The sequence below is a fragment of the Macaca thibetana genome, chromosome 1 (genome assembly GCF_024542745.1).
Source record: "Macaca thibetana thibetana isolate TM-01 chromosome 1, ASM2454274v1, whole genome shotgun sequence".
Taxonomy (NCBI): domain Eukaryota; kingdom Metazoa; phylum Chordata; class Mammalia; order Primates; family Cercopithecidae; genus Macaca; species Macaca thibetana.
This window is the reverse complement of record NC_065578.1, coordinates 43,571,938-44,533,372: the sequence shown is the minus strand read 5'-3', so window position 1 is coordinate 44,533,372 and position 961,435 is coordinate 43,571,938. Positions and strand designations below refer to the sequence as shown.

General features: G+C 45.2%; 16 protein-coding genes, 7 non-coding genes and 3 pseudogenes across 41 annotated transcripts; 11 read left to right on the top strand and 15 right to left on the bottom strand.

Annotated features, from left to right (window-relative positions):
* Nucleotides 1-43,660: 43,660 nt before the first annotated feature.
* On the bottom strand, nt 43,661-43,987 carry LOC126947583 (signal transducer CD24-like). Its single transcript, XM_050778397.1, has one exon. It carries the CDS (start codon nt 43,985-43,987, stop codon nt 43,661-43,663), a length of 327 nt encoding a protein of 108 aa, XP_050634354.1.
* Nucleotides 43,988-74,225: 30,238 nt separating this feature from the next.
* Nucleotides 74,226-74,933, bottom strand: LOC126961069 (V-type proton ATPase subunit G 1-like; annotated as a pseudogene). Its single transcript, XR_007728179.1, has one exon. The product of XR_007728179.1 is annotated as a V-type proton ATPase subunit G 1-like (transcript).
* A 45,341-nt stretch (nt 74,934-120,274) lies between these two features.
* Nucleotides 120,275-313,211, top strand: ZSWIM5 (zinc finger SWIM-type containing 5). Of its 2 annotated transcripts, none has more exons than XM_050797641.1 (14): nt 120,275-121,123; nt 238,980-239,336; nt 270,289-270,437; nt 271,783-271,933; nt 280,029-280,208; nt 286,707-286,883; nt 289,599-289,745; nt 291,061-291,198; nt 293,832-294,092; nt 294,304-294,439; nt 295,658-295,815; nt 308,830-308,993; nt 309,473-309,554; nt 310,286-313,211. In XM_050797641.1, exons 1-14 carry the CDS (start codon nt 120,529-120,531, stop codon nt 311,146-311,148), a joined length of 3,558 nt encoding a protein of 1,185 aa, XP_050653598.1. In that variant the 5' UTR covers nt 120,275-120,528; the 3' UTR covers nt 311,149-313,211. The 2 variants fall into 2 exon arrangements, with proteins under 2 accessions (XP_050653598.1, XP_050653607.1); XM_050797650.1 differs by lacking the exon at nt 120,275-121,123 and adding an exon at nt 121,134-134,578.
* EIF2B3 (eukaryotic translation initiation factor 2B subunit gamma) lies at nt 138,414-487,810 on the top strand. Of its 2 annotated transcripts, XM_050799440.1 has the most exons (13): nt 138,414-138,417; nt 342,677-342,779; nt 347,440-347,596; nt 350,470-350,615; nt 391,645-391,804; nt 407,052-407,163; nt 443,517-443,606; nt 460,112-460,239; nt 461,542-461,732; nt 464,361-464,438; nt 464,990-465,138; nt 483,566-483,669; nt 487,647-487,810. In XM_050799440.1, exons 3-13 carry the CDS (start codon nt 347,449-347,451, stop codon nt 487,697-487,699), a joined length of 1,359 nt encoding a protein of 452 aa, XP_050655397.1. In that variant the 5' UTR covers nt 138,414-138,417; nt 342,677-342,779; nt 347,440-347,448; the 3' UTR covers nt 487,700-487,810. The 2 variants fall into 2 exon arrangements, with proteins under 2 accessions (XP_050655397.1, XP_050655406.1); XM_050799449.1 differs by lacking the exons at nt 138,414-138,417; nt 347,440-347,596 and having other exon boundaries at nt 342,678-342,779.
* UROD (uroporphyrinogen decarboxylase) lies at nt 314,021-447,432 on the bottom strand. 4 transcript variants are annotated; one of them, XM_050800072.1, is made up of 11 exons: nt 447,423-447,432; nt 317,292-317,358; nt 316,563-316,675; nt 316,367-316,446; nt 316,228-316,290; nt 315,793-315,990; nt 315,509-315,670; nt 315,007-315,144; nt 314,755-314,855; nt 314,593-314,659; nt 314,021-314,257 (listed from the first exon to the last, which is right to left on the bottom strand). In XM_050800072.1, exons 2-11 carry the CDS (start codon nt 317,309-317,311, stop codon nt 314,096-314,098), a joined length of 1,104 nt encoding a protein of 367 aa, XP_050656029.1. In that variant the 5' UTR covers nt 317,312-317,358; nt 447,423-447,432; the 3' UTR covers nt 314,021-314,095. The 4 variants fall into 4 exon arrangements, with proteins under 4 accessions (XP_050656029.1, XP_050656023.1, XP_050656048.1 ...); XM_050800066.1 differs by lacking the exon at nt 447,423-447,432 and having other exon boundaries at nt 317,292-317,442; XM_050800091.1 differs by lacking the exons at nt 314,593-314,659; nt 447,423-447,432 and having other exon boundaries at nt 317,292-317,442.
* On the top strand, nt 317,556-327,000 carry HECTD3 (HECT domain E3 ubiquitin protein ligase 3). Of its 2 annotated transcripts, none has more exons than XM_050798019.1 (21): nt 317,556-318,740; nt 318,923-319,083; nt 319,345-319,437; nt 319,517-319,652; nt 319,955-320,070; nt 320,156-320,269; nt 320,412-320,494; nt 320,934-321,180; nt 321,320-321,401; nt 322,039-322,221; nt 322,363-322,415; nt 322,577-322,641; nt 322,797-322,900; nt 323,458-323,577; nt 323,665-323,754; nt 324,742-324,948; nt 325,170-325,299; nt 325,418-325,492; nt 325,616-325,697; nt 325,812-325,883; nt 325,977-327,000. In XM_050798019.1, the coding sequence occupies exons 1-21, from the start codon at nt 318,195-318,197 to the stop codon at nt 326,059-326,061; spliced, it is 2,844 nt and encodes a 947-aa protein (XP_050653976.1). In that variant the 5' UTR covers nt 317,556-318,194; the 3' UTR covers nt 326,062-327,000. The 2 variants fall into 2 exon arrangements, with proteins under 2 accessions (XP_050653976.1, XP_050653982.1); XM_050798025.1 differs by having other exon boundaries at nt 317,558-318,740; nt 320,934-321,099.
* Nucleotides 336,791-337,225, top strand: LOC126947521 (28S ribosomal protein S17, mitochondrial-like). The gene has a single exon (XM_050778277.1). It carries the CDS (start codon nt 336,809-336,811, stop codon nt 337,223-337,225), a length of 417 nt encoding a protein of 138 aa, XP_050634234.1. The 5' UTR covers nt 336,791-336,808.
* On the bottom strand, nt 374,899-376,245 carry LOC126960713 (E3 ubiquitin-protein ligase CCNB1IP1-like; annotated as a pseudogene). The gene has a single exon (XR_007728091.1). The product of XR_007728091.1 is annotated as an E3 ubiquitin-protein ligase CCNB1IP1-like (transcript).
* A 7,750-nt stretch (nt 487,811-495,560) lies between the features above and the next one.
* On the top strand, nt 495,561-517,349 carry PTCH2 (patched 2). Of its 3 annotated transcripts, XM_050797599.1 has the most exons (22): nt 495,642-496,034; nt 496,841-497,033; nt 507,129-507,318; nt 507,426-507,495; nt 507,671-507,762; nt 508,424-508,619; nt 509,420-509,541; nt 509,689-509,836; nt 509,917-510,048; nt 510,141-510,296; nt 510,379-510,471; nt 510,819-510,944; nt 511,035-511,153; nt 511,258-511,606; nt 511,732-512,044; nt 512,137-512,279; nt 512,364-512,544; nt 512,678-512,958; nt 513,070-513,207; nt 515,905-516,047; nt 516,116-516,215; nt 516,615-517,349. In XM_050797599.1, the coding sequence occupies exons 1-22, from the start codon at nt 495,963-495,965 to the stop codon at nt 516,867-516,869; spliced, it is 3,612 nt and encodes a 1,203-aa protein (XP_050653556.1). In that variant the 5' UTR covers nt 495,642-495,962; the 3' UTR covers nt 516,870-517,349. The 3 variants fall into 3 exon arrangements, with proteins under 3 accessions (XP_050653554.1, XP_050653553.1, XP_050653556.1); XM_050797597.1 differs by lacking the exon at nt 496,841-497,033 and having other exon boundaries at nt 495,561-496,034; nt 508,424-508,532; nt 516,615-517,269; XM_050797596.1 differs by lacking the exon at nt 496,841-497,033 and having other exon boundaries at nt 495,561-496,034; nt 516,615-517,269.
* A 1,931-nt stretch (nt 517,350-519,280) lies between these two features.
* Nucleotides 519,281-519,398, top strand: LOC126944409 (U5 spliceosomal RNA). The gene has a single exon (XR_007722048.1). It is a non-coding gene; the product is annotated as a U5 spliceosomal RNA (small nuclear RNA).
* A 5,103-nt stretch (nt 519,399-524,501) lies between these two features.
* Nucleotides 524,502-529,943, bottom strand: BTBD19 (BTB domain containing 19). Of its 3 annotated transcripts, none has more exons than XM_050801263.1 (8): nt 529,788-529,943; nt 528,269-528,482; nt 528,088-528,141; nt 526,592-526,651; nt 525,639-525,707; nt 525,434-525,565; nt 525,204-525,329; nt 524,502-525,066 (listed from the first exon to the last, which is right to left on the bottom strand). In XM_050801263.1, exons 1-8 carry the CDS (start codon nt 529,871-529,873, stop codon nt 524,932-524,934), a joined length of 876 nt encoding a protein of 291 aa, XP_050657220.1. In that variant the 5' UTR covers nt 529,874-529,943; the 3' UTR covers nt 524,502-524,931. The 3 variants fall into 3 exon arrangements, with proteins under 3 accessions (XP_050657220.1, XP_050657231.1, XP_050657242.1); XM_050801274.1 differs by lacking the exon at nt 528,088-528,141 and adding an exon at nt 527,954-528,070; XM_050801285.1 differs by lacking the exon at nt 528,269-528,482 and having other exon boundaries at nt 527,954-528,134; nt 529,781-529,943.
* On the top strand, nt 528,918-532,706 carry DYNLT4 (dynein light chain Tctex-type 4). Its single transcript, XM_050800636.1, is given in 3 exon segments — nt 528,918-531,001; nt 531,789-532,152; nt 532,154-532,706. Coding segments are annotated over 2 exon segments (657 nt in total). The 5' UTR covers nt 528,918-531,001; nt 531,789-531,958; the 3' UTR covers nt 532,617-532,706.
* PLK3 (polo like kinase 3) lies at nt 532,629-538,083 on the bottom strand. The gene is made up of 15 exons (XM_050798567.1): nt 537,324-538,083; nt 537,050-537,157; nt 536,845-536,961; nt 536,562-536,691; nt 536,385-536,472; nt 535,460-535,555; nt 535,162-535,360; nt 534,921-535,047; nt 534,621-534,712; nt 534,290-534,383; nt 534,068-534,151; nt 533,799-533,961; nt 533,521-533,650; nt 533,242-533,355; nt 532,629-533,132 (listed from the first exon to the last, which is right to left on the bottom strand). Exons 1-15 carry the CDS (start codon nt 537,531-537,533, stop codon nt 532,941-532,943), a joined length of 1,944 nt encoding a protein of 647 aa, XP_050654524.1. The 5' UTR covers nt 537,534-538,083; the 3' UTR covers nt 532,629-532,940.
* A 10,956-nt stretch (nt 538,084-549,039) lies between these two features.
* Nucleotides 549,040-553,627, top strand: BEST4 (bestrophin 4). The gene is made up of 9 exons (XM_050799300.1): nt 549,040-549,648; nt 549,736-549,830; nt 550,499-550,732; nt 550,966-551,120; nt 551,518-551,595; nt 551,889-552,086; nt 552,205-552,285; nt 552,421-552,575; nt 552,731-553,627. The coding sequence occupies exons 1-9, from the start codon at nt 549,425-549,427 to the stop codon at nt 553,002-553,004; spliced, it is 1,494 nt and encodes a 497-aa protein (XP_050655257.1). The 5' UTR covers nt 549,040-549,424; the 3' UTR covers nt 553,005-553,627.
* A 4,612-nt stretch (nt 553,628-558,239) lies between these two features.
* RPS8 (ribosomal protein S8) lies at nt 558,240-561,482 on the bottom strand. Its single transcript, XM_050800652.1, has 6 exons — nt 561,324-561,482; nt 560,787-560,893; nt 560,156-560,255; nt 559,182-559,357; nt 558,843-558,972; nt 558,240-558,401 (listed from the first exon to the last, which is right to left on the bottom strand). Exons 1-6 carry the CDS (start codon nt 561,325-561,327, stop codon nt 558,292-558,294), a joined length of 627 nt encoding a protein of 208 aa, XP_050656609.1. The 5' UTR covers nt 561,328-561,482; the 3' UTR covers nt 558,240-558,291.
* Nucleotides 558,519-558,587, bottom strand: LOC126945243 (small nucleolar RNA SNORD38). Its single transcript, XR_007722375.1, has one exon. It is a non-coding gene; the product is annotated as a small nucleolar RNA SNORD38 (small nucleolar RNA).
* LOC126945245 (small nucleolar RNA SNORD38) lies at nt 559,060-559,128 on the bottom strand. The gene has a single exon (XR_007722378.1). It is a non-coding gene; the product is annotated as a small nucleolar RNA SNORD38 (small nucleolar RNA).
* LOC126945248 (small nucleolar RNA SNORD46) lies at nt 560,337-560,440 on the bottom strand. The gene has a single exon (XR_007722381.1). It is a non-coding gene; the product is annotated as a small nucleolar RNA SNORD46 (small nucleolar RNA).
* LOC126945178 (small nucleolar RNA SNORD55/SNORD39) lies at nt 560,980-561,059 on the bottom strand. The gene has a single exon (XR_007722348.1). It is a non-coding gene; the product is annotated as a small nucleolar RNA SNORD55/SNORD39 (small nucleolar RNA).
* Nucleotides 561,483-571,929: 10,447 nt separating the features above from the next.
* On the bottom strand, nt 571,930-600,050 carry KIF2C (kinesin family member 2C). Of its 3 annotated transcripts, XM_050798286.1 has the most exons (21): nt 599,861-600,049; nt 598,840-598,934; nt 592,873-592,974; nt 592,658-592,706; nt 589,826-589,948; nt 587,040-587,162; nt 586,151-586,251; nt 585,131-585,226; nt 583,991-584,045; nt 583,737-583,899; nt 582,365-582,455; nt 582,041-582,104; nt 581,872-581,963; nt 580,693-580,835; nt 579,243-579,447; nt 579,025-579,135; nt 577,429-577,496; nt 576,960-577,065; nt 576,754-576,867; nt 572,191-572,314; nt 571,930-572,042 (listed from the first exon to the last, which is right to left on the bottom strand). In XM_050798286.1, the coding sequence occupies exons 1-21, from the start codon at nt 599,928-599,930 to the stop codon at nt 571,960-571,962; spliced, it is 2,178 nt and encodes a 725-aa protein (XP_050654243.1). In that variant the 5' UTR covers nt 599,931-600,049; the 3' UTR covers nt 571,930-571,959. The 3 variants fall into 3 exon arrangements, with proteins under 3 accessions (XP_050654243.1, XP_050654249.1, XP_050654256.1); XM_050798292.1 differs by lacking the exon at nt 587,040-587,162 and having other exon boundaries at nt 599,861-600,050; XM_050798299.1 differs by lacking the exons at nt 598,840-598,934; nt 599,861-600,049 and adding an exon at nt 593,599-593,986.
* A 6,807-nt stretch (nt 600,051-606,857) lies between these two features.
* Nucleotides 606,858-606,973, top strand: LOC126944394 (U5 spliceosomal RNA). The gene has a single exon (XR_007722040.1). It is a non-coding gene; the product is annotated as a U5 spliceosomal RNA (small nuclear RNA).
* Nucleotides 606,974-612,461: 5,488 nt separating this feature from the next.
* Nucleotides 612,462-663,914, bottom strand: ARMH1 (armadillo like helical domain containing 1). Of its 2 annotated transcripts, XM_050799389.1 has the most exons (13): nt 663,744-663,914; nt 648,395-648,518; nt 646,800-647,027; nt 638,865-638,933; nt 637,802-637,968; nt 634,608-634,804; nt 631,561-631,645; nt 613,796-613,918; nt 613,648-613,720; nt 613,368-613,497; nt 613,197-613,274; nt 612,839-612,920; nt 612,462-612,765 (listed from the first exon to the last, which is right to left on the bottom strand). In XM_050799389.1, exons 3-13 carry the CDS (start codon nt 647,003-647,005, stop codon nt 612,650-612,652), a joined length of 1,326 nt encoding a protein of 441 aa, XP_050655346.1. In that variant the 5' UTR covers nt 647,006-647,027; nt 648,395-648,518; nt 663,744-663,914; the 3' UTR covers nt 612,462-612,649. The 2 variants fall into 2 exon arrangements, with proteins under 2 accessions (XP_050655346.1, XP_050655336.1); XM_050799379.1 differs by having other exon boundaries at nt 613,648-613,918.
* Nucleotides 616,043-616,159, top strand: LOC126944404 (U5 spliceosomal RNA). The gene has a single exon (XR_007722043.1). It is a non-coding gene; the product is annotated as a U5 spliceosomal RNA (small nuclear RNA).
* Nucleotides 663,915-664,014: 100 nt separating the features above from the next.
* Nucleotides 664,015-688,363, top strand: TMEM53 (transmembrane protein 53). Of its 3 annotated transcripts, none has more exons than XM_050800328.1 (3): nt 664,015-664,286; nt 678,708-678,829; nt 684,125-688,363. In XM_050800328.1, exons 1-3 carry the CDS (start codon nt 664,226-664,228, stop codon nt 684,773-684,775), a joined length of 834 nt encoding a protein of 277 aa, XP_050656285.1. In that variant the 5' UTR covers nt 664,015-664,225; the 3' UTR covers nt 684,776-688,363. The 3 variants fall into 3 exon arrangements, with proteins under 3 accessions (XP_050656285.1, XP_050656286.1, XP_050656289.1); XM_050800329.1 differs by lacking the exon at nt 664,015-664,286 and adding an exon at nt 664,503-664,877; XM_050800332.1 differs by lacking the exons at nt 664,015-664,286; nt 678,708-678,829 and adding an exon at nt 682,040-682,486.
* RNF220 (ring finger protein 220) lies at nt 687,596-940,706 on the bottom strand. 2 transcript variants are annotated; one of them, XM_050799840.1, is made up of 15 exons: nt 940,377-940,706; nt 933,134-933,875; nt 725,625-725,757; nt 717,145-717,190; nt 713,519-713,620; nt 707,533-707,575; nt 704,336-704,379; nt 703,764-703,896; nt 694,554-694,650; nt 694,268-694,354; nt 694,073-694,128; nt 693,861-693,939; nt 689,576-689,684; nt 689,352-689,426; nt 687,596-688,617 (listed from the first exon to the last, which is right to left on the bottom strand). In XM_050799840.1, the coding sequence occupies exons 2-15, from the start codon at nt 933,756-933,758 to the stop codon at nt 688,546-688,548; spliced, it is 1,701 nt and encodes a 566-aa protein (XP_050655797.1). In that variant the 5' UTR covers nt 933,759-933,875; nt 940,377-940,706; the 3' UTR covers nt 687,596-688,545. The 2 variants fall into 2 exon arrangements, with proteins under 2 accessions (XP_050655797.1, XP_050655787.1); XM_050799830.1 differs by lacking the exons at nt 713,519-713,620; nt 717,145-717,190; nt 725,625-725,757; nt 933,134-933,875; nt 940,377-940,706 and adding an exon at nt 708,217-708,420 and having other exon boundaries at nt 704,258-704,379.
* Nucleotides 940,707-955,029: 14,323 nt separating this feature from the next.
* LOC126944754 (uncharacterized) lies at nt 955,030-955,128 on the bottom strand (annotated as a pseudogene).
* Between the last annotated feature and the right edge of the window lie 6,307 nt (nt 955,129-961,435).

The following is a 961,435-nucleotide window of genomic DNA, read 5'->3' as shown; positions in this document are numbered from 1 at the left end:
TGGAGTGGCACAATCACAGCTCACTGCAGCCTCCATCTCCTGGGTTCAGGCGACTTTCCTGCCTCAGCGTACAAATAGCTGGGACCACAGGCGGACGCCACCTCACCCAGCTAATTTAAAATATATATATATATAATTATTATTATTATTTTTTAAGAGATGAGGTCTTGCTGTATTGCCCAAGCTGGTCTTAAACTCCTGGGCTCAAGCCATCTTTCAACCTCAGTGTCTCTAAGTGTTGGGCAATCTCTCAACCACTCCTATCTCTTTCTTCAATCCCACTTCTGTCAACATCATTTAACCCCTTGTCCCAAGCAACATTTGGAGGAAAAATCTGACGGTTCGGGATCTGAAAGGAACAGCTGCCTGGCTGTCCTTCCCCTTCCCCATCCTTTAAGGACTGGAACTCAGGCCCTCCTTGCTCTTTGCAGCTTCCTGACTTGGCACTGAGCCAGAGATTTCTGTGGTGGGGGCACCTCTGGCTCTGGGACCCAGAATTGTGTGAGATGACTGGATTGAGGAATTTGGAGTCTTCTGGAACTTCAACTGAGTGGCCCTTGCAGGGTTAGGGAAGGGCATCCAAGAAGGGCAAAAGGCATAAGCAAAACTCAGTAAGAACGTGAGCCAGACTCGTAAAGGAGCAACGGGCCATGCTGTTAGGGAGGCATTTAGGATGAATGCCATAGTCCAAGGCATCACAAGATATTTTTTTTGTCAGGCAGCCTGATCTATTGGGTTTCATTGGCAGGAGGGAGAAGGATGTCATAGGGGACAGGGGCTAGCTGGATGTCGTGGTGTTGAGGCCTGCAGGCAGGAGGGCAGTACCCAGGAGCTGGTCAGGGTGGTAAAAGGTACTTGGTGCTACTCTGCAGACCAGTGAATGTGAGGACATGAGTTCCAAAAGCCAGATGGACCTGAATTTGAATCACCAGCAACACTTACTGTCTGTATGGGCAAGTTGCTTAACATCTCTGAGCCTTAATTTGCTCATCTGTAAAAATGGAAATAATAGTACCTACTTCAAAGAGTTGTGATTAAATGAGGTGGAGTAAGTGTTCAGTAAATAGTAGCTGTTGCTATTGCAGTTACTGTTTTTTTAAATTAATTTTATGTTCCCACATGTTCTAATATTTATTTATTTTAAAAAGTTTTTTTTTTGACCAGGTACGGTGGCTCATGCCATCTCTACTAAAAATACAAAAATTAGCTGGGCGTGGTGGCGAACGCCTATAGTCCTAGCTACTCAGGAGACTGAGGCAGGAGAATGGTGCGAACCTGGGAGGCAGAGCTTGCGGTGAGCCGAGATCACACCACTGCACTCCAACATGGGCGACAGTGCAAGGCTCCGTCTCAAAAAAAAAAAAAAAAAAAAAAAAAGGTTTTTTAGGCCTGGGCGCAGTGACTAACACCTGTAATCTCAGCACTTTGGGAGGCTGAGGCAGGCAGATCACCTGAGGTCAGGAGTTCAAGACCAGCCTGACCAATATGGTGAAACCCTATCTCTACTAAAAATACAAAAAATTGGCTGTAATCCCAGCTACTCGGGAGGCTGAGGCAGGAGAATCACTTGAACCCAGGAGGCGGAGGTTGCAGTGAGCCAAGATCACGCCATTGCATTGTAGCCTGGGCAACAAGAGAGAAACTCTGTCTCAAAAAAAAAAAAAGAAAAGAAAAATGGTTTTTAGAGATGAGGTCTCACTCTGTTACCTAGGCTGGAGTGCAGTGGCATGATCATAGCTCACTGCAGGCTCCAACTCCTGGGCTTCAGCAATCCTTCCGCCTCAGTCTCCCAAGTAGCTTGGGACTACAGGTGCACACCACCATGCCTGGCTATTTAGTTATTGTTTTATTTTATCTCATGATACAATGCCAGTGGCACCTCCCAGAAGGTGTTGTGTGGCCTGCTGGAGAGATGGGGACAGGGGCTTCACTGGCATGGGCCAAAGGCTAGGCAGTCTAGTCAACGAGCAGCTCACCCCAAGGAATCCTGGATAGTAAGAAAGGAAAATAAATCTTGGGGGCCCCAAATCACTAAGCTAAAAGGAAAAGTCAAACTGGGAACTGCTTAGAGCCAATCTGCCTTATAGTCACAGTAAGAGTTAAAGAAAGAGGAAAGAAACAGGAAAAGCAGCTCAATAGTCAAACCTGAGAGGGGCTTCTGACTGATTTCAGTCAGGAGTGCTCTCTCTTACAGACTAAGAATATTTATTTATTTATTTATTTATTTATTTATTTATTTATTTAGAGATGGAGTCTTATTCTGTCACCAGGCTGGAGTGCGTGATCTCAGCTCACTGCAACCTCCGCCTCCCAGGTTCAAGGGATTCTCCTGTTCAGCCTCCCCAATAGCTGGAACTACAAGCATGTGCCACTATGCCCAGCTAATTTTTGTATTTTTTTTTAGTAGAGACGGGGTTTCACCATGTTGTTTAGGATGGTCTCAATTTTTCAACCTTGTGATCCGCCTGCTTCTGCCTCCCAAAGTGCTGGGATTACAGGCGTGAGCCACTGTGTCTGGCCCAGACTAAGAGTATTTATTGGTGAGAGAGCTTGGAATGTTTCTGTGTGGGGGAGAAGTTTATGGCGGAGTTGGAATGTCTCTGGTTGAAGGGGAGGTTATCCTGGGGCTGACACCTCTCCAGCGGAGGGGCTGGCATGTCTCTGGTCAGGGAGGAGTTTGGAATGTTTCTGGTCGGAGATGTTACTTGTGGTTTATGGTCATGCTGACCTTAGCCATTAGGCTGATGCCCTTTGGATTTAGGCAGTTTTTGATCAAGGCAAAACTTAAAATGGCAGTGCTTGTCCAAGATGGCAATGCTCCTGCTCTGTCAATCCAGACCCTATAGTGGCAAAAAGGACAAGGGGCGGCCAGGTGCAGTGGTTCACACCTGTAATCCCAGCACTTTGGGAGGCCAAGGCGGGTGGATCACTTGAGGTCAAGTATTCAAGACCAGCCTGACCAACACGGTGAAACCCCATCTCTATTAAAAAAATACAAAATTAGCCAGGCATGGTGGTGCATGCCTGTAATGCCAGCTACTTGAGAGACTGAGGCAGAATTGCTTAAACCCATGAGGCGGAGGTTGCATTGAGCCAAGATCACACCATTGCACTCTAGCCTGGGCAACAAGAGCGAAACTCCATCTCAAAAAAAGAAAAAAAAAAAGAGGCCAGGTGCGGTGGCTCATGCCTGTAATCCCAGCACTTTGGGAGGTTGAGGTGGGTGGATCATCTGAGGTCAGGAGTTCAAGACCAGCCTGCCAACACAGTGGAAACCCCATCTCTACTAAAATACAGAAATTAACCAGGTGTGGTGGGCGCACACCTGTAATCCCAGCTACCTGGGAGGCTGAGACATGAGAATCACTTGAACCCAGTAGGCTCAGGTTGTAGTGAGCAGAGATCATGCTACTGCACTCTAGCCTGGGTGACAGAGTGAGATTCTGTTTCAAAAAAAAAATAAAAGAGGGGCGGCATGTTCTTTCTGCCTACTTCCTGCTGAAGGGGATGGAGAGTTTTCTGGTCTCAGATTGACTGTAGGAGTAACGCCATCTGTGGATGTTTTGGGGTAGTTGTCTGTGAAATGGCCATGATCCTGTCAGTTAAAAATCCTTGAAACAAGTTAATTAGGCAGGGTAAGAAAATTAGTCCTGGGCATGTTATTAGGAGAAGGCCCAGAAATGGGGATGACTCATGATACAATTTTATTCCCAAACCAAGAATCTATTTGGTTGTTTTGGTATTCCCTTAGCTTTTTAGTCCTTTCTTCAAGTTTTTCAGCAGTGTCTCTTACTAGGCCCGATTGGTTGAGATAGAAACAATATTCCTCACCCAATGAGAGGCAGAGGTGCATGTTTGGAAAGGCCTATGTGTCATTTTCTGTTATAACCATTATTCCTGCGATGAGAATAATAATTAACCAAAATGCTACAGTAGCTGGGCGCGGTGGCTCAAGCCTGTAATCCCAGCACTTTGGGAGGCCGAGACGGGCGGATCACGAGGTCAGGAGATCGAGACCATCCTGGCTAACACAGTGAAACCCCGTCTCTACTAAAAATACAAAAAATTAGCTGGGCGTGGTGGTGGCGCCTGTAGTCCCAGCTACGCGGGAGGCTGAGGCAGGAGAATGGCGGGAACCCGGGAGGCGGAGCGTGCAGTGAGCTGAGATCTGGCCACTGCACTCCAGCCTGGGCGACAGAGCGAGACTCCGCCTCAAAAAAAAAAAAAAAAAATGCTACAGTAATTGAGATTCTCTGTCCGATATACCACCCTGAGGGTGCTACAGCATATACTCCTACTGCAAATAGCAGAGTGAGTAAAGCAATTCCCACAGGGGTGGCATAGTACATAATTTTCATTAAAAGTTTTAGTATTTGGCTTAGAAGGCAAGGTAGGAACAACAGAAGTATTTAGTGAGGTAAGGGTGAGACCGGGTAAGATGAGTAGTTCTCAGTTACTTATCTTTTTATGATTTTTCAGCTTAAGATTTCCTATTTCTTTATTTCCTCCTGTGAGAGTCGGGGAGCTTAGAGGCAGCACCTGCTGAAATATCTAGTTTTCAATTTATAGGGCTTTAAGAAAACACAGCTTATTTTGGAAACTTGTAGCCAGAAAAATTAGAATTTAATTTAAACAGTACAAATAATAAAAATTGAAAAACATTAGGCAACACTAGAATTTAACAACAGGTGTGCTACAGTTTTTGAAACATAATTTTCTCTCTCCAGTTTCCCATTTTTATTAAAAGACAAATTATGGTAGGACTGGTTTGCTTTATTATACTTGGCTTAATTATTTGCATACAGTGCAGCAAGAATAATTATTTGTTAAATAGGCCTTTTAAATTGTCTTGTTCCGTAGAAGGAATCTAAGATAACACCTTTTTAAAGCCAAGCCCGGCCATGGATTTGTACCACCAAATACCTATGAGTTGGGTGAATTCCTCTCCTCTTGAGGTTCCTAGATAAGTTGGGTTCCCGGCCTGCTAGAAAGTGACATTCTTTATTTACCGCAGATCAGAAACCCTACACAGAGACTGTGCACCCAAATTATGAGGCCCATTTCCCAAGGGCTTTATTGGCTTCATAAGTCAAGTTTGATTACTCAAAGGAAAGCACACCGTTCCAGTCAAAGCCATGGAAAAATAACCAGTTTCTCCCATTGTGTCCTATTAAAAAGAAAACAGATCCTTATTACTTTTATGCAAATAACTATATTGCCATAACTTAAGAACACTCACAGATAGTTTCCAAATTCTGGAGAAAATCAGGCTCTACCTGAATTTGGGAAACAAGTATGCTCCCAGTTTCATTCATGGGAGTATACTAAATTGTTAAAAGCTGTCAATAGCTCAAAAGAAAAGTTTGACTTTGAAAAGCAAAACAAAGGATTAGCAGTATTTTAAGCAAAATGTTAAAAAGATCACCCCAGTCTCCTATTAGTTTAGTTCATGCAGTTAATTTATATCCTGTTTGATATTAATTAACTTTTATTTTATTTTATTTTTTTGAGAAAGAGTCTCGCTCTGTTACCCAGGCTGGAGTGCAATGGTGCAATCTCGGTTCACTGCAACCTCCACTTCCCCGGTTCGAGTGAGTCTCATGCCTCAGCCTCCCAAGCAGCTGGGACTACAGGTGCGCACCACCATGCCTGGCTAATTTTTTGTATTTTCAGTAGATACAGGGTTTCACCATGTTGGACAGGCTGGTCTCGAACTCCTGACCTCAGGTGATGTGCCCGCCTTGGCCTCTTAAAGTGCTGGGATTGCAGGAATGAGCCACCGCACCTGGCCTTAATGAACACTTTAGCTCTTCAAGAGTCCTAAACATTTTTCCTCCATTCTGATGTAATAATCTCCAAAGTTATCAGAAACCTGCATTCAAGAGCACCTGTTAGAGCTTTATAGCTGATTATAAAACCACCTTCTAAAGAGGACCAAAACAAGACAACAGTTGTTCATGGATGACAAAAAGTTTTAGGGTAGTCATAAAGTTACAGTTGACAAGGATTTCTGTCACCTTTGTGGCACACAATAATTTCAACCTAACAATTATAATTATTACTGATAATGTACACTAAGATATATCAGAATTATAGGAGTCTCCTATAACTTTGGAACACATACCAATAATATATTTATACAAATAATAGCTCTAAAAACACCATTTTATATTTGACAATGCTTCCTGTATTATTTTATAACAAATAAGCCAAATTTTGTCTTTATATTAGTGTACTATTAATGTTAAACTCAATTTTAATAAAACCTTGTAAATATATTTATCCAACTTTAATGTTTGACCGTAAGGTAAAATTTTAATAGACCCTTTTTAACCCATTATAATTTTTGTTAAAGAGCAGATTAACCGGGCACGGTGGCTCACGCCTATAATCCCAGCACTTTGGGAGGCCAAGGCGGGCGGATCAGGAGGTCAGGAGATCGAGACCATCCTGGCCAACATGGGGAAACCCCGTCTCTACTAAAAATACAAACAATTAGCCGGGCGTGGTGGCAGAAGCCTGTAGTCCCAGCTACTCGGGAGGCTGAGGCAGAAGAATGGTGTGAATCCAGGAGGCGGAGCTTGCAGTGAGCCGAGATCGTGCCACTATACTCCGTCTCAAAAAAAAAAAAAAAAAAAAAAAGAGCAGATTAGTGGTTTAAGAGAAACCCATTGCACTTTTAATGCTCAATTTACAGAAAAGCTGGATGATACCCTTTCAACTTTAGCCCATAGGTTTACACACAGAATTTCCTTTACAATTAACCTTTCAAAACTTGCTTAAACCTTCAAAGCAATTCTTCAACTTTTTAATCTAGGTAAAAACCCACATTCTCATGCCTCCTTATAATCTTTTTACCAAAAGTATATGTAAACTGTTTTTTCAGTAGTCTTAAATACATGTTACGCTGTTATCTTTTAGCAATTTTTACTTTTGTTGGTAAGTTTGGGATTTTATTTATGTACTAGGTGTAGAGCCTGGGACCTAGACAGAGTGCAGCGAGGGTCTGAGTTGTCCCAGCATTTACTCCATGTGTCCCACATCTTACCAGCTGCAAAGCAGGCAAGCTGTACAGCTAAGAGTTACAGGGGTGTTTTATAAAGCATTTGGCAGGCCTAATCACTTTTTAATTGTACAACATGTCTTGTATAAATTCCCTTTTATAAATTTTTTTCACGATTTACGCTGGCAATTTCTGACATGCCTTGGCTTTCTGACTTGTTGTAAACATCCCTCTCTTTAAACAACCTGTTAATTTACTTTAGTGCAAGAATTTACCATATAAGATTCTTTTTATATAAATTCTCTCTTCTTTAATATCAAAGATGATACCAGTCCTTTCCCAAAACAAACTTCCTTCACGTGTATTAGACTGCCTAAGGCCACAAGATTAGAAGTTAGGACATTTCACTAAATAGTTCAAGATGCAGCTATCTTTATTAAACTAATATTAATGTTTCATTTATTACACAAGCAAAGCTTATTCTGTTTGGGCTGAGTTACAGTTTTTTAGCCTCGATGCCAAATTTTGACACCTTATAGTATTTGGCAGAGATAAGTATGAAATTGCTTGACCAATAAAGGCAAACAAAAATGTTTGCTGGCAGCTCTTAAGACATTTCTAATTTCACTATACCAGTAAGTTTTAAAGTCACATGAACTGAAAGGTCCTACAGCTTTTACTTTTCCCTTAAAAATATTTTATTTAAGAGCTTATTTTTCTTATGGCAATTAAGTAGAGCTCTTTTAATAGACATTGCACACATAACACATATATAGCCACACAGACAACCAGAAGAAGATTCAGTAGTTACAAGATTTTTTTTTTTCTGCCGATTTCCCAATTGGATTATTGGTTTTCAGGTGAGGCCCTTTAAGAACAGGACTAGGAAAATTAGCTGGGAGCGGTGGCGGGCGCCTGTAGTCCCAGCTACTCAGAAGGCTGAGGCAGTAGAGTGGCATGAACCCAGGAGGCGGAGCTTGCAGTGAGCCGAGATTGCACCACTGCACTCCAGCCTGGGCGACAGGGCGAGACTCTGTCTCAAAAAAAAAAAAAAAAAAAAAAAAAAAAAAAAAAAAGGCCGGGCACGGTGGCTCAAGCCTGTAATCCCAGCACTTTGGGAAGCCGAGACGGGCGGATCACGAGGTCAGGAGATCGAGACCATCCTGGCTAACACAGTGAAACCCCGTCTCTACTAAAAATACAAAAACTTATCCGGGCGAGGTGGCGGGCGCCTGTAGTCCCAGCTACTCGGGAGGCTGAGGCAGGAGAATGGCGTGAACCCGGGAGGCGGAGCTTGCAGTGAGCTGAGATCCGGCCACTGCACTCCAGCCTGGGTGACAGAGCAAGACTCCGTCTCAAAAAAAAAAAAAAAAAAAAAAAAACTTTTATATAATCAAGTCGTCACATTATTACTAACTTTTGGTTTGCTAAGGAAAAAACATAATTTTTTAAAAAAATTAAGGTTATGACATCTGTGTATCTCTCTGTATGTGCTTTTAAAGTACTTGTGACATTGAGGCCAAGTGCAGTGGCTCATGCCTGTAATTGCAGCACTTTGGGAGGTCGAGGTGGGTGGAGCACTTGAGGTCAGAAGTTCAAGACCAGCCTGGCTAATATGGTGAAACCCTACTAAAAATACAAAATTAGGCCAGGCATGGTGGCTTATGCCTGTAATCCCAGCTGGGAGGCTGAGGCGGATGGATCACCTGAGCTCAGGGTTTCCGAGACCTGTCTGGCCAACATGGCGAAACCTCGTCTCTACTAAAAATACAAAAAGTAGCAGGGCATGGTGGCATGCACCTGTAATCGTAACTACTTGGGAGATTGAGGCAGGAGAATCATTTGAACCTGGGAGGCGGAGGCTGCTCACTGCTGAGATTGTACCACTGCACTCCAGCCTGGGCAACAGAGCAAGACTCTATCTCAAAAACAAAACAAAAGAAAACAAAACAAACAAACAAGCAAAAATTAGCCAAATGTGGTGGTAGGTGCCTGTAATCCCAGCTACTCGGGAGGCTGAGACAGGAGAATCACTTGACCTGGGAGGTGGAAGTTGTAGTGAGTTGAGATTGTGCCACTGCACTCCAGCCTGGGCAACAGAGCAAGACTCCATCTCAAAAAAAAATTAGCTGGGCATGGTGGTGCACACCTGTAATCATAGCTACTTGGGACACTGAAGCAGGAGAATCACTTGAACCTGGGAGGCGGAGGTTGCAGTGAGGCTAGATCGCTGTACTCCTGCCCAGATGACAGAGTGAGACTCTGTCTCAAAAAAAAAAGTACTTGTGACATTGAGTTACAGGACTTGGACTCCTGGGTCTGAAAAGGACACCAAGTCCTGCTAAATCTTAAACACTGACAGCAATTAAAGCCCCATCTTTAGGTCTGGAAGAAGATGCCAATCAAAATAAACTGCATTCCTGAGACACAGGGCCGAAAATTAAACCCATTCAATACCGCAAGGCCCAGGGACTATCATGGAAGAGGTGGGAGCATGAGATTGTAAGGGCCAATTTGAATGATAAAATAAGTTTAGTTTCTCTATAAATTAATTATTAATGTCAAAGGTACACTGATGAAAGGCCATCATATAGGCCACTGTGTCATATTAAAAAGGTGGGGCTTTTTTTGTTTTTTTCTTTTTGAGACAGAGCCTCACATTGTCGCCTGGGCTGGAGTGCAATGGCTCCATCTCAGCTCACTGAAACCTCCACCTCCTGGATTCAAGCAATTCTTCTGCCTCAGCCTCCCAAGTAGCTGGGATTATATGTGCCCACCACCATGCCCAGCTAATTTTTTGTATTTTTAGTAGACATGGGGTTTCACTATGTTGGCCAGGCTGGTCCCGAACTCCTGACCTCGTGATCCACCTGCTTCAGCCTCCCAAAGTGCTGGGATTACAGGCGTAAGCCACCACGCCTGGCCTTAAAAAGGTATTCTTGAAGCATTATCTGACTGCTAAATAAAAATTATAAAGGTTATAAAGGCTTATGGAAGTTATATCTTATGATCAAGATTAAAATTTTATAGATTGTTGGCCGGGCGCGGTGGCTCAAGCCTGTAATCCCAGCACTTTGGGAGGCCGAGACGGGCAGATCACGAGTTCAGGAGATCGAGACCATCCTGGCTAACATGGTGAAACCCCGTCTCTACTAAAAAATACAAAAAACTAGCTGGGCGAGGTGGCGGGCGCCTGTACTCCCAGCTACTGGGGAGGCTGAGGCAGGAGAATGGCATGAACCCGGGAGGCAGAGCTTGCAGTGAGCCGAGATCGCGCCACTGCACTCCAGCCTGGGCGACAGAGCGAGACTCCGTCTCAAAAAAAAAAAAAAAAAAATTTATAGATTGTTTATAAAATTTGGAAAAATGGGTCTGGGCGAGGTGGCTCACGCCTGTAATCCCAGGACTTTGGGAGGCTGAGGTGGGAGAATCACCTGAGGTCAGGAGTTCGAGATCAGCCTGGCCAACATATTGAAACCCTGTCTCTACTAAAAATACAAAAATTAGCTGGGTGTGGTGGTGAGAGCCTGTAATCCCAGCTACTCAGGAGGCTGAGGCAGAAGAATTGCTTGAACCCGGGAGGCGGAGGTTGGCAGTGAGCCGAGATCACACCACTACACTCCAGTCTGGGCATCAAGAGGGAGACTCTGTCTCAAATAAATAAATAAATAAATAAAAATAATTTGGAAAAACAAATTTAATTCCTTCAGGCTGTTTTTATTAGGGCTTCTTGCTTAGAAAATTCAGTCTCCTCTCAAGGAATGAAGGATTTGCCCTTTTTTAAAAAAATCCTTGAGTTATCACTTCGGTTAAATGAATGACTTATTTTACAATGAACTTTCATATCAAGTGTTTTAAACCTTTTATATTTGAGAAACTTTCCAAAATCAAATGACAAATTATGTCTTTTTCTGATCTAATTAATCCTTTAAGATATTAGGGTCCCGCCGGGCGCGGTGGCTCAAGCCTGTAATCCCAGCACTTTGGGAGGCCGAGACGGGCGGATCACGAGGTCAGGAGATCGAGACCATCCTGGCTAACACAGTGAAACCCCGTCTCTACTAAAAAATACAAAAAATGAGCCGGGCTTGGTGGTGGCGCCTGTAGTCCCAGCTACTCGGGAGGCTGAGGCAGGAGAATGGCGTGAACCTGGGAGGCGGAGCTTGCAGTGAGCCGAGATCGCGCCACTGCACTCCAGCCTGGGCGACAGAGCAAGACTCCGTCTCAAAAAAAAAAAAAAGATATTAGTGTCCCTAAAAATCCAAAAATGACATAATTTTGCTTATTTGGTATAAAATTATACAGGAAACATTGTCAAATATGAAATGATGTTTGGTTTTCCTTAGGCTGTATTTGTACAAATATGTTATTGATATGTGTTCCAAAATCATGGGAAACTCCTATAGTTCTGATATGATGTAGTGTACATTATCAGTAATAATTATAATTGTTATGTTAAATTATTCTGTTCCACAGGGGTAACAAATTTCCTTGTCAACTGTGTCTTTGACTACAGCTTCCCTAAAACCTTTTGTCATCCACGGACAATTGTCTTGTTTTGATCCTCCTTAGAAGGTGGTTTTATAATCACCTATACAACTCTAGCAGGTGTTCTTTTTTGTGTCTGAGATAGAGTTTCTTTGTTTTGTATTTTTAGTAGAAATGGGGTTTCACCGGGTTAGCCAGGATGGTCTTGATCTCCTGACCTCGTGATCTGAGGTCAGGAGACTCAAAACTTGCCTCATATCTTTGTCTACACAGTCCCTGTACAGGGTCCCTGACCCATGGCAAGTAAAGACTGTCACTTTCTGGCAGGCCCAGGAGTCCCAAGTTTATCTTAGAACCTCAAGAGGAGAGGATCATCCAACTCATGGGTATTTGACGGCACAAACTCATGACTGGGCTTAGCTTCAAAAAAAAAAATCTTATCTGAATGGCCAGGCACAATGGCTCCAGCCTATAATCCCAGCACTTTGGGAGGCTGAGGCAGGCGGATCATCTGAGGTTGGGAGTTCGAGACCAGCCTGACCAACATGGAGAAACCCCGTCTCTACTAAAAATACAAAATTAGCCAGACGTGCTGGCGCACACCTGTAATCCCAGCTACTTGGCAGGCTGAGGCAAGAGAACTGCTGAACCCGGGAGACAGAGGTTTCGGTGAGCCGAGATTGCACCACTACACTCTAGCCTGGGCAACAAGAGCGAAACTCCATCTCAAAAAAAAAAAAAGAATCTTATCTGAGATTCCTTCTAAGGAACAAGTTCCATCAAAGCCAATTTCAAAGTCTATGTAAGAAAATATTCTTGCTCCACTGTATACCAATAATTTGGCCAAGCATAATAAAGCAAACCAGTCCTAGCATGATTCATCTTAAGTAAAAATAGGAAACTGGAGAGAAAAAAATTATGTTTCAAAAACTATAGTAAACCTGTTGTTACATTTTAGTCTTGCCTAATGTTTTTCCACTTTCATTATTTTCTACAGTTTGGATCAAGTTCTGATTTTTCTAGGCTACAAGTCTTCAAAATAATGTTTTAAATTTTTTTTCTTCTTTTTTCCCCCATTTTTCCTAATCTGGAGTAAGCTAGACAACTTAAATTTCAGAAAAAAATACCAGCAACCTATTTACATACATAAGCCACTTTCATACCTGCTTACTGATGTACAGACTTCAGAGTAAAGTGGCCTATATCGATTTTCCAGAATTGCTTTTTTTTTTTTTTTTTTTTTTTTTTTGAGACGGAGTCTGGCTCTGTCGCCCAGGCTGGAGTGCAGTGGCGCAATCTCCACTCACTGCAAGCTCCGCCTTCCAGGTTCACACCATTCTCCTGCCTCAGCCTCCCGTGTAGCTGGGACTATAGGCGCCCGCCACCACGCCTGGCTAATTTTTTGTATTTTTTAGTAGAGACAGGTTTTCACGGTTTTAGCCAGGATGGTCTCCATCTCCTGACCTCGTGATCCGCCTGCCTCGGCCTCCTAAAGTGCTGGGATTACAGGTGTGAGCCACCGCGCCCAGCCTCCAGGATTGTTCTTATGTTTGTTGTTGTTTTTCTCCCTTCCTCCCCCATTTTCCTTCACAGGACATGAGACTTCACAACCTGCTAAAAATGAGCTGTCCTAATATCTCAGGACCTGCCTGTGTAAGAATAAACCCTCCAGCCATGAGAGATTAGATGAAACGTGAGACCAGAGACTCATTTTGTTGTAAAACGCTTTCTCTCAAAGATTTTTTAAAAGCGAGGGCCAGCACTTTGGGAGGCCAAGGCAGGTGGATCATGAAGTCAGGAGTTCAAGACCAGCCTGGCCAATATGGTGAAACACCATCTCTACTAAAAATCCAAAAATCTAGCCAGGCTTGGTGGCACACACCTGTAGTCCCAGCTACTCGGGAAGCTGAGGCAGGAGAATCACTTGAACGCAGGAGGCAGAGGTTGCAGTGAGCTGAGATTGCATCACTGCACTCCAGCCTGGGTAATAGAAGGAGACTCCATCTCAAAAAAAAAGTCAGAGGAGGAAATGTGTGTGGACCCCCAAAATTTGAGACAGGTCTCAGTTAATTGAGAAAGTTTATTTTGCCAAGGTTGAGGACACAGCCCCGTGACACAGGCTCAGAAAGTCCTGATGACATGTGCCCAAGGTGGTTGGGATGTGGCTTGGTTTTATACATTTCAGGGAGACATGAGACATCAATCAATACATGTAAGAAGTACATATGTTCCATCCAGAATGGTGGGAACAACTCGAAGTGGGGAGGGGGCTTCCAGGTCACAAGTAGGTCAGTGACAAATGGTTGTATTCCTTTGAGTTTCTGATTAGCCTCTCTAAAGGAGGCAATCCAATATGCATCTATCTCAGTGAGCAGAGGGATGAATTTGAATAGGATGGGATGTAGATAGCCCCTCAGCAGTTTCCAGCTTGTCTTTTCCCTTTAGCTTTAGTGATTTGGGGGGGGGATTTATTTTCTTTTCACAAAGCCACTTGTGTCTCACCTACCTGTGACCTGGAAGCCCCCTCCCACTTCCAGTCTTCCCAAGTTTGATTCGAGTTGTCCCACCTTTCCAGACTGAACAAATGTCCATCTTGCATATGTTGATCGATGTCTCATGTCTCTAGAATGTATAAAACAAAACTGTGCTCTGACAACCTTGGGCACTTGCTGTCAGTACCACCTGAGGCTGTGTCACTGGCATGTGATCTCAACCTTGGCAAAATAAACTTTCTAAATTAACTAAGACCGGTCTCAAATTTGCGGTGTTCACATTTTGGTAACCACAGAGGGATTCTCAGTGGAGGTGCTCCCGACCTTTGACAAATCTCCTACCAGTGCTTGGTACCAGCACGAGCTAACTTTATGGCTCAAGAAAATAGGACTGTCAGGCCTCTGAGCCCAAGCTAAGCCATCATATCCCCTGTGACCTGCACAAATACGTCCAGATGGCCTGAAGTAACTGAAGAATCACAAAAGAAGTGAAAATGGCCTATTCCTGCCTTAACTGATGACATTACCTTGTGAAATTCCTTCTCCTGGCTCATCCTGACTCAAAACCTCCCCCACTGAGCACCTTGTGACCTCCACCCCTGCCCGCCAGAGAACAACCCCCTTTGAGTAATTTTCCTTTACCTACCCAAATCCTATAAAATGGCCCCACTCTTACCTCCCTTTGCTGACTCTCTTTTCGGACTCAGCCCGCCTGGACCCAGGTGAAATAAACAGCCTTGTTGCTCACACAAAGCCTGTTTGGTGGTCTCTTCATGTGCAAGCGAGTAAAATGGACGGAGTTTTGCTCTGTCGCCCATGCTGGAATACAGTGGTGCAGTCTGGGCTCACTGCAACGTCTGCCTCCCAGGTTCAAACGATTTTCCTGCCTCAGCCTCCTGAGTAGCTGGGACTATATAGGTGCATGCCACTATGCCCAGCTAATTTTTGTATTTTTAGTAGAGATGGGGTTTCACCATGTTGGTCAGGCTGGTCTGGAACTCTTGACCTCAAGTGATCTGTCCAGCTCAGCCTCACAAAGTGCTGGGATTACAGGCGTGAGCCACTGTGCTTGGCCCCCAAAAGGACAATTTGCTGAGGTCTGGGAGCATGCCCTCCAGAGAATCCCTGATTTCCTCAAGTTTGGTCAAGATCAAAGTTTGTTTTGCTGTACAATTCCCCCACTTTTTTTTTTTTTTTTTGGAGTTTTACTTGCTTCCAACATAAGGCAGGCAAGTTTTCCTATTTCCATAATGATGGAATGCAGGTAAGTCCTTCATGGGGGTTGAGCTTGCTTCCAACAAGAAAGATGAAGTTTTTTTCCTGCTTCTAGGATGGTACAGAATAGTCTTCAGCCTGAGACTCATTCCTGGGTAAGTATCTGAATTGGTTTTTTTTCTTGGCTAAAGTTAACAACCAGCTGTTCTTAGTTTCTCCTTAACATTAGAGCACTCGGTAATCATATAAGTTGTGCGATCATTTGTTTTGCTTAAATGTTTTGTTGTTGTTGTTGTTTGCTTGTTTTTGTTGTTGTTTCGGTCTTTTTCCTATTGGAAAAAGTCAGATCCTACTCGATCTGACTTGATCAAATCCAGAGGAAAGTTCCAAATTATGTGGAACAAAGCCTCTCAAATGGTTGAATTAAAAAAAAAGAAAGGTGGTGTGGTGAGGCAGAAAAACGGCCTGCAAAAGGAAAAAAAAGAGGACAGATTTTTGATTTTGACTACCATGGAGGAGCTCCATGGTTAAAGTCAGCTTAATTAAAAACTAGCATCCAAGATGGGTGTGTGTACGTGTGCATATGTGTGTGTTTGTATTTAAAGGCAGTCATTTTTTCTCTCTCCTAGGACCTTGTCCCTTATTTTTGAGAAAAGGTTTCTTCTAAGTTGACTGAATTCTGTTTTCTTCATTTACTTCTCCTATCTCTCCTTTCTCGTGTACCCTCTGCTGCATGAGCTAAAATAGTTTATAATAGCCTGGGGTTCCTTTAAGAAAATGGAGAAGGCCTGGCGCGGTGGCTCACGCCTGTAAGCCCAGCCCTTTGGGAGGCTGAGGAGGGCGGATCACAAGGTCAGGAAATCGAGACCATCCTGGCTAACACAGTGAAACCCCATCTCTACTAGAAATACAAAAAATTAGCCAGGCGTGGTGGTGGGCGCCTGTAGTCCCAGCTACTCGGGAGGCTGAGGCAGGAGAATGGCGTGAATCCGGGAGACGGAGCTCGTAGTGAGCTGAGATCGCGCCACTGCACTCCAGCCTGGGCGGCAGAGCAAGACTCTGTCTCAAAAAAAAAAAAAAAAAAAAAAAAAAAAAAAAAAAAAAAAAAAGAAAACGGAGAAGTTGCCAGACTCCCTTTGGGGTAGATAGAAACTTGTTTTTCCTTATAGAGCCTCAAAAGTGTAAACAGACAAGTTCATCTCAGCCTTTAAACTGCTTGCTTTTCTATTGTGTTACCTGATATATTGACTATAATAATTATTGCAACACAGGGTACTCTGGGTTTTTAAAGAAGGATATAGTTTAGACACTTAGAAATATTTTTGTTTAAAAAAATTTTTTTTAAGTGCACTGTAAAAACATCAGATAGTCTAACCTCAGAAAAATTCTCCCAGTTTGGAAACACAGGATTCAGTGTGGGCTCTGCCCAGAGCTCAGAGAGCCAGTTAAAAGATAGGCAGCCTGGCTGGCGCGGTGGCTCACACCTGTAATCCCAGTACTTTGGGAGGCCAAGGCGGGTGGATCACCTGACGTCAGGAGTTCGTGACCAGCCTGACTAAAATGGTGTAAACCCCATCTCTACTTAATACAAAAAAATCAGCCGGGCATGGTGCTGCATGCCTGTAATCTGAGCTACTTGGACTGAGACAGGAGAATCACTTGTACTTGGGAAGTGGAGGTTGCAGTGAGCTGAGATTTTGCCATTGCACTCCAGCCTGGACAACAAGAGTGAAACTCCATCAAAAAAAAAAAAGGTAGTCCGTATCTAAATAAAATTGGTCTTCTTATACAATACTATGATAGATTTTTATAATTTTTTTTTTCTCACACAAAGCCACCAAACAGACTTTGTGTGAGCAATAAAGCTTTTTAATCACCTGGGTGCAGGTGGACTGAGTCCCAAAAAGAAGTCAGCAGAGAGAGTTAGGGGTGGGGCAGTTTTACAGGATTTGGGTAGGTAGTGGAAAATTACAGCCAAAGGGTGTTGTTCTCTGGCGGGCAGGGGTGGGAGTCACAATGTGCTCGGTGGGGGAGCTTCTGAGACTCATTGTCCAGGAGAAGGAATTTCACAAGGTAATGTCATCTGTTAAGGCAGGAACTGGACGTCTTCACTTCTTTTGTGGTTCTTCAGTTCCCTCAGACCATCTGGATGTATACACACAGGCTTGGGCTCAGAGGCCTGACACTGAGTGAGTACTTAGGATTACAGGCGTGCACCACCATGCCTAGCTAATTTTTGTATTTTTAGTAGAGATGGGGTTTCACTATGTTGGCCAGGCTGGTCTGAAATTCCTGACCTCAAGTGATCTGCCCGCCTTAGCTTCCCAAAGTGCTGGGACTACAGGTGTGAACCACTGCGCCTGAAAATTTTTATAATTTTATGCTTGATTTGGCATCCATCTTTTATTTATTTATTTATTTATTTATTGAGACGGAGTTTTGCTCCTGTTGCCCAGGCTGGAGTGCCATGGCACGATCTCAGCTCACCACAACCTCCGCCTCCCAGGTTCAAGTGATTCTCCTGCCTTAGTCTCCTGAGTAGCTGGGATTATAGGCATGCGAGACCACGCCTGACTAATTTTGTATTTTTAGTAGAGACAGGGTTTCTCCATGTTGGTCAGGCTGGTCTCAGACTCCCAACCTCAGGTGATCTGCCTGCCTTGGCCTCCCAAAGTGCTGGGATGAAAGGCATGAGCCACTGCACCTGGCCAGCATCCATCTCTAATTTTCCCTAGCACACCAGACTTTTTATCTCTGTAGCTTATGATATAAATTTTGTCATTTGATTTTTACCCAACTTGTTTCCTTTAATCTGCAAATTTCGAGGCTATTTAGTTGACAGTTGCCTAGGGTTATGAAACAATTTATCAATAATCTGAAAGTCTAAGAAACTATAAGATGTACATCTATTGGGATGCCTAATATGTGTATGAATTTGTGTGTTGTGTATATAGTGGTTCACTACTAAAAATACATAAAAGAGCTCTAATTAATTGGCTAAAAAGAGGCACTTAAATCAGATACTAAAGAAAAACAAGTAGTCAAAAGCTTTTCCAAGTTCACATGACTTAAGTAAAATAATAAATAAGCTGGGCTGAGTGCACCTGTAATCCCAGCACTTTGGGAAGCCGAGGTAGGAGAATCGCTTGAACCTGGGAGGCGGAGGTTGCAGTGAGCCGAGATCATGCCACTGTACTCCAGCCTGGGTGACAGAGCAAGACTCCATCTCAAAAATAAAATAAAATAAAATAAAATAAAGTACAATACAATACAATACAACACAACACAATACAACACAATACAATACAATACAACAAAACAAGACAACGCAACACAACACAACACAATAGCTGGAGTTAAGAGTTGTAGGTAGTGGTACTGATTGATGCTCTGGATTGAGTTGTAAAGCTCAAAATGAAAAAAGCCAAGAGACTACTTGAGGAGAGAGAACCAAAACTCAAAGAAAACATTTAAAATTATTTCATACTTGTCCCTGCCAAATACTGTAAGGCATCAATATTTGGCATAGGGGTTACAAAACTATACACCCAGCCCAAGACAGAATGATGTTTGCTTATATAATCCTTTTTTTTTTTTTTTTTTTTTTTTTTTTTTTTGAGACGGAGTCTGGCTCTGTCGCCCAGGCTGGAGTGCAGTGGCCGGATCTCAACTCACTGCAAGCTCCGCCTCCCGGGTTTACGCCATTCTATTGTCTCAGCCTCCCAAGTAGCTGAGACTACAGGTGCCCGCCACCTCGCCCGGCTAGTTTTTTGTATTTTTAGTAGAGATGGGGTTTCGCCCTGTTAGCTAGGATGGTCTCGATCTCCTGACCTCGTGATCCGCCCGTCTCGGCCTCCCAAAGTGCTGGGATTACAGGCTTGAGCCACCGCGCCCGGCCACTTATATAATCTTTAGTAAATAAACCATTGATATTTGTTTAATGAAAACAGCTTTATTGAATTTAGTAAGGAAATTTGCTTTGGGAAAGGACTTTTACCATTTTTGTTTCAAAGCTAACCTATAAACTATGTTCCTCCGAAAGTTAGTTGAGCCTATGCCCAGGAATGAACAAGGACAGCTTGGAGGTGAGAAGCAAGATGGACTCAGGGCAGATCTTTTTCTTTTTCTTTTTCTTTTTTTTTTGAGATGGAGTCTCCGCTCTGTGGACCAGGCTGGAGTGCAGTGGCCAAATCTCAACTCACTGCAAGCTCCGCCTGCTGAGTTCACACCATTCTCCTGCCGCAGCCTCCCAGCAGTTGGGACTACAGGCACACGCCACCATGCCCGGCTAATTTTTGTGTTTTTAGTAGAGACGGGGTTTCACTGTGTTAGCTAGGATGGTCTTGATCTCCTGACCTTGAGATCCGCCCGCCTCGGCCTCCCAAAGAGCTGGGATTACAGGTGTGAGCCACCGCGCCTGGCCTAGGGCAGATCTTTTTCACTGTCTCAGTTGTAATTTTGGGATGGCAGTTTCATAACTTTAAATGATGACTATCACAATTTTCATAAATAGTCTAGGTAAATGATTAAAATAAAATAGGTAAAAGAAATGTGATAAATACTTGCAGACAAACTTGTCATAATTCAGAATCTAAAGTTATATTAAATAATAGATATTTCATTATTGGGGTATTTTCAAATAAAATATATATTGTAGGAAAACATTCTTGCTTAAAAAAAGTGAATTCACCTTTAATAAGGTGAATCATTTTTGTCTAATTCAAAGATTATTTATGTATGACATAAGATAGAAAGTTATAAAAACAAAGAGGTTTGGCCAGGCACAATGGCTCACGCCTGTAATCCTAGAACTTTGCGAGGCCGAGGCGGGTGGATCACCTGAGGTCAGGAGTTCAAGACCAGCCTGGCCAACATGGTGAAACCCTGTCTCTACTAAAATACAAAAATTAGCTGGGCATGATGGTGGGTGCCTGTAATCACAGCTACTCGGGAGGCTGAGATGGGAGAATCGCTTGAATCCAGGAGATGGTGTTTGCAGTAAGCCAAAATCATGCCACTGCACTCCAGCCTGGGTGGCTGAGCGAGACACTGTCTCTAAATAAATAAATAAATAAATAAATAAGGCCAGGTGCAGTCTCTAAATAAATAAATAAATAAATAAATAAGGCCAGGTGCAGTGGCTCATGCCTGTAATCCTAGCACTTTAGGAGGCTGAGGTGTGTGGATCACCTGAAGTTGGGAGTTCAAGACCAGCCTGACCAACAAGGTGAAACCCCGTCTCTACTAAAAATACAAAAATTAGCCAGGCGTGGTGGTGCACACCTGTAATCCCAGCTACTTGGGAGACTGAGGCAGGAGACTCGCTTGAACCCAGGAGGAGAAGGTTGCAGTGAGCCAAGATGGCACCATTGCACTCCAGCCTGGGCAACAGAGCAGGACTCCATCTCAAAAATAAAAAAAATAAATAAAATAAAAATAAATAAATAGTTTTTTTGTTGTCAGGAAGCTTAAGGAGAAGTAATTTCATATGAGAAAGAGAAATTTCATTTGAGGAAATGACTAGTTGTTTAAGAAGGAGAGATGTTCAGGACAAACCAGCATGTCATGAAGAGTCTGAAATTTAAGTTGAGTAGCTTCAGTTCGTAGGGCTTTAAGAAAGCACAGCTTAGTTTTCAGTGACTCCAAATTAGGAAAAATGGGGGAAAGAAAGAAGGAGAAAAAAATAAAAACATCATTTTGAAGACTTGTAGCCAAGAAAAAAATTAGAATTTGGTCCAGATTGCAAAAAATAATGAAAATTGGGCTGGGCACAGTGGCTCACACCTGTAATCCCAGCACTTTGGGAGGTTAAGGTAGGAGGATCACCTGAGGTCGGGAGTTTGAGACCAGACTGACCAAAATGCAGAAACCCCATCTCTACTAAAAATACAAGATTAGCCAGGTGTGGTGGCGCATACCTATAATCCCAGCTATTTAGGAGGCTGAGGCAGGAGAATCTCTTTTTTTTTTTTTTTTTTTTTTTTTTTGAGACGGAGTCTCGCTCTGTCTCCCAGGCTGGAGTGCAGTGGCCGGATCTCGGCTCACTGCAAGCTCCGCCTCCCGGGTTCACGCCATTCTCCTGCCTCAGCCTCCCCAGTAGCTGGGACTACAGGCGCCCGCCACCTCGCCCGGCTAGTTTTTTTTTGTATTTTTTAGTAGATACGGGGTTTCACCGTGTTAGCCAGGATGGTCTCGATCTCCTGACCTCGTGATCCACCCGTCTCGGCCTCCCAAAGTGACTGGGATTACAGGCTTGAGCCACCGCGCCCGGCCAGGAGAATCTCTTGAACCCAGGAGGCAGAGGTTTCAGTGAGCTGAGATCACACCATTGTACCCCAGCATGGGCAACAAGAGCAAAACTCTGTCTCAAAAAAAAAGAAAAATGAAAATAAAAATTGAAAAAACATTAGGCAAGACTAGAATCTAACAAGAAGTATACTGTAGTTCCAAAACATAATTTTTCTCTCTCTAGGTTCCCATTTTTACTAAACACAAATCATGGTAGGACTGGTTTGCTTTATTATACTTGTCATAATCATTTGTATAAAGTGCAGCAAGAATAATTATTTTTTACATAGGCTTTTATTTATTTAATTTTATTTTTTGAGATGGAGTTTTGCTCTTGTTGCCAAGCTAGAGTATAATGGCAGGATCTCAGCTCATTGCAACATCTGCCTCCCAGGTTCAAGTGATTCTCCGCCCTCAGCCTCCTGAGTAGCTGGGATTATAGGCGGCCACCACCACGCCTGGCTAATTTTTTTGTATTTTTGGTAGAGATGGGGTTTCACTAAGTTGGCTAGGCTGGTCTCAAACTCCTGACCTCAGGTGATCCATCCACCTCAGCCTCCCAAAGTGCTGGGATTACAGGTGTGACCCACTGTGTCCACCCTACATAGGCTTTTAAATTGGCTTTGATGGAACTTCGTTACATAGGAGGAATCTCAGATAAGACTTTTTTAAAGCTGAGCCCAGCCATGGATTCATGCCATGAAATACCTATGACTTGGGTGAATTTCCTCACCTCTTGAGGTTCCAAGATAAACCTGGGATCTCTGGGCCTGTCAGAATGTGACGTTTTATTTACTTACCACACATCAGAAACCCTGATGTGATAGGGACTGTGTACACAAAATATGAGGCCAGTTTTCCCAAGGCTTTTATTGGCTCCATAAATCAGGTTTGATTTCTCAAAGGAAAGCACACTGTTCCAGTCAGAGCCTTGGTAAAATAACCAGTTTCTCCAATTGTGTCCTGTTACAAATGAAAACGGATTCTTTTTTTGGTTTTTTAGACGGAGTCTCGCTCTGTCTCCCAGGCTGGAGTGCAATGGCATGATCTCAGCTGACTTCAACCTTTGCCTCCTGGGTTCAAGCGATTCTCCTGCCTCAGCCTCCCAAGTAGCTGGGATTACAGGCACGTGCCACCATGCCCAGCTAATTTTTCTATTTTTAGTTGAGATGGGTTTTCTCCATGTTGGTCAGGCTGGTCTCCAGCTCCTGACCTCAGGTGATCCATCCGCCTTGGCCTTCCAAAGTGCTGGGATTATAGGCATGTGCCTCCACATGCGGCCAAAAACAGATTCTTATTGAACTTTGCAAATAACTGTCTTGCCATGAGTTAAGAATACTCACAAATAGTTTCTAATTTCTGGAGAAATCAGGTAGAGAGAAACAAATATGCTCCAAAGTTTTTCATAGGAGTATATTAAATTGTTAAAAGCTGTCAATAGCTCAAAAGAAAAGACTCTCAAACACAAAACAAACGTTCAGCAAACATTTTTTTATTTTTTTGAGACGGAGTCACTCTGTCGCCCAGGCTGGAGTGCAGTGGCCGGATCTCAGCTCACTGCAAGCTCTGCCTCCTGGGTTTGTGTATGACACAAGATAGAAAGTTATAAAAACAAAGAGGTTTGGCCAGGCACAATGGCTCACACCTGTAATCCTAGAACTTTGCAAGGCCGAGGCCATTCTCCTGCCTCAGCCTCCTGAGTAGCTGGGACTACAGGCGCCTGCCACCTTTGCCTGGCTAGTTTTTTGTATTTTTTAGTAGAGATGGGGTTTCACTGTGTTAGCCAGGATGGTCTCGATCTCATGACCTCGTGATCCGCCCGTCTCGGCCTCCCAAAGTGCTGGGATTACAGGCTTGAGCCACTGTGCCCGGCCTTCAGCAAACATTTTAAGCAAAAAGTTAAAAAGATTAGTTCAGTCCATGCAGTTAATTGCTGTTCTGCCTAATACTCATGAACATTTTAGCTCTCCATGAGTCCTGAAAGTTTTTCTTCTATTCTGATGTCACACTTTCCAAAGTTATCAGAAACCTGCAGTCAAGAGCAACTGTTAGAGTTCCATAGCTGACTGGCCGGGCGCGGTGGCTCAAGCCTGTAATCCCAGCACTTTGGGAGGCTGAGACGGGCGGATCACGAGGTCAGGAGATCGAGACCATCCTGGCTAACACGGTGAAACCCCGTCTCTACTAAGAAATACAAAAAAAAAACTAGCCGGGCGAGGTGGCAGGCGCCTGTAGTCCCAGCTACTCGGGAGGCTGAGGCCGGAGAATGGCGTGAACCCGGGAGGCGGAGCTTGCAGTGAGCTGAGATCCGGCCACTGCACTCCAGCCTGGGCTACAGAGCGAGACTCAGTCTCAAAAAAAAAAAAAAAAAAAAAAAAAAAAAAAAAAAAAAAAAAAAAAAAAAAAAAAGAGTTCCATAGCTGACTATAGAACCATCTTCTAAAGAGGATCAAAATAAGACAACAATTGTTTGTAGATGACAAAAGGTTTCAGGGCAGCCATAGTCAAAGACAAAATCGACAAGGAAATTTACCTCTGTGGCATACAATAATTTAATATAACAATTATAATTATTACTGATAATGTACACTAAGTTATATCAGAATTATAGGAGTTTCCCATAATTTTGGAACACATATGAATAACATAATTATAGAAATACAGCCTAAAGAAAAGAGACACCATTTCATATTTGACAATGCTACCTGTATCATTTTTATGCTAAATAAACCAAATTATGTCATTTTTGGACTTTAGGGAACCTAATATCCCAAAGGATTAATTATATCAGAAAAAGACCTAACTTACAATTTGGTTTTAGAAAGCTTGTCAAATATGAAAGGTTTAAAACACTTGATATCACAAAACAGGATCACAGGTCATTGTCAAATAAGTCATTCATTTAACCAAAGTGATAACTCAATGATTTTTTTTTTAAAAAAAACCTTCATTCTTTGAGAGAGGCAACTTAATTTTCCAAGCAAGGAGCCTTAATAAAAACAGCATGAAGCCAATTAAATTTGTTTTTCAAAATTTTATAAGTGATCTATAAAATTTTAATGTTGACCATAAGATAGAGCTTCCATAAGCCTTTTATAACCTTATAGCCTTTCTTAAGGAGTCAGTTAATGCTTCAAGAGGCAGGAGAATTGCTTTTAATCTGACACAGGGGCCCATATACTGGTCTTTCATCAGCACATTCAAGTGCCTTTGACATCAGTGATTAATGTATAGAGAAACTGAACTTACTTTATCTTTCAAAATCAGCCCTTAGAATCTCACGTGCCCACCTCTTCCATGATAGTCCCTGGGCCGTAAGGAGTTGAACGGCTTTAATTTTTGGTCCTGTGTCTCAGAAATGCAGTTTATTTTGACTGGCATCTTCTACGGAGCCTGATGAGGCTTTAATTGCTGTCAGTGTTTAAGATTTAGAAGGACTTGATGTCCTTTTTGACACAGGAGTCAAAGCCCTGTGACTCAAGGTCACAAGGACTTTAAAAGTGCATACAAGAAGATACACGGATATAATAACCTCAATTAAAAAAATTTTTGGACTGGCGTTGGTGGCTCATGCCTATAATCCCAGCACTTTGGGAGTCCAAGGCAGGTGGATCACTTGAGGTCAGGAGTTCGAGACCAGCCTGAGCAACATCGTGAATTCCCGTCTCTACTAATAATACAAAAATTAGCTGGGTGTGGTGGCGTGCGCCTATAATCCCAGCTACTCAGGAGGCTGAGGCAGGAGAATTGCTTGAACCTGGGAAGCAGAGGTTGCAGGGAGCTGAACATTACTCCTTCCTAAGCAATTAGTCATTTTATTTTAGGACTAAATTTACCATTCAAGATTTTTTTTTTTTTGGATAAGCGCTTTAATTTTTTAATTTTTTTTTTTTTTTTTTTTGAGACAGAGTCTTGCTCTGTTGCCCAGGCTAGAGTACAGTGGCGAAATCTCGGCTCCTGCAATCTCTACCTCCTGGATTCAAGCAATTATCTGTCTCAGCTTCCTGAGTAGCTGGGACTACAGGCGCATGCTGCCATGCCTGGCTAATTTTCGTGTTTTTAATAGAGATGGGGTTTCACCATTTTGGTCAGGCTGGTCCAGAACTCTTTACTTCAGGTGATCCACCCAATTTGGCCACCCAAAGTGCTGGGATTACAGGCATAAGCCACTGCTCCCAGCCATCATACAAGATTCTTTCTTGTATAAAATTACTTCTGTTTAAGCTTTCTTACCACAAAAAACCTTTTTTTTTTTCTATCTTTATCTCTCTTTTTATTTCCTGGTTTCTTTTACCTTGTTTTATTCACAACCTTAAAATAATCTTTGAATTAGACAAACTTGTTCACCTTTTTTAAGAAAGTTTGGCCGGGCGCGGTGGCTCAAGCCTGTAATCCCAGCACTTTGGGAGGCCGAGACGGGCGGATCACGAGGTCAGGAGATCGAGACCATCCTGGGTAACACAGTGAAACCCCGTCTCTACTAAAAATACAAAAACTTAGCCGGGCGAGGTGGCAGGCACCTGTAGTCCCAGCTACTCGGGAGGCTGAGGCAGGAGAATGGCGTGAATCCGGGAGGCGGAGCTTGCAGTGAGCTGAGATCCGGCCACTGCACTCCAGCCTGGGTGACAGAGCGAGACTCCGTCTCAAAAAAAAAAAAAAAAAAAAAGAAAGTTCATACTTTCTAAAATCAAGAATGTTTTCCTGTATTATATCTTTTATTGGAAAATACCCAAATAATGAAATATCTATTAATTTAACTTTATATTATAAATTAAGACAAGTTTGTCTACAAGTATTTATCCCATTATATTTACCTAATATTTTTATATTAATGGTTTACCTAGATTATGAAAACCACAAGTCATGATTTTTTTTTTTTGAGATGGAATTTTGTTCTTGTTGCCCAGGCTGGAGTGCAATGGCGTGATCTCAGCTCACTGAAACCTCTGCCTCCCGGGTTCAAGTGATTCTCCTGCCTTAGCCTCCCGAGTAGCTGGGATTATAGGCACGTGCCACTATAGCTAGCTAATTTTGTATTTTTAGTAGAGACAGGTTTCTCTATGGTGGTCAGGCTGGTCTCGAACTCTCCACCTCAGGTGATCTGCCTGCCTCGGTCTCCCAAAGTGCTGGGATTATAAGCGTGAGCTACTGCGCCCAGGCCCAAAAGTCATGATTTAAAGTTATGAAACCGCTGGGCGTGGTGGCTCACGCCTGTAATCCAGCACGTTGGGAGGCCGAAGTGGGCAGATCACCTGAGCTAAGGAGTTCAAGAGCAGTCTGGCCAACATGGTGAAACCCCATATCTCCTAAAAATACAAAAATTAGCTGGGTGTGGTGGCGGATGCCTGTAATGCTAGCTACTAGGGAGGCTGAGGCAAGAGAATCCCTTGAACCCGGGAGGTGGAGGTTGTAATGAGCCGAGATTGTGCCACTGCACTCCAGTCTGGGTGACAGAGTGAGACGCCATCTCCAAAATAAAATAAAATAAAATAAAATAAAGTTATGAAACTGCCATTGCAAAATTACAACTGAGACAGTGAGGAAGATACGACCTAACTGACTCCATCTTGCTTCTTTTTTTTTTTTTTTTTTTTTTTTTTTTTTGAGACGGAGTCTTGCTCTGTCGCCCAGGCTGGAGTGCAGTGGCCAGATCTCAGCTCACTGCAAGCTCCGCCTCCCGCGTTTACGCCATTCTCCTGCCTCAGCCTCCCAAGTAGCTGGGACTACAGGCGCCAGCCACCTCGCCCGGCTACTTTTTTTGTATTTTTTTTTTAGTAGAGATGGGGTTTCACCGTGTTAGCCAGGATGGTCTTGATCTCCCGACCTCGTGATCCGCCCGTCTCGGCCTCCCAAAGTGCTGGGATTACAGGCTTGAGCCACCGCGCCCGGCCCATCTTGCTTCTAAACTCCAAGCTGTCGTTGTTCATTCCTGGACTTTGGGAGAAACTTAGTTCATAGTTTAGCTTTGAAACAAAAATGGTAACAGTCCTTTCCCAAAACAAACCTACTTATCGTCTGTGGATTAGACTGCCTAAAAACACAAGATTAGAAGTTACGGTAATTTTACTAAATAATTCAAGATTTAACTATGTTCATTAAACTAATATCAATATCTTATTTGTTAAAGGTTACACAAGCAAGATCATTCTGTCTCGGGCTGCGTTTATAGTTTTGTAACCCCTATGCCAAATTTGACACCTTTTAGTATTTGGCAGGGATGAGTATGAAATTGCTTCATTAATACATGCAAAGAAAAATGTAGGTGGGCAATTCTTAAAACCTTTTTTTTTTTTTTTTGAGACGGAGTCTCGCTCTGTCACCCAGGCTGGAGTGCAGTGGCCAGATCTCAGCTCACTGCAAGCTCCGCCTCCCGGGTTTACGCCATTCTCCTGCCTCAGCTTCCCGAGTAGCTAGGACTACAGGCACCCGCCACCTTGCCCGGCTAGTTTTTTTTTTTTTTTTTTTTTTTTTTTTTTTTGTATTTTTTAGTAGAGACAGGGTTTCACCGTGTTAGCCAGGATGGTCTCGATCTCCTGACCTCATGATCCGCCGTCTCGGCCTCCCAAAGTGCTGGGATTACAGGCTTGAGCCACCGGGCCTGGCCAGACTTTCAGATTCTTAATGACCTATTTCATAACCCTGGGGAATTTTCAGGTAAATAGCTTTAAATTTGCATATTAAAGAAACAACTCAGGTGAAAGTCAAATAGCAAAATTTACATTATAAGGTCGGACAGAAAATGTTTGGTGTGCTAGAGGGAAATTAAAACAGATTTAATTGCCAATTAAGCATAAAATTGTAGAAATTATAAAGGTCTTTTAAATATATATATACACACACATAGACACACACATAAACAAATATCCTATAGCTTTTACTTCAGAACTTTTAGCCATGAGATAAACACAAATTCACTAGCCTGCAAAAAGAACTTGTTGGATACAGTGCTTTTTATCTTAATAGAAAAATAACAGCAGATTTAGAGCAGGCAGAAAAGAAAAAAATAGAGAAAAAGAGCACTTAGGAACTCTATAATTTGCAGGTCGATCTTAAGGCTCTTTTTCCTTAATGTAAATGTGCACAAAGGCCATATTATTTCCATTTTCATAAACTTTGGCAAGCAGAGGTGCCATCAACTCTATGGAGTGCTCGAAAGGGGGTCATTCTCCTTGTTTCCTCCTCATTCTTAGATTGGTTCCAACTTTTTTTTTTTTTTGTCTTAATAGGAGGAACTGAGCTGTGGCCCAGGTTTTTTTTTTTGTGGTGGATTGATATGTGCTGCTTGTGGGCAGGACGCTACGGTGTGTCATCGCTGAGTCGTTTCCACCCTCTTACATGTCTGGGTTTCTCTCTCCAGAGGTTTATGACCTCAGAGAGGGCTCAGAAGGCTGGGTGATCAGCCCTTATATGCGTTTCCTGGATGAGCCATTTTAAAAAATAATTTTTATTAGGGATTTCCCTCCAGGGCGCTGCCTGTCGCAAGGGGTCAACCCCCCAGAGACTCCCATGAGGCCTCCAGTCACCCAGGGGCGCTTCCAGCTGGGAGGAGTAAATGCCCTTTCTCTTTGGAGCTGAGAAAACTGTCATTAACTTATGAAAACAACAGTTCACTTCTCCACGCAAATACACACAGACAAACCGAATTAAGTTTAAATTTGGGAGAAAAAGCAATAGAGAAGACCCTTTAGAATGCATCTCTGAACTAGAATTAGGATCCTTAAACAACAACTTCAGACCGGAACAAAAATAACAACAAAACACCAACAATAAGATCACCGAGCGCTCTAATGGTAAGGAGAAATTAAGACCAGCTGGTTGTTAACCTTAACTTTATCCAAGAGAAACCCCAATTCAGTTACTTATCTAGGGATGGGTCTCAGGCTGAAGGTTGCTTTCTACCATCCTAGAAGCAGGAAAAAAACAAAAAACAAAAAAGAAACAAACTCACCTTCCCTGTTAGAAGCAAGCTCAAACTCCATAGGAGTTATTTGCATTCTATTGTCATGGAAGCAGGAAAAAAGCTGCCTTCCTTGTGTTGCAAGCAAGTAAAACTCTAGAAAAAGAGGAGCTGTACAGCAAAATAAACTTTAGCTCTTGACCAAATTTTGGGAGATCAGGGATTCTCTGGAGGGGGTACTCTCAGACCTCAGTAAATTGTCTTATTGGTTTGGCATAAAGTTAGCTCCTGCTGGTACCAAGCACTGACAGATTTGTCAAAAGTCAGGGGCATCTCCACTCAGAATCCCTCAACGGTTACCAAAATGTGAACTCTGAAAATTTGAGACAGGTCTCAGTTAACTCAGAAACTTTATTTTGCCAAGGTTGAGGATGCGTGCCTGTGACACAGCCTCAGGGAGTCCCGACGCCATGTGCCCAAGGCGGTCGGGGCACAGTTTGTTTTCATACATTTTAGGGAGACATGAGACATTAATCAACATACGTAAGAGGTACGTTGGTTCCGTCCAGAAAGGCGGGGACAACTCCAACCGGGGAGGGGGCTTCCAGGTTGCAGGTAAGTGAGAGACAAATGGTTGCATTATTTTATTTTCTGATAAGCCTCTCCAAAGGAGGCAATCAGGTATGTGTCTATCTCAGTGAGCAGAGGAGTGACTTTGAATCAAATGGGAGGCAGGTTTGCCCTGAGTAGTTCCCAGCTTGACTTTTCCTTTCAGCTTAGCGATTTGTGGGGCCGAAGATTTCCCACAAGTGAAGGGAAAATATCTCAAACTGCCCCCCCAACCCCGCCCCAAATCACTAAGCTCAAGGGAAAATTCAAGTTGGGAACTGCTCAGGCCACACCTGCCTCCCATTCTATTCAGTCACCCCTCTGCTCATGATGAACAGAATGCTGCTGAACCCTGGGGTCGCTGGGGCCTTAAATGACTTTGATGATGAGAGACTGGGCATGGAGAGCTAGAGGCCCTCATCTCCCTTCCCCAGCGAGTCGGAAGCGACCCCATTACTACTTCTTAGACTGTGCTGAGATTTCTCAGGTTGCGGTGTGCAGCTGGGAGTTGCAGCCTGGCAGGAGGCCCAGGTTTTAGCCTGTGAACCTATGTAGGCCAGGGTGGCTCTGACCTGGCACTCTGTGGAGCCAGGGCAGCCATAGCAGCAAAGGCCATGGGGTCACAAAGAGAGAGACTGCAGAAGGATCAGGAATAACAGGCATAATGGGGCTGCTCTTCCCTAGGCCTGAACACTGGGAAGGCACTGGCAGGGCCCTGGTTTTGATGGTGGATTCCTGGGGCAGGGGCCTTGGTAATAAGGTTCTGAGTGCTGGGGCAGAATGGACTATCTTGACCCTTCATAGTCAGGGTCCCAAGTGAGCAATCCTGGAACCTTCAGGTCTTTGGTCCAATGGCTGGGGCTTTCACTCAAGGGCCACAGGTACAGACAGAGGGAGCAGAAACAGGCCCCCCGGCCTTTCACTTCCCACCTGCTCCAGAGGGAGGGAGTAAGGTTTCTGGGCGTAAGTGGGGGCTATCTGAAAGAAAAGGGTGATTTGGTTGGGGCTCGGTGCCCTACAAGAGCCCTGTGCTTGACTTTGATGCAAGGCACAGACTGGGCTCTGAAGAGGGAGGCTGGCGGGCAGACGTCATCATGGATGTTGGGTCTCCCTTCCGGCCGTGGCCCACGTACGACCCCTTTTCCCTTAAAGTCAGGACCACGGGGAACTTTCACAAGATGGGTCCTCGGAGCCTGGCCGCGATTGCCCTCCCAAGGGGTGCTGCTGCGGAGGATAGGCGCGCCAGTCGAGACCAAAGCGAACGGGATGACGCCACTGGAGGGCGCGCGGGGCCGCGGGGCAGGGTGGTGCTGCTGCTGCAGCAGCCAGGTCAGCAGAGGCGGAGGCCCGGCTGTGGATGGCCGAGGAGCCGAAGTCGTGAAGCCACGTTCCTCCTACTGCTCTTAACCCAGGCGCGGCGGCTTGCCGAGCAGCTCCCCTCACTCCGAAACCGTAAGCCTCGGCCCTTCCCTCGCTTGCCTATCCCAGCGGGCGCAGGCTGACACCCCAAAAACCCAAGCCCTCTCCTTCCTGGTCTCGCCCCCTCTAGGCTCCCTCCCCTTTTTCTTCCAGAGGCGGCGGCCCCGGAAGCTCCAGCCGTTCTGGACCCGCCCCCTCCAAGCTCCCGCCCCTTTCTCTTCCCGTGGAGGCGGCTCGGAAGCTCCCGCCTTTCTGGACACGCCCCTGCCTCCCCCACAGGACTCCGACTCTCTTCCGGCTTGTGGAGGGCTTGACATTTTACCTGGGGATGGCCCAGAAAAACCTCGCAGAGATGGTGACTTTAAAAAATTCTTTTTCGGCTAGGTACGGTGGCTGACGCCTGTAATCCCAGCGCTTTGGGAGACCGAGGCGGGCGGATCACTTGAGATCACGAGTTCGAGACCCGCCTGGCCAACATGGTCTTTACAAAAATACAAAAATTAGCCGGGCGTGGTGGCGCAGGCCTGTGGTCCCAGCTACTCGGGAGGCTGAGGTGGGAGGATCTCCTGAGCTGGGGGAGGTTAAGGCTGCAGTGAGCTGTGATCGCACTACTGCACTCCAGACGGGGCGACAGGGCAAGACTGCCTTAAAAATAAAAAATTGTTTTGGTAAAATACACATAATATTTACCATATGTACTTTTTTTTTTTTTAATGGAGTCTGGCTCTGTTGCCCAGACTGGAGTGCAATGGCACACCACTGGGTTCGAACGATTCTCATGTCTCAGCCACTCAAGTAGCTGGGATTACAGGCGTGCGCCACCACGCTGGGCTAATTTTTGTATTTTTAGTGGAGATGGGGGTTTCTGCCATGTTGGCCAGGCTGGTCTGGAACTCCTGACCTCAGGTGATCTGCCCCACTTGGCCTCCCAAAGTGCTGAGATTACAGGCTGAGCCACTGTGCCCAGCCCTACCATGAATTTTTTTTTTTTTTTCTGAAACAGAAGTCTCACTCTGTGCCCAGGCAGTGACACGATTTCGGCTCATTGCAACCTCCGCCTCCGGGGTTCAAGTGATTCTCCTGGCTCAGCCTCCCGAATAGCTGGGATTACAGGCACTCGTCACCATGCCCGGCTAATTTTTGTATTTTTAGTAGAGACGGAGTTTCGCCATGTTGGCCATGCTGTTCTCGAACACTTGACCTCAGGTGATCGCCTGCCTCGGCCTCCCAAAGTGCTGGGATTACAGGTGTCAGCCACTGTGCCCAGCCTACCATGATATTTTTAATGGCCACATAATACCCTGTTATGTGGATGTGTTATATTAATTTAACCAGCCCTCTATTGATGAACATTGTAGCTGTTTATAAAATGGTGTAGTAAACATCCTTTCTGTGGGTCTTTGTGCACATGTGGAGTATGTTTGCAGGCTGATTTCTTGGAAGCAGAATTGTTGGGGTAAAAGCTATGTGTGTGTTTAATTTATGATTTTACCTATTTACCCTCCTGTTGGTGACTTGTTTAGCTACATTTATTAAAATTGTCTGCACTCACTTTCTCCACCGCCTTACCTCCTACTCACTCCACAACTCATTCTAATTTGGCTTCTCTCTATCACTCCACCTTCAAAGGCTCTAAGGTCATCAATGATCTTCATGTTGTCCTATGGACAATCTTCAGATCTCATTTCACTGCTTCTCAAAAAGACTTTATACAGTTGACCATTCTCTCCTTTTTGAAACATTCTTGTGCCAGAGGAAGAACACTTGCCTGGTTTTCCTCTAACCATGTTGTGTTTCCTCTGCCCACTGAAATGTTAGTGCTGCTCAGGGCTTTGGTTACCATCTATATGCAGTTGGTCCACACAGTGAAGTCTCCCTTGCTAACCTTTATTCAACTGCTTATTTGTCATCTTGAGTTGAATGTCCCACAGGGACCTCAAATCAATCATACCCACCATTATCCTCCCCCTTCTCGTGCTCCCATCTCAGTAGCTGTTCCACTGCTCTCCTAGCCAGAAACCTACAGGTCATTTTTGAACCTCCCTATTCGTCAATCCACCATGGCCCTGTCCATTCTATTTCCATAATCTCTTTCCCTTTTTTTTTCTTTTGAGGCAGGTTCTCGATCTTTTGCCCAGACTGGAGTGCAGTGGTGCAATCATGCCTCACTGCAGCCTCAGCCTCTCCGGCTGTAAGTGATCCTCCTGCCTTAGCCTCCCGAGAAGCTAGGACCACAGTCACACACCACCATGCCTTGCTAATTTTCCATTCTTTCTTTTTTTTTTTTTTTCTTTTTGAGATGGAGTCTCGCTCTGTTGCCCAGGCTGGAGTGCAGTGGCGTGATCTTGGCTCACTGCAAGCTCCACCTCCCGGGTTCACGCCATTCTCTTGCCTCAGCCTCCTGAGTAGCTGGGACTACAGGCGCCCGCCACCACGCCTAGCTGATTTTTTGTATTTTTAGTAGAGACGGAGTTTCATGGTGTTAGCCAGGATGGTCTCGATCTCCTGACCTCGTGATCCACCCGCCTCAGCCTCCCAAAGTGCTGGGATTATAGGTGTAAGCTACCGCACCCGACCAGTTTTCCATTATTTTTTACCAACAGTCACCTTTCTTTTCCTCCCCTTGTCCCCACCACCTTCTGTACCACCTGGACACTGCAATGATATTCTAGTTGCCTCTCTGGCTTTAGGCTTGCTACTCTCTTTTTTGAGACACGGTCTCACTTTGTCCCCCAGGCTGGAGTGCCCTGGCGTGATCTCAGTTCACTGTGGCCTTGACCCCCCGGGTTGAAGTGATAGGCTTGCTACTCTTTAAACCAGCCTCCACCCTGCAGCCAGAGTTAACTTTGAGAAATGCAGCTCTAATTATGTTACTATCCTGCTTTTTAAAACCTTTCAATAAGTTCTGATTGCTCTTAGGGTAAAGACAGAAACTTTTCCATGGCTGATTAGTACAAACTCTCCAGCTTTTTTTTGGTTACCACTGTCCCCTTCCCCATGCTGTAATTTGTTTTTTGAAGGTTTTCTGTTCCTTCACACTCAGGGCTTTTTTCTTTGCTGTTCTCTCCATCCTGGAGTACTCTTTCTTTCCCTCCCACCTTAACCTGGCTAACACTTTTTGAATCACCAAGCCTCAGCATAAATTTCACTTGCCGGTGGATGCCTTCCAACACCCCCGAGACTTATGCCCAGTGTTGAGAGCACAATAAATATATGAATATGTTTATTCACAATACATATATGAATATATGAACCACAATAAATATATGAACGAACCACTTATGGGCCAAGTGGGTGATCCTAGGCTGCAGTTTTTGCACATGACCTGTAGATGTCATCATTGGCCTCAGCTTAACTCCGTCTAGGCTGAGTGGTCCCCAGCCTGGTGTGTTCATCCAGGAAGGTTGTCAAAAAGCCCAGCTTCTTCCCACAGGTCTGATACCTTTCCATCTGTCTTGGCCAGCTGCCTTGATAGGATGACCAACCATCCCAGTTTTCCCAGGACTGAACTTTCAGTGTTCCAAGGACAAGGAATTTTCAGTGCTAAAGCTGGGATAATCCCAAGCAGTTGGGAGAGTTGGTCACCCAACCACGGACAAAATAGCCAAAACTCCCATATCTGCCCTGGACCAAGGTCTAGGCCCAGCAAGAGGGCTTAGCTTCAACCCAGCCAAGCCCCTCACAGCAACATCTGTGGTGGGCAGACCCTGCATGCAGCCTGGTAATTGTAAGAATTAAGAGAGAAACAGTATTTACACTGTAAATAAATATAAAGAGACTCACCTTTGTCAGGCAATCGCTACCATTTAGTGAGTGCCACCGGGTATAACACACTTACACATACTGTTTCTAATCCTTATAGAAATCCTAAGAGTACATATTACTCCCCTTTTAGAAATGAGAAAACTGAGACTCAGAGATTAAGTGACCAGCCCAAGTCACACAGGTGTTAAGTGGTGAAATTCAAACCCATGTCTGTCCAACCACACAGCTCCTGCGATTTTCCCTGAACCTGCAGCCTGGCCATTTTTCTGCTGCTCTGATCTTCGTTTGGGAACCCAGGGATGTGAATGGGAAGCAAGAGGCAGGTGTGGGTGGAAGCGGTTGAGGAAGGAGGCCTGTAATCAGAGCTTGGGGGAGGGGATGGGCACATGGCATTGACAGCTTGCTTGTCCTTTCATGAGTGGGCTCTGCCACCTTGAACTAAATGTGGACATAGCCTGGGGACATCCAGGGAGGCTCTTTCATGAGCCCTTATTCTGACATCTTGAACTAAATGTGGACATAGCCTGGGGACATCCAGGGAGGCTCTTTCATGAGCCCTTATTCTGACACCAAGCTGGGTCCTAATTGAGGAGCCAGGGCTATGTTTCCCAGAGTCAAGGATGGACCTAGCCCACTCCCATATGATTGCAAAGGGACGTCTGGACATGGGAGAGCACAGGAGTTAGCCATAAACTGGAAGGACAAGTGCTGGGTGGGGGCTGTGACCAGGGTCATGCTCAGTGAATGGTTGCAGTTAATTGTATAGCCAGGCTTCTCTCCTTCCCAGGAACATTGTAAGGCTGAGTTTTATTTTGCCCAGGCAGTCACTTAGGAATTGAGCTGCTTTTGAATATTGAACAAAAGTTGCTTTTGTTGTGATGGGCAGTGGTCTGGCAGCCAGATGTCCCCTCCACAGGAGGTGTAATAAGCCAGACTCTGGGATTCCTTCATATTAAAAAACAAAATACATCCTTCAGGAATCTTAAGTTCCCTGGCAGGGAGTTGCTATTCAAATGCAATGGGCTTTAGGCTGTGCAGGTTCACTGCATTTCCTTGACTCTGTCCAAGAGTCTTAGGGTGCAAAAATCTGCCAAGGCCACCTTGGCCCCAGACCTACCCAGCACCTGTGCCTGGTGTGACCTGTTGCCCTGTGGCCAATTTCTGCCCTGTGGCTCCACTCAGCCAGCCACATCATCGGATAGGTGATGGAGCTTGAGCAAGTCCTCAAGCTTCCATCTTCTACCAGAGAACTAGGCCTTGCACATCTAGGGCAGGCTGAGCATAATGCAGGGCTGGAGTGGACAGAAATGATTGATGAAGCTGCCTTGTACTCGGGACTCCTCTGTCCTTCATTCTGAAAACACCCAGTACCTTCCAACTGTGACTAAACGGAAGAGGGAACTGTGAGACAGTCATCAACAATGTACCCTTACACTGACCTGGGGCTTCTTGCCAGAAGCTCATGGAAGACAGTCACCTGGTGCGGTGGAAAGCGTAGGACTTTATAGTCAGACAGAACTGGGTTCTGCTATTTTCTTGGTGGGTGACCTCGGGAAAGTTACTCAACCTCTCCGAGTCTTGAGTTCCTAAACTGGTAAATAGGAATAATAATATCTATGTCACAAGTTTGTTTTGAGGTCTAAATTTGCTGATCAATGTCTATAAAAATGTATATAAAAATAAAATCTTCATTGAGTGCTTATCATGTGGCAGGCCGTGTTGAAGTGCTTTCTAAGCATAATGTGAACTTGTATACCCTATGAGCTGTGTACTTTCATTATCTGTGCTTTACAGGTGCAAAGATTGAGATGGGAGAGCTTGAGTAACTTGCCCGAGGTCACAGAGCTAGTAAATAGCAGAGCCAGGATTTGGACCCAAGCACTTAGGCTCCAGCTCACACATACTTAGCTACCAAGCCATGGTACCATATGGAGTAGGGCTGAATAAAGACTAGTTATTATGATCATTATAATTTAGCATTAAGTGCTTTTAATATCCATGGTGCTAAGTGTTAATTATTAGCATATTTGGATGCAACGTTTATCCTTTTTGTTCCTATTTTTCCACAGCCATGGCAACAAAGGGCCTTGTGCTCACTCTAGCAGAGCATCCTGCCTTTGTCTCTGATCCAGCCTGGTGCGTCAGTCTCTGCAAACAAAAGATGTGGTCACCCGGCCACTTATCCCTGCCCCCACCAAGGCAGTAATGAAGGCTGAGGCCTCTCCAATTGAGCTGAGCCAGGAGAGCAGCAGACAGGTACAGATCAGCAGGCCAGGAGCAGGGCTCACAAAAGAGAGGTCATGCTTAATAAACCTGATTAATTTCTTGGAGCGGCAACAATGCAAGTGGACAGAGGTGAAATGAGGGACAGTAACTCATCCTGATTCCGAGGCACAGAAGCACAGCTCAATTCAACAGAGAGATTTTGTGGAGATGCTGCTGGGGCCTGAAAGGGTCTGGTGGGGCTCAGTTCTGGGGGAAGCTGGATGGAAACTCAGTGAAGGGAAGAGGTACCTCTGAGCAGGGACAGAACACAGGCTGCCCAAGCTACCTGATTGAGACGCAAAGCTAACCAGGACGCTTTCCTGCTTAGATCCCATCCATTGGCCTCCCATCACCTAAATATGATAATCATGTGGACAATAATAACTGTATTTGATATTTACTATGTATAGGGTGCTTACAGAGGAAGAAACTGATTCATTGAGCTTAAGTAACCTGCCCAAAGTCACACAGTTATTAATACACAACTGAGACTCCAATCCAGCTTACTGTCACAGGCTGACCCAACTACACTTTGGGTCCATCTGTAACTGTATTTGATGGTGGTCTCTTCCATCAGACAGGAAGCCCTTCTGCAGCAGGAGCCGTAACTGATTCAGTCTCTGCCTCTGTAACCTTCCAGTTGAGCTGGAGATGCTGAAGCTCCTAGGTCCTCTGTGCTTCTTCCTCTGAACACTCTCTGGGTGAGCTCATCCATGCTTTCAGCTTCAATTCCCACCTCCCAGAGGAAGACTTCTAGAGAAGGCATAGGGTTGACTCCCTAAGCACTCTTCCACCCCACATGATTGATCTCAGCCCATCACATTCATTCCATCCTTCTAGCCAGTAGTTGGTTTAGGAATGAAGATATGTTCCAGTCCTGCTCAGTGAGATGAGAGGGACCATCTTAGTCAGTTCAGGCTGCTATAACAGAATACCATCGACCGGATGATTTAAATAATATACATGTATTTCTTACAGTTCTGAAGTGTGGGGACCAAGATCAAAGGATGGGAAGATTCGGTGTCTGGTGAGGGCCTGCTTCCTGGTTCATTGACTGTCTTCTTGCTGTGACCTCACTTGGCAGAAAGAGGGCTAGAGAGTTCTCTGGGGGCCGGGCACTGTGGCTCACACCTGTAATACCAACATTTTGGGAGACCAACACAGGAGGATTGCTTGAGGCCAGGAATTCAAGACCAACCTGGGCAACATAGTGAGAACCTGTAGGTCCAGCTACTTGGGGGCTGAGGCAAGACCATCGCTTGAGGCCAGGAGCTCAAGGCAGCAGTAAGCTATGATCATGCCACTGCACTGCAGCCTGGGTGACAGAGCAAGACCCTGTCTCTAAAAAAATAAAAATAAGATGATAAGAGAGCTCTTTGGGGGTCTCTTTTGTAAGGGCATCCAACACCTAATCACCTGACCTAATTGCCCCCCAAAGGCCCCATCTCCTAATACATACCATGGGGGTTAGGATTTCAACGTAAGAATGTTGGAGGACACAAACATTTATTCCATAACAAGGACATTTGGTGAAGGCCTTCTGGGAAAGGTTTCCTCACTGCTAGGTGAGAGCGATGTAAACAGCAGTATCTCTTTTTCCTGGGAATGTTGTCAAGTCTGAGGGTGTCCTGGAACTGCTGCAGCTGTTTTGCTAACACCTGAGGATGGAGCCATCTGTAAAGATGGCAGAGCGGAGAGCTGGAAGGAGTCTTTGACCTTTAGGGCACTCGATCTGCCAACCCTGAAGGCCACACTAATGCTGAACTTCCTTACACAAGGGAAATTAAACCATTGTCACTGTTGGAGCCATTGCCAGTGGGTTTCTGTTATAGCAGAAAGCATGTTTATTGTTACAAACAGAGCAGCATTAAGACTTTTGTGGGCCCCTTCCTATGTAAACTTTTTTTTTTTTTTTTTTTTTTAGAGACAGAGTCTCACTCTGTCGTCCAGGCTGGAGTGCAGTGGCATGATCTCTGCTTACCACAACCTCCACCTCCCGGGTTCAAGCGATTCTCCTGCCTCAGCCTCCCGATTAGCTGGGACTATGGGCACGCGCTACCATGCCTGGCTAATTTTTGTATTTTTAGTAGAGATGGAGTTTCACTATGTTGGCCAGACTGGTCTTGAACTCCTGACCTCGTGATTCTCCCGCCTTGGCCTCTCAAAGTGCTGGGATTACAGGCGTGAGCCACTGCACCCGGCCTGTAAACGTTTTTTTAACATTATATTTTATGACTGCATTAGCACAAAATAAATTATATTAATATTATTTATTAAAACATCTTTGCCAGGCGCAGTCAAGCCTGTAGTCCCAGCTACTTGGGAGGCTGAGGCAGGAGGGTCACTCTAGCCCAGGAGTTTGAGGCTGCAGTGAGCTACTATCAGGCCACTGCACCCCAGCCTGGCCGACAGAGCAACTCTGTCTCTTAAACAGGCTGTGTGCAGTGGCTCACGCCTATAATCCCAGCACTTTGGGAGGCCGAGGCGGGTAGATCACTTGAGGTCAGGAGTTCGAGACCAGCCTGGCCAACATGGTGAAACCCCGTCTCTACTAAAAATACAAAAATTAGCTGGGTGTGATGGTGTGCACCTGTAATTCCAGCTACTCGGGAGGCTGAGGCAGGAGAATCGCTTGAATACAGGAGGTGGAGATTGCAGTGAGCCAGGATCATGCCACTGCACTCCAGCGTGGGTGACAGAGCGAGACTCTGTCTCAAAAACAAGCCAAAAATCCTTTGACTTAAAAGTTTGTTTTTTCGCCGGGCGCGGTGGCTCACGCCTGTAATCCCAGCGCTTTGGGAGGCCGAGGCGGGCGGATCACAAGGTCAGGAGATCGAGACCACGGTGAAACCCTGTCTCTACTAAAAATACAAAAAATTAGCCGGGCGCGGTTGTGGGCGCCTGTAGTCCCAGCTACTCAGGAGGCTGAGGCAGGAGAATGGCGTGAACCCGGGAGGCGGAGCTTGCAGTGAGCCGAGATCGCGCCACTGCACTCCAGCCTGGGCGACAGAGCGAGACTCCGTCTCAAAAAAAAAAAAAAAAAAAAAAAAAAAAAAAAAAAAAAAAAAGTTTGTTTTTTCTTCTGATTTAAAGGGAATTGTATTAGAGTGTTCTTGTACTGCTAGAAAGAAATTCCTCCAGCCTGGGCAACATAGAGAAACCTCATCTCTACCTAAAATTACAGAAAAATAAAAAATTTTGTATTTTTTATTTTTGTGGTGGTGTGTGCCTGTAGTCTCAGCTACTGGGGAGGCTGAGATGGGAAGATTGCTTGAACCCAGGAGGCAGAGGTTGCAGTGAGCTGAGATTGTTCCACTGCACTCCAGCCTGGGTGACAGAGCAAAATCCTGTCTCAAAAAAAAAAAAAAAAAGAAAAAGAAAAAGAAAGAAAGAAAGAAAGAAGAAAGAAATACCTGAGACTGGGTAATTTATAAGAAAGAAGTTTTGGCTGGGCACAGTGGCTCATGCCTGTAATCCTAGTACTTTGGGAGGCTGAGGCAAGAGGATCACTTGAGCCCAGGAGTTTGAGACCAGCCTGGGCAACATGGCAAGATCCCATCTCAATTATTTTTAAAAAATGAAACAGAAATAGAGAAGAGGTTTAATTGGCTCATGTTTCTGCAGGCTGTACAGGAAATGTAGTGGTATCTGCTTCTGGGGAGGCCTCGGGAAGCTTCCAATCATGGTGGAAGGTGAAGGGAGAGCAGGCCTATCACATGGGGAAAGCAGAAGCAAGAGGGCGGGGCAGGGCAGGGGAGGTGCCACACCCCTTTAAATGACCAGATCTTGCAAGAACTCACTCACTATTGTGAGGACAGCACCAAGAGGATGGTGCCAAACCATTCATGAGAAGTTCACCCCCATGATCCAATCACCTGCTACCAGGTCCCACCTCTAACACTGGGGATTGCAATTTGACATGAGATTTGGGTGGGGACAAACATCCAAACCATATCAGGAATTAAAGCATTTTTGTCAGCCCTAAAAGTACTGGGGCACTCATGTCTCTACTGTGCCTAGTGGATGGGCTGGTCCTGGTTACAGCTCCCAAATACGTACCTCCAGCCCACACCTCTGTTTTGACTTTCGAGCTCCCATGTCCAACTGTCTTTTGGATAATTCCCCTTTGGTGTCTTACTCAAATCCAACATGTCTCAAGCTGAACACGCTTTCCCCCAAATCTTTTCTTTGCCCAGCATCCCCTGTCTGAGTGAAATATGTACTACCCAGCTAGTTGCACCAGCCAGAAACCTGGACCTCAACCTCTCCCTCACTCCGTAGCCATATCCAGTCACCAAGTGCTGCCAATTTTCTCTCTTACATGGCTCTTGAAAGCATCCACTTCTTTACATTTTCACTTCTATCTCTACTGCTGTTGTCCTAATCCGCATTACCAGCGTCTCTTGCTTGGATTACCACCATGGACCCTAGTGGTCTCCCTGCATTTCACTCTCCATGCAATCATTTATCTACACTGTCCCAGAAGAATCTTTTCCAACTGCTTAAAACCTACTGATGGCTTCACCTCATTATTTCTCTGTTTAAAACCAGCTGATGGCTTCCTGTTGCTCTTATAACAGAGATCTAAAACTTCAGGGAGGCCTTCAAGGCCTTGTCTAGCCTGGCCTCTGCCCCATCTTGCTCAGCTCTCTTCTTACCCTGCTTCAGCCACATGATCTTCTCTCAAACACACAGGCTCCCTCCTGGTGCAGGACCTTTGCACATGATACTCATCTTAGTCCATTTGGGCTGCTATAACAAAATTCCATAGACCAGGTAGCTTATAGAACAAAAGAACTTTATTTCTCACAGTTCTAGAGGCTGGGAACTCCAAGATCAGGGTGCTGGCAAATTTGGTGTCTGGTGAGGGCCCTCTTCCTGTTCACAGATGGTGCCTTCTTGCTGTGTCCTCACATACTGGGAGGGCAAACAAGCTCCCTTGAGCTTCTTTAATATGAGCACTAATCCCATTCATGAGGAACCCTCATGATCTGTTTCTCTCCCAAAGGTCCCCCACCCAATACCTTTCACCTCGGGAGTTAAAATTTTAACATATGAAACTTAAGGGACACAAACATTCAGACCATAGCAATATTCTTCTATTTTCTACTCCTTCAGCTCAAAGCTTCTCAAGGAAGCCTTCTCTGACCGTAGTCTAGGTCAAGTGTCACTAACTATGTGGCATTAGGAAAGTTTCTTTTATTTATTTATTTAATGAGACAGGGGCCTTCCTCTGTCGCTTAGGCTGGAGTGCAATGACGCGATCGTGACTCACTACAGCCTTGAACTCCTGGGCTCAAGAGATGCTCCTGCCTTGGCCTCCCAAGGTGTTGGGAATACAGGTGTGAGCCACTGTGCCTGGCACAGGGAAGTTTCTTTACTGCGTGGTGCCTCCGTTTTCTCATCTGTAAAATGAAGATATAATAATGCCTAACTTACAGGTTTGTTGTGAGGATTAAACAGAATGTCACGTGTGAACTGCTGTGAGGGCAGCTGGTGCAGTGCCTGCTTGCCTAGTTGTCCTGGCCCCTGGCTAGCTCTCTAGAGGGGGACAGTGGTGGAGAGATCCCACCCAATTAACACTAGCGGGAGATGTTGGGGTGATATAGGTTCTAAAATGTGAGGATTTCAGGGAAGGGCATCTCTACAAGGGCACAGAAGATTTCTGAGTTAACTGAGTGAAAGCAAAGAGCTAATTGTGCCAGGGAGTCATTGACAACGCCTGGGGTTGGGCTGGGGTACTCGGAGAAAGAGGTCAAGAGAACTCACAAAGGTCAAGGAGAAAGGGGAGGTGAGTGGGAGTATACCACATTTCTGTCAAATCTCTGAGTAGCCCAGAGGTCTCTATGTCAAGCAAACCTGGGCTGTCATCCCTAGCCTGTCATTTATGAGCTGGAGGAGGAGGAAAGTCATGTCACTTCTCTGTGTTTCAGTTTTTTTTTTTTTTTCTTCCATTCCACAATCACATCCTTTATTTCTATTCTTATTTTCAAGATAGTATTAAGTGTCCATATTTCTTAAGCCACATTCAAGGAAATCATGTCTTAGCTAATTTTGATGTTGCCTCTCCTTCATCTTGCATATGAAACTCCAGCAGATTTAATATTGGCATCCATCATCTAGTCAAACCTCTCACATGTTCTGTAAACCAATCAAATTTGGGATTCTCAACATTTTCTGTGTCAATAAAAGGTGTGGAATTAGTAGATTCGACGAAGCCTATTTTTCCTTGCCACATTGGACTTCCAGACGCCATGTGGATTGGGTGTAGAAGATGGGGAAGTTTAGATGTTTCTTGGCCTGAGTCTTTTGACAGTAGAGATGTAGAAGAGAGAGTGAGACCACGAAGAGACTGGCTGTTGACTGCAGGGCACCACCAACCGCCTTGGTGGTGGCATTAGCTGGATTTGGGGCCGTTGAAGTACTCTGGGAGGAGTTACTTGAAACTGTTACAACAGTTGTTTGATTGGAATAAATCTGCGTGGGTAGGAGCAGTCCCAGCAGCAGCAGCCCCAGCCCGAGCCTGGTCACCATTGCTCTGCCCATGTCCCCTCTGTCGGTGTGCGACGTGTCTCGCTGGATGCTGGGTGCTTGGAGAACCGCTGGCTCCAGGCGGGCGCAGGCAAGGTCTGTTTTCTTACCTATAAAATTGAGCTAATGAATTGACTTTGCAGGGTCAGTGGGAGGATTAAATGGGGCTATATTAGTTTGCTCGGGCTGCCTAATGGCTTGAGCTGAGATGTTGGTCTTCTCTGGCCCTTAGACTGGGACTTACACCATCAGTGCTTCTGGTTCTCAGGCCTTTGGACTGAAGCTGAAATCTGTATCGCTGGCTTTCCTGGGTCTCCAGCCTGCAGATAACAGATCACAGGACTTTGCAGCCTCCATAACTGTATGAGTCATTTCCTTATAATACATCTCATTGTACTCTCTCTCTCTCTCTCTCTCTGTGTATATACATGTGTGTATATACACATGTATATACACACACACAGTATATATATACACATATATACACACACACATATGTATACACACACACACACACACTGTGCCAGGCCATGTTTTGTTTCTTCTGATCTACAGATTGCGTATCTAATATTCATTTTTTCCCTTCTTCGTTAGGAAAAATTTACGGACCATATGTCTAGAGGAAAAATTTTACATCCTAACCTCTCTTTTAGATAGGGTGGCCAATAAGCTGTAAGCAGTAGGGCTTCCAGAGAAGCCCTTTCACTGAAATTCTCTTACTTTCATCTCCCTGCCCAGAACTATGATATGATGGCTGGAGTGCCAGTAGCCACATTTTAACCTTGAAGATAGAAGCTGCATAAAGAATGGTGAAGCACAAAAATAGAATCCTAGGTGACTTTCTAGAGCATACCAGTCTTAGACTGCGTGCCTCTGGAATTCTCTTACGTGTGAGAATAAATTTGTACAAGCCATCATAGTTAAATCTCTATTACTACTCACCAACTACAATCCCTAATAAATAAACATGCCCCCGCCTTTCTGCCTACTCAGCCTAGAGTTCCAGGAACTTTTTTTTTTTCTTTTTTCTTTTTTTTTAGACACAGCCTTGCTCTGTCATCCAGGCTGGAGTAGAGTTTGCAATCTTGGCTCACTGCAGCATCTGCCTCCTGGGTTCAAGCAATTCTCGTTCCTCAGCCTCCCAAGTAGCTGGGATTACAGGCGTGCACCACCACACCCGGCTAATTTTTGTATTTTTAGTAGAGACAGGTTTCACTATGTTGGCCAGCCTGGTCTCGGACTCCTGACCTCAGGTAATCTGCAGGACTTGGTCTCCCAAAGTGCTGGGATTACAGGTGTGAACCACCGCGCCCAGCCTCTAGGACTTTAAGTGGGCATTTCTATGAACATCCAATCATTCCTGAAGAAAAAAGGTGCTTATTACACCATATGGTGTAAGAACAAAAATCACTTTCTTTTTTTCTTGGAGACAGAGTCTCTCTCTGTTGCCCAGGCTGGAGTGCAGTGGCATGATCATGGCTCACCGTAGCCTTGACCTCCCAAGTTCAAGCAATCCTTCCGCCTCTGTCTCCCAAGTAGCTGGGACTACAGAAGCTTGCCACCATGCCCGGAACATTTTTGTGTTTTTTTGTAGAGACTGGGTTTTACCATGTTGCCCAGGCTGGTCTTGAACTCCTAGGTTCAAGTGATCTGCCTGCCTTGGCCACCCAAAGTGCTAGGATTACAGGTGTGAGCCATCATACTTTCCTTTTTTTTTTTTTTTTTTTTTTTTTTTTTTTGAGGTGGAGTCTTGCTCTGTCACCCAGTAGCTCCTTATGCACCACCACTCCTGGCTAATATCTGTATTTTTAGTAGAGACAGGGTTTTGCTGTGTTGGCCAGGCTGGTCTTGAGACTCCTGACCTCAAGTCGTCATCTGCCTCAGCCTCCCAAAGTCCTGGGATTACAGGTGTGAGTCACCAAGCCTGGCCCAAAGATTACTTTCTATTCCACTTTATATCCCCAGTGCCTACGTCATTCTTGGCCCATTACTCAATAAATGCTGGGTAAAAAAATGAACAGATGAATGGATGGATGCTTAATCAAAATATTGAAGAAGAAGAAGAAAGTGCCAAATATTAATGTATTGCTTCATAGCTCTAGAGTCATCATTTTTTGCCCTGCTTTGTCATACTGGATGGTAGGACTGGGAGACAAAATTCTAACTTGAGTCAACAGAGTAAAGAATCATGGACATTCACCCAGTTTCCAGAAGTAAGCCAGTTTTCAGACCCAAAGCCCCTAGATTCAAGGGGAGGCTGAGTCCCTTTAAAAAACAACCCTGTAAGCCTGGACAACATGGCGAAAACCCATCTCTACATAAAGCAGAAAAATTAGCTGGGTGTGGTGGAGCATGCTTGTAGTCCCAGGTACTTGAGAAGTTGAGGTGGGAGGATCACCTGAGCCCGGGGAGGTCAAGGCCGCCGTGAGCCATGATCACCCCACTGCTCTCTAGCTTTGGCAACAGTGAGACCCTGCCACAAAACAAAACAAAACAAAACAAAGCAAAACAAAACACAAGCCTGCAGAATTGCTACAATATATGATTAAATGTCCCTCTGAGTCTTCTTTAATGAGACCTAATGCCATTAACTAGAGATCCAGGCCTTTGGGAGGTGACTAGACACTATGTCTGGATTGATATAACTCTTGGGGGCCCAAAAATGCCACTGTGGCCTACCAAATATGGAACCAGTTGGTCTATGGGCTTATCCTGTAGTTATTTCCGCAGTTCCTGAAAGAATAATTGGAACAGACATTCTACCAGAGGCAGAATTCCTGCACTGGCTCTCTAAATCCATGGGATCAGGGTCATTATGGCAGAAAGAGTTAAAAGGAAGTCCGCCTGGAACTTTCCCCTTCTTACCAACATAGCAAACCAGAAGCAATGCTGCATTCCTAGGGGAATTACAGAGAATAGTGTCATCACATCAAAGACTTGAAACATGGGAATATCTATCATATACCCATTTAATTCCCCTATTCGGCTTGGGCAAAAGCAGAATGGATATTGGGAAATGGTTGTGGATTTCAGAAAACTTAGTTCAGGTGTGACTCCAATTGCAACTTCTATTATAAATTAGTATCTTTACTAAAGCAAATCAGCAGAACCTGTAGCATTTGTTATGCAGCTGTTGATCTGACTAATGCTTTTCTCTCAATACCAAGTTGCAAGGACTAACAGAAGCAGTTTATTTTTACCTAGCAAGGTCAACAGTACACCTTCACTGTCCTGTCTCGATGCTTCTGTATCAGCTCTCAAGCTCTCTGCCATATTACAGTGAGCAGAAATCCTGATTGTCTTGACATTACATAAAACATGACTCCTGTCCATTACATTGACCTTATGCTTGCTAGATCTGATGAACAGAAAGTAGCAATCAATTTGGAAGTCTTAGTAACATATAAGCAAACCAGAGAATGTGAGATAAGCCTGAGGGGCCTGCCGTCTCAGCCACCTCAGAGAAATTTCTGAGGATTCAGTGGTCTGGCCCTTGTTAAGATAACCTTTCTAAAGTGACAGAAGTTGATGCACCATCTACCATGATTAAACACTTGGTAGACAATGTTGGATTTTGGAGGCAAACACATTTTTAGCTTGGACCTTCTAAGGAGTCACACATAAGGCTGCTAATTTCAAATGGGGATCAGAGCAAGAAAAGGCTCTGTAATATGTCTAGGCTATAGAGTAAGATGCTATTCTACTTGGTCCTTATGATCCAGCAGATCCAGCGATACTCAAGAGTGTGTATCAAATGTGGATGGTCAATAAAACCTTTGGCAAAACATCATACTGAATAGGGAAAAGCTGGAAGCATTCCCCTTGAAAACCAGCACAAGACAAGGATGCCCTCTCTTGCCACTCCTATTCAACATAGGATTGGAAGTCCTAGCCAGAGCAATCAGGCAAGAGAAAGAAATAAAGAATATTCAATCCTGTTTGCAGACATGATTCTATATCGAGAAAACCCCATAGTCTCACCCAAAAGCTCCTTCAACTGATAAACAACTTCAGCAAGATTTCAGGAAACAAAATCAATGTACAAAAATCACTAGCATTCTTATCCACCAACAACCAAGCTGAGGGCCAAATCAGGAATGCAATCTCATTCACAATTGCCACAAAAAGAATAAAATACCTAGGAATACAGTTAACCAGGGAGGTGAAAGATCTCTACAATGAGAATTACAAAACACTGCTCAAAGAAATTAAAGATAACACAAACAAATGGAAAAACATTCCATACTCATGGATAGGAAGATTAAAATGGCCATACTGCCCAAAGCAATTCACAGATTCAATACTATTCCTATCAAACTACCAATAACATTCTTCACACAACTAGAAAAAACTATTTACAAATTCATATGGGGCCAGGCATAGCAGCTCATGCCTATAATCCCAGAAATTTGGGAGGCTGAGGCAGGCGGATCACTTGAGGCCAGGAATTTGAGACCAGCCTGACCAACATGGAAAAACCCTGTCTCTATTAAAAATACAAAAATTCTCTATTAAAAATACAAAAATTAGCAGGGCATGGTGGGCACACATCCGTAGTCTTGGCTACTCAGGTGGCTGAGGCACGAGATTCACCTGAACTTGGGTGGCAGAGGTTACAGTGAGCCAATATTATTCCACTGTACTCCACTCAAAACACACACACACACACACACACACACACACACACACACACTCATATGGAACCAAAAAAGAGCCTGAAAAATAACCAAGGTAATCCTAAGCAAAAAGAACAAAGCTGGAGGCATCACATTATCCAACTCCAAACTATGCTATAGGACTACAATAACCAAAACAGCATGGTATTGGTATAAAAACAGACACACAAATCAATGGAACAGAATAGAGAGCCCAGAAATAAGGCCACACAACTACAACCATCTGATCTTTGACAAAGCTGACAAAAACAGGCAATGGGGAAAGGGCTCCCTATTCAATAAATGGTACTGGAATAACTGGCTAGCCCTATGCAGAAGATTGAAACTGGACCCCTTCCTTACACCATATACAAAAATCAATTCAAGATGGATTAAAGACTTAAATATAAAACACCAAACTATAAAAACCCTGGAAGACAACCTAGGCAATATCATTCTGGACATAGGAATGGGCAAAGATTTCATGCTGAAGATGCCAAAAGCAATCACAAGAAAAGCAAAAATTGACAAATGGGATCGAATTGAACTTAAGAGCTTTTGCACAACAGCATAAACTATCAACAGAGTAAACAGACAACATACAGAATGGGATATTTGCAAACTATGCACCTGACAAAGGTCTAATATTCAGCATCTATAAGGAACTTAAACAAATTTACAAGGAAAAAACAAACAATGCTATTAAATAGTGAGCAAAGGACATGAACAGACACTTTTCAAAAGAAGACATATATGCGGCCAACAAACATATGAAAAAAAGCTCAATATCATTGATCATTAGAGAAGTGCAAATCAAAACCACAATGAGATACCATCTCATACCAGTCAGAATGGCTACTATTAAAGTCAACAAATAACCGGGTGTGGTGGCTCATGCTTGTAATCCCAGCACTTTGGGAGGCCGAGGTGGGTGGATCATGAGGTCAAGAGATCGAGACCATCCTGGCCAACATGGTGAAACCCTGTCTCTACTAAAAATACGAAAATTAGCTGGGTGTGGTGGCGTGCACCTGTAGTCCCAGCTATTCAGGAGGCTGAGGCAGGAGAATCACTTGAACCTGGGAGGCACAGGTTACAGTGAGCTGAAATAGTGCCACTGCACTTCAGCCAGGCAACAGAGTGAGACTCAGTCTCAAAAGAGAGAAAAAAAAGTCAAAAATAACAGATGCTGACGAGGTTGTGGAGAAAAGAGAATGCTTATACACTGTTGGTGGGAGTGTAAATTAGGTCAACCGTTGTGGAAAGTTGTGTGATGGTTCCTCTGAAAGCTAAAAACAGAACAACTATTTGACCCAGCAATCCCATTACTGGGTATATACCCAAAGGAATATAAATCGTTCTACCATAAAGACACATGCACTCGAATGTTCATTGCAGCACTATTCACAACAGCAAATACCTGGAATCAGTCTAAATGCCCATCAATGATATTAGATAAAGAAAATGTGGTACATATACAACATGGAATACTATGCAGCCATAGAAAATAATGAGATCATGTCTTTTGTGGGAATGTGCATAGAGTTGGAGGCGATTATCCTTAACAAACTAAAGTGGAACAGAAAACCAAATACCACATGTTCTCACTTACAAGTGGGAGCTAAATGATGAGAACACATGGACACTTGGAGGGGAACAAGACACTGGGGTCCACTTGGGGGTGAAGGGTGGGAGGAGGGAGAGGATCAGAAAAAATAACTATTGGGTATTGGGCTTAGTACCTGGGTGACAAAATAATCTGTACAACAAGCCTCTGTGACATGAGTTTACCGATATAACAAACCTGCACATGTACCCTTGAACCTAAAATAAAAGTGAAAAAAACAAAAACAAAAACAAAAACCAAACAAACAAAAAAACCTTTGGTAAGCACCAGTAGGAGAATCACAGTATAGACTTCTAAGATTTCGGAGCAAATCTATGCCCTTTCATCAGCCACTCCAATGTTTGTTTAATGGACTCATGAACAAAGTGGCTATTGTGAGGATGAAGACTGCATGGGCTCAGCAACATGGATTTCCCTTAAGGAAGCTATTCCGAACATTCTGGGCCCAGACGTGTCTTTAGCTCCCTCACATCCGCATCATTAAAAAGAACTTTCCATTTAATATCCTCGGGTGAACAATTGTTGCAAAAAACTATTAGTGTCATTAACTTTAAAAAAGATTGTCAAAAGAGAAGTAGGGGTAGTTCTTGACTTAATTACAACCTGTACTTTTGTGCATTACACTTTGATATCTCTAAATAAAGCATGCTTGCTTTTTTTTGAGACAGAATCTGGCTCTGTTGCCCAGGCTGGAGTGCAGTGGCCGGATCTCGGCTCACTGCAAGCTCCGCCGCCTGGGTTCACGCCATTCTCCTGCCTCAGCCTCCCGAGTAGCTGGGACTACAGGCGCCCGCCACCTCGCCTGGCTAGTTTTTTGTATTTTTTTAGTAGAGACGGGGTTTCACCGTGTTAGCCAGGATGGTCTTGATCTCCTGACCTCGTGATCCGCCTGTCTCGGCCTCCCAAAGTGCTGGGATTACAGGCTTGAGCCACCGCGCCCGGCCTACTCGTACAACTTAATAGTGAGAAAACAAATAACTAAATTTAAAAATGGGCAAAGGAGTCTCGGCACAGTGGCTCTTGCCTATAGTCCCAGAACTTTAGGAGGCTGAGGTGGGAAGATCGCTTGAAGCCAGGAGTTTGAGACCAGCTTGGGCAACATAGTGAGACCCTGTCTCTATAAAAACCATTCTTTTTTTTTTTAGATGCAGTCTAGCTCTGTTGCCGAGGCTGGAGTGCAGTGGCGCCATCTCAGCTCACTACAACCTCCACCTTCCAGATTCAAGCGATTCTCCTGCCTCAGCCTCCCATACAGCTGGGATTACAGGCATACACTACCACGCCCAGCTAATTTTTGTATTTTTAGTAGAGACAGGGTTTTACCACGTTGGCCAGGCTGGTCTCAAACTCCTGACCTCAAATGATCTGCCTGCATAGGCCTCCCAAAGTGTTGTGATTACAGGCGTGAGCCACCGTGCCTGGCCTCTACAAAAAATTTTTAAAATTAGTCAGACGTGGTGGCATGTGCCTGTAGTCCTAACTACTCAAGAGAGTGAGGCAGGAGGATCACTAGAGCCCAGGAGTTCGAGGTTGCAGTGAGCTATGATCACTGCACTCTAGCTTGGGTAACAGAGGGAAACCCTGTCTCAAAAGCAAAAACAGAAAGAAAGAGAAAGAAGAAAGAAAGAAAAGAAATAAAAGAAAGAAAGAAAGAAAGAAAAGAAAGAAAAAAAAAGAAAGAAAGAAGAAAGAAAAAGGAAGGAAGGAGAAAGAAAGAAGAAAGAAAGAAAGAAAAAAGAAAGGGAGAGAAAGAAAGAAAAGAAAAAGGAAACCATAAACTTTGTGAAAACACTTCAAAATGTTTTTTTTTTTTTTTTGAGACGGAGTCTCGCTCTATCGCCCAGGCTGGAGTGCAGTGACTGGATCTCAGCTCACTGCAAGCTCCGCCTCCCAGGTTTACGCCATTCTCCTACCTCAGCCTCCCGAGTAGCTGGGACTACAGGTGCCGGCCACCTCGCACGGCTAGTTTTTTGTATTTTTAGTAGAGACGGGGTTTCACCGTGTTAGCCAGGATGGTCTCGATCTCCTGACCTCGTGATCCGCCTGTCTCGGCCTCCCAAAGTGCTGGGATTACAGGCTTGAGCCACCGCGCCCGGCTCAAAATGTTTTTAATAAAGTACTGAAAAGGAAACAACAAAAATGACCAATATGTTAGGGGTTAAATATATGACATTTTCTGGAAGATTGGGGCTGATGAAATATTTGCTTTGCTAACCTGCAATGTATATGGGAATGCTATGGGAAACTAGCAGTAGAGTCAACAACACAAGTAATTATTAAAGTATTAGTGCCATAGTGTATAGTTACCTGTTTTTACCTTAAAACCGAATCTCGATAAATGTGAGCATTCCTTTCCCTAAATTTGCTACTTTAGGTAAAAGCAGCTCTTTTCCAAATGATCTAGAGGAGAATTTTAAGAAATCAGAAGAATTGTGTTGTTAGCTATTAGCTACTCTTGAAGCTATTTCACTTGCAGAGGAAGGAAAGCAAACCCACAAATGTTGAGCAAATGCCAAAATGCCAAAAAGGTCTTACAAAATGGTACAGAGACCACAGGAAAACAGCTGGGTTTCTGACAAGCAGCGTGCTCCATCCTGGAAATACAGGAATTAAAGGAGTTAATGAACATGTGGAAGGAAAGGGAAGTATGATCCAGTCTTGGCTAACTTTCACCTTAGAGGAGCTAATAACAATTCTAGAAATAAAGCAGCAGGAGGAGAAACTACTGTAATGGTAGCTCAGAATTTGAGGCCCATGAGATTAAATTTGAGCCAATTTTGCTTTATTTTTGCTGAAGATTTTTTGCAGAGATGAATGCTGTTTGTATTTGAGAGTCGAGAACACATAATGTATTTATTCAGTTGGCAAATGTAAGAGGTGTTGGGGATGGTAATGTTTCAGTGAGACTTGAAGTTTTGTAGGATGGATGGGCCAAGCGAGGGTGTTGGGGAGTGTGTGGGGTGTTCCAGGCAGAGGGAACAGTATATGCAGAGGCACAGAGGAGGGGCAGATGATGGTAAAGGAATGATTTTCTCTATTTAATAGTGGGAAGGAAAAACGTTGCTTTTCAGAAAGATAATTCCTGGCTTATTATCACTTCCAGGGAAGGGACAACATTAATGGCACAGATAGGTGGTTCTTTTTTTGCTTGCTTTTTCGCTCTTGTTGCCCAGGCTTTAGCCTGGCATGATCTCAGCTCAATGCAACCTCCGCCTCCAGGGTTCAAGCTATTCTCCTGCCTCAGCCTCCCGAGTAGCTGGGATTACAGGCATGCGCCACCACGCCCAGATAATTTTGTATTTTTAGTAGAGATGGAGTTTCACCATATTGGTCAGGCTGATCTTGAACTCCTGACCTCAAGTGATCCACCCACCTCAGCCTCCCAAAGTGTTGGGATTACAGGCGTGAGCCACCGCGCCCAGCCAGGTGGTTCTTTTTATTGAGGAAACAGCCGATGATTCTTGGGAGGGGTGAGGAATGGAGGGGGAGGTATGAGATAAAGTGAGCAGAATTGCTCTGCTCAAGAAAGTAAGAAGTGAGAGGAATTTGGAGTTTGGGGTAGCCTGGGGGAATAGTACTGAGAAAGTTGGAGAGAGTGGGTCAGTGAGGAGAGTAAATGAGAAGATGGGAAGGTCCAAGGAAGAACCTTGAGCCAAATAGAGAAGTCATTATGAGCTGGAGAACAGGAGAAGCAGAGATAAGGGGTACATGAGATTTTTCCAAGGAATATACAAAACACAAAGTTTTTTGGCACAGACTTCCACATTGTGTGGGACAGGGCTTGAGTAATTTTTTTTCTTTTTTTTTTTTTTTTTTTTTTGTCACTGTGTCTCGCTTTGTCACACAAGCAGGAGTGCAGTAGCATGATCATGGCTCACTGCAGTCTCAAACTCCTGGGCTCAAGTGATCCTCCTACTTCAACCTCCAGAGTAGCTGGGACTACAGACCCCCACCACCACGTGCAGCTAATTTTGTATTTGTTTTTTTGTGGAGATAGGGTCTCATTATATTGCCCAGTCTGGTCTTGAATTCCTGGCCTCCAGTGATCCTCCCACCTCAGCTTCCCAAAGTGCTGGGATTACAGGTGTAAGCCATCACTTATGGCCTGAATTTAAAAAAATTTTTATTTATTTATTTAATTTAATTTTTTTTTTTTGGAGGCTGAGTCTTACTCTGTCACCCAGGCTGGGATGCAGTGGCATGATTTTGGCTCACTGCAACCTCCGCCTCCTGGGTTCAGCGATTCTCCTGTTTCAGCCTCCTGAGTAGCTGGGACTACAGGTGCACACCACCACACCTGGCTAATTTTTGTAGTTTTAGTAGAGATGGAGTTTCGCCCCATTAGCCAGGCTGGTCTTGAACTCCTGACCTCAGGTGATCCACCCTCCTCAGCCTCCCAAAGTGCTGGGATTACAGGCGTGAGCCACTGTGCCCAGCCATTTATTTATTTTTTCATGGACAGAGTCTTGCTCTGCTGCAAGCTACTTAAGAGACAGACGTGGGAGGATGGCTTGAGCCTGGGAAGTGGAGGTTGCAGTGAGCCAGGATGGTGTCACTGCACTCCAGAATGTGTGACAGGGTAAGACCCTGTCTCAAACAACAACAGCAACAACAACAACAACAAAAAAAAAAAAAAAAAAAAAAAAAAGAAAAGAAAAAAGAAAAGGAAGAAAGAAAATCCCTAGATACAATGGCTGTGCCACTTTGAGACTGTAGTAAGCTACGATTGTGCCACTACACCCAGGCTGGAATGCAGCAGCACAATCATAGCTCACTGCAGTCTCAAATTCCTCACCTCAAGAGGTTCTCCCCGCTTGGCCTTCCAAAGTGCTGTGATTACAGGAATGAGCCACTGTACCCAGCCCCTGTATCACTTTCAAAATGGATTTTTCTATTTAAAAATGTCATTGGGATTTTGATAAGGACTGCATTGAATCTGTAGATTGCTTTGGGTAGTATGGTAATTTTAACAATATGAAGTCTTCCAATACATGAACAAGTGATGTGTTTCCATTTATAACTTCTTTAATTTCTTTCAGCAATGTTTTGCTGTTTTCATTGTATAAATCTTTCACTCCTTTGGTTAACTTAGTTCCTAAGCATTGTAAATGGAATTGTTTTCACAGTTTCCTTTTCAGATTATTCACTGTTAGTGTACAGAAATGCAACTGCTGCCAGGCGCGGTGGCTCACGCCCATAATCCCAGCACTTTGGGAGGCCGAGGCAGGTGGATCACCTGAGGTCAGGAGTTTGAGACCAGCCTGGCCAACATGGTGAAACCCTGTCTCTACTAAAAATACAAAAATTAGCCAGGTGTGGTGGTACGCGCCTGTAATCCCAGCTACTCAGGAGATTGAGGCAGGAGAATCGCTTGAACCTGGGAGGTGGAGGTTGCAGTGAGCCAAGATCGTGCCATTTTACTCCAGCCTGGGCAACAAGAGCAAAACTCTGTCTCAAAAAAAGAAATGCAACTGCTTTTGCATATTGACTGTATATCCTGCTACTTTGCTGATTCATTTATTAAATAGTTTTTTTTTGTGAAATCTTTAGGGTTTTCTACATATAAAATCACATGATCTGCAAACAGATAATTTTATTCCTCTTGTCCAATTTGTATGCTTTTCTTTTGCTTGCCTAATTGCTCTGGCTAGAACTTCCACCATTATGCTGAACAGAAGTGGTGAAACAGACATGGTGAAAGTTGGCATCCCTTCCTGCTGCAGATCTGGAAAATAAAAAAAAAAGTGGGAATCCTGTCTTGTTCCTGATCTTAGGGGAAAAGCTTTCAGTCTTTTTCCATTGAGTATGTTGTTCCCTGTGGGTTTTTCACATATGGTTTTTATTATGTTGATGTAGTTTTCCTTTATTCTTAGTTTTTCAAGTGCTTTTTATTGTGAAAGGGTATCGAATTTTGTCTGTTCTTTTTCTGCATCAATTGAGAAGATCATGTATTTTACTTCCTTGCATTCTGTTAGTGTGGTATATAACATTTTTCAATTTTCATATGTTGAACCATCCTAGCATTCCAGGAATAAATTCCATTTGTTTGTGTTACATCATCCTTTTAATATGTGGCTGAATTTGGTTTGCTGGTATTTTGTTGAGAATTTCTGTGTCAATGTTCATATGAGATATTGGTCCATGGTTTTTGTTTTTGTTTTTGTTTTTGTTTGTGATGTCTTTGTTTAATTTTGGTATCTGGGTAATGCTGGCCTCATAGGATGAGTTAGGAAGTATTCCTTCATCCTGAATTTTTTTTTTTTTTTTTTTTTTTTTTTTTTTTTTTTTTTTTAGACGGAGTCTCGCTGTGTCACCCAGGCTGGAGTGCAGTGGCGCGATCTCGGCTCACTGCAAGCTCCGCCTCCCGGGTTCACGCCATTCTCCTGCCTCAGCCTCCGAGTAGCTGGGACTACAGGCGCCCGCCACCACGCCCGGCTAGTTTTTTTTTGTATTTTTAGTAGAGACGGGGTTTCACCATGTTAGCCAGGATGGTCTCGATCTCCTGACCTCGTGATCCACCCGCCTCGGCCTCCCAAAGTGCTGGGATTACAGGCTTGAGCCACCGCGCCCGGCCCATCCTGAATTTTTAATGAAAGTTTGAGAAGCACTGATATTAGTTCTTCTTTAAATGTGTGGTAGAATTAACCAGTGAAGCCATTATATCTAGGGATTTTCTCTTTTTCTTTCTCTCTTCCTTTCTTTCCTTCCCTCCCTCCCTCCCTCCCTCCCTCCCTCCCTCCCTCCCTCCCTTCCTTCCTTCCTTCCTTCCTTCCTTCCTTCCTTCCTTCCTTCCTTCCTTCCTTTCTTTCTTTCGGCAGGGTCTCACTCTGTTGCCCCTCTGGAATGTAGTGTCACCATCTTGGCTCACTGCAACCTCTGCTTCCTGGGCTCAAGCCATCCTCCCACTTCAGCCTCCCAAATAGCTGGAACTACAGGCACATGCTACCATGCCTGGCTAATTTTTGTTGTTGTTGTTTTTGTAGAGACAAAATGTTTTTAAAAATTTAGCCAGGCATGGTGGCATGTACCTGTCCTAGCTATTAGGGAGGCTGAGGTGGGAGGAGCACTTGAACCTAGAGTTTGAGGTTACAGCAAGCTATGATCATGCCACTGTACTCCAACCTCAGGTGACAGAGCAAGATACTGTCTCAAACTAATAATAGTATTAATAATAAAGTCTATATTGTCTGGTATTTGTTTTGTCTCTTTTGGTTACTATTTGCATGGAATACCTTTTCCATCCTTTCACTTTCCATTTGTGTGTGTCTTTGGATCTAAAGTGAGTTTCTTGTAGACAGCATATAGTTGAATCATGTGGTTTTAAATTATTTTGTTTTGTTTTAGAAACAGAGTGTTGCTCTGTCACTCAGGCTGGAGAACAGTGGCATGGTCATAGTTCACTGTAACCTCAAACTCCTGGGCTCAAGTGATCCTCTTGCCTCGGTCTTCCAAGTCATTGGGATTACAAGCATGAGCCACCATACCTGGCCTGCTTTTCTGTATATTCTACAACTTTTTTCTTACCATGGGGATTATATTTAACATCTTAATGTAATAACACTCTAATTTGATTTTGCACTAGCTTAGCCTCAATAACACACAAAAACTCTGCTCCTCTACAGCTTTTTCCCCACTCTTTTCAGTTACTGATTTCACAAAATTATATCTTTATATCCTTATGCCACAAAACATAAACTAATCATTTTTAAAAGTGCATTTATCTCTTAAATTATGTAGAAAACAAAATGTAGAGTTAGAAACCAAAACTACAATAATACTAGCCTTTAGACTAATTATTATTATTATTTTTTGAGCTGGAGTCTCACTCTGTTGCATAGGCTGGAGTGCAATGCTATGATCTCTGCTCACTGCAACCTCCACCTCCCAAGTTCAAGTGATTCTCCTGCCTCAGCCTCCCAAGTAGCTGGAACTACAGGCATATGCTACCATGCCCAGCTAATTTTTTTTTTTTAGTAGAGACAGGGTTTCACTATATTGGCCAGGCTGGTCTTGAACTCCTGACCTCAAGTGATCCACCCACCTTGGCCTCCCAAAGTGCTGGGATTACAGGCATGAGCCACCATGCCTGGCCTTGACTAATTGTTTTTTAATGGATTAATTTCTTAAAGTGTGTAGGAAACAAAAAGTTTGGCCAGGTGCAGTCACGTACACCCGTAATCCCAGTACTTTGGGAGGCCAAGGTGGGAGAATTGCTTGAGTCCAGGAGTTTGAGACCAGCCTGGGCAACATAGTGATACCTTATCTCTACTAAAAAATAACAAATAAAATTAGTTTGGGCATGATGGCACATACCTGTAGTCTCAGCTACTTGAAAGGCTGAGATGGGAGGTTGACTTGAACCTAGGAGGTCAAGACTGCAGTGAGCTGTGATCACACTACTGCACTCCAGCCTGGACAACAGAGAGAAACCTTATCTTTAATTTAAAAAATAAAATAAAGAAAACAAAAAGTGGACTTATGAACTATTGTTATAATAATACTAACTTATTATAATTGCCTACATATTTACTTTTAATGAGGTATTTATTTCTTCATATACCTTCAAGTTATTGTCTAGTGTTTCTTCATTTCACCTTGCAGGACTCCCTTAAGCATTTCTTGCAAAGCTGGTCTAGTGGTAATTAACTCCCTCAGCTTTTGTTCATCTAGGAATATCTTAATTTCTCCCTCACTTTTGAAGGACATTTTGTTTGTTTGTTTGTTTTGAGATGGAGTTTTGCTCTTTTGCCCAGGCTGGAGTGAAGGGGCATGATTTCAGCTTGCTGCAACCTCTGCCCCACAGGTTCAAGTGATTCTCCCATCTCAGCCTCTAGAGTAGCTGGTATTATAGGCATCTACTACCACACGCAGCTAATTTTTGTATTTTTAGTAGAGATGGGGTTTCACCATGTTGGCCATGCTGGTCTCGAACTCCTGACCTCAGGTGATCTGCCCACCTCAGCCTCCCAAAGTGTTAAGATTACAGGCATGAGCCACCACACTTGGCTAAAGGACAGTTTTGACAGATATAGAATTCTTGGTGTACAGTTCTTTTCTTTTAGCACTTTGAATATACCAGCCCACTGCCTTCTGGCCTCCGAAGCTTCTGATGAAATATGTGCTGATAACCTTATTGAGGATCCCCTGTATGTGATGAGCTGTTTTTTGCTGTTTCTCTCATTTTGTATTTGGCTGTTGAAATTTTTATTATGATGTCTCAGTGTGGGTCTCCTTGAATGCATGTTACTAGGATATCATTGAGCTTCTTGGATGTTTACATTCATATCTTTAATCAAATTTGGAATGTTTTTTGTCATTATTTATTCAAATATTCTCTCCTTCCCCCTTTCTCTCTCTTCTTCTCCTTCTGAGAATCCCACAATATGTATGTTGGTCAGCTTCATGGTGTCCCAAAGGTCCCTTAGGCTTTGTTCACTTTCCTTCAACTTTTCTTTTTTTTTTCTGTTCTCTAGACTCACTAATTTTCATTGTCCCACCTTCAGTTCACTGACTCTTCTGCCTGCTTAAATCTGCCTTCGAATCCCTCTAATGAATTTTTCTTTTCGGTTATTGCACTTTTAAGCTTCATAATTTACTTTTTGTAGATTTTTAAAAATCTCTTTATTTATATTACTATTTTGTTCATACATTGTTTTCTTGGCTTTCTCCACATCTTCCTTTCGTTCTTTGAACATATTTAAAACTGTTGTTTTAAAGATTTTCTTGCCAGCACAGTGACTCATGCTTGTAATTCAAGCTACTCAGGAGGCTGAGAAGGGAGGATCACTTGAGCCCAGGAGTTCAAGGCTGTAGCGCATTGTGATCACAACTGTGAAGATCCACTGCAGGTGGGGTGCTGTGGCTTGTGCCTATGATCTTAGCACCTTGGGAGCTGAGGCAGAAGGATCACTTGAGGCCAGGAGTTTGAGACCAGCCTGGGCAACATAGCAAGACTCTGTCTCCACAATAAAAAAATAAATAAATAAATAAGGGCCACTGCACTCTGGTCTGGGTGACAGAGCATGAAACCCTATCTCTAATAAAATAAAACAAAGTCTTTCTCTAGTACATCACCCATCTAGTCTTTTTCAGGGATAGTTTCTGTTTATTTATTTTTTCCTTTGGGCCATATTTTCCTGGCTTTTCAAAAATGTTTTGTAATTCTATTGTTGAAAACTGGGCATTTGCATCTGATGTGGAAACTCTGGAAATCAGATTCTCCTCCGGGTTTGCTGGGGTTTGTTATTGTTTTTGTTTATTTATTTATTTATTTAATTTCGCAGGCAGTCTTTGTGTCAAAGATCAGCCTGAGATGAAAACTTAAGGTCTTCCCAGGTCTTTTCTGAAACTGCACCTTTTCCTAGGCATGCACACTTTTAAATTTTAATTTATATATTTTAACATATAAAAACCAATTTATATGCAATTGTTTTTTAATGTCCTAGTCTTCAGTGTCTGGTTCCCAAAAGGAGAAAAAATTGGAAGAGAGAAGAAAAGGATCCTGGCTGGGCCTTTAAATCTCCAGGAAGTCACTTCAACTGTAGAGGAGGGACTTGTGGCAATGGAGGGAGGTGCAACAACAATGGCCTTGTGACTCTGTCTGCACATCTGTGACCAGAAGCAGTAATGAGCAATCAGAGCACAGATCCCTGACATTTGGAGAATAGAGCCATCCTGGTTCCCACAAACTATGTGCAGGTTGCTCCAGGAACACATCGTACCATTCTCCTTGGGGGTGGGAGATGGGTAGCTGCTCCTGTGCTAACAGTTGAAATTTACTGAAATTAACTACAGTTTATCACCAAGTCTTCCCCTGGAAGTTGCAAGCCTTCAGTAGACCCTGGAGTTCCAAAATACTTACTTTAGACAGAATCTAACAGTGCAATTGTTGTCTAGGTGGGGAGATATATTCTTGGTTCTTCCTATTCTGCCAACTGCCCAGAATCATCTCCAGATTTTTGTTTAGATAGAAGTGCAGGTTCCACTCTAAGAAAACCTTGGTGATATAGGTATCTGAGGGAGTTTGTAGGTCTTAGAGTGGAAGTTCAAGAGGATACAGAGGAGTGATTGGGGACCAAAGCAAAGAAGGAGGCTGGGTCAGTTGAAAGGATGTATAGAACAGGTAGAGAGTTACAAGGAGAGTTAGAAAGGTAAGGCGACACCTTTGGGTGGAATTCATCTTAGGCATTCCTTGGTGAAAGAGGTACACACAGGCCAAGTGTGGTTGAGAGCCTTTCTCTAGTGATTTGGTAATAACAGGGTACTGGGCTCCTGCAGCTTCATATGTGGGTGCAATATAAAAAGAGGGGGTTAGGTGGCCTGGAGCATCTGTCCCAGGGTCACATGGTCACTCAGACTCAGGGCCCAGTTTGTGGGGGGTCCCTGCCTCCCTCTCCAGTCTTCATTGCACTCTGCTCCAGACACAATAGCCTCCTTTTAGACCCTCCATCATGCCATGTTCTTCCTTACCATAGGAGGCACGTGCCCGTCTTTCTGCTTGGGATGCCCTTAGTCTTCCTTCGGATCTTGACTAAAACATCACTTCTTTGGATATACCCTAGATCCCCCATCATTCTCTCTCATCACACTGTGTATCATTCCTTCAAGAACTTATCACAGTTGTAACTTTACATTTATTTGTGTGTTCATTTGATTAAAGCCTCTCTCCTCTTTCTTGTCTGTAAGTTTCAGAAGGACCATGCCTGTTTTATAAACCGGGTCTCCCAGCATTTATCCCAGTACTTACACAAAATAGTTGTGGTAGCAAAAAAATGTCCACAGGCCAGGCACAGTGGCCCATACTTGTAATCCCAGCACTTTGGGACGCCAAGGCAGGAGGATTGCTTGAGCCTAGGAGTGCAAGACCAGCTTAGGCAACATAGTGAGACCCTCATCTCTACAAAAAAATAAAAAAATTAGCCAGGTATGGTGGTGCATGCTTGTAGTCCCAGCTACCCAAAAGGTTGGGTTAGGATAATCACTTGAGCCCAGGAAGTTAAGGCAGCAGTGAGCCTCATGGCGCATGCTACCAGGCCTGGCTAATTTTTGTATTGTGCCACACTGCACTCCAGTCCAGGCAACAGAGTGAGACCCTGTCTCAAAAAAAAAAAAAAAAAAAAAAAAAAAAAAGAGTCCACAAATGTTTTAACACTCTTGTTTTGTTTTGTTTTGTTTTGTTTTGTTTTGTTTGAGACAGAGTCTCGCACTGTCTCTGGGGCTGGAGTACAGTGGTACTATCTCGGCTCACTGCAGCCTCCGCCTCTCGGGTTCAGGAGATTCTCCTTGCCTCAGCCTCCCAAGTAGCTGGGATTACAGGTGCCTGCCACCATGTCTGGCTATTTTTTTTTTTTTTTTTTGTATTTTTAGTAGAGATGGGGTTTCACTATGTTGGCCAGACTGGTCTCGAACTCTTGACCTCATGATCCATCCACCTCAGCCTCCCAAAGTGCTGAGATACAGGCGTGAATCACTGTGCCTGGCCCAACACTCTTTGTTTCTCCTCCTCGTGAATGTAAGGCCAGACTTAGTGACTTCCTTCTAACAAATAGACTGTGGTGGAAGTGACTGTGTGTGACTTCTGAGGCTAGGTTAAAGAAGATACAGCTTCCTCCCTGCATTTTCTCACTCTTGGATCACTCATTCAGGGGAAGTCACACCATGCTGGGAGGTCACTGAGGAAAACCAGAACACCCCTGTGGTATTATGTCATGGCAACACAAAATGGATTAAGTCAATGCCAAACCAAAAGAAAACAAACAAAAAATTGCTCATAAATATGCTAATTCATTCACTCAGCATTCATCGCAAAATTATTGTATTATTATTAATCTATTGCTACATAACAAATTTCCCCAGAACTTAGAGGCTTAAAACAACGATAATCATTTACTATCTCTCACAGCATATAACTTGGTATGGTGGCTCTGGCTAAGAATTAGCCAGATTCTGTGGGAGGCCTCAATTCCTCTCTAGGTGATACCTGGAGAGGAATTGAGGCCTCCCACAAACAGCCAGCACCCACTTGCCAGTGATGGGAGAAAGCTACCTTGAAAGTGGATCCTCCAGCCCCAGTCAAGCTTTCAGATAGCTGCAGTTCTGGCTGACATCTGAACTGTAACCTCACAAGGGATTCTCAGCCAGACCACCACACCAACTTATATCCTGTGAGAGATAATAAATGATTGTTGTTGGCTGGGCGCGGTGGCTCAAGCCTGTAATCCCAGCACTTTGGGAGGCCGAAATGGGCAGATCACGAGGTCAGGAGATTGAGACCATCCTGGCTAACATGGTGAAACCCCGTCTCTACTAAAAGTACAAAAAATTTAGCCGGGCATGGTGGCGGGCGCCTGTAGTCCCAGCTACTCGGGAGGCTGAGGCAGGAGAATGGCCTGAACCCGGGAGGCGGAGCTTGCAGTGAGCTGAGATCCGGCCACTGCACTCCAACCTGGGCGACAGAGCGAGACTCCGTCTCAAAAAAAAAAAAAAAAAAGATTGTTGTCTTAAGCCTCTAAGTTCTGGGATAATTTATTATGTAGCAATGGATAGCTAATCACAAAATAGTTAGTTTTGCGATGAATACTGAATAAACAAATCAGCATATTCATGAACAATTTTTTCTTTTCTTTTGGTTTGGCATTGTCTTCATGCATTTTGTGTTGTTATCACAGAATACCACAGACTGGATTATTTTATTTTATTTTATTTTATTTTATTTTATTTTATTTTTATTTGAGACAGGGTCTCATTCTGTTGCCCAGGCTGGAATACAGTGGCATGATCACAGCTCACTGCAGCCTCAACCTCCTGGGCTCAAGTGATCCTCCCACCTCAGCCTCCCAAGTAGCTGGATCCACAGGTACATACCACCACACCTGGCTGATTTTTGTATTTTTTGTAGAGACGGAGTTTTGCCATGTTGCCCAGGCTGGTCTTGAACTCCTGGGTTCAAGCAATCTACCAGCCTCAGTCTTGCAAAGTGCTGGGATTACAGGTGTGAGACACCATGCCCAGACTGGGTAATTTTAAAAGAACAGAAATTTATTTCTTACAGTTCTGGAGGCTGTGAAGTCCAACATTGAGAGTCTGCCTCTGGTGAGGGCCTTTTTGCTGCAACATCTCATGGTGAAAAGTGGAAAGGCAAGAGAGGGCATGTGAGAGCAAGAGAGCAAGAGGTGGCAGAACTTGCTTTTATAACAACCCACTATCATGATAACTAACCTGCTCCTGCGATAACAACATTAATCCATTGATGACAGCAGAGCCCTCAGAACCTAACCACCTCTTATCAAGCCCCACTTCCCAAGACTGTTGCCTTAAAGATTAATTTTTAATTTTTGAGACAGAGTTTTACTCTTGTTGCCCAGGCTGGAGTGCAATGGCGTGATCTCGGCTCACTGCGACCTCTGCCTCCCAGGTTCAAGCAATTCTCCTGTCTCAGCCTCCCGAGTAGCTGGGATTACAGGTGCCTGCCACCATGCCCAGCTAATTTTTGTATTTTTAATAGAGACATAGTTTCATCATATTGGTCAGGCTTGTCTCAAACTCCTGACCTCAGGTGATCCTCCCTCCTCGGCCTCCCAAAGCACTGGGATTACAGGCATGAGCCACTGTGCCTGGCCTTAAAGATTAATTTTATAACACATGAACTTTGGGGGACACATTGAAACCATAGCAGAAATAAATCAGGAATTACATTAGTAATAATTCCAACAGGTGCCTGAAAGTTTCTTTTACATTTTCTCTGTACTTTATGGACTTTCTCATCCATACAAATTGGAGTAAAAACACAAACAAGATAGCACAGATATCTAATCCTTGAAAGACTGTGTTGGTTGAGTGATTTCAGTGTGAGGAAAGATTAATTATACATGTACTTCCACTATCCACTGCCAGAGATTAGTTGGCATACAAGGCACAATGCTTATGGATCATGAAATCACGATGAAATTTTGGTCAAGGAAGGTTTTTTTTTTTTTTAAATCTTAAATGTAGATTTTTACCCAATCTTTAAGGCAATAGTTGATTTACATTTTATTACATGCTTTGACCAAAAGTTTGTACTCTTTGGGTTAAAAAAGTCAAATATTTGCTGGGCGCGGTGACTCAAGCCTGTAATCCCAGCACTTTGGGAGGCCGAGATGGGCGGATCACGAGGTCAGGAGATCGAGACCATCCTGGCTAACACGGTGAAACCCCGTCTCTACTAAAAAATACAAAAAACTAGCCGGGTGAGGTGGCGGGCACCTGTAGTCTCAGTTACTCAGAGGCTGAGGCAGGAGAATGGCGTAAACCCAGGAGGCGGAGCTTGCAGTGAGCTGAGATCTGGCCACTGCACTCCAGCCTGGGGGACAGAGTGAGACTCCGTCTCAAAAAAAAAAAAGCCAAATATTTAAGGGTAATCAACCACTGCAGCTGCTTTGTTTTTGTCTCTGTCAACAGAACCCTCTGAATCATTTCAGCCTTATAAGGGATAAAGAGAATTTTCATAAGGAATCTTGATGTATTAGTCTGTTTTTATGCTGCTGATGAAGACATAAGGCTGGGAGGAAAAAGAAGTTTAATTGGACTTATAGTTCCACATGGCTGGGGAGGCCTCAGAATCATGGCGGGAGGCAAAAGGCACTTCTTTATACAGTGGCGGCAAGAGAAAATGAGGAAGAAGCAAAAGTGGAAACCCCTGATAAACCCATCAGATCTTGTGAGACTTATTCACTATCATGAGAATAGCACGGAAAAGGCCAAGCCCTACGATTCAGTTACCTCCCCTGGGTCCCTCCCCCAACATGTGGGAATTCTGGGAAATACAATTCAAGTCAAAATTTGGGTGGGGACACAGCAAAATCTTATCATTCCAACCCTGGCCCCTCCAAATCTCACGTGTTCATGTTACAAAACCAATCATGCCTTCCCAGCAGTCCCCCAAAGTCTTAACTCATTTCAGCATTAACCTAAAAGTCCACAGTCCGAAGTTTCATCTGAGACAAGGCAAGTCCTTCCGCCTATGAGCCTGTAAAATCAAAAGCAAACTAATTACTTCCTAGATACAATGGGGGTACAGGTATTATGTAAATACAGCTGTTCCAAATGGGAGAACTTAGCCAAAACAAAGGCGTTACAGGGCCCATGCAAGTCCAAAATCCAGCAGGGCAGTCAAATCTTTTTTTTTTTTTTTTTTTTTTTTTTTGAGACAGAGTCTCGCTCTGTCATCCAGGTTGGAGTGCAGTGGCACGATCTCAGCTCACTGCAAGCTCCGCCTCCCAGGTTCACACCATTCTCCTGCCTCAGCCTCCCGAGTAGCTGGGACTACAGGTGCCTGCCACCATGCCCAGCTAATCTTTTTGTATTTTTTTAGTAGAGATGGGGTTTCACGGTGTTACCAGGATGATCTCGATCTCCTGACCTCATGATCTGCCTGCCTCAGCCTCCCAAAGTGCTGGGATTAGAGGCGTGAGCCACAGCACCCAGTCAGGGCAGTCAAATCTTAAAGTCCCAAAATGATCTCCTTTGACTCCATGTCTCACATCCAAGTCACACGGATGCAAGAGGTGTGTTCCCATGGTCTTGGGCAGCTCTGCCCTTGTGGTTTTGCAGGGTACAGCCTCTCTCCAAGCTGCTCTCATGGGCTGGCATTGAGTGTCTGCGGCTTTTCCAGATGCACGGTGAAAGCTGCCAGTGGATCTACCATTCTAGGATCTGGAGGATGGTGGCCCTCTTCACACAGCTCCACTAGGCAGTGTCCTCAGTAGGGACTGTGTATGGGGGCTCCGACCCCACATTTCCCTTCTGCACTGCCCTAGCAGAGGTTCTCCATGAGGGCCCCACCCCTGCAGCAAACGTTTGCCTGGGCATCCGGGTGTTTCCATACATCTTCTGAAATCTAGGTGGAGGTTCCCAAACCTCAGTTCTTAACTTCCGTGCACCCGCAGGCTCAACACCACGTGGAAGCTGCCGAGGCTTGGGGATTTCACCTTCTGAAGTCACGGCTCAAGCCATACATTGGCCCCTTTCAGCCATGGCTGGAGTGGCTGGGACACAGGCACCAAGTCCCTAGACTGCACACAGCACTAGGACCCTGGGCCTTGTCCTGAAACCACTTTTTCCTCCTGAGTGGTCTCTGGGCCTGTGTTGGCAGGGCTGCCGTGAAGCTCTCTGACATGGTCTGGAGACATTTTCCCCACAGTCTTGGGGATTAACATTAGGATCCTTGCTACTTATGCAAATTTCTGCAGCTGGTTTGAAGTTCTCCCCAGAAAATGGATTTTTCTTTTCTATTGTATAGTCAGGTTGCAAATTTTCCAAACTCTTATGCTTTGTTTCCCTTATAAAACTGGATACCTTTAACAGCACCCAAGTCACCTCTTGAAGGCTTTGCTTCTTATAAATTTCTTCTGCCTGGCCCGGCGTGGTGGCTCACACCTGTAATCCCAGCACTTTCGGAGGCCGAGGTGGATGGATCACTTGAGGTTAGGAGTTCAAGACCAGCGTGACCAACATGGTGAAACCCTGTCTTTACTAAAAATACAAAAAAAAAAAAAAAAAAAAAAAAAAAGCTGGGTGTGGTGGCAGGTGTCTAATCCCAGCTACTCTGGAGGCTGAGGCAAGAGAATCGTTTGAACCTGGGAGGTGGAGGTTGCTGTGAGCTGAAATTGCACTACTGCACTCCAGCCTAGGTGACAAAGCTAGACTCTGTCTCAAAAAAGCAAAATAAAACAAATAGAAATTTCTTCCACCAGGTACTCTAAATCATCTCTGTCAAGTTCAAAGTTCCACAAATCTCTAGGGCAGGGGCAAAATGCCACCAGTCTCTTTGCTAAAACATAACAAGAGTCGCCTTTGCTCCAGTTCCCAACAAGTTCCTCATCTCCATCTGAGACCACCTTAACCTGGATTTTATTGTCCATATCATAATCAGCATTTTGGACAAAGCCATTCAACAGGTCTCTAGGGAGTTCCAAACTTTCCCACATTTTCCTGTCTTCTTCTGAGCCCTTCAAACTGTTCCAATCTCTGCCTGCTACCCAGTTACAAAGTCACTTCCACATTTTCAGGTATCTTTTCAGTAACACCCCACTCTACTGGTACCAATTTACTGTATTAGTCTGTTTTCATGCTGCTGATAAAGACATACCCGAGACTGCGAAGAAAAAGAGGTTTAATTGGACTTACAGTTCCACATGGTTGGGGAGGCCTCAGAATCACGGTGGGAGGTGAAAGGCACGTCTTACATGGCAACAGCAAGAGAAAATGAGGAAGAAGGAAAAGCAGAAACCCCTGATAAACCCATCAGATCTCGTTAGACTTATTCACTATCACGGGAATAGCACAGGAAAGACTGGCCCCCAAGATTCAATTACCTCCCCTGCGTTCCTCCCACAACATATGGGAATTCTGGGAGATACAATTCAAATCGAGATCTAGGTGGGGACACAGCCAAACCATATCACTTGACCCGGTAAGATGTAATATTCATTATTCCCTGTTGTAACCCAGCACAGAAGTAATGCCTGATACACACACAGCAGACACCCAAAAATATTATTGAATAAACAAGTGAGTGAATAAATCTCTTTACTTATCATAATCATTCAGATGTTAAATTCCATTCCAGTTGCCTAAGTAGGAATGGATGTATAACACTGGTAGAAACAGAGGAAGTCTAAATTATGCAGCATTAATCTGACAAGTACAGTGAACTACTGTATTATTGCTTGTTTGCTCATGTTTACATTTTGTTCACAAAAGTATAATTTTTGTTTTACAACTGTGTGGTAAATTAGGGTGTGGCTTATTCTGTGACCAGCTCATTCATCATCTGTTCCAATGTCATTATGGTGTGTCTTCCTGGAATGCAGAGACTGAAAAGCTTAAACTATGTTTCCCAGGTTCCTTTGCTGTTAGAGTTCTAAATGAGACTTAGGTTCCTTCAATCAAATGCATTCACATGGGACCTGAAAAGGAACTGAGCTCCTAATAATTCCCTCATACAGTATATGGTAATTTCCCCTACCTGCAGACTCACCTTCTATATGGTTCCAGGGGAGAAAGAGTTTTAGGAATCCATCTTTCTGGTCCCAGTGGTCATAGAGCTGTTTGGTCTGGACCTGGAAGTGCAAGTGATGGCTCCCTAATTTGGCAGGAGCTTCCTGAAGTGGAAGAAGTGGCATGATTTCAGAGAGCTGGTGGCTACTAGGTGTTAATCCCTGATTCAGCTGGTAGTTTCCTATTCTTAGTGGGAGCAGCAGCTTCCTTTACAGCTCAGCTCTAGAGTGTGGCTTTGAGAGTTGTTTCTGGAAGACTGGCCTACAGTTTCCCCAGCCCATCTAATCATATTGTAAGCCATTTAATATCTTGCATTAAATCCATGTCTTTTTTTTTTTTTTCTTTTTTTGAGAAGGAATTTTGCCCTTGTGCCCAGGCTGGAGTGCAATGGTGTGATCTCAGCTCACTGCAACCTCCATCTCCTGGGGTTCAAGTGATTCTCCTGCCTCAGCCTCCTGAGTAGCTGGGATTACAGGTGCCCACCACCACGCCCAGCTAATTTGTTATGTTTTTAGTAGAGACGGGTTTTCACTGTGTTGGCCAGGCTGGTCTCGAACTCCTGACCTCAGGCAATCCACCCACCTCGGCCTCCTAAAGTGCTGAGACTACAGGTATGAGTCACTGTGCCTGGCTACAATAAATCCATTTCTGTACAAAGGAGTAGTAATTTTTTTCCCTCTGCCACTGAAACCTAACCAAAAAGCAAGGGACTAGGAAGTCCTATACAACTGACATGATTTATTACTATGTAGATTATTAGAATACAGATGTAATTTAATATTTATGAAATTTCACATACTCTATTGTCAGGGACATCCAGCTTCAAACAAAAATATATGCTCCTGCAACATTCTACAAATTGAATTTTCAAAAAATCCTACCAAATTTAAATTCTATTGAAATGTTCTTTTATTGTTCTCTAGTGCCATTAGGACTGTGGTTTGCATGCAACAGAATTATACTAGATTTAAGCAAGATAAAAATAAATTTATATAAGAATACAGGTCATCTCATGAAACTCCAGGGCTAGGAAGTGGTAGAACCTCAGGAAGAACCTGGAGCCAAGGATTACAGTGTTGTAGAGATCTTAGGAAGCCCTCTTGCCAGCTCTCACTCTTTCTCTCTGTGTATCTCCTTCATTCTTTCTCATTACTCACTGTAAGGAATATGGCTGTGCTTTGGTCAAGGATAGGCCACTGTAAACATCCCGAGTGAATCAGTGAGTTTAGAGCACAGGCGTATAACTCCACTTGTTATCACAGCAGTGTAGCCATAACATGGGAAGGCCATCCCTTGGCTCTAAGCCACTACTGTCTGTAAAAGGTATAATTGCCCTGATAACAATGTACAGGCATGATGGAGCCCAGAGAAAGAGAAAGAGAGTCAAAGCAGTCCATCTTTGCAGACAGACAGAGGGGAGCCAGGACACAGCTTGGCTTGCTCGTGCCAAGAGAGAGAAAGAGTTTAGCTGCTGACCCTGAAGGCAAGGGAGAGCCAGCCACGCAGCTGTGTGTGGGAGCCAGCAGCCGAGACAGGGCGGACAGTGTGAGAGAGCTGTTGGAGAGAGCTGTTGATGAGAGCTGCTGCTGAATAAAATCATCTTTCACCTGCTTACGGTCCCCCTGGGTGTTCTTTCTGCTCATCTACCCACTCCCCTCGGACCCCAGCATGACAATTGGCGTAGTTGTGAACCTGACACTAACGTTCTCTGTATCCTAATCCACTGTTTTTTTTTGTTTTTTTTTGTTTTTTTTTTTTTTAAAGGCCTCCAGGCCAGACATGGTGGCTCACACCTATAATCCCAGCACTTTGGAAGGCTGAGGCAGGCAGATCACTTGAGCCCAGGAGTTAGAGACCAGCCTGGACAACATGGTGAGACCTCTGTCTCTACAAAAAATACAAAAATTAGCTGGGCATGGTAGTGTATGCCTGTGGTCCCAGCTACTCAGGAGGCTGATGTGGGAAAATTGCTGGAGCCCAGGGGATCGAGGCTGTAGTGAGCTATGATCATGCCATTGCATTCCAGCCTGAGTGAAAGAGCAAGACCAAGTCTCAAAAATAAATAAATAAACAAAAATAAAAGAATAGGCACGTAGACTGAGGCAGGAATCTCCCAGACTCAATTCCAGAGTGTTAAGGAAAGTCCATGAGTAACCCAGCTTCAGACTGGTGCCCAGTTCAGCCAAGCTACACAACTCTAAAGGATGCCATTCATCTTGTTTTCTATGAAAGAGTGCCCCTGGTGCATATTTTACAGAAGGGAATGTGATTGATGCCCCTTGGGCACCAATCAGCTGGAGTCGGGAGTCCGAGTTCCGCATAGGAACTTGGCAATGGGTGCTGTGCTCCTGGAACCACATAGATTATGGGTAGGGGAAGGTGGCTGTAGATAGGGGAAATTACCATATACTGTACGAGGGAATTATTAGGAGCTCAGGAGACAAGTTCATGGATATCTATTATAAGAATAGTATACTGATTTTAAATATAGTAAACCAGGAAGAGACAAATTATGGCCCACAGGCCAGATCCAGTCTGCCCCTGTTTTTGCAAACATGGTTTCATTAGAACACAACCATGCTCATTTATTTGTGTATTGTCAAGGGCCTCATTTGTTCTAGAATGGCAGAGTTGAGCAAGTTGCAACAGAGATTATACAGTTCACAACGACTACAATATTTACTACCTGGCTCCTTACAGGAAACTGTTGACCCTTTGCCTAGATCCTTGATGCTCAAAAGAAGGTCCACAAGCCTGCAGTCTCAGCATCATCTGAGTTGTCAGGCCTTCACCTGGAACTAGTAAATCAGAACTTGCATTTAAATAAGATCCCCAGGTGATTCAGAGGCACATTAAAGTTTGAGAAGCACCATGTTAAACTCAAGCAATACTGTTGAAATGTTCATTTCACAAATACCCCAGCATGTTAGATTAGTGTGCCACTATCCCTGGATTTGATGTAGTGATTTTTTTTCTGACTATGTCAAGGCAGAGTGTCATTACCATCAGCACAAATCCTTACTAAACATCTGCCTGGACAAAAAGATACCTGGTTACAATTTGTTAGGTACCTACTCATTCATTCAATTATAATAGATATTTATTGAGGGCATACTCTGTGCCAGGCATTGGACCACAATAATGAACAAACTGGCACAGTTCCAGCCTTCACGTTGTTGTGGAGCTTTCATGTATCATTTTATCTATTTCTTCCTAAAAGCTTTTAGGTGGATATTTTCATCTCCATGAGGAAACCAAGGGGCAGAGAGGCTAAATGACTTGCTCAAAGTCATATAGCTGGTGAGTGGTGGAGGTGAAAATTGAACATAAGTGGTGCCATCTTGGCTCACCGCAACCTCTGCCTCCCTGGTTCAAGCGATTCCCCTGCACGCCACTATACCTGGCTAATTTTTTGTATTTTTAGTAGAGATGGGGTTTCACCATGTTGGCTGGGTTGGTCTTGAACTCCTGACCTCTAGCGATCTGCCTGCCTCAGCCTCCCAAAGTGCTGGGATTACAGGCATGAGCGACCGTGCCCAGCTGCATTTTATTAATAAGCAGAAATGGATTAATAATTACCTCAGTTCATCTATACACCCTAAAAGCACCTAACATAATTAAACAATTTTAAAAAGGCAAACTGTTCAGAATTAATACATAAATCTAACAAATTATTGGATTTTTTTTTCCCTAGCTGATTTCTGGTTTGAACTGAGGACAAACTTATTCTGACTTTGTCACCACCTTTATGTGTCCTGATTTTAGCACCTGTAAATAGTTCTCAACCTAAGGGTAGTACAAGGTTTCTTGGGAGGTAACTTAAAATGTAAGAAGAACTTTAAACAATTCAGCCCATTTAGCAGGCATTCGGTGAGCAGTTGTGGTATGTTGGGAGCAAGGGAGACAAATAACAGGGCATCAACTTTGAACTGTTCAAAGTGAGTCAGTCAGACCTGGAGTTGGGAAGGCTCCAGGATAGTATGACAAAGGCTGGTGAGGAGCTGGAGCAAAGGGAGTATAGAGGAGGTAGCAAGAACTGTGCCTGGGGCTTGAGAGAAGGCTTTGCTGAAGCTGCATAGGACCTCTGTCTCAGAGTTCATCTAAACAGACTGAGATAATGAGATAAGCACACGTTCCTTACTTGAGGGTGATCCCAAGAAATATGATGATGGAGTAGGAAAGTGAGATAGAACAGGGAAGAAAACCAGTAACGAGACGGTTACAGCTGGGAGCAACTGGGCTCCATCCTGCTGGGTACCCTCCAAGGGAATGGGTAGAAGCACACCTCGGAATTGTCCTACCAAGGAGTAAGGAAGCTGGGGCATTTTCCACCAACTCCCACCCCACATTGATTAAGAATTGCTCCTGAGGGTGCTAATTCTCTAGTACCTCAGACTCCCGCTCACATAAGCCAAGACTCCTCCTGCAACCAGATAAAGCCTTCAAGCCAAGAGATGCAGGTGTTAGAGGTATATGGCATCCACTGTTCTCAGAAGCCGCAGGTGCCCTCTGGGCTGGGCTAAGGGCAACGCCTCCATTTCTTCAGCAATGTATGAGAGTTCCAGTTTTTCCACATCTCCGAATCTTGCTATTGCTAGACTTTTTTTTTTTTTTTTGCATGACAGAGTCTTTACTTTTAAATGATTACTGATACACCAAGTAATAACATGTAACAAGTTCTTGAATTCTATCATCTAGTGATTTTGATTAAGAGAAACTAAAAGCAGCCCCAAATAATTCCACTAGTATTCACTGTTCTAACCATTAGCAAGAATGGACTACGTTAAGGCTGGCTGCTGCTTCACACAGGTTACAAAGAACTAGTTACTACTTTTTCATAGATAAAGCCCCTGACCTTCAAGAAAGTGTTAGGGAAAAAAAATATTTAATCCCTTCCTTTCTTCAAAGAATGGTTATGTGGTGTTTTTTTTAAAAACTAGATCTAAGAAAGAAAAAGTCAACAGTGATATACATGTTGCTTGAGCCAAAAGGCATAGGAAAAAAAGAAAACATATACCCATTAAAGTCCTAAGAAATATGAGGTAAAAAGATGAAATCTTTAATTTCTAAGTCTGTACAAAAAAGCTAGATTTGCTACTGTCCAAAAAGTGGAAGGACCTACTGTATAATATATGGAAATAATTTAATGCCATTTCATAAGAATGTAACTAGAGCTGTGCTAAAGCTTCATATTCATGAGGGCATCTAAAATGCCACTCCACAGAACAGGTGTTCTCTCTTCTTCTATCCATTTATGCGGTAGTTTTCATGGATTTCTGGCTGAATGTCACAGACAAAAGCCAAGAGGTTATCCAAGACTTCATCCCTGTTCTGCCGGAAGTAGGTCTGGAGGATGGTCATCTTCTCCTGGGTCTCCTTCTCCACTTCAGTGCTGCAACTGCCATGGGATCCCAGTGCCGCAGCTTCCTTGGCCTTGAATTCTTTCTCCCTCTGCAGGCGGTACTGTTCAATTTCAGCCTGAGCTGCTTCTATAGCCTGCTTCAGCCTCCGGTTCTTTCTTTTACGGGCCTCGGAGACACCTCGGCTGCCCGCTTCTCGGCCTGCAGCAGCTGCTGAATCCCCTGCGACTGACTAGCCATGGCGGCAGCGATTCTGAGACCAAGGCAAGCCGCCTAAAGCATCTCGAAGGCCGCTGTTGCTAGACTTTTAAATCCTAGCCAATTTGATGGTATAAATTAGTGTATTTCACTGTTGTTTTAATTTGCATTGTAATTTTAATGTTCATTAATATTTTATTTTGTAGTTAGAAGATAAGGAATCTTAAGAAATCTTTATCCTGAGGTAAAAAAAATTCTCCTATAATTTCTCCTAAATGATTTATATAGGTTTTTTTGTTTTTCACATTCAAGTCTTTGACATGGAGTTAATTTTTTTTTTTTTTTGAGACAGAGTCTCGTTCTGTCACCCAGGCTGGAGTGCAGTGGAATGATCTCGGCTCACTACAGCCTCCACCTTGCAGGTTCCAGTGATTCTCCTGCCTCAGCCTCCTGGGTAGCTGGGATTATAGGCACGCGTCACCACGCCTGGCTAATTTTTGTATTTTTAGTAGAGATGGGATCTCACCACGTTGACCAGGCTGGTCTCAAACTCCTGACCTCAGGTGATCTGCCCACCTCAGCCTCCCAAAGTGCTGGGATTGCAGGTGTGAGCCATGGTGCCTGGCTGGAGGATAGTATCCTGAAGAGTGTTTTCCAACTTGGTTCCATTCTTCCCATCACTTTCAGGTACACCAATCAGACGTAGATTTGGTCTTTTCACATAGTCCCATATTTCTTGGAGGCTTTGTCCATTTCTTTTTACTCTTTTTCTCCAAACCTCCCTTCTCGCTTCATTTCATTCATTTGATCTTCAATCACTGATACCCTTTCTTCCACTTGATCGAATCGGCTACTGAAGCTTGTGCATTCATCACATAGTTCTCGTGCCATGGTTTTCAGCTCCATCAGGTCATTTAAGGACTTCTCTACACTGGTTATTCTAGTTAGCCATTTGTCTAATCTTTTTTCAAGGTTTTTAGCTTCTTTGCGATAGGTTTGAACTTCCTCCTTTAGCTCAGAGAAGTTTGATCATCTGAAGCCTTCTTCTCTCAACTCGTCAAAGTCATTCTCCGTCTGGCTTTGTTCCATTGCTGGCAAGGAGCTGCATTCCTTTGGAGGGGGAGAGGTGCCGATTTTTAGAATTTTCAGCTTTTCTGCTCTGTTTTTTCCCCATCTTTGTGGTTTTATCTACCTTTGGTCTTTGATGATGGTGACGTACGGATGAGGTTTTGGTGTGGATGTCCTTTGTTAGTTTTCCTTCTAACAGTCAGGACCCTCAGCTGCAGGTCTGTTGGAGTTTGCTGGAGGTCCACTCCAGATGCTGTTTGCCTGGGTATCACCAGTGGAGGCTACAAAACAGTGAATATTACTGAACAGCAAATGTTGCTGCCTGATTGTTCCTCCGGAAGTTTCGTCTCAGAGGGGTACCTGGCTGTATGAGGTGTCAGTCTGCCCCTACTGGAGGGTGCCTCCTAGTTAGGCTACTCGGGGGTCAGGGACCCACTTAGGGAGGCAGTCTGTCCTTTCTCAGATCTCAAACTCTATGCTGGGAGAACCACTACTCTCTTCAAAGCTGTCAGACAGAGACATTTAAGTCTGCAGAGGTTTCTGCTGCCTTTTGTTCGGCTATGCCTGTCCCCAGAAGTGGAGTCTACAGAGGCAGGCAGGCCTCCTTGAGCTGCGGTGGGCTCCATGCAGTTTGAACTTCCTGACTGCTTTGTTTACCTACTCAAGCCTCAGCAATGGTGGGCGCCCCTCCCCCAGCCTTGCTGCCACCTTGCAGTTCAATCTCAGAGTGGTGTGCTACCAGTGAGCGAGGCTCCATGGGCGTGGGACCCTCCAAGCCAGGTGTGGGATATAATCTCCTGGTGTGCTGTTTGCTAAGACCATTGGAAAAGCGCAGTATTAGGGTGGGAGTGACACAAATTTTAGGTGCCAACTGTCGCAACTTCGCTTGGGTAGGAAAGGTAATTCCCGGACCTCTTGCGCTTCCCTGGTGAGGCGATGCCTCACCCTTCTTTGGCTCACACTCGGTGCACTGCACCCACTGTCCTGCACCCACTATCCAACAAGCCCCAGTGAGATGAACCCGGTACCTCTGTTGAAAATGCAGAAATCACCCGTCTTCTGTGTCGCTCATGCTGGGAGCTGTAGACTGGAGCTGTTCCTATTTGACCATTTTGGAACCACCAAAGGTAATCAGTTTCTCCTACTGTTAACATCCTATATTACCATGGGACATATATCACAACTAAGAAATCAACGTTGGTACATGACTATAAATTAAACATTTTATTAGCATTTCACCAGTTTTCTCCCCAAAGTTCTTTTGCTGTTTGAGGATCCTCTTCATGATACCACGTTACATTCTGTCATCATGTCTCCCTAGCCTCTTCTGGTCTGATAGTTTCTCTTACTTTGTTGTCCTTGATGACATTCACAGTTTTGAGAAGCACTGGCCAGGGTTTGTTTGTTTGTTTTTGCAAATGTCCCTCAATTTGTGTTTGTCTAGTGTTTTTCTCATGGTTAGACTGGGGTCATAGGTTTTGAAAAAAATCACAGAGGTGAAATACCATTCTCATTCCATGATGTTGTTACTGAACCAGGCTTCTTCTTCCTGTCAGGCAGTATGTCAATCACTGAGATGATTAGTTTTGCAGCAGAGAGTTTATTCATGAGGCAGCCAAACAAGGATATGGGAAAACAGGTCTCAAATCTGCCTCCCTGAAGATGGAATTTAGGGATATGTATAGAATAGAGGAGCAAGATGGTCCAAAGCATGGAGAAAGGTGATTGTAGTAAGGAAAAGTGAGGTAATTGGTCATCTGTGCAAGCACGATCAGACTTCATGGCTCTTCGTAGAATATATGTTCAGAAAATTACAGCATTAGCATGATCTGAGGGTGGAGTTTTTGGCCTTCTGACATCAAAAGGTGACCCATCAGATGCTCACACAGGCCCAGTTGAAAGTTTGGTGGTCTCGGCTGACTTGAACTGGACAAAACTGACTCTCTAAGTTCCTGAAAAACAACTTAAGCAACAATTACCATGGTGACCTATGCATCAGAGATGTTATCTACAAGAAAGCTAGTGGACGTTTAGTTATGTATTACTTAGCAATGTGACTTTTACCTATATAGGTTTTAAAATCAACTAAAAGCAAATTAATAAAGACAAGCAAGGTACGTTAAATTTGGTGGGCCTAATCAGGTTAGTCCTCAGTTTCAATATCAAGGGTACATTGCCATTAACATGAGGTATTAGTCTTCTCTCACACTGCTATGAAGAAATACCAGAGACTGGGTAATTTATAAAGAAATGCGGTTTAATTGGCTGATGGTTCTGCAGACTGTATAGGAAGCATGGCAGCTTCTGGAGAGGCCTCAGGAAACTTATAATCATGGTGGAAGGTGAAGGGGAAGTGAGGCATCTCACATGGCCAGAGCAAGAGGAAGAGAGAGAGGGGGAAGGTGCTACACACTTTTAAACAACCAGATCTCATGAGATCTCACTCACTATCATGAGAACAGCAACCAGGGTTATGGTGTTAAGCCATCCATGAGAAACACTCCCATGATTCAATTACCTTCCACCAGGCCCCAACATTGGGGATTAAGATTTGACATAAGATTTGGACAGGAACACAGATCCAAACCATGTCATTCTACCCCCAGCTTCTCCCAAATCTCATGTCATTTTCACATTTCAAAGAACAACCCCGTGCATTCCCAAAAGTCCCCCAAAATTTTAACTTATTCTAGCATTAACCCAAAGTCCAAAGTCCAAAGTCTCATCTGAAAAGGGAAGTCCCTTCCACCTATGAGTCTATAAAATCAAAAACAAGTTAGTTACTTCCAGATACAGTGGGGGTATAGCTGTTGTGTAAATCAAGCTTGTCCAACCCATGGCCCATGAGCCACATGTAGCCCAGGACAGCTTTGGATGTGGCTCAGCACAAATTTCTTAAGGAACTATGAGATATATTTTGCAACTTTTTTTTAGTTTATCAGCTCTTGCTAGTGTCAGTGTATTTTATGTGTGGACCAAGACAATTCTTCTTCCACTGTGGCTCAGGGAACCAAAAGATTGAACACCCCTGGGGTAAATACTCCTATTTCAAAAGGGAGAAATCAGCCAAAAGAAAGGGGCCACAGGCACCACGCAAGACCAAAACCCAGCAGGGCAACCATTAAATCTTAAAGCTCCAAAATAATCTCTTTTGAATTCATGTCTCACATCCAGGGCACTCTTTTTTTTTTTTTTTTTTTTTTTTTTTTTGAGACGGAGCCTTGCTCTGTGCCCCAGGCTGGAGTGCAGTGGCGCGATCTCGGCTCACTGCAAGCTCCGCCTCCCCGGGTTTATGCCATTCTCCTGCCTCAGCCTCCCGAGTAGCTGGGACTACAGGCGCCCGCCACCTCGCCCGGCTAATTTTCTTGTATTTTTAGTAGAGACGGGGTTTCACCGTGTTAGCCAGGATGGTCTCGATCTCCTGACCTCGTGATCCGCCCGTCTCGGCCTCCCAAAGTGCTGGGATTACAGGCTTGAGCCACCGCGCCCGGCCTCAGGGCACTCTGATGCAAGAGAAGGGGCTCCCAAGGCCTTGGGCAGCTCTGCACCTGTGGCTTTGCTGGTTCAGCCCCCAGAACAGTGGCTCTCAGGGGCTGGCATTGAGTGCCTATGGCTTTCCAGGCACAGGGTGCAAGCTGCCAGTGGATCTACCATTCCAGGGTCTGGTTCTTACAGCTCCACTAGGCAGTACCCCAGTGGGGACTCTGTATGGGGTCCAACCTCACATTTTCCCTCTGCATCACCCTAGAAGAGGTTCTCCCTGGGGGCTTCACTCCTGCAGCAGGCTTCTGCGTGGACATACAGGGTTTTCCATACATCCTCTGAAATCTAGGCAGAGGCTCCCAAGCCTCAACTTGTGTATTCTGTGCACCTGTAGGCTTAACACCATATTGCAAACTGTCAAGACTTATGACTTGCACTCTCTGAAGCAATGGCCCAAGCTGTACTTGGGCCCTTTTGAGCCACAGCTGGAGCTAGAGTGACTGGGACACAGGGAGAAGTGTCCCAAGGCTGCCCTGTGCCTGGCCCACAAACCATTTTGTCCTCCTAGACCTCCAGGCCTGTGATGGGAGGGGATGCCTTGAAGGTCTCTGAAATGCCTTTGAAGCTCTTCCCCCATTGTCTTGGATGTTATCACTTGGCTCCTCTTTACTTATGAAAATTTCTGCAGCCTGCTTGAATTTCTTTCCTGAAAATGGGCCTTTCTTTTCTACCACATGGCCAGGCTGCAAATTTTCCAAACTTTAATGCTCTGCTTCCCCTTTAAATATAAGTTTTAGTTTTAGGTCATTTCTTTGTTCATACATATGAGCTATAGGTTATTATAAGCAGCCAGGCCACGTCTTGAACACTTTTCTGCTTAGAAATTTCTTCCACCAGATACCCTAAATCATCTCTTTCAAGTTCAAAATTCCATAGATCCCTAGGGCAGGGGCACAATTCAACCAAGCTTTTTGCTAAAGCATAGCAAAAGTGACCTTTGCTCCAGTTCCCAATAAGTTCCACATTTCCATCTGAGACCTCCTCAGCCTGTCCAATCTCTGTCCATGTCACTATCAGCATTTTGGTCACAACTATTCAACAAGTCTCTAGAACATTCCAAATTTTCCCTCATTATCTTTTCTTCTTCTGAGCCCTCCACACTCTTCCAACCTCTGCCTGTTACCCTGCCTGTTCCAAAGTTGTTTCCACATTTTAAGGTGTCTTTATAGCAATGCCCCATTCCTTGATACCAATTTTCTGTATTAGTCTGTTCTTGCACTGCTATAAAGAAATACCTGAGACTGGGTAATTTATAAAGAAAGGAGGTTTAATTGGCTCATGGTTCTGCAGGCTGTACAGGAAGCATAGCAGCTTCTTGGGAGACCTCAGAAAGCTTCCAATTATGGTGGAAGTCAAAGGGAGAGCAGGCATGTCACATGGTGAAAGCAGGAGCAAGAAAGAGAGGGGAAGGAGGTGCCACACACTTTTAAATGACCAGGTCTCACAATAACTCACTCACTATTATGAGGACAGCACCAAAATGATGGTGCCAAACCATTCACAAGAAGTTCACCCCCATCATATAATCACCTCCCACCAGGCACCACCTCCAACATTGGGGATTACAATTCAGCATGAGATTTGGGCCAGGACACAGATCCAAACCACATCACATGACCTGTCAGTGATGGTGTTAACCTTGATAAACAAGCTGAGTTAGTATTTGACAGGTTTCCTTACTATATAGTTGTCCCCCACTGCTCCTTTCTTGTTGCATTTAAAAGTTTTTAAATGGAATAAAAAATGAAATGGAAAACTAAATGAAGCTTTATTAAATATCATGGGGGATGTGCAGGAGCGATGGCTCATGCCTATATTCCCAGCACTTTGGGACGCCGAGGCAGGTGGATCACTCGAGCTCAGGAGTTAAATCCCATCCTGGGCAACATGGCAAAACCCTGTCTCTACAAAAACAAAAATTAACTAGGTACAGTGGCACGTACCTGTAGTCCCAGATACTTGGGAGGCTGAGGTGGGAGGATCACTGGAGCCTGGGAGGCAGAGGTTGTTGCAGTGAGCCAACATCATGTCACTGTACTCCAGCCTGGGTGATAGGAGTGAAACCCTACATTCCAGCCCACCAAAAAAAATACCATGGGGGGAAATTATGTTACTGGAACTTAGGTTATTCACTATTCACCAGAAGTTTGTCATAAAGAAATTGGCATTACTTTTTATCCATTAATATTTTAGTGTCTGAGCATATTTGGCCTTATCACTTCCCTTGGTTTTAACTACCATCTATAAGTTGATGACTCATAAATCTTCCCAGGTCCTGATCACTCCCTGGATCTGAAACCACCCTTGCAGAATTATAAGTAACAAGAGATAAATCTTTTCTTTTTTTTTTTTTTTTTTTTTTTTTGTGAGACAGGGTCTTGCTCTGTCACCCAGGCTAGAGTGCAGTGGTGCAATCTTGGTTCACTGCAACCTCTGCCCCCCGTGTTCAAGCAATTCTCCTGCCTCAGTGTCCCAAGTAGCTGGGATTACAGTTGCACGCCACTATGCCCAGCTAATTTTTGTATTTTTTTTTTTGAAGTAGAGACAGGGTTTCGCCATGTTGGCTAGGCTGGTCTCAAACTCCTGACCTCAAGTGATCTGCCTGCCTCAGCTTCCCAAAGTGCTGGGATTACAGGCATGAGCCATCACGCCAGGCCAGTAATGAGAGACAACTCTAACATGACCAATTGCATCTCGCTTCTAATCTCACAGGCTAAATTGCTTTTTGCTTATTCTGGTATGGAGGCCAAGATAACTATGAGAGGAATTTAGTTTATAGTTAAACTTTGAGGCAAGGAAAACTGACCCCCTTCCATGTTTGGAGATTGAAGATGCTTTCATAAAACAAGATTAGAATCACGGTAGGGACTGGAACTTTGCTAAAGAATAGGCATAGTTAAACAATAACCTGTCATTGTTTAGCTTTCTTTTCTCCTCTCCTCTCCTCTCCTCTCCTCTCCTCTCCTCTCCTCTCCTCTCCTCTCCTCTTCTTTTCTTTTTGAGACAGAGTTTTGCTCTTGTTGCCCAGGCTGGAGTGCAGTGGCACAGTCTCGGCTCACTGCAACCTCTGCCTCCCAGGTTCAAGAAATTCTCCTGCCTTGGCCTCCCAAGTAGCTGGGATTACAGGCATGCACCACCACACCCAGCTAACTTTGTATTTTTGGTAGAGATGGGATTTTACCATGTTGGCTAGGCTGGTCTCAAACTCCTGACCTCAGGTGATCCACCCACCTCAGCCTCCCAAAGTGCTGGAATTACAGATGTGAGCCACTGTGCCCAGACAAGCTTGCTTTTCTATAAGTTGCTTGCTGTCCCAGAGTCATGTAACTGGGGGTCACAAGATTTGTAACTTCCCCAACTACTCAAATGGATTAACATCACTATTTGTAAAACCTAAAGAACTAGTCTTGGAGATATTTTTCAGATTTAGCATTTTGGCAGCGCAAGAGATGCTACCTGGTCCTGAGACGCCCCGCTCCCAGGAACTGATTAGACTGTGCAAAGACAATTTAAACACTCCTGTGATTTTATCCCCAGCCAATCAATTGTTTCAGTTCCCTAGACCCCTGTCTGCCAAAATGCCCTTAAAAACCCTAGCCTCCAAATTGTTGGGGACATGAATTTGAGAAATGCCTCCTGTCCTGCTTGGCTGGTCCTGTGATATTAAACTCTTTCTTTTCAGCATTATCTGCTGTTCTCAGTGCATTGGCTTTTCTGGGCAGCAGGCAAGAGCTCATCAGGCTGTGGGAGGTTGGCTACTTAATGTATTCAATCTCCTATAAAATATTTCCCCTGTGAAGTTTCGGAGACACTTCACGTTCAATGTACCCTAAGCTGAACTTTTTGTGTCCCCTCCATCAATCTCTGCATGACCCACATCTTCTCCTCCAGTGTTCTCTAGCTCAGTGAATGGAACCAAATCTATCCATTTACCTGAGCCAAAAACCCACCCTCCGCCTTACAACCTGAGTGATCTTTCTAAAACATTAAGTCTGTCTATATCACCACTGCCATGTCTAAAATATTAAATCCTCTCTCAAGACTTCTATTTCCCTCTTTGGTTTCAACTTTTACCATTCTTGGGCTTGTTCTCTACCCTCATAAGCACCAAATGACCTGTGGTTCATTGAGCATACCCTGTGGTTTATGCCTCTGTGTTTTTGTTCAGGCTATTACCTTGTCTGGAAGAGTTCCCTCTTCCACCTCTGTCTGCCCACTATCTTCTTATCCTTCAAGATTCAGCCCAACATTTTATCTTTGTAAACTTCAAGACATCTAGCCACATTCAGTCTTCCTCACTAGACTGTAAGTTCCTGAGGGTAGGTACCATATATGGTTCATCTGTTTGTTTGTTTGTTTGCTTGTTTGTTTTTGAGATGGAGTCTCGTTTTGTCACCCAGGCTGGAGTGCAGTGGCATGATGTTGGCTCACTGCAACCTCTGCCTCCTGGGTTCAAGTGATTCTCCTGCCCCAACCTCCTGAGCAGCTGGGACTATGGGCATGAGCCATCATGCCTGGCTAATTTTTGGATTTTTGGTACAGACGGAGTTTCACTCTGTTGGCCAGGCTGGTTTCAAACTCCTGACCTCAGGTGATCCATCACCTCGGCCTCCCAAAGTGCGTAAGCCACCACACCTGGCCTATGGTTCATCTTTGTAGCCCGCCATCCCCACCCTACTCGATATAGTACCTGCCAGTCAGACTGAAGTCGCTCAGGAAATGTTTGGGACCCAGTTTCCACTGGGCTCCTTTAACATTTAAAGCCGATATTACATTTTATTATTGTTATTATTAATCAAAATGCCTGGCACCTCACCAAGGAGGTGAGCTCCAGGAAGACAGGATCTTGAGTCTTATTCATGCTAAAGGACCAGTGTTTGGAACACAATAGGTACTAAGTGAGTATTTCTTGGATGAATGATCAGAGCAGGAACATTTAAAATTGAATTGCTTTTTTCATGACTCTTCAACCAAACATTGGCCAAACCATCCTGAGGGAAGTTTGGTCTCCTTTGTCAATCTACTTAAGAACAAAAGAAATACATCGCTGAAAATTGTGTAAAAATGGCTAAATTGGTAATGTGAGCATCACTAGGTGAAAAGTTTCAAAGCCAGGTTATTTCTCATAAATGGAACATTACAAAATAGGCATCAATTTTCCTTAGCCAGGTGCAGTAATAGGCAATCAAATAGTTTTAATCTCATGCCTAAAGCATTGCTGTTTAGAAAAGTAAGACAGGTAACTGTAAAGTTTCAAAATCCAGCAAGTAAAATCAGGAACACTCCCAGAATTGAGTCTAGAGGAGACTGAGAGTCAGAAGAGAGTCTGGCAATTAGGAGAGAAAGGAAGCAGTAGTTTGACGTTGGAAAGTGCCTGGCATGTAAGAGGAGAATCTGGCAAGGGAGGGACAGGTGACTAATCAATTACCACAGATTCCGCCCGCCATTGTCTGGACTTTGGAAATAAGTTGATGAGGTTTGGATTTAATAAACATTAAAATTCTAAGAACACTTAAAAACTGCCCAGGGAGGCTGTGGAACCATCATCATATGAGTAGATGTCTAAGGCTAGACCAGACACCCATCTATTATGGATGGTTTGAGACTACCACATCCATCCTGCTACCACAGAGAGAAGTTAATGACCCTGCAGATCTTCATTCCAAACTTTTGAAAGGTGGAGAGAGGTTAAATGGTGCTGCTAACTTTCATTCTGCTGTTTCATCACAGATTCCCTGCTATTAATTCAGATACAATTGACAAGCATTTTCTCTAAACAAAGAAGAGATTTAATGGTTAATCTTTTCATAAACATTGCTATCCAATCTGTATACACCTTTATATATATATATTGCCCAACATTTAAATACCCCTATACACAGTAAAATTTCACTTGGTAAGTTTGCTTGGAATGTGCAATATTTTGAACGGGGTCAGGTTAAAGTTAAACTTTGCTTAGCAAACCCCTCCCATTGTATATTAAAATTCATATTTTAAACAAAATTTGGGAGTACATAAGATGATAATTCCCACCATTCAGCCTAGGACTTGGCACATAAAGGGTACACAGTGAATTTTCTGATAAAACTAATCAATCAAAGAAAACATGCTGAGATTTGGGAGCCCTGCCTTAGGACATAGTGAGAAATTTTAGGGGGAGCTTTCTTAGTTTGTCTGTTAAAGTGAAGCTAGTGATAATACATATCGTATAGAGTTATTGCAAGGATTTAGTGAGATAATGTATGGTCCTACTGTACATTAGATACTTAGATACCAAGTCTTACTATAAGACAGGGTTTCTCAACCTCAGCAGCGTTGACATTTTCAGCTGGATGGTTCGTTGCTGTGGGGTACTGTCCTGTGCATTGTTGTTTAGCAGCATCTCTGGCCCCTACCCACTGGATGCCAGTAGTCCCCCAACAACCCAGTTGTGATAGATAAAAATGTCTCCAGATATTGCCAAATGTGACCTGGAAGGCAAAATTGCCTCTTGTTGAGAACCACTGCTATAAAGTTAGGGTAATTAATGTGTTTTTGGTACGAGGATAGACAAATAGATCCACGGAACAGAAGAGAGAGACTAAAAACATACCCATGCATATAGGGAGTGTGATCCATGATAGAGATGGAATTACATCTCAGTGGAGAAGGGATAGGCTCTTTACTAAATGGTGCTGGAGCAACTGATTGAAAAAAATACAATTCTCTCACATTATTTAGGTAAACTTGTACAAGAAAATGTAGGAAATATCTTTATTGTTTCAGAGTAAGAAGGATTTCTTACACAGGACACAAAAAGCACAAAACATGAAAGAAAAGGTTGATACATTTTACATTTAAAACTACATATATCAATGGCATCATAGACAAAGTCAAAAGCTAAGTGGTGAATTGGAAGAAATGATTTGTGACCCAGATATTCAACAAAAGATATCTATTAAGAATGTAATGAAGTACCAATTAATACCTAAACACCAACTACTGTAACAAATTATCAAAACTGGGTAGCCTAAAACCACAGAAATTCATCCTATCTCAGTTCTGGTGTCCACAAGTCCAAAATCAAGGTGTTAGCAGCGCTGGTTTCTTCTGGAGGCTCTAAGGGAGAATCATTCTGTGCTCCTCCCCTAGCTCCTAGTGGTTGCCACCAATCTTCGGCCTCTCTTGGATTGTAGCTGCATCACCTCAATCTCTGCCTCTGTCTTCACATAGCCTTCTTTCCTGTGTTTGTCTGTGCCTTCAAATGTGCTTCTTAGAAGGATGCTAGTCATAGTTAGTGCCCACTCTAATCTAATATGACCTCATCTTCACTTGATTCCATTTGCAAAGACCCTATTTCCAAATAAGATCACATTCTGAGGTTCCTGTGGACATGGATTTTGAGGGATATTCAACCCTGTAGAGTATGCCCTTCAGTCCCTCTTTTTTTTTTTTTTTAACAATCTTTTTCTTTCTCTCTTTCTTTCCTTCCCTTCCCTCCTTCCCTCCCCCCTCCCTCCCTCCCCCCTCCCTCCCTTCCTTCCTTCTTTCCTTTCTTTTTCTTTCTTTCTTTTTCTCCTTCTCTCTCTCTCCTTCCCTTCCTCCCTTCCTTCCTTCCTCCCTCCCTCCCTTCCCTTCCCTTCCTTCCCTTTCCTTCCTTCCTTTCCTTCCTTCCTTCCTTCCTTCCTTCCTTCCTTCCTTCCTTCCTTCCTTCCTTCCTTCCTTCCTTCCTTCCTCTCTCCCTCCCTCCCTCCCTCCCTCCTTTCCTTCCTCTCTCCCTCTGTCTCTCTTTCTTTCACAGACAGGGTCCCACTCTGTCACCTAGGCTGGAGTGCAGTGGCATGATCATATCTCTAACTCCTGGGCTGAAGTGATCCTCCTGTCTCAGCCTCCCAAGCAGGTGGGACTACAGACACATGCCACTATGCCAAGCTAATTTTTAAATTTTTATTAAAAAATTAAAACAGTGGCTCATGCCTGTAATCCCAGCACTTTGGGAGGCTGAGGCAGGAGGATTACTGAGCCCAGGAGTTTGAGACCAGCCTGGGCAACATAGGGAGACCCCATGTCCACTAAATAAATAAATAAATAAATAAGCCGGGCATGGTGGCGTGCACCTGTGGTCCTGGCTACTCAGGAGGCTGAGGCAGGAGGATCATTTGAGCCTAGGAGGTCAAGGCTATAGTGAACTCTTTCTCAGACTTCCTTTCAATCTCATTTCTTTCAAGTCTTTAGCTATTAAGTAACCATTATCCTTGAATTAATATAAATACATGCCTCTGGCTATCTCTTCTTCCAGGCAAAATGAACAAACAGGTGCATTGCTTTAAGTTATGTACATTGGGAAGATTTCCTGTTCATTTAGAGCTGCCATTGAGTGGGGCTGTGATGCTGTGACCATTCCCTTTCAGGTGGTATCACCACATTGTACAGACTCATCAGAAAATCAGGTCTGGATTTTTTCTTCTTCATGTAACTGAGTTGAAGGACAGGTGTTAATGGAGTAGGAGTAGGTGCTGTAGGAGTCTGAGTCACTTGCTCATGCAACTCACATGTGTCTTCAGGACCAGCTCAAAGGTAATCTCATACATGTGATATATGAGATATGTATGTAACATATTTGTATATACATACCTTTTTCTCTTACACTTGATGATAGAATGCTGCTATACCTGTCAAATTTATGGCTTGAAGGATCAGAGAATATCCAGTTTATGATGGGCAACTCAAGTCACGTGATATTATTTAGTCTCTACAGGAGTTGTTTTTCATAAAAAGAATGCTTGTCTACAGTAGAAAGCATAATTTTGTTCCAAAATACTGAGAGTTTAAACTATGATTATCCTATTATGATGTGGCAGAGGCTTTATTTTATCTCTGTCTGCTACAGACACTTTGAGCACCACTGCATTCAGCTTGCATGGATATCCTGATCTGTTTCCTCCTTTCCTTGATTTGTGCCCCATTTGAAACTGGCAGCCTAATCAGGCATGGTGGCATGCACCTATAGTCTCAGCTATTTGGGAGGCTGAGGCAGGAGGATCCCTTGAGGTCGGGAGTTCAAGGCTGTAGTGTGCTATGATCACACCTGTGAATAGCCACTGCACTCTAGCCTGGGCAACATAGTGAGACCCTATTTCTAAAAAACAACAAAAAATTTAAAAAATCTGGCAGCCTTGGCTGGGCGTGGCAGCTCACGCCTGTAATCCCAGCACTTTGGAAGGTCAAGGTGGGTGGATCACTTGAAGTCAGGAGTTTGAGACCAGCCTGGCCAACATGGTGAAACCCGGTCTCTAATAAAAATACAAAAATTAGATGGGCGTGGTGGCAGGCACCTGTAATCCCAGCTACTTGGAAGGCTGAGGCAGGAGAATCACTTGAACCTGGGAGGTGGAAGTTGCAGTGAGCTGAGATCATGCCAATGCACATCAGCCTGGATGACAAAGCGAGACTGCATCTTAAAAAAAAAAAAAAAAAAAAAAAAAAAAAAAATTCTGGCTGCCTTATGGATTATTTGGTGAAGGAAACGGTCCCAAATGTGGTATAGTCAGCCTCTTTCTCCAGCCCCCTACCTCCCACCATTTTTGCTTAATGGACTCAAGAACAAAGTGGTCCTACTTTCAAAATCTAAAGAGACCCACTAGGCACTGAACCTTTTTCTTAGGGGTAGGAAGTACAAGCTGCAACTTGTTCTTCACCTTGAAGAATATATCTTGCCATCCCACAGACCATTAGACCCCTGAAAACTTCACTGATGTAATAGTCTCTGTCTTAATCTGTTTAGCTACTATAACAAAATATCATACCATAGAATGGGCACCTTATATGAAGATATTAGATATTCCTTATATAAAGAAGTAAATACACATATTTACTTCTCACAGTTCTAGAGGCTGAGAAGTCCAAAATCAAGGCATTGGCAGATTTGGTGTTTGGTGGGGACCTGGTTCCTGGTTCATAAATGGTATCTTTAAGCTGTATCCCCATATGATGGAAAGAGCTAGCTAGTTCTCTGGGGCCTCTTTTATAAAGGCACTAATCCCATTCATGAGGGCAGAACCCTCATGTCTTAGTCACTTCTCAAAGGCCCCACTTCCTAATACCATGACCTTGGTGATTCAATTTCAACATATGAATTTGGCAGGGGAACACAGACATTCAGAATAAAGCAATTTCCTGAACTTTTACAATGTTTATTTTCCACTCCCGGCTGTGCACGTGTCTTACAAAAGCATCTGGGGGGGTATTTGTTATGTGACTTCCTGTTTATTATACAGTCAGCAAAATGTCAACTACTTACAGAAGTTGGTTAGGTGATATGGAAAGACGATACAATCAAAGTCTCTACAATCTAGATTATGACAGAGTTGGAGAGTAAACACAGACTTGAGGCAAGATAGTGAAGGTGTACTTTTGTCTGTCTCTACCAGAGTACACTGCTTCTGGTTGTCTTTACACACACACACACACACACACACACACACCCCAGAAAGAGAGAGAGAGAAAGAGAGATGGCCACCTTATCTCTGACACTTAAGCATTCCACTTGGCCTCTGCCATTCTGGGATCTTATCAAAAACATTGAATTCAAGGAGCCCATTTCAATGTAACATTGCCCACTGTATTAGTCCGTTTTCACACTGCTGATAAAGACATACCTGAGACCGGGTAATTTATAAAGAAAAAGAGGTTTAATGGACTCACAGTCGCACATGGCTGGGGAGGCCTCCCAATCATGGCAGAAGGCAAAAGGCACGTCTTACATGACAGCAGGCAAGGAGAGAATGAGAGCCAAGCGAAAGGGGAAACCCCTTATAAAATCATCCAATCTTGTGAGACTTATTCACTACAACGAGAACAGTATGGGGGAAACTGCCTCCATGATTCAATTATCTCCCACCAACTCCCTCCCACAACACGTGGGAATTATGGGAGCTACAATTCAAAATGAGATTTGAGTGGGAACACAGCCAAACAATATCACCCACTGTCATTCCTGACTTACAGAGAATGGCCAATACAGAGCCTTTCAAGGATGGTAGTGTTCCTCTCACCAATGCACTTCTCAAAGCTTGGGTTAAAGGAGTCTCCTATGTTTTTAGGAGATTACTGTAAGTAATCATTCTGCCATCTTAAAATCAGAAGTCCTAAGCCTTTCCCTTTTCAAACCACTTAATCTGTCTTTCATTTCTATCATTCCAATGCTGTTACTAAGATTATCAGTAACCTCTCGTTACTAAATCCAAGGGACGCTTCAGCCTTTAGCGGCATTTAACAATTTCTATTCTTGGCTTTCATGTTGCCATTCTCTTTTGGAGTTTATTACATATCTCTGCTTCTTCCTCAACTAATGGCTGGCTCTTCTTCCGCTATTCATCCTCCAGTGTTAGGGTGCTTTAGGGTTATTTCTTCAGCTCTTTTCTATTCTTGCCACACTAACTTCTCTCCTTAGATGATTTCATTCATTGTCATCATTTCGGTTACCATCTATATGTCAGTTGTGCTCAACTTTGTCTCCAGGCCAGAATTTTCTCTTCAACTGTAGACATATAAAACTGACATTATTATCTCTGCCCACTCCCATCTTCATCTCCGTTGTTCTCCATTTTACAAAATCGTTCCACCATCCAGTAATTGCTGAATTGAAGGGGTTTATTCATGAGTCCTCAAATTTTTTTTTTTTTTTTTTTTGAGACGGAGTCTTGCTCTGTCGCCCAGGCTGGAGTGCAGTGGCCGGATCTCAGCTCACTGCAAGCTCCGCCTCCTGGGTTCATGCCATTCTCCTGCCTCAGCCTCCCGAGTAGCTGGGACTACAGGCGCCCGCCGCCTCGCCTGGCTAGTTTTTTGTATTTTTTAGTAGAGACGAGGTTTCACCGGGTTAGCCAGGATGGTCTCGATCTCCTGACCTCGTGATCCGCCCGTCTCGGCCTCCCAAAGTGCTGGGATTACAGGCTTGAGCCACCGCGCCCGGCTAGTCCTCAAATTTCTTTACTCTCACATCAGTCCCAACACCAAAGTCTATTGGCTCTGTCTCTAAATATATATATATATACACACACACACATATATATATACATATATAAATTTTTAAATAGAGATGGAGTCTTGCTATATTGCCCAGGCCTGTCTTGAACTCTTGGCTTCAAGCAACTCTCACACTTTGGTCTCCCAAAGTGTTGGGATTACAGGTATGGGTCACTGCGCCCAGCCTAAATACATTTCTAATACATCAGTTTTTTCTCTACCTGTATGCCTACAGGCTAGTATTTAGTTACCATGTCTTCTCGGTCTCTCTAGTCTGTAATAGTTTCTCAGTCCTCCCTTGTTTTTCATGACCTTGGTGTTCTTGAAGAGTACTGGCTAGGTAGTTCATAGAATGCTCCTCAGTCTGGGTTTGTCCAATGTTTCCTCATGATTATACTGGACTTTTAGGTTTTTGGAAAGAGTATCAGAGAAATAAAGTGCCCTTCTCATTAGATCCCATCAACAATGAGTGATACCCACATGATATTACTAATGATGTTAAATTTCATCACTTGGTTAAAGTGGTATCTGCTAGCTTTCCATGCTGTAAAGTTACTATTTCTCCCTTTCCCTGCTTCATCTTTTTATAGAGAGTTACTCTGCATAGCTCATCTTTAAAAGGGAGAGGATAGAAATTAAGCTCCAACTCCTCAAGTTGAGAATATCTATATGTATTATTTATAATTCTTCTGAAAGAAGATAAATCACTGGTTTTTTTTTTGGTGTTTTTAAAATTAATACATAATATTTGTACATATTTATGGGATACATAGGGTACTTTGACACATGCATAGGAATGTGTAATAATCAAGTCAGCATATTTAGGCTATCATCACCTTGAGCACGTATCATTTATTTGCATTGGGAACATTTCAAATCCTCTCTTCTAGCTAATTTGAAATATACAATACATTATTAACCATAGTCACCCTACTCTGCTATTGAACATTATAACTTTTTATTTCTGCCTAGCTATATGTTTACACCTATTAACCCACCTCTCTTCATCTCCCATGCTTCACACACTCTTCCCAGTCTCTGGTAACTCTCATGCTACTTTACCTCCATGAGATCAACTTTTTTAGATTCCACATATGAGTAAAAACATGCAACATTTATCTTTCTGTGCCTGGCTTATTTCATCTAACATAATGACCCCAAGTTCCATCTATGTTGCTAAAAATAACATGATTTTATTCTTTTTAAGGTTAAATAGTATTCCATTGTAGAGACGGGGTCTTGCTTTGTTGCCCAGGCTGATCTTAAATTCCTGGACTCAAGTGATCCTCCCATGTTGGCCTCCCAAAATGCTGGGATTATGGGCATCAACAATTCTACCTGGCCTCCTATTATTTTCTTAATGATATTTTTTGATGAATAGAAGATTTTGATGAAGTCTAACTTATTACTTAAAAAATTATTATTGCTTTCCATGTCATATTTAAGAAAATTTGTCTACTCCCAAGCCTCCTTTTTTCCCTGCCAAAGGTTTTAGTTGTAAGTTTTACATTTAGGTGTCATGAATTAATTTTTGTATATGATGTGAGGTAGGAGTTGAGGTTCATTTTTTTATATGGATATTCATCTATTCTAGCACTATTTGTTAAAAGGATTTCCCTTTTCTGTTAGATTGCTTTGATTTTCTGTGAACTTATTCTTGTGTAGCTATAAATAAATATCTGAGGCTGGATAGTTTATAAAGAAAAGAGGATTAATTGGCTCACAGTTCTGCCAGAGCCTGCAGAACTTTATAAATTATCAAATCCCAGATATTTATTTATAGCAACACATGCTCAAGCATGACTCCAGCATCTGCTCCTGGTGAGGGCCTCAGGAAGCTTATAAACATGGTGGAAGGCAAAGGGAGAGAAAGCATGTCACATGGTGAGAGTTGGAGCAAAAGAGAGAGTGGGGGTGTGCCACATGCTTTCAAATAACCAGCTCTTGCCCGAACTAACTGAGTGAGAACTGTCATCACCAAGGGGATGGTGTGAAGCTGTTCAGGAGGGATCTGCCTCCATGATACAAATACCTCCCACCAGGTCCCACCTCCAACACTGAAAATCACATTTCAACATGAGATTTGGAGGGGACAAATATCCAAATCATATCATTCCACCCCTGACCCTCCAAATCTCCTGTCCTTCTCACATTGTAAAATGCAATCAACTTTTCCCAACAGTCCCCCAAAGTCTTAACTCATTCCAACATCAAGTCCAAAGTCCTAAGTCTCATTTGAGACTCATCTCCTTCCACCTATAATCCTATGAAATTAAACAAGTTATTTATTTCCAAGATAAAATGGTGGTATAGTCATTGGGTGAGCATTCCTATTTCTAAAGAGAGTAATAGACCAAAAGAAAGGGGCAACAGGCACCATGGAAGTCCTAAACCCAGCAGGGCAGTTATTAAAACTTAAAGCTCCAAAATAATCTCCTTTGACCCCATGTTCTGTATCCAGGGTGCACTGGTGCCAGAGGTGGGCTCCCAAGTCTTGGGCAGCTCTGCCCCTGTGGTTTTGCAGGATGCAGCCTCTGTGGCTGCTCTCACAGCTGGAGTTGAGTGCCTGTAGCTTTCCCATACTGAGGTTGCAAGCTTGCTGGTGCTCTACCATTCTTGGGTCTAGAGGGCATGGCCCCCTTTCCACAGCTGTCCAAGTCAGTTCCCTGATGATGGCTCTGTGTAGGGGCTCCAACCCCACATTTACCCTCAGCATTGTCCTAATAGAAGTTATCTGTGAGTGCTCCACCCCTAAGGCAGGCTTCTGCATGGGCATGCAGGGTTTCTCATACATCCCCTGAAATCTAGGTGGAAGCTGCCAAGCCTCCTTCACTCTTGCATTCCATGTGTCCACAGACTTAACACCATGTGGAAGCCACCAAAGCTTGTGCTTTGCCAAAGTGGTGGTCCAAGCAGTACTTGGGTCCATTTGAGCTGTGGCTGTAGCTGGAGCAGCAAGGATGAAGGGAGGTGGTTCAGTGCTTTGGTGCTCCAGGCCTGGCCCATGAAGCTATTCTTTCCTCTTAGGCCTCTGGGCCTGTGATGGGAGGAGCTGCCTCACAGATCTCTGAAATGCCTTCAAGGCCCTTTTCCCATTGTTTTGGCTATCGGCACCTGGTTCCCTTTTGGTGATGCAAATCTCTTTAGCAATTGGTTGCTCTACAGCCTGCTTGACTTCTTTCTCTCCCACTTGGCCAGGTGGCAAATTTTCCAAACTTTTACACTATGCTTCCCTTTTAAGTATAAGTTCCAACTTTAAGTCATTCCTTTGCTCCTGCATCTGATTGTAGGTGTTAGAAGCAGTCACACTAATTCTTGAATACCTTGCCACTCCACTTAAATGTTTCTTCTGCAAGATACCCTAAGCTGTCACTCTTAAGCTCAACCTTCCATAGATCTCTAGGATGTGGACACAAGGCAGCCAAACTCTTTGGTAGGGCTTAGCATGGGTGAACTTTAATCCAGTTCCTAATAACTTCTCAATTTCCATCTGAGATTTCGTCAGCCTGGCCTTCACTGTCTCTATTTTTTTTTTTTTTTTTTGAGATGGAGTCTCGCTCTGTCACCCAGGCTGGAGTGCAATGGCACAATCTCAGCTCACTGCAGCCTCCGCCTCCCAAGTTCAAGCTATTCTCCTGCCTCAGCCCCCCAAGTAACTGGGATTACAGGTGCACCCCACCATGCCCAGCTAATTTTTTTGTATTTTTAGTAGAGACAGGGTTTTCACCATGTTGGTCAGGCTAGTCTTGAACTCCTGACCTTGTGATCTGCCTGCCTCGGCCTCCCAAAGTGCTGGGATTATAGATGTGAACCGCCAGGCCTGGCCAACTCTCTCTATCTCTATCAACATTTTGGTCACAACTACATAACCAGACTGTATGAAGTTCCAACTTCCTCTCATCTTCCTGTCTTCTTCTGAGCCCTGCAAACTTCCAACCTCTGCCCATTACCCAGTTCCAAAGCCACTTGAACATTTTCAGATATCTTTATAGCAATACCCCACTCTCAGTACCAATTTTCTATATTAGGCCATTTTTTGCATTGCTATAAATACCTGAGGCTGGGTAATTTATGAAGAAAAGAGGTTTTGTTGGCTTACAGTTCTGCAGGCTTTACAGGAAGCATGCTACTGGCATCTGCTCCTGGTGAGGGCCTCAGGAAACTTACAATCATGGTAGAAGGTGACAGGGAACCAGCATGTCACATGTCAAGATTGGGAGCAAGAGAGAGGGAGGGAAGAGGTGCCACATTCTTTTAAACAACCAGATCTTGTTTGAATTCACCCATTACCATGAGAATGGCACCAAGCTATTCATAAGAGATTTTTCCCCCCGTGATCTAAACACCTTCCACCAGGCCCTACCTTCAACCTTGGGGATTTTATTTCAACATGAGATTTGGAGGGGACAAACGTCAAAACTATATTCGTGCCTTTGACTCATCATATATATGTGAGTTTATTTATGGGTTCTCTATTCAGTTCCAATGGTCCATATGTCTATCTTTTATGCCACCATAAGTTTTGTTTTTTTGTCTTTGTTTTTTTGAGACAGGGTCTCACTTTGTCTCCCAAGCTGGAGTACAGTGGTGCAATCATGGCTTACTGTAGCCTTGACCTCCTGGGCTCAAGCAATCCTTCTGCCTCAGTCCCCTGAGTAGCTGGTATAACAGGTGTGTGCCACCATGCCCAGCTAATTTTTGTATTTTTTTTTTTGTAGAGATGGGGTTCTGCCATGTTACCCAGGCTGGTCTCAAATTCCTGGGCTCAAATGATTCACCCACCTTGGCTTCTCAAAATGCTGGAATTACAGACATGAGCCACTGAGCCTAGCCCATACAGTCTTTTTTTTTTTTTTTTTTTAATTATACTTTAAGTTCTAGGGTACATGTGCATAACGTGCAGGTTTGTTACATATGTATACTTGTGCCATGTTGGTGTGCTGCACCCATCAACTCGTCATTTACATCAGGTATAACTCCCAATGCAATCCCTCCCCCCTCCCCCCTCCCCATGATAGGCCCCGATGTGTGATGTTCCCCTTCCCGAGTCCAAGTGATCTCATTGTTCAGTTCCCACCTATGAGTGAGAACATGCGGTGTTTGGTTGTCCGTTCTTGCGATAGTTTGCTGAGAATGATGGTTTCCAGCTACATCCATGTCCCTACAAAGGACACAAACTCATCCTTTTCTATGGCTGCATAGTATTCCACGGTGTATATGTGCCACATTTTCTTAATCCAGTCTGTCACTGATGGACATTTGGGTTGATTCCAAGTCTTTGCTATTGTGAATAGTGCCGCAATAAACATACGTGTGCATGTGTCTTTATAGCAGCATGACTTATAATCCTTTGGGTATATACCCAGTAATGGGATGGCTGGGTCATATGGTACTTCTAGTTCTAGATCCTTGAGGAATCGCCACACTGTTTTCCATAATGGTTGAACTAGTTTACAATCCCACCAACAGTGTAAAAGTGTTCCTGTTTCTCCACATCCTCTCCAGCACCTGTTGTTTCCTGACTTTTTAATGATTGCCATTCTAACTCGTGTGAGATGGTATCTCATTGTGGTTTTGATTTGCATTTCTCTGATGGCCGGTGATGATGAGCATTTTTTCATGTGTCTAGTGGCTGTATGAATGTCTTCTTTTGAGAAATGTCTGTTCATATCCTTTGCCCACTTTTTGATGGGGTTGTTTGGTTTTTTCTTGTAAATTTGTTTGAGTTCTTTGTAGGTTCTGGATATTAGCCCTTTGTCAGATGGGTAGATTGCAAAACTTTTCTCCCATTCTGTAGGTTGCCTGTTCACTCTGATGGTAGTTTCTTTTGCGGTGCAGAAGCTCTTCAGTTTAATTAGATCCCATTTAGCCCATGCAGTCTTAATGCTATAGTTTTATAACAGGTCTTGAAGTCAGGTAGTATGAGTCCTCTAGCTTGTTTCCCTTTCAGGGTTGTTTAGTCCTTTGCATTTAGATTCTAGGTCCTTTGCGTTCCCATATACATTTAAAAAACTGCTTGTCAATTTCTACTTAAAAAAAATTTTTTTTTTGGTAGACTAACCTGATTGAATCTACAGATAAATTTGGGGAGAATTGACACCTTAACAAGATAGAGTCTTCTGATCCATGAACCTGGTGTATTTCTCCATTTATATAGATCTTTTGATATATCTCTTACAACTGTTTTGTAGTTTTCAGTGTACAGATTTTTCACATACTTTGTTAAATTTATACCTAAGTATTTCATGTTTTTTGATGCTATTGAAAATTGAATTTTTTTTTTTTTTTTTGAGGCTAAGTCTCCCTGTGTCACCCAGGCTGGAGTGCAGTGGCACGATCTCAGCTCATTGTGACCTCTGCCTCTCGGGTTCAAGTGATTCTCCAGCCTCAGCCTCCCAAGTAGCCAGGATTATAGGCACATGCCACCATGTCCGGCTAATTTTTGTATTTTTAGTAGAGACTGGGTTTCACCATGTTGGCCAGGCTGATCTCAAACTCCTGACCTCAGGTGATCCACCCGCCTCGGACTCCCAAAGTATTGGGATTACAGGTGTGAGCCACTGTGCCTGGCCAAAACTTGAATTATTTTAAATCTCATTTTTCAATTATTTATTTATACCTCATTTATGAAGTTGATCAGATATTCTGAGGAACTGTCTGACTCATGCTATGGGGTAATTCCAGGCTTCCATGGCTGGGTCCCAGTTCCAGAAAGGTGGCCTGGAGATTGGATACTCCCTACCCAACAAGGCATTTATTTCATAGAACTGCATGAAATTGAACTACCAAAATGGTGCTGACATGCTGACTTGGGGTGAATTAAATTGTTTATATGGGTAGGGGCCCTAGAAAAATTTTTTCCAGTACCCTTTACTTTTTAGGGGCAGCCCTAACCAGGTGTGTGGTTGTCCCCCCTGGGGGAGGAGAGAAAGAGCATATCAGGAGAGTTCTGTTCTCCTCTTTGTGAGAACATTCGTTCTGGCAAGAACCACTACTCTATCCTTCTGGGACCTGAGAGAAAGGTAGTTCACCATATTTCCCCCAATCTCACCAAAGCCTCTGAAATGGATCATCATAGGAAAGTAACTTATCATAACTGCATCCTTGACCAAAAATTTACCCGTTATTTCTATTTAAGTACATATGAAAGCATGGCAAAAATACATTTCAGGGAAACTGATTCCTTACCCCTGCAGCATGTTGTCTGTTGCACAAGAGCTAGTTATGTACCTGAAGTGTGAATGAGCCCGGTTGAGTCTTATTCTGACTTTCCATCATATTGAACTTTGGAGCCTTTTCAAGTCTGTGAAGTTGAGATGGGAACCATTATGAAAAGCTAATGTGGGCCAGGTGCAGTGGCTCACTCCTGTAATCCCAACACTTTGGAAGGCTGAGGTGGGCAGATCACGAGGTCAGGAGTTCGAGACCAGCTTGACCAACATAGTAAAACCCTGTCTCTACTAAAAATACAAAAAACTAGCCAGGCACAGTGGTGGGCACCTGTAATCCCAGCTACTCAGGAGGTTGAGGCGGGAGGATCGGTTGAACCCGGGAGGCAGAGGTTGCAGTGAGCCGAGATCGCACCATTGCATTCCAACCTGGGCTACAGAGCCAGACTCCATCTCAGAAAAAAAAAAAAAAAAAGAAGAAGAAAAGAAAAGCTAATGTGAATGTTCGGTTTCCTTGTGGCTTTTATATAATTTATTCATGCACTTTTAGGCTAACAGAATTATTCCCACGTTAGTTTAGTATTTCTAATTAACCAAAGTGAACATCACTGATCAGTGGCAAGGCCTCTCAACTGAAGGATGTCTTTATGCTGAAATCAGCACTACTCTGGCAGCAAAGGAAAGACCCTAAGCCTATTCTTCTGCACTGATGAGTAACTTTCTGGGTTCTTACCTGCTCTTAGCTTTTGTTCCTGGGAGGAAAGATATTGTGATTTTTTTTCTAGGTCTGAATATGCCGTCAACCAACAAATTTTATATATTAAAAAATACTGATTCCCATAGAACTTGTGGCATAAAAAACAAGTGAATTTAATATAAATACAAAGTATTAGGTTGGTGCAAAAGTAATTGCGGTTTTTGCCATTACTTTTAATGGAAAACCACAATTACTTTTGCACCAATCTAATAATTAGGTGGCTAGGCATATTTTCTTTCTTTCTTTTTTTTTTTTTTTTGAGACGGAGTCTCGCTCTGTTGCCCAGGCTGGAGTGCAGTGGCCAGATTTCGGCTCACTGCAAGTTCCGCCTCCCGGGTGTATGCCATTCTCCTGGCTAGACATATTTTCTAGTGAGGAGTCACGATGTCCTCATGGCCAGGACTCCACTCACCATATGAGTAACGTGTTGAAATAATATTTGTTGGGTTAAAATGAGAGAGTTATGGTTTGAACTTAAGAAGCATAGCTAGTTCATAATTTTCCTGTGGATGGATGTGGGAGACTGAACAGTATGGTTTAGAGGCCCAGAAAAGATGTATCATCTAATGTACAAATTAGAGAGCATGACATTAGATGTAATGTTTTAGTGTAACCAAAAGAAGGTATGAACATATTCAATTCACAGATGCACTTTTCATTCTCCCTCAAAATTTTATATATTCTCTGATGACTACGTTACTTGTCTATTTTTTCTTCTTCAGATCTCTCATTTCAGCCCAAGAAGAAGAAGCTTCCAGTAAATATATGATCATTCCTAGAAATTTCACATGATTTATATGACTCGATGATGGGTTTTGTTTGTTTGTTTGAGATGGAGTCTTGCTCTGTCGCCCAGGCTGGAGTGCAGTCACACGATCTCGGCTCACTGCAACATCTGTCTCCTGGATTCAAGCAATTCTCCTACCTCAGCCTCCCAAGTAGCTGGGATTACAGACGGGCGCCACGACACCTGGCTAATTTTTGTATTTTTAGCAGAGATGGGGTTTCACATGTTGGCCAGGCTGGTCTCAAACTCCTGACCTCAAGTGATCCACCCACCATGGCCTCCCAAAGTGCTGGGATTACAGACATGAGCCACCACACCCAGCCTCAATTATGTTTCTAATGCTGCTTTCCCCATGCTGCCAAATAGCATTGTTTCGCCATGCTATTTGGACCTAAGGCACCCACTATTTATCATCAAGGATCATTCCCGATGATCTTAAGAGCTGTTTTTTCTTTTTTCTTTTTTTTTTTAGACAGAGTCTCGCTCTGTCGCCCAGGCTGGAGTGCAGTGGCACAATCTCGGCTCACTGCAAGCTCCGCCTCCCGGGTTCACGCCATTCTCCTGCCTCAGCCTCCCCAGTAGCTGGGATTACAGGCATACACCATGCCCGGCTAATTTTATATTTTTAGTAGAGACAGGTTTCTCCATGTTGGTCAGGATGGTCTTGAACTCCCGACCTCAGGTGATCCGCCTGCCTCAGCCTCCCAAAGTGCTGGGATTACAGGCGTGAGCCACCGTGCCTGGCCAAGAGTTGTCTTTTCTTAAAACCCCTCTCTCCAAAATTTTAGGCTTCATTACTCCTAAATCTGTATTCTTTCTAAATGGGGTAACTAAGATAAGTAAAAGCTTACTAGATTTCATCTTGTCAAATAAACTCTATGTCTTGGTATGTTTTCTGCATTTAAAAAATTCATATTGACTTAGGAAAGTTGATCTAACACTCAGGTTACACTCGGGGGCAACTGGCAAGAGTAGGTGGTATGTGTTGGTTATAGTGAGACAGTGAGAGGCTGCTTCCTGCCTACCTGTTCCAGGTGGCAGCAACACCCTAGAAGGAAGGATCAAGGAAGAACTTTCTGAGCAGTGGTAAACCTCCCACAAATCTCCCTCTTTCTCTGGTAGAGGAGTGGGCAAAGTTAAGGCAATGAAGCCCTGACCAAATACAACTATGCCTCAACTAATCCTCTAAGATTGCACATTTGGATTTTTCCTGGGTTTTCTCATTTCATGACCTACCAGTGCTACAATACATGTTGCTGTGCACAGGTGAACTTGTCTGATTATTCCTTTGTAATATATATCTACAGCTGAAAATTGTTCAGTTGAAGGTGTACGAATAATTCTTAACTTTTTGATACAGGTTGTCAACTTGGTCTCCAGAAAGGTGGATGAAAGTGTCTATTTCCCCATATTCTCACCCATGGTCAGTGTTAAGGATCTGTTTATTTTGCTAGTACAATAGGTTAACTATTGTTAACATATAGGATTGTTAGCAGATAATCTTTGTTTTTGAGTTTTGTAGGAACATTCCTGGAGTGTCAACATTAATATACAACATTTGTTGGTGGTTTGATATAGTTTTTTTTTTTTTTTAATGTTAGAGAGGTATTCTTTCTTCTTTCCTATATTACTAAAACATCTTTAAATCATAAGGAATATATGCTATACATTCTTAAATGCCTTTGGCATCTTTTTTTAAGATCATGTTCAACCTTTTGGCACCTTTTAAGGTGTTCGTATAGTTTTTCTACCTTGAAAATGTATGTGATAAGTTGTATTAATAGATTTCCTAATATTGAACCATTCTTACGTTCCTGGAACAAATCTTACATAGTTGTGGTGAATAACTCTTTAATATTCTGCTGAATCCGTGTGCTAAAGTTTTATTTATGAATTTTGGTCAAGTGAGCTTTGTCTGTAACTTTTTTTCTGTGCTGTATTTGTCAGGTCTCTGAATTGGGGTTATGGTAGCATTGTAAAATAAATCATGAACATTTTCTCCTTTTTCTTGGTCTGGAAAATTTTAAAGAATATTGAAATTGTATGTTTATTTATGTCTTGAAATAATTCACCTTTAAAATTATTAATAGATGAATCTTGTGCTTTTTCTTGAGTTTTTTTTCAAAATCGTTTGTATTTATTGATACGTGTAGTATTTGGCAAAATGTATTTTGTGAGACACTAGTCCTTTAAAGTAGTCTGAAAAAAAACGTTCATGGCCAAAGAAGTCTTGGTGACTCACAATCGGCATAACCATATATTCTGCTGTCAAGAAAAAGATAAGGTCCCATTTGTTTAACACATAATTTCCAAAAAGTATTTGATGTGATTTTCTTTTACAACCTAACACTTGTGGCAGAAGCTGCTGATTGTTCAGTCCCAGGATTTATTCTTTCTATCTTCCTTTGGTATTACTATCCCCAAATCTGTACTGGGCACGTGGGTACTCAGAACAAAGACAAAATTTTTCTTTATTCTTTTGTTTTTGGTCTTTCTTTTAGATAGTTGCGACTGTATGATTAAGTTCTGGCCAGCGGAATGTGGGTGAAAGTGACATGTGTGTCTTCAGAGTGGTAGCTTTAAAGGAAGGGGCATGATCTACACAATAATTGCCCCTCTTACCATCTACACAATAATTGCCCCTCTTTTTTTTTTTTTTTTTTTTTTTTTTTTTTTGAGACGGAGTCTCGCTCTGTCGCCCAGGCTGGAGTGCAGTGGCGCGATCTCGGCTCACTACAAGTTCCGCCTCCCGGGTTCACGCCATTCTCCTGCCTCAGCCTCCGAGTAGCTGGGACTACAGGCGCCAGCCACCTCGCCCGGCTAGTTTTTTGTATTTTTTTTTTAGTAGAGACGGGGTTTCACCGTGTTAGCCAGGATGCTCTCGATCTCCTGACCTCGTGATCCACCCGTCTCGGCCTCCCAAAGTGCTGGGATTACAGGCTTGAGCCACCGCGCCCGGCCTATAATTGCCCCTCTTACCAGACTTAATTGAGGGTGCATCTTGGACAAGATGCAAACCGCATGTGGAGGATCCCTGAATAACAAAATAAAAGAAGCCTGGGTGTCTGCCTCCAACAAATAACCATTTCAGCCCTGGGTTTTTGTAAAAAATTACAAAACAAAATTTTGTCTCAAACCAAGACACCATGAACCTTCCTTGCCAAAGAAAGTAGCTTGTCTTCCTGTGTTTGCGTACACTAGCCTTGCTTTGGTTGAAAACTGGTAACAACCTAACTGGGACAGTTTTGCAAAGGGATGTGCATCCTCCTCAAGAATCACTACAATCACACTTGGTTGCCACTAGAATCATAAGTAGGATCCAATCTCAGTCTGCTCTAGGGAGTTGGATATTGTATTAGTCCATTCTTGCACTGCTATAAAGAAATCCCTGAAACTTGGTAATTGATAAAGAGAAGACATTTAATTGGCTTACAGTTCTGCAGGCTGCACAGGAAGCATGACTGGGGAGGCCTCAGGAAACTTTCAATCATGATGGAAGGGGAAGCAGGAACATCGTACATGGCCAGAGCAGGAGGAAGAGAGAGAAAGGGGGAGAGATCTGGTTAAACAACCAGATCTCATAAGAACTCACTCAATATCATGAGAACAGCAAGGGGAAATCTGCCTCCATGATCCAGGTTATAGAAGAGACAGTGCCATATAATGATATCTGATTCAAAGCATACACTGAATGCTGTAAGACAAAATCCCATCCTTTCATGGTGTTGTCTTGTGACCTGATCATCTATAGTCATTCTCTAAGACCCATCCAGTCTCTGTAGAGGCCCAACAAATGTTTTTGTTTGTTTGTTTTGTTTTGTTTTGTTTGGAGACGGAATCTCACTTTGTCTCCCAGGCTGAAGCACATCTCAGCTCACTGTAACCTCCGCCTCCTGGATTCAAGTGATTCTCCTGTCTCAGTCTCCCGAGTAGCTGGCATTACAGGCATGTGCCACCATGCCCGGTTAATTTTTGCATTTTTGGTAGAGATGGGGTTTCACCATGTTGGTTCGGCTGGTCTCAAACTCCTGACCTCAAGTGATCTGCCTGACTCGGCCTCCCAAAATGCTGGAATTACAGGCATGAGCCACTGTGCTCAGCTGAAACAGGTATTTTGAATGTGGACATGAAAGGCATCATCATCTGAGCTGAATCTTTTTAGGTAGAAACATAGAGTCGTTTTATTGTTGTATGGAAGTTTGAATGTATGTAAATGGGTGCATATGGAAGCCAAAGGGATGAACTGTACCATTTATTAATTTATTGCTTCTCAGATCCAAATGTACCCTTCTTTGCCCTGCTAGTTAGTATTGGAGATGGACCCTGTAAACAGGTTTACTTTGTCAGCTTCTTGATATTAGTCTTGTCAATAGGGAGTTCTGGAGAAACACTGCAAGGCCATAGAAGAAGAAAGATACTTCCTTTCCTGGTTCCACTGAGCTGGTTTTTGACATCATGAAGGAGGCCTGGTATTGCTCACCTCAGCAGCCAGCTTTGCCCTGCATCCTTTTGCCTCTGCTACCTAGCAGGTTGCTTTACTGACCAGCTACCGCCAACCTGTGCCCTTCAGCAAGTTTTTCCATCAGCCAGTGGGGTGCTCCTAAACAGATCCAGCTACCTGCATAGTCTGGCAAGTTTTTCCGCCCTCTGGTGAGTCAGTCCTGTGAGCCAGCTCTGGTCTGCAACGTTTGACGAGTTCCTTCATCACCTGAAGGCATCTTGTTCCTGAGGCAGCTACTCCCTCTCCAAAGAGGTCTGAGTCTTAGCTTAGTAGTGGGGCTCTTCTAAGGCTTTTGTTCTTTCCTTGTTTCCTTGTTTTGCTTTTCCTTCTTAAATTCCATTCCTCACTGGGCTTGTATGACCACACTCTCTACTTCTTGTATGACTCAGTCTCTTTTGTTGCTTCTCCCTATGTGTCTACCCCTCAATTGTTAGTGGTCACTTGGTTTCATTCTAGTTCCTCCCTCCCTCCCCACCCCTCAACTCTATATACTTGTTCTGGGTGACCTCAACTTTTTCTATAAGATCCCAGCTCTTACCCTAACCCTAACCAAATTCTTCTTTGTCCTAAGCTATTCTCCTAGGCTTCAGACCAATTTACACTTGGATTTCTCACAAGTACCTCAAGCCTAAAATGTCCCAAAAGTGAACTCATCATTCTTTCCTTGAAGTCTGCTACTCCTGAATTTTCTATTTTGGTTATTGACTTCAACTTTTACTACATAGTTCAAGTTAAACATTTGAAACCATTTGCTACTTTCTTTATTTTTCATCAAAACTTCTTTATCGCTCCAGGTCTGCTTAGTCCACCTCCCAAATAGTTCTTTTTTTTTTTTTTTTTTTTTTTTGAGACGGAGTCTCGCTCTGTCGCCCAGCCCAGGCTGGAGTGCAGTGGCGCGATCTCGGCTCACTGCAAGCTCCGCCTCCCGGGTTCACGCCATTCTCCTGCCTCAGCCTCCCGAGTAGCTGGGACTACAGGCGCCCACAACCGCGCCCGGCTAATTTTTTGTATTTTTAGTAGAGACGGGGTTTCACCGTGGTCTCGATCTCCTGACCTTGTGATCCGCCCGCCTCGGCCTCCCAAAGTGCTGGGATTACAGGCGTGAGCCACCGCGCCCGGCCCCAAATAGTTCTTAAATCTGCTTTAACATTCTTCTCCTAACCCATTGAAATATCCATGGAACCATTCTCATTGCCACTATTTTCTGTCCTCTCCACACCATTTTCATTCTCCTGTCACATTTCTACCTCCTCTTTGTATACAATTTAATCTGGTCGTTCCCTCTTAAAAATCTCTGCTGGCTCCTAAGTGCTTACAGGATAAAATGTAAGCTCCTTGGAATGGCATAAAGGGTCCTTCAGCAGGCGTCACTAACCTCCTCATGTTCCAGTCATTTCCAACTTTTTGCCGTAGCTCTTTCAAATCTAGAAATTTGTGTGCCTCAATTCTGGGAAGTTTTCTTGAGTTCTTCCTTTCCTTTTTCTTTTTTTAGAGATAGGGTCTTGCTCTGTAACTCAGGCTGGAGTGTAGTTGTGTGATCATAGCTCACTGTAACCTCAAATTCCTGAACTCAAGAGATCCTCTCACCTTATCCTCCTCAGTAGTTAGAACTACAGGCATGTGCCACCAAGCCTGGCTAAGTTTTTAAAATTTTTTTTGTAGAGGTGGGGTCCCACTGTGTTGCCCAGACTGTTCTCAAACTCCTGGCCTCAAGCAAACTTCCTGCCTTGACCTTCCAAAGTGCTGGGATTACAGGCATGAGCCACTTTGCCCAGCTTAAATTATTTCATTGATGATTCCCTCCCCTCTGATTATTTTTGGGGACTGCTATTATTCTGATGTGGTACATTTTGAACTGGTCATCTAATTTTCTCATCTTTTCTCTCCTATTTTCCATTTCTAACTCATTTTGCACTACTTAAAGAGATTTCTTCAACTTTATTAATATGTGAATTTCTGCTATTATGTATTTAATTTCCAAAATTCTTTTTCATTTGTCCTCTAAATGCTCCTTTTATTAATTCGTTGTTGATGACACCCTATATGACACCTTATTCTTGTTTTATGCATGTGTTATTTTCTCTCCTCTCTGTGGAATTTTCTTCTCCTGGCAGATGCTTTATTTTCCCAAAGAATTTTTTTCCATTTGTTGTTTGGTTATTTTGATATATGTCTTTTGTGTGAGAGATTTTCTTCAAAGATATAAAAATTCTTGGTTATCTGCTCATGATTACAAGTTAAAGAGCTGATTGGAAGCTTGAGCATGAGGTGGGGCTTGTTCATTTTGAGTCTCTCTGTGAACAGATCAACATGAGCCATTTGTTGGAAAAACCCCTAATGTCAGTATTTTTAGGTCTTTCTTTTGGGATGGTCAGACTCCCTGGTGAGAGTCTTGCATTTCCTGCCTGCAGAGGTCCAGCTGCAGTCAGTGTTCTGGGAGTGGTGTGGGAGATGAACTAAGAGGGTCTCAGCATTTACTATGTGTATTGTCATCTGATTTCCCTGTTTTTACAAGGTATCCAACCCTTTAACTAAACCTGGCACCCCCAGTCCAGAGGTATTCATCATACCTTCCCCAGAAAATCAGCCTCCAAACTTCTACTGTAGTGGGAGAGGGACGGTCATGTAGCCATAGGGAAATGGGGGAGGAGATGTAGGAAAGTAATCACTACTCAAACAGCTTTTACCCAATCCTCTTTTAGCCACTTTCCTTCATCCTTAGTTTCAGAAGTAATTGATACTGCCAGATTTTATTAATGTTTGGGCATTAAGGAGATAGTGGTGAAGACATAGAGACGTTTACATCTAGACTGCTTATTCAAGTATGACAATGAAAAGAGAGTGTGAAATATAACACAAGTCAGAGAGAACCGAGGGGTCAAACAGATACTCTTTTCCTCTCAGAATAAGAGAGTTTGTACATATTGGAAGGGAAAGTGAAAATCCCCAGTGGAGAGACAGAAACTGAGAAGGTCTGAAAAACAGGGGCTAATTATGACAGGAAGATCCTGAAGGACCCAGAGAAGGTAAGTTGGAGGGCATAGGCAAAGAGCTTAAATTTGGTAGGAGGCAGGATAAAAAGAAGGCAGGATGCTGTGATCTTTAGAGAAGGAAAGGAAGAAGTCAGTGCAATGGCCTATATCATTTTTTGTAGAATAAGTGGATAACTCATCTTCTGAGGATAATGCATTCAGAGTTTTGTTTTGCTTTTTTTTTTTTTTTTTTTTTTTTGATATGGAGTCTTGCTCTGTTGCCCAGGCTGGAGTGCAGTGGCGTGATCTTGGCTCATTGCAACCTCTGCCACCCATTTCAAGTGATTCTCCTGTCTCAGCCTCCCGAGTAGCTGGGACTATAGGCGACTGCCACCACGCTGGGCTAATTTTTGTTGTTTTTAGTAGAGATGGGGTTTCACCATCTTGGCCAGGCTGGTCTTGAACTCCTGACCTTGTGATCCACCCGCCTTGGCCTCCCAAAGTGCTGGGATTACAGGCGTGAGCCACTGCACCCGGTCGTTCTCTTCTTATATATGATTCTGGTAATTATTCCTTATTACTTTTCTTTTTTTTTTTTTTTGAGACAGAGTCTCGCTCTGTCACCCAGGCTGGAGTGCAGTGGCCAGATCTCAGCTCACTGCAAGCTCCGCCTCCCGGGTTTACGCCATTCTCCTGCCTCAGCCTCCCAAGTAACTGGGACTACAGGCGCCCGCCACCACGCCCGGCTAGTTTTTTGTACTTTTTAGTAGAGACGGGGTTTCACCGTGTTAGCCAGGATGGTCTCGATCTCCTGACCTTGTGATCTGCCCGTCTCGGCCTCCCAAAGTGCTGGGATTACAGGCTTGAGCCACTGCGCCTGGCCCTTATTACTTTTCAGAAATTGAGGCAGGTCCAAGTTTTGTGGGACCAGGAGCCTATGCAATCTAGGTGCTCTCTTTAAGAAAAGGAACACAATTATGAATGTAAGATTAAGCACAAAAGCAAATTAGTTACAAGAGTTTAAATGGGGCCAGTGTCAGGCCTCTGAGCCCAAGCTAAGCCATCATATCCCCTGTGACCTGCACATATACATTCAGATGGCCTGAAGTAACTGAAGAATCACAAAAGAAGGGAAATTCAAATGGCCTGTTCTTGCCTTAACTGATGACATTCCACCAGGAAAGACGTGAAAATGGCCGGTCCTTGCCTTAACTGATGACATTACCTAGTGAAATTCCTTCTCCTGGCTCATCCTGGCTCAAAAACTCCTCCACTGAGCACCTTGTGACCCCCACCCCTGCCTGCCAGAGAACAACCCCCTTTGACTGTAATTTTCCTTTACCTACCCAAATCCTATAAAACAGCCCACCCCATCTCCCTTCACTGACTCTCTTTTCGGACTCAGCCACCTGCATCCAGGTGATCAAAAAGCTTTATTGCTCACACAAAGCCTGTTTGGTGGTCTCTTCACACGGATGCGTGTGAAATTTGGTGCCGTGACTCGGATCGTGGGACCTCTCTTGGGAGATCAATCCCCTGTCCTCCTGCTCTTTGCTCTGTGAGAAAGATCCACCTACGACCTCGGGTCCTCTGACCAGCCCAAGGAACATCTCACCAATTTTAAATCCGGTAAGCAGCCTCTTCTTACTCTCTTCTCCAACCTTTCTCACTACCCCTCAACCTCTTTCTCCTTTCAATCTTGGCGCCACACTTCAATCTCTCCCTTCTCTTAATTTCAGTTCCTTTCCTTTTCTGGTAGAGACAAAGGAGACACATTTTATCCGTGAACCCAAAACTACAGCCACAGCCTGTTTTTTGCATGGACTATTAAGCCTAAAAGATATACCATCTGGCTCTATATAGAAAAAGTTTTGCCAACCCCTGATCTAGATGGCAAAAAGAGAATGAGAAAAGTATAAACCCTTGGAAAGAACAAATGAGATAACAACAGAGGATCAACATTTTTTAAAAATCTGGAAGATGAAAAGCAGATGGACAAATTGTCTTTGCTGAATGGAGTAAGAAGAAACCCGGAAATCTTCAGGGGGTGGAATCCACGAAGAAGGTTTGTTTATATTACAAACCTTAGAAAAACTCAGGGCTTGGAGATACCAGGTGCCTGGAAAAGTTGATAAGGGTGGGTGTATAGGAAGAAAGGAAAAAATGGCAGACACACAACTGTGTCACTGATATCCCCTTTATTTGCTCCACTGCAAGGAATGTGTTTAGCTAATAGTTTCCAGCTGTTAGTTTCACCAGGGTCTACCTCAGTTTGTGAGCTGAAGGCATGCTTTTCTCAGGGAGGCTCTAGCCAATGACTGTACATGTGCCTTGCCATTTGTGCTTAATGCAGGACTCCTTTAATGAGAAATCTTTGCCCTGAAGACCTCTATTCAGCTGCAAAGACCTTGAAAGGTTGGCACCATGGTCTGGCCATTCTGCCTGTCTGACCCCACCATGCCTCTGAAAATGCCCCATCCCTGTGAACCCTCAGAGTTGGGGTGGGGACAGTGGAGGAGATTAGTGCCATGTTTAAAGATTGAGAGGATGCAAGGGGTTGTGATCTCTACTGTAACCTCCATTTAACTTGCCAGTATGGCCCCTGCAGAATCTAGAAAGTTTCCACATGATGCCTGTAGATTACCACAATCTCAACCAAGTAGCAGCCTTGATTGTATGGCAGTAGCAACTGCCATACTGGACATGGTACCATCACTAGATTAGATTAATATGGCCTCAGGTACATAGTATGTAACCATTTTGTTGACAAATGCATTTCTTTTCTGTCCTAATCAAGAAAGAATCAGAATGACATACATTCACATGAAACACAGTTATTGTATTAGTCAGGGTTTTCCAGGGAATATCTATAAGGTAAGTGGGCAAGCTTACCTTGCCTGGAGACCCAGGAGCCAATGGCTTAGTTCTAGTCTGAGTCGGAAGGTGTAAGAACTGGGAAAACTGAGAGTATAGTTCCGGTCTGAATTATGCCAGGCTTGAGACCCAGGAAAAACCAATATTTCAGTTTGAGTCTGAAGGCAGGAAAAAAGCTGATGTCCCAGTTCAAAGGCAGTCAAGCAGGAAAAAACTCTATTTCAGTAAGGGGAAGGTCAGCCTTTTTGTTCTATTCAGACCTTCAACTAGTTGGATGAGGCCCACCCACATCCAGGAGGGCAATCTGCTTAACTCAGTCTACTGATTTAAATGCTAATTTCATTCAAAAATACCCTCAGAGAAACACCTAGAATAATGTTTGACCAAATATCTGGGCATCTCGTGGCCTAGTCAAGTTGACACATAAAATTAACCACTGTAGTTATTTATAGTTTTGCCCTGGGATTATATTACATTTCCTGCCCTTTGTCATAATGTAGTATGATCCGGACCATCTCAAAGAATATCATGTTGATTCATTACATTGATGACATCAAGTTGACTGAACAGCATAAGCAAAAGTTTGCTAGGATGCTGGTGGCCTTATTAAGACACATACATGCTGTGCAGGGTGGGAGAAAAACTGCAGTGAACTGGAGACATGTCATTTTGGTAAAACACTTAGGGGCCCAGTTTCAGGGCATGCTAGGATATCCCCTCCAAAGTGAAAGAAAAAATTGTTTCATCTTGCATCCCAAGTACATTGAAAGAAGCACAGTGCCAGATAGGCCTCTTCAGGTTCTGAAAGTAAGATATTTCACACCTAGGAATACTGTTCTAGCCCCTATACTGAGGTAACACAGAATGCTATCATCCTTTATGGTGCTTGGAGTGGGAAGGGGCTCTGAAGCAGGGCCAAGCAGTAGGGGAAGCAGCCTTGATGCTTGGGCCATATAAGCCAACAGGCCCAGTTGAAGTATCTGTGGTGGGAAAAGATGCAATGTGGAGTTTATGGGAAGCCCCAGTGGAAGAATCACAGTGCAGGTCCTGGGAATTTGGAACAAGGTCATGTTAGTCACAGAAGAGGATTATACACCCTAAGAGAAATAGCTCCTGGTGCCTTACTGGGCCCTGGTAGAGATAGGACACTTGACTCTGGGGCACCAAGTTACTTTGAGTATGAAACTTTCCATTATGAGCTGGGTTCTGTTAGACCTGCCAAGTCATAAATTCAGCCATACCAGCATCTGTCATTAGATAAAGACATTACATCCAGGACTATAGGAGCCTTAGGAGGAACAGAGAGCATGAGCAGGAAGTCTAGGCCTCCTATACCACCTGCTATAGTTGCATTATTGCTCTTCTCTAAGCTTGCGCTTATATCTATATGAGAGAAGGTAAGTCTGATATGAGAGCTGAAAAAGGAAGAAAAGGCCTGAGCTTGGTTTATGGGTAGGCCTGTTTGGAATGTGGCTAGTAATGGCATTATAGTCATCTTCAGCAGTGGCCCTGAAAAATGGTGGAAAGGAAAACCCTTCCAAATGAGTAGAGCTAGGAGCAGTGCATCTGGCTAACTGCTTTGTGAGCAGGTGAAAAGTGGCTAGAGAGGTGAATATATATATAGAATCCTGGGTAGTGACCAGAAGGCAGTGACCAGAGGGCTTGAGCCCTCTGGCCAGGGACCTGGAAGGGAAAGGATTTTTGTGTCACATATTAATGGCCACTTAAAAGCATCCAACATGAAAGAGGCATTGAACAGTCAAGCAGACAAAAATGACTTGGCCAGGTATTGCTAACTAGCCTGGAGCTAATTAGTTGGCTGCCCCAGGACTGGTATGACGGGGACATGACAGATAACTCATGGTGGCATAAGTGGAAATTATATATAGGCTCAACAGCAGGCATTCCCACCTATCAAGATTTATCTAGGCATTGCTGCCTTAAATGTCTAACCTGTTGGCAACCAAAATGAACAACTAACCTCCTGATATAGCACTGTTGCTGATACAGGCCAACTGGTCTCCGGTGGCAGATGTAGCATACCAGTCCCTTTCATTCTAAAAGGGTCAAGAGTTTGATTTCAAAGGGAGAGATACCTGCATATGAGTTTCCCTTTCCTGCCTATAGACCTCAAATAGCACCAGTACCCAAGGGCTTATGAAATGCCTTATCCACAGGCATAGAATTCAACCTGGAATAGCATCCAACCAGGGAACCCACTTCACAGCAACTGGTGTTTGAGAGTCATCTGGTACTATAGTGTGAATGTCCCTTCTAAAACTCATGTTGAAATTTAATTGCCATTATAACAGCATTGAGAGTCAGGACCTTTAAGAGGTGATTAGGTCATGAGGACCCTGCCATCATTATCAGGAGAGTAGGTTAGTTATCACAGGAGTGGATTCCTGATAAAAGGATGAAGTTTGGCCCCCATCCTCTTTCTGTCTCACAGGCTCAATTTCTTCCATTGTGGGAAAGCACAGCACAAAGGCCCTCACTAGATGTTGGTGCCATGCTCTTGGAATTCCCAGCCTCCAAATCATGTGTTAAATAAACTTATATTCTTTGTAAATTACCCAGTCTGTGGTATTCTGTTATTGCAGCACAAAGTGGCCTAAGACATCTGGCATGACCATTGAATACCCCAGTCATATCATATAGCACATTATCCAGCCAGCCTCATAAAGTGCTGGGAAGACCTTCTACAGGCATAGAAGCAGCCAGCCTTATAGAATGCTCAAATGTCCTTCTATAGACACATTTGATATGCCTACTTCAGAGACCACATTTTGAAGGGATGGGGTGGCATCCTTCAAGATGATGAGTATGCAATAAATTAGGCACCTCTATATAGTGCTGTGGCTCCAACAGAAATGAGACATAGGTTTAGAAACCAAGGAGTAGAAGCAAGAGTGGGCCTCATTATTTATCATTTACAATGAACTTCTGGGAGATTCTGTGCTTTCTGTCCCCACAACTCTAGGTTCTACAGGACTAAAGATTTGAATCCATTGCACCCTAAGTTATGGCTGCTGCCAGGGCATCAGAGACTCCTTGGGTCTAGCAGGTGAGAAAAGGAGTTAGCATACTGGCAGGAGTCATTGACCTGTAAGCAGGAGGCGGTATTCCTCTTATACAGTGCAAGCAGGAAGGAATACATGTAGAACTGAACAGATCTTCCTGATTGCCTCCCTGCCCCACTGTAACTGTGAACAGACACATGGAAAAATCCTGGCCTATAAAAGTATGATTGCTGAGAGCTCAGAACTCTAAGGACTGAGGGCTTGGATCATTTCTCTAAGCAAGCTCCAAGACCCACTGAGGTGATAACTGAGGGTGAGGGGAATTCAGAATGGATGGTGGAAGAAGAAAAAGATGAGTTCTAGTTGTAGCCCCAAGACCATTGTAACAATAGGGAGTATAGCTCATCCCATTAACTATCCTCTTCTGAGTTTCCCCTCAGGAAGAGAACCATAGAAGATCTGCTCCCTGATTTTGCATGAAGAGGTAAATTGGTGAGGTACAAGAGGTGAACTGTGGCAGCCATGAAAATGCTCTTCTCAGATTTCTAGCTGTGGGGGGCATACTTTACTGACCACTTTAGCTGCTGTGCTCCAGAATCTATCCCTGCATTTACCTCTGGATGAATGCCTTCCACAGGCTGCTGCCACCCAGTGATTTGGTACAACGAGAAGTAGTACTAAGACAGGCACATTCCTAGAAGGTGCAGGATTCCTCTCATGGGCACATTTGGTCTTGCCTAACTTTCTTAGAACTGTACTGCACTCTAAGACCCTCCCACTCAACCTTCCTTCCTTTCTTTTCTCTTTCATCTGCATTGAGATCTGACATCTCTTACAGTCTTCCCTAGCTCCTAGCTTCTTCTCCATGTTCCCTATTAAGCATAACGTCTAATAAATCTCTTGCACATCTAATCCCATTTTGACTAATTCACACCCTAAATGTCCATTAGAGGGAGAATAGACAAACAACATGTGGTAAATTTATATAGTGGAATACTACTAAGTATAAAAACAGAACAAACTGCCATGAGAATAACATAGGGGACTCAATTATTATTATGCTTAATAATAAAACCAGACATAAAAGAATTTATGCTATATTAGCCCATTTAAATGAATAATTGGTATCTCTGGGAGGTGGGTATCAAGCTGAAAGGGACATAAGGGAACTGTCTGGAATGACAGAAACTTCTACATTTTTTTTCTATGTAAAGACCTCATGAGTGTATACATTTGTAAAAGGTCTTCCTAGAAAGCAGACTCAGGGGGGAAAAGCCATCAAGCTGTACACCTGACATCTGTGCCTTTTAATTGAAAGTACTCAAAAAAAAAAAAAATTGGTGCTTTTTTTTCTTTGTTTTTTGAGACAGAGTCTTGCTCTGTCGCCCAGGCTGGAGTGCAGTGGCACGATCTTGGCTCACTGTAACCTCTGCCTCCCAGGTTCAAGCGATTCTCCTGCCTCAGCCTCCTGAGTAGCTGGGATTACAGGTGCATGCCACCATGCCCGGCTAACTTTTGTATTTTTAGTAGAGATGGGGTTTCACCATGTTAGCCAGGCTGATCTTGAACTCCTGACCTCATGATCTGCCCACCTCAGCCTCCCAAAGTGCTGGGATTACAGGTGTGAGCCACCGCGCCCAGCGATTTGTGCATTTTAATGCACGAAAATTCCGCCTCAATAAAGTATTGAAAAAATAATAAAGGGGATTTATTGGTTCATGTAACTGGATGTCGATAGACTTAGAGGGCTTCAGGTAGGTTTGATTCAGCTGTTTAGCAATGCCATCAGAAATCTCATTTTTTTTTTCATCTTTCCCGTAAGTGTTTTGGTATGTCAGCTTCAACCCAAGGCTGACTTACTTTTGTATTCACAGCATGCTACCAACAACCTCCTTTTCTGGGTCAAAGCACTAAGAGAATTGCTTTTGTAAGCTGTCTTAAAAGAGTAAGAACTTTCTTCTTTCCTGGAAGTTGCTAGCAAACCACATATCTTATTGGCCCAATAGGTTATGCTCATTCCTGAACTAATCCCTATGACCAGGGAAATGCCATACATTGATTGACTTATCTCTGCCTATCCCTGAATGAATCACTTTAGAATGAGATATGGAATTATGCCAGTTGATCAGACAAGTTAGCGTTTACCCTTGGAGCTAAAGTCCTCTAATTTTATGGCTGCTCCATAACTGAAGGAAGATAACCACAAAGTCTACCACAAGAAAAATAGCAGAGTTGACTGGGTGCGGTGGCTCATGCCTGTAATCCCAACACTTTGGGAGGCTGAAGTGGGTGGATCACCCGAGATCTGGAGTTCAAGACCAGCCTGGCCAACATGGTGAAACCCTGTCTCTACTAAAAATACAAAAATTAGCCAGGCATGGTGGCAGGCACCTGTAATCCCAGCTACTCAGGAGGCTAAGGCAGGAGAATCGCTTGAACTCGAGTGGTGGGGGTTGCAGTGAGCTGAGATCGCATCATTGCACTCCAGCCGGGGCAACAACAGTGAAACTCTGTATCAAAAAAAAAAAAAAGCACAGTTGGGTAATAGGTCCAATCAATTCAAATCATGGTCTTCCAGTCAGGCGTGGTAGCTCATATCGGTAATCCCAGCACTTTGGGAGGTCAAGATGGGAGGACTGCTTGAGCCCAGGAGTTTCAGACCAGCCTGGGCAATATAGGAAGACCTTGTCTCTACAAGGGTGTAGCGAATGCCTGTGGTTCCAGCTACTTGGAAGGCTGAGGAGGTAGGATCGCTTAAGCCTAGGAAGCAGAGGTTTCAGTGAGCCAAGATTGCACCACTGCACTCCAGCCTGAAAAACAGAGCCAGACCCCGTCTGAAAAAAAAGAAAAAATGAAAACAAAAATCATGGTCTTCCTTTCTAGCTCCTAAATGTTTCTCAATCCCACTTCATTCAGTGTTTATTATATACCCAAACAAAGTGTTACCAGGAAGCACAGGTGTCTATCTTCTACAGTTTGAAATAGAAGCCAAAATAAATTTTATTAAATAAATCACTCGGTTGCATAAGTTTGCTTATCAAATGATACCTAAATCCTCATCTCTGAGCCTCACTTTATCTCTCACATTCATCTCAACATTTCGTTCCATGCAGAGGGGTTGAGGATGTTTCACAAATGCAAATTTAAAGATTTATTTCTAAGGTTGGATCAAAATTTTGCTGACATCAAAAGAGTTGTCTTAAGATGTGATGTATTCTTCCTGGTCATTGATTTTTGGTATTTGTGTTTTCACCCTGGAGATGGCAATGCTGTAAAAGAAGTATCCTTACACTCCCACAGTCTCCTTGAAACATGTCAATTCTCTCATCAGAGAAGAGGGATCAAACAGAGAGAGAGGTAACACAGGCCCAGAACCATTGCTAGCCCATATGGTTACTTGGTGAGAATGAAAGAGGCACCCAGATGCAACCTGGTTGGTGCAGCAATGGGCAAATGGAGTGCAGGCCAGATTTCAGCCCCTTTTTGCCTGATGTCTAGATATCTTTTCATCCAATGCCTTCTACAAGCCTTTATTACCTCCTTCCCACACTGTTGGTTTATCTCCAAACTCTTCCTTTGCCTCCAGACTTTATCTTTCTCCTGATTCATCCTACATATTTCTGTCTGATTAATATTCCTAAAACACTGCCTTTTATCATATAACTCTCCTGCTCAAAATACTTTTATTAGCTTCCCTCTACCAACTTAAGAAAATGCAGATTCCTCAAGTTAGCATTTTACAACGCTTTTAAAATCTTTTCACAATGTCTCCTGTCTCTCTTGCAGTCTTTTCCCACTATTTCTTACCAGGAACTTATAGTCCAATTAATCTATCATTCTTGTTATTCCCAACCACATATTGCATATTCCCAAATGTCTTATTTGCCATGTTATTACCATCTGTATTTATATATTTATGTGCTTATTTTTCAAATTTTTTATTTATTTATTTTTTGAGATGCGGTCTCGCTGTGTCTCCCAGGCTGGCAGTGGCACAATCTTGGCTCAGTGCAACCTCCGCCTCCTAGGTTCAAGCAATTCTCCTGCCTCAGCCTCCCGAGTAGCTGGGATTACAGATGTCCACCATCATGCCCAGCTAATTTTGGTATTTTTGGTAGAGATGGAGTTTCACCATGTTGACCAGGCTGGTCTTGAATTCCTGGCCTCAAGTGATCCACCCACCTCAGCCTCCCAAAGTGCTGGAATTACAGGTATGAGCCACCATGCCCACCTAACACGGAGCTTATAGTCTATTTTGGGAAACAGACATTAAGCAAATAAACACATAAATATAGGCTAGGCGCCATGGCTCACACTTGTAATCCCAGCACTTTGGGAGGCTGAAGCGGGCAGATCACTTGAAGCCAGAGTTTGAGACCGGCCTGGTCAATATGGTAAAACCCCATCTCTACTAAAAATACAAAAATTAGCTGGGCATGCTGGCATATGCGCCTGTAGTCCCAGCTACTTAGGAGGCTGAGGCAAGAGAATCGTTTGAACCCAGGAGGCGGAAGTTGCAGTGAGCCAAGATTGTGCCACTGCACTCCAACCTGGGTGTGACAGAGTGAGACTGCATCTCAAAAAAAAAAAAAAAAAAGGCAGTAACTGATTAAATCAGAGTAACATATTTATTGATTCAAAGTGCAAATATTTTCTGAACATCTTCTATGTGTAGGCATTTTGGCAGGTTGTAGAAATAGGCCCTTACATGAAAATGGTTCCTGCCCTTCCATAGCTCATAGTCTAGTTAGGGAGACAGGCATTAAAGGAATATTCATTCTCCCAAAAAACTGATAAATTATAGCAGGGAAAATAATGTGCGTTATGGAAGCCTGTAAATGTGGTACCAGATTCAAGGTGGAGTAGGGATTATGCTATTTTGCAGTGATCTATTTATAGATATTTACAGATATAAATCCATTTACCAATATAAACAGATTTCTTTTTCTTTTTTTTGAGAGAGGTTCTTGCTCTGTTGCCCAGGCTAGAGTGCAGTGGCATGATCATAGCTTACTGTAACCTTGAACTCCTGGGCTCAAGCAATCCTCCTCCATCAGCCTTCAGGGTAGCTAGGACTACAGGGTGTAGGCCACCAATCCCTGCTATTTTTTTTTATCTCTTGTGTAGAGATGGGGTCTCCAGTCAGCTCTGTTGCCCAGGCTGGTCTAGAACTCCTGGCCTCAAGGGATCCTCCCACTTTGGTCTCCCAAAGCCTTGGGATTACAGGCATGCGCCACTGCATCTGGCCTAAACAGATACTTATTGAGTACCCACTACACTGAATAAGCACACAATGTGAATTACTTCTAATCCCAGCTAGCCGGGGCAACATAGGGAGACCTACTCTCTACAAAAAATTTAAAGAATTAACTGGGTGTGGTGCTGTGCATCTGTAATCCTAGTCATTCTGGAGGCTGAGGTGGGAGGATGGTTTGAGCCCAAGAGTTTGAGATTGTAGTGATCACCCCACTGCACTCGGGACTGGACATCAGAGTGAGATCCTGTCTCTAAAAAAACTTTTTAAAGTGAATTATTTCTAATTCTTACAACATTTGTGTGTAGAAGCATTATTACTAGCTCCCTTTTACAAATGATGTAACTGAATCATGAATAACATCACACACAGCAAGTGTGATTCACACCCAATTCTGACTCTATAGCCTGTGCTCTTTAATTCTGAGATTACAGCAAAACCAAACCGTGGCTCCAGCCTGTCTCCAATCATTTACTCTCTTCTTACTCTTTATCCTACACTCTAAATCTTGCTCATTTTGAAAGGCAAACTCAACTATAGAAACTCTTTTAATACAATTCTTGGAATGTTTTAAAGTTGTAGAGATCAGTTTGTCAGCAAATTCTGAAATAATCTGAGTTTTCTTGACCGAGCAAGAGAGTCACATACAATTGCGTGTTGTTTATGGAGTTAGTGATGAAGTTGCCATTCTTGAGGACCCACTAAATGCCAGGTAGAGGATAAATTATAGTGAAGGAAACAGACATGATTCTCACTCTCATGGAGTTGACAGTCAGACATTAAACAAATATATAAAAATACAACTGTGTAAAGGTGTAGAAGACTGAGCCAGGTGAGGAAAACATGAAAGACCTAAATCAGATTGGAGGTAGGGGATCAGAGAATTCTACCAAAAACACACACACACAAAGTGTTTTGTATCCTAGGATGCAAGGTGCTAAACCCTCCAAAAGACCCCACAAGGATGCAGCCGCTGTGGCGATAAGATCTTGGTGCCCCATTGTCAAGGGGTGGTGCGACTTTGTCCCATTCTGGGGTGGGGTGGGGTGACCGCCAGCTTTATCCTACATTGTTGTAGCGTAAGGCGAGTTTTTATCACTCGAACTTTCTGATTTTTTTCCCCTAGTGTCTTCTTTCCCAGGGTCTTTCTGCCAGATCTTCCGCTCGGCTGTGACAGCCTCCTGTCACATCAGTACCGTTGGAGCTGGATTGGTTTTTTCTCCTTGTGCCCCGCGAGCCTATAACTTCACGGAGGCAGCTCCTTGGATGGCTTATGGCCCCGCCATTTCATTCGGTCACACAGTCCATTCCTGTCTGGCCGGCGGCAGGTGGGTTGGGGGTGCGCGGGCGGGCGTGCGAGAGCGCCCGGCGCTCCTCTCCCCTCCGCGGCCGCCGGATCCGCGCGAGCGCTCGGCTCGCGTTCTGGGCTGTTTGCGCCTGAAGCGCGCCGCGGGCCCGCGCTCGCTCCCGCCTGTCTTCGCGTCCGCGGAGGCACGGACAGCGCGCGCCGCCTCACGCTACTCCGCAGGCCGCCAGCGTCTGCCCTCGCGGCGCGCGCCCGGGCCCGGCCCAGGTTCCCCACTCGGGCCGGCGGGCTCGCGGTTCTCTCGCCCCGCCCCCCTCGGCGCCGCCGCTGGGCGCTTGCGCGGGGCGCGTGGCCGTGGCCGGGGTCTCCACCGCAGCCCGAGCCGCTGCCGCCGCCTCAGTCAGTCAGTCAGTCCCCAGCAATGGCGGACGGAGGTGAGCAAGAGGAGCTGCTCTCCCCGTCACCGGTCTCTCCGGCCAAGCGGCTGTGTTCGTGGCCCAGCCCGCAGGCTCACCACCCTCGCGGTTCACCCGGGGCAGCCGGCGGAGGGGCAGGGGGCGTCGGCAGCAGCTGCCTGGTCCTCGGGGCCCGCCCCCACCTGCAGCCGGAGTCCTTACTGGACTGCGCCGCCAAGACGGTGGCGGAAAAGTGGGCGTACGAACGGGTGGAGGAGCGCTTCGAGCGGATCCCGGAGCCCGTGCAGCGCCGCATCGTCTACTGGTCCTTCCCGCGGAATGAGCGGGAGATCTGCATGTACTCCAGCTTCCAGTACCGGGGCGGCCCCGGCGCCAGCGCGGCTGGCGGCGCCGCGGGGGCTTCACCGGCCGAGGAGGGGCCGCCGCCACCCCCCGGGGCCGCCGCTCCGGCCGGCTCCGCCCCCGGGGGCGTCGCGGCTGGGGCATCCCCCGGGCTGGGCGCTGGGGCCGGCGCGGCCGGCTGCGGTGGCGAGGGGCTCCCTTTCCGCCGGGGCATCCGTCTGCTGGACAGCGGCTCCGTGGAGAACGTGCTGCAAGTCGGTAGGTGCTCGCCCGGGCGCTCTCGGGTGCTCAGCCTCCTCTTCCGCAGGTGCCTCTTTGCCTGAGCCCTGGGGCCGAGACCCCGCCTTCTGCCCAACTCCTGTACCCCTGCCGAAGGACGAACAAGTCACAAAAACTTTTTTCAACCTTTCACTCAGGTCCACCACTGCTCTTTTCCTCCACTGATCCTCTACCCCCATTTCTTTTTGTTTGAAGGGCGAATAGATCTCTCTTCTTCACTCTTTCTACTCCCCACACCAAGGCAAAGAGAATGGGGAGGTATGCCTTTTTGGATGTAATAATTTCACAAATGCATTGTCCTAATTTAAGTTTGGAGAGGGGAGGATTGTTAGTAAATCTGGAACAAGCGGTTTTAGAGGGAGCGTTTGAGGGACAGACTGTCAGAGGCAATCAATAGCCCTAGCCGATTAAGCCTCGATGAAATTAACTTTAACACTGGGAAAAGAGCCCCAACAAAATCCTGCATATTTCAGACAGTTTTAGTTGTCTGCGTTAGGATTTTTCCCCTGGATCAGTGATGCTTGGGAATCTAGGCTGCGGACTAACAATAACCGAAGATGGAAATGTGACAGCTTCTCCTCCACACCCCCACCCAAGGAAAAAAAAAAAAAAAAAAGCCATACAATCTGGAGTGGGGGTGGGGTCTCTCTTCCTTGTCAGACTGGGGTAAATCAAAAGCTGATCACGCTGGGTTTTTCAAAAGCTTCTCATTTAACAAGTCGTACTTGCTTTTATCTTTTTGTTATGGGAAAATATACAAGTGATTTCTTCCTTTACTCCTCCGGAGCTTCTAGTCAGTTTGTTAATCTTATTAAATATATAAATACAGTGCATCTGATTTGTGGAATGGTTAAGGAGAAAGAGAAAAAAATGACATTGATTAACATTGACTTTGCTATGTGGAAAATTAAAACATGTGGAATTAATTTTCTATTTGGATTATTATAGCCTTCTGGAAGTACATATCTTTATGTACTTTATGTTAATCTAGATCTTGTTTTGTTGTACACTATATGCTCATATAAATCGAAGAAAATACTGATTTTTGAAAGGAGTTGGAGGGAGGTCGTTTTTAGAATTAAGCACAGAGAGACACAAACCCCAGACATCTAGCTCTCCAGGTAAAACCAACATATTTGAAAAATGTTTTTCTCTGAATCGTGCTGTTTGATATAAAGTAATCTGCTTCTGGTTATTGAGAATCATTGATTCCTGTGTTTCTAACCAAAACAACAGCATACCACAATTTATTTTGCAAATGTGAAATATAAATTTATCCTGTGCCAGAATATAGTGACAGTGGCTTGAGCAAGTTTTGTTTATTTGAAAGAGGTTAGTCCTTTGTTTATTTGTGTATATTTTTGAAAGAGTGACTTGAATAAACATGTAATTAAGGTGTACAGCTTTAATACTGAAACACTGAAAACATGAAAATAAATGCATTTTCCTATTAGTCTGTAAATTTTAATTTTTCTGAGTTTAGATCATTTAACTTTTAAGATTCTTGTTTCAAATATTTTAAATTGAAAAGGGTCAATTTAAGTGGTCGTTTTGTAGTAAGAGATGGATAAGGAAGAGTTTTCAAACTTGAGGGAGCAAATGAAAGAGAGGAAGAGTTTTAAAGAAGTGTCTATTTTTAAAGTGACTGAAGTGTCACGTTGCAAATGAAATCGGATATTTTTGTTAATCTAGATCATGTTTAAATCAGATATTTCCCCTTTATAATATGAAAGTTAATGTGGTTCTGGAGTTATAGGCTCTCATATTATAGTTTCAGGGATCTTGAGAAAAGACACATATAAACAAACATGTTTTGTGATTGCCTTTGGATTTCAAAGACGAAGACCGGTGAATAAAGTTATCCCTTTAAGTTTATGCTACTTGAGAACCATGAGCTGTGTAATTTTTATTATTCTGACCTTAATTTAGGTTAGTAAGTATAGGAGAGAAGGATAGCCTGTTCTGCATCTTTTTGAGTTCTGTATTTTGGTATGAACCACCTTTAATAGAGACATATCCCCCGTCTCCTAAACTTAAAATTATAAGTAAATTACTTAATCTAGAAAGTAGGCTTTCTAAAGTATTGCCAAGAGATGAGGAATGAAGTGATTTTTATATACCAAGATAGTAATCGTGTTCTTCAGTTTATAAGTGCACTTCAAACTCAATATTACTAAGTGATGCTAATTAAGAATTCTACATATTTCCTTACTGTTTCTAAACAATAGAACCTCAGATTTGGGAAGTTACTGAAGGCCGATGTTTTAGGAAGAACAGAAAGTTGGGGTACTTCTGTGACAACATCCTTTTAGGAAAAAGAGTCATAAGGAAATTTAATGAAAAAGGGAATTTAAATGAAAAAAGAAAGCACAAACAAAAAAGCCTTCAAGGCAAATAAATGAAAAACAAACAAAAACTTATAGAAATAGTAGGTAGACTAAATTCTGTAATCTGGTAATAGAAAGTCATGAATTCCGGTTAAAAATTGGATACTTCAGATTTTAAATCAAAACTAAAACGTTTCCAGCTATGCTCAAAGGATACATTTCTTTTATGTAAGTACTGCATCAGAAGTGGTATTCCCTTTAAAAGGGGGAAATTGCAAGTTAGTCTCTTCATGGATGTCTGTAAGTTTGAAGCTATGTAAATAGACTTACAGTCTGATCTCAGTATTGTAAAGATAATAGAATTCATATGTTTCAGCATCGGCATTTTTAACTTGTTTCAGAAGCCCATGGGTATAGTAGTAGTATAAACCTTGGGAAAATACTTATTCAGAAGTCTGCAGATGGCGTAAGAATAAGACAACTATAATTTACTAATGGTTGTAACATTTTGACCCTTTTGCTATCCACTGTATTTTAAATTGATTTCTTTGTGTTTGGTAAAACTTAAAGAAGCTTTGCTGTTTCTCAGGAAAATCTGAATTGATTGAAAGAAAAAAGCATTAACAATTTTTCTCACTTAAACACAGAAATATTATAATTACTTGGATATTTAGTTTTAAAAATTGGGTAAAGGAATGCAGGGGCCTTCTGCACCTGGTACATCTGAGTTATATACATATTTATCCAGAAATTTTAAGTAGATTTTGACAGGTGACTTCAACAAAACCCCATAGTTTTAGTCCACACATTTTTAAATAAGTACATGATTTATTCTTGAAGTCTTCTAGACTGGAACCAGAATGCTAAGTATTACCTTATGTGGAAGAGGTACAATTATAAAGTCAATAATGGAAATATAAAAAGTGGCCTATTTCAGGAAGTTATCTATAACTTAAACATCAAGTAGTAAGTTTTAAATTGTGTACACTTGTATATCATCAGTAAACAGGTCTGTGAAATTTTTCTGTAGTACAACTTTTGTGAAATTTGTCAGTAACAAGTATTACGGTTGTTGATTTTTATATGTAATTTCCTTTAATCTATATTGTTTGGGGAATAAAAGATACCTACATTGAGAAAACTATAGCATCATATGTAAGTTAGAATGAATAAAATTATAATAAAATTTCATGTGGAGAAAAATGACTTTATTTATATTTAAGATATTCCATCACAGAAGGCAGCTGCATTCCTTTAAGCGGGTGTGCTTTTTAGCATAGAAATTTTTCAAGTTTTAAATCACATTATCTTCTTTTTTTTTTGAGCAATGAGTTCTCTCCCTCCACCCTAACACATCACATATGCACACATTTTAATGTTCAATAAGTGCTTGTTGAATGACTGAATGTTAAGAATGGATTTCTCAGTGTTGTAAAACAGAGAGACATGAATTTTGAGAATGAGTGGTATTGGAATATATGGGGAAAACTCCAGACTTGTGCATATAATAAACTGATAGCATTAAGTAGCATGAGTGTTACAACTTAGGTGAATCTTCTGTCTTTGACCATCTGTTTTTTTGTGAAGAATGGTGATTTATCAATTTCTTCAAATGAAAGCTTTAAATGAATTTTTCTAAAGGTGACTTTCTCAAGGATACAGCTTTGGATTTTAAAGATGATGGATAAACTAAAGATAGTGAATTTTATTTTAGAGGTTATCTTTATTTTAGGAATTTTAAAAATATATTAATGAAAAGGCTGGAAATTTATGCCTATGGGAAACAATTTTATTTCTCTTGTTTCACTAATGGCAATTAAAAAACAAGACATTAACTGTCAGTAATCTATTATGATGAAGGTTATATGAATATATACATGTGTTAAAATGTATGGAACTATACACCAAAAAAGTCAAGTTTACTGTATGATACCATAGAAAATAAAATTTTAAAAAATCAGTGCATTAATATAATGTATAAGAGAAACATATACATGCTGTATTAGTTTCCTATGGCTGCTGTAACAAAGTATCACAAACTGAATTGGCTTAAAACCACAGAAATGTATTGTCTCAGAGTTCTGGAGGCTAGAAATCCAAAATCAAGGTGTTGGCAGTGCTATGCTCCTTCTGCAACCTACAGGGGAATCCCTTGTTGCCTCTTGCTAGTTCTGGTGGTTTGTTGGCTGTCTTTGGCATTCTTTGACTTGTAGCCCCAAAATTCCAGTGTCTGCTTTTGTGGTCATGTGGCATTCTCCCTGTGTGTGTCTGTTTTCACATAGCCTTCTTACAAGGACACTGGTCATATTGGATTAGGGGCTCACCCTACTTCAGTATGACCTTATCTCAACTAATCACATTTGCAACAACCCTATTTCCAAGGTCACATCATGAGGGACTGAGGTTATGTTCTGAGGTATTGGGGATTAGGACTTCAGCATATTTTTTTGGGGGGTGACATAATTCAGCCCTTAACAGCTTCTCATACTTGTTTCTTGTTGCATATCTGAGTTTCATGTGAATTTTAAACTTTATTACATTAAGTATGGCTTAAGTTAGGAAATCACCATATTAATTTTATTAGGTAAGCATTATTTAGACTTGCTTGATTCAATTTGCATGATTGATTATTTAATCTTAATACATGTGGAATGTTTTTGACAAATAAGTGGTTATTTAAAGGTTAAAATTATCATTCTTGATAAAAAATGATGACTGTGTGATATAGCACTCAGGGTATACATATATGAATGAATAGATTACTGTGGGTTTTTTTCACGCACACCATTTATAACTCAGCTTTAGAAATGGATAACCTTGAAAGCCTATGAACAGTGTTTTAATGTCTGTTTCCAAACCCTAAATTACTATGGTTTAGAATTAGTGTTTGGTATTAGAAATAGATAATAATTTATTCCAGATAACTTTTATGTGAATTTTTTTACCTTGTGGTTTATTTATAGGCTTATTTCTTTCTAATATGGGCAGCATGCTTCTTGGACACTTTTAGCCTATCGTGGAGCTAGTAGACTAAGAAAATCATACTTATTTAAATATTAGCTGTAGTATTATGTGATTATATGCTAAATTACTCTGTGATAGTTTTTGTAATCATATATAGTCAACTGATTAATTTTTGGTTTTCAGTGTAATTGTTCTCCCCCTTAGGATATATAATGTGGTTTGTCCTAAGTTGATGCTCAGAAAATGTTTATTGAATGAATGAGTAAATTGTCATGTCATTTTTTATATTTGTGTAGTATGACATCTCTCTTAATTGCTTTATATGTGACTAAAGCCTAAAAGATATACTGGCATTTTGTGGCTCAATTTCTGGATGCTTCTGATTTTTAAAGCATTACATAGATAAAAATTATCCTTGAAGCTTATTATTAACTTGTTCTTGATTCATTCCTTGAATTAGCATTTAGTCACTTATTATGTGTAAGGCTCAGTAAATAATTGTTTACCTGTTTTTGGTGGAAGTCTTTCTGTAATACTTTGCATTTTCCTATCTTAGAATGCAAAGTTAGGTTGGGCATCAAAGCCTAAACTTCTAAGGACTACATTACGTTGCCTTCCTTATGTAGGGAGGAAGTTATAAACTGAGTGAATATTTGACTCTGAGAGTTTCTGAAACCGGTTTTTGAAAAGTTCCTTGCATACGTGTTTTTTGATCATTTGCCTGTTCTTTATAATGGAGTGATGAATGTGGTATTTAGGGGAGTATAACATAGTTACCTTCTTTAAAAGTAGACTGTTGAGGCCAGGCGTGGTAGCTCACTCCCAGCACTTTGGGAGGCTGAAGCGGGTGGATCACGAGTTCAGGAGATCAAGATCATCCTGGCCAACATGGGGAAACCCTGTCTCTACTAAAAATACAAAAATATTAGCCAAGCGTGGTGGCGTACGCCTGTAGTCCCAGCTACTCCGGAGTCTGAGGCAGGAAAATTGCTGGAACCCAGGAGGCAGAGGTTGCAGTGAGCCAAGATCGTGCCACTGCACTCTAGCCTGGGCGACAGAGTGAGACTCTGCCTCAAAAAAAAAAAAAAAAAGACTACTGAAGCAAAAGCTGAAGTACCCTTCTGCCTAGTGGTTTTCTTGCCTTCACAACAGTTGTTTGTATACTTTGTATAATTTAGTCCTTAGAGAAATACAAATTAAAATTCAAGGAAATACCTACATTACACATACACTAAAATGGTTAAAGAAAAAAAAAAAGACTGTACCAAGAGCTGACAAGTATATGGAGTAACTGGAACTCTCATACATTGCTGGTATGTAAAGTATGGTATGAATGCAAAATGGTGCAGCTACATGGAAAACAATGTCCTATTGTAGCTAATCATATACTTAAAAGATTCAGCAATCCTACTCTTAGGTATTTACCTGAGAGAAATGAAAACATATAAGGGGATTTCAAAAGCTCATGGAAAAATGGAATTAAAGGATAAAAATTAGAAGTATAAACTTTATTTTTCAACATAAACTCCATCAAGTTCAAGAACTTTTATAAGTAATGATACAAGCCACTTAGCTCATCCCTAAAGAAGTGACGGTCCTAGGAATTCAGCCATGTCAATGCAGTCTTTTTTACATTATTGACTGAAGAAAAATTGGTGCCTTCTGAAGACTTTTTTAAAGATTAGGGAACAAAAAGAAGTCAGAAGGAGCCAAATCAGGACTGTAAGGTGGATGCCTAATGATTTCTCATCAAAACTCTCATAGAATTGCCCTTGTTTGATGAGAGGAATAAGCAGGAACATTGTTGTGGTGGAGAAAAACTCTGGTAAAGCTTTCCTGGGCATTTTTCTGCTAATGCTTTGGCTAACTTTCTGAAAACACTCACATAATAAATCAAATGTTACCATTCTTTGTCCCTCCAGAAAGTCAGCAAGTAAAATGACTTGAATATCCTAAAAAACTGTTGCCATGACCTTTGCTCTTGATCAGTCTGGTCTTGCTTTGATTGGACCACTCCTGCCTCTTGGTAGCCGTTGCTTTAATTGTGCTTTGTCTTCAGGATCATACTGGTAAAGTCATGTTTCATCTCCTGTCACAGTTCTTCAATGAAATGCCTCAGGGTCTTGATCCTGCTTGTTTAGAATTTCCAGTGAAAGCCCTGCTCTTATTAGCTGATCTGGATGCAGTGGTTTTGGCACCTGTTAAGTGGAAGGTTTGTTCAACTTTAATTTCTCAGCAGAATTATGTAAGCTGTACAAATTGAGATGTCTATGGTATTGTCTGTTGTTTCTGCTGTTAATTGTCTGTCCTCCTTGATTAGAGCACAAACAACATGAATGTTTTTCCTCACAAATTGATGTGGATGGTCTGCTGCTGTAGGCTTCATGTTCAGCATTGTCTCACCCTTTTAAAATAAGTTATCCGTTTGTAAACTGCTGATTTCTTTGGGGGCATTGCCCATACACATTTTATAAAGCATCAGTGGTTTCACCATTCTTCCTCCCAAGCTTCACCATAAATTTGGTGTTTGTTCTTGCTTTAATTTTAGCAGAATTCATGTTTCTCTGATAGGGGCTCTTTTCAAACTTACGTCTTGTCCTTTTTCGTGCCTTAAACTAGATCCTATCCAGATATATTATAGCAAGTTAGTATGAGTTTATTTCAGTGCAAAAAAAAAAAAAAGTGAAATCCATGTGTAGTTTTTTTATAATACTCATTTTCCACAAACTTTTTGAAGACCCTCATATGTTCATATAAATACTTGTACTTGAATATTTGTAGTATGCAAGCGACAGCCTATTGGTTGTTTTGGGCAATGTGAATAGGCATAGTCAGCTATGAAAGTCCCAAAGTTAAGCAGAGGTGTGAGTTTTCCAGGAACTCAGGTAAGTGTGTAACTTCTAGTCAGTAAATGGCTGTTTGGCTCTATTTTAAATGTAGGCCCAGTTAGCCACTCAGGATTCATCTTGAGGGATTGGCTCAGGTTCGTAGATGTGAGAAAACTTTTGGGTGATGGAAATGTTAATGACTGTAGTGGTTACATGACTACATTCATTTGTCAAAAGTTATTAAATTGTATGCTTAAATTGGCAAATTTTACTGAATGTAAATTCTACCTCAAAGATTTGATTTTAAAGAAAAGAATTGTGGGCTTCCATCTTGGTTTCACATTAAAATCACCTGGGGAGATTAAAAAAAAAAAAAAAAAAAAAAAAAACGGTACCTGAGACTCACTCCAAATTAATCACGTCAGAATCTGCTGAGAATTAGGACCAAATTTCAGAATTGTTAAAAAGCTCCCAGGTAATTTTATATGCAGCTAAAGTTCAGAAATGCCATTGTAGAAAAATGATCACCTGGCCTGGCATGGTGGCTCACACCTGAAATCCCAGTGCTTTGGGAGGCGAGACAGGAGGATCACTTGAGCCCAGGGGTTTGAGACCAGCCTGGGCAGCATAGTGAGACCTATCTTTAAAAAAAAAATTAACTGGGCGTAGTGGTGCTCACCTATAGTCCCGGCTACTTGGGAGGCTGAGATGGGAGGATCGCTTGAGCCCAAGAGGTTGAGGCTGCAGTAAGCCATGATGGCGTCACTGCTCTCCAGCCTAGGTGACAGAGTGAGACCCTGTCTTTAAAAAAAAAAGGAAAAGAAAAATGAACACCTTTATTAGTATTATCATTGTTTCTGAACCTATTGTTGGCAGTCAAAACATTATGTAATTTTCATTCTACAAATGCTATGGACCATGTCAACTTTATTTTCTATTTATTGTTTCACCTATCTTTATTAATGGATGTGAAGGAAAATCATTCTCTTAACTACTCAAAGAATGTTTCTCTCTGTATTTTGGAGAGGTCTTATTCCAAAGTAAAAATTGTCATTGTTACTGTCATCAAAAGATGTTTGTGTTTAATGCAATGCCAAGCTATAATTTTCTTCGTGTTTGTTCACCCATTTATTTATTTATAAAACCTAATTTTTTTTAGCTGAGCACAGTGGCTCACACTTGGGATCCCAGCACTTTGGGATGCTTAGGTGGGAGGATCACTTGACCCCAGAAGTTCAAGAACAGCCTGGGCAACATAGGGAGTCCCTGTCCCTATTAAAAAATTAGCCAGGCATGTTGGCACACACTTGTAGTCCCAACTACTTGGGGAGCTGAGGTGGGAGGAATGCTTGAGCCTGGAAAGTTGGGGCTACGGTGAGCTGTGATCACAGGCCATTGTACTCCAGCCTGGGCAACAGAGCAAGACCCTGTCTCAAAAACAGCAACAACAAAAAAAACTTTTAATTTTTTAGTATGTTCTGTGCAAAACAACATAATTTCTATATTTAAGAGGCACACAGTTTACTATGGAATGTACATATAAAAATGGCATTTAAAAATTTTCTATTAAATCAGTTAAGGGTCTGAATAAATAAAATGGCATTTACCACAGTGTTTTGTAATAATAGAAGAAGTTACTATGGGGGCAGAGAGTAGGAAGTGATTAACTTGGGAAGTGGGTACTACTGGATACATTGCTCTATTTTAATATAATTACAATTGTAAGAAATTTTAGAATTATGTCCAATATTGCAATAAAGATCGAAAACACTTTACTGCTTACAAGTTACATTAACCTTTAATAAAATTCTTTCTGTATTAACATTTTGTATGCCCTCTAATACTTTAGTGCATAGTTGATCCAAAGGGATAATACTAGTAGGAAGGAAGATGACAGAATGTTGCCAAATACGAATCCTTTTTTCTCAGAGTAAACTACAGATTTCTGGCTTTAGAATAGCTTTTTGTTATCTTCAGATAATCCTTTCCTTTTTTGTTCAAAAAAAATTATTGCTTCTTTTAGGCATAAACATACAATGGAACTAATCAGCAAAATAGTTTTTTGTCCCTCCATTATCTTTTGGTCTGTGAGCAACAAGAAAATGTATTGTGTCTTTGAAAGCCTTGGAGATAATTACATTTTCCCCCCTATTCATTCATGGTTTTGTTGAATAGAGGCCTGTAGCACTGATAGCTTCTGGAAAAGCCAGCTTGTTCTTATTTTGTTTAAATCTATCAATACCTGCTAACTGACATGACTAGCCAACATCACCAACATACATTGATGTTATTGGTAATATAAAATCCTTCCCCACATTATGGCTCCCTATTGTGAAAAACTCTTTATGTTTTGTCTCACTCAATATTATATTATTGTAGTCTTTACCATCACACGTATTTGTATATATCTACCATATGTGTGTGTGTATATATACACATATGTACACATACATACTATCACAAATATGCAATTCTGGCTCCTTCAAAGTCTCAGTTTTTTCAACTGTAAAAGGGCAAAATGATGGTACCTACTTCATAGGTTGTTTTGAGGATTAAATTAGTTAATATGTAAAGCATTTATAATGAGGCTGAACACATATTAAGTGCTATGTAAATATTCACTATTATTATTACGGCCTGTACCAAAATTGAGAGTATTCTGTATTGGTTACCTTTCCTCCCTCAACCTTCATTCCACCTTCTAAAGGTTTTGTAGTCTGACTTACGCTTTCAGTCACTAAATTAAAATTGATCTCTTAAAGGTCGCTAGTGACCTCATGATTGCCAAACACAGTATCTTTTTTCTAGTCCTCATTCTTCATGCCCTCTGTATAGAATTTTCTGTAGTCTACTGTACATTTCTCTTGAAATGCTTCTTCCTAGATTTCTGTTTTACTTCATTATTCTGGCTTTCTATTTTCTTTTATTCTCTTACCCCACAAAAGTAGGATGTTCCTTCTTATATCAAGTCTTCTAATTTAGAATCTAATTTATTTCTACAGTTTCAACTACAATTTTATGAACATAAGATAGCATGATATAATGTAGTGGTTTAAAATTTGTTTAAAGCAACTGTACGCTCACTTTCAAATGAAGTCTTAAGCTGGAATTCCAGCTTTTGCAGCAGATAAAATCTGAGCTGTGTTGGGGATTGCGATGGAGCCTAGAACTTCATCAGCATGGCCAGCTACTTCTTCCCTTTGAAACTCTGAAGCACTTCCAAATAATCCAAAGATCAGCATATATATTTGCCTGCCAGATATTTCTAAATGGATATCTTACTAGCCACTCAAAACCAAACTGCATGATAAGGGGATTAATATCCAGAATATATTAAACTACAACTCAGCCACAAGAAACAACCTAATTCAAAAATGGCAAAGGACTTGAATAAACATTTCTCCAGAGACAATGTACAGATGACCAATAAGCACAAGAAAAGATGCTCAACAGCACTCATTATTAGAGTAATGAAAATCAAAACTACAATGAAATACTACTTCACACCCGTTAGGATGGATATTATTTTTTTAAAAAGCCAGAAAATAACAAATGTTGGCAAGGATGTGGAGAAGTTGGAACCATTTGGAAATATAAAATGGTGTAGCTGCTGTAGAAAACAGTATGGCAGTTCCTCAAAAAATTAAACATAGAATAACCATATGAGCCAGAAATTCTGCTTCTGGGTGTATAACCAAAATAATCGAAAGCAGGGAATTGAATAGATATTTATACAACCGTGTTTTACAGTAGGATTATTCACAATAGGCAGAAGATGAAAACAACCCGTGTCCATCGACAGATGAATGGATAAACAAAAGGTGGTCTATTTTCCTTCCTTCCTTCCCTCCCTCCCTCCCTCCCTTCCTTCTTTCCTTCCTTCCTCTGTCTTTCTGTCTACCTACAGGAAATGTTATTTAGCCCTAAAAAGGAAGGAAATCCTGATACATGCTACAACGTGGATGAATGTTAAAGATTATGCTAAGTGAATAAGCCAGACACCAAAGGACAAACATTATTATGATTCCACTTATATGCAGTATTTGGGTAGGCAAATTCATAGAGATAGAAGTAGAATTTAGAGGTTGCCAGGGGCTGAGAGGAGAGAGAAGTGAAGAGTTATTGTTCTGTTGAACTAGAATTTTAGTATGCGAGGATGAAAAATTCTGGAGATAGGTAGGAGTGATGATTGCACAACAGAGTGAATGTACTTAATACCACTGAACTGTCCATTTAAAAATGATAAATCTTATATATATTTTACCACAATAAAAAAGTTAAAAGCCACATATATTATTTTATTTATCCAAAATGTCCAGAATAGGCAAATCCTGGAGACAGAAAGTAGTAGGTTAGTGGTTTGTAGGGCCTGTGAGTAAGGGGAGTGATTACTAATGAGTATGGGATTTCCTTTTGGGGTGAAAATGTTCCAAAATTAGATAGTGGCAATGGTTGCACAAATCTGTGAATATACTGAATAACACCAAATTGTGTACTTTTCACAGTTGTGTGCCTCTCAAGGGTGAGCTCTATTATGTATGAATTACATAATAAAGCTATCATTAGAAAAGCAAATATTCCAATAAAACAAAAAGGAAAGGAAAACCTTCAAACATTCTGTTTCGTAGAGAATGAGGTCTAAATTCCTAAGTGCTGTGTTTGGAGACCTGGGCCCAAATCCCAGTTCTGCCACTTTCTAGCTGTGTAACCTTGGACAAGTTACTTAACCTCTCTGAGCCTCAATTCCCTATGTACTTTCAGGACACTTATAAAGGAGTGAGGAAAGCACAATTAGGTGGGCAGAGAAGTTGAACTGATGCAGTCACAATGGAGACTTCAGTCAATCCTATGGGGAGCTCTGCAGCTGGGATGGCACTTGACAGTTATCTGAAAATAGATGTGGGCTGACCTGAGGGAGAAGAGGCATAACCCTGGGTGGGGCATTTTTCTTTATGTGGTAGAGATGAAGGTGAACTACACTGTTTCTCTTCAGGGAACTACTTGCTGCCCAGCTGCAGGAAGTGCTTTCATCAGACAGCTTCCAACTGTCAGCTGATTCACGGTCTGTCTCAGCAGCAGAGATCTGCTTCATCTGAGGTCATACTTTTCTAGGGGCAGCTTACAAATGACTGAGCAAGGTAGGAGTGTAAAGATCCAGCTATTTCAGCCAAACATGGAACCCTTCGACAGGCAATACCTGCTCCAGAGAGCCATACCTCGTTGACTGAGCTTTTGTCAGGCCTGCATTACAGTTTGATTTCTTCCTCTTCCCAGTCCTGCTTCTGTTGCCGTTCTTTCACAGATGTCGATCCCTAGTAAGTGTCTTGCATTTCTCATTCTATCTTGGTGTTTCCTTTCAGAGAACTCAACCTGTTATACTTTGGTTGAGGGCAGCTTGTGGAGGAGGACATAGCTGTAACCTCTCAGCAGCCAACTCTCCTGGCAGTTAGAGGAATAAATGCCTTGGTCCTGAAGGAAGGATCTGAGCACTGCATTTCCTCTGACTCTTGGATTCTTTTCGTAGAGTAAATTCACCCTATAAGGGAACAGCCCCTCCAGGATTGTTTGGTCTCTTTTTCTGGGGATACTTACAAGAGTAAAATTAGGAGGCAAATCACAACTTCTGTCACTGAAAGTAGTCCCTAGAACACAGCTGATCTTGTCCCCCTCCTCTAAACTCTCTTATGGATTCTTAGCCAGAATCTCTGCTGGTCTGAGTGTTTTACCTGGGAATGGGTAGTGACTGTTTTTTTTGTTTTTTTGTTTTTTTGTTTTGAGGCGGTGTCTGGCTCTGTCACCCAGGCTGGAATACAGTGGTATGATCTCAGCTCACTGCAACCTCCACCTTCCTGGCCCAGGTGATCCTCCTACTTCAGCCTCCCGAGTAGCTGGGACTATAGGCATGTACCACCATGCCTGGCTAATTTGGCTAATTTTTATTTTTTTTTGTGGAGACAGGGTTTTGCCATGTTGCCCAAGCTGGTCTCGAACTCCTGAGCTCAAGCAGTCTGCCTGCTTCAGCCTCCCACAATGCGGGGATTACAGGTGTGAGCCACTGTACCCAGCAACTGTTTTATAGAAAAGCCTGAGCCTAGTTACTGTGACGTTTCTCAGGCCTTGCCCACTGCGTTTGTTCATTTACTGTCAACATTGGGCAGGGAAGTATCAAGAGATGCCCCAGTGGTAAATTAGATGCTAAATGTCGTCTACTCCCTGATGTTACTTTTCTTTGTATTGGTAAATCTGCTTTATTTCATAAACACCATCTGTTGCTGAGGTAGCACATTATGTGACATTAAAATCAGGTAATTAGGTTGTTTTTGTTTTGTTTTGTTTTGTTTTGCTTGAGATAAGGTCCAGCTCTGTCACCCAGGCTGGAATGCAGCGACAAGATCATGGCTTACTGCAGCCCCTACCTTCTAGGCTCAGGTAATTCCCTCACCTCAGCCTCCTGAGTGGCTGGGACTGCAGGTACATGCCACCATGCCTGGCTAATTTTTTGTAGAGATAAGGTTTTGCTATGTTGCCCCGCTGGTCCTGAGCTCCTGGGCTCAAGCGATCCACCCACCTTGGCCTCCCAAAGTGCTAGGATCGCAGATGTGAGTCACCAGCCCGGCCTATTATGTAGGTTTTAAAGATCAAATATAGTATCGTTGAATATGCTTTATTAATAGTTCTTTGATATGTTTTTAAAGTACTGATTGCGAAAGTTTTCAGATTATATATTGTCCCTTGCAAATATTATTGTTATTTTTATTATTATTATTATTTTCTTTGAGACAGAGTCTCTGTCTGTTGACCAGGCTAGAGTGCAGTGGCATGATCTCAGCTCACTGTAGCCTCTGCCTCCCGGGTTGAAGTGATTCTCCTGCCTCAGCCTCCAAAGTAGCTGGGATTGTAGGTGTGCACCACCATCCCTGGCTAATTTTTGTATTATTAGTAGAGACAGAGTTTTGCCATGTTGGCCAGGCTGGTCTTGAACTCCTGACTTCAGGTGATCTGCCTGCCTCAACCTCCCAAAATTTCTGGGATTACAGGTGTGAACCACTGTGCTCGGTCCCTTGCAAATATTATTAATATAGCATCAAGGTAATTAGCAACAAAAGTCACTCAACCAAAATGTTATCCAGTATGTTAATATAGTTTTATTTAGAACTTCATTTAGTAGTGAATGGTTTTTCAGTACCTACTCCCTTTTATCTATTCACTTGGAGATTAGAATTGAGGAGTTGGATTTTAACTTTCCTCAGTCATATATCCGTGTGATAAATATGCCTTCTAGCAGACCATCAAGACAGGTTAGCCTTGCTAGGGTTTTTGTTTGTTTTGTTTTTATTAAAGAGGGTATCTTCCCTCTGTTTTGACATCTAGGCTGCCTAATGAGGCCTTGAAAACCAGTCTCCAGCAGTATCCCTGAAGACTTTGTAGTCTGGAATGAGGGGACCTTACAGCAAGTTTTCCCCCACTAATATCTTTAGTGAGATATACTTCATGTACTGTACAACTCATCCATTTAAAGTGTACAATTCAGTGGCTTTTACTATATTCACAGGTAGGGGCTGCCTTCACCACAGTCAATTTTAGAAGATTTTCCTTACCCCAAAAGAACCCTGTATCCTTTAGCTATCACTCCCCAATCCAATCCCATATGGTCCTAAGCAACTACCAGTCTACTTTCTGTCTCTATGGATTTGCTTATTCTAGCCATTTTATATAAATTGAGTAAGAATATGTAGTCTTTCGTGACTGGCTTCTTTCACTTAGCATAATGTTTTCAAGGTCCATAAATGTGTAACATGTATCTGTACTTTATTCTTTTTTAATGGTGAATAATATTACATTGTATGGATATACCACATTTTGTTTATCCATTAATTGGTTGTTGCATGTTTGGGTTGTTTTCCTTTTGGTTATTGTGACTAATGCTGCTGTGAACATTTGCATACTAGCTTTTGTGTGGATACATGTTTTCATTTCTCTTGGGTATACATCTAGGAGTAGAATTGTTGGATCATGCAGTAACTATGTATAACATTTTGAGGAACTGCCAAACTATTTTGCAAAGTGCATCACTTTATAATTCTGCTATCAATGTATGAGTGTTTCAGTTTCTCCACATCTTTGCCAATGCCTGTTATTGTCTATCTTTTTTATTATATCCATCCTGGTGGAGGCCCGGAAGTAGTATCTCATTGTGGTTGGTTTGGATTTGCATTACTCTGGTGACTAATGATGTTGAGCATCTTTTCATGTATGTGTTGGTCATTTGTATAACTTCTTTGGAAAAAAATGTTTATTCGGATCCTTTGCCCATTTTTTAATTGGGTTGTCTTTTTATTGTTGTGAGAGTTCCTTATTCATTCTAGATACTAGTCCCTTATCAGATACATGATTTGCAAATACATTTTCCCATTTTGTGAGGTGTCTTAACTTTCTTGATAGTGTCCTTTGAAGCACAAAAGTGTTAAATTTTGATGGAGTACAATTTACCTTTTTTTTAGTTGCTTTTTTCTTTCTTTCTTTTGATAAAGTATAGCTAAGAAACCATTGCCTAACCCATGATCAAGAAGATTTACTGCCATGTCTAAGTGTTTTCTAGTTTTAGCTCTTATATTTTGGTTTATGTTTCATTTTGAGTTGATTTTTGTGATGTCAGAAGGGGCTTCAACTTTTTTTTATATGAATATCCATTTGTTCCAGCATTATTTGGTGAAATGACTAGTCTTTCTCCATTGAATGATCTTGACATGCTGTTGAAAGCCAGTTAACCATAAATGAGTTTATTTCAGGACTCTCAGTTCTGTTCCATTGATCTTTACGTCTATCCTTACGTTAGTACCACATTGTCTTTATTACTCTTGCTCTAGTAAGTTTTGAAATTGCAAAGTGTGAGTCCTCCAACTTTATTCTTCTTTTTCAAGATTGTTTTGGCTATTCTCATTCCCTTGAATTTCCCTATGAATTTTAGTATCAGTTTATTTTTTGCAAAAAAAATCTAGTTGGGATTTTGAAAGCTATTGTATCGAATCTGTAGATCAGTTTGGAAGTTTTGGCATCTCTATTAGTGTTCTGTAAGGAAACTACTACTATAACAAATTACCACAAACTTAGTGATTTAAAACAACACATATTTAATATTTTACAGGTCTGGGGGTTTTCTGGGCTAAAATCAAGTTATTGAGGGCAGGTGTGATGGCTCACATCTGTAATCCCAACACTTTGGGAGCGTGAGGCAGGTGGGTCACTTGAAGCCAGGAGTTCGAGACCAGCCTGGCCAACATGGCAAAACCCGGTCTCTACTAAAAATACAAAAATTTAGCCAGGCATGGTGGTGCACGCCTGTATTCCCAGCTACTTGGGTGGCTGAAGCACCCTAGAGGCAGAGGTTGCAGTGAGCCGAGATCATGCCACTGCACTCTAGCCTCGGTGACCGAGCGAGACACTGTCTCAAAAATAAATAAATAATAAATAAAACCAAGTTGTTGGCAGAGCTGTATTCCATCTAGAGGCTTTTCTTGGAAAGAATCTCTTTCCATGTCTTTTTCCAGTTTCTAGAAGCTACCTGCATTTTGTGGCTCACAGCCCCTTCCTTCTTATTTATACCATACCATTTTAACCTCTGCTTCCATTGTCACCTTTCCTGTCTCTGACTTTAAGCCTCTTGCCTCCCTCTTATAAGGACTATGTGATTACATTGAACCCACTCAGATAATCTAGGATAATTGCTACATCTGAAGAATCTTAATCACATCTGTAAAGTCTGTTTTGTCAGGTTCTGGATGTTAGGGTGTGGACATATTTGGTGAGGAGCATTATTCTGTTTACCGTGCCATCTTAACAACATCTCATCTTCTGATCCGTGAACATGGGATGTCTCCCCATTTGTTGGATCTTAATTTATTTCAACAATGTTTTATTGAACTTTTATTTTATTTTATCTTTTTTCAACTTTTATTTTAGAACTAGGGAGGCACGGGCAGGTTTGCTACAAAGGAATATTTCATGGTGCTGAAGTTTGGAGTACAAATGAATCTGTTACCCAGGTAGTGAGCATAGTACCCAATAGGTATTTTTTTTTCCAACCCTAACCCTCTCCCTTCCCTGTCTTGTATTCATCAGTGTCTGTTGTTCCCATTTTTACAACTACATATACCTAGTGTTCAGTACCTTCTTATAAGTGAGAACCTTTAGTCTTTGAATTTTTTTTCTTTTTTCTTTTTTTTAAATTTTTTTACTTCAATAGGTTTTTGGGGAACAAGTGGTGGTTGGTTACATGAGTAAGTTCTTTAGTGGTGATTTCTGAGATTTTGGTGCACCCATCACCTGAACAGTGTACACTGTATCCAGTGTATAGTCTTTTATCCCTCACCCCACTCCCACACTTTGTCTTTGAATTTCTGTTTCTGCATTAATTAACATAGCTGCTAACATTCTGCTAATTAACATAGCTGGAAACTGTAGTTTCCAGCTGCATCCATGTTGTTGTGAAGTACATGGCTGTGTAGTATTCCATGGTGTATATGTACCATGGGATATACCTCATTTTCTTTATTCAGTCCACTGTTGGTTGGCACCTGAGCTGATTCTATGTTTTTGCTATTTTGAATAGTGCTGTAATGAACATTCAGGTGCATGTATGTGTCTTTTTGGTAGAATGACTTGTTTTCCTTGGTTAGATTTACTCCTAATGTATTTTATTCTTTTTCATGCTATCATAAATGGAATTGTTTCCTTTATTTCATTTTTGAATTGTTCGTTGCTAGTGTATATAGATATAATCTATATATCTATATATCTTACGCCTGTAATCCCAGCACTTTGGAAGCCCGAGGCAGGTGGATCACAAGGTCAGGAGATTGAGACCATCCTGGCTAACACAGTGAAACCCCATCTCTACTAAACATACAAAAAATTAGCCGGGTGTGGTGGCAGGCGCCTGTAGTCCCACTACTCGGGAGGCTGAGGCAGGAGAATGGCATGAACCCGGGAGGCAGAGCTTGCAGTGAGCCGAGATTGCGCCACTGCACTCCAGCCTGGGCAACAGAGCGAGACTCTGCCTCAAAAAGAAAAAAAAAAAGAAAAATAAGCTTTAATCTACAATGAATGCCAGATTATACAGCAGAGAGCAATTTTCTTAGTTTTCCACACTGATAGGTTCTTACTAAGTGAAAAAAGCCATAAAATTGTATTCACAAATATAGTACTCTGTCTCAAAACATTCCACATGATTGTTCACAATACTAATACAATTAGATCAGTCATTTAGTCAGGTTAAAATATAACAGTAATGAAAAAAATGCAAAATCGAATATAAATTACATTAAAACTTTTATTATATCAAATAAAAAATGCAAATTTCTTGCTAAATACAGAAAAATGGTAGAATATATAGTAACTTAAAATATTATATTAATGATACAGAATAAGAAAGTGGTAAACTCCAAAAATCTATAGGCATATCTGCAAACTTCAGACTTCAAAATAGAATCTGACCACCCAAACATTAATGTAGCATTTGTCTAACTTTTTTTTGTTTTGTTTTTGAGACAACTCTTTCACCATTATTGATTTCACAGTTTGGGTTGTAGGAATTGTAGGAATTGCTCTATTGCTGTTACCACTCTGTATAACCTACAAACTTAAGTACCGTAAATTCCCTGTGTATATGGTATAGGTTTTTCAATTCCAAGGTGGAAAAGGGGGTTGGCCATAGTTCATAGCCTTGTTATAGTCTATAACAACTCTTAATGATTGGAAGTGTAAAATAAATAAGGACAAATATTCAGTACATTTAATAAATTTTTTTTCTTTTTCAGTATCATATTCTTTTCTTCTTTCCTATTATGTTCTTTAGTGTTTATTCCTTATTTTCTGCATACGTTTTAGAAACATAAAGAATCATTGTATAGCAAAATAACTAATTGTAAGGTATCATACAATGATACTGCTCTTCTATTCCCTCCTCTCTCTAGTTCCCGAATCCTTAATCATTCCCTTTTCTTCTGACTTCCCTTCCTGGAAACTTTAGTCCAAACCTGGGAGAAGCAAGAGAAAAGGAAGTGAGACGGGAAGAAGGGATAGTAGCAGTGGCCTGAAAGGGTGTATTGGAGCCCAGCTGGAGCAGTGGCCTAGCATGGAGTGCTAGAGCTGAAGTGGGGTGAGGAGGGTATCCACATGAAGGGGGATATAATTTGAGATGTCAGAGTCTGAAAGGGTTGAGGATGACTTTTTTATAGGGGTGAAGGGGAGCATAGAGCCATAGGGTGTCAGTGTTCAACTGGGGTGAGGATGGCATAGCAGGGGGTGGCAGCAGTATATGCAGGTTTTTTGAACATGAGCAGAGTGAGAAGAGTGTCCTTACTGGCGGGGAGGAGCTGTGGCGGCAATGAAAGAATGGTTATTTATAGATATTGATCAACTAAGTAAATCAATTAAGGATAACAGGAGCCAAATTTCTCACTATCAGAAAAGGTAGCTAAAATATAGACCAGCTGGGCGCAGTGGCTCATGCCTGTAATCCCAGCATGTTGGGAGGCCGAGGTGAGTGGATCACCTGAGGTTACGAGTTCAAGACCAGCCTAACCAACATGACGAAACTCCGTCTCTACTAAAAATACAAAAATTAGCTGGGTGTGGTGGCGTGCATCTGTAGTCTCAGCTACTCAGGAGACTGAGGCAGGAGAATCGCTTGAACCCGGAAGGTGGGGGTTGCAGTGAGCAGAGATCACGCCACTGCACTCCAGCCTGGGCAACAGAGCAAGACTCCGTCTGAAAGATTAGATAAGGTAAGATAAGAGAAGATAAGATAAAGACCAGGGAGAAAACGTGAATGAACTCTGGATATTGGATTATAATTGGAGATACCCATGTGAACTTACGGTTTTTAGTATGTATTGGAATATAAATATGGTATTCTGTTCACTGAGAGGGCGTTAGAGCAGTAATATCCCAATAGCAATAAGCACACCTAATGTCCATATCTTGGTTTCCAAGTACTTTTCTCCAATAAAAACAACAAAGTCTCCTTGGAGAAATGGCTGAATTTAGGGCTGAGGCAGAGAAAGTATCAAATGAGCCTTGAACATGTTCTTGTGCCAGAAAGCAGGGAGGTTCTTAAAGAATTATAGCAACATATCAAAAAGGACACAAAAGCCAGCTTTGAAGGGATTCCCATTAGCCAAATATGGGATGAATTGAGTGTCAAAATAATGATAGTAATGGATATAACCAACCCATTGAATGAAATAGAAACCCATGAGGTCATTGTGTTAATAATTTTTTTTTTTTTTAAAGGCCAGGTGCCATGGCTCATGCCTATAATCCCAGCACTTTGAGAGGCTGAGGAGGGAAGATCACATGAGCCTAGGAGTTTGAGACCAGTCTGGGCAACATGACAAAACCCTATCTCTACAAAAATTTAAAAACATTAGCCAGGCATGGTGGTGTATACCTGTGGTCTCAGCTACTTTAGGAGGCTGAAGTGGGAGGATCGCTTAGGCCCAGAAGGTCAAGGCTGCAGTGAGCTGGGATTGCTCTACTGCACTGCAGCCTGGGTTACAGAATGAAACCCTGTCTCCAAAATAAAGTATTTTTAAAAAGAGTAAGTTGAAAGTTTGATGAGTATATTGGTATACGCAATATGGTTCCCATGAGATACTTTATAAGGGGAAAAAGGTAACTTTAAAATGAGGAAGCCAGGCAAACACTACTGTGATCAAATGAGCAAAGTTAAGCTCACCAGTGATGGGAGAAATCAAAAATTGAGTGCCATTTGATAGGAAACAATAAGAACATGGCTCCTCTTCTATGATATTTCTGCCAAAGATGCATAACTTGAATCTAATCATGATGAAATAACAGGCACTACTGAGGGGCATTCTTCAAAATAGCTAGCCTGAAGTCTTCAAAAGTGTCAGAAGTCAGAAAGTTAAGAAAAGACTACAGGTGGTTCCAGATTGAAGGAGAATAGGGAGACATAAAAACTAAATGCATTGTATGACTTTGGACTGGATCCTTATCAGGACATTTTTGGGACAATTGGCAACAGTTGAATGGGGTCTGTGCATGATATGATAATGTTATGGTATTGATTTCTGATTATCATGATTTTTATAGTTCTGTAGAAGAATATCTTTGTTTGAAGGAAATACACAAAAAAAGTATTCTGGGGTAATGAGGCAGTATGTTGACAACTTACTCTCCAATGTTAAAAATTATTTGAACTGTACTTGCAACTTCTTTGTAAGTTTGAGATTGTTTGAAAGTAAAAAGGGGTAAATATAATAATCTCTTTCTTTCCTTTGGAGACAGAATCTCGCTCTGTGGCCCAGGCTGGAGTGCAGCGGTGCAATCTCAACTCACTGCAGACTCCACTTCCCGGGTTCAAGCAATTCTGCTGCCCCAGCTCCCTGAGTAGGAGAGTATTTTGTATTGGGTGTGTGACACTAATATGTCCTGCCCAGCTTTTTTTTTTTTTTTTTTTTTTTTAAGTAGAGACAGGGTTTCACCGTGTTGGCCCAGCTGGTCTCAAACTCCTGGCCTCAAGCGATCCACCCACCTCAGCTTCCCAGAGTGCTGGGATCACAGGTGTGAGTCACTGTACCCAGCTGATAATCAACTTGAATGAACTTTGATTAATAGTGAGTACTCCTCCAATTACCTATTTATTTTGAATTGTTTAAGAGAATATGTTCTTCTTAGCTTACATTAAAAATCTCCAATTATTTTTATAAAAAGATCACTTTTGAATGTTTTAGTTTTATTTTATTTTATTATTTTTTTGAGACAGGCTCTCACTTTCTTGCCCAGGCTGGAATGCAGTGGCCCAATCTTGGCTCACTGCAACCTCTGCCTCCGGGTTCAAGCAATTCTCCTGCCTCAGTCTCCTGAGTAGCTGGGAATACAGGTGTATGCCACCACTCTTGGCTAATTTTTGTATTTTTTGTTGAGATGGGGTTTCACCTTGTTGGCCAGGCTGGTCTCAAACTCCTGACCTCAAGTGATCCACTTTGGCCTCCCAAAGTGCTGGGATTACAGTCATAAGCCACCGCACCCAGCCTTCATAAATTCATTTTAAAGGTTAAATTATAATCAGTGCAAACATATACAACTCATCTAATTTTGTTTTAAATGATATTTGGTTCTTACTCAGATTACAAGCTAAAGTTTTTTTAAGCAATTATGTCTTTATTGGTTATATAAATTTACAGCCTTTTAAATTTTAAAACTGTGTAAATATTGGCACTTAATATAGTTTCACTTTTTATTTGCATAACAATAATAACAATAATATTAAAAGCTAACACAAAGTGCTGGGCGCTTTGCCAAGTATTTAATGTGTTATAATTTATTTAATCCATATAATATTCTTTTGAGGTATGTACTGTTGTTATTATGCCAATTTTACACATGAGGAAGTGAGACCCTGATAAGAAACTAGTCCAAATTTATATGGCTATGTGGGAGAACTGGGGTTAGAGCCCGGCTCCTGTGTTCAAGATCTTAATCACTGTTCAATTATGCACAGGGAAAAATAAATGGGTAACTTAAGTCCTATAGAGTTTGAAAAGAATGAAAAAAACTCAGTTAAATTTAGCAATTATATACTGAAATTGTTTCCTTTTCTGTCTATAAATAAGAAAATTCAGACATAGGTTTTGTATTTGGTGTGTGACACTAATATTTATTGCCTTAGTAACATCCATTCTTGCCTTTTATGTAATATCATACTTTTAATGTACAGACTTAAAAAGAAATTACTTAGTTGGCGCTGTACCAGAGCAGTAACTCCATTATTGAGACTAATATATTCAGTTCATATATTGTGGACCTATTATGTATTCATGCAAAAGTAACATTTTCTCTAGTGGTACCAAATTGTTTAAATTGGTGATGGTTATAATTTTTGAGACAAGGTCTTGCTACATCACCCAGGCTGGAGTACAGTGGTATGATCATAGTGCACTGCAGCCTTGAGCTCCTGAGCTTAAGCAGTCCTCCTGCCTCAGCCTCCCAAGAAGTTGGGACCACAGGCACACGCCACCATGCCCGGCTAATTTTTTTATTTTTTGTAGAGACTGGATCTCACTGTGTTGCCCAGGTTGGCCTCAAATCCCTGGTCTCAAGCAATCTTCCCACCTTGGCTTCCGAAAGCTTTGGGATCATAGGCATGAACACAATGCCCAGCAGCAGTAAGGTTTAACAAAGGAAGAAAAGAGGCACAACATTCTGAAGAGTGATTTTAAGAATGATTTGCATAATACTTTTAAACTATATATATGATTCCTTTGTTTAACTGCTCTAAACTGGGATCCTGTAGGACAAGGACATACTGTGGGAGAAAAAGATATGTAGCAATCTTTGTAGTTCCTTTTGTGGGAGGATATTTTTCTCCAAAGAGTTCAGCTGCAAGAGGTAGTGTATCTGAAGTACCTATTAAAATGTAAAGCTCTGTATTGTTGGTATTAGTGTCTTGTCTAAGGTCTTAAGTAGCTTGTTTGCTGCAGAACTACCAATTAAAACAGCCATTCTTTATCATGTTGCAAAATAAACAGTTCAAAAATACAAAGTAGCACTTTTTCAGCTATTTTGCTTAGTAAAATATTTTTAACAAATAAATTATTTTAAAATAAAATATTTAAAGAAAATTTTGTTCATTTCTTTTTTTTATTTTTATTTTTTGAGACGGAGTCTCGCTCTGTCGCCCAGGCTGGAATGCAGTGGCCGGATCTCAGCTCACTGCATGTTCCGCCTCCTGGGTTTACGCCATTCTCCTGCCTCAGCCTCCCGAGTAGCTGGGACTACAGGCGCCCGCCACCTTGCCCGGCTAGTTTTTTGTATTTTTTTTTTTAGTAGAGACGGGGTTTCACCATGTTAGCCAGGATGGTCTCGACCTCCTGACCTCGTGATCCGCCTGCCTCGGCCTCCCAAAGTGCTGGGATTACAGGGTTGAGCCACTGCGCCCGGCCAGAAAATTTTGTTCATTTCACTTCACTTCACTAAGAATATATCTGTACTGCTAATTTGGTTCTGGGTTCTTCAGTTATGATAATATTGCCTTTAACCAATATATTTGCTATTTATTACCAACTGAAGTTGATATTTTATCTTCCTTTTTGGACAAGTTAACTTTTTGAGAGACGAGTACAACTATTAATATTTGCTCAACAAATACGGTCAAAACAAAGTATAGGGAAGCCCCCAACCAGAATCATGTTTGTTTAGTTTCACAAGCATGAGTCACATTTTGGTTCTAACACTAAATGGATCATCTTTCCTTTTTTTTTTTGAACATTACATCTGAGTTCACACCACTGAGCATTCTTATAATATTAATAGATTTTCCTCTGCATTTTGGACTATGAATTTGAGAAGATTTTAGGGAAAAAATTGGGGCTGAAAAATTCATATAATGAACTTATGATTCTTTAAAGCAGAGAGTGAATAAATATGAAGTATTACTTGAATAGCCTCATTTAAATCTCAAATTTTGTTACACTTTTTATGTTATAGAAACAATTGTAGTTCCAAATAATTGTGTAAAAATTTTGCTAAAATAACTTCTGGTGAGTTGGTTAAATTTAAATAACTTGTGGTAAGTTGGTTAAATTTCTGTTAAAGTGTATTTGTTGAGTTAGTCATTTTTAGTAAAAATTGGTTATGGTGATGTAATGTTCTCTACAGTATTCCCTCAGCATTTTTTGATAGTATTGGTTAATGTTCACTCTTAGAAAGCCCCTTTGATAGTGCTTTATGTCTTTATAATTATACCTTTGCACTTTTGTGGTTCTGATGAGGTTTATGGAATTATAATAATATGACGTTCTATCTTATGAAAATAGGCTGAACTATAGCTGAAAGAAGTATACTAACAGAGCTGTAGCAAGAATCTTTCACATGATTTTGATAGGCTGTAAAACGGTTAGTAGACTTCCATTTCAGGGACAATATCTGTTTTAGATTAATCTTTGTCAGATACCTGCCACTGTAGGTAATTCAAATTAAATTGATTTTCTGACCTTATAACAAAGAAATACCATACACTAGTTTTTTTAATATAAAATTAATTTTTTGAGTCTTAGTTGCTGTGGTATAGTGCTAGAACTTGTTGAAGAGACAACAGAGGAATGTATTTGGCATTTGTATTACTTTTTTGAAATAAGCTTGATTTTAGAGAATTGAAAATGTACATGGAGGAATATGGGCTATTCTGGAAACCAACAAAGAGCAGTTATTCCAGTGGTAGAATTTTTCAGTAACTGATAAGGCAGTTAATTATTTGTATAAATCCTCATGTTGAATTTTCTTAGTTCTGCACTGTTAAATGTCGTTTTTCCAAAATTTGCATCTTCTAAAGTAGATGTGAAAACATATGATTTATTTTTAAAAAGATTTCTGCATTGTGAAATAAATGTAATTACTTTTCAATAATCATGTGAAATATTGTAAATTCAGTGTTGTGCCAAATATTGATAATATTCTAGTCATTTTTGATTTAATAAAAAGTCATTTCAGCCAGGTGTGGTGCCTCATGCCTATATTCCCAGCCCTTTGGGAGGCTGAGGCCGGAGGATCACTTGAGGCCAAGAGTTTGAGACCAGCCTGGCAGCCTGGGCAACAAAGCAAGACCCCATCTCAACAGAAACCAATAATTTTTAAATTAACGTCGTTAATTTAAAATTTACAGGTGTACACCTGTGCACCTGTAATCCCAGCACTTTGGGAGGCCAAGGCAAGAGGATCGCTTGAGGCAAGGAGTTCAAAGCCAGCCTAGTCAACATAGTAAGACTCTGTCTCTACAAAAGGAAAGTAAAAAAATTAGCCAGGCATGGTGGTATGTGCCTGTAATCCCAGCTATTTGGGAGGCTGAGGCAGGAGGATCGCTTGAACCCAAAAGTTCAAAGCTGCAGTGAGTGAGTCATGATCCTGCCACCACACTCCACCTGGGGTGACAGAGCAAGATCCTGTTTCCAAAATAAAAAAAAAGTTATTTCATAGCCTTCGTTTGTATAGCATGTCTTTCTAAAATTAAAATTGTCTTCTAATTTATGTAGTTACCTCTTCTTAGGGCTTTAATATTTACTTTGCCAGTGTGACTCAGTATGTTTTTGAGTAAGGTGGGAGGGAATATCTCGTTACTGTTGAGGATTCAAAATAATTGTTTCTTAAAGTTGTTTAAATAGCTTTATTGTTTTTCAAAAATTACATACTTATTTATAAATCAAACAATATATAAAAATTCAGAGAAAAAAGGTAAAAGTCCAGCTGGACATTGTTCTAGCTTTCAGATGGCTTTTTCAGTATATAAGTACAGCAGTGTAGCCATCCAGTGTTATATAAATAGGCTATAATAAGGCATTATTCTGCAACTTTTAAAATGTTTTGCAACTTTTCTTTAAAATGAAATACAATAGCAATTTACACACACACACACACACAGAAATGTTGCTGAGTTTTAGTATTTCACTAGCTTAGAGGTGAAATGTTAACTGTGTGGAAATTTTTTTTAAAAGGAGGATGATGTTTCATAACTAGTGTTTGTGTGTATAATATAGGTTTTAATACTTTTATACTTTTTTTTTGGTGCATGCTGTGCATTAAGTGATGTAAGAAATGCTAAAGAAAGTATTCAGAGTCTACCACCTAATACAGAACACTGGTACAATGGAAGTTTTCTTATTTATTTGTTCATTTAATAATATGAGTTGAATTAGTTGAGAGTATATATTAAGCTTGTATTACTGAGTTAGGGATACAAAGGTAGAATGGTTTGGATTTGCTTCCAGTAGGCAACTGTTGGAGGTACCTGAATAGAAAAGTGACATGATGAAATATATTAGGAAATTTAATCTGGCAGTTCTATGTCATTTAAATTGGAATAAGAAGAGACAGTATGGTCTGATGATGATTACATGGGCTTTAGAATTAGAGAGTTTAGGATTCATATTCCAACTGTATCACTAGCTCCTTGGTATTGATTAAGTTAGTCTTGATTAAGTTACATGTCTTTTTTAAGTAGCGATATCTTTATCTCTTTTATGGTGTAATAATTCCTACCTCTTAGAGTTGTTGTAAAGACATTTAATGAGAACTTACTGTATGCCAGTCTCTGTGCTCAATGTTTACATGCATTATCTCATTTATATAAGATTGTCTGTTTTCCCACCTTTTGGTATGGTTGAGTTTTAAAGGAGGAGGGATTAGAAGAGTTCTTCAGATGCTTGGATATGTAGGGAAATGAATGTGAGAGGGCATTCCAAGCAGAAGAAACTAGATATACATGTTGGAAGTGTAAAAGAACGTATAAAGGAACATGGTGTGTTGGAAGAAAGATGAGCCTGTTTATGAGTGTGTAAGAGATGGGCATTGATAGTGGAAAGTTAGCTTGAGCCAGAATATCAAGAGTTTTGTGTATCTTTCTGAAGAGTTTGGGTTTTACTTTGTAAAGCAGATAGCACAAATTCAGTTGTTTATGGGGAACCACGCAGGTAAGATAAAATGAATGAATTGGACTTGATAAGGACTGTGATAAATTGAAAATTGCGAATCACATATGCCATTTTATCTAGATGTCCTTTCCTCTGTTCTAGCTGAGTTTTGCTATGTGGAAATTTGGGCCCAGTGTTGCCAAATTTTCTAATTTTTAAAAGTGAAAGCAAGTATTTTTAAATGTGAAATTTTCCTATTTTCAAAACTAACTTTAAAAATTAAAAACACCCATGTAGGAAAAAAAATTCAGTATTCTTTTTTTTTTGAGATGCAGTCTCACTGTCACCCAGGCTGGAGTGCAGTGGCACAATCTCAGCTCACTGCAACTTCTGTCTTCTGGGTTCAAGCGATTGTCCTGCCTCAGCCTCCCGAGTAGCTGGGATTACAGATGTATGCTACCTCACCCAGCTAATTTTTGTATTTAAAAAATATATATATAAAAAAAAATATTTTAAGTTCTAAGGTACATGTGCACAACGTGCAGGTATGTATACATGTGCCATGTTGGTATGCATAACTCGTCATTTACGTTAGGTATATCTCCTAATGCTATCCCTCCCCCCTCCCCCTACCGCACGACAGGCCCCGATGTGTGGTGTTCCCCACCCTGTGTCCAAGTGTTCTCATTGTTCAGTTCCCACCTATGAGTGAGAACATGCGGTGTCTGGTTTCTGTCGTTGTGATAGTTTGCTCAGAATGATGGTTTCCAGCTTCATCCATGTCCTTACAAAGGACGTGAACTCATCCATTTTTATGGCTGCAGAGTATTCCATGGTGTATATGTGCCACTTTTTCTTAATCTAGTCTATCATTGATGGACATTTGGGTTTGTTCCAAGTCTTTGCTATTGTGAATAGTGCCAAAATAAACATACGTTTGCATGTGTCTTTATAGCAGCATGATTTATAATCCTTTGGGTATATACCCAGTAATGGGATGGCTGGGTCAAATGGTATTTCTAGTTCTAGATCCTTGAGGAATCGCCACACTGTTTTCCACAATGGTTGAACTAGTTTACAGTCCCACCAACAGTGTAAACGTGTTCCTATTTCTCCACATCCTCTCCAGCACCTATTGTTTCCTGACTTTTTAATGATCGCCATTCTAACTGGTGTGAGATGGTATCTCATTGTGGTTTTGATTTGCATTTCTCTGATGGCCAGTGATGATGAGCATTTTTTCATGTGTCTGTTGGCTGCATAAATGTCTTCTTTTGAGAAGTTTCTGTTCATATCCTTTGCCCACTTTTTGATGGAGTTGTTTGGTTTTTGCTTGTAAATTTGTTTAAGTTCTTTATAGATTCTGAATATTAGCCCTTTGTCAGATGGGTAGATTGCAAAACTTTTCTCCCATTCTGTAGGTTGCCTGTTCACTCTGATGGTAGTTTCTTTTGCTGTGCAGAAGCTCTTTAGTTTAATTAGATCCTATTTGTCAATTTTGGCTTTTGTTGCCGTTGCTTTTGGTATTTTAGTCATGAAGTCCTTGCCCATGCCTATCTCCCAAATGGTATTGCCTAGGTTTTGTTCTAGGGTTTTTATGGTTTTAGGTCTAACATTTAAGTCTTTAATCCACCTTGAATTAGTTTTTATATAAGGTGTAAAGAAGGGATCCAGTTTCAGCTTTCTACATATGGCTAGCCAGTTTTCCCAACACCGTTTATTAAATAGGGGATCTTTTCCCCATCTCTTGTTTTTGTCAGGTTTGTCAAAGATCAGATGGTTGTAGATGTGTGGTATTATTTCTGAGGGCTCTGTTCTGTTCCATTGGTCTGTATCTCTGTTTTGGTACCAGTGCCATGCTGTTTTGGTTACTGTAGCCTTGTAGTATAGTTTGAAGTCAGGTAGCATGATGCCTCCTGCTTTGTTCTTTTTGCTTAGGATTGTCTTGGCAATGCAGGCTCTTTTTTGGTTCCAAATGAACTTTAAAGCAGTTTTTTCCAATTCTGTGAAGAAACTCATTGGTAGCTTGATGGGGATGGCATTGAATCTATAAATTACCTTGGGCAGTATGGCCATTTTCATGATATTGATTCTTCCTATCCATGAGCATGGAATGTTCTTCCATTTGTTTGTGTCCTCTTTTATTTCATTGATCAGTGGTTTGTAGTTCTCCTTGAAGAGGTCCTTCACATCCCTTGTCAGTTGGATTCCTAGGTATTTTATTCTCTTTGAAGCAGTTGTGAATGGGAGTTCACTCATGATTTGGCTCTCTGTTTGTCTGTTATTGGTGTATAGGAATGCTTTTGATTTTTGCACATTGATTTTGTATCCTGAGACTTTGCTGAAGTTTCTTATCAGCTTAAGGAGATTTGGGGCTGAGACAATGGGGTTTTCTAAATATACAATCATGTCATCTGCAAACAGGGATAATTTGATTTCCTCTTTTCCTAATTGAATATGCTTTATTTCTTTCTCTTGCCTGATTGCCCTGGCCAGAACTTCCAACCCTATGTTGAATAGGAGTCAAGAGAGAGGGCATCCCTATCTTGTGCCAGTTTTCCAAAGGAATGCTTCCTGTTTTGCCCATTCAGTATGATATTGGCTATGGGTTTGTCACAAATAGCTCTTACTATTTTGAGATACGTCCCATCAATACCTAATTTTTTGAAAGTTTTTAGCATGAAGGGCTGTTGAATTTTGTCAAAGGCCTTTTCTGCATCTATTGAGATAATCATGTGGTTTTTGTCTTTAGTTCTGTTTATATGCTGAATTATGTTTATTGATTTGCATATGTTGAACCAGCCTTGCTTCCCAGGGATGAAGCCCACTTGATCATGGTGGATAAGCTTTTTGATGTGCTGCTGGATTCGGTTTGCCAGTATTTTATTGAGGATTTTTACATCGATGTTCATCACGGATATTGGTCTAAAATTCTCTTTTTTTGTTGTATCTCTGCCAGGCTTTGGTATCAGGATGATGCTGGCCTCTAAAATGAGTTAGGGAGGATTCCCTCTTTTTCTATTGATTGGAATAGTTTCAGAAGGAATGGTACCAGCTCCTCTTTGTACCTCTGGTAGAATTCGGTGGTTAATCTGTCTCGTCCTGGACTTTTTTTGGTTGGTAGACTGTTAATTATTGCCTCAATTTCAGAGCCTGCTATTGGTTTATTCAGGGATTCAGGTTCTTCCTGGTTTAGTCTTGGGAGGGTGTATGTGTCCAGGAATTTATCAATTTTTTCTAGATTTTCTAGTTTGTGTATAGGTGTTTATAGTATTCTCTGATGGTAGTTTGTATCTCTGTGGGATTGGTGGTGATATCCCTTTTATCATGTTTTATTGCATCTATTTGATTCTTCTCTCTTTTATTCTTTATTAGTCTTGCTAGCGGTCTATTTTGTTGATCGTTTCAAAAAATCAGCTGCTGGATTCATTGATTTTTTTGAAGGGTTTTTTGTGTCTCTATCTCCTTCAGTTCTGCTCTGATCTTAGTTATTTCTTGCCTTCTGCTAGTTTTTAAATGTGTTTGCTCTTGCTTCTCTAGTTCTTTTAATTGTGATGTTAGGGTGTCTATTTTAGATCTTTCCTGCTTTCTCTTGTGGGCATTCAGTGCTATAAATTTCCCTCTACACACTGCTTTAAATGCGTCCCAGAGATTCTGGTGTATCGTGTCTTTGTTCTCATTGGTTTCAAAGAACATCTTTATTTCTGCCTTCATTTCGTTATGTACCCAGTAGTCGTTCAGGAGCAAGTTGTTCAGTTTCCATGTGGTTGAGTGGTTTTGAGTGAGTTTCTTAATCCTGAGTTCTAATTTGATTGCACTGTGGTCTGAGAGACAGTTTGTTATAATTTCTATTCTTTTATATTTGCTGAGGAGTGCTTTACTTCCAACTATGTGGTCAGTTTTGGAATAAATGTGATGTGGCACTGAGAAGAATGTATGTTCTGTTGATTTGGGGTGGAGAGTTCTGTAGATGTCTATTAGGTCCACTTGGTGCAGAGCTGAGTTCAATTCCTGGATATCCTTGTTAACTTTCTGTCTCGTTGATCTGTCTAATGTTGACAGTGGGGTGTTAAAGTCTCTGATTATTATTGTGTGGGGGTCTAAGTCTCTTTGTAGGTCTCTAAGGACTTGCTTTATGAATCTAGGTGCTCCTGTATTGGGTGCATATATATTTAGGATAGTTAGCTCTTCTTGTTGAATTGATCCCTTTACCATTAGGTAATGGTCTTCTTTGTCTCTTCTGATTTTTGTTGGTTTAAAGTCTGTTTTATAGAGACTAGTATTGCAACTCCTGCTTTTTTTTTTTGTTTTCCATTTGCTTGGTAGATCTTCCTCCATCCCTTTATTTTGAGCTTATGTGTGTCTGCACGTGAGATGGGTCTCCTGAATACAGCACACTGATGGGTCTTGACTCTTTATCCAATTTGCCAGTCTGTGTCTTTTAATTGGAGCATTTAGCCCATTTACATTTGAGGTTAATATTGTTATGTGTGAATATGATCTTGTCATTATGATGTTATCTGGTTATTTTGCTCATTAATTGATGCAGTGTCTTCCTGTGATTGATGGTCTTTACTGTTTTTGCAGTGGCTGATACTGGTTGTTCCTCTCCATGTTTAGTGCTTCCATCAGGAGCTCTTGTAGGGCAGGCCTGGTGGTGACAAAATCTCTCAGCATTTGCTTGTCTGTAAAGGATTTTATTTCTCCTTCACTTATGAAGCTTAGTTTGGCTGGATATGAAATTCTGGGTTTAAAATTCTTTTCTTTAAGAATGTTGAATATTGGCCCCCACTGTCTTCTGGCTTGTAGAGTTTCTGCTGAGAGATCCGCTGTTAGCCTGATGGGCTTCCCTTTGTGGGTAACCCAACCCACAAAGGCTGCCCTTAACATTTTTTCCTTCATTTCAACTTTGGTGAATCTGACAATTATGTGTCTTTGGGTTGCTCTTCTTAAGGAGTATCTTTGTGGCGTTCTCTATTTCCTGAATTTGAATGTTGGCCTGCCTTGTTATCTTATTATCCAGGGAAAGTTCTCCTGGATAATATCCTGAAGTGTGTTTTCTAACTTGGTTCCATTCTCCCTGTCACTTTCAGGTACACCAACCAGATGTAGACTTGGTCTTTTCATATAGTCCCGTATTTCTCGGAGGCTTTGTTCTTTTCTTTTCACTCTTTTTCTCTAAACTTCTCTTCTCACTTCATTTCATTCATTTGATCTTCAGTCACTGATACTCTTTCTTCCAGTTGATTGAATCGGCTACTGAAGCTTGTGCATACGTCATGTAGTTCTTGTGCCGTGGTTTTCAGCTCCACCAGGCCATTTAAGATCTTCTCTACACTGTTTATTCTAGTTAGCCATTCATCCAATCTTTTTTCAAGGTTTTTAGCTTCTTTGCAATGGGTTTGAACATCCTCCTTTAGCTCAGAGAAATTTATTACCGATCTTCTGAAACCTTGTCTCAACTCGTCAATGTCATTCTCCGTCCAGCTTTGTTCCGTTGCTGGCAAGGAGCTGTGTTCCTTTGGAGGAGAAGAGGTGCTCTGATTTTTAGAATTTTCGGCTTTTCTGTTCTGGTTTCCCCTCATCTTTGTGGTTTTATCTACCTTTGGTCTTTAATGATGGTGGCATACAGATGGGGTTTTGGTGTGGATGTCCTTTCTGTTTGTTAGTTTTCCTTCTAACAGTCAGGACCCTAAGCTGCAGGTCTGTTGGAATTTGCTGGAGGTCCACTCCAGACCCGATTTGCCTGGGTATCACCAGCGGAGGCTGCAGAACCGCAAATATTGCAGAATGGCAAATGTTGCTGCCTGATTGTTCCTCTGGAAGCTTTGTCTCAGAGTGGGGCACCTGGCCGTACGAGGTGTCAGTCGGCCCCTACTGGGAGGTGCCTGCCAGTTAGGCTACTTGGGGGTCAGGGACCCACTTGAGGAGGCAATCTGTCCGTTCTCAGATCTCCATCTCGGTGCTGGGAGAACCACTACTGTCTTCAGAGCTGTCAGACAGGGACATTTAAGTCTGCAGAAGTTTCTGCTGCCCTTTGTTTAGCTATGCCCTGCCCCCAGAGGTGGAGTCTACAGAGGCAGGCAGGCCTCTTTGAGCTGGGGTGGGCTCCATCCAGTTCGAGCTTCCCTGCCACTTTGTTTACCTACTCAAGCCTCAGCAATGGTGGGTGCCCTTCCCCCAGCCTTGCTGCCACCTTGCAGTTCGATCAAAGCGTGCTGTGCTAGCAGTAAGCAAGGTTCCATGGGCGTGGGACCCTCTGAGCCAGGCGCAGGATATAATCTCCTGGTGTGCCATTTGCTAAGACCACTGGAAAAGCACAGTATTAGGGTGGGAGTGACCCGATTTTCCAGGTGCCGTCTGTCACAACTTCCCTTGGCTAGGAAAGGGAATTCCTGGATCCCTTATGCTTCCCGGGTGAGATGATGCCTCACCTTGCTTTGGCTCATGGTCCGTAGGCTGCACCCACTTTCCTGCACCCACTGTCTGACAAGCCCCAATGAGATGAACCCGGTACCTCAGTTGGAAATGTAGATACCACTCGTCTTTGTGTTGCTCACACTGGGAGCTATAGACTGGAGCTGTTCCCATTCAGCCATCTTAGAACCTCCTCTTCCAATTTTTGAATTTTTAGCGGAGGTGGCATTTCACCGTGTTGGCCAGGCTGGTCTCGAACTCCTGACATCAGGTGATCCACCTGTCTTGGCCTCCTCCCAAAGTGCTGGAATTACAGGCGTGGGCCACCATGCCCAGCTTTCATCTTGTATAGTGACATGATTTGCCAGATTTAATTTTCATCTACATCATACTGGTCTCAATGTGGAAATTAAAGGATGAACATAGGATGGCTGTTGTAATAGAAAAAGTGAGAGAAGAGGAGTGACTAACCTAAAAGTGGCATTAGAGCTAGAAGTGGGAGATGGATTGAATAGATACTTTCAGTGCAGTGATTCCTAATACTTTCACTTTCATGGGGCAGTGTGGATTTACTGTTTGGAAATATTTTTATCTTACAAGTAAGCTGTGTTTATTAGTAATCATTATTACCATAAAAATTTAATTGTCAGTTGTAAGTTCCTATAGGCATAAGGTAACTAGTGTGACCCTTATTGAGTTGATGAAATTCTAGTTCATGGTAAAAAGAAATAGAAAGAAAAGCCTGAAGTCGTAGTTAGACTTTGCAACTTTATTGTAATTATAACTACAATAGGGAAAAGTGAATGTGCACACTTCTTAGTTACCACTCAAAATCAATCTAGCCAAAAAAAGGTGGGGGGAGGGAACAACTCACCCAGAAGTTTGACAGACCATAGTATACTTTGAATCAAGAGAATGCATATTTTCCAAGTGTTCAACATCACCAATCATTAGGCAAATGCACATCAAATCCACAGTGAGATACAATCTTACCCCACATAGAATGGCTATTATTAAAAATACAAAAAATAACAGATGCTTGCAAGGATGCAGAGAGGAGGGAACTCTTACACACTAATGGTGGGAATGTAAATTAGTACAACCGCTATTGAAAACGATATGGAGATTTCTCAAAAAACTAAAATAGAACTACCATTTGATACAGCAGTCTCACTACTAGGTGTTTATCCATAGGAAAGTAAATCTCTGTATCAAAGGGATCCTGCACTTGCAAGTTTATCATAGCACTATTTATAATAGCAAAAATTTGGAATCAACCTAAGTGTCCATCTACAGACAAATGGATTTTTAAAATGTGGTATATAGGCCAGGCACGGTGGCTTACGCTTGTAATCCCAGCACTTTGGGAGGCCAAGGCAGGAGGATCACCTGAGGTCAGGGGTTGACCAGCCTGGCCAACATGGTGAAACGCTGTCTCTGCTAAAAATACAAAAAAAAAAAAATTAGCCTGGCATGGTGCAGGTGCCTGTAGGCCTAGCTACTTCGGAGGCTGAGGCAGGAGAATGGTGTGAACCCGGAAGGCGGAGCTTGCAGTGAACCGAGATCGCACCGCTCCACTTCAGCCTGGGCAACAAAGCGAGACTCCATCTTAAAAAAAAAAAAAAAAATTAGCCAGGCTTGGTGGAGTATACCTGTAGTCCCAGCTACTCAGGAGCCTGAGGCAGGAGGAGAATCGCTTGAACCCTGGGAAGCAGAGGTTGCAGTGAGCTGAGATCATGCCATTACCCTCCAGCCTGGGCAACAAGAATGAAACTACTTCTTAAAAAAAAAAAAAAAAGTGGTACATATATACACAATGAAATACTATTCGGCCATAACAACGAATGAAATTTTGTCACTTGCAGCAACATGGGTGCAGCTGGAGGTCATTATATTAAGCAAGATAAGCCAGGCACAGAAAGACAGATACCACATGTTCTCACTCAAAGGTGAAAGCTAAAAAAGTTGATCTCATGGAAATAGTAAAATGATGGATACCAAAGGTTGGGAAGAGTACATGAGTAGGAAGGTGGGATAAAGAGAGGTTGATGATAGAAGAAATAAACCTCAATATTACATAGCAGAGTGGGGTGATGATAGTTAGCAACAATGTATTGTATATTTCAAATTAGCTATAAGAGAGGACTTGAAATGTTACCAACACATAGAAATGATAAATACTCAGGATGATGAACACCTCAAATACCCTGACTTGATCATTACACATTCTGTGCATGTGACAGATACTCACATGTACCCAATAAATATGTAAAATATTTTGGATCAACAAAAAAAATTATATTTTCTAATCAATGCCTTATTATCAGTCTAAAATACTTTGGTTTCAGGACTCTTTTCTATTTTTAAAAATTATAGCAGACCCCTAAAGAGTATTTATTTGAGTCACACCTATTAATATTTACTATATTAGAAATTAAAACTTAAATGAAGGGCCTTTAGAGAGTAGAGTTCATCAAGAAAGTGACATTTAAACTGAGATCTGAAAATTGCAAAGTATATTCTTTCTATCAGTGATTTTTAGTCAGTTTAACAATTGAGGGGCCGGGCATGGTGGCTCACGCCTGTAATCCCAGCACTTTGGGAGGCCAAGGTGAGCAGATCACTTGAGGTCAGGAGTTCAAGACTAGCCTGGCTAACATGGTGAAACCCTGTCTCTACTCAAAATACAAAAATTAGCTGGGTGTGGTATCGGGTGCCTGTAATCCCAGCTACTCAAGAGGCTGAGGCAGGATAATCACTTGAATCACAGGAGGCAAAGGTTGCAGTGAGTCAAGATTGTGCCACTGCACTCCAGCCTGGCTGATAGAGCAAGACTCTGTCTAAAAAAAAAAAAAAAAAAACAAACAAACAACAAAAAAAAATTGAATCATAATCGTATCTCAGTTACCTCTCCAGATTGGAAAATATGAAGCCCAAACTAGTCATAGAAAATTTAAAAAACTTTGATTAACATTCTTTAACAACAATAATAAATAATATTTACTTGGTACTTACTGTATGCTAAAAGTATTCTATGTTAAGTAAGGGGTTTATAAGCTTATTTAATCCTCATTATAGTGATATAAGATAATATTATTATCCCCATTTTACAAATGAAAGAAGTGACATTTAGAAGAACTAATTAACTTGACTAGTTAAGTGGGCAGAATTTGGATCCAGAACTTGAAATTTTTATAGCAATAAATAAATACGGGAACAGAAAGCAATTAAAGCAAGTTGTGTATTATGTAATATAGCTCTTATTTATAATAATTACTATAACTTACACTAACTTATATGAAATTATTAGTATAACTTAGTTACTTAAAATATTAACATGCTGAAGTTATTGTCTTAAAAATGCTTTTAGGTTAAACTTTTTAAAATGTGAATCTCTGTAGGAGGTGAAATACAACTAATTCTGGTGTAGATAGGATTCAGTACAGTTGTATTTGCAGTAGCATGTCATTTAACTTTTCCACTAAGCTATAGGAGATAAATGGTAGCCTAATATAAGTTATTCACCTTTTTCTTTCCAATTTCACCTCCAGCTGAATTTCATTTGATTTGAGTATTTTTAGATTTAGCCTTAGTTTGCATATGTTAGTGAACTAGAATGAAAGAAAGACAAATTAATCTGTTTCCAGGAGCCCTAAATCTTTATATCTTCTCTATTGTAATGATTTGTACTATTGTGAAAATTTAAATTTTTAGACTTTTGCAGTCTAAGATTTGCAGTTCAGCTATTTAAGGCAGCAACTGCCACATTATAAAACTGACATTTATTAAGGATCTTTTATATACCAGACATGTTGAAATTCATTGTCTAAATCATCACAACAACCCTATAAAGGTAATTATTATATCTATTTTACAGATGCAGAAAGGTGCCCAGAAAAGTTAAATAACATGCCCAAATTGTTACAGCTAGTTATATGCAGAGCCAGGTTTTAAATCCAAGGCTATTTCATTTTAAAGAGAGGAGTTCTACCATCAGAGAATACTATAAACACCTCTATGCAAATAAACTAGAAAAACTAAAAGAAATGGATAATTTCGTGGACACTTACACTCCCCCAAGACTAAACCAGGAAGAGGTTGAATCCCTGAATAGACCAATAGCAGGCTCTGAAATTGAGGCAATAATTAATAGCCTACCAACCAAAAAAAGTCCAGGACCAGATGGATTCACAGCCGAATTCTACCAGAGGTACAAGGAGGAGCTGGTACCATTCCTTCTGAAACTATTCCAATCAATAGAAAAAGAGGGAATCCTCCCTAACTCATTTTATGAGGCCAGCATCATCCTGATACCAAAGCCTGACAGAGATACAATAAAAAGAGAGAATTTTAGACCAATATCCTTGATGAACATCGATGCAAAAATCCTTAATAAAATACTGGCAAACCGGATCCAGCAGCACATCAAAAAGCTTATCCACCATGATCAAGTGGGCTTCATCCCTGGGATGCAAGGCTGGTTCAACATATGCAAATCAATAAACGTAATCCAGCATATAAACAGAACCAAAGACAAAAACCACATGTTATCTCAATAGATGCAGAAAAGGCCTTTGACAAAATTCAACAGCCCTTCATGCTAAAAACTCTCAATAAATTCGGTATTGATGGAACGTATCTCAAAATAATAAGAGCTATTTATGACAAACCCATAGCCAATATCATACTGAATGGGCAAAAACTGGAAGCATTCCCTTTGAAAACTGGCACAAGACAGGGATGCCCTCTCTCACCACTTCTATTCAACATAGTGTTGGAAGTTCTGGCCAGGGCAATCAGGCAAGAGAAAGAAATAAAGGGTATTCAGTTAGGAAAAGAAGTCAAATTATCCCTGTTTGCAGATGACATGATTGTGTATTTAGAAAACCCCATTGTCTCAGCCCCAAATCTCCTTAAGCTGATAAGAAACTTCAGCAAAGTCTCAGGATACAAAATCAATGTGCAAAAATCACAAGCATTCTTATACACCAGTAACAGACAAACAGAGAGCCAAATCATGAGTGAACTCCCATTCACAATAGCTTCAAAGAGAATAAAATACCTAGGAATCCAACTTACAAGGGATGTAAAGGACCTCTTCAAGGAGAACTACAAACCACTGCTCAGTGAAATAAAAGAAGACACAAACAAATGGAAGAACATACCATGCTCATGGATAGGAAGAATCAATATCATGAAAATGGCCATACTGCCCAAGGTAATTTATAGATTCAGTGCCATCCCCATTAAGCTACCAATGACTTTCTTCACAGAATTGGAAAAAACTGCTTTAAAGTTCATATGGAGCCAAAAAAGAGCCTGCATTGCCAAGACAATCCTAAGCAAAAAGAACAAAGCAGGAGGCATCATGCTACCTGACTTCAAACTATACTACAAGGCTACAGTAACCAAAACAGCATGGTACTGGTACCAAAACAGAGATAGAGACCAATGAAACAGAACAGAGCCCTCAGAAATAATACCACACATCTACAACCATCTGATCTTTGACAAACCTGACAAAAACAAGAAACGGGGAAAGGATTCCCTATTTAATAAATGGTGCTGGGAAAATTGGCTAGCCATAAGTAGAAAGCTGAAACTGGATCCTTTCCTTACTCCTTATACGAAAATTAATTCAAGATGGATTAGAGACTTAAATGTTAGACCTAAAACGATAAAAACCCTAGAAGAAAACCTAGGTAATACCATTCAGGACATAGGCATGGGCAAGGACTTCATGTCTAAAACACCAAAAGCAATGGCAACAAAAGCCAAAATTGACAAATGGGATCTAATTAAACTAAAGAGCTTCTGCACAGCAAAAGAAACTGCCATCAGAGTAAATTTTTGCAATCTACTCATCTGACAAAGGGCTAATATCTAGAACCTATAAAGAGATCAATCAAATTTACAAGAAAAAAACAAACAACCCCATCAAAAAGTGGGCAAAGGATATGAACTGACATTTCTCAAAAGAAGACATTCATACAGCCAACAGACACATGAAAAAATGCTTATCATCACTCACCATCAGAGAAATGCAAATCAAAACCACAATGATATACCATCTCACACCAGTTAGAATGGCAATCATTACAAAATCAGGAAACAACAGGTGCTGGAGAGGATGTGGAGAAACAGGAACACTTTTACACTGTTGGTGGGACTGTAAACTAGTTCAACCATTGTGGAAAACAGTGTGGCGATTCCTCAAGGATCTAGAACTAGAAATACCATTTGACCCAGCCATCCCATTACTGGGTATATACCCAAAGGATTATAAATCATGCTGCTATAAAGACACATGCACACGTATGTTTACTGCGGCACTATTCACAATAGCAAAGACTTGGAATCAACCCAAATGTCCATCAGTGACAGACCGAATTAAGAAAATGTGGCACATATACACCATGGAATACTATGCAGCCATAAAAAAGGATGAGTTTGTGTCCTTTGTAGGGACATGGATGCAGCTGGAAACCATCATTCTCAGCAAACTATTGCAAGAACAGAAAACCAAATACCACATGTTCTCACTCATAGGTGGGAATTGAACAATGAGATCACTTGGACACAGGAAGGGGAACATCACACATCGGGTCCTATTGTGGGGAGGGGGTGGGGAGGGATAGCATTAGGAGATATACCTAATGTAAATGACAAGTTAATGGGTGTAGCACACCCACATGGCACATGTATACATATGTAACAAACTTGCACGTTGTGCACATGTACCCTAGAACTTAAAAGTATAATAAAAAAATAAACAAACAAATAAATAAATAGAGGAGTTCTGTAACATTACTTAAAATCTGTAAGTAGCTCAGACCAGGCACGGTGGCTCACATCTGTAATCCCAGCACTTTGGGAGGCCAAGGCGGGTGGATCACTTGAGGCCAGGAGTTTGAGACCAGCCTGGGCAACATGGGAAAACCCTGTTTCTACTAAAAATACAAAAATTAGCCAGTTATGGTGGCACACACCTGTAATCCCAGCTACTCTGGAGGCCGAGGCATGATAATTGCTTAAACCTGGGAGGTGGAGGTTGCAGTGAGCAAACCGAGATCATGCCACAGCACTCCAGCCTGGGCGACAGAGCAAGAGTGTCTCAAAATTAAAAAATAAATTAAAAAATATATGTATAGTAGTATACATACAAAATATATGTAGTTCAGTCAATAAATACTTGTCCTTTGGGAGATGATAGTCACCAAACTTATAGTTGACAAGAAATTGGTATTTAAGATATCTACAGAATGCTTACAACTCAATTATGAAAAGAAAACCCAGTGAGATATGGACAAAAGATGTGAGCAAACACATCACAAAAGGTTATGTACAAATGGATAATAAACACATGAAAAAACAATCATTAGTCATCAGGGAAATGTAAATTAAAACCACAATGAGATAATACTACATTCCCACCATAATGACTAAAATTCAAAAGCCAAATGTTGATAAAGACATAGAGCAATCAGAAGTCTCAGACATACATTGTTGTTGGGAATATAAAATGGTATAACCTCTTTGGAAAAAGGTCTATACATACACTTACCCTGTGACCCAGAAATTCTCCTAAGTATTTATGCAAGCCAAATGAAAGTGCATTTCAACAATGTCAACAAAAAAACCTTGTATAAAAATATTCAAAGCAGTTTTGGTCATAATAGTCCCAAGCTGGAAACATCCCAGTTGTACATGGATAGGCGAATGACTAAACAAACTGACATATTCATACAATGGACTACTATTCAGCAATAAAAATAAACTATTGATACATAAAAAGAACATGAATGTATCTCAAAAATAATACGTTGGCCAGGCATGGTGGCTCATGCCTATAATCCCAGAACTTTGGGAGGCCAAGGTGGGAGGATCACTTGAGCCCAGGAGTTCGAAACCAGCCTGGACAACATAAGGAGACCTTGTCTCTACCAACAACAACAACAACAAAAATTAGCCAGATGTGGTGGCATGTGCCTGTAGTCCCAGCTACTTGGGAGGCTGAGGCAGGAGGATCACCTGAGCGCAGGAGGTCGAGGCTGCAGTGAGCCATGCGACTGCACTTTAGCCTGGGCAATAGAGGAAGACCCTGTCTCAAAAGTAATCATAACAATAATAATATGCTGAGTGAAAAAAGAAACCTTACTCAAAACTACATCAAAACTACATATTGTATAATTTCATTATATGAAGTTCTAAAATAGGCAAAATTAATTAATGGTTAAAAAAATCAGAACAATGGGGATTGACAAGTAAGAGCATGAGGGAACTTTCTGGGATAATGATAAGGTTCTATTTTTATTATTTTCTTATTTGCAGTTTTGGATTGTTCATTGGAAGTGTGTAAAGTTCAATTGAGGTTGTGCTTTGAGGCTTTAACTTTGCTGAACTCTCTTATTGTCTCTGTTAGTGTTTGTGTAGATTCTTTAAGATTTTCTACGTACAAGATCATGCTATCTGTGAATAGAGAGAATAGTTTTACTTACTCCTTACTCCTTTCTGGTCTAGATGCCTTTTGTTTTATTTGCTCAATTGGCCTTTCTCAATCACCTTTGCCATGTGTTCTTTTTTTTTTTTTTTTAACTTCCCACACTACCCCGATGTATGCAGTATCTTCCTACTCTACCCAACTTAGGTATAGTTAAGTGCCTTCTGGGTATGTCCACTTACATATCTTTTTAGCCCATCAAACTCAGTATGTCCAAGACTGAACTCTTTTCCCATCAAAGTCCTCCTCCTCCAGAGTCCCCTGTCTTGGAAATGACATCACATTCAACTAATTGTACAGCCAGAAAACTGAGAATTATCTTTGACTTCTCCATTTTTCTTTCTTTCTTTTTTTTTAAAAATAATTTCAACTTTTATTTTAGATTCAGGGGTACATATGTAGACTTGTTATATGGGTATATTGTGAGATGCTGATGTTTGGGTGTGATTGATCCTGTCACCCAGATAGTGAGGATAGTACTCAATAGTTAGTTTTTCAGTCTTTGCCCCCTCCCTCCTTTCTCTCTGGTAATCCCCAGTGTCTATTATTGCCATCTTTGCGTCCATGTGTATCCAGTGTTTAGCTCCCACTTATAAGTGAGAACATGTGGTATTTGATTTTCTGTTTCTGCATTAATTCACTTAGGATAGTGGTCTCCGTGTGCATCCATGATATTCTTTTTTTATGGCTGTGTAGTATTCCATGGTGTATATATACCATGTTTTCTTTTTTTCTGAGTTTTAATTTTTTTTTCCTTTTTTTTTTTTTAACAAATTTTTATTTCCATAGGTTTTTGGGGAACAGGTGGTATTTGATTACATGCGTAAGTTCCTTACTGGTGATTTGTGAGATGTTGGTGCACCCATCACCTGAGCAGTATATGCTGAACCCAATTTGTAGTCTTGTATTCCTCACCCACTTCCCACTCTTTCCCCCCGAGTCCTCAAAGTTCATTGAATCCTTCTTATGCCTTTGCATCCTCATAACTTAGCTCCTGCTTGTGAGTGAGAACATACGATGTTTGATTTTCCATTCCTGAGTTACTTTGGTTAGAATGATAGTGTCCAATCCCATCCAGGTTGCTGTGAATGCCATTAATTCATTCCTTTTTATGGCTGAGTGTATTCCATCTTATGTATATACCACAGTTTCTTTATCCAGTCATTGATTGATGGGCAGGGCATTTGGGCTAGTTCCACATTTTTGCAGTTGCATGTTTATAGTGCTGCTGTAAACATGCATGTGCAAGTTTCTTTTTTGTATAATGACTTCTTTTCTTTTGGGTAGATACCCAGCAGTGGGATTGCTGGATCAAATGGTAGTTCTACTTTTGTTCTTTAAGGAATCTTCACACTGTTTTTCATAGTGGCTGTACTAGTTTACATTCCCCCCAGCAATGTAGACGTGTTCCCTTTTCACCTCATTGATGCCAACATTTTTAAAAATTATATTTTGATAACGGCCATTCTTGCAGGAGTAAGGTGGTATTGCACTGTGGTTTTGATTTGCATTTTTCTGGTCATTTATTATGAGCATTTTTTCATGTTTGTTTGCCATTTGTATATCTTCTTTTGAGAATTGTCTATTCATGTCCTTAGCCCACTTTTTGATGGGATTGCTTTTTTTTTTCTTGCTAATTTGTTTGAGTTCCTTGTAGACTCTGGATATTAGTCCTTTGTAGGATGTATAGATCGTGAAGACTTTCTTCCACTCTGTGGGTTGTCTGTTTACTCTGCTGTTTCTTTTGCTGTGCAGAAGCTCTTTAGTTTAAGTTCCACCTATTTATCTTTTGTTTTTGTTGCATTTGCTTTTGGGTTGTTGGTCATGAAATCTTTGCCTGGAAGGGTTTTTCCAATGTTATCTTCTAGAATTTTTATTTCAGGTCTTAGACTTAAGTCCTTGATCCATCTTGAGATTTTTTTCTTTAGATGGAGTTTCACTCTTGTCACTCAGGCTAGAGTGCAATGGCACAATCTTGGTTCACTGCAGCCTCCCCCTCCGGTGTACAAGTGATTCTCCTGCCTCAGCCTCCTGCGTAGCTGGAATTACAGGTGCCTGCCACCATGCCTGGCTAATTTTTTATTTTTAGTAGAGATGGGGTTTCACCATTGTTGGCCAGGCTGGTCTCGAACTCCTGATCTCAGGTGATCTGCCCACCTCGGTCTCCCAAAGTGTTGGGATTACAGGCGTGAGCCACCACACCCGGCCAGTCTTGAGCTGACTTTTGCGTAAGGTGGGAGATGAGGATCCAGTTTCATTCTCCTACATGTGGCTTGCCAATTATCCCAGCACCATTTGTTGAATAGGGTGTCCTTTCCCCATTTTATGTTTTTGTTTGCTTTGTCGAAGATCAGTTGGCTGTAAGTATTTGGGTTTATTTATGGGTTCTCTATTCTGTTCCATAGTCTTTGTGCCTATTTTTATATCAGTACCATGATGTTTTGGTGACTGTGACCTTATAGTTTGAAATCGGGTAATGTGATGCCTCCAGATTTGTACTTTTTGCTTAGTCCAGCTTTGGCTATGTGGGCTCTTTTTTGGTTCCATATGAATTTTAGGATTTTTTTTTCTAGTTTTGTGAAGAATGATGGTGGTATTTTGATGGGAATTGCATTGAATTTATAGATTGCTTTTGGCAGTATGGTCATTTTCACAATACCGATTCTACCCATCCATGAACACGGGATGTGTTTCCGTTTGTTTGTGTCGTCTATGATTTCTTTCAGCAGTGTTTTGTAGTTTTCCTTGTAGAGGTCTTTCACCTCTTTGGTTAGGTATATTCCTAAGTCTTTTATTGTTTTCGCAGCTATTATAAAAGGGGTTGAGTTCTTGATTTGATTCTCACCTTGGTTGCTCTTGTTGTATAGTAGAGCTATTGATTTGTGTACATTAATTTTGTATCCTAAATCTTTGCTGAATTCATTAATCAGTTCTAGGAGCTTTTTGGAAGAGTCGTTAGGGTTTTCTAGGTATACAGTCATATCATCAGATGCAAACAGCGACAGTTTGACTTCTTCTTTACCAATTTAGATACCCTTTATTTCTTTCTCTCGTCTGATTGCTCTGGCTAGGACTTCCAATACTATGACTACCAATACACGTTTTCTTTATCCAGTCCACTGTTGATGAATACCTAGATTGATCCCATGTCTTTGCTATTGTGAATAGTGCTGCAATAAACATGATGAGTGCATGTGTGTTTTTGGTGGAATGATTTACTTTCTTTTGGATATATACCTGGTAATGTTGGGGAGTCTAATAGTAATTCTATTTGTAATTCTTTTTTTTTTTTCTTTGAGACAGAGTCTCGCTCTGTCGCCCAGATTGGAGTGCAGTGGCACAATTTTGGCTCACCACAACCTCCGCCTCCCAGGTTCAAGCGATTCTTGTGCCTCAGCCTCCCAAGTAGTGGTGACTACAGGCACGCACCACCACATCTGGCTAATTTTTATATTTTTCACCATGTTGATCAGGCTGGTCTCCAACTCCTGACTTCAGGTAATCTGCCCACCTCAGCCTCCCAAAGTGCTGGGATTACAGGCGTAAACCACCGTGCCTGGCCTCTATTTTTAATTATTTGAGAAGTCTCCAAGCTGCTTTCCGTGTGGCTGAATTAAATTACCAATAGTGTGCAAGTGTTTTTTTTTGTTTGTTTGTTTTCTTTGCAGTCTCACCAGCATCTTTTTTTTTTTTTTTTTTTAAACTTTTTAATAGTAGCCATTCTGATTGGTGTGAAATAGCACCTCGTTGTAGTTTTGGTTTGCATTTCTCTGATGATTAGTGATGTTGAGTATTTTTTCATGTTTGCTAGCTGTTTGTATGTCTTCTTTTGAGAAGTGCCTGTTTGCATTTTTGCCCATTTTTAATGAGGTTGTTTGTTTTTTGTTTGTTGAATTGTTTAAGTTCTTTATAGATTCTGGATATTAGCCCTTTGTCAGATGCATAGATTGAGAATATTTTCTCCCATTCTGTAGGTTGTCTGTTTATTCTGTTGATAGTTTCTTTTGCTGTGTAAAAGCCCTCTAGCTTAATTAGGTCTCACTTGTCTCAATTTTTGTTTTTGCTGCAAATATTTTTGAGGACCTAGTCATAAATTCTTTCGCAAGGCCAGCGTCCAGAATGGTGTTTTCTGGGTTTTCTTATAGATGATTCTTACAGTTTGAGATCTTATATTTAAATCTTTAATCCATCTTGATTTATTTTTGTATATGGTGAAAGGTAGTGGTCCAGTTTCATTTTTCTGCATATCTCTAACCAGCTACCCAGCACCATTTATTGAATAGGGAGTCCTTTCCCCATTGCTTATTTTTGTTGGCTTTGTCAAAGATCAGATGGCTATAGATGTGCTCCATTTTCTTTACTCATCATATTTAACCCATCACCAACTCCTGATGGTTCTGCTTTCTAATTACCTCTTGAATCAGTGTAAAATTTATCTGCCACCACCGCCTTGGCCAAACTACCATCATCTCTTGCCAGGATTATTGCACTTGCCTAACTGGTTCCCCCAGAAACCACTCTTGACTTTCTCTTCTCTGTTCTTCACTTTTTGTTGTTGTTGTTGTCAGTGAGATCTTTCCGAAAAGACAAATGTGATTATATCATTGCCCTACTGAACACATTCTAATGACATCCTGTTCAAGTTCAGCATGTCTTGGGCTTGCTTGCCTCTCACTGGTCTTTGTATAAAAATCCCAAGATAGTATACATGGACCTGCAGAATATAGCCCTTGCCTACCTCCCCAGACATTGTTGCCCTGCCCTTCTCTTGTTTCCTTGAATTAGACATCTGTTGAACTGTAAAAGGGCAGGGATCATACACCAATGCATACTCAAGACCTGACACATGGTAGATACCAATAAATATCAGTCGAGTAAATAAAAATTGTGTGCCAAGATGGAGATGGATATGTTCATTTTCTGGATAGTGGTGATGGTTTCATGTATGTCAAAACTTACGTCAAACTTAACACATGTCAAAACTTAACAAATTATATGATTTAAATAGGTACAATTTATTGCATGTCAATTTTTTCTCAGTGAAACTGTTAAACAAAAAACATGTTCCTTTTTCGAGTCTTGGCACATTTTTTTTATCTTGCCTTTTTTTTTTTTTATTATACTTTAAGTTCTAGGGTACATGTGCATAACGTGCAGGTTTGTTACATATGTATACTTGTGCCATGTTGGTGTGCTGCACCCATCAACTCGTCATTTACATCAGGTATAACTCCCAGTGCAATCCCTCCCCCCTCCCCCCTCCCCATGATAGGCCCCGATGTGTGATGTTCCCCTTCCCGAGTCCAAGTGATCTCATTGTTCAGTTCCCACCTATGAGTGGGAATATGTGGTGTTTGGTTTTCTGTTCTTGCAATAGTTTGCTGAGAATGATGGTTTCCAGCTGCATCCATGTCCCTACAAAGGACACAAACTCATCCTTTTTTATGGCTGCGTAGTATTCCATGGTGTATATGTGCCACATTTTCTTAATTCGGTCTGTCACTGATGGACATTTGGGTTGATTCCAAGTCTTTGCTATTGTGAATAGTGCCGCAGTAAACATACGTGTGCATGTGTCTTTATAGCAGCATGATTTATAATCCTTTGGGTATATCCCTAGTAATGGGATGGCTGGGTCATATGGTACTTCTAGTTCTAGATCCTTGAGGAATCGCCATACTGTTTTCCATAATGGTTGAACTAGTTTACAATCCCACCAACAGTATAAAAGTGTTCCTGTTTCTCCACATCCTCTCCAGCAGCTGTTGTTTCCTGATTTTGTAATGATCGCCATTCTAACTGGTGTGAGATGGTATCTCATTGTGGTTTTGATGTGCATTTCTCTGATGGCCAGTGATGATGAGCATTTTTTCATGAGTCTGTTGGCTGTATGAATGTCCTCTTTTGAGAAGTGTCTGTTCATATCCTTTGCCTACTTTTTGATGGGGTTGTTTGTTTTTTTCTTGTAAATTTGTTTGAGTTCTTTGTAGGTTCTGGATATTAGCCCTTTGTCTGATGAGTAGATTGCAAAAATGTTCTCCCATTCTGTAGGTTGCCTGTTCACTCTGATGGTAGTTTCTTTTGCTGTGCAGAAGCTCTTTAGTTTAATTAGATCCCATTTGTCAATTTTGGCTTTTGTTGCTGTTGCTTTTGGTGTTTAAGACATGAAGTCCTTGCCCATGCCTATGTCCTGAATGGTATTATAGGTTTTCTTCTAGGGTTTTTATGGTATTAGGTCTAACATTTAAGTCTCTAATCCATCTTGAATTAATTTTCGTATAAGGAGTAAGGAAAGGATCCAGTTTCAGCTTTCTACTTATGGCTAGCCAATTTTCCCAGCACCATTTATTAAATAGGGAATCCTTCCCCCATTTCTTGTTTTTCTCAGGTTTATCAAAGATCAGATGGCTGTAGATGTGTGGTATTATTTCTGAGGACTCTGTTCTGTTCCATTGGTCTCTCTGTTTTGGTACCAGTGCCATGCTGTTTTGGTTACTGTAGCCTTGTAATATAGTTTGAAGTCAGGTAGCGTGATGCCTCCAGCTTTGTTCTTTTGACTTAGGATTGTCTTGGCAATGTGGGCTCTTTTTTGGTTCCATATGAACTTTAAAGCAGTTTTTTCCAATTCTGTGAAGAAACTCATTGGTAGCTTGATGGGGATGGCATTGAATCTATAAATTACCTTGGGGAGTATGGCCATTTTCATGATATTGATTCTTCCTATCCATGAGCATGGTATGTTCTTCCATTTGTTTATGTCCTCTTTTATTTCACTGAGCAGTGGTTTGTAGTTCTCCTTGAAGAGGTCCTTTACATCCCTTGTAAGTTGGATTCCTAGGTATTTTATTCTCTTTGAAGCAATTGTGAATGGAAGTTCATTCATGATTTGGCTCTCTGTTTGTCTGTTACTGGTGTATAAGAATGCTTGTGATTTTTGCACATTAATTTTGTATCCTGAGACTTTGCTGAAGTTTCTTACCAGCTTAAGGAGATTTGGGGCTGAGACAATGGGGTTTTCTAAATATACAATCATGTCATCAGAAAACAGGGACAATTTGACTTCTTCTTTTCCTAACTGAATACCCTTTATTTCTTTCTCTTGCCTGATTGCCCTAGCCAGAACTTCCAACACTATGTTGAATAGGAGTGGTGAGAGAGGGCATCCCTGTCTTGTGCCAGTTTTCAAAGGGAATTTTTCCAGTTTTTGCCCATTCAGTATGATATTGGCTGTGGGTTTGTCATAAATAGCTCTTATTATTTTGAGATACGTTCCATCAATACCGAATTTATTGAGAGTTTTTAGCATGAAGGGCTGTTGAATTTTGTCAAAGGCCTTTTCTGCATCTATTGAGATAACATGTGGTTTTTGTCTTTGGTTCTGTTTATATGCTGGATTATGTTTATTGATTTGCATATGTTGAACCAGCCTTGCATCCCAGGGATGAAGCCCACTTGATCATGGTGGATAAGCTTTTTGATGTGCTGCTGGATCCGGTTTGCCAGTATTTTATTGAGGATTTTTGCATTGATGTTCATCAGGGATATTGGTCTAAAATTCTCTTTTTCTGTTGTGTCTCTGTCAGGCTTTGGTATCAGGATGATGTTGGCCTCATAAAATGAGTTAGGGAGGATTCCCTCTTTTTCTATTGATCGGAATAGTTTCAGAAGGAATGGTACCAGCTCCTCCTTGTACCTCTGGTAGAATTCGGCTGTGAATCCATCTGGTCCTGGACTTTTTTTGGTTGGTAGGCTATTAATTATTGCCTCAATTTCAGAGCCTGCTATTGGTCTATTCAGGGATTCAGCTTCTTCCTGGTTTAGTCTTGGGGGAGTGTAAGTGTCCAGGAAATTATCCATTTCTTCTAGGTTTTCTAGTTTATTTGCGTAGAGGTGTTTATAGTATTCTCTGATGGTAGTCTGTATTTCTGTGGGGTCGGTGGTGATATCCCCCTTATCCTTTTTTATTGCATCTATTTGATTCTTCTCTCTTTTCTTCTTTATTTGTCTTGCTAGCGGTCTACCAATTTTGTTGATCTTTTCAAAAAACCAACTCCTGGATTCATTGATTTTTTGGAGGGTTTTTTGTGTCTCTATCTCCTTCAGTTCTTTTCTGATCTTAAATTTCTTGCCTTCTGCTAGCTTTTGAATGTGTTTGTTCTTGCTTCTCTAGTTCTTTTAATTGTGATGTTAGAGTGTCAATTTTAGCTCTTTCCAGCTTTCTCTTGTGGGCATTTAGTGCTATAAATTTCCCTCTACACACTGCTTTAAATGTATCCCAGAGATTCTGGTATGTTGTGTCTTTGTTCTCATTGGTTTCAAAGAACATCTTTATTTCTGCCTTCATTTCGTTGTGTACCCAGTAGTCATTCAGGAGCAGGTTATTCAGTTTCCATGTAGTTGAGCGGTTTTGATTGAGTTTCTTAGTCCTGAGTTCTAGTTTGATTGCACTGTGGTCTGAGAGACAGTTTGTTATAATTTCTGTTCTTGTACATTTGCTGAGGAGTGCTTTACTTCCAATTATGTGGTCAATTTTGGAATAAGTGTGATGTGGTGCTGAGAAGAATGTATATTCTGTTGATTTGGGGTGGAGAGGTCTGTAGATGTCTATTAGTTCTGCTTGCTGCAGAGATGAGTTCAATTCCTGGATATCCTTGTTAACTTTCTGTCTCGTTGATCTGTCTAATGTTGACAGTGGGGTGTTGAAGTCTCCCATTATTATTGTATGGGAGTCTAAGTCTCTTTGTAAGTCTCTAAGGACTTGCTTTATGAATCTGGGTGCTCCTGTATTGGGTGCATATATATTTAGGATAGTTAGCTCTTCCTGTTGAATTGATCCCTTTACCATTATGTAATGGCCTTCTTTGTCTCTTTTGATCTTTGATGGTTTAAAGTCTGTTTTATCAGAGACTAGTATTGCAACCCCTGCTTTTTTTTGTTCTCTATTTGCTTGGTAGATCTTCCTCCATCCCTTTATTTTGAGCCTATGTATGTCTCTGCATGTGAGATGGGTCTCCTGAATACAGCAGACTGATGGGTCTTGACTCTTTATCCAGTATGCCAGTCTGTGTCTTTTAATTGGCGCATTTAGTCCATTTACATTTAAGGTTAATATTGTTATGTGTGAACTTGATCCTGCCATTATGATATTAACTGGTTATTTTGCTCGTTAGTTGATGCAGTTTCTTCCTAGCCTCGATGGTCTTTACATTTTGGCATGTTTTTGCAATGGCTGGTACCGGTTGTTCCTTTCCATGTTTAGTGCTTCCTTCAGGGTCTCTTGTAAGGCAGGCCTGGTGGTGACAAAATCTCTAAGCATTTGCTTGCTTATCTGTAAAGGATTTTATTTCTCCTTCACTTGTGAAACTTAGTTTGGCTGGATATGAAATTCTGGGTTTAAAATTCTTTTCTTTAAGAATGTTGAATATTGGCCCCCACTCTCTTCTGGCTTGTAGAGTTTCTGCCGAGAGATCTGCTGTTAGTCTGATGGGCTTCCCTTTGTGGGTAACCCGACCTTTCTCTCTGGCTGCCCTTAAGATTTTTTCCTTCATTTCAACTTTGGTGAATCTGGCAATTATGTGTCTTGGAGTTGCTCTTCTCGAGGAGTATGTGGCATTCTCTGTATTTCCTGAATTTGAATGTTGGCCTGCCCTACTAGGTTGGGGAAGTTCTCCTGGATGATATCCTGAAGAGTGTTTTCCAACTTGGTTCCATTTTCCCCCTCACTTTCAGGCACCCCAATCAGACATAGATTTGGTCTTTTTACATAATCCCATACTTCTTGCAGGCTTTGTTCATTTCTTTTTCTTCTTTTTTCTTTAGATTTCTCTTCTCGCTTCATTTCATTCGTTTGATCCTCAATCGCTGATACTCTTTCTTCCAGTTGATCGAGTTGGTTACTGAAGCTTGTGCATTTGTCACGTATTTCTCGTGTCATGGTTTTCATCTCTGTCCGTTCGTTTATGGCCTTCTCTGCATTAATTATTCTGGTTATCAATTCTTCCACTCTTTTTTCAAGATTTTTAGTTTCTTTGGGCTGGGTACGTAATTCCTCCTTTAGCTCTGAGAAGTTTGATGGACTTAAGCCGCCTTCTGTCATCTCGTCAAAGTCATTCTCCGTCCAGCTTTGATCCGTTGCTGGTGATGAGCTGTGTTCCTTTGGAGGGGGAGATGCGCTCTTATTTTTTGAATTTCCAGCTTTTCTGCCCTGCTTTTTCCCCATCTTTGTGGTTTTATCTGCCTCTGGTCTTTGATGATGGTGACGTACTGATGGGGTTTTGGTGTGGGTGTCCTTCCTGTTTGTTAGTTTTCCTTCTAACAGTCAGGACCCTCAGCTGTAGGTCTGTTGGAGATTGGTTGAGGTCCACTCCAGACCCTGTTTGCCTGGGTGTCAGCAGCAGAGGCTGCAGAAGATAGAATACTGCTGAACAGCGAGTGTACCTGGCTGATTCTTGCTTTGGAAGCTTCCTCTCAGGGGTGTACCCCACCGTGTGAGGTGTGGGGTGTCGGTCTGCCCCTAGTGGGGGATGTCTCCCAGTTAGGCTACTCAGGGGTCAGGGATCCACTTGAGCAGGCAGTCTGTCCGTTCTCAGATCTCAACCTCCGTGTTGGGAGATCCACTGCACTCTTCAAAGCTGTCAGACAGAGTCGCTTGCATCTGCAGAGGTTTCTGCTGCTTTTTTTGTTGTTGTTGTTGTTGTTGTTGTTTAGCTGTGCCCTGTCCCCAGAGGTGGAGTCTACAGAGACAGGCAGGTTTCCTTGAGCTGCTGTGAGCTCCACCCAGTTTGATCTTCCCAGGGCTTTGTTTACCTACTTAAGCCTCAGCAATGGCGGGCACCCTTCCCCCAGCCTCGCTGCTGCCTTGCGGTTAGATCGCAGACTGGTGTGCTAGCCATGAGGAAGGCTCCGTGGGCGTGGGACCCTCCCGGCCAGGTGTGGGATATAATCTCCTGGTGTGCCCATTTGCTTAAAGCACAGTATTGGGGTGGGAGTTACCCGATTTTCCAGGTGTGTGTGTCTCAGTTCCCCTGGCTAGGAAAAGGGATTCCCTTCCCCCTTGCGCTTCCCAGGTGAGGCGATGCCTCGCCCTGCTTCAGCTCTCACTGGTCGGGCTGCAACAGCTGACCAGCACCGATTGTCCGGCACTCCCCAGTGAGATGAACCCAGTACCTCAGTTGATAATGCAGAAATCACCTGTCTTCTATGTCGCTCGCGCTGGGAGCTGGAGACTGGAGCTGTTCCTATTCGGCCATCTTGCTCCGCCCCCTTATCTTGCCTTTTTTACCCTTCTTTGCTTACCTAATTCCTGCTTATCCTTCAGTCTTTGCTTCAGTGTATTTCCTTAGTTCTAGTTCGGAATCAGCCTTCCTAATCCCAGTAGGTTAGGTATCCCTATTGTATATCCTATACTTTCCTTGAGAACATTTGTCATTATTTTATATAATAATTATATATAATTATGTAATGTTTAATGTCTTCTCTTCCCTTATAATCCTTCATAATTATAGAAAACATGCCTTTCTTCTTCACTGATACATACTAGGGATATATTATAGGCACTTAATATTTGTCGGCTGAATTAACAAATGAAATATATATTCATTTATTTATTCTGCAAACATCTGTCAAGCCGTACCATGAACCAGGTACTACTGTAGGTTCTGGAGTTACCACAATGAATAAAACAACTTTTATCTCAGCCCTCATGGAACTTATACTTAAAGGTTGACATAGACCATTTTTAAGTATATATGAAATATATAACTTTTAAGTATATATATTGACTCAATAATCAGATGGTAGTAAATACTATGGTGAAAAATAAAGCAGAGAAGTGGGGGAAATAAGTAGTGCTGAGGCATGTGGAGAATTTGTCTCATTGCCCATAGAGACATATGTGGATTAGAACCTGGGCACTGAGGGATGACCTGGAAGCTCTGGACTCCTTGGAGTGACAGGGCATAGAAGACATTATGAAATTAGTTCTGAAAATCTCAAGGCATAGTGAAGTTGTGAGTGTTGAGCAAAGGGAAGATCAGGAGTCATGCTAGGATTACACAGAATCCTGGGTTCCTTCTGTTCATCTTGCAAATGGCGATGTGGAAGTTTAGGTGATGTTATCTAAGTTATATAAAGGTCTGGGTCTTTCCCTGGGTTATTGTTGATAGATGTATTAAGTACTGATCATGGGCAAGATCTTGTGGGATAAATGAAAGTAATATACCAGACTTCATTTTCTTCCTCCTTTCAAGGAACTCACTATCTGGTCAACAAGACAAATGTATAGAAAAATAATTATGATATAAAACAATGTAATAAGAGTAGTAGTAGAAATGTAAATGTGCTAAAGGATCACAGAAGGCAAGAATAATTGCAAAGAGTTAAGGGTATAGGGGCAGAAAGGGGAGATGGAAGGTGGATAGAGGAAAGATAAAATTTCAGCAAGCAGAAATCATAGTAAATGCATTCTAAGCAAATGAACATCTTTATTTGGATACCTTTCTTCTGCCTCAAACTCAGCATGTCTGAAGCCTCAGATTTTTGACAAACTCAGATCTTTCTCCCTATTTCCCTATATATAATCATTCTCCCATATAGACAAACTATGAATCTTATAACCATCTTCTCTCTCTCTCAAATAGTAATGACAATGATTACCACTTACTGATTAATTGTAATAACACCGTGTAGATGTTTTACATACATGATCATGCAACTGGTATGATCTGCCTCACAACATTCAGAGTGAAAATGCAATCTATCTCTTATTTTTCTAATTTAAATTAAACCACCCCAATCCCTATATACTATATTTAGCAGAGATCAGTATTATCCTTTCCTATGTATTATCTGTAATACAGTCATTTTCCTTTCCCCTGTATTGTCTGAAAACTTCAGAGAGTTTGTTCATTCCAGACAGAAGGTGTATCTGATTTCTGCTTCTAAGTAAGGAAGAATCTTGGTTGGTGACTCACAGTCTGCTATTGCTGTTCTTTGTTGCCAGGTGTACGGATGTCAAACACTTATCCCCACTGTCTGATGCTACTGGTCCCTACACAGCAAAATTTCACTACTCCATCTTTTGGCAAAGGCCAGTAAGGTCTTTTTAAATGAAGATGATTCCATAGACAAGTATATTCTCTTAGTACTCCAATTGATTAGGGTTTTAAAAACATTTTTCTTTCTTTAATAATAAATTAACTTTAGCTTACTTTAACCTTTAAAATTTGTTTTTAACTTTTCGCCCTTTTGTAATAACACTTAGCTTGAAGCACAAATACATTGTACAGGTCTAAAAAAATTTCCTTCTTCATCTTTATTCTGTAAGCTTTTTTCTATTTTTATTTTTAAAAATTTTTACTTTGTACACTTTTTTGTTAAAAATGAAGACACAAAGATACACATTAGCCTAGGCCTACACAGGGTCAGGATCAACATCACTGTCTTCCGCCTCTTTATCCTGTCCCATTGGAAGGTCTTCAGGGACAATAACATGCATGGAGCTGTCATGTAGGGTAACAATTCCTTCCTCTGAAATGCTTTTTGAAGAACCTGCTCGATATTGTTTTACAGTTAACTTTTAAAATATAACTAGGAGTACACTCAAAAATAATGATTAAAAAGTATAGTACAGAGTAAATACCTAATCTAGTAACATAGTTGTTCATTATAATTATCAAGTGTTATGTACTATACATAATTGTATGTGCTATACTTATGTGTGACTGGTAGTTTAGTAGGTCTGTTTATACTAGCATTACCACAAGCACATGAAGCTTTACACCATGAAGTTATGACAGCTATGATGTCACTAAGTGACAGGAATTTTTCAGCTTCATTATAATCATACAGGACCACAATTATACATGCGACCCCCGTTGACCAAATTGTTGTTATGCAGCACGTGACTGTATTTGTTTTAATATAATTTAAAACATATAGCAAAGTTGTAAGAATAGTATAGAGATGCCAACAACAAATGTGAGGATGTGGAGCAACTAGACCTCTCCTCTCATACCTTCGTAGTGGAAATGGTCCAAACCACTTTGGAAAAAGGTCTGGCAGTTTCTTATGAAACAACATATGCAACTACATATGACCCAGCACTTCCACTCGTAGGTATTTATCAGTAGAAATAAAACATGTTGGCCAGGCATGGTGGCTCATCCGTGTAATCCCAGCACTTTGGGAGGCCAAGGTGGGCAGATCACTTGAGGTCAGGAGTTTGAGACCAGCCTGGTCAACGTGGTAAAACCCTGTCTCTACTAAAAATACAAAAGTTAGCCTGGCGTGGTGGTAGGTGCGTGTAATCCCAGCTACTTGGGAGTCTGAGGCAGGAGAATGGCTTGAACCCGGGAGGCAGAGCTTACAGTAAGCTGAGATTGCACCACTGCATTCCAGCCTGGCAGCCTGGGTGACAGAAGGAAACTCTGTCTCAAAAAAAAAAAAAAAAGACATGAAACATGTCCACAGAAAAACCATGTATAGTAGCATAAATTGGAAATATCATCATTAGGGGAATACTTAAACAAACTATGATAGATTCATACAGTGGACTACTGATTAGCAGGCTGGCACAGTGATAGCTCACTGCAGCCTCAACCTCCCAGGTTCAGGCAGTCCTCCCACCTCAGTCTGCCGAGTAGTTGGGACTACAGGCACACACCACCATGCTTGGCTAATTTTTTTTGGTAGAGACAGGGTCTTCGTATGTTGCTCAGGCTGGCCTTAAACTCCTGGCCTCAAATGATCCTCCCAACTTGGCCTCCTAAAGTGCAGGGATTACAGGTGTAAGCCACCTCAACTGGCCTGCAGTTTCTTATTATGAGTGTGGTTGAACATCTTTTCATATGTGTAAGGACCATTTAAAAATTGAATGCATTTAAATATCTTTCCTTGTAAATTATCTGTTCATGTCTTCCCCCTATTGTTTTCTTTCAGTATTTAAAAGGGATTTGTGAGGGGTTTTGCCTCACATTTTAGAAGGAATCTTGTTTTTTTCTCTCAGTTTTTAAAAGGAACTTCCATTTTTGTTATTTGTCCTCTTGATTTTTATAAGTTAAGTAGCAATTTGTTGTCTTTTGACTTTATGTTATTTGGAGCCATAGAAGAATTTTTGTTTTTGTTACCATTTTTATATAGCCAAATATAACAATCTTTTCTTTAATTCATCTGGATTTTGCATAATAATTAGAAAACTTCTCCCCACATCTAGGTTGTAGAGAAACTCTTCTATGTTTTCTACTAGTACTTGTTAGTTTCCTTTTTTGTTGTTGTTGTTTTTGTTTTTGTTTTTGTTTTTGAGACGGAGTCTCACTCTGTTGCCCAGACTGGAGTGCAGTAGCATCGTCTCAGCTTACTGCAACCTCTGCCGCCTGGGTTCAAGCTGTCCTCCTGCCTCAGCCTCCTGAGTAGCTAGGACTACAGGCACACACCATCACACCCAGCTAATTTTTATATTTTTAGTAGAGACGGGGTTTCATCATTTGGCCAGGCTGGTCTCAAACTCCTTACCTCAGGTGATCCACCCACCTCGGACACCCAAAGTGCTGGGATTACAAGCATGAGCCACCACTCATTGCAACCACTGCCCCCTAGATTCAAGCGATCCTTCAACCTCAGCCTCCCTAGTAGCTGGAACCACAGGCGTGTGCCATCACGCTGGCTATTTTTTTTTGTATTTTTAGTAGAGGTGAAGTTTTGTCATGTTGCCTAGGCTGATCTTGAAGTGATCCACCTGAGCTCAAGTGATCCACCCACCTCAGCCTCCCAAAGTGCTGGGATTACAGGTGTGAGCCACCGCTCCTGGCCTATTTATGCCTTTTATCATGCCCACAATGACCTTTTCTTTAACTTAATGTTTTACTATGTGGTTTGTCCATTTTAAATGGTATCCTTTGAATCACACTATTACCTTTACCATAGTTAATGATCTTTTTTTACTTTACACTTTCTTTTTTTCTTCACAGAACATACATGATATTAATACACTACTTTTAAGTTCTAATTTGAAAAAATATAGAAACTTTTCCTTTGTTTTTTATTGAGAATAAATTCACGCAACACAGCCATTTTAAAGTTTAGTGGCATTTGGTGCATTCAAAATGTTATGCAACCACCACCTCTCTCAAAACTTTTTCATCATCCCAGGAGAATATCCTATACCCATTAAGTAGTTATTCCCCATTTCCCTCTTCATGCATCCCTTGGCAACCTCTAATCTACTTTCTGTCTCTATGGATTTGCTTATTCTGGATATTTCATGTAAAAGGAATCTTAACAATATGTGATCTTTTATGTCTGGTTTCTTCCTCTTAGCGTAATGTTTTTGAGGTTTATCAAAGTTGTAGCATGCATCAGCAGTTTATTCCTTTTTATGACTGGATAATATTCCATTGTGTAAATATGCCACAATTTGTTTATCCATTCATCAGTTGATGGACAGTGGGTTGTTTCCGTCTTTTGGCTATTACACATTTCTGAGTAGTCGTGTGTTTTCATTTCTCTTGGTTACATACCTAGGAGTAGAATGGCTGGGTCATATGGTAATTGTGTTCAACATTTTAAGGAACTGGCAAACTGTTTTCCACAGTAGCTGTACCATTTTACATACTTACTAGCGATGTTACAAGGGTTCCTATTTCTCCTGATCCTCGTCAATCCTTGATAGTTTCTGGTGTTTTTATTATAGCCATCCTAGTGGGTGTGAAATGGTATCTCACTGTGGTTATTTGCATTTTCTCTTTTTTTTTTTTTTTTTTTTTTGAGATGGAGTCTGTCTCTGTCACCCAGGCTGGATGCAGTGGCCAGATCTCAGCTCACTGCAAGCTCTGCCTCCCGGGTTTACGCTGTTCTCCTGCCTCAGCCTCCTGAGTAGCTGGGACTACAGGCGCCCACCACCTCGCCCGCCTAGTTTTTTGTATTTTTTAGTAGAGACGGGGTTTCACCGTGTTAGCCAAGATGGTCTCGATCTCCTGACCTCGTGATCCGCCCATCTCGGCCTCCCAAAGTGCTGGGATTACAGGCTTGAGCCACCGTGCCCAGCCTGCATTTTCTTAATGATTGATGTAACTATCTTTTCAAAATGGTTACTGCCCATTCATGTATCTTTTTTTTTTTTTTTTTTTTTAAGAGATAGGGTCTCACTTTGTTGCCCAGGCTGGAGTACGGTAGTGTGATCAGAGCTCATTGCAGCCTTGAACTCCTGGGCTCGAACAATCCTCCTGCCTTAGCCTCCTGAGTAGCTGGGATTACAGGTGTACACCACCATGTCCAGCTAATATTTAAATTTTTTTGTAGAGATGTGGTCTTGCTATGTTTCCTGGGCTGATCTTTAAACCCTGGCCTCAAGTGGTCCTCCCAGTTTGGCCTCCCAAAGCTGGGGTTATAGGTGTGAGCCACCATGCTCAGACTATATGTTCCTTCTAGTCCCTTTTATATGGTAGTTTAAAAGTTGATGGATTAATTTTTGTTTCAGCATAATTTATATGGAAAAATGAACAAAGTATTATTTTATAAAGAATGTGATAAACTTGAAATAGATTTATTATGAAGATAGATGTTATTTTTCAATATAAACAAATATTTAACTCTGTGTTCTGTATTTCCATGTGGATGCAATGGGTAATGAGCCTGTTATAGATAAATGAAAGGAAGATTTAACTCATATGCTACAGTTATATATGTTCTTTCATCCTTAACTCCATGATTTAATTTGGTTACCTTAATGTATTTTGTTAGGAAGGTTTTAAAAAGCCATAGATCAGTCTCTTGTTAGTGTTTTGTAACATGTATGCCAATATGTGAAATTACTTTCATCCATCAGGTATAAATTTAACAATGATACAGTGTTTCTGTATGCCTTATGTGAGCATAATCATTCCGTAAAGATTTGTGCTAAATTATATATTCAGTTGATGACATTTATCATGAAGCCTGAAAACGCAGTATGATTTTCAGTTGGTACTTACTATTGGTAGATTATTTTACTGTGTTTGTACATGTAACAATCATGTTTTTGTTTTTCTTTTAGTTTTAGAGACAAGGTCTTGCTCTGTTGACCAGGCTAGCGTGATGTGGTACGATCCTAGCCCACTGCAGCCTCAAACTCCTAGACTCAAGCAACCCTCCTGCATCAGTCTCAGTTAGGACTATAGATGTGCCACCATGCCCTGCTAATTAAAAAAAAAAAAAAATTTTTTTTTGTAGAAATAGAGTCTTACTATATTGGCCAGGCTGGTCTCAAACTCCTGGCCTCAAGAAGTCCTGGTGTCTTGGCCTCCTAAAGTGCTGGGCTTACAAGGCGTGAGCCGCCATGCCCAGCCACAATTATTAATATGTATTTTGAAGAGTTTTGTTGTTGTTGTTATTTCCTTAAGCAGCTGTGATCTTATGGTGTGTTGATACAAATTGAAGGAAGAAAAAAATTAGTATAAATATTACAGGACAAGTACTATAAGAAAAAGTGTCTATATTTGGTATATTATAAAGGGTTCAGTGTCTACCTTTGAGAAATGAATATTAACTATTCGAGGAGGCTATCACTGTGTATAGCTTTGTCTGCTCCTTTTAGAGAAACTTCATGATGCTCTAGAATATGCCGTTAGTTACAAAGCTTTGGATCTCACAAAAGCCTGAATACATCTTTGATTGGTTATATATTAAAGGAAATAGCCCACAGCATGGTGCCAGACAAGTGCAGAGCCCAACCAATTTGATCCTTAAGCAGGGAGAAGAATTCTATTCACTATTAAGAGGTTAGATTATAAAATGTAGCAATTATTTCGGCCTAAATTGGTTTACAGCTATTTTTTTTTTCAATGAAACTTCTCTTCAAATTGTGTGGCAAGAAGACAGTTTTCATTTTGATGACCTTTTTTGCATTATGTTTTTCTTCAAGTCCTCCCACCCTACCCTTTGGCCTACTCTATTTAGTGTTCAAATCTGAATCATAATGTGCATCTGGAGGGATCCTGAATCATGTGACTGACTTAAGTGTCTCATCATTTATGAACACTCTTTGAAGGTCTAATTTTGATTAGTAGTATTTGGTTATATCATGAATAAATGTGTTCCCTCTCTTGATGGCTTTATGGGTTTGTGCATATGTAACATTATTTTTTCTCTTTTTATCCATATACAATTTTTTTGTGTTTTTAAATTACAAAATGGAAAAAAGAATGACAGCCACATTGGGCCTTGACAGAGATCCTTTCACTTGAAGGACCACTCCTGTAATGAATGATTTTGATTCAAGTGAATATTCATATATTTCTCTGAGTCTCATTTATATGAAATGACAGATTGCAGACCATTTTGTTTGATTACATTCCTTTCACCTTCATTATCTTTTATGTCTATTTAAACTCTGGATTTGCCGTATCCATCTTGACCCTCCCCCACATCTCTCTGTTTTTATTTTTTTTTTATTGCAATTTTCCTCTTTTCTGTGGGCATTCACAGATTGTTTTTGGAGTTCATTAAAAAGGAAGTGTGTTGTCTGGGTAGAAAATTACATTTGCATGTTTGAGAGAGGCCTAAGAGCTTTTGTGGGGTTTGGCATGGATCTTGTGTTTTTTGGGGGTGTGGGTGATGAGAAAAGGGAAGAGTAAGAAGAAGGGGTTTTTAGAAAGGAGAAAAGTAAGAAATGTTGAGATTATTTCTCCTATCCCTATTTTTTTCTTTCCATATTATTTATGTCCAACTGGTTTCTTCCTTTTTTTCTGCATGTATAACCACTTAACTAACAATGGAACAGATTAAGAGGTCTTCCTTAGAACTGTATTTGAATGCACAATTGTGTTCTGCAAAGCAGAAAACGTTTTCTATATGGTAATTCTACACTTACAAGTGAAGCTGGCAAGTTGATAAATACATCTATCTGTCTATCTCTTTTCCTTTGTGGTAATTGGAGGGAAATTTTTAGAAAGTTGTCTCTTGAATTAGTATGACATTTTATTTAAACTAGTGTCTATATAGAAGTTTAGCCATGTTTTGATTTAGAATTTCTCACTTTCAAGATTTAGATGTTTAGGTATAATGTTTAGCCCTTTTGAAAGTTGATAATGCTCGCCGGGCATGATGGTTAATGCCTATTGGCCCCAGCTACTTAGGAAGTTGAGGCAGGAGATCTCCTGAGCCTGAGAGGCAAAGGTTGCAGTGAGCCAAGATTGTACCACTGCACTCCAGCCTGGGCAACAGAGTGAGACTCTGTTTTTAAAATAAAAAAAAAAGTTGATAATGCTAATTTTTTCTTTTATTAAAGATGATGTCACTTGTTATTCAAAACATACCATTTTTGTCCATTGGGACATGGGGAAACCATAGAACATTTATAATAACAGAACTGTATTTCTCAGCCTTGAAAACTTAGAATTCAGTTAGGTTCATAGTTAATAACAGAAATGTGGGTAGTGTAGGACCAAGTATGGTCATGTAGTGAGTCAGGAGTGGACTGGGAAATCAGGGAGTTACTTTGACTGTACTATAAAGCATATTCATAGGAAAGTAAGATGATTTATAGAGCTGGCCAATGGAGCTTGTAGTCAATATGAGTATGTATGTATGCAATTGCGTGTGTGTGTATAATCTATAAAGTCTGGAAACAACTTTGGAATGCTGAGGCAGGTGGATCCCTTGAGGCCAGGAGTTTGAGACCAACCTGGCCAGCATGATGAAACCCTGTCTCTACTAAAAATACAAAAATTAGCCAGGCGTGGTGACGTACACCTGTAATCCCAGCTACTCAGGAGGCTGAGGCACGAGAATTACTTGAACCGGAGAAGCGGAGGTTGCAGTGAGCCAAGATTGCACCACTGCACTCCAGCCTGGGTGAGAGCGAGACCCTGTCTCAAAAAAAAAAAAAAAGTCTAGAAACAGACATTTCTATTTTATACTTTTTTTTTTTCAAATCAGTTAAGTTTTTGATGGCATGATATTTGCTTATGTTTCCAGACTATGGTTACAACGTGGTAACATGGTAGGTATATGTATAAATGAATAGTTCTAAGTGCTGAAAAAAGCTGGACTACATCATCAACTTTTTATTCTCTATTGGATATTCCCACTGGCATAAAAACACACTTCTATTTCTTAGTAAAAATCTTCTCTTAACTCTACTTCTACCAGCTATTGTCCTATATCTTTACTGTCTTTTGTAGCAATACTTAAAGAGTTAGCTATACTTGTTAACTCCAATTTCTGTCTTAAATCATTTTCTCTTAAATCTGTTTCAACCAGTGTTTACTATGCCAGATCCATTCTCATCAGAGCCACCTCTGCATTGCCAGTTGTCATTTCTCAGTCCTTTTCTTACTTGAATATCAGCAGTTTTTGGTATAGTTGTTCACTGTCATCCTTGATTCATTTTCTTCATGAGGCTCTTAGAGTACCACACTGTCCTAGTTTTTCTCCTACCTTGTTAGCAGCTCCATCTCAGTCTCCTTTGCTCGCTCTTCCTGTTCTCTTTTTTCCTTGAAATCTAAAAATAAATAGTATTTTAAAAAATATCACACAATAAAGGTGACTTTTTTCTTTCGATGTACAGTTCTGTGAATTTTAACAGATGTATACATTTTTGTAACCTATACCATAGCCAGGATATGAACAGTTCCATCACCCCAAAAAACTCACTCCATTATAGTTACAGCCTTAACACTTGGCAGCCACTGATCTGTTCTCCATCACTATAGTTTTGGGTTTTTTAAAGAACGTAATATAAATGGAAATATGTAGTGTGTTACCTTTCTAGATGGCTTCTTTTACTCAGCATAACGCCTTTGATATATTCCTCTAAGTTGTTGCCTGTATCTATGGTTTGTTCTTTCTTTTTGCTGGGTAGTATTCTGTTATATAAATGTACTACAAATTGTTTATCCTGTTAAAGGATATTTGGGTTGTTTCTAATTTTTGGCAGTTATGAATAGAGCTGCTATAAATGTTGATAACCAGTTTTCGTTTGTTTGTTTGTTTGTTTTTTTGTTAACAGAAGTTTTCATTTCTCTAGGGAGAAATCCCAGGAGTGGGATTGCTGGGTAATATGGTAAGTAAGTGTATATTTAAGAAACTGACAAATGGTTTTCCAGAGTGCCTGTACCATTTTGCATTCACGCCAGCAAAGCGTGACAGTTCTGGTTCTGCATCTTCATCAGCACTTGGTATTGTCAATATTTTTAATTTTACTCATTTTCATAGGTATGTAGTAATATTCATAATGATTTTAATTTGCATTTTTCTAAGAGCTAATGATGCTGAACATTTTTTCATGTACTTATTTGCCATTTGTATATTCTCTTCAGAGTAGTACCCACATCTTTTGCCTATTTTTAAATTGACTTGTTCATATCCTTATTTTTAGTTTTTAGAGTTTGTTATATATCCTAGATGCAAGTCCTTTATTGGATATGTGTCTTGCAAATATTTTCTCCCAGTCTGTGGCTTGTTTCTTCGATACTTTAATAGCGTTTTTGCTAGAGCAAGAGTTTTTGATATTAATGAAGTCCAACTTACCAGTTTCTTCTTTTATGGATTCTGCTTTTGGTGACGTGTATAAAAACTCTTTGCCTAATCCCAGGTCACAAAGATATTCTGCTGTGTTTTATTCTAAACATTTTATACGTTTTTGTACAAAATGTGAGGTTTAGATTGAGGTTTGTTTATTCATTTTGTATATTGATGTTCAATGTTTAGTGTTCAGTGTCCAATCCTATATATTAAAAAGACTGTCCACTCTTCATTGAATTGATTTTCTTTCTTTTTCAAAATCGATTGGCCATATTTGTGTGGAGATAGGGTCTCACGCTGTTGCCCAGGCTGGAGTCCAGTGGCACGATCATAGCTCACTTGCAGTCTCAAACTCCTGGGTTCAAGCAAACCTCCTGTCTCAACCTCCCAAGGAGCTGGGACACAACAGTTGTGCACCATCATGGCCGGCAATTTTTTCTTTTTTTTTTTCTAGAGACAAGATTTCGTGATACTGCCCTTGCTGGTCTCGAACTCCTGGTCTCAAATGATCCTCCTGCCTCAGCCTCCCAAAGTGCTGGGATTACAGGCTTAAACCACCATGCCTGGCTGCTTTATAGTATTTCTTAAAGTTCATGTGATTCCTCTAACTTTATTCTTCCCTTTCAGAATTATTTTAGCTCTTCCATTTCCTTTGCCTTTCTGTATAAATTTTAAAATTAGCTTGTCTGTATTTTAAGAAATCTGAGATTTTGACTGATATTATATTAAACCTATATATCAATTTTAGGAAAATTGAAATCTTCACTATATTGAGTCCTCAATCTGTGAACACAGTATATCTCGCTATTTATTTAGGTCTTCCTGGATTTCTTTCATCACTGTTTTATAGTTTTCAGTCTATAGATGCCTACATGTTTTGTTAGACTTATACCTAAATATTTTACTTTTTGAAGTTATTATAATTGGTTTTAAAAATTTTATGTTTGTATTTGTATATTGCTAGCATAAAGAAATATGTTTGGTTTTTGTATGATGATCTTGTAACTGAGTCCTTGTTAAATGTACTTTTTAGTAAATTCCTTGGGAGTTTCTAGGTAGACAATCATGTTATTTTTGAATAAGGACAGTTTTATATCTTCCTTTCCAATCCGTATATTTTTATTACATTTTCTTCCTGTGTTGCACCAGCTAAGATTTTCAGTACAATGTTGAATAGGAATGGGGAGAATGTACATCATTGCCTTATTCCTGCTATTAGGAAGAAGGCATTGAGTCTTTCAACATTTAATATTTTGTACGATGGAGGATTTTTGTAGATACCCTTTATCAGGTTGAAGAAATTTACTTCCATTCTAGGTTTACTAAGAGTTTTGATGTTGCTGTTGTTTTTAGTCATGAGCAGATGTTGTATTTTGTCAAATCCTTTTTTCTGTGTCAAATTGTATGATCATATGTTTTTTCTTCTTTAGACTGTTAATATGGTAGATTACATAAATTGCTTTTCAAATATTGAACCAGCTTTGCATTCACAAAAGAAAGCCCACTTTGTTTTGGTATATTATTTTTTATATATGTTTCTGGAGTTGGTATGCTGATATTTTGTTGAGAATTTTTGTGTCTATGTTCATGAAAAATATTGGTCTGTGTTTTCTTTTCTTCTCCTTCTTTTTTTTAATTTTTTTTTATTTTGAGACAAAGTCTCACTCTATTGCCCAGGCTGGAGTGCAGTAGTGCAATCTCAGCTCATTGTAACCTCTGCCTCCCAGGTGTAAGCAGTTCTCCCACTTCAGCCTCCCAAGTAGCTGGGACCATAGGCATGCACCACACCCAGCTAATTTTTTTTTTTTTTTTTTTTTTTTTGGTAGAGTCAGGGTTTCACCATGTTGCCCAGGCTGGTCTCAAACTCCTGGGCTTGTATGACCCGCCCACCTCGGCCTCCCGAAGTGCTGGGATTATAGATTTGAGCCACTGTGTCCAGCAGTCTGTAGTTTTCTTCCTTGTCTTTTTTTTTTTTTTTTTTTAAATACTGTTATTGTCTGGTTTTAGTATAGAGTAGTGTTGGGATCATGAAACGAGTTTGGATGTATTCCTCTTTCTTTTTTCTGGATGAAATTTTATAAAATTGGTATATTTTTTCTTTAAATATTTGGAAGAATTTGCCTGTGAAACCATCTGTCACTGGAGATTTATTTTTCAGAAAGTTTTTGGCCACATATTCAATTTCTCTTGTAAATATAGAACTATTGGCCAGGCACCATGGCTCCTACCTGTAATCCCAGTTGCTTGAGTCCAGGAGTTTGAGACCAGCCTGGGCAACGTGGCAAAACTCCATCTCTACAAAAAATACAAAAAATTAGCCAGGCATGGTGGCATGCACCTGTGGTCCAAGCTGCTAGGAGACCAAGTTGGGAGGATCTTCTCAGCCTGGGATGTCAAGACTGCAGTGAGCCATGATTGTGCCACTGTATTCTCTAGCCTGGGTGACAGAGTAAGACCTTATCTCAAAACAACAACAAAAAACAAAAAGACTATTCAGATATCTGTTTAATCTTTGGTGAATGTTGGTAGTTTGAGTTTGTGAAAAATCAGTCCATTTCATTAAAGTTGTCCAATTTGTATGTGTAGTTATCTCTAATAATTCTTTTTATTTATTAATTTTTTTGAGACAGGGTCTCACTTTGTCACCTAGGCTGGAGTGCAGTGGTGCGATCTCGGCTCACTGCAGCCTCAACTTGCCTGGGCTCAAGTGATCCTCTTACTTTGTTCTCCTGAGTAGCTGGGACCACAGACATGCACAACCATGGCTGGCTAATTTTTGTAGTTTTTGTAGAGATGAGGTTTCACCATGTTGCCTTGGCTGGTCTAGAACTCCTGGGCTCAAGCAATGCACCCACCTCTCATATAGTAATATGAGACAAAATCCCAGCCACCGTGGGATTACTGCCTGACCCTTTTATTGTTACATGATATTCTTCTTTATCTGTGTTGTTTTTTTGTGTGTTCAGAGTCTACTTTGTCTCATATTACTATAAACATTCCAGTTTTGTTTTGATTAGTGTTTACATGGTACATACATTTTCCATGTGTAAACATTTAATCGTTTTGGTCTACCTATATCATTATATTTGAAGTGAGTTTTTTGTACTCAGCTGGTTTTTGATAAATCTTATGGAGTATATTGATAGTTCTTGTTTAGTAGGCAGTCTGTCTGGTTGGGTTCAGACCCCAAGTTTCAACCTGGCTGCTATAGCCTACAATTCCAGTGAATGTCACTTCTGTTTATTATATGCTGAATTGGACAGATCTACATTTCTCTACTTGGGCTGGGGCCAGAAGTTCATAAACCAGTTTATGGGCTTGCTCTCCTGAGTTCTTCATCTCTGTTCTTCATCGTCTTGATCTCCCTAGTACTTTCTGGTTCCCTGAGAAACAGAATCCTTTTCTGTTCTCTCACCAGGAACTTAGAACAGTTACCCCTTTCTGATGTATACTTGCATATCTAGGTCCAAGCAGCAGGAAAATGGAAAAAGATAAAGTGAGAATTGGCCTCATCCTCTTAAAACTACTGCTTCACCAAAAGAGAAGAAAGTCTCCCTTTTTCAGAATTTTGACTTCTGATGATTCCCGTTGCTACTGGTGCAGCTGCTGCTGCTGCTGCTTTCACTGCCATCACTATAGGATTGCCCAGAGGTTGGGGTATGAGAAAATGGAGAAAAGAAAGTGGAAAAAATGGGGCATTTTTCACACTCTCTGAGTATGAGGAGTTCTCTTTTCCATTCTTTGAGAGGCTTTTCCTGGATTTCTTTCTGTATGCACCCAGTGATCACTACTGGGCTTTTGAATGTGTTAAATTCAGGCTGGGTATACTAGAGGGAAAAAAAAAGGATAAACTCACTGCTGGTTTAGTGGTACTTCAGATTCTGGTCTCCTTTCCCAGTCTGTCTATTACTAATGACTTTTCAGCATCTTCAAATACTACTCCGTATATTCTTTCCAGGTTTGAAAGCTGCCTTCTGTGGGAGAGAGAGAGTAAAGTGTGCTTACTCCATCTTATCAATCTCTAGAAGCCTAATCTTTTTAACCTATTTATGTCTTTATATTTTAAGCGAGCTTGTTGTAGGCAGTGTATGATCAGATCTTGCCTTTTTATCCAATGTAATAATCTCTGCCTTTTTTATTAGGCTGTTTAGTCTGCTTACATTTAACATGGTTGTTGATATGGTTGTGTTTAAATCTACCATCTTGCTATTTGTTTTCTGTTTGTCATCTGCTCTTTGTTCTCTTCTTTTTATTTTTCTGCCTCCTTTTTCATTATCTTCCATGATTCCGTTTTATCTCCTTTGTTGGCATATTAGCTGTATCTTTTTGTGCTTATTTGAGAGTGTATAGTATATACCAGAGGTCAGCGAACTTTTTCTATAAATGTCCAGATAGCCTAAATGTTATAGGTTTTGTAGATCACACTATCTGTTGCAACTACAATTCTGCCATTGTTGCACAAAAGCAGCCATAGACAATAGATAAATGAATAACCGTGGCTGTATCCCAATAAAACTTTATTTACAGAAACAGGTGGCAGGTCAGATCTGGCCTGCAGGCTGTAGTTTGCCAACCTTTGGTTGTACCTTTAGCAACATCTACTTTCAAGTGATACTGTACTATTTCACTAATAGTATTAGTACCTTATCACAGCATACTTCCATTTCTTCTCTACCAGCCTTTGTGCTAATGTTTTCACACATTTACTTTTATACAAAATGTAAACCTTAAAATACATTGTTACTGTTTTTCTTTTAATAGTTGTGTTTTCAGGAGATTTAAATAATAAATGAAGTCATTTGAATTTATCTACATTGCTACTGTTTCTACTGTTCTTCATTTTTACTGTATTATTTCCTTCCGCCTGAAGGACTTCATTTAAAATTTTTGCTATTGCTGGGCAGGATGTCTCACACCTGTAATCCTAGAATTTTGGGAGGCTGAGGTGGGAGGATCACTTGAGTTCAGGAGTTTGAGACCAGCCTGGGCAACAAAGCAAGACCCTGTCTCTACCAAAAAAAAAAAAAAAAAAAAAAAAAAAGGAAGAAAGCAAAAGAAGGAAAGAAAAGAAAAGAAAGAAAGAAAAAGAAAAGAAAAGATTAGCTGGGCATGGTGGCATATACCTGTAGTCTCAGCTACTCAGGAGGCTCAGGCAGGAGGGGGAATTTCTTGAGCTCAGGAGTTTGAAGCTGGGCATGGTGGCTCATGCCGTAATCCCAGCACTTTGGGTGGCCAAGATGGGAAGATTGCTTGAGACTCTGTCTCTACAAAAAAAAAAAGAGAGAGAGAAAGAGAGGGAGGGAGAGGGGAGGGAGGGAGAGAAGGAGAGAGAGAGAAAGAGAGAGAGAGAGAGAAAGAAAGGAAATGAAAGGAAAGGAGGGGAAAGGGAAGAAAAGAAAAGAAAAAGAAATTAGCCACCATGGTAGCATGCGTCTGTAGTCCCAGCTAGTAGGGAGGCTGAGGTGGGAAGAACACTTGAACCCAGAGGTCAAGGCTGCTATGTACCGTGATTGTGCCATGGCACCACAGCCTGGGTAACAGAGTGAGACTGTGTCTCTTAAAAAAAAGGAAAAAGGGCCAGTGCAGTGGCTCACACCTGTAATCCCAGCACTTTGGGAGGCTGAGGCAGGTGGACCATTTGAGGTCAGGAATTTGAGAGCAGTGTGGTGAAACCCCGTCTCTACTAAAAAATACAAAAATTAGCCGGGCATGGTGGCAGGTGCTTGTAATCCCAGCTACTCGGGAGGCTGAGGCAGGAGAATCGCATAAACCCAGGAGGCGGAGGTTGCAGTGAGCTGAGATTGTTCCACTGCACTCCAGCCTGGGCAATAGAGCAAGACTCAGTCTCAAAAAACAAAACAAAAAAAAACCAAAACAGGAGAAAAGAAATTTCTGCTATTGATGAATTATTTCAGCTTTTCATAATAAGCCCTTGTCATCTACATGTGAGTTAATGTTAGTGAGGATAGGAGCTGGTTGCCAGGTGAATCACTCATGAGATTAGTGGTTTGGAACCTTCACTCCACCCGACCCCCTGACCTCCCTGGGGAGGGGAGAGGGGTTGTGTTTTGAGCTAATCACCAGTGGCCAATGATTTAATCAATCATGGCTATATAATGAAGCCTCTATCCTCATGTCCCATGGTCAGCCCTGTGGAACCTGCTTATTTGAAAAGTTGACCTCCCATATGCGTGGATTGCAAGTCTCATGAATACTGTATTTTCTTTTCTCTTTCCTTTTCCCTTTTTTTTTTTTTTTTTTTTTGAGACGGAGTCTCGGTCTGTCGCCCAGGCTGGAGTGCAGTGGCGCAATCTCAGCTCACTGCAAGCTCCGCCTCCCGGGTTCACGCCATTCTCCTGCCTCAGCCTCCCGAGTAGCTGGGACTACAGGCGCCCACCACCGCGCCCGGCTAATTTTTTCTATTTTTAGTAGAGACGGGGTTTCACCATGGTCTCGATCTCCTGACCTTGTGATCCACCCGCCTCGGCCTCCCAAAGTGCTGGGATTACAGGCGTGAGCCACCGCGCCCGGCCTTTTTTTTTTTTTTTTTAGATGGAGTTTCACTCTTGTCGCCCAGGCTGGAGTGCAATGGCGTGGTCTCGGCTCACTGTAACCTCCTTCTCCTGGGTTCACGCGATTCTCCTGCGTCAGCCTCCGGAGTAACTGGGACTACAGGCACACACCACCATACCCGGCTAATTTTTGTATTTTTAGTAGAGATGGGGGTTTCACCATGTTGGCCAGGCTGGTCTTGAACTCCTGACCTCAGGTGATCCACCCACCTCGGCCTCCCAAAGTGCTGGGATTACAGGTGTGAACCCCCGCGCCCAGCCTTTCTTTTCATTTTTTAAAAATTTTCATGAATACTGTATTTTCTATTTATGTTTGGTTGAAAAAAAATCCTTGTATAAGTTGACCCATGTTGTTCAATCCCATGTTGTTAGGGGTCCCTTGTGCATGTTTCCTGTTTGTGGAGATACGTATTTTGGCAGTTTCATAGAAATGAGATTGGTAAGAAAGTAAACCCCCAGTGTTCGAGGAACTGCTTCCAACACTTTCCACCGTTACCACCCTAATTCAGGCCAATGTGATCTCTCCCTTGAATTATTTACAATAGCCATGTAACTGGCCTCCCTGTTCCTACCCTTGCCTCAGTACAGTATATTCTCAACACAGCAGCCAGGGTGTTAGTAGTCTGCTTAAAATGCTGCAAAGGTTCCTCATTTAACTTAGAGTAAAAGCCAAATTCCATACAGTAGTTTACAAGACTCCAACTAATCTGTCACCCTTCCCTGCGTTACTTCTCTAACTTCTCTTTTACTGTCCCACTAGCTCATCCTGCACCAATCATAATGTCCTCCTTGCTATTCTTTGAACATGCCAGGCATGTTCCTGTCTTTGGATCTTTATATTGTCTATTGCCTCAGCTTGTAAAGTTTTTGACTCAGATATTCACATGGGCAAATCCCTCATCTTCTTCAAGTTTTTGCTTAGTTGTTACCTTCTCATGAAGAAGGCCTACCCTGTCCACCATATTTAAAATTACAATTTACCTTCCAGCCCTTTATACCCAACCTTGATCTACTTTTTTTTTCTATAGCACTTGTCTTCTAATATACTGCAATTTACTTATTTTTTGTTTATCGCCTTTCTTCTACTAAAATAGAAGGTCCACAAGGGCTGGATAAATATTTTTAAAAATCTGTATGGATTAGGTGCTGTGGCTTATGCCTGCAATCCCAATGCTTTGGGAGGCCACGGCAGGAGGATCACTTGAAGCCAGGAGTTCAAAACCAGCCTGGGCAACATAGCAAGACCCTCTCTTTTCAAAAAATAAAAAAAATTAGCTGGGCATAGTGGTGTATGTCTGGAGTTCCAGCTACTTGGGAGGCTGAGGCAGGGGAATCACTTGGCCCCAATGAGCTATGATTGCACCTTTGCACTCTAGCCTGGCCGACACAGTGAGACCCTGTGTCTAAAAAATAAAAAAATCTGAAGGCATCAGAAAATACCAAGGCAATGAGAATTTGTGAGGCTAAGATCTGGTAGAAGGGAAAAGCTAAGAGAGGTGAGCCCAACATTTAGGACCACTCAAGGTGATTGCTGTTTACAAAATTAGCAAGGATAAGAGGCTGAGAAACTGAATAGGGCTTTCAGCAGTCTTGTGGAGCTAGAAAGGCAAAGTGCAGAGAGCTTTAAGGAGGAGAGGCCCTGGTAAACACCCCAGGCTTTTTATTGGAACCCTGAAGAATTATACCCTAGCAGTAAGGGTGAGCCAAAAATAGACTAGTATTCAAAAGTGCTGAAACCTAATTTTTATCATCTTGATCCTGCTTAAAACAATCTTCCTTTAGCTTAATTACCTGTCAAATAAGAAAAGTAAATTTCTGAAGGAAGGTACATGTTCCAGAGCCTTAGTTTATTTCTACAGTTTTCCATATACTATAACTGAAACTCAGTATAAAATAACCAGTTATGCAAACTGACAAGATTTGACTAAACACCAAGAGGGAAAACAAAAAAAGACAAGAGAAACAGGCCCAGGAAATCCAGATATTGTACTTATCAGATGTATATGTTAAAGTCATTAAAGAAGACCCTCCACGTCTGTAGTAGGAGCAAAAAAAAGGGAAAAAAAGTTAAAGAAAACCCGAATTGGCCGGGTGCGGTGGCTCACACTTGTATTCCCAGTTGCTTTTATTTTCGCTATGAAATTTTGCAACCATGATAAATTATATTTTATGTATTATGAATTTGATGTATTATTTAATATATGAAATAAATTATGGATTTAAGATTAATGTAGATGGCTGAAAGGAAGTGTTAGTTTTTAATGATCCGTTGTGAACTTTAATATTTCAAGGTTTTCTAAATAATAAAAAGCCCTACTAAGACTTCACAAATTGAGGCTGGGCATGTTGGCTCATGCCTGTAATCCTAGCACTTTGGGAGGCTGAGGCAGGTGGATCCTTTGAGCTCAGGAGTTCGAGACCAGCCTGGACAACGTGGAGAAACCCCATCTCTACCAAAAATAGAAAAATTAGCCAGGCGTGATGGAGCATGCCTGTGGTCCTAGCTACTCGGGAGGCTGAGGTGGGAGGATCACTTGAGTCTGTCAGGTGGAGGTTGCAGTGAGCCTATGTCACGCCACTGCACTGCAGCCTGGGTGACAGAGTGAGACACCATCTCAAAAAAAAAAAAAAAAAAAAAACTTCACACATTGAGAAGTCGTTCTAAGTTGGACAGCTGTACAACTAAAAAATCCTGAAAAATTTCTACCATTAGGAAGTAGGTGAATGGGAGGAGTAGATGTATCCAGGGGACAATGAGAATTGGTTTGTTCTGATAATGGAAGATTAAAAATCAAATAAAAAATGGCTTATAGTCTTATTTTCAGTTTTCTTATCAGGATTATTAAATTCACTAATTTTAAATCTTAGTAGACATGTGTCTCTTTGAAAATAAAAGACACTTTTTCAAAAGTAATCAAGAAATGTCAGAGTATAATTGGAGGCTGTAAATCACACAGTTCAAGCTGTTAAGACATCCCATAAGCGTAGGTAATGAAAATTTGACCAATAATTGCAGTCAGTTGTTTATATAAAGCTAAACCGTTAGAAAATTTCAGTGTGACATAATCTGTTTTTTAAGAGAAAACACATAGCATTAAGTTTATCATCTTAACCATTTTTAAGTTCAGTAGTGTTAAGTATATTCACATTGTCATGCAACAGTTCTCTAGAACTTTTTCATCTTGCAAAACAGAAACTCTATACCCATTAAACACTAATTTCCTCTCCCCCTACGTCTTCTGTTAGCAACCCCTTTTATGCTTTCTGTTTCTATGACTGATGCAGAAAAATTGGAACCCACATGCACTGTGAGTGGGAATGTAAAATAGCATTTTTACATTATGGAAACAGTATGAAGGTTCCTCAAAAAAACAAAAAAACTAAAAACAGAATTACCATATGATCTCGCAATCCCATTTCTGAGTATATATCCAAAAGAATTCAAAGCAGAATCTTAAAATAATCCCGTGTTCATTGTAGCATTATTCACAATAGACAAGAGGTAGACACAACCCAAATGTCCACTGATGAATGAATGGAGAAAAGGTGTTATATACATACAATGATGTATAATAGAGGCTTTAAAAAGAAAGAATTCCTGTCATATGCTACAACGTGGATTAACCTTGAGGACATTGTGCTAAGTGAAATAGCCAACCACTAAAGGACAAATATTGTATGATTCTGTTCATATGAAGTATCTCACATAAAAGTGGTTGGCCATTACAGGCGTGAGCCACTGCACCTGTCTACTAGAAGCTATTTCTGTTCTGTTTTTCTTCCCAGCTCAGGTTTTGCTTGCCTTCCACTATATTTCAGCATTATGCTTTTTTCCAGTCTAAACCAAAAAGAAAGGAAATGATTCTGTTTACATATGCACTGTTTTCCTGGGATTACCCTCTGCTGCTTTTTCCAGTCTGGATGGAAATTTTCTCTTGAACTCTGCTCTACCACTTCCTGTCCTTTGAAGCCTTGAAACTGTTATAAACACTAATTGGCATCAGACACAAAAGATTATTCATTAACTTTTCTCGTCAAGACTTACAGCCCCTTCCAAGCCTGAGTCTAATATTTTTAAAGGACTCATCTTTTTCCTTTCTCCTTAACAAACATTTAGAATACATTTGAGCAGAGTATGGATAGTTTTTAAACAATTGCTTTATATGCCATATTTAGTTTAAAAATTATTTATTTACATTAATGTAAATTGTATTTATTTTTATACTTTTATTTTCACTACTTTTGCTTCTAGGCAAAAAGCAAAATAAACTTTTCATCTTAAAGAAAAAAAAAGTTATTTTCCCATAGACACATTATAAATGGCGGTTCAATGTCTTAAACTCCTAAGTCTTTTTTAACTTGAATCACAGTGCTATTTAATTTATAAGTGACAGTAGCTATATCCTCGTTTTTAGGGCACAGGGACACATTTCCCATGAGTTATTCTAGTATTGCAAAGAGAAAAGTACTGTGCCTGCAGTGTCCCAGGAATTTGTTCACCTTTCAATGCTACCAGCATAGAATCATAGACTGTATGAACTAGAAGGGACTTCAGAGATAAAATTATCTTAACTGCTTATTTTATGAGGGAGAAAACTGAGAGCCAGGGAAGCTATTATAAATGACGTCTCTTTTAGTAGCATCTTCTCACCACACATCAGTGAAATTTGCATGTTTTTTTCTTATTTTTTGTTGTATAAATTTAATGTATACAACATGTTTTGATATACAAGTACATATATACATATATAGTGATATGCAATTACATACATGCATAGTGAAATTATAAAATTTTTATAAAATTATATATAATTTATTATAAAATTATAAAATTTTTTGATCTTTCTGCTTAGAATACCTGATCAACTCCTTAGTATCGTCAAGATTCAGTTATTCAGTGAAATTTTGTGTCAACTGCCCCCCCCACCCTAGCACATAAATTGGTTGCTCCCATCTTTATGTTCTCTCCATACTCTGTATATAACTTTTATGTCACTTGTTAGCTACTAATTGTAAGAAGTCACCAAACAGCTCTATACTTCAGTTTGGTCATCCATAAAATAATAACAGTAATAATAGTACTACCTTTTAGTAGCTACTGTCATCGTTGATTAATTGTGATAGTGATTTTTTTTTTGAGATAGAGTCTTGCTTTGTCTCCCAGACTGGAATTTGGTGGCCCAGTCTTGGCTCACTGCAACCTCCACCTCTTGCGTTTAAGTAATTCTCGTGCCTCAGCCTCCCAAGTAGCTGGGACTACAGGTACACACCACCGTGCCCAGCTAATTTTTTGTATTTTTAGTAGAGACTGCGTTTCGCCATGTTGACGAGGCTGGTTTCAAATTCTCCTATAATTTTACCGTTTCAAAAATGTAAATGTTACGTAGATGGAATGGTATAATGTAGCTTTGGGGGATTGTCTCTTTTCACTCAGCCTGATTCTCTGGAGATTTTAAGTTGCATGGTGCTGTTGTGTGTTATCAGTTGCATTTTTTTTATTGTTGAGTAGTATTCCATGGTATGAATGTACACACAGTTTAACTGTTCACCCACTGAAGGACATCTGAATGACTTCCAGTTTTTAGCTGAATATGAATATGAATAATGAATAAAGCTACTTTCAACAGGTTTATGTGTTCAGTTTTAATTTTCCTGAATGCCCAGGAGTGCAATTGCTAAGTCATTTGTTAGTTGTATGTTTAATATTTTAAGACACTCTAAATCTGTTTTTCAGTTCACTGTACCAATTTACATTTCCACCAACAACTTATAAGTGATTCAGTTTTTCTGCATTCTCTTCAATGTTTGGTGGTGTTGCTATTTTTTTTTTTTTTTTAATTTTAGCCATTCTGATAGGTGTGTTGTAATATATCTCATTGTGGTTTTAATTTGTTTTTCCCTAATGGCCTGTTACATTGAACGTCTTTTTCATTTGCCATCTGTCTATCCTTTTTAGTGAGATGTCTCTTCACGTCTTTTGCCCATTCGCTAATTGCATTTTTTTGTTTTTTTTGAATTTTAAGTGTTTTTTGTATATTATAAATAGTGTTCCTTTGTTTGATAATTAGTTTGCAGATATTTTCTCCCAGTCTGTAGCTTGTCCTTTCGTCCCATTAATAGGTTCTTTAATAGAGCAAGAGTTTGTAATTTTGACGAACTCCAGTTTACAGTATTTCCTTTTATGAGGCTGGGCATGGTGGCCCACTCCTGTAATCCCAACACTTTGGGAGGCCAAGGCGTGTGGATCACTTGAGGTCAGGAGTTCGAGACTGGCCTGGCCAACATGGCGAAACCCCATCTCTACTAAAATTAAAAAAATTAGCCAGGTATGGTGACAGGCACCTGTAATTCCAGCTACTCAGGAGGCTGAGGCAGGATAATCACTTGAACTTGGGAGGCAGAGGTTGCAGTGAGCTGAGATCACGCCGCTGCACTGCAGCCTGGGTGACAGAGCAGGACTCCTTCTCAAAAAAAAAAAAAAAAAAAAAATTTCCTTTTATGGATTGTGTTTTTGGTGTCAAGTCTAGGAACTCTTTACTTAGCCCTTGATCCTGAAGATTTTCTTTTATTTCTTCTAAAACTTTTATAACTTTACATTTAATCTGTGATTCATTTTGAGTTCATTTTTGTGTAAGGTGTGAAGTTTAAGTCAAAGTTTATTACTTCTATCATTTTTTGCCTATGTATTACTTGTATTTTTTTTGCCTATTTATGACATTTAGTTGTATCATTTGTTCAAAAGACTTTATTTTCTCTCCATTATATTGCTTTTGTACCTTTGTAAAAAATCAGGATTATAGCAAGATTGAAGGAAGCAGGTAAATATATGAAAGTCAGTTGCTTTCCTGTATGTCAGCAATGAACAACTGGAATTTGAAATTTAAAACAACACTATTTATATTAGCACTTCTCCCCACCAAAAAAAGAAAAAGAAACATACATAAATCTTAAAAAAAAAGGCAAGATCTGGCCGGGCGTGGTGGCTCATACCTGTAATCCCAGCACTTTGGGAGGCCGAGGCAGGTGGATCACAAGGTCAGGAGATCTAGACCATCCTGGTTAACACTGTGAAACCCCGTCTCTATTAAAATACAAAAAATTAGCTGGGTGTGGTGGTGGGCGCCTGTAGTCCCAGCTACTCGTGAGGGTGAGGCAGGAGAATGGCATGAACCCAGGAGGTGGAGCTTGCAGTGAGCCGAGATCATGCCATTGCACTTCAGCCTGGGCAACAGAGGGAGACTCCGTCTCAAAAAAAAAAAAAAGCAAGATCTATATGAGGAAAAGTATAAAAGTCTGATGAAAGAAATCAAAGAAGACCTAAATAAGGGGAAAGATGTTTCATGATCATGGATAGGAAGACTCAGTATTATTAAGATGTCAGTAGGTGAATGGGTAGCTAATCTGTGGTGTTTCCAGACAATGGAATATTTTTAGGTGCTAAAAAGAGCTGTCAAGCCATGAGAAGACATGGAGGAACTTTGAATGCATATTGTTAAGTGAAAGAAATCAGTATAGAAAGGCTACATACTGTATGATTCCAAGTATATGGTATTTGGGAAAAGGTAAAACTTTAGACAGTAAAAAAAAAAGAAAAAAAACCTAGTGGTTACCAGAGGTTTGGGGAGTAGTAGCAGGGAAAGGATGAGTAAGTGGAGCACTAGGGATATTTGGGGCAGTGAAACTATTCTGTATGATACTGTAATAGTAGATACATGACATTATGCATTTATCAAACTCTTAGACCTATACAACATAAAGAATGGACCCTAATATTAACAAATGTACTTTAAAACAAATATTTGTTTATGGCACATTTATGTGAGTCTATTTTTGGATTCCCTATTCCATTGATTTATGTGCCTCTCCCTCCAGTGCTACATAGTTTTAATTACTGTACCTCTGTAACAACTCTTAAAATAGTGGGCCAGGCGTGGTGGCACACACCTGTAATCCCAGCACTTTGGGAGGCCAAGGCTGGAGGATTGCTTGAGGCCAGGAGTTCAAGACCAGCCTGGGCAACATAGTGAGACCCTGTTTCTACAAAAATTAAACAAACAAAAAACTAGCTGGGCATGGTGTGTGCCTGTAGTCACAGCTATTTGGGAGGCTGGAGGTGGGAGGATTGCTTGAGCCCAGGGGGTTGAGGCCACAGTGAGCTGTGATGACAGAGTAAGATGGTGCCAAAGAGAGAGAGAGAGAAAGAAAGAGTGTAGACTATTTCTTTCTACCTTATTCTTCTTTTTCTGTATTTAAATGCCTTTGACTTTCCATATAAATTTCAGAATAATCTTGTCTATGTTGTCTATGTCTGCAAAAAAAGTCTTTCTAGAATTTTGATGGAATTACGTTAATTGGATTTAGAAAGAATTGGCATCTTTACTATATTGAGTCTTCTAATATATGAACATGGAATGTCTCTTCATTTATTTAGATCTGTGTTTTCTTTCACCAGTATTTTATAGTTTCCAGCATAAAAGTTCTGTATATGTTTTGTTAGATTTATACCTCCCTCATCTTTTCTTTTTTTTTCAGTGACTCTAAATAGTATTTAGTTTGGGTTTCTATATGTTCATTACTAGTATATAGAAATAGTTTATTTTTAATATGTTTATCTTATGTCATGTGACCTGACAACTCACTGATTTACCACTGCTTTGTACAGTAAGAGTGGTGAGGGCTCAAGCCTGCAGTCCTAGCACTTCAGGAGGCTGAGGTGGAAGGATGACTTGAGGCCAAGAGTTTGAGACCAGCCTGGGCAACAAAGCAAGAACCCATCTCTAAAAAAAAAAAATTTTTTTTTTAATTAGCCTGGCATTGTGGTGTGCCCCTGGACCTGTAGGCCCAGCTACCCAGGAGGATCCCTTAAACCTGGGAGTTCAAGGATGCAGTGAACTATGATGGCAGCACGGCACTACAGCCTAGGTGACAGAATGAGACCCTGTCTCTTTAAAAAAAAAAAAAAAAGCAAGAGCAGAATCTTGCCTTGTTCCCTATCTTAGGGTAAAGCATTTAATCTTTCACCGTTAAGTATGTTTGTAGATGCTCTGTATCAAATTGAGGAATTTAATGTGTATTAAATTTTGTCCAAATACTTTTTCTGTGCCAACTGATATGATTCTATGATTACTGGGTGATTTTTTTTTTTAGCCCATTAATATGATGGATTGCATTGATTGATTTTCAAATATTGTATCAACCTTGCATCCCTGGAATGAATTCTACTTGGTCATGGTATACTATTCTTTTTATATATCATTGACTTCTGAGTGCTTATGTTTTGTTAAGGATTTTTGTGTCATATTTATGAGGGATATTTATCCTTAGTTTTCTTACTTGGTACTGTCTTTGGTTTTGGTATCAGGGCAAAGGTAGCTTAATAAAATGATTTGGCAGCTGGTCCAGTGTCTTGTGCCTGTAATCCCAGCTGCTTGGGAGAATGAAGTGGTAGGGCTGCTTGAGCCTAGGAGTTCCAGGCTGGAGCGAGCTGTGATTGTGCCATTTCCCTCCAGGATAGTTGACAGAGTGAGACCCCACCTCTTAAAACAAGTTGTTGTTGTTTTAATAAAATAATTTGGGGAGTGTTCTCTTCTCTTACATTTCTATAAGCGATTATGTAGAATTGATATAAAGTCTTTTTTTTTCTTTTTGTAGAGAACAGAGTTTCACTATGTTGTACAGGTAGGTGTTGAACTCCTGAGCTCAAGCTATCCTCCTGCTTCTGCCTCCCTAAGTGCTGGGATTGCAGGTGTGAGAGCCACTGTGCCCAGCATTAATTCATTTTTGAACATTTGATAGGATTTCCCAGTAAAATAATTTGGGCACAAGGAAACTCCCTTGGGAGTTTTGAAAATTATGAATTCAATTTTCTTGATAGTGTTAGAGCTGTTTCAGTTAATGTTTCTTATTGGATGAGTTCTGGTAGTTTGTGCTTTCTAAGGAATTGTTTCTTTTTTTTCTTTTCATCTGTGTCCTCAAATGTGTTTGTGCATAGAGTTGTTCATAGTATTTACTTATTATTCTTTTGAGGTCTGTAGGGCTGGTAGTGATATTCCTTGTTTCATTCCTCATGTTGGTATTGTGTCTTTTTTTCTTTGTCATTCTTGCTAAAGGTTTATCAATTTTACTTATTTTTTTCAGTGAACCAGATTTTTGTTTCATTGATTTTTTTTTTTCAGTTTCATGGATTTCTTCTCTTTATCTTTATTATTTTCTCCTTTCTGCTTGGTTTATTTCAATTTTTCTAGATTTTTCAGGTGGAACTTATGTTAATTTGAGATTTTTTTTTCCTTTTAAACTTTTTAAAAATTTAATTAATTAAATTATTTTTGAAACAAGGTCTCACTCTGTCACCCAAGCTGGAGTGCAGTGGTGCAATCAAGGCTCACTGTAACCTCAAACTCCTGGGTTCGAGCGATCCTCCCACCTCAGCCTCCAGAGTAGCTAGGGGTGCAAGCGCTTGCCACCACGCCCAGGTAATTTTTAAAATTTTTTGTAGAGATAGGATATTGCTATGCTGCCCAAGCTGATCTCAAGCTCCTAGCCTCAAGTGATTCTCCTGCCTTGGCCTCCCAAAATGCTGGGATTGTAGGCATGAGTCACTGTGCCGGCCTTCCTTTTTTTTTTTTTTTGAGACAAAGTTTTGCTTTTGTTACCCAGGCTGGAGTGCATTGACGCAATCTCTGCCTCCCAGGATTAAGCGATTCTCCTGCCGCAGCCTCCCTAGTAGCTGGGATTACAGGCACCTGCCACCGTGCCCGACTAATTTTTGTATTTTTAGTAGAGACAGGGTTTCACTCTGTTAGCCAGGCTGGTCTCAAACTCCTGACCTCGTGATTGCCCTCAGCGTCAGCCTCCCAAAGTGCTGGGATTATAGGTGTGGCCTTTTTTTTTTTTTTAAATGTAAAGCAGTTACTGCTATAAATTCCCCTCTCAGCATTGCTCTACCTGCATTCCACAAATATTTGTGTGTTATATTTTCATTTTTATTCAGTTTAGTATATGTTCTTCATTTTCCTTGAGACTTCTTTGACCCATGGACTATTTAGAAGTATGCTGTTTAGTTTCCAAGTGTTGGGTGATTTTCCTGTTATCTTTCTGTTATTGACTTCTAATTTGATTGTTTAAAAAAAATATGGTCAGATAACACACTCTGTATTATTCTCATTCTTTTAAATTCATTGAAATTTGCCTCATTACCTGGAAATGGTCTATTTTGGCATATGTTTCACAAGTATGTGAAAAACAATGTTTATTCTGCTGTTGCTGGAGGAGATGTTTTATAAATATCAATTGAATTCTCTTGGTTGATGGCACTGTTGAGTTCTATATACTTGTTCCTTGTTGATTTTCTGTACAGTTGTTTTGTCAGTTGTTGAGAGAGGTATTAACTGTATTGTGGATTTGTCTGTATCGTTTTTCAGGTCAGTCAGATTTTGCTTCACATGTTTTGCAGCATGTTGGTTCATACAAATTTAGGATTGCTGTGTCTTCTGGGTTAATTGACTCTATCATTATGTAATGTCCCTCACTTTCTGAAAATTTTATTTGCTCTAAAGTCCATCTGGTAATATAACTACTCCTACTTTCTTTTGATTAATGTTTTCATGATACATCTTTTTCCTTTCTTTTACAATCTTACCTGTATTGTTATATTTTAAGTGAGCTCCTTCTAGACAGGATATACTTGGGTCATGTTTTTAAAATATCTGCTCTACCAATCTCTTGTCTTTTAGTTGGTATATTTAGACCATTTTCATTTAATGTATGTTTTGACATGTCTTTCATTTTATTTTTTGTTTTCTGTTTATTGCCGATTTCTGTTTCCATTTTCTTTTGCCTTTCTTTTTCTGTGGGTTGTTACTTGAACATTTTTTAGAATTCAATTTTGATCTGTCTATAGCATTTGTAGTGTATCTCTTTTTACAGTTTTTATATAATAGCTATGCTAGGTATTATGTTCTGTATACATAATTTAATCGTAATATACTTGATGTTGATATTTTACCACTTCAAGTGAAGTATAGAAACCTTACTTTTCTCTACATCTCTTTACTTTCTCCATTTATAATTGGCTTAAATGTTTTCTGTACATACATTTAGAAGCAGATCAGACAATGTTATAATTTTTTTTCCAAGTGTCAAATACAATTTAGAAAACTCAATTGGAGAAGGAAAGCCTATTTAATTTACTCATATTTTTGTTTACTGCCTTTTTTCTTCTTGGTGTTTTGAGATATCTTTTATCATTTCCCCTCTGTTTGGGGAACTTCCTTTAGCTACTGTTTTAGGATAGACAGCAGATTTGTTTTAATGTCTTGATTTGCCTTCATTTCTGAAGGGTTTTTGTTTTTGTTTTTACTGGAGATAGAATTTTGGGTTTATAGTTTTTTTCTTTCAACACTTGAAAAATACTGTGTTACTTCTGGCCTGCATGGTTTCTGATGAGAAATCTGCTCATCAGAATTGTTTTCTCCTGTAGGTAAGGTGTTATTTATCTTGCTGCTTTTAAGGTCTGGGGTTTTGTTTACTTGTTTGGTTGTCTTGTCTTTAGTTTTCAGAAGTTTGACTATGATGTATCTTGACATGGATTTCTTTGGATATAATCCTCTTTGGGTTTTACTCAGCTTCTTGAATCTGTAGCTTTATGTATTTTGCCAAATTTGGGGAGTTTTCAGACATTATTTCAAGTATTTTTTCAGCTCTGCCCTCTTTTTTTTCTCCTTCTGGGATTCCAGTGACATTAGATCTTTTGTTATAGTCTGACAGGTCCCTGATAATCTGGTGTTTTCTGTTTTGTTTTGTTTTAGTCTATTCTCGGTTTTTCAGATTAGGTAATTTCTGTTGTTCTGTCTTCAAGTTTACTGATTTCTTTCTCTGTTTCATCCATCTGCTGTTGAGTCCATACATTTTTTTATTTCCAGTTATTGTATTTTTCAGTTTTAAAATTTCCACTTTGTTGTTCTTTATATCTTCTGTTTCTCTGCTGAGAGATTCTGTTTTTTCATTTCTTTCACATGCAGTTGTCATTACTCATTGAAGTATTTTTATAATGGATACTTTAAAATCTTTGTTACAAAATTCTAATATCCCTGTCACTTTGGTGTTTGTATCTATTTATTGTCTTTTTTTAATTCAAGTTGAGATTTTCCTTGTTCTTGGTGTATTGAGTGATTTTAAACCTGGACATTTGGGGCATTATATATAAGACTCTGGATTTTATTTAAACTTCCATTTTAGCTGGTTTCCTCTGACACCTCTTGTGGCAGAGGTAGGAAGGGAGCTGCCTCATTATTGCTAAGTGGAGATAGAAGTCTGGTTCTCCACTCAGCCCCCTCCATGCTTAGAGAATTAGGAATCCTTCATTACTGTTCCTTGCATGGCTTCTACTGACACCAGGGGTAGAAGGGTGGTGGCCTCGTTACCACTGGGTAGTGAAAGTCCTGATTTTCCACTGGGCTTCATCTGACACCACTGCAGCGGGGAGAGGAGGACATAGGGGGCACCTTGTTATAGCCTGACGGATATAGAAGGCTCCCCACTCAGCCTTGGTGGGGGTTTGGTTTCAGTGTTCTCTGTGCTGTTTGTCTGGAGTAGAACTGTTATTGTCTAAAAGTGCCTTTGTCTTCCTAGGCTGCCCTTTAGCTAGAGAGAGCAGGCTTTTTTGTTGGGGTTGGATTTTTTGGGGTTTTCTATGTGTTTTTTGGTCTGCATCTGTTGGCATTTCTTGGTTACAGACTTCTTCACACCTCCAAGTCTGAGATACATGAAACAAAGAAAACCCAGGGAAATCCTCACTGTGTCATTCCTCGGGTCCTGAAGTTCCTAACCAGTCTGCCTTCTGTCCTCCACCTTTCAGAGTCTTTTTATGTTTGTTTTGTATATAATCTCAAGGGTTTGTTGGATGTATTCATGGGAAGAATAGGAAAAAGTATATCTACTCCATCTTCCCAGAAGAAGTTACTAGTGGCTGTTACGTAAGTTCTAACTATCATTACTTGTCATTGAGTGTTTACTATATGTTAAGCACTAGTCTAAATATTTTGCATACATTTGTTTATTTAATCCTTACAATGACATGAAATGCAGACTTTTGTCACCATTTTACATATGAAGAAGCTACGGTCCTGAGAGGTCAAGCAGCTTTCTCAAGACATATAGCTGTTAAGTGACAGAGTCAGCATTTGAACCCAGGTCTGATTCCAGAACCTGTTTTGTTTAACACTTGATAATACTGTTTCTCTGGGTATTAGCCTCAATAAACTGATATTATTTAAAACTATTAAATAAGTTAATGAGTAAGACAGAATGTAATTAATTGTGTACTATAGATAATAGGTGCCAAACAGGTTAGCAGAGTGAGAAATCAGTATAATTTCAGATCATCAAGGAAGATATCTTGGAGTTCATGAGATTTGAACTGTTTAAGAGAGATTAATGGAATTTGGATAGACAGAGAAAGACAAGGATTAGGAAGAGGAAGCATCAAGAATGATTCTTGGCCAGGTGGGGTGGCTCATGCCTCTAATCCCAGCACTTTAAGAGGCTGAGGTGAGGGGATCACTTGAGCCCCGTCATTTAGACCAGACTGGGCAACCTAGTGAGACACTGTCTCTACAAAGGAAAAATTAGCTGGGTGTGGTGACACATACCCATAGTCCTAGCTACTTGAGAGACTGAGGCAGGAGGCTCGTTTGAGCCCAGAAATTCAAGGCTACAGTGAGCTATGATTGTGCCACTGCACTCCAGCCTGGGCAACAGCAAGACCCTGTCTCAAAAAGAAAAAAAAGATTCCTATCTATAAATGAGTGGATAAAGAAAGAGGTTTAGGGTAAAGAAGAAGAGTCAAGTTTTATACACATTAAGTCTAAGTCCCTGTGGAAAATCCAAGAGATAATGAAGTTGGTTACATGGGTTTGGACTAGACTTGTGGTTACTGAAGCCATGGGATCATGAGAGAGGATAAAAGGAGACAGCGATTTAAGACAGAATCCTGAGGAATATTAAAGTGATAGGCAGAGGAATAAGAGCCTTCAGAGGGGACTGTTGAGAAGAAGCCAATGAATAAGGAAAACTGACTACTGTATGAGAAAAAATAATCCAAAGAGTTGAATTAAGACGAAAGGTGGGCTGGGCTCTGTGGCTCACGCCTCTAATCCCAGCACTTTGGGAGGCTGAGGCAGGCGGATCACAAGGTCGGGAGATTGAGACCATCCTGGCTAACATGGCGAAACCCCGTCTCTACTAAAAAAATACAAAAAATTAGCCGGGCGTGGTGGCGGGCACCTGTAGTCCCAGCTATTTGGGAGACTGAGGCAGGAGAATGGCGTGAACCCGGGAGGCGGAGCTTGCAGTGAGCCGAGATCGCGCCACTGCACTCCAGCCTGGGCGACAGAGCGAGACTGTCTCAAAAGAAAAAAAAAAAAAAGATGAAAGGTGATGGGATCCAGAGCAGAGGTGGAAGAATTAGCCTTAACTAAGAGGGAAGCATCTATTTTGACAAGAAGAAAAATGAAAGGAGGGCTGGGGATGAAGAATAGTTTATAGGTTTAGAAGCAGAATCCTGGGGGCTTGCTTCTGTTACTCTGTGAACTATGAGGTAATGTCATTTGTTACAAGTGAGATGGGAAGTCGGGGAGGTTGGAAGCTTGAGAGTAGTGGAGAACGAAATAGCCCCTGTGGGGTGGGCATGGCGACTCACACTTATAATCCCAGCACTTTGAGAGGCCAAGGCAGGAGGATCACTTGAGCCCAGGAGTTCAACACTAGCCTGGGCAACATAGGGAGACCCCTACGTCAAAAAAAAAAAAAAAAAAAAAAAGAAAGAAAGAAAGAAAGGAAAGGAAGAAAGGAAGAAAAGAAAGAAAAGAAAAGAAGAAAAGAAAGAAAAACTAGCCAGGTATGGTAGCATGCACCTGTGGTCCCAGCTACTCAGAAGGATGCTGAGGCAGGAGGATTGCTTGAGCCCGGGAGGTCAAGGCTGCACTGAGCCATGGTCACACCGTTGCACTCTCCAGCCTGGGCAACAGAGCAATACCTTGAAAGAAGTAACCTGTGTGGACTAAGATAGAGAACTGAATATGGAAACCATTGGAATGATATGAGAAATTGAGAGTGTGTTTGAGGTTGATAGCTATAATTAACGTATTAGTGTCAATTTGCACTGCTGTGTGGTTTTTGTTGTTGTTGTTTTTCGCCCTGTCACCCAGGCTGGAGTGCAGTGGTGCAATCTCAGCTCACTGCGACCTTCCCCTCCCGGGTTCAAGTGATTCTCCTGCCTCAGCCTCTCGAGTAGCTGAGACTACAGGCATGTGCCAGCACGCCCAGCTAATTTTTGTATTTTCAGTAGGAGTGAGGTTTCGCCATGTTGGCCTGGCTAGTCTAGAATGCCTGACCTCAAGTGATCCGTCCACTTCGGCCTCCCAAAGTGCTGGGATTACAGGTGTGAGCAGCTGCCCTCGGCTTGTTGTATGGGTTTTGATAGCAATGTTCAGCAACTGTGGTTGAATTTAGAAAGAACAGGCAATTGGGTTCATCTAGAATTAGGGTTTTGCCATTGGGTAAAATGAAAGGACGGTTGTGCAAAGTAGAGCTGAAGTGAGTAAAACAGAGTGGATGTGATAAAGATAATTTTGTGTGTAGAACAATGGGAAATGACTGTTAGCTTCTAATTTCTCTGGGAGGTGTAAGATGAGATCATCAGAAGAGATGTGAGAATGAGAAGTTTTGAGATTCTAAGTGATTTCTACCAGACTGTGCTAGGTTTGGAGATACAAAGGTAAATAATAATAAGACAAAACTCCTACTGTTGGGTAATTTATAGTTAGTGTGACAAAATTTAAGACAGCTACTGATGATGAGTGAAAGAAGGAGTTTCTCAGAGAAACTGAGATTGGAAACCATTAATTTGTAACAGCATACATTGACAAGTTTATAATATTTCTTTAGTATGCTTCTAAGGCCTGAGGAAACTCAACTAGTTGACCATCCTTACCCGGCAAGATAATAGCACTTGAAATAAGGTTGCATAGTCATCTTAGATATCTTTAAAGAAGGAAGTTTTGAAATTGAATTTTAATGCTCAGAAAAGAGCATTAGAAAAGTGCAGTGTCTAAAGGGATGGGCCTGAGTATTTCTGAGCTTAAATACAGTAGCATAAAGGGTGGATTTTATAATTATTTCACAGTTGGAGACTCCTGTGATACAATGACCTTTTATTGCAGCGTGAGGAAGGTCTAGAATAAGAACAAGGGGGTTGGGATGCTGATGAGAAACTAGAGTGAGGTAAGCAGGAATATAAACTTGGGGAAAAGAATGGGGGGAAAAATGGCCTTAAACCCAGATTAAGATTTTCTCAAATCATGGTAAATGCTAGAGAATCATATCATTTCCCTGTTTAAAATTCTTGGGTGGGCTTCTGTTGAACCTGTTTGCTGCTTTTCTTCCAGTTTCAGTTAAAATGTCATGTCCTTAGGCCATTCTTAACCATATCATCTGAAATGGTCACTCTGCTCTCCTCCCCTCTCTATACCCCTGAATGTACATCACATTTTAATTCTTTTATTGTACTACCATAAGAAGTCATTTTGTCTATTCATTAAATGCCTGCCCCTCTCTATTCTAATATAAGCTCCATGAAGACAGGGCCCTGTTTCTCTTATTTACTACTGTATTTTCAGTACCTCAAACACTGTCTAGTACATAGTAGTGCTCAATAAATATTTGATAAGTGATTAATTCATCCAATAAAATACTTTTTTTTTTTTTTTTTTTTTTTTTTTTTTTTGAGATAGGTTTCACTCTGTCGCCCAGGCTGGACTGCAGTGGCTTAATCTCAGCTCACTGCAACCTCCACCTCCCAGGCTCAGGTGATCTTCCCACCTCAGCCTCCAGAGTAGCTGGGACTACAAGCATGCACCACCACACTTGGCTAATTTTTTGTATTTTTTGTAAAGATGGGGTTTCACCATGTTGCCCAGGCTGATCTCAAACTCCTGGACTCACACAATCTGCCTGCCTCAGCATCCCGAAGTGCTGGGATTACAGGCATGGGCCACCTCGCCCCACCAAAATAAAACTTTACCTGAGTTTATTTTTCTTAGTACTCGGGATCTTAGTGTCAAACTAAGTGATTAAGTATTCCTCACTTTTGTGGCTCTCTGCATCATCTGAAAATTACTGTTACATTTAGCAATGTGATAGACATTTAAACTTTCTCATTTTGCTTACTGTTTTTGATGAGAAAAAGTAACCATCTTGGACTACAGTTTATTTCTTAACGATTGTCTGGCAATACCTGTGGAGTTAGTTGTACTTTAAAGCATTTAAGTACAAATCTTCAAATGTGAGTATCGTGATAGGGATATTGATTTGAAGTGGTAGTTATAGATTTACAACAAGAGTTTTGTTGTTGTTGTTTTTAAGACAGGTCTTGCTCTGTTGTCCAGGCTGGAGTGCAGTGGCATGATCTCAGCTCCCTGCAAGCTCTGCCTGCCCGGTTCAAGTGATTCTCACACCTCCACCTTCCACATGAACAACTACCCAAACCACTATATGACCTGTTCTCAGATGCAACCCTTGAATAATCTGGACCTGAATGATTGACACCTGCTTTTTCATACAAACTGATTGACTTGCCATTCTCTTTTATTAAAGCTACTGAATATTTTCTGCCATTTTTGCTGAATTTAAACAAGGCCACTTAAGTTACAGTAACCAGTCTCTGTACCACTTTATACTTCATACAACCCAACCCTGTTGGTTTAAACTAGTGTAGGAAATGATTGAGGATGAGCTCCTCATTACTTTTTTTTGAAACAAGGTCTCTCTCTGTTACCCAGACAAGAGTGCAGTGGCATGATATGGCTCACTGCAGCCTCAATCTCCCAGGCTCAAGCCATCCTCCCACCTCATCTCCCAGGTAGCAGGGACTACAAGTATGTACTATCATGCCTGGCTAATTTTTTTATTTTTAGTAGACAGGGTTTCACTGTGTTACCAGGGCTGGTCTCAAACTTCTAGGCTCCAGCAGTCCTCCCACTTTGGCCTGCCAACGTTCTGGGATTACAGGTGTGAACCACTGTGACTGGCCTGCCTGTTACTTTCTTGAAGTGAATTTAACTGGTCAACCATGTAACCAGGCAGAGTTATATAGGATATGATCTCTCTATTCTGAATGATCTGATAAGAATCCTCTAGCGGTTGAAGGAGTTTCTCAACCAGTGACTGGATGCAAACACTCTTGCTACATTTCCTCTTCAGTCATTGCTGCTGCCTTCACCCTAACACTCCACTGTTTTATACCTTGCTCCTTCTGATTCGGGTCTTAGTTATCAAGCTTATAAAAATTCCTTTGTTCTATCTTTTGAGCTTCCTTTCACCCTCATACAAATAGGCTGCCTTCTGTGTAGGTTCCTGTTGTGGATCCCAACTATTGCATAATAAATGACTTGAATTCTTCAAAGTTTAAAATGTTTTGACTAAGTGTGTTACCTTTGGCTTATTGTAAACAGTCTACCCTGAATATAGTTACTTAAAATAAAGTTATTTTGTGTTTTTTATCTGTGTTCTTCCTCTCTTATCCAAGGTGGGTATGGACAGGGGTGAGGAGCAAATATAGCATAGTGTCCTGAATTTCTAACTTATCGTTTGGAATTCTTTATGTTGCCAGTTGGTATATCCTTGCTGACCATACTGAGTAATATCATCCTTAAAAAAAAAAAAAAAAAAAAAAAAAAAGTCCTAGATAGTAAACTGGAAGGTAGTCAAATAATTTTTTTAATTCCTCAAGGTAATTGCTTATCATTTTCGGAGGTTATACTATTTGGCCATTGATTTTTCCTACCATACCTTAGTGCCTTCAGTTGTACTCCAGCCTCATAGGAGGGCTTTCTTCTGCAGTTTAACATTACTAAAAAGAAGCTATGTAAATAGAGCAGAAAGTGGTATTGTTTTGTTTTTTTAAATCACAGTCTGCTGTCTATACTTCCAGCTTCAGACTCTGTACTTGTCTTATTAATGAGGTATTTACTAGTAAGGAGGAGAAAAGAGAATGTACTTGTGTTATAAATGGAGCATTTGCTAGAAAGAGGAGAAAAGAGATTGCTCATGAAGCATTCCTCAAGATGAAAAAAACTGACAACCGTATCAATAGCTCAGGTTCTGATTAAAATCTCCTATATTCTCTAGGGAGAAAAATCTGGGGAATTGCAACCAGTTCCTTATTTCTAATTTTATAAGTTATGAAAGCAATGAAACTCATTGCTGTAATATACGGAATTTTGGAATTTCGTTGAACAGAGTGATACAGGATTGATTAATATGTTTGGCTACAAAAGGAAAAGATACAGAGTACAAACATGCTGTCTGCAAGACTTGACCAGCTGTCATCTGAAAAAGCGGAACTATCTATTTTTTCCTATCAATTATTGGAAAAGGAAGTATTGAAGTCTTCACTAAAATAGCAAATTTACCCATATCTTCTTTCAATTCTATTAGTTTTTGCTTCATGTATTTTGAAGCTCTGTTATTAAATATGTGTGTATTTATGATAATTATTTTCTTCCTATTGATCCTTTTTATCATTATAAAATGTCCTTCTTTATCTCTAGTAACATTCCTTGTCTTAGTTTATTTTATTTTATATTAATATAATCACACTAGCTTCTTTATAATTATATTGAGACAATAGACACAAGTCCAATTTGTACCAGACAAACTAGTATACTCTCCTTATAATGCTTGTGTTGCTTTTTTCCCCCATGAATGATCTTCTCCCCAACCTTCCATGCCGAAGGATAGTTATTTAGGTTGATTTCTTCCATGGAGCTGACATCACATGATCCCCTGAACTTTCTTGATTTTTGGACTTGCACACTATACTTAAGGATTGTGTTTAATTATGTATTGTCACTGCTCATATTTAGCACATTCTTCAAAAGATGTTATTTGATTGTTTGCTTGAATGGTTGGCTGAGTGAATGAACAGGTAGTTTCTAAAATCATTTTGGGAGAACTTATAAACTATGTATGTGGAAGGCAAGGAAAAGTACAAGTTGTAGAACATTAGACTAAGCAAAGTTCAACACTAAGTGATCAGGATGGTTTCTTCAACAGATTCTGGGAAATCAGGAGGAGCATAATTTTTAGGAGAACAATGATGAGTTCAGTTTGGGACAAATTGAGTTTGAAGTGACTTCTTGAGGGGATGTCCAGCAGGCGGTTGGAAATGGAGGTCTGGCGCCTAGATTTCTGGAGATATTCTTTTGATATTACCAGCAAAAAGCAATCAATGACATATTTTAAGCTATCTTAATTCTTACCATCATTTTATCTCCTGTAAATAATCATGGCAGCCTCCTAACTAATCTTTCTGCTTCTGTTCCAGTTTCTCTCTTTTAATCCATCCTCCACATTTCTAAAAGAATGATCTTTCTAAAACGTAGATCTGATCATGACATTTCCTTATTTAAAATAACCTTTTAGCGTGGTGCATTGGCATGTACCTGCAGTCCCAGTTACTTAGGAGGCTGAGGTGGGAGGATTGCTTGAGCCCAGGAGTTTGAGGCCAGCCTAGGCAGCACAGCAAGACCCTGTCTCTAAAAAATAAATAAATAAAATGTAAATGACTCTTCCTTGTCTTGAGAATGAAAACTCTTTACCAGTTTCCTTTATAATCCCATCCCTCCCTACCTCTTCAATATCATCTCTGCCATTCTCTTTTTTGTAATCTAACCTTCAGCCATATAGGACCATTTATAATTCCATATATAGACCACATTACAGTGCTGGTGATAGAGGTGGTGTTGATACTACTAATCATAGCAATATTTTTTCAACAAGTGTTAGAAATGTGCCCGTCATTACTCTAAACGGTTTATATGTAATTGAAAATAGCTAACACTTAACACCTATCATGTAGCAGCACTTTTTAAGAGCTTTACACTTTTCCACATCTACGAGGGTTATCTACTTAGAATTAAACATTCAGACTTACAAGCCTATAATAGGCCACACTTGAGATCAGTCTACTCAGAAGTACGTAGGACAGTAGCCAAAGCTTGCTAGCAAGACATTCATCTTCAGTGAGACCTTGTAGCAGTTTGTAGAACTGTCTACACAGTTGTCCATGAGCTACTCTTTGCCTTTGTTTCCCTGGGTGATGCTCTGGTACAAAGCAATGAGATCCACACTGGATAGATTTAGGAGTTGCCCTGTGTATAAATCTTCACATTCCACAGGAACTAGTATCTCTTGTAGCAATTCCGTAGGCATAGTAGTCAGAGTCCCCTTAAGGGTCATGCTAAATCACAAGAGTCACTACACTTAGGGAAGCCTGCAGATTTGACTTCCAGCTAGGTATTTATAATTCTTCCAGTTCTTACCAATCAGGAGTCCTTTGTAATCATAATGTTGTTCAGGAACATAGCCGACATTTTATCTTTATCAGATTTTCAGGGGAACATAGTTAAAAATTGAATCAAAAGTCAAAATCTCATATAAAACAGTTTCCCTTTACCTACATACATAAATAAACTCATTGATTTCTCACGACAATGAAATAAAGTAGTTACTATTATTATTCCATTTTACAGATAAGTATACTTATCTGTACTTCAGGCACAGAGAAGTTATGTAACTTGCCGAAGATCACAAAACTAATTATAAAAATGCCAGAACTTGATGAATCTCAAAATAACTATGCTGGGTAAAAGAAGCATAACTACATACTGTGTGACTTCATTTATGTAAAATTCTGAGAAATGAAAATTAATGTTTAGTAACAGATCAGTTGTTGTCTGGAATGGGGATCAGGGAGCCAGGGGTATGAAGATAGCCTTGGGGGTGATAGATAGATTCACTGTCTTGTTTGCGAAGATAGTTTTGTGAGTGCATACATGTGTCAAAACTTAACAAATTGTACTCTTTAAATATGTGCAATTATGGTATGTCAATTATACCTTAATAAATCAGCTTTAAAAAAAATCCTATAATATGAACCCAGGCAGTATGACTCCAGCATGTGCAATTTCAATCATTATGTTAGGCAGAATACTAGTTCTCCAAAGATGTCAGCATACAAGCCATCAGAACCTATGAATATGTTAATATTACATAGCAAGAGGGAGTTAAGGTTGCAGAGAGAATAAATTTACTAATTAGCTGACTTTGATACAGAGATATTTTCCTGGATTATCTGGGCAGGCCCAATGCAACCACATACTTCCTTATAAGTGAAAGAGGAAATCAGTGAAAGAGATTCAATGTTGGATTGATACAGTGTAAGATACAGCCATTGCTAGCATTGAACGTGGAGGAAGGGGCTATGAGCCAAGGAATACAGGCAACCTCCAGAAGCTGGAAAGGCAAGGAAACAGATTTTCCCCTAGAGCCTCCAGAAGGAATGCAGTCCTGCCAACACTTTGATTTTAGCCCATTGAGACCCATTTTGGACTTCTGATTTCCAGAACTGTAAAATAATATATTTGTGTTATTTTAATCCACCAACTTTGTGGTCATTTGTTATAGCAGCAACAGGACACTAATACACTCACTATATTCCATCGCATCACATACTGTACTATGCTTCTTGTTGCCAGGCCTTCCCACTGCTGTTTTGTTTCTGCGTATAACAGTCTGTCTCCTTTACCCACTTCTGGAGAACCTTTCCTGGCCCCCTCTTCAGTCTGGATTGGTTGGTTCACCTTTGTGTTTTTAACTTACTCTGTAGCCATTCTCATATTGCATGTCAAATAATGCAGATCTTAACAACTATCTGCCTCCTTCCTACTCACATTTCAAGGTTTAACTCAAATGTTGCTACTGCCTGGAAGATTTTCCTGAGCCCCCTAGACTGGACAAGTGTTCCTACTTTGTTCTACCACTTGCTGAGTTTTGCTATAACATTTACTTCCCCAATTATAAATGTTTACTTGTCTCTCTCTCCCACTAGACGACATTCCTTCTCATCTTAGTATCCTGTATACCCAGCTTAGTACCTAGTGTACTGTAAGGGCTTACATGTTTGATGAATGAGTAAATCAATCAGTCAGTCACCAAATCGATATATTGGGATTGCTGTTGGACTATTACATCCAGAGCTTAAAGTCAGTGTTTTTCTCCATTAGGGTACAGAAATTAAGATAAAGAGCTCACTGTGGCCACCGTAAAAAAAAATGTGAGTCCTCATCTTGCTGATCAGAGATTTATCCCTTTCAGCATTCATTCTCGCAAATGATTATTAAATTTTAGCACTATTTCCATAGAGACTTGCTTGGTTATTTTTCTTTTTCTTGTCAATTTTGCATGAGAAAAGATCAACTACTTTACCTGCATAATATTTTGGCACAGGGAATAGGATTCTACTGTGTGGTCCAAGACTTTTGAGCCAAAGAAACTTAGTTGGCTGTTGATCTACATGAATTCTTTAGATTTTTATCTTTCAGCTACCTCGCAGGTAAGAGTATTTCCATTCACCCTCCAGGACTCTGCGTATTCATTTTTGCAAAAACATCCCAGAGCTCTCTTCTTCACCAGCATTCTTAGTCTTGGAAGCCTCTTCATGAACTATAGATGAACTCTTGAATCTAGACCTGGATTAGATGGGAGAAGGCTTCCTCTAGATTTTTTGTTTCTCCTACAGACTCCCCAAGTGAGTTTGATTCTCACAACTCACAGAAGGTAACTTTTCTTTTTCTTGATGTCTGTATACTTTCTGAGCTATAGTCTGCTTTAATTCTGAGAACAGACCAGGGTAAATTGAGCTTCAGCTCAGATCATGGCTGTTATATAAACAAATTTAAACGTCGTTTAAATACAAGGGCAGGTGTGGTGGCTCACATCTATAATCCCAGCACTTTGGGAGGCCAAGGTGGGAGGATTGTTTGAGCCCAGAAGTTCAAGACCAGCCTGGGCAACATAGTGATACCCCATCTCTGCAAAAAAAAAAAAAAAAAAAAATTAAAAATTAGCCGCGTGTGGTGGTGCGCATCTGTGGTCCCAACTTGTTGGGAGGCTGAGACAGGAGGATCGCTTGAGCCTGGGAGATTGAGAGTGCAGTGAGCTGTCTTCATGCCACTGCACTCTAGCCTGTGTAACAAAGCGAGACCTTATCTAAAAAAAAAAAAAAGGAAAAATAAATTATAGTACATAGAGTGTGAGAATTCATAAATACATAATTGACAGTTTAGGTATTCAAAAAGATGTTCAGGGAATCTTTCTAAAGAAATAGTATATGTGAGGAATAACATTCTTTTTTTTTTTCCAGACGAAGTCTAGCTCTGTCGCCCAGGCTGGAGTGCAGTGGCTCGATCTTGGCTCAGTACAACCTCCGCCTCCCAGGTTCAAGTGATTGTTCTGCCTCAGCCTCCTGAGTAGCTGGGACTACAGGCGCGTGCCACCATGCCTGGCAAATTTTTTGTATTTTTGGTAGAGACGAGGTTTCACCATGTTGGGCGGGCTTGTCTCGAACTCCTGACCTTGGGATCTGCCTGCCTCAGTCTCCCAAAGTGCTGTGATTACAGGCGTGAGCCACAGCGCCCAGGAATAACATTCTTTTAGCAGTTTTGTTCCCTGCCATTGGGTTAGAGCAGCAAAGTAGTTAAAAGCCATATAAGAACACAAGGAGATGCCGGCCAATTATTGGGGTTGTACAGCAATATAATTTTGATTCACAAGAGTTGCTGACGCTAGAGGTGTTTCCTATGAATAACTGTTCCTTAGATCCCATGGGTGATGTGAATGTATATACAACCCTGAGTAAAGACTTAATGAGAATGTCTTCTGCCTGATTGGTGTTTATATGGAATCAGGTTACTGTAGAATGTGGAAAAATGGTTTTGCTCCAGTTCCTAAACAAAATGATAAGCATTGTCCTAATTGAAATTGTTTTGACATTCTTGCTGCTTCATACAGGTCAAGTTGCAAGATGGAACAAAAGACTAGAGCTAGAGGGCCTTGACCAAAATGCTGTAAATGTTTGGAATGGCATTCTTACTAGCATATGAAATCTTTAAATAAAGAATGTAATAGGGAATATGCATTCATCTCCATATTAAAAAGGCCATGTTGGAAATAAAATATCATGGAGTTTTTAAAAGATGAGGATTAAGATCACTTGAAAATTAGTCTTTTGATTACTGTGAGAATTTGATTATAGTTTATATTTATGCATAGGCATTTTTCTTTAGATTATTTGAGGTTTGACTCTGCTTGAAATGAGGAGTTTTTTAAGTATTTGAATAAAGGAGCTAGCTGGAATTATAGGCAGAACATTAACATAATAATATTTTTTGAATGCTTACGGTATGCCAGACACTATTATAAGAGCATTATATGTAATATATATTATATGTAAAACACATTTAAATATAATTTCAGTATATTTTGATGACTTGATTCAGTGCACAGAATATAACTCACAGAAGAAGGCTTCTCAGTCTCAAGAGAAGTAGCCAGGAAATCTCTTTCTTTCTGGAAAAGGGTATGAGTAATTTTTTAATACTTTAAAATAAATCTGAAAACTATTTTGAAGGCTCTCAAAAATAAACAGTTGATCATGCGGTACTGTGGTTGGTCAAAAATAGCTGCCTATGTCCTTTTCCTTTTGAAATCTGTTTATTGTTTACTTTTTATTCTGCCTCCTCCCCGACTGTCCCCCCAACATTGATGTAATGGAACAGAGTAATTTCTGAAATCAGTGTACAATTATATGTTGCCCTTTTCTCTGTTTGAATCAGTAAGTCAGGTGGTAGACATTAGCCTCTAACCACCATTTTGGCAACATATGTACCTTATATATGTGCGCATTATTTCTCCAAAGAAATGCTGGAGGAGGGTGATTTATTTTTCCCAATCTGTGTTCAAATCTGTGAGCTGAAAAGGAGGCATTTGGACTTGGCACAGTGGCTCGCACCTGTAATTAATCCCAACCCTTTGGGAGGCTGAGGCAGGAGGATCCCTTGAGTTCAGGAGTTCAAGGCCAGCCTGGGCAATATAGTGAGATCCCATCTCTACGAAAAGTAAAAAATTAGCTGGGCATGGGGTGATGCATGCCTGTAGTCCCAGCCACTTGGGAGGCTGAGATGGGAGGATCACTTAAGCCAAGCCAGGGAGATCAAGGCTGCAGTAAGCTGTGATTGTGCTACTGCACTCCAGCATAGGCGACATAGCAAGACCCTGTCTCAAAAAAAAAAAAAAAAAAAAAAAAGTAAAAGAAAAGAAAGAAAAGGAGGCATCTGATCTGCAGTTCTGAATTGATTGGTTATCCACCATTATATGAGGTAACTTGTTCTGTAAATCTTATGTGCCACCAAGTTGTTGTGGGAAAATTAAATCACTATTTTTTTTTTTTTTTTGAGGAGTCTCACTCTGTCGACCAGGCTGGAGTGTAGTGGCGCGATCTCGGCTCACTGCAAGTTCCACCTCCCGGGTTCACGCCATTCTCCTGCCTCAGCCTCCCAAATAGCTGGGACTACAGGCGCCCACCACCACGCCTGGCTAATTTTTTTGTATTTTCTTTAGAAGAGACAGGATTTCACCGTGTTAGCCAGGATGGTCTCGATCGCCTGACCTCGTGATCCGCCCGCCTCAGCCTCCCAAAGTGCTGGGATTACAGGCATGAGCCACCGCGCCTGGCCTGAATAACTATTTTTAAAGTAATTATGTTTTACGCATGTTAGGTTTTTAAATGAATTTTCCAGACAGATTCCTCTTGTTTTACCTTTTTTTGTACACGAAATTTTTCCAAAATAACAAAAATAAGATCTCAGTCTTTTAAAATATACATCTAATTTCCTTGGAGAGGCGCAAGTGAAAGAACACTAAAAAACTAGGTAAATGCAAGGTTATCGCTGTAAATGAATGCCTGTGCTTTGGAAGCCTTGTTGTTCTTGAACTGTGGTTTCTGGTACAGATGGAGAACAGAGACCACTGGCTGCTGAAGCTGGTGCTGAGAGGGGCCAATGGCTGTTCTTCGGAGGTTAACACAAGGAAAACCACTTGATTTGCCAGAGGAGTCTGGGAGGGGAGCAGATGGCTGCAAGAAGGGCCCTCTAACTTACTCAGCTGCTCTGAGAAGCTAAGGGTGACCTCTGTAATACAAACAAACCAAGTAGTTCTCAGGGTAATGGGGCAGCATCATTTCTATTCCCAAATAACAATACTGCTCCTCACTTTGCAATCTCTCACACCCTCACCCAGTGTTTGGGCACCATCTGCTTCTTGTGAACTTACTAGGGGCCAGTTGGGATTGCTGTTGAATGATATCTTTGGGAACTGTGTTCTTTACAAATTACTTTCACATGAGTCTGATAGGCAGATACGTAGTATTATATCTATTTGTATAATTAGGAAACTGAGGCAAAGAGGAATTGAGGGGTACTAGAATTACAACTCAAGCATTCTGATTCCTAATCTCTTTGTATCAATAGTATATAGAGCCATTCCGGTGCTCTTGTTTAGGCAGTTGTTACCCAGCTTTTGAGAAAGGCTCTCTGGAAAGAAAATTAGTTATTTTATAGATGTCACTCTCATTGTTTTAATTCTCCTGGTTACTGTTTTGCTAAATGACAAAAAGGAGAGAAAGAGTGGCTGCTTTACTTTCTGCTGGTATACTGCTATGGCCTTCCAGGAGACAGGAATTAAGTGAGAAGGTCTCATTTATACTATGCAGTTTCATCAAAACCAAATTTATTCAAGAGGAAGCATTGTCAGTCAAAGGAGTTACTTAGTTTATATATTTGCATATCTTTTTTAACTGACTATAAGAAAAAATATTCTTTTCATAAACCTCATCTCTTCTTTTCCCTGCTCTTGGCTGAAATGATATTCATTTTCATGCATTAACACCTGCCTAGGGGCCTGGTGAATCAAAAGAGCAGTGAGCAAAGTGGTTTTAATTGCCCAAGCTTTACTAGAGCCTTTCTTGCACTTAGAAAAACAAAAGGCTTTGAATGGTGTCAAAGGGCTGTACTGAGAAGTGCTTTCCTTTAGAACTCTAAGCAGATTGATGCACTCATGTCCTGATGCTTTTTCTTGTACAGATGAGTTCATGAGCCCACCTTCATTCCAACTATGAGAGCATCACAGCACTTGTCAGTTTCAGTTACCTTGAACATATGCCCAGGAAAACAGGCAAATGTCAGAGTTTACTGACTTGTTATTAATGCAGGACTCTGTCTTTGTAGAATTATACTTACTCATTACCTTTACAAAGTTTTGTATGCAAATTTAAACTGCAGAGTCATATTTAATACATTGTAGTCCTTAAGAATACAGGCTCTGGAGCCAGACTGCCTGTGTTCAGATCCCAACTTTACATTTTACAGGTTGTGTGATCTCAGACAACTTCTTCTATCTCTCTTATCCTAGTTTTCTTATCTGAAAAAGGGAGATAACAGAATCTACTTTGTAGGGTTGCTTTGAGCATTTAATTAATTAGTTAATACATGGGAAGCACTTAGAATACTATCTGTCATATAGTAAGTATATCTAGTAAATGTTGGCTGATAAAAACTGCTTATATTTTATATTTTTGAAAATAGGTTATAAAAACTGGCAGAAGCATAACAGGCATAAATATCAATTATGAGCCAGGCTGGTGGCTCAGCTCACACCTCCAGTCTCAGCACTTTGGGAGGCCAAGGCAGGAAGATCACTTGAGACCAGGAGTTTGAGAACAGCCTAGGCAATATAGCAAGACTCAGCTCTACAAACATTAAAAAAATAATAATTAGCCAGGTATGGTGGCACATGCCTGTGGTCTCAGCTGCTTGGGAGGCTGAGGTGAGAGGATCACTTGACCCTGGAGGTCAAAGTTGCAGTGAGCCGTAATCATGCCAGTACATTCCAACCTAGGCTACAAAGCAAGACCCCATCCTCCAGCCATATAAATAATTAATTAATTAATTAAAAAATCTATATACATACATTATGGAAAATAATCTTGGTGTTTCAATATTATACCAAATATACAAATTATTGTTACTTTGCTTACCATCTCAGTAAAATTATTTCATTACTGGCTTATTTTAATCACAAAATCAGGAATTTTATAAACATGCTTAATCCTATGTGAATTGTAGATATAAATATGTAAAAGATTCAGTTTAGTGTTCGTTTATTCATTCATCCATACACAGTCAGTTACTAAGCCCTTACCATGTGCCTGAGTTGAAAATATAGAGATGAAAAAGATATACATAACTCCTTTATTCAAGGAGCTCACAATCTAAAGGGAAAAGATAAATGTGAAGACAATTACATTGATGTCAAGTACTATAATGGAGATATGATTGATGAAAAATGAGCGCTCAGGAAGAAGCACTTAACTAGCTGTCCAAAGAGATGAGGGAAGACTTCCCAGAGTAGGGACTCACTTGAGTCAAGAATTAGCATGAGAAGGAAATGAGAAGGTCATGCCTGGTATAGGGAACTTCACATGCAAAGGCATAAAGGAAAAGAAAATGGAGAAAACAGCATAGTCAAGAATCTGCAAACAGTTTGGTGTGTTTGGAATATGGGAGAGTGACAGGAAGCAAGTCTGAAGAGATAGAAAGAAATCATATCGTAAGAAGTTTGAACTTTATCTTGTAATCAGTGGAGAACCATCAAGCAATTCAGTTCAGCAAACACTTTTATAAATGTTTATTCTATGCCAGACTGTTAGGAAGCAGAAATATAAAATACATAGTTCACAGTTTTGTTCTGTTTTTTTTATTTAAGTTCTAGGGTACATGTGCACAATGTGCAAGTTTGTTACATAGGTATACCTGTGTCATGTTGGTTTGCTGCACTCATTAACTCGTCATTTACATTAGGTATTTCTGCTAATGCTATCCCTTCCCCTGCCCCCAACCCCCACGACAGGCCCCGGGGTGTAATGTTCCCTGCCTGCCCCATGTCCAAGTGTTCTCTTTGTTCAGTTCCCACCTATGAGTGAGAACATGCAGTGTTTGGTTTTCTGTTCTTGTGATAGTTTGCTCAGAATGATGGTTTCTAGCTGCATCCATGTCCCTGCAAAGGACACTAACTCATCCTTTTTTATGGCTGCATACTATTCCATGGTGTATATGTGCCACATTTTCTTATCCATTGATGGATATTTCGGTTGGTTCCGAGTCTTTGCTATTGTGAATAGTACCACAGTAAATAAACGTGTGCATGTGTCTCTATAGTAGCATGATTTATAATCCTTTGGGTATATACTCAGTAGTGGAATCTCTGGGTCAAATGGTATTTCTAGTTCTAGATCCTTGAGGAATTGCCACACTATCTTCCACAATGGTTGAACTCCCACTAACAGTGTAAAGCGTTCTTATTTCTCCACATCCTCTCCAACATCTGTTGTTTCCTGACTTTTTAATGATCGCCATTCTAACTGGTATGAGATGGTATCTCATTGTGGTTTTGATTTGCATTTCTCTGATGACCAGTGATGATGAGTATTTTTTCATGTGTCTGTTGGCTGCCTAAATGTCTTCTTTTGAGAAGTGTCTGTTCATATCCTTTGCCCACTTTTTGATGGGGTTTTTTTTTTTCTTGAAAGTTTGTTTAAGTTCTTTGTAGAATCTGGATATTAGCCCTTTGTCAGATGAGTAGATTGCAAAAATTGTCTCCCATTCTGTAGGGTGCCTGTTCACTCTGATGGTAGTTTCTTTTGCTGTGCAGAAGCTCTTCAGTTTAATTAGATCCCATTAGTCTGTTTTGGCTTTTGTTGCCATTGCTTTGGTATTTTAGTCATGAAGTCCTTGCCTGTGCCTATGTCCTGAATGGTATTGCCTAGGTTTTCTTCTAGGGTTTTTATGGTTTTAGGTCTAACATTTAAGTCTTTAATCCATCTTGAATTAATTTTTATATAAGGTGTAAGGAAGGGATCCAGTTTCGGCTTTCTACGTATGGCTAGCCAGTTTTCCCAGCACCATTTATTAAATAGGAAATCCTTTCCCATTTCTTGTTTTTGTCAGGTTTGTCAAAGATCAGATGGTTGTAGATATGTGGTATTATTTCTGAGGGCTCTGTTCCATTCCATTGGTCTATATCTCTTTTGGTACCAGTACCATATTGTTTTGGTTACTGTATCCTTGTAGTATAATTTGAAGTCAGGTAGCATGATGCCCCAGCTTTGCTCTTTTGCTTAGGATTGTCTTGGCAATGTGGGCTCTTTTTTGGTTCCATATGAACTTTAAAGTAGTTTTTTCCAATTCTGTGAAGAAAGTCATAGTTTGATGTGGATGGCATTGAATCTATAAATTACTTTGGGCAGTATGGCCATTTTCGTGATATTGATTCTTCCTATCCATGAGCATGGAATGTTCTTCCATTTGTTTGTGTTCTCTTTTATTTTGTTGAGCAGTGGTTTGTAGTTCTCCTTGAAGAAGTCCTTCACATCCCCTGTAAGTTGGATTCCTAGGTATTTTATTCTCTTTGAAGCAATTGTGAATGGGAGTTGACTTATGATTTGGCTCTCTGTCTGTTATTGGTGTATAGGAATGCTTGTGATTTTTTGCACATTGATTTTGTATCCTGAGACTTTGCTGACGTTGCTTATCAGCTTAAGGAGATTTTGGGCTGCGACAATGGAGTTTTCTAAATATACACCCATGTCATCTGCAAACAGGGACATTTGATTTCCTCTTTTCCTGATTGAATACCCTTCCTTTCTTTCTCTTGCCTGATTTCCCTGGCCAGAACTTCCAACACTATGTTGAATAGGAGTGGTGAGAGAGGGCATCCCTGTCTTATGCCGGTTTTCAAAGGGAATGCTTCCAGTTTTTGCCCATTCAGTATGATATTGGCTGTGGGTTTGTCATAAATAGCTCTTATTATTTTGAGATATGTTCCATCAATACCTAGTTTATTGAGAGTTTTTAGCATGAAGGGCTGTTGAATTTTGTTGAAGGCCTTTTCTGCATCCATTGAGATAATCATGTGGGTTTTGTTGTTGGTTCTGTTTATGTGATGGATTATGTTTATTGATTTGCGTATGTTGAACCAGCCTTGCATCCCAGGGATGAAGCCGACTTGATCATGGTAGATAAGCTTTTTGATATGCTGCTGGATTCGGCTTGCTAGTATTTTGTTGAGGATTTTCGCATTGATATTCATCAGGGATATTGGTTTAAAATTCTCTTTTTTTGTGTGTCTCTGCCAGGCTTTGTTATCAGGATGATGCTGGCCTCATAAAATGAGTTAGGGAGGATTCCCTCTTTTTCTATTGATTGGAATAGTTTCAGAAGGAATGGTACCAGCTCCTCTTTGTGCCTCTGGTAGAATTTGGTTGTGAGTCCATCTGGTCCTAGACTTTTTTTGGTTGATAGGCTATTAATTATTGCCTCAATTTCAGAGCTTGTTATTGGTCTATTCAGAGACCAATAACTTCTTCCTGGTTCAACTTCTTCCTGGTTTAGTCTTGGGAGGGTGTATGTGTCCAGGAATTTATCCATTTCTTCTAGATTTTCTAGTTTATTTTCGTAGAGGTGTTTATAATATTCTCTGATGGTAGTTTGTATTTCTGTGGGATTGGTGGCAATATCCCTTTTATCATTTTTTATTGTGTCTATTTGATTCTTCTCTCTTTTCTTATTAGTCTTGCTAGCAGTCTATCCATTTTGTTGATCGTTATAAAAAACCAGCTGCTGGATTCGTGGATTTTTTGAAGGGTTTTTTATGTCTCTATCTCCTTCAGTTCTGCTCTGATCTTAGTCATTTCTTGCCTTCTGCTAGCTTTTGAATGTGTTTGCTCTTGCTTCTCTAGTTCTTTTAATTGTAATGTTAGGGTGTCGATTTTAGATCTTCCCTGCTTTCTCTTGTGGGCATTTAGTGCTATAAATTTCCCTCTACACACTGCTTTAAATGTGTCCCAGAGATTCTGGTATGTTGTGTCTTTGTTCTCATTGGTTTCAAAGAACATCTTTATTTCTGCCTTCATTTCGTTATATACCCAGTAGTCATTCTGGAGCAGGTTATTCAGTTTCCATGTGGTTGAGCGGTTTTGAGTGAGTTTCTTAATCCTGAGTTCTAATTTGATTGCACTGCGGTCTGAGAGACAGTTTGTTGTGATTTCTGTTCTTTTACATTTGCTGAGGAGTGCTTTACTTCCAATTATGTGGTCAATTTTGGAATAAGTGTGATGTGGTGCTAAGAAGAATGTATATTCTGTTGATTTGGGGTGGAGAGTTCTGTAGATGTCTGTTAGGTCTGCTTGGTGCAGAGCTGAGTTCACAGTTTTATAGGAATGACATAATATTATTTCCCCATTGGAAAGAGCTTCTGCTTGTGTTTATGGAAGATGAGTAGAGGAAATAAGACTTAAAGGCAGGAAGATTAGTTAACTCAGGCAAGAGATTATTATGATCTCAAATTGAGGTGGTATTAGGGGAGTTAAAGGGGAGGAACTAGAATGGAGAAATATTTAGGAGGCAGAATCCACAGGATTTAGTGACCTTTTATATATGAATCAGAAGGAGAAGCCAAGGATAAACCCCAGATCAGTGGCTCCTGCCTGACTCTACAGCTCCATCACTTGTCACTTTACCGCTTCCTGTTGGCTTTCCTGTCGCTGGTCTTCTTTCTGTTCTTTGAACATTCCATGATCCTGTATGACTCAGCACTTCTGCATATCTGTCTCTGTCTCTTTCTATCTGTCTGTCTCTCTCTCTCTCTTTCTGTCTCTCTCTCTCTTTCTTGCCTGGAGTCTTCTTTACCACTATTCTGCCATTCTCCATCCTTTCACCTAATTAATTCCTACTTATTCTATAGAATTCTGGACAAAATGTTATTTCCTCAAAAACTCATCCCTTACCACCTCCGTCCCTGAATCAGGTCAGGTTCCCCCCTATTATATACTACCTTATCATTTTATACTACTTCTTTATAGTACTTAACACAATTAGAATTCAATAATTATTTTTCTCCACAACTAGAAGATAAATCTCATAAGGTCAAGGATCATTAGGTCTTTTCAACAGATGTATCCTTGGAACCTAACATATAGTAAATGTTAAATAATTTTTAATTGAATGAATGAATGAACCTTGATCTAAATTTTTTCAAGAGGATCTAGGAAAATAAGATTGATGTTTTGGAAATTTATAATGGAACTAAAATGTGGTTGTTAGGAGGTTAGACTTTCAAGCCGAACTTCCTAGGTCCAAATCCTAAATCCTAGCTCTTGTCTCAGTTTCTTTACCAACAAAAATGGGGATAATAATAGTATTAAACACATAATGTTGTGGTGAGGGTTAAATGATATAAAGTATGTAAAAGAAATTAGTACCTAGTACGTGGTAAGTGCCCAAAACTGTTAATGATTAAAAATTATTTTTCTTTTTTGATCAAAATAAATAATTAGCTATATTTAAGAAGTATAGGCTGGGCACGGTGGCTCATGTCTGTAATCCCAGCACTTTGGGAGGCCAAGGCGAGTGGATCACTTGAGGTCAGGAGTTCAAGACCAGTCTGGCCTGCATGGTGAAACCCCATCTCCACTAAAAATGCAAAAAAATTAGTCAGGGGTGGTGGCGCATCCCTGTAGTCCCAGCTACCTGGGAGGCTGAGGCAGGAGAATGGCTTGAACCCAGGAGGCAGAAGTTGCAGTGAGCCAAGATCACGCCACTGCACTCCAGCCTGGGTGACAGAGCAAGACTCCGTCTTAAAAAAAAAAAAAAAAAAAAAAAAAGAAGAAGAAGAAGAAGTATATTGGCTGGGCACGTTGGCTCACGCCTGTAATCCCAGCACTTTGGGAGGCCAAGGCAGGCAAATCACTTAAGGCCAAGAGTTCGAGACCAACCTGACCAACATGGCGAAACCCTGTCTCCACTAAAAATACAAAAACTAGCCGGCTGTGGTGGTCGGGGCCTATAATCCCAGCTTCTCGGGAGACTGAGGCAGGAGAATTGCTTGAACCTGGGAGGCAGAGGTTGCGGTGAGCTGAGATCGCACCACTGCTCTCCAGTCTGGGCGACAGAGCGAGACCTTGTCTGAAAAAAAAAAGGAAGCACCTTGAGTTGAAAGAAATGCTGTAAATTTATTTTTCCTAGTTTTTAAAGCCCAACATTGTTTCAGAATGTGAAATTATGATCATTTTATAATAATTTATGTTACCATGACTGTAATCATGCAATAAGATTAGGGCAAATCACATAACTTCTCTGAACCTTGTTCCTCATCTATGAAATGATTATGTCTCAAGTCCTTTATTACTTGATTTTGAGTAAAATCTCACTCATATAAACTAGAATATAAGCTCCATACCCATCAATGTTAAGGCTTTTTCACTTAATATGATTCATTTCAACAATTGGGGTACCAAGTAGTTTATATAGAGGTGATATTTGAGCTAAGCCATGAAGAACATAGAATTTCCTTATTTGGAGAGGGGAAATTTGTATGTATCTGTCTGTCACACATGTCCAAACAGAAGAATGGTCTTTAGTACTTTCTGTTTAATCCAAGGTGGAGTCTAGCCCATGCCCGGGATTCCCCATCCTTAATCCTGGGAAAGAAAACTGTTAAGTGAACAATTTCAGTCAATTCCCATGTCCTCAGTTTAGAAGGTAGGAGAATCAGAACTCTTTTAAACCATGGATTTTTAAGTTTCTTACTGATCTTGTGGTTCTCAGAGCTCTTGCTGCACATTTAGGCATGTCTAGCTCTTGCAAGGACCACCTGCAAAGTACTTGGTTGTTAGGAGCCTGTGAGGCCATTTTGATACATTTTAAAATCTTGCCTAAGTGGCACTTGAAGCACGTTGAAGGCAAAGAAAGCATGGCTCATTTATAGGATGACATGCTGGTGGGGGTTCTCATAATAGCAGGTATTTATAGAAGGCTAGTGATTTTTCTGGAAGTGGAGATGTCACAGCCAGTGTGATATGTAATGGAGAAGCAGCTGTGGTAGAGTTTTATTCTTATAGTTCTAAACAGTCTACAGGTCAGGTAGGGAAGCTGTCTAAGCCATAGAACAGAAAGTTGGCATGAAGCATCTCTTCTTCTCAGGGCAAGGCTTGCTTTGTGATCCGAGGGGCAAGGGGTGGGTAAATGCACTGGTTGTAAAACTAAACGAGAACTCCTTGAAAATTTTTGGTGCTTTATGCAGGGCCTGCTCAGTGTTAAAGCACTTAAGGGCTTTTTTTTGTGTGTGTGTGTGTGTGTGTGTGTGTGTGTGTGTGTGTGTATGAGGTGATAGGGCCACAAGGCAAGCAGCTGCCTGATTGTCCATTTTCTTACACACACACACACACACACAGTTATCTATCAGGTCCACCACCTCTGATTGCTTTGTGTCAAAAAACAGACTGTAGGAAGGAACAAAATAGGGATGTTTTACCTTTATGACCCACTGGAATCACTAGTAAAGCAGGTAGGGGTGTGTGTGTGTTTGTGTGTGTGTGTGTGCGCACGTGTGTGTGTTTTAACTGTGGTACACTACCAAATCTAACATTATATATTGCTTCTCTTTACACCTGCTTATTCCTCCCCACAATTTATCCATATCCTAATCAGTTGAAGACCTACAACTAATAAAATAGACTGTTTTAAAAGCCTATATAGTTCTTGGGCATTTGAATATTTGATAAGTAGAATAACTTCACAATGTATGTATTTTCTTTTTGTATCTAAGGAAAACGTGAATGAAGGAGTATCACAAAGATGATATTTAGGAAAACTTCATCTATAAAGTAGTTGTTTTTCACATGAGTTTCTAAGCAATTTTTGTGGCGGTTGTTTCTGTTACTGTTTTTGTTAAGAGCCCACCAGGTTCCAGGCACTGACCTAACCACTTTACGTGGTTTTTTTCTTTATTTTACAGATAAGGGTGTTAAGAATCAAAGAAAGGCAGTCAAAACTTTAAATAAAAAATTAAGTCACCCCTAATGAAATAATAAGTCAAAGCAACATCATCAATGACTGTTAAAACCGTTAGGTGAAAAGCTGACAAGGAACTTTGTAAGAGAGAGATCAGGTCAAAAACACCAAAACCCACTGATCATTTCTAACAGCATGAAAAGAAAGACAGTCAGGCATTGTATGTCTCCTGATGTGATGCAATAGAAAGTATGCAACACAGCCTGTGAAGTAATTCCCGCAAAAAACCCAAATCTTATCAAGTCTCTAGAACTCACTATTATTTTTCAATATTAGGATGTTGGGGAAGAAGAGAACTTGTAGTTTAAGAGACATAATAACCAAATTAAATGTCTGCACCTTGTTTGCATCTTGATTTGAACAAACATCCTGTATTAAAGAAAAATAAAAATAAAGAACCAGGCACAGTGGTTCATGCCTATAATCCCAGGACTTTGGGAGGCTGAGGCAGGAGGATCAGTTGAGGTTAGGAGTTCAAGACCAGCCTGGACAACACATTGAGACCCCATCTCTACAAAAAATTAAAAAATTAGGAATGGTAGCACCTGAAAAGTTCCAACTTTTCAGGAGGCTGAGGTGGGAGGTTCACTTGAGCCCAGGAGGTTGAGGCTGCAGTGAGCCATGATCACACCACTGCACTCTAGCTTAGGTAACAGAGAGAGACCCTGTCTCAAAAAAAAAAAAAAAAGAAAGAAAGAAAAGAAAAAGAAAAGTTAATTATGGAAATCTGAACACTCAATATTTGATATTAAGGAATTACTAATTTTACTTCTTATCTTTTAGAGATTCATATCAGAGGTGTTTACCAATGAAATGATATTTGCGAGATTTGCTTTCAAAGTAATCTATGGAGGAGGTAGGAAAGGAGTTGGTAAACAGTAGGTTAAAGAAATTTGTCTTTGTGTTGATAATTATTGAAGTTAAGTGATGTATACATCATGGGGACTCAACATACTGCTGTTTCTGTCCTTTTTTTTTTTTTTTTTTTGCTTGCCTTGCTCTGGAGGACAGTGATATGATCTTGGCTCACTGTAACCTCGATCTCCCAGGCTCCAGTGATCTTCCCACCTCAGCCAGCTCCCCCCAAGTAGCTGGGACTGTGGCTATGGGACTACAGGTGTGCACCACCACACCTGGCTAATTTTTTGTACTTTCCATAGAGGCAGGGTTTCGCCATATTGCCAGGCTGGTCTTGAACTCCTGAGCTCAAGTGATCCACCTGCCTCAGCCTCCCAAAGCTCTGAGATTACAGGCGTGAGCCGCCATGCCTGGCCCTGTCTCTGTACTTTTTTGTTTGATTGTCAGGCTGGTCTTGAACTGCTGGGCTCAAGCAGTCCTCCCACCTTGGGCTCCCAAAGTGCTGCAATTACAGGCATGAGCCACCACACCTAGCCGGTAAAGATTTTTAAAAACCAACCTTCTGAGCCCCGGAGTTTGAGATCACCCTGGGCAACATGGTGAAACCCCATCTCTACAAAAAAATGCAAAAAAATTAGCCAGGGCCGGGCGCAGTGCTTGTGCCTGTAATCCCAGTACTTTGGGAGGCTGAGGCAAGCGGATCACAAAGTGAGGAAATCAAGACCATCCTGGCCAACATGGTGAAAACCCAACTCTACTAAAAATATAAAAAATTAGCTGGGCGTGGTGGTGCGTGCCTGTAATCCCAGCTACTCGGGAGGCTGAGGCAGGAGAATCGCTTGAACCAGAAAGTTGGAGGTTGCGGTGAGCCGAAATCGCGCCACTGCACTCCAACCTGGCGACAGAGTGAGAGTTCGTCTCAAAAAAATTAAAAAATAAAAAATAATTAGCCAGGCATAGTGGCATCTTGAGAAACTAAGTTGGGAGAATTCCTTGAGCCCAGGAGGTCAAGGTCGCCGCAAGCCGTGGTCGCGCCACTGCACTCCAGCCTAGATAACAGAGCAAGACCCTGACTCAAAAAAAAAAAAAAAGCTTCTACATGTTTGCTTAAATTAATAGATTATTGATGGACATGTTTATGGCTGTTAGGTTGGCAATGGGAAAGAAACACTACATTAAACCTAGTCTACTTAGCTTTATTCTCAGGAGTAATCAGACTTTTTAAAAAATGTTGCTAGGTTACAATAAGGCAAGGAGTATAGATGTTTGAAAGGGACTTCCCTTTTACATTCTAAGATATATGAGGGGAAAAAGAAACTCCCAACAAGGAAACTTACATGGCCTTCTGCCTTTCAGATGAGCCTAGGTCCGAAGCATGAGCTATACCAGTGTTAATACAGCTGACAGAGCCCAAACATTTACACAGTTCAAATGAACATGTTCCCAAGAGCATCAATCATGAGCCCTAGCCAAAGCCTCTAGGGAGCCATGTATTTTTCAATGCTTTGAAAAATATTTTGCAGAAAGTTTCTCGGTTGTTTTAATATTGATCTATTTTGAAGACAGCTGTAATCTAAATTGATACTTGAGCTCTAATTCTAGATTAACCTAGTGGTTTCAAGCCATACCAATGCTGTAAAAACTGAAATTTTAGAATTTTAATAAACTGACCATTATTTTCTAATAATATTTCTAGTTATATTGTTTTATAGTTTGTAATTCCATTAGTTAAATGTGGTATTAATTGCCTATAGTACAATATTATAGAGATGTAGTATGGTGTGATAGTTAAGAGTTTGAGCTTTAGAACCAGACTGCCTAGGTGTGAATCCTGGCTTTGTCACTTCCTAGCAGAGTGACCTTTGAATGAGTTACTTAAGCTTTCTATGCTTATGTTTTCTCATACATAAATATGGGAGTAGTAATAGTAATCAAAATTTTCCAGAGAAACAAAACTAGTGAGCGATGATAGATAGATAGATAGATAGATAGATACATACATACATACATACATACATACATACATAGGATTTATTTCAAGGAATTGGCCTATGTGATATGGGCAGCTGAGAAGTATGAAATCTGTAGAGCAGGCCGGAAATTTTGGGGCAGGACCTGGTGCTGCAATCTTGAGGCAGAATTTGTTATTTCTCAGAGAAACCTCAGACTTTTGCTTGTAAGACTTTTCAGTCGATTGTATGAGGCCCACCCACATAATTGAGGATAATCTGCATTAGATAAAGTCAGCTGATTGTAAATATTAAGCACATCTACAAATTACCTGCACAGCAACACCTAGATTAGTGTTTGGTTGAATAGCTGGGTACCATAGCCTAGTCAAATTAACACATAAAACTAACCATCAGGCCAGGCACGGTGGCTCACACCTGTAATTCTAGCAGTTTGAAAGGCTGAGAGGGGGTGGATCACGAGGTCACGAATTCAAGACCAGCCTGGCCAAGATGGTGAAACCCTGTCTCTACTAAAAATGCAAAAATTAGCCAGGCGTGTTGGCAGGCGCCTGTAATCCCAGCTACTTGGTAGGCTGAGGCAGGAGAATCACTTGAACCCGGAGAGTGAAGGTTGCAGTGAGCTGAGATCGGACCACTGCACTCCTGCCTGTGCGACAGAGTGAAACTCCATCTCAAAACAAAACAAAACAAAACTTACCATCATACCTACTATCAAATTCATAAAACTGTGACAATTAAATGTGTTAATGCATATAAAGCACTTAGAATGGAGCCTAACACATAGGAAGCCCTCATAAAGGCTAAGTAAAAGAGCTTTGCTTTGTAAGATCAGCCACCATTTATTAAATAACTTTAATATGCAAAGTTCTGTGTCTAACATTGTGGGAAATTCAGTGATAGTCACTATAGAATCATAATGTATCTGCACAGGATTAAACCATGGAGATCATTTAGGCCAGCCTCTCATCTTAAAACTGTAGAAGCTGAGGTCCAATGTTTTTGTAAATATACAACCAGGGTAGTTTGTTGGTTTTTTTTAATATTAGTGATGAACAATACGCAGAGAAAGCCCTGACCTCATGAGCCTTATGTCCTAATAAGATACCCATTGATGACTATTTCAGTCTCAAATCTAACCAATATTCTTACTCAGTTTTCACACAGGAAGGGAAGGAGAAATTAGGCTCAGAGACTGTGCTGCTGCAAGCCAAGTGTGCCTAAAACATTGAACGGATGAAGCAGAAATGTTTCTATGTATCATTTTGTTTGTTTGTTTGTTTGGTTGGTTGGTTGGTTGGTTTTTATTTGTTTTTATTTTGAGAAAGTCTTACTCTGTCACTCAATCTGGAGCGCAGTGGTGTCATCATGGCTCATTGCAGCCTCAACCTCCTGGGCTCGTGTAGCAGGTTTTTTTTTTTTTTTTTTTTTTTTATTTATTTTTTATTTTTTTTATTTTTAGAGACAGGGTCTTTCTATGTTGCCCAGGCTGGTCTTGAACTCCTGGCCTCAAGTGATCCTCCTGTCTTGTCCCCCCACAGTGCTGGGATTACATGCATGAGCCACCTTTAGACTCAGGGGCTTAGTAACTAGGCTTTTCCACATTGACATTACTATTTTGTTTGAAATTTTAATGTAGTCCTTCTGTGAGGTCTTTGTATCAGGACTCAAGTCATTTCTCAACACTGTACTAAATACTTCTGAATGGCGCAAGGGAAATTAAGAATGTACTTTCTTAGCACCTAGTTTTCAACCACTGTGAAACTTGGCCATTGGGGAAGTTGTCTCTTATCCCCTTTACATGGAGAGCCATTAATAATTGCATTAAAACATTAGTAACACATCCGTAGGACATTTTATAGTTTTACAGAGTACTTTTGAGAGGTAAGCAGAGCAAGTATTATTATACTACTTAGAAGATATCTAAGGCTCAAGAGTTGTAAAGTGTGTGGCCCAAGACTCCATAGTAAATATCAGGTTCTAGCGGCCTAATTCCTAGTGTAATGTGCTCTTTGCTATATATTACTCTGCTGGCAATGTCTGGTGGGTATAGGTCTGGAGAGGAGCTGCTTCCCAACCCTACAGCTCTCTTCTTTCGTTCTTTTTTTCTTTTTCTTTTTCTTAAAGAGACAGGATCTCACTCTGTATCCCAGACTGGAGTACAGTGGCACCATCATAGCTGTCTAGCAACCTCAAACTCCTGGACCCAAGCATTCCTCCCACCTCAGTCCTGAAGTAGCTGGGACTACAGGTGTATGCCACCACACCCAGCTTGATTTTTTGTAGATATGGGGTTTTGCTATGTTACTGAGGCTGGTCTTGAACTCCTAGCCTCAAGCGATCCTCCCACCTTGGCCTCCAAAAGTGCTGGCATCTGAGCCACGTTGCCCAGCTTCCTTAGTTTTTAAGTGAAGGCAGTCTTTACCTATAATTAATCTTTACCTATAATTAATTTGAATGTAACTTTTTGACTTTGCTTTAAACAAGTGACAGTAAATATTTTTAAACCTGCAGCTTGTTTTGCTGAGAAAAAGCCTCTCTGGGGTTTAACCAAACCTGGAGGCTATGAAGTTAGTGAGTTTATTTTTATCTTTTTCTTGCTCTGGAAATTAATCTGAATGTTTTCAGTAATGTGTACCTTTCTTTGGATTAGACATAAATGTACCTTTATGTGATAATTTGGCTAGGTTTTATGAGTGTACTTGTAAATTTGGGTCTTATTTTAATTAACCATAACTGTCTGAAACTTGAATTTTGGAAAGTTTTCTCTGCATTTGTTAATTCTGCCAGGTCACAATGGTAGCTCTGAAACTTACATATGTACCTTTTATTACTTGACAAATATTTCTCCAACAGATATAAGATTATTTAAAATTGCTTTCCTGTTCACAGTGTATAGTCCAGTTAAACAGGGAAGTCTCTGAAATTAGTCTCACCTTTGTTCCTGTCTGTGCTATAGCATTTGGCACATCATATTGTTACCATTTACTTATATGTGTAGCTGGGACTACAGGCATGTGCCACCATACCGGCTACTTTTTTAAATTTTGTGTAGAGACAGGGTCTCACTGTGTTGCCCAGGCTGGTCTCCCAACTCCTGGCCTCAAGTAATCCTCTCACCTGAACCTCTTGAGCCGTTGGGATTACATATGTGAGCCACTACACTAAGCATGTCTGTGGGTTTTGAAAAGAACTTTGTTGTGGCACCTTTTAGAGGTAATGACATACAATGGAAAGAAAATTAACATTGGAGTCAGTCAGACCTCCTGGTTCCAAATCTCAGGTCTGTCACATTTGCTAGCGCCTTGGGCAAATTACTTAAACTTTCTGAACCTCAGTTTACATACCTTTAAAATAAGGAAAATAGTACTGATTTTATAAGGTTGCTGTGATAAATTATTAAAAGTACCCAAAACAGTTCTGCTACATAGCAGATGCTTCACAAATATCTTCTTTTTTTGTTAGCATCCCTAGGCCTAGCAGTTCAGTATTTAAGGTCTCCTTAAACTTTTGTTGAATGACTTAATGATTAGATGAATACATATTCTTTTCAAAGAAGAAAAATCATATTTAAAGTAAAGAATAGCCAGGCATGGTGGCTCGTGCCTGTAATCCCAGCACTTTGGGAGGCTGAGTCAGGCGGATTGCTTGAGCCCTGGAGTTCAAAACCAGCCTGGGCAACATGGTAAAACCCCGTCTGCACTAAAAATACAAAAATGAGCCACTGCACCTGGCTTGTTTTTCATTAGCCTTTCCTTTATTTTCCTCTATTTTTGTACTCGAGGCTGAGAGTGGGAGGATCACTTGAGCCCAGGAGACAGAGGCTGAAGTGAGCTGAGATTGCACCACTGCACTCCAGCCTCGGTGACAGTGCTAAAAGATAAAAATAATAATAAAGAACAATTAATATTACAGAATTGATTTGCTATTGATTTTATCTTTTAATTAAGTTAAAAATGGATTCTCCTACATTTCAAAATTACTGTCACTGTGTGCCTAGTGAGTAGAGGTGTAACACTACGTAGTTTCATTGCACCTAGCTGTGCCTTTCATGTCTTAAATTTCTTGCCTTTTATGTATTCCACGTGGAATTTTATGTTTTAAAGAAGAATTATTTTCCTTAGTCTTCTTTGATCTTCCTTCTGTCCTTCCTCTTGGCATTTTGGATTCTCTTTCATTTGTGACATCTACCTTACTCTAGATAATACAGATATTATTTGTAGACTTGTCTTTGCCTACCACCTAGAGCTGAAAATCTACTGCAGGAGTCTTTAAGTTATTTAGGATTCCTTCTTAGTCTTTCTGAGACTATGATGATAGCTATGAACTATCCCCTCCCCCCAGAAAAATGTATACACATACAAGCTAAAGTTTTCATATCAGTATGAGTTCAGGAGGTTCATGAACTCCAGGGTAGGGACTCTTTCTATATTGTGTGTTTCTTCAGAGCAGTAACTGAATTTCATTGACCTCTGTGTCTGTGGCAAAGCCTATCATGTACGTGTGTAGGAGATACCCAGTACATAATTTATGAATTGATGAATTCACATGTAAAGTGAGAATCTTAAGTTTATTACTATAGAATCTCTAAACACAGTTTCTTTTTTGTTTCCTTAGGCTTTCATCTGAGTGGCACAGTAACTGAGCTGGCCACTGCCTCTGAACCAGCAGTGACTTACAAAGTTGCAATCAGTTTTGATCGATGCAAAATCACCTCAGTAACATGTGGCTGTGGGAACAAGGACATATTCTACTGTGCCCATGTGGTAGCGCTCTCACTCTACAGGATCCGTAAACCAGACCAAGTCAAATTGCGTCTTCCTATCTCTGAAACCCTTTTCCAGATGAATAGGGACCAGCTACAAAAGTTTATTCAATATTTAATCACGGCACACCACACTGAAGTTCTTCCTACTGCACAGAAACTGGCAGATGAGATTCTATCCTCCAACTCAGAAATCAACCAAGTGAACGGTAATTGTACAACTTTTTTATTGAAAAAAAAAAAGTCTTATTCATCACCACTGTCACCAAAGCAACCCTCTTACCTCTACTTTGTTGCTTTATTGCATGTTAGGAGATTGGGATATTTCTACAGTTGCAGTTACTTAACTTTAATCATTTCATTCTATCCAAACAACTGTGTTTAACTCTAGGTTTCTTAAAGCAGTCTAACTGTGTATCTCAAAAAGATTTTGGTGAAAAAGAACAGAGAATGATAGTATTATATATTGGTCTAGTTTATGGACTTTGTCAGTGCAGTCCCTGTCCCTAGGAGCCTGAAGTATTCAAACAGTGAAAGAAAGCACAAAATAATTTGTATCATTCAGTGAATTGAGATGGATATGAGAATTCCCTTGATATTTCAGGACCCTACATTAGCATCAGAGTTATCCTAAGGAGCGTGTGTTAGCATTGTGCATATGAACTATATATTGGGGGTGCATTAATGGAGAAAGAGTTTATGTTCACTCATTCATTCAACAAATTTATTAAGTACCATGTGCAGGGAGTAGTGCTGATTGTTGAGGGTCTAAAACAGACATGGTTTTTAAAGTAGCTTATAACCTAGTAGCAACAACAGACAGGTCTGAAACAAATGCTTGTTTTTATAATGAAACCAGATTGTAGAAGCCTAATCATAGAAAACCATTGACAATTTTAAAGAAGGGGCCAGGCACGGTGGCTCACGCCTGTGATCCTAGCACTTTGGGAGGTCAAGGTGGGTGGATCACTTGAGGTCAGGAGTTCAAGACCAGCCTGGCCAACATGGTGAAACTCTGTCTCTACTAAAAATACAAAAATCATCCAGGCATGGTGGTGCATGCCTGTAATCCCAGCTACTTTGGAGGCTGAGGTGGGAGAATTGCTTGAACCTGGGAGGTGGAGGCTGCAGTGAGCCGAGATGATCATGCCACTGCACTCCAGCCTGGATGACAGAGTGAGACTCCATCTCAAAAAAAAAAAAAAAAAAAAAAGGAAAAAGAAAAATTTTAAGAAGAAGAGTTATATAAGCCAGTTTTCATTTTGCTTTTTAGATCCCACTGTGTTCCAAGCATCATGCAAAGCACTTTATTTTTTATTTTTATTTTTTATTATACTTTAAGTTCTAGGGTACATGTGCACAACGTGCAGGTTTGTTACATAGGTATACATGTGCCGTGTTGCTTTGCTGCACCTGTTAACTCATCATTTACATTAGGTATTTCTCCTAATGCTATTCTTCCCCCTGCCCTGCACCCCACGACAGGCCCCAGGGTGTGATGTTCCCCTTCCTGTGTCCAAGTGTTCTCATTGTTCAATTCCCACCTATGAGTGAGAACATGCAGTGTTTGGTTTTCTGTCCACAGAGGACTTTATATATGTTAATTCATTCAGCTTTCAAAACTACTTTGTGGGGTATAATAATTTCTACTTTATGAATAAGGAAGTTATTTATAACCTAGGTTCATTTGACTTAAGAATTTTTTTAGGGCCGGACACGGTGGCTCAAGCCTGTAATCCCAGCACTTTGGGAGGCCGAGACGGGCGGATCACGAGGTCAGGAGATCGAGACCATCCTGGCTAACACAGTGAAACCCTGTCTCTACTAAAAAATACAAAAAACTAGCCAGGCGAGGTGGCGGGCGTCTGTAGTCCCAGCTACTCGGGAGGCTGAGGCAGGAGAATGGCGTAAACCCGGGAGGCGGACCTTGCAGTGAGCTTAGATCCGGCCACTGCACTCCAGCCTGGACGACAGAGCGAGACTCCGTCTCAAAAAAAAAAAAAAAAAAAGAATTTTTTGAATTTCTCTAAAGTTTTTTGAGTTTCCCTAAACTACCTTTCTCTTTTGGACGATAACTGATACGGTTTGGATTTGCGTCCCTGCTGAAATGTCATATCCAGTTGTAATCTCCCACGTTGGAGGAGGGGCCTTGTGGGAGGTGAATAGATCATGGGGGCAGATATCCTTCCCTCTTTCTGTTCTCCTGATAATGAGTGAGTTTTTACAAGATCCGGTTATTGAAAAGTGTGTAAGCACCTGCCCCTTCTCTCTCTTCCTCCTGCTCCAGCCATGTAAGATGTGCCTGCTTCCCCTTTGCCTTCCACCATGATTTTAAGTTTCCTGAGGCCTCCCAAGCCATGCTTCCTGTACAGCCTGCAGAACCATGAGCCAATTAAACCTCTTTTTTAAAAATAAATTACCCATTCTCAGGTATTTTTTTATAGCAGTGCAAGAATGTACCAATACAAAAAATTGGTATTGGAAAGTCAGGCATTGCCATAAAGATACCTGAAAATGTGAAAGCAGCTTTGGAACTGGGTAACAGGCAGAGGTTAGAAAAGTGTGGAGGGCTTAGAAGAAGACAGGAGGATGAAGGAAAGTTTGGAACTTCCTAGACACTTGTTAAATTGTTGTGACCAAAATGCTGATAGTGATATTGACAGTGAAGTCCAGGCTGAGATGGTCTCAGATGAATATGGGGTGCTTTTTGGGAACTGGAGCAAAGATGTTTGAGGCACTGTGCCCCTGCCCTTGGGATCTGTGGAACTTTGAACTTGAGAGTGGTGATTTGGGCAGAAGAAATTTCTGTGCAGCAGAGTTGAAGATATAGCCTGACTGCTTTTAGCAACCTCATCTCATATTCGTGAGCAAAAAAAAAAACAAACAAAAACAAACAAACAAAAAAAAACTAACCTAAAACTAGAAATTATATTTAAAAGGGAAACAGAGTGTAAAAGTTTGGAAAATTTGCAGCCTGGCCATATGGTAGAAAAGAATTCCCCCTTTCAGGGGAGGAATTCAAGCTGGCTGCAGAAATTTGCTTAAGTAAAGACAAGACAATGAGGAAAATGTCTCAAAAGCATTTCAGACACCTTCATGGTAGCCCCTCCCATCACAGGCCCAGAGACCGAGGAGGGAAGAATGGTTTCATAGGCCAGGCCCAAGGCTCCACTACCTTGCTCCTTAGGACACTGCTCCCTGCATCCCAGCCACTCCAGCTCCAGCTGTGGCTAAAAGGGCCCCAGATAGGTCTTAGGCCACTGCTCCAGAGGGTGCAAGCCATAAGCCTTGGCGGCGTCCACATGGTGTTAAGCACAGAGGCCAAGAGTTGAGGCTTGAGAGCCTTTGCCTAGATTTCAGAGGATATATGAAAATGCCTGGATGTCTAGGCACAAGTCTGCTGCAGGGGCAAAGCCTTCATGGAGAGCCTCTACTAGGGCAGTGTGGAGGGGAAATGTGGGTTGGAGCCCCCACACAGATTCCCCACTGGAGCACTGCCTAGTGGAGCTGTGAGAAGGGGGCTGCTGTCCTCCAGATCCCAGGATGGTATATCCACCAATAGCTTATACTGTGCACTTGAAAAAGCCACAGGCACTCAATACTAGCCCTTGAAAGCAGCCATGGGAGCCGAGCTCTCAGTGGGTGGAGCTGCTCAAGGACTTAGGTGCCTACCCATTGCATCACTGTGACTTGGATGTGAGACTTGGAGTCAAAAGGGATTATTTTGGAGCTTTAAGGTTTAGTGACTGCCCTGCTGGGTTTTGGACTTGCCTGGGGCCTGTAACCCCTCTCTTTTGGCTGATTTCTCCCTTTTGAAATGGCAGGTGTATTTACCCAATGCTTATATTTCCATTGTATCTTGGAAGTAACTAACTTGTTTTTGATTTTACAGGCTCATAGGTGGAAGGGACTTGCCTTGTCTCAGATGAGATTTTGGACGGTGGACTTTTGAGTTAATGCTGAAATGAGTTAAGACTTGGGGGACTGTTGAGAAGGGATGATTGTATTTTGCATTGTAAGAAGGATATGAGATTTAGAAGGGGCCAGGGGCAGAATGATATGGTTTGGATTTTTGTCCCTACCCAAATCTCATATTGAATTTGTAATCCCCACTGTTGGAGAAGGGGCATGATGGGAGGTGATTGGATCATGGAGGTGGATTTACCCCTTGCTGTTCTCATGATAGTGAGTGAGTTCTCATGAGATCTGGTTATTTAAAAGTGTGTAGGCCGGGCGCAGAGGCTCACACCTGTAATCCCAGCACTTTGGGAAGCCAAGGTGGGTGGATTGCTTGCACACCAGAGTTTGAGATCAGCCCAGGAAACATGGAAAAACCCTGTCTCCACAAAAAATTCAAAAATTAGCTGGGCATTGTGGTGCGTACGTGTAGTCCCAGCTACTTGGGAGGCTGAGGTAGGAGGATGGCTTGAGCCCAGGAGGCAGAGATTGCAGTGAACCAAAATTGCACCACTGCACTCCAGCCTGGTGATAGAACCAGACTTTGTCTCAAAATAATAAATAAATATAAATAAAAGTGTTTAGCACCTCCCACTTCTCTCTCTTCCTTCTGCACCAGCCATGTAAGACATGCCTGCTTCCCCTTTGTCTTGTAAGTTTCCTGAGGCCTCCCCAGACATGCTTCCTGTACATCCTGTGGAACTGTGATCCAATTAAACTTTTCTTTATAAATTACCCAGTTTCAGTTATTTCTTTATAGCAGTGCAAGAACGGACTAATACAATAACTTAACTACTAGTGTGGAAGAGGCAATGAGACTGGGTGGGTGGCCTGTATAATAAAGTAGTCCACATGCCAAAGGACCTGCCTTTCCCAGTTGTTCAACAGAGCCAATCAAGTCCTACAAACAACCTCAGAAAGAACAGTCAGAGCTGGGCATGGTGGCTCAACGCCTGTAATCCCAACACTTTGGGAGGTCAAGGCAACAGGATTGCCGGAGTCCAGGAGAACAGCCTGAACAACATAGTGAGACCTCATCTCTACAAAAAATAAAAAAATTAGCCATGCATGGTGGTGTGTGCTTTTGGTCCCAGCTACTTGGGAAGCTGATGCAGGAGAATTGCTTGAGCCCAGGATGTCGAGGCTGCAATGAACAGTGTCATGCTACTGTCCTCAGCACGGACAACAGAGTAAGACCCTGTCTCAAAAAAAAAAAAAAAAAAAAAAATTTAAAAGGAATAAAGAAAGAACAGTCAGACAGGCTTTCAGGAGCTCTTGCTAACTAGCAAAAATGTTATGTGCTTTACACTCAAAGTTGCAGTGTTTATATAATAACTGAGCTCTCTCTATTTGAGTGATACTGTCAAAGAGTAGCTCTCTATATCTCTTCCTATCCCACACAGAGAGGCTGTTCTACTTCTCTGACCTCCTTTTTGAGACCTGAGTTCTGCCCCCATCCCCCAGGCCTGTAGCACCAGAGGGAAGAATAGCTCTGTACCCTGACAGCTGGGCTATGGCCTGCTTTTGTGCCTCATTCCCACTATCTTTTCCCCCAGAATTATTTCCAAGCTCTCTGGCCTCTTCTTGAACTGGCTGCCTTGGTTCAGGACCAGTATTGGCCTTTTTCACCACAACTGTCACCAAAACAACCCTCTTCCCTCATTACTACTGTGCTGAAGAAACCTATATTCCTCATTACGCTTCCCATTCCCATATCTTAATTTTTGTCTGAAATTAGGCTGCAGTTGCCACAATCAACTCGAGATGTGATTCTCAACCTTCCCCAGGAACTACTACTTCTGTATACATGTTTATCCCATACTTATATTAGCTTTCTACGACAGGTTCCATAGTATTCTACAGGCCCTTTCTTGATCTATTTCTTAACCAGTACTGGTATAAGCAATGATACACAAAGGAGATATCATAGAGGTAAAATGGACTAGACTGAAAACCCAAGTGTATTGGATGAGTGAGGAGTGAAGAAGACGACGTAAAACTGAATTCCAAAATGTCTAGCTAGAATGGCATTGATGGTTTTGATAATGATGTTGCCATTCATTAGGGAACAAAAGAGGATAAATGAATTTAGGAGGAAGATAAATTTAAGTTTGAGATACTTCTAGGACATTTAGATAAAGAATTCTGATAAACAGTTAAATATATGGACCTGGAACTGAGGGAGAAAGTCAGAATTTTTGGAATCAAAAATTTTAGATAAAAATGATGTTTGAAATCGTATTTCTGTTCCCTGCTAAATCTTTAAACACTTAGAACATTTTCCTTCTCCTTTCTTTTTAACCCCATTCCTCACCAAAACAAACCTAAAACAGCAGGAATAAAATTCCTAAAACTGCTAGCTGCCTGCTTTGAATTTTAAGAACAGATCCAAGCTTTGCTCTGCTCCCCACTTCCCTGAGACCACTTCTTGTATTAGTCCCTATATGTGTTTGTAGCTAGACATTGCCTTATCTTTTTGGGATTGGTTACTCAGATTTGACTATCCTTCCAGCTCTGCCTCTAGCACTACTCTATGCCCTATTTGTGATTTGCTCTGGTAACTCCATACCCCAAGATTCTCTGGAATACAGCATCCTGGCCAGGACTTCAGTTTCTCTTATCCAAAAAGAAAGATTGAGGAAGGAGGCAGAACAAGATGGCAGAATAGAAGGCTACACCATTTGTTCCCTACTTCCTCACATGAGGACACCAATCTAAGAACCATCTACACACAAAAGCAGTACCCACATAAGAACCAAAAATCAGGTGAGCACTCATAATACCTGGTTTTAACTTCATATTGCTAAAAGAGGCACTGAGGAAGTAGGAAAAAGTCTTGACTCACCAGTCCACACCTCCCCAGTCGCCCTGCAGTCATAGCATGGTGTGGAAAGCATTTTGGTGCATTGGGAAAACATAAATTGCAGCATTTCTGAGGCATTAAACTCAGTGCTGCCCTATTATAACAGAAAACAAAACCAGACCAAACTCAGCTGACACCTCCCCATAGAGGGAGCATTTAAATTGGCCCTAGCCAAAGAGGAATTACCAGTCCCAGCAGTCCAAACTTGAGTTCCAGCAAGCCTCACATCTGTGGGCTAAAGTGCTCTGGGGCCTTAAATAAACTCGAAAGGCAGTCTAGGCTGCAAGGACTGCATCTCCTAGGCAAGTCCCAATGCTGAACTGGGCCCAGAGACAGTGGACTGTGGGGAGACATGTGACCTACTGAGACACCAGCTAGGGTAGCTGAGGGAGTGATGGCATCACCCTTCCCTTAACCCCAGGCAGTTCAGTTTACAACTCCAAAAGAGGTCCCATCCCTTTGCTTGAGGAGAGGAGAGGGAAGAGTGGGGATGAGTTTGTCTTGTATCTTGGATACCAGCTCACCCACACCAGGATAGGGCACCAGTCAGAGTCGTGAAGCCCCCTTTCCAGGCCCTAGCTCCCTGTACTACATTTCTTGACACACCTTGGGCCAGAAAGGAACCTGCTGCCTTTGAAGGGAAGGAACTAGTCCTGACAGGATTCATTGCCTGCTAACTGAAGAGCCCTGGGGGCCCTGAATAACCAGCAGTGATACCCATGTACTACATTGAGAACCTTGGGTGAGACTCTGAAACTTGCTGGCTTAAGGTGAGTCTCAGGACATTCCCAGCTATGGTGGCTATGGGACAAGATGCCTTCCACTTGAGAAAAGTGGAAGTAAAAACAAAGGGGACTTTGTCTTGCACCTTAGGTACCAGCTCAGCCACAGGGTCTAGAGCACCAAGTGGCCTCTTGGGGTCCTCAATTCCAGGACTTGGCTCTTGGATGGCTTTTCTAGACCTGCCCAGGGCCATTGGAGAGTGCACTGCCCTGAAGGGTGAGTCCCAAGCCAGGCAGCATTCACCACAAGCTGACTGGAGAGGCCTTGGGCCTTAAGTGGTAGTCTAGCAGTACTCCTCATGGGCCTGTGGTAGTGGCGACCATGGGAGGCTCCTCTGCCTTTGGAAAGGGGCAGGAAGAGTGGGAAGTGTCACGTGTGTCCGTGTGAAGAGACCACCAAACAGACTGTGTGAGCAAAAAGGCTTTTTATTTTACTTGGGTGCAGGTGGGCTGAGTCCAAAAAGAGAGTCAATGAAGAGAGATAGGGGTGGGGAGGTTTTATAAGATTTGGGTAGGTAGTGGAAAATTACAATCAAAGGGGGTTGTTCCCTGGCTGGCAGGGGTGGGGGTCACAATGTGCTCAGTGGGGGAGCTTTTGAGCCACGATTGGCCAAGAGAAGGAATTTCACATGGTAATGTCATCAGTAAAGGCAGGGACCAGCCATTTTCACTTCTTTTGTGGTGGAATGTCATCAGTTAAGGCAGGAACTGGCCATTTTCAATTCTTTTGTGATTCTTCACTTGCTTCGGGCCATCCGAACATACCTGCAGGTCACAGGGAATACGATGGCTTAGCTTGGGCTCAGAGGCCTGACATTCCTGCCTTCTTATATTAATAAGAAAAATAACATAAAATAGTATTGAAGTGTTGGAGCAGCAAAAATTTTTTGGGGGGTGGCATGGAGAGATAATGGGTGATGTTTCTCAGGGCTGCTTTGAGCGAGATTAGGGGTGGCGTGGGAACCTAGAGTGGGAGAGGTGAAGTTGAAGGAGGATTTTGTGGTAAGGGGTGATATTGTGGGGTTGTTAGAAGGAGCATTTGTTGTATAGAATGATTGGTGATGTCCTGGATACAGTTTTGGATGAATTGAGAAACTAAACGGAGATACACAGTCTGAATAAAAGAAGGAGAAAATAGGTATTAAAGGACTAAGAATTGGGAGGACCCAGGACATCCAATTAGAGAGTGCCCAAGGGGGTTCAGCGTAATTACTTGCTTGGTTGGCGAGTTTTTGGGCTCTATCCTTGAGTTTTTTTTATGTTGTCATATACCAGGCCAGACTGAGTTAGGTAAAAACAACACTCTTCATTTAAAAATATACAGAGTCCTCCTTTTTCAGCAGTGAGTAAGTCAAGGCCTTGGCGGTTTTGGAGGACAACCGCAGCTAAAGAGTCAACGTGGGTCTGGAGGACTGATAACGTTTGTGATATGTCTGTGATGCTAGCAGAGAAGTCATTACAGAGGCTACGGAAGGTCGTGACAGAGGTTGAAATGCCTGCTATTCTAGTACTGAGAGCAATAGTGGAGGCAGAAAGTCCTAAACCAACAAGCAAGGGAATTAGTGGAATAACTCTTTTTTGTCCTGTTGGTGTCATGAGGGGAACAGGGAGCTCTTCAGTCCCATTTGCAAAAAGAATTTTGAGAGTAAGGAAAACTAGTGTGCATGTGCCTGTCCAATTAGCAAGTAGACACACATAGGTGGAGGATCCACAGAGGAAGAAGAAACCTTGTACAAGGCAAAACCAGAGATGCAAAGTAAAAAGGTGAGAAGGAGTGCTGAAAGGGGTGTCATGTACCCAGACTCCTAGGGATCCAGCTAGGGCGGCAACCATCAGAGGTTGTCATGGGGACTGATGGGGTAACTGTGTAGAGGGGGAGGTTCTATTTTCATGATGTATGAGAAAACGTTGAGTGTCTACGAGCAACCTTTCACTGTTATTTACGGGGCTGGGTATAAGTAAACAAGAAGAGGGCCTGGGAGGAGAGTCTGACGAGCGAGGGGAAGGTAGCCAAGGATGGAGTGAAATACAGAGTAAGTATCTTCCTGAGCAATAATTACTGCTAATGTTTTTAAGTTTGCCAGTACTGATAGAGGGCTTATCTGTAATGCGGAGCTGGAAGGCTCCAGTTGTTTCAGTGATATATGTAGTTGGGCTTTGGAGATGAAGAGTGAAGGAACATCGAGAAGGTGAAAGGTTACCCAGGGGAATTCCAGTGGGTCTTTGCCGAGAGATGCATAAAGGAGTGGCCACAGGAATAGTAGTTTGTGTTGTGAGGGGTCCAAATATGGGGGGAGTAGAGTTGATATAAGGAGGAAGGTTTGTTAAGTAAGTGCGGAGGAGGGCCGCAGCTTGCTGATGTGAAATGTCTGGGGAGGTCTTGCTGAACCTGCCTAGAAAGTAAATGAGTTCTTCAGGAGGGTAAAGATGAGGGCTGTTAAAGGAAGCTTGGAGGTGTAGGGAGACAGGAGATGTTGCCCAGTCTGTATGTAAGGCGGGGACAGCTGTGTAGGCGCTGGAAGAAAGGGAAATGCAAAGCCAACAATTGTTCGCTAAGGAGTGATTAGAAATGGCTAGGAGAGAGTGGGTAAGATTGATAGTGTGTTAGAGATAGCTGGGGAGAGGTAGAGGGTGGCATAAGAGTGGGAATGAGAACACAAGTGAATATAAAAGTAAAGAATAGAACTTCATCAGGGTGAAAGTATTGGAGGGTCCCCTGCCAGCAAAGATCATCTATCCACTCTAAGAGGGAGTTAAGAGTGGCAGTTTAGGGATAGCACCAAGAGATATCAGCTATGATGGCTTGAAGAAACTGTAAACCGGCAGTGTAAACAAGAGTAAGGCATTTATGAGTAGTTGAGAATGGTGAATAGGAGTGTGACTAGACAGAAGATAGTAGGGATGACTAGTTTTTGGGGCTCAGTCCAAGTAGTGGGGGTCACTTCGTAAAGCCCTGTTGCAAAAAGTAGGGTAAGGATGAACAGACCTAATAGAATGAAGGGATGTATTAGGCTCATAAGGGTTATTACTGTTCTTCAGAAATGCGAGTGAGTTTAAGGGAAGTAGGGGAGAATACTTGCAACTTCCAGGAGGAAGAGGAGAGATTAGGCTGGCTGTCCGACGGACACAGCTTTATCCTGGAATGGTGAACCCAGTGGGGAGGATCCTGCAGGCACATGGCAGTTGGGGTACTATAGATGACTAAGTAGGGTCTGATCCATCAAGGTTGTAGAGTTTGAGGGGTCAGATTCTTAACAAGAACTGATCGTCCAGCTAGGGTGTCTTCATATGGCTGAGAATCTGGAGTAGGCAAGAAAAGATTAGTAGCCTGGTGAATTTCCTGTCTAGCCTTCAGGAGGACTGAAAGATAGTCGCCTGGAGGGCTGGTGTCTGGGATGAGGTTGGGACCGAGCAAGAAAGTGCGTCCATATAAAAGTTCAAATGGATTGTACCCTGTAGCATCTCAAGGATGGGTTCTAATTCTAAGAAGGACAAGAGGCAAAAGTACTGTCCAGTCCTTTTTAAGTTGGAGGCTGAGCTTGGTGAGGTGTGTCTTTAAAATTAAGACTATTAATCCGTTCTACCTTTCCTGAAGATTGAGGATGGTAAGTGATACGAAGGTTCCACTGAATACCAAGAGCCTGAGAAACTGCTTGGGTGATTTGACTAGTAAAGGCCTGTCCATTATCAGACCATATAGAGGTGGGAAGGCCAAACTGAGGAATTATGTCTGACAGAAGGGAAGAAATGACTGTGGTGGCCTTCTCAGACCCTGTGGGAAAGGTCTCTACCCATCCAGTGAAAGTGTCTACCCAGACCAAGAGGTATTTTAGTTTTCTGACTCGGGATATGTGAGTAAAGTCAATTTGCCAGTCCTGGGCAGGGGCAAATCCCCGAACTTGATGTGTAGGAAAGGGAGGGGGCCTGAGGGGTAGTAGAATAGCAGATGGAACACTGAGAAGTGATTTCCTTGAGGATAGATTTCCACGATGGGAAGGAAATGAGAGGTTCTAAGAGATGGGCTAGCGGCTTGTAACCTACATGGAAGAGGTTATGAAATGACGACAGAATAGAATGGGCCTGTGAGGCTGGAAGGAAATATTTTCCTTGGTCCAAGAACCATTTGCTTGTGTGGGAAGAGATTGATAAGTGGTAGTTTCAGCAGGGGAGTAGGTGGGAGTGACCGATGAGAAGGAGAAAAACTGGCCATGAGGTTCAGAAGTTGGAATGCTAGCTGCTTCTTTAGCCACCTTATCAGCATAAACGTTGCCTAGAGCAATGGGATCTGATGCCTTTTGATGGCTCTTGCAGTCAATGACTCCAGCTTCCTTTGGAAGTAAAGCGGCCTTGAGAAGAGTTTTTGTTAAAGAAGCATTAATGATAGAGGACCCTTGTGTAGTGAGGAAACCTCTTTCTGCCCATATAACAGCATGATTGTGCAGGATATGGAAGGCATATTTAGAGTCAGTGTAAATATTGACACGTAGTGCCTTTGCAAGAGTGAGGGCCCGAGTTAAGGCAATGAGTTGGGCTTGCTGAGAGGTAGTGGAGGCGGGCAGAGTGGTGGCCTCAAAGACAGATGTGGAAGATACTATAGCATAGCCTGCCTTTGCTGATGAGTGGTGATTAGGTGTGGTGGAACTACCATCAATAAACCAAATGTGATCAGGGTGAGGAATAGTTAAGAAGGAAATATGGGGAAATAGGGTGAATGTCAGGTCGATCACAGAGAGATACAGTCATGGGAGTCAGGTGTGGTATCTGGAATAATGTGGGAGGCTGGATTGAAGTCTGGGCCAGGAACAATGGTAAGTGTGGGAGACTCAACAAAGAGTGAGTATAGCTGAAGGAGCCGGGGAGCAGAAAGTATATGCATCAGGTGTGAGGAAGAAAATCGATTTTGGAAGTTATGAGAGCTGTAGAGAGTGAGTTGAGCACAGTTTGTGATTTTTGAGGGCCTCTAGAAGTATTAGGGTGGTGGCAGCTGCTGCACAGAGACACGATGGCCAGCCTAAAACAGTAAAGTCAAGTTGTTTGGACAAAAAGGCTACAGGGCGCGGTCCCGGTCCTCGTGTAAGAATTCTGACTGCACAGCCCTGCACTTCGGCTGTGTGTAATGAAAAGGGTTGGGATGAGTCAGGGAGAGCTAGCATGGTGGCAGTCTCTAAAGCTGTCTTCAAGGAATAGAAAGAGGAGTGGGGAAAGGATTTAGGATCTATGGGGTCAGCTAGGTTTTCTTTTGTGAGTTTATATAATGGTTTTGTTAGGATGGCAAAACCAAGTGTCCAGAGGTGAAAGTATCCAACCATGCTGATGAAGGAAAGGAGTTGTTGTTTTGTAGAAGGTGTTGGGATTTGAGAGATCAGTCGGACACGATCATCAGAGAGAGCATGTGTGTTTTTACGAAGAATTATGCCGAGGTAGGTAACAGATGGAGAAGAAATTTGAGCTTTGGAGGGGGATACCCAATATCCTTTGGAGAATAAATGTTGAAGGAGCAGGAGGGTGTCTTGTTGAGAAGATTCAAAGGAGGGGCTACAAAGTAGAAGGTCATCAATATATTGAATAAGGTGAGAAGCAGAGGGGTGGAAAGAAAGGAAATCATGAGAAAGAGCTTGGCTGAAGTAATGAGGGCTATCCCTGAAACCTTGAGGCATCACATCCCAGGTAAGCTGCTGGGACTGATGGGTGTCAGGGTCAGTCCAGGTAAAAGCAAAGAGAGGCTGGGAAGAGGGGTGCAGGGGAATAGTGAAAAAAAGCATCTTTAAGAACAAAATGGAATAGTGAGTTGTAGAGGAAGGTATTGAGGACAAAAGAGTGTACGGGTTGGGCACTATAGGGTGGATAGGCAAAACAATTTGGTTGATAAGGTGCAGATCCCGAACTAACCTGTAAGACTTATCCGATTTTTGGACAGGTAAAATGGGGGAATTGTAAGGAGAGTTTATAGGTTTTAGAAGCCCATGCTGTAGCAGGCGAGTGATAACAGTCTTTAATCCTTTTAAAGCCTGCTTCAGGATAGGATATTGGCGTTGAGTGGGGTAAGGGTGATTAGGTTTTAATGGGATAGTAATGAGCATGTGATCAGTTGCCAGGGAGGGAGTAGAGGTGTCCCATACTGGTGGGTTAAGGTGGGGGTATACGAGAGGAAGATGCAAAGGAGGCTTTGGGTTAGGAAAAAGGGCAGCAGTGAGATGTGGCTGTAGTCCAGGAATAGTCAGGGAAGCAGATAATTTGGTTAAAATGTCTCGGCCTAATAAGGGAACTGGGCAGGTGGGGATAACTCAAAAAGAGTGCAAAAAGAATGTCCAAATTGGCACCAGGGTGGGGGAGTTTTAAGGGGTTTTGAAGCTTGGCCGTCAATACCCACAACAGTTACAGGGGCAAGGGAAACAGGCCCTTGAAAAGAAGGTAATGTGGAGTGGCTAGCCCCTGTATCGATTAAATGGGGGACGGACTTACCCTCTCCACTGTAAGAGTTACCCGAAGCTCAGCATCCATGATGGTCCAGGGGGCTTCCGAGGCGAGCAGGCAGCGTCAGTCTTCAGCTGCTAAGCTGAGGTGATCTGGGAAGGAGTTGGCCAAGGAACATTGGGTTTGGGCTCCAGGGGCTTTAGGAGCAGCGGCGGTGTGAGTCAGACAGTCCGACCTCCAGTGGAGGCCCGTACAGACAGGGCATGGCTTAGGAGGAATCCTGGGCTGCGGGTATTCCAAGGCCCAGTGGCCAGGCTTTTAGCATTTGAAGCAAGGTCCACGAGGAGGTTTTGAAGGAGCCCCTAGGAGCCGTGGCTTGGGTGTTCTGAAGTTTTTGTATGCTGGAGATGTGGTTGTGGGTCATCTTACATTGGAGGCAAGTAGCTGTGACTCATAGATGCGTTGTTGTTTGTCTGCCTCTTCACTATTATAAGTGTACACCTTGAAGGCGAGGTTAGTTAAGTCCTGTTGTAGGGTTTGAGGGCCGGAATCCAACTTCTGGAGTTTTTTCCTAATGTCAGGAGCGGATTGGGTGATAAAATGCATATTAAGAATAAGGCGGCCTCTGGCCCCTCTGGGTCTAGGGCGGTAAAGCATCTAAGGGTTGCTGCTAAGCGGGCCATGAACTGGCCTGGGTTTTCTTCTTTTCCTTGGGTAGTTTCTTTAAGCTTGTCATAATTAACAGCTTTGTAAGCTGCCTTTTTAAGCCCTTCAAAGCTAGGCAGGAAATCATGTAATCTCACCTAACTATACCCAGGGAATCTACCTGATAGTTCCATTGGGGATCCTCTCGGGGAACTGCTCTAATGCCTTCCTGGAGCTCTGGCTCATGGAGCTGGCGGTTGTCAGCATGAGATTGGGCTAGAGAAAAAACTCTTGCTGGTTCATCTAGGGGGAGGTTTGAAGTTAGGATAACGTTTAAGTCACTCCAGGTTAAATTGTAGGACAGAGTTAGATATCTGAATTCCTGTATATATTTAGTGGGGTCTGATGAGAAAGAGCCTGAACCCTGACTGATCTGAGAGAGGTCTGATAGGGAAAAAGGCACATGTATCCTGACTGTGCCTTCAGCTCCAGCCACCTCTCTAAGAGGAAATTATTGGGCAGGTAGGAAAGAGCTAGTCACGGAACCAAACTGTAAACTGGACCAGGTGTGAGGAGGGGAGGTGATAGAAGGATTATAGAGTAGAGAAGCGGAGACTGAGGAAAAATTGGGACCTGGTTCGGCCTGGCGACGAACAGCCTGGGGAGGAGGGGAGAAATCAGATGGGTCTGTAGAAAAGGAAGATTGGAAAGACTCAGTTACGCTTGGGGTTGGGACTGAAGGGACAGACGGGAGGGAAAGGAGGATTTGAGAGGAATTGCATTGAGAACAGAGACTAGGGAGGGGACGAAGTATGAAAAATGCCCGGATGTAAGGCACCTTAGACCGTTTGCCCATTTTTCAACAAAAATTATCAAGGTCTTGTAGGATGGAGAAATCAAAAGTGCCGTTTTCTGGCCATTTAGAGTCATTATCAAGTTTGTATTGGTGCCAGGCGGTGTTGCAGAAGAAAATAAGGTGTTTAGGTTTTAGGTCAGGTGTGAGTTGAAGAGGTTTTAGGTTTTTAAGAACACAGGCTAAGGGAGAAGAAGGGGGAATGGAGGGTGGAAGGTTGCCCATAGTGAAGGAGGTAAGTTTAAAGAGAAAGGTGGAGACACGGAGAAGGGGGTGGGTGAGCAGCCCAGGGCTGCAATGTGGGTGACCAGCCAAAGCAGGTGTCCCTGCAGTTGACTTGCCACCAAGGGAATGTGGGTGAATGACCAAGGCAGGCATCCCTGCGGTGGTCAGACACCAAGGGAAGGCTGTCTTCCTGAGTCCGTGACTGGCACCGGAGTTTTAGGTCCACAGATAAAATGTGTCTCCTTTGTCTCTACTAGAGAGGGAAAAGAACTGGAATTGGAAGGATGGGGAGATTGAAGGGTAGCAAGAAAGGGAGATTGAAGGGTAGCAAAAGAGGCTGGAGAAGAGAGTGAAAAGACTGCTTACCTGATTTGAAATTGGTGAGATATTGGCTAGGTGCGGTGGCTCACGCCTGTAATCCCAGCACTTTGGGAGGCCAAGGCAGGCAGATCATGAGCAAGAGATCGAGACCATCCTGGCCAACATGGTGAAACCCCGTCTCTACTAAAAATACAAAAAAATTAGCCTGGCGTGGTGGCAGGTGCCTGTAATCCCAGCTACTTGGGAGGCTGAGATAGGAGAATCGCTTGAACCTGGGAGGTGGAGCTTGCAGTGAGCTGAGGTCGTGCCATTGCACTCCAGCCTGGGCAAAAAGAGCGAAACTCCATCCCCGCCTCCGCCCCCCAAAAAAGAAAAAGAAATTGGTGAGATGTTCCTTGGGCTAGTTGGTCTGAGGACCCAAGGTTGTAGGTGGATCTCCTCACGGAGTGAGGGCGAGGACAGGGGACTGGTCTCCCAAAGGAGTCTTCTTGTCCTGGATCTTCAGCACCAATTGTCACATGCGTCCGTGTGAAGAGACCACCAAACAGGCTTTGTGTGAGCAACAAGGCTGCTTATTTCACCTGGGTGCAGGCAGGCTGAGTCCGAAAAGAGAGTCAGCGAAGGGAGAGAGGGGTGGGGCCATTTGATAAGATTTGGGTAGGTAGTGGAAAATTACAATTAAAGGGGATTGTTCTCTGGCTGACAGGGGTGGGGGTCACCAGGTGCTCAGTTGGGGAGCTTTTGAGCCAGGATGAGCCAAGAGAAGGAATTTCACAAGGTAATATCATCAGTTAAGGCAGGGACCAGCCATTTTCACTTCTTTTGTGGTGGAATGTCATCAGTTAAGGCAGGAACTGGCCATTTTCACTTCTTTTGCGATTCTTCACTTGCTTTGGGCCATCTGGACTTACATACATGCAGGTCACAGGGGATACGATGGCTTAGCTTGGGCTCAGAGGCCTGACAGGAAGGACTATGTTTTGTGGTTTGAGTGCCAGTTCAGCCACAGTACAATGGAACAGCAGGTGAACATCTAAGGTTTTTTTACTCTGGTCCCTGGCTCCGGGATGGCACCTCTGGACACACCCAGAGTCTGGAGGAACCCACCATCCTGAAGAGAAGGACACAGGCCAGGCTGGCTTTGCCACCTGCTGATTGTGGAGCCTCAGGGCCTTGAGTGAACACAGATAATAGCCAGGGAGTGGTTACAGCAAACCTTAGGTGAGACCTAATTTGGTGCTGGCTTCAGATTTGACCAAGCACAGTCCTAGTGGTGGTGACCACAAGGGTACTTATGTCACACCACTTCCAGGTAGCTCAGAACAGAGAAAGATCCCATTTGTTTGGAAGAAACTAAGGGAAGAGAACAAGAGTCTTTGCCTGGTTTCCCAGAGAATTCTTCTGGATCTTGTTCTAGACCACCAAGGAGGTACCTCTATGGGTCTGCAAGAACCACAGCATTACTGGGGTTGGGGTGACCACTAAAGCAGATACAGCTTAGATCACAATACCCAAGTCCTTTCACATATCTGGAAAGCCTTCCCAAGAAGAACAGGTACAAACAAGCCCAGGCTGAGAAGACTACACCAAATACCTAACTCTTCAATGCCTGGACACTGACAAACATCTACAAGCATCAACATCATCCAGGAAAACATGACCTCATCAAATGAACTAAAGGTACCAGAAACCAATCCTGGAGAAACAGAGATGTGTAACCTTTCAGAAAGAATTCAAAATAGCTGTTTTGAGGAAACTCAAAGAAATTCAAGATAACACAAAGAAGGAATTTAGACTTCTATCAGATAAATTTAACAAAGAGATTGAAATAATTCAAAAGAAGCAGAAATTCTGGAGCTGAAAAATGCAATTAGCATACAGAAGAATGCATCAGAGTCTTTTAATAGCAGAATTCATCAAGCAGAAGAAGGAATTAGTGAGCTTGAAGACAGGCTATTTGAAAATTCACAGTCTGAGGAGATAAAAGAAAAAAAGAATAAAATGAGTGATACATACCTGCAAGATCCGGAATATAGCTTCAAGGGGCAAATCTAAGAGTTATTGGCCTTAAAGAGGACATAGAGAAAGAGATTGGGGATAGAGAATTTATTCAAAGGGATTATATCAGAGAACTTCCCAGACCTAGAGGAAGATATATCAGTATCCAAGTACAAGTAGGTTATAGAATACCAAGCATATTTAACCCAAAGAAGACTAGTTCAAGACATTTAATAATCAAACTCCCAAAGGTCAAGGATATAGAAAGGATCCTAAAAGCAGCAAGAGAAAATTAAAAAGTAACATACAATGGAGTCTGGCAGCAGACTTTTCAGTGGAAACTTTACGGGCCAGGAGAGAGTGGCATGACATGTTTAAAGTGAAGGAAAAAAAACTTTTATCCTAAAATAGTATGTTTGGCAAAAATATCCTTCAAACATGAAGGAGAAATAAAGACTTTCCCAGACAAACAAAAACTGAGGGATTACATCAACACCAGAACTGGCCTACAAGAAATGCTAAAAGGGAGTACTTCTATCAGTACAAAAAGGATGTTAGTGAACAAGAAAAAATCATATGAAGGCACAGAACTCACTGGTGATAGTAAGTAGACAGAAGAACACAAAATATTATAATGCTTTAACTGTGATGTGTAAACTACTCTTAAGTAGAAAGACTAAACTATGAACCAATCACAAATAATAACTACAACTTTCAAGACATAGCATAATAAGATACAAGTAGAAACAACAAAAAGTTAAAAAGCAGGGGGACAAAGGTAAGTTGTAGAGTTTTTATTAGGTTTCTTTTGGCTTGTTTGCTTATTCAAATGGTGTAAGTTTTTTATCAGTTTAAAATAATGGGTTATAAGATAGTATTTGCATGGCCGGGCGCGGTGGCTCAAGCCTGTAATCCCAGCACTTTGGGAGGCCGAGATGGGCGGATCACGAGGTCAGGAGATGGAGACCATGCTGGCTAACACGGTGAAACCCCATCTCTACTAAAAAATACAAAAAATTAGCCGGGCAAGGTGGCGGGCGCCTGTAGTCCCAGCTACTTGGGAGGCTGAGGCAGGAGAATGGCGTGAACCCAGGAGGCGGAGCTTGCAGTGAGCTGAGATCCGGCCACTGCACTCCAGCCTGGGCGACAGAGCGAAACTCCGTCTCAAAAAAAAAAAAAAAAAAAAAAAAAAAAAAAAAAAAAGATAGTATTTGCAAGCTTCGTGGTAACTTCAAGCCAAAAACAATACAACAAATACACAAAAAGTTAAAAGTAAGAAACTAAATCATATCACCAGAGAAAATCACCTTCACTAAAGGAAAACAGGAAGGAAAGAAGGAAGAGAAGACCACAAAACAACCAGAAAACAAATAACAAAATGGCAGGACTAAGTCCTTACTTATCAATAACAACACTGAATGTAAATAGACTAAGTTCTCCAATAAAAAGACATAAAGTGGCTGCATGGATTAAAAAAAAATTAGACCCAATGATCTGTTACCTACAAGAAACACACTTCACTTATAAAGACAAACATAGACCGAAAAGGGATTGAAAAAGGTATTTCATGTCAATGAAAACAAAAAGGAGCAGGAGTAGCTATACTTTTGTCAGACAAAATAGATTTCAAGACAAAAACTATAAGAAGGTGACAATATAATGATAAAGGGGTTAGTTCAGTAAGAGTATATAGTAATTGTAAATATATATACACCCAACACTGGAGCACCCAAATATATAGAGCAAACACTATTACAGCTAAATAGAGAGATAGACTTCAGTATAGTAATAGCTGGAGACTTCAACATCCCACTATTAGCATTGGACACATCTTCCAGACAGAAAATCAACAAAGAAACATTGGATTTAATCTGCACTATAGACCAAATGCAACTAATAGATATTTACAGAACATTTCAGCCAGCAACTGCAGAATACACATTATTTTCCTCAGCACATGGATTATTCTCAGAGATAAACCACATGTTAGGTTACAAAACAAGTCTTAAAACAGTAAACAAACAAACAACTGAAATAAGCATCTTCTCTGACCACAATGGAATAAAACTAGAAATTAATAATGAGGAATTTTGGAAACTATACAAATACATGGAAATTAAACAATATGCTTCTGAATGACCAGTGGGTCAATAAAGAAATTAAGAGGAAATTGAAAAATTTCTTAAAACCAATGATAATGGAAACACAATATACTAAAATCTATAGGATACAGCAAAACCAGTACTAAGAGGGAAATGTATAGCTATAAGTACCTAGATCAAAAAGAAGAAAAACTTCAAATAAACAATCTAATGATGTATCTTAAAGAAGTAGAAAAGCAAGAGCAAGCCAAACCCAAAATTAATATTGATAGAAAAAAGAAATAATAAAGATCAGAGCAGAAATAAATTGAAATGAAGAAAACAATACAAAAAATCAATAAAACAAAAGGTTGGTTTTTTGAAAAGTTTAACAAAATTGACAAACCTTTAGCCAGACTAAGAAAAAAAGAGAGATGACCCAAATAAATAAAATCAGAGGTGAAAAAGGAGACATTACAGCTGATAACACAGAAATTCAAAGGATCATTAGTGGTTACTGTGAACAACTATATGCCAATAAATCAGAAAATCTAAAAGCAATGGACAAATTTCAAGATGCATATAACCTATCAAGACTGAACCACGAAAAAATCCAAAACTTGAACAGACCAAATAAAGTAACAAGATCAAAGCCATAATAAAAAGTCACCCAGTAATGAAAAGCCTGAGACCCAGCTGAATTCTACCAAACATTTAAAGAAGGATTAATACCAATCTTACTCAAACTATTCTGAAAATAGAGGAGGAAGAAATACTTCCAAACTCATTCTACAAGGCAAGTATTACCCTGATACCAAAACCAGACAAAGACATATCAAAAAAATAAAACTACATGCCAATATCTCTGATGAATATTGATGCAAAAAGTCCTCAACGAAATACTAGCAAACTGAATTCAAAATACATTAAAAAGATCATTCATCATGATCAAGTGGGATTTATCCCTGGGATGCAAGGATGTTTCAATATATGGAAATCAATCAATGTGATACATCATATCAGCAGAATAAAGGATAAAAACCGTATGATCATTTCAATTGATGCTGAAAAAGCACTTGATAAAATCTAACATCTCTTCATGATAAAAACACTTTTAAAATGGGTATAGAAGGAACATACCTCAACGTAATAAAAGACATATATGGCAGACCCACAGCTAATATACTGAATGGGGAAAAACTGAAAACCTTTTCTCTAAGATCTGGAACGTGACAAGGATGCCCCATGTTACCACTGTTATTCAACATAATGCTGGAGGTCCTAGCTAGAGCAAGCAAACAAGAGAAGGAAATAAGGGGCATTTAAATTGGAAAGGAAGAAGTCAAATTATCCTCGTTTGCAGATGATATGATCTTGTATTTGGAAAAACCTAAAGACTCCACCAAGAAACTATTAGAATTGATGAATAAATTCAGTAAAATTGCAGGATACAAAATCAACATACAAAAAATCAGCAGGCCAGGCGCGGTGGCTCACGTCTGTTATCCCATCACTTTGGGAGGCCAAGGCAGGTGGATCACGTAAGGTCAGGAGTTTGAGACAAGCCTGGCCAACATGGTGAAACTCTACCCCTACTAAAAGTACAAAAATTACCCAGGCGTGATGGTGGGCACCTGTAATCTCAGCTACTCAGGTGGCTGAAGCAGGGAAATTGCTTGAACCCAGGAGGCAGAGGTTGCAGTGAGCTAAGATCGTGCCACTGCAACTCCAGCCAGGGCGACAACAGTGAGACTCCACCTAAAAAAAAAAAAAAAAAAAAAAAAAATCAGTAGCAATTGTATATGCAAACAGTGAACCATCTAAAAAATAAATTTGAAAAGTAATCCCATTTACGGTAGCCACAAATAAATGCCTAGGAGTTAACCAAAGAAGTGAAAGTTCTCTATAATGAAAACTATAAAACACTGATAAAAGAAATCGAAGAAGACACCAAAAAATGGAAAGATATTCCATGTTCATGAATTGGAAAAATCAATATTGTTAAAATACTCATACTACTTAATCTACAGATTCAATGTAATCCCTATCAAAATACCAATGACATTATTAACAGAAATAGAAAAAACAATTCTAAAATTGTTTTTTGTTATATGAAACCACAAAGACCTGGAATAACCAAAACTATCCTAAGCAAAAAGAACAAAACTGGAGTTATCATATTACTTGACTTAACATTTTACTACAGAGCTATAGTAACTAAAATAGCATGGTACTGTCATAAAATAGACACATAGACCAATGGAACAGAATAGAAAACCCAGAAGCAAATCCACACACCTACACTGAACTCATTTGTTACAAAGATGCCAAGAACATACACTGAGGAAAAGACAGTTTTTTCAATAAATGGATGCTGGGAAACTGGATATCCGTATGCAGAAGAAATGAAACTTGACCCCCATCTCTAACCATATACAAAAATCAGATAAAAATGGATTAAAGACTTACATCTAAGACCTGAAACTATGAAACTACTACAAGAAAACATTGGGGAAGCTCTCTAGGACACTGGACTGGGCAAAGATTTTTTGAGTAATAACCCACAAGCACAGGCAACCAAAGCAAAAATGGATAAATGGGATCACATCAAGTTAAAAAGCTTCTGTACAGAAAGGATATAATCAACAAAGTGAAGAAACAACCCACAGAATAGGAGAAAATTCCTTCAAACTATCCTTCTGACAAGGGATTAATAATCCTTGAATATAAAAGGAGCTCAAACAACTCTATAAGAAAAAATCTAATAATCCTATTTTAAAATGGGCAAAAGGTCTGAATAGACATTTCCCGAAAGAAGACATACAAATGGCAAACAGGCATATGAAAAGGTGCTCAACATCACTGATTATCAAAGAAATGCAAATCAGAACTATAATGAGATTCCAGTTTCAACTGGAAACTTGATTTCTACCTGATAACACTTAGAAAAATCAGTTGCAGATGGATTGCAGATATAAATGTGAAAAGTAGAAGAGTAAAACCTAAGATAAGAGAACACCTTCATGTCCTTGAGGTAGAGAAAATTTTTTTTAGTAGGAAAAGATCAACAAAATGGAATACATTAATTTTTTTTTTTTTTTTTTTTTTTTGAGATGGAACTTTGCTCTCTTTGCCCAGGCTGGAGTGCAATGGCATGATTTTGGCTCACCTTACATTAAAATTTTTAAATTACTATTTATTGGCCAGACACCGTGGCTCACGCCTGTAATCCCAGCACTTTGGGAGGCTGGAGTAGACAGATCACCTAAGGTCAGGAGTTCAAGACCAGCCTGGCCAACATGGTGAAATCCCGTCTCTACTAAAAATACAAAAATTAGCCAGGCATGGTAGTGTGCACCACCTGTAATCCCAGCCATTTGGGAGGCTGAGGCAGGAGAATGGCTTGAACCCTGGAGGCGGAGGTTGCAGTGAACTGAGATCACACCACTGCACTCCAGCCTGGGCAGCAGAGTGAGACTCCATCTCAAAAAAAAAAAAAAAAAGAATGAAAGAAAAATTGGATCCTTAGACTTAAAAACACCCTCAGGACAGATCTCATTATATAAGCTTCAATGCTTACGTGAAGGCTGAACCCACACAATGGTTTGTTTCATAATTATTTATGAAAGACATCCTTTCTATCTTATCTTCACTTGTCATCATTTCTGTTATTAGTCCTTAGGAAAAAATTCAGAGTATAATGTTAAAGTATTATTTACATTGACTAGGCCTACTTTACTGTTACTAAAGATGAGTGGTTTCATACTCATCTCTTTCTGTGGAAAGACTAAAATGTTCTAACCAGTGAATCTATAAGGGCATTTTAATTTAATTTGATTTTTAAAGTAAAGAAAGGATTTTTAGAAAAGATGCTGCCTGGGAGTTAGTGAAAGACAGCTGAAGAAGCCAGTTTGTGAACTCCACACCTAGTTTATCTAGTTAAATGATTTGTGCCCTTGTTTATTCCTTAATGCTGTCCTCTACTGTACTATTTGACCTTTGAATATTGACATTTCTTATAAATTATCTTACATTTTCTCCTCTTCTTATTTTATATGATTCCTGTAGGCAATCTCAGTTACATCCTTGTCTTCAAATATTATCTACATTCCATGACTCACAAATGTATTTCTTTCTTTTTTTTTTTTTTGAGGCAGGGTATTACTCTGTCACCTAGGCTGGAATGCAGTGGCACAATCACAGTTCACTGCAGCCTCAGTTTCCCTGGGCTCAGGTGATCCTCCCACGTCAGCCTCCCAAGTAGCTGGGACCACAGGCTCATGCCACCATGCTTGGCTAATTTTTGTATTTTTTGTAGAGACAGGGTCTCACTGTGTTGCGGAGGCTGGTCTTGAGCTCTTGGGCTCAAGCAACACACCCACCTTGGCCTCCCAAAGTGCTAGGATTACAGGCATGAGCCACTGTGCCCAACCTCACAGATGTATTTCTTCAGCCCATATCTATTGAGCGTTAGACTCTATATGCAACTATTTAATGTCATAAAGGCATCCCAAGATCAACATATCCAAATGTGATTTTATGATCTTCTTCCCCAAATTTATTTATCCTCCTGTATTCACCGTATAGCACCACCATCTAGCCATGGAATCATGATGAAAACCTTGTAGTTACTCCTAACACCTTTGTCTTTTGTGTATTCCACATGCAATACATTGCAAGATCTGTTAATTTTACCTCTGAAATATATTTCATAATTTTCTACTTCTCTCTATTAAATCAAACCACTATAATCTCTCATGTAAATTGTTATAGTAGCCATCTAACTGATCTTTCAATTTCCACTATTAATCCCCTCTATTCCATTCTTCATACCACCATCCAAAGTAACTTTTCTATAACTGCAGGTATTATCATATCACTTCTTGTTTAAAATCCTTCAGTGGCCTCCTATTACTGTTAGGATCGAATCCAAATTTCTGTGGCATGCAAAACTTTGCATGATCTGGTTTTTGCCTGTATTTTCACATAATATTCCCTCTCCTTGAGAGAATATCCTCCTTTCCCATCCTGTTTCTGTCCTCCCTCCCTTATTATAGTTGTATTTAATTACCAAAGTAATGCTTTTTTTGAACAAAAAGTACACAGTATTTCTTCCACTCTCTGCCAGGCTAACTCCTGTTTATTCTTCAAGTGTCAGCTTAAATGTCACTTTCTCAGAGAAGCCTTTGACTCTTCTTCCTTTCCACACAAAAATATGTACATGTGATTATTTGCTTAAGGTCTCTCTCCCCAACTATAAGCTCTGTATCTGCTTTGTTTACCGTTATATATCCAGTATTTGGCACAGGCACAGGTTCTGTACATATGAGGCTCTCTATAAATATTGGCTGAATAAATGAAAATGTCTTAGAAATGAAAATGAAAGTGTCTTAGAAAATTCTCCATTGGGTCTCTTGCCAGTTTGTTCTCTTCCCAAATGACTTTGCTTGCCTCAGCAATCACACAAACTCCTTGTAGTTTGTTACCTCAATGCCCCAAATATTAACTCACTTCCTTTTTTGCTGCTGTCACCCATTTTAGCAGCTCAGTTTCTCATCTCCTGGGGTCCATTTTAGACCAGCAAACATTTGTACAATTTACTTTCCTTTCTCTCCTATAAAATAAACAAACCCTTTTGAAGTTTTAAATGAAGTTGTACTGTTAGTAACTCTCAAGGTTTTGACTCGTCCTAGCCCTATCCCAGCAGTTTTCTTTAGATACACTCTAGGTATTTATAAACTGTGCCTTATTTCTTCCCCAGCTACTGCCACTATTATCACCTGGGTGCCAAGTGTTCTCCACTTTTTTCCATACCCCTTCAAACCCTCAGAGGAGAGGGTATCAGTCCATACTTCCGGCCAGTTGTTTAAGGCCGACTCCCCTAAAAGACTAGATCCTGTTCCTGCTTTTTCATATGCTAACTTAACCATCCGAGGGACAGAATTGGTATTCAAGCCATCTCTGCCCTCTGCTGCTGGAGCACCATTGCTGTTCATTCCAACCCCAATCTTTAGCTCCAAGGTACTCAACAACCCAGTTCTTGGATTAACCTAATTTATCTCAGTTTTATCTCTATGGAGCTCCTGAAAACCAGAATTGTTAGGAGTTAGACTCCATAACCTGCATTTTTCACATAAACCCCAAGTAATTATTTTGTATATTAATATCTGAGAATCACTGTACTGATGAGAACTCTAGTTATCCTCACTGTGGGAAAAATGCATTATTCTGACTAATTCCATATTCTATGTAGCAGAATAAGCCAAGGAAAGATGGGATTTGGCTATCTTCAGATACACCATCAGTTACAGCTTCAGGGGGCCTAAAACCAACTGGTGAATCACAGCAGCATGAGACAAAGGCCAAAGTATAGCCTTGTAGTAAAGAGACAGGCTTTAGAGAGAGACCAATATATAGATCCTGGCTGATATACTTTAAATCTAAGTTACCCTGTGTAAACTTTAGTTTCTTCATTTTAAAATTAGGAGAATAATATGGCCTCATAGAGTTGTTATGAACGTTCCTTGGAATTTATTCAATAAATATTTATTGAGCACCTACTATATGCCAGGCACTTTTCTATGTGTTGTGAATATACCAGCAAACAAAAACTTTTGCCCTCAAGGAGCACACATTCTAATGGGTATATGTATAAAAAGTGCCTCTAGCATAGGAAAAACTGAATAAATTCTTGTTACTTACAAATATTTAAGGATAAGGAGTATATTTGTTTTGCTTTGCCACTTTTGGGATATAAAAGGAGGATAGGACACAATATATGCCTGTGTGGTGCTTAAATCTAGATGGTCAGTGAGATGTGTATTTATTCATTCTGTAAATATTAACTCAGTGCTGTAATGAGCCTGACACTATGAAGTAGAAAAATGAATCCCTATTTTTTAAAAATTTCAACTTAGTTGGGAATATATGAGAAATGCAAAATTCTAATGTAAAACAAGGTGCAAGAGAAGTAATAATAAAGTGCTATGAAGAACATTTAATGAACGTAATAATAAAGTACTATGTAGAATGTTAATTAGTAAGTGAATTAATATCAGGAGACTACAAATACAAAAAATAGTGTTACTGCCTTTATATGCTGAGCACATGAGCATAAGATGGGCATACTTTCGTCAGGTGGCAATGGAGTATATGGCTAATTCAGTGAGAAGGTTAAAAAAGAAAGCTCCTATTGCCAGGTAAACTAGCAATACATGAACCTCAGCAGTGTTAGCCTCTCTATACACTAATTTTATGATGTCTTTTTTTTTTTGAGATGGAGTCTCGCTCTGTCACCCAGGCTGGAGTGCAGTGGCACGGTCTCGGCTCACTGCAAGCTCCACCCTCCGGGTTCACGCCATTCTCCTGCCTCAGCCTTCTGAGTAGCTGGGACTACATGCGCCCGCCACCACGCCCGGCTAATTTTTTGTATTTTAGTAGAGACGGGGTTTCACCACGTTAGCCAGGATGGTCTCCATCTCCTGACCTCGTGATCTGCCCGCCTCTGCCTCCCAAAGTGCTGGGATTACAGGTGTGAGCCACCACGCCCGGCCTATGGTTTCTGTTTCGCATTGCAGCCCTGACTCTGGAACCGAAATAATATTGACAGTGAGAACTGTTGGGTTTTTTGGTCAAAGAACAGGTTAGAGGAAGGAGGAGGAAAAGTATGTCATAAGCCAATGTGGTTGAGTTCTTGGAACACTGTTTCTGGCTGAAGCATATCATAAGTGTAGGGGAAGACAAGACGAAAAATGAAAGATAGGGCCTGAGCATAGAGGACCTTGAAGGCCATTCTAGGGCATTTGGACATAATTTAGTAAGAATAGGGCATGACTGAATATTTTTGATCGGGGAAGTGATTATGATCAGAACTATGTTTATTTGGAGAGTTCTCAAAGCACTTAAAACAGAACTACTAGGCCACCCAGCAATCCCATTACTGGGCATATGCCCAAAGGAGAATAAATCATTCTACTGAAAAGATACAGGCACTCATATGTTCACAACAGCAAAGATGTGGAATCAACCTAGATGCCCAACAGCAGTGGATTGGATAAAGAAGATGTGGTACATATACATCATGGAATTCAATGCAGCCAAAAAAAAAAAGACCAAAATAATTTCCTCGGCAGTAACGTGGATGCAGCTGGAGGCCATTATCCTAAGTAAATTAATTCAGAAACAGGAAGCCAAATGCCACATGTTCTCACTTATAAGTGGAAGCTAAGCATTGGTTACACATGGTCATAAAGATGGGCACAATAGACACTGGGAACTAGTTGAGAGGAGAGAAAAGGAAGGGACAAGATCTGAAAAAGTACCTATTGGGTACTATGCTCACTACCTGGGTGATGGGATCATTTTTACCCCAAACCTCAGCATCACACAATATACCCATGTAACACACCTATACATATATCCCCTGAATCTAAAATAAGAGTTGAAATTATTTTTTCAAAAACTTGGCCTGGTATGGTGGGTTATGCCTATAATCCTAACACTTTGGAGGGTCTCTTGAGCCCAGAAGTTCGAGACCAGCCTGGGCAATATAGCAAGACCCCATCTCTACAAAAAAATTAAAAAATAAATTAGTTGGGCATGGTGGTGCATATCTTTAGTCCCAGCTACTTGGGAAGCTAAGGTGGTGGGATCACTTGAGCACAGGAGGTTGAGGATGCAGTTAGCCATGATCGCACTACTACACTCCAGCCTGGGCAACAGAATGAGACCCTGTCTAGAACAAACAACAAAAAACTGTGTATAGAACAAAACATTTGAAGAAAAGAAGCATAGAATAGATACAATAAACTGGCAGATCATATGCGTTAATTTGTATTTGTGGAATGAATGAATAATGTGAGCCTTCCTAATTCCCTAGCAAATAAGATGTACTACAACAAAGCATAGCAGAGGAGTAGCTTTGTTATGCTGACCCAAATCTTATGTAAGCAAAGTTCTGACATAGGGAGACAAGGAGTAAGGCAAACTGATTAAACATGACATGAATTTGTAACCTATTGCATGACCACACCTATAGAGTATTGATTTATGGCCTGTTGTCACTTGGAGGTAGGTTTCTAAAAATTTGTCACAGAATAAGTTTTAGTAATGTATTGCACTACATGGTGACCACAGTTGTTAATAATGTTGTCGTTTTTCTTGTTTTTTGAGACAGGGTCTCACTCTGTTGCCCAGGCGGGAATGCAGTGGCATGATCTTGGCTCACTGCAACCTCCACCTCCCAGGTTCAAGCAATTCTCATGCCTCAGTCTCCCAAGTGGCTGGAATTACAGGCATTTGCCACCACACCCAGCTAATTTTTGTACTTCTGGTAGAGATGGGTTTCACCATGTTGGCCAGGCTAGTCTCAAACTCCTGGCCTCAAGTGATCCACATGCCTCAGCCTCCCAAAGTGCTGGGATTACAGGCATGAGCCACTGCACCCAACCAATAATGTATATTTCAAAATTACTAAAATAGATTTTTAACATTCTTACCACATCAAAAAAAAAAAAAAAAAGACAAACTGGTGAGGTGATGGGTATGTTAATTGGCTCGATCAACTCTTCCTATAATGTATACATAGGTCAGGCCGGGTGCAGTGGCTCACGCCTGTAATCCCAGCACTTTGGGAGGCCAAGGCAGGCAGATCACTTAAGGCCAGGAGTTTGAGACCAGCCTGGCCAACATGGCGAAACCTCATCTCTGCCAGAAATACAAGAATTATCCAGGTGTGGTGGCACATGCCTGAAATCCCAGCTACTTGAGAGGCTGAGGCACAAAAATCACTTGAACCTGGGAGGTGGAGGTTGCAGTGAGCCAAAATCGTGCCACTGCACTCCAACCTGGATGACAGAGTGAGACTCTGTCTCAAAAAAATATATACATAGATTAAAACATTACATTGTACCCCATATATACACACAATTATTTGTCAGTTAACATTTAAAAAAAACAAAACAAAAAAAAAAACAAATTGTTACAGCACTCTGTCTATAACAGAGTGAAAGAAGATGATTCAGTTTTCATTTCACAGACATTTCCAGAGTGCTTGTCACATTATCAGCACTATGCTGTAGGTGATACAGCTTTGGATTCAACTGGGGATTCAACCGTGAGTAAGGAGTTAACAGACTACTAGGAGAGAGGGATGTGTAAATAACTGTAACTATGTTTTAAGTGGTTTTGTCAAGGTGAGCCCACTATGAAAATATATTTTGTATAAATTTATAAAATCATATCACCCTGTATGCAAGTCTACCTATGCTTTAGGGGACGGTTTTCTAGTGAACTTTAAAAAACAGAATTTTTTGGCCTGTAATCCCAGTACTTGGGGAGACTTGAGTTGGGAGGATTGCTTGAGCCCAAGAATTTGAGACCAGCCTGGGCAACATGGCAAAACCCTGTCTCTACAAAAAATGTTTTAAAATAGTTGGGTGTGGTGGCCCTGTCCTGTGGTGCCAGCTACTTGGGAGGCTGAGGTGGAAGCATTGATTGAGCCTGGGAGGTTGAGGCTGCAGTGAACCATGATCATGCTACTGCACTCCAGCAGCCTGGGCGACAGAGTGAGACCCTGTCTCAAACAAACAAAAAGAATTTTTCATGTTCAGAGAATGTATTTGTATTTTAAAATAATGCGTACCTATTAAGGCATATTTGAACTTCATAGAAAAGCAAAAAGAAGAAACAAAATGTTATTCTCCTGGGGGAAAAAATGCACAATTTACATATTGTATATTTCTTCTGGCCTTTTTTCCCCTACAGTGGTATCTGTAGATCTTAGATGAAGCTATAACTGAGACTTAAGTGAACATGCAACTAGCATTAGATCTTTTAATTTAGGCTTTTTGAAAAATTAATTTTATGTATTTATTTATTTTGTTTAGGACTATATAGTTGACAAAACCCGTATGAAAGCAGAATGACCCATCTCTATTTCAATATGTTCACAAAGTGCGCCTCCAGCTGAATGTGTAGCATGTGAACTCTGGGGATTCATTTCACTGTTCCCATTCTTCATAGGTGCCCCTGACCCCACAGCTGGGGCCAGCATTGACGATGAAAACTGTTGGCATTTGGATGAAGAACAGGTGAAAGAACAAGTGAAGCTTTTTCTCTCCCAGGGCGGTTACTGTGGCTCTGGAAAGCAACTCAGCTCAATGTTTGCCAAGGTAAGATATGAAAAGGTGTTTTTCTTTTGTTGTTGACAAAAGAAGCTTAAGTTAGACTGGGCACACCACTTCAGGCTTCATGCAATATACCTAGCTCACTTGACATAGCTGAACTGAATACTTGAAATCTAGTGGGAGAGGCTGACCAGACTTGAGCAGGCTGCCTCCAGGGAGTCCTACCACCTCAGCCTGGTAGTCCTGTTCCTTCTGCTCTGCTCTGTAAATGAGTTAGTATTGCTGGGGCATTTTAGCAAGGAAACTATCTTCCCTCTGCTTTTAATTCAGTGCTGCCTGATGAAGCTTGAAGGCTAGAGTTTCAACACTGTTCCTAAAGACACTTAGTATTTTGAAACTAGGGGCTCTCACAGCAGGCTGTTTTTCTTTTCTTTTTTTTCCCCCTTAATACCTTCAGTGAGATATAATTCATATACTATACAATTCACCTATTTAAAGTGTTAAAGTTCAGTTCAGTGTTTTTTAGTATATTCATAGTTATATGCAGCCATCACCACAATCAACTTAAGAACATTTTCATCACCTCAAAAAGAAACCCATACCCTTACCTATCCCTCCCTTGTCCTCTATGTCTTCCTCCCCCAGCCCTAAGAAACCACTAATCTACTTTCTGTCTCTATAGATTTCCCTATTCTGGACTTTCATATGAATGGAATCATTCATATAGTATGTAGTCTTTTATGATTGGCTTCCTTCACTCAGCATAATGTTTTTAAGATTCATCGGTGTCATAGCATGAATCAGTACTTCATTCCTTTTTACGGCTGAACAATAAATGTGGATTTATTGTTCAAAATGTGGATAGCCTACGTTTTGTTTATCCATTCATCTGTTAGTGAACATTTGAGTTGTTTCCACCTTTTGGCTATTATGAATAGTGCTGCTATAAACATTCTTGTATAAGGTTCTATGTGGACATGTGGACATGTATTTTCATTTCTTTCTTGGAGTGGAATTGATGGGTCATATAGTAACTCTATGCTTAATCATTTGAGGAACTGCCAGTCTGTTTTCCAAGGTGGCTGTATCATTTTACATTCCTACCAACAGTGTATGATGTGTCAATTTCTTTGCATCCTGTCCAACACTTGTTATCTGACTTTTTAATTCTAGCCATCCTAGTGGGTGTGAAATGGTATCTCATTGTGAACATCAGGCTTTCTTGGTACATGCAGAGATCTTGCTTACAGAACAAGAGGCCGCCTTTCTGGCTCTTTTGGATATGGTGTACTCAGATACTTCATCTTCACTTCCCCCTCCCCCACTTCCTTCTCCTCCTACTTTTTTGTGATGCACAATCACCAATCCCTTGCCACTTCTTATGTGTCAGGTTCGAGAAATGCTGCGGATGAGAGATTCCAATGGAGCAAGGATGCTGACACTAATAACTGAGCAGTTTATGGCTGACCCACGACTCACGCTCTGGAGGCAGCAAGGAACAAACATGACAGACAAGTGCAGGCAGCTCTGGGATGAGCTAGGTAAGTTCCCATCATTCAGAGAAGTGCTTCGTCCTTCCATCTTGCCCTGTGGCAACAGTGTTTATGAACCCTTGCCATCAATCATTGCATGGATCTTGCTAAGTCCAACTGGTAGAAGACTTAGGCTCTACAAGGGCCACCCAGAGTAACACTGAACTCACTTTTGTTTTTTCCACAGCATTGTGCTTTGCTATTGACATCAAGCATTCTGTTCCAGATGTTACCATAAAGGTGGAAACCTTTGTTGAGAGAAAACCTCTTTGCTTGGCTTCTGTTGCATGGCAGTAGCCTGGCTCTCCAAATACTTATCAGCCTCACTTTTGTTGCTTCCCCGAGTCTGCTCTTCTATATCACTCCCAGCCAGACCTTTAAGACACAGGGCAATTTCCAGTACTTGGACTTGACCTTCTATTCTTCCTTCTCTATATTCCCTTGGTAACTTTTTAAAAAATATCATAGCTTCGGCCGGGCACAGTGGCTCACGCCTGTAATCCCAGCACTTTGGGAGGCCGAGGCGGGCGGATCACAAGGTCAGGAGATCGAGACCACGGTGAAACGCTGTCTCTACTAAAAATACAAAAAATTACCCGGGCGCAGTGGCGGGCGCCTGTAGTCCCAGCTACTCAGGAGGCTGAGGCAGGAGAATGGCGTGAACCTGGGAGACGGAGCTTGCAGTGAGCCGAGATTGCGGCACTGCACTCCAGCCTGGGCGACAGTGCGAGACTCCGTCTCAAAAAAAAAAAAAAAAAAAAAAAAATCATAGCTTCAGGCCAGGCACGGTGGCTCATGCCTGTAATCCCAGCACTTTGGGAGGCCGAGACGGGCGGATCACGAGGTCAGGAGATCAAGACCATCCTGGCTAACACAGTGAAACCCTGTCTCTACTAAAAATACAAAAAAATTAGCCGGGCGTAGTGGCAGGCGCCTATAGTCCCAGCTACTCGGGAGGCTGAGGCAGGAGAATGGTGTGAACCTGGGAGGCGGAGCTTGCAGTGAGTCAAGATCGTGCCACGGCACTCCAGCCTGGGCGACTGAGCAAGACTCCGTCTCAAAAAAAAATATATAGATATAGATATATATATATATCATAGCTTCAGAGCTTACTTATACGGTCATTTCACCTTTAGCTTCTTTCTACTCATCTGAGTTTTAGTCCCACATGAGTAGATGTCCATTGACCATTTCCAGTGAGAAATCAAAAATGAACTCAGGCTTTCTCTTACAAACAAAGGCTCTTGTGACTGTTATTGGCACCACTATTCCTTACTTTACCAAACTTACTGCCAAGCACTCATTTTTCTTTCATTCGCTACATCCAGTCACCAACTTTTTTTGATTTCTCAACCTTTAAAATGCAATGTAGTGTCCATTCCCCCTTGAAACTTTTAGATTAGATTAGAACTGTGACCTTCTAATGGCCTCACTGTTCTAGCTTCTCCCTTATCAAGGCAGTCCTCTGTGGCCATCATTTCTCTTTAGCATTCCCTTCCTCTAAGACCAGTTTTGCAATGCTAATACTTCTCGCCCTGCTTTCAGAATCTTCCATACCCTGAACTCAGGGTCACACACTGGTAAGTTTTAGCTCTAACACTGGAAGCCCAATCTGTCTGACATCCCCCTCTGTAACATCTCCCTCAATTCTATCTTAAGTCCTTTTATTTTTTCAAAGTGCATATTCCTTAAGAACTTGAAGTTAGCCTTGGGAGAGTCAGTTTCATCTGAGGCCTGAATGTCTTAATTTCTGTACCACAGGATTGTGCTGTGGACTTGGGCTTTGCCTTTGGGACAAAGGTAGTTGGGAGGAAGTAAGTAGAGTTGGCTCCTGGTGCTTTTAAAGTTCTTGTTATATACTTGGGTTCATTATGAAAAACTCTTGCTTCTGGCATTTTCATATCTAACAAATTACTATATCAACCTTCCGAGAAACCTTCAGCATTCTGTTAAGACAGTGGTTCTCAAACCTTTCAGAATCACCGAGAGTACTTGTTTAAACAGATCACTGGGCCCTATCCCGAGTTTCTGTTTCAGTAGGTTTGGAGTGGAGCCTGAGAATTTGCATTTCTAACAAATTCCCTGGGGATGCTGATGCTGCTGATCCAGAGACCACACTTTGAGAACCACTGCACTTAGAGAAGGCTTATTAGGTTAGACACTGGAACAGTGCATTCATGCTTCCCCTAAGTATTCTAAGGGCTCCCCTAGCTATTTTTAGGGCTCCTTACAGATCACAAGGCCTATACACCTATGGAGAACCTAGGCAGGGTTTGTAGGAACTACAAATATAGAGAGAAATGGCTCACTACTTTCTGTTTCTGAACTAGAGAAATTGGGACCAATCAGACATGAAGTTTCATCATCTCCCCATCTACAAATCTACTAATAGTTTCTATGTCTCTACCCATATGGTTTGCCTTCTCCTTTGTTAAAATCCATAAAGTATCTCTGCTGTCATGAAAGGCCAACCCTTACGTGTTTGCTCTGGGTTCTGTTCTATCTCCTTTTCTCAAGAATGTTGCTGCTACAATTATTTCTTTGCTTGGGCATTATTAACTTTTCTTTCTCTACAAGATCATTCCCATCAGCATACAAATATGCTCTAGTATCTTTTTTTTTTTTTTTTTTTTTTTTTTGAGACAGAGTCTCACTCTGTCACGCAGGATGGAGTACAGTGGCACGGTCTTGGCTCACTGCAACCTCTGCCTCCTGGATTGAAGCAATTCTTCTGCCTCAGCCCCCTGAGTAGCTGGAACTACAGGCGTGTACCACCATGCCTGGCTAATTTTTGTATTTTTAGTAGAGATGGGGTTTCGCCATGTTGGCCGGGCAGGTCTCAAACTCCAGACCTCAGGTGATCCACCTGCCTCGGCCTCCCAAAGTGTTGGGATTACAGGTGTCAGCCACCGTGCCTCGCCTGCTCTAATATCTTTAATCTCAAATTTTAAAAAATACTCCTTTGATGATCCAACTGTCCCCACCAACTATTAACCCATTTCTCTTCTCCCCTTTGAAACAACACTTCTTTAAAAAATTATCTGTGGTCACTCTTTCCATTTGCTCCCCTCCGTTCTTTCTTGAGCCCACTCCAGTTGGGTTTCCATTGCCCATTGCTGCCAGTCTCCTGAAGTAGCTGTTCTCGAAATCACAAGTAATTTCCATATTGCTAAATACAACAGTCACTTCTCTGTTCTCATCTTACTTCAGAATTCTTAGCGGTTTTCACTAAACTTGACCATACTCTTTTATTTTTCCTTTCTTTTTTAGCAACAGGCTCTCGCTATATTGCCCAGGCTGGTCTTGAACTCCTAGCCTCAAGCAATTCTACCACCTCCATCTCCCAAAGTGCTGGGATTATAGGCACGAGCCACATGCCCATACTCTTTTTGAAACACTCTTCTCTTGGTCTCCATAACTGCATACCCACTGGGTTTCCCCACTGTGTTCCTGGTGACTTTCACTCAGTCACCTTTGCAGGCTTCTCTGCCTTTCCTTAACCCTTCTAAATATTGAGTGCCCCCTAGCATCCACTTTCCTGTTTACATTCTTTACCTAAATGATTATATATTCAGTCCCATGGCTTTAAATACTACCCAGATGCAGGTAAATCACAAATGTATGTCTCTAGCCCTGATCTTTCCCCTGAGTTCCAGGCTGTGTCCAGCTGCCCATCACATCTCCAACTTAATACAGACATCACAGAACTCTTAATTTTTCTGCCAAAGCCTTATTTTCCACTTGTTATTGCCATCTCAATATATAGCATCAAGATGTATTATCTTGTTGCTCAATGGCCAGGCACCATTGAGCTAGGATCACGCCTGTAATCCTCGCACATTGGGAGGCCAAGGCGGGCAGATCGCCTGAGTTCAGGAGTTCAAGACAAGTCTGGCCAACATGGTGAAACCCTGTCTCTACTAAAAATACAAAAAATTGGCCAGGCGCAGTGGCTCACGCCTGTAATTCCAGCACTTTGGGAGGCTGAAGCGGGTGGATGACGAGGTCAGGAGATTGAGACCATCCTGGCTGACACGGTGAAACCCTGTCTCTACTAAAAATACAAAAAATTAGCCAGGCGTGGTGGTGGGCACCTGTAGTCCCAGCTACTCGGGAGGCTGAGGCAGGAGAACGGCGTGAACCCAGGAGGCGGAGCTTGCAGTGAGCCGAGACTATGCCACTCCAGCCTGGGTGACAGAGTGAGACTCCATCTAAAAAAAAAAAAAAAAAAATTAAAAAAAAAAAAAATTAACCGGGCATGGTGGCGGGTGCCTGTAATCCCAGTTACTCAGGAGGCTGAGGCAGGAGAATTGCTTGAACCTGGGAGGCAGACATTTCAGTGAGCTGAGATCATGCCACTGCACTTTAGCCTGGGTGACAGAGCAAGATTCCATCATTGCTCAAGAAGAAAATTTAAGGGTTATCCTTGATTCCCTATTTTCTGTCTTTTACATCCAAATCAAGACCTGTTGACCCTCAGAGTTAAAGGACTGAATGAGATAAAGTGCTTAACACCTTAATCCCTAGCTGATAAAAAGAAATCAATGATAGCTATTATTTTATTATTATATTTAATATTTAATAATTATATAAAATTTTAATTTCCATAGTAGCTACCTTTGCTTAGAGTTGATGCTTTTAAAATTTTTTGTTGTTTTTTGAGAAAGGGTCTCACTCTGTTGCCCAGTCTGGAGTGCAGTGGTGTGGTCTCAGCTCACTGCAACCTCTGCCTCCTCGGTTCACTTGATTTTCCTGCCTCAGCCTCCCAAGTAGCTGGGACTACAGGCGCGCACCACCACGCCCGGCTAATTTTTCTACTTTTGTAGAGACAGGCTTTCACCATGTTGGCGAGGCTGGTCTCAAACTCCTGAACTCCAGTGATCCACCTGCCTCAGCCTCCCAAAGTGCTGGGACCACAGACATGAGCCACCAAGCCCAAGCCAAATGTCTTTTTATTGATTTACTTTGAGACAGGATCTCACTGTCCCCTAGGCTGGAATACAGTGGTGTGATCATAACTCACTGCAACTCAAACTCCTGGGCTCAAGAAATACTTCCACCTCAGCTTCCCAAGTAGCTAGGATTACAGGCACAGGCTACCACATTCAGCCAATTCTAATTTGTTGTAGAGATAGGGTCTCACTGTTGCCCAGGCTGATCTCAAACTGCTGGCCTTGTGATCCTCCCACCTCAGCCTCCGCAAGCACTGGTATTACAAGCATGAGACACTGTACCCAGCCAACACTTTTTTTTAAGTTGTAGGAAAATATGCTTCTGGATACTGATAACAGTCCTGTGAGTGCTGTTTTATACAGGCAACTGGTAGGATTTTTTGCTTTGTCTCTTTCTCAGGGTTGTAATTGTATTGAAACAAATTTATAAGGACATAATTAACAAGACAGAAAACTCATTTTTAACTTATAGGTGAAAGTACTTGTGCTCACTTTCTAGGGATTTTTTTTTTTTTTTAAACAGAGTCTCACTCTGTCGCCCAGGCTGGAGTGCAATAGCTCAATCGTGGCTCACTACAACCTTCGCCTCCTGGACTCAAGAGATTCTCCTGCCTTGGCGTCCTGAGTAACTGGGATTATAGGCACACACCATGATGCCTGGCTAATTTTTTGTATTTTTAGTAGAGATGGAGTTTCGCCATGTTGGCCAGGCTGGTCTCGAACTCCTGACCCCAAGCAATCCAGCCACCTCCGCCTCCCAAAGTGCTGGGATTACAGGCATGAGCCACCGCGCCCAGCCAGGATCCCCTTCTTAATATCAAAATGCCTAGGAAATAGGAACTCCTCCAGGACTAGAATTAGCACCCTGTTTCTTTACCTCTTAAGCCTCTCATCTCACCCAATCTGTTTTCCCTTCCTATTATCCTATTGATTTTGCGATTCCTAAGATCACCAGAGTTCTTCTGAAGTTGCCAGATTTAGTAGCTTCTTTTTTGGTCCTCTTTTTTACCTGTGAAGATTAAATATGAAAATCTGTTTCTACACTATAGATGAAAAGCCCTTGTTAAACTGTAAAATAAATGTTACTATAATCCCCTAAAGAGTCACTGTTGTAAGTATTAGTTCCTTTTTTCTTTTTCTTTTTTTTTTTTTTGAAACGGAGTTTCGCTCTTGTTGCCCAGGCTGGAGTGCAATGGCGGGATCTCGTCTCACTGCAACCTGTACCTACCAGGTTCAAGCGATTCTCCTACCACAGCCTCCCAAGTAGCTGGCATTACAGGCATGCACCACCACACCTGGCTAATTTTTTGTATTTTTAGTAGAGATAGGGTTTCTCCATGGTGGTCAGGCTGGTCTTGAACTCACGATCTCAGGTGATCAGCCCGCCTACGCCTCCCAAAGTGCTGGGATTACAGGCATGAGCCACTGTACCCAACACATCATATAGTTTCTTTTTCATGGTACATTTAAAAAATTGAATTGAAACAGTAGAAATGAGGGTTTTTTTTTTTTTTTTTTTCAGTCACCCATGCTGGAGTGCAGTGGTGTGATCTCCGCTCACTGTAACTTCCACCTCCTGGGCTCAAACAATCCTCTCACCTCAGCCTCCTGAGTAGCTGGGACCAGCTGGGTGCGCACCACCATGCCCAGCTAATTTTTTGTATTTTTGGGAGAGACAGCGTTTCACCATGTTGCCCAGGCTGGTCTCAAACTCCTGAGCTCAAGTGATCTGCCCTCCTCGGCCTGCCAAAGCGCTGGGTTTATAAGTGTGAGCCACAGCACCCAGCCAGAAATTAATTTTCATCTTCAATTAATATCTGAAATTGAGGCTAATATGGCTTTTTAAAACATTCCTATTTGGCTTTGAAATAGTGTCCAAATGTACTTCCATCCATGGATGTAACTACATCCTAAAGGATGTTTATATTAAGACACACTGCAGCCAGTTGCACCGCCTGTAATCCCAGCACTTTGGGAGGCCAAGGTGGGCAGATCATGAGATCAGGAGATCGAGACCATCCTGGCTAACACGGTGAAACCCCGTCTCTACTACAAATACAAAAAATTAGCCAGGCTTGGTGGCAGGTGACTGTAGTCCCAGCTACTTGGGAGGCTGAGGCAGGAGAATGGCGTGAACCCGGGAGTCGGAGCTTGCAGTGAGCTGACATCGCGCCGCTGCACTCCAGCCTGGGCAACAAAATACAAAAATTAGCCAGGCATGGTGGCAGGCGCCTGTAATCCCAGCTACTCAGGGTGGGGGGCGTGGGGTTGGGGCACCGAGGCAGGAGAATCCCTTGAACTCAGGAGGCGGAGGTTGCAATAAGCCAAGATCGCCCCATCACACTCCAGCTTGGAGGGACAAGAGCGAGACTTCGTTTCAAAAAAAAAAAAAAAAAAGAAAAAAAAATCCCAAGAAAGGAATAGTTTTAAGGCATCACAAGTTATCAGCAGTTTGAAAATCCAAGTCCAAATACTTTATTTTTTTTGAATAAGCAAATACTAAGATTCTACTATGTGCTAGGTAATATGCTAGACCCTTGACAAAGGTTATCTCATTTAATTTTCACAATAGCCCTACAAAGTAGGTATTTTTATGATCTCAGTTTGACAATTGAATGATTTGATGAAGCTCAGGAAGTTCAGCTAAGCAAAAAAATAAAACTTTTTCTGACTTCCTCGCTTCCAACCATGTCCTTGTACTAAATGCCCTTCCTCTATGCATATGCTTTCATACCCTGAACGTATCTTTATCTTAATACTTATCATATTCAAATGGAATTATGTTTATTTATCTGTCTCCCTCACTAGACAGTTCCTCAAGGGTAGGAACAGTGTCGGTTTTATTCACCAGCACAGAGCCTTAACATAGAAGGCTCTTAATAAATATTTATTACACTGCAGATTTGAGCTCAGAGTTCAAGCCTAAGTCTGTCTTTATATCACAGGCACACAGATTCAAATAAGACAGTCACTCTACTTTAAGGAAGTGTTGGGAAGGAAAAACAAGCCAGTTCTAAAAATCTTAGCGAATTTTTTACATTAAGAAAAGTTAATGCTTTGGAAAGTTTCTCTACCATCTAAAAATGAAACTGAAACATGAAGGCTTACATCAAAGGAGAGATGTTAAGAATATGGGTTGCTTTATTTTCCAGGGGCTTTATGGGTGTGCATAATTTTAAATCCACACTGCAAACTGGAGGAGAAATCCTGCTGGCTGCAGCAGCTGCAGAAGTGGAGCGACCTGGATGTCTGTCCCCTGGAGGATGGAAACTATGGACATGAGCTGCCCAACATCACCAATGCACTTCCCCAGAATGCCATTCACAGCCCAGGTGAGCCAGGTGTCCTTTTAGGCTCTTTGTACCTGGAACTTCGAAAGGTGGGAGGGTAAACCTAGAACAATGGTAGCTGGATAGCCTTTTGGCTGTCAGAATTGCCATTCTAAATAAGAAAAGCCTGTGTTTTTATTCATCTTGAAATGCCGAACCTTAAGTAAGGATAAGCTTTTATCTTTGACATTGAGTTGCTATCCTTTTCCACATCTAGTGTCCTTACAGTGCCTAGCATAATGTCCTAGAGCCCTCTGCATGACTCCTGGTCTACTCTTCAGGTTCTTCCTGTCTAATGTATTAAATGTCTTGGCTTCAGTTGGGGTTGGTTTAGCTCAGACCTAACTTAGGGGAGGAACAAAAGACCTATAAAAAGCAGTTTTAAAAACTTTTAAAAACTTTTCTTACTTCTGTTTTCCTCAAATTTTTATACAGCAAATAGCTGGGTGGGATCATCCTCCCATATTATTGGTAGGATTCCTGCCCCATTTTAAGACACTTCCAGTACAGTGATACCATACACTCCACCTTTTGAGCCCACTGGCCTGCAGATATCACTTGACATCAGCATTCGTATCAGTTTTAGTTCAACTAATTCAGTCTATTTGATGTTGTCAGTTGATCTATTTGATGTTGTCAATTGATTATTCTTTAGCCTATTGAGAGCCTTTATTGGTAGAAGATTTTATCAGACACTGATTTTACAATTGGTTCCTTTTATTTTATTTTATTTTATTTTATTTTATTTTATTTTATTTGGAGACAAGGTCTTGCTCTATCCCCCAGGCTGGAGTACAGTGGTGCGATCTTGGCTCACTGCAACCTCTGCCTCCAGGGTTCAAGTGATTCTCATGCCTCAGCCTCCCGAGTAGCTGAGATTGCAGGTGTGACAGCCACCACACCTGGCTAATTTTTGTATTTTTAGTAGAGACAGGGTTTTGCCATGTTGGCCAGCATGGTCTCGAACTCCTGACCTCAGGTGATCCACCCACCTCAACCTCTCAAAGTGCTGGGATTACAGCCATGAGTCACTGCGCCTGGCAGTTCCTTTTATTTTAAATAACTCCATTGGTATTTTCAGTCTCAAGAAGGAAATCACGAAAATTATTGTTTTTGTTTGGTCTTCTTCTGTACCATAATTAGTTGTCAGTATATTTAAGACAACTAAGGTAATGGAAGATGAAAAGGCTACAATTTTGCCACTTATTTACCCTTTCCTGGCACTCATCTAGCTTCCACAACACAGGAAGCCATCTCTTTGATAGTGGCTTTGGATAGCATAGAGAGGGTCAAATGCATACAAACACATGCCTTGTTCTGTTGCCCAGGCTGGAGTGCAGTAGTGTGATCTCAGCTCACTGCAACCTCCGCCTTCCAGGTTCAAGCAATTCTCCTGCCTCAGCTTCCTGAGTAGTTGGTACTACAGGCGCGGGCCACCACACCTGGCTAATTTTTGTATATTTGGTAGATACAGGGTTTCACCATATTGGCCAGGCTTGTGTCAAACTCCTCAAGTGATCTGCCCGTCTTGGCCTCCCAAAGTGCTAGTATTACAGGCGTGAGCCACCGCACCCAGCCTGGTCTGGCAGTTTCTTCCTGTCATAATATATTGGTTCTTTGTTGTTGTTAGCTCTCCTTTGAAGATGTTGCTTCTTCTAAAGCCTTCTCAGGTTGTGATTGATACCTCTTTCACATCCCTTTACCTTTGGGGCTGGAGAAGCAGTTGATTCCTGCCTATTCTTCAAAGTCATTTCTACATAATTCTCCTTCCTACCTTCTTAAAATACCCCAGGTTTAAGTTTATGCCATCAAACTATACTGTCTGCCACCCTGCTGGTTTTTGTCATCTGTAGACCTCTGGGTCAATCCCTCTCATTCATTGAAGATTTTTAGCTATTGGCTTACTAATACTACTTTCTATCACTGTTCCTATCGTAATTCTTTTTGTTTAATTTTTTTTTTTTTGAGACTGGGTCTCACTCTGTCACCCACGCTAGAGTGAAGTGGCGTGTTCTCATCTCACTGCAACTTCCATCTCCCAGACTTCAGTGATCCTCCTATCTCAGCCTGCCGAGTAGTTGGGACTACCGCCGTGAGCCACCACTCACAGCCAAATTTTTGTGTGTGTGTATTTTTTGTAGAGATGGTTTCGTCATGTTGCGCAAGCTAGTCTTGAACTCCTGAGCTCAAGCAGTCCTCCTGCCTTGGCCTCCCCAAGTGCTGGGATTATAGGCATGAGCCACCACGCTGATTCCCATCATAATTCTTGATGACTTCAGTAGCCACATAGATGACCCTTTCAATACCCTGGCCTCTCAATTATTTGATCTCCTCTTTTCCAGTAGTCTCATCCTCCACCATAACTTAGCCATTCAACCCCAAAATCATACCCTAAACCTTGACATTACCAAAAACTACACCCTCTTCATGCATCACCAGTTACCACCATCATTCTTGCTAGCTTTTCTTTAGTATCCCAATTTTAGTAATTCTTTGACCCAGTAGGAATTTTGTCTTACTGTGTAAGACAGGGTTTTACAGGTTTTTGTTTTGTTTACCAAAACAAAACAGAAAACACTCTTGTGATTCCACGTGCATCTCTGGGTGGTAGAAATAGGTGGTAGAATTAGGAAAAATCAGTTAAAAAGAATAGTACAGATTTTCCATCTCCATTTCTTCTGTTCTTAATCTCCCTGAATTCACTCCAAGTCAGGCTTTCAATCCCTACCACTACTGAAACAGCTCTTGTATCAGTTACTAATGCTAACTGTTGCTAAATCTACTAGTTGTTCTCAGTCATAACCTTACTTGACCTATCAGCACTGTTTGACACATTGGTCACACTCTCCTTGAAACTTCTTTGTCATTTGACTTCCAAGAAACCATTCTCTCTCGGTTCTCCTTACTTCATTGGCCATTCCTTATAAGTCTCTTTACTGTCTCTTCCCCAGTTCCCAACCTAAAATGCCATAGTGCCCAGGGATCTGTCATCAGACCACCTCTCTTTCTTTTTTTTTTTTTTTTGTTTGAGATAGAGTCTTGCTCTGTTGCCCAGGCTGGAGTGCACTGGTGTGGTCTCGGCTCACCACAACCTCCGCCTCCCAGGTTCAAGTGATTCTCCTGCCTCAGCCTCCTGAGTAGCTAGGATTACAGGTGCCCGCCACCACGCTTGATAATTTTTGTATTTTTAGTAGAGACGGGGTTTCGCTATGTTAGCCTGGCTGGTCTCGAACTCCTGACCTTGTGATCCGCCTACCTCTGCCTCTCAAAGTGCTGGAATTACAGGAGTGAGCCACCGCGCCTGGCCACCACCCTCTTTCTATACTTCTTCGTTGGTTGCATTGTTTTAGTAATCATCTAAATACTAACAACTCGTATATATAGATCTTGCCCAGACCTTTCCTCTCAACTCCAGACATGTATATTTGATATTCAGACTGCCTTTTTGATATCCCCATTTATCTATTAACAGGCATCTCAGTAGGATTCCTACCCCTCAAGCCCCACCCAAACCTGCTCCTCTTGCAGTCTTCCTGTCTCCATATATGGCAACTCTCTAAAAAACCTTGGAGTCATTCTTAATTCTTTACTCTCTCTCACCCCAGCTCTAATCCATGAGCAAATCCAATTTGAAATATATGCAGAATCCAACTACTGCTCATCATCTCCACTCTTTATTTCTCTGCCAGCTACCATCATCTCTCACAAATTATTGTAGTGCCCACCTGATTGCTCCCCCTTCTTCTGCCCTTCCACCTTATATCCTGTTCTCAATACTGCTGCCAGAGTTATCCTTTTAAAATGCAAGTCCCATCATATACCTTCACAGCTCAGAGCTCTTCAGTAGCCTCTCATCTTTCTCAAAAACCCAAAGTCATCTTTTTCTCATGGCCTACATAGGCCCTCCATGATCTAGTTCTCTAATATGTCTCGGACTTAATCTCCTGTGATTCTCCTGCTTGCTCATTCCATCCAACTATACTAGCCTCCTCACTGTTCTCAAACACTCCAAATATACTTCTGCCTTAGGACTTAGTACTTGCTGTTCCTTTTGCCTGGAGACCATTCTATATATGAATAGAACAATAACCCCCTGCCTAACCCCAGCTTGCTTTTCTCCCTAACTCTGCTTTAGACTTTTTCATAGCACTTATAACTGTATGATATATCTGATACACTATATATTTACTTAACTGTCTCTCCCCAATTGAATGTAAAGGTCCATAAAGACAGGGACTTTGGGCCGGGCGCGGTGGCTCAAGCCTGTAATCCCAGCACTTTGGGAGGCCGAGACGGGCGGATCACGAGGTCAGGAGATCAAGACCATCCTGGCTAACACGGTGAAACCCCGTCTCTATTAAGAAATATAAAAAAAAAAACTAGCCGGGCGAGGTGGCGGGCACCTGTAGTCCCAGCTACTCGGGAGGCTGAGGCCGGAGAATGGCGTGAACCCGGGAGGCGGAGCTTGCAGTGAGCTGAGATCCGGCCACTGCACTCCAGCCTGGGCGACAGAGCGAGACTCCGTCTCAAAAAAAAAAAAAAAGACAGGGACTTTGTATGTCCTAAGCACTAAGAACAGTACCTACTGTATAGTAGGCAGTAATTATTCGCTGATTTAATCAATTTAAAAATATATTGGGAGCCCAGTGTCCACTGTGGGTTGAGCAGACCAGTGGATTCTCAGTTCAGCAATAGATGAGCTTAGATTCCAGCCAGTAGAAGAGTCATTGTGCTTTCAGTGAGGACAACATGAAGGAGAAGCAATTTCAGTAAATACTGTCAGTGCTACTTGAATGATAATATCCTTCAGCCATCTGAGCCTGTACCCAATGGGATATATTAAATTCTAAAGAAATGACCAGATTCCAAGGACTTTTCCTGAATGGTTGAATATGTTAGGTTGTTTCATATTCAGTATGAATTATCTGACATTCCCTCATAATTTTTTTGCACAGAATCAGTAGGTACACACCTCATTTGGGCATCTCTGTAAATGTCCGTACGGTACAATACGTCAGTTCTTGATCCCAAAATAGTTTAAATTGCCATTAATCTGGCAAAGCATCAGTTAAGTGACTCCCTCATGGTTTCTTATTACCTTAAATATCATTTCCATGATCCTCCCTAAGTCCATGGTTTATGGCAAGATATCTTCATTTGGTCCTCCTACATACCACCCTTAAGAGTTGAGCCTACATTTTTATCTGCAGTTTTGGTTTCCCTGCAGCCCTTTTCCTGAAGAGAGATGGCATGATAAGACTCCAGTGAGAAAACAAGTTTGTCTTTTATTAGCCAGTTTTTTCTTTTTCTTTTTTCTGAGGCATGATCTCGCTTTGTTACCTAGGCTGGAGACCAGTGGCACGATCTCGGCTCACTGTGGCCTTAACCTCCCGGGCTCGAGTGATCCTCCTGACTCAGCCCCTGAATAGCTGGGACTACAGGCCCACGCCACCATGCCCGGCTAATTTTTATATTTTTTGTAGAGACAGGGTTTCACCACATTCCCCAGACTGGTCTCAAACTCCTAGACTCAAGCAATCCGCCAGCCTCAGCCTCCCAAAGTGCTGGGATAACAAGTGCTAGTCATCACACCTGGCCTCATCAGTTTTTTCTTATTGGGGAACAAGACTGTAAGCCGCAGATATCAGTGTAATAAAGGTACCTGAATATACAGAGCTTCAGCTCTTTCTCTTTTTTTTTTTTTTGAAATGGGGTTTTGCTCTGTCACCCAGGCTAGAGTGCAGTGGTGTAATCTTGGCTCACTGCAGCGTCTACCTCCTGAGTTCAAGTGATCCTCCTGCCTTAGCCTCCCAAGTAGCTAGGACTACAGGCATGTGCCACCATGCCTGGCTAATTTTTAAATTTTTTATTTTTTGTAGAGACAGTGTCTTGCTATGTTGCCCAGGCTGGTCTTGAACTCCTGGCCTCAAGTGATCCTCCCACTTTAGCCCCCCAAAGTTCTGGGATTACAGGCAGAAGCCACTGTAACTTCAGCTCTCTTTCAACTCTTAATATGAATTTCATGAAAGTCCTTGGTCTGATAAGGGAAACTTGGTATGAAACAAGTTACAGATTGGCCAAGGATATTGCCTAGCTGCTTCTCTCTACCTTTGACCTCGATAGAAGCAGTTTATATCTTCATGATTGAGTGGCTAAGCACCACTACTCCTCTTGTATTTCATGTAGCTTCTGGATCTCTGGAGAAATTAGTCTTCTGTAGGAGGAGGAAGGAAGCCATAGATCTCTGTGGGAAGGTTATTCCTATAAAGAGCACACACACACTAAAAGCTTATCCAAGAAGGAGGCAACACAACAGATACTCAGAGATTGCAAGTGGCTGCTCTCATTGCCCTTCCACCTTATAACCTGTTCTCAATACTGCTGCCAGAGTTATTCTTTTAAAATACTATTATTCAGCCAACCTCCCACCCTGAAGAAGACCCAGGGCTTAAAACTTCAAATTGCCTGTCACTGTACTGCTGCATGTTCTTCTTTCTCCAGACTCCTTATCCAGACCAAGACGAACAGTGTTCACTAGAGCCATTGAGGGCCGTGAATTACATTGGCAGGATAGCCACCTACAGCGAATAATCAGCAGTGATGTTTATACAGCTCCTGCCTGCCAGCGGGAAAGTGAAAGACTACTCTTTAATTCCCAAGGCCAGCCACTGTGGCTTGGTAAGTCTAGCCCTCCTCTAAGAACTTGAGAGCCACCCTCACTTCATGCCAGGCCCAAATGAGCCATCTTCATACGTACCTACAACTCAAACTACAATTTGGACAGTTTTCACACAGATCTTTTGGGGCTTTTATTAGGGATATTTATGTGAAGCCTAAGCCATTTGCATGTATACTCAGTTGTGATACAGCAACCTCAAATAAGAATTTGCATCCTGTCCTCTAAGCTTTGGCAGGGGTGAAAGGAGTTAATGCATCTCAAAGAGCACTAACAAAGCAATTAGGCCTCAGTTCACAGCTTCTCTGAGTTATTAAGCAACAATAGTCTACTCAGTAGTTATTGAGCAACATTATAGTCTACTCTAAAATTACATGTTTTGCTAAAAAAAGCACTAATTTGAATTTGAATTTTTTTTAGTCTCCTATGCTAGTAAATAGGACATAATCTACATTTGTCACCAAGCAGTCTTCCTTTTCTCCTTCCCACCTTCCTACCTTCCTTCATGATAACAGGATAGAGCTGTTTCATTGTGAGTTTAAACCCTCCTCTGAAATAGTTTCCTGGCTTTCCCTCAATCAGCCTGTCCCTGACTTTATCACAGGATACCCATTTCAAAAGAGACATTCTTTTTTAAAAATATTCATTTTCCGAGTCTTACAGCAATGACATACATTTTCATTGTCTTCTCGCAATTACCTACCTCCATCTCTCAAACCATATCTTTGTCTTTCTCAAGATTTTGCTGAATCTAGATATGCCCGTCTCTCTCTTGAAAGCAATAGCCAGACACACTGAGTCACCACCTGAAGTTCCCTCTGATCATCTTTCTTCTGTGATCCAGCACTTCTAAAACATAAATCTAATAAGCATGTGAAAGAATATACACCTCATTAACAAAGATGCAAATTAAAACAACACTGAGTTAGCATTTTTTGATTTTCAAATGGTCAGGCGTTTTTAATTAAGATAATTAGTTTCTGGTGTGGGAGAAGTTGCATGGAGATAGGTTACCACTACTTATAGGAGTGTAAATACTTACAGTCTTTCTGAAGGGTATTTCTTCTTATCAAAAGCTTTTAAAATATGTTCATACCATGTGATCCAGGAATTCTACCTGTAGGAATTTATCCTGAGCCATAATTAACTAAGGATATGCATATAGCTAAGGGGTTCATTACAGCATGTACAAAAATAAGGTAGATGAGAAAAAATGGAAACCATATAAATGTCCAACAATAGGGGATTGATTAGCTCAATAGATATACATGTATTCACCAGAATGATATGTAATCATTTTTAACGTTATAGATGTATATTTGATAACATGGAAAAATATTTACAATGTATTATTAAGTGGAAGCCCAGTTACAAAACAGTAAGTGTTAATACCATCCCATTTTTAGTAAAAACTTACTAGACTGGGCGTAGTGGTTCACACCTGTAATCCCAGCACTTTGAGAGACTGAGGTGGGCGGATCACCTGAGGTCAGGAGTTTGAGACCAGCCTGGCCAACATGGTAAAACCCTGTCTCTAGTAAAAGTACAGAAATTATCCGGGTGTGGTGGCACACATCTGTAATACCAGCTACTCAGGAGGCTGAGGCAGGAGAATTGCCTGAACCTGGATGCCGGAGGTTGCAGTGAGCCGAGATCACGCCACTGTACTCCAGTCTGGGTGACAGAGTGAAACTCCATCTAAAAAAAAAAATTAATAGAAAAGTGTGAGTAAATATACATGACACTGGAAAGAGTGATTATTTCTGATTTTTATTTTATATTTCTTTATAAGTATTTTCAAATTTTCTGCAATTACTTCTGTAATTTTTAATTTTATCTTTAAGAAAAAAGCACAAAATAAACCATAAAGCTTGTTATAATTACTCACCTATTTGTAAGTCTTTGGTTTGGTAGTCTTCCATTATCCCTAAGGTAAATTCAAACTCCATAGAATGGCATTCAAAGCTGTTTATATTCCAGACTCTACCTTTTCCAGGCTATCTTAAGCCACATAACATAATTCTTAACTACATGGAACTATTTGCCATACTCTGAAGATGGATGCTATTAATATATTGAATAATTTTTATGCTTTTACAATATGCCCCTGCTTATGTTTCCTTTGTCAGGAATGTCTTTCCCTGTTTGTCTACCTGTTTGAAATCTTACTTGTCCTTCAAAGCACAGCTCAAATATTATTTTCTCTATATATATTCCTATTATGTTACTTCTTTTTAGCTGCTTTATAATTACGTTTATGTATCATTTGTGTGCTCTTTGAGAGCAATGACCATTTCTTATTCATCTATGTACTTCCTTTGCCAAACATACTCCGTGGCATATAATAGGTTTTCAGGAAATGTAGGATTAATTAAATGAATGAGACTTTTCCCATTAGGCAGTTAGTTGCTACCTCCATTGGTTTCCCATAGTATAATATATGTTTGCAAAGAGAGAAACTACATTTTATTATCCTACTTGTGTGTCCCTTTCAACACCATAGACCACGCTGAGGCTGCAAGGTAGCTCTTTCAAGATATCACCTGTGATTTATTCAACTTTTTATATCTTCAAAGATAAAGACACAGTTTCTGGTATATAGTAGATGTCAGGTTGAATTTGAGGAACTGGACTGAATACAAACCCTCTTTGTCAGGTGTAAATTTTCCTGATTTGAAATTTTAACTAGACCAAAATATCTTCTTCTTATTTGGTAGAGCATGTGCCTACAGCCTGTGCTCGGGTTGATGCCCTACGTTCCCATGGTTATCCAAAAGAGGCCCTCAGACTCACAGTGGCCATTATTAATACTCTGAGGTTGCAGCAGCAGCGGCAACTGGAAATCTACAAGCATCAGAAGAAAGGTATAGTAATTAGGAGCCATCTAACCCCCTTAGGCCCAAAGCTGATGAGGATCCTCGGAGGATACAAGGCCCGGAAGAGCTAGGGAATTCCAGGTCATTCTCCTTGCTGTGTGGAATGCTTCACTTTATGAATCTCAGTTTTCTCATCTGTTAATTTGGGAATAATACCTGTTTGCCTCCCTCATAAGGCAGTTAGAAGGCTCATTAAGATCTTGTATGAGAAGACCATTTTTAAACTGTAAAGCTGTAGACAGGCATGGTGACTCACACCTATAATCCCAGCACTCTGGGAGGCCCAGGTAGGAGGATTGCTTGAGGCCAGGAGTTTGAGACCAGGCTGGGCAACATGGTGAGACCCTGTCTTTACAAAAATAAAATAAAGGCTGGGCACAGTGGCTTACCCCTGTAATCCCAGCACTTTGGGAGGCCGAGGCAGGTGATCACCTGAGGTCGGGAGTTCAAGACCAGCCTAACCAACATGGAGAAACCCCATCTCTACTAAAAATACAAAAAATTAGCCAGGCATGGTGGTGCATGCCTGTAATCCCAGCTGCTCGGGAGGCTGAGGCAGAAGAATTGCTTGAACCTGAGAGGCAGAGGTTGCAGTAAGCCAAGATCACACCATTCCACTTCAGCCTGGGCAACAAGAGCAGAACTCCATCTCAAAATAAATAATTAATTAATTTAATTAAACTAAATATGCCAGGCACAGTGGCTCACACCTGTAATCCCAGGACTTTGGGAGGCTGAGGCAGGTGGCTCACTTAGGCCAGGAGGTCGAAACCAGCCTGGCCAACATAGCAAACCCCAGTTCTACCAAAAATACAAAAATTTGTCAGTCATGGTGGCACATGCCTGTAGTCCCAGCTACTCTGGAGGCTGAGGCACGAGAATCATTTGAACCCAGGAGGCAGAGGTTGCAATGAGCCAAGATCACGCCACTGCACTCCAGCCTGGGCAATAGAGTGAGACTCTGTCTCAAAAATAAATTTTTAAATAAAATAAAATTAGCAGAGCATGGTGGCATGTGCCTGTAGTACCAGCTATTCAGAAGACTCAGGTATCTCTTAAAACAAAAACCTGTAAAGCTGTATCCATGTATGCACTACCAGCAGGCAACCCAAAAGCAGACCACATGACCTTATAGCTGGCTGGTATGTTTGAGGCCAGCCCTTTCAACCCAAAGCAAGACAATAGAGAAGCTTTTATTTGACTCTCAGGGTCAAGGCTGGAGAGACTGATAAGAAGACCCAGGCAGGGACAGATAGCAGTTTGTCTCTATCACTGTCTAAAATTTTAACCTGCTTGTTTCCAGAACTGTTGCAGAGAGGAACCACAACCATCACAAACCTGGAGGGCTGGGTGGGCCACCCCCTGGATCCCATTGGCTGCCTGTTTCTCACTTTGACTGAGGCCTGCCGCCTGAATGATGATGGCTATCTGGAGATGTCAGGTACAGGGGTCAGCCTGAGGCAAACCAAGACTGCCCTTGTTGGCTAGAATAGTGGCTTACACCTGTAATCCTAGCATTTTGGGAGGCCAAGTTGGTGGATTACTTGAGTTCAGGAGTTCAAGACCAGCCTGGGCAACATGGCAAAACCCTGTCTCTACAAAATATTAGCCAAGTGTGGTGGCAGTCACCTGTAGTCCCAGCTACTTGGGGGCTGAGGCACTAGGATCTCTTGATCCCAGGAGATCGAGGCTGCAGTGAGTCAAGATTGCACCACTGCACTGCAATCTGGGTGACAAAGTGAGACCCTGTTTCATTAAAAAAAAAAAAAAGACTGCCCTTGTCAGCCCTTTTCTCCCTTCCAGACTCTGTTCTACCTCCTTTTGAAGTTTTTGTCCCCCTCTTGTCCAAACTAGAGCACCCTAAGAGGTTTCTTCATACTTGCCCATTTCCCACCTTCCTTTCCTACCCTGTGGTCTGGCCTTGTCCTGATTTCACATTTTACCTTGCCAGCCTTCCTTGTTCCTTTTATTTCCCTATCATAAATGCCTAAAGAATGTAATCCAAGAAGAATAACAAGTAATAGAGAAATTTCATCAGTCAGAGGCGAGAAGCTAGAGCAGTCTGAAAGTGGGAAAGAACTTCCATCGAGAATCCGTGTATCCCTTGCAATTGCATAATAATATTTTCTGGTTTCCTTTGAACTTTCTTTTAAATGATGGTTTTGTACCAATTTTACAAATAAGAACTAGAGGAGAATAATTTAATAGAGTCTCAAGACCTTATTAAGAGTAGCCAAGAATAGATACAAAATTGATTCTTTTTGCTTTTATGCCTTCACTTACTGTATACATATATCTACTTTAGTATTTAGCATGCTACATTACAATTTATTTACAAATAGTTCTCTTTTACTAGACTGTCAGCTACTTAAAAACAGAAATTATGACTTCTTTATCTTTGTGTTCCTAGCACTTAGTGGAGGACCTGACATTTAACAATCTTTCATAAATACTTATTGGATAGATGAGGGAGAAAAGAAAAGAAACCAAGACTTTGACTTTTAAACTGTGCTTACTTCCTGAAATTATGCATCCAGTGGTGGAGCATATGAGATAATAGTAACATAAAGGTTGCACATGTTACAAAAGTAAGAGTTTAACTGTATGGATTCAGATTTCTCTGGGTAGAGATATAAGGGATGGCCCCAAGTCAAGTGAGGACTGCTCCTTGTCTTCCCTCTGACCCCTTGCAAAGTGAATCATCATCTTTGGTCTGTTTCATCTGTACAGTGACATTTACATCTTGGAAACCTGAGTTTGCACTTGGGTTTATTCATTCACCACTAACACATAGCAATACCTAGAACAACAAGATGGTCTAATCCCTTTAAGGTGTTCACATTCTATGAAAGAGACAGAAACAAAAACAGACAATTACAACATTACATAATGTGCTAGCAAAAGATAAGATTTTATACTTCCCTAACTGGCTTAGCCAGTTCATATATTGAGAAGGAGGTGGGCCGGGCGCGGTAACTGTGGCCTGTACTCCCAGCACTTTGGGAGGCCAAGACAGGCAGATCACCTGAGGTCAGGAGTTCGAGACCACCCTGGCCAACATGGTGAAACCCCGTCTCTGCTAAAAATATAAAAATTAACTGGGTGTGGTGGTGTGCGCCTGTAATCCCAGCTACTTGGGAGGCTGAGGCAGACGAATTGCTTGAACCGTGGAGGCGGAGGTTGCAGTAAGCCGATATCGTACCACTGCTCTCCAGCCTGGGAAACAGAGCGAGACTCTATCTCAAAAAACAAACAAACAAAAAAAAGAGGTGGGGCTGGGCATGGTGGCTTATGCCTATAATCCCAGCATTTTGGGAGGCCAAGGTGGGAGAATCACTTGAGCCCAGGAGTTTGAGACTATATCTCGGGGCATCATAATGAGACCCTATCTCTACAAAAAAAATTTAAAAAGTATCTGGGCATGGTGGCATGTGCCTGTAGTCCCAGCTACTCAGGAAGCTGAGGTGGGAGGGTTGCTTGAGCCCAAGAGGTTGAGGCTGCATCAGTGAGCCATGATTGCACCACTACACTCCAGCCTTAGCAACCGAGCAAGACTCTGTCTCCAAAAAAATAAAAAAAGACAGAAGTGGGAATCTTTGTGGCTCTGTGTAACCTTCTTTTCAGTATATTTTCCTTACTATTCTGGGGTTCTGATTCAGCTTCCCTGTGATAGCTGTTGACCAAGCTGTATCCCAAAGATGGGAGGGAAAGACAGAAGACTAGGACAGACACGGTGGCTCACACCTGTAATCCCAGCACTTTGGGAGACTGAGGTAGGCAGATCACCTGAGGTCAGGAGTTTGAGTCCATCCTAGCCAACATGATGAAACCCCTCTCTACTAAAAATACAAAAATTAGATGTTGTGGCATGCTCCTGTAATCCCAGCTACTTGGGAGGCTGAGGCAGGAAAATCGCTTGAACCTGGGAGGCGGAGGCTGCAATGAGCTGAGATCGCACCACTGCACTCCAGCCTGGACAACAGAGCAAGATTCTGTCTCCAAAAAAAAAAAAAAAGAAAGAAAGAAGACTCTACCAAGCCTGACCTAAAGAATTTGGTGCCCTGTTGCCCTCAGATATGAATGAAAGCAGACCCCCTGTGTACCAGCATGTACCTATGGCTGCAGGCTCCCCAAACAGCAGTGAGTCCTACCTGTCATTGGCCTTGGAAGTTGCACTGATGGGCCTGGGTCAACAGAGGGTAATGCCTGAAGGCCTCTACGCACAGGACAAGGTATGCCGTAATGAGGAACAGCTCCTGAGCCAACTCCAAGAGCTGCAGCTGGACGATGAGCTAGTGCAAACACTGCAAAAGCAATGCATCTTACTGCTGGAAGGTAAGTAGAAAAGAGTCTCTTGTCATGGTGTCTTTGACCCATGACCCTGAGCTCCCCTCTTCAATAGAGTACAAGTACAGGAATATTTATGACATTAAAATGTAGTGAAGGTTCCCATGATTAGCAAACATGCATGAGATATTGGGGCTCAAGTCCAGACTGGCAAATGGAAGCATACAGATAAATAACTGGCTGACTTATCTTCCTCCAGGGGGCCCTTTCAGCGGTCTGGGAGAAGTCATCCACCGAGAGAGTGTTCCCATGCATACCTTTGCCAAGTATTTGTTCTCAGCTCTGCTGCCTCATGATCCAGACTTGTCCTATAAATTAGCTTTACGTGCCATGAGGTGGGTAGCCCTTTCCCAGTCCAGTTGCCTCCATCAAAGCAGAAGTGTCCAGTGTTCTTTTTCTTTGCTTATTTCACTTTCTTTTCTGTCCCTCTTTGTCATTCTGTTGGACCTGCTACCAAGTGTACCTTAAAATAGCTCAGATGTTTCTATATGATCTAGGATTCATATCTGGATTCCTTGTTGGTGACTTGGTTCCCTGGCAGTACTCATGGTTGATTGTCTGAGGAAGCCCCTGAGATGTTAATAAATAAGGAGCACTTAAGACCTGAGTCTTCCTGTTCAGTGGTTAGTCTGGCAAGCTGAGAAGGGGTCTGAGCCCTTCTATAGTTCAGCTGAATCAAGGTTCCCCAGCACAGGTCCCCAGAAGCAGCTGGGGGAAGTAGAGGTAAATATATTTACCCCAAGACTTGAGAACAATGAGCTATGGGCATTTTGTTTCCAAGCTAGAATAAGATCCTTGGTTTAGGCAGTTAAACTTAACTCTGTGATGTAGCAGACTATACAGAAGAACAATTTTAGTCAGACTGTAAGGCTGGGACAATACGTTAGCTAAAACAGGAAATTCCTTGGCACGTATTTCTTATACTTTTAGAAATAACCAGGCTGGGTACAGTGGCTCAAGCCTATAGTCCTAGCACTTTGGGAGGCTGAGGCAGGTAGATTGCTTGAGCCTAGGAGTTTGAGACCAGCCTGGGCAGCATGGTGAAACTCCGTCTCTACAAAAACAAAAAATACAAAAATTAGCCAGGCGTGGTGGTGCATACCTGAAGTCCCAGCTACTCAAGAGGCTGAGGTGGGAGGATTGCTTGAGCCCAGGAGGTCAGGGCTGCAGTGAGCTGTGATTGCGCCACTACACTCCAGCCTATGTGATAGAGACATTGTCTCAAAAATAAATAAAATAAACAACCCTATGATTCTTTTTTAAAATGTATTAACTTTTCTCTCTTCTTACAGTATATCATACTACTCAACCCGGTAGCTCTTAAACTGCCTTTCGCATCCATTTGTAGTGGAAACTATTCAGCGTTGAGTTCTCTTAAGTACCAAGGCACTCACCTCATATAGTGTATAGTACCACAGGTGTAAAAACCTTCAAAGCTCTTAGTTAATCCTTTCCTCTCCCCAGTTCCTCCCCAGCAAAGAGCAAGCTTCTCTAAGGTGGTTCAGAAGCCCAGGGTCTGGATGGTGGCTGATGATTCTTCCTGGGTCTTCCAGGTTACCTGTTTTAGAAAACTCAGCTTCTGCAGGCGACACAGCCCACCCTCACCATACGGTGTCTGTGGTGCCCAGCCGTTATCCTCGCTGGTTCACGCTTGGACACTTGGAATCACAGCAGTGTGAACTGGCCTCCACCATGCTGACTGCTGCCAAAGGTGAGCATAGATAGACCTTAAGCTCCAGCATCACCCATCTGCCTGCCCAGCATGGCCTGTCAAAGGCTTGGCCTGCAGTCTCCTGAGGAAGAGAAGCTCCTTGACCATTTAGAGTGATAGTGATCCTCACTTTGCTGCCATTAGAAAGAGCACCTGGATCCAAGCCAAAACTTTACCCTAGTAACTAATTGTAGGATCCCGAATATTTAAAATTAATTGATCTTTAAGTTACTTTTAAATCTAACCTTCTGTTTGATAAAATCACTTCACCTTTCTAAGCCTCAGTTTCAAATCTATAAAATGGGAATCATTGTCAATGACCTGTCAGCCTCCCAGGGCCACTGGAAGATCTAATGAAGTGATGACTAAGATAGAGCTGAACTTCTTACAGATAGAAGAGTTTGTGGGTTTTTTTCAGTGCCCTAGTAAAAGATAGGCAGTCCAAAGTGATTCTCAGGCCTTTAAGCTCACTTACATCCTGTTAGCTATGCAGGTTTCACCACAAACAGAAGTGAAAGTAAGCCGCTACATAAGAAGGAGCTATGATAAAATGCCAGCCACCATGAGCTCCTGAATATTTTGGACCAGGAAGCTACATGGATTTTGAAGATTTTTTAAAATTAAAAATAAGTTTATATGGTATCTTATTATTGTCCCCCCAAAAACACCGCTCATTACAGAAAAGGTAAAAGTTACATACAAATTAATATAAAAATGATCAGCAAACAAATACAAAAATAGAACAAAGGATATGATCAGACAGTTCACAGGAAAGGAGATACAAGTGGTTTTTAGACAACTAAAATGTCTGGTATCACATTAGAAATACAAATTAAAATTAGCCTGAGATAACATTTTTTACGGATCTTATTGGCAAAAATCAACAAATTTGATAATGTGCATTCATGTGAGGAGTGCCAAGTGGGGAGTGGTGGTAGCCTGCATGGAGTTTCAGATTCCAAGCAGGATAAGGAGGAGGACTACAGATCTAAGGAAATAAATGAATGATAAGCATAATAAACATGAAGAAAACTATACCAAGGCACATCATAACCAAAATGCTTAAAACCAATAATAGAAGAGAAAATCTACTTAGCAATCAGAGTAAAAAAGATACATTACAGACAAAGGACAAAAAAACAAGTATGAGAACAGATTTATCATTAGAAACAATGTAAGCCAGAAAACAGTGGGAAAAAAAATCCCTGAAAGTGCTTTTTTTAAAAAAATCATCAGGCCAAGCATGGTGGCTCACGCCTATAATCCCAGCACTTTGGGAGGCCAAGGCGGGCAGATCACTTGAGGTCAGGAGTTTGAGAACCCCATCTCTACTAAAAATACAAAAATTAGCTGGGCATCGTAGTGCACACCTGTAGTCCCAGCTACTCAGGAGGCTGGGGCACGAGAATCGCTTGAACCTGGGAGGCAGAGGTTGCGGTGAGCCGAGATCTCACCACTGCACTCCTGCCTGGGTGACAAAGTGAGACTCCATCTCAAAACAAAACCAAAAACTATCAAACTAGAATTTTATACCAATGAAAATATATTTCAGAAACAAAGATGAAGCCAGGTGCAGTGGCTCACACCTGTAATCCCAGCACTTCAGGAGGCCAAGGCAGAAGGATCACTTGAGACCAGGAGTTTGAGACTAGCCTGGGCAACATAGCAAGATCCTGTCTTTACAAAAAATTTTAAAAATTAGCCAGATGTACTGGCAAGCACCCGTAGTCCCAGCTACTGAGGAGGCTAAGGTAGAAGAACTGCATGAGCGCAGGAGTTAGAAACTGCAGTAAGCTACCATCATGACACTGCACTCCAACCTGGGTGACAGAGCAAGACCCTGACTCTTAAAAAAAGAGACAGAGAGAGAGAGGAACTGAAAATCTTTTTCAGACAACCACAGTACAATTAAAAATCGATGATAAAAAGATATTTAGAAAATATCTTAAGTTTGTGGAAATTAAACCACGTACATGTATATTACTCATGGAGCAAAGAAAAAAAATCACAAGAAAATTAGAAAATCTTTTGACTATATGAAAATGAAAGCACAAGTCAAAATTAGTGGAATGTAGCTAAGGTTTTCTTACACATTTTTAGCAATAAATGAAAACTGCTTCAAATCAGTGATCTCAGATTTCACTTTTTTTTTTTTTTTTTTTTTTTTTTTTTGAGACGGAGTCTCGCTCTGTTTCCCAGGCTGGAGTGCAGTGGTGCAATCTCTGCTCACTGCAAGCTCCACCACCCCAGATTCATGCTATTCTCCTGCCTCAGCCTCCCGAGTAGCTGGGACTACAGGTGCCCGCCACCATGCCCGGCTAATTTTTTTGTATTTTTAGTAGAGACAGGGTTTCACAGTGTTCGCCAGGATGGTCTCGATCTCTTGACCTCATGATCCGCCTGCCTCAGCCTCCCAAAGTGCTGGGATTACAGGCGTGAGCTGCTGCACCCAGCCCAGATTTTACTTTAAGAAGTCAGAAAAATAAAACCCAAAGTAAGCATAGGAAAGGAAATAATAAAGATCAGAGCAGACAGGTGCAGTGGCTCATGCCTGTAATCCCACCCCTTTGGGAGGCCAAGGAAGGCAGATGACTTGAAGCCAAGAGTTCAAGACCAGCCTGGCTAACATGGCAAAACTCCATTTCTACCAAAAAAAAAAAAATTAAGTGGGCATGGTGGCACACGCCTATAATCCCAGCTACTCGGGAGGCTGAGGTACTATAATCATCTGAACACAGGAGTTGGAGGCTGCAGTGAGCCAAGATCACACCAATGCACTCCATCCTGGGCAACAGAGTAAGACTCTGTCTCAAGAAAAAAAAAAACCAGAGCAAAAACCAATGAAATAGAGAATAATCAATGAAACCAAAAGCTGATTCTTTGAAAAGATCAATTAAGGCTGGGCACGGTGGCTCACGCCTGTAATCCCAACACTTTGGGAGCCGAGGCAGGTGGATTGCTTGAGATCAGGAGTTCGAGACAAGGCTGGCGCAATGGCAAAACCCTGTCTGTCCTAAAAAATACAAAAATTAGCCGGGCATGGTGGTGGGTGCCTGTAATCCCAGCTACTCAGGAGGCCGAGGCAGGGAGAATTGCTTGAACCAGGGAGGCAGAGATTGCAATGAGCCGAAATCACACCACTACACTCCATCCTGGAGGACAGAGTAAGGCTCTATCTCAAAAAAAAAAAAAAAGGAATGAATGAAAACATAAATCAAATTGAAATCCCTATCTAGACTGATCAAGAAAAAAGGAGATAAAAGGCGGAAATGACCAATATCAGGAATGAGAAAGGTGATATCACTACAGATTCTAAAGATATCAAAATGGTAATAGGAGAATATTACAAACAGCTTTATGCCAGTAAATTCAACAACACAGATGAAATGGACTAACTCCTTCGAAAACAAAACTGTCAAACTTCGCTTAAGAATAAATAAAAGCCAGGGCCAGGCTCACACCTGTAATCCCAGCACTTTGGGAGGCCGAGGCGGGTGGATAACCTGAAGTTAGGAGTTCAAGACCAGCCTGGCCAACACGGCAAAACCCTGTCTCTACTAAAAATACAAAAATTAGCCGGGCATGGGCCGGCTGCGGTGGCTCACGCCTGTAATCCCAGCACTTTGGGAGGCCGAGGCGGGTGGATCACGAGGTCAGGAGATCGAGATCATCCTGGCTAACATGGTGAAACCCCATCTCTACTAAAAATACAAAAAAATTAGCCAGGCGTGGTGGCGCATGCCTGTAGTCCCAGCTACTCGGAAGGCTGAGGCAGGAGAATGGCGTGAACCTGGGAGGCGGAGCTTGCAGTGTGCCGAGATTGCGCCACTGCGCTCCAGCCTGAGTGACAGAACAAGACTCCGTCTCAAAAAAAAAAAAAAAAAAATTAGCCAGGCATGGTGGCACATGCCTGTAACCCCAGCTACTCAGGAGGCTGAGGCACAAGAATCGCTTGAACTGGGAGGCAGAGGTTGCAGTGAGCCCCAAGATCATGCCACTGCACTCCAGCCTGGGCAACAGAGCGAGACTCCATCTCAATCAATCAATCATTAAAGGCCAAAGTGACTCACACCTGTAATCCTAACACTTAGGGAGGCTGAGGTGGGAAAATCAGTTAGAGGACAGGAGTTAGAGACCAGCCTGGGTAACATAGTGAGACCTTCTCTCTGCAAGAAATTTAAAAACTAGCTGGGCATGGTGGCACCCACCTGTAGTCCCAGCTACTCAGGAGGCTAAAGCAAGACAATTGCTTGAGCCCAGGAGTTTGAGGTTACAGTGAGCTATCGTGCCACTGCCTGGATGAGAAAGTGAGACCCTGTCTCTAAAAACATAACTATAAACAGGTAGGTAGGTAAAAAAAAAATGAACCAGCTATATGTCCAAAAGAATTGCAAGCAGGAACTCAAACAGATAGTTGTACAACAGTGTTTATAGTAACTTTATTCATTATAGCCAAATGTTCATCAACAGGTGAATGGATAAACAAAATGTGGTATATATAGACAATGGAATATTATTGAGCCATAAAAGGAATGAAAGTCTGATACATGCTACAACATGAGTGAACCTTGAGAACATGCTAAGTGAAATAAACTAGACACAAAAGGATAAATATTGTATGATTTGACTTATATGAGATACATAAAATAGCTGCAGTCAGGAAATATCAATGGATTCAAAGCTAGTGCATGAACATTTGAAGAACAAGATATTCATATAGTCTCAAAGTATCTCTTCACAAAGTACTTATCAATTATAGAGGAAAAATGTGTAACTTTACAAATTGGGAAACCTGGCCAACACCACTTTAATCAACTAGTCACAGTTAATATCATCAGAAATGGATGAAGTCAAAAACATAGATTAGCTGGGCGCGGTGTCTCAAGCCTGTAATCCCAGCACTTTGGGAGGCCAAGGCGGGTGGATCACGAGGTCAGGAGATTGAGACCATCCTGGCTAACCCGGTGAAACCCCGTCTCTACTAAAAATACCAAAAAAACTAGCCGGGTGAGGTGGCAGGCGCCTGTAGTCCCAGCTACTCGGGAGGCTGAGGCAGGAGAATGGCGTAAACCCAGGAGGTGGAGCTTGCAGTGAGCGGAGACTCGCGCCACTGCACTCCAGCCTGGGTGACAGAGCAAGACTCCGTCTCAAAAAAAAAAAAAACAAAAAAACATAGATTACCTGATAGGAAACAATAAGAACTCAGCATCACTTCTGTGATGTTACAGCCAAAAGTGCAAATGTACATCTAATAAGGAAACATCAGGAATACCAAATAAAGGACATGCTACAAAATAACTAGCCTGCAAAAGTGTCAAGGTTGTGAATGTCAAGGAAAGATGGGGAAATTTTTCCGAATTGAAGACTTAAGACACATGACAAACTAAGTGCAACACGTGAACTTGTATAAAATCTTTTTGCTATAAAAGACATTTTGGGGACGATTGGTGGAACTTGAATGTGGTTGGTGGTAGATGGTAGGAATGTATCTGTTAATTTGCTGCTTTTGATGGTTGTCTTGCGGGTGTAGAAGAGTGTCTTTGTAGGAAATACACACCACGATAGGAGTGATGGGGCATCAAGTCACTTACTTTCAAATGGTTCAGAGAGAAGAAAAAAACATTTCTGTTCTATTCTTCAAACTTTTCTTTACGTAAAATTATTTCAAACTAAAGGATTTGTTTTAAATTTTATTTTTTAGTAGAGACGAGGTCTTGCTATGTTACCCTAGCTGGCCTTGAACCCCTGGCCTCAAGTAATCCTCCCACCTTGAGCTCCCAAAATGCTGGGATTACAGGTGTGAGCCACCACACTTAGCCAAGGAAAAATTATTATTTTTATTTATTTATTTTTATTTTTTGAGACAGAGTCTCGCTCTGTCACCCAGGCTGGAATGCAGTGGCGTGATGTCGGCTCACTGCAACCTCCACCTCCTGGGTTCAAATGATTCTCATGCCTCAGCCTCCCAAGGAGCTGGGACTACAAGCGCCCACCACCACGCCCAGCTAATTTTTGTATTTTTAGTAGAGATAGGGTTTTGCCATGATGGCCAGGCTGGTCTTGAACTCCTGACCTCAGGTGATCCACCCACCTTGGCCTCCCAAAGTGCTGGGATTACAGGCATGAGCCACCACTCCTGGACAGCAAGGAGAATTTTTGATAAAAAATTATGTTGACAAAGGTGTGGAGAAACCTCTTTAAAATTCAACTATATGTTGTCTGTAAGAAACCCACTTTAAAGACACAGATAGATTAAAAGTAGAGATGGAACCAGTAACCTAAATGTAAGAGCTAAAGCCTTAAAACTCTTACATGAAAACATATGAATAAGTCTTCATGACCTTGGGTAAGCCAATGGATTCTTAGCTATGACATCAAAAGCATGAGCAACAAAAAATATATATAGATAGGTAAATTAGATTTCATCAAAATTTAAATCTTGTGTGCATCAAAGAGCATTATCAAGAAAGTGAAAAGAGCAGCCAGGCATGGTGGCTTATGCCTGTAATCCCAGCACTTTGGAAGGCTGAGGTGGGCGGATCACCTGAGGTCAGGAGTTCAAGACCAGCCTGGCCAACAGGGCGAAACCCCACATGTACTAAAAATACAAAAATTAGCTAGATGTGGTAGCGCATGCCTGTAGTCCCAGCTACTTGGGAGGCTGAGGCAGGAGAATCACTTGAACCTGGAGGCAGAGGTTGCAGTGAGCCGAGATCATGCCACTGCATTCCAGCCTGGGCGACAGAGTGAAACTCCACCAAAAAAAAAAAAAAAAAAAGACAGAGAAAGAAAGAAAAGAAAGAGCGAGACATGGTGATTCACACCCATAATCCCAGTGGTTTGGGAGGATCACTTGAGCCTGGGAGGTCAAGGCTGAAGTGAACCATGATCACACGACTACACTGCAGCCTAGGCAAGAGTAAGACCTTTTCTCAAAAAATAGGCCAGGTGAAGTGGTTCATGCCTGTAATCCCAGCACTTTGAGAGGCCGAGGCAATCACGTGAGGTTAGTAGTTTGAGACCAGACTGACCAACATGGACAAACCCTGTCTCTACAAAAATACAAAAATTAGCCAGGCATGGTGGCAGGTGCCTGTAATCCCAGCTACTCAGGAGGCTGAGGCAGAAGAATCACTTGAACCAGGAGGCAGAGGTTGCAGTGAGCTGAGATCATGCCGCTGCACTCCAGCCTGGGCAACAGAGTGAGACTCTGCCTCAAAAAAAAAAAAAAAATTTTTTAATAAAAATAATTATAAAATAAATAATCTAAGCTTGCACATTAGTAAAATAGAGAAAGAATAACAATCAGTTTATAAGTTAAGCTTCCACATTGGGCAAATAGCGAAAGAAGAGCAATGTAAATCTAAAGTTAGTGGAAGAAAATAAATAACAAAAATTAGAGCAGAAATTAGTGAAATTGAAAGTAGAAAAACAACAGGCAAAAATCAATAAAAGCAAGAGTGATTCTTTGAAAAGACCAATAAAATTGATAAACCTTTAGGCTAACCAAGAAAAAAGAGAGGAGATATAAATTACTAATATTATAAATGAAAGAGGGGCCATCAGTACTGATCCCATGGACATTAAAAGGATAATAAAAATTTTTTTGAACTCTATGCCCACCAATTTGATAACTTAGATAATTAGTTGGACCAATTTCTTGAAAAACACTACAAAAACTCACAGAAGGAGAAATAAATAATCTGAATAGGCCCATATTTGTTAGAGAAATTGAATTAATAATAACCTTCCAAAACAGAAAACACCAGGCTCAGATTATTTCACTGGCGAGTTCTACCAAATATTTAAGGAATAAATGGTACTGATTGTCTAAAGTCTCTTCCAGAAAATAGAAGCAGAGGAAACACTTGCTTATTCTATGAGGCCAGCATTACTCTAAAACAAAACTAAATAAAGACATTACAAGAAAGGAAAAGTACAGATCAGTATGACTCATGAGCATAAATGCAAAAATCCTGAACAAATTTTAGCAAATCAAACCCAATAGTGTATAAAAAGAATGAACCATAAGTAGGATTTATTTCAGGTATGTTAGTTGTCTCAATGCTTGAAAATCAATTAATGGAATCCATTAATTCCATTAATGGAATTTATTCTTTCCACAGGCAAAGAAGAAAAGTCATTCATCAGTAAATGCAGGAAAAGCATAACTGACACCCATTCATAATTTTAAAAAACGCTTAGCAAACTAGGAATAGAGGAGAACTGCCTCAACTTGATAAAGAACTTCTACCAAAAAACCTACAGTTACCGTCTGGGTGTGGTGGCTCACACTTGTAATCCTAGCACTTTGGGAGGCCAAGATGAGAGAATTGCTTGAGCCTGGGAGTTCAAGACCAGCCTGGACAACATAGCAAGACCTCATCACTACTAAAAAATAAAAAATAGCCAGTTGTGGTGGGCACACTCCTGTAGTTCCAGCTTGGGAGGCTGAGGCAAGAGGATCACTTGAGCCTGGGAAGTCAAGGCTGCAGTGAACCGTGATTGTGTACTGCACTCCAGTCTGGGCAAAAGAGCTTAAAGACAAAAAATTAAAACCTACAGCTATAACTACCATTACACTTAATGGTGAGAAACTAGATGCTTTCCCTTTAAGATCAGGAATAAGACAAGGATGTTCCCTCTTGCCACCTCTATTCAGCATCATACTGGAAGTTCCTAACTAATACAATAAGATAGGAAAAGGAAATAAATGATACACAGATGCTGCCTGACTAATGACAGGGTTATGTCCCAATAAACCCATCATAAGGATCAAAAATTCTTAAGTGAAATCATTGTAAGCCAATTGGAAAGGAAGAAATAAATCTGTCTTTGTTCACAAATGACATGATTGACTATGTGTGAATCCCAAAGAATCAATTTTTTTAAAAACTGGAACTAACAAGTAATTATAGCAAGTTTGCAGTATATAAGGTTAATATGCAAAATTCAATTGCTTTCCTATATGCCAGCAAAGAACAATTGGACTTTGAAATTTAAAACACAGTACTATTTACATTAGCACCCCAAAAATGAAGTACTTAGGAATAAATCTAACAAAATATGTATAAGATCGATATGAGGAATACTGTAAAACTTGGATGAAAAAAATCAAAGATGATTTAAATAAATAGAAATGGTCCATGTTCATGGATAAAATGAATGTATATTAGAAGGTCAGTTCTTCCCAACTTGATTTATAGATTTAACACAATCCCAATCAAAATCCCAGCAATTTATTTTGTGCATATCAACAAACCCTTTCTAAACTTTATGTTGAAAAACAAAAGACCTAGAATAGCCAACGTAATATTGAAGAACAAGTCAGAGGCCTGATACTACCCAGTGGAAACACTTACTGTAATATTAATCAAGACAGTGTGGTACTGTTGAAAAACTGACAAATAGATCAATGGAACAAAATTAAAAGCTCAGAAATAGACTCACACAAATATAATCAACTGATATTGAGAAAGGACCAAAAGATTGTCTTTTCAACAAATGGTGCTAGAAAATCTGGACATTCACATGCAAAAAGAAATTAATATAGACACTGACCTTAGACCTTTCACAAAAATTAACTCAAAATGGATCATAGACCTAAAGGTAAAACACAAAACTATAAAATGTCTAGAGGATGGCCAGGCGCAGTGGCTCACGCCTGCAATCCCAGCACTTTGGGAGGCTGAGGCAGGTGGATCATCTGAGGTCAGGAGTTCAAGACCAGCCTGGCCAACATGGTGAAACCCCATCTCTACTAAAAATATAAAAATTACCTGGGCGTGGTGTCACGCACCTGTAATCCAAGCTACTCAGGAGGCTGAGACCAGGAGAATATCTTTAACCCAGGAGGCAGAGGTCGCAGTTAGCCTACACATGAATGTTTGGAGCATCTTTATTTATAATTGCTCCAAACTGGAAGTAACCAAAATGTTCTTCAAAAGGTAGATGGATAAATAAATTGTCGTATATCCATAGAATTGATTATTATTTCTAAATAAAAAGACATGGCTTCTCAAGCCACACACACTCAAAAAAAAAAAAAAAAAAAAAAAAGACATGGAAGTTTTGGGTGTAAACTCTGAGGGAAACAAAGATATGGAGGAACCTTAAATGTGTATTGCATGTTGTAAGAAGCCAATCTGTATTATCACACTAGCCTTTAAGTTTAAAAAAAAAAAAAAAAGAAAAGAAAGAAAAAAGCCAGTCTGAAAAGGCTACTTACTGTATGCTTCCAAGTATATGATATTCTGGAAAAGGCAAAACTATGAAAACAGTAAAAAGATCATGGCCGGGCGTGGTGGCTCAAGCCTGTAATCCCAGCACTTTGGGAGGCCGAGACGGGTGGATCACGAGGTCAGGAGATCGAGACCATCCTGGCTAACACGGTGAAACCCCGCCTCTACTAAAAAATACAAAAAACTAGCCGGGCGAGGTGGCGGGCACCTGTAGTCCCAGCTACTCGGGAGGCTGAGGCAGGAGAATGGCGTAAACCTGGGAGGTGGAGTTTGCAGTGAGCTGAGATCCGGCCACTGCACTCCAGCCTGGGCGACAGAGCGAGACTCCGTCTAAAAAAAAAAAAAAAAAAAAAAAAAAAGATCAATAGTTGCCAGGGACTTAGAGGGAATGGAGAAAGGGATGAACAGATAGAACACAGGAGATTTGTAGAGAAGTGAAACTATTTTATATGACACTGTAATAGCAGATTAATAACACACATTTGTCAAAACCCATACAACTGTATAACACAGAGTGAACCCTAATGTAAACTGTAGACTTGAGTTAATAATATATGTATATTGGTTCATCAAATGTACCACACTAATAATAATGTACAGTCAGCCCTTTGTATCTGTGGGTTCTGCATCTGTGGATTCAACCAACCGTGGATCAAAAATATTCAGGAAAAAAAACTCATCAAAGCTCCAGAAAGCAAAACTTTAATTTGCTGGGCACAAAGCACTATGTTGAATCTACATGTAATGATGTATAAACATTGTATTAGATATTATAAATAATCTAGAGGTGATTTAAAGTATAGGGGAGGATATGATGGTAGGTTATGAGAGACTTGAGCATCCTCAGATTTTGGTATCCAAGGGAAGTCATGGAACCAATCTCCCACAGGTGCGGAGGGATTACTGTATTAATACTGGTTTACCAAATATACCACATTAATATAAGATGTTAATAATAGGGGATATATGGGAATTCTCTGTACTATCTGATCAATTTCCTGTAAACCTGAAACTGCTCTAAAGACGTAGTCTATTAACTTAAAAAACTTTTTAAAGATGATAGAAGAATAAAGGAAATCTCTTGCATAATCCTGGCACCCAAAAACAACTATGAATAAGACATTTGTGTCCGGGCGCGGTGGCTCAAGCCTGTAATCCCAGCACTTTGGGAGGCCGAGACGGGCGGATCACGAGGTCAGGAGATCAAGACCATCCTGGCTAACACGGTGAAACCCCGTCTCTACTAAAAAATACAAAAAAACTAGCCGGGCGAGGTGGCGGGCGCCTGTAGTACCAGCTACTCGGGAGGCTGAGGCAGGAGAATGGCATAAACCTGGGAGGCGGCGCTTGCAGTGAGCTGAGATCCGGCCACTGCACTCCAGCCTGGGCGACAGAGCCAGACTCCGTCTCAAAAAAAAAAAAAAAAAAAAAAAAAATACAAAAAACTAGCTGGGCGAGGTGGCGGGGGCCTGTAGTCCCAGCTACTTGGGAGGCTGAGGCAGGAGAATGGCGTGAACCCGAGAGGCGGAGCTTGCAGTGAGCTGAGATCCAGCCACTGCACTCCAGCCTGGGCGACAGAGCAAGACTCAGTCTCAAAAAAAAAAAAAGACATTTGCATAAATATTCCTGGAGATTTTCTATTCATATATATTTACACACACTATGTATCTTTTTTATAAAAATAGAATCATAGAATATTATAAATTATTTATAATTCTCACAACAATCCTAAAGGTTATTGTTTCCATTTTATAGATGAAGTTATTGAACTCTTTCCTTTTTTTTTTTTTTTTTTGAGACAGAGTCTCACTGTGTCACCCAGGCTAGAGTGCAGTGGCCCAATCTTGGCTCACTGCAACCTCCACCTCCCAGGTTCAAGTCATTCTCCTGCCTCAGCCTCCTGAGTAGCTGGGACTACAGGCGCATGCCACCATGCCTGACTAATTTTTGTATTTTTTTTAGTAGAGACAGGGTTTCACCATTTGGCCAGGCTGGTCTCGAACTCCTGACCTCAAGTGATTCACCCACCTCAGCCTCACAAAGTGCTGGGATTACAGGCAAGAGCCACTGCGCCCAACCTGAAGTCATTAAACTCTTAAATGGCTGAACCAGGTTCAGTCCCCAGTGTGTTTTATTCCAAAGCCTATAGTCATACCGCCATTCCTCCTCTTTGACTTTATCAGCAGTTACAAAGCAAAACATAAGGCCTACTGTTTGTTCTATCTTTACTTAACATGTTTGTCCTTTATAAGATGTAGCAGTCTTTCATACACTACTGCCTTCATCCAGCAACCTTCACTTCATATGATGTTATATTCCTTAACTCTTTGTGCTTTGTATAGAATCCCTGCCTATTGAATAAGAAGTGGTGGCCCTGCTCCTTTTTGCTCCAGGGAGCTGTAGTGAGAAGTCGACAGTGGGACTGGCATTCTTTTTTGGCAGTAATGTGGCTTTCTGTCTACTGTATAGCTCTGGAAATTCAAGTGTTCAAGAAAATTATTTCTGGTACTTAAAGATCCTGAGGGCAGAGGGTATTCAGTAGAGACAGATGAAAAGGTGGAGAGAATAGGACTCACATGGGGTCTGGGGAAGGGAGGAGCCTCAATGTGTTTAGTGGAGACAGCTTGATAACCCAGAAGGGGCGGTAGCATTCAGAAGCATTCAATGAATTAATAGCAGCCATTTCAACCACCTGTTGAACTACCTGTTGCGATCAGCTGACTGTTTAGTAAAACATTAAAATAGACCCTGCTCCTGCTCTTGGCATCTATAGGAGACACTTTGAGACTCCGAACAATTCTGGAAGCAATACAGAAGCACATTCATTCTTCCTCCCTCATCTTCAAACTGGCCCAAGATGCATTCAAGATTGCTACTCCCACTGACAGTAGTACTGACAGCACCCTGCTCAACGTTGCCCTGGAACTTGGGTTACAGGTATGGAAGAAGAGTGGGCCATCCTCAGTTTAGACTTCTGCCCTAGTGACACTTGGGAGAAGGTAAGATCTCTGGGAGACTGGGCATAGGCCAAGTCTGGCTCTTTCTTTGTGCCCAGAACACAAGTTCTAGACAAGGGAAAAGGCAAGGATTTCATAAATTGGGCTCCACTTTTAAGTTAAGGCCAGAAGCAAGATACAGCTTTAGGCTCCATGGGGTCCCTGTCTTCTGTCTACCTCCCCATTTCTGCAAGTCAAGTAAGGTATGATAATAAGGACTTTGCTGCACATCATCAGAGAAGCTTCCTATCTGATTGGTGGGAGAGCTAGGAAAGAAATTAAACTGTATTTTATATTTATCAGGGGAAAGACCACTGTTTAAAGCACCAGAAAATATTTGTTGCATAAATGAATGGCAAGGGGAGGGAGAGGTCACAACAGTTAGGCATAGCCCACTGGAAAGGCCTCTTTTGTGCCCAGGTGATGCGGATGACCTTATCAACCCTTAACTGGAGACGCAGGGAGATGGTACGATGGTTGGTGACCTGTGCTACAGAAGTGGGTGAGTCTCCCACCTCCCTCTACTCCCAGCGGAAAGGGGTTTCTAGGCCCTACTCTTGGGACAGGACAGTGAATCCTTAGAGCTCTCATATTCCTATTCCTGATGGCCTAAGAAAGGATGGGGCTGCTGGTAGGAGAAGGTGGCCTCTGTTCAGCCAGCCCAAGCCCTGTCCTCATTGCTTGAACCATATCCTGATGTCAGCAGCACTTGATTCTCTCATCAGAGACATGTCTAAGAGAATGAATTTTCAGTTGTTACTCAAGTGCTCCCTTGGGAGGTAGTGGGCCCAGTGGTTTGGTCCCCATCCCTGTCCATGCTTGTGAAAAACCCCAGACAACTTGGAGGCTCAGGACCCTTTCTAAAGCCCAAAGCCCCAGCACAAGACTCTACCCTGAGAGGCCCCACTTCAGCTAGAACCCTGGCAGATCTGCAACCCATGCCTCAGGGCAAGCAAACCCCAGGCTGTACTGTCCCATCCTTGTGAGGGGTCAAGAGCACCTGCAGAAACCTTCAACCCTCTAACCTGGGGAAAGAAGGGATAGAAAGAGACCCCAAACAGGGTCTGGCCATCTGGGATGCTCCCCTTGCCCTGGTTTGCCTCATATCATCTCAGGGTTGCTGAGGGGGGAGAACTCATCGCTGCAGGCCAAGTTCAAACCCCAAATGGTAATCTCGGTAGACCTGAATCAGGACCCAGATGGCCACGGCTGAGCTCAGGCTCTCCCTGACAGGTGTGCGGGCCCTGGTGAGCATCTTGCAGAGCTGGTACACACTCTTCACCCCTACTGAGGCTACTAGTATTGTAGCTGCCACAGCCGTATCCCACACCACTATCCTGCGCCTCAGTCTTGACTATCCACAGCGGGAGGAACTGGCTAGCTGTGCTCGCACGCTGGCCCTACAGTGTGCTATGAAGGATCCACAGAGCTGTGCCCTGTCAGCCCTTACCCTCTGTGAGAAAGACCACATCGCCTTTGAGGCAGCCTATCAGATTGCCATTGATGCGGCTGCTGGTGGCATGACCCATTCGCAGCTGTTCACCATCGCCCGCTACATGGAGCTCCGTGGCTACCCGCTCCGTGCCTTCAAGCTGGCCTCACTGGCCATGAGCCATCTTAACCTGGCCTACAACCAGGATACTCATCCCGCCATCAATGATGTGCTCTGGGCTTGTGCTCTCAGCCACTCTCTGGGCAAGAATGAGCTGGCAGCTCTCATCCCCCTGGTGGTGAAGAGTGTGCACTGTGCCACAGTGCTTTCAGACATCTTACGACGCTGCACAGTGACTGCACCTGGCCTGGCCGGCATCCCAGGCCGCCGCAGCTCTGGAAAGCTCATGTCCACTGACAAAGCTCCATTGCGCCAGTTGTTGGATGCCACCATCAATGCCTATATCAACACTACACACTCACGCCTAACACACATCAGCCCTCGCCACTATGGAGAGTTCATTGAGTTTCTAAGCAAGGCTCGGGAGACCTTCCTGCTGCCCCAGGATGGCCACCTGCAATTTGCCCAGTTCATCGACAACCTCAAACAGATCTACAAAGGCAAGAAAAAACTGATGCTGCTGGTGCGAGAGCGCTTTGGCTGAGAGAGCAGATAGCTCACCGCCAGGGCAGCCTGGGTTCCCAGGTAGTATCACGTCAGGCCAAGGACACTGAAACATTTGTCCACCCTGAGAGGACTCTGAGCACCTGTGGCTGAGGCCAAAGGACCACAGGGCTAAGGATGGGGAAAGTCTAACTCTAGTTGATATGCCTACCTTGGCAAGCTTCTCACTACAGCCTACTGTTCATGGAGGAGCTGGGCCCTGCAGATCGACCAGAAACCCCACAACATGCCACCTCATGCCCCTGTATCCAGCGTGTCCTGAGCATTGGCCCTGTCTCCCTTGGCAAACACAGAACACTGTTCCGTCTCAGGGATTGCTTAACCAGAGAAACAAACACATCTATGGGACTGTAAATACTATAGTATATGTGTTGCTAATTATTGTAAACTTACAACTATTTATCATTGTGGTTTTGATTTGATGGGCACTTGAAGTAGCTGTGGGTAGGAGGATATGCTTATTTTCTGAGGAGACTCACAACCATTTCTCAGGTTTCCCTTGCAGAGTGTATGCTGGTAGCAGTGGAAGAGTGGGGTGCCAAGGAGAAAAATGGCCAGTTAGAATCAATCCCAAGTCTAGTCTATGCAGAATCCCCCACCTACAGACAGGGCATTTATAGCCCAGTGGTGAGTGAGGGACAGAGGCCAGGACTGGACTTAGACTTTTGCCTCACAAAACTATGAGGACATTGAAGCTCCTGCCTCACACAGCTTCTTCAGGAGCCTGCTGAACGCCTGAGAAACAAGTGCAGGGAGAAGATGAAGGTCTGGGAAGCTGCTGAGTTCATAATATTCATCTACTCTGGTCACCTTTGTGTTAGAGAGTGTGTGGTTTCATCTATAATCGTGTGTGTATCTGTATGGCTAAGTACATGTGTCTATGTGCATAGATACATCTGTGCATGCCTGTCTGTATGTGCACATATATATTTATGTGTATGTGTCAGTTCTATGGCTGTGTACCTGTGTGAATATGTGCACACTGGACTGGGTTTCTACCTGAGGATATACACATTTTGCATACATGTGAGGATGCACATCTATGTGCAAATGCACTGTTTGTGCATATTTAGTGTGTATGTGTATCTGGGCACACATGAGTGCATGTGTATAAACATGTTTGTATCTGTGTGTATGCTTGTTATCCATGCGCCCGTGTCTTTATATGTGTAACTGAGCATATTTCTACATGTAGGGATGTCTGTGTATTCATGTTTGAGGATCTGCATGAATGTGTCCTTCCTTTTTGCCAAATTTCTCTTTGCTGTTCCTCTTAAATCTCTCTCACCAGCTAAACGTTTGTTCCCCATCTCTGTGCCGCCTCTATTCATTCTCTCACCAAACAAGCTTCTAAGCACCAATCTCCCTCTGCCATCAGATTGGCTGCTTTAGCTCCACAGTTCTCTTCTCACCCCATACTTGCTTTCTTCCCCTGCCTTTCTACCTCAAGCTTCCTCTGCCTGCTTTTGTCACAGTCTCATTGCTCGCTGACTTGGAGGCTAGGGCTGGTCTGCTCTTAGCCTCTTCCTTCCTAATTTCTAGCCCTAGTGGGCAGCCCTGTCTTAGCCCTAGCTGACCTCCACAGTGTATCATGTTCCTGCTACCTTCCTGACCTCTATGCTCGGCCTGGAATTGTTACAGGAGGTAGCAAAGGCATTCAGAAGAGTCAGTTGGATACCAGTGTCTTGGTGTTTACTGTTTCATATCTTAGTTCCTGAGTTAGGGGTGGGGTGTGATAGGGAAGGGGTGGTATAGCTAGAATGTGAACTAAGAACTTCTCCATCTGCTTTACTTTTTATTTGACAAACTGTCACTTTTTTTACTCCAAACTGACGAAGAAGTTGTATTTGCCGTTTGTGGCTACTCAAGTCTTACTGTCCAGCCAAGGGCCCCTATGTCTCAGCCCAATGGGTTGGTTAAAAAAAAGAGAGAAGCCACTCTCATTCTGTATCACAGTTGCCCTTTTTTAGCAAGTGTGTGAACTCACAGTGCTTTTCTATTAATAAATCATGGATCACATAAACGATCATTTTTCTAAAAGCAGAAATTGTGTTCCTTCATTAAATGAAACCCATCTCTACCTTCTGCATTGCCCTGGCTGGGCCGGGGAGCTGGTTCAGCCTACAGCACAGTGGGCTCCTAGTGGTCCAAGGAGATGCAGAATGACAGATAAAGAATTTCTTGCCATACCAGACCCTTCTCCAGAGCTTACAGACACCTCAGAGCCTTGTCCTGGGAAGCAGGTACCACCAGGAAGGGTGGAAACACCAAGATCTTGAGAAAATTAAAGGGGATGCTCAGAAAATAATATAAAGCAACCTTGAGTGCCAGAGGGTCTTTTGGTTTCAGAGGACTTCTTGCCTTGATGATGGACTTGTGTAAAGCTCTAATCCTAAGCAACCTAGCTCTGAGCTTTGATGTCCTCCCTATATTTTGGTGTCAAAGCTGAGGGTCCCTCATGTTCTCCTTGCTCACCTAGACTCCATCTTCTTCCCCATGCCTCTCTGAAGTATTCTAACCCCTTCTGTGCCCCTTTTTGATGTATTATACTTCCCTTCCTCCCCAGACATAAAGCCCTATCAATTTAGCCTTTGTATACTGTGAGGACCCCACCCATTTTTCTGCAAATGTCACAACCTGAACTGCTACGAAAGCTCTACCCTACCCCATGTAGTTCTGGGACTTAGGTAAGATAGGAGTGAGAATCCTTCAGTGCTCTGGTACATATTCAGTGATACCTAACCCCTATGACTTGTGAAGAGGACATAGAGAGGGTTCCCAGGGAAGGAGCAGAAGCTAAGAAGAACTGAGGATATGGGCACACATCTTTCACAAACAAAACTACACAACAGTTCAACACTGAAACTTTTATTGTCCTGGAAATGATCAATCATCTGTTAGTGGTACTTGAGGGTAAACGTGTACACTCAGTTCTGTCGAAGCAGACGTGAGTGTTTATGCACAGCATCCACAAAGGCACCCACATGTTCTGGGTCCATGTCAGGATAAAGCCCATGGCCCAGGTTGGCAATGTAGCGCTGTGGCCCAAAGTCATCCAGCATCTGCTTCACCAGCTGCCCAATCTCCTCCTGGGGGACCAACAGGGCACTGGCTACAGGAGGACCAGCAAGCTTCTGTCCTCCCTACATATACTAGTGACAAACACATATGTAGGTATGCTTCTACTCAGTGTTAACTCATTCAGTCATTCAATAAAATTTATCAGATCCCTAGTCTGGACATGCAGCATAAATACAAATGAACAACAGCAACAAAAAGTCCGGTCTTCCTAGGGCTTATGTTGTACATACAGAGTAGAAGAGAAGGACAGACAGACATTTAAAAAAGAAAAGCACACAGAATAATACAACCACAGCCACAGGAGTGCACAGTAACAGATACACAGAGGGGCCCTGTCTGTTACCTCAGATGCATACAGGGCACAGGGGTCCAGGTTGCCCTGCAATGTCACCGTCTTCCCCACACACTCCCTGGAAGCAAAGCCAGCGCCACGTTCTGGTAACTGCATACGTGGCAGCTCCACACCCCCACCTCAACCTCAAGGCCTCACCCTTCCATAGCTTACCGGGCTTTCTTTGGGGCCACTGTCCAGTCAAGCCCAACCACCTCATAGCCAGCTTGGGACAGCTCCTCCAGGGCAAAATGCCCATCCTTAGCAAAGATGATCTGGAAAAAAAGCAGATCTTAGGCTACAGAGGGCCTTGCTAATCTTTCTTGACTGTACTTCTGCTGCCCTCCAGTGGTCACTCCAGTCCATGCAGGACTTAGCCTGAAAGCTCCACAGGCCCACCTTCACTCAACCCATCCCAATCCTCACCATGGGCACTGGTGCCAGGCCTGCCTCCCGCAACCTGGCCTTCACTCGCTTGGCCACATCACGGATGTAGGGCAGTGCAAACTTGTTGAAGAGCTGTGGGCCAAGATGCCCTGCATGGGACTCAAACAGCTGCAATGCCTAGTTAGGGTATGATGAAGACAAATATGTAACAAAGAGGAAGCTCCCCCCACATACAAAATCCACCTCAATTTTCCCCAAATGACTTCAATCCCTGATACTGCCTGACCCTATAAATCCAGTAATTTAAAAAAAAAAAAGTTTTACTTTCTCCAGATCCCAGCACTAGCTTTGGTCTCTGAATACTCAGAGCATTAAGCCCCACTGCCAGTGTCAGGATGGGCTTGGCTGCTCAGCTAGATCACTGGAGGCCAAGGTTCTTTCATCCCTGGCATTAAGACCCCTGCCCTCTCAGGTTTAGGACACTTGCTTCTCGTCCTTACAGACCAAATCTCAGCCTATTTCTCTCTCTCTCAGGACTCACCTGGGCACCAGCCGCCACTTGTCCTACCAGATATGGGACCAGAGCATCAGTGAGGATGCGAAGCAGCTGGTGACTAGCCTGAGGTCTCTGATAGAGCCAGCGCTTGGCCTGAGCCATGGTGCTTGAGCCACCACCCTCAACCATGTATGTCATCAGGGTCCACTACAGAAGGATAGAAAGATGGTGTCACATGTACAGAAGCCAGACTGACCCTTCCTTTGTCTACCCCAGACCTGCCAGAGTGATTTTCCCACGCCGCCAGTCCCTGCCCTGTCCCACATTACTGGGGCACCAGCAAAGCCAATCAGCGGCACACGTCCAGCCAGTCGTTGTCGGGTAAGGGTGATGGCTTGGAACACATAGCCTAGCTCAGAGGCTACCACTTCTGGATCCCGTAGGCGTTCTAGGTCCTGCTCTTCTCTTAGTGGCTCTGGGAAGCTAGGTCCTTTGCCAGGTACCATGGTCACCTCCATGCCCAGTGCCTGGAGGGGGAGAAAACATCTGGGTTCCCAAAATGGAATCCAGGAGGAAAGGTTCTGTTCAGCTCATTCCAGAAGGAAGGAAAAGGAGAATAAAACTGCCAAACTCCATCTCTTTCAACCTTAGTTTTTCCCTCGATCCAGTTAGGATAAGTGCTTATTGTAAACCTTGACTGGACTGACAGAAGGATTTTCAAGGGGTCCTTGGATTATATTCCAGCATCAGATTTGAGTAGGTACCTGGGGTACAACAAGGATGTCGGAGAAAATGATGGCAGCATCCAGAGGGAAGCGACGCAGTGGCTGTAGGAAACAGGAGACGGGTTGCTAGGTGGCAGACTGAAGGCATAAATCTTTCCCTCTTTTGTGCACCCCTCACCTGCAGAGTCAGTTCACAGCAGGCCTCAGGAGAGCGACAAGTGCTGAAAAAGTCCTGGGCAGCCCGGGTTTCCCTAAACTCTGCATACAGAGGGAAGACGGGGCTCAGCCTTGAGGCCCTCCAGAGCCCTCCCCTGCCCCTTGAAAACTTTTCGCCTTCTGGAGTTTTATCTAGATTTCCAGGGCCTGACTCTTACCTGGTAAGTAACGGCCTGCCTGGCGCATGCACCAAACGGGAGTGTAGTCTGTTTCCTCTCCCCAGGCTGCTCGCAGGAATGTGTCATTCTTCAGCTCCGGAAAACCCTGAGGTCTGGCAATCAGGTGGGGGTAGGGGTAGGTGTCAGTATGCTAGGCTGGAGGTTGGGTAAAGTGCGGATTCATAAGGCTGATTTAGTCGAGGACCGCTATCTACCTCCTCCAGGCCAGCTCCCAAACCCTGGCTTTCCGCCCGTTCCGCCGCCTCTCTGCCTATCAGGTGGTGCACAAACTCTAGAAGGGCCCGCCCTGGGGCCTCTTCCCTCCACTTAGTCCCTACTCTCCCAAGCTCGAAGCAACTAGAGGGACTAGGGGGAGGAAATAAGGCCCAGGAAGGATAGTTTGGGGGTCTTCGGACTACGGAGTCTCAGAAACGGGAATGTCACTGGGCTGGTTCAGAGGCTGAGAGATCCCCAGGCTGGGGGATAAAGAGGGATGAGAGTTGATGGTCCCAGAATAGAGATCCTGGTTGGAAATCCTGAGGCATCCCTTGAATTAAGGCCCCTGGGATGAACGTCTCAAAAATCCATGGTTTTAGGATTCAGGATCCCAGCTAACAGAGTCCAGGTTGAGAGATCTCCAAGGTGGGGAAAGGGGAGTACAGGGATAGAGTCCTGAGTTGGAAGACTCAGAAGCTCAACTAGCCACACCGCGTGCTCTGGAGAACTCACCCCAACCCGTTCGCTTCCATGGTCAGCTGTCTGTAACTGCGAGCTCAATTCGCAACTTAACCTGAATGTGAGCCTGCCCCTACCCCGTCCAGGCTCCGCCCCTTTCTGTAGGGAACCAAGGGCGTCGCCATGTTGAAGATCACATGATCAGACTCCCGCGACAGCTCCAGGGCCGCCCTGGCTGCTGCCCGTAGGACCCCTACCTTTTTTCACCGTAAAGTCCGCTGTAGCGACGCAACAACAAACACTGAAAAGAGAACTCCGCTGTAACTGTATGTTACGGTGACATGAGGAATTTGTTCTCATCTGACGGTCTGGGTATCCGGAGGCTTGGCTCAAGTCCCACTCATGATTCTAATAGTCTTATTCAGCCAGGCATACTGAGGATGATGGAACCAGGCTGCTCAGGAAACTGAAATCGTCATATACTTATATTACCTACTAAGAGCCTAGACCTACAGTAGGTGTAGAGGTTAGCTCTGCTCAAGACAGCCCCGGTCTTTAAGAAGCTATAAGACTGGGAAAACAGAAATCAGTAATCACATTAAAATGAATAACGATTACCAGTGTCCTTGGGATTAGGAGTGACAAACAGAACCCGAATGACTCAAGACTCCTGTCAGTGGCAGGGGAAGGAGCCATTGTCTCAAACATTTTAGTCACACCACCTATAGGATAGGGAGTCCAGCAAATTCGTTGGGAGTGGGAGGAAAAAGAGCAGGCCGAAGAACCAGAAAAATGTTGGCAATGATCCAGGCCAGATAGAACGGTTATTGAATGAGGGTAGTAGCAGTAGAGATAAAATGGTAGTAGCAAGGAAATGGAGAGAAGGAGATTGATCAGGTAGAAATCACCAATCTTGGGTTTGGTCGGCTGGGTTAGGGTGGCACAGAGGTAGGTAATATGATTGAGTGTAGGAGTACACAGTGCAATACGGTGAGCGCGGGTGCGCTTAGTCCAGAACATACGGCGAAGGCTGGCCAAAGGCGGGGCAGGGCGTGGTGGGAAGCTCCGTCCGCGGTCGCGCCAGCTGTTCACCGGGTAGGATCGCCCTTAGGCGCTCACCTCCGCCACTTAGCCATGGCGGGTCCTGGCCCGGGCGCGGTGCTGGAGTCCCCGCGGCAGCTGCTGGGCCGCGTGCGCTTCTTGGCGGAGGCAGCGCGGAGCCTCCGCGCTGGGCGGCCGCTGCCGGCAGCGCTGGCTTTCGTGCCGCAAGAGGTGCTCTACAAGCTTTACAAGGACCCGGCAGGACCGTCGCGCGTACTCCTGCCCGTGTGGGAGGCAGAGGGCCTGGGGTTGCGTGTGGGCGCCGCAGGCCCAGCCCCCGGAACCGGCTCCGGGCCCCTCCGCGCCGCCCGCGACAGCATCGAGCTCCGGCGCGGCGCCTGCGTGCGCACCACGGGCGAGGAGCTGTGCAACGGCCACGGGCTCTGGGTGAAGCTGACAAAGGTGAGCTCTTCCCCGCCCAGGACCAGGTAAAAGACCCCCGGGGCCAGAGAAACCTCTGGCTGTTTCCCTTTCCTCCCCTGTATTGAGTTGGCATTGCGTTCGGTGCCCTTTGCCCTGGGCTGGGTAGGACAGGCGGCTGGGCAGTTCCCTGACGGCTGTCCCCATCCGGCGCGTCCCGGCAGGAGCAGCTGGCAGAGCACCTGGGCGACTGCGGGCTGCAGGAAGGCTGGCTGCTGGTGTGCCGCCCGGCGGAGGGCGGAGCCCGCCTGGTACCCATCGACACTCCCAACCACCTCCAGCGGCAGCAGCAGCTCTTTGGCGTGGATTATCGGCCGGTGCTCAGGTCCTGCACTTGAAGGAGCGGGGCTTGCTGTCCGAAGGCCAGGCCAGGACGGCTTGGGAACACTTCAGCCGCACCCTGGGGTGGGTGGGATACTGGAGCGGAGGCAGGGTTAAGAACAGGAAGGGGCGGGACATGAAGGGGGCTCGGGTGGGGCGTCTGGAGACCGGGAGATAGAGCCCAGGAGAAGGCTACACGGCATGGAGGTAGTGTCCTGCTGCCCGCTGATGTCTCCCTTTCCCACTCCCTACTCTGTGCCCACAGGTGGGAACAGGTGGTGGACCTGACATACTCACATCGCCTGGGATCGAGACCTCAGCCAGCAGAGGCATACGCAGAAGCTGTACAAAGGCTACTGTGAGTGAGCTGGAATGGGGTGGGGAGGAAGGAGCTCTGCGTCTGGGCCCTGTCTAATTAGGGGCTTGGGGTTGCTTAGCTATGTACCCCCGACATGGACCTACGAGTGCGACGAGGACCTGATCCACTTCTTGTATGACCACCTGGGCAAGGAGGATGAGAACCTGGGTAGCGTGAAGCAGTATGTGGAGAGCATAGACGTTTCCTCCTACACGGTGGGTGCTGGGGCTCCTCCCACCCCAGGCAAGATATAGTCACACCCCTCAAGGCTAGATCCAGAAAGAACCCCCACCTCCAGGCCAGGACCAAAACAGGGTCCCCACGGGCCACACTCACTTCAGCTCCCCATCTTGGAAGTCTGTAGGAACCCCTACATACCCAGCGGCCCCCTATCCCATACCAGTTGCCTGTTAGCCCAGCTTCACTCTGCTTTCTCTCTGGTCCTCCTGGTCCAGAGCACAAGCCCAGCTCAGCGAGGGAGGGTAACTACTGACTCCACTTCTCTGCCCCTCCCCAGGAGGAGTTCAATGTATCCTGCCTGACAGACAGCAATGCCGATACCTACTGGGAGAGCGATGGGTCCCAGTGCCAGCACTGGGTACGGCTTACCATGAAGAAGGGCACCATTGTCAAGTAAGTAGGCTCTGGGCAGGACAGGATGGGTGAGCCACATTCCTGTGGGTTCACAAAGACTCATGTTCACACTCTGACCTTTCAGGAAGCTGCTACTTACAGTAGATACCACAGATGACAACTTTATGCCAAAGCGGGTGGTGGTCTATGGGGGCGAAGGGGACAACCTGAAGAAGCTGAGTGACGTGAGCATTGACGAGTGAGCACACTGGCCTGGGGAGGGAAGTAGGGTGTGTTCCAAGCCTAGCCCAGCTTGGAAGCCTAAGTTTGAGTGAGACTCCAGCAGTCTCTGAAGGCCTGAGGCAGGAGGTATCCGAAGTGCCTCACACTCGTCTCCTCAGGACCCTGATTGGTGATGTCTGTGTCCTGGAGGACATGACTGTCCACCTCCCGATCATCGAGATCCGCATCGTGGAGTGCCGAGGTGAGGCTTAAGGCTCTAAGGAGGGAAAGAGAGCCTGATGTGGAGATGGGGCAGACAGACGGTGAGTGTGGAGAGAAGAGGATAGGCTTGGAGTTGGGGTGAAGGTGATGCTGAACTAACTCCGAGATTTGGAGCTTTGGGGCCTGAGCAGCTGGGATGTGCCAGGTATAGGCCTGCCTTAAAGCCATACAGGTGGTTGGGCTCACCTGGAAAAGGAACTGAGTTGGGACCCTCAGGCATGCCAGCATTATAGTGGAAGACGGAGGAATCAGCAGGAATAGATAAATCAGAGTCAGGTGATAGAAGGTGATCCCGAAGGTCCCAAGTTTCTAGGGTTAAGGGTGACAAAAGGCTGAGCGTTCAAGGAGCCATTCCTAGGTGTGAGGGCCGAGGAGCCAGCAGGTGCCGTAAATGACCTCACTCTGACCCCTTTCCCCAGATGATGGGATTGATGTTCGTCTCCGAGGGGTCAAGATCAAGTCCTCTAGACAGCGGGAACTAGGGTTGAATGCAGACCTGTTCCAGCCGACTAGTCTGGTGCGATACCCACGCCTGGAAGGCACCGACCCTGAAGTACTGTACCGCAGAGCTGTCCTCCTGCAGAGGTGGCTGTGGCCCTGGACCTGTGGGCCCTTCCCTTCCCCCAGCATTGAGCCTTGTGTGTCTGCATGGAGGAGGTTCCCAAGGTCTCATAGTAAAAGCTGTTCAAGGGTCAGAGAAGCCCCCAGGTCCTGCCTTCTCCTGTCCCTGTATGTTGGGGAGTTGGGGGTCTTAAATGTATGCCAAACTCTTTAGCTGCAGTCAGTCTTTACCCACCCATGCCAGATTCATCAAGATCCTCGATAGTGTCTTGCACCACCTGGTACCTGCCTGGGACCACACACTGGGCACCTTCAGTGAGATTAAGGTGAGCCGTCCCACCCAGTGCTGGTCTCGGCAATGCGTTCCCCCTTCCTGCTCATGTAGTTGTTCATGCCTTAGCAGAGTTCCTGAAACCTGCTCTAGGGCAAGACCTTTGCTGGGTCTGGGAACACAGGAAGAAAGCCAGAACAGATGGTCCAAATTTAGTGTTTGGGAGGCCGCTGCCCAGATGAGTGTGTGGAATACCCAAGAGCTATTGACAGCACAGGCAGGGCAGGTTGCGTGAAAGGTACATACCGGGAGTTAACAGCAGCTCAAGATGACTTGAGAAAAGTGTACAGGTAGGTGTGAGTATGACAGAGGGATGAGGGTGGGAGGATGTGGGCAGGAGGCAGGCCCTGGTTGCAGAGGGCCCTGTGGGCCAGGCTGTGAAGCAAGGACTTTGTCCCAGGATAGTGGAGCTATTGGAAAAGTAAGTAAGGTAATGACAGTATTAGAATTTTTTTTGTTTTAGAAAGCTCTCCCTGGTGGCTGAACTAAGGAAGGGACTGGAGACAAGGACAGGAATGGACTAGACTTGGACTAAAATGGTGGAATTGGATACAGGCAGAGAGGAAAGTTCCAGAGCCTGGACAGAGGCTGACTGCCCACTCATTCCTGCTCTGGCCACTTCTCCTCACTAGCAAGTGAAGCAGTTCCTACTGCTGTCCCGCCAGCGGCCTGGCCTGGTGGCTCAGTGCCTGCGTGACTCAGAGAGCAGCAAGCCCAGCTTCATGCCACGCCTATACATCAACCGCCGCCTTGCCATGGAACACCGTGCCTGCCCCTCTCGAGACCCTGCCTGCAAGAATGCAGTCTTCACACAGGTCTGCACCACCTAGGGTCAGGCTGAGATAGGATCAGTGAAGGGCCAAGGGGACTAGGCCAAGAGGAACCTGAACAAGTTCTTGGGGCGAGTATGGGGCCAGGTCTTGCTTTCCTGTGACTCCTTTCCTCCTTGCCCCCAGGTATATGAAGGCCTCAAGCCCTCTGACAAATATGAAAAGCCCCTGGACTACAGGTATGGCATGAGAGTGAGGGACTTACTCGGGACACCTGTGTGTACACACAACTCCTCGAGGCACCCCTCGCCATGACTGCTTTTCCTAGGTGCTCTCTGGGCTGATGAATTGTGCTGCACCTGGCCCCGCACGATGACAAATCTGCCCACGTTTTTTGCAGGTGGCCCATGCGCTATGACCAGTGGTGGGAGTGTAAATTCATTGCAGAAGGCATCATTGACCAAGGTGAGGCCCTGAGGGAGGATCCCAAGGATCCTTCTTGCTGTCCTATTAAAGTGGTAGAGGCTTTTCACAAGCTAATGATGATGGGGGACCTATTCAATACCCCATTATGGGAGCTGGGCTCTTGAGTGCCCAGTTGAGGACATCTGTCATTTCAGGCGGTGGTTTCCGGGACAGCCTGGCAGATATGTCAGAAGAGCTGTGCCCTAGCTCAGCGGATACCCCCGTGCCTCTGCCCTTCTTTGTACGCACGGCCAACCAGGTAATCTCCGTTTCCATCTCTGTAGACCTCCCAGGTGCCAGCTTGAGCTAGAAAGGGGGCAGAGGAGGGGGCCGGGCGTGGTGGCTCACACCTGTAATCCTAGCACTTTGGGAGGCCAAGGCAGGCAGATCACGAGGTCAGGAGTTCAAGATCAGCCTGGCCGATGTAGTGAAACCCCATCTCTACTAAAAATACAAAAAAAATTAGCCGGGTGTGGTGGTACGTGCCTGTAGTTCCAGCTACTTGGGAGGCTAAGGCAGGCGACTCGCTTGAACCTGGGAGGTGGAGGTTACAGTGAGCCGAGATCGTACCACTGCACTCCAGCCTGGGTGACACAGTGAGACTCTGTCTCAAAAAAAAAAAAATAGAAATGGGGCAGAGGAGGGACTGAGTTGCTCAGGGCAACATCTGGGCAGACAGGGAGAGGAGGAGCCACTGTACATTTGAAGGGATCATTTAGTGGAAAATGTTCCCAGTGGAAAATGTTCAGGGAAGTCTTCGGGCCAGGAAAGTAGGGTATGTCTCATGCTACACTGACAGCTCTGTCTCTGGGGCAGGGCAATGGCACTGGTGAGGCCCGGGACATGTATGTGCCCAACCCCTCCTGCCGAGACTTTGCCAAGTATGAATGGATTGGACAGCTGATGGGGGCTGCCCTTCGGGGCAAGGAGTTCCTGGTGAGTAGCCTTATCCACACCGAGGAAAGGCCAGCCAAATCTGGGCAGCTCAGGGTGAGAAGACAGTAGGGAGTATTTGTCACATAGGTCCTGGCCCTGCCTGGTTTTGTGTGGAAGCAGCTTTCTGGCGAAGAGGTGAGCTGGAGCAAGGACTTCCCAGCTGTGGACTCTGTGCTGGTGAGTAGGGCCTGGAACCAATGGTTCCTCTGCCTAGCCCCTAAAGTTTGGTCCTCCCTAAGGCTGTTCTGTACCGTGTTCTTTCACCACACACAAGATCCCTCTCCAATCCATCCACTCCCATGGCTTCAAGTACTGTCTGTAGACTTGTGACCCCTAAAATCCTGACCTCTAGCCCCAGCCTCTCCTAAGCCTGGGGCCATATATGTATCTGCATCCTCAACGTTTGCCCCAAGGTCACATCTCAGGCTCAATGTATTCTTTATCTTCTCCCAAGACTGCTCCCCTCTAGGGCTCCTGCCTCAAAAGGACACCATGTCCCACTCCTCCCCATCCCAAAGCCCACAGGGCCATCCTTCACCCCTTCTTCTCCCTCACCCCCACATTCTTAAGTCTGTCTCTGTAATCTGTCTGCTTTTCCTATCTCACTACTATCTCCCTGCCTGGTTGAGGACACCTTTCCTCCTGAGCTAATCGCTTACTGAAAAGCTGGTGTCCCTGTCTCCGTTCTTACCGATTTGGTCTCCATGCAGCCAGAATAATTCATTTCACTTTCCTTATTTAAACTCATTGGTGGCTCGGCCCTGGGCTTAGGATAGAATGCAGAAGCTGTAAAGGCCTTACATGAACTCTATATCTCCAGGCACTTGGTTCACATTCAGGCTCCAGCCAAATAGTTTCCTTAGGCCTTTTGCTCTTTCCAGCTTTCTCCAAGATGTTCTCTCCCCTAACTTCCCTTATAGCCCAGCCATTATTTGGGTCTCAGCTGAGACGCCATTTCCCACAGGATGCCTCCTCTGGCCTCCAAGGCTGGTTAGGTGTTGTCTTGATGCTTTTACAGCTCTTGTACTGACACCCTCATTCCCTGCTGCCTGCATGGTGACTGCCTTGCCTGGCTGTCTCTGCTTCCCTGTGAGCATCTTGTGGAAAGACAGGGACTGTCTCCACAGTGAAAAGGTTACTTCCCTGCCTCTCTCCAACCCCTAGGTGAAGCTCCTGGAAGTGATGGAAGGAATGGACAAGGAGACATTTGAGTTCAAGTTTGGGAAGGAACTAACATTCACCACTGTACTGAGTGACCAGCAGGTGGTGGAGCTGATCCCTGGGGGCGCAGGCATCATCGTGGGATATGGAGACCGTTCTCGTTTCATCCAGCTGGTCCAGAAGGCACGGCTAGAGGAGAGCAAGGAGCAGGTAGTACCCAGAGGCCAGTAGAACAGAGAGCTTTGGCCCCTTCTGAGCCCCAGCTCCTGGGACCCAGAGTGCAGCCTGTAGGCCACCAATACTCCAAGAACTCTGGCCCCCAGCATTCCTTGGTGCCACCTTTGTGCTGCTCAGAGGCTACAGTGATGCCCCCCAGTGTAAGGCAGGAGGTGTGACCTCTTCCCCAGCCAAGCCTTTTACCCACTCTCCAGGTGGCAGCTATGCAGGCAGGTCTGCTGAAGGTGGTGCCACAGGCTGTGCTGGACTTGCTGACCTGGCAAGAGTTGGAGAAGAAAGTGTGTGGGGATCCAGAGGTCACTGTGGATGCTCTACGCAAGCTCAGTGAGTTCCCCAAGGCAAGGCAGGGCAGGGCAGCACAGCACAGCACAGCACAGGGGTTGGGGCTCAAGGACTGGGCAAGATGAGACCCAAGAATGAGTGCTGGCCTTGTCTCCACTAGCCCGGTTTGAGGACTTCGAGCCATCTGACTCGCGGGTGCAGTATTTCTGGGAGGCACTGAACAACTTCACCAACGGTCAGTGGAGGAGGGCAGGGTGACGCCTGGGTTTGGACTCTGTTGCTGGGATGCAGAGGCAGGGTAGAAGTTGTAGACCCTCCCTCACCATCCACGCGGGCACTGATTTCCTTCTCCCTCCAGAGGACCGGAGCCGCTTCCTGCGCTTTGTCACAGGCCGCAGCCGCCTGCCAGCACGAATCTACATCTATCCAGACAAGCTGGGGTGAGTGCTGGAGGGAGGCCCGAAGGTGCCACGGCCACTTGCTGTCCTCCCTCCCCACACACATACATGTGCCCCAACACATCTTCCTGACCTATGGTCCCTCAATGCCCCTAGCTACGAGACCACAGACGCGCTGCCCGAGTCTTCCACCTGCTCCAGCACCCTCTTCCTGCCACACTATGCCAGGTGGGTTTTTTCCTAGGCTCAAGTTGGGGCCCAGGGGAGCCCCATCACCCCTGGTAGTGATGGATGGATCTGACCAAGTCCCCATTCCCACAGCGCTAAGGTATGCGAGGAGAAGCTCCGCTATGCGGCCTACAACTGCGTGGCCATCGACACCGACATGAGCCCTTGGGAGGAGTGAGGTGTGCGCAGGCTGCAGGACCGTCAGGACAGCACGTGTCCCTCTTGGCCTTGCCCAGGGCGAAGACACCGTCCCCGCCCTGGTTTGGCTGACGTGCTCAGCAAAACCCCGTGTGGCCCGCTCCTGTGTGCAGTTGGCGTGCGGGCAGCTGGCGTGGTCAGGTGAACACTAGTGGCCCAGCCCCGCAGACCCACAAGCCCTACCCGTGCTGGGGCTTGCTTCCTGAGGTATTTCACCTCTTAAGAGGGAATCTTCCACAAGCCCAGCACAAGCTGCCAGGCCTGAGCTACTTGAAGGGGGCCATGTAGGTCCCCAACTCATGGACTTTGCCTCCATTTTCAGCTCCACCTTTTTTCTTCTATTTTCTCTCTGGCTTTCTTCAGCCATGACTCAAAACATAAAACACTGGAGGTTGGTGGAGGCCCCTCCCCAAGCAAGAAGCCTGGGATGGGCAGGGAGTGATAGCCAAACTCCTTGGTCACCTGCTCCAAGAAGGAAGCAGTAGCTGAGCCACCTGCCCTCGCATACTGCTCTTTTCCTCCTCTCCCTCCATACCAGAGATGTGGTGAGCTCTGTTCTTCTTCCAACCCAGTCTCAACACACAAAGTGCCACCAGCTTCCCTAACTCAGAACCCACATCCACTCAATGTGAACTCTTCACTACCAAGACCTCCCCATGTTCCTCACTTCTGCATCGCCTCCGGCCTGACTCCCTGTCTGCCCTTTCACCCCCAAGATTTTGCACAGGTTAAGGCCAGTTATGACCTTTTTGAAATCTGTAATAGCTCCCCTTTCCCCAACTCTAAAGCCTAGACCTTAAACCTGTTCCTAGAGCTATGCACACCCCTACCCGTTTACCATTCCTCCCTCAGGGCCTCCGTGACACTCCATGAAAAGAAGTTCTTGCATACCGGAAAGTTGAATAAATGGATGAGTTCATTCCTTCAGAATGTGTTTATTGGGCCCTGGGCTTAGGCACAGGGATCACAAAGAGAAATCGACTTTAGTGCCCTGCTTGGAGCCAAGAAGATGAATGTGAAGTGCAAGTAGAGGCTTCTCAGTGACAAACGTTGCACAGTTACACATCTGGGGCTGAGCAGGGACCTGGGACGTAAGGGCCCCACTGCCCAGAAAAGAGAAAACAAGCAAACAGGCTGGCCTGGCATTTTCTGGCACGGATATGGTGATTTGGAGGAAGGGAGTCCACTTCTGGAACCAAGCAAGCAAAAGAATTTGACATCATAGAAGACAGAGACCCGGGAGGGCTGACAGACCAGCCAGGTCAGGGTTGTTGACAGAAGTGGAGGCAGTAGCGTCTTTATTACCCTGCCCCCAACCCCATGCAGTCTTTTTGTTTTTTGTTTGTTTGTTTGTTTGGGTCTCTGTTGCCTAGGCTCGTGTGCAGTGGTGGAATCACGGCTCACTCCAGCCTGGGCCTCCTGGGCTCCAGTGATCCTCCCACCTCAGCCTCCTGAGTAGCCGGGACCACAGGTATGCCACCGCTTCCAGGTAATTTTTTGCAGAGATGGGGGGTCTCCCTATGTTGAGCAGATGGTTCTTGAACTCCTGGCCTGAGGCATTCCTCCCACCTCAGCCTCCCAGAGTGCTAGGATTATAGGCCTGAGTAGTCTTCAAGAACAAGTACCTGGGGCCATACACAGTGACTCACACCTGGAATTCCAGCACTTTGGGAGGCTGAGGTGGGCAGATCACTTGAGCCCAGGAGTTGGAGACCAGCCTGGCCAACATGGTGAAACCCTGTCTCTATTAAAAATACAAAAATGAGCAGGGCTTGGTGCGTGTCTGTGGTGCCAGTTACTTGGGAGACTGAGGTGGGAGGATCGCTTGAGCCCGGGAGGTGGAGGTTGCAGTGAGCCAATCATGCCACTGCACTCCAGCCTGGGCAACAGAGTGAGACCCTGTATCAAAAAAACAAAAAAAAGGTCAGGCGCTGTGGCTCATGCCTGTAATCCCAGCACTTTGGGAGGCCGAGGTGGGCGGATCACAAGGTCAGGAGATCGAGACCATCCTGGCTAACATGGTGAAACCCCGTCTCTACTAAAAATACAAAAAAAATCAGCCAGGCATGGTGGCAGGCGCCTGTAGTCCCAGCTACTCGGGAGGCTGAGGCAGGAGAATGGCGTAAACCCGGGATGCAGAGCTTGCAGTGAGCCAAGATTGTGCCACCGCACTCCAGCCTGGGCGACACAGTGAGACTCCATCTCAAAAAAAAAAAGAAAAGGAATATCTGGGAGAACCCTGTGTATGAACAGCCCCCCTACACCCCCACAGTGGCCAGTCACACCCTCAAGCACAGCCCCAGGGTCCCAGTCGTATCAGAGTCTAGGTACAATGTGAGACCTTGTGGTGGCTGATTGCCCAGAGAAGTGGTTTGCGCGGAGTCTCGCCCTGGCAACTCTTCCCCTTCCTGTCCTCTAGGGCGCGCCCTGACGCTGCCCTAGTTGGGAAACTTACTGTGCAAGAGGTTGATCTCTGCCTGCACCGGGTACACCCTGAGGCCTGTCCCAAAACACAGAACTTAATAGCTCAGTCTCTCGGCTGCCACTGCCTCCCCTGGCCCCCTGCACCTTGGGTGGTGAACCCCCTTCCCTCCCAGGGAGCAGAAGGCATGGGAACCCCCAAGGCCACCACTCCCACCCAGCTGTGCTTTTCCCAGGTAAGAGGTGCACCTCTTCCTTCTCTCCCTTCAGGAAAGGGCCCAGGCCACATGCACCTACAGGAAGTAGCCAGTTTCTGTGCCTGGTATGGTCACATGAAGTCTTTAGTCCCTCTTTTACTCACACTGTATATTTCGTAGCCTGCATTTCATTTAACCATTCATTCATCCATTCAATAAACTAATATGCATCAAGCACCTAGGTCAGGCACTACACTAGGTGAATGGATAAAATAGTGGCTAAAGCAGTGATAATTGTTACTCTCATGGGATTTAAACTCTAATGGGAGAGACATATATAAACAAAGAGTTCCATAAACAACACTTAACATTTTTGTAAAAACTACAAAGAAGTGAAAATTGTTAGGGGACAAAACAGGATCGTTCTAACCAATGCAGCTCAATGAAATGTGAAACTCCCAAGGCATGTAAATGAACACAAAGGTCAACTGAGAAGCCTGTTGAGTACTGTGTTGCTGGAGTGTAAAGGGAGGAGAGAAATGAGACTCCAGCCTTATAAGGCCAGTTTTAGGATTTTATAGTGAGCAGCCCTGAGGGCGTTAAGCAAGAAAGTGACATAACTATATTTGCCTTGGTGGCTGTGTAGAGAATGGGTTGAGAAGGAGACAGGTGGCAGGGATTAATCAAAGCAGGAAATGATGACGACTGGGACAAGGGGGCACTCATTTTAACCATTATTATTATTATTATTATTATTATTATTAATACCGAGTCTCACCATCACCCAGGTTGGAGTACAGTGGTGCGATCTCGGCTCACTGCAACCTCCGCCTCCCGGGTTCAAATTATTCTCCTGCCCCAGCCTCCCGAGTAGCTGGGATTACAGGCGCCCGCCACCATGCCCAGCTAAATTTTGTATTTTTAGTAGAGATGGGGTTTCACCATGTTGGCCAGGCTGGTCTCGAACTCCTGACCTCAAGTGATGTGCCTGCCTCAGCCTCCCAAAGTGCTGGGATTACAGGCGTGAGCCAGTGTGCCTGGCTGACCATTATTTTTATAGGTGGCAATTGTATTACATTGAAAGGAACTTTCATAATTTGTATTTATTTTAAAACCTCTACAGATGGACATTAAGATTGTTCACAAATTTTCAACACCAGAAACTACAGATGTTGCAATAAACATCCTCGTGCATATACTGTTGCAATATCTATTTATTTCCTTAGAATAACTTCTTTTTTTTTGAGACAGAGTCTCCCTCTGTCTCCCAGGCTGGAGTGCAGTGGCATGATCTTGGCTCACTGCAAGCTCTGCCTCTTGGGTTCACACCATTCTCCTGACTCAGCCTCCCGAGTAACTGGGACTACAGGCGCCTGCCACCACGCCCAGCTAATTTTTTTGTATTTTTAGTAGAGATGGGATTTCACCGTGTTAGCCAGGATGGTCTTGATCTCCTGACCTTGTGATCTGCCTGCCTTGGCCTCCCAAAGTGCTGGGATTACCGGCGCGAGCCACCATGCCCAGCCTAGAATAACTTCTTAAAATCATCAAACTGCAAAACTGCCCTGTAAAAAGAATGAATCGATTTCATTCCCTCTAATGTCGATTTCCTAAAATCTCACCACACTTAAAAATGTTTTCTGTCAATTCAGTGTGCTGGGAAATGGTAAAATTGTTATGTTTTATTTGCATTGCTTTGTTTAGTATATGGAGCCATTATTTTTCTTCTTTATGAGCTACCTTCGTATATTTTTGTCCATTTTTCTGTTGTTTTCATTATATTTTTCTTAATGATTTTTAGCAACCTTTGCGTGGTACTAAAATAATAAAAGCTTGGTAGTTGCTGATCATCCTCTTAGCAAAGCACTGTGCTGTGTAACATACATTCACTGTCTTATCTTTTCAACAACTCCGTGAAGTAAGTACTATTATTATGCCCCTTTCCAGATGAGAAACCTAGAGCAACGAGGAATTAAATTACTTGCCCAGGATAAGTGGTTAAGTGATGGAGATTAGGATGGTAGTCTGCCAGCTCCAAAGCCTACTGACTCAAGTCACTAAGGTGTTATATCCTAACCCCGTTGTCTGTCATGTCAGATGTTGCAAATGTTTTCATAGTCTGTCCTTTGCCTTTTAATTTCATGTATGTTCTTTTCTAATGTAAAAAGTTCAAAATTTTTTTAATAATTTTTTTTTTTTTTTTTGAGACGGAGTCTCGCTCTGTCACCCAGGCTGGAGTGCAGTGGCCGGATCTCAGCTCACTGCAAGCTCCGCCTCCCGGGTTCAGGCCATTCTCCTGCCTCAGCCTCCCGAGTAGCTGGGACTACAGGCGCCCGCCACCTCGCCCGGCTAGTTTTTTTTGTATTTCTTAATAGAGACGGGGTTTCACCGTGTTAGCCAGGATGGTCTCGATCTCCTGACCTCGTGATCCGCCCATCTCGGCCTCCCAAAGTGCTGGGATTACAGGCTTGAGCCACCGCGCCCGGCCATAATTTTTTTTTTGAGATGGAGTTTCGCTGTTGTTGCCCAGGCTGGAGTGCCATGGCACGATCTCTGCTCATCACAACCTCCGCCTGCTGGGTTCAAGCAATTTTCCTGCCTCAGCCTCCTTAGTAGCTAGGATTATAGGCATGTGCCACCATGCCTGGCTAATTTTGTATTTTTAGTAGAGACGGGGTTTCCCCACATTGGTCAGGCTGGTCTGGAACTCCCGACCTCAGGTGATCAGCTCGCCTCGGCCTCCCAAAGTGCTGGGATTATAGGCTGGGCGTGGTGGCTCACGCCCGTAATCCCAGCACTTTGGGAGGCCGAGGCGGGCGGATCACAAGGTCAGGAGATCGAGACCACGGTGAAACCCCGTTTCTACTAAAAATACAAAAAATAAGCCGGGCGAGGTGGCGGGCGCCTGTAGTCCCAGCTACTCAGGAGGCTGAGGCAGGAGAATGGCATGAACCCGGGAGGCAGAGCTTACAGTGAGCCAAGATCGCGCCACTGCACTCCAGCTTGGGGGAACAGAGCAAGATTCCGTCTCAAAAAAAAAAAAAAAAGTAAGTGCTGGGATTAGGGGCATGAGCCACTTCGCCCAGCCAGATTTTTTTATTTATTTATTTTTGTTATGATTTTATTTTAGACAGGGTCACTCTGTCCCCCAGGCTGGACTATAGTGGCATAAGCTTGGCTCACTGCAACGTCCACCTCCAGGCCAGGCGATCCTCCCACCTCAGCCTCCCAAGTAGCTGAGACTACAGGCATGCACCACCACACCCAGCCAACTTTTTTTTTCTTTCTTTCTTTTTTTTTTTTTTGTAGAGCCAGGGTCTCAGCATGTTGCCTAGGCTGGTCTTGAACTCCTGGGCTCAAGCAATCGGCCCGCCTCAGCCTCCCAAAGTGCTAGGATTACAGGCATGAGCCACCACGCCTGGCCAATAATTTTTTATTTTTAATTTTTATGGGTACATAGTAGGTTTATATATTTATGGGGTACGTGAGATGTTTTGATACAGGCATGCAATGTGTTATAGTCACATCAGGGTAAATGGGGGTATTCATCCCCTCAAGCATTTATCCTTTGTGTTGCAAACAATCCGTTTATACCATTTTAGTTGGTTTGGTTTGGTTTGGTTTTTTGAGAGAGTCTTGCTCTGCAGGCTGGAGTGCAGTGGTGCAATCTCGGCTCACTACAACCTCCACCTCCGGGTTCAAGCGATTATCCCACCTCAGCCTCCCAAGTAGCTGGGCCTACAGGTGCCAGCCACCATGCCTGGCTAATTTTTGTATTTTTAGTAGAGATGGGGGTTTCACCATGTTGGCCAGGCTGGTCTTGAACTCCTGACCTCAGGCGATCCGCCCACCTCAGCCTCCCGAAGTGCTGGGATTACAGATGTGAACCACCATGCCTGGCCTCTTTTAGCTGTTTTAAAGTGTGCAGTTAAATTATTATTGACTATAGTCAACCTGTTGTGCTGTCAGACACAAGGCATTACTCATTCAGACTCTTTTTTGTACTCGTTAACCATCTTTATCTCCCCCTAATCCCCCCACTCCCCTTCCCAGCCTCTGGTAACCATCCTTCTCTATCTCTATGGGTTCAATTGTTTTGATTTTTAGACCTCAACATGTTTATGAGCTCAAAATTTTTTCTTTATGGAAAACCTATATTGGATATATACCATGGGGAGGCAATATACTGTTGTGTACTAGTTAAGAGCACATTCTTTGGAGTCAGCTTGACTATATCCATATTCTGGCTATGCCACATACTAGCTATTGACCATGGGCAAGTTGCTTAACCTTCCTGTGCCTCAGATTCCACCTTTAAATTTATTTACTTATTTTTTGAGATGGAGTTTCACTCTTGTTGCCCAGGCTGGAGTGCAATGGCACGATCTCCACTCACCGCAACCTCCACCTCCCAGGTTCTGGGCCAAAATGAACTTTTTTTTTAGATTCCACATATAAGTGAGATCATACAGTGTTTTTTGTTTTTGTGTGTGTGTGTGTGCCTGGCTTATTTCACTTAGCATAATGTTCTCCAGTTCCACCCATGCTGTTATGAATGACAGAAGATATTTCTTTTTAAAGGCTGTATAATATTCCTGTGTATGTGTGTATATATGTGTGTGTGGATGTGTGTGTGTGTGTGTACTGTTTATCTACTGATACACACTGAGGTTACTTCCTTATTTTGGCTATTGTGAATAATGCTGAAATGAACATGGGAGTGCAGATATCTCTTCAACATTCTGATTTCAATTTCTTTGGATATATACCCAGATGAGGTATTGCTGGATCATAAGGTAATTCTTTTTTAGTGTTATGGTTTTTGGGTTTTGCTTGTTTATTTGTTTGCTTGTTGAGGAAAGGTCTCATTCTATTGCCCAGGCTAGAGTGCAGTGGCACCATCTTGGCTCACTGCAACCTCAATCTCCTGGACTTAAGCCATCCTCTGACCTCGGCCTCCTGAAGTGCTGGGATTTCAGGTGTGAGCCACTGTGCTAGGCTCCAATTTAAAAACAAGGGAAAAATCAGCCAGTTGAAAAGTCGTTTTCCATAAAGGGGAAAAAAATCACCAAATTGATTAAATCACTTATTTTTTAAAAGTTACTCACCATTTTAGAACATGAATGCCCAGATTCTGACCTTTAAAACCACCAATGAAGAAAATTCTGTGTGCTTGAAAAGAAATACTAAAGTTCTAATTAATGAAAACTGTTTCCAAGTTCCTTTTGTTAAATACTGTAGCATCATTTTATCTCTAACTTATCATGGATCTATTGGGCAATTACTGGGCTTATGTACAAAACTACAGCACAAGGCTGGGTGCAGTGGTCACGCCTATAATCCTAGTTCTTTAGGAGGCTGAGGCGGGGGAATATCTTGAGCCCAGGAGTTCAAGACCAGCCTTGGCAACATAGTCAGAACTTGTCTCTACTAAAAACAAAAATTTTAATTAATGAGGCATGGTGGCAGGCACCTGTAGTCACAGCTACTCTGGCGGCTGAGGTGGGAAGATCACTTAAGCCCAGCAGGTCAAGGCTGCAGTGAGCTGTGATCGTGCCACTGCGCTTCAGCCTGGGTGACAGAGCAAGACCCTGTCTCAATCAATCAACAAAATGCAAATATTTTAGGACCTGCAATTGTTTGCCAAAGTGGAATTTCTTTTTTCATTTTTATCTTTCTTTTTTTTTTTTTTTTTTTTTTGAGACGGAGTCTCGCTCTGTCGCCCAGGCTGGAGTGCAGTGGCCGGATCTCAGCTCACTGCAAGCTCCGCCTCCCGGGTTTACACCATTCTCCTGCCTCAGCCTCCCGAGTAGCTGGGACTACAGGCGCCCGCCACCTCGCCCGGCTAGTTTTTTGTATTTTTTTTGTAGAGACGGGGTTTCACCGTGTTAGCCAGGATGGTCTCGATTTCCCGACCTCATGATCCGCCTGTCTCGGCCTCCCAAAGTGCTGGGATTACAGGCTTGAGCCACCGCGCCCGGCCTCATTTTTATCTTTCATTCACTACTCTAAAAACAATAATTCCCCGCCCCACTGACAAGTCTCTGGCCAAATGGAGTAGATGGATATTGTGAGGTGGCCAGCAAATTCCCAGCGAGATCTCTAGCAGACCGTGGGAAGAGAGTTTGTGAGCCAAGGCCCAAATTTTGAAAGGTTTCTTTTGTCTTCCACAGTTTAGAGAGCTTGCCCTTGTTAAGTTATTTCCCCACCACATATGAACACACAAACCCACACACACATATATACACACAAATATCCCTTAGGGAAGAAATAAGGATAATTGAGGTCAAGATGAAACAAACATTTCAGGGAATACCCTGTATTTAATAAGCATTTATTAAGTATCACCTGTGTACTTAACAAATAATAATAATAAATAAGCATGGGGCTAGGCATGGATAATAATATGAATTGACAGTGAGGAGGAAAGTTCAGAAGAAGAGATGCTGTCAGCAACCTGGCTCTCAGCCCAGTTTTCCCACCACCAAATGGGATGTCAAGGGAAAATCGTAAGATTTCAATTCATCCAATATTATTCACTGAGCATGTCCCAGGTTCTATGCTAGGTCCCGGGGAGACGGGAACAAATAAGATATAGCACTTATCTTCAAGGCGCTCCTAGTGTGATAAAGACATGGAAAAGAGGATGACAGTCCTTTATGGTGAGTGCCATAATGTAAGTCCTAGAAGCAGTAAGAGCCAGGAGGAATCCATAAGGCAGTAGTTTTTCAAATGTGCTCCATGGGTTCCTGAGAATCCCTAAGACCCTTTCAGGGGATCTGTCAGGTCAGAACTATTTTCATAATAATATTAAAATATATTTACGTTTTTCATCGTATTGATATTTGCATTGATGGTGCCAAAGCAATGGTGGGTAAAACTTCTGGTGCTTTACTGAGCATGAATCGAAGCATTGGCACCAAACTGTACAATAGTCATTTTATTTTTTAGTCCCATACACTTGCAATAAAAGTAAGAATAAACATTAAGGCCAGGCACAGTGGCTTACCCCTGTAATCCTAGCACTTTGGGAGGCTGAGGTGGGAGGATCCCTTGAGCCAAGGAGGCAGAGGTGCCAAGATCATGCCACTCAACTCTAGCCTGGTCAACAGAGTGAGACCCTGTCTTAAAGAAAAAAAAAATTGGCCAGGCACAGTGGCTCACACCTGTAATCCCAGCACTTTGGGAGGCCGAGACGAATAGATCACTTAAGGTCAGGAGTTTGACACCAGCCTGGCCAATGTGGTGAAGCCCCATCTCCACTAAAAATACAAAAATTAGCAGGGTGGTGCATGCCTGTAATCCCAGCTACTAGGGAGGCTGAGGCAGGAGAATGGCGTGAACCTGGGAGGCAGAGCTTGCAGTGAGCCGAGATCGCGCCACTGCACTCCGTCCAGCCTGGGCAAAAGAGTGAGACTCCGTCTCAAAAAAAAAAAAAAAAAAGAAAAAAGAAAAAAAATTAAACAAAGTCAGTTACACTTAAGAAAGTCTTTGATTAAGCAGTAAGCTATATTAATTTTATTAAACATTGGCCTGAGTACATGTCTTTTTTTTTTTTTTTGAGATGAAATCTCACTCTGTTGCCCAAGTTGGAGTGCAGTGGCACGATCTCAGCTCACTGAGACCTCCACCTCCCGGGTTCAAGTGATTCTCCTGCCTCAGCCTCCCAAATAACTGGGAATACAGGCACACGCCACCACGCCCAGCTAATTTTTGTATTTTTAGTAGAGACAGGGTTCCACTATATTGGCCAGGCTGGTCTTGAACTCCTGACCTCGTGATCCACCCGCCTCGGCCTCCCAAAGTGCTGGGATTACAGGCGTGAGCTACCATGCCCAGCCCATGTCTCTCTCTCTCTTTTTTTTGGCTACCAAATATCCTAGTTTACTGAGTACGTGTCTTTTTAATACTCTGTATAATGAGGTGGGAAGTACACATTTAGCCTTCTGTGCATACAAAAGAAGTATGATTGTTGTCTCCAACAGAAACAGTTTTGTGATAGTTTGAGCTGCAAGTTGAACTACTGCTTTTTCATGGAGCACTATATTTAATCGAAAGAACAAGTGGAGGTGGCTGCACAGTCATGGCGGAGGTGACCAAAGCCACATAATGTCCGTAGTTCATGCATCCATCCATGCCAAATGGATGGTGGAGAAGGTGATTGGGACAAAAGTGCAAAAGACTGCTAAAGTGAGAGTGACCAGGCTTGTTCTGGATGCCTATTTGTTAGAGTATTATAATAAGCGGAAAACCTACTTTGCTCGTGATGCCCTTCAGCAGTGCACAGTTGGGGATATTGTGCTTCTGAGAGCTTTACCTGTTCCACAAACAAAGCATGTGAAACATGAACTGGCTGAGATTGTTTTCAAAGTTGGAAAAATCATAGATCCAGTGACAGGAAAGCCCTGTGCAGGAATTACCTACCTGGAGAGTCCATTGAGTTTGGAAGCCACCCAGTTAAGCAAAAATCTGGAAGAACTTAATATCTCTTCAGCACAGTGGCGGGAGAGTGGAAGAAGGAGCTAAAGGGAAAGATTGACATGTTTATGTTATGGAAAAAGAGTTTTTTCTAAGTTTCATCGCAAACTGTGTCCAGTTTGTGGTGTTTATGAAATAGCTAAAAGCAAATGAAGGGCATATTACGGTTTTTCATTTAAAAAAAAAAAAGAAAGAAGAACAACTGACCAACTATGCCTGCCAATGTATAAACAAAGTGAGCCAGCTACTTCAAGGGAAACCACTAACAGTATTTGCTGCCAATGATAATATTTGAGCTTTGAAGAGAAAATTAGAATTGTTTGTTTATTTGTTTTTTGTTGTTTTTTTGTTTTGTTTTGTTTTTGAGATGGAGTCTTGCTCTGTCACCCAGGCTGGAGTGCAGTGGCGCAACCTCAGCTCACTGTAAGCTCCGCTTCCCAGGTTCATGCCATTCTTCTGACTCAGGCTCCCGAGTAGCTGGGACTACAGGCGCCCGCCACCATGTCCTGCTAATTTTGTATTTTTAGTGGAGACGGGGTTTCACTGTGTTAGCCAGGATGGTCTCGATCTCCTGACCTCGTGATCCACCTGCCTCGGCCTCCCAAAGTGCTGGGAGTACAGGCTTGAACCACCACGCCTGGCCAAAAATTAGAATTTTATAAAACTTGTATCTGTCATCATCAGCTTCCCAGCTTTCCAATATTTAAGAATTTTTCTGATGAGATTGTTAGTAATATTAACAAATGTGATTTTAAAATATTGTATAATGAGTCAGTGTTAGGAACATCTGCGTAACTCTGTGAACCAATATTTTACATAGTATTAGTATACCAAGTTGCAAGGTCATGCATGGGGAAAATGTCCATTCAAAGTGCAAGTATTGTAACAAAGTACAAAATGTTCATTGATATAATTTCCGATTCTACATTGCAACAAACCTTTAACAAACTACCACTTGTTGAATTTTGGTATAGTATCAAAGAATATCTAAAATTATCTGAAAAGGTTATTAAAAGCTCTCTTACCAACTACGTATCTATGTGAAGTCACATTTTTATGATAAAATTAAACCAAAATAATATATCACAGTAATGGAAAAATCAAGCTGTTTTCTGTTAAGCCAGTCACTAAAGAGACTTCAAAAAGGTGAAACAATGGCATTCATCTCACTAAACTTTTTGTTTTGAAAATGTAGTTGGCCTGGCACAATGGCTCACGCATGTAATCCCAGCACTTGGGAGGTCAAGGCAGGCAGATCACCTGAGGTCAGGAGTTTGAGACTAGCCTGACCAACATGGAGAAACGCCGTCTCTACTACAAAGACAAAATCAGCTGGGCGTGGTGGCGCATGCCTGTAAATTCCAGTTACTTGGAGGCTGAGACAGGAGAATCACTTGAACCCAGGGGGCAGAGGTCTCAGTGAACTGAGATCGTGCAGTTGCACTCCAGCCTGGGCAACAAGAGCGAAACTCCGTCTCAAAAAAAAAAAAAAAAAATTTTGATATGGTAAATATTGATAAATACAATCCATATAAACAAAAGCTTTCTGGGGTCCTCAGTAATTTTTAAGTATAAAGAGTCCAGAGATGAAAAAATTTGAGAATTATTGCCCTCGGGGAATAATTTAAAGTGAGTTTAAATTGAAGCAATCTCTCAACTACTTTCCACAATAGAAGAGAAAGCCCTCTAGTTCCTTGAAAAACATTCGCTAGTTTAAACATAAGGATATGAAACGGATGGCAGATACGGGGCTGACTGCTGTTCTTATAATTTCTTATTTATAATTAGTTCTTACCTCAAAACCATGCTGTAATTTCCAAAGCTTGGTTGAGGTAATACCAAAGAGAGAATATCTCTATGTTTCCATAGAGGGGTAGTCAGACTTCAGGCCTCCTGTGGCCAGATCAATCAGTTCATGGCAAGGCAAAGATAGGCTGGTTTTAGGATATGAGTCCTTTTTTTTTTTTTTCTCAGGGTCTAAGCAGAACTCCTTCTGGAAAAAACGACAAGTCCTAATAATCACTGACTGCTGTATCTGCAACACCAAGCATCTAAGACACTGCTTGGCATATATTAGGCACTCAATAGATATTGTTGAAGTCATTCCTCCATGGCACATACCTATAGTCCTAGCTACTTGGGAAGCTGAGGCAAGAGGATCATTGAACCCCGGAGTTTGAGTCCAGCCTGGGCAGCATAAGCTGACCTCATTTCTAAAAATAAATGAATAAATATTGTTGAATGAAGTCAAGCTCCTTTATTTTTATTACAGAAATCATACTCTACCTTTTAGCTGGCAGGGAGGTAAAGCAACTCAAGATTTAAGAGATGAATCAGATCTGGCACAGTGGCTGACGCCTGTAATCCTACCACTTTGGGAGGCCGAGGCAGGCAGATCACTAGGTCAGGAGTTCAAGACCATCCTGGCCAATCTGACGAAACCCCATCCCTACTAAAAATACAAAAATTACCCAGGCGTGGTGCCACACGCCTGTAGTCCCAGCTACTCGGGAGGCTGAGGCAGGAGAATCGCTTGAACCCAGGAGGCAGAGGTTGCAGTGAGCCGAGATTGTGCCTCTGAACTTCAGCCTGGTGACAGAGTAAGACTCCGTCTCAAAAAAAAATTATGAAATTGCAGGAATGCATGGGAAAAAGAGAATGGCCATTGGTCCTGTTATCTAGTGCAACTTGATAAACCACTCCAAAACATAGAGCTTAGAACAGCAATTATTTTATTATCTATTCGTCATTTTTTTTTTTTTTTTTTTTGGAGACGGAGTCTCACGCTGTTGCCCAGGCTGGAGTGCAGTGGCGCGATCTCGGCTCACTGCAAGCTCCGCCTCCCGGGTTCCCGCCATTCTCCTGCCTCAGCCTCCTGAGTAGCTGGGACTACAGGCGCCCGCCACCGCGCCCAGCTAATTTTTTTTTTTGTATTTTTAGTAGAGACGGGGTTTCACTGTGGTCTCGATCTCCTGACCTTGTGATCCACCCGCCTCGGCCTCCCAAAGTGCTGGGATTACAGGCTTGAGCCACCGCGCCCGGCCTTATTCGTCATTTTTTAATATTTATTTCATTTACTTAGAGATCCCATCTCTTTGTTACCCAGGTTGAAGTGCAGTGATACCATCTTGGCTCACTGCTACCTCTGCCTCTTGGGATCCAGAGATCCTCCTGCCTTCCAAGTAGCTGGGACCCCACAATGCGCCACCACACCTGGCTAATTTTTGTATTTTTAGTAGAGAGGGTGTTTCACTATGTTGCCCAGGCTGGTCTCGAACTCCTGGGCCCAAGGGATCCATCCGCCTCGCTTCCCAAAGTGCTGGGATTATAAGCCTGAGCCACTGCACCTGGCCAATTACTGTTTTGTTAAAAACAGGGTCTTGGCTTTGCAGAAGCAGCCGCCGCCGGGAGCTCGGTACTATCAGCCATGGTTAACCCCACCGTGTTCCACATCGCCCACGGCAAGCCCTTGGGCCGTGTCTCCTTCGAGCCATTTGCAGACAAGGTTCCAAAGACAGCAGAAAACTTTCGTGCTCTGAGCAATGTAGAGAAAAGATGTGGTTATAAATGTTCCTGCTTTCACAGAATTATTTCAGGGTTTATGTGTCAGGGTTGTGACCTCACACGCCAAAATAATGGTACTGGTGGCAAGTCTACCTACGGGGAGAAATTTGATGACTAGAGCTTCGTCCTAAAGCATACAGCTTCGGCCGGGCGCGGTGGCTCAAGCCTGTAATCCCAGCACTTTGGGAGGCCGAGACGGGCGGATCATGAGGTCAGGAGATCGAGACCATCCTGGCTAACCCGGTGAAACTCCGTCTCTACTAAAAAATACAAAAAACTAGCCGGGCGAGGTGGCGGGCGCCTGTAGTCCCAGCTACTCGGGAGGCTGAGGCAGGAGAATGGCGTGAACCCGGGAGGCGGAGCTTGCAGTGAGCTGAGATCTGGCCACTGCACTCCAGCCTGGGCGACAGAGCGAGACTCCGTCTCAAAAAAAAAAAAAAAAAAAAAAAAAAAAAAAAAAAAAAAAGCATACAGCTTCTGGCATCTTGTCCATGGCAAATGCTGGACCCAACACAAACAGTTCCCAGTTTTTCAACTGCCGAGACGGAGTGATTGGATGGCAAGCATGTGGTCTTTGGCAAGGTGAAAGAAGACATGAATATTGTGGAGGCCATGGGGCACTTTGGGTCCGGGAATGGCAAGACCAGCAAGAAGATCACCATTGCTGACTGTGGACAACTCTAACAAGTCTGGCTTGTGTTTTATCTTAACCGCTAGACCATTCCTTTTGTAGCTCAGGAGAGCACCCCCTTCACCTCATTTGCTTGCAGTATTTTTTTTTTGAGACGGAGTTTCGCCCTGTCGCCCTTTCCCAGGCTGGAGTGCAGTGGCACGATCTCGGTTCACTGTAACCTCCACCTCCCGGGTTCAAGCAATTCTCTTTCCTCGGCCTCCCGAGTTGCTGGGACTACAGGCGCATGCTGCCACGCCTGGCTAATTTTTTTTTTTTTTTTCTTTTAGTGGAGATGGGGTTTCATCATGTTGCCCAGGCTGATCTTGAACTCCTGAGCTCAGGCAATCCGCCCACCTCGGCCTCCCAAAGTGCTAGGATTACAGACGTGAGCCACCACACCCGGCCTGCTCGCAGTATCTTATCTTTGTGCTCTCGCTGCAGTTCCCTTTGGGTTTCACGTTTTCCTTGTTCCTTTCCATGCCTAACTGGATTGCAGAGTTCAGTTTATGATTATGAAATAAAAACTAAATTAAACAAACAAACAAAAAAACCAGCGTCTGTCTCTGTCATCTAGGCAGGAGGAGTGCAGTGGCCCGATCATAGTTCCCTGCAGCCTCGAACTCCTGGGCTCAAGCGATTCTCCCACCTCAGCCTCCCGAGCAGCGGGGACTGCAGGCACACACTACCCAGCTAATTTTTATTTTTATAGAGACTGGAGTCTCTCTCGCACAGGCTGGTCTTGAACTCCCGGTTTCAAGCAGTCCTCTCACCTCGGCTTCCCAAACTGCGGAGATTACAGGCATGAGCCACCATGCCCAGCCGCCCCCAGTTTTGATGACTAAAGTTAATGTGAGTGGCCTTGTTATACGTCTCACAAATAGGAAGCCCTGGCAACCCCTGCAGGAGCATTCGGTGATTTTTTTTCACTAGCTGGCCAAAATTGCGAATCCCAATGAGCTTTCTTTCACTGAATGTACTCGGAACCAAGTCCTAGACTTACTCCCTGAGGAAAAAGGCTGAGTTGCTCCGTCTGGGTTCCTGGGACCCTGCGCTGGAATACTCAAAAGGCGTTGGTAATGTGGGACAAGTGTCGAATGCTCCTCGGTGGCCCCGCCCCCTCCGGCCCCGCCCCCTCCTCTCTGCGGCGATTGCGTCCCCTCCGTCATCCATCGCTCGGCGCTCGTCCCTTCTCCGTGGGTCTGCTCAGAGCGTTCCATCGAGTTTCTCGGCCATCGCGCGCCTGCGCCATTGGGCTGTCAGTCAGAGGCGGCGTGGAGAGCACTGGGAGCGGTTGTGGCGTGCGGGGAGCTGAGGTATAGCTGTGACTTCTGCCCTGCCAGGCCGCGCACGAGCTGGCTGACCCGGGTGAGCAGCGCGGTGGGACCACTCATCTGAGGGAGGCGGGCATGTCGAACTGGGCCGAGGTGGACCCCAAGGGGTAGGAGGGGGTGCTGAGCCCCGAAGTTGCCAGCTCGACTCCCTGCTCGACCCGACCGTGTAGCTGTGTCCGAAGTAGAAGGGAGGTTGGGGGAGAATCCGAGCCAACTACCTTATGCAACAGATGGAGAAACTAAGTTTCTAATCTCAGCTACTCGAGAGTCTGAGGCGGGAGAATCGTTTGTTGCAGTGAGCCGAATTCGCGCCATTGCACTCCAACCTGGGCAACATAGTGAGACTCTTCGTTTCAAAAAAAAAGAAAGAAAGAAAAAAGAAAAGAAAGAAAGGAAGTTTCGAGGAGGGGAGGTTCTGCTTGAAGTCACAGCTAGCGAGCGAGCACCAGACAGGCACCAGACGCCTTTAGCACTGTGCCTGCACTCTTTCGCCCCAGCCCTTCATTCGTTTATTCAGCCTTCCTTTACTTGTTTGGATGCAGGGCAGTGAAATACAAGGAGGAATGCAGCAAGGTCTCTGCCTTCAGGCAGCACACGTGGAATGACAGACCAATTCTGTTACAGTTTTCGTATCTATTTACAACTGGAAAAGGCATGAGTGCTATGATGCAGGCAAGTCTGAGATGCGGCGAGCACCCTCTCTAAAGCTTGGGAGGCAGCGAGACTCGTTGCCAGGATTCCCGTCACCCATAGTCGTGGCAGTGACATGAGCATTTGACAGTCTGCCTGGTAACATGATTAGTTATGTAACTATTCATGCTTCCTAGGTTGCCTTTCTTCACCCAGAGCCTCCTTGAGAGCTGGAACCTCAGTTCCTAGTGACCTGGATTCTAATGCCCTTGTGCACATGTTTGAGTTTGACTCTTACACAGTTGTGAAGTTCACAGGTCCTCATTCCACTCTGATTTCTGACATCTGACTGGGAATACAGTGATGATGCACACACAGTCCAAGAAAGTCACTTTTAGACTCTTATATAGACATTTAAGAGACATTAATATTATACTTAAGTAGACATTTAAACACGTGTGCAATGAAACCCTGTAAAGGCTAAGATAATCTGCACATGGCAGAGTGGAAGCACTTCGGGGAAAGGAGTCACTTCTGGAGGGGTGGGAATGGTTAGGAATGGCTTTGTAGGCAAGAGAATTCTTGAGCTGTCTTCAGAGTTTAATAGGTGATTGCTAGATGCGAGAGAAGGCAGACTAGGAAGCAACAGTAGCAGTGTAGAGACCAGAATTATGAAGCAGCATGTTCAGTTAGTAGGAAGGTTTTCCCTGATCTAGTCTCTGTCTAATAAAGCAAATACAAATATAGTGCTTCTCATGGGATGGACATTATTTTGTCTACGTAGAATAACATTTAATCTTAACAACAACTCTGTGAAGTAAAACTGTAATTATCCCCATCATAAAATGCAAAAACAGGCATAGAAAAGTTTAGTTTGCCCTAGTTCACACAGCTAATAATAAATAGTAGATCTAGAATTCAAACCTAGGCATTCTGACTCTATGGTCTGTGAACCTAACCACCAGGCTTCCTTCTGGAAGCTGAGGACACTGAGAGTTTTAAATGTCAGGCCCCTGATCACACCACCTATGAGTGACAGAATCGTGACTCAAACTCATCTTTTGACTCTTTTTTTTTTGAGACAGGGTCTCATTCTGTTGCCAAGACTGGAGTGCAGTGGTGTGCAGCCTTAACCTCCCAGGCTTAGGTGATTCTCCCACCTCAGTCTCCCGAGTATCTGGGACTACATGCATGCACCACCACAACTGGCTAATTTTTTATAGAGATGGGGTCTCACCATGTTGCCCAAGGCTGTTCTAGAATTCCTGGGCTCAAGCAATCCTCCCATCTTGGCCTCCCAAAGTGCTGGGAGCATGAGCCACTGTGCCCGGCCATCTTTTGGCTCTTTTTTATTTTTATTTGTTTTGAGACAGTCTCGCTCTGTCGCCCAGGCTGGAGTGCGACTGGTGTGATCTTAGCTCACTGCAACCTCTGCCTCCCAGGTTCAAGTGATTCTCCTGCCTCAGCCACCCGAGTAGCTGGGATTACAGGCACCTGACACCATGTTTGGCTACTTTTAAAATTATTTTTAGTAGAGACAGGGTTTCACCAAGTTGGCCAGGCTGCTCTTGAACTCCTGACCTCAGGTGATCCGCCTACCTGGGCCTCCCAAAGTGCTGAGATTACAGGTGTGAGCCACCACGCCCAGCCCATCTTTTGACTCTTAAGCATCCAGTGCTCTTTTCATAATAACATTAGATGTGGTGGATGTTACATAATGCCAAAATGAAATTAAATTCCAGTCTGAGGCAATGCTTGCTAGAATCTAAATGACCATATCTTTACATTGTGAATGTTATGCAAGAGCCTTCACTTTGTGCCTTGAGTATAGTAGGTGTTAAGCGCTGCACTTTAGATGTTGATGTCCCTGGGCCCAGGAGTAATAATAATTATAGTAAAGTTGCAACAAGTTATTTGGCAATTTGATGTTGAATACATTGTTTCTTCTGAATGTTACCTTTTAACACATTTAAAATTACATCATTGTTGTAAGTCAGAGAAAGTAGTTTCAGTTTAAATCAATAAAGATGGGTCAGGCACAGTGGCTCATGCCTCTCATCTCAGCACTTTGGGAGGCCCAGGCAGGAGGCTTGAGGCCAGGAGTTTGAGACCAGCCTGAGAAGCATAGTGAAACCCTGTCTCTATAAAAAATTAATTAAAAGAATTAGCCAGGCAGCCAGGTGCAGTGGCTCACACTTGTAATCCCAGCACTTTGGGAGGCCGAGGCGGGCAGATGACCTGAGGTTGGGAGTTCGAGACCAGCCTGACCAACATGGAGAAACCCCGTCTCTACTAAAAATACAAAATTAGCTGGGCGTGGTGATGCATGCCTGTAATCCCAGCTACTTGGGAGGCTGAGGCAGGAGAATCGCTTGAACCCAGGAGGCAGAGGTTGCGGTGAGCTGAGATTGCACCACTGCACTGCAGCCTGGGCAACAAGAGAGAAATTCCATCTCAAAAAGAAAAAAACAAACAAACAAAAAAAACAGGCATGGTGGCACCCACCTGTAGTCCCAGCTACTCCAGAGACTGGGGCAGGAGGATTGCTTTAGTGCAGGAGGTTGAGGCTGTAGTGAGCCATGATCTTGCCACTGCACTTCCAGACTGGGCAGTGGAGCAAGACTCTGTCTCTGAATAAATAATAAGTAAATAGGCTGGGCGTGGTGACTCACGCCTGTAATCCCAGCACTTTGGGAGGCCGACTCGGGTGGATCACCTGAGGTCAGGAGTTTGGGACCAGCTTGGCCAACATGGTGAAACCCCATCTCTACTAAAAATACAAAATTAGCTGGGCATGGTGGCCCATGCCTGTGATCCCAGCTACTTGGGAGGCTGAGGCAGGTGAATCGCTTAAACTTGGGAGGTGGAGGTTGCAGTGAGCCGAGATCACGCCATTTCACTCCAGCCTGGCAACAAGTGTGAAACTCTATCTCCAAAAATAAATAAATAAATAAATAAATATTTATGACCTTTTACTGTGTTTCTGTTCTGTGGTAGTTTCTGTAAAGAGATTCTTTTCAAAGTCAAATAGGTTTGTTTATTACCTTGAGTTTGAAAAAAGGAATTAACCGTTTGGTTTGTTTTTATAATTGTGTTCTGTAAATCTAGGTTCAGATACAAGCCTACGTTTGTGTTTATAGTGATATCTTTAAAAATTGGAGGAATAAGAAGATGAGCCGATGGCTGAATTATTGGAGTCTTAAGTCATTTCATACTTTTCAGAATCCTAACATGCTTGTGTTTCTGCTGTTAATTCTAGTCAGACATCTTTTAATGTTTTCTTTTTTTCTCTTTTTTTTTTTTTTTTGTGACAGGATCTCACTCTGTCACACAGGTTGGAGTGCAGTGGTCCAGTCTCGGCTCACTGCAACACCTGCCTCCTAGGCTCAAATGATCCTCCCACTTCAGCTTCCCAAGTAGCTGGAACCAGAGGCACAAGCCATCACGCCTGACTAATTTTTTGTATTTTTGGTAGAGATGGCGTCTCGCCATGTTTCCCAGGCTGGTCTCGAACTCCTGAGCTCATGTGATCCACACACCTCAGCCTCCCAAAGTGCTGGGATTACAGATGTGAGTCACCTCACCCAGCCTAATATTTTCAAAGAATAAAAATTCATACATCAGAAGCCCACTTGGTAAACTTACTTCTTCAGTGTCAGCTCAAGCATCACTTCCTCTAAAACCTTCCCTGTGTTTTCAATGACAACTAGATGTTCCTTTTATTGTATGCCCACTATATCTTGGATATTTTTCTGCTGTGGCACTAATGACATATATTGCGATTTACTGAATTTGTCTTCTCCACTTAATTGTGAATAACTCAAGGGCAAGGGCCCTTCATTCATATCCTCCCACTTTTACCAAGGATAGAACTGAGAATACGTATTGGTAGACATAATGTTTATCTGCAGCTAAGCTTTTCTTACTCTGATTGCTAGAGTTGGGAATTATGCATTTGACATAGTGGATATCAGTAACCTAAATAAAAATAGACTAGTATTGTGTGTGCTTTGATTTTTGTTACATTGGTTTTTTTCTGTTAATTGTTTTTTCTGTACTTGCAGTTTGTAAAAATGGAATTTCAAGCAGTAGTGATGGCAGTAGGTGGAGGATCTCGGATGACAGACCTAACTTCCAGCATTCCCAAACCTCTGCTTCCAGTTGGGAATAAACCTTTAATTTGGTACCCATTGAACCTGCTTGAGCGTGTTGGATTTGAAGGTGAGCTATGACAAAGTGAGCTGTGAACTCATAAAACTTTTAGGGGATTTGATCCCCATGATTTGTCAGCATTATGAGAGTGAGAGAGGATGACTAGAACTCATTGGCTGAAGACTGGCTTTTTAAAATAAGGAATGTAGGAGTACTCTATTGCTGTGTGAAAAAGGTTGAGAGGATAGCACTAAGTGTTGTCGTTATGGAGCTCATGTCCACAGTGATCCAAGACGAACCCTGTAAGGATATCAGAAAGAGCAGATTGAGACTCTTAAATGCCTCATAGTCAGTACTTAGAGTCTATTATGTACCAGGTAATATTTGTATTATCTGATACATAATATATATATGTTTTAAATTGTGTTTTGATGTAAATACTAGGTTCTCTATTAAGCATGGAGGTACAGAATTGAAAAGACAGCTCAGGCCCTGACTTCCAGAACCTTAAAGTCTAGTGATCCTCTCTACTTTTTGCTTGGGTAACTATGTAGATAGTCATGCCATTACTAGGTAGATAGTTATGCCATTAAGTAGGAAAAGGAATAGGAGAGAAGGAACAGTTTTGTTGTTTTTTTTTTTCTGAGACAGAGTCTTGCTCTGTCACCCAGGCTGGAGTGCAATGGCATGATCTCGGCTCACTGCAACCTCTGCCAGGGTTCAACCTCTCCCAGGTTCAAGCGATTCTCCTGCTTCGGCCTCCTGAGTAGCTGGGACTACAGGCATGTGCCACCACGCCTGGCTAATTTTTTGTATTTTTAGTAGAGACGGGTTTACACCATGTTAGCTAGGATGGTCTCGATCTTGTGACCTTGTGATCCACCCACTTCGGCCTCCCAAAGTGCCGGGATTACAGGTATGAGCCACTGTGCCTGGCCAGGAAAAGGTTTTAATGAATTTTGTCTTCATTAAAATAATGAGTTCAGCTTTGGTCACATTGAGTTTGAGGTGTCCTATATTTAAATATAATAAATCAGGGTGCCAAAGCCTGAGGCCCAGTCTTGTGATCCAGTGTTCATTCCATTATTAGAGTTGCCTCCAATAGGAAGGGGTGGTAGCTTAATAGCTCTCTCTTTGTATTGAATGAAGATTTAAAATGTTGGAGTCTCACTCTGTCGCCCAGGCTGGAGTGCAGTGATGTGATCTCAGCTCACTGCAGCCTCCATCTCCCTGGTTTAAGCAATTCTCCTGCCTCAGTCTCCCAAGTACCTGGGACTACAGGCATGCACCACCACTCCTAGCTAATTTTTTTTTATTTTTGATAGAGACAGGGTTTCACCATGTTGTCCAGGCTGGTCTTGAACTTCTGACCTCAAGTGATCTGCCTGTCTCGGCCTTCCAAAGTGTTGGAATTACAGGCGTGAGCCACTACGCATGGCCCCATTTGGTTTTTTTGATTTTTTGATATAGGGTCTTACTCTTTTGCCCAAGGGTGGAGTACAGTGGCATGATTTCAGCTCATTGCAACCTCTGCCTCCTGGGCTCAAGCGATCCTCCCATCTTAGCCTCTTTTTTTTTTTTTTTTTTGAGATGGAGTCTCGCTCTGTCGCCCAGGCTGGAGTGCAGTGGCCGGATCTCAGCTCACTGCAAGCTCCGCCTCCCGGGTTCACGCCATTCTCCTGCCTCAGCCTCCCGAGTAGCTGGGACTACAGGCACCCGCCACCTCGCCCGGCTAGTTTTTTGTATTTTTTTAGTAGAGACGGGGTTTCACCGTGTTAGTCAGGATGGTCTCGATCTCCTGACCTCGTGATCCGCCCATCTCAGCCTCCCAAAGTGCTGGGATTACAGGCTTGAGCCACCGTGCCCGGCCATATCTTAGCCTCTTGAGTAGCTGCGACTACATGCACGCCACCACGTCTGGATAATTTTTCTTTTTTTTCTTTTTTTTTTTGGCAGAGACAGGGTTTCGCCATGTTACCCAGGCTGGTCTTGAGTTCCTGGGCTGAAGTTATCCACCCGCCTTGGCTTCCCAAAGTGTTTTTTGTATTTCTTCCCATTTGTATATTTGATGAACGTTCTTCTGAATTCTTCATATCAAGGAGAAGTGGCATATAATATATTAAAGTGTGGGCACCATTCATATAGACCTGATTTTTTGTTTGTTTGTTTGTTTTTTTGAGAGAGACTCACACTGTTGCCCAGGCTGGAGTGCAGTGGGGTGATCTTGGCCCACTGAAACCTCTGCCTCCCAGACTCAAGCAATCCTCCCACCTAAACCTCCGGTTTTTTGAAGTTTTTTGTAGAGACAAGGTTTTGCCATGTTGCCCAGGCTGGTCTTGAACTCCCAGGCTCAAGTGATCCGCCTCCCTCGGCCTCCCAAAGTGCTGGGATTTACAAGCATGAGCCACTGCGCCCAACCAGCATGTCTTTTAATCCAAGATACCTTATTTATAAGATGAGACTGCTGTAAGAATTAATTAGGGGAGGCCAGACGCAGTGGTTCACGCCTGCAATTGCAACCCTTTGGGAGGCCAAGGCTGGTGTATCCTTTGAGCCCAGGAGTTGGAGACCAGCCTGGGCAACAGAGTAAAACCTCATTTCTACAGAATGTACAAAAATTAGCCAAGCATGGTGGCACATGCCTGTAGTCTCAGCTACTTGGGAGGCTGAGGTGGGAGGATTGCCTGACCTCGGGAGGTTGAGGCTGCAGTGAGCTGTGATAGTGCCACTGCACTCCAGCCTGAGTGGCTAAGACCTTGTCTGTAAAAAAAAAAAAAAAAAGAATTAATTGGGGGAATGCAGGTAAAACACATTGAACAGGAGCAATAATATTAGCAGTTGTTATTATACCTAGAAATAGACCAAATCTAATTGAAATAGTGAAACCACTGTCTACATGAATAAGTTTTTGCTTTTCTTTCTTTTTTTCTTTTGTCCTATAGAAGTCATTGTGGTTACAACCAGGGATGTTCAAAAGGCTCTATGTGCAGAATTCAAGATGAAAATGAAGCCAGATATTGTGTGTATTCCTGATGATGCTGACATGGGAACTGCAGATTCTTTGCGCTACATATATCCAAAACTTAAGGTGAAAAGCGATTTTTTGACTCTTCTTGTTTATTGAAGATAAATAATATCCAATACATGCATTATAGTTTTGTTTTGTTTTGACAGAGCAAGGCTCTGTCACCCAGGCTACAGTGCAGTAATGTGATCTCAGTTCACTGCAACCTCCACCTCCCAGGTTCAAGCAATTCTCCTGCCTCAGCCTCCGAAGTAGCTGGGATTACAGGCGCACGCCACCATGCCTGACTGATTTTGTATTTTTAGTATAGACGAGATTTCGCCATGTTGACCAGGCTAGTCTCGAACTCCTGACCTCAGGTGATCTGCCTACCTCAGCCTCCCAAAGTGCTGGAATTACAGGCGTGAGCCATCATGCCTGGCCCCTAGTGCATTATAGTTTACAAAACTTTATTTCTAATATATTTTTACATCACATACTTTGTTAGCCATGTACTCTTTAGTTGCTCTTTGATTTGGTTACTAGGAAGGATTTAGATATTCATTTGTCATAGTCACTGGTTTCCTATGTTTTTGAGTAATGGTACATTTTTATTTAAAAAAAAAAAAAGACATACTCTAGGCCAGGCATAGTGGCTCATGCCTGTAATCCCTTTGGGAGGCCAAGGCGGGTGGATCACTTGAGGTCAGGAGTTTTGAGACCAGCCTGGCCAATGTGGTGAGACCCTGTCTCTACTAAAAAGACAAAAATTAGCTGGGCATGGTAGCGCACATCTGTATTCCTAGCTACTGGGGAGGCTGAGGCAGGAGATTTGCTTGAACCCAGGAGGTGAAGGTTGCAGTGAGCCGAGATCACGCCACTGCACTCCAGCCTGGGCAACAGAGCGAGACCCCATCTCAAAAAAAAAAAAGATATACTCTAAATGTGCTTCAAAAGATTCTATTTATATGAAGTTCATGAACAAGAAATGTTAATATATAAATCAGAGGAGCAGTTGACTCTGCAGTTGAGAATTGACTGGAAAGAAGCACGAAGGAACGTTAAAAAATTCATAGACTTCCCATGTAATATTTGAACTTTAGTCACCTTTGGTTAAGAAACTAAGGAGCATGTAGATATGAGAACATAGTCTCCCCAATGGTTGGTGGCCCAAAAGCTGAGAAAGATCCACAGTAGATTGTTCTAAAATTGTTTTTCTTTGGAGAAATTCAATCGTGATGTTGCCATATTACTTGAAATGGGAGACAAACTTTCTTCTGTTATTTCTGGTGATTAAAAGGATGTGTTATTTTCAACTGACTTTTGTACTATAAAACAAAAAATTAATGCAAATACATGGCTTTTTCACCCCTTTTATTGGGAAATAATTTATACACAGTAAAATGCACAGATACTAAATATACACCTAAATTACCATTATCTGAATCTAGAACAATTCCATCACCTCTGAAAGTTCCTTTGTGCTTCTTTCTAGTAAGTATTCGATCTTCAGAGTCAACTGATCTTCTGTTTCTATCACTACATATTAATTTTATTTGTTTATAAACTTCATATAAATGGAATCATACAGTTTTGTTCTGGCTTCTTTTGTTCAACATATTTTTCAGATTCATTCATGTTATTGAAAGTATAACTAATCTGTTGCTTTTTAGGCTGAGTAGTATTCCATTGAATGAATATACTACTATTTATTTATCTGTCCTATTGACAGTTATTTGGGTTGTTTCTAATTTTTGGCTATCTTGCATAAAGCTATTATGAGCATTTTTCTGCAGGTCTTTTTGTGAAAATATTCTCGGCTGTAGGGTTTACTTTATTAGAAACTACCGGTTTTCTAAAGTGGTTGTACCATTTTATGAAACAGTTTATAAGAGTTGTGTTTGCTTCACGTCTTCATCAACCCTTGGTGTTGTCAGTCTTTTTCATTTTAACCATTCTAGTAGGTATGTATGTAGTGGTATCTCATTGTGGTTTTAATTTACATTTCCCTGATGGTAATGATGCTGAAAACCTTTTCATATGTTTATTGGCCATTTATATATGTTCATGAAGTGTCTGCTCAAAGCCTTTGTCTATTTTTTTAATTGAGTTGTTTGCCTTTCCATTATTGATTATAGGAATTCTTAATATAGTCTAGATTCAAGTCTTTTGTGAGATATGTGTTGTGAATATTTTCCACCAGTCTGTGGCTTGTCTTTTTATTTAATGGTGTCTCTTGGAGAAAAGTTTTTAATGTTGATGAAATCCAAATTACTGATTTTGTCTTTTATGGTTATTGCTTTTTGTGTCCAGTCTAAGAAATCTCTGCCCATCTGACCTTTGTGTAGATGTTTGTTTATGGTTTTGTCTTTGTTTTGTATTCTTTTTGAGACAGAGTCTTGCTCTGTCACCCAGGCTGAGTGCAGTGGTACAATCTCCACCTCTACTGCACCTTCTCACTGCACCACCTCACTGCAGCCTCCACCTCCCAGGTTCAACTGATTCTCGTGCCTCAGCCTCCCAATTAGCTAGGATTACAGGTGTGTGCCACCACACCTGGCTAATTTTTGTAGTTTATAGAGACAGGGTTTCACCATGTTGGCCAGGCTGGTCTTGAACTCCCGGGTTCAAGCGATCCACCCACCTTGGCCTCCCAAAGTGCTAGGATTACATGCATGAGCCACCTCACCCAGCTCAGATTTGACATCTCAATATTGAATCTTTTGATCCTTGAACATGGTATATATAGTCATGTGCCACATAACGATTTCTGGTCAATGACTGGCTGCATATGTGGTCCCATAAGATTGTAATACCATATTTTTACTGTACCTTTTCTATGTTTAGATATGTTTAAGTACACAAATACTTACCATTGTGTTACTATTACCTATGGTATGTAATAACATGTTATACAGGTTTGTAGCCTAGGAGCAATAGACTATACCATATAGCCTAAGTATGTAGTAGGCTATACTATCTAGGTTTGTGTAAGTACATTCTATGATGTTTGCACAAGGAAGTCACCTAACAATGCATTTCTCAGAACATATCGCTGTCATTAACACATAATTGTGTATGTATTTATTTAAGTTTCCCTTAGTTTCTCTCAACTGAGTTTTGTAATTTTCAGTGATGATTTTTTTTTTTTTTTTTCTTGAGACAGTCTTACTCTGTCGTCCAGGCTGGAGTGCAGTGGTATGATCAAAGCTCACTGCAGCCTCAACCTCCTGGACCCAAGTGATCTCCACATCAGCCTCCCGAGTAGGTGGGACTACAGGCATATGCCACCATGCCCAGCTAATTTTTTAAATTTTTATTTTAGTAGAGATGTCTCACTATGTTGCTCAGGCTAGTTTCAAACTCCTGGGCTCAAGCTGTCCTCCCACTTCAGTCTCCTAAAGTGCTGGGATAATAGGCATGGGCCACCACACCCAGCCCAATGTAGAGATTTTGAACATGTCTTGATAAATTTATTCCTAGGTAAATATTTTTAATGATATTGTAATTGGTAGTTTTTCTGTTTTCATTGTTTATTGCATGTGTATAGAAACACAATTGATTTTTGTATTTTGGCATTATGTGCTGTGACCTTTTAAATTATAGATTTGATTAGGACCTTATCATCATATTGCCTGTAAATAAAAACAGTATTATATTTTCCTTCTAATCTTTATTCTTTTTAAAAATTAAATTACATTAATTTTATTTTTGGAGACAGTCTCACTCTGTCACCGAGGCTTGTGTGCAGTTGTGTGGTCATAGCTCACTGTAACCCCAAACTCCTGGGCTCAAGCAGCCCTCCCACCTCAGGCTCCCAAGTAACTAAGTAACTAGGACTACAGGCATGTGCCACCATGCCCGGCTACTTTCTTTTTTTCTTTTTTTTTTTTTTTAGGCAGAGTCTCACTTTGTTGTCCAGGCTAGAGTGCAGTGACTCAATCACAGCTCACTGTAACCTCGACCTCCCCAGGCTCAGGTGATTCTCCTTAAGCCTCCCAAGCAGCTGAGACTACAGGCATGCACCACCACACCTGGACTTTTTTTTTTGTATAGAGACAGGATCTCACTATATTGCCTAGGCCTGGTCTAGAACTCCTTGGACAGAAGTGATACCCCCAACCTTGCCCTCTCAAAATGTTGTGATTACAGGCGTGAGCCACCATGCCCGACTCTTTAAAAAAAGAAAAAAAGAAAAAAAAAATTATCTCATTGCCCTGGCCAGGACCTCCAGTACAGTGTATATATGCATTTCCATTCACTTTTGGCCTTCCTTTCCTACTTTTCTGTATTTTCTCTCAAGTGGATTTTGGGTGCTTCTGATTAGGGTGGGGGCTTCCAATAAAATAATGTTGGGTGTGTTGCTTTCTGGGGTACAGCTGCTTATTTGTTTAGAGAATAGATGGGGAATTCCATTAGGGTAATGGGAAGAAAATTCGGGTCAAGTGTACAGTTCAGTGGTATTAAGCACATTTATAATGTTGTGCAACCATTACCACCCTCCATCTCTATAACCTTTATCTTGTAAAACTGAAACTCTATTACCATTAAATACTAACGTCCCCCTCCTCCTAGCCCGTGGCAGCTACCATTCTACTTTCTGTTTCTATGATTTTGACTACCTCTAAGTACCTCATGTAAGTGGAATCATACAGTATTTGTCTTTTTTTTTTTTTTTTGATACAGTCTCGCTCCATCACCCTGGCTGGGCTACAGCGGCATGATCTCAGCTCACTGCAGCCTCTGCCTCCTGGGTTCAAGCATGTCTTGTGCCTCAGCCTCATGAGTAGCAGGGACTACAGGTGCATGCCACTACACCCGGCTAGTTTTTGTATTTTTGGTAGAAATGGGGTTTCGCCATGTTGGCCAGGCTAGTCTTGAACTTCTGGCCTCAAGTGATCTGCCCGCCTCCACCTCCAATCTTTTCATGATTGGCTTACTTAGCATAACATCCTCAAGGTTCATCCACATCGTAGCATTCTGCAGAATTTACTTCCTTTTTAAGACTGAGGAATATTCTATTTTATGGATATACCACATTTTGCTTAGCCATTCATCCATCCATGGACACTTGGGTTGCCTCCACATTTTAGCTATTGTGAATAATGCAGCTGTGAATATGGATGTACAAATATTTCTTTGAGACCCTCTTTCAGTTCTTTGGGTTTATACTGAGAAGTGTAGTTGCTGGATTATATGCTATTTCTGTGTTTAATTTTTTAACGAACTGCCATACTATTTTCTGCAGTGGCTATACCATTTTACATTCCCACCAACAGTGTACAAGGGCTCCAACCTCTTTCTTTCTTTACTTGTTTTGTTTGTGAGACAGGATTTCGTTCTGACACCCAGGCTGGAGTGCCATGGTGTGATCATGGCTCACTGCAGCACTGACCTTCTATGGTCAAGTGATGCTCCTATCTCAGCCTCCTGAGTAGCTGGAACCATGGTCATACATTGCCACACCCAGCTAACTTTTTATTTTTTGTTGAGATGAGGGGGTCTCACTGTATTGCTCCCAAAATACAAAAATTAGCCAGGCATGGTGGCACACACCTGTAGTCCCAGGTACTCAGGAGGCTGAGGTGTGAGGATTGCTTGCACCCAAGAGGTGAAGGTTGCAGTGAGCTGAGATCGTACCACTGCACTCTAGCCTCGGCAACAGAGGGAAATTCTGTCTCAAAATATATATATAAATAAATTAAAATAAACGTGTGTGTGTGTATATATATATATTTTTATACACATACAATAATTTTGTATTTTTAGTAGAGACGGGGTTTCTCCATGTTGATCAGGCTGGTCTCAAACTCCTGATCTCAGATGATCCACCCACCTTGGCCTCCCAAAGTGCTGGGATTACAGGCATGAGCCACCATGCGTGGCTACATATATAGATATACGTATGTGTGTGTGTATATATGTGTGTGTGTGTGTGTGTGTGTGTGTATATTTTTTCTTTTTTCTTTTTTTTTTTAAGAGACAGAGTCTCACTATGTTGCTCAGTCTGGTCTCGAACTGCTGGGCTCAAGTGATCCTCTACCTTGGCCTCTCAAAGTGCTGGATTTACAAGGGTGAGCCACCATGCCTAGTCTATAGTTCCAGTTTCTCCACTTCCTTCCCGATACGTATTTTCTGCTTATTTTTGTTTGTTTGTTTTTTGTTTTTGAGAAGGAGTCTTGCTCTGTTGCCCAGGCTGGAGTGCAATGACGCAATCTCAGCTTACTGCAACCTCTCCTCCCAGGTTCAAGTGATTCTCCTGCCTCAGCCTCCTGAGTAGCTAGGATTACAGGTGCATACCACCACACCCAGCTAATTTTTGTATTTTTAGTATCGAGACAGGGTTTCACCATGTTGGCCAGGCTGGTCTCGAACTCCTGACCTCGTGATCCACCCACCTCAGCCTCCCAATGTGCTGGGATTACAGGCATGAGCCACCACGCCCAGCATATTTTTTTCTTAATAGTAGTCATCCCAATAAGCATGAGTTAGTATCTTACTGTAGTTTTGATTTGCAAAGAGCTTGGGATTTTTGATGGTCTTCGCAGGGCTGTATTAGCTACCATCTAAAAGTTTAGAATGGATGTGTAAACTTTCTTTGCTCTATAATCTCTGAATTTTAGAAAAGTTATTTTTGGCCCAATTTAGAATTAGAAATCTTGGAAGTCCCATGCAAATAAGTTCCTCTAACACTTGGAGGCTTGATAAGTAATAGTGTCAACTATTAGGAGAGAAGGCATGAGAAGGAAAGTAACCACCAAAGGGGTACTTTACTCTCCAAGTTACTGCCTTTTCTTATGACTTTGTTTTTTTGTTTTTTGTTTTTTTTGTTTTTTTGTTTTTTTCGGAAACGGAGTCTTGCTCTGTCGCCCAGGCTGGAGTGCAGTGGCGCAGTCTCGGCTCGCTGCAAGCTCTGCCTCCCAGGTTCACGCCATTCTCCTGCCTCAGCCTCCTGAGTAGCTGGGACTACAGGCGCCCACCATCACACCTGGCTAATTTTTTTGTATTTTTAGTAGAGACAGGGTCTCACCGTGTTAGCCAGGAAGGTCTAGATCTCCTGACTTCATGATCTGCTGGCCTCGGCCCCCTAAAGTGCTGGGATTACAGGCATGAGCCACCGTGCATGGCCATGACTTTGATCTTTTACTCCTTATTTTAGGGCTTCCCCTTGCAACTAAAATCAGAATCTTTACTAAGTCCTTCTGCAGTCTAATTTCTTTTCCTCCCTTACCTGTTTCCCCCGTATCATTTACACAGCATCTCTTACATATAATCCTACCTCTGAGCCATCTTCCAAGCTGTGACTTTGGCCAGCAAGTCTTTGCTATCTTTCCTTGGTTTTTTCTTACTACAGTAGCTCGTGAAATCCTGGCTTCATATCAGCTTGCCTTCCAACCGGGAGTAGAAGGCAACAAGGCTAACTGTTGGAAGAACGTAAATAGACTCCCAAATAGCTGTTAGGAACTGAGCTAAGCCAAAATTCAGAATTAACTGATTAGAATTAACATAAACTTGTAGAAAAGGCAGTGGAAGGGCATATAAATGGTTGAAGAAAGTGAGACAGCGTAAGAAGGAAGTTGTCAGTGTTTGCTAAGGGATGTCGGTTATCTCTCTAAAGGAGAAAGTTGTACTGAGCAACTGTGCCATGCGTGGCACAGTAACCCTTTAAGCCCATGTTTTTTCTTCCCCTGTGCCCACAAAAGAGCTCCTAAACATTAAGAGGCTCTTTTGGTCTGTTTCCAATAAGATTTTAGGTAAGATAAGAACATTCCCTGAAAGTTTGGGGTTTATTAGCTTTTGGTTTTATCTTTAACCACTTCCTCCAGATTGAGTTTCCCAGCTATTTTTGTGAGGTCTTTGTGTTTGACTTCTGTTCTCAGAGAAAGGCCAGAGTAGTACATTCACTTTATTTGGCTTTTTTTTGTTTAAATAATTTTTAACTTATAATCTTTTTCCTTTACCTTACATTTGCTAAATGTATTGCAGTCCTGCTTAAATGTGGAAACCTCCATCATATGTGCTTATAGGATATTGAAGTTGGATACCATATTTGCTAAGTTATGTTTTTTCACTTAAAGGACACATATTTCATTTGGCTTTATAATTTCTGGCACCATTTTCTACTTCATTTTGCTTTATCTAACCCCACAATTTTACTGATTTACTGGTTCTCACTTTTTATTTCAGCTACCCAAACCTCTTTCCCTGACTTATCAAGAGAGATTATTGGTTCATTCATTCTCCCAGGCCCTGGGTGAGTGAGCTCCACTCTTACAACTGACATTGATGACATGAATGCTCTTAGATTTCATATTTTCTCCATAATAATGTTTCATATTTGTTGATAAATCATTCATTCTTATCTATGTCTAAACTCATTCATTTAGTAAATATTCAGAGTTAACTAATAATAATAATGATAATTGCCATTTGTTAAACACACAAGTTGTAGACCAGACATAGTTAATATTTTAACTCCTTATGTGGAAATTTTAAAACATGTACAAAAGTAAACAACATTGCCCACGTATCTGTCACCCAGCATCAACAGTTGACAACCTACAGCAAATCTTATTTTATCTATATTTTACCCAACTTGCTTTCTCCTAACAGTAAAAAACCAAATCAATAAGAATTCTTTGGTATCATTAAGTATTTAATCAGTGTTTGAGTTTCCAGTTGCCTCATAAATATAATTTCAGCATGTTTTTTCAAATGTGTTTATTTAACTTAGGAAGTGAATAAGGATTACACATTATAATTGGTTGAAATGTTTTTTAAGTCTCTTAACATATAGATTTTCCCTCCATTTCTTTTTTTTCCCCTTGTAATTTAATTGTTGAAGAAACTGGGTTTTTGGTGTAGTTTTCCCACAGTCTGCATTTTGTTGATTTAATGAGTGTTTTTTTGGTTTTTTTTGTTTTTTTTTGTTGTTGTTGAGATGGAGTCTCGCTCTGTCGCCCGGCCTGGAGTGCAGTGGCCGGATCTCAGCTCACTGCAAGCTCCGCCTCCTGGGTTTATGCCATTTTCCTGCCTCAGCCTCCCAAGTAACTGGGACTACAGGCGCCCGCCACCTCGCCCGGCTAGTTTTTTGTATTTTTTAGTAGAGACGGGGTTTCACCGTGTTAGCCAGGATGGTCTCGATCTCCTGACCTCGTGATCCGCCCGGCTAATGAGTGTTTCTTGTATGTATAGTCTATAAATTGGTAGTTGAACTTGAGGCTTGATTAGGTTTAGGTTTGAATTTTTGGCAAGGTAGTGGTGTGTTCTTCCATCTGAAGGCACAGATTATCTGGTTGTCTTTCATTTTATGATATTAGCAGCTGTTGATGATCATTGCACACCAGTCCTTATTCCTTGTATCTCCAGTCATTTATCTGAAGCTTATTTCTAATAGATTCCTAAAGGAGGGTGCATGGTAATGTTCAATAAGTTATCTGCTGCCTTTATGTTTCACAGCCAATTTATTTGGATATAGAATCCGTGACTCACATGTATTCCTTGAATATATTAAATGTTTTTTTTTGAGATGGAGTTTTGCTCTTGTTGCCTAGGCTGGAGTGCAGTGGCACAATCTCAGCTCACTGTAACCTCTGCCTCCCAGGTTCAAGCGATCTCCTGCCTTAGCCTTCCAAGTAGCTGGGATTATAGGCACCCGCCACCATGCCTGGCTAATTTTTGTATTTTTAGTAAAGACAGGGCTTCACCATGTTGGCCAGGCTGGCCTCGAACTCCTGACCTCATGATCCACCCGCCTTGGCCTCCCAAAGTGCTGGGATTACAGGTGTGAGCCACCACACCCAGCCTAAATGTATTCTTTCATTATCTTTTGACATACAGTGTTGTTGTCAAAACAGTCCAGATAAAATCTGTTTTTCTTTCCCTTATGAGTGACTTGGTCCTTTTGTCTGGATTCCCAAAGGAGTTTTTATTTTTCTTTAATATCTTGTGGTTTTTCTATATAACATATCTTATTGATTGTTCTGAATCATATTTTTTAGATATGTAGTGAGTTCTTTTCATGTGAAGTTTCTGTCTTTTTTTCTTTTTTCTTTTTTTAAGAGACAGGGTGTCACTCTGTTGCCCAGGCTGGAGTGCTGCCAAACATGACTCACTTCAGCCCTGACCTCCTGGGCTCAAGCCACCCTCCCATCACAGCCTCCTGAGTGACTGGGACTACAGGTACATGCCACCACACCCAGCTAATTTCTTCTTCTTTTTTGCAGAGACAGGGTTTTGCCTTGTTACCTAGGCTGTTCTCACACTCCTGGGCTCAAGTGATCTGCCTGCCTCAGCTTCCTAAAGTGATGGGATTTAGAGGCAAGAGTCACTGCACCAGGCCTTTTCTTTTATTTTTTTATTATTTATTTATTTATTTATTTTCAAAATGGAGTCTCACTCTGTCGCCCAGGCTGGAGTGCAGTGGCACAATCTCGGCTCACCACAACTTCCACCTCCCAGGTTCAAGCGATTCTCCTGTCTCAGCCCCCTGAGTAGCTGGGATTACAGGTATGCGCCACCCCACCTGGCTAATTTTTGTACTTTTAGTGGAGACAGGGTTTCACCCCGTTGGTCAGGCTGGTCTCAAATTCCTGACCTTGTGATCTGCCCACCTCGGCCTCCCAAAGTGCTGGGATTACAGGTGTGAGCCACTGTGCCTGGCCTTTTTTTTTTTTTTTTTTTTTTGGAGACGGCATCTCGCTCTGTCACCAGGCTGGAGTGCAATGGCACAATCTTGGCTCACTGCAACCTCTGCCTCCCGGGTTCAAGCGATTCTCCTGCCTCATCCTCCCAAGAAGCTGGGACTACAAGCGTGTGCCACCACGCCCGGCTAATTTTTTGTATTTTTAGTAGAGACAGGGTTTTACCATGTTAGCCAGGATGGTCTTAAACTCCTTACCTTGTGATCCACCCGCCTCTGCCTCCACCTCCCAAAGTTCTGGGATTACAGGCATAAGCCACCACACCTGGCCTATTTTTTTTTTTTTTTTTTTTTTTGAGATAGCGTCTTGCTCTGTTCAGGCTAGAGTGCAGTGGTGTGATCTTGGCTCATCGCAACCTCTGCCTCCTGGGTTCAAGTGATTCCCCTGCCTCAGCCCCTCAAGTAGCTGGGACTACAGGTGTGCGCTACCACGCCCAGCTAATTTTTGTATTTTTATTAGAGATGGGGCTTCACCATATTGGCCAGGCTGGTCTCGAACTCTGAACTCAAGTGATCTGCCTGCCTCGGCCTCCCAAAGTTCTGGGATTACAAGTGTGAGCCACCGCGCCTGGCCACATTTATCATTTTCTTACTTTAGCTTATTTTGAAATATTAGGCTATGGAGGGCCGGGCGTGGTGGCTCACGCCTGTAATCCCAGCACCCTGGGAGGCCGAGGCAGGCGGATCACGAGGTCAGGAGATCGAGACCATCCTGGCCAACATGGTGAAACCCTGTCTCTACTAAAAATACAAAAATTAGCTGAGCATAGTAGTGGCGTGCACCTGTAGTCCTAGCTACTCGGGAGGCTGAGGCAGGAGAATGGCTTGAACCCAGGATGCGGAGGTTGCAGTGAGCTGAGGTTGCAGTGAGCTGAGGTCGTGCCATTGCATTCCAGCCTGGTGACAGAGTGAGACTCTGTCTCAAAAAAACCCCAGGAATATTAGGTTATGGATTTCATCTGTTTTGTGGGCATGTCGTTCTTACGTGTGCTTTCATTATAGGAATGTTATTTTAATCTTTATTATCTTTTTTGATAATAACTTTGTATGGGATTTGACTATAATCGTTTTGTTTCTAATTTTTATCTGAAGTTGGTCTTTTTACATTTTTAGAAAAGAAGGGTGAGTCAGAATTGCTTTTTTAGCTTCACAGCTCTAGATCCCCCTCCTTTAAGATCTTCCTCCACTGCTCCTTTATCTCCATTTTATCTGGCTTTTCTGGTTCCTGTGCTCTGAGGATTGTCTTTGTCTTCCTTAATTTGGATTATACTCCTGGCAATTTCTATTTAGTGCTGCGCTTCTTCCTTTTTTTTTTTTTTTTTTTTTTTTTTTTGAGATGGAGTCTTGGTATGTCGCCCAGGCTGGAGTGCAGTGGCATGATCTCGGCTCACGGCAAGCTCCGCCTCCCAGGTTCACACCATTCTCCTGCCTCAGCCTCCCAAGTAGCTGGGACTACAGGTGCCCACCACACACCTGGCCAATTTTTTGTGTTTTTAGTAGAGACGGGATTTCACTGTGTTAACCAGGATGGTCTCGATCTCCTGACCTTGTGATCTGCCCGCCTCGGCCTCCCAAAGTGCTGGGATTACAGGCTTAAGCCACTGCACCCGGCCTTCATTTTTAAAGAGAGTGTTGGTTTATTAGTTTTGAGAGTTCATAGGGCTAAGACTGCTCTAGCCCTTTCATATCTTACCGTGAATAGATAAGGGGACTGAGTCTTCAGAGAGTTTAATGGAAGAATTAGTAATTGAACCAGTTCTCTTACTTCAAAGCCTATGCTCTTAACTATGCTTTACAGTCTAGGAGAGAAGTCAGAATACAGTATGCACTTTTGGCCAGGCACGGTGGCTCACATCTTCAATCCCAGCACTTTGGGAGTCTGAGGCAGGCATGGTCTCTCACACTTTTAGTCCCAGCACTTGGGGAGGCTGAGGTAGGCGTATCGCTTGAGCTCAGGAGTTCTAGACCAGCCTAGGCAACATGGCAAAAATCTCATTTCTACCAAAAACATAAAAAATTAGCCAGGCATGGTGGTGTGTGCCTGTAGTCCCAGCTACTTGGGAGCCTGAGGTGGGAGGATCGTTTGAGTTTGGGAGATTGAGGCTGCAGTGAGCCAAGATCACGTCACTGCACTCCAGCCTGGGTGATAAAGTGAGACCCTGTCTCCAAAAAAAGATAAAACAAACAAACAAACAAAAAAAGTTTATATCTTTATATCCTATAGGGACAGATTGAAAGATTACTAACAGGTTAATATTTATAAATATTCACTACATAAATGAGGAGAATCAGTCACCAGTGAATGGTTATTGCAATAATCCTGGCAAGAAAAAATGAAAGAGCAAAACAAGGCAATGGCAATAGTAATAGAGAGATAGGGAAAAATTGAAGAGTATTTAGGAAAACTTTGTGACTTATTAATTAGATGTGGAAGGATAAAGAGAGGGAGGGGTCAAACATGATGTCCAGGTTTCCAGCAAGAGCAACTAGATGGATAGTGGTGGCATTCAAAATTTAGAGGCCACAGGACAAGGAATAAATTTGTAGCAATAATCATATGGGTAACTGCAGTTAACTTTACTAAACGTAGTATGCATTTGCAATTCTACACATTTGGATACTTGCATATCTACCTGGTACACTCTCAGTTCCCTCCATTCCTATATAAATAATGAATTCCTGGTAATCTGTCTTAACCTCGGTTTCCCCCCAAAGCAGAGCCTGAGATAAGGGTATTTGTACAATTAGTAATATGAGTGGGATTTGGAAAGAGGAAAACAGGGATAGAGGGAAGACCAGTCTGAGTGTCTGAGGGTGTGTTATTGACTTTGTTACTCCTGTGGGCAACTGAGGCTCAGTTCCACTGGAGACCCTCTAAGGCGCTTTGTAGACTGTGCCTCAGAGATGCTAAAGATCAGAAAAGAAAAGTATTTATTCACTGTCTTCCTTTCCCCATTGGTCAAAGGTTGCCCCATGGGTATAAATTTCCTCACACTTCAAGGTTTGTATGTGCGCCAGAATGGCCGAATAGGTTCCTGTAGGTATTCCAAATGTGGTTACTAGAAGTCTGAAGACAAAAAATAAGAGATGACCAGTACACAAAGTGAAATGCTATCAGGTTACACAGATGATTGCCAGAGCAATGGCTGGAATAAAGAGTTGGGCCCACAGAATGTGAAGCGGAGCACAAGAGATGTCTTCTTATTCATTAGCTTTCAAGATTTAGCTAAAATTTCATTACCTCTGGAAGCCTTCCTTAGCCTCCAGGTCTGGGTTAATTGCCCTTCTTAATTATTCCCTATACACCTCCATACTTCTTTTTTATTATTTATTTATTTATTTATTTTGAGACGGAGTCTCGCTCTGTCTCCCAGGCTGGAGTGCAGTTGTGGGATCTCGGTTCCTTGCAACTTCTGCCTTCTGAGCTCAAGCGATTCTCCTCCCTCAGCCTCCTGAGTAGCTGGGACTACAGGCCTGCATCACCACACCCTGCTAATTTTTTGTATTTTTAGTAGAGACAGGGTGTCACCATGGTGGCCAGGCTGATCTCAAACTCCTGACCTCAGGTGATCCACCAGTCTGGGCCTCCCAAAGTGGTGGGATTACAGGCGTGAGCCATGCGCGTGGCCACCTCTATACTTATTGCATAGCATTTTAATATAATACTATTATTGGAATTGCTATTACTTATCTGTTTCCCCTTTATATTTCCTATATCTTGATAGATTGGGATGGAGTTAGAGTCTGAAGGAAAATTTTTCTTATTTCAGATGACAGAACCTAAGGGATAGTAAATGGTTAGACCAGCCACTTTACGTTTTTGTTTTTGTTTTGAGACGGAGTCTTACTCTGTCACCCAGGTTGGAGTACGGTGGTGCGATCCCAGCTTACTACAACTTCCATCTCCTGGTTCAAGCATTTCTCCTGCCTCAACCTCCTGAGTAGCTGGGCACGTGCCACCACGCCCGGCTAATTTTTGTGTTTTTAGTAGAGATGGGGTTTCACCATGTTGGCCAGGCTGGTCTCGAACTCCTAACCTCAGGTAATCTGCCTGCCTTGTCCTCCCAAAGTGCTGGGATTGCATGCATGAGCCACCATGCCCAGCCAGACCCACATCTTTTGGCCCAGTGTACCCCTTAAAATTCCCAGTTAGTGCAGCTGAAGTTCTCCTGTTTTAACTTCCCTCATCAATTTTCTCTTTCTTTCTTATAAGTTCAGATATGTATTTGAAATAATTTTTTGTTATGTCTTACTCAAAATTTTTAGATGTTTGTGACAGAATTTTTGGGTTGTCTTAACCCACCAGTTTTCCAACACCAGAAACCTACATGCTATGTGCTTGTGTGCATTATTTCATTTAATCCCCAGCGACACTCTGAGATAGAAACTATCTTTGTCCCCATCTTAAAAATGTGAAAGTAGGCCGGGCGCGGTGGCTCACGCCTGTAATCCCAGCACTTTGGAAGGCCGAGGTGGGCGGATCACAAGGTCAGGAGATCGAGACCATGGTGAAACCCCGTCTCTACTAAAAATAGAAAAAAATTAGCCGGGCGCAGTGGCGGGCGCCTGTAGTCCCAGCTACTCGGGAGGCTGAGGCCGGAGAATGGCGTGAACCCGGGAGGCGGAGCTTGCAGTGAGCCGAGATTGCGCCACTGCACTCCAGCCTGGGGGACAGAGCGAGACTCCGTCTAAAAAAAAAAAAATGTGAAAGTAGGCCGGGAGAGGTGGCTCATGCCTGTAATCCCAGTACTTTGGGAGGCTGAGGCAGGTGGATCACCTGAGGCCAGGAGTTCGAGACCAGCCTGACCAACATTGCAAAACTCCATCTCTACTAAAAATATAAAAATTAGCCGGGCGTGGTGGCAGGCGCCTGTAATCCCAGCTACTCAGGAGACTGAGGCAGGAGAATCGCTTGAACCTGGGAGGCGAAGGTTGCAGTGAGCTGAAATTGTGCCACCGCACTCCAGCCTGGGCGACAGAGGGAGACTCTGTCTAAAAATAAAAATAAAAATAAATTTTCAAAAAATGGGGAAAGTAGGTCTCGAGGAACTTGAGTGACTTGCCTAAAGTTCAAGCGGAAAGAAATATTATGTATTAGGTGCCAAAGTCTCAGTAAATGCATTGAGTAACCAGAGGATTAAAAGGATGATTTCTGCTAGGTACAGCCAGATGACACGTGTCTCAAAATTGAATTTTTATTTGAGATGCAGTAGTGGAGTAGGTTAGGGACATAGCAAAGAGGAATTAGGACAGTACTCTGTGTCCTTTAGAGGAACATCAGGAAACACTGCTTGAATGTGCTTGTTGAAGAAAAAGGAACACCTCATGAATGTGACATTCAAATTGAGTCTTTTAGGAAGAATAAGAATTTGTGATGATGGGGACATGAGCAGGGATAGACATTCCTAATAGTACTAGGATAGAATAACTCCTGAGAAAGCATGAAAATCCTATACTTTAACAGTTGAGGAATTACTACAAAGCTGAAATATGCAGGTATGTTTTTAGCTCCAAATTGTGTGAAATGAAGACCTCACTCAATGTAAGTAAGCATATACCTCTAAAACTTTTACATGGGTCAGGCCTGGGCATGGTGGGTCAGGCCTGGGCATGGTGGCTCATGCTTGTAATCCCAGCACTTAGGGAGGCCTTGACAAGAGGATTGCTTGAGCCCAGGAGTTTGAGACCAGTCTGCGTAACATAGTGAGACCTTGTCTCTACAAAAAAAATTGTAAAAATTAGCTGGGAAAAAAAAAATTAGCCAGGTGTGGTGGTGTGTGCCTATAGTCCTGGCTACTTGGGAGGCTGAGGAGGGATGATTGTTTATTTTCTTTCTGGTGGCAGGTGGAATTACATACATTTAAGGTTTAATTTGATTTTGAGTTGAACTCTTTAGGGAGCACAGAAAGGCAGGTGGAAAATGAAAGGTACTGAGAAGCAGCAGAAACTCTGCTTTGCAGTAATAGTAACAACTGATTATTCACACAAGATCTCTGTTTATAGCCTACTGAGCATTTCTGATGATAATTAAATTTGCTAAAGCTTTATAATGAATACATTTGAGAAATTCATTTGTTACTTTAGAACCTTGGTGTCTCTTCTCAGAGACCACTGGAAAGTAGGGAGTTAACTTATTAACTGATTATGATTATGGGGATGTAATTTTTGTTTTCCTCGGGGTTGCCTGGAACATTGGCTCTGAAGATCACCAGGAAGATCTTTCATACGTATTATGTGTGTCTGGATTTCTAATCTAACAGCCACATTGAAAGGTAGATGGTATTATTCTGTTTTGAAAATGACAAACCTGATACTCAGAAAATTTAACTAAGCTGCCCCAAATCCCACTCCAGTTAATTGCTGAGCCACAGTTAGAACACAACTGTGGGGTTTTTTTGTTTGCTTGTTTTTGTTTTTGTTTCTTTGAGACAGAGTCTTGCTCTGTCACTCAGGCTGGAGTGCAGTAGCGCAATCTCGGCTCACTGCAACCTCCACCTCTTGGGTTCAAGTGAGTCTCCTGCCGCAGCCGTCCGAGTAGCTGGGATTACAGGGGTGTGCCACCATGCCTGGCTAATTTTTTTGTATTTTTAGTAGCAATGGGGTTTTGCCATGTCAGTCAGGCTGATCTCAAACTTCCGGCCTCAAGTGATCTGCTCACCTCAGCCTCCCAAAGTGCTGGGATTACAGGCTAGGCTACCGCACCTAGCATTTTTTTTGTTTTGTTTTGTTTTGTTTTTTGAGAGAGTCTCACTCTGTCACCAAGGCTGGAGTCCAGTGGCACCATCTCGGCGCACTCTAACCTCTGCCTCCTGGGTTCAAGCGATCCTCCCACCTCAGCCTCTAAACCTGTTCTAAAGATTCTACCAGGTTTACTTGGTCTGGTATTTTCAAAATTTCTTTTTTTGAGTAGTGTTCTTTTCTGTGGCATTCAGTTATGTAGAATTTTATATGTAGATTAGATAGTTGTATGTATGTACAGAACTCTTTTAAAGTGTACAATTCGGTGGTTCTTAATAGGTATAAACTCTTAATTATTTTTGTGTAAAACATACTTAAAAATGAACAAATCTCCTAACAGGACTCATGTAGTATCCTTGTCTTGCAGGTGTGCAGCGATTGCTTGTTGATCTCTTTCTCTTAAGTGGAGGGAATTCCAGTCTTATAGGAGAAATTTTTGTCCTATGTCTAGAGCCATGTGAACAAGAAGTGTTGTTCAGTAAAGGTACGGTCTGTGATCAGCACGTAAAACAAAGCTGACTGACTCCTTGGACATGGATCCTGACCCATATTAGAGCTGTTGCTCTCTCTGGGGTAATCAGCCATTGGTGCTGTTTTTGTGTGCTTTAGAAACAGACTGTGATTATTCCTCAGTGTTTCGAGAACAAGTTCGTGAGGTATATTTTAGAGGCTTCAAGCAGACTAAATCTATAATAGAATTCTGTAGCCTATGTTTAAAACATTTGTTTTATATTGCTGGTCTCATTGCTTCTTTTAATTTAGAAATTCCAGAGTTGATAATTCTCTATTTAATCTAGACAGGAATCTTTGGCCTCAAGCAAGCCTCATTTACCCTGGGCCTCAGTTTCACAACCAAGAAAGTAGGGATAATGATACCAACACACTAGTTGTTAGAGGTGTAGTTACTTAAGTCCTTTGATGTAGAAAAAGGACTATTGTTATGTCTTAAGAAACAGCTAACATGTTACAACAAAGAACAAACTATGCCAATGAAATCCCCATGCTGGAGACAGCTTATTAGAAAGAATGAGCATATGTACTATTTTTAGATGTTCAAAAAGCTAAATGCAAGTTATTTTCAGTTGAGTGTTTGATGTCTTTATCAAATTACGAATCTCTGTCATTCTTTCCTGGAACCTTTCATTTTTCCCAGGGATTTTTGTTTGTCAGATTTCTATCAGCTTGAAAAGAGTAAATACAGTTGGTCAAGGGAAGATCTGAGAACTTGGTCCCAACTTGCTTAAAGACTTTATTAAGTGGCAACATTCCTTAAGACTGCTTTGGTGGGCTGTGGTTGCTTAGGACAACCTCAGTGTAATCCTGATGAAGCCTTCCTTGAGTTTACTGGTGGCACAGTGAAAAGCCCAGCCTTACTGGCAGAAACAAGTTGGATGTAGAAATTTTAGAGCCTTTTTTTTTTTTTTTTTTGGCCAAGAAATCTCAGTGGAGCTTTTCTTTTGACTTTACTAACCTAGTATATGTATCTACAACACTGAAATGTTTTCATCTTACTTTCTCACAGACTGTTACCTGTTGGAACTCTGATCTGTGGGATAGGACTTCTGTAGCCCTGTACTTAATTTGACAGCCAAAAAACTTACAAGCCCTGTGTTTGAGCCTGATTCTTCTGAGTCATTTTCCTTCCTTTAGGACCCTGTCAGGGAATGAAGGGCTACAGGGTAGAGGGAAAAGGTACTAGCTAGCAATTGTGATAACACAGACTGTCATCACAAACTTACTCTATCATTGGATAATAAGCAGCCCGCATGACTTAGATTTTTGGAAGCTCTTAGTAGGGCCACTTATTCTACTCTGAATCATAAAGTAACACTACAGCCCGAGTAGTGGAATGGTGCAGTACAATTTATGGGAAGTCAGTAAGCATTCTGTCACCATGACCAGGGAGTTCATTTGAAGTAGCCTGTAGCTACATAGGCTCTTAACTTAGGCATCATCTGCACCAACAAGACTTCCCTGGTTGGCCAGGCACAGTGGCTCATGCCTGCAATCCCAGCACTTTGGGAGGCTGAGGCGGGTGAATTGGTTGAGCCCAGGAGTTTGAGACTAGCCTGGACAACGTGGCAAAACCCTGTCTCTACAAAAAATGTAACAATTAGCCAGGTGTGATGGCATGTGCCTGTAGTCCCAGCTACTCAGGAGTCTGAGGTGGGAGGATCACCTGAGCCTGAGAGATGGAGGTTACAGTGAGCTGAGATCAGCCACTGTACTCCAGCCTGGGAGACAGAGCGAGACTCTGTCTCAAAAAAAAAAAAAAAAAAAAAAAAAAAAAAACTTCCTCCCTGGTTTTCTGTTTTTTTGTTTGTTTGTTTGTTTTTTGAGACAGGATCTCACTCTTGCCCAGGCTGGAGTACAGTGGCACAATCTCGACCCACTGCAACCTCAGCTTGCTGGGATCAGGTGAACCTGTCACCTCAGCCTTCCCAGTTGCTGGGGCTACAAGTGTGTACCACCATGCCTATCTAATTTTTTGAAGAGACAGGGTTTTGCTGTGGTGCCCAGGCTCAAACTCCTGGGCTCAAGCAGCCTGCTCACCTCGGCCTCCCAAAATGTTGGGATTACAGGCATGAGCCACTGTGCCCAGCTGTCTGGTTTTTTAAGATTGGATCCGGTGTCATTTTTCTGTACTTACATAGGGATTAAAAAATATCTGTCATATTGTTGCTATACTGTGAGGCAAGAACTGTATCTGGGCCTGGCACAAAGAGTTTGTCCAATATTATTTGCTGAATGAATGAATGAATGATTGAATGACAGCTGGAAGCAAGTTCTTTGTAAACATTTAAAATAAGTTCCTCAAGTTCCTTACTCCCTTAATATAGACGCGCATGTTTAGGTCAGGTACAGTGGCTCACACCTGTAATCCCAGCACTTTGGGAGGCCAAGGCAGGAGGATCGCTTGAGCCCAGGAGTTTGAGGCCAACCTGGGCAAGATGGTGAGACTCCCTCATCACTACAAAATATTTTTTAGATTAGCCAGGCGCAGTGGCGTGCACCAGTAGTCCCAGCTACTTGGGAAACTGAAGAGGGAGGATCCCCTGAGCCCAAGAATTTTAGGCAGCAGTGAGCTGTGACTGCTGCACTGCTCTCCAACCTGGCCAATAAAGTGAGAAACTCATCTCTAAAAAATAGATGCATGTTTATGTGAGCCTAAGGATGAATTTCAGTGATTGTAGTTAGAAGAATTGATTATAGCATTGACTGCTTGGTGTTCACTTTATTTGCATCTGGCTGGTCCTCTACCCCAAGAATGTTCTCCCAGAGAAAGGATGATGATGATGATGATTTTTTTTTTTTTGAGATGGAGTCTCACTCTTTCGCCCAGGCTGGAGTGCAGTGGCACCGTCTCTGCTCACTGCAAGCTCCGCCTCCCGGGTAGCTGCATTCTTCTGCCTCAGCCTCCCGAGTAGCTGGGACTACAGGCGCCCACTGCCACACCCGGCTAATCTTTTTTTTTTTTTTTTTTTTTGAGACGGAGTCTTGCTCTGTCGCCCAGTCTGGAGTGCAGTGGCCGGATCTCAGCTCACTGCAAGCTCCGCCTCCCGGGTTCATGCCATTCTCCTGCCTCAGCCTCCCGAGTAGCTGGGACTACAGGCACCCGCCACCTCGCCCGGCTAGTTTTTTGTATTTTTTTAGTAGAGACGGGGTTTCACCATGTTAGTCAGGATGGTCTTGATCTCCTGACCTCATGATCTGCCCGCCTCAGCCTCCCAAAGTGCTGGGATTACAGGCGTGAGCCACTGTGCCCGGCCAATTATTATTGTTGTTGTTGTTGTTTTGTTGTTGTTATTATTATTATTATTATTATTTTTTTTTTTTTTTTTTTTTTGAGACGGAGTCTCACTCTGTCACCCAGGCTGGAGTGCAGTGGCGCGATCTCGGCTCACTGCAAGCTCCGCCTCCCGGGTTCACGCCATTCTCCCGCCTCAGCCTCCGAGTAGCTGGGACTACAGGCGCCTGCCACCGCGCCCGGCTAGTTTTTTGTATTTTTAGTAGAGACAGGGTTTCACCATGTTAGCCAGGATGGTCTCGATCTCCTGACCTCGTGATCCACCCGCCTCGGCCTCCCAAAGTGCTGGGATTACAGGCTTGAGCCACCGCGCCTGGCCTATTATTATTATTGAGACAGAGTTTCGCTCTTGTCACCCAGGCTGGAGTGCCCTGGAATGCAGTGGCGCAGTCTCAGCTCACTGCAACCTCTGCCTCCCAGGTTCAAGTGATTCTCTTGTCTCAGCCTCCTGAGTAGCTGGGATTATGGGCGCATGCCACTACACCCAGCTAATTTTTGTATTTTTAGTAGAGACGATGTTTCACCATGTTGCCCACGCTGGTCTCGAACTCCTGACCTCAGGTGATCCACCCCAAAGTGCTGGGATTACAGGCGTGAGCCACTGTGCCTGGCAGGATTATTTTTTTTTTTGTGATAAGGTAGGGTGATGTGGTGAAAAGAACACAGGCTTTCACAAGACAGGTAGACCTGGATAGATAATACTTGTTCTGTCTTCACTAGCTGTGTGACCTTGGAAGTTATGAGTCCCTTCCAAACTTGCATTTGATTCATCTATAAAATATTAATATTTTTAGCTTGTTCAACAAATATGTGTTGAATACTTAGTATATATTCTATTCTAGATGCTATAAATATAGTGGTAATCCAGATAAAAAAGATACTTGTCCTCTTAGATCTACTCTATAAGGAGAGAGAAATAAACAAGGCGATCCTTCCACTTCAGCCCCAAGTAGCTGGGAATACAGGCACACACCACCATACCTGCCTAATTTAAAAAATTCTTTCTGTAGAGATGAGGTCTTACTGTGTTACCCAGGCTGGTCTCAAACTTCTGGGCTCAAGCAGTCCTCCTGTCTCCGCCTCCTAAAGTGCTAGGTTTACAGGTGTGATGAGCCACTGCACCCAGCCCTGTTTTTCACTTGACAGTATATCCTGGAAATCACTCCATTTCAGTTAATGGAGCCTTTTTTTTTTTTTTTTTTTTTGAGACAGGGTCTCACTCTGTTGCCCAGGTTGGAGTGCAGTGGCACGATCATGGTTCACTGCAGCCTCATCCTCCTGGGCTCAAGCCTGTAGCTGGGACTAGAGGTACTCACCACCACTCCCAGCTGATCTTTTTTTATTTTTTGTAGAAAGGGGGTCTTGTGGCCGGGCGCGGTGGCTCAAGCCTGTAATCCCAGCACTTTGGGAGGCCGAGACGGGCGGATCACGAGGTCAGGAGATCGAGACCATCCTGGCGAACACCGTGAAACCCCGTCTCTACTAAAAAATACAAAAAACTAGCCGGGCGAGGTGGCGGGCACCTGTAGTCCCAGCTACTCGGGAGGCTGAGGCAGGAGAATGGCGTAAACCTGGGAGGCGGAGCTTGCAGTGAGCTGAGATCCGGCCACTGCACTCCAGCCCGGGCTACAGAGCGAGACTCCGTCTCAAAAAAAAAAAAAAAAAAGAAAGGGGGTCTTGCTTTGTTGTCTAGGCTGCTCTTGAACTTCTGGCCTCAAGCAATCCTCCTGCTTCAGCCTACCAGACTGCTGGGATGACAAGTGTAAGAGACTGCTTGACCAGATTTTTTTTAACAGCTACATAGTACCTCATTGTACATATATTTTTAAAAATCTTTTAAATTATTTTAACAGTCTCTTGAGGTCAGTAACACATTGGTAAACTTTCTGCAGAAATACATTCCTGAATAAGTAAACCAAAGGCAACAGTTGACAAAAAGGTAAAGAAAGAAGTAGCTTTATTTTAAAATACAGTCGTCCTTTGGTAGCTTTGAGATATTGGTTCCAGGAACCCTCACAGATACCAAAATCCTTGGATGCTCATGTCGCTTTTTTAAAATGGCATGGTATTTGCATATAACCTACAAATTCTCCCAAATATTTTAAATCACCTCTAAATTATTTATAATACCTACAGCGTAAATGCTATCCAAATAGTAGTTGTACAGTATTGGTTTTTAAACGGTATTAGTTTTTAATTTGTATTTTTTATTTTTATATTATTATTTTCATTTTTTTCTAGAATATTTTTGATATATGGTTGGCTGAATCTGCGGATGCAGCACATTTGGATACAGAGGGCTAACTGTAAATGCCAGAAAAGTCAACTTTTAAAAATAACTTGATCAATGTGAGTTATTTTTAAATACAAACAGGGACTGAACATACATGCATCAAATTGTACTCTTATTCACTGACATAAACACACCTCCAAACAAGTTAATATGAAGGTAAATACATAAATATATACAAATAAATACACATACTCAAATAACAAGCCACATATCACCCACCATTTTCCATTTTTCACATAAACATACTGGCAAATACAGCAAAATATCAGTGTAAATTAACATACTTACATATACAGATATGCATAAATACCAGAATTCAAAGTGACATGGCATATAACAAAGGTACTTAAGGCATAAACAACATAGCTTAGTCAGAAACAGCCGAGAGTTGAAACAAATACTATTGTGACCTTTTCACTAGGGATGAAAATTCAGCAGTTCACAATGAAATTGAGATTAATAAAATGCTCATGCTTTAAATAATAGAGAAACCAGACTCTAAGCCATTCCCCATTGCCAATGAGTTTGTTATGTTGATAATGTGAAGACAACTTCAGAGACTTAAAAGCACAGGGAGACTGGGGTGTCCTATCTAGATAAAAGATTTGCTAAATGAAATTACTGAAGGTGAACATAGAAACATTCTGTAAAGTTAAGGAAATTATCTTTACATTTTTTAGAAACAGGGTCTCACTCTGTTGCCCAGGCTGGAGTGCAGTGGCATGATCTTAGATCATTACAGCCTTAGACTCCTGGGCTCAAGTGATCCTCCCAGCCTCAACCTCCTAAGTAGCTGGGATCACAGGTGTGTGACACCATTCCTGGCTCAAATTCTTTTTACTTTGAAGGCCCTGCTAGAAACTTGCTGCTGCTCTAATTCGCCACTTGGAGAGGCAAAACTAAATAAGCTGTTGCTGGGTTCAGGTGCTATGGGAGAGCCTACAAAAAAATGGTCTGAACTGAAAATCTCCATCGCCCCGATTTCAAACAGGTGTACTATCCAAAGGAAACTTGGGGTTGTTATTCCTAATGGGAAGCCAAAAACACCAGACTGTGCAATCACAGATGGTTCAAGGTGCCTTCATGGTTAGCAATAGGGATGTTACATAGCCTAAGGCTATCATAGAGGCCTTGGAGCTTTTGATACTGAAGATTGCGTTCCTTAAGTTTCTCAGAGATGTCACTGAACTTTTTCTTGTATTCTTCTAGCACTTTCTTCATGGAGGTGACCTCCCCTTTCATAGAGATCAATTCTACATCCTTGCTTTGTATTTGCTGAGTATATATCTTATCCATCTGTTTCAGATGGCCCTCAGCCTTGATGAAATTGTGTTCTTGATAGAGACGTTCCTGATGTACCTGATATGTCCTGAAGGCCACTGCTCGGGAGTTAATGTCCTACACGATCTCTTGTCGCAGTCCTGCCAATACCATAGCTTTATATTTCTCTGATGGACTGAGTTCTGTGTGGACAATATCTAGCTTTCCAGAAAGGGTACTTTTCAGGCATCACAGATAGCTGGTGAGCAACTTAACTCACCACTGCCATGCTGATCACAGAAGACGTGAGAGCAGGCAGTGACCCATGCATAGCCAGAGTTTGATGCGACACTTTCGATAATTACAAAGCAGCATGTCTTCACACAAAGACATAATAGGATAATGAGGACTCCAGAAGCTGAAGAGAGTCCATAAAAGAAAAATGCAATAATCATCTACTGTATACACAGGATTTACAGCACCAAAGAGGTCCAGACTGGAACAGTGAGACTCAGCTCTGGTTTCGGTCTCTTGGAATTTTACTTCTCTGGCATCACATGAATCCAGCTTCTATCTAGAAATCAAGTTGAACCACAGGATCTATCAATTACCTAGGATCGTCTGTGTAATGAAGAGAACTTAAGGCAGCTTATCTTGCTCAAAATTCAAGTACCAGGCTTTAGATCCCATCAGCCTTTAACCCTTTTTATTGAGAATGTCCAAATCCAAGCCCATTTGATTTTCAGGGGGTCTGTAGATAGGCCAGTTCTGGACTGGCACACAGGGTGCTGCAGACCCAGGCCTTCCCTCCTCAGTGAATTTCATCTTCACCCAGCCTACCAAAATGGAGAGGGAAAAAAAGTCATTGTACATATTTTACTCAACCAACTCCTATGTTTGGGTTTTTAGGTAGCTTCCAATATTTTGCTGCAATGAATAACTTTGAAATTAGTAGTTTGATATTGTTGTATGATAAATTCTTACAAGTGGGATTACTGGGTCAAAGGATAAAACTGCACGTGTAGCTTTGTTTAAAATTACCAAATTTCCATCCAAAAGTGTTGTACTAGTTAGCATTCCTAGCTACAATATATGAGAGTGTTTATTTCCACATGGACTCACCAAGCTAATGAGTTGCCCTACTTTATTTTACCAGTCTAATTGGTGAGAAATGATAGCTCAGAGTCATTTTAATTTTAATTTGCGTTTTTCTTTTTCTTTTCTCTTTTTTTTTTTTGGAGTTGGAATCTCACTCTGTCACCCAGGCTGGAATGCAATGGCGCAATCTCAGCTCACTGCAAACTTCGCCTGCCTCAGCCTCCAAAGTAGCTGGGATTACAGCACATGCCACCATGCGCTGATATTTGTATTTTTGGTAGAGATCGGATTTTGTCATGTTGGCCAGGCTGGTCTCGAACTCCTGGGCTCAAGTGATCTGCCTGCCTCTGCCTCCTAAAGTACTGGGATCACAGGTGTGAGCTGCATTTTTCTTATTATGAGTGAAGTTAAATATCCTTTTATATGTTTAAGGACCATTTAAAAATTGAACACATTGTGATCTTTCTTTGTAAATTGTTCATGTACTTTATTTTTTCTCATTTTTAAAAGTACCTTCAGTTTTTGTTGTTTTCCCTCTTGAATTTGAGAAGTTCTATAACCGTAGCAGTTTGATGTCTTTTGACTTTGTGGTGTTTGGGGGCATGGAAAACTTTTTGGTTTTGTTTTGATACAGGGTCTTGCCCTGTCGCCTTTGTCGCCTAGGCTAGAGTGCCATGGCACGATCTCGCCTTACTGCAGCCTCCATCCCCTGAGCTCAAGTGATCTTCCTACCTCAGCCTCCCACGTAGCTGGAACTACATGCACACGTCACCACATCTGGCTAATTTTTTTTCTTTTTTGTAGAGACAGAGTCTTGATGTTGCCTAGACTAGCTAGTCTCGAACTCATGAGCTCAAGTAATCCTCACACCTTGGGTCTCTCAAGGTGCTAGGATTACAGGCATGAGCCACCACTCCCAGCCTTGTTTTTATATTTATGTAGCCAAATTTAATAATCTTCAATTCATCTGGATTTTGAATAATAGTTAGAAAGTTTCTTCCCACATTTAGGTCATAGAGAAACCTACTTTTGTTTCCTTCTAGTACTTGTATAGTTTCACTTTTTTACATTTAGGTCTCTGATCCATTTGACGTTTGTCTTGTGTACCGTATGAACAGTGGATCTAATTTTATCCTTTTTCCAAATACTTATTCAGTTTCCCATCACCATTTATTAAAATATTCATTTTGCCCTTGTTATTTAAGTTTCATGATTATCATATACTAAATTCCCAACCCAAGTCAATTTATATACACACATATATACATATACATATATATAGCCATAAAATCTTATTGATCATATTGTTAAATTTTCTATATCCACTTTTATTTTTTATCCACTTCATCTGTCTTTTACTAATAGTAGTGTGTTAAAGCTCCCTATTATTAGTGTTTTCTATTGTTTTTTTTTTTTTATACTTTAAGTTGCAGGTTATATAGGAATACATGTGCCATGGTGGTTTGCTGCACCCATCAACCTACATCTACATTAGGTATTTCTCGTAATGCTATCCCTCTCCTAGTCCCCCCACCCCGGACGGGCTCTGGTGACTGAGAACATGCAGTGTTTGGTTTTCTGCTCCTGTGTTAGTTTGCTGAGAATGATGGTTTCCATCTTCATCCATGTCTCTGCAGAGGACGTGAACGCATCCTTTTTTTATGATTGCATAGTATTTCATGGTGTATGTGTGCCACATTTTCTTTATCTAATCTATCATCGATGGGCATTTGGGTTGGTTCCAAGTCTTAGCTATTGTGAACAGTGCTGCAATAAACATACATGTGCATGTGTCTTTACAGTAGTATGATTTATAATCCTTTGGGTATATACCCCATAATGGGATTGCTGGGTCAAATGGTATATTTCTGGTTCTAGATCCTTGAGGAATCACCACAGTTGAACTGATTTACACTGCCACCAACAGCGTAAAAGCGTTCCTGTTTCTCCACCTCCTCTCCAGCATCTGGTTGTTTCCTGACTTTTTAATGATCGCCATTCTAACTGACATGAGATGGCATCTCATTGTGGTTTTGATTTGGATTTTTCTAATGACCAGTGATGATGACCTTTTTTTCATATGTTTGTTGGTCACATAAATGTCTTTTGAGAGGTGTCTGTTCATATCATTTGCCCACTTTTTGATGGGGTTGTTTTTTTCTTATAAATTTGTTTAAGTTCCTTGTAGATTCTGGATATTAGTCCTTTGTCAGATGGATAGATTGCAAAATTTTCTCCCATTCCGTAGGTTGCCTGTTCACTCTGATGATAGTTTCTTTTGCTATGCAGAAGCTCTTTTATTAGATCCCATTTGTCAATTTTGGCTTTTATTGCCATTGCTTTTGGTGTTTTAGTCGTGGAGTCTTTGCCCATGCCTGTCTCCTAAATGGTATTGCCTAGGTTTTCTTCTAGGGTTTTTATGGTTTTGGGACTTATGTTTAAGTCTTTAATCCATCTTGATTTAATTTTTGTATAAGGTGTAAGGAAGGGGTCCGGTTTCAGTTTTCTGCATATGACTAGCCAGTTTTCCCAACACCATTTATTAAATAGGGAATCCTTTCCCCATTTCTTGTTTTTGTCAGGTTTGTTAAAGATCAGATGGTTGTAGATGTGTAGTGTTATTTCTGAGGCCTCTGTTCCACTGGTCTGTATATCTGTTTTGGTACCAGTACCGTACTGTTTTGGTTACTGTAGCCTTGTAGTATAGTTTGAAGTCAGGTAGCATGATGCCTCCAGCCAGCACATTCAAATCAGCTTCATCCTTGGGATGCAAGGCTGGTTCAACATACGCAAATCAATAAACGTAATCCTTTACATAAACAGAAGCAGTAACAAAAACCACATGACTATCTTAATAGATGCAGAAAAGGCCTTCAATAAAATTCAGCACCCCTTCATGCTAAAAAAACTCTCAATAAACTAGGTATTGATGGAACGTATCTCGTAATAATAAGAGCTATTTATGACAAACCCACAGCCAATATCATACTGAATGGGCAGAAGCTGGAAGCATTCCCTTTGAAAACCAACACAAGACAAGGATGCCCTCTCTTACCACTCCTATTCAACATAATATTGGAAGTTCTGGCCAGGGCAGTCAGGCAAGAGAAAGAAATAAAGTGTATTCAAATAGGAAGAGAGGAAGTCAAATTGTTTCTGTTTGCTGACGACATGGGTGTATATTTAGATAACCCCATCGTCCTCTCAGCCCAAAATCTCCTTAAGCTGATAAGCAACTTCAGCAAAGTCTCAGGATACAAAATCAATGTGCAAAAATCACAAGCATTCCTATACACCAGTAATAAACAGAGAGCCAAATCATGAGTGAACGCCCATTCACAATTGCTACAAAGAGAATAAAATACCTAGGAATACAACTCACAAGGGATGTGAAGGACCTCTTCAAGGAGCGCTACAAACCACTGCTCAAGGAAATAAGAGAGGGCACAAACAAATGGAAAAACATTCCATGCTCATGGATGGGAAGACTCAATATCGTGAAAATGGCCATACTGTCCAAAGTAATTTATAGATTCAATGCTATCCCCATCATGCTACCATTGACTTTCTTCACAGAATTAGAAAAAACTACTTTAAATTTCATATGGAACCAAAAAGAGCCTGTATAGCCAGACAATTCTATTGATTTCGTAATTCATCTCCTGATGTTTTTGCTTTCTATGAGTAGTTTTGTCTTTTTTGCTGCATAGATATGAAGAATTATTGTATCTTCACTTTTAATTTTGGCTTCTAGCGTTATAAAATATCTTTTGTTTTATTTAATGATTTTGGCATAATTCTACTTTGATAGCAGGATCACTTTCTTATTGTTTCCATTTGCCTGGTATATGTTTGCTTTTTAAACAATTTTTAACCTTTCTAAATCTCTGATTTAGGTCTATCTCTTGTATACAGCATGGAGTTAGATTTTATTTTCAAGCCAGTTGAAAATCTTTCACTTTCAATGAGTGAATTATGCTCATTTCCATTTATTGATATGACTGACATCCCTGTTGTAAATGCTGTTATTTTAATAATTTATTTTTGAGACAGAATGTCACTCCAACGCCCAAGCTGGAGTGCAGTGACATGATCATGGCTCACTGTAGCCTCGACCTCCTGGGCTCAAGCAATCCTCCCACCTCAGCCTCCCTGGTAGCTGGGACTAGAGGCACACACCACCACACCTGGCTAAATTTTTGTATTTTTTGTAGAGATGGCTAAATTTTTGTGTTTTTTTTGCCATGTTGCCCACGCTGGTCTCGAACTCCTGGGCTCAAGTGATACGACACTTTAGCTTCCCAAAGTGCTGGGATTACAGGCATGAGCCATTGCACCTGGCAACAACTGATATTAATAATAAGAATTGGCAAGTTAGGTTCAGTGATGACTTAAACCCTTGCTGGAGTGGTAGGGACAAAAGCCTGATTAGAGAGAATGGGAGAGGAATGAGAAAATGAAGACAGTGAGACAGCTAACTTTTTTTGAGAAATTATGATATGAAGGAAGATGAAAAACAGGGCAGAAATGGGACCAGAGTGAGGCTGGTTCTTTTTTTGTTCGTTTTTTTCAATGAAAAATTTCATACCTATAAAAGAGTGTGATACAAAAAAGTACTTCCTTGCCCAGCTTATAAAAATAAAGTGTGTGTTTTCTGGGTTTTGCGTGTTTTTTTTTTTTTTTTTACACTTATGGAGGCAAGTTGTGTTTTTTTAAGGATTTTTATATGTTCTATACTGATGGGAGTGATTCCAAGAGGAGAGGAATAAATTGATGATAGAGAAAAGAAAGCATTCAATTATTCGATTCAACAACTATATTTTTGTTACCTGCAAGGAACTAATCACTGTATGATATATGCTTGGGATGAACATAGCGTAAAACAAAGTTCCTGCCCTTATGCAGTTTTTTGAGTAGATGAGAGGGAATGTGATCTGGTGCACGAGTGGATGGGTTTCCCTTAAATTGGAGAAAGGACGGCCAGGCGCTGTGGCTCACACCTGTACTCCCAGCACTTTGGGAAGCCGAGGCGGGCGGATCACGAGGTCAGGAAATCGAGACCGTCCTGGCTAACACGGTGAAAACCCATCTCTACTAAAAATACAAAAAATTAGCTGAGTGTGGTGGCGGGTGCCTGTAGTCCTAGGTACTCAGGAGGCTGAGGCAGGAGAATGGCGTGAAGCCAGGAGGCAGAGCTTGCAGTGAGCCGAGATCGTGCCACTGCACTCTAGCCTGGGGGACAGAGCGAGACTCCGTCTCAAAAAAAAAAAAAAAGATTGGAGAAAGGACATTTAATTTATTGTATAGGCAGAATGTATAATATGTAATGCATATAGATTAATTAATTTTGTGTCAGAAAGATGTTTGCTGCTTCTAATTGCTTATGTTTTCTTATTGAAATAAGATGTAAAGCCACCAGTTAAGAGTCAGTAGGGCCAGGCTCAGTGGCTCATGCTTGTAATCCCAGCACTTTGGGAGGCCAAGGCAGGTGGATCACCTGAGGTCAGGAGTTCAAGACCAGCCTGGCTAACATGGTGAAATTAAACATGGTCTCTATTAAAAATGCAAAAATTAGCCAGGCATGGTGGTGCGCCCCTGTAATCCCAGCTACTTGGGAGGCTGAGGTGGGAGAATTGCTTGAACCTGTGAAGCTGAGGCTGCAGTAAGCCGAGATTGAGCCACTGCACTCCAGCCTAGGTGACAGAGCGTGACCCCGTCTCAAAAAAAAAAAAAAAAAAAAAAAAAGAGGAAGGGAGAAGCTGCTGAAGTTTTAAGGAAGGATGAGAATATGTGAAATTGTCTCTGAGAATGTAAAAGTTAATGGGCTAGGAAATGTATTGCTGGATAGTGCGCAGGATCCCCTTGAGATTTGGGTTATCAGTTTAAAAGGAGACTAGCCAGTGCTGTTACGAGTTTTTTCTATCCATGTTTAGCTTCTTGGGTTCATATGCAAAGTAGGCAGAGAGTTAGGATTTAACTAGCATCTTTACCTGGTGAGTACAAGGGATGAGAGTAGTAAGGACGATGGTGATGTGTATGAAGGAGTATTTATAGTGATGGACCACCATAAGCTATATAAATGAGACCACCAAAGGAATTAGGGTGTGATAAATCAATGTAACAAATGGATTGAGGATCCTGTTAGAATCAGAATTGCTGGAGCCAGAGTAAAAAGTCAGTGAGTTGGAAAAATAGAAGAAGGTGGTGATCAGACAATAGGATGTAAACTCTTTGAGGTCAGGGATTTTTGTTTGTTCATTGCTGTATCTCTGTAATGCCTGGCCATATTCGGGGTTCAATATATGTGTGTTACATGAATTAATAGGATATTTTAAAGTGAGATTTTGGAGTTGGTGCAGTTATTGGTAATGCCAAGAAGTAGGGTATAACAAAGTGGTTGAGTGACTAAGGTGAGAAGGAGAAAAAAATAATTGAAAATGATGAAGTCATGGAGTTTCAGCCATAAGGATGTTAAAGTCACTGAAGTAATTTTTTTTAAAAAGAGAGATAAGAAAATAGTCCTAATATCTTTTTTTAAAAACTCATACTGGCCAGGTGCAGTGGCTTATGCCTATAATCCCAACACTTTGGGAGCACGAGGTGGGTGGATTACTTGAGGCCAGGAGTTCAAAACCAGCCTGGCCAACATGGCATAATCCTGTCTCTACTAAAAATACAAAAATCAGCCAGGCACGGTGGCACATGCATGTAATCCTAGCTACTCTGGAGGCTGAGGCACGAGAATCTCTTGAACCCCAGAAGTGGAGGTTGCAGTGAGCTGAGATTGCACCATTGCACTCCAGTCTGGGCAATAGAGCAAAGATCTTGTCTCAAAAATAAATAAATAAATAAATAAACACCTTATACTTATTGAAGTTATACGTACATATCACTTAAATAATTCAATATAATTTAATAAATTAATAATTTAATAATTTAAATAATTCAGTAATTCAAGCTTTGTTCCTAAAAATATAGTCCCCTGACCACCCCCACCCCATATCCCTAACCCTAAAGGTTCTCTTCTTTTAGCTACTTTGTTTTTTATCTGTATGTCGCTAAATAACATGCTTACATTGTTATGTCTTGAATTTTTGTTTGTTTATTTTTTAGAAACAGGATCTCACTCTGTCACGGGTGCTGGAGTGCAGTGGCACCGTCATAGCTCACTGCAGTCTGAAACCTGGGCTCAAATGATCCTCCTGCCTCAACCTCTCAAATAGCTGGGACTACAGGCTTGCACCACCATGCCTGGCTAATTTTTAAAATTGTTTGTAGAGATAAGGTCTAGCTATGTTGCCCAGGCTGGTTTCAAACTCCTGGCCTCAAACACTTCTCCCACCTTCGCCTCCCAAAATGCTGGGATTACAGGCGTGAACCACCATGCTCAGCCAACCCTAAGTTTTAAAAAGATGTATTGTATTTTTCTCATTGTTAATGAACTTCCCTTTAGAGTGAAAGTTTCATTTGGGAGAACAAAAAAAACTCTTGTTTTTTTCTATTCCAAGTCAGTGCATTTAGAGATGAAAATTAAATTGCATAAATCTAAATCCTGGAAGAGAAGTGACAGGCATTTTTATAGGGAACTCATTTGAACAGAATTAAAAATGAATATATTCTTAGGTGCTTCTTTCCTAGCTTCACACAGGAAGGAAGAATACAATTCCTCTATTTGTTCTTAATCTGAAGAGGAAAATTTCCTTTGAGGATATGAATGAATTATGAATATTAGAACCATAAATGTTGAGCCTTCATTTTAAGTTGTAAATCCTAGCAAGCATATCGTCATTCTTCAGCCGTGCCCTCCAGGACAGCTGCTTTTGATTTCTTTCCTTAGACATCTCTGCCTTTTGCTTCTTGGGAAGTAGCAGGTTCATTTCCTACCTTCTTGCGTTGGGGAACTGCAAAGTTGTCTCTGTGGCCCCTGTCCTAACTCTGAATAGTCAGTCTCTACAAAGGGAGCACTCACCTCTGTCAGAATGTATACTGTTTCTAAACATTTAAAATCAGATGTTTTAATATTTGAGTCAAATTAAAGAGAAGGAGATAACAGGAAAATTACTGACATTTACTCATGCGTGTTTGCCGGCACTGGGTTGAACTCTGGGTATACAAAGATAAAGGGGCTCCTTATGGAGGGCAAAGTCTAGATGGAAAAAAATATATATGTAATCCAATTAGTGATTTAAGGTCTGTAATGGATCAGAAAATGCATCATCTCTAGGGAAGATAATTGCCCTTTCTAGTAACTGTGACAATACCTGAATTTTGATGGATAAATATATAATAGAGTAGGAAGACAGACTAGGAAATGCATTATTGGCAGTCGACTCTATCAAAGTAACACTGGCGGCCAGGTGCGTTGGCTCATGCCTGTAATCCCAGCACCTGGGGAAGCCAAGGCAGGAGGATCACTTGAGGTCAGGAGTCTGAGAACCAGCCTGGCCAACATGGTGAAATACTGTATGTACTAATTAGCTGGGCATGGTGGCACGCACCTGTAATCCCAGCTACTCAGGAGGCTGAGGCACAAGAATTGCTTGAACCTGTGGGGCAGAGGTTGCAGTGAGCCATGATCGTGCCATTTTACTCCAACCTGGGCAATAGAGCGAGACTCTGTCTCAAAAAAAAAAAAAAAGTTAACATTGGCTCTGTGGAGGGGAATTGTGTGAGAGAAGACTGAATTAGGTAGGTGGAGTCATATTTTGAAGACCCTTAATGTCATACTAAGGAATTCCAACTTAATCTTGTTGAGCAGCGATCTCCAAAATAGGTGGTGTACAGAATTAAGTACTAGAGGAAAATATTAGAATTTCTAGTTTTTAAATGTTTTATTTCTTCCTTTTTAAATATCTATCTTTACATATATATTATATAAAGAGCATATCGTATAGTGATCTGTATATTTTTAAAAAAATTTTAAAGTAAGTGTCAATAAGTTCAACTTATTGTTTGGAAAACACCGTTTTAGGGTGTCTTTAAGCAGGAAAATGACATATGCAGTAGAAATTAGAGTATGGATTAGAATAAGGAAAACTGGAGCAAGAGAGACACCAGCCAAGAGACTGGAAAAAGATTTTGAGAGCTGAACTAAGGCAGTGCAATAGGGGAAGAGTAGGGGACAGGCAGGAGAGGGAGGACTTCCGTCCTGGACTATGGGTGGATTTCTGGCATCAATTCTGGATGGTAGCAACACCATGATTAAACTAAGGAATATAGTAAGAATATTTAGCTGTGAGCCCAAGGATTATCACATTTCTTTCTTACTGACTGAGTTGGTCGTTTCCCTTCCTAGACCTACTACCCCAACTTCAGTGAAAACAATGTGGCAGTTGGCCCTTGGCCTTGCACTTTGAGGACTATAGACTAGAATCTTTTCCAAGCATTTTAAACCAAAACTGGGGTCTCCATTGCAGTTAACCTTTGGTGTTTATTAAAGTACACAAACTATGCCGGGGCAGTGACTCATGCATGTAATCCCAACACTTTGGGAGGCTGAGGCAGGAGGATTCCTTGAGCCCAGGAGTTTGAGACCAGCCTGGGCAATACAGGGAGACCCCCTGTCTAAAAGAAAAGAAAAGAAAAAACACACAAACTACTCTTGGGGATTTGATTGGGATTGGACCACGTAGGAAAATGTAAATTGTAACCTTAGTAGTCACACCAAGTAGCTGAATTCATGAGTTCCATATGGGCAGGGGTGGCATGCAGGCTGGTGATTTGGATCATAGCCATTATTTGTGGAAGCACTGGGTGAGTAGAAGTATGGTAGTTACCTTGCCCTGACAGTTTTTTTTCCAAGGGAGTAAATGTGTTTTTCTTTCTCCTTGTCATAAGAAATCAGTTGCCAGATTGTGTTATTTATAACAATCTGTCATGGAACAGCTGCCAGGAAAAGAAAAGAGGCTATTCCCAGTAGCTCTCCTCACCTCCCACCCCACCACTACAGCCACACACACACACATCCGGTGTTCTGATTTAACTTTTTTTTTTCCCAGCTAATTTTACTCAGTGGTTTTGACTTGATTGAAAATGTTCTTGTAATGAGAGATTTCTGGGCTTTGCCATGGCTTGGTAATTGGGTTTTCTGAGCTTAATTTGTTTACTTTAGTCAAGACTAACTGGCGGCAGTTTGGATTTTGAATTCCTGGGTGTCTTGGACACTTTAAACACTAAACTGCTGCCTTCCCTTGAAACTTTGCGTGTTTCTATATTGTCAACAGTGCACACATCTGCTTTCCTTCTGAGTTGTGCTTTCTGCCCTTGACATTGCCCTGGCTTCTCTAGAGGAGCAGGCTTGGGATGAGGCATACCAAGGACTGTTGGAATAGTGGGTAGGGAGGTCTTTGGAGAGGCCAGTTGGTCTCTGCAGAAGAGGCATACTGTTGGCATTAGAAAAGAAGTGGGTCCATGAAACGCAGGCAGCTGAGTGTTGACATGTTCAGGGAACTTTCAGAGTAACTGCATTTCTGACATACAGTTGCTTCACAGCCCAAACAGTCCATGTTTGTTCATGGCTTGTGGTCACACATGATCAAAAATACTTATCTGGGTCTTATCAGTTTTTCTACTTTCTCTCTCTGGGCTCTAGTTACTAGAAGTCCATTTGCATTCCTAGAATGGGCTTTACATTTTAGAGTAAAAATAAAAACAATGATCATTTCTTTCTATTACAGCTTTTATAAAATCATAGGCCAGGCGCAGTGGCTTATGCCTGTAATTCCAGCACTTTGGGAGGCTGAGACAGAAGGATCACTTCAGCCTAAGGGTTCGAGACCAGCCCTGGCAACAGAGTGAGACCCTGTCTCTACAAAAATTTTTTAAAAAATAAAATAAAATAAAATAAAATTAGCAGGCATAGTGGCATGTGATGCTTGTAGTCCCAGCTACTTAGGAAGCTGAGGTGGTAGGATGCTTGAGTCCAAGAATTTGAGGTTACAGTGAGCTATGATCATACCTCTGCACTCCAGCCTGGGCAACAGACTGAGACCCAGTCTCAAAAAAAAAATGGTATTATGAAGGTATAAGTATGATTTAGCTTTCCTTTCTTTCTTCTTCTGAGATTTCCAGCTTTGGAAATGTATCAGACAACAAACACTTTCCTTTGGAAGTGGTGGAGTTGCAAAGAGGATGAGATGTGTTTGGTCTCAAGTGACTCTCACTTGGTGCATTCTCTGGGAACAGAGGCAGGAGAGGGACTGATGGAACAGCACCTCCATCTGTATGCTAGGCCCTGTTCTTTCAGACCCACGCCTTTCTTTTCACACTAAGAACAGATGGCAACCAGACATTTAGTGGAGGGGTCTGTTCCTTGCGATCCTTGGGGATTTCGCATTCAGTTTAGCAAAAAGTCATCAAAACGCAAAGAGAGAAATGAGCCTACAGCCTGTTCACAATTATGCAGGACTTGTTTGGCATTCATTGTACTGACAGATTTAAACAGTTTTGCAGCTATTGAATGATAACAGCATTTATTTGCCAAGACAACATTGTTACCACTTCTGAGGCATCTGCATTAGAGTCATTTTCTTGATTTTGGAGTACACTTAATAGTTCAATTTATTGTAGATCAGTCAACTTGCAAAAAAACAGCCATCTTTTTAGAGAAACTTAGAAAAATAGAAAGGAGATTTTTTTCCCTCAGCAAATTGTCATTTTCATTCTGATGAAATGGGGCAACTTCTGTATTGTGGTAATGACAACTCTGTGGATGTCTTTAGTAATGATTTGTCTCCTTGCCTTTCTTTTTTTTTTTTATTTTAGACGGAGTCTCGCTCTGTCTCCCGGGCTGGAGTTGCAGTGGCCGGATCTCAGCTCACTGCAAGCTCCGCCTCCCGGGTTCACGCCATTCTCCTGCCTCAGCCTCCCGAGTAGCTGGGACTACAGGCGCCGCCACCTCGCCCGGCTAGTTTTTTGTATTTTTTAGTAGAGACGGGGTTTCACCATGTTCACCAGGATGGTCTCGATCTCCTGACCTCGTGATCCACCCGTCTCGGCCTCCCAAAGTGCTGGGATTACAGGCTTGAGCCACCGCGCCCGGCCGTCTCCTTGCCTTTCTAAGCATTGTTCTAAGTAGGATTCTTCAGGCTGTGTCTTCTTTAGTTTCATGTATGTGGTCTGATTTGTTCATGTTTGCTGCTAGCATGGGGAGTTGCAGGTGTAGGGTTTTTTTTTTTTTTTTTTTCTAAAGAGATGTTTATGGGAACTTCTTTTTTTCTTTTTGAGACGGAGTCTTGCACTGTTGCCCAGGCTGGAGTGCAGTGGCGTGATCTTGGCTCACTGCAAGCTCCACCCCCGGGTTAGTGCCATTCTCCTGCCTCAGCCTCCCGAGTAGCTGGGACTACAGGCACCTGCCACCATGTCCAGCTAATTTTTTGTATTTTTAGTAGAGACAAGGTTTCACTGTGGTAGCCAGGATGGTCTCGATCTCCTGACCTCATGATCCACCCGCCTCAGCCTCCCAAGTAGCTGGTACTATAAGTGCGTGCCACCACATCTGGCTAACTTTTAAAAAATTTTATTTGCTAATTTAAAAAATGTTTGATATATTTTTAGAGATGGAGTCTTACTATGTTGTTCAGGCTGGCCTCAAACTCCTGGCCTTAAGTGATGCTCCTGCCTCAGCCTCCAGAGTAGCTTGGCTCACAGGTGCAAGACACTGTGCCAGGCCTTTTTTTTTTTTTTGAGATAGCATCTTGCACTGTCACCCAGGCAGAAGTGCAGTGATGTGATCTTAGCTCACTCTAACCTTGAACTCCTGGGCTCATGCAGTCCTCCTGCCTTGGCTTCCCAAAACACTGGGATTACAGGTGTAAGCCACTCTGTCTAGCCTAGACTTTTTTAAAGTAGCAGAATTGGTTTTCCAAGACAAAGCTTATCCAGAAGCCTAGAAAATAAAATTAATAAAAGAGGAGCTGCCCTGGTTGATTCACGAAGGGCAAATCAGAACCTGCCTTTGCCTGAGGCACCTCTGGGATTACAGGCATGTGCTACTGTGCCTGGCCCTAAACTATATTTCTTTTTTTCTTTCTTTGGAGATGGAGTCTTGCTCTGTCACCCAGGCTGGAGTGCAGGGGTGCTATCTTGGCCCACTGCAGTTTCCGCCTCCTGGGTTCAGGCAATTCTCCTGCCTCAGCCTCCCGAGTAGCTGGGACTATAGGCATGTGCCACCATGCCTGGCTAATTTTTGTATTTTAGTAGAGATGGGGTTTCACTATATTGCTCGGACTGGTCTCAAACTCGTGAACTCAGGTACTCCGCCTACCTTGGCATCCCAAAGTGCTAGGATACAGGCGTGAGCCACTGTGCCCAGCCTAAACTATATTTCTTTAATACTATTCAGTAATACAGATTCTTCAGTTATACAAATAGCCATTACTAATTGTTAAATCGTAGTTACATAACTACTATAAATCTGTTTCTTTGTTGGTAAAGTACTAATAATAACAGCTCTGGGCTAGGCACGGTGGCTCATGCCTGTAATCCTAGCACTTTGGGAGGCCAAAGCAGGCAGATTGCTTGAGCCCAGGAGTTCGAGTCCAGCCTGGGAAACACAGGAAGACCCTGTCTCTACTAAAAATAAAAATAAAAATTAGCCAGGTGTGGTAGTGCATGCCTGTAGTCCCAGCTACTAGGGAGGCTGAGGTGGGAGGATCACTTGAGCCCAGGAAGTTGAGGCTCCTATAAGCCATGATCATGCCACTGTACTCCAGCCTGGGTGACAGAGCAAGACCCTGTCTCAGGGAAAAAAAAAAAAATTATATATATATGTGCATATACATATACACACATATATATGTATGTGTATATATGTATATGTATGTGTATATGTGTGTATATATAGTTCTTACTGCATATGGTTGTTGTGAAGATTGAAATGTTTTCCGCCAGGCACGGTGGCTCATGCCTGTAATCTCAGCACTTTGGGAGGCTGAGACAGAAGGATTGTAGGATTGTTTGAGCCCACCAGTTCAAGACCAACCTGGGCAACATAGTGAGAAACAGTGAGACCCTATCTCTATTTTTTTAATTTAAAAATAAAATTAAAATAAAAAATAATAAAAGAAATAATGTTTGCAAAGTGTTATCACAATTCCTGGCCAATAGTAAGCATTCAGTAAATATTAGTTATCATTATTAGTTTTTATTATGATTAATCTTAGTTATTAGAATTATAATCAGGCATGGTAGCTCATGCCTGTAATCCCAGCACTTTGGGAGGCCGAGGTGAGTGGATCCCTTGAGCCCAGGAGTTTGTCACTAGCCTAGGCAACATAGGGAGACACCATCTCTACAAAAAATGTAAAAATTAGCCAAGAGTAGTGGCACACACCTGTAGTTCCAGCTAATTGGGAGGCTGAGGCAGGAGGATCACTTGAGCCTGGAAGGTCAAGGCTGCAGTGAGCTGTGACTGCACCACTGCATTCCAGCCTAGGTGACAGAGTAAGACCCTGTCTGAAAAAAAAAAAAAAAAAAAAAAAATATATATATATATATATATATATATATTCAGAAAGCCCACCACTATGAGAAAACCTTTTCTTCATTGATTTTTTCATTCATTTGTTAAACACTTATTAAATGCCTACTGTGTGTCAGACACTGGTAATAGGCCTTATTTTTCTCATCTATAAAAATAGAGGCCAGTAATGTTAATAATAACAGTACCTTTCTGTCATTCTTACCCTATTATAAGATTGAATGGATGCCTTATACATACCTGAGGTTATATTGTAATTATTTACTATAGAATATTAAGTTCCTGAGAATGAAGCATTGTATTGTGTTCATTCTGTTATTTCCTAGTACTGTAGTAAAGTGATTGTTCTTTGCCATACTAAATCATCAAACTATGTGAAAATGCTTTTTTAAACTATAAAGAGATGTATAAATATAAGATCATATATTCCATAGTCATAGAAATAGACAGTGTGGTGGTTTTCAGACTGTTTCTTAGAACCTAGGGTTCCAGAGGTGTCTCAGGGACTGCCCACACAGTTCCTGAGGTACACAAGGGAGAGGCAGAGATTCCAGACCCTATACCAGCACAATTCAATGAGAACAACCCCATTTATTTTACTTGTTTGGCTATGAAAAATGTTTGAAGAGTATTGTCTGATTTGTGTGTTTTTAAGCCATCTTAATTTTGTTTTGTGGTGATTTGTGTAATCCATCGTCGTTTATGATATTGACTTTTCTCATCTCCATTTAACAGACAGATGTGCTGGTCCTGAGCTGTGATCTGATAACAGATGTTGCTTTACATGAGGTTGTGGACCTGTTTAGAGCTTATGATGCATCACTTGCTATGTTGATGAGAAAAGGCCAAGATAGCTTAGAACCTGTTCCTGGTCAAAAGGGGAAAAAAAAAGCAGGTAAGGAAGATTGGGGTTTGTTTTGTTTGTTGGGTTTTCATAATTATTATTGTCATTCATGCTTTCCCTGAAAAAACATTTATTAAGAATCTACTCTGCACCACAGATGCTGTGCTAGGAGTTGATGACATAAAGTCAAATAAGACACAGTCCCTGAATGGAAAATGCTTATAACTATTGATTAGATTCTTTAATGTCCTTTCGTATGCAGAGGGGAGCATTCAGAACTATTTGCATTGTATTTAAGACTCAAATAATTGAATGCATATATCTAAGAAACAAACAAAGACAAATCTAATTTAAAATTAACTTTTAAAAATAGGCCAGGTGCAGTGGCTCACACCTGTGATCCCAGCACTTTGGGAGGCCGAGGCGGGTGGATCACAAGGTCAAGAGTTTGAGACCAGCCTGGCCAGCATGGTGAAACCCCGTCTCTACTAAAAATACAAAAATTAGCCGGGCATGGTGGCATGTGCCTGTAATCCCAGTTACTCAGGAGGCTGAGGCAGGAGAATCACTTGAACCCAGGATGGGGAGGTTGCAGTAAGCCAAGATCATGCCACTGCACTCCAGCCTAGGCAGCAGAGCAAGACTCTGTCTCGGGGGTGGGGGGGGAAAGGAATTAAAGTTACTATCACAAATTTAGTATGGCTGGTTCTTTTCACCGCTTCAGTCACCCTGAATGACTAATAAATGTGATAGTTCTTTCTTTTTCTTTTTGTTTTTTTGTTTTTGTTTTTGTTTTTGTTTTGAGATGGAGTCTCACTCTGTTGCCAGGCTGGAGTGCAGTGGCAAGATCTCAGCTCAGTCCAGTCTCCACCTCCCGGGTTCAAGTGATTCTCCTGCCTCAGCCTCTTGAGTAGCTGGGACTACAGGCACACGCCACCACACCCAGCTAATTTTTGTATTTTTAGTAGAGATGGGGTTTCACCATGTTGGCCAGGATGGTCTCTTATCTCTTGACCTCATGATCCACCCGCCTCTGCCTCCCAAAGTGCTAGGATTACAGGCATGAACCACCGTGCCCGGCCAATAGTTGTTGATCATGCTTATCTTCCTAGGATTATAACATACTTATTTTACTTATAACATACTTATTTTGATATTTATTTTCCGAGGATTCTAGTAGTCCTTTTATGAGTTTGAATTTTTCCTGAATGATGTGTTTTTTTCCTTGAAGTTTTCCTCTGGAATTAGGTTTTGCTTTGCCAGCATTATGTAACCCACTATTTTGTCTTTATTATATATTGGCATATTTTGTTACAATTATTAGACTATGTATAGCTTATTAACTTCTTACTATTATTAATAAATAGAGCCACTTAGAACCTTCATACTTAGGATTTGAATACTCTAGTTAATATTTTTAGCTCTCCTTTTTAGGACGTTTGGTTAAATTATAATTTTCCAGTATAACGTTGAAACTTGTTTCTAGTTGCTTTTTGTGTTCAGATGATCACTGGTGCAGATTAGTTGTTGGATACTTTTTCTACATTATTGTTATGTAATGGTACTCATGCTGATCAGTCTTTTTGTTCTTCATATGGTTTCTGCTTTTGCAAGGTCTGGTTTACTTACAATTCCCTGTATTCATTCTTTTCTGCCTACACAGATAGAAATAAATATATAACCAGATTTTATAAACAGATAAATGTTTTATAATGAATTTTTTTTGTTTCCTTTGTCTGTACTCTTATTTATAAAAATCAATTAAAAAATAAACTTATCCTTATTCTTGTCATTAGAACTTTTCTTTAAATTTTCTCCCTTTTCATAGGCATTGATAGAACTTTTTTTTTTTTTTTTTTTTTTTTTGAGACAGAGTCTCGCTCTGTCACCCAGGCTGGAGTGCAGTGGCCGGATCTCAGCTCACTGCAAGCTCCGCCTCCCGGGTTTAGGCCATTCTCCTGCCTCAGCCTCCCGAGTAACTGGGACTACAGGCGCCCACCACCTCGCCCGGCTAGTTTTTTGTATTTTTTAGTAGAGATGGGGTTTCACCGGGTTAGCCAGGATGGTCTCGATCTCCTGACCTCATGATCCGCCCGTCTCGGCCTCCCAAAGTGCTGGGATTACAGGCGTGAGCCACCGCGCCCGGCCGATAGAACTTTTTAATACACTTTATATATAGTTTTTATCTCTTAAGTATCATTATAAATGCACAGATTTTCACAGTTCCCTTTCTTTTATTGTAAATTAACAATTTATAATTGTATAAATTTATGGGATACAAAGCAATGTTATAATTTATGTATACAATGTGGAATAATTAAATCAAACAAGTTAACATATCCATCCTTCAAATACTTAACATTTTTCATGGTGAGAACATTTGAAATTTATCCGCTTAGCAATTTTGAAATGTACAATACTCTATTGTTAACTATATTTACAATGTAATTATATTTTAAATTAACTGTAACTATTAGCTACCTACCATTCATTTAAAAATGTTTTCATGCTTAAATTGTCAGTTTGACCAGTGAAAGTTCCTTTAAGCTGTATCCTTTATCCTCTTTTAGAACCCGGGAGGCGGAGCTTGCAGTGAGCTGAGATCCGGCCACTGCACTCCAGCCTGGGTGACAGAGCGAGACTCCGTCTCAAAAAAAAAAAAAAAAAAAAAAAAAAAAAAAAAATTGTGATGTACATTGGTAACTTTCTATAGCTGGAGTCCGAGTATAGGAGGCAGAGAAGCAGATAGGACTAGAGAAGAGCCAGATATCAGACGAAAGAGTTTGAATTCTTGCCCAAAACAGTGGGGGAGTTGTTGAAGTAAACAAGGTAATGTCATAATTAGATTAGATTAATGTTTTAAGAAGATTTTTCTTTCCTTTTCTTTCTTTTTTTCTTTTTCTTTTTCTTTTTTTTTTTTTTTTTTTTTTTTTTTTTTTTTTTTTTTTTTTTGAGAAAGGTCTTACCCTGTTGCTAAGGCTGGAGTGCAGTGGCTCAATCTTGGCTCGCTGCAACCTCCACTTCCCGGGCTCAAGCAATCCTCCCACCTCAGCCTCCCGAGTAGCTGGGACTATAGGCACGCGCCACCATGCCTGGCTAACTTTTTGTATTTTTTGTAGGGACGGTGTTTCACAATGTCCAGGCTGGCCTCAAACTCCTGAGCTCAAAAGTGATCTCCCTGCCTCAGCCTCCCAAAGTACTGGGATTACAGGCATGAGTCACCACACTTGGCCTCTTTCTTTCTTTCTTTAAAGAGACAGGGGGCACCATGGCTCAGGACTATCATCCTAGCACTTTGGGAAGCTGAGGCAGACAGATGGCTTGAGCCCAGGAGTTTGAGACCAGCCTGGGTAACATGGTGAAACCCCATCTCAACAAACAATGTTTTAAAAATTAGCTGGACATGGTGGCATGTGAGCCTCTAGTCCCAGCTACCTGGGAGGCTGAGGTGGGAGGATCACTAGAGCCTGGGATGTCGAGGCTACAGTGAGCCATGATCATGCCACTGCACTCCAGAGCCTCACTCTGTCGCAAACAAACAAAAAAACAAACAAACAAAAAAAAAAAAAGAGAGAGAGAGAAATTAGGTCTCATTATGTTGCCCAGGCTGGTCTCAAACTCTTGACCTCAAGCAGTCCTCCCACCTCAGCCTGCCAAGTAGCTGATATTACAGGTACCAGCCATCACTTCTGGCTCAAATTTTCATTCTTAACATGAAATTTTAAACTCCTCAATACCTATATTTTGTTACATTTGAAGGCTAAGATTCACCTAAATAACTGAGTTTTAAATTCCTCCCATAGCATGCTATGCATTTCCATCACAAGCATTTTTTAAAGGATCCTAAGTTTTTCAGATTATGTATTTGGCATGCCTCTTGGCTGCTGTTGTGTGCCAGAACAGCCTGCAGTCCACTGATTCCCAGATACGGTTTAATAGTCTAGATCTTCTACCCAATTTCCTCAAATGGTGTTCTTACTGACTTATAGGAGAATGACTAATGTCTAGATGTTTCTGGAGCCACCTTTCTTCCCCTTGCCACTTTCTTCTCAGAAGATTTATAGGAGATGTAAATACTAAAGAGGGCAGGATCAAATTCATGTTTAGACTTTTTAGAGTATTTCATTCCTGCTACAGGTCTTTACACAGCTTCCTTGCCTGAAATGCTCTCTAGCCCCTTTCTCCTCCCAACACATATATTCCAAATCCAGCTTAGCCTTCAAGTTATTTTCTGAGAAAGACCTTTCCTGACCTTTTAATATAAATTATATCCTTTTGTTGGCCTACATATAGCAGCTTGCTCTCTTATTTACTCTTTCCCCTACTGGACTATAAGCTCCATAAGGGAAGGGATCGTATCTCTTTTGTTTATTTTATTCCCAGCACCTGGCCCAGTTATGGCCCATGGTGAGCAATCAATAAATATTATTGAATGGCCTGCTTATAAAGGCAGCTCTTCTTGCCCCCCCCACACACAGGTAAGTGAAGGTAGACCTGAGCACTAGCAGTTTAAAATCCTAAAGATGTTAATCTGAGCTGTAGTTGAATTCATGAGTAGATATTATAAGAGTGTGTGAGCTTGTAATGCTTTTAGCAATATGGATCTAGCAGACTAACTACATTGTCTATTAATTTTGTGTTTAGAAATGGTTTCAAGATTTTTAAATAAATACCTAGCACTGTACCATGATTGTTAAGAGCACAAGGTCTAGAGTTCAGACTGGGTTTCAGTACTCAAAAGCTGTGGGATTTTGGGCAAATTACTTTGATCTTCATGAATTTCATTTTCTTCTGTTGTAAAGTGAGCCTGAATCCTTTCAGGATTTTTGTGAGAATTAAGTATCATGGTTATAAGGCATGTGGCCCATTCATTACCTGAAAGATAGTAGATGCTTAATAATTTGTAATTGCTATTGTAATTTGGTACTGAAACTTAACAAATCTCATTTAATAACTTTGTAAACATTTTATATCACATATTTATTTCATGTAAAATGGCAGTGCTTTAAAAGCCACAGAATATCAGAGTGTTTTTGTTTGCATTTTTACCATAATAGCTTGTAAGTTTGAAGGGAAACTCATAGTGGCAAATGTCTAGACAAGCCTCTTTGGAAGGCTCACATGTAACTTTTTTTTTGAGATAGAGTCTTGCTCTGTTGCCCAGGCTGGAGTGCAATGGCGGGATCTTGGCTCACTGCAACCTCCACCTCCCGGGTTCAAACAATTCTCCTGCCTCAGCCTCCCGAGTAGGTGGGATTATACGCGTCCACCACCATGCCCAGCTAATTTTTTTTTTTTTTTTTTTTTTTTTTTTTTTTTGTATTTTTAGTAGAGACAGGGTTTCACTATGTTGGCCAGGCTGGTTTTGAACTCCTGACCTCAAGTGATCCACCCGCCTCAGCCTCCCAAAGTGCTAGGATTACAGCCGTGAACCACCGCGCCTGGCCCACATGTAACTTTTCTAGTGATTCAAACAGCCCTGTGTTTCTAGCATTTTCTAGAAGGTACCAACTTTTGGGAAAAAAAATTTTTTTTCTCAGGAAAAAAATGGACAAGTTAGAAGTGTAAGCAAGACCCAGAAACCCAGCTAAGGCCGTGCTGGGAAATGGGGTTCTAAACTCTGAGAAACCTCATTTCCTTTTTTTTTAGCAGTAGATACCATTATTATTCAGCCACTGTTTCACCATTGCTTGATACTACTTCCTGAGTGAAAGGGTGAAGAGATCAGCCTACCACAGTTACTGGGTATGTGTTATGCCAACTCTTGAACTAGGCACCAAGGCTATAGAAATGGAAAAAAAAAAGCCCAAAATGCCACAATATCCCTCCCCTCAAGGAGACACAAACAAGTGTTCATTGTACTCTCCCCAATCATAGGGCATTTTAAGAAACTTGGAACCTGATGGGGAAAATTAGATTAGCTATTGTGTTTTTAAAAGAATTTACAGGCTGGGCGCACTGGCTCACGCCTGTAATCCCAGCAGTTTGGGAGGCCAAGGCAGGAGGATCATTTGAGGTCAGTAGTTCGAGACCAGTCTGATCAACATGGTGAAACCCTATCTCTACAAAAAATACAAAAAAATTAGCTGGGCATGGTGGCGCATGCCTATAGTCTCAGCTACTCGGGAGGCTGAGGCAGGAGAATTACTTGAACCCGGGAGGCAGAGGTTTCTGTGAGCTGAGATTGCACCACTGCACTCCACCCTGAGCAACAGAGCAAGACTCCCGTCTCCAAAAAACCAAAAAAGAATTTATAAAAGCCTCACATCTGTAATTGTTTACATTCACAAACATCAAACAGTAAAGGCAACACATATGAAGAGAATTTCAGTGATACCATATATACATGTATGTCTTAAAGTTGCAATAATATGTAAAAATAATTTGTTTTCCATTCCTTGTTAGAAACTTAACTTTCCTTTTCTCAATTTCAGTGAGAAGATAATATATTTATATTGCTTTATTGCAGATAATATGTTTGTTAGGGGGCTTTTTTCCCTGTACATTCCTCTATGTAATTGTTTAATACTATTATGATTTAATGACACAAATTATTGACTATTGTCTCTATAGTCCCACTGTATCTCTTGGAATACTTGAAATAGAAAATGTTCTAGGGGCCGGGTGCGGTGGCTCACTCCTGTAATCCCAGCACTTTGGGAGGCTGAGACGGGTGGATCACGAGGTCAGGAGATTGAGACCACCCTGGCTAACACGGTGAAACCCCGTCTCTACTAAAAATACAAAAAATATATATATATATATATTAGCCGGGCGTGGTGGCGGGCGCCTGTGGTCCCAGCTACACGCGAGGCTGAGGCAGGAGAATGGTGTGAACCTGGGGGGCGGAGCTTGCAGTGAGCCGAGATCGCGCCACTGCATTCCAGCCTGGGCGACAGAGCGAGACTCCGTCTCAAAAAAAAGAAAAGAAAATGTTCTAGGAAACTACTTTATTTAACCAATCCAATTCACTGTAGTATTTCCCAAACTCCTCACTTCTCAGAGTTATATAGCCTTGGCCCAGACTGGAATCAGTACATGTTAATGTACTTCAGAACCATGAGTGAAAACTCTTACTTGGCTGTCACCTCTTGATCAGCTTAGCTCCCTCTGCACTAACAGATGTTGGCAGGCAGTTCTGAGCCAGTACAGTATTTCTTTTGCTACAGCTTTCTTTATTTCTCTTGAAGCTGTACTACCAAAAAAAAAACCTGTTTGGGCTTCTGTGTTAACTATTTTCTCCTCTCAGTCTTCCAAATCCCACCCCATTAAAAAAAAAAACTTAAAGTGGGCCGGGCACCGTGGCTCACGCCTGTAATCCCAGCACTTTGGGAGGCTGAGGCGGGTGGATCGCCTGAGGTCAGGAGTTCAAGACCAGTCTGGCCAACTTGGTGAAACCCTGTCTCTACTAAAAATTCAAAAATTAGCTGGGCATGGAGGTGGGTGCCTGTAATCCCAGCTATTCAGGAGGCAGAAGCAGGAGAATCGCTTGAACCCGGGAGGCAGAGGTTGTAGTGAGCTGGGATCACCACTGCACTCCAGCCTGGGCAACAAGAACAAAACTTCTCAAAAAAAAAGAAAAGAAAAAGAAAATAAAAAATAATAAAAAATTTAAAAAATAAGAATAAAATGACTTGAAATTCCCACATACTCAATTTTTTTTTTCTTTTGAGACAGAGTCTCACTCTGTTGCCCAGGCTGGAGTGCAGTGGCGCAATCTTGGCTCACTGCAACCTCTGCCCTCCAAGTTCAAGCGAGTCTCCTGCCTTAGCCTCCCAACTAGCTGGGATTACAGGCGCCTGCCACCGCACCCAGCTAATTTTTTGTATTTTTTAGTAGAGACGGGGTGTCACCGTCTTGGCCAGGCTGGTCTCATGATCCACCAGCCTCAGCCTCCCAGAATGCTGGGATTACAGGCATGAGCCACCACGCCCGGCCTGTTTCACTCTTGTTGCACAGGAAGGAGTGCAATGGCACGATCTTGGCTCACTGCAACCTCTGCCTCCTGAGTTCAAGTGATTCTCTTGCCTCAGCCTCCCAAGTAGCTGGGATTACAGGCATGTGCCACCATGCCCGGCTAATTTTGTATTCTTAGTAGAGACGGGGTGTCTCCATGTTGGTCAGGCTGGTCTCAAACTCCCAACCTCAGGTGATCCACCCGCCTCGGCCTCCCAAAGTGCTGGGATTACAGGCGTGAGCCACCACACCCGGCCATAATTTTCTAATTTACCAAGTTTTTGTTTTGTTTTTTAACCTATTTATGGCCTAACAGCATTATGTGGACAGTTGCTCAAGATAGCATCAGTGGTAAGTGGTAAGAGCCAGAACTCGAACTCATGCCTTCTGATTTCATAACCTGTGTTTTCTATTTCTTTTTTGAATTTAGTTTTTGTCTTTATCAAAGTTTTATATGCCCAAAATTTAAAGAGTATCTAATTAATAGGTAGCAGCCCCTCACCCTATCTATCCTCACCCTAGAGATGCCACTTTCAACGTTTTTAGCTAATTTTTTGGCATTTAACTCCATATCTCCAAATAACCTGCTTTTATTTGCTGTATCTTAATTTTTTTAGCTTTAAGAATTATCTGTTCACTTCTTACTATAGAATGTAAAGATTTGGTTGTGTTTTACCACATGCTCTGCCCCCGATACGTGTATGCAACGTTGTATTCGGCCCAATTTCCTAATATAATTATTCATATTGTATTGTTAATTAACTGAATATTTTATGTTTATATTATCATGACTATATAAATAGTATTCACAGTTGAGCCTTGTAGTATATGATTACTTTTCTCTTTCCTCCCCTTGTTTTCCTAAAGATTGTATTGCTTTTTCATTTGCTTATTTTCTTTGTATTTATTACTAATTCAACCCAAGCTCCAGTTGTGTGAATTTCCTCTCCTTACATTGCAACACACTAGATGTCCTCTCAATTTCAAATTCTTCAAGGTACCTCTCCTAAAGCTTTTCTAATCTGAGTTAGTTGCCCTGCTGTAGAGCTGTCATTTTAGGTTCAGCCTTCACTGTCTTGAACCTCATGTTTTCTTCTTTCTTACTTTATACCCACATTTTCTGTAGGACATATCCCCTGGAAGCCTCCTGAGATAGAGATTGTAAGAAGTAAATTTTTGAGCTTTTGCATCCCTGAAAATGTCTTTATTCTGCCCACATAGTTGTTTGATATTTTGGCTGGATATAAACTTCTCTTGGAAATCATATCCCCTCAGAATTTTGAAGGTTTTTGTTTGTTTTGTTTTGTTTTACTCTCTTCTAGCTTTTCTATTAAGAAGCCCAACATCATTCTGATTCTTGATTATTTGCATGAAACATTGCTTTCCTCTCTTTTTCTTGGGATGGGAGGGGGAGCTTATAGGATCTTTTTGTTTCCAAAGTGCTTCAAGTGTAAACACTTAAAATCTACTCTCTTAGGAATTTTCAAGAATACAGTACATTGTTACTTACTAGTCACCAGGTTGTGTTAGGTCTCTTCATGAACTTATTCCTCCTATCTAAGTGAAATTTTGTATTCTTTGACAAAGGTCTCACAATAGTTTTTTCTTTGATTGTTTGTTTGTTTTTTTATCACATGGTATTCCCAAGCAGACTTCCATGCAAGTACTAACTAGGCCTGACCCAGCATAGATCTGATGAGATCAGATGCCTTCAGGGTGATATGGCTGTAGACCCCCCCACCCCCACCCCATAGTCTAAGTTTCTAGTTTCTTTTTCTTGTCTTACTGTGCTGGCCAGGACCTCCAATAAAATTGTGAGTACAAAATGATGCTAGTTGGCACCCTTTTCTCATTCCTGATTTTAAAAGGAATATTTTCAACATCCCTCCAGTTAAAATGATGTTTATTACTATAGGTGTGTGTGTTTGTTTTGAGACAGTCTCTCTCTGTCATCCAGGCTAGAGTGCAGCGGCACAGTCTTGGCTCACTGCAACCTCCGCCTCCTGGGTTCAAGCGATTCTACTGCCTCAGCCTCCCAAGTAGCTGGGATTACAGGCATGTGCCACCACGCCCAGCTAATATTTGTGTTTTTGGTAGAGATGAGATTTTACCATGTTAGCCAGGCTGATCTCCAACTCCTAGCCTCAAATGATCCACCTGCCTTGGCCTCCCAAAGTGCTGGGATTATAGGCATGAACCATGCCCAGCCTATTATACATTTTTATAGGTACTTCTCATCAGATTTAGAAAGTTCCTAAGTTCTGATTTATTGGGAGTTTCTTGGCCTAAGTATATAAATTTTATCAGATGCTTTTTCTGCATCTATCAAGTGGTTATATGGTTTTTCTCTGATGATATGATGATGATACCTGGGATAAACCCAACTTGGTCGTGGCTTATTATCCTTTTACACATTGTATTAATTTTTACTACATAACAAACGTTCCTAAACTCTAGTGGCTTAAAACAACAAACATTTACTTGCTTATGAGTCTGTAGGTTGGCAGTTTGGCCTAAGTGTAGCTGAGATGGCTCATCTCTGTTCAAGTGATGTCAGCTCATGTATTAACAATTACTTATAAAAGTTGCCACACATTTAACAGTTTAAAACAATACTGTGAGCCAATAATCCAGGCATGGCTTAGCTGGGTCCACCAGAGTCTTTCAGAAGGCTGCAGTCAAGATATCAGCTAGGGCTGGAGTCTCATCTGAAGGCTCAACTGGGAAGAGATTTGGTTCCAAGCTTACTTGGTTATTGGGAGAATTTCATTTCCCTCAGGACTGTTGGACTGAGCCTCAGTTTCCACCAAGCTATTAGCCAGAAGCTACCTTCCTTTCTTTATTACTTGGGCCTTTCCAGCATGGAAACTTACTTCATCAAAGCCAGCAAGGGAAAAACTCTTCTAGAAAGACAGAAGTCACAATCTTATGTAACCTAATTATAGAAGTAACATTTTATTACCTTTGCCACGTTCTGTTGGTTAGAAGCAAGTCACTAGGCCAGCCCACATTCAAGAAGGGATATACAAGGATGTGAATACCAGGAGGCAACTATCATTCTTATCTTAGTCTCCCGTAACTGGGCTCATTAATATGTATGGAGCCTTGGCTGGACCCAGTGGCTCACACCTGTAATCCCAGCACTTTGGGAGGTGGGTGGATCACCTGAGGTCAGGAGTTCGAGACCAGCCTGGCCAGCACGGCAAAACCCCATCTCTACTAAAAATACAAAAGTTAGCTGGACATGGTAGCACATGCCTGTGGTCCCAGCTACTTGGGAGGTTGAGGCAGGAGAATTGCTTGAACCCAAGAGGCAGAGGTTGCAGTGAGCCAAGGTCGTGCCACTGCACTCCAACCTGGGCGACAGAGCAAGACCGCACCTCCAAAAAAAAAGAAAAATATACATAGAGAGCCTCAGCCTTGACAGCTGGATTTTTCTTTTCGACTAGTCTCTTACCATCCAGGGGGTTAGCCCAGGCTTGTTTACAAGCCCAGGCTTGTTTACAGGTTCTAAGCATGACTGCAGAAGCTACAAAGTCTCTTGAAGCCTAAACTCAGAACACACACTGTCACTTCAGCTGCACTCTGTTCAAAGCTAGTTACTGAGCAAGCCCAGATATAAAGGATAAGGAACTAACCTTACTTTTGGATAGGAGGAGCTCCAACAAGTTTGTGAGCCTTCTTAATCTACTTGACATACTATTTTGACTTGCTAATGAGTAAATTTGCCTTTTCCTTTCTCATGATATCCTTGCCTGGTTTTGGCATCAGGATCATGCTGGCCTTATAAAATGAGTTGGAATTCCCAGCTCTAGACATAGCACCTGCCATAGGGTAGGTGTACAAAGATATTTATTGGTAGAATGAATGAATCAATGAATGAATGGATAAGCAAAATGTGTGTAGATGAGACAGAAGAATCAGTCAGAGAAGTAAAAGTCAACTAGGGGAAAAAAACGTGAATACTTGAATATGACAGATTTTTTTTTTTTTTAAATAGAAGTTCAGTTTTATCTGCTTTCTTAAGTTTGTGTAGCCTTTCTTCTTAGGAAGACATTCTACAATTACCTGCTCTGCTCCCAAAGTGAAATTCATATTTTGCTAAAGCAGAACAGAAAGAAACCTTTCCAAGTTTCTATAATTTGTATCACATTCTGAAGTCCCAGTTACTATGATAGCTGTAAAGAAGCAATACAAGGTGGAGGGTCTGAGAGGGAGAGAAAAGGGACTAAAGTGCAACATAGCTGAAAAATTGGCTGGCTGGAAATTATTGCTCCCAGGACATCAGTGATTCAAGGTTTCTGTGAGCCTTAGGACTTGGGTAGGGAAAGCATTCCAAATTATATCCAAAAATAACATCTCCGTGTTTCTTTTTTAAATGGCTGACTCATAATGAGACCCTTACAGACTTTGTTACATTCTCAAGTTTCCATGTAATGTATAAATTGATATATGTCTAAGCTGCTATGTGGCATTTGAAATTCTCTGCAAAATTTAGCTTCAAATTGGCAGCATTTGCTCTTCCTTTTTTGGATTTCATTTGGTTATTGAACAAAAAACCCTAACATATATTTTTTTTATAATTGTTTTTCCTCATTTATATTCAAACACTGCATATAAGATGACCAGACACCATCTGATTGGTGACTTTAAATATTTTCAAGTACCTGAACTAAACATATTGCACAATTGAATAGTATATTTGGTTATAGATATACAGGCAGCTTTAGCCAACAGTGAAACATATTCTGTTATTTAGCAGCCATTGTCTGTCAGTAGGAAGCAAATTCATCTTTACAGATCTCATTTTTTCTAGAGCTAAACTTTCTGTTTCTCCTTTATAAAGAGGTATTGAGGCATTGCTTTATTTGGTTGTTGTGAGAATTAGAGGGTGTATTTTGTTTAATTTTTAAACTTAACATTTTATTTAATGTTTTAGTTAATAACACTATTATAAATGCTTTACAAATATTAATTCACTTAATCTACATAATAAACCCATGAGACAAACACTATTATTATCCCCATTTTATAGATGAAACTGAGGAACAGAGAAGTTAAGTAAATTGCTGTAACATAAACTGATAATTGGCTAAGCTGGGATTCATACCCAGGTGTTCTGGCTCCAGAACTTCTGTTCTTAATCATTCTGCTATTTTGTCACTATGTGAAAATGTTTCTGTAAGGTATAGATACTGTACAGTTTAGTAGCACATATTATTAAGTATGTAACACTGTACTAGATGTTATGGAAGATATAAAAGAATGAGAAGCCTGCCTTTGAAAAGTTTATAATCTAGTTGGGGAAGAGAAGTATGACATAGAAAATAGCAATAATATAGCAGCCTGTAAGATCACTGTCTACCAAGAACCATTCACACATAATAAAATATACACTTTTTTAAATGCCTTATACATAGCATAGAATCTACTGCCTGTAGTTAATGTTGATTGAATGTGAATGATTTAAATAATATTATTCCCATTTTCACAGTAAGAAGACCTGGGTTATTATTTGCAGAGAGAAAATTCTTTAAAAAAAAAAAAAAATGAAGTGCCCTAAATAAATAAAGTAACATTACTTACTTATTTATTTATTTATTTACTGAGATGGAGTCTCGCTCTGTTGCCCAGGCTGGAGTGCAGTGGCGTGATCTCAGCTCAGTGCAGCCTCTGCCTCCTGGGTTCAAGTGAGTCTCCTGCCTCAGTCTCCCAAGTAGCTGGGGTTACAGGCGCCCGCCACCACACTCAGCAGCTGATTTTTTTATTTTCAGTAGAGACGGGTTTCACCATGTTGGCCAGGCTGGGCTGGAACTCCTGACCTCAGGTGATCCACCTGCCTTGGCCTCCCAAAGTGCTGGGATTACAGGCGTGAGCCACCATGCCCGGCCTATTTATTTATTTTTGAGAGAAGGTCTTGGTCTGTCATCCAAGCTGGAGTGTACTACAGCAGTCATGGCTCACTGCAGCCTTAGCCTCCCAGGCTAAAGGGATCCCCCTGTCTCAGCTTCCTCACTATAGGTACGTGCCACCATGCCCAGCTAATTTTTTAATTATTTGTAGAGATGAGGTCTTGCAGTGTTGCCCAGGCTGATCTCGAATTCCTGGGCTTAAATGATGCTTCTGCCTCAGCCTCCCAAAGTGCTGGAATTACAGGCATGAACCACTGCCCAGCATCTCTCTTTCTTTGTAATATATATTCAATATATATATATAAGGCATACATAATATAATATATATAATTATTTTCTGAGCTATCTGAGAATAAGTTGCAGATATGATTTTCCTTTGTCTTTAAATATGTCGATATGTATTTCCTCCATCTCCTCCAAAAATGATAGTCTCTAAAAACAGGAAATTACGTTGGTACCATACTTCAATATACAGACTTTATTTAAACTTCACCAATTAACTTGATAATATCCTTTAGAGCAGTACAAAACAAATTTGATCACCCATGTTTTAAATACCATGGCATGTGCTATAGGACACTCATTGGTATAGTTTGCATGTTCCCCCAAATCTCATATTGAAATGTAATCCCCAGTTTTGGAGATAGGGCCTCGGGGGAGGTGTTTGGGTCATGGGTGCGGATCTCTCATGGCTTGGTGCTGTTCTTGTGATAGTGAGTGAGTTCTCGTTTAAAGGTATGTGGCATCTTGCCCCCAGCTCTCTCTTATTCCCCTCTCTTGCCATGTGACTATTCTGCTCTCACTTTACCTTCTACCATGAGTAAAAAGTTCCCTGAGGCTTCCGCAGAAACCTCCTGTATGCTTCCTGTATACCCTGCAGAACCATGAGACAATTATAAATTATAAGTATTTCTTTGTAAATTACCTAGTCACAGATTCTTTATGGTAACGCAGAATGGCCTAACACACTTATTATGGCTCCTCTCTCATCTCAATCCTGTGGTTTTTTTGTTTGTTTGTTTTTGTTTTTTTTGAGATGGAATCTCACTCTGTCACCCACGCTGGAGTGTACTACAGTGGCATGATCTCAGCTCACTGCAACCTCCACCTCCCAGGTTCAAGTAATTCTGCCTCAGCCTCCCAAGCAGCTGGGACTACAGGGCATACTACCACACTCGGCTAATTTTTGTATTTTAAGTAGAGACAGTGTTTCACCATGTTGGCCAGGCTGGTCTCAAACTCCTGACCCCAGGTGATCCACCCAACTCAGCCTCCCAAAGTATTGGGATTACAGGCGTGAGCCACTGCACCCACCCTTCAATCCTGTGTTGGTTCCAAGAGCACTGAGCAGATACTGTGTTCCCTGGCTTATTCATGCAGGCAGGGCAAATGGCTTTATTTGATTTTTTTTTTTCTTTTGTATGATTCAGTGGAGCAGCGTGACTTCATTGGAGTGGACAGCACAGGAAAGAGGCTGCTCTTCATGGCTAATGAAGCAGACTTGGATGAAGAGCTGGTCATTAAGGGATCCATCCTACAGAAGTAAGCCCTAGGGTGTTTTCTTCTGGCAATTATCCTTGTCTTAAAACAAAATAAAACCACCCAGTGGGTGGGAAAGAGGGAATGAAAACTAGACTATACTGTGTGAAATTGACAAAAGTATTTGAATATTTTTCCCATGAGACAAGATGAAGGCTTTTCTTCACTGCATAAGCCTGTTTCTCTGTCTTTTCTTGCCAAGGTAGAGCCAAATCCTGCATAAGAGTCAGGCAAAGCAGCTGTGAGAAGAACAAGACTGTCTTTCTGACAATGTTATAAAACCCCCTTTAAAAAAAAAAAGCGGTGAAAAAAACACAACATAAAATGTACCATTCTAACCATTGGTTTTTTGTTTGTCTTTGTTTTGTTTTGTTTTTTTGGTTTGTTTTGTTTTGGTTTGTTTTTTGTTTTTGTTTTTCGTTGTTTGAGATGGAGTCTCACTCTGTCATCCAGGCTAGAGTGCAGTGGTATAATCTTGGCTTACTGCGACTCTGCCTCCTGGGTTCAAGTGATTCTCCTGCCTCAGCCTCCTGAGTAGCTGGGATTACAGGTATGCACCACCATGCCCAGCTATTTTTTGTATTTTTAGTAGAGATGGAGTTTCACCATGTTGTCCAGGCTGGTCTTGAACTCCTGACTTCAAGTGATCTACCTACCTTGGCCTCCCAAAGTGCTGAGATTACAGGCATGAGCCACCATGCCCGGCCGATTCTAAGTGGACTTTTTTTTTGAGATGGAGTCTTGCTCTATTGCCCAGGCTGGAATGCAATGGTGCAATCTGGGCTCACTGCAACCTCTGCCTCCCAGATTCAAGCGATTCTCCTGCCTCAGCCTCCCAAGCAGCTGGGACTACAGGCACCCACCACCACACCCAGCTAATTTTTGTATTTTTAGTAGATACGGGGTTTCATCATATTGACCGGGCTGGTCTTGAACTCCTGACCCGTAGTCCACCCACCTCAGTCTCCCAAAGTGCTGGGATTATAGGCGTGAGCCACCATGCCCGGCCCTAACTGGCTATATATATATATATATATATATATATATATATATTTTTTTTTTTTTTTGAGACGGAGTCTTGCTCTGTCACCCAGGCTGGAGTGCAGTGGCCGGATCTCAGCTCACTGCAAGCTCCGCCTCCCGGGTTTACGCCATTCTCCTGCCTCAGCCTCCCGAGTAGCTGGGACTACAGGCGCCCGCCACCTCGCCCGGCTATTTTTTTGTATTTTTTAGTAGAGATGGGGTTTCACCGTGTTAGCCGGGATCGTCTCTCGATCTCCTGACCTCGTGATCCGCCCATCTCGGCCTCCCAAAGTGCTGGGATTATAGGCTTGAGCCACCGCGCCCGGCCCTAACTGGCTATTTTTAAGTGAACAGTTCAGTAGTGTTAAATGTGTTCAAATTGTGGTGAAACAGATCTCGAGAACTTTCATCTTGCAAATCTGAAATTCTATACCCATCAAACAACAACTCCCCATTTTTTTTCTCCCCACAAGTCCTTGCTACCTATGATTCTACTTTAAATGTCTCATGTAAGTGAAATCATACAATATTTGTCTTTTTGTGACTGTCTTTTTATTTTACTTATTTACTTATTTTACTTAGCATAATGTCCATGTTGTCCATGTTGTAGCATATAACTGGATTTCCTTTTTTTTAAGACTGAATAATATTCCATTGTATGTATATACCACATTTTGTCATCCATTTATCTTCTGACAGACATTTGAGTTGCTGCCACCTCTTGACTGTTGTGAATAGTGCTGCAGTGAACGTGGGTGTACAGACATCTCTTCAAGACCTTGCTTTCAGTTCTTTTGGATATATATTTAGAAGTGAGATTACTGGATCATATGATAGAGAACTATGATGTTTAATTTTTTGAGGAAGCTACATACTGTTTCCATGGCATTTTCACTGTTTTATAATCCCACCAAGTGGGATTAAGATCCCCAGTTTCTCCACACCAGTACTTACATGGTAACTGATATCAGATACAGAAGGAAAAGAGACAATTCATTTGTGTTATATCAAAACAAATAAAACATCCAGGCAGAGCCGTGACTCAAGCATGAATAAGATCAAAAGAATCAGAATGTCAGCTGTACAAATATGCTACAGAAAACAAAATGAAAGCAAGAAAAATATCCTGTAAAAGACAAAGAAGCTATCCTGAAAAGAATATAGCTCACGAAATAAAAGAAATTTTCTTAAAACTATGCAACTGCATAACCATAAAACTACTTATTAAAACATGAATTTAATAAATAAAAGTTCAGCAATGAGATGATAAAAAAGAGGATATTATAGAACTAAAAAAAAAGAGGATTGGCCGGTTGCAATGGCTCATGCCTATAATCCCAGCACTTTGGGAGGCAGAGGCGGGTGGATCACAAGGTCAGGAGATGGAGACCATCCTGGCTAACACAGTGAAACCCCGTGTCTACTAAAAATACAAAAATTAGCCGGGCGTGGTGGCATGTGCCTGTAGTCCCAGGTACTTGGGAGGCTGAGGCAGGAGAATCACTTGAACTGGGGAGGCAGAGGTTTCAGTGAGCCAGTCTCGTGCCATTGCACTCCAGCCTGGGCGACAGAGTGAGACTCGGTCTCAAAAAAAAAAAAAAAACCAGGTTTAAATAATTACAGAGTTAATACATTTTAAAATAGCAAAAGAATGGAATAAACACCACTGAAAATCAAATTGTTGGCAAAAAGGAATGGTTTCAGATATGAGTGATCTAGGTAAAAAAGAAAATCGTTTAAGAAATTGGAATCTCTGAGGTTGGAGGATCGCTTGAGTCTAAGAGGTTGAGGCTGCAGTGAGCCGTGGTTGTACTACTGTACTCCAGGCTGGGTGACAGAGCGAGACCCTGTCTCAAAAAATGAAAGAAAGAGAGGGAGAAAGAGAAGGAGGGAGGGAGGAAGGAAGGGAGGGAAAGAAAGAAAAGAAAGAAATTAGAATTTCATAGAAATGAAATACAAAGATGATTAAATGTAATTAATGAATTAATGCCTCCGAATTAGAACATGGATTTCTAGAAAGAAAGAAATGAAGGGGGAAGAAAACATCAGTGAAATTATTTTTTAATTTTTCTTAGGATAAAAGGAGCTGGATTTCTAGACTGAAAGGAAACTGAGTTCCCAGTAAAATGGAGAAAAGAAACATACCAAGTTTATCATTGTGAAATTTTATAACTGCTAACAAAGAGACCTTACAAGCTCCCGGAGAGGAGAGAGGATATCATATACAAAGGAATTAAAATAGCTTTGAACTTCCTAACAGCAACACTGGCAACTATAAACAATGCCTTTAACATTCTTATTTCTATCTAATCAAACTATCAATCAAATATGAGAGTAGAATGAGAACTTTTTAGACATTTGCTTTCCATGCATCTGTTTTCAGAAAGCTACTAGACAAGGATGCACACTTTTACTGCTGTTACCCAACATAGTACTGGAAGTCCTAGCTAAAGCAGTCAAACAAGAGAAGGAAATAAAGGGCATCTAAATTGGAAAGGAAGAAGTCAAATTATCTGTGTTTGCAGATGATATAATTTTATATTTGGAAAAACCTAAAGACTCCATGAAAAACTATTAGAACTGATAAATACAGTAAAGTTCCAGGATACAAAATCAACATATGAAAATCAGTAGTATTTCTATGTGCTAACAGCAAAGAATCTGAAAAAGAATTAGCCGGGCATGGTGGCATGTGCCTGTAGTCCCAGCTACTTGGGAGGCTGACGCATGAGTAGTGCTTGAAGCTGGGAGGCGGAGCTTGCAGTGAGCCAAGATGGTGCCGCTGCACTCCAGCCTGGGCAACAGAGCAAGACTCAGTCTCAAAAAAAAAAAAAAAGAATCTGAAAAAGAAATCAAGAAAGTAATTCTATTATAATAGCTACAAATAAAATAAAATACCTGGGGATTAACTTAACCAAAGAAGCAAAAGATGTCTACAATAAACATTATAAAATATTGATGCAATAATTTGAAGAGGACACAAAAAGTGGGAAGATATTCCATGTTCATGGATTGAAAAAAATCAGTATTATTACAATGTAGTTGTTACAATTACTCCTCAAAGCAATCTACAGATTTTTTTTTTTTTCTTGAGAGAGCATCTTGCTCTATATCCCAGGTTAGAGTGCAGTGGCATGATCTCAGCTCACTGCACCTTCCACCTCCCAGGCTCAAACGATTCTCCTGCCTCAGCTGCCCAAGTTGCTGGGATTACAGGCGCCCACCACCACGCCCAGCTAATTTTTGTATTTTTAGTGGAGACGGGGTTTCACCATGTTGCCCAGGCTGGTCTCGAACTCTTGACCTCACGTGACCCACCCACCTCAGCCTCCCAAAGTGCTGAGATTACAGGCATGAGCCACCACGCCTGGCTGCAATCTACAGATTTTATGCAATCCCTATCAAAATACCAATAACATGCTTCACAGAAATAGAAAAAGCAATCCTAAAATTTATATGAAATTGGCTGGGCATGGTGGCTCATGCCTGTAATCCCAGCACTTTGGGAGGCCAAGGCAGGTGAATCATTTGAGGTCAGGAGTTCGAGACCAGCCTGGCCAATGTGGTGAAACCCCATCTCTACTAAAAATACAAAAATTAGCTGAGCGTGGTGGTGGGCACCTGTGATCCCAGCTACTTGGGAGACTGAGGTGGGAGAATCACATGAGACGGAGGTTACAGTGAGCTGAGACTGTGCCATTGCACTCCAGCCTGGGCAACAGAACAAGACTCCATCTCAAAAAAAAAAAAAAAATTACATGGAATTACAGAAGACCCAGAATAGCCAAAGCTATCCTAAGCAAAAAGAACAAAACTACAGGAATCATATTACCTGACTTCAAATTATACTACAGAGCTTTGGTAACCAAAACAGCATGGTACTGGCATAAAAACAGACATATAGGTCAGTGGAACAGAATAAAGAACCAGAGATAAATCCATACACCTTCAGTGAACTCATTTTTGACAAAGGTGCCAAGAATATACGTTGGGGAAAGGACAATCTCTTCAATAAATGGTGCTAGGAAAACTGGATATCCATATGCAAAAGAATGAAACTAAACCCCTGTCTCTTTCCATATACAAAAATCAAATCAAAATGGTTAAAGACCTAAATCTAAGACCTCAAACTTTGAAGCTACTACAAGAAACCATTGAGGAAAGTCTCCAGGACATTAGTCTGAGCAAAGATTTCTAGAGTAATACCCCACAAGCATAGGCAGCCAAAGCAAAAATGGACAAATGGGATCATATCAAGTTAAAAAGCTTTTGTACAGCAGAGGAAGCAATCAATAAAGTGAAGAGACAACCCACAGAATGAGAGAAAATATTTGCAAACTACCCATCTGACAAGGGATTAATAACCAAAATATAGAAGGAACTCAAACAACTCTATAGGAAAAAACCTAATCTGGGCTTTTAAATGGGCAAAAGATCTGAATAGACATTTCTCAAAAGAAGTCATACAAATAAATGTCAAGCAGATATATGAAAAGGTGCTCAACATCATTGATCATCAGAGAAATGCAAATAAAAACAATGAGATGTCATCTCACCTTAGTTAAAATGCCTTTTATCCAAAAGTGAGGCAGTAGCAAATCCTGGCAAGGTTGTGGAGAAAGGGGAACTCTCATATGCTGTTGATGGGAATGTAAATTAGTACAGCCACTATGAGTAACAGTTTGAAGGCTCCTCAAAAAACGAAAAATGGAGCTACCATACAATCCAGCAATCCCACTCCTAGGTATATACCCACAAGAAAGGAAATCAGTATATTGAAGAGATATTTGCGTTCCCATGTTTATTGCAGCACTATTCACAATAGCCAAGATCTGGAAGCAACCTAAGTGTCCATCAACAGATGAATGGATAAAGAAAACGTGGTACAAATACACTATTGAGTACTATTCAGACATAAAAAAGAATGAGATCCTGTCATTTGCTACAACATGGATGGAACTGGAGGTCATTATGTTAAGTGAAATAAACCAGGCACGGAAAGACAAACTACATGTTTTCACTTACTTGCTTGTGTGAGCTAAAAATCAATGTAACTCATGGAGATAGAGAGTAGAAGGTTGGCTACCAGAGGCTAGAAAGGGTAGAGAGTGTGGGGGCGTGGGGGGAGGGGGGAATGGTTAATGGGTACAAAAAATTAGTTAGAAAGAATGAATAAAACCTAATATTTGCTAGTGCAACAGGGTAACTATAGTCAAAAACAATTTAATTGTACATTTTAAAATAACTACGAGAGTATAATTGGATTGTTTGTCACTCAAGGGATAAATGCTTGAGGTAATGGATACCTCCGTTTACCCCGATGTGATTATTACGTATTGTATGCCTGTATCAAAATATCTCATGTAACCCATCAATATATGTACCTAGCATGTACCCACAAAAATTAAAGATTAAATCAAAAAAGGAAAGCTGCTAGAGTTTATGTAACACCAAAACCTTAGCATAAACTAAGAAAGAGGAAGACACAGGATATAAGAAAAAGGGCATTCATGCTTGAACCTGGGAGGCAGAGGTTGCAGTGAGCCTAGATCGCATCATTGCACTCCAGCCTGAGCAACAGAGGGAGACTCTGCTCAAAAAAAAAGAGAGAGAGAGAGAAGAAAGAAAGAGAAGAAAGAGAGGGAGGGAGGGAGGGATAGAGGGAGGGAAGGAAGGAAGGAGAAGGGAGGGGAGGGGAGGGGGGAGGGAGGGAGGGAGGAAGGAAGGAAGGAAGAAAGGAAAAAAGGAAAAAAAGGAGGGACAAAGGACATTCAGGCTGGGTGTGAAGGAAGGGAGGGAGGGAGGGAAGGAAGGAAAGGAAGGGAAGGAAAGGAAGGAAAAAGGACATTCAGGCCAGGTGTGGTGGTTCATGCCTGTAATCCCAGCACTTTGGGAGGCCAAAATGGGCAGATCACGAGGTCATGAGATCAAGACCATCCTGGCCAACATGGAGAAACCCCATCTCTACTAAAAATACAAAAAAAAAAAAAAATTTGCCGGGCATGGTGGTGCATGCCTGTAATCCCAGCTACTCAGGAGGCTGAGGCAGGAGAATCACTTGAATCTGGGAGGCGGAGATTGCAGTGAGCCAAGATTGCACCACTGCCCTCCAGCCTGGCGACAGAGTGAGCCTCCGTCTCAAAAAAAAAAAAAAGGACATTCAATTAAGATAAAATGAATCCCCACGATGATGATGAAGGGAGATTCCAGGCTAACACATGTACACCCAGTGTAAATGGCAACCAGACCAGACTGGAATAGGTCAGAAAACTTGGGAATGGTTTATTCAAGATGATCATATTTCTTCTGATGAAAATGACACAATGTAATGTGTTTCAACATTTTGAGATGATTTGGAGCACTTAGTAGTTAGTTTGGAGTTGTATTGGTAAGCACCTAGAAAATCAAGAAGGCGATTATTCACACCAAGGCAAACTACAAAAATGTGCAGGTGAAAAAATTCTTAGCGACTGCGTGGTTCAGCTGTAACTAGTTTTTTTTTTTTTTTCTTTTTTTTTGAGACAGAGTCTCACTCTGTTGCCCAGGCTCGAGTGCAGTGGCTGATCTCAGCTCACTGCAGCCTCTGCCTCCTGGGTTCAAGTGATTTTCCTGCCTCAGCCTCCCAAGTAGTTGGGATTATAGGATGCACCACCACGCGTGGCTAATTTTTTTTGTATTTTTAACAGAGATGGAGTTTCACCATGTTGGCCAGGCTGGTTTCGAACTCCTGACCTCAAGTGATCCACCCACCTCAGCCTCCCAAAATGCTAAGATTACAGGCCTAAGCCACCAAGCCTGGCCTATAACTAATATTTAAATATGCATGCTAATGCAATCACTGATACAGTCTAACCCAAATTATGATTTAATTACTTTGGAATGATGAGAGGAGGTTAATATGTTGGACACATGAGGGAAGAGTGAAATCGTCCTCTTCTATAGTTAGTAGCTAATACATGGAGCTGAAGTCATAATAATTTAAGCATCGATTATTGAGCTGACCAAAATAATATAACAATTATTGGGAAGGTAAAAGGCATAAGGAAGTATGGGTGTATATGATGGGAGCAGGGTTGATGATGAAAATAAGTTAAGTCCTGTTTTCCACAATGGAAAATCAGATTATTCCTGAAATGGAAAACCCGAGAAATACCAGTATAAGAATGCTACTGGCAGCACTTTGGGAGGCAGAGGCAGGCGGATCACCTGAGGTCAGGAGTTTGAGACCAGCCTGTCTAACTTGGTGAAACCCCGTTTCTACTAAAAATACAGAAAATTGGTCAGGTTTGGTGGCACATACCTATAGTCTCAGCTACTCGGGAGGCTGAGGCAGGAGAATTGCTTGAACCTGGGAGGCAGAGGTTACAGTGAGCCAAGCTGGCGCCATTGCACTCCCGCTTGGGCAGCAAGAGTGAAATTCTGTCTAAAAAAAAAAAAAAAAAAAGCAACTATGCTATTGCTGGGCACAGAGGCTCACTCCTATAATCCCAGCACTTTGGGAGGCCAAGATGGCCAGATCACTTGAGGTCAGGAGTTCGAGACCAGCCTGGTCAACATGGTGAAATCCTCTCTACTCAAATTAGAAAAATTATTTGAGTGTGGTGACAAATACCTGTAATCCCAGTTACTCGGGAGGCTGAGGCAGGAGAATCGCTTGAACTTGGGAGGCGGAGGTTACAGTGGAGCCAAGATTGTGCCACTGCACTGCACTCCAACCTGGACTTGGAAGACAGAGCAAGACTCCATCTCAAAAAAAAAAAGAAAGAAAAAAAAGTGTTATTGGTGGAAAAATAAATACTAAGTGGATCTGCTAAAAGAGTTAAAAATGGGCATATCTGGGGAACAGAAAATGGGCAGGAAAGGGAATAGATGGTCAATTTTTTCCTTAAAAGCTTGAGAAACGACTTGCCGTTTTATGTGCATATGTAACTTCAATATTAATTTTTAAAAATAAGAACAAGGTATAATACATTAAAAGTTTCTGAATCAAGTAAAATCTAAAGGTTTTTTTTGTTGTTTGTTTGTTTGTTTGTTTTTGAGATGGAGTTTTTACTGTTGTTGCCCAGGCTGGAGTATAATGGCGCGATCTTGGCTCACCGCAACCTCCGCCTCCCGGGTTCAAGCAATTCTCCTACCTGAGCCACCCGAGTAGCTGGGATTACAGGCATGTGCCACTATGCCTGGCTAATTTTGTATTTTTGGTAGAGATGGGATTTCACCATGTTGGTCAGGCTGGTCTCAAACTGCTGACCTCAAGTGATCAGCCCACCTCAGCCTCCCAAAGTGCTGGGATTACAGGCGTGAGCCATCATGCCTGGCAAATCTGCAGATTTTAAGAGTATAGTGTGTTCTAATATAATTTGGCCAGATATATCCTTATGTACTTATTAAGCTTTGGGGATAAAGAAAGAATTCTTCAAGTATCCAGAGGCAAAAAGCAAATCATTTACATGGAGGAAAAAATTAGGCTTACCCCTGAGTTATTCCCAACATTTAATACAAGAGGAACAATATCCTGTCCACAGACTTTTCAGGGAAAGAAAGTGGAACTCAAGAATATTATAAACTGAGTATGCAGATTGATAGATAACCAGAAAAAAAAGAATATTATAAACAATGAAGATTTTATTCAAATATGAAAGCAGTAGGAAGACATTCTCAGGCATGAAAAGACTTGTGACATATGAGCCCTGAGCTCTTTTTTTTTTTTTTTTTAAGACAGAATCTTGCTCTTCTTCAAGACTGGAGTACAGTGGCGTGATCTCGGCTCACTGCAGCCTCTGCCTCCTGGGCTCAATCAATCCTCCTACCTCAGCCTCCTGAGTAGCCACCACTAAAAGAGCCAGGTGTGCACCACCACACTTGGCTAACTTTTGTTTGCTTTTTGTTGAGATAAAGTCTCATATTGCCCAGGCTGGTCTCAAACCACTGGGCTCAAGTGATGCTCACACCTTGGCCTCCCAAAGTGTTGGGATTACAGGAGGGAGCCACCATGCCAGGCCTGAGCCCTTCTTGAAAATAAAACTTCAACCAGCCTGTAATCCTAGCACTTTTGGAGGCCAAGGTAGGCGGATCACTTGAGCCCTGGAGTTCAAGATAAACCTGGGCAATATGGTGAGATCTCATCTGTATGAAACAAACAAACAAACAAAAATTGCCAAGTGCAGTGGCATATCCCTGTAGTCCCAGCTACTCCAGAGGCCAAGGTGAGAGGATTGCTTGAGCACAGGAGGCAGAGGCTGCAGTGAGCCAAGATCACGCCACTGCACTCTAGCCTAGGCGACAGAGAGAGACCCTGTCTCAAAATTAAAATAAAATAAAATGCCAAGAATTGAGTCAAAATAAAGAATATGGTAATAGAGAAACCATGGTCGTTAACATTTAGCCCATTTATATGTAGAACTGACACACAACAACTATAGGAATTATGGTTGCAGAATGTAATTTAAATATCTTGAACCTGGACAACATAAAAATATAACTGCCATTGCCGGGCATGGTGGCTCACGCCTGTAATCCCAGCACTTTGGGAGGCCGAGGCAGGTGGATCTTGAGGTCAGGAGATCGAGATCATCCTGGCTAACACAGTGAAACCCCGTCTCTACTAAAAATACAAAAAATTAGCCGGGCGTGGTGGCGGACACCTGTAGTCCCAGCTACTCGGGAGGCTGAGGCAGGAGAATGGCGTGAACCCAGGGGGCGGAGCTTGCAGTGAGCCGAGATCGCGCCACTGCACTCCAGCCTGGGTAACAGCGAGATTCCATCTCAAAAAAAAAAAAAAAAAAAAAAAAAAAAAATATATATATATATATATATATATATATATATATAAAACTGCCAAAAATCAAGAGATAAAAGTGTGGGAAGAAAAAACATTGCTAGATGTTAATAACATCATCTTTCATAGTAGGAAGTTAGAAAAAATTAACAAACCTAAAAAAATGCCATAATAATTCCAGCCTCTTAATCTTTTGTTCTTAATCTGTTTTTAGGCACGAGATCTTCTAAGAAATAGTATCTGTAATGGTGAAGATATATTAAGTTTACTTTTTCCTTCATTTTTACTTTTTCTTTTGTTAAATACCACTAAAATTGAATTTTTTTTTTTTTTTTTTTTTTTGAGATGGGAGTCTCGCTCTGCCACCCAGGCTGGAGTGCAGTGGCGCGATCTCGGCTCACTGCAAGCTCCGCCTCCCAGGTTCACGCCATTCTCCTGCCTCAGCCTCCGAGTAGCTGGGACTACAGGCGCGCACCACCACGCCCGGCTAATTTTTTGTATTTTTAGTAGAGACGGGTTTCACCATGTTAGCCAGGATGGTCTCGATCTCCTGACCTCCTGATCCGCCCGCCTCGGCCTCCCAAAGTGCTGGAATTACAGGCGTGAGCCACCGCGCCCGGCGAATAGTCATTTTTATATTAAAAATAAAATAAAATTTTTAAAATAGCATTTTGTTTTTTATAACAGTACATCTATCTATTTGTATATGTACATAAAGAAGTGTCTATAATGATTATTACTCCTGGGTAATGAGAATTAAAGTCAGGCACAATGGCTCACTCCTGTAATCCCAGCACTTTGGGAGACCTAAGCTGGAGAATCACTTTTGCCCAGGATTTCAAGACCAGCCTGGGCAACATAGCAGGACCTCATCTCTACAAATTATTTTTTTTAATTCACTGAGCATGGTGGCACGTGCCTCTAATCCCAGCTGCTGAGGTGGCTGAGGCAGGAGGATTGCTTGAGCCTGAGAGGTCAAGGCTGCAGTGAATTTTCATCATTCTTGAGAGAAAGTACCTGGGAGGTTGAGGCTGCAGTGCATTGTGATCATGCTATTACATTCCAGCCTGGGCAACAGAGCGAGACCCTATCTCAAAAAATAAAAATTTTTTTTTTTTTTTTTTTTTTTTTGAGACACGGTCTCACTCTGTCGCCCAGACTGGAGTGCAGTGGTGCAATCTCTGCTCACCACAATCTCCGCCTCCCAGGCTCAAACGATTCTCCTGCCTCAGCCTCCCGAGTAGCTGGGATTACAGGCGTGCGCCACTACCACCCAGCTAATTTTTGTATTTTTAGTAGAGACAGGATTTCACCATGTTGGCCAGGCTAGTCTTGAACTCCTGTCCTCAAATGATCCACCTGCCTCAGCCTCCCAAACTGCTGGGATTACAGGTGTGAGGCACCGCACCTGGCCAAAAAATATATATAAAATTTAAAAATAAATAATGGGCCAGGCACATTAACTCACGCCTGTAATCCCAGCACTTTGGGAGGCCAAGGCGGGCGGATCACAAGGTCAGGAGATTGAGACCATCCTGGCTAACACGGTGAAACCTCATCTCTACTAAAAATACAAAAAATTAGCCGGGCGTGGTGGCGGGTGCCTGTAGTCCCAGCCACTTGGGAGGCTGAGGCAGGAGAATGGCATGAAGCCGGGAGGCGGAGCTGGTAGTGAGCCGAGATCGCACCACTGCACTCCAGCCTGGGTGACAGAGCGAGACTCCGTCTCAAAAAAATAAATGGAAGGAAGGAAGGAAGGGAGGAAGGGAGGGAGGGAGGGAGGGAGGGAGAATTTTTTAAACTCTTAGTAATTCTCTAAAGTCCTTGAATTCTGTAAGATAAGTACATCCTTTTTCATAAAATAAATGTGATGTTTCTTTTTTAAAAACAACATTTAGCTGAGATACTAACAATTCTGGAATGTGGAAGTATTGATGATTATTATTTTTTTTCTTTATACTTTTCTGTATTTTAAAAACTCCGGCTGGGCACGGTGGCTCACACCTATAATCCCAACACTTTGGGAGGCCGAGGTGGGTGGATCACCTGAGGTAAGGAGTGCGAGACCAGCCTGGCTAACATAGTGAAACCCATTTCTACTAAAAAGACAAAAAGTTACCCAGGCATGGTGGCGCACACCTATAGTCCCAGCTACTTGGGAGGCTGAGGCTGGAGAATCACTTGAACCCGGGAGGCAGAGGTTGCAGTGAGCCGAGATCGCGCCATTGCACTCCAGCTTGAGCAACAAAAGCGAAACTCTGTCTAAAAAAAAAAAAGAAAAAATTCCCAATTTAAAAAGTTTTAAAAGCAAGTAAGGTTGAGTGTGGTGGCTCACACCTCTAATGTCCACTTTGGGAGACCGAGACAAGAGGATCACTTGAGGCCAGGAGTTTGAGACCAGCCTGGGCAACATCCTGTGACCCCCATCTCTACAAAAAGTTTTTGAAAAATTACCTGGGCATGGTGACGCATGCCTGTAGTCCCAGCTATTTGGGGGCAGAGACGGGAGGATCCCTTGCACTCAGGAATTTAAGGCTACAGTGAACTTTTTTCATGCCCCTCCACTCCAGCCTGGGTGACAGAGCGAGACCCTATCTGTACAAGAATTTTTCTTTTTTTTCCATTAAAACAGGCAATAGGGCCATCTAACTGGCAGGCTGTAGTTTGCTGACCCCACTCAGGTTCTTTTTTTTCTCCATAAAGAATATCTGTGATGGAGCCTTGTGAGCACAGCTTGTTTCTTACAGTGGTCAGGAAATAGCTGACTAGCTCTGGAATTCTGTGAAGAAAGAAGTAAGGGTTTTGTTTTGGATTTTTTTTTTTTCCTAAATCCATTTATCAAAATCAAAACGTAGGAAGCAGAGGGAGTTTTTTTGTATTTCAGAAAAGCTCGCCACAAGATGCAATTAAACAATAAATATCTCTTAATGTATTAAAAAATATGATCTTATTTGTAGCTATTGGGTTGGTGCAAAAGTAGTTGCGGTTTTTGCCATTTAAACGCAATTGCTTTTGCCCCAAAGTAATATTTCTAGAATTATAAACTGCCACAGCTGGAAGGTCATTTAGTTAGTCCAGTCTTCTATATTTCAGGCAGTGATTCTGAAAGCAAGGAAGAAGGGGTTTTGTTCAGTGTCATCTCTAGTTAGGGACAGAACTGGTCCTTATTCATGAGGACATTCTACTTTTCAGGCACACATCCTTCAAATCTGGTCAAACCACTGTTTTGGTATTTAAGGCAGAAGACTTTCTCCTTGAGGCAGGGGACTTTATCTCAAATAGCTCATCAGCCTTGGTGGAAGATAGAATTATGCATGTAAAAGGTTAACTAACAATAGCAAGGAATATCAGATACTGAACAGTTATGGCCAACAGACAGTATTCTAAGAATTCAAAGGAGGTATCTAATCCTAGGGGCTGAGGTGGTCAGGGAAACCGAATAGAATAATTCGGACTTGAAAGATTGATTTGGTCCAGATATGGAAAGGGACATGGGAAGCTAGCTGAATCCTATATACAGAGAATGCCATGAGCAAAGGTGGGGAAGGACAATTTCACCTGAATGGAAGGTTCATGTTGGGAAACTTGGCTGAGATGTTAGGTTGGTCTAAAAATAGAGGGCCTTGAATACCAGGGAATTATTAAAGACTTTTGAGGAAGGAAATGATTATTCAAATATAGGATTCTGAAAAAAAATAATCTGACAGAAATGTGTAGGATAGATTTAAGGTATAAGACTTGAAAAGTATCACAGTGTTACATTGCTAAATTCAAGACTGTCAAGGAATTATGTCCTTTGGAATACAGAAAGGAAAACTAATTGTGATTAGCAATTATTATGTGAAATGAGGACCTGACTCACATGCATCCATCAAGCACTGATGTTTATGCTTTGTTCTGTATTAGAGATAGCAGCCTTAGACATTAAGTTCTTAAAAGCAAGAGTCATCTGTTTCTCTGGTTACAACTAAAGGGTTGGTGGAGGTTGTTTTCTGCTTTCTTTTTAACCTCCCTGGGAACTAGTTTATGGCTCCATACAATGGAGTGTTAGTAAATGCCTTAATTGTAATTATATTTGACGCAAGAGCAAGGCTTGGGCATGATGGCAGCAAAGAAGATGGACATAGTCAGAGGTGAGGTGATAATGAAAAGCAGGTGGATGTGTCTTTTTCCTTCATAGATGTCAAGCTCAGGGCCTTGACTAAGCACTGGAGTCACTGAGACCAGATAGATCTTCTGTCAGTTTCCTAAGAGTAGGTTGCATTTTTATTTGTTGGCAGATTGTTTTCCTTGTTATTTTAATTTGTAATCCACACCCCAGTGATTCAGGATCTTTGGTGTGTAGTTATAAAAGGGTTGCTGGCTGGATAAATATGCATAAAAATGTTCTCTCATTCCTATGACCCTCTGGGGTGTTGTGCCCCTCCTGCCTCAGTGAGATGCTGGTTAAAAGCTAATTAGATTCAAATTTTCAAGCACTTTCTGATTATAAGAATACAGTACTTCCTGCTGTCTTTTATCTTTTTTAAAAAGCTGAATTTCTAAAGATGGAGGCTAGTTCCTAGTGGGCAAACACCAGTTATCATGGATAAGGCCTTCATGTGTATAGGAAAATCAGAAACTTCTTGTAAAGTTTTTTTAACTTTTGTAAATTGGGTTCAGTGTATACTGCTCAGGAGATGGGTGCGCCAAAATCTCACAAATTACTGCTGAATAACTTACTCACGTAATGAAATACCACCTCTTCCCCCAAAACCTATGAAAATTAAAAAAAAAAAAATTTTAAAAAAGAGAGGAAAGGACAATGATAGAATGTCATTGTCAGTTTTCTCTCTTTCTGAGAGAGAGGCTGGGTGTGGTGGCTCACACCTGTAATCCCAGCACTTTAGGAGACTGAGGTGGGAGGATTGCTTGAACCCAGAAGTTTCAGACCAGCCTCGGCAACATAGCAAGACCCATTTCTCTCAAAAAAATAGAAAGAAAGAAAAAAAAAAAAGCATTACTGGGGGGCAGGGAGGGATAAAATGTTTGCTTGATTTCAAAGACACTTGTTAGAATATGGTCAGATGCAGAGGCAACCCCCGCAGCAAGCTATTTAGTCATCAGTCAGTACTAGTAACTTTACTCCAAAGGGCCCAGATTCTTATGACCTCATTGGATTTAAACAAAGCACAACACCTTTCCTACATGTCTGATTGATGCCTTTCTGACTTGGAGAGGCATTACATGTAGTGGGAAACAATGTTACTGGTAGAAAGAGCTTGATATTGAAAATTCAAGTTCAGAGAATTTGCAATCTAGGCTGCAGAAAACCAGCTGTGTGACCTTGAGCAAATAACTTTATTTTTCTAAGCCTCAGTTTTCCCCGGCTGAAATTGGCTTAGTTGGTCTTTAAAGAAACCCCCCCCCCCCACCACCACCAGCTCTAAAATTCCTGCTTTATTTCTGACAGACATATGTTTTTAATAGTTCATTAAGTAAAAGATATTTGTGCCAAATATTTAATAAGAAAATCATGTAGCTTTTCCCCAATGTTACATTGTTTTCTTTTGAATAGTTGTCAAGTCTTTTTACTGGAAGAGTAATGAAAATATTAAAACAAGCTCCTAAAGGATATCTTTAAAATGGAATAAAATGTTCACAAGGTCATCTTGGAAGGTTTAGACATTTATATCTGGGGAGTCAAGGATTTCAGTCAAGACCTCAAAGATCATGGCCAGATATGTATTTCTGGGACTACAGATGGTGAGAAATGGTTTAAACCCTTGATTATTTTCCCAATGGTGTGGAAGTCTTGAAATACTATTTATGTAAATTAGTACCTCCACTGGTACTAACCAGCCCTAATTCCCAAAATACATCTCTAATTTGCAGTTTAGGGTGGGGGCAAGTATAGGCCGGGAAAAGGGCTTGTGGAAATTAGGATCACAAACCTTTCCCAAGGTATCTTGTCCAGTGTATTGTTACTCTTCTGTACTTTTAATTTACTTCTATAAAATGATATGGCTATAAGAGAACCCATGTCAATATCTTTAAGTCTTTTCTTTGGAGCTGGCTGTATAGACTTCAGAGAACAATCTTCCAATCTCCTGCCTGGGTGGGTAAAAGCTGTGCTGCCAATTCATGATCATTTCAGGGCTCCTGAGATACAAATCAAGTTGCTTCTTAGCTTTCCTTATAGATGGTTTAGGATTCAGCTTTCTTGGATATGCCGAATCTGTTACCACCACCATCCTTTGGTTTTCCAGCTTCCGAAATTTTGTCATCATCTCTTCTTGTGGTCTTTGTCCTTGTGGGTTTATGTCTTAAAAAAAAATTCTGTACTGACACTTCAATGAGTTTTCAGAAGGAGGATGGGTTAACACTTGTGTTTAATCTGCCATCTTTACTCAGAATCCTGTTTCCTTCATTTCAGCCTCAAATCTTTCTAGTCCCTTACTACTACCACTCCTACCCTCTCTTTTCTCTCTCTCTCTCTCTCTCTCTCTCTCTCTTCCCTCATTTCCTTCTTCATCCAGTCTAGGTCCTGTGCCTTCAGGCATTTCTCTCCAAGTCCAAAGTCTTTAGGAGAAATATTATGTATGGATATAAATTGGCAGCACTATAAATTCATGGCTCCTATCTTAGCTGAACCCTCAGAATCACTCTGCATTGTTCTATTTGTCCTGGGCCAGCTTTTCACTCCTCTCAGAAGCTGTTCTCTGCCATCACCACTCTCCTGTCAAAACACAGGCCTGCTGATTTCCCCAGCTACCCCATCCATGACTTTGCCTTTATTCAGACCCACCTTCGATTCCTTTCCTCCAGCATTGGAAGAAGTTTGGGGCCAGTCCCTTCAATTTATGCCTTTTACCCCCTTTCTTCTGCCACTCCTGGAACCTTTTCTCCATTAGATTTTTCAACACTCTCTAGAATTTTCAACTTTGCTTTCTGCTATCTCTTTACCCCAAACCTATAAATACATTGCTTATAGAATAAAGCACAAATTCCTAAAGCCCTCAGTTATCTAATCATGCTTACCCCTCCAGCCTTATATCTTTCTCTACCACAACCCCATTCTCAACATTCTATCAGTAGCTATGGAAAATTGCTTATAGTTCTCTTAACTTCTGCATTCCTTTTAATGCCTCTGTCCTTTTACTTTTCACCATTCCTGGTAATCCTTCAGCCAAAGTTACTCTTCTCTCCCTGGCTAAGTACCCATTTTTCTTTCAAGACTCAGCTCAAGTATCATTTTTCTGTGAAGATTTTTCTAGTCTTTCCTGTTATAGGCAGAACTGTCCTTCTTCCTTTGTGCTCCCCTATATCCTAAGGAAAGTTCTGTGGTAACATCTATAACCCTGTATTGCTCTGGATTATAAGTTACATAAGGATAGTGGTTGTATTTTGTCTTTGTAGACCTAAGGTCTAATACATGGCCTGACATATAGTAGAATCCTAGTAAATTTGTTGAAAGAGGACATTAATGGAGCCAGAGTATCATCTTGTGTTTGAATGTGCTCTGGCAACAGAGTCTTTATGGGCAGAGATGAGACTTCTTGACCTTGTGTATTGGAGAAAGGGCTGGAACAGCATCATTTGCACCACATTCTTTGGATCAGAGCAGTCACAAGCCCAGCCCAGAGTCATGAGATAACAAAATAGACTCTACCTCATGATGGGAGGAGCTGCAAAGTCACTTTACAAAAGGATACGGGTACAGAGAGGGGAATAATTGTGGTCATCTTTTTTTTTTTCTTTTTTTTGATATGGAGTTTTGTTCTTGTTGCCCAGGCTGGAGTGCAGTGGCACGATCTCGGCTCACCTCAACCTCCACCTACCAGGTTCAAGCAATTCTGCTGCCTCAACCACCTGAGTAGCTGTCATGCGCCACCACGCCCAGCTAATTTTGTATTTTTAGTAGAGACAGGGTTTCTCCATGTTGGTTAGACTGGTCTCGAACTCCCAACCTCAGGTGATTCGCCCACCTCAGCCTCCCAAAGTGCTGGGATTACAGGTGTGAGCCACTGTGCCCAGCTGTGACCATTTTTAAAACAATCTACTAGAGTCCCAACTACCGAAGCATTTTTTGTTTGTTTTTGAGACAGAGCTTCACTCTGCCGCCAGGCTGGAGTGCAATGGCACGATCTTGGCTCACTGCCACCTCCAACTCCCTGATTCAAGCGATTCTCCTGCCTCAGCCTCCCAAGTAGCTGGGATTACAGGCATGCCCCACCACACCCAGCTAATTTTTGTATTTTTAGTAGAGATAGGGTTTCACCATGTTGGCCAGGGTGGTCTCCATCTCCTGGCCTCGTGATCCGCCCACCTCGGCCTCCCAAAGTGCTGGGATTACAGGCATGAGCCACCGCGCCCAGCTACTACCAAAGCATTTTATTAGGGAATGACAAGATCAAATTTGCCTTCGAAAGATAACTCTGGATGCAATATGGAGAAGGGATTGGAGTTGGGTAAAAGAGGATGCAGAGAGACCAAGTAAAGGAGGGTATTGTAGTAATCCAGGTAAGAAGTAATGGTATTTGAACTAGGGTATTGACAGTAGAGTTGGAGAAAAGTAGATAAATTAGAGAAGGATTTAGCAGGTAAAATCTGAGGACTTGGTGTTTGAACCTTGGGGTTGAGAAGTGGAGTGGTGTCAAAAAAGACTCACATTTCAGGTTTGAGCAGCAGGATAGTAATGAGATAGGGAGCACTGGGTTTGTAGCAGGGAAATCCAAAGTTCATTTGGGGATCCAGGTAAACAGGAGGAAGTCATGTATAGACTCAGTGCTCAGAGGATAGGACTATGCTTCAGATATAAATTTGTAAGCATTAATATATAGATGTCAACTTAGTGTCTTGTAGATACCTGGTACTTAGGAGAAAGTTACTTACCCAGCTGTTGAACCTCAAGGGTGGGGAATGTCTGAGCTAGGTTGTTTTATAATATCTTTTATCCCGGGCACGGTGTCTCATGCCTGTAATCCCAGCACGTTGGGAGGCCGAGGTGGGTGGATCACCTGAGGTCAGGAGTTCAAGACCAGCCTGACCAACATAATGAAACCCTGTCTCTACTAAATATAAGAAATGAGCCGGGTGTGGTGGCACATGCCTGTAATCCCAGCTACTTGGGAGGCTGAGGCAGGAGAATCGCTTGAACCTGAGAGGCAGAGGTTGCAGTGAGCCGAGATCGTGCCACTGCCCTCCAGCCTGGGCAACAAGAGTAAAACTCCATCTCAAATATATATATATTTAAATTTAGTATAACTCTAGCCATGCAGAAGCTGAAACAAAGCTTTGAGGCATGAACTCTTGAGTGATCCTTCAATGAACCTTTGCCATGACCATCTCCTACACAACCAGCTTAGAACCAGGCCTGAAGACAGTAGGAATATTGCTTAGTGTACTTGGGAGAATTCTGGTCAAGGCTGTCACAAGGCCAGCCTAGATTCATGAGATGAGAAAACAGACTCTACCTCATGATGGGCATGACCTGCTGAAATGTCATATTGGCTAGACCAGTGAGACTAGAGTGGAGTGCAAATGAATGTGTCAGTTTTCACCCAGTGTTGTATGGGCCAGGCAGCTTTGAGGGATAACTTGAGAGACATAACACTCTTGGGCTTATCTTTGAGTAGAAGCTTCTCGTCAGTGGTGCTGTGCAGAGTGCTTTCTTGAGCACCTCTTGGGGAGTGAGAGACTTCTAGATCTCAGCAGGTTCTGGCACGCTGAGTTGAGATGGGTGAGGGTGAACAGCAGTGTGATTCTGCCTAGGAAGGCTTTGCCAATTCCTGTGTTACTTATTAGACATGTGGCTCTCATTAGTCTGTGTGATGGTTAGTTTTATGTATCAATTTTGCTAGTCTGTAGTATCCATTTATTCCGTCAAATACTAATCTAGGTGTTGTTATGAAGGTATTTTTGTATGTAATTAATAGCAACAATCCATTGATTTTAAGTAAGAGAGATTATCTTGGCTAATCTGGGTGGGCCTCATCCAATTAGTTGATAGGCCTTTAAATCTAATCAAATCAGAGAACCAATTCCAAATAACACAGAACAAGTTCAGCAAACCCATCTTCAAGATTCTGTTTTTTTTTTTCTTTTCCCCAGGACCACTTCTAGTAGCAATTTTTATATCAGAGAAACAGAAATGCTGTGAGTCATAGAAAATAAAGAATTTATTACACAATTAATGGAAGCTGATAGAGTAGTGTATGTATGCTGTTTCTGTGTCTAGTGTTGAGCCTGAAATCACTATCAGTCAGCCGGGCCATCAGTCAGAAAGGAAAGCTGGATGTGGACAAGAACAAGAACAAACCCACAAGGTCACCTAAAAACTGGACCTGGAGCAGCACTTGGAACTCTTAAGAATCCTTCCACTGTTGGCAGACTCTGCTGCTTTGAGTCCAGGGTTTTCACCTCAACACAACTGCTTTTTTTTTGAGAGGGCCTGAGCACCTCAGGGCTATGGTGAGATAGCCTACCCTGCTGAACAGGCAGACGTCTAGTTTGATAACTCCATATGCACTCCTAACAATCAAGAATCTGTTATTCCTACCACTTACAGTGAGACCAAGATCAGGCATTGAGATGGTATGGCTAGTGCCTTCCTATATAGCAAATACCCGATAGCCACACCACAGGTGCTTGCCCCAGCATCTCTTGTTAAAATTAAAGGTAGCTAGTAAGTAGTAGCCGTAGGTCATTCCCTTTTCCCTAGTTCTGAGCATACTTGATTATTTCAAGCATATCTTGGTCTCTAGTTTCTTCTAAATTGCAGTGATTAGGAAGTAGTGAATTAGCTCTGATTCTTTTAGTGGGAGAGAAGACACTTCTTTGTTGGAACATGTTTAAGATTGCCAAATCTGGCTGGGCGCAGTGGCTCACGCCTGTAATCCCAGCACTTTGGGAGGCCGAGGTGGGCAGATCACAAGGTCAGGAGATCGAGACCATCCTCGCTAACATGGTGAAACCCCGTCTCTACTAAAAATACAAAAAAATTAGCCGGGTGTGGGGGCGGGCGCCTGTAGTCCCAGCTACTCAGGAGGCTGAGGCAGGAGAATGGCGTGAACCCAGAAGGCAGAGCTTGCAGTGAGCCGCGATCGTGCCACTGCACTCCAGCCTGGGTGACAGAACAAGACTCCATCTCAATTAAAAAAAAGAAAAAAAAAGATTGCCAAATAAAGTAGAAGGTGATTATCTGAAGGTCTTCAAATAGAGGAGTTATGTTGTTGCATTGAACACTGCAAGATAGTTAAGTTACTGTAGGAAGCTTTTATCCTCATCCGAATTGTTGTCTCTAGTTTCAAGCTCCAGTTCCACTGGCATCTGAATTCAGAAGCCATCCATGACACTTCCTTTCTGTTAACATTCATATTTAGGCAAAGAGAAGCCTGTGATAAAATTAAGTTTCTCTTGTATTTGACATTTTTTTGTGCAACTGGGTTTTCTTCATTCTGTTCTCACCCAATACCTTTCTCTGGTCCCCAAACTTTGAACTTAGCTTGGTTTGGAAAAAGTCATTCTGTGCAGCCATATAAGCTGGCAAGACACACTCAGTTTTGGGGTGTTTTTTTTTTTTTTTTTTTTTTCCTTTTTTTTTTTTTTGAAACGGAGTCTGCTCTGTCTCCCAGGCTGGAGTACAGTGGCATAATCTTAGCTCACTGCAACCTCTACCTCCCGGGTTCAAGTGAGTCTCCTGCCTCGGCCTCCTGAGTAGCTGAGATTACAGGTGCGTGCCTCCACACCTGGCTAATTTTTTGTAGTTCTAGTAGAGGTGGGGTTTTGCCATGTTGGGAGGCTGGTCTCAAACTCCTGACCTCGGGTGATCCATCCACCTCGGCCTCCCAAAGTGCTGGGATTATGGCATGAGCCATTACACCTAGCCAACACACTCAGTTTAAATTAATGATGGCTTTCCTTCCTCACTGAGTCACTGTGGACTATATCAACATGCACACCATTTCTCGCACTAGGCTAGAAATTCTTACGATCTCATTCACAGCAGTGCCGAAAATCTAAATGTGTTCACATAGGGTGTCTAGATGAATTTCAGTTTTTAAACATGCAGCTACTATAAACTGCTTCTTTGCCTGTCAGCTCTTTTCTACCCACCCTTCTAGGAGCTAAGCATTGTACAATGAGCATATTGGGGAATAGAACTCCCAGTTGGCTTCTGCTGTACTTATGCTGTGAGCAGGATAAAAACAACTCAGTTCCTCCCACACACATGATGATGCTGGGAACGGGGAAGAAGGGAGCAGACCTCAAGAACATTTGGCATTGCCCTGAGCCTAGGGACCTTTGTACATTTGAAGGGAATCAGGATCTGAAAATCCCTGGAGATCTTTTGGGGGAAAATTAAAGATCTTGTTGTTAACTAAAGACCTTTTTTTAGAGTCACTAAGAGCTTTGGACATTTGAAGTACTAATTTTGTCTTTCATGGACATATTTCCTTCTTTCAAGGCTACCTTTCTGAACTGCTTTTTTTATTCCCTAGCTCTATAGTTCACAGATGTTTTGTACAATGTTCATGGTATATACATCTTTGTGTTCAGTTTTCTTTAAATTAAAGCAAATCTCAGAAGAGTTCAAAGTATGCAATCCTGCATGATCTCATAGACCAGTGGCTGTGTGTTAGTCTTTCTTACAGCTTCCCTAGAAATCCTAAAGCTTTGTCCCTGACATACAGTATGTGTTGTTAATATTTGGAACAAACTTGGGTAAATAAATATTGAAACACAGGTACAGCTTGGTTCTTGAACTCCTTGAAATTTAAAAGTAATCTGCCCAAAGCAGGCGGCTGCTTCTTTGGGATCTATTTTATTTTATTTTATTTTATTTTATTTTAAGAGAGGGTCTCTTTTCTGTTGCCCAAGCTGGAGTGCAGTGGCACATTCATGCCTCACAGCAGCCTCAAGCTCCTGGGCTCAAACAGTCCTCCCACCTTAGACGCCAAAGTAGCTGGGACCTCAGGCATATGCCACCATGCCTGGCTAATTTTTATTTCTTTATTTTTTGTGGAGACGAGGTCTCCTTATATTGCCCAGGCTGGTCTTGAACTCCTGAGCTTGAGCAGTCCTCCCACGTTGGCTTCCCAAAGTGTTGAGATTACATGCATGAGCCACTGTGCCTGACTGGGAACATTTCTTTTTTTTTTTCTTTCTTTTTTTTTTTTTTTTAATTATTTTGAGACAGGGTCTTGCTTAGTCACTCAGGTGCTGGGGTGCAGTAGTGCAGTCATAGCTCACTGCAGCCTCGACTTCCTGGGCCCAAGTGATCTAAGAGGGCAGCTCTCACCGATCTATAGGATTATCACAAACCGTATTAGAATCTCAGTTGGATTTTTTTGCTGAAATTGACAAGCTCATCTTAAAAGTTATATGGAAATACAAAGAACACAGAATATCCAGAACAATGTTGAAAAACAACAAAAAAGTTGAAGAACTTATACTTCCCAAGCTCAAAACTTACTATAAAGCTATGGTAGTCAAGACAAGTATGATGTCAAGGCCGGGCACGGTGGCTCATGCCTATAATCCCAGCACTTTGGGAGGCCGAGGCGGGTGGATCACGAGGTCAGGAGATTGAGACCATCCTGGCTAACACGGTGAAACCCCGTCTCTACTAAAAATACAAAAAAATTAGCCGGGCGTGGTGGCAGGCGCCTGTAGTCCCAGCTACTCGGGAGGCTGAGGCAGGAGAATGGTGTGAACCCAGGAGGCAGAGCTTGCAGTGAGCCAAGATTGTGCCACTGCACTCCAGCCTGGGCGACAGAGCGAGACTCTGTCTCAAAAAAAAAAAAAAAAAAGACAAGTATGGTACTGGCATAAAGACAGACATACAGATCTGTGGAACAGAACTAAGAGTCCAAAAATAAACCCTTAGGTTTATGGTCATTGATTTTCACCTGAGATCTCCAGGCAACTCAACAGGAAAAGGATAGATTTTTACACAAATTGTGCTAGAGCAGTTTGATCCTTACTTGGATTACAGACCTAACATGAGAGCTAAAACTGTAAGAGTTTTATAAATTTTATTTCTTAAAAATTAAAGATTTTGAACCCCAAAGACACCATTAAGAAAATGAGGGTCAGGTACAGTGGCTCATGCAGGTAATCCCAGCATTTTGGGAGGCCAAACCAAATGGATCGCTTGAACCAGGAGTTCAAGACCAGCCTGGAGAACATGGCAAAACACGTCTCTACAAAGAAAACGCAAAAATTAGCCAGGTGTGGTGTCATGCACCTATAGTCCTAGCTACTCAGGAGGCTGAGGAGGGAGGATCACCTGAGCTCAGGGAGGTTGAGGGGGCAGTAAGCTGTGATCACGCCACAGCACTCCAGCCTGGATCACAGAATGAGACTCTGTCTCAAGAAGAAAAAAAAGAGGCCAGGCCCAGTGGCTCATGCCTGTAATCCCAGCACTTTGGGAATCTGGGGCAGGAGGATCATTTGGAGCTGGGAGTGTGAGAAAAGCCTGGGCAACAAAGTGAGACCCTATCTCTATAAAAAATCTTAAAGGGGCCAGGCGTAGTGGCTCACACCTGTAATCCTAGCGCTTTGGGAGGCCAAGGCGGGTGGATCACCTGAGGTCAGGAGTTTGAGACCAGCCTGGCCAACGTGGCGAAACCGCATCTCTACTGAAAATACAAAAATAAGTCAGTTGTGGTGGTGTACGCCTGTAATCTCAGCTCCTCAGGAGGCTGAGGCGGGAGAATTGCTTAAACCTGGGAGGCGGGGGTTGCAGTGAGCTGAGATCACACCATTGCCCTCCAGCCTGGGCAACAAGAGTGAAACTGCATGTCAAAAAAATTTTTTTCTTTAATTAGCCAGGCATGGCATGAGCCTGTAGTCCCACCTCCTTGGGAAACTGAGGCATTAGGATCAGTTGAGCCCAGGAGTTCTAGACTGCAGTTTTGATCATGTCTGGGTGATGGAGCAAGACCCTGTCTCTGAGAAAAGAAAGAAAATAAGGAAATGAAAAGATAAGAACTCTTCCAACTCAAAAAAATCACTAACAACCTAATTTCAAAATAGGCAAAAGACTTGAATGAACATTTCACCAAAGAAGATACACAAATGGCTGACAAGCACATGAAAAGATCCTCAACATCATGTCATAGGGAAATGCAAACCAAAACCTTGATGATACCACTTCACACCCAATAGAATGGCTACAGTTTTTTTTTAAGTGACAGAAAAAGCAAATCTATAAATCTATAGAGACAGGAGGTAGATTAGTGATTGCCTGAGATGTGATAAGAAAGGGGATTGTTTTTTTTTAAAATTATTATTATTATTTCAACTGTTACTTAGATGTGCAAGTATGTTACATGGTATATTGTGTGATGGTGAGATTTGGGTGTGATTGAACCCATCATCCAGGTAGTGAGCGTAGAACAAAACAGGTGTTTTTTCAACTCTTGCTCTCCTCCCTCCCCCGCATTATGTATCCTCAATGTCTATTGTTCCCGTTTTTTGTTTTTTTGTTTTTTTTTTTGAGATGATTCTCACTCTGTTGCCCAGGCTGGAGTGCACTGGCATGATATCAGCTAACAGCAGCCTCCACCTCCCGGGTGCAAGCAATTCTCCTGCCTCAACCTCCTGAGTAGCTGGGATTACAGGTATCTGCCGGCATGCCTGGCTAATTTTTGTATTTTTAGTAGAGATGGGGTTTCACCACGTTTTGGCCAGGCTGGTCTCAAACTCCTAACCTCAAGTGATCCACACGCCTTGGCCTCCCAAAGTGCTGGGATTGCAAGCGTGAGGCACTGCGCCCAGCCTATTGTTCCCATCTTAATGTCTATGTGTATCCAGTGTTTAGCTCCCACTTATAAGTGAGACCACGTGATACCTGGTTTTCTGTTTCTACATTACTTTGCTTAGGATAATGGCCTCCAGCTACATCCATGTTGCTGCAAAGGACATGATTTTGTTCTTTTTTATAGCTGCATAGTATTTCATGATACATATTGCACTACATTTTCTTTATCCAGTCCACTGTTGATGGGCACCTAGGTTGAATCCATGTCTTTGCTATTGTGACTAGTACTGTGATGAACATACCAGGGCACTTGTCTTTTTGGTAGAACAATGTCTTTTCGTTTGGATATATGCCCAGTAATGGATTGCTGGGTTGAATGGTAGTTCTATTTTTAGTGCTTTGAAATATCTCCAAACTGCTTTCCATAGTGGCTTAACTGGTTTACATTCCTACCAACAGTGTATAAACATTTCTTTTTCTCCACAGTCTCACCAGCATCTGTTGTTGTTGTTGTTTGACTTTTTAATAGTAGCCATTCTGACTGGCATGAGGTGGTATCGCATTGTGGCTTTGATTTGTATTTCTCTGATGATTAGTGATATTGAGGACAGACATACAGATCTATGGAACAGAACTAAGAGTCCACCTCATTTTTTCATGTGTTTGTTGTCTGCCTGTATGTCTTCTTTTGAGAAGTGTCTGTTCATGTCCTTTGCCCACTTTTTAATGGGCTTGTTTTTTGCTTGTTGATTTAAGTTCCTTATAGATGCTGGATATTACACCTTTGTCAGTTGCATAGTTTGAGAATATTTCCTCCCATTCTGTGGGTTGTCTGTTTACTCTGTTGCTAGTTTATTTTGCTGTGCAGAAGGTCTTTAATGAGGTGGAAAGGGGAATGTTTGATTATAAACAGTCATGTGATATCGTTTGAGTAAAGTAAATGTTCTGTAACTGGATTGTAGTGATAGTTTCATAGCTCTGTACATTTTCTAAAAATCATTAAATTGTATGTCTAAAACAGGTGAATTTTATGGTATGTAAATTATACTTCCATAAAGCTGTTTTTGTTTTGTTTTGTTTTGTTTTGTTTTGTTTAAGACATAGGCTGGGTGCAGTGGTTCATGCCCGTAATCCCAGCACTTTGAGAGGCCAAGGTAGGAGTATCACTTGAGGCTGGGAGCTCAAGATTAGCCTGGACAACATAGTGAAGCCCCATACAAAAATACAAAATTAGCCAGGTGTGGCAGCTTGCACCTGTGGTCCTAGCTACTTGGGAGGCTGAGGTAGGGGGATTGCTTGAACTGAAGAGTTGGAAGCTGCAGTAAGCTAAGATAGTGCCACTGCATTCCAGCCTGGGTGACAGAGTAAGATCCCAGCTCTAAATAAATAAATAAGTAAATAAATAAAGCTAGAAGACACTAAAATAAAGCAATCAGCCAAATTCAGAACATGAATGTTCTATGAGACAGGTGACCCAATCTAACAGATTAATGGCTTCATAGGGAAATAAGAAAGGGAAATTTTTTTTTTTTAAGAGTCAAGGTCTCAGCCAGGCATGGTGGCCCATGCCTGTCATCCTAACATTTTGGAAGGCCAAGACAGGAGGATCCCTTGAGCCCAGGAGTTCAAGACCAGCCTGGACAACATAGTGAGACCCTGTCTACAAATAATCTGAAAAGTTAACTGGGCATGGTGACGCGTGCCTGTAGTCCTAGCTACTCAGAAGGTTGAGGCAGGAGAATAGCTTGAGCTGAGGAGTTCAAGGCTACAGTGAGCTGTGATTGCCCCACTCCACTCCAGCCTGGGCGACAGAGCACCCTGTCTCTCTCTCTCTCTCTCTCACACACACACACACACACAGAGAGAGAGAGAGAGAGAGACAGGCCCAGACTAGCCTTCCCCGTAACTGGAACTACAGGCATGCTCCACCTCACCCAGCTGGAATTTTTAAAAATGAATTAAGCAAATGTGGCCAGGCACGGTGGCTCATGCCTGTAATCCCAGCACTTTGGGAGGTTGAGGCAGGCGGATCACTTGAGGCCAGGAGTTCGAGACCAGCATGGCCAGTATGGTAATACCCCATCTCTACCAAAAATACAAAAATTAGCCAGGTGTAGTGGTGCATGCCTGTAACCCCAGCTACTCTGGAGGCTGAGGTAGGAGAATCGCTTGAACCTGGGAGGCAGAGGTTGCAGTGAGCCAAGATCACGCCACTGCACTCCAGCCTGGGTCACAGAGCAAGACTCCATCTCAAAAAAATAAAATAAGCAGGCCAGGTGCGGTGGCTCAAGCCTGTAATCCCAGCATTTTGGGAGGCTGAGACGGGCGGATCACGAGGTCAGGAGATCGAGACCATCCTGGCTAACACGGTGAAACCCCGTCTCTACTAAAAAATACAAAAAAACTAGCCGGGCGAGGTGGCGGGCGCCTGTAGTCCCAGCTACTCAGGAGGCTGAGGCAGGAGAATGGCGTGAACCCGGGAGGCGGAGCTTGCATTGAGCTGAGATCCGGCCACTGCACTCCAGCCTGGGCGGCAGAGCGAGACTCCGTCTCAAAAATAAATAAATAATAAAATAAAATAAGCAAATGTAATGTGAGAACTTTAATGGATGTCAAATCAGATAAACCAGATGGAAAAAGACAAATCAATACAGATAGGATACTAGATGACATTATTAAATCATTGATAATGACATCAAAATTATATTGTAAAGTTCTTAGCAATTAGAAATATATACTACACATACTGAAATATTTATAGGTAAAATGACACAATATCTGGCATTTGCTTTAAAATACTGTATAGTTTGCCAGGATTGCCATAACAAAGTACATAAATTGGGTGACTTAGAACAGCAGAAATTTATTGTCTTACAGTTCTGGAGGGCAGAAGTCCAAATTCCAAGGTGTCAGCAGGTGGTTCCTTCTGAGGGTGGTAAGGGAGAATCTGTTCATGCCTCTCTCCTATCTTCTAGTAGCCTCAGGCATCTTTGGCTTATAGATGACATTCTCCCCATATCTCTACCTCGTCTTCACTCTACATATCTGTCTCTGTGTCCAAATTTCCCTTTCTATAAGGACACTACCTATATTGGATTGATGGCCCCCCCCAAAAAAAAAAAAGACTTCATCTTAACTCGATCATCTGCAAAGACTCTGTTTCCAAATATGATCACATTTACAGGTACTGGAGGGTTACGACTTCAATATCTTTTGTGGAGAACACAATTCAACTCATGATAAGTACTATAGCAAAAATAAAAATAAAAAAGATTGGCAAAATGTTGAAAATTATTTAACCTGATTGATGGATATATGAGAATTTATCCTGAATTTTATGCATATTCGAAATTTTATTTCCTTAAAAAAATTTTTTTAAGAAGTATATGTGTCAAAGCAGAGACTTGAATAAATATTTGTACACCCATGTTCATAGTATTACTCACAATGGCCAAAAGGTGGAAGAAACCCAATGTTCATCAACAGATGAATGGATAAACAAAATGTGGTCTATACATACAAGGGAATGTATTCAGCCTTAAAAAGGAAGGAAATTTTGACACATGTTGCAACACAGATAAACCTTGACAACATTATGCTAAATGAAATAAGCCAGTCACAAAAGGATAAATATTGTATGATTCCTCTTTTTTGAGAAAGAGTCTGACTCTGTCGCCCAGGCTGGAGTGCAGTGGTACAATCTCAGCTCACTGCAACGTCCACCTCCCAAGTTCAAGCGATTCTCCTACCTCAGCCTCATGAGTAGCTGGGATTATACGCATGCGCCACCATACCTGGCTAATTTTTGTGTTTTTAGTAGAGACGGGGTTTCACCATGTTGGCGAACTCCAGGCTGGTCTCGAACTCCCAACCTCAGATGATCCATCTGCCTCGGCGTCCCAAAGTGCTGGGATTACAGGTGTGAACAACTGAATCTAGGTTTTTTTTGTTTTTTTTTTTTAGACAGTCTCACTTGTTGCCCAGACTGGAGTGTGGTGGCAAACTCTCAACTCACTGCAACCTCCACCTCCTGGGTTCAAGTAGTCCTCCCACCTCAGCCTCCCGAGTAGCTGGGACTACAAGCATATGCCACCACACTCGGCTATTTTTTGTATTTTTAGTAGAGACAGGGTTTCACCATATTGGCCAGGCTGGTCTCAAACTCCTGACCTCAAGTGATCTGCCCACCTCAGCCTCCCAAAGTGCTGGGATTACAGGTGTGAGCCATCATACCTAGTCTGCAGTGGTAGATTCATAGGAGTGTTTAATTCCAAAAATCATTTTTCAGAAGTAATTTCATCTTCCCTATTACAATTACACTGCATTATAGTACTGCATTATGTACTTTTTTTTTCTTTTCTTTTGAGACAGGGTCTCCCTCTGGCGCCCAGACTGGAGTGTAGTGGCACAGTCATGGCTCACTGCAGCCTCGACCTCCCAGGCTCAAGTGATCCTCCTGCCTCAGCCTCCCATGTAGTTGGAACCACAAGTATACACTACCACACCCAGCTAATTTTTAAATTTTTAGTAGAGACAGGGCCTTTCCATGTTGCCCAGGTGGTCTTGAACTCCTGAGCCAAAGCATTCTTCCTGCCTTGGCTTCCCACAGTGCTTAGATTATAGGTGAGGGCTACCATGCCTGGCCTACTTTTTTAAAAAAAAACAAACAAAAAAACAAGGTCTCACTGTGTTGGCTGGCCTCAAACTCCCAGGCTCAAGTGATCTTCCCACCCCCAGCCTGCCAAGTGGCTGGGACTGTAGGTGCAATGCCAAGGCACCTGGCTAGAAAGGATAACTTTTGAACAAATGAAGATAATCAGATCACAAGTACAGGCCGGGTGCGATGGCTCACCCCTGTAATCTCAGCACTTTGGGAGGCCAAGGCGGGCAGATCGCGAAGTCAGGAGATCGAGACCATCCTGGCTAACATGGTGAAACCCCATCCCTACTAAAATTACAAAATATTAGCCAGGAGTGGTGGCGGGCGCCTGTAGTCCCAGCGACTTGGGAGGCTGAGGCAGGAGAATGTCGTGAACGCGGGAGGCAGAGTTTGCAGTGAGCCGAGATGGCGCCACTGCACTCCAGCATGGGTGACAGAGTGAGACTCTGTCTCAAAAAAAAAGAAAAAGAATTTGGAGAGAATTTTGGATAAGGTGAAATTGACAGCAGAAATTCTGAGTTCAGCCAGGTGCAGTGGCTTGTACCTGTCATCCCAGCACTTTGGGAAGCCCAAGCAGTCAATCACCTGGGGTCAGGAGTTGGAGACCAGCCTGGCCAACATGGCAAAACCCCATCTATACTAAAAATAAAATAATAAAAAATAAATTAGCCAACCATGGTGGCACGCACCTGTATTCCCAACACTTTGGGAGGCCGAGGCAGGCAGATCACTTGAGGTCAGGAGTTCGAGACCAGCCTGGCCAACATGGTAAAACCCCGTCTCTACTAAAAATACAAAAGAAATTAGCCGGGCATGGTGGTGGGCACCTGTAATCCCAGCTACTTGGGGGCTGAGGCAGGAGAATCACTTGAACCTGGGAGGTGGAGGTTGCAGTGAGCTGAGATCACACCACTGTACTCCAGCCTGGGCGACAGAGCAAGACTCCATCTCAAAAAATAAACCATCAGATCTTGTGAGCATTCACTCACTATCATGACAACAGCATGGGGGGAAAACGCCCCCATGATCCAATCACTTCCCTCCCTCCACACGTGGGGATTACAGTTCAAGATGAGATTTGCATGGGGACACAGAGCCAAACCATGTCACACACAAATACACACACACAGAGTAACACTTTTAGAATTGTGCTCAGGCCAGGCGCAGTGGCTCACGCCTGTAATCCCTGCACTCTGAGAGGCTGAAATGGATGGATCACCTGAGGTCAGAAGTTCAAGACCAGCCTGGACAACATGTGAAACCCCGTCTCTACTAAAAATACAAAAATTAGCCAGCGTGGTGGTGCACACCTGTAATCCCAGCTACTCAGGAGGCTGAGGCAGGAGAATTGCTTGAACCCAGGAGGCGGAGGTTTCAGTGAGCCGATATCACGCCACTGCACTCCAGCCTGTGCAATGGAATGAGACTCCATCTCCAAAAGAAAAAGTTAAAAATAAAAATCATTTTTTTAATTTAAAGAGTTAGGTGAAGAGAAGGAAAAATGTGTGGTTCTTCAGAGGTCTTATAGACTTTACAGGCGTGAGCCACTGCACCCGGCCATGTTTTCTTTTTTAAAACACAAAATTGGCCAGGCGCGGTGGCTCATGCCTGTAATCCCAGCACTTTGGGAGGCCGAGGCGGGCGGATCATGAAGGTTAAATTTTTATATAATTTCTCATTTTTATTTATTCATCGAAAGGATTCCGATAAATTTTTTATTGCAATGGACTTTTTAAAATTGCGGTGGACTTATTTTTTTTTAAGATGAGTTCTTGTTCTGTCACCAGGCTGGAGTGCAGTGGCACAATCTCGGCTCACTGCAACCTCCAGCTCCTGGTTTAAGTGATTTGCAGTGGACTTTTTCTATGGTTGGCAAATGATGGTCTTTTGTTTTGTTTTTTGTTTTGTTTTGAGACAAAACAAAAGGATCTTACTTTGTTGTCCTCTAAGCTGGAGTGCAGTGGCATGATCATGGCTCACCACAACTTCAATCTCCCAGGCTCAAACAATCTTCCCGCCTCAGCCTGCTTAGTAGCTGGGACTACAGATGCATGTCATGCCACCACACCTGGCTATTTGTATTTTTTATAGAGATTGGGTTTCACCATGTTGCTCAGGCTGGTCTTGAACTCCTGAGCTCAAGCGATCCTTCTGCCTCGGCCTCCCAAAGTGTTGGGATTACAGGCATGAGCCACTGCACCTGGCCATATTTTCTTTTTTAAAACATAAAATTGGCCAGGCGCAGTGGCTCACGCCTGTAATCCCAGCACTTTGGGAGGCCGAGGTGGGCGGATCATGAGGTCAGGAGATTGAGACCATCCTGGCTAACATGGTGAAACCCCGATTACTAAAAAAAAAAATACAAAAAATTAGCTGGGCCTGGTGGCTGGCACCTGTAGTCCCAGCTATTCGGGAGGCTGAGGCAGGAGAATGGTGTGAACCCCGGAGGCAGAGCTTGTAGTGAGCTGAGATCACGCCACTGTACTCCATCTCGGCAACAGAGCGAGACTCTGTCTCAAAAAAAAAAAAAAACTATTTATAAATATCTTATTTACTTCCATTTATTGATTTCTTTCTGTATTATATATAGACTCAAAACATCATCCTGGCCCAGAGCCATAAGCCAGTTATTCACATTTCATTGGTACCTCTTTGAGGTTTTTGGTTTTGTTTTAAAATATCAATCTTTATTTCTAATATAATTATAAAAACAATAAAATGAAATAAGGCAACCTCCTTTTTGGTAACTTAAATGTCATTAATGTCCCAGTGCCAAGATTTATATTCACTACACATTTAACCTGAAAGGAAAAAAAAAAAAATTCCAAATCATCCATTTCTGTTCCTGCATCATATTCCAGCTTGGTAGCTAGTTACATCTCTATCCTTAAGTATATCAGTTACATTTTTGGAACATTTTGTCTTATAAAAAATGGAAGAACGAGAGTTTTTTAAAACTGAAAAAGCATTTATAAAATACCATATAGATTTTATGCCATATATACTAGGGATTGGTAACAGTTTAGAAGATACTTATTCAGACTTTTAAGTTATTTGTATCCTGGCTCGATCAGTACAAGTTGACTCAACTATAAACATTAGAGTAGTACATCTACCTCAGAAGGTAGTTGTGAAGATTAAATAATATGGAGTGTATGAATGATGAAAGGAATTTATAAACCAAGGGAGTGAACAGGAGATTGCAACTCTTCAAATTGGTTAGATCAAAAGAAAGAAATATTAAGATGTAGAGTTCAAGTGAAACACTGGTACCACAAATCGTATTTGCTACAGTCACACCCACATTTGCTACAATCTATTCCTTGAGGACTTTTGTAGAACTTGAGAATTTCAGAAAGTTAAACCGTGAAAGTACCTTTTACTTTCTTCTTCATCCTCATTGTATACATTAATTAGCTTGTGTATGGTATGGGTGTGGGATTCCCAAGTCTCTGACTCTTATATTGCACTTTTCGCAGAAGAATAGAAGCCCAGATTGGTACACCATGACTTATTGGATAAATTGCTTCTGGGGTATCTAGATCCCATGATAATAATTTTCCTTAAAACTATAAGGCAGCCAGGTGTGGTGACTCATACCTGTAATCCCAGCACTTTGGGAGGCCAAGGCAGGGGGATTGCTTGAGCTCAGGAGTCCAAGACCAGCCTGAGAAACATAGTGGGATCTTGTCTCTACTAAAAATTTAAAAAAAAAAAAAAAAAATTAGCCAGGTATAGTGGTGCATGCCTGCAGTCCCAGCTACAGGAGGCTGAGGCAGGAGGATCACTTGAGCCCAGGAGATAGAGGCTACAGTGAGCAATGATTGCACCACTGCACTCCAGCCTAGACAAGTGGCTGTCTCCAGCCACAGCAAGACTCTGTCTCTAAAAATAAAAATAAAAACCTACAAGGCAGTCAAAGCAAAGCAACACAGAGTTAGAAGAAAAACGACAACCAGGCATCTATGACTGGAATTTTTTTTTTTTTTTTTAACCATACTCCCCTTCTCTTCCCTGGGTGTTTATTTTTATTAAATAAAGTGACCCCAGACGTTACCAGCGTGGCATTTTTTAAACCTAGGCAGATGCCTTAATTTGACCTAATTTATTCATTTATTTGTTTATTCAACAACTATTTATTGGACATTTAGTCTGTGTCAGGCATAATGCTAAGTGCTAAGGATGTGAAGATAAATCTCTGCTCTACTGAAATTCAGTCTAGTGGGAGAGAGAGAAAGTAAATAGTCTGTTTCTTTACTGTATGTTAAGTTATCCAATCGAGGTAGATACCAAGTGTTGAGGGAGCACAGACTTCACTGTTGTCAGTGAAGGATTCCTACAGGAAGTGTATCCTGGGGTGAGTCCTGAGAAATAAGTAGGAGTAGGAAGTTAGGATTGTTCATATAATTTTACTCCATCTTCTGCGAAGATGGAGAATACATACCAAATCATGGAGGCAAAAGAAAGCATGGCTAAGGTATGGTCTGGGGAAAGTAGGATAATTAGGGTAAGAAGCAGGAAAATGTTTGTTACAAGAATTGTGTATAAGAATTTATAATAGAGGCCAGGTGCAGTGGGTCACACCTGTGAATCTCACCACTCTGGGAGGCTGAGGTGGGTGGATCACTTGAAACCAGGAGTTCAAAACCAGCCTGGCCAACACGGTGAAACCCCATCTCTACTAAAATACAAAAATTAACTGGGCATGGTGGTGCACAACTATAGTTTCAGCTACTTGGTAGGCTGAGGCACAAGAATTGCTTGAACCTGGGAGACAGAGGTTGCAGTGAGCTGAGATCACACCACTGAACTCCAGCCTGGGCAACAGAGCAAGACTGTCTCAAAAAAAAAAATGTTAATGATCGAATAGAAGAAGGTAGATTATCATGATATGATATCTCACCAGATTTCTTTAGAATCCTAAAAGCCTCAGAAAGTATGCCATAGGGTTTCTAGGGAAAAGACCTTTTATGTGGTAGAATCAGGGCTGGGGTCCACTGTCCTGGTCTCCCCAGAAAGGGGTGTAGGCAGCATGGCTGTGACCCTCATAAACTTACCAGTGCCTACTACCTAATAATAGAATGGAGACCATGTTACCTGATTGTGAGCCTCTTCTTTCTTCTTCTTCTTCTTACTTTTTTTGGCAGGTACCCTAGAATACGTTTCCACACAGATCTTGTGGATGCCCACCTCTACTGTTTAAAAAAATACGTCGTGGATTTCCTAATGGAAAATGGGTAAGAAAAAGGGTGGTAGAGTCAAACCTACAGTGCTTAACTAGCTACTTTGTGAATTCTTTAAGTTTTAAACCTTCATATTTTAGATAACCAGTTTCTAAAAATAGCACAATAGCACAGTTCTCATTTTTGTTTTAGAAATGAAATTATGTCATCAACATAGTGTTGTTTTATCTGTACCACAGAGTCCCCTGCTTGTATTTTTGCAGCGTGTGTTATAATACGTCAACAAAATATTTTGTAACACTTGTAGTAACCCATGGTGCCTCTTTCTGCCCAGTTCCAGGCTCTTCTTCCCTCCTTCAACAGGATCGAGCTCCACAGCCCTTATGCTATTTGTCTCTAATTACATGTTCTTCTCCTAGGCAGTTATCCTATAGATGGGCCCTCTTAGCAAAGAGCTAGAGACTTAACCACAGAAGAGAAGAAGGAGAGCAAGTTTCCCCCCAATTTTAGAAAAGAAGTCCACTTCAATGAGTGCAGAGAAACAAAATGTGGCACACTTTCTGATTTTTTTTTTTTTTTTTTTTTTTTTTTTTTTGAGAACAGAATTGTAGGACTTAAATAGTTTCCAGAGATTGTGTTTGGCAGATCACTGGACTTGAGTTTTCAAAGAGAAAACCCCTTTTGCAGTTAATCTCAAGGATTTTTTATAAGAAAAGCAGCTACAGTCCTCAAAGGAACAGGTGGGAAAAGATTTAATAACTGCATGGTTAAGAATAGGAGCAGCTAGCTTCCCTTGATGACTGCTGGATAAGTTTGGAAAGTTCACCAGTGCTATTCAAGGCAGAAACTTATCTAGGTGAACAGATACCACGGTAGGAAGAGGTATCTCAGACCATCTGGAGAAAAGAATTTGAGAACCTGAGTTTATTTTATTTTTTTTTTATTTATTTTTTTTTTTTGAGACGGAGTCTCACTCTGTAGCCCAGGCTGGAGTGCAGTGGCCGGATCTCAGCTCGCTGCAAGCTCCGCCTCCCGGGTTCACGCCATTCTCCGGCCTCAGCCTCCCAAGTAGCTGGGACTACAGGCGCCCGCCACCTCGCCCAGCTAGTTTTTTGTATTTCTTAGTAGAGACGGGGTTTCACCGTGTTAGCCAGGATGGTCTCGATCTCCTGACCTCGTGATCCACCCGTCTCGGCCTCCCAAAGTGCTGGGATTACAGGCTTGAGCCACCGCGCCCGGCCAGAGAACCTGAGTTTAAATGCTAGCTCTGCCTTTGGCTGATGGACTTGAATATATATCAGAATATTAAGAGGAAGGAGGATTGTTCCCCTGCCCAGTATGATCTTTCTTGCAGTGTCTTACCCCTCACCCCCCACCCCCCACAACACTTGCTAAGTTCCTATGGGGAGGCCCATGTAGAGCCAATGGTAAAACAAATCATTTGGACTTTTAGAAAGCTTTCCCAAGGATTGTTATATCTCTGTTTCCCCTACCAAGGACACTGTTGCCCTGCTCCCTTCTGACCTCTGAAAAATGTTTTCATTCCATCAACGCATACTTATTAAGCACTCATTATGAGGCAGGCATTGTGCTAAATCAACCATGGGATCAATGATAAATAGACAGATATGGCCCTGCCCTCATAGAAATTACAGCCTGAACTCCATGGTGGAACGTGGAGACCTTGCTTTTTAGATAGCAGGGTAACTTGTTGCCAAGATTTAGAGGGTGATCCAAGACCTATTTCTCAGTGACCAGTCTGGGCTGTTTGTATTCCAAAAATGAAATTAACTCTTGGCCATTGAAGAGTTTATTTTTCACTCTCAAATAAAAATGAAGTCATACGAAATGAGCCTAGGTCTTGATGGGCAGAGGGGACACAACTGTGTTAGAAAGGATGACTTTTTAAAAAATGATTTACTGTGGAAAATTTCACATAAATGCAAAAGTAAAGAAAATAATGAACTCCCATGTATCCATCACACAGTTTCAACAATTATCAACTCATTGTCAATTTTGTTTTATATATGCCACCATTTCTCTCCCCCCATTACCGTAAATTGTTTTAAAGCAAGGCATTTTGATATAATTTCATCTGTAAATATTTTGATATAATTTCATCTGTAAATATATTTCAGCATGAAAGGACCCTTCCAGGATAAAGATGATATTTAAAATAGATATATATTTTACGTATACATATATATATAGAGAGAGAGAGAGGCTCTTTTTTTTTTTTTTAATAAATACCTTAATATCATTATCACACCTACAAAAAACTGACAGTATTTTCTTAATACTATCCAAGAGGATTGTGGCTTTCAGTGTCTGTATATGCAGGCAGTTTTACAGCAAACCTAGTCATCTCATCCTGGTTGTTATGGCTTATTTGTAGCTCATTTGGCCAGTACCAGTTAGTTATTCCCACACCTGGCAAGTGTAGTGCAATGGTGTGTGTACCTTGAGGACAAACCTGAAGTTGGTGATACGGCTATAGGTCCTGGCCAGAAGCTCTGCCAAATGGGACTTTCCCAGAACCTGCTGCAGTAGAGAATGATACAGAGCCTCAGCACATACTGTTTCCCCACCTCCAGATCTGTTTAGGAGACCCTTATCTCTTTCCTCCCCGCATCTACCTTCACCTCTCAGAATTGCTGCAATCAAAGAGCATATACTGAAAATTGATATATTTCAATATATTGGAAAAAGTAAAAAGGCACAGCAGGGCAAATTGGAATGTTACTTGAGGGAGAGTCTTTGTTCCTGGCTGGAATAGTGAAGGTCTTTGAAAAGTTGTGGGAGATGGGATTGAATTGGTTGGTGGTAGATAGCAGCATGTAGAAGGTCTTGAAAGCTGAGCAGGGAGTTACAAATCTTTAAACAGAATAGTCTTACAGGAAATAAGCAATGATGCAACCTGGCAAGTGAACATAAACCATTCTGCATGGGAAAGAGATTTCTTCAAGATAAGTAGGAGGCATTTATAATCATCTGGTCATCAAATGATGACTCCTTTTAATGGAAAGAGTAAACCTAGGAGACCCAGCTTCAAGAAAGGACTGCTATAGCAATCCTTTGTTATATTTCACCTCTGAGAGTTAACATATTCTACCCTGTGTTCTTTATGTAGGAAAGCTTCATGTTTTCTACAAAGTCACACTTAGGTTTTGTTAGTTGTTTACATGTTAACATTTTCCACTCAAATTCTTTGAGAATGGATAGCTACCTGGATTTGTAAGGCATTCACTATATACTTGGTGAATGGGGGAAAGGAGATGTAGTGACAGGTAACAGAAGCGATTTAGTATTAATAATAATGAAAGAAGAGAGGTGGGTTTCCACAGTTGACTAAGCAGAAAAGCTATAAGGAGAACTGCAGAGAGAAGAAAATCTGTACTCTCTTTGATGAGAAGTTAGTAACTATACACACTTTACAAGTTTTTTATCCACTTCTGAATGTGGTATGATAGATGAATGTTCCACAGAATCTGTTGAACATTTTAATTCAAAATGTGTTGGATTCTATGTCCAGGGCCAAAGCAGAGCTTAGTCTGAGTATTGTGACTGTGATACCTCTTGATAACTGAGTGTTCCTCCCTCTTTTACAATGTCAGCTGGATTAAGCCTAAAGAAGCTGATCTCTTAGGAGATCTAGAAGCCCAGGTATTGGCCCAGCTCTTTGCTTGCCTTAGTAGGAGTTGCTCCTAGACCTGAGTCAGGGCCCTAGATTGGCACTGACCCTATGAAGGCCTCAAGCAATATGCCAGTATGCCAACTTTGTGAGCTAAAGCCATGGGCAATATATGCCAGGCAATATATACCAGGATTAGTCTTGATTTCCTTTTAGTACAGAACCTCTCCCAACCCCGCCCCCCCCGCCCCCCGCAAATTTATCTTTCTCTCTTTAAGAGACTTAAAGATTAGTCTCCTTAACAGGGAGAATTGAGACTGATTACTTCCTTCTTGTCCAGAAGTATCCACGGTTACAGTCACCCTCTTATAGTGTTAGAATCTGATATTGCCGTGCAGTGCTTATAGTCTTGGGGCTGGACCTTCAGAGCAGGAAGAGAGAGGAAAGAAAAAGATTTAACAGCACCTATCATGTACCAGGCCCTATGCTGGGTGCTTTTCACATATATTCACTTCTTACAATAGTTCTTTCATTAGGTATTATATTATAGAGGAAGAAAATGCTCAAAAGTCATTTGCTCAATGTCATGCAGCCACAGCCTCAACAAAATCCATCACTATTTAATTGATTGCCAGCAACGTCCACCACAGATGTTGGATATCTCCATTGCTAACATGCTTATGCGCACATGCACATGACTCACACTTGGAAGAATAACAGCAGTCACAACTTCCTTGCCTCAGCTATGTCGGGATGCAGAGAAGTAAGGATAGGACCCACAAAGTGAAGTCAAGAGTTGGGGATAGGCAGCCATGGTAAGGTCAGAATCATGGTAATAATTAAAGCCACACACAAAATGAAGTTATGTTAGCTGGGCATGATGGCATATACCTCTAGTCTCACCTACTCAGGAGGCTGAGGTAGGAGGAGCACTTGAGCCCATGAGGTTGATGCTACAGTGAGCTATATATGATGGCACACTGCACTCCAGCCTGGTAGACACAAAGAGACCCTGTTTCTAAATTAAAAATTTAAAAAGATAAAAGTGTGGAATAGCTAGAAAGCCACGAGTAAGCACAAGACAGCAGAGTGGAGGTAAGAAGCAGAGATGAGGGACCAGATAGTGCCATGAGAGGTAGACAGTAGTAGTCTTGGTTTCTTACTGTTCAGTTCGGGCATCCATTAATTTGGCTGTACTTGGTTTCCTTACATGTCCTTAGATGTCCCAGAGGTTTCATGATGTGTCCTTTACTTCAATAACAACAAGATTAAGCTAAGAGTATATGACTTACACACCTTCTCAACAGGGCTGTTATTGGGTGACTGCATACTGATATCTGAAGATGCAGGTGCTACCAAGAATAAATCAAGGTAGTCTCTTTGAACTTCTTAGTTGCATTCATTTTTATCTCTGGGACTTCTAGAAATCATCAGCTGCTGGGGAAGGGACAAAGTTCTAGCAGCACAGCACATTGTATGACTTATAAATAAAGAGTCCCCAGTTGAGCTAGCCTGTGCTATCTGAGGGTATCATGGGTCAGCCTATGGTAGGAAAGATAACCTTTTTAAAGAGGACTTAAAAACTGGAAGAATATATATAATTAAAGCACTCCCACAAAGAAGCATCATCATGGAGCCAGAAAATCTAAAACCAGAGGGAAAGGTATGTTTGGTTTGATGAAGATTTAAGAATAATCTCCCTGTAAGTATAATGGTTAATTGATGTCCTTTCCATCTATCTTTGTTCTCTGGCACATTCCTAAATATTTGTTGAAACATCCCTAGATGTTATTCCTGTAGGAAATGTCTCTCAATTTTTTCCCCTTTTACTACCACTTAGATTGGATATCCTTACTGTGCTACCATAATAATATTCTCTGATTGTCTCCATCAGGCATAAGTAACCATTCCCTCTTCTGATCTTGTATAGTCTTAAATTATTACATGCATCCCATTAAATTGTATTTACATGTCTGTCTTTTCCATCTTTTTGAAGTCCTTGAGGACAGACTTCATCCCTGATTCATCTTGTGACACAATAATAGATGCTCAGTAAATATAAAGGCAACCAAACTGTCAAGTGCATCTGAGGCCATGGATTTGCCTGTTTTGTTTCATTGTTGTAGTCCTACTGTCTAGAAGAGTGCCTGGCACGTTTTGGGCGCTCTGTGAATAAACTGAATAAATAGAATGTTGATTGGCCAGGTGAGGTGGCTCACACCTGTAATCCCAGCACTCTGGGAGGCTGAGGTGGTTGACTCACTTGGGCCCAGGAGTTTGAAACCAGCCTGGACAACAAAGTGAGACCCCATCTCTACAGAAAATAGGAAATAGAAAAATTAGTCAGGTGTGGTGGCATGTGCCTATAGTTCAGCTACTCTGGAAGCTGTGAGGTGGGAGGATCACTTGAGCCTAGGAGAGAATTTGAGGCTGTGATCACGCCACTGCACTTAAGCCTGGGTAACAGAGCAAAAGGCTGTCTCAAAAAAAAAAAAAAAAAAAGTTTATTGATTTGACCTCTCCAGCCAGTAGGAGTAGGATCTGAACATGTTTTTCTTTCTCAAGTCCTGTGCACCAGCATTGAAATTTTATTCTTATGGAAGACGTCAGTATTTTGTCAACAAGGAAAAAAGGGTATCACAGAACTGTATACCAAATATCTAGCTTTTAAATCAGGACCCTTTAAGATAATTTCGTGTTTACTTTCCAGCTTTCTTTGGAGGAAAAAAAAAAAAAACTGAGAACAAAGCATAGGGTTAACTCAGCAATTGCCTTTTCTTCCCAATTATAGCTCCACTGAGAGAAGAGGCAAGAAAACCCAAGTTTTTAGTCCTCTGCTTGGCTGACTTGAGTTCCAGGCCCTATAAAAGTAGGTTTTCTGTTCTCCCTCCTTCCTAATTCTTTGAAGGACTGAGTTGAAGTGAGACATTTGGGCAATTGTTAGTCTCTTTTGATTTGCTTACAAAGACAGAAAAGCCAGAATGCAAAAGTAGCCAAACTTTTTCTTTTGCCATGGACATCACTTTTAGGCATCTGGAATCTTGTGGTCACAAGGAGGGCCTGATCTCAGATCAAGGCAAAATAATAGAAGTATCAGGTTTGACTAGAACTAATAATCATGTGTTTTTTCAAGTATTGGAATTTTTTTTTTTTTTTTTTTTGAGACGGAGTCTCACTCTGTCGCCCAGACTGGAGTGCAGTGGCCGGATCTCAGCTCACTGCAAGCTCCGCCTCCCGGGTTTACGCTATTCTCCTGCCTCAGCCTCCCGAGTAGCTGGGACTACAGGCGCCAGCCACCTCGCCCGGCTAGTTTTTTGTATTTTTTAGTAGAGACGGGGTTTCACCGTGTTAGCCAGGATGGTCTCGATCTCCTGACCTCGTGATCCGCCCGTCTCGGCCTCCCAAAGTGCTGGGATTACAGGCTTGAGCCACCGCGCCCGGCTTTTTTTTTTTTTTGAGACAGAGCCTCACTCTGTCACCAGGCTGGAGTGCAGTGGAGCAGTCTCTGCTCACTGCAACCTCCACCTCCCAGGTTCAAGCAATTCTCCTGTCTCAGCCTCCCGAGTATGTGGGACTACAGGCATGTGCTACCATGCCCAGCTAATTTTTGTATTTTTAGTAGAAACGGGGTTTCATTATTTTGGCCATTATTAGGGCAACTTATAGACAGAATCGTGATCTTGGGTGGGTGCAAGACAGGTAGATCTCCATACTGCAACCCCCCAGACCCAGAGCCTATACCTTGGGGAAAAAAACATATGCTTTGGAAGGAATTTTCAAAAATCAAAGCAGTTTGTGACCTTAAGGCATTTAGCAAACCTAATATCTGACCTACCTAATTTAGACCAAATGTCTTTGTTTTACCGATAATCTTTAACATTTTTTATTTCCCAAAGATTACTAAAGTTACATAAACTAAAAGGCATTACAGTTTTTATTTTTCTTTCAAAATATTTAAGTGCTTATTTTTCTTTATGCCAATTAATTAGAGCTCTTTTACATAAATATCACACACATAACACATATATAAACTACACAGACAGACAGAAGAAGATCTGGTAGTTGTAAGATTTTTCATTTGCCAGTTTCTTAATTGGATTACTGGCCTCATGGTAGAGCCCTTCAAGAAACAGGGCTTAGGAAAACATGCAGTTTCTAGGGCCTAATAAGCAGGTACAGCTGAAAGACAAAAACAGACCCCCAAAAATTATGGGTCCCATTTTTATACCAGATCCTGGATCCCAAAAAGAGGGAATCAGCCCAGCTCCCATGGAAGTCTTATCTCTCAGTGGGGAGTGGGGACATTTCCATAACTTCTAGGTGGCCAAGAGCATGCTTCTCTGATGTAAATGTGCAAAGAGCCACGTATTCCCTAATAACTGCCATTAGCCATTGTTAAAAGTATATTTAGCCTTAGATTTTCAGAGGAATCTATCCACCACCCATTCCTGGGGTTTCATGAGGAAAAGAGTTTTTTCCCAGAATGAGGTCTGTGACACCTGCTCTGTTTTTTGCAAGGAGTCCCAGTCTGTTAGAGCTTGAATATCCACTTTTAATTAAGCTGACTGGCCAGGTGCAGTGGCTCACACCTGTAATCCCAGCACTTTGGGAGACCAAGGCAGGTAGATCACTGGAGGTCAGGAGTTTGAGACCAGCCTGGGCAACATGGTGAAACCCCATCTCTACTAAAAATATAAAAAGTATCCAGGTGTGGTGGCATGTGCCTGTAATCCCAGCTACTCAGGAGGCTGAGGCAGGAGAATCCCTGGAACAGAGCAAGACTCCGTTTCAAAAAAAAAGATAAAAAATAAAATAAATAAAAATAAAAGCACTATGGTTAAAAGTCAGCTTAATTTCTTTTTTTTTTTCTTTTCCTTTTTTAAGATGGAGCCTCGCTCTGTCACCCAGGCTGGAGTACAGTGACACAATCTCAGCTCACTGCAACCTCCACCTCCCAGGTTCCAGCAATTCTACTGCCTCAGCTTGAGTAGCAGGGATTACAGGCATGCGCCACCACATCCGGCTAGTGTTTTGTATTTTTAGTAGAGATGCCATTTCACCATGTTGACCAGGCTGGTCTTGAACTCCTGACCTCAAGTGATCCACCCGCTTTGGCCTCCCAGAGTGCTGGGATTACAGGCGTGAGTCACCACTCCCAGCTATAAGCCTCTTTTAAAAAGCCCTTTTAAATTTCTTATTACCCAACTCTAGCCAGGCCACACTGACAATATTTCTGGCTTTTGAACTTGACCAAAGGTAACTTCACAGGTGCTTAGGGAAAGGAGAATTCAAGATGGTTTGTGGAGGGGAAGATAATCAACTAATGGTAAAGGTCACGCACATGTCAAACCAGAAAGGACTCATTCCCTAAGCCAGGAATTGAACCCAGGGCATCACTGTGAAAAGTCAAAGCCTTAGCTGCTGAGCTACAGCACTAGGAGTTTCCATTGCTCTTCCCGCTCTTCCCAGAAAGAGCCTAGAGTAGTTAATTTTGTGCTTGCAAAGGCTTTTAACTACTCAAGATAATTTTTAGAGGTAGCTATGACATGAATCCCAGAATTCCTATTCCCTGGAAGGAAGAGACCGAGAGAAAGTATGGCCACATGGTTACAAGGTCAAGTTCCCAAGGACATAGAACAAAATGGAGACCTCACCCAGTTTTTTTGTTTGTTTCAAGGACCTGCAGCAAAGTTTATTACTGACCAGCTTGCTGGCCATCTTGAGCAGTTTATGGGGTCCTAAGCCCCTAAGGTACCCCTCTTCATGACAGAACAACACAGACAAATTCATAGCACAAAATACATTAGATTCATTATGACTTAATTACTAGCCTTAGAATTCTTTTTCTCATTAATCAAAACTTTACAGAGGAGATAAACAGTGATTTTTACTATTCATCAGCCAATTTGCAGAGAGAGAGAGAGGCCAGAAGTCTCACTGGTAAGAAATTTTTACCCCTTTGCCAGCATGTCCTGTTTCTGGGTTCCCCTTCCCTGAGCAGCCCTAGCAACACTGCTTGCCACAGCATCGCTCCGGGGGCCAAGCTGCATCACAAAGGAAAATCATGGAACCACAGACAAATTCCTCTCAGTTTTGCAAGTTGCCACCCAAACGGCTGCATGGTGGACTTGAATTCTAATATTTTCCATTCTGGACATAGCAAAACACATGTGACAAAACATAGACATTAGCCACCATATGGATGCTTAGCACCCAATATTGAAATGGCAAGGCCCAAACTTGCCCCCGGTTGGGCCCTGTCATCTTTATCCATTTTTAACCAAGAGGGACTTTATTGAGGGGAGGGCCTCTCACCCAGTCCCATCCTTTACTCAGGTAAGATGTACCCCCATTACATATCCAAAGTCAGCCAATTGGTGCTGCAGTCTGTTTCCTTTGGATCATATGGTAACTAAGCTAAAAGATTAGCAAATCTAATTTTGTAATCAATTAATCATTTAGGTGCCTCTTTTTTTGGGAGGGGGGGACAGTCTGGCTCTGTCACCCAGGCTGGAGTGAGTACAGTAGTGCGATCTCAGGTCACTGCAACCTCCGCCTCCTGAATTCAAGCATGCCTCAGCCTCCCAAGTAGCTGGGATTACAGGCCTGCACCATCATGCCTGGCTACTTTTTGTACTTTTAGTAGAGATGGGGTTTCACCATGTTGACCAGACTGGTCTTGAACTCCTGACCTCAAGTGATCCACCTGCCTTGGCCTCCCAAAGTGCTGGGATTACAGATGTGAGCCACCGTGCCCAGCCTTCGTAAAGTCTTTAAATAAAAATATTGAAATATTTTTAGAAGTGTCTGCATATCAATAAGCATTGCTAGATGAGTCTCGATGCACTTCAGTGCATTGTTCATTTGGAACGTTCTACTGTAAGTTATCTTTCGTAAGATTTTGCCATTTCTGTAAGACTTCACTGCTTACCAGCTAATGTATAAGCTGGAAGGAATTCAGTTTTCCAGAAATTAAGGATCCCATTTTTACCTAAAATATTCACTTTGCTCTCAGGTTCCCTTGATGAATTTAGCCAATGATTTTTCCTACCTAAGCACACAAGAAAAATGAAACAAAGGGGTAGAACACAAACATCCCTGTGAATTTTTAAGAGCCAAAGTTTACAACCCCTACAATATTACCATTTACAACCAGTTTCTTTCTGACCCAGTCAGATGTAAGAAGCTTCTAACTGGATCCAAGCCAGCTAATTACTGGATCAAATCCAATCCTGGACCCAGTTTGGATCAAGAAATTTGCTCAAATAAACTTGGATAGCTCAAAACACAAATCCTTGGAGCTCTGAAATCTGACAGAGCTTACCCACAATCCCCAGTCACTCTGAGAGATCAGTGGACATAAGTGGGTCCTTGCAGGTACCTTGTTTGTTCCCTCAGCTCCTGGGGGTCATTAAAGCTCTACTTCAGATCCCACTTCTGACACCATCTGTTAAAAGAAAAACTCAAGCCAAATTAAGTTTAAAGGAGTTTATTTGATCTATTAATGACTCATGAATCAGGAAGCCCCCAGAAGCACAGCAAATTCAGAAAGACTCCAAGGATGCCTCATGGTCAGAGGCATTTGACAATTTTTAGACAAAAAAATGAAGTGACGTACAGAAATCAGAAGTGAAATACAGAAACAACTGGATTGGTTACAGCTCAGCATTTGCGTTATTTGAACACAGTTTGAACACTCAGCAGTGTATGAGTGGTTGAAGTATGGCTGCTTGGATTGGCCAATTCTCAGCTGTTGGTATAGGCACATACTCCTAAATTAGGTTTTCAATCTCGTCTACCTATTAAGTTAGGATGCAGTTTGTCCACAAGCACTCAAATATAGAAGTACAAAGTCCTTCTCAGGCCATATTTAGTTTGCTTTAACATTCATAATTTCACTACTGTGAGATAACTATTGTGAACATTTTAGTGTATTTCCATTGTTTTATTTTCATATATATAGTGAGAATACATGCTTGAAGTCACACTTTAAAAATAATCTGGATCAGGTGCAGTGGCTCACGCCTGTAATCCCATCACTTTGGGAAGCTGAAGCAGGTCGAATCATGAGGTCAGGAGTTCGAGACCAGCCTGGCCAACATGGTGAAACCCCATCTCTACTAAAAATACAAAAAATTAGCCCAGTGTGGTGGCAGGTGCCTGTAATCCCAGCTACTCGGGAGGCTGAGACAGGAGAATCGCTTGAACCCAGGAGGCAGAGGTTGCAGTGGGCCGAGACCACACCACTGCACTCTAGTGAGACTCCGTCTAAAAAAATAATTTGCTTTTTTCATTGAGTATTATAAGCATTTTTTTTCTATCATTAAAAAATTCTTGGCTGAGCACCGTGGCTCATGCCTGTAATCCCAGCACTTTGGGAGTCCAAGGTGGGCGGATCACGAGGTCAGGAGTTTGAGACCAGCCTGACCAACCTGGTGAAACCCCATCTCTACTAAAAATACAAAAAAAAAAAAAATTAGCCAAGCGTGGTGTCAGGCGCCTGTAATCCCAGCTACTCAGGAGGCTGAAGCAGGAGAATCACTTGAACCCGGGAGGCAGAGGTTGCAGTGAGCCAAGATCATGCCATTGCACTCCAAGCAAGACTCCGTCAAAAAAAAAAAAAAAAAAAAAATTCTTTACAGTCACAGTTTTGCCTATATGACATTCTGTTATAGAAGTATTTTGATCTTTCATTGTTGAATATTTTATTGTTCTCCATTTTTATAAATAACAGGGGAATACCTTTTTTTGAAAGATTCTTGTTTATAATCTGATGATTTCATCTATTCAGCAAATATTTACTGAGTAATGTATTTTTCTGAGGATAGACTTGGGTGAAATTATATGAATATTTTAAAGTCTTTTGCTATAGTGTTGCCAATTATTTTTCAGAGATTTTATCACTTTATACTTCAACTCCCATTATGTGACAGTAACTGTTCTCAAAGCACTCTTATCAGTAATGAAAATTGTTTAAAATCAGTTAATTTAGTTAGAGGAGAAACTGCATCTTATTTTAGTTTTTTACTACTTTGAAAATATTTTATGTGTTTTTTGAACATTTATATCTGCTTATTAAGAATATTCTTTGCCCTATTCATAGCAATTATTTTATCTTTTTATTTGGTGGGATTGTTTGTTTACGGCTAGTAGTCAAGTCTATTGTTCTCCTTTGTGATTGCTTGAGAAGAGCTTATGATTTCATAAGATAAAACAGGTGTTTCTAGGAAGGCTGTGTATCAGAGGGAAAGGAGAAAGTAAGGTTGACCCAGGGCACTGTATCCAGCTTGTGGCCTTTAGGCCCAGGATGTTCATAATGGTTCACTGTAGCTTTGTAACATTTCTTGGCACAGCTCTGAGCTGCCTCCACTTTAGGAAGCAGGAAGAGTAATTGTTTCCTTTATTATGCTTCTAAGCCAACTGCATTATGGGGATTGACCTAATGTTGAGCTTCAGCAGAGGTGGGTGGGACTTGGCAGGGCTGTTTCATAGCCTCTCTTCAAAATCACAGATCCTCTCAAATGGCTCTGCCTGATGGGGCCACGTGCCAAGGCTCGTCTGCGTGCCTCTTGCAGTGACAGTTCTTTTTGGTCCATAATGTAAATATCATGGCCCTGAAATCCCCCAGCTGTCCGTGCTTTGTCATTTCTTCAAAGGGAACTGACTTGTTTTCCAATGGAAGAGGAACATTTGCTGCCCACACTAGTTTGAAGCATTAAAAGGGGAGAAAAAGAGCTAAGAGTAAGTGTTGTTTCATTCTTTGCATTCACATGGAAATTTTTAAATCTCCATCAAAGGATCAGAAGAAAAATCACATTGAAATTCAACACAAGAGCTCATAGCTTAACACAGAATTTTTCAAAGATATTTGACTTGATCCTTTAAAAATTACAAAAACCGTGAACTGTATAGCTCCAGGGTTCATAATTTTCCTTATCCTCCTCAGCCTCTGCCTCTGTCTTGCCTTCCTACCTACACTCCATCTGTGTGGTCCTGTGTCAGCATGCAGAGCTTCTTTGAAAGGGGGCTGGGAGAGGTGGTGGGAAGTATTCAGCAAGTCGGGTTTATAGAGCTGCCCATACTTTAACCCCTCTCTCAGGCCTCATTATCTCATCTCTCAGAATATTGTAACTGGTCTCCCTTTCTTCAGTTTCCTTATTCCAGGCTTTCTTCCACACTGCTACCAGAATTACCTTACTAAGAGAGAAAACTGATCAGGTCACTTTCTTACTTAAAAACTACCACTGTCGGCTGGGCGCGGTGCCTCAAGCCTGTAATCCCAGCACTTTGGGAGGCCGAGACGGGCGGATCACAAGGTCAGGAGATCGAGACCATCCTGGCTAACACTGTGAAACCCCATCTCTACCAAAAATACAAAAAACTAGTCGGGCGAGGTGGTGGGCGCCTGTAGTCCCAGCTACTCGGGAGGCTGAGGCGGGAGAATGGCGTGAACTCAGGAGGCGGAGCTTGCAGTGAGCTGAGATCCGGCCACTACACTCCAGCCTGGGCAACAGAGCGAGACTCCATCTCAAAAATAAAAAATAAAAAATAAACTACCACTGGCAGCCGGGTGCTGTGGCTCACACCTGTAATCCCAGCACTTTGGGAGTGCAAGGTGGGAGGATTGCTTGAGTCCAGGAGTTCGAGACCAGCCTGGGCAACACAGTGAGACTTTGCCTCTACAAATAATAAAAAAATTAGCTGGGCATGGTGGCACGTGCCTGTGGTCCCAGCTACTTGGGAGGCCAAGGCAGGAGGATCACTTGAGCCCGGGTGGTCAAGACTACAGTGAGTTGTGATTGCACCACTGCACTCTAGCCTGGGCAGCAGAGCGAGACCCTGTCTAAAAAGAAAAAATTACCACTGGCTTTTCAGTTCAGACTTTCTAGACTGCCACTGTAACTCCCCAGTGGGTTCATCTTACCTGCTGCCGGGATAGAGACGATTTATCAAGATGGGACAATTGCAATAAAGAGTTTAATACACATAGTGGCAGCTAAATGGGAAACCAGAATTTTATTATTACTCAAATCAGCTTCCCCCAAAATTCTGAGGCTAGGGCTTTTCAAGGATAGTTTGGTAGGCAGGGTAGGGAATGGGTGCTGCTGATTGGTTGGGGATGCAATCACAGGGGTGTGGAAGACAGTCCTCCGCTGAGTCCAGTTCTGGGTGGGGGCCACAGAGGGGTCACTGGTCCCAGTGGAGTCATCCAGTCATCAGAAATGCAAAAGTCAGAAAAGACATCCTAAAAAGCCAATCTTAGGTTCCACAATAGTGATGTTATTTACAGGAGTAACTGGGGAAGTTGCAAATCTTGTGACCTTTGCAACAATGACTGGTAATCATGAGAATTCAGGCGCCTCTTGTAATCCTAAACTTGTGCCCTTTTATTAGTTTTATAAAGGTAGTTTCATTTTGAGAAGGGCTATCATTTAAACTATAAACTGTAATAAATTTCTCGCCAGGCATGGTGGCTCACACCTGTAATCCCAGCACTTTGAGAGGCCAGAGCAGGTGGATCACCTGAGGTCAGGAGTTCAAGACCAGCATGGTCAACATGGCGAGACACCATCTCTACTAAAAATACAAAAATTAGTCAGGCATGGTGGCCGGCACCTGTAATCCCAGCTACTTGGGTGGCTGAGGCAGGAGAGTCACTTGAACTGGGAGGTGAAGGTTGCGGTAAGCCAAGATCGCACCACTACACTCCAGCCTGGGCCACGGAGCGAGACTGCATCTCAAAAAAAAAAACGTGGGGCACAGTGGCTCATGCCTGTAATCCAAGCACTTCAAGAGGCTGAAGCAGACGGATCACTTGATGCCAGGAGTTAAAGATCAGCCTGGCCAACATGGCAAAACCCCATCTCTACCAAAAAATACAAAAATATTAGCCAGGCATTGTGGCATGTGTCTGTAGTCCCAGCTACTTGGGAGACTGGAGCACAAGAATCACTTAAACCCAGGAGGCAGAGGTTGCGGTGAGCTGAGATCGTGCCACTGCACTCCAGCGTGGACGATAGAGCAAGACTGTCTCAAAAAAAAAAAAAAAAAAAAATTAGCTGGGCATAGTGGCTCTCACAACTGTAATCCCAGCTTCGTAGCTACTCAGGAGGCTGAGGTGAGAGAATTGTTTGAACCTGGGAGGCGAAGGTTGCAGCAAGCTGAAATCGCACCACTGTACTCCAGCCTGGGTGACAGAGTGAGACCCTGTCTCAGAAAAAAAAAAAAAAAAAAAGCTTTCTTCCAAAGTTAGCTCAGTCGACACCCAGGAATGAGCAAGAGCAGTTTGGAGGTTAACAGCAAGATGGAGTTGATTAGGTCAGATCTCTTTCAGTCATAATTTTGTCACTGTTATTTTTGCAAAGGTGGTTTCACCACAGAAAGCTTTCATGATCTGGCCCCACCTGATTAGCTTCATCTCCTTCTGCCTTTCCTCTTAAACTCATGCAGGCTACTGTCCATTGGATTATGAATTCCTTGAGATCAGAACTGATATATTTCCAAGGCCTAGCACAGTAACTCGTACATGCTTGGTAAATGCTACATAAATTAATTAGCAATATAAAATTCTAATAAGGTCATAGTGTGAGAGAACACTGGAAAACATGTACTAGTCTCTCACCTCTCTGCTTTCCTTTGCTAAGTATAAATAAAAACATAAATAAAAAACACACACTGTACTAAAGATCAGGTCCCTTCTTCCCCTGGTACAGATTCCTGGTCATTTAGAACCAACATCCTGTCTCAGTACCCACCAGGAAGCACTCTCCTTCTCCGAACTTCCAAGTCGATGCCACATTTGATCTCTGACAGTCCCAAGGTGCCATGACAGGAAAGGACTTGGTTTTTCCTTGTATGCACAGAGCTTTTGATCCCGGTATGTTCCAGACAGTCAGGTTTCTCATATTTGGCCATTCTTTCTTCCTAGGTCAATCACTTCTATCCGGAGTGAACTGATTCCGTATCTAGTGAGAAAACAGTTTTCCTCAGCTTCCTCACAACAGGGACAAGAAGAAAAAGAAGAGGATCTAAAGAAAAAGGAGCTGAAGTCCTTAGGTCAGTTCTTGGGTTGGTTCAGTAAGAGGGGCAAGGGTAGCAGCACCTTTGGAAAGAGTGGTTTGGCAGCTTAGCCCAGCCCAAGATGCCTGTCTCAAGGCAGCAGACTATTTTCTAGCCTACTAGGCAAGACAGGCTTGCCAACCCACTCCCTGAGCTCTGGGTAAGCTTGCTCAGGCAGATCCTGCCACTATGCTCTCAGCAACAGGCTAATCGTGCCTCTAGCCCCATTCTCTGATTCACAGCTCTGGTTTGGCTGTGTTCCTCACTAGACCATTTTGCCTTTAAACTCCACCTGCCACTTCTTAGTTCCCCCGTTCTCTAGGCTCTAGGCAGCCCTGTTCCTGATTAAACTCAGCCTGTCTTATCAAGGGAAGGAAGGTAAAAGAATGTACAACTGCAGTCCAACCGCAGGCCAGCCCAGGTGTCTCCATGCCAGGATCTGAAGATCGGAGCTGTCTCGTGTGCTCTCATATCCCTAATCCCTGGCCCAGTCGTAGGCTCATAGTAGATGTTCTGAAAAAGTATTTCTCAAATTAATAAACTGACAGTACAGCATGATGATTAGGATTGTAGAACTGGACATCAGACAGTTCTGGATTTGAAATCTGACTGCCTTCTTACTAGCATTGTGTCTTAAGGCAGGTTACTCAGTTCTCTGAGCCCCAGTTTTTTAATCAGAAAGTAAAAGATCTCAAAGAGTCGTTGTGAGAGCTGAAAAACTAGAGCCCTGGTACACTGGGCTCTAAGTTCTGTGCTTTCTGTCATAGCACAGCTACCAGATAATGGCAATAGAGACTAGCAGCACAAAGTCAACCTGGCTGGCCACTAAAGCCTGGATGCTGGCTTGTGTTATTTCATGATTTACAAGGGCCATCTGTTTTATTTTCCCTAGTGGTCTTGATTACTGGTCACATGCTTTTAGGACCTCATATTAAGCATTTTTATATCATATGATATTTTAGGGAAGTACATTGCCTCTTTTAGTTTGACTTTCTCTTACAGATTTTAGTGGGATTTCCTCAGGGCTCCTGTTTTGTGGGTGAGTTCCAAAGGGAGAAGTGTGAGCTGTAACCTCTTTTAAAACTTAACTCAGAGCCAAGCATAGTGGTGCACACCTGTAGTCCCAGCTGCTCAGGAGGTTGAGGTGGGAGGATCGCTTGGGTTTGGGAGTTTGAGACCAGCCTAGGCAACATAGCAAGACCTTGTCTCTTAAAAAACCAAAAAACAACTTGACTGAGTCTATATCTGTTCTGTTACCTCTCTCTCATTTATTTCCTGGTGTGGGTGTTTGTTCTGAAGATATTTACAGTTTTATAAAAGAAGCCAATACACTGAACCTGGCTCCCTATGATGCCTGCTGGAATGCCTGTCGAGGAGACAGGTGGGAAGACTTGCCCAGATCACAGGTGCGCTGCTATGTCCACATCATGAAAGAGGGGCTCTGCTCTCGAGTGAGCACACTGGGACTCTACATGGAAGCAAACAGACAGGTGAGAGCATAAGTTTAGAAAGAAAATCATGGGGCTCTTGTCCTAGAAACCGACTGAGCCATTTGTCTGTTTCTTCATTAGGTACATAGTAACTTGTTAAGAATCCCTGTCATTCCCAAAGTTGAGCAAGACCTGGCATGTCAAGGGAGACTACTAGGGTACTCAGGTGCAGCAAAAAAGGAAGCAGGGGGCCTGGTCCATAGTCAGGGCCTCTGTGGCTCCAGGGAAAGGCTAAGATCTTCAGGAAGGCTAACTTCTGGCCTCTGGGTCAGCAGGTTCCTCCTATTCTGTTCAACATGGGGATATCTGCAGTACTTACTTCATAATAAGCAGGTAAATACTCTGTAATCATTACTCTGATGAAGTAAACATAGGCATATGGAGGAGGCTTCCCTGAGAAGGTGAAGGAGCAGAGTGTAGAGTGGCCAGATGGCAAAGCCTCAGGAAAGGAATGACTATGAGAGAGAATTATCTGCAAACAGCATTAATGAGGAGTCTCTTGCTAGCCCCTCCTTTTAACCTTAAAGTTTGTGAGATACAGGGAACAAATAGCTTCCACTGAAGGAGAAGCAGTGTCCTCAAAGATAAGCCAGGCCTTAATGAAGGCAGAGGGTGGAGAGGGGTACAGTAAAGAGGCTGAAGATGTAGAGGAACTCTGTATTGTATAGTAGGCCCAGGAGGAAGGTTTTTGGAGGGAGGGATAATGAGACTAGGAAAAGGAAATGCAGAGCAGCAGATGGTTTAGATGAGAATAAGAAAAGCATCCGGGCACAGTGACTTACGCCTGTAATCCTCGCAATTTGGGAGGCCGAGGCGGGTGGATCGCTTGAGCCCAGGAGTTCGAGACCAGCCTGGGCAACATGGAGAAAATCCTGTCTCTACAAAAATACTACAAAAATTAGCCAAGTGGTGGCATGTGGCTGTCGTCCCAGCTACTTGGAAGGCTAAGGTGGGAGGATCACCTGAGCCTGGGATGTGGAGGCTGCAGTGAGCTGAGATCGCACCACAACACTCCAGCCTAAGCAACAGAGTGGGACTCTGTATTTAAAAAAAAAAAAAAAAGAGGATAGGAAAAGATAAATAATTGAGGGAACTACATTGCGGTGGCATTCAAGGATAACAGAGGTGACATAATGAAAAGATTAGGTATTTACATTGCACCTGGTAGAACCCTATGAAAGTATAATTGTAGGTGCAGACCGGGGTGGCAGTGGGGCGCAGAATAATATAAAATAAATTGTTGAAAATTGGGATTGAGGCCAGGCGCAGTGGCTCACGCCTATAATCCCAGCACTTTGGGAGGCCGAGGCAGGTGAATCACCTGAGGTCAGGAGTTCGAGACTAGCCTGGCCAACATGGTGAAACCCTGTCTCTACTAAAAATACAAAAATTAGCCAAGCATGGTGGCACACACCTGTAATCCCAGCTTCTCCGGAGGCTGAAGCAGGGAGAATCGCTTGAACCTGGGAGGTGGAGGTTGCAGTGAGCCGAGATTGTGCCCCTGCACTCCAGCCTGGGCAACAGAGTGAGACTCTGTCTCAAAAAAAAGAAAAAGAAAATTGGGATTGAGTCCCTGAAGAAAACCTGGCTCAGGAATCTGTAGGACCCACACCAGATAAAAGCTCAGGTGAGCCTCAACCTGGATTGGTTACAGATCCAAGGGAATCCCAAGCCAGAAAGCTTATGAGAAATCATAGCTAGTCCCACATTTACCCATGACTAGAGTCTTTCAGGCTGGTCTGGAAAGATGTTCATGGATAACCTGAGTGGGAAGACTTGTCCAGATCACTGCTGTGTCCACATCATGAAAGAGGGGCCCTGCTCTCGAGTGAGCATGCTGGGAAAAGTATCCCCTGAAGTGCCAACAGGGGCTATGCAGCAGACAGGCCTGAAGGGCCGTGGGTGGAGTGTGGAAGAAGAGATCCTAGGGCTGGGGACTCAGAATTAACCTTCACATTCCAGTGTAGCCATGCTGACAAGGCCTCCGTCAGCTAGTGTGGCTGCCACGCACGGTGCTCTGACCAGCATTCTGTCTGTGCTGGAGAATCACAGACAGGTACACTACCTGTGCCTTCCTAATGGACTAGTAGCCAAAGCCTCCCATACCTCTAACCTTTCCAGGTTTCTCACACTGGAGAGGGAATAGTGTGAACTTCCCCTTCATGTTTTCTTTTGGCTGGTGGATGGATGCCTTCTCAGGGTCTTTCCTTATTTTGGAATTTGTCTAAAATGGATCTCATCCTTACCTCATGCATGGTCACAGTGGTCCAGGAGGTGACCCGGAACCCAGGATGCCTGTGATCAGGATTCAGGGTGTTCCTTAACCTGATCAGGACTCCTTTTCCAAGAGGTGCTACGTGGGTAACTCAAAGACTTGTCTCAGTGCCTCCCAGCCAAGGGACATGGCATTACTTTCAAGGAGGAGCATTCACAGCTAAGAGACTGACAATAAGGCCATCTAGAAGCTGCAGCATGAATTATCTTCATCCTAGGGGGAATGCAGCAGCCTCCTGCTCTCCCTCACTCAGACAGGAAGCTATGGCTGAGAACTCCCCATATCTCTGATTGAGCCCTGGGTTCTACCTAAGGTGTTTTCTGATCTTTAGTGACCAAATCTCTGTCCTTAAGGTGCCCAAATTGCTGTCTGCTCTCTGTCCAGAAGAACCACTGGTCCATTCATCAGCCCAGATTGTCAGCAAACACCTGGTAAGTGCTAGTGTGGCCAGAGCAGGGGTGGGATGTTCTTTGGGAGCACTGAGACTTGTCTTTGAGAAGCCGGATTGAGGCCTTCAAGTCCTGAACCTCGTTAGCCCCAGGGAAATCACAGCTGGGTTCTAAGAATAAAATCTCACTCAACAAGACTGCCTGGGCAAGTAATGACGTTGTAAGGAAGGGTCCATTATAGTGCTGGGACTCAGGCACAGGAGCTCTCAATCTGTCCCCCTTCTAATTCTGATTTGAGCACTCTCTTTGAGAGAGCACATCTGTACACACAAATGCATGAGTGTGTATGTGTGTCTGTTGTTTTGTTTTGTTTTGTTTTCTTGGCAAGGGAGGAGGGCCCATGCTTCAGTTAGTTTTGAGTTGGTCTCAGAGGTTTTGTATGACCTTGTGGCCCTGAGAAATACTGATGATGGCCCCTCTTACTGAAGTGTCTCTATGGAAAGATCCCATTAGATCCCAGCTTGAAAGATCTGGAGAGTGGTTTGCAGTTGGTTGAGATGGATGGACAGAGTTTTATATTTTGCCTTTTACAGGTTGGAGTTGACAGCCTCATCGGGCCAGAGACACAGATTGGAGAGAAGTCATCCATTAAGCGCTCAGTCATTGGTTCATCCTGTCTCATAAAAGATAGAGTGACTATTACCAATTGCCTTCTCATGAACTCAGTCACTGTGGAGGAAGGGTATGTTTCCCCATGTACCCACTTGAGGCAAAGATAATGGAAAAATGCCTTCAAAATTCTGAAGGAAAGTTCATTTTAACCGAAAAGTGTATACCCAGGCAAAGTGCTAATCAGGAGGGCAATAGAATAAAAACATTTTCAGATATGAAAAGTCTCAACTTTACTAGGAAATTTATTCCTCCAAAATGGAAAATAAACCAAAAAGAGAAAGATCAGAAACAAGAGATTCAACTCAGAAAAAAGGCAAAAAGAATCCATGGGATAACAGTGAACAGAGATAAGAATGTCAGCTTTAAATGGGGCATAAAGGGATTAGTTAATCCAAAGTGGAACAAAACCCAAGAATCCAGAAAAGATCTATTCAGCAAGATGCAACTGATAAAATACTAGATACATACAAACATTTGAAAGGCAATTTAGACAACTGGCTAAAAGTTTGAAGTTGAATTGGGGATAACATAGAAAAAACAACACTAACAAAAACAAGACAGTTATTAACTCTGGGAAAATGAAGAAGTTGTACAAATTGAATGTCCCTAATCCAAAAACCCAAAATCAAATGCTCCAAAATCCGAAACTTTTTGAGCACCAACTTGACACTCAAAGGAAATTCTCATTGGAACATTTGAAAGTTCCAATTTTTGAATTAGGGATGCTGAAATGGTAAGTATAATGCAAATATTCCAAAATCCAAAAAAAGGAAAATCCAAAATCTAAAACACTTCTGGCCTGGCGCAGTGGCTCACGCTTGTAATCCCAGCACTTTGGGAGGCTGAGGCAGGTGGATCACCTGAGGTCGGGAGTTCAAGATTAGCCTGGCCAACATGGTGTAACCCCATCTCTACTAAAAATAATACAAAAAAAAAAGTAGCCAGGTGTGGTGGTGTGCACCTGTAGTCCCAGCTACTCGGGAGGCTGAGGCAGGAGAATGGCTTGAACCCGGGAGGCAGAGGTTGCGATGAGCCAAGATTGCACCACTGCACTCCAGCCTGGGTGACAGAGCAAGACTCTGTCTCAGATAAATAAATAAATAAATAAATAAATAAATAAATAAAACACTTCTGGTCCCAAGTATTTCAGATAAGGGATACATAACCTGTATAAGAAATGAAAAGACCATAGTTTGCTGTGGATCAGCTACAGAATAGAATTTACATAGTCATAATAAAGTAAACCTGACTACTGGCCAAAGTTATGCTATAACTCTGTTGAAAGGATGAAAGATGGAAAGGGAAATGGGGGTAAGGGAGAAAGGAGAGCTAAATTCTCATTTTTCATTGTAGAAAGTCAATTGATAATGCCTAAAGCTGAAAAAATAAAGAACTAGTAATACAATTATGTTAATACCTAGAGGCATGGAAGTAATACCAAAATACTCAGCAGAAAGAATTAGAAGAGTTGCCTCTGGGAAGAGAGAAATGAATAGGAGTTGCAGGGGACTGCTATTTTTCATAACAAAACCTTCAGAAGTATTTGCCTTAAACTGCTAACATCAATTGGCCAAAAATATCCAGAGTTTTGTGGTACGCTGCTACCAGTGGTGTGCTGATAAATTGTTGACAACCAGCTCTCCAAAGGAAAAAATAAGTGACGTAATTCGAAACATTTGCTAATTTCTGTGGTGTAAATTATTCCACTATAGCCAATGATATCACTGAACGCTGAGTTGAGAAGAGATGCTAATAATTGCCTCTCCCAAGCTGAAACAAGCCAGCTTCAGCACACCACTAATAGAGACCCATCTCAAGCATTTCACTGATTTATCAGATATAACAGACCCACTCTATGATTAAGATTGTGCTAGGCAATGAAAGAAACAAAACGACATAAGGCTTAATCTCTTCCCTCAAGGAATTTATACTATGTGCAGTAAGAAGTGATAGGTGCTGTGGTAAAGATCTGTAAGGTCAGAAGGGAGGAAAGGGTCAGGAAAGGCTTAAGGAAATGACCCTTGAGCTGAATCTTAGACAATGAGTAGAGCCACCTGAGCTGGAGAAAGGAGTGGTTTTGGAGGTGGTGTTTTTTTGTTTTGTTTTTTGTTTTTTTTTTCAAGACAAGGTTTCCCTCTCTTGCCCAGGCTGAAGTACAGTGGCATGATCACAGCTCACTACAACCTCAAACTCCGGAGCTCCAGCAATCCTCCTGCCTCAGCTTCCCGAGTAGCTAGGACTACAGGCGCACACCACCAGGCCCAGCTAATTTTTAAAAAAATTTTTATAGAGATAGGGATCTCACTATGTTGCCCAGGCTAGCCTTGAACTCCTGGCCTGAAGCCTCCCAAAGTGCTGGGATTACAGGCATGAGCCACTGCACCTGGCCAAGGGTATTCTAGATACATAAAAAGTGAAGTGGCCAGCCACAGTGACTCATACCTATAGTCCCGGCACTTTGGAAGGTCAAGGTGGGCAGATTACTTCAGCCCAAGAGTTTGAGACCAGCCTGAGCAACATGACGAAACCACATCTCTACAAAAACTATAAAAATTAGCCAGGAGTGGTGGCATACGTCAGTAGTCCCAGCTACTTGGAAGGCTGAGGTGGGAGGATCCACCGAGTCTAGTATGTCAAGGCTGCAGTGAGCCAAGATTGTGCTACTATACTGCAGCCTGGGTAACAGACTGAGAGCCTGTCTTAAAATACATATATATGCAAGAATTAGTTGAGCATGGTGGTGTGCACCTATAACCCCTGAGGTGGGAGGATCAACTGAGCCCAGGAAGTAGAGGTTGCAGTGAGACCCTGTCAAAAAAAAAAAAAAAAAGATTGTGAATTATGAAAGAGTATATCTTATTCCAGAAACATCTCCTTATTTTGATCTTAACTCAAATGTCACCTCTTCAGAGGAACCTTCCCCAACTACCCTGTTAGAAATAATCTGTCCCACTGACCGCCATCACATCAACCTGTTTTATTTCCTTCATAACACCATCACTATCTAGTCCTATCTTTACTTGTCTCTCACAAGTAAAATATTAGTTTCAGAATGTAAGTACCTTATCTCTCTTATTCACTTTTATACCCTGAGGGCCTACAGGAACTCAATAAATGTATTTGTTATATGAAAGAATGATGGCCAGGCGCGGTGGCTCAAGCCTGTAATCCCAGCACTTTGGGAGGCCGAGACGGGCGGATCATGAGGTCAGGAGATCGAGACCATCCTGGCTAATACGGTGAAACCCCGTCTCTACTAAAAAATACAAAAAACTAGCCGGGCGAAGTGGCGGGTGCCTGTAGTCCCAGCTACTCGGGAGGCTGAGGCAGGAGAATGGCCTGAACCCGAGAGGAGGAGCTTGCAGTGAGCTGAGATCCGGCCACTGCACTCCAGCCTGGGTGACAGAGCGAGACTCCGTCTCAAAAAAAAAAAGAAAGAATGATAAACAATTCACCATGTCCAGAATATGATTCAGAGAGGGATGGATACAAGAGAGAAGGCTATACATGCAGATGGACAAGGGCCAAGTAATGGATTATTCCCTGAGGAGTTTGATACGTAATGGTAATTGAAGAGCTGAAAGCAAAAGAACAGCATGATTAAATTAGCATTTCAGGAAGATTATTTGGGCTACATTAGGAAGGTTGGCCTGAAGAGGGTAAACATGGAGGCAGAAAGGCCATTGAAATAATTCTGGTAAAACAGAAGAGGTCCTAAACTAAGGCAATAAATAGCAGTACAGATGAAGACGACAGACAATAAGGTGATTAAAAACTATAAAACATGTGTCTGCCTAGATATATGAGGTCAAAGAGAAATTAAGGAAAAAAACAGATTTGTTGCTTGAGCAATAAGATTTCTGGTGTGCTATTCAAGATAGAAATTAGTAGAGGAAGAGCAAGATTGGCAGGCTGGGAGGTGGGGAGAGTATAAATTCCATCTGGGACAAGTTGAATGCATGGTGGTGTGCAGGAGGCCTTGATCTACAGGGCTGGAGCTTAGGAAAGAAGCTTGTGCTTGAGGTACAAATTTGGAAGTGGCAGGCACAGAAGTGATAACTGAAGGCTGGGCATGGTGGCTCATGCCTGTAGTCCCAGCACTTTGGGAGGCTGAGGTGGGCGGATGAGCCCAGGAGTTCGAAACCAGCCTGGGCAATGTGGCGAAACCCCATCTCTACCAAAAATACAAAAATTAGCTGGGTGTGGTGGCACACGCCTGTAACACCAGCTACTCGGGTGGCTAAGGCAGGAGGATCACTTGAACCCTGGAGGTGGAGGTTGCAGTGAGCAGAGTTTGCACCACTGCACTCCAGCCTGGGTGACAGAGCAAGACTCGGTCTCAAAAAAAAAAAAAAAAAAAAAAGAACTGATAGCTGAAGCCATGGGAGTAGAGTAGATGAAATCACCCAGGGAGAGTGTGTGACATGAAAAGAAAATAAACCAAAACAAAACCTTGGGGAATGGGAACTAACAGCAAGCAATTTTAGACATAAGAAAAGGAATCTAAGGAGACTGACAAGGAATGAGCAAAGAGGGGACATGTGGGGTAAGGAAGAGGAGAGATGACAGGTGAAGCCCAGGTTTCCAGTTAGGGAAAGAGTGGATGGTGGTGCACTCAACTGAGATGAGGAAGGAGGGACAGATTTATGGGAGACAAGGTCTGTGTAGGGCACAAGAGGTTGGAAGTTCCTGTAGGGCATCAGGTATGTGGAGATGTCTGGTATTCAGTTTGTGGTTAGAGCTCAGGAGAAGAGGTCAGACCCAGAGATAAAGTCTTTGTCTCCTTCCCGAATCATTCTTGTGATATTCTCTCTCTCTCTCTCTCTCTCTCTCTCTTTCTCTCTCTCTCTTTTGAGATGGGGTCTCTCTTTGTCCCCCAGGCTGGAGTGCAGTGATGTGATCATGGCTCACTGCAGCCTCGACACCCTGGGCTCAGATGATCCTCTCACCTCAGCTTCCTGAGTAGCTGGGACCACAGGCATGCGCCACTCTATTTTTAGTAGAGACCAGGTCTCACTATGTTGCTCAGGCTTGAATTCCTGAGTGCCTCCTAAAATGCTGAGATTACAGGCATGAGCCACTACACCACTACATTGTGGTGTTCTCTAACTTATTTTTCCTGTCTTCATCATTCTTTGTCTTCTATATTTACCCTTCCCCTGTTGTTCTTATGAATTAGAACATGCGCTTTGAGTCAGACTGACAAACTGAATCCTAGGTCTGTCACTTATTCGCCTCTTAAAGAATTGGCCAAATTAGCTGGGTGTGGTGGCGCACGCCTGTAGTCCCAGCTACTCAGGAGGCTGAGGCAGAAGAATTGCTTGAACCTGGCAGGCAGAGGTTGCAGTGAGCTGAGATCATGCCACTGCACTCCAGCCTGGGTGACAGAGCGAGACTCCATCTCAAAAAAAAAAAAATGGCCTTACCTCTTTGTGCCTGATTTTCTCATTATAAAATGGGGTAAAAGTGAACTACCGTGTAGGTTTATGGGGAATACTAAATTAGTTAGTAAATATAAAGCTTTTTTTTTCCCCCCTGAGACAGTCTCACTCTGTCGCCCAGCCTGGAGTGCAATGGCATGATCTCAGCTCGCTGCAACCTCCGCCTCCCGGGTTCAAGCAATTCTCCTGCCTCAACCTCCCAAGTAGCTGGGATTACAGGTGCGCACTCCCACACCTGGCTAGTTTTTGTATTTTTAGTAGAGACAGGGTTTCACCATGTTGGCCACGCTGGTCACGAACTCCTGACCTCAAGTGATTTGCCTGTCTCAGCCTCCCAAAGTGCTGGGATTACAGGCCTAAGCCACTGTGCCCTGTCATACAAAGCATTTAGGATAGTTAGTTGCTGTTTTTATTTATTTATTATTGTTGTTGTTATTATATTACTACTTTATCCCATTTCACAAGGATGGCATGTTGCCAACATTGTCTTTCTAAAGAATATCTCTGATCACATCCTTGTTCTGTTAAAAACCTTTTGAAAGCTCCCTCTTACCTTTAAAAGAAATCGGAACTTCATGATTTCTCATGGTCTGGCTCCAGCACTGAGTCTAGAATGCTAGTGTGAGATGAGGCCTTAGAAGTCATCCAGCTGAACTCCTGTATTTTTATAGATGAATAAATGTAGCATTCCAGACATTTTTCTTGTTGCACCCCTGCTACGCCACGTCCTCTTCCAGACTCCTGGATAGGACTGACAGACATCACCATTCTCTAAACCAGAACTACACTTGCCTTCATCCATTTGATCACCTGATTCCAAGTAACTCATGAGGCTTGTGGCTTCCATTCTCTCAGACCTTCCAAGGAAGACAATGGCATAACTTTCCCCATATGTTCTAATTAGCAACCTTTCCCTGCCCTTCTGTGGGTGGGCAGGGCCAGGCACAGTGGGTCACACCTGCAACCTATAATCCCAGCACTTTGGGAGGCTGAGGCAGGCAGATTGCCTGAGCTCAGGAGTTCAAGACAGTCTGGGAAACATGGCAAAACCCTGTTTCAAAAAAAAAAAAAAAAGTCCAGTGTTAGTGTTAGTGTCCTAATTGACATGAAGAGACTTGGTGAGGAAACCATGACTCCTTAAGACACTACAGCTTTCTGTGTGAGAAAAGAAGTTCAGAGAAAAGGCCTAGCATATCTCATAGTCATTTGCTGTCTTGGAGGAGACAAGTTCTCATTCTGTCACCCAGGCTAGAGTGCAATGGCGCAATCATGGCTCACTGTAAGCTTCAACCTCCTGGGCTCAAGTGATCTTCCCACCTCAGCCTCCCAAGTAGCTGGGATTACGGGCGTGTGCCACTACATGGCTAATTTTTTTTCTTTTTATTTTCTTTTTTTTTTTTTTAGAGACAGAGTCTCTATGTTGCCTAGGCTGGCTACTTCTTTTTTTTTTTAAATAAAAAAGTTGAGGTAAAGCTATAGGCAGCCCACGCAAGGCTAATGACTGGGAAGGCCATTAACAATTACCCAGTCCTGCGAATGAGCTCCTGCTGATAAGATCAGACATCCTACATCCCATACGAACTTTTTCCCATTATTTTGGGGTCACTTCGTTTTAATTACTTATGGTAAATCTGGGAAAGGTAATTAAATTGCAGTCAAGTGAGACTTGATTACCCTGCTGCTATTACATCTTGGCTAAGTGGCAGAGTAGGAGCATAAAATTTTTCAGAAGGGAGTTTCTCATATTCGTTGTGTGCTTGTCTCTGCCAACAGTGGTGGGCTGCTGAGGCTTGAAAGCTTGCTGAGGTTTTCTGGACACCTGCCCAAGGTCTTCAGGGTTTGAGGGATGCTAATAGGACCACCTTGGAGAAGGTGTAGGCGAGACTATTCAGAGAAAGCTCCTGCCCATCTTTCTCATGTTCTGGCATTTTATATGACAGCTGATGCTCAGGAATCTGCAGTGTAGTGAACACTTCATTGTCAAGGCTTGAGTGTCAGCCCTGTATTCTGCATCTTTGGTCCCCTGGTCCCAAGCAACCTCTCCTGCATTTTCCCCTAATCCAAGGCACATGACTCAAGCAGCAGTCTAGAGTGCATCTTCACATGCTGGCCGGCTAGAAAGCCAGGTTCTCACCTAGGTTTTCCATGCTCTTTGCAGTTACCAAATGTAGCCCTCAGCGCCAGGTAAGAAATTACTACTTCTCATCATTACCCTGAGTGTACCATTCAACTCAACTGACTGACTGCCCTGCCCATTCCTACTTCCCTTTATTTCTGACATTCACTCTGCCTGAATTGCCTCTCTTTGGAGCTCTTTCCTGTAAAAATCCTACCCATCTTGCAAGATCCAATGCATATTCCAACTCTTGCATGCAGCCTTCTTAAGATGTCATAGCCGGCCAGGCATGGTGGTTCACACCTGTAATCCCAACACTTTGAGAGGCCAAGGTGGGCCAATCGTCTGAGGTCAGGAGTTCGAGACCACCCTGGCCAACATGGTGAAACCCCGTCTCTACTAAAAATACAAAAATTAACTGGGCCTGGTGGTGCATGCCTGTAATTCTAGCTACTCAGTAGGCTGAGGCAGGAGAATCACTTAAACTTGGGAGGCAGAGGTTGTGGTGACCCGAGATTGCACTGCTGGACTCCAGACTGGATGACAGAGCAAGACTCCATCTCAAAAAAAAATTGTCATAGCCATAAACTGTTTCCCCCACCTCTGTGCTCCCTGTGCACCCATAACACTTTATTCATGCTCACGTGGTACTGTGGCACTTACTGCATCTTTCTTCCCTCTTCAACTAGACTATAAATTCCTTGAATATATATATATATATATATATATATATTTTTTTTTTTTTTTTTTTTTTTTTTTGAGGGAATCTCACTCTGTCACCCCAGCTGGAGTGCAGTGGCACGAACTGGGCTCACTGCAACCTCCACCTGCCAGGTTTAAGCAGTTCTCCTGCCTCAGCCTCCCAAGTAGCTGGGACTATTGGCGTGCACTACCATGCCCAGCTAATTTTTTGGATTTTTAATAGAGATGGGGTTTCTCCATGCTGGCCACGCTGGTCTCAAATTCCTGACCTCATTATCCGCCCACCTCAGCCTCCCAAAGTGCTGGGATTACAGGCATGAGCCACCGTGCCTGGCTAAATATAGAAATGATTTTATATGTCTTTATATCCCCTAACTTCTTAATACTGCATTTTTTACATAGTAGATATCTTATAAGCATTTACTGAATGAAAAATGGAGATCTCTGATTTAACCCCTCTACTATAACTGGCTAAATATCTGTTAAGAGACCCCTCTCTGCTTCTAGAAAAAAAATATTGCACATGATTATAGAGAGGGAGAAAAAGAAAATAAATAAATAAAAATTTTAAAAGTTGGTACCAGTGATGGCCGAGCTCAGTGGCTCATGCCTGTAATCCCAGCACTTTGGGAGGCCAAAGCACGTAGATCACCTGAGGTCAGGAGTTTGAGACCAGCCTGACCAACATGGAGAAATCCCCATAAAAAATTAGTCTGGTGTGGTGGGACAGGTCTGTAATCCCAGCTACTCGGTTGGCTGAGGCAGGAGAATCTCTTGAACCCAGAAGGTGGAGGTTGCAGTGAGCCCAGTTCATGCCATTGCACTCCAGCCTGGGCAATAAGAGCAAAACTCCATCTCAAAAAAAAAGTTGGTAAGAATGTCACAAATATAGAAAAAAATTTGTGGATGAGTGCTTCATTCCTTAAAGCTCACCAAATTTAAAAAACAAAACCACAGAAGGAAGCTTCATCTATAATAAAATGAAATAACCTACACATACCTGTGCACTGACTACAGAATATCTGCCAGATACAATGAAATTTAGATTAAACCCAAAGAGAACACCAAGATTCAACATAAGGAGAAGAAGGAATGGGAACATGGGTGAACCAAAGAAAAAACATCAAACATCATTTTTTCAGAATACCGAGGCATGCAGAACTGAAAGAAAAAAATGTTAGGCCACATAGAAGGGAGAAAATCAGGCTGGCCTCACACATTTTTTTTTTTTTTTTTTTTTAAACAGAGTCTCACTCTGTCACCCAGGCTGGAGTGCAGTGACAATTTCAGCTCACTGCAACCTCCGCCTCCCAGGTTCAAGCAATTCTCCTGCCTCAGCCTCCCAAGCAGCTGGGATTATAGGTGTGCGCCACCACACCCAGCTAATTTTTGTATTTTTAGTAGAGACGGGTTTTCACCATGTTGGACCAGCCTGGTCTCGAACTCTTGACCTCAAGTGATCCGCCTGCCTTGGCCTCCCAAAGTGCTGGGATTACAGGCATGAGCCACCACACCCAGCCTGGCTTCAGACTTTTCTATGATAACATTTCAGGCCAGAAGACAGTGAAACAACATTTAGAGAATTTAGAAGGGAAACGTTTGTGACCTAAGAATCTTATAACCTTCCATATTTCATCCCTACAAGGAAAGAAAACACAAAAGCATCCTGTAGCCAGTTATGGTTGCTAAGTAAAAGCATCAGAAGTATTCCAGGGCCCAGGACATGTGTCACCCAAGAACCCTCCGGAAAACTCTACTTGAAGGCATAGTATAGCCAAGGAAGAAATGAAAATGGATAGTTTAAGGTATAAAAGTGAATCCTCTTAAATATAAGTCTAATTAGAGGTAATTAGAGTTGCAGAAAAGAACATAATTGTTAAAAGAATTTTTTTTGGAGACAGAGTCTCGCTGTGTCACCCAGGCTGGAGTGCAGTGGCATAATCTTGGCTCATTGCAACCTCTGCCTCCTGGGTTCGAGCTATCCTCCCACCTCAGCTTTCTGAGTAGCTGGGACTACAGGCACACACCACCGCACCAGGCTAATTTTTGTATTTTTAGTAGATGGAGTTTTGCTGTGTTGGCCAGGCTGGTCTTGAACTCCTGACCACAGGTGATCCGTCTGCCTCAACCTCCCAAAATGCTGGGATTACAAGATGAGCCACCACGCCCAGCACTTCTGTCATACTCTTGAAGACACCAAATTATGACACTTTGGGAAGATCCCCTGGATTAAAGGGACTCCTAATGGCTTTTAGTTCATTCCCGTCCTTTGAACCATTTGCACTAAGCCCATCTTCTTAGATGAAGAATTCTGCAGCTTAACTCTTTAAGGCTGTTACATCTTTTGATTTCCCCTAAGCTCCCTAGCCTCTGCTTACGGAATATAAGGACTTAGATTTCTTAGGAGGGGGACATTTCTCACCACTAAACCTTGTATAGTGAAGGGGGGACATACAGAACTAAAAGGAAGAAATTTTTAGCCTGCTCACTGGAGCAGTACATTTTAATCTAGAGGACTGAAGAGCAAGAGTGACCAGAAAACAGGGAAAAGGTAAGATCATTTCTTCAAGTATTATATCTCATTATCTCAATTAACCTGGATAAATATGATGTTGGAGAAAGCAAGTTGCAGAAGGATACACAGAGAATGGTAACATGTATGTACAATTTTAAAACATTCAAAACAATATTGTATGTTTAACATATGTAGTAAAAATGCTTAGGAACAATAAACACCACAGTCAAATAATGGATACCCTGGTGGAAGAAGGAAGGAAATGGGATGAAAGAAAGACGCCTAGCAAGTTGGATTGTTGGTTTCTTAAGCTGTTTGGTGGATGCACAAGTGTTCTTGATATTATTCTCTAGGCTTTTTTCTATACGTAAAATATTTCATTAAAAATAATACATAGTTAGCCGGACACGGTGGCTCAAGCCTGTAATCCCAGCACTTTGGGAGGCCGAGACGGGCGGATCACGAGGTCAGAAGATCGAGACCATCTGGCTAACACGATGAAACCCCATCTCTGGCCGGGCGCGGTGGCTCAAGCCTGTAATCCCAGTACTTTGGGAGGCCGAGGCGGGTGGATCACGAAGTCAGGAGATCGAGACCATCCTGGCTAACATGGTGAAACCCCGTCTCTACTAAAAATACAAAAAACTAGCCGGGCGTGGTGGCGGGCGCCTGTAGTCCCAGCTACTCGGAGGCTGAGGCAGGAGAATGGCGTAAACCCGGGAGGCGGAGCTTGCAGTGAGCCGAGATCACGCCACTGCACTCCAGCCTGGGTGACACAGCGAGACTCCGTCTCAAAAAAAAAAAAAAAAAAAAAAAAAAACCCCATCTCTACTAAAAAAAAAATAAAAAAAAACTAGCCGGGCGAGGTGGCAGGCGCCTATAGTCCCAGCTTCTCGGGAGGCTGAGCCAGGAGAATGGCGTAAACCTGGGAGGCGGAGCTTGCAGTGAGCTGAGATCCGGCCACTGCACTCCAGCCTGGGCGACAGAGCAAGACTCCATCTCAAAAAATAATAATAATAATAATACATAGTTGCCGGATGCAGTGGCTCACACATGTAATCCCAACACTTTGAAGGCTGAGACAGAAGAATCACTTGAGGCCAGGAGTTTGAGACCAGCCTGGGCAACATAGCAAGATTCCATCTCTCCCCAAAAAAAAAAGTTTTAAATTATAAATAATAAAAAATAATTTTTAATAAAAATAACACATGGCTTTTCCTGTAGAGAGATTCTTGGACCAGCTTAGAAGGGCTTAGGTTAGGAGGCTCCCAGTACCTAGAGAGATATAGGTGACTCAGCCATAATCTTTGGGCCCAAGTGTTGAGTTGGCCTAAAGCAGACCTTAGTCACAGGCCTGGAAAAGCTACACGTATCTTCAGTTTTATTCCCTTTCCCCCAGGGTCATGAATAGTTTAGAAAGCCTGCCAACTAATCCTCAAAAAAGAAAAGAACCTGCCCATCCTCAGAGTTACTGAGAAGTTTCATGGCTCTTTGCCGAATGTTCTCTAAGTCAATATCTGAGGTAGGAACCTGTGATACGGTGGAGTGTCACTTTAGGCCTGGGCACATTGCCTGATATCTGTGAGTCTCAATTTTCTCTGTAAAAATTGGAATAAATGCCACCATCCCTACAAGTTTGCTGAAAGGATTCAGTTATGAGTGTAGGCCGGGTGTGGTGGCTCATGCCTGTAATCCCAGCACTTTGGGAGGCCAAGATGGGTGGGTCAGGTGTTTGAGACCAGCCTGATCAACATAGTGAAACCGCATCTCTACTAAAAATACAAAAAATTAGCCGGGCATGGTGGCAGATGCCTGTAATCCCAGCTACTTGGGAGGCTGAGGCAGGAGAATCGCAGTGAGCCGAGATTGCGCCACTGCACTCCAGTCCGGGCAACAGTGCGAGACTCCCGTCTCAAATAATAATAATAATAATAATAAATAAATAAAACAAAATTAGTGCAAAGTGCTGTATATAATGACTGAGATGTATTAGACATTAGATATATGGGAGTTCCCTTTCCTCCCTTGAAAGAACTGAAGAAAAGTCCTACCTAAAGCCAGAAGAGGAGCAAGAAATTGGAGGCAGTCTTGCTTCCCAGTAAGCCTTCTTCCTCAAATGTGATGTGCCACCACATAGTATAGTGTGGTGTGCCTGGCCAAGCAGTGATCTTACTATAGAACTCTGTTTTTCTCATGGCCTCCTTTCCAGTGAAGCATTACAATTTTCGGAGTAATTTTGCAAAACCTGCACCTGCGCTTGAAATTTGAACCCACCAAGGAGAAATGAGGACCAAGTCTCCATTAGTCTTAGCCATCACTGAGCAGCGTCTTAGAGAACACAGCTAGACATTAGCACGGAGGAGTGCTTTGTGCCAACCTGAGAGTTAAAACTAGGATGCAGAAGCTGTGGTTCTAGTCTGAAGCAAGTTCTTTTGTTGGACTATAGAACTCACCTCTTCTCTCTCCTTAGGCACTAAACAAAAAAGACAGAGTCCTTGCTGCCAATTGGCAACCTGGAGAGGGCTTGTTTGATATAGTCCTATCTTTCCATTCCCTGTAGCATGAACAGATACACTCCCAGTAAAGTCCTTGATTCTGGAGTTTCTTCTTGGATGGGGAGAAACTGTGTTGGGTTGAAATTTTTCCAAAATACCTCAGCCTTGCCATTGGAGGTGATTTTGGCTGCACAATAATACTGGGGAACAATTGAGGATACATATGGTCACAAAAGAGCTTCACACCCAGTAAGCTGTTGTCAGGTATTCATCTCAAAGCCTTCCATCGATCCACTTACCAGGAGCTTCAGGAGAGCCCACAGTTTTCCATTAGTCACCCCACTTTCCCTATCATATCTGCAGGCTCCACAGCAGTGGTTTATGTGTCTCAGAAAGAGTTACACATAAACTGGATGAGACAGACAATATGGGAGGTCCCTGAAGACCCCAGTCAGATCCACTGAGCCTAAGGAAAACCAGGCTGTTTATTGCTGTGGAAATCTGACCTCAGTTATTCTTGTCTCTTCCTTCCAGAAATCTCTCCCACTTATATCCCAGATTCCAAAATAGACATTTAACTGTCTCTAATTATGGCTGCTTGAGTTCCTCTTGGCTGTTTCTTGTCTGCTGACTATGTTTACCTCTTACCCAGCTTCAGAGCATACATTCTTTGGCTCTTATGACTAAGTAGGAAGCATACCCCTACTACCACCTTGGAAAGAGAAATAAGACTTTTCCATGATAAACTAGTAGCCAACTGAAAGGCAGCTCTGTCCCAGGAGCCTCTGTATCTAAAGCTTTCTGTACTTCCTTATTACCCCTTTTGGAGGAATTTTCCCCAAAAAGCAGGAACCACCCTAACTGCTTACTGGACTGCTTTGCAAGTTGGGCAAGTTGGAAAGTTATGGAAGCTCTCTTAAAGCCCACCCACTGAGTGTATCCCAAGTCTGCCAAAGGGCAAACTAGTGCTGTCTCTGCCCATCTCTAGCCTACACCACAGAGGTGCTGTGGTTTTGGCCTTTTGTTACTTTCCAAAAGGCTTTAACCTCCTAGGAGAACAGAGATAAAGAAGACTCTGAAATGCCATAAAGTGCTAGTATTTCTTTATGCATTTTACTAAGTTTTGGCATTTGGGAAGAATCTTTTTTAATGGTCTGTGTATCCGTGTTTTTAGTCCTTGGAATGTCCTCTTTCCAACCCCCTCATGCCTCTTGGGTTCGTAATTTTTCCTTAGTTTTGTTTTGTTAAAAAGAGTGCTTACACCCTTTCTATCCTCCTCCTTCTTCCCTCCAGCTGCCCATTTTTTCTCTTCCCATTTCTGACTCAGGGGTACTGATGATTCCCTTGTTAGGAAAGTGCTTCTTCCACTGAGCCTTATCAGCTCAGAATAAGGCAGTTCTAGGTCTCCTCTAGTATTTTCTTAATTTCTTTCTATTGCATTATGATTAAATTATGGATTCTGAAGTCAGGCAAACCTAGATTTGAAATCTGTTACTAGCCATTATATAGTTTTGGGTGAATGGTTTAACTTCTCTGAATCTGTTACCTCATCTGCAAAATGTAGTTGCTCTTTTTTACTGCATCAGAGATAAAAATAGTACTCCCAGAATCATCTAGGAGGGGTTTTTTTTTTTTTTTTTTTTTTTTTTTTTTTGAGACAGAGTCTTGCTTTGTCACCCAGGCTGGAGTGTAGTGGCTCAATCTCTGCTCACTGCAAGCTCCGCCTCCCAGGTTCACTCCATTCTCCTGCCTCAGCCTCCTGACTAGCTGGGACTACAGGCACCTGCCACCACGCCTGGCTAATTTTGTGTGTGTGTGTGTGTGTGTGTGTGTGTGTGTTTTTAGTAGAGATGGGGTTTCATCATGTTAGCCAGGATGGTCTTGATCTCCTGACCTCATGATCCGCCCGCCTCAGCCTCCCAAAGTGCTGGGATTACAGGCGTGAGCCACCACACCCGGCCAGGTTTTCTTCTAGTTAAATACCTATCCAAGAGCTACCAAAATAATTGATGGGGGCCAGGTCACTGAGGGTGGCTTTATTTGTTATTTTTTACACTGCTCAGGTGATTTTCAGATGAAATTACTAGATTTGTTAGCCAGGCATGATGGGATGTGCCTATAGAGTCTCAGCTACTTGGGGGGCTGAAGCAGGAGGATCACTTGAGCCCAGGAGATGGAGGCTGCAGTGAGTCGAGATCACGCCACTGCACTCCAGCCTGGGTGACAAAGTGAGACCTTGTCTCAAATAAAAGAAATTATTAGAGTTGCGGCCAGGCAGGCACAGTAGCTCATGTCTGTAATCCCAACACTTTGGGAGGCTGAGGCAGGCAGATCACTTGAGGTTTACATGAGGCAGATCATGCCACTGCACTCCAGTCTGGGAGACAGAGCAAGACTCTGTCTCAAAAGAAAAAAAAAAAAAAAAAAAAGGCTGGATCACCTCAAGTCAGGAGTTTGAGTCTAGCCTGGTCAACATGACAAAACCCTGCCTCTACTAAAAATACAAAAAATTAGCCAGGCGTGGTGTCGGGCACCTGTAATCCCAGCTACTTGGTGAGGCTGAGGCAGAAGAATTGCTTGAACCTGGGACACAAGAGGTTGCAGTGAACTGAGATCGCACCATTGCACTCTAGCCTGTGTGACAGAGCAAGACTCTGTCTCAAAAAAGAAATTACTAGATTTGTAAAAGTCACTCCTATAATGTACAGAGAGTATTTATTTAGCACAATACCTGGCATAGAGTAGATGTGCAATAAAGGTTAGTCATAAATTTCTTTTTTTTTTTGAGATGGAGTTTCGCTCTTGTTGCCCAGGCTGGAGTGCAATGTTGCAATCTCAGCTCACTGCAACCTCCACCTCCCGGGTTCAATTGATTGTCCTGCCTCAGCCTGCTGAGTTGCTGGGATCGCAGGTGCGCACCACCATGCCTGGCTAATTTTTGTATTTTTAGTAGAGGTGGGGTTTCACCATGTTGGCCATGGCTGGTCTCGAACTCCTGACCTCAGGTGATTACCTGCCTCGGCCTCCCAAAGCGCTGGGATTACAGGTATAAGCCACCACACCCAGCCACGTTAGTCATAATTTTCAAAAGGACCCTTCCTCCAACCTGGCAGTCTTTAAGAGCCAAGAAGATGCTCCGTTTGTGACAAGATATCCCTCTATCACCTAAGCTAGAGTGAGGTGGTGCGATCACAGCTCACCGTAGCCTCTACCTCCTGCGCTCAAGCAATCCTCCTGCCTCAGCCTCCTGAATAACTGGTACTACAGGCATGCACCACCATGCAGCTAGCTTTTTTATTTTTTGTAGAGAGTCTCACAATGCTGCCCAACCTGGTCTTGAACTCCTGGGCCCAAGTGATCCTTCCACCTCAGCCTCCCAAAGTGCTGGTATTACAGGGGTGAGCCACAACACCTGGCCTAGGAGGATGCTTTTTAAATACATTTAAATGCCATGAGCAAGTGGTGCTGCTCTTGGGGTATGCTTTAGGATCTGGAGTAGTCTTTTATGTGGAATGGAGTTGGTTTTTAAAAAATCCTTTTTAGCCAGGCATAGTGATGGGCACCTATAGTCCCAGAGACTTGGGAGGCTGAGGTAGGAGAATTGCTTGAGCTCAAATTCGAGGCCAGCCTGGGCAACATAATGATACCTTATCTCTTAAAAAATTGTTTAGGCCAGGCACGGTGGCTCACTCCTATAATCCCAGCCCATTGGGAGGCCGAGGCAGGTGGATCACTTGAGGCCAGGAGTTCAAGACCATCCCGGCCAACATGGTGAAACCCTATCTGTACTAAAAATATAAAAATTAGCCGGGTGTGGTGGCCCTGTAGTCCCAGCTACTTGGGAGGCTGAGGCAGAATTGCTTGAACCCACGAGGTGGAGGCTGTAGTAAGCCAAGATCATGCCACTGCATTCCAGCCTGGGCAATAGACTGAGACCATATCTCAAAGAAAAAAAAAATTTTTTTTTTTTTTTTTTTGAGACGGAGTCTCGCTCTGTCACCCAGGCTGGAGTGCAGTGGCTTGATCTCAGCTCACTGCAAGCTCCGCCTCCCGGGTTCACGCCATTCTCCTGCCTCAGCCTCCCGAGTAGCTGGGACTATAGGCGCCCGCCACCACGCCCGGCTAATTTTTTTATATTTTTGGTAGAGATGGGGTTTCACTGTGTTAGCTGGGATGGTCTCGATCTCCTGACCTCGTGATCCACCCGTCTTGGCCTCCCAAAGTGCTGGGATTACAGGCATGAGCCACTGCGCCTGGCCTAAAAAATTTTTTTTTGAATGGATATTGCTTTGCTTAACCAGAGTCTGTGGTGAGAGTGTGGGGAGCCCATTGTTTTTGTTTGTTTGTTTGTTTTTTTGAGACAGAGTCTTGCTCTGTCACCCAGGCTGGAGTGCAGTGGCGCGATCTCGGCTCACTGCAAGCTCCGCCTCCTGGGTTCACGCCATTCTCCTCCCTCAGCCTCCCGAGTAGCTGGGACTACAGGTGCCCGCCACTACGCCCGGCTAATTTTTTGTATTTTCAGTAGAGATGGGGTTTCACCGTGGTCTCGATCTCCTGACCTTGTGATCCGCCCGCCTCGGCCTCCCAAAGTGCTGGGATTACAGGCGTGAGCCACCGTGCCCGGCAGGGAGCCCATTGTTTCCAGAGATGATCTCCTAGGAGGATTTGCGATTTCTGAGCTTCAAATGAAATTTGGTATATATTCTCAGATGAGAAGTAGCAGTGATGGGTCAGCCTAAGGACCAGCCCCAGACCAAAGAAGAGGTTGGATGGAATTTAGACCTCTAGGTTCTGGGATCCTAGAACTGAAGTAATTGGCCAGGCATGGTAGTGCACCTGTAGTCCTAGCTACAGACTGAGGTGGGAGGATCACTTGAACCCAGAAGTTTTAGAGGCTGCAGTGAGCTATGATCACACCACTGCACTCCAGCCCCAGTGACACAGTGAAACTCTGTCTCAAAAAAAAAAAAAAAGGAACTGAAGTCAGAATATCTTTTCAGGCCTTAGAGAAAGATCGTTACGAGCATAGTCCCAAATCTGGATTTCTCTGAAGCCAGGTCCTCCCTTGGCTTACCATTCTGTCTTTCACTCATAACTTGAGGTAGGTAGCTATTAACTAGACTGCCCAGCTGTTCCTGGCCTAGGGAGGAGCCAGAACCCCCAACCAGTAGTAATGAGGATGGTGATGCAAGCCCTGGGTCCTCCCTAACTTGGCTACTGTGTTACAGAAGCAACATCCAAGGCAGTGTCATCTGCAACAATGCTGTGATCGAGAAGGGTGCAGACATCAAGGACTGCTTGATTGGAAGTGGCCAGAGGATTGAAGCCAAAGGTAAACCAGATTACAATCACAGATTCCATTTTTACTTCTCACACCAGCACCGATAATGCCAAAGGCTGGTGAGGATGTGGGAAACAAGCACATACATACACTGCGGGCGAGAACATAAATTGATAAAGCCATCTTTAGAGAGCAGTTGACATCACTGTCAATTTTTTTTTTTTTTTTTTTTTTTTTTTGATTTGGAGTTTCACTCTTGTTGCCCAGGCTAGAGTGCAGTGGTGCAATCTCAGCTCACCAAAACCTCCGCCTCCCAGGTTCAAGCAATTCTCCTGCCTCAGTCTCCTGAGTAGCTGGAATTACAGGCATGTGCCACCACACCCGGCTAATTTTTTGTGTTTTTAGTAGAGACAGGGTTTCTCCATGTTGGTCAGGCTGGTTGCGAACTCCCGACCTCAGGTGATTCGCCCGCCTCGGCCTCCCAAAGTGTTGGGATTACAGGCATGAGCCACCAAGCCCAGTCAGTTAGGTCTTCTCATAGCCTGTCAAACCACCAGGAAAAGCAGCAAGGTGGCCATCAAAGCTAGGACCTTAACCAGCGGTCAAAGCACAGAGAATGCAGGACCCAAGGATAATGCATGGCAGCCCCCAAACCTTGGCACAGCTGAGAGAACCCAGACTGGGTCTGAAACCATTTTATGTGGCAACTGGAAGAATTGGATCACTTGAGGTCAGGAGTTCGAGACCAGCCCAGCCAATATGGTGAAACCTCATCTCTACTAAACATACAAAAATCAGCTGTTCATGATGGCACACACTTGTAGTCCCAACTACTTGGGAGGCTGAGGCAGGAGAATCACTTGAACCTGGGAGGCAGAGGTTGTAGTGAGCGCAGATCACACCACTGCACTCCAGCCTGGGTGACAGAGCAAGACTCCATCTCAAAAAAAAAAAAAAAAAATCCACTAACTGCTAAAAGCATGTTTCATCTGAGTCTCTTCTTACAGTCAGTGAGAGAACTGGGATCTCTTCCCTGTGGCCAGAGTGATCAGTTCTTTGACCATGAAGGTAGACCTGGTATAGGTCAGGGGGTTGACGTATACTTGACATAGGTCAAATCCTCCTGGCCAGGAGGAAGCCTTCCCAGTTTCCCAACAGTGCACTTTTTATTTGTGACGTTTTTCCCTTCTATCCCATTGCTATTTTCCCAACTTATCATCCTCCCTTGTATTTTTCCCCTTGGGATCTTTCCCAACCTGATTCCAGCCCAGAGATTTTCCAGTGTATTTACTGGAGCCTACTCCCATCCCTGACCAAACATCACTAGCTTTGCTTAGTTTTTTGTTTTTTTGAGACAGGGTCTTGCTCTGTCACCAGGCTGAAGTGTAGGTGGCACAGTCACAGCTCACTGTAGCCTTGACCTCCCGGGCTCAAGCGACCTCCCACCCCGGCCCCTGAGTAGCTGAGACCCCAAGCATGTGCCACCACATCCAGTTAATATTTTTATTTTTTGTAGAGGTGGTGTCTTGCCCAGGCTGGTCTCAAACTCCTGGGCTTAGGCAGTCCACCCACCTTGGCCTCCCAAAGTGCTGGGATTGCAGGAGTGAGCCACCACACCCGGCCTCGTTCTGCTTGTTGTGCCCCTACAGGTTTCCTCCAGCTTACTGAATCTCTGTGAAAATACATCAACCCCAACATGCCAGATATAGTCTCTGTTCCCTAGCTCCCCCTGCCCCTTCCAGGTCATTGGCTCACTGCCTCCTTTCTATAGTTCTTTTTCCTTGAAAGTTTTCTATAACTCTTCTTACCTTTCACCCCGTCATTGGTCAGCTTCCAGGGTAATTCCCTACATTTATTAAGAGCTTTAGCCTATGGTTCACAGTCTTCCTCTCCTCTCCCTCACTTGTCCACAACATCTTGGACAACTTAAACGTATTCATCAGCTCTCCAGCTTCATGATTCCCTGAACTTCTCTACCAACCTTCATCTCCATTCAGCTTTAGCTCTCCACTTACATGACCATATCCTATCTTTGTCATTACCCAAAACCTCTAAAATCATCATGGGGCAGTAGCTATGCTATACACTGGGGATATAATCATAACTACACTGTTCCATCTCTCCTCTCAACGTTCTTGGTTTTTTTGTTTGTTTGTTTGTTTGTTTGTTTTGAGACAGTTTCACTCTTGTTGCCCAGGCTGGAGTGTAATGGTGCCATCTCGGCTCACCGCAACCTCCGCCTCATGGGTTCAAGCAATTCTCCTGCCTCAGCCTCCCGAGAAGCTGGGATTACAAGCATGTACCACCATGCCCAGCCAATTTTGTATTTTTAGTAGAGACAGGGTTTCATCATGTTGGCCAGGCTGGTCTTGAACTCCCGACCTCAGGTAATTCGCCCCCTTCGGCCTCCCAAAGTGCTGGGATTAGAGGCGTGAGTCTCCGTGCCTGGCGCCCTCAATGTTCTTATAGTGAAGTAGAGGAGAATGGTATAATGATGTAGGAATAGAGATTAGGTATTAGGTATTAGGTACCTGTATTAACCACTGTATTAGGTACAGTGGTTTCACAAAGCAGGAAATGGACAGTTCAAAAGGGAAGGCATGACATATTACAGGTACTACATTAGGGCACATAGGGTAATAAGAGTGCAATGGGAAAAAATGGAGGAGGAAGTATTCTAGGCAGAGGCAACAGCATGTGCCAAAGTTCAAAGGTATAAAACAGGGCCAAGCTCAGTGGCTCACACCTGTAATCCCAGCACTTTGGGAGGCCGAGACGGGGCGGATCACTTGAGCCCAGGAGTTCCAAGACCAGCCTGGCCAACATGGTGAAACCCCGTCTCTACTAAAAACACACACACACACACACACAAAAAAAAAAAATTAGCCACGTGTGGCATCATATGCCTGTAGTCCCAGCTACTGGAGAGGATGAGGTGGGAGAATCACTTGAACCCAGGAGGCAGAGGTTGCAGTGAGCCAAGATGGTCCCACTGCACTCCAGCCTAGGTGACAAAGCAAAACCCTGTCTCAAAAAAAAGGAGGGGGGGATATTAAAACAGTATGGCTTATTGGTAAAATGGAGAATAAAATGGAGAACAGTGGGAAATGAAGCTGGAGAGGTAGGCAAAGATGTCATGGAGGGCCTTATGGATTTGACCTTTATAGAAATAGTAATAGCCACAACTTATTGAGCATTCACTTACCTTTAACTAATTTAATTCTCACAACAACCCTATGCAGTAGGTGTCATTATTTCCATATTATATATAAGGTATTGCCCTTTCTTTGACTATCTCCATTTATCCTTTTAGCCTCATTTCTTACTCTTATCCCCTCGTTTCCTATCCTCTGGCCACACCACAGTACTTCATGGTCCCTTTTCTCCCATCTCACTGTCTTTGCCCTTGCTGTTCTCACAGCCTAGAATATCTTCCTTTCCATCACTGCCTGGAGAAACTGTTCACCCTTTAAGACCCAGTTTCATTTCTCCTATTTAAAGCTCACCACAGCCAGGTATGTAGAAAGTTGGTCCCATCCTCCTGCATAGGAAGGTGCTCCCTCTCTCATACCCCTATTCCCAAGAGTTTCTCAAGAACAGAGCCACAATAGTAGAGAAATAAATTTTTGTGAACACAGAATTAGAAGCAGTTGGGTTTGGCTGGGCGTGGTGGCTCACACCTGTAATCCCAGCACTTTGGGAGGCTGAGGCTGGCAGATCACCTGAGGTCAGGAGTTCGAGACCAGCCTGGCCAACATGATGAAACCCTATCTCTACTAAAAGTACAAAAATTAGCCAGGCCTGGTGGTGGGTGCCTGTAATGCCAGCTACTCGGGAGGCTGAAGCAGGAGAATCGCATGAACCTGCGAGATGGAGGATGCAGTGAGCAGAGATTGCGCCTTCGCACTCCAGCCTGGGTGACAAGAGTGAAACTCTGTACCCAAAAAAAAAAAAAAGCAGTTGGGTTTGGGTTTGAAATGTCATCTTGCTGCCAGTTCTCAGGAAACGTTTTCCCTTTTGTTTTGTAGCTAAACGAGTGAACGAGGTGATCGTGGGGAGTGACCAGCTCATGGAGATCTGAGTTCTGAGCAAGTCAGACTCCTTCCTTTTGGCCTCCAAAATCACAGATGTTGGCTGGCCCACATGTTTCACTCTGTATTTATTTCCCAATAAAGAAGGGCTTCCAAAGGCATGCTGGAGACTTGTGGAGCAGTCCCAAGCTCCATGTCAGGTGGGCTCCGAGTGTACACAGTGTTTATGTTCATGAGTCAGATGGTAAAGATCATCTGGAGCAAGGGTATGTGACAGGACAGACATAGTGGCCTAACTCTTGTGTGCCAAGGTGCATCAGGTGGGGGCAGCAGCTATCCGATGTAAAGCTCCTAGGATGGCTACTTTCTGACCGGCTGACCCAGCCCAGTCCTGAAAGTATCCCCCACCTAAAAGGACCTGGGAGTACTTCAGTCCCTTATCCTAATCAGCCTTTCTAGACCCATAGGCCTAGCTGCTGGCAGTGCCAACGCTAAGCATCAGCCCAAGACTCTGCTCCCATACCTGCCATACGGATTCCCAGCCCCTTCCCCCACCTCACCCACAGCCCCACCCTCCATGCTCACCATTCACTCCCTCACCTCCCAGCCTCTAGCTATTTTCCCCAATTCAACTAATATCCCTTGAAGACTCTGAACAGAAGCAGGGGCAGCCCCTGCCTAGCCAACAAGTCTATTCCCACAGGTTTTAGTAGAGATAACATGAAGAGCCATGGTTTGAGCCAAGTCAGACCCCGCTGCACCTCACCTCACTGAGGTTTGCCCAACCTGGGAAGGAAGAGCCAGAAACGTGTATCATGACTTGAAATTCCTTCTGACTGTCCTCCACCTGCACTCCTTTATATCCTAATTCTGCAGACTCTCCTGCTTCAGATAATTGAGGAATGAAATTTCCATATTCACAGCCCTTCTAGAGGCGTATCCACCTTCCCTCCACCACCCCTGCTTCCAAACACATTCACTCTGCTCTCTCCCTGCATTGCTTTTACAACGTGCAGGTGTTTGGTGGAAGATAAAAGTGGTTCCTGGGGTGAGATTTCACCTCCTAGAATTATCAAAGTAAAGGTTTCTCTTGATGTCTTCACTGTGGGTGGCAGTAATTAGAAAGAATTATTTGAAATACTGGTTTCTGCATTGCTTCAAAAACCTCAAGGCTCTCAAGTTTACTTGAGTAATCTTGCCTATCTTAGTCACAGAACTTGTGAGAGACTCGATGAGTATTTCGACCCTGGGGGATCTCCACCTCTGTCAGCCTTCTTGAGAGCCCTGGAGCTCCACATTCCTCCCACTGGTCAGAACAAGGCTCCTGAAAGTTTGCCCTCATCAGGCAGGAGCTGAAATGGCCCAGCAGAAGTGGTTGAAACCACTAGGGCTGAGGGGGATGTGGGAATAAAGAGCTGTGGTGGTGCCCAGCATGGTCCCCTTTGGAACCAAAATTAAATTGGTGGGGCCTAGATGGTGCTGGAGACAGAGTCCTGGCCTGGGTGGAAGAAAATCTGTCCTCTGTAATGTTGTTTGGTTTGGGTCAAATCACTCTCTCCTCTCTGACCTTGAGTGTTTCCATCTGCAAAATGAGAAAGTTAGAATGCTTGACTGTTAAAGGCCCTTCTGGTTCTCAGGTTTTGTCCTCTTTCCCTGAACTTTCTTCCCCTTAGGGCCTGGGTCTCCCAAGGAGCCCTTGACCACAGAAAAGGGTTGGGAGGGAAAGTGGGGTGGGAGGAGTAAAGGGCATTGATTAAACTGTCTCAGAGCCCTCCTATACACTCTTTCCTGTCCTTCCCCACGGAGGCCTTAGAACCCCTGACAGTGAGACAGAGGAAAAACCTCTCCTGTGCCTTCCCTTTGCACAAGTCCATCGAACGGCCTCTGCATCAAGGAAAGGAAGGAGCTGGAGAAAACAAAAGGTAAAAGCTTTCCCAGAGGAAGGCGTTGTTGAGTTTGAGTCCCAGCTGGGAGCAGCCCCCAGCTCAGGACACTGCTGCTATTGTCTGACAGTTTCAGGACTGGCTGGGTGCCCAAGATGCTTTGATTTTTCTTCTCTTTGCTCTGTTTGTCTGCCAGAAGGCAGGGACAGTTTTTGTTTTCTTTTGGTAGCAGCTACAGAGGGGTTGAGTATGTCTGAAACATAATGAGCAACTGAATGTCCACTGGCCGGCCAGTGGATTTCTCTATGGACAGAAATCAGAAAAGCCAGGAAGGCAGAAGAGTTAATAGAGCCTGCCCTGCCCCTCCCAGTGATGCTCAGTGAGGGGAGTGGAGCAAGAGGAGAAAGGGGACCTCGAATGCTGAATCAGGGAGGGCCCTGGGGATGTGCTGAGAAACAGAGTTCCAGGAGCTTGCCGTCTCAGACATAACTTGACAGCTGCTACTCCAGGAATCCATCCCCCAGTTACAACTCATCCTTCCCTGCTGGCAAGAGTTCCTTGAGCTGAGAAGACTACTACTACCCAGGATGATTACATTAGGGGCCTTCTGCCATGGATAAATGGGGAGCTGCTGCATTGGTTCTTAGCCTCTTTCCTTTCCCCATACTTGAAGTGAGGGGCCATAAGCTCCTGTGAGCCTATAAGACTGCCAAGATTGCCCTCCAAGCTGTTTCCCAAGGCCAAAGGTCAAACTTCTTCCCAGTTCTTAACTACATTACTATTACTACATTATTATTACCATCCCACTTCCATAACCAATGGAGGGAGGGAAATTGTGTTTAGCTGAAGCCCCAACAGGAATCTAGGGCCTTCATGGCCTAGTTGAGAAGTTGTTTCTATTTCCAGAGAATTGCAGGGGATACACTTTCTTTATCCATAGCTATCCCTACTCCTAAGGAGGTACATAAACCAGGCCTTTGTATGCAGCTTTCTAAGTAGTTAAATATGTCTGAAGAAGGGGGAGGCCCATGGAAAGGACCACCCAGACAGAAAGTCTAGAAAGCTCTGCTCTAATGAAGCTGACCCGGAGGGAGAGACTGGGCAGGAGAACACATTCTATTGGAAGCCAGTATGACCTGTCCTTGGCCTGAGCCATCTGCCACTACCCAGGATGATTGCATTAGGGGGCTTTCTGCCATGGATAAATGGAGAGAGGCTGCATTTGTTCTTAGCCTCTCTCCTTCCCCCACACTTAAAGTGAAGGACCATTCCCTAATCTCTGCTTGCAGCCCTGGTACCAAATACTTGATAAGTGCGACAGGCACAGTGGCTCACGCCTGTAGTCCCTGCACTTTGGGACGCCAAAGCGGGTAGATCACCTGAGGTCAGGAGTTCAAGACCAGCCTGGCCAACATGATGAAACCCTATCTCTACTAAAAATACAAAAAATTAACCTGACATGGTGACAGGCGCCTGTAATCCCAGCTATTCAGGAGGCTGAGGCAGGAGAATTGCTTGAACCCAGGAGGTGAAGGTTATAGTGAGCCAAGATCACACCACTGCACTCCAGCCTGTGCAACAAGAGCAAAATCCATCTCAGACACACAAATACTTGATACATGCTACTGGCCTCAGCCTGCCCACAGGGAAGGAGCATACACACCCAGGCTTGGCCCCTAAATGTAACAGGTGGTGATGGGGCTGCCCAGGACCCCCACTTCCCTCCTCCACATCTCAGGGTCATTGACTCTGCTTGGCCTAGATAACAGAAGCCGCCAAAAGCTGGTGAGTGAGAAGCCTAGAGGAATGCCAGAGAAAGAAAGCCTGCCTTGCGTCCACCATGAATTAACTCCCACATGAACCCACCCCTGAAGCCAGACTGGTCACTTTACCCAGCACTGTGTGTGTGTGAGTGTGGTCCACCCCACTTTTCCTGGCACTGTTCCTCAGCCATATGGATTATCTCATTTAATCCTTATGTTAATGTCAGAGATTATGTGACTTCCCCAAGATCTCACAACCAGCAAACAAAAGATCCAGACCATGAGCCATTCCTTTTCGTTTTAGACTCTGTCATCCTCCCACCTCCCCCATCCAGTTCCTTTCACTTCTGGAAACATCCCTGAGTACCCCCAACTCAGTGGTTTCCCCTGTGGTCTCTGTGCTCCCCCTCAGGCTATGAACTTTAAAGCAGGTACCCTGCAACACCAGAACCCAGCAAAGGAATGGACACACAAGAGATCCCAAGGCTGGGCGCGGTGGCTCACGCCTGTAATCCCAGCACTTTGGGAGGCCGAGGCGGGCGAATTTCCTGAGCTCAGAGTTCAAGACCAGCTTGGGCAAAACGGTGAAACTCTGTCTTTACTAAAATACAAAAAATTAGCTAGGCATGGTGTCACGTGCCTGTGGTCCCAGCTACTTGGGAGGCTGAGATGGGAGGATCACTTGAGCCTGGGTGGTGGAGGTGGCAGTGCACCAAGATCGTGCCACTGCACTGCAGCCTGGGTGACAGAGTGAGACCCTGTCTCATTAAAAAAATTTTAAAAAGAGATCCCAAGACACGTTTGTCTCATGAGTCAGTAATGAGATTTAATTAGATTGCTTTTCTCCTGTTATTTGGAGAATATGTCTAGTTTAGGCTTAGCTGGGCTCAGGAAACCATTTTGTTTGGGAGAAGAGAAGTCATTTTGTAGCTTGGAGCAGCCAGACAGCACTAGGCCCTAGGTTGGAAAGGCTGGAAACTGTAGACCCATTTCTCCCACCCTAGTCTTTCAACTATAAGGCAAGAGGTTTCCTTAATAACAGACTTTGCCTTGAAAGCATCCATAGAATGATCAACTTTGCCACAATTGTTAGCAGTGATGGGCCTATGATGAAAGCAGAGTCCCAAGGCCCAAGTGGTTACAAATCTATTTCTCCAAGGACCTTATGTCTTGCAGAGTCTGGTAAAAAAGGAAGGAGATCAAGAGCTACTTAAAGCATAGCATCAGGAGTTGCACTCCTGATGACAACCAGTGCTGATTCCAGGCTTCTCCCTGTCTTCAGCTGTTGCCCCAAGAGCAAACTAGGAGCCCATACAGACTAAGTGTCGTTTAGTTTCTATTTCAGAGACTTGCTAGGCTCTTTCTAGCTGTTTCTATTTCAGAGACTTGCTAGGGATACACTTTTTTTTTAACCTTAAATTTTTTATGTTATCATTATTATTGTTTTTTGAGGCAGGGTCTCACTCTGTCGCCCAGGCTGGAGTGCAATGGCACAATCACAGCTCGCTGCAGCCTCTACCTTCTGGATTCAATCAACCCTCCTGCCTGAGCCTCCCAAGTAGCTGGGACTACAGGTGTGCTCCACCACACCCAGCTAATTTTTTATTTTTTTGTAGAGATGAGGTCTCACTATGTTGCCAGGGCTTGAACTCCCGGCCTCAAGCAATCCTCCCGCCTCAGCCTCCCAAAGTGCTGGGATTACAAGCGTGAGCTACCATGCCACTTTATCCTCAGCAGGACACACTGTATAACAGGGAGAAGAAAGTACTATTCAGGTAGGCTGCTTTTCATGTGCAGTTACTATTTGGCCAATAGCATCATACATATATTAGTTCCTCCATAGGCATTTTTCTGGGTGAATGGACAAATGGAAATGGCAAACCCCTTAGGTGTTCACCCCCTCAACCTAAATGTTCCTCTTCCCCAGGACTGAGGTGCTAGAGATGATGTTAATTAGCACAAGCTTTCAAAAATCAGTTGAGCAGTGTGTAGCAAGAGCCATAAAAATGTACATACTCTTTGACCCAAACAACACCACTTCTGGGAATCTGTCCTGAGGATATTCTCCAAATGATTGATTACAAAAACTATGTAGTGGCCGGGCGCGGTGGCTCAAGCCTGTAATCCCAGCACTTTGGGAGGCCGAGACGGGCGGATCACGAGGTCAGGAGATCAAGACCATCCTGGCTAACACGGTGAAACCCCGTCTCTACTAAAAAAAATACAAAAAACTAGTTGGGCGAGGTGGCAGGCCCCTGTAGTCCCAGTTACTTGGGAGGCTGAGGCAGGAGAATGGCGTAAACCCAGGAGGCGGAGCTTGCAGTGAGCTGAGATCCGGCCACTGCACTCCAGCCTGGGCGACAGAGCAAGACTCTGTCTCAAAAAAAAAAAAAAAAAAAAAAAAAACTATGTAGTAACATGAAATATTTATGATGTAATGATTTTTTTTTAAAGTCTGGGAGAACTGACCAAGAAATTGGCCAGAGATAATAGTAGTTGTGTTAGAAAAATGAGTTTATTGTAGATTATTTTTCTCTTTCCCAAACTTTACATATTGGAATATTGATTTTACCCAACTCTGCCACTTGGGGTTTATCAGTCAGGAACCCAATAGAAACAGCACACTCAAATAGGATAGTTGAAAGTTTAATAGAGGGACTATTGCCTCTATTCTTCCCTGTTTCCAATCCTTTACACCCTGAATTCTGCAACTCTTAGTGACTCACTCAACAATTATTAAGCACCTATTTATTGTCTGGTGAAGAAGGCAGACTTTCAAGTACATAAGTTATTTTGTCATAAATGCAATTATACATATATAAATTGAGTTGTTATAGAGAGCACAAATAAGCAATTATCTGCCAGGAGAGAGACATGAATCAAGGAAGGTTTCAAAGAGGGTGTAGGCTGGGTACAGTGGCTCATGCCTATAATTCCAGCACTTTGGAAGGCCCAGGTGGGAAAATGACATGAGCCCAGGAGTTCGAGACCAACCTGGGCAACATGGCGAAACCCTGTCTATACAAAATTATAAAAATTAGCCGGGTGTGGTGGTGCACACCTATAGTCCCAGCCGTTTGGGAGGCTGAGATGGGAGGATCCCTTGAGACTGGGAGCTCAAGGCTGCAGTGTGCTGTGAAGGCGCCACTGCAATCCTACCTGGGCAACAGAGGGAGATCCTGCCTCAGAAAAAAAAGGGGGGGGAGGGGAGCAGTGATTCAAGTTCAGTTTTTTGAAGATTATCTGCCAAGACAAAAGGGCCAAAACATGTGCAAAGGTAGGAACGAGGGAACACTGATGTGAGGGAACTATGGGAGAGGAGGCTTTAGCTAGCTAGATCACACAGGGCCCTGTGCTCCAAGTGGGCCTTGTGCTTTGGAGCTATCAGATTTGCATGTTAGAGAAATGACTCTGGTCTCAGTGGAGAGAGTGGACTGAAGAGGGCAAGAATGGAGGCCAGGAAGAGTGAACAGAAATCTTGGGCTTTGATTGGGTCGGAAAGAAAGTGTGGCCCTACGCGCTTTGATGCCATCTCTAAGACCTACAGCTACCTGACCCCCGACCTCTGGAAGGAGACTGTATTCACCAAGACTCCCTATCACGATTCACTGACCACCTCGTCAAGACCCACACCAGAGTCTCCGTGCACAGGATCCAGGCTCCAGCTGTGGCTACAACACAGGGTTTTTATACAAGAAAAATAAAGTGAATTAAGCCTGAAGACAAAAGAAAGAAAAAGAAAGTGTGGTCCTAGGCCAGGCGCGGTGGCTCACGCTTGTCATCCCAGCACTTCGGGAGGCTGAGGTGGGCTGATAGCCTGAGCTCGGGAGTTTGAGACCAGCCTGGGCAACATGGCGGAAACCTGTTCTCCACCAAAAATACAAAAAGCCGGGCGTGGTGATGCATGCCTGTGGTCCCAGCTACTTGGGAGGCTGAGGTGGGAGGATGGCTTGAGCCTGGAAGGCGGAGGCTGCAAGCCGAGATGGAGCCACGGCACTCCAGCTTAGGTGACAGAGTGAGACCCCGTCTTAAAAAAAAAAAAAAAAAAAGTGTAGCCCTAACAGAGCCCGCAAACGCCCTTTCTTAGCGTCAGCCTCTGGACTTACACTTGGCAGCGCTGCGCCTCTCCGGGATCTCCCTCCCTCCTCCTCCCTGTGGCCCCGCGGGCGGGAGGGAGGCGCAGGGTGGCCGAGCCTGGGTGGTCTCCTGCCCCGCCCCCTGCGGCGCCGTTACCTAGCAGCGGGCCCGGCCGCACGGCTAGGGTAATTTGCGGGCCCCTCAGCCAATGGGAGGGCGTCGCCCCGGCCAGCTCCCTTTTCTGAAGCTCCAGCCGCCTCCCGGGCACTGCAGTCGCCACCTCGAACCCTGCTGTGCGTCTCGGGCCAGCAATTCCGTCTGCGCGCGGAACCCATTCCTCCTCCAGCCGCCGCGGCCCACGGCCCACAGAGCGGGTGAACCCCGGCGCCGCGCCCCGGGCCCGCAGCTCCCTGCACTCCTCCCTCGCAGCCGTCTTAACACCGGCACCCCACAGTCTCTCCCACGCCTGCGCCTTGGCGGCCCCACTGAATCCCCACGCGGGGCCCAGCGGTACTGGGAGACCGGGCTAGCCTATGGGAGCGCCCAGATAACGCGGGTTGGGGGCGCCCGCGCCCCCCATCCCCGCCAGCATGACTCGATCGCCGCCCCTCAGAGAGCTGCCCCCGAGTTACACACCCCCAGCTCGAACCGCAGCACCCCAGGTGAGTAGAGGGGGAGCTGGAAGAAGGAAAAGCGGGGCCAGGTCTGTCACTCGGGCCTCTGCAAGGTTTGTGATGTCTTCAAGTGCCGAGTGTCATTGGGTGTCTGACACTAGCGAGAGCTAGCACGGCAAGCAAGTTGTGCGTGTGTGTCGATGTGTCTGTCCTTGTGTCTCCCCCTCGTCTGGCCAGTGAGAATAAATGTCTGTGGGTTCACCTCTGTCCACCCGACGACAGGCGTGTGTACATATGTATCCTGCTCTCAGAAAATGGGCCTATGACGGCCGGGCGCAGTAGGTCACACCTGTAATCCCAACACTGGGAGGCTGAGGCGGGCAGATCACCTGAGGTCAGGAGTTCGAGACCAGCCAGGCCAACATGGTGAAACCCTGTCTCTACTAAAAATAAAAAATCAGCAGGGCGTGGTGGCGGGCGCCTGTAGTCCCATCTACTTGGGAGGCTGAGGCAGGAGAATCTCTTGAACCAGGGAGGCGGAGGTTGCAGTCAGCTGAGATCACACCACTGCACTCCAGCCAGGGCTACAGAGCGAGACTCCATCTCAAAAAAAAAAAAAAGAGAGAGAGAGAAAACGGAAAAAAAGAAAATAGGCCTATGCCTTCCTCAGGTGTGTGCTGGAGGTGGTGGGTGTTACATCTTCCAAGTGTGGGCCTGTGTCTGTGTTGGTGCTCCCTGTCCCACATCCAGAAATCAAGAAGCTAGGGCTGGGCAGCAGATATACAGGGTGAGAAGGGAAGGATTTCATGCATTGTTGCAGTGATGCCTAGCTGACCCTTCTCTTTCCATCCCAGATCCTAGCTGGGAGCCTGAAGGCTCCACTCTGGCTTCGTGCTTACTTCCAGGGCCTGCTCTTTTCTCTGGGCTGCGGGATCCAGAGACACTGTGGCAAAGTGCTCTTTCTGGGACTGTTGGCCTTTGGGGCCCTGGCATTAGGTCTCCGCGTGGCCATTATTGAGACAAACTTGGAACAGCTCTGGGTAGAAGGTAAGTTGTGGCCACGGCCATAGCTGCTCAGGTATGGTGAGCCCAAGACAAGAACGGGGTGAGGAGCTTGGCTACCGAGCTCTAGTAGGCCTGGCCCTGGGGCTGGAGGGGCTCTTGCTGGTCAGAGTCTGTACACCTGGGCATCTAGGAACACTGTTCCCTCCCACAACCATAAATGGACATCTGCAGATGGTAGACCCTGTGAATTGGCTGTATAGAATATTTATCTGTGATTTTGTATGTGTTTATTTAGCATTTATTGTTAACTTTCTATGTGTGTTTTTGACAATGCATCAGGGTTTACAAAAGCAGCTAAAACAAGATTCATTTTTCAGTAGCAAGGAAAGTAAAATATGTGCTGGAATAACTAAAATACAATACAGAGCATCCTGTGATTATGTTGTATAAGAGAAAGCAGGGAGAAATCACTTATGACCAGGAGTATCAGAAAAGTTAGAACTAGAAGGCTGGGGAAACTGAGTAAATCATCTGGCCAAGCCTCCAGGGAGAGGGCTCAGGCACCCAGGCCCATTTAATGGAAAAGCAATACAGAATCCACACTTTGAGGCAATAGCCAGGGTCAGATGGGATCAAATCCTCACTTTCTTAAGGAAGCATAAAAGAATGATTTTCTTGGGATTTTTTTTTGCGGGGCGGGGGGCAGTTTTATTTTTTGTTTTGTTTTGTTTTGTTTTGAGATGGAGTCTCACTCTGTTGCTCAGGCTGGAGTGCAGTGGCACGATCCTAGATCACTACAACCTCCGCTTCCCGGATTCAAGTGATTTTCGTGCCTCAGCCTCCCAAGTAGCTGGGATTACAGGTGGGCGCCACCATGCTCTGCTAATTTTTGTATTATTAGTAGAGACCAGGTTTCACCATGTAGGCCAGACTGGTCTTAAACTCCTGGCCTCAAGTAATCTGCTCACCTCAGTCTCCCAAAGTGCTGGGATTACAGGTGTGAGCCACCGTGCCTGGCCAGAATGATTTCTTATTAATAATTTCAGCAGGCCGGGCGTGGTGGCTCCCGCCTGTAATCCCAGCACTTTGGGAGATTGAGGCGGGCAGATCACAAGGTCAGGAGTTCAAGACCACCCTGACCAACATAGTGAAACCTCATCTCTACTAAAAATACAAAAATTAGCCAGGTGTGGTGGCAAGCGCCTATAGTCCCAGCTACTTGGGAGGCTGAGGCAGGAGAATCGCTTGAACCTGGGAGGTGGAGGTTGCAGTGAGCCGAGATTGCGCCACTGCATTCCAGCCTGGGCGACAGAGGGACACTCTGTCCCAACAAAAGAATTCTTTTTTTAATTAAAAAAATTTTTTTTCAGCATGACTCTTCTTTACTGAGGGCTGGTTTCATATGGCAGCCCTTTGATAGGAGTCAAACTCCAGTCTGTTTTTCCCTGGGAAGTTTGCATTTTGTAGGCTCCCTCAGCCCTGGCCCATACCCAAAGGCAGAGCCCACGTTGGAGTCTCACACCCTTGAGTTATTTCAAATACTGGCAAGTCCTAGGATCCAGAGCAGATGTTTCTCAGAGCTTGCCTGCCTGTTGGGCTCCCACACGCCGTCCCCACCCTATCTACCCACAGCCCTACAGACTCTCACATCCATACACACTCTAGGCCAGCGCTGGGGTCCAGAGCAGATGTTTCGCTCTGCCTGCCTGCCCCCAGCCCCAGGACACAGATGTGCATACATACACATACACGTACCCCCACCCACACCACTGCTGCCTGGGTGGTCCCAGATGACTCTTGGATTTCCTGCCACAACAGAGGCAGTCTCCCTTCCCTTCCTCCCTCTCCATTCCCCACATTTTCCCCATCTAAGCACTGTTTGAACCTCCATGTTTCCTCATCTCTCCTACACTCCAGCATAGGATAGGCTAGACCCCAGCAGTTTTTTGCTGTTGTTTGGGGGAAGGTTTTATAAGAGGATGGTAGCCAATTCCTAGGCTTTTTTCCTTTATTTCAGAATATCATTCTTATCCTGTATTGGCTGGGGGTGAGGTAAAAGCAGTGATCATTTTTTTCTTTCTTTTTTTTTTTTTTTTTTTGAGAATGAGTCTTGCTCTGTCGCCCAGGCTGTAGTGCAATGACGCGATCTCGGCTCACTGCAACTTCTGCCTCCCGGGTTCAAGCGATTCTCCTGCCTGAGCCTCCAGAGTAGCTGACACTATAGGCCTGTGCCACCATACCCCGCTAATTTTTTTGTATATTTAGTAGAGACCGGGTGTCATCATGTTGGCCGTGCTGGTCTTGATCTCCTGACCTTGTGATCTGCCCGTCTCAGCCCCGCAAAGTGCTGGGATTACGGGTCTGAGCCACCGCGCCTGGCCAGTCTTTTTTTTCATAGAGATGGAGTCTCACTATGAGACCCAGTCTCAAAGAAAGAGTAAGCAGACAGGGTGCAGTGGCTCACATCTGTAATCCCAGCACTTTAGGAGGCCGAAGTGGGTGGATCACCTGAGGTCAGGAGTTCAACACCAGCCTGGCTCACTTGGTAAAACTCCATCTCTACTAAAAATACAAAAATTATCCAAGTGCAGTGATTTGCGCCTGTAGTCCCAGCTACTCCGGAGGCCAAGGCAGGAGAATCGCTTGAACCCAGGAGGCGGAGGTTGCAGTGAGCCAAGATTGCGCCACTGCACTCCAGCCTGGCGACAGAGCGAGACTTTATCTCAAAAAAAAAAAAAAAAGAGAGAGAGAGAAAAGGAAAGGAGAAGGAGAAGGAGAAACAGAAACAGAAACAGAAACAGAAAGCAGAGGAAGAAAGCAAACATTGGCTCTCAGTTTTCCAGACCAGTGTTCCAGACCTCCTTAACTTTGCCACGGTGAGACTTGGAATGTGACTGGTTTGTCTTTCCTGGCCAACTGTAAAGTCAAGCGTTCAGAGGTAGATTGTTCTCTAAAATGAAAATTACAGGCCGGGCGCGGTGGCTCAAGCCTGTAATCCCAGCACTTTGGGAGGCCGAGACGGGCGGATCACGAGGTCAGGCGATCGAGACCATCCTGGCTAACACAATGAAACCCCGTCTCCACTAAAAATACAAAAAAATTAGCCGGGCGTGGTGGCGGCGCCTGTGGTCCCAGCTACTCGGGAGGCTGAGGCAGGAGAATGGCGGGAACCCGGGAGGCGGAGCTTGCAGTGAGCCGAGATCGCGCCACTGCACTCCAGCCTGGGCGACAGAGCAAGACTCCGCCTCAAAAAAAAAAAAAAAAAAAAAAAAAAAAAATTACAAAGGCCGGGCATGGAGGCTAACGCCTGTAATCCTACCACTTTGGGAGGTCGAAGTGGGTGGATCACCTGAGGTCAAGAGTTTGAGACAAGCCTGACCAACATGTTGAAACACGGCTTCTACTCCAAATACAAAATTAGCCAGGCGTAGTGGTGCATGCCTGTAATCCCAGCTACTCAGGAGACTGAAGCAGGAGAATCAATTGAATCCGGGAGGCAGAAGTTGCAGTGAGCCGAGATCGCGCCATTGTACTCCAGCTTGCGCAACAAGAGCTGCCATTCTGTGTAGAAGACAGAGGATGGCCTTATGTTGGTAGAATCACCACCCACTTAAATATCTAAAGCTAAAACCTTAGGAGTCATCCTCAGTTCTTGTTTACCCAATTGTTTTATTTATTTATTTTTGAGACAGCGTCTCGCTCTGTTGCCCAGGCTGGAGTGCAGTGGCACAATCTTGGCTCACTGCAAGCTCTGCCTCCTGTGTTCACGCCATTCTCCTGCCTCAGCCTCCCGAGTAGCTGGGACTACAGGCACCTGCCACCACGCCCGACTAATTTTTTGTATCTTTAGTACAGACGAGGTTTCACCGTGTTAGCCAGGATGGTCTCAATCTCCTGACCTCGTGATCCGCCTGCCTGGGCCTCCCAAGTGCTGGGATTACAGGCGTGAGCCACCGCGCCCGGCCCGTTCACCCACTTGTTTAGTAAACTAGTAAATCCTTGCTTCTTAACGTCTCTCATAACAGACCCATCCTTTCTACCTTGTGGTTACTGCTCTAGTTGAGGTCTTGTTCCATCCCTGGCAATACACTCCTGATTGTATCATTTAGAATGCTTTTAGGCCAGGCGTGGTGGCTCATGCTTGTAATCCTAGCACTTTGGGAGGCCAAGGTGGGAAGCTTGACTGAGCCCAGGAATTCAAGACCAGCCTGGGCAACATGGCAAAACCCCATCTCTATTTCTAAAAAATTAAAAATTAAAAAATAAGGCTGGCGCAGTGGCTCACACCTGTAATCCCAGCATTTTGGGAGTCCAGGGTGGGGTGGATCACCTGAGGTCAGGAGTTTGAGACCAGCCTGGCCAATGTGGCAAAACCTTGTCTCTACTAAAAATACAAAATTTGGCCAGGCGTGATGGCATGTGCCTGTAATCCCAGCTACTCGGGAGGCTGAAGCAGGAGAATCACTTGAACCTGGGAGGCGGAGGTTGCAGTGAGCAGAGATCGCATCACTACACTCCAGGCTGGGTAACAGCAAGACTCTGTCTCAAAAATATATATAAATAAATAAAATAAAATAATAGAATTGCTTTTAGCAACATGAAAGAGAAAAAAAAGGAAAGGAAGGAGGGAAGAAGGAAGAAAGAAGATTGATTTATTATTCTCTGTAACAGGAAGCCTGGTTGATTTTGTTAATTCAGCAGCCCAAGGACATTAGCAAGCACCCAGTTTCTTTCTTTCTCCTCTGCCATCTTCAACATGTTGGACTTTTGTCCTCAGGCTTATCTCAAAGTAGCTGCTGCAGTGTCAGGAGAAAGAAGTCATTCTTGTCTCGCACGTCTTTTTGTTTTTGTTTTGTTTTGTTTTATAGAGACAGGATCTCACTCTTTCACCCAGGCTGGAGTGCACTGACACAATCACATCTCACTGCAGCCTCGAACTCCTAGGTTCACACAGTCCTCCTGCCTCTTTCTCCATAGTATCTGGGACTACAGGCACATGTCACCATGTGCAGCTAATTTTTTTGTTTGTTTGTTTTTTGTAGAGACGCAGTCCCACTATGTTGCCCAGACTGGTCTTTTTTTTCTTTTTTTTTTTTCCATCCCCTGAGATGAAGTCTTGCTCTGTCACCCAGGCTGGAGTGCAGTGGATCAATCTCAGCTCACTATAACCTCTGCCTCCCAGGTTCAAGCGATTCTTCTGCCTCAGCCACCTCAGTAGCTGGGATTACAGGCGCGCACCATGCCTGACTAGTTTTTGTATTTTTAGTAAAGACAGGGTTTCACCATGTTGGCCAAGCTAGTCTCAACCTCCTGACCTCGTGATCCACCCACCTCGGCTTCCCAAAGTGCTGGGATTACAGGTATGAGCCATCGCACCCGGCCGGCCCTTAGGCTGGTCTTGAACTCCTGGTCTCAAGCGATCCTCCTGCCTTGGCCTCCTGAAGTGCTGGGATTACAGGCATGAGCCACCATGCCTGATCTTGCATCTATTTTTGAAAGTGAGGAAAAATTTATTAGTAGCCTCCCAGCCAACTTCTCATTTGTTCTCTTTAGCAAGAACTGTGTAGCATCCTATGCCGAAATCCTTCTCATGGCAAAGGCAATGGAATTACTGAGTGGCTTTTTTTTTTTTTTTTTTTTTTTGAGACAGAGTCTCACTCTGTCACCCAGGCTGGAGTGCAGTGGCCGGATCTTAGCTCACTGCAAGCTCCGCCTCCCGGGTTTATGCCATTCTCCTGCCTCAGCCTCCCGAGTAGCTGGGACTACAGGCGCCGCCACCTCGCCCGGCTAGTTTTTTTTTGTACTTTTTAGTAGAGATGGGGTTTCACCGTGCTAGCCAGGATGGTCTCGATCTCCTGACCTTGTGATCCACCCGTCTTGGCCTCCCAAAGTGCTGGGATTACAGGCTTGAGCCACCGCGCCTGGTCCGGCTTCTTAAACTAATCAAGTTTCACCTTCTGATGCTGGGGAGGAGCCCAGCTGTCCTTAATCGCTAGGCCTTTCTGAGGATGGCCAGGGAAATCAGGGTCTGTTAGAAAGGAGGAAGGTGCTGACAGCCTCACCTTCAAATCTGCCTCCACAGCACCACCCTGTGGCCAATCTCCATCTGGCCAAGTCAGTCCCCTTCTTAGTGCCCTTCCACCGATTTCCACCAGATTCTGTAAAATCAAATATAAACTCCATAGCACACACTCTAGGCCCTCCATAATTGGACTTGATTGCTTCTCCAGCATTGCCGCTGGCTCCTCCCTGGCTCACTCTTAGCAGTACCGAAACATGGAGTCTTTGACAGTTCCCTGCACACACTTGGTCCAGGACACCTTTCCTGACTTCTTCTCGTGGGCACCTCTTACAACCGTGTATTCACAAAAATACATTGTTAAGTGATGAAAACGTCAGATCCTCTCTGCCCAAAATCTCCCATGACTCCCATTTCACCCAGAGAAAGCTTAAGTCCCTACCGTGGTATATAGGCCCTTACACGTGAAACTTCTGGACCAAAGATTATGGAACCTACATATTGCAATGTTGCTTTTCCCCATAGAGTATGCCATGTTACACTCCCATAGTGGGTTAGAGTGTACTCCTGTAAACCAGCAATGAGTGCTATCAATTTTAAAATTTTTGCTAAATTGTTAGATAGTAACTTATTGATGTTTTTATTTGCATTTAGAGGATTACTTATAAGGTAGACTCTTTTTCCATATTGGTTAACCAGTTATATTTTCTCATTTGGAAAAGACATAAAAGTATGGCCAAGCACAGTGACTCACACCTGTAATCCCAGCCCTTTCAGAGGCTGAGGCGGGAGGATCACTTGAGCCCAGGAGTTCGAGAATAGCCTGGGCAACATAGGGAGACCCTGTCTCTACAAAAAATACAAACATTAGCTGGGCATGGTGGCACACACCTGTAGTTCCAGCGACCTGGGAGGATTGTTTGAGCCAGGAGGTCAAGGCTACAGTGAGCTGTGATCGCACCACTGCACTCCAGCCTGGGTGACAAAGCAAGACCCTGTCTCAAAAAAAAAAAAGGGACGAGTTTTTTTTAATGTATCAATCTTTTATTTTTTATTTATTTATTTATTTATTTTTGAGACGAAGTCTCGCTCCGTCGCCCAGGCTGGAGTGCAGTGGCGCAATCTCAGCTCACTGCAAGCTCTACCTCCTGGGTTCATGCCATTGTCCTGCCTCAGCCTCCCAAGTAGCTGAGACTACAGGCACCCGCCACCACGCCTGGCTAATTTTTTGTATTTTCTTTTAGTAGAGACGGGGTTTCACCATGTTTGCCAAGCTGGTCGTAAACTCCTGACCTCATGATCCACCCGCCTCAGGTTCCCAAAGTGCTAGGATTACAGGCGTGAAACACCGCGCCCGGCCTAACGTATCAATCTTGATATTCTCCCTCCTCTGTCCTATTTCCTCCCCTGTCACCTGCAGTCTTTCTTTCCTTCAGTTCCTTCTCATTTTTCTGTCACATCATTTCTCTACCAGCAACCATTGAAAAATAACTCCACATCTGTACCTACTGTGTGCCATGCAATTTCCTAAGTACTTTGCCTGCACTGATGCTAATTCTACCAAGGTAGTCACTGTTTCCATTTGACAGATGAGGAGCTGGAGACCCAGAGAGAATAAGTAATTAGCCCAAGGAACAGACTAAGCATTATCGTCTCTTCCTTCCTGCACCACAATGCATCCCAGTTCATCTGTCCATATCTATCTTTGTCAACTAAGGTTTATCTTTTTCTCTTCCCCATTTTCTCCCCTGAGGAGTCTTTATTGTCTTTGATGCTCCATTTTAAATTATCCATGTTTCTTTCTCTTGGTTTCTCATCAGATCTCTCTGGGTTCCTTCCTCCTCCCATGCCTCCTTCCTCTTAGCAAACCCACTTACTATGGAAAGCTTATCTCTGTCCTCCTCTTCCCCTCCATGCGGCAGTCTTCGGCCTAATCCTGGTGAAATAAACACTGCAGTACAGGCCTGGCAAAGGAGTGGGGAGTAGGGAAGAGTCAGAGAAGGAGAGGCCAGGCATGGTGGCTCACACCTGTAATCCCAGCATTTTGTGAGGCCGAGGCTGGCGGATCACCTCAGGTCAGGAGTTCAAGATCAGCCTGGCCAACAGGGTGAAACCCCATCTCTACTAATAATACAAAAATTAGCCGGGCGTAGTGGCAGGCACCTGTAATCCCAGCTACTCGGGAGGCTGAGGCAGAAGAATCACTTGAACCCGGGAGGCAGAGGTTGCAGTGAGCCAAGATTGCACTATTGCACTCCAGCCTGAGCAACAAGAGTGAAACTCTGTCTCAAAAAAAAAAAGAGAAGGAACTGGCAGTGTGGGGAGCAGGACAGGAAGACTGTTTTCGTGAGGTGAAGGCCAGGAATGTGACTTTTGGGGCACGAGGGCACATGTGAGCATATGGGTAAGTATGTGTTGGGGGCTACCAAGGATTTGGGGCTTTTGTGAGTGAGAAGATTACATGGGTTTGAAAAAGAGATTGGAGGGCCAGGCGCAGTGACTCACGCCTGTAATCCTAGCACTTTAGGAGGCTGGGGTGGGAGGATCGCTTGAGCCCAGGAATTTAAGACCAGCTTGGGGCCGGGAGCGGTGGCTCATGCCTGTAATCCCAGCACTTTGGGAGGCCGAGGAGGGCCTCCCAAAAGGGAGGTCAGGAGTTCGAGACCAGCCTGGCCAACATAGTGAAACGCCGTCTCTACTAAAAATGCAAAAAATTAGCTAGGCATAGTGATGGGCGCCTGTAATCCCAGCTACTTGGAAGGCTGAGGCAGAACGTTGCAGTGAGCCAAAAAAAAGACCAGCTTGGGCAACATAGTGATGAGACCTTCTCTCTACAAAAAATTTAAAAATTAGCCAGGCACGGTGGCGGGCGCCTGTGGTCCCAGCCACTCGGGAGGCTGAGGTGGGAAGATCACCTGAGCCCAGGAAGTCAAAGCTATAGTGAGCTGTGATCAGGCCACTGCACTCCAGCCTGGGCAACAGAGCAAGACCCTGTCTAAAAAAAAGAAAGAAAGAAAAAAAGAGAAAAAGGAAAAGAGATTGGGAAACATGACGATCTCAGATGGGACTTGAGTCTCAGAGAAGCAGTATGTGTGGGTCCCAGCAGGCAGCAAAGACTAACAGGAGGAGACCCCCAGACAGATGGAAACAGCGCAGGGTCTGAGATCGGACCAAATCCACAAAGCCTCCAGAGGTAAATTTGGCCCCCATTCTCCCCCACATCATAGTTAAGTGATATCCCCTCACAATGTCCCCACCTCCCCCAGGTCCCAGTCACACAGCAGGAGCCTGTGGCCAGCATAACGCAGGACTGGAGGGGCGCTAAGATCCAGGACACTAAGGCAGGCCTGGCGCCGGGACTCCCTGTGGTCTGGACAGTGAGGGCGGTGAAAGGGATCTGGACACCTTCCTCCCCTGGGCTCACTTTGATTTCACCCCTACCAGGGTTTGTGAGCTGGTTCCATGCACTTCCTGCCTGAGCAGGAGCAGCACACTGAATGACTGTCCCATCCCCCACCTTCCCCACACCAACACAGGCTCACTATTATCACCCATTATTATCAGACACTCCTATCCCTGCCCTCTCCCCAGGACACTTTGCAGAAAGGTGTGTGGATATAAATCACTGCCCAGAGCAACCTGAACTAAGAACCAGCCCCAGCCCTACACTTGTTCTTTCAGGAAACCCTCCCAGCAGCAGCCTCCCTATTGGCCCCATTGGCCCTCCTTGTCCTCCCTACCAGAGCACAGAGGGACTGAGGGTTCCTTACCAAGATGCCTCTACAACCCCCGCAGCCCACGGCCAGCTCATGCTGATTGTCATTTTTAAGTTTATGCCCAAAACCCAGCCAACCTGGTTCATGCTTAAGCCCTAGACCACACAGGAAATCCACAGAGCCACACAACCGAGGCCTCTCCACTTCCCTGGCAGAGCTCCAGGACCCAGAAGCCTGGGGAGTCAGCCTGGGCCATGACCAGGCCCTCAGGGATAAGGCAGGGGCTCCTCTCTGCTCCACCTCTCCCACTTGTCTGGGGAGGCCTCAGAGTTAGAAGCCCCCTTCCCAAGTTCTGATGCACCTAGGCCCTTTCCCCCCAGCTTTCTCTCTTTGCTCCTGCAGTGGGCAGCCGGGTGAGCCAGGAGCTGCATTACACCAAGGAGAAGCTGGGGGAGGAGGCTGCATACACCTCTCAGATGCTGATACAGACCGCACGGCAGGAGGGAGAGAACATCCTCACGCCCGAAGCACTTGGCCTCCACCTCCAGGCAGCCCTCACTGCCAGTAAAGTCCAAGTATCACTCTATGGGAAGTGAGTCTGGCTGAGCCCCTGAGCAGCTGGGGTTGAGGCTTGCTGTGGGGGTTCTGGAGTGGGAATCCCCCTCTTCTGCTGATCTCCTATGCCCCTGGCTATTGCAGGTCCTGGGATTTGAACAAAATCTGCTACAAGTCAGGAGTTCCCCTTATTGAAAATGGAATGATTGAGCGGGTAAGTGTCCTGAGAGGGAGTAGAGGCAGAACCTTTTCTGTGGCGTGGAAGGACTCAGACCGAGCAAGCTCCACAGCCTGCGATCCGCCCCCTTAAAACGAAGGAGGGGGATTGCAGAGGGCATCCTACAAAGGTTGTGGGGCAGGACTGATATGGCCCGGGGTATCCCTGGCAGATGATTGAGAAGCTGTTTCCGTGCGTGATCCTCACTCCCCTCGACTGCTTCTGGGAGGGAGCCAAACTCCAAGGGGGCTCCGCCTACCTGCCGTGAGTGCCACTCCTGGGGCCCTGCTTCATCTCCCGCTGGGGACTCTCCCAGCAGAAAGGAGGGGTTGGGGGAATGAGGATGATCAAAACCTTACCAAGGTCCTAAGTGCTCCCAGGCCAGCAACAGAGAGCACGGGCTTCCCCAGGGCTCTCTCAACATCCCCCTTCTCCTTCCCTCTGAAGGAAGGAAGACCTGACTTATTTACACAAAACTAAACACAAAGATCTGTAAGATCTGAGCAAAGGAGAAAAAGATCCCCAGAAAGAGGCTTTGTTGGGGGGAATTACCTAGGTGTGTGCTAAGCTGTTGCCCAGGCCAGAAAGAAAACCTGCTACAGGCGTGTGCCTGCTGGTTATATATTAGAACCAAGCACACAGCTTGGTAAGGGACTCAGTGGGGCCTTTCTAGGCCCTTTCTGTGTATTAGGTAACCCTGCCCTGATATCCGTCTCAGCCCCTTGTACTCATCTACCGCTCACTGTGGCACCCTGGTGGGCCCATGCTGCCTGGCAGTTCTGAGAAGCTGAGGCTTGCACACCCTCCATATGGAGGGACAAATGGGCAGATAAGAGGAGGGTGGGGTACAGCATGGGGCCCCAGCAGCAGTTTGGAGCCTGGGTTTTCATCCCTGACCCTCACCAACTATGGGCTCTTCCCTCAGCGGCCGTCCGGATATCCAGTGGACCAACCTGGATCCAGAGCAGCTGCTGGAGGAGCTGGGTCCCTTTGCCTCCCTTGAGGGCTTCCGGGAGCTGCTAGACAAGGCACAGGTGGGCCAGGCCTACGTGGGGCGGCCCTGTCTACACCCTGATGACCTCCACTGCCCACCTAGTGCCCCCAACCATCACAGCAGGCAGGTGGGTTCCAACCAGGTCTGCCAGGGAAAGACTGTTTTCCTTCCCTCATACACTCCTATGTTCCGGGGAAGCTGACTGCTCTGTGCCCTGACCCTCACTTCCTGGCATTACCCTGCTCCCGCAGTGCCAGGCCCCCAGTGTTCCATTCCCATTCAGTTATCCTACGGAGCCCTCACGTGGTATATGAATCCCTTTTTCCTTTTCTGAGCCTAGATAAGGCTGGACTTTTTAAAATTTTATTTATTTATTTATTTTTTGAGTCTCACTCTGTCGTCCAGGCTGGAGTACAGTAGCTGGATCTTGGTTCAAGCAATTCTCCTGCCTCAGCCTCCTGAGTAGCTGGGATTACAGGTGCCCACCACCATGCCTGGCTAATTTTTGTTAGCCCGCCCCAAGGGCTGGGATTACAGGCGTGAGCCACTGCGCTGGCCAAGGCTGGACTTTTTGTCAAAATAGACTAATACAGGGAAACTAAGAACACAGTAGGTAAGCATGAATATCATACCTGGTCTCCCTGGTTTCTTTATGGCCCTGCCAATGTGGTACTTTTCCCAGAATCCGCCAGTTACACCAGCTTCTCCCAGAAGCCTACTTCCAGGCCTCTACTCCCCCTTCGGGCTTCCTGTCTTCGGGATACTAGCTGTTCACTTCTGCAGAGCAGTCAAGAGGCTCAGAATAGTTACCTCCACTCCAGGCCCACGGAGCTCCATGGTGGCTCGGTTCCTGGAGGTGGAAGCCCAGGGACACTCAGTTATCCGCAGCCAGGGCCTTGAGCATTAACCCCTCCTATTCCCCTCCAGGCTCCCAACGTGGCTCACGAGCTGAGCGGGGGCTGCCATGGCTTCTCTCACAAATTCATGCACTGGCAGGAGGAATTGCTGCTGGGAGGCATGGCCAGAGACCCCCAGGGACAGCTGCTGAGGTAGGGTCTCCTCTGGGAGGTGATGAGGGGACTCCGTGCATGAGAACCCATACTGTAATGCCAGGCAGCTCTGGCAAAAGGCCCTGCACATCCCTCACCAGGTGTTTGGGCCAGCTCTGACCCCTGGTTCTCCCGCACCCCCACCAGGGCAGAGGCCCTGCAAAGCACCTTCTTGCTGATGAGTCCCCGCCAACTATACGAGCATTTCCGGGGTGACTATCAGACGCATGACATTGGCTGGAGTGAGGAACAGGCTGGCACAGTGCTACAAGCCTGGCAGCGGCGCTTTGTGCAGGTCGGTATGGACAAGGACAAGGTGGGTGCCCTGAGGCCACTCCCTCCTCCTGCCCCCTCCAATCTACCCTGTTTCTCCAGCTGGCCCAGGAGGCCCTGCCTGAGAACGCTTCCCAGCAGATCCACGCCTTCTCCTCCACCACCCTGGACGACATCCTGCATGCGTTCTCTGAAGTCAGCGCTGCCCGTGTGGTGGGAGGCTATCTGCTCATGGTGGGTTTTGCACCTGGCACCTTGCCCCACTCCACCTCCAGCCAGTGCCCACCCTGGGAGCCCCTGTCTGAGACTGCCCTTTCTCCCCACAGCTGGCCTATGCCTGTGTGACAATGCTACGGTGGGACTGTGCCCAGTCCCAGGGTGCTGTGGGCCTTGCCGGGGTACTGCTGGTGGCCCTGGCGGTGGCCTCAGGCCTTGGGCTCTGTGCCCTGCTCGGCATCACCTTCAATGCTGCCACTACCCAGGTACGCCTGGACTGCAGGGCAGATTCAGTGCCAGTCACCAGGCTTCACGGGTCCTCAGCTGCCCGCTCCTCTGCCCCTCTAGGTGCTGCCCTTCTTGGCTCTGGGAATCGGCGTGGATGATGTATTCCTGCTGGCGCACGCCTTCACAGAGGCTCTGCCTGGCACCCCTCTCCAGGTGGGGCCTCGTCCCCCAGGACTCATCTGAGGCAGCTCAGCTTACTGGTTAAGAGCCTCTTGGTTCAAGTGACCCTGGGCTGCTAATGAACCTCAGTGCCTCTTGTCCCCATCTGTAAACAGGGGAAATAATAGTACTGTGTCCTAAGTTGTGTTTGGATCAGTGAGGTAACTCAAGCTGAATGCTTAGAACAGCCCATCACACGTACATGGTACCCAGTAAATGCTAGCTGCTATGTTATGACTGCCCCACCTCTGCACCCCAAGTTCCTGAGCCTCCCCTTCACTCCACCTTGACACAGCCCCTCCTTTGTGACCTGAGGGCAGGTCCCCACTCTGTCCTGGCAGGAGCGCATGGGCGAGTGTCTGCAGCGCACGGGCACCAGTGTTGTACTCACATCCATCAACAACATGGCCGCCTTCCTCATGGCTGCCCTCGTTCCCATCCCCGCGCTGCGAGCCTTCTCCCTACAGGTGAGGTTGCTTACACGGGCGGCTCAGGGTGGGTGTGGGGCTGAGGCCAAGCTTCATCCAGCCTTCATGCCCCTCCTGTCCGTCCCCCAGGCGGCCATAGTGGTTGGCTGCACCTTTGTAGCCGTGATGCTTGTCTTCCCAGCCATCCTCAGCCTGGACCTACGGCGGCGCCACTGCCAGCGCCTCGATGTGCTCTGCTGCTTCTCCAGGTACTGCCTGCACCCCAGCCCCTTCCTCCCGTGACCCACGCCAGCCTGTCCCCTCACCAGCATTTCAAGGCACAGACCTGTCATCCACTCTCTACTTCTTCCAGTCCCTGCTCTGCTCGGGTGATTCAGATCCTGCCCCAGGAGCTGGAGGACGAGACGGTTCCAGTGGGCATTGCCCACCTCACTGCCACAGTTCAAGCCTTTACACACTGTGAAGCCAGCAGCCAGCATGTGGTCACCATCCTGCCTCCCCAAGCCCACCTGGTGCCCCCACCTTCCGACCCACTGGGCTCTGAGGTCTTCAGCCCTGGAGGATCCACACGGGACCTTCTAGGCCAGGAGGAGGAGACAAGGCAGAAGGCAGCCTGCAAGTCCCTGCCCTGTGCCCGCTGGAATCTTGCCCATTTTGCCCGCTACCAGTTTGCCCCCTTGCTGCTGCAGTCACATGCCAAGGTAAGACTGGGCCGAGCAGGGCAGAGACTTAGCATCTGTGGGTCCAGAAGGGCAGAGGGCTCAGTCCACCCCTGAGGGGCTGGGGGCAGCCCTGGGGCCTCCAGCTTAGTTGCCACTTCCCACAGGCCATTGTGCTGGTGCTCTTTGGCGCTCTTCTGGGCCTGAGCCTCTACGGAGCCACCTTGGTGCAAGACGGCCTGGCCCTGACGGATGTGGTGCCCCGGGGCACCAAGGAGCATGCCTTCCTGAGCGCCCAGCTCAGGTACTTCTCCCTGTACGAGGTGGCCCTGGTGACCCAGGGTGGCTTTGACTACGCCCACTCCCAACGCGCCCTCTTTGATCTGCACCAGCGCTTCAGTTCCCTCAAGGCAGTGCTGCCCCCACCGGCCACCCAGGCACCCCGCACCTGGCTGCACTATTACCGCAGCTGGCTACAGGGTGAGAGGCGAGGAGACTGGCAGGGAGGGGTGCTGCAGGGAGAAACGCCCTGGGGCCACCAGCCAAGAGAACTCTATCCTGGTCTCCCCTAGGAATCCAGGCTGCCTTTGACCAGGACTGGGCTTCTGGGCGCATCACCCGCCACTCGTACCGCAATGGCTCTGAGGATGGGGCCCTGGCCTACAAGCTGCTCATCCAGACCGGAGACGCCCAGGAGCCTCTGGATTTCAGCCAGGTTGGGAGAGGGCTGGAGGGGTGGAGTAGCACAGGGGCTGCAGGCCTCCTGGGCCCAGGCCTTCAGCCCTCTCTGCCTCTGCAGCTGACCACAAGGAAGCTGGTAGACAGGGAGGGACTGATTCCACCCGAGCTCTTCTACATGGGGCTGACCGTGTGGGTGAGCAGTGACCCCCTGGGTCTGGCAGCCTCACAGGCCAACTTCTACCCCCCACCTCCTGAATGGCTGCACGACAAATACGACACCACGGGGGAGAACCTTCGCAGTGAGTCCTGGGGGGAGCTCAGCAAGAGCCTCAGCCTCACCCACACAAACCCTGAGCCTGAGGCCCTGCCCGCTCTGCCCCGTGCTCACTGCCCCGTCCCTCTCCCTCTTCTCCCTTTCCCTCCCCTCCGCAGTCCCGCCGGCTCAGCCGTTGGAGTTTGCCCAGTTCCCCTTCCTGCTGCGTGGCCTCCAGAAGACTGCAGACTTTGTGGAGGCCATCGAGGGGGCCCGGGCAGCATGTGCAGAGGCCGGCCAGGCTGGGGTGCATGCCTACCCCAGCGGCTCCCCCTTCCTCTTCTGGGAGCAGTATCTGGGCCTGCGACGCTGCTTCCTTCTGGCAGTCTGCATCCTGCTGGTGTGCACATTCCTCGTCTGTGCCCTGCTGCTCCTCAACCCCTGGACGGCTGGCCTCATAGTGAGTGCTTGCAGGAGTGGGGACAGAGAGACCCAGAGGCACCTGCACCCTTCCCTGCCCAGCCTGTCTTCCCTCCTGCCAGGAGCCCTCCGTGCGCCTTGTCTCCCCCAGGTGCTGGTCCTGGCGATGATGACGGTGGAGCTCTTTGGTATCATGGGTTTCCTGGGCATCAAGCTGAGCGCCATCCCCGTGGTGATCCTCGTGGCCTCTGTAGGCATCGGTGTTGAGTTCACAGTCCACATGGCTCTGGTGAGCACAGGCACCCCGGGGAGGGACCAGTCAGCTGATTCAGTATTCAACGCATATTGTTCAAGCCCCTACGATGTGCTAGGTGCTGTTTAAGGATTTGGGGCCAGGCGCGGTGGCTCACGCCTGTAATCCCAGCACTTTGGGAGGCCAAGGCAGGCAGATCACGAGGTCAGGAGATCAAGACCATCCTGGCTAACACGGTGAAACCCCGTCTCTACTAAAAATACAAAAAATTAGCCGAGCATGGTGTTGGGCACCTGTAGTCCCAGCTACTTGGGAGGCTGAGGCAGGAGAATGGTGTGAACCCAGGAGGCGGAGCTTGCAGTGAGTCAAGATCGCGCCACTGCACTCCAGCCTGGGCGACAGAGCGAGACTCCATCTCAAAAAAAAAAAAAAAAAAAAATTTGGGCTGGCTGGACATGGTGGCTCACGCCTGTAATCCCAGCACTTTGGGAGGCCAAGGCAGGTGGATCACCTGAGGTCAGAAGTTTGAAACCAGTCCGGCCAACATGGTAAAACCCCATCTCTACTAAAAATACAAAAAATTAGCCAGGCGTGGTGGCACATGCCAGTAATCCCAGCTACTTTGGAGACTGAGGCAGGAGACTTGCTTGAACCTGGGAGGCAGAGGTTGCGGTGAGCTGAGATCGAGCCATTGCACTCCAGCCTGGGCAACAAGAGTGAAACTCTCCGTCTCAAAAAAAGAAGAAGAAGAAGAAGAATTTGGGCTGGGCACAGTGGCTCATGCCTGTAATTGGGATGATGCTGGGGCATTTTGGGAGGCCAAGGCAGGAGGATCCCCTGAAGTCAGGAGTTCAAGACTAGCTGGCCAACATGGCAAAATCCCGTCTCTACTGAAAATACAAAATTTAGCCGGGCGTGGTGGTACATGCCTGTAATCCTAGCTACTCAGGAGGCTGAGGCAGGAAAATCGCTTGAACCCAGGAGGCAGAGGTTACAGTGAGCCAAATCGTATCACTGCACTCCAGCCTGGGCAAAAGAGCAAGATTCAATCTCAAAAAGGAAAAGAATTTGGAAAATAAAAATAAAAAAGAATAAGGGATATAATAGCAATACAGTTTTTTACCTCCAAGGAACTTATATTCTAGGGATATAGACAATAAGGGCTGGGTGTGGTGGCTCATGCCTGTAATCCTAGCACTTTGGGATGCCGAGGTGGGCACATCACTTGAAGTCAGGGGTTCCAGACCAGCCTGGCCGACATGGTGAAACCCCGTCTCTACTAAAAATACGAAAATTAGCTGGGTGTGGGGGTGAGCGCCTGTAATCCCAGCTACTTGGGGAGGCTGAGGCAGGAGAATCACTTGAACCCGGGAGGGCGGAGGTTGCCATGAGCCAAGACCACGCCACTGCACTCCAACCTGGGCAACAGAGCAGGACTCTGTCTCAAAAAAAAAAAAAAAAAAAAAAAGTAAATAATTAGCTGGGCATGGTGGCACGTGCCTGTAGTCCCAGCCACTTGGGAGGTTGAGGCGGGAGGATCACTTGAACCTCAGAGTTTGAGGTTGCAGTGAGCCATGATTATACCACTGCACTCCAGCCTGAGCAACACAGTAAGATCCTGTCTCAAAAAAAAAAAAAAAAAAAAAGGGATGGTAGCGGATGGCAATGTGGGCTTAATGGAGGGGTTCTACAGAGATATCAGAGATACAGAGATGCCAGAACCAAGGAGGGCCTTACCCAGGGCTGCATATTCTCTGACAGAGGAAAGGGGGGACCCACAGACCAGCCAGACTCCACAAACAGCTCCCTTCCCTTCCCCCCACCAAATATCTCTATTATTATTCTGATTGTAAGAACAATATATGGTCCTTGAAAACAAAGTCAGTATGCAGAAAGGTACAAAAGAAGAATTAGAAATCCTCTGAAACACTACTCTGAGAAATAACTGTTATCACTTTGGCATCCCTCTTCTAGAAGGACTAGTGGTTGGCAAACTTCTTCTATTTATAGGACCAAATAGTAACCATTTCAGGCTTGGTAGGCCATAGAGTCTCTGCTGCAACTCTGCCATAGAAACACAAAATTGTCTAGACAATACATTAACCAATGGGTATGGCTGTTTCAACAAAATTTCATTTACAAAACAAGTAACAGGCTGTAGTCTGCCCAACTTATTTTTGTTGTTTGTTTGTTTGAAACAATTTCACTCTGTTGTGCAGGCTGGAGTGTAGCAGTGCAATCTCGGTTCACTGTGACCTCCACCTCCCTAGCCAAGCGATCCTCCCACCTCAGCCTCCTGAGTAGCTGAGACTACAGGCGCAAACAACCACACCCAGATAATTTTTGTATTTGTTATAGAGACACGGTTTCACCATGTTTCCCAGGCTGGTCTCGAACTCCCAACCTCAGGTGATCCACCCACCTCGGCCTGGGATAACAGGCATGAGCCACCGTGCCCAGCCTTGTTTGTTTTTAGAGACAGGGTCTCACTCTGTTACCCAGGCTGTACCCTATTTTCTACACGTCTCTGTGTCTAAGCTCACCAAACCCATCCATACAGTGTTACCTAAAAGGACTCACGCATGCTCCCTGTACAGTTCCCATGAACTTAGTTCACCTGGCCTTCGGTGGGCCAAGGTATTGTTGAGCTCTGAAGACAGTTACAGCTGGGGACATGGCTGAGCTGGCCATGACTGGCAGAGGAGCAGCTCCAGGACCACTCTATTTTCCCAGGGCTTTCTGACCACCCAGGGCAGCCGGAACCTGCGGGCCGCCCGTGCCCTTGAGCACACATTTGCCCCTGTGACTGACGGGGCCATCTCCACATTGCTGGGTCTGCTCATGCTTGCTGGTTCCCACTTTGACTTCATTGTAAGGTAGGGAGGGCTCGGGGGCGGGGAGGCAGGGCTCAGGGCAGGCCTGGGCTGACTCCCCCCGCCCCCAGGTACTTCTTTGCGGCGCTGACGGTGCTCACGCTCCTGGGCCTCCTCCATGGACTTGTGCTGCTGCCTGTGCTGCTGTCCATCCTGGGCCCACCGCCAGAGGTGACCACACCCTCGGCTCCATCCCTCTGCTCCCAGCCCAGGGGATGGGGTAGGGATAGGCAAGGGAAGGGACAGAGCCCTGTGGTCCACAGACAGGTACCTCCCCAACAGGTGCCATGAGCTGAAGGTGGCAGCCTCCTTCTTTCCCCAGACACCATATTCCTGCCCCTCAGCCCTCCTGGTTTCTTCATGGGACCCACCTTAGCCTTTTAGGATCCAGAGCAAGGTGCAGAGTTTGCCCCAGGCCTCAACATCCTGTTACCTGCCAGCTCTCATATCCTGCTGGAGACCAACAAGGACCCCAGCTTCCCAACAGTCATGGTGATCCCCAGGGAGATGCTGAAGGGGACGGGAGCCCCATGGGCCCGTGGGCTTACTGTGGCTGGTGTCTCCCCACAGGTGATACAGATGTACAAGGAAAGCCCAGAGGTCCTGAGTCCACCAGCTCCACAGGGAGGCGGGCTTAGGTGGGGGGCATCCCCCTCCCTGCCCCAGAGCTTTGCCAGAGTGACTACCTCCATGACCGTGGCCATCCACCCACCCCCCCTACCTGGTGCCTATGTCCATCCAGCCTCTGATGAGCATCCTTGGTCCCCTGCTACCACCTCAGTTCCAGGGGACCAGGTCCAGCCACTGGGTGAAAAGAGCAGCTGAAGCACAGAGACCGTGTGTGGGCCACGTGGGGTCACTGGGAAGCACTGGGTCAGGTGTTAGACGCAGGATGGACCCCTGGAGGGCCCTGCTGCTGCTGCACCCCCTCTCCCGACCCAGCCATCATGGGCCTCCCTGATATCCATACAGAACAGCCAGCACCTTGCACACCCAGGCCTGTGTGAACCTATGTCTGTGTCACTTGAGAGTGAAAGCCAGCACTTCAGGCTGCAGGGCAGCCCTGTCCCCCTTCCCACCCCACACCGCTGCCCACTCAGCTGACCAAGCCTGAGAGACCCTCCAGCACCCTTCCTCAGTCCTGGCCCCACCGCCTGGTGACTCCTGGGCAGGCTCTTCATATCCCTGTCCACCTCCTACCATGTCCATTATTTATATGAAAATGTCTATTTTTGTAGTGTACATAGATGTTAGCTATGTTGAAAGTTTTATTTTTTAAAGAATTAAATATATTCTATGTGAACTCATCTCAAATGACTTCAGTGCCTTTTTTTTTTTTGGACAGAGTGGGGAGTTTGCAAGTGAACATTCGCTATTGGAAGGGGCTTTGGTGCCAGGACCTGAGGTATTAGCTTCTCTAGTTCTGGGAGGAAAAGACCCCAGATTCTGGATTTTTGTCATATACTTAGTAACATCATCTGGATTAAGTGCTTAGTATACAAAACAATAACAAATTTTGTTGGTGTGAAATCCTACTGGGTTCAATCTGGAGATCGGGAGCAGAAAAAAAAAAAAGCCACACTGTGTGGCTTTCCAAGCCACCATATTCCAGCCCGCCCACCTCTCCAGACTCACCTCTACCTACCTGCTTCACCCGCACGGGAAATGGCAAGGCGGAGGGGCAAGGCCATGCAGCAGCCGGAAGGTGAGGTGGAGGCAGATCAGGAAAGCGGTCAGTTGAAGCAGAGAGAGGGCAACAGGGTCTGGGGAGCTTCTCAGGAGGTTTGTGGACCGAGGGAAAGGAGCCAGTTCCCAGAGCAACCTCCAAGGCAAAGGCTTCTGCAAGTTGGTGGTTGGCCTGACAGTCGAGAGGCATCTTTGGCCAGTCAGCCAGTGGGTCAGTTGCAGGAACTGCCCAGAAACGAAAGTGCTAGCAGCTAGTGAGGACACAATTTAAGCTGTTTGTTCTGTGAAGGTTGAACAGCCCCACCGAGCACAGGCCTTGAAGAGTGGCCACAGCCCTGGAATAGAGCACAGAGCCTCACCCAGAGGCGTGGGGAGGTTTGCAACTGCCCTTTCCCAGCCATAGCTTAGGACCCATGGTCTAGTTCGCACAGACCCTGGGCTCCAATCACCCACTCACCAGGAATGATCCCACCCCACCAACAATGCCTTCTCACATCCCACCCCACCTGGACAAAGGCCAGGAAATCATGTTCTGACCAAAAGATACAAAAAAAGAAACAAAAAAAAGGAAACGCCTATTGCAATTGAATTCACACCAACATGCCTAAAAAGCTCAAGAGAAGTGGGTAGTTGGCAGAGAACCTAGAGTAGGGGGTGTAACCAGCAGGCCCAAGGGAGGGAGGCTGGATTTGGGTCCAGCAGTGTTTGGGTCACCAAGGAGGGCCTTCTAGGTGGAGCAGAGAGAGCTCACCAGGTTAGAATAGTGCAAAGGGGGTCAGCCCTCTGTGCCACTTTCCAGCGGAGTAACCCTGGGCAAGTTAGCCAGCCTCACTAAGCCTCCTCATCTTCATCTTCCCAGGCCAGAGATCTAGCCTGTACCTCCCACCCCAGTACCCCTTCATCAGACACACGGAGCGCCACTGTCTGGACAGGCTGAACTGGTCTTCGGGTCCATAATTTCTCATACGCCATTCCCTCTGCCTAGAACACTTTCCCACATCCCCTTGACGTGACTCCGTATCACCCTTCGAGGTGAATTGGATCGGATGCCATCTCCTCCAGGAGAGGTAATGTCGTGCCTCCTGTGAGTTCCCACTGCCCCTGAGTGTCTCTGCCCGTCTGTTTCCCCGTCCCTCTCCCTAAGCCCGGAGGCTTACTGCGGGTAAGGACTGCGGGACAGGACCTTAACCCCTGGGACAAACATCAGCTCCGCAAAGGACTCGGCACCCACGGGGTGCGGGTCCCAGGAGGACCAGCAGACAGGAGAATAGGAGAGCAAAGGAGACCAGTGATCCACCAGCCCCGGCGGCGCGGGACAGCCCGGAGCCAGCTGTGATTTGCATACCCATGGTGCACCACAAAAAGATACACTCACGATGCTTGCACTCCCTCCGTGCGGGCGTTTCTGCACTATTTTAGGGCATGATGCCTCTTACAGCATCTTTATGCATAAACTACACGCAGGGAGTGTGTACCACGCAAGCACCCAACAACCATAACTGGGTTAAGTGTTAGTTCTCCCCGCGAGGTTCGAAGCTCTACTTGCTAGTATACTCTAGTTTCCCTTCAAATCGTACAAATCTTTCGCCTTTTACTAAAGATTTCCGTGGAGAGGAAACAGTTATGAGTCTTTAAAAAATTTTTTGAGGCCTCGTGTTTCGCGAGGCTAAATTGTGAGTGTGGAAAGTTAGATTATTGTTATCAATTTAATAAAATCTCGTTTTTACGACATATCCGAAAGATTACTCGCGTGTGGTAGTGCACGTCTGTAACCTTAGTTGCTCAAGAAGCTACTGCAGGCCGGGCGCGGTGGCTCAAGCCTGTAATCCCAGCACTTTGGGAGGCCGAGACGGGCAGATCACGAGGTCAGGAGATCGAGACCATCCTGGCTAACACGGTGAAACCCCGTCTCTACTAAAATACAAAAAAAATTAGCCGGGCGAGGTGGCGGGCGCCTGTACTCCCAGCTACTCGGGAGGCTGAGGCAGGAGAATGGCGTGAACCCTGGAGGCGGGGCTTGCAGTGAGCTGAGATCCGGCCATTGCACTCCAGCCTGGGCAACAGAGCTAGACTCCCTCTCAAAAAAAAAAAAAAAGAAGTTACTGCAGTAGAGTCTCTTGAATCCCGGAACGGAGGTTGCGGTGATCTGAGATCGCACCACTTGCACTCCAGCCAGGGCGACAGAGACTCCGTCTCAAAAGGAAAAAAACAGAAGTTTGCGTGACACCTGGTTTTGAGCTGCATTTGGGGTTTATTGGCTTCTGCAGTGTGTAGTAAGACTGGCTTCTTTTATTTCTCGCGTTTTTGTTGCATTTCGTTGCAGATTTAAGAGATAAACAGTGGAAGGCACTTTCAAGTCGTCGGGTCATTAATTAAGCCTTAGCGTGGCTAGAGGTTCAGGAACGGTATATCTCGCCAACCAAACTCCTTGTTCTATCCCCAGAGATAGGAGCTGGTTTGGTGAGACTCTTCCAGACTGATTTTTTTTTCCCCAACTCGACTGCGAATCCAAACACAGTCTATGTGGTGAAGATACAAGGTTCCTTCTTCTACAAAGCTTTTTTGTGTGTGTGTGTGAGATAGAGTCTCTGTCACCCAGGCTGGAGTGCAGTGGCACAATCTCGGCTTACTACAACCTCCGCCTCCTGGATTCAAGCAATTCTCCTGCCTCAGCCTCCCGAGTACCTGGGACTACAAGCGTGCACCACCACACCCAACTAATTTTTGTATTTTTAGTAGAGACGGTGTTTCACCATTTTGGCCAGGCTAGTCTCAAACTCCTGACCTCAGGTAATCCGCCCACCTCGGCCTTCCAAAGTGTTGAGATTACAGGCATAAACCAACGCGCCCGGCCCCTATGGAGCTTTTCTAATGGAACCAAACACAAAACAAATTGAATAAATAACATAAATCCCAGATGAATAATATCTCAGTGAGAAGTGCCCTGTAGAAAGAGAATTTTGATAGAATGGTCTACCTCCTTCCTATTCCCTCTCCATAAGGGAGCTCATCTACTTCCATGGCTTTAAGTAAATGCCATCTGATAGCTAGTGACCCCCTAGTTTACAGCCATCAGCTGGTCCTGTTGACTCCCTTCCATCAGCTGGTCCTCTTCAAAGCGTATGTTTCATCCAACCATATTTTACCACCTCCACTGCTGCCATCCTGGTCCAAGATCTCTTGCTGGATAATTGCAATAGCCCCTAACCGTTCTCCCTAGACCACTCTTCTACCTTGCTCTTGCCCTTCTCTATCCCAGTCCTCCACATAACAGCCAAACTTTTTTTTTTTTTTTTTTCTCTGACAGGGTCTTGCTGGAGTGCAGTGGCATAGTATCAGTTCACTGCAACCTCCACCTCCCAGATTCAAGCAATTCTCCCACCTCAGCCTCCCAAGTAGCTGGGACTGCAGGCGCATGCCACCACACTGGCTAATTTTTGTATTTTTTGTAGAGATGGGATTTCGCCATGTTGCCCAAGCTGGTATCAAACTCCCGGACTCAAGTGATTCGCCCACCTCACCCTCCCAAAGTGCTGGGATTACAGGCAGGAGCCACCATGCCCAGCCCAAATTATTATTTTAAAGTAAATCTGATCACACATCACTGTCCTGCACAAAACCCTCCAATGCCTTTCCCCATGACACATGGCTCCCTGCAGATCTCTCATCAAATGTTATCTCATCAGAGGTCTACAATCACTGCCCTGTACAAAATAGTCCCACTCCCACCACATAGCTATTTTTTTAACCAAAACAGGTGCTTTTCTTCATAGCACAAACTACTCCCTGAATAGATCATACATTACTTGTTTACTGCATGTTTCTCCTCTTAGAATGTTAGCTCCATGAGGCAAAGACTTGACTTGTTCTCTGATGTATTTATTCCATGACCCTAAATCAATGTCTAGTGTGTGGGCACTCAGTGAATAGTTGGGGAACAAATGAATGAATATGTTTCTAAACACACATACAGAATTTAATCTGTAACACTACAATTCTAAGTATTTTATAAAATTAATTTCATCTTCCTAAAAACTCCACTAAATAGGTTCCATTACCTCCATTTTATAAATAAGGAAACTGAGGCAAAGAAAGGTTAATCACAAAGACAATATGTGGCGGAGCTGGGATTCATAGGCAAGCATTCTGGCTCCAGGAGACACGCTCTTAATCACTATGCTACCTTTTTTCTTTTAACAAGAGGAATCATGCTGTAATTGGTCTATTCTGTGCTTTTTTTCACCAAAGATCACGGATTTTTAAAATATTATAGGAATATACCATAGTTAATATTACCAGTCCTCTGGTAATGGACATATAGATGATTTTCAATTTCTACTATCCAACCAATGCTGTCATGACATGGTACTACTAAGCACATTTTCTGTCTTGAGAGATAATGCTAAATAACTGTTTTTAATCCCTGTGCAATATATATACACACACGTGTGTGTGTGTGTATATATATATATTTTTTTGAGTGTGTGTGTGTGTGTGTGTATATATATATATATATATATATATTTTTAGACAGAGTCTCACTCTGTTGCCCAGGCTGAGTGCACTGGCACAATCTCAGCTCACTGCAACCTCCGCCTCCCAGATTCAAGCAATTCTCATGCCTCAGCCTCCCAAGTAGCTGGAATTACAGGCATGTGCCACTACACCTGGCTAGTTTTTTATATTTTAGAGACAGGGTTTTGCCATGTTGCCCAGACTGATCCCAAACTCCTGAGCTCAGGCGATCCACCCACCTCGGCCTCCCAAAGTTCTAGGATTACAGGTGCCAGCCACAGTGCCTGGCCTCCTCCTGTACAGCATATTTTCATATGAAGTCCCTGAGACAGAAATCTAACTTTATTTTCTTCTAAATAGTCAACTGTCTCTCATTTTAGATTGATAGTATCTTGCTTTGCAGCACCTTTAAAACTCTTTATGGAATAAAGTGGCATTTAAATGAGGAAATAGGCCAGGTATGGTGGTGCTTCATGTAATCCCAGCACTTTGGGAGGACAGAGTGGGACGACTGCTTGAGCCCAGGAGTTTGAGACCAGCCTGGACAACATAGGGAGACCTCATCTCTACAAAAAGAAAAAAAAAAAGTTAGCAGAATGTGATCAAACATGCCTGTAGTCCCAGCTGTTGGCAGGCTGAAGTGGGAGGATCGCTTGAGCCGGGGAGGCTGAGGCTGCAGTGAGCTGAGATCGCACCACTGCACTCTAGCCTGGGTGAGAATAAGGTTGTGTCATAAATAAATAAATAAATAAATAAATAAATAAATAAAGTCATTTACTTAACATTTACATAACACTGATTATCTGACAGAGACTGAGGAAGCAAAAACCAGTAAGACACCACTCCAGGCCCCAGGGATCTTTCTTGAGGGAGATTCACATCCTCGGGAAAACAAGATGTATGGTGAATGAAGGAGGTGGCAGAGGGGTCTGCAGTAACTGAGTAAGTATGGAGCTAGAGGACTAATACCTCCAGGATAAGTGAATTTATGCAAAGATCGTATTTGAGAGAAGAGGTGAGGAACCACTCACTAGTAGTTTTGAGTGCCCTGAAAGTGAAATAGATTGAATTTTGTCCTGGAGGTCAATGGGATGTTCCAGGACTTAAGTCCCATAGGACTGACAAAGACCGGTCTGGTTGCACTGTGGGAAATGGACTGAGGGGGCGCTGGAGTGAAGGCAGGAAGGCTGTGAGATGTGTCAGACAGGACAGGTTGAACCTGGGGCTGTGAGAACTGAACCAACTGGAAAGGTCTCCTACAAGGTAAAAGAGACCTAAGGCAGGTGTGAGGAAGAGGGATAAGGCAAGGATGAGATCCAGATTTCTGGCGTGTGCACCCACGGAAATGAGAAACATGATAAGGGAAAGCTGGGGAGATCAATTTCACACTGAGCCTGTGGTGTCTGAGGGGCATTCAGGGAGCGATCTCCAGGGGGGCAGGAATGTAATGAAAGAAGGAGCTGAAGCCCGGCGCGGTGGCTCACACCTGTAATCCTAGCACTTTGGGAGGCTGAGGCCAGCGGATCACATGAAGTCAGGAGTTCCAGACCAGCTGGCCAACATGGTGAAACCCCATCTCTACTAAAAATACAAAAATCGGCCGGGCGCGGTGGCTCACGCCTGTAATCCCAGCACTTTGGGAGGCCGAGGCGGGCGGATCACAAGGTCAGGAGATCGAGACCACGGTGAAACCCCGTCTCTACTAAAAATACAAAAAATTAGCCGGGCGCGGTTGTGGGCGCCTGTAGTCCCAGCTACTCGGGAGGCTGAGGCAGGAGAATGGCGTGAACCCGGGAGGCGGAGCTTGCAGTGAGCCGAGATCACGCCACTGCACTCCAGCCTGGGCGACAGAGCGAGACTCCGTCTCAAAAAAAAAAAAAAAAAAAAAATACAAAAATCAGCGGGGCGTGGTGGTGCATGTCTGTAATCCCAGCTACTCAGGAGGCTGAGGCACAAGAATCGCTTGAATCAGGGAGGCAGAGGTTGAAGTGAGCCGAAATCGCACCACTACACTCCAGCATCGGCAACAGAGCAAGACTATCTCAAAAAAAGAAAAAGAAAAAAGAAAGAAAGATAGAGAGAGCGAGCGAGAAAGAAAAAGAAAGAAAGAAAAAAAGACAGAGAAAGGAAAGAAAGAAAGGAAAGAAAGGAAAGAAAGAAAGAAAGAAAGAGAAAGGAAGGAAGGAAGGAAGGAAGGAAGGAAGGAAGGAAGAAAGAAAGAAAGAAAGAAAGAAAGAAAGAAAGAAAGAAAGAAAGAAAGAAAGAAAGAAAGAAAGAAAGAAAGAAAGAGAAAGAAGAAAGAAAGAAAAGAGTTGAGCTGAACAGATAGATATGTGGAAGTCATCAGAATAGACTAGTAGACGACAATGCCCCCAGTGGCAGGGCGTAGAGTGAGGGCGTGGAGCGACGGAAATCCTCGTTTTCGAGTTTCGCCCCCGCAGGGAGGCCCAGCCCAAGCCCTGCCCGACCCAGCCCCGACCCACCTCGCCCACTCGGGTTTGACCCCGCACAAGAGGCTGCGCGTGGCAGACAACGGTTCTTCCGGCGCCCGGCTTACTGGGCACGCTGGGAACGGAAGCCCGCTGGGAACGGAAGCCCGCTCCGAACGCCGAGCACTTCGGGAGCTGTAGTTTGGGGCAGGCTCAACTGGGCGGGTCCAAGGCTCCCCGTGAGTCCCGACGTTGGATCATTTAAAGGACAGGTCCAGAAAGCGGTGATGCTCCCGGGGCAGGGTGCCTCTCCGGCGGCGACACGGGGCGCCCCGGGCCTCATCCCCTCTCCGCAGGGCATGGCATTTCCACGCCTCCACAATCTGCTCCGCCTGCAGAGCAAGGCCAGTCAGTGCGCAGTCCCGCGGTGGCCCCTCGCCCCGAGGACCGTGGCCGGGCCGCTCCTGCCCCCTCCCAGCGCCCTGTACCCCCTGCTGAGTGGAGCTGGGCCGGTTCCCCGCGTCCGCACCGGGATAAGTGGTTCCTGCCGGTTCTGCTCTTCCAGGGCGCTCAGCTCCGCCGGGGCCAGCAAGGCTAGTCTCAGCTCTTTCACCACCGGGGCCGCCACCTCGGCCACTGGCCTCTCCAGCACCGCCTGCGAACGCCAGCCCTGAGTCAGGCACTTGTCCTGCCACCCGCTCGCTGGGCTTGTGGCCCGCACCTCTTTCCGTGCCGTTGCGCTCCCCCAGCCCCACTCACCGCGCCCACGCGCGCCCAGCTCCGGGCCGCGCGGACCAGCTCAGCCTCGTCCACGCAGAGCTTGTCGCTGCGGAGCAGGGGCAGCAGCGCGGCCGCTGACAGCTCCAGGAAGCCTTGGGACCTGAGGGCCTCCTGCAAGCCGGCAAATGGGTCAGGGAGGAGCAGAATGCGGTGCGTGGGGTGAGGAGTATGAAGGGAGCAGTACCTGGCTGTGGGCCTCTATGAAAGCCACGCAGCGCTCCTGCAGCGGCCCCAGGCCAAAGGTTACGGCCACCTGCGAGCACAATGAGGGAGATCAGGTTGGAGACTGGAGAGGCCGTGTAGCCCAACCTGCTCACTGGGACCCACCACTGCAAGCCTGACCCTAGCCCTAGCTGGGGAGGCTGACAGGGCCCTCGGCCTTCCAGGAAACTGGACCCAGTGAAAGCCTGGTACACACACACACATACACATACGTGGACTCACTGTACAACCTGCTCTTCCCTACAGGAGACCACGCCATGGCCTTCAAACCCCACCTGGGGCCTAGGCTTGGCTTTTTTTTTTTTTTTTTTTTTTTTGAGACGGAGTCTCCCTCTGTCGCCCAGGCTGGAGTGTGGGTGCGATCTCGGCTCACTGCAACCTCTGCCTCCCGGGTTCAAGCAATTCTCCTGCCTCAGGCTCCAGAGTAGCTGGGAGCATGCCACCACACCCAGCTAATTTTTTGTATATTTAATAGAGATGGGAGTGTCACCGTTTTAGCCAGGATGGTCTCAATCTTCTGACCTCTTGATCCGCCCGCCTCGGCCTCCCAAAGTGCTGGGATTACAGGTGTGAGCCATCGTGCCTGACCCAACTTGGCTTCTAAAGTCTACAGCCACCCTTCCCCCTACCTCAAGTCCAGCTGAGAACCATTCCCCAGCGCTGATAGAGAGAAGACCAGCAAAGACCTCCAGCCCCTTCAACACCTGCTCCTGCACCTGACCCTGCTGATATACCCAGGATCCCACATATTTAGGCACAGAATTCATCTTGTAAACCTCCTTGGAGCACCGCCACCACCACCATGTACCCAAGTTATTTCAAGGCCAGACACAGCAGGCCCAGGCTCCCAGCACCTGGGAGCCCATTTCCACACACACAGCCAGACTCCTCCCATGCCTGTCCAGCAGCACCCACCTGCAGGGCCTCACAAACCAACTCCACATCCAGCACCTTCACCACAAACTGCAGGCACAGCTGGGAACAGAAATGAATGTGGGTTGTGTGGCGGTGTCCCTGCTCCAAGACACTAGTTCCACCCCAGAAGCAGTGAGCAGGCTTGGATTGGTGAGTCACCCAGCAGCCCCAGACCCCATCCTGACCTCCCAGGCCAAGGGAGGCAGGGAATTGCTAGAGCCTGAGAGAGCGGGCTCACAGGAACTGGAGACTAGCAAAACCAAGCCCAGCCACCCACCTTCTAGCACATTTGCCACTAAGCAAGACCAGATAAAAGCCATGCAAAATTCTCTCCTTCTTTCAGGATGCTTATCTTCCTCCACTTGTTCCCTTCCTGACTCAAGGATACTTCTGTTTTTAGCAGAAACTTGAATTTCATCCGTGACATCTCTCATCTCTTGACTGCTACACTCGCCTCCTGAATGGACTAGCAAGTCCTCTCCACCTCTTCCAATCCCTTCTCCCCTGAGCTTCCAGTTCTTCACTCCCTTATCGGAAGCCTTCAGTGAATCTCCACTGCCCTCTGCTTAAAAGAAGTCCAAAAGCTTGAGGGCCCTACATGAATCAGGCCCTGGCGTCCTCTGCAGTCTCATCTTGCCCTCTCCTCACAGTCCAGACACAGACACACCAAATGTCTCACTGGCTCCTTTGGTGCCTCTGTGACTAGAATGCCATCTTCCCACTTCCCCTAGGAACAAAATCCTATTTGTTCTACCAGATCCAACACATATGTTTCCTCCTCCAGGAAGTCTTCTCCTCTCCCTAGTGGTGGGACTGGAGAGGTCCCCCATACAGTCTTGGCACCATTCACGCCTCTCTGTCACTTTCTTTTTTTTTTTTTTTTGAGAGCAACTCTCGATCTGTCACCCAGGCTGGAATGCAGTCATGCGATCTCAGCTTACTGCAACCTCTGCCTCCCAGGTTCAAGCGATTCTTGTGCCTCAGCCTCCCAAGTAGCTGGAATTACAGATGTATGCCACCACACCTGGCTAATTTTTGTGCCTTTAGTAGAGACGGGGTGTCACCATGTTGCCCAGGCTGGTCTGGAGCTTCTGGGCTCAAGCGATCCACCCGCTTCAGCCTCCCAAAGTGCTGGGATTACAGGCATGAGCCACCGCACCCGGCCTCTATCACACTTCTTATGCCACCCAGATAAGAGTTTTCATGTGTCTGTCTCCTCTCCCTCTCTGGAGAACAGGGATCAAGGCTGACATCTTTGTATCTACAGCACTAGCCATAATCACCCCCTCTTGGCCACAGCACACACAGGGCAGGCATGCATGGATCCTTTTGCACACAGGCACACATACATGCCCTACTTACACGGGAGAGACATACATACTTCTGTCTGTGTGGGCACACGTTCCTCTCCAGGCCAGAGTGTGTGTGAGGCAGGGCGGGAAGTGAGCCAGTGAGAAGCAAGGAAAATGAGACATGGACCTGGCACACAAACCCACCTCTCTCAGTTCCTCCAGCCCATATTCCACAGCCGCTGTCAGCACTTCTAGCACCTGTAGAGTGGGTGGTGGGGGGAGTGGAAGGGAGTTTCCCCTGCCCTATGCCCACAGTGTAATGGGCAAACTCTTGCCTCTGGCACCCCCTGCCTCTCCCACCCAGGACCCTGGTCAGCGGGCTCACAGAGTGACGGTGAAGCTTGACACTGTTGGTATATAGGAACTCCAGCACTGCCAGGAAGGCCTCAGTTGGCACAGTGCTTAGCACCACAGGACTAGGCACCCCGGGGCCTGGCTCTGTGCCCAGAAGTCGCTGGAAGAAGTTGCATCTACAGGCCAACAAGCACCGATGGGCAAATACCTCCTGCCGTTCTTGACCGACCACGAAGCAAACATCACTGTGGGAGAGAGGCAGAGAGCCAGCGGAGAGGAGGCCAGCACCTGGAGTGCAACTTGGGCTGTGCCTTTGCCCACTCTGGGTCTTAGTTTCCTATCCAGAATGTAAGAGACAGGGCTTGGTCCCTCCAGCAGAAGGTCTGGGACCCAAAGCCCTGAGTTCTAGTCCCAGCGCCACCTGGTGACTTCCTGTCTTTGAATCTCAGGTTTCTCACCCATGAAATGGGACAATAATCCTAAACCTCAGGTCGCAGAGGAGGTGACTATGCTTGATTACTGAGGGGCATCTGGACGAACAGAAGCACGGTTGATCCCACCTTTCCCTCTCCTCCCCAGCCTGAGTCTTGGGGGAAGGGAAGCTTCTTTTGGCTCCTCCTCCACCAGCTGCAAACTCAGCTTTTTTCAGCCCTCCTCCAGACAGGCGGGTGTGGGGGTGTGGGGCACAGAGTGCGCACTGACTGCAAACAGACACAGCAGTGATGCACCATCATGAGCCAGACCACAGTTTCCATCTTCATGATCACTTCCGGCCCCAGCTCTGGGCCTCTAAACAAGGCAGGGGATAGGAGGCGGATGAGGCTGGAGCCTCCTAGAGCCTCTTAGTCCCAGGTCCAAAGCCTGGGGCGTTCACATTACCCAGACCAGACTGTGACCCCAAAGAAGCAGGGTGATGGAAGTCACCACCCTTTGGGGAAGAGCTAGATCTGAGACCATGAGGACAGAGAGCTTCATTCTAGCTCTCCTGAGCAGCCCGGCCTCCTGTAAACTCTACCCCTGGTTTCAGACACCACTGGCATCCTGGCCAGCAGGGAGCAGCCAGCACTCCCAAGGCTTCCTGTCAGGGACTATGGCTCAATCCCTCGAGCTCTGTTCTTCCTGTGAAGCCTCAGTTCCCAGAACAGGTCATCTGTTCCTTTTCTTCAAGCAGGGAGGCCTCAACACCAAGCTGAGTGAGTGGAGGGAGGAGGGGGATCATGACCCACCATCTCTCAGGATCCCAGGGGCCGAGAATCATTCTCTTCTGCCAGGAGCTCAAAGTCCAAAGAAGGAAGGGCTTTGCCTGAGCTCACACAGCAGCTCCGGGCTCTAGCCCCCAGGACCCTGCCAGCCTTGCCTCTGGCCCTCAGGGTCTCACAGACACTGAGTGACCAGCAGCCACGTTCCACATTTGACCTCCCCACAGCGTGAGTTCACCAGGGAGGACGGCCAAGTTCTAATTCCCAGCCTCTTCTCACCAGGGCCTCCTTAGAGTCCTGGGGCCCTCAGAGCCAGCTAAGGAAAACCCGCAGGCAGGGCCCACCCCTCACCTGTATCGTGGGTTGTTGACGAGGCTTCGAAGTGCTGCGGAAAAAGGTTCAGCTTTCCCATGCACGACCAGTCCCAGGGGCTCCATGGGTGAGAAGGGGTAGGGGTGGAGGAGGGAGCCTAGGAGGCCTGGCCAGGTCCTAGAGCTGGTGAGGCTAGCAAGGCCCGAGAGGGAGAAGCAGGGACTTGGGAGGCCTGTTTGCTGAGAAGCTGAAGTTTAGGAGTGGAGCAGGAGGGGCCCAAACTACTGAAGGCATCAGGGGCCAGAGGCTCAGGGACAGGAACAGACACAGGGAGGGGACCGGGAGAAGCTGAGGCTGGAGTGGCCTATGGTCCTGGGAAGAGGCTGGCTGGCTGGCGGCGGCGAAAGAGGCCCTGGCTGGGAGTCTGCCCAGGCAGCCGCCGGGTGGGAAGCCTGTGGGTTTCCATGGAAACTGGAGCGGGCCTGAGAAGAGACTCCACCCATCTCCCAGGCAGGCCCAGGGAAAACTTCAGCCCTTAGAGGGGCACTAAGCGCCGTATGAGGGTCTTAGCCCCCGAAGCCGAGCCTGCCCTAGGTTCAGAGTTCAAACTCCTTACCCTCATAACCCTTCCCTCCTCCACAGGCACACAGGGTCAGGATCTGCTTAGCCAGGCCTGGGAATCCCCCACTCAACAGGGAAAATCCTCGCCCCCATAGATGGGTCAGGGCCCAGACCTGGCTTGTTTGGGAGGGGACAGTCCCGTCCCCGCCAGAGGGGGAGTCACATGAGTTGTCAGCTCTGGCAGAGGTGTCACAGCCTCTGGGGAAATCTAGGTACTAGGGCACACAAGAGGTGTAGCCAGCTAGGGACAAGCCCCAGGACACTTGGGTCAGCAAGGGTCACGAGGCTGGACTCGGTGTTCACCGCCGAGTCACTGCCACTTTGTAAGGCCTGGTTCCTACCAGCTGAGCCAATGGACCTCCCCTCCCCCGCACATAGCCCTGAACTGAGGAAGTCATCCAAGCCCCACCCTAACTGTGCGCCGGGAGCGGAAATGTTTGTCCTTGTCGAGGCTGACTGACGGGGAGACAACAGAGCCATGACGTGTTCCTTCCTGTGGGCCCAGACCCTGGATTCCTGAGCCACCGCCCCCGCAGCCTCAAGATCTCCCCCTATCCTAGGCCTCTGTGACTTGTTCATAATGGCCAGTCTCCACAAGGGGAGAAAACGGGCCCTGGCTCAAGCGCCCTGGGGTAGGACGAAGCCTTTCTGACCACAGCCTCCCTCTACATCTGCCCCTCTGTCGCCTGCGCTTAGGAAGTTTGCCACTGAGCTGCAAGACCCTGTCGGCCGCTCTCCCTGATGACCCCACGCGCAGCACATGCTCACAGTTAACAGGGCTCTCAGGTTAAGCCAGAGCCGGACTGGAGGGAGGGATCCTTGGAGGGAGGAGTGTTTGCTCCAGCAACCCATGGCAACTCCACAACACAGGTCCTTCCCCTCCCACTTGCCCTTCAGGCCAGTGGGGCTAGGGCTGTGGAGCCTGACAGAACTCAGAAGCCAAAGCCTGCAGGTGACTCAGGTGCCTGAGGGAGTTTCAGGAGCAGAGGGCAGCCATCCCAGAACTGATTCTGGAGGAAGTGGGATCAGAGACCAAAGGCAGAAGGTGGAAGGGGCTTCACAAATCGTCTGCCCTCAGCCTGGGCCAGGTGTAGGGGAGACCTTTGTGCCAGCCACCCTAGAGTAGATCTGGGTGGAAGATGACTGGATTCAACACCCCCAGGGCTGGAAGGATCTGTGGGGTTGAAAGAGGTGATCTGTCAGTCTTTCCTGGTTAGGGGTTGGAGGCACTGCCTCCATGGTCCAGGCTGAGAAGTAGGGTGGAAGGGAGAACTGGCAGTCTCTAAGACTCTGAGCGTACCTGGCTAACCTCCATAGTGCCCAGAGAAGGAGCTCAGCAGGCAGGGACTAGCCCAGGATCCCAGTCCCAGCAGACTCCTGTCCCTTGCTCATGTGTCTAACAACCTTTAACCTTCTCAGCACCTAGGAACCCAGGCAGCCTGGGACTATCTGATCCACTTGTTCTAAAACACAGGTAAGAAGGGAGTAGAAGGTAAAAACCCTTGACATCACTGAGCAGGAGGCTGGGGTGGGTAGACAGATGCCCAGGGAAGGCCACACTGAGTGTGGGTCCTCTAGCCAGCAGGTCCATGGCCAGCAGGCCTCTGCCGCCGGGACGCCAGGAGGAGGAGAATGCCAAAGACTACGGGCCGAAACCCTCACCAGTGCGGCCCCGAGGCCGCCTGCCCAGCATTGATGAGGCGCGACCGGCAGGTCCAGGTCCTGGCCCGGCCTCTCGCCGGGGCTCCATGCTGGGCGTGGCCACGTCCTTCTCCCGTCGCAACCGGGCCAGGCGCGGGTCCTGGGGGTCGGCGGCCATCCCTGGGCCCGGTGCCCCCTCTGGGCTCACGGGTCAGCTTCTCAGGGTTGCCTCTGGCGCCCGCCCGTCAGGTGGCGCCCTCCTACCGCACGGAGCCGGTGCCCGGGGAGCGCTGGGAGGCTGCGCGCGCACAGCGTGCCCTGGAGGCGGCACTGTCCGCAGGGCTGCGCGACGCGTGCTACTCCAGCGCCGAGGCCGCGAGGCTGGTGCAGGAGCTCTGCGAGCAGGTGCACGTTTGCCTGCGCGAGCTTAGCCCGCCGCGGTACAAGCTGGTGTGCAGCGTGGTGCTGGGGCCGCGAGCGGGCCAGGGCATTCACGTGGTCAGCCGCGCACTCTGGGACGTGGCGCGCGATGGGCTGGCCTCGGTCTCTTATACCAACACCTCGCTCTTCGCGGTGGCCACGGTCCACGGACTCTACTGCGAGTGAGGGGGAGTCCAATTCTGCAAAATTGTTTATTATCCTAGGAGGAGGCCCCCCTGGGGCTCACATCCCAATAAATAAGTGTCTGACAATAAATAAAAGTGGTCCATAAATAACGCCCCCTAGCTGGGAGCTAAGGCTCAGGCTTATCTTGGAGAGGGGGTAGGAGCCAGCGAAGACAAGCCGCCCCCAACTCCAGTAAAGCTGGTCCCTGATTCCCTGGGGGATTCGGCCCAAAGCCCCCAGTGAGGCACCAAAGGAATGGGGAGGGCCACAAAGGCAAGGGCCAGAGCCTTACAGGCACAGGCCTCAGGCCTCAGGGCTTGGGTCCTAGGCTGGGCTGCGGTCCCGGAGCAGGCGCAGAGCATAGCGGAGTCGCTGCCGCAGGTCTGGAGAGCAGCCCAGCTGCCGAAGGTGGGAAGCGAGGTAAGTACAAGCACTACGATTTCGGGCTACAAAAGTCACAAGGAGGGGCTCCCAGCCACTGAGAATCAGCTTGGTGTGATCCCCGTAGAAGTTCACCTGCACACAGGAGCATGACAGTGGTCAGGACCTAGGCTCCAGACCCAGCTTCCTCCCCAGCACCCTGGGCCTCCCAGACCTTCCCCGAAACTCCTGGATAGGCTCTTACCTGGACAGTGCCATCACTAAACAGCATGAGGAGAGCCTGGTCCGTCTTGACCCACTGCAGCAGCAAGGGTGGAGCAGGTACCTCTACCTCTTCCACACTGGGCAGATCTCCACCCTGGGAGCAGGATCGGAGCAGGTCACTGATCCAGCGTGAGACAGCCCCCTCCCCATTAGTGTATGTCTTATCCTCTAGCTTGGAGCACCCCCACCACCACCAAGGGGGAATCGGAGAGCTCAGGATGGGTTAGTTTTCAATGTACCACAGCCCCAGCCCTCACACCTTCATGAGGTGCTGCTCCATGTAGGAGGTGAAGTACCGCAGGATACTCAGCTGAGGCTGCAGGGCCCGGGGCACAGCACCCACGGAGAAGGAGAAGTGCTTTGTGCTGGTGGGGTTGTAGTGCACAGTCCTAGAATGGGGAGGCAGAGGTCAGAGGGAGCCCTACACCGATGCCCCTCCCCTGAGAAACCCAGACCCCTGAGCCCAGGAGCACGCAGGAGGGTGCGGCCCTGCTGGGTTAGTGGCCTGAATACAAGGCACCCCATAACAGCACTTACTTTCTGTTGGCTGACAGGGCCATATGTGTGCCATCGTTGAAGAGCACAGCCACACGGCGGCTGGACAGTTGATACCCAAAGCCGAACTTATTGGAGTAGTCAACCCACTTGCTGACCCACACCAGAGGCTCTGGCTGGGCCAGCGGGGCCGGGTTCTGTTCCGCTGTCATGGGAACGGAGGGAGTCAGGACCTGCTCCTGGCTGCCAGGAGCAGAACTCCCAGCCACAGAACTCCCACGACAGCAGCATGTACCAGACCCCAGCCTTACCTGGGGGCATGAAGGCCACACAGTTTCTCAGCGCACAGAGGGCTGACTCCACTACTGTGGCCACAGTCAGACCTTCTTCAAATCCTGAAGGAGACAGGGCACGGAGATTTAGGAATTAGCACCCCAGGACCCAGGCCAGGCCCCTCTGCCCACTCCTTCCCTCTGGTCCCTGATCTCAGCTCCAGCAACCTCTGGCACCTCTCATCCTCCCTGGCTCCTCACCATCTCCACTGCTTGCCAGTGTCCCACGGGGTGAGCTGTCCTCAGGTGCTGTCTCTACCAGGCTGACAGGGGCTGGGCCAGAAGCTGCTGGAGCCTGGAGGGTTGGGCAGGGAAAGGGAGTGAGACAGGCCCCAAAATCCAAACCCTTGAGTCCATGGCCCGGCCCTGCCCTGCCTCCCAGGGCACCCCAGGTCAGCCCCGCCAGGCTGGTGACACACAGCCAATTAGGCCACCACGAGGTTGGATGCTTCAGCAGCCTTTTATCCTGGGCTTCCCTCAGCTGCTAGGGTGGGGGTGAGTCAGGGGAACAGTGTCCACGTGAGCACCTCACCTCTGGCCTGGCATCCTGATGGCCAACCGACGTGCGCATGAGGCCGCTTACCAAACAGGAGACCTCGTCCCTCTCCTGGGCATGATTCTTACCTGGAGGTGAAGGATGATACCATCCTCAGTATCCTGCCCAGCCCCTCCACTTCCCACAGGGATGACACAGAGATTGGCCTCCCCAAGTGCCTGTACTGCACATGCTCTCCCCAGGAGTTACCAGGCACCCACACTCACACACCCGAGACGAATGGGACAAGCTGCTCTGCTGCTCTGCCCCCTCAACCCACTGACACCCCAGACTCACTCTTGTTCTTCTTTCTGCCAAAGAGGCTCTTGGTAACTTTGGCAAACAGACTCCTAGCCGGGTTGGGGGGTGTCAGGTCTGGGACTGTCACGCAGCTGCTGATAGGGAGTCGATCGGGGGTGTAGCCCTAGGGAGGGGAGCCGTGTGAACAGAGAAGAGGGGCTCCAGGGACCCTGTCACCTGCACTCTTTCAATCCCTGGGAATACGCAGATGGACTTAGAGGTCTGGGGAGCCACAGACCTTGGTAAAGAAGTCATGGCGCAAGATCTGGTCAATAGAGGGGCGGTCTCGGGGTGAGGCCCGAAGGATGGCAGCCAGGAGCTGCCGAGCAGGCAGTGAGAGGCTGGCAGGCAGCGTGTAGTGAACCTGCTTGATGCAGCGGTACGTCTCCTTCAGGTCAGCTGTCTCAAAGGGAGGGCTCCCGCAGAGCAGCGTGTACCTATAGGGCAGGGCCAAGGGGTCAGGAGTAAAGTGGAGGGGATACCCCACCCACACACCCACCACCTGTCTGCTGCCGAACCTGGACCCTGCGACTCACATGACACAGCCCAGTGACCACACATCCGCCTCGGGCCCATGGCCCTGTCTCAGTAGCACTTCTGGAGCCACATAGTTGGGGGTGCCACAGATGGTCCTGAAAGAGGGTGGGGAGGAGGAGAAAAGGCTGAGACCCAGCCCAGCAGCCCCCCCACCCCTTCCCCCACTGTGAGTCCAGACAAAGCAGCTGCCTGTCACCAAAGGCCAGAGAACTCCTGCTTGTCCTGGGACAATGGATGCCAGGGATGGCAGCTGAGTCCCCACCCACCCGCCTGGCCCAGCTGCTCAGCTGCTCTTCATGACAGGGGGAGGGCCTGACCCCCAGCCCAGTCCCCTCCTCCAGGGTCAACACAGAGAGTCCACAGCTGATCCCTTCCCCCTTCCTCACTCCTGTCTCTCAGACAGTCATCAGGCTGTCACTTCCCATGGTTTGTGCCACACACACACCAACACCAGCTGTCACAACCCCCATAAACACTTATCTGCCACATATGCTGTCTGTGTCACACACACAAAGTACGATGGCCACAGCAGGGTCTTCTTACACCCAGTGTCATATCCTACCATTCCCACACTCTCAGTCTGTCTCTCACACACAAACACACACACACGCTGCCTGTAACCTTCCCCCATCCACACGAAGGGTAAGTCATATGCCTCCAAGAATCTGTACACCCCTATCTGTCTCAGGGACTCAGGGTCACCTACCCTATCTGTGTCACACACCTATAGGATTCTACCCCTCTCCACTGGTCCCGGTAACACAGGCTGCCACCTCCACCTTCACACATGCATAAACAGCCCCTCATCCCTTCCCATTTATCTCATGCACACATCAAGCAGTCACCTTGCCTCCCACATACATATGCACTGTCTGTCACGCATGTCATCTGTATCACACACAGGCTCCTTTCTTCAAAACTCACTTCTTCCTCTGCTCCGGAGGCTCCAACCGGGCTGCCAGCCCAAAATCCCCCACCTTCAGTTCCATGTTCTCAGTGATGAAAAAATTTCCTAGATGGGGAAAGAGAGGTGTGTCAGATTCTTTCCTTCCTTCCTCCCTCCCTCCCCAACCTCCCATCCTCCAGGCTCAGGAGTCTCACCCAACTTGAGGTCCCGGTGCAAGATGCCGCGCTGGTGCAAGTACTTGAGGCCGGAAAGGATCTGCCGCAGGTAGTAGCGCACTTCTGGCTCCAACAGGGTGTGCCGGGCCTTCCAGATGTGGGCCAGGGACTGCAAAGAGCCACTGCCTCAGCTCCTGGTGAGCCCTCCCTCCCCCTTCCCCTCCATCTGTGCTCCCAGAGGAAGAAACAAGGCCCGAACTTTGGGTCTTAAGACTCTCTTCTCTCCTTCACCCTCATCCCTGCGGGTATCACCATCTTTCACCTTTCGACTGCAGAGCTCCAGGAAAATGTAGATGTTGTCAGCGTCCTCAAAGTGGTGCGAAAAACGCACGATGTGGCGGTGCTGCAGGTCTCGGTGCAGCTCAATCTCATTTAGGATCTGCGATGAGGGCGCAGGGTCGTCATCCTTCCATGGTTCCCATGCCACCGTCCCCACCCCACCCCTCGCCCGCTGAGCCTGGACCTACCTTCTCGCGCTGATGCGGCTTGGCGACGCGGCTCTGCGGGATGACTTTGACAGCGTAGGCGCTGCCAGTCTCTGTGTCAGTGGCCTCGTAGCAGCGGGCGAAGCCCCCCTGTGAAGAGGGGGCGTCAGGCTGGGTGTTCCAGGGGGGCCGACTCTGGCCCGCGGGCGTCCCCGCGTTGGGGGTCAAGTGGCCACGCCCGGCTTGGTGCCAGAAATGAGGCCGGCCGAGAACCCCACCTCCACCATCACCACCCCGCGGACGTCCCCCGGCCCACCTTGCCCAACAAGCGGCCTTTGAAGTAGGTGCGGCCACTGCGCGGGTCCGTGATGAGGCGCCCGGGGTCTGACGTCGGTAGCCCGGCCAGCATCTCCAGCTCAGGTCCGGGCAAGGCACTCGGAGGCGGCCCGGGCCCGGCCGGGGGAGCGGGCTCGGCGGCCGCACGCTGGAAGGGGCGCGGGGACAGGAAACCAGTGGCGGGCTCCATGCGGGCGGCGCGTCGCAGCGCGGGCCCGGCTTCTTCTCGGTTCCGCCCGGCCCCGGCCGCGCGTGGCGCTGCCTGTATTTGCTACGCTGCGCTCGCGCCCGGGGGAGCCCAGCGTTTTTATCAATGAACGCCTGCCCCCTCCCCGGCGTCTCGTCACCAAGAGTCCCGCCCCCTTCCTGGCAGCGAGTCGAGGAGAGGCCCCTCCCATGCCCGGCCTTACATCACCCAGAAGCTCCTCCCCCACCCAACGCACTGCCAGGCCCCGCCTCCTGGCTGCGCCCCGGGGCGCAGCCCGGCAGCTAGTCACCATGCAGGTGCGACCAGGCCGCCGGGGCCAGCTGATCCCTGTCCGCTTCTCACCCCTCCTTGGCCACTGCGAGTCCCGCTTATGGGGGCCTCTTTCTTTCCCCATCCTTCGGGGCGTGTGCTGAAGTCCGAGTGGGGCCCGGGCATCTGGGGGCGTCCCCCAGCAACTAGATAGATCAGCGTTCCAGCCAGCAGCTGAGAGGCAGGGGCGGCGCTCGCTTTTCCCCAGGCGTGTCACCCGACACTCCCCTTTCAGGGTGCCGGACCGCGTGTGTCCCTCGCCCTCGCCCGGGGCCCGGCCCAGTGCTGCCCTCTTTAGGGCCTGGAAGGAAGGCACAGTCTCGCGCCTGGCTTGCCTGGCCTGAGGGCTGCCTTGCCAGGTTTAGGAGTCAAGCAGAGACTAGACCCTTTTACCATGCTCCAGGCCACATCTTCCGCTACCCACTTCTACACTCTTGAGGGGCAGATTTCGGGTTCCTGCGGGGTCCCCAATTCCCTTCCTCTGAAAATACCCGCGGGCCTGGGTCAGCAGCCAGAAGGCCAGAAAGTGAATGGGAATTGGATTTTCTTTTTTCTTTTTTTTTTTTTTTTTGAGACGGAGTCTCACTGTGTCGCCCAGGTTGGAGTGCAGTGGCGCAATCTCCGTTCACTGCAAGCTCTGCCGCCTCCCAGGTTCACACCATTCTCCTGGCTCAGCCACCCTAGAAGCTGGGACTACAGGGTGCCCGCCACCACGCCCGGCTAATTTTTTTGTATTTTTAGTATAGTAGAGACGGGGTTTCATCGTGTTTGCCAGGATGATCTCGATCTCCTGACCTCGTGATCCGCCCGCCTCGGCCTCCCAAAGTGCTGGGATTACAGGCGTGAGCCACCGCGCCCGGCCCCCTTTTTTTTTTTTTTTTTTTTTTTTGAGACAGAGTTTCGCTCTTGTTGCCCAGGCTGGAGTGCAATGGCGCGATCTTGACTCACCCCAAACTCTGCCTTCCAAGTTCAAGCGATTCTCCTGCCTCAGCCTCCCAAGCAGCTGGGATTACAGGCGTGCGCCATCACACCTGGCTAATTTTGTATTTTTTTTTTTTAAGTAGAGATAGGGTTTCTCCACGTTGGTCAGACTGATCTGGAACTCCCAGCCTCAGGTGATCTGCCCACTTCAGCCTCCCAAAGTGTTGGGATTACAGGCGTGAGCCACCGCGCCTGGCCGGGAATTGGATTTTCTCAAATGCTAGACACGGGCAATTGGGCAGCTAGTCTCTGGACCATGTGGACCCCTAGACCCCTGCGCAATGCCCGAGACAGAGGCCCAAGACCACAGGTCTCCTAGCCTTGTCTCTCACCTCTCTGCCCACCCTCTGCACCAGCCAATCAATTACCATGCCATTCCTCAAAAGATTTATTGAGAGCATCTGCTAAGTGCTGGACACTATCTCAAATAAAACTAATCAAGCTTGCAGCCCTCATTTAGTTTACATTTTGCTTGATGGAAACAGACAATAGGCAAGCAGATAAAGAAGGTGATTGCAGGCTGTGAAAAGTGCTATGGAGGAAGAATAAACAGAAGAGCAAACGAAGAGCCTACTTTAGAAAGAGTAGCCAGGAAAGTCAACAAATATTTGCTGAGTACCTGATTCCTGTCAATTTTATCTCCCAGATAGCTCTGATATCTATCCCCTTGGCTCTATCTTCCCCTCACACCCTGGCCTGGGCCACAGTCTCTCTTGTCAGGATGATTGCCACAGCTCCTTGCTGCTCTCCTGGCCTTTGGTCTCATGCCCATTTCATCCCCCTCCATATGCTGTTAGAGGGATCCCACCCAATCCCTCATCAGACCCATGAGAGCCAACTTCTCCAACCTTGTCCTTCATGACCACTGAAGGGAGACCCAGGACAGCCTCAGATGTGGAGAAACACTAGTAGCCAAAATGACTGAGGGCGAGTGGGGGATAGGGATGGGCAGGAAGACCCTAAGTGTCTGCTCAAGTGTCTGGTCTTTATCCTTACAGGTCAGCAATCTTCCAGGGGGAGATGGTGGTGGGGCTAGAAAGGACAAATCCCCAGGGTAAATGGATCTGAGGCATTTAGAGAGTCAAAGGGCATATTCAATTTTGCAGTGTTATTTATTTTGTTTTGTTTTGTTTGTTTTTTGAGACGGAGTCTTGCTCTGTTGCCCAGGCTGGAGTGCAGTGATGCAATCTCTGCTCACTGCAACCTCTGCCTCTCGGGTTCCCTCCGCCTCTCAGGTTCAAGGGATTCTCCTTCCCCAGCCTCCAGAGTAGCCTGGATTACAGGCTCGTGCCACCATGTCCAGCTAATTTTTGTATTTTTTAGTAGAGACAGGGTTTCACCATATTGGCCAGGCTGGTCTTGAACTCCTGACCTTGTGATCCATCCACCTCGGCCCTCCCAAAGTGCTGGGATTACAGGTGTAAGCCACTCTGCCTGGCCCAAAATTCAAATATATATATATATATATATATATTTTTTTTTTTTTTTTTTTTTGAGACAGAGTCTCAAAAAAGCGATTCAAGAATTGCTTGAACCCAGGAGAGGGAGGTTGCAGTAAGCTGAGATCGCAACACTACATTCCAGTCTGGCAACAGAGGGAGACTCTGTCTAAAATAATAATAATAATAATAATAATAATAAAATAAATAAATTCGGGGGCCGTGCAGTGGTGGCTCATGCCTGTAATCCCAGCACTTTGGGAGGCTGAGACAGGCAGATCACTTGAGTACAGGAGTTTGAGACCAGCCTGGGAAACACAGTAAAACCCCGTTCTCTACTAAAAAAAAAAAAAAAAATACAAAAATTGGGCCAGTCACAGTGGCTCACACCTGTAATCCCAGCACTTTGGGAGGCAGGCAGATCACCTGAGGCCAGGAGTTCGAAACCAGCCTGACCAACATGGTGAAACCCTATCTCTACTAACAATACAAAAATTAGCCTGGTGTGGTGGCACCCACCTATAATCCCAGCTACTCAGGAGGCTGAGGCAGGAGAATCGCTTGAACCTGGAAGGTGGAGGTTGTAGTGAGCCAATATCATGCCATTGCCCTCCAGCTTGGGTGACAAAGTGAGACTCTATCTCAAAAAAAAAAAAAAAAAAGTTAGCCAGGCATGGCGGCAGGTGCCTGTAATCCCAGCTACTCTGGAGGCTGAGGCAGGAGAATCGCTTGAACCCAGGAGGCAGCATGCCACTGCACTCCAGCCTGAGTGTGACAGAGTGAGACTCCGTCTTAAAAAAAAAAATACAAAATTTATCGGGGCCTAGTGGCTCACGCCTGTAGTCCCAGTTACTCGGGAGGCTGAGGCATAAGACTCACTTGAACCCAGGAGATGGAGGTTGCATCGAGCTGAGATCACACCACTGCACGCCAGCCTGGGTGACAGATGGAGATTCTGTCTCCAAAACAAAACAAAAATTAGCTGGGGTGTGGTGGTGCACACCTGTAATCCCAGCGACTTGGGAGGCTGAGGTGGGAGAATCCCTTGAGCCCTGGAGGTCTAGGCTACAGTGAGTCATGATCATGCTGCTACACTCCAGCCTGGGCAACAGAGAGCTTGTCTCAAATATATATATAGGGCTGGGTGCGGTGGCTCATGCCTGTAATCCCAGTACTAGGAGGCTGAGGTGGGCGGATCACCTGAGGTCAGGAATTCGAGACCAGCCTGGCCAACATGGTGAAACCCTGTCTCTACTAAAATACAAAAATTAGCCAGGCATGATGGCAGGTGCCTGTAATCCTAGCTACTCGGGAGGCTGAGACAGGAGAATTGCTTGGACTCGGGAGACGGTGGTTGCAGTGAGCCGAGATAGCACCACTGCACTCCAGCCTGGGTGGCTGAGCGAGACTCTGTCTCAAAAAAAAAAAAAGAAAAAGAAAAAGAAAAAGAAAAAGAAAAAAAATATATATATATAAAAATGAATTTTGGAAGGGGGCACAGTTCTGCCCATAACGGCCTCTTAATTATATCACCAAGTCTAGCAAGATCTAACACACTCTGTTTTTTTTGTTTTTTGACACAAGGTTTCACTCTGAGGCCCAGGCTGGAGTGCAGTGGCGTAATCCTGGCTCCCTGAAGCCTCCACCTCCCTGGCTCAGGCAATCCTCCCAACTCAGCCTCCCAAGTAGCTGGGACTACAGCTGGTGCATGCCACCACACCCAGCTAATTTTTTTTTTTTTTAAACAGAGTCTCGCTCTGTCACCCAGGCTGGAGTGCAGTGATGCAGTGACAGGATGGCAGGTCACTGCAACCTCCGCCTCCTGGGTTCAAGCAATTCTCCTGCTTCAGCCCCCCAAGTAGCTGGGATTACAGGCATGCACCACCACACCCAGCTAACTTTTTTTTTTTTTTTTTTTAGACAGAGTCTCACACTGTTGCCCAGGCTGGAGTGCAGTGACACAATCTCAGCTCACTGCAACCTCCACCTCCCGGGTTCAAGAGATTCTTGTGCCTCAGCCTCCCGAGTGGCTGGGGTTACAGGCCCCCGCCACCACGCCTGGCTAATTTTTGTATTTTTAGTAGAGATGGAGTTTCACCATGTTGGTCAGGCTGGTCTTGAACTACTGACCTCAAGTGATCCGCCTGCCTAGGCTTCCCAATGTGCTGGGATTACAGACATGAGCCACTGCGCCAGGCCACTTGTCCATTTTTTCAACAAACGTTTTCTTGAGCAGCCTCTATGTGTCAGGTCCTGTGCTGCACCCTGGAGTGACCTGTAGGTAGGACAACAACACTGGACTGTAATTAGTGCTATAGTGGTGAAGACAGACAGGGTATGGGGGTGGCCTATGAGATCCCAGAGGTGGGATCACACCCAGTTTGGGGAATGTACGTAGGCTGAAATTTCTAAGTTGAAACCTGAGAGCTGAGGAGGAGTTAGCCAGGAACAGGATGGACAGGAGGAGAAAGTATGCTCCTTGAGGCCTGGAGTGAGAGCTATTGGTCCTTGGAAAAACTGAAAGTTTAGAGTAGCTGGAGGAAAGGGGGAAGGGTGACTGGAACAGTCCAGGGGCCAGACCTCCAAAGGCTTTGCAATGTGTGTGGAGGAGTGAAGGTCTACTTGCTCCTCCCCCAATTTGCCAAGTTCCCAAGCTGCCCTAAGTTTTGAACCTGGTGAGTTCAGGTGAAGTCTGACAATATAGCCAGGCAGTGGGTCTGGGAAGTGGGAAGGAGGGGGCTAGGACAGGCTCCTTGGGAGAGAAAGCTGATTTGCCCTCGTGGCCTGGTTCCCTAGAGCCTCCTCCCCAAAGCTGAGGAGCTCCTGCCAAGCACATATGTGCTGAGCCTAAGACTGGGTTCCCTTCTCCTCCCAGGCTGGGGTTTAAGGTTGAGCTCAGGCTGTCTGATCCATGGCCATGTTACCTCTCTAACCTCTGACACACAGGACCCTGGCAGGGGCCACCACTCAGGCACAAAATGAAATCCCATCTGGCCTTTCTTGCTGTTGTCTTGTGGCTCCCTCAACGGGCTGGGTGGGCCTACACCCGGGCTGGGGCTGTGAGCTTATTCTCTTGTCTTCTTGTTCTCTCTGTCTTTTGTCGTTGTTTGTTTAGATGGAGTCTCACTCTGTCACCCAGGCTGGAGTGCAGGCGGTGCAATCACAGCTCACTGCAGCCTCGACCTCCTGGCTCAAGCGATCCTCCCACCTCAGCCTCCAAGTAGCTGGGACTAGAAGCATGCACCACCACACCCGGCTAATTTTTTGTATTTTTGTAGAGACAGGGTTTTGCCATGTTGTCCAGGCTGGTCTCGAATTCCTGGACTCAAGTGATCCCGCCTTGGCCTCCCAAAGTGCTGGGATTACAGGCATGAGCCACTATGCTTGGGCCAGAATCTCTTGAGTGTCATGTCACAGAGGCCAACGGAGTAGGGTCAAGAATGAGAGATGCAAGGTAAGGTTAGGACTTGGGAAGGGCTATTGACTTCAGCAATAAGGAGATGGCAGGTGTCCTTGGTGGGTGCAGAGGTAGAAGGGATAAAGGCAACCTGAAATAAGAGATGTGCTGATAGCCACAGTAGCACTTCCCACTTACCTGGTGCTATTGTGAGCACTTTATACTATTAACTCACCTGATATTCACAACCACTCCATGCAATAGGCATCATCATCCGCATGTCCCCATGGGGAAATTTTTTTTTTTTTTTTTTGAGATGGAGTCTTGCTCTGTTGGCCAGGCTGGAGTGCAATGGTATGATCAGGGCTCACTGTAACCTCCACCTCCTAGATTCAAGTGATTCTCTCACCTCAACCTTCTGAGTAGCTGGGATTACTGGCACCTGCCACCAAGCCCAGCTAATTTTTGTATTTTTAGTAGTGACAGGATTTTGCCATGTTTGTCAGGCTGGTCTCACTCCTGACCTCAAGTGATCCACCTGCCTTGGCCTCCCAAAGTGCTGGGATTACAGGCATGAGCTACCACACCCAGCCTCTCATGGGGTATTTAAAAGGTTCATTGGCTTTCTCAAGGTCACAAAGCTTGGTGACTTTGGTGGCCACGGTGAAGCATGGACTTGGGAACCTGGGCAGTGTGGCTCCAGAATCCATTTCACTGCCAAGCTATACAACCAGCTCTCAGTTGTGAGGAGGGGACAGGGGAATGGGTGGGCAGGACCAATAGGGAGGGAGAGGCAGAGCTGGAGGATAAGGAAAGGTGGGGCAGGTGATTTATGGGCTGAGTGGTTCCCTCTCCTGCACCATAAACAAAGGGACTGGTCAGCAGCAGAGAAGGGAGATAAGGTGATTCAGGAGGTAGGGACTGGGTGGGCCTGGGGACCGCCCTCTTCCTCTGGCAGAGGCTTCAGGTCATGTACTTTTATCCTGGGCTCTGTGGGAAAATCACAGACCACAGGGCTGGGAACAAGCAGAGGTGTGAGGGCCACAGGTGCGGGTGGGGTACAGGACTGAAATGCAGCCAGCTGGTCTTCCTGGGGTAGAGCTGTCAGGGAGACACAGCCTGAGCTCTTGCACTCCCAGGACCTGGCTTTCCAAGTCCTAGAACATCTTTAAGTGGTAAGCAGCCCAGATGCTCTAGGAAAGCCACAGATCACAGCATGGGAATGAACTGCCTGGCCATGATGCCTGAGGCCCAGGAGCTGGTATCTCACCCTCCCTAGGTCAGGTCCTAGACACACACACATTCTCTCTTTCTCTCTCTCTCTGTCCTGTTCTTTCCTTATATTGACATCTCACATGGGAGACCTGGAAGGAGAACGTAACTCCAGTCAGGCCATGAGTAGTTTTCCACATCTTGCCTCATCTGGGAAATCTCACAAAATAGTAGGGAGGGGCTGGGGGACGAGATGTCTTTCATCTTAAAAGGGAAGAGAGAAATGGAAAACAAAAGAGTGGGTGGAGGGAGGTGAGAAGGAGAGAAGGATGAGAAGAAAGAAAGAAAAAGAAGCTTGCTTGGTTTCAAGTTTTCCTCCCCAACTTTTTCTTTTCTTTTTTTTTTTTTTTTTTTTTTTTGTTGTTTTTTTTTTTGTTTTGTTTTGAGACAGGGTCTCACTCTGTCACCCAAGCTGGAGTGCAATGGCTGTATCAAGGCTCACTGCAGCCTCAGACTCCTGGGCTCAAGTGATCCTCCCACCTCAGCCTCTTTTTTTTTTTTTTCTTTTTTTGAGACGGAGTCTTGCTCTGTCGCCCAGGCTGGAGTGCAGTGGGCGGATCTCAACTCACTGCAAGCTCCGCCTCCCGGGTTTATGCCATTCTCCTGCCTCAGCCTCCCCAGTAGCTGGGACTACAGGTGCCCGCCACCTCGCCCGACTAGTTTTTTTGTATTTTTTAGTAGAGACGGGGTTTCACCGTGTCAGCCAGGATGGTCTCGATCTCCTGACCTCGTGATCCGCCCGTCTCAGCCTCCCAAAGTGCCGGGATTACAGGCTTGAGCCACCGCGCCCGGCCATACCTCAGCCTCTTAAGTGCCTGGACTCTAGGCGCACACCACCATACCCAGCTAATTTTAAACAATATTTTGTAGAGACAGGTCACACTATGTTGCCCAGGCTGGTCCCAAACTCCTGCGCTTAAGTGATCCTCCCACCTCAGCCTCCCAAAGTGTCAGGATTACAGGCATGAGCCACTGTAATCTAGCTTTACCTAGATGAATCAAATTCAAAACTTCTCAGGCATCTCACAGGCTAGAGGAGAGATCTCCCTGTGAACAGATCATAGACCACTGTGATTAACTGCTGCAAGAGACAAAACCCAGAGGGTTTTGAGGAGTAACCTGGGAAAGATCATGGAAGGCTTCCTAGAGGGTGCTCTGAGCTACACCTTGAAGGAACAGTTACAAATGAGCTAGGCATATACACCTACTATGCACTCACAAAAATTAAAATTAAAAAAAAAAATTGGCCGAGCGCGGTGGCTCAAGCCTGTAATCCCGGCACTTTGGGAGGCAGAGACGGGCAGATCACGAGGTCAGGAGGTGGAGACCATCCTGGCTAACATGGTGAAACCCCGTCTCTACTAAAAAAAAAATACAAAAAAACTAGCCGGGCGAGGTGGCGGGTGCCTGTAGTCCCAGCGACTCGGGAGGCTGAGGCCGGAGAATGGCGTGAACCCAGGAGGCGGAGCTTGCAGTGAGCCAAGATCCTGCCACTGCACTCCAGCCTGGGTGACAGAGCGAGACTCCGTCTCAAAAAAAAAAAAAAAAACTTAAAAATGAGCTAGGCAGAGGCTGGTGATGAGGGTAGAGGTGGGTAAGTCTCAGAGGGCCTTGTGTATCCAACTTAAAAACCAGGATCCAGCACTGTTTGGTCTGGGGCAGGTTAGCAGGACATGAGGGAAAGGTCTCTGCCTCCTCATTTCTCAAGGACTGTCTGGCTTGGAAGGCTTGGGAGGCAAGAGTGGACCAGTAGTAGGAAACCAAAGAGAACAGATTCAAATTTTCTTTTTTTTTTTTTTTTTTTGAGACGGAGTCTCGCTCTGTCGCCCAGGCTGGAGTGCAGTGACCAGATCTCAGCTCACTGCAAGCTCCGCCTCCCGGGTTCCCGCCATTCTCCTGCCTCAGCCTCCCGAGTAGCTGGGACCACAGGCGCCGCCACCTCGCCCGGCTAATTTTTTGTGTTTTTAGTAGAGACGGGGTTTCGCCGTGTTAGCCAGCATGGTCTCGATCTCCTGACCTTGTGATCCGCCCGTCTCGGCCTCCCAAAGTGCTGGGATTACAGGCTTGAGCCACCGCGCCCGGCCTCAAATTTTCATAGTAACAGCAGCCCAAGCCACAGTGCTCTAGGCCGTAGGCATTGTTTCTGTGAATACTCAAAATTGCCCCATGAGGTTAGGCATTCTTGATCCTGCTTTGCAGAGGAGGAAACTGAGGTTCAGAGAGATAGGTAACTTGCAGTTACAGAGAGCTGGGATTCAGACCCAGGTTTGTCCAACTCCCAAGCCTGTGCTCCTAATCACCTCTCTGTGCTTCCTCTCTTTAGGAAACTTGCAGAAGGGAACCAGCTCATGGTGCAGGGGGAGGAGCTTCCCAAAGCAAGACAGAGGCAGGACCACCACTCTTGGGATTTTTCAGTATTCACTTGCCTCAGCACTGGGACGGTCTGGGACGGTAAGTGAACTGCCAATTCTCTTCCATTTTGATGTTCTATTTCTTTGTTCTTTTCTTTCTTTCTTTCTTTCTTTTTTTTTTTTTGAGACAAAGTTTCACTCTTGTTGCCCAGGCTGGAGTGCAATGGCATTATCTCAGCTCACTGCAATCTCTGCCTCCCGAGTTCAAGCGATTCTCCTGTCTCAGCTCCCAAGTAGCTGGGATTACAGGCTTGTGCCACCATGCTTAGCTAATTTTGTATTTTTAGTAGAGATGGAGTTTCTCCATGTTGGTCAGGCTGATCTCGAACTCCCGATCTCAGGTGATCTGCCTGCCTCTGCCTCCCAAAGTGCTGGGACTACAGGTATGAGCCACAGTGCCCGGCCCTTTTTTTTTTTTTTTTTTTTTTTGAGACAGAGTCTCGCTTTGTCACCCAAGCTGAAATGCAGTGGCACAATCTCACAATCTCAGCTCATAGCAACCTCTCCCTCCCGGGTTCAAGGGATTCTCCCATTGAGATTCTCTTTCTTTCTTTCTTTCTCTCTTTCTCTCTCTCTTTTTTCTTTTTTTTTCCCAGGCCGCAGTGCAGTGGCACGAGCTTGACTCATTGCAACCTGCGCCTCCCCAGGTTCAAGCAATTCTCCTGCATCAGCCTCCCACGTACCTGGAACTACAGGTTCGTGCCACCATGCCCAGCTAATTTTTATATTTTTGGTAGAGACAGGGTTTCACCATGTTGGGCCAGGCTAGTCTCGAACTCCTGACCTCAAGTGATCCGACTGCCTCAAGGCTGCCCAAAGTGCTAGGATTACAGGCGTGAGCCACCTTGCCTGGCGGTTCTATTTCTATGGGTGCCTTAGGTATTACTTCCTCTGTTTGTTAGATGAAGAAATTGAGGCCCAGAGGTAAAAGTGGCCACTCAAATCCTGGGCACCCCTAGGAGTCAGGATGTTGGACACAGGGCTTAACGGGGCCTGCGCTCCTAGGCCTGAGCTTCCAGATCTGTGGCTGTCAGCCCCGTGGCATGGACGGGGAAGAGCCTGACCAAGACCTCCAGACCCTGTACAAGAAGCCTGGGAGTGTGGCCAGTGCACAGGATGGGTCCTGGAGCTCATGCCCTTGCTAGGCCACTTCCAGCCTTGGAAGTCCATCAGCCCTAGCTTTGAATCCTGCCTCCAACATGTTCTAGCTGTATGGCCGACTGCGAGCAAGTCATTTACCTTTTGGAGCCTCATCTGTGAAATGTGGATGATTGATTCCCTACCTTATGGGGCTGTGATGAGGATTTCATGAGAGGATGACCTAGTAGTGCCCTTGGCATGGTGCCTGTCACTTAGTCAGTGCTCTGTGATCAGCAGCTGGTATTACTGTAACAGTTTATCATGCATCTGTCTTCCCACCTGAAACGTGGGACAATAACCCCTGTCACACTGGCTTGAAGGACATGGTGTCTTCTGTGTGAGCTGTGGGGTCAGTATAGGTGGCAATTCTGTCACTCAAAGGCCAGCCCAGCCCTACAGGGGTAGGGAGACACACCCAGTTCCCAGCATCAGGGGAAGCTGGATGACAGCTTCAATCCATCAATGATAGGCCTTGGTCCAGCCTAACTTTATGGACTGCATAGGTACTTAAGTCTGTGGGGGGTGAAGTCTAGCCCAGTTCTTCCACACGGGCTGCTGCCCAGACCAGGTAGGCAGGTATGGGATGGGGGTGAGAGTGCTCTGGGCCCTGGTAATCTAGTTAATCAGCTTCCAGAGCAAGGCCCCAAGGAATAGCAGTGGGTTTGGGCTGGAGCTGCGTCTCTTGTCCACAGCAGTTCAGGATCTGGTTATCCCTAGCCCTGCAGGCTGAAGAGGAGCTTGAGGAAGCCTCATGTGTGACGGGACACAGAACTCAGTTCTACTTTGTCTAGCTCTAGCCTGGCTGTGCCCATGTACTACTGAGTTCTGCAGAGGGTGGGGTGTGCTTTTCTGCTCTGCAGGCTCCTACCCCTTTTCCACTGATGCAGGGTGAAGGTTGGGGTGTGTGAGACCAGAGTGGAAGGGATGTTGTCTGGGGAACTAAAGGACAGCCCTGGGGGCAACTCTTGTGACCTTCTGCCCCAGGCTCCCAGCACCATGACGGTTTCATATACCCTCAAAGTGGCGGAGGCCCGCTTCGGAGGTTTCTCTGGCCTGCTTCTCCGTTGGAGGGGAAGCATCTACAAGCTCCTCTACAAGGAATTCCTCCTCTTCGGGGCCTTGTACGCTGTGCTTAGCATCACCTACCGGTAAGGGCAGGGTCTTAGAGCTGGCGGAAGTGGGGAGACTGGGCCACCCACCTCCCTCTAACCCAAGCCTACACCTGCCTTCCCCAGGCTGCTGCTGACCCAGGAGCAGAAGCACGTGTATGCTCAGGTGGCCCGGTACTGCAACCGTTCAGCGGACCTCATCCCCTTGTCCTTTGTATTGGGTAAGGCCCCCTTCTAGTTTTCCCTGTGTCCTCCTTACTGTGTTCCCTGACCTCTGGGTTGGGCTGACAGCCTGAGGGTCAGAATTACCCAACAGATGGTGTGGTGACGCACTTGCAGTCTCAGCTACTCGAGAGGCTGAGGTGAGAGGATCGCTTGAGCCCAGGAGTTCCAGTCCAGCCTGGGCAATGTAGCGAGACTCTGCTTAAAAAAAAAAAAAAAAGAATTACTCAACAGAGTGGCAGAGCCTGCCTGGTCAGCCAGAGCAGGCCCAGCAGGCACAGGAGCTGGGTGCTGGGTCCAGGACTTCCGGAGGGCAGGGCCCTATCACTTGCCGGACCCTCACTTCCAGCAAGGCACAAGACACCTGCTGGCCTCACAAGCCCACCCTGGGCACTGGAGGGGAGCTGGACAGAGGTGACAGCCCCTTCCCCACCCTCCTGGGAAGCAGTCTCCTGGCTTTGAATCCCCATTTTCCCTCTGCTGAAGGAAATTTGCCCTCCTCCCTCCTCCTGGCCTCGCACAGCAGGGTACTGGAGCTGAATGTTTCCTTCCCCCTGCCACATTTCAACTGGCTTGGACGAGGCCCTTTGCTGGGGGAGGCGAGGCGCTCAGACCCCCAGGCTCTCCACCCTCCCTTCCTACTCCCTCTACCACGGTGGCCAAGCAGGTTTCTATGTGACTCTCGTGGTGAACCGCTGGTGGTCCCAGTACACAAGCATCCCGCTGCCAGACCAGCTGATGTGCGTCATCTCGGCTAGCGTGCACGGCGTAGACCAGCGGGGCCGCCTGCTGCGCCGCACCCTCATCCGCTACGCGAACCTGTCGTCGGTGCTGGTGCTGCGCTCGGTCAGCACCCGCGTGCTCAAGCGCTTCCCCACCATGGAGCACGTGGTGGACGCAGGTGCGCCGCCCGCCGGGAGCCTCTGGGGGCCAGGCCCACGGCTGGATGCAGGTGCCGCCTGGGAAAGTCCTGGGAGCAGGGGCTCCAGGGAAGGGTCTGGACTGCGGCAGGAACGCGGAACCACGAGTCCTGGGACCGCCGGTAGACGCGAGAGAGGGGAGCCAGACGGCGGAACAGCAGGCCCCCACGGCGGCAGAGGTTGCAACTGCACCCCTTCCGCTTTACCCCCTCAGGTTTCATGTCCCAGGAAGAGAGGAAAAAGTTTGAGAGCCTGAAATCCGACTTCAACAAGTACTGGGTGCCCTGCGTCTGGTTCACCAATCTGGCGGCCCAGGCCCGGAGGGACGGGCGAATCCGTGACGATATCGCTCTCTGTCTACTTTTGGAAGTGAGTGGGCCCCGGACCAGACCTATCTGCCCTCCTCCCTCTAATTTTGAAGAGGAATAATAATTTTAGTACCTAACACTTGTATGGCACCAACTGTGTACCTCGGCCTTTTGGAAGCCCTGTACCCATGTTAACTCATTCATCCCTTACAGCAACTCCTGAGATAGGTACTATCATCCTCCTTGCACAGTTGTGGAAACTGAGGCACAGAGTGGAAACTAAATTTGCCTAAGTTACACAGCTAGTTAGCAGAGCTGAGATTCAAGCACCCCAGCCTAATACACCTCTGAGAGCAGAATGAGAAAAAGCCTCCTGGCCCAGCCCAGGCCTAGTTTGTGCTGGGCACCCCTGTTCCTTCCTCGCTTCTGCTGACTTCCTGTTCCTGCTGTTCCTCCAGGAGCTGAACAAGTACCGAGCCAAGTGCAGCATGCTATTCCACTATGACTGGATCAGCATACCCCTCGTCTACACCCAAGTAACTGCCTCTCCCCTCCCCAGTCCCAGTGCCTACTGTATGTCCTGTGCTGTGTGTGAGATGAGAAGAATTAGAGATGGTACTTGCCTGACCATTTCAGTCCCCTGAGGCACTGGGTTCATCCTCAAAGCCTTCCACCACCCCCACCAAGGTGACCCTGTCCCCACTGGTACTGCCATACCAGGATACATGTTTGATTACTTGTCAGACTTCCCATAGATCCTCAGAGGCAGGGGCAGCATTTCTCCCTGTCCCACTGCATCCTGCACTGAGCCTGGCTCTTCCTTCTCCAGGTGGTGACCATAGCTGTCTACTCCTTCTTTGCCCTCTCCCTGGTTGGCCGCCAGTTTGTGGAGCCAGAGGCAGGGGCTGCCAAACCTCAGAAGCTTCTGAAGCCAGACCAGGAGCCAGCCCCAGCCTTGGGAGACCCGGACATGTATGTGCCTCTCACCACTCTGCTGCAGTTCTTCTTCTATGCTGGCTGGCTCAAGGTGGGCACTGCAGATGGGCATGCCAGCCTGCTCTGTGGAGATGTGGGCACAGGGGCCCCAACTTTGGGGACAAAGAGTGGGGCTCTGAGCCCAGAAAACACTATCTCTGCCACTATAGGTGGCTGAACAGATCATCAACCCGTTTGGTGAGGATGATGACGACTTTGAGACAAACCAGCTCATAGACCGCAACTTGCAGGTGAGCAAGCATCAGGAAGGATCAGGAGTCCAGGGCAGCTCCTGGGCCCCCTCTCCCGGTCAGCTCTCAGCCCGGCCGTGGGAAGGAGAGGAGAGGAGAGGAGAGGAGGATCCTTGTAACTTGCTGGTGGCCCAGGTGTCCTTGCTATCTGTGGACGAAATGTACCAGAACCTTCCCCCTGCTGAGAAGGACCAGTACTGGGATGAGGACCAGCCGCAGCCACCCTACACTGTGGCCACGGCGGCCGAGTCTCTGCGGCCCTCATTCCTGGGCTCCACCTTCAACCTGCGGTGAGTGGCCTGCGCCGGCGGAGACCGGACCTGACCCGGCACGCGGGTCCTCGCTCAGCCTCTGGGGCACGGATGCCTCCGTCCCTCCCCGAGAGCCGACCCCGCGTCCCCGCTCCCGCCCTGTGCCCGGGCTCAGCCCACCCTCCCGCCCACAGCATGAGCGACGACCCTGAGCAGAGCCTGCAGGTGGAGGCGTCCCCCGGGCCGGGTCGGCCCGCGCCCGCCGCGCAGACCCCGTTGCTCGGCCGCTTCCTGGGCGTAGGGGCGCCCTCCCCGGCCATCAGCCTCCGGAACTTCGGCCGCGCGCGAGGGACCCCGCGCCCCCCGCATCTGCTACGCTTCCGGGCCGAGGAGGGCGGCGACCCTGAGGCCGCAGCCCGCATCGAGGAGGAGACGGCGGAGTCCGGGGACGAGGCCCTGGAGCCCTGAGGTCTTGCCTGCCCCCGCCCGGTTCCTCCCACCCACTGCCCCCCGTCCCTCCCGTGCCCGGTCCTGCCAGCCAGCTCTATTAGAGCAGCTTTTCCTGTGTGCCTGGAAGGCCAGAGCATTTAGGGACAGAACTTGAAAGAGAAGATGGCGAGAAGGGCCTGAGCCAGGGCTAGGAATGTGTCCACTTTGGTGGGAGAGAAGGTCGGATGGGCTGCTTGGGGGAGGTGAAGCTAGACAAATAAATGAACCCAGGCACAGAGGACTAGAGCCCAGGTGCACGGTTAGCTTCAGAGCAACAGGGAGCTAGGCCAGTGGTTCTCAAACTTGAGGAAGGATCAGCATCACGGAAGGTCTTGTCAAAAGAGTGCCGAGCACCACTCCCAGCATTTCTGGCACATTAGATTTGGGACGGCGCCCGATAACTTGCATTTCTAACAAGTTCCCAGGTGATGCTGTGCTGCTGGTCCAGGAAGCACAGTTTGAAAGTCACGTGAAAACTGCTTGAAGGGGTATACGTTACCCTGGTAACCTTCCTCAGAAGAGGGGTCAGTGTGTGTTGGGGGAGTTTTGCCTTGTCTGTAATGTTCAAGTTTTTGTTTACATTAAGAATATATTCAAGTTTTAAAGTTTTGTTTAGTTTTTGTTTATATGGAGAATATGTTTATTACTTGTGCAATTATGATTGTTTAAAATTGAATTGGCATGCATGCAGTAGGATGAAGATGAAGGAAGGAAGAGTTTGGGAATCTGTCTCGGAAGCTGATTAAAGTCAGATGTGAAGGCAGCTATTCACCACCCACCCTAGACCTAGCATTTGGACTTCAGTGTGCCAAACTCTTCTCCACTCCCACCAACCACACAGGGGGAAAAGTACAGTTTACGGGTGGAAGCCTAGGCCCATCTCGATGGTGGGCCTGCAGCGCTGCGGGCACTTGGCTGATGTCAGAAAAAGCCTTCTGTGGCCAGGCACAGCGGCTCACGCCTGTAATCCCAGCACTTTGGGAGGCCGAGGTGGACGGATCCCCAGAGGCCAGGAGTTAGATACCAGCCTGGCCAACATGGTAAAACTCCGTCTCTACTAAAAATACAAAAATTAGCTGGGTGTGGTGGTGGATGCCTGTAATCCCAGTTGCTTGGGAGGCTGAGGCATGAGAATTGCTTGAACCTGGGAAGCGGAGGTTGCAGTGAGCCGAGATCACTCCAGTGCACTCTAGCTCCCGGTTACAGAGCCAGGCTCTGTCTCCAAAAAAAAAAAAAAAAAAGGTCGGGCGCGGTGGCTCAAGCCTGTAATCCCAGCACTTTGGGAGGCCGAGACGGGCGGATCACGAGGTCAGGAGATCGAGACCATCCTGGCTAAAGCGGTGAAACCCCGTCTCTACTAAAAAATACAAAAAACTAGCCGGGCTCGGTGGCAGGCGCCTGTAGTCCCAACTACTCGGGAGGCTGAGGCAGGAGAATGGCGTGAACCCGGGAGGCGGAGCTTGCAGTGAGCTGAGATCCGGCCACTGCACTCCAGCCTGGGCGGCAGAGCGAGACTCCGTCTCAAAAAGAAAAAAAAAAAAAAAAAAAAAAAAAAAAAAGTCTTCTGGAAACAGTCTGCCACAGACCACTACATTGGAATTGTGGTAAAACTATGCTCCTCTAAGATTCTTACCTTCTAAATCCCAGTCTCCACCTAAAGACATCGGTGAAGGCCAAAACTGAATATTAAGGCCACAGGATAAATGCCAGAACAAAGGAGGAAGACAGGGGGGACCCTAGAGTGCAGTTGAGTAGACTCCAGCCTCTGGCAGGGTCAGTTGACTGGATTCTAATGCTGGCTTTGCTTCTTTCCATCTGTATGTCCATGGGATAGTGAATATTTCTTATTTATTTATTTGAGACGGAATCTTGCACTGTCACCCAGTCTGGAATGCAGTGGCATGATCTCAGCTCACTACAACCTCCGCCTCCTAGGTTCAAGCAATTCTCCTGCCTCAGCCTCCTAAGTAGCTGGGTGTCCACCACCATGCCTGGCTACTTTTTTGTATTTTTAGTAGAGACAGGGTTTCACCATGTTGGCCAGGCTTGTCTCTAACTCCTGACCTCAGGTGATCTGCCTGCTAGGCCTCCCAAAGTGCTGGAATTACAGGTGTGAGCCACCGCGCCCAGCCAATAGTGAATATTTCTAAGCCTCAAGTTTCCAAATCTATAATGTGGAGACAGTAGCACCCCACAATGATAGCCATTCATTCACAAGGTATTTGAGGGTTGTTTTATTTTTGTTGTTGCAGCTTTTACAAGCCTTGTTCCATGGTGAGAACGGTCATCTGTGAAGGTGGTAGAAATGGAGAGTGGATGGATTTCAAGACTTTAGGGAAAAGAACCCACTGGTTTTATGGACAGATCTTGGCTCACTGCAACCTTCACCTCCCCGGGTTCAAGAGATTCTCATGCCTCAGCCTCTCAAGTAGCTGGGATTACAGGCACGTGCCACCACGCCCTGCTAATTTTTTGTATGTTTAGTAGAGATGGGGTTTCACCATGTTGGCCAGGCTGGTTTTTGAACTCCTGACCTCAAGTGATCCACCTGCCTCAGCTTCCCAAAGTGCTGGGATTACAGGCATAAACCACAATGCCTGGCCAAACTTCAAATTTAATAAAATCTCAAGACTCTTTTCCCAATTAATCTTACATATATCTGAGTATCTAGTATATGTCCATACACTTTTCCAGGTGCCAGAGACACAGCAGGAAACAAATATCCTCGTTTCCCTGGAGTACCATACCAAAGGGAAAAGAGCAAACTTTGTCAGATTAAGGAATAAAGAGAAAAAAATGGGCAAAGTATGAGTTCAGAGGGGCAACTGCAACTTAGAATATTGTGATCCGGCAATAACTCACTAGGGTGACATAGCAAAGACCTGGAGGGAATGAACCATGTGGGGATTTTTTGTAGAAACAGGGTGTCACTTTGTTGCCCAGGTTGGTCTCAATCTCCTGACCTCAAGCAATCCTCCTGCCTTGGCCTCTGCCTCCCAAAGTGCTGGGATTACAGGCATGAGCCACCATGCCCCATGTCCAGCCCCAAGTGGATATATGAAGGAGTGTGCCTAACAAAGGGAATAGCATGTGTACATGTATGTTCAGTAAGCTAGGGTGGCTGTGTGGTTGATGGAGGGAGTCACTATAGGAGCTAGGTCACATCAAGTCATAATACTTGGTAACAATTTTCATTGATGAGACAGGAAGCTGTTGCATTAAAAATATAATCTTGGTGAGGTACAGCACCTCACACGTGTAATCCCAGCACTTTGGAAGGCCAAGGCAGGAGCATTGCTTGAGGCCAGGAGCTCAGGATTAGCTTGGGCAACATGAAACCCCATCTCTACAAAAAAAGATCATTCTGGGCCCTGCACCATAGCTGTAGTCCCAGCTACTCAGTAGGTTGAGACTGCAGTGAGCAATGATCACTCCACTGCACTCCAGCCTAGTGTGAGATCCTGACTCTTGAAACTGAGGAATATGGCAGGTGGGGGCAGACAAGAGTTCAGTTTTGAAAATGTTGGCCTTTGAAAGCCTTATTATAATGTCCAAGCACGAAGCTGGGCACAATGGCTCATGCCTATAATCCTAGCACTTTGGGAGGCCAAGGCGGGTGGATTGCTTGAGGACAGGAGTTGGAGACCACCCTACCCAACAGTGAAACCCTGTCTCTACTAAAAATACAAGAAGTTAGTTGGGCGTGGCAGTACACACCTATAATTCCAGCTACTCAGGAGGCTGAGGCATGAGAATTGCTTGAACCTAGGAGGCGGAGGTTCCAGTGAGCCGAGATTACACACCACTGCAATCCAGCCTGGGCAACGGAGTGACTGTCTAAAAACACCCAAAAAGCAAACAAACAAAAAACCCAAGTACAGGCCGGGCACGGTGGCTCATGCTTGTAATCCCAGCACTTTGGGAGGCCAAGGCAGGCGGATCACGAGGTCAGGAGACCCAGACCATGCTGGCTAACACAGTGAAACCTGTCTGTACTAAAAACATACAAAAAGTTAGCCAGGCATGGTGGCAGGTCCCTGTAGTCTCAGCTACAGGAGGCTGAGGCAGGAGAAATGGCATGAACCCAGGACGTGTAGCTTGCAGTGAGCCGAGATCGTGCCACTGCACTCCAGCCTGGGCAACAGAGCAAGACTCCTTTCTCAAAAAACAAAAAACCCAAGTGCAAAGCTGGGTGTGGTGGGTTATGCCTGAAACCTAGCGCTTTGGGAGACAAAGGTGGGAAGATTGCTTGAGCCCAAGATTTCAAGACCTGGGCAATTAAGTGAGACCCTGTCTCTACCAAAAAAAAACAATTCAAAAAAATGGGTATAGGCCAGGCATGGTGGCTCACGCCTGCAATCCCAGCACTTTGGGAGTCTGAGGCAGGCAGATCATCTGAGGTCAGGAGTTCAGCACCAGCCTGAAACCCGTCTCTACTAAAAATACAAAATTAGCTGGGCGTGATGGCATATACCTATAACCCCAGCTGCTTGGGAGGCTGCGGCAAAACAATCGCTTGAACCCAGGAGGCGGAGGTTGTGGTAAGCTAAGATCGTGCCATTGCACTCCAGCCTGGGCAACAAGAGTCAAACTCCGTCTCAAAAAAAAAAAAAGGTGTAGCGCCTATCATCTCAGCTACTTGGGAGGCTGAGGCAGTATCACCTGAGCCCCAATGTCAAGGCTGCAGTGAACCAAGATCATGCCACTGCACTCCATCCTGGGTGACGGAGATCTCAAAAAAAAAAATCCAAGTGCAGATGTCAAGCAGGTCAAGACTAAAGGTAAGCATTTGACAGGACAAGTTTAAGTCAAAGTGACCCTTGGAGACCAAGCAAGGCAGAAATCACTGTTAATCTTACAGTGGGTGCAGGATCCTTACAACTTTTTAGAAGCAAAATAGCCTGAGATTCTAATCATGACTCAGTCAGCACAACACTGTTGAACCCCAAGGTTGGGATACCCCCTCTCATAGCCTCTGCCACATCCCTATCCCCACCAAAACGTGGAGAAATGTTCCCACTATAGACACAGCCCACATTATAAATCTAGCCTTCAGGGACATGGAGTTGAGAACAGGGACTTTACAGTGTGGTGAGTCTGGATCAGGACAGTAGGAGGTAGAGGTAAAGCAATGGGTTGCAGCCACCCACCCAGATCAGTTTTGCAGGGCAAGGAAATAAAGCAAACAGTCAAATATTCAGGCAACACAAATGGGGGAACAGAACAATAAACACCTTTATTACACGGGTGAAGACAAAACGAGGATTTATTTGCCTTTCCGGGCTTTGATTTTCCTAAGATAGAACTCCAACTCTTTGCCCTCTAGCACATAACCATCTGCTCGGCCACACTGGCCCGGCCTGGAAGCAATGCACGCTGGAAGAGAGTAGGTGATCCTTAGCTCCATGACAAGGTGGCCCCACCCAAACCTCTCCACCCCCTTAAGAATCTCTGTGGGTTTAGGTATCCTAGGGGCAAGCATGAAGCCAGCTGTCTCCTCAGACACACTTTATCGTCACTTACTGTCAGTAGCAGAACTGGACAAAGTTTTCATCACTGAGACAGCCCCCTCAGCCTGGGAAGGGACTTCCCCAAATACTAAAACTCCAAGCATGGGCCTATGCAGACTCTTCTACCCAATGCTTTCCATTTCAGCCTCACATGAATAGGACGGTGAAACATTCCCCATTTTGCTCACAGCCTGTTATTGGTGAACCCTTTAGACCGCATGGCTGGCAAAGGACTTAGACAAGGGAAAAGTGACTCAACACACTCGATCTCTGCGACTCCCCACCTCCAACACAACAGCCTTCTCACCAAGAAGCTTGCCCTGCTGGAACTGCTCCTCCAGGAGACTGCTGATTTTGGCATTCTTTTTCCTTTCATCATATTTCTTCTGAATTTTTTTAGATCTTTTTTTGTTTAAAATCTCTTCTTCTTCAGGAGTCTGAAAAGGGGATACAAATTTATGAGCTCAGGGAAGGCAGGCAGGCCTTGGGAGCCTTTTCGAACCCTGCACACCCCAGTGCTGGCCTTCCTCAGCCTAAAGGCTCTCATCTCTCTCCCTTCAGTAGCAGAACTGGACAGAGGTTTCATCACGAGAAGGCTGGAGTCAGGCTGCCCTTCCCACAACCCCTACAGAGAAGTAACACGCACCAGCTTGGCTCCCTTCTTGCGGCCCAGGGGCAGCGCATAGTGGGACTCGTACCACTGTCGGTACGGTGTGCTGTCGATAAGCACGATGCAATTCTTCACCAGAGTCTTGGTACGGACCAGCTCATTATTAGATGCATTGTAGACAACATCGATGATCCTTGTTTTACGAGTACAACCTGCTCACAGGAGAAATTTGGCATCAAGTAAACTGGAGGACAAATGGCTCTGGCACACCCCTCCAGGTTCTTCAGCCCCATGAGGCCTTAAGGAGAAATAAGGGAACGCCCAGCCTTTACAAGCCATGGGGCATCAGTTCGTCTTCCATAAACCCCTAACCCACGTTTCTAGTGATGTTTGGCAACCAGTCTTTATCAGCCCCAATCTCTCAGGCTGCAGAGTTGAGAGAGTTCAGAGCAGGTCGGGCACAGTGGCTCACGCGAAGCCAAGAATTTGAGACCAGCCTGGCCAACATGGTGAAACTCCTTCTCTACTAAAAATACAGAAGTAGCCAGGTGTGATAGCGCATGCCTGTAATCCCAGTTATTTGGGAGGTTGAGGCAGAAGAATCACTTGAACCCAGGAGGCGGAAGTTGCAGTGAGGCAAGATCACACCACTGGCACTCCAGCCTGGGCAACAGAGACCCAGTCTCAAAAAAAGAGATTGAAGGAGGACAGCCTGGGTGGAGAGAACCTCTCCAGCTACCTTAAGATCTTTCAGCAAGAAGAAACTTCAAATGCCTTGGTCTAAGCCACAGACTACCTGCTAAAAGCACTTGAATCTTTTTTTTTTTTTTTCTGAGAGTCTCGCTCTGTTGCCCAGGCTGGACTCGAACTCCTGACCTCAGGTGATCCGCCCGTCTCGGCCTTCCAAAGTGCTGGGCTTACAGGCACGAGCCACCGCGCCAGGCCCACTTGGTAAATCTTAAGAAGGTTTAGGTGCATTTTCCCACCCACTCCCAAAGGGCCTCACTCACACTCTGAGCCCCAGGAGAAATTCCCTACGTCCAGCCTCAGGGCACGGTATTTCTTGTTACCTCCCCGCACACGGACTGTGTGGATGCGGCGGGGGCCAATCTGGAAAACACAAGGTTACAGGAACTAGGTTACCAAGGAGAGCAAGGCAAGAAAGGGAGAGGAACCGCGGCAGGAAGGAGGCAACAGTCAGTGTAACTATGACAAGTCCTTGCATTGGCAAGTGGCACACAGGTGACCAAGACGGCCACAACCACGCCTAAGGATTCTTTTTCATCACCTTACTTGCCTCCAAGAGGAAAGCCTGACCCCAAATGCTAAAAATTAAGCCTCTGTTAAAAAAACCCCAAAAGACTAGGATTCTATTAGCCGAGGTGCCACCCTCTCCAGAAGCTCAAGTCCCCCACACAGTATCCTTCTGAGACCCTAAGCTCCGGGGTTGGGGGCCTGAGGGAGCATTCCCTCTTTGGTACTTACTTATACAGCAGGTAAAGGGGGAAGGACACCCAGGTCCTATTACAGAGAAATCAGAGCCCAAGAAAGAACGCACAACTGTCACACGGAGAGACCCGAGCACGCTGGAGAGCCGGGGAAGGCGACCTCCCGGGCGGACAGGCCCACGCTCGCACCCACCTTGGTGTTGGCAGCCGGGCGCCCCAACTCATATTTCCGCTTCTTGTGGTAGGGCTTTCTCTTGCCCCCGGTTTTGCGGCGCTTGTGCCAGTTGTCCCGAGAAATGCCTGCATGTGGAAGCGGGGAAGGAAGCTTGAGCCACTGTGACTCGGTGGTAGCGACTCGCCAGCTCCCGACCCCCGCGCCGGCAGGCCGCACGCTCAGCTCTCCAAGGTTGGCTTCCCCACCGCGCACTCGGGAGTATGCAGCATTACCGAGTCGTCATCATACACGTGCGGCCCGGCCGGGGCCACCTCCGCGCGGCAGCCATGTTAGCGCCGCTTGGAGCCTGCAGCCCGCGGCCCGGAACTCGGAGTCCAGAGCCTTCGCAGCCCCCAGAGAGGGGCTCGGCGGCCGAAACCCGAGGGCCACCACTCCTTGTGGCTGTCCCTGGCCGGGGGTCGGGGCGCCTGGACTCCTCAGTAGGCTGTGAAGCAGGATGGGGCCTGATTGAGCTCAACCCCCCCATCACGCGCCTAAACGCAGAGCGACACTCACCCATCGCTCGGCGCTGGCTGGAAAGAGAAATCGCAAAGATTCACGGTACGGTTTGTAAAACGCTGCCCCGCCCCTTTACTTTACGTTGTTTCTGAGCGCCGAAACAACGTCGGGCGACTAGACTTACGTGTTTGCTGCCGCGCCTAGGGCAACGAGTCTGGGAGGCTCCCGCAGGCTGCCTTCATCCGCAGACCCTAACCGACCCGCCTCCGACCTTGGGTTGGGGGAAGGGGGTCTGCGGCCTCGGCACATCCGGGCGTGTTGAGACTAGTTTCAGAGGCTGCTGCGGTCGTTTAGGATGAGATGTGGGTGCGGCTGCGTTGAAAAAGGGTGGAAGGCAATGGAGTTGGAAACGACTGTGGACTTGGGTTTTGTTTTGAAGGGTTTGGTGGTAGGTTGGACATGGGGATTGAGGGAGAGGGTGGTGTCAAGGATTCCTAAGATTCTCACTTGATCAATCGAATAAATATTGGGGCCACTTACTGAGATGGGGTAGGCTCCTAAGGTAGGAGCTGTTCTGGACACGTTCATTTTTTTTTTTTTTTTTTTTTTTTTTTTGAGACGGAGTCTCGCTCTGTCGCCCAGGCTGGAGTGCAGTGGCCGGATCGCAGCTCACTGCAAGCTCCGCCTCCCGGGTTCGGGCCATTCTCCTGTCTCAGCCTCCGGAGAAGCTGGAACTACAGGCGCCCGCCACCACGCCCGGCTCATTTTTTTTTTTTTTTTTTTTTTTTTTTTTTTTTAGTATTTTTAGTAGAGACGGAGTTTCACCGTGTTCGCCAGGATGGTCTCGATCTTCTGACCTCTTGATCCGTCCGCCTCGACCTCCCAAAGTGCTGGGATTACAGGCGTGAGCCACCGTGCCCGGCCGGATATATATTTTTTAATAATAATAAAAAATTTTTAGGCCTGGTGCGGTGGCTCATGCCTGTAATCTCAGCATTTTTGGGAGGCGGAGGCGGGCGGATCGCGAGGTCAGGAGTTTGAGACCAGCCTGGCCAACATGGTGAAACCACGTCTCTACTAAAAAAATACAAAATTTAGCTGAGCATGGTGGCGCTCACCTGTAGTCCCAGCTACTCAGGGAGGCTGAGGCAAGAGAATCGCTTGAACCCGGGAGGTGGAGTCCAGCCTAGGCAACACAGCGAGACTCCATCTCAAAAAAAATTTTTTTTAATCTTTGTGGGTACATAGTAGGTATATATATTTATGGAGTACATGAGATATTTTGTTTCAAGCATGCAGTGTGAAGTAAGCACATCATGGAGAATGGGGTATCCATCCCCTCAAGCATTTATCCTATGAGTTACAAACAATCCAATTAATCCTAGCACTTTGGGAGGCTGAGGCGGGCAGATCACTTGAGGCCAGCAGTTCCAGACAAGCCTGGCCAACATGGCTAAATCACGTCTTTCCTAAAAATACAAAGTTAGCTGGGCATGGTGGCAGGTACCTATAATTCCAGCTACTTCGGAGGCTGAGACATAAGAATTGCTTGAACCCAGGCCGGGCGTGCTGACTCACGCCTTTAATCCCAGCACTTTGGTAGGTCGAGGTGGGCAGATCACCTGAGATCAGGAGTTCAAGACCATCCTGGCTAACATGGTGAAGTCCCGTCTCTACTAAAAATACAAAAATTAGCTGGGCATGGTGGCGCGTACTTGTAATCCCAGCTACTATGGAGGCTGAGGCAGGAGAATCGCTTTAACCAGGGAGTCGGAGGTTGCAGTGAGCTGAGATCGCACCACTGCACTCCATCCTGGTGAGAGTGAAACTCCGTCTCAAACAAAACAAAACAAACAAAACAAAAAAAATTAGCCGGGCGTGGTGGTGGGCACCTGTAATCCCAGCAACTCGGTTGGGAGGCTGAGGAAGGAGCATCGCTTGAATGGGGAGGTGGAGGTTCCAGTGAGCCGAGATGGCACCAATGCACTCACTCCAGCCTGGGTGATGGAGTAAGACTGTGTCTCAAAAAAATAAAAGACACAATTAAGTTATTGATTATAGTCACCCTGTTTTGCTATCAAATAGTAGGTCTTATTTATCCTGATATTTTATTTTTGTATCCATTAGAGATCCCCACTCCCCCCCACCCTCCCACTACCTTTTCTAGCCTCTGGTAACCATCCTTCTACTCTCTAGAGGTCCGTGAGTTCAATTGTTTTGATTTTTAGATCCCACAAATAAGTGAGAACATGCGATTCTCTTTGCATGTATTTGTCTTTCTGTGCCCAGCTTATTTCACTTAACATAATGACCTCCAGTTCAACCCATGATGTTGCAAATGACAGGATCTCATTCTTTTTTATGGCTGAATAGTAATCCATTGTGTATATGTACCACATTTTATCCATTCATCATTTTTTTTCTTCTTTTTGAGATGGAGTCTTGCTCTGTCACCCAGGCTGCAGTGCAGTGGCATGATCTCAGCTCACTGCAACCTCTGCCTCCCAGGTTCAAGGAATTCTCCTGCCTCCTGAGTAGTTGGGATTATAGGCATGCGCCACCATGCTCGGCTAAATTTTTGTATTTTTAGCAGAAACAGGGTTTCACCATGTTAGCCAGGCTTGTCTCGAACTCCTGACCTCAGGTGATCTGCCCAACTCCGGCTCGGCCTCCCAAAGTGCTAGGATTACGGGTGTGAGCAACCGCGCCCAGCCCCATTCATCTTTTTTAATTTTAATTTTAATTTTTTTTGAGACAGTCTTGCTCTGTCGCCCAGGCTGGAGTGCAGTGGTGCGACGTTGGCTTGCTGCAACCTTCATCTCCCGGGTTCAAGCTATTCTCCTGCCTCAGCTTGCCAAGTAGCTGGGGTTACAGGTATGGGCCACCATGCCCGGCAAATTTTTGTATTTGTAGTAGAGATGGGGTTTCACCATGTTGGCCAGGCTGGTCTTGAACTCTTGACCTTAAGTGATCCGCCGGCCTAGGCCTCCCAGAGTGCTGAGATTACAGGCATGAGTCACTGTGCCCAGCCTGATTTCCTTTTTTTTTTTTGTTTTTTTGTGTTTTTTTTTTGTTTGTTTTTGAGACGGAGTCTCGCTCTGTCGCCCAGGCTGGAGTGCAGTGGCTGGATCTCAGCTCACTGCAAGCTCCACCTCCCGGGTCTACGCCATTCTCCTGCCTCAGCCTCCCGAGTAGCCGGGACTACAGGCGCCCGCAACCGCGCCCGGCTAGTTTTTTGTATTTTTTAGTGGAGACGGGGTTTCACCATGTTAGCCAGGATGGTCTCGATCTCCTGACCTGGTGATCCGCCCGTCTCGGCCTCCCAAAGTGCAGGGATTACAGGCTTGAGCCACCGCGCCCGGCCTGATTTCCTTTCTTTTGAGCATATACCCAGCAGTGTAGGAACCTCCAAACTGTTCTCCATAGTGGTTGTACTAATTTACATTCCCAACAACAGTGTAGGAGGGTTCCCTTTCCTCCACATCCTCGCCAGCATTTGTGATTGCCTGTGTTTTAGAAATAAGCCATTTGAACTGGGGTGAGATGATGTCTCATGGTAGTTTTGATTTGCATTTCTCTGATGATCAATGATGTTAAGTACCTTACATATGCCTGTTTGCCATCTGTATGTCTTCTTTTGAGAAATGTCTATTCAAATCTTTTGCCCATTTTTTGATTGGATTATTAGTTTTTTCCTGTAGAGTTGAGCTCCTTATATATTCTAGTTATTAATCCCTTGCAGATGGGTAGTTTGCAAATATTTTCTCCCATTTTGTGGGTTGTCTCTTTACTTTGTTGATGGTATCCTTTGGTGTGCAGAAGCTTTTTAACTTGATGTGATCCCATTTGTCCATTTTTGCTTTGGTTGCCTGTGTTTATGGGGTATTGCTCAAGGAATTTTTGCCCAGACCAATATCCTGGAAATTTCTCCCAATGTTTTTTTAGTAGTAGTTTCATAGTTTGAGGTCTTAGATTTAAGTCTTTAATCCATTTTGATTTGATTTTTGTACACATTCAGAGAAACTTTTTTTTTTTTTTTTTTGAGACGGAGTCTCGCTCTGTCACCCAGGCTGGAGTGCAGTGGCCAGATCTCAGCTCATTGCAAGCTCTGCCTCCCGGGTTCACGCCATTCTCCTGCCTCAGCCTCCCGAGTAGCTGGGACTACAGGTGCCCGCCACCTCACCCGGCTAGTTTTTTGTATTTTTTAGTAGAGACGGGGTTTCACCGCGTTAGCCAGGATGGTCTCGATCTCCTGACCTGGTGATCCGCCCGTCTCGGCCTCCCAAAGTGCTGGGATTACAGGCTTGAGCCACCGCGCCCGGCCTTTAACATTTCTTAAAAAGAATATGTAGGAGGCCAGGGGCGGTGGCTCACACCTGTAATGCCACCCTGTCGGGAGGCTGAGGCAGGTGGATCACGAGGTCAAGAGATCAAGACAATCCTGGCCAACATGATGAAACCCCGTCTCTATTAAAAATACAAATATTAGCTGGCTGTGGTGGCGTGCATCTGTAGTCCCAGCTACTTGGGAGGCTGAGGCAGGAGAATCGCTTGAACCCGGGAGGCAGAGGTTGCAGTGAGCCGAGATCACGCCATTGCACTCCAGTCTGGCGACAGAGCAAGACTCCGTCTCAAAAAAAAATAAAAAGAAAAAAACGTAGCAGCCAGGCATGCTGGTATGCACCTGTAGTCCTAGCTACTTGGGAGACTGAGGCTGTAGGATTACTTGAGCCAGCAATTCAACGTACAGTGAGCTATGATCATGCCACTGCACTCTAGCCTAGGCAACAGAGCAAGATCCTGTCTCAAAAAAAAAAAAAAAAAAAAGAAAAGAAAAGAATTGACCTAAGCAGCCTCTCCAGCTGCCTTTAAAAAAGTAATAATAAAATAATAAAAAATAAAAGAAATACAAGTAAAAAGCATAGGTCCAAGGCTTTAGGAATGTCTACATTCCGGCCGGGTGCGGTGGCTCATGACTGTAATCCCAGCACTTTGGGAAGCCAAGGTGGGCACATCACCTGAGGTCAGGAGTTGGAGACCTGCCTGACCAACATGGCGAAACCCCATCTTAACTGAAAATACAAAATTAGCCGGGTGTGGTGGCACAAGCCTGTAATCCCAGCTACTCAGGAGGCTGAGGCAGGAGAATTGCTTGAACCCGGGAGGCAGAGGTTGCAGTGAACTGAGATTGCGCCATTGTACTCCAGCCTGGACAACAACAGCGAAACTCCATCTCAAAAAAAAAAAAGGAATGTTGTCATTTCAAGGCCAGATAGAGAAAAACAGCTGGTAAAGGACACAGAAAGAGAAATTAGAGTGGCTAGAGGAAAGCCAGCACAGGGTGCTGCCATAGCTTAATGCTTCTGTGGATGCTAGTTAAAATGAGGACTAAAAAGTGATTAGGCTGGGTGTGGTGGCTTATGCCTGTAATCCAGCATTTGGGGATGCCAAGCAGGTGGATCACCTGAGGTTAGGAGTTCGAGACCAGCCTGGCTAACATGGTGAAACCCCATCTCTACTAAAAATACAAAAATTACTCGAGTGTGGTGGTGGACGCCTGTAGTCCCAGCTACCCTGGAGGCTGAGGCAGAAGAATCGCTTGAACCTGGGGGGCAGAGGCTGCAGTGAGCCGAGATCACTTCACTGCACTCTAGCCTGGACTACAAGAGCGAAACTCTGTCTCAAAGGAAAAAAAAAAAAAGGTGATTATTGGATTTAGTAACCTGAAAGTCCTTGGTGATATTGGCGAGAGCAGTTTCTGTGTAGTACAGTGAGAAAAATCTTGAAATAGACTGGGAAGTTAAAAAATCCAGTGTATGTAGACGATTCTTTTGAGAGGTATGACTTTAAAGGGGAAAGAGAGAATTAGGTTGTTGACTGGAAAGGAATGTAGAGCAGAAGGGTAGTGTTTTTTTTTTTTTTTTTTGAGAAGGAGTCTCACTCTGTCACCCAGGCTGGAGTGCAGTGGCCAGATCTCGGCTCACTGCAAGCTCCGCCTCCCGGGTTCATGCCATTCTCCTGCCTCAGCCTCCCAAGTAGCTGGGACTACAGGCGCCCGCCACCTCGCCCGGCTAGTTTTTTGTATTTTTTAGTAGAGACGGGGTTTCACCGTGTTAGCCAGGATGGTCTCGATCTCCTGACCTGGTGATCCGCCCGTCTCGGCCTCCCAAAGTGCTGGGATTACAGGCTTGAGCCACCGCGCCCGGCCAGAAGGGTAGTTTTTTAAGGGAGTAAACTGATGAGTAGCTTTTACTACACTTGGCTGCAGATCCTGTGGAAGAAATTCTCTTAACTTTATCCCTTCTTTTTTTTTTTTTTTGTGATGGAATTTTGCTCTTGTCCCCCAGGCTGGACTGCAATGGCGTGATGTTGGCTCACTGCAACCTCTGCCTCCCAGATTCAAGTGATTCTCCTGTCTCAGCTTCCTGAGTAGCTGGGATTATAGGCACACACCACCATGCCCAGATAATTTTTGTATTTTTAGTAGAGACAGGGTTTCACCATATTGGCCTGGCTGGTCTTGAACTCCTGACCTCAAGTGATCCGCCCACCTCAGCCTCCTAAAGTGCTAGGAGTACAGGCATGAGCCACAGTGCCCGGCCTATCCCTTCTTTCTTGTATCTTCAACCTTCCAGTGGTTTCCCAGCACATTTAGAATAAAATCTAAATTCCTTACTTGGGCCTAGACAACCCCAGTGTTAGGCCTCTGCTTATCTCTTTGCTTATTTCCTACCTCTCCAATCTCTGGCACATGGACATTGCTGTGCCTGCCTTAAACCTTCAGGCTGTGCCTCAGGCCTTCTTGCTCTGGCAGGAAATGCTCTTCACCCAGGTCTTAGCATGGCTCCCTCCTTCAATTCATTCAAGTCTGCTCAGAATGTCACCCCCCTACACACACTGGGAGGCCTTTTCTGAGCCTGTTTTTTGTTTTGTTTTGTTTTGTTTTGAGACGGAGTTTTGCTCTTGTTGCCCAGGCTGGAGTGCAATGGTACAATCTCGGCTCACCACAACCTCTGCCTCCCAGATTCAAGCGATTCTCCTGCCTCAGCCTCCCGAGCAGCTGGGATTACAGGCATACACCACCACGCCCGGCTAATTTTTTGTTTTTTTTTTTTTTTTTTTTTAGTAGAGATGGGGTTTCTCCATGTTGGTCAGGCTGGTCTTGAACTCCCGACCTCAGGTGATCTGCCTGCCTCAGCCTCCCAAAGTGCTGGGATTACAGGTGTGAGCCACCATGCCTGGCCTTTTTTTTTTTTTTTTTTTTAAGTTTTAGACACAGGGTCTCATTATACTGCTCAGGCCAGAGTTCTGAGTCTGCTTTCTAAAGTAGCGACACTCTCTCATCTTTCTCTACCCACTTACTACCTATCATTTGTTTACATGCACATTATCTGTTTTCTCCACTGAAATACAATGTACATAAGGGTAGAAACTTATTCTTATTCACTGCCATATTTCTAACACCTATACATAGAATAATGCTTGCTATTTAATAAGTACTCAATACTTTTTTTTTTTTTTTGGAGATGGAGTCTCACTCTGCCTCCCAATCTGGAGTGCAGTGGCGTGATCTCGGCTCACTGCAAGCTCTGCCTCCCAGGTTCATGCCATTCTTCTGCCTCAGCCTCCGGAGTAGCTGGGACTAAAGGTGCCCACCACCACACCCAGCTAATTTTGTGTGTGTGTGTGTATTTTTAGTAGAGACGGGGTTTCACCATGTTAGCCAGGATGGCCTCGATCTCCTGACCTTGTGATCTGCCCGCCTCGGCCTCCCAAAGTGCTGAGATTACAGGCATGAGCCACCGTGCCCGGCCTTTTATTGTTTTTGATACGGGGACTGGCTCTGTCGCCCAGGCTGGAGTGCAATGGTGCAATCTCAGCTCATTGTAACCTCTGCCTCCCAGGCATAAGCCATCCTCCCACCTTACCCTCCCAATGAATTGGGACCACAGGCACATGCCACCACGCCTGGCTTATTTTTATATTTTCTTTAGAGATTGGGTCTCTTTTTTTTGAGATAGCCTCGCTCTGTTGCCCAGGCAGGAGTGCAGTGGTGCGACCTCAGCTCACTGCAGCCTCTGCCTCCCAGGTTCAAGCGATTCTTCTGCCTCAGCCTCCCGAGTAGCTGGGATTATAAGCGTGTGCCACCACATCCAGCTCATTTTTGTAGAGACAGGGTTTCACCAGGTTGGCCAGACTGGTCTCCAACTCCTGGCCTCGTTTTCCGCCCATCTTGCCCTCCCAGAGTGCTGGGATTATAGGCGTGAGCCACAGCACCCAGCCAAGACTGGGTCTCATTTTGTTGCCCAGAATGGTCTTGAACTCCTGAGCTCAAGCAGTCTGCCCACCTCGGCCTCCCAGAGTACAGCACTCAATAAATATTTAAATGGCACTTAAATATTCAATCTAATTATTGTTCTACTCACATTGTATTTACTTGGTTTTCCCAGGTTTAATATAGCATATTAATGGAGTAAAGGAAGAAACAAAACCACATGATCACTTCAAAACACAGAAAAAGCATTTGACAAAATCCAATACCCTCTGGCAATTAAAAGACTCAACAAACTAGAAGTAAAAGCAAACTCCTGGCGTAGTGCAGTGGCTCATGCCTGTAATCCCAGCACTTTGGGAGGCCAGGAGTCTCTGTGACTGAGGGCTTCCCAAACACTCATTTGCTTGTATGGTTCCTAGGTTAAACCTTTTAGTGGCACCTCATTACCATTCCGATAATCCATGCTCCATGACATGGAATATAGAGTTCTCCAGTTCCTAAGCTGTTCATGCCCTGTGACTGGGCCCTCAGTCCACTGGGCAGACTTTTTCTTCAAGACCAAATTGGTGTTTCCCTTTGGATCCTTCCCTGACCAGCAGGTTAAGTGCTTTATTCAGCCTTTGTATGAATGGTAATGAGGCATCACTAAAAGGTTTAAGGCTAGGAACCTTACAACCAAATGTGTTTAGGGAGCCCTCAGTCAGGGAGACTCCTTGCCTCAACCCCACAGAATCTAACAGGCCCTGGGCTGACTATAATAGGGTGCCTTCTTTTTCTTTTTTTTTTTTTTGAGTTGGAGTTTTGCTCTTGTTGCCTGAGCTGGAGTGCAATGGCGTGATCTTCGCTCACCACAACCTCCGCCTCCTGGGATTACAGGTATGCGTCACCACGGCCAGCTAATTTTGTATTTTTAGTAGAGACAGGGTTTCTCCATGTTGGTCAGGCTGGTCTTGAACTCCTGATGTCAGGTGATCTGCCCGCCTCAGTCTCCCAAAGTGCTGGGATTACAGGCATGAGCCACCGAGCCTGGCTTTTTTGTTTCTGTTTTTTGAGACGAGTCTTGCTCTTGTTCCCCAGGCTGGAGTGCGATGGCACAATCTCAACTTACTGCAACCTCCGCCTCCCGGGTTCAAGCGATTCTCCTGCCTCAGCCTCCTGAGTAGCTGGGATTACAGGTGCCTGCCACCACGCCCGGCTAATTTTTTGGATTTTTAGTAGAGATGGGGTTTCACCATGTTGGTCACAAACTCCTGACCTCAGGTGATCCGCCCGCCTCGGCCTCCCAATGTGCTAGGATTACAGGTGTGAGCCACCATGCCCGGCTTTCTTTTTTTTTTTTTGAGACAGAGTCTTGCTCTGTCATCTAGGCTGGAGTGCTGTGGCACAGTCTTGGGTCACTGCAACCTCCACCTCCCAGGTTCAAGCAATTCTCCTGCCTCAGCCTCCAGAATAGCTAGAACTATAGGTGCGTGCCACCATGCACTATGCCTGGCTAATTTTTGTATTTTTAGTAGAGATGGGGTTTCACCACGTTGGCCAGGCTGGTCTCGAACTCCTTACCTCGAGATCTGCCCGCCTTAGCCTTCCAAAGTGCTGGGATTATAGGCGTGGGCCACCACGCCTGGCAGCCATCTTCCTTCTACTTAGAGTTCCTGTTCCCAGGCCTAGTAAGCATCTCATAGACATCAAACAAGTCACAGGAGTCTTCAGCTTGTCATTGGAATTGTAGGCGTGGATATGGCCTCCTGGAAGTACAGAATTAGTACTACCGAGAGGCCAAAGGTACAGTCATGTCCTTAGTCCCAGAAGGCTCAGACATATCCCAGGCCCTTTCCACACACTTAAACAGCTAATTTATTTTTTTCTCTTTATTGTTACATACAATGTATAAACACATAAAATGGAAAACAGTAGGGACCCTCTTGGATCTCTAGGAAGACAGTAAGGTAGAAAGTCATCTCAGAAACATTTTTTTGAAGTACAAGACATTCAGTGCTCGGACCAAAGGTGTAGAAGGTTTAGAGCCAGCAGATAGCTGGACTAAAGGCTCCCTCTCTCTCCCCAGAGCCAGGACAACCCCAGGGAGCTCTCCATTAGCAGCCAGTCCACACAGGCAGGATGCTGTGGAGAAAGCTCTATGCTGAGAACATTCTCCTTGATGGGAAGAAGGGCAACACAAAAGGGTAACTAAGAGCTCCTTCCTCCCACGAGGGCGACAACCGAGGAAAAGAAAAGGAGTGTTCCATGTCACTCGGACCCCTCCCCAGCTGCCTTGGGCCCAGATGCCCCCATATGTGGCGTTTACCAGAACCTGTCCCAGCTCAGACCCTGCCTAGACCCACCAGGTGCCCAAAATTCTCTGGGGAGGGCCAGGGAAGAGGCTGGGTGTCAAAGCAAACAGATCTTTATTTGCAGTCATCACTGGGGCCGTTTCTTGCTGCTTATTTGTCTGCTAGCCTGCTCTTCCAGCTGCATGGCCAGGCGCAAGGCCTTGATGACATCTGGAAGAAAGGGGTAGTGGTACATATGGGGTTAGTGAGAGTCTGAGGAGCCCCCATTCACTCAAGGCAGAGCTGCTATCACTTGCAGCTGCCCAAGAGCCAGCAGAGGCCACCATCGTCCACCTGCACCCCATCCAGCCATACCCACCTCGCAGGGCCGAGAAATGCTTGGCTTGCTGGGCCAGAGCAAATTCCGCTTTGTTCACAAAGGTCTCTAGGTCATAGTCCGGCTGCTCAGTCATCTCAGAGAGCTCAAGCCAATCTGGTCCTTGCTACAACACAGGGAGGACCTTGTCAGTTCACTAACCATTTAGCAAATCATTCCTGGGGTCCTAACAACTGCAATGCAGACAACTGAGCAAGATGCCTTACCTCTGGTCCATGACCCACACCCTGCCTGTGCACCCTCTTCCCAAGGAAATCTTTAGCTTGAATTCACCCTCTTCCTAACCCAAGCTTCTTTTTTCTTTTTTTTTTTTTTTGAGACGGAGTTTCACTCTTGTTGCCCAGGCTGGAGTGCAATGGTGCGATCTCGGATCACCACAACCTCCACTCCCCGAGTTTAAGGGATTCTCCTGCCTCAGCCTCCCAAGTAGCTGGGATTACAGGCATGTGCCACCACGCCTGGCTAATTTTGTATTTTTAGTAGAAACAGGGTTTCTCCATGTTGGCCAGGCTGGTCTCGAACTCCCGACCTTAGGTGATCCACCAGCCTCAGCCTCCCAAAGTGCTGGGATTACAGGTCTGAGGAACCATTCCTGGCCTCCTACCCCAAGCTTATCCCCATCTCTTATATCAAACGAATAACATCATTGGTCCTGATGCCCAAGCTAGAAATTTGAGTGATTTTATTTTTATTTTTTTTGAGATGGAGTCTCACTTTGTCACCTAGGCTGGAGTGAAGTGGCGTGCAATCCTGGCTCACTGCAACTTCCGCCTCCCAAGTTTAAGCGATTCTCCTATCTCAGTCTCCCGACTAGCTGGGACTACAGGTGCACGCCACCACACCCAGCTAATTTTCTTTTTTCTTTGAGACAGAGTCTTGCTCTGTCGTCAGGCTGGAGTGCAGTGGCGCGATCTCGGCTCATTGCAACCTCCGCCTCCCGGGTTCAAGCGATTCCCCTGCCTCAGCCTCCCAAGTAGCTGGGACTACAGGTGCGTGCCACCACGCCCAGCTAATTTTATTTTTTAGTAGAGATGGGGTTTCACCATGTTGGCCAGGATGGTCTTGATCTCCTGACCTTGTGATCCACCTGCCTCAGCCTCCCAAAGTGCTGGGATTACAGGCGTAAGCCACCATGCCCAGTCTGAGTGACTTTATTCTTTCACCCTACTTGTCACCAAATCCTCCCCAATTCTGCTCCCTAAATGGTTCTTTTTATTACAATTTTTGCTGCTCACACCACCTTTGGGATATTTATTTATTTTTATTTTTTGTAGAGATGGGGCCATGTTGCCCAGGCTGGTTTCGAACTCCTGGGCTCAAGTGATCTTCCTTCCTTGACCTCCCAAAGTGTTGAGATTACAGGCATGACCCACTTCACCTGGCCAAATGATTATTTTATTTTTGAGACAATCTTGCTCTATCACCCAGGCCGGAGTGCAGTGGCACTATCTCGGCTCACTACAACCTTCGCCTCCTGGGCTCAAGTGATTCTTCTGCCTCAGCCTCCCAAGTAGCTGGGATTACAGGCACCTGCCACCACGCCTGGCTAATTTTTGTATTTTTAGTAGAGACGGGGTTTCACCATGTTGGCCAGGCTGGTCTCGAACACTTGACCTCAGGTGATTGCCTGCCTGATCACCTGATTCTTTTTAAATAATAAATATACAGCCGGGGGCAGTGGCTCACGCCTGTAATCCCAGCACTTTGGGACCCCCCCCCCCCCCCCCCCCCCCCCCCCCCCCCCCCCCCCCCCCCCCCCCCCCCCCCCCCCCCCCCCCCCCCCCCCCCCCCCCCCCCCACCCCCCCCCCCCCCCCCCCCCCCCCCCCACCCCCCCCCCCCCCCCCCCCCCCCCCCCCCCCCCCCCCCCCCCCCCCCCCCCCCCCCCCCCCCCCACACACCCCCCACCCACACCCACACCCCCCACACCCAACACCCCAACCCCCCCCACCCCTCCCCACCCCCCCCCCCCCCCCCCCCCCCCCCCCCCCCCCACCCCCCCCCCCCACCCCCCCACCCCCCCCACCCCCACCCCCCCCCCACCCCCCCCCCCCCCACCCAGGTCGGGTGGATCACCTGAGGTTGGAGTTCGAGACCAGCCCGACCAACATGGAGAAACCCTGTCTCTACTAAAAATACAAAATTAGCACCGACCCGAGGCGGGTGGATCACCTGAGGTTGGAGTTCGAGACCAGCCCGACCAACATGGAGAAACCCTGTCTCTACTAAAAATACAAAATTAGCTGGGCGTGGTGGCACATGCCTGTAACTCCAGTTACTTGGGAGGCTGAGGCAGGAGAATTGTTTGAACCTGGGAGGCGGAGGTTGCGGTGAGCCGTGATCGTGCCATTGCATTCCACCCCCAACCCCAAAACAAGCAAACATAAAACAATCAGATAATAGGCTGAGCATGGTGGCTCACACTCGTAATCCCAGCACTTTGGGAGGCTGAGGCAGGCGGATCACTTGAAGTCAGGAGCTCAAGACCAGCCTGGCCAACATGATAAAACCCCATCTCTACTAAAAATACAAAAAATGGCCGGGCGCGGTGGCTCAAGCCTGTAATCCCAGCACTTTGGGAGGCCGAGACGGGCAGATCACGAGGTCAGGAGATCGAGACCATCTTGGCTAACACAGTGAAACCCCGTCTCTACTAAAAAATACAAAAAACTAGCCAGGTGAGGTGGCGGGCGCTTGTAGTCCCAGCTACTCGGGAGGCTGAGGCAGGAGAATGGCATGAACCCGGGAGGCGGAGCTTGCAGTGAGCTGAGATCCGGCCACTGCACTCCAGCCTGGGCGACAGAGCGGGACTCCGTCTCAAAAAAAAAAAAAAAAAAATACGAAAAATTAGACGGGCATGGTGGCAAGCACCTGTAATCCCAGGTACTCAGGAGGCTGAGGCAGGAGAATTGCTTGAACCCAGGAGGCGGAGGCTGCAGTGAGCCAAGACTGCACCACTAAACTCCAGTCTGGGTGACAGAGTGAGATTCTCTCAAAAACAAAAGCATATATATAGAGAGAGTACATATTTTGGGGGGTACCTTTTAAGATTTTGATGCTTGTATATCTAAATGGTTCGTGAATCTCATGCCCTCATTCCAATCCCATGAACACGGACACATCTTGGTATAGGCACTAGTTTCTCTCTCTTTTTTTTTTCCCCGAGATGGAGTCTTGCTCTGTCACCCAGGCTAGAGTGCAGTGGTGCGATCTCGGCTCACTGCAACCTTCGCCTCCCGGGTTCCAGTAATTCTCCTGCCTCAGCCTCCCAAGCAGCTGGGATTACAGGCAGCCGCCACCACACTTGGCTAGTTTTTTGTATTTTTAGTAGACACGGGGTTTCGCCATGTTGGCCGGGCTGGTCTCAAACTCCTGACCTCATGATCCACCTACCTCGGCCTCCCAAGGTGTTGGGATTACAAGCATGAGCCACCGTGTCTGGCTGGCACTAGTTTTTCTTGAACCCTTTCCAACAATCTCCTAACTGCCTCTACTTTTGCTTTTCCCAAGCTCCCAAACCAGGCTCCACATGGTGACCATATGATATATCTAAAGCTCTGACATGCCCATGTCACCATTCTGCTTAACACCCTCCAAAGGCTTCCACTGTCCTCATGATGCAGTCCAGGCCTGTGACCATCTAGAAGGCTCTTTAGCATCAGATCCCTGCTGACCTGTCCACAGCCTTAATTACCCTCCATCACCTGTTCATTCCTTTTGCTTTGACCACAGTGAGCCTCTCATTCATCCTGAAAGTGCCATGTGCTTACAAAACTCTGTACCCCTGAGCACTCCAGGAAGGGGAGGACAGGCCTGAGCACTTACTCTTCACAGTTCCTCCTCAGTTACACCTGCCCCAAGTTCTTCCTTCCTGCTCTGCAATCCTGAGTGCCCCACCATTAGGACGTAAATTCCTGCCTCCTGGTCACTTCCTCTTCCACAGTAGGGATTACAGTAGCAGGGGCACCTACCACTTACTAAACCCTGGCCACACACTGGGTACTGTGCTGATGCTTTATAAGCATATTACGGAACCCTCAAATACAACCATCCTACCTTGACCATTTCAGAGATGCAAAAACTGAGGCCCAGTGAGGCTAAATGACTTTCATAAGGAAATCAGCTTGTTAATGGAAGAGATAGGATTGATCTCAAGTCACACCCTTAGGGCCTATTACCTATACTTCATGTTTTTTGGCCCTTGGATCCAGCACAAGAGTTGCAACATTCACCAAAAAAACAAGAGAAGATCCCTGCATATGGATCACCCTTCAAATCCTCTATCAGGAGCATGGAGGAGAGACTGGCTCTGGTTAGTGTGATGTCAGAAAGCCTACGTGTGCCAACCTGCAGAAGGGGTTGTGATAATTAGAAGAACAGCTGGGTTAACAGGCAAAGCATTAAAGAGTGCTGGTGTAGAGGGCTGCTTCTTGCTATCCCAATGTGAACACCTGTGGGAACAAGACCCAGGTCATGTTCTGGGAATGGTACGGAACACACTGAGGGCCATGATGCATCCAGTTCTCTGGCCAGGGCCAGCTGCCTACCTGTATGATCTCCTTGAGCTCTTCCACAGCCCTCTCCTCCAGCTCCCTGATCTGAGTCATGGCTTCGTTAAAGCTGGACATCTGGGAAGACAGTTCCTCCTCTTCCTTGGATAACTGAGAGGGCCAAAAAGAAAGACAATTGTGTGATCAGTTGCCACCTCAGCAGGCCACACTTCTGTCTTGCTTGGCCCCATCCTGGTCCTTACATTGCCTGGAATCAGCGCCCCGTTAGAGCAGGCTTCCATCTCTTCTGTTTCCATTTGAATCAACTGCTCTCCACTGGGCCCACTGTGGGGGCTCAGCTCCTTGACCCTGAGGAAACAAGGAGGTCTCAGATCCCCACAGCAGCCCCCTTGGTACTCACCACAGAAGCGCGGTACCACCCAGGCTTCGAGGCTTGAGGCTCCAAGGGAATGGAATGGCAACCTTGCCTTCAGTCAGGAGAGAGTCAACTAAAGCTGGACTGGAAAAGCCCCTCACCTTGCTGACTCCCCAGCAGGGCCCAGAGAGGACTGGGACAGACCTAGCTTTATGGCTGAACTCCCAAGTCCCAGGTTCAGAGTCACAGAGGAGTATACAGTAGGCCCCGAGGCCCCAGAGCCTCCTCCCCTCTCATCACTGCCCTTCCCTTGCCCAGTCCTGTTCCCCATCCCACCTAGCTGTAGGTACTAGTACCTGTCTGCATATCTCAGTGTGTTTAAAGTATATTCACAGGAGCTTATGCCCGGTGAGATCGTGGCAATCTGCAAAAGAGGGATGGGTGATTAAAGGCTGAGAGGCACAGTGAGGATGCTAGATAGCCTGCCCCCGAGGGGCCTCCACTTGGAGTTTCTTCAAGCTTCGGAGACCCACATGGTATTGATGGGAGGACTCATTTAGCACTGTGCTGTGCTAGGCCACTGGCCCCATGGGCATTGCAAATTAAGATGCCTCAGACTTTGGTTTCCTACTTTCAAAGACACATCTAATTATCTTTCGCTTCATTATTCCTTTACTGAGACAGTCTTCCTACCGAGGTCCTATCTTTTCTTTTTTTTTTTTTTTTTTTTTTTTTTTTTTTTGAGACGGAGTCTCGCTCTGCCGCCCAGGCTGGAGTGCAGTGGCCGGATCTCAGCTCACTGCAAGCTCCGCCTCCCGGGTTCATGCCATTCTCCTGCCTCAGCCTCCCGAGTAGTTGGGACTACAGGTGCCCGCCACTGCGCCCGGCTAGTTTTTTGTATTTTTTAGTAGAGACGGGGTTTCACCGTGTTAGCCAGGATGGTCTCGATCTCCTGACCTCGTGATCCGCCTGTCTCGGCCTCCCAAAGTGCTGGGATTACAGGCTTGAGCCACCGCGCCCGGCCTATCTTTTCTTTTCTTTTTTTTGAGACGGAGTCTCACTCTGTTGCCTAGACAAGAGTGCAATGGTGCGATCTTGGCTCACCGCAAGCTCCGCCTTCCGGGTTCATGCCATTCTCCTCCCTCAGCCTCCTGAGTAGCTGGGACTACAGGTGCCTGCCACCACACCCGGCTAATTTTTGTATTTTTTAGTAGAGATGGGGTTTCACCACATTAGCCAGGATGGTCTCAATCTCCTGACCTTGTGATCCACCCGCCTCCGCCTCCCAAAGTGCTGGGATTACAGGCGTGAGCCACCGCGCCCAGCCCAAGGTCCCATCTTAAAGCTCTGTGGCTTCTGCTGGAAACTTCAGTTCCCTTAGGCCAAGGGATAATGCCTTAGGTACAGGGTTTAGAGCTTAGTCAGAAAATCCTACCTTCCTTATGAAAAAGGCCCCTACCCAAAGGGTAGGGGAGAATATTCTCTTGAGGGGAAGGATGGCAGATCTCACATACAAGGGCTTGGGGATAAAACAGGGAAGAGGAAGTCATTCAAGAACACAGCTTTATGATCCAGGCTATTTCTATTTTCTAGGCTGGGAGCCAATGAACCTGAGGGAAGCCATGGAAGAAACAAGGACTTCCCTTTCCTGCTGACCCAAAGGCCCATCTTCTGAATTCTGGAACCCCTTTTTCCTCCGGTAATGGAGGAATGACCTCTCCCAAAGCAAGAGCTGCATCTACACATCTTAAAGGGAATAGATCCCTTCCTCCCCGCTTGGTTAGGCCACGAGGAGGCTGGTGCATTAAAGCAGGATCTGGAAGCTCAGTCACAGTAGAGCCTGGAAACGCAGGCAGCTGGCAGTGCTGAGCTTCCAGCCCAGGGACAGGACTGTCTGTGGAAGGCAACTCTGTCTCCTCTTGCACCATCACCTTCAAAGTGACCCTACTCACCATGCAAGTCCTAGAGTTCTCCCCAATGAAGGAGTCCCTCAGCACCTGTGTCAGCTTGCTCTCACGGAACGGGGTGTGAGCCTTGTTCTGTCCCAGGGCCCTGATGCACTCCTGTGGGGGCAGCAGGAACAACTGAGGTCCCTTCTTTCCTTGCACTGACCCCTCCCCATCCCTTCCCAGCAGCTCTCCCGGCCAACCAGCTCTAACTGCCCCACTACCTTCAGGGCTAAGAGACTCTTGTTGATTTCTGCGCCCTCCATGCGGGTCTGCCGGTCAGCACTGGAAGTGTCTGCACCTCGCTCATTCCCTGCCAGATCTACCAAAGAGAACTTGCCATGCATTCTCCCTTTAGCTCGAAGAAGAATCTGGAAGCAGGCGTGGGAGCGGGAGGAATTGGAGTTGGCAAATGTCTGCCCAGAGGTTCTGTGGTAAAGAAAGGTTATGAGATTCTGTGGTCACCAGCCCCCAAGGCACCCAAGTCCACAGACGTTCTCTAGGAAGGGAAGGACACAGATTAGGAGGCGAAGAAATCCTGTGTCTTCCTGTCCCAGGCTTCCATCTTGCCCTCCCTGGGTAGCAATTCTCCCTCCAGCTCTGGACCTAATACATTTTCCTGGCAGCCAAATTAGTACTGGATTCTGGACTAGGGAATCCAGTCCTTTGCCAGACCTGGAGCCCTAGAAGGACATGGGGAAGGATAAATTGCCTCTGCTACAAAGGGCCCACAAGGAACGGGGAAGCTGTCATGAACCACCTGCCAGAACTTGAGGACCCTGTAGAGGGCAGCCCCCTCCCTGGGCCTCCATAGCTGCCTAGTGCTCCACTGTACCAATATCCACAGCCCTATTGGAAAAGTGCTCCCCTACTTCTGTGCAGAGGGGGTATGAACCCATTACTTCCAGCCCAGAACAGACCCAGAGCTCCTGACTTCCACCACAAAGGGAGGGAAGAGCAAAGAGGAACCCAGAGAAGCCAGGAAGCATGACTTTGGGGTAACACTTTGACTTGTTTTTTTAATTTTTTTGAGAGAGTCTTGCTCTGCCATGCAGACTGGAGTGCAGTGGTGCGATCATAGCTCACTGCAACCTCGAACTCCTGGCCTGAAGTGATCCTCTTGCTTTGTTTTCCCAAACTGCTGAGATTATAGGTGTGAGCCACTGTACCCGACCTGACTTGGTTCTGATTAGCCTCTGGCCCTGGGGTCATATGTCTTTTTTTTTTTTTTTTGAGACGGAGTGTCGCTCTCGCCCAGGCTGGAGTGCAGTGGCCAGATCTCAGCTCACTGCAAGCTCCGCCTCCCGGGTTCAAGCCATTCTCCTGCCTCAGCCTCCCTAGTAGCTGGGACTACAGGCGCCCGCCGCCTCGCCCGGCTAGTTTTTTGTATTTTTTAGTAGAGACGGGGTTTCCCCGTGTTAGCCAGGATGGTCTCGATCTCCTGACCTCGTGATCCGCCTGTCTCGGCCTCCCAAAGTGCTGGGATTACAGGCTTGAGCCACCGCGCCCGGCCCTCATATGTCTTATAGAGACCCTATTAAGCAGAGGCCTTCGCAGCCCTTACCAAACTGGGCAAAGCAGCACTCTGTGTAAATAGAAATGTGCTCAGAGTTAGACTTTACTCATGAACCAGACATGAGAAGGTCGCTCCTTCCCCCGCACCAGAACTCTGACCTGCAGGCGCTGCCCATGTCGATCATCTTAATGACGTCATCAGCAGAGTTAACCAGGTGCTCCTGCAGCCCCACCACTTGCACCTGTTGCTTGCCGTCCTCCAGCACGCGCAGCTTGGCCTTCTTGTTGAGCAGGTCAAACAGCTGTGCCAGGCAGGGGGAATGAGGCTAAGGCCACTGGGCACCAGGGACCCTACCCGACTGCTCCCTCCTACAGAGCCTGCCCAGCTCAGACAAAAGCCAGCAGCAGGAAAGGCAGAGAACATGAGATAATGGATGTCAGCCTAGCAGAGGGCAATATACTTGGGATCTGAGCCAAACTGCCTCAGTTTACTGTGACTCTGGTACCTTACTAGCTGTGTGAGCCTGGGCAAGTTAATAACCACTCTAGCCTTGCATCTCATCTGTAAAGCCGAGACAGATAGCACTTAGAATAGCACATAGCTCCTAATATCTTATTATTATTTTGAGACGGAGTTTAGCTCTTGTTGCCCAGGCTGGAGTGCTGGCACAAGCTCTGCCTCCTGGGTTCAAGTGATTCTCCTGCCTCAGCTTCCTGAGTAGCTGGGATTACAGGTGCCCACAACCATGCCCAGCTAATTTGTTGTGTGTTTTTAGTAGAGATGGGGTTTCACCATGTTAGCCAGGCTGGTCTCGAACTCCTGACCTCAGGTGACTTGCCTGCCACAGCCTCCCCAAGTGCTGGGATTATAGGCATGAGTCACCACGCCCAGTCCCTAATATCTTATTAATGATAAACATTAGCTATTTTATTATCTAGATCCCACTCTAGGGAAAGCAACTCTGTAGAAGCACACAGTGCATACAGAGAGGGGTGGAAAGAGATATATGGAGGTGCGGGAAGGGAAAGAATGAATATGAGACTGAATGTGCACAATCAGGGAAGAAGGGATGAAGGAAATAGGCTGAGGGAGGTCAGGACACACACAGGCAAACCTGGCACCTAAGAGGGGGCCCTGAGGAGTATTCTTGCCATATTTGTTGAACTTAGGTGCCATCTCACCATCAGATGAAACCCCCTACACGTGCATGCCAGGGCAGAGTGGCCCATCAGTGGCTTGACAGCTAATAGGTTTTTGGCTTCAACTTCTAGCCAACTTCAAGGTTTTAAAATGTGCTGGGTCCCAACAGTGTAAACAAGGGGCTTCCCACCAGCTACCTTCCCATTGTAGATCTCGAAGAATGTCACATAGACTTCCAAGCCCAATTTCCGGTAGCAGGGTTGATTCTTCAGGAGGAAGACGTCCCGGGCTGAGGGAGAGAACCTTGCTAAGCAAACAACATGCCTTTTGGTACCCAACCCTGAAGCAGCAGTACACAGTACTTACAGGCCATGGCATAAATCCCTTTGGATGCATTCTGGGCTTTCCCAGAGAGGTCTCCGCCCATAGTCTGCAAAGGGAAGGGGTAGATGACCATGGAAAACGGCCGTTGGCCTAAGGCAGAGCACTACTGGCCCATCACCACAGTGGGCCACAACAAAGCCAGAAGGCTGGACCTAAAGCCCCTCCCTGTGTCTGACATGGCAAGGCCATCTGGTGATGGGGCATCTGCAACAAGGGGCCTTTCTTAAGAAACTCATGGTCTCCTTTTATAGGGAGCCAGGGATGCACAATGGAAAGGCTCTTTCCCTGCCAGGCCTCAATACTCACATGTGTCTTGCCACTTCCTGTCTGGCCATATGCAAAACAAGTTGCTTTTCCACCTTCGAAGATTGTCTGTACCAGTGGCCTTGCTGTGAACCTAGAAGAGGAGTAGAGTATTTGTATCTGTTCCCAAAATGTGCTCCTTGGAACATGTCCTGCCACCCTTCCACTGCAGAGTTCTCAGGGTCGATTCCTCCTTCTAAGAATAGCACTCCTCTCTTGCCTCAGTGATCCCACCTGACCCCAACCCCACTTACAAATCTAAATACTCTTAGCAAACTGGCAGTGGGATGGGGGTTGGGGGATCCCTGGGCTGACTACCCAGGAGCAAGCTGATGGCCCATACTCTAAGTCATCCAACCTTTCCTCTGACCCTGGAGACACAGGATGAAAGCCTAAGCTCAGCATCCAACTTCCAGCAGAAGAGACACTACTGGCTGGGCATGGTGGCTCACGCCTGTAATCCCAGAACTTTGGGAGGCTGAAGTGTGTGGATCACCTGAGCTCAGGAGTTTGAGACCAGCCTGACCAACATGGTGAAACTGTCTGTACTAAAAATACAAAAAATTAACCAGGTGTGGTGATACATGCCTGTAATCCCAGCTACTTGGGAGGCTGGGGCAGGAGAATTGCTTAAACCCGGGAGGCGGGGGTTGCAGTGAGCTGAGATCTCACCACTGCACTCCAGCCTGGGTGACAGACTGACTGAGACCCCGTCTCAAAAAATAAATAAATAAAAATAAAATAAAATAAATATCCCTATGAGGGTACTGGGTGCTGTATTAGAAAGGGCAGATCCGGGGCCGGGCGCAGTGGCTCACACCTTTAATCGCAGCACTTTGGGAGGCCAAGGCGAACAGATCACCTGAGGTCAGGAGTTCGAGACCAGCCTGACCAACAGGGCGAAACCCTGTCTTTACTAAAAACACAAAATTAGCCAGGTGTGATGGTGGGCACCTGTAATCTCAGCTACTCAGGAGGCTGAGGCAGGAGAATTGCTGGAACCTGGGAGGCGGAGGTTGCAGTGAGCTGAGATTGTGCCCCTGCACTCTAGTCTGGGCAACAAGAGTGAAATTCTGTCTCAAAAAAAAAAAAAAAAGCAGCAGAGCAGATCCCAGTGGACAATAAGATGGCTGCATAAGGCACAGGAAGAATCCCTGGAGCCTGGCCAGCCCTGCCTCAGCGCATAATGGGTAATACCTCATTATTCAGGATCCACTCAAGGATGGGCCACTAAGCTCAAAGGGTATGACCCAAAGAAAACACAGAAGCGAGGAAGAGCCTCAGAATTCAGCATGTCTGTGAGTAGTGTTACCACCATGTCCCACAACAAAAATGGAAGGGCACAAGGAGGGAAAAATAGATGCAAGGGACTAACCTGTAGACAACTTCATTTGAAGCTGTTTCATCAAATGCAAAGTCAAAGCAGAATGCTTGGTTCTCCAAATACTTTGTTAAGTCCACTTTCAACTTGGGTTCATGTACCAAGAGGAGACACTTGCTAGGAATGGAAATCACATCAATTTCCTTCTTGGCCAATTCTGCAGAAGGAGAGTATTTCAGGGGGTGCTCCCTGGAAACAGAAGGCCCCTTAATCAGTCTGAAGCCTCTTCCTGACTGAACAGGACTTACCTTGCTTATTCAGTGGGCGTTTCCTAACACAGACACATATTCTGTGCTCTTCGATCTGCAAGTGGATGAGAGGAGGCAACCAACAGCAAAGGGTCAGAGCAATTTCAAAAGCAAGCTTGTCCAGAACTTCCACCCCTTCCAATCCCATGTCTGGCCCAGTCAGAGGACAAGGTCTAACACTAGGACCCCTGCATCCTCCATTAGATACTCCAGAGCACAAGATGAGAGCACTGGATTTTGTTCCCATTTTTCTCACTCTGCTGTCTACAGGAGTTTCAGCACTACTTTCATGATTCTTACTAATGCAGGAATCTAGCCAACCTATGGTAGTGGGAGTGGAACCCAGTTTATAAAGATCAGACCCCTCCCATGCGGGCCTCACTAGCTTCAGTCCACCAAAGGATATTAAAAAATAACCTCGGCTGGACATATTGGCTCACGCCTGTAATTCCAGAACTTTGGGAGGCCAAGGTGGGCAGATCATGAGGTCAGGAGTTCGAAACCAGCCTGGCCAACATGGTGAAACCCCATCTCTACTAAAAATACAAAAATTAGCTGGACTTGGTGGCACATGCCTGTAATCCCAGCTAATGGGGAGGCTGAGGCAGGAGAATTGCTTGAACCCGGGAGGCAGAGGCTGCAGTGAGCCAAGATCATGCCATTGTACTCCAGCCTGGGCGACAGAGTGAGACTCCGTCTCAAAAAATAAAATAAAATAAAATAGCCTCTGCCAGGCACGGTGGCTTACACCTGTAATCCCAGCACTTTGGGAAGTCGAGGCGGGCAGATCGCTTGAACCTAGAAGTTCGAGATTGGCCTGGGCAACGTGGTGAAACCCCCGTCTGCCAAAAATACAAAAAATCAGCAGGGTGCGGTGGAATGCATCTGTGATCCCAGCTACCCGGGAGGCTGAGGTAGGGAGGATCACTCAAGCCCAGGGAAGTGGAGGTTGCAGTGATCCAAGATCGCACCACTGCACTCCAGCCTGCGTGACAGAGACCCCATCTCAAAAAAAAAAAAAAAAAAAAACGCTCAAAGGTGAGTAAAGATTCCTGCATGCCCTCATTCCTATAAAGAGAAGTTTTCTGTCCCTCAATTGTACACTTACTCAAGAAAGAGAAGTTCTTTAGATGTACTTACAGGATCAGTCATAGTAAGTGGATGACATTCCAAAGTAGCCCGAAATTCTTTAATCATTCGGGCAAATTCCCAGTTTGGAAAACTACTGTCATACTCCTGGTTTGAGACGAGAGTGAAAAAGGGCAGATTGTTAAGATATAAGTGTTCTCAGACCCCTATGCGGCAGCAGCAATAGCTCTTTGCTCACCACCCTTCACAGTTGTCAAAGTCCCCGCCCTGGCTGTAGGTTGAGAAGCCAGGTACAAAGCACTGGGGAAGAGACTGGCAGAGGGGCCTAAGCATACACCAAAGCATGCTAGAAACTGGGACTAGGGCCAGTTCCACATTCTAGGAGGCACAGCAGCAGACTGGGCTACCTAGAAGCAATGAACCCAAATAAGGGGACTGTACTGCAGTCCCTGCCCTCCAAATGCGTACAACTCAGGGGAGGGTGGGAGAAAGCAGAACAATTATGCCCTGCAGCCCCTCTGGCCATCCTGCCATGTGAGCATGTGGCTTGCTTACTAGACAATCAGCATGAAATATTCCTCATCTAAGGACCTTCAGAAACATTTCTGAATTACTTGTTCTCTGAATCCTGATAAACCAGTTAAATTTCCTGGATATCAGAATTGGAACCTCAGAGGCCAGATGCAATGGCTTATGCCTACAATCCCAGCACTTTAGAAGGCCAAGAGTTCCAGACCAGCCTGGGCAAAATAGCGAAACTCCGTCTCTACTAAAAATACAAAAAAGTAGCTGGCACACGCCTGTAATCCCAGCTACTTGGGAGGCTGAGGCACAAGAATCACTTGAACTCAGAGGTGGAGGTTGCAGTGAGCCGAGATCACACCACTGCACTCCAGCCTGGGCAACAGAGCAAGACTCTGTCTCAAAAAAAAAAAAAAAAAAAAAAGAATTGGGGCCTCAAGAACTGGAGCCTCAGAAATGCTGGGGCCCAACTGTATCTCGGCTGCGTGTAGGGTTTCGGTTAAGGACACCTGTCCAAAAACCCTTGCCCTAGCCTCCCAAGAAAGGTACCTGAGCTCGTTTCATTCTCATTTCAGAGTTCTGGGCCTTCTTCTCTTCTCGCTTGTTCTTCATTTTTTCCACTTCCTTCACAATACATGATTTCCTCCGAACTACAAAAACATTAAAAAAAAAAAGGAAGCCCACTCTGTTACCAGTCTAAGCCAGCCTGCTCTTTTCTGGCTATTTACTGAGTACTGGGCCTTTCCCAGGGAGAGGCCTTCTCTAGATCCTTACTCTTAAATCACTATATGCAAAAAGAAGTAATAGATGTGACTCTCGGGATGGACAAGTCCACAAAGTAGTGGCCTGGCCAGTGTGAAGTCAAATAGTGATAACCGTACTCCAGTTCTAACCCAAACTTTCCCTAAGCATCTTGGCTACTTTCTCAACAACCACAGAGGTGAGACAGTTCTTGTTTTTTTTTTTTTTTTTTTTTTTTGAGACAGAGTCTTTCTCTGTCACGTAGGCTGGAGTGCAGTGGCCGGATCTCAGCTCACTGCAAGCTCCGCCTCCTGGGTTTACGCCATTGTCTTGCCTCAGCCTCCCGAGTAGCTGGGACTACAGGGGCCCGCCACCTCGCCCGGCTAGTTTTTTGTATTTTTTAGTACAGACGGGGTTTCACCGTGTTAGCCATGATGGTCTCGATCTCCTGACCTCGTGATCCGCCCGTCTCGGCCTCCCAAAGTGCTGGGATTACAGGCTTGAGCCACCGCGCCCGGCCAGACAGTTCTTGTTTTGTCTTGATAATGAAAGACTGATTCCATGGCCAAAGGAAAACATGCCCCCATGTGACAAACAGGGCTTGAACTCAGGTGCCAAGGTAAGCCAGGTTTAGGACAGGATGTTAACTATCTGTGCCTCACTGGAAACAGAACAGCAGACAGCTCAGTGTGTCTACCTGAGTTCACAGGGTTTGCAGAAGAGCTGCCTCGGATGGAATGGACTTGCTCTTCCACCTCCTCGCTGACCATCCTCGATGGTATTTCAGCCACTGCGGGGCAGGAAGGCCTAGGGTGGGCAGCTGTAGGGGAACAAGAGTCACTGGAGAAGCAGGCAGGTATACCACAGGCATCTCACCTGAGCCCATGGCCCTGGTTATGGGCCGGGAGAGTGACCTGCGTGCTCAGCAAGGCTCTTACAGTATGTGCAGAGCTTGTACTTTTCCCTTCACCTCAGCCCACACTCTCACCCTGACCACGTTTTCTGCAAGGGCTGGCTCCTAGGGTCAAAATATCTTAAAGGGTATGTGAACAGTTTAGTATGGGCTTTGACATGAAGGGAAAAGCCTCTGAGGACATGAACTCTTTAGGCTTCACCCAAGCCTGGGTTCTCAGGTCAGGCCAGGTCTGGTCTTAGGGAGAAAAGCCAGGCCTTTCTGACTTCTCCCAAGCCTCAGCAACCCAGGTGGTTAACAGGAGCAAAGACTGAAAAGCTAGGGTGATGGGGAACTGGGGAAACAACTAACCAGATTGATTCAATACAGAAAGGTCCAATCCACAACACCTCATTACTTCCCATACTTGGTCATGACCCATTCATTTACTTTCATCCTATTAGAGCTGAATTTGATATATGTAAAGTGTAATGGTTGTGTGTCTTACAAAATTTGCATCTACTTTATATAATCTATTAAAGACTGACAAACAATTCACATTAAAAATTTTTGTTTATATTTACTAATTTTCCACACCTCATCTGACTCACTTAAAAAATTTTAAAATTATGCGAACCCGGGAGGCGGACTTTGCAGTGAGCCGAGATCACGCCACTGCATTCCAGCCTGGGCAACAGAGACTCCGTCTCAAAAAAAAAAAAAAAATTTAAAATTTAATTTATATAGGCTGGGCACGGTGGCTTGCTCACACCTGTAATCCCAGCTGGGAGGCCGAGGTGGGTGGATCACGAGGTCAGGAGATCGAGACCATCCTGGCTAACACTGTGAAACCCCATCTCTACTAAAAAAATACAGAAAAATTAGCCGGGCATGGTGGTGGGTGCCTGTAGTCCCAGCTACTCAGGAGGCTGAAGCAGAAGAATTGCATGAACCCGGGAGGCGGAGCTCACAGTAAGCCAAGATCGCGCCACTGCACTCCAGCCTGGGTGACAGAGCGAGACTCCATCTCAAAAAAAAAAAAAAAATTCAATTTAAAGTACAAAAAAGGGCTGGGCGCAGTGGCTTATGCCTGTAATTCCAGCACTTTGTGAGGCTGAGGCGGGCAGATCATGAGGTCAGGAGTTTGAGATCAGCCTGGCCAATGTGATGAAACCCTGTCTCTACTAAAAATACAAAAATTAGCTGGGTGTGGTGGTGTGCACCTGTAGTCCTAGCTAGTCGGGAGGCTGAGCCAAGATAATCACTTGAACCTGGGAGGCAGAGGTTGCAGTGAGCCGAGATCAAGCCATAGCACTCCAGCCTGGGTGATGGAGCGAGACTCTGTCTCAAAAAAAAAAAAAAAGTATAAAAAGAGGGCCAGGTGCGGTAGCTCACACCTGTAATCCCAGAACTTTGGGAGGCCAAGGCAGGCGGATCACATGAGGTCGGGTGTTTGAGACCAGCCTGACCAACATGGAGAAATCCCGTCTCTACTAAAAAGACAAAATTAGCCGGGCATGGTGGCACATGCCTGTAATCCCAGCTACTTGGGAGGCTGAGGCAGGAGAATCGCTGGAACCCAGGAGGCGGAGATTGAGGTGAGCCAAGATTGAGTATTGCACTCCAGCCTGGGCAACAAGAGCAAAACTCCATCTCAAAAGAAAAACAAAGTACAAAAAGAAGGCTGAGCACAGTGGCTCACGCCTGTAATCGCAGCACTTTAGGAGGCCAAGGTGGGCGGATCACTTGAGGCCAGGAGTTCGAGACCAGCCTGGCCAAAATGGCAATACCCCATCTCTACTAGAAATACAAAAATTAGCCAGGCATAGTGGCACATGCCTGTAATCCCAGCTACTCAGGAGGCTGAGGCGGGAGAGTTCGTTGAACCTAGGAGGCGGAAGTTGTGGTAAGCCAAGATCATGCCATTGCACTCCAGCCTGGATGACAGAGTGAGACTTCGTCTCAATAAATAAATAAAAAAATACAGAAAGAAAAAAAGCTAATTAATGCTATTAGAAGTCAGGATTATAGGTACCCTTGAGGGGATTAGGAGCTGGAAATGTGCCCAACAGGGACTTTTGAAGTTCTGGTAATGCTCTGATCATATTAGTTACGAGTGAGTTCTGTTTATGAAAATTCACTGAACTCAATGCTATGTGTACTTAGACCTTAGACTCCTCAACTATGTCAGAGGGCTTCTGCCCAGTCTTTCACTGCTTGTGAAAGACTGATTCCATGGCCACAGGAAAACATGCCCGCATGTGAGAAACAAGGCTTGCACTCAGGTGCTTTGAAGTACTGGTAATGCTCTGATCATGTTAGATACATAAGTGTGTTCAGTTTACGAAAATTCACAGAACTATGTACTCAATGCTATGTGTACATGTCTGTGTGTATGTGTGTGTAATGTTTCAATTAAGTTTTTTAAAAAAGAGATGATTTCCAAATAAGCAAGCCGTGTTGGTAGGGAAGGAGCAGACCAGTTCTGAAGCTGGGGGAATGGATGAATCTCAGGATATTCTAGCACAGGGACCAAGCAATGTGCTTCAGGGCCTCAAACATGGCAGGTGCGGGGCACTTTCGTTACTCACGAGGAACTGAAAATTGCTTGCGGGTATTTGCAGCTGCAGGCAGCTCCACCTCCATGTCATTCTCCTGAGCAGTGACGCGAAGCTCTGAGACAGTGGACATGCGAGTGGAGCGAGTTCGAAGACCTGGAGAACCGAGAGCAGTAGCCAGTCAGTGCTGCATGATCTGGAGGGTGGTCAGGGGCAAACCTCCAAGTTTTGTACAAGGTGAAACTGGTCCCAGCCACCAGGAAAGGGGCTCACCAACTTCCCATATTCCTTAGAAAGGAAAAATTAGACCAAGTACCAGTACCCCCAAATTGTGCAAATTTTGTCCACACTGTGCAAATCCAGGAGCTCCTGAGGGCAAGGACATCTCCCACAAAGAGCATCTGTCTTGAGTAAGTACAGGGACCTATAGCTATCTTGAAAACATTTCTGGAGAGAGAGAGACCTAATCTAAGTCCTTGAGAAAAAGTATTATTATTACTATTTTTTTTTTTTTTTTTTTGAGGAGTTTTGCTCTTGTTGCCCAGGCTGGAGTGCAGTGGTACAATCTTGGCTCACTGCAACCTCTGCCTCCCGGGTTCAAGCAATTCCCCTGCCTCAGCCTCCCGAGTAGCTGGGACTACAGGCGTGTGCCACCACACCCAGCTAATTTTTGTATTTTTTTTTTTAGTAGAGATGGGGTTTCACCATGTTGGCCAGGATGGTCTTTATCTCTTGACCTTGTGATCCACCCGCCTCAGCCTCCCAAAGTGCTGGGATTACAGGCGTGAACCACCGTGCCCAGCCCATCTTTTTCTTGAGACAGAGTCTCACACTGTCAGCCAGGCTGGAGTGCAGTGGTGCAATCTTGGCTCACTGCAACCTCTGCCAAAACCAACTTCTACCGAGTTTCTGAGTATTGTAAGTTCAAGCTGATGGCTATATATAATCCATATCTTGAATTTTTACAATCTTCCTGTTTCCCTAATGATTTTATTTTAGTTTTTATAATAAGATTGGGTCTTGCTATGTTGCCCAGGCTGGTCTCAAACTCCTAGGTTCAAGCCATCTTCCTGCCTCAACCTCCCAAAGCACTGGGCTTACAGGTGTGAGCCATTACATCTAGCCCCAAATGATCTGTAATTTTTTTTTTTAAGACCAAGTCTTGCTCTGTCGCCCAGGCTGGAGTACAGTAGCACGATCTCCGCTCACTGCAACCTCCACCCCCTGGACTCAAACAATTCTCTTGCCTCAGCTTCCTGAGTAGCTGGGATTACAGGTGCCCGTCACCACGCCTGGCTAATTTTTGTATTTTTAGGAGAGACAGGGGTTTCACCATGTTGGCCAGGCTGGTCTCAAACTCCTGACCTCAGGTGATCCACCCACCTAGGCCTCCTAAAGTGCTGGGATTACAGGCATGAGCCACACTGCGCCTGGCCAGTTTTTTGTATTTTTAATAGAGACAGGGTTTCACCATGTTGACCAGGCTGGTCTGGAACACCTGACCTCAGGTGATCTCCCCACCTTGGCCCCCCAAAGTGCTGGGATTACAGGCATGAGCCACCGCTCAGGGCCTTAAAGGCTTTTTTTTTTAATTAAAATGAGCTGTGTAGCTGGGCATGGTGGTATGTGCCTGTAGTCCCAGCACTTTTGGAGGCTGAGGCAGGAGGATTGCTTGAAGGTAGGAGTTCAAGACCAGCTTAGGCAACAAAGTGAGACCCCATCCTAAAAAAAAAAAAAAAAGCTATTGGCTGGGCATGGTGGCTCACGCCTGCAATCCTGGCACTTTGGGAGGCTGAAGCAGGAGGATCCCTTGAGGCCAGGAGTTTGAGACCAGACCAGGAAACATAGTGAGACCTTGTCTCTACGAAAAAAAAAAAAAAAAATTAGCCAGGTGTGATGAGGCACACCTGTAGTCCCAGCTACATGGGAGGCTGAGGTGGGAAGATTGCCTGAGCCCAGGAGTTCAAGGCTACAGTGAGCTACGATCATATCATGGTATTCCAGCATGGACAACCAAGTGAGACCCTGCCTTTGAAAAATAAAAAACAAAAAGCTGTGGCAATATCCTTTGAGGACATGAACATGGAATGGGACTGCTGCGAGTCCCAACTCTCCTGCATTCCCTTATGGTACACCCAGCAAGAAAGGGCCAGCACCACAACAGTCAGGCCCAAGCTTGCAATGGCACCACCCTCCACCCAGGGCCCCCAGAACCTGAAGCTCCAGTATTCTGGGAGTCCCTGAGGTAGCTGGATCCTTTCGCGGCAATGATGACCCCTAGACCTGGAGAGCTGTGCAGGTCACCAGCCTTCAAGGTACAACTGGCTTTAAACTGGATCTTTTGGGAAGCTTACCCCCTAGAGTCACAGTCTATCATGTCGTCAAAGTAGGTTTTCACAGACTACTTCTGCAGAGAGAGCCCAACCTCCTAGACCACGAGGCAATGCTGTTATTCTCTCCAGCCCCAGCCATCCCTCTCTATAGTGCCACCAACTGTACTTCTAAACAACCCACAGACCTAGTGTCTCCCTTTTTCAAAGCCTCTTTCCAGGGCATACTGTTTCCCTGAGGGAAGAAAACAGGCCTACCAATGGCTGATTCCCACTCTTCTTAGCATCAGGCTCTGGATTACACAGAAAAGGTTTCCAGGCCAGGCAGCAAATTTCCTAAATGCACCAGGTCTCTTAAAGGTTGGCCTGATAGCTGTAGGTTGGATTCTTCCTCATAGAGAAAGAAGCTTGGAACATAGGCAGGACTCAGCCCACATAGAAACCACCTGCAAAAGAGGAGCTTCCACAACTCTGAGTCCTAGAAACAATTCCTGACACAAATTCCATGACAGTAAGCTAGTAGAAATCCACTTACTTTCTTTTGGAGCAGGAATTTTGGAGTTGACGGATCTCCGTTTTTGTTTCTGAAAAACAAATCAAATTGTCACAATATATGGCTCTTATCAATTCTCAAGGGCCTATCCTGGGCCCATGTATTATGCTAAAATGCCAGACAATCAATCAGCAAAGAGCCAATAAGCAAAGTGAATCCTCTGGGGCACTGGCTGCAACCAGATGACAGGCACCTACCTGGATTGTTACATTTTCCTGCAGGGGCAGATTGTCCTTTGGATGTAAGGGAAGAAGCTGTAAGAGTTCTGGGTTTATTGCAGCCACATCATCAAAATCAATCTGCAAGGAGCAAGTAAAAGTTTCAATGAAACAACATTGTTCAATCCAAATACATTTCTTTTTTCTTTTCTTTTTTTCTGAGACAGAATCTCGCTCTGTCACCCAGGCTGGAGGGCAGTGGCGTGATTTCGGTTCAAGGCAACCTCCGCCTCCTGGGTCTAAGCAATTCTCCTGCCTCAGCCTCCCGAGTAGCTGGGACTATAGGCGTGTGCCACCAAGCCCAGATAATTTTTGTAGTTTTAGTAGAGACCAGGTTTCACCATGTTGGCCAGGATGGTCTCAACCTCCTGGCCTCAGGTGATCTCCCCACCTTGGCCTCCTAAAGTGCTGGGATTACAGGTGTGAGACACTGTGCCTGGTCCCCCCAGGCTGAGGTGGGAGAATCGCTGGAATCCAGGAGGTGGAGGTTGCATTGAGTTGAGATTATGCCACTGCCCTCCAGCCTGGGCGACAGAGTGAGACTCTGTCTCAAAAAAACACAAAAACATAAAAAAAAAAAAAAAAAAAAAAAAAAAAAAAAAAAAAGTCGATAGGGCTACCCCTAAATTCAAACTTTACCAGCTTTAAGTTCCACTAAGTATGAATAGCTATAAAACAAATAGTTACTCCTTAATAATGGTTTACCATCTAGATGGATATGGGTTTCTGATTTCCAAGCCAATGGTAGACGTCAGTGATGAGAATAAGGTGAAGAGGAGGGCAGACAGGCAGGCAAACTGTTGGGTACTCCACAGCAGATCTAGGCCACTTGGCTCCCCTGCTGTTTTGCTGGGCAGTGAGGTCCTGCTGGGCACAGCCCCCTAAGCACCTCTTGCTGGCTGACACGGAGGAGGAAACAAGTTCTAACTGTCTGGTGAGAGTCCAATGGAGGCCCTTTAGGATCTTATGGGCAGGGGCAAGTTCCCGACAGCTGCTACCTAACCCTAAGACTACCTACATTTTCTTCTGGGCCCAGAAACTTCTTCCCCAGTTATGGCTTCCTGCCCATGCCTTACCTATTTCCTGTTGATGCCTGCAATGAGGTCACAATTCTAAGTTTACATCATCAGAGTCCTGCAATCCTCCAGGAACAACTCAAACTTCACCAGGATAACTTTACAACAGGTTCAGACATATCAAATTTGTCCCAACTTGTTATTTGTATTTTAAAATGTGACAGAGCTGAAGCATGTACTCCAGGGTGAGGGCTTTACTGCCTAGATACGAAACCTGCAGTTATTAGCTGCCTATTCAAGCATTTGTTAGGCACCACGAAGACAGCAGCCTGCAGGGGGAAAGTAGTCAAAGATGCATTACGACATATGTAGGCTGGGCACAGTGGCTCACGCCTGTAATCCCAGCACTTTTGGAGGCTGAGGCGGGCAGATCACCTGAGGTTGGGAGTTCGAAACCAGCCTCACCAACATGGAAAAACCCCGTCTCTACTAAAATTACAAAATTAGCCGGTGTGGCGCACGCCTGTAATCCCAGCTACTCAGGAGGCTGAGACAGAAGAATCGCTTGAACCCGGGAGGCGGAGGCTGCAGTGAGCCGTGATAGCGCCATTGCACTCCAGAGCAACAAGAGCAAAACTGTCTCAAAAAAAAAAAAAAAGCCAGGCACGGTGGCTCATGCCCGTAATCCCAGCACTTTGGGAGGCCGAGGCAGCTGGATCACGAGGTCAGGAGATTGAGACCATCCTGGCTAACACAGTGAAACCCCATCTCTACTAAAAATACAAAAAATTAGCCAGGTGTGGTGGCAGGCGCCTGTAGTCCCAGCTACTCAGGAGGCTGAGGCAGGAGAATGGTGTGAACTTGGGAGGCAGAGCATGCAGTGAGCCAAGATCGTGCCACTGCACTCTAGCCTGGGCAACAGAGTGAGACTCCACCTCAAAAAAAAAAAAAAAAAGGGATAGAATCACTAAATGCAAAAGCCAGCAAGCACTTCAGTAATCACACTTCTATCCACATTTCTGGGACAGCCACAGACTATTGGTACACACCTCCCCCATTTCCAACCCCTAAACTACAGAGAGCATAAACAACAAGGAAAATCAGTTTTTTGTTTTCTTGTTTTTTGAAACAGAGTTTCACTCTTAGCACCCATGCTGGAATGCAGTGGCGTGATCTCAGCTCACTGCAACCTCCACCTCCTGGGTTCAAGTGATTATCCTGCCTCAGCCTCCCGAGTAGCTGGGATTATAGGCACGCGGCACTATGCCCAGCTAATTTTGTATTTTTAGTAGAGACGGGATTTCACCACGTTGGCCAGGCTGGTCTTGTGCTCCTGACCTCAGGTGATCCATCCGCCTCAGCCTCCCAAAGTGCTGGGATTACAGGCGTGAATCACTGTGTCCAGCTTTTTTTAGACGGAATCTCACTCTGTTACCCAGGCTGCTGGAGTGCAATGGCGCGATCTCAGCTTGCTGCAACCTCCACCTCCCGGGTTCAAGCGATTCTTCTGCCTCAGCCTCCTGAGTAGCTGGGACTACAGGTGCCTACCACCATGCCCGGCTAATTTTTTGGATTTTTAGTAGAAACGCGGTTTCACCATATTGGCCAGGCTGGTCTTGAATTCCTGACCTCGTGATCCGCCCGCCTCAGCCTCCCAAAGTGCTGGGATTACAGGCATGAGCCACTGCACCCCGCAAAAAACAGAGTTTTAAGCCTTGCTCTGACAATCAGCTGGTTCTCATGTTGATAATTCAGGGTGAACATCCCAGGAGAAAGGAATAAGCGTGTAAGAGCAGCAGGGAATTAGGCACAGTCACAGAGCAGTAAACCACCTCATTTGCCAGGGGATAGGATATGTGGAAGAAGAGTGTGTGGTACAAAGAAAAAGGGTGATTGGAATCAGAGCTCAAGCCAGGCGCGGTGGCTCACGCCTGTAATCCCAGCACTTTAGGAGGCCAAGACGGCCAGATCACTTGAGGTCAGGAGTTTGAGACCAGCCTGGTTAACATGGTGAAACCCTGTCTCTACTAAAAATACAAAAATTAGATGGGTGTGGTGGCAGGTGCCTGTAATCCCAGCTTCTTGGGAGACTAAGGCAGGAGAATCGCTTGAACCTGGAGGATGGAGGTTGTAGTGAGCCAAGATTGGCTCACTGAGGGAGATCGTGCCACTGCACTCCAGCCTGGTGACAGAGTGAGACTTCGTCTCAAAAGAAAAAATATCAGAGCTTGAAAAGGCCTGAATGCACCATTAAGAAGTTTGGATCTTATTCCAAAAGCAGTATTTGATCTGAGGTAAGACAAGGGATATATTTCTGAACAAACAACAAAAACAAAAAACGAATCACAAAGGACTGATAATAGCTGGCTGAAAGGAATTTTAGGAACCTCTTGATTCTTTAGCGGCAGATAATGGAAAGTATTCAATCCTTTTATTTCTCAAATATACCACCTAAATATCTCTACTATACGTACTATGCTAAGCAAGCTTTTTACATGTTTTATCTTTTTTACTTATATTTTTTTGAGACAGGGTCTCACTCTGTCACGCAGGCTGGAGTGTTGTGCCTCACTGTAGCCTTGAACTCCTGGGCTCAAGCAATCCTCCTGCCTTAGCCTCTGGAGTAGCTGGGACCACAGGCGCAAGCCACTGTGACTAGCTAATTGTTTTTTATTTTTAGTAGAGATGAGGTCTTGCTGTATTTGCCCAGGCTGGGCTCAAACTCTTGGCTTCAAGAGGTCCCCCTGCCTCAGCCTCCCAAAGTGCTGAGATTATAGGTACTGTGCCCAGCTACATGTATTATTTTATTACGCTCCATGGAAGAGGGTCCAAGAGTCTGTCTCCTTCACCTCTGTATCCCTAGCACCCCATAAGTGTCTAGCATTTTGGAAGCAGTCCAAAATATCTGCTGAGTGAATCCTCACAACAACCCTGTGAGGTAGACATTATCATCATCCTCACTTTATAGATGAGGAAACCAAACTTCGAAGAGGGGCAGAAACATGCCCGAGAACACAAAGCAGTGGCAGAGCCAGACTAGAATCCAGGTTTTCATACTCCTAGCCCAGTGAGCTTTTCACTACACCACAATGCCGCTAGAACAGAAGTGTCTTAGTCACAGTGCTCTCCTCAAAATCCCCACTGCCTACAGAAGAAAACCTAACCAGCTCAGTGCCAGACACGAAGACCTTTGTCTCCTTTTTCAGCTGTTTTGCTGCTGCCAAGCATCCTGGGCCCTGCACTGCTTGTGGCCAGCTTCTTTATGGTCCCTATGTGTGCCATCTTGCTGCTTTGGCTAAGCCTTCACACTCCACTCTCCAAGCCCAGCCCATTCTCAGAAAGTTTCCACCTCTGAGCTGCTCTAGCAATGCTCATCTGGGCCATTCGTCACAAGTTGCCTTTTGTTATTTGGTGATTCAGAAACGTATTTTTGTCTCCTCAACCAGGTTATTGATTTCATTCACCTAACTGATATCACAGGTAGTGTGCATGCAGAACCTAGCTTGGGCAAGCAAAGTTTTCTAAAACCTAAAATTTTGTGCAGTTTGCTTTTTCTTTTTTTTTGAGACGGAGTGTCACTCTGTTGCCCAGGCTGGAATGCAGTGGCGTGATCTCAGCTCACTGCAACCTCTGCTTCCCGAGTTCAAGTGATTCTCCTGCCCCAGCCTCCCAAGTAGCTGGGATTACAGCCCTGTGCCACCAGGCCCAGCTAATTTTTGTATGTTTAGTAGAGATGGGGTTTCACCATGTTGGCCAGGCTGGTCTCAAACTCCTGATCTCAAGTGATCCGCCCACCTCGGCCTCCCAAAGTGCTGGGATTACAGGTGTGAGCCACCATACCAGGCTTTCTACAGACATAGCAGAAAACGATTGATTGCTTCAATTTAGAATGGACCTGACTAAATAAAATCCCAATGCATCTGGAAGGGGACCATTCTTTTTTTTGACAAGTCCTTATTCTGTCGCCCAGGAGGCTGGAGAGCAGTAGCACAATTTCAGCTCATTGAAACCTGTGCTTTCCCAGACTCAAGCAATTCTCCAGCCTCAGCCTCCAGAGTAACTGGGACCACAGGCATGCACCACCATGCCCGGCTAATGTTTTTTTGTATTTTTTGTAGAAATGCGGTTTTGCCATGTTGCCCAGCCTGGTCTTGAACTCCTCAGCTCAAAGCGATCTGCCCGCCTCGACCTCCCAAAGTGCTGGGATTATAGATGTGAGCCACTGTGCCCAGCCAAGAAGACCAATTATTTTTTTTGAGGAAAGGTCTCACTCCGTCATCCAGGTCAGAGTGCAGTGGCTCGATCATGGTTCACTGCAGCCTCAACCTCCCAGGCTAAATCGATCCTCCCACCTCAGCTTTCCGAGTAGCTGGAACCACAGATGCAAGCAACCACATCCTGCTAATTTTTTATTTTTTGTAGAGACAAGGTCTCAACATTTTTCCCAGGCTGGTTTCGAACTCCTGGGCTCAAGCAGTCCTCCAGATGAGGCCTCTCAAAGTGCCGGGATTAGAGGCAAGAGCCACCGCACCCAGCCAATTTTTTTTTTTTTTTTTGAGTCAGATTCTCACTCTGTCGCCCAGGCTGGAGTGCAGTGGCACAGTTTCGGCTCACTGCAACCTCCACCTCCTGGGTTCAAGCAATTCTCCTGCCTCAGCCTCCCGAATAGCTGGGATTACAGGCTAGCACCACCATGACCGGCTAATTTTTGTATTTTCAGTAGAGACAGGTTTCGCCATGTTGGCCAGGATGGTCTCGAACCCCTGACCTCAGATGATCCACTCGCCTCAGCCTCCCAAAGTGCTAGGATTACAGGCGTGAGTGAAAAGAGCACAGCATCAGAAACTAGGCTCTCACAGATTCCACTTCTGCACAGATCCTTTATGTAGGAAGGCATTAAATGTGGTAGAGGAATTCTCATAGAACCTACCTCTTTGCCCTTTGTGGCACCTCCTTCTGCCCATTCCACTGAAACACAGGATTTCTCCAAGTTCACAGTCCTTACATTGGCACTGTGAATTAAACCTATAAAGTATGAAAAAACCAGAGTTACCCTCTCTTTCCTGAGAGCTTCACTTTTAGGATTCCACAGAGATTCCCAAAGTGGAGTTAACCTGAAGGAACAGGCGGCTGCCTTTAAAAAACAAACAAACAAACAAACAAAACTAAGAGAAATAAATCTCCTGGGCTTCACCTTTAGAATATCCACAGTGAGGTGGGCAGGGGACAGGTTTTTAAATTGAGCTGCATGGGATAAGGATTCACCCCTACTCAAAAGAGAGCCTACAAAAAAAAAGAGAGCGGGAGCCTACAGAAGAGAACACACAAAAGTATGTTTGAGCAGAGGATTCCTTAAAGCCCTTAAATGAACTTTTCCTCAACATAGCATTAAGGATCTGGCCCTCTTGGGGTTTTCCTAACTCACTTCTGGCGGTCATATCTGTCCATTTCCCTAATGACACGGGTATTAGACGTGCCAGAAGTGCGGTAGCTGCTTAAGCAAAAGAGAGAACGACTACAAGCTGCTCAAGAGCAGGGATCTTGTCTGTCCCGTTAACCCTAAGTCCCAGTACCTGACATACTGCAACTGTGCAATATTATTCCAGAGTAGAGGGGCCAGGAGACCGAGGTCCCCGTAAGAGCAGGGCATTTTCCGGGGTGAATTTTGGAAGGGAAGTGAATTTAGAAGCCCCAACTTCCCTGGATCTACCAGCCTTGGAGAAGGTCCGCCCACTCCCGGAGGACAGCGAAAGGGACCCACGTCCAGCGCAGACTCTCACCCCTGTGTAGGGAAGAATGACTGCCAGTGCAGAGACCAGGAGTTAGTGCGTGTGAAAAGGAGGGAGGGAGAGAAAGAGAGTGAGAGCCCATTTGTGTGTCTGGGGAGGGGCAGTAATTTCCGTCGTCTCACCGCTCACGAGTCCCCTTGACCTAGGGACCCCGCTCCTCACCATTACTGCGCTGGATCTTGATGGCGAGACCGGGAAACAGGCGGGCCTGAAGCGACGAGTCCATGGCCATTCGGAGGGTCAGCAAGGAAAAGAAACGCGCAATGCTAGGAAACCTCAATTCCGCTAACCCTAGGAAGTCTTAACGCCGCGTAAACCGCCGCAGTTTAAATCCCGCGCGCAAGCGTCCTTAAAACGTCATCCCGCTGTCCCCGCCCCCGCTTCCGGCGGTCAGCGGCGCCCTGCAGAGCCTTGGGGGATACGCAGTTCCGAACCGTCTTCCGACGCCCGGCACCGCCCATGCGTCTGGCCACACCCCCGAGCGCTGTGCCTCCTGGGAACTTTGGCGCTCCGCGGGGTCTGGGACTCCCGCTTCCTGGTATTGTGTTTGGTCATCTTGTACAGCCGGGTTCCCGAAAACTGGGAAACTTCGGTATGTATTTCAGAGTGAGGGCTCTGGAATCCTACAGACATGGGTTCGAATCCTAGCTTCTTCAGTTGCTAGTTCAATGACCTCGAGCAAATTGGAGACTTGACCGGGCGCGGTGGCTCACTCCTGTAATCCCTGCACTTAGGAAGGCTAGAGGTGGGAGTGATCGCTTGAGATCAGAAGTTCGAGACCAGCCAGGGCAACGTAGCCAAGACCCTGTTCTCTAAGCAAAATAAAACCACAGGTTAGAAACTTGACTTAGTTTTTCTTATTGCACAGTGGAGAAGCATGTTTCGTCATTCAAGGAGTTACGTATAAATTTCCAGAAAGACACGATTCACCAGATATTTATTGAGTGAATGTCTACCACGTGCTAGGCATGGTACTAGGAAATGGAGATAATAGTAGTCAACTAGACACACAGTTCCTGTCCTCTTTTTTTTTTAAATTAGAGACAGTGTTCTTGCTGTGTTGCCCAGGCTGGTCTTGAATTCCTGGGCTCAAAGATCCTCCCTCCTTCGCCCCCCAAACTGCTAGGATTACATATGTGAACCACGAATTCCAGCCTCCTGTTCTTGACGATCTGCCTGCCTCAGCCTCCCAAAGTGCTGGGATTACAGGTGTGAACCACTGTGCCTGGCCAGGAAAGGTCTTGTTTGAAGATGGCTGGAAGGCAGTGGGGGAGAGGAACATCAGAAGAAGTTGAAGAGGTGGGCAGGGGCAAAATCATTGAGCATCTTGTGGCCTGTAGTAGTAATTTTGGCTTTTATGCTAATGAGAAGTCATTGAAAGTTTTAAGCAGGGGACTAAGAAGATCTGATTTACATTTTACTTTCTTTTTTTTTTCTTTTGAGACAGAATTTCACTCTTGTTGCCCAGGCTGGAGTGCAGTGGCGCGATCTTGGCTCACCGCGACCTCCACTTCCCGGGTTCAAGCAATTCTCCTGCCTCAGCCTCCAAAGTAGCTGGGATTACAGGGATGCGCCACCATGCCTGGCTAATCTGGTATCTTTAGTAGAGATGAGGTTTCACCCTGTTGGTCAAGCTGGTCGTGAACTCCCGACCTCAGGTGATCCACCTGCCTCCGCCTCCCAAAGTGCTGGGATTACAGGTGTGAGCCACGGCGCCCAGCCTACATTTTACTTTTATGTCAGTCAAACTTGCTGTTGTGTGGAGAGTAGAGTTGAAAGGGGCAAGACAGAGTGCAGAGAGCACTTAGTAGGCAAGAGATTATGCTGGCATAGGCCAGGGTGGTGATACTGGATTGGAAGTACGGCTGAGAGAATTGATTCAAGATACCCCATGTTTGGGAAGTGAAGTGAATGGATTTTGCTGATGGATGTGAATGACAGGGGTGGTCATGGATGACTCCTGGTTTCTGGCTAGAGCACCTGGCTGCATGATGGACCATATACTGAAAAGGGAGAGTGGGATTGTGAAGGAATGAGTTGGGGGTTAAGTCCAGGGTTTCATTTTGTTCATTTTGAATTTGAGATGTCTACAAGACATCTGAGTGTAGGTGTCAACTGAGCAGCTGGATGTACAAACTGGGAGCTAAGGTAGAAGTCAAAGTGAGAGATTGAGATTTGGCAGTCTGCGTTATGTAGATGATATTTGGAGTCATGAGCTGAATACTATCTAGGAAAAGAGCACAGATGGAGATGAGAAGAACATGTATACTTAAGCCATGGGACTTGCCAATATTTTGAGGTAGGGCAGGGGAGGAGGAGCCAGCAAAGGAGATGGGATTAGGGTGGTTTGAAGGGATGAAGAAAACAAAAGAGTTGGGGGCAGTTCCTTAGAAGTCAACCGATGGAATGAAGAAGGTGAAAGTAACTCTGGAGAGCTACTCAGAGGCCAAATAAGATGAGGACATTTTAGTATCCTTTGGATTTATTAGCACCTAAGTCATTGCTGACCTTTTGCAGTCTTGGTGAACTATTGAGGGGGAGAACCAGACTAGAGAGACAAGAAGAGATGGAATATTGTTTAGGGATATGCTGTGGTTTGAATGAGTCCCCCAAATTTCATGTGCTGGAAACTTAATCCCCCAATTCATATATTGATGGCATTTGAAGGTGGGGCCTTTGGGAGGTAATTAGGATTAATAAAGTCATCAGGATGGGGCCCCACGATGGAATGGTAGCTTTATAAGAAGAAGAGGGACTTGAGCTGACATGCTCTTGCCCTGTCACGATGTTATACTGTCTGCCATGTTATAATATAGCAAAAAGGCCCTCACAAGATCCAAGCACCATGCTCTTAGACTTCTCAGCCTCCAGAACCATGGATGAAATAAATTTATGTTCATTATAAATTACCCAGTCCCCAGTATTTTGTTGTAGCAACAGAAAATGGACTAAGCTGGATGCAGTGGCTCATACCTGTAATCCCAGCACTTTGGGAGGCCAAGACAGGCAGATTGCTTGAGCTCAGCAGATCCAGACCACCATGGGTGACACAGTGAGACCCCTATCTCTGCAAAAAATACAAAAATTAGGTGGGTGTCATGGCACATGCCTGTAGTCCCAGCTACTCAGGAGGCTGAGGTGGGAGGATCACCTGAGCCTGGGGAGTTCGAGGCCACAGTGTGCTGTGATCGTGCAACTGCACTTCAGCCTGGGGAACAGAATGAGACCCTGTTTCAAACAAAAAAAAGAAGGTGGGCCAGCCGTGGTGATTCACACCTGTAATCCCAGCACTTGGGGAGGCTGAGGCAAGAGAATCACTTGAGGCCAGGAGTTCAAGACCAGTCTGGGCAACATAGCGAGACCCTATCTCTACTAAAAATACAAAAATTAGCTGGGTGTGATGGCACACGTCTGTAATCCCAGGTACTCAGGAGGCTGACGCACAGGAATCGCTTGAACCCAGAAGGCGGGAGTTGCCAGTTGCAGTGAGCTGAGATCGCACCACTGTACTACAGGCTGGGTGACAGAGACTCTATCTCAAAAAAAAAAAAAAAACCAGAGAAAAGGCTGGGTGCGGTGGCTCACGCCTGTAATCCCAGCACTTTGGGAGGCTGAGGTGGGCAGATCACTTGATCTGGCCAACGTGGTGAAATCCCGTCTCTACTAAAAATGCAAAAAATTAGCCAGGCGTGGTGGTGGGCGGGCGCCTAATAGTCCCAGCTACTTGGGAGGCTGAGGCAGGAGAATGGCGTGAACCCGGGAGGCGGAGCTTGCCGTGAGCCGAGATCGCGTCACTGCACTCCAGCCTGGGCAACTGAGCGAGACTCTGTCTCAAAAAAAAAAAAAAAAAAGAAATCCGGTGGTGTTTGTAGTCCCTATCTCACTTGACCATTCATTTGACATAGGTGACCAGTCCTTTCTTTTTTTTTTGAGACGGAGTCTAGCTTTGTCGCCAGGCTGGAGTGCAGTGATACGATCTCGGCTCACTGCAACCTCTGCCTCCCGGGTTCAAGCGATTCTCCTGCCTCAGCCTCTCGAGTAGCTGAAATTACAGGCACATGCCCCCACGCCCAGCTAATTGTTGTACTTTTTTTTTTTTTTTAAGTAGAGACGGGGTTTCACCGTGTTAGCCAGGATGGTCTCGATCTCCTGACCTCGTGATCTGCCCTCCTTGGCCTCCTAAAGTGCTGGGATTACAAGTGTGAGCCACCACGCCCAGTCCTTTTTTTTTTTTTTGACACAGACTCTTGCTCTGTCACCCAGGCTAGAGTGCAATGGCATGATCTTGGCTCACTGCAATCTCTGCCTCCTAGGTTCAAGAGAGTCCTCTAGGGCCGCGCGCGGTGGCTCAAGCCTGTAATCCCAGCACTTTGGGAGGCCGAGACGGGCGGATCACAAGGTCAGGAGATCAAGACCATCCTAGCTAACATGGTGAAACCCCGTCTCTAATAAAAAATACCAAAAAAAAAAAAAAACTAGCTGGGCGAGGTGGCGGGTGCCTGTAGTCCCAGCTACTCGGAAGGCTGAGGCAGGAGAATGGCCTAAACCCGGGAGGCGGAACTTGCAGTGAGCCGATCCGGCCACTGCACTCCAGCCTGGGCGACAGAGCGAGACTCCGTCTCAAAAAAAAAAAAAGAGAGTCTTCTGCCTCAGCTTCCTGAGTGTCTGGGACTACAGGCACACGCCACCATGCCTGCCTAAGTTTTTTACTTTTAGTAGAGGTGGGGTTTCACCATATTGACCAGGCAGGTCTCGAACTCCTGACCTGGTGATCCGCCTGCCTCGTCCTCCCAAAGTGCTGAGATTACAGGCGTGAACCACCACACTCAGCCTTTTTTTTTTTTTTTTTTTTTTTGAGACAGAGTCTCATTCTGTCACCCAGGCTGGAGTGTGGTGGCACGATCTTGGCTGATTGCAACCTCTGCCTTTTGGGTTCAAGGGATTCTCCTGCCTCAGCCTCCCGAGTAGCTGGGATTACAGATGCCCGCTACTACGCCCGGGTAATTTTTGTAGTTTTAGTAGAGATGGAGTTTCACCATTTTGGCCAGGCTAGTCTCGAACTCCGGACCTCAGGTGATCTGCCTGCCTCGGCCTCTCAAAGTGCTGGGATTTTAGGCACCTGGCCTGACCATCCCCTTCTTGCAACTTTGTTTTTTTTTTTTTTTTTTTTTTGAGATGGAGTCTCGCTCTGTCACCCAGCCACAACGCCCGGCTAATTTTTTGTATTTTTAGTAGAGACAGGGTTTCACTGTGTTAGCCAGGATGGTCTTGATCTCCTGACCTTGTGATCCGCCCACCTCAGCCTCCCAAAGTGCTGGGATTACAGGCGTGAGCCACCGCGCCCAGCCCCTTCTTGCAACTTCTTTCTGCCCTTGGTTTCTGCACTGGTTTCCCTCCTGCCTCCTCTTCTCCTTCACATGCTCCTTCTGCTGCACCTCTTCTTTATGTCCCTTTTCTCTTGGACCTAGCCTAGATTTTTTTCTCTCTTTCCTGAGTCATCTGGTCTGGAGTGGGGCCTGATAATTTGCATTTCTAAGAAGTACCCAGGTGCAATAGGTGTCTTTGCTAGCGATCCCTGAACAAAGTACCACAAAACTGGTGGCTTACACGACAGAAACTTGTTGTCTTGCAGTTCTAGAGCCCTCATCTTAATATATTACATCTGCAATGATCCTTTTCCAAACAAAGTCACATTCTGAGGTGATGGGAATTAGGACTTCAATATATGAATTTTGGGGGTGGGGTGGAGGTGGGGGACACAATTCACCTGTAACAGGAAGTGATGCTGATGATGCTTTAAAACACTAATCTGGTCAGGCGCAGTGAGTGGCTCATGCCTGTAATCCCAGCACTTTGGGAGGCTGAGGCATGAGGATCACTTGAGCTCAGGAGTTCTAGAGCAGCCTGGGCCACACAGCAAAAACTTGTCCATATAAAAAATACAAAAATTAGCTGGGCGTGAAGACACATACCTGTAGTCCCAGCTAGTTGGGAGGCTGAGGTGGGAGGATCACCTGAACCTGAGCCTGGAGATCGAGGCTGTGGTGAGCCATGATCCCGCCACTGCCATCCAACCTGGGTGACAGAGTGAGACCCTGTCTCCAAAAAAAGCCACACCAAACAAACAAAAAAAACACTAATCTGATCATGTTCTCCTTTAAAGCTTTTCAGTGACTCCTCATTGTCCTTAAGGTAAATCTAAGTTAGCTTGGTATGGAAGGTCCATCAAGATGTGGTCCCTGTGATTTAGCCACTTGCCCTGTCACCACTTGGCTCACACTGCTTAGGGTGTCCCTCTGCCTAGAATGTCATCACCACCCTACTTCTTTGGATCCTTTCATGCTTGGCACATGTCACTCACTGAACATTCTATTATCAGCGCTCATCACATGTGCCTGTCTCCTAGCACAGGATTTCCTAGTACTCAATAAATTTTTGGTAAATGACTGTGTGAATACAATTATTTTACGGCTCTTTTTTTTTTTTTTTTTTTTTTTTTTTTTACTTTAAGTGCCAATTACAAAATAAGGTCACTTTTTTTTTTTTGACGGAGTTTCGCTCTTGTTGCCCAAGCTGGAGTGCAGTGGTGCGACCTCGGCTCACTGCAACCTTCACCCCCTGGGTTCAAGCGATTCTCCTGCCTCAGCCTCCCAAGTAGCTGGGATTGCAGTCATGCACCACCACGCCCAACTTATTTTGTACTTTTTTTTTTTTTTTTTTTTTTAAGTACAGACGGAGTTTCTCCATGTCAGTCAGGCCAGTCCTGAACTCCTGACCTCAGGTGATCCGCCCAAAATAAAGTCACTTTCTAGTTAGACCAGGCATCTATAGTTCTGAAAATCTGGCTTCTGCTCTGTCCCCTGGTGGTGGCCCAACGCCTAGAAAAAGTAACGAACTATTTAGGGTATTTCTGGAAACCGAGGGGGGGGTGGTGACTCAGCATCATTTACATACCCACAATGCATTGCACACAGAACACGTCCTACTTTAAAAGGAGATTCTCCCTTTTTTCCCCTTTTTCCTTTATCATAAAAACGAAGCTCCTTTCACACAATTGTCTGAGATAAAAACAGAAGTCGCTAGCTCCTTTGGTTAATAGTAACCATTGCTAATCTAGTAGTGACCGTCACCCGAGGACTGTGTGCAACAACGGTAGGGTATACTCTGGTTTCTCTTCAAATCGTATAAATCTTTCGCCTTTTACTAAAGATTTCCGTGGAGAGGAACAATTCCGAGTCTTAAACCAATTTTTTGAGGTCTCACGTTTGTGGGACTAATTAAGAGTGTTCAAAAGTCAGATGAAGATCATTTGTATACTGTAACATTCTTGAAGCTGTTTGCTCGTTGCTGTGTGTGAAGTGGCATTTCATTTGTTCATTCAGCTTAAACCATACTGTTATTGGGGGTGTCACTTATTTTTTTGTAAATGGAGTTTTACTCATTATCTAGGATGGAGAACAGTGACTAATCTCTGCCTCCTGGATTAATTCTAGAAACAGGGTCTCACTGTGTCATTCAGTCTGGAGTGCAGTGGCACAATCATAGCTCACTGCAGCCTTAGAACTCCTGGCCTCAACTGATTCAAGCACCTCGGCCTCCCGTGAGCCACCGTTTCCCGCTTGGCCAGTTTAGTTTTTAAAGGTTTTTTTATTTTATGTAAAAAAAAAGTAAAAAAAAATTATGATCACTTTAGCCCAGTGGTTCCTAGATTTTTGGATTTCCCAATTATTAAAATTTCCAGAAAAATTCTGGGGTACTATTTTTTACCATTATACAAAAGAAAACATTTCAAGACTAAAAACTAAAACCAAATGACAAAAAAAAGAAAGAAAAAGAAAAAGAAAAAAGACTAAAAACTAAAAATGACTTGATCACAACGTAAAGGATAGGAAATCCAGCCTGACACGGTGGCTCACACCTGTAATCCCAGCACTTTGGGAGGCCAAGGCGGGTGGATCACTTGAGGTTAGGAGTTCAAGACCAGCCTGGCCAACATGGTGATCCCCCGTCTCTACTGAAAATACAAAAGTTAGCTGGGCGTGGGCACGGTGGCAGGCGCCTGTAATCCCAGCTACTCGGGAGGCTGAAGCAGGATAATCGCTTGAATCCGGGAGGTGGAGGTTGCAGTGCGCCGAGATTGTGACATTGCACTCCAGCCTGGGTGACAGAGAGACTCTGTCAAAAAAGTAAAATAGGCCGGGCGCGGTGGTTCATGCCTGTAATCCCAGCACTTTGAGAGGCCAAGGCGGGCGGATCACGAGGTCAGGAGATCAAGACCATCCTGGCTAACACGGTGAAACCCCATCTCTATTAAAAATACAAAAAAATTAGCAGGGCAAGGTGGCAGGCACCTGTAGTCCCAGCTACTAGGGAGGCTGAGGCGGGAGAATGGCATGAACCTGGGAGGCGGAGCTTGCAGTAAACCGAGATAAAAAATTAGCCAGGCGTGGTGCCGCATGCCTGTAGTCCCAGTTACAGGAGAATCGCTTGAACCCAGGAGGCGGAGGTTGCAGTGAGCCAAGACCACGCCACTGCACTCCAGCCTGGGAACAGAGTGAGACTCCGTCTCAAAATAAACAAATAAATAAATAAATTAATTAATTAAAAAAATAGGAAATCCATTTAGCTTTAAAGAAAACATAACAACAAAACATATATATATGTATAGTTAACTCTTCTCTCCTCTGTAGATACAAAAAAAGGAAAGCTGAGGCTTAAAATAAGTTTGGGGAAAGCAGAACTGCCTTAGACCAACAATGTCAGGGCTGGTGATGCCCTCTTGTGGCATCCTGGAGAATTACTGCCATCTGACTTCATTTCCTCCGACTTGGAGGGACTATTCCCTCACAATACCTCAGTCACTGATTCATGCATGCCAGGCATTGTCCTAACAGTATCCCTGTCCTCGTGGAGTTTACAGTCAGGCGGAGGACATACAATTAATAAACATAATAAAGTAATGCCGTGGAAAAAAAAAACAGAGTAAGATGGGAAGGGAGATGATGAGTATAGAGAGTCGTAGTGTGCATTGCAATTTAAAAAGAGTAGGCCTTCTTGTAGAGTTGAAGAGAGGTAGGGGAGTGAGCCATGTGGATATATGGGGTGAAGTTCTAGGCAGAGTGAACAGTCAGTACAATAGCCTTGAGACAAGAGCTTGTTTGCCATTTTTTTTTTTTTTTTGAGACAGAGTCTTGTTCTGTCGCCCAGGCTGGAGGGCAGTGGCCTGATCTCGGCTCACTCCAAGCTCTGCCTCCCTGGCTCACGCCATTCTCCTGCCTCAGCCTCCCGAGTAGCTGGGACTAGAGGCGCCCGTCACCATGCCCGGCTAAATTTTTGTATTTTTAGTAGAGACGGGGTTTCACTGTGTTAGCCAGGATGGTCTCAATCTTCTGACCTCATGATCCGCCCGCCTTGGCCTCCCAAAGTGTTGGGATTACAGGCGTGAGCCACCGTGCCCAGCCTGTTTGCCAATTGCAAAAAAAAAAAAAAAAAAAAAAAAAAAAAAAAAAACCACCGCAAGGGAGTCCATTGTGCCTGGAGCAGAGTGAAGGAGAGACAGAGGCAGAAGAGGGAAACCTGAGCACCTAGGGCCTTCATTCAGCGAAATGGGGAGCCCTGCAAGGTTTCAGCACAGTGATAAATCTGAAGCTTAAAAGGATAACCCTGGCTGTCATATTAGAACAGGTATTGACCAGGTACGGTGGTTCACGCCTGTAATCCCAGCACTTTGGGAGGCCAAGGTGGGCAGATTACTTGAGCCCAGGCGTTCGAGACCACCCTGGGCAACACAGTGAAACCGGATCTCTAAAGTAATAAAATAATAATAGGCTGGGCCCGGTGGCTCATGCCTGTAATCCCAGTACTTTGGGAGGCTGAAGTGAGTGGATAATTTGAGGTCAGGAGTTCGAGACCACCTTGGCCAACATGGTGAAACCCCGTCTCTACTAAAAATACAAAAATTAGCTAGGCGTGGTGGCAGGAGCCTGTAATCCTAACTACTTGGGAGGCTGAGGCAGGAGAACTGCTTGAGCCCAGGAGGTGGTGAGTGTCAGTGAGCCTAGATCATACCACTGCACTCCAGCCTGGGTGACAGAGTGACATTTCATCTCAAAAAAAAAAAAAAAAAAAAAAAAAAAAAAAAAAGAAAAGAGGAAGAGGGAGAAAAGCAGAATAACATTGCAGAGAGATGATAGTGGCTCAGCCCAGAATATTAGCAATAGAGGTAGTGAGATATGGTTGGATTCTGGATGTATTTGGAAGATAGAGCCAACAGATCTAATAGATATGGATGCTAAAGACAGACATCAAAAAGCACTCCACTATTTTGTTTTGTTTTATAGGAAGGATGAGTTGCCATGAGTTGAATTGGGGAAAGTGGCGCGAGATTAGGAGTTCAGTTTTAGACACAATGAGGTGGAAATATTTTGCTGGAAATAGAAATGTAGGAGTCATTGGCCTATAATGATACTTAAAGTTCTGAGACAGGATGAAATCAGCAGGGTGTAAAGCAGATAGAAAAGAGACTCCAGACCAGGAGCCCTGCCTCACTCCAACTTGAATGAGACTGAATTGAAGAGGAGAAATCTTCAAAAGAAAAAACAAGACTAGGCACACTCAAGCCAGGCACAGTGGCTCATGCCTACAATCCCAGCACTTTGGGGGGCCAAGGCAGGGGATCACTTGAGCCCAGGAGTTGGAGACCACCCTGGACAACATAGTGAGACCTCATCTCTACAAAAAAAGAAAAAAAAATTAGCTGAGTGTGGTGGTGGCGCACACATGTAGTCCCAGCTACTCTGGAGGCTAAGGCATGAGAATTGCTTGAGCCTGGGAAGCAGAGGTTGCAGTGAGTCGAGATTGCACCCCTGCACTCCAGCCTGAGCAACAGAGTGAGACCCTGTCAAAAAAAAAAAGAAAAAAAAGGCTGGGTGTGGTGGCTCAGGCCTATAATCCCAGCACTTTGGGAAGCCGAGGCAGGCAGATCATGAGGTCAGGAGTTCGTGACCAGTCTGGCTAAGATGGTGAAACCCTATCTCTACTAAAAATACAAAAATTAGCTGGGCATGGTAGTGCGCGCCTGTAGTCCCAGCTACTCGGGAGGCCGAGGTTGCAGTGAGCTGAGATGGTGCCACTGCACTCCAGCCTAGCGATACAGCAAGACTCTGCCTCAAAACAAAAAAACCCAAAACAACAAAAAACAAAAAAACAAAGACTATGCACACTCCAGCCCCTCCTGGAAGAACCTACCTTTTTCCAGAAATCCTCAACCCAGTCTCCGCCTACCTGCCCTAAGAACCCTTAAGATTTCCCCTTTACCAGGCCCCTCCCCCTGGGAGAAGGTGCTTGGAGCATTAGCTCCCCTTCTCCATTCCTATGATTCAAGATTTTCTTCTTGGTGACTTTGCAAGCTGGGGACCTCCGGCTAGCAATGCCCTACCAGGTCTCACTCGCCAGGTTACCTGCTGCAGGACATGGCCTTTACTTGCTGCAGGAGGCGACCCACCCACTCAGCCCAGTTGGCGGAGTCTAGTTTAAGCACTGGTTCTGGAGTTCTCATCCCACGAGCCCAAGAAGAATGAGGAGGCACTGACAATTGAAGAGTGAGCAAGGTGGGGTTTTACTGAGTGATAAAACAGCTTTTGGTGGCCGTGAGGGGTGGTCCCCCTACCTGAAAGTGGGAAAGTTCCCCTAATATGGCTGAGTCCAGTGCTTCTATGGGCTCAGAATGGGGGAAGGGCAGGCCATAGGTAGTACTGGAAAAGGCAACATTCAGTTGGTTAAAAGGCATTATTCAAAAAGAATCAATCAGGAAAGGGTAGGCAAACAGAAACAGAAGTTCTCACTCTGGATTGTGGGTTTCATCCAGGACCAGCAATCGGTCTTTCAGCCTTCAGGCTGTTTTTGGCTTGAAGGTGGGGTTTCACTGGGGACCCACCCCTATCTGCCTAGGCATTTGGCCTTCTCCTGTTGCTGTCTCCTAGATCAATGAATAAAGCTTCTGCTCTGCTTTATGGAACCTGGCCTTGTTCTGTTGGTGCAAATGGTACCAGGCAAGGAAAGGACCCATTAGGATCAAATGACCCCCTTTAATGTAACAGCCGGAGAAAAACCAGGCGGGCAGGGAGTTCTGGAGGGACCCAGGGAGTGGAGGGGAGGCCCTCTATTCAGGCTATGCCCTTGAACCTTCCAGGGTGTTGGTGGCCCTTCCCTCTGGATCTGCTTTTTTTTTTTTTTTTTTTTTTTTTTTTTTTTGAGAAGGAGTCTCGCCCTGTCGCCCAGGCAGGAGTGCAGTAGTGTGATCTTGGCTCACTGCAGCCTCTACCTCCTGGGTTGAAGTGATCCTCCTGCCCCAGCCTCCCGAGTAGCTGCAATTACAGATGTGTGCCACCACACCCGGCTAATTTTTTATTTATTTTTAATTTTTTTAGTAGAGATGGAGTTTGACCATGTTGGTCAGGCTGGTCTCGAACTCCTGACCTCAGGTGATCCGCCTGCCTCAGCCTCCCAAAGTGCCAGGATTACAGGCGTGAGCCACTGTGCCTGGCCTGTTTTTGAGATGGAGTCTTGCTTTGTTGTCCATGCTGGCTTCCAACTCCCAGGCTCAAGAGATCCTCTTCCTTCAGCCTGCAGAGTAGCTAGGATTACAGGTGCAAGCCACTGTCCTAAACTTGGATGTGCTTTTTAACTTGAGGAGCACAGGCACCACCACCTGTCATCATAGCTCTCACTTGACCTCCCTCCCTCTCCACACACACAAAGAACAGACAGGTATCAAGGCTGTTTATTGACTCTTCACAGCCAGCGGTTCTCCCTCTGCCCTTCCGGGGTGCCTAATCCCCGTCTCCCCCCCGGAGCCAAGTGGAGTGGCTCTGAGCTTGACCCCAGACGCCTTCCTCTTGCCAGGCTTCCCTGCCCCGCAGCCTTGGCCTTCCTGGTTTGCCACAGGGGTTGTTACTCCTTTGATTCCACATCCTCCTTCTCGAAGTGTGTGAGGTAGGCCATCTGAGCTGAATCATGCGAGCCATAGAGAATGTTCATGCTGTAGGAGCTGCCATGGAGGCGCAGGGCTGCAGGCAAGAAAGGCGGACGTGAGGCTGTGCTGGCGGCGCCTGTGCCCGGCTTCCTTCGTCCCACACTCACCTTTGGTAACATTGACTTTGTTGGCCGCCAAGATGTCCGCCTGAATGCTGTCTAATTTCATGTACAAGTCCTCAGCGTTGCTCTGAGGACAGGAGCAAGGGGGACCCGGCTGGGGTGCCAGGGCAGTCTGGACTTGGAGTTGGGCTTGGCAGAGGGATGTTGCAGGTGGGGGGCGAGTTGGCAGCCTGACCGAAAGGGCAGGAAAGGGAACAGGAAGGTGGCGGGTGGAGGAGCCTAGGCCAGAGCAGTCCCTCCTGCAGCTGGTGGCCAGGTCCACTCTGCATGTGGAACGCTCCAGGATGGGGACTGTGTGAAGGGGCACCACACTGTCCGAGTCGCCGTCTGAGGGCGCACTTACCAGGAAGAGCTGGTAGAGTTCCTCTCCCATGCCCTTGCGCACGTGCTCCGCCACCAACGGGAACATCTGCACGAAGCACTGCGCCGCGCGGGCGGGGCGGCGTGACTGCGGGGGCGGCGGGACTGTGGCTGCCGCAGCCCTTCCCGCCCCCTCGCTAGCCGCAGTGCGCACCTCCAGCGTGAGGCTGGCCAGCCTCTGGCTGTTGCTGTGGTCCATGTTGCCCATGGCGGCCATTAGGCCGTGCACCACGTGCAGGTACAGCAGCTCCTCGGCGATGCTCATGTCGTTGCGTGCCAGGACCCTGGGCCGGGGGATTCGGGCTGGGCCGATGCCCTGGGCTCACCCAGCGCACACCCCCGCCCACCCGGCGCACAGCGTCCTGAGCGCTCCCGGGGCCCGCGGGCAGCGCCAAACCAGGCTTGTAGCCACCCACTACCCTCTGCCCGCTTACCCGATGGCCTTGGCGGCCGCGGCCTGCTGCAAAAACATCGGCAGGCTGGGGGTGAGCTGGAGAACTGAGGGGTCTGAGGAGGGGGCGGCCGTGAGGCAGGAGACCCCCCTCCCTTGGCCCAGGCAGCCCCATCTGAGCAGGTCCCTACCACTGAGGATCTTGGCCTGCAATTTGGAGGTCTCCTTGACGGACGGTATCAGCAGCGCCACGAGGCCCTTGAGCAGTGCCTGGCGCACATCGTAACCCACCAGGTCCTTGATCAACTCGATGGCTGGGGAAGGGCAGAGGTGCTGGTGAGAGGCCCCAGGCCCCTCCACCACCGAGGAAGCAAAGAACTCCGTGAACCAAGTCGCCACTCGTCACTGTCCTCCTCTCGACCTTTTACTGACCAGGGCTGTGCAGGGCGTGGGGGAGCTGGGAAAGCGAACCTCAGTTGAAGAACAGGAGGCGGGGGCTGAAGGGGCAGGAGGAAGGGTTGTATGGTGAGTCCATCTGTCGAGGCGGCCTAGGATGTCAGCGCTGGAAGCTGAGAGGCCCCACAGAGGTGGACCTTCGCCTTGGAGGAATCCAGGTTTCATGGAGGAGGGAAGTGCTGGGTCTTTATAGGAAGACAAGATGGAGAAAGACAAGGGGTGAGAGGGAGACAGAGAAAGTGGGTGAGAGACTTGTGGCAGGAAATGAGAAAGGGGAAGCAAGGTAGGCACTCCTTCTAACTATCGTCGAGCCCTCTCCACCAGGCACGGTGCCAGGCTTCCCATACAGCATCCGTGGAAGCTCTCCAGAACCAGATGAGGTTCACTTCCCCGTTTTACCTTTGCCAAAATTAGGCACAGAGAGGTAAACCACTTTGCCTAAGCTACACAGCTAGGAAATGGTGGAAGCAGAAGGAGGGGAGGATTTGGTTAGGAAGGAGAAAGGGACTAGAATTTATGGAGGGCGTTTCCTGCAGGCTTTCCTGTAGATATTTTACAGGCGTTCATTCAGTCCAGCATTCACTCAGCCTTTCGTCACGGCTGCATGTGAATGCCTATCGTTCCAGGCGCGGCATTGGGTGTTGAAGATACAGACTGAATTCATTCATTCGACCAACCCTCCGTAAGCATGCACAAACAGGCAGCGATGATACGGTGACAGGTGCTGTGGAAGGAGTCAGTGGTTGGGCTGTGGGAGCACCAGAGAAAATCGGCAAGGATTGTTTTTGTAAAGAAGAGGAAGGAACCACAGAGGTAGAGGGGGCAGGAGGAGATGCTAAGGTGATGGCACACCAGCGTAAATGCTACCTTTTTTTTTTTTTGAGACGGAGTCTGTCGCTCAGGCTGGAGTGCAGTGGCACGATCTTGGCTCACTGCAACCTCCACCTCCTGGGTTCAAGAGATTCTCCTGCCTCAGTCTCCCGAGTAGCTGGGATTACAGGCGCCCGCCACCACGCCTGGCTAATTTTTTTTTGGTATTTTTAGTGGAGACAGGGTTTCACCATCTTGGCCAGGCTGGTCTTGAACTCCTGCCCTCGTGATCCACCCTCCTCGGCCTCCCAAAGTGCTGGGATTGCAGGCATGAGCCACTGCACCTGGCAGGTAAATGCTACTTTTTTTTTTTTTTTTTTTTTTTTTGAGACAGAGTTTCACTCTCGTCACTCAGGCTGGAGTGCAATCCCTCACTGCAACCTCTGCCTCCCAGGTTCAAGCGATACTCCTGCCTCAGCCTCCCAAGTAGCTGGGATTACAGGCGTCTGCCACCACGCCCTGCTAATTTTTGTATTTTTAGTAGAGACAGGGTTTCACGATGTTGGCAAGGCTGGGCTTGAACTCCTGACCTCAGGTGATCCACCTGCCTCGGCCTCTCAAAGTGCTGGGATTACAGGCATGAGCCACTTCGCTGGCCTTTTTTTTTTATTATTTAAATTTTACTTTTTTTCTGAGACAAGGTCTTACTATGTTGTCCAGGCTGGTCTTGAACTCCTGGGCTCAAGCGATCCTCCTACCTCTGCCTCCTGAGGTGCAGGATTACAGGTGTGAGTCACTGTGCACCCGCCACTGCTACTCTGAACACATGTGGCGGCTACATGGAAGATAGAACTTGACTACCAGCTCAGTAGTCAAGTGCCTCTCTCTCTCCATTTACCAGTAAGATAGAGGGTTTAGGGGAAGTCCTTGTTCTCCACTCAGCTCATTTGCATCCCATAATGCAATGTAGATATGAGAATTATTACCAGGGTTATCTGCTTGAATAATAATATTTAAAAAAATTTTTTCTTTGTCAGGAGATTTTACCCAGTGAGAAATGTTTAGGACAATTTTCTAGAGTGGAAGAAAAGCTTCTGTCTACGGGTCCAAAGGCACCGTAAGTGTAGGGGGATCAGTCAATATCAGGGACGCCAGGCACAAGAGCAGTGGCTATGCTCTAGTTTCTCTTCATAACGAATAAATCTTTCGCCTTTTACTAAAGATTTCCGTGGAGAGAAACAATTGTGAGTTTATCACCAAATTTTTTGGCGTCCTGCTTAGGCAGGGCTGAATATCCAGTTTGACAAAGATAGGCATCTTAATGTAGTGTTTTATGCTTGTTGGTCTTGGCATTCTGGGAAGATGGGGTGGAGCTACTAAAATCTAACTTAGTGTGTTGGGGGTACCGCTAATCCTAGTTATTTGCGGTTCTGGGGTAGGTTAAGGGTTTCACTATGTTGGTCAGGCTGGTCTGGAACTCCTGACCTCAAGTGATCCACCTGCCTCAGCCTCCTAAAGTGCTGAGATTACAGGCATGAGCCACCATGCCTGGCGTGCTTTGCCTTTTGATGCTGTTAGTTGCTTCAGGATCAGCAAATGGCCTCAACTTTGAGGGCTGGCTTACCTTTTTGGGTTCTCAACTTCCCCTGGATTTCGGTATGATAATTCTTCATTGTACTGCTCTCCAATGCTATTAATAAGACTACATTCTTTTTTTTTGGAGATATTTTAGTAGTTCCAGGAGGGATATTTGTTGAAATTGCCCAGCCCACTATGATCAGAAAGATAAGTCTTCTTTTTTTTCCTGGAGATGGAATTTCACTCTTGTTGCCCAGGCTGGAGTGCTATGGTGCGATCTTGGCTCACCACAACCTCCGCCTCCCAGGTTCAAACGATTCTCCTGCCTCAGCCTCCCGACTAGCTGGGATTACAGGCATGCACCACCACGCCCAGCTAATTTTTTGTACTTTTAGTAGAGACGGGTTTCTCCATGGTGGTCAGGCTGGTGTCGAACTCCCGATCTTAGGTGATCCACCCGCCTCGGCCTCCCAAAGTCCTGGGATTACAGGTGTGAGCCACCATGCCCGGTCCAGAAACGCTTCGTATGACCAACCAGCCACTGCCGTTGGGCTGCCTCTTTCTTCCAGGTCTTCCAGGGTAGCCCTCGCAATCCCATCTGCCCATCCTCTGCAGCCTCTGGTTGCCCAGATGTGGTCCTATTTTGGAATCAAAGGCCCAGCAACATTGTGGAGGGAAAGGGACAAGCCCCGGGAAGGTGCAAAGCACTTGAGCTTCCCTGGCTTCCCCCAAACACTCTGATCTGAATAGAATGGCAGACTGGACATCTCTGGCTGCGTGGCAGCCGCAGCCTGCACTGGCTGGTGCCTGAAAGTGTTTCTCACTTGTTCTACTATTTGGTTTCTTCCCTCTTCTTGAATTGGTGCAGCTCATTTTTTTGGAGCCTGGCCCCTCATGCATCTGATGACACTTGGCTTTGTTGCCTGCAGCACATCCCTCATTAGTAGTTGGGCTCTTTCCAGGCACAAGCTGGCAGCATGTAATGCCAGGACATCCTGGGCAAAATGTCTGCCTATGCCTAAGAGCTCTTCCTGCAGCGAGACATGACTTGGTGGACATTCAGGGTAGAAACGAATGGGTGAAGATATTTTTATGAAAATTTCCTGACCACAAATAGCATTTTCTGCCCATGTAGAACCAAATACTCCAGAAGACAAACGTCTAGTTCTGACTATTCACTTTACACTAAATGCTTAATCTTTTGCTAATTATGTATTTGTAACACTTGGAGCTACTTGGAAAAATGAAGATTTATTCACTGAATTGTTTTTGACTGAGTTTTAAAATTCACAGCTGTCACTGTTTATACCCAAAGTGAAAGTACTGGTCTCTGCCCAAATGTCTTCACAGGAACCACAGCCAGTTACAACTCTTCATCTATCATGGCAGTTACTACGAAGGGCAATTCCTTCAGAAAGCAAAGGACAACAAAAGACTATCTTTGGCAGCTTTGCCTAAAGCCTGTGGTGCTGATAACACCCAAATGTCCTAAAGCTGAGCAATCACTGATTTATTCATTGATTCATTCATTTAACAAAATTCTCATTGAGCATCTTGTCTGTGCCAGGCCTCTGGGCTTGGGCTATGAAGAGGACTAAGATCTAATCACTGGCCTTAGGGACATCACAGCTGAGTGGGGGACACCAATAGGGAGACTGGCATTTATGATGCAGTGTTATCAGGGCCATGGGAACACAAAGGAAGCCAGGCTGGTTGATGGAGTGGAGATGATAGGGGATGGAGAATCAGGAGAAGGATTCCTTGGAGAAGGTGATGCTTGAATTGGCAAAACCATGGGGAGAAGGGAGGGGCTGGAATGTAGAATGTGGCAAGTGCTATGTTGGATAGTGCCATGTCACACTTGTGGCCAGGCAAGGGAGATCTGGTTGAGAAACAGGGATGCTGGGCCATGCATCACAGCTAAGCCTGTGGAGGTGGGCCAGCTCCATCTTCTGAGGGGCTTTGCATGTGCCAACAACCCAATACAGCAGGTATTTTTCTCATCTTTCATTTCAGAGAAAAGGAAGGCTCAAAAAAGTTGGGTAGCTCGCCCAGGATGAGATAGCTAATAAGAATAGTTTTGATTGCAGGCCAGGCGCGGTGGCTCATGCCTGTAATCCCAGCACTTTGGGAGGCTGAGGCGGGTGGATCACGAGGTCAGGAGTTCAAGACCAGCCTGGCCAAGATGGTGAAACCCTGTCTCTACTAAAACTACAAAAATTAGCCAGGTGCAGTGTCAGGTGCCTGTAATCCCAGCTACTTGGGAGGCTGAGGCAGGAGAATCTCTTGAACCCAGGCGGCAGAGATTGCAGTGAGCCGAGACTGCATCACTGCACTCCAGTCAAGGTGACAGAGTGAGACACCATCTCAAAAAAAAAAAAAAAAAAAAAGTTCTGATTCCAAAGCCCACATTCTTCACCACTAAGCTCTACTGCCTCCACTCTGGTGGTGGACTAGGAAAATGAACCATGTGTGGGTGCCGTACTGGAGAGATGAAGATTGGTGGAGGGGCCAGTGCAGGTGAACAGTATGAAGACCTGAATTACAGCAGTGGAGACAGAATAGAGAAGAGGGAACAGATCTGAATATTGAAGAGTTAGAATTGACTGGTCTTGTTAGAAGCTGGTTGAAGGTGGGAAGCAAAAAGACATGACAATTACCAATATTTCTAGCCTGGGTAGATATTTCACTGAGCTGCCAAGGATATTTCACTCAATATTTCACTGAGATTGGGACCTTGGAGAAGAAAGGCTTTGAAACTGGAATATCAGAAGTCCACTGGTGACATCTGAGGGGAGGTGTTCTGAAGGCAAATGGACACACGTGTCTAGAGCTGTAGAGAGGTCACTCAGCTACTCTGTCCTCCACCCATAAAATGGGGAAAGTAATAGTGTCCACCTCCTTGGCTTGTTGTGATGGGTAAGTGAGTAAAGATCAAGGGCAGTACCCAGCATAGAGTTAACACTCTATAAAGGTTAGCGACTATTGTTTCTGTCATCAAGGTGGTAAGTGGTAGGTGGTAGGTGGTAATTAAAGTTGTGGGAGTGGACGAGGTGCCACAGACAGCAAAGAAGGAGAAAAGAACCTGGGGTTGAATGCTGGAAAAAAAAAAATTGACACCTAGGGGACTGGTAGAGGAATGGGAATGTATAAAAGACCAAGAAGCAGTTTCTAGAGCCATAGGAGGAAGCCAGGAGAGTACGGGTTCGGGAGGGATGAGAGTATTCAAGGAGGAGGTATCATCAGGAGAGTTTGAATGTTTGAGAGTTCAGGCCCCATGAAGCTGAGGGGATGCTCTGTGGGGCCCATCCTCATGCATTTGACAAACAGGGATTGAGCTCATGCTAGGTGCAGTGCTGGTGCTGATGAAACAGCAGTAAATGAAACAGATGTGACTGGGCGCAATGGCTCATGCCTGTAATCCTAGCACTTTGGGAAGCTGAAGCAAGCAGATCACTTGAGGCCAGGAGTTCAAGACTAGCCTGGCCAACATGGTGAAACCCTGTCTCTGCTAAAAATACAAAAATTAGCCAAGTGTGATGGCAGGCGCCTGTAATCCCAGCTACTCAGGAGGCTGAGGCAGGAAAATCGCTTGAGCCCGGGAGGTAGAGGTTGCAGTGAGCCAAGATTGTGCCACTGCACTCCAGCCTGGGCAATGGAGTGAGACTCCATCTCAAGAAAACAAAAGACAGGTGTGAGGTGCTTGCCACTCACACTCCATGGAAACTTTAGTGGTGCAAGAGACACATTCATTCCTCCAGTCCAAAGAAGAACTTTGGAATCCTCAGCCTATCAGCATCAGCGGAAACCTCAGCGATCAGTTGTCTGATTATCATATTGAATAGATGAAGAAACCAAGAATAAATGACTTGCCCAGGAAACCACAGTGAACAAGAGACAGGGCTGTAGCAGCAGGCTTAGTATTCCTTTGGCAGAAGGAGCCACAGAAATGGCATTGTATCTGGGAACTGTGGATATTCCATGCAGCCATTTCCAGGGTGCTAACAGCACTGATGTTTTATAATTCTTTGCTCCCAGAGCCTTGCAAAACCAGGGTTCCGGGTCTTTCTCTGCAGGTCCAGACAAGACTGCCACCTACTGGACACCTATGAGAAATGCTCTTCCTTACAGAGGTTTGCTTCCTTTTCCAGCAGGGCACTAGCATGAACATGTTTGGCATGTTGCACTGCTGTAAGAAACAGACCAGTCAGGCGTGGTGGCTCATGCCTGCAATCCCAACACTTTAAGAGGCTGAGGCGGGAGGATCGCTTGAGCCCAAGACTTTGAGGCTGCAGTGAGCTGTCAAGCCACTCAACTCCAGTCTGGGAAACAGTAAAACTGTTTCCAAAAAAAAAAAAAAAAAGGGCCGGGGGCAGTCAAATCAGCTTGGGCCACATCGTGAGATCCCATCTCTACAAAAAAATTTTAAAAATTAGCCAGGCATAGTGGTATGTGCCTGTAGTCCCAGCTGCTTACTTGAGCTCAGGAGGTTGAGGCCGCAATGAGCTGGGCATGCGCACTGCACTCCGGCCTGGGTGACAGAGTAAGGCTCTGTCTCAAAAAAAAAAAAAAAAGGAAGAGACCAGTGTCAGGCATCTTCCTGACATTCTGTAATTAATTCTGTGTCTGTCTCTGATTTCTGTATACCCTGCTACTTTTTTTGAGGCGGAGTTTTGCTCTTGTTGCCCAGGCTGGAGTGCAATGGCACGATCTCAGCTCACTGCAACCTCTGCCTCCTGGGTTCAAGCGATTCTCCTGCCTCAGCCTCCTGAGTAGCTAGGATTACAGGCATGCGCCACCGTGCCTGGCTAATTTTGTATTTTTAGTAGAGATGGGGGTTTCTCCATGTTGGTCAGGGTGTTCTCGAACTTCCGACCTCAGGTGATCGGCCTGCCTTGGCCTCCCAAAGTACTGAGATTACAGGCGTGAGCCACCATACCTGGCCCCCGTTACCTCTTCCCCCTCTCTCGCGGAGACGGAGCCTCACTCTGTCACTCAGGCTGGAGTGCAGTGGCACGATCTCGGCTCACTGCAAGCTCCGCCTCCCAGGTTCATACCGTTCTCCTGCGTCAGCCTCCCGAATAGCTGGGACTACAGGTGCCCGCCACCACGTCCGGCTAATTTTTTTGTATTTTCAGTAGAGACGCGGTTTCACCGTGTTAGCCAGGATGGTCTTGATCTCCTGACCTCGTGATCCACCGGCCTCAGCCTCCCAAAGTGCTGGGATTACAGGCGTGAGTCACCGCGCCCGGCCCCCTGCTACCTCTTTAACTACAACATGTTCAAAGCCCAATGTCGAAACAATAAAAATATCTTTTATGCACACCTTTTGTTTTTAAAGTCAGGCAACAAAGTAACTAATGTATGTGCTATGGTGGTATTTTTATTGCTGGATCAAGAATTACTATGGTGCGGCCGGGCGTGGTGGCTCAAGCCTGTAATCCCAGCACTTTGGGAGGCTGAGACGGGTGGATCACGAGGTCAGGAGATCGAGACCATCCTGGCTAACATGGTGAAACCCCATCTCTACTAAAAAATACAAAAAACTAGCCGGGTGAGGTGGCGGGCGCCTGTAGTCCCAGCTACTCGGGAGGCTGAGGCAGGAGAATGGCGTAAACCCGGGAGGCGGAGCTTGCAGTGAGCTGAGATCCGGCCACTGCACTCCAGCCTGGGCAACAGAGCCAGACTCCGTCTCAAAAAAAAAAAAAAGAATTACTATGGTGTGTCTTCCACTGGTATCTGCTTTCACCCAGCCCAACCAGTCCGTGTACTGATGTTTTGAACTATCCCTGACACCTGAGTCAAGCACCACTGTCCTGAAAAAGGAGGCAGTATAAGCCAAGGGCAGGACACAGATGTTTTGAGGGGCAGGCAAATGGGGAAGTTGGAAATAAGTTTCCCCCCAAGATTTTCAGTTAAATCCCTTGGAAGACTGTTTTACAGACTTTCATAAACGCTAAATAAAGTGTCACAGTTGAAGTGCTCATATACTTTTGGGGAAGTAATGTATCTTTTAAAAATAGCAGGTTTTTATGTGAAAGTCTCCCTCAGTGTCAGAGCCTTCTGACTGCTGTTCAGTGAAGCTGTACAGGATAGGTGGCCTCTTATACAGCAGGAAAGGCTAAAATTACTGCCCATGTCAGCTGAGAAGTACAAAGCAGGGCCGGGCGCAGTGACTCACACCTGTAATCCCAGCACTTTGGGAGCCTCAGGCGGGTGGATGGCTTGAGCCCAGGAGTTGGACACCAGCCTGGCCAACATGGTGAAACCCCATCCCCACTAAAAATATGAAAATTACCCAGGCGTGGTACCGTGTGCTTGTGGTTCCAGCTACTTGGGAGGCTGAGGCACGAGAATCTCTTGAGTCCAGGAGGTGTAGGTTGCAGTGAGCCAAGATCACGCCACTGCACTTCAGCCTGGGTGACAAAAAAAGACTGTCTCAAAAAAAAAAAAGGCCAGGCTCAGTGGCTCTTGCCATTGCACTCCAGCCTGGGTGACAGAGCGAGACTCCATCTAAAAAAAAAAGTGTAAAGCAAAGGCATCATGTTCTGTAAGGCAAAAATACTAGTTTTAAAACGAGATCCAGATGGTGTGGTGGCTCACGCCTGTAATCCCAGCACTTTAGGAGGCTGAGGCGGGTATATCACTTAGGGTTAGGAGTTCGAGACCAGCCTGACCAACGTGGTGAAACCCTGTCTCTACTAAAAATACAAAAATTAGCTGGGTGTGGTGGCACATGCCTGTAATCCCAGCTTCTAGCTTCTTGGGAGGCTGAGGCAGGAGAATTGCTTGAACCTGGGAGGCAGAGGTTCCAGTGAGCCAAGATCACACCACTGTACTCCAGCCTGGGTGACAGAGCAAGACTCCATCGCAAAAAAAAAAAAAAAAAAAAAAAAAAAAGAGAGATCCTGATGTATTTGCTTAACCATGTGAGGGGTATGAAGCTAAGAAAACATAATTTTTAAAATATGGTTTACTGTAATCTTAATAATGTTGTCTTTTTTTTTTTTTTTCGTGGTTCCCAGTAGCTGGGACCACAGGTGTGAGCCACCATGCCCAGCCAATCTTTGTAGTTTTAGAAGAGACAGACACAGGGTTTCATGGAGTTTCGCTCTTGTTGCCCACACTGAAGTGCTGTGGCACGATCTTGGCTCACTGCAACCTCTGCCTCCCAGGTTCAAGCAATTCTCCTGCCTCAGCCTCCCAAGTAGCTGGAATTACAGGCTCCTGCCACATGTCCGGATAAGTTTTGTATTTTTAGTAGAGAGAGGATTTCACTATGTTGGCCGGGCTGGTCTCCAACTTCTGGCCTCAGGTGATCTGCCCGCCTTGGCTTCCCAAAGTTCTGCCTTTGGGATTACAGGTGTGAGCCCCTGCACCCAGCCAGGTCTCAAACTCTTGGCCTCAAGTGATCTGCCCGCCTCGGCCTCCCAAAGTTCTGGGACTACAAGGGTGTCCTTGGGTTTTTATTAGATTCTCAAAGCTGGTAAAAACAAGGCAAGTCTTGTTCTCCTCATACTGAAGACAGAACAGTGTGGTGGTGAGGGCATGGGTGCAGGAGGCAGACTGCCTGGGTTCCATCTACAGCTTTCTCACTTATCATTTTGAGACTGTGGACAGGTTATTTAATTGCTTTGTGCCTCAGTTCCCTCATCTGTAAACTGGGGAGGAAAATAGTACCTACTTCACAGAGTTGTTCTGAGGAATAAATGAGACCATAAAAGAGCTTAGAACGATGCTGGGCACACAGTCATTGTTGGTCACTAGTAGTAGTTATGAGTTAACATCACCATTAGTATTACTGTTGCAACAAAGCTCTGTGAGAAAAAGGACTTGTTTCATTTGTCACTATACGCTCAGTGCCCACCCCAGCGCCATTCTTTTTGAATAAGTAAATGAATAAATGAGAAACTTAAATCATTGAAAATGAAAACAACAAAGGACATTATCAAGAAGATGAAAAGAACCTACAGAATGGGAGAAACCATATATTTGATGAGCACAGAAACTAGAATATATAAAGAACTCTTACAAACCAACAACCAAAAGACAACCCAATTTTTAAAATGGAAAAAGGACCTGAATAGACATTTCTCCAAAGAAGAAATACAAATGGCCAACAAGTCTATAAAACAAGTCTATGTTCACCGTCCGTATTCATCAGGAAAATGCGCTTCACATCCACTAAGATGGCTATAACTAAAGAATCCCCAGAATAACAAGTGTTGGTGAGGATGTGCAGAAATTGGAATGCTCATATATTGCTGCTGGGAATGTAAAATGGTACAACTACTGTGGAAAACAGTTTAGAGGGCTCCTCAATGAGTTAAACAGAATTACCATATGATCCAGCAATTCCACTCCTAGGTATATACCCCAAAGAACTGAAAACAGGTACTCAAACAATTACATGTATGTGGATGTTCATAGAAGCACTGGTTCACAAGAGCCAAAAGCTGGAAATAGCCCAAATGTCTAATAATGAATGAATGGATAAACAAATTGTGGTATATACATACAATGGAATATTATTCAGCCATGAAAAGGAATGAAGTACTGATACATGTTACAATGTGGGTGAACCTTGAAAATATTATGCTAAGTGAAAGAAGCCAGACATAAAGTCATGTATTGTATGATTCCATTTATGTGAAATATATGGAATAGATAAATCCATAGAGACAGAATGAAGATTGGGGCTTCCCAGGGACTGAAGGGAGTGGAAAGGGAACAGATGCTCACTGAATTCAGGGTTTCCTTGTGCGGGGATGAAAACGTTTTGGAACTAAAGATGGTGGTTGTACAACACCGTTAATGTATACTAAATGCCACTGAATTGTTCATTTTAAAATGGTTAATTTTGTTATGTGAATGTCATCTCAGTTAAAAAATGTGCTTTTATGAAGAAGAAAGAAGTAAACCAAATCTCTGATTAATTTCTAGATCAATCATACCTCTTAGAATTAGGAACCTAAGTAACTTTATACAGCCAAGAACTGAAGGAAATTAACAATGAGGTTCTTGCCACCACCAGTCTCTCCAGGTTTCAGGGGGCCAGGGGAGGAGGTGTCACACATTCAAAGCCTTGTCCATGTCTGTTCGGTTTGGTCAGTTATGGCCACTGTTTCCCTGCACTAGTGTCTCTAGAGGATTCCACTGTGTTAGTGCAGTAGTTCGCTCAGCTACAAGCCCCACTGTTGTACTCTGGGGCTGAAGAACCATACTTTCAACTTTGATATTAACATATGAAATGATAATTCTATTAGCAAGTCAAGTTAATTCCAGGTTCTAGGTCAAGTAGACAAAAATTGTATTCTACAAATGACCACTTTCCAAATTTATAAACAGTTGAATTTTACTATGAACTTGTTTCTTATACATATTTGTTAGCATATTTTCGCAATTTTTTTTTTTTTTTTGAGATGGAGTCTCCCTCTGTCACCCAGACTGGAGTGCAGTGGCATGATCTTGGCTCACTGCAACCTCTGCCTCCTGGGTTGAGCAATTCTCCTGCCTCAGCCTCCCTGAGTAGCTGGGACTACAGGTGTGCGCCACCTCACCCAGATAATTTTTTTTTTTTTTTTTTTTTTTTTTTGAGACAGAGTCTTGCTCTGTTGCCAGGCTGGAGTGAAATGGCATGATCTCAGCTCACTGCAACCTCTGCCTCCTGGGTTCAAGCTATTCTCCTGCCTCAGCCTCCTGTGTAGGTGGGACTACAGGCACATACCACTACGCCCGGCTAATTTTTTGTATTTTTAGTGGAGACGGGGTTTCACTGTGTTAGCCAGGATGGTCTCGATCTCCTGACCTCGGGATCTGACTGCCTCTGCCTCCCAAAGTGCTGGGATTAAAGGCGTGAGCCACAGTGCCTGGCCGAGATAGAGAAAACAGGAAGGACAAGCTTTGGGAAGAAAATCAAGAATTCTGGCCATAAATTTAAGATGTCTGTTAGACATCCACATGGGAAGCCACTTAGGGAAAAAGTATACAGAGATGAGAAGGAAGAGGGTGACCTAACAGTCTTGTAGGGAAATAGGAGAAACAAGCAAAGGAGACTAAGGCAAAACCAGACGGTGGGAGGAAAACGTCTATCACAGAAGCCAACAAAAGAAAGCGAGGGAGTGATCAACAGGGTTGAAAGCAGCTGGGAGGTAAAGTAGGAATGAAATGGTAAAGAAATGAATAGCTGGGGGGCAACTTGGGGTCAAGGAGGGAGGTACATCCCTAAATGCTATAATTTTACCTTTTTTTTTTTTTTTTGGTACATGTCTTTTAAATCTCTTTTAATCCATAAATTCCCAAAGAGGGGCTCTTTTAAAAATGGAAGATAGAAAGCATATTTGCACGTCAATGGAGATGGTCCAGCAGAAAAAGGGAGAGGTGAGCTACAGAAGGGAAGTGTTTGAGGGAATGTGCTTCAGAGAATAAGCAGAAGAGGGGGCCTGTGATAGGAACTGGGGACACTCTCATAATGGGAAGGAGAGTAGAGGATGTGGCTAACCTGACTCACCGGTCAGGCAGGTTGGTAGCTGTGGTGGGGGAAGGTGGCGTTCTTCATGAAAAAGGAGGTGAGGCCACCAGCAGCTTCCTCCACCACTGACACCCACTGCAAGATAAACAATCGCCAGGCCCCCTAAGCCTCTCCGCCTCCTGTTGTCAGTGGACACTGCCCTGAGGATGCCACTTCCCCTGTAGCTTTCTCAGGGGAAGGATGCCAATAACCCTCCACTCTGCCCCACACACATGCCACATGGGAGTGAAGTGGGCACCCCCGACCCTTCTCCTTCCAAGACATTCAGTTTTCTCCTTCTCAATGCAAACAAGCAAACGCAAACAAAACCCCAGTGTCTGGCACAGTTCTTGGCACATCACAGATAATCAGTAAATATCTGTTTAAAGAAACAAACCAATCCTGCCCTTTTGAGATCAGTCCCTGTCACCCACTAAACTCTTCTCCCCGCAGTCACTCAGGCTCCTCTTGGACACAGGCTGCTTCTCCGTGCTGACTGCTGCCAGCATCCTGGGGCTTCACTCTGGTTTTGCAATTTGGTATACGCAAACTCAAAGAAATTACTCTCTAATCCTCCCCGGTCACCCACTGTTTAGGATCACATGGAGGACCCGTGGGAACTTTCCTTCCCTCCCTCGGGCAGAGTTTCATTGGAAACTGAAGGCGTGCGAATTTCTTCTTTCTCTCAACTTCCGGTCTACGCGCACCATGTGAAACAGTGCCCTCTAGTGGGCAATTATTGCATACGCATTCTCTACATTTGGAGTTAGACTATTTTGAAGGGCCTGGTTAAAAAAATAATAATAATTCATTCAACAGACCTTTTTTCTTGTGCGCATCTGTTATGAGTCTGGCATATCTGAAATGACCTTGAGGCACGTAGTTTCACTGTTATCACATGATCCTATAACAAACCAAATGCAGTCACAGAGTCGCATTCCCACTGCCTCTTGCACACTGTTAGCTGTTACTGAATAAATGCAGAAGGACTTGAACTTAGGGCGATATTGGAGGAAGCTGTGGCCGGTTACAACTCCAGAGGACTTCATCAGCATAAGAGGTTTTGTTTTGGTCGGGTGCAGTGGCTTGCGCTTGTGATCCCAGCACTTTGGGATGTGGAGGCAGGAGGATCACTTGAGCCTGGGAGTTTGAGGGCAGCCTGGGCAACATAGGGAGACCCCATCTCTACAAATAATTAACTGGGCACGGTGATCTGTGCCTGTAGTCCCAGCTACTTGGGAGGCCTAGGTGGGAGGATGACCTGAGCCTAGGAGGTTGAGGCTGGAGTGAGGCATGACTGTGCTATTGTGCTCCCGCCTGGGCAACAGAGGGTGAAACCCTGTCTCAAAAAAGAACAAAGTTGTTTTTTTTTTTTCCACAGACTTCCACTGAGCACCCATTATGTTCCAGGTCCTGAGTTGGAATAAGATGAATCAGACCCAGTACCTGCCTTGGAGTTGTTGGAAGGTCTGGAGGAGAAAGGCATAGAGGCGAGTAATGACTAATGCAGTGCGTATGTGCAGTCCTCACTCACTTGCTCACTCATTCACTCAACAAACATGCGATGAGGACCTAACATGCTAGGGCTGTGCTGAGGATATAAGGATAAAAGCCATGATGGTTGACCTGAAACTGCACACAGTCTATGTAAGGGGAAGGTACCATTTTAGAGAACACAGCTCTGATGGAGAGGGGCTAAAGGGGGGGGCAGGGTGGTTCAAAGGAAGAAGGGCTGACATTTGGGCAGGGATTGAAGCCAGGGTCAGGGAAGGGCTTAGACAGGCAATGCTTAAGCTGAGAAGTGATGGATGGATGAGGAGGAGTGGGCATGTTTGCCACACAGAGGTGGGGTGGGGAGAGGAAGGTCTCAGTGCTACCCAATCTAGTCTTTGGGATCGTTTGATTAAGCTTCCTAACATGATTCTACTACCAGGTCATCCCCTTGCTTCAATGCCAGTGACAACCCTCTGGTGCAGGGTCTGACTATTACTTAGGTCCCTGTACCACTCCACCCCTTCACTGGCAACTCCTCTCCAGCCAGGACACTCTGCTCCAGCTGCTAACAGATTTTAGCATAGCATTATTTCTCAACATACAAGGCCCACATATGCACACAGAGCTTGCAGGGGTCAAAAAATACAAAACTGACAATGTTACTGAAGGAATAATATGCCTGACATTCAGTTTAAGCACTGTTGCCCCAAAATAACCTAGGTTGGAAGTGGCCTCCAGAGCTTTGTTGATCTTCCCCAGGATCTCACTTGTGTACCTGCACCTCAGTGCCTGGCTGCTCCTCATGCTCTCCTCCCCAGGCTTCCTGAACCTAGGGCTCAGCCTGTCATCCTAGACACAGGAGTCCCTGTCCCTATACTAATGGCCAGACCATTCCTGATTACTGGGCCTGTCTGTCCCGGTCTCTTGGGCCCCGCCCACTCCGACATCCAAACACTGCCTCATTCTCCTCACCAGGCAGTTCCCTGTGCTGTCCATGCTCTCTTCCTGGGGCTATGTACCCAGCTGGACCAGCACATTCTTCTTTTGTCATTTGAACCACCCCAAATGCCTCCTAATTGGCCTCCAGCCTCAAGTGGCTCCCTGTGGCTCTGGCTCACCTGGCATAGCACCACCCAGGCCATCTTCGGAGGCACTGCACTCCCTCAGCCCTCACCTGTGCACAGCTCACTTTTCAGTGGCCCCACGCTGCCTACTGGAGAGACTGCCACCTACCCACATGGCATTCAAGGCGCCCCTCCATTGCTCCTAGCTTACCTTTCCTAGACCTTTACCATCCCTCTTCTAAGTGACCTACCCATTATTCCCAGGACACACCTTGCACTTCCCTGTCTGCCTTCCTTTCTACCATCCCCCTTTCCCGAACGACCTCCTCTCCTCCTTTCGACCTTCCCAAATCCTCCCTATTGTCCACAGCTCAGTTCAAACACCACCGGCTCGGTGAACCCTTCTTTAATCTCCTCCTGTTGAAAATAGAATCTCCTTCCTCTGAACCACTATAGGAAAAGGGAAGGAAATTATATCGTTTAAATATCTGCCATGCGCTATGTGTTAAAAGCATAAACTTTAGAGTCAGGCAAATCCGGCTAGAATCCAATAGCTGTGTAACCTTGGGAAGCATACTTAATCTCTCTGGGCTTTATTGCTGTATCTTGAAAAACATAAAACTACATATCTTTACCATTCATTCATGGAAACATTTGAATACCTAGTATGTACCAGGTTTTGTACTCTTCTGGTTATTTTGTTGTTACTGTTGTTGTTGTTTTGAGACAGAATCTTGCTCTGTCGCCCAGGCTGGAGCGCAGTGGCGAGATCTCGGCTCATTGTAACCTCCGCCTCCTGGGTTCAAGTGATTCTTGTGCCTCGGCCACTCTAGTAGCTGGGATTACAGGCACATGCCACCACCCCCAGCTAATTTTTTTGTATTCTTAGTAGAGACGGGGTTTTGCTGTGTTGGCCGGGCTGGTCTCAAACTCCTGGCCTCAGGTGATCTGCCTGCCTTGGCCTCCCAAAATGGTGGGGCTACAGGCTTGAGCCACCATGCCTGGCCTCTTATGGTTATTTTGAGAAGTAAATGAGGTGATGTATGGAAAGTGGCGGGCACACAGAGGTTCTCAATAAATAGGCTGGGTGCGGTGGCTCATGCCTGTAATCCCAGCACTTTGGGAGGCTGAGGTGAGAGGATCGCTTGAGGCCTGGAGTTCAAGACCAGCCTGGGCAACATAGTGAGACCTCGTTTCTGCAAAAAATTAAAAAATTAGATGGACGTAGTGGTGCACACCTGTGGTCCTAGCTACTTGGGAGGTTGAGGAGGGAGGATCTCTTGAGCCTAGGAGTTTGAGGCCACAGTGAGCTATGATGGCACCACTGCACTCCAGCCTGAGCAGCAAAGCAAGACCCTGTCTCAAAAAAAACCCAGGAAAAACAACCAACCAAATTAATACTATGACTATTCAGTTTAGTTTCTTAGAAGAAGGGCATTCCGGCTGGGCGCGGTGGCTCAAGCCTGTAATCCCAGCACTTTGGGAGGCCGAGACAGGCGGATCATGAGGTCAGGAGATCGAGACCATCCTGGCTAACATGGTGAAACCCCGTCTCTACTAAAAAATACAAAAAACTAGCCGGGCGAGGTGGCAGGCGCCTGTAGTCCCAGCTACTCGGGAGGCTGAGGCAGGAGAATGGCGTAAACCTGGGAGGCGGAGCTTGCAGTGAGCTGAGATCTGGCCACTGCACTCCAGCCTGGGTGAAAGAGCGAGACTCCGTCTCAAAAAAAAAAAAAAAAAAAAAAAAAGAAGAAGGACATTCCTCAGGGTGATTTCTGTTTAGCCAGGAAGCACCACATAAGACTGGGAGCCAGAGCCAGCTCTGGACCCAGGCAGGTTCTTGCAACCATTCAGGCACCCTAGGCACCCTGTGGCTGACGCAAGGCATAGGTGTGACTGACATTTTCTGAACCAGCGTCTTCCATCTGTCAAGGCTGTCCCAGACACTCCACATCAAGGCTCTTTGTGACTAAGAGAAAGCTTTTGAGAGCTGATACGCCTGGCTCTCAGTACCCCTTTCTGCAATCTAGAGTAGCCTCCCTACCTTCATACTGGACTTCCAGGTGCATCGTGCCCAGCACCTTCAGCACGCAGTCGACGATGCTGGGGTGTGTGGTCCCAATGATTGACTGACCAGACAGACAACAGGACAAGGTGGTTAGTCTTTTTTTTTTTTTTAAAGATGGATTCTTGGCCGGGCACGGTGGCTCACGCCTGTAATCCCAGCACTTTGGGAGGCCAAGGCGGGTGGATCATGAGGTCAGGAGATCGAGACCATCCTGGCTAACAAAGTGAAACCCCGTCTCTACTAAAAATGCAAAAAATTAGCCAGGCGTGGTGACGGGTGCCTGTAGTCCCAGCTACTCTGGAGGCTGAGGCAGGAGAATGGCGTGAACCCGGGAGGCGGAGCTTGCAGTGAGCCGAGATCGCCCCACTGCACGACAGAGCCATTTCAAAAAAAAAAAAAAAAAAAAGATAGATTCTCACTCTGTCACCAGGGCTGGAGTGCAGTGGTGCGATCTTGGCTCACTGCAACCTCTGCCTGCCGGGCTCAAGCGATTCTCCTGCTTCAGCCTCTGAGTAGCTGGGATTACAGATGCCCGCCACCACGCCCAGCTAATTTTATTTTTTTAAGTAGAGACGGGGTTTCACCATGTTGACCAGGCTGGTCTCGAACTCCTGACCTCAAGTGATCCGCCCATCTCAGCCTTCCAAAGTGCTGGGATTACAAGCGTGAGCCTGTGCCCACCCAAGCTGGTTAGTCTTTAGATCTTGTCTACCTGGAAGAAAGGAACTTCCAAACAGACTTCCAAACAGCCAGGCGCCTGGGTGAATGGGGGAGAGGAAGGGAGGGCAGTGGTGAGTCAGTGGGCCTAGGCTGAGGCTGCCACTGAACTCTCTAACTCGGGAGGCATTAAATGAGGCTACCTGCCGGAGGTGCAGGAACAAAGCTGGCTACTCTGACTGGGGGAGAGAGGATACAGGGCAAGGAGAATGGAACTCATCCAAGATCCTAAAATCTTCCCTTCCTCAGGAACCTCATCCCATCAAACAGCCCCCTTTTTCTCTCTCTTCAAACTTTACCTATGCATTGGTTCTTTTCTTTTAGCATTAAACATCCTTAAGCTCATCCATATTTAACATCGTCCTTCAACTCTGTCTTCTCCTTTGCTATTGCTCTTTTTTCCCTTTACATCTAAGCTTCCCAAGAGAAGCCACTTCTTCATCCCCTATTCATCCTTTGACAGGCTGCTGTGATTTAATTTTTCCTGCCATAGGCAGTCTCCTAATTCACCAAAACTTTTCCTGCTGGGACCATCTTTCTATTCTACCCTTACTGACTCCCTTTGTTGCATCTGACCCAGCTGATCATGTCCTCCTTATGGAAACTCTTTTCCCTTGATTTTCCAGCCCCATTTTTTCTGTTTTCCATCTATCAGTGTCATTGCCCTTTTTCTTTTCTTTTCTTTCTTTCTTTCTTTCTTTTTTTTTTTTTTTTTGAGATGGAGTCTCGCTCTGTTGCCAAGCTGGAGTGCAGTGGCGTGATCTCGGCTCACTGCAACCTCCGCCTCCCGGGTTCAAGCAATTCTCCTGCCTCAGCCTCCCGAGTAGCTGGGATTACAGGCACACACCACCACGCCCAGCTAATTTTTGTATTGTTAGTAGAGATGGGGTTTCACCATGCTGGCCAGGCTGATCTCGAACTCTTGAACTCATGATCCGCCCACCTCGGTCTCCCAAAGTGCTGGGATTACAGGCCTAAGCCACTGCACCCGGCCCTATCATTGCCCTTTTTTGAAGAGGCAGAGTGGTATGTGGAAAGAGTAAGGACTTAGGAGAGGGCGGATTTAAATTCTCGCTTGGTAAACACCTTTTATTTATCATGTGGCCTTGGATAAGTCACTTAACATACTTTCCTGAGCTCAGTTCCACCATCTTTGAAAAAAGGGAGAATAGTATCTGCCTCCATCAGGTATACTGAAGACTAAGAGAGAGAGTGTAGCTACGCCCCTAACACAGTGGCTGGCATGTATGAGGCACTTAAGAAATGGGAACTGTGGAAATAAGATAATAATGATAATCTGATCTGTTTTTAAAATTGTTTTAGAGACAGGATCTCACTCTATCACTCAGGCTGCAGTGCAGTGGTGCCATCATAGCTCATTGCAGCCTCAAACTCCTGGGCTCAAGCGATCCTCCCACCACAGCCTCCTGAGCAGCTGGGACTATAAGCACATGCCACGGCAGCCAGTTATTATTATTTTTGAATTTGTCTTTTTTTTGGGGGGGGGACAGATCTCACTTTTTTGCCCAGGGAATACAGTGGCATGATCTTGGCTCACTGTAACCTCTGCCTCTCAGGCTAAACGATCCTCTGAACTCAGCCTCCCAAGTAGCTGGGATTACAGGCGTGTGCCACCACGCCCAGCTAATTTTTGTACTTTTAGTAGAGACGGGGTTTCACCATGTTGGCCAGGTTGGTCTCAAACTCCTGACCTCAAGTGATCCGCCCGCTGCAGTCTCCCAAAGTGCTGGGATTACAGGCCTGAGCCACTGCACCCAGCCTGATGGTTCATCTTAAAGCCACTTTTTAAGCCTCTATCCCCTCTTTACTAGGCACAATGTCTTCATCCGCTCACCATGCCCCAAATTCGGTTTCACTTGCATCCAAGGGTACTGTCTGAGAGAAGGGCAAAAGCCAACAAGGAAAAAAAAAAGCCTTCCCCAGCACTGGAGATCTGGCCTCTTCACTTACATGCTGTCTACAAATGCACCATTATTCTTTCCCTATCAAATCGACTCCTTTAATCTTTTCTACAGCCCTTTCATCATCCTTGTTGCTTGTCTCAACCACTTTTAAGTCTGCCAACATCTTTCTGATCCTTAAGTAAACAGGACAAATCACTCTGCTGGGAGTCATGAACTCTCTGCCCTACCTTGGCCTTCTGGAAGTAACACTGATTGAACAACAGACATGCAGTGGGAGGCTGAGCTCCGTTTCTCATGCCTGTGTGGAGCGCAACTGCGGAAAGTAATTGTAAGATTATTGTATCTGAATCAGAACCACAGGAGCATGCAGCCTTGGCTCACCTGGGCAGTCCTGAGAGTCTGCAGGGACAGCTGCTGGGCTTTGGGGGACTCGCAGGGCAGCAAAGCTATTAGACCTTTATACACTTGATTTTGGTACTTGGGATTGCCGTGGACCAAAGAATCCAACAGAACCTGCACTTCCTCCTGGGTCTCTTCTGACTTAGACTTTGCCAAAAATTCTGCTATGGATCGTACACCTGAGCAAAGAAGAGAGGAAATTCTAAATTGGAAGGGCTTTATGAAAATAATCCCCACCCAAGATTACATAATATGAATAGGATTAATAGCTCTTCAACTAAGCCTGTTCACCCAAAGCAAAACTGAGGCTTGGTTCTGATGTTGCATCACTGTCTTGTTTACCTTAGAGCTATGTGGCTTTCAGCATAGGCATGTCAAAGTCTGTGTTTTAAAGTTTAAAATGGCTCTGCACAATTTACAAATAAAACGTGCATTTTTTATTGCTATATGATAACACTTTTTTTTTTTTTTGAGCTGGAGTCTCCGTTGCCTAGGCTGGAGTGCGGTGGTGCGATCTCGAATCACTGCAACCTCTGCCTCCTGGGTTCAAGCGATTCTCTTGCCTCAGCCTTCCAAGTAGCTAGGACTACAGGCGTGTGCCACCAGGCCTGGCTAATGTTTGTATTTTTTTTTTTTTTTTTGAGATGGAGTCTCGCTCTGTCGCCCAGGCTGGAGTGCAGTGGCGCGATCTGGGCTCACTGCAAGCTCCGCCTCCCGGGTTCACGCTATCCTCCTGCCTCAGCCTCCCAAGTAGCTGGGACTACAGGCACCCGCCACCTCGCCCGGCTAGTTTTTTGTATTTTTTTTTTTTTAGTAGAGACAGGGTTTCACCGTGTTAGCCAGGATGGTCTCGATCTCCTGACCCAGTGATCCGCCCGTCTCGGCCTCCCAAAGTGCTGGGATTACAGGCTTGAGCCACCGCGCCCGGCCAATTTTTGTATTTTTAATAGAGACAGGATATCACTGTGTTAGCCAGGATGGTCTCGATCTCCTGACCTCGTGTTCTGCCCGCCTTGGCCTCCCAAAGTGCTGGGATTACAGGTGTGAGCCACGGCGCCTGGCCATGATAACACTTGTATAGCACTCAGCAGTTTGCAAAATGGTTTTATGAATACTAACTCACTTAATCCCAGAAACCATACCAAGAGGAAGGTGTTACTCCCACTTTACGGATGAAGACACTGAGGCTTTGAGAGGCCATGGGGTAGACAGCCAGGAGAACCTTGATGAGAATGCAGGGTGGGAAGTGCTTTGGAAAAGGGAGATGTGAGTCAGGTGCGGTGGCTCACGCCTGTAATCCCAGCACTATGGGAGGCCGAGGCAGGTAGATGGTTTGAGTTCAGGAGTTCGAGACCAGCCTGGCCAACATGGTGAAACCCCGTCTGTATTAAAAATACAAAAATTAGCTGGGTCTGGTGGCATGCACCTATAGTCTCAGCTACTGGGGAGGCTGAGGCAGGAGAATCACTTGAACCTAGGAAGTGGAGCTTGCAGTGAGCCAAGACTGTGCCACTGCACTCCAGCCTGAGCTACAGAGTGAGACTCCAACTCCAAAAAAAAAAAAAAAGAAAAAGAAAAAGGAAGATATAGGGGGTGGTATCTCTTTTACATGCCTCACTTGGAGCACTTCATAGATTATATTACAATTATTGAGCCGGGTGTGGTGGCTCATGCCTATAATTCCAGCACTTTGGGAGGCAAAGTTGGGTGGATCGCTTGAGCTCATGAGTTCGAGACCAGTCATGGCTAACATGGCAAAACCCTGTCTCTACTAAAAATAACAAAGATTAGCCAGGCATGGTGGTGCTTGCCTGCAATTCCAGCTACATGGGAGGCTACGGCATGAGAACTGCTTGAACCTAGGAGGCAGAGGTTGCAGTGAGCTGATATTGCGCCACTGCACTCCAGTCTGGGCGATAGAGTGAGACTCTGTCTCAAAAAAGAAAAAAAACCTACTAGATTATTTACTTTTCTCACCAGACTCTAAACTCTCTGAGGACAGGGACTATATTGTATTAATTTTTGTATCCCTAGCACTTGGCATATATCTACCACACAGTAGGTATTCAATAATTTTATTTCAAAATTTTTTTTCCTTTTTTCCTTTTTTTTTTTTGAGACAGAGTCTTGCTCTGTAGCCCAGGCTAGAGTGCAATGGCGCGATCTCAGCTCACTGCAACGTCCAGCTCCGGGGTTCAAATGATTCTCCTGCCTCAGCCTCCTGAGTAGCTGCCATTATAAGCGCCCGCCACCATGCCCAGCTAATTTTTTTGTATTTTTAGTAGAGACGGGGTTTCACCGCGTTAGCCAGGATGGTCTCGATTTCCTGACCTCGTGATACGACTGCCTCTGCCTCCCAAAGTGCTGAGATTACAGGCGTGAGCCACTGCGCCTGGCCTAATTTTTGTATTTTTAGTAGAGAGGGGTTTTTGCCACGTTGGCCAGGCTGGTCTCAAATTCCTGACCTCAGGTGATCCACCCGCCTTGGCCTCCCAAAGTGCTGGGATTACAGGTGTGAAGCACTGCACCTGGCCTTCAATTTTATTTCTTGAGTTATTCATAATTCAATTTCTTTTTTCTTTTTTTTTTTTTGAGATGGAGTTTCACTTTTGTTGCCCAGGCTGGAGTGCAATGGTGAGATCTTAACTCACTGCAACCTCCGCCTCCTGGGTTCAAGCAATTCTCCTGCCTCAGCCTCCCAAGTAGCTGGGATTACAGGCCCCCGCCACCGCACCTGGCTAATTTTTTTGTATTTTTAGTAGAGACGGGGTTTCTCCGTGTTGGTCAGGCTGGTCTCAAACTCCCGACCTCAGATGATCTTCCCCTATCGGTGTCCCAAAGTGCTAGGATTACAGGTGTGAGCCACCGGGCCCGGCCTCATAACTCAATTTCACAAAAGATATTGGGCCACAGCTCAATAAATCTTTGAATGGATGCCTGAAACAGGATATATTTAAAAAGGAGAAGTATTTCTAAAACCACTACTGAAAAATGTGACCAAATGATGAATCAGGAGAATCATAAATCTGGGTTTTCTAGTGGTGACATGAACAAGAGCACAAAAAGCTTCCTGTTCAACCAGTTCTATGATGTGTTTTTCCTATAGCAGTGGTGGGTTCTGCCACCATTTCATTGAGGTCCCTAGGGAGACACATCTTGTCATACACAGTACCCACCATAGCTTTCACAAATGAGCTCCTTGTACGTCCTGCCAGAGTTTGCAATAACCTGAAGTAGTTTGACGGATTCCTTCTTGGCCTCCTCCTTGATCTTCTCCAGCCCAAGTATTTCCAAGAGTGTCAGGACACCTCCAACCTCAAGAAATTCTATAAGGTACCGATTACTGTCCAGAGGGATAGAAAAGTAGAAATAAGATTCTTGTCAAGTTCCTTTGCACTGAGCTTTCAAAGAGATCCCAAGGTCCCCTTTCACATACTTTGCCCTCCTATCCAGGAAATGTCCATAGGTCAAGTGACACAAGAGTGTGGAAATTCTTCCTTCCAGCAGGAAATGCTGGAATTCTATACTAGGGACAGTTTTTGGTTTTGCCATTCCAGCATCTCTTCTCCTTCTTCTTGTAATACCACCTCAACTGTCACTTGGGGAATCACCCCTCTGCCTCTCATGGGCCATGCAGTTTTGGTGGGGTGAGGAGGTGACAGGGTATGTCACCCTTCTGACTGTAGAAGTTGGTTTGCGGCTGGGCATGGGACCTAAATTGATCCAATGAGGCTCAAAGCCTAGGACTCTCTTGGGAAGCTGTGGAAAGGATCTGCTCTGTTTTTGGTGTGTCTGGAGCTCCTGAGGACCACGGCACACACAGGTCTATGAACACAGAGGAGAAGACACAGAAATGGGGAAAAAGACAGAGAGTGAGGCCAAGTACTGATGACATTGTTTGAGGCCTGGATCTAGTCAGGGCTGAAATATATATTTCTACCCTCTGGGCTTTTCCAGTTAAGTGAGCCAATAATTTTTCTTTTTCTAAGTCCAATATGAGGTGGTTTTCTGCAGTTGACAACCAAGAGAGTGCTGTCTAGTGAAGCGCCACTGGAGAGCACGGGATGGGGGAGCAACTAGAGCAGAAGCCCGGTGGACATTACCTCTGGGCCCATCCCGAGAGCTACGAGGAACCCACTGCTAACAGGAATCCGTGGCCCTGGGTGGTGTGAATGCCAAGGACATCATGAGCCTGAAATGCCACTGAGACCCCCAGAATCACGCTAGAACAGAACTCACCTGCTTACAGCTGATAAGAAGATGCCAATGGACCTGAGAAGCTTTTCTAAACATGAGTCAGTGACATAGCTGTATGACACGTTAAAGAGTGACTTTCAGGGTGGTTTTTCACACAGAAGCCAGAGTCTGTGCCTAATTTCTGGTACCACCCAGGGTTCAGGGTGGCCAAGTAGCTGAACTGTGCCCCTTTACCCTGAGAGGGGCTACCGGCTGAAGGGGAAGTGGCAATACACACAGGATGCGGGGGAAGGGGGTGCTGGCTGTTCACTGTTCTCCAGGAAGCTCCTCTGCGGCCGTTCAGCCACCTTGGCTCTTACAGGCTCTCTAGGGAACAAGGAGGCTCTGATGAATTAAGGACCCCTGGAGAAGGCTGGGAGTCAATATCCCAAACCTCTCTAAGCCATGCCCGTTGCAGCCTTGGTCTCAGCATAGTTCATGACTTTGTGCCTCATTCTTAGATTTCCCTAAAAAGAACCAGCTTCATCATTAATTCTCAATTTTTGTACTTGTTCAAAGTTTTACACTGGAGGTCACTATCCTTATGAAGAATTGGCTTCCTAATAATAATAATAGGAGATGGTGGAAAAATTAAACTCTGATTTAAACCAACCTCAGTATTTAATGTTATTTTTTAATGTGAGTCTTTGCAAAAAGCCTCATTATAATCAAGTACCCAAAGCACGCATCAGCTCGGATACAAGGTATGAAATCAAGCCACAACAGAAAAGGAACCAGTCAACAATTACTAGGCTCATAACACATCAGAGGCTCTTAGAACACTTAAGAAATTAGCTGAAATTATTGCAGCTCATGGAGGATGACTGAGAGCTTCCAAGGCTGATAAAGGCTAATGTAATGGGTTGGAGGTAATGGTGCTTTGTTTGGGCGGGGGGTGTGTGAAGCAAATTATCTCTGCTGCACCCTGGTTCCCAGGATGCCAATAGAAGTAGAGACAGATTGGCTCATTAGGAAAGGCTCTTTACTGCAAAAATAGTGTTTGCTCTGGAGCCAGGCTCCCCGGCCTGTTGCCGCCATAGCTGGGGCCAGGCATCAGCCCACGTGGTGGTCTTTTTATTCCTACATTGTCCCCACCCTGCTCCCTCAACCTCTGCCCCGTTCCTGCCTCAGTGCATTTTCCCCTTTTTCTTCAGGCTAGGCTGACAAACTTTTGTTTTTGTCACCTTCTGTTTCCTCTGTCCTGGGCTAGTCTTTTCTTTTCTTTTTTTTTTTTTTTTTTTTTTTTTTGAGAGAGGGTCTCTGTTGCCCAGGCTGGAGCACAGTGGTGCAATCACGGCTCACTGTAGCCTTGAACTCCTGGGCCCAAGCAGTCCTCCTGTCTCAATCTCCTGAGTAGCTGGGACTACAGGTACGTGCCACCATGCCCAGTTATTTTTTTTCTGTATTTTTTGTAGAGACACGGGTCTCACTATGTTGCCCAGGCTGGTTTCGAACTCCTGGATTCAAGCAATCCTCCTGCTTCAGCCTTCCAAAGTGTTGGGATTACAGGCGTGAGCCAGCATGCCAGCTTTATTTTTTGTTTGTTTTTTTCTTCCTTTTTGTGGAGAATGGAGTTTTGCTATGTTGCCCAGGCTGGTTTTGAACTCCTGGGCTCAAGCAATCCTCCTGTCTCTGCCTCCCATAAGTACTGAGATTACTGGCATGAGCCACCACACCCAGCTAGTCTTGTTTTCATAGTCACTCTCTGTACATATTTCTGGTCTACTATTTCCAGGAATTGGTTCCAGAACACATTGTTTGAGTCCTGGATCTAGAGAACAGGGGATGAAGGAGCAATGTTGGGGCCACAAGGTCAGCAGTAGCTAACAAGTACCAGCTCCTGTTGTGTGCGGGGCACTGTGCTAACTGCTTTGCTTGCATTGTCTCATATAATCCTCACCATGGCCCTCCAGTGGGTGCTGTTAGCATTTCCATTTACTTACTAACATGAGGTAACAATCTCAGGTCAGTAACTTGTACAAGGTCCCACAGTGAACTGCTGGAACCGGGATTTGAACCTAGACAGTCTGACTTCGATTCTAACTCTTACTGTTAGGCTTTCTGGCTTGTAGACAAATGGATGGAGGGGGCTTTGCAGATGAACTCCCAGTGTGGTGTCGCAGGTGGAGCTGTGGTCTGCATGGTTCACTGAGTAGGAGACGAGATGGCGTATAGGCTTTCGGACAGACACCCGGTTCTAACCTTATCTCTACCATTTGCTAGTAAATTACTCAACCTTTTCAAGGCTCATCTTTCTTATCTATAAAATAGAATAATACCAATCACCTATTAGGCTGGGTGTTAGGCCCAAATGAGATAATATTTGCACAGTATATAATCTCAGTGCCTAGAACATAAGAAGACTCAATAGGCTGGGCCCAGTGGCTCATGCCTGTAATCCCAGCACTTTGGGATCCCAGCACTGAGGAGGGTGAATCACTTGAGGTCAGGAGTTCAAGACCAGCCTGGACCATATGGTGAAACCCCATCTCTACTAAAAATATAAAAATCAGCTTGGCATGGTGGCGCATGCCTGTAATCCCAGCTACTCGGGAGGCTGAGGAAGGAGAATCGCTTGAACCCGGGAGGTGGAGGTTGCAGTGAGCTGAGATTGTGCCATTGCACTCCAGCCTGGGCAACAGAGTGAGGTTTTGTCTCAAAAAAAAAAACAAAAAAAGACTCAATAAATGGTAACTAATTTTATAATTTAATATGCAAATCCTTAGTTTTACTGATCTATTCTGAAAGTTCAAGGTTGGAAAAAGGGTTTAGGCTTATATGGGACTTTGTGGTAGTCAATTTTGCAAAAAATAATGATGCTATGATGCTATTATATTGACTTGTTTTCCTCCAAAATCCACCGTAACTGGAGGGCTCAGTAGGAGAAGTCGGTTTATTAATTCAAAACACTGTTATCACCTCAGGCAGTCTATTTTTTCTGTTGTATGACAAGGTTGCAAAAGGTTAGGGAATTATGAATAATTCTAGGTGTAGAACACTGATTCTACAACTGTTTAGTAAAAGCATGGTTCATTCATTTAGTAAGCACTGACTGAGTACCCACTAAATGTTAGGCACTATGATTGGCACTTGAGAAATGAAGAAGAATGATGTAATGCCTAATGTAATAAGTGCAATGACCAAGTAAGAAAAACACAGAATGCTCAGACACACTGACATTTCAGTGGGGGATTGGGGTGGGAGAGATCCTGCAATAGCAACTGAGAAATAGCAGAAGGTAGAAGAGAGGACAGCTGAAGAGGAGGCAATGGTCAAGCAAGGCCAGGACTAGGGTGAGGTGAGGGAGACACTTGCCTGGGGTCTGAAATTTAAAGGGGCACCAAAAAATTCAGTTATCAAATAATATTTCAATGCCCTATTTAAAATAATTAAATTAATATTAAGAAGTCCATGATGGGCCAGACATGGTAGCTCACACTTACAATCCCAGCACTTTGAGAGGTCAAGGTGGGAGGGTTGCTTGAGCACAGGAGTTTGAGAACAGCCTGGGAAACAGCAACAGCAAGATCCTGTCTCTACAAAAAATAATAAAATTAGTTGGGGGTGTGGTGGTGCATGCCTGTAGTCCCAGCCACTTGGGAGGTTGAGGTGGGAGGATGGCTTGAGCCCGGGAGGTTGAGGCTGCAGTGAGCTGTGATGGCACCACTGTGCTCCAGCCTGGGTGACAGAGTGAGAGTGAGACTCTGTCTCAAACAACAACAACAAATCCATGATGAGATGAATAAGACATCACAGTGTTAAACAGACAGGATCTGACCCTGCACCTGTACTACCCTGCCTTACTTGTCTCACCCTGTGTGACCCTGCCTTCCTCATCCCACCCTGTACAACCCCTAGTCATTTCATCCTGTGGCCAAATGGAAAATATTGTCCAGTAAGACAAGGAAGGAAAAAAAGTCTTGGCAACAAAGCTAGGGCCTTGGTTAGGGTAGTGTCATGGGTTGTGGGGACAGGAGCCAGGTTATAGGCAGCAATGTTTCTCAAAGCATAACCCGTGGACCACTGGCACTCGAGCCACACAGAGTACTTGTTAGAAATAAGGGTCCGGGGTTCCACCCTCAATCTACTAAAGCAGAACCTTGGGGGTGCGGGTGGATAGGTAACTGGTAATCTGCATTTTAAACCTCTTTTATGCACAATAATATCTGAGAACAGACTAGGTATGATGGCTCACACCTATAGTCCCAGCACTTTGGGAGGCTGAAGTGGGAAGATCACGAGGCCAGGAGTTTGAGAACAGCTTGGGCAACATAGCAAGACCCCATGTCTACAAAAATTTTAAAAACAGAAAAATTGGCCGGGCGCAGTGGCTCAAGCCTGTAATCCCAGCACTTTGGGAGGCCGAGACGGGCGGATAACGAGGTCAGGAGATCAAGACCATCCTGGCTAACACGGTGAAACCCCGTCTCTACTAAAAAAAATACAAAAAAACTAGCCAGGCGAGGTGGCAGGCGTCTGTAGTCCCAGCTACTCGGGAGGCTGAGGCAGGAGAATGGCCTAAACCTGGGAGGCGGAGCTTGCAGTGAGCTGAGATCTGGCCACTGCACTCTAGCCTGGGCGACTCTGTCTCAAAAAAAAAAAAAAAAAAAAACCAGAAAAATTAGCTGGGTGTGGTGGTGCATGCCTATAGTCCTAGCTGCTTGGGAGGCTGAGGTGAGAGGATCCTTTGAGTCTCCAGGAATTTGGGGCTGCAGTGAGCTGAGATTGCGCTGCTGTACTCCAGCCTGGGTAACAGAGCAAGACCCTATCTCAAAAAAATAAAAATAAAAATAGGGTAAGAACATTTGGGTAAACCTACAGATGTATTCCATGGTTATTCCCTTTGGCCTGTGTTATAGGTCTGAGTCTGAAAAATAATTTTATCGCTAACTTAAATGTAAGAAAGAGAGCGGTGTTTACTTACACCTTTAATTCTGCCCAGCTGCAGACGCTGGGTCATTCGTTCCTCTACTCGGCAAACAGGTGCCAGGTGTCGTGCTACATGTTAGAAATATAGGCATAAGTAGAACAGATGCGATTCTTGCCCACAGAGATCTTAAAATCCAGTGGGGGAAAAGAGTGGTATTAAGCAGGTAATAACAATAAAATGTTATGATGATTAAGACAGAGGAAGTCTATGAACATATATAAGAAGGGAACCTAAGCTAGCCTAGGACTCAGAAATGGGCTTCCTGAGAAAGTGATGTTTAAATTGAGACCTGAATAATAGAGCAGGAGTTGGTCAAATAAGGAGGGGGTTTATTTATTTATTTATTATTATTTTTGAGACGGAGTCTTGCTCTGTTGCCCAGGCTGGAGTGCAGTGGTGCGATCTCGGCTCACTGCAAGCTCCACCTACTGGTTTCACGCCATTCTCCTGCCTCAGCCTCCCGAGCAGCTGGGACTACAGGCGCCCGCCGCCACACCTGGCTAATTTTTTGTGTTTTTTAGTAGAGACGGGGTTTCACCATGTTAGCCAGGATGGTCTCAATCTCCTGACCTCGTGATCCGCCCACCTCAGCCTCCCAAAGTGCTGGGATTACAGGCATGAGCCACCGCGCCTGGCTTATTTATTTATTTTTATAGAGACGAGGTCTTGCTCTGTTGCCCAGGATGGAGCACAGTGGTGTGATCATAGCTTACTGCAGCTTCAAACTCCGAGGCCCAAGTGATCCTCCCTCCTCAGCCTCCCAAGTAGCTGGGATTATAGGTGTAAGCCACTGTGCATGGGTCAAGGAGGGGGTTTAGAGAAGGCGAGAGGGTTCAGGCAAGGAGAGAAATATACAATAAAAGGGTCTGAGATAAATCCGTAGAGTGCCATGGGCACACAGAGCAGGAATATCCTCAAATCTACCTATAACTTGAAGTATCACCTTGATGGTGACCAGATCTGTCTCTAGCCTTGACCTGCCTCCAGGGATCCTGAGCACAGACATCTCAAACTCAACATGTCCCAAAGCAAGCTTATCTACCCTCAAACTTACTCCTCTTCTTATGTTCTCTTCCACATAATGGCACTCTATTCCCCTAGTTTACTAAGCCAGATATGTGACACTCATCTTGTGGCCTATGAGTGAAGATGGATGTATGGGTATGGAATAGTTGGATATATAGGTATGGAACTCTGATTCAAGAGAGAAATTTGGGCAGGGATACTTATTTGAAAGCCCTCATACAAGAGTGGTGTTGAATCTTGACAGTGAGCTAGTCCCTCAGGGAGAATCTGAGAGTGAGTACAGAAGAGGGATGACAATGGAATCCCAAGGAACAGCATTTAAGGGGTGGCTGAAGAAGGGCGGGAAATGCATAGAAACCAAGATAATCGGTATCACAGAAACCAGGAGTGTTTTGAGAAGTGGGAAAGGTTGACTGACAAATGCCACTGAGAGGTCAAATAAAAGGACTGAGGATGCAGTCCCTGGGTTTTGCAACTGGAAAAACGTGGGTAATCTTAGCAAGACCTGCATCAGTAGAGTGGGAGGCACAGAAGTCAGATGGCAGTGAGTGGAGAAAAGGGAGGAGAGGAAGTGGAGACAGAGAGACTCAACAACCTTTATTTTTGTAATTTTTAAAAAATGTTTTGAGATGGGGTCTGTCTCTGTGGCCCACGCTGGAGTGCAGTGGCGTGATCTTGGCTCACTGCAAACTCCGCCTCCCAGGTTCAAATGATTCTCCTGCCTCAGCCTCCTGGGTAGCTGGGATTACAGGCGTGTGCCACCATGCCCTGCTAAGTTTTGTATTTGTAGTAGAGACAGGGTTTCCCATGTTGGCCACGCTGGTCTCAAACTCCTGACATCAGGTGATCGCCCACCTCCGCCTTGCAAAGTGTTGGGGTTACAGGCGTGAGTCACTGCGCCCAGCCCCTCAGCAATCTTTTCAAGAAGCTTCATTGGGTACGGTGGCTCATGCCTGTACTCCCAGCACTTTGAGGTCAGGAGTTTGAGACCAGCCTGGCAAACATGGTGAAACCCTGTCTCTACTAAAAATACAAAAATTAGCCAGGTGTGGTGGTACATGGCTGTAGTCTCAGCTACTCGGGAGGCTGAGGCAGAAGAATCGCTTGAACCGGGGAGGCGGAGGTTGTGGTGAGCTGAGATTGAGCCATTGCACTCTAGCCTGGGCCACAGAGAGAGACTCTGTTTCAAACAAACAAACAAACAAACAAACAAAAAAAGAAGCTTCACCATGAAGGGCAGAAGTGGAATATAGATTTGAAACAGGGATTCAATTTTACTTTTTAAAGTAGAAGATATTTCAGCATATATAAATGCTAAAAAAATGCTGGTTATGAGGCAAAGGTGAAAGCTATAGGAGAGAAAGAATAAGGAGATAGGAAGGGGTTCAAGTGCAATACAAATAAGAGGATTAGCCCTAGACAGAAGGTATACCTACTGCAACTCTGATGGTAGCAAAAGAGGTTAGGGGTGAGAAAGAAGATACAATCATAGGTTGGGAAGACAGGAAGCTGAGAGAGTTCTTGACTCTAAGGATTTTTTTAATCACCTTTTTTTAACACCAGATGTCCTGTTCTAAAATACTAGAATCAAGAGAAAACTCCTTTGACAATCTCCTCTCCTTTTCATTTTTGAAGGTTGCCTAATTTTTTTTTTTTTTTTTTTGAGACAGAGTCTCACTCTGTCACCCAGTCTGGAGGGCAGTGGCGTGATCTCAGCTCACTGCGACCTCTGCCTCCCGGGTTCAAGTGATTCTCCTGCCTCAGCCTCTTGAGTAGCTGGGATTACAGGCACCTGCCACCATGCCCAGCTAATTTTTGTATTTTTAGCAGAGACAGGGATTCACCATGTTGGTTAGGCTGGTCTCGAACTCCCGACCTTGTGATCTGCCCACCTCAATCTCCCAAAGTGCTGGGATTACAGGCGTGAGCCACTGTGCCCGGTGCCTAATTTTTTTTTTTTTTTTCTGTTCGGCAAAGGATACGTGATTCTAAGCGAGGTGGTCAAGCGTACCAGGAACAAACTGGCTCCCTGGGAAAACTCCTGCTCCAGTTCAGGGGCAGTCTTGCCTCGGTTGGTTTCAATAAATTTGTCAAGGATGTGACTCCTTGCGACTTTCCCAGCATTGTCCCACTCCTGTAAAAAACTTAAGAGCCTGCTAATTGCTGCCTGTTCCTTTATAGAAGTCATGATCAATCAGTCCTGAAGTTGGCTACAGAGGGAGGGAAAACAGAGAGGTTACCAGAATGTTTAGAATCATGCAACTCCATTATTTTTCTAGCAATCAACTGAAGGCAGGGTGTGGCTCTATCATGCACATGGGTGTAGTTATATGCAAAATATACTCTAGGACTGGTCATCTGCTGCTTGAACAGGGAGGCTGTAGCTGGAGATTCTTAATGGGATTAAGAATATCAATGTGCTAAATGTCTGCTCTTTAAGAACTAAAATTTTAGCTCTTTGGCTTCTCTACTGATGCCAGCAACTAAAAGACCACAGCATCCAGCTGAGATAAAAATGCTTGCTAAGGCTGGGCGTGGTGATTCATGCCTGTAATTCCAGCACTTTGGAAGGCCCAGGAGGGCGGATCACCTGAGGTCAGGAGTTTGAGATCAGCCTGGCCAACATGGCGAAAGCTCGTCTCTACTAAAAATACAAAAAATTAGCCGGGCGTGGTGGCGGGCACCTGTAATCCCAGCTACTTGGGAGGCTGAAGCAGGCGAAATCTCTTGAACCCGGGGGGCAGGTTGCAGTGAGCCGAGATCGCACCACTGCACTCCAGCCTGGGCGACAGAGTGAGACTGTGTTTAAAAAAACCCAAAAAACAAAAAACAAAACAAAAAAACCCCCCAAAAAACAAAATCTGGGCCTCTCTTGTGGCTTACTTCATACAGGGTCAGAGGCTTGAAGTCTTGAGGGACATGGCCTCCCTCTTACGCCAATCACCTAAGTTAAAGTGCTCCTTAACCTTGTACCTCGGGCTTTTACACTAACTCTTAAAAACAACTTAAAAAAAAGTTAGTGGGAAGAAAAAGTTCCCATTCCATAGTTGGATTAATGGGCTGTGGTTTGTAGGAGTCTGTGTCCTTGGGAGAGTGTTTTCAGTGGGGGAGGGAAGGTTTAAGATAACCCCACTTTCCAAAAATAGTTGTGATTGAAAGTGTTATTATCCATAACAAATGTTAGTGCTGATGGGAGAGAGGCATGTGCGATTCTTTTGTCTAACAGACAAGTGAAAGTCATATTTCACATTATCATGGGGTTTTCTGTGATTTACAGAATATTTGTGAAACATTACTTGCAGGGGCCATGATTGATATGGAGAGAACAGCTTGTGTGTAGGAGAGATGTGTATTTCACGAAGACTGTTCAACATGAAATTTACAGTCCCATAAAGTGCTTCTACATCTTCGCCAGAGATCTAGTTAAAAGGACTTTACAGTCTGAAACATCCTAAAATTGATTCTAAATTAACGTTTGCTCACATGTATTTGAGATATTGATGGGGCCCAGTTATCAGAATTTTATTAGGAAGCAATAATCTGAGGCATGCGGAGACAGACATACATACACACCAACCTCTACTGCTCCCCAGAGGACATGGGATGTGTGCTTCCAGAAGGGCGTCCACGCAGCCTCTGGGATGGAGACAACCACGAAATCTAGCTGGACTTAAGAACCAGGTGAATGACTGCAGACCAACCTAAACACAAAAATGAACAAAGCCCCTCATGGGATCATGCATCAATCACCGTGAATGCCATTGCAGTCCTAAGTCTGTGAATAACTTAGGGAGCTCTGGCTGCCTTCAACGGCCAAACTGACACCAAGAAAATGGGGTGACTATCTGTTCTAGACCCCAGGGAGGTGGGGTTGAGACACCACCACTAGCTTTATCAGGCAGGAAAGCATCCTGTGCCCTGACCCTGCCTTAAATGGACCCTTTCTAGTATCAAAACTCAATGTGCTATTAGAGATGCACCCAGCGATTCCAGGACACCAAAAGCAGGGAACTCTAAGCAGGGCACTCCACATTACGGCTCCTCCATGTTTCCTTGGACCTCAGTCTCCCCTATCTTCTTTGAAGACAGGAAAAGAAGTATCAACAAATGGCAGCTTTAAAAGTCACTGTGATGCAGCCGTAAATCTTATGTATGTGCTGAAGGCCCATCATACGGCTCTGTGTAAGGTACCATGGGAGACGCAAAGATGAATATGGCACTGCAGGGCCCTGGAGGAGCTCCTACGCTTGGGGGAGAGTGGAAGAACATGAGATGTGGAGTCAGACTGGGTTCAAGGCTCAGCTCCGCCACTTGCTATTTTGAAAAAATCAAATAGTAATAGCACCTGCCTCACCCTTTGCTGCCCTCCAGTCTCTCCTCACAGAGGCCACTTTAAACTCTTTTGGCTATTTCTTCTGCTGTTTACCCTTGTATTTCCAAATAACGAGCTTATACTACTTGTTATGGGCTGAACTGTGTTTTCCCCAAATTCCTATGTTGAAGTCCTAACCACCAGTACCTCAGGATGTGGTTGTAACTGCAGCTATGGTATTTAAAGACGAAATTAGGCTTAAACTATGTCATTAGGGTGGGCCCTTATCCAATATGACTGGTGTCCTTATAAGCGGTGATTAGGATACAGACACACAGAGAGAAAACCAGGTGAAGACACAGGGAAAAGATGGCCATCTGCAAGCCAAGGAAAGAGGCCTAGTTATCTAGTCTATAACACTTTGTTATGGCAGCTCTAGCAAACTAATACACTGCTATCATTCGATGTATCAACCTTAGGTAATATTTATGTATTTATCGTTCTGGCAGTTGAGGAATTAGGTCTTCATTTTTTTTTTTCTGAGATGGGATCTCACTATGTTGCCCGGCCTGGAGTGCGATGGCTATTCACAGGTATGATCATAGCATACTGCATGCAGCCTCAAACTTCTGGCCTCAAGCAGTCCTCCTGCCTCAGCCTCCTGAGTAGCTGGGGCTACAGGTGCATGCCACCTTGCCCAGCAGAGGAATCAGTTTGATTAGCTCCACTCTAACTCCCATTTTTTCTCTTTCTGTCCTCTAACATAATTTGCCATACTTTACAGTTAAATCAATAGTGTTTACATTATTATTATTACTATTTTATGAGATGCAGTCTCACTCTGTCACCTAGGCTGGAGTGCAGTGGCATGATCTCGGCTCACTGCAGGCTCTGCCTCCCAGGTTCCTGCGATGCTCCTGCCTCAGACTCCTGAGTAGCTGGGATTACAGGCATGTGTCACTACGCCTGGCTAATTTTTGTATTTTTAGTAGAGATGGGATTTTGCTGTGCTGGCCAGGCTGGTCTCAAAATCCTGAGCTCAAGTGATCTGCCTGCCTCGGTCTCCCAAAGTGCTGGGATTACAGGTGTGAGCTGCTGCGCCCAGCATATTAACATGATTGATCAAGTAAATAAACTCTTCACTCAAGTAGCAAACTACTATTACATTTTTTTCTTACAGTTTGGTTTTATCTGGAGTTAATAATTGTCATTTTGTTTTTTCTATTGTTTGGTTTGAAGTACCAAGGGCTATTTTCTTCCAAATGTTCCAAATATGTAGTGATTATTCTTCCAAATGTTCAATTCGTAACTGATTCATTCTATCTTTTCCTGGAAACCTCTGTCCCACAGATCTCTTTCTACTATAGTTTAGACTGGTTGCTCACTAAGGCTGGTATGTAAATGTCTGTCGGGATTTCCTTTTGCCGAGTTTTTCGATGGATGCCCATTTCCTGGCTCTCACATCTTCTTCCTTCTTTGTGTACTCCCTTGTTTTGTCCTGGAAGGTCTAAAAATATTGTTTTTGACCACATGTTGGATTGGCTGGGTATATAACTCCGTATTAGAAATAAGCTATCTGGTCTGGGTGCGGTGGCTCACGCCTGTAATCCCAGCACTTTGGGAGGCTAAGGCGGGCAGATCATAAGGTCAAGAGATTGAGACCATCCTGGCCAACATGGTGAAACCCCATCTCTACTAAAAATACAAAAATTAGCCAGGCGTGGTGTCACGCAACTGTAGTCCCAGCTACTTGGGAGGCTGAGGCAGGAGAATCCCTTGAACCCGGGAAGTGGAAGTTGCAGTGAGCCAGATTGTGCCACTGCACTCTCTGGCACTCTAGCCTGGTGACAGAGTGAGACTCTGTCTCAAAAAAAAAAAAAAAAAAAAAGAAAAGAAAAGCTATCTAGCCAGATGTGGTGGCTCATGTCTATAATTCCAGTATGTTGGGAGGCTGAGGCAGGAGGATCACTTGAGCCCAGGAGTTTGCGACCAGCCTGGGCAACACAGTGAGACCTCCATCCCTCCACCCCCAAATTAGCCTGGTACAATGGCACACACTTGTACTTTCAGCTACTTGGGAGGCTAAGGTGGCTGAGGTGGGAGGATCGAATGAGACCAGGATGTTGGGGCTATAGTGATCTGTGATCCCACCACTGCACCCCAGCCTGGGCAACAGAGCAAGACTGTGTCTCAAAATAAATACATAAATAAATAAATAAAAGCCTCCCTCAGGTTCACCCTCCGCAGTTGCTGTTGCTGATGAGAAATGTGAAGTCATTCTGATTCCTGTGCCTTTGTCTATTTTTTTTCACTCCTGATGATTTTGAAATCTTTCTGAAGTTGTATGATGATATGCTTTGGTGAAGGTCTTTTTTCATTTACTATAGTAAGCCCTTGGTGGGCTCTTTAAATCACTGTATCCTTCAGTGTTTGGATATTTATTAGGCAACTAGTCTTCTCACTGGGGAATTCATAAACATCAGCCAGTGGAGGGTTTTTTTTTAACCCCCTCATAGAGATATCAGGGTCTCTGGAGAAGACCTTCCTACTTTCCCAGGGAGGGTGAGAGAGTAGGGGTGCTATGACAGACACCTTGCCATGGCATGTTGGGAGTCAGGTGGGGGAAGGGCTCACGCAATGCTGTGTGCAGACCTTCCCTCTGCTGATCAGTTTTCCACTCGATGTCTCATTCCTGCCCTTCAAACTCTGCCTGAGGTCCCTGTGCAAGGAGGCCTACAGAGCCCAACTTCCTTCCTCTTCATGCAGCAAGAGAGTTGAGAGTCATTTCTTTCTTGGCGGTTGAGGCTCTGGAGTGCGGGCGAAGTGCTCTGCACACAGAGGTCAGTGAATTCCCCTAGGTTGGGCTCCATACCTCATTTCTGACCTTCGGTGGTAATTTGTGCTTTCAATCATTAAGCCTCTTAGAGCTCAAACTGGCTGAATTGGCTGGTTTCTTGTTGGTAAGCTCCTCTTTTTGGCACTTGCTTGCAATTTCCTCTGCTTCAAGTTGGTTAACCTCCCTGCGCCTGCCTTCTACCTTCCAAATATTTGTTGAATTCTTTCATCTCCTGTTGCCTCCTTCTGTGAACTTTTGTGACTGAATGCCTTTTTATATTTCTTCAGCGGGGTTATGTCACTGAGGTTTTTGAGAAGTAGGGGGAGATAAAAGACATTAAGTATATTTAGTTAAGAGCCTCCAGCCATGTATTATTTTTCTCAACTTTTCTTTAATAGTAAGCTTGATGAGGGTAAAAAAAAAAAAGACCCATTAACTACCATTTTAAAAAATAATAAGATGAAAACAATGGAAAAAAGAGCAAAATGTGTCAATTTCAAGAGTCAGTTGCTGGGATAAATTTTGTATGTAAGCTTGTTGACTGCTAAGGAAAAAGGGATGTTAGCTGTTTTTCCTGGTGAAGGGAGAAGGAATGAAGGCAGGGAGAAGAAACTGACATTTTTTGAGTATTGATTAAGAGCTATCCATACACCATACTCTCTCTCTTTCTCTCTCTCTCTGTGGTTGTTTTTGTTTATAGAGATAGGGTCTCTCTGTGTTGCCTAGGCTGATCTCAAACTCCTGGCCTCAAGCTATCTTCCCACCTTGGCCTCCCAAACTGCTGGAATTACAGGTGTGAGTCACCACACCTGACCTATATTCTTTGTTTTAATCCTCTTAAGATCCTCATGAGGTCATCATTATCCACAATTTTCAGATGAAGAAACTAAGGTTTAGAAGGGTTTGCTCATTTATTGAAGGCCTCAAAGCTAAATAGGGATAGGAATGGGATCTGTATATAACTCCAAAGTCCAGGGTTTCCCCCACTAAGCCAAGGGCATGGATCCTGTTCTCCTCTGTGCTCCAAGGTGTCACCAATAATCTCTTGTTGTCAAATTTAGTGGTTAGCTCACCGTCCCACCGTGCTCGGTCTCTGATGGATTGTGAATGACTCTGACTCTTCTCAGAACTCTTTTCCTAACCCCAGTCTCCCCTGGTTCTACTCCACACTCTCTGAATCCTCAGTTGCCTTTGCAGGATACTGCCTTTGCAGGTCGTTTTCCCATTCTCAGTTCTCTTCTCATGCTTTGTAATCCCTGGATGACCTCATTCACCCCATCACTTCAAATTACATCTATAGGCACACGACTCTCAAATTCGTCTCCTCAGTCTGGGCCTCCCAACTGAGTTCCAGATCTCTTTATGTACTTAAGTGACTGGCAGACTCTTCACTGGTATGTGTCACAGGCTCCTCAAGTCAATAGGTCCCAAACTGAGCTCATCAACTCACACCTGCCCCTTGCCCTGTGTTGGTCCTATTTCAGTGCTTGGGTCACCACCCTCCTAGCCAGCCAAAAGTTGTCTTTGACTTATTCCTCTCCCTTGCCCTCATGTGAACTGTTGCCAGCTCCTGCCAACTATATGTCCTAAATCTCCCTGAGATCAGTCTATCTATCTTCACCTCCACTGCCACTATTTTAGTTTCACACCGTTGTTCCTCATATGGATTACTGCAACAGCCTCCTACTGGTCTTCAGGCTTGCCCCAGCCTGGAATGCAGGCTGGAATGCAGTGGCATGATCATAACTCACTGCAGCCTCAACCTCCTGGGCTCGAGTGATCCTCCCACCTCAGCCTCCTGAGTAGCTGGGACTATAGGTGCATGCCACCATGACCACCTAATTTTTATATTTGTTTATTTTTTGTAGTGGTGGGGTCTTGCTTTGTTGCCCAGGCTGGTATCAAACTCCTGGGCTCAAGCAATCCTCCTGCCTCAGCCTCCCAAAGTATTGGGATTACAGGTGTGAGGCACCAGGCCAGGCTTTGATGTGAGATTTTTAAAAGTACAAATCTGACAGATTACCCTGCTTCAAACTCTTCAATGGTTCCTTACTACCTGAGGATACAATTTCAAACACTTCAGGCCAAAGAATTTCCATCTAAATTCGGCCCCAAGTGAAACCTGACACCCCACCCCACCCCTTGCCTCAACCCATGCTGCTGAAGGGGGCTGCCCACTATCCTACACCACAAACACCATTCTCTAAATCCCTACTACCGTTCCTGAACCCTTCCTCCTCCTCTGAGGTCAGGCCGTCTGTCTTTCCCTTTCTACCTTGCCTCAGTGCTGATCAATGACTTCGACACGTAAGCCTTCCTGTTTACTCAAGAGCCACTAGGCAATTTCAACATCAATGTGCTCCATCTTTGTAATTTGGGTGGCTAGCATGGTCTCTGGCAAATCACGGGCACTCAATAAGTGTTATTTAAACTGACATCCAACACACTGTGCTCAGAATGCACACTTTAATTTCCTTAGCTCTGCACATTAATTAATTAAACAGATTCCCAGGTGCCAACTCTGAGCCAAGCACTGGGCTTGGGATTGGCTAATGTGACAAACATAGACCTTGCCCTTGGGTGCTTACAGACTGGCAGGGCAGAGAGACAAGCAAAAAGGTGATTTTAACCAACAGTGGAGAGCGCTTTGATGGGATATATCCCAGGTTCTGTCGGCGCACAGAGGACAGACATGGAATGCAGACTCCAGCGACCTCCAGCTTTCACCTCCAACCAATGCAGCTTTCATACCCAAGACCCACACCCCAAAACTGTGACTGGCTAGCACCATCCCTCCTGTGAAGTCTACAATTCCAAGCTCCTTACCTTCCCACCTCTTCCATCTATTCTCAGATGACCTACTTTTGGGTTTAACAAAGAAAGTTACAGGCCATTAGGTAAGAATGCCGTCATACTCCTCTTCTTTCTTCATCTCTATTCACACCCATCCTTCTCCTCTCCTCTAGCCGTCTACCAGAGCTCTGCATCCATCCACCCTGCCTCCTCAGGGCCCTCATTCTACTCATTACTCCTACCTCCCTTGGATCCTCAACCCCTCTATTTAGGCATTTTTCTTGTTAGCCTTGATTTTTACCTATCTTTATTATTATTTATCAATGTATTTATTCGAGATAGGGGCTCACTCTGTCACCCAGGCTGGAGTGCACAGCACCGTCATAGCTCAGTGCAGTCTTGAACTACTGGGCTCAAGCGATCCTCCTGCCTCAGCCTCCTGAGTAGCTAGGACTAAGGGTGTACACCACCACGCCTGGCTAACTTAAAAAATTTTTTAGAAACGGAGCCTCACGGCCAGGAACAGTGGCTCACGCCTGTAATTCCAGCACTTTGGGAGGCCGAGGCGGTTGGATCACGAGGTTAGGAGATTGAGACCATCTTGGCTAACATGGTGAAACCCCATCTCTACTAAAAAATACAAAATTAGCCGGGCGTGGTGGCAGACGCCTGTAGTCTCAGCTACTCAGGAGGCTGAGGCGGGAGAATGGCGTGAACCCAAGAGGTGGAGCTTGCAGTGAGCCAAGATTACGCCACTGCACTCCAGCCTGGGCAATAGAGCGAGACTCTGTCTCAAAAAAAAAAAAAAGAAAAAAGAAAAAAGAAACGGAGCCTCACTATGTTGCCCAGGCTGGTTTGGAACCTCTAGCCTCAAGCAATCCTCCCACCCTGGCCTCCCAAAGTGCTGGGATTCTGGGATTATAGGCGTGAACCACCCACTGTGCCTGGCCTAAGTTTTGCCTATCTTTAAACAAAAATAAGCAAAAACGAAGACAAAAACCTCAACCTCACATTCTCTTCATCATCTCTCTGGTTTTCTGACTTCACAGCAAAGCTTCTGAAAAACAGTGTTCATACTGTTTTCTGTTTCCCCACTGACCATTCTCTCTTCAACCCATCACAGCTGGGCTTCTACCCCGCCACCTCCCTTCCATCACGTTAGCCAACGTCTCCGGTAACCTCTGAATTGCCCAGTTCAGTGAGGATGTCTTAGTACTTTGCTCATTTGTCCCTCTTACTGCAACAACTAATATCATTGACCATTCCTCTTACTCAAAATGCTTTCTTGCTTGACACCTCTTTATCATGGCATCTTCTTTTGGTTTGCCTAAGTCTCTGGCTGCCACCTCCCTGCATTATTTGAGTCTCCGGTGTCACATTATATTGTCACATTATATTGAAAGTCCTCAGTAAGTTGCCTCATTAAGACATTCAGACATGACTAGGAATCCCTCTGCCCCACCTCCAACCTCACTAACTTCAACAAATAGTGACAAGTATGTCCCACGCCTTATCCTAGGCCTTTGGGGATAAATGTAAAAAAGACACAGTCCCTGCCCGCAAGTACAGTTTGAGGGTGGCATAGAGCCTTGTAAAGAGGTGATTTCAATTCCAATAGCGTGGCAAGTGCTGTGATGGAGTAGGTACAAGACACGCTAGAATGAGAGAGGGGGACACCTAACCTGGCTTTGGTTTGGGGGCTGGCTACAGTGAAGGGCTTTCCAGAGGAGATGTCATCCAGGCTGAAAAGCAATCTGCAGCTATGGAAGAGGTGAGGAAAGTGTCTTTTAGGTAGAGGGAATCAAATCTGCAATGGCTCAGAGGTGGGAGTGTAGGACATAAAGAATTGCAAGTGGGAGGCAGTAGAGACAGTGGTTAGGAACACAGACTGTGGTTTTGGATGATCTTCCACTTCCTGGCTATGTGACCTTAGGCAAATTACTTAACCTCTTTAGGTTTCGGTTTCCTTAATTGTGAAGAGGTAGTAATGTTTCATAAGGGTCAATAAACTATCTAACGGTGTGTCGAAAACCCTCAGTAAAACGTAGCTCTTATTTTTATTATTGAGATTGCTCAGAATAGCTGGAGCACAGTGTGAAGATGGAAGCAGCAGGAGGTGAGGCTGGAAAATCAGGCAGAGGCCAGAGAACAAAGGGCCTCATATGCTGGCTGCAAGGTTCACACTCCACCCTGAGGGCAATGAACAGGTCCTGAAGGGTTAAAGCGAGAGGGACAAAAAAAGACTTTGTTTTACAAATATCTTGACTGTAGTGTAGAAAGGGGATCGGAAGGGGGCAAGCTGGAGGGGGGCACCAGTTAGGAAGTCATTCCTACGGCCTTGCCAAAGATGCTGATGATATTAGGGTTGGAGAGAAGTAGAAACGTCACACAGTTTGAACAAACAGGACCTGGTGACTGACTGGCCGTGGCAGATGAAAGACGGGAGGAATCAAGGAGGATGCCTGGATAACTTTGCTTCCAACTTCACAGAGAATATAGGGGCCAACAAGCACAACCCTCTCCTCTTAACATCATCATATCAGCACCCACCCTCTCCGTGCGTGCTAGATTCTGCCCCATCTTCAATCTTCCCATCTTCCCTGATTCCTCTTAAACACTTGCTCAATTCCCACCAACCCAAATAAATATACAAACAAAGCCATCCCCTAACTACTTTTTCCTTAAGCTTCTACCCTTCCTACTTGCTTCACTCCCAAATTTCTCCATTAGCTCACTGTGGCCTACTAGATAAAGTCTAAACTCAATATGACACTCAGGGCCGTTCAAAACTTGGCCCCAGCTGGGTGCTGTGGCTCACGCCGATAATCCCAGCACTTTAGGAGGCTGAAGTGGGTGGATCATGAGGTCAGGAGTTCAAGACCAGCCTGGCCAACATAGTGAAACCCCATCTCTACTAAAAATACGAAAATGAGCCAGGTGTGGTGGCATGCACCTGTAATCCCAGCTACTCGGGAGGCTGAGGCGCGACAATCACTTGAACCTGGGAGGCTAAGGTTGCAGTGAGCTGAGACCGTGCCATTGACCTCCAGCCTGGGTGACAGAGTGAGACTCTGTCTCAAAACAACAAACAAACAAACAAACAAACTTGGGCCCAGTCTAACTTCATCTCTAGTCACTTCCACATTACAACAACCTTGCACTCTCAACTCCCCAGGCCCTTCCAGGGCCCTCTGCATCTCAGTGTTGCTCTGCCATCAGGAATGGCCAGGTTCCTTTGGGGTTTGCAGTTCTGGTCCCATCCATGCCACCTCTTCCTCTACTATGCTGTAAAACTTACCCATCCTTCCCACTAGAGTGTGAGTTCCTCAAGGGCAGGAGTTGGTCTTCCCTGTCTCTGTGTCCTTAGGGCCTGGCATAATGCTTGGCACAAAACAGATGTTGAATAAAGGCTCACTGAGTGAATGTGTGAAGAAATCAGCCAGCTCCTGTTGAGATGGTTAGATCTGAATGTCCATGATATGCAGGTCCATAAAACTACCAACTTCCCAAAGCTGCCATGTGCGGAGTGGCAGAATCTCCATCCAAGAAGGCCAGTGAAAAGTCTATGAGGTGTTTTACAGCTATGACAGGAAATAGCAGTGTCAGCAGCGGTGTCATCTTTGGACACTAAGGACAGGGATTCAGTGCCATGAACGGTCAGTTAAATTGTAATTGGAGTGAACTGTTCTTCTGCAAACCATAATGTTATTTAGCTGCAGCCAAATGGCATTCAAGGAGGGGAGAAATTTTTTTGAAATGTCAAAGAAATTATTTCCAATTTGGTGCTCACAACCAGAGACTCTAATGATCAGTGGAAATGAGAAGCAAACAAATTAGCACTAATGGAAAATGGCTTTTGGAAAAGAGGATTTAATTTATAGTCAACTGATGATGGCACGCAGCATGCAGTAAGAGTCAGCTTCACCAGCCTGGTCATAAGAACTGGAGCACACATGGAATGCCAGAGAAAAATATATGTATGCCATCATGCTTATTGGGATCTCTCTGTAAGTGGCAGCCAATTAAAATAGTCATTATTTTACCTCGGAGAGAAAATGGTGCGAAAAATCAAGCACGCAAAATTAAAAATCCAGATTAGGAACCTCGGTCCAAATTGGTTTGTTCGTGGCCTTCTAACCTTGGCAACGTCTTCTGCAAGGATGACAGACCTACTTTGTCTTCAGCCCAGACTGGACTCTTTGTTTTTAATTTCCTCTCCATCTTCAGAGGTGATTAATAAATCTGGACTCATCCATAAATCATTTCTATAGTGGCCAAATGGTTCTTCTTCATGCAAGGAAACTAAAATCACACAATCTCAAAAGCCCCAGCTCTCACGCTAAGCCAAAGGTCCTTAGCAACAAGCGAAGGGGAGGTATTAAAAATCAAGAGGTCAATAGGTCTTGTTTCTAAATAAAATTTCCCAGAGGGCTTCCCCAACCCCCTGAAATCAAAAGACACCTTCTGAACGCAAGAGGCCTCCAAGGCATGGGTTGCCAGCCTGGCTCACTGTCCCCAAATGGCCTTGGAGACAACAAGCGAGTCACTGTCTCCTATTCCTGTAGGTTTCACATGCAGAATGAGACAGGCCTTCTCCTTGGGCTCCCATCCCTGACTCCTCACTCTTAGTTCTCCATTCAGAGACAGGGAGAGAGAAACATTATCTCCTCAAACTTCCAAACAAGGTGTCCTTACTTCTCTCCCAGGGGCATATGCACTTCAATTTGTCACTTCCTTCTCGCGGACCCTCTTCTGCTCCCCACTCATACCCTGACAGACACCCCTACCCCTGCTACCCATCACTTCCTGGTAGACTCCAATCTGCCCCCATATTTTCCCCACATCTGTCCATTTTCTCCATCCTCTCCCCACAGGAACTCCTTTCCCCCATCTCCTTCCTATGAAATCCTCTGCCTTCATCTTCTCCCTACTTGCTTCATCCCTACCCACAGCCCCCACTCTTCTTCTCCCCAGACTCACTTCTGCCTCCAACCCCGCTCCAAGGACCTTCATCATCTCTCATCCTCTCTCCACAACATGTAACTGGCGAGGTCGACCACACTCTCCTCGCCCCTTCACTGCTCTATGCTTCATCTTCCTTGACCCATTTCCCAGCCTTCCTTCCCTTCCCAACCTTTTTACTCTGCTCTTGAAAACCCTTCTTCCCAATCAGCTAAGTCTCCTTCATTCTCAGCCTCTCCCGTCACCCGCCCACCTCCAGCCTGCATCCAAAGCTGGCTCTACCCCAGGGCTCCCCTTCTGCAAGGCCCTCCTGGTAGAAGCTGTTTAGACTCTTACACCCCCAGGATTTCACGGTTAGGAGGGGGCCTCATGTCTCCTTGCCAAAGCCCAACTCAGTTCCTTATTCCACCTCCTTCTTGTAAAAGCCCTTACTACTTCAAGGGTCATACCATTTAGCTGTCTCAGCCTTTGCCCCTCCTCATGCTGTCACCTACAGACTCCAGAAAAACTTGCTTTACCCATCAAAGACTGGTACCTAGCTCACAGGCATCCTCTTCCCTTCCCTCCCCTCAAGTCTTCCTATCATCCAGGGGGAGTTCAGTGGCCACGTCAGCATCCTGAGTGTCTCCTGTACTCCACTTTGGCCCCTGACTCCCACGGCCACACCCTGGACCTTGTCATCACCGGAAACTACTCAAACTTCATTCTTCCACTTTCTGATCACAACTTTCTCATTCAATGATCTCAGATACGGATTCTCTAACTTCACTGGGACCTCTATTCCATACATTCTTTTTCACTCTCCTATCCAGTTTAGATACTAAAGTCCTTCTTTCAATCACTGTTTTGCCACAATCTTCAACTTCCTGGTCCTTTGTCCTTCCATCTATCCGCCCGGTAAAACTCAAACCTAGATCAATTAAACTAATCTCTCTGTACCCACCACTAGGTGGCTGAATGTTGTTGAGGGAAAAATGCATATTACATAACCTTGCCGACCGCTGCTCTTGAAAATTGACAGTCACTAACCTCAACAGGGCCATCATAACTGCCCAGAAATCTGTTTGCTACCTTAGTCATCTCACTGCCACTCTCCACTGCTGATATTTCAATCTTTCTCTGCTCTTTTCAATCTCGCACACTATCTCCAATCCCACTCTCACTGGCTGATATCATGTTCTTATATGACAGAGAAAATGGAAACCATCAAAGAAGAATTCCCTCAACTTCCTGTCACTAAACCTACCAATTAACCTCAACATAATGCTTCCCTTCTGCCACAAAACAAATATTCCTCCACCCTTCTAAGTGAATTTCTTCACCAACACTTTGGTGAAGCCTTTTTTTCAGGGGCACCATTCTCAGTTATCTTCTTTCCCTTATAATTTTACCTTTTCCCCTCTTGCTGGATCTACACCAACGTTTCTCCCATCCAAATAAAAACCTGCGTTTCCTTCTGGCTATTGCCTTCTTTTTTCTTCTAAATAGCCAAGCTTTCTGAAAATGTATCTTACATGAATCTTCACTTCCTCAATCCCATCTGCTTCTCAAACCGCTGTAATTTGACCTCTGCTCCCATCACTCCACTGAAACTGTACTTGCAAAGGTCACCAACAACTTCCTTGTTTCTACATCCAGTGGATTCTTTCAGGCCTCATTTTACTTGATTAGTCATAAGCCTTCAATATTTTCCTTCCTTGGCTTCTGAAACACCACATTCTACTACTGATCTTCTTACCATTTTGGACACTTCATCTTGATTACCTTTGCAGGTTCCTCTTCCTTTGCCAGACCCTCAAAACTTGGGTGTTTCTCAGGGTTCTGTCCTAGGTCTCTTCCGACTCTACACTTACTCCCTGGGCAAGTCAACAAATCTATTGGTGTGGCTGGCATCTATAAGGCCCCAAAGACTCCCACATTGCAACTTCGAGTTAGACTTATCTGGCGAACTCCAGTTAGGCATATCCAATGGCCTTCTGGATACCTCCACTTGGATGTTCCATTGGCACCTCAAGCTCACCATGCCCAGAGCTGACCCTCTCCTAAAAACCCTGCTTCCTCTCCTTCCTGTTTGCCCAAACCAGGAATCTAGAAGTCATCCTTCATTTCCCTTACTTCCCCATACCCAATCAGTAACCAAGTCCAGTTTTTTCTTGCTGTAGGTGTCTAAGGAATTCATTCTGCCCTTTCCATTTCAGCTGCCACTCCATGCTTTATGCTACCATAATCCTTCCCCACTACTGAAACAACCTCCTAACTGGTCTCCCTCCTTCTCCCAATCCCCAATCCAGTTCTTGCACTAATCTTTCTTTTTTTTGAGAGGGAGTCTCGGTCTGTTGCCCAGACTGGAGCGCAGTGGTGCGATTTTGGCTCACTGCAACCACCGCCTCCCGGATTCAAGCGATTCTCCTGCTTCAGCCTCCCGAGTAGCTGGGATTACAGGCACCCGCCACCATGTCCAGGTAATTTTTGTATTTTCAGTAGAGACGAGGGTTTGCCATGTTGGCCAGGCTGGTCTCAAACTCCTGACCTCAGGTGATCTGCCTGCCTTGGCCTCCCAAAGTGGTGGGATTGCAGGCATGAGCCACCTTGCCTGGCCCCCTGCACTAATCTTTCTAGACACAAATCTGATTGTTACTCCCCTGCTTAAAGCCCTGCAATGACTCCCTGCTGTCTTAATGATAAAGTCTAAGCCCTTGTGCTCATGGGTGTAAAATGCATTGGAAAATTTTTACCATCGGCAAGATCTACCTGTAAGCACAAAGCTGAGCTTGGCATCAAAGACTCTCCAGGATCTGGGTCTAATTTTCCAAGGTTCCCCTCACATGAGTCTCTAGCCTGGCTAGGGTATGCTTCATGTAATTTCTGGCACATTCACCTCTTTGAGCTCCTGAAGGGAGTCTTTTTTTGTTTTTGAGATGGAGTCTCACTCCGTCACCCAGGCTGGAGTGCAGTGGCACAATCTCGGCTCACTGCCACCTCTATCTCCCGGGTTCAAGCCATTCTCCTGCCTCAGCCTCCCAAGTAGCTGGGATTACAGGTGCCCACCACCATGCCTGGCTAATTTTTGTATTTTTAGTAGAGATGGGGTTTTGCCATGTTGGCCAGGCTGGTCTTGAACTCCTGACCTGAAGTGATCTGCCCACCTCAGCCTCCCAAAGCGCTGGGATTACAGGCGTGAGCCACCACACCGGACTCTTTGTTTTGTTTTTTGAGACAGGGTCTCACTCTGTCACCCAAGCAGGAGTGCAGTGGCACAATCATGGCTCACTGCAGCTTTGACCTCCCCGACTCAAGTGATCCTCCCACCTCAGCTTTCCAAGTAGCTGGGACTACAGGCATGAGCTACCATGCCTCGCTAATTTAAAAAATTTTTATTTTGTAGAGATGAAGGTCTCACTATGTTGCCCAGGCTGGTCTTGAACTCCTTCCAACCATTCTCCCGTCTTGGGCTTCCAAAGTGCTGGGATTACGAGTTTGAGCCACCGCGCCTGGCATACAGAGTCTTTCCCCCTCCCTATCTCTAAAAGTCTTTCAAGACCCAGCTCAAGAGCCAATCACACTGCCAGAAATGCCCCTTCTCTGATTATGAGCTCCTCAAATCCTTACTCTTCTGTAGTATTTATCTCACATGCAGAATCAGAGTTGCTTCGTGCATGGTTTCTCTCCCTCTCCCGTTAAGACATGGGAGAGAGAGGGCCAAAGCTTGATCCTCACTAGGGCCTAAGGAACCTTATTTAGCCCACCCAGTCTCTGGCACATAGTATGTAAATATACTGGCACACAGTATGTAAATATAGATAAATGCAAGAAAGTTGCACTCCCAGCTCCTCGGTGGATCCTATCAACAGGGCATTCTCTGAAGTCATCAACTGAAGACTGCCTCCCACCCATCCATCCATCCATCCATCCATCCATCCATCCATCCATCCATGCATCCATCCATCCAGAATATGCCTCGACCCCACTGGGTGGAGGTTGGGTCGGCACGCGCCCCCTAGGCCGTTTTGTACGTTTTTCTACCTCCAGCCCTCGGAGCTGCGGCTGGTAGAGGATGGCAGAGGTAGCTAGACGATGCAAGTCAAAGGGCACACGCTTCCGCCGCGTAGGATAGGACTCTGTTCGGACGAGCGACCCTGCCCATTCCCAGAATACAGCAAGTCTCCAGCCTCCTCTCACCTACATAAGAGGGTGCGGACTTTTCCTGACCGGCGCCCCGGCTGACCAATACCTGATCCAGATCAAGCGAGTTAGCCAATGGCTGCGGGCCAGTAACAGGGGCGGGGCACGGTTGCTAGGGCCGAGCTAGTGGGGTGAGGCGAGAGGCTCTGGAAGAGACTTGGTGGTTGCTAAGGCGGGAGGTCACAGAGCGCGGCGCAGGGATTGGGCCGTGTCGGGGGAGGTGTGTGGTGATTGGGCGGCGCCCAGGAGGCGCCCGGGTGAGGCAAGGGTGCGCAAGCTAGAGTTCCGGCTGGAGGCCCGTGCTCGGGGCCGGCGCCTTCACCATGGCCTCGGCAGAGCTGGACTACACCATCGAGATCCCAGATCAACCCTGCTGGAGCCAGAGTATGGAATGAGGGTTGGGTCCGGGCGCGGGGAGGTGACCTCATGAATCCGTGGGTTGCGAGCGCAGCTGTAGCCCCGCCCCTCATGCGGCCCCGCCCTCCCGCGGGCCGCCCCCTCATAGGGTCCGGCAGGTCCTAGACTTAGAGAGGCTCAGAGAGCCCCGCCCCTCGTAAGCCCCGCCCCAGAGTGTTCCTCCCTGGCGAGCCCCGCCTCTGCCCCGAGTCAGCTGCTCGCTTGGGACCCCTTTTTTTTGTCTTTCCTGTCCGGGGTGCTCAGGTCCATACCCTTTAATCACTTATCATAGCTGAAGGCTGCCGAAAGCTGGATCCCTCCTGATTCCTTTGTTTGGGATTGGGCTTCCCACATCTAGCCTTTCTTCGGCGGTTGTGGCTGGGGGTATCACTTATTATTTTCCCGAAGGCGTGGAAGGGGAGCCTCGCGGGGTCACCGGTCCTCGCAGAAGCCCGGGACTCAGAACCCTTAGCCGTCCCTCTCCACTCTTCTTGGTAGTGGTTAACAGTGCAGTCTCTGCCGTCAGGTAGAACTCGATAGAAATCCTGACTCCTTTCTTTAGGAGCTGGATGACCTTTGGTAAGCTACCTTCTCTAAACTTCAGTTTCCTCCTCTGCAAAACAGGGATAGGGATAGTAACCTTCCTCACAGGGCTGTTGGGGCCATCTGGAGATTGTGTAAAGGGCCTGGCATGGAGCGAGTTCAGTAATTGGCATTTACCATCAGCATTGTTTCTCTCCTTACGTTAAAGAAAGACATGTAGGAGGCTCCACAAAATTAGTAGGCTTGACAGCAGGCCCGCGTCCATGACAGTGTGAGTAGATAGGGGCCCAGAGAGTGGAAAGTTTGGTCTCTCTGGGAATTCTGGCAGAAGGGCCTTAAAGTATGATCAGCCTGAGGCCAGAGTATCCCTCACTTGCATTAGTCCAGCATCGCCTTCACGCCTCCTGTCTGACTGCCTGCAGCCCAGCCTCTTAAATTGCTACCACAGTGATCTTCCTAATGCAAAGGTTTGATCTTATGCTCTGCTCTCCATAAAATTTAACTCCTTCAGACCTTCCCAGACCCCTCCTGTAGCATCTCATGTTCTTTGGTTAGAGTCTAGGAGAGGGCAGCCCTTAGGCTCCCACAGAACAGATGGCCCCAGACCAGCTGTTTTCCCCTAGAGCTGGAGCTGTTGGCTTAGCACTTTTGGGTTTATAGATGTAAAAATACTTCGGACATGTTTTGGCGTCAACAAGCCATGAAGTCAGTTAATATTATTTCCTTTGGAGCACTTTCGGCAGCGACGGGCTGGAGCTGCCTTCTGCACAGCCAGGAGGGCAGCCTGGTGGTCCTGGTTCGCATTTCAGCTCCACGTCCTACTAGTTATGTGTCTTTGGCAAGTTACTGAACCTCCTCGAGCCTCAGATTCCTCCACCGTGAAATGGGAACAGCACTAGTGCCTGCCTCCTCGTGGGATTGCAAGAGTTACGAGGTAGCGTTTGGATGTGTGTCCCTGGTACAGTGCGGGTGCTGCCATTGCATTGCTTCCCCTATGGTTCCCCCTCCATCCCCCTTTCTTTTTTTTTTTTAAGAGATGGAGTCTGCCCTGTCACCCAGGTCGGAGTGCAGTGGCGCGATCCTATGTCTCCCTTTGCTGTTCCAGGAGGCTGGGTCTTAGAACTGGAAGAAATCTCAGGGACTGTTTTGTCCTGCATCCCTCCGTTGGCATGAGTGCATTCCACTGCTAGCCGATCGTTCCCTGAGGGGATGCTTCTGCCCAAACATCCTAGCCTGTTGGAGGCAGCTGGGATTGTTAGAAAGCACTTCCCTTTCTTGAGCCACAGTAGGCCTTCCTGTCATTTCCGCTCTCAGTTCAGCATTTGCTGTGTCCTGGCCGTGGGATTGTTGTTGGCGCCTCAGAAGTGGCTCACACGCCCAAGGAGCTGAGGTTTTGGGGAGTGGAGTGAATTTATAAGCAGGTGGTTTCAAAATGATGTGCTGACTGCAGGGCTAGAGCATTGTGGTGGGAACGATACAGAGCAAGGAATCTCGCTTCCTCTCTTCAAGAGGATGGCTTTGTGCCTTCACATTTCCTCCAAGAGAAACACTTCCAAGGCCTTCAGTTGTTTCTTCTCCATATTGCTCCTCCTGACTGGCTTTAATTAATCGTCCTTGCCTCTCACAGTGCATGCTCCAGAGGTGAGCTAGAGGTTGTCAAACCCCTCAGAAGGAGATCACGACACTGTGGTCCCCTGAATCCGTTTGCTTCCTATCTGTAAAGCTTCCCTCCAGGCCAACATGGCCTCATAGAGTGACAGTCTTTTGGAGCCCAGAGATCGTCTGTCTTTTGCAATTATTGTTTAATGGTGGAGAAGTGTGTAGGACAGTCATATTTCATTTCTGAAATTACTTTTTAAAAACTTTTTTTGTTTTTGAGATGAGTCTTCCTCTGTCACCCAGGCTGGAGTGCAGTGGCGCGATCTCAGCTCACTGCAACCTCTGCCTCCCAGGTTCAAGCAATTCTGCCTCCCAGGTTCAAGCAATTCTCCTGTCTCAGCCTCCCAAGTAGCTAGGACTACAGGCACACACCACCCCGCCTGGCTACTTTTTGTAGTTTTAGTAGAGACAGGGGTTTCACCATATTGGTTAGGCTGGTCTTGAACTCCTGACCTCAGGTGATCCACCCGCCTCAGCCTCCCAAAGTGCTGGGATTACAGGCGTGAGCCACTGTGCCCAGCCTTTAAAAACTTTTTTTTTTTTCAGTTTAAAAAAATTTTTCAGCCGGGCGCGGTGGCTCAAGCCTGTAATCCCAGCACTTTGGGAGGCCGAGACGGGCGGATCACGAGGTCAGGAGATCGAGACCATCCTGGCTAACACGGTGAAACCCCGTCTCTGCTAAAAAATACAAAAAACTAGCCGGGCGCGGTGGCGGGCGCCTGTAGTCCCAACTACTCGGGAGGCTGAGGCAGGAGAATGGCGTGAACTCGGGAGGCGGAGCTTGCAGTGAGCTGAGATCCGGCCACTGCACTCCAGCCTGGGCGGCAGAGCCAGACTCTGTCTCAAAAAAAAAAAAAAAAAATTTTCATTTTCATATATGGAGACAGAGTCTTACTAGGTTGCCCAGACCGGTTTGAAACTCCTGGGCTCAAGCAGTCCTCCTATCGCAGCCTCCCAAAGTGCTACGATTACAGGTATGAGCCACTGCACCTGGCCTGAAATTACTTTTCCCCTGTATTTGAAAATCAAAACCACAGAGCCCATCACTGCTGTGAGCTGACAGAGAAGCTGATGCTGGCACATTAGCTAGCTGGAAGGCAGCTGCAGATCTGGGGTCATTCAGAGCCCTGGGTCTTGTAGGTCAGGCTTGGCAGCCCAAAATCCTCCTGCTGGGAATCCTACCAGCCAGTACCTATGGCTGCCCATGCTGATGGTCGTCTGCCCAGGCCTTTGCTAAAGCTGGTGCTTTGACCCAGAATCTGCCTTCCTTCTCTTTTTCCCAGGCCAGTGATCCCCTCACTCTCTCAATACCCTCTCTTACTTCATTTCATTTGGAAAGGGTCTCTCCTGGGGCTCCCATAAGCACTATATTTTCCTGTTGTCGTGTTTTTGATGGCTTCACTCACTGTCACCGGGGCCTGGGAGGGATGAGGTGCCAAGTGAGCTGAATGGAATCACTTGGCAGCACCGTAGGCCCAAGCCAGAGCTGCTCTGACATCCCAGGCCCAGGCCGTGCCACCCCTCCTCCCATCCAGAGAATGGTCAGCCAAGTCCCACCTAGATCCCCTCTGTGACTTGCTCGTAGGCCGGCAGCCTTCTAAAGGCACCATGTGGCTCTCATGTTTAGTAAACATAAAAACATAATTCATTCATAGAATTAATGGGGCTGGGGCCTGGGCCTGGGACAAACATTTTGCTCTTAGAGTAAACAGAAGGTCTTAAGGGGATCACAGAGAGCGGACGTGAGGGGACTTTTGCTCCCCAGGTTTTACTGTGTGCCTTTTTTGCTCACCACTGACTGAGATAAAAGAAATATAGACATCATCTTAACCCTCAGGAAGTCGTCACGGGCACCCAAGAAACAGTGCTAAAGGGTCTGGACCACCATGGTGGGCCCTGTGGTGGGGAGGCTTCCTGGAGAAGAGCAGCCCAAGCTGGACCTGAAGCTTCAGGAGGGCTCACAGACCCCCGGTGAGCAGCAGAAAGTGCCGAAATCAAGTCCACGGCCATACCACCTTGAACATGCTGATCCAGAAGCTAAGCAGTGTTAGGTCTGCTTGGAACTTAGATGGGAGAAAGTCCAGAAGTAAAGCCCTGAGGGGGGACAGCAAGTGGCTGGAGGGAAAAGGGGCCTGGCAGGAGGCTGCGCTGTGCTTTTATGGGTGGAGAATGAGATGAAAACCTAAAGAACTGTCATGACGGACAGACGTCAAAGACCCAGGCAAAGTCATTTGGGATTTGATCCTTGGCTTGTCTGCAAGGACCCCAAAGGCCTTTTTTTTTTTTTTTTTAAAATACAGAGGAGTTGTGTTTATTTTTGGAATCATTATCTCTTTTCTTTCACCTCTAGATAAGAACACTTTCTGGCCAGGCGTGGTGGGTCACGCCTGTAATCCCAGCACCTTGGGAGGCCGAGGTGGGCGGATCACTTGAGATCAGGAGTTGGAGACCAGCCTGACCCATATGGAGAAACCCCGTCTCTACTAAAAATACAAAATTAGCCAAGTGTGGTGGTGCGTACCTGTAATCCCAGCTACTCAGGAGGCTGAGGCAGGAGAATCGCTTGAACCCGGGAGGCGGAGGTTGTGGTGAGCCAAGATTGTGCCATTGCACTCCAGCCTGGGCAACAAGAGCAAAACTTTGTCTCAAAAAAAAAAAAAAAAAAAAAAAAAAAAAAAAAGAACCAAGTGTCTTGGTTTCCAAGTGTCTGCTCTATGCCAGGTGCCAGTGCTGTACTAGACCCTGGATTTGAGATCCAGGCCTCTTCGCAGGCCTCTTTCTCTGAGTGTCTGTGGTACTTACACTGTTTTTTTTTTTTTTTTTTTGAGGCGGAGTCTCGCTCTGTCGCCCAGGCTGGAGTGCAGTGGCCGGATCTCAGCTCACTGCAAGCTCCGCCTCCCGGGTTCACGCCATTCTCCTGCCTCAGCCTCCCGAGTAGCTGGGACTACAGGCGCCCGCCACCTCGCCCGGCTAGTGTTTTGTATTTTTTTTTTAGTAGAGACGGGGTTTCACCAGGTTAGCCAGGATGGTCTCGATCTCCTGACCTTGCGATCCGCCCATCTCGGCCTCCCAAAGTGCTGGGATTACAGGCTTGAGCCACCGCGCCCGGCCTTACACTGTTAACCATGTTCTATCCACATGCCAGGCCCACCAGGAGCTCCTTTCATTATTTTATTAATCCTCACAACCACCTTGTGAAGTAGGGAGAACCCTTAATCCTGTTTTACAGATGAAGAACAGACGCTCGTGGGGAGGTAAAGTGTCTTGGCCAAAGTAATTCCAGATCTCAGCTTAAGAGCCTTACTCCAGGGCTTGTGCCTGTCGAGATTTCAGTTGCCATTAGGAGGGGCTGCCTGAATATGATGCCATTTCTAGGAAACAATTAGGGACATGCAAAAAGAAAGGAGTGTCCATTAAAGTATTTTTATAACAGCAAAAAATTGGAAACAGCATCATATCCAATAATGGGAGATTTGGTCACCATAAATTATGAAACATTCTATAGCCTCTCTTAAGCCACTAAAAGTAATGGTGTAGAAATATATAAACTGACAGGGAAAAATGTTCACAATATATTGCCGAACGGAAGAAAGCAGATTACAAACAATATGATTCCAATTTTATTAGATACTCATTTTCTACTTTTTCTACAGTGAGTATGCATTACTCGTGAAGTAATAATAATTTCAATTTATTGAACTCTTTCCTTCTGCCAGGCACCATGCTAAGCCCTCTATAGCTATTATCTTATTTAATTCTTTGTATCATTATCCCCATTTCACAGATAAGGAAATTGATGCTTAGAGAACTTGATTAAGGTCCGTGTCATAGTTATTAAGTGGCAGAGGCAGAGATTTGAACTGAGATATGATTTTGTACAGTATGTACTCTTAGATACTATGCTACTCTGCTCTGCTCTTCTTTTAAAAAGTAAATAAAAAATAAAGTAATTTGGCTGGGTACAGTGGCTCACACCTGTAATTCCAAACACTTTGGGAGGCCGAGGAAGGTGGATTGCTTGAGCCCGAGAGTTTAAGACCAGCCCAGGCAACATGGCCAAACCCTGTCTCTGCAAAATAATACAAAAATTAGCTGAGCATGGTGGTGCTTGCCTATAGTCCCAGCTACTTGGGAGGCTGAGGTAAGAGGATTACCTGAGCCTGAAAGGTTGAGGCTGCAGTGAGCCATGACTGTGCCATTGCCCTCCAGCCTGGGCAACACAGAAAGACCTTGACTCAAAGAAGAAAAAAAATTTGGTTTAAATATAGGAACTGTGAGACACTAGAAAATATTTCTGGGTAGAGAAATACCCAGTAGAGAAAATAAAGAATCTTTTAATTTTTTGCATTTTATTTTATTTTTATTTTTATTTTATTTTTGAGAGGGAATCTTGTTCTGTCGCCCAGGCTGGAGTGCAGTGGCGCAGTCTCAGCTCACTGCAAGCTCCGCCTCCCGAGTTCACGCCATTCTCCTGCCTCAGCCTCCGGAGTAGCTGGGACTACAGGCACCCGCCACCTCGCCCGGCTAATTTTTTGTATTTTTGGTAGAAACGGGATTTCACAGTGTTCGCCAGGATGGTCTCCTGACCTCGTGATCCGCCCGCCTCGGCCTCCCAAAGTGCTGGCATTGCAGGCGTGAGCCACGGTGCCCGGCTTTTTTGCATTTTGAAAAGATAACATAGTTTCTATTTTCATTCCGGCTTCCAAATAAAAAGTACATGTTGTGCAGCAGACCCTTAAGCCTTATCAGCCCTTTCCTTTGTCTTCCCCATATGCCCCTGGGATATACACAATCTAATTTGTGCTTGAGTTTTATGACTTGAACTGTTGTACAATATATGTATTTGTAATTCTTACACTATCTGTGTCAGTGTTATTTGTTGAGAAATTCTAGAGGACAGGGAGCTTGTGAGATTAAATTGTTTTGTCGGGTACTCGAGAAGTGCGAGGGTTGAAAAGAATCCTTCCGCATTGCTGAGGGGCTGCTGGGCATCCCTGGCCTTTTTGACTTCCCAACTGCTTTTGACTCTGCTGGACCACCTGCCCTGTTGTTTGAGATAATATTTTAACTCTCATTGCAGAAGTTATACATACTGATTTTAGAAAACAGGAAAAAAATCATGAAAAGGAAATTGCCTCTAATCCCAGAAATAATTGCTATTAATATTTGATGTATTTTTTTCTATGCATAAAAAAATATGTGGCTGGGCGCGGTGACTCATGCCTGTAATTCCAGCACTTTGGGAGGCCGAGGTAGGCAGATCACCTGAAGTCAGGAGTTCGAGACCAGCCTGGCCAACATGGTGAAACCCTGTTTCTACTAAAACTACAAAAATTAGCCAGGTGTGATGGTGGGCGCCTGTAATCCCAGCTACTAGGGAGGCTGAGGCAGGAGAATCGCTTGAACCCGGACGACGGAGGTTGTAGTGAGCCATGATTGCACCACTGCACTCCAACCTGGGTGACAGAGTGAGACTGTCAAAAACAACAAAAAAAGTGTGTGTGTGTGTAGTATGTGTGTGTATAGGGGTATTCTGTTATGATATTGCTTTATAACTTGTGTTTTCATTTAATGTATTACTATTATTTAAAAAAATAATAGCATTATTGAGAAATAATTTATATACCATAAAATCCACCCTTTAAAAATGTGCACTTCTGACCAGGCGCAGTGGCTCATGCCTGTAATCCCAGTACTTTGGGAGGCTAAGGTGGGAGGATTGCTTGAGCCCAGGAGTTCAAGACCAGCGTGGGCAGCATAGTAAGACCCTGTCTCTACAAAAAATAAAAAATTAGCCAGGCGTGGTACCATGTGCCTGTAGTCTTACCATTCAGGAGGCTGTGGTGGGAGGATCGCTTGAGCCTGGGAGGTTGAGGCTGTAGTAAGCCATGATCTTACTGCTGCACTCCAGCCTGGGTGACAGAGCGAGACCCTGTCTCCAAAAAAAAAAAAAAAAAAAAAAAAAAAGTACAATTCACTGGCTTTTGGAATATTCACAGAATTGTAAGAGTATCACTGCCATCTAATTCCAAAACATTTTCATCATCTGAAAAAGAAACCCCATTCCCGTTAGTAGTCACTGTCCATTCCCTCCTCCCCCCAGCCCTTGGCAACCACTAATCTTTCATTCTCTATGGATTTGCCTATTCTTGATATTTTATATAAATGAAGTCATATAATATGTGGCCCTTTGTATCTGACTTCTTTCACTTAGAATGATGTTTTCAAGGTTCATGCATGCTATCACATGTATTAGTACTTCATTCCTTTTTATGACTGAATAGTATTTAATTGTATGGATGTATCACATTTTGTTTATCTCTTCACAGATGATAGGAGAAATGTTTCCACCTTTTGGTTATTATGACTGCTATGAACATTCATGGGAAAGTTTTCATGTGGATGTATGTTTTTAGTTCTCTTGGATATATCCCTAGGAGTGAAATTGTGGGGTCATGTGGTAACTCTACATTTAATTTTTTTGAGGATCTGCCATACTGTTTTCCAAAGTGGCTGCACCATTATGCATTCCCACCAGCAGTGTGTGAGGGTCCTGGTTTCATCCACAACCAACGCTTGTTTATTATCTGACTTTTTAATTATAGCCATCCTGGGTATAAAGAGATACCTCATAGTGGTTTTGATTTTGGTTTCCCTAATGGCTATGATGTGGAGCATCTTTTCGTGTGCTTATTGGCCACTTGTAAATCTTCTTTGGAGAAAGACCTGCGTAATATATTCAGGTCCTTTGCCCATTTTTGAGTTGGGTTTACTTTTTGCTGTTGGGTTTTAAGAGTTTTCTCTGTATTCTGGATATTACTTCCTTATAAGATACATGATTTGCAAATACTTTCTCCATGCTGTGGGATTTTTCTTTTTTTCACTTTTTTTTGGATTATGTCCTTTGAAGTAAAAAGTTTTTATTTTGATGAAGTCTCAATTTATCTCTTTTGTTTGTTTGTTCCTTATACTTTTGGTGGCATGTCTATGAAACTGCTACCTAATCCAAAGATTTACTCCTATGTTCTCTTCTAACGGTTTTGTAGTTTCAGCTCTTACATTTATATCTGTGATCTGCTTAATGTATTATTGAATACTTCTCTATGATTTAACATTTTTCTTTCTTATAAGTGGAATTACCAAGATTGCATGGTTTTTCTTTTTTTTTTCTGAGATGGAGTTTTGCTCTTGTTGCCCTGGCTGGAGTGCAGTGGCGCAATCTCTGCTCACTGCAACCTCCGCCTCCTGGGTTCAAGTGATTCTCTGCCTCAGCCTCCCGAGTAGCTCGCCACCACGCCCATCTAATTTTTTGTATTTAGTAGAGACAGGGTTTCCCCATGTTGGTCAGGCTGGTCCCAAACTCCTGACCTCAGGTGATCCACCTGCCTCAGCCTCCCAAAGTGCTGGGATTATAGGCTTGTGCCACCGTGCTGGCAAAGATTGCATGTTTTTGAGACTTCTTGTGACTGTTTTCTCCCTGTCATTTCTACCCCTCCCTATCTGTCTCTCCACTGCTCTGGTTCAGGCCTTCGGCATCTCTTGCGTTGAATTTTATGGTAGCCTTCCACCTGTTCCTGATGAACACTGTCAGTGCAGCGTGTGTTAAGTGTACTGGTGTGGTGGTGGGTGCTGTGACAGTACAGAGGAGGGGCAGCTCTCTCAGTCTGATGGTTTGGGGTGGGGGGTGGTGAGAAGGGGTTGGGGAGGGCATCAAGGAAGGCTTCCTGGAAGTAAGCAGTGAGCTGACTCTGTAGGTGGAATGGGCATTAGCACGGCATGAACACGGAGCATCAGCATTGTGGGCTGGAGAGCAGAGAGCACGCACAAGGTCGCGGTGGTGGAGGCAGCAGAGCACGTTGGTCTGGAGAGTGGGCGCTGGCTCTGCTGCTTCCTGGCTGTGTGCTTTTGGGGGAAAGGGACTTCCCCTCTCTGTGTTTTAGTTTTCTCAACTGTAAAATGGGGATAGTAATAGTAGCTAACTCCTAGGGTGGTTGCAAGACCAAATGATGCAGCATATATTGAAGTTGTGGCTGGGAGAAGCAGGCAGATGAGGTCATTATGGGGTCTCTTGATGTACAGGAGGCAGCCGTGTATGCAGGTTTGGAGCTGAGGTGATGGAGATGGTTTTGTTAGCTAAAGGGCTGGCTAGGGTAGCGGATACAAGCTGGTCTTTAGAGTTAGACCACCTGGGTTTGGATTTCAGCTTCACTGCTTGTTAGTTATGTGACCTTGAGCAAGCCGTTTCCTATGTGCCTCAGGTTTTTGTCTGTAAAATGAGAATTCTTGCTCATAAGAGTATTGCAATTTTTTTTGTTTTTGTTTTTGTTTTTAAAGATGGAGTTTTGCTCTTGTTGCCCAGTCTGGAGTGCAATGGCGTGATCACTGCAACCTCCCCGCAACCGGGTTCAAGTGATTCTCCTGCCTCAGCCTCCAGAGTAGCTGGGACTACAGGCATGCGCCGCCACGCCTGGCTAATTTTTGTATTTTTAGTAGAGATTAGGTTTCTCCATGTTGGTCAGGCTGGTCTCGAACTCCTGACCTCAGGTGATCAGCCCGCCTTGGCCTCCCAAATTGCTGGGATTACAGGTATGAGCCACTGCACCTGGCCTTTTTTTTTTTTTTTTTTTTTTCCTTCATAATAGGGTCTCATTCTGTCACCCAGGCTGGAGTACAGTGGCATGATCTTGGTTCACTGCAGCCTTGATATCCTGGGCTTAAGCTATCCTCCTGCCTCAGCACCCTGAGGAGCTGGGGCTACAGGCATGTGCCACCTTGCCAAGCTAATTTTTGTAGAGATGAGGTTTCGCCATGTTGCCTAACCTGGTCTTGAACTCTTGGACTCAAGTGATCTGCCTGCTTTGGCCTCCCAAAGTGCTGGGATTACCGATGTGTTGTGAATAATAAATGAGTTGATATGTAAAATGCTTAGAATAGTGCCTGACATATCATGCTGTGTGTGTTAGCACTTTTTGCTGGAGAAGTTTGTAATGGTTTAGGAACAAGGTATATTTGATTGGTTGTACAGGATTCTGTTAAGTCTGAATAGAGTGGGAGATCCAGCCAGGGGCCAAAGTTTTCAGTGCCTCAAAGTTAGCTGCCAGAGGCCTGGAGATGTCAGCAGCAGGATGGGAAGAGGGTGATATCGCCAGTAGAATAAGTAAAAAAAGGGGAGGAGTTTGTACAAGAGGGTGGAAGAATCATGATCCTGATGTGGCAGTAAATAACAATAGCGACAGCAATTACTTTTGACCAGGCGCGGTGCCTCACGCCTGTAATCTAGCACTTTGGGAGGCTGAGGCGGGTGGATTGCCTGAGCTCAGGTGTTTGAGACCAGCCTGGTCAATGTGGTGAAACCCCGTCGCTACTGAAAATAAAAAAATTAGCAAGGTGTAGTGGGCGCCTATAATCCCAGCTACTCAGGAGGCTGAGGCAGGGGAATCGCTTGAACCCAGGGGGTGGAGGTTGCAGTGAGCCAAGATCACGCCACTCACTCCAGCCTGGGCAACAGAGTGAAACTCCTTCTCAAACAACAACAACAAAAGCGTTTTTAAATGAGCCGGGCATGGTGGCGCGTGCCTGTGGTCCCAGCTACCCAGAAGGCAGAGGTAGAAGGATCGCTTGAGCCCAAGGAGAGTGAGGCTGCAGTGAGCTGTGATTGTGCCACTGCACTCCAGCTTGGGCAACAAAGCGAGACCATGTCTCCAAAAATAAAGAAATCAATAAAGAATATTACAGAAAGCTTGGGCTATGGGAGTAGGCAGTCTGTCCAGGGTGCCAGTATTCTGAGGGTTTCTTCACCTTCATGGAGGATGAAGAGTCATTCCTGCCTGAGTTGGTAAAGCCAAGGTTGCCAGCAAAACGGAGTTACAAATCCCAGCCTCAGGAGGAGGGGCAGTTGGGAAGCCCAGCAGCAGCTGTTTGAACCTCTGGCAATTGGGAGTACACCATCTCTGCTGGTGGGGGCTGGCCTTGACATCCCGTGGCCACCAGGGGATGTGACCTCCTTTGGTTGCTTTCTCTGTACTGGCGATAAATCCCAAAGCCCTTTGCTGGTGTCTCGGTGGTGGCACGTGGGAGAAACCCTGTAGGCAGGGGAAGGGGAACCTGTTCTCAGAGAGCTGCAGAGGTAAGGGAGCCTCCCAGAACAGGGTCTTGGAAATCGAGTTACTGGGTCTTGGAAATGGAAAAGCAGGTTCAAACGGTAGCTGCTGATTACCCTCCCTGAGGCCACCGCAGCCCGAGCCTCGTGGGCAGAGTCATACCCAGCAAGGTTGGGCTGGGACCCCACTGAGGCCCAGGGCCTTTCCACCAGAAAGGCCAGTGCAGGTGAAGAGCCATCTGGCAGAAGATGGGGACACTAGGCTGAGAAAAGTAGTGAGAATATTTGGAGCTGCTTGAGATAGACCTGCGGGACTGTCCCTCATCAGAGGCCGAGCCAGCAACCATGGAGGCCGGGAGGGCTGGCAGGTGTCAGCAGGGGACTGAGGCTTTGGCAGCTTCTGCTCCAGGCTGAGTTGCAACCAGGCCTGGGACCCCCACCGCTGCGGGCAGTTAATCTCCGAAGGCCGGAGTCACCACCACTAGAGAGCAGGAACATTGAACTTTTCAATCACATTAATTTCCACAGGAAATTGTTGTCTTCCTTTTGTCCAAAGGTTAGTGATTTATATTTACCATCCTCTTAACTAGCCTTGAAATTTACTGTTGCCAGGTCACCACCGGCATCCATAAATTTCAGGGTGGCAGCTGAGCATAGCCAAGTGGCTTGGTCCTTGGAAGGGTACATGCCGGCCCTTTTGGGAGGGCAGATTAACTGGCTACAGACGGTCCTTGTACAGAAGTCCCCCTGAGGGGGTGGGTATTCACTTTGCAGGGGAAATGAGATGAGGTCTGTTTGACAAGGTTGCAGGGAGTCTTCGTTAAAGGCAGCCCTGGTGGTGGTGGCGGCTGGCTTGTGCCTCTTAGCATATCACCAGCTGTGGATGGGGTGGCAGCACAGATGGTGCTGGAGTAGTTTAGGGTGGGGAGCAGGGACCAGATTCCCAGCCCTACACTTTGCTTAGACAAGTACCTTAACCTCACTCTGCCTCAGTTTCTTCACCTGTAATAAGAGGACCTTCCTTAGAGTATTGTTATAAGGGTTAAACCTCAATAAATATAGGCTGTTATTATTCTCTGGCAGGACAGGGTAGATGGCTTGGTACAGGTCAGAGTCAGTCAAACTCATGTCCCTGCCTGCACTGTCCCATCCATTTCTCCTTTTAAGACCTTCTTCTTCCCAGGAGGCTGAGGTGGGCAAATCACTTGAGGTCAGGAGTTCAAGACCAGCCTGGCCAACATGGCAAAACTCCTCTACTATTAAAAAAAAAAAAAAAAAAAAAAAAAAAAAGCTGCACGTGGTGGTGGGCGCCTGTAATCCCAGCTACTCAGGAGGCTGAGGCAGGAGAATTGCTTGAACCCAGGAGATGGAGGTTGCCCTGAACTGAGATTGTGCCACTGCCGTCCAGCCTGGGTGACAGAGCAAGACTCCATCTCAAAAAAGACCCTCTTCTTCCATCTGCTCATGGAATTAGAACAGGGGCTGGCAAACTTTTTCTGTAAAGGGCCAGTCAATATTTTAGGCTGTGCGAGTCACCTGATCTTGTTGAAACTACTCCACTCTGCTGCTCCTAGCGTAAAAGTAGCCATAGACCCTAAGTAAATAATGAGTGTGGCATGTTTCAATAAAACTTTATTTGTGGACACTGAAATTTAAATTCCATATAATTTTCACGTGTCACAAAATATTCTTTTGATTTTTTTTAACCATTTAAAAATGTGAAAATTATTTTAGCTCTCAGGCCATACAAAAATAGACAGTGGGCTCAGTTTGACCCTGGGGTTGTAGTTCGCTGAGCCCTGGATCAGAAGGTGAAAGGGCTTGGAGAAGGTATTTACTTTCCTCACTTGGGCTGTCTTCGAGTCTCTAAAGAAAGGTGCTCTTGTGTTGGTTTGTCTGGTGACCCCACGGTGCCTCCTGAGAGGCCGACAGAAAGGAGCTGGAGCAACATGGGGTGGGAGCTGGTGCATACGTGCTGGCAGGATGCCTGGGCCTGGCACCCATTGGTTCCCTGCCTGCAGCAGCCAGAGTGCTGCTAGCTCTGGATTGGGCAGTCACCCCCGCCCCCACCCCAGCTCTGGTGTTGACAGTCCACATCTGTGTTTCAGAGAACATCCCCAGCCCAGGTGGGAAGGAGGCAGAAACTCGGCAGCCTGTGGTGATTCTCTTGGGCTGGGGTGGCTGCAAGGACAAGAACCTTGCCAAGTACAGCGCCATCTACCACAAAAGGGTGAGTACTCTGGTGCCCTCACCCCTGAGCTGCCGTGAGGGCTGACCACCTTTGAGGCAGGCCTGGGAATGGCTTTAAGAACAGCCTGTGGAGATCAAGACCAGCCTGGTGAAACCAAGCTTGGTGAAACATGGTGAAACCTCGTCTCTACTAAAAATACAAAAATTAGCTGGCATGGTGGTGCATGCCTGTAATCCCAGCTACTTGGGAGGCTGAGGCAGGAGAATCACTTGAGCCTGGGAGGTGGAGGTTGCAGTGAGCAGAGATTGTGCCATTGCAGTCCAGCCTGGGCGACAGAGACTCCGTCTCAAAACAAACAAACAAACAAACAAAAAACTGTGAGGAAGGCCATGGGGTTATAGGGACTTGGTGGGATTATCCCCACTTGGCTGCCGGCTCTGTGGCCTGGTGTGACCCCTTTGGTCTCCTGATGGCTTCCCCTTCCTTCCTCCCTGCCTCCCACAGTGGGCAGCCCACACTTGATGTGCCTCACAGTTGTGGAGTTGGCCCAGGCTCCCGTCCCTGTTAACTGGTCAGTGCCTCTGCGGGCAGCAGGAGCTGGGACTGGGTATCTGGGCATAGCTTGTACTCCCAGGACCTCCTCCTTTCCCACCAGGTGAGTTTCTGTCTTGTGACTGCCCATGGCACCTTTCACATTCCCAGACTAGTAGGGCCTCTTGGAAAAGAGATGATGCTGCTTCTCATCCAACCAAGAGTTGCATATAGAGACTGTGGTAACTGCAGAGGGCCTTAGCAGGACCTGGTTATATTTTGGAAGCCTGTCTCACATCTTGGGCCTCCAACTCCACCCTCCCCTCCCCAGATCTCTCCCCAAAACAGCCTCCTGCTGGGGCACCCATACAGACAGCTCCGACTGCCAGCTGGAAGCCCTGGACTGAGCAGTGGGGGGCACCTGGGAGAAAGGCCAGCTGAGCCCCCTTCCTCTCGGCATCCCTCCACTCACTCACATCCACATCCCACCTGCCCGAGGTGTGTGGTGGCCCTGGAATGGCAGAGGGATTGGGGGAAAATGTAGTTCTGGGCTCGAAGCCTCTCCCCAGCTCCGAGGCTGGAGCTCTGGTGTTGCGGATGACAGACAGCCTCACTCCGCGGGCAGTCAGCTGCTTCTGCGTTCTGCTCACTGGCTCGGCTTGTCTGGCTTCTTTAGTAGCCTGAGATCCTTGAGGGCAGGCAGGGGACCAGGAATAGTCAAGTGTGGCTGGGATGAAGAACGAAGGGACAGGTACCCGGCAAGAGGTGGGGCTTGGAGGGGGTCCTTAGGGGATTTAAGCAGGGATGTGATGTTAGATTCGTGAATCAGAAAGTCCCTCTTGGCCTGGCGCAGTGGCTCACGTCTGTAATCCCAGCACTTTGGAAGGCCGAGGCAGGCAGATCACTTGAAGTTAGGAGTTAGAGACCAGCCTGGCCAACATGGTGAAACCCCGTCTCTACTAAAAATACAAAAATTAGCCGGGCATGGTAGCGCACACCTGTAGTCCCAGCTACCAGGGAGGCTGAGGTGGTAGGGATCGCTTGAACCCGGGAGGTGGAGGTTGCAGTGAGCCAAAATCGCACCACTGCACTCCAGCCTGGTCAACAAAGCGAGACCCTGTCTCAAAACAAACCAAGTCCCTTGCTGCAGAGTAGCGGGGAGATTGGAGGGCCGGAGCTGGAAGCCAGAAATGAGTTCAGAGGGGCTTGCCATGATCCAGGGACAGAGGGTAGTCAGGACCTCGGAGCTGGGAGCGTCAGTAGAGGTAAGGTGATGGACTGAGGAGCTTGTCAGGAGGTAGAATGGTAATTTAATGAGAGACTGGGCATGGGCACAGGGATAGGGAGATTCCCAGGTTCGCCAGGTTTCTGGCTGGGTACCTCCTGGGTAGAGGGGAGTGTGTTTTTTGAGACAGGAACACTAGAAGAGAATCCATAGGCTCTGGAGTGGATGAGATCCCCCAGGGAGTGTGTAGAGGGACAGAAGAGGGACCTAGGACAGTCTTGAGGAACCCAAACTTAATGGAGTGGAAGATGAAGAGGGTGCTGTGAGGAAAGGAGGAGTGGCTAGAGATGGATCTGAAAACCCAGGAAGGTGTGACAGAATCTGCAGAAAGAGCCTTTGGGAAATGGACCATTGTACAGGGCGGGAGTAAAGATGCTATTTGGGCAGAAGGCACGAGGGAGAAAGTAGATGGAGTAAGATCCCAGAGAAGGCAGAGGTGTTGAGGTTGCAGGGTTGGGGCGGGGGTAGTCTTGGAAAGGAAGACGTTCCAATAGGGAGGACAGGATGAATGTAGAGAAAAAAAAAGTCCAATCCAAAACTCTAATATTTTATTATTTAAAAGAAAACAGGGTGGATGCTGTGACTCATGCCTGTAATCCCAGCACTTTGGGAGGCTGAGACAGGAGGATCACTTGAGCCCAGGAGTTTGAGACCAGCCTGGGCAGCATGGTGAAACCTGATCTCCACAAAAAAATTAAAAAAATTAGCCAGGCACGGTGGTGCATGTCTGTAGTCTTAACTACTCGGCAGTGTGAGGTGGGAGGATCACCTGAGCCTGGAAAGTTGAGGCTGCAGTGAGCTGTGATTGTGCCACTGGACTCCAGCCTGGGTGACAGAGTGAGACCCTGTCTCAAACAAAACAAGCAAAACAAAACAAAATGAAAACACCATGTTCCAGCACCTAGAGATGATCTCTATTTACACTTAGTGTATATCCTTCCAGCTTTTTTTGGGGAGTATATATTTTCTTTACCTACATGAGACCTATTGAATGTACTGCTTTGTATCCTGCTTTTTTCAGATCATGATCTCCACCTTCTTGTTTCATCTCATGTAGTTTCCAGTCCATATTCAGATTCCCTAATTGTCCCTAAAGCATCCTTTACAGTGGATGTGCCCAAACCAGGATCCAATCTAAGATCATACATTGCATTTAGTTATTTTGTTTCTTCTTAAGGCTCTTTTAAATCCGGAACTGTTCCCCTCCCCACCTGATTTTAGATTAAATGTCTTGCTCTGTCACCCAGGCTGGAGTGCAGTGGTGCAGTCATAGCTCACTGCAGCCTCAACTCTTGGGCTCAAGTAATCATCCTGCCTCCAGCCTCCCAAGTAGCTGGGACTGCAGGCATGCACCACCATGCCAAGCTAATATTTTTTTCTTCTTCTTTTTTTTTTTTTTTTTTAAAATGGAGTCTTGCTCTGTCACCCAGGCTGGAGTGCAATGGCGTGATCTCGGCTCACTGCAACCTCTGCCTCCCGGGTTCAAGCAATTCTCCTGCCTCAGCCTCCCAAGTATCTGGGATTACAGGCATGTGCCACTACACCTGGCTAATTTTTCTATTTCTAGTAGAGACGGGGTTTCATCATGTTGGTCAGGCTGGTCTCAAACTCCTGACTTCATCATCTGCCCACCTCGGCCTCCGAAAGTCTTGGGATAACAGGCGTGAGCCACTGTGCCTGACCATTTTTTTTTTTCTTTTTTAGAGATGGGGTCTCACTATGTTGTCCAGGCTGTAGAACAGCCCCTTTTTTTCATGTTACTGACTTGAAGAGACTGGGCTGCAAGATATTTCTACGAGTGTGGGATTCCAGATGCTGCCAGGGAGAAACATACAATGGGGACTGAAAGGCCTCTGTCGGATTTGAGCATTTGGGAGAACGTGGGTAGCCTTAAGCAGCCTCCTCTTCAGAGTCTTGGGAGGGATGCTTAGGCACTCCAGGGCTAGGAGGTCAGGCGACTGATGGCAAGGTACCTCTGCTGACCATCCCTGTTTAGCCATGGGTCATTTAACTACTGTGGGCATACGATTTTCTCCTTGTTACTACCACGTCACTAATTACTGCTGCTATTGGTTGAGAGTTTACTTTGTGTCAGGTGCTGCTTTGGTCATTTGAGATACATTTTTTTTTCCATCTAATTTTACCCATAACCTTATGAGATGGGTGTTATCCCAATTTCACCGTAATCTTATAGATGGGGACCCAGACTCAGAAAGTAGTAAGCCAGCTGGGCGCGGTGGCTCAAGCCTGTAATCCCAGCACTTTGGGAGGCCGAGACGGGTGGATCACGAGGTCAGGAGATAAAGACCATCCTGGCTAACATGGTGAAACCCCATCTCTACTAAAAAAATACAAAAAACTAGCCAGGCGAGGTGGCGAGCGCCTATAGTCCCAGCTACTTGGGAGGCTGAGGCAGGAGAATGGCGTAAACCCGGGAGGCGGAGCTTGCAGTGAGCTGAGATCCGGCCACTGCACTCCAGCCTGGGTGGCAGAGTGAAACTCCGTCTCAAAAAAAAAAAAAAAAAAAAAAAGTAGTAAGCTGTTCCTTGTTCTTACTATTGATACATAGTGGTGCCAGGAGTTGAACCCAGACCTGTCTGACCCCAGCACTCTCCAAAGTCACATTCCCCCTACAAAGGGCCCTTTGTCTCTGGAACAGGAGGATGAGAGGGGATTAGGAGCCGGGCATGGTGGCTTTTCTAACTGACCTAGAAGGGGACCTGTGTGGAGACTGTGGCACCCTTGGCCCAGGCATGAGGAGCATAGAAGCCTACAGGGAGTTTGGGCCCAGATTTTAGAATTTGGGGAACAAGTGTTTACTGTATTTGGAATTTCAGAACAAGTATGAGGAGTGATCCAGGCCTAGGAACCAGAGACATTTGGGTGTCAGGTCCCTGAGTCCAGAGAGTATGGACCCTGTTCTTAGGAGCCTGGGAGAGAGGAAAGGTGACAGTGACCAGTGATGACAGTGATGTGGGTCTAGCTCAGAAGTGGCCTCTGGTGGTCAGGGCTGGGGCCTGCAGGCCACCTCTCGGGTACTGGTCTCATGGGGGTACTACTTGTGTCTGGGAGGCAGGGACAGTACAGATCTGAGGTGCTGAGGCAGGGTATAGCCAAGCAGTGAGGCCCCGCCCCAAATGTGCAAGGCTTAGGATGGGAGGGTGGGGTGCAGACAGGAGGGAACCAGAGTAAAGATACTTCCTCTGGTCAGCCCAGATGTCTCCAGTACATGCTTCGGGCTCTGGGCCTCAAATACCACTACAGGTCAAGAGGGCTTGGCCAGCATGAAGCAATTAGTCCAAAAATGGGCCTTGAGTCTACCCTCCCCCGCCAGAAGGCACCTGTGTCTGTGGGCGGCGAGCTGGCGGGCTCAGGCTGAAGCAGGACCCAGAGCATTGCTGACTCTGTGGGCCCATGGCTTACGTCCTGCAGGCTGGGGTTGCTGGGCCCCTCTGACCTTAGCTTGTACCCACTACCCCCACCTCATCTGTGAGGACTGACCAGGCCTCTCTCCCCAGGGCTGCATTGTAATCCGATACACAGCCCCGTGGCACATGGTCTTCTTCTCCGAGTCGCTGGGCATCCCTTCACTTCGTGTTTTGGCCCAGAAGCTGCTCGAGCTGCTCTTTGATTATGAGATTGAGAAGGAGCCCCTGCTCTTCCATGTCTTCAGCAACGGTGGCGTCATGCTGTACCGCTACGTGCTGGAGCTCCTGCAGACCCGTCGCTTCTGTCACCTGCGTGTGGTGGGCACCATCTTTGACAGCGCTCCTGGTGACAGCAACCTGGTAGGGGCTCTGCGGGCCCTGGCAGCCATCCTGGAGCGCCGGGCTGCCGTGCTGCGCCTGTTGCTGCTGGTGGCCTTTGCCCTGGTGGTTGTCCTGTTCCACGTCCTGCTTGCTCCCATCACAGCCCTCTTCCACACCCACTTCTATGACAGGCTACAGGACGCGGGCTCTCGCTGGCCTGAACTTTACCTCTACTCAAGGGCTGACGAAGTAGTCCCGGCCAGAGACGTAGAACGCATGGTGGAGGCACGCCTGGCACGTCGGGTCCTGGCACGTTCTGTGGACTTTGTGTCATCTGCACACGTCAGCCACCTCCGTGACTACCCTACTTACTACACAAGCCTCTGTGTCGACTTCATGCGCAACTGTGTCCACTGCTGAGGTCATTGCTCCACCTCACCTCTGCTCCAGAAATAAATGTCTGACGCCTCCCCACAACCTGCATCTGTGGGGCACTCTTCTGGTTCAACTCTCTGTAGCCCTTTGGGACTTTGCAGTCCCCTAAGTAGAAAATTCCTATGGGCCTGTCTCCTGGGGGCCTCCGTCTGCTGGTGGTCTGCTTACCACAGAATCCTAGAGGGCAGGAGTGCCTGGGCATGTGTCTGTGGAAGCCTTGTAGTCATTTGTCTTTGGACAAGCGCAACAGTCAGGCTGCTGATTCCTGTGGCATGCAGGCTGGAAAGGTTGACAAACGGAGGGGGGTGTTGAGGGTGAGCCCTAGTTGATTTTTTAAAATTTAAACTGTGGTAAGAACATTTAACATGAGACCTACTCTCTTTTTTTCTTTACTTATTTATTTATCTATTTATTTCGAGACAGGGTCTCACTCTTGTCACCCAGGCTGGTGTCCAATGGTGCAGTCTTGGCTCACTGCAGCCTCAACCTCCCAGGTTCAAGTGACCCTCCCACTTCAGCCTCCCAAAGTGCTAGGATTACAGGTGTGAGTCACTACGCCTGGCCAAGATCTTCCTTCTTAACAAAATTGTGTGTACGATACTTAAAATTTAAGAGATTATGTGCACGGCAGACCTTTAGAACTGAATAGTCTTGCATCTTGCATAATTCAGAACTTCATCTTGCGTAACTGAAGCTTTGTGCCTGTTGCCAGAGTTGAGTTTTGATTCCTTGAATGGAAGGTGAGCTTTGTGGGGAGATGTCAGAGGGAAGGTATCTCGGTCAGGGGTAGCGTCAGGCTGCGGATAGGGGCTGCGGTCTTTGCTCCAGCAGGGTGAAGCCCTACAGTGTGAAGTACCATCCACATGGGTCCCACTTGGCAGTTCACTCAGAGTCTGAGGTAGAAGCCAGATGAGGAGCTACGGATGCAGAGGTTAAGGGCCTGCCTGGCTCTACCACACTTTGCTAGGAAGCCGCTGGATCTGGGAAAGTTGCAAGCTGAAAGTTGCCAGAGAGTGGGGGGCGGGAAGGCAGCAGCACTGTAACAGGAGCTGGGACGAGCTAACTCCCAAGCCCTAAAGACCAGAACCAGGGTAAGGGGATTTGGGGCTGAAATAGCAAACTCCTTCATCTCCTGGAAGGGAGACCCACTTAGATACTCTCTAGGCAGGAGAGGTGAATTCAGCCTGATAGTTCAGTATCATTTATCAGTCTAGAAGTCACTACTGCACAATGTTGCCATGTAGTAGGTATTCAATAAATATTTGTTGATTGAATGAGCTTACCGTGGTGATCAAGGGGCTTAGGGGGTAGTGAAGGAGATGGCTAGAAAAGCTCTGGATGGGAGCTGACTCCTGATATTCTCGGGGATGATGGACCCTCTGTCCCCAGAGCCGCGTTCTGTCTGCATCCCATCAGTCCTTGGTGAGTCCCCACTATGGTGGTGGCAGGGATTCCCATGCTGTGTGGCTGCATTCCTAGCCATGGCCAACAGGTGGCAGTGCAGCCTGTGCCATGAGACAGCTCAAGGCTCCCACAGCAGGGCGGGCTTCAGCGGAATGCCCTCACTCTGGGTTAATGGCCTCCTTTAGAGACCATATGGCCCCCAGGGTGGCGGTAACCAGCCATCAAGGACCTACTGAGTCCAAGCCTGTGGGAGGGGAGAGTAAAGACATCAAAGAAGTCGGCCTGACAGGAACTGGGCATTAAGAGCCTCCTCTTCATCTCTCTGTTGCCCTCACCTACCCACTCTACTCTTCCAAATCTGTTTCTTTCCCAAACCCTCAGCCATCGCTTGACAGAGGCTGTGTACATTCCTAGGATCCCAGGATCCCTGTGTTCAGGATATTGGGTGCCATCAAACTGGTGAGGGGCTGTGAAGGGCCTTTGCTGGGCTCCAAGGGGGACTTGTCTGTGCTTCATCTGGGTGCAAGGGGTGGCAGAAGCTGCCAGCCAACTGGACCCAATTCTGAGGAATTCACTGTGGGTATCCCAGAGAAAATGGGCAACTAAGGCTGGGGATTTGGGCAGATGGGCCTGGTGAGCAAGGTGTCAAAGCAAGTCTGGAGTCATGGGGTTACTCTGGGGCCTTGACTGTTTTTCTCCAAACAGCTTTCTGTTGTGGGTGAGGACTTACATGTAGCTTTGAGCACATCTGAGCACATTTGAAGTTGAGCTACCTCACTGGCAGTGGGGAGCTGTGGGGGTCAAAGTGCCATCTCTCCAGTGCTAGCTGTCCAGCCTCGGTTCTGTGAGCACATGGGAGACTTGAAGGTCCATCCTGGATGATAGGGTTTCCATTCTTTCCATTTGAGAATCTAGGCAGTAGCTACACTGGGATGATGATCACTAGAGATTTGGAGAATAGAACAAAAGCCTGAGAGGCAGATAGGGTGATCCCACTGTGGTCTCTGGTATGTTTCAGGGGACCAGAAAGGGATAGAGGCCTGGGGCTTGTGTTTGTACCAAGCTTGTGGCCACTTCTGCCCTAGGTTGGGGTATAGAGCTTGCATCCCCTCTGTACCCCCAAGCTCTGACCTCTTCTGTGATTAATGAGCTGACGATTCTGCATCAATAAAGAATTAACCTAGAGCCCCTACCCATCAATAGTCAGGAGCCCAGATCCCCAGCCCCACCCCCATCCAAACCAAATGCTCCAGGGCCCCAGAGCAGACCAACCTTGCACAGTGTCATACACCTATAGCTAGGTCCTTTCCCCCATCCTGCCGCTAGGAATTAACCCCGTAACTGCCTCAGCCCACCTCCCCTAATTAGCTCCCCCACCTCCCCACACAACACACAGGCAGCAACTGTTTATACTGGTTTAATCCATGTCAAATGTAGTTTACAAAGGGAAAGGACAAGTACCTTTGTATAGAATATACAGACACAGCATCACACCATAGGGCCCACGGGAGGGTCGGGGAGACGACACTTTTTCCCTGGGAAGGGCAGCTCTAATCCCAGAAATGGTTCTCAGCAGAGGCTGGGTGGCCAGGAGCACTGTCTTCCAGTCCCCCATCTCAGCCTCTGCTTCAGCTCGGTTCCCGTTTCCTGCTTCTACCCCCCAACTCCTTATAAAGAGTCCCATGAGCTAAGACGAAGGAGAGGATCATGTCCCTTGGGGCATGTGCCCCACGTCTGGGAGAAGAAATATACACCACTGAACACCGAGCACGTGGGAGAGGGAAGGGACACCACGGGAGAGGGAGAGGCAGGTACCCCAAGAGGTGGATGAGCCGAGCCCCCAGCCAACCCTGAAGGAGGCACTGCTTCCAGGGGTTCTTAAAAAAGAAGAAAATCATACAACCAAAGGGGGAGGGGACAGGTAGAGGGCGAGTTGTCGTCCCATTTATACACAACATTGTAAACATACACGGTCTATATTACATGTGCTTCAGTCTGGTGTTTGCATGTCTGTCTGTCCGTCTGTCGGTCTGGGGGCTGCATCTCAGGAGCCGTGCCCCACTACTCCCCCAACCCCCACCTCCCTGCCCTACCCTGGGAACAGAGCTGAAACAGGTATGGCCCCCAAACCATAGGTGGGAGCCAGCAGGTAGTGCCTGGGCCACAGCCTCTACTCTGGCTCCAGAGTCCTGCGTGTGTAAATGTGTGTGTGTGTGTACGCATGTGTGAGTATGTGCATGTATGTACATGGGGAACCTGTGTGCAAGTATGTACAAAGGGAGAGGGTCACTGTCACAGAGGCTGGGGGCAGGTGGGGCTGCTGGAGGCGAGGCCTGCCTGGGGCAGATAGCTCACAAGTAGATCCTCCGCAGGTCTCCGGGTGCTGTGATCGTGTTGCACTGAGGGCAGAGCTTCTTGGCACCCTGCAGGGAGAACAGGGAGGGCTCTGGTCTACACAATGTGCCACGTGTGCGCATGCGAGCACCTGGGCCTGCAGCCATGTCTCTCTGCACCAGTGTGTGCTGGGACCTTGGTCCTGTCAGCACAGGCTGGGGACGCATAGGCAGCTTCTGTGAGCAGGCAGGCACGCTCCTGTGTTGGGGGGACGCCAGGATCAAACCGCCTGGCCAGCCCCGCAGCAGGAGCCCCGGTAATGAGAACAAGGCTGGGTCCAGCTGTGGCAGCCGCAGCCCTAACGAGATTACACGCGGCCTTTGATCAGGACACAGAGCCCACGTCCGAGCCTTTTATTGCTGTCTCCGGGCGACATTTTAATGGCTGCTCCTGAGCGAGGAACAGGGGCAGGAGCAGAAGGAGCTTAGTAATGGGAGGGGGAGGGGCCAAGGCCCTGGTCCTGTTTACCCACAGCCAGCCTCCTCCTGACCCTGGGCCTCACCAGTCCGTGTGATGCAGTGGACCTTCGGGGGGGCAGGGGGAGGGGAAGGGAGAATGCAGTGAACTCACGGAGGGGGAGAAGTTCCTAAACCTGCAGTGGGGGAGGAGGCAGCGAGCCTGGGGGTAAATATCCTGGGGGTAAATATCCTGTTCTCCTTTGCCCCATGCTCCCCACTTCCCCCAGGCAGGCTCAGGCATAAGCATGGACATCTGGGCAGTGCCTGGAACGGCCTCCCATTCCCCGACCCCCATGCCACCTCACCAGGGTCCGCAGCCAGCACTCCTCGCAGTGCACGTGCCAACACTGGATGGACGTCAGGGGCATCGAGTACGAGTCCTAGGGAGGAGGGGGCAGACAAGGAAGGGGTCACTCTGAGGCAGGTCCACCCACTGAAGAGCCCAGAGCACAGTGCGGAGACCCTCTCCAACTCCCCCAGAGGGCGCAGAAGCCTGACCAACGGAACCCCTAGGTTCTTTTCTACTCACCATGCAGATGAGGCATTTGTAACGGTCCCCACGAGATAGCTGCCGTTCAAGTTCTCTGACCCGAGCCTTCAGAGCCTCAAACGTGGTCACAGCTGAATCTTCGGTGATTCTGTAAAAAGGAAGGCATGGTTGGGTGGCAGGCGGGCATCTCCCATTTGCACCTCCAGCCTACACCTCCCTTGAATTCCAGAACCAAATACAGAAATGTCCCCTAGGCATCCCTGCCTGCCCCCTTCCTCTGATAGCCCGAATCTGCAAATTCACATTCCAGAACTAAACTCCTCACCCTCTCTGTTCCTCCATTCCCATCCGGATGAATTTTTACACCACAGGTACCAGGGAACCGTTTCCAACCACTCCTTCGCAGTCTTCCCAACAACCCAAATCTGTCATCTTTCCTGGTATCTCCAGCATCTCTCCACTTCTTTTGCCCCTCACCACCACTAGTCCAGGCTCTCCGATGTCTTGCACCAATTCCTCCACTAACTTTTTCCAGATAGCCTCTCTGCCTCCAGGCCCCTCATCTCCATTCCACTCTCCCAGCACCTAGAAGAATTTATGTTCTCAAAGCGAATCTCTTGTGGTGTGACTTCCAACATTCCAATGTCCCCCTCAGAGTAGAGCTCCACCGCACTCCTTGGTCCAGTTCCAGCCCACTGCACCCCTGAGGACCTTGCCATGCATTTTATGCTCGACTGCTATGTGTCACCATCCATGCCACCTTTTTCACTGCCTTGGCCTCTGCACTGTGATCCCTTTGCACCCCCTCGCCTGACTCACTAGCTCTGCCTCATCATTCAGACCTAGTTTTGTTCTCATGCCCTCCCAGAAGCCTTTTCTAGACCCCCGAGCCAGCACTGCACAGTGGCTCTCACAGCCCCGTGTGAACTCCACCACAGCAGTGTAAAGTTCCTGAGTGTGGGTTCCCTGAGGGTGCGCTGCTCACTCCACCAATACTACGGCCAAGAGCCCCACCTCAAGCACGGGGCACGAGCAAACACCTGCTGAAGAAAGGGCCCGTCCAACCTCCAGGGACAGGGGGAGAGATGCAGGGACTGGGCGGGTCCCACATGATCTAGGTCCCTTTGCCACAGGCCTGGCCTGCCTCCAGGGCTCCTTGTTACTTCCTAGGCATATCAGATGCCCTGGTAGTCCTGTCTGTGGGCCAAGCCCTGCACCAGAAGGTCCCTCCTGCATGTCCAGGACTCCTTGGGCTGCACTGCTGAACAGGGAATAGCTAGGACTCTCTCAAGGAACATTCCCGCCCTCCTAAAACAAGTGAACAGGACCCAGAGGAGCTCACAGAGGGAGGAGAATGCTTCCTGGAAGACTAGAAAAGATGGTGCAGGAGACTGGCCTTAGGGAATAGTAATGATAATACAAATAAAATAGCTAAAATTTATTAAGCACTTACTAAATGCCAGGGATTGTACTGAGGGATTGATAATTATTATCTTATTTACACCTCACAAAAACCCCATGAGAAGATTCTAGTATCTCCGATTTATATACAAAGAAACTAAAGCACAGAAAGATTAAGTAGCTTGCTCAAGGTCCCCACAGAGTCAGGGAGATGGGATTCAAACCTGGCAGACTGATTCCATGATCAACTAATAACTGTGTGACTGACCATGACTGTACTGGCTACACCCAGGAGGAGGGGGCTTCCAGGCCAAGAGAACAGCAGAAACAGAGGCCAAGAGGCCCAAGATTCTAGTCTGGCTAGAAGGCCCATGTGTAGGCAAAGTGCTACAGTGAGAAAGGAGATGGCATGCAGGAGGACCTCAAATGCCACACCTGAAGGAGCTGAAGTTTATCTCATGGACAGCAGGAAGCTGCTGAGGATGCTGGAAGAGCGGGATACGAACAGCTCAGGTTTCACAGATGTACTCAATCAGGAAGCAGAGGCTGGACTGAGAGCAGCGGGAATCATAAGGGAGGTGGACTTTGGGCAAGGACATTCTCCTGGGGGCACCTGTTCTGCAGTTTAGGGGAGACAATCAGCTCAGGAAGCTTGAGAGCTTACAGGTGGTCTGTCATTACTGGATGTGAGTGGTAATGGGAGTGCAGGGAGGGTAGTGGTCACATTTCATGGGCAATAACAAACTTCAGTCTCTGGCCTTTTTCCTCTGGGGAGCTAGCAGCAACACAGAGCTTGACTCCTTAGTGGCTGTGTCCCTGTATCAGGGACAATTAAATCCATCACCCTAGGGTCCATGATTCCCTCTGCCTTGCCTCTTCCCACGGATGCCAAGAAAGGCTCTGACTCGTTCCTCCTGGTACTGGCTGATTCCCTGGGGGCTTCCATTTATCCCTCTGGTTCTGGAAGTCTTTACTACCCCTTCTCTCGTCACAAGCCCTCAAACAGCAGGCTCCTTCCCTGGCATTTTGCACAATGCCATATATGCCATCCCCATCTGGATTACAGGTAAATTCCTGATAAGGAGACAAGGATTTGTAGCTGTGCTCCCTTCCACTCCAAGGACTAAGCTGAGAATTTGCCTAGTCCTATATGGTTATTTCAAAGATGGGGAAACTAAGGCCTGCAGCTGGGGGCAGCCTACCCCAGAATGGAGAACTAACTCCCAAACCTCAAATCAGAGAACTGGAGCTGGAATGGCAAAAATGGATGAGGCCAGGAGAGAACGAAGTCATTTCCCATGCCATCTCCAAGAGCTACAAGGCCACAGTGAAGGCCAACAGCCAACTCCAGAGCCTGCCTATCCTGGGTGTGCTCAGCACACACCTGCCTGCCAATCTTGGCTCTGGCGAAATACCCAAGCCTCCAACCCCTGGTCCAGGCTGGCTGTGAGCTATTCCTGAGCCCCTCCAGGGCACGGGGGGTGGGGAGATTCTTGGTGGAGCCATGGCATCCTACCATTCCTTTTCCCTGCGTAGTAAAACAGATCTAGGGCAAGAAATAGAGAAATCTTGGGGACTGACGGGCCCCAGTCCCAGCAGACCCAGACCCAGTGGAGAGCTCTGCACATGACTGAGCCAGTCTCCACCTCATCATAGAGATCCCTGCCTATGGGTGCCTGTGCTCACACAGGTGGGACAGAAATCCTGGCTACCCCCAGCCTTGGGTGGGTTGTACCTTCATGGAAGCCACTGGCTCTGCCCCCACCTCCTCCTTGGGCACCATCCCTGATTAATGATCTTGTCTTTCTGATTTATGAGCAGCCCCTCCAGACGAGGGTGGGTGCCCCTTACAACCCCGCCCGCCCCGCTCAGCTGGAGTAGGAGAGAATTATTAAATAAACATCCATACGTCATTCCTCCCCCCCACAAGCTGGTTGCACCGAACCCGTACGGCCCGCTCCGGCGCTGACACGGAGCAGCTGCGGTGATTCATGGGCAGCCGGGCCCTGCGCCGCGGCCCATACATCATGCCAGCAGCACTCGCGGCCCCGGCCGAGATAAACTGATCAACCACAACGGGCTGGAATGAATTTATGACAACACAAAATGGAGGGAAACAAATGGGAGGTGACCCTGGGCCACCGACCCGGCCCTGCACCGGCCTGCAATCCACTCTCCTGGCAGGAGGCAAAGATGGAACACTGGCCCTGGAATGAAGAGGCTGCCTTTTAACCCCAGGCAACCTAGCCTGCAGTCAGAAGGTGGAGTGGGTACTGGAGTTAAGCAATGACCAATGGCAGCAGCACCAGGCAGCCCAGACTGGACAATGCCATCTCCTGAGGCCAGAACTGGCTTTCCTTGGGCTTCTGGGAAGTCAGGGAGATGCCCAGCTGATACTAAATCTTTGTGGTTCCCGGGGATCCGGGCCAGGGATTGCCCAGCGCTGGGCGAAGTGCTAATGGATCCCCTTTCCTCTGCCAGAGAACCCAGGCCAAAAATTCCTACCAGAAGTGATGAGACCCAATGTTCCTGCCTAAAACCCACTGTGAGTGCCACCCGGGACAAGAAAAATGAAACCAATTTAGCTCCCGATTAAGAAACAGAAACTGGAGATGAATCAAGTGCGCCGGCTGGGCTGGGCGGCCATACATCACATTCCCCGGGTGGAGGCCGCCACAGCGGGCAGGCAGGCGGGCGGACTGCTCCTCCCTCCGCCAAGGCTCCCGGGGCCGTGGCCCAGCGATCAATTCACAGAGTCACGCTTAGCACCAGCTGGGCTCCACTGCCGGCTGTGTGCCCAGGGCAGCAGCACTGAGCTGCACTTGGGAGGGCCAGAAGCCCTGGCAGCAGGCCTTCCTGCTAGCAAAGGGCCCCTCCTCCCACTGAACTGCGGTCCCAGGGCCCCTCCTGGCCAAACACTCACTTCTCGATGTCGCTGTTCTTGCAGGTCTTCTGCATGGCCTCCTGCTTGCTGCTTTCCCCATTGCTGGTGGATGGCATCTCTGCTGGGACAGAGGGGCAACTCATACTCCGGCCAGACTGGGCAGCACAGGTGAGGGGTTGGGCTTGAGTCAGTCACCACCATCCAGGGATACCCCGTCTCCCCCATTACTCCTAACCTGGGGCAGGACTTACCATCATTGGCCCATTTAGAGAACTCAGGCGTGATGCGTGTGCTGGGAGGGCCGCCACTGGAGGAAAGGAGGGAGGAAGAACAAAGTGAGGCCTGAAGGCGGGCAGGACAGCCCTGTGGGTCAGTACTGGGTTGACCCCTGCCTCAGGGCTTCCTCTCTCTCTGTTCCACCCACCCAAGCCTGTGCCCACACTTGCTTTAGGACTGCACCCCGGAGTGCCTCTCTCTCCTTGGCTTCACCAGGCTCCTCGCCTGTGCAGGGGATGACATCAGCCTCTGTATATCTGGCATGGTGGTCAAGGACAATGGATCCTAGTTTGCAGCAGGCCATGAGGGTTGAATCCTCAGGAGAGCATGCCCCTCCTGGCCAAAGCTGACTCTGGCCGGGGGGGTGGTGCAGGTGAATACCACAGGAGCTACTTTTCTTATTCCCTGTGGCCTGCCGCATCAGCCCCACCAGCACCCACAGTGCTCCAAGGATACTGTGGCTTCCCATACTCCAAAGTGTCATCCCCATCCACATCCAAGTCCGCATCACTGTCCGGGTTCTCTTTGCCGCTGCACATGATGAAGCCAGAGCCTGTGGGAAGCAGGGTGTGAGGAGGGCCTGCGGACAACAAGACTAGGCCGAGGGCGCCCCTCCTGTTGCCTGCAGGTAGTGGTTAGGCTTCGGACCTGTTAAGGCCCAGAGGGAAACCTGGGCCTGGGATATATAGAGCCAGATACTTCAGTGCCCCTGACCCTGACATTTCAGGCCCTTCACTCTGCAAACCTCATCTTTCTCTGCCACTGCATGCTGCTCCAAGTGGTCTCTGCTCATAAACTAGCCCATTCATACATTATGTCACGTCCTTGGGGGACGCTCAGCCCCAGGCCTGCTGTCCACCTATCTTCCAGGTCTAGGAAGAACAGGAAGAGGACAGAAAAATTCAGGTCTAGGAATTTCACAGGAAAGGAGTGGGGCCTCCCCCTATGCCCCATTATCCAGCCTGACAAGTTCATTGGAGGAAAGAACAGGCTGGCTAAGGCCAATCAGAGCCACAGAGTGGGACCCCCGGACAACATCCTGATTTTGGCCGCTAGGTCCTTGCCAGCAAAAACACCAGGCAGCTGTTCAAATATTTGGTGTCTGAAGCGCCTGACATTAATTATTCATCTCCACCTCACTCAGCCCAGATTCCTGGACAAGTGCAGTTATGAAGGGATTAAGAAGAGACAGACGAGGGAGGACAGGCATGCACACCTACTTCTCAAAGCAGTCCATGAAGGCAACCAGGCTGAGCGGAGGCCAGGCCATGGGCCAGGCAGGCGGCTGACCCCTGAGGTGCATCTGGCAAGCCACGGGTGGACTCTCAGCTCAGGGAGAGGGGCGAGCTGCTGGGGCTACACTAGGCCTGCTCACCTGCCAGGTGATCTGTCATCCAGGACCACCCTTCCTGATAGCCCAGGGTCAAGTGCTATAGAGTTGTTCCCCCCAGCTCCCCACTTCCTCCCAGTGGGTCTCAGACCACACCTCACTAGCCAGCACAGCCCTGCAGGGACAAAAGAATGTGAGACTCTGTGGCTACTGGGATCAGCAAAGAAATACTTAAAGAAGTGAGGAAGCAGCTCAGTGTCTGCCCGATGATTTCAGACATTTCAGCTTGTCCATTCTTTCCTCTCAGGTCCTTATACTCTCATTAGGATATGTCTTGTAGGGAGTCCTCAGGCCTCTTATCTGTTCCCTCATCCTGCTTACCACTGAGTTCTGACCACCTTTCCTCCTGCTCCAAAACCATCGATGGCTCCCCACTGCATGCACAACCAAGCCCAGGCTCCTCAGCCAGATCCATGAAGATCTGGGTCCATCTATGTCTTTACTCTTGCTCTCTACTAATTCACTCTGTAAACCCCATGCATGTAGACACAGAGGCTGCTCACCAAACCCCAAACATACCCTGTATATCCCACTCTTAAGACCCCTGCTCATGCTATTCACTCCATCCGGAATGTTCTCCATTTTTCAAGCCCTGAAAAACACTGAGTCTTGATCCTTCTCCCTTCTACCCCACCAGTCTCTGGTCTCACAAAGATACCACCAAAGGTAAGCAGCACCGGGAAGGAAAGACGCCGGGCACAGCCTGGACTCCACCTCTCCCTGACAGTCCTCATTTGCCCTCTACCCTGAGGCACTGACACACTTGAGGCAACAAGCAGGTCAGCAGCAGGGCCATTAAGCTGAGAAAACACCAAGTTACAGCTCTGTCTCCTGTTCACAGCCAGGTGTCCTGACAAGCAATTCCCGCCTTGTGGGTGAGTGGCACCTCTATAAACCCTCTGACAGTTTGGGAGACAAACTCCACCATCAATCAGAATGTAGCTATCAGGTTCACTTACAGCTTGCGGCACCCAAGCCCTGCCAACCCCCCTTCCCCAAGTACACGCAGCTCAGCAGCTAGCCTCACATCCTCTGCTCGGTCTGGCCCTGCCTAGCCCTGCCTTATAAGTGGAAAGCAGAGAACCCTGGCACCACATGTGAGCCCGATACGGCTCCATGGCAAAGCAGAGAAAACAGGGTACCCCAGGCCGGGCACGGAGGCTCACGCCTGTAATCCCAGCACTTTGGGAGGTTGAGGCAGGCGGATCACAAGGTCAGGAGAGCGAGACCATCCTGGCTAACGTGGTGAAACCCTGTCTCTACTAAAAATACAAAAAGAAATTAGCCGAGTGTGGTGGGCGCCTGTAGTCCCAGCTACTCGGGAGGCTGAGGCAGGAGAACGGCACGAACCCGGGAAGTGGAGCTTGCAGTGAGCCGAGATTGTGCCACTGCACTCCAGCCTCGGCGACAGAGTGAGACTCTGTCTCAAAAAAAAAAAAAAAGAAAAAAGACAACAGGGTACCCCAAAGCTGCCAGGAAAAGCTCCAGCTTCTCAACACAGAAAGTAGCCCTGTGGCCTGAAGTCCTTTTCTCTGCAGTCTTACTGCCCACCATGCCTGGCCCAGGACTCATACTCCATTAAACAGAGCTACTGTGGTCTCCCAAATCCTCTGTGCTTTCTCATGCCCCCATGCCTCCACACCTCCTGCTCGCTGCCTAGAACCTTCTCCCTCCTGGTCTGCAATACACAGGCCTGCTCCTTTGGCAAGTCTGACTCAGCCCAGCCATGCCTCCTACCATCAGCTCAGTGCCCACACAGAGCAGCTGCTCTCTGAATCCCTGCTAAAGGAAAGAACTCACACCTCAACGCCATTCTTTCAACCTTTATTGGGCTCATCCTCTGGTTGGCTCCATGTTGAGAACAGAGAGCTCCAAGACCTGATCCCTGTCCTCACGGTGCTCTGAGTGGTACATGGGGCTTCCCAGCCTCTTATACACAGGTGGCCCTTCCCTGGTGTCCACCTAGACTCCTGTGTAACTCCAGAATCATATTTATCACCACATATTGTCACTGTCCCTCACCAGACTGGAAGCTGCAAGGGTCCCAAGTGTGACTCACTGTTGTGATCTCAGCAGCACCCAGCAGAGCTGGCTGGGCTGATGGTTGGTGCCACACAGCACATCCCAGCAGTACTGGCTAAACACTGGCGACACTGCTGTATTAGGTCCTAGTTAGCTGGTGGCCTGGAGAAATCTCTCAGGATACAACTTTCCTTATCAGATCCCGGCTCCCAGCCGGGCAGCACCTTTCTGTTCCTCTGGCCAGTCAGGCAGGATGGACAGCACGACACACTTTGTTTGCCAAAGAAAAGGCCTCTGCCTCTGGTCTGAACCACTCACTCTGACCCTGACCCCATCCTCCAGCTAAGACAGATGTTGGGAACCTCTCCCTACCCCCACAGGTGTTCAGAACAGGCTGCTGCCAATTTCACTCTTGTGCTGCCCCAGCCTGTTCCAACCTCTTTCCCAGCACATTAAACTTTATTTTCTTAATGAAATGTCACTTGCTGACTTCTGGCAGAATCATAATAAAAAGAAACGGCCATAAAGCCGTTTTATGCAGACAGCACCCCCGCCAGCTTGCCCCCCCTCCCGCTTGGAGAGGAAGGCTCCACAGTCGTTTGATGTTCTCAGCTGCTGGAATATCCCAAGCCAGTACTCAGAGGCAAGATGGCACAGACAGCTCCTTTCCAAGTCTCTGGCTCCTCTTCCATGTAGCTCCAGGGATAACAGGCAAGCTGCCACTCCTACTGCTGCTATCCAGGGAAGGAACTTAGCCCCCAGGACCTCCAAGATGGCCCAGAGTACCCTTCAGTCACCGGGGAAGGCCCCTTGCTACGGTTCTGCCCCACCTTAAAGTGGCATAAAGGCCTGAGCCCCCACCCATAGGCAACCTAAGCCTGATGGTCAATGATACCCAGCAGGGTGGTGCCAGAGTTGCCCATTCCTGGCAGGGTGGGCAGTGCAAAAAAAAAAAATCCTTCTCCTCACAGTGAAAACTTAGCAACAAAGAGGGAGAGAGTTAAGTGCAGAAATGAAACACAGGTCTACATTTTATAAAAACGACCCTTCTCCCATAAACTCATTTCTTCCTGGGTTATTGAGAAGGGAGAAAAAAAAATCAGTGTTAATTTAATCAATTGATCAGATGATCGATTGAGAAACTGGAGATGCCCGTTTACCGGGGGTAGTATCATCCTGGAACCTGAAACCACAAAAAAGGAGGCATCGATTTCCTCACCTGCTGCTCCCAACAAAACCAGAGCCCAGGGAGAAAGGAAAGTCTCGGGGCCCTCCAGAGGCCTGCGCTCTCCAACACGGAGGGCAGGGGCAGCAGCTTCCGGAGAGTTTTACACTGGAATTAGTTACAGATGCAGTTACGGTGTCTTGTGTAAACGCCATCGATTGGGGAGCTGACAGTCTGGGGAGCTGCGATGCGGGACAATCAATCGGCCTGCAGTGTCACCTGCCACCTCGCTGAACAGTTGACAATGCAATTATCCAGTGTGGAGGCAGGGAGTTGGCGTGTGTCAAACGCACTTAGCCACTTTCCGGGCCTCCTCGATAACGCGTTTCACTGCCTCACGTCAGGAGAGACGCAGAGAGACAGACGCCGTTTAAAACCATTGATACTTGCTCCTTCTGCCTGCACTCCCTCTGTCCTAGCTTAACAATTGTGTTCCAAAAGGCGATTAAATCCCGTCAGTTGCCACAGGGGACAGAAGGTGCCTTGCTCCTTGCCACCTCTCCTCACCCCTCCCAACAGGCGACAGAGATAACTAAAGGTGGTGGGGAGTCACAAGGCAGCAGCACAACCCTCTCCACTCCAAGACCGCCTCCAGCAGTGTGCTGTTCCAACACCTGTCACTGACTGGACCAGGAGCAGAGCTGCACTGGGGGACATTTTTAGCACCTGGGGCTCCTTTCTTTTGAGAACCAGCACACCAAAGGAGGCAGCAGCTAGGGCAAGGCCTATGTGCCCATGCCCTGGGGCTTACAACACCTCTTACCCCCTTGCCCCATACTTCTGGCGCTGAAATTTTATCAAGAAATAGCCAGATAAAAGATTTGTGCCAGGCTGGGTGTGGTGGCTCATACCTGTAATCCTAGGAGGTCGAGGTGGGCGGATCACCTGAGGTTTCAGGAGTTCAAGACCAGCCTGGCCAACACGGTGAAACCCCGTCTCTACTAAAAATACAAAAATTAGCCGGGTGTGGTGGCACATGCCTGTAATCCCAGCTACTCAGGAGGGAGGCTGAGGCAGGAGAATCTCTCAAACTCAGAAGGTGGAGGTTGCAGTGAGCCGAAATTGTGCCACTGCACTCTACTCTCCAGCCTGGGTGACAAAGTGAGACTCTGTCTCAAAAAAAGAAAAGAAAAGATTTGTGCCACAGCTGCTCTGCCTGTTTGCTTCACGACTTCTCATCCAGCTACTTGGAACTGGCTTAAATGTAAAGAACTCATGAAAGATAAGAAACGCCGCAGGGGCCGGGCGCGGTGGCTCAAGCCTGTAATCCCAGCACTTTGGGAGGCCGAGGCGGGTGGATCACGAGGTCAGGAGATCGAGACTATCCTGGCTAACATGGTGAAACCCCGTCTCTACTAAAAATACAAAAAACTAGCCGGGCGTGGTGGCGGGCGCCTGTAGTCTCAGCTACTTGGGAGGCTGAGGCGGGAGAATGGCGTGAACCCGGGAGGCGGAGCTTGCAGTGAGCCGAGATCACGCCACTGCACTCCAGCCTGGGAGACACAGCGAGACTCCGTCTCAAAAAAAAAAAAAAAAAAAAAAAAAAAAGAAACGCCGCAGGACAGAGACCATGCACTGCTGACTGTCTTAACACCCTTCTTCTCCCTACCCACTCCACCTGTTTGGTTCAAAGGGGCTTCATGCTGGATTTCAGCAATGCATTCACCTCCAGGGCTTAAAAAATATAGCTGCAGCCTTCCATTTCCTGTGATGCTTCCTGGGAAATTCCTCCATCTCACCACTCTTGTGACCACATCATTGCTACCTTATTTGAAACCAATCATTCCCATGTCATTCCAGCATGTCCCTTCCAGATATGAGGAGCTCTGGGCTCCCCAATGCAGTTGGGTGAACTCTCACTGGCAACCAACACACAGGAGGGACAACAGCTCACCACTGTAGGTCTCTTCTCCAGGATCCAGGAGCTGGATGGAGGACAGGAGAGGAAAGGCATGGCTCCTTAGTCACACACCTCCATAGACTACAGGTGGAAGCAGGCTTGTCTTAAGGCTGTATAGTTAGGTTTCCCCTGTAGTCTGCTTCTCTAGCCTAGAAGCCCCTTGCTTGGCCCAGGTTTGGCACGGTACCCAAGAAAAACATCTTTTCTCCCTAACTGCGGATCTCTTTTAATGGAATGTTCATGGCGCACTAGGTTCTGTGTGCTGCCCTTTATGTAAAGAGCAGTAGCAGGTTAGAAAATCTGTGGTTCTGAAAGGACGATCAACAGCTTAGGCACACAGCTTAAGTATTTCTTCTAGAATTGGGAAGGTCAGAGTGCCTCCTAGGCAGCAAAAATTCCTTCCAACTTACTTGAAGTAATACCTATTTCCTTTAGTCTTTTCAAAAATCTATTTCCAGTGGGACCTACCTCAGTGCTCGCCTGCTCTGTCTGGTTATTTTGTCCTAAAATACCAATCCGAGCACTCCCAGGCCTGAGATATCTGGGAGCTCCTCCTCAGTAACCACAGGTCCCCATCTCTAAGGCCTGTTGCCCTCGGCCAAGTGTCTCCACCAAAACTCTTGCCTGTTCACTGCTTCCCACAGCAGATTACATTTGAGGTAACCGATCTGATCCATAAGACCAACCCCCAGGGGCCTGGTGGGAAGCTTTGCTGAGGATGACCAAGGGGCCCTAGTCTGGGAGGAGGAATGGGGGTGATCGGATACAGAAACTTATCTGCAATTCTTCACTTCTTTCATATCTAACAAGGATAGCAATCTCTGTTCTGTCAGCACGCACAGCGCAGTTTAAATGGGCCTCGCCACTCGCCTGCTCATCCTGCCTCTGCCTCCCTCTCTCTGAAGTCGGCTGGGCAGCTTCTTCAGCTGGCGTTATCACTCCCTCTAACCGGTCTTGGCAGGCAATCTAATTCCTCCTGAAAAGGTCACCGCCATTTTAACTGCCTTTCAATCACATTAAGCACGCGCTGCCCGGCTTGCCGCCCGGCCCGCCCGGCGGGCGATCAATGCACTGCACTGACACCAGCCGGCCTGGCGGGGCCACACCCAACCCCCCAAGAGTTGGGGCCTCTCGGTCCTGGCCAGGGAGGGTAGGCTGACAGATGGCCAGCTTTTGCAGACAGGGTTTTGGGGGCAGAGGCAGTAGGGATCAGCCAGGGCCTCCCTTTGATAGTCCCCCCACCGAGGAGCCTCAGCCTCCTCCGCTCCACTGCGCCCCGCTCTCTGCCTCGTGGCCCCCGCTGATCTCGCTGTAAAACAGCCTTTCAAGTCTGCCTGTCTTTTGACTGCACTAAGCTGTTTAAGAGGCGGCAGCAGCTTCTATCAGGAAAGCTGGAGCAATTCTCTGCAGATAAAGGCACCTCCGGCCCCTGTTCCCTCTTCAAGTCTCACTCTCATTCTCGCTCTCCAAATCGCTCAAAGAAAAGCCCCCTTTGAACTCCCCTCAGGAATTCTTGAAAGGAACAACCTCACAGTGTAAACACTCAGGGAAAACGGATACCCGCCCAGGGCCTAAGAGCCCCTCACACTGCTCTGCAAGTGCATCCCGGAACAGGGGAAATACTCTTGTCAAATCAGCAGGCCCTTCGCAGCTTTATCCTCCGTAAGCCCTGTCTGGTGCCCAGAAGCCATCAGGTCCAGGTCTGTGCCAAGGAACCTAAGAAGTTGCCACAGCAATGGAGGATGTGAGCAGTTGCAGCTGCCAACAGCGCTAACCAGAGAGGCATGCTGGAACTGACCCTATGTGGCTGCCACCGAACACCCATGTGTCCGACTCACAGGACAGACAATCGTCAGCTCTGCTTCTCACTCTTCTAGGGCCTCAGACACTCTAAGGCTCCAGTACAGGATGAGTGAAATGGCAAACTCACACTCTCCAGCTCCGGTTCAGGGAGACAGTTTGATCTGACTAACCTTCCTGATTTATGTTTTGGCTTGCCCCCAAACACCTGGGTAATGTGAGAGACGCCCAGAGGCATAATGTCCCATCTGGGCTCTTAGCCCCTTTGTGGAACCAGTCTGCACTGGATGGCCCTGCAGAGACCACTCCTCAGCATCTGCCCAGGTAGCGTGGCCCCATGGAGGCAGAGAACTTCTTCCCAGCTGCTGTGAGATTCCCCAGGGACCATACACAGCAGTACTCCCAAAGGTGTTGCCCAGAGAACGAGAGGCAGACGGGAAGCAGACTGGCTTACTTAATGACCACAAGCTGCAGTACCAGCTGTGCTCATGCACAGAAAGAGAGAAGAACTGGAGGCCAAGAGGCAGACAGCTCCCCTTTTCCCCTGCTCAAGGCTGGGGAGTTTAACAAGTCACTGACCCTGGGCACCCAACCAATTCTGCTGTCTGACCTGGTGGGGGGTGCCAAGCCTTGCTCCTCCAAGGAGCTGGGAGGGCACTGGAGATGGGCAGGGCCCTGCATACTCCTTTGCAGCAACTGGGGAGAGCCCAGGGGAAGGAGGGAGCAGCTGGGCCCAGGCCCCTCTTGCTTCAGGGCAGAGGGCGCCCAGGGAGAAGGGATGGGATCAGAGCTAAAATTAGATTCACCAATGAAGCTCATGGGAGGTCAAATTTTGCCATAACTCACTCTCTCCTCTGTAACTGATTTCCCTGACATAGGGCTGAAGAGGAGGAGGAGGAAAATCCAATGTGTTTGCCTGGAAGCCCTCAGGGCCCCCAGTGCTGGAGGTGTACAGCAGGTTGCTGGATTCTCATTTATCAGCCTTAAGAGGGATGGAGTGATAAATGCATAACCGTCCCTTTAATATTTTATGCAGGTGCTAACGCGGCTTGGCTGTCACCTTCAATGCATCACCCGAGGCTGAGAGCCCCCCTCGTCATTCCTAGCTTGCAGCCTCACAATTCCATTCCCCACCCAAATACATCCATTTTAATATGCACATCACAGGCAGGCAGCACGGTCACAAAGGAGCCCCACCAGCAGCAGTCCCCACGTGGTGGAACGGATGGATGACCAGCCACCAGCCTCGGCCTCTTGGCTCCCAACAGATGGATACCCAGCAGAGGCCTGGCACCAGAATGCCACTGTCTATGTGTCAGCTGCTTGTACCTCGGAAGCCACCTTCCAGAAGAGTGGTGGCCCGTATCCGCTTCTGCCCACACCATTCATACTCCTCAAAGCGGTTGTTGTTCTCATGCTCGATGTCCACAGCATCATCCTCAGCCATGCAGGAGCCTTCCCTCTGTGAAGAGCAGAGCAGGATCATGCTGGGCCCAGGCCATCCCCACCTGCTCCCCACAGTCTGCGACGAAGGCACAGCTCTAGCCCCAGCTGTGGTGCGCCAAGTGGGCCCTCAGCTCTAGGGCTCCTCTGAAGCAAACCAATTTAGAGGTCAAAGACCTGGGCCTCTTCCCAAATTTTCCACTGGAGCCCAAGGAGGGAATGAGTGAGAGTGAAAGCAAAGGGAGAGAGCAGTGGACAGAAGTGAAGAAGCTGCTGAGACCACATGGAGACCCCAAGAGCCCACAGATTCAGGGGTAGTCTGCAGCTAGTGTCGGGGAAAGGGAGTGGGGAAGGAAGGTGGGTGGTGATGGCCCCTCTACCTTAGAAAGGCAATGCTCCACATGCCTACTCATCTCCTGCTCCGATCCTGCCAGGGGGCAGTTGCACAGGGGACATACCTGCCCTTCATCTTGCTTCCTCCGTTTCATTTTCCCAATCCGAGCTGCACGGGGGAACCGAAAACAAAGCACAGAACAAGCAGACGGTCACTGCAGCCCCCAAGGTCCCAGTGGAGCTGACACATCCTGACCTCTTGCCAACCACTAGCGTTTTTATTCAGTGCCTGATCTGGCCCTCATCTTGAAGTACCTCCTGCTCCTTTGGGGACTGCGCTTTGCCAAGAGCACCTGGGGAGGAGACTGGTGCTAACTAAGCCAGTGAGTAAGTCTACTCTTTGGCCACAGCTGGTGCAAGGTCTACCCATACCTTTACTTGCAGTGTTCAGTAAGAGTCCAATGAGCAAAGACACTCCATGTTGCTAGGTATCTCTCCAGAAAGCCAAGACCATGAACTCTTTTGGTGTCGGGAAATACAACTCTAAAGAGCATCTCTTGGCTAGAACCTAACCCCTCCAGTGGCCTGACTTGGCCTGCTGTTCACTCATCAGCTAAATCCTCTTTTGTTCCTGGGCCAAGAGCCCTGAGGTACAACTCCTAGCATCCCACCTAGAATCTTAACAGGAAGAATTTCTCTGAGGTCCACTAATCCCATTTTACAGAAGAGGAGACTGAGGCCCAGTCACAAAGGTAAGAGGGTCTGGGTCAGACCTTTGGCAGCCAGGTCAGAAGGCTCAGGGAACCCTGAGAAGGCAGCCCTTATTGTGCCCACCTGAACCTGTTCCATCATTTCTAATCAGTACAGAGGGGCTGGCAGGCCCTGGAGGCAGAGGGCTGCCTGCCATGTTGTCCCACAGGGGGCTCAGTTCCAAAGTGCACACTGCAAGCCCACAGCACTGCTAATTAATGCTGAGCAATGCAATCATTTCTAATTAGCTCAGGAATCCCTCTCTGTAGCCCTCCTGTCACTGAAGCAGGAAGGGGTCGAAACAAGAAACTCTGTTCCCTCTAGCCCCTTCCAGAATGCCACAGCAGGATCAGAGATGGCTACTCTGGGACCAAATTGATGGGGAGGCGGGAGAGCCAGCCAAGGAGGGAAAGGTTCCCCAGTGCAGGGCCAGGAAGAACTTTCTCATGGACAGTGACTCTGACAAGAAGTTCATGAATGCAATCTAGGAGGGGAACACAGGTGAGAGCTGCTATGTTACAATTTAGAGCTTCTACTGTGTGTCAGGCTCATAGCCAAGTACGTTACCCAAGGTAGCTCATTTACTACCACTTGCTGAAGCTAGATTGCATTATCCCATTTTAACAGATGAAGAAACTCGAAGCTTAGATCAAGGCACGTGTCCAAGTAGCTAAAAAGTGGCAAAGGCAAGATAGGAAACCAGGCCTGACTTCATAACCTAGAATGCCCTTCTGTTCCAAGGGGACCCCCTAACTGAGCAGCATCAACAAAGACTGGTCCCAGTGAGTGTGCTAGAGCTCCAGCTCCTGCCTGTTGTGAGCCTGAGGCAGGGAGCTACTCCAACTCCAAAACAGAGCGACCCCACAAAGACCCAAACCAAAAGGAAAGCTACCATCCTGCCAGAACTGGGCATGGAGTCTGAGAAAACTTGGTCTGTAGCCCAGTCCATCTCTTCAATTTCCTGTGTTTTCACTATAGGTGACATGACTGTGTCCTAGTGCCCCACTTGACTTTGTGCACAAAGATTGAGAACTCTTCACTTTGGCTGCCCTAACTCTTGGAATCTCAAACTTAGGTAGCCTTGACACTGTAGAGCCAGGGCTGGGATGGACAATGGACGTGAAACCTCAGAAAGGCATAGAGCAAAGGACCCTGAGAGTTTTAGAAGTGTAGTATGGAGCAGTGTGCCAACACAAAGCTTCCTCCCTACCATGCCTACACCAAGAGAATGCCTCCCTGGGTAAGAAGGTGCTGATGATACCACAATGTTCGATGATTAAGGAAACGAATCTCATGGAATGGTCAAGAAAAGCATGATACTGGATGTGCTCCTTGCTCAGGACACACAGGCCAGCAGATGATCCCTTGTTGTCCCTGGAAAGCACCCTGATGGACTGGGCTTCATCTGGAAATTCTCAGAGAAGGCAGGCAGGTTTGGTTTTCACCTTCCCATTCATCTTCTAAATCCTGAACTAAGCTTACCAAAGTGTAGTAGGGAAAGCTCTGTTCTCTATCCAGAGGCTACGTATGAGTAGGAAGAATCAAAGCATTTGCCAAGGAGGTAGCATGGTGTGGTTGGAGAAACACCGGCTTTGGCGGGAAACAAACTTCAAATGAATCATGGCTCAGTTACATCCCAGCTGTGTACTTTTAAACAAACCACTTTCACCTCTCAGAGCCTGTTTTCTTATTCACAAAAGGTGTGTAATACTCCTCTCAGAGGTGTTGTGAGAATGGTGCTTAACATGGCGCCAGCTCATCATGAATGTTCTCCCTTTTCCAACCAGGGCTCAGCCTGGCAGCAGAACCCACGTGGTAAGATCTGGGGATCTTGAACTCCATGGCCTCTCTCACTTATCAGCTGGTCCAGAGACCCTAAACCCCTTACAGTCACCCCCCAGATACCACACCTCAGTAAGCACAAAAAGCTAGGATCGTTCAATTGTATTCAGCAAACAGGAATGCTCTAGAGGTTTGCATCCAAAAGAGGGGCTGCTAGGTAGTGCATACATGGCCTGCTTTCAGAGAAGGCCTCTAAGAGCTGTCGAGCCCACGCTGATCACCTTTGTGAAATGTGGGCCGACTGATAACTCAAAGAGCCCTGGGATGAGTTAGTTCCTGTTGCCGTGGGAACTCCAGATCTCACTGTATTGTCAAGTCTCAGCAGAGAGGCTGTATTCACACTACTGGGCACTGATTAAAAACTGGAAGAAAAACATTCTCAGCGCCCTGCAGGTTTGTATAGTGAGGTCCCAGCAGTTTGCAAATTCAAAGCTGAGCTCCCGAGTAGAATTGTGTAGCTCGTTCCTCATTCTCCGGCACTTATTGCCCTCCCCCCAGGGCTCTTCAGGGCCTTTAGAGAGGTTTGGGCAAGGGCTGGGAGCCATACCTCCATTAGACAGACGGGGAAACTGAGAGCGGCAGCTTTGGTTTGCACATACTCAGGCGCCGTGACTGCGAAGAAGCCAATGGGCCCCAAAGTCGAAGAGACCCAGGCAAGCCAGGAGCCGCAGGCAGTGAGGGAGGGAGGAGGCCGGGGGTGGGGCGGAGGGAGGGGCCGGGCAGGACTCACCATTCAGTCGGGTCTGCCGGTTGGCTCGTACTCGCAGAAAGGTCTGGGAGAAGATCGCGGGCAGATGCAAGAAAAGAAAAGAGAGCGTCAGGCGCGGCCTGGAGTCCTGACCCCCGCCCCAGCACCGGACCCCCAACCAAGCCTGCTCCGCCCCAAACAGCCCGTAAACAAACCTACTTCCTCCCTCCCGCCAGCCCCTCTGCTCCTCCGGCCGCTCCGGGCTCTCGGCATAGCCGCCGGGCGCTGCTCTAACGGTACCCCGTGGCCGCTGCGCGGTGCCGCCCCGGCCCCGGCCTCCGGCGCTCTGGGCCCCACGGCCGCCCGGCGGGCGAAGGCGGCGATGCGGGCGGATTCCCCCCGGCTGCCCGGCGGCGGCGGCACCTCAGCTCCCAGCGGCGGCGGCGGCCATGTTGGCCCTGATCACGTGATCTGCCGCCGTCGCGCGCTGGGGGTGAAAGTTCACAATTCGGCGGGGGGGCGGCCGGACCGAGACCAGGAAGCTGCCGTTTGTACTCCGGTAGCAACCGGCAGAAGCCTCTCCGGGGTCCGTCCCACCGCCGTGAAGCCTACCAACCCCAGCTTTAGCGGCTGCAAAGTCCTTCCACCCCCCGCTCCACGCCCCCTCCCGCTGCGGGGCTCCTTTCGCCCCACCGCCCGGCCCCAGCTCCCGCCTCCTGTGCCTGCCTTCCGCGCGGCTGCCCTTAGGGCACAGGCATCGCGTTGGGCGCTTTGCAGGGGACAAGGCGTCGGAATTCCCGATCGTCCGTGGGCGATCCCTGCCCAACCCCTAGGCCACCCAGTTTTGTTATCAGACGACTCCCAACATGTCAGCTGTCTGCTGCATGGCCCCTGGAGCTCCCATAGGCACTGCATACCCACATGGCCAACATTAAACTCGGTATCCTCCAAACAGAGGCCTTTCTTTTGGGTTCCCTATTCAAAAGAGGAAGCCATCATCTACTCAGGTGTGCCCACAGAGTAAAGTTGAGAGTCGCCCTTGACCCCACCTTCTTCATCCCTCACACTCAGTCCTTTTCTAGATCCTGAAAGTCTACTTTGAAAGGTCTCTGATTTTCTCATCTCCACCTCTGTATCTCCTACTCATCCTTCCTGGTCTGTAACTGAAAAATAGCTTTGCCTTGTGTAAGAGTACATTCATCTCTGCGCCATTATCATAGCTTGTGTAGGTTTTTATCAGTGGACTGACCACTTCAGGGTTGGGGCCATGTGTGAGTTATTTGGGTGAACCCAGAGCCCAGCATGGTGCTGGGCATAGGCAAGTCAGCCCTGAGTTTTTTTCCATGGTTGTACCTACCTTGGTTGTCGTTGTGTTCCAGTCATACATAATCTTACGAGCTTTCTAAATTTGCAGCTGTTTCCCGTCTCATCTTTTGGTCTCCAGCTTCTCTCTCTGCAACCCATCCTCCACACTACACACAATGTGATCCTTCTATTGGACAAAATTAACCCTCTCCTTCTTTAAATCCTTCAGTGGTTCTCCACCAAGATCTGCAACCTGGCATATAGGCCTGCCCTGTCTGCCTCGCCAGACTCTTCTCCCACTCCTATTCTTTCCCTTTACACTCCTGCCACTGAGCTTTGCAGAGCTAACTGTAGCTTTTTGAGCACTCCATGCTCTGGACTGCAGGCCAGAGAGCCTCCATGGCCTCCAGTATCCCCTGCTGGGTTAACTGTTGTTCATCCTTCAGGACTCTGGTAAGACTTAGTTCTGTCCCCCAAGCCTGGGTTTGATGCCTCCTCTGAGTTTTCGCAGTTCCACTGCTTCTCTTTGATTATGTATATTTTGACTGTTTGTTTACATATCTGTCCCTTGTACTTGGGAGGTCATCTCTAGCCATTTACCCAGCACAGTGTCTTGCATGAAAGAGACATCAGTGGGAAGGGGAGAAAGACTTTATAAGCCCTGAGCCCAGTGATGGGTTGGGAAACAATCTCGGATTTAGGGCCAAACAGACTCAAGTTCAAGTCCTAATTCTGTTACTTGCAATTTATATGTTCTTAGAAAAGTCACTTCTTTCTAGGCCTGTTTCCTTGGTAATAGATTGGGGATGATGAATACAGTTGCTATGAGGTTTAAGTGAGGTAATCATAAAGAGGGTTAGTCAGTCAGCAGGGGCTAAGTAAATGAGAATTCAAACTGGAAACCAAGGCTGGGCACGATGGCTCATGCCTTTAATCTTAGCACTTTGGGAGGCCAATGCAGGAGGATTGCTTGAGCCCAGGAGTTCAAGACCAGCCTGGGCAATATAGTGAGCACCTGTCTCTATAAAAAACAAAAACAAAAACCCAGAAACCAGTACCCCCTGCTTTCAAGGCCTAGCTCAGTGACTTTAAAAATCCAACATAGCTGAACAACTACTGCATGCCAGGCCTTGTGTAAAGAGCAAGGGACGGGATACCCAGCTAGTCCCTGGGTTGCTTTCCAGCTTCATCTACTAACTTTCCTTGCGTTCTACTTTCTAACAAAACCAAACTACTGGCAGGTCCCCAGATATATCATTCTGTTACACCTCTATGTTCTCTGTACATAGTGTTGCCTTTATATCTGGAGTAACCTTTCTTCCTTGTCTGCCATGTGAACTTCTATTCCTTCTCTGAGTCCATTTTCAGTCATTATCTCCTGTGTGAAGCTTGCTCTGATTTTCCCTTCCTTCTACTGTAGTATCCTAGAAACTTATTCTTTATTATTAATTTTTTAAAAATTTTATATTTTTAGTAGAGACAGGGTTTTGCCATGTTGCCCAGGCTGGTCTTGAACTCCTGGCCTCAAGCAATTCACCTGCCTTGGCCTCCCAAAGTGCTGGGATTACAGGCATGAGCCACTGTGCCTGGCCCCTAGAAACTTATTTATACTCCTGTCATAGCACTCAAAACACTGGACCGTAATTATCTATCTGCAAATCTAACCCCTTGAAGGCAAGGACACAAAGCTGAGCATGAGTGAGTACTAGATAAATGTTTGAGTAAAGGAAGGATGGCCGGGCGCGGTGGCTCAAGCCTGTAATCCCAGCACTTTGGGAGGCCGAGATGGGTGGATCACGAGGTCAGGAGATCGAGACCATCCTGGCTAACACGGTGAAACCCTGTCTCTACTAAAAAATACAAAAAAACTAGCCGGGCGAGGTGGCGGTCGCCTGTAGTCCCAACTACTCGGGAGGCTGAGGCAAGAGAATGGCGTAAACCCGGGAGGCGGAGCTTGCAGTGAGCCGAGATTGCGCCACTGCACTCCAGCCTGGGCGACAGAGCGAGACTCTGTCTCAAAAAAAAAAAAAAAAAAAAAAGAAGGATAAGACAAGGTCCTTGCCTTGGAGAAACTCCAAGTCTAGTGGAGTCAGATTCATTGTGAAAGATTAAATACGGCCAGAATTATTTGCATCTTCTCCTATCAAGAGCTGCCTTTCCTCATCCCTTGATTATGGGCTAGCTTTGTGACTTGCTTTGCTTAATAGAAAGTGGTAGAAGTGATGTGTGAGTTCCAGATTCTAGGCCTCAAGAGGCCTTGTAGCTTTGGAATTTACCTTCTTGGTGTGACACTGCCCTGAGATTGCTAAGAAAGAAAGCTATTGAATGTACTGGAGGATGGGAGGCCACATGGAAGAGCGCCAAGATACCCAATCTCCCAAACATGCGGTGAGGCCATTTTGGACTTTCCAGCCCAGCCTGTCCTCCAGGATGAATGAGCTGCATGAGTGAGGAAATGCCCACTCAACCCACAGCATTATAAATAATGAGTTGTGTTAAGCCACTAAATTTTGGGATGTTTTGTAGATAACGGAAACATACCTAAACAGGTGATCACAATGTAGGGTGACAGGGGCAATAACCAGGACACACAAGGGTCATGAGATAGCTCATCCAGAAAGGCTTCCTGGAGGAGATAATATTTGGGCAGGATTTGGAAGGATAAATAGAAATTTGATGGAGTGGGGTAAAACAGTTCTGTTAGAAGAAATAGCATGTGAAAAGATACAGAGGCAAGAAAGGAATGTGTCATCCAGGGAGTGGTTAGCGTTAGTTCAGTGAGCATAGCCCATAGGATTCATGGACAGTATTTGGAATAGAAGCTGGACATATAGGTTGAATCCATATCACAGAAGGCCTTGCTGCCATGATAAGGAGCTTCAGCTTTATTTTGTAGGATACAACGTAGTTTGATTTGTCCTTTAAGATGTGTGCTTAGAGTCTAGAACAGGGTCTTGGGTCTTAACCTGGGCTTCAGAGATCTCTAAGTGGTACTGGGATGGGCTCTAGAGCTTTCCTAACCTCCTGAAATTGTATGTATAATACTGCATGTGTGTGTGCCTATGTGGTATGTAAAAACACATGTGTATGTTTTTAGGCAAGAGAGTCCATAGCTTTCCTCATAGTCTTTAGGAGATAAAAGAAATACTGACATTTGTGGGGAGGAAGGTGGGTCAGGGAGTTGAGGCATTGTTGCCTGGTGGTTACTCTTCCTGGTTGAACAGATGGCAAGGTGCATGCCATGAGTGCAGTACAGAGGACAGGCCTCTGAAGGTGGGGCTCTGTCTGTTCCTCCGGACCAGAATGCTCTGGAACAAAGCCTTGTCTCTGTTCCCTCTCAGATCAGAATTCCCTGGGGTCTGGTCATTTCTCTGCCTTGAACCAGGGTTGTCTGGATTGGGGCAATGTCTCCCAGGGGCTTATTGGGCTTCCTCTCTGAAACTGGGGTTCCTTTAGAGAGAGCAGGGATCCCTTCCCAGGGCTTGCACTTGGGCTCTGCAGTTTGAGTCCCGTGTGAAGGCATTCGATGGAGTCTGTCCAGCCGTGCTGGGCACTCTACTCTCCAAGCTCTGCACCCTGTGCCAGGCCAGGCTGTGTCAGCTGTAAGGAAGGGGTGCAGAGAGAACACCTTTCTCTAATTCCCATTAGGGGTCAGGTGTGCCAGCAGGGCCCCTGGTTCTCTACCCCAGCTTACAGGTCCCTGCAGCCCTGTTTTTCCACATCAGATCAGGGCTCTTCTTCCCTTCTCACACTGGGCCTCCCTGAGAAGCCCTGTTGCCATTTGGACAAATGTTCCTTGGAATAGGAACTGTTTTCTTCCATCGAACGGCTCTGGGGGTCTGAAAGACAGGGCTCTGCCTCTCCTTAGACAAAAGTTTTGGGGGAAGTTCTTTGTCCTTCCTACTCCAGAGAAGGTCCATCTATAGCTAAGATGCTACCCTTAGGCCCTTCTGCTATGATCTCGTAGGACTGTGTGATGACTCCCTTCCTATTTGCCCAAGATGCTCACAGGCAGTGTCCAGGGTTGGCGGAATTGAATGGTTATTTGCTTAAGGTATCATGCTATTTCTTTTTTTTTTTTTTTTGAGACGGAGCCTTGCTTTGTCACCCAGGCTGGAGTGCAATGGCGTGGTCTCAGCTCACTGCAACCTTCGCCTCCCGGGTTCCAGTGATTCACCTGCCTTAGCCTCCGGAGTAGCTGGGATTATAGGTGCCTGCCACCATGCCTGGCTAATTTTTGTATTTTTAGTAGAGACGGTGTTTCACCACGTTGGCTTGGATGGTCTCGAACTGCTGACCTCGTGATCTGCCTGCCTGGGACTCCCAAAGTGCTGAGATTACAGGCCTGAGCCACTGCGCCCGGCCAGTATCATGCTTTTGAAGTCTGAAATCTTCAGGTGATTCTGGGCTGTGTATCTGGGTCTCTTATGAAACCAAACCCCATAGGATACTTCCTGATGGATAGAATGATTCAGAGGTGCTCAGAGCCCATGGAGCCCATGTGACCTTGGCATCTCTCCCTAAAATCCATCTATTTAAGGCCTATTCCCTGACACCTATGCCTCCTGAGTTCATTTAGGGGCACTGGACACAGAGGGAACCAAACCCAGTTCAGGCCTCTCCTGTGGCCTGCGGAGGAGAGGAGGAGTTAGCACCAGGTAGGCTCTTGAAACCTTCCCCCAGGTGAGCTTGCTTCTCATGGCCACCCACCACCCCTCCTCACCTGGTATCTGTCTGAGTGGTGGAGGTCATCGGTGGCAGATGAGTGGGGTGATGCCGTTGGAGACTCTCCTTCCCTCTTGATGGAAGCAGACAACAGGAGGGACTGGAAGAAGAAAAAGGACATGTGGCCTCAGGCCGAATGAGACCTACAGTCAGTCTCTAGAGTTCCCAGTCCTGTGGCACTTTGGGGAGCGAGGCAAAGAGAAGGAGGCTGAGGGATAGAAAGACCACTCTTGAGATTCTAAAGGCATGGGGTCAAGTCTTGGGAGTGTAGTTGTGGGAGAGCATGGCTTGGTTTTAGGGATGGTTAGAGATCCCCTGAGGGACCCTGCTTAGGCTAATCTCTGCCCCAGTGGAGCGAGACTCCCAGTCCACTCCCAGTAGGCTGAGACTGTATATGTTTTGTTCTTCCTTGGAGAGCAGAGACTCTGGGATCCCCATGAAGGGTTGGGGGTAAAGCCATATACCTGCTACCCTGCCTGCCCTTAATACAGGCTGATGGCAGCCCCACAATAGAGACAGTAAATTAAATAGCATGTGAGTTTCCCACGTGTAGCTAGGGATGTACACTGGTCCACTTATCCTGGTGCTACGGTGATGATCCCAGCAAAAACCCCAGCAAAACTAATCCCCCCATGTCAATCTTGTATGGCCTCTTCTACATACGCCTGCAGTTTAGATTAATAAACTGTCTGCTTGAAATTGTGTGCAAGCACCACAATTTGAAATACCACATGGCACATGCTGCCTGAGAGCCAGCTCTTGCCAAGGCCTGTTCAGCTGCAAACTGGGGGCCTGGAGGCCTGAAAGCAATCCATACTTCCTCCCCCCACCTTCTCCAGCCTGTACAGCTCTGAGCCGGAAGCACACAATTCCCTAGGAGTCCTCCCCAGCTTAGAAAACCACGCCAAATCGCCAGTGACAGCCCAAAGAAAGCAATTTGGGGAAGATGGAGCAGCCATTTATCCTTCATCTCCGGCTGAGCCTTAGGATGTGACCCGCATGCGGTGGCCATGCTGCGCATCCTCAGGCTTGGACTGGAAAGGGCCCTGGAAAGGGAAGGGACAGCTGCTGGTCTGGCAGGGCTCCCTGACTTGCCCATACCCCAGGAGCTGGAGGACAGAAGAGGCTGGAAAGGGCCTTCGTGGGATTCTCTGCAACGTGGAGCTCCTTCTTCACCCACCCAAGCCCGATGGGAGGCCTCGTGGGTGACCCAGCCCTCAGCTCAGAGAGGAGGTGCTCTCAGGCAATGTTCTTCTCCTTCTCTGGTCCCAAGGAAGATGCTAAGGAGGGGGAACAGTGTGGGTCACCCCGACCTCTGGCCCATGAAAAAGCTCCTGTTTGTGCGCCTTCTCTCTCTCTCTCTCTCTCTGTCTCTCTCTCTGTCTCTCTCTCTCTAGGTTAGAAGCCCTGAGAGGCCTCGGCGTTACACCTGGGGCAAGCGGAATAAAAAAAGGTCACTGGCGCTTTTTAAACATGGACCAAAAAGCAGTAAAATGTGTTTTGAAAAAAAAATCCTGGCATTAAATCATGACTTTTTGCCTGGCTCTTCGCCTCATTAAAAGTGGCCTTTTGGAAGGTAAAATTATCATTGTAAGCGATAAGATCTTTAAGAAAATAATTCACGGCTTCTTCACCCTTTAATATGATAGCCGCCACCGGCTAATTTTTTTCTTAATGGCAACGAGGCCATCAATCTTGTCTAAGGCCCCCTCGCCCTCTCCTCCTCCTCCCTCCCTCCTTCTCCCTGTCCTTTCAGTCTCTTGTTTGAACCTTCTCTCTCTCGCCTCTTCCACTCATGACCTGCTTCCCTAAAGCCTAGGTCAAGGCAGAGGATAGACCCTGAACTGTTCAGCTTTGGGGGTGTGGGCATATATCTGGAAGTGGGTGAGCAAGTGTCCCTTGTCTCTGTGTCTGATGGTCAGTATGCCTGTGTCTGTGGTTTCAGGACACATGTTTAAGACTTCCTATGTCTGTATTGTGACCTGAGTGTGTGTGGGTCTGCATATGTGGGGAGCTAGGGACGGAGGTAGATTGTGTCTGCCAGGGGTTTGTCCTTAGAACACAGGCCTCACTGATGTCCAAGTCCCCAACCCTGCCAGCCATGCTCAGGTGTCAGCTGTCACCTGTGGTGGCCGACTTGGAAGCTTGTCTCTGACTTTCCTGAACCACACCATTACATGCTGCAGGCTGGGCCACACTCAATGACTGTAGCTCCCTACCTCTGTGAGTCTGCAGCTGCCTGGCACCCCTAGCCTCCCCTTTCTCTTTGGGGCTTTGCCTCCTTGGCCAAGGCCTACACCCACCCAAGGCTGGGCTAGGCGCTCTGCTCCTCTCCCAGCTTGCTCAGGTGAGCAGTTTTCTAAACGAAGGTACACGATCCATTCCTATACCTTTGAAAGGCTTGCAGGGTATTTGGGCCTACCCCATGGAGGTGATACTTGTCACTCTTTCTCCTTTCCCAAAACTGACCTTTTATAGGTCACAGTCACTGCCAGACTTCTTAATACAACAAGCCCCTTCTCCAGTCTTTCCCAGTTTGACTGCTGACCACCTGATACATTTAGAAACTTTCTTCCTTAGGATCCTGAGATAACACACTCTCCTGTGCCCCTCTTAACTCACTGAGCTTTCCTCCTCTGTCTCCTTCCCTGCTTCCTAGACCTTATCTTGACACCAAGTGCAGGAGTCCCCCAGATTCTCACCTTTGCCTTTGCTCTAATCTCTCCAAACACTCTCCTTCACTGATTCCACCCTTCCCAAATCTTCCATAGTCATTCCTCACTTCCTATAAAATAGGCTAGGGGTGGCCTCCCATTCTGAATAATTGTGGGAGAAAGGATGCAGCCTTCTACCGAGGAATGGGGAAGGGGATACTCAGTGAGTGAGGGTTTGGTTCTCCCCATATATCTATCCTCTCAAAACCACCTTTGGGTAAGTAGTACCCACAGTGTCTGTGGCCATCTTTGGGGAGTTCTTGGTACAAATTTCATTGTGCAAAGGCCTCTTGGCCCCACCTTTAAGCCAGATTCTTGCTCTTCATTTTCCCTTTCTCCATCTGATGCTTTCAAGTCTTTCTCCCACAGGGTTTGTTCAGAGAGGCAGACTGGTTCCCCAGATGAGTCCAGCCTCTTCCTTGGCTCCTTGTTGCCCTCAGGACAAAGTACACACAAACACACACACGCGCACACACACACACACCCCTGCACACTCACACACCCCTGTGCCCCCATAGTCTGGCATCTAGGGCCCTGCACTATCTTGACCTGCATTTCTTTATTTTTCTTCGTCTGCTATAGCTCACTTTCTTCCTTTGAGTCTTCCCACCCTTAGTGTCTGGGTCACCCACATCTCCCAGGCCATTCTTGGCTCTACCCCTCTCCCGGCTGGAAGAGGAGCAAGTCAGATGAGCACACTCTCCCTCATGCACAGACCACACACACTTACACACACGCGGTGCAGCCCTAGGCCTCAGGATGATGTTCAAGACCTGGAGATTGTTGAGGATATTAGAAAAGCTGGAGATAGTTGAGGATACTAGAAAAGCTCCTTTTTCTCAGGAGGAACCAGTTCTGGATAGGCCTAGGTTAGTATGGGCAGGAGGAAAACATGTAATTGGCCACCTACCTTGGGGGTGCCTGGAGCCATGGCATCCTTCAGAAGGGAATTCTTGCTGCCAAGAAAGAAGAGAACAGGGTAACCATTCTGCCTGCCGCCCAGGGCATGCAACAGTAGAGTAGCAAGAAGACCCCAGAGACAGAGAAGGCATAGCCAGCCTAGCCCAGCCCAGCTCCGCCAAGCTCCACCCAGTCCTTTCAACTCCCATGGCCCAGCCTAGCTCAGCCTCTCTCATGGGCCAAGGGCTAGTGGTGGCCCCTGGGAGGGAGACACAGACACTAGGCATGTCTAGACTAGGCATGGTAGACTCCCCAGTGGATCTGAAGAAAGGGACTTTACCTGACTCCTTGTATCAGCCCTGAAGATTCTGCCTGTCCTGGAGACCCCCTTCTCTCCACCCCCTGTCCCTAGCCCGCTCTTAGCTCCTGTGGGATTGGGGTGATGGAGCTGACATGGCTCTTGTCAATTCTCCCTCCAACATGCTGCAAACTGTGTTAGGCCAGGAATGATCTCCCCCTGATTCAATTTGTCAGCCCCAGGCCCTCCGGCATCGGGCGCGGCAGGCAGGCGGGAGCTGGGCCCTGAAATATGGTGGGCAGCTCAGAGCAGGCGGGGGCTGGGGTGGGAGGTGATGGATGGGCTGTGGGGGAGGCGAGGACTGTGTTTAATAACAAAATTGGTATGCAAGGCCACATCCCGCGCTAAGCATGAGTGATCCAGAGCCACAAAGTATTACAAATCCCCGCTAAACAGATGCTGACAATGGAACAAGACGTATCAAATCAGATCCACTTCAGAAACATTAATATCCCTGTTCCTGTCCCTCCCTGCCTGCTGCCCCCACTACGCTCACCACATCTGTGCTCGCACATTCATGCGCGTGCACTCACACACACACACGCCCACAGAAGTGCTGGCTGATGAATGCACGGAGGCAGACGCAGCCCATTCACATAGGGTCCCCGTACAGACACACATATGAGCTATAACGTACAGCACACCCGCAGATATACCCAGAACGCACAAGAACACACAGACACACATCCAAGGCAGAATGCATGGGGCACATAGGGACTTAACGAATGTAGACATAAGGAACATGCACAGATGAGCTTAGACACCCACAGACATACCGGACATGCCAGCAAAAGCACAGTCAGATTCGGATGCAGCAGTGACTCTCTATGGGGGACAGGGGAGAAGGGGAAGGGATGTTTGCCTGCCCAGGGGACATCCGGCAATGTCTGGAGACATTTTTGATTGTCAAAACTTGAGTGGAGAGGGGGAGGTTGCTACTGGCATGTGGTAGGTAGAGGATGTTAAACAGCCTACAGTGTACTGGACAGCCCCTCACAGCAAAGAATTATCTGACCCCAAATGTCAACTGTGCCGAGGTTGAGAAACCCTGGTATAAAGGTGCACACATATACATACCCATAGACTTCCTATAATTCTGCCAACAGGCACAGATACAATCAGTCACACCTGGAGACTCAAACACGCATACAGATGCACAGGGCCACAGAGGCATATTCCCAGACACATGTCCATACAGATTCATGGTCCGGCACAGTGGCTCATGCCTGTAATCCCAGCACTTTGTGAGACCGAGGCTGGTGGATCGCCTGAGGTCAGGAGTTTGAGACCAGCCTGGCCACCATGGTGAAACCCTGTCTCTACTAAAAATACAAAAATCAGCTGGGCGTGGTGGCAGGTGCCTGTAATCCCAGTTACTTGGGAGGCTGAGGCAGGAGAATCGCTTGAATCCAGGAGGGAGAAGTTGGAGTGAGCCGAGATTGCGTCACTGTACTCCAGCCTGGGTGACAAGAGTGAGACTGTGTCTCAAAAAAAAAAAAAAAGATTTACAACAGCCACACAGATTAGATGATAGCTGCTCATGTGCATAAGTCCAATAAACACATGCATAGATATGGACACCTGTGTGTACCAACACACACCCAGACGCACATGTACCCACAAATGTAGACACATATGCACACACACGCACAACATATGTACATCCCAGTGCAGGGGCCACCAGGCCCAGCAGCAGAGTGAGGCCAAGGTCTGAGTGTAAAAACATAGCTGTCACCCAGTCTAATCACACAGTGGGGGCATCACAGACCAGGAAGGCCTGCTACAACAGGTTCCATTCAATTATGTTTTGCTCATAAATGGTTCATGCCAGCCCTGATGTAGGGACTGGGGATTCAAGGAGGACACAGAACTGCTTTTGAGAAGCAACTAGTTTTTGAGTCTATGGCTTTTATCATTTGTTCACTTCTTCATTCACTCAGTAAACAAATACTACCACCACCATTTCTGGTACAGAAATGAGGCATCTACTGTACAACATCATGCTTGCTCTGCCCTAGGATATGAGTATTATCTCCAGTTGGATCAGGTGACAGCAGAAAAGGAAGGAATGAACAATGATTGTGCACCCACTCTATGTGACAGGGGCAGGCCTTAATATATGTTATCTCATTGAAACTTCGCAAAATCTCTACAAAGTTGACTACCAGGTCAAATGACATTTATATGGTCACACAGTCCGTGGAGGGTTTGGGATTTGAGGTGGTGTCTGGCCAAGCCCACAATGCTGGCTTTTAAATGACCATGCTGCCTCCATAAAGACACCCAGGGCTTAGAATAGAGGGCAGAATCCAGTTATTTTTCTTTGCTTGCTGTGTGACTTTGGGGAGGGAACTGCTGACTCTGGGCTTCAGTTTGCTCTGCTGGTGAACAGAAACGGGGACATTCAGGGTCAGAATGTCCAGCCTGTCACTTGGTGATCCACTCCTCTGGATCTTTTCCTAGCAACACTCTTTGCTGTCCCTTGCATTGGATTGGTACTACCTGAGGCTCCTTGCCTCTCTCTGAGCAAGGGACCCCCTCCCTATCTTCCCTAAAACAACCTGATTACCTCCCAGTGTGCTTGGCCCCCCAGAGGCTGAGCAGTCTGCTGAAGGGCCTGCCTCATAGAAGAGAGGTCTGAGGCCAGCAGCTGTAGGCAGCCTGGCTCCCGCCCAGCCCATCAGCTCTGCCTTCGTCCCTCCCTGTTTCCACAGCCCGCCCCCAACGATTTCCTCCCTTGCTCAGTCACTCGCTGCCTAGTGATCCATGGGTTTTAAATTATAACTGGGACCCAGGAAACGCGTTCCTAAGTACAATATTCATGGGCTGGGCTGACACTTTTAATTAAGGTGATTTACACTGAATTATCCTTGGAAATAAAGAAATGGTGTGCTGCCCGGGAATAAACCATCATCACCAGCCGCCTTTGTAAGTTACACTTCGTTTTAATCTATTTGGGGAATTGTTTATCTAGTTCATTACCCAACCAAACACCGAGGCCGGCCTTAAATAAGGCTTAAGTGGGGGTGGGGGCACTGCCATCTCCACACCCCGCCTCTCCTCTAGAGTCACCCAGCCTCCCTCTGGCTTCTTTCAGGCCTTTTAAAGTGCTGGCCAGAGAGCTGGTTTCCCAGCTCAGAGGCCAGATCTTGAGTGGCTCCAGAAACCTCCCAGAGAATATCTCTAAGTTCAGGCCCCACCAAGCCAAGCCCCACTTTTGTGCAATCTCTCCATGCCCAAGGCTCCTTCATCTCTCTGGGTGGAAACTCCTGCCTGAGGGCCACTGGGAAGTCTGGGGGCCAACTCCTTCCTCCGCCCCCACCCTTCAACCTCCAGCCCCCATCTATTTATGTCCCTGTTTGTTTCTCCGCACATCCAGTCCCTCCCCCATCACCATCCCAGAGACATCTTAGGCTGAGCTTGCCCAACATCCCTTCCTCCCCTCAGACACTTGCTTCTCTGCTACCATCACTCTCGCAATCATCCAAGTTAGAAAGCTTCCTCCCAATAAGCACCCCAACTAAGTCCTGTGGCTTCTTCCTCCACCCGGTCTCTCGTCATTCCCTCTTCTGCATCCCCACTGCCACTGCCACTGTCCTGGGTCAGCCTCACCAACTTTCCCCTGGACCCCAGCCAACCTCCTCCCTTGCCTCCTGCTTCTACCCCCAATCCACACTCCACACTGGCCTCACAACCATGCCCCTCCCACTTGTCTCTCTCTGACGGAGCTTCACCCTGGCTCCTGAATGTTCAGCTTACTCTCCACCCCATCAAGGACGTCCTCCAGCATTGAAAGCCCTCAACAATCTGTTTTCCATCTAACTTCGCTCTCCTTGTTCTACCTGGCCAAGTTCTGGGGTCTAATGGAGTCCCTGTGAAGAGGCTGAGAAGGGGAAAGATAAAGGATGGGGTGAGGGAGAGAGTGTTGGCACAGCCTCTGATCTCAAATGGAAAAGTGTTTGGAAAAGCGTAAGGACTTTGCCAAAGGAAGTTCTGACTACTCTTCCTGTAAGTGTCTGTGCGCCTATGTACCTATGGGAATGATATCCATGGGACAAGACTTCTTTCAGGGTGTGTGTGTGGGCACATCTCTGTGTTGGAATGGGTGTGTGTGTGCACCTGCATGTCCTGTATATGTTTGTGCCTGTGTCTGAGGCACAGCCAGCCCTGGCTCTGGAGCTGGAAGGTCCCTGCTTCTCTCTGTGAGCCCCTGAGTGTGTCTGAAATAGCAGCCTGCTCCTAGTGGGGTGTGCTTTGTGTTGTTGGGCAAAGGGAGGCAGGAGGCAGAACACCAGGCCAGTCTGAAGAGCCCCTTAGGAAGCAGTCAAGTGGAGGGGGAACATGTCCAGGTTGATGGAGGGCACCTGGCGGCAGCATCCACAGACTCAGGAGCTGGCTAAGCTGAGGAAGGCCAGGGAGGGCGAAAGAGGCAATGGAGGCAAAGGCAGGGTAGAAGAGGAAAGGGGACAGTTGGAAGCGAGAAGAGGGAGGAGCCAGCAGGGGAAAGAAGGGCTGGGGCAGAGAGGAGACGGGAGGGGAGGAGGGAGAGCTGGGGAGGAGACCTCCAACCATGTGCCTTTGGTGGATGGGGCTGCCCTCATGTGGGCTCTGCCAGGACCCTGGAAGTGAGGCACACACAGGCTCTGCCCTCCTGCGGGCCTCAGTTTCCCCATCTGTGAAATGGCTGGTTTCAGGCCCCTCTGCTCAGGGAGCTGATGGTGGGGAGTGGAGAGGGGTCTCAGGAACCCGTGTGTCAACTTTTCCCAACCTCCTCTGCTGTCTTGGCTTCCCTAGAGCGGGCAGGGGCGGGGCAAGGGCAGCCAAGGCTGGGGCCCTCCCCGCGCTCCCCGCTGCGCGGCCGTCAGCCCGGAGGGAGCTGACACGCTCCTTGGGAATTTATCACGCACCCAATTACAATGTTAATTGGCAAGTTCCTGAAATCAATTAATTCGCAAATTTTTTCCAATTAAAAATCCAGATAAATCACGAGGGCGGCGGCGGGCCGGTCCAGCCCGCAGTCCGGTGGGCGCAGCGGCCGCAGGGAGGGAGGGCGAGAGAAGCGAGGGGAGGGGGCGCGGGCGCGGCTGCCCTTGAACGCCTTTGCCGGCCGGTCCGACTGTCAGCGCGCCGGGCGCGGCGGGGCCGAGACAGATAAAACCATCGACCCGTCGCCGCCAGCGCTTCGGCTTTATCGATCCGACGGGAATTTCACTTGCTGTGCAGATCCCGCTGTCCGGCTGTCAGACACCCGGTTGGAGGGGGGCGCGTGCCGGGGGCGCAGGGCGTGCACAGACGGAGGGGGCATGGGCGTAGGGGTGCTGGGCTGGGCCGCGACGTGAGGGGTACAGATGCGGGGACGCAAGACATAGCGCGAGAAGCATGGAGCTCGGGGTAGGGAAATGGACACAGAGATGCTCTGGGAGGATGTGGGGGATGAGGGGGTTGTGCAGGGTCGTGGGTGGGTGTGTGGAACAAGGAAGGCTGTTGGCAGAAGTGCACGCCCTGGACATTGCTGGTGTGGAGCACCTGGGACTGCGCTGTAATGTGGCCCTCACCGAGGAGGCAGACAGAGAGCCGGGGGCCCCCATTCTCCAGGCCCTTAGGGGGCACACTGCTTTTACAAGGCTGGGCAGACTCCTCTATCCTCTGCTTCCATTCTCTGACCCTGTTAGGAGAAGTCCTCCTCTGGGAGCAAATTACACAGGACCCCTCCTGGACACTCAAAATATGGAACTCAACTGCAGAAGGATTTTTTTCCCCCACTTTCTGCCACTGGCAGGCCAATCCCAGGCGTGTGTGGGAAGTGGTGGGGATGGGAGTGATTAAGAGCATGGGTACTGAAGTCAGATTACTTTAGGTTTGAATCTTATCTTCATCACTTACTAGCTGTGCAACCTTAGAGATGTCACTTAACTCATCTGCACCTCAGTTTCTTCCACTGTAAAAAGGGAGCAATTATTATCACCTACTTCAGAGGGTTGTTGTGAAGATTAAATAAATTAATGCAATGTAAAATACTCGGCACACAGTGAGTGTTCAACAAGGATTATTATTATTATCACTAGTATAGTCTTCTATGCCCATGGATTCTTGGATACTCCTCCCTTCAAGGGATAGAGCTTCTAGAGCTTAATTATTCTCCCTTGAGAATGAGCTGGACTTGAGGACTTACTCCTAGTGAATAGAATAGAATAGAATAGAATAGAATAGAATAGAATAGAATAGAATAGAATAGAACAGAACAGAAGCAACACTGTGTGACTTCCCAGACTATATTATAAGAAGCACTGTGGCATCCTCCTTAGTCCTCTCTTGGACTGCATGCTCTGTGGGAAGTCAGCTGCCATGTCATAGGGAAATTCAAGCTGTCCTATGGAGAGACCCACATGTGGGGGAACTGAGGCCTCCTGCCAACAGCCATGTGAATGAGCATCTTGGAAGCAGATCCTGCAGTCCCAGTCAGATCTTCAGATGACTGTTGCCTTGGTTCACATCTTGACTGCAGCTTCATGAGAGATTCCCAGCCAGTAGCCACTACTACCCACAACCATCCAGCTAAGCTGTTCCTGAATTGATGACCACAGAAACTGAGATAATAAATGTGTGTTGTTTTAGCCGCTAGGTTTTAGGATAATTTGTAGCACAGCGATAGATGACTAAATATTTCTTCCTTCAAAATTCAGCTCAGGCCTCACCTTCCTGAGGAAACCTTCTGTGCTCTGTGCTGGGTTTGGTGCCTCCTTGACACCCCCCAGCTCCAGTTCTTCCCATAGACCAGTCTCCATCCCTCCGGGTTTGTACTGCCCGACCCTCCCAACCCTCATGCTATGAACTTTCAAGGTCAGGGACCATTCTGATTCACTATGGGATCCCCTGCACCCTGCATGGGGATTCGGTTAGAAGGTAGAAGGAAGGAGGATCAGTCAAGTCTGATGACTTAAACTGAATAAGGGTTGGACTAGGAGGAGCGGGGCAGGCTGTCCCTCAGTAGCAGATTATATTGTCCAAAGACGGCTGCAACCATATCTTCCATCCCACATATGTTTCTACAATGTGACCTTGCCAGTCCTCCCATCAAAAGGGGGGTGTATGTCCCCTCCCCTTGAATTCTGGGTGGTCTAATACTGCCTCGATAAATAGAATACAATGGAAGTGAGACTCAATGACTTTCAGGCTAGGTTATAAAAAGTGATCCAGCTTCCATCTCATTGGCTGGAACATTTGCTTCTGGAGCCCAAAGCTGCCATGCAAGAATTCCAACCATCCTGAGGTTGGCAAGCTATGAGGAAGCCGAGGCCACATGGAGAAGCCCTATGTACATGCTTTGATTCTAGCTTCAGCTGAGGTCCCAGCTGATAGCCAGCATCAACCCCCAGACATGTGAGGGAAGCAGCCTCCACATGACCCAGCTCCCAGCCACCCAGTCTTCCCAGCTAAGGCCCCAGACATCACGGAGCAGACATCAGCCATCTCCTCTGTGCCCTGTCTGAATTCCTGACCTCACAGATTCCACGAGCACAATGAAATGGTTGCTTTAAACTGCTAAGATTTTAGGTAATTTGTCACACCTCTCTTCTACTCTTTTTGATAACCTGGCTCCTCCACCAGGCCTTGAGGAGGCTCAGCCCAGTCCTTCAGGCAGGGACAAGGGAGGGAGGCTGGGGGTGAGGTGGGGTGGGACAGTGGGGGACACACCTGAGCACATTCTCAAGATTGTCATCTTTCAGATACTGAGATTTATAGAGAAGGTAGTGCCCACTCCCCTGGAGGGACTAGGCTGTACTTCTGAGGGGCCTGCCAGGCCTAGGACCTGCTTCTTTTATTCTGCTGTGAGGCTCAACATGGCAGTGCTGGGCCTGTGGCAGTGGCTCACCCCTGTCTAGCTCCTCTCATGTTCTCCTTTGAGGCTGGGGACTGCGGGGTCACTCTCCTCACATCTCCAAAAATAGAGCAAGAAGAGGAAAGTGGCTTCATTCAGCGGAAAGATCTGAGGATTGAAACAGAGTTGTGGAGAAGGGTGGCAGGGTCCTGTCTTCTCCCGAGGAGCTGGGGTATGGGCCAGGCGGCTGCTCCTGGGATCCAGGGGCCAGAACCCTGCCTCCAGCAGGCAGGCTCCCTGGCAGTTGGCTTACCTCGAGGGCAGTTGGGCTAGCTGCTCCAGTTCCTGCTCCATATGCTCCTGCAGCTCACTGGGCCTCAGCAGGACCTGGCAGATGGGGCAAATTGGGGCCTGGCTGTCGAACAATGCTGCTGCTTTCTTCTTACCTGGTGAGGGGAGAAGAACAGACAGACACGTAAGCTGGGCTAGTCCAGGAGGCAGACCCAGCATCTCAGTCCTGAAACCCGAGCCTGCTGCTGTCTTCTAGGGCTTCTAAGGGTTTCAGAACCCACCAGCACCCCTCTTCCTTGCAGCTCCAGAGGCTGTGCCCATGAATGGTACCTCCTCAGCCAGCCACCCCTCTCAGAAATCTATTAGGACACATCCCCCGTGGGATGTCTATTTTTTTTCTTTTTTAAATTAATTAATTAATTTGAGACAGAGTATTGGTCTATTGCCCAGGCTGGAGTGCAGTGGTGTGATCTTGGCTCACTGCAACCTCTGCCTTCTGGGTCCAAGTGATTCTCCTGCCTCAGCCTCCTGAGTAGTTGGGATTACAGGCGTATGCCATCATGCTTGGCTAATTTTTGTATTTTTTGTAGAGATGGAGTTTCATCTTGTTGGTCAGCCTGGTCTCAAACTCCTGGCCTCAAGTGATCTGCCAGCCTCGGTCTCCCAAAGTGCTGGGATTACTGTGCCTGGCCTTATTATTATTATTATTATTAATAGAGATGGGTGTCACTATTTTGGCCAGGCTGATCTTGAATCCTGGCCTCAAGTGATCCTCTCATCTCGGCCTCCCAAAGTGCTAGGATTACAGGCATGAGCCACTGCTCCTGGCTGGCTGGGATGTTTAAACGCCTTTCTTGCCACTCATGGGGACATGCAATGCTCTGTAGCCTCTGCTTACAGGTGTGAGTTTGAGGAGCCCTATTAATTTAGAAACATCCCTGCATATCCATGGATGCTCTGACTGCACAAAGGACTTTAGTTTGAGCCCAGATCTTCCTTCCTTCTTCTTCTTCTTCCCACCAGTTCCTGGAGGGGGTCAAAATCAGCTTTCGGAAAGATAAAGGCCATGCCAGTGATGAGCAAGGTGGTTGCCTAAGTAGGGTTGCCAGATTCCACACAGGATGCCCAGTTGAATTTGAATTTCAGATAATGAAATTTTTTTTTAGTATAAGTATGTCCCAAGTATTACATGGGACATACTTATTCTAAAAGTTATTTATCATTTTTCTAGAATTCAAATTTACCTGGATGTCCTATGTTTTTATATGCTAAATCTAGCAACCTTGTACTTGAGGAAGCCTCAAGTTCAGGCTGAGCACAAAACCCACCTCCCTTTGACACTAGACTGAGGATGATTACGGCTCCCCTGGATGCCCAGATAAGAGTCACCTGAGGGCTCAAAGGAAGAAGGAATTCATTTTGGGTGTGTGTTTTGAGGACTGGAAAAAAGAGAAGGCTTAACCAAAGAAGCGAAATTTAAGCTGTACCTTAGAAGTATATCAGGCAAATGAATGAGTTAGTGAATAAGTTGTGAGTTCCTTGTGGGACAGACCATTTCTTATTTATCTTTATATTTATAGACAATTTATATCAGGTCTGGCATAGCCTAGATGCTCCACGATGAAGCAAGGGAGAGGAAAAGAGAAAAGGGAAGAAGAAAGGTGGGAACGAAGAACAGACTGTCCTAGAAGCCAGATAACCTTCGCAGGGCTGGGACAGCAGCTCCAGCCATCCAGGAGGCTCCAGTCTGTGTGGCAAGGTCTCTGAGGAGGGGAGGAAGTCCTACTGATCAGGTGGCTGTGCCTCAGATGCTCAGGGGACAGCTGGAGGGAAGCTCTGAGTAACAGCAGCAGATGTGGCCCAGGTGTGGGAGGTGGGAGATGAGGCGTCCAGTCTCAGCTCTGCTCCTACCTTCAGTTAGCCAGAGAATCTCACAGGTGAACAAGACCCTAGACATTCTCCAGGCCATTATCTTTACTTTACAGCTAGGGCAACTGAGGCTCAGAATGGGATACAGACCTTTGTACTCAGCTTTTGATCTCATTACTTTATTCACTCAGCAAACATGTAACAATTACTCTGTCAGGTATTATTCTAGGAGAAACTGGAGCTCAGAGATAAATATAATGCATCCTTCGCCTTGAGGAGAACACAAATTAGTAGGAAAGGCAAAAAGAGAGCCCATGACTGCAGTCAGTGCTGGCGAGAACTATGAGGAGGACATGAAGGATTCGTGGGAAGGTGGGAAGGGGCCAGCAAGGTTGGCAGGATCTGTGGGTGAGATGACACTCAGCAGGAGGCGCAAGGAGTGAGTTAGGGAGTTGACAGGTTGTTGGAACAGATAATTGAGGCACGGGCTGGGGTCTGAAGGGGGCAATGGTAAGAGAGGAGAATGGAGAAGGAGGTGGATCCCAGACATGGGGTCTGAGCTGAGCTGGAAATATCAGGGGTTCAGCCCCCGTTAGCCTGGTATACCAAGTCTGGCTCTTAGGGGTTCCTGGAGCCCAGATGTCTCACTCCAGGCCTGGGGACAGGTGTCAGCATTCCCACATACCTGTACTCAGTTCATCTGCTTTGCTGCCACAGGGACATTCTACTTTTCTGAGCTTGGCCCCAGTTTTCCTATCAGGACAACAGGCCCTCTTCCTGCCTCCAAGCTTCAGGAATAGCACTGGCAGGGATCAGCAGAGGGACTCTGCAGCCTCTGCCCTCCATCACACCCTCATTTTCTCAGGGGTTAGAGTGGCAGGTGTCAGCATGGCCATGGGCCCCCTGTGTCCCCTCCCCCGCTGTGTTCTCTATAATTTTATATTGAGACCTGTGGTCATGACGTGGGTTTTACTGCACTAACGACATGGCCTGCCCAGGTTTAATGACAAAATCCATACTCTGGCCCTGGGCCTGCTCCTCGTTTGCATAATTCCCAGAATACAGCTCCCTGAAGCTTTTGACCTGGGCCATTACAGTGGCCATAAAACGGGCCATAAAACCGCTGGGGATGGCCAAGAGGAGGGGGCTGTGGTCTTGCTGGGGTGGAAATGAAGCCCTCAACCCCATACTCTTCCTACGCCTGGGAGGAAGCATCCTTTGGCTCTTCCTTTCCACAGCTCCCAGAATCTGGAAGTCCATTTCAGGCTGGCGAGGCCCCTGGAATCCTTAGTCCAGCTGCCCATCGGATGCAGGAATCCCTTCTCCAACACTGCTGGCAGCACCACAGGTGGGCAGACCAAGCCCACCAGAGGCAGGCTGTCAGCAGGCGTCCTCTCGAGTGTTCCTCTCTCCAGCTCATGACACCCCCAACCCCCAAAAGCCAGCCAAACCCTTTTGCCACAGGTAGGTCTAGGTCATGTAGGCCTCGGTTGAATACTGTCCCTCCTCAGGAGGCCTTGCTCCCTCAGGAGGTCAGGAGCCGGGCTGAGCAGCATAGTGGGGAGATGTGGGAAGCACAAGGGGATGGGGATGGGGACAGGGACTGGGATGGGCTGTCAGTGCTAAAGATGATGAATGGGGGAGGTGACGCGGGAGGCCCAGTGTTATCGGCAGAGGATGGCGGGTGCGGGCGCTCGCCGTTCCTGCTAATCCCCGGGCGCTGCCTCAGCCCTTGCACTGATAACGAGGAAATGGGACTGACAACAATTTTTAGCTGAGAGATTCTTCACCAAAATGCCAGGCGGCCGGAGGTCTGACAGCGCCTGATTGAGTGTGTGAGTGTGTGGGGGGAACGCCCGCAGCCCCCTCCCTCCCATGCAAAGATGGATCGCTCATTCCGCCTCCCGTCCACATTCATTACCGCACCTCCCTCCCCACCGCCCCAGCCACGGAGTGCCTGCCACCTCCACTTCTCTGCTTGCCGCAGGTATCCCCGCAAGCAGGAGGAGGGCAGGGAGGGGAGGGGCGCTGACCCCATCCTCAGCCTTATACAGGGCAACTCCAGCTCCAAGAGCGGAGAGGCGACTCTGTAGAGGCAGGGGCTGGGAGTCAGGGGAATCAGGTCCCAGCCTGGAGGCTCCCTAAGTTGTATGACCTCCAGAGAGTCCCTTTTCCTTGCTGAGCTGCTAGAATAGCTTTCCTGCTGGACAACAGTGAGGCTCCAACAGGGAGTGACTGATGGTAAGCTGCAAAGGACAGGCCTGTTGAGGAGGAGAGGAGAGGTCAGGCCAAGGCAGCCCTCTTCCTAGCTTGGACCAGGCTCCAGCCGGCCCAGCCCTCTCACCTCGAAATAAGACCTCAGATACCTGGGGTCCTAGATCAGCCCTCTGCTGCCCCCCTCTGTTGGGAATGGTTGACCGTTGGGAACAGGCAACTCAAGGGCCTGCACAGCCTGCTCCTTCCCGGCCATCTTCCACAGCGAAGCCTGGTGAAGAATTGGACACATAGAGGCCGGGGATCTTGTTCAAAGGGAAAGCCCTCCCCTCCTTGACCACTCACCCACATCTGGCCTTGCAGTTCCCCACCGTGTGACTGCCTCTCTGGCTTGGCCTGTTTGGTTTTGCCCAGTTCTGCTGCATGAGAGTTCCATTCTCACCTCTCTGCTTGTCCAAGCAACAAATCCCATCTCTATTATCTTTTCTCTACAGACCACAAAAAGCATGGCTTGACTGCCTGGTGTCTGATAGGGATGAGGAGGGTTGAAATGAAGGTGAGGGTGACTGTAATGACAGATGGCCATGGAGGCTGGGGCTTTTAAGAGTATGTGTGTGGGCATATGTGTGTGTTTATCTGTACACATGTGTGTCCTACTCCTACCCCTTCAATGGAAGGGCTTCCATTTCCTAGTGACCAGGAAACAGGAACTTCAAGCAGAATTCAACAGAGCTGCCTCTTGCTAGCTGTGTGACCTTGGGCAAATCACTTAATGTTATTGAGCTTCATTTCTCCTTGTGTGAAATGGGGAGAATGATATCTAACTCCCAGGACTTCTGTGAAGATCCAGTGAAATCAGGGCTATGTACAAGGGAGGAGTCATTAGTGCCTCCAGTAACACACTGGCAAAGTTTGTTGTTTGTGCCAATATCCGCCCCATCCTGACACCTGCCCTGCCTTGCCTGTATCTGGCCTTCTTCCCTTCTATGATCCAGATCTTTTACCATTCAGTAGGTGTCCTGGTCCTAGCTCCTCTGGCCCCCATGGAGTTCCTTCTTCCTATCCATCATTACCCATATATCTGTTTATTGGTTTATATGTCGGTGTATCCATCTGTCCATCCAACTATCATCTATCCATTATCTGTCCATTTTTAATAACAACAACTGTCTATCAAGTATCATTATATATTTGGCTGTAGGTCAGTACTACACATACTTTACCTCATTAATCCTTACAGCGGTTCCGTGAGGTAGGTGTCACTGTCTCTATCACACTGATGAGGAAAATGGGGCTCAGAACAATGTGGTGACAGCTACAAAGTTCAGAGCAGGGATTTAAATCCAGGTCTGAGTCCAGATCTGAATATCCAACTACCTACCTACCCACCCACTCACCTAGCCAATGATTAAATACGACTCCACAGATGTTTACTGGATGCCCACTAGGGGTCGCTATAGCACAGATGCCAGACAATAATGAAGACAGGCACAATCTCTGCCCTCAGGGAGCTTAGGACTTAACTATGGATGGAAACATGAAACAATTGTCCCCAGAGTGGTCTTAGGAAAAGAAAAGTACATGGGGCTGGTGTGGTGGCTCAAACCTGTAATCCTAGCACTTCGAGAGGCTGAGGTGGGAGGATTGCTTAAGGCCAGGAGTTTGGTCAGCCTGGGCAACACGGTTAGACCCTGTCTCTACAAAAAAATTAAAAAATTAGCCAGCTGTGGCGGCATGTGCCTGTAGTCCCAGCTACTTGGGAGGCTGAGGCAGGAGGATCGCTTGAGCCCAGGAGTTTGAGGTTGCAGTGAGCTATGATCGCACCACTGCACTCCAGCCTGGGCTACAGAGTGAGACCCTGTCTTAAAAAAAAAAAAAAAGTACACAGAACTAGGGGAGTATATCATCTGGTCTGGAAGGTGAGGGAAGTGACATTCAATGAAGGCTGAAGGATGCGTGGGAACCAGTCAAACAGTGATTGTGGGAAGTGGAGCTCTAGATAGAAAACAGCACATTTGGCTGGGGGCAGTGGCTCACGCCTGTAACCTCAGCACTTTGGGAGGCCGAGGCGAGCGGATCACGAGGTCAGGAGATCGAAATCATCCTGGCTAACGCGGTGAAACCCTGTTTCTACTTAAAAAAAAACACACAACAAAAAAAAGCCAGGTCTGGTGGCGGGCACCTGTAGTCCCAGCTACTCGGGAGGCTGAGGCAAGGAGAATGGCGTGAACCCGGGAGGCGAAGCTTGCAGTGAGCCAAGATTACACCACTGCACTCCAGCCTGGGTGACAGAGCAAGACTCCGTCTCGAAAAAAAAAAAAAAAAAAAAGAAAACAAAAAGAAAACAGCACATTTGAAGGTACACAGGAGAAAGAGCCTAAGTGAGGAATCAGAAAAAGTCCGATGTGGCTGGAGCAGACAGAGTGAGTGAGGGGTAGAGTACTGAGGTATGATGATAGAGAGGGCAGATCCTGGAGGACTTTTAAACTACATTAGTGATTTTGGTTATTATTTTTTTAACATACAATAAGAAGCCATCAGAGAGTTTTAAACAGGGGAGTGATATATCAGACTTGCATTTAAAAAAGATTATTCTAACTGCAAAGTAGCCAGTGGTCTAAGGGGCAAGAGCAAGTGCAGGAAAGCTATTTAGGAGGTTATCTCACTAACTCAGGGGAGAGACGATGGCAGCTTGCTCTAGCATGACGATGCTGGAGATGAACAGAGGCAGATGGATTGGACATGGAAGCTAAGGGACAGAAAAGAGTTAAGGATGACTTCCAGGTTTCTGGCTTGAGTAACTTCTAGGTGGTAGACCATTGACCAACTTATGGAATGGGAGGAGGAGCAGCAGGCTTGGTAAGAAAGAAAATGAGTTGAGTTTTGGATGTACTTAGTTTGAGAAACTATTAGACATCTATGTGAAAATGCTGAGTAGGCACTGTATGTGAGCCAGAGCTAGAGTTCTAGACCCGGGAGACACTGACATAGAGAACCAAAGCTCACCACTGTGTCCTCTGCCTGGAACAATGTCTGGCATATGGTAAATACTCAATAAATATTTATGGAATACATAAATGAATGAAGTTCAGAGTAGGCAAGCTCACCTAGGGAGAGAAAATACACTAGGAAGAGTATCTGGAACAGAACCTTGGTTTACAGTTAGAGGAAGTTTAAGGCATCAAGGACTAAGAAGGAAGAGCCAAGAGGTAGAATGAAAACAAGGAAAGTGTGATGTCATTGAAGCCAAGAAAGGAAGAGTTTCAAGGACTCTACTGTCCTCAGTAAGGTCAAATGCTGTTGAGAGGTCAAGAACACAAGGCATGAAAAGTGTCCCATCCACTCATCTTATCCATAGCACAACCATCTACCCTCCAGTTCATCCACCTGTCATCCATCCAAACCACCTAATTACTCATCCACTCTCCCCTCACTCAGTCCCTTCCTCCTTCTCTTAAAACTATGATTGGCGCTTCTGCTGAGTATGGGACAGCAAGAGTTAACATGCTGACAGATGGCATTTTTTACCTTCAGTCAATATGAACGAGGCCCCAAGACTATGATTCCAAACATCTGGATTTCATCAATATGTGATCTGTCATCGTATATTGGCATTCCCCAGTCTCCGGGCCAGAGCAATACGGCTGGTTTTATTAATACGTCAAATACATTATCCGTGTAATACACTTGTCTGGCTGGGGCCTCCCGCTGGGGCGGGGCAGCGGATTTGAATGTATGATGAATCAGTTTGCATTACATGTTCGTAAGTCATCATTTGTCAGGATTAATAGGCATCCCTGGTTGAGGAGGTGGGGGTAGGGCGGGCAGGGGAGAGATATGTATTTAGCTGTGGCCCATGCTTTCCTCTGGTGCCCAGGGATGTCCTGGGAACAGCTGTGCACCCTCTTGCCCAGACCCCAGGGTAGTTGCCGGTGCTTGTGGGGCAGACGTGACATTTTCAGCAGTTCCAGAGTCACTTGGAACCCAATAGGCCTATTTGTTTCTGCTTTGGGCTTGCTAAACAACCAAAAAGGATAGGACAGGGGTTAGTTGCACAAGCTGGCTAACTCTTCCTCATCCTTTAGGATTCAGCCTAGAGTTCCTTCCTCCACATGGCCTTCCTGGACTCCCCCAGACTGTATTGGGTGCCTCCTCTGTGTTCCCGAAGCCTCTTGTGCTACTTCTATCACAGCACTTGTCATAGTGTTGTTATTACCTGTTATGATTCTGTCACCTCCTTTAGATTGTAAATTTACTGAGGGCTAAAATTAACTTGTTCCCTGCTATAGCCCCAGCATCTAGCAGAGGGCATAGCCCAAAGTGAGAGAATAGTCAGAGTAATAGTAGAAATCAATAAATATTGTTTGAATTAATGAATAAGTGATCACTGACCTTACTAAATCCCCAAAGAGGCAGATACCAGCTGGGAGATGCCATGGAGTTCTCCTCTCATTCCTTGTCCTACCCTGACTCTGGTCTAGTCTGCTCATCTACCCTTCTACATATGCTTTGCTTTTCTTTTTCTTTTTTCTTTTCTTTTCTTTTTTTTTGAGACGGAGTCTCACTCTGTCGTAGGCTGGAGTGCAGTGGCATGATCTCAGCTCACTGCAACCTCTGCCTCCTGGGTTCAAGTGATTATCCCACCTCAGTCTCCCGAGAAGCTGGGACTACAGGTGCCCACCACCACGCTCAGGTAATTTTTGCATCTCTAGTAGAGATGAGGTTTCACCATGTTGGCCAGGATGGTCTCCATCCCCTGACCTCGTGGTCCACTGCCTCAGCCTCCCAAAGTGCTGGGATTACAGGCGTGAGCCACCGTGCCCGGCCCCTATATATGCTTTTCTTTATCTGCTCCTCTTCTTTCTATAAGGCATGTATAGACCCTCTGACACAGCATGAGGTTCCTTACATGTGACACACATACCTAGATATAATATACAGGTGTGAAACATTCATACCTACATACCCTTGCCATCTTTCCTTCTCCCTCCATTCTGCCTGCAGAAGCTCCGACTGGCACTGCCCATTCCACATGGCCTCCTGCCAGCTCCAGGTACAAGAGCCTGATTCCTATTGTAATGCATGCTATTTACTGTCTCTAGCAATAGAGGGTGCCTGGATTGAGCCAGACATGGCTCCTGGGTGGCCAGTGGCAAACATCTGCAAGACAGCCAGGTGAGGTCAGTCTGTGGACAGGTTTAGGCTCAGACTTGGGCTCGAGCTGGAGCCAAAGGCTCCAGGCCAAGGCACAAGCAAGCTCACTGAGTCTTGGTCATAGAAGCTAAACCCTTGGCCCCATGAGCCTTTGTTCCAGCCAAAGGCACCAGCCAACCTGTTCAGAGACTGGCGGGGCTTCAGGGACCACAGCTGTTTCACACCCATGACCTTGGCTATTTCAAACGTTAACTACAGCCTCTCTCCTCTTGCAGAGCTACAATTCAGTTTCCCTCCTTCTTTAGCTAATAACTTCCAGACAGCTTCCTGGGCTGGGCTGGGCCAGTGGTGGGTGGGGCAGGCAGGGCCTCGCAGAGTTCCCTGGGATTAGGCTTCAAAGACTACAGTCAAGGGCCTGATTCTGGAAAATATCTGTATGTGGACCTGCACATGCATCCTCTCAAGTGTCTGGACACATGCTTGTGCTGGCACTGGCACACACAGGTGCTCACACAGTGTGGGTATTTTTTTGCATTTAGACAAACACCTGAGCACCTATGCATATGTTCAGGTGTGGACCCACTATACCTGCCTATTCTCCCTAGCCTGCCCACACACTCCACTCTCTCCCATGCCTTCCTTGCCATGCAGCCAAAATGCTAAGACTGTACTGTTTAAAGGAAAGTAACTTCAAGTGTGCTTTACCCCCTGCTGGTTCTGACGATGGGCTTATAAAAATGAAGTGGGAACCTCCGCAGCTGTGGGCAATAAATCCTGAGCTGCCAAGGAGGGCAGTGTTACCTGCTTTCCAGGCTGATGGGTGGACCGTGGGGGCACCGATTACAAGTGCCTGCAGGGCTGGATGGGCAATGGGCCAGCTGCTGGCCTCAGGCACTGCCTGCTAGCACATCCCAGGCCAGCTGCCTCCCTCACACCTGAGGGGTTAAGAGACCCAGAACCCTAGGGAGGGAACAAGGACTATGAGAGCAGCAGAGGGAGGTAGAGGAAGAGAAGGGCTGGATGGGGAGAGTGAACAGCCAGCCACGTGCTGCTAAGGCTGAGGGGAGCCCTCGCATCTGGAGATCAATTAGCATCAATTACTGACTTCATTTAATTGTCGTCCAAGATGAATTTGTCATTTTTAGCTGGGAATTAATGGGAGACCTTCACCTCTCCCTGGCAGCAGCGGCGGAGCCAACAACGGTCACCTCAGCCTCCCAGGAGCTCTGAATCCTGCTTGGGTCTGGGGCCAGACTTGGGCAGGCAAATAGTGGGGCTTCTGCTCCCTGGGCGAGCTCTGGCCTGGCCCACTGTAGCCTGGGGCCAAGGTGGGGGCCGTGGGTCCTGGGTAGCAGTTCTTTGCAGCCTCTGGCTTCAGCCAGAAATTAATTTGCTGGGCTGAGCATGTTTACCTTTTCCCAGCAAAAGCGAGACAGTAAACAGCGGACCGGCGGCTGAAATTGAATTGATAACTGCATCAACGTGCCAGATAACGCCTAAAATAATACGCCGATAAGGAAATTCGATTTGATTTGCTGCTGCGCATCAGATTGGCCCCATCTGTAGCTGCCTGTAATAATTTTCAATTGCGTTGGGAAACCTTATTTGTCCTTAAATATTTCTGTCATTTTTCATTGCTGGCGACAGATCCTTGGGCAGGTGGCAGGGTGCGCTGCCTCTGTGGGCGCAGGGCGGCGGCCCGAGGAGGAGGGGTGGTGTGGACTCGGAGAGAAGGAGGCAGGGAGCAGGCAGCCGGGCGGTGACAGCTGTTCCTCCAATCAATCACGCTGTCGACAGGGAGGGACGACTGGCTGGCAGAAATTGAGTTTGCCTCACAGGGGACGATTGAGCAAATTAATAGCCCATTAGCCAAGCAGTGACCTGAGAAATGAAGGTGCAGGGGTTCCTGCTCACTCAGGCCGGATGGGGTGGGGCAGGGCAGGGGAAGGGTCTGGGGAGGGGAGAACTAAGGAGGAGTGTGGGAAGAAGAGGAATGGACGGATGGATGGGATGAGCGGTATGTGTGTGGGGGGTGGATGAGATGAGCAGTATGTGTGTGTGAGGTGGAGTCGGGAGTCAGTGAAGGAGGAGAGACATCAAGTTGGGGAAGGCAGGCTAGAGATGCAGGCAGTTCTGGGAGGGATGCAGTGGACAGAAGGTAGTGGTGGAGATGGCTCCGACTGATGTCTCTCCACTACCTTCCCAGCATGACCTCTGGGACACAGGACCATGCCAATAAACTCCTCTCCATCTGCAGTCTCTAGATATTCCCTTTACTTCCTCTACTCATTTTCCCCGGAACCCGGAGATGCTGCCACTCACTTGCGGTCCTCTCTGGTGCAGGCTTTTTATTCTCTCAACTCCATGCTCCTCAGGCCAGAAGGTGGGCTCAGTGTCTTCCAGCTCATTGCCTCTCCACTTTCTGGACTCTTTGAGGTCAGTTACCTACCATTTTCTACACTCACCCAGGACTTTCATACTCGCCTCTCTCCCCCAAGTCCATCACTGTCCTGACCTCCTCAGCTCCTATTATTTTTTCCTGTACTTGACTTCCTCCTGGAGATCCTTGTCATCAACCTAAATAGGACCTGTGATGGAACTCCCTCTCCCCTAAGCCCTCTCAAAGCCTTGTACCCATTAAACTTGCTCCTCCCTCTTCCCTTCTCCCAACTCCCAAGCCACCACATACTCATGGATGCTAGCCCAGGCCTGTTGTGCACCTTCAACACGATCTTGCCAACACACTCAACTTCTTACTTCCTTTGCCTTCTCCACAACCCAACTATTCTTTTTGTCTCAGACACGCAGGCGGCTAAGCACAGTTGGGGAAAATCACAAAACCATGTGGATATGTGCCAATAAAAATTCACAGTTTCCAATCTCAGCACCACTAAGCAATCCTTTTACATGCTCTTGGTCAGCTCCGTCTCCTCTTTCCCAGAGACAATTCAATAATATTTTACTATCTTGAGCCGCCTCTCCATCTCCTGTCCCCCTCTCTCTGCTAGGTGGCCTTGCTTCCTCCTTCACTCTGAAATTTAGTCCTTAGGCATGAATTTCCTCAGCTTATGGATCTACTCTCACCTCCTTGCTCCCTCCAGTTTCAGTGGAAGAGGCATCCTCCTACTTTAGCCTAATCACTTCTCCTGGGCTTCGATCCCAATCCTGCCTATGTTCCCTGGGAAAGCTGCCAAGTTCTCCCTCTCTACTGCATCTTCTCCTTCCCTTCCTCATGCTTCCCTCCATCAGCATATCAACTCCCGCATCTCTCCCATATTACAGCAACATCAGCCTCAACAACCCAGCTCTCGCTTCCATATGGCACCCTTTTACTAATGGCCTTTTCTTCTCCTTCTCTTCTCACCTAAATGCTCCAAAGACTTGCTTGCTGTCCATACTCTTTTACCTCCTAACCACTTCTTAACTCATCACAGCCTGAGTTTCATCCCCACCATTCTATGGAAACTACTCTCAATGAGGTCCTTGGTGATCATCCACAATAGATACTCCAGTTATATTTATACATTAGTCCAATAAATATTTGTTGAGTGCCTTCCATGTGCTAGGCAATATACTGGGGTCTAGGGATACAATGAGATCCATGTCCTTATGGAGCTCACAGTCTAGTGAGAGAACAGATGCAATAAAATACTTGTACAATTGTAAAATTGCAATTGTGCCAAAAAGAGGTCGACATTGCTGCGGGAACCTGTAATATGGAGATTTGCCTTGTTCAGAGAAACCTAGACAGGCTTCCCTGAGGAAGAGTACACAAGCTGAGGTGTGATAGATAAGTACTTGTTGAAGAGATGAGGAAGAAGGGAAGTGGTAACACTAATCAAATGCTTACTCTGTGCCAAGCACTATACTTTTTATTTATTTTTTTGAGACAGAGTCTTGTTCTTGTCGCCCAGGCTGGAGTGCAATGGCGTGATCTCGGCTCACTGCAACCTCTACCTCCCGGGTTCAAGTGATTCTCCTGCCTCAGCCTCCCGAGGAGCTGGGACTACAGGTGGGTGCCACCACACCTGGCTAATTTTTGTATTTTTAGTAGAGATGGGGTTTCGCCATGTTGGCCAGGCTGGTCTTGAACTCCTGACCTCAGGTGATCCATCCACCTCGGCCTCCCAAAGTGCTGGGATTACAGGCATGAACCACCACGCCCAGCCTAATCCCTATTTTGTAAGTAAGGGAACAGAGGCATAGAGAAGTTCTTAGCTTGCCCATGGTTACGAGGTAAGTGGCCATGTGGGACTTATGTAGTACCACAGCCCCATGCATGCTCTTAATCACGCTATTCTGCTGCCTCTGATGTTAGCTATTGCCCTTGTCATCATTCACTTCTCCCTCTTTCCGCATTCTATGTGTGATCTCTGAAACTCTGGTTTCATTCCCTCAGCCTGCACCTCCAATCTGAGCCACGCACAACACTGCGTAGAAGATGCTCTGCTTGGATGTCCCAAAGGATCTTTAAGCTCAACACGTCTGAGATGGGACTTACCTTCCTCTAGGCCTGTCCTCCTCCTGCTTTTGGTTTCAGTGAATGGTACCACTATCCAGAGACCTCCCTAAATTGACAATCTTAACTTTTACTCTTTACTCCAGTCTCTACATCCAGTAAGTCAACATCTTACCTGTTTTTTACCTCCTAAGTACTGGTCAGAACCATCTTCTTTTCTTCATTGCCCTAGTTCAAGCATCTTCATATTCAGTCCCTACTCTTAGGTCTCCTCATGTATTTCTCTCCCCGCTAATCTATTCCATCCCTACAGTTACAAGGATCTTCCTAAAACACAAATCAGATCATATCATTCAGCTGCTTAAGATCCTTCCCTGGCTCCCAAAGCCACAGCATACATTCTGAACTCTTTATCATACAAGCCCCTCTCCAGCCTCCTATCCCATCTTGTAATAGTGTGTGCTCTGCCTGGACAAAATGTAGCTCTTCATCTGGCATTCTCGCTGCCAATAATGCTCATGCCCATGCCATCATCTCCCTGTGGGCAACTTTTAACTGTGATTTATTCCTTTTTTATTTTGAGACTGGGTCTCACTCTGTTGCCCATGCTGGAGTGCAGTAGCGCAATTACAGCTCACTGCAGTCTCCACTGCTAGGCTCAGTGATCCTCTCACCTCAGCCTCCTGGGTAGCTGGGACTATAGGCACATACCACTACACCCAGCTAACTTTTTGTAGAGATAGGGTTGGGTCATGTTGCCCAGGCTGGTCTTGAACTCTTGAGCTCAAGCAATCCATCCACCTCGGTCTCCCAAAGTGCTGAGATTACAGGCGTGAGCCACCGTGCCCAGCCGTATTTATTCTTGAAGAGCACAATCAGACAATGCTTCCTCTTTGAAGCCTTCCCTGATAGTTAATTACTCTCTTTTTCGTGCTATGTTCCACATATGTCTATATGTCTATTATTGCATACATCATGTAATATTGCAATTATTTGTTTATTCATCTGTTTTGTCTGGGAGATTCTGAGCTCTTTGTTTTATTTATTTATTTTTTACTGCTCCTTGTGGAGCAGGGCTACCCTGTAGGCAGTGTGCCCAGAGTAGCTGATACTGAGCTTTTTGAGGGCAGAGAGATTCTCTGATTCATCCTGGGACACTCAGGACCCTAGGCATAGGGTCTGGCATAGGGTGGGTATTAGTAACTGTTGAATGATTCAGGGATTAAGTGAATGGGAGTGAAGGGCCTGCAGGAGAATGCCTGGAAAAAAAGAGAGGTGGGGTGGGGGAAGTGTGAGGGTGAGAGAGATGGGAACAGGGGAAGGAAGGCAATTGAGGCAATGCTGAAAACTTCTTTTGCTTAAATGAAGCCTTGCTTCATGGTCAGTTTAAGAGTCAGAGGCCCCAAGAGTGTCAAAGTGTAGAAGCTCTCAAAAGACAGAAGCTCCAGAACCGCTCTCCTTACCAAAATATTAAGTGTTCATAGATCTGGTGGGAAATGGGTGGGCAGTGACCATGTGAACATAACCAGACAGCAAAATCCCATGCCTAGAAACACTGACAGACATACACACGAGGACAGACGGCCAGTCACATGCTCCTAGAGGGTCCCCAGCAGCTCCCCTATCCCAGAGCCCTCTGCAGGCCTCTCGGTGGGCCCGTGCCCCACCCGGAACCCCTGGGCTGCACGCTTTCTCTCTCTCGCTCAGCAATTTCCCTACCCAAGAAAGCTCTAAGGGTTTCAATTACCGGCGTGTGGGATTTAGTGCCCTGGGCTTCTCTGACTGGAGGAGATTTATTTGAAGGTTTAGTGTCGTGGAGAATTCACGTCTTCACTCCCAGGAGCCCAGCTTCCGTCCTGAGCCCCTAAATCAGGAACCAAGATGGGCTATTGTCACTTACCGCATTAGCCTCGTTAGCGGACCAGGAGGGGTGATTAATAGCAATGCACACACAGCCATCCTGCTCGCTTGCAGCTCCTGCTGCTGCTCATGACCTGGGGAGGGGTGGGGACGAGCTGAACCTGCTCCAGAATAACTGAGGACTCTGGGCTTAGCCCCCTCCCTGTTTCCCCCTCCCCATCACCAGGCAGGAAAGTCCACATGACCATTCAAGATCTGGAGACAGTTCAAAGATTAGCAAGTCTAGCCAGAGAGAGCACATCTGGAGGCCTGACTCTTGGAGGGGGTGGGCAGGGGGCGTGAGGGGGCTGGTTTCAGGATACGTCCCAAAGTGTACACCTGTGTTCGAGAGAGAACGAGAGAGAGAGAGAGAGAGAGAGAGAGGTGGGTGGGGTGGGGTGTGAGGAGACAGTGGGGGGTTGTACATGAAGGAGGTAGACAGGTGTATGTTTATTTCATTTCCCAAACACTCTTTGAGACTGGAGATAGCGCACTGAGGAAGACAGACAAGGGCACTGGGAAGAGGAGGTGTGTACATGAGAGAAAGAGGTCCATGTAAGTCTGAGAAAGACCAAGAAGTGTGCAAGGAGAAATAAAAAAGTGTGGCTGAGGGGTGAATATGTGCGTTTGAGAGTCTTCTATGAGACAGAGAGGTGCGTGTGTGCCGGAGCCATCTGGGAGATGTTCATGAGAAACGGTGTGTGTGCAAGAGTGGGTGTGGGAGAGGGGATGAGAGAAAGGGGTACGCGACAGATGTGTTGTGTATGAAAAGAATGTGAGAGGTGTGGATGAGAGGGAGGGGCACAGCGTGAGAGAGGGAGGTGAGAGAGGTTCGTGTGTGTGTGTGTGTGAGAGAGAGAGAGAGAGAGAGAGAGAGAGAAGGGCGTGTATGTATGTTGAGACAGAGAAGGATGTGCATTTTCTGTCTTGTTTTCCTTTGTCTCTTCAAATTGTCCCCTTCTTACCCCTTTCCCCCCCAAAGTTTTTGAAGCCATGCTAACCTGGGTTTGAATTTCAGTTCTGGCTACTTCATTCATTTATTTATCTACTCATTCACAAAATTATTACTGAGCATCTGCTAGCTTTTACCTTCCTGTGCCTCCTTTTTCTTACCTATAAAAAGAAGATAATAATTATACTTGCCTAATAGGGTGATTAGGATACCTTGGTGGTATAACTTACATAAAATGTCTCGAAAGGGCACAGAATTTGGAGCTAGATGCACTCTACAGCATGGCATCTGGCATGCGGGTCAGGAAATGGTAGCTACAGAGCTGCGGCTCCTCTGCCAATCCCTTTCTCTCTTCTTTTTCCATCTCCCTTACCCTCCTTCCTCCCTCTCTCCCACTTTCTTGTTCTCTCTCAATCACAGCTGAGCCACAGTATTAATTATTAGAACCAATTGACTGTTTAGACTCTGATGTTTTAACTAATCACCACTAATGGCAGACACTGGTGGGCAATCACATTCATTTAGTTCTTGGGCAAACTCCTCATAGTTGAGAGCAGACTAGAGGGAGGGGATCCAGCAATAACTGGCATTTGGCAATGATGGGAGGGGAGGCTCACAGCTGCCCAGAAAGAGTCCCTTCTCTCCTCCCCGGGCCAGCCAGGCCACTTGGGATGGGTCTGCTGAGCCTTGCCTTGGAAGTGGGTCGGCTTCCTTCCCTATCTTTTTTTTTTTTTTTTTTTTTTTTTTTGGAGACTGAGGGAAGTGGTAACACTAATCAAATGCTTACTCTGTGCAAAGCACTGTACTGTTTTGTTTGTTTGTTTGTTTGTTTTGAGACAGAGTCTTGCTTTTGTCCCCCAGGTTGGAGTGCAATGGCATGATGGCTCACTACAACCTCTGCCTCCTGAGTTCAAGCGATTCTCCTGCCTCAGCCTCCTGAGTAGCTGGGATTACAGGTGCCTGCCACTACACCCAGGTAATTATTGTATTTTTAGTAGAGACAAGGTTTCACCATATTGGCCAGGCTGGTCTCCTGACCTCAGGTGATCCACCCACCTCAGCTTCCCAAAGTGCTGGCATTACAGGGATGAGCCACCACACCCAGCCCCTTCTCTATCTTTTTACTTCTCTGCCCTTTGGCCTCAGTCTCCCCTTTTGACTTAGAATTCTTTCATGGGAGTCTCCAGCAACCACCACAGTGGAAATATCCTACCTGCTCCCCTTCCTTGAGTTGCTTTTTAGTTGTTGTCCTTCCTAAAAGTCCATTTCCAGGAAGAGTCATGTAGACATAGGTTCAAAAATCTTTGCTCCTTGGCTGGGTGTGGTGGCTCACGTCTGTAATCCCAGCACTTTGGGAGGCTGAGGCGGGCGGATCATGAGGTCAGGAGATCGAGACCATCCTGGCTAACATGGCGAAACCCTGTCTCTACTAAAAATACAGAAAAATTAGCTGGGCGTGGTGGTGGGCGTCTGTAGTCCCAGCTACTCGGGAGGCTGAGGCGGGAAAATGGCGTAAACCCAGGAGGTAGAGCTTGCAATGAGCCGAGATTGCGCCACTGCACTCCAGCCCAGGCGACAGAGCAAGACCCTGTCTCAAAAAAAAAAAAAAAAAAAAAAATCTTTGCTCCTCACAGGGCATCTGCTCGATGCTGGTTGGAATGGGAAGCTGTACCCTGTCCATTCTGGCTGAGGGTTTCAGTGAAGAGAGCAGACAAACACGTGCTCAGTATTGCTGAGTCTGGAGAGAACGCTAGGGCTGGGGATGTGACCTGAGCGTCATGCCCCTGAGAAAACACCTGCTTACTGATCCTGCTTTCTTCACACTGAGGCCGCAGAGCCCCAGTCTGCACACAGCCCTGCTCTGCACTGAGCCCTGGCCCATCCTGTACCTGCTCCGCTAGACTGTCCCAGGGAGCCAGATTCCCAGAACTCAGGAATGCCAGCTTCAGGGTGCAGGACAGGCTGGGCCAGATGGACCACAGGGCTTGGGCGCCCTGGAGGAGGTGGTTTAGGTGCCCGTGGCCAGTAGGTGTCGCTGTGGCTCCAGCACTGGGAGGGGGTGTTAGGCAGGGGCCCCGGAGCCGGCTGAGGTGCTGGGTGCCCCTTGGCCTCCCACTCCTACCTCAGGCCTTTCTTCAGGCAGAGCCTTCACCAGGCTTCTCACACTTTAAGTGTGCATGGAACACTTGGAGGTTAATCTAAAACACAGAGTCTGATTCAGCAGCTCTAGAGTGGATCCAAGATTTTGCATTTCTACCAAGCTCCTAGGTGAAACCAGTGCTGCGGGTCTGTGGATGCTCTTTGAGTAGCAAGGTCCTAACTAAACAGCTCCATAGTGGGGAGGCACTGGCTCTGCTGTACTCCAAAGCCCATCTTCACCCTCACTCCTATGTCTTTAAATAAGGCCCCGAATCAGTAGAGCCCCTCTTTTTTTCTGGAGATGAGCTTAGCTAGACCAGCATGAGTTGGGCAGTTTCTAGAGAAGCTCTGAACCTAAACCTAACCCCAGTACTTTGAGCCAACCCAGCCCTACCTCCTAGCCCAAGCCCTAAACTTCAATCCAGTCCAATCCAAATTCCCCAATTAACCCCAGTTCCCAACGGGCTGTTGATTGCTTCAGTCCTGCCCAAGACTGAACGCCCCCTTAGCCTCTCGATAACCTTCCTAGTCCTCTACCATACTTTCTTCTGGATACCAGCCTGAGCCAGGGCAGTGGGGTATTAGGGTGTAGGGACACATGCCTGGATCAGGCTCTTAGAGGACTCAGCAAGGGAGCTCAGGGATTGCCCCAGACAAAGGAAAAGAGCAATTTGGCAGTCTAGTTGAGAATAGGCATTCCCCAGACTCTCCCTGCAAGGCCATTTCTGCCAGGGAAAGGAGTTCTGTCCCTGCCTTACCCCATGTGGCTCTGCTCTGCCTGATGGGCTCTATTTCCTGGGATGTGGGGAAGGCTGGGAGGAAGCATGTCCATTAGCCCAGCCCCGAGTGCAGGTGAAGGGGGTAGGACGGAGGGAGTGAAGGGAGGAGGAAGGAATGAAGTAACAACGAGGGAGGGGGGCAGGCAAAGCACCCTCTAGGGCTTTTCTTTTCAAATCAAAGTTTCTCTTGGGGGCCTTTCACCTTCCTTTTTCTGTCCGCTGCCTGGCCCTTCTGGGTAGTGCAGAAGCGGATTCCTGCAGGGGTGGTAGGTTATTCAAACTGGACTTTAAGAGTTTATCCCCCCCCTTTTTTTTTTTGAGATGGGGTCTCACTCTGCTGCCCAGGCTGGAGTGCAGTGGCGTCATCTCAGCTCACTGCAACCTCTGCCTTCCAGGCTCAAGTGATTCTCCTGCCTCAGCCTCCCAAGTAGCTGGGATTACAGGTGTCCACCACCATGCCTGGCTAATTTTTGTATTTTTAGTAGAGACAGGGTTTCGCCATGTTGGCCAGGCTGGTCTCGAACTCCTGACCTCAAATGATCCACCTATGCCTCGAAAGTGCTGGGATTATAAGCATAAGCCACCATGCCCGGCCAAGAGTTTATCCCTTTTAAGTCTCATATTTTGTGATTTTTAAGTAAGAGTACAATTATTTTATTTTATATCATTTAAAAAATTTTTTGAGACAGGGTCTCACTCTGTCACCCAGGCTGGAGTGCAGTAGCGATCCTAGCTCACTGAACCCTCGAACACTCGAGCTCACATGATCATCTTACCTCAGCCTCCTGAGGAGCTGGGATACAGGTTTGTGCCACCATGCTCAGGTAGTTTTTATTTTTTGTAGAGATAGGCTCTCATAATGTTGCCCAGGCTGGTCTTCAACTCTTGGGCTCCAGTGATCCTCCTGCCTTGGCCTCCCAAAATGCTGGGATTACAGGCATGAGGCACCACCCCTGGCCTGTTATTATTATTGATATCTTGTGATATTTAGCACTTTAGATATGAAAAATTTCTTTAGATAGGGAAAGGTAAAACTTGACTGAGGTCACGTTGGTAGAAAGCTTAAAAATAAAACTTTGGGCTCCTAATAGTCCAATGCTGTGTTCTGACTCCTACACTGAAAACATCTGGTCAAAGTAATCCTTCTCAGGACTGTGATAGGACAGTGGGTCTCATCTCTTCCTGCCCTCTGCGGTCCAGGGCACGGGATGGTACAGGGAAAAGGGCTTTGCCAAACAAACTGGTGGGTCCCTGTGGGCTGGCTCAGGCTTGGGCCTGTGTTGGGAGAGAAGGTTGGGTACGGTCTGCTCCTGGATCTGTTCTGTGCTGCCTACTGGGCTTCTGTGACCAAAAGAGAAAGGTAGAGACACCACGGCAGCTCTGGGCCCATCCCCCCATCAAAAACACCTTCCTCTCTCCTCAAGCTTGTATCCTCATTTCTCTCCACATGGCATCCCTCTCTACTCCCACTCCCTGCGTCCTATCCTGGTGGCTCCATCATAGGCAGAATGCCAGGGCCAGGGCTGGGCTCACATAGGGAACAGGAGTTAGGCAAGGAGCCTGGGAGGGCAGAACATGAGCTTTCGCATCAGGGAGACCTGGTCTTGAAAGCACCTGGAAGCATGGCTAGCCATCTGTCTTTGGGCAAATGCTGTAACCCATCTGACTCTTCTTTTCCCCACCTAGAGACTGAGGATGACAATCCTCACCTCCCCCTTGCTTTAACAAATGGGTGAGAGGAGGGTGTACCACCTGAAGCACAGGGACTTGCAGAGTGGCTCTCAGCATGCCTTCCTGCCCTGGGTGGGGAATCACAGAGCAGCTATGGGCCTGCGAGTGCAAGGGGCCTGGGCTGCCAATCTGGGAACCTGGGGGAAGCTTTGCCCACAGGCTCTCGAGTTCCTCCTCCCAGGAAGGCCTGGCCCTTCCCCAGGCACAGTGGTCAGTGGCCAGCAGGACAACACAGGCCTGTGTCATAAGGAAGGCAGCTGCGTAGGGGGTTGGGCTGGATGTTGTGTGCAATAAGGGCCTGAGACAGAGGGGCAGCTGGGAGGCCTGGCCAGGCACAGCCTGTTACCAGCTGCGCAATGGGCCTCTCTGCCCTGCCACCACCAGCTCCCCCTAGCTGAAAGGTGCCAGTCCCAGGCTCCCTTGCTCTCCTAGCTCTTGGTTCTAAGCACAGAGTGGGGCTGCAGGAAGGAATTCGGGGAAGTATACCACGACTGAGGCTGGGTCGGCTCGAGGCAGCGTCTTCCCTCTGCCCTCTCTCCCTCTGTCTGTTGGTCTGTTTCTCCCTTCCTTCTTCTCTCATTCCTTTCATTTTTATCATGTCCTTTTCCAAACTTAGTCCTGGAACACACTCAAAGATTGTGGGCCAGTACTCTGGGGGTGTGGAGGAAGGAGTGAAGCCCAGGCTCAGAAGCTCACAGGATGGCGGATGGCTTGAGCACCTAAGATACTACTGTGAGGCTGACGTGAGGAGTAAGGAGGAGGAGGAGGAGGTCAGGGCTCGGAGGTGGAGAGGGCGTCCTGGAGGAGAGAAGTCTGGAGTGTCAGATGGCAAGAGAAGGAAGAGTGGAGTGAAAATTAAGACAAAGGCCAAGAGGCAGCCCAGCAGGGCTAGTGTGGCTGGAGGAGGAGGACAGAGGAGTGAGAGGGTCCAGGCTCTAAAGGTCAGTGGGGCCTCCCATGGGCCTTCTTTCTGCGGGCGTTTCGGAGCTGGGAGGACTTAGAGACCATGTTGTTGTCCCCTCCATATTTAGACAGGAAATTGTGGCTTGTGACTAGAATATTCCTTTGCAGAAGGACACGCTCTGGCCATGCCTCTAACCACACCCTAATAAGCCAAGGACTGGCCCAGCACAAAGCAGCTGGATCCTTAGACATGGCGGATATAGCTGGAATTACTGACCTCACTTAATAAGAATAAAACCGAGACTCAGAGAAGTCAAGCAAAAGATACCTGAAGTCCCACTGCAAGTGCATAATGGCTCTGGGACTTGAAAGGGCTTAGATTCCTTAGCAAGGCCTGCAAGGGCATTGTGCGTGGACCATGGGTGACTTGCCAGCCTCCTCTCTTGCTGCCTCTCACCTTGCACACCATTGTCCTGGTCCCACTGAATTCTTTTGGTTTCTCAAATGGGCCTTTAAATATGTTGTTCCTGGCTGGGTGCGGTGGCTCATGCCTGTAATCCCAGCACTTTGGGAGGCCGAGGTGGGCGGATCATCTGAGGTCAGGAGTTCGAGACCTACCTGGCCAACATGGTGAAACCTCGTCTCTACCAAAAATACAAAAATTAGCTGGGTGTGGTGGCGGGTGCCTGTAATCCCAGTTACTTGGGAGGCTGAGGCAGGAGAATCGCTTGAACCCAGGAGGCGGAGGTTGCAGTGAGCCGAGATTGTGCCACTGCACTCCAGCCTGGGTGATAAGAGCAAAACTCCATCTCAAAGAAAAACCAAAAAGCAAAACAAAACAAAAACCATGTTGTTCCCTCTGCCTGGAAAACTATCTTCCAGGGCTCAGCTTCAAGGTTAACTCTTCTAGGAGGCAGTACTATTAGAAGAGTCTGGCTAGACTGTGTGTCCTCCAGCCCCCAAGACTTCCCTAATTGTGATTATACTTTTACTTGTCTATTTCTTCAGCAGGGCCTGGCACAGTGAGTGACGTCAAATGAATGAATGAGTGGAAGGTGAATGAATCCTCCCCAGCCCCCCGCTTCCTACTCATCATTTCTGGTATCAGCAGCATCCACTCCCCATGGCCTCCTGAGTAACAGCACTGCGCATGGAGCTGGGCTGAAAGAACAGAGTCTGCAGGGGCAAACACTCTGGGGAGGGGGCACCGGACACAGCAGAGACTCACCCAAGTTTAGTTCAATGCAAGACCTAGCCTAAAGCAGGATGTATTCAGGGCCCTACATATAAGGCCACTGTTGAACCATGAGAGCTCTGAGGAAGCATGGGGCTCCTGCAGGCTGGGAAAGTACCACTGAGAGGAAGCCCCTTGATGGATGGAGAATACTCAGACCATAGAGAGCACAGGACCATAAGCTTGGGAGCAAGGGCACACAGTAGCAGCAAAGTTGGACGCAGGAAGGATTTCAGCGCCTCCCTGGACTTTCCTTGCCCAGCAGGGCCTGGGCTGCCCAGCTCACCAAAGGGCCTCATGTGAGTGATTGCCTGGAAGGCTGGTCCTTCTAACATGCTGAGTGGATGAGCTGGGATGTCCTAAACCACACCTGTGAATCTTGGTACCAGCCTGCTCCCTGGCTCAGGGATCATCACAGAAAATGCCTTCTCTGAAGACCATACCTGGGCCAGCATCCGCACTGCCATGGAGCCACACACATCAGCCCCACTGTGCCCTGTCCATCCCTGGCAGTGCCTCTGTCCCCATATCTGGCTTTGCCTTGGGCCCATGACCTTCACCCATTTTTCCTATAGTGTTTTGCATCTTAATTTGCACAGGGCCCAGAGCCTTCTCACCTCCCGTGCAGCCTTAACTTAAACCAGCTGATTGTGTGCACCCCTTCTCCCTGCCTTATACCCCCAGACCACGAGCACCCGGAGTCAAGGAATCATATTCTTTGTAGTCCCAGCTTAGGTGTTGTTTATAAACATATATTAACTATTGATAGAGACAGAGAAATATAAGACACAGGGGATGAGGGTTCTGCCTCCTTAAGCCAGTTTTTCCATGTAAAATGGAGACAGTAATTCCTACGACCTGGGAATCCTGTGAAACCTAAGTGAGGTCAAGACTGTCATGACTCCACCTTTAGGAGGTGGATAGTCTTGTTATCCCTATTTCACAGATAGGAACTCTGGGGCTCAGGGAAGCACGGCGACTTGCCAGAGGTTGCACAGCTGGGAAATCGAAGGTTGGGATTCAAATGAATGCTTCTGGCGCTGTCTCACTGTATAGCTTCCTGGGGAAAGTGAAGTTCGGTGGAAGGTGTAAGTCATGTCTAGAAGACAGATATGGCTTCTCATCTGACCAGCTGGGTTTAGAGTTCACCCTGCAGCACACAGCTGAGCAGGGCAAGTCAGAAAGGAGAAATAGTGGGAAGGGGTATGACCCGGCGCCAGAGGGCCCCTCAGGGAGAAAATGCAGCCCTGTCCTGGGAAGCCTGATCAATTCTAGGAGAGGAGGCAGGCCTCAGGCCCATGACAGGCAGGGTGAGGGTTGGCGGAGAAGTACTTCATGGCAGGAGAGGCCTGAGATGGCGGAGTCCGAAGGTGGGAGAGCCACCAGAAACTACGGCAGGAAGTTCACCCCGGCCCGGGTAGTCACTCCCTGAACCCCAGGTACGGGTGGGGTGTGGTCACCTGCCACCCTCTTCACACCTGGGCCGGGGCCCTGCTCACAGGCAGCCCTGAGCTCCAGCCACCTCTGTCCCCTGGCCCAGCAGTTGGCCCAGCTGGCTCACCTTCTCAATCAATACCGTGCTCTTAATGGGCCCAGCTACCAGCACCAACCAGGGGCATTAAATGTTAATTATATCTATTTGGATTTGAAAAATTTTATTACTCGAGTTAATTATGGTTGGAGTCATAAAAAGGTTTCACAGTGAAAGGGCTGCCTTATTGGGGCCACTTTCCCCAAGACAGATTGGAAAGGCAAAGAAGAAATAAAAGAAAGCATCTGGCTGAGAGGGCGGCCGCTCCACATCCACCAGGCTGCGCGCGCTGGGCTGAGGACTCCGAAGCCTCCAAGGGAAAGGCCTGAAGAGCAGCTTGCCTACTGGCCGTGCTGGTGCCCGGGATGCAGGACAGGCCTGTCCTGGCAAGGCAGGTCTGCCGCTTGGCAGCCCCAGCAGGAGTGATGCGGTCAAGTAGAGAAGGGCTCCCTGCCAGGGAGCCTCCGTGGAAACTGCAGTCCTGCTGTGAACAGCCTGGCTCCCAGAGATCAGGATTGCAGGATATGGCCAGGGCTCCTCTCCAAGTGGTCCAAATACTGGGACCTCCTCCTGCCCAGCTCCACCCAGCCCTGCCTGATTGCTTCCTGCCAGCTCTGCTTATGATTCATGGGCCCGACCTTGGGCTATAAAGTGTTCACTCTACCGCGTATAGAGGCAGGATTTACAGCCTCGGGGTCAGCGGTAGGCAATGACACACACAATAGCTGACTCACAAGGGTGCCCCATCCCCAGCCCACACATAACTCTCCCTTGCACACACAGGTACACACACATCTGGACATAGCCACAAATGCACATTCATGTCAGGACTCTCTCATGCACGCATCTGGTAATGGGAGTTCATTTGTAGAGCAAGCACTGTGTCTAAGGTGCTTTACAAGCATTTGTCTAATCCTTAACGCTGCTCCTGTAAGGCTGGTCCAAGCCAGAGCTACTCATTTTATAGAAGAGGAAACAAAGGCTCAAGCAGGTTAAGTCATCTGAACACATGAGCCCTAGAAGAGAATCAGCCCTACAGAGAACCCTGATACCCGTCCGTTGGCCAGGGAAACTAATACCACCAAAGAGCTAGACTACAGCAGCCCGCAGGGCAAGACAGACCATTCCACACCCCCTCCCTCTTCCCTGTCAAAGGAGCTGAGGCTAGCACAGAGGGGGTGGGAATGTTCCCCATCCTTGCCACCCTCTCCTTGCCACAAGGTGATGAAGAGAAGGGGGAAAATGCCTTAAAGAAGATACAACAGTGGCCAGGCACAGTGGCTCATGCCTGTAATCCCAGCAATTTGGGAGGCTAAGGTGGGCAGATCACCTGAGGTCAGGAGTCTGAGACCAGCCTGGCCAACATGGCAACACTCTGTCTCCACTAAAGATATAAAAATTAGCCAGGTGTGGTGGCGGGTGCCTGTAATCCCAGCTACTAGGGAGGCTGAGGCAGGAGAATCACTTGAACCTGGGAGGCAGAGGTTGCCGTGAGCCAAGATCGCGCCACTGCACTCTAGCTTGGGTGACAGAGCAAGACTCCGTCTCAACAAAAAAAAAAAAGAAGATACAACAGTGGAATTTCAAACTACACCAACTTTAAAAACAACAGAAGGAACTGAGAATTGGGGGGAATTTGCCCATGTTGTTAAGGGATGAACTACCCATCCAAGGGCAGTTGAGGTGTCGCTGGTAGAGACTGGAGGGGGACAATATTTCATATATAAACTTTTAATCATCATTGTTATGATGCAGTTACTGGGAACACCATGTAAAAGGAGTTAGCCACTCCTCTCTTCAGCTTAATATCCATTGCCTCCACTTGATTTTCCATCTTCCCTCAATTTTCAGAACTTTTGTCTTTTCTCCAAAACCAGTGCCTACTGTCCCTCAGAGTCACTTCTCTCCATCCTCAGCAGGGACCCTCCCCTCGCGGTATTCCTCTCGCTCTTGCATTTTTGCCGCGAGAGTGGTCCTTTCTCCTCTTTGTGTGCAACTGTCTCCTAAAAGGGCCAACCCTTCCCTGGACCTTGCCGCTTCCTCTATCTCCTTCCTTCCTTCTGCTTCTAGTCTGCCTCTGAGAACAAGAACCTGCGCCTGTCGCCTCATCTCCGTCCCCACCGTCTGGGATGGAGCTCTTGTTGCTGTCCTCTTGATGCTCTTGTCTTGAGCATCATCCTCAGTAGTTCCTTGGGTCCCTGGAGCTGTGACCCCCTCCTCAGGCATCTGGGGCTCTTCCCGGCGCTCCTGTCCTCCTTTCCACGCCACCGTCTACCCTCACCTTGTCCCTCATGTCTCTTTCACTGACCTGATGCGGAGACCTTGTCACTCCTGTGCTCTTTGCTCTTAGAGAATTTATCTTTTTACCCTCTTGAACATCAACTTTCCAGGACTCCCAAACCTGCCTCCAATTTGATGTCTCTCCTGAAAGCCCATACCGAATTGTCAACTGCCCAAAGGACATGTCCATTTGGACTCTCCACTGTCACCTCCAGTGAAACATGTTAAGTTAGAAATAATTATCTTCTCTTCAAAACAGCTCCCTTTCTACCACCTCATTTCTTCTCATTAAATAACTATTCTGGTCACCTAGACTCCCCAAACACAGAGCTACTGATTAAATTATTACATTAAACAAATGTTTTCCAGGTAACTACCCTATGCAAAGTCCAAATAGCACAGGGCAATGGGGGTAGAGGTGGGAGGCAGGAAGAACAGGGAGGCGGCCTGATGACAACAGAGAGTGAAGGTTTTGGAGTCAGGTAGATTTGGATTGACAGCCTGGTCTGCTGCTTGCCAGTGTATGATGTTAGGCAAATTGCCTAAACCAAACATAGCCAGAGCACCTACTGTGTACCATGCTCTGACCTAAAGGTCAGACAATCTCACAACAACCTTCCCAACGGTGCTATGATTATCCCATTTTAGATATCAGAAAAAGAGAGAAGTTAAGGAACTTGCCCAAGGTCACACAGCAGAGCCAAGGTATGAACCCAGGTGGGCTGGTGGAGGCTGTGCTTATGGCCACTGTGCTATGTTTAACTTCTCGGGGTCTCTGCTTTGTTCTATTTTGCTTACTTTTATGTCACCAGCCCCTAGGATCCCATTAAATAACTGTTGAGTAAGAGATGACAAACAAACATATGACTGTAATGCATCTATTGGATTTGACAGTTTGAAGTTGTTGCTGACCTTGGCAAATGCAGGGTCAAGGGAGAGGTGAGGACTTAGGTGGAACAGCCATGGTTAAAGGAGTGAATGGGAGGGAAACAGTGCAGACAGATGTCAAGCATGGACACCGTTCCAGAAGTTGGAGGGAGGAAAGAGAGGGATTGGCGTTCTCAGGAAGCACAGGGTCTGGATAAGGATTATCATGTGTTTTTCTTTTTGGTGTATGGAAGAGAGTTGGAGCTTTAGGACAGAGTATTGCTGCTGGAGTCAGGCTTCAGAGGGACATGAGGAAATGGGATCCCAAGTGCTAGGAGAGGGAACAGTTCCTGCTCGTGAGGGAAATGGGATCCCAAGTGCTAGGAGAGGGAACAGTTCCTGCTCGTGAGGGAAATGGGATCCCAAGTGCTAGGAGAGGGAACAGTTCCTGCTCGTGAGGGAAATGGGATCCCAAGTGCTAGGAGAGGGAACAGTTCCTGCTCGTGAGGGACATTAGTCTACTGGAGAGAGAGATGGGTTAAACAGACCTAGGGATGAGAGGCGCTTTAGGAAACCCCCAGGGGCTGGGGAGTCAGGAGACGGGAGAGCCAGGTGACCTGGCGGGTAGACATTTGGGCTTCTCTCCTCTGCCTTTCCTCAGGATGCATGGTGACAGCTCAGGCAACCAGATTAGAAATGCTACTTCTGGGCCGGGCATGGTGGCTCACGCCTGTAATCCCAGCACTTTGGGAGGCTGAGGTGGGCAGATCACTTGAGATCAGGAGTTCAAGACCAGCCTGGCCAACATGGTGAAACCCTGTCTTTACTAAAAATACAAAAAGTAGCCAGGCATGGTGGTAGGCACCTGTAATCCCAGCTACTTGGGAGGCTGAGGCAGGAGAATCGCTTGAACCCTGGAGGTGGAGGTTGCAGTGAGCACAGACTGCACCACTGCACTCCAGCCTGGGCGACAGAGTGAGACTCAGTCTCAAAAGAAACAAAACAAACAAAAAAAAGCAAAAAGAAATGTTACTTCTGGCTGTGTCAAGACAAGCTTGGGGAGCAATTATTGCGCTACATATACCAGAGCCCCAAGTTCCAGTACTTGCAACTACTGAGGGACAGCCAGCTAGGGTCTCCCCACCATCCTGACAACCTTCAGGGGAGCCAACTCCTATTTCCGAACTGGAGCCAGCTAAGCTTTCCTGAGTGAAGCAATAAAAGGGGAAAATCAACATCCCAATGATCTTGTTTATGGTGCTAAGTAAGCTGTACAGCTTAATCCCTACGAGGTTAATGAATTTACGACTTGCTTTGGAATTTGACAAGGGCTGTAAAAGAGGAATGAACCACGCTCTGGACAGCTCCTTCCCAGCGGCTGCTAGGGTTGGACTAGCTTGACCTGCCCTGATAAAGGAGGGGCGAAGACATAAGTGGTGGGTTCATGGCCAGTTGTCTGGGTTCTGAATTGAGTGAACCAAAGGAAGGACAATCCAAGGGCCAAAGGACATTTCCTGTAGCCCTCTGGCTAGGTCAAGTTGAGCAGCCTGGGCTGCTTGAGTTGGAGTTCCCAGGTTTTCAGGTGACCTTGGTGTCTTGGGCAAGTCATTTAACCTCTCTGAGGCTGTTTCCTCATCTGGAAGAGACATGATGCTATGGTGTAGCTGTGAGAATGATGTGAGAGAATGCATGTAAAGGAACTAGCATTGGGTTTGTATATAGTAAGTCCTCAATAAATGTTAGTGGTGGTAATTATCATTTCGTTCTGTCTTAAATCATAATTTGCTGTCTACCTGCCCATGCCCCCACCATTTATCCATCCATTCAGAAATTCAATAAATCTTTACTGAGAAATTAGACTGCATGCCAGGCCCTGTGTCAGATACAATTTGGAGTGAGAGGCACACAACTTAAAACACATTAAAAAGAAAGGAGATTGGTGCTAGGAAGGAAGGACGTACGGGTTACCCTGAATGCACAACGAAAGAAGTGGCTGAGGTTGCCTCTCTAGTCTAAGCCAGTTTTGAATAATGTCTTCTACTGATAGAGCACTTGGCACATCACAGAACTGATGTGCTTTGATTCTTGAAATAATCCAGTAATTACCACATTTTCTAAATCAAAAATTAGAATCCAGTGTGACTACATGGTATGGCAATAGGTCAAAACATTTGGAATAGGGACAGGTTAGAAAAGCTGGGACACGCTGAACTTCATAAACAGAGAGGGCAGGGATTTATCTCTGTTTGAACAGCTATGAAAATGAAGCTACAATTGTCAGTGGGAGAAGTGAGACTTCATCCCATTCATTCACTGATTACTCTGTGAGCAGCCAAGGGCAAGGACTGTGCTGCTTATTTCTGGGTACATGGAGCCTAGAACAGAACCTGCAGAGATTAGGGCCTCAATAAATGTTTCTCACATGAATAACGAATCTTTGTATAAGTATATATATATCTGCTTCTGGGAGCAAAATTCCTCAAAAGAGAAACTGATATTCATCATTCTCTCTTTTTCCCCTCCCATATTCTCTTGAAAGCGTTCTGGCTGGGATTGCCAAGGGTTCCCTTTTTGCCAGTTCTGATGGTTAAGTCTCAGTAATCCTCATCGGACTCCATGGGCAGTGACTTGAGCTCAGTAGATCACTCCCTTCTTCTTCTTCTTTTGAGATGGAGTTTCACTCTTGTTGCCCAGGCTGGAGTGCAATGGCATGATCCAGACTCACTGTAACCTCCGCCTCCTGGGTTCAAGCGATTCTCCTATCTCAGCCTCCTGAATAGCTGGGATTACAGGTGCCTGCCACTACGTCTGGCTAATTTTTGGTATTTTTAGTAGAGATGGGGTTTCACCATGTTGGCCAGGCTGGTCTCGAACTCCTGACCTCAGGTGATCCACCCGCCTTGGCCTCCCAAAGTGCCTTTTTTTTTTTTTTTTCTGAGATATAGTCTCGCTATGTTGGCCAGGCTGGAGTGCAGTAACGCAATCTTTGCTCACTGCAATCTCCGCCTTCCGGATTCAACCAATTCTCCTGCCTCAGCCTCCTGAGTAGCTGGGATTAGAGGCACCCACCACCACGCCCAGCTAATTTTTGTATTTTTAGTAGAGACAGGGTTTCACCGTATTGGCCAGGCTGGTCTCAAACTCCTAACCTCAAGTGATCCACCTGCCTTGGCCTCCCAAGGTGCTGGGATTACTCAATGATCCGCGCCCCGCATCACTCGCTTCTTGAATTTTTTACTGGGCCTTGGGCACATCAGTCCCCTGTTTCTTTCTGCATCGCTGGGCGCCCGTTATTCTCTTTGCTGGAGGGCCCTTCTTTTCCCATCCTTTAAATACTGGACGGCAAGAACAGACATATAAGAGGGGTGCATGGGTGTGGGAGTGAATCCACACTGCCGCTCAGGAACAGGACCCCCACTTTTGTGGGCTGCCAGTTTCTCAGCCTTTGCCTTAGGGTGCATCTCTTTCCCGTTCCCCTCATCCAAGCTTACTGGCTTCTTGGTTTCCAGCTCTAGTGTTTTCAAAGTCTTCTCTCTTCCTTTGACTGTCCTCGTTCTTCCACTCGGCAACTAGAGTTCTTCTGTGATCTGGTGACTCCCATCAAACAAACCAAGAGCCCAAGGATCTGAGAAGCAGCTCCGTTTAGCGGGTAAGGAAGTAACTTCCCAAGGTGAGTGCTGGCCAGGCCGCATGTGGAAAGTCGGGCAGGCATAGATGCTGGTGCTGGCGGGCCCTTCCCTTGGCCACACCAACACCAGCATTGACACATAATGCCCATTCCCATGGCCCTGGCTAGTGGGCACAGCTGCTTCACACCTAGAGATGAAACCCGAGCACACAAAGAACATGAGAATGGAGCAAGAAGACCAGGCTTGAGTCCTAGCTTTGCCAAAGAGGAAGGAATAGAGAACACCAGCAGATCCCAGGTTCCAGTCAGGTCCCCAGAGGAAGGCCCAGGATCCTGCCCACCCCCGCCCCCCAGGCCTCTTTCTTCCTTCATGTCCTTTGCCTCCTCTTTGCATCCACCATGTCCCTCAGCTCTCTCTCCAGAGTCCCTCAAATATCCCTCTCTGCCAAAGGATGATCGTCTTAGGAAAAACACTGAGGGTTTGGTCCGGACTTTCCGTATCCCATGCACTCCAGACCTGAAAGCCATGGTTGCCTGGCCAGGGGTCTCATTTTTTCTGGAGACCACCCTTCCCTACTCCCCAGGCATGTGTGGGAAAGAGCTTGGCCAAAGTAGGAATTCCCTGGCCAGCACCCTGGGGAGGCCCTTTGCTCTCCAGGGAGGGTCCCTGCAGGCTCTACCTGTCCAACTGGCCCCACTGCAGGGGACAAGCAGCTGGGACCCGTCCTGCAGGCGGAGAGGCTGAAACAGGCTAATGAATCCTGATGGGAGAAGTGACCTTTTCCAAATGCCACATGTCATTGGATTTTATATCACACAAGGACAATGTGCCATGGGTATTAAAATCGTTTTTCCAATAGTTATGTATGTGTGTGAGTGTGGTGCGGAGTCTGTATGACGAGAGGAAAATCCTAATGAAGATGTCATCAAATGAATCTTCCCCGATCAGCACCAGACAGGCAGTCCTTCAGGACACTCCCTTTCTCAGCCAAGGCTTGGCCAAACCTCAGCTCTTAAGCACAGATGAGCCTTTCTCCCACGAAGTTTCCCTGGACCAGACTCTGGCTCTGGGCCAGGCCTTGACTCCACTTCCTGCTCTAGGAAGCTCTATTCAACATCAAGGGAAGAGCAAGGCCTGGAGAAGGCAGCCACACAGCAAATGGAGGTCCTGCTGCACACAGGCCCTAGGCATGCTGCTCTTCACTCCTCAGTCTCATGGAGAAGCTGGAGGATGCTTTGGGAAGGAGGGACACACAACCAGCAGAGCAGGTCAGGTGGCAGGTGTGGCGCTCAGCAGCTTCCAGAGCTCTGAAGGCTGGGAGAGGCTGGGATTGGAGCCCAGAACCCCAGACTGTTCTCTATAAAGCCTCAAAGGGTCTCATGGTCTAGCCTGTCTTCACAGTCTTCCTAATAGGTGGCCTGCCCAAACACCTCCAAGGCCAGGAGGCTCCAGACATCCTCGGGCGGCTTTGCTGCTCTGGGGAGCTTCGGCTGTTTAGAAAGTTCACACACAGCTTGAGCTAAAATCTATTTCCCTGGAAGTTCCACCCACTGGTCTGTGTTTAAACTCTTGGGCTCAGACAAAAAAGGTTTGATCTCTGTCCCACACAATAGCCTTTTGGAAATCTAAAAACAACAATAATGTCCCCTGGCGTCTTCTTTTCTCTAAGTTGAACATTTCTAGTCCATTCAATGATTTCCAACATGACCCGATTTCAAATATCCTGACCCATAGGCACTCCAGTTCTATTCCGCTGAGAATGTTAGGCCCGTTTTCTATTGTCATGGTGGGAAAAGGGGAAAAAAGCACAGCATCTGGAGTTGGAGGCCCAAGGTTCAAAATCCCAGTTTCATTATGTAATAGCAACATGAATTTGAGTAAGTTTCGTCATCTTTTTGAGATTCAGTTTCTTTATCCTAATACTAGATGAAGGGACAACCTTCTCCATGGAACAATTTCTTCTTCCTTTCTTTCTTTGTTTTTCTTTTTTTCTTTTTTTGAGACAGGGTCTTGCTCTGTTGCCCTGGCTGGAGTGCAGTGGCATGACATGGCTCACTGCAACCTCTGCCTCCTAGGCTCAAGTGATCCTCCCACCTTCACTTCCCAGTAGGTGGGACTACAGACACACCACCACACCTGGCTAATTTTTTGGTATTTTTTATAGAGATGGATTCTCACCATGTTGCCCAGGCTGGTCTCAAACTCCTGGACTCAAGCTATCTACCCACCTTGGCCTCCCAAAGGCTTGAGCCACCATGCCTGGCCTGGAACAACTTCTTTAGGGCATGGTCCAAAGATAGGTCAGGACCTCAGTGGGGACTTACTTAAGCAGAGGAGGTCAGCAGAAGTCACAGTATGAGGAGAGGAGCAGAAAGAATAAACGATATCCACAAATAGCTGGTTGTCTCGGATGAGTGTCCAGAACCAACTGTCCCAAAGTCCTAGCAAATAGCTTAAAGTACACAGTTTTCCCCATTCTTGCCCTTTATATACAGACAAACAGGCTCAAATGTAAGAGGTTGCTTGCCTCAGTGATGGAGCCACTCCGTTCTTAGGCCCCATGGCGCCAGAACTCAAGTGTCAAAGCTCAGACTGGGGGTCCAAGTCTAGGGAGAGATTAAGATCTAGCACTGCAGCACTTACTAAAGCAACTAGTGTTGATTTGTTGATTTCCATCAAGCCTCCCTATCCTTTACTTGCTCAGACTCCTCAGTAGTCTGGGTCTGAGTCTTGGTCCTACTGCTCAGTGACTGTGTGGTCAAGTTACTTAAGCCCCTCTGCCTGCTTCTTCATTTGAAATATGCAGTTAGTCTACCCATCTCTGGGTTGTTATGAGGATTGCATGATTTTTTTTTTTTTTTTTTTCCCCAAGATGGAGTCTCGCTCTGTCGCCCAGGCTGGAGTGCAGTGGCGCGATCTCGGCTCACTACAACCACTGCCTCCTCGGTTCAAGCGATTCTCCTGCCTCAGCCTCCCGCCCGGCTAATTCTTTTGTATTTTTAGTAGAGATGGGGTTTCACCGTATTAGCCAGGATGGTCTCAATCTCCTGACCTCGTCATCTGCCCGCCTCAGCCTCCCAAAGTGCTGGGATTACAGGTGTGAGCCACTGCACTCGGCCTGAGGATTGCATGATTTTCTACGTGGAAAACAGAACAAAGAATGTTGGGCACACTGTGAGCACTCAATAAATGTTAGCTACTGTTATTATTCCACTCTCAGGACATTTGTGAAGATCAAAGATGCTAAACAATAGACACGTGTCATTCTTGGCAAACTATCAGGGTCTGTGGTCTATGGGAGTGATTAGAGTTGTTGATCAGTGTCTGTTCTCCCAAACTGGACATTGTCCTCTACGTGGATCTACCGCTAGCCTGACAAGTGCAGAGTGGAACAGAACTCTCTATCCCCTGAAGTGTTCTGGGATCCGAATAATAGTAGATGCATGGGGGCCCATAGCACCTGCTGACTTCTTCTAAATTTACTATCAAATAACTCCCAGAGCTTCTCTTCAGCTTAGCCTTCCTTCCCTTGGCATGGACTCAAATTCAAATATTTATCCCATTGGCCGGGCGTGGTGGCTCATGCCTGTAATCCCAGCACTTTGGGAGGCCGAGGTGGGTGGATCACTTGAGGCCAGGAGTTTGAGACCAGTCTGGCCAATATGGCGAAACCCCATCTCTACTAGAAATACAAAAAATTATCTGGGCATGGTGGCCCACGCCTGTAATCCCAGCTACTTGGGAGGCTGAGGTAAGAGAATTGCTTGAACCCAAGAGGTGGAGGTTGCAGTGAGCTGAGATTGCACCACTGCACTCCAGCCTGGGAGACAGAGCATGACTCTGTCAAAAAAAAACCCAAAAAACCAAAAAAACAAAAAAACAAAAAACCCAGTTGCATTAATCTGGTTGGAAGATTCTACCCATTGTCTGAGCCACTTTGGGAGGCTGAGGTGGGAGGGTTGTTTGAGCCCAGGAATTCAAGACCAGCCTGGACAACATGGTGAGGCCCCGTCTACAAAAAAATCTAAAAATTAGCTAGGAGTGGAGGCTGAGGTGAGAGGATCACTGCAGTGAGCTGTGTTCACGCCACTGCACTCCAGCCTGGGGGACAGAGTGAGACCCTGTCTCAAAACAAACAAACAAACAAACAAACAAACAAAAAACAGAAAAAAAAGGCATTTGACAGAACATTTCAAACCCAGGTGTTGGTGAAGATGTAGATAAACTGTGACCCTCACTGTTTGTTACTGGGAATGTAAAATGGTACCGTCTCTTTAGAAAACAGTTTGGCAGTTCCTAAAAATATTAAATGTAGAGTTACCATATGGCCCAACAGCAATTCCACTCCTAGGTATAAATCCAAGAGAACTGAAAACATACATCCACACAAAAATGTGTATGTGAATGTTCATTGCAGCATTATTCATCATAACCAAAAAGCGAAAACAGCCCAAAGGCCCTTCAACCAATGAATGATAAATAAATTATGGTAGATCCATACAATAGAATATTATGGTCATAAAAAGGAGTGAAGGAATGACACATGTTCTGGCATGGATAAACCTTGAGCAAATGCTAAATGAGAGAAGCCAGTCACAAAAAACCCACATATTGTAGGGTTTCATTTATATAAATGTCCAGAAGAGGCAAATTTATAGAGACAGTAGATGAGTGGTTGCCAGGGGCTGTGGAGGGGAGGATGAGGACTCGCTGCTAATGGGGTTTCTTTCAGGGGGATAAAAATGTTCTAAAATTAGATTATGGGTATGGTTGCACAGCCCTGTGAATATACTAAACACACAACACACACACACACACACACACCATCGATTATACAGTGTATGAATGATACCTTAATAAGGCTGTTAAATTTTTTTAATCAGGCATCTACTACATGCTAGACAGTAGCAGTGGGTCTAGAGGCTTGGGAGAAAGACTAGGGAAGGGAATGTTCCCTAAAATGAATGATTCTTGAGCTTAGTCCTTATGGATGAGAAAAACTGGGCAAAGAAACAGAGGTAAAGGATGCTCAAGAGAGAAACCACAGAGCAAAAATCATGAGCACTGGAGTCCATTGGCCTGGATTCCAGTCCTAAATATCACTTACTAGTTGTGTGACCATGGCAATTTACCTAGCCTCTCTGTGCCTCATTTCTTCATCTGTAAAATGGGATAGTTATAGCATAGTATGTATAGTTAGAGAGTGGTATAGTGTAGCACGATGAAGTGAACCAACATATGTAAAGTGCTGAGAATAGAGGCAGATGCATAATAAGGTCTCGATAAATGCTGGTTATGTTGTTTATAAGGTACTGCTACAGCACAATTCGGGGTTCATAAAGGATAAGACACAGCACAAAGAGAGCTGAAGATGGAAAGATAGATGGTTATCAGATCATAGGGTGACTTATACAGGGGCAGAGAAGCCTGGCCCTGAACAAGAAGAGGCAGACCACCAGGAAAGAGAGAAGAGGAGAAGAAAGGGTTTGGATGGAACTAAAGGGATGAGGCTCAAAGTTGGGGGGTGTCACATACCGTGGTTTTCTAGATAGGGTAGGAAATGCGAGTGAAGGAATAGAAGATGGTCGACACCAAGACACAGATGATTTGGAGGACAGGCATCTGCAGTGGGACTGGTCTGCAGCGTCTTCTGATTTTGTTCAACAGCTCTCAGCTATGCACATGGAAGTAGATAATAGCCATGCTACAGAGTCAGGGCGTTGCCAATTAGTATTCTAGAAGGACAGGTACAGAGGAGTTGAGAAATATTAGTAAGACAGTTCAGGGTGACAATCATGGGGCTGAGTCTAGGTACAGAAATAAGTGAGCAGGGTGTGCTGATATACTGGGAGAAAATGTTAGAACTGGGTACTGGTGGTTTTGATGAGGTCAAAGAGGAGGCGTTAACTATGTATTAATTTATTCGATTATTTATTCTCCCGTGAAAACAACATTTATTGGAAAGCATGTGCCAGGGATACAGGGAGGGGGAAACCTGACAGATACTGCCCTCGCCCGCTCTGGTGGGAGGGGTAGGAAATGTGGTGGGAACACGCATGTGAGAGAAAGGAAAGCCGAGGATGCTAGTGAAATTCTCAGCAGTAGGACAGTTTTCACCAATGACTTCAACACCTTTTTTTTTTTGAGATGGAGTCTCATTCTGTCACCAGGCTGGAGTGCAGTGATGTGATTTTGGCTCACTGCAACCTCTGCCTCCCGGGTTCAAGTGATTCTTCTGCCTCAGCCTCCCAAGTAGCTAGGACTACAGGCGCCTGCCACCATGCCTAGCTAATTTTTGTATTTTAGTAGAGCTTGGGTTCCACCATGTTGGCCAGGATGGTCTCGATCTCTTGACCTTGTGATGCACCCGCCTCGGCCTCCCAAAGTGCTGGGATTACAGGCTTGAGCCACCACACCCGGCCCGACTTAAACATTTTAAATAGCTTCCTGTTGTATTCAGAGTATATCCAAACTTCTCGCAATAGGCTCGAAGGCCCCGCCTGTTCTGGCTCTTTCCTGCTTCTCTGACTTTCTCTTGTGCTGCTTTCCCCTTATTGCATTCTAGCTACTCTGGCCTTCTTGTCAGGTCCTTAATCACTCCTGAGGTTTTCATGTCTTGGGACCCTTCATGGCATGTTTGACTCCATCTCATTCATGAATTGTCAGCTCAAATGTAACATCAGGGAGCCTTTCTGCGATCATCCTATATAAAGTAGTCTATCCTACCACAGCTTTTTCTTTTTTTTTTTTTTGAAATGGAGTTTTGCTCCTGTTGCCCAGGCTGGAGTGCAATGGTGTGGTCTCGGCTCACTGCAACGTCAGCTTCCCAGGTTCAAGCAATTCTCCTGCCTCAGCCTCCCGAGTAGCTGGGATTACAGGCGCCCACCAAGACGTCCAGCTAATTTTTGTATTTTTCGTAGAGATGGGGTTTCATCACGTTGGCCAGGCGGGTCTCAAACTCCTGACCTCAGGTGATCCACCCGCCTCGGCCTCCCAGAGTGCTGGGATTATAGGCGTGAGCCACCGTGCCCAGCCCCACAACTCTATCTTACCATGCTATTTATTTCCTTTGTGGTACTGATCACTCCCTTAACTATCTTGTATCGTTTCACGGTCTGTTTCCCACTTCTAAAGCAAAAGCTCCTTGGTAACAGGGTTTTGTTCGTCACTATCTCAAGTGTTGAGAACACAGAGTAGGTGCCTACTAAATATGTGTCAAATGAATGAATGACATAGGATCAGGGATGGACACATAAAGTGGTGATAAGGTCACTAAAGTTGAGGCGGTCAAGACCTGAGAATCTGCTTTAGATGGCAGAGGGGAAAACCTTCGAAGAGAGGTGGCAGTGGGGAGAGGGGAGAAGCTGGGAGGAGAGGCGGCAGCAGGTAAAGAGGAGGTGCATTGCAGTTTGGGGCTGAAAATACTGGAGAAGGCTGCAGGGGCTTGTACTTGGGCAGTGGCCGAAGATGGCTGGGATGTGAAACCTGGTAGGAAGACAGTCCTAGGGTTTCACGTGTAACTTTGGTATCAAGATTATTGCAATGTAGAGCGAACTTGCCTATGAGAGCCAGAGTGGGGGTATCTGAGCCAATGTCGGACAGATTGTCTTGACTATTTGAATCTGCTGTATCAGCCTCTGCTCTGTGTTCTAACAAGACCTTGGATATACCTCTATATATACTTGGCAAATGCTCAATTCCTTACCCTCCTGTTGGCTCCTGGAGCCTGTCCCCACTTGTCTGCAGTTTCCATCTTTGACCCCTTTCCCAGAAGTGAGCCTAGAGTAGAGAAGGCAAAGTGAGTTGAGTTGAGGTGAGAAGAGAGGAGATGAGGTAAAGAAGATCACGGAGCCTTCAGCTTGGCCCAGTTTAACCAAGCTAGCCTGGCCCAGCCCAACCAGACCCGCAGTCAGCACAGCAATTGTCCGGCTGAAATAACAAGTCAGAGACGAAAAAACTGGCTGTCCCTCTTTGTTTACTCAGCTTTTTTCCCCCCTTTTTCTTTGGACAATGCCCTGCTGGGCTGCGGCTGTCCTGCTGGGTGGTTGCTGGGCTCCCCTGCCAAGATGGAGCCCAGCTGCTCAGCTGTTTACAAGGCAAATCCGGTTTACACTGGGGCCCATCCTGTCCTGGCTGCACTGGGGAGCTTCAGTCACAGCCCAGCCACTGACTTCTCCTCGCCCAGGGCTCCCCAGTCTTAGGCTGGGGGCACTAGAATTGGGAGGGAATCCTATATGCCAGGGAAAGCATCAGCCTCAAGATGGAGTGAAAACAGTGTAAGATCTGGTCCCGCAGCCAAACTTCTGCCCTTAGGAGCCCCAGAGAAAGGAGAACTGCTGGAATCCCATGGTTTCCATCTCTGTTCTTTCAAGTGGTGAACTTGTGACAACAAAGTTCACCAACAAATTTCACTCCTCCTGGCCACCCCCTATTTTCCCTGGTAACTAAGGTCTGGGAACTAATCTCTGCCTTATCTACCACTATCCCCCACAAACTGCTATAAGCATCAAAGAAAATTAAGTGTATGCACAGACTTGGAAAGCATGTGTTGCTCTGATGAAATAATGTATGCTAGTTTACCCAAGTGATCTATGGTAGTTCACCTGAGTGAAGTGGTAGATCACCCAAGTGATCTCTATGGATGAGGATCAAGTGGCTAGACTGGCAGTTGCTCAAGGGCAGGGACCATGTCCTTGTCAACTTGGTGTACCCAGGGCCCATTATGGAGCATGTCGCACAGTGGGACACAATTATTTCATTTATTAAACAAATGTTTCTTAAAAAGCTTGCAGACTAGTGGGAGAGCAGGCAATAAAAGCACAGTGATCCCTTTGATATACTGATTTTTTCCCTTTGGATAAATATCCAATAGTGGGATTGTTGAATTGCAAGGTAGTTCTATTTTTAGTTTTTTGAGAATCTCCATATCGTTTTCCATAACGTCTGTACTAATTTACATTCCCACCAACTGTGTGTAAGAGTTCCCTTTTCTCCACATTCTTGCTAGCATCTGTTACTTTTTGTCTTTTTAATAATAGCCATTCTGACTGGGTAAGATGGTATCTCATTGTGGTTTTGGTTTGCATTTCCCTGGTGATTAGTGATGTTGAGCATTTTTTCATGTACCTGTTGGCCATTTGTACGTCTTATTTTGAGAAATGTCTGTTCATGTCCTTTGCCCACTGTAATTGACACCCATGTTTATTGCAGCACTAATCACAACAGCAAAGATACGGAATCAACCTGAGTGCCCACCAACAGATGAATGAATAAAGAAAATGTGGTATATTATTTAGCCTTAAAAAGAATGAAATCCTGTCGTTTTCAGCAACATGGATGGAACTGGAGATCATTGTTTAAGTGGAATAAACCAGGCACAGAAAGACCAATACTGCATGTGCTCACTGATATGTGGGAGCTAAAAAAGTTGATCTCATGGAGGTAGAGAATAGAATGATAGCTACCAGAGGCTGGGCAGGGAGTGCGTGTGATGAAGAGAAGTTGGTTAATGGGTACAAATACACAGTTAGATGGAAGGAATAAGTTCTAATGTTTGATAGCAGAGTAGGGTGACTATAGTTAACAGTGATGTATATTTCAAAATAGTTGGAAGAGAGGACTTGAAATGTTTCCAGTACGTAGAAATGACAAATACTCAAGGTGATGGAAACCCTAAATACCCTGATTTGATAATTGCACATTCTATGCATGTAATAAAATGTCACATGTGATCTGTAAATATGTACAAATATTATGAGTCAATAAAAAAATTAAAAAAAAAACAACGCAAAACAACAACAAAACCACAGCGAAAGCAACAATCCCATAGGGGTCAGCACAGGAGGCTGAGGAAGCACAGAGGAATCACCTCACCCGGGCTGGAGGTCAGGGAAGGTTTCTCAAAGGCAGTGACATCTAAGACACAGTAAACACAGGTGCTTATTAAACAAAGGAGGAATGAACGTGCAGAATCCCCTAATGGCAGTGCAGGGGCAGGCTGACCTGGGTGCTCTCTCTTACTCCTTTACCCTCACAAAATAGTACTGAAGGGACATGGATGCAGCTGGAAACCATCATTCTCAGCAAACTATTGCAAGAACAGAAAACTAAATTCCGCATGTTCTCACTCATAGGTGGGAACTGAACAATGAGACCACTTGGACACAGGAAGGAGATCATCACACACCGGGTCCTATTGTGTGTCGGGGGGAGGGATAGCATTAGGAGATATACCTAATGTAAATGACTAGTTAATGGGTGCAGCACACCAACATGGCACATGTATACATATGTAACAAACCTGCACATTGTGCACACATACCCTAGAACTTAAAGTATATTAAAAAAAAAATAGTACTGAAGGGTCAGGCTTTAGGCTCTTGGGCTTTGGGGCTGGTGAACTGTCTGGGTCTGGCTTCTCTTAGTAAATGTATTAAAGACTCACAGTGAAGCCCTGAGAGGCTTTTTCTGTGTTACCCAGTCTTCTTAAACTGGAGCACAGAAAGGTGTAAGAAGGTATACTTATAAGTTGCAGGAAGCACAGGATAAACACGTGTTCTAGACTTTCTCAGTGGGAAGACATTTAAAGCTTAATTTAAAAATATGACCTGAAGGACAAGTAAGAGTTAGCCAAGTGAAGTGGGATAGGGCAGAGGTCATTCCAAACGGAGGGCAGAGTTTAGAAAAAGGCCCGCCCGAGGGCAAGACCTGTAGGAAGAAGAGCATGGCCCAACTGGGGAAATCTGAGTATTATAGTATTTGTAATTAATTTATTTATTTATTCATTTATTTATTCATTCATTCGTTCATTCATTCATCCATCCATTCATTTATTTAGAGACAGAGTCTCACTCTGTTGCTCAGGCCGGAGTCCAGTGGCATGACAGCCTTGACCTCCCTGGGCTCAGGTGATCCTCCCACCTCAGCCTCCTGAGTAGCTGGGACTACAGGTGTGCATCACCACATCCAGCTCATTTTTTGGGGTATTTTTTGTAAAGATGGGGTTGTGCCATGTTGCACAGGCTGGTCTCGAACTCCTGGGCTCAAGTGATCCACCTGCCTTGGACTTCCAAAGTGCTGGGATTACAGGTAGGTGTGAGCCACCACACCCGGCCCCAGCCCTGAGTATTACAGTATGATGAGAGGGAAAATAATTCTGAGGGGACATAGGGATGATTCCAGAGAGGTAAGCAAGGGTTAGATGATGTAGGGCCTAGTAAGCTCAGATTTTTGTCCTGTTGGAGACATACTTCCATGAAATCAACTACCGTCTATAGTCTATTAATTCCAAAATTTCTATCTCTACCCTTGAGCCTCTCTTGAGAGTATCAGACCCCTCTATCCAACTGTCAGTGGATGTAAACTCATTAAACTCAAGCTATCTGATATGAACTCTCCTGATTTCCTTCCGGGCTTGCTCCTGATCCTCCTTCAGGCCTCTGCTCCACTCCAGGTCTGCTTTCCACGATGCCCACTGCTAGGTTTCCTTCTGTAGGTTCTGGTCTCTTCTCTTCTTTCTGGCCTGGTGTCCTCATGGACTGATAGCTCAGTCATAACCCCTGGGCTGTCCTGATCCTGACATCTCTCTTTTCTGGATGCAGCATCCCATGGGCAGGGCCCAGGCAAATCTGACCATGCAACTCTCCTTCAAAGCCTTCAATGAATCCCCATTATCCTCAAGATAAACAAGATGAAGTTCAAACTCCTTGGCACCCAACGCATAGTGTTCTAGTGAAGGCTAAATGAGATAATGCACGTGAAGCAGCTGGCACATCGCCTGGGACATTTTAGGCATTCAATTAATAATAGCCATTATTATTCTGATAATCATTATATAATTTATATCATATCATATTCATATTATAATTATATTATAAGCTCCCCCTACCCTGTACCACATTCTGGCACCTGTCTTTCTCTTCAGTTCTCCTACATGCTTTCTTCCTTGAGGGTCTTGAGAACTTCTCTTTCAGCTCTCCACATCTTTATCCATTTCATTCTACGTGATTTCCACCTGGAGGATCCTTCCCTTCATGGTTTACTTGGTGAACAACATCCTTCCTCATGGGTATCTCTCCCCAAGTAGAGTAACAGTACAAAAATGTAGAGATAAACACTTCTCTTAGACAACAATGGTTACTTGGTATCGAAGAGAAGAGACACAAGCATGACCTGAATCCTTAGCAGCAGCAGCTGATGGCAGATATCAAAAGCTACCCTTGAGGCAGTGAGTCACAGACACTGGGAGAGCTGAGAAGTGGCTGGGCCAGAGAAGACCTGCCTAGGAGAATGGCTGGTTTTGCTGTTACAGAGGCCAACAGGTCAGAAGGAGGTAGAAGAAGCAGTAAATAGGATATTGCAATGTACAGAGAGAGATTCACTTTGTCATTGAGTTCACAAAACATTATTCAGCACCCACTTTGTGCTGAGCTTTAATTATGAAAGAGGGGCTTTTCACTTAGTGAAGACTCAGATGAGTAAACAGGAATTACAGAATCACATGATGAATATCATAAGAGCAGTGGCGGGGTGCCATCGAGGCTGGGTTTCAAAGAGTCCCTTCCCTCGTGAATTTCAGGGTACGATCACATGCAATAAACATTCAAGAGCACTTGCTCTGTGCTAGGCACTGTGCTGGGTGCTGAGGACACAGAGGCTATAAAGATGAATGAGATGATTTCTGCCACCTAGTGGGAGGAGACAGCTATGTTTTAAAATGCCACAAAGGTAGTCAAATGTCACATGTCCCCAGACTGCCTCCTCTTCCATTTAATGTGACAGGAGTCGTTATCATCTAATTCCTCAACTAGAAGCCTGGATATTATCTCTGACTCCAGGATTTATGTTCTAAATTAACCATAAGACATCCTGTAGAGAATGGACTGGAGGCAGGGAGACCTGCTGGAGGCTGTCCCAGCCACTGGGGTGAGAGATGGCAATGTGGCCTGGACCAGGCTAGGAGCCTTGGAAATGGAGGGAAGTGGACTGATCTGAGAGCTCTTTACGGGTAGGATGAACAGAATTTAGGGATTGATTAGATGGAGGTCTGAGAAAGGAAGAGGGGTAATAATCCCAGGTTTCTGGATTGGGTATTTAAGATTGTGGTGTCATTTAACGAAATAAGAGCTAAAGAAGGGAGAAAAAAGTTATGTTCCATGTTGGACATATGTGTGTTAGACATACGACACACGGGGAGATGTCCTGTAGGTGGCTGCAAAGTGAGTTGGAAGCTCAGGAGATTGATTCGGATTGAAGTTAAGATTTAGAAGCTGCTGGCACATGGTGTAGCATTTACATGGAAGATCATAAGATCACCCTGATAGAACATGTGCAGACAAAAGCAGAGCAAAAACTCATTCATTTATTCAAGAAATGTATTGAGCACCTACCATGTTCCAGGCGCTAGAAATCTAACAGTGAATGTAGAATTTACCTTCTACTGCTGGAGTAGACAACCAACAAATAAAGACACAGCGGTATGTCAGGTAGGCACAGGAAAAATGAAGGAAAATGAAGCAGGGTAAGGAGATGCTGAGAGGGATAGCAGGTGCCAGGAAAGGCCTCTCTGAAGAAGTGACATTTGAGCAGATATCTGAGTGAAATGAAGAAGAGAGTCATGAGAATCTGCGAGGGAGAAGTGTTTCAGGTAGAGGAAATAAGTTCAAAGGCTCTGATGGGGAAGGTACTCAGTGTATTCAAGGAACGATGGGGATAATGTGGTTGTGGTAGAGAGGCCAGGTGGAAGAGGGGCCAGACTGTAGGGTCTTGTAGGTTGTGAGGAGGACACTGGATTTTATGCTGTGTGATAGAAACGTCTGGAAAAGTTTGGAGCAGAGCAGTAATATAATCTGATTTATCTTTTTTTTTCTTTGAGATGGAGTCTCTCTCTGTCACCCAGGTGGTAGTGCAGTGGTGTGATCTTGGCTCACTGCAACCTCCGCCTCCTGGGTTCAAGCAATTCTCCTGCCTCAGCCTCCTAGGAGAATAGCTGGGATTACAGGTGCACACCACCATGCCCAGCTAATTTTTGTATTTTTAGTAGAGACGGGGTTTCACGATGTTGGCCAGGCTGGTCTCCAACTCCTGGCCTCAAATGATCCACCCGCCTTGGTCTCCCAAAGTGCTGGGATTACAGGTGTGAGCCACCGCACTCGGCCTGATTGATCTTTTAAAGGTTTATTTTGGCTGCTGTGCAAAGAACAGATCGGGGGAGGGCCAGAAAGGAAGGAGGAAGACTGCAATAGCACAAGTGTGGGATGACAGTGACCTGCATCGCAACATGAGCGTGAAGGTGGGAGAAGTCTGGACACCTTCCCATTCCTGATACGTTGGATTGGTAAAGTAAAAAGAGGTGCCAAGACCCAGAGGTGAAATAGAAAGGAGAAGACTTCGGCTTTAGCCTGTTCTGATCTAACCACATAGTCGCGGGGACATTATCCGACCTCTCTGTACTTTACTTTCCTTAATCCAACATTAGTCCGTAACACATGGCGTGCCTCCTGTGTGGTGGACATTCAGCGCCAAATGGAACGGACACACGGCTAAATTCTAGTAGGGGAGAAAACAAGCAATTTTAAGAAGAAATGTTACCAAAGATCCCCCATGATACTGTCATAGAAAAGTGGACAAGGGAAGGGGACAGTGCTGGGTGAGGTATGTAAGGAAAGCCCCAGTAAAGGCATCACGGAAGGTGAGTCAGGAACAGGACCTGCACCCTCGCCAGATCTGCCTCTCAGCTTTGCTGCTGTTCACTGAGACGACGGATGGAAAAGCACAGGGACTACAGCAGTGACAAAGGATTGGACTGTCTAAACTTCGCTCAGCTCTCCTCTCCATTACCCAAAATATATACCCATCGCTTCCATTCGGACCTGAAAAACAGCAACTCCTTCCTTTGTGCTGTGAAGGTCCTTTAGGGGCACCACCGTCTCTGGCACCTGTCTCTAGCGGTCTTCACAGGATGGTCCCAAGGGTGCCCAATCTTCTAGGAGCTCACAGCATCTAGAACCACTGCCAAGTGTAATACCACACACCATCATAGACCTGCTACCCCTTTCAGACTACGGACTCCCGCTGGGGCCCAGGACGATGCAAGTAGAGAGTGTCTAAGCAAATGACTATTGAAGGAATGGTCTAGAAAGAAATGCCCCTTTTGTCTCCTTTTCTCAGCTCCCCATGGCCTTCCTTCTCCCTTCCTCCTTATTCCTCCTCAGCAGCCCCACACGCCTTCCCACCAGGCCCCGGCTGCCTCAGCAGGTAGTACAGAGATCCTGGTTCCACCAGGGTGGGGTCTGAGCCGGTGCCTAAGTCAGCAGGCTTTGCCCACAGCCCCACCCTGACAGGCGGTGCCTCTGGCAGCAAAGTCATGGCCCTGATTCCTCTGTCTCCACATTTAAGAACATCTCTAACTGCTCCTTGGATAGCTCAATTAGTAAAGTGAATATATTATATAAAGTCTAAAAGATTAAACTATCATCGTCAGCCCATAATTTCATGAAGAAGTCAGGGGACCGTATCCCTCTTATTAACTCTATAACAAATGTGATGAAAATGTTCAAATAGAATGTTAATGCAATGTTACGTGTAATTTTCCCAGGCGATTTTCTGCTGAAATATTTCTTTATTAATAGTAATTGAGGGTATAAATTATGAATGAGGCGATTTTCTCCTTTCAGTAGGAAAGACGTACTAATGGCAATAATTCTTTATAATAATTTTTGGGGATAGTGGGGCGGGGAGAGAGGCTAGTCTAAAAACAGACAAAAGCCCCTTTCCAAAGTCTCCCTCGGGGAGACAGTGCATTTGCCACAGACAACCTCTTGTTAGCTTCCACACACCTCAGACTGTCCGCAAGCGAAGTCTTTGTTCTTCATCAGTTTTCCAAAAACCTCAAGGTCTGTTTAAAGGGCTGGAAGGAAGTTTTTGCCTCTAAGTTCTGAAACGGACCAAGTTCTGAAGCCAAACTTTTCGGCTTAGAAACAGCACTGCCAACAAGACCAAAGCTAGGCTCCTTTGCTGAGCTCCCAGACCCAGTCTGTCTGGACCCAAACCATCTTTTGTAGTATCCTAGAATATTCAAGGAGGAATGGCCTCCAAAGCCTTCCCATGGAATCCCCCATCCCATCCCATAAATGAAAGAATAAAAGGGCACAGAGATAATGAGTTCTAAGCCATACAATGTGGTGTCGGTGGGAGAGCTCGGGCTCCACCCAAGCGACCTTCTGCATGCCTCCCAGCCTGTCCTGAACAGGCTGCCACTCTCCTGCCTTTGCAGCTCCATCCCCACTGGTTCCTGGCCTGGGCATCTGGAGAGTGCTTTAGGATGGCAAGGGCTACAGAGAAACGCCTTTCAAATTTTGCAGAGGAGTTAGACTAGTACATTTCTCTAGGGTCTTCTTCATTCAGGGATATCCCAGCTGGCATTTGCCCATTCGTTTATTTGGTAGACATTAAACAAACATTTACCATGTGGCCGGGCACTGTGCTAGGGACGGGGGTTACAAAGATGAATTTATCCAACAAGAATTAAGATAAATTCAGGGTGCTCAAGGTCACAGGTAGGAAAGACAAGCATTGGTGCACAGATACCTATGTGAGATAATACATGGGAGTCATATCATTAGAATGCTTGGGAAGCTGCCACGCGGCCAGTGTGGCTGGAGCAGAGTGAGGTGGGGATGAGTGCAGGGAGGCTGAGGGAGGCAGATCCAGCAGGGCCTTGTGGCCACAGTAAGGATTTTACCTTGACTGGTAAGGCTCATTACTGGAAGATTCTCAGCAGAGGAGTGGCATAGTGTCACCTACATTGTTGAAAAGGACACTCTGATGGGTATCTAGTTGGATGTGGAGATTGAAGAAGAGGGACTCCAGGAGGAACCAGAATTCCAGCAGGTGGTGACACAGCACTGATTCTCTGTGTGCCATTCACTGAGTTAGGGACGCTCACTGGGGAACAGAGTCAGAGGCATGATCACGAAGTTCAGCTTTGGACAAGTTGAGTCTGAGGAGCCTGAGGATCAATGGGAACCTCCAGGAGTCCGGGTGGAGTCTGGAGCTGCAAGGGGAAATGGGGCTTCCCAGGCAGGTTTTCAGCAGGGACTCGCACAGCCTCTGGGTTTGCATGGCGCCTGGTACACTGAGTTTCATGTCTGTTCAGAAGTCTTTCTCCCTAGTAGTTGTGAGCTCCATGAGCTCCAGTGAGAGTGCAGAGTGAGCAAATTAATGAATGAGTGAAGGGAAAAAGAGAGAACAATGACTTAGGCTGTGTGAGGCTATCCCTAGGGTCTTGGTGGCCACTTCAGAATCTCTCTTGATTGCTCCTAAACAGTCTGTTTCCCTCACCCTCCCACCCCTGCCCCAGGAAGGGTAGGCTCTCTCCAAGTCTCCTGATTTTGAGAAGCGATCCGCTCAAGATCGCTTGGGAAGTGCTACCGATGACCTCAACAGGCATTCTTGGTGCCACTCACGGGGCTTCTCAGCCGGTCACTGCTGAGTGGTTGGCCCCTTCCCTGGAGCAGGAGAAAAGGTCCGCTTCAGGTCCGAGACTCTGGCGGGGGCTATGTGGCCAACTCTTCTCCCTGTCGCAGGATCGTACACAGCTGGGAATCTCACCACATGCCCCTCCCTTCACCCTCTTGCTATGTCCTGATCTCCAACAGCTGGGTCAGAAATGGGGTCACTGTCATAGGCAAGCCTTGTTTTGCTCAAAATAACACTCTTCCAAGTCTTCTGTTTGGACTCTTCCTGGTTCCCTAACCAGAGTCCATGAGCAAGAACATCCCACCTCCCGCACCCCGATAAGGAACACGGACGCCTCCACTCGGTCCCATTCCCAAGAACTCAGATTTCAGGAGAGAAGCCTGATAAGTGCCTTATGGATGCATTAAAGGAGTGATTCTCCATTCAGTCTTCTCTTCCCTTCACCATCTCTAGCTTTTCCTCCTCTTTAGACACAAGAACCTTAACAGGACTATTCCAGGAATCCTTGGCAGGGGCAAGGGCCTGGGCCGGTATAACCAGGCTGGCTCAGCTTTCTGCCCCTGAAAATCATAGGGGGATGGGATAGGAAATGGAGCTATGTTAGTGGTGATCTCTGAGTGGCCATGGTGACCTCTTGACCACAGGTCACTGGGGTGACCTCCAAGGGCATTTCTGTGTCTCCCCCAGCAGGGCCCAGCTTCCAGAGGTCTTTCTTCTCTCCTTTAGGGAAATCCATCCATTAGCAGCCGCCCTCCAAATTAGGGTAATGTGTGTGTGCTCCTGCGCCAGGCCCCCTACTGTCTAACAGCTGGCCCTAGGGCTTCTCCAGCTTCTGTTTCAGATCCATACCACTTGTCTGGAGAAACCCCATCCCAGTCTCAGACTTCCATCCCCCTTTCAATCCTAGGTCATTTCTAGAAAAGGAAAGCTCATGGCTTGCCTGAGGCAGCCTTGACGGGGAGGGCTAGAGGGACTCTGACAGCCAGGATGGAGACCCCCAGCTCCAGAGCCTTTTGGTCTCTTCCGTGCTCCATAGGCTAGGGTGCTGGATACAGGCAGGCTTAGCCAGAGAGGGGCTGGGGACTTCATTCACTCCCTCCCTCCACACTTAGTCTTGGCTCCCCTGGGTACCCACCTTCCACCTCAGCCCCCTTCCTTGTTGAACCAACAGCTCGATCTTGATCTCTTGAACTGGAAGGTCGACCCCAGAGGGACCCTCTCTGAAAGCCAATGCTAATCCAGTTAGGGGCTGGGCTGGGCACTGCACTCCCTCTGCAGGACCAAGTGCAAGTGAAAAAATGCCAATTACCAGATGACAAAAAGGGTCCCTGCCCCTGGGGAAGGGCAAGCTGGGGAAGGATGGGAGGGGCAGAGTAACTGAACACCTTGCCGGAAATAGCTCCTATCAGTCCACTTAGGGAGCCATCAGCCCCAGCAGATTTATGGGCAGCGTGTGCCCCTCTGATAGATCGGACTATTTAAAGGCAGCCGAAGCCTTCATTTATATCAATGTGGAGCAGAGAGGGAGGGCGAGAGGCTGAGGTGGGGAGTGAGAAGCAGCAGTGGGGGCCAGCCATGAGGTGGGATTCAAGACTTAGCAAATTGGCTTCTGAGGACAGGTAAGACTGTGGCAGGAGGACTGGGTTGCAGGACGGGGATAGGAGTCTCCGGATCCAGTCCCATTGGCACTCAGGGAGGGGCAGGGAAGGTGGTGGTTCACTGATCTTCCAGCAGCATCTCTTTAGCCCAGCCTCTATGCAAACCCCTCCAGCTAAAATGGGTAGCTCAGGCTAATACTAAAGTGGAACTCCTGATTGGATTTCCAGCCATGCCCCCCACTCTCCCCAGCTGCGGGGCATGCTTGCCCTCCATGCAACCTCCCCCTTGCCTGGGCTGAGGGAGAAGGAAGGGGTAATTGTGTTAGGCTGGGGGCATTAGCGCTGAGGAATGGGCCCGCTGCCTCCTGCCTGCTGTCCCCAGCCTGCACTTCCTGGGGGCAGATTAAGCGGCTCCTGCGGCTCTCTCTGGCTCTGCCTGGGCCCTTCCTCCCTAACTCCATTACTCCCTGGCTGAGGTGCTTGCCCGACCCATGGTGGTCCCTCTGATAATTCACCTCTCAGGAAACTCTGCCTTTCTGACCTCTCACTGCCTCCTTCTTCCCTCCCTCCCTCCCTCCTTCCCTGCATTTTCCCCAGGCTTCCAGATCGGTACCCAACTGGCCTTATTCTCTTGATTCAGTGGTGAACTGCTATAATTCACCAACATATTCCTAGGCACAGAACCAACATCTATCTCTCAGTTTGTTGGTTACTGGTTGATCAATTCGTTCACTCACTCATTCATTTATTCATGGAGTGCTGACCAAGCATTTTCTAAGGCCAGGCTCGTGCTATGTGCAGAGGATGGAGTTGATTCAGGCCAGGTCCATACTATACGCTGGGGATAGAGCTGATTCAGGCCAGGCCCATGCTATGTGCAGGGGATGGAGTTGATTCAGGCCAGGCCCATACTATGTCCTAGGGATAGAGTTGATTCAGGTATCATCCCACTTCTGGAGGAACTTACAATCTAAGGGGCAGACAAGCAAGGGAACGACACGACCAGACTTGTGTTTTATAAGATTCCCCCTGAGCACATGTTTTGTGGAGAACAGATTAGTAAGGATGAGAACAGAGGCAGGAAAACAGAATAGTGGTTCTTTTTTCTTTTTTTTTTTTTTTTTGAGATGGAGTCTTGCTCTGTTGCCTAGGCTGGAGTGTAGTAGTACAATCTCTGCTCACTGCAAGGTCTGCCTGTCAGGTTCAAGGGATTCTCCTGTCTCAGCCTCCCAAGTAACTGGGATTACAGGTGCGTGCCACCATGCCTGCGTAATTTTTGCATTTTTAGTAGAGACGGGGTTTTTCACTATGTTGGCCAGGCTGGTCTCGAACTCCTGACCTCAGGTGATCCACCCACCTCGGCCTCCCAAAGTGCTGGGATTACAGGTGTGAGCCACTGCACCCAGCCAAAATAGTGGTTCTCAACCTTGGCTGTATAATAGAATTAACTGGGGTGCTTTGAAAATGGTGATTCCCTGGCCACGCTGAGATCAATTATATCAGAATCTCTGGGGACAGATCCAGGCTTCGGAGTTTTTAAAAAGACCCACCTAACTAGGGGAGTCCAATGTTCAGCCCACTTTGAAAACCACTGAATTAGAAGGTGATTGCAATGGTCCAGGCAAGAGATGGCAGCGATCTGAATAAGGTTGGCAGTGACAAGGTGGAAGGGAGGGGGGAATTTGAGGAACATTTCTCTGATAGCTATTTTTAACAGTTACCACTCTCTGGTCCCCCATTCATCCCCTACTCCCACCACTCTTAGCAGATGACCTCAATTCCAACTTCACAGAAGAAACTGGGGCCATTGGGTAAAACTACAGGATTCCAAGTCCTTGAAGGCAGGCAAGGGGGCCAGTGGCATTCTCACAGGATAGGTATCTAGTAAATGTTGAATTGAATTGAATCTATATTCAATTCAACTGAACCTATGGGCAGCTGTAAGTGTGGGTCTCTAACTCAGGAGAGAGCTATGAAGAGAAGATAGAGATGTAAGAGATGTCAGCTCTGGCAAACCTTAAGGGGCTCATGCAAGAAAAGGAGCCCAGGAACAGGACTGGAGGGAGCAGTCACAGAGGTTAAGAAAGGTAGGGGTGGAAGAAGAACACAGACATAAGGCTTTCCTGGATACTTCACAGTCATCATCTCACTTGAGCAGCACAACAACCTTTGAAATAGGGACTATTATCTCTGTTTTTTAGATGGTGAAACAGGTTCAGAGAGGGCAACTTGCCTAAGATGTTATCAGGGATTCAAATTCAGGAGCTAGGATTTGAAACTATATCTGTCCAGCTCTATGGTGTCTTTGCACTGTCATACATACTACAGGACACACTAGTGTCACAGAACCCAGAGGCAGAGAATTTCAAGAACGAGGGAGGAGTCCACGGCGGCAAATGCAGCAGCTCCCCCTCTTCCTGTTCACCTGGCCCCAACTCCCTGGATGGCCTTGAAACAGGTACCATCAGGGTGAAGGGAGGCAAGCGGGGCCCCCTCAAGTCCTCAGCTGTTGTGGATGGAGCCCCTTTCTACCAGAGTTACGGTGCCACTTCAGCCACCTCCTGCAGCAGGGGGGCCACCAGCACACGGGCCCTGCTTCAGCATCAGCTCAGAACAGTTAGAGCCAGCCCAGCCTTGCCCCTGAGGACCTAGGACCTCACCAGGAAAAAGGGGCTGCCTTCCCTCTGCCTAGCCCACACAAATCCTCATTCAACAAGGCCCAGGCCCACTGTCACCTTCTTGGAGAAATATTCCCCAGCTTCTCCCCACTCCCTTGGCTTCATAAGTGCGTCCCCCTCTGGGTTCCCACCATAGCACCTCATTCGTGCCCATGAGAACTTTTATTACCATGTTTTTTGGTTTCAGGGTAGTATCTATCGTTCCCAGCCCCGTTCAGGTCCACAGCTCCCCCAAGGCTGAGAGCAAGTATAATTCTTGACTGTATTTCCAACATTCGTCTGTGATGGCACTGGATAAATACATAGTGATCAATGAAGCAGGAGAGCAAAACTCTTGGACAGGGATGGAAGAGGATACTTCAGGGAGAGGAGGAGAAGAAAGAAGTGAGGCCCGCTTTGATTTCTAATGACCCAGGCAGTGAAAATGGCTCCAGCCTTCCCAGCGACAATTTCCAAAGAGCCCTCGAGGGCATACAGGGAGCTATGCCTGCCTTTTTGAGGTTCCTTGAGCTAAGCATGCTCCAATTTCCTTCAGGCACCACCCCCGCAACCCCGACTTAGCCCCTGCAGCTGTCTGGGACCTGCTCAGGCTGAGGCAGACACTGAAATGGTGGCAGCAACAACATGGCTAGAGAGACTGAAGGCGCTCCTATATCTTTGCTCAGGAAATGGCCTCATAAAAGTGACAGGGAGACGCACCTATGGATGCTTGTTAAAGTTTTATTACTAATCACCTCCTAAGTCAGCGAGGCAGAGGGAGGGAGCTGGGAAATGGAGTCATCAAGGCCTGGGAGCAGGTGTCGGCAGCCTCAGCATCACAGGCAGGCCCTGCCACTTGGGTTTAAGCAGCCACGGCTCTCTGCAGGGCCCTGGACTCCCCGCACTGCTCCAGGTCCCCCTGGACAAGGCATTCTGTGCCCTCTCCCCTCCTTGTGAAATGGACACCTTCTGGTTGGCTTCCCATATCTAGCAGGGCGCCATACTACGTTCAGACCTCATGCTGGGCCATCTGGTCCCCTCCTTCCTAGTGCCGCTGCTCTAGTCAGATGGCACCATCTCTCATTTGGACCACTGAGACGGCCCCTCTAGATAAGCCCTCTTCCGCACTGCCGCTGAAGTGGTCTTTTCCCTTCATTGACCCTCCAGGAGCTTGTAGAATGGGTCTAACTCCTTAATGTAGCTGGGAAATTCCTTTGGGATTTGGTTCTGCCTAGCTCTCTCCTCTCTCTCTCTCTCTCTCTGTCTCTCTCTCTCTCTTTGAGACAGGGTCTCCCTTTGTCAACCAGGCTGGAGTGTAGAGGTGTGAACACTGCTCACCGTAGCCTCAGCCTCCTGAGTTCGAGTGATCCTCCTGCCTCACTCTCCCTAGTAGCTAGGATTACAGGTGTGCACCACCATGCCCAGCTAATTGTCCAGGCTGGTCTCAAACTCCTGGCCTCAAGCAATCCTCCTCCCTCAGCGTCCCAAAGTGCTGGGATTACAGGCATGAGCTGCTGCACCTGGCTCACTAACACTATTTTCCACCATTCTTTTTCCATGGCTGACCTGTTTGAATTTCCCCTCAAATCCACCTCTCCTGGCCTAGAAATTCCTTCTCCCTGAATGTTTAGCAAACATATGTTCTTTTTTTTTTTTTTTTTTTTTGCTCTGTGGCCCAGACTGGAGCACAGTGGCGCGATCTCAGCTCACTGCAACCTTTGCCTCCCGGGTTCAAGCGATTCTCTGCCTCAGCCTCCCGAGGAGCTGGGATTACAGGTGCCAGCCACTATACCCAGCTAATTTTTGTATTTTTAGTAGAGACAGGGTTTCACCATGTTAACCAGGCTGGTCTTGAACCCCTGACCTAGTGATCCATCCATCTCGGCCTCTCAAAGTGCTGGGATTACAGACGTGAGCCACCGTGTCCGGCTACATATGTTCTTTTAAGATTCAGTTCACACATCTTCAGGAAGCCTTGCCTAACCTCTCAGGCACTTAGGGGTTAGCTCAGTATCTTTATCACACTGTTTCTAATCATCCATTTACTTGTACAGGTACCTCCCAGACTGTAAACTCCTCTAGGGCAGGATGCCTGTCTGATTCATTTCTCCATCCCCAGGAGTCCAGCTTGGCATCACTGTTTGCTGAACGAAAGAATTAATGAAGAATTGTTATGATGTTTACCTTCCATGAGGCGATTTGCTACACAAGGATGGGACAGTGTTGGTTTCACTCACTGAGGTTGTAGTGCGTGTACAGGCCTGGCAGGAAGTAGGAGGTCAGCAACTACTGGCTGAAGGCTGGGCGTGGGGACTCGCGTCTGTAATCCCAGCACTTTGGGAGGCCGAGGTGGGCGGATCACTTGAGGTCAGGCTTTCAAGACCAGCCTGGTCAACATGGTGAAACCTCATCTGTATTAAAAATACAAAAATCAGCTGGGCATGGTGGCGCACACCTGTAATCCCAGCCACTTGGGTGGCTGAGGCAGGAGAATCACTTGAACCAGGGAGGCTGAGGTTGCAGTGAGCAGAGATCGCACCATTGCACTCCAGCCTGGGCAACAGAGCGAGACTGTCTCAGAAAACACAAACACACAAACAAAAAAACCCCATCCACTGGCTGAATCAATGACTGCCAATTAAATGAGATCCTGTGAAAATGCTCTGAAACTCTAAAGATACTGTTGTTCTGTTCACACAGTTTCCAGCCGGCATCCTTTTTTTTGTCCATTTGGTCACCACGGTCTCTACCTCCAGGAGCCAAACAGATGATGGCAAGAAAGACCCTGAAGACACTGGAAAATCTCGTGGCTTTTTTTTCCTGTTTGGGAAACTGCACCTGCCCCTCCAGTCACACCACGGTTCTTTCCTCTTCCGAAATCTGAAATGGGGAGAGCGGCAGAATTTTCACTCACTCCATCAGCCACCATCTAGAGCTGATCAATAAGAAGCCTTCCGTGGGCCAGGCTCTAGGTTACTGCCAGGGACATGGATGATTTAGACCCAGTTTCCCACTCACTGGGAGTCCTCCCCACATAGCAGGAGGGGACGCCGTCATCAAGTAGCTGCAGCTTGTTCAAGGCCTCCCCACTCCAGAGCTCGCTGGGGTTGCCTGCCTGATGGGCACTGAGGGCAGAAGCCAGGGAGCCGGGAGGTGCTGAAGGAGCTGCGACTCCTCCTGGGCTGAGGGGGGCCCTATGGCAAGGCTCAGCTCACATCCCAGGAAAAGCCCTTCCTGGGGGAGCTGAGAGCTCAGGAAGCAGTCACCCTCTTGCCTTCAGAGTGGGCAAATAAACTGGGTCAAAGTTCTTCAGAAACTATGTTCCTGGACAAAGACAGCAACATCGATGCGGAGAAGTGGGCATTCTCTAAAGTGGGCCAAGTCCTCTCTATCTGCTGCTCCACAGAGCTAGCTAGCGCTGACAGCTTCCAAAGCTCCCTGGCGCACTGCGCAGGCCCCCTTCCTTCAGCTCTGGCCTCCCGGAGTCAGGGCCGTGGCCCCCTCTTCCTCACAGGCCTGCTCATCTGCCCCAGCCCCACTCCCCTTCCTCCCGGGGCTAGACCGAAATCTCCCTCGGGACGCCCCCTGCATCGCCGCTGGAGTGCAGCCTGATCCTGCGGTGCCGCCGCCCTCCCTTCCTCCTTCTCATCTCTATATATCTGTCTAATGAACATTTCAATAAGCCGAGCACAGCTTTTTCCACTTAATAAGCAGAGTGCTGACTTCATTGCGGGTTTGCTCTTCACTTATCTGTTCAGGGCCTTAAATCATTCCCAGGAAAAAGCTTAGCACAGGGAAACCTGGCATCCTGGCTATTGGCTGCTCCTGTCAGCACCTGCCCTGCTGGGGCTGAGGGGAAGCCCTGCTTCCACGGAACAGCGTGGCAGTGTGAACAAAACTCCTGGGACACCCAAGAGTCTGGAAGGCTGGGACTGGGGCTGGGGGATGTTGGAGCCATCACCACTGAAAGAAGTTCTGGAGGCAAGGTGGAAATGGCAGGGGAGTAGGGGAGGACTGGAAAGCAAGTGAGGTTCTGGAGGGAGAAGGCAAGTTTAATGAGCACTTACTATGTGTTAGGCACTGGGCTAGGCGCTAGGGACAAAACACTGAACGAAACTATCATTGTCTCTGCCCTCACACAGTTGCTTTCTAGCAGGAAAGGAACACATTACACAATTGCCTAAACAACCGCTGTTAGGGAAAGAACTGGCTTTATGGGAATGCATCATGGGGGCTGGAGAAAGCTTCCCTTAGCAAATGAGCTTTAAGCTAAGGTCTGAAAAAGTTAGGCTGAGACAGGTGACAGGTAACCTAGAAGAGACCAGAACAGTCCAATAACTGATCTCTTTCACCGGGGCTATAACATGTGATATTGATTGTTATAGGTTGAGATCATGTAAGGTAGTGGCAAAAAACACAGGCTTTGGAGTAAGACACACCAGGGTCTGAATTCTAGCTCCTTAAACTTTCTAGCTGCATGATCTTGGGGAGGTTGTTTAACCTCTCTGTGCCTCCATTTATCAAATGGAGTAAAAATCCTCACCTTGCAGGCGGGTGTAAGGATTACAGTTGATACTCAATAAAAAGGATGTATACAAAGCGTCCAGCATACAGGACATGCTTAATATGCAGTAGATGCCACCACTAATGGTACTATCATATGTGTCTATTTCTTCCCCAAGCCTACTAGGAGGTCCTTGAAGGTTTAGACAAAGTCTTATACATTTTATATCAGACTGAATTAGACAGGAGCAATGGAAAAGATTCTGATGTTTCACCAGGTGACAGAAAAGAGCCCTAGGCACCCAGCCAAATGTATAGCCCTTGGGGTGCATACGCATATACGGTGGGGGCCGGGCCATAGAAGCTATTCCCCGGCATCCTTTTGGATTTAGTTGGCAGGATGATTTCAGGGCAAAAGGGTACAGACTCAATTAAATGTGGGCAAGTGCAAGGCAATGCCTTTTGTGATGAACACATCAAAACCCCCTCTCCAGTGCTCGACTCTGCATGGTCAGCCACGGTTCTGGCAAAGGAGCTAGAAATCCTTCTTCATTTAGACAGTTCCCTGAGGCTGTTGGCCAAAAGGCTAAGAGAACTGTGAATAAGATGTGACGGAAGAAGGAGAACATGCTTCTCGAGGTGCCCAGCTGGAGCAGTCCTACCTGCAGGGCTCAGCCATGGCACTCTGTCCCACCTGGAGAAGATGCAGGGTGTGCAAAAGCTCCTCAGTAGGGAAGAGTCGATGACTCACCCCCCAGGCTGGAAGTGAGAAGGCTGGTGGGGGATGTGAAGGAAATCACAAATCACAAATGGTGTAGAGTAGGTGACTAGAAACTTATTTACAAGATCCTGAAACTGTAGGCAAAATGGGTTTGCTTTGAAATTCGAACACATTTGGGATGAATAAAGGTGATTTTGTACCATGGCCAGTGAACTTAAGAAATTCATTCTCCCAAATGGTGGGTCTAGAAGAAAACATAAATGAATTTAAACGTATTTGGACAAATTTATGAGACACAGTCATGTACATCCCTTAACAGTTTGCTCAGTGAATGAATGAATGAAGGAATGAATGTGGATGATCCTGGTTTTCAAGGTATTTCAGTTCAGAGTGCCTACTATGAGCAAAGTATTGTGCAAGGTGTAAAAATGAACAGTTCCTTCCTTCCTTCCTTCCTTCCTTCCTTCCTTCCTTCCTTCCTTCCTCTTTCTTTCTTTCTTTCTTTCTTTCTTTCTTTCTTTCTTTCTTTCTTTCTTTCTTTCTCTCTTTCTTTCTTTCTCTTTCTTTTTCTTTCTTTTTTTCTTTATGACAGGTTCTCACTATGTTGCCTACCTGGGCTCAATAGATCCTCCCACCTCGGCCTCCCAAGGTGCTGGGATTATAGGTGTGAGTCACCTTGCCCAGCCAACACAGTTTCTATCAAGAAGCTTATATTTTTTAAGGGGATTAGAAAGAACACTGTTGGCCAGTGCAGTGGCTCAAGCCTGTAATCCTAGCCCTTTGGGAGGCTGAGGCAGGCGGATCACCTGAGGTCAGGAGTTTGAGACCAGCCTGGCCAAGTAGTGAAATCCCATCTCTACTAAAAATACAAAAACTAGCCAGGCGTGGTGGCTCCTGCCTGTAATCCCAGCTACTTGGGAGGCTGAGGCAGGAGAATCGCTTCAACCAGGGAGGCGGACATTGCAGTGGGCCAAGATCGTGGTACCACACTCCAGCCTGGGAGACAGAACGAGACTCCATCCCCACCCCACAATAAAAGAACACTGTCAACACACAGCAGATATAGTGAGTGCTGCAAGAAAAACGCAGATTTTTCAGAGAAAGTGATGTTTGTAATGGGCCTTGATGAACAAGTTGTTTTTTAGCAGGTGGAAAAGGAAATAAAGGCATCCTATTAAATAGAAGAGAGAATGACCACTCTCAAGATTGAAGTTGGGGGTGTTGAAAATAAAGGACATGTTTAGGTACAGATAATAGAACAGCAAGGAGAGAGGGGAGGGCAAAGGGGAGGTAGAAGAGAATACAGTAATGTCAAACGAGCAGGAAAAGGGAATCTGGTCACCCTATGGGGAGTAAAAGCAGGGTCAGGATTCCCAAGGCAAGACCCTCATGATGCTATGACAATTAGACCCTGAGAGGAAAAGGGGCAGACAGATTCTTGTAGCTCTCAAATTTAAGACTCAAAGTAACTGTGGATTTCAGAGTGATTGAGAAAGAACCTCCTTCAACTCAGCCCCTAGAGAGATGCAGAATGAGGGCCCAGGGTCCCCTATTAGTGGAGGGATTGTTTTAGCCATGTCTGCCCACCTGGGGTTCTCACTGGGGAAAGACATTCAGCTCAGTGATAGAGTGAGCACCATGGGTTCCCCTCCCTGTCTAGCAACATCTGTAAAGAGGAGAACTTTGCTTAAAAATGAACAGGAAGAGCAGCCAGGAAAAGACAAGAGAGGGAAGGAGATACCCTAAATAGGTCCAGCCAGTCTAAGGGAGTTGCATTAAAAAGAGGGCAGGTTTACCAGAGGACAGCAGGTAGAGAGGGGCGTCATTAATTCATTCAGGCCATCATTCATTGACTAGGGAGCATGTTTTATGTGCCAGGCACTGTGCTGAAGCTAAGGAAATACAGTATCTTTCTTTAAGAAGCACATAGGGCTGGGTGTGGTGGCTCACACCTGTAACCTCAGCACTTTGGGAAGCTGAGGCTGGTGGATCACTTGAAGTCAGGAGTTCGAGACCAGCCTGGCCAACTTGGTGAAACCTGTCTCTACTAAAAATACAAAAATTAGCCAGGTGTGGTGATTCACGCCTGTAATCCCAGCTACTTGTGAGGCTGAGGTACAAGAATTGCTTGAACCTGGGGGGCAGAGGTTACAGTGAGCCGAGATTGTGCCACTGCGCTCCAGCCTGGGCGACACAGCGAGATTCTTACACACACACAAAAAAGAAGCACATAGTCTTGTGGGGAGAAAAACATGTGGACAGATAATCAGAAAATGATGTGGTGATAGAAATACATTCTGGGTAGGGACACCAAAGAGGAGATGATTAGCAACATCAAGGAAGGCTTCAAGGAGGGTGTATCACTTTAGCTGGATCTTGAAAGATGAGTAGGAGTTCAATGGACAGAAGAAGGGATAGAAGACATTCTAATCAAAGAGAAAGCTATATGACCAGTCACAGAGGTAAAAATAAATTGGTACATTCAGTATAGCTGGAATTTAGGGTATGCATAGAGGCCATAGGAGCTGACACTGGGCAGGTAGGTGGGGTCAGATCATACAAAGTTGAAGGCCGGGTGCAGTGGTTCACCCCTGTAATCCCAGCACTTTGGGAGGCCAAGGCAGGAGAATGGCTGAAGTCCAGGAGTTCGAGACATTCCTGAGCAACAAAGTGAGATCCTGTCTCTATAAAATGTCAAAAAATTAGCTAGGCGTGGTGGTGTGTGCCTGTGGTTCCAACCACACAGGAGGTTGACGTGGGAGGATGGCCTGAGCCCAGGAGGTTGAGGCTGCAGTGAGTTGTGATTATGCCACTGCACTACAGCCTGGGCAACAGAGTGAGACCTTGTCTCAAAAAAGAGTTTGAGTGCTATGCTAAGGAGACTGGAGTTGATCCTACAGGCAAAAATGAGCCATCAAAGAAAGTTAAGGAAGGAATAAGACATGACTGGATTTACAGACTAGAAATCTCACTCTTGAAACAGTGTGGAGGGGGAATTAAGGAATCAGAACTGTGGGCAGGGAGACTAGCAAGGAAGCTATTGCAAAAATCTACGAGGAGGGACAAAGACAGGTCTGAACTAGAACAATGAAGCCATGGAGATAAACAGGAAGAGACCAAAAAACGAGTGAAAAGGTAGGTGGGGAAGGTGAGCTGGGAGGGCTGTTGCCTTGCTTGCTATGAAATTCCAGCTGGGACTCCGACTGGCTTCCCACCTGGCTGCATGCAAGGAACTGCTCTGATGCAGGGCATTGGGTCCCCAAGCCCCACAGGTTTGCTTCAGATGATTACTAGGGAAAGGGTAGATCTTCCTGACTCTCCATTCTCTTCTCAGCTGATTCCAAGCCCCAGATCAATGGGATCCCCTTCAGCCCAACTGTTTCCTGTCCTTGGGTCTGACATTGGAGCTTTTTGCTCTATACACACTAAAGATGCTATTGGCAGGTTCTCAGATCTCCAGGACAGAGAGATTTGTTGAGTATGAATTGATCAGAGGGCACAATCTTGAAATTCCTGCCCAGATTCCTATTCTATCTCAGCTTGGGACCCAGTGCTATGCTAGGGGAGTAAGACGGCAAAGGAGTAAGGGTAGGCGAGAAGGACATGTCCTAAGCAGTGGCAAACATTCCTCAATTTTTTTGCCCAAGTCCCTCCTCAACGCCCACCAGGCTGCCAGCTCCCCAAATTCTTGGCTTTGCCTCTTTAACGGCTTTTGTTCTTTGTCCCGGGTGAAGCAGGAGTGGATGAGAAGACCCAGCCCTCCTCATCTCCATCCTTCCTCCATGCCCGGGGGCAGGGGCAGAGAGATATCTGTTTGCTCCTGCAGATCCACACATCACCCTTCTCCGCTCTGTTCTGTGCCCTGGAAGCTGATTTCCGTCTTCTGGCCCAACAACCAAGCTTGCTCGCCTTCAGGATTCCTATGAGGTTTGATACATGGAGGACATTAGAGAACAGGAGGAGAGAAGCAGTTGGGGTGAGTATTGCCCTGGCTCCTTCTCTGCCAGCCAAGGGTTAGCATTCCTTTCCTGAAAGTCACAGCTCCTCCTGCAGCCGTGGCCATAGCCACAGTTCTTCCTGGGCGCTGGTATATGCTCCTTCAGTCCCCGGGGTGGTAACAGCTCCCCTGTTGTTGCAAGCTCTGGAGAACTTCACCTTCTCTTTGTAAATGGTCCTTTCCTTAAACTTTCCTTTGTTACCCCACTTGTGGGCCTCTGTTTCCTGCTAGAACACTGACTAGTATAGCAGGCATGCTCAGAGATGGGACACTAACTGGACCATATATTTATTCCAGAAAGTTTTCATCAGTCCTATCCTACTTTGTCTACCATGAGTCTTTCAGCACTAAGTGCCTCCTCCTGTTGGGTCGATGGGCAGAGTGTAGAGAAACCAAACAGAAATCGAATCCCGTGCCCTTGGCCTAGGCAGCTTCTCATAGCTACTAGGGGTTCATTCCCACAGCTTTGCAGAGAGAACAACAAAGAGAGAGAGTTGTCTCATTTTTAGTGAGAGAGAAACTGAGACTCTGAGAATGTCAGGACTGGTTAGCTGGATGCCATGAAGCATTCATTCATTCATTCATTCATTCATTCATTCGTTCATTCACTCATTCTTATACTCAGCAAATATTTGTGGGGCACTTATCATGTTCAAGATACTATGCTAGGCACCGTGGATCCCACGAGCAATAAACAAAATATAATCCTGGTGTCACTAAGCATACAATTTTGTTGGAGAGACAGACAAGGAGGTAGGCAATTACAAGAAGATAACCTTATTAGAAGAGTGGGTATAAGGAGCCGGGCACTGTGGCTCACGCCTGTAATCCCAGCACTTTGGGAGGCCGAGATGGGCAGATCACCTGAGGTCAGGGGTTCGAGACCAGCCTGACAAGCATGGAGAAACCCCGTCTCTACTAAAAATATAAAAAAAAATTTAGCCAGGCGTGGTGACCCATGCCTGTAATCCCAGCTACTCGGGAGGCTGAGGCAGGAGAATTGCTTGAACATGGGAGGCAGAGGTTGTGGTGAGCTGAGATTGCGCCATTCTGGGCAACAAGAGCAAAACTCCATCTCAAAAAAAAAAAAAAAGAAGAGTGGGTAGGAGTGCTGTGGAAATACACAAAAGTGGCACCTATCCTAATCTTGGGGGGTGGACAGAGGAAGGCTTCCCAGAGGAAGTGAGTCTAAGCGAAGATCTGAAGGAAATCTTGGAGTTGACAGGGGGAGGGAGAGATAGGGAGGAGAAGAGAACAGTACTTGCAGAGAGAGCAGCTGGAAGATGGTGCCTTGGGAAAAGGAAAGTAACTCAGCACAGCTGGAATTTGTAGCTCAAGGTGGGGCATGGTGAGAGATTAGGCTGGAAAAGTGGTAGAGATCAGATGACATGTGGTCTTCTAGGCTGCCTTAAGAAGTTTAGAACAGCAGGGAACCATTGGTGGGTTTTTGTTGCCGTTGTTATTGTTGTTTGTTTTTTGAGACAAGGTCTTGCTCTGTTGCCCAGGCTGGAGTGTAGTGGCATGATCATGGCTCATTGCATCACCTCCCAGGCTCCTAGCTCAGCCTGCCGAGTAGCTGGGACTCCTACCTCAGCCTGCCAAGTATCTGGGACTACAGGTATGTGCTGCCACATCTGGCTAGCTTTTTCTATTTTTTTGTAGAGGTGGGGTCTCACTATGTTGCCCAGGCTGGTCTTGAACTCCTAGGCTCAAGCAATCCTCCCAAAGTGCTGGGCTTATAGGCATTCACCACCACACCCAGCAGGAGTCTCATTTTCATTCGTGATGGACACATCTGAGACAGCCTAAATGAGGCCACTGCGAGGATCTGGAGTTTTCATGCTCACAAGTTCTGAGCCTGCTGCAGAGCCTTTTTGAAATAGTCTTAGATGAGGCTTATGGGACCCAACCAAGTAGCCTCTGTACTCCAGTTCCAGTAGCCTGCTGTCCACGGTTTGGTGGCATATCCCAGGCGCTAGAGGGGCAATGGCTTCCACTGGCACACATCAAATGACTTCCAGCTTGGAATCAGACCCTCAGAGGAGGTGGCTGCCAACCATGCCCCATAAGAAAGTAAAAATGGAGGTATGTGTTAGGAGGAGACTAGCTCTAAGGCATAGCTTGTGGGAATGGGAGCTTGAGGTGTTCAGTTTATGCAGTAGGCAAGTTGGGGAGCAGAGCTGAAGGATTCTCAGTGAAGAAGTACGTGGTGAAACCTCAGTCTTAGGATGTATAACCTGGTGATGATTAATAAGGTGAATTGGAGGTGGGGAGACCAATGGGAGGTTGCTACCATAATGCAGAAAGATTTTTTTCCCCTTTGGCTAATCAAATTAGTAAAGATTTAAAAATTGATAATGTGGATGATGGGTTAAGAAAATGGGTGTAATCATTCACTGATGATGAGATTGTGAATTGGTATAACCTTTCTAGAAAGCAGTCTATCAATACGTATCAACAGCTTTTTAAAACTTTATACCTTTTGACCGAATAATTTCTTTTCTAGGACCCCAACCTAAGGAAATTATCAGACATTCTCAAAAATATGAATGCTCATCAGTGCTATTAATAATAACAACAAAAAAAAATGGCCGGGCACGGTGGCTCTCGTCTGTAATCCCAGCACTTTAGGAGGCCGAGGCAGGTGGATCACATGAGGTCAAGAGTTCGAGACCAGCCTGGCCAACATGGTGAAACCCTGTCTCTACTAAAAATACAAAAATTAGCCAGGTGTGGTGGCCCGTGACTGTAATCCCATCTACTCGGGAAGCTGAGGCAAGAGAACCACTTGAATCCAGAAGGTGAAGAAGATTGCAGTGAGCCAGGATCGCACCATTGCACTCCAGCCTGGGTGACAGAGCGCCTCAAAAAAAAAAAAAAAAAAAAAAAATGGCCGGGCGCGGTGGCTCAAGCCTGTAATCCCAGCACTTTGGGAGGCCGAGACGGGCGGATCACGGGGTCAGGAGATCGAGACCATCCTGGCTAACACGGTGAAACCCCTTCTCTACTAAAAAAATACAAAAAAACTAGCCGGGCGAGGTGGCGGGCGCCTGTAGTCCCAGCTACTGAGGAGGCTGAGGCAGGAGAATGGCGTAAACCCGGGAGGCGGAGCTTGCAGTGAGCTGAGATCCGGCCACTGCACTCCAGCCTGGGCGACAGAGCGAGACTCCGTCTCAAAAAAAAAAAAAAAAAAAAAAGGCAAGAAGTGAAGATGACAGTAAACTTGGGTGCCACTTCCAGATGTACAAAGGATAGGAGAGGGGCCAATTTTGGCAGGGTTTAGGGGGAAGACAATGACTTTAGTTTCCGCTCTGCTGTGATGGAGGTGCTAGGAGATCTCCAAATCCCCTGAATGCCTGAGTGATGGATCTGGGCTCTGGAAAGCATGGTTCAAGTGTGTCATATGACACTAGGAGGCCACACACATGGGGGTGGTGAGTGAAATGAACAGGGGATCCAACCTGGCCATGGAGAAGCATTGCAGGGACTAGAACAGACCCAAGAACGCCCTGAGCATCTCCACTGAGTTGCTGCTGAAGCTACACATACACCCAGAACTAAAAGGGCTGGAAGCCTTCATTCAAAGCCTAGCTATGTTATACTTTGGTACAGTTCCTGTGGCTCAACCTCAGGCTGGGACAAGGTAAGGTATGAATGTGGGGCAAGTCCTGAGCTGCCATGATTTTGTTTTGTAGAGAGGTTCCTATTCGTAAAGATGGAAAGCAACCGTTCTGCATCTCTTCAAGGTATCTTGCTCTCCTGATTCCCCATTTCTTATTCCTCCTATCAGCCCTCACTGCTGAGAAGGCTGCAGATCCTCCCACACATCTAGGGGAGGAGATTTGCTCTGTTGCCCCTGATTTCAGGGATCTGAATGCTGTCCAGAACTCTGCAAAACCAAAACCAGCTGCATAGCACTCAACAGCCTTCCCAGCTAATGTGCACCCCGAGAGACACAGCAGGCTCCTCCAAGGGGATGCCTCCATAACCCCAAGCTTCCCCACCCAACACCTGCCTGTCTTGGTTGCAGCAGAGAGGTCAAATCTGGGTCATCTGGGCTTCCTCTTGAGCCTTCTTGGCCCACTTCTCCAAAACTCCCTGGCCCTCCTGGCTTTGCCAAGGGGACTGTGGAGGGACACCAGTCAGGAGTCAGGAGGGCTCAGGCCTACACTCATGCTATCTTTTTGGCCTATTTGCTCTTTTTCTATCCTCTTGGGCAATTGAAGCTTAGGGTCTGAAACGTTCCCAGGCTTCTACCCTGCAGGGGACAAACTCCTAACTTCGCTTGGTTCTAGGTCCTCGCAGAGCCGCAGGCTGAGGACAGGGCTTCTCTGGTGGCTTGGAGCCCTTGCTGCTTCACTTTTTGGAGACAGGACAGATGGAGCCCAGGCGTAGGATAAATAAACCAATGAAATCTGAGAAAACAATGTCCTGCTACTTCTCTTCAGAGCTACTGCCCACCCCCTACTCGGGGCGAAGGTGGGTCTGTCTGCCAGCTAAGAGGCTGGGGTGGGATTCTCCTCGTTCCTGGCTGGAGACCCCTCCTTCAGGCGGCCCCTGCAGCTTGGCATGTTTACCTAACGTGGTGAACACATGCTTTCTCTGGAGGATCACTGTTTTCCCTCTGAGGCCCTTCAGGCACACTGGAGTCCCCCAGTGAAGAGGCACGGGGAGGAAGGGGAGGAGGGGTCACTAGAATGGGGAAGCAGAACTGGGAGGAAGACACATCAGGCTGATCATGCTGGGCAAGGAGGGAAGAGAGAGAGGGAGTTCCAAGACTTCAGGACCTCCTGGCTGGTGAACACCTCTTACTGTTGGAAACACCAGGACTCTAGGAATGATGGGTTGCGAGCAAGAGACTATCCTCTTGGAATTCACCCCTTTTGAGAATCACAGAAAAGGTGGAGAGAGAAAAATTCCCCTTGGCGATAAAAGTTCCTCCTGTGTGCTCTGCCTCCTTCACTTAAACTTGACCTTCACTTAGCAATTGTTCAGAGAGCCTCCTATATGCAAGGCATTGTGCTAGGGGCTGGGGCTAATGAAATGAATAGTTGGGGAAGATGGCCTTGTATATCCACATTGCAATGCTACATCATAGCTGTTGTTGTTTATTTTTTTTTCTGAGACAGTCTCTCACTCTGTTGCCCAGGCTAGAGTGCACTGGTGTGATCTCGGCTCACTGCAGCCTCCGTCTCCTGGGTTCAAGCGATTCTCATGCCTCAGCCTCCTGAGTACCTGGGATTATAGGCATGTGCCACCATACCTGGTTAATTTTTGTATTTTTAGTAGAGACAGAGTTTCACCACATTGCCCAGGCTGGTCTGGAACTGATCTGCCCGCCTTAGCCTCCCAAAGTGCTGGGATTACAAGCACGAGCCACCACGCACGGCCAATCATAGCTGTTTTGAGAGTGTCATGAACAAAGTACAGTAGTTGCTTACTAGAAAGAAAGGGTTTCCCAGCTACTTGGGAGGCTGAGGCAGGAGAATGGCGGGAACCCGGGAGGCGGAGCTTGCAGTGAGCTGAGATCCGGCCACTGCACTCCAGCCTGGGCGACAGAGCGAGACTCCGTCTCAAAAAAAAAAAAAAAAAAAAAAGAAAGGGTTTCCACTTATGTCTGGAGGGGTTGGGGAAGACAGCATCTCTGAGCTGCGTTTTAAGGAATGAGGCTAGCCGGACGCGGCGGCTCACGCCTGTAATCCCAGCACTTTGGGAGGCTGAGACGGCAGATCACAAGGTCAGGAGATCGAGACCATCCTGGCTAAAAAGGTGAAACCCCGTCTCTACTAAAAAATACAAAAAATTAGCCAGGCGTGGTGGCGGGCGCCTGTAGTCCCAGCTACTCGGGAGGCTGAGGCAGGAGAATGGAGTGAACCCGGAAAGTGGAAGTTGCAATGAGCTGAGATCGTGCTACTGCACTCTAGCCTGGGCGACAGAGCGAGACTCTATCTCAATATCAAAAAAGGAATGAGGCTGGGTGCAGTGGCTCACGCCTGTAATCCCAGCACTTTGGGAGGCTGAAGTAGGAGGATTGCTTGAGGCCAGGAGTTTGAGACCAGCCTGGGCAACACAGCAAGACCTTGTTTCTACAAAAATAATTTTTAAAAATTAAGCCAGATGTGGTGGTACCTGTAGTCCTAGCTACAATGGAGGCTGAGGTGAGAGGATCGTTTGAGCCCTGGAGGTCGAGGCTGTAGTGAGTTGCAATCATACCACTGCACTCCAGCCTCAGTGACAGAGTGAGACCTTGTCTCAAAACAAACAAGCAAACAAACAAAAAAACAAAGAAAAGAAGAATTGGGAGAGTACCAGAGGCTGAATGAAGGGGTCAAAGTGGGCAGCCTAGAAGAAGGAAACATTCCAGGTAAAAGAAATCTTGTGTGCAAATGCTAGGAGGTATTAGAGAGCTCTGATGTAATCCTGGGAGCAATGAGGAGCTGTTGGAGGGTTTTAGGCAGGTGTTAGAGTCGCGTTTTAGCAAGATCGTGTGAGCAGCAGTGGGGAGAATGGACGGTAGGGAGAAAGACTGAATGGTGAACACTGGTCAGAAGGATGTTTTAGACAATTTAAGTGAGCTACAGGGAGGACCTGAACTAAGTCAGTAGCAGGGGCTAGAGATAGGGGGACATATATAAGTGACGAGAAGGAATCCACAGGATTTCGTGACTAACGAGACATGGGGGATGTGAGGCCAAGACAGAAGACAGTGAGGTTGCCTAGGATTCTGGCTTAAGGGCCTGGGAGAATAGCGGTGCTGTTCGTGGTAGGGAGAAAATGAAGGAAAGAGAACAAGTTGCGCGTTGATGTGTGTGTGTGCTGGGGGTCATAAGGCTGTGTTAAGAGTCTGGGTGGAGATACTCAGTATGCAGTAGGTAGATGGGCCTAGAGCATCTATACCAAAGACCACTTCAAGATCTCATGACCAGGTAACTGAGAGGATGACAATGTCATCAACAGAAATAATGACCACTGAAGGTGAATTATCATGGCAGTTGGGACTAGATGGCAGATTCAATTTTGAGATGTCTGTGGGACACTGCGCTGAAGATATTCACCAGGCAGTTGGAAAAATGGGACCAGAGCAGCACGAGGTCAGATTTGGAGCTTTATATTCAGGAGTCCTCTAAATAAAGATGATAGCTGCAGCTGCAGGAATGGATGAGCTCATCAGATTAAAGTGTGCACTGAGAGAAGAGGGTCAGGAGAGGCAGAACACTGGGAAACACCTACTTTTATTTAGGGTGGCAGGAGGGCAAAGAGCCAGAGAGAGCTGTCTGCAAGGAGAACCAGGAGGTGGTACGAGAGACGCTGAGAGAGAAAAGGGTTTCAGGAAGGTGACCGCAGGGTTAGGCGAAGAGATGTTAAGAAGGGTGAGCACCAACATGGACTTGGAGATTTGGATGAATAATCTTTAGGAGAACAGATCCCCCAAAGAGGTAAGGATGGTGGCAGAAATGAGCCAGTGGAGAATGGAAGTGGTTACATATAAATGAGCCTTTGAGCAGTGAGGCAGTGAAGGGGACAGAAGCTCAACGAGTGAGGAGGGTTTAAAGAATGTGTTTTTTAAAATGGGGAAGGCTTTGTCCAGATGCATTTTTGTGATGCACACAAGGGGACATCTCCACTTCAGCTCTGTCTCGCAGGGCTGTTGGCAATGCCTTTTCCCATTCTGGGGGTTCTTGTGTTCACAGATTCCCAGGGCCTTGTGTGCCAGGCACAATGGAGGAAGCATCCCTCTCAACGTGTGACACGCATGAACACCTTGGTTTCTTCTCCAACCTTTCTGCCCTGCTTCCTTCTCTTCCTTTGCTTATTTACTTGCTGAACCCCTCCTTTGTGTCATCTGCCTTAAGGGGTATGACTCCGGGACTGGGGCAGGTGAGAGAGGACTGCCAGGAGGCGCCTGGAGAGGCTGCTGTAGCAATGCAGTTGTCCATAGCAGGTGGGCTGGAGAGGAGCATGGATTTGGGAGAGGTGTCTGAGATACATCCTCCAGGGATTTGAAACTAACCAGACATGGGTGGAGGGGAATGCAGGGGCAGAGCTGGCTCAGAAGTCCCAGCTTTGGGGTGCCAGCGAGGGGTCAGGAGTGATGCCCGAGGTCTTACTTTTCAGAGCCAGAGCTCTGTGCATCAATGACTCTGAAGCAAGCACTCCATCTCGGGGTAACATGATCCTGTAACGCAGGGCTCCTCTGATGTGGGCTGCTTGCCTTTTACAGCATTAGGGGAGCAACATTTCATGGAAAATTCAATAAATCCCCCTGTACAGCCAGACGTCTGTAAACAATGGCTTCCAAATTCAATCAGGCTGGGGACCCGCAGCAGCATTTATGAGCTCTAACGTGGAATATTATATAGGGGAGTGAGTAGCAGGGGGCTGGGGGAAGGGACTTCCTGGAAGAAGAAAGCTCCTGTGTGGCTCCTGCTCTCAGATGTTGCAGTGGAGGTGATTCTCCAGGTACAAGTCCTGGCCATGGGACCACTTAGGCTGGGCCTGGGGGCCACTAAGCCATGGCTCTGGGCTTGGGGAGGAGGACAGGGATCTGGCCTTCTGGTACTGGCCATGAGGAGGCTGGGTGGTTGGAACAACCAGGGCTGAGGGTGAGCTCCCCAGCTTCTCCTCCCATGCCCTGCAGCCCATGCCCACCTGGCAAGCAGCGTGAGTTGTCTCGGGTGCTTAATGTCTTTGTCACACCTTCCACCCTCCCTTTATAAACCTTCTACCCACTTTGGTTCTATGGTCTGGTGATGATTTTCAGAGAACTAGCCCCTTCCTCTCTCAGGTTCAGAATGCCCCTCACTCAGTTCAGAAAGGTTTGCAATGAGGTAGGAGACCATGCAAGAAAGGGTTTCTCCCTGTCTCTACGAGAAATACAAAATTAGCCGAGCATGGTGGCACATGCCTGTAATCCCAGCTACTCAGGAGCCAGAGACAAGAGAATTGCTTGAACCCAGGAGGTGGAGTTTGCAGTGAGCCAAGTCTGTGCCATTGCACTCCAGCCTGGGCAACGAGAGTGAAACTCCATCTCAAAAAAAAAAGGTTTCTGATGAAGAAGTTGCAGTATGCTGTTTTAGGGAGGCTCAGAGGTCTCACCCATCTTAAGGCCCCCTAGATATCTCCTCTTCTTGGCCCTGTGAACCCCTCTACACTCTGGTCAGCTCTCCTAGCCTCTGCACCCCCACCCCTGCTGTTGCTCTTGCACCCTCTGCCAGGCTTTCTCCTGCAAACCACATGGAGCATGATTGGGCAAAGGGAAAAACAAAAGCTCTGGATTCAAATCTAGTTCTTCCCATTTCCCTGCTATGGATCTTGGAACAGTCACTTCCTCCTCTGAATCTCAAGGTGGGAATAACGTGAACTGCCTTGCCGAGTGCCTGTGAGGATGAAAGTAGACAATGTATGCAAAGTGCCTGAAAGTTATGGCATGGAATCAGCATGGAATACATGGTAGCTTTCTTCTCCACAATCCTTCTCCTTTCAAACCTCCCTTCAATAAAGCTTCTTTTAATCCTCAGAAATTGCCCTCCCTCCAGCCGAAGGTACCAGATGTCCTGTCAGCTCTTCTCTCTGTCCTGCACATCTCCCGAGCTCCCTTTGTGACTGGCTCTCCTGTGAGGCCTGATCTGAATCCAACAGGAAGAGCACAGAAGATCACAACGGACCATGGCCACACTGCAAAGCACATGGAAGGGGTGGAGGCAACGCTGAGGTGTCCCGCTTGCCTTCCTAAAGAACTACGGCACAAGCTCCTCAAGTGCAGGGATTTTCACCTGCTTTGTTTGTGGCTCTATTCCCAGGGTCTAGAGCCTTGCTTGACGCTTGGTACATGCTCAGTTAAGTATTTCCTGGTTGCATTAATTCATTCAGCATCTTCTCACCATTTTCCTGTGGTTTTTCTCAGAGAGAGAATGGAGAACTTTCATTCTAGGACACACGATAACCGCCCGCCCCCCACCCCGGAAGTCAGAAATCCTCTCTTTCCTCTAAATGTCCTTGGAACACCAGCCAGGCATCCGCCGTGGAGTGGGCATGGAGCAGAATCACAGCCACAGGCTTCTCCTTGCAGCCCACTGCTAGAAACAAACATAAGCCTTGGAAGGCAAAGTTCCACAAGGCTTTAGGCTAATCCATGCCCAGCCTTTGGAGACTGAAAAGATAACTTGCAGAAAGGTGAACTAGATATGCACTTCCCTCCTTCTCCGGAGGACAGTTCTATAGAGCCCCCAGTCAATCTTAAAACACAGGGCGACAGGGAGGAAAAGGTTGGCTAGCTCCAGAGCAGTGCTGAGTGGCATTTATAAACGATTTATCGTGTGCCAGACTCTGCACTCAGCACTTAAATGCATGAACTCATTAAAACCTCATGCTGGCCAGGCGCGGTGGCTCATGCTTGTAATCCCAGCACTTTGGGAGGCCGAGGCAGGTGGATCACCTGAGGTCGGGAGTTCAAGACCAGCCTGACCAACATGGAGAAACCCCATCTCTACTAAAAATACAAAATTAGCCAGGGTGGTGGCACATGCCTGTAATCCCAGCTATTCGGGAGGCTGAGGCAGGAGAATCGCTTGAACCCGGGAGGCGGAGTGAGCCGAGATCGCGCCATTGCACTCCAGCCTGGGCAAAAAGAGCGAAACTCTGTCTCCAAAAATAAATAAATAAATAAATAAATAAATAAATAAAACCTCATGCTGGCTAGTACCGGCATTAGTCCCATTTTACCTCTAAGGAAACTGAGGCTCAGAGAGGTTAAATAGCATGCCAAGATCACAGAGCCAAGAACAAGAGGAACAGGGTGATCCCAGGTCTGTCTGACTCCAGAGCACAAGTGACTACCCATTAAAATCTACAGCCTCAGCAGACGGGGGATGGAGAGCAGTTCCTGGCTCAGATGGTTCTGGGGCCCCGGCAGAGATCAAGCATTTTCCCGTCTGCTCTTGCTCTGTTCCTCTCCCACCCCCGCTCCAGTTCACAGCGGGTAACTGAGATCATTGTTTAGGAGCGGTTGTCTCCTGTGGTCCTCCCGACCTCCTGCTGGGGATTCCCTGGGGACGAGGAGGAAGATGGGACAGGGTCAGGGGAGAGCTGCTGCTCCCTGACCCCAGCTCCAGAGGCCAGTGAGATGCTCTGCTGTCCAGCTGGGACCAGTTCCAGGCAACTGGGCATAATGCAAGAGTCCTCACCCCGGGCCCAGGCTGGAGACAGGGTGCTTGCTCCACCACTTGCCACTGCCCAGTAATCCCACTTGCCTGGAGGAAGGAGGTTCTTCGGGATCAGAGCTGGTGTTGACCCTTTGGTTTTTCCATTTGGCAGGAGAGGGGAGGGGTTCAAGAGGGCAGATCCCAGAGATATCTCCCCCCACAGCCAGATACCCACCTTTCGGGGTTCTGGGATTTACTCCTGAGGTCGTTACATATGAAATGCTTGCGTGTGTTTTTTTTAATGCCCAAAACATGATGCAATGTTCCCGGTACACCCCAGTCACGTACTCTTGTCCATGCACACACGGCTTCCACGTTGACTTCTGTGACTAGCCTGTTCCGTGCTCTGGCTTGCTTTTTCTCTCTCTACTCCCTCCTCCCTCTCTCTCTCATTCTCCCTGCTAGCTGCTGTAAGGATCAGTCCCCAAAGAAAAATGCCCAATTTGTCATGTCATGTCCAGCTGTTAACCTCCCGTCGGTAAGCCATGGGGAAGACTTACTTTCTCCTATTTATTTATTTGCCACTTGGACAATAGAAGGCCCCAGGCCTGCTGAGTTCTCCATAATAAAGCCACCAACGATCTCCCCCGTCACCCCCTCCCCTCCCCCCAGCCCCATGTCAACAACACTAGCCAACCTGCAGGTGTCACTGGGCATTAACCCCAGGCTTAACTCTGGCTCTGCTCAACCGGAGGGAAGGGGGAGGGGGTAGCTGGCGAAGGTGGGGGGTCTGACGGGGAGGTCTCTGCACAAAGAGGAAGGCCTGGGGATGGGCTGGCTCAGAACCATCCCTCCGGAAAGCTCACTGTGCTGAGGCTGGGGGAGGGAGGGAGGGATCAACCAAATAATGCAGCTCCTTCTTCCCAGCTCCCCGATGGTCTCCAGGCAGAGCCTTGGCCAGCCGGTGGCAGGCGCCTGGGCTCACCGCACCTAGCAACAGTGCCGAGAGACAGGGCCCTCCAGGAATGAGGCCCAGTGCGGCTGGCCCTGGAGTGGGCCTGGGAGGGGCTGGGGCAGGGAGGGGAGGCGCAGACCCTCTGGCCCCCAGGCCCACTCAAGGTACCCACTCCTTTCTCCAGCACTGCCTTTCTCCCCTCTCCTGCCTTCTTCGGCCAGCCCAGTTTGCTATAGGAGAACTCAGGGGTTCAGGGGAAGCTGCTAGCAACATCCCAAGGCTGGGCTCCCTGTCTCCCTGTGGATTAAATGAGCGGTGGGGGGCAGGGGCCTGAGCAGCCCTTCCTTCTGTTCAGATGTCAGAGTGAGTTACGGATCACACTGAAGTGCAGCCCCCATGGCCTTTCATTTGGGGCTCCCAGCCCCTTGTTGTCAAGAACACCATCCTCTTTTCCTGGAACCCTAGCTCCCCACTGGGGACACGCTGTGGAGGGAAAGCACAGATTAGGATTAGCTGGGATTGTGTGCCTGAGCCTGGTTCCCCAGCCATCCCTATGATAGTTCCTTACTTCCTGCTACACTCCCTATATCCCCCTCCCTCCCCCATAGGACATCCTAAAGTACAGGGGCACGGGCAGGGCGTTTTCCAAGACTAGTCACTCGAGGCTCAGCGTGTAACCCTCCGCTGACTGTCCTCAGTGAGGCCACAGCCTTGCACTCACGGCACCCAGATACAGATGAAAGACTTGGTCAGCTCCTGCCCACTGAGGTTTCTTGTGCATCTTTCTTTACTGTCTGATTGACAGTAGGAAGTCACTGCTCAGTGGAAAAGGAAAAATGATGGTCACTGTAAAGCTCCCTTGTGAGGGCCCACTGGGTCTGCACTGGTACCCCCTCTATTCTTGGCCCAGTGCTGGCATCGTGTGAAGCAGCTGGAGAGACTAGAGCGCCAACAGGACCAGTGTACAGGAACAGAGGTCCAGGATCACACAGGCCAGGCAGAAAAGGACCCCACAGGCTTAGTTAGGTCAAGCCCAGGCTCTGCCACAGCATGGGTCCTGATTGTCACAGTGAGGGAAGAGAAGGTCTTGCTCCACCCGGGGGCATTCTAAAGTTAAAATTTTTCTTAAGAGGAATCTCTCAAGATTTAATTTTATAAAATTACTACATCCAGGAGACACATGGGAAGAAGAAAGCTGACAGTTGCAATGTTCCAGAGCAAGGTGACCAAATGGGAAAGCACCTGACCAAACAGGAGAGGCCCAGATGACCGCTCAGTGTGCAAAGGACTTGTGGCTGTCTAGAACTGCTCTGCAGCGCCCTGGGCTGCCTCGAGAAGCAGCACCTTCCAACAGGAACGTGGTGATGACCATCCAGAACAGAAAAGGGAAAGCTCCTACGGTGGACAGAAGATGGGACTGTGAAGTAAGTCTCTGAGGAACCTTCCAGTTAGTGCTCAGAAGTTATGATTTTAGAGATATCATGATCCAGTTTAGGAGACAATGTGGTACGGGGATAAATACTGACAGTGTTGTGAGATGAACCTGGATTTGATTCCCAGTTCTGTTGGTTACTAGCTGCGTGACTTTTTGTTGTTGTTGTGGTAGTTTTTTGGGGGTTTTTTTTGTTTTTTTTTTTGAGATGGAGTCTCACTGTGTCACCCAGACTGGAGTGCAGTGGCACGATCTCAGCTCACTGCAACCTCTGCTTCCGAAGTTCAAGTGATTCTCCCATCTCAGCCTCCCAAGGAGCTGGGACTACAGGTGTGCGCCACCACACCTGGCTAATTTTCATATTTTTAGTAGAGATGGGGTTTTGCTATGTTGGCCAGGATGGTCTCAAGTGATCCACTCACCTCGGCCTCCCGAAGTGCTGGGATTACAGGCATGAGCCACCGCTCAAAGCCTACTAGCTGTCTGACTTTGGGTAAGTTATCTGACTTTTCTGAGCTTCAGTTTCCTCTTCCATAAAATAAGCATAAGGATACCTACCTCTCAGTTGTTGGGAAGATTAAGTGAAAGAATCTAAGGGAAAACACCTAGAATTATGCCTGGCAGATGGCAAACACCATAACAAATGTTAATTACTATCTCTTTTCCTTGTCTGAAACTTACTTGGTTCGTCTCTGCCTCAACAAATGAGGAAATCAACTTGCTGTACCTAGTGGCCTCCACACCAGGGAGACCTGACTCGTGCTCTCAGAGAGTTTGGTCTTTCTTGGTCCCTTCTTGTACGTCTCCCTCGGTTCTGGACAGAGACGTTGGAGTGGCTGCTTTGCGTGGGAGGCATCTACACATTTCTTGTCTGGCCTGAATAGCAGGCATTAAAATGCATTTTGGTTCACCCAGGACAATAAAGAAAAAAAAGGAAGCTTTAAGTCACTAATAAAAATCAAATGTAGGCAGTTTGCAGGAGTGATCAGCTCAGAGCTTTGCTGTTCTCTTGTTAAGGGTCTGGAGCCATAAATAACTTCCCCATAGAAGGCAGAGGCGAGGGGGAGTGAGTGAGAGGGAACGCAACAACACAAAATTTTTCATTTTTCTCCATAAATCATTTCAGCGTGCGATAATATTTGTTTTTTCTAATGAGTCTCTTGTGATCCATTCCAGGAGCTAACATCAGGGCCTGTCAGGGGGTGATGTGTGGTACAGTTCAACGCTTTACAAAAACTGCCTGCTACACAGATTTTTTTCCTCTCTTCCTTATGCTAAGTATTCATGAAGCCCATTATTCTGTGCTCATGCTTTACAGATTCTTCCTTTCTGATCTTCTCCTTCGGGCAGCAGCCGTCCTGTTCTCTCCTCTGTCTGCCTGTGCTGTGGGGTCTTGCTGCAGCCTGGAGAAGAGATGTGGGCAGTGGACGAGGAAGGCTGCTCACAGGTACCCTGGGGAGACCAGGCATAGACTTTGAGCTTGGCTGCATAAGGGGAGCATTCTTCAAAGTTCAGCTGAAGCCAGTGTGGAAGAATGCCTTTAAATGCTGGATTTCTCATGGCCCAGTGATGGATCCTATCACAGTGGGCAAGAACACCTGCCAAGCAAAAGGCTCTCAAAGACAGCTGGCAGGCTAGACAGAGGTCAGGTTAGTAAGAGACAGTATTCATACCATGCTGAAGAGTGTGGAGTTTGTCCTAATAGGCAAAAGAGGTCAATCAAGAATTTTACAAAGAATCAGATTTGCATTTTAGAAAGACCTTGCTGCATCATCAGTGCGAAGAACAGATTGGGGGAGAGGTGCAGGTTAGAGGAAGCAAAGAGTAGGATGGGAATCAGAAAATTCTGGAAGAGTGTTGCACTAATATGGATGAAAAATGATGAGGTAATGGATTCAGAAATGAGAGATTTTGGGGAGAGCTCAGTAAACTCCACTCATCCTTTAAGACTGACTTTAGTGTTACCTTTTCCGTGAAATCATTTCCACACTCTCCAGATTGGCTCACTAGTTCCTCTCGGCTCCTGTAATGTCCTTCCATACTCTCCTCTCTGCAGACACTCATCACATTGCATTATGAGGATTAGCCTGAGCTCCTTGAAGGTGGACTCCAGGCTACGTGAATTCTTGTGTCTTGCTCTCTCATATGCATAGCATGTAGAGTGGCTCAATGGTATTTATTCATATTTTGAATGAAAAAAATGAATAAAAGGAGGGAGGACAGAACTATAAGTAGAAAGCTGGGGCATTTGGGGGCAAGTGAAAGAAGAAGACCCACCCAAGGAGACTGAGGGGATGCTCAGAGAGTCAGGAAAGACCTGGGAGAGTGATGTCAGGGCTCATGGTGAACCACAGGAATAGAGCATTTATTTATTTATTTTAGCTGGAGTCTCGCTCTGTCACCCAGACTAGAGTGTAATGGTGCGATCTTGGCTCACTGCAACCTTCGCATCCCATGTTCAAGCGATTCTCCTGCCTCAGCCTCCCAAATAGTTGGGATTACAGGTGCCTACCACCACACGTGGCTAATTTTTGTAATTTTGGTAGAGACGGGGTTTCGCCATGTTGGTCAGGCTGGTCTCCAACTCCTGACCTCAGGTGATCCGCCCGCCTCAGCCTCCCAAAGTGCTGGGATTATAGGCATGAGCCACCATGCCCAGCCTTTTTTTTTTCCTAGATGGAGTCTCACTCTGTCACCCAAGCTAGAGTGTAGCGGCATGATCTCAGCTCACTGTGGCCTCCACTTCCCCGGGTTTAAGTCATTCTCCTGCCTCAGCCTCCCGAGTAGGTAGGATTACAGGTGCCCGCCACCACGCCCAGCCAATTTTTTAGTTTTAGTACAGATGGGGTTTCGCTATGTTGGCCAGACTGGTCTTGAACTCCTGGCCTCAGGTGATCCACCTGCGTCGGCCTCCCAAAGAGCTGGGATTACAGGCATGAGCCACTACGCTTGACCAGAATAGACCTTTTAAAGAGGGCAATGATTTTTGGTGCCAAATGCAAAAGTGAAATTAAGACAGACAAAGACAGAAACATGTCCACAGAATTTGGCAATTCCGAGGTTGTTAACTGCTGTTTGAGAGAGCAGTTTACTTGCAGTAGTGAGGGCAGAAGCCATACCAGCCAGCTCACTTCTGGATGAGATGTGAGAAAGTGTAGACCGATCTTTCAAGAAACACAGCTAAGAAGAAAATGACAAAAATAGGAGTAGCTTAAGGGGAAATACAGGATCAAGGGGATCCTTTCAAGAAGGGGCAGGGAATAAAAAAAATTTATAGGGTAAATCAGACAGAAAAGAGATGACAAGAGAGAAAACACTGGAGAAAGGTAAGTAGATATAGAGCTGGCTGGATAACCACACCCAAAGAATATTGATGAGAGTTTCAAAACGAGGTCTCCCAGTGACATATGACCGGATTTGTCCTTTGTCCTGTTCAGCATTTTTATCAACAACTTGAAGGCATGAACAGCATGGCTAACACATTTATAGTCAGATAAGGCTAGGGACAGCCAACAAGATGAAGTACAGGATCAGTATTCAAAAATCACTTCTGCCAGTAGGCATACAGGTGAGATTTAACAGAGGAAAGTAACTATTCTACATGTAGGCTAAAGATAGAATTTCTGGAAGTATAGGTTTGAGAAGTTATGCCTTGAGAAGGGTTCAGGGGAAGAAGATCCAGGAATTCTGGTTGAATCCACATTTGCCAAAAGACTTCTGAAGACTTCGGCCACATCGGCAGAGGTGCAGTGCACAGAACAAAGGCGGACTGGTCACACCACAAACACACTGGGAACATTCTGCACTTTTCTGGGCTTCGTACCACTCAGGTGATAGATGACTAGGGCCAGGTGGATCAGGATGGAAAGATGTCTTGGAACCCTGACTTGTGGTCATTGGTTGGGGAAGTTGGGGAAAGAATTTGAGAAATGTGACAGGAATTCTTAAGTATTTGCCAGTTTATCATATAGTAAAGAGAAGAGACTCCCTCTGAAGAGATTCAAAGGGCAAGCCGGGCGCGGTGGCTCAAGCCTGTAATCCCAGCACTTTGGGAGGCCGAGACGGGCGGATCACGAGGTCAGGAGATCGAGACCATCCTGGCTAACACGGTGAAACCCCGTCTCTACTAAAAAATACAAAAAATTAGCCGGGCGAGGTGGCAGGCGCCTGTAGTCCCAGCTACTCGGGAGGCTGAGGCAGGAGAATGGCGTAAACCCGGGAGGCAGAGCTTGCAGTGAGCTGAGATCCGGCCACTGCACTCCAGCCTGGGTGACAGAGCGAGACTCCGTCTCAAAAAAAAAAAAAGAGATTCAAAGGGCAGAGCTTTACTCCTAGGGTAAAGAAAGGCAAATTTTGGCTTAATATGAGGTCCCCCTCTATGCATGGGTTTAGGGTCCCTAAAATGGAATATAAAATATTATGTAAATGTTAATATACATTTTTTTTTTGTAGAAGGGGTTCATGGCTTTCAATGCATTCTTAAAGGAGTCTGTGACACACACACACACACACACACACACATTAAGAACCACAGAAAAAGGGAGAATTTTCTTTCAATTACGGTAATTGGAATGGAACTATGGCTTCCAGAAGGAGCAGGATTCCTATCACTGGATATGTTCAAACAGGGGCAGAAAGACCTAGTGAACGCTATCAAGTTTAGAGGTCTGACACAAGAAGGGGCTGGTTGTAGACCATGCAAAGGAAGGTGTGTGTGCGTGTGTGTTTGCGTGTGTGTGTATGCAGGGGGTAGAAGAGGGGGAGAGAGAAAGAAGAAGGCAAGACAGAGGTAGTGAGATAAACACTGTCATGGGCCGTTTCCATCATGTACTCACAAGAGCATAATAAAGCCCTTGTAATATACTAGAACTTGTGTGGTCCCAGGGCCTAATTTGCATACTAATTACTGAGTGCAAATGGGACCGAGGGGTAGGGAGGGAGGGTGGGGGAGGCATGCAGGGAGCGAGGGGCCTGGACTGTTTGCTCTGCCATTTCATATCATGCTAACAAGCTAATCCGGCGTGCAGTTAGCTCCTGATATATAACTGCTCATTAGTATTATAATAAAGTACATGAAACAACCATAAAACGTTATATACTGCACAAGTGTTGTTTTCTTGCCAATTATCTGCAGGCGGATTTATCACCACAGTTGTTTCGAATTCCCCTTGGTGAGGTTTGGGCGGAATAAAGAAAGGTGTTGGTGGCGGCAGCGGCAGAGGGGGGCCTTTTCAAGGGGCAGACCATGTGTTTTCTTAAGTAGCACTTACTGATGCGCCATTTCATGAGAGTGAAGCAAAGAGATCCGTCCTTCCTCAGCTCCGCAGTCCCAGAGGAAAGCGACAAGGGTGAGAGCTGAGAAAGGCTGCAGGCCCACGTTCCAGGGCCCTGGGGACACAGGGCCCACAGCCTGCTGGACAGCCCAGAACCTCTGAGTATAAAGGCCTGTATCAATCCCACGGGCTGTTTAACGGGGTCTTGTAAATCTGCACCACTTGCTGCTCTCCAGCCTTCCAAGCTTGCTGCTCAGGTAGCCCAGTTCAAAGCACTGTTTCACCCCCACTGCCTTATTCCTAAAGCACTGACTGAATGAGTTCTAGCGAAGGCAGCCTTGTGTTGAGAAGATGTTTTGGAGATGCGTGGTTCTTGCAAGGAGTTTGTTTCTGCCTCTGTGCTCTCAAGGGACTCTCACAACACAGCCACCGACTCAGTGTTCTGGGAGAAGTATGGAGGGAAGCTTTGACTTTCCCAGACAGCCTGGAGGGCCCAAGTCACACCTCCTAAGGTCACCCTACTCCATCATCACCAGTGAATACGGGAAGGCCCTGGAATTGGGAAGTAGTGAAGGCCCCCTTCTCAGTTTTACCATATTAGATTAGAAAAGAGCACCCTTGCCTAGTAGTGAGTTGGGATGAGGCTTCAGGGCCCTGTTACACTTCATCCTTTCTCACTGCTCCCTAGGCTGAAGGAAAATTTGCAGAGTTCTCATATATTCTAGGAAGGTCTCTTGAACTGCCCGGACCCACAGCACGTGGCCAGCTCCGAACAGCCTCACTGTTGGGAATGGACCACAGATTTGAAGAAGCCAGTTCCTCAAAGGTCTGCTGACTGACCAGAAGTCCCAACCACGCTCCGTACATTCTCCCAGACCTCTACTAAGCAGACATCAGCTTCAGTAGTCACCCAGGAGCTGCGCAGAAGGACGGCGGGTCAGTCCCACTTTGTCTGTGCTGTGCTGGTATATTGAAGGACTGATGTGGATATCAGGAAATGCACATTAACTTCAAAGACTGACGTGAACAGTCACATTTCCTTTAGAGATCCATAGTGGATGTGCTAATTCACAAACTAAATTCAAATTGTGAATACATCTGGCCTGGGCTCTGGGCTCCTCCCAAAGAACCCTAATAGTAAACAAGGTGAGGAACATCAGTGGGAGTTCTCACAAATTTCTCAGAAGAAGCTGCCTCCTGGCTGGGCACGGTGACTCATGCCCATAATCCCAGCAGTTTGGGAGGCCGAGGCGGGTGGATCACAAGGTCAGGAGTTCAAGACCAGCCTGGCCAATATGGTGAAACCCCGTTTCTACTAAAAATACAAAAATTAACCGGGCGTGGTGACATGTGCCTGTAATCCCAGCCACTTGGGAGGTTCAGCCAGGAGAATCATTGAACCCAGGGAGGTGGAGGTTGCAGTGAGCCAAAATCATGCCACTGCACTCCAACCTGGGTGACCGAGTGAGACTCTGTCTCAAAAAAAAAAAAAAGAAAAAAAAAAAAAAGAAGAAGCTGCCTCCTGAAGCCCCTCCTCACACAGAAGGAAATGTAATGTTGTACCCCCAATTCCCAGCCCCCAGCCCCCACGAAGCCAGAAAGCTTTACTCCTCTCGAGAGAAACAGTAACTTGCTTCCTGGTCACATGGAGTCTGGACAACTCAATAGCTCCCCCTTTCCCCCTCTGAATAGCATCTCCGCTTGAAGAGCTTAAAAACATTTAGTAAATTTCTGTTCCAGGTATGTTCTTTGTTGTTTTAGTTCTCTCCAATCTTTAAATGTCTGTCCACATCGGATAACAAATGGCTAGAGTGGTAATGGTTTGACTGTTTTCTAATGCCAGAGGCGTGCTTTGATGTATCACAGACTTGAGGTTCACAAACTGGAGGATCACCTTTCTCTCCCATATACAATTCTAGGTTTCATAATTCGACTATGATGACGGCAACCGTGATGATGATGATGGCAGTGATGATAAAGGAATGACCACCTCATCCTGATACTTGATAATCCCCAAATCTAAGGAAAGAACAATGGGCTGAAGGGCTATTAACGTCTCCAAACCAGATTAAATGCCAGTGCTTTGTCAGAGTCCAGCAGTGAAGAAGTGATATTTGGTATTTAGATGCAATCATAATTTGAACTGACTAAAGAATCAAGTTGAGGCCAGGTGCAATGGCTCATACCTGTAATCCCAACACTTTGGGAGGCTGAGGTGGGAGGATTGCTTGAGCTCAGGAGTTCGAGACCAGCCTGGCCAACATGGCAAAACCCAATCTCCACGCACAAAAAGTAAAAACATTAGCTGGACATGGTGGTACATGCCTATAATCCCAGCTACTCAGGTGGCTAAGGCACAAGAATCACTTAGACCTGGGAGGCCAAGGTGTAGTAAGTTGAGATCGTGCCACTGCATTCTAGCCTGGGCAACAGAGCAAGAGTCTGTCTCAATAAAAATAATCAAGTTCAGACTCTTCAGCTGATCCTCCATGAAGTGGCACCCACCTCCTTCTTCAGCTTATCTCCTAGGCCCTACCTTTATGTTCTTGCAATGCTGACTTGGGTCAAATTTCCCCTAAAAATGGATGCTTTCTTTTACCTCTCTGCTTTTGCTCATTCTGATCCCTCTGCCTAGAATGCTTACCCACTTTTTTCCAGTGCCAACTCCTCCTAACTTGGGTCAGGTGTTATCTCCTGCAGAAGTCTTTTCTGACAGTCCATCTCTTATCTGATCTAGGTGACCCTTTGTGTGCTGGAAGCACCCCGTACTTCTCCTATCTCATGTCAATCAAGAGCTTTTGAACCTCTTCAGGGCAGGTGTCTTATTCTTTGTGGATCTTGCACCTCAGTATGAAGTACTGGCCCAAAGCAAGTACTTAATACATGTTTCTATCTGTTACATAGTTTGGGAGAACCAACCAGGACTAAAACTTTATTTCTTTTTATTTTTCTGAGACAGGGTCTCACTCTGTTGCCCAGGGTGGAGTTCAGTGATGCCATCAGGGCTCACTGCAGCCCTCCCACAGGCTCAAGCAATCCTCCTGCCTCAGCCTCCCAAGTAGCTAGGACTACAGGCATGCATCGCTATGCTCAGCTCATTTTTCTGATATTTTTTAGAGATGAGGTCTCACTACACTGCCCAGGCTGGTCTCAAACTCCTGGGCTCAAGTGACCACCCCCCTACTTTGGTCTCCCAAAGTGCTGGGATTACAGGTGTGAGCCACCATGCCCAGCCTGGACTTAAAGCTTTCAACTCACACCAATATGCTGACCTAGAGCCTTCAGTAGACTTTAGCTTATTCTCCCCTTCAGGACTCAAAGCTGGGCAATACCTTCCAAGACCAAAGAGAAGAGGCAAACCCTCATGTCTGTAACATTGAAAGTCCTCTATTTTATTGCCATCTATTTCCTCCTTCTTTTCAGTCTGGTCTTTAAAGGTGCAAGCAGGGACTGACCAGGTCCAGCGACTTAGTGGCCCAATCCTACAGAGCAACGCCGCTGCACCCCAACTTCCCCTAGGGAGCTGTAGCTCCCCTCTTCCTCCCATGCTGTGACAGGAAGGTCTTCAGGGGCAGGACCATTCAGCAGAAAGCCTCAGTATACCCTTCTGCTGTGAGCTGTTCCCATTTGCAGGAGACATAGGTGGATAGCAAGTAGATTACTGATGTTTTTCATAAGATTGTTGTGGGGATTAACCGAGATGATGAATGCAATGCTCCTATCACTGCATCAGTCATACAACAAGCACTCAAGTCATACTGTTCTGCTCCTCCTTCCCCTTTGAAAGGCACACTGTTATAATTCAAACAAAATAGAACAAAGCAAGGCTTTGAAGTCAGAAAACAATTCTGCTTCTTATAAGCTATTCAACTTTGCAGAAGTTGCTTCCCTTTCTTAACTTCAGCTTTCCCACCTGCAAAATGAACTCATAATGCTCACCCATAGTTTTAATAAGGAATAAACTATGTGATAAAAGATGCCAAAATACACGTATGGCTGAAGTGTCCACCTGTGGTATATAGTGGGGACTCAATAAATAGTAGAAGTAAGGATAACAATAAATGTAAGAGTCTGAATTTGTATCTAAAAACCCAACAGCATAAGGACAGGATGAAAGAGACATGACTCAGCAGTGAAACAAGGTAGGGGTTTTAGTTGATAAGGTCAGTGTGAGTCAGCAGCTAACGTGACATCCAGCCGCATTCATGAGGTGGTGACAGGCTCACCCTGTTGTGTCCTGGTTTGGCCACTTTGGACAGGGCAGGTCTGGGCACCATTCTTTGTGAGCTCAAAATAATCATAAATGTATGCAAAGGCCCACTGTAAACCGTAAAGCGTGTACATATGTAAAACATCATTCTGAATCGTCAGCAGTAAAGTATTAATTGAGAGAGATCATTTGCACTGACTTTAGAGGGAGAAAGCAGTACAGTAGAGGGGGGAGTGAGACTCAGCACCTTAGAAAAAAGGGGGACATAAAGAGAAGGCTTAGAAAGGGGTGACACAGGCAGAGGAAGCTGATTCTTATATGTCCTCTATGAGCCAAGCCAAGAACAGTTGGTGAAAGTTAAAGCTAATTTAGACTCATTTTAAGAAAGTATTTTCTAACAATCAGAGTACTGCTTTGAAGAATAATGAGCTGCCCCTCATAAGAGGTATTCAAGCAGTGACTGGATGATAATTGGTCCTAATGGAGGGAATTCAAACATGGAAGACGAGACCAGATCATCTTGAAGGACTCTTCTGACCCTGAAGTGTCGTGGCTTTGGGGGCTGTCTCTCTCCTGTTCTCTCTCATCACAGGGGAAGGGAAAAGTCAGAAATCTTCAATTTAATCACTGATCTGATATTCATCAAACACCCACTACATGCCAGGCATTGTGCTAGCTGCTGAGAAAATAAGCAAAAATAAGGAAAAGACTTTGGCCTCTGCGCTCTTACAGTCTAACGGGGTTAACTGGCAAAGAGCTTTGGACGCACATCAGAGAGAGCAACTAAATGCTTGGAACGGAGTGAGTCCACCAGGGAGATGATACTGGAGCTGAGTTTTGAATAAATAATCTTCCTAGATGGAAAAGGGAAATAACAGGACAACAGGTAGAAAGGACAAGACCTGCAAAGTCATGGAATCAGGCAAAAGCAGGGAAAGTTTAGGGGAAGATGAGCTGCATGAGAAATGGGACAGAAGAAACAGTCTGGGCTGGATTGTGAAGCACTTAGTGAAACTTCTGGAGGAGCCCGGATTTACCTTGAGGATTACAGGAAGCAAGGGAGGAATCTATGAAGAGCAGCCCAGTCACACCTGTGTTTTAAAAGGGTTTGGATCATAATTCGGAAATACACAATCCCGAATGCCATAATTCTAAATGTTGACATCCCAAAAGATCAAAATCCTTAAACGTAAATCTCTAATGTCCAAAATCTCCAAGATCACAATCACAGGTTAGTTTTCTTTCACTATTTTATTCTATTCTATTTTATTTACTTAAGATGGAGTCTTGCCCTGTCACCCAGGCTGGAATGCAATGTCGCAATCTCGGCTCACTGCAACCTCCACCTCCTGGGTTCAAACGATTCTCTTGCCTCAGCCTCCTGAGTAGCTGGGATTACAGGAGTGCACCACCATGCCCGGCTAATTTTGTATTTTTAGTAGAGATGGGGTTTTACCATGTTGGTCAGGCTGGTCTTGAACTCCTGACCTTGTGATCTGCCCGCCTCGGCCTCCCAAAGTGCTGGGATTATAGGCGTGAGCCGCCGCGCATGGCAAGCTCTTTCACTGTTTTAAATTGTCAGCATTATTTGTTATAATTGGCTATGCTATGTATTTCATCTTTGCGTCATTTCCAATACTGGAGGTATAAATTGTGTAGAGACTTTTAAGAGAGTTGTAATTCTTTTCATGCTTTTTTTTTTTTTTTGCAAATTTGACTCCATGAAAGTGCATTATCACACGCTGATTTTGTGTATAAGCATTGTGCATCTACGTAAAAATGGTGAAACGCCCTCAGTAAATGACGAGATGTCCTTTTTGTGCATCTGCATTTGTGAAAGACAAAAATTCTTGAGATCTCTGCTCTTCGGGTGACTGCATATGTGGTGGTGACCCATGGTGGTGGCCCATTGTAGTTTTTGCTCCATCTTGTCAAAAGACTTAGGTTGTTCATCATGGTATTTCAGATAACCCCAGTTACAAAGCTGATTGCACACAATTACAAACTATAGTGAAATGTGTTATACGTTTCCCTCTTTGACCTATTTCTTTATGAATATGGTTCATCTGATCATAAATGCTATACTCATGCAACTTTTGTTAGTATACCTAAATGTTTATGCTTACAAAAATAATATATGCTATTGTTGCTTATTTTTTACTTTTAATTTTTGGTTTTTTTTTTGAGACAGAGTCTCACTGTGTCACCCAGGCTGGAGTGCAGTGGCATGATCTCGGCTCACTGCAACCTCCACCTCCCTGGTTCAAGTGATTCTCCTGCCTCATCCTCCCAAATAGCTGGGAGTACAGGTGCCCACCACCATACCCAGCTAAATTTTTTTGTATTTTTAGTAGAGATGGAGTTTCATCATATTGCCCAGGCTGATCTAAATTCCTGAGCTCAGGCAATCCGCCCACCTTGGCCTCCCAAAATGCTGGGATTATAGCACTATTACCAGCCTACTGTTGCTTATTTTCTTGTATAAAGTGGCCTATGACGTGTTCTGCTGTTTTTTTTTTTTTTTTTTTTTTTTTTTTTTTTTTCCCCGAGACGAGTCTCGCTCTGTTGCCCAGGCTGGAGTGCAGTGGCGCGATCTCGGCTCACTGTAAGCGCCACCTCCTGGGTTCACGCCATTCTCCTGCCTCAGCCTCCCAAGTAGCTGGGACTATAGGACTATAGGACTATAGGCGCCCACCACCACACCCGGCTAATTTTTGTATTTTTAGTAGAGACGGGGTTTCACTGTGTTAGCCAGGATGGTCTCGATCTCCTGACCTTGTGATCCGCCCACCTCGGCCTCCCAAAGTGCTAGGATTACAGGCGTGCATCACCGCGCCCGGCCTCTGCTGTGTTTTTATGTTTTTCAAATAAATCTCCTTTTTATTTTTATTTATTATTATTTTTTTTAACTTTTTTTTTTTTTTTGAGACGGAGTCTTGCTCTGTCTCCCAGGCTGGAGTGCAGTGGCCGAATCTCAGCTCACTGCAAGCTCCGCCTCCCGGGTTTACGCCATTCTCCTGCCTCAGCCTCCCGACTAGCTGGGACTACAGGCGCCCGCCACCTCGCCCGGCTAGTGTTTTGTATTTTTTAGTAGAGACGGGGTTTCACCGTGTTAGCCAAGATGGTCTCGATCTCCTGACCTCGTGATCCGCCCGTCTCGGCCTCCCAAAGTGCTGGGATTACAGGCTTGAGCCACCGCGCCCGGCCAAATCTCCTTTTTAAAATGTAAATAAATATCTGGCCAGCCACTGTGGCTCACGCCTGTAATCCCAGCACTTTGGGAGGCCGAGGCAGGTGGATTAGTTGAGGCCAGGAGTTCGAGACCAGCCTGGACAACATAGTGAGACTCCATCTCTACTAGAAAATACAAAAAGTAACTGGGTGTGGTGGCACGTGCCTGTAGTTCCAGCTACTCGAGTGGCTGGGGCAGGAGAATCACTGGAACCTGGGAGGTGGAGGCTGCAGTGAGCCGGGATTGTGCCACCGCAGCACTCCATCCTGGGTGACATAGCAAGACTGTGTCTAAAAATGTGTGTGTGTGTGTGTGTGTGTGTGTGTGTAATTCCTTTTATTTTTTTCCCATGCATAGTTTTACTTAACATTATTTTAGGATCTCTGCTGAAATATTCTTCAAAAATATGTTTTTAAATGGCTAAACAGTATTTTATCATATGATTGTACTATAACTTATTTAACCATTTTATTGTTGTGGAACATTAGGTTGTTTTCAGATTTTCTGTGCTATAAATAATACTGAAATGATGATCCTTATGCATAAATCTTTGACCACATTTCCAATTATTTTCTTAGAATAAATTCCAAGAAGGGAATTAGTAAAATAAAGGATATGAATATTTTAAGGATTTTGCTACACATTACAAAATTGCTTCTAGAAAGGTTATACAAATGTGTGCTTTTACCAATAGTATATAAGAATGCCTGCCTAACTCTACCCTTATTAGCACTGAACTTTATAATATTAAAAGTTGTCAATTCTGGCCAAGTATGGTGGCTCATGCCTGTAATCCCAGCACTTTGGGAGGCTGAAGTAGGTGGATTGCCTGAGGTCAGGAGTTAAAGACCAGCCTGACCAGCATGGTGAAACCCCGTCTCTACTAAAAATACAAAATTAGCCAGGTGTGGTGGCATATGCCTGTAATCCCAGCTACTTGGGAGGCTGAGGCAGGAGAATCACTTAAACCCAGGAGACAAAGGTTGCAGTGAGCCAAAATTGCGCCACTGCACTCCAGCTTGGGCAATAGAGTAAGACTCTGTCTCAAAAAAAAAAAAAAAAAGTTGACAATTTGTATAAACAAAATATCACCTCATTTAATTTACATGAACTATATTAATATGAAGGTTCATATTTCTTTTAGTAACTGGTTGTTCATGACTTAGTCCATTTTACATTCATCTATTAGTGCTTTTTATTGATTTGTAAGCACTCTTTACATATTAAGGACATCAAATGTTCTACTATACTTACTGCAAATCTTTGTTTTTCAGGTGGCATTTGCCTTTTATTTTTGTTTATGGTGGGGCTTTTGTTGTTGTATAGTAATTTAAAATTTTTGGTGACTTCATTGCATTCACACTATGAAAGTTCTTTCCAGATACATAGCTATATCTAATACAGATCCAGCTATGATTTTTACCCTTTGCATTTAACTTTTTTTTTTTTTTTTTTTTTGTGATGTAGTCTTGCTCTGTCACCCAGGCTAGAGTGCAGTGGTGCGATCTCAGCTTACTGTAACTTTCATCTCCTGAGTCAAAGTGATTCTCCTGCCTCAGCCTCTCAAGTAGCTGGGACTACGGGCGCCTGCTACCATGCCTGGCTAATTTTTGTATTTTTAGTAGAGTCGGAGTTTCACCATGTTGGCCAGGCTGGTCTTGAACTCCTGACCTCAGATGATCTACCCACCTTGGCCTCCCAAAGTGCTGGGATTACAGGCTTGAGCCACTGCACCCAGCCCTGCATTTAACTTTTTAATTCATCTATTTAACACGTTATTTTTTTTTTTTTTTTTTTGAGACGGAGTCTCACGCTGTTGCCCAGGTTGGAGTGCAGTGGCGCGATCTCGGCTCACTGCAAGCTCCGCCTCCTGGGTTCACGCCATTCTCCTGCCTCAGCCTCCTAAGTAGCTAGGACTACAGGCGCCCGCCACCGCGCCCGGCTAATTTTTTTTTGTATTTTTAGTAGAGACGGGGTTTCACTGTGGTCTCGATCTCCTGACCTTGTGATCCGCCCGCCTCGGCCTCCCAAAGTGCTGGGATTACAGGCTTGAGCCACCGCGCCCGGCCTTAACACGTTATTTTAAAAAAAATAATAATAAGACAGGGTCTCATTATGTTGTCTGGGCTGGTCTTGAACTCCTGGACTCAAGCGATTCTCTCATCTCGGTATCTCGAGTGGCTGAGATTACAGGTGTACATCATAGTGCCTGGCTTAATTCATTAATTTTGATATAAGGTACAAGGCAAGAAACTCACTTCTCTCCTGCTTCCCAAGTTTTACTTATTTACTCCCTCCCTCCCTTTCTTCCTTCCTTCCTTTCCTCCTTCCTTTGGAGAAAGAGGACAGATAAGGGGGAAAGAAAAACGGAAGACTCTAGGTCAAACTACGTTTCTGCTTGTGTGGTTAGACGGTGCTTCCAAGTTGCAGGCTTGGAAGAATATAATGATGTCAGTATTAAATATGTTGAGTCTGAAGGTGCTCTGCAAGGATTCAAGGAGAGATAGTGAGTTGGCAGCTGGAATATGGGCACGAAGCTCAGGAGGGAGGTTGAGGCTGAAGTTGCAGCCATGGTAGTCATCAGTTTTTAGATGGGACGTGAAACGACAGGCATGATGAGCTCACCCCGGGAAGATGCGTAAGTAAGAAGAGAAGTGAAGCAGTGTACTCCAGGCAGCAGCAATACTGAAGGGGCACATCAAGGAGAAGCTAGGGAAGGAGAATGAGCAGGAGTAGAAGTAGATAAGATCCAAAGAGATGAGTCAGAGAAGCTAAGGGAAGAGCGGCTTTGAAGAAAGAAGAGGTGATCAGAATGTCAGTGAAGAAGTGGGATAGAGCTCATTGAGTGAATGGGCTGACTGAATGGGAGGTGGGGAAGTGGAGGCAATATGAGTGAGATGTCTTTTGAACAAGTTTATCTGTAAAGGGAAAGAGGAAGAGGGGACAGTAATGTGCTTGGAAGTTAAGATTAAAAGAAGATTGAAAGGGGAGATTTGAGGGTGTGTGAAGGCAGAGAGAAAGGCATTGGTAGGAAAAGGGATATTTAAAATGTGAGAGAATAGATGGTGGTGCCAGGTTGAAGGAGGAGTGATGGGCCCAGGTGGAAGAATGAGTACTGAGTTAGGACACAAGTACTGAGTAGTACTGAGTTAGGACAAAAGTGCTGAGTAGTACTGAGTCAGGACACAAGTATTGAGTAGTACTGAGTTAGGACACAACTCGGTGAAGATGGCCTCCAAGGTGAGGCCAAGGTTAGGGAGGGAGAAAAGTTGAGACTGGCCATTATTCTCTCTGAAAAGCAGGAAATGAAGTCATCTACAGAGAATGAGGTAAACAGAGGCAGTGAAGAGAAATATTTTGAGAGAGGGAAGGGTTTACAACAACTGCTGTGGGAAATGGGAAATCATTATGGGCAAGTACATAGACTGTTGAGACTTAGGGTCTGCTAATGGTGACACCAGTTGAAATGGTGACACCAGCTTTTCTCCCCGGAGCATCACAGGCCAGAAATAGAGGTGAAAGTAAATGCTTTCATGGATTTGGGATCTGAGGTAGGCAAACAGGTGGGACAGAAAGGCAAAAGGGTGAGGGAATGGCAGGAAGAAATTCTTTAAAGATATTGATCAAAGGGTCAAGGTTGGGTAGGAAAGAAAGTGAAGCTAGGAGGGGAATGGTGGCCTTGTTAAATTAGGAATGGTCCAGGGATTGAAGGTCTAAATGAGGTCAAAAAACGGATTCAGTGGGAGTGAGGAAGGAGAACAGACGTTAAGGACAGCAGACGCAGCTGATTCAGAGTTCATTATTTCTGAGACGAAGAAACTGGGAGATGGTCAGACTGAGGGCGGGGCTGTTTCCATGGAATCTGCTGTAGGAGTGCAGGATGCTGCAGCAGAGGATCCCAGGATGTGGACAGTCCATGTGCGTGCTGAAATTCACAGGAGGAAGGCAGAATAGGGGTGAGCAGGGAGATACTGAGTGCCAACGTCCCTGCTGAATAGAGGGAAGATGTCATCAGCAGATGACAGTGACAAGAAAGTAGAGAGGATCGCATGGCCTCAAAAGAGCAAGGATGTTTCTATGAGGGTGAAGGAACACGTGTGGACAGTGGTATCAGCAAAGGTCACTTGCTACAGTAGTAGGGGGGTAAACAGGTACCTGGCACAGTTAGGCAGACCAAAGCGGGGCAGCAGTTTCAAGGTTCTCTGTTATTTTTGTGTGTGTTTGTTGGTTGGTTCATTCAACCATTCATTCAAAAAGGATTTGATGAGATGTGTCTGCTGAGCCCTGAGCACTGTGCTAGGCGTGCAGGACGCTGCCTCTTCCACAGGAATGCACCCAGCCAGCAGCCTTTCCCCGTTTTGCCAAAGGTGGCCCCCCTCTCACTCAGCAAGTCCCCCACACCAAAGTCCTGGCACCAAAGCCAAGCAGGCCCTGACACGGCTGGTGACCAGTAGGGGATCTTCTTGTTACAGCTTTTTCCCCAGAGATAAATAGGCCACAGTAAAAAAGATTGCTACATCCTTTCAATAAAGATTTTTTTTCTTTTCCAGACAGCTTGAGAAATGTTTTAAAAGCTTCTCACATTTCCAGTGAAACCCACAGAGAAGAATTTTGCTTGTTATCAGCCCTGGAAGCCTCTGATAGACGGGTGACATTTTTTTTTTCTTTTTCTTTCTCTTTTTCTCTTTTCCTTTTTTTCACCAGCTGAAGAGAGAGTCACAGTGTGTTTTATAACTGGCTCTCTGCATTTCAAAAGCTCAACGAGAGCTCTCTGCTAACCCCGATAAGCCTTGGGCTCTTAGCGTCTTAAATACCTCTGACAAGCTATACATTACAGCGCTAATAATTTGCCAAATTTGCGCCCATAATATGATATCTGTAAAACGTCAAGGGCAGTAATGCGATTAGCGGTCTCAAATGAAATATCGAACATTCAGCGTTTAGGTCCTGAATAGGGGGAGAAAGGAAAGGAAATCAATTTCAAAAGCAGGAGGGAAAAAGGCGATAAGCGTGTAATAAAAATAGAGAGAGACAGAGGAGAGATGCGGAGGAAGAGACGGGCGGAGGAAGAGACGGGCAGAGCAAGACGCAGGGAGAGATAGACCAGCCTGCATTCGTGTTTGAGGCAGGTAAGAGATGTAAAAAACTTTTACAAAGCAGTTCCAACACGAAGCTGGGAAATAACATTTGGTCACCACAGCAACTGGGTTTGGGTGGAAGGAGGGAGGTGGGGGCTGGGAGCTGAGGAAGGGGTTGGCCAAGCCTAGGGACCGGCCTTTCACTCTCTGCCCCCAACAGCCTGATTCCATAAAACACAGGAAGTTGAATTACAAGGAGTCTGAGGGTGGGCTCTCACCCTGCCCCCACCCACCCGAGGTGGGAGAGTCGTAATGGACTAATTATCTGGCCAGCAGAGGCGGTGGCGGCGGCAGTTCGCAGGAGAGAGGGCCCGGGCTGTCACATACCAGGCTCTAGACTAAATAACAACATCTCACACCTGCAGCTTTACGAGCCCTTGCTGAGAGGAGCCAGTGCAAGTCCTCCCCTCCCTTCGCCCCCATCCAGCGTCCCCCCCATTCACATTTGGGCCCCCACTCTAGCCAGGCTGCTGCTGGGGCACCAGAGTGGCGGGAGGAGTTTCCCCCTGCTGAAGCCAGGACCCATCACTCAATCCTTACAACTTGCAGGTATCCCTACTCGCAATGCCCCTGCTCTTGGGTCCTCCAGGTAACTCCCCAGGGACCTCAGCAAGGGCGAGGGGACTAAGCCATTAAAATACCCCATGCCAGAGGTCACGGGCGAGCAGGTTTGTCTGCACCTGCAGTTATCTGTCTCAGGCTCGGGACGGACGAGGATGGGACTGCGCTGGATGCTGGATTGTGAGCGCAGAAATGACCAGTGGCTCCTCTTGGGCCCTGGGGGATAGCAGAGGCGGGAGCCCTCTGAGCCACCTCAGCACATTTTTCTGCTTTCTCCTTTCATACCTCTCCATAACACCATGCGAAGCAGGTTCTTTCAAAACACGATGTTCCTGCCCCTTCTTCACCACTTGGTCTTGGACCTGACCCCAAAACCGTTAGCCTCATTTTGTAAAGAGATGAGGTTTTGGCAGAGCTGCATCAAGAGAAGAAAGCAAACAATGACAGATGCGGGAGCCTGTGCCTTAGCAAGGGGATGGCAGTCAGGAAGCGCAGGACCAAGTCCTATCCCCACTCTCAATATCCAAGGCCTCTAGTCCCACTGTCTCCCCGCAGTTGGAGGCTCCCAACTAGGGTTCAGGCCAGCTCACCTAGGCGAAGAGGAGGTGAAAGGTGCTGGTTGGCCTGGGGTGGGAGGAAAGCAAACAGGCTGCCTGGGGCCTGCCCAGACCCTTCACTGGGGCAGCCTGGAATGGCCATTACTGGGCCACTTCTTGCGGCACCACGAGCCATTAAAGCAGGAGTGCTCGGGGAGCCATCAGCCCAGTGCAGATGACTTCCCCAGATGTGGCAGTGGGCAGGATGTGGAAGCCCCCAGCCCCAACTCTACAGACAAAACATTCCCGCACTCACCATCCTCGGAAACCCCACAGCCCAAAGCCCCTCTTACAGATGCTTTCTAGACCATTTAGCAGGAGGCAGTGTTTATTTTTGAACATATGTTCTTCCCCATCTCTCGCCTTCCTTCTCCCTTACTAGTCCTTCCAGACCCAAAGCTACCCTCTGGATGCGCTGCCGTTGGTTGTGACTGCCAAGCTCCAAGGCCAGTGTGGGTAGGATGCTTTGTTTTGGCTTTGTGAGTGCTTAAGCATGTGCATGCACACACAATCCTACTTGCTCTAACCTCCATTAGTGGCATGTATGTACCACACCAGCTCCAGGAGGGCAGGGCCTTAGAGGTTATCTAAGTTTGTGAGCAAACCATAAACTAAGATGGAATTTCCCCACTTTCCAAAATGGGTATACTAGTCAGAGATGGTCCCCCGGCATTGCATTTCTTTTGGGAAGGTGACATCAAGCAAGAAGGTCCCCCCCAGGAACCTTGAAGCTCAGACTGGTCTCTACTTGGTTCTCTCTGTCCATGCATAGAGCCCAGCCCAGCACTGTGCTCAATTATTGTCTACCCCCCTCAATTAAGGTCTCTCTCTTTTCTTCAATAAAGTAGAATCCTCCAGGCCTTAAGTGACCAGTTTGACTTTTACCCCCTTCAGGAAGTCTTCCGTAACTCAGATGCTCTGAGTTCTGCTTCTTCTAATAGGTAGGGGGCCTCACATGTATTGGGTGCCTACTGTGTGCCAGGCACCATGTTAGGCATTTTACATGCCATTCCATTTAGCTTTCAGGACTCCGGATATTATTAGTTCCACTTTATGGGTAGGAAAAGAGGCTCTCAGAAGTTCAGTGATTTGACAATTCAGTGAACACGTGATAGAGCTGGAATTCAAACCATGTCCATCTGATTCCAGTCCCACATCCTTCCATCATGCGACGGAGCTTCCCACATGGAAATGTTTTGCAAACATGTGTCGCGGTGTTTTCTAAAGTGTGGCACCCAGGAAAGAAAACAACACTGTAGGTTTAGTCTGGCCAGGGCAGACTAGAGACAAGATGTTTCTTAACAAATCCTAAAGTTGCGGCCATCTTGCTTTATTGTTTCATGCATAGTTGGCAGTTGACCAAACACTCAGATTTTCTGAGACACTCAGTCTCCCCTTCACTGTGTGACACATTGGTCTTTGGTGCTTGCTGTCTCTGCTTGGAATACCCACTTCATTCATTCATTCATTCATTCATTCATTCAGGAGACATCAATTGAGAGCCTATGATATGCTAGGTACTGTACCAGGCAGTGGAAATACACTGATGAGCACAGGGACAGGTCTCCTCACCACGCATACAGTCTAGTGGGGGCTTTGGGCATTGATCAAGTCATGGCAGAAATAAACATAAATCTGCAGTAGAGGTAAGTTCTGCAGGAGCAATCCATGTGGCCACAGAAGATGTGACCTCTTCAGAGAAGTCAGGGAAGACTTGCCAAAGGAAGTAATGATAACAGTGCTGAAAACGCTATCTCACCCCTACCCCCACCCCCCCACACACACATACAAAGCCCCAACCCTAGAGTTTTCTAGACTCTGCCTAGAAAACTCCAGCAGTCTTTCAGGTCAGCTCATAGATCACTTCCTCATAGAGTGCTCCTCTACGGTCCTGACCAGGTGAGGTCTCCACTGGACTCTATATTGTTCTCTACAGCATTTTACTTATATTTGGTTACTTGTTTAAAATTTGTCATCCCATTTGTAAACTCCATGAGGGCAAAGAATGTGTCTCCCTGGTTTCCTGCTTTATGTCCTGTGTCAAGCACAGTACCTAGCAGGTGCTTGATAGTCCACAAATGTTTGCTGAATAGATATCTTGCTCTCCTATCCTGTACTGGGGCAGCTAAAGTTTTAGATCCAGGTGTAGGAATTCACATTTATTGAATTTCACCTTAGGTGGTGGCTCATGTCTGTCATCCCAGCACTTTGGGAGGCCAAGGTGGGAGGATCACTTGAGCCCAGGAGTTCCAGATGAGCCTCGGCAAAATGGTGAGATCCTGTCTCTACAAAAAAATTAATAAAACTAGTTGGGCATGGTGGCGCACACCTGCAGTCCTAGCTACTTGGTAGGCTGAGGTGGGAGGATCCTCTGAGCCCAGGGGTTTGAGGTTACAGCTAGCTATGATTGCGCCACGGCACTCCAGCCTGGGCGACAGAGTGAGACCTCATCTCAAAACAAAAACAAAAACAAATCACATTATTAGATCATCCCAGTTTATTAGCATTCCCATAAATTCCAATCCAGTACGCACTGAGTATCTACTGTTTGCCATGAACCATACCTGATGTTGGGGGTACAAAGAAACTTGTGCAGTCTTAGCCTTCAAGGAGTATATGATCTAGTTTAGGAAACAGATGAAAAAAACAGTAATTATAATGTAGTTGTTATGTCCAGAATGATATAGCAGCCTAGAGAATGAAACTGGTCAGTCTGTCTGGGGGAAGAGGAGTAGGGAAGGCTGGAAGTTGAAGTTTTACTTCAAGATGGGCAAGACGCAGGGAGAACTCTTCGAGCAGAGGAGGCAAAATGTGTCAGGGAAACCCAAGGCAGGAGAGGCAGAGGGCAGGGAGTTCAGTTGTCCATGAAGGTCAGAACTGAGACTCATGTAGTTTCTTTTTGTTTTCTTTTTTTTTTTTTTTTTTTTTGAGATGGAGTCTCGCTCTGTCGCCCAGGCTGGAGTGCAGTGGCGCAAACTCGGCTCACTGCACGCTGCGCCTCCCCGGTTCATTCTCCTGCCTCAGCCTCCCAAGTAGCTGGGACTACAGGCGCCCACCACCACACCCGGTTAAATTTTTTGTATTTTTAGTAGAGACGGGGTTTCACTGTGTTAGCCAGGATGGTCTCCATCTCCTGACCTTGTGATCCGCCCGCCTCAGCCTCCCAAAGTCCTGGGATTACAGGTGTGAGCCACCGCGCCCGGCCAAGACTCAGGTAGCTTCTTACAATCTCTCTCTCTCTCTCTCTCTCTCTCACACACACACACACACACACACACACACACACACACACAATATTGGACTTCAGCATCATCATACCGTTGTATTTTTTTTCCAATCTGAAGAATGTCTTCTTGACAGAAAATGCAGTCGCTTCTGGTCATGTCCCTGCTAATCCATTTTTCACACTAGCCCTGAGTTATCTTTCTAATATATGGATCTGCTCATGTCACCACCACCAGCCTTCCCAATTAAAACCTTTCAGTGGTTACCAACTGCCCCTAGAAGTCACACTCCATTATGGCAGACAAGGCTCTTAACAATGTGGTCCAAGGTTATAATTTCAACCCTACTTTCTCCTCACTTTCCCCTCACACACACTCCTGTGAGTCGCAGTGACTGACTAACACCTGCACTTGACTTTCCGTGCAGTCTATTCTTCTCTCTACATGGAGAGATGGAGGGAAGGGTGTCAAGGAGGTTCACAACTTGGGCCTCTTACTACTGTCCATGGAGCACCTTGAGCTCAACACTGGATTCCCACATTGCTGAACCATCTGGAGTTCTCTGAATACTTTTCTTTCTTTTGCTGCTGGGCTTTTGCACATGCGACTTCCTTTGCTTCGAACACCCTTTCTCTGGCTTTCAGTCTGGCTAGCACCTACTTCCTCCATTCCTCAGGATGCAACTGAGGTGTTACTTTCCCCAGGAAGTCTTGCAGTCTCCGCTTCTGAAGCCCCACACACAGCACCCTGTGCTTGCTTTGGTAATGGCATGAGCCACTCTGCATTTTAATAGGGTTTCTTATCCATTTCCCTTTCTTGACTTTGTCTGATTATTATATGTTCAGTGCCTAGTGTAGTGCTTGACATATACTAAGCTTTAAATAGATATTTGTTGATTAATGACTAAATAAATGACTGAATGAATAAACTTCTCATTGTTCTCAAAACACAACACGCTTATTGACAACTGTGCCTTTCTCTGCATGTCATTCTAAAACTAAACTCTTTCTTCATTTCTCCCCACCCCTCCCCGCCCGGCCAACAAATCTGCTCTTCCTTTCCCTCATCTACCTCAGTGAATGGTGCCTCTGCCCATTTGTTCAAATTAGAAACCTGTGAGTTTCTCATGGTTCATTTGTTCATTCATTCATTATTTATTGAGCACCTACCCTGTGCCAGGCACTTTACTAAACAATGAAGACATGGCCTCTAGCTGCAAAGAGTTCACCTTCTAATCAGGATTGTTTTTTTTTTTTGAGACCGAGTCTTGCTCTGTCACCCAGGCTGGAGTGCAGTGGCGAGTCTTGCTCTGTCACCCAGGCTGGAGTGCAGTGGCGCCATCTCTGCTCACTGCAAGCTCTGCCTCCCGGGTTCACGCCATTCTCCTGCCTCAGCCGCGCGCCGCCCCCCCGCCCCACACCGCCCCCAACCAGTAGCTGGGACTGCAGGCGACCACCACCACGCCCAGCTAATTTTTTGTATTTTTAATAGAGACGGGGTTTCACTGTGTTAGCCAGGATGGTCTCGATCTCCTGACCTCGTGATCTGCCTGCCTTGGCCTCCCAAAGTGCTGGGATTACAGGCATAAGCCACCGCGCCTGGCCAAGAATTAAGTTTCTAAAGGCTCTCTGTCTCTTCTTGGAAACAAACTCCAGGAATACCGTGCACTGCCTGATGGCCCGTGTTGGATTTTCCCCCACTGCAAGCCTGAGACAGAGGAAAGATCATGGGCTTTGGCATCAGGAAGAGGTGGGTTTATTTTTGTATTTTTAGAGACAGGATCTCACCCTGTCACCCAGACTGGAGTGCAGTGGGGTGATCATAGCTCACTGCAGCCTCCAACTCCTGAGCTCAAGCGATCCTCCTGCCTCAGATTCCTGAGCAGCTGGGCCTAGAAGTGCTCACCACTGCTCTGGATAATTTTTAAATTTTTTATAGAGATGGAGTCTTGCTATGTTGCCCAGGCTGTTCCCAAACTCCTGGCCTGAAGCAATCCTCCCACCTTGGCCTCTCAAAATGCTGGGATTACAGGTGTGAGCCACCACACCCAGCCTAGAGATGGATTTATTTATATTTTATTTTTAGACAGAGTCTTGCTCTGTCCCAGGCTGGAGTGCAGTGGCACAATCTCCACTCAATGCAACCTCCACCTCCTGGGTTCAAGTGATTCTCCTGCCTCAGCCTCCCAAGTAGCTGGAATTATGGGTGCGCATCACCATGCCCAGCTAATTTTTGTATTTTTAGTAGAGAAAGGGTTTTGCCATGTTGGCCAGGCTAGTCTTGAATTCCTGACCTCAGGTGATCCAACCGCCTTGGCCTCCCAAAGTGCTGGGATTACAGGTGTGGACCACCGTACCTGGCCCTAGAGGTGGATTTAAATCCAAGCTCTTCTTTATCCTGAACACATTCAATTTAATATTCCTTTTTAACAAAAATATGTAATGTATTAAAATATAACATTTGAGTGCCTCCTCTCTGCTCAGTGCTGTGCACAGTGTTGATGATTCTGGATGACAGAGCAAGACCCTGGTCTCTAAAAATATAAAGAGACACAGTGCTGCCCTCACAGAGCTTACACTTGGTGAACGAGACAGACATGAAACAACTACACATGCAAATAAATGTCTAACTACATTTGCCAAATACACTTGAAGACACTGGATAAGAAATAGAAAAGTCGATGATGACAACAGTCAAAGGCCAGGTTAAAACAAAAAAGAAAGAAAGAAAAAAACAAGTGAAATCTTTTTTACACTGGGAAGAGTTCTCCGAGGAAATGGCATTGAAGCTAAGATCTGAAGGATGAGGGGAAGCAGTGGTGTAAGGAGGCTGAGGAGAAGAAACCGGGCAGGATGAAAGACCCCGAGGACAGATGGGGGTCAGGGCAGACCGGGAGCAGGTCTTGCCGCGTTAAGGAGTATGGACTTGACTCTAGGGGTCATGCCTCTTAGAAAGATTCCTCAGCTGCCAGGTGGAGAGGCTGGAATGGGAATTGGCAAGGATGGAAGACAGAAATCAAATAGAAGACAGTTCCAGCAGTGATAGAGGACAGATGCTGATGCCGGGATTTTGGGGGGTGCCAGGCAAGCTGGGGAGAAGGGAATGCATTTGAGATAGGATTTAGAGGTAGACTGAGGGGCTGAGGAACAGGGAAAAGCTGAAGAGTGATTCCCAGGTTTCTGGCTTGGGCAAGTGGATGGGGAGGTGCCATGGGAAAAGGGGAGAAGGAGCAGTTTTGGTGGGAAAAATGATGAGCAGCATTCTGGACTGGTGAGGCAGAATGTCTGTTAGAGATCCACGTGGTGGTGGTAAATAGGCAGTGTGAAGCTTCAAAGAAAGGTCTGAGGTAGGGTTAGCATAAGAATTGGGACAGGAGAGGACGAAAAGATGAAGTCAGGTGAAGAAATCACTCATCTTTCTGAACCACATTGTCTTAATGTAGGAAATGAAAATAATATGAAATGAGATCATGTAAAACCACATGGCACATAATAGACACTCAATAAATATTGGTTTCCTTCCCCTTCTCTTCTTTCTTCCCTTCACTTTCTTCCCATCTTCCTTTCTCTTGGTGGTTCTTCAAGCCCTTTTTCTCACCATCCTTATACGCTGCACACAACTGTCACAAAATGAGGACAGCAAATTTCTTACAAGCTGCTAAACATATTAAGAAACAAGGGGTCAGGAATAGTTGGCTTAAAATTCACACATTCAACTATCATGCCACGTCCTTCGCTGGGAACACCTTTCCTGTGCTCTTTGGCTGCGTAGCAAACTTCTTAAAGATTCATTTTAAGCTTTGCTAATTCTGTGAAGTCTTCCTTAAGGTCTCTGGTTGATTTAGGTGTTTGCTTCTTCGAGGAGGTGCTGCATCTTACATCTCTCTTAGCACTTCTCATAGTATTTTGACATTACCTCTTTGGCTGGCCTGTCTCCTCGGTAGACTATGAATTCCTTTAAAGGCGAACTGTTTTTAAACCTCTGTATTTCCAACACTTAACTTAGACGAGGCAGTTTATTTAAAAATATGTGGCATCATCTCCAAGGCTCTGAGATTCCATAATTTTAAGCAAAAAGTTTAGATGAGTGAAAAAGCAAACAACATCCATATCAACTTTGCTATCCTTTTAGAAGGAGATGGTGTAGCAGCTAAGATCACATCCAAGGGAGGCAGATCTGAAGGTTTTAGCATCTCATCTTCAGATTCGCATTAACTGGCAAGCCAAGTGTTACCCAGAGGCACCTGCAGCCAAGTCATTATTTCAGGTCCTGGTGCAAGGACTGTATTTTAGGAAAATGCATGTAATTTACAATTTTAATATTCCTACACAGAGGTAGAAGATAAGGACAAGGTTGCCATCTCTGCGCTAAATGCCAAAGGAGGAAATTTCTGTAAGCTGCTCCTGTTTCCTAGACTCTTGGAGCATCTACAGAGCTTGGAGAACCCTGAGATTGCCAAGAGAGCCTTCTCATACTGTGTGATTTTCATGGATGGAATGGTGGCCATTTTTCCCTATACTCGCACTCTCAATTCATCACACAAAGGGAAAATAAAAGGGAAGTGACTCAAATTAAATCGTAGGTCTGAAGAGCTTTGACTCAGCATGATGCCTGGAATAGAGCAGGCATCCTATAAATGTCAGGACAAATAAATGGTTCCGAAACCCCAAATGCCTCAGTTTTTCTTTAAGAACCTGTATTCTCACCATAAGCAATGACTTCTTCATTCCTAGAGCATGCCAATCCTGTAGATCATTTACAACTTTATCTGCTATTACTGTACCTAACACAATAATCAGCACACGAGCTACACCTATATTATTCGAGAACCATCTACTCAGTTGTGTTGACCTCAGTTGATCTCAGCAACTGCCACAGCTCTAAGAGCCCCATTTCCATGTGATTCTATACCCTGATACCCTTCTCCCATCCCCAGCGACATTCACCCCGTGTTCTGGATTCCCCTAGTAGTCTTGAAACCTCCTGGTTTGTCTGGGCTGAGATCTTCTTCAAACATTGAGGCAAAATGGGAAGGGTACAGACTGTTGGCTTGGCCCCTGCTGCTGATAGCTATACATTCCCTTTCAACACCAGCCTCCTGGACTAGCCTTTCAGAACTTATTTCCAGTCTTCATAGCCACTCCCTGGCACAGTCTTGCTAGGTCTTCCCTTTCTGTGTTTGTTCCCCTACGACTGACCCATTTTCAAGGACTGGTCCTTGTCCAGCCCAGCTCCTAGCGCCTTTGCTTCTTGACTTTAAACTTTGCCTTCCCTGCTGGACGTGCCAATCTTTGCATCTGGAGCATGAGAGGTTACTGTAGAGGTTATGCACACAACTAGTAAAGCATGAACTTCAGAACCTCCAAAGCCACTCCCCAATCTGCGGTTCTGTGACTCTGGTACTTCCCTTGAGCTCACGTGAATAAAACATTCAACTTTGTTTCATTTATGGGTCTTGTTATCAGGTTAGCCAAAAGATACATCTTTTTTTTAAAAAAAATCTAAAAAGTAGCCCAATAGCGGGCTAGTTCTTAGCTCAGTCCATAGAGAATGCCTAAATCCCAAGTAAAACAGGGAGCAGCAGGACATTCTGCAGGCCAGAAGAGGAGATCGTTTCAACACTAGCATGGTCATTAGCATTAAAGAGTCAGTTGGGGTTTGACTGTAGAGCCACAAGTGAAGCTCACAATGGAGGAAGCCTAAACCATTCTGAACCAGGGATGAACACCTAATATTCTAGCTTCACTGCCACCTCTGAAGTCTTCCTCTCAGGCCACATTTCCAACAAGCAATGAAGAATCAATATCTGAATATTCTAGTATTGTCTAGTTACACAAAAGTCTGATTGATCAGCATTTTATACTCAGGGAAGGCACGGGCTTCCAACATAGCAGCTGTCCCTACGTAATTCCATTATTTTAGGTCACTCGTTTCACAAATCCTGGAAGCCTGCTACGTGGGAGGCACTGGGCTAGGTGCTGAGATTATGGCACTTGACAAGAGAAACAGGGTCCTGCACTCAAAGAGCTCACAGTTTGGAGTGGGAGTCAGCCACTAAACAGTATAACTACTTGATCTATTACTTGGTTATATTTAGGACTAAGTGATACAAGGATAAATACAAGATGCTACGCGACTATATGTTGAATCCAAACAAGCTCTGCTGTAGTGAGACTATGAAGGGTGGTCTGATCTATTACTCAAATGGTTCTTTTCTCTCTTCTCTTATGCTGTTTCTGCTTCCTGAAGGGAAACTTCCAAAGCTAACAAACGCCTCTATTCCAGGAAGAGTGGAAGTAGAAGACATTGGCAATGTGGCATAAGATGCCCATATACCTGGGGAGACAGCCGCACGGGCATGTGTGCACACACACACACAGACACACGCGCACACACGCGGAGGATGACCCATGAAACATGCCCTGGGGGGAAGAAGAGGAAGAAAAAAAATGAAATCCAAACAGTTTTTTTCACCCCGAAAACATATAATTTTGTGTAAATTTTTACTTTAAACATCTCTCTTTTCCTGAGCTGTGATATGGGCCCTGTCAAATCCAGGGCCAATTACCGCCATTAGGTTCCCATCATGTCACCGCTTCTCCCCCCGTCTGGAAGGCCCTCGCCTCACAGGCCTATAATCTGCACTCACTTTCGCTCCATCACTTTCAGAAGGAACAAAATTGTTTTGTGTGTTTTTTTTAAAAGGGCCTTTATTTGGCCCCTGTCAACTCTGAAAAGAAGAGAGTGAAAGAGAGAGAGGGGGAGAGAGAAAAGAGGAGAAAGAAAGATTGTTTAAGTGTTTAACCGTGAGATTGCCAACAGCAAGCCTGCGGGAGGCAGCCTGGCTGGCCCCCAGGGGCCGGGCTTGGGATCCCAGGGATGCCACACCCTGGGCCTTGCCACTTGCTTCCCCTTTTGGGGCAGTTATTTCCACTCCCAGAAGAGCTCCTTGCACAGGTTCTGATCTCATAGCCTTGGAATAATCTGTCTGAAGACATCATCAAATAACAGCCAGGTTCTGAATCGCCAAACCAGCTACTACGAATGTCTATCACAGGCCAGAAAGCGGGGGAACCTTTTTGGACTCCAGATCCCTTGAGGTATTGGCTGCAGTGGGGGCAGAGGGTCAGAGAAGACCCTTGGGAATGCTGAGGATGCTGTTAGCAAAAGGCAAATGAAAGCTGGTCTGTTGGGACAGTGCCCGGCCCATTGGGTGGGTTGGCCTGGTCCCTCTCTTGGCTCAGTCGGGATGTTCCCAACCCTTGCTCTCTCTTCCTCAGGTCAACTGGCTGCTCCAGGAGCCGCCGGGCTCACTGTTGGGAAACTCGCCCTTCGGTTCTTCCCGCGCCGAAGGCTGAGGGCCTTGTGCCACCTGAGCAGCCGCTCTTCTTCCACTGTAGTTACACCTTCCTAAAATCTGCAGACGGTTATCACACCCCTCCGCTTGGCCAGGCTGCCCAGCATGCCTCTCCACTCCCGCCGCCTCCGTCGTCACTTAGCCAAGCTAAACAGATTTAGCTCCTTTAATCTTTCCTCATTAGCTGGCAATCTGGAAAGGAAACAAATGCTCACCCCATACAGGTTCAAGCTGTTGCTTTAACCTTGTAAAAGTGTGTAGGGCGCTGGGGCTGTGGAGTCAGTTAGGATCATTACCATGAGGAGCCACTCCCTCTCAGCTAACCCCCTTAGGGACTGTCCCCATTCTTTTTGAAACCACCCCAGTGTGTCACCTCCCTTCTAGGTCCCAGAGCTCCACATCCAAATTGTGTGCATGCAACCCCCAAAGCAAGGCAGCTTCCAGGGCCTTCCTATGGCTCTTTTTGGATAAGCAGAGATTTCCCCCCAAATATGTTCATTTGTTTCAACCCACCGCCTCTCCCCAGAATTAGGTGTTCATGTGGTTGTTGACTTCTTCAGTTTCCTGAATTGCTCCTCAGCCACTCCTACCTATCAGCTTCTTCAGTTACATGCAGCTTTCTCCCCATCCAAAATGAGACCGTGTTAAATTGGCTCAGAATACTCTGTTCATCCAGAGTGTCCCTCTCCCTGAATGATTCCCTGCCATCGGTTTTTCTTTACTGTGCAGTTTTCATTTACATACCTACAACCATGGCGAAAACCTGAACCTGTTTTAACAACAGCCACTTGTGGCACGCCCATTACAGCACATCTGTTTTTCTGTTTCCAATGTGACCACTTAGCGCTGTTCTGTTTGGTGTGGTTTGGCCCTTAGGCATACTATACACACACACACACACACACACACTCACACACACACTCTTCTCAATTTTATTTTACTCCCCTAGATGACAGATTTTTCCCCCTTTCATTGTATCTAGTTCCAAACTGACTGGATGGACATTTTTAGGCTTGTTGTACCATGTTTTAGAAGACAGGAGTCACATCCGTTTCACTTCTCCAGCCTCCTGATGGCCCCTTTTACTTTCTATGATTTTCCAGACATAATTATAAGTGGTTCAATCAGCGCCCCGCTTAGCATGTTCCCAGAACACTAGCCTTAATACCTCATGATGGATGTCATCCTGGCTTGCTGATTTGTGAAACCTTTACATTTTCTGAGTATTCTCCTACCTGCTTTCTATCAGGAACGATTTTTGCACAGTCTGCATTTACTTCCTAATTATCCAAATTCCTTTTTGTCATTTTTCTTCTTAAAGACTGATCTAAAAAATGAGCTGAGCATCTCTGCCCTGTAGGAGGTAAGATGAATCTCCCACTTCTCTTCATTTATTAGTGGTCTACATGCTCGCTGGTCTCTCCCTACCTTTCCTTTCCCCTCACCCTCAATACATTGCTAAGCATGTTTATTCCCTTTAACCCTTCGCCAGTGAAAGTTTCTCTCTGGGGTTCAACTTCCTGCCCACAGGTCCTGGGATCTATCTTCTGGTGGCTCCTGTAGCCAATCCCTTTATTTTGTAGAAAACTAGGGTGACCTTACCCAAAGCTATTCCAGCAGGCAAAGCCTTTTCTTTTCCCTTATTCTTTATTAGAATTGGTTGCAGTCTTTAGTGCTCTCCTTCTAGCCTTCTCTTTCTCAGGGCTCCAAAAACAGACTGGCACCTTTGAAAAATAAGGAGAAAGCTGAAGTAGGCTGCATGCTTTCTTTGCCTGGCCAAAAGGGCCTCAAACATCACTCCTCCTCATGCCCCCACTGCGAGAGTGTTCTCTGCACCCTTCAGGCCAACTGGCCTCCATTTGGGGGGCCTAAAGAAATTTCTTAGACCTTGAAGCAACAACCCTTTCTCATCTTTACCTCTGGGAAATCTTGGTTTTCACTTTGCTCGTTTTCTCTGTGAGTTACTACCTTTCCCTTTTCTCCTTTCATTCATTCATTCATTTACCGTATTAAGCCCCTGAGTGCCTCCCAGAAGCACTGGGAATAGAATAGTGAACAAAATAGCAGGATACCTGTGCTCCCAGTGTGAAACAACTGGTAGGGGAGAGATGGCGACTACTGTCCCACCTCAATGTGTCACTAGAAACCATGGTACCTTACATTCCAGAAGGACAGAATGCTATGAGAAAGTATAACCGGAGGACCAAATGTACATTGAGACAGAAAGGCTTCTTTGAGCAGTAAAATTCACTGAGACAGGAAGGAGGGGTAAGAGTCAGGTGCGGGTGACGCTAATGTCCTGAAAAGCAAAGCCTGCATATTAGACAAACTGAAGGAAAAGCAGTTTGGCTGAACTTAGCCCAGGAAGAGGAGAGTGTCCCAAGCTGAGGCTAGAAAGCAGTGTCCTTAACTGAGCGTGAAACACAAGGAACAGGTTTGGGGAGGAAGGTGCTGCTCCACTGTGCCCTGGGGTAGCTGAGGGAGCAGCTCATGTCATTTCTTTCCTTCCTCCCTCCCTCCCTATTTTCTTCCCTCCCTCCCTCCCTCCCTCACTTCTCTCTCTCTTTCCTTTTTTTTTTTTTTTTCAGGGTCTCACTCTGTCACCCAGGCTGGAGTGCAGTGGCGTGATCTCCGTTCACTGCTGTCTTGACCTCCTGGGCTCAAGCGATCCTCTCACCTCAGCTTCCTGAGTAGCTGGGACTATAGGTGCACACCACTATGCCTGACTAATTGTTTTATTTATTTTATTTTTTAATTATACTTTAAGTTCTAGGGTACATGTGCACAACGTGCAGGTTTGTTACATATGTATACATGTGCCATGTCGGTGTGCTGCACCCATTAACTCGTCATTTACATTAGGTAAATCTCCTAATGCTATCCCTCCCCTCACCCCCTCCCCCCACCTCCCGGTGTGTGATGTTCCCCTTCCTGTGTCCAAGTGATCTCATTATTCAATTCCCACCTATGAGTGAGAACATGGGGTGTTTGGTTTTCTGTTCTTGCTGAGAATGATGGTTTCCAGCTGCATCCATGTCCCTAAAAAGGACACGAACTCATCCTTTTTTATGGCTGCATAGTATTCCATGGTGTACATGTGCCACATTTTCTTAATCCAGTCTGTCACTGATGGACATTTGGGTTGATTCCAAGTCTTTGCTATTGTGAATAGTGCCGCAATAAACATACGTGTGCATGTGTCTTTATAGCAGCATGACTTATAATCCTTTGGGTATATCCCCAGTAATGGGATGGCTGGGTCAAATGGTATTTCTAGTTCTAGATCCTTGAGGAATCGCCACACTGTTTTCCACAATGGTTGAACTAATTGTTTTATTTTTTAACAGAGACAGAGTCTCACCATGTAGCTAGCTCAGGCTGGTCTCAAACTCCTGGGCTCAAGCGATCCTACCGCCTTGGCCTCCCAAAGTGTTGGGGTAACAGGTATTGAACCTGTAATCATTCTATGCTGATTTTCTTTCCTTCCTTCCTTCCTTCCTTCCTTCCTTCCTTTCTTCCTTCTCTCTCTCTCTCTTTCTTTCTTTCCTTTCTCTCTCTCTCTCTCTCCCTCTCTCTTTTTTTGACAGGGTCTCGCTCTGTCACCCAGGCTGGAGTACCATGGCACAATCTCGGCTCACTGCAGCCTCTGACTCCCAGATTCAAGCAATTCTTGTGCTTTAGCCTCTCAAGTCGCTGGGATGACAGGTGTGTGCCACCACACCCGGCTAATTTTGTAATTTTAGTAGAGGTGGCGTTTTGCCATGTTGGCCAGGCTGGTCTCGAACTCCTAGCCTCAAGTGATCCGCCTGCTTTGGGCTGCCAAAGTGCTCGGATTACAGGTGTGATCCAGCACACCCAGCCTATGCTACTTTCTAATACCATCCTCCTTGTTGCTTGGATAAACACCGAGACTGCTGAAAACCCAAATGAAACCATTGGCTGTATTACCTCTTTTGCCTCAGCTCACTTGAGTAGCCTTCCTGAGTCTTCACACCCATAAATGGGACTGTCTGTATTTAGCTAAAGAAAAACGCAAAAGATATAATTGCATTAAGGAACCTACTCTGGGGTGAAGGTAGGGGCAGGAGGAGTGAGGACCATGGAATCTCTGTGTGGGATGGACAATTGAAAAAGGCCCCTCGGTGATGCTGCTGTGCCCTCCAGGGGATGCCCCATTTTTCAGAATTAATCTCTCTTGAGTCCCAGTCTCTTCATCATAAAAAAGGGCTTTCTCCTTTCCATCTATCCCCAAAGATTAAAAGAAGACTCTAATGAGTTCTTTGCAAAATACAGAGTGTTCTTCAGGTGTGAACAATCATTATGGTGACAGAAGTTTTCCACCATGAGGGACTAAAGAAGAGGTGAAAACCCTCTTCTGGTCGCTATGGGGAGTGAGAAAGAGATCAGAGAGGGGTGAGGAAGACCTGCTCCCAGTTCCCAGGGAAGATGCAGAAGGCCAGGGCATGCGGCAACAAGCTGTGAGAAGGATACACACTGGACTCTGACTCTGATTTCTGGTTGTGTTACGTTCCACGGTGCCAATGAGACAGTAATGGAAAGGTCTTTAGAGCAAATGCCACCTACAGCAGAATCAACTTCTACAGATGTTCTTCCATCTTTTGGGGCACCCAGCCCAGGAGGACAAACTAAGATGCAGGTGTTCCTGGGGAGCAGAAGGGAAGATGGGTAAAGAAAAGGGGCAGCCTTTGAGGGAGGGGTGAAAAAGATTTCCATTGCTCGGCAGGGAGCCTTCATCCACCTGCTGACCCCACGCAACTCGCCCATCTCTCCTTACGCCGAACACCCTGGAGATGCACTAGCAAACCCTCCCTCTACAGAGATGGCACCTCAGGGGCCAAGGACACCAAGAGCTTCTGGAATATTCACCAGGAGAGGGTCCCCCGCCTAGCCTGAGGAAACAGTTCCTCTGCTCCCCACCCCCGCCCAACCCTGCCTGGGGAAAGAAAGGTCATTCCCTCCTCCTCTGCTCCTCAGCAGCTTTTCAAAGGTTAAATTCAACCAGCCTGCTCCACCACCCCCGCACGCCCACCCCCAAACAGGAGAGGAAAAGTTAATTGAAAATGCTGTTTAATTTTTCAGCTCCAGTGGATCCTACCCCAGCACAGATGGCTCCCCCAGGACTGTCTGTCCCGAGCCCATCTCCACCACTCCATCGCCTCCCGCCCCAAGCATGGGGGCAGAGGCACAGCCAGCAGTGGCTCAAAGGGAGAAAATAGAAGGGGGAGTGTGGTGGTGGCGGGTGGGGGCACCTCCACACAAAAGAGCATTCTGAGCCCTTGGTTCCCTGGCCAGAGAACAATGCTACCGACTTGATCCTTTTATAAAGAGAGTTTCTGGTGTCAGGAGACAGCCGCCCAGCGCCCAAGCCGCCTGCACCGGCCACTTCACTGCCCACCACCAACTGCTGTGCTGGCGGGGCTTCATTCCGCACCCCCCTCTGCGTCCAGCTGGAAGTGAGTGTGGTACCAACCCCCACACCACTCCAAGCCTGCCCGCTACTTGTTGCCCCCTAAAGGCTCTGACAGGGCCCCCGAGAGGCCGGCCAGCTGAGATGAAAGGCTGGGACTCTAACTGGATTACCCCGACCAGCCCCAGGACTGAAGAGGCCAAGAAGCCCTAATTAAAGCCATCCCTTCTTCCCCCTTCACCCCACCCCCAATCACCGCAGCATTTCTCCTTTCATCCCAGGTTCTCCACTTTGTTCAAATTTCCGCTATTGATGAGTTACTAGGCTCTGGAGAGGTGGGGTAAGTGGAGAGACACACAAATCCCCTCAGCCTCCTATAGCTTAAAGCCACTGGCTGTCAACTTGCTTGGACTTCGTTGTCCCCTCCATTGTAGCCAAGGAGAAGCCCTAGAGGAAGAAGCGGAGGAAGGGCAAGAGAAAGGGCCAAAGCAGAAGAACGGGTTGTGGCTGGAGGGAGGGAAGAGATCCGGCTGCTAGGAGAAGGCATTCCTCTAAGGTGGGGTACAGCCTGTGGTCTGCCCTGATGCCTGCCCCATGGAGGAGAGCAACACTGGTTTTCTGCTCCAGTGGGACCGGGACTGGAGGGTCCCTGCCTCCTTCTTCTCCTCATCATTGTACCACCCCAACTGCCCCTCCAGTCCCACTTCCTTCTTGTCCTTACCCAGAAATAGGCACTGGCCTTTGGCTTGAGGGCATGATAGGTTATTTGAGACTCCATGATCAACAATCTATGCTTGGTTCTGGAGTCTGTATTCACTCATTAGCTACTTTTGATCTTCCTAATAATCCCATAAAGCAGGGATTTTTGCCCTCATTTTACAGATGAAACCAAGACAGAACGTTTCCAAGGAACTTCTGTGTCAACGAGTTTACCACACCGGGCAAGTCAGTGGGGAAGCTGAAACAAGAGCACAGGACTCCTGGCTCCTACTCCAGTGTTCGTGCTTTGGCCAAGCTCTCTGAACATCAAAGAAGCCCAAGGTCAGTCAGAGCGCCCGCTTTGGGAGATGCTGGACCTGCTCTCTGCTAGAGGGGAGAGGTTTCATCTGGCTTGGGCCATCTAGCCTGCAGGGTATTGCTGGAGGCTGATAGATGACCCCCAGGGGCAAACAGATGAAGGTCAGGAGGATCCACTTCTGGCAAAGCAAAAGGCTGCCCCAAGCGGAGAGGCCCTCACCCCACCCCTGCCCTCGCTCCACTCCTGTGCAGACAAGGGAAATATGTGTATGGCACATGGCGGCCAGTGCCAGTGGCCTTCCTGCCTTGGTGTGATGGACCCAAGAGAAGAGGAAGAGTCCCACTGGCCACTGAAGACCATCGCTCTCTCCCACTATCAGGAAGGAGCTGGCAGACTCTGCCCCCTTCACCCTTCCACACCTGCCACCAGCAACCCTGCCACCCTCCCAAGTCCTTCTGCACACCCAGCCCTCTCTGACCACTATGATGCTGGGCACCGGAGGCTGGGCACTGGCCCGGACACCGCCTCCTTGTAAGAAATGTAAGGAACAATAACTTCTGGGCTAGCATGCCTGGGCATTGCTTGGGCACTGGGTCCATGAAAAGAAGGCATCTTTTATGTGTTTATCCTTTTGTTTTGTCTTGTTTGCTGCCCAGAGAAGAGGTAAGGAATAGGAGTGCTCTATTAACCTAATTTTCAACAAAAGGAAGTAAGGGGGTAAGATGGGCTACCTTCTAGAGGTGTCAAGGATGGGGGAGAATGACTCTCCCAACCAGAGTAGGGCGGAGACTGGGGCAGGGCATGGGGGGAGGGGAGCGGAGAGGATTGGAGGGAGGTCAAGGGAGAAACGAAGAAAGAAGAAAAAAGAAAAACCCAGCAGTGCGCCATGTCGCATTGTTCATGCTCAGCCCTTCAATTTGCTCTCTGCATTCTCCTGCCGTGGGGAGAATGTTACGCTGGCTTAAGGGACAAATCAGACACAAAATAAAGACCAACACTCAGCAGTAAAGCAATTATCGCAACATTTTATGCCAGGACTGTTCCTTTTGAAGGCAGCCTGGTGCTACCCGCATGTACCTTAACCCGTTCCTAATAACCATAAAGTTACCATTATTTACGGTACAAGACATTAAATAAATAATGCAAACTCAGGCAAGCGAGCAGTCCGTGCAGAGCTAGGCAAGAGGGCTTCCCTGCTGTGGGCCAGCCGCAGGGGTTAACGCGTGATGGAACGGATGCTGACTGCAACCTGTCCAGAGGCCTGGTGGCTTCACTCTGCCTTCTCCCTCAGGAGCCCACATAGAGCCAAGGAGGCGGAGAGGCCAGCTGGCCAGGAGAAATCAGGGAGGGCCTGACCAGAGTCTAACCAAGAGGGAATCCAGCCAGGACCTACAAAGCTCGTGGACTTGGCCAGAGTCCTGTTTCCTTGGGGTTGCCTGGGAGGGAGCCAGGACCTAGAGGATCTCTCCTGACACAGTGTGGTAAAGAGAAGCAAACACGTGCTCTGAAGTCAGGCAGATCTGGGTTCAAATCCTGACTGCCACTTAGAAGTTGTGTGATGCTGCACGAGGGACAAACTCTCTCAACTCCAGTTTCCTTACTTATAAAATGGAGGAAATAACATATCATGTATGGGGTTGCCGTCAGGATAAATGAGAAGCATCATGGAAAGCGAGGTGCACACTGCCTGGCCATTTCATGTCTACTTCATGATAGTTTTTCTTCCCCTCTGAAAGGAATTCTTAGCCTTTACTTTTTACAGGTCAGAACCAGTGATGTGGTTGCATCAATCTGAAATGGCCCTGAGGACACCACATGCTTCTAGCTCCAGGTAAAAGGGAATACTGGGAGAGGGAAGAGAGGCCAGAGACAAATTTGAAAAAAAAAGGATAGATGCCAGCTTCTTAAGACAGATATGGTCACGTGCTTTTGGCAAGAGAATTTTCCAAAAAGAGGTTCTCGGTCTGTGCCGAAAAAGACACTGATGCCAGTGAGATGCAGGTGCTGGGATCTTGTCCCTGAGGTGTCAGAAGCTGCTTACAAAATCGGACACGGAAGAGGGGATTTTGCTCTCCCTCACGGCCCTTTCCAATTCTAACCATCCATTCATTATACCTGCCCACCCAGAAACTCCGGACAGCCCAATCGTGTCATGTGCTGTCACAAGCCCGGATCCCTGAGAGGACTCTCAAAGGGACCTGCCATACTGGATCAGCCCCTAGAACTTCTGCCAGGCCCCATGCTCTGAATATGAGCACAGGGGGCCAGTCGAGGCTCAGAAGGGTCAGGGCCCAGGTTCCCCAGATGATGGGGTCCTTAAAGCGTCTGTGTCCCAGCCATTCATGTCCATATCTTTGGGCAGATTAGACCAAGAACTAATCAAAAGATTTAGGTGCTGGGCTGGATTGGTCCCCATTGGCCCCTTGGCTCTACCACAGCAAATTATTTTTGAAGTGCGTCAGGAAGATCTAACCAAGGGTAGCAATGTTGATCAGCATGCCTAGAACTTCACGGAGCATCAGAATGATCTGAGAGCCTGTTAAAACACGGATGGCGGCCGGCGCGGTGGCTCACACCTGTAATCCCAGTACTTTGAGAGGCCGAGACAGGCAGATCACGAGGTCAGGAGATCAAGACCATCCTGGCTAACATGGTGAAACACCCTTTCTACTAAAAATACAAAAAATTAGCTGGGCATGGTGGCACGCACTTGTAGTCCCAGCTACTTGGGAGGCTGAATCAGGAGAATCACTTGAACCTGAGAGGTGGAGGTTGCAGTGAGCCAAGACTGCACCACTGCACCCCAGCCTGGCCAACAGCAGACTCTGTATAAAAAAAAAAAAAAAAAAAAAATCACGGATGGCTGGGCCGCACACCCAGAGCTTCCAGTTCAGTAGGCCTAGGGTGGGGCCTGAGGATTTGCATTTCTAAATTCCCAAGTGACTTTGATGTTGTTGGTCCAGGCTTTGAAAACACTGGCCTAAAATTCTCTTCCTCGGATTAACTTTCTCAATGCCTTCTCTTCACCTCAGATCTGGCCTTGAAAGAGGAACAGAATGGCCTGGGATAGCTGTTTCTCTCCTGAGGGAGGCAGAGGGTGGAACAGGAGGTGTCTGAGATTATATTCAGCTGCAAATCAGATGGAGAAGTAAACCAGCAAAATACTTTTAATGTGGTATTGGATGAGGGCAGTGTGGGCATGGAGGTCTCCCCAGCACACTAATTTGTGTGCACACATGGACATTCTCCTCCTTCTTCCCTTGGCCTGCATTTGGAGTCCAATCCTCTTTCTTGCTTGGTGGAACACGTTTTCACCTCCAGAATGCTTTCCTTGGTAAACACTTCTTTTTTTTTTTATTTTTTTGAGACAGAATCTGGCTCTGTCGCCCAGGCTGGAGTGCAACGGTGTAATCTCAGCTCACTGCAACCTCACCTCCCAGGTTCAAGCGATTCTGGTGCCTCAGCCTCCCAAGTAGTTGGGACTACAGGAGTGCGCCACCACACCGGGCTAATTTTTGTATTTTTAGTAGAGACGGGGTTTCACCATGTTGCCCAGGCTGGTCTTGAACTCCTGACCTCGGGCGATTGGCCCGCCTCTGCCTCCAAAAGTGCTGGGATTACAGATGTGAGCCACTGCGCCCAGTTTTTTTTTTTTTTTTTTTTTTTTTTTTTTTTTTGAGGCGGAGTCTTCACTCTGTCGCCCAGGCTGGAGTGCCGTGGCACCATCTCGGCTCACTGCAAGCTCCGCCTCCCGGGTTCTGGCCATTCTCCTGCCTCAGCCTCCGAGTAGCTGGGACTACAGGCGCCCGCCACCGCGCCCGGCTAATTTTTTGTATTTTAGTAGAGACGGGGTTTCACTGTGTTAGCCAGGATGGTCTCGATCTCCTGACCTCGTGATCCGCCCGCCTCGGCCTCCCAAAGTGCAGGGATTACAGGCGTGAGCCACCGCGCCCGGCTTTTTTTTTTTTTTTTTTTTTGACACAGAGTCTCACTCTGTCGCCCAGGCTGGAGTGTAGTGGCACAATCTCGGTTCACTGCAATCTCTGCCTCCCAGGTTCAAGTGATTCTCCTGCCTCAGCCTCCCAAATAAATAGCTGGGATTACAGGCATGTGCCACCACACCCAGCTAATTTTTGTATTTTCAGCAGAGACGGGGTTTCACCATGTTGGCCAGGCTGGTCTTGAACTCCTGACCTCAAATGATCTGCCCACCTCGGCCTCCCAAAGTGCTGGGATTATAGGCGTGAGCCACCGCACCTGGCCCTTGGTAAACACTTCAAATGCACCAAACATTAAAGTAAAAAATATGAATGAAATCTTAAAAAATGCAGCCTGGGCAACATAGCAAGACCTCACCTCTCCAAAAATAAAAGTAGAAAAAATTAGTCAGGCATGACGATGTGCTTCTGTAGTCCCAGCTACTGGAGAGGCTGAAGCAGGAGGATCGCTTGAGCACAGGAAGTCAAGGCTGTGATGAGATATGATCTCACCACTGCATACCAGCCCGGGCGACTGAGTTAGCACTCTGTTTCTAAAATAATAATTTAATAATAAGAATAATAAAAATTCACACGTTTTTCTGTAGTAGTCTCTTGTCAAATGAAGTTAAATGGCATGTATGTTACAATGTATTGTGTGGCTTGTGTGATATTATTATCTCATTGGATTAGAATTATTTGTTATCCATTTGCTTTTCTGTTTAAGAATAAGCTCCTTCAGGGCAGGGACAGTTCTTATTTCCTCTGTGTCTCCTAGGGCCTGGCACAATGTCTAACACAGGGAATGCTGAGCAAATATTTAATGCATGAATATTTGCTCCATGAAGATGAGGCCTAACACCACGCATGTCAAAATAAGAATAATCCCATTTTTATATTCTCTTTCCCTCTTCCTCTGATCTTTCTCCTCTCAAATATTTTCAGGCTGGAATTCAGGGATTGGTTCTGGAGTTATCATTATGGCTGTAGAACCCCTGGAACTGAGAACACATGTGGTGCCATTTAGCGGCAGCCTTAGCCAGGAGCCTCATAAAGTGTATGTGTGTGTGTGAGTGTGTATAGTGTGTGTGTGAGAGAGACAAAGGATCATGCTGCAGCCAGGAGCCTTATGAAGTGTGTGTGTGTGTGTGTGTGTGTGTGTGTGTGTGTGTGTGTGCGCGCGCGCGCGCTTCAGTGGTGTGAAGTCAGCTGCGGAATGCCAGGTGCCCACTCCCCAACTTGGAATTGCAGATCTCTAGCCTGCTGCCTGGCTGTAGCTCCCTTCCTCCTTCCTCTTTTTCTCCCAACATTGAGAAAGCAGTATGCTGCCTATTTCAAAGACTACAATAGCTCCACATTTTTATGCTTCTTTTTGGAGCAGATAGAATGCAGAGGAGGGTCAGCAGAGGGCAAGAGCAGGGAAAACAGCTGATTCCTGGGCACCCTGCCCCCCTCTCCTGCACCAACCAAGCCTGCACTTGTCACAAAGTCAGTCCTGGCAAGTGCTCCGCCGCCGCTGTGCTTGGGTGGAGGAGAAACGGAGGGGAGAGAGGGAGGGAACTTCATTCTTTCCTGGCTTAAAAAGTCAAAGGCTCTGTAAGGCATGCAAAAGGAAGAAAGAAATTGTCCTGCTTGGCCGCATTGCTTTCCTTTCTTGACCAGTTCTCCTGCTCACACCCAATAACCCCATGCTTCTCTGCCCGGCTTTCCTCCACCTGGGCCCGGGAAGGGAAATGGGATGCCTGCTCCTCCTCCGCTCACCCATCCCCAGCCTTTCTGCCAGCCTGGGTGTCCCACAGCTGACCGGCCTGCAAACAGGACTCTATCTGCAGAATCCACCCCCTCCCGCTCAACTCTAGCATTAACCTTTCTCTTTCTTTCAACAAAAGCCAAACTCTTTCAAAGCCAACCTGATTGAAATTCAAAAACTTTCCAGGGCCTCTGCACCACTCTCTACTCCTCCCCATACTGACAGCCGCTGGTCACCCCCCCACACCCTTCCCTCCCCCCACCCCCAGCAATGTAGAAAATAGCAGGACAAAGGGCTCTCCCCACCCCCTTCCCCAAGCACAAGACTCTCCCTTTGTGTCACTGTGTCACTCGGGCTGGTGGAAAGGGAGAGCTGGCTCTGGGCTCTCCTATTGTCTCCCGATACCCCCACCCCCACGGCCTTCTGTGGCCTGGAGGCCTTGTGCTGGGTCCCGCTCAGTTGGCCAAATCGAGGGGAGTCGGGGCCTCTATGGGGCCTCCAGGCCCACTCTCTGACAGGAGAGAAGAGCCAAGGGCCTATCTATGCCAAAGGGTGCCCGGTCCCGGGCTCCCGAGCCCTGCGCTGTGGACTCCAGGGTGGACCTGGAGCCGCAGACCAAGGCTGGCTCCCTTATTTTCCTGGACACCAGATGGAGCTCCTCCCTCCCTCCTCTCTCTTTAGAGACTCCCTCCCTTGGCAGCAGCGGCAATTAGAATGGTCTGGCAGGCTCTGGGGAGGGGGGTGCCCAGGTGGTGGCCAGGAGGCTATTAGAGAATGGAGACAGGCAGCCTGGGACACCTCCTCGTACAGAGCTGCAGCCACTGGGGAGGAAAGACCTAAACACTCTTCCATTAATTAATTAATTCAACAAGTACTCCTTGAGCACCTATCTTACGTGCTTATTGGGGAAACAGCAGTGAACAGAATCAAGTTTTCCTCGCAGCGCTTACATTCCAGTGGGTGAGACAGACAATCAGCAAATCAATACATATTTCAGGCACAAGTCCACCCAGAAAAAGAGAGCAAGACAAGGAGCCAGACAGTGCCCGGTGGGGAGTATGTGAGATGTGGGTGGCAGTGGGGGTGTGTTAGGGAAGTCTCCAGACACAGGCAGAATTTAGACATAGGCCTGGCGAAGGAGCTTCTGGGAAAAGAGACTTCCAGCCCGAGGGAACAGCAAGAGCAAAGGCTCCAAGCTGTTGATTAAGAAACTAAAAGGCTAAGGTGGAGACCCAAGGGCATCGTGTGTAGCCTGTGAGCCCGGAGGGGCAGGGAGGCCACAGAGGGTAGGTCTCTCATGCCTGTAGAGGGGTTTGGATCTTACTCTGAATGAATGGCAAGCCAGAGGAGTCACAGAATTTGATTTATGTGTTAAAAGGGCTGGAACAAGGGTAGAAGCAGGAAAACCTTAGGACTCTGTTGAAATTGTCTAGGTGAGAGATAGTGGTGGCTTGGTCCAGGGCCATGTGATAGAGATGGCGAGAAGCTGTCAGATTTGGGAACCAACAGGATTTGCCGACAGGCAGTATGAATGGTGTGGGAGAACAGAGTCCAGGATAACTTCCATCTTTTGGCCTGATCCAACTGGAAGACTGGAGTGGCCACTGACGGGCAGGGTAGAGATAAAGGACATAATTATTGATGCGGTGCAGTTAGAATAAGGAGTTCAGTTTTGGACTTAAAATTTGAGCTGCTTCTTAGACATCCAACTGGAGATGTCCTGTAAACAATGGGGTTGGTGAATTTGTAGTTCAGGGGAGAGGTCTAGGCTAGACATATAAATCTGGGAGTCACTGTAGAGCTGGTATGAAGCTGTGAAACTGGAGGGATCACCTGGGAAGGTAGGGTAGATAAAGGAGAGAGGAAATCTGAGGACCAAGTCAGGGGTACTCCAAAGTTTAGCGTCACCGAGAAGAGGAGGAACCAGCAAGAGGAACAAGCAGTGAGGAAGAAGGAGAACCAACAGAGGGCGTGTCCCAGAAGCGGAGTGAAGAAAGTGTTTCTAGAAGGCAGGAGAGACAGATTGATTATCATATGCACTGAGGATTGGCTGTTGGATTTGGCAATAGGGAAGTCACTAGTGACTTGGACAAAAGCCATTTCACAGGAAGGATGAGGAGGAATCTGACTAGCAAGGGTTCACCTGAGAATGAAAGGAGAGGGGGTGACCTAAAGGGAAACAGAGAAATGGAGAGGTAGCTACAGGGGGAAATGGAAGGCTTTTAAAACAGATGGTAAATATTTTTGCATGTTTGTGTGCTCATAGGAATGAACCAGCAGAAAGGGAAGCTGTGATGATGAGATTTGGGGACACAATTACTGGAAGATAATCTAAGCTACATTAGGAGAGAAGTTAGGTGAGATGGGGTGGGGCACATGAAAGGCAGGCAGGGTCAATAGAGTGCAGTCCCTCCCACTGGAGTTGGAATTGGGTCACTAGCAGGAGTAAATTGGCAGTTGGAGAGCAGGATGTTTAAGCTGGTTATTAGGAAGGGGTACAATTACTGGTAATGACAAGATTTCAGGGATGAACATCAGAGTCTGACTGAGGTGGGGCAGAGGACAAGTTTATTGGGGAAGAGAAGGTCAAGGAACCGAAGGAGCAGGATATTGAGAACGATTCTCTGAGTGTGGCCCTTGGAAGAGCAGCACCATCAACACCACTTGGGAACTTCTCAGAAATGCGCACCCTTGGGGGTCTTTAGACCTACGGAATTCTGGGCGTGGGGCCCAGCGACCCGTATTTTAACAAGCCCTGTTGAAAGACTTGATGATAGTAAGTTTGAGAATCCCTGGTATAGAGGGTTTTGATGGGTTGTGGCAGTTGAGGAGGGGCCAGACACGGGGTCAGATAAGGGCAGCGGGTCTCAACCACGGCTGCACAACATTAGGATCATCAGTAAAACGAAAACTCCTAGTGCTGAGCCTGTGCTTCAGAATCAATTTCCTTATGATCTGGCAGGGAGGGGGACCTTAAGGATATCAGTATTTTTGAAAGTTTACTTAGTGGTTCCAATATGCAGGCAAGGTTGAGAACCACGAGATAATGGGGTATACAGAGCCCTACAGGAACGAAGGCTTCCTGGGAGTCAGGGAGCTTCTGTAGTGACTAAAGCAAATGGAGAGCTTGATGACATTGGTCCTGGTACGCTCTCGGGCAGAATTGGGTGGCGAGGCTGTGTGTGCTGGAGCTTAGGGTAGGACAGTATTATCAGAAGCATGTGGACCTGTGGAGTTACCACCTGCCAATGGTTCTTTCTTTTCTAGGAACCCAGAAAAAAGTGTAGATGGAAGGATGAATCTATAAATGAAAGAAATAGGGTCGAAATTTCGCCACTCACCAAATATATCCCATAGTAAATGTTGGTTTCCTTCTGGCACACCAGGGTCTTGGGAAGCAACCACCGTCAGAGCTCGGTCTGGGCCAGGCCATTGCTGATCCACGGCTCCAGCCAGCAGCTTTCTTGGCCAGGCCAGGCTTTTCCCCACTGGTTTTTGCTTAACGTGGAAGCACAAGCAGCTTTCCAAGTATCAAGCACCTTTGCCTTTGGGGCCAGTACAGGTCCCTTGGGAGTTCAGATGAGAATTATGATTACCTTTGCAGAAAGATTTATCCTAACAATTAGGAAGCAACTTCCAGCAGAAAGAGGGGAGACATGAGAAAAGGGGTGCTTGCAGCAGTATAGTAGGTGCTCAGTAAAGTGGCTGGTAAATGGACAGGGACAAGGGGAATTGTTGAGCTTGGGGGAATGTTGGGGGAATGGAGAGATTTGCATGCACCAAGGAAAGGGATGGGGATGATCACATACTCACGAGGTCTGACCTTAATACAGGAAGACATGGTTGGATAGATTGTCTCATGCAGTAAGACAATATTAAGGCTGGAGACAAGGATTATCACATGGTGGTGATGGGACAAGAAGGGATTGTCACCCACAGGCAGATTGTCACCCACAGGCACACACTGGGGGCTGATCACACCCTGATGAGACCTGATGTTCCCTCAAGACTTGAGGATATTATCCCACACTGGTGGTTGAGACTCCCAAGGTTTTTCATACAGGAAACCTTGGTCTCTAAGCACAGAGTGATCAGGTATTGACAATGCAATACTTTGTGTGTGTGTGTGTGTGTGTGTGTGTGTGTGTCAGGGAAGGGAAGATTATCATATAGATACGTGCCAAGAACCAAGAAGACCCTTAAGAAAGTATCTGGACTGTGGGTAGGGGAGGCACAATTGGAAAGGATGAGACAAACATATCAAATATGTCTGTCATGATGGCATTGTTTTAACGGGACCTCTAGAGATGCCTTGGGAATTCTAGGCTCGAAGGCCCAGAATTTATTGGAAAGGGGACACTAGTGTAACTGTTGCTTAGCATCTAGGGAAAAAGGCAGAACTGGCCAGAGGAGAAACTCTCCCAGGGGTCTTATCCCCGTCCCTAGGCCAGTGTCATAGAGGAGACATTACAGACCAGGACTCTTCACCTTTGAAGCAATCACCAAGCCAGCAGGAGGCAGGCAGCACCGTTTTCCCATCCCACAGGAGTTTGGAGGAGGACCACGAGAAGGTGGTGGTGCCTCCTGCAGCTCTCACACTGTCTGCCCCAGCCCCTGCTCTCTGGGGTGGGCTGCAAAATTATTCAGCATCCTCAAGTGAGCTGGCTTGATTAAGTTTTAATTTTAGCAACTTGCTAGGTGGACAGGGGAGGCTGTTTCAGTGTTGCGGGGAGGGAAGAACTAGATAAGAGCTGCGCTCTGGGCTGTCAGCCCACGCCACATGAATCTGCTAAGCAGCAGCACCACACTGGACTAGAAAACCATGCCACTGTGAAGGTGGCCAGGGGCAGGGGTGAAAAGTAGGACCTGCTGAAGTGGCAAGTCACCCTTTCCTACTCTGGGGCATGTGGCTTTCTCCCCTTGGACTCGGCTCTGCGGCATGGGATTGAGAGGGAGCAGTGGTTCATTAATTTAAGTCTTCCCCTCTTTTCCTTAGCATTAATCATTCCTCAGGTCTTTAGCCAAAGCTGTTCAGAGCAGGGCTTTGCATTTCATTAATTCATGCATTCATTCCTTCTCATGCCTGTCCATCCCTCTTCCAGAGATACCTCATTCACTCCCACAGCTTCGGTTATCATAAACATTAGCGACTCTGACTCTCTATCACCAGCCCAGATCTCTCTGATTTCCATCCTCACAAAACTCTCTGTATCCCCACCTTCATCGGGATTTCCCACAGGCACCTGAAATTCAGTTTGTCAAAAGCTGAACTCATTTTCCCCTTCAAATGGATTTGTCCTTACACCTTGGAGGACGGTCCCCCGTCCACCCCATCACCTGGGCTATCCCTCAGCTACTCTTTATTCTCCACTTTGCAGTTACACAGCTCCTTCTAAAACACAGATCTGAGCATGTTCTGCCCCTCTTCAGTAGCTTCCCATAGTCTTTAGGATTCAGTGCAAGCTTCTTACTTAGCAAGGCATATATGTAAAAGCCCCACACAAACTGGCCCTTGTCTACCTTTCCAGCATCATCTCTTGTCACTGTTTCATCCATCCATCCATTCATCCATCCATCCATCCATCCAATAAACATATGCTGAGTGGTTACTAATGTGCTTGACACTACTCTAAATGCTGGGATACAGCAGGGAGCAAAACAGATGTCTGTCTTCCCAGAGCTATAGCTCTCCTGATCTATTTTCTGTTACCCTCTTACCTCTGGGCCAGTATATACAAAAGTTTATTCTGCTAGAAAGCTCTTTATCGCGCCAGGCGCTGTGGCTAACGTCTGTAATCCCAGCACTTTGGGAGGCCGAGGCGAGCAGATCATGAGGTCAGGAGTTTCAGACCAGCCTGGTCAACATGGTGAAACCCCGCCTCTATTAAAAATACAAAAATTAGCTGGGCGTGGTGGCGCACCTGTAATCCCTGGCTAACTTTTGTTCATTCTTTAGGCCTCCCGCACTCTCCTAACTAAATTAGGTTACGTTTCCTTACTAACTACATGCTTCCAAAGTTATTTGTACCAGCCCCATTTCATTGTAACTACTTTTTAAGTTGTCTGTATTCCCATTACACTATCTATTCTTTGAAAGCAGTCTTAGAGATCATCTTGTTGTAACCTTGGTGCCTAGCACTACTGAATTAATTAAGTAGATATTTAACTACCAACTGCTCTGTGCCAAGCACTGTTGTAGTCTAAAAATATTTATCTTGCCAGTCAAATCTATTCTTTTTTTTTTTTTTGGTATCTTTTGTTTCTTGTTTTATTTGTTTTTTGAGACAGGGTCTCACTCTGTTTTCCAGGTTGGAGTGCAGTGGCATGATCACAGCTCACTGCAGCCTTAACCTCCCAGCCTCAAGTGATCTTCCCACCTCAGCCTCTGGAGTAGCCGGGACTGCAGGTGTGTGTCACCACACCCAGCTAATTTTAAAATTTTTGGTAGAGATGAGGTCTTGCGATGTTGTTGCCCAGGGTGGTCTTGAACTCCTGGGCTCAAGCAATCCTCCTGCCTCAGCCTCCCAAAGTGTTGGGATTATAGGCGTGAGCCACTGTGCTCGGCCTGTTTCTGTTAATGGTGCTATTCATTACTCCCAGGCACCCATAGAAATTTCATTATGAAGTGATTCCTTTTTTTTAAAGACAAGTTAGAGATTGATTTTTATTAAATTCTATCTACTTTTTTGATAGGTAATAATACATTGACACGATTCAAAACTCAAAAGGTACCAAAAGAAAGAGCGAAAGTCTTCTTTTTACCCAGCCCCTGGAGTTTGCCTCCCAAGAAATAATTTTATCGTTTCTTTTGCAGAGATTTTTTTCACATGCAAACAAATACATTTCCACAAAAGGAGGCATATTAAATCTAGTGTTCTGTATCTTGTTTTGTTTTGTTTTTTAACAGTATGTCTTGGAGGTCACTGCATATTAGTAATCTAAGCAGCTGCCTCATTCATTTCGGTGGCTGCGTGGTGCTCCATGGCATGCATGTACTATAATTTTTTAACCTGTTCCCTAGAGAGGAACATTTAGATTGTCTCAAACTTTTGCTGTTTCAAACAATGCTGCAAATGCTATTTCATGCATGTCTGAGAATATCTCTAGTTGAATTAATTTCTTTTTCTCGCTTGTACATCAATCAATTTTTAGCAAGTCTAATAGATTGTCTAGCCCTGTAATCTCTCTTAAATTTAACCCTTCATCCCTTCTCCACCATCCCCACTATTACTGTTCCAATTCAAGTCCTTATGATTCATTTTGTTTTTCTTTCTTCTTCTTTTTCTTTTTTTTTGACAGAGTTTCCGTTCTTGTTGTCCAGGCTGGAGTGCAGTGGCGTGATCTTGGCTCACTGCAACCTCCGCCTCCCAAGTTCAAGCGATTTTCCTGCCTCAGCCTCCCAAGTAGCTGACCTCAAGTCATCCACCAGCCTTGGCCTCCTAAAATGCTGGGATTACAGGCATGAGCCACAGTGCCTGGCCCTTTTTTTCTTTTTTTATAGATACCTTTATTAACATATAATTCATATGCCATACAGAGACCCCTATGAAGCATAAAATTCAGTAATTTTATTTGAGTTCTTGCTTTTTTTTGAGGTGGGGGAATCTCACTATGTTGCCCAGGCTGGTCTCAAACTTCTGGGCTTAAATGATCCTCCAACATTAGCTTCCTGAGTAGCTGGAACTATAGGTGCACGCCACTGTGTCCAGCTAAAATTCAGTAGTTTTACTACAGGTTGCATATCCTTTACCCGAAATGCTTAGGATCAGCAGTGTTTTTGGATCTGGGATTTTGGAATATTTACATATACATAATGAGATATCTTGGGGATAGGATCCAAATCTAAACACAAAATTTATTTATTTATTTATTTATTTATTTATTTATTTTATTTATTTTTTGAGACGGAGTCTTGCTCTTGTCACCCATGCTGGAGTGCAATGGCATGATCTCGGCTCACCACAACCTCCATCTCCTGGGTTCAAGTGATTCTCCTGCCTCAGCCTCTCGAGAAGCTGGGATTACAGGCGCCCGCCACCATGCCTGGCTAATTTTTATATTTTTAGTAGAGACGGGGTTTCACCATGTTGGCCAGGCTGGCCTCGAACTCCTGACCTCGTGATCCATCTGCCTTGGCCTCCCAAAGTACCGGGATTATAGGTGTAAGCTACCGCTCCCGGTCTATTTATGTTTTACATATACCTTACACACACAGCCTGAAGGTAATTTTACACAACATTTTAAATAATTTTGTGCATGAAAAGTAAGTTTTCACTGTGTTTTGATTATGAACCATCACATGAGGTCAGTATGGAGTTTTCCACTTGTGGCGTCATGCTGGTGCTCAAAAATTTTGGAAAGCCAGGCAAGGTAGTATGCATCTGTAGTCCCAGCTACTCAGGAAGCTGAGGCAAGAGGAATGCTTGGGCCCAGGAGTGTGAATCCGGCCTGAGCAACATAATGAGACCTCGTCTATATTAAAAAAAAAAAAAAAAAAAATCAGATTTTGGAGCATTTCAGATTTTGTATTTTTACAGTAGGTATGCTCAACTTGTACATTGTACATTAAAAGAGTTGGCTAGCCATCACCACAAACGGCTTTTAGAATATTTTCATCCCCCCTGAAATCCATACCTTTAAATGGTCACTCCCAATCCTCCCCTCACCCCAGCCCTAGGCAACTACTCATCTACTTTCTGTCTCTATAAATTTGCCTATTCTGAATATTTCATATAAATGGAATCATGTAATACATGGCCTTTTGTATCTGATGTCTTATAATTAGCATGATGTATTCAAGGTTCTTCCATGTTATAGCATGTAACAGTATTTTATTCCTTTTATGGCTAAAAACATCCCATTGTATGAATAAATCACGTTTGTGTTTATCCATTCATCAGCTGATGGCTATTTGGGTTGCTTCCACCTTTTGGCTATCACAAATAATACTTCTATGCACATTGTGTCCAAGTTTTTGTGTGGACCTATATTTCAGTTCTTTTGGGTGCATACCTAGGAGTGGAATTGCTGGGACAAATGGCAACTCTATCTTCAGCTTTTTTTTTTTGAGACAGAGTCTCACTCTGTCACCCAGGCTGGAGTGCAGTGGCCAGATCTCAGCTCACTGCAAGCTCCGCCTCCCGGGTTCACGCCATTCTCCTGCCTCAGCCTCCCGAGTAGCTGGGACTACAGGCGCCCACCACCTCGCCCGGCTAGTTTTTTTGTATTTTTTAGTAGAGACGGGGTTTCACTGTGTTAGCCAGGATGGTCTCGATCTCCTGGCCTCGTGATCCGCCCGTCTCGGCCTCCCAAAGTGCTGGGATTATAGGCTTGAGCCACTGCACCCGGCCTATCTTCAGCTTTTTGAGGAACTGCCAGACTGTTTTCCAAAGTGGTTACACTATTTTACATCCCCACCAGGAGCATATGGTTCTTCAAATTTCTATACATTTTTTATCAGCACTTGCTATTATCTGACTTTTTGATTATATCAAATTCTAATGGGTGTAAAGCAGACTCTCATTGTGGATTTGATTTGCATCTCCCTGATGACTAAAGACATTGAATATGTTTCATGGGTTTGCCGAGTATTCATACATCTTCTTTAGATAAATACAATTCAGATTCTTTGCCCATTTTAAAATTGAATCATTCTTTTTATTATTGACCTTACTTCTTTCTTTCCAATCTGATGACTGTTATTTTCTTGCCTAACTGCGCTAGCTAAAACCTCCAGTACCATATTGAATACAAATGGTAAGAGTGGACATCCAGCCAGGCACAGTGGCTCACACCTGTAATTCCAGCACTTTGGGAGGCGGAAGTCGGTGGATCACTTGAGACCAGGAGTTCAAGCCCAGCCTGGCCAACAAGGCAAAACCTCATCTCCACTAAAAATACAATAATCAGCCGGGCGTGGTGGTGTGCACCTGTGGTCCCAGCTACTCAGGAGGCTGAGGCACGAGAATTGCTTGAACCCAAGAGACAGAGTTTACAGTGGGCTGAGATCATGCCATTGTACTCCAGCCTAGACAAGAGTGAGACCTTGTCTCAAAAGAAAAAAAAAAAAAAAAAAAAAAAAGAGCAGACATCCTTGTCTTGTTCCTGATCTTAGGGAGGAAGCATCCAATCTTTCCCCATTGAGCATGAAGGAAGGCCCCTTCTATTCCTAGTTTGTTGAATGTTTTTATCATGAAGTGGTGCTGAATTTTGTCAGATGCTTTTTTTGCATCTATTGAGATGATCATATAGCTTTTATTCTCTCTTGTATTAATATGGTATATTACATTGATTTATTTCGTGTTATACCAATGTTGCATTCCTGGAGTTAATCCCATGTGGTCACAGTACATAATCCTTTTTTTTTTTTTTTTTTTTTTTGAGACGGCGTGTCGCTCTGTCGCCCAGGCTGGAGTGCAGTGGCGTAATCTCGGCTCACTGCAAGTTCCGCCTCCCGGGTTCACGCCATTCTCCTGCCTCAGCCTCCCGAGTAGCTGGGACTACAGGCACCCGCCACCACGCCCGGCTAATTTTTTGTATTTTTAATAGAGACGGGGTTTCACTGTGTTAGCCAGGATGGTCTCGATCTCCTGACCTCATGATCCACCCGCCTCGGCCTCCCAAAGTGCTGGGATTACAGGCTTGAGCCACCGCGCCTGGCCTACATAATCCTTTTTATATGTCACTGGATTTGGTTCACTAGAATTTTGTTGTGGATTTATATATTATAAATATATATAAAAATATGTATTTATGTTTTTATTTATATATAAAAATATAAATAAATATTTATATATAAATATTTATATAAAAAAATATATATATATATTCATAAGTTATTGGTCTAAAGTTTTATTTTTTTGTGTGATGTCTTTGCCTGGTTTTGGTATCAGAGTAATAGTGGCCTCATGAAATCATTTGGAAAAGGTTCCCTCTTCTTGTATTCTTTGGAAGACTTGGTGAAGAATTGGTATTAACTGTTCTCTAAAATGTTTGGTAGAATTTACCAGTGAAGTAATCTGGGCTTGGACTTTTCTTTGTGGGAAATTTTAAAATTACTAACTCAATTTCCTTAATTGTTATAGGTCTATGCAGATTTTCCTTCTTCTTGAGTCAGTTTCAGCAATTTGTGCTTTCTAGAAATTCGTCCGTTTTATCTGATTTATCTTAACTTTTTGGCATATATTTGTTCATAATATTCTCTTATAATGCTTTTTTATTTCTGTAAGTCTGGTAGTGATGTCTCCTTTTTCATTCTTGATTTAGTAATTTGAGTCCTCTCTCTTGTTCTTATTCATTCTAGCTAATGGTTTTTCAATTTATTGATCTTTCCAAAGAACCAATTTTTGGGTGTGTTGATTTTCTTTTTTGTCTTTCAATTCTATATTTCATTTATTTATGATCTCGTCTTTATTTCCTTTTTTCTGCTTGCTTTGGGTTTAGTTTGCCCTTTTTTTAGTTTTTAAATTGGAAGGTGAAGTTATTGATATAACATCTTTCTTCTTTCTAAAGTATAGGCATTTACAGCTATAAATTTCCCTCTGAGCGCTGCCGTGGCTGGATCTCATAAGTTTTGGTGTGGTGTTTTCATTTTGATCTATTTAAAAGTACTTACCAATTTCTGTTGTGATTCTTCCTTTGATACCTTATTATTTCTTACCTTTAACTATCCTTAAGAAACATATCCAGTATTTCTCTTTCTAGTTGATTTAATATTTTGCTACTCAACTGGTCTTACGAAGAACGGTTTAGTTTAATAATATAGGTTGATAAATTCAAAGATAGAATTATGTGTAAAACAAAAAAGAATATAGAAAAGAAAGTAATTAGCTCTAACAAAGTACATTTTACAACAGGGATAATGACTGAGCAGGGTTTATAAGGACAAAGAGTAACACACCAGCTAGGCACAGAGATGACAGACCATTTCCCAGGTGGTGGAAACAGCATGAGTAAAGCCTTAGAGCTGTGAGACAAAAGGAGATATTCAAGACTACTCTTTCCCCTGTTTCAGCCAATGGGACTCTGGTGAAGCGGATTCTGCCCCTCCATTCAACTGCGGGGTCATGAATATGACCCAGGCATTACACAGTTGAAGCCTGACTTCTTCCTGGCCTCGATGATTGGTTCAGGAATGGGCGTGAATCAAAGCCGAAGGGATGTGCCAGGACTTTCCCTGAGATTTCGAGAAAAAGACTTTTGCTTTTTGTGCTGAAAAATGCGCAACAGGCAGCTGAAAATCTAAGTCATCCTCATGTAGTTTTAACCAGGTAGATGGATGACAGCCAAGGGTGAGTGCCTGCCACACAGTGGGAACTCAATGCATATTCACTAAATACATGAATGCATAAACACTTGTATAACAGAATCCCAAGGAATACCAGGAGCTCCCAGCTGAAAGCCATCTCCCTTTCCTCTGAACTCCCAAGACAGCTTATCAGAATTGTTCTTACAGTGTTTACCATCTTCTGCTTCATAGTATGTATAGTTACATGGAAATGTGTATTATCTCTTAGTATTGAATGCTTGTCTGATGCTACTTATTTGTAGTCTATATAAGATTTTATATCATGTGGCCCCTTACCTACCTCTTCAGTACTTCTTTTGCTCCAGCAGTGTTTTATAACTTGCTGTACCCTGCACATGCCATGTTCACTTGTTCCTTTTCCTCCAGAATACAAGAACGCTTCAACTCAATTACTAACCAAGTGCCTTTTACTTGCGAAGTGAGATCCATTATTGAAGGATGATATCAACCTAGAGTGGTAATGAACGCTTTTTAATTAAATACAATAGAACAGAGCCAGGAGGGGTGGCTCACACCTGCAATCCCAGTACTTCAGGAGGCCAAGGCTGGCAGATCACTTGAGGCCAGGAGTTAGAGACCAGCCTGGCCAACATAGTGAAACCCCATCTCCACTAAAAACAGGAAAACTTAGCTGGGTATGGTGGCATGTGCCTGTGGTCCCAGCTGCTTGGGAGGCTGAGGCAGGAGAATTGCTTGAACCTGGGAGGTGGAGGTTAGAGTGAGTCCGAGAGCACCACTGCACTCCAGCCTGGGTGACACAGTGAGACTCCGTCTCAAAAAAAAAAAAAAAAAAAAAAAAAAAGAAATGCAATAGAACAGAACAGGGACATAGAACATGGCAGAATATATCACATAAAGGAAGGCTAAGTACTATTTTTGTGAAACTTCTGTTTCACTTGGTCATGTGTACTGAGTCATGATGTAAAACATATTTCTTACTGCAGAGCACAGTGCAGGCTGGGCATGGTGGCTGACGCCTGCAATCTCAGCACTTTGGGAAGCTGAGGCAGGAGGATCATTTGAGCTCAGGAGTTCAAGACCAGCCTGGGAAACACAGCAATACCCCATCTCTAGTAAAAATAAAAAATTATGACATGGCGAAACCCTGTCTCTACTGAGAATATAAAAATTAGCAGGGCATAGTGGTGCTTGCCTGTAGTCCCAGCTACTCAGGAGGCTGAGACAGAAGAATCACCTGAGCCTTGGGAGGTCGAGACTGCAGTGGGCCGTGATCATGCCACTGCACTCCAGCCTGGGTGAAGGGGCAAAACTCTGTCTCAAAAAAAAAAAATCACAATGCCAGAAGGCCACCACTGTAAGACACTCCTGTTACTACAGTGAGCAGTTCCCTATTTATTTTTATATTTATTTACTTATTTTTTTGATACAGAGTCTCACTCCGTCACCCAGGCTGGAGTGCAGTGGTGCAATCTCGGCTCACTGCAACCTCCACCTCCCAGGTTCAAGCGATTCTCCTGCCTCAGTCTCCCGAGTAGCTGGGATTACAGGTGTGCGCCACCATGCTCAGCTAATTTTTGTATTATTCTTATTATTTTTTAGTAGAGATGGGGTTTCACCATGTTGGCCAGGCTGGTCTTGGAACTCCTGACCTCAAGTGATCCACCCTCCTCAGCCTCCCAAAGTGTAGGGATTACAGGCGGGAGCCACCATGCTCGGCCCAGGTTCCTACTTTATAACTCAAACAAATAAGGATGCCCAGGGGCTTCTCTCCCTGTATCTCCATCCTAAATTTTGAGACTTTACCCTCAAAGCCCAAATTCTGCAAAAGGGTCACAAATCAGGGTATAGTCCTTACTTCTGTTGCAGCAACCACAATTTTATTTTATTTTTAAAAATTACTTATTTATTTATTTATTTATTTTTGAGACAGAGTCTCGCTCTGTCACCCAGGCTGGAGCACAGTGGCACAATCTCAGCTCACTGCAACTTCTGCCTCCCGGGTTCAAGCGATTCTCCTGCTTCAGCCTCTCAAGTAGCTGAGACTACAGGCATGCACCACCATGCCTGGCTAATTTTTAGTAGAGGCAGGGTTTCGCCATGTTGACCAGGCTGGTCTCGAGCTTCTGATCTCAGGTGATCTGCCCACCACGGCCTCCCAGAGTGCTGGGCTTACAGGCGTGAGCCACCACACCTGGATGACAATTTTTAAACCGTCCTAACTCTAACACACAACCTGGGCCAAAGCAGTTCGCTGCTGTTAACTGTGTTACTTATAATAATAGTTAACATTTATTGAGCACTTGCTGTTTGCCAGGCATTGTTCTAGGCTTTTTGCATGGATTATCTTATTTATTCCTTAGAACAACCCTAGAGGTGGATAATATTATTGCCAATTTCATTGGTTAGATTGTGAAGATTGACTCCTGGAGATACTGGCTCAGCTTCCCAAGTCCACACAGCTAGGAGGTGGTGGAGCTAAGATTTGAACCCATGCAGTCGAGCTTCCCAGCCCACTCTTAGCCATGAAGCTCCATGGCTTCCCAGGTGGGCTTTACTGTTGAACAGACACATGGATGTATCCTGAACAGCTCTTCTGGAATGGCCTTAGGGAGATACTGCTGAAGACGATTCTACACTGTGATGCTTACTTTTCCTAACCAACCATTTTGATAAAAAACCAGCGTGATTTATTTGGCCCTGGGTCCGTAGTTCAATGTTAATCTGCATGTTGGTTTAAGCTCTCACTAGTAACCTTGGAGAGAGAGCAAAGAAGAAGAAAAATGAGGCCAAAATTCATTTTAAATTTTAAAGTTATTTTTAAAAAGAAAGATGATGGGGGAAGAGAACATATGTCTGACTCTTGAAAGGAATGAGCCTCTGTCTGTTGCCCATGATTTTCTCCGACTTTGAAGCTCTGGCCCCTGCTGGAGCCTCTGAGCTCTCTCAGCCTATGCGCTGCTGTTAAAGGTGATGAGGACAAAATTGGGACAGGTCGCCAAAAAGACCCCCCCCGCCACTTTGTTCTGGGCGAATGCTCTGTCTTTCTGAACGTTCTCAGCTTTAGCTAAGCAAAGAAAGGGCAGCCCCTATTTCATAAGAAGAAAGTGAGAGGGTCTGGGAGACTGTTCCTTCCCCAAGTATTCAGAGAGTTGCTGAATAACAGGGAGAAAAGAGTCAGAGAAAGGACAAAAAAATAAAAAAGTAAAAATAAATAAAAAATGAAATGACACAGCAGAGCTCTAAGCCCTCTCCTATCAGGTTTTACAGAGGGGCAATAGATTTTCTTCATTGCCAGTCCTGACTTATCACAGCCTTGTTTTTAATGAGGTATAATAAGGGGAACATTTTGTAACAACACGGTTCCCCTATTTTATCCCGCAAACAGCTGTGTCATGCTTGTGGCTGGAAGAATGAATCATATCTCTGCCTGCATATGCTAACTCCCATGTAATTACCCCAGCATCTTAAATAAAGCAGGCCCTAAACCTGTCGCTCATATTACAAGCAAACGGTGCAGACCTCGTAACTGGGGCCTCTATTATTACAATTAATTTATCACAGAAGCGACTGAGATTAGAGGCTAGAATTAAAACCCAGAGCATGGAGAGTCACCGCAGTGACACTGAAAAACAGGCTCTTGAGAGGTGGCTGGCTCCAGCGGCTGCCTGACTAATGCCTTTCCTGGGGAAAAACGACCTTAGTTGGATTTTGTTTTCTTTATATTTTTCCCACTCGAAGATTTTACTAAAGTGATTTCGGTGCCTCTCTTGATTCAAAATGATGTTGGAAAAATTCTACCTGCTACTTAACCAGAACCCTGAGCAGGAGTCACCATTTTCTCATTCTTAAACGACCACTGTCTCTCCATAGGAACAGTCCCAGGAGACCTCCCATTTGTTTTTGTTATTAGAAAGGAATTTCTCACGACATCAGTTTGTTTCCTTTCAGGGCACAGGAGATTGGGGGGAGGAAGAGAATAGTCTAGAGCATTTGCCTCAAATATGAAATGCTGTTTGTTTGTATCTCTTCAGGCAGGGGTTTCTCAGCCAGGGTTCCTCAACTGAGCCACAAAGACAGAAGAATTACCTGAGCGCTATTTTCTTTCTTTCCTTTTTTTTTTTTTTGAGAAGGAGTCTCGATCTGTTGCCCAGGCTGGAGTGCAGTGGCATCATCTCAGCTCACTGCAACCTTCACCTCCCAGGTTCAAGTGATTCTCCTGCCTCAGCCTCCCAAGTAGCTGGGACTATAGGTGCGTGCCACCACGCCCAGCTAATTTTTTGTATTTTTAGTAGAGATGGGGTTTCATCATGTTAGCCAGGATGGTCTCCATCTCCTGACCTTGTGATCCACCTGCCTTGGCCTCCCAAAGTGCTGGGATTACAGGCATGAGCTACCGTGCCCGGCCACCAGAGCAACTATTTTCTTAGTTCTCCCAAGGACAGTACAACTTGTACATCTAGACTGTACATTCCAAATGCGTAGGAGAGAAATTCATTAATTACAGCCAATGGCTTAGGGCATTCGTGGTTACCATGGTTGAAAAAGCTTGAAGAGAGACAATCAGATTGACCCAGTTACAGCAATACTGAGGGACCCACCCGAGAACTCTCCTCCAGATGTGAGTCAGCTCCCATTCTGTTCAAAACAGTTCTTACTCAGCCCCTGGTGCCCAGGCTCCTTTCGTCCATGGAGTGGCCTCTGCCAGTCCTCCCACCTACAGCCCTAAATATGGGCTATGTCTCCAGGCACGGGCACAGGGGGATCCTGTGGCTGTTGCCTTCATACTTGCTGGTGCTCAGCAGTCTACTGTCTGTGAGTTCTACCCGCCGTGCCGCAGAGTGTACTATGTGCTCACTGAAACCCGTTTCCTCTTCTTCCTGGGCACACAGCTTGATTGCATTCCCAGCCTCCCTCGCAGTTAGATAGGAATTCCCCTCACTGGATCGTAGGTGGAGGTGATGTAAGCCATTTCCCCTGAGCCAATACAAATCTCCTACTTGACCCTTCATGCTCTTTCTTTTCTCCTGTGCCAGTTAGAGCATCCAGCAGGGGGATCCTGAACCCTAGGGGGCGGCTCAACCTGGATTCCAAAGGCACTGCTATGTGACTGCCTTCTAAAAAGGATTTGTTGGATGTAGTCATTAGCCTACCCTGACTAATAAACCCTGAAAATGAGATGCCTCGACCCCACCTCAGGAGGCTCTACAGCTTGTGAAGAACAAGGAAGGAAGCAGAAGCAGCCCAAGGCTGGGAAACAGTTGTCCCCAGATTTTGGAGACATTTCACTGCTTGCCTAGGAAAAGCAAGGGTACGGGGCTTAGGAGGGCCAAGGCTAGCAGTGGGCCCAGACTCCTGGAAACGGGGCTCACAGCTTCAGGGGCTTCTCACACATCTGACAAGCTGCATTCTGATAGGTTTTGGAAGGCTCAAGGCAGAAAAGAGCATAAGAGGGAAGGCTATGAACATCTGATTTAAACAAAATAATAAAGTATGCAAAAGCAAACTATAAATCATAAATCAGATCAAGTTGCACCACTGCTTACACTCTTTGGCCCTCTCTGATCTGACCCCTTATCTAGCCTGCCACTGCTATGTTCTCACAGCTCCTCAGACATATCTTCATTGAACGCCTCTTCAGGGTAACCTGCTGGCCCACTAGCTCGGGAGTTCTTCAAGGGCTGGAGAAGGGCCTCATTTACCTTCATACTCCTTTAGCCAGCTCCGGGCCTGGAACCCGGTACTAGCTCAGTATCTGCTAAATGAATGAGCACAAAGCACTGTACGTGTTAGTATGACGAGTATATTTTCTGATATGGGCATGGCACTTCTCCCTTTCCTGACTCCATTGTTGAGATGCTTTCTAAAATAGTACTGTGAGCCTGGACATAGTTCTTCCACATGTTTTCATTTGGTTTCCCTTCTGATGTAGAACAGTATTTAAAAGCGGGGCTTCTGACATCGATCAGGGTAGAACAGGGCTAACTAGCTGCAAAGAGATGGAACTCATCCTTGTGAAAGGTGTGTATTAATATCATGCTTGGGCTGGGCGTGGTAGTTCATGCCTGTAATCCCGGTGCTTTGGGAGGCTAAGTCGGGAGGATGGCTTGAACCCAGGAGTTTGAGACCAGCCTGGGCAACAAAGCAAGACCCTGTCTCTACAAAACATAGAAAAAGTAGCCAGGTGTGATGGCATGCACCTGTAGTTCTACCTATTCTGGAGGCTGAGGCAGGAGGATTGCTTGAATCCCGCAGTTTGAGGCTGCAGTGAGCCATGATCTTGCCACTGCGCTCCAGCCTGGGCTACAGAGCAATATCCCATCTGGACAGAAAAAAAAAAAAAAAAAAAAAGGGCTGGGTGTGGTGGCTCACTCTTACAATCCCAGCACTTTGGAAGGCCAAGGCAGGCAGATCACTTGAGGTCAGGAGTTTGAGACCATCCTGGTCAACATGGTGAAACCCTGTCTCTACTAAAAATACAAAAATTAGCCAGGTATGGTGGTGCATGCCTGTAATCCCAGCTACTCAGTAGGCTGAGGGAAGAGAATTGCTGGAATCTGAGAGGCAGAGGTTTCAGTGAGCTGAGATTGCATCACTGCACTCCAGCCTGGGTGACAGAGCGAGACTCTGTCTTAAAAAAAAAAAAAAAAAAAAAATTTACTGAATTACCCTAGACTATGCCAAGGATAAATGTGAAGAATCCTATTTCAGATCCCCTAGAACTCAAATGCCTCATGACAACCAGAGCATAGCTCCTTTCTTCCTACAGAAAGATTTCTAGCTCCACTGAAGCTATTCATTGCTCACTGAGAGAAGGAACACAAAAATTCTTTGAAAATTATGCAGCATCTAAAAGGCGAACGGACTGGAGTTAGTATCAGTCTTCTCTCCCCACTTCCTTCAAATGTCTTCACCACAGCAACTGCCCCCAACCCCTCCTGCTCCCCTGAGAAGCGAGCCCCGGGGATCCAGACTAGACCGGGTCTGGTCTGCAGGCCGTGTATTCTTAGTTCTGTCTGATTTTTTGAACATTATTTCTCTACGGAAAAATGAATCCATTTGGAATAGAAATCAAATGTGGGTTCAGGATCAGATGCATGGGGTTTAAATCCCAGTTCTGCTACCTGTAAGTTGAGAAACGTTAGGAAAATTAACCTTTTAAGCGTCTCTTTTCTTGTCTGTAAAATGGGAATGAAATAAAACCAAAGTCAAGGGGCCCAAGCACCGCGTGCAGAACTTGTGGCGCAATGCCTGACACAGAGCAGGCACCCAGGAAAACCGGGTGCTCATTGTTTTGGCTTCTTATCTCTGAATTAACTTCATCTGCTCCCTGTTCTCTTCTGTTACAGCTGAGAATGACCCTCTTACGAATGAAGTCTAATCCCTCACACGTGGTCTGGATTCCATCCCTTCTTGTCTTTTAAAACTGCTTCATCATCGCTGTTTCTTGACTGTCAGTCTTTTTCTTTGCCTGGATCACTTCCATCAGCGCACACACACATGCACTGGTATCTTCTCTCAAGAACAAAAAAGTTCCCTCTCTTGATTCCACATCCTCTCCACTTGCCATCATATTTTTCTGCTCTTCTTTTTTCCCCCTTTATTTCTTCTAAAGAAAAACAAATTTAAAAAAAAGGGATACATGTGCAGAACATGCAGGTTTGTTCCATAGGTCTACGTGTGCCATGGTGGTTTCTGCTCCTGTTGACCTGTCCTCTAAGTACCCCCGCTCAACCCCCGGCCCCCGCCCAACCCCCGGCCCCCGCTCAACCCCCAGCCCCTGCTCAACCCCCAGCCCCCGCTCAACCCCCAGCCCCCAGCAGGCCCTGTGTGCGTGTTGTTCCCTTCTCTGGGTCCATGTTCTCATTGTTCAACTCTCAGTTACGAGTAAGAATATGCGGTGTTTGGTTTTCTGTTCTTGTTAGTTTGCTGAGGATGATGGCCAGCCCAGGATGGAGTGCAGCAGCACGATCACAGCTCACTGCAGCCTCGAATTCCTGAGCTCAGTGATTCCCCCTGCCTCAGCCTCCCAAGTAGCTGGGACTACAGGTGCATGTCATCAAGCCCAGCTAATTTTTAAAATTCTTTTGCAGAGATGGAGTCTCACTATGTTTCCCAAGCTGGTCTTGAATTCCTGGGCTCACACAATCCTCCCACCTCGGCCTCTCAAAGTGCTGGGATTATAGGCGTGTGCCACCACGCCCAGTCTTCTGCTCTTCTTTACTCCAGACACCTCCAAGGTGTTGTCTACATCTGCTGCATACCTTTTCTCACCCCCTATTGGCTCTTCAATTCATGTCAACTTGAATTTGCCCTGTCATTCCACTAAAATGTTCTCAAAGTTACCTATTGCCCTCCATATTGACAAATCCTGAAGACACGTATGTCTCTGTCCTTGATCTCCCAGGAGCATTTGACATAGCTCATCATTTTCTCATCATTTTCTATTTTATTGTATTTTATTTTATTTCATTTTATTTTACTTTTTGAGACAGAGTCTCACTCTGTTGACCAGGCTGGAGTGCAGTGTTACAACCTCAGCTCACTGCAAACTCTGCCTCCCATGTTCCAGCAATTTTTCTGCCTTAGCCTCCCAAGCAGCGGGGACTGCAGGCGCATCCCACCATGCCAAGCTAATTTTTGTATTTTTAATAGAGACGGGGTTTCACCATGTTGACCGGGCTGGTCTTGAACTCTTGACCTCAAGTGATCCCAAAGTGCTGGGATTACAGGCGTAAGCCACTGTGCCCGGCCTATTTTCTCTTTTAAAACACTCCCTTTTCCTCCTTGGTTTTACGAACTCTATCGTCCATTCCTTCTCAGACTCCTTTCTTCTTTTCCTCTACTACATCTTTAAATGTGAGAGTTATCCAACGCTCGGGTCTGTGCCCTTTTATTTTCTCTCTTTTACACCACTCATTTTGATTTCATATTTTGCAATCACTTAATTAATTAATTTTTGAGACAGGGTCACTTTGTTGCCCAGGCTGGAGTGCAGTGGCATGATGAGGGCTCACTGCAGCCTTCACCTCCTGGGCTCAAGCGATCCTCCCACCTCAGCCCCCCGAGTAGCTGGGACTACAGGTATGTGCCATCACACCGGCTAATTTTTTTTTGTATTATTAGTAGAGATGGCATTTCGACACGCTGGCCAGGCTGGTCTCGAACTCCTGGACTCAAGTGATCCACTTGCCTTGGCCTCCCAAAGTGCTGGGAGTTGACGTGAGCTACTGTGCCCTGCCTTTGCAGTCATTTTAAATAGCAAGGTGCTGTTATAACTAGAACAACAAAACACAAAGATATGTGACATTGGCTTTGGGACTAGGCAAGTGGGCAGTAAGGAAGCTGATCTAAAAGCCGGGAATAATAGCAACTTGTATTATTTAGTGGTAAATATGTGACTAAACTACAATAATCTGAAAGGCAGGAAATGTATCCTATGAACTAGCGAAGTTGAAGGAGGGGATCTTAAGGCAAAATATTGCAAGCATGAGCTGGCTGCTTTTAGCTGTATTTGATGAGGCACTAACAAGAAAGTGATAAACTCAGAAAAGAACTGGCTAGTGTGCAAGCAGGATTCAGTGGGAATATAGAGAACCCAGAACTTGTGGGGTTGAAAAATAAAACTTTCTCATCTCCAATCTCTCTAGTAAGAGATTTTCAAATTAAGATCCATCCTGGGGGTAAAGACCTAATTCAGAGAGTGCTGTAAGAATGATATTGTTTCAGGGTGAAGTCAAAATCAAGAGTATTAAGCTTTGAAGGAAATCAGATGGCATCTAATAGCCTCTTGCAGCTGAAAATGAAGCTTCTAGAAAACTTAAGAGCAAGGTTCTACAGCAGCCTGACATTCCCAGTACTTAAGTCTGAGTAGATTCTGTCTTGTAAAAATTGTGGATGTGGCTTGTGGTACGTAGAGTTGATGAGTATGAAACACATAAAAATCCACAAAGTTGGTTGGGCAGGGTGGCTCACACCCGTAATCCCAGCACTTTGGGAGGCCGAGGCAGGCAGATCACAAGGTTAGGAGATCGAGACCATCCCATCACCATCCCATCACTATCGTTAGTGATCGAGGCCATCACTAACACGGTGAAACCCCGTCTCTACTAAAAATATAAAAAATTAGCCAGGCGTGGTGGCAGGTGCCTGTAGTCCCAGCTACTTGGGAGGCTGAGGCAGGAGAATGGCATGAACCCGGGAGGCGGAGGTTGCAGTGAGCCGAGATCACGCCACTGCCCTCCAGCCTGGGCGACAGAGCGAAACTCTGTCTCAAAAAAAAAAAAACAACCACAAAGTTTGTGAAAGAGCTGTATTGGCAAAAGACTGCCAGCTCCAACTGAAAGAGACAGAGACTATTCAAGAAGTAAAAAGATTTCTGGGGCCCCAAATTTCTACACGTAGGCAGTAGGCTGAAAAAAGCGGCTCAGCCACAAAAATTATTTAATATCTTTTTCAGAAGTGTCCATGGGTGATGTCCAAGGATGACGTAGAAGGTCTTCCAGAGGACTGGACCAAGAGCGATGGAGAACAATGGATGGGAGATCCAGAATCAGAGCCTAATCCGAGAGCATTCTCAGCCCCTAGGACTGCGGGGCCTGTCCACATTTGCCCAGTAGAATTTCAGAACTGCTATGGACTGGCAATTTCTGATTTCATTTCTCTCTCTCTCTTTTTTAGAGACAGAGTCTCACTCTGTCACCCAGGCTGGAGTGCAGTGGTATGATTATAGCTCACTGCAGTCTCAAACTCCTGGGCTCATATGATCCTCCTGCCTCAGCCTCCCTCATAGCTAGAACTACAGGCATGCATCAACATGCCCAGCTAATTTTTAAAAAAATGTTTTGTAGAGATGGGATCCTGCTGTGTTGCCCAGGCTGTTCTCAAACCTCTGCACTCAAGCAATTCTTCTGCCTCAGCCTTGCAAAGCACCGGGATCAAAAGCATGAACCACGGTGCCTGGTCAGGACTGGTGATTTCTATGTGCTTCTAGTCCTTCCCTTTTTTGTTGTTTGTTTTTTGAGACAGAGTCTCGCTCTGTTGCCCGGGCTGGAGTCCAGTGGCACGATCTCAGCTTTCTGCAACCTCTGCCTCTCAGGTTCAAGCGATTCTCTTGCCTCAGCCTTCTTAGTAGCTGGGACTACAGGCATGTGCCACCATGCCCAGCTAATTTTTGTATTTTTAGTAGAGACGGGGTTTCACCATGTTGGCCACGCTGGTCTTGAGCTCCTGACCTCAGGTGATCCACCGGCCTCGGCCTTCCAAAGTGCTGGGATTACAGGCAGGAGCTATCACGCCCGGCGATTCTTTTTTTTTTTTAAATGGAATAATGTATTGTTACTATCCTGTATTCTACCACTGTATGTTGAATGGGATGGGGGATGGGGAGTTGCAATGATTTATTTTTTTAAGTTCTTAGGTCTTCAGATCAAGAGAAACCATATTTAGGCCTGATATACAGATGATAAGATCCTGGATCTTAAGCCAAGTACCACAATTTGAGTGAAAATTGGGGGAGGCTGGGCACAGTGGCTCACACCTATAATCCCAGCACTTTGGGAGGCTGAGCTGGGGAGATCACTTGAGGTCAGGAGTTCGAGACCAGCCTGGCTAACATGGTGAAACCCCGTCTCTACTAAAAATATAAAAATTAGCTGGGTGTGGTAGTGCATACCTTGTAATCCCAGCTACTTGGGAGGCTGAGACGGGAGAATTGCTTGAACCCAGGAGGCAGAGGCTGCAGTGAGCCAAGATTGTGCCATTGTACTCTAGCCTGGGTGACAGAGTGAGACTCTGTCTCAATAAATGAATAAAATACAAACTGGGGGAGTCTTGGGATTGTGGGTGAATGTATTTTGCAGGTGGGAGGGATGTGAATATTCACAAAGAGATGCACTGTTGTAGATTAGATTATTGTTCAAAAACATTTACTTCCCAACTACCTCCATGGCGAATTTTACCTGCTTCTTGACTTTTGACTCAGTTTTGTGATTGTTTTGGCCAATGGCACATTAGCAGATGCGACCTAAGCAAGTACTTGTATGCTTGGTCCTCCTGGAGAGAAGAGCTCTCACCAGGTAGCTGCTGTCTTTTCAGCCTAAGCTGCAGAATAAACATCTTTGGATCAGACCTACTACAGGGAGCAGAGATTCCTGGCCAAGCTGAGCTTAGATCAGATCACCTACAGATGCATGAGAAGTAAGTGCTATTGTATGCAAAGGGTGTGGTTGCTTGTTATGTAGCAATAGCTGATTGGTTCTTTCTCATTCTTCAAATGCAAACAAGCATTTTCCTGCCTCAGGACCATTAAAATACTTGTTCCTTCTTTTTGAACTGTCCTCCTTGCTCATTGCAGGCCTTAACTGCAGATCTTAATTTAAACGCATTTCATCAGAGGCCACTCTTGATAAATCACCCTATTATTCTAGATAGTTGTGCAATTTAATTCACAGCACTCATCCGCATTTGTAACAACAAATAATTATATGTTTCCTTCTTTTCCCCACTCGACTACAAGCCTTACAAGGGAAGGGACCATGTTGATTTATTCACCAATGCATTCTCAAAGTGTAGGATTAAGACTGGTGCATAGTGGACTGCTAGTAAATATTTACTGAATAAAAGAATTTTTTAAGTCAGTGAATGAACTTCATATGCATATGTTAGGAAACACTTAGCCTACTCTTTGAGCAGCTTTAGAAAATGTAATTCAATTTCTTTCTATTCCTCTTCTTATTTTTAATAAGAACTATTTTGTTCTCTTCCTAATGAGCTGTGCTTCCCGAGGAATTAGGTTGCCTGCTTGATAGCTGAACCAACCAATTTGGCCAAAACACATAACTGATGGGCTCTTTGCTTACACTTTCCCTGCTTGCTTCTGGACCAGCATTAGGACTCTGGGTCAAAGATGCAGCTCAGGCCATCTGCTATTTCTGCCAAGGCCAGAGCAAACTTTTTCATAAAGTTTGATTAGTCTATCCACCCTGAAAACACAAGCCCGCTCACAAAAATCCCACACACATACAGAGCTTGCCGCAAGGCTGTGACAGAACCCTGAAGCCCAAGGCTATCTGTCACCTGATGGTTCCAAGTCCACAGCCCCGTGACTCTAACATCTGCCTTCCCTAGGTGCTCTCCAGCTTCCTCCCTGTAGCATTTGCTGCCTTAACTACAAGGTCCCAATAACAGTCTCTGCAATGTTTCTAGGGCCACAGACCACACACTGTGAGAGAAAGAGGGCCTCCTCCTAAGGACGGGGTAGAAACAGCAGTCAGGGCATGGATCCCGGTACAAGTACCCAGCTAAGCTCATTGTTTCTGGAGGTCTGGTTTTCTGGCTTTTCTAACTCTAAATTTCTTCAAGTCAAGATCTTTGACTTTAATCTCTACACTTTTCTATTTTCTTTTCCTTCTTCAAGGCATTAAACTTTTATTAAACATTATATATGAGTTATGTGAAAGTTATGAAGCCCAATAAAATGAACATTTGTGAACCACCATCCCACTTAAGAAAGAGAACATGACTATTTACAGTTGGCATCTCTGATGTGCTCCTTCTGGACCCCAAGTCCATACTTCCCCATCCCACCCACAGAACTAGCATCTCAGATTTTTCTTCCCCTCAGGTCCCTATTTTCTTTATAGCTTACCAAATATATATATGTTCTTAAGCAATATATTGCTTAGTTTTGCTTGTTTTGGAACTTTATAAGCATGTATATCATACTGTATGTATTCTTCTGCAACTGATTTTCTTTCTTTTTTTTTTTTTGTGTGTGTGTGTGAGATGCAGTCTCGCTCTGTCACCAGGCTAGAGTGCAGTGGTGTGATCTTAGCTCACTGCAACCTCTGCCTCCCTGGTTCAAGTGATTCCCCTGCCTCAGCCTCCCGAGTAGCTGGGACTACAGGCGCCCGCCACCTCGTCCGGCTAGTTTTTTGTATTTTTTTAGTAGAGACGGGGTTTCACCATGTCAGCCAGGATGGTCTCGATCTCCTGACCTCGTGATCCGCCCGTCTCGGCCTCCCAAAGTGCTGGGATTACAGGCTTGAGCCACCGCGCCTGGCCAATTTTTGTATTTTTAATAGAGATGGGGTTTCACCATGTTGGCCAGCCTGGTCTTGATCTCTTGACCTCGTGATCCACCTACCTCGGCCTCCCAAAGTGCTGGGATTACAGGTGTGAGCCACTGCGCTCAGCCTCTGTAGACATTAATACACTCAATAATGGCACCCAATAGATGATAAATCCTATTACAGAGAAACTCTCTTATTCAATGCATTGGATGATTAATCTGAAAAGTCCTGTATATCATTAAACAGAGATATATACTTACCTTGAACATTTTATTTTAACTTAAAAAAATATAAATATAGATTCATTCTCCAAGTTTTTGATGTAGGGCCAAAGGTATGTGTCTGCTGACTGGCTTTTCAGATCTTTCCTGCATAAATCACACCCATAACACATTGTCTACAATTTTAGTTTTTAGTGGAACAAGAACTTAAAGCAATTAGGGTGTAGATTCCTAGACTGTTGTGATTTTTTTCTTCCTCAGTCTTACCCACATATCTTTCAACAGCAATTATTTTAGAGATTTACCCTAGTTTTTAACTTAGCTTTCATAGAAAAAATAAAATATTCAATTTTATATCATTGGGTTTACAAAATACAGTTGTCCCTTCGTATCCACAGTAGATTAGTTCCAGGACCCCCTCCAGATACCAAAACACTTGGATGCTCAATTCCCTTATATAAGATGGCATAGGATTTTCATATGACCTTCACATATCCTTTTGTACATTTTAAATAATCTCTAGATACTTATAACACCTAATATAATGCAAATGCTATGTAAATAGTTCTTATATTTATTTTTTATTTGTATTATTTTTTATTGTTGTGTTGTTTTTATTTTTATTTTTTTGGAGACAGGATCTCGCCTTGTCACCCGGGCTGGAGTGCAATGGCGTGATCATAGCTCACTGCAGCCTGGAACTCGTGGGCTTAAGTGACATTCCTGCCTCAGCTTCCCAAGCAGCTGGGACTTTAGGTGCATGCCACCACACACAGCTAATTTTTAAATTTTCTGTAGAGACAGGGTCTTGCTGTGTAGCCCATGCTGGTCTTGAATTCCTGGCCTCAAGTGATTCTCCCTCCTTGGCCTCCCAAAGTGTTGGTATTACAGGTGTGAGCCATGCCACTCCCAGCCTATTATTATTGTTATTATTATTATTTTGGAGATGGAGTCTCGCTCTGTCACCCAGGTTGGAATGCAATGGTGTGATCTCGGCTCACTGCAACCTCCGCCTCCTGGGTTCAAGCGATTCTCCTGCCTCAGCCTCCCAGGTAGCTGGGATTACAGGCACACACCAGTAGGCCCAGCTAATTTTTGTATTTTTAGTAGAGACGGGTTTTCACCATGTTGGCCAGGCTGGTCTTGAACTCCTGACCTCAGGTAATCCACCCCCCTCTGCCTCCCAAAGTGCTGGGATTATAGGCGTGAGCTACCGCACCCGGCCTATTATTTTTTTATTGTGTTTTTTTTTCTTGAATATTTTTGATCCGTGGTTGGTAGAATCTGTGGATGAGGAACCTGTGAATACAGAGGGATGACTGTACTTAATGAAATTAGGTAATTGCAATAATAACTAGCACTGGTATAAAGAGGCTTAGAAACAAGTACAGCTGAGTTCTGGTAAGCACACAAGACAACACGTGGGAATGACAGTAAGTGGCCAGGATGGTATACTAGCAAAACCATCAGCCGAGAGTATGTCGTGGGCATCAGTTAGAATGTTATATACAGGATATAGAGAGTGTCGGTTAACCGGGCATGTAAGTTAAGTGGAAGTCGGTTGAGATAGCTACGATATTATTATTCTCTCTGTTTCTACCATTGACCTAGTTACAGGGCCCGATTATCTTCTCAGCTGACCCCTCTGAAGGAAATTATCTTCAATCAGGCTGGTTCATTGTTGACGTCGGCCCCTGGCCAGAAGGGAACAGAGGAACACATAGACTCCCCAAGAAATGAAGCCTAGTAAGTTGGAAGAGATTTTAAAATATTTAGTTTTCAAAGGGTTACTCCTGATTTCTGAGAGTCCCCATCCCTGATGAGCTGAGATGGGGAGAAAAGTTCCACCTCTCTACACTGTCCTGTGATGGGCACAGCACTGTGGAGAGGAAGGTCTGACTTTAATTAGTCAGACCATCACCCTACTAAACTCCACTGAAACCAAAACAAACCAGGCAGTCCCATATGTCATAAGAATTAAAGGCATGGTTCCCACTTCCTAACGATGCTTTTACAGAAACCGTTCCACTGTAAAACTTTATGATTTGAATCTTTATAGCCGCCAGCAGAGCACATGTTCACTGCCTTAAATTATAACTTAATCACAATAGAAACTGACTTTCCAGCCCTTTGCAGTCAAGACGGGAGAGAAAAGGGGCCTCCAGAACAAACGGCTGCTATTCCTCTGCCCACCTGCCTCCTCCTGCCCTGCCTAGTGTAGTCCCAGGAAAGCAGAAGATGCGGGGAAACACATACCTCACAGCCCAGGAAAACTTCAAAGCCAGAACTTCTAGTATGGTCTAGAGACATGAATATCGTCCTGTCCAGGACTTACGTGGCCTAGTTAGGGCGAAGTGAGTGCTGCCGAGAAGCAAAAGGCAAGAAGGATCAGAGGGAGAAAGGCAAGGCGGCAGGGAGCTGCAGGCATGTGCACCCATCTCATTACCCTGCTCTGGCCAGCTCACTCCGTTCCTTAACTTTGGTTGACATCCTCTATTGTTGCAGACTAGTTTGACAAAAAAAGGAAACAAAAGCAAAATATCCCCACCTCTCCTCAGTTGAACACAGCTGAAACAGAAAGTGTGGGAAGGAGAGTGACAGAAGCTGTTGGACCGGAAGGCTGAGGCCAGATCCTGAAGGGTCTTGTGTGGCACACTCAGAAATGTTTATTTTATCCTGTAGGCAATTGGGAACAATTTAAAATTTTCAGTACTGAAGCAACCTGATGAGATTGCCTTTCAAAAAGACTCTACATTCAAAGAAGATACACAAACGGCCCCAAAATGAAAAGATACTCAGTATCATCAGTCACTAGGGAAATGCAAATCAAAACCACAGTGAGATACTGCTTCACACCCACCAGGATGGCTGTTTTTTAAAAGCCCAAACAAAACATAACAAAAAAACCAAACCAGAAAATAAGTGGCACCCAGGATGTGGGAAAACTGGACCCCTCATGCAGGGCTGATGGGAATGGTATAAATGGTGCAGTGGCTATGGAAAGGAGTTTGGCAGTTCCTCAAAACGTTAAACATACAGTTATCACATGACCCAGCAATTCCACTCCTAGATATATACCCAAGAGAATTGAAAACATATGTCGACACAAAAACTTGTATAGCAATGTGCATAGCAACATTATTATAATAGCCAAAATGTGGAAATGAGATCAATTCCATCAACTAATGAATGGCTAAACAAAATATGGTATATCCATACAATGGAATACTATTAAGCCATAAAAAGGAATGAAGTACTGAAACATGCTACAATAGTGGTAAAACTTGAAAACATTATATTAAAGGAAACAAGCTAGACACAAAAGGCCACATATTTTACGATTTTATTTATGTGCAATGTCTAGAATAGGTAAAATCACAGAGATGGTAAGCAGATTAGTGGTTGCCAGGAGATGGAGAAGAGGGGGAATTCAGAAGTACAGGGCTTCTTGTTTTTGTTTTTGTTTTTTGAGACAGAGTTTCGTTCTCGTTGCCCAAGCTGGAGTGCAATGGTGCAATCTCGGCTCAGCCTCCGCCTCCCGAGTTCAAGTGATTCTCCTGCCTCAGGCTGCCAAGAAGCTGGGATTACAGGCATGTGCCACCAAGCCCGGCTACTTTTTTATATTTTAGTAGAAACAGGGTTTCACCACGTTAGCCAGGCTGGTCTCGAATTCCTGACCTCAGGTGATCCTCCCACCTTGGCCTCCCAAAGTGCTGGGATTACAGGCATGAGCCACGGTGCCTGGCCAGTACAGGGATTCTTTAGAGCATGATGAAAATGTTCCAGAGTTAGGGGATGGTGATAGTTGAATGACATTCTGATTATACTAAAAACCACTGACTTGTACACTTTATTTTATTTTATTTTGAGATGGAGTATCGCTCTCTTGCCCAGGCTGGGAGTGCAGTGGCACGATCTTGGCTCACTGCAACCTCTGCCTCCCAGGTTCAAGCGATTCTCCTGCCTCGGCCTCCTGAGCAGCTGGGATTATAGGCACCCAACACTTCGCCTGGCTAATTTTTGTATTTTTAGTAGAGACAGGGTTTCACCATGTTGGCTGGGTTGGTCTCGAACTCCTGACCTCAGGTGATCCACCAGCCTTGGACTCCCAAAGTGCTAGGATTATAGGCGTGAGCCACTGCACTCAGCCAATGACTTGTACACTTCAAAATGATTAAAATGGTGAATTTTATCTTTTTTTTTTTTGAGATAGGGTCTCACTCTGTCACACAGGATGGAGTGCAGCAGCACGGTCACTGCTCACTGCAGCCTCGAATGCCTGAGCTCAAGTGATCCCCTGCCTCAGCCTTGGTGGAGGTGGAGGTCAATGCTGAAGTCCAGTGGGTTGGGAATGAATGGGAGACAAAGAAGAGGAGAAGGTCACCTCTCAAGTATTCATTGAATGTCTCCTATGTGTCAGGCCACAGTAGAGAGGAAATCCTTCCAGAAAGCTTTGGAAATAATAGGAAGGGAAGAAATAGGAAAGTAAATGAGGAGGATGTAGGAAGAGGATGGGAGGGAAATGAGAGAGCCAAAAGGACAGGAGGGTCCAGTTAGAAAACAAGAAGTTTAAGGTTGATGAGTTCTTAGTGATGAGGCTCACAGTGTGGCCATGGGACTGGACAGTGAAATGGAGTGGTGGTAAAGGTCAGTAGAAATTAACAGGCCAAGAAACTATACATGTGAGGGATCAGATCATTCCATCCAACAAATGAGGAGTGGAGACTGTCAGAGAACAGACAATGACAGAAGTGAGAAGACAATAGAATAGTGGAACAGCAAGGGTCTCAAAGAAGGGGGAATTGTGTGTATCCTTTTTATTTTTCTTTTATACAAATAAGTAAACCTGCATATTCCACTACTAGCTACTTAGTAGACACTCCATAAATAAATGTTGCCAACTGACTGATGTGTGCTCTCAAAAGCATCTCATAGCTGGCATGTTCTCAACTGAACTGTGATTCCCTTCCAAATCTTCCATTGTTATCTGTCTCATCTATTCCATTGCACATGCCAAAATCTTAGGAAGCATTATTGACATATTTCCTTCCTCTTTGCCACTCTCGAGATGGAACCCATCATCAAGTCTTACCACTTTTACTTCCTAAACATCTCTCACATATGTCCGCATTGCTCTACATGCTCGTCTAAGCACCCATCATCTCCTGTCTACTTTATCTGCCTCCTTACTCACCTCTGCACATCTGCTCTTGTCTCCCTGCAATCCATTCTCTACTCTGCAGCCAGAGTCATAGTTTCAGAATCTGAATCTGATCAGGATGTGTCCTTTACCCCTTCATCCCGTTTAAACCCTTTAAGGGATTCCCATTGTTCTTAGAGTAAGAACCCCTTAATGTCAGACTCTGCAACCTCACCTCGTACCACACTTTCATACTATTTTCCGTCTTTTCCAACCTAGTGCTTGTCGTGATCCCTCCTGGTAGGGCCTTTGCACCTGCGATTGCCTCTGCCTAGTGTTCTTCCTCTCTGTTGCCTAAATGCCTATTCATCCTAATCAGTACAACTTTCCTAAAATTTTTGTCTGGGTCATATCATACTCGGGCTGTCATAGCACTGCATAATTCTTCTTCATAGTGCCTGCTACAGTTGCAATTTTGCATTTGATTAATGCCTGTTTCCATGAGGACAGGGACTGTGCCTCACACATAGAAGGGACTCAGTAAATATTTAGTGAATGAGTGAATAATATACCAATAAACTTGCTCAGTGGTGTTAAGTGGCAGATCTGGGACTGTGTCCCAAGAGGAAATGTATTAGCAGGGAGGTTTGAAAAATGAACTCCAAGATCCCTTCCATTTCTGAGATTTGTGCTTTCTAGGTGAACTTCTATTATTTTCCTTCCCTTCCTTTTCTTAGGCTGGCTTGCCTGGCCTTATCTAGACACCGCCATTGGGTACCATAAAGAATTAAAGACCTAAGGATTGGAAGGAATTAGTTCCCTCAGATGTTGGAAACCTTTCCTTTATCAGATGATTGAAAGAAACTCCTTAACAACAACCTTAATAATGGGTCATTTATTCTCTACTTAAACACATCTAATAATAGAGTTCAATTCTTCTCCAAAGGATTCCCTGTGGGTTTTCTTTCCTTTAATAATACATAAGTTAGGCATCTTTTTCATATGATGATTGGCCATTTGTATTTCTTTCTAAAACGAGTTCTCATATCCTTTACCCTCTTCTGTTAATTTTTTAGACTGATTTATAAACTCTCTGTAGATTAAAGAAATTAGCCCTTTGTCATATTATGTTGTAAATGTGTTTTCCAGTTTGTTGTTGATCTTCTTTCTAATATTGTTTTTGGCATCTAAACAATTCTATTCTTTTTTTTTTTTTTTTTTGAGACGGAGTCTCACTCTGTTGCCCAGGCTGGAGTGCAGTGGTGTGATCTTGGCTCACTGCAACCTCTGCCTCCCAGGCTCAAGCAAGTCTTGTGCCTCAGCCTCCCAAGTAGCTGGGATCACAGGTGTGTGCCACCATGCCCGGCTAATTTTTTGTATTTTTTTGTAGAGACCGAGTTTCACTATGATGGCCAGGCTGGTCTCAAACTCCTGACTTCAAGCAATCCACCTGCCTCAGCCTCCCACAGTGCTGAAATTATAGGCATGAGCCACTGCACCTGGCCTGAACAATTCTATTCTACATGGAACAAAATTTAAAAGACACAAAAGATTATATAAGGACAAATAAATCTTCCTTCACGCTTGTTTTCCAGCTCAATTCCCCTCCCCAAACGTTAAGTACTATTAAAGTTTCTTGTATATCTTCCCAGGGCTTGCCTAAGCAATAACAACTTATATGTATAGCTGTTTATCTTCCTACAACACACACAAAAGGTAATAATGCACTCCGCTTCCACATCTTGCATTTTCACTTACGACACAAGATATATCAGAGACCTTTCCATATCAGTACAGGAAGAGCTGATTGATACTGCCAAATTGCCCTCCATAGAGGTTGAACCAATTTGCACTCTCATTAGCAATATATGCGAATGTCTCTTTCCACATCTTTCACTAGTACAGGCATACCTTGTTTTATTGCACTTTGTAGACATTATGTTTTTTACAAATTGAAGGTTTGTGGCAACCCTGTGTTCAGCAAACCTATCAGTGCCATTTTTTTCAACAGCCTGTGCTCACTTTGTGTCTGTGTCACATTTTGGTAATTCTTGATCTTTGATGTTACTATTGTAATTGATCTGGGGTGCCATGAACCACACTCGTATCAGATGGCACACTTAATAAATATTGTGTGTGTTCTGACTGCTCCACCAACCGGCTATTTCCCTGTCTCTTTCCTTGGGCCTCCCTATTCTCTGAGACACAACCATATTGAAATTAGGCCAATTAATAACCCTACAAAGAGCTCTCAATGTTCAAGTGAAAGGAAGAGCCACACATCTCTCACTTTAATCAAAAGCTGGAAATGACTACGCTTAGTACAGACGGCATGTCAAAAGCTGAGACAGGCTGAGAGCCAGGCCTCTCGTGCTGAACAGTTAGCCAAGTTGTGAATGCAAAGGAAAAGTTCTTAAAAGAAATAAAAAATGCTATGCTAGTGAACACATGAATGATAAGAAATGAAACAGTCTTATTGCTGACAGAAAGTTTTAGTGGTCTGGATAGAAGATCAGCCACAACATTCCCTGAAGCCAAAGCCTAATCCAGACCAAGGCCCTAACTCTCTTCAATTCTATGAAGGCTGAGAGATGTGAGGAAGCTGCAGAAGAAAGGTTTGAAGCAGCCGGGCGCGGTGGCTCACGCCTGTAATCCCAGCACTTTGGGAGGCCAAGGTGGGCGGATCACCTGAGGTCGGGAGTTTGAGACCAGCCTGACCAACGTGGAGAAACCCTGTCTCTACTAAAAATACAAAATTAGCTAGGCATGGTGGCGCATGCCTGTAATCCCAGCTACTCGGAAGGCTGAGGCAGGAGAATCGCTTGAACCCGGGAGGCGGAGGGTGCAGTAAGCTGAGATTGTGCCACTGCACTCCAGCCTGGGCAACAAGAGCGAAATTCCATCTCAAAAGAAAAGAGAAAAGAAAAAGTTTGAAGCTAGCAGAGGTTGCCTCATGATGTTTAAGGAAAGAAAGTATCTCTATAACAGAAAATTACAAGGTGGAGTAGCAAGTGCTGATGGAGAAGCTGCAAGTTATCCAGAAGATCTAACTAAGATAATTGAAGAAGGTGGCTGCACTAAACAATGGATTTTCAATGTAGATGAAACTGCCTTATATTGGAAGGTGCCATCCAGAGCTTTCAAAGCTTGAGAGAAGAAGTCAATGCCTCAAAGCTTCAAAGGACAGGTTGACCGTGTTAGGTGCATAATGCAGTTGGTGACTTAAAGTTGAAGCCAGTGCTCATTTGCCATTCCAAAAATCCTAGGGCCCTTAAGAATTAAATCTATTCTGCCTGTGCTCTATAAATGGAACAACAAAGCCATGATGACAGCACATCTGTTTATAGCATGGTTTACATAATATTTTAGGCCCATTGTTGAGATCTACTGCTAAAATAAAAATATTCCTATCAAAATATTTCTGCTCATTGACAATGCACCTGGTCACCCATGCGCTCTGACGGAGATGTACAAGAATATGAATGTTGTTTCCATGCCTGCTAACACAACATCCATTCTACAGCCCATGGATCATGGAGTAATTTCAACTTTCAAGTCTTATTACTTAACGAATACATTTTGTAAAGCTATATCTGCTATAGATAGCAATTCCTCTGATGGATCTGGGCAAAGTAAATTGAAAATCTTCTGGAAAGGATTCATCATTTTAGATTCCATTAAGAAGAGTCATGATTCATGGGAGGGGGCCAAAATATCAATATTAACAAGAATTTGGAAGAAGTTAATTCCAGCCCTCATGGGTGACTTTGAGGGTTTCAAGACCTTAGTGGAGAAAGTAACTGTGAATGTGGTCAAAATAGTGAGAATTACAATAAGTGGAGCCTGAAGATGTAATTGAATTGCTACAATCTCATAAGAAAACCTGACTGGATGAGGAGTTGCTTCTTATGGATGAGCAAACGAAGTAGTTTCTTAAAATAGAATCCACTTCCTGGTGAAGATGTTGTGAACATTGCTGAAATGACAACAAAGAACTTAGAATCTTACATAAACTTAGTTGATAAAGTAGCTGCAGGGTTTGAGAGGATTGACTACAATTTTGAAAGAAGTTCTACTGTGAGTAAAATGCTATCAAATAGCATCACATGCGACAGAGAAATCTTTCATAAAAACAGAGTCAATGTGGCAAACATCATTGTTGTCTCATTTTAAGAAATTGCTACAGCTATGCCAACCTTAAGCAACCACCGTGATCAGTCAGCAGTCATCAACACTAAGGCAAAACTCTCCACTAGCAAAAATATGATTTGCTGAAGGCTCAGATGATCATTAGCATTTGTTAGCAATGAAATATTTTAAAATTAAGGTGTGTACATTGTTTTTTAGACATAATGCTATTGCACATTTAATAGACTACAACATAGCATAAATGTAACTTTTATATGCACTGGAAAACCAAAAGTTCATGTGACTCGCTTTGATGTGATATTTGCCTTATTGTGGTGGTCTGGAACTGGATCTTCAACATCTCTAAGGTACACTTGTGCACTATTAAAATCTTTTTGATCTCTGCCAATCTGATAGGTAAAAAATGGCATATCGCAGCCAGGTGTGGTGGTGCATGCCTATAATCTCAGCTACGCAGGAAGCTGAGGCAGAAGGATCACCCTCAACCCAGGAGTTTGAGGCCAGCTTCTGAAATATAGTGAGGGTCCATTTAAAAAAAAATGGCACATGGATTTATCTAAGAGTAAAGTTGAGCATCTTTTTATATATTTAATACATTTATGGCCATTAAAATTTTTTATGGCTTCTAGGCCTTTCCATTTTAGAGGAATTAGGATTGGGAAGGATTATTGTGATTATAGAAGAAGGAATCTTTAGTTAATCTAGATTTAGTAACCTGCTTTTCCACTGGTGTCGCAGTGGGAGGGTTTGAGCTGTATCCTTATTTTTATCAGCAACACATTTGTGACTAAAGATATATTATGATAGTGTAGAAACAGTATGGGTTTTCAGGTCAAGCAGACTTGACCTGAAACCCCATCTCCTTTCTTTGATTCTTTCTTTTCATATTAATTTATTGAAGTTGTACTACGTGTCAGACCCTGCGTAAGGTGCTGGAGATTCAAAGGTAAATAAAACACAGTTCTTGCCATCCAGAAACTCTCAGTATAATGAAGGAGCCAGGCACATAAACCAGTAAGTATAATGCAAAATAGGTAACAATAATGATGATGTGGATGCTGATGAGATACCGATAATAGCTGGCAGCTCTGTGGATGATGAATCAGGAAAGGACGACACCAGAGACAAGGAGAGCAGTTAGCAGGCTGTAGCGGCAATCTAGGCAAGCAATGTAGTAAGAATGAAGAAGAGAAATCAGATTCTAGATGGAATGAGGCAGTCAGTAAGAGAATGATTTTGGTAAGAGTGGGGAGTGAGGATAGGTTTCCGTGGGTTGAGGACTGACAGGGAAATGAGGGAAGTTGCTCTTTTTTTGATATGATAGCTATTGTGGCATATTAGTTCATCAAATATCCATTCCCTTCATTCCTCCACCTCCCATCTTCTCTGCCACACAGATGTGCTTTGCTCATATGACTTGCTTAGTCTTCAAAGCAGGATGAAGTGACATTCCTACCCTCTGACTTTGGGCTTGGCCATCGATTTCCTTTAACCAGTGGAATGTTAGCAGATATAATGCAAGTAGAGATTTTAGATATGCACAAAAAAAAGAAAAAGAAAAAGATGCGCATGCAAAGTCGGCCTTGGTCTCTTGGGCTCCTGCCTCCCACCATGAGAAGAACATGCCTCTGGTAGCTGCTGGTTCAAAAACATTAAAGGACACATGGAACAGACCTGGACCTAACCCACAGCTTAGAGTCAGGCCCATCTGAGCTCAGCCTAGACTAGCTGAATCTCAGGTGATCTATACAACTGTACACTCAAGAAGTATATATCCATCATCCATGACACTGAATTCTAAGTAAGTTTGTTATACAATGTTGTTGTGGCAAGAGCTGCTGATATAGGCCTCTAAAAGTGGTATCTTTTCTCTAGGTTAAATATCCCTATTTTCTGCAACTGTTCATAGTATGCCCCCTCCTTTCTTATTTCTGTCAGATTTCTCTGCAAGATATACCAACTGAACCAATTAGGAGGCACCCCTCCAAAGAATCACCAAATTAGAATTCTGCACACATGTGACCCTCTTCCTCTCCTCTTCAACTGTCTCCATTCTAGAGGTCACCCTATGGAAAAAGAAGGAATCTGTCCCTGGAGCCTGGGCTCAGGGTAAGTCTAGAATGAGGAGTCTTGGGAAGATTAAAGATCAAACTCCATGAGTGAATTAGAAGGGAGTGGTTCTCAGCTCCTGGTTAATTCTGGAAACTCAAGTTATTCTACAAACAAAGACAGAGGTCAAGAGACATCTAAAATGTCTACATGGAAGCCAATTACACACCAATTGTCTACAGTTTGGACTCAAAAGATGATACTGCTTCACATCCCAAACCACCTAAAGCCAGGCAGATAAGGGGGATATAGGGCAGATTCCCATTCTGTGGCATCCGAAGCTTAGCATATACCACTTCGAGGACCCTTAAAAAAAAAACAAAAAAAATTACAAATATAAAATTAGGTTCAAAAGTGAGTATTTATTAGAATGACAAATCATTTCACAATAATTACAAAGTTTTAAAGGTTGAGGAAAATGAGAACCATCACAAAAATATTCCAATAACATAATTTTAAATTAATTGATATACTTCTAAGTGCTTATTTCCTATATTTTCTTTTTTTTTCTTTCTTTCCTTTTTCTTTTCTTTTTTTCTTTTTCTTTTTTTTTTTTTGAGACAGAGTTTTGCTCTTGTTGCCCAGGCTGGAGTACAATGGCGCAATCTCAGCTCACCGCAACTTCTGCCTCCCGGGTTCAAACGATTCTCCTGCCTCAGCCTCCCAAGAGCTGGGATTGCAGGCATGTGCCACCATGCCTGGCTAACTTTTTATTTTTAGTAGAGACGTGGTTTCTCCACGTTGGTCAGGCTAGTCTCAAACTCCCGACCTCAGGTGATCTGCCCGCCACACCTTTCTTGTATTTTCTTTTTTTGTTTTTTGAGACGGAGTCTTGCTCTGTCGTCTAGGCTGGAGTGTAGTGGTGCAATCTTGGCTCACTGCAACTTCCGCCTCCTGGGTTCACGCCATTCTCCTGCCTCAGCCTCCTGAGTAGCTGGGACTACAGGTGCCCACCACCACGCCCGGCTAATTTTTTGTATTTGCAGTAGAGACGGGGTTTCACTGTGTTAGCCAGGATGGTCTCGATCTCCTGACCTTGTGATCCGCCGGCCTTGGCCTCCCAAAGCGCTGGGATTGCAGGCGTGAGCCACTGCATCCGGCCTTTCTTGTATTTTCTAAGCTATGGACTCTGACTCTTCATATGAACAATTCTGAAGTATCTATACTTCATTTTTCTATAAAGAAAATAGAAAATCCTGTCTTTCTTCTACCATTGACCAAAATTTGTTTTTAACTGATAGCTTAGAGAATTTCTTTCCACCTCAAAACTCCTTACTAGTACTGTTATATAAATGTTAAGGATTAATGTGAAATTTAGGGAAACCTCTATCAAGTTTCTTTCATATAGGAGTTGTAAGATTTCATGGCCTTTGGAATTTTCCTTAATATTCTCGGACTTTATTGATACTCTTTCACAGTTTATTATTGGTGTCCTGGTTACAGTGACATAATTATGAGTTTTCTGTTACCTTTGGTGATGTCAATATCTTGGAGATGTGTATATAACTTCACATAAGAATGCACTCATTGTTAGTAGTATTGCTACAGGCTTATGCACCATAAACACAGGAATTTTAATAAATTCCATTTCACGTGATTCCCATTTTTATATATATATATATATATATATATATATATATATATATATATACACACACACACACACACACTCACACACACCAGGTATGGTGGCTCACACCTGTAATCCCAGCACTTTGGGAGGCCAAGGCAAGCAGATCACTTGAGCAGGAGTTTGAGATGAGCCTGGCCAGCATGGTGATACCCTGTCTCTACTAAAAATACAAGAAAAAAAAAAATTAGCTGGGCATGGTGGTGCACACCTGTAATCCCAGCTACTTGGGAGGCTGAGGCAGGAGAATAGCTTGAACCTGGGAGACGAAGGTCACAGTGAGCCAAGATTGCACCACTGCACTCCACCCTGGGCAACAGAGCAAGACTCTGGCTCAAAAAAAAAAAAGAAAGAAAAAAAATGATACATTTACAATTGTATACACTGCATTAAGATGTACTCCTGACAGGTGCAACGTTTTGTTTTGACCAGCCATTAATAAGAACCAAAATTTCCACTTACAATTTTACATATGTGAGGACTAGTTTCTGGATCCATACATTTTAAGCCTTGTTTCTCTTCCATTGCAGAGCATCATAGGACACATTCATGTCCCCTGACAAGCTCTGATCATGCACCTTCATGACCTGACCCAGTTAATTAGCAGAGTGGGCAGCAGCAGTACTCCTAAAGTCATTTATACACCAGGACAGCCAACAGTAAGTTAACTGCACAGAAGAACTGCAAACCACAGAAACAGATGCATAAACTAAATATAAAATATACTCAAATAAACTAAATATAAAATATACTCCCAACTCAGCTTCTCCTGAAACAGATCACCAAAACATCCATGGCCACTCCAACGCCACTCCAGGAGGGGAAGTATGAACTTGAAGGGAAAACAGTAGTCTCAATTTTGATTAAAGTATTTTATTTTTGCAAAGTGAAAAAATATAACCATGTAAAAATATTGCTAAGGCCTCCTCCAGGGTCTTGAAAGGAGTTCATGCAAGTAAGGGACCTGGAAGTTTAAATTCATTAACTGCATAAAAAATCCACTTCTAGAAGGATAAAAATCCTGGTTTTATCTTTTTCTTGGTGTAGGCACCATCAATAGACAGCATTACCTATTGCTGGGTATTTTTGCATTAAATATGCAATATTTATTGAGTACTGACTAGGCACCAGACACTAGGGATACAATTGTGCTGAAATGAACACCATCCCTGCCCCCGTGAGCTTAAGCTTTAGCTAAGAGAGAGACATCAAAGAGTTATATTTAGATGAATGTCCCAGGAAGGTTCCTTCTAGGGGGCAGGTCTGTTAAACCCAAACCAAACCTATTATTCCGATGTGCTGACAGGGGAGGGGGAAGGCCAGGAATGCAAGGAGTCCCTCAGCAGCGTCAGACCCCTCAGAAGGTCTCCTCTGACCTTGTGGTTCTCCTAAGGTTCAGAATCTAGCCACCATCTTCCACATGTGTCCCTGTCTACTCTGCAGCTATATTCAAGCTATTCCTCTGGCACTTCAGGCTTAGAATTGCTAGCATGTGAGGCTGTCCCAGCAGGGCCTCTTTAGCTGGGGAACCCAGGACCCAAAGTCTAGCAGAGGAAACACTGGGCACTAGTCTGGGGAAGCTAAAAGAGGATCCTGAAGTTAGAAGTGGTTAGTGCAGCTGACCTCCTCTCCCCTAACTAAAAACAGGGAAGTGTTGTGAGAACCATTAATGAACAGCACTGGGAGGGTCCGATCTCCCGTTTTACCCCGTTCTTTCCTACCCTTCACAGAGTCAGCCTACTGACATATCTTTTATCTTATTTTTTCAGCCAAACATCTTGAAATAGTTACCTACACCCATTTCCTCCACTTCTCACTTCCAATTTCCTACTGCTCTACAGCAGTCTAGCTTCTGCCAGTGAAACCGCAGGTACCAGGTGTTAGGGGATGTCACTGCTCTACCTGCATCCCCTGCCCTTACTACTTCAGTGAAGCCCAGGCTTCCAGCTGCTGGTACCTGCATTCATTCGCCTGAGGGATTTCTCTCACAGCCGGGGTCTGTTCTCCTGCCCAAGCAGCAGGCTGGAAATGTCAGTGAATTAGTGCCCTCTAAGAACAGCCCTCAACCAATGACCTGAAAGAGCTCCCTCACCCCATGAGAGAGGAACGATGAGGTGGGTGTTCTGCATGACTTCCAGGGCTTTCCCCATGGATTAGGCTGTAACTGCCCACGGTGGCTGCTGGCTTGATTCACCCTTTACTGGCCGTCCCCTCCCTGTTCATCCCCCTCTCCCACACACACCAGTGTTCTTCATCTTTCAAACAGACTAATTGTCTCAGGGCCCACTTTTAGGAAAACTCAAACTAAGCACCAAGATCATCAATGACGTCCTGACTGTTGCGGTCTTGGTGAATCCATCAGTTAGCAAGTATGCACTGAGAACCTACTAGGTGCTAGGCATTGTCTAATCTGACCTCACCTCTTTAATACACTTGACATCCATAACCACTCCTTCTTGAAGCTCTCCTTCCTTGGATTCAGGCTTCCTTGCATGTGGATATTCCCTCTTTCATCGGCAGTTCCGCTCCACCTACCCCTTACACAGTGGTGTTCCCAGAGTTCATAGCCCAGCTCTTGTTCTTCCTACTCTACATGCCCTTTTTTGGCCATGCGGCCCACCTGCACAGGATCAAATCCCATTTTTTTGTTGAAGATTCACAGATTCCTTTATCTACCCTTACGTTGTTTCCTGGGTTTCAGATTTTGTGTCCAACTACCTTTTAGACATTTTAACCCAGAAGCTACAAAGTTATCGCAAATGCAGCATACCCAGTTTTGGGGGGTTTATTAGCTGGGTTCTGTGTAAAGACAAGTGTGTAAGGAAATTGGGTGGAAGACATTGGCAAGAGAGCATTTAAAAGTGACAGATCATGAGATGTAGGCTCAGTAGGAAAGGAAGTAATTCTGGGAGAAGGCTGAGAGATTAGGAAGAAATAGAAGTGTCAAAGGCGGTGCTGGATTACTCAATAGATAAACACATTCTTCGGGCATCCAAAAAGCAAAGTGAACCCTCCCCCACAACATCTTTTTAGAAAAACCTTAAAATTAAAAAAAAAAAAAATCACCAAAAGAATCACCACGGTAAAAGTCAGAAATTTATTGAACTTCCTTACACTTATTTTACAAGTTAGTATTGTTTTCATTTTAAATTACATAAGGGAACATTCTCTTTTTTGGTGCTCGGGGACATTAAAGGTCTGACTTGGGTCTAGGCAGTCAATGAGATGAAAGCACAGTTATAATGGGAGCAAGGGAGAGAGGAAGCCGGAAGGTAGAGGCTATTGTCCAAGAGTGGATGCTCTCTTACCCAGCCTCTTCCCTACCGACCTACTGGGTTAATTAAAACTTTCCATTCCTGCTGTAATACATTCTAGTTAATGGACACGGTGCTCTGAATGTTCCTGGCTGGCAGGCCACTCTCTTCCACACACATATACTACTTCACTACTTCCATTTTTACCAGCTGAGTGTAAGTCATTGTGATTGTTTCAAAATTTCTTTATTCCTGTGGTAGTAGTTATTGTGTTTACATAATTTAATTAAACATTATGTAAACCAATCGTGCAAAAAGAAAGACAATTGTTGTTTCTAAGAACACTAAATCAGATACTTTGGGAAGTTTCATAAAGGTAAATCTGTTTTTTAAATGCTATTGAATTGGGTGTGGGTGAGACAACTAGAAAACAGTTAACATTTATTGAATGTTTACTATATGTCAGGCAGTACACTAAGGCTTTGTATACAATAGTTATTTCATCCTCACAATAACTCTCTGAAGTGGTTACTGAGGAAACTGAGGCACAAAAAGGCTAAGCAACTTACCCAAGTTAGGAAATGGTTCATCCAGGATTTGAACCCAGGCGGTCTGGCTTAAGAGACTGTCCTAACCATTATGGTATCACGTAAAAAAAAAACTGGAAAAAATCCTAACAGTGGAGTCTGTGCAGAGGCTCTTTCATAAGAATATTTAAGTTTCTTGTTCTATTTTTTTTTTAAGAGATGGTATCTCACTCTGCTGCTCAGGCTGGGAGTACAGTGGTGTGATTATAGCTCACTGTAACGCCTGGGTTCAAGTGATCCTACCACCTCAGCCTCCTGAGTAGCTGTAACTACAGGTGCGTACACCATGCCCAGTTAACTTTTTCATTTTTTATTTTTTATTTTGTGTAGAGGGAGGGTCTTGCTATGTTGCCCAGGCTGGTCTCAAACTCCTAAGCTCAAGCGATCCTCCCACTTCAGCCTCCCAAAGCACTGGGATTACAGGTGTGAGCCATCACACCTGGTTTTCTTGTTCTACTGTAAAGAAGCTGAAGCCAAAATCCATAGACAAGTCGATATAGATATGGTTGTTCAAGAATCAAGAACTCCACACTTGATAAAAGGCCCTGACACTCTACCCAAAGACTAGCAAGTGGTTGTGCATTTCTGTCGTCTAAGTTAGAATGCAATGTTGAAAGTATATATGTGGCATATGTGGTACTTTTTATGATGTACTACTTTAACTGACTTTGATTAATCAACCTAGTAGCAGTGCTGAATGAGAAGGACTTCTCTGTTTCAGAATTTAAAATTTCAGACATGGAACAGCCCTAGGGGAAGAATCAGCTGTCTTCCTAAAATGCAGATCTAAATATAACACTTCCTTGCTTACTTTTAATTTCCACCATCGACCCCTACTCACAACCAGAAAAAAAAAATCCAGGGTTATAAGTAGCATCCCGCCTACCTTTACCATCTGATTGTAAAGGAGCCAGTCCCTCTTGCCTGTATTTCTAGTCATCCGCCAGTTATTTCATTCATACTTCAGTATCTTTGACTGTCATTTTCTTTGCCTGGAATTATCTTCACTCCCTCTCTAATTGGAGAAATCTTACTCATAATTTTTTTCATTCATTTTTTCATTCATTCAACAAATAGTTCTGGGCACCTACTGAGTGAAGAATGAACTAATATATATCTATAATATATATAAAGTGATGTTTCCCTGTTAAAATGTTATGATAAGCTATTCTTTTCCTTTGAAGCATTTATCTCAATTTACTATTTTATATTTATTTTTGTGTTCATTTGTTTAGAAGAGGAGGAAGAGGAGAGAGGAAGGTAGGGTGTTGGGAGGGTGTTGGGAGAGTATATACAGTTTGCAGGGAAGGGGAAACAGTTGGGAAAAGTCTGAGGAATTAACATTGGAGCTACAGCTGAAGGATAAGTGGGTGTAACTGGGCAAGACTGGTGGCAGTTGGGGATAGGTAGGAGCAAGAGGGGTTGGGGGCACATGTGTTCCAGATCCAGGGAACAGCAGATGCTAAGACACTGGGGCAGAAGGAGGGGCGACATGATGGAGAAACTGAAAGAAGTCCAGTGTAGTGGGATTGCAGTATCCCACCCCAGATGGAAGAGACAGAGGGGTATGAGGCCAGAGAAGGAGAGGGTCAGACCCTGCAGGACTCTGCAGGCCATGGCAATACAACTTCGATCTTCATCAGAAAAGCAAAAGGGAGCCATTGGTGAGACCTAAGCAAGGGAACAACGTTTTCAGGTTTGTGATTTTAGAAATCTTCTGGCTGCCACGTAGACCACAGATCGGAAGTGCAGCAAATGTCACTCCTTTCTTAAGCCTTCCTTGACCCCATGTGCTCCCACCAAAACTTAGGAAGCTCCTCAAGGACAGGGACTTGGTATGTTTTGTTCACTGCTATATTTCCAGTGCCTAAAACAGTTCCCAGTACTTAGTAGGTCCTTAATAAACGTTTCTTAAATAGTGCAACTTTTTAGTGTCATTTCTCACATGACACTTATATAGTATCTCAACTCCATGGGCTTTCCAGCACTCTGAGAAGTGAATGACCTTTCTTGTAATGGAAGGACTAAAGTCATAGTTAATGTAATGTTAAAGCTGTGCACAAAATTCATATAATCTGAAGGGAAAAGACATCTGTCCTGCCACCACTTTTTCCTTCTCTGACAACATGCAGTTACCTTACTTCATAATAGGAACATTGGACCCTTGGTAACCAAATAATTCCATGAATTCTTCAGTGGAAAGGAACTTCTTTCTTTCCTAAATTAAACACCTCCAGAGACTAATGGTAATTGTCTTGGCTTGGATTACCTGATAGCTTTTGTGTATTCTTTCCCCTTGCAGGTCTTAGGGCCTTTCTCCAAATTAAGAGAATCCTTATTCTAGGAATATGACACTCTAGCAATATTTTCACAAGAATTACAAGATCTGAAAGCTAGAGGGCTCTTTGGGGGCATTTAATCTAACCCTTACTCCCACCCCAAAGCTTCCACTCCCTCAGTACCACTCCTTCCTCATCACTTGGCTGTCTGGCCCCAGGGTGTTCTGAGATGGCTCAGGTGTCAATGAGGGACAGATGGCATGTGCTAGAGCTAGAGAACTCAGACGGTCACCCTTGATCTTCACGAAGTTCCCATGTTTATTCCAAAACAATCTGTGTTATATTTATATAGTTTTATGACTAGTTGATTATCTCCAGTGCCAACCCCTCTTCTTATTCCAGACCATTAAATTAGTTTTTAGGGTTCTTCTTGCTCAACTTATTCATCTTTCCATGTGGTTTTCAATGTTTTTACTGTCTCCAGTTCATGCCTTTGCAGTTCTAACAAACTTGTTTCTTATAACCTACTTAAAATACCAAGCTCCTTAATGAATTAATCAATCAGTTAATTGAATAGTTATTAAATCCCTACCACATTTTTTTCCATCCCATAAGTTTTTCTTTGAGAGCCCCATGAGCCCCCAGGAGACTGGCAACAAGACTATTAGAAAGTCTCACGGCTAGCTCTATGCACTCACCACTCCCTTCCTACGCATAATTTTACTTTCATTTCTTTTCTTCCCCCTCTTTTGTTCTCCATTTTTCTCTTTCTTATTTTTCTCCTCTCCCTCCTATGACTCCATTTTCCCATCCTGTCACTGAGGTGTCCTTCGTGGCATTTTGTGCTTGAGGCATTTTGGTGTATACTACGCCTTCACTAAAGGGAATCATAGTAAGGAGTCTAAACTCACATCCCAAAAACAGAGATTTGACAGAAGCAAAGGAAAGAGCAAAACAAATAGTAAGCAAATCCAGTTAACAGAGAATGACAGGAAAATGGCTTGGCAATTTCTTTTTTTTTTTTTTTTTTTTGAGACAGAGTCTTGCTCTGTCGCCCACGCTGGGGTGCAGTGGCCGGATCTCAGCTCACTGCGAGCTCCGCCTCCTGGGTTTAGACCATTCTCCTGCCTCAGCCTCCCGAATAGCTGGAACTACAGGCGCCCGCCACCTCGCCCGGCTAGTTTTTTGTATTTTTTAGTAGAGATGGGGTTTCACCGTGTTAGCCAGGATGGTCTCGATCTCCTGACCTCGTGATCCGCCCGCCTCGGCCTCCCAAAGTGCTGGGATTACAGGCTTGAGCCACCGCGCCCGGCCAATTTCTTATAAATTTAAACTTATACTTACCATTTAACCCAGGAATTCTGCTCATTGTTCTTTACTCAAGGATAAAGAAAACTTATGTTTGCACAAAAACTTGTTGGCAAAGATTTATAGTAGCCTTATTCATAACTGCCTCAAACTGGAAACAATCTAAATGTCTTTGACTGGTGAATGCATAAACAAATGGTGGTATATCCACATAATGGAATACTACTCAGAAATAAAAAGGAAGAGACTACCAAAACAGGAAACAAGATGCCAGGAGGAGCTGGGGATCAGAGAAGAGGCTGACTACAAAGGGGAATGAAGGAATTTTTGACGGTGGTAGAACTCTTCTATGCCCTGACTGTGGTGGTAGTTAAATGATTATATGTGTTTGTCAAAACTCACAGAAGTATACACTGTAAAGGGTAAGTTTTACTATATAAAAATTATACCTCAATAAATCTGACTTAAAAAAAAAAACCCACCAAAATAAATGAATTAGTATAGACTGAAAAACAAACAAAAAACAATAAACTTGAGTAATCATACCAAAAACTGTTCTTTAAAACACATTAACACGTTAACATAGCAATAAAATAGTTAAACCTAAGGCAAATCCAAATGAGAATAAAAGAGAAAATACATAGGTAAACAGTATTAGAAGGAAAAAAAAGGGAGATTTAATTTTCAATAGAAAATCTAAAAACTGTAATGTAAGCATGACTTTATTCTTAAAAAAATGAAAATCTACATGAAATTCCGTGATTTTCCAGGTGTACATAAATTTACAAATTGACCCAAGAAGAGATACAAAACCTGAGTAGACCATTAACTGTAGCGGAAATGGATATACCATTCCAAAAACCATCAGTTTCAAATAATTTACAGATGAGGTCTACCTTCAACACATACATAATTTCTATGCTACTTATTTTAGTACATAGGAAGAATGCTAAACTCATTTTGCCATATCAGCAGATCTCAGATTGTAGGCTAGGGATATGTGAAGATCTCTGAGACTTATCTGGGAGTCTACACACCCAAAACTATTTTGATAATGATACTAAGATGTTTTGACTCTTTCCCTCATTCTCTCATACAAGTGTACAGTGTTTTCCAGAGGCTAATGGAATACCATGTGATGATGCATTGCTCTGGCAACTATTAATAACAAAATGCATGCTTGTATATTCTTGTTTTAAAATTTTCTCCGTTTTAATTTCTAACATTGATAGGTAACCGACATAAACAAAGTTCTCTGTGGATCCTCAATAATTTTTAAGATGACAAATGGGTCCTGAGACCAAAAGTTTGAGAACCACAGTACTAAACTAATATTGCTCCAATATAAAAAACAGACAAAGATAGCATAAATAAAGAAGACTATTAGCTTACTTAAGAACATAAATGCAAATATCTTAGACTTAACTGTTCTTAAAAAACAATTTTCATGACTAGATAAAATTTATTTAGTAATGCAGGGGATGGTTCTGTATTTAGATATCTATTAATATAATACATTACACTAACAGTTTACAGGAGGTAAAACCTCATGATCACCATGAAAAGATCCTTCAAAAAGTTACATATTTTAATATTCATTCCTGATTTTAAGAGGCAAGCAGGCAAACAAATGAAAAACAAAATAAAAAAATGTAAAACTCTCACAAAACCAGTAATAGAAGAAAATTTATTTAATTTGTTAAGAATATTCACCATACCTATCGAAGTCAGGAACAAGATAAAGATGGCTGCTTTCATTGATATAGTTGCAACTACTAAATATGGCACTGGAAGTCCTAACTAGAGCAATAAGACAAGAAAAAGAAAGAAGACCATCACAAAGAAATACATAAAACCATCAGTATTTACAAGTGATTTAATTTTCAACTTAGAAAATCTAAGAACTGTAAAATTTAAAACTAATACTATATTTTTGTAAAGGCTTGATAAAAGATCAGCCACAAAAATTAATCCTTTTCCTATACACTAACTATAACCAAATAGAAAGATGTGGTGGAAGATGTACAATAGCAAGCAAACTGTAAAATACATGTGACTAAACTCACCAATATGTTCAAGATTTATAAGAAGAAATTGTAAACTTTATTGAAAGACATTAAAAGAAGACAAACATAAATGAGGAATACATCACGTTCCTGGATGAAACTCAAATTAAACTATAAATTTAATGAGTTTCTGATCAAAATACTTATATTTTATGGAACTGACAAATTTATTCTAAAGTTAACCTGGGAGAAGAAATGTATAAAAGCAGTCAAGAAAATTATGAGGACAAAAACTACTGAGACAAAGAAAAAGGAAAGGTAAAAAGAAGGTAGAGGCTGGAAGCAGTAGCTCATGCCTGTAATCGCAGCAGTTTGGAAGGCCAAGGCAGGCGGATCACGAGGTCAGGAGATCAAGACCATCCTGGCTAACAAAGTGAAACCCCATCTCTACTAAAAAAAATACAAAAAAATTAGCCAGGCGTGGTGGCGGGCACCTGTAGTCCCAGCTACTCGGGAGGCTGAGGCAGGAGAATGGAGTGAACCTGGGAGGCGGAGCTTGCAGTGAGCCAAGATGCGCCACTGCACTCTAGCCTGGGCAACAGAGCGAGACTCTGTCTCAAAAAACAAACAAACAAACAAACAAACAAAAACCCAAAGGAGTAGAATAGAGTTTAGAAACAAACCCATGTACAACCTGGCATTTTAAATCAGTAGGAAAAGGACGATGGACTATTTAATTGTGTTGGGACTACTGGAAATTCTCTTAAAGTTATAAACCTAATTCACACTATGTACTATCAAATTATTGAAAGGAAAATTTAAAACATATAACATCTTCTAGGGGGTAGGAATACCCTTCCTAAGCAAAACACAAACTCCGGAAGCCATAACAGAAAAGACTGACAGAAGAATTAAGGCTGGGCACAGTGGCTCACGCCTGTAATCCCAGCACTTTGGGAGGCGCAGGTGGGCAGATAATGAGATCAGGAGTTTGAGACCACCCTGGCCAACATAGTGAAACCCCACCTGTACTAAAAATACAAAAATTAGCTGGGCATGGTGGCCCATGCCTGTAATCCCAGCTACTCGGGAGGCTGAGACAGGAGAATCACTTGAGCCGAGGAGGCTGAGGTTGCAGTCAGCCGATCACGCCATTGCAATCCAGCCTCAGCGACAAGAGCCAGACTCGGTCTAAAAATAAACAAATAAATAAATAAAAAAGAAACAAAAATTAAAACCTTATGTATGATGTAAGACAATGTAAAGACCAGCAATAGACCAGGAAAAAATATTTGCAACACATATCACAAAGAAAAAATTTATATCATAATGTAATGGAGAGAATCTTCAAACTAAAAAGAATAAGACAACCTAACAGAGAAACAGACAAATAATATAAACAGGCAATTCACAGAACAAATAATCTATAAATATATGAAAGCATGCTCAATTTCACTAGTAGTCACAGAAAATCTATAAAAGAACAATATACATTTTTTATTAATTAGATTTGCAAAAATTAAAGGAACTGATAATATCCAGTGTTGGTGAGATGTGTAATGAATATTCTCATTATGTAAATGAATATTCTCATTCTCTATTAGATGGGAATGTAAACAAGTACAATCTTTTTTGTTGTTGTTGTTGTTGAGACGGAGTCTCACTTTGTCGCCCAGGCTGGAGTGCAGTGGCGCAATCTTGGCTCACTGCAACCTCTGCCTCCCAGGTTCACACCATTCTCCTGCCTCAGCCTCCTGAGTAGCTGGGACTACAGGCGCCTGCCACCACGCCCGGCTAATTTTTTGTATTTTTAGTAGAGACGGGCTTTCACCATGTTAGCCAGGATGGTCTCGATCTCCTGATCTTGTGATCTTCCCGCCTCGGCCTCCCAAAGTGCTGGGATTACAGGCGTGAGCCACCGCGCCAGGCCAAGTACAGTCTTTTTTAAGGGTAAGTTAGCATAATCTCACAAAAACACCTCTTAACTCAGTACTTCCACTTCTAGAAACTTACTTGCAGAAATAACTAAAACCTATGTGCCAAAAGTTCACTGCAGCATTGATTGCAATTACAAAAAACTGGAAGTAAATTACAACATGTTCAACAGGAAAATAACTAAATAAATTATGGTAGTTCCAAAACATGGAATACCATTTAGGAGTTAAAAAGAATAAGGTAATTCTATTATGTATTGACATGGAAAAATTGAAAACACACATGATTAAGTGAGAAAAGCAAGAAGCACGTTTATGGTATAATCCCATTTGTATAAAAACTATTTCTATCTACATAAATATACATAAATGTATACATGTATAAATAGAAAAGGTCTTCAAGGGTACCTATTAAACAGTAAACAGTCCAGTTATTTATGTTTATGGAAAGGAGTAGGATTAAAGAGGTGGAGTAAGAGGCTTTTACTTTTTAATTATTTCTGTAATTTATTTTTTTTTTTTGCAATGGGCATGAATTTATGTTTTACCTATACATTTCAACACCAATAAAAAAACCCAACTTCCTGCTATATCTACAGTAAGAGGCAATGCAGGCTTCAGCAAGGGCACTGGTTTCGAAAAGAGGACGGGAAATCTCTTTCAGACTTTTTTTTTTTTTTTTGACACGGAGTTTCTCTCTTGTTGCCCAGGCTGGAGTGCAATGGTGCAATCTCGGCTTACTGCATCCTCTACCTCCCAGGTTCAAATGATTCTCCTGCCTCAGCCTCCCGAGTAGCTGGGATTACAGGCATGCGTCACCATGCCTGGCTAATTTTGTATTTTTAGTAGAAACAGGGTCTCTCTATGTTGGTCAGGCTGGTCTCGAACTCCCAACCTCAGGTGACGCCTCAGCCTCCCAAAGTGCTGGGATTACAGGCGTGAGACACTGCGCCTGGTTCAGACTTTATTTATTTATTTATTTATTTATTTATTTTTTCACATACTTTGTGTATCTCCATTATGTGGATCATCTGAAGTCTGCAGGTACATATGTATTTGCTTCTACAGACACAGAGACTAGTAAGCATTCATCTCTGTGTCTTCAGTGCCTAGCAATGTGTTAGGCATTTGGTAGACTGCACATAAGTGTATGTTGAATGACTCATAATCTGAGACAAAATAAAAAGGTAGAATAGGAGGGGCACCATGGCCCATGTCCTAATCCCAGGACTTTGGGAGGCCTGGGGGGGTGGATCATATGAGTCTAGGAGTCAGAGGCCAGCGTGGACAACATGACAAAACCCTGTCTCTACAAAAAATAAAACAATTAGCTGGGCGTGGTGGCACATGCCTGTAGTCCCAGCTACTTAGAAGGCTGAGGTAGGAGGATCACCGGACCCCAGGAGTTTGAAGCTGTGGTAAGCCATAATAGCACCATCACACTCCAGCCTGGGTGACAGGGTGAATAAAAAAGGTAGAATATACAGTTTTTGCTAACTCTTTAGCTGAGATGGAGTGAAGAAGAGGGTTCGAGTGGATAATGGTATCATTACCAGATAGGAAAAATTGGAAGTTTGGGGGCAATTTTGGATGATAATAGCTAACATTTAATGATTACTGCCTGTGTGCAGGTATTGTGTTGAATGTGCTGTGTCTGCTATCTCATCAAATCCCAAGAGTAAACCTGTATTTCCTCACACAAAGAAAGAACAGTTCAGAGCCTTTCGCCAGGTCATTCAGCTAGCTAGAGCTGTGACTGAAACCAATATTCCAGACTCCACGCTCCTAACTTTGAGGTTATGCTGCCTCTTCAAACATGGAAAGTTAATACACTCAGTTTTGACATGCTGAGTTTGAAGTGCTGGTGGAAGATTCCTTGAGGTGTGACTGTTCAGTGAGTAGTTAAATATCCTAAGTCTGCAGCTTCTTAGAGAGAACAGAGCTAGAGTCAAGCCAATGAGAGAGCAGTGCCTGGGAGGCCAATACTCAATAACCATTCAACAAATATTTGTCAAGCTTCCACATAAAAGTCAGGCTCAGGTATATCAAGCATTCACTTGAAACCCATTTGGATACACAGAACGTTTACTATGTGAAAGTACTGTAATCTGGTATTTTCAATTGTGGGTCTTAAAAAACCTCTAATGTTCTCAATGACATTTGAAGCATCTCGAGGGCAAGGGCAAGACACTAAATTTCTTTGTATTCCCCTTGTTATAGGTCTCAAAACATGTTTGTCGATTAAATGCTTGAGAAGTTTCCTAAATCTCAAGGAAACCAAGTGTAGACAGTTTTCGTTTCTGTTACTATCTAAAAGTCTATAAAAGCATCCAGGTTTCAAATCAAGTAAGATTTTTCATCAGTGTCATCAAGGTTAATTGTAGGCATCAGAAAGTTGCAGCTTGGAGCAGCAGGTTGGCTGCAAGAAGGCTTGTGCCACATGATATTGCCCTTGTCAAATTTATCAAAGACCAGAGTCTGGCCCTCAGCCTTGCTAGTCCAGAGACTCAATCCTGTCAGAGTCCAGAGAACCCAGGCAGGCGCATGCATGCTAGGTTCTAAAAAAACCTAAGTATAAAACTAGAATGTCAGTTTATTTTATTTATTTATTTATTTATTTATTTATTTATTGAGACGGAGTCTTGCTCTGTCACTCAGGCTGCAGTGCAGGCACACTGCAACCTCTGCCTCGCAGGTTCAAGGGATTCTCGTGCCTCAGCCTCCCAAGTAGCTGGGATCACAAGTGCGCACCACCACACCCAGCTAATTTTTGTATTTTTAGTAGGACAGAGTTTTGCCATGTTGGCCAGGCTGGTCTTGAACTCCTGACCTCAAGTGATCCGCCCCCCTTGGCCTCCCAAAGTGCTGGGATTACAGGCGTGACACTGCCTGGCCAATGTCAGTTTATTAATATACTAAAAGGAATGTGACTGTCAGGAAAATCAGATATTTGCATCCACCATCATCTCCCTGTAGCTAAGTGATGTGCAAAGCTGTTACCAGGAGACCACACAGTAAGCCCAGAAGGCAGGGACTTAGTAATAGGATTAGAATGCTGAACAGCACAGGCAGCATGAAGCAGGGGCAGAGCATCCACTTTGGAACCAGAGAGGGCTGGTCACACATAGAAAATTATTCACGTCCCAGCAGAGTGGCAGTAGGCAAGTCACTCACCATCTCTAAACTCCAGTTTTTAAAGGGTGAATGATACTTCACTGGCTTATGGTGAAGATTAAATGAGATAATGCATAAAATGCTAAACCAGTCCCTGTCATGTGATACATATTCATCTCCTTACCACACATTCATCCACAGCGGCTACGTATTCATCTCCATACCAGGGAGACACCTGTTAGTGGTTCAAGTCAGCTTTCACAATATCCTTTGCTCTGAACAAAACTAGGGTAGGCAAGACTGGAAGCAGAAGACCATTTAGAAGGCTGCTAAATAATCCAGAACATAGATGCTAGTGACTTAAAATCGGGCTGTAGCGGGGGGAACAGAGATATGTATATAGATTTGAAAGATATTTAGGGGGTAGGTATTATCTTGGCTATTTTACATAATTATTTATTGTCCTGACAGCAATTTGTAAAGTAGGTAGCCTATTTTTTGGATGAAAGTCAGAGATATTAAGCAACTAGCTCAGGATCACAGGGCAATGACTGAACTGCTATATGAATCACAGCTGGAGTGACTCCAAAGCCTTTCTTCTTTCTACAAACAAAATACACCGCTGTACATACTGTTCTCAACCAAGATGTCAATTGTCAGGAATACAGTAATTTCTTAACACTAATAATTAAAGTATTGAAACTTTAGAAAAATGATTTGCTTTTTAGGAAATAAAATGTGGAGCAGATCAAGGTTATCACTACAATAATTAATTTCACTATTGCTTACTTCTATTACAATACATTTTCTTAAGGGAGAGACAAAAATAAGTGGAGGTAGAGCTCATGGACCAGAAATTATGCATCACTGCAGGTTTGTCTATGAGACAGTGTTACCTGCATAACTTTGCCCATTATGCCTTATTGAAAACAGTTTAAGAATGGTTACTCCAGCTGGGCACGGTGGCTCATGCCTGTAATCCCAGCACTTTGGGAGGCCAAGGTGGGCGGATCACAAGGTCAGGAGTTCGAGACCAGCCTGGCCAGCATGGTGAAACCCCATCTCTACTAAAAATACAAAAATTAGCTGGGTGTGGTGGCGTGTGCCTGTAATCCCAGCTACTCGGGAGGGTGAGGCAGAAGAATTGCTTGAACCCGGGAGGTGGAGGTTGCAGTGAGCTGAGATCACGCCACTGCACTCCAGCTTGGGCGACAGAGCCAGACTCGTCTCAAAAAAAAAAAAAAAAAAAAAAAAAAAAAAAAAAGGCCAGGCACGGTGGCTCAAGCCTGTAATCCCAGCACTTTGGGAGGCTGAGATGGGCAGATCACGAGGTCAGGAGATTGAGACCATCTTGGCTAACACGGTGAAACCCCGTCTCTACTAAAAAATACAAAAAAACTAGCCAGGCGAGGTGGTGGGTGTCTGTAGTCCCAGCTACTCGGGAGGCTGAGGCAGGAGAATGGTGTAAACCTGGGAGGCGGAGCTTGCAGTGAGCTGAGATTCGGCCACTGCACTCCAGCCTGGACGACAGAGCGAGACTCCGTCTCAAAAAGAAAAAAAAAAAACCAGAATGGTTACTCCATGGAACGGCCTGGGCCCTCTTTTTGAGCAAAGATAGTCTTAGCTGAAACATCTACAAGATTTGACTGTAACAGTGACAAGCTCTTCAGACTGCAGACATAGGTGCTAAGCAAATCATAATCTTTCTAGCACTGTGTTCTTTAGATTTTCATTTTCCCTCACACAAAAATTACAGTTCACCACAAAAACTTAATTTTTTAGATGAAAGACAATACCATATAACAGAGTTGAGCTTCTTTTCTACACGAACTGACAAGTTAGGCTTTTCCCACTTTTACCCCTTACTTTTTTTTTTTTTTTTTTTTTGAGACGGAGTCTCGCTCTGTAGCCCAGGCTGGAGTGCAGTGGCCGGATCTCAGCTCACTGCAAGCTCCGCCTCCCGGGTTCACGCCATTCTCCGGCCTCAGCCTCCCTAGGTGATACCCCTTACTTTTTAACCGAAGCATAAAACATTGTTTGTTCTTATAAAATTTTACTCTGAATTAGTTCGAGCCTAAGATTTCATCCTCATGAGATGGATGTAAACCAGCTTTTTTTTCTCTGCAAAGTTAATACTCATGTTTCCATGTTCCTACTCCAAATATTGCTTAAAGCAATTGTTCTTTACAGAAGTTTTTCATAAGTTATTAATTCACTAGACAAATGTTACCACATGCCAACCAAGTACCAGGCTCCTCAAGGAATTTACAGTCTAATAAGGAAAACGGATTGGCACCCAATCGTACCCAATACCAGTAATAACATTAATAACAATTACTCCTATTTATCATATCCTGCTCTGTGCCAGACACTGTGCTAGGCCACGAGAACAAAAAGATGATGAAGCAATTCCTCTACCTTCAAGGAGCTTCCCATGGCTTGAAAGGACTTATATATAATATGATGGAAGAGGCAGGCATATTAACCAATAAATGCAATAAACAGGTGCCTTGCTAGAAATAAAGACAGTGTGTTTGCTAGAATACAAGATGGAGGGATAAGAAGGAGAGCTGGTAAAGGTTTTATAGAGGAGCTGAGCTTTGAGTTGAGTTTCAAAAGGTGAGTAGGTATTCTCCCAATTAAGAGCAAAGGGAAGAAAAAGGGTAACCATGGCAAATGCAAGTGTAAAACAATTTTATGTGTTTAAGGAACAGCAAGCAGTTTGGTAGAGATGGGTATTACAGTAAAGAAACAGGAGGGAGTTGAGAGGATCCAGCGAGAGACGGAGTAAGAAATGAGAGAGCATATGATGAAGGATCTCACAGCCCATGTTGTCCTTCGCTTAACTTCAAGGGCAATGGAGAGTCATTGAAGAGTTTTAGGGATGGGAATTACAACAACAGGGTTTCTCTTAAAACTCTGAGAGCTATGAAGACGATGGAATAAAAGTGTTTGAGACTGGAGATACAGAGATCAGTTAGAATATATATTTATAGGAGATATTAATAAGTTGTAATAGTTGAATAGGAGAAATACAAAGCCTACATGAAGAAATTAGGAAAGACACAACCCAACAGAAAAATGAACAAAACATTGAACAGGCACTTCACCAAAGAGAACATTCAAATGGCCAATAAACATATGAAAACGTGTTCCACCTTATCAGTAACCACGGAAATGTAGACAAAAACTAAATTGAGAAATCATTCTATATCCAGAAAGATGATTAAAAATTAAAAGGTCTGACAACATCAAGTACTAGTGGGAACATGAAACAACAGAAATTCTTATATACTCTGCTACAAATACAACAAATTGGTAGAACGTCTTCAGAATACAGTTTGACATTAGCTAGTAAAGTTGAAGAAGCACTTTCCCCAGGCGGCAGCAATTCTACTCTTGGGTCTCTACCCTCCGAAAACTCAGGCCCCGTACACCAGGATACATATACGAATGTTTATAGCAGCATTTTTCATAAGAACCAAAGAATTAGAAATAACCCAAATGTATATCACTATCAGAATGGATATAGAAATCAGGGTAGGCATAGCATGGTGGCTCACTTCTGTAATCCCAGCACTTTGGGAGGCTGAGGCAGGCAAATTGCTTCAGTGCAGGAGTTTGAGACCAGCCTGACCAACATGGTGAAATCCTGTCTCTACAAAAAATATAAAAATTAGCTTGGTGTGGTAGTGCGTGCCTGTAGTCCCAGCTACTCAGGAGGCTGAGGACAGAGGATCACTTAAGCCTGGGAGGTGGAGGTTGCAGTGAGCTGAGACTGCACCACCGCACTCCAGTTGAGCAACAGAGTGAGACCCCCATTTCAAAAAAACATAAAAGAAAGAAAGAAAAGAAAAGAAAAGAAATTAGGGTATTACACAGCAATAAAAATGAAATAACTCTATATGGATGAATCTCACAAACCTAGTGATGAACAGAAAGAACAAAACACAAACAGTACAAAAAAAGCATGATTTCTCTCATTTGAATATCCCAAAATACAAAACTATATTGTTTGGGGATGTTTACATGTGTGATAAAATTATTTTAAAAAGCAAAAAAGTAATCATCATAAAAGTCAAGCTAATGATTACCTAAGTAAGAGAGGATGGGTTATAATCAAGGAGAAACATACGAGAGGCTTCTCACATGCTGGAAACGTTCTATTTCTTTCTTTTCTTCTTTTCTTTTTTTTTTTTTTTTGAGACGGAGTCTTGCTCTGTTGCCCAGGTTGGAGTGCAATGGCACCATCTCGGCTCACTGCAACCTCTGCCTCCCGGGTTCAAGCAATTCTCCTGCCTCAGCTTCCTCAGTAGCTGCGATTACAGGCATGCGCCAACATGTCCAGCTAATTTTTGTATTTTTAGTAGGGACGGGGTTTCACCATGTTGGCCAGGCTGGTCTCGAACTTCTGACTTCAGGCGATTCGCCCACCTCAGCCTCCCAAAGTGCTGGGATTACAGGCATGAGCCACCACGCCCGGCTAATGTTCTATTTCTTGAGCTGGATGTGGTTTCATGAGTGTCCATCATATAATTTTTTAACTGTACACATATGTCCTGTGCACCTTTCTGTATGTATGTAACATTTCAAAATATGAAAGAATAAAATTAATGTACTTGGGGAAAAAACCAAAACACTCATTAACAGCTACATACTGCAAGATATGCTTGTAAATGAAAAGCTAAGAGGAGAATGGTAAGAAAAGAGCCTGGAACGGGAGGCTGAAGAATTGCGGACTTTTTTGCGATAGGAATGAGGAGTGTTAGGTAGGCAGGTGACACGAATAAGTCTGCATGTTAGCAAGATCTTTATCAGTAGGGTATACAGAATGAACTGGAAGAGAGCAGACACTAACGCCAGAGCATGTTAGGAGCCTACTGCAACAGTGTGCTAACACAGCAGGAGAGCATGAACTATGGGAAAAGAAGTGGGGACAGATGGAGGTATTTATTAAGCAGAATTGTTAGGCCATGAAAATTGATTAGTTATAAGGGGTGAGGTAATGGAGGCATCCTGTTTCTAATTTGAATAACATTAGCATGATAAATCAAAATAGGCAATACAAGGGGAGATACAGGTTTAGTGGGAGAAGACGGTAAATCTGGTTGTGGTCCTGCTGAGTATTCAGTGCCCACATGACATCCAAGAATAAAAGTCTAGAAGGCAGTCAGATACACATGAGTGAAGCTCAGCAGCAGAGGTATTTGTTCTGGATTCTGATGATTCAATATCTAGGTCTCGAAATTGTGAAATGGTTCAATGTGGTTTGGGCCACGACCAGTTGTTTGAGAACTCTTATTTCCACTGGGCATCAGGGTGGAGTAAGAGGGCCCTTGGGTATGAGAGTGGAGAGCAAACAGGGAGGGTTCCTAACTTTTCAGCCAAAGCAATTGGGTAAACAACAGTGCTGTCATCTGAGATGGGGAGGCCTCATAAAGAAGCAAGATTATTTCTGGCTTTGTTTATTTTTAAAGAGGGGCAGGCCAGGTACGGCAGCTCATGCTTGTAATCCCAGCACTTGGGGAGGCCTAGAGGGACTGATCACTCGAGCCCAGGAGTTCAAGACCAACCTGGGCAACATAGTAAAATCCTGTCTCTACTAAAAACACAAAAAAATTAGCTGAGCACAGTGGTGCATGCCTGTAGCTCCAGCTACTCAGGAGGCTGAGGTGGGAGAATTGCTTGAACCTGGGAAGTCAAAGCTGCAGTAAGCCAAGACCGCATCATTGCACTCCAGCCTCGGCAACAGGAGGGAGACCCCGTCTCAAAAGAAAAAAAAAAGAAAAGAAAAAAGAGTGTGGGTGGTGCGGCAGTGGGGCAAGGAATCAAGAGCTCTCCTTTGGACTCTTTTTTAGATAGTATGCTTGAAACATCTTTTCAGGCTGGGCATGGTGGCTCACATCTGTAATCCTAGCACTTTAGGAGGCTGAGGAGAGTCGATTGCTTGAGCCCAAGAGTTGGAGACCAGCCTAGGAAACATGGCAAAATCCCATCTCTACTAAAAATACAAAAATTAACCAGGCGTGGTGGGCGCACGCCTGAAGTCCCAGCTACTCATGAAGCTGAGGTGGGAGGATCACCCAAGCCTAGGGAGTTTGAGGAAGGGAGGCCGAGGCTGCAGTGAGCCATGAGCATGCCATGAGCTCCAGCCTAGGTGACAAAGCAAGATGCTGTGTCAAAAAAAAAAAGAAACAAAAAAAGAAATGTCTTTTCGACATCCAACTGGGGACATCAGGTAGGCAACTGTGTGCACCAGTGTGGAGCTTAGAGGACAAGGTAAAGGTTAAGAGTTATAATTTTGGGTTTCATTAGTATAAAGATAGTATTTAAGGGTTTCCTGACCTAATCATTCTAGGCTGGGTGCTACTCCTGTGAACTACACCATATACTTATTCCTCTTAAAATGTGAACCTCAGTGTCACGTATTTGGCTGTTTCCATATCTGTGTTCCCCGTAAGAACTGTAAGCTGCTTGAAGATAGAAGTCGGGTCTTCTTTACATTGGATTCTTATGATCTAATGGCTCCTAGCACATAGTAGGTAGTCAATAAATTTGTGGAATGAATGAATGAATGATGAAATGCTGCTGACTCCCCTTATCATGTCTTGGGTATTCTCTGCACTACATTTAACAGAGATCACAAACCTTCTTCATCCACTAAGTTTCCAACTGCTCCTCAATTCTTTCCTCCCCAGTTCTGCACAAATGTTTCCTACTTTCAAGGCAGAGGCCACTAGCATCTCCCTCCTCATCCATTTAAAATGTTCTCTTCTTTCAGAATATTGCTCAGCTCCAAGGCTAATCCTCCTCCCTATCACGTTGACTGCGTCTTTTACTTCTTCCTTAGATTTACGCCCTTTATTATTCCTGTTCTGTATGATCATGCATTTTATCTTCCCACGTAACCATTCGTTCACGCCAGCTTAGAGGATGTGAAGATACCATATTTACCCTAGAAAATACTAGATCTTGAATTTAGGGAGACTGACTAATGCAGAGTTCACATTCAGATGGTAATGTTCTCTTTAACATCCTGCCAGGCATGACTTTCCTAGCTCAGAAAAATGCCTGGAGCTGTGACAGCAAATTAAAAGCCTCAGTCCCTATGGCTGCTTAGGGGTGGGGAGGCAAGGCCTGACACACTCTTCTCTCAACTGCTGGACAAGATGGGATTGCACTAGGGCAAGGATTTCCCCCTTTAACTGGGGATCAGCATTCTTTCTTTCCAATGATAGTATCTTGGAAGTGGCCATCACAACAGGTTCTAGGTGAGGGGATGAGCCAAGTCATATATTCTGACATCCAGGGGTCTCCCTTGACAGGCTTCACATGGGACTCCGCAGGGCAGCGGCTCTCCTTGGCAATGCAGTCCTGATCTGAGGGTTAGCACCTGGGAAGAGCTCATCCTTGAATCTGGCTAATGTCAAGGCCTCTGGAGCACCTGGAGGAGTTTTTCTTTGAGACTCAGGGAACAGGAGGCACAGCTCCAAAGAAAGCTCTGCTCTAAGCTCTTTTACTTCCATGCTGGGTCCCAAGCTCACCCATGATTAATACTGCCTCAACAGAAAAAGCATCAAGTTGAGAAGGTGTCTGTTCTTAGTCAGAATTCTTTCCATCCTGATCTAAGAGATCACTGGGTAGAGCTTTCTGAAGTCTGCTGGAGTGACAAAAGGGGAAGAGCACAGATTTTTGGCATCAGACAGGTCTGTCTTTGAATCCCAGCTCTGCCACTAACTAGCTGTATATTGGTCAAATGTCTTAAATTCTCTGAGTCTCAGCTGCATTATATAAAATGGAGACAATGTCTACCTGCAGGGTTGTTAGACAGTAAATTTTAAATTTATTTCCTCTCTACTTTCTCTGTAACAGCAACTGGCTAGGAACATTAGCCCCAGTGCCAGGGTCAGCTTTGACTAAGTCCCTCCATTCTTTGCTATGTCCTCTTCATCTTTTGCCACTCTCCACCCTTGCATACTGCATACCTGCTAGAGCGAACCCTTTTCAGTTCCCTGAATGCATCAAGCTCTTTCCGGACAGAGCTGTCCAACAGAACTCTCCGCAATGATGAAAAAGTTCAGTACCTGCTCTGTCCAATATAACAGCCACTAGTCATATGTGGGTAGTCAGCCTTTGACCTGCAGCTGATGGCACTGATGAAATAAAAATTTAATTTTATTTAATTTTAATTAATTTAGATGTAAACATACCCACACGGCCAGTGGCTACCATGACTTATAGTTCTAGACTTTAAGTCTTTGCATTTGCTACTTCCCTGCATGAAATGTATTTCCCCACTCTTCACCTAGCTAACTTCTACTCAGTCATAAAACCTTAACCTGAGCATATGTTCCTCCAGGATGCATATCCTGTGTCCCTGGATCAGTTAGGTTTCCCTTTTGCTCCCGTCTATAGCATCTACACTTCTCCTATCTCACGTATCACATTTTATTTCAATGATTGGTCTGTCTGTATTTTCCACTAGTTGTAAACCCTATGGCTCTCCTCTCTCAGGTCTGGGTACCTCTCATCTTCCCTTTGAGTGGACATCCACAGGAACTTAGGATCTAGATTTTTTTCCCCCAAACTGGGGACTATCTTTGAGATAACTACTGCTCATTTGAATAGCTTTAGGGATTAATTAGAAGTGGTCTTACAGCTGTCTAAGGATAAGCCAAAAGGGGAAAAAAATGATAAAATGCCTTGTTAAAAAGCAAAAACTTAAAGCTATTCTGGGCACACTGCCTATGGGGTAGCCCTGCTCCACAAGGCATAAAACTAAATAAAATAAAATAAAAATAAATAAAAACAAAAAACAACAACAACAAAAAGTTCCACCACCCTAAAGTACCCAGACAAATGATAAACTGAAAAAAAATGCAACAAATATTATAGATTAAAAAAGATTAATATCCTTCCTATAAAAAAGAGCTCTTAAAATCAATTAGAAAAAGATGGAAACCCCGTAAAGGACATGGATAAGCAATTCAAAAAAGAAGATAAACTAATCCCAATAAACGTTTTTAAAAATGTTTAGCTTCACTAGTAATAAAGAAATACAGATTAAATAAATAAGAAACCATTTTGTCTATTAAATTGGCAAAGATTAAAAATATTTACCATAATGTGTTGATAACAGCATAAAGAAAAAGGTAATCTGCAGTTGGCATAAAGATTTAAATATGCCTATCTTTTTATCCAACATTTTGACTTTCGGGAATATATCCTAAGAAAATGATCAGACACTTGACAAAGGTAAATTCACAAAGATGTTCTCTGCAGTGTTGTTTCTAATATTGAAAAGCTGGAAACATCCTAATTAGATAACCAGAGATTGGTTAAATAAAATGTAATGCATCCGTGCAATGGAATACTAAGCTTTTAAGAGTAGTGATGGTGATGGAGATTTATGTTGACCTAGAGTAGTAACTGTAGTAAATGAGTAAGTGAAAAAGAAAGTAACAAACCAGCATTTGGTATGCCCCTACTTATACCAAAACACACTGATCTACGTGTCTATCTACTCATTAAAAGGAAGCTGGAATGATATATACCAAAATACTAATGATTTTTGTCTGTGTGTTTTATTCTGTTTCTCCACTAAAAATCATGGCAGATAGCCAGCGGGAGGTTCTCCATAGGATTCTCTGGTATAAGGTTTTTGTCTCCTTAAATGGGTCACAGGCCACCTAAGAAACATCCAGTACTAGGTTCCCTGGCTGATGTAGCTGTAAGCTCAATGGGAGCCTAGACTCTACCTGTATTATTCATTACTGTATCCGGAGGGCCTAAAATTGCCTGGCACATAGTAGGTATTGAATAAGTACTTGAATTAATGAATGATATCAGCATACCAATTTTACATAATGACAGGCATATTAAAACATTACTTTGACAAAGTAAAACTGAAATACAGACTGGACGCAGAGGCTTATTCCTGTAATCCCAGCACTTTGGGAGGTCAAGGTGGGAGGATCACTTGAGCCCAGGAGTTTTGAGACTAGCATGGGCAACATTGTGAGACTCCATCTCTACAAAAAAAAAATTTTTAACTAGCCGGGTGTAGGGGTATGTGCCTGTAGTCCCAGCTACTTGGGAGGCTGAGGTGTGAGGATCACTTGAGCCCAAGAGACTGAGGCCGCAGTGAGCCACAATCACAACATTGCCCTCCAGCCTGGGTGACTGAGCAAAATGCTGTCTCAAAAACAAAAAAACAAACTAAAGTACAAAATTTACCAAAATTGAAGCTAAAAACAAGACTTCCAAATAGTTGATCCTTTCTATACACTATTGCGATGCAGGAGGGCAGAAGTAAGTTTTCTTCCATATGTGTATTTTCCCAGAAGAGTCTGAGAAACACTAACTAGTGTCTTTGTAAGGCCTTTCCCAACCCCTCATGAGGCCAGGTATTACAATCTTTAATCTACAGATGAGAAAATGAAGGTTCAGTGGTTGCAAGGTCACACAGTTACACAGCAGATTGAATCAGGATTCAAATCTAGGCCTGTCTGCCTCCAGAACTCATCTGTGGTTTTGAGAGGTTGAAAGTAAGACAATGAAAAGGACATTGCAGATCATGACAGCTACTGTCTGCACTTCCTAACAAGTCACCATCCCTTACCCCTGGGCTCCCAGGTCTAAGAGGTGCTTTTCCTTAACCCTTGGAGAATCCAGAGGACGATTTGTCACCAGGGTTATTAGCATTTCTCCCTGGATATCGACAGCTTGTCTTTCCTCCCTCCAACCAGTGACTGATTTCTTCAAATGCTCGCCAAATACAGCCCAAGTCACCATGGTAAACGTATTGACAGAATCATATTAACAGCTACTGAGCATTTACAGGGTTGTAAGTTATGCGGGGGTCGGGGGGTGGGGGAAGATAAGAAAAAACACAGGGAAATAAAACAGGTTCAATCAGCAGTGACAATTATTTATTTAAAAGCTGCTGGTTGGAACAGTTTTTAGAATATATTTTAATTGCTAATTATGGTTTCTAAGAGGAGAGTGGCCTCAATCAGAGTTGCTCCTCCTTAAAGCTAATCATTAATATTTTAGCGGCTTGGCTCAGAAACTGTGCTTATATGCAGTTGGCCCACCCACAGCTGTGTCTATGCAGTCGACTTTAGCTTTAGCCGCTCACTTGGAAACAGAAAGTCTACCGCATTGGTTGGTTTGCTGTACCACTCCCAAAGTGTGCTATTCCATTTGCCATAAGGCAGTAGTAGTCTTCTAAATCCTGACTTCTCTGAAGATTGAGGCTGGTTCAATAAGCAAAATTGTGCTCTAAGCCACCCAAACAACTGTCAGTTTTTCAAAGGAATGACCTATCTTTTCTAAGTTAATTTACACCTTTTACTGGGGGACATAAGTGTTGCCTTATGCAAGATAGAGAATCCTGAAGAGTTTGTTTTCAGTTTCTAATTCCCTGGGCACTTCTAGGTGAACCTCATAGCAAATAAGGTCAGCCTCCAGGCCCAGGGAGGTGTCGGGGGTAAACAGGCGAGAGTCGCTCTGGGGTCCCAAGAGTGTGAGTGTTTTGGCATAGCCCCATCTCCCAAGTTTCCAACTTCACATGCTTCTTAAGGAGAATCTAATCCTCAGGGGAGAATTTAATCTGTTCATTTGCACGCATCTCATCAGCACCCTGCTTTGTTGAGGACTGTTTGATGTCCTAAGGAAAAGACTTCGAAGTCTTTTAAAGCCTTTTTGATGTGAACCAGAAAATCACGTTTTGTCAAGAGTGCACTCAACTTGAACCTCAAAAGGTTCAGGACTCAGAAACCACACGGTTCAAGTGGGATTTAAACCAGGCAAAATCACTTCCTTGCCTTTCCCTGCAAGTCCCTCCCCGGCCTCTGTGCTAGCAGTTTCTGTACACTGTTGGGCCTTTTCCTCTTTCTTTTTCTTCTGTCTCTTTTGCTCACACATGTGTGTATGCGCGCACACACACGATCTCGACAAGAAAACCTAGGGGAAAAGGAAAAATATATTACCCCCCAAAAAGTGGCTGTCTTTCCACTATGGGTAAAAGCAGTCTCCAGCTCCACTCTGTCCTCACAGATTCAGAATGGTCATTGCTGGGCCCCCCAGAGACCCGCGCTGCTTTAGGTGAGGGTCAAATGATTTACAGAGCCAAACAACTATGATTACATCCTTAATCGAGGCATTTAACTAGGTACAAGACAAGAGCTCCCTGTGCTCCAGGGAGCTTTTGCAGAAAAAAGTGGAAACTTGCTTCAGGGACTTTGTGTGTCAAGGAGGCATATACCTTAGGATGGTTCTGTTAAACTTGGAAATGGAAGGAGAGATTTGACTCCTCCTAAAATCAGAGGGAAGAACTGAGCAGACAGAGAAGATTCTAACCCTAACCTATCCAAAGGTTTCTTCTTTTTTTTTCCTCTCTTTTCTTTTCTTTTTTCTTTTTTTTTTTTTTTTTGAGATGGAGTCTCACTCTGTCACCCAGGATAGAGTGCAATGGCACGATCTTGGCTCACTGCAACCTCTGGTTCAAGTGATTCTCCTGCCTCAGCCTCCTGAGTAGCTGGGATTTCAGGCGCCTGCCACCACGCCCGGCTAATTTTTGTATTTTTAGTAGAGATGGGGTTTCACCATGTTGGCCAGGCTGGTCTCAAACTCCTGACCTCAAGTGATCCGTCCACCTCAGCCTCCCAAAGTGTTGGGATTACAGGCGTGAGCCACAGTGCCCAGCCTTTTTTTCTCTTTAGACTTGAAAATCCAGTTATTCAGAGGCCAGCACAAGTTCAGATTCAGAAGACAGAGTCTCCATCATGCAAAGGTCCCAAGTGTTCCTCTTTATTCTAAGGAACTCTGGTGCCATGTTCCCCATGACTGTAATCACACTGAAGTTGCACTGACCACAATCTCAAGGTATCCTCATGTCCTGCTAACTGTAATAGTCACTATTTACTGACTGGCTACCATAAATCAGGCACCATGTTATAAATACATTATCTCATTTAATTTGTTCATTAAAACAAAACAGTGAGTCATCTTATTCCCATTGTTCAGTCATGGAAGCCCCAAGGCTCTGAGAGTTTAAATTACTTGCCCCAAAGCAACATAGCTAAGAAGTACCAGAAATGCAATTAAAGCCCAATTTGTTGCACTCCAAAGTCAACGTTCTTGGACTAGCACCATGTTGCTCAGCATGTCACACTCCGTCGCAGATTTTTTGGTGTTTTTTTAGTCACTTCACGTTTTGTAAATTTATTTATTTGGCATTTATTGAGTACCTACTATGGGAAAAGTACTGTAGATATTTCAAAAACTATAAGACATTATTCCTTCCTTGTCTTTTTTTTTTTTTTTAAGAGACAGGATCTTGCTGTGTTGCCCAAGCTAGAGTGCAATGGTGCAATCATAGCTCACTGCAGCCTTGAACTACTAGGCTCAAGTGATCCTCCCACTCAGCCTCCTGAGTAGCTGAGACTATAGGTGTGTGCTACCACATCCAGCTAATTTTTAATTTTTTTTTTTTAGAAATGGGGTCTTGCTGTGTTGCCCAGGTGGTTTCAAACTCCTGTGTGATGGCCTTTTCACAAGTCTTCTGTTACACTTTTCCTACATCAATCTGTTAGTCATGCAGTAGCCAAAGTAACCTTTTTTTTTTTTTTTTTTTAAGACGGAGTCTCGCTCTGTCACCCAGACTGGAGTGCAGTGGCATGATCTCTGCTCACTGCAAGCTCCGCTTCCTGGGTCCATGCCATTCTGCCTCAGCCTCCCCAGTAGCTGGGACTACAGGCGCCCGCCACCACGCCTGGCTAATTTTTTTTTTTTTTTTTTTTTTTTTTTAGTAGAGACGGAGTTTCACCGAGTTAGCCAGGATGGTCTTGATCTCCTGACTTCATGATCCGCCCACCTCAGCCTCCCAAAGTGCTGGGATTACAGGCATAAGCCACCACGCCCAGCCCAAAGTAATCTTTTAAAGTGATAAATCACAACATGGTGATTTATATTTAAAACACTCTGTGGCTTCCTGATGAACCCAAAATAAAATCCAACTCTCCATGGCCTAAAAGATTTACAGAGGTCTGGCTCCTCTCCATCTCATCTCCTACCATATTCTCCCAAATTCATTCTGTCCAGCCCTCAGGCCTTCTTTCTGCTCCTCAAACATTCCAAGACCCCCTATTCCCAAACCCTTACATAGTTGTGCCCGGCTCATCATTTCATATTTCAATTCAAACATTATTCCAAGGGCATACGGAACATATTTAACACAGCAGGTCATTTTTTAAATGACAAATAACTAATCATGTAATAATCAGCCATAATAATTTTCTTGATTATTTCATTTTAACATAAGCAGTTAATGATTTAAAAAATACATCTTATTTTATTTTATTTTTTGAGACAGAGTCTTGCTCTGTCACCCAGGCTGGAGTATAGTGGCACAATCTCGGCTCACTGCAATCTCTGCCTCCCGGGCTCAAACAATTCTTGTGCCTCAGCTTCCGGAGTAGCTGGGACTACAGACAGGCACCACTGCACCAGCTAATTTTTGTATTTTTAGTAGAGATGAGGTTTCACCATGCTGGCCAGGCTGGTCTTGAACTCCTGGCCTCAGGCGGCCTCAGCCTCCCAAAGTGCTGGGATTACAGGCATGAGCCACCACACCTGGCCATTATGTTTTATTTTTAAAGATGTTCAAATTTAGTAAACTATTTACTAGGCAAACTAAAATTTGCACACACCAAACAAAAATATTACACCCTGCAGTTCATAGTTTATTTCACTGTTTTAAAACTTAAAAACATGTAAGAACTCCAAGTAGTCACAAAGAACTGCAGATTGAAAAACCTCCAATTGTCGTGTCTTTATCTTTTACAGTTCATGTGCTGTCATTGTCTATTTTGAATATACTGCATAAATGCAGGAAGGAATATGCTGTGTCATGGGAGTTGGAGACACAAACTGTGTCCTATGGAAGTTCAACTGATTCTGAACTGTTACATACTTATTCCCAAATCAAGCTGAATTTGCAGATGTCAGGGGCCCACAGTACAACTGGAAGTTCTCCAAATTCTCCGTTACAGATGACAATGTTCATTAAAGGACAAATAATTAAAAAGTGCTAATTTGGCCGGGCATGGTGGCTCACACCTGTAATCCCAGCACTTTGGGAGGCTGAGGCAGGTGGATTACTTGAGGTCAAGAGTTCGAGACCAGCATGGTGAAACCCCATCTCTACAAAAAATACAAAAATTAGCCAGGTGTAGTGATGCACACCTGTAGTCCCAGCTACTTGGGAGGCTGAGGCAGGAGAATCACTTGAATCCCGGAGGCGGAGGTTGTAGTGAGCTGAGATCGCATCATTGCACTCCTCAGTACAATGCCTGGGCAACAGAGCGAGACTCAAAATTAAGACTGAGCAACAGAGCAAGACTCAAAAAAAAAGCGAATTTGAAACTTACATACATATCAAAACTCAAGAGTAACCACAGCATTTTTTTCAAACTTATACCAACAAAGTATTTTTGCGGGGAGAAATATTTTCCAGCTGACATTGTTTAAAATTGCCAGCACATGATGATATTAAAAAGCAGACAGGCCGGGTGCGGTGGCTCAAGCCTGTAATCCCAGCACTTTGGGAGGCCGAGACGGGCGGATCATGAGGTCAGGAGATCGAGACCATCCTGGCTGACACGGTGAAACCCCGTCTCTACTAAAAAATAAAAAAAAAAACTAGCCGGGCGAGGTGGCGGGCGCCTGTAGTCCCAGCTACTCAGGAGGCTGAGGCAGGAGAATGGCGTGAACCCGGGAGGCAGAGCTTGCAGTGAGCCGAGATCTGGCCACTGCACTCCAGCATGGGCGGCAGAGCGAGACTCCGTCTCAAAAAAAAAAAAAAGCAGACACAGAGCCTTTTGTGGTGGTGCACACCTGTAGTCCCAGCTACTGCTGAGGCTAATGCAGGAAGATCACTTGAGCCCAGGGGTTTGAGGTTGTAGTGCACTATAATCACACCTGTAAGAGCCACTGCACTCCAGCCTGGGCAACATAGCAAGACCCTGCTTCTAAACAAACAAACAGGCTGGGCATGGTGGTTCACGTCTGTAATCCCAGCACTTTGGGAGGCCAAGCAGGTGGATCATTTGAGGTCAGGAATTCGAAAGAGCCTGACCAACATGGTGAAACCCTGTCTCTACTAAAAATACAAAAATTAGCCGGGCATGGTGGTGGGCACCTGTAATCCCTGATACTCAGGAGGCTGGGACACAAGAATCACTTGAACCTGGGGGTGGAGCTTGCAGTGAGCCGAGATCACGCCATTGCACTCCAGCCTGGGCAACAGAGCGAGAATCCATCTCAAAAAATAAATAAAACAAACAAACAAAAGCAGATCAACTTTTAGTTGATTGTTGTTTTAAAATGCCTCTACAGAGTAGTAGGATCCTGTTCCCCACCCCAACACATACTTTATCACAATAAAAAAAATTCAAAGTGCTTTAACATGGGAAAACACAGGGTATTATTTAACATGGGGAAACACAGCTGTCTTATTTCATTTTTAAACTACCTTCACTATATAGCTCCTAGACCAGTCTGTGCTTTTTGGACGGTAAAACTAAAATAATCATCAGTTAACCTTTTTACAAACTAACTCAGAAGAAAAAACAAATTCAGAAAAGAAAACTGATTTTGTAAACACATACACAAATCAGACACTTTTCCAGCAATTGTGACTATAATCCTATCCACTTGACCACTTAGAAGAAACAGAACCAAGTAGTAATTATAGAACGAGAGGAATTATTCAATTTTATCAATTCACCTCGCCAAGATTCAGTCATAAATGCTAGGTTATGAGTCTGTCCCATAATATAGTCTTCCAAATCATCTTTTAAAAATAAACGTTTGGCAGCCGGGCACGGTGGCTCACGCCTGTAATTCTAGCACTTTGGGAGGCCGAGGTGGGCGGATCACGAGGTCAGGAGTTCAAGACCAGCCTGGCCAAGATGGTGAAACCCCATCTCTACTAAAAATACAAAAAAATTAGCTGGGCGTGGTGGCAGGTGCCTCTAATCCCAGCTACTCGGGAGGCTGAGGCAGATAATTGCTTGAACCCGGAGGCAGAGGTTGCAGAGAGCCGAGACGGTGCCATTGCACTCCAGCCTGGGTGACAAAGCGAGACTCAGTCTCAAAAAATAAAAACATAAATAAAAATAAACTTTTATTTTGGAATAGTTTCTAGATTTATGGAAAAATTGCAAAGATAGTAGAAGAGGGTTTCCATATACTCTTCATCCAGTTGTCCCTATTACTAATATATTAGTAATATGGTAGATTTATCACAACTAATGAACCAATATTGATACATTACTAACTATATTTAGATTTCCTTAGTTTTTTTCCTAATATCCTTTTTTGTTTCAGTGTCTCCAAATTAACTTTTTAAAATCATAAACTAAATTTTTTAATTATATAAATAATACATCACATGTTAATTATTCAAATACTGCAGAAGAGCATACAAGAGAAAGTATTACTCGCTTCTTCCTACCTAGTCATACTTCCCAGGGGAAACTAGCATGAACACTTCCGTATGTATCCCTCCGATGTTTTATATACATATACAAAGATAGACATGAATGTATGTTTTTTTCGATACAAAGAGGTTGTTTTTTCTCTGTACCTTGTTTTACAAATAAGCACTTACGGCTCTAACTCATTTTTTTTTTTTTTTTTTTTTTTTTTTGAGACGGAGTCTCGCTCTGTCGCCCGGGCTGGAGTGCAGTGGCCGGATCTCAGCTCACTGCAAGCTCCGCCTCCCGGGTTTACGCCATTCTCCTGCCTCAGCCTCCCGAATAGCTGGGACTACCGGCGCCCGCCACCTCGCCCGGCTAGTTTTTTGTATTTTTTTTAGTAGAGACGGGGTTTCACCGTGTTAGCCAGGATGGTCTGGATCTCCTGACCTCGTGATCCGCCCGCCTCGGCCTCCCAGAGTGCTGGGTCTAACTCATTTTTTTAACCACTATGTAGTATTCTATAATATAGATATATCATTATTTATTTTACCAATTCCCTATCAGTGTACATTTAGATTGTTTGTTTTTTTTCCACTTTACAAACAATATTATAAAGAACATACATCTTTTTTTTTTTTTTTTTTTTTTTTTTTTTTTTGAGATGGAGTCTCGCTCTGTAGCCCAGGCTGGAGTGCAGTGGTCGGATCTCAGCTCACTGCAAGCTCCGCCTCCCGGGTTCACGCCATTCTCCTGCCTCAGCCTCCCGAGTAACTGGGACTACAGGCGCCCGCCACCTCGCCCGGCTAGTTTTTTCTGTATTTTTTTTAGTAGAGACGGGGTTTCACCGGGTTAGCCAGGATGGTCTCGATCTCCTGACCTCGTGATCCGCCCGTCTCGGCCTCCCAAAGTGCTGGGATTACAGGCTTGAGCCACCGCGCCCGGCAGGATAAATTCTTAAGTCGAATCCCATCAAAGGATATTTGTATTTAAATTTTTTGTAGACAGACATTGCTGAAAGGCCCTCCAAAGAGCCTCTGCTGCCTTATAAGCCTACCAACCACACATCCAGGCCCTGTTTCCCCACTCCTTCATCAACAATTGTATGCCATCAAACAAATTACTCACAATTCCTTGAAATGCTTCACATTTTCCATCTTCCGACCTCCATCTCACGTTTTCCCTCCTTCTTTTTAGCTCTCTGGCTAGTTTTGGTTTTCTTCCCACCTTCCCTGTGAAGGTTGTCCTGTACTTTTTTCTACACTTAAACTCTTGACTCCCCTTCTCACTTCTCTAACATCATTCTTACTGCTCACAAATGTCCCTTACAGTTTCTCTGCCGCTCAGCATGACTGAATAAAGAACAGACACTTCCTCTGCTCTCCCAGCCTGCTGGCCCTCCTGAACCAAGAGAGAATGTTAATAGGGACACCTGAAAATCCTTAATCTGGGTCAATATATTCAACTTGGTGTAATGCTAGGAGAAAACATCTGGAAGAATTTGCATTGTTTCCTTTGTTAAAATCTTATCTGTTATTTTTTTTCTACATTCCACACCTGGATAGGATTCCTTTCTTTAAAACGATAGCTCAAAATTGGTATTCCTTATTCCCCCCAGCTTTTTTATTTAAGCTAGTGTTGGAGTGGAGGCAAAAGTAGAGGTGGAAGGAAAGAAAAAAAAATCCACAAGTGGCAGACTGAAGAGTAGGAATGAAAGTGCAGAGAGGGAAGAGGTGAGGAGGCAAAAGACAGTTTTGGGGAAAATGTCAACCTCTTAAGTCCTCTAAGAGTTCTTTACTTAATTTCATCACCACTTCCTTCATTCTAAAGCTCTAAAAACACAATCGGGGCAGGAGTGGGTTGGAGGGTGGGGCACAGTGGAAGGGGGAGTGAAAGTATCCAATTCCTCCAACTGCAACTTTCCCCCACCCCAACTTCTTATCCAGCAAAGCTCTATCCACCACCACGAATCAGCTTAATAGAATAAACCACTTAGGGCTAAGGCTCAGAGGAAGTCAAAGACCCCACAATCTCCTTGCCTATTAAGCCTCTTAGAAGTTAGAATGCTGCTAAAGAAAAGTGATATTATGGCCGAGCTCCTTAGAAAGAACACAAGGATGCGAAGTCGGAAAAGAGGGAGGCCAGTTTGGGGGTTTATGAGCATCCATCGTTAACTAAAGATGATGGGGCAGGGCGGGATAGTGGAGTGGGAGCGAAAGCAGCCAGCTGTGAGAACAGTGCTTGGAAGTCTTCAAGTTGAGATTTAGGAGAAGAGTATTTGTAGAATGTACAAATGTGATGAGCTCTAAATAGAGCCAAAGCCATTTTTTCCCCTTAAAGGGGAAAACACAGTCTTAAGCATTATGTAAGTAATTAGAAAACTGGAAAAATAAAGCAGCCTGCAGTGGTTCCTTCCCAGCTCAAATTTCCCAGTGATTCTAGGCATTCTATCACTTCCTCATCCTCTCCTCAAAATAGCTGGTAAAGAGTAAATGGTCCACAGACTTGCTATCCGAGTTGGCTGACCAGGCAGAGGCATAGAACAGGATTCATCAAGCCCTTTACTAAACCCAGAAAAAGTCCTTCTGGCTTACTGTCCTTCCTCGGATGGGAGTTTAGTGTAGAATTCTAGTTCTTTCCACTCTGTGCCTTTTCGGGTATTTTAAAAAGGGGGTCATTGGGTGAGTGCTAAACTCATCCTTGCTCCAGCCCCCATATAACTGAAACCAAGAAGGAAAGACATTATAGATATCAACTCCTGAATATCAACTGGAAGATTTTTCAGCCGTAGGAAGACTTGTCATACACTGCACAAACTTGTGGGAGTTCAGGGCTTGCTGAAGTCACTGTCCCCAGAATGCAGTTAGGAGTAGAGGCAAGAGGTGGAGGAACCCAGTTTAAGAGACCTCAAATCTGTGCCCAAACCCTTATATCAATTATACCTAACATTTATTGAAGGCGTACTTTGTGCCAGGCACTGTTCCTAGGACTTTATTTGTATTTTCTATTAACTCATTTAATCCTTATAACACCCATAAGAGATTGATACTAGTGTTCATCCCACTTTACCCTGAGGAAATGGAGGCACAGAAAGAGTAGGTGCCTCTGTCTCGTCTCACAGATTTAGCTCTTCTTAAACTACTATGTCTGTAAAGCGCATTGGGCGTTAGCAGATACTAAATCATCTTCCTCCATCCCACCAAAGGGTACGTTTGACAAATTTGTTTTCTTAGATCATAACTAGTAAGTTCCAGGCAATGAACTGGGGACTGGGAACAGAGATCTTAGAATAGGACACAGCTCCTACCTCAAGGAACTCACAGTGCAGGGAGGGTGAAAAGGGCTTGTGAATGGGCCAAAATAAATTGTGCCTAAGGGCTGCCACACTGCAAAAGGCTCCTATCAATTTTTCAAGTATGGAGACAGCCTGACATACATATATGAAGTGCTCAGAACAGTGTCTGGCACACAGTGAACAAATACAAGTATTATTCTTGTTACCTCGTGAATCTGACCCATAGGTCTCCCTCTCCTGGAGTGTCCTTCCTTCTCATTGACTCTGGAGTTAGACTGCCTGGGATCTGAACCTCTTCTCTCACACTTGCTTGTGTGACAATGGGCATATTGCTTAAACACTGTGCATCAGTTTTCTCATCTGTAAAATGGAGACAAACAACACCTATCTCATAGGGATTTTATGAGGATTAAATAAATTATTACCTGTAAAGCATTCAGAATAGTGCCTGACACATAGAAAGTGCTCGAAGTGTCAGCTGTTATTATTAGGAGTGATACTATGTTCTTCTCTTTGCCTGCAGTCATTTCACTTGCAATAAAAAGACTGAATTTAAATGCATCTGGCTTGGTTAGTTTAAGGAGGATAGGAAGTCTCTGGGACTAAATGGGAGGAGAACAGGACCCCTGGGAACTTGGAGGAATAACCCTGGAACTTGTTAATTAAGATCTTGTTAATGAATCTGCTTGTTAATGGTCTATTAAATAATCACACAATGAAGTTTACCGCACAAGTAAAGTCTTTTTCTTTCTTTCTTTCTTTTCCTTTTTTTTTTTTTTTTTTTTTTTTTTTTTTTGAGACAGAGTCTTGCTGTGTTACCCAGGCTCGAGTGCAGTGGCACAATCTTGGCTCACTGCAACCTCTGTCTCTCCAGTTCAAGCAATTCTCCAGCCTTAGCCTCCCAGGTAGCTGGGATTACAGGCATGTGCCACCATGCCCAACTAATTTTTGTATTTTTTAGTAGTGATGGGGTTTTGCCACGTTGCCCAGGCTGGTCTTGAACTTCTGACCTCAGGTGATCCGCCTGCGTTGGCCTCCCAAAGTGCTGGGATTACAGGAGTGAGCCACTACACCCGGCCTAGTAAAGCCTTTTTCAAATTCTTGCTCTTTCCAATCCTCCTGGCCCAGCTTTAACTTCTAAAGATCTCGCCCAAGGGGCAAGCCCTTCCAAATCTGACAGGCACCTCTTCATCTTGTCATACTGGCCGACAGAGCATGGCTATTCTTGCAGCCTAGGAAAGGTCTCTAGGGCAGAAAGCCCTCTTTGTCTTGATTCTGCCTATCATTCCTCAGGCCAAAGCACTGTGCCTCTGAGCCAAAACATCTCCCTCCACAAAATAGGAATAGAGTCACTGGCCCTGGAAACGGAAAAATAAAGATGCTCTGAGCTTTGCTGAGAAGAAGGCAAAGGGTAAACTTCTTTCAGTGGGAATTTAGCAGACAAAATTTCAGCTGAGATGTCACAGATCTGTATAGAAAATGGCCTGCCAACTTACATTCATAAAAAGTCTACAAGAATTGGGTAACTTCTGCCCCCAAACACCTAGAAAAATAGTGCTGCAGCCAGTCTCAGGGAATGCAGACTGTCCTCTGTAGCTCAACTTCAAGGAGGGAATGGCATGTCAGAGGGCTCCCTCTAGGTTGAACACTCAGGCATTTCATAAACTATTTTAGCCCCCGGAAGACCATTTTGCTCTTCAGACAGACGTAGACAGACATATTGCAAGTACCTATGTGTATGTGAGGGTATGGCATCTATACGGTTACTTTTAGATTACAAAACACATCTGGATTATCTACTTACTCAGCAACCCTGTAGGGTAGGGGAGGGATTATCTGCCATCTCCCATTTTACATATGAGGAGCTGGAGCTCAGAGAAACAGAGACTTACCCAGTGTCACACGGCTAGTAAATGACAGGCCCGGAGCTTCTGACTGTGCTCTTGCCCTATCACTGAACCGTTCCTCTATTTCTAGTCATCACCTCCCACTTGTAAACGTGCCAGGAGGTGCCCAGTGTTATGGTGGATCCTGTGTGGCCCTTCAGACTATGTCCAAGTGCGTACAGCCAGCTGGCAACTCTGCAAACTCAACAGAAGAACAGTGATCCTGGGTTCATTCACTTTAACAACAAATATTTATCAAGTCGGGCACTACATGAGGGGACACGCTAGATGGAGTCACATAAGGAGACAGACATGCACCCATGGGAGAGGCATAAGTAAGCAAATAGTTACAATTTAACGTGATGAGTGTTTTTAAAGGGGGAATTATGTTGGGGGAAAAAAATGCCATCCCCAACTCCAGAAGCAAGGTTGACGAGAGCATCCCCTCCTGCGCAGGTACCCAAAGCCCCCTGAACCTCTCAGAGCAAGCCCCTAGTCACGGCTCACTGAACCTTCTACCTGGTGGCAGCTGCCCCTGGAAGGGTTAAAGCTTAAAGCAGAAAGCCAATCTGCAGGTGTTGGTGACTAATTCTGCCACTGAGAGATTCCTCTAACGCTCCAACTTTTATTTCTTTACAAATGAGCATTTGAAAGCTCAAGGGCTGCGGAAGAGGAGAGAGGAGGCTGGCAAAACACACACACCAAACCCTCTCCAGCCCCTTCTCGGCAGAACAACAGCAGTGAGAAGATAAGCTGGCTGGAGCCCAAGGGGCACCGCAGCGCACAGTGGCCTCCTTCGCATCTGGCTAAGCACCTCCAGCCCCTCCGCTGGGCTACCTCATCATTATAATATTGCACCAAGAAGGGGAGGCCTGGGTACATACAGTCAGTTGATCAGCAATAAGAGAGGCAGAGGGAGGCAATCCGAGGAGGAGCAGTGGCAGAGGGGGAGCTGGGACAGGTGGACAGATCCTCCCCGAGACAGGAGACTGGATGAGAAAGGTACTGTTTGTGAGCAGATCCCTGGGTCTTCACCCTTCCCCTGCCTGCCCAGACTCCTCAGTGGGCTTCCATCCTCTTCCTTTCTTCACCCCCCAAGTCCTCACTCCCCTTTCTGCAAGGCCAAACACCTCGGCGAAACCTTCCCCTGAGACTTTCACCCTAGACGAGTGATTCCTAAACCTTAAGGAGCACAAGTTCACCTGGGATAGCTGCTTGCTAAATATACAGTTTGTAAGCTGCATTCCTTATGATTGTGAATACGAAGTGTAGTGTGGGCCCTGGGAATGTGCATTATAAATAACATTCTTCACCCCCCCCCCATCCCTGTCCCCATCCTCTACTACCACCACCACAAGTGATCTGAAGCAGACAGTCCTTAGATCACATTTTAGGAAAGCCAGCCTCAGGGATGACTCTCTCTTGAAATCCTAGTGCCCTTCCTGTCATTTTACACTATCATTTCTTTTTCATATATACAGTTTAGCTACTCACCTTAACCATAAGGCCGTCAAGAAGAGGAAGTATTATCTCCTACTTCTTTGATTCCCCTGCAAACAGCACCGAGCACAACGCTCTACACACAGGAGCTCAGGAAATGTTCGTGGATGTACAGCGATGATGAAGATAAGAGGCCAGGGAAGGAAAACCACAGTGGGGATGGTGGAGTCCAGAGGCCCCGGCTAGAAGGAACTGTTTTTAGCATGCCGACGTGTGCCAGGCTGGAACAACGGTTTGCTTCGCCTTCTTTTTTCCCTTCCTCAATACTCTTGGCACTACACGCCTAACCGCCCTTGTGAAAGTCAAGCCTGAGCAATGCACCTCCCAGAGGAAACTTTGCCAAGAAACTCTGCCAAGAATCCCGGGTGCTATGTGGCTCAGTTTAACGGCCAAGCGAGTACTCTAGGCCCTGAGACCTGTCACGTTTCCGGGTAGGGCAAAGGATACAGCTAAGCCTGAACTTTAGTAAAAGGATGAGGGCCCTTAATCTACCTCACTAAACATCAGCAGGGCAATGGCCCTCCTTCACTCAGCAAGTATTTCCTGAGTATCTACTCTGTGCCAAGCATGGTTCTGGGTGCTCACGGGTCCTCTGGTGGTTAAGATAGCATATGTCATCAGAAAGCATTTTTCTAGTGACATATCTTTAGAAAGTTACTTTAAAAGCGGGACCCTAGATGATGATGAGCCTCAGAGCCACATAAGCACTGAATGGACATTCTCAAGAATTCCTGGTTATAGGATGAAGCGCTATAGACATCCAAGGTCAGGTCTCAGGTCCTGGCAGGGAACAATTCTATTCTCACTTCACTGTGACCAATCCTTGGCAGTTCTGGAGTTCTTTCTTCCACTCTCAGATACTATAGTTTGTCCAAAAAAGCAAACTGCTACTCCTAGCTCCTTTGAATAAACAACTCCTTCTTGATTTTCAGATATCAGCTTAAAAGGTCACTTGCTCCAGAAAGCTATCCCTGACTCTTACACAAGATTAGATGCTCCAACATCTAAGTCTCATGGCATGTTATATTTACCCTATGATGCAGTTTTCGCAGCATCCTGCAATTGCTAACTAAACTTTGAAGTCCAGTAAGGCAGGGAGTATAATCTGTCTTGCGCATCAGTCTATTCCCAGTACCCAGCATGGTGCCTGGAACAATGTAGGCATGCAGTAAATACAGCTGAATGATTCAACGAACTAATGACTGCATCATATTTGACCAATGATATGGCAACTGAGTCATGTCTCACATACTCTGCCACAGTTTTATCCACTGCCACCAACAAATAGCTAAGATGAAGCAGTACTATTCCTTCTGTGGGACCAGTATCTTATGGAGGTAAAACTGGGGCTCACAGCGACACCCCAATACAAACTCCAGTAGGCACTTCTTATGGGATCAAAGATGGATTCAATACTACAGAGTCAATACAGTGTCATCAAGAGCCTGAGAGCCATTCTGGCCATGAGCCACAGACTTGGTTTCTCACAAGTCACTCAACTTCTCACAGGGTCAGCTTTCTCATGAAGAGGACAGTAGGCACTTTAGCAGCAGGTACTCTCTTTAAATAAAGAAGAAATGACAATAAAGATCTCCCCACACCATGATGGTAAGTTGGAAGAAGGAGGCAGCATTTGCAGTGAAGCCTCGCTGTGGTTAGGAAAGGGTTAAACCTATGTCTGGGTTCTTTTCCCCGTAAATCAGCCTTGACTGCTGCTCGGTCTGAATGAAGCCCCACCAGGTTGGCCTGTCAGGAAGGAAGCCCATGCGTCCAGACTTTTGTTGTTCTAAGGATTTTTTTTTTTAATTTTACTGCTCAGGAAGGAAGCTGAAGCCTAGGCCCTAACTGCAGTCCTGCTGATTCCTCAGCCGAGCATGCACCACTGCCCTTCCCGCTCCAGCTACCTCTCAGGCTCCGCTCCTTTTCTAGAATTCCTTCTGAACCATGATTTTGGCATTTGGACCTAAATCCCAGACTTTCCCCTTTTTTAAGAACCAAAAATTAAGAACATTCAGCATTTCCCTTCCTACCTAGCACACACCTTTGTGACCATATGTGGGAAAGGCTGAGGACAGACAGGGAGCAGAATTGGGTGCTCCATGACCTTCAGAGACACTTTACTTCGAAAGGCGAGTTGAACCCTTCCTTTAAATGGAGCCATGAAGGAGTTGATAGAGACTGAGGTATCAGATGACTGGCCTCCAACAGCTATTTCTGCTACAAACATGTGTGGGCATGAGGCTCTTCAAACATGAGCTACTCTATTTAAATAACAGACTCAAATCCGAAGTCCTCAGGCACAGGGTCAGTCTTCCCCACTCCCATCCTTCTACTCTCCACCTCTCCCACTGACATGCAGAGTCATTCTCTGGTATTCCCAAGTCCCATGGGGCTTTTTTTCTACAAAGAGAAAAACACTGAGTTTATCTGTGCCTTCAGGGTAATGGACAGCCCTCTTTTACTCCTAGGAGAATGCACACAGACACTATGCCCCGCCCAACCCTGCCCTCCCCTTCCCCCTGCTAATCCCTCCCCAGGCAGCACCCCCATCTCAGTCCTGCTGCTGTATTTCTCTTCTGACCTACAAGGCCCCTTCAAGCCCTGTCCTAAGCCTCCCCCAAGCAGAAACAATCCATCATGCTGTGGGACTGTGACACACACAGATGGGGGAAGGTTCACAGATCTGTCTCACATAGGCAAGAGGGTAAAAGTGTCTGTATAACTTAAAACCTAAGGACACACGAGAAACCCAGGGATTGTGAATTCAAATACTAGTCAAATACTATTACAGCAAATCTCATTACATGTAGTCCGAATCTCTATCACACACAAATTCTAATAACCCATTGATTTCAAACAATATCCAGTAATATAAAATCTCAGAATAAGAAAATACCGTGATATTTGGCTTTTTTAACCCAGGCCACTGCCTAGATATCCAACCCTAGTCAAGTCCTCTCCCGACTCCCAGACTCAGTTTCTCTAACTCGACTACTACCTTGCTTCTAAATAAAACAAGGGAGAAAGAGGTCACGAGGACACCAGGGCTAATCCTGGTGGATGGATAATAATGAAGGGAGGAGAAGTAGCTGGCCATCACAGAAATGGGCTTTCGAGCCTTTCTCCCTCCCTCTTTCCACATTGCCATGAGGCATGAGTACGTGAAAGGACCCTACATACATTGCTAGTTGTTAATGACCCTGTGTTTGGCTATATCAGTGCTTGTAACAAGCAAGGTTATACCACCAGATTGTCCTTGAAATAATAATAGTAACTAAGTATCGAACACTTAGTATGTGTGAGAAACTGTTCTAAGCATTATCTGTGTATTTAATCTCATTAGTCCTTCCCAACAACCCTTTAGGTTTGTGTAATTCCCATTTTGCAGGTGAGAATACTGAGGCCCAGAGAGATTAGGTAACCTGCCTGGTATCAGAAAGCAAGTAAGCTAACAGGTCAGGACTTAACTCCAGAGGCCAAACTCATAATGACTATGTTATATTGCCTCCCCAACTTTGATCTGAAACACCTTCAAGTTGAGGCTCAAAGGGGCAAATATAGCTTTTATTCCTCTAACAGGTATTTATTATGCTAGGCCACTCTGACTTGCTTTAAATCAAACCCCCAGAAGCAAGGTCAAATGAGAGCAATATAGGATTAGCTGGCACCTCAATGGGAATCATATACCTGAAAATAAAGCGAAGGCCTCTCCAGGGCTGGCCCTTGCCGCTTCCCTACAGCTTTCTGTCTCTGCAGCACTAAGATGGATGTAAAGCCATAAGTCTAGTCTGCAAATGAATTTCGGTGGAAAAAGACGACTCTTGCCTGGTAAGTCACACTCAAACTTACTGGGCTTGATTTCTCATAACACTGTACAAAAGGTTCCTTCTTCACTCACATAGCTCCAGATTTTCCTAAAGCTTCAGATCTGTTAACAGAATGTACTGGACACAGCACCATGTCTCCCCACCAAAAGCACAACTTTGATTTCTTCTAGGTCGTCTTCAACCAGAACGCATTCCACAGAGAAAACTGACAGCCACATATCCGAACTGCCAGATGGTTACATGTGTCTACAAAACCTCCACATCATTGACTGTTTCCAACTTCGGCCAGGATCTAGGTAGAAACTTTTTTCTAAAATACACACCAAAAGCAGATCCATATGTGTGAACTCCACGATAGGGGATGTAATGTTGTGGGAAAACATTTGGAGAGGGGATAGACTCCAATCTTACGTTTCTAAGGGTTGGGAGAAATAAGCAGATTTAAATTTTTGTTAAGTTATAAACAATTTTGTATTAACAGTACCCCAAGTAATAAAATAAGTCTATATTTGAGAAAGGTTATTTCGCAAACTCTTGGAAAACACCCTCCCTACCTTTGTAATCATGACACCTCAAGGCATAAATAAGTCCTTCCTTTATTTCCTCAAACCTTTATGCCTTTGGGATAGCACAGTCCTACACATACTGTTTTGTGCAATGCTGAAGAGTGGTAAGATAATGAAAACTTAAAAGTAAAAACTAGATTATAATCACCACCATTAAGGTATTCAATATGTAATGAACACTAAACCCCTTTATATGATTGGTACCTGGCAAAAAATAGTAATTTTTTTAAACACTAAAACTAAAGTAGTGTGATTAAGATAACAGAAAGGTCCGATCCATTGGGTAAGGCTGGAAGATGATAAATTCCTTCTGCTTACTTAGCATCTACCAGGTGTTCTGATTCATACCACAGCCTGTGATTTCTCCAGGCCCAACATGTAGTCCCAGTCCAGGATCTTTTCCTGGAAAAGGCGTAAGAAAGTTCTTTCGCAGAAGATTCTCCTTCTTGCTGCAAAGAAAGAGATACTTACAAATTCCTACCGTGTAGCACACATGTGAAGTTACAAAGGATAGCAACACATTCTGTTCAACGCCACAATTTAAATGATACTTAAAAAAAATTTTTAAAGGCATTTTAGCTGATATATAGCAATAAATTATCCTTCAGTCTGCAGTTCATCTCTCTTTAAGACGGGATAAAACGGTGCTGGGAAATGCTGTTAAACTCTTAGGAGCAAATATGCAAGTCCAAACAATATTGCTATTTTGGTGTTTAAAAATACTGTGGATTTTACAATGAAATGTACCATCACTCCAAATCTCAAGTATTTATAAAGCACGTCCCAACGTGTGCTTTGATATTTATTAACCACGTGGATGTGGTTAATAAGTGGTTAATAAGAGTTAAAAATAAGAAAAACTATTATAAAAATATAACTCTATTAAATATGTTGTCACTCCAAATCTCAATTATTTACAAAGAATACATTTCAATGTGTGCTAACATTTATTAACCAGATGGATATAGTTAATAAGGGTTAAAAATAAGAAAACCAATATAAAAGTATAATTCTATTTTCCAGTTTCCTCTTCCCTGCCTAATGAGGAAAGGGGATGGGGAGGGACAGCAACTTTTGTTATTTGGATACAATGTGTGTTTTTTTTTTTGTTTTCAAACAAAAAAGGGCCACAAAATAATCAACCTGGGGCCGCTGACCGGAAGGCAGCCCCGGAAAACTTCCCGTGGGAAGAGTTCCAGAAATTGCCCGGACTTTAACAAGTCCCGCTGTGCTGGCTGCGAGCCTCAGACCGTCAGAGGCCACCGCGACTCGCCTTGCCCGAATGCCAGCAATCCCGCCGAAGCACGGAGCCCTGGACTTAGGAAACATTCCCCGGTACATTTTTACAGATTTGAAAAGCAGGAAGGGAAAAACATTTCGAGCCGAAAGGAGAAATCTCAGAGTCCTGGGGGCACCGAGGGGCCAGCGAGGTCCCCAGGCGCTGTACACACGTCCAACCTCCCTCCTCCACGCGCCCTGCTCCCCCACCCTCTTCCCATCCCTCCTCCCCCAGGCAGAACCCTCCCCACGCAGTGGCCATCCCCACGCCCGCGCTGTGTCCCCTTCACGCCCCGTGCACCCACTAGCGCCTCCTGCGCGCTCCCATGCACCCCGACGTCGCGTGGGCGCCCCCCCTTATCCCTCACCCCGGTCCCCACTCTCTTCTGCTCAGACGGCGTAGAGGAAGCCGATCGGGGACTGGGTTCTTAGTGCGACTTGGGGGCGCGGGGACGTGGAGGGCGAGGCGGGGCAGGGCGGGGGGCGCGACGGGCTCTCGTGTGTGCGGCCGCGGGCTGGGCGCTCCCGGCTCTCCAGGCGGCGCGCGGAGTCCTCCCGCGGCCTCCAAGTGCGGCAGAGCGACGGCGAGATCACCAACATTTCTGAAACCACTTGCAAGCTGCCTCTTGCAAGTGAGCGAACGGGGCCCACTTCGTGGCCTGGTCTCCCCGGGGCCCGTTCTCGAGCCTCTCCGCGCCCCCTCCCCCAGACGATCAATTACCAGCCACCCTTCTGCCGGGAGCGGCGAGGGGCTGGCGGGCGGCCGCGAGGAAACGGCAGCCCGGATCACTTCTGCATGACAATTGATGGGAGGGAGGGCGCGGGGCGAGGAGGGAGGACGGCTGCGGTGTCCGTTTTCTCACCATGGTGATTAGGCATTCCGGCCGTAAGAGGAGGCAGCCGCTGCACAGAGCGGCGCGGCGTGGAGCGAGGGCAGGGGAAGAGCGGGAGCACAGCTAGAGCGAGCCCAGCCGCCGGGCGAGCGGCGCGCCAAGCCAAGCCAAGCCAGGCCAGATGGCTCTGCAGCCATCAGGGACCGCTCCCGTCCAGCCCGGCTCCACTTTAGCTGTGCAAACATTTCTTTATCCCAACAAGACAATTAAACCCAGCAGCATGAAAAAGAGTCTCCATGACTGTGTGGGGAGTGAACAACCAGAAACAACCACACACATCACAGGAGTTCTTGCCCCCGGGGAGTGGGGGAGAACCCGGGAGCAGCTGAGGGAGAGTCAGGCTAGGTCTGGGCAGTCAGGACAGAGGGAAGCATCTGACCTAGCTCTTCTGGCGATTTGCTGGCCCTTTCCCAGTGGTCATCTGTCCCAGCTGCAACCCAGAGGTGCAGCCTGGCCACCTGGCATGCCCCAAACATTCTCCCTAGCAAGAGCAACTCTCCTAAAAGCCCAGAGTGGAGTCCCTGCCCACTCCACTCCCAGAGCCCTTGGAAAGTATCCCCCTCACCCCAGCCCTCCCCATTCCAGGCTGCCTTTGGCCTAGATGGGCTCAGCTGATTTGACTGTTAGAACACAGGGTCTTCAATGATACACGCCTTTATAAAGACACAGAGTACAAAATACCATCTCCTACTCAGGGCTTTTGGGACCCAAGAATGGCTGCCCAAGTACATCAAAGATGAGAGCAAAGCGGAACATCCAGGAGCTGCTGTGAGCCATCAGGTTTCCTGCCTCCCTGTGACTCTGCCTGACCACAGTGAAGGGCGAGGAAAGAGGGCAAAGTCAAGCCACTTATGGTCAGTGCCCAGTGTCCATCCCTGGGGTAAAGCCAGAAGGCAGGGCCAGTCACCGCTCCACGTGGGCAGTTCTGGGCCCTCTCGGCCCAGTGGTGAGCATGTATACTTCGCCAACTCCAATCTGGGCTGAGTGGATAGGCTGGCAGGCTGGCCAAAGGCTGTGTCACACAGGCAGGAATCTGGGCACAGGGGCAGCCTGAAGAGAACCATCAGGAAATGTACACGACAGGAGTCAGAATACTAAGGGGGTAATAAATGTACAGATTCTAACACAAGACAGCAGACAATACTTATCTTCCCTTTTGTTGTAAAGTTTCCTTAATGAGGAAATGTTTATTTTAAAGGCCCTGGGAAACATCGCTGTAGACACTTCATATGTAAGGCACACGTGAACTATTTGTAATTGGTCCATAAATTTTAGCATTATTTACCTGGACAACGAGCCTTGGGGACTGGTTCGGGGAGTGACAATAAACAGGAGTTACCTCAGTCCCCTTCCTCGGGAATTACGCATCCTCCATGAATGGCTTCTCACAAAATGCTTCTCCCATTTTCCAGGGCAAGTCAGTCAGTCCTGTAGAGTAAAGACTGCTTGTTTCCCATAGAGCCCAACACCTCCCTCAGGGATCACCTGTGAAGCCAGGTGGATGGACAGGCGAGCAAACCAGAATCACCTACCAGGAAAGATGATGTTTGACCCAAAAAACTATATTTCTGTCTACAAAAATGCGTGTTTAATCACAAAAGAAATCCTGCCTACCACTACCCAGATTTAAGAAAGAACATGTGTGCATTACACCATGTCTGCAGGCCTCTCTTTCCAGTGGGCTCGCAAGTGGACATATCTGCATATTGATGCAGTGTGTGAGCAGGGGGTGGCTGCAACAGTAAAAACTGTCAGTGTTTCCATTATACAACTGATTTCTTAATGACCTAAAACTCAGTCATAAAAACTTCTGCTCTAAGTAAAGGACACACATCCCCATTCTCACCCCCCGCCCCCACCCACCAACAAAACTCTAAAGCTAAATGCTTACTTTGGAGTTTGACTGCTGCATTTAATTAAAATGTTTAAAAAATATTTTATGAAAAGGTATTTACATGAAGAGAACTGAAAAACGAGTCAACCAAATCAGCAATTAACTCTAAATTTTAAGAATAAATATATATACATACATACACATATATGTGTGTGTGTATATATTAACCATATATGGTTAATTTGGGCAATCTGGCAAAAGCACTGTGTCCTATCACTCTGCTCATCTGAACACTTTTTATCCTCTGTCTTTTCATATCCCCATCCCCCGTCACTGCCCCCATCTGCCCCTGAAGCTCTCTCTCCCTTTGGAAGCAGTCTTGTATACTGTCACTCGATTATCTGAGAAATATTACTTATTTCAAAACGGTTCTGTAGGGAGGACCTGAAAGGCATCTAGTGGGAATAATCAGGCCTTCTAACGGCCCTTAAATATGTATTTACATAAAGCAGACCATAAATATTCCGACACACGTCGGCATATGACAGGAGCCAAGAAAGCTGCTGCAGACTTTGTCTTAGTGCCTCTTCAACCCTTCCTTACAGAAAAATACTTCTCCTGCCTTCCAAAAATTCGCAATCAAAAGCACAAATGCTATCCAGTGTGACCCAGTGAGGGATGTGCTAACCACCTAAGGTAAGGAAGGGAGGAAAGAGCACAAATCCAGGGTGACCACAGGGTAGCACAGCCTTCTTTTCACTTTGCACCTCTGTTTCTTATTAAAGATTAGTCACAAATGCAACTCTGGATAATAACGTGGGTATACAAACACCCTCCCCTCACAGACACTCCTATAGGTTTTATGCTTGTGTACAAGAAAAAAAGGAGAACACAAGGTACTCTATAAGGGAAGAATATTTTAAATGAATAAAAGAAGAAAAGGACTCCAATTTCTATAACACTACATTGGAAATAAAGAAGTTTCCCCACCCTTCTGATCAGAATCTCATTAATTTCAAGGTCAGAATTCCATTTCACTTTGGGAGACAGACTCATTTAATTTTTCTCCACCCAGGCGTATTCCTGTGTGAGGGATCCATCTCCATGGGGGATGCCACCACCACACAATGCAAACCAGGCAAACAGAAGAGTTATGGCTTTGACACTCAGAGAGGAATGGATATCCACGTCTATGAGTTCTGACTTGACTAACAAGCTTCCTCCTGCTCTGGAGTCTGATACAGGTTTGGGCTAAAAAGACAGAAAAATGGAGACAAGCTGGATCTGTTAGGTAAGAAGAGAGGGATCTCAATCTCCAGATGTTACTTTGTGGCATATTAGTTATGAGAGGATTTAATTTTCAACTTGTATTTGGAGGAAAAAAAAGGGGTAGAACCTGTCATACCCTAACACAAGGCAGTTTTAGCTGGAGGTCACATTGCAACCAGCCTTGATCACTTGCACATCACCGGACAAGCAAAAACTAAACTAAACTAAAATAAAATAAAATTGACCAACACAATGCCGATACCTGTCCAGCAGGTATATCCAAGAAGCAGGATCACAAGACACACAAGTCAACAGAAAGTGAAAAGGTGAAAGAGAGCCAAAGCCAAAGGGAGAGGACAACACTAGCAGTGGTGCTGTCAGCCAGCAGCCTTCTCCCTTAAGTGGGGAGGTCTCCGGCTTACAGACGCTGACATAAAAGACACACTTGCAACATATTTCAAAACCAAAGAGCGATGGATTTACAAGGCAGGTTGATTTTATGATGACTTTTATTGAAAAGGTACGCTGGGTTTAGGCAGATGCCTTTTAGCGCAGGAAAGTTAACACAGTGCCTAATTCAAGGAGACAGCCTGAGGAAGCAGTGGCGACAGGGGAGAGAGCTGCAATGTCTCTATTACTCTCCTCGGCATCATAAAGAGGAGGGAAAAAATGGTATTCGTGTTGGTGGTTATAGAGAGGACGGGAGCATGAAAAAATAGAGAAAAGGGGAAGGCAAACCTCAGATGTAGTTTTCTTAAGAAAATAAAATGAAGCAAATCTGAGAACAAAGGGTTGGGTGGAAAAAACACCCTCAGTTCATAAATTCTCACCAGGCTTGAAGAAAACTGCTCTGTCTACCCACAGCCCAAAAGCTTCAAAACACAATTATTTTCTGATTATATTAGAGCAAAGGATTGCAGGGTTCAGCACTCCTAGTCTACAAGTACCAAATAAAGGTTTAGTTCCAGCTATGAGTAAGTGTAGCCAGAGCCCAACAAGGCACTTGGAGAACATGAGAAAAAACTGTTTCATAAGCAGAAATTAATAATAGTTGTGAACATCAAATATGGAGCAGTCCCACAGGTCAACCGTGTCTAGTCCTAAAAGTGAGCCCCAGGATAAGCATCCAGCAAACCTGTGAAATCCCAAGAGAAGTCGGCTTTCTAGCCTTGCGATCGCAAGGAAAACACAGCTGTTTGAAATGCTTTATGGTGATTGACGACACCTTTGTCCTTCTCTGAAAAATAGCCTGATGTGGACAAGGGCTGAGAGTCGTGAAAATAGAATCACGTGGAGTCTGCTGGATGTGATACAATGGAAAAGCTAAAAAATAACACTAAGATCAGACAAACATAATGAGGACAGCAAAGAGAGGAGGGGTGGACATGTTTCTTTAGGCCCCCCAAATTCCCTAGGAGCCGACACTTCTTAATGAAATGACATTCACTTCACTACATCAGTGGTACCCCTCTTCACTCCAGTCCTCAGAGAATAAGCCCACCATGACCCGGAGAGAAAGGCTGTGCTGGGGCCAACTTGCCTCTGGCTACTTTCAGAAAAACATTTCAAGAACTATCAGTGCTCACTGATGAGAGACAAGCAAAGGTTAGCACTCCACAGCTAGCGAAAGGGAAGTAGTTGGCCCTTCCCGCTACTAGGAGCATGCAAAACGCCACCCACCTGTTGAACATCACAGTGAGGCAGGGCTTACTGGGGGTACGGGAGGGCTCGAACCAAAGTACTTACATCTGTCATTCCGATCCTCTGGGCTAGATGATGCTTCCCGATCAGAAATGAGGCCAGAGACAGCAAAAATCTTCTTCCCAGTGTCATCAACCTTTAGTGAACCGGGGGAGCTAGATGGCAGCTGTGTCCCAAAGTCATATTCCTTGCCATCTGCATCTGAGAAGCGTAAGTGGGGAGATTCTGTGTCATGGCAGTTCTTAAGTCGCTTGGCCGGCGTAAAGGCTGACTGATAGCTCTCCCGGTCCTCGGTGGAGGCAAAGGGCCGGAAAGCCCCCACACCACTATGATTCAGCATACTGATTGGGGTGCAATCTAGATTTGGGGGAGCAAATTGAGGATGGAGGTGTAGTAGAGAAGGGGGGAAATCACGATTGGCAAAAGTGCCTGGCACCCCACCTTGCCGATGGTACATAGAGGCAAAGGTATAGGAACCGTTGGTGAAAGGAATATGCACGTCCTTGTCAACTGAGACAGGTACACCAAAGGGTCGTGGCTGCTGACAAGGGATGGAAGCATCACGGCTGGCCTCAGCCGTGGATGCCAGGACCATCAGTGCTGGGGATGCCAGAGGGTTGGGAAGGTAGGATGAGTTCTCCATCTTGAAGGCTGCCCGGTGTAAGTCCATCGGAGTCTCTTTCTGTGGCCGGCGTTACACAAGAAGCAGTCTTCCCTGGGAGGGAGGCCAAGCGGCACCTTGGGTCAGGGCAGGGAATATTACTGGGGAATCATTCCCTTCTAAGACCTGTAGAAACAGCAAAGAGAAAAAAAGAAGGGGGAGGAAAGTCAGGGGGAGGAAAAAAAGGGAAACCCCCAAGTGATCGAAACACCATCCTTCTGGCTTACAGATGCTCGGGCAAGAGACACCACAGGCTTTAGGAGCCAGTGGGCAGCAGCATCAGACCATTTTCATTCAGGAAAATCAATAGACAACTTACTGTGATGTACGCGTAGCTGACTTTGGTCCCTACACGTTCCGGGTGAAATGCGCCTGAGCCCAGCAAAGAAAAAAATATCATAAAACCTCCAAATACGATATTCCCTGAACAAATGAGCTTTGGAAGGCCAAGCCATCCAGTAGATTAAGTGGGGGTCTATGTTTTAAAGTGCTTCCACCTGCATCCACAGGCCACTCATGGCAGGCCTGATGTTCAGAGACCACATTCTACATATACGATTCCCCACATATGCATCCTCTCTTCATCTCCCCTAACAACTCCCTGATACTGAAATATCCCTAATTCAAGTTCATCCAGACCAGGAGCACTTGTACATATTAGTACAAAGTATACACATGGATAAATGATACACATTGGCACATACACACACACACACACACACACACATCTTCATGTATCATCTAAGACTGTTTCCAGAAAAAAGTGCTATGTGAACAAACAGCATTCACATTTATTTTGATGCACACCCCTCTCTAATCACATGGGCTTTCTATTTCTCTTTTCTGAGAAGGAACAAAACCTTCATCAATAAAATGCCTGGCGTCTCTGACAATATTTAAAACCATAATGGGTGCCTTTGGCATACGCTCTCTAGAAGCGTCTGTCTTCTAAGGGCAGCAAAGAACGGATCGGTAATTTTAGTTACTAATGCACTCACTCTTAAGTAGATTTGTAAACTGCCTTGGATTTGCCATTAACATTTAGAACAAAATGTTAACAAAATTTCTGACTTATTTTGCTCTGCTTATTGGCCCAGTCAGAGCTGATGTCCAATAAAGGCCCTCGGAACAAATTGGAGTTCGGAGAGACTTCTTTCAGTTTCCCTTGTAAATTTAGGTTGTACATTTTCATAGTCGCTGGTTCCATTCCAAAGTGTATTTTGAGTGGGGGCTGGGAGAAGGGCTATATATCAAAAGCCAGGACAACATAAAGACGAATACCAGGACTTATTAGCATCAAAAATATACATGAAATAGAAACTTAATGAAACTCAAAGCATAACCAAAAATCACCGTCTGCTACAAATTACAGCCTTTAAATGGAGAGTCATATCAGAAATAAAATCTACCTCCTTCCTTTTAAAAAGCCCACCTGGAGTATCTTTGGTATTCCCTCAAATAGAGAAACCTCAGTTAAACGGTAGATGAATCCTCCTGGCTTAATGCAATGCAAAGAGAGTATTTCCTTCTCCCATCCTGTAGCAGACGTGTCAATGACTGTTATTAATTGGGAAGATGAGTGGACACCATCAGACTGCTTCCTCATTTGGCATCTTTCCTTATAGACATCATTGCTAAATTACCAGATTATGTATCTCACATTAACGGATTTTTCTCTCTCCCAAATTTTAAATAACTTTCCTGTCAAGTTATAGCAGTGCAGGGAATGATCTGCCAAGGACAGCCAGTTAGCCTGACAAGTCTGGGAATCCTGTTCTTGGCTGTTTTCTAGTCAGATTAATGGTCACACAACATGGACGCTCTGAAAGTGGGTCTAGGGCTGTTCCAAGAGTTCCAAGCAGCTCTTCACAACAGAAATAGCTACTTGTCTATCAACAAGCAATATTATATGAGGCAAACTGGAGAAAAGGACAAACATAACACACTGAGTGTGAAGGAAGGAATGTTTCCCCCTCACAATACGACCTCCCCCCACCCCAGGATTCACTTGCTATTTTTACTTCCTAGATCACCTCATTATCTTAAATGAGTTTCATAAATTAGGAATCTGGTGACAGCACCGGACACTCCAACAGAACCCGGTGAATCACTCAACCCTGGTTATTCATTTGAAAACTTCATTACACTGAAAATAAATCAACAATATTTTTCCAGGCCACATCTCTCTTACTCCACTGCGTGGGCGTGTTGGTCTCCATGGGGGAGGGGGAGTGCTTTTTTCTTTTCCCTTTTCTTTCTTACCCTCTCCTCACATTAACAACTTGTATAGATGAGGCTTCAGCCGACCACAGTCATTATGAAAATCTATAGTTAATACACTCCCAATGTCAAAATGTCATGGGTTTAAACACAGAACCCAAAATAAGAAAACTAACTGACCCTCTTAATTAAAAAAATATGGATTGTAAGATAATCAGCTTGATGGAGCATTTGGGTGACTGTGAAGAACTGGGCAAAGGGAAAGTAAGTAACTGTTACTTTTCTGACTCTATGCTGATTTTTTTTAATTTAGCACTTCGTGCAAATCCAGATTAAAATAACTCCAGCTATTGATCCGAGCAGTGGAATTGACATTAATTTTAGTTCACTTCTCACTTTGCAAAGGGATCAATAGGAAGTAATAACAGCTGACATCCCCGCTGAAAGGAGGAGAAAGAAGGGCTGAAGACAGAAATCGAAAAGCAACCAAATAAATCATCAGCTACTTTTCCACGGCATCAGACAAACTCCAAACAGATTGCAAAAAGTCTTTGTTGAATTAACTAAACAAGGAGGAGGGATCAATCCACGAAGCTAAATAAATTGTCTGGCAGGCAGTGAGGCTGGACGGAGGGACCAACAAATATTGAGTTAAAAAAATTTCAAATCCTTGACGTGATGGGTTTGGTTCAGTTCCGTATCTGTGGGAGTTTGTTTGTTTCTTAAATCACACTCCCGATCCTGCTTTAAAGTGATTACAAAACGCCAGCTCTCTGAATAATTAGTGAGATTACTAATTGCGTGGTTAAACATGCCAGAACCAAGACAAATGAAACGAAGACGCCCGCGTTTGGAACGTGAAAATGTCTGAGGCTGGGCTGATGCGCAGCGCTCCGCGCTCTGCGGAGCGAACTAGCCACTTTCGCACAGAAAAACCGAAAGCCCAAGACAAAGTCTCAGAGAGTAGGTAATCTCCCATCCCATCCTCTGCCCATCCCGGTCCAGGGTCTGGGCTTCCTGACCTGCGCCCGGGATCGGCGTAGAAGGAAGCGGTGGCTGCTGCCGCTGCCTCTGCCGTAGCTGAGAGCCAAACCCATTTGCAAATGACTGCCACAAAGAAAGCTGCAAAGGGCTCTTTCCCGGAGCCGAGCTCAGGGCGCCCACCAAACTATGGCTCTGCTGGCAATTAAAATGCACACACAACACTCCTCTGCTTATTACAACAGGTGACATTTTTGTGGTCTCTGAACCGTTTCCAAAAGCCAGGAATTAAAATAATAGAACAAATTAAACGATATTTTTCCTTTGCATAAATAAACTTTTAAAAAATTAACAGGTAACTTAAAAAGCAAAGAACAATGGGAAATGAGGCAGAGTAGTGGGGGGTTGTTAAGAACGCAGGAAAGAATTTTTTTTTTTTTTAAGTTCACAGACTTCGCTTGAAGAGAATTCCCGCACACCAAATGCCCAGGGGGTATTTGGAAACACCGCTCTAACAGAAATTTTACCACCATATGCGACAGCTCAGGGAACATAAGGCCAACACAGTTCCCGGGCTAGGGCCGACGCCTGTGCTTCAGGCACGGCCGGGTATCGGTCCCAGATTTGGACCCGGATTCAGGCCCAGCTTGGCCAACGGGTGCGAATCCGAGACAGCCTGGGCCAGTCCGAGAGTGCGGGATCGCTGGGATACGGGCTTAGCGAGAGGGTGCATTATTCAGGTCGGAAGAGTCTCGACTGGGAAAAAATCAACTCTTTCAGGAGAAACGGGGGAAGAGAGGTGAAGGCGAAACCTACATAAACTTGGGGCCAACGCGGAGCCAAGCCCACTACTCTGTGGCCTGACCTCTCCCTCCGGCTCTCGGTTGCCTTTGTATATAGAATACTCTAGGTCCCAACAACCTCTGCACGAAACGATCTGCGCCTAACTTTGGGCAACCAAGGCGCCAGTCCGGGAAGAACCGACACGTGCAAGGGCCCCTGGTCCGCAGCCGCGCGGGGCCCGCGGGGCAGGGGCTCAGAGCTGCCAGCCTTCGACCAAAGTCCAAGGACCTCCAGCCCCCGAGCAGCCCCGCCCTGGGGGTCACCCGGGTCCCGCCGCCGCGCGCCACCGCTTCAGCGGGCAGCCGCGGGCTCCTCCACTCCGGCTCTCCTGCAAATGCGGACCGGCGCGGGACTGCCGGGCCCTTCCAGCTCCTGGACTGTGGATGCGCGGTGCGGAAGGGAGGGTTCTGCGGCCCGCACGGCGGCCGTCCGGCCGCTGCACACGGCGCGGCTCGCAGAACAGGTGTGTGTCCCCGCTCGCTCCGCGCCCGGCCCCGGCCCCGGCCCCGTCGGCCACCAGCGGCGCGACGCGTCGCCGCCCCTTCTTCGGCCTTCCCCAACCTCGCCCCGAAGCGCAGAGAGCGAACTCACGCCACTTTTGCCGGGTCTCTGAGGGCCAGGAGGGATCGGCACAGAAGCCGCCAGCACCGCTTTTCCTCGACGCTCTTTCTGCCTTTCCCCACTCTGCTCATTCCCCTTTGCAGGAAGAGCCCGCGAGACGGAAAGAGGAGGAGGCCAGGCAAGGCAAAGGCCCCCTGCCCACTCTGCTCCCCCTAGTCTCCTCGCTGCTTCCTCACTGACGCCCTTTTTTCTCTTTATTTTTCCTTTCTCTCCCCTTTGCCCCTCAAGCCGAGTCCGGAGCGGAGGCGAGAGGCAAGACGTGGCTGCTGGGCGTCGTGGGCAGCGAGCGCCGTGCTCTCCCCCTCAGCGGCTCCCGGGGCAGGGGGCCGGCGCAGGCAGGAGACCCCAGACGACCTGGGCCAGCCAGGCAGGGCTGTGCCCCCACACCTATGACCCGGGCCCCATGCACCCACCCAGTGCGACGCGCACCCGGCTCAGGGCCGGAACATGGGCTCTCCGCTGGAGCTGCATCCAAGACCCGAGAATGCAGAGTGTTAACGGGAAGCGAGAGCTTTTCCCCTGCCTCCTGGCTGCCCTAGTTCCCTCTACTTCGGGACTCCTGCGCGCCCTCGCCAGCTTGGGTCGACCTGGGCTGCGAGCTCTCGGAGAGGCTCCTGGAGCCGGGGACGAACCGGGCATCCCCTCGGATGGCCTCACCACCGTGGGCGGCCTCGCCCGGGGGGCCACACGGAAGCTCTCCGCCCAAGTTTGTTGTGCCCTGGAAGAAAAGGCTTTCTCTTACAAAGCACAAAGGCGAAACGCCCAGGCCGAGCCCTGAAAAGCCCCGGGTTGGGGGGCGGGGGTGGGGTGGGGGAGGCCGGAGTCTCCGGAGCGCGGTGGCGGGGCTGGGCTCCGGGCAGAGAAGGTCGCTCGGCCCGGGCTGACAAGCGCGGCGGCAGTGGCCGCAGGACAGCAGCGACCGGCGTGCTCACTAAAAAGTTTTGTTCTCAAGTCAGAAGAGAAATTGTTACTCAGTTTAAGGCAGGTCTAAGATAAAAATAAAACTACAAACAGAGTAAGGCGCCCTTGTCTCCACGATCGTCCTCCCGCCTTGCTCAGTAGAACCGATGGGAGAGGGGGTCCCGACCCCGAAAATCCCGGGAGATCCCACGTGTCGGGCTGCTCTACTGCCAGGCCGGTCCAACCCACCGGAGTGGGGAGTTTACCGGTGGCATTTAGAATGATCCGCCTCTATGCTAGCACCTGCCTCCTTCCTGCCGGCAGAGGATCCCCCTATCCCACCCCACCTCCCTCCCTCCACAGCCTTCACACCCGCCCGGGCTAGGAAAAAGTCAGCCGAGCACCCGGGGTTCCGGGCTAAACAGTCACTCCCCGGGTACCCCGCGGAGCCGGCTGTGTGTGGGGTGGAGGCTGTAGGGGTCGTTTCTCATTCGGATCGCCCCTTCTCCATCCGCCCGCCGCCTCGGGCTCCCCACTGAGTACCACCCAGCCCTGGCCTCGCCGGAAATCAACGCGGGGTACACAGGGGAGCCCGGAAATCACCGGGGGGTGCACCAGGGAGCCCGGCGAGAAGGCATTCTCGCGATCGACCCGAACAAAGTGGGAATGGGGCTTATTGAAAGATGGAGAAAAGAACTCCTGCTCCCTTCCCTTGCAGTGCCCTAACCCTCCCTACTTGTCCAATTCCCGCGTCTGGTCCCTCCCCCTTGCACCTCCCCCCCTCCCCAAATAAAACACATTAAGGAAAACTCAAGACGGAAAGTTTGAGCGAGGCAGCGCACGGAGCGCGCAGGGCGCCGATGCCGAGAGGCTCCGTTGCGATGATCCAAGACGCGCCAGTCCCAGTCCCAGCCCCTGCCTCCGTCCGGGGGGAACCGCCCGAATCCCTAGGAAACGGACCCGGAAAGTTAGCCAGGTTCCTGAACAAACCGGCTGCCCTCGCACCCCACCCCTCTTGGGTACGCACACACGTCCACACCCCTTTCTGCTCTCCATACTTGCCGTGGAAATTCCTTGGGAGAACGGTCGCACTTTTCAGGACACTGAGGGAAGCAGGCGGAGAGTGTGGTGCATGAAAAGTCCCGGGTGCGCAGAGCCGGCGGAGGCAGCGGCGGCGGCGGCGGCGGCAGCGGCAGCGGCAGCAGCAGCAGTAGGCGGCTGGCCCCGGGTTTGTGTTCGCGAGCTGCCTGGGATTGCATGTACAGATCAAAAGACTCGGTTGGCGTGAGAGAAGGAGCAGTGCTGCCTCTCAGCGCTGGCTCTAATCAGTGAATGAGCCTCCACTCTCCCAGGGACTCGGAGAGACACACACGCGCGCACACACACACACGCACGCACACATTCTCTCACACTCACACACATACAGGCACTCTGAGCACTGAATACATTAGGGCACTAAGGGACTCTGGGAAATGAAGTCCAGACCCAGGGCACTCCTGGAGAACAGACCTACTGGCCCTCACCAAAGAGCTTGGAAGTCTTGGGGTCGCCAGCCATTGTAAACTAAAGAGAGCGTTGACTTTTGTTTACATTCCTCCTCCCCAACCCGCAAAGGTCTCAGTGAATGGTTTGGTGCTTGTTCTTCTTCCTTTCCTGAACCAAAAGGGACCAAGAGTAAATGGGCAAAGCTTGAAGACTGACATCCACTGCTGCTTAAATGACCCCCAAATCCTGGCTCCCTCAAAATCTCTACCTTTTTCCAGAAAAATCTTACCTGCTGCTTTGTTCCTGGAATGCTTCTCTGGGTCTTTGACTATAATAATAAAATAATAAATGAATATTAATAAAACTGTACCTTTTGGAGGAGGTGAAGGCCTAGTTTAGCATCCAGATGTGAGAATAAACTTTTTATTGGTGTTTTATTGATGTTTATATTACAGTTCTTTTCAAATCACTTCATATCATCCTATAATTCATCAAACACAGAAAGATAAATAGGGGAAACGGATAGAGAACTAACATTCCTGAGTGCTTTCTAGGAGCCCGGTTATGGGACTAAATGCCTTTACATAATCTCATTTACTCCTAAGATTAATTCTGGAGATAATATTACCACTAGTTTATGAGAGGAAACTGAGGTTGAAAGGGTTTTGTAATTTGCCAATGAGAACGTGGTTAACAAGTCTTGGATAGCAGGTAGTTCTAGTTCTGAAAGCAAAGTTCAACCAAAATCAAATCCTGGTTTAAGAAGTCATTCCTGGCCAGGCGCGGTGGCTCACGCCTGTAATGCCAACACTTTGGGAGGCCGAGGCGGGTGGAACAAGAGGTCAGGAGTTCGAGACCAGCCTGACCAACATGGTGAAACCCCATCTCTACTAAAAATACAAAAAGTAGCCGGGCATGGTGGCACATGCCTGTAATCCTAGCTACTCAGGAGGCCAAGGCAGGAGAATCGCTTGAACCTGGGAGGTGGAGGTTGCAGTGAGCCGAGATCATGTCTGGGAGCCAAAAAAAAAAAAAAGGTCATTCCTTTGTTTCGTGGTTCAGTGTCTAAAACCTCAGATTTCTCGTCTGGAAAAAAAAGGGAGGGTGGGGAGGAATGGAGTACACACTGATAATCCACTTTGCAGAGAACCACATAGGATTATAAATTGTCTAAAAAGAATGAAACTCAGAATCTCATTCTTGCTATTATTTCGTTGTCCTTTTTACTCATGTTTAACATTAAGGTAGCATCTAAATATTAAGCATGTTTACATATATGTGTGCTGTTTGTATTTTAAAATTTTAATTGGCAACTCTAAATAAATTGTTAATTTGATCACTTAGAGTTCTACACTTATGACTATTTCTGTAATTCATGGTATCAGGATTGTTTGTTGAGGAACTTTATATTTATTTATTTATTTATTTATTTTTGAGATGGAGTCTCACTCTCTCACCCAGGCTGGAGTGCAGTGGTGTGATCTCGGCTTACTGCAACCTCTGCCTCCCGAGTTCAAGCGATTCTCTTACCTCAGCCTCCTGAATAGCTGGGATTACAGGCATGCCCCTCCACGCCCAAATAATTTTTAGTAGAAATAGGGTTTCACCATGTTGGCCAGGCTGGTCTCAAATTCCTGACTTCAAGTGATCCACTTGCTTCGGCCTCCCAAAGTGCTGGGATTGCAGGGGCGAGCCACCACGCCTGGCCTGTTGAGGAACTTCTAATCCATGTTTAATTGTTCACTCATACACCAACATTTATTATGTTAGGCTCTATTCTTTCCACTAAATTATTATTTCCTGCTGGATTGTAAACTTCATGATGTCAAGAACCATGTTTGTTTGTTGCATTCTACATCATACCCTAAGCACCTAACAGCATCAGTCTCTTAGTTGAATGAATAAACGAGGATGTAAAAATGAACTCCTGTCCTCAAAGAGCTCACCATCTAGTAGAGGAAAAAAAGAAAGAGTTAGAAATCAATCTGATAATTACTATAATAAGGATGACCTTAGAATTTATTGATCTAACTGAGATAAGTTTGATGATAAAAAAAGGGACACTTTTAATAATTACACTGGGATGACAAATGTGAATAAGGGCCATCCTGGGCCAAGCAGGTTGAATGGTCACCCTAGCTACATAAGGTATTTCATTCATTCATTTAACAAGCATTTATTGAGAATTCTCTTGTGTGGTGTGTTAAAGGAATTATAAGCCACTGATTTCCCTAGAAATTGAAGTATGAAACATTGAGCAGCAAGAGATAGGCAGGAGAAGTGGGTCAAATCACAAAAGGCTTTGTATACTAAGCTAAGGAAAGTGGACGTTATCCTATAGATGATGAGAAACCCCTAAAGGGTTTTAGGGGTGTGGCATGGTAGGATTTCTGTTTTAAAACAAGCACTAGTTGCTGGGTGGGCAAGGTGGAGGTTAGACAAGAGGCAGTGAGGCCAACTAAAAAGTCTATCTCAGGTAATTCAGTTGAGATACAGTAGAGCCTGAACCAAGGTACTGGGGCAGAGTGAGTGGAGAGGAGGGGACACATTACAGTGAGATCTAAAAGGTAGCATCAACAAGATTTAGCCATTTTAGTATGGTAGATGAAAGCAGAAGGAAGAGTCTATATAAATCCTAAATAAGATTTTATTATTTATAGCACAAGATGATGTCAGTACTTTAATGTTCATCAGTAGTAAAAGGCTCCCTCAAATCAACTTAGAGAGCTCCCATAGGTCCAGTGCACATTCTCACAGATAGATGATACAGATAAGAAGGCCTGTTCAATCATCAAGCCAAATATTTTTAGCTGCTACCACACGCAGTGGTCCTCACTACGATGCAAGTACTTAGAAACTCGAAGAACTAATCACTGTCTATAACAGCAATCTAAATGAAAAAATTAAATGCAAATCCCTCATAAAACCAGAGCAAAATTATATAATGCAAAATTGAATATGTAATACCTCACTAATTCACAGGTCATACGTCCAGCAACCTCAGCTATCCAAAACACAATGAAGCAGGAAATAAGCAAAAAGGGTCCCAGAATAGCCAAAATAAACATTACAAAGTCCATGCACTAAAGTTAACACATTTCCCTCCTAGGAGAATTACACAAGCCTTCATTCAGAGCCGATTTATTCTTTCTTAGGTACAATTCTAATAAGCTTGATTATTTGGCTTTCCCATTCACAGCTGATTAAGATTGTCAAATTAAAAGGGGGCAGCCATTAAAAAGAATGATATAGACTAAGATGTACTGACATAGAAGGATACCTATTATATATTGTCAAGTGAGAAAAGCAAGTCATATAACAGTATGTATAATATGATTTGATATTTGTCCGTATACATGTACACATACATTGACAGAAAAAGGCCTGTAGGGATACATTAAACTGTTAACAATGGTTATGGCTAGGGAGTGTGAGTGTGGATGTGACACGGTTGGGGGTTAGACAGAAATGAAGGGAGGAATTTGACTTTTTACTCCATAGACTTCTGTTTGTTTTCAGTGAACATATATTAGTTTTGTAATTTTAATATCCATTGAAACGTATATAAAAAGAGCAAAGGGTAGTGTTGTTAGAGCAAGAACACTGACAATGAGAAATGGTGACCGAACTATAAGAAGCAAGCACCATAACTCAAAAACTACAAGAAAATGGGGTTATTTGGTGTGAAGGCAAAAAGCCCTATCCCATCAGTGGTCTCAGTGGATGTCATGAATTCCAACCAAACATACCCTGATACTTTTGGGGATAGGTCATCAAGGAACACATTATGCTTAGTATATTTTACTTACGAGAGCTAGCACACGTGTGAAAATACAGAAAAATAAATTCCTACCAACATGATTTAAACAGCAGATTTTGATACTTTAAGAAGTAAATTTCAGTTGTCTGGAAAATATACTTTTGTGGAACACATCATTCCCTGAAGATGAGAAGTAAAGGAGATATCACTTTATATAAGAGCAGAGGTGATGCAGAGTAAGGAATGGTCCACAAATTCAATAGACATTTATTGAGTGTCTATCAAGTGCCAGTCACTAAGAATAGAAAGATAAATAATAGTGCCTGCCCTACAGAGGTTTATAGTCCAGTAGCAGAGATGGATAGGAAAGCAAATATATATGGTACAATGTGAGCAGTGCTATAATGGAAATTCTGAGTATAGGGTGGTAGAAATACAAAAGAAGGAGGTACTGAGTTATGGAGCTATTAGGAAAGGAGGCAGGGACACAAGTGGGTTTTTAAAAAATAACTGTCATATGGGATGACATTTAAGCTTCGTTAAAAATGACCGTTACATGGAATGACACTTAAGTTGGGCTTTGAAGGATAAGTAGAGTTTATCAAGGGAGAAAAATGGGAAGAGCACTCCAGGATGAGCAAATAGCAAAATAGCATATGCAAAGGCACATAAAATTTCCTGCCATATTCCAATAGTACATCTCAAATTTTTCCACAAGAAAGAGGTGGTACAGATGGTGGTGTCTAAGGGCAAGCCTAAAATGGCTTGCCACTAGCTTGAAATGTATGTATCCTGTTTTATCTTGAAAAATGAATGGAAATTTTGCCTTCAACTCCACAAATATATTAAGCTTTAATATAAAACCATGTTTTAAATTACTTATCATTTGATAGAACTGATGCTCCAGAAAGATGCACCATATTTATTTGGTACTTTCTCAAATCCAAAGCACAACACTAAATAATCCAGGGGCATTCGTTCCTAACTTGAAAAACATTCAGAAATTGGGCTGGGAGGGGAAAAAAAAAGGTGTAGAAGATACAAGGGGAGACTGGAAAAATAGATTAATGGACTATGAAAGATCTTGTTTGTCACATTAAGGAACTAACTGGACACTCCCAGTGTCTAACCAACTCCTATTTATATTTCAAGATTTGCTTGGGATGGTCTCTTCCAGGAAGCCACCCTGCCCACCAGCCTCTCTTCTCCTCAAACCTGATTATCATAGCAGTCTATGCATGCAGCTATTCACTTATCACATTGTACTGGAATTATCTATTGTTTTCAGGTTCCTTACTAGACTCTGATCTGCTTAAAGCAGAATTCTGTCTTAGTTGTTTTGCATGGTACTTACCACAACAGATACTGGTGTCTATTGGACTGAACTGATTTAGATAAAAGGACAAGATTCAGCAAGTACTACCTGGTCTAGATTCTAAAGCTTCTTGAATGTAGGGCCCGCTCGCGTACCACTGCATCCCAAACACTTCACACTCACGGGAAACATCCCAGTAGGTGATTGATAAAATGTGTACAATGAATGAATGAGAATTCTCAAAACAGGAATGACATGATCAGATCGGGGTTTAGAAAAATAAAATTGGAGGCAATTTTAAATGCAGCCTGGAGAGGAGTAAGACTGGAGACAAAGAAATTAGTGAGGAAAAAATGCAAAAGAAACACCGGACATATTGGTAAAAGATTGCCTTTTCTTAAAAATGGTTTTCTAATCGGCTAAGTTGATTAGATGTTTATATTTATCTTACAAGACTGGTCTTTTTATTCTCTTAGGATTTCCTGACGGAGGATATTCAGTTGCCTTGTTCCCTGACCCCAGCCCCTTCAGGCTGGTGTCTTCTTGTACATCTGGAGGTCATTGAGGGCAGTGACTATGTCTTATTCATCTTAGTATCTCCAATGCCTAGGACATGCCTGCTCAATAAATGTTTGCTGAATGAATGAACACATAAATTGATCTATTAGTATACTGTACTCAAGCTCCGACCAAGACACAGAGGACCTAATGATCCCCAGTGTGTGGGTTTCTGGATACAGGAAACAGAACAAATAAAGCAAGACTGGATACAAATGCACACCTATTCCACAGGTAACACAGGGTAAATTTCTCTCTCTGACCCCTCCATCCTCATTCTGAAGAATAACTCTCATTGAGTGAAAATCAATAAAAGTCATTTTAAGGGAAGTAGGTTTAGAAAAAGGCCCTGAAGGAGGAGAAAGGAGGAGGGGAACTTCAAGTTCGAGCAATTTGGACTTTTAAAATATATATATAAGGACTTGTAAGCTTCAAAAAACCTCTACAAAATAAAAAGTCTGCTTTTCCACACTCACTTTCAAAAGGAATCTCCCCCACCAATGCCCAACACACAAACCAGGAGTTTTTTTTTGAGATTCCCAGTTTTATCACCCAAAAAGAAAAAATAAATTCACAGCAGAAATAATAAATCCTCCATTTTTCATATTGACTCCAACCAGAAACTTTCTGAAGTAGTTGCAGGCGGCTCCCAAAGACATTAGACCAATATCAATGCCAAGATTGACCATCTGGCAATCTAGCAACAAATATTTACTGACCACTTACTATGTATGAATCAAGGCAGTAGGAAGAAACTGTAAAAGATGCCTGCCCCATCCCCCCAAAAAGGCAGAAAATGCACCTCCTATCCCCTAAGAAGCTTGTAGAATTGTAGCATTAACTCATAATCAAAAGAAAGGTTAAATAAACCCAAACTCAATTTTATAATGTAGATAAAATATATCAAATGGATAATACAGGCAAACTGCTGTAGGTTTTCAAAAACCAGAGAAACCATCATGGTTTGAGATGTCCTTAAGTGTTTTGGACAAAGATAAGATTTAAGTAGGACATTAAAAGATATAAAGTTGAATATTGAAGAATGGAAAATATTACAAGAATAATGCCCATGCTATGTCAGGGAACAATTTACTCAAGAGTTGTGTCATAAAGAGTATTTGCAGTGATAAGAGTTATTAAAATTTCATGGAAATATAGCATCATAGTTAAGAGCAACTGAAGGCAGATCTGGGTTTGAATCCTATTTCTACTGCTTATTGGTTGAACGACCTTGTCACATTTACCTTCTCTGAAGCTCTGTTTCCACAAGCTTAAAATGGAGACATGTTAACTTTATGAACTTGATATGAAGATTAAATAAAAGGTACTCACCACAGTTATTGGCAAATAGTAAGGGTTCGATAGGTGAGAGCTCCATGCTCTCCCCTCAAAGTGAAAGTTTGTGACTTGAAACTTGTAGAAATTGAAAAGGATTTTGTTTTTAAGCATAGATCAGAACAAACCTGTATAGAACGGATAGCCAGCCATTTTGCTTTCACCTTATCCAATAGAGCAGCTATTCCCTGCTGATTTCCATTTGGAGCAAGATTTTAGCATCCTTATTATTTGATTTGGAAACATTCTTCTTCCTCTTCCTAAAAGTACTCTGAATCTTGCTCACTTTCACTGTCATCCCCAAGCTTTTCTAGATAATAGAATGCTTCTGAAGGAAAAGAGGGAAGTGTGCAGATTTCAGATTCATGTTATTTGCTCGTATTCATTCATCGATTCAATAAATATTTATTGAGCAACTATTTCTGAAAGATTAAAAGCTGTCAAGTGGAAGACTTCAACTTCACACCCCTTACTTGCACCTGTCCCCTCTTTCCTTGTTCTCTCCTGTTATAGAGAGGGAAGAAGCCCTCCTCCAATGAAAGGCTGGATAACTCCACCTGTGCTTTGGAGCCCTGGTCTTCTTTGGGGGCCTTTGCACCTGTAGCACCTTTTTCATGTTTCCAATCTCGTCCTCTTTAATAATTCTTTCTATTCAGCACTTAAACACACTCAAGCATTTCTCATTCAAAAGAGAGAGAGAGAGAGAGATTTTTTAAAAAAGAAATAAAAATCCTCCTTAGTCCTTCATCCACATCCTTCTCCAGCTCTAATGCTATCTCCTCCCTCTTCCCAGTCAAGCTTGTGAAAGTGTTGCTTCCAGACCCCATCTTTACTTTTTCACCTCCCACCTACTCTTCAAGCTCATCAATCTGGATTTTGTGTCTGCCATTCCTCAAAAATATGACTCTCAGTAAGGTCATCAATTTTTATTTCCCATTTTACCTGACATTCCTTCCTTGAAATGCTTTCTTCCCTTGACTTTGGGGACATCACACCTTTCTGATTTTCTTTTTACCTCACTAGTAGCTCATTCTTGCCCGTTTTTGACACCTCTTTATGGGACCATTCAATGTTTTTAGGGTTCTGTTGAATGTATGCTTCTTTTCCCACTTTGAGTTTTTCCTGAGGTAAATGCATTTACTCCTATGCTTTCTTACCATGGATATACCTAAAGCTCTTCAATCTGTAGCTTCAGACCCTCATACCCAATAGCCTACCTAACCTGAATATTTCACTGGCACCTCAAACTCTGCATATCCAAATCTGGACTCATCATCTTCATTCCCAAACCATCTCTCCTCCTTTGGTGTTCCTCAACTCAGTAAATAACAGTACCAGATAACCAGTGGTTCAAGGCAGAAATCTGAGAATCATCCTTGACTACTCCTTCTCCACCATCCATACCAAATCAATTACTAATTTTGCCTTTTTTTTTTTTTTTTCTTTTTTTGAGACAGAGTTTTGATCTTGTTGTCCAGGCTGGAGTGCAATGGTGCAATCTCAGCTCACTGCAACCTCCACCTCCCAGGTTCAAGCAATTCTGCCTCAGCCTGCCGAGTAGCTGGGATTATAGGGATGCACCACCACGCCCGGCTAATTTTGTATTTTTAGTAGAGATGGGGTTTCTCCATGTTGGTCAGGCTGGTCTCGAACTCCCGACCTCAGGTTATCTGCCTGCCTCAGCCTCCCAAAGTGCTGGGATTACAGGCATGAGCCACCACACCCGGCCACTAATTTGCCATTAGATCTCCTAGATATTTCTAAAAACCATCAATTCCTCCATTTTTTTTTAACCAATATCACCTGTTGTCCAAGCTATTGCAACAGCCTCCTTTTTAAAAGAGCAAATCTGTATATCACTTTTAATGCTTAAATTATGGCTTCCCTCATGCCTGTAATCCCAGCACTTTGGGAGGCCGAGGCAGGCGGATCATGAGGTCAGGAGATGGAGACCATCCTAGCTAACACAGTGAAACCCCATCTCTACTAAAAATACAAAAAATTAGCTGGGCGCGGGGGCGGGCGCCTGTAGTCCCAGCTACTTGGGAGGCTGAGGCAGGAGAATGGCGTGAACTCGGGATGCGGAGCTTGCAGTGAGCGGAGATGGCGCCACTGCACTCCAGCCTGGGCGACTGAGCTAGACTCCGTCCTAAATAAATAAATAAATAAATAAATAAAAAAGGCTTCCCATTGACCTTTGGATAAATTCCTAAAATCTTTAATGTGATCCACAAGGTCTTGTATTTTTCTGACATCTACCTGCATTTCCACTTCTCTCTGCTCTCCCGCCATATTGGTCTTCTCTCAATGCTTCAGTGCTTTGCATGCTCTCACCTTAAGACTTTGCTCTCTCCCTCTTCTATCAATCCCTACCTCCACCTATTTTAATAGCTACCTAGCTAATCCTAGTCATCTTTTCAGGTTTCAGCTTAACTGTTCTGGAACTGGAAGCGGAGTTGGCTAGTTCCCTCTTTGTATGTTCACAGGATGCCTCATCCTTTCTTCTCCTTTTTAACACCCTTTGCTTTTATACTATCTGTCTTCCCTAATAGTCTATAAACTCCAGAGAGACAGGACCCATGCCTATCTTGCTTATCAGTGTATTCCTGGTACATAACATAGTATCTAGCATATAGTAGGTAATAACATGTTTATTAATTCATACAATCAGCTATAGGTAGAGTTTGTCTTTATTTCTGCAAAACCTTCCTGGAACCACCCCAAGCAGAGTTGATAACTTCCATGTTAGCATCACCAATATACCAAAGACTCTCTTTTTGCACTTACCCTGTATTGTAATTATTTCTTTACACGTTTAACTCTCTTTCTCTTTTTTCTCTTCCTTCTTTCCGTCCTTCCTTCCTTTCTTTCTCTTTCCTCCTTTCCTTTCCTTTTCCTTCCTTCCTTCCTTCTTTCTCTCTTTCTCTCTCTCTTTCTCTCTCTCTCTCTCTTTCTCTCTTTCTTTCTTTCTTTTCTTTGAAATAAGGTCTCACTTTGTTGCCCAGGCTGGAATGCAGTGGCTCGATCTTGGTTCACTGCAACTCCACCTACAGGGTTCAAGTGATCCTCCCACCTCAGCCTCCCAAAGTTGGATTATATCTTATTTGTAGTTTTATCCCTAGCACTTCACTTGGTATCTGGCACAAAGTAAATGCTCAATAAAGAGTTATAGAATTAAATAAACAAACTGCCAATTGACTGGATATGAGACTTGAAGGAATATGGAAAATCAGATAAACTCTGAAGTGTGGTCTAGTCTTTGATGGAAACGGAGAAGTTGGTGAAGGAGACTGGGTGGTTTAGAAAGTAAACATATGCAGTTCCAAGCATAGGTACTGGTGGTGGTAATGACAAAGGGGAAAATGTATACTCAACGAGGAGGTTAGAAAAGAAACGGGGTCCTGAAAAGGGCGCCGTGAAAGTAATTCCAAGGTAGAAAGCAGAGTCTACTGTAGTCAGGAGAGGGCTGATAGGCTACATTCTAATTTGCCTAAGACAGTCCCAATTTACACCTGTTGTCTTAACATAATAATTGATGGTGCCTGCCCCTTTACACTCTCAAAGCGTCCAGATAAGTTACATGGCTGGCCTACAAGAAGATTACATGAATTTGGAAAATTTAAGTAAATTATGGGCAATAACATTTAATACAAGAGCATGGCAAGGAATTAAAGTGAGTTCACGTTGAAGGGATGTACTGAACTGAATTTTTTTTCTTTTTATTTTTGAGATAGAGTCTCGCTCTTGTTGCCCAGGCTGGAGCGCAATGGTGCGATCTCGTCTCATGGCAACCTCCACCTACCAGGTTCAAGCAATTCTCCTGCCTCAGCCTCCTGAGTACCTGGGATTACAGGCACGCACCACCTTGCCGGGCTAATTTTGTATTTTTAGTAGAGATGGGGTTTTTCCATGTTGATCAGGCTGGTCTTGAACTCCCAACCTCAGGTGATCCACCCGCCTCGGCCTCCCAGAGTGTTGAGATTACAGGCGTGAGCCACAGTGCCCGGCTTGAACTGAATAATATTTTATGCAGAGCCAACTATAAAATGAAGCAGGTATTCCACTAGCCACTTTTAAGTAAGTGGTGTCACTTAATTTTCACAAAAAAAAACCCTGATAGGTAGGCATTTTCATCCATATTTCACAGATAAAATAGTTGAAACTCAGATCAAGGAACCTTCTCAAAAAGTTAACATGGCTAAAAAAGCAAAACTAACTAACTAAATGTAAAGAAATAATTGAAAAAGGAAGATCTGGCCGGGCGCAGTGGCTCACGCCTGTAATCCCAGTACTTTGGGAGGCCGAGATGGGCGGATCACCTGAGGACAAGAGATCGAGACCATCCTGGCCAACATAGTGAAACCCTGTCTCTAATTAAAAAAAAAAAAAAAAAAAAAAAAAAAACTAAAAAAATTAGCTGGGCATAGTGGCACATGCCTGTAATCCCAGCTACTCGGGAGGCTGAGGGAGGAGAATCGCTTGAACTCGGGAGGCGGAAGTTGCAGTGAACTGAGATTGGGCCACTGCACTCCAGCCTGGCGATGGAGCAAGACTCTGTCTCAAAAAAAAAAAAAAAAAAAAAGATATCATTGCAACAAAAATAAAAGCAGGAAAGGGGTAACCTAACCTAAGGAGAGCCCAGAAATCAATATGTAGAAACGTAGAAGTGAAAATTCCTCCAAAAGTCGAATAGAAGCTAAGCAACGGAGTGGCACGAAAGAGAAATTGCAGAGGAACCACGTGAAATAAAGGAATAGAAACACATCATGGGAATGACTTAAAGGTTCTAAGTTGGAAAATGGGTTGACTCTTGTGATGATTCCTTCAAAGTTCGTGAAAATTGCATTTTTGCAGTAAATATCCTTCAATCTTTCCCAAGAGCTAAATAAGGTGCTCTTTATTATGCAATAATACTAGTTTCACTTTTTACTGCCCTCCTCATTGAACGACACCTAATAAGCATTATACTTCAGCTCTGTCGTATCTTTTCCATGCCTTTCTTTTGAAGACTAGAAAGAAATGAATGCAGCAGTTAGAATTTCACTTGATGGCAATCACTTTTTAAAAACACTCTGCAAAAATGGGTTGCATTTAAGAAGGCATTTTGTATATCTGCCTTTCCATGGAACAACAGAGTCTAGTAAAAAGAACAAGTACTACAAGCAAGAAGCCAAGACATTGACTAGTTGTAGAACTCAGGTAAATCATATACTTTCTCTCTTCTAACAGATTTTTCTTCCTATGTTATAGGAATTTTTTTGTGTGTGACAAATTTTACATAAAAGTAAGGTAGGTATCATTACGGAATGCCTTTTAAATATTAAATCCATTTTTAAATATTATAAAAGAAGGCAAATAATTACATTTTCCTTATTTGTTTCCTTTTTTTTTTTTTTTTTTTTTTTGAGACGGAGTCTTGCTCTGTCACCCAGGCTGGAGTGCAGTGGCCGGATCTCAGCTCACTGCAAGCTCCGCCTCCCGGGTTTACGCCATTCTCCTGCCTCAGCCTCCCGAGTAGCTGGGACTACAGGCGCCCGCCACCTCGCCCGGCTAGTTTTTTTTTTTTTTTGTATTTTTAGTAGAGACGGGGTTTCACCATGTTAGCCAGGATGGTCTCGATCTCCTGACCTTGTGATCCGCCCGTCTCGGCCTCCCAAAGTGCTGGAATTACAGGCTTGAGCCACCGCGCCCGGCCTACTTTTTTTTTTTTTTTTTAATGGCGTCTCGCTCTGTTGCCCAGGCTGGAGTACAGTGGCATGATCTTGGGCTCACGGCAACCTCTGCCACCCAGATTCAAGCAGTTCTCCTGCCTCAGCCTCCCAAGTAGCTGGGATTACAGGAATTTGCCACCACGTCCGGCTAATTTTGTATTTTTAGTAGAGGTTTTGCCATGTTGGCCAGGCTGGTCTTGAACTCCTGACTTCAGGTGATCCACCCACCTCAGCCTCCCAAAGTGCTAGGATTACAGGCATGAGCCACCACGCCTGGCCTGTTTCCTCTTTTTTGAAATAATCTCACATTTTATTGAATTAAAAACTTATGAACCTTAAGAGTTCGAGGATGTGCTAGAAGTCAGGTTAACATTTGTATTTAAGTAATAATTCGAATTATATGACCTCTTCTTAATGTACATATAATCAACCAATAAACAAACATTTGTTCAGTGCTTACTGTGTGTTGGGAATTATACTAGGCTGTTTGGGGGAGTGATACAAAGTACTATATGTTATCAAATCAAAGATAGTTTAGATTATAAGATGCATTCCCATTTCAGAGCTGTTAAAATGGGGAAAAATAGGCATCTTAAACTGATTATATGTAGGTAAAAAACAAAGAGCTTCCACAGAGAGAAAAGAATGGAATATATCCACAAAAATTACCAAGTGAGTATTAGAGACAAAAAGGTTCTCAGAAATTCAGTGAAGCAAGAAGTTACAAGGAGCTAAGGGTGGTGAGGAAAGTGCACTGTGTATGATACTGGCCTCGTTCTGCTAATGTATTTTCTATTGATTCTATAAGGTGTTGGCAAGGAAAGGACAAATTAAAAACTAAGCTTTATACTTTACCTCCTGAAATGTGACAACTTTCAGTTTTGTTAAGACTTCTGAATTCTATCACTATACCAACTCAAAACCAATTTTTAGTGTTGACATTAACTTAATAAAAATAATTACTTAAATTAAAAATTAAGCAAATATAGAATATGCTAAAATAAGAGTGAAATTTGGGGGAAACGGCCCAAATAATTAAATATTTAACCTGTAAGAACAAGTGCAAATATTTAAAAATAATAGTTTAGATGTTATTTCTATACTTGAGGAGTAAAAATAAAACTTGTAATATAACAGATACATGAAGTTCTAAACTATATCTGCACCTATAGATCTAGGAGCAAGAAAAGGCCATTCTTTGGCCAGGCATGGTGGCTCACGCCTGTAATCCCAGCACTTTGGGAGGCTGAGGCAGGAGTTCAAGACCAGCCTGGCCAATATGGTGAAACCCTATCTCTACTAAAAAAATACAAAAAAAAATTAGCTGGGCATCGTGGAGCATGCCTGTAATCCCAGCTACTCGTGAGGCTGAGGCAGGAGAATTGCTTGACCTGGGAGGCAGAGGTTGCAGTGAGTCAAGATTGTGCCACTGCATTCCAGCCTGGGCTACAGAGCAAGACTTCGTCTCAAAAAAAAAAAAAAAGAAAAAAAAAAAAAAAAAAAAAAAAAAGAAAGAAAGAAAGAAAAGGCCTTTTTTTTTTTTTTTTTTTTTTAAATATGAAAGGTTTCACAAATGTTTGTGTCATTCTTGTGCAGGGGGCCATGCTAATCTCTATCATTCCAATTTTAGTGTATGTGCTGCTGAAGCACTCCTGGGCCACTCTTCAGTCCCTTTCACACCTACCCTGTCCCAAGCTACAAACATCAAGACCTCCAAGCCTTGATTAAACAGGGTACCAGTGAATCCTGGGTCTAATCCAATCTTCTTAGAGCCACTGTTCATCCCTCTCCTCAAAGAACCTTGAACTTCAAGTTTTTTGTTCTCTACTATTAACCTCTGCTGCATCTCCTATGACTAATCATATCTCTGTGTGAAAATAAATGTTTGCAGGACTTTCCAGACCACAGCTGACTTTTGTTAAGCCCTTGTGTCCACTCTTCTCTGAGGGCTAAGTGAGACTAAACCTATCAAGTTTCATTCCTATTTTCATAGGTCAAAACTCCAAATATAGATACCTTGTCTCTTCCCATATTTGTCCTATATGAACTATCATTCCTAAAATGCTACATACTTCCCTAAGTGTGGAAGTATCCAATCCCTCTCTTCTCTCCCTGCCAAAACCTTCCATTTGCCCTTTGGAATTTCAACTCTCCTACGCCCTCAAACACTTTCCTCTGAATGTTCCTTCCACCTGATGCTTTATCTAAACCTGGCTCTCTCTACACCACTTACCCTGCAGCTCCCTCAAGAGAGATCCGCTCATATTCTCACACCTATGTACTGTCAGGAGATGAGGATGCTTCCCAGGGCTACTCAGAGTCCACGGCTTTTCCACCCTTTTGTGAAAACCCCTGCTACTCTCTCTGTGATTGGTAACTGTAATCTTCCTACCTCACGGAAGACAGTGGCACTTGGCTTACTGTCTTCTCTTGTGCCATGAGTACTGCCATCATCCTAAGTGACTTCAGAGTCCTCGAGAGAGATCCACAGTATCTCCCATGTCCTCCTACAATGCTATTCAACCACCCACCCTCACAGTCACTCCCTCGATCTTGTCTTCATGACCTAAAACTCTCTCTACTTCTAAAATCACTAATTCAGATAGTCTACTTTCTGACCACAAACACCTATGCTTCCAGTTAATTATGTTTTTATTTTTTATTTTATTTTATTTTATTTTTTTGAGATGGAGTCTCACTCTGTCACCCAGGCTGGAGTGCAGTGGCACGATCTCGGCTCACTGCAAGCTCCGCCTCCCTGGTTCACACCATTCTCCTGCCTCAGCCTCCCAAGTAGCTGGGACTACAGGTGCCCACCACCACGCCTGGCTAATTTTTTGTATTTTTTTAGTAGAGATGGGGTTTCACCACGTTAGCCAGAATGGTCTCGATCTCCTGACCTCGTGATCCGCCCACCTCAGCCTCCCAAAGTGCTGGGATTACAGGTGTGAGCCACTGCGCCTGGTCCCAGCTCATTATTAAGCTAGTCCAACTGCAACTATTCTTCACTTTCATTTGAATAGCAGTTTATTGGCCCTTTCTTTCTATTACTCCTTGTTTGTCTTCACTTCCCCATTTGTCAAGCTTACAGTTCATGGCCCATCATTTCATTTGCTCTGTTAGAATTACCCTGAACTCTCTCCTTAATTATTCTTTTTCTGGTCTTCTAAAACACCACACTCACCCAATTCCTCTTATTTCTCTGGCTGCCCCTTTGCAAACATTTTTACTGACTCCTCCTTCATGTTCTATTAAACCTTTAAGTAGGAGAGTTTTTCAGGGATCTGTCCTAGGAGTGCTTCTCTTTTCATTCAATATCCCTTCCTGAAGTAATTTTAACTTTTCCTATGGCTTCAGTTACTATCAACATGCATATGCTCCTCAAACTTATACCTTGTTGTTGGAGTTCTGGACTGATACATCTAAGTGCTTACCTGACTTCTTCAAATGGATATCTCCAAGGTACCTTCAACTCAGCCTGTTCAAAAGTAAACTCATCAATATTCCATTAAATCTATCTCTGCCAGAAATCTGAGCCATCTTTGACATTTCCTACTCTCATATCTCGCCATATTTAAATAATCATGAAGACCTGTTAATTCTGTCTTCAAGTTATTTCTCAAATTTTTTCACTTTTTTCCATCTCTACTGCCACCGCTCCCAACCTCCGTTCAAGTCACCATCATTTTTCATGGACAAGTTTCATTCCACTTGTTACCTACTATGTGCCATACACAGTAAGGTGTTAGAATACAGAGCTTCAAAAGAGCCTCTTGCCTGGATGACATAAATAATGGGTCTTCTGCAATCATTCTTTCCCCAATTGCAACGGTTAATTTTATATGTCAACTTGACTGGGCTAAGGGATGCTCAGATAGCTGGTAAAACATTATTTCTGGGTATGAGACTGTTTCTGGAAGAGATTAGCATTTGAATCAGTAGACTGAGTAAAGATTATCTACCCTCACCAATGTGGGCTGGCATCATCCAATCATTGAGGGCTCAGATGGAACGAAAAGGTGGAGGAAGGGTGGATTCACTTTCTTTCTTCTTGACTGGAACACCTACCTTCTCCTGCCCTCAGACATCAGAGTTCTAGGTTCTTGGGCCTTCTGACTCCAGGACTTACACCATTGGCTCTCTCAGTTCTCGGGCCTTGAACTCAGATATATTACACCACCAGCTTCCTAGGATCTACAGCTTGTGGGGGGCATGTTGTGGGACTTCCTGGCTTCCATAATTGCGTCAGCTGATTCCCATAATAAATCCCCTGTTATCTATCTATCTATACCCTGCCAATCTATTTTCTCCATTAAAGACAAAATCTGCACATGTGTGCTATAAATGAAAATCTTGTTTTGTCACTACTTGATGTAAAGATTAAACTAGATTAGGTATGCAGGGGATTTAGTAAGTGTCTGGCGCATGATAAATAATCACTAAATGTTATCAGTGGAGATACATTGAATAATTCAGCAGATGATTTTGGAATAACTGGCCAGTCGTTTGGAAAAAAATAAAGCTGCATCCCTACCTCACTCTTTAGACCTAGAGAAAAACATAAAACCATAAAAATACTTGAAGAAAACATGGGCAAATATTTGCATAGTCTTGGAGGTGAAGAAGGTCTCTCAAAACATATCCCAAAACCCAGAAGCCATAAAGGGAAAATATTAACTACATACAAATATGCATATTCTGCCTAGCAAGAAAGACCATAAATAAGACTGAAAGACAAATAACAAATAGAGAAAATGTTTATAATATTTAATTTAAAAAAGCTAATAACATACATCCAATTTGATCATAAATGAACAAGAAAAAACTAACAACCCAATAGAAAATGGTGAAATTGCATGACGGACAATTCCCAAATTAAGAACTACAAATGGCTAATAGCCTAAAGAAAAAATATAAATAAAACAATGAACTATCATATTTTACTTATAGGTTGGAGAAGACTAGGAAGATTGACCAAATCCACTGTAGGTGAGGAAAATGAGGACTCACCTGCCCTTTTGTTGAGAGTATAAGTGTGAACCACCTTTCTAGAAATAGTTTGGCTATGGGTAACGTAATATAAAATGTGTGTACCTCTTGACATAGTAATCCTACTTCCAGCAATGTACTCTAAAGAGATCATTTAAGGCCGGGCATGGTGGCTCACGCCTGTAATCCCAGCACTTTGGGAGGCCGAGGTGGGCAGATCACGAGGTCAGGAGAGATCGAGGCCATCCTGGCTAACACAGCAAAACCCTGTCTCTACTAAAAAATACAAAAAATTAGCCGGGTGTGGTGGTGGGTGCCTGTAGTCCCAGCTTCTTGGGAGGCTGAGGTAGGAGAATGTTTTAATATATAACAGAAGAAACTTTTCTGATGTGAAGAACCATGGAGAACTGAATCTCTACATTAAAAGAATATACTGTGCTCCAAGAAAAACAGATAATGCATAATTGAAACCAAGATCTGTCCTGATTAAGTTATTCAGCTTTAAGAATGAAAAAGGAACTCCTCAGTCATCCAAGCAGAAAAAGCAAGTCACCTAAAAGAAGGAAGAATCAGGTTGGCCCTCAGACTTCACAGCAACATTCAATGACTGCAGTTTCAGGAGACATGGAGTGAGCCCAAGAATACTATATCTGGTCAAGTTGTCATTTATGTATACAAGCCGAAGACAGACATTCTCAAACAAGTGAGAATATAGGGAATAAAGGGCATAAGATTCTTTTCTGGGGGAAAAAATACTTAAGTTGAACCAACTGAGATGAATGAAGCTACTGGGGTAAAAGAACGAAAGCAACGTCCGAAAAACAACAGGACAATGACTTGGAAGTTCTGAGAGGAAGAAAATAAAGTCTATGAATTTTGTTCTTAGCCAAATTGCCCTTCAAATACAATAGCAAGAGGCACAGTCTGATAAATGCTCCAAAAGAAGCTGTACCAAGGTATATCCCATTAGCAGTATTTGAAAATATCTGTTTCCCCACACCCTCATCAATTGTATTAAAAACATGATCAATTTTTCAGTTGAATAGCAGTGACACACCTCTCCATTATGGAGTGAATGTTTATGTCCCCTCCAGATTCATATGCCGAAATTCAAACTGCCAACGTGAGGGTATCAGGAGGTAGGGCCTTCAGGAGTTAATTAGGTCATTTGCAAAAGAGACCCTAGAGAGCTCTCTTGTCCTCTTTCAACCAAGTGAGGATACAAGAAGTCCACTGTCTGCAACCCAGAAGAGCTGGTTGTGTGCAACTGTGTTGTCTGCAAGCCCTCACCAGAACCGTGATCTCAGGCTTCCCAGCCTCCAGATCTTTGAGAAATAAATTCCTGTTGTTTATAAGCCACCCAGTCTATGGTACTTTGTTACAGCAGCCCAAACTAAGATACCCTGTCATATATCTTTTTAAAATTACATCAATCTTGTGGAAGGGGCATATCACTGCTAATTTAATTTCATTTCTTTAGTTAAAAGTGAACTTGAACTATTTTTCAAATGTTTATTAGACATATTAATATCAAACATATTTTCTGTGACTTTTCTAATTCATACCCTTTGCCTGTTTTTCTTTCAGGTTGGCCTTTCCTTATTCATTATTAGGTTCTTTTCATATATTATAGTTACTAATCCTTTATTTATTATGTATGTTGCAAATATGTGATCCTAGTCTATCATGTCTTTCAAATTTGTTTATAGTATTTTTTATTACATAGTTTTAAATTTTAATTTTTTTCCTCTACAGCTTCTAGATTTTATGTCCTACTTAAAAGAAGCATTTCAACCACAAGATTTAAAAAATGTTCTATATTTTCTCTTGGTCCATAATTACATCTTTTTCACTAAAACCTTTACTTAACTATCAGATTCACATAAACTGAGGTTATGAGACTTAGATAATCAGACTCACAAAGAATAAATTCAAAAGTGTAAACCAGAGTACCAGCTGATTAAGTCACAATGGAGATATAATTTTCCATTGACCAGAATGTATAACATCTTAGCAGAGGCACCTCACCTCAGTCTGTGAGTACCTGGAAGGTAGAATTAGTAAACTAGTAAGTACCCTCATGTCATTCTCACAACTCATAATAAAAAGAGAGTATTTCATCCAGGGGATCAAAGATGAGAAGAATGTTAAGTATCTTAACCAGATAAATAGAACAGATATAAAGCAGGACCTCTCACCAGCCAGAAGAAACAAATAGCCCTGAAGGAATAGGTTCCCCTATTTCCAATGTCTTTGTCCCAAGATAATGTTGGGTGCATCCAGCTAAAGTTTACCTCTCTGGCTTTCCTCTATTCCAAGTTGCATTGCAGACCACATCTTTCTTTCCTTAGATATGTTAATACTACTCATTAGTAGTCAAGAAGCTGTTCCCAAGAGCCTCAGAGAGGTTGGACTCCTTTCATCACCTGTTGATTAAGTTAAATTTTCTCAAAGGCAACCTTATCTATAAGTTCTAAGTACTAACTATAACAGTTTCAGCTGAGACAAGAAGACTAACTGGAATAAAGATTACTGAATAATATAAGATGTATAGCAAATGAAGAGGTGATAGCACAAGAGAGGTATTGAAGGTTTTCAGGCATGGAAATGAATGATGAAAATGATGAAGAAGACTGGTTTGTCAGTCACATGATGGTGGAAGCTGGAGCCAGGGAACAGTGAGGGACAATGCAGGCAGGGAGACTAGGCAGGAAGCTGTTATAGTCATCTAAACTAAGCCAGCTCCAAATTCTAGTCTCCAGAGTCTATGACAAATTCATCTCTCTATCCTCAGCACTTAGCCTAAAGCCCAGGGTGGTGATTTTCAACGAATGGCCAAGTGGTCAATTTTAATCGGCATAGCAATTTTCAAGTGAGTTGGTACTTACAAGGCACTTAAATTTTGTGCCAAAATGTTGTTTATCTTATTAATTTTTTAATCCTATTATTTCTGCTCAGCAATATCTTT

Excerpts from the sequence above, each read along its gene's own strand:
- RNF220 (XM_050799840.1), bottom strand. The coding sequence starts at position 933,758 with ATGGACTTACACCGGGCAGCCTTCAAGATGGAGAACTCATCCTACCTT. Across the intron at positions 694,355-694,553 it reads TTGGAGTATGGGAAGCCACA|ATATACAGAGGCTGATGTCA; the intron begins GTATCCTTGGAG and ends CCACCATGCCAG. Across the intron at positions 688,618-689,351 it reads AGTGCTGGCTGCGGACCCTG|GGTGCCAAGAAGCTCTGCCC; the intron begins GTGAGGTGGCAT and ends TTCTCCCTGCAG.
- UROD (XM_050800072.1), bottom strand. The coding sequence starts at position 317,311 with ATGGAAGCGAACGGGTTGGG. Across the intron at positions 316,676-317,291 it reads ATGGAAGCGAACGGGTTGGG|ACCTCAGGGTTTTCCGGAGC; the intron begins GTGAGTTCTCCA and ends CCTGATTGCCAG. Across the intron at positions 315,991-316,227 it reads ACATCCTTGTTGTACCCCAG|GCACTGGGCATGGAGGTGAC; the intron begins GTACCTACTCAA and ends CTCCCCCTCCAG.
- KIF2C (XM_050798286.1), bottom strand. The coding sequence starts at position 599,930 with ATGGCCATGGACTCGTCGCTTCAGGCCCGCCTGTTTCCCGGTCTCGCC. Across the intron at positions 592,975-598,839 it reads GTGCCACAAAGGGCAAAGAG|ATTGATTTTGATGATGTGGC; the intron begins GTAGGTTCTATG and ends TGCTCCTTGCAG. Across the intron at positions 592,707-592,872 it reads AGGAAAATGTAACAATCCAG|AAACAAAAACGGAGATCCGT; the intron begins GTAGGTGCCTGT and ends TTTGTTTTTCAG.
- RPS8 (XM_050800652.1), bottom strand. Across the intron at positions 560,256-560,786 it reads GCCCGGCTGCCAACACCAAG|ATTGGCCCCCGCCGCATCCA; the intron begins GTGGGTGCGAGC and ends TGTGTTTTCCAG. Across the intron at positions 558,973-559,181 it reads GCAAGAAGGGAGCCAAGCTG|ACTCCTGAAGAAGAAGAGAT; the intron begins GTGCGTGTTACT and ends TCCCCTTTTCAG.
- TMEM53 (XM_050800328.1), top strand. The coding sequence starts at position 664,226 with ATGGCCTCGGCAGAGCTGGACTACACCATCGAGATCCCAGATCAACCC. Across the intron at positions 664,287-678,707 it reads TCAACCCTGCTGGAGCCAGA|AGAACATCCCCAGCCCAGGT; the intron begins GTATGGAATGAG and ends TCTGTGTTTCAG. Across the intron at positions 678,830-684,124 it reads GCGCCATCTACCACAAAAGG|GGCTGCATTGTAATCCGATA; the intron begins GTGAGTACTCTG and ends CTCTCTCCCCAG.
- ZSWIM5 (XM_050797641.1), top strand. The coding sequence starts at position 120,529 with ATGGCGGACGGAGGTGAGCAAGAGGAGCTGCTCTCCCCGTCACCGGTC. Across the intron at positions 239,337-270,288 it reads AGAAATCAACCAAGTGAACG|GTGCCCCTGACCCCACAGCT; the intron begins GTAATTGTACAA and ends CATTCTTCATAG. Across the intron at positions 280,209-286,706 it reads GAATGCCATTCACAGCCCAG|ACTCCTTATCCAGACCAAGA; the intron begins GTGAGCCAGGTG and ends TTCTTTCTCCAG.
- ARMH1 (XM_050799379.1), bottom strand. The coding sequence starts at position 647,005 with ATGACTTCTATAAAGGAACAGGCAGCAATTAGCAGGCTCTTAAGTTTT. Across the intron at positions 634,805-637,801 it reads GCTCATTTGTGAAAGCTATG|GTGTACGATCCATAGCAGAA; the intron begins GTGGGTACTGTG and ends TTCTTTGCTCAG. Across the intron at positions 612,921-613,196 it reads AACTCTACCAGCTCTTCCTG|AGCAACGCTGAGGACTTGTA; the intron begins GTAAGTGCGCCC and ends TCCTGTCCTCAG.
- BEST4 (XM_050799300.1), top strand. The coding sequence starts at position 549,425 with ATGTTGTCTGGGGAACTAAAGGACAGCCCTGGGGGCAACTCTTGTGAC. Across the intron at positions 552,087-552,204 it reads TCTATGCTGGCTGGCTCAAG|GTGGCTGAACAGATCATCAA; the intron begins GTGGGCACTGCA and ends CTGCCACTATAG. Across the intron at positions 552,286-552,420 it reads TCATAGACCGCAACTTGCAG|GTGTCCTTGCTATCTGTGGA; the intron begins GTGAGCAAGCAT and ends CTGGTGGCCCAG.
- PLK3 (XM_050798567.1), bottom strand. The coding sequence starts at position 537,533 with ATGGAGCCCGCCACTGGTTTCCTGTCCCCGCGCCCCTTCCAGCGTGCG. Across the intron at positions 535,361-535,459 it reads TGGTCACTGGGCTGTGTCAT|GTACACGCTGCTCTGCGGGA; the intron begins GTGAGTCGCAGG and ends CCTGCCCTATAG. Across the intron at positions 534,384-534,620 it reads ATCAGGATGCCAGGCCAGAG|GCTCCAGCAGCTTCTGGCCC; the intron begins GTGAGGTGCTCA and ends CCAACCCTCCAG.
- EIF2B3 (XM_050799440.1), top strand. The coding sequence starts at position 347,449 with ATGGAATTTCAAGCAGTAGTGATGGCAGTAGGTGGAGGATCTCGGATG. Across the intron at positions 391,805-407,051 it reads AAAGGGGAAAAAAAAAGCAG|TGGAGCAGCGTGACTTCATT; the intron begins GTAAGGAAGATT and ends TGTATGATTCAG. Across the intron at positions 407,164-443,516 it reads AAGGGATCCATCCTACAGAA|GTACCCTAGAATACGTTTCC; the intron begins GTAAGCCCTAGG and ends TTTTTTTGGCAG.
- LOC126947583 (XM_050778397.1), bottom strand. The coding sequence starts at position 43,987 with ATGGGCAGAGCAATGGTGACCAGGCTCGGGCTGGGGCTGCTGCTGCTG.
- PTCH2 (XM_050797596.1), top strand. The coding sequence starts at position 495,581 with ATGGGAGGGCGTCGCCCCGGCCAGCTCCCTTTTCTGAAGCTCCAGCCG. Across the intron at positions 510,297-510,378 it reads TCAATGCTGCCACTACCCAG|GTGCTGCCCTTCTTGGCTCT; the intron begins GTACGCCTGGAC and ends CTGCCCCTCTAG. Across the intron at positions 510,945-511,034 it reads TGCGAGCCTTCTCCCTACAG|GCGGCCATAGTGGTTGGCTG; the intron begins GTGAGGTTGCTT and ends TCCGTCCCCCAG.
- HECTD3 (XM_050798019.1), top strand. The coding sequence starts at position 318,195 with ATGATTGAGTGTAGGAGTACACAGTGCAATACGGTGAGCGCGGGTGCG. Across the intron at positions 322,642-322,796 it reads AGAAGGCATCATTGACCAAG|GCGGTGGTTTCCGGGACAGC; the intron begins GTGAGGCCCTGA and ends CTGTCATTTCAG. Across the intron at positions 325,493-325,615 it reads ACTGAACAACTTCACCAACG|AGGACCGGAGCCGCTTCCTG; the intron begins GTCAGTGGAGGA and ends TTCTCCCTCCAG.
- LOC126947521 (XM_050778277.1), top strand. The coding sequence starts at position 336,809 with ATGTCCGTAGTTCATGCATCCATCCATGCCAAATGGATGGTGGAGAAG.
- BTBD19 (XM_050801274.1), bottom strand. The coding sequence starts at position 529,873 with ATGGAGCCCCTGGGACTGGTCGTGCATGGGAAAGCTGAACCTTTTTCC. Across the intron at positions 526,652-527,953 it reads AGTATGTATGTCTCTCCCGT|CTGTGCCTGCAGTTTGTGGT; the intron begins GTAAGTAGGGCA and ends TTCTGTTCCCAG. Across the intron at positions 525,330-525,433 it reads GCTGGGCGCGCGTGGGCGCG|GCGGTGCTGGAGAGGCCAGT; the intron begins GTGAGTGGGGCT and ends TGGCGTTCGCAG.